The sequence below is a fragment of the Felis catus genome, chromosome B4 (assembly GCF_018350175.1).
Source record: "Felis catus isolate Fca126 chromosome B4, F.catus_Fca126_mat1.0, whole genome shotgun sequence".
Classification (NCBI taxonomy): Eukaryota; Metazoa; Chordata; class Mammalia; order Carnivora; family Felidae; genus Felis; species Felis catus.
The window spans coordinates 127,647,647-128,659,812 of NC_058374.1; the positions used below are offsets into that span (position 1 = coordinate 127,647,647).

A 1,012,166-nucleotide genomic window follows, 5' to 3' on the forward strand; every position below is an offset into this window, starting at 1 on the left:
ACCAGAGGGACCTGCAAGGCCCCCACAGCTGTGTGTTTGCCCTCCCAAGGCCTGGAATCCCACAGCCACTTCCTGTACCCCGGCCTGGAAAGCCAGTCACACGGACCAAGAGTATATCTGCCTTGTACTTCTTGGTGGCCTCTGCTTTCCCCGATGGATTCTGCAAGGTGTTTCCTGTAGATCTTGCTGACGGTCTTTGTTGGCACGTAGCAAAATCCGTCCAGAACATCACGATCTGCTGGCTTCAGCCTGGACCAAGTTTTGTTTTTGTTTGGCCTTAAAAAAATCCTTCCCCCCTTCCCACCCCCCCCCACCAGGAGCATGGGGGTAGGAGGGAGGAGAACGCAAATGAAGGTAAAAATATTGACAGAGTGAAAAATATTGACTATTACTTCTGTTTCAAAGATAGAAACCTCTGGGGCTGGGATGCGTTTTGGCAAGTTCAGGTTGGGCTGTGGTTGAAGTTTGGGATCAAGGTGGCAGGCTTGCCTTTATGCCTCAAAGTATACCCTTCAGGAGGTAATGGGGGCCAAGCCTGGGAAGAAAAGAGAGATCCCTCCTGTTTTAAAACTCAGCTTTTTCCGAGGAGCTCAAGGAGCATTTGAGATAAGCCATCCAGGGATGATGGGCGCAGAGGGCGCCCTGTCCCAGAGAAGTGGAGGTGACTGGTTTCGAGTTACTCAGAGCACTGGAGTGGGCTGGAGAATCAATGTAGCTCTTCCATCACTGTCTTAGCTGCTGTTAAACTAACTCATCAGGGCAAGGGTGGCTGGATTTTATCTTCAAGCATATGGCATATCCCCACTTGGTATGTGTCAGGTTATTAGAGCATATTCCCTATGGAGATGCCATTTTTATTACCTCGGATTAATATACAATCGGGGGATTACAGACAGAAGCCCTCTGCTTGTCATTCTTTAGAACTCTCCTGTAGGTAGATACGGGGACATGCCGAGCAGGAGACCCTACCTGGCCAGTAACATCCAGTGCTCCCATACACTGTGCTGTAACCACTGAGATTATCCCAGGTTTGTTTACATGTGGGAAATGAACTCTTAGCTGGACTGCCAGCCTCAAAAATAGGCTGCTGCCGCTGCTGCTGCTGCAGGAACAACAGCAACAACAGACAGTGGCCGATCAAGAAAACAGATGGCTTGCTCAAGCTGTTCAGCTGATGGACCAGGTGGGGTGACTGAGGAGCCAACTGTGTACTTGCTGCTGTTGCCAGTTTGGGCAACTGCAAATCAGACAGACATCAGGAAGGCGCTTATGACGGAAGACCCTTAAGACAGGGCCAGAGGAGGCACCTGAAGCACCTTAATCACTTATTTAAGTTTGATTAACTTTTCAGAGATGTGATTGGAGACCCAGAACACAGGGAGAACATGACCTCCTGGATCATTGCTGATGAAGAGAAAGTAGAACTTGGGGGGAAATATATGAAGGAGAAGGGCACATAACCTGAGACCTTTAGGTTGTAAGGAACCCTAGAACACATCCAGTCCAACTTCTCCATTTTGCAGCATAAAAAACTAGGGCTTGAATGGGGCGCCTGGGTGGCGCAGTCGGATAAGCATCCGACTTCAGCCAGGTCACGATCTCGCGGTCCGTGAGTTCGAGCCCCGCGTCAGGCTCTGGGCTGATGGCTCGGAGCCTGGAGCCTGTTTCCGATTCTGTGTCTCCCTCTCTCTCTGCCCCTCCCCCGTTCATGCTCTGTCTCTGTCTGTCCCAAAAATAAATAAAAAACGTTGAAAAAAAAAAAAAAAAAAAAAAAAAAAAAAAAAAAACTAGGGCTTGAAGAGGGAAGTGATTTGTCAAACTCCTAGCAAATGGATAGAAAGGAAAACCAGAAAGAAAACTCAGCTCCCACCTCCTGGCCCAGAATAACCTCCTACTACTCAATACTTTCTATATAATAAGACTCTTTTTCCTAAGAAACCTCTTTTACTTCCAAACCCAAATAAGTACCGTTATTTAGTGGAGTAGGTAATTTATTAAATCACGTCAAAGCTGAAAGACAGAATCTGTTTTGAAAATACTAGGGGTTCTCATGGATGGTGGAAGTGTCTTAGACTGCACTGCCAGCAGTAAAAGGATCCAGAGAAAGGACGGTGAATCTCTCTCAACTTTGTACACTGGGCAGCACCCCCAGGAAACTTGCATTCATCCCCACCAACAGATTATAGAGCTAAGGGTCCCCAGTGAGACGAAGATGGAAGGAGGCTTGGGACTGTGTGTCACATTGGAGAAGGGACCATCAACATTGATGAAAATATTTATTCTGCAGATGGTTTAGGGAACATGACCATACTGTTCAAATACCTCATTTTGTGTAAGCCTAAGATGTCAACCGGTTGGGGGAAGGCCACAGAGAGGAAGTATGAAGAATTTTGGTATAGTCAAAATATGGCTCAACATGGAACAAGCTGACCTGGCTCATAGATGTTTGCATAGTTGCCAGATTAATCCTGGGCTGGGACTGTAGAAGAAATTCAGGGGAGGTTATACTGAGTGGCTGTGAAGATCCCACTCCACCTAGATCCTCAAGCCTGCAAACTGAGCCTGTCTCACCGCACTGAAGTCAAATGTGTGCTCTGGAAAGGAGATAGGACCCACTGGGGAAAAGAAGCAGCTCCAGAGTCAGGCTCCCTGGACCGGCATGCTGGGCCCAACACTTCCTAGTTACATGATCTTGGAAAGTCACTTACTCTCTACATGCCTCAGTTTCTATGAGATGGGGCTAATGACAGCGTTTACTTTATAAGGTTTTAATGAGGCTCAAATGGAATAATCCATGTAAAGCATTTGGCACTGAATGTGCATAGTAAGTGCTTGCTAGATGATGGAATCTACTATAATTAATGACATCCTTAGAATCAGCCTTACAGTCAATGACAGCAGTATTTTTATCAATAGGGAAAGGTGGGCACTGCCCCCAGTGACCATTCCGCTTTTTGTGGCAATGTCTGGCCAAATGTGTTAATCTCTGATATTCGCATTACTTATTCTCTGAGAGCACGGATAACATGTCCCTGTTGGCTCTGTGTTATTCCAGTTGGGAACATCTATGGGCACTGGTTGAGGCTGTGCTTCAGAGACTATCTCAGCCCACCTTTCAGTATGAGCTTTCCGTGGACAGACTAAGAAGCTCGGGGTCACAAGCAGTCACTCTGCAAAGCCCTGCCAGCCCTCAGATGTTCGGCAGAAGTGGTCAGGGATGGTCGTTTGTGCTGGGAATGCTCTGCAGATGCTCTGTGGCATGGAAACTGGCCTTGCGGGCCCCCCAGCATGCAGCAACAGGGCTAGCTATTGCCAGGCACAAGCACTGTTTATCTGGCCAGACATCTTCAGAGGAGGAGAGCTGTGGAGTGCAGCCGGACCCCTACTCTGTCGGGAGAGGCACACTCTGGGTGGTTCTAGAACCAGAAAACATGACTCGAGTCTGGTCTGGTGCAGGGTGCCATCCCAGCAGCTGGATAGGGGTCCCCACAAGATGTGGAAACTGCCTTTGGGGTCATCTATGTTCCTAACAGTGTTAGGAGCATTGGGCTCACGGGCAACTCTGTTAGGAGGGAAGAAGCCTCCATATTGGGGAGTAACTGGGAGGATAAGGGAAATCGGGGCTTGGGTTTATTTTGGAAAACTTGTGCTAGGTTGTTTCCATTTTCATTATTTTTCATCTTCATAAATATAATAATCACCTTTTTTCATAATGAGGGAAATGAGGCTTGAAGAGTTGAACCATCTTGCCCAGCTGGGATGAGTCAGTGGGCTGGGTTCAGAAGTCCATTCTCTAAGACCCCCATGAGCCTGTGTATGGCCAGTGTAAGGTTATCAGAACTGGACCAAGCAGGGTATTAGGGGGCTGAGGATCCCGGGTACAGAGAAGCAGCATCTTTGTCTACAGACCCGGATCATGAGACAGTCATGAAAATTCCCCCCATTGAAGCTCCTATCACCCAGGAAACTTGACATTTGCTTGGGTTAGGATGAGCTAATGGGCCTCTCTGCTCTTGCCAGTTGGGGTCTCCATGGCCCATTAGCTATATGACCTCTCACACTCCAGACTCAGTTTGACTGTTATGGCCTTGCTTAGCTTCTTTCCACTGCTTAGAATATCCCCCTTCTTTTCTTTCCATGTTCAAACCTCAACACATTTCTTCTTGGTCAGATCATGGTAACAGAATTGGTCTTGGACAACTGCAGCTAGATACAGTGGGTGCAGCAGTTGTGCAGGAAAGGAAGATGGAGTTGGAGGCTCTTGAGAGGCACTCAGTGGGAGCCAGGGTGGAAAAGACCTCTTTCTTCACCCAACACCTATTTACTGAGCACCTACTACATTCTAGGCACTGTGTGAGACAAAACAAGTCATGATGCCAGTCTAGTGTGTAATGCTGGGAAATGACACATTATTCAACTGAATTCACAAACAAACTTACAAACTGGGGAATATGAGACTATCTGGCAGGAGTCCTGTTCTAGTCTGATGTTGAGGGAAGGGCAGGGAAAGCTTCCTCTGAGAAAGTGTCCTTTGACTTGAAATGTGAAGGTTGAATAGGAGTTGCTAGGTAAAGAGGGGCAGAAGAAGCTCTTATGCAGAGGGAATGACATGTTCAAAGGCCCTGAGGCTTTGCACTTGAGCAGAGTTAAACCAGAGCTGCCAATCAGGTGTCCAGTAAAGTTCTCTTGTTTCCTCTTTGTCACTCTCCTTGGTTCTAAGGCCTGTGCTCTCTACCCCTAAACCTTGGGGCTTTAGGCTGATTGCTGGACTTCTCAGTTTTGGGGAGTTAACCTCACCTCAAGGTTCTCACCATCTATGGCTTATGTGAGTCCTCGATAATTAAGCCTTGAGAATTTTCCTTTACTCTGCATTTCTGATGCATTGGACTTGGCTAATTGTTTCAGATTTACAAAATGTCAAGTAGTGGGCAGGCTGGCAGGGCATATGTGGATTTAATTTCTGGCTGTGTGACCTGTGACACGTTTCTTACCTATCCAGAGTCTTGTTTTCTTGGTCAACCCAATGGAAACAGTGCTTTTGCAAGTTAGTTTTAAGCATTGGCTATAATATTTGGATGGTGTGTCTGTTTTGCTTACTGTGTGTTTCCACCACCCTGACACAGTGCCTGGCACATAATAGTCACTCAAGAAACATTTACTGAATGTGTGAGAGGCTCAGGCACCATGGACTACGTTAAGAAGGTGTTCCACGGGCAGGCAGTCTTTTCCTTTTTACCACTGACACCATTTCCTATGACACTGTCAGGTCAGGGCAGGCCTTTCGAAAATACCAGACATAAGCTTTGTAATTCTGCTGTTACCCACTTTGACCAAAGAGGGCAGCCGTCAGCATTCTTCACTTTATTTTCTTAAAACAAAGGTTGGCTTCCTTAAAAGGCACTTGTATCTCATCTCCAGCCATCCCTCCACACTCTCAACATTAGCTACCTTTGATAAGTGCCTCGGGGCTTGAAGATCTATAGTCCGGCCTTGTTCTTCTTCATATCTGTTTTTGCTTGAGTGCCCACTGGAAGGTCCTGAGCTGACTGGAAGGTTCTGAGTAAGCAGAGCAGAGGAGAAGCAGCGGAGACTGCTTTCAAAAAGAGCCTCTGAGCTGTGTCCACCTGGTGTCCACAGTCTTCCTGGCTGAAGTTAGGGAAGTTAAAGAGAGAAAGGGGGAGTCTTGACTGTTTTAAAAGCTACCCAAAGGGTAAGTTACAAATGTACCACGTTCCTTTTGGCATCTGTGCTATATAATCCCCGGAGACAGAGAGTGGACATTACTTCTTATTCAAACCACAACAAAGTCCCCCACCCATCCTCGCTGCATTTTGAGAACAGATTTGCTGTCTGTCTGCAAAGACACATCTGCAGGTCTGCTGTACAAACGAGTGAAGAAGTCCTTTTGCTTAACAGTTCCTTGGGTTTCCTACTCTTGGACCTATCCTGGAGTCCCTCGGCTCTCCTAGCAAACAAAATCCCAATTAGTAGAAAAATAAAATACTACAGACAGCTCCTGAGATGTTGCCAGCTGTTCTGGTCTCACAAAAATGACCTGACCTGAAAGCTCTAAGTTCTGAGAACCATTCGTCGGCACGGTATTTTTCTGGGCACTGCTTCAAAGGGGCCATGGTTGAAGACCAGGCTGCTATTCTGGTGGCCTCTTGTGTGGGATAAAGTTTCCCATGGGCCCCTGGGGAGGGCTGGAGAGCTCAGCAGGGGGCGTTCTGAGCACCCCTGACCTGTGTGTGCCTGCATGACAGTGAGCAGGTCAGTGCCTCTGAACCAAGTGGAGTAGAGCTTTCTAGAGGTCATCATGCCTCCTAGGCTCTGGCACATGCTGAGCTGAGCCAGTCAAAACACCCAAGGTAAGACCTCTGGGAGAAGTTAAGGGGCTTGGAGGGGGATGTTGGAGGAGACAGGGATTCCTTAAATCTTAACTCTGAAGATCAGAAACAGGATGTGAACTGGAATTGGTCCATTGGTGGGTCTCAGGCAAAGTGGGGCAAACAAGGCCTGGACTTGTTTCTAGGGGTTTCTTGTGGCTTTGGCACCCTCCAATCAGCTCACCAGTCGGGCACCCATTTGGGCAGATATCATCCTAAGGGCTGTTGGCAGGGACAAAGTGATGAGTTTATCACTGCCCACCTGAGAAATGTCATGTGTTGGGGCAAGACCCAGCCTATATAAAGTTGGGTATCCCTTCCTACTCTTGGCTTCCACTGTTCCCTTGCCCCTTGTCACACACTCTGTTTTCTGTTTCTCTGATGGGCTAGGCTGTCCAGCCCTCAGGCCTTTGCCTCTGCTCCCTCCCCCATCTGAAGACCTTTTCACTCTCTTTCTCTCAGCTGACTTGTGATTTCTCAGATCCCAGCTTAGGCAGGATGTCTCTCTACAACACGCATCTATATAGCACCACCAGGGTCTTACCTAGGAAGTAAGCACCAGCTTAGAAGGGAGAGGGTGTTTCTGTGGTCTGGGCTTCTAAATGGCTAGTAAGGCAACTTCTGCTACCAAAGTGCTCACCAAGCGTGATTAAAATGGCTGAGGCTTTGCTCCACAGGGGGTGATCAGGAAGGGAATGTCAGCACCCCAATGCACAGAAAGTGCCTAGCTTGGTTGGGTGTGTCTGATACATGCTCTGGTGGCTCCCTGGGCTATAACCATTTATCTTCTTATCTTAAGATAGAAATAAGCTTCTTGAGGGTAGGGCCTTGTCCACCTGCTGACTACTGGATCCCCAAGACATAGCACAGGATCTGAGGCATGTAGTCAAACACTTGTGAAATAATGGTGAATGAGTGAATTAATTCTAAGTCCTCATGTTAGAAGGAGGAAAAGGAGGGGGAGGGAGGAAGAGGAAGGAGGAGGGTCAGGGAAGAGAAAGGAGGAGAAGAAGGAGGAAGGAGGAGGAGGAAGGTCAGGGAGGATAGAGGAGGGAGAAGGAGAAAGGAGGAGGAAGAGGAGAGGGAGGAGGGGAGAAGAGAAAGGAGGAGGGTCAGGGAGAAAGAGAAAGGAAGAGAGTCAGGGAGGAGGATAGAGGAGGTACAAGGATAGAGGAGGAGGGTGGAGGAAGGAGGAGGAAGAACAGGAGGAGGGGGAGGAGAATAAGGAGGTGGCACCACTGACCTCCTTTCTGATGCTGAGCCTTGGGTTTGTCATCTGTTGGTGGAGTATGGGTGCTGTCACTCCACAGGCATTTATGAACTGAGGCCTCTTGTAACAAGACCCCATGACTCACCTTTTTAGACATGAATTTTCAGCATATGGAGATCAGAGTTGCATTTTAGCATCTCAGATCACATTTTACCTGCCTCCCTCTTCTCTGGATGACCTTTAGGAACTCAAACTCCTGACCTGCACTACAAGAGCTAAACAGGAAACCATCTCTGTCTCCCTTTATTGTATTACCTTCGATTCCCTCCTGTAGCCTCATCCTTCATTCAAGAAACATTTTGAGAACCCTTGGCACATTCTAGGCACCAGCCAGGCGCTAGGGGTCACAGATGCAGTCCTATTGTCTTGTAAGTCAGGCTGATGAGTGCCAAGGAACTGACCATTAAGGTAGAATGTGTTTGGGAAGAAAGGAAGCCAAGAAGACAGGAAAGATTTAGTGAGGCCTGGGATGGGCAGAAGGCTTCCTGAAGGAGGTGGCATTTTAGCTGGGTGGGTCTTACAGGGAAACAGACACATAGGCAGATGACTGAGGGGAAAGTCATTCTTACTGAGACAAGGGGCATCACAGGACAGGTCAGTGTAGTGGGGGGGGGGCGCGGGGAGTGATAGTGTAGTGAGGTGGGGGGGGCTTTGCAGTTGTAGGACTTGAGATGAGGCCTGAACCCCAGAGAGCCCTGTATACGTCAATGAGCTATTCAGAATAATCTTCTTATGCTGCAAAACCAAGGGAGGCTTGAGGAGGAGCTGCTGTGGGTAGGGTTGCTGTTTCCATCTCTTCCTGGGAGAATGAGGGGGATATGGGGAAAGGATCTCCCTTCCTACTTCCTGTGCTTTGGGGTGCTGACATTCCCCTTCTGGCCACCCTTTGCAGAACAAAAGCCTCAGCAATTCTAATCATGCTTGGTGAACACTTTGGGGCAGTTGCCTTACCAGCCTTTTAGAAACCTGGACCACAGGAACACCACCTCCCTTCTCAGAAGGTCCTCACTCCCCAAGTTAAGTCAGTCCTGAATCCAGGAACCAGCCAGTCCTACGACTTTTGCCCTGTCCTGGGTCAAATGATCCACACCTCTGTCCCAAGCTGGCTGTGACTACAGGAAGAAATTGAGGGTAGCTGACTCTAAAAGTGGTTATGCTGAGAATGAAATGTAATAATACCAAGTCCAGATGTATGCCTAGGTGGTGACTCTTAAATTTTGTCTTTTAATAGTTTAAAATTGAGATCACCGCTTAAAACGGGAAAGCGGGAGTGAGGGGTCGGTTTTGCTTGTGTTCCTTTTGGATAATCTCAAAGTTCCAGGCAACTTGACCTTTCTGGGCCTGTGTTCCCTTTGCTCATCTCTCTGGGCCCTTTCATTTCATACACAACCGACGTCAGCTGGGGCCCCAGCATGTTTCCTAGACTGCTCCAGCAGAAAGCCACACTTGCTTCCAAGGTGAGGGGAGCTAGGAGCTGGCACGTGCCCCTCCTCCCCCTTGGCCAGGAGGTCCAGGACAGGGCATCCCCGGCTGGCCTTGTCTGAGGACCCTAGGGCACAAGGCGGGCACTGAGAAAAGAGGCTCTGTGCAGAGAGAGGTTTTAATATCCTCCTGCCTTTAATAGCTTTCCCTGAGATGGAAACTTGGGTTGAAATGATTTGCAGCTCTCCAGATTTTTCTGAGTGTGTGTGTGTATTTGGGTTTATTTTTAGCCGCAGGGGTTCGTTCCTTGCCAAAAAAACCTGCTTAAATAAAACCAAGATTAATATTTTTACTTAACGGAAAGAGTTAGTCAGGACAGGCTTTGAACTGGAGACTCTCTATCTTGATTGGGAGTGCATCTTAACTGTCTGGCCATGGCTTCCACAGCAAGGAAAAAGCCCTTTGAAACTGACCTAGAGAAGTGCCCTCAGAGTAGGATGCAGGAAGGGCCTATTGTGAGACCTCGCCAAGGGGCATTCTTCCTCGAACAGGCTGCCCCTCCCTGTCCCCCTCATGTTCTCCAGGGCCCTCTTCCTGGAAAGGCGAGGTCCTGGCTCCCATCAGAGCCCCAGGACTCTGCCTCACTTCCAGCTCCTTCCGTAGACCCTCCCCACCAGATCTGGTCCAGGCTTCTGCTTCCTCTGGATTCAGATAAAGCAAACGGAGTCTCTCCTCTGGGATGGGCTGAGGCCGAGATCCGCTTCGGCCTCTAGGGGAGTTCCAGATGCCTCTCCCCATGGACAGACCTCCCCCCTCTTGTGCCATGCCAGCAATTTGTTCTTGCTCATACTGCTGTGTTTGCTATACTTGAATATCATTTACCTGTCTCCTTGCCTGCCTTTTTAAACTTGGCCCCTGAATTCCTCAGGGCCTCATTTATCTCCGCGTCTCTGTGAGCCTAGCACAGTACTCCATAAATGATTGTTGAACAGATGTTTATCTGGCCCTGTGAACTGAGAACTGCTATTATCCCCTTCTGATGGAATAAAGCTCAGAAAGACTTGGTCATAGGCCAGAGCTTACCCAGAGGAGTTATTTATCTAATTTTTTTTTTTTAATCACCCTCCACGTATGTGGCACTTCCCGCTTCATATATTCAGCATCTACATATTAGGGACTTGTTTTGTGCCTGGCTCTCTGGTTGCTCAGGCTATAGCTGTTAGTAAAACAAAGAACCTGCCCTCTGGTGAGGCTTGCATTCTAGTGAAAAGCACAGGGACATAGGCTATGTCAGATGACGGCCAGTGCTGTGGAGCACAGTAAGGCTGGCCAGGGGCTATAGGGAATGGATGAGGATGGGATATGGGGGATCGTGGAGGCCTCCTGACCAGGTGATATTCGAAAGAGGTGAGGGAGGGAGCCCTGTGGCCACTGAAGGGTGTTCCAGCGGGGGAACTTTAAGGGCAAAGGGGAGGTGAACAAGGGGTAGGGGGCTGGGGCCCAGAGCAGAGCAAGTTGCCGTTTCCAAAGGGCAGGAGGGTTAATAGGACTGGGGTGAGTGAGGGGCATTTTTAGGAGCTCAGTTTTGGATGGCTTGAGTTGGAAATGTCTTATTAGACCTCCAAGCATAAACGTATACTACGTGTAGACTTGTGTCGCGGATGTTCTGGGATGGAGGTTGCAAAAAGGGGAACTGCCAGTTGTACAGATGGTATAAAGCCACAAGCTGGGTATAAATGAGAGGAGGATGAGGAACCACCACTGCCTGGATTGAGCACCGTGGAGGTCATGGGTGGCATTGACGAAAGCTGCTTTGGTGGAGTGGAAGAGGGAGTTGAGGTCATGGCAAGAAGCTTTCAAGGTTGGCAATCATCACCCCAATTTGTAAGCCGGGATGGGAAGTGGCTTGCCCAGTGTTACACAGTGACAGGACAGTGACTGCATCCAGGTCTCACGTGCTCCATGCTTGTTCATTCCAGTGTATCATGGCCACTTCTCCAGGGGTTTGCTTGATCTGCCCTTTCAGCCTCGGAGTTTTTGTAGAGGGGCTTTTGGGGCTTGAGGTTGTGGTGACAAATGGGGTGGAAACCAGACAGATCCAGTTAGAGCCTTTAGGTCTCTGCCCTCCACTTAATCCCTAAGGCCCTTTTCTCAAACGTGGACATCATCAAAGCGTCCCCAAAGAGGCAGCAGGTAATTGAAAAGAACTCGGAAACGGGTCACCGGAGGTAGATATGAAAGATTCCCGAGGGGGGATGCTGAGTCGGGTCTCTTGCTGCCTTCCTCTGATTAGCACATTTAAGAGCCTACAAGTAATCACCGTCAGCAACATAACAGTATAGCATCTGTTTAGCTTCAGGGTTACAGCGTGCCTGTTTATATATACATTGTCTCATCTAATTAATCAGCCTAATTAACCTCAGACTCATGGTGTTGTGAGAAACCTCAGGGATCATCAGGTTTTGTGGTTTCTAAATTATTTTATTTTCTTCCTTAAAAGCTTGCTGAGGAGCATAGTATGCTAAACAGATGATATTCTGTTATATTGCTGACGGTGATTACTTACAGGTTCTTGTTACTAATCAGAGGGCACGTGTGTGACAGTGATTGGGACAGAGTAGTGGTGTGGTCCAAAGGATAGGGGGTCACTGGGGGCTTAGCAGGGGGCCTTCCTCCTAGGGACCAATCCTCCTCTCTGATCCTTAGCAGACCTGACAGGGTGTGGGGAGGTGGAGGAAATTACGAACTGGTTTTCAATCAGTACAAATCCCATGAAAAGGTTTTCAGGCAGTCTGCTTTCCTGGGAGACCCACCAACTTTTGTTCCACTAGGAAGCAAAACCAGCCTCAGGGGACTTGACTTCCTTTTCATAGTTGGAAACGGGGGACAACAATAGCCACTGCATAGAGTTATCATGAGAATAGAGCAGGATTGCATGCATGCACTGCTTGGCACACAGGAGGGGCTTTAAAAATGATGGTTGTTGTTATCAATGTGTTCTAGACCCTCCCTCTCCTCTACACTTACTGGTGTGATGCAACGAAATGCAGGGAGCTAATGGTTAATGAGTGGGTGGGCAGCTGGAGAAGCAAGAGAGCCTGACCCTGCCCTATTTGGACAGGCTAAAATGCAGCATCTCCATGGGGCACAGGACCAGGGAATTGCTTAGTGGGCTGAGCCAGATGGTCTGTGGGCCTGCCTTGCGGTGGGTCCCTTGCTTGTCTTTGTTAGGAGCTCTCGGCCTCAGAAAGGCCCTGTGGATGGCAACCAGGAAATAACCATCAAATGAGTATCAGAGATGTCCTGACCCCTCTTTCCCTGGAAGGAAAGTCCCAAGTCTGGGAAGGCAAGTGAGCCCACAGTGCAGGCCTTTCTGCTTACCTAGACCTTGCCTGCTAGGGTCCTGTCAGAAGAATGTTCCCCTCCCTGGGGTTGACACTAACAGTGACTTCTGCTTTTGGAGAAATTCGTTCTAGCTGCTGGCCAGGTGGGCCTTCCTTAGCCCTGCTATCCTCCTAAAAATCATACCTTAAGCTAGCAAAATCATTCTATAGGGCCTTCAGAGAGACAGGAATGGGAGTGTGTGTGTGTGGGGGGGGGGGTGCATGTGTGTGGCACTGGAAGTATCATACTCACTAGATGGCTGAATCACCTCCTCCACCGTGGGGAGGATTTGTAGTGTTCTCAACAGGATCCTAACATGGGTAGAATCCATAGTCTTAAGTTGGTATACATTAATTCAGTTAAGGGATCCTTGATCCAAAATCCAGCCAAACTTTCAGTTTTCCAACCTACTAGTAGGAAACTTCAACTCTCGGATCAGGGTAGAAATGTCTGGATTTGATTGAAGATGGTTGGATGGGGGGTAGTAGGAAAGGGTGAGGCAGGGGGTTTCTCATGGGTGTCTTGTCCCCCTCTGACTATGCTGATGAATAGCGGATGTGCAGTTTCTGGACACAGCAAGCAGTAAGCTGCAATAGAAGCCGCATCTTGTTTGCCACTGGAATTGTTTTTTTGCTCAAAACTTGTGCCACTTGTGGTCTACATTACTATGGATGGAGGTGGGGGCAGAGAGCACACAATTATATTTCTGGAAGGGAGGTGCCTTTTTTCTTTTGTTTTTGCAAGCTCTTACTAGCCCTCCCCACAAAAAAAATATTTAAAGAAAGAATATGATACAGAGATATTACCTTTACCCCTGGATCCTTAGATGTATGATATATTTAAAAGGGCCCTACATATGTTTATAGATCTATGTACCAATTACATAAGCACACATAGCCTGGTCAGTTTCTTGCTATAGACGTTAAGTGAAAATACTATTCACTCTGTTTTCCTTTGACCTCCATACCTCTGGAAGCCCAGGTTCCTTTCACAAGGGGAAATAAGAGGTTCCAAGACTGAGAGTCAGGCTGTTCGTCATTCCCCCCTTCTCTGACTGATGCCTTCATACCTTGGAGATTAGCCCTCTAGCCATGAACTTTTAAACTCTGTCTTCCCACTAGGTGTGCTCTGTGGAGGTAGGAAACGGGACTTCTATTTCTCATCATCACCCCGCCAGCACACCAACCCAGCTCACGCCCATGTTGGTTTGGCTGCTGGGGGACGCTGGGTAGACGGTGTGGGGCCATGTTCTAGCCTGAAGGAGCATAAAGAAAACCTGTGTCTAGCTCAGCCCCTCTATAAATCTGGCTTCCAGCCACTACACCAAGGTGGCAGAAACGGCCCACATGCTGCCAGCTCTAAGTTTGGAAACTGTCTTCTGTTGTTGTTGGAGAACCGTGACCTCCCACACCTCCCCTGTCCACTGTGGCCCCCAGGCCAGCGAATACCTTGGAAGCACCCTTAATGCCAAACAAGAAAGTACAAAATAGCACACATTTGCATTGCAGAGAGAGAAACTGAAGCAAATAAAGACATGTTCATTCATAGACCTAATAGGCAGATTTGAGGTTGGCTGGTGTTTTTACTGTGGAAGAACTTTGTGGATCTCTTTGGGAGAGCAGAAAGTTACTTAATTTTAGTCCAGTGGGTGCAGTTTTGTTTTTATAAAGAAAACACTGGTGTGGTCTCTGTGCTGGGCCTTTTCTGCTTGTCTTTCTGGACCATAACCATGTGATCTCATTTGGTCCTGGTTGGCTGCTGTTGGATTACATGTGGGTGATGAGATAGGATAGGTACCTGCGATGAGGTGGGTACTCCAGACTTAAAAACACCTTGTACGTTTGTTCTGACCAGTTTATGTGTGTCCACCCACATCTCCATGAAGTTCTGCATGGCATCTTGAGGGGCTTGCCTTTCTTCCCATCCCAGAGAGAACCCCTAGGCCTTTGCTTACAGTGTATGTTAGAAGCTGAAGATGCTCAGATAGACAAAGAACAACAGAAGTCACAGTGGTGGTGGTGGTGGTACTGTAACAGCAATGACAGCAGACACACTGTTCTCAGTGTTTGTACTTAACCCTCACAGCATGAGGGTTAGGAGGAAGTGTTATAGATTAAGAAATGAAGGCCCGGAAGGGTTTAATGACTTCCCTAAGGCCATGCAGCACCAGTGCTGGGATTTGAACTCAGGGCAGTCAGGCTCCAGAGCCCTGGCTGTTCAGTGCTTTGTCATATTGCTGCTCCACTAGAATTAAGTATATCACTTGTAAGCCACATAATGGGCATTGGGCCAAGACAATCAGAAATATTTAGGCGAAAAGAGGTGGGGAGGGCAGTCCACAGGGGTTTGCCTGAGGCCACACGGTAATGGTGGAATTGAAATGTGGCTTCCTGACTGCAAAAACTTACTCCCTTTTCAAAGAACTATTCTCAGATGAAAATGTTCCAAGCTCAGGCCATTTCAGGGTAAGGAAGGAACTGGCTCACTGTGTGTGCAGAAGCTTCCAGAAGTACCTACCTTTATGGGACAGGTCTGCTTATGACGTGTTATGTCTAAATGAAGTCAAGCCATTTTTTTTTAAATTTATTATTTTTTTCAATGTTTATTTATTTTTTTTGGGACAGAGAGAGACAGAGCATGAACGGGGGAGGGGCAGAGAGAGAGGGAGACACAGAATCGGAAACAGGATCCAGGCTCCAAGCCATAGCCCAGAGCCCGACGCGGGGCTCGAACTCATGGACCGTGAGATCGTGACCTGGCTGAAGTCGGACGCTTAACCGACTGCACCACCCAGGCGCCCAAAGTCAAGCCATTTTTGAGCCAGGAAAGGGTAGACGTTACTATTTAAAGGAGCCCCTTTTGCTATTTCTCCTCCCCTAAGGCAAAGACTCACTTGCTAGTTTACCTTCTGTGTTAATGAAGCCGGAGAAGGTGGAACCAAATCAATTCAGGAAGAATCAATAGTAAAGTCCTGGCAGATATGCTTTCTGCCCAACAGTTAAGCTGTTACAACCTGACTGTGGGAGTTACTGTAGAGGAAATAGTCCCTGGGCCTCTGGGAGGCTGGCTCCCTGCCGAGGATGCTGCAACAAAGTTAGACACAGAGGTGGAAGCAGAATCTTGAGGGAGCTTGGCCTGGGATCTTGCCAACCTCTTATTTTACAGCAGACTTGGAAACAGACACTCGCCTCCTCCCACTGCCTCAGCTAAATTGCTAACTTTGCCAATGGGCTCTGTGTTTTACCCTCCCTGGCAAGAAGGTCTAGAGGGTCTGTTGGTTCATCTGGGTCCTGACATCACGTCTGACTGGGAGAGAAGGATCCAAATTCGTTTGGGGAGGAACAGGACAGAATCCAGTTGAGATGGGGGAGACTGGTCCCTAATAAAGGTGTTTTGTTTTATTTTGTTTTAACTTAAGAGATTAGAGTCCAATGAATTGAGAAACACTGTGGGACATCCAAAATGGAGGATAATGGAACTACCAGAATGGGCAGGGCTGTGTGTGTGTGTGTCTGTGAAAGGTATTCTGCTTAACAGACATTTACTGAGTGCTTATTTTTTGGGGGGCTAAGTACAACTGGAGATAAGAAAGAGTGACAGGATCTTAGGGCTGAAAGGTTCAATTTGTGGCTCAACGCATGGCTGCTAATGTGTGCAAAATCCATTCCATCCTGGGCAAGGTCGTAGCATGAGAGCATCCAGACTCCCTTGATGGAGACACTCTCTGTCCCTATGGAAGCTTCCCCATCTCTTGTTGCCAGTTTTGTTACTAGAGAACATTTTTGGTTGAGTCAATGAATACAACTTCTCTGCAATTTCTGCAGTGTCTTTAAGATCTCTCCATTTATTCCTCCATGTGCCCATTCTATAAATACTTTAAGACAGCTTTTGGGTACTTCTTCACTTAAAATATAAAGAGCACACACAGCCTCTTATAATCTCAAAGTAAATCCCTTCCCTCTCTGTGTTCTCAAGGCATGTAGTAAATGCCTCTCTTCCAGCCTTCCTCACACTGGGTCTGTCTAATTGTTTTCTTGTTCATAGTCAATTAATATTTACTGAGCAACTCCTTTCTGCCAGACATTGTACTAAGAAATTTCAGAAGATCTTTTGTTGAATCCTCATTCCAATTCTTCAATGTAGGTAGAGTCACACTCTCTTTACAGAGGAGAAAATTGGGGTTCAGTAAAGGAGGTGGCTTCCCTTCCCTGTCTTCTTGTCTGTATAATGTGGATGCTAATACTGTCCCTGTAAGGCAGTCATGAAGAGTAAATAAATGAGGTGTACTACTGCACATAGTCAGTGTGTGACAAATGGGAGTGACTTCTAATGGCAGCAATCCTTCCATGGTCAGCCCATTCCGCTTTTGGTGATGATGATGATGATGATATTAATCATGTTTATGTAGCATACACCAAGTCTGAGACACAGTGCTGAGTTTCATGTGCATCATTTTACCTAATCCTTTCAATTAAAGAGATTGGTACCATTATCATCCTAGCGTTACAAAAGAGGAAATTGGAGGCCAGAAACAAAGTTACTTATCCACAGTCCTAATAGCCATAAAAGCAGAGCTGGGGTTAGAACAGTTCGGTTGGCTCCTGGGCACTCCCTTTTCCCATATGCTGCATCCCTCACCACATCCTAACTGTGCCATGCCATCTAAGTGCTGGGTACACAGGGCCCGCTCAGAATGCTGACTGGGCATGGAAGGAGGCTGGGTGCACATGCATTGCAACCCTGCAGGCATGTCAGGACATGCAGAGGAAGAGCCCCAAAGGAGACAGCACTCAGAAAGATGCGTTGGTAGGAGAGAATAGGTCTGGGAGACCATGCAATGCTTAGATGGACAGTGGAGGAAAGGCAAGAGACTTTAACAAGAGAAGTAGATTTTCGATTATGGTGAAACCACAGAGTCAAGAAACTCCTCCAGGAGTGAGTGCAGCCTAGGAATTTCCAGGGTCGGCAATTGTGAACATTTGGGATAATTAACTTGAATGATGACTGCCTGCCTTCTTTCCTCCATTCCTCTCCCACCCCCCAGTGTCTCTCATCTGAATTCTTGCTTTTATAAACACAATCATCTATTCAACTTGGCCCAGAGGTAAGAAAGCAATTCCAGGCACCCTGGGGGTTGGATGGCCCAACCTGAGACATGGTCCCTGATGTGGTTCAAGCCTCCCTAACCTCATTCCTGTCTGCGTCTTGCCTTTTTCTGCAGTGATCCGGGCCAAGGTGGTAGGGAAGAAGTTGGTGAAGGAGGGGCCCTTTGGCACGCTGGTCTACACCATCAAACAGATGAAGGTGAGTGACAGAAGCCCGTACCAGGAGAGTTCCTGGGTTGTTGTGTGTTTTTTTTGCCAGAAGAGTCCTGGCCAGGGGAGGCAGGGTGGGTGTATGTAGCCCCTCCCCACTGCTGGAGAGGGTGTTGCTAAGGCAGAAGAAAGGGATGGGTAGGAGGTGAGGGCAGCGATGGGGGGTGGCTGCTTCACCCTAGGGCCAGCACAGGTGGAGTCCCTCAGAGGCCATTGTTAAGAGGCTCCACTCTGGAACCACACGGCAGAAAGCCTTGTTCCCTGGCAACTGTGAGACCTTGGCCAAGTCACTGCCCCTCTCTGGGCATTGGTCTTTCCATCTGTAAAATGAGGGGATGTGACTAGCTTGTCTTATGGGTTCTTCTGAGCTCTGACTTTTGAGTTTCAAAAGTTCCTACCAGTCTTATGCAGTTGCTGAGGTTACAACTTATGTTTAAGTCCTCGAATCTTTACACTGAACTTCTGCTGATCACAGGAACCTTATCCTGGTGTAGGAATTGCCCCTGCTTTCCCTATTTTCCCAGATCATGCCTCCCAGCTGGTTACCACTGTTTATTAAGCATCCTCCTATAACTGAACATATTCCTGAGCATATTTGCACCATGAAGCACACTAAGGAGGTCCATCTTAACAAAAAGAACATCAGATTTGAAACCTACAGAACTTGCTTCCTTGTCTCAGCTCCACTCCTGACTAGCCTGCTTCCCTTAGAACCACCCTTTCCTGGGCTTCAGTTTTGCCATCTGTTAACAGTGTGGGGTTGGGCTAGGTTCCCCTAAGAGCTCTTCCAACTCAGGCATTTCAGGATTCTAAGTGCCCTGGGACACTGGTGGTATTACATCTAAGGAGGAGCTGCTTTGGGTGCCACAAGGGGGTACTTATGTCTGCCTTCGCAGAGAGGGCTGGTGGCACTTACCCTGAAGAGCACAGCTGGTCCACCACCCCACCTTTGTAAGCACCTCCCTATGTGCAGCACTCTGTGTCAGGAGCCTTGGAAGCCACGAGAAAGATGGGGTTCCCATGTTTAGGAAGTATAGTCAGGCTGGGAGAGAAGACACATGTGCGTGACTAAGCACCCCATGTTCAAGGTGGGGTGTGCTCAGGTCCAAGGGGACTGCCAGCCCTTTTACTCACTGCCCATATTTGCGTCCTCAAAAACTAGAGCAGGACCAGACTCGCATCAGGGACTTGGTGGATGTTTATCCATCTAATGGAGAAATGAGGGTGGGACTCTACTGGCCTGAAAACTCCCCAGAGGAGACAAGCCTTTGAGCCCCAGGGTAGAACTGAATGAGAGTAGTGATAGCCTGTGGGTGGTACCCAACCATTCTGGAGGCAGACCTCCAGGCCTCGTTATTCCTGCGTCCTGAGGCCTCAGGTTTGATGTACTAAGTTTGTGGAACCTGTTGCTTTCGATTCAACTTTGGAAACATCCACAGCCTTCTGGTTATGTAATGTCCAGAGTCAGCCCTGGCTAGGTGCCCTTGGCTGCCCAAGCCTGGTCATGGGACCAGCTTATGTCTTCAGATGGCCATGGGGAGAGAAGAGTGTGGAGGGGGGGAAACCAACGAGATCAACAACAACCAAAGAAACCCCCACTGTACAGCCCCCGGCAGCCAGTGAGCAAACGCCGAAGCATGTTAGGCAAAGCAGAGGTTCAGGAAACACCCCCCTCCTGCTCTGGAACAATCCATCACATTGTGGACGCTCTGTGGCCAGCAGATCTGAGGGAAAAGCTGGGAGGCAGTGGTTCCTAAGCTTGCCCAGCTTCCCCACTTCCTTCAGGGCCCGGATGCCAGGGTGATGAGAGGCCCTTCCTGTGGGCAAAATGTCCCACTTCCCCCTGGCTGGTGCCAGGCCGGCCTCTGCGGGGTGTTCAGAGGCCAAGTTACATTTGTTCACCCTTCAGCTTCAGAGCACACACTCACTCCCGGGCTGGTGGCGTCACACTGTCCGTTCACTATCCTTCACCCAGGTTCATGGAACCAGGGTGCTAGACATGGGAAAGCAAAATTCCTTGTTTTACTTCTGACACAGGCTCAGAGGGGAAATGACTTGCCCAGTCATGCATTTAATTAAAGACAGATCTGGTTCCCAAGCTAAGGTGTTGGGATTCCTTCCCAATCCTGTGTGTTCTTTACATGACTCCTCAAATCTCCCTGCCATGTCGCTTTGATCATTGATCACTGTCTAATGCCTTTTCATTAACTCTGCCCCTCCTACAAGCCCAATATTAGATTACTCCTGGAAGGGTCATTGCCCTTCTATCCTGAGAGGCCACTGAATTCTGCTGGTCTCCAGGTAGCAGTTGGCTAATCAGGTGTGGGATGTAGGAACTGGAGTAGTTCATCCAATTGGCCCTCCCCGCTCCCCTTGCCTTCTCACCTCTCTCTGTGCTGAACACTATGCTTCAGGCCTGGGATAGAAAGATAATGTTTGTTATAACGAAAATAAGACTCTATTCAAATAACATGTTTTGAGCATTTACTATGTACCCGGCATTCTGCTAAGCCTTTGCATGGATCAGTCCTCACAACAGCCCTGTGAAGCAGACACACATTATTCTCTGTTTTACAGGTGAGATAACTGAGACTTAGAAAGGTCATGTAATAGTCAAGTTCATACCACTAGAAAGTGGCAGACTGGAGGGAAGCTATAGAGCCTTTGCCAACAAGGAGATTATAGAACAGCCGAGCTGCATTCATCACTCCTGCCCACCCCCACCCCAGTTGTATGTAGTTCCCCCAGGGAACAAAAAGACGTTAGCTTGGCTTTGTCGTTTATCTTCCAGCAGTGTAGCTCTTGACTTGCAACATCCTGCAAAGGGTGTACTGAAAACTCTTTGTAGGAGGGAAGGAGGAGAGGCCAGGGAGGCGAGCCTGCATGAGTTTTGGCACTGGTCCCTGGGTGGCTTTGTTCTAGTGGATTAGAGAGTCTACCCCAGAGAGTCAGACGGGGTGAGCCAGGGCTCCCTTAGAGCAGGACTGAAGGAACTCTGAGAACGTGAGAATTTGAGCCATCCTGTCTAACCTCTCTCTTCTGTCTCAGAGTTCCCACCCCCTCCCCTGGAACTTCTTACACAGATGAAAGGCAGGCAGACCCTCTCTCATATGCTAATTCCAGAACCTCTGGTCCCACTTTGCAGGCCCCTCTTGAGTGTGCAGAGACCCACAGGTGTGTGTGTGGGGGAGCATTTGAATGTTAAGGGGGCTTACTGCAAGCCTAAGGTTGGAGATTAGCTGGAGCAGAGGCACTGGGCTGCAGTGCAAAGGTGGAAGTTTCCAGAATTGGTCGTTCTAATCTATAGGGACCTTATCTCCCATCAGGACCATGAGAAAGCGGTCTGCTTTGCCAGGAGCTGCAGTCTGTACAGTGGAGACATGCTCCCAGGCTGGCGCGGCGGGGGACAACACGTGGGGAACATTATGTCCCAGCTGGTCCCGGGAGGGTCCCATGGGGAGGCCCACTGGTCATGTGCTTTGCATGTCCTGACTCTGGGCAGGACAGATTTGCTGGGCAATTGGAATGCTTGGCCCCTGGGGACTTCCTTCCTTCAGTGGTCTGTCTAATCAAATGAGCACTATAGCAAGGTCTCGCCTTTGAAGCTCCAGCTGGAAGCCTCTCTGACCCTCCAGCCCACAGGGAACTGTTCTCTTCTCAATGCCTGTAACTCTTTCTGGTCTGGGTCTCTCGTCCAGCCCTCAGCAGAGACTGCCTGCGTTGTCATGTGCTCTGCCCCCCCACCCCTTGCTAGACAGCCTGTTCTGTAAGAGAAAGGCTGTACACTTGGTATCTCAGTCAAGTATCTAATGTCTCTGAAACTCAGGTTCTTGGTCTGCAAAGGAGAATAAGTTGTGGGTTGAAAGGAGTTCATGATGTAAGACAGCACCCAGCACAGTTCTCATCTCTGGCAGCCAAGCCAGAATTATTTGACATAGTGATGACATTTCATGCTGTCAATGTAGAGTGAAGAGCAGGCATTCCATAAGAAATACTCAAAGCCCCCCAGATCCAGAAACTTCTTTCTTACATTATTTGTCTCTTTACCCCAAAGGAAGCTAACTTCTTAGAACTTTTGTGTACATACTACCAAGAGGGGAGGCCCAGAGGCTCATGGAGTCCAATGTGGTGTGTGTCTACACACAATAGAACATTATTCAGCCTTAAAAAAGGACATCTTTTCATTTTGACAACGTGGATGAACCTGGAGGACATTACGCTAAGTGAAATAAGCCAGACACAGAAAGACAAATAGAGCATAATCTCACTTTTATGTGGAATCTAAAAAAGCTGAACTCACAGTTGAACCTCTCACAGAAGCAGAGTAGAATGCTGGTCACTAGGGGCTGGGGGTTGGTGGAGATGAGGAAAAATGTTGGTTAAAGGGTACAGACTTTCCGTTCTGTAGAATGAATAAGTTCTGGAGATCTGAAGTACAGCATGGTGACTGTAGTTAATAATACCAGATTGAGGGGCACCTGGGTGGCTCAGTCGGTTAAGTGACTGACTCTTAGTTTCAGCTCAGGTCACGATCTCATGTTTTCCTGGGTTCAAGCCCCACATCGGGCTCTGTGTTGCCAGTGTGGAGACTGCTTGGGATTTTCTCTCTCCCCCTTTCTCTCTCACCATCGCTGCCTCTGTCTCTCCCAAAGTAAATAAATGTTAAAAATAATAATAGCAATACCAGATTGAATACTAGAAATTTGCTAAGAAAACAGATCTTAAGTGTTCTCACACACACACAAAAGGTAACTATGGGAGGTGAGGGATGTGTTAATTATCCTGATTGTGGTAACCATTTCACAATGTATACATATATCAAAACAGCCTGTTGTATACCTTAAATATATGCATTTTTATTTGTTGATCATACCTCACTAAAGCTGGAGAGAGAGAGAGAGAAAGAAAGAGAGAGAGAGAGAGAAAAAAAAAACAACCTGCCTAGTCTGAAGTTCAATCCAGCTTTAAATCTCTGCTTTAAAAGATAAGGTTGGGCAAAGAGCCATGGAAAGAAGAGGAACAAACCTTTCCCTCTGCTGATAGAAATTTCAGTAGAACTAGTTTTAAGCTAACTTTTAGTGAATAATGTGCTCCAAGCACTATTCTAAGTCGTTTAATTCTCAAAAACATTTTATGGAGTAATACGTTACCCCATTTTACAGGTGAAGAAACTGAGACCCAAAGAGGTAAAGTAGCTTTCCAAGTGGCTAATAAGTGGCAGAGACAAGAATCAGACTGGCTGTCTGTCTCCAGAACCAGAGTTTACCATTAACCCTCCAGCGCTTTGACTGGATTTGATTACCTAATTTAACATCTTTTCCAATTCTGAGATTCTCTGATTCTCTGATTGCAGGACACTACAAATGTATTACAGTCTTCCTAAATTTGTCAAACCAATTCTCAGTCTCTATGCATATAGACCTAATGATACTTTCGGGATCGAAAAGTATAATGATGGGATCATTATAAAGAAAAGATAACGAAATGAGTACCATCTGCCTTTACCATATTGTCACACTCAAAAGTGACGCTAAGTGGCAGTGCTGTGTCTGTCAGACCCAATCACTTACGATGTATTAAAGTTCTGATACTGCATGCAAGTGCTACAAGCCCTGTTAAAATCAAGATTCCTTCAAATTCCAAAGTAGTGAGAACTGAGCAGCTGAAGTCACTGGACCCTAGACAGGGACTGATCCTCACTCATAAAGCAGAAAGGAGATGAAGGGGAAATACCAACAAGGATGTACTGAGGCTCTGATGGCCTTGGGTCTGCAATATCTCAGAGCGAGGACTAAGTTGAAACATTTGCCAGGAACTCAAGGAACATCCACACCAGAGGAGAAGCTGATGGGCACAGAGGGAGTGCAGGGAATGTTCTTGGAAGGCCACACTGGATGGCATGCACACAGCAGTGCTCTTAAGCATGGTTCCTGTTAAAGCCAGAGAGGCACCATCCATCACTGAGGAAGTGGGGGGTACGATCTGACCCGCCCCTGCTCCCCCGCGGCATAATTGAAAACTGAGTGTGGACAGCACTTCTCACAGTGCTTGGCTGCGTTTCCTCGTTCAGCTGGTGAGCCTCTCGGGAGAAGAGGGCTAAAAGAGAGGCCAGGTAAATTAAAACCATCTGCACTGATGGTTGCACACAATTAGGGCAGCGTTCCCCTTAAAAAGGCAGAGGCTCCCAAACTCTGTGGGTCCAACAGACACTCTATGATGGTGGAGGTCCTCGTGGACCACCTACCCCCACCATCCAGTCCCCACTTAATAGAAAATAAGGAGAAAACCCGGCCCATTAGTACAAATGGGAGGCACTTAGATGAGACACCAATGAGGCGATGTCTAGCTCTTTATTAATTACCATAAGTAAATTAATAATGCATGCCAGGAGCTAAAGGAGAGATGTTGTCCTGTTGTAAACCCCTGGAGACCACCAGCCATCCAGGGCCTGTGTGCTCTGAGAGCTGGGAGGATAATGGGATTGGGCAACACCTCGCTGCCCCCTTCTACCTTCACCCACTCACACAGTTAACAGAGATTCCTTGACAGATCTGAACCCACGTAAGACTCGTGGCCATGACCTGGAATCACCAAGTGGGTCCAGCCTCGTTATGGTCATACCAGTGGCTCTGAGCACATGCACATAAAGGAGGTGCAACAGCCATAAATAGCATTTGCCTGTATCAGAGGCCCTTGGGCATGACTCTGTGAGGCCACAGGAAGAGAGACCATAGGATAATGGTTAAGAGCATGGGCTCTGGAGCAGATGTGCCCATCTGGAGTCCTGCTTCTGCCATTTGCCAACCATAAGGCCTTAGATTAGCCACTTAACCTGCCTGGGGCCCAGGATCCTCACCTATAAAATGGGCATAAATAGTTCCTGTCTCATGGGAATGTTATGGGGGTTAATATTAGAGTGGGATTTCTCAACTTTGGTACCACTGATATTTGGGGACAGATAACTCTGCTGCAGGGGCTATCCCATGCATTACAGGATATTTAAGAGCATTCCGGGCCTCTTCCCACAGATGCCGGTAGCAGCCACACCCCCTCCCGTTTGTGACAATCAAAAATGTCTCCAGACACTGTCAGATGTCTCCTGAGGTGGGGATAAAACTGCCTCCAGTTGAGAACCGCCGTCTTAGAGGATGTTGTAGATAAAAATGGCCAAATATCACCATTTTCATACAGTTCAACTTAACAATTATAAAGTGTTTAGTTTAAAAATCTAGAAATTTTGTATACATGTTTATAGGCTTTGCCTGGGGTAAAGGAAACCAGTGCTTTCAACAGATGCTCAGAAAGATAAAAGCATGGAGAACCCTGGGCCTGAGTTCAACTTCCACCAACCAAACACGATTTCTGAGTCCTTGTCTGTAAAATGGGTACAAGAATGCCTACCTCTTTGGGTTCTTAGGAGGAGACAGTGAGGGGAATGTAAATGGAATGCTTTTATACACTGAAAAATGTCATAGAGATGTCATCAGAATGCTGGCCATCTGCCTTTTCGGCACGTGGGGGTCAAGGTTGGTGAGGTGGGCAAGGACCCCTTTCACAGCAAATTGCATGGATTTCTAGAAAGGTTTGGGATCTGAGAAAAGCATATGTCTGGTGCCGTGCTGTGGGTGTGTTAAAACGGGAGGTGTGACTGGCTGTATGGGAAGGTTTCTCCAGGATGGCACCACCGTGGCTCAGACAAGAGGAGGAGAAATGGCTGGGGAGGTCAGTGGCCACACGATGGTGGATTAAGGGAGTCAGATTCCCATAGAACAAATGACAGCAGGCTCTCCGAGCCCTGGTCCTGCTCTCATGACGTTCCTTCTGCCCACAGATGTACCGAGGCTTCACCAAGATGCCCCACGTGCAGTACATCCACACAGAAGCTTCTGAAAGTCTCTGTGGCCTCAAGCTAGAAGTCAACAAGTACCAGTACCTGCTGACAGGTAACAGCCAACTCTAGCATTTAGGTCAGGGTATGGCCAAAGTCCAGCAGTCCCTCACTTCAGAAGGCTAGAGAAGGAGTGATTGACCCAGAGGTGTCCTTAGGACTTTGGCTTTTCACCTAATGAATTATAAGGACTGTCTGGTGTTGAGTGCACTTGGCTTGGCCTATGGTAGGAGCTCAAGGCTCTACACTGAGCTGGGTTTTAGTGTGGACGCCACCACTGGCCCTGTGATGGAAACGGAGTTTTGTCTAGTTTGACACATTCTCAGCTTTACTATATAAATCAAAAGGGATTGCTAGGACCTGTTCCTCTATACCCCCACAGTCAACCTATTTATTAGGTCTGTTTGTGAAAGTTACCCACCTACAGGCAGTCAGTGTAGGAAAGGAAAAAACAACAAAACCAAGAAACCACTGATGGGGACGGGAAGGGTTGATCTCCGTCCCAACTCTAGGGCTTCATGGGTTTAAGAAGCAAGTCATTTAACCTCTCTGAGCTTTGTTTTCCCCACCTGGGAAATGGGGACACAGTTTTCCCTAAAACGTATCAGGAAGGATGAAGTAAAATCACAGGATTGGAAAGTATTTAGCCCAGTACCTGGTCTAAGGTGGGTTCTCCGTAGGTGAGAATTCTTTCTCACCAGCCCTGTGGCTGGGCTCTGGACACAACAACTCTCCTCTTGTCCTCTTTCCTCCTCTAGGCCGCGTCTACGATGGTAAGATGTACACAGGACTGTGCAACTTCGTGGAGAGGTGGGACCAGCTCACCCTCTCCCAGCGCAAGGGGCTCAACTACCGGTATCACCTGGGTTGTAACTGCAAGGTAATCCCTGGAGAGGGCAGGCAGGGGAGGTGCTGGCTCACGGCCCCCAGAAACATCAGTTCCTGCTGTACTGGGCACTAGGCCCTTGTGCTGAGAAGGGTCTGCGTGTCGGGCCAGAGCGGAAGGTCGGGTGTGAACAGGGGTGGTGAGGAATGTTGCCCCCTGGCTGAGTGGTGAAGAAGGTGGGGGAAGAATGCCTTTCTGCTATAATCTGCCCACCCGAGGCTGCCCACTTGGCAGCAGCTGGGGCATGAGGACTCTTCAGTGTCCCTGGCCTCTCCTGTGGCTCAAGGTTGTGGCAGGTACCAGATCCTTATAGTGGCAGGTCCTGCAAGCAGTCCCAAGTGAGTTCACCAGGGCAGCTGCCTCACTGATGGGCAAGCTGGCACAGGACTACTGATACCAAATGCTGCGGAAGGTCTAACCAGGGCCAATTCCTTGACTCAAGCGCAGAGTTCATGGCACACAGCCTGCCTGCTGTGGGAGGGAGCTGGGCAGTTCTCTCACTGAATTCTCACAACTTTGTGTAGTGTTTATTACTACTATGCTCATTTTGCAGATAAGAAAATAGAGGCTCAGGGAGCTTAAGTAACAAGCCCTAGGTCACACAGCTCCCCGATTTCACACAGCTCATGTGATTTCTAGTCGATGGCAGCTAGATGCCCAAAGTTTATGCTTTAATCTTTCTAATTCCTCAATTTCCACAACAGCTGAGATCTCTCATCCTTGCTTGTTACCACTTGAGAAAGAAGAGTTTTCTCAAATGTGTAGTTCCACCACTTTCTGGCTATGTAAATCAGAGCAAGTTCCTTGACCTCTCTGAGCCTCTGGTTCCTTATCTGTAAAGGGAGATAGATCTGTTATGAGAACTAAAGAGAATAGCATAGAAGCACTTAGCAGGATATCTGCTACACAGTGGCACTCGGTAGGTGTTAGTGGGTGTTACTTACATTATTTTCACCAAGGGACTGATGTGGCTGGGCTCCACCTGCAGTGCTCTGAATCCAGACTGGAGCAAGCATCAGGACTGGGGCCACCATGGCAGAGCCCACCAACCTTTGGCTGTTATCTAATTGCAGATCAAATCCTGCTACTACCTGCCTTGCTTTGTGACCTCCAAGAACGAGTGCCTCTGGACCGATATGCTCTCCAATTTCGGCTACCCTGGCTACCAGTCCAAACACTATGCCTGCATCCGGCAGAAGGGTGGTTACTGCAGCTGGTACCGAGGATGGGCGCCCCCGGACAAAAGCATCATCAATGCCACAGACCCCTGAGCACCAGACCCCTCCCCACCCTTCCCTCCCTTCCCGCTGAGCTTCCCTCGGACACTAACTCTTCCCAGATGATGACAATGACATTAGTGCCTGTTTTCTTGCAAATTTAGCACTTCGAACACTTAAGGAAAAGTCTATGCTGTCATATGGAGTTTATTTGGAACCATCCTCCTGGCCCCACCCTGCCCCTTCTTTTTGGTTTTGACATCACCCATTTCCACGCGGGAATTTTTGGTGCCATGCCAGAAAGAATGAGGAATGCACACTCCTCTTCTTCGTGATGATATAATCTATTTTTTTAGGAAAACAGAAACCGAAAAACTACCCCATTTGGGCATTGTAACACCTACCCCTCTCTCTTCTCCCCCACCTCACCATCTCCCAGACCCGCTTCCCTCGACCCTTGTCCTCCATCCCAGTACATAAAAGACACAGACAAGGAAGTTGCTGAAAGGTCAACTGTTTCAGGATGAGTCCAGGGCAGCAAGCAGATAGACTCAAGGTACGCAGAAGACCATATACACTGAGGAGATGCTACTGCATTGTCCAACCAGACTATGTCTGTCTGTGTCTGCACGTAAGAGTGAGGGAGGGAAGGAAGAAACTGCAGGAGAGGGTCTGAGAGGGTGCAGCACACTCAATTCCCCCCAGCCCAGTGATGCTGGGGTTGACCAGATGTTTCTGAGTCCGGCAAGCAGCCAGGACAGAATAACAGAACTTTCTTAGTTGATGAAGACTTAAACATCTGCCTGAGGTCAGGAGGCAATTTGCCTGCCTTGTACAAAAGCTCAGGTGAAAGACTGAGATGAATGTCTTTCCTCTCTCTATCTCCCACAAGACTTCCTCCTGGAAAACTCTGGTAGATTTGGCCGGGAGCTTGCCTTTATGTAAATCGGAGGAATACACACATCGTACACTATCCACAGATATAGTCAAGTAGAGCTGGGTAGAGAATACTATTTCCAAAGTAGGGTTTAGCTCACCTAGGGGGATGTGTTTGTATACACATTTGCATATACCCACACGGGGACATAAGCTAATTTTTTACAGGACACAGAATTCTGTTCAATGCTGTTAAATATGCCAGTAGTATAATCTCTTCTATTTTGTTGTCGTTGCTTGTTTGAAGAAAATCATGACATTCCAAGTTGACTTTTTTTTTTTCATTTTAATTAAAATTTGAAATTCTGAACACCCTCGACATCCCTTTAACTGGGGTCATCTGACCTCTGTCCCTCTCCTTTTCTCCTGCTTCATGTTTGGGGCCTTCATTTAACTGCCTTACTGGCTTGGCTCAGATAAGGAATGAGAGTTAGTATGGGTCAGGGGCCTGGGCACAGGAGGGAAAGCTGCCTTGGCTAGACAGCCACTTTCCTGGATTTTGGGACAGCCTGCTCTTCTCCCAGCTCACTGGTGGGCAAACACCATCTCCTGAGGTCCTCACCTCATGGGATTAAAATCGGTGGTCACTAGGGAAGCCTGACTCTGCAATCAGCTGTAGGGTTTTTGTTGTGTTTTTGTTTTTTTTTTTGTTTTTTTTGAAATAAAACTATAATATAAGTTCTCTGATTAAATAAAATTATTTTCAGTTTAAGTGTTGAAAGTGAGATGCCAAGAGTAGGTGATAATGCATATTTCACAGAGTTGGGGGTGGTAGGATGGTGACATTTAACATGATCACTCTGTCTCTTCTTTCAGATTATGGCTATTTTCCTCTTAGTATTTGTATCTTCAGTTCATTCCACTTTAGGAAACAGAGCTGCCAATTGAAACAGGATTTAAAAAAAGAAGCAGACAACACATTGTGATGTCTTGCACACACACAGACACACACACACACAGACACACACACATGCAAATACCCAGGCAAGGTATTTGGCAGAACTCCTGAGTGGGAAGGCAGTGCAGGCATCCAGTTTCCATGGTATTCATTGGATTATCTTGTACCTTTCACCCTATGGTCATGCCATTTGGCAGGTGGGAAACGGGAGGCTTTGCCCTCTCAACGCAGCTGTGTAAGCAAAAGGAGCTGAGGTCAGCGGACCAGTGGTCTTTAAAGGGTAAGCCCAAGTCCTTGGTGTTCTGAGATTTTCTTGATTTCAACCTCCAAGTCTTACAAGATGGAACCCCTGACCCAACCACACAAGTGCCCTCTCACAATTGGACATCAGCATCCCCTCTATGAAGCATTGGCCATTCTTGGTCCTTCATGGGGTCACCTCCACTCACACAAGGAGGGACCTGGGGTGAGGCCTGAGCATGAATCATCTGAAGTTTCCCTGTAGAAATGTTGGTGGAACCACAGTCCCATCTGTCAGGCCCTGTCAAAGAGAATAGCAGGTCCTGGGCAAAGAAGGGTCCTTTGCAAAGCGATGTTGGCAGAGGGCGGTTTTTGAGCTTTCTATAAGCTATAGCTTTGTTTATTTCACCTGTTCACTTACTGTATAATTTAAAGTCATTTATGTAGCTGAGACACTTCCGTATTTCAATCATATCGTGAACGTTTTATTTTGCTAAATCTTGTGTCATGTGTAGGCTTTAATATGTGTACATTGTGTTTAAGAGAAAAAAAAAAATGAAACCCACATGCCGCCATTTTCCTGAATCAAATTCTAAAGTGGAATGGAGGGTAAAATACTTCTACTGTGCAGGCAGCTAGACTGGCGAACTGGAGAAATGAGAAGGAACTACCACTTGACACTAATCCCTCCTCCTCCCTATCAGCATCCCAGTGCTTTCTGGAGTGGGAAGGAGGAGGGAAAACAGCAAGTACATCCATGTCCTTGCTCTGTATCAACTGGCACTGGGCAGTCTGCTGGTCATTCCCATTCTTTTCCCCCCCTTATTTTTGACCACTCAGTTGGGAAGCCATGATTTCTTTTAAAAACCCAGGGCCATGGGAGCTGTGATTCCAAGACCTCTTGGCCTCATCTGGCCATCTCTTCTGCCTCCCTATCCAGAAAGCATTATACCTGGGGCTCTCTCCTCTCAGACCTGTGCTCCATCTGTCTGGGTAGATAATACCAGAGACTCCCATCCTTTACCATCACCCAGCTCCAGACCTACATCATGGCAGTCATGGTACAGCCCATGAATATCATTTTTCATATGATGGTTCTTGAACAGTTAAAGAAACAAATGACTTATTGGAACAGCTCTGTCTCAGAAACACTGTGGCCCCTAGGAGACAAGTACCCTCCCCTGCCCAGCCTTTCATCTTGTGTTTGATGATCATCAATATGGATTACCCCAAGATGGCACCCAAGGGTTTGGCTCCTGGCTACCAAAAGTAAAAATATCACTACAGTAGTTTTACACAAGGAAAACACTTTAAAAATCTGATGATAGAAGCAAAACAAAGTGTGAGAATGTAGGGGAGGTGGATATCAACAGCCTCCAAAAATTAGCATTTGGGAGACATGAGGAGGGAAAGAATTTAAGACCGGTTCGTGCTCTCGGGGGAAGGGCTTCACAGATCCTCCCATGCCCTCACCTTTCCCCTTAGCCAGTCTGCTGTCCTGAGACCCAGAAGTGATGGAGAGAAACCAACCAGAGAAAACCCTGTCTGGAAGGAATGTATTTGTTGCTAAATTTTGTAGCACTGTTTACAGTTTTCCTCCATGTTATTTATGAATTTTATATTCCGTGAATGTATATTGTCTGTAATGTTGCATAATGTTCACTTTTTATAGTGTGTCCTTTATTCTAAACAGTAAAATGGTTTTATTTCTATCACACACCTGTAGTCCCTTGCCTCCTTATATCCTGACTGCCACTGGGGGTAATATAGACAGCAGAGGGCCTTGGAAGCTGGTCCCACCTGTCCTGGCTGCAGGCAAATGAACATTCCCCTCCCTTCATTCACTTCTAGGGCTTGAGCCCACCCTGCCCCAGACCTTTCCCAAGGTAGGAGCAGGCATTCTAGATTTCCCCTCAACTGCTAATCCAGCACTGACCTTGCTCCCTGTTTCTATGGCCAGGGTTCTCCATAGCTCTACAGAATCTGGATTCCTATCGAATTAACTATTAGTAGTTCAAATATTCCCAGACTGGAGCCCTGACTTGGCTTTCCGTTTTCATCTAAGAATCTCACACCATGAAACTGAGAGGGGAAGGTTGCAAACATCAGTGCCTGATGCCAAACACCTGCCTGAAATTCCAAGTATGGCTTGGCCTAGTTGGAAATGCTAGGAACTCAAGACGTCCCACTATAGCCATGAGCCCCTCCTGGAGCTTACAGCTGGACCTGTCATCCTCAATGAGTTGGGTTGGCTGCAGACCCCTCACCCAACTTTCATCCCATTGTTGACAATGTTCCAGGTATAGCTTTTGCCCCTATTTCAAGCTAATCTACTTTGATCACCTATCATATATCAGGCACAGCACTCTACACACATGATTGCATTAAATTTCCACAACCCAATGAGGTTGTCCCACTATCATCCATAGTTTTTAGCTGAGGAAGCCAAGACTCAGGTTAACTCATTGCTCAAGACCTAGTATGCTGGCAGACTAGGATTTAAATTCATTCTGGTTTGATGATAACCCCTGAATTTTCTCTATAGTGTTCATACTTTGTTGGAATATGCCAGGTTCCACTTACCTTTCTTTTTTTTTAAATTTTATTAATTTATTTTGAAAGAGAGAGAGAGGGGGGCAGAGAGAGAAGGAGAGAGAGAATCCCAAGCAGGCCCCACACTGTCAGCATGAGCCTAACTCAGGGCTTGGACCCACAAACTGCAAGATGATGACCTGAGCCAAAGTTGAACACTTAACTGACTGAGCCACCCAGGCGTCCCTCCACTTACCCTTCTTATTCCAACCAGCATATCTTGGATTCTATGACTCTCATTGGATCAGATATAAGGGAAAGATAATCAATGGAAAAACCTCTCTGCCTGTTTAGACTGCCCCCACCTGGGGCCTGCAGTCCTACCACTCGTGTGGTAGAATTTCCAGGTCAGCAGCCTGAGCGTGGGATTCTACGAAAAGGCCAGTCCCCAGCTGGGACATTTGGATACCTTTTTAACTGCACTGTTGCCCAAGATTCACATTCCTTACATGGCAAGCATGGGGACATGGCCCCGCATTCCTTTGACCAGTTTAAGAAGACCACCAAACACACAAGCAGATATATCACAGGCTATTTCCAGCTGCCCAGAACTCTTCCCACCCAACTTCTTTTGGTTGTGGGATAAAGAGCTCTCCACCTTTTCAGGAAGATGTCACCCCTCTCACCCAGCTGTCCTATGAATGGGCTCGACCATGTGCTCCAAGCTAAGCTCCAACCACTTCCCAGAGACAACCTCAGGTACATCCATAAGTCAGAAAGCAAAGGGAACACACAAGGAAAGTGCCCTTCGATAATCAATGCAAACAAAATACAACAGCTTTTATCAAAATAAAAGTTGGAACCAGGTTCTGCCCAGGGCTCAAGGGAAACAACATCCAACCTTTGAAACATCTTTTATCTTTATTATCAGCGTTTGGCTCCAAAATGCCAGCTCAAGTTGTCCCCGAATTTGCTGAAATTGCCAATATCCCAAGGGATGCCATCCACCTTTGTCATTTGTCCTGCTACCTAAAATTTCACCTGAAGACTTTATTCTTTCCTTAAGAAAGCCAGGTATTCTCACAGGACATCACAACTCTTCCTTAGAGCCCAGGAAATCAGAGAGTGGCCCTCAGCCCACTCTTCATCCAACGGGACTGAAAACATGGACATCTGTTTTCATTCCATATCATTAAGATAATCAGAGTCAAAAAGGGCACTCACCATTGGCTTATGGTTGGGGAAAAACGTTTGCTCCACAAGTGGGAACTTCTCAGGACCCAGAGAATGGAAGATCTTAATGAGTTGAGAGAACTAGGAGAGAAGAGGAAAGAACATTGGTCAATCTTTGTTATCCAGTATGGTGGAACTTCCCACTTGATCCCAGACCTCCAGTATCAGACTATTCTGAGCTGAGTGGCAGTAGCTGTTCCCTGTTTGCAGGATGAAGACCAGATTCCTTGGCTGGAATCTCATCCTCTCGATTATCTGGTTGCATAAGCCCTTCATTCCTGCCAGGCCGCTGAGTTCAGCTCGCTTACATTTGACGAGCATTTACTACCCCCTCAACATTTCACACAAGCACCACGTGCTGACACTCATGCCATGTCTCCAGCCTGCAAAGTCTTTCTTTCTAGAGAGGTAGTACTACCTAACAGTTTAGGGTGTAGACTCTGGATTCAAATTCTCCACCACTTAACTAGCCCCATAAGCCTGGAAAGTTGTTCCAGGCTTCTGAGCTTCAGTTTCCTTATTTGTAAGTGGAGAAAGCAAGAGATCCAATATTGTAAGGATTAAATATGCAACGTATTAAACGCTGTGTCTGGTCCCTAGGGGCACTTGAATGTTAGATATTATTATTTATCATAAATACAGCTGACAACATGGGTTTGAACTTGGACAACATGGGTTTGAACTGTGCAGGTCTACTTACATGCAAATTTTTTTTTTTTTTTTGGATACAGTACAGTACTGTAAATGTATTTCCTCTTCCTTATGATTTTCTTAATAACACTTTCTTTTCCCTCACCTACTTTATTGTAAGAATACAACATATAATACATATAATATATGAAGTATATGTTAATTGACCATGTATATTATTGGTAAAGCTTCCAGTCAACAGTAGGCTATCAGTAGTTAAGTTTGGGGAGGGGAGTCAAAAGTTATACATATTTTCAGAGTTGGCATTCCAACTCCTGCATTGTTCTAGGGTCATCTCTGATTTCTCTGTTTTTACAACCACGCTCTTCTCCAGCAGCTCGAGCAGCATCCCTTCCACACCTGGCTCCTTTTGCTTTAGCACTTTCTGGTTTCACCGTAGAGGTTGCTAACATCTCCAGAGCTGGGTGGTAAGCTTCTGAAAGGCAGGCCTTGAGCTTAAATTTTTCTCCATCAGCCCACACCACCCAGCACCCTTGGGAGCTCATTTTATTCTTGGCACTGTGCTTTGATATTGGGATAACAAGCTAAGCATGGAAGACCAGGCCTTGAGGGGAGACAACGTGGGCAGATGGCTGAGATAACAATGCCTTGCTGGAGGAAAGCAAGGGGATTGAGAAGCCTAGAAGAGGAACAGAGAAGGGGTCAGGATGACTCCCTGGAGCAGATGACACAGAGAAGATGGAAGGGCACTTCAGGTAGGCACTGGAGACCCTCAGTGGCTGTCATAGCTGTGGCCCCGGATCCAGGGGACAGTGAGAGAGGAGGACGAAGGGTGATCCATGACAGATCCCTGGGAGCCTTGGAATTTATCCAGAAAGCAAAAGGGAACTCTTGGTGGACATAAGTGGGAAGGGCATGGAAAATTCTGATCAGGATTAAGAATGCTACAACTTGTGGCCTATGGTGGGTGTCCAATGGCTAGAAGGCATGCCAAGTCTTGTACCAGACTTGACTTGGGAGTAAGTCAACACTAATGGCTCAGAGAGAATGGGTAACTTAAGAACCTTCTACAACTAGACTTGGTCTGCAAACTCCTGGGGTATAGTCTGCAGGTGTGATGCAACATGGAGTCCAGTTAGAGGGTTTGAGGGATCTCAGAAATATGGGAAATGATGGAGGATCTCTCAGTTTACAGATAAGGATGCTGAAGTCTAGAGAGAATATGTAACTCTATGATCAAGCACACGAATTTTGGAGATGTCCAGCTCCAGTTTCCTTATCTCTACAATAGAGACATTAGCAAAATCTACTCATCAGGGTGGTTCTAAAGATCAAATATAATATGTATGTTAAGAGTTCAGCATAGCACACAGTGCTACTGAATGGTAGCTGCTACCATCACAATGTCTATGTGGAAAAACAAGGTGGGGGGTGTGGGCTAATGCTATCTAGGTCCCTTTCCAGAATCTGGGATGCCATAGGCCAAAAATCTCAGGGTAGAATAAAGAGACCAGAGCCATGATAGCAGTGGTTAAAAACTATCTATATCTACTAAATTAATGTATATATCCATTCAATAAATACTGAGCGCCAACTCTGCAGAGACCTTGATGGCATTCACTATTTACTGAATGAATATAATAATTGTCACCATGTATTGAGTGTGTACTTTGTGGCAGCCACTTGTATTAACTCACAACCTTACCAGGATGACCCTATTATTATCATCATTTTACAAATATGGAAAATAAACTCAGAGAGATTAAATAAGTTGTTCAAGATGATACAGCTCATAAATTGAGGCTCCTGGAACTAAGGCAATCCGGCTCCAGAGCCCATGTTCTCGACCACTGCCCTCCCACCAGGAGGCCAAGCAGAGGGAAATAAAGCAAGAGACAAGATGGCTTAGAGCTTCACAGAGCACACTACAGTACGTACCCCCAGCCTCCACATTTCCTATCTCCCTACCCTGCTTTATTTTCCCTTTTGAAAATTTTTCAAATTTTCAAAATTTCAAAAATTTTCCCTTATGAACCACTTCTATGACATATTACATATTGGGCATATTTATTAATAGACTGCATGTGCCCCTGGTCACTAGAATATAAGATCCATGGGGCAGGGATTTGGGTCTGATCTGCCCACTGCCATGTTCCTAGGACTTAGAACAGTGCCTGGAACATAGTAGGCATTGAATAAATATTTGTTGCATGAATGAATTACTTTGGTAGGGAAAACAGATAATACACAAAAGAATGGATAAATATATCATCCTAGATGGAGATAAGTATTGGGGGGAAATAAAGCAGGGTAAGGGAATTGAGAGTATTTGGGGGAGTGGTATCCTCAGAGAAGCCTCTTTTACAGGTAACATTTGAATGAAGACTAATAAATCAAGGGACAAATGAAATTAATGAATACAAAGCAGGGAAAATCAGTCTTGGGGGTTGAAGAGACATGGCTTCAAGTTCTGGTTTCACCCCTCCCAGGCTACATGACCCTGGGTGAGTTCCTTAGCTGCTCAGAAACTGAGATTCTTTTTCTGTAAAATGAAGTAATGTCCACTTCACGTGGTAGCCATAGTTTGAGCACCAGGCAGCACGATTTTCAGATTAATACACAGTAAGTGCTCAACAATGGCTACTGTTAATAAAAGTGATATGATTTAATATAAGTAAGAACAGTAAGGTACCTTAATGTTACCACTAATGTTATTTATAAGATAACACTGTATCGTACCATGTTGTTATATCGTATTCCTTAGGCAACAATTACAAGAAGAGGCCTGCTTATTGAGTTGCTTAAAAAAGACTCATTACTGAGGCCTCCGTGCTGAAGGATGGGACGGGCCCGTTTCAGGGTTGGGACGCCACCCACTGCCGCCCACCTCACTCCAGGTCAGCCTGGCCCATCACCTACCACCCAGGGCTTGCTGCAGAAGTTGTAGACGGAGTAGAGGGAGTTGACAGCAGGCAGCCCTCCGTACTGGAGGCCGATGACCAGGCTTCGGTAGTCTTCGCCCAGCGCCATGCTGTAGGCATGCTGGCGGACCAGGATGAAGTCTGGCTTGAAGGATCTGCAAAGAGAGGGGCTGGCAGTAGTGTCACCACATTGGGTATTGACGGAAGGCCAGGGCATCGGGCCACAGCCTGCTGGGGATAGCACTGACCTGGCCTGGTTGCTGCCAGCAGGGAGCTCTCAGGTCAGAATGGGGAGGGGGTGGGGGAGTGTGGAGGGGGACAGATGGATGCAAACACACAGCAGCTACAGAATCAAAGGGCTGAAAACAACTCACATTTTATCCATTTTCTTTTTTAGGTGGTTTTCTAGATTTTCTACATTGAACAAACGTTCATTTACAATCAGAGGAAAATGGATCAAATAACTCAGTGAATACACTGCCGTTTTTACTAGGCAGCACGTATTGCCTCACTGAATCCTCATAGCTTCCCAAGGACACGGGCATTGCTGCCAGCAACTGCATTTTACAGATGAGCACCGATAAAGGGAATTTTCACCTTTACGTTTGTGTGTTCCAGGCTCCCAGGGAAGCTATACTTTAACATTTACCAAGGTCAAAATGACTCAGCAAAACCTCAACGCATGGGATCTGTTTCTGCCCTGAGTGCACGTTGTGTATATCTGCTTTGTTAAAGAAAATAACCAAAAAAAAGGAGCATTCTAAACACAAAAGATATGAAAAAGTAAGAAAATTCCCTGGTTTCTGTAAGATTAAAGTCATACAGCCCTGCAATTATTAGAAACTTAAGATAAAGCCTGCAACTTTCTGAAATGTTCTTTGTCTAATAATTTGTAAATTTTATGTAAAAAAAATGCATATAGCTCTCCATCAAATGTTTCCTTACTGGAGCACTCTCCTGTTTCTAAAAACCGTGTGTCCCTGGCAGCTGTCGTAACTGGGGCTCGAACAAAACTCTCTCTTTCTCTCTCTCTCTCTCTTTTTTTTTAAAAGAAACTTCCAAAACGTTTGTTCATTTTATGTGCATAGCACCAAGGCTCACAAAGATTAAGTCACTTGCTCAAAAAGACATACTGCAGGTACATAGCAGGGTCAGATACGTGTAACCTCATGGCCCTAGTTCTCAACTACCATGCAGCATGGTATGTATATATATATATACCTATATATACGTAATATGTATATATTTATATGTACCCTGTATATTTCAAACATGTCCCTTTCAAGTAGCAACCTCTGGAAAGCAGCAAGAGTATTAATATGATGGCCAAGAACATGCCAGGCTCTTTGCTGGGCCCCTTTGGAGACGTGATCCTGATTAGCACTTACAAGCAGATCTGGGTAAGGTTGGGACTATTTCTCCACTTTATAGATGGGAACACACAGCTCAGAGAAGTCATAAACTTCCCCAAGTCACAAAGCTGGGAAGCAGGGGAGCCACGTGTGAACTCAGGTGATCTCGCTCCAAGTCCATATAATCTTCTTCCCTCCATCACATGGCTCCAGGTGGATTCACACACTGTTTTGCTCACACTGCCAAGGTTCCATCTATCTCTAGATTCCTCACTTCTAGCTCACATGAGATCATCAGCTTCCCAATGGGTGGGTGGTTTACACTCAAAATGGTATGATCTGTTTGTCTCACCCAGAGTTAAGACACTTAGCTTCAAATAAACTGTTTCTCTTTAAAATAATTCAAATGTAAGTTAAAATAACTGTCAAATGGGAAGGACTTGTCCCAGTGGAGACAGAAGGAAAGAATGTGCAGCAGGTGCAGACATTTCCCAAATTGTTCTGAGCTTGGGTCTCGTTGTACACCCCAGGGCCTGGCACCATGGAGCATACATGGGGTGTAGTAAGTATGTGTTGGAGGAATCAATGATGTACATGAATATTACTTCCTCGTCCCTAAAGGAAATGGCAAGGGTCTCGCCCATGAAGTTGTAACTCATCCCAGAGGAGACATGTGGATGCTGACATCTTGGGTATGGCTGACACTGGGCTCATGGAAATGGTCAATCACATCACTCTGTAGTTGGGTTAGAGGCTTGGAATTATTACGCCTATATCCTTATTGCATTCTTAGAGCTGAACCAGTCCAACTAATGGATTTTACAGATGGGGAAACTGAGGCCCATAGCAAGGCAGTGATGTGTCCCAGGACACCAGGCAAAACCATGCCAGAGCAGGAGGTTGCACCCAGGTCCCTCCTCTGGCTTTCCTGCTCTTTGTGCTCCACTTCATTGGCTCTTACAGCAACAGAGGGAAGGAAAGAAGGGGCGAGTGGCGGGTCTCTAACAGGGATCTGATGACAATACAGAGCACTGACAAAATATAGCCATGTTCTGCTTTCATTTGATTGTAAAAGTAACACATGTTCATTGTGTGAAACAAACAAAAAAAACCCCTTCAAAACACAAAAATGTCAACAGAATTACTTGTAATTCTCAACTCAGAGAAAATCCCTAATAACCTTGTATGTACTTCCTTATAGGTACATTACAATCCAATGATCTATTTTTAATGTATATAATATGCATTCATACTCATAATTGACTTCATGCTATTAATTATTACTTTCCTATTTTCCACATATTATAGTGTAGGCATTTCTCCTACTAACAAAACATCTTCAAAAATATCCTTTCTAATGGCCACCTAACCGTCTACTGAATGGATATACCATAATTAAGTCAAGTTATCATCCACTATTATCAAGTAGGCTACTTCTAATACTTCACACACGTATATCTTTGCACACAAATCAATGCCTTCCTTTTTAGCGATTTCCTTAAGATAGATTTTAAGAAGTGGGATTACGGGCTCAAAGGGTATGAATTATTTTTTTTAAGTACCCAAACGTACCCATATCTTTTAAAGGTGTATACCACCTATTGTATATGACAGTGTCTGTATCACGGCAGCCCCACCAGCACAGCAGTTTTTTTTAAATACATTAAAAAAAATACATGTTTTAAATTTGATAAGCAACTTTCCCCAAGATACTCTGTATCCCCACAGCTGTCTTACCTTGCATATCTCTGACTTAGGTGAGTTTGAGTACTTCCATTAACCATTTGCATTTTCTTTTCTGTAAAATTCTGCCCACATCTCTTTACTGACGTGATTTCTGTGTATAGGATGCTGCCCTTTATCACACTGTCCTGTGTGACAAAATTTTTACTAGCTGTTTGCTTGCCTTTTTTTTTTAATGGCTGTGCACCTTCAAAAAACCATATAAATTCATTTTCTATTTCCTCTTAGTCAAAACTATGAGTCTCTCCATTTTTTACTTCTCTGCTTTGATGATCAGAGGGTCTTCTAGGGCCCTGGTTCTCACAATGAGACACGTCTTACACCCAGCAGTGTGACTTTCCCCAGAGAAAACAGTGGCAGCAAACTTGGTGTCTTACTAGGGGTAACTCCACTCTGCCCAGGAGGAAATAATTAAAGGTCTCATGCTGGCTAGCCTGCCAGTTTTTCACTGTTTGTAGAGAACTCATAAGAGAGACATAGCCTGGTGGGGCGGAGCTGGGGTTGGGAAGCAGATCTGGCTCTCTAGAAAAAGAGGGTGCCCTTCCAAGATCATCTTCCAGGAGGAGTATCTGAGGGCCTATCTTGGGAGGCTCCAATTCCAGTCCCAGATATTATGATGCACTTTCTCTCGAGGACTTCTAGAACTCACCTCTAAATTGGAATCTTTCTGCTTCTTTGAAATAAAAGTAGTGGTCACTTCCTCTTTGTCTTTAAGGATTTGGAAACCTACCTCAAGATGTACTCAAAGTGCTCTTTCAAAATTATACAGCCGTTCCTTGCTGAAAGCCCTCTGAAGGCTCCCTCTATCTGACAACAGATCCTAGGCTCTTTACCATGGCAACAAGGCCCCTGCCCACCTCTCCATCCTCACTTTCTACCTTTCTCTCTCCCTCACCTCCCCTGAGCCACACTGACACCTTCTCTTCCTCTAACTCTCTCCCTGTATGCTCCTCTCCAAGTGGTGCCCAGGGGGCTCGATCTCCTCACTTACTCATCAGCTTGGATGCATTTCCTCAAAGACACCTGTCCTGCTCACTCTATTGAAGTTTGCCCCAAACCCCATATTGCCCTATTTTCCTTTCTATACAGCTCTTGTGGCAATTTTATTTCTCCTGTTTTATCTGTTTAGTCTTTTATTGCTGTCTCTTCCCTCTAAAGATGACAGCTCAATGAGAACAGAGGACGTGCTTGTCTTGAACAAAATAGACCATACCAATGTTTTTAAATGAATGACTGAATTAATGAACGTATGTATAAATGAGTGAACAAATGAATGAGAATGAGGTGAACTGACCACTGGAAAAGGGCGGGACCTCTTTATTTGTGGTCCTAGTGAAGAGAACTGGGACTGACAGCCAGAATTTCCAGGAGATAGCATGTGGCCCCTAACAACTAGGGACTGCCTTACAAGGTAACATGTTCTATACTTCTGGAGATATGTTAGCATCATCAAGAAAGTTTTAACCCCAGGGAATTCAAGATGGACCCCATGACCTCTTAACCTTCTCAAGTATAATATGTGGAAAAACAAACACTTAATATGAGTGATGTATCTGGGCAAACCAGGCACATGATATGGTTTGAATACTGCCAATCATTGCTACATAGAATGCACAGGGTCCTTCCTGACAGCTTGTGGTATGAGGGATTTGCAAGGAATGCAGAGAAATTAGTGACTTGAGTCAGGCGACCTGTGGCATGAAGTTCTGCCCTCCATACCTAGCACCTCAGCCTCTCTATCCAGTCAAGGAATGGCCATGCCCTGATGTCACCCCAACATCCAAGAATGTGGCCACCAGCAGTTCTCAGGCCCTGACAGTGGGCTGAAGTCCTGGTAGAGGCCAGAGACCCTGAGATGACAGGGACATGATCCCTGCTTTCAAGAAACCCACAGTCCAAGAGGAGTTGAGTGCAATTCTAAAGGACTAGGACTCACGAAATGCACGAATGAGTAAGTGAAATAATAGAGGCATGTACAAGGTATGAAGGTGGACCAAAGGTGTATTCAACTCTGTCTGGGGGTGGGTGTGGATAAGTGTGTACCAGGAGTCTTGGGTCCTAACAGGAAAGTAGGGGTTTGCCATGTGGGCAGGGGTTTGCAGGTATTCCAGGTAGAGGGAACGGCACCTGTAACCATCTTTTTCTTCTGAGTTATATGAACCATTAAGTTCCCTTTGATGCCTACACTGGCTTGACTTGGGTCTGTTGCCTGCCATCACTCTTGCTCTGACTAATATTGGGAGGAAGTGGCAAAGTTTGCAATTGGTTACATGGCTGGAATATAAGGTCTGAGGAGGTGGTGGCAAGAGATGAGGCTGGGTAAAAAGCCTCAATGGCTCTCATGAGCCCCTTCCTGCCCCCTTGTCTCCACGGTCCCACTGGGTCCAAGCCCTGCATCTTTCATGCCTGGGCAAGGCGGCCTCCTTCAATACCATACAAATCAGCACATCCCAGCTGGAGCCTATGCCTGGGTTTTCTCATTATTTCAGCTTTAGACTTAATATGAGCCTGTATCACTTGGGTCCCTGGTTCCAGAGCTTTCTCACAAGTGGTTGTCAGTATTGGAGAGGAAAACCAAGGACAACATATAATTAAATGGTAGAGACGGGACAGGTGATGCACTGCTGGGAGATTACTGGGTGCTTCAGGCAATGTCAGGAGGCAGGGGGCAAAGCCTGAGTGACTTTTAACCATCAAAGAAGTGTAATGATTTCCTCGAATATGCAGAAATTGTGGTGGCAAGAACAGATCTTGGCTAGGCTGTGCCTGAGACCTAAGTTAATAAGCAGAAGCCTCATTAATCTCAGCCACTTGACTGCAATTTTGTAACGGTCCCTCATTCCCCGAGGGTCAGGATGACAAAGGGTGATGATGATGCTGATTTCGGCCATGCTGACCCATCACGCCCAGATCTGACCTCAACTGTGCCTGGGAAGGCTCTAGACTTTCTGACATAGGTGTTCACCAGCAGAGAGAGGCTTCAGGTTCCCTCTGAAGTGTCTCCACACTCCTTAATCCTTCTCTATCTGAAAACTCAACCTTGGGTACCAAATCTGGAGAAGTGAGACCAACAGAACTGATAAAAACAAGCAGAAACAGGTGTCCAGAGAAAAAGGACAGGGGGAGTTCAAAACACTGAAATGGTCTCCATACCCCTGAGTGTCTATGGACCACCGTGTTGTGACAAGGATAGAACAGAGAGGATGTGCACACTTTGCAGACGGAGAGCCATATGGAAGGACTTTGGGAGTTAGGGATGCTTCCCACCAGCCTGAGGACTGCAAGAAATTAGTCCAGGCTGAAAAGAAATTAGGTGGCAGCCAACCAACAGTCTGGCAAGGAGAGGACAACAGGATGCTGCAGCGAGGCTGTGGGGCCCGCACGGCAGCTGCCAGCGGCGCAGCATAACGATGGTGGGGAAGGGGTCCAGTGGGGCTTTTGGACGGCCGGGCTCTCTGATGAATCCTGTGGCCCCCTTTGTGAACCATTAGGAGGTTAATAAAACACAGACGTGAGTTGCTGGAGGAAGTGGGCTTCCTCGTCTCCCTTCTCAGACTCAGAATCTCCATCTCTCTGTCCTGCCCTCTCATTTCATTTCAGAGAAGGAGTCCTTGCTGCTCTCTCCTTGCTCCACCCTCCTCTTCCGTCACTCTGGGGAACCCCACATGTTATGCGTTAAACTGTGTCCCCCCGAAAGGTACACTGAAGTCTTAATCCCTGTTACTGGTGAACGTGACCTTATTTGGAAATAGGTTTTTGCAGATTTAATCAAGCTAAGATGAGGTCATGCTGGAGTAGACTGGGCCCTCATCCAATGACTGGTGTCTTTAGAAGAAGAGGGAAATTTGGATACAGACACACAGAGAGGAAGAGTAGAATGCCATGTGATGAAGGAATCAAAGACTGGAACGACAGGTCTACACTCCAAGGAGTACCAAGAATTGGTGGTAACCACGAGAAGCTGGGAAGAGGCCAGGAAGGACCCTCCCTACATCCTTGAGAAGGGAACATGGTGCTGCTGACACCTTGATCACACACTTCCAGCCTCCATCACCATATTGAGGATTCATTTCTCCTGCTGAAGTCACCCAGCCTACGGTGCTTAGCCACAGCAGCCTCAGGAAATGGGTACACTGCCCATGGCCAGTATTTCCTCCTCCTTGCCACTTTCAGAACTTCCTGGCCTCCTTTGCCCTTGGGTGTGCTTATCCCCTGCTGCCTCCCCACTTCCCAAGACAATAACCCCAACCCCAACCCAACAATAAGAAACTACCACTTAAAAATTTTTTTAAATGTTTATCATTTTTTGAGGGGGGGGAGGGGCGGAGAGAGAGAGGGAGACACAGATTCCAAAGCAGGCTCCAGGCTCTGAGCTGTCAGCACACAGCACAATGAGGGGCTTGAACTCATGAACTGTGAGATCATGACCTGAGCCTAAGTCAGACGCTTAACTGACTGAGCCACCCAGGTGTCCATTATTATTTTTTAAAATAATTTATTGCCACATTAAGTAACACACAGTGTATACACTGTAGTCTTGGCTTAGGGAGTAGATTCCCGGGATTCATCATTTACATACAACAACCCAGTGCTCATCCCAACAAGTGCCCTCCTCAATGCCCATCACCCATTTTCCCTTCTCCCCCAACCCCCCCACCCCACTATCAACCTTTAGTTTGTTCTCTGTATTTGAGTCTCTCATGGTTTGCCTCCCTCTCTGTTTGTAACTTATTTTTCCTTCCCTTCCCCTATGGTCTTGTTAAGTTTCTCAAATCCCACATATGAGTGAAAACATATGATATCTGTCTTTTTCTGACTGGCTTATTCATAATACCCTCCAGTTCCATCCACGTTGTTGCAAATGGCAAGATTTTATTACAGGAGTGTTGATTCATAGGGTCACATGGACCCCAATGTTTATAGCAGCGCTATCAACAATAGCCAAATTATGTAAAGAGTCTAAATGTCCATCAACTGATGAATGGATAAAGAAGATGTGGTATATATATATATATATATATATATATATGTATATATATATATATATATATATATATATATATATATATATATACATATATACACACACACACACACACAATGAAATACCACTCAGCAACAAAAAAGAAACTTCCACTTTAAGGCTAAAGGTGGACTGACAAGTAATGTTCGTATTTACATAAAAGAATGAACAAATCAACACATCAATAAATGCATGGAGATTTGCTTGGAAGGATGTTTATCAAAATGTTACCCTGGTTATCTCTGAAGAGTGGGATGGAAAACAGGGGTTATCATATTCTTCTTCAGACTTTTTGGTACTCCTGGCATTAAAAAAGACAAAAGGCACAGAGTATTTTTACAACCAGGAAAAAACAATGAGGCTATCTTCATCTTGGAAAAAATGATAAATATAACAATGATGTAACATCATGGAAAATGCTTATAGGACAATTTCATGTGACATAAAACAACAGAAAAGGGAATCTGTGTTATGACCATCATAACACAGTAATAATTATGGTCCTGGAAGAGGAGATGGAAAATTACTAATTTGATAAGGTGGTGAGGCTGGAGGTGATTTCTTTTGTTTTGAAATTTTCCACTTTTGTTATACAGTTGACCCTTGAACAACATGGGTTTGAACTGCTCAGGTCTACTTATAAACAGGTTTTTTTTTCAGTAACTACAGTACAGCACTGTAAATGTATCTTCTCTTCTTTTCCTAATAACATTTTCTTTTCTCTAGCTTACTGTGTTGTAAGAATACAACATAGAATACATATAACATACATAATAGGTGTTAATTGACTGTTTATATTATTTTGGTAAGGCTTCCAGTCAACAGAAGGCTATTGGTACTTAAGTTTGGGGGAGTCAACCATTATATACAGATTTTGGACTGTGCAGGGATCAGCACCTGTAACACCCTCTATGTTCAGGAGTTGACTATAAAACGGTTTGGGCATTAATCAAAACTTTAGGTTGGCATCAACAAATAAATGGATGTGAACCACACTGGCCTGGCAGTCATAATTAGCCCCTTCTTCCTTCCATTGCTACAACTGCTAGACAGGGAAGTCTATACCTGCTAGCCCCAATTCCCATATACCATCTCCAAAACCCTCTGCATCTGGCCCAGCCTCTTTCCACCTCGTGAAACTGCACTGAGGTCACTCCAAAATGCCAAAGTGAGATGAAGCTGCTATGCCCTCCCTTTTCCTGATTTCTAATAATCGCTAATGTACTATGAGTCTCTATTCCAAGCACTGTGGATATCTTCATTCATGTAAGTCTGATAGCAGTCCCACAAGGTATGTATTATCATCACCCCCATTTTCCAGATAAGGACACTGAGACACAGAGCAGTTAAAAAACTTGCCAGGATCACAAATCTGTTAGTGGTGTACCCATGAGTCAAATCCGATAGCCTCCTGGCTCTAGAGCAGGGTTTCCCGATCTCGGCATTATTGATATTTAGAGCTGGATAATTCTTTGTTGTGGGGGGTTGTCCTGTACAGTGTAGGGTGTTCGGAAATTCCTGGCCACTACCCACTAGATCCAATAGCATCCCCAAGCCCAGTTGTGACAACCACAAATGTCTGGAGACATGTCAAGAGCCCTCTGGGGAGCAAATTTCCTCCAGTGGTGAACCCCTGCTATAAGGCTCCTCCGTGGCCTCTGTAGCATGATCTCGCTCCTCCCTCCCAAATCTTTTCCTCCCTCTCTCCTTTCTCCCAGCTGCTTCTTCCTGGCCCCTCACTTCACCATCTTCTCCCTTCCTGTGCCTCTTCTCCAAGGCTCCACGTTGCTTCTTTGCCCGTGGAATCATCTCCGTTCAGTGGGTTGGCCATCTTGTCCTCACAGGCAAGAGTGAAAATGACTTGGATTTACCTAGAACTTCCTCTGAGCCAGGAGGAAGCTTTTGATTTTTTTGTTTTAAGCTTTTAATTGTTCTGTCTTTAATCCCCACCAGGATCCTGCTTGGAGGAGAGTATTTTCAAGAAACTAAGGCACAGAGAGATTAAGCACAGCAAGAACAAGGTCCACATGAGACTTGAGTGATTCAAAGTCAACGTGCACTCCGCAACCAGCACCATCCACTCACCTGAATACTCAGCTCCTCAAGTTATCATCCTCCCTCAAAATGGGATCTCTCTCTCCCTCTCTCTCTTACCCACCATGCTCCCAGAAGCCCAGGATCTGTCACCCTAAAGTCATCTGCAACTCTTCTCTCTGACACCAGCTGTGCAAAGAGCCACCAGTGTTGCTGATTCTCCCCTCCAGAAGAGTTTCCCTCTCCCTCTGGTGTTCCTCTCATTGCCTCATTCCCAGGACATCTCAATAGACCCTCAGTTCCTAGTCCCTGGGGTCACAGTCCCTTACCTTATTCCTCTCTGTAGCACAGGTCCCGGCTCAGAGTCCAAACTGTTGAGTGTTACTCATTTTCCCTGCCTCTAACCCAGGGACTTCTAGGTTAAATGCCACAGGGCCCAAGTGGGTGACCTCAGGGCTGGATGAAGTGGGCTAGCCTGTTCTAGTACGACCTTCGGTGGCATCTAACACTCTCTGTTTCCGTAGTAAACACATAGGATTATTATTAATTTCCACAATGTTGTCTCTGGACTGTTTTGCACACAACTTACTCCATCTTTCATTTTCCCACTTTTCATAATGACTTGAGTTCAAGAAACATTTCATTCTTCTGTAGGCAAAGACAACGCCTTAGATAAATGGCAGCTAACACAGGTCTCTGTAGAGAACCAGGGGGAATGGAGAGGGCTGGTGAATGGTAGAACAGCCTGAGCTCTAGTTGTTATGGCCACGTAGGAATGAGGTCCCAGATGGCCCTAATGACTTTTTTTAAAGCCCAAATCTGGATATTTATATGAAATTCTCAAAAACTAAAATTTTGATGACTCATTCAAGAGAAGTTTTAAAAATCACCATGCAGACTGGCACCAAAAATAAATGAAGGAGGATTTCTATGGGAAAATTCTCATGGAACTCAAAGCGGTACCTAAAGGGACCATGGTGACCCAACTCTAGCAGGTGGTGGCCCTGTAGAAATACTTGGTCCAGTCTTACCAAATCCTGTTTTTCAAATGAAGCTAGAAACCTGCCTTTCATGTGAAATCTTTCACATGAAATCTCCCTTTTTAAAAGTACTTGACCACCTTGAGTAGGCAAACCCAACTTGTCTGGACAGAGCATGTGGCCTGTAAGTGGTCAGTGCATGACCTCCAACTTGGGGAGGTAGCTCTCCTGCCAGCAATCTCTTCTGCATGCCTCTTCTGGACTGATCTTCAAATCCTGCTTTCCTCGTACTACTCTGCTGCTCAAGACCCTCCAGGGGCTTCTACTGCGTACCAGTGGGAGTTCCTACTTCTTCACCTGGCATTCAGTGCTCCCCCAGAAAGTCACCTGAGCCTCCTCTTAGCTCCATCTCCTCTGCACGAGTCCACTGGCTCGGCTGTCTCCCACACTCATCTTCCATCCATTCATGGTACACTCTGTCCATGCCACTCCCCATGCTCAGGAACTGCCTCCCCAAATTCCTCAGTGATTTCTCCTTACCCTCCATTCCTAGCACCCCCAGGGGGTCTTACTCATGTGGAAATTACCCACATGGTGTCTCCTGGCAGCTCACAAGTTGTGGCCTCCTACCAAACTCTTCACCTGTTTGAGGGTGTCTCCTTCTGGGGACAGAGGTCTCACCTTGCCTCTCAAGTCTCCTCTTCACAGTGCCCAGAGAGATCTTTGTAGGACCCACATCCAAGTGTGTCACTGTCCTCGACAAAGGGTTGTGGAGGCTGCCTGCTATTTGTAGACTGAAGCCCAAATACTTTTGAATGACACAGAAAGTCCTGCATCCACTGTGGTTTTGGTCTACTTCTTGAGTTCCACTAGGGCCATCCCCTGGGGTACTATATACTCCAATCACATGGGACCACAGTTGCCCCTGAGAAGACATGATCTGTTTCATGTTTGTAACTCTGTAGACTTGGGGAAAAGGAAGGGGATGTCAAAGTGGCATTCAGAGAGAGCACTGTGGAAATTAAGAATATTCTTAAGTGTTTAAAATGGAAACAAAGCAAGTCCAGAAATACCCTTGCCTACCTGCCTGCTCTTACTGTCTTGCAAAGACTCTTTTAATAATACCTCCCCTGTAGAATGGGCTGGCATTATTCATTTCTTGGGAAAGTTAGAGTTAACCACCCCCCCCCCCCCAAATACACATGTGAAAACAGGCGAGCTCTCTGCCACAACCAGCGGTTGGTGTATACATTTGTGGATCCTTCCCTGAGTGCCTGAGGCACATAGTAGGTGCTAAAGAGATCCACAAAAATTGGTGTTCTCTGACTTCACTTCTCAGGGTTCTGGACCATCTAAAGTCAACAACACTTCAGCAACTAGTAGGGGAAAAGGATGTGAAGACGCCAAAATGGCAGGCAGAATGAGGGGAGAAAGCAAGACATCACCTAGTCCGGCTCAGCCCCTCACTTGCTGTGGGTCTCTGAACCTGCTGCTTCTCTCTGGGCCTCAGCGTCCTCACTGGAACAAAGGAAGTTGGGCTAAGTGACCTCTGAGGGCCCTTCCTGGGGTGGCCGCCTCCAATTCCAGACTCAGAACCAAGGCTTTCAACACCCACCCCTCTGTTGTGTCTGTCCGAGTTCTCTTGGGACGTTCTGTCACATAGCAGTAGTTGGGAAGAATCGAGATTACCAGCTGCTGAGTACTTGCTGAGTGCCGGGCACCTCCAAGGGGCTTTTCAAGCCTTATCTCATCAAATCCTCACATAAAGCCCCTGTGAAGTAGGTACTTATCTAGGGCTGGGTCCCCTAGAAGCCAAGCCCAAAACAAGCTTCCAAAAATCTATGATTCACGGAGGGAGGGTGTGCTCTTGAGGCAAAGCTGTAAGGGAGTGAGGGAAGCAGGAAAGGAAGGGGAAGGGGCCAAGGAGAGGTGTAGTTGTGGGTAAAGTCCAGTCTTGGCCTAATCTCCAGGGCTCTGAAGTTGTCCCACCTTAAGGAGAGAGGCCTGGGTTTTTACGTCCTCAGTATCACTCAGTTACCAAGTCCCCTGACAAAAGGGGGAAGGGTAACAGAGGGAGTCAGCCTTTGGGCTCTCTCAGGGATACAGCTGCCCTCAGCCAAAGGCTCTGAAGAAGCTGGTGGCACAGTTGTTACCATGGCACTCACAGTGCTGGGGGATGGGAGCACCGGCTGGCAAAGCGGGTCGGAGCAGAGAACCACAGCGTCCACACATCACTGTCATTAACCCATTCTGCAGATGCGGGAAACCGAGACCTGCGGTGACTAAACATGCTCTCAGGGTCACAGAACTATGCAGTGTAGAGGTTTGTACTGCTAGGCACAAATTGCACCTCCCATAAACAGTCCCCACCCCTGAGGGGCAGGATGCATGTGCCTGTGTTTTCGGTGACTGGGGACTGAGATGTGCTTGGAATGGCGGAGTCTGGGAGCTGCGGCTCGCTGGCGCTGGGGGGCCCCGGGGCGGCATGTGTCTGTGAGGTGGGGGCTTGGCCCTCACCCCATGCAGGGGCCAGGGGGCCGCCCCGCTCTCCCACAGCTGCCTGGGCTCCTACGGCTGTCAGCGGCCTGCTCCATGCGGGGTGGGCCTCCTGCCAGGCTGCTGCTCAGGGAAGGGGAACATTATTCATCAGGGAGATAAGGCAGCTGATGAGAGACGGACCTCAGAGCAGCTGTTCCTCTGCAGCGGCCGGACCGGATGCTGGAGAAGCGGAGGGGAGGGGAAGGTGGGGGCAGCCCATTTTGAGATAAAAAATGATGGTACTTCGGGGAGGTGACGGGAGAACGCATTTGCAACCCGGGCTGGGCGGTAGTGAGTACTTGTACCCGAGGCTTCTCCACAAATATCCATGCCTGACAAGCCACATATGTGCTTCTGTCAGGTTAACGATCCAACAAGTCAGGGGCCCTCTTATCAGCTCGCTCGGCATGAAATATCCACCTGGTGGGGCACACGGTTCCCAGGAAGCCTTTTTCCCCAAGCTAATTGCTCAGGGCAAGCGTCTTGGGGCCCAGGGAAGCTAGATGCTCCTGGCTGGGCTACAGCCTTAAATCACTCTTTCCTGCCACCGGGACATTCAGGTGGCAATGGCTTCAGGAAGGCTAAGTCCCCTTCCTGCTGCTCCCCTGGATCTCCCCTCTTTCCTCAAAGCTAGCCCTAACCCTCAAAGCTAGCCCATACATGGCGGAACTTCCCAGATTGGGGAGCAAGAGTGGTGGCTGAGGTTTTTTTATCTTTTGTCTTTTGTTGATGTTTTGAAGGGAGCCATTAAAAGGGACCCTGAGGATTTCCCAGCAGGGGAGAGTTGGACGTGAGGTCTGTGAAGGGAAATGGGCTCCCAGGTAGGGTTCACGGACAACACCTGGGCTCTTCATGGTCCTCCGAGCCCCGGCCATCTCTCCGGTCTCCTCCCCTGCCCATAGCCCACCTTCCTTTCTGACCCGACTGGAGGTGGTCCTCAGAAGCCAGGGTCTCCCCTGCCCCGTGCCCTGCCGTGGACTTGCCCACGCTGACCTCCCAGCTAACATTTATTCTACTTTAGCAGTCAGAGCAGGGAGGGGTGTACAGAAGGTTCTTTAAAAGTATCTATGATACTTCTGTTTATATAAAAAAAAATCTAGAACAAATGCAGCAGAATGTTAAGATTCCAACAAGCAGGGTCAAGAACACACAGGTAACTGTGTTTATTAAGCACATAGTGTGTGTGAGGACCTTTTGTCTTTTTAAAAAATTGACCTTAATGCTGACAATTATTTTGAGGTAGATGTTTTTAAAAACAAGACAGCAGCACAGAGATATTAAGTAACTTCTCCAACGTCACACTGCAGAGGCAGGTAGCCTGGCTCCAAAATGGGTGTACCTCAGTATATGGGTGTTTGTTATATTATTCTCTGTACTTTTTTAATGCTTGAAATACTTTAGAATTGTTTGTTTTAAATGTTTATTTTTGAGAAAGAGAGAGAGAGAGAGAGACAGAGTGCAAGCAGGGGAGGGGCAGAAAGACAGTGAGACACAGAATCCGAAGCAGGCTCCAGGCTCTGAGCTGTTGGCCCAGAACCCAACTCAGGGCTTGAACCCACGAACCGTGAGATCATGACCTGAGCTGAAGTCGCACACTTAACCGACTGAGCCACCCAGGCACCCCTAGAATTGTTTTTTTAAAGGATCTGAAGTAGGCATGGCAAAATGTTAATATTTGTTAGATTGAGGTGTTCAATTATCCATGTTTAAAGTTATTCCAAACTTTAAAAAATATATATGAATATTTCAAAAGAAAAAGAAAAAAACCCCTCAGTGTCGTTACTACTTCTCAGAAGCCTTCGGGAGCCTTCTCAAGCCCCCTCCTAACCCGCCTCCTCTAATCTCTCTTCTCTGTACTATCCCCCCTCATGGTTCTTATCATACCATATCTGAGCTGTAGATTTATTTCCCGTTTCTCCCTCTGGGCTGTGAACTCCACCAGGGAAGGGGTGATGTTGGATTTATATCTGTACTTCCAGGGCCTGGCCTATTGCGGGCAATCTAGATGCTCCATAAAGTTGTTAAACTGAATGGAGCTTCTCCAGGGGCCCCCTTGGGTGAGGACTGAGCAGTGGATGAAGGCAACGCTGTGGAGGGTGGAGGGAACAAACGCGGGCCCTGCCCTCCCTGCTGGAGACATATGGCAATGATTTTTAGGACTATCACCCAGTCAGGGTTTCCAGCATAAATGCTTCCAGCTGCACCTTTCTCTGTGCACAGAAACTTCCTAAGACAGGATCTTGGCTGCTTCCAGCCCAGCTCACACGCCCATCAAAGACGTAGAGGGTAGAAGCAGCTTTCGAGGAAGCCATCTGGGCTTTACCCATTGCATCTCAAACTGTGACTCTGCTGGTTTGGCAGCTGTCGGAGGCTTCTTCCTTCTGGCGTAGGGGCCCTCGATCCAGACTGCACATTGGAATCACCTGGGGGAGCTCTCAAAACCATTCACACCTCTTCTTCCCTCTTTTCAGCCCCCCTCCCCCCACCTGCAGAGATTCTGGTGTGTTTGGCTTGGGGCTGGAGGGTTTTAGAAGCTCTCCAGGTTGATAATCATACGCAGCAGGGCTGAGAACTGTTAGGTGCTCTTTGCAAAAAAGACAGCTGCCACTAGGTGAGCTGTGATGGCACCTTCATTCAGTGCACCTTAACTCAGCATCTATCATGTGACAGGCATGGAGGAAGGAAGGAGCTTGAGATTTCTGTCCCATGGAGTGGCTAAAAAAAGCAGAAGAATTATTCAGCCAGTTTTGGTGTGCACAGATCACAAAGCCAGACTAGGAATGGTTGGGTCTGAGTACCTCCTGAGACCACATCAGCTACCACTGATTGACCATAGGATAATTCCCTGCTGAGTCCATAGTGATGGTCAGTAAGTGGCAGTGGAACAAGAAAGCAAGGTGGTAACTATATATACAATCCTTAGGTATGTTTCCTCAAGGTTCAGCGGGGCATGGATTTATTCTTTTCCGGGCTTCTGGGGGGCGGGGGGCACTTCATATACTCAGTGTTGTTCAGGAGACATGTTGGCATGCAGTGATCACATAAAGCCAAGTCTGGCTGACCTGGGCAACGTATCTAAGTATTTAAATATACTTCTAACAAAATTTTAACACTACTGTTGCATGGACTACTCTTTGAGAATGTCTGGTTAAGGCAAATGCTGGCTAAGCACACATGAGCTCATTTAATCCCTCCAATAACCCTAGAGGTCAATAAGTGGAATGTTATGGGCATGGACTTTGGGCTTAATTCCTGCTTTTACCACTTAACAACTGTGTGATCCTGAAACAGTAGTTACCATTTTGATGCCTCAGTTTACCCAGCTGTAAAAAAAAATAGGATATAATAATAGCATGCACCTCACAGTGTTGCTACAAGGATCAAAGAAGCCAATTCAGATAGAGTTGAGGCTGACAGTCCAGCACGTAGAGAGCCCTTGATTAATGTTATGTCAGCCGGGAGTGCCTGAGTGGCCCAGTCGGGTAAGCGTCTGACACTTGGTTTGAGTTCAAGTCAGGATTTCACGGTTCCATGAGTTCGAGCCTGGCATTAGCTTGGGATGGTCTCTCTTCCTCTCTCTCAAAATAAGGAAAGAAACTTCAAAAAAAAATTTAAAAATGTTATCTTAGCTAAACATTGATGCTGATAGGTAGGTAGCATTTGTGACATTTGGCAGAGTTTCTATGAGTATGACTTGTTAAAAAATTTCTTGACTACCTTAAACATAGAACATTCATGTACATGAGACACATACAACAGTGCTATGTGCCCGCCCAGTCCCTGAGGCTTGCCTTCCAGAAGTGGATCTTGCCAGCTGTTTCCATGTTATAGCTCCACCCGTGGGTTTCACAGATTTCCTGCTGTTGTTAGTAACATGCTTCTCACAGTGCCATTATCACTTAACACCTCAGGGACCTCAGGGACCTCAGGGTCCCATCCCTGGTGAAAATTCTGCTTAGGGTCGTGTCTACCTTCCAAGTTCCTTGCCTGTACCACCAGTCCTGGCAATAAACTTCAATGCTTTTCCATGGCCAGAGACTTCAGAGTCTTCTCTATACTGCTCTGACTCATTTTTCTACATAGCAGCACACCTTAGAAATCATTTCATATCAGCACAAGTGGAAATACTTCTTTAGTTTTAATTGTATCTCATTACATGGCTTTTTGCTAATTTGTTTATCCAATCCACATGGACAGGTTGTTTCTAATCTTTAGCTATCAAAAAACACTTCTGAGAATGAAACTAATTCACACAATGTATGCCATACAACTTTTAAGTTGATTTATTTATTTTGAGAGAGAGAGAGAGAGAGCCTGAGTGGGGGAGGGACAGAGAGAGAGGGAGAGAGAATCCCAAGCAGGCTCCCTGCTGTCAGTGCAGAGTCCAATGTGGGGCTCGAACTCACGAACCATGAGATCATGACCTGAGCCGAAATCGAGTCAGACGCTTAGCCGACTGAGCCACCCAGATGTCCCTCCTGCCATACAACTTTGAATGTAATGTAGTGCCAATCAGTGCTTATAAGGATTTTATGTGCCATGGAGTTGGGTGCAAGAAAAAGATGTTTGACAGTATCTGCTTATATCTTGTGTATGCAAGATGATTTGGGCTACAAATAAGAACGATGACAAAGTCAATAAAGAAAGTGTATTACTTACATCACTGGAATGAGGGAGTCACAGAAGTGAGTAAATCAGGGGCTCAACACCATCCTCAAGGACCTAAATGCTTTGTCCTTTTATTCTCAGGGATGGGCTTTAGTCCTCGTACTGCCCTTTCACGTTATCAGTGAGCACCCAAGCACTCTGTGCTTGCAGGAAAGGGCCCCTTTCTTGTATTGCTTTTAAAAAGTTTGACAGACTTTCCAGAATCCCCTGGCAGATGCCTCTCAGACCTCACTGGTTGGAACTGCATCTTGGGCTCTTACCTAAACACATCTCTCTCAGTGGGAACAGAATGACCACAACTGGCTTAAAGAAATCAAGATTCATCCCCTGGCACCGGAGAGGGGCCTATGTTTCCTTGAAACATATGGCCACCAAACATCTGAACAGACTCAGGATTTGACAGGGAAGAAAGAAGGTAAGAAACCAATAGCATACAGCATATCTTCTGAAAACTTTATTTTCATGGACGACCATATGTTGTTCTCTCAAGGAATTGGCTCATAGGATTATGTGTTTTCAGAGAACAATATTATTAAGTGTATTTACAATGACACATATGGATAAATTTAAAAATGCATTAATAACCCTTAAAATCTGCTACAAGGCTTTAATGAAGTCTGGCAGACCTAGTGGTACAAAGAACTCTTGACTTGGAATCAGAAAACGCAAGTTTGAGACTCTCTGCCACTCTGGGCAAGGCCTAGCAAATGTTTCCTCGGCCCCCCCAAGCCTCTGCTTTTCTCCTTTGTGAAACTGGCAGCTTGGAGGAAAATAAGATGCTATGGACAGAGGAAAGAGGAATGGATTTTGCAGTTGGACCTGGCTCAGAATTCTAGCTTCATTAGCTGTGTGACTATGGGAAAGTTCTGGATCTCACTTTCCTCATAGGTTAATGGTGATAAAAATGTGAGATTCATGGGGGCGCCTGGGTGGCGCAGTAGGTTAAGCGTCCGATCTCGCGGTCTGGGAGTTTGAGCCCCGCGTTGGGCTCTGGGCTGATGGCTCAGAGCCTGGAGCCTGTTTCCGATTCTGTGTCTCCCTCTCTCTCTGCCCCTCCCCCGTTCATGCTCTGTCTCTCTCTGTCCCAAAAATAAATAAACGTTGGAAAAAAAAAAATGTGAGATTCATAAGGCCATTAAAAACAAGATAGAGGTGTGACCCCTGGGTGGCTCAGTCAGTTAAGCATCTGACTTCAGCTCAGGTCATGATCTTGCAGCTCACAAGTTCAAGTTCACAAGCTCGAGGTCCGCATTGGGCTCTGTGCTGACAGCTCAGAGCCTGGAGCCTGCTTCAGATTCTGCGCCTTCCTCTCTCTCTGCCCCTCCCCCAGTCATGCTCGCTCTCTCTCTCTCTCTGTCTCAAAAATAAATAAAAACATTTTAAAAATTATTTAAAAAAACAAGACAGAGGTATGAGTCGCATAAAATAAAATGTATCTATTTAAAAGGTATAGTTTGATGAGCTTTGACAAATGTATTAACCATCACGCCAGTCAAGATAAATACTTTTATCGCTAGAAAACTTGCCTTGTGCCCTCAGTAGTCAACCTCCTCCATTCCCTTGTTCCCTAGGCAAACATTGATCTTTCAGTGACTATAGATTACTTAGACTTGTTCTAGAATTTCATACAGGTGGAATTATAAAGTATTTACTCTTTTGTGTCTAGCTTCTGTTGCTCAACATAATATCTTTGAGATTCTGTGTTACGTGTTATGGAAGATGGACCGGAAGATAGCCCAACATGACTCCTGCTTCCTGTGTTCATGCACGTATATGATCCCCTTCTCTAAATATGGGCAGGACCTGGGACTTGTTCCTAGAATACAGCAAAGGTGATGGGCTTTCACTTTCGAGACAGCATTACATTATATAAGTCTCTGTCTTGCCAGTAGACTCACTCTCTTTTTCCCTTGCTTTGAAGGAGCAAGCTGCCATATTGTTCAAGGGCTTATGGAAAGGGCCATGTGACAAGAAATTGTGGGCAGCCTCCAGGAGCTGAGGGTGGCCTCAGCTGGTTACCAGCAAAAAGCCTTGGTTTTAAAGCCACGAGGAAAAGAATTCTGCCAACAACCTGCATGAACTTGGAAGTGGTTCCATTGCCAGTCAAACCACCAGATAAGAACCAAGCCCTGGATGATATCTTGATTTCAGTCTTACAGAAGGCATGGCTACACTGTGCCCAGACTTCTGACCTACAGAAACTGTGAGATGATAAATAGGTGTTATCTTAAGTCAACATATTTGTGGGGATTTGCTACTCAGCGTAGAAAACTAATATGTATCTCTCAGTGGTTTGTTCCTTTTTGTCACGGAGAAGCATTCCATTATGTGAATGTATCACATTTTGTTTATCTATCCATCGGTTGATGGACATTTGGATTGTTTCCAATTTGGGGTTATTATGAATACAGTTGCTATGAAAATTCTCGTATGAGTCATTTAGTAGACATGTTTTATTTCTCTTTGGGGAAAAGTCTAGCAGGGGAATGGATGGATTATATGAGACATATAGTTAACTTTACAAGAAACTGGCAAACTGTTCTGCAGAGAGGCAGCACCATTTCACACTCCTACTAGCCATGTACGAGAGTTCTAGTTGTTCTGCATCCTTGACAAAAGTTTTTGCATTGTCAGTCTTTTAAATTTGATATCTCGTTATAGTTTTTATCTGCATTTTCCTGACAGTAAATGTCTGGCCTCATTGCATGGGCTTATTAGCCATTTTTTAATGTATCTTCTTTTGCCAAGTACCTGATTAATTTTTTTTTAATGTTTACTCATTTTTGAGACAGAGAAAGAGAGACGGACAGTGTGAGTAGGGGCAGGGCAGAAAGAGAGGGAGACACAGAATCTGACGCAGGCTCTAGGCTCTGAGCTGTCAGCACAGCACCCGATGCAGGGCTCAAACCCACGAACTGTGAGATCACGACCTGAGTCAACGGTCGGAAGCTCAACCGACTGAGCCACTCAGATGCCCCATGACAAGTACCTGTTTAAATCTTACGATACTGCCATCCCAACATCTTGTTTTAAGAAAGCAATACATGTATAATGTGATTGGCATTTAATAGACACCAAATAAAAGAAAGCTATTATGACTTATGCTATCTTTAACATCACTTAAGAAATAAAGCTCTATGATTCTATAAAGAGCCCACAAAGTATACTTTTAATAATATACTCTAAATCCTTGTCCTGAAGAAGGGTAAGAGGAGAAAGAGTGAAAGAGGTTATGTAACAGTGGGGGAGGAGCAGAAATGCCAGAGCCCCTAGGATTTGAGCTGGATGACTTTATGGGCAGGAGGTATTGTCCAGTTTAGGGATGGTGGGGGAGCTTTGTCTTAAAGATGTCGGGGATGAAGGGAAAGCTGGCATCGGAGGGGCTTCATTGCAGAGCCTCAAACTGGGGTGAGTGCTGAGGGCCCCCCTGACCTGTCATCCAAAGGGTTCCAAATACCTCTATTTAAGGCAGCAGAGATTTTGATCATTTTGTTGCAAGCTAAAGTGTATTACTTTGTGTGTTGGCCCTGCAGTCACTGGGAAGGGGGCTGGAGGACAGAGCTAAGCACGTGCGAGGGGACATCACAGGAATCCTGGAACAACTCTCTATCAGAGATGCTAAAATTAGCACATCTCCTTCCTCACTGCTCCTCCTGCCCCAGCTCTAATTAATCCCATGGCCCCAAGCTCCAGGCCTCAGATCTAAACATCCTTGCTTCAAGGGGCCTCAGAAGGTTGATTTTCTAAAGCATCTGGAGAAGGCAATAAAGGCAATGACTGTGCCAAATAAGCTTCTCAAAGCCCAAATTTTCTCTCAAAGGGGAGAAAAAAAGTTTTATAGGGATTTTTCTGCTAATAAATGTGACATGTGCTTAAAGAAAAGAAAAAAAAAAAAACAAAAAACAAACCACAGCCCAGCAACATACAAGGAACAGGGTAAGAGAATATAGTAGCCCCAAGATCCAGAGACAATGTTGACATTCCAAAGTATTTCCTCCCATATTTCCAATATGTAAACATGCCTATAAATGCACATATTTCTAACTAAGATGGAAGTATACAAACATGCTATCTTGCAATCTTTCTTTACACTTGCTGTTGCACATAGATCTTTGCATGCCAAAATGTAAACATCTAAACCTTTTTGTTGACTACACAGTATACTTGCTGCCTATTTAGATTATTAAAAATTATTACAAAAAAATACCCTGGGAAGAATGCCTCTATTACTCTATCTCTTTGGACTTTTAACTTTTTCCTTACCAAAGGTCTTTAGTAGGGAACTTACAGGTCAAAGATCATTTAAATGTATACTGTCCTCCAGAAAACTCATATTAATCTTCACTTACATGAACAGTTAGTTGGAAGGCCAGTTTCCTCTACCCTCAGTAACATGAAATCAATCTTCTTAATCTTTTTAAATCTGAAAAGCACGTCTCTGAGTTTCCTTCATGTTTCCTTTGATAATTATCGAGATTTAGCATCTTTTTACCTATTTGTTCATAGGCCATTCTTTTTAACGAATTAGGTTTATATCCACTGTTTATTTTTATATTCGGATATTCATCTTTAGTAAGTTATAAGAACTATTTAAATATGGGAGTAGTCATCCTTTGTCATAGTTTGCAGTATTTTTTCCGCATCTATCATTTTCTCTGAACAGGAGGTTTTATCCCGAGGGAGCTATGGGGTTGAGGGTACAGAGAGGTCCATGGTAGCAGCCAGGAGGCACGTTAGCTTTACTGGCCCTTACTGTCCCACTGGTGTGAGATGTATCAAAGCTTCTCTGTGCCACCAGGGGTGGATGCTCACACAACTTGCAGTCCACCCTCGTGCTAGAGTGTCTTCTTGTCCTGCAGAGGCTGAAATGTTGGGAACTCTGTTCTCAGACTCTCTTGTGGCTAAGATTTTGAATATAAATCAGATTTGGCCAACTGGAAGCACTTGCTGAAATTTGGAGAGTAGAAGTGAGGTGGTGATCATCTCCCTGCCCCCTCTGTCTGTTTTCTGCTGGCAGACAAGTTTCTGGAGGCATAAATGTGGTTTCTCCAGGGCCCTTCTCCAGCTTCTTGGGTGCTGAGAGGCCACTGAGATGGCAGAAGCTTCCAGATTCTGGCTTTCTGAATCCCAGTGACGTCAGAGTGCTCTTGAATGGAAACATCTGGTGGGTCACTTCTGCGGTACTCCAGAAGCTTCTCAGAGGCCCAGCCTGGAGCCTACTTCTCCATTCCTGTCAATGGTAGTCTACATACCTAAATTCCTATAGCCAGCTCCTTTCTGGTTAAAAATTCCTACAATATTTTCTGTTGCCAGCACTGAATCCCAATAGATTTTTCCAGTATCTCCCATGGCTTCTAAATCCTACCACTTCTTTGTACTTGCTCAGGATTTTTCTCACCCCTCCTCTCTGCAGGTGTTTACTACAGTGTCTCTAGCATCCTCTAAGGCTTTATGTAATTCTTTATACGCAGATTTCCTTGCAAGTGATATAACGGAAAAGGATGAGTTTGCCATCCTGCTTGGGTTCACATCCTGGCTCAGCCATTCCTGCTTGAGCAAGTTGCTTACACTCTAGATGCCTCAGTTGGCTTATCTGTAAAAATCATACCACAGGGATGACAACACCTGATGCAGGGGACTGTTCTCAGAGCCATGCATGCTCAGATAAGCAGCAGGTACCCAGTACTTTCCTCCATATAATGCATTGAGCTGTCTTTCCTTGTATTAGCATGACTCTGGGCAGGTTACTAAGCTCTCTGAACCTCACTTTTCTTCCATGCAAACTAGGGACTCTAATAACTACCTCTCAGAATTGCTGTGACCATCAGAGGAGACAGTACAATTGGAAGTAAATTCTAGGCCTAAGACCAGGCGTTGCTTGAAGACTACTTCTTAGCTAAGAACAAAAGCCACACAATACACAGTCATTTCTTATTCGACAAGGATTTGCTGTATACCTATTATGTGCCAGGTACTGTGCTGGGAGCTGAGGTTATGGAGGTGAACAGGATAGATGTGGTCCCTGCTCTTATGGGAGAGGGGGTGGGCACACCAGCCCAAGTGAACACACACATACAATGATAAATAGTGCTGAGTGCTATGAAGGAAATAGTTGGGGGTCTGTAAGAAGTGAAAACCAGATGCTCGCATAGGGGTGGGAAAACTTCCTATTACAAGACAATTAAGTTCTGGGGATGCCATGGACCCCGTGGTGACCATAGCTAACCATATTGTACTATATACTTGAGAGTTACTGAGAGAGTAGATCTTAAGTGTTCTCACCACACACACACACACACACACACACACACACACACACACACAAAATAGTAACCATGTAGGGTGATGGAGGTATTAACTGACCTTACTGTGGTAATCATTTCACAATATACACGCATATCAAATAATTACAATATACACCTTAAACTTGCACGATGCTGTCAATTATATCTCAACAAACCCATCAGGAATGAAAAAAAAAAAAAGAAGTGGTCTAGGAATTCATTTCTGATAACTGGACATTTAGGATCATTTGTCCCAGCCACCCTAAGCCCTCAGAATCATCTCCCCCCCCCATCTCCCATGCCCATCCATATCTATCCTTCTGATGAGAAAGTCAGATCCTCAGAAAGTGGAAATGCAGGTCTTGGCCAGGACAATGATGAGGAGCTCTCTGCCCTCGGGTTGTGGGTGCTTCAGGAATGCCAACTTATCAGGGACTGGAGACTACCTGGGAAGAGCTGGAGTGGAGTTGGGGTTGGGGGATGACTGGGTGGCAACAACTCAGAGAGGTGAGTTTAAGGAAAAAGGAGAGGAGAAGCTTAGAGAAGTGGAGAAATTGGAATTTAGAGAAACATGTGGGAGAAGGTGCATGTGCTTGGGATACTGGGAAATGGCCAGGAATTCTGATAACCTGGAATCAATTCCTGGTCTTCACAAAATGAAAACTGGGCCCTACTTCCTCCAGAAAGCAGCATGGTGAAATAGAACAAACCTGGATCAGCTGAGCTAGGTTCTGGTCCCACTGTGTCACTTACCACCTCTGAGGCCACAGGCCTAATGCTCTGAAGCTCAGCTCCTTCCCCTCTTTGTGGGCATAAGCGTGTCTGCTATGCCCACCTCTAGGGCTGCCCATTCTCTTCATTCCTCAGCTACTTATTGGCTCATCTGGTACGAGACGCAGCACTGGGCACTGGGCTACTGAGATGAACGAGGCACAGTCTTTGCTCTCAAGGAGCTCAGGGAGCATTGGAAGAGACCCCCATATACACCGATGCTGCTAAAATGATAAAGAAATGGCAGAGAGAACACAGAAGCCCAGAGAAGGGAGCCCTACATCAGCCAGGAACAATTTCCTGAAGGAGTCAACCCTTGAGCAGAGTCTTAAAAATTGGGTGTGTTGGGTGCTTAAGTGCAGGAGACTGGAAATTAAGGCACTGCGGGGAGAGACTGCAAGTGTAAGCATTTTGTAGCTTCCTGATTATACATGTGTGGGGAGGGGACATTTTCACTCCAGAGTCAGGGGAACCTGACAGGTACACCCCGTACTACATATGCTGTTGCCTTGGCCTCCTCTGCCTGGCCTGCTGGACAAATACCTACTCATCCTTTCAGATTTGGCTCAAATACTACCTTCCTGGTAATGAAAGCCTTCCCTGAGCCCTGCAGGGGAGCTGGCCTCTCTCTGCTGTGCTCCGCTGTTATCTCATACACTTCTCCCTCATGGCCCTCAGCCCCCCAGTGGCGCACATTTATTTCACAACTTGGTTTCCCACCAGTTGGGAACACGTCCAGAGTACGTACAGTACCTTCTCTTTTGCAATATTATCACAGCCCATTATTGTGACAGTCAGATAGTAGGTGCTCAGTAAGTGTTTGTTCAACTGGACGAGTCTTATTCTGGAGTGAGACTAGATCCTGGGCCCCTGTTACTGGCCTGCTTGTGTGTATTTACCCTCTGAAAGTTTCATCTTGTAACACTTACAGGCTGGGAGGTAGGGGCTGGCGAATCACTGCTGAGAAACAGAAATTGAAACAAGTGTGGAGTGAGGGCTTCAGATGCAAAACTGTAGTCTAGAGAATAGAATGTTACTCTCCTTTACATATTATATAGAAAGGGGGAAATGGGGGGCGCCTGGGTGGCGCAGTCGGTTAAGCGTCCGACTTCAGCCAGGTCACGATCTCGCGGTCCGTGGGTTCGAGCCCCGCGTCGGGCTCTGGGCGGATGGCTCAGAGCCTGGAGCCTGTTTCCGATTCTGTGTCTCCCTCTCTCTCTGCCCCTCCCCCGTTCATGCTCTGTCTCTCTCTGTCCCAAAAATAAATAAACGTTGAAAAAAAAAAAAAAAAAAAGAAAGGGGGAAATGGTCCAAGGTCCTACTTTGAACTTTTCTGTTATTGATCCTGTGCCCCTGGCACAGGTTGCCATGATAGATGGCCAGTGGATGGCCAGTTGTTACCTCAACAACTCAACCTTCTCTTTTGGCCTTCTACTGTTGAGGCTGAAAAGTCAGATCCTCAATTTTCCCAACCTCCCTTATAGCTAGTTCTAGCCATGTGACCCAATTCTAGCCAACAAGGCAAAAGTGGAAATCTGGGAGGGGCTTCTGGGGTGTTTCTACTTCCCTTAAACAGAAGAGGCATGAGAGGAGAAGGGCCACCTGGGACCTCTTCTTCCTGACCCAAACATTGACACGATTCCTCCAACTACAGGCAGCCAAGTTGGGACAAATTGTGACAGTTACTTTTATGTGTCAACTTGACTGGGCCATGGATGTCCAGATGTCTGGTTCAATAGTATTTTGAGGGGGGGGGGCGTCTGTGTGGGTGTGTGTTTCTGGATGAGATGAACTTTACAATCTGTAAACTAAGTAAAACAAACTGCCCTCCCCAGTGTGGGGTGGGCCTCATCCAATCTGTTGAAGGCCTGAGTAGAAGAAAAGGCTGAATAAGAAAGAATGCTTTCTCTCTGCTGGACTTTGAGCTGGGACACCAGTCTCCCCCTGGCTTTGGACTTGAACTAGAATTTTTACCATCAGCTCTCCTGCTGCTCAAGCTTTTGGACCTGGGTTAGAACTACCTCATCAGCTCTCTTGGGTCCAGCTTGATGACTGCAGATCTTAGACTTCTTGGACTCCAAAATCATGTGAGTCAACCCTTGTAATCTTTATGTATTTGTACGTAATATTTAATATATGTATTATACATATTTACATATTGCTCCTATTGGTTCTGTTTCTCCAGAGAACCAGGACTAATGCAGACACTGAGGTGTTCCCCCATGAGAATAAAAAGCCAACATGCTAAGTACGGCAGGGTAGAAAAACAAGAAGCACCTGGATCCTTGACAGCAAAATCTCTTGCTGCACCCAATCTGGAAACACCTCCATCTAGACTCTGATTATGTGAGGGGGAAAAAAAAAATGTCTTTACTGCCTACGCTGCTACATGTCAAGTTTTCTCTTACATGCAGTGAAAGCATTCCTGACCCACCCAATTATCTCACATCTCTGAGCCTCATTTCCTCAGCTACACAGAGTAAGACAAGGGGAAGGGAATGGCCTTAAATGAAACCCACAGCATTTTCCAGTGCCCTTGAATACAGGGTTCTGAGCAAGGGGCTTCAGGGAGGCAAAGGCATTAGTGTCAAAGAGTGGGGACTCTGGGGCCAGATCTCCTGGCTTGGAAGCCTAGTTCCACCACCCATTTAAACACATTACTTAGTCTTTATGTGTGTCAGTTTCTTCGGGAGTAAAGTAGGGATCATAACAGAACTGTTTAATGGGGTTCTTGGGAGGATTCATTGAATTCACAGAAGGCACCTTAAACAATGCTTGGCATGTAGCTAAGAATTAGACATGGGTCAGACCCTTGGGGGTTTGGAGTTTAGTTTGGAAGTCAAGAAACACACACACATACAAACACGACACAGAAACTTTAAAGATGAACATTCACAATTGAAAAAAAAAAAGGGAGAATCCCTTTTCTTCTTCCACTCTAAAGTAAACCTAGCAGCTCATTATCCTGAGAGAGAAGAGGCTAAAACATTAATGGCCTTCAAGGAAGATTCAGATAAGTTGGTGGATGACAAAACCATAACCATGTGCTAACAAAAGAAGCAAGGCATTTGGGGATAACCTCAGGATTTGACATTAATTGTGACAATATTAAATAGCGAAAGCTAATACTTTATAGCATTTTTTAACAGTTTTTAAAGCACTGTCATGCATTTGAACAATTGTGTTTGGAAAGGGCAATTACTATGTCAAATTCTTCCCAAACCTGGTCTCAAATTTTGATCCTCACTGCATTACATAATGAACAAAATTCTGGTTTTACAGATGAGAGACCACAGGGGTACTGTGACGCTCACGTGCGATGTAGCAAGTGAATACACTCTAACTTTTCAAAAACAGGTGTTTAAAAATGTGTGAGGTTATCGCACGTGGTAGCTCAGAAATCATACATTCTCCAGTGATGTTTGGGAACCTATACTCCTACCCCCCCTCCAAGACCCCTGCAAGGGGCCCACAACCCTCCCGAGGGCCCTGTTGACACACTTCTCTCACAGAGAACTCTCTCTGGCTCTCTCTGGGTCTCTAGACTCTCTCAGGCAGGTTGTGAAGGAGCTGATCTGACCCCACCTCAGCCAAGCCGCCGGCCCCACCTCTGAGCACCGTGCCCTTCAGGAATGTGAGTGCCTGGGCCTGGCGCCTGCCAGTGTGAGGTAAAGGTGCACTGACGGCATTGCTTTCCTTTCCTCTAAAGTCTCAGATTCCTGAAGCATGAATCTGCCTCTAAACACCTGCGATCTGAGGCCCACCCTTGGGGAGCACCACTTATTCAAGGAGGTGCTTCACGGGCCAGGCTGCACTGGAGGATGCTGTTTTGGGGATGTCTCACCCAGGAAAGGGCATCCTTATTTTCCAGGAGCAGAGCTCTCAGTCATGACAATTACACGGTGACACTTGGACGCCCACAAGGGTGGGGACTCTGAAACTACTTCTAGCTCCCTCCTCCTGCAGAAATGGCAGCAGTAGAGTCCATCAGACCTGGATTTCAAGTAGGCTCTGGAGCCAGACTGCCTGGGTTCAAATTCCCACTTAGCCACTTCCGAGCCCTACGATTTTAGGCAAGTAACTTTCATGCTCTGTGACTCAGAAGAGAGTAACAGTACTTCACAGAGTTGTTAAGAGTGCTTAAGTGAGTTCATGAAAACTTCCTGGCATGTAGTTAGCACATGATGAATTTCAGCAATTTTTGTCCTGTGATTTTGAGCAGGCCTTGAAGCCTCAGTTTCCTCATCTGTATAATGGGGAGTAATAACACGATGCTGAATTCACTCTCTTTTCTCCCTTTGGTAATACTCATCACACTTGTAATTATTCATCTGATGTCTGTCCCCATTCATGCTGCATATGCCCGCAGCAGGGCTGACTAGAGTGCCCAGCACATAGTAGGTGCTCCACATTCATTTGACAGAGGAATGGTATTGCTGTCAGGACTGAATGAAACGATGAGATGCAGTCTGGTCTGACAAGGAATCCTAATTTCACTGTGTGTGTGTGTGTGTGTGTGTGTGTGTGTGTGTGTGTGTGTGTGTTTAGGTCTCTCTGTGTGTCTTAAAGAGGGATTTGGAATCTCAAGAAACATGGGCTGGTTTCCTAGCCTAGTCCTTACTACCTGTGTGACCACAAGTGAATACCTGACCTGTCTGAACTTCAGTGCCCTCCACTGTAAAATGTTGATGGTGGAACTGACCTGCTTAGGAAGATCAACCAAGACAGGTATGGTAAGTATCCAGTCCTGCACCCACTTCCTAGCTGGTGGCCCCCACACAGCAGCTCCCTTCTCCACTCCTCTGATTTGTATGGATTGAGCCAAATGCACAATAAAAATTATAATAATGAACACTTATTGAGCACTTACTCTGTGCCAGGCACTGCAGTAAGAGCTTTCTCATTAAAACAAGGCACTAAGTGAGACTTAGGAGAAGGAGTCTTTTTGTAAGCAGGGACGGGGTTAGGGCATCGAGACAGCATTTACATATACCCTCAGAAGACAGAGAAAATGCTGACTGTCTCTTGTGCTTGTAGAAAGGGAAAAGCTGGTCTGTGATGGAGGTTATGGGTCCACCACAGGCCCTCCGTGAGGCTTTGTCCAGGGCAGCTCTGCATTTACCCACATGAGCTTCTACTTAGGAAAAAAAAAAGTTCTGTTGCTTAAAATAAAAATAAATAGGGGTGCCTGGGTGGCGCAGTCGGTTAGGCGTCCGACTTCAGCCAGGTCACGATCTCGCGGTCCGTGAGTTCGAGCCCCGCGTCGGGCTCTGGGCTGATGGCTCAGAGCCTGGAGCCTGTTTCCGATTCTGTGTCTCCCTCTCTCTCTGCCCCTCCCCCGTTCATGCTCTGTCTCTCTCTGTCCCAAAAATAAATAAACGTTGAAAAAAAAAATTTAAAAAAATAAAAAATAAAAATAAATAAATAAAATTAAAAGGCCTGGAAATCCTTCACATAATGGAAAGAACACAGGCCTGGAGTTAAAAACCTGGCTTCTGGTCCTGGCCCTGTCACTAACCAGCCCAAGACCTTGAACAAGTCAGTTCCCCTTTTGAGCCTTAGTCCCTTTATAGGTGAAATGAGGAAGTTAGATATGTAACAGTTTCTGAGGCCTTTTTTAGCTAAAATATTCTGAAAGGGTGTGACCTTCTGTCTCTGGCTCTGTCTCTGATGGAACTTTCCAATCAAAACCCGGACCAGTACATAACGATGCACTTGAATCAAGAGAGGGTTGAAATGGAATAGATCTTAAGCAGCCACTCAGCCCAGGGCCATCTTCATAGATCCTTGTTCTGAGAAGATCCTCTTCCATCTTTCAGCCCTGATAGAATCCCTTACATCTTGGTCTTTGCCAAGTTCTAGGAAATTTCCTCACAAACTTCTATTTATCCTTCAAACCCCAGTGTAGATATCACAGACATTTAGTCATTCAGTGACTATTTATTGAATACCTACTATGTGCCAGGCACTCTTCTAAACGCTATACAGTGAACAAAACACAATCTACGCCCTGTTATTTTAACGTGGAAGGTGTTTTCTATCCAGCCCTTTGCACAGATGTCTGTATTTACACAATTAGGCTTTAAATTACATGTCAGCCTTCCTATTAGACTGTCCACTCTACGAGGACAATGGCTATATATACTCCTTCCTTCATCCTTAGTTCTCCATTGGAATGTCTGGCAGATGGTGTACACTTGATACATTTTTTCCCCTGATGATATAAAGAACCAGGAGCACATAATGCCGTCATTAGTACTCCATCCCAAACAACAAACTGGCATTTATTAAGTATTGAGTATCTTTTCTGGACAAGACTCAGTACCTAATACTTTTCTACTTAGATTTTAAGATGGCATGTTTGATTATTTGATTAATATCTTCCCCTTGCTCATTACACTATGAGCTACACGAGAGCAAGAGATAGGTCTGTCTAGTTTACTGATGTAGCAACACCAACTGATATAGGTATTAAGCACACAGCACTCAAACATGTTGAATGAATGAGTACTGGGGAACGGAGGGGCAAACTCAGGAGATGCAAAATCATGCGAGTTGCAGTCTTCAGTACGAATCAGTCTAGGCGGGTCCTAGAAGCACAGTAGATACCATGTGCTTATTAGAAGGCACTCATGAATGGGAGCTGGGCTTCCAGTAGAGTAATAAGCACCTGACAGTCAGCTAAAACAGTGCGGTGAACGACAAAGGGCTGCATTCTCACTACTAACAGATTAAACGTTAGACAATGGGCTTTGGAGCCAATAAGATCTCAGTTCAAATCTCATTTCTGCTACTTACTAGCTGAGTTGAGTCTTCGGGTGATACTTAACCCACCTGAACATCTGTTTCCTCATTGGAAACACGAGCCCTGAATGAGCAAATGCATGTTATGCACATAGTATAGTGTCTGGCTTTTAGTTGAAGGTGCACAAATGTTAGCTCTTACTGTTTCCTGCCATTAAAGCAGACCCACAACATCCTCCAGCCCTGAGTCAAGTTCCTTTGTCTCAGCAAACCTTTTTTTTTTCTTTTTATCATCACACAGCTCCCATTTAACTGTCCCTACCTTTTGTTTCTCTCACAGGGACTGATCATATACCCTACTTTTCCTGTTTAGATTTTTATTTAACAAGTATTTTTATTATATTCATTATGTACCATATTCTATTCTAAATGCTTGAGATTTTTTTCCAGTTTTATTGAGATATAATTGACATCCAGCACTGTGTAAGTTTAAGATGTACAGCATAATGACCTGACTCACATATGCCATGAAATGGTAACTACAATAAAATCATCTCATATAAATACAAATTTTTTTCCCTCTGATGAGAACTCTTAGGATTTACTCTCTCAACTTTCATATATAGTGTAAAGCAGTGGTGAATAATCATCAGGTTGTACACTACCTCCCTAGTCCTTATTTATCTTGTAACTGGAAGTTTGCAGATTTTAATTCCTTAGTTCCTAGGACAACCCTCTGCAGTCAGTTACCATTTTACAGATGAGGAAATTGAGGCCAGGAGATTTCAGGAACTTGCTGAGGGCGCACAGCTGGGAAGTGGTCCTGCCAGGATTCAAACCCAGGCAGTCTGACTGAATGCTGCATTCTGGAACCCGAGGGCCACACTGACTTTCTGCCTCACAAGGTCCACTAATCATTCTCTGAGCCAGGCGCGGCCCTGCCAGCTTGAGCTGAAACTGCTTATGGGAGGGACAAGTGGGCTCCTGCCTCCCAGCATCTCTGTTCTTCTGAAGTGAGCAGAGCCATGTAATAGTGCAGCCCAGCTGTTAGGAGAGGCCCGTAGACTTCTATAAGAACTGGGAGGTTGTATGGCTTAGTCAAAGAGGGTATTCCAGCTCTGCTCTGAATTCCCCAGAATTCCCCGCCAATGGGAAGGGAAAGAAGGCACATCCCACGCCACCCTCTGGGTTGTTGCTGTTCCCAACACATATTTCTTTTGCATGAGCATAGGGCGTGGTGCTAGAGATAAATTCTTGAGCAAGACATCTGCTGCCCTTGAGTACAGGATGGTGTTGGGAGACAAGCAAGGACACGGGCCATTCAAAACAGTGCTGTGAGGGTAGCCCATGCAGCTCCCAAGTCCCAGGCTGAGCTGACTGAAGGAGAATGTACAGTGAAGCTTCTAAATGCAAGCATTAGAAGGGAATGAGCAAGATGGGTGGGAGTTGGCCATGCCAAGGATATTCTCTGAAGGTGGCAAAACAGGTTTTTCAGGCAAGAATGGTGGACACCTCGACACCACAGCCTTATTATGGAAAATAGTTTTTATTAGCCCATTTTTCAGATAAGAAAATGAAGGCTCAGGAAGCACCTTGCTTCAAGTCACTCTGCAAGTAATTGTTCCAAAGCATCCACACCTGAGAATAGAAGCTTTTATGAAACATGTACATCAAAGGGTGAGGGCACTAGTGGGCAGATTTAGAGACCCTTATAGACCCAGCTTCTAATGGAAGATCTGGTACTGTCACTGACCGTGGTTGGGAAAGGCTACTTGAACTTTCTGAGCTCCAATTTTCACATGTGTTGGCATCTGCCTCAGGGTCAGTTTCACTTCTATTGGCAAACAGAGCAGATCTGACTATGCCTCAAGTCAGAAGTTGCACATCAGTGGCCTGAATTAAATACAGCCCCTGGAGGCAAAAAGAACCAGTGATTTAAAATTTGTTTTTAATATTTATTTATTTTTGAGAGAAAAAGAGAGAGCATGAGCAGAAGAGGGGCAGAGAGAGAGGGAGACATGGAATCCGAAGCAGGGTCCAGACTCTGAGCTGTCAGCAACAGAGCCTGACGCGGAGCTTGAACTCACAAACTGCGAGATCATGACCTGAGCCAAGGTCGGATGCTTAACCGACTGAGCCACCCAGGCATCCCAAGAACCAGTGATTTTAGACAAACTCTACAGATGAGGTTTAGAGTGGTTCATTACTTTCCCAAGTTTGCATTGCTAAAATGTGGCAGAGCCAGAATTTAAGCAATGCTGGTCTGGACTCAACGTCCATGGTCTTAAAGCAGCACATTCTCTACTGTTTTTGTACAGAGCAATGGCAACTGACACTCAGCCTCTAGGTCTGGGAGACATTAGGGAGTAGTGGGGACTATGGTGAACTACAGAGTCCATGCCTTAACTAAAGGAATGCTTCTGTGATTGATCCTGGGTAAGGCCAGCAAATGTTATGTGCCTCATTTTTATCTTCTGTATAGTGGGCATAATAATTAAGCCTACTTCATAGGATTATCTTGGAAACTAACATGCCTACTACACAGTAAACATTATATAAGTGTAAGCCGTTACTATTGTTACTATTTGACCAATGACTTTGTCTGAATGCGCACTTAAATATGGTATGGTGAGCTAGGAACACCCTGATGCACAGCATCTCTGCAGCCTCTTCTTCCTCCTTTTGAGTAAAAACAGGGTCCATGGAGGGATCGGGGAAAAGAACCAACATCTCCAGGCCATAAGCCACGAGCTTCATGCATCAGCAGCAGCCTTCACAGCTGGCTGCAAAAGCCCCTCAGTGAGCTCATGGTTACCACCGGCCGCTAGGCTGAAAAGAATGTGAGGTGCCACGGGCAGTCTTCCAGGGACCCAAGAAGGGAGGCCTCATCCTTTCAGGATGTCTCAAGCTTCAGATAAAACCCTTCCTGTGTTCCAGCTCATAGCTGGCAGAGGCAATCGGCAATGACTGATTGCAATGGGTGAGATGTCGAAAAGATGTGTGTGTGAATCAAATGCCAGCTAGCGGAGGCAAAGCATGCATTCAGGAGGCTGGTGGGAAGACTATCAATTGCACAATGGTTTGTTTTGCACCTACTATATATTCGGCTCTGGGCCAGGCATTTAGGAGGTAATGAAGTTCACCTGTCTGTACTGCTTCTGCACACTATAACAACAATTATCTCTCTTGATCCTTGGCACAACCCTACGGTGCAAGCAGGCCTTATTTCCTGGGTAAAGGCAGGTAACAGCAGAAATTACCAAGCACAGCAGAAACTAGATACCTGTTGGCCAAACTTGTTTCCTTTGCCATCTGAGTACCCAGCTGGACTACATTTCCCAGCAGCCTTTGTGGTTGGGGCTGGATGTGACTGAGTTCTGGCCGCTGGAACACCTGCCATACTGGTGAGAATGATGAAGAAGACTGGCCCATAAAAATCTTTCCAAGCAATCCTTTTTCCTCTCTTATCAGCTAGCAGATGCAGACAGCCTGCAGAGGATTCTGAGGACCTAGGGATGATGGAGCCACAAGACGCAAGGGGCCCACCTGGGCTTCTGAGTAACTCATGAAGTTCTGCCACATGGAACTTTAAGTGAGTGAGAAATGGGCTTCTTCTGTATTAGGCCACCGAGGCTGTTTTCCCACAATTAGCCTACCCTAACATACACAGTAAAACCAGGACATGGATTTTAGAGGCATTTGGCCTCTACACCTGGTGTTTTCCCACCCTCTTTCCAAACAAGCAGACAAAGCCCCTTATGTTTGTAGGGTCTCTGGATTTTACAAAACATTTGGACAAGTAATGGGCCGGGCTCTTCCTCCACACCACTAACCACCGGGATGTAACTATCACCCACTGTGGGAAGTTTTCAAATGGGGTAAGGTGTGGGGGCTAGCCACAGCTCTGGCACCCATTACCCAAGAGCAGGTACCCTTCTCAACTAGTTCTGGGACAAAATTAAGCCCCAAAATCCAAAGGCATCCCTTGTATGTAATGAACTAACTTCTCTCTTGTCCATCTATAATGGTACAAGTTATGTACCAGCCCTGGAAGAACTGTGAAAGTACACATTCACAGAGTTTTCTGTGTGCTGTGGTTCAGAGAAGGATTCCCCCAACTGCCAGGCACTTCCCTTCTCTGAGTCTTGGTTTTCTCATCTGTTAACACCGCAGGGTGGAATCCGATGAACTTGAGAATTTCTGGCCAGCTGTAACTTTCTATAATCTCATTAAAAAAAAAAAGGCAATATTTTGGTTCTAGGATGGGTCAGACAGGTTTTCCACATTATTTCATTCAGTTGTGAAACCAAGAGGAGTAAGATTTGGGGCGGGGGGAATAAAAGAGCAGCTGGAACTCCTCACTGCCAGCTGCCTTCCACGAAGTTGGTATTCAGTAAGGTCCAGGTGGGTGGCAAACTGACATAGAGTATTATGTGAGCTTGTGACTTCACTGCGCTTACAACCTGGCTGGGAAGACAAGAACCACACATGCAAAACCCAGAAACATGGTAGAGAGTAGGGAGCAGAGTCTAGATGGTCAGGTAGCAGGGGGGGAAAGCTTTACCCTACCTCGCCCCGCCCACCTCCAATCACTGATTCTCTACAGACACAACTGCACCCAGCACTTGCTGCAGGGCAGACGCTGCTTGGGTGCTTTGTCTTCATGTTTCATTTCACGCTCCCAGGAGCTCTGCCAGGAGGGCATGACTGTCTGTGTTCAAAAAGGAGGGACACAAGAGGCACATGCATATTAAGTACAGGCCCAGAGCCCCCACACAGGTCATCTGAACAGGTGTGTGTGGCTGCAAGGCCTGTGTCTCTGCCCTCCTCTGTCCTAACCTTCCAGTTGTTCTGGCTTCTCCAGCTCTTGAAGAAGAGACGCTGGCATCCTGCCCTTTGATGGTCAAGAGTGACAAAGCCAGATCCCTGGGGAGACCTCAGCTTGCAGGGCACCCCTGGCAGAGAGGTCCATTCTCAGCTGAGGGGTGCAGCAGGGTAGGCATCCTCAGCATAACCCCCAACACATGCTGAGAAGTCCCTGAGACAAGAGAGTCAGAGGTTTGCACAGCTGGAGGCCTTGGGGAAAGGCCTGGGAGCAGCTGAAATGAACTGACCCCATCTGGAAGCAGAGCCCCCTCCAGGGACAAGGAGGGAGGGAAGGAGACAGGAAGTGGCTGATCTGCTTGTTCTCAGGAAGCCACAAGGCCTGAGAGAAGCCATTCCCTGGAAACCAAAGATCTGGCATTTCTCAATCTGTGCTCCTGGGACCCCCTGCATCATGTGCACCTGGCATTTTGGAAAAAGGGGATTCTCAGGTCACAAACATAATGAATCCAAATCCCTGGGAAGGGGGAACAGGAATCTGCATGTTAGAATAGCTCATCAGATGGTTCTGAAGCTCACCAACGTTTAACAACTGAAATCCTCACTTCTCTGAAACAATTACACCCAGTTCTTCCTTAGATGCACTACTCATTTCTGCCGATTTGTCCATCAGTGATCCTTAACCCCAGGAGAAAAGTAATAAAAAGGTTAATTTTTACTGAGTGTTCATCATCTGCCCCATATTCTTCTAAGCACTAGATGGATCAACTCATTTAAAATCTTCACAGCCTCCCTATAAGATTAGTACTATCATTAGCTTCATATTGCATATAAAGAAAATGAGGCGCAGAAAGGGTAAGAAACTCTAAGAAGTCACACAGTAAGTGGCTGGTCCAAATATGGACCCAGGATCTGACTCTCAAACTTGAGCTCTTAACCCCTATGACACACAAGCATTATGGGAGATTCCATTTATGGAAGACCCACTTGGTGCCAGACGCCTTTCCAGGCACTTCGGGCATTAAACAGACATTCACTGAATGTCTTCGATGTGCCAGGAACTGTTGTTCAAAGCAAGGTCTGGCCAGGCCGGGACCAGGATGAAGTAAGTGAAGTATTCAACTTGGGCACAAAATTTGAGGGAGAGGTGACCCAAAATTCAGTAACCAAGGTAAATAATATTTAAATTCAATATTTAAAGAACCAAAATCAAGAAACTGTCTATGGGCTGGCCACCTGTCTTTGTAAATAAAGTTTTATTAGAGAGGGATAATATAAAAAAAAAAACCACTCAAACGTTCATACCCTAATGGAACTCACATGAATGATATCATCCAATCTTTACCACAATGGCCCCAAAGGGCAGGTATTAATATCATTACTGTTTCACCTACACTAACCTCCCCATGGGTGGCTAATGATTATAAAAGTTAATGATTATAAAGGCTGACAACATGCCAGATGCTGTTTTATAAGTACCTTACAAATATTATTTTATTCCTTACAACCTCCTTGTAAAGAAAGGGTCATCATCATCCATATGGTAAAAGTAAAGCACAAATAAGTTTTATAATTTGTCCAAGGCCAATACAACCAGTAAAAGGCAGGGCTAAAATGTGAACCCAGGCAGCCATACTCCAAAGGCTATACTCTTATAACCGGAAGAATAAGTATATATGTGAAACTACAACCCACAGGCCAAATCTGGCCAAATCCAGCCCACCATCTGTTTTTATAAATAAAGTTTCATTGGCACACAGCTATACTCACTCATTTATGTACTGTGTAGGTCTACTTTCATGCCACAACGACAAAGTAGAGTAGTGGTGACAGAGACCATATGGGCTGCAAAGCTCAAAATATTTGCTATTTTTACCCTTAACAGAAAAATTCTGATAACTGCTGCCCTTACCTACTATGGAATAACCTGTGATCAGCACAGAAACTCAGAGAGTAAAGTTATGTGCACAGTTAGAAGGGAACAGAGATGGGATAGGAACCCAGTTGTGTCTCTGAGGACCATTACTTTTCAATCTCTGCCTGGCTATGTACTCCCCCATGAATGCCAATGCCTCCTTGTTTCCCAGAGCTTACCACGGTGCCTGGCCCAGGAAAGGTGCTCCACAAATGTTCACTGAATGAATGAATGGTCGAGTCTTAGGATATCATATTGTGATCAAGCCTAGAGAAACAATTAGACGGATCCTACCCAGGAATATCCAGTCTTCCTATTATCTCCATTAGGAGCCAAGACTCTTGAGGTCTTGTTGCTATGGTAATCTGTCCCAATAGCCTAAATGGATTGGTAGGCTTAAAGTGTTCTGAGGATGTCTTCATTATCTGTACCTAGCATGCTGTCCATCCCAGATTAGAGAATCTCAATGGTCTCCAATGAAATATAATCATTAGTCTAAACACTCAACTTAAATTGCTGTGCCCTTGGCACTAGAGTTCAGGGTCCTAGTCTTAGGACCTTGTCTCAATCAAGAGTGGGGATCCGGGAGCTGGAAAAACCTGGCTAAATCCTGGCTCCTTCTCACCCATCAGCGGTGTGACCTTGAGTGCGTTCCTTCACCTCTGTGAACTTCAGCCTCCCAACCTGTGCCACACAATTCATTGCAGGGAAAGAATCTATGCATAGCTAGCAAGCACAGGCCACTGAGTAGGCCTCAGAGGACGGCTGCAATTCTTTGTTGTGATGGAGACAGTTTGGGAGAGCTGTCTGCTAAAAGACCCCAAATCCATTATGCATGTTTTATCTTTGTGCTCCCAAGGTCTTGAATAAACAATGTCTTCATCCAGTTTTTTAAAAGACACTAATTCTGCCTCAGAAAAACTACCCCCTCCCACCCCAACTGAAATTTGGCCGGCTCTGTGCCTGGCTGTTGGCCTGGATTTCCAAACACTGTCGGTTTAGCATTTCTCAAATGTATCCCATTAACACTATGAACCTGTCAGCCCTCCCTCCTCTCTGAGCTCAGGTCTGACCTGCACAGCGAGAGATGGGGCCAGCAGTGTGAAGTCAGCCTCCTGGACTTGCCTTTGAGAAGCAGGGTGGTGCCAGGGTCAGTCTGCTTGGGACTGGGGGGCACCTATCAGCATTTGCGTGAGGGGGTGCGCCCAGGTCAGACACAGACATGGGAGGTGTACTCAGAGATAGTGAGGAAGCGTATTGGAATGAGGGGGTCTGGGAAATGGGAGCAAAATGCATTCTCCAGGTTGCCACTTGACGGAAAAAAAACAAGACCCCGAAAGAGGCTCAGCAAAAGGCCACTGCTCTGGGAATCAAGAAACAGCTCTGCCCTGGCACGGTCTTCAACTCACTCACTGTGTATCTTTGAGCAAGATACTTGCCCTCCCTATGGCATATTTACTTAAAAACAAATGGGTTAAGGTGGGCCGTGTGTTTTTAAACTCTTGCTTGGCAGCAGAGCTTTTTTTCAAACAAAGTGTCACTTGGAATTTTGATATATAAATAGATAAAAGTGGAACTGATTCTCTGGGTGAAGACGGCGGCTGTGGGAAGGGGGGAGATGGAATCGTGTCCACTCAGCCCCCACCCCGGACAATCTGAAAAAGACCAGGAGGTACCTGTGTGGAACAGGGTTCAAAAAATAAGAATAAAAAACACACATGACATGATAGCAGATCTACAGAATCTCATGTCCTGGCAGCCTCTGACCCTGGTAGCTACAGCTGCCACTGCTGATAAAAGTAATGGCTTTTATTTATTGAGAAATTTCTTTGTGCCAGGGGCTGGATGTGCTTTACTTTGAGAGTTCAAAGACAGCCATGACTTAAATCCCAGCTTCAGCAATTTAGGAGCTTCGTGACCTTGGGCAAGTTAGTTCATCTCTCTATGCCTCGGATTCTTCATCTGGAAAACAGGTTGTTCAGAGGATTAAAGAAACTAATCTCTGTAAGAATACCTAGAACAGCAGCAGGTACATAGTAAGCAATTGATGTTTGCCATTTTATCATTACTACATAAATTATTAAATGTAATCTTTATAAGCACGACTTTGTTTCACTGATGAGGGAACTGAGGCATGGAGAGGTGAAGGGAGTGCTCCTAAGTCACACGGCTAAGAAATGATGGAAGGAGGACCTGAATCCAAGTTTGTTCAACTGCACAGCCTGTGGTCTTAACACAGATGAAACTGCTTTGCTCTTGACCCTAGAGGTCAGGGTCTTGGTTGTAGTAATTTACTTAAGGAGTTCTAAGTCTAAGTGGAAGGGAAGTTAATGATGACTATAGTAATTTATGCTTAGGAGTTTTGGTATCACAGCGTCTGGAGTCTGGGCATCTTAGTGAATGCGAGTCCCAAGCAGAGACTGGGAAGTGTGTGGTTGCCAGAGCCCAAGTCTACTGACAGTCCTTTCTCCAAGTCACATTCTCCAGCCTTTCCTACTGACACATAAGACATCTTCACGTAAATCAGGAAAAGGGAAGAGGCAGCCCCAAGGTAGACTACAAGTGAACAGAGAATACCAGACTCTCGGCTCCCACTTGGAGGGTACCATCTGCCTTTGAAGCAGTACACAAACTGCACACCCTTACACAATGACCCTCACTCTTAAATAAATTTGGCTGGGTGAGAAATAAAGAATGGTCTCTTGCCTTGCTCTGATGCATGTGGTAGTCCCGGATGAGAGGAGGGAGCATGGAGGCTGTGTAGTCAGGAATCTCTGTTTGATCGCCCAAAGCAAAGGCAAGCCACACAGTCACTTTATCTCTTTATGTTTCTTTCTCTCAGCATGGAGGGCAGTAATAAAAGATGGCTGTATGGCTCTCTCTGGGGAGCTGAATGGGAGCCAAAGCGTCATATGGTGAACAAATGCTCCAATTGCCCAACTGCAGAGCTGCTGTTGCGTGTTATTAAAATGGCAACAACCTCTCCCCTGACCCCTGACCCATGGAAATGGGTAGTCACCAGCCCACCCACCCAGAGAGCCCCTGTGCCCTGCCACCAACAGAGGGCCAAGCACTGGCTCCAGCATTAAGGAAAAGCAGGGGGTGTGGGATAGTTGTCACAGCATAGTCTACATTCAGCCAGAGCTGGATTCAAACACCAACTCCACCCCCTGCGAGTTGCTGGACATTGGGTTAGATACTGAACCTCTTCTGAGTCTCAATGTCCCGACTACTAAAATATAGCTTGTCATACTGACCAGGCAGGAAGGATGTAAGAATTGGAAATAACAAATGCAGAGGCACCTGGGCAGTTCAGTCAATTGAGCATCTGACTTTGGCTCAGATCATGATCTCACGGTTTGTGAGTTTGAGCCCTGCATTGGGCTCTGTGCTGACAGCTCGGAGCCTGGAGCCTGCTTCCGATTCTGTGTCTCCCTCTCTGCCCCTCCCCAGCTAGTGCTCTGTCTCTCTCACTCAAAAATAAATGAACATTAAAAAAAAGAAAAAAGAAATAACAAATGCAAAGTGCCCAGCATAGTGCCTGAGGCATAGTAAGTGCTTAAAATAGCTACACAGATCAGTTCTTTCACATAATTAATGAAGATTGCAAGCCCCCTGAGGACCAGGCAGAATGAATATCCTACAGGAGGGTTTAGCTGGTTTCTCTAGGGGAATGGCACGTGAGCAGAGATCTGAAAGATAGGCAGGAATTTTCTAGGTGAAAGAGGGAGGAAACAACTTCACAGGGAGAGAGCACAGAATATGTGGGGACCTGTGATAGGAAAGAGCGGATTGAAGACCTAAGGAAAAGTGGATGTGGTGGACTCAGAGCAAGGTGGAGGCCAGGGAGGTGGGCAAGGACTGGCATATGCAAGCCACAGGAAGGGTTTGAACTGATGGAGTGACATGATCAAATCAGAGTATTAAAATCTCATTCTAAAAAGAGTACACATTGCATGAGTCTAACTATACAATATTCTGCAAAAGGCAAAACTATAGAGACCGTAAAAAGATCAGTGGCTGGCTAGCTGGCAAGGGTGGAGAGGGAAAGGAAGGAATGGATGGGCAGAGCACAGCGGATTTTTAGGGCAGTGAAACTGTTCTGTAGGATACTGGTAGATACACACCATGATACATTTGTCAAAATCCATTGAATGGGCAACACCGAGAGTAAACTCTAATGTCAACTACGGACTTTGGATGATAATGACATGTCAGTATAGGTTCATCAGTTGTGACAAATATACCACTCTGGGGGGAGGGGGGATGTTGATAGTGGCAGAGGCTGTGTATGTGTGGGGACAGTGGGTATTTGGGACATCTCTGTACCTTCTACTAAATTCTGCTGTGAGCCTAAAACCTCTCTAAAAAAGTAAAGTCTATTAATTACAAAAAAAAAAAAAGAAAGAAGCAAAGGAAGGAAGGGAGGAAGGAAGGAAGGAAGGAAGGAAGGAAGGAAGGAAGGAAGAAGGGAGGGAGGGATGGAGGAAAGAAAGAGAGAGAGAAAGAAAGAAAGGAGGGAGGGAGGAAGGAAGGAAGAAAGAAAAAGAAAAAAACCTGGCTGCTGTGTGGAGAATGGATTGGAGGTGGGCAGGGAGAATGGGGCGGACAAGTTAGGTTTTTCTGTTTTCTTGCTGAGTTCCTCGGGGCAAGTTACATAAGCTCTGAGAATTTCAGGTTTTCATCTGTGATATGGGGACAAACATATAAAGTGACACAGTGTATAGGAAACACCTGACAGAAAACCTGGCACAAGGTGGGCACTCAGTTCACACTGGCTAAATGTGGAAGAATGAGGGTGGCCATGGAAAGAATGCAAAATGTGTAAGGACACAAAAAGTCTCGGTGGGGGCTAGCAGACATCCTGTGATGGTAAAACACAGGTAGCTGCATAGCAGGTAAAAAAAATCTCACTGTTTATTAGCAGAGGCAAAAGTATTTATCAGAATGCATGCCCCAGGGCTGACGCTGTGTTCCTGTGCTTTGGGGGCAATCAATAATAGTAACTGCTAAGTTTTATTGAGTGCTAATTATGTGGCAGGTATCATTGTAACTGCTTTATGTGATTAAGCCCATTTTGTTTTCTCAACCAGGCCTTGTGTTAGGTACTGCTGCTATCTCTGTTTTGTATCTGGGGAAACTGAGTCATGGGAAAGTTCATCAGTCTGCCCAATGTTAGTTACAGCTGGCTTAAAAGAGGATCAAAAGATGCAAACCTGAGTGAACCGGGGAAATAATAGGCTGTGCCAGCAGAAACCAGCTTTAAAATGGCACAAAACAGACTAGCTATGATTAAAGATTAAATCACATGGGAAACAGTACGGTATAGCTATTAAGAGCATGGCACTAGAATTAGCCTGCCTGGGTTTAAATCCTGGCTCGTGCACTTTCTGTGTGACCTTGGGCAAGCTATTTGGCTATGCTTTGACTCAGTTTTCACATCTGTAATAGGGGGATAGTAACGGGCCACATGATGCGGAATTGTTTTGATGATTAAATGATAAAATGCATGTAACTCACAACTTATCACATTATATGGAAAATAGTTAAGAGCTCAATATATGTTTCAGAGCAAAGGAGGACAATAGGAATTTCTGAAAGAGTAAAGCCTAGGGCTTCAAACAAGGGGTGAGGCTCCAACTCAACCAACACCCAGTTAACGTTTATCAAGTACCATGCTAGGTGCTGCTGGCTGCAAGGATGAAAAAAAAAACATGGTGTCTGCCCTTGAGGACCTCTCAGTGTGGTGGGAGGGAGGTAGGCTCAAATGCAGAAAATAAACAAAAGGCAGGATGTAAGAATCAGTCACTCATTCAACCAAAATAGTGCCAGCCACCATTCTATAGGGATATAGTGATTGGCAAAGCAGATGAGATCCCTGTACCCAAAGAACTTAAATATTCATGCTGCAGATGGGCAAGGAACACTTTCCATAGGGGCCTTGCAGACATGGTTAGGACTGTGAATTTCACTCTAAGAGGGATGGGAAGTCCTTGGAGGAGTTTTAACATGGGCTTCGTATCCGATTTAATTTTAGAAGAATCACCCTGGTTGCCGTTCAGAGAATGGATTGAAGGGGGCCATGGTGGATTAACGTGTCCTCAAACTCTGCTGCTCCTTTAATTGAGAGGCGTGGTCTCCTTAAATCTAATTTTCCCCTATGTCTGTCTCTGGCCATTAGAACGTGGCAGAAGTAATGCTGTGTACCTTCTAACTCTGGCCTTAACACACTGACACCTTCCACCCCTCTTGTAACCTGCCCTCTTGAAAACCAGCTGCCATCTGACTCTCCTGAGACCACACTGCTATAAGGAAGTGCAACAGCCGCATGAAGAAAGAGGGATCACGTGGAGGGACACTGAGACACCAGGCATGAGCGTGAAGCCTACCTTCCAGCCCAGCCAAGCCACGAGCTGCACACAGCAGGAAAACTGCCCATCCCGGCCCTGCCCAGATTCCTGATCCACAGACGGGAAGCAGATAAAACAGTTGTGGTTTTAAGCCACTAACTTTTGGGGAAGTTTGTTACATGGCAATGGAGACGTGAGTAATGGCAGAAGCAAGCAGACCACTGAGGAGGGGACTGCAGAAATCCAGGAGAGAGAGACAGGTGACTTGGCCTATGGAAGGAACAGCAGGGGAGAATCAGAAAATGCAGGCAAGAGAAAGTTACACACACATCATCATCATCGCCAGTGGGAGAAACTCTGGGCTGTGGAGACCCTACACCCCCCATGGTGTTGGCACTGGTTCCCTGTCTGAGGCTACTTCTTTCGAGGAAGGACCGATTGTCTGAGGGCTGACTTGGTTGTCAGACACGTCACTTCCATCAGGATAAACACCACAGAAGACACATTCCAGACTGCCAGAAAATAGGGTTACGGGACAGAAATATTATTTATTAGCAAAATGGAAAAATGCCCTGGAAAAAAAAACCTGTTCATCTTAATATAACATCTACTGTTTATACATGACTTCGTAATTTATCAGGTATGTGCATACGTATTACTTCTTTTGATTCTACCAATTGTCCATCCTCATGTATAAATGAGGAAACAAACTCACAGAGGAAACAATGTTCTAAAGCCCCACTGGCAGGAAATGGTAGAGCTACACTTTGAACCTGTAACTTCTCGCAGCAAATTTAAATTTTTTTTAGTATATGTCACTAAAATTTCTACATTTATTTTAAAACTACATACTGTGTTTCTACTAGGTATTTATCCAAGGGATACAGGTATGCTGTTCTGAAGGGGCACATGCACCCCCATGTTTATAGCAGTGCTATCAACAATAGCCAAAGTATGGAAAGAGCCCAAAAGTCCATCGATGGATGAATGGATAAAGAAGAAGTGGTATATATACAATGGAGTATTACTCCGCAATCAAAAAGAATGAAATCTTGCCGTTTGCAACTATATGGATGGAACTAGAGGGTATTATGCTAAGCGAAATTAGTCAGTTGGAGAAAGACAAATATCATAGGACTTCACTCATATGAGGACTTTAAGACACAGAACAGATGAACACAAGGGAAGCAAAAATTATATAAAAACAGGGGGACAAAACATAAGAGACTCTTAAATATGGAGAACAAACAGGGTTACTGGAGGGGTTATGGGAGGGGGGGATGGGCTAAATGGGTAAGGGGCATTAAGGAATCTACCCCTGAAATCATTGTTGCACTATATGCTAACTAAACAAAAAAAAACCCCACTACATACTGTGTTTTAGTTGCCTGCCTCCTGCTCCTCTCCATAGGCTAGCTGTGCACTGGGTTGTTTTTTTTTGTTTTTTTTTTTCTTTTAGTTTTTTAATGTTTATTTATTTTTGAGAGAGAGAGAGACAGACTTAGTGCAAGCAGGGGAGGGGCACAGAGAGAGGGAGACACAGAATCCAAAGCAGACTCCAGGCTCCGAGCCGTCAGCACAGCCCCGACGTGGGGCTCAAACCCATGAACTGTGAGATTGTGACCCGAGCCAAAGTTGGATGCTCAACCGATTGAGCCACCCAGGCGCCCCTAGTTGTGCAATGGTTTTTAAAGTGGGGTCCAAGAAATTGGCATCAGAATCTTGAAGATAGCGATCAACAAAATGCAGATTCCTGGGCTCCACCCAGAGATTAGGCTTTCTGGTAATGGGGCCTCTGTATTTTACTAAGTAGGACAGGAGGTTCCTAAATTGTTTGCCTTCATGGAAAAGTTTGAAAGTCACTGAATTGGTGGATCAACACACCCTCAGGAAGCAGATGGACTCGTTTAAATGAAGGGAGGTTCTGAAAACAGTTTAACTGCGAAGTAAATGAATCACTGCATCCCTGCTCTGGGGCTCTTGCTCTACCGTGTCGCGTGGGGTGGGGAAGCGGTCCTAGAGTCTCCTCCTCCCCCTCCCAGACTTGTCCTGGAGGCCAGGAAGGGAAGACGTGTGCAAGATGAGTGGTGGGGTGGCAGGGTGAGGAAGGGGCAGAGTGGACTTTTGGAGAGCAGACACTGCTCCAGGCACTGGCGGGCTTTCCCTGTTTTTGTCCTCCAAGAAGGCATTATTTCCATTTTACAGTTGAAAGGCCTGGGAATCAGGAGGTGGGGTTACTTGTGTAGTCGCACAAAGGGCAAGTGGGGAGTGAAGACTGGAACCCAGGACTGTGTGACTCCAGCCCTAGAGTTTCTCCCAGTATAGATGTGCCAATCAGGTGGTAGGACAGTGTGATATGAAATCACGGGGAGTTTGCACCCCACTCCTCTACTCGTTAGCTGTGTGGCCTCAGACTAGGCATTCCCCTTCTTGGAAAGTGTCCATGTCTTTCAAAAGGGGATGGAATTACCTACCACTGAGAAGTACTGGGTACCCAGTAGCCTTTTAGTAAAGTGTAATTGGTTAGGAATGAAAAAAGGCCAGGACGCCAAAGTCAAAAGGGTGAAGTGACCATCGGGGCAATTTCTTCCACAGTGGACTGTGTTAGGTCGGGAATGAGTCCCCCGAGGGAATGGGAAATGGAACCCAGCGCTGGAGCTGTTCCCAGGAGTGGTTACAGCACGTGGGAAGGAGCAGAGGGCTGCAGGGCTGGCTGGTGGTCTCACAGGTTTCTCCCAACCCCAATTTCTATGATTCTGGGAATCAGGAGCCACACTGTTTTTCTCTGTCAGAGTGCCGCTCTTTCTCCTGGGGGAGCTGGCAGACCTGTCGCTGGCCCGCTGGCTGGAGACGCATGGGCAGCAGAGCCTGGCATTTCTTTACAGACTCTCACTGTCTCTTTTTTGTACAGCTTTCTTCCCGTTCCCACGCCCCACCTCTGCAAGTCTCCAGGGATCCTGTTTTTTCCTGCAGTGGTGAGGGCAGAGGCCCTGGGCGAAGAGATAGACTGGGGCCTCCCCGCTCCAAGGCTGCTCTGCTGGGACCCTCAATGATTCATTGTCCCTGGCCTCCCAGACCCCATCCCCTCCCAGGGAGAGGAGGCAGTGGGTGGTGTGCTGGTCAGCAAGTCCGCGCCCGGTGCAAGCTACGGCTGGAGTCTTCTCAGTCCTGAGCTTTTTACTTTGCAAAGTTGTGGGGTTCTTATTCATTCGAAGAGTCGGCTGGTCCTGAATGCTTTCAGCAAAGATTTAGGCACTGTGCCAGGCACTAGGGGTACGATTCAGAAAAACAGTCCTTAACCTGATCCTCAAGGAAGGTCCAGTCCAGTGGGAGACATGAGAAGTAAACAATGATGATGGGTTAAGGGCTGGTTCGTTCCCTCACTCACTGAACAAATAGACATTGAGAACCTGATATATGACAGGCACTGTTCTAGGGCCTGAGAATACAGTGGTAACAAAACAAAGTCCCTGCCTACATAGTCTTCTGTTGTAGAAAATAATACAATAAAATAAACTGCATCATATTTATATTAGTTACCTATTATCTAGCTAGCTAGATAGCTAGGTACCTATCATCCATCCATAATTTCAAGCAGTGATAAATGCTTAAAGAACAAAAAATGCACAGCTGAGCCTCAGGGGCAGAGATAGTATGTTCTGGCAAGTCCCCCTGAGGAGGCAGGATTTGATCAGAAATTTGAAAGGAAGTCAGAGGGTTAAGGCGTGGTAATAACTGCAGAAGCGTTTTAGGACAAAGAAAGCCAGTACAAAGACAGTACGCCAGACACTATACAAATCACTCTTCTTCCCTCTTTACAGATGGGGAAACCAAGAGCTACAAAGGTAGACAGACTTATCAAGGGACTTGAGGCTTGTGGAAGATGGGCCTGGGACCCACCCCAGGTAGTCTGCTCTGCTTCTTATAGGGATAGGTGGGCTCTCCACCAGAAAGCCATGCCATCTACCCAGGCAAGTCCTAGACACTGTGAGCACAGAGGGCATTGAATTCAACTGCAGGGCAGAAGGCAGAGAAGAGGATGTGGGAGCATGACTCTGATGGACATGGGAAGCACACCAAGCCAAGGGAGGCTTCAGCATTTCTTCTCTGCCTCTTCCGGCCCCAAGGCTGTCCCTTACCTGTGCACCTGCCTGCAGTCACGAGAAAAGAGAGGGACGCTCTTCCCCCAAATCCACAGGGCTCACTCTGTTTGTTTGGATTTCTATTTAAGTCACCTTCCCTGCTCACCCTTCCTCAGATACCAGTCCCTCTGTCTTCTTTTGCTTCCACCATTTCTCATAACCTGCCATTAGAATGCACATTTGTTTGTTTGTTTTCCATTTTCTGCAATTTAGACCTCAGTTCCACAAGGGCTATTGTCTGTTTTGTTCACTGCTGCATCCTCTGTGCCTGGCACATCTTTAGTGAAGAGATGAAAAGCGAGCAGGCAGAGCTCGATGGGTATGTAACCATTCGGAGGTTAGCACTTTTCCGAACAGACACAGGCACTGGGGTGAGAGCAGAAACTGCATTTCCTAACACATGCTGGAGTGTGCCTGGCACTATGAATTTGCTCAATAAATGTTTGTTGAATGAGTGAATATCTGGAATTTTAAATTCCAGGTTCATGAAGTTCAGAAGACTCTAGGAAACTATGTGTAAAATAAAGAGTAAAGGAACATTATTTTAGAATGTGCTCTGATGGGATGTTTGAGAGTTCCCAGAACAGAGACAGGGAAGTTGACAGCTGATTGTGACTCAGGAGCTAATTGCTAGGAGGTTTGAAAAAGTCACCCTCTTCCCTGCCTCCCTGGCCACCATTTTCCCATCTGTAAAATGGGGACAACACAGAAAAGGGAAGAAGGACTCTTCCAACTCTGAACCTCTAAGATTTTATAAAATATCCTCTCCTCTGGGACAGGTCCACACATCTCCAACTTGCCCCAAACATCTTCCCTGGAAACGGTAAGACTGGGGCGGGTACCAGGGGGAATATCTGAGCCTTTGATGCTTTCCTCAAGGTCTTGTGTTACTTATGCTTTCTGGCTCCCTCTCTTCAACCCACTCTGAGGTCTGACCTTCTAATGAGCGGATGCACATTATCAGCCTCTGTGGTTTGAACGGGTGCCTGTAATTTAGTGTTGCCTAATGCTGGAAACTGAGAGTAGGGCTTGTGTAATTAGGCTGGGGCCTCATTAACGTCTGCCTCCTTGGGTATTTTTCATTCCTGATTTCTCCTGTCCTGTATTTCTAATCCCATCTGTCTGTATAGGCATGACTGCTTTTTTTTTGTTGTTTTTTTTTTATCACTCCATTGTGGAGCCAATGTTGAATTTGGGCCCAGAATGGCCACGGCCATCACAAAGCATGAATCTTAACATGCCCTGGGATGGCCCCTGCTCTGCTTTCTAAATAGAATTTTGCAACTTTACTGAGAACCTGGATGTCTGGGTTGCTCTTAAGCACCTCGAGCTGCCTGGCAGTGCACCCTTAGTTTGGGTGTGTGACAGAAACCAGAGTAAGGGACTCTATCATTTTAATTGCTGCAATTACTGATGATTTAACCAACTTGTGTGCAATACTTTGCTATTTATAAAACACTGCTAGAATCTGACCTTGAGCAGAGACTTGATCTGCTTTGTTCACTGGTAATTTCCTAAGACAGTTAATCTCTTTTTGTGCCTCTTGCCCCCATTCTGTGGGGTATCTGTAGATGGCATCGACTTGGCTCTCTTTCTCCCTGATCTCTACTTGGCTTTGGCCAAAATGAGTCCCCAACAGAAGCCTGGAGGGTAGGGGAGGGAAAGGTAGTGATGTTTCTCGATAGTGCCCACCCTGCTTCGGTACTATGACTCTGGAGGTAGCTGTGTTCCTCCACCACTGCTGGTTCAAGCAGGTAACTGTCCTGCTCAAGTCTAGGTGAACTCTACTAGATTAAATCTACTAATTCTATTTCCTCTCCCACCCCTTCATCCCTGGGGATGATAATGGCTTCCTGCTGTTGTTAGATGCTGGATGCATCATGTTCCCTTAGCCCCACAAACTCCTCTGTTAAGTGGTTCCTTCACAAAAATGTTTATATAAACCATTTGGGGATGAATTCTGTTTTCTGCCTAGCCCCTGTCTGATACAATGCTCCATATCTGGAAAACAGCCTGCAACCTAGCAGGCCCTTAATAAATATTTGTGAAATGAATGAGCAAACTTTTCGCAAAAACAGTGTAAAATAATATGATCACCTTTTACAGATAAACAAGTAAAGGCACAGAGAGGTAAGTTCTCAGATCTGAGCAATGATTTTCTAAGGGAGAGCAAAACACACTCATCTTATACCCTGGATGAGCCTGTACCACACTCAGTGCCCTGGAGAAATCTCTGACGCCTGCTGCCCACTGTACAGACTCTGAGTCCACACATGCCAGCCTGGGGTGGACTCAAGAGGGACAAATGCCATGGAGTGGACAGGGGTAAAGTGAGGAAGAGATTAACAAAATCTCAGGATTTAAAGACATTTGGAAACTCATTTGGCATAGAACCAGAAACCCGGGTTCAAATCCCCAAATGCTGCCTGCCACTTCCTTTTTTCTCATTCTATTGAGATGTGACTGACCAATAAAAATTGCATATATTTAAGGTGTAAACATGTTTTCATATATGTATACTTTACAGAATCCTTGCCACAATCAAGTTAATTAACATATCCTTCATCTAACAAACATAGTTAACCAGTTTTCTTCCTGCTAAAAGCACTTGAGATCAACGTGCTCAGCAAATTTCAAATACACAATACATTATTATCAACCATGGTCACTATGGTGTACATTGTCCCCAGAACATACTCATCTTATAACTGAAAGCATGTACCTTTGACCAAAGTCTACCCATTCCCCCAAATCTGCCAGTCCCTAATAACCACCATTTCATTCCTTGTTGCTATAGGTTCAGCTATTTCAGATTCCACATAGAAGTGAAATCATGTGGTATTTGTCTTTGTGTGTCTGGCTTACTTCACTTAGCACAATGTCCTCTAGGTTCATCCATGTTGTTATAGATGGCAGGTTTCCTTCTTTTTTTTAAGGCTGAATAATATTCCATTGTATATATACCACATTTTCTTTACCCATTCACCCACTGACAATTATGTAGGTTGTTTCCACATCTTGGCTACTGTGAATAAGGCTGCAATAAACACGGGAGTGTACATATCTCTTCAAAATAGTGATTTTATTTCCTTTGAATATACACCCAGAAGTGGGATTGCTGAATCATATGATAGCTCTATTTTAATTTTTTTAATTAAAATTTTGACCTCCATACAGTCTTCCATAGTGGCTGCACCAATGTGCCTTCTCACCAATAGCGCATGAGGGTTCCCTTTTGTTCACATCCTTGCCAACGCTCTCTATCCTTTGCCATCCAAACAGGTGTGAGATGATATCTCACTGTAGTTTTGATTTGAATTTCCCTGATTAGTGATGTTGAACATCTTTTCATATGCTGGTTGGCCATTTGTATGTTTTCTTTAGAAAAATGTCCATTCAGGTCCTTTGGCCATTTAAAAAGATTGGATATTTGGTCTCTTGCTCTGGAGTTGTATGACTTCCTTATATATTTTGGATATTAACCCATTATCAGACAGGTGGTTTGCAAATAGTTTCCCATTCTGTATGTTGTCTTCTGTTTGTTGATTGTTTCCTTTGCTGTGCAAGAGTTTCTTAGTGTTAGTTTAATTTTCCTTCTGTTATATTTTTTTCTAGTTTCATATAATTGTGGTCTGCAAAGACACTTGATATTATTATTTCAATCTTCTTAAATTTGCTAAGACTCATTTTGTAATTTATAATCTATCCTGAAGAATGTTCCTTGTGTACTTGAGAAAAATGTATATTTTGTTGCAATTGGATGCAATGTTCTGTGTATGTCTATTAGGTCCATGTGATCTAAAGTGTAATTCACGTCCAATGTTATCTTACTGATTTTCTGTCTCAATGTAACCAATGTTGAAGGTAGGGTACTGAAGTTCTCTACTATTATTGTATTGCTTTTTTCTTCCTTTAGACTTGTTAATATTTGCTTTATATATTTAGGTACTCTGATGTTGGGTGCACAGATATAGTTAACAATTGCTATATCCTCCTGATGAACTGATCCCTTTATCATTATATAATGTCCTTTGTTGTCTCTTGTTACAGTTTTTGACTTAAAGTCTATTTTGTCTGGTATAAGTATAGTGACCCTGTTCCCTGTTGATTTCTATTAGCATGGAATATCCTTTTCAAACCCTTTACTTTCAGCCTATGCATGTCTTTAAAGTAAGTGTTTTTAAAGTCTCCTGTAGGTAGCATATTGCTGGATCTTGGGTTTTTTTTCTTTCTTGTTTTGTTTTTTAATTCATTGAGCCACTCTGTGCCTTTTGGAGAATTTAATCCATTGACTTTGTTTTTTTTTTTAATTTCAGAGAGAGAGAGAGAGAGAGAGAGAGAGAGAGAGAGAGAGAGAGAACGAGCCTGACACGGCTCTATCCTCTGACCCTGGGATCACAACTTTGAGGAGAAATCAAGAGTTGGACACTCAACTGACTGAGCCACCCAGGTGCCCCTAATCCATTTACTTTTAAAGTAGTTATTAATATATAAGGACTAACTATTGCCATTTGTTAATTGTTTTCTGGCTGGTCTGTAGTTCTTTTGTTAGTTTCTTCACTTGCTGTGTTCCTTAGTGATCTGATGATTTTCTGTAGTGGTATGCTTTGAATCCTTTTTCTGTTTCGTGTATCTACTATAGGTTTTTGCTTTACGCTTACCATGAGGCTTACATAAAACAAAGTTATAACAGTTCATTTTAAGCTAATACTTATTTAACTTCAATCACATACAGATTCCTTTACTTCCCCCACTACAGTTTATGTTTTTGATGTTGCAATTTACATCTTTTTGTATTCATTAGCAAATCATTATAGCCATAGTTATTTCATAGTTCTATAGTTATTTAAAAGATAAAAGTATTTTGTCTTTATACTAGAGTTAAAAGTGATTTACACACCACCATTACACAATTACAGTATTCTACATCTGACCCGATACTTAACCTTTATCAATGAATTTTTATACTTTCGTATGTTTTCAAGTTACTAATTAGTATCCTTCCATTTGCTAAATTCCCACGACTAAAAGTCAGGTGCTTGGATCCCCTCAATATTTTCTACCAAATGGCTGTCGAACTTTTGCACACCACTCCTAATGAGGAACTTACTGCCTCCTTTTAAGCAGCTCCTACTACGAGACAGTCTCTCCTTTGTTAAAGAGGTGGTCCAGGGCAGTGGTGCCCCACACAGGCTCTGGGGCTAGATTGCCTAGGTTTGAACACTAGCTTTGCCACTTACCGGCTGGAGGCCTTGATTCCATCACCCAACTCATTGGTGCTTCAGCCTTCCTATCTAGAAACTGTGGATTATAATAGTACATACCTTATAGAGTTGTTGAAAGGATGAAATGAGTCAATACATGTTAAGTGCTTGGAGCAGTGCCTAGCACGTAGGAAATGCTATAAAGTGTTTGTTAAATAAATAAAAATTCATGAATTTTGTATGTGCAATTCAAGCTGGCTTAATCAAAAAGGGATTTTTTTTGGCTAAGGTTTGGAGATGAATCTGGATCCAGGACCTTGAATAACATCATCAGGTCATTCATTCACTGTCTCTCTCTTGGCCATGTTTCCCTTTGCCTCGGCTTCAACCTCAGCAAAGCCTTCCCTCAAGGGGAAAAAGAGATGGCCACCAGCAGCTCCAGGTATGCATCCCACCAGCTCAGCAGCCCCAGCAGAATACACATGTTTCTGCCAGCCAAGGGTTCCAGTAAAAATCTCACAATGGATTCTCCCTGGCTTGGCTTACATCCCACTGCAGTGTTCTGATTCAGTCTGACACCAGCTGGCATCAGCTCCAGACACCACACAGACCATAAGTTGGGGAGGGGTCACCCAAGTGGAGAATCTAGGTCCCATTCCCCAAAGTAGAAAAAACGAATGCTGGGGAAGACCAGCAGTGGTCTGCTCTACCACGCATCCTGGTCAACTTTTACGAAGGAACTTCCTACGAACATGACTTCAGAAGACGTAGGCCTTGCTCGTTCTGCAAACTTGGAAATAAATGATCAAGGGCATTGTCAGTGCAACACCTGAGTCTCTTTGAAAGCATATACTGCAAGTCACGCGTACTGCTCAACATTCCTACTTTGGGAGACCAACAGCTAGGGCTCGAAACAGCACTGCCTGCCTGGGGAAGATTCTTACTGACACCCTGTCTGTAGGACACACTGTGAGTTGGGCTGGAACTACGTGGTTTGTGTGCACATTCTCCCAGGTCTGTAACTTGTGGCTTGCCAAAACAAGCTATCTAGTGAGACGGTAAGCACCATTCTGGGCGTGGATACAACAAATCTCAACAGCCTCATGGACCCCTGATGCCAGGTCTCTGGCTAAATTGGCACTGCTCTCATGGCTGTCGCTACTCAAGGTAAGGTCTTCCACCACCACCAGCAGCATCTAGGAGCTCATAGGAAATTCAAAATCTCAGGTCCTACCTGAAGACCTGATGAATGAGAATCTGCAGTGGAACAAGATCTTCAGGGGGTTTATATGCACATTATAATTTGAAAAGCACTACGTATTAGTTTTCTAGGGCCGCCTAAACAAAGTAGCACAAACTGGATGGCTTAAGACAACAGAAAAGTATTCTCTCACCATTCTAGAGGACAGAAATCTGAAAGCAAGGTGTTGGCAGGACTGGTTTCTTCTGAGGGCTGAGAGAGAATTTGCTCCATGCCTATCTCCTACCTTATTGATAGCAATTACTGGCATTCCTTGGCTTGTACACTTATCATTTGAATCTGCTTTCACCATCACTCGGCGCTTTCCCTGCGTCTCTGTCCAAATCTCTCTCTTCTTTTTTTTCTTTTTTTAATGTTTATTTATCTTTGAGAGAGAGAGAGAGAGAGAGAGAAAGGGAGGGAGAGAGAGAGGGAGAGAGACAGTCCAAGTGAGGAAGGGGCAGAGAGAGAGGGAGACACAGAATCTGAAGCAGGCTCCAGGCACTGTGAAATCAGCCCAGAGCCTGACGTGGGGCTCGAACTCACGGACAGCGAGATCGTGACCTGAGCCGAAGTCGGACGCTTAACCGACTGAGCCACCCAGGCGCCCCCCAAATCTCCCTCTTCTTTTTTTAATGTTTATTTATCTTTGAGAGAGAGAGGGAGAGAAAGGGAGGGAGAGAGAGAGGAAGAGAGACAGCCCAAGTGAGGAAGGGGCAGAGAGAGAGGGAGGCACAGAATCTGAAGCAGGCTCCAGGCACTGTGCTATCAGCACAGAGCCTGACACAGGGCTTGAACCAATGGATCGCACGAGATCATGACCTGAGCTGAAGTCGGACGCTTAGCCAACTGAGCCACCCAGGCATCCTAAATCTCCCTCTTTTTTTTTTTTTTGAGGTTTATTTTTGGGACAGAGAGAGACAGAGCATGAACGGGGGAAGGGCAGAGAGAGAGGGAGACACAGAATTGGAAGCAGGCTCCAGGCTCTGAGCCATCAGCCCAGAGCCTGACGCGGGGCTCGAACTCACGGACAGCGAGATCGTGACCTGAGCCGAAGTCGGATGCTTAACCGACTGAGCCACCCAGGCGCCCCCCAAATCTCCCTCTTTTTATAAGTACACCAGTCATAGTAGATTAAGGGCCCATACTACTCCAGTGTGACCTCATCTTAACTAACTACAACAACTCTATTTCCAAATAAGATCACATTCTAACAAACTAGGGGTTTAAGACTTTTTAATACATCTTCTGAGGAGGGACACAATTCAACCCAAAACAACTGTCTTCCAAGCCTGCCATTCCTAAACCCTGGGAGACTAGCTGATTAACAAACACCTGGAACATTTTTGAAAATTTATTTTTGCAAACATTTTTGCAAATTCAGGAAGAAGATGGCATATCTGGAATGAGGCTTGGGGATATCTATTTTGCAAGGGGATCTTGCTCAGGCAGCACACCCAGCGGGGTCCTCAGCTTTAGAGCTGATCCAGCCCCAGTGCAGGGATGATGTGATAGCTATCTCGGGAGGTTCTCCATCAGGCTGCCCATTGGAGAATTAAAACTAGAGATGCCCAAATCCTACCTTCAGAGAGTCTAATGAAATTGGTCGTGCATATTTCCTCACCATCAGGATTTTAAAACATTTCCCAGGTGATTCTCATCTGTAGCCAAATTTGAAGACTAATGGGATGGATGTTCTCATTTCTATATATTACAAAATAAGACAATTTGGTTCCTTTTCCAGATAAAGAAGCAAGACAGAAGCACAAATAAATTTGATAATTTTTGAAGTATAGTTTGAGGCAGTTTTGTTTGGTGCTTATAAATTTAGAATCTTTATCTTTTCCTTATATTTATCATAATGAATTATCTTCTTTTCCCTAGTAATGCTTTTTACCTGAAAGTCTATTTTCCCCCTGATATTAGTAAGCTACATAAGCTAGCTTTCTTTTGACCAGTAGCCATATATATATGTATACACATATATACATATGTGTGTATATGTATACATATGGCTTTCAAACTTTCTATATTGTTATGTTTTGGATGAGTATCTTGAATGGAATATAGCTGGATTTTTAAAAATCTACTCTGAAAAATTCAATGTAGATGCTCCGTAGAGTGTTCCTTTTACACTTAATGCAAGTAATGATATATATTGGTGATGATAAATACTTAACAACTCATAGCTCTACTTTGTGGAGGTTGTAGTTCTCACAACTGACCATGAGAGGGCGACTCCAGTGGACTCATAAGCATTTACAGCTTTGAAGGGACAGAAGAAACCAGGCACATTCTCTCTGGGGTTCCACCATTGCTTCCCAAGGTGTGCATCCCCTACAATGTTTGGGCACTCTCTGACTACGGGAAGAACAAAGGATATGGGCTGGGGGACAGAAGTCTGGTGAACTGGGGGACAAAAGAGCCATCCAATGGTCATGCCTATCCATGGGTTATGAGTAGCTGAGGGCATTCATTTGCCTCAGGGCAGAAGCTATTTACCAACTTGTATAGAAAATTTTTAACATTTTAATAACCAGCACTACTGTGCAAGTCATTTAGAATGATTATCAGTCTTCTTATACATTTGGATGTAAATCTACCACCTTATTTTATTTGTAATATCCATTCGATGTTGGTTTTTCTCTCCTTTGATGTCTTTTACTATTTTTTTCCCTCTCTTGTAGCTTTTAAGTTTTACTACATTCTTTTTTTTTTTTTTTTTTTAGTAATTACCCTAGAAATTACCTCATGCATCTCTGACTTTTTAAAGCCTGTTATTAATCAATACATTTACTTACCTCCCTGACAATACAAAAACTTCAGGACACCCTAATTCCATTTCTTCCCAACCACTACTATCTTACTATCATGCATTTTAATTCTTCATGTATTTTTTAAATCTATAAGGTGTTATTATTATTATTTGGAGACAGTGTTTATTAACATTTACCACCTTCTTTGTCTTACATATCTTCTTGCAGCTCTATGTTATTCTGGAATCATTGTCTTTTTGCCTAAAGCATGTTCTTTACAATCTTCCTTAGTAAGGGTATTCTCCTCACTAAATGTTTTTATTTTATGTAATTTTATGTAAATGTTTTAAGTAAAAAAAAATTTTTAAAAATAAATTTTATGTAAAAACATTTTATGTAAATGTTTTTATTTTGCCCTTATTCATAAAAAAAAATTTCCCTGAAGATGGAATTAGAGCTTGGCAATTAGTTTCTTCTGGCACCTTGAAGATGTCATTCTACTACTGTGGCCTGTGATCCGTCAGTCTGTTACCCCAATAAAATTAATCAGCCTTTTTCTCTCACTATTTTAAGGATGTTTTTCTTCATCTTTTTGTACTGACACTATTGCGTGTTGGTGTATAATTCTTTTTATCGATCCTGCTTCAAATCTGTTAAGCTTCTGGTTTTGGTGGTTTGGTATCTTTCTGAAAGATTCACAACCATCGTTTCTTAAAATGCTGCCTCTGCTCCATTCTCTTTTCAAGAGTCTGTTTAAATGTTACTTTCTCACAAAATCTAATCAACTGTTCTGCATTTCTAAGCTTTTTCTCTTTGTGCTTTATTTAGGATAATTTCTTCAGCTCTACCTTTCACTTCATTAGCACCTTTTCAGTCGTGTGTAATATGCTGCTAAATAGAACACATCCAATAATTTTAGTGATTGTAGTTTTCATTTCTAGAAGTTCTATTTGGTTTCTTAAAAAAATGGTTGTGTTGGGGTGCCTGGGTGGCTCAGTCGGTTAAGCGTCTGACTTCAGCTCAGGTCACGATCTCGCAGTCCGTGAGTTCGAGCCCCGCGTCGGGCTCTGGGCTGATGGCTCAGAGCCTGGAGCCTGCTTCCGATTCTGTGTCTCCCTCTCTCTCTGCCCCTCCCCTGTTCATGCTCTGTCTCTCTCTGTCTCAAAAATAAATAAACATTAAAAAAAAATGGTTGTGTCACTTTTTATTGTTTTCTATTTCTGGAAGATACCTTCAAACCCGATTTTTTTCTACTTAATAAGCATTTTTTTCTTTAAGAATTGGTGTCTGATAAGTCCAATATCTGATACCTTTCTGGGTTTTCTCTACTGTCTATTGTTTCTGTTTCTTCTCATTCATGGTGTCTGTGCCTGGTTATCTTTGACTATGTGCTAGCTATTGTAAAAAAAAATTATTTGAAGCCTAGGATGAAAGTACCTCCCTCTATATATGATTTCCTTTCACTTGTAGCATGTTTGGGATCACCATAAACCAATTGTAATGCTTGAGGCTCCCAGAAGATCAATCAAACTGCAATTCAAGCTGCAAATACTTGTGAGGGCTCATCTACTTATAAAACACATTCACCTTGAAGATGTGGTCCTTTTGGGTCTCAGCTTATTGTGGAGAGAGCCTATCATTACGTTCCCCACCTTGAGTGTCCCTGAACATTCATATCTTTCTCCTTTGCTCCTGCTAGGCTATCAAACCATTTTTAAATTTGCCAGACTTAGCAAATACTCTTAGGAAAAAGGTAACTTTTGTACTCATTCATCTCTCTGGGTTTCCATTTCTGCATCATTCTCTTCTTCGTAATTCCTTACTGTCATGCCAACTCTTTGAAGGCTTTCAAGGTGATCATTATTTAAAACCAGTTTTTAAGTTGTTTTCAGTGGAAAAGATGGTCTAAATCATCTAGGCCATCATTATTAGAAACAGAAAGCTACATATGTCTTGGCACATGGTAGGTACTCAGTAAATAATGGCTGAATAAGGGGTGCTGGGGCAGCTCAGTCAGTTGAGCTTCTGACTCTTCATTTCAACTCAGGTCATGATCCTAGGATTGTGGGATCAAGCCCCACATCAGGCTTCATGCTGAGTGTGGATCCTGTTTAGGATTCTCTCTTTCTGCCTCTGCCCCTCCTCTGCTGTCTCTCTCTTCCTTTCTCTCTCTAAAATTAAAAAAAAAATTTTTTTTTATAAGGCTGGGTGCCTGGGTGGCTCAGTCAGCTGAGCATCTGACTTCAGTTCAGGTCATGATCTCAGTTTGTGAGTTTGAGCCCCACATCAGGCTCTCTGCTGTCAGCATGGAGTCAGCTTCAGATCCCCTGTCTCCCTCTCTCTCTGCCTCTCCCCTGCTCGTACATGTGTGCTCTCTCTCAAAAATAAACATTTTTCAAAAAAAGACAAAAATGGCTCAATAAATTGAATTAACATAATTTCCCAAACATGCTTTTTTTTGCCTGTCTGCATTTACAAAGACTGCTTCCTACTCTTACGATGCACAGAATGCCCATATTCCACCGCTGACAAGGCTTAGAACCAAGGCCACCTCTTCCTCAAAATTCTTCCTGTTTTCTCTACTTCCCCAAATCTGAATCCTATTTCTTCCCCAGCTAAACCCTCACAAGACCTGATCTGTGTTACTCTGGTTGCTTAACTGGATAGAAATATATTAATACAACACTTTATCTCTTCTGTGGATTTGCACTTTCTTGACTTTTCTCAGCTAACGAAGAATTCCCTCACTCCCCCTCAAGCTCAGCATACATTCTAAACAGATTCTTTGGAAAGTGTTATATCCAGTACTTTTAGGTTTGATGTCCTGAGAGGGGAGGCTTTGAACATTTAGGCTGCCATATGCTGGAAGCAAGCAGTAGCTCATTCTAATAAACCCTTACATTTTATGGTGCTTTAGAAGAAATAGGGCACTCACTCTCACATACATGACTCTTACTTGAGTGCTGCAATCATCCCGCTGCAGATGAGAAACAGAGGGTAAGAAGGACTAAATAATACACCCAAATAGAGTCACAAAGACAGAAATGGAACCTGGTCTTTTCTCTGCAAACCCAGGGCTCGTATCGCAACGATACCTAAAACCCTTTGGAAGTAACCCTTGGTATGTAAAAGTACATGGAGTGCAGGAGTTGGGTCAGAGGCAACAGACAGAGGGTAGCTCTGTGAGATATCCCACACACGCCTCTCAAATGACGGTTTTCTGTATCTCAGTGCTCCTTACCTCACAACCTTGGTCCCATTTCTCAGGACTTGCATGTCCACCATACAGCCCCCAGTAACATAGGCAGCTAGGTTCAACTCTGAGAATTCAGCCTGAAGGAGAAAGGAAAACAAAAAAGGATTCATCAAAAACTAACGATGCTAAAAACTGCTGACATTTATTGGGTACTTCTATGTGCCAAGTACATATTTATACTTTGCCCGAAACTTAAGAAGTTGGTGATATTATTTACTTCCTTTTCTGAAACGTGAGTAATCTGAGGTGTAGAGGCATGGTGCCACGTCCCATAATTAATAAAAGGCCAAGTTGGATTGAAACCTACATGTCTCTGATTCAAGCACCTATGCTTTTAACCATTTCTAATTTCTACTTCCTTGAAAGTGGAAGAAGTAACTCTAGCTTCAGCACTGTACAAGGCCAGAGGCTGTTCAGTATGAGATTTTCCCTAGATTTCTCCAGCTTCAGGTGTGTGATCACTTATCACTGTTAATGGAGGCTTCCTCGTCTTCTGCCCACTCTTACCTCCTTTGGTCATGGCCCTTCCCCTCACCCCCCTACATGGTTACAGTAGAAGCACCATGTCTGTGCACTGAAATAATGCTCCCTCAGTCACAGCTGATGGGGTTGGCACCTGACCCATGGTGGAGGAATAAGGTCCCCTTGTATTAGAATTTGGAACTGCTGAGTGATTCATGCAGTTTCCTTCTAGGGGCTGTATTTAATAGATAGAACCTGAGTACAACTGAAGACCATGTTTTCTGCCATCTAGATTGGGAAAGTATAGAACACAAGGGGACTGGTGGGGGTGGGTGGATGTCACAGTCACTAAGAGAGGGGCAGAGAGGCAAGAGGTGGGGAGCACTCTTGATGTTTCTGTGCCAGCTACAATCCTGTCCTTGGGTGTTATGCAATACCTCCATATCTTTATAAACTCATCTTCTTTTTTTTCTTATTTGCTTAAGCAAGATCTGCTACATTTCTTTTACTTGTGACCAGAGTCCTATGGAAGATATCCCTCCTGCCAGATTATATACTTCCTTGGGGATAGTGATTCCATGGTACTATAACCATCTGTATTAGTTTCCTAAGGTGGCCATAACAAAGTACCAGCACTCGGTGGATTAGACAGCAGAAATTTCCTTTCTCACAGTTCTGGAGGCTAGAAGACCAAACTCAAGGTGTTGGTAGGGTGGGTTCCTTTGAAGGCTATGAGGTAAAATCTGTTTCAGGTTTCTATCCTTGGCTTGCAGATGGCCACCTTCTCCCTATGTCTTATCACACTGTCTTCCTTCTACACGTGTCTCTGTATCCAAAGACCCCCTTTTTATAAGAAAACCAGTCATACTGCACCAGAGCCCACCCTAATGACCTCACTGTAACTCTCTAAAGACCCTCTCTCTAAATAAGTCACATTCGAGGGACTGGAGCTTAACGCTTCAACGTGTGAATCTTGGGGAGGCACAGTTCAACTTGTAACCCCATGTTACAAAATGCATAGTAACAAACTGTGCCATACACACAGTAAATGCCAAAACCATTTCTCTGGATTAAATGAATGAAAATAACTTCTCATACATATGAAAAACTCAACTACGTGCCAGATACTGTCCTAAGCTTTTTACATGTATGAATTAATTTAATCCTCACACTTGTCCAGATGAAAAAAAACAAAAAACAAAAAACAAAAAAAAACAAGGCAGAGAGAGACTGAATAACTTGCACAATATCACACAGTAAGTAGCAGAGCCAGGATTTAAACCCAGGCAGTCCGGTTCCAGCCTATGCTTTTGACTGCTACACCCCACTCCTCCCACTGTTTAGCTGAATAAGGCACTGGGTGGATTACAACTGGGAATTTTGGGGACCTAAAAATAGCCCATTTGAAGAGAAAACCAAGTTTATATGGAAAGGAAATATCATTTCATAGTGATTTAAATGTATCCCCTTGGAAACATTTAACAGAATTATGACCAAAGACCTAGTCATCTCCCTAGATGGCATTAAAGGAAACCCAGAGTGCTTATGTCTCTTGCTTTAATTAATAGCCTCATTATGTTGTGGCAAGGTGAAAAGCAAAGAGCTCTGTTAATGAGTCCAGGTTAGTAAATAGTGGTAATGACCTGTTTATTAAGTCTAATGTCTTAAAAATTCAGCCCCATCATGTTTAAGATACTCCACTGGCGAGATTACAAAGAAGAATTAGCAATAAAAGTTGTTGCTTGAGTGTGAGGAGAAAAAGATGTTAGAAGAAAGTTGCAACACAGAACAGTTGGGCACCAAAAACTTGAAGAAAGGGAGCAAATAAGAATCTTGAATCATAGAATCTCCAACTTCGAGGTGGCCAAGCCCCAGGGGCTGTCTTGCTGCCCAAATGGAAAGAGATAATCTGGATAAAAGACACACTCAGCCTTGGATATACAAGTTAGAAGTTCATGGTGTTCAGAGCAAGGTGTCTAGAATTATTTCCTAGTTATGTTTATGAGTAATTATAGGAGGCAAATACCTGGGTTGTTAGGGTAGCCAGCATCTGTTGGATCAAGTACAGAGAGGGTAGTGAAGAAAGGGCTCTCTTCTGTATTTTACTTTTTAAAAACTTCAATAAACAAAACTTGGAAATGAACTCAGAGGTATCCAAGCACTTCTCCTTCAAGGTAGTGATTCTACTGAGAGGAGAATCTCAAAGAGCAGCTGTTTTTGAAGAGCCTCAGAACTCTCACAGAAACTGTAGTAGGTTGAATTATCTCCCCCCAAAGATATGGCCACATCCTAAGCCCTGATACCCACAAATGTGGGTTTGTTGGAAATTGGGTCTTTGCACATTTACATCCATAATCCATCTAGAATTTTAGTTTTTTGTGTAAGATCGGAGGTAAGACCCAAGGTTCAGTTTTTCCATATGGTTATTCAAATACTTTGGCACTATTTATTAAAAGACTCTTCTTTCCCAATAGAGTTGTGCTGGTGCCTTTGTCAAACATCAAGTCACCTCACATGTGATCTATTTGTCTATCCTTGAGTCTGTTCCAAGTTGTCTCAGTTACTGCAGCTTTGCAGTGAGTTTTGGTATCAAGTAGTATAATATTCTAAGAGGGAAGCAGCCCAACTAGGTTCCAGTGATAACAGGTTCAAAGACAAGACCACACCTCTTGTCTCCTCAACCTGCTGAAGCAGATCGAAAGTTTTCCTACTAACCCACTCCAAAATACAGTCACTGGGCAAAGAGGTGACCTCAAAGGCTCTATCCTGAATAAACCTACCGAATGTTTCCCTAGTGATGTGATTGGTTGAACAGAATGTGTTCTATCCTCTGATTCACACTACAATCCACCATCGTGGCCAGACCTCTCAAAGAGCTCCTCAGGGGATTCCCACCTCTCTTAAAGGTTTAAAAAAAAATCAAGATCTCAGCCCCTTCAGCTTTGTCAGTGTGGCAGGCCAGCTGAGAGGCTAATAAATGGAGAAGCAAGCACTTCCATGACTTTGAGTCTTACCTGTACTGAGAAATGGCGCCTGTGGCATTCTATTGCCATATTCACCTGCTCCCATAAATTTCTCTTGGCTTTATAAATGAACTTTAGGGTTTCAGGACAGGTCTAAACATCATCTTTTATTTGAGCTTCTGTACACCCTATTGAAAGCTCAAGCCCGCTATCTCATCTGCATTACTTTTTCCCTGTCTGCTGCTATGAGGGGGAATTTTAAAGAATTTCTTTCCCTTCTTTTTAACAGAAAAAAATAACACCATAATGAAGAAAGTCTGTGTGTAATTTTGATTGTGAAGATTCTGTTTTGAAAGGGAAAACTGTCATATTACACATTTGTGGGAGATTTTCTCTAGACATCATTAAAGACAGGTGGGTTTTTGCAATATGAGGCACATATAGGGACTTTGGATTTTGTTACTCTTGTTACTTTTGGTACCTGGTATGGGAGGTTTTTGTCACTGACCTCAATGATACCTGAAAGTGCTGGATTATCTGAGTTTTCCTATTTGTGACTTTTTAAAACATGTACATGGAGGAATCAAAGAACAGTGGAAAAGGAATTGGTCTTTAAGTCTGGGGACCAGGGACCTAAACCTTGGATTTGACCCAATAACAATGACTGCAGGCAGACCCCTCACTCTCCACTTGTATTCTCTTTGACTTTAAAATGAAAGAGTTAGGGGCGCCTGGGTGGCTCAGTCGGTTGAGCGTCCTACTTCAGCTCAGGTCATGATCTCGCGGTCCGTGAGTTCAAGCCCCCCATCGGGCTCTGTGCTGACAGCTCAGAGCCTGGAGCCTGTTTCAGATTCTGTGTCTCCCTCTCTCTCTCTGACCCTCCCCCGTTCATGCTCTGTCTCTCTCTGTCTCAAAAATAAATAAACGTTAAAAAAATTAAAAAAAAATAAATAAATAAAATGAAAGAGTTATAAGGGGAGCCTTAGGTGGCTCAGTAGATTGAGCATCTGACTTAGGCTCAGGTCATGATCTTACAGTTCATGGGTTTGAGCCTTGCATCAGGCTGACATTGCAGAGCCTGCTTGGGATTCTCTCTCTTCCTCTCTCTCTGCCCCTTGCCCACTCACTATCTCTCTCTCTCTTTCAAGAAAAAAAAAAAAAAAGAATAAACTTTAAAAAAAAAGAAAAAAAGTAAATGAAAGCGTTATAATCAATAGAGTCAATATCTTTCTTTCTCAACTAGTGTCCCCCAGTTATCACTGAAGGCAAAATCTATCATCACATCTTATGAAAAATGAATCCTATGCATTAATATTTTTATTAGAAAGCTGTTCATTGCTTTATACTCAGCTTCAGGCACATAGTAGGTATCCAAAATTTTTTGTTAAATAAAGTGTTACTTTTATTTTTGGGGTGCCTGGGTGGCTCAGTCTGTTAAGTGTCTGACTCTTGGTTTGGGCTCAGGTCATGATCTCATAGTTGTGAGTTTGAGCCCTGCATTGGACTCTGTGCTGACAGTGCAGATTCTGCTTGGGATTCTCTCTCTCCCTCTCTCCCTGCCCTTCCCTCCCTCCCTCCCTCCCTCCCTCCCTCTCTCTCTCTCTCAAAATAAATTAATTAATTAAAAAAAAAAGGAATGCCATGCACTAATATTTTTATTAGAAAGCTGGGCGCTGCTTTATACACAGTTCTAGGTACACAGTAGGTATCCAAAAATATTTGTTGAATAAAGTGTTATTTTTATTTTTGATGAGCAGATACCTATGCATACTATGCAGCATGCTTAAGAAACTGTCCATTGCCAAATTCACTAGACCACAAAACTGAGGAGAATGTTTCCAGGCACAGAGGAGGGGAAAGGCCCAATCTAAGTTGCTAGTAACAAAAGCACAGGTAAAAAATACAGGGCTATTGGGTCAATGGAATGGTGAGATGTCTTTAGTAGCTGGGGCATGGAGTTAATGGAGGAACAGAATAGGAAAAAGAGCTAGAAAGGTAGGTCAGAGACCAGTCCAGGAGGATCCTGAACTTTCTGTGAAGGAACATGAATTTCACTGTATAGTGCATTTTATCTTCTGTTACTCGTAGTTCTGTTACTTCATTACAGATTACCACAAGGTAAATAACTTCAAACAACACAAGTGTATTATCTCACTGCTCTGTAGGTCAGAAGTCCACGTGACTTCGGCTGGTTTCTCTGTTCTGGGTTTCACGAGGCCTAAATCAAGGTTGTTAAGCATCTAAGCTTTTACTGGAAGACTCTGGGAAGAAACTGTTTCCATACAGTTTGGCTGTACAGGTGGCTGGCAGACTTCACCTCTTTGTGGTTGTAGGACTGAGGTCCTGTCTTTTCTGGTGTCCCCTGGAAGCCTCCCCCAGCCAGCTACGGGCACCTGCATTCAGCATCACATAGGACTCTCCATCTCCAAACTAGTAATGGCACATTAAATCCTTCTTATTCTTTAAACATTTTTAACTTCCTCTCCTGCCACATTTCTGTCTCCACCCAGAGTAAATTTAGTTTTTAAGGGCTTGTGTGGGCTCACCTGGATAACCAGGGTCACTCTCCCTATCTTAAGGTACATAACTACAGTCGCATCTACAGAGTCCCTTTTGAGTATCACTTTCACAGGCTCTAGGCATTAATGTTTCTGGAGGGCTACTGGGAAACAGGAAAGGCTGCAGATGAGGGGAGTGGTTACATATTTAACAACAAATATTTCTGCAGAATTTTCTAATTTCCAAGCTGTTATAGGCACTAGATATGGCTGGAATCATATCCACCAACAAAATGTCCTCTACAGCCCCCTTGATCAGAAGGCAATAGAAGCACCTTTTTATAATTAAACTCACATCCAGTTCCAAAACACAAATGCACGCAGGTGCGTGCATGCATACACACACACACACACACACACACACACACACACACACACACACACAGGATGGAATGCATTCAGTTTCCTGTAGGGTCTTTGGCTGCATTGTCACTGGAACTGGCACCTGGTGAGCATGTGATGCCAAGTAGATAATATTACTGAAAGCATGGGGTATTCATGTTTAGTTACTAGTAATTGCATTTGTGATGATAATGACATCTGATGACAGAATGGAAATGGTGATTGTAATCATAATTACGATAAGCTGAAGAATGCTATTAGGTCAACAGATCAATGGGAAAGAAACTGAAAATGGGGCTTGGATTTGGATGACTGACAAGAATGTACCCAAGAAACCAAGAATGTGTGGGAATGTGAAGGTAGCAGCTATCCGCCTTGACCATGAAGCCTGACTAAAGGAGGATTTCGACACAAAAAGATGTTGTCCGGAGTCCTGAGAAAGGCAAGATGCTGGCAGACAGACTGTTCTGGAATCCGAGGGTGGCTGATAAGATACTAGAAATTCCTGTCACTTGTGAAATCTATCTGGCCCAGACTGTACTCTTAAACCCTGAGAGTGTGCCCCCTTGTACAGCCTTAGGTATTCCATAGATTTTTCAGGAGAAGAGAGAGAGAGAGAAAGAGACAGACAGACAGATACTGAGTGTATAGGAGAAGGTGGGCAGTTTCCATCCAGTACCTTTTCTAATGCTAGGTCAACTTCTGACACTCAGCCTTGTTCTCCAACCTTTCCCATTACACCCCATAAAGAGGAACTGTTAACCTATGGGTCAGGACATCACAATGCTACAGTTGACAGCAGGCAGGGTCACTGCTAGGCTGAAAAGGCAGGCAACGGCGTGGGATTCTGGCTTGTCTGTAGCTGAGTGCCTGCTGGTCTGCATGGTTATCATGTCAACTTCCTCCCTTGCCTGTAGCTCCTCAAAGGGGTTCATCTCAGCACCCATCTTTCCCTCTGCTGCTCTCTCTTCCATGAGTTGGCAACCATCAATTCGGATTCCCAGAAGCCCCAGATGTCCTGCTCTCTCTTTTCATAATCGTGTTTGTTGTACCTTGGAACTGTTTAGTGATAACAGCCACATATTTAGTAAGTAACATCCACAAATATACAGGACTCACGCCAGCTCTGGCAGAGATCCCTGCCATCAGGCTGGGGGACCTAGGCTGGCTAACGCTCAGTGGTGTTTCTACTCTTATTTGCTATTCCTCCCTGTGTATTTGGCTACCTTAGGAACCTAGAACAGGGGTGCTGGTAGTGATTTTCAAGGTAGGATTAGGGCATTCCTGCATCCTCCAGCAAGTTATCATCAAAATTCCACTCTAATCCCTAACAGACTGTTATGTTTACTCTTGGGAACAAAACTGTGTCATTAACAAATTCTTTAAAAAAAAAATCAACATTCTGCAAGTGCTGTGATCTTCACGTCTTAAGTTCTTTCACAGAGTCTCTCAGGGTCTAAGAGGCTCATTAGAAGGACAAACAACAACAACAATACTAATAAAGTAGCACTAAATACAGAAAACCTAAGTCCTGCCTGGCCTCTAACGTCCTGTGTGATTTAGACACTGATGAAGTGATAACCTCTTTGACACCATCCCCTGTGCCCCACACTGGCCTCCTTTCCATTGTCAAACACACTGAGCAAGCTCCGGGCTTGCTCCAGTCCCCAAACCTCTAGAGCTTCCTGGAGATGGCAGCAAGGCCACCTTCCTCACTCCACTCATAGCTTTGCTCAGTGGAGCCCCCAGTAGCACCTCCTCACAGAGCACCTGCTGTACTCCCTGTCCTGTTTCCTTGCTTGAACTCATCCCCACTGACAAAACTGTACATTTGTCTGCATATGACATGATTTACATCCATCCCAACTTAATATTTAATGGTCCAGCTCTCTCACCAGAATAGAAGTTCCAGGGGGCAGGGATGTCTGTTTCGTTCATGGCTCTATCTCAGCATCCAACCAATACCTTGCATTACAGCACAATGCTCAAATATGTGAATGCCTATTGTAGGTGTCCAAGGTGAGCCCAGGGAGGCAAATGACCTTTCCCAAAGTTACAACCTGGTAATTACGTCAGCTGGGACCCAAACACAGGCCGATACCTTCCACATGGCACCAAGTGGCTCGCTGGAGACGATGCGTGTTATAATTCACAGAGCTGGGTCAATTAAAGGGCGACTTGGCCAGCCTTGGGCTTTCCTTGTGCTGCGACCGCCCTTGTTTTCATACCTTCCCACATCAGTGTGCGGCATCCGTCAGCAAAGCTCACGGGCCCCTACCCCTCCTTCACCACTCTGCCTCTTCCAAATACCCTGCTGCTGCAAACACTTGGCAGGTGGCCCAAGGCCTGCTGTCGGCAAGAACTGCTTCCTGTAGATTTCCCGGCACAGGCTGTGTTTTTAGTTCTGAGGGCCCCGTGGGCTCAGTGACTTCCTTGGCTGGCATCTGAAGTCTTTTCCACCGGTTCAGATTCACCTTGTAGACAAAAGAGGCTTTGAGAGTCTGCAGACTCTCTGAGTGGCCCCTTCCAGACAAGGAAATCTCACTCAGGAGCAGTGCTCAGTGAAGGCCCAGGCCACTGGGTCAGGCTGTGCCGAGCACCCAGCTATGACAGGTAGACGCGAAGACATATTCTGCTCATCAAAACATAATACTCGTGTGTGTGCGTGTGTGTGTGTGTGTGTGTGTGCGCACGCGTGCATGCACGAAGGCAGGGCAGGGAGCGATAAATACATAAAAACATTTCAAAACAAATATAAAAATATAGAAAAAGATTGCAATGACAAACCTACATTCTTAAATGTTCAAGTAATGGAAAATCCAAAATTAGGTGGAGTTAGCCACATTTTAAAAACAAAACAAAACAAATCATCAACAGTGATTTGCAGTTTACAAAGAGTTTGGTATAGAGTGGTTTTCAGAACCAGACTACAAGTTTGAATCTGAGCTCTACGTCTTACTTGCTGTACAACTCTAGGCAGGTTAGCCTTTCCACGCCTTAGTTCACATCTGTAAAATGAGGCTAAGAATGGTGACTTCCGAGGGTGGATGTGAGCATTAAATGAATTAATCAGTTTAAAAGCCTGTACTCAATGGGGTGCCTGGGTGGCTCAGTCAATTAAGTGTGTGACTTGGGCTCAAGTCATGATCTCACAGTTTGTGGGTTCAAGCCCAGTATTGGGCTATCTGCTGTCAGCACAGAGACCAATTCAGATCCTCTGTCCCCCTTTCTCTCTGCACCTCCCAAACTGGTTCTCTCTCTCTCTTTCTCTCAAAATAAATAATAAACAATTTTTTCAAAGGCCTTACTCAAAAATAAATAAATAAATAAAAAGCCCTTAGCAAGGCATGTAAGTGAACATAAGTACATAATGAATGTTACTTATCACGGTATTTAATTGGATCATTACAACAATCTCTTGATAAGAGGGTTAAGTATTAGCATCTTCATCAGCCGACAAGAAAACTGAAGAGCAGAGAGAACAAATGACTCAGCCAAGATCATAAAACTACTGAGCAAGAGAGCTATGACCCTGACTCTATTCACCCATTCATTCATTCACTTAACAACTACTATGTCAAGGACAGGGACTGATGACATAGCAGCAAATGGAGCAAAATTCCCTGTTCTTATGGGACTTGTATTTAGTAGGGAGACAGACCATTAACAATAAACAATATGTCAGGGGAGGAAACACAGCTTCTGGTAAGAGGACAAAGTGCTGGGAGGTGTTATGTCAAATAAGGGGGCGGGGGGTCAGGGGAAGGTGGCACTTATCAGTGTTATAAGCAAAGTGAGGGAGCAAATCATACAGTAAGAGAGAGAAAGGCTTTGCAGGCAGAGGGAACAGCAAGGAAGAAGGCCCTGAGGCTGGAGTATATGTGCAGAGCTCAAAGAACAGCAAAGAAGGCAGTGTGGCTGTAAAAGAGCTGGTGAGGAGTGAGTGGAAGGAGATGAGGTCAGAGAGGGGACAGTGGATCCATCATGATAAGGATTTTATTCTGGATGAGAGGGTTAAGATGTTAGTACCATCACCATCCTCCTCAGCAACATCATCATCTTCACATTGCCAATGAAGATCATGATGAAGATCCAACATTATCACCACCAGCACCATCACATTTGGCAATGAGAGAACTCAAGAGGCCAAGTTTGCAAAAAATCACCAATAAATGTGGCACTCTCATTTTTAAGGAATTTTTTTAACAGCCAGGTTTGTTCTCCAGAGCCTAGATGTACATTTGGTAGAGAGTAAGCCAGAGCACGGAGGCATGCCCTAGTTCTGTCCTGACAGTCACCCCTTCCTGCTCAGATTCCCAAGGAAGCTGTACCCACAAGAAACAACAGCAACTGAGAATCAAAGAAAAACATCCTTTGCATCCATTGTCCTTTTCCCTCTGTCAGGTCAGCTTCAAGGGTGAGGAGAGCTTTTGATAATGTCTTGGAGGAAGAAAGGAAATGAGGAAGGAGAGGAGGGAAGGGAAAGGGAAAGGGAAGGGAAAGGCAGAGAAGGGAAGGAAAGGCAGGGGAAGCCTTTAGGGGGACAAAATGGTGGGACCACCATAGCCTCCAAAGCTTTTAAGGTTGAGAGACCTAGGAAAGAATTTTGCCGCCTGCAACAAACTTTTCCTACCTACAACAGATCGGGGCAAACATTCAGAAATTTAAAGACCACACCTTAACTACACAGAAAAAAAATGATGGTTAATGTCCGCTTGACATCTACTTCTCTTCCTGGCCGAGCTGGCTCCACACATTTGAACACTATTTGGCTGAATGTTCAGAGAAGTGTGTTTATAGGATTAAGCAAACCAGGGGTGAAAGTCTCCCCACATTTCTCCAGAGGGACGATGGACAGTTTGGGGACTTGGAGACTGGGATGTGGAAGCAAAGGCCACTGCTGGGCAGCTGCTGTGTCCAGTTGTATCACAGGCATGTGTGAAACTGGATGGCTGGAGCTCGGGAGGGGCTGTCTGGGGTCAGAAGAGCTGACATGTCATAGCACACATGACCCTGAACAACCCAGGGGAGACACTGAAAGAACTTAAGTAGGCTGATGGCATTTAATTTCTATAGTTTCTTTCTCCAAATTGAAACTTGTAATGTGATGGCAGGAACGTCTTATCCATCAAAGCTCTGAGAAATCCAAATGCTCTTATCCTGCCTTCAGGCACTTTTTTTTTTTTCATTTGGAAGGTACAAAACCATTTTCAGGGTTATAGAAATTAAAAGAGCATTCAGAGGCGCGTGGGTGACTCAGTCAGTTAAGTGTCCAACTTCAGCTCAGGTCATGATTTCACGGTTCATGAGTTCAAGCCCCGCCTTGGGATCTGTGCTGACAGCTCGGAGCCTGGAGCCTACTTTGGGTTCTGTTTCTCCCTCTCTCTCTGCCCCTCCTCCACTTGTGCACACACTCTCTCTCTCTCTCTCTCTCAGAAATAATACATGAATAAACTTTATTAAAAGAAAAGAGCATTCAACCTTCTTTTCCTACCCATTGCTCCCCTTCTCTCCCCAGAGTTGCCTCCCAGCTGTCTCCCCGCGTCTCACCTTCTCTCAATGAATCCAGTCTGCACCCAGAGATGAGGACCTGCCACTTCCTCCTACGGGGGCCCCCGGACACACAGTGACGTTTGAACCCTGGACACAGAGGCCCTGCTGTTCTAAGGCACCTCCAGCTTGGTGCCAGATACTTTGGGAAGATCAGCATTTTAGGACTCAGGGTGCTAAATGCTGTGAAGGAGAATGAAGCCGGTGAAGAGATACAGAGTGACTGAGAAGTGTGCATGGAGGCGGGGGGGAGTGTCACTTTAGGGAGAGTGGCCAAGCATTGCTGAGGAGGTGACACTGGCACAAAGAACCTCAGTGAGGAACACAGTGCGGACACCTTGGGGAAGGGGGTTCCAGGCCAAGAGAACAGCAAGGGCAAAGGCCATGAGGCAGAGTGCGCTCACTTGTTTTTTAACGTTTGCTTTCGTCGTGGTAAAATGTACCCAAACATAAAATTTACCATTTTAACTGTTTTTTAAGCAGATAGCTCAGACGCATTAAGTATATTCACATTGTTGTACAACCATCACCACCATCCATCCCCAGAACTTTTTCATCATTCCCAACAAAAGCTGTGTACCCGTGAAACAAGAACTCCCCAGTCCCCTTTCCCCTGGTAGCTACCATCCTACTTCCTGTGTCTTTGAATCTGACTACTCTAGGGACCTCATATAAGTGGAATCATACAGTATTTGTCTTTTTATGTCTGGCTTAATTCACTGAGCATGGTTTCAGGGTTTGTCCATGTTGTAGCATTTGTCAGAATTTCCTTCCATTTTAAGGCTGATACTCCATTGTGTGGATAGACCACATTCTGTCTACACATTCGTCTGTCAATGAACATTAGGTTACTTTTATCTGTTGGCTGTTGGGAATAATGCCACTGTGAGCATGGATTTAAAAACATCTGTTTGAGTCCCTGCTTTCAGTTCTTTGGGGCATATACCTAGAGGTGGGACTGCTTGGTCATAAGGTAATTCTGTGTTTAACTTGAGGAACTGCCACACTGGTTTCCACAGCGGCTGTGCCATTTTACATTCCACCAGCAAGGCACGCAGGGTTCCAATCTCTCCCCAACCTCCCCAACACTTGTTTTCTGTCACTGGATTTTAGAGAACAGTGAGAAGGTCAGCATGCCTAGCTCAGAGTAAGCAAGGAAGACAAGGCAGGAAAGGGCAGGAAGAATGCCAGAGAAGTCTAACCACTAAGGGCCTATAGCTGTGGGAAGGCCTCGGGCTAATACTTGGAGTGAGCCTGGGAGCCTTCAGAGAGATGTGAACCATGAAAGGTCATCATCCCATTTATATAGTAAGGAAGGTAAACCCAAAGCTCCCAGCTCCAGAGGCATGGGGCCTCCAAGGGTAGCCCCATCCTCCTTTCTCCCAAGCTGCCAAAGGGTTAAGTAAATGCAAACACGGGTAAATGCAGTGAAAGGAGAGATTTCCTTCCCCTGGCTGACAGACCTGACGCAGGAAGCAGATTCGTTTTCCCTGTGCAGGAGAGGCCTGGCGGACTTGTGCTTCAAGAAGAAGATGAACGTCGCCTGGACACGAGATGGCTTAGCACTTCCCATGTTCGTTTCTGAGAGCTACTGAACAGCCTGAGGCCCCATCTGTTTTCAATCTTGTTAAAAGGGCCTCGTGTGCTGGCGCCTATTTAAAATAATGCACACATGGAGTTTCTAAAATGAAGAAGAAAAAAGGCCTAAGCTTTCCCTGCCGGCACAGCTTATGTGTTTATTTTGGAGCAGGCTTTGGGAGTTCTGAGACAAGACATAGCTAATTTCTCTTCCCGGGGTTGATTTGCAAGTCCCCATAGGCTTCTGCTCCAAGCATTTAAGGCAGCTTGGTATGAACCAGTCACCCCTTCAAAACTCCACTGTGAAATATCTCCAAATTAAGGTAGGGCTCAGGAAAGGGGGAGCCCAAGGGCCACTTTCTCCTTGCAAAGGAGCTGTTCCTTGATTCCTTTTCCTCAATAGGGACTCTTGTTTCTAGAGGCCAAGTTCATCTTCTCAGATGATCATTGTCTTCCCAAGAGGCCACAGTAGTTCCAAGACAGCATGATCCAGATAAGGCTCAGAGCCAATCTGAACCGAATCCCCAAATGGGGAGTGCAAGGGACAGTGTCAGGGAAAAGAGCCACCTGCAGTCAAGGCATTTCCATGTCAAGAAGCCAAGGCAAGGATGGTTCTCTGCCCACTTCCAGGGAGCAGAGTGGCCCTCTGAGCTGCTGGCTCACAATGGCACTCACACACATGTCAGGCACTACCAAGAATTTTAATGGGTCATTTCTGACTTTGCAGGCTCAGGGAAAACACCTCATAAGCTTAGAATCACACATACAACCTCATCGGTGGCCCACATGACTTCATAAATAACTCCCCCTAAACCAACAGCAAGGAGAATACAGACAAAGGTAGAAGGGAAACAGGATGAGTGTGTCCGTGGTGGCCCAGCAGTGATGGCTCATGTCTTTTTCTACACCTTCACACCTACTTTAACTCTAAGAACCTGGCTGACATTACTTTCACTTGGTGGTAGTAATGTCCAATGGTTTATGAAAATGGTTTATCCCAGTAGGAACAAAAGTAGGAGAAACAGCAGCAACAAAGGCTAAAGTAGAAGAATCAGTGATTGTAGTCTTTGGAGAAGCACCAACAAAAGTAACTGTAATAGGACTAGATGAGGTAGCTGTATGAATACAATTGGTATTTCCGGTGGCAATATAATAATGATATTTATGATTTCATATCATTAATTATACTTATATTAGGATTAAAATGTATCATAGTTTTTACGCACTTCCTATGTGCCAGGCACCGTTCGAAGGGCAGTAACCACTTAAGGGAGGTCGTCTAATTATTATGCCCACTTTATACCTGGGAGCATTGTGGTGTAATGAGATCACATGTAGTTCCCAAGGTCACACAGCTGGGAGGTTACAGACCAGGTGAACACAAGTAGTCTGGCTCCAGGGTCCCTGCTCTTAGCTACTTCACTAGGCTTCTTGCAACCCATAGCAGTACCTGAGACAAGGGGAACAGCAGGCCTGGAGGTCATGGTAGGGTGACAGCAGGAGAATTACCTCCAAAGAGGCAGTCTAAGGAGGGGCCTTAGTCACCTTCTGGAGGTTCAAAGGACTCAGGGTTTTCCAGCTATGAATCAAACAGAGCAGTAATTTTTATGTTTTAATTTGCTTAAATTTGGGGGTTTTATATAAGATTTAATTGGAAATAAAAGAGTTTGTTTTTAAAAGACTATTAAAAAGGGGCACCTGGGTGGCTCAGTCAGTTAAGCGTCCGACTTTGGCTCAGGTCGTGATCTCATGGTTTGTGAGTTCGAGCCCCGAGTTGGGCTCTGTGCTGATAGCTAAGGGCCTGGAGACTACTTTGGATTCTGTGTCTCCACCTCTCTCTGCCCCTCTCCTGCTCATGCTCTGTCTCTCTCTCAATAATAAATAAACGTTAAAAATAATTCAAATAAAATAAATACTATGAAAAAAACTACAGTGCGATGAGGCTTGGGACTTAGGTGTATTAGCCATGTCTTATTTTCTATATTCTGATGTTTTTACATCTTGAGGACTTGCTGACCCTGGAAAGACTGCCTCTCCCAGTTAGCCAATTCCTAGAGATGGTAAACAACTCTCTTTCAAATGCAAGCCGAAACCAATCCAGAGCCTGTTGGTTAACTACCTGCTCTACCAGGTTCTCACACTCTAGGCCACTATCCCCCTGCTCTAAGACCAACAAAGGCTAGGTTCCAGACAATTAGGGACAGCCCCCTACACCCCAGAGCCTGCTGAAATTATTCCAACTAGTCAGTCCTAAGGCTGCTTGCCCCGCTAGCCCTTTCCTTCCTGCAAATCCATAATAAAGGCTCTTGCCCACATTTTCGCCTAGCTCCCTCTGCCTCCTGATTGGCCATGGTGCTTCCTCATGTGGTCCCCAAACGTGGTAAGCTAGGCCTCCTGCTTTTAGGGGACTATGAACACAATGAACTTCATCTTTCATGTAAGTTATTTCTGTCATCTTTCCATACTTAACTAAAACAAATCCTGAGTACTTTTACAATAGGTTTGGTCCAGCCCTTCAGGATTTCAACAGACTCTAGGCCTCTGCTGGGTTACTGGTACAAGCCAGGGGACACATTTATTATGTGGGGTTGTGTTGCAAAATCACACAGCATGGGCTAAGAGAGACCCAGGTCCAATTCCATTCTTGGAACATTCAGCTGTGTGATCTTGGGGAAATCACAGGAATTTCGGCCTCAGTGACTTTGTCAGGTAAGAATGGGGGAGAAGGTCCCTGCCGTGTCCTTGTCCCAATGCTACTGTGCTGACTGAAAGGGAGTGTGAAGGTGAAGCTTCTTTGGAGAGGTCTGGTCTGGGAAACCCACACCATCATACACTACACTGCTATCACCTGTCTTTAGGGAACCATGGGGCTCCCTGCACAAAAGGTCATCTTTGAGTTGTTTCTGTCTAAAACAGGGTTTCTCCACCTTGGCACCTTGACATTTTGAGCTGGATAATTCTTTGTTGCAGGTGGCTGTCTTGTGTATTGTAAGATGTCCCTGGCCTTTACCCATACACGTCAGCAGCATTTCCATCTTGTGACAACCAAAAATGTCTCCAGGCATTGCTAAATGTCCCTCGGAGGGCAAAATCGCCCCTGGTTGGGAATTATTGATAGAGAAGAAGGAATGACTTAAGCTCTCTTCCCTCCCTACTTGCCTGCCTGCCTGCCTTCCTTCCTTCCTTCCTTCCTTCCTTCCTTCCTTCCTTCCCTCCCTCCCTCCCTCCCTCCCTCCCCCACCTTTCCAAAGATGCTCAGTAGTTTGCACCCCCAGGTATTCCTACACTATGGGTCTAAGGGGTATAACCAGAAAACAGTTGTTCCTGTAGACAACTCCAGGTTACAGATCGCCAGAAGAAAATTCAGAGGTCTGTTGTTCAGTATTCTTGGTTTCATTCCCATCGTATATTTATTAACTGAACTTATCTTTCCAAGATCCGACCATCTTATCCCTAATTTACAATCCTTTTTAAGTAGGCTTGTATCAAACCCACAGAATGTGAGAACTGAAAGTTCCTTTGGGGTCACCCAATGGGTTTCATTTTACTGCCAGCTCTGGTTGCTGTGTGGAGAATAATGAGGCTGCCCTAAGCTCGGCTGGGAAGCATGCCTTCATTGAGCAGTGGTATCTGTTGGGGCTGGGGAGAGCTGGCAGGTAGAAAGCGCTCCAAACATTGGCCAGTTCCTCCTTTTACAAATAATCAACCTAGATCCAGGGTCCCCTCTGATTTAATGAAAATGGACCACATTTTTACAGTGTGCTGAACACAGTAGTAGTGCTATGATCTCTCCATTTGGTGGATAAAGAAACTGAAGTTTAGAACCTTGAGTCACATCCCCCAAGTCCCACAGGTAACAAGAGGCACTGTCAGGACTTGATCCCTTGCTCTTCTGATCTGAGGCATAGCTTCATCCATCATACCAAATTGCCTCAAAATATCTCTTCTTTATTTTTAAAAACATTTTTTAAAATTTATTTATTTTTGAGAGACAGAGAGAGAGAGAGTGTGTGTGCATGTGCAGGAGTGGGGGAGGGGCAGAGAGAGAATGAGACCCAGAATCTAAAGCAGGTTCGAGACTCTGAGCTGTCAGCACAGAGCCAGGCATGGGGCTCAAACTCATGAGCCATGAGATCATGACCTGAGCCGAAGTCGGATGCTTAACCGACTGAACCACCCATGTACCCCAAAATATTTCTTCTTTCTTCTAAGGCAACAAAAAATTTTCCTCCACGTGAGTAAAATACAGAATAGTAATAAGAATTAGTAAAAATGAGCCTGTTTACTTCAGAATCTTAATGTCATTTCCCAATAAATATATAGCGAAGGACAATTAAAGTGAGGGTTAGAAGAAACCAGAAGGGACAGTAGTAGATTCATATCCCCCAAAATGAGGGGTGAGGTTGCAGTGGGAGTTAGGAGAATAGGGTATGGGCTGCTTGGGAACCAGGGGTCGAATCATGACTCTGCCAACTGAAAGCTGCTCTGCTGGGCCTCTCTGAATCCTCATTTCTTCCCCTGTGATAGTAATAGATAACTTACGAGGCCACTGTGAGGATGAAGGGAGGGTATGTATAGCAAATCTTGGTGGAGTGTCAGGCATGCGTGTGTGTATGTGTGTGTATGCAGCAAATGCTTAATATATGGGAGTCCTTATATTATCACTATTATTGGTACTATGCAATACTAAATTTCACGAAGGTGTTTAGGGGAAAGAAGGCTAGTTCTAAACTATTAGAGACCACAAAAAAGGAGTGGAGCATGACCTAGGTTTTAGAGAGAAGGTGAACACATAAATAAAAAGGTACAGGAATGGAAGAAGAGACAGATGGGTAGATATTCATAGAAATCACATTTTTGGAAAGCGAGATGTGGAACCTAAGAGAAAAGCTGCTGTAAACAAGAGACCATCGAAATTAAATATTGGCTCCTCCAAGGACTCTCGGGGGCATCACTGAGCAGAGAGAGGAAAAGAGAGGTGGTGAGAAAGGCAGGCCGGTGCCTGATTGGGAAGAGCCATGGGGCTGCTTAAGGACTCTGGCCTTCATCCCACAGACATGGAGGAGCCTGGACCGAGGAGGGCAAAGGGAGCCAGACAGACCAACGCAGCTGCACGAGAATAAGCAAATTAAGACAAATGATCAAAACCTGGTTCTGTCCAATGAATGCAAAGTTGGGGTTCCTGGTGTGTGGCTGGCCCCGCCAGGGGAGATTCACCCGTCTGTTTCCCTTGCTTTTCCTGGCAGCCAGAGGGGTGGGCTGCCGGTCTCCTCCCTGTCTGGACAGAATGCAGGCCCTGAGGTGGGGTGGGTGGGGAGGTCACCTGGTTCAATTCCATCTTAAACAGGCTGAAAACCCACCCAGAAGCCCATGAGGGGAACTTCAGGGTTGTTGCTCAGGGAGTAAAGAAAGGTACCAGCAACACAGATACAGGGAGCTCAGAAAACCCACATGGGCTATCCATGGTCTCCAAGAAAACCAATCTGAAAAACTGCATTAGGCCAGACGTAGCAAGCCTTTTTTTTTTTTTTCCAGGGCTGGCTGGGCAATGGGTGAGTTAAGGGGAAAATTATGGGCTTTTGGAACAGGCAGATAGAGGTTCCAGTAGCAATTCTGCCACTAACTACACAAATACCTACTTCACCTCTCTTGGCCTCAGTTTCCTCATGAGGACAATAATGAGACTCACACCACAGGCACTGCTGAAGGGTTGAATACAGCAGCATGCAGGAAGCATGAGGCTGACGAGGAGCACACAGCTGACCTGCAGTAACTAATCTTCCTTCTTTCCTTGGATTCGCACTCAGAACCTCCAAAGCGCAACCCTTGATGCCCCCAGATGAGGCTCAGTTCCGCTTCTTCTCTGGTGCTGCCTTCTTATCACTGCCAAGTTCTTCCCCTGGGAACTCCATTTTTTTTTTATTTTTTAAGTTTATTTATTTATTTTGAGAGAGAGAGAGGCAGAGAGAGAAAGAGAGAGAGAGGGGGAGAATTTCAAGCAGGCTCCATGCTGTCAGCCCAGAGCCCAACATGGGGCTCAATCTCACGAACCGTGAGATCATGACCTAAGTCAAAATCATGCGTTGGATGCTTAACTGACTGAGCCACCCAGGTGCCCATTCCCCTAGAAACTCCAAAGCCAGACTTGGAAAAGAAGAGACAGGATGGGCATAGTTTGGCTCTCTATCACCCGCACCACGACCTTGGGTGAGGAAGTGTGCCTGATGAGCCCCAGTTCTATAGAAGGGTGAGAGGCAGTGAGATGTAGGGTCAGCAGTGTGGGCTCCAGGGCATCTTTGGAGCCTCCATATCTCAGCTCTCCCGCCTACCAGCTGTGGGGCCATCAGCAGGATACTTACCCTTTCGGGTCTTATTTCCATCAGTATTTCCTTGGTGGGGCTGTGGGGAGATTACATGAATTCTCAGACAGTGGCTGGCACGTCATGCTCACTCAAGCACGTTTTACCTGTATTGTAATGTATCATTGCTTTACATGTATCATTCATGTCAGACTAGTGCTTTACCTGTGTCATTTACCAGACAATAGGGTATTTTGGTAAGTCTATCTCCGGGGAAGTTCTTATGGTGGATCCAATATTTTCCCTGTCACTGTTTGATTTTTCCTTACCACAGAGAAGTTAGAGAGATATGAAATGATGACAGATTATGTATCTGGGTACTTGGAGCACCTACTAAGTACCTGAATAAGTACCCAGTGGTAGCCTACCCACCACATGCTACTGTAACACTGTGTATCTTTCTTTCACAGCTCCTAATCAATTTGTAATTATGGGGTGTGTGTGTGTGTGTGTGTGTGTGTGTGTGTGTGTGTGTGTGTGAGAGAGAGAGAGAGAGAGAGAGAGAGAGAGAGAGAGACTGATTATGCGATTCGTATCTGTCTCCTCCATTAGATTTTAAGCTCTATCCAGTAGAGACCACATCTGTGTTTTTTGTTTTCATTTTTTTAATGTTTATTTATTTTTGAGCAAGATAGAGAGAGTGTGAGAAGGGGAGGGGCAGAGAGAGAGAGGGAGACACAGAATCTGAAGCAGGCACTAGGCTCTGAGCTGTCAGCACAGAGTCCAATGTGGGGCTCGAACTCATGAACCACGATATCATCACCTGAGCTGAATTCGGAGGCTTAACTGACTGAGCCAGCCAGGTTCCTCGAGACCACATCTGTTTTCAATCACCACTGTAGCCATAGCACATAGTAGGCACTCAATACATATTTATAGAATGAATAAACATACTGTCCATGTTCTCTAAAGGGAGTGACAGGCCAGTGGACTAGTAACCTCAAAGCAATCTGGTAAGTGTAATGGTAGAAAATGGTAGAAATGCTTGTGTGAGAGCATGGATAAGGGGCAACTGGTCCTGCCTCCCGTGGGTGGTCAGGGGAAGCAGAACAGAAACAAGGCCAAGGCTAAATCTTGAAGACGTTGCAGCAAAATTGGGGAAAGGATGCCCTAGGAGGAGAGATTTCATAAGCACAGGCATGGATGGGGATGTAGACAGAAGACGGTAGTGTTAGGATGGGTGGGGAGCTACCAGGGGTTTGCTGGGACTACAGCCTAAGTTAGATAATGAAGGGGATGAAGAAAGAAAGGTAGGCAGCGACTAGCTCACAGAGGACCTTGGAGGCCAAGCTTGAGTCCCATGGAACAAGTCTCAGACACAAGCCGGCCCTTTACACATAAGAAGAAATTCACCATGTTTTGCCCAGACTTTACTTCTCTGTAATACACCTTGCCCCCTAAAATAGCATCTGGATAACTGTGAATTCCACCTCTGCCACCTGTAAGCTGTGCCCCCTTATAACCACCTCTCTTAGCCTTAGTTTCCTCAGCTAGAGAATGGGGAAACATGTTAATACCTACCTTCACAGGAAGTGATGGGGATTAAATGAACTAATCCATATGAAATGCTTAGTGTACACATGCCATGTAAGCATGGGATCAGACAGTGGCTATTCCCATCGATCCCTTCCAAGCCCAGAACAGCACCATCCATGGAAATTCGTTCATGTCACTCTCTAAACTTCCTGAGAGAAGTGGTCCCAGATAGGTTCAGCCTGGGCTGAATTCTAAAGTAAGCAGCTCCTTAGAATAGCTCCTATGTGATCTTAAAGGTAGACATGGTAGGACATATGAACTCATTCTCAGGTATCAGCATCCCCTCTTTTACTCAAGGATTGGAAAATGTAGCCAGTCTGGGTAGGATCCAAAAGAATCCATTTCAAAGCAGAAGTCCTGTTTATGTGCGGGCCTGGCTTCTCTCCTCAGGAGATTCTGGTCAGGGCGGGTTGGGAGATTCCTTAGACAATCTAATAGATTAGTTTCCAGTTTAGCATAACAGCTAGACAGATTTTTGTGGTGAAGTCATCCCAGTCAATTAAAAGGCATTTTTCCCTGCTGCGAGTTCAGAAGTCCCTTTGGTCTGTTCCAGCTTTCTGGGATGTTTCATAATAGGCTCCACCCTGGGTTAATTAATAACCCTGGATTCTACTAAAATGCAAGGCTGAAATCCTGTGTGTAAGCACATCCGGGCAGGGGCTGTTGGCAGAGTCAGGGTGAAAAGCCAGGGGGAGGTCCTCTCATCAGGGAGTGGGCCAGACCCCAAATGGTAGACAGGACAGCAGAGCCGGCTCAGTAAATGTAAAGAGTGGCCGAGCAAAAGCTGAAGGTCAAAGCTGGAGAGGGTATGAGGAGGGGCAGAAGTCGGGAGGAGGGGGCAGAGGAGGGAGATCATAAGCAGTCAAAGGCATCACAAGGCCAGAGATTAGGCAGACTGAGAGCAAACTGGAATGTGGGGGGGAAATGGGACAGGGCAAGTGGCTGACAAAGGTGGTGAATAAGAAGCGGTTGACAGTGCTTGCTTTTATGGGATGCCAGTGCAAACACATCATGTGGTTCTGGTTCCATCCTCTCTGCTTTAAAGAAAAAATAGGTCATCTCTTCCCCTTTCAAATGCAAGTTGCAGGTACAGAATGAAGCTAAAGACCATGTGGCAGGGACTGACATGCATTCACTGGATAGTTACCAAGTCCTTTCCCTGAACCTCAGCCCCAAGCACAATATTCAAGGATAAGATGCCTTTTTCACCCAACCCAGAGCTGAGTTTCTCTGCTTCCAGTCTCAGGCCACCACTCCTACCCAGCTAATCTTCCAAACTACTATCAGCATGTTCATCCTGAAACAAAGACCTGATCACATCACTCCATGACTTAAAAATCTAACAAGTATGTCCTCACTGACTCTAGGATGTGATTTCCAGCGGTAGGCCATGCCACACAAAGCCCATCCTGATGAAACTATTCTCTGTCTTCTTTTCTAGCTTTATTTCCCATTCCCCCTTCTCATGCACCCTATAGTCTGGTCATTTTCCCCATCTGTGACAAACTAAGATTTAAAACATGCCTATTATTATTATTATTATTATCATTTTATTTTAGAGAGAGAGTGTATAAGTGGGGGACAGGGACAGAGGGGAGAGAGAGAGAGAGAGAGAGAGAGAGAGAGAGAGAGAGAGAGAGATTGAGAGAGAGAATCTTAAGCATGCTCTGTGCTCGGGGTGGAGCCTCTATGTAGAGCTTGATCCTATGACCCTGGGATCATGACCTGAGCTGAAATCAAGAGTTAGATGCTCAATTGACTGAGCCTCCCAGGTGCCCCTAAAATGCAGTCTTTAGCTGGCAGGCCTGATATGCACATCTCCCTCCTTTGCAGCCTGATACAAAGCTAATTATTTTCCCCAACCCCCCACAGAGTATTAGCTTCTCTGTGAAACCTTTCCTAAGAATGTTCCAAGGCAAGGGTGGTGATCCCTCTTCTGTGCTCACTAGGCTTTGCAAAGGTCTCTGACACATTATAGTCACTGCCCCCCACTGTCTACCCTTCCACTGTGAGAGTGGAAAGCTCTGTCATTAAGGCCAAGGACAGAACAAGTGCTCAGTATGTGTTTCTTGAATTAAGGAGAGGGTTGAGATAAGTCAAGTTGTGTGTATTTGTTTTAATAAACAGCCCTCAAGAAATTAAAGGGTTTATTTAGTTCTCCTTCAAAACTGCTCCTTAATTTCCACTGGAGTCTCATTCATCCATGATACTAACAGGGAGCAGAGGAGATATTGATGGAGGGAGGTGGCAGTGAGGAAGGGTAAGTGACCACACATAGTAGGTAGAGGCTACAGAACTATGAGCTGGATTGCCCAGCATGAGAAGATTGACTTGCTTCCATTCTCATGGCTCCTGCCTTCTCATTGTTGATTAAGGAGCTGAGTAGTACAGCTAAACCAGGGAGGTGGGCCGCGAAGTGATAAAGCAGTCTGTGTTGTATTTAGAATCAGCAGGGCTCATGCAGCCACAGTCTCAATATCCACCCACCCCCTCAATATCCACTCACCCTGGCCCTCATTTGGGGCTAGCCTTTGGCCATCCCCTGTGGCTCAGCATCCAACCTAGACATGGCTGCCCCCACAGGAAGGCCTTTTGCAGGTAAATGTGGAAAATACAGACTTCACAACTAGAGAATGAGATTAACTTGTTTGCTACCAAAACCATCAGAAGGGCCTAGTGGCTTCTTAAAAGCGGAAGACAAAAATAACACTGGCAGGTGGAGATGTAATAGGAAAGATGGTGACATGGGAGACGGGAGCCTGGTGTCTCTACACTGGACTCCAGCCATAATGTGATGTGTGCGCTGTGTACAGTTACTTCCCTGCTCTGAAACTCAGATGTTAAACAAGCAGGTTGGATTAGATGATCCCCAAAGTCTCTTTCTAGCCCCACCGTATTATGATTGTACCACACCACCCATTCACTCACACATCTACTCAACATTTATTGAACACCTCTACCAGGATATTTGCTATCAAGGAAAAGTTAGAAGTTTGCACCAGATGCCAGTTGAATGCCATTATGTTTTGGGGAAATATGATTGGACATATATGTAAATAATAAAAAAACACACATACACATGGACATTTTATATTTCTTATCCCACTCCTCCAACTACACAGCAAACTTCTTTAAGCATGGATTATATACTCTGCATTTCTGAATAATCTCAGAGACTGACACCTAGAAATTATTCTGTTGATGTGTTTAACAATGTAAAGATGATTGTAAGACTAGCTACTAACACTTAGCACTTTCTATATGCCAGGCTCTGCTTTGACTGCCCTACATGTGGTAATTTACTTTGATGGTATAACTCTGTAGGTACATCTTGTGATTGCTATTATTACTACTATTACTTTCATCTTACATATGAGGACATTGAAGCACAGAGTAGTTAAGTTAGTTGCTCAAGGTTGCTCAGGGAGTGGCAGAGTTGGGATTCAAACCCAGGTGGTCTGGCTCCAGTTGGAGCTAATATGCACTTCATGTAGTCCAAAGTGTACAGCTACACTTAGAGACAAATAGTAAACATTTACTCTTGGGGCAGGGGGAACAACGAACAAACAGAACTATTAACAGGGGAACTATTCAGCAATAAGCCAGAAACATCAAATGATAAGTAAGAGCCATCCAGGTTAGTAAGGAAAGGAAGAGTGTGGCTGGAAGGACATCTCTTAATTTGTAATTTACCCAGCAGATCAAAAGAGTAGGGTGAAATGGGAAAGGACGGTGGGATTACGTGCTCGAGGAACCTGGGTTAGAGAGGAAATACAAAAAAACTCGTTGAAGACGAATTCAAGACCCAACATATACTCTGATAGATCTACTTTGGTTAAGAAGCAGGACCCTGGAGTCAGCTGGACCCAGGTTCAGATCCCAGCTGCAGGACATTCATACAAGCTATGTGACCTGGCTGGGCAATTTATTTAACCTCCCTGAGCCTCAGCTTCCTCACCAACAGGCACACTGTGTGGAATAAGTTAAGGCACAGGAAGCATTTAACATGACACCCAGCATACAGAAAATGTTCAAAGTTAACCACCATCACCATTCCTATTGTTTCTCCATTTCTCTACGGCCTTCTTAAATTGGTGAGTCTAAATGTAGAGCCAGGATGGTGATAAACTCACCCATGTTAATCAATGCCATGGTTAAAAAGAGAGACACTTGCTCCTCTAATGAGTTATGTTTCAGCTAATACTCCCTAGTGTCCCACCTGCTTTTTTCATTCCCCCAGCTGGTTCTTAGATTTGAAAAGAAAAAGGCCTCCATGGAGACCTGCACGCTTTTAACAATAATACAAAACAGAACGTCTGAGGTCAGGGTAAGCCAAGCCAAACAAATAAATCTTGCAGGATTGTGTTAACAAAACAAGGCTTAGTGGATCAGAGCGGGTAGGGTTCTGCCGGACTCAGGCCCTGCAGAGAAATGCCAAGCTCTGGTGAATTTCAAACACAAGGAGGTCAAATAGGAAGAGCAAAATATGGAGCACTTCAGAGTTCAGCATCAATGCTTGGCTGAAACCAGGAGAGCATTCTGTGCATGAAGGACCCCAGAAACCATGGATCAATCACACTCCTAGAACTCCACACCAGAAGGGTCTTACAGATCATCTATACAGCTTCTATGGAGGGCAACTTGGCAATAGCTATCATAATGTAAGTGTATACTTATACTGGGAGGTACACTCTGAGACAGACACTAGCCTATGGGAGGTCCATCAGGGAACACTCCAAGGATCACCATCACTGGATGGGCAGTAAGAGGAAGAAAGCAGCACTGGGGGGAAGGAGAAGGCAGGCTGCACTGCCATCTCACCAAAGAGCTCTGAAGCTGGGAGCTTCAACTCCTTCAGAGTTGTCCCAAACTGAGGTAAATGGGCAAGGTCTTCATACTGTCCAGTCACTGAATGTGGCTGCCACCAGGAAAGAGATGTGAGCTTGGACAAGTCAGCTCTCCTCACCTGAGGCACTTCCAAAAGAGGGCTGAGTGCTGAGAGCTGGCTTCTGGTAGCAATGCCAGCAGCTGGGGAAAGTCCTTTATTCCTCAAGGTGCATTACAGCACCCACGGCATACAATACTCCCAGGGCTCGTTCTATTTCCAGGAAGGAATCCTATGGATATGCTACCAAATGTTTGAAATGACATAAGTTCGGCATTATTTGTATTAGTAAAATTATGAAATATAAATTATTGGATATCCATATGACAGCACCCTTGGCAATCATTAACAAGAATGAGGCAGCTCTGCACATACTCTTGCGGAATCACAACCGGATACATTAAGTGAGAAAGGGTACGGAACAGTACAGATAAGTTTGTGTGGACTTTGAACAGCTAAAGGGATAGACTGTATTGCTCACTGTCTATTGCCACCCAGTCCCACACCCATCCTTGTCTCCTGCACTATGCGGGCTGAAAGCCTAAATCTATACTTCCCAGATTCTTTTGCCACATGGTTCCAGTTAATTTCTACCAATGGGAGCCATTTATGCAAGAGTTGAAGTTAGGAAGGAGGCAGCGATCATTCTGCTTCTGGTGGTAGTTATGAAAGCTTCCCCAACAGCCTCAGCAGATACAGCAGGTTGGTGGCAATTCCTACAGCATCAGTGGGAGAACAGGCTCTGGGTTCTCCACTGGCCACAGTGGTAGTGACAACAGCAGCAGTGAATGTAGGGCTGTTGTGGCTCTGGATATGATTTTCCCTTTTGAACCATTTGGAATCAATCCTCCCATTAAATTTTCTTCTGAAATATCTATAGTGGTTAATGTTTTTTGAACAAACTGCTATTTATGAAAAACAAAGGAAAATACACATATATGTATATTTGATCATTGCATTTAAAATCTCATCTGACTTTGGCTCAGGTTATGATCTCATGGTTTGTGGGTTTAAGCCCCGCACTGGAGGCTATGCTGACAACACAGAGCCTGCTTGGGATTCTCTCTCTCTCCCTCTCTCTCTCTCTCTCTGTCCCTCCCTAACTCATGCTTTTTCTCTCTCTCAAAATAAAAAAAATAAACTTCGGAAAAAAACAGATAGTTGCCCAAGAAACTAGTGGCTAAATGAACTGGTTAATAATGGTTAAAGAAAACAGATTAGTAGGGGCAAGGTTGGAGGTAGACTTTTTATCAGATACCATTTTTTACCTTTTCAATTTTTGGCTATATGTATATATTACCTTTACCCAAAATAAAAATAAAAGAGAAAAATAATAAAGGTTCATCTCCTATTAGGTACATAAATTTCCTGTGAAATATTCCCAACAATAACCACCCAGTTTCTGCTGGAACTCCCCACCTACCCAAGGGGCATGGTCCAGTCATCATTACTCTACTGATTAATAGTTTCTGTTTAGAGCAAGTTGAAATCCATGTTCTTGTAGAATTGTACTATTAGACTGAACTCTAATCCTAGTGAGAGAATCTAGGGTGGTTTTTCAGCACACCTGCACATGAAGCCTGGGTTCAAATTCCTCCTTTATCACTCATTTCAAACAGGGTATTTAACCTTTCTGAGCCTCACTTTCTTCATCTGCCAAATGGGGGAGTCATTCATAGCAGCCATCTCAAAGGGTGGTGGTGAGAATGAAATAAGGTTATGCATGTGAAGTGACTTAACCAACATATCTGGTTATTGCCCTTGACATCTGCACACTGGCAGAAAAATGCAATAGACAGTAGGAGGGCTCCGAAGTCAGGCTGCCTGGGTTCCAAGACAGGATCCTGCCAATTAAAAGTCGGGCAACCTTGGGAAAGCTACTTATTCCCTTTGAGCCTCAGTTTCTGCAAGATGGAGGCAATGACAGTGTCATCCCAACAATGAAAAGCATTGAGCCTTACCTTGCAAGTATTCAACATACAGTAACTTACTATCTCACCTACTCCTTCAGATGACAGATATTCTGCACAGAGCAAATGGGATCCTACCAAAGCCTGTTCTGCCTCCGCACTAAACGTCTCCAGTTCCTTATGCTGGTCCACTGTGCTCAGGGATGTCAGACTCCACTTACACCAATCACTCTCCTCAGAAGGTATTCCATGGAATACCCCCTTATGGTGTGACACCAAAATGGGATCTGTCACTAGAGTCTGACTAGCATAGTATCTGCGTGTGTGTATGTGTGTGCATGCACGTGTGAGTGTGTCACAGAGTGTATTGTGACAGAGACAGGGTGTGCATGTGCCGTGTGTGAAAGAGTGTGTGCGTATGTGTGCATGTGTGCTTATGTACCATCGCCTTCCTGGGTTCTAAATGCTGTACTTTGATAATGTAGTCTGAAGTAGCATCAGGTTTTGGGGGAGCAGCAACCATTAGCTGTAGTTTATCGAGAACCTAATATATGTGCCAGAAACCACGCTAAGTTTGTAATTCACACGGACTCATTTAATCCACACAAAAACTCTAGGGGGCAGATATTATTATCCTCATTTTTCAGATGAGGAAACATGCATAGAGATGTTATAAATAGAAGGTCAACAACTAAAATACTGTAGAGCTGAGATTCATCTCCAGGCAGCTGAGATCCACCCTGAAGCCAGTCTTAACCTCCACTCTATACTTCTTCCACAAATATTAAGAATTTGTTCAAATCTTAGGTCTTTCCTTTCCTCATGTGATTTTAGTAAGCTAAGTCTTTCTAGTCTTGCTCTTCTTCCGCTGAGTCTTTCCATAGGGAAAACTCCATGTTTTCAATATGAAATTTGATTGTATCTAATTTAATATAGCATATTCTCTCTTTCAGCTTCAAGCCATCAGCAAATGTAATTTGATAAGTCTCTATTAAGGAACAGAACAAAGCCAAGGGCACAGCCCTTAAGCAAGCCATTACATGTATTTCTCTCAAGGTGTATCTCTACCAAGTAATCATTTCCTAGTCCGGGTACTGTTCAACCTGTTCCCAACTCACCAATCTGAATTAACATTCAACCTTCATTTCTGTATCTTGTTGATAATTATTTCTTGAAATGTCACATGGTCTTTACAGTTAATCTCTACAGCAAAAGTCCATTCGAAGAAAGGTTGTCCCATAAAGAACTGTGGATGGAAGGCTGACGTGGGTATGCAAAATATATACACGATGCTGTTGAGTGTTTAAACTATTTTAAGAGAAAAATCCCACCTTTGCTTCCATAAGACATTTGAGTTGAGGAAATATATGAAGAGCAGAAGATGAACAGGACTTGAATCAAGAGCCTTTTCTGGGATCCACACACATCCACCTAACCCCATCCCAACTCCTACATCACACAAAGGCAGGACTCAAAGGGAGCCACTGGCATTCGTATGTAAATGTGTGGCTTTGTCCAGCTTCCTTCACTAGAGTCAAGGGCAGATTCTTTACCTTCTCTTGCCTTTCTTTCCATCTGCTAGAGCAGACATTGGCATTCCTTATGCCTTGGTACCTCTATTATCATGGAGGAAAGTCTCACCATTGTAATTGCAGCCTTTTTTTATTAGAAAGGAATGAAACCCACGGCTCTGTCCCACCAAGTCCTAGTCTGCTAATTTCTCAGAACTGAGTCTGTTTGATATTAATCCATTCATCAACCTCATTGCTTAGTCCCACAGAGGGGTAACTTGTACCTGTGGAGAAAAAGACCCTTTGCCTCAAATATAAACAGAGGAGAATTTGACATGCCGGCACCCTGGCTGGAACGTCTCAGACCTTCTGAGGACACTGCTGTGAGGCCCCACAGAGTCAATAGGGCATTCTGGGTAATAGAATGCAACATGATGCAGTCCCCCCTTTGGCCTCCCCAGAGTTTCTTGATTCGTGGCTCTGCAAGAGCTGAGGCAAGCAGTTTTTGAACTGGGGGGAAGAGGGTGGAGAGAAGGGGCGGAGGCTTCCTCTAGGCCAACCACAACTAACTCATTCGCTCTGTCCAGCAAAACCCAGACAGTGCAATTATCTGGTTAATTTGGCCCTTCGTTGGGAGACAGACTTCCAAAATGTGAGGCCAGCTCAGACTAAACAGTGCCTTCCATCCTAAGACTTTTCCCAAGTGTGAGAGGATACATGTGAGATTCCTGGGGGGTTGCTTATGTGTCCCACCTATTCATCCAGATGGAAAAGGCAAACAATTCGGACTCTAAGATGGGTTTAGGAAGGCATGTCTTTCAGGTAAAAATGCCCAAATAACCTGCTATTTGGTCGCCTGGCTAATTTCCCTTCCGGCTTCTATGGAGGGGGGATGGCTGGAAATCAGGATGACTCTAAATTAGCCAACATTTTCCAGAATGATTGTAGCCTTCATTGATTGGCTGAGTGTCCCCAGAGCCCCTGAGTGAGTTATTCTTAGGGCAATTCTCAATGATGCTCCTGATGACTCCTACTCATAGATTTTGTGCCCATAAGTGGGTCTAGGGGCATCACTGAGATAAGTGGGTAAAATTAAAACATGCCTCTGGGGTTTTCACAAATGGGAGGAGACAGGGCTAGCTGAATTGGCGACTGAGCGTTTACCAGATGGTTTATGGAAAACCCAGATTTTTGAGAGAAGATTAAGAAACAGTGATTTATCTCCCTTGGAAACTGACAAGCAGCCTGGAATCTGTGGAATCTATCAGTTATTCATTCTGCAAATATTTCTTCAGTTCTAGAATGTGCCAGGCCCTGTGCTACTTAACAAAGAGAGTTCCAAATAGTCATTGTCCCTACACTCATGCAAATAATCCCACACCTAAATATATGGATAAGGGCTAGGAAGGCCAAGTTGGATGTTATGATAGGGAATAACCAGGTTAGCTGATCTAGATCCAGGTGTGAGGGCTCAGAGAAGGAGTCTTTGAGGAAGAGATTTAAAAGTGAACACTTTAAAGAATCTATTTGCTTGTTTAGAAAGATCACCCTGGCTTTAGTACTAAAAATAAATGGGAAGTGGGTGAAAAGATAGAATTAGAAGGCTATTGATTAGGTAGACTGGATGAGAGTTGATGATGGTTCAGCCAAGGATCTAGATAGTAAGGATGGAAAGAAGTAGATGGACTGGAGACAGGGTTGTGGAGTCAACAGGTTCTGGTCCCTGAATAGGTGTAGTGGCAGGGGGAGGGGAGGCACCTAGGAGAATGTACAGGCTTCTGGCTAATGTGGAAGGTTAGAAGGTGCCACTCTTTATTGAGAGACGGAACTTGGGAGGACAAGTAGGTTGGGTCTAGGGGAAGATGATATGTCCTATTTTGAAGTCAACCAAACTAGACTCCTACCATCCCATAACCTGTACTTCCAGCCTCCTTAAAATTGCTCACACTGCTTCCTTCTCATGTACTCTTCATGTTGCCATCTCCACTTGTGGAAATCCTACCCATCCTTTAAGACGCCCTCCAAATACCACCCTCTCCTCAGAGCCAGCCTGACTCCCTCAATTAGTTGTGGCCTCTGCTGCCCATAGCGCCAAATTTGGACCTCTCTTTCTTGGATTTCACTTGTAATGAGGTTCTGTGAAGACTTATCTTGCCTCCCTTCCTAGACCACAAAATTTTGGGGACAGAGCCTCTGTCTCTATATCCTCATTCCCCATGTTAGCTAGCTTGCGTAGTAGACAGACGCTTGACAAATATTTGTTAAGTGAACAAAAATAACCTGCTCTTTGCCATGGAAGGAAAACCAGTAGACATTGGACTGACTTGAAAGCCACAGGATCAAATTGAAATTCAAGTTTAAGGTGTTTTAATACTAAGCCAACTCAAATTGGATGCTCAGAAAGGCTTTCTGTTCCTCCAACACACCAAACACAAAGAATGCTGAAAATGTCACACCCCTCTATTTTCTTATTGCACTTTTCTGAGTTCATCTTATAGTAGAGACCTTGTCTATCTTATTAACAATTTGTCTTTGATGATGATGATGCTATGACGATGATAAATGAATAACATTTACTAAGTACCCAGTATGTGCCAGGCGCTGTTCCAAGTACTTTTCATGGACTAACTCATTTGATCCTCATAGTCACCCTATGAAATTCGTGCTATTACACCAATGAGTTACACCAATGAAATTGGTGCTGTACAACAATCAGTTGTACAGATAAACAGAGTTGCAAAGAGCTTAAGTACTACTCAGCCAAGGGGTGGCACCAGGATTCAAACCTCGACTCTGGCTCCAGAGCCCATGCTCTGATGTGCTCTCCTAAGGCTGAGCACCATGCGTGGCATTTAGTAGGCCCTCAACAAGTGTTCACTGAATGAACGGAAGGATCCCTAGATCTGGAGATCACAAGTTCTAGTCCTAATTCTGCCACTGACTTCCTATATAGCCTTCAACAAGTCTGTATTTCTTTCCCCATAAAATGAGGTGCCTGGATGCTAATAAGTAACAACAAGAGTCAGTATTCATAACTCTAGCCTCTTTTGAGGTTTTAAATCATCTAATCCCAACAACAATGATACAAGAAAATTGAGGCACAGAGCGAGTAAGTCACCTGCCCATTACCTATTAAATGAGAGAGCTGGGATTCAAACCCACTGTGTTCCCTAGTCCAACTGGTTCCAAGGAGATGCCTTGGGGGCCATGGGGAGAATAGGGAAGGTGGAGCAGGATGGAGCAGACAGACTTTTGGGTTCCCCATGCCCATCTAGTCAGAGAACATCTACTTGTCTCTAGTTTGTAGAATGGGCTCCTACTTGAGATTTCCTCTGAAGAAAGGTTATGATGCTAAAACAAACAAACAAAAACATTAAACTAAAGAAATGTAATAAAATTCCCAGGTATAAGCCTGGATTTTCTAGTAATCTTGGCTCATGGTAGCCATATAAGATGAGGATCAAGGCTGCTCCTGGGAATGGCTCCTGCTGTGGAAAACATCAGGGCGACAGCACGAAAGACCCAGCTCCAACCTACCTGCTCCACTCGGATTTCAATCTCTCCATTCACCTTCTTTCCATGAAAGTATTTGGCCCTGTTAAAGAGAGGAAGAAAACTACTGAGTAAGGATGCAGACTGCTTTATTATTTTCTCCCTTCTCTCAAAATCCTTACCCCCAGGGGCACATGTCAAACACATTTGTAACTTCATGCTCTTTCCTCCCACCTTTTCTAATTTTTTTTCTAATTATTTTCTAATTATTTGTATTTTCTAATTATTTGTATATACTATGTGCAAGAGGAGAAAGAATACTGGATGGGAAGATTGGAGACTCAGGTTCTGTTTCTACTTGGCAACCCTGTTTCAATTTTATAATCTGTAGAAGGAAGATAATATCTGTGTGACTTATTTCTAAGGGCTATTTTAAAGATCAAATGAGATAAAGAATCCTACAAAAGTAAATAATGCAGAATTATTTTATTATTGTATTGAGTTATACTCTACATACTCCATAAATTATCTATCCATCCACCCATTCCTCCATTTGTCCATCTGTCCAATGAAGCAGCCCTCATCTGTCCTTTTATCCATCCATCCATCCATCCATCCATCCATCCATCCATCCATCCACCCATCCATCATCTCTCCTCTATATCCCTACTTCTATCTTCTCATTATCAGTAAATAGCATCCCATCTACCCATTGCTCAAGGCAGAAACATAGACATCATTCTTGTTACCCCTTTCTCTCTCCCTATCTCCATTGATTCTACATTCTAGTTATTTCCCAAATCTATCCAAATGCCAATTTTTCTCAGTAAGCACCATAATCTTGGCCCCCTTCCTCTCTCTTCTCATATAGACTTTCTTTTCATACTCTTCTTCCATAGTACTTATTACAATTATAGTTAGTTATAATTGGTAACTGTGTTTAATGCCTGTGTCTCACTAAACTATAACACAACTACTTAGAGTAAGGCACAAATACTCCCAATACCTACCAGAGTGCTTAACACAGAGTAGGAGCTCAATTAATATTTGCTGGATGAATAAATGAGTGGAGATAGATGGGGAAAAAAAAACCTACTTGTTGAGTATTTACTCTGTGCCAGAAACTGTGCTGTAGGCTCGAGCCTATATAGCCTTTCTCATTTAATGCTTACAACCACCACCATGAAGGAGGCATTATTATTTCCATCCTATAAAAAAGAAAACTGAAACCCAGAGAAACGAAATATTTTGCCTGAGGGACTAGAGTCCTGGACTTCTAATTCCACATCTATGTTTTTGCTCAACCCTGAAAAAAAGCAGCAAATGTTGGGGTACTCTGGGTTTAGATGTCCTCCCACACACAAGGCAAAAGTAATAAAAGTTTCCATTTGCTCTTTTGGATTTTTGGTATGGAGAAACTAATAGTTCTTAGTCACTTGCTGTAAACCGAGCACTGTGTTAAGCATTTCCATAAACCATTCTGGGGCAGAGACAGCTTTTTGTTCCAATACCCATTCTCCTCTTCCCCACAATAAGAGATTTTACAGATTGGGACACACACACACACAAGAATGAATATCCCAACTCTCCATTCAGCTAGGGGTGGCCATGTGACTGAGTTCTAACCAATAATTTGTAAGTAGTACATCCAAGAATCTTCTTAGTTTCCTCTATTCTTTTTCCTGGAACATCCATGTTACCATCTATTTTTTCAGCCTTCCATTTGTGAAAAAAAGAATCCTTCCTACAGATTCTCTGACCAAGCTTCAGTCTGTTTGCTTTCAAAGAGTCTCTATCTACACTTAGGCAATGGCAGTGGAGTTCACCTCTTTCCAAGACTGCCCAAATCGCTGACTGATAGCTCTAATATTAAGATAATTTTTTCTTACTAGATTGACAGGCTTAGACATGCAAAACTTTAGTGGTATAGGAGCTGTTGTTGTGACTTGAAAGGATGGTTTTGTTATCTCTCCCAGACATGGTGTTTGACAAAATGTGCAGTGAGGCTCATACAAAGGGAACCTTTCCACATAGTTTGTGAATTTTATCACGAATCCTTAAAGGTAGTGTCTGCAAACTTCAGAGACTAGGATAAGTCCACCTCTCATATCTGTGGGGGCCTGGGGCAAGAGAACAAATGGACACCTGTGCATCATATGTCTAATATTTACAGTTGATAAACAAAGCTAGCAAACATTTAAATAAAACATGCCTCTCTTCCTTCCTTGACAAAGACAACTTCATCATGATCTGGAGGGGTCAGAACTTCAACTTCTTGGAATTCTTAGAGTTCTACCCAGAGCCAGGCGGCATGGGGACTGCCTTCTCTTGGTTCCTACAGTCTTCCCTGATTCTCCTCCCACCCTCCTCTCAATCCTGAATCACCTGGGCTTCTTGTGCAGGCTCATGGATAGCTCAGCCCACAGGCTACACTCCATCTTCTCACTCATTCCCCCATCCACCATTCTTCCTTGGCCATGCCTTCCAAGGATGGACCAGGGAACTGGCCTACACAGGGCATGGAATTGGGTCAGGGTCCCTTTGGGCAAAGAATTCTAGGGTTCTTTGTATCCACTGCATGGTATAAGGGTGCAATTTGTGGGGTCCTGGCACAGGGCCCTCCTTTGCTGTCAGAAGGGGTACAGCTAGTCAAGGCTGTGTGGCAAAGTTCCCCCTAGCTTAGGTTTAAAAGATGTGCTAGGTGGGCCTGGGACCTCATAATAGTAACTAATGAGAACAATCACTGGTACACTGGAAAAAGCATGGTTTGGGCAAAGTCTGAGCCATACAACTCACTCACCACATGTTCTAAGCCAAGGTACTTAACCCCTCTAGGACATGGTCTTCTCATTTGTCAAGCGGTGATAACATCTACAGCCAAGCCTGTAGTGATCAATTCACCTCATCCTCTATGCAACAAGGCAATAGAGTGTAGTAGACTCAGGGCAACCACATGGATGGACTCTCAGCTCTACCACTCACTCACTGTGAAACCTTGGGTAACTCTACTCAACCTCCATGTGCCTGAGTTTCCACATTTGGGAAGTAGGGTTAGTAACAGTAACTATCTCACAGCGTTGTTGTAAAGATTAACTGAGACAAGATGTATAAAGCACTGAGAACAGTTCCTGCACATAGTAAGCTCTAATGTATACAGCCCAGGGCCTAAAATAGAATCAACAACAACAAAGAAATATTGAGTGTTTTCTCTGTACCCTCATGGAGGTTACGAAACAGAAATGTGATTCACCTCCTTTTGATCTGTTCCATCAGTGCAATGAGCGATGGGTGATGATAATAATAATAAATAGACACTGTTGGTATATAAGGCCTGCTAGTACCTTCATATCCCTCCTCCTATTAGACCCTACTAGGTAGGGCAGGGATCAGTCCCCACACATTCCAGATGGAGAAGTCCCTGTTCAAAGATACATAAGAACTCTAAGTGGCACCAGTGAGTTAGATCTTGTGCTTCAAGATTTTCGGGATTCAGCAGGACCCTGCTGACATTGGCCATTTCTCCTCCAGTTTTCTATCCATCTCACGGACACACTCAACTTCCTGCAACTCCCTAGCCATGTCCCACACTTTACACCACTGAGCCTTTGCACCCGCTGTTCTCTCTGCTTAGGATGGCTTCTTGCTCTTCTCTGCCTGGCTGCCTCCAAGATCCTCGCTCACCTCCTTTATCAAGTTTTCCTTGAAAGTGCCCCCCTAATGAGGCTGGGTTAGGTGTTCCTCCTTGGGGTTCCCACAGCATCCTGTACTTTACAGGATGTATCAGTCCATGTTGTAATGGCACAGTATTTGTCTGTACTCTGCCCCAATACACCTAGTCTATGAGCTCCTGGAAACCTGATACTGTGTGTCAGTGCTCAATGAATTCGATGTCTGGCACAGAGTGCCAGGGCACAAGGCACATATGTAACGAATGTTTGCTAACTGGGTAAATGAACAGTCTTCCAAGGATAAGCCATAACGTATCCTGTCCTCAAGACACTTTACTGTCATCTACTGGCACACTGTTGTAATACACTTACAAATCTGCACTGATTACAGTGTGGGGTAGTTGTACAGTGTCCAACCTGAATGACTGGAAGCCCTCAACTCGATTCTAACCAGAACCCAGAGCACTTTATACCATACGAATACCACCCAAGCAGCTCTAGCCTTCACAAGGCCTCACCTTCCCAGGAAAAACACTTGTTTTGCCCATCTCTGGAATGTTTACTGCAGAGCCTGGCAGACGGACTTGGGCTGAAGCTGAGGGTCAGGCAGTCCATCCCCCTGCCTGGCTGGGAGTCAGAAGTCTGTCTCCTGACAGGCCACACAGACTGCTGCCTCCTTGCCGGGGGCTCATTCAGGCTTGAGCTGCCTCTGAACAGTTCTGTCTGGCAGAGGGAAGGGTAGGGATGGTCTGGAATTCTAGATGCCTTGGGGGCTGGGATTGCTGCCTTTGTAACTGCGTGGCTGTTTGACCTCAGGCAAAACGGACGGCCTCACTGTGCCCGAAGGCTGTCTCCCTAATGCAGACTTCTTCCTAATGCCCCAATATGTTTATTCTTATAATGAGCTCCTGAATATCCCAGCCAATCACTCAAGGCCTTGGCCTTGGGAAGAGGGTGGGGGAAACTCTTGATTCCAGGAAGCTTCCTTCTCTGTGGGTGGTCTCATATTTTACTGCCACATCAGAGGCACCAGGAAGGAGAATATTATAAAACCAGCGCTGCCTGGGGTGGGAAATCCCAAGTTTGGGGAGGCGGGATGTGGTGTGTGAATGAGATTTATGAGGAGCGGGTACTCAGTTCTTTCATGGCGACAGCAGGGGCAGAAGGAAGAGGAGAATTAGCACAAACAGGATCCACCTGTGTCCAAGCGACACCCTCCTAATAAATGTGTCTGGGATGTAGAGTCAATGTGGCTGGGCCTTGGCTATGTCCTTCCCAGGGAGGAGGGGTCAGGAATGTTCTGTCTCAGGCACAGCCCTCTTCCCACAGGTCCCCCCTGTAGGAGGAGGGAGGGAGGGCAGGGATGCAGGGATCTGGCCCAGGAGAGTCTCATGTTTCTGATGCAACATATTGGTTGCTTATTTGTGGCCTGGACTTAAGCAGGGGGAGATGGGCTATGGATCATGCAGGAAATCATTGAAGGTAGACAGGCTCAGGGCTTTCCCAGTCAGCAAGATGAGAATCACATGGCATGCTGGTTGGATGGAGGTGTGGCAAAAGCAGGACCTTTGAATACAGAGGTCCAATTCAGAGATCCATTCTAGCTCCATTACTTACTTGAAAAAAATAAATAACCTGCCTGGCCCCTTCCCACTGCCAACGGGGACCCTCCAATGGTGGGGCAGCCTCTCCATACCACCTTGCAATTAGGGAACTCCAGTGAGTTAGGGAGGGGAGGGATCCTCTGAGGATGACAAGGTCCCTTGCACCCATACAGGGATCTCTACAGGTAAGAAACTAGAGCCCCAAGTCACTGGATATGACAAATGGCCCCTCATTGGCTTCTGACAGCAATAGAAAAGGAGATTTTCATGAGTAGGTCTGGTCACTATTCACTCCCTTATTTAACCACCATTTCCTGGGCCTCATATAGACCAGGCACCCTATTAGGCATAAGAGGAAAGGTTGCTCCACAAGTGCCTGCTCTTGTGGAGCTCACATGCTCCCAGAAAAGTCAGAAGACTAACCAGGTGAAAAAGAAATGGTAAGAATAAAATGCACAAATGCACAAATGGTAAGAATAAAATGCACAATGGATGATAAGATGTGAAGAGCAGGGGAGATCTGACTCAGGTTGGTCAGGGAAGCCTTCTTCAAAAGACGCTTAACACATATTTATTGATCAACTACTATGGGCCAGAGCCTATAGGCTCCAAGGAAGTAAGTATGAAGAAAACATAGTTCTTGGCCTCAGGGAGCTTACTACCTAACAGGAGGGAGAGACTCATAAATGGACAATGACCACACAGGGCACTAGCCCAAAGATCCAGGTCAGCCCACAGAAGGGACACCCAACCTAGTCTAAGGGTCAGGAGCCACTTCCTTGGTAAAGTGGCCCAGGTCATCCATTAACCAATCCAATATTTGGAGCCTATTCATTGCCAAGGCCAAAGGCTACAAAGATGACTGTGAGAGGCTCTGGATGTGTGTGTATGTGTGAAAGGCACAGACAAGGGCAAATGAGTTGGGCAGATGCTGGGGGTACTCAGGGAGGGGACAAACCTTCCTGGGGCATGTCCTAAATGTGCAGGAAAAATGAGTAGCAGGCATGGTACAGAAGACCTATATTTGAGTTGGCAGCTGGGGTACCTGCTACACGATTTTGGACAAGCCGTTACCTTCTCATCTGTAGAACAGGGATAGGAAGATCTACCCACAGGTTAGCATAAGGATGCAGATTTGAAGGACTCTGGGAACCTGCCAAAAACGTGCTAGCAAGTGTCCTACTCCCTGGTGGGCTGCAAGGGTGGAACTTCACCTCTCCAGGTAAAGAGGTAGATGGGCACTGCTAGCACTGGAGACAGATCCAGGTCCTGTCTAGCTCTATTTATTTCCTTGTACTGCCTCAGACAGACATCGACCTTCCCAAGCCCCAGTTTCATTTGTAAGTGCCCATGAATAATATCCTGACACATGGCAGATGTTTAATGTCCCTCTCTTTCTCTCCTGACCTTCACCAGGATGGGAAGAGGGCTGAAGTCAGTTGGGTGTGTCCCTGGGGAAGTGACATGTCATTTTCTCTCTCCAAGAGGAGGAGGAAGGTGGCAGTATCTTCCTTGCTCTAAATGAAACTCCTGCTTCATGTCTAGCCTAATGGAAACCTGCCTGGACTTCTCCCTGGGATCTCCTCTTCCTCCCCAGCATAGGCCTTTAGGGTACACAAAGTCATCAGCCACCCACTTATCATGAGTGCAGAAATCGGGCTAGAATGTCATCTCAGTCCTTACTCCTCCCCTTGCCAAAGACCCTGCACTGTGTCACCTTCATTCCTACAGATATTTGAAAGTCCACAATCTTTATTACACAAAGAGAATTAGTTAACATTTAGAAGGCTAAACCATTCCCCACCCCCATCCCCTGCAAACATTTAATGAGCATCTGCTAAGAGCCCAAGCTGGGGAAATGCCCACGGAAAGGTAATACACTGAAAGATAATTCATACCAATGTACAAGTGACTAATATCTGATCATTCCAGAAAAGGGTATAAGAAAAGATGGTATAAGGAGGATGAGAAGGGGACCATGAGAATATTGAGTGTTTGATTTAGAAAGAGGGAGCTGGGGGTTAGGGGGCAGCGGTGCCTGGGTGGTTCAGTTGGTTAAGAGTCCAACTCTTGATTTCAGCTCAGGTCATGATCCCATGATCCTGGAGCCCCACATGGGATGGAGCCCCAGGTTGTGGGATGGAGAGATTCTCTCTCTCCCTCTGCCTCTCTCCCCCATATGCACACTCTCTTCCTCTCTAAAACAAATAGAAAATTTTAAGTCCAAAAATAAGACTGTGGACTTCATGAAGTTTACCAGTTGGCAACTTCTGATAAAGAAGATAGGAGTCAGGATAAATATGTATTCTAGCTCTTCTGGGTCTGTTTCCCAGCTAGACTGTATGTACCATAATGGCAGGAGGGCTGTTTTGTTTAGTGCAATACTATGGTCTAGCGCAGTGCTGGGCACATAGGGGACCTTGGATAGATGGGTGGATGGATAGAAGCATGCATGCTCATACAAGGTATGAGGCCTTTCAAGGTGTGAAGGGCAGGGAACAGAAGGAAAAGGCTGAGAGAAGTTATTTTTCATCCATTCTTCCCTCCTTCACTCCCATCCATCCATTTATTTACCCTTCCTTCCTTCCTTCCTTCCTTCCTTCCTTCCTTCCTTCCCATCCATCCACCCATCCACCCATCCATCCATCCAATCACTTACTCATGCATGCATGCTTCTATCCATCCACCCATCTACCCAAGGTCCCCTATGTGCCCAGCACTGCGCTAGACCCGAAGTATTGCACTAAACAAAACAGCCCTCCTGCCATTGTAGTATATACAGTCTATCTGGGAAACAGACCCAGAAGAGGAACTAGAATACATATTTATCCTGACTCCTGTCTTCTTTATCAGAAGTTGCCAACTGGTAAACTTCATGAGGTCCACAGTCTTATTTTTGGACTTAAATTGACTACTTACAATAGAAAATTCATATAAAAAATTCAGATTTCTGGCTGTCCTTGGAAAATCAATGACTTAGCAACACCAGGCCCTTGTTCCTGCATGGTGACAACTAGGTGAGTGAACTGAAGCTGCTGTCTTCAGAGGGGACATCAGTTCTTACACCCAACACAGTCCCCATGGTTCTGTCATTTTGTTGAAGCTGAAACCAAGTGGCAGACACCATTTGTCATAAATCATGTGCTGTTGTTTTCCTTACAGCAGGGAAATATTTCTCTATGCCTGTGCCTTTTCCTACCACCTGCCCCTTCACTCACAGACCATCTTGTCTCCTGTGAGCAGCTGCACAGGCAACCCCTAATTTAACTAATTCCATTCTGAAGATGGCAATCAGCTCAGCGCAAATTTTCAGGAAACCCACACCCTTACCCTTCCTGAAGATCCAGGGTGAGTGGTCAGGAAAATGGACACAAAGCACCATCTTCTCTCTTGCCATCACAGATAGCCTCCCTCCTGCCAAGGAAACATGTCCTAGGCAGGCTTCCACAGGCCCCAGGAGAAGAGACGTTCTGTAATGAGGCTGGCATCTGCCCAGTGACCTGCCTCCCCCAGGGCAAGGCTGTAACCAGGTGGGGTGAAGTCTGTAGACTCAAGCACTGGAACAGCTATTGCTAAGAAAGTCATGGCATCTCAGGGACTCCATGAAAGGTCATTCAGAGGACCTGGGTGAGAAAACCACGTTTTGGAGGAAGAGGAGAAACTCACAAGGTAAACAGTTGAATTCTTCAGAGAAAAGCAAGGCAAAGTCAGAGAAGTGACTGAGACATAAAGTCATAGAGTAAAAAACAAAAAGCTTTAAGCTCAGGACTCCTGCGAGGGCTTATAAGCCAACCTCTTTATAGTTGGAGCCTCTTCTGCCTCCTTCCTTCCAAGTGGCCAGCCCAGTTGTGCTCGAACACCTGCAAGTGATGGGGAGATCATTCCCTCACTAGGAAGCCCATATGATCTTTGGATGACTTTCCATTCTATATATTGAGCTGAAATACCTCTCCTGCTTAGTTGGCCCCACTGTTCCCAGGTCTTGTCTTGTAATGAAAGAAGTCTTGTAACTCAATGGTTTCTAAGTTTGGCTCATCATCATTAAAAACAAAAACAAACAAACAAAAACAATTTCCCAAGCTCTACTTTGGATATTCTGAGTCAGTAGTTCTAAGGGCACTCTGCAGTGTGGCCTGTCCTGCACCTATCTGAATTTCCAGTAATAGCACCTCCATTTGCATCTGCACTGATGGAACCAAGCAGCTCTCTTGCACGTGGTCTTGGTGGAACTGTCCCAGGACATACTGTGGAACCAGCCAGGTTTGTGTTTCCCCAAGGTTTGGATTTGTTGGCAAAGAGGCACATGGCTGGGAGGAAACACGAGCTGGCTTCTCTAGAGAAGGCTGCCTACACAAGTCCCAGCCTCCTAGATCCCAGGGGAGCTCTGGGCCCCAGCCTCTCCGAGACTTGAGTCTTCATATTCTCTTTTGATTCTGTGAGCCTCCACATCCAAAACATCCCCATTTTGCCTAAGTCTGCCAAAGTCTACTCCTTTTTCTTGCAAACAAAGAACTCTATCTAACACAGAAGGTGTAGGGTGGTTCCTGGGAATCTGAATGTTGTTCTGATAGAAACGGTCTTTGGGGGAACATGATCTTAATCCATCATCATTTGACTTATGAGAAAAACGAGGCCCAAAGAGAAAAGTGGCTCCACTATGATCCCATAGCATCAACAGAGAAGGAAGGAATCTGGAAGAAACGGCATCTATCAGATTTCTCCCCACATTCCCTTCTGCTCAAAGACATTTCCCCCAGATTTTCTAGCCAGTTTCAGAGGGTGAAGACTCTACCAGGGCGAGAGACAGCTCTTCACTGTTTTCCCCCTCCCTCTCTCTCTCCCTGAAAGAGCTGGGTAGGAAGCAGCAGGGGCACCAGGCCTCAGGATTGGACAGCAGGAAGACCTCACGGAAAGAGGTCAGCACTTGAAAAATTCCTCAAGTCAAAGGGCTTGGGGCTTGGGTGCCACACAAGGCCCTCACTGTGTGCGTACATTGTCTCCCTGATAAAAGGGGCCGGGCCTGGGAAAACGGAGCCTGTCTCCAGGAGACTAAGCAGGCTGCTGGGGAATGCCCAAGGCCCCTCCCCTCCCCCAGGCACCAGGGCCAGGAAAGCAAGGGGGAGGGGCAGGAGTGCAGGGCAGGTGCCCAGAATGGAGGGGTGAGTCCAGACATCCAGAGCCACTCTAGGTGCTATTGGGTGGCCTGTGTGAATTGGTGAATGAAGTGAGGAGGAAGGTGACATTAGGCCTTTCCTTTCTTCCTCTCCCTTCCATCCCTGTGTTTCCCCATAGGAAACAGCCAAGGCTTGCCTTGTTCAAGGAGAGGTTTGGGGGTAGAGGAAGTGGTGGGGCCAGATGTGAAGATTTTGTTTCCCAGAGCCAAGTCTCTCCAACAGAAAGGTGTGTTGTCTCAGTTTGAGACCCCCGAGCAACTCTAGGAGGAGGGGACCAGTTCAGGCCTCCATCTTGTCATCTTCACAGTAGAGTTCTGCCAGCTTACCAGCATCCAGACACCCCTCCTCCAGGCCTTCTGGAAGACAGCCCTCAAGCATATCCAGCTGAACTGAGAAGCATGCCAAGTGGCTTCCTTCCCCTGGCTTCCAGCACTATTATATTCATCAGCAATTAGTAATTGCAATTAATTGTTAATACAGTTACCATTTCAGTGCCTGTTATGACAAGCTAAGCCCTGTCCCAGCCGCACCCGTGCCATCATCTCTAATCTTGGCAAGGACCCTTCACAAAAGATATACCATGATTCTGCCTCACAGGCTGGAATGTGAGGTTCAGAGGTCAGACCTCCCAAGGTCATGTAAGTGAGAGGGAGAAGAGACCTGGGCAGTCTGCCTTGAGACTGTCTACTAGTTTTATTTCCTCTCTGCTGGTGACTGACAACTCTCAGTCCTTGTCACAGACAGGGAAAGCTGAGAATGGGGTCAACTGAGAGGCCTATTTTGGTTCTCTGACCAGGAAGCAAGAGTGCAAAGACCAGCCTCTCACTTGGGCCCATGTTAGCAGGCTCAGATGGTGGCAACTGTCTCTCGTTGCCATCCTCCATAAGTAGGGTATCTAGATAAAGACGGGTCACCCAGTTCAATTCGAATTTGGGATAAACAACCAACAATTTGATAGTATAAATCTATACCAAATATTGCAGGAGATAAATTGATTGCTTATCCAAGTATTAACTGAGTGGAATCCAGCAACCCTGCCCCAAAGCCACTGCTGGTGAGGGCAGCTCGGCGTTCAAATACCCCCTGTAGGTGACAAAGTAGGAAGCAGAATGTCCTGGTCACCATGGGGCCAATTAGGCCCACTGCAAGGCTTTGAGGGGCCTGCCAACATGCCCTGAAGTCCTCATGCCTTCAGTCAAAGCAGCCGGAAGCAGTTCAGCTCCTCAAGTGGAGGCTGGAGCCTCAGAGTTACCAGCTGAACAATGAGGGGTGGGGGGTGGGGAGGGAGCTTGGGCAAAGCATGGGCGTCAGGTACTCTTCCTGAATTCCAACAATTGACTATTTTCTGAGAAAGACTCTCCCTGAGGGCATCCTCGATCCTGAACTCTCCCTTAATAATAAGATCAGCCTTTGGCAAGAGCATCTATTTGTTTGTTAATTAAATCATTCATGTTTCCTATCTTACCTTGTGCCAGGTGCTGTGCTGGCCTCTGCGGATACGGTGTTCAAGCAAAGGAGACCTAAACTCCACCCTCCTGGAGCCTATGCTCTAGCACAGGACCACAGCACAGGCAAAGAAACCATACACATGGAAAAACGCCTGTAAGGGAGAGGAACAGCGTGTTCTCACTGGAGCCTTGGAACATTCCTGTGAGCTCACTGGTATGGTGACAGTGGTGGCATTATGGTCCCCACTTTACAGATGAGGACACTGAGGCTCAGAAAGGTAAGGTGGCTTGGCCAAGAGCTGGTAAGCGGCAGAGCTGGGACTTCAACCCCAACCTGCCACCAGCCAGCCCTGAGTTCTCTGCATTTTACTTTCCTTCCCATTTTAACTCTCTTAGGAAACATGTCTGACATGTGTTAGGAAATCACATATTTAATATCAAAACACAGGGGGAAAGAGCAGAAAACATCCTGTTGGAGCCTGAAACTGAGGAAAATAGCCCAAAGGCAATTTCTATGAAGGATCCAATTCCCAAACCTGAGACCAGGAGTGTCTGGATGGCTACAGGAACCCCCTTTCCTCCTGGCATCTTCTCGTTCCAGCTGCCCACAGGGCTCCAGCAGGGTGGGGCCGCCTGGCTTGAGGTGGGGCACTTTCCTCTGAGGGTGAGGTCACCGGGATCCTGTGCTTGGCTGCAGTGCTGTTACATGGAGTCCTGCCACCCTGTCTCCTCCCACTGCTCTCAGACACAGGGTGTGTGCGGGTGTGTGTGCATGTGTGACCCTCTCTTGAGCAGGCTCTGCCGGCCAATGCCCTCACACACAGCACAGGAGGGCTTGTACTCAGGTGGGAAGAATGATGAGAGAACAGGGTGTCCAGAATGGTCTGAGCTGGATTCCCAGATGCCACTGACATCTGTTTCGATTTTGGGCTTGGGGCCTCCATTTTCCTTACGTATAAAATGAGAGCAGTGAAAGTACTCCATCCAGTTGTTGGGAGGACTGACTTAGAGCATCTATGGAAACCTTTTTGGTGGTACAAAGTACACAAGTGTTTGCCACATGACAATGATGAAGACATGACCCCAACCCCAAAGAGCTCATGGTTTATTCATCTGTGCGTTCATTCGTTTTTTGACCAAGACTTTTCAGCATCTATCTCTTGCCAAACACTGAAGTCCTGTGCAGGGGTCAGCAGGAGCTGTGGCTCTGTCAGAAATGCCTTTTAACAAGTACCAACCTAGCCACCCACCTGTTTTTGGTTCCCTGAGCAGGGGCCTGTGTTCTGTGTTCTGCTTCCTCACCGGTACAATTGCCCTCCAGGCCAATCAAGAAGTGCCTACGACCAGAGCTATGTTGGCAAGTGATTAGACCAGAGCTGTGTTGGCAAATGATTAATAACCAGCTCTCTGGGGAGAACTGAAAGCCCTATTTTGTAGCATTTGCCAATTTCCATGGTGTAAATGCTCTCATGTGGCCACTGTGACTTTCTGTTGGATTGAGTATGAAAGGGGAAAAAGAGGATTTCAGAATGTCACTCAAGTCACTCCTTAAGTGTCACTGTCACCATCCTCATCCGTCATTACCAATAACTCATCACCTCCAAAGTTACTCATTCAATCAACAGACATTTCCTAACGAACTACCTGCCCTGTTGTAGGTGTTGGGATACAAAGACACCACCTGGGAGTGGGACAGATGGGGTGGTCGTAGGAGGGACACAAATTATTATACAACATTTCTTGGTGAATCTAGAAATGCACAAGGTTGCTTGGATGGGTACCACTGACCATTATTGAGTAGGACAGCGTAGCCTGATACACTCCAGGCTGGAAGGATAGTAGCAGAGGGGTGTTTCAAATCAAGAATACCTTTTCATTTCCTCCCCAACAAATAAAAGAAGAAAGAAACGCAGGGAAGGGTGGAGAATAGAAGGGAAGGTAACAATAGATCATTGTTGAAATGGAATAGCAGACATTCTGGGAACAAGGCCATGGGTGAGGTAAGAAGGGAGGAGAGCCAGAGTTCCACAGGCCATTGGAGGGAGGGATTGGGGGCAAAGGCTTAGCCGCTTCTATCCCCCTCACCCCAACACCCTGCTCCTCAACCCCATCCAGCCTCTGGAGATTTTGTAGGTAAAACCATGAGCAGGGAGGTACACTCAATCCAAGCATGATTATGAGCAATCTTTTTTGGTCACACTCAATGTTTTGATTTTGAAATCAAACCTGGAATTCTGGTATATTCTGTGGGCAATAATAAAACTTTGTGCCAACTTTTTTTTAGACAATCTCAAATAGCAGCCTTACAGTTATCCTCACATACTGGAAAATAAAGAGCCAAGATTTTACACATAGGTGAGTAAAAACAGACACCCCTCGACTGCATGTATTATACTGCTGAGTCCTAAGGTAAGGTGACTTTCAGGCCCCGTTATGCTCATTAAAAGTTATCCTCCTTGGACTGGAGTGGGGGCAATGGTATGCTAATTGAACATTTACTGTGTGTTCAGCACCAAGGATATAAGGAAGAACAAGACACAGGCTTTGTTCTGGCACAAGAGACAGCCACCTGCTAGCCAATGATCATACAGTGTGAAATTACTATAGCACCATGAAATACACTTTACGTTATATAAAGGAGGTGGTTGTTAGCAACGTTGGCAGGGTCAAGGGTGTCAGGGAAGACTTCACAAAAGAGGTGACACCTGAGCAGGCTTTTAAGGATGAATGGAAATTGGACAAGTGAATGAGATAGGGAAGGGCATTCCAGGTAGCAGGAAGCAGAATGTGCTAAGGCAAATGTGTTTGAGAACCATAGGTTGTTTTTTTGTAAAGCAGGAAGTGGAGCTGGAGACAGAACTAGAGGGAGGCAGGCAAGCTGATGAATGAATCTAAACTTGAGGACAATGATGAAGCAACAGAGGGTTATAATAGGGGATGAACAGTGGGAGCAAACCGATCAGGTCTGTGTTTCACAAAATGACCCTTTGATGGTAACATGGAAGGTAACCAGGGGGTCAAGACTAGAGGTCTGGGACCAGTGAGGCTGCTGGAAAATTCTAGGCAAGAGAAAGAGTGGGCAGGCAATAAGGCTGAAGAATACTGAGCCTGAGATTCATTTATTTTATTTCTCCTTTCCCTTCGTTCTTGTGGTTCTTCAAGATTGATTGGTCTCCCCTCATCCCAGAGGATAGCACCAACTTGAGTTCAGACCTGTTACTGAACTGGGCTTTACGGAGGCTGGCCCAAAGTTCCCCAAACACTACTGCTGTAGCTGGGCTCACCTCCATGGCCAATCCCAAAAGGTGGTAGGATCTTACAAAGTTCAGCCATGAGTTGTTTTTCCCAGCAAAGGTGGCTTTGGGGCCCTCTATTTCTCCTCAGAGGATGAGAAGTCCTTCTCCCTGGGTCACTCAGCAGGTAACAGATAGTCCTTGGGGGACCCAGGCTGGTTCAGAGAGTCTGCAAGCTGGCCTCTGCCAGGAGGGGGAGCGTGGGGGCTTCCTGCAAACTCCCTCAGCACAAGGAAACTTGATTCTGCAGGAAGGCCCAAGACCCAGAATGGGAAGACAGAGGATGTGGGACTGAGAACAGAGAAAAGGGAGCAGCATTGTTCCTGGTGGGTTCACTCTCAGTCCAGACAGTGGCTATCTCCCCCTTCATTATCATCTCAAAGGGGGGTAAAAAAGGGGCCCTGTGAGCTGGCTTCTCCCCTTTAACAACTTCTTCCTCTCAGGAGACAGTTTGCACAATGGAGGAGGGGCCGGGTGGGGGCTGACCCAGGCAGCCCACACTCTGCCAAAGCTGCCCGGGACAGTGGGGCTGGCCCGCCACCTGCTGGCCACTCCTGGTGGCGGGGAACAAACATCTTTCGGAACTCTGCAGGGGCAGACTGGGATTTCCCAGGCAGCCAGCATCAATCTGGAGAAAGCTGGGAATGTATTAAGATTCAGAGAGGTTAGGAAGCTGAAGAAGAATCTAGGATGGAGTTCTGCAGAAGCTGATGTGTCCGCAGGCAGGAAGTCCCCATCACAAACATCCAGTGGATGCAGAACCAGTTTCCAGGAAAGTTAATGTGCCTCAGTTTCTCCATTCTCCCCTTTTTTACTCACTGAAGGGCAAGAGAAATACTGCTGTTTGGAGACCTAATTAAAGTGTGGGTATAAGAGGCATGATTGACACAGACTGGGAGACACTCCTCTGGCCAAAATCATGCCCCCCATCAGCATACACAGCCTAAAATTCACACATTCACACATGGTCTTCAGATTAGAGAGATGGAAACCAAGTCAAATTTAAATGTTACTTGGATGGGTGAAATAGGTGATGGGGATTAAGGAATGCACTTGTCATGATGCACAGGATGATGTACAGAATTGGTGAATCACTATGTTGTACACCTGAAACTAACATAACACGGTATGTTAACTAACTGGAATTAAAATAAAGACTTAAAATAATAAACGTTACTTGGGTGAGGCCATTGCATTTTGGCCTCGTTCGCTTGCCTGCACACCATACTACTACATACCGCATGGGCACCGGGAGGACAGAGATTAATTAATAAGACCCAACCTTATTACTCAGGAGCTAACAAGCACAAGTGACCAATAGAAAACTGCACAACAGGATAAATCCTAATCCACTCTGCCCATTATTGGGGATGAAGAGATTAAACAAACATGATTATGAGGGGCTGCCATCAAGATGATTAATGTCGCATAGGTCACAAAAGTCTGCAATAGCAACACACACGTAAGTAGCATCTACTGTCTACCAGACACATCCTAAGCACTTTTATATTAACTCAGATTTTAACCCAATTGCATGCATTAACTCTACTAGGTAGGTACTATTTTATTCCCATTTAGGTACAGTAACTTGCAAAGGTCGTTTGGCTACTATGGGGTACAAATGGGATGTGAACCTAGACAACTTAGATCTGAAGTCTGTGTTCCTCACCATTGTACGGTGCTGTCATTTATCAGCTCACCCTCCAAACAGAAAGTAACTTTCTTGATAAATAGGTTTTTAAATAACCCCTGACCATTGCCATATCATGGCAAACCCTGGCTGAGGCCGTGAGGCCCATGGTCAGCACGGTACGGTCAAAACCAAGGTCAAGTATGGGGCTGAAAAGAAACAAGAAGACTGCAAAGGCCATGCAGGCATTTTGATTAGTGGGCAGACAAGCAGCAGGGTTGCACAGGCAGCAGTGCCTGGAAGCAAAATCTCTGCAGAAATCAACCACTAAATTCAGAACCTAAAGATGCTGCTTTACATAAGCGCATAAACAGATAAACAAGGCTTCATGAGGAGAGGCTTCAAGCAAGCAGCAACACTGAAGATAATGCAGACTGGATCAAAACAGAGGCCATGCCCATGATCTCACCTTGCTTAAGATGAACTAACTTTTTAGCAGGAAAGTAAAGACTGCTGTCTACACCTGCTGAACATGCTTCCATGTTGACTGTACTGAATATCATACACTATAAATATCTCCCATTCCAAAGTACAGGGTCAGTCATTCCCAACCTGAGTTAACATCTCAAGTGAATGTGAGTGTGCACATGCATGTTAGAATAACAGAGCCTATGACATGCTCGGTGAACTGAATGCATTAACTTATTCACCTAAGACCTATTTACCAGGTGCCTATGATGTGCCTACTACGTGGCAGCCTTTGAAGACACACGCGTGCAACCTTGCTCTCCAGCCCCATGACCATTTATGAGTCCACTGTCAGAACCGCCCTGGATGGAGTGCTTCCAGGTCTCCACACTTGGCATTATTTTCTAGACTGCAAATTCCATGTCCCCAACTAGGACTGATCATATTTAGCACCCTCTCCACCAAATATTTGGTGTAGAGACCTATCCTCCAACTTCAGATCCATGTGAGCAAGGTCTGCTCACCACTTACCTGAGCACCTAAGGCTGTGACTTGCACTCCACTGGTGCTCAGTAACTATTTGTAGAACAGTTTCAATGACCTTGACATGTCCAATCTCTGACTCTGGAGAGCTTACCATGGATCAGCATGCCTAACAAGAGACTGGAAGGCATATCATTTCTGCCCATGTTTGATGTTAAGAGAACAGGTTCTGGACAAACTCAGGCACTCTGGTCTCAAGGGTGTTAGATAAGGACTGTGGGTCTCTGTTCATTTCTTTTACCCTCATAACAACCTTACTGAATGGATGGAGGATGGCTGAGGCTGAAAGAGGCTAAGCAACTTGCCTGAGTTATTTTGGGTTTTTAAAGTTTTCCATTCTTAGGAAGGTAATATGGTATGTATACCATATATTATATAACACTTCTGATGAGCTCTGAGCGGTACCCCATTGCAAATGTATTAACATGTAAATCAAGGGGACGCCTGGGTGGCTCAGTTGGTTAAGCATCCGACTTTGGCTCAGGTCATGATCTTCCAATTCCTGGGGTCAATCCCCGCATCGGGCTCTGTGCTGACTACTCAAAGACTTGAGACTGCTTCAGATCCTATGTCTCCCTTTCTCCTTGCCCCTCTCCTGCTCACACTGTCTCTGTCTCTCAAAAACAAATAAACATTTAAAAATTTTTTTTTAAAAAAAAGATGTAAATCAAGATTGCCATAAATCATTTACGGTCAGACACAGTGAATGGTATAACGAAGACTGTTAGAGTCTCACTTTCCCTCAGATCAGGCTTTGCTGCCACATGGATTATAAAATATTTTCCAGTTTTCAGAGCTTTTTGGATTTTTGGATTTGCTGGCAAGGGATTGGGATTGTAAACGTAAAGCACGAAACAGGTGCCATGGTGCCTGGCATGCAGTAGCCACATAGTAAATGTAGTTTCCTGCCCTCTGGCCAGTCTCTGATACTCTGATCAAACCTCTCAGCTTTCCCCTCTCTTCCCTCCCCCAGGAGTGAGATAAGCCCCCATCACCTCTCTTGCCCCTAGGCAGATTCTGGCTTACCAATCTGTGTGGGCATCATCAATCACCAATAGGATCCTGGGCCTTTGAACAACGGGAGAAGAGGGACCCGGAGGCTCCATCAGCCCTGAGGGGGCTGCTGAGGTCTGCTTCATGGCACTGGAGAAGGAGCTGAAGAGGCTGGATCCTGGAGAGGAGAAGGAGGCTGCCAGGGGCTGGGGGTGCCTCCTCTCCATGGCTGGGGATGCAGGGGAGCTGGTAGAGCTGTCTGGGCGCTGCAGGTCTGTCATGTAGCCATTAGGCAGGTTGGCCACGAAGCTGCTGTCAGAGAGGCGCCGCCGGAGGAAATTCATGGCTACAGATGGAAGAGGTGGCTTGTTCCCACACAGACTTGTCTAGGTGAGGCCCAGAACACAGGCGGCCAGGGATAGGAGATGGTAGGGTCTTAAGCCGGAAGAGCCAGGGGAATCCTGCCCAAGTAGGCTTCAGCTGTCTTTGCTAACCTGTGGAAACAGGCCAACACACACATTAGTGGAAATGACCTCTGCCCTGTAAGAGCAAACAGATATGGCGCCTTCCTGCCCCACTGCTGGGGGCAGTATCAAGTGGGACATCTTTTTGGAAAAGAATTTGGCAACATGTAATCAGAGCATAACCTTTTAACCTACAATTTCCATTTTCTGGAATTCTCCCCCAAGAAAGGAATCTCAGTTACAGAAAAAGCCTCCTGCACAAATATATTTTTCACAGCATTATTTACACTAGCAAAATATTGGAAGGAACTTTAATCTTCAGTCACAAAATAATGAATAAATAAGCTACAGCACACTCAGTGAAAATTTTTGTGGCTATTAAAAGAGGGAACATAAAAAGAGCTTTTAGTACCACAGAAAAAATTTCATGTTGTACTTTGAAAGATCATGCTACAAGTTTATAGGTACAGAATGACTACAACCACATAAAAGATGAAACGACATAACTGTGAATAGAAAATACATTGGAATGTTAACCACAATTATATTGGGGTAATGTAATTACATGGCTTTTTTATTCTTTTCCACTTACCTATCTTTTCAAGACTTTCTAGAATATATATTGCTGTGGACTGAACTGCGTCCCCCAGTTTTCATATGTTGAAGCCCTAACCCCCAATGTGCTGTTAATTGAAGATGGTGAACTTAAGGAGGTAAAGTTGGATGAGGGGGCGCCTGGGTGGTCCAGTAGGTTGAGCGTCTGATGTTGGTTCAGGTCATGGTCTCACAGTTCTTGGCTTTGAGCCCTGTGTTAGGCTCTGTGCTGACACCCCAGAGCCTGGAGCCTGCTTCTGATTCTGTGTCTCACTCTCTCTGCCCTTCCCTGGTCACACTCTGTCTCCCTCTCTCTCTGCCCCTCCCCTGCTTGCACTTTGTCTCTCTTAAAAATAAATAAACATTAAAAAAAATTAACATTAGATGAGGTCATGGGAGTGGGGCCCTCATGATGAGATTAGTGGCTTTATAAGACGACACACTAGAGAGCTTGCTCTCGGTCCGCCAGGCGAGGACACAGAGAGAAGGAAGCTGTCTGCAGGCCAGGAAGATGCCCTCACCAGAAACCAGCCACGGTAGCACCATGATCTCAGACTTTCAGCCTCAGAACTGTGAGAAAATAAATTTGTTGTTTAAGTCACACAGTCTGTGGTATTTTATTATGGTAACCCAAGCAGACTAATACACATATGTACAGCTTTTCTGAACAGAAGAAAATAAGTTTAAAAAACAACAACAACAGATTATTCATTGGAGATTGAAATATCCCACTGAGAAAAATGATCATTCAAATGATGCAGTCAGACCCCTCATATTTTTTTGAGATTTTATATTTTTATTGAAGTAAAATGTACTTCAACTGAGATGCACAGTCCTCAAGTGTACAATTCTTTGAGTTATGATAAATGAATACACCGGTACAAGATTTATTATACTTACGTCATCTCAGAAAGTTGTCTTGTGCCCCTTTCCAGTTAATCCACACGTCCCCATAGGCAAATGCACTGCTGATGTCTGTCACCATATATTAATCTTGAACTTCATATAAATGTAATCATATGTATGATTCTTTTGTGAAGGGCTTCCTGCCCTCAACACAGTGGTTTTGAGACTTATCTAGACTGTATGTATCAAGAGTCATTCTGTTTTTCATTCCACTGGATGAATAAATGACAAATTTTTATAACCTCTCCTTTTGATAGACATTTGAAATGTTTCCAATTTGGGGGTATTATGAAAAGAATTGTTGTAAGGATTTTTTATTTAAGTGTCTTTGTGGAAAAAGAAAGAGTGAGAGGGAAAGAGAGTGAGAGGGAGATTTTTCTTCGGGAAAATATCTAGAAGTGAATTTGTTGGATCATAGCGTAGAAACATGTTTCCCTTTACAAGAAACTGTCATAAAGTTTCCCACAGTGGTTATGCTGTTTTCACATTTTATTTCAAAGTTCCAATTGCTTTACACCCTTATCAACATTTCATTGTCAGTCTTTAATCTTAGCCATTCTGATCGTTCTTGAGCAAATGGCTAAAAAAGAATTCTTGAGACGTCTTTGTTGCAAAAGGTGATTTTATTAAAGCACGGGGACAGGACCCATGGGCAGAAAGAGCTGCACTGGGCTTGTAAGGAGTGACTGATTATATACTTTTAACTTAGTGGGGGGTGAGGGATATCTTAAGTTTCTAAGGAATTTCAAAGCAAGGCTTGCAGGATGTTGAGGGGCTAGCTGCTATTAAGATACGCTTGCTTTTAGTCTTTAATAAAACAAAAATATTAAGGAAGTAAGGCAGCCATGAGTCGCTTGAGGAATGTCACATTCTGCATGTTTCAGGTGTCTGTCAGTGGGTTGCCAGCTGTGAGATTTAATTTGAGCTACATTTCTCTTGCCTTTGTTTCCCTCATCAATTCCAGAGGGTGTAAAATAGTGTCTAATTGTGTTTTTAATTTATTTTCTCTGATACCTGATGAGATTGAGCAACTTCCATGGGTTTACTTATCATTAATATATCTTCTTTCATGAAGCGTCTGTTCAGGTCTTTGGCCCATTTTTAAAAAAAAATTTTATTTAATTTATTTTTTTAACTTACATCCAAGTTAGTTAGCACATAGTGCAGCAATGATTTCAGGAGATTTCTTAATGCCCGTTACCCATTTAGCCCATCCCACCTCCCCAAACCCCTCCAGTACCCCTCGGTTTGTTCTCCATATTTAAGAGGCTCTTCTATTTTTGTCCCCCTGTTTTTATATTATTTTTGCTTCCCTTCCCCTATGTTCATCTGTTTTGTATCTTAAAGTCCTCAAATGAGTGAAGTCATATGATATTTGTCTTTTGCTAATTTTGCTTGGCATAATACACTCTAGTTCCATCCACGTAGTTGCAAATGGCAAGATTTTATTCTTTGTGATTACTGAGTAATACTCCATTGTGTGTGTGTGTATATATATATATATATATATACCACATCTTCTTTATCCATTCATCCATCGATGGACATTTGGGCTCTTTCCATACTTTGGCTATTGTTGACAGTGCTGCTATAAACATTGGGGTGCATGCGCCCCTTCGAAACAGCATACCTGTATCCCTTGGATAAATACCTAGTAGTGCAATTACTGGGTTGTAGGGTAGTCCTATTTTTATTTTTTGAGGAATCTCCATACTGTTTTCCAGAGTGGCTGCACCAGTTTGCATTCCCACCAGCAGTGCCAAAGAGATCTTCTTTCTCCACATCCTCGCCAACCTCTGTCATTGCCTGAGCTGTTAATTTTAGCCATGCTAACTGGTGGGAGGTGGTATCTCATTGAGGTTTTGATTTGTATTTCCCTGATGATGAGTGATATGAGCATTTTTTCATGTGTCGGTTGGCCATCTGGATGTCTTCTTTGGAGAAGTGTCTATTCGTGTCTTTTACCCATTTCTTCACTGGATTTTTTGGGTGTTGAGTTTAAGTTCTTTATAGATTTTGAATACTAACCCTTTATCTGACATGTCATTTGCAAATATCTTCTCCCATTCTGTTGGTTGCCTTTTAGTTTTCCTGATTGTATCCTTTGCTGTCAGAAGCTTTTTATTTTGATGAGGTCCCAATAGCTCATTTTTGCTTTTGTTTCCCTTGCCTCCGGAGACGTGTTGAGTAAGAGGTTGCTGTGGCTGAGGTCAAAGAGGTTTTTGCCTGCTTTCTCCTCAAGGATTTTGATGGCTTCCTGTCTTACATTTAGGTTTTTCATTCATTTTGAGTTTATTTTTGTGTATGGTGTAAGAAAGTGGTCCAGTTCATTTTTCTGCATGTCGCAGTCCAGTTTTCCCAGCACCACCTGCTGAAAAGACTATCTTTCTTCCATTGAATATTCTTTCCTTCTTTGTCAAAGATTAGTTGGCCATATGTTTGTGGCTCCATTTCTGGGTTCTCTATTTTGTTCCACTGATCTGAATGTCTGTTCTTGTGCCAGTACCATACTGTCTTGATGATCACAGCTTTGTAATACAGTTTGAAGTACAGGATTGTGATGTCTTAGGCACATTTTTAAAATGGGAGTTGTTTATATTTTTATTATTGATTTGGATTATCTGACTAGGAGTTCTTCATACATTCTGGATATAAGTCCTTTGTCAGATATGCATACTATGAACATTTTCTCTCAGTGTTTGGTTTGCCACTTTATTTCCTTCATGAACAGAAGTTTGACAGAATAAATAACTCTTACAAAAAAGTGTTTGTTGTTTACTTGAAATAAAAACATCCTAATGAGAAAAAAAATTGTATCATAGGATAAGACTATACTTCCATAGCTTGGTTATTAAGAATATTTTCATATACATACAAAAATGTATATATACACATATAAGTATACATATTTGTATGTACATATATGAAATCTGTTATATATATATATATATCTGCAGATGTTTTGATAAACAAAAATTTAAAATTTTTATGAGGTCCAAGTACCATATTTTTCTTATGATTAGACCTTTCTGTATCTGCTTTTAAAAATTTTGCCCACCCCAAGATCATGAAGATATTGTCTTTTAATTTCTTAAAGAAACTTTATAGTTTTAGTTTTTCTGTTTAGGTCTATAATCCTTCCAAACTTGATTTTTTTTAATTAATTTATTTTGAGAGAGAGAGAGTGAGAGATAAAGAGTATGCATGCATGCACACGTGAGTGGGGGAGGGGCAGAGAGAGGGAGAGAAAGAATTTCAAGCAGGCTCCACGCTGTCAGCCTGGAGCCTGATGCCAGGCTGGAACTCATGAACTGTGAGATCATGACCTGCACGGAAACCAAGAGTCAGATGCTTAACCAACTGAGCTACCCAGGTGCCCCCAAACTTGATTTTTTTGAGTGGTGTGAGGTAAAGTTCATTTATCCAGTTTTCCAGCACTATTTATGAAAAGATTTGTTCCCTAATGAATTGCTTTGGTGGCTTTATTGGCACCAATGAACTGTATCTGTATGGGTCTATCTCTGGACTCTTTATTATGCTCCATTGATCTGTTTGTCTGTACACAGTCTTCATAACTGTGGCTTTATAGAAAGACCTAAAATCATGGAAAATGAGTCCTCCAACTTAGATTTTCTTTCTCAAGATTGTGTAGGCTAATCTAGGTCCTAAGTTCATATGCATTTTTAAAATCAACTTGTATGAAAAAGTCTGTTTTGGGATATGATTTGGGATTGTATAGAATCTACAGCTCAGTTCGGGTAGAAGTGACATCTTAACACTTGAATTTTCCATTTCATGAACATGGTAGAGCACTCTACTTATTAAATCTTTAGTTTCTCGGGGCACCTGGGTGGCTCAGTTGGTTAAGCGTCTGACTTTGGCTCAGGTCATGATCTTGCCATTCATGAGTTCGAGCCCCGCGTTGGGCTCTGTGCTGACAGCTCATATCCTGGAGGCTGCTTTGGATTCTGTGTCTTCCTCTCTCTCCGCCCAGCTTGCTCTCTGTCTCTGTCTCTCTCTCAAAAATAAGCAAACATTTAAAAAAAGTTTTAAAAATAAGTAAATAAATAAAATAAATCTTCAGTTTCTCTCAGAAATATTTTGCATTTTCCAACTTTGGAGTGTTGTACATATTTTATTTAACTGATTCCTAATAATTTTTGTATTTTTCTTATTGTAGTTTAAAAGACACCATTTTCTAAGTTTCACATTCTATTTGTTTACTGCTAGTATCATGTATTTGCCAATTATTGTCAATATGCTGATGCGATTAATTCAATTTTTGTTTCTAGTGGTTGTTTATAGATTTCCTAAGATTTTCTTTTTAAGTAATCATGTCATCTACAAATAGAGACATCTTTCCAACCTTAGTGCCTTTCTTTCTTTCACCTCTTCTATTAAAGTGCCTAAAACCTCCACCACTGAATAGAAATGAATAGAAAGTGGACACCTTTCTTTTCCCAATCTTAGGGAGAAGATGTTTACCATCTCACATTACTAAGATGATAGCTACAGGTTTCTGTAAATGCACTGTATCAGACTGAGACAGCTCCCTGGTAGTCTTAGTTGGTTGAGAGTTTTTATCATGAATGGATGTTGAATTTGCCCAGCGATTTTCTAAATCAATTAAGAAGACTATAGTTTTTGTTTAGTGTGGTGATTTTCCAATGTTAAACCAAACTTGCATTCCTGAGATAAATCCCAGTTGGTTATAGTGAATTACCAGTTTCATGTATTGCTGTATTTAATCTAATAATATTTTGTTGAGGATTTTTGCATCTATGTTCATGAAAAACATTGGTCTGAAATTTTCTTTTCTGGTACTGTCTTTGCTAGATGTTGGTATCAGTGTAATACTGAGCTCACAAAATATATTGAAAAGTGTTCCTGCCTTTTCTATTTTCTGAAAGAGTTTATGTAATATTTGGTGTTGTCTTTTTTACTTAAATTATTTGAAGAATTCAACAGTGAGGCCATCTGGGGCTGATGTTTTCTTTGTGGAAAAGTTTTTAATAATGAACTCAATCTATTTTATATATCTATTCACAGTCTCTGCTTCTAATTCAGTACTGGCAATATGTGACTTCAAGCAATTTGTCCATTTCATCTTAGTTATGAAATACACTGGCATAAAATTATTCATAATATTTTTTATTATCCTATCATTTTAGGATATGCAGTGATTTTCTCTGATATTCTTTTTTTTTCATGTTTATTTACTTAGTTTTGAGAGAGTGAGTGAGTGAGAGAGAGAGAGAGAGAGAGCACAAGCAAGGGAGGGGCAGAGAGAAAGGGAGACACAGAATCTGAAGCAGGCTCCAGACTGAGCTGTCAGCACACAGCCTGACACGGGACTCGAACCCACGAACCACAAGATCATGACCCGAGCTGAAGTCAGATGCTTAACTGACTGAGGCATCCAGGAGCTCCTCCCTGATATTCTTGACACTGAAAATTTGCTATGTCTGTCTTTTGGATTAGTCTGTGTTACTAAGAATTTATAAATTTTGTTAATCTTGTGAAGACCCAACTTGCAGACTTTTCAATTTTCTCCATTGTTTGTTTTCTATTTCATTTGTATTGGAGTCTTTACTACTCTCTCTCTCTTCTTACTTTGGGTTTAAGAATTCAATTGTTCTTCTTTCTAGATTCTTAAAAATGTAAATCATTAACTTTAAACCATTTTTCTTTTCTAATATAATCATTTAAAGCAATGTATTTCCCTCTGTGCACTGTTTTGGCTGCATCTCAGAAATTTGACATTTCATTATTTTCATTATTGTTCAATTCAAATTATTCTTAATTTCTTTGTGATTTATTTTTGATTCATGTATTATTTAAACATATGTTTAGTTTTCAAATTCCAGTACTCCTTCCGATAATTTATTATTGTTGTTTTTAATATGATTCATTTGTGAATAATAAACATAGTCGATAAGGTTTTAATCCTTTGACATCTCTGACATTCATTGAGATTAATGTTATGGCTCAGTATATATATGGCTCAGCTCCCTCTGCACTTGAAAAGAATGGATATTCTGTAGTTGTTGAGTGTAATGTTCTATAAATATCAATTAGATTGCTGTAAGTCAGGTTCCTCAGCCAGGAAGCTGACTCCCGCTATGGTGATTTGCAAGCAGGAAGTTTATTGGAGAATGCTCCCAAGATTAACAACTCTGGGCAAGTATGAAAAGCAGAAATGAGTTGAGCTGCAATACAGTTTTAACAGAAGTGTCAGTCAATCTCACTGGGAGCAGGGAGCTAGGCATCTCTTTGGATTCCTTCATTTTCCGGCCACTTTGTTAGTCTATACTCTGTCTGCTGACTTGTCAAACCAATACAACTGCAGCTTTCTGCTTTGGTTTAGCTGCTCCAAGTCATGTGGATTGGGGATTGCTCTCAGAAAGAGTCACATCAATGTAGATCTCACCTAGTGCTTCTTTCAAGTGTCAAATCCCCTGTAGAGTCTACCTACTTTTTGCTTCTCTCTGGGAACCTAGAGAAACCTAGTTTCTTTTAAATATTTTATCCCAAGTTTGTAATTATCATCTATGAGAGCTCAGTCTAATACAAGCTACCAAATCATTACTAAGTCTGAACTCTTCCATTTTTAAAATACTGGATAGAAAGGTTAATAAAATACTAGAGGTGACAGGACTTCAGAGATCATTTAACAACCCTGTCTAAGGAGCTCTGGTCAATCTTTATGCTGGTGGGAATTCCACACCTGCTGGAGAATCACCTCAGTATCCTTTGACCAACTCCAATGTTAGTCAAAGGCTCTTCCTGTAACTTCTCCCCACTGCAGGCCCCAGTGGGAGCTTACAGTCTGGCAGAGGGAGGCATATCATAAACAAGCGAACACATATTCACGGATTGGGGCAAGTGCTAGCACGGAATACACAGAGTGCGGTTGCAAAGATTAACGTGGCGGTGGGGCAGGGAAGGGAACCTTTAAGCTGAGACGTGAAGGATAAGGGGAAAGAGAAGTATGTATGCAAAGGCCCTGAAGTAGGAAAGAGCTAGGTGCATTTGGAGAACAGAAGGAAGGCCAGCGCAACTAGGAAACAAGAAGGATATTTTTGTAAGAAAATGTTTAGAAAAGTAGAGGGACAAGATCAGGAAGGACCATGCTGAGAATAATTTTGATTTTAATCCCAGTGTGAAAGTGAGTGAGAGAGAGACACGATCCAGTCTACCTGGACACTGAGTGGAAAACAGACTGCAGATGTGGACAGAAGCAGCCAGCCCAGTTAGGAGGCTGTTGCAGTCATTTCGGGTCCTTGGTTATAAAAGAAGAGAGATGGATTATGTGATTTGCAAGGTGGTTTCCTATTCTGTAAGTCACTCACTTGTGCTATTAGACAGTGGATATCACTTCAGTGCCCAAAGTAATGTGATAGAGAGACAAAGTGAGGATGAGAGGGATTCAAGGAAGAAAAGAAGAGTGAGCAGGAAGTCTCTCTGGGACAATGCAGTAGGCAAGCTTAGTGGGCCATGCTGCCCCAATAGTCGCCACTAGAGGGCAGGAGTGGCCACACAAGAAAGGAAAAATACAACAAAAACATTTTAAAGAAAGCAACTTTGCAAGCTTGCTTCTTGGAGGCTGTGGCAAGACTTTACTGGGAAGGGTAAAACAAAAAAAATTGAATAGTTCTCAGAATTGTTGGTTGAGCCACAAGACAGAAGTAAAGTGTAAATCATAGGGACACAAGTTTTGCATCAAAACAGGAAAGACTCCATAAGAATGAGAGCCACTCCACAGTAGTTAGTACCAGCTAGCTACTTTGGGAAGAGATGAGCAATTGATCAGCCTGGACAGCAGAGTGAACATCTCTGCTCAGATGTCTCACAGACACCCCAGATTCACTTCCTTGCTCATTCTCAAAAGAGTTTATGCACTTGCCTGCTCCCCCACCCACTTCCTCCCAGAAGTACCACTATCCATCCACTCACTTAGACCAGAAACTGGAGTCTCCTACTTCGCTCCCTTTTGAACCTCACCATGTCAGCCACCCAGGCACCAGACCCTGTCAACGCTGTCTCTCCCAACATCTTTAATATCATCCTCTCTTCTCCACTATTCTTACCATAGTGTTGGTTCACATGCTGCTATATTTAAAAATGGGCCAAAGACCTTAAGAGACACCTCACCAAAGAAGATAAGATGGATGGCAAATATGTATATGAAAAGATGTTCCACGGTGAATATCGTCAGGGAAATGCAAATTAAAATAAGATGCTCGTATACACCTATTAGAATGGAACACTGACAACACCAAATGCTGGTAAGGACGTGGAGCAAGAGAAACTCATGCATGTCTTAGGGGAATGCACAATGGTAAAGCCACTTTGGAAGGCAGTTTGGTGGTTTCTTATAAAACTAAACACCCTTACTGTACTATCCAGCAGTCATGCTCCTTGGTATTTACCCAGTGGAGTTTAAAACTTAATGTCCATGCAAAAACCTGCCAGGGGCATTTATATTAGGATGTTCACTCATAATTGCCTAAACTTAGAAGCAACCAAGATGTCCTTCAGTAGTGAATGGATAAAACTGTGGTAATCCAGACAATGGAGTACTATCCAGTGCTAAGAAGAAATGAGCTATCAAGCCATGCAAAGACATGGAGAACCTGACATGCACATTACTAAGTGAAAGAAGCAAGCTGGAATGCTTCATACAGTATAATTATAATTTCAACTATATCACATTCTAGAAAAGGCAAAATTATGGTCAGTGGTTGCCTGGAGTTGCTGGGGCAAGGGGGTGGGTATTGAATAGGCAGAGCACAGAGGATTTTTAGGGCAGCAGAAATATTCTGTATACCATACTGATGGATACATATTACTATACATTGGTCCAAAACCATAGAATATAAAACACCAAGAGTGAACCATAAAGTAAACTACCGACTTTGGGTGATTATCATGTGTCATGTAGATTCATCATTTGTGACAAATGTACCACTCAGGTGGGGAAGTTGATAGTGGGGAAGGTTATGCATGTGTGTGAGTAGGGGATATATGGGAAATCTCTGTACCTTCCCCTTAATTTGTTGAGAAACTTAAACTAAAAAAAAAAAAATGTCTTTCTGAAAAAAAAGGGGGGGGGGGTCCTTAAGTGCAAGATTGCTACCAAACCCAGGCTAAGAACCATGATGGCCTCAGCATTCTGGTGCTGGACACAGCAGGACAGAGGGAGTAAAGCCTGAAGGTTAAGCTCACAGACCCTGGAGCCAAATGGCCTGTGTTCTTAATCCCAGCTCTGCTACCTACTACCTATCTAGCCTCAGTTTTCTCACCTGTAAAGTGGGGATTGTAACAGTATCTACCTCATAGGGTTCTTGTGGGTGTTAAGTAACTTTATATTTATATTTAGAACAGTGCCGGCTCTTGATGAGCAATCTGTGTTAGCGGCTGTTACTATTCTGATTGCTTTTTAGACAGTGTATGTGTCCCGTTGCCTGAAGGTCTGAGCAGTGTGGTCAGTGTTAGTTTGGGAGGCAATGTGGGAGGGACTGCAGTATTTATATGAGAACTGGCTTTGGAAAGGATCTGACTTTGAGACCCTTGCAGCTGAGTAACATCCAGGCCACGGTTTTTTGATCTGAAAAGCAGGAGTACACTAATCCCTGCCCTTCCTACTCCACAGGTCTTTGAGCAGATCAAAATAATATGCATTAAGATGCTTTTCAAAATATTTACTTTGTAAGTTAACATAGAGTAAAACAGACTTTTGGGCATAGAGTTCTATGAATTTTAACGCATTTATGCAACCATCACCACAACCAGGGTACAGAACAGTTCCATCACCCCCCATGGAATTGCTTTTTAATCTTTAAAGTACTCTGCAAATGTCAATAGCATAATGTTTCATGGGCTAACACGTGGATCTCCTATAGCGGGGAGATGGGCTAAGGAACATTCAAGGCCCAGCACATTTCTTAGAAAATAAATGAAAATGAATTTTAACAACTGAACTTCCTGCTCACCAGCTGCCTTTGCCCTGGCTGTTCCTTCACCTGGAACACTCTTTCTACACAAACCTGCAGGGCTCACACCCTCATGTCTTTCAGATCTTTGCTCAAATGTCACCTTCCCAGCAAGGCCTCCCCTGACCACCCAATGTTAAACCGTCTGGCACTTTGGATCTCTCCTTCCGCCCTTTACTTGTTCTTTTTTTCCATAGCATGCACTACCTTCTATAAAACTGTATACTTATCTACCTGGCTTGTTGATTCTCTGCTCCTTCTGATAGAAAGTCCCCTAAGAACAGAGAGCATTTTCTGACTTGTTTGCTGATGTATCCCAAGCACTTAGAAAAGTGCCTAGCATATAGGAGGGGCTCAATAAATATTTGTTGAGTGACTCTGTTTAAAATAACATGAATGAGTGGGGTGCCTGGGTGGCTCAGTTCATTAAGCATCTGACTTCAGCTCAGGTCATGATCTCATGGCTTGTGAGTTCCAGCCCCATGTCAGGCTCTGTGCTGACAGCTCAGAGCCTGGAGCCTGCTTTGGATTCTGTGTCTCCTCTCTCTCTGCCCCTCCCCTGCTTTTGCTCTGTCTCTCTCTGTCTCTGTCTCTCAAAAATAAATAAACATTAAAATAACATAGAATGAAATGAAACGAAATGAAATGAAATGAAATGAAATGAAATGAAATGAAATGAAATGAAATGAAATGAAATAACACAAAATAGGGATGCTTTGGTGGCTCAGTTGGTTCAGTGACCGACTCTTGATTTTGGCTTAGGCCATGATCTCTCAGTGTGCGAGTTTAAGCCCTGTATCAGCCTCCAGGCTGTCAGTATGGAGCCTGCTTGGGATTCTCTCTCTCCTCTCTCTATCTCTGCCCCCTCCCTGCTTGCTCTCTCTCTCTCTCTCTCAAAATAAACATTAAAAAAAAATAAAATATAATAACATGAATGAAATTAAACCACACTTACTTTTTGCTTGTGAAGACTAAATGTGTGATTATATACAAGAAGGCAGCTATCACAGCATCTGACACATAAGCCTAAACTGAATCATAGCTGGAATAACGCAAAGGGATTTCTGACTTAATTTCTAGTGAGCTCCTCCCTCACGGAAACACACCAAGCCTCATAAATTCTCTCTCCATCTTCTGCTCAGTGTGTGTTGAAAGATTTTCCTTCTCCTTACCCATTAGGAACGAGCATTTGAGTAGTTAACAGCTGCTAAAACCCCTTCTGCATGAGCAGAAAGTTTAAAAATTCATGCAGGCAACATGGGCTGGGCCTCATCAATATACTGATAAGCACAGGCAGTGTGGGAGTCAAGGGTGAGCCGAGAAGCGAGAGGCTGTGCCACTCAAGTTGCATAGCTAAGAGACACTTAACTTCCTGAAAAAAAGGTCAAACCCACATCTGCCGAGGGAGCAGCTCTGTCTCCACATACAGACAGACCCGTCAGGCCTTTCATCTGCAGAGCTCTGCTCCAGCCACATCTACATGAAAGTGTGTGCTGTCTTTGATGAGTTCAAATCCACTCACACAGGCCTTGATCTCCTGTGAGTGGCAACGTTCTTGTTCCCACAGGTGGGACACTGTGGGTCCCCAGCCAAGGAGAATTCAGGCTTCAGAGGTAGGATTTGTGGGTGAGACAGGCTTCACCAACAACCCCCTCCCCTTGTTGGAGAGCACCTTGGGGTGTCAGGAAATTTTAGGGGAGAGAGTCTCCCAGGGCTCAAGAGAAGTGAGTATCTTCCATTTTTGGAGACCGACCACCCACCCCAATCCAAAATATATTCAGAGAAATGCCAAGATAGGGTCATAAAAAATATGAATGTACATGAACACTTACATCAAACAAGTTCGTTGTTTTACATTTTTTATGTTTATTTATTTTTTGAGAGAGAGAGAGCACAAGTGGGGGAGGGTCAGAGAAAGAGGGAGACACAGAATCTGAAGCAGGCTCCAGGCTCTGAGCTATCAGCACAGAGCCCGATGCGGGGCTCCAACTCACCGCAAGATCATGACCTGAGCTGAAGTTTGACACTTAACTTACTGAGCCACCCAGGCACCCCAAATAAGTTCAAGTTTTTAACCTAAAATTATAAAGCAACTATAACTGTTATCCACAAAATAACCACAGGGTTTATTTATAGACATTTTATAGAGCTCTCCAGGCAGCACCAGGTAGGATTGGGACATAAGCTTAGTGTTATCTGACAATCACACTGGCTTGTCTCTGATTGATCTAGACCTTCATCTGAAGGTCATGTCAAAAATCTAAACAGAAGCCCTTGATCACCTGAGGTCTGGAGCTAAATGGCCATCTTGGGCCCCTCTGTGATGGCTGCCCAGGATAGGCCCTTAAGTAAATAAAGGTGATTTTTAGCAATGTTACCTTACTGCAAAACAAACCACATGTGGTTTTGGGGGTATGTTTCACAACATTACTTCCAGGGATTTTCATTCTAAACTGGGGCCAGAAAGGTGCCCACTTTGGTGACCATCTAGAGTACAGGCCCCTCTGGGCAAGCCCCACTGCTGAGGGTGAATAGCTCTGCCTCCCTCCCCACTTCCTATTCACACCAGTCAGGCTCAACCCCCAAAGGTACCTCCCCAGTTTTGCTTCTGCTGCTTCTCCAGTGCTCCATGGGTTCGGTCTCTAAATGGCCGTGGCATCCAATTTCATCTCCCAGCAATGCCGGGCCACCCTCCTCTCTCTCGGGTGCAAGAGTGACATCCTACACACCTGCTTCCACCTCTAGTTCCTTGCCCACGTGGCACCAACCGACCTCTTGGGCACTCAGACTAGACGTGATCATGTCACTTCCTGCAGAAAATTTTCCTGTGGTTGCCCATGGTCTCCAAGTTAAGGTCCCTCACGTTCAGGCTGGAGACTGCAGCCCTCTCCCCTCCAGCTTGGAATAGACCACTCCTGTCCCCCCCCCCCCCCCCATGCTCCTTTCCTTTCTCTGGCTCCATCCTATTTGTCTGTTAACTCACTCTTCAGGATGCCTTCCCTGGTCCTCTGCTCCACATGTACTACATGGGGGGACCCCTGAACATGGCAGGTTCTCTCTCAAGCACAGCTCTTCGATATGCAGTGACCTCTGCTGGGCACAGCCTTCTCCACACATCATGGTTAAGTGTCTCCTTCCTTCAGCACTCACCTCCGACACCCCTCATTCAGGACGACCTTCCTAACCACCCCCAGCACACTCCAGGCTGGGCAAGGGGGGTGGTTCCAGTATTCTCGGAAACCCCTTTTGGGTTTCTTTCCATCAGAGGCTGAGTGCTCTGTTGGTTTACTAGTCTCAAACTTGTAATGCACCAATATGCACCCACCTCCCCTGGAGCTCCTAACAATACAAATTCCCAGACTTCACTCTTAGAGGCTCTGATTTTGTAGGCAGGAAAAGTAGCCCAGAATATGCATTTAACAAGCTCTCCAAATGATCCAAATGATTTGTTGCTGTTGATCTCTGTGCCACATTTTGAGAAATACTTTTCCAGGCCAGTCTCCAAAGTAGGAAGCACATCCCCGAGGGCTTTTCAAAATGATGCACTGGAGTGCAGGGAAAAAATTGTTTGAACTTTTATTTCCCTATTTTCAATCTCACCCTTAAATTTCTTTGTGTGTGTGTGCATTTTATAGTTACAGTATATTGGTAAAGTATTCATAGTTTATACATAGATGAACACACCTATGTTGGGGTGAGCAGTTCTATAGTTTCAATTCTGTACTCCTCCCAGGATCTACACAGTTCAAAATCAAGTGACTCTGGAGTTCTTTCTTCCCACTAGTAGCTGAGTGACTCCCCTGCCCACTGACTTTGGGCCTGGCCATGTGACCAGTTTGGGCTGATGTGACAGCTCACCAGTTCTGAGCCACAGACCTAAGAGACACCATGTTTCCACTTGCCCTCTTGTACCTCTGCCAGTGCCATGAGAACATGTCCCATGGATCCGAGGAGGATATTTTTGGAGAAGACCTAGACTCAACCAGTACCTTAAAGCCACCCGGATGAGCCCAGCCAAGATCAGTCAGCTCCCAGTCAACTCGAAGATGCATGAGCCAAACAAATGCTTATCATCTATACCAATGAGTTTGTGATTGTAACAGTAGTGGCTCCTACTTACAGTGATGAAGGGTTAGATCTGACTCACCGAGGGCAGAGGCTGTATTTCAGCTCTGCATCCATAGCACCTTATGCAAACTCAGTAAATAATAGAATTAATTAATTAATTAAGAGTCTCTCTCTGTTTCCTGAGAAAAATTCTAATAAATACTCTCTGTGGCCCCTTTCGAAAGGATTTAGGATTAACTCACTTCTCTAAAGCCAACTTCAAGGGCTGGGGTTCCTGGGGTCCCCAGATCACCTTTTCTGCCAGTCATATGCAGAGCTTGTCCAAGGGTACCCCAGGCTTCTGTATGAATCCTGAGGTCAAAATACCACTTCCTATTACCCCTGACATTAAATATCTGAGTGGCCCAAGGGCTGACCTTGGTTTAGGCTATTTTCTTTTCTATGACCAGTTGGACTCTCTGGTTCACCAGCCCCCAGAAATCCAACAAGACTCCAGTATCCAGTCTGCCTTCAATGCATGAGTAGAGTTCTGGAGCCCTCCTTCAAAAACTGGCCTTGCTGGGGTCCTGTTACCTCTGGTGGGGAGAGAGGGGAATCCACTTCTCACCTCCTGGGAGAGCATCTCCAACTCTTAGAACTATGGCTGTCATGCCCATCTACCTGGCTGGAAAGCCAAGTCCTAGCCACTTCCAGGATCAGAGCTGGGAATGCTCTGCTCCCTTGATCCCTGCCAGTGAAAACCCAGAAAGCCCCTATGTCCTGATTTTGTTGAGAAAACCAGGTTGTTGTATACATCAGAAAAAATTAGTATCCAAGGGAACATCTGAGTCTCCGAACACATCACTGTGTGTCCGTGTTCCCTGGTGATGATGCCCTTGAAGAGGCATCTGCCTGAAGGTCCTCCTGCCCACACCTCACTGTGCAGCAACAGGCCAAGAAACAGAACGTTTGGATCATCTTTATATGAAGTCAGGAAATTCTGAGGTTTGGGTATGCAAGTGGGGAACAGAGTGTGGCTGGGAGCAGGGGGATGCAGTGGGGGATCCTTGCTGATTCCTCCAGCAGAGTTCCTGGTGCCTCATCTTGCATGTGGACCTGTTCTGAGATTGCTCTGATTTGGGCTGCATCAACCTTCTTGTCTTTGTCCCACTTACAAAGAGCACTTCCACAGAGGCTCCTTCTTAGAATCTGAGCCGTCTTTCCTTCCCTCTTCCCTCCATCTCTTCTTCCTTCCCTTCCTTCTTTCCCTTCCTAATTCTTTATTTTCCATTTTTCCATTAGATCAGAGCTGCTTTTTCAGAAACTAATTTAGAATATGAAAGGGACTTGGGAGTTGATACTATTTCTTACTCCATACAGAACTTCCTTCTAAGGAGTCTGCAATGTAAAACTAACTGCTATCATTTATTGAGCACCTATGAAGTGCCAAACACTGTGCTATCGTCTGCAGGATATACCCTACTCAGAAAGTGCCATCACCCGTAATTTACAGAGGGAAAAAACTGAGGACCAGAGATGACAAGTAATTTTCGTGATCACTCAACTTGTAAATAATCATTACAGCTTCTGTCAGGCATTGTTTTGTTTTAAGTTTATTTTATTTATTTTGAGAAAGAGAGAGAGAGAGAGACAGAGAGAGAGACAGAGAGAGAGAGAGAGAGAGAGAGAGAGAGAGAGAGAATCCCAAGCAGGCTCCACAATGTCAGCATGGAGCCCAACCTGGGGCTCGATCTCACAAATCGTGAGATCATGACCTGAGCTGAATCAAGAGTTGGACACGTAACCGACTGAGCCACCCAGGCATTGTTCTAAGCACCAGACACATATTAACTCATGCCATCCTTCCTCTAGCCTTATGAGGTAGGTGTGCTATTATCATCCACACTTTACAGACATGGACACCGAGGCCCAAAGTTAAACTGCTGATTAGTGGGAGAGCTTCAATTCAAACCCAGGCAACCTGGCTCCTATGGGCATGGTCCTAATCACTAGGGAGCACTGCCCCTTCATGGTATTAGGATTCAAACCCAGGTCTTTCTGGGGCCAGGGCCTATTGATTTTCTATCACATCATGGTACCTTGAGCCTCCATGAGCCTGGAATCTGGCTTCTTGGGTGCTGACAATATAGCTTAGCTATACAGAGCTGCTTAGAGTTCCTGGTCACCTACGCCCTGGCCCCCATGCAATGGTTTCACATCTCTGTTCCCTCTGCCTGGCATGACATTCCCTTTGCTCTCCTATGTTCTTTAGCTGGCTACTTCTGACACAGCTCATTCCCTTCTCCCCTATGGAGGCTTCCCTGACTACTTTCACCAACCAACTGGGATTAGAGAGCTGCTCTGTGTCCCTGCAAAGCCCTGTGCACACCTGTCCCTATGGTTTTGGAGGAGGGACCATGTCTGGCGATGGGCTCATTGAGTTGAAACAGTAGCAGACACAGCTGGGAACCCAGTCAAGAAAGATGCCAGCATTGCCAAGGTCCAGGCACCAGACATGGTATTTTCTTCTGCCAGATCAGAAAACACACAGAGCCCAATAAGTAACCTTCTTCCTAGAGACACAGGAGACTTTTGGGAGGCTCCCTCAGGCAAAGGAAGAAGGACTGAAATGAGGGACTACCTGGAACATCTGAATGAAGCTATTGACAGGTGAGAGAGGAAGAGATAGAGAGACAGGGAGAGATAGAGAGACAAAGAGGCACACAGAGGGACAGGGAGACATGGAGATCAAGAAGGACACAGAGAGAGACACAGAGAGAGAAAGAGACAGAGAGAGACACACAGAGACATAGAGAGACAAGGAGAGATGAGAGAGACAGGGAATGACAGAGATGCACAAAAAGAGAGACAGAGAGACATGGAGACAGAGAAGGACACACAGAAAGAGATGCACACAGACAGGGAGACAGAGAGAGACACACAGGAAGAGAGCACACCAATGAGAGCAGGCTGAGCGCTGCACAGTCACTCTTATCCCCTTCAGTTGCCCGCAGCCCCCTGCCTGAGCTCGGTGGGCAGACAGCCAGCCTGGCGGTGCTTCTGACGGGCAGGTGCCGCCCTAATGAGGAATTAAGCAAGTGCACTCTGCAGAGCAGCAAAGGCACGCTATTAGGCATCTTAAATGTATCCTGTCCAAAACAGAACTTCATTTCCTGTCCTCCCCCATCCCAAACTGCCCCTTTTCATCTTCCCATCTCAGTAAATACTGCACTTGGTTGTTCTTCCCTCTCCAGCATCACCACCCCCGGGCCGTCAACCCTCCTCCCCAACGCATCTACTTCTTCTGACTCCATAGCCACTACCAGGGTCCGAGCCACTGATATCCTGACCTGGACCAAGGAGGAAGCTCCCCTGTGGCCTCCCTGCCTCCGCACCCGCTCCCCTCCCACAACTCACACCCCTCTGCTCTGGATGGCATTTAAGCTTCCTTCATGGCCTGTGGGGGGACATCACCTGGACTCCCTTTCCCTCACTCATTTTCTACACCCAAACTGGCCCTTCTGTTTCTCACACAAGCTGACCTCACTCTCCAGTATCCCTGCCCCACCCACCATGGGCCTCAGCCCTTGCTGTTCCCACTGCCCAGAATGTTCTGCCCTCTCTCTTCCCCTTGCCACCTCCTTGTCATTCAGGCCCCACCTCCGATGCTACTTCCTCAGAGATCTTCCTGGCCACTCCATTTAATGTTGACCCTAGTGGCCCCCACCAACTACAGCAGTTCCCCCCTTATCCATGAGGGGTCTGTTCCCAGACATCCCGTGGGTGCCTGAAACCACGGACGGTACCAAACCCTCTCTACACTAAGTTTTTTCCTATGATAAAGTTTGATTTATAAATTAGGTGCTATAAGAGATTAACAACAACAGCTAATAATAAAATAGAATTATTACAGTACACTGTAATAAAAGTTTGTGACATGGTCCCTCCCTCTCTCTCTCAAAATATCTTATTGTCCTGTACTCACCCTTCTTGTGATGATGGGAGAGGATAAAACGGCTATGTGGTGAGATGAAGGGAGGGGGATGACACGGGTATTGTGACGCAGCGTAAAGGCTGCGGTGGCCTTCTGACGATTCCTCAGAAAGAGGACCATCTGCTTCCAGATGGAGGTTGACCACAGGTTACTGAAACTGCGGAAAGTAAAACCGCAGGAAGGGGGGCCCAGTGCGCACCTTCTTCCATTATCCTGCAGCAGTTTCTTTATATTGAGAATGGGTTCACTTCCTGCCAGACTCCCCGGTGACCCTGCCCACCCAGGCCTCATCCTGGCACCGTGTACAGGACGTGGATGCAAGACTGGCACGCTGGGCACTCACTAATGATCCAGTGAAGAGCTCTGGGATTCTGGGGGGTGTGGGCTGTGCCCTGGCAGAGACAGTCACCTGGTGGGGCTGGACCTGGAGGGGGCCCCTGGAAACACACGGAACTGTGTACTATGGCTGCTCTGCTCCCACGACTTTGTTGCCTGATGGGGAGACCAGGCACAGCCCAGGAAGTGGCTTGTCCAAGGTCACTCTGTGAAGTAGAGCTAGGCCAGGCCCAGAACGCAGGTTTCCTGAGTCTGCAGGTAGCGTGTGTTTGTTTTGTCTTGTTTTGTTTCCTGACTCCAAAATTACCACAATTAAAATACAGGATTCTCTGGAAATCAGCACATACTTGCCAGTTGCTCACTTCACCCTGTCCAAATGGGGAGCACTTTTCTCCTAAATAGCAGAAAGTAATAGCCCTCATGCAGCCCACTGCTTACTAGCACTGAGCTCATTACAAGCATTGTCTCATTAATCCTTACAGAATCCTACGAAGCAAGTACTACCATTAACTCCACTTTACAGATGAGAAAACTGAGGCTGAAAGGGGTGAAGCAACCTGCGGAGCATCATGTACCAGGTAAGTGGCAGAATTAAAACCTGCCTCTGTATCAGTCTAGTCCATCCCCAGATGCAGCCCTTCAACCACTGTGATGCCCTGGCTTGCTGGCCCACCCTCCCCTCAGCTCTCCTGGTGCTCAACGTCAGTGGGATACTGCTTGTAACCCGGCACCTACTGGGCAGCACTGTGATGGACTCTGCAGTGCCCTTCGCCTCAGAGAGCCTGAGCCCAGGCACTGGTTCCGAAGGTTCTGGGAACTGCTCAATTATGCGGTCTCAGCTGCAATTATAGGGACACGGTTCCCTCTCCTCGGCTAGGAAAGCTGTCAGCCTCACCACTTGCGTAAAGGGGCAGATGTGGGCAAGACTAGCATGCATTCCCACTAAAGGCGGTCGGTGGCTACCACCACTGGCCCACTGTGTGACCCTAACACCAGTGGTTGTGACAGTGACAGCAATACTAATTACGGTGTTAACAGCACCTAGTATTTATACAATGTTTCCTATGATCTAGGCACGTTTTAAGCTCTGTTCATATATTAAACCAATTAGTCCTAACAGTAATCGTTTGTTATGTTTCACTTGACACACAGAGGAAACTGAGGCCTGGAAAGGGAGAGGAACTTGCACAGTTGCCACCGTGATTCTGTGTGGGATGAGGGCTCAACCCAGATGGTTTGGACTCCACACTATCAGCGCCCCCTAGGCTGAGTCACCTCTCTATCCACGGGCTTCTTCACTTACCTATAAGATGAGGGGCTCAGATGGGAGGGACTCCATTGCACATCTCCAATTCTCACTTCCAAGAGTAAGAACCAAACACAGAAAAGTGGTTTCTTTCTCTTCCTTCCTTTGTACTGATGTCTTTTTTTTTCTTTTCTCTCTTTTTTTTTTTTTTCGGTGCAAAAAAGGTGATTTTATTAAAGCATGGGGACAGAACCCAAGGGCAGGAAGAGCACCCTGGGGATTGTGAGGAGAAACTAGTTATATACTTGCGAGCTGGGAGAGATAAAGTCAAAGGGAACTTTCCGTATCAATTTTCGTATGCTAAAGAAGACTCACAAGATACTGAAGGCCTAGCTATTGTCAAGCTAATGTTGTTTTTCCTTCTAACAAAGCATTAACATTAAGACAGTAGGAAGTTCCTGGAGGAATGTCATACTCTGCCTGCCTCAAGTATTTGTCAATGGGCTGCAGGTTATAAGGAGATTTAATTTTACCAGATGTCTAATAATATTTGTCAGACTATATATTTTTTTAAGTTTATTTATTTATTTATTTTGAGAGAGCGCACAAGCAGGGGAGGGGCAGAGAGAAAGGGAGACAGAATCCCAAGCAGGCTCCTCACTGCCAGTGCAGAGCCTGATGTGGGGCTCGGTCCCACAAAATGAACTGTGAGATCACAACCTGAGCCAAAATCAAGAGTCGGACGCTTAACTGACTGGGCCACCCAGGCACCCCTTAGACTGTATTCATAACAACATTGCCTGAATTCTTGCTACATGCCAGGCTAAGTATATTACCTATACTGCCTCCTATACTCCTAGTGATGAGGGAGCATGAGGCAGACAGAGGGGCAAAGCACAAGCTAGCACCCAACCCCCACCCCAGGTGGGATCTGTGTGATATTCCTTGGACTCTCCCAGCTACCCAAGAACAAAGAAAGGGGGTTTAAGTGCTTGCTGTGGTGATGTGGAGAAACTAAGACAAATGAAAAATTAAATTCCTTTACTGCCTACAGCCCATTGACAAGTCCTTGAAACCAGCAGAGTGACATCCCTCTAGGAGCTCAGCTCCCTTGATGATGACACTTTGCTGGGGGCAAAAGAGAACCTTGGCTTAACATTGTTGCAACCTCGAGGGTCCTAGAAGTCTACTTCCTTTATGTCAACTGCCCCAGGACATATGCTGGCAATCATGCTCCAAGCTTATGCCCTCCCATATGCATCTGAGGGGGGTCTCATGACTGAGGTTTTATTAAGTGGTGATAAATGGTGTTTCCCTAGCAACAGCTAGCCCCTCAAGGTCCTGGAAAACTTGCTTGCAAAATTCCTTAGAAACATACTCTATCCCTGTCCCCCTCCCAACCTGAGGGTATATAATTAGCTACCCATCAGGACTTCAGCACAGCTCATCCTACCCATGGATCCTGTCCCTATGCTTTAATAAAATCACCTTTTTGCACCAAAGAAACTACCAGAATTCTTTTTTGGCCATCATCTCTGGACACCACGAACCCCACATCACCCCAAAACTTCATCACTAGCAATCCTAGGAAGAAGGTTCTAGTACTCTGATTGAAAGCTGAAGCATCTGAGGCTCACTTGAAAGGTTCAGTAACTTGCCCAAGGTAACACATTGAGGATGTGGCCAAACTCTAACCAGGTTTGTCTGACTCGAGATTAGACCACTTACTACAGACTTTGCCTGTGTATTTCTCCTCTTCCGGCAGCAACTAAGCTTCTGAGTGCAGGGAAGGTGTTATCTGTGCCCTGGGCTAAGTGCTGCACAGAGAACATGCTTGATGGATGGATGATGAATTAACAAATGAGTGAGTAGATGAAAAGAAGGAAAGAAGGGAGAAGAAAAAGAAAGATCTAAGAAAAAAATGAGGATAGATGGAAGAAGAAAAAAAAGAATGGGGGTGGATGAATTAAATAATGAAACTGAATACACACACACACACACACACACACACACACACGAAAACAGAAGACTCAGACAAGGAAAAAAGGGAAAAGGAACGTCTTACAGGAATCCCAATCAATGCTGTGCTCTCACTCACTCCCCTGCTGGGCAGCGGCTTGTTGCCCCCAGACCCTCCCCCAAAAGCAGCCTTGGGAAGTGGTTGGCCTTAGCCAGGCAGCAGTAATGCCCCCTCAGGCAGGCACCATGACACCAATGGCTGATGACACATGACAGGAAAGAGAAGCACCACGGGCAGCAGAGCTGTGTTCCACCCAGGGAGCCCCAGCAGCTGCTGCTGACTCCTTCCAGAGAGCAGCCCTCTCCTCTGTCACTTGCAGGCATGGAAGGGCTTTTTCACAGCCAGGACTGGAATGGCGGCCTTGGCAGCTGCCTCCTCCAGTCCCTGCAGAAAAGAGCCATTTCTGTTGGGCTCACAGGTAAAACTGCTCACCTTCAGAGAAGGTGAGAAGCCAGACTCACCTTCACACCCACCAATTTTCACCTCCATTATTTCTTTAAATCACAAAAAGCTTTTTCTCACATCCTTTCTCAGGGGGTTGAGACCTGCCTAGGGACAGAATTCTTCCCAAGATGCATGGAGACTTTCAAGGACCACAGCACCGAGGCATGACACTGGGTCCCATGGCTCTCCCGTCCTCTTTATCAAAGAGGCTGTTTGGGGACTTTTGCCTCTCTGCCCCTAAGGCCCCCTGACTTGGTTCTGCAGGGCCTGCAAAGGCATAGTAGAGATTCCCGGTCAGGAAATCTGTTTCAAACGCCCCTGCTGTACCTCCCAGGGCCCCTTTCCTGTAAAGCCCTGGTGATGCCCTGCCAGAATCATCCCCACCATTATGAATATGTACCATATAGTGAGCATTTTCAGCGCGCCAGGCCTGTATCCCATTTTAGACATCAGAAAAGCCATGTTCAAGGAGGCGAGGTAAAATGATGTGTCTAAGGTCACCCAGCCAGTATGGCATGGAACCAGGATTCAGATTTAAGTCTGCCTTTCCCCAAAGGTCATGTTCAAAGTTGCTATACTGTGATGCCTCCATGTAGGTAGTTTTGTCTCTATATTTGTATACTTAGGATAATGTTCCTTTTCCCCCCTTTAGCTCTTTATTCAAAAGTTGCCTTTTAAAAACTGGCAGCCCCTCCTCCAACAACCCTCTCCTCCTTCCCTCCTTTGTCTGTAATGCCCACTACCATCTAACACATTATCTATCTTACCTTTGCAGTGTCTCCCCTCTGTGCTTCCTCCAACTTGAATGGGAACCCCACGAGAACAAGAATTTTGTTGATTTTTTTCACTCTCGTATCTTGAGCACTGACCAGAAAGGGCTGGCACACAGCAAGCATTCAAAAGATATTTGTGAATCAAAGAAAGTTGATGAACCCATCTCTCGTACTGCCAATGGTTTCTGAGATGTCTCTATATTATAAACTTTTTGAGGACAGGGATCATATCAAATCCACCTTCACAGGGAAAAGGGGGTTATTCTGGGTGTGGGACTCAATAAAGGGAAGCTTTGACACTCGCTTCACCTCTCTCAGCCTGTAGCTCAGAAAAGCATAATGTCTTGCATGGACCACTGCAGAACCTTCCCTCCTGGCCTCCCTGCATCCAGCTAGGTGTCCTCCAAATCCACTTCCACAGCATAGGCTGTCAGAGACATTTTTTAAAAAACAAAAATCTGACCATGTCACTACCTTACTTAAACGAGGCAGCTGCTCCTTAATGTAAGCCCAAGCCCTTCCATGCAGCACGGGGGCCCTTTCTGATCGGTGCCAGCTTGGGCTGCAGCCTCATCGGCACCATTACACTCACTGACACGTATCTGCTTCCCTGCCATGTGGTCATATGCCTTTGCACATGCTCTTCCTGCTTCTTGGAATGGCATCCTGTTTTATCCTTCTCTAAGCACCTCCCCACCCCCGCCGGATTAGTGAACTCCATCTTTTAAAACTGAGCTCTAGGCTCCGAAAACCTCCTTAGAGCTCCCTCTCTACCTCTGCCAAAAGAAACTTCAAAAGTCTTCTAGATCACATTGTATTCGTTCTGCGCTGTCTGGAGGGTCTCTTGCATAGCACACTCAGCTAGCCACATGCTATGGGCCGAGGGTTTGTGCATCCCCCCCACCCCCACCCCACCAATTCCTATATTGAAGCCCTAATCCCCAGCCTTTGGAGATGAAGCCTTTGGGAGATAATCCGGTCATGAGGGAGGAGCCCTCCTCACGGGGATGGGATTAGTGCCCTTCTAAGAAGAGACATTCAGAGAGCTTACTTCCTCTCTCCCTGTTCTCCAGATGCTGGGACACAGCAAAAAGATGGCCATCTGCGTACCAGGAAGAAGGCCCTCACCACAACCCAGTACACTGACACCCTGATTATGGACTTTCCCGCCTCCGGAACTGTGAGAAGTAAATGCCTGTTGTTTAAGCACCCAGTCTACAGTAATTGGTTACAGCAGCCTGAAGTTACAAATGCCAGCACAGTTGAGAACCTTGAAATAAGGGGAAGAGGCCTCCAGACCCATCAGTCTGCAACACCTCTCTCTGAACTTTACAGAAAAGGAGAAAAGCCCTTTAGTCAGAGCCTGTTGACTCTTCCTTAGGAAGCAATCCACATATATTTGGTCATTTGCTTTCTTTGACTTCAGCCAAATAGATGTGGTAAATCAGAAAGAATTCTGCTAGAGGAAAGTACACTACCTGCTTGAAGCAGGGGAAGTTAAGGAGAAAGACAGAATTAGAAGAGCTCTAAAAACATAATACCCTAGGGCCATTTCAGCATAAGGTCGAAAAGTTCCACACATAACAACAACTTTTAGGGGCATCATGATACCACAACACCTTATGTTGCTATTTCATACCTCACAAAAGATATACCGTATTGTTATGAACCTGGCAAGAAAGAATAAAAATAGTAAGTTTTAACCCAAAAGCTAAAATCAAAAAAGAAAAATCTTTCAACATAAAAGTGTATTATTGACATAGTCCCCAGGGGCACCTGGGCAGCTCAGTCAGTTAAGCATCCAACTTCGGCTCAGGTCATGATCTTGCGGCTTGTGAGTTCGGCCCCATGTAGGGCTCTGTACTGACAGCACAGAGCCTAGAGCCTGCCTCGGATTCTGTGTCTCCCTCTCTCTCCTGGTTGTACCTGTCTGTCTGTCTGTCTCTCTCTCTCTCCCTCTCTCAAAAATAAATAAACATTAAAAATATATATAAGAAAAAAAAAAGAAATAGTCTCTACAGGGAATAACCCCAGGAAGGCCGCAAAACAGTGACGGGGCTGCAGTAAGTTCAGTGCTTGTGTTATTGCAGCCACTCATCCTCTAAAGATGCCCCTAGAGGGCGGATGCAGCGTAACAATTCAAAGCGTGGGCTCAAGTCAAAACCACCTGGGTTAATATGCCAGCTCTTCTATTTTGTAGCACTGAGCCCTTGAGCCAGTCTGTGACTCGGCTGCTCATTGTAACACAGAAATAACTGTTCTATCTCATCCATAGGCTGTTGGGAGAATTAAATGGGTTAATCCATGTAAAGTGCTTTGAACTACGCGTGGCACACAGTGAGTAGTAATTATGCCACAGGAAGATGTGGCTCAGCATCCTTGGGAAGTAGGCATGATGAGGTATGAAAAGGAGAGGCAGAGTCTGTGAACTTCAAGGAAGGCCCAAAGTGGTCCTGGGGACAGGGCATCCTTCTGCAAACCTCTGCACACAGCACCCCCAACCAGCTTGTTCCCCAGGCAGTGGCTCTCCTCAAAGGCACGTGGTCACATGTGACTTCGAAAGCCAGCCACTCTGCACACCCAGCATTGGACTGCCTGGTCCATTTCACCACGGCAGACTCCTTGTTAGTACCAGGGAGCTGCTAGGTTGTGGTAATCACATTAGACTCATTGAGCACAGGAAGTCACATGACTCCCACTCATCACCTATGCTACTCTAGGATCCAGCCAGTCTCCATCATTCTTCCAACCCTTTGCTTTCGCTCTTCCCTCACAAAACTATACCCTGCCTGGCTGCCCTTCCCACAGGCTTCTCCAAGTCAGAATTCCCACTAAACGCTGAAAGTCGACCGCAGACATCACCTCTTCTCTGAAGTCCTCTCAGTTCCTCCAAGGGTTTCTCATATTGGTCAACCAATCACCTGCACAGAATGATCTGTGGTGTTGCTAACCACAGGCCTCTTACTCTTGGGGCAGGAGCCTAACCAGCTGCATTTTTAATAACCTTCTCACCTGGTTCTTACACACATGAAAGTTTGAGAGTGGCTGCCAAGAGCACAGGCCTTGCAAACCTTACACTCAGTCATTTTTCCATCAGCTGAGCTCCCCCAGTTCTTTCTACAAGACCTCTGAGAGCACACCCGGATGTATTCCAGGTGAACTGTGCATAGTAAATCTCCTCTCACTAGATGGTGAGCTTCTTGAGGGCAGATGCCATGCCTAAATTACATTTAAATTCTTAGCCCCTCCAGCACTACAGCACTATGGCTATCTTATCTGTGACTCTTCTTTTCCCCCATATTCCAATTCCACCCATCACCAAGTTCAAATGGCCCTACTTTTAAATTTTTCATTGATTTTGACCACTTCTCACCATTTTCACCCAAATGAATTCCATTCAAACTGCCATCATCTCTCCCCATGGACTACTGCAATGGTCTACTCACTGGCCCTTCTGCTTCCACCCCTCCACACTAGAGCTTCCCTCCCACACAGCATTCAGAATGATGCCTTAAAAACAAGTTCAATATTTATAGATCACATGTTCAAGAAAACACCGATATCCAGAAGATACAAAGAATACTCAAAACTTAACAGTTAGAAACACAAAAGCAATTTTAAAAATGGGTAATAGACTTGAACAAACACCTCTCTAAAGAGGATATAAGGATGGCAAAGAAACATGTGAAAAGATATTCAATATCACTGGCCACTAGGTAAATGCAAATTAAAACCATGGCAAGATATAATTAAACGATTAGAGTGGCTAAAATAAAAAGTACTGAAAATGATAAGTGCTGACAAGAATACAGAGTAACTGGAACTTTCATACCCTGCTGGTGGGAATGCAAAATGGTACAGTCACGTGGGAAATCATTTGGCAGTTTCTTATAAAGTTGAGCGTAAATTTGTTGTATGTCCCAGCAATCCAACAGTTGGGTATTTACCCTAGAGGTCCAAAAATGTGTGTTCATACAAAAACCTGAACACAAATGTTTATATCAGCTCTTTTCATAACTGCCCAAACCTGGAAACAACCCAAGTGTCTTTCAAGGGTGAGGGAATGGACACACGGTGGTATGTTCACACAGTGGGATGCTAGCCAGCAATAAAAACGAACAAACTATTGATACAACATGGACAAATCTCAAAGGCATCATGCTCAGGGAAAGAAGCTAGCCTCAGAAAGCTACATACTGTATGATTCTACTGGTATCATGTCCTCAGAAAGATAAAATGGTAGCAATGGAAAGTAGAGTTGTGGTTGCCAAACGTTACAAGTGGGGAGTCTGTGACTACACAGGGACATTAGGAAGGAGGTTTCTGGGTGATGAAACTGTTCTGTGCCCCCATTGTTATGTTGGTACTTCCATGAGTCTATACGTGTGCTGAGTCATAGAACTGAACACCAAAACAAAGTCAACTTTACCACATGGCAGTTTAAAAAATAAAACCAATTAAAAGAATAAGCCAAACCATGTAAACTCTTTGCTCAAAACCTCCAGCTAAGAGTAGAGTCCAAACCTCACTCCACTGTCCATGAATCCCAACCAGACCTGGTTTTGGGTACCTCTCTAGTTCTACCTTCTCAAACTCCCCTCCTCCTCCCCACTCTGCTGAAATAGCAACTTAGAGCCCTTTGATGGACTTTTCTATAATGGCATCTTCTTATGCCCTTATACTGTTTTTCTTATGGCCCTCACCACTGACATCTCACAATGTAATTGTTCTGTGGTTATTTTCTATTTCCCCAGAATACAAGATCCACGAGGGTAGGGATCTTGTCCACACTGTTCATTGATATATCCCCAGCACCTAGGATGCTGCCTATCACAGCATAAGCACTCCATAAATATTTATTAAATGGATGAATAAATAAACCCAAGGGATGAAAATTCAATGATGAAATTTCTAATGCTTTGAATGCAGAGCCATACTTTGGCTTCTGAAGCACACTTCAAATTACCTGTCCACTTGACCCCTGAGTAAAACATATTTAAATCAGCTACTGGGGTTTTAAAAATGGGGGCACCTGGGTGGCTCAGTCGGTTAGGTGTCTGACTCCTGATCTCAGCTTAGGTCGTGATCTCCTGGTTCCGTGGGCTTGAGCCCTGCATTGGACTCTGTGCTGATAGTGTAGAGTCTGCTTGGGATTCTCTCTCTCCCTCTCTCCCTGCCCCTCCACCACTCATGCACTCTCCCTCTCTTTCTCAAAATAAATAAATAAACTTAAAAAATGGATTAAGCGCAACATCTCCCTTCTGAGTGCAGCTTTCTGGTGTTTGGTTAGGTGACTGCCGTGAACATGAGCTAGAAGGGGACAAGGCTGCAAGACAATGCATTCTTAGAGCAATGTCAAGAGGTTTCCTGAAGGTTTGTACAAAATTCTCTAGAAACAGAGGTGCCTGGGTGGCTCAGTTGGTTAAATGTTCAAATTTGGTCCTGGTCATGATCTAGTGGTTTGTGGGTTCGAGCCCTGCGCTGACAGCTCAGAGCCTAGAGCCTGCTTTGGATTCTGTGTCTCCCTCACTCTCTGCCTCTCCCCTGCTTGGGCTCTCTCTCTCTCTCTCTCAAAAATAAATAAACATTTAGAAAAAAGTATCTAGAAATACTACTAATGTGGGCAAATAAGTTTGAGGTGAGAGTGAAAGAGGAAAAAAAAACACCTTTCTGTAACACCTTTCGGTGGAGAACAAAGAAAGTAGCCATTTATAGAACACCTACCCTATGTATGTTCCAGTCCCTTTCTAAAGGTTCTAAATTAAGCCCCCATCCACCCTTCAGGGTGAGCCTACCGATCCAATTTTCAGAAGTGAAAAAAACAAACACAGAGATGTTAAGTAACATGGCCAATGTCACAGAATGATAGGTAAGGGCTGGTGTCTTGAATTCAGGTCTGTGAAGTTTCCGATCTCATTACTCAGGGACAAGAGGGCGAGCACTGTGTAGAGGAGCCAAACAGGACATGCCAATCTCAAATAGGAAATGCCAGCCTGGACACAGGTGGCCACGTTCTTCTCCAAAACTTTTCAAAGACCAGCAGAGACAAGTATGCTAAAGCAAGACGCTGATTTCCTTCCGGTACAAATGTACTAAGCATTTACTCTGTCTGTAACAGTTCCTGGGTTCGGGGTTTCCACATACATTATCTCATTTAATTTTTAATATCACTTAAAAAACCTGTTAATGGTATTATTATAAACAATACCATATTTAATGGTATTAGAGATTGTTTATCAAACAGAATAGCATAATACAAGGAAGCAAGGACACTTGAGAATTCTCCATCCCCTACCCCATGCAAGTGAGAAATTTTAGTTACCTTAAAGATAGAACAGTAGAAAGACCCAAATAACAGCATATAGGCTTTATGTTGCTACTTCTCTTAGCCTAAATCAGTGTTTTACACACTAATTAGCATACGAATTACTGTTCAGGATTGCATACACAAAAAAACATATGTAATGTAATTTTTTGGCAATTAAAATATTTTAAACGGTTGTTTGGACTGTGAATGATTTCCACCCCATACTAAGACTAAGAGGCAGCTCTGTTATACTCTAGGCCTCCTCTCATTTACTCCTGCTTGGTAGATAGATTATCAACAAATCTTATGTCTAGAAGGGGCATTAGAGGCTACCAAGTGCTACTCTTGGCCAGGGCAGTAATCCCCAAGGGTTACCACCCTCTTCTGAAGACAAGAGTGTGGAAGGTGGACTTACCCATTGCAAAGCCCCCACCATCAGTACACTCTACCTCTATTAATCTATCTGCTCCCCTCCAATTTCCACCCATTGCTGCTAGCTTTGCTCTTCAGTCCTGCAGAATAATGATAACTCCTCTTTCCTATAACCGTTAGGATGTTTGAAGCCTGGTATTAAGATGATTCCTTTTTAATGTTACAGTGATCAAGGAGGGAGTCAAGTATCTGCATTGTGCTTTTTAATCATTATTTGATGGAGTTTATTTCTGAGTGTACATCTCTGCACATCCAAGATACTGACACCCACCTCCCCATTAAGCAGCTCCACCGATTAAGTTCCACATTTTGGGAAACATGCAGCTTAGTGGGAAAGAAAAAGAACAGAGACCACATGCCGTGTAGCAAGTATTCCTATAGTGGTATAAATTAGGTGCCAGTCACACACAGAGAAAAAGGGTCAGAGTCCCAGCTCATCCACGAAGAAAGACTGCTGACCTGTGAGTTAGATTCTCAGGAAATACAATTTTCATCCTGAGTCTCCTGAAGGAGACTGACCATGTCTCACATCTCATACTCAGCTTGCCTACCACCCTCCTTTCATGTTTCAGACACCTGCCACAACACCAAGCATGGGTTAAGTGTCCAATGATTCTTACTTCAACCCTTTGGCATTTCAAAGGGGCCTGGTGAGAACAGACAAAGGTTATGTTCAGAACAGTTAAATTCAAATGATCCCAAATTTCTCAGATGAAGGTTTTTTTTTTTTTTAAACTCATTAATAGTAATACACCTTCAAACACCTAAATCAGAGTCTTGGACTCCATCCCCTGCCATCTATTGACTCACTGAGTGACAGAAAACAAGTCACCTAACTTCTCTGGACCTCCATTTTCTCAGCTATAAATTGAGGGGCCTGGTCCACAGGACTGTAAGGTCCCTTTTAGATCCAGAGTTCCCCAATCTTCTGCTGTCTCAGATATTAATGTGGAGAGTTCACATCAATCTGGCTGAACTAGTCAATTTTAAAATCAGTGCTTGATTTATAGTAGAAAGAAGAGCATGCATGGAAGCAAGGGTAGGTAAGGACCCCAGCTCCAGCCCTCCCATTCTCCTGACACATACCGCTATCCCAGTATGATCACCTGCACAAATACCAGTATCAACATTTACTGTATGATGATTTGGGGTAATTTCCTATATGGAGAGTGGGGTAAACACGACCTACTTCCAGAGCTATTGAGGGGGCAAAATGTTAAAATGTTTACAGCCTCACACCTAGTGGGCACATGCAGCATATTCCTTTATTCAAAGATTCTTTATCCAGCCCACTTAATCAACAACCTCAGATTCCAAAGACTTTTTACAATCCAAAGTACAGAGAGCCAGAGCTAGGAGAGCTCTAAAAGTCAGCTAAGTCCAACTCCCTCCAGCCCTGTGATTGACAAATGAAGAAAACAAGCTCAGAGAGACTCAGTAACTTGCCCAAGGACCTACACATATATTCTTCAGCAGCAAAGCCTGACCCAGAACACAGGGCAGCAGGCACCAAGGATCATACAAGACACAGAGAGAACACTGCAGGCTCCACTCTACCTAAAGAAATTGGTAACTCCCCATACATCACTAAATACTGAAAAATAAAAGAACTTTTTAGTTATATATTTTTTGGAGTGTTGCAAGAGAGAAGTAGCATCATAGCTTGTCTGTGAAACGCAGGCTTTTAAACTGAATTACCTATGAATTGAAGGTGAGACTTCCTTGCTATCAGCCTTTCCCAGTTATTCTGCTCCAATCTCCCTCACCCCACCCCATTTGTCCTTTTTTCAGTTTATACCTAGAGGCTAATACGCTTGCATTAGGACCCTCTTTGGACAAGGTGCGATGTTTCAGGCTGGGGCAATAATGCATGCCCCACTAAACACACACAAGAAAACTGTCACAGCTAAGTTACTCGATAAAGCAAAAATAATTCTCCTCTGCTTAGAAGCTCCAGCATGGGACAACTAGGAATTAATCAATTCGATTAATCAATTAATCGAATTGATTAAGGCACACTGATAACTCAAGGGTCGGAGGCTCTAAGGTCCTCCCAAAGGGCATGATCAAAATCCCTGAGACCGTTCAGGTGTTTCTGGAGAAACCTCAGCCCAGAGTCTACCAAGGGCTTCTTGGCCACGTGGGAGCACTGAAAAGGGAGTCCAGACAATATAAGGAGGAGCCTGGGTTACAGCTAGCTCCAAGGAGACCGCCCTCACCTGACACTCCCCTGCTGCCCAAGATTCCCAGAGCAAAGCATGTATCTACACAGATCATTTGACAGAAAGCTACACCAACAGTATGCTTGTTTACAGCTTCAGGTCAGCACACTCCCCAGTCAGTGTCTCCCAGAATTCAGAGGGCCCTAATCTAAGCCTCACATTGTGCACTTGAGCAAATAGACCCAAAGAGGGAAACGGTCCTGCCCGAGCTCATACCACGTGCCAGGGCTATGGGATGGAGCCTAAGCTTGACCTTCAGTCTAGAGCTGTTCCCTCCCTTTAGACCTCCAGTCTAGAGCTCCTCTCTGCTAGGCCCACTCCCTCTTCCAAAACCCTGGGCTCACCTCCTGGTTCTGAGGATCCTGCCAGGTTGAACAATGCTCAGAAGCAGGTGGCAATTTAGCAATGCATCCAGTGGGACATTTGTAGGCCAGAGCAGCGGGGGGCTGTGTCCGTCCCCAGTGGCAAGGAGAGACTGCAGCGTGGAACTTTGAAAGGGCTCTCTCTTCCCTAAACGATCCTGATCCTCCTCCTCCTCCTCCTCCTCCACCACCTCCTCCCCCACTCCCTCTCCCCCTTCCTCCTCCTCTGTAGTACTACGGAGACATGTGCTCTGCTTGGGAGGAGGTAAGGAGGAAGATGCAGCTGTTTATTGGAAGAAGGGCAGCAATCTGCTGAGCTGGGCTATATACTCACACCTAGCAGAAGAGGAATGGGGAAAAAAAGAGATCTGTTGCCACAGAATTATTAACCCTTGGGCTCCAGCTTTGCTCCTCACACAGCTGAAGCAGCGAGAGAAACAATACACTTAACCAATGGAGTGCCAGCCAAAGACATTACATCATCGGTCAGCACTGTCATTGGCTAATAATTCCTAGAAGGCAAAATTCTGCTTCTAGGTGCTTAACCCTTTCATGTTCACCATAGCAATGACTCAAGTATTTGGTCAAACCAATGGTTCCTGGACTTCCTTTTATCAGGATCATGTGGGCTGCTTTCTAAACATACAGATCTCTGTGCTTCATCCAGAACCATGAAAGCCTTCAGAAGGAAGACGAATATCTGTATTTTAAATAGTGTACAGAATGTGAGGACTACTGGTCTATTCAGAAACTCTTCCTCTCCAAAAGATAAAAGAGATAATCGGTTGTCTGAGCATTTATTATGTACCTAATATTTACTGCATCATTTAATTTATTTACTATACTAAGCAATGAACACTACTGGATCCATTTCATAGATATAAAAAGTAAGGTTCAGAGAGAATAAGTCACTTGCTCAAGAGATGGGACCTGGCTTTAAAAACCAGGCTGTTTGGGGCACCTGGGTGGCTCAGTCAGTCGAGCATCCAACTTTCGCTCAGGTCATGATCTTGCAGTTCTTGAGTTCGACCCCACATCAGGCTCGCTGCTATCAGCACGGAGCCCACTTCAGATCCTCTGTCCCCCTCTCACTGCCTTTCCCCAACTTGCACTCTCTCAAAAATAAATCAAATATTAAAAAAAAAATTAAGAGCTCGGCTGTTTGCACCCTACCTCATTCCCCCTCTGGAGCTCCCACTTGAAATCAAACTAAGCCATTTGCCTGCTTATTGCCTCCAGGGTTATAGAAAATGTAGAAAACCCTCTCAATGAGTTGGAAAATGCCAGTAACCTATGAAGAATGGTGGAATGAAGAGAATGGTGAATTCCCATAGTAGGTGTTCGGGGATCATGAACCCTCCAGAGAATCCTCTTTTTCTCAGGCTCCATTCTTCTGCTTCTGCTGCAAATCTCAGCTTCGCTGTCACTTTCTCTAGGAAGCCTCCTCCCACTCCCAAATCTGGGGCAGATTCTCCTGCTCCAGGCTCCTAAGGTCCCCTGTATCAGTGGACTGCAGCTGCTTGCTTAGTGGGTAAACTCCATAAAATTAGAGGCTTTTCCACTTTCTCCACCAACATACGCCCAGGACAGTGCTTGCCACATGTGAGTACTCCATCAGGACGAGGAGGGATGGGGAGGGAAGGCCCTTGCTGAAGGTCTAAATGGCATCATACTGAGATGGGAATGGCAAAGCACTGGAGGCCAAGGGATACACATGAACAAAGTGTCTGACCTTGGGTAAGTTCATGTCCTGGGGGTTGGGGGGGTGGGGAGGGCTTGGTTTCCTCATCTGAAAATGAAGACAACAGCACCTCCCTCATAGGTAGATATGAGGATCAAATTAAAGAATGATCCAGGCTGTGATGTGCTCCTTTACACTGTCTCTCCCTAGATCTCATCCATTTTGTTGGCTGACATCTAAGTGCTGACAACTCCCATATTTATAGCTCTAGCCCAGACTTCCTCCCCACCCCAGGCTCCACGTGGATATCTCACAGGCATCTCTAACACAGCACGTGAATTTCCTCTCCGAACCACAACCTGCTCCCCACCTGGTCTCCTCCACTCTGTTATTGGTGCTCCCATCCAGGCAAGCTTTTATCTATTTTTGTTTTTGTAATTGAAATGAAACTCATATCACATAAAATGAACCATTTTGAAGTGTCCAACTAAGTGGCATTTACTACATTCATAATGTTGTGCAATCACCACCTCGATCTAGTTCCAAAACATTTTCATCAACCCAAAAAAGGAAACTATTTACCCTTTAAGCAGTTATGCTTCATTTACTCTTCTTCCCCAAGTCACTGGCAAACACCGGTATGCTTTATGTCTCTATGGATTGATCTACTCCGGACGTTTTATGTAAATGAAATCAGACACCATGTGAACTTTTGTGTCTGTCTTCTTTCACTTAGCATGTTTTTAAGGTTCATTCACATTGCAGCATGTATCAGTACTTCATTTCTTTTTATGGCTGAGTAATATTCTATTGTAAGTATATACCACATTTTGTTTATCCATTCACCTGTTGATGGACATTTGGCTCCACCTAACCTTAAACCATAAACCCATGGGTCATCTTTGGTTCTTCCGTTTACTGTATTCCCAACATCTAATCTATCAGCAAGTCCTTGTCCATTTTGTAACCAAATATAACTCTAATCCTTCTACTTTCCTCCAATACCATTGCTATTCTGCAGCCAAGACACCAACATCCCTCTCACCTAACTCTTAATTGGTGACAAAATCCCATTCCTCTCCCTCGTCCATTTTTCACCAGGTAGCTACATAAACCAGATCATTCATCAACTCTAGCAATATTTACTGAACACTTTGCATCATGGAGCTTGCATCCTAGAGGCATGACAGACAACAAACAAATATATAGTATAACCTCAAGTCATTACTAGGCTTAAAATCCCTCAATGACCTTTCAATGCACTTCAAATAAAATCCAAGCTCAGCATGGCCTTCCAAGGACCCGTCTACTTCTCCAAACTCATCTCAGGCTGTTCCCCAATCACACTGGGCTCCATTCCTCCACCTCCTGGTCCTTGAACAAGCTGTTCTTTCTGCCTCTTGATCCTGGCATTGTTTAGCATTGCTGGATCCTTCTCATCCCTCAGATCTCAGGATAAATATCACTCCTCAACATGACCTTCCCTGGCCACTGTTGTTAAGCAGATCCACACCTCATTCATTTCACTCATTCAAGAAGTATGTGCTAATCACTGTGCTGGGCTCTTGGGATAAAGCAATATGTGACCTCCTGGAGCCATCAGTCTAATGGGGGGGGGGGGGTGGCAAACAACAAGGAAATAAATAAAATGAATGAACAAGTGCTATGAAGGGAGAGTAAAAGGGAGGGGACCTGCCTTATATAAGATGGTCCAAAAGGCCTTGCTGTGGAGATTATACTAAAAGATTCAGTTGGGAAAAGGGCCTATTACTCTCTATCACTTCCTGGCTAGGCAATGGGATGTTCTTTTTTTTTTTTTTTCAATATATGAAATTTATTGTCAAATTGGTTTCCATAAAACACCCAGTGCCCATCCCAAAAGGTGCCCTCCTCAATACCCATCGCCTACCCTCCCCTCCCTCCCACCCCCCATCAACCCTCAGTTTGCTCTCAGTTTTTAACAGTCTCTTATGCTTTGGCTCTCTCCCACTCTAACCTCTTTTTTTTTTTTTCCTTCCCCTCCCCCATGGGTTTCTGTTAAGTTTCTCAGGATCCACATAAGAGTGAAAACATATGGTATCTGTATTTCTCTGTATGGCTTATTTCACTTAGCATCACACTCTCCAGTTCCATCCATGTTGCTACAAAGGGCCATATTTCGTTCTTTCTCATTGCCATGTAGTACTCCATTGTGTATATAAACCACAATTTCTTTATCCATTCATCAGCTGATGGACATTTAGGCTCTTTCCACAATTTGGCTATTGTTGAGAGTGCTGCTATAAACATTGGGGTACAAGTGCCCCTATGCATCAGTACTCCTGTATCCCTTGGGTAAATTCCTAGCAGTGCTATTGCTGGGTCCTAGGGTAGGTCTATTTTTAATTTTCTGAGGAACCTCCACACTGCTTTCCAGAGTGGCTGCACTAATTTGCATTCCCACCAACAGTGCAAGAGGGTTCGGCAATGGGATGTTCTATCATTCAATGTTTGCTCTTGAAGAATCAAAGCATTTAATGTCTGTCTCTCTCTCTCCCCTAACAGACTGCACTGTATCCCCAGCACCTAGGACAGTGCCCTATCATTTAGGAAGCACTCAGTGCACATTGTTGAATTAATAATTGGTAAATAAATTAATTAATTAATCAGACCACCAAAGAAATCACCTCATAGACTATAAAAAATCATACCATTTTGATTGCTGCTTTTGTTGTTATTGCTATTATTTTATGGCAAAAGGACACATACTCTGTTGGGTTTTAGAAAAAAGACTGGGTTGACTGTAAAACAAGTTAAAGTACTTGACTCAGAATACCACTAGACAACTAGGAGAGAATGCATATAGATAATAGGCACTCAATAACAGGAAGTGGTAGTCATTGTAGCTATTACTATTAAAGATCCTTTCCTCTAAAGCCTATTTACCCAACTCTAACTCCCAAATCTACTTTCAGATGCAGTCAAGAAGGTTAAAGGCAAAAGAAATGAACACTTTTTAAATACCTGCTCTGCACCAGATTCAGTGCAAACCAGTTTCTGTCAAGTTATCACATTTACTTCCCAAACCCATCCTGCAGAGGTAGCTGCTGTGGGACAGCTCTCAATCCCTCTCCAAGACAGAGGCACCCCTTCCTCCCCTGGGCCCTACTGCCAGTTCCGTTGGCTGAGTCCCTCTTCAGGAACTGTCTTGCTGAAGGGACAACCAAAGTTATGCCCTTCCCTGCATCCACTGGCTGGCCAACATGGGGCTTCCAAGGCCTGGCCCCCAGGCCTCAGGGGATCAACTAAGGCCTCTTTTGCATTGCATCACAGATCTACCTTCCCTCTGCCCAATCCTGTTTTCCTCACCTGTCACCCCCTTGGACAGTGAGACGACTCCCCCCAAGTCCCCCTACACACAAACCTCAGAATCTCAGAGTCTTTTACCAGGGAACTTGATCTTCTAAAGGTAGTTACGATATTTCCTTTTAAATCAGAAAAGTGACATTCAGAAACATTGATTAATGTCCCCAAAGCACACAGCTAAAGTGAGTTTCTGGCCTGACTCCCCAGTGACACCTTGCTTTTTATTACAGCCTCTAACAGCCAAGACTGTGCCTCTGCAAGGCAGAGAGAGGAGGAGAGAGGTACCATTCCCAATCCTCCAGGGTCCATGCCTGATGACAAGGTTGAGGTCAAAGCCTCCTGAAACAATACAAAAATGACCTGCAGGTTGCAGAAGCAAGTATCACAGAGGCAACATTTCCTGGCCCAAATCTTTGTCCAGAGGCCAGGGAGCAGGGCTCCTGGGCAGTTGGGGCTGCTTTCCGGGCCCAGAGCATTTGCAGCCAAGTCCGAATAGCAACTACAACTTACCGGCTCTCTGATGCTCCGGTCTCCATCCATTTTCCAGAGAGCTGCCAGAGTTACCTGGTCACTGATCAGAATTCCTCCACTGCACTCCACCCCAGGACAAAATTCAAGACAGTCAAAGGCTGCATTTTAAGGTCTGCGCATGGTTTAGCCCCCCGCCATGCCGACAGCTCATTTCCTACCCACAGTAAGCCCTGGTCCTTCGTGATTATCTAATGGGATACTAGACTTTTTCAGCTTCCTTACCTCTCTCTGGAATTCCCGCTATCCCAGCAGCCCTCCCCCTTGGCCCCCTCCCCCCAGCTTTCAGCGGGGCAAACCCTCCGCCTCCTCCAGTCCCCACTCAAAGGTCGCCTCCGCTCCAAAGCCGTCCTGGCTGCCTCACGCCTCCTCTACACCTCGTGTCCCCTGTACTACGGTGCTCGGAAACTGTTCCTCCTACTGTCCTTCTTGGCCCCAGGAGCCCCTCCAAGGCCCGTCTTCGTGCCACCAGGGCTCAGCACAGTGCCTGGCACACAGCGGGGGAGCCGATAAATGCTGAATAAACACGGGGCGCGGCATCAAGGCTAGTCCCCGCTGCGAGCTCGGCCAGGGAGCCGCTCGGAGGTTTCCTCCTGCGCCTCAGAAAGACTGGAAAAAGGCAATGGCGTGACAAATCTGACCCCTAGCCCCAGGCCAACAGGTCCTGAGGGGTCTGAAGACCTGGGTCGAGCGCATGTCCGGCCGGGGGCTCCCGGGCCCCCGGCATTTCCCGCGCGCCGACCTGTCCGTCGCAGGGTCGGGCCGGGGCCGGGCTGCGGCAGCCTGTGGAGGGAGAGTGGCGCGGCGGCTCGTCGCCTCCCTCCCGGGCCCTCCGCGCGCCCGCACCCCACGGGCACAGGGCCGGCGCGCCGGGGACGAGGACGCCACCGGCAGCCCCGTCTGAGGGGCCGCGGGAGGGGACGGGGGGGGGGGCTCCCAGCTTCCGGAAACCCCACAAAGTCTACTTCGCGGCGGCGCTCCCCTTACCGTGCGAGCCGCCAGGAAACCCGCGCCAGGGGAGTGCCTCGGCCGCGGCGCCCGCCTGCGGATACGCTCCGGGTCCGCGAGCTCAGCCTCCGCACCCGGCCGCGCTCCAGCGTCTCCCCTCCGCCGCCCGGCCTCCCCGCCGCGCCGCACCGCCCCATTGGCTCGGACGGCCAGGCCCCGCCCCCTGGGGCCCCGCCCCGCGCCTCCCACCACGGCGCCCCTCACGTCTCCACGCGGGAAAGTTGCTTCCTGACTCTGAGCTCTCCCCCGGCTCGGGCAGCCGAGTGCAGTGATCATTCCCGATCCCAAAAGCGTCTCTACGCCCCTTGGGGAGTGCGAAGAGTGCAGCGTCCTTGGAAGCCAGCTTTGAGCAAGGCACCTGACCTTCCAGGACTTGAGGAGGCGCCTCAGAGAAACCCTGCCTCACTGTCTGCTCGCGTCTCAGGTACTGTGCCGGTCACTCGGCGCGGGGGGTGCAACAGGAACCAGACAAAGTCTGTCGCCCTCCTGTAGTTTGCATGCAGTCGGGATGGGGGCAGGGTTAATGAAGGTACACGAAGAAGATATGTCAGACTGTTATGGGAGGGAGAGGTGATTTTAAATAAGAAAGGGGCCTTGGGACGTTGTAAATAGGAGGGTTTCTTGCGGCCACTTGGGGAGGTGATGAACAGAGTTGAAAGAGAAAAGGGATTCCAGGACTGGAAGGAGAGCATCGCCGGCAGGGGGCAGTAGATGCACCGTGATTCTGAGGCCACAAGTGGAGACTAGGATAGCCCAGAGTGCTGAGCAAGGAAGAGGTGCGCTAGGCTGGAGAGAGTGCGTGGGGCCGATTTCCCCAGAACCCGGAGGGGTGGGGGTGGGGGGGGGGGGCAGCCTGAATAGCTTCGGTTCGTTATAAGGACAAAACAAAAATAAGCCATCGAAGGGAGGCTATGACATGTTTAAAAGACCACTGTTGCTTGTGTGGAGAATAGATTTTGGAAGAGAGAATGAAATAGCAGCGAGACCAGTTAGGAGGTGTCTTAGTCGGCTCACGCTGCCATAACCAAATACCATAGACTGGTTGGCTTAAACAGTAGACATTTATTTTCTCATAGTTCTGGACGTGAAGGTCAAGGTGCCAGCGTGGCCTGCTTCTGGTGGGAGCTCTCTTCCTGGCTTGTAGATGACTGCCTTCTCCCCGTGTCCTCATAAGGCAGGGAGAAAGAGAGCAAGTTCTCTCCTGTCTCTTCTTAGAAGGACACGAGCCCCATCATGAGGTCCCCACCTGCAGGACTTCACCTAAATCACCAAAGGCTCTGTCTCCAAATACCATCTTGTCGTGGGTTAGGGCTTCAACATTTGGGGGGGCGGGGGGCGATGCATAGTTCAGTGTGTAACTTGAGTCTACTGCAGGAGTCCAGGCAAGAGATGATGGTGACTTAGACCAAGGTGGTGACAGTGGAGATAGAGAGAGTGGACCAACGGAAATACATTTTTAGAATATCATGGAAAGCCTTGGTGATGAGTTGGTTTTAAGAAATGTGGAAAACAGATGAATAAAGAATGACTCCCAGGTGCTCACCTTGAGCCATCCTTGAGATAATGGTGCCCTTACCAACATGGGGAAAGACTAGGAAGGGACAGGTTGGAAGCAGAATGGAAATAAAGGCTCCACCGTGGACATTTGAGAAACCCATTAGGCAAGCTACAACAACTGTACCAGGTTGTCTTCAAATTGTTTTACATATATTAACCAATTGTATACATAATTCTTATAGTAACTGTGTGGTGGAAAAGGACTCTCATTGTCCCCGTATCACAGTGGAGGAAATGAAGGCACTAAAAGATTGAGCAACTTGCCCAAAGTGAGGGCTGGTTACCCAAGTAGAAAGCACAGATGTGAGCCTGGGGCTGGAGATATGCACTGGGGAGTGTTCTGACCTGGGACCATATGAGACCACCTAATGTGAGAAGAAAGCGGAGCCAAGGACTGAGAGCCCTTGGAAGTTTGTCTTCCAACATCTCTGCTTACTGCATGGCCCTTAGTAAGTGACTTCAGTCAATAAGAGGGAGTAACCCGACTTCAGTAACCAAGGGAGGAAAACTGGCTCAGGAGTCACAAACTTTAATACTGTTGGGGACGGGCAATAATGTAATAAGTGAAGTTGGCAGGGTGTGATAGAACAGGGCGGGGTAGAGACTGTGGTGCACTGAGGGGTGTGTAGACCTGCCTAAGGGGCAGGCAGGCTGTTACTTAACAACTCATGTTTGCCGTATAGCAGTAGGGACCCTGAGTTGCCAGATGATCTGATTTTCATTAAATTTTCATTAAGAAAAATTCAGATTATGTTACATCTCCAAGTGTTTAAATGTTGGCGATTAATTAAAAAAAAAAAAATGTAAAGGACTGTGTGAGCCAAGATTGTTGAGCAAAACCAAACCCATGCATAGACAGGATTTGCCCCTTTGGCTACTACTTTCCACCTCTGGATCAGGCAGTACCTCAGATCCTTCCTGAGTTTCTATTCAGACATGGATAATGACAGTAGTGGACATAAGAAGATGAAGAAGATCAAGGAAATCTCAGCTCATAAACCCTGCATGGATTTTTGCCCCATCACTGCCTCTACCCACCCTGGAATATCCTTTCTAAGCTTCCGTCTCCCCTACCTGTGAAATGAAGTCAGAGAACAGCTCTGACTTCTCTCAACTCTAAGATTTGGACTTATATGTAGTTTTTTTTTGTTGTTGTTTTTTTAAGAATATTGGCCTTCAAATGTGCACAGGAGAGTTGCTTGGAGAAAAATGGAAAGGATGTTCTTGTCTAGGCCTATAAATTCAAAAACCTTCACTAGTATCAGTTTTAAACAAAGAAAGAAAAGAGGAAATGGTTAGTGGGATAAAAGTGTAGATGAGAAACCAGGCAAATTATGGCATGGAAAATTATTTTTTATTGCACTGTGAATAAGGGGGATAAAAGGCAGTTAGATGCAGAAGTGCTTAGTGGTTTCTATTGAAAATTCAATGTATCATAGCCAGTTCTCTATATTTATCATCAAGGGTTTAGCAGTAATGAGATTCTCCCGTCATGTATTGGAGGTCAGCTGCATTCCAGAATTATTTATTCTTATGTGCTGAGCTTATGCAATGAAAAGAGCCTGGAAACAGATAATGACTCTCTAGTCAGTCCCTTTTGTCCCCGCCCTGAAATAGTGTTTAAAGCTGGAGAAACAGCTCACGACTTTATAAATTTCTGACTTTTATGTGAGAGTGAATGTGGGGTTGCAAGTCAGAAGACTTGACACCTGGTCATGGGATAACCTCTCTGAACCTTCTTCATCAATGAAATGAGAGCTGGACCAAAGATGGCTTCCTAGAAGATATTTGTATTTACGCCTCCACATTTCTTTGGGGGGAGTTTTTCACGATGGGGAGACCTGGAAATTCCCAGGACCAGATCCTTCAAAAACTTGCTAACTCCTAGTCCCCAAAAATACTTGAGGGAGGGATGTCACCTGAGTTGGGCCAGTTAGATCTTCACTCCTGGGACTTTGTCTCTCCAGAAAGTGATAAGGATGGAGAGAGATTGACCACGAGATTGATCAGACTAATGATGACAGCAACAGCAGCAGCAGCCTAAGGAGGCTGGACCAGTGATTGCTGTTTAGTCCTGAATCTTGTTGGCACACCTCTAGATTCCTTTGATTTCTGCCCATTTCGCAAACTTGATCCTTCATGCCATCCCTGTCCCCCATCTAATTTTATTTTGTGAATCGTCCATCTCTGCTAAATTCCCTTCTTGTGTTAAATAGCCTACATTATTTCTCTTGCTTTTATTTATTTATTTATTTATTTATTTATTTATTTATTTATTTATTTATTTCAACGTTTATTTATTTTTGAGACAGAGAGAGACAGAGCATGAACGGGGGAGGGTCAGAGAGAGAGAGGGAGACACAGATCTGAAACAGGCTCCAGGCTCCGAGCTGTCAGCACAGAGCCCGACACGGGGCTCGAACCCACGAACTGCGAGATCATGACCTGAGCCGAAGTCTGATGCTTAACCGACTGAGCCACCCAGGCGCCCCTATTTCTCTTGCTTTTAACCAAGAATCCTCCCAATGGGTCCAGGAAGGAAAGAAATGTATTGTCATAGGATCTTTTCCCTGGGGAACAATTCAGCTCAGGAATTTGCGTGCATATGGATGCACCCACAGTGACAGGTGTACACATTGTCTTACAACTCAGTAAGAAATCCAAACCCACAGAGTGGTGGTGGTGGAGGCTAAAAAATATATTTATTTTTGATAAGAAGAACTCAGATCTGCTATTCTTATCTAAAAAAAGATGAGCAAGTTCTTATAATAACAAAACAACTGTAGCAATAAGTCCTTTTTATGTAAATTCTATAGCTTGCAAAGTCCCTCATTTCATATACCCTCCTGTGAGGTAGGCAGATTAGATAGTATTCATGGATTAGAGTAATAGTAGCCATCATTTATTGAATACTTTTTGTGACCAGGCACTGTGCTAAATGCTTTTCATACCCACGGGCCTACACTGTTAAAGAGATGTTATTACCGGGGCGCCTGGGTGGCTCAGTTGGTTAAGCTGCTGACTTCAGCTCAGGTCATGATCTTGCACTCTCTCAGTTCAAGCCCCACATCCGGCTCTGTGCTGACAGCTTGGAGCCTGGAGCCTGCTTCAGATTCTGTGTCTCCTCCTCTCTCTGCCCCTCTGCCTCTCGTGCTGTCTCTCTGTCTCTCTCAAAAATAAATAAATATTAAAAAAAAATTTTTTTTAAAAGAGATGTTATTCCCATTTCATAGGGAAAGAAACAGACTTGTACAAAGTCACTTAGATGATACATAGTTGAGGTGGGAACTCAAAATTCTGTCTGACAACGAAAGCCATATTTGCTTTTAACACGCACAGCTTCGTGTCACATAACACAGCTGGTGAATGACAGAGCTGCCGTGGGAACCTAGGTCCTGAGTCAGGAAAGTTTCACAGTTGCCAATAAGGGCAAAGTTAATTTTGTTATCCATCCATGGCAAGAGTTTTAAGCTCACAAGAAAGATCTTGCAATATTTCCTCCTCTCTACCTATCAGGGAGCCTAAAATCTGCACAAAGATGAATTGCTATAATTAAAGATTGATTAGGGGGTACAAGGGCAAATTAGCCTGCGAGGGTTAAGACACAAAGTCTTATCATGTGCAAGAATAAAAGGGCTCTGGAATCTATCCAAAAAGGGTTGATGTAGTAATCATTTCACTATGTATATGCAAATAATCGTGTTCTATGCCTTAAATAGATACAATTTTTATTTTTAAATAAATTAATTAAAAAGCATTAAAAAATAAATTTGACTTATAAGAAATTTTAAAAAAGTAAAAGTGAGAGAACTTTTTTGTTTCATAAATTTCATCTTTGGATTAAAAAACATCTTAGAAAGATGAAGAGGTGGGGTATAGAATAAAAGAAAAGCTGAAAATATTAATCTACTTCCTGACATGAGGCAATTCAGTTCATCTCTGAGCCCTACCTAGTAAAATGAGGGGAGTGCTTAGAGTGCTGTAACATCTACAGTTCTCTTCTAGAATCCCTAGGTAAATGCTCAGAAGGGGCATGGCATGATCTGGAGCTGAGGTGGATTCTGAGCTAAAGATTTTGAGTGGTTTTATGGTTGCTTGTTTGTAGCACAGAACATTTTTGCTGACGTTGCAAAAAATTGTCATGGTAATCAGAAAAATAAGTTTCCAAATCCTTGGAGTACCCCTTAAGGGGAGGCAGATGTCAGTGGGTGTTCCTTTGCAATTAAGGGTGCTTGAAGGTTTTAGCTGATCAAGTCACTTTCAAGGTAGTGTTCTAATACATTTGCCCTCACCACAACTCACTGGGAAGCAGCTGTAGTAGGGGAGAAAGAGTGCCAGGTCCACTGGAGTGGGCAATGAAAACACCGAGGCAGTAGTTCTCACTGCTGGTATATATTTTGGCATATATTCTCACTAGTAGGTATATATTTTGTCAGCATCCCAGGTGACATCATTGTGTAGTCAAGGTTGAGCACTGCTGAGCTGATTTTGAGTCCTACATCCACAGCTTCCTGTCTGGCTGTGAGGTCTTGGACTGGCCTCTTCACTTCTCCAAGCTTTGGGTGCTTCCGCTATAAAATAAGGTAATAGAACTAGCTTTGCAGGACAGTTGTGAGGCTTAAACATGAAAGTGCCTGACCATCACCATAACTTCCATATTAGTTGCATTTGACTTAGAACCAGCATGGAATTCGGAAACCCACTTTTTATTTTTTCTTATTTTTTTATTTTTTAGATTAAAATCGCCCTTGCTCTCCATTTCTACCACTTTGAGGGTCTGGATTCTGTCTGCACAGGAACACAACAAAGAACCTACCCCTTCCAGGTCATTTTCCTTCCATCTTAAATCCCACATAATAATGACGCTGCATCGGTTGGCCTCTAAACAGACCCTGGTCATTTCAGCCGAGCTCAATCACCAGAGGAATAGCCAGGCCACACTGAGAATGGATTTTTTTCCCCTTTAACTACATGGGAAGGCAATAACTGTAGCTGTTGAGAACATGAAAGCTGTAACTATACCGTGTTTGAATCCTTGTTCTGTTACTTCTTAGTTTTTGACTTTGGGCAAGCTGTTTGCCTAGGTTCCTTATCTACCCAAGGAGGGTAATAATAATAATTACTTTCAGGAGTTGCATGAGGATGAAATCTATTCAAACATATAAATTAGGGCAGTACCTGGTATATAATAAGTGTTCTTCAAGTGTTCCCCATTTTATTTGCATGGAAATGATCAACTCTTAGATTTCCCAAAAAAGAAACATATAAATCTTACCACTTAGAGCTCAGACAATGAGCAGACCCCTTGATCCCCGGGTTATGAGGGAGTGTGCCCCGGAGGTGTGGAGCCCAGCCTTAAGCACTACTGGTCTCTATCTTATTTGTCCCAGACTACAACTGCTTTATTGGACCATGGGTTTTACAACAGCATTCACCGTGTGTGGCATCCACTTCTGTCCCTATCTTCTCAAAGTCAGCTGTAAAGACAGTAAAGTGTGGTCCTTTTCTCCTCCCTCTTTCACTTTCTTCTCTTTCCTCTGACCCTTAGAGATTAGGGGCTGGCTGTGGCATTCCACCTAGGCCCATCTTCCCTGGCAGGTACCCATAGTACAGGCAGGCCTCTGGATGGCATAGTGATCGCCATCATCATTGTGGCAGCTGCCATGGGGAGCACTGGGCTGAGCATTCTGCAGTCATCCGCTTACTGAATTATCCCAACAACTCTGAGAAGTAAGCATAATAAACACATTCCCATTTTACAGATTATTAAAACTGAGGCCTACAGTGGTACATGAACCTGCTAAGATCCCATATCTCATACATACGGGATCAGGGACCTAAGCTGGTAATTCATTGACCTTTACCAGCATGCCCTTGGGCTGGCTCCACTGCCCTGGGGGATGGGGCTCCCCCTCCTGGCTTTTGAGCTCCTGAGAAAAGAGTAGAGTTTAACTTCTACCATTGACAGACCATTGCCTTCTCCAAAACGATCTCCATCCAGACATCAGGGAAATGACCATCATATTAAGTGAGAGGATCCATGCAAAAATACAGCTTGATCTAAAAACTGCTGTGTAAGAGTTAGGTATCATTTTCAGCACCATCACATAGGGGCTCATAAGTATTTGCTGAAAGAATGCATGCTTATGGCTTTTCCTTTCAGGGAAGGAATGAAGTAATAATAACAAAAGTTGGCCTTGGCATTACCAGAGACCTGTATTCAAACCCCAGCTTTATCATTTAAGTGGTGTGTGACCCTAAACAGTAACAATAATAATGGTTAAAATTGTGTGCACATGTACCAGCATCTGGTCTGGTGCTTCAACCTCTAATATCTTACTTAGTTCTTTCAATGACACTTTGAGATAGGTATTAATATCCTCAATTTACAGATGGAGAAACTAAGGCTCAGAGGAGCTAAGAAACTAACTCAAAGTTGCACAGTTTATAGTAGCAAAACCAGGAATTAAACCCAGATCTACATTATTTCAGAAGCATTGCTCTTAAGTTTTTTGAAGGATTCCCTATCTGCTGAACTTCAGTTCTGTCTGTTTTTCAGAGTGATCATGGGGATCAGTTCTACTGTATACAACCTGTCCAGTAATCCAGAACCTAGATGTACATTTAAAGGTAGGTGGAGCACAGGAAACAGTAGTTTTTTACATGGAAGAGAGCAGAGGGAGATCTTTTATTAGTGATACTAAAATACACTTCTGTGCTTATGATTTATGTGATAGGGTCACGTCCTTATGGGCAGATAGGACCATGCATAAGGATTTTTGCCACCTCCAGATTCCCCATGAGGCTGCTGTATCAGCATTATATGAAAAGCACATTCCAGACAGGTGGAGTTATGAAATCTACAATGTGCTTCTCTGGCTGTGGCCACTGCTCCTGGTGTGAATATCTCTAATCATTCATTCATTTCTCCTCTGGGAACTGGCAATCTCCATCATCATGTTACCAGGCAACCAAAGCACCTGCATCAGGAGGTGAGCAAACCAATCAGGACAGTCAGGGGAGGAGTTTTACCTGGTTGGCCTCGGTGATGGAAAGAGGGCTCTCTGGGTTCACTCAGGACTATGGCTGTTGGAATCAGCATCAGAGCTGAAGGGAACTCCGGAAATTTGAAACCTCCTCTTTTAGGTAGCTAAGTGGGGGCCTGGTTGTGTAGGAGTCAAGTCTTCAAGGTCGCACAGCAACTCCAAGGCAGAATCAGGACAAGTCAGATCTGATCCCTAACCAAGTGTTCCATCCCTTATACTTTACTGTCCTCATTTAAAAATCATTAATGAGGCACCATCTATATATTAGGCTCTCTGTGTAGTGGTGTGGGGGATGCAGAAGGCATGTAGACCTTTCCTCAGTCATCTAACAGTTATGCTTATTATGCTTCCATATTTAGGGCAGTATAGCATAGTGGTTAAGGGCACAGGTCCCACAGTCAGAGCATAAAAGTCAGCTCAGGCACTTACCATTTATGGGAGAATTCAGGTTACTTAACCTTTCTGTGCTTCAAGTTTTCTCAAAATGGTGCTAAGGATGAGATAAAAGAAATAACTCGATTGTGTTGTTATTAAGCCTGTCCAAAGGAAGTTTCCATCAGTATTGGTCATCCTTGGTAAAAACATGTGGGGCACTTGAGCTTGGACTCTGGAACCAGGCACCTTGCCAGAGTTCAAGCCTCGACCCTGCCTTGCACTCATTACACGATCATTGCCAAGTGATTTAAAATGTCTATACTTTAGTTTGCTTATCTATAAATGAGTATAGTAATAGACCCTCATAGGCTCATTATGGAGCTAAAATAATTTAATATACATAAAATGTTTAGAACAGTTTCTGGCACATAATAAGTGCTCTGTAAATTTTAGCTAATAGGATTCATCAACAAATATTTATTTGAGCTCTCAGGATGTACTAGGTACTGTCCTAGGAGCTGGGAGGTATAAAAATGAACAAAATAGACAAGTCTTTCTCAGCTATCATAGAACTATGTTTATTATTACAATTGTAATCACATCCATTTACTTCTCGACTCCTGCAGCTTAAAGGTGGGGCAGGTGTTTTGTTCACAGTTGTATTATTACCTGTGTCTGGAAAAGGCCTGACAAGGGGTACATGTTCAGTAAATATTTGTTTCATGAGTGCCAGGCACCGCACTAGATATAGAACAGTCGTTCTCAGCTAGGGATGGTTTTGTTCTTCCAGGAAATATCGGACAATGTCTGGAGACATCTTTGATTCTTGTGACTTGGGGGAAGAGGGTAAGGTGACAGCGAGGCTACTGGCATCTAATGGATAGAGGCAAAGGATGCCACTAAACATCCTACGGTGTCCAGGACAGCCTCTCACAACAAAGAATTACCCAGCTCCAATGTCCAGTGTGCCAAGGTTGAGAAATTCTGGTATAGGAGAGAAACAAAACCTTATAAAGACTCCTTCCCTTCAGAAACTCATGATCTAGCAGGACCATGATCACATAGCACACTGAGTGCTGTGTGGGAATCATGAGAGAGGACTCTGAGGACATACAGAATAAGCAGCTGAACAGCAGAAACTTCTGGTGGAACTGATGTCTGAGCTGACTCTTCAAGGACATGTATTGTCTTCAGGCAAATTCTGTGTGCCCTGAAGGATGTTCCAGGGCTTGAAGAATGTGTGTGTGTGTGTGTGTGTGTGTGTGTGTGTGTGTGTGCGCACACGCGCGCACGTGTGTGTGTTGGGGGGCAGGCAACATGCATAAAGTCTTAGAAGTAAGAGGGAGTTTGGTTTTAGTAAAGTGCAGGAACCAGAGCAGGAAGCAGAGGCTTGTTGTGCAGGAGGTCATGGGGAACCCTATGACACATAATGCGAATGTTGGGCATGATGTGGCCAGCCGGAATTTCCCAAAGTCTGTTCTCTAAGCACCAGTTATTTAAGATGTGCCCAAAAAGGGCCACAGTCAACTAAGAATGATAATGTGCTGAATATTACTTCCCCCCCTTTTTTTTACTTATCCCCTCTTTTAAAGATTTAGAAGACTCATTAGTATCATAATCCTTTATTAAAAAAATTTGATTCAGGGACGCCAGGGTGGCTTAGTCAGTTGAACGTCAGACTCTTGGTTTAGGCTCAGGTCATGATCTCATGGTTCGTGGGTTCAAGCCCTGCATTGGGCTCCGTGCTGTCAGTGTGGAGCCTGCTTGGGATTCCCTCTCTCTCTGCCCCTCCCCACTTATGCGAGCTCTCTCTCTCTCTCTCTCTCTCTCTCTCTCTCAAAATAAATAAATAAATAAACTTAAAAAAATAAACTTGATTCATTTAACTTAATTTATCCCAGAGTCTTCCACAGTTATTTGACCATGAAAACTTCCTTTCTAGACATCTGTCTACATGGAGTCTACAGACCTTCTTTGGGAAGAGGAATCGTAGGAGAACTATTGACTTTCTTCAAGCAGTATCATGGCTGGATTTGTGTTTTAGGATAATCTCCTTGGCTCCTGTGTGGGGTAGATTCAGAAGGTAAGAAATATCGATGTGTATTGTTCAAGCACTTGTCAAGTTGATGTGACTTATTGACCGCTGGGCTGTCTCCCCCACTGGACCTGGTATAGCGAGCATACTTATTAATCATTGTGGCCCAGTGCCTAGCTCAGCTTGGCAGATAGTAAGCACTTCCATGCATTTTTTTGAATGAACGGATGTTGTTTTTAGTTAGGCACTGTACTAGCCATGGAGGCTGAGCAAATCAGATGCATTTCCTGTTGTCATGCAGTTAGCAGACTAGTGAGCATGTAGTAGGCACTTTATACATGTTTATGGACTGAGCAGATGATTACCATAAATAAGACAGAAAGCGGCAAGGACCATAATGGGGTGAGGCCTGGGAATCTGTATTTTAAGCTAGTTCCTTGGCTACTTCTGATGTCCAGGGGCCGGTATTTGGGAAGCACTGTGCTGTCAATCACAGATGATGTGTCTTTGATTGGCCAGCTGACATCAAGGCCCCAACCTTTGGACACTGGCTGTTCCTGATTCTTGCCACTTGGGTCCTCAAAGCCCCTGGTCTCATTGCCCCTGAGCCACCACCTTGCCTTTCCTGATCCTGCTAGAATCCTCTGAATTGAGCTTGGAGTGCTATGGGTCCTTTATAGCCCAAATCCTAATGGGAACCATCTCTAAACACTGAGTGAGATGTTTGCTTCTTGTTTCCGCCTCTCAGTACTCTTTCTGAAGCACTCATGACTCCCTCATGCATTCCTGAGTCTACATGATTGTCTCTCAAAAGCTGCTTGAAGACAGCTATGTGGCAAAACCTATTTATGTTTTGATGTAGGTTGTGTACACGTTATAGCTCTATTTTGTTTTTGGTGTGAAATGAAAAAGAAGGAGGAGGAGGATGGGAGGCAGCAGAAGGAGGAGGAAGAAGAAGGGAGGAGGAAGAGAAGATTGCATGGTCTTTTAGGAGAGATTGTGAGACTTTTCTTCATTTTGTCCTGAAAAGAGTTTACTATGGAAATGAAAACAAAAAAAAAAAGTCCCTGATTGACTAGTTTGTGACAAGTGGAATCATTGCTTTAATGGTCTGGTTAGAAAGGGAATAGTTGTGATTGCCTTAACTGGCAGTTCTGAAATTTTGGCATATGAGTAAGTTTCACCAGAATTATGTGAAAATGAAAAATCATGCCCAGGCCTCATCTGAGATCTTCTTAATCAGGGTCTCCACAGGTAAGGTGCAGGAATGTGCATTTCTAAAGATAGTCCCTGGAGATTCTGATATGTAATCTGACTAGCAGGTGCTGGGCTAAGGTTTGCTGGGTGATGGACTGCTTCCTAGCCAAGCACAGCCTTCTCCTCTCAGGAAGTCAGCTCTGATTCTCTCTGCCCAGCTCTAAGTTCACCATCCCAGACCACAATTTGTAACCCCAGATCCTTTTTCATTCTTTTGGGCCCTGCTTGTGCCAGTGAAGGCTGTTCACCATCCTGGCTGTCACACACTGGTCTAGGAAACTCCAGGTCTGGCTTCTGTTCCAGCTGCACTCCCCATGAGTCCCCAGCACAGACATTTCTGAGCAATTTTTCTTGCAACTGTCTCAAGGGATATGCGTTTCCTATTCTTCGAGTTGTTAATTTCCCTCATGATGTAAGCATCATGTCAACTCTCATCCAATTTAAACAGGTCATCTATTGACTGGCTTTTCTTCCCCTTAGGAGTTAAAGGTGGTAGCAAAATGCCTCCTCCTTCTGCTCAAGAAAAGACTGAGGATTTGTTTTATTCCCTTTAAACGTTATTCCCAAAGTTTAAGTAAAACTTGCTGATATTTTCTCACTTGCCTTCACCAACAATTTGTTTTTCAAAATTTTGAATGTATATTTATTTTTGAGAGGGAGAGAGACAGAGTGCAAGCAGGGGAGGGGCAGAGAGAGAGGGAGACATAGAATCTGAAGCAGGCTCCAGGCTCTGAGCTGTCAGCACAGAGCTTGACATGGGGCTCGAACCCATGAACCCTGAGATCATGACCTGAGCGGAAGTCGGACACTCAACTGACTGAGCCACCCTGGTGCCCCCACCAACAAGTCTTTCTTTAGAAGAGCAAAGTGGTTTGCCTTTAATGGAATAAAGGGGCTTGCGTGTCCTAACCCACGTCTTTAGTGAGTGGGAGTGAAGTTCTAGACTGAAGTTTGCCCGTAAATAACCCTGATTACTGGACCGTGGGTTAGTCTCTAAATAAAGTCATATTTTTGAAAGTCCAATCTAGCAATCAGAAGGAATTTTAAAGGAATTTTAAATGATACTTGGCCCTCTTGAGGACCAATAAAAGGAGTCCATTTTACAACCTAGAGCAACTCTCTAAGATCCCCTTCAATCCTCCTCTCCATTCTGTCTCATCCCCATGGGTGCTCCAGAATCCATTCTCATGAAATGCCTCAGACCCTAACACCCAGCCCCTATAGCTTTTATAGTTTTTTTTTTCTCTTTTCCTTCCTTTTGGATCTCTAGACCTGTCTCTCCATTCACATTCTTTCAATTCTTCTGAACTTATGTCATAGAACCCTAATAACAGGAATAGTAGGCCAAAACTCAACTAATTGCTGAAGAGTAAAAAAAAAAAAAAAAAAAAAAAGGGTTTGAATGGGGGTGATGTAGAGCATATGGAGGCTGGGAACCTAGACATGCTGATAAATCTTGTGTCTTTCACATGTGTGTTTGGGGGTATCATCTGTACTACAGATCATAGTCCCATAGACAGCCACTGTAATGATATTCCTATGGTATTCCTATAATTGTCCCACAGAGCTTGAGGACATTTGGACCTCCTGTCTCTCCTAACTAGAGGCTTCCTTACTGTGTCTCTCTCCCCTTCTCATCATAAACAAGCTCATTCAAGCTATTCCTATTATGTTTCTGTGCTGTGAACTCATGTCAACAAGAAGGCATGGTGAGCTGGCTGAATCAACCAAGGTTGAGGTTAGCATTTGTAAACGTTAGGAGGAGAGGACAAAGCTTTGTTTCAAGCCTTCTTCCTCACTTTTCTTTAATGCCTGGGTCTCTTGCTCCTTCATTCGGACCGCCTCCCACCTTTCCTTTCCTTCCATAGAATTCACTCCTTCATACATCCTTGTGATGTAGAATAAAATATCTCTGATGAGATCTCCCCCATACTGATGATCACAGTTATCAACTGCACAAAATGGCCTTAAGAAAAATATGTAAATGAAAAATAAGATATGGTTTCATAATAAGCAGATCTACAGAAGAGAAAAAAAATCCTGTCTTTAGTCTTCTGTCTGGGAAGTTAGTAAAGGGGGTACCTACTCGAAAGGCCTAGCTACTTTATGTCTGGTTGGCATGTTCTCTATCTGGTGACATTTATTGAGCCCCTGTTATGTGTCAGATACTGTTCTAAATGCTTTATACCTATTAAAATTTTCAATGTCATAACATCCTCATAAGATGGTTGTTGATATTATCCACATTTTACTGATGTGTAAATCCAGGATCAGAGAGATTTAGATACTTGCCCAAAGTCACTCAGCTTGTGACTGGTAGAGTCAGAATTTAAGCCAAACCACTGCTAGACCCTGAATTATTATCCATCTTTTAATCCAGGTAACTAGATTGATTCTTTTTGCTTTAATTTTTTTAAAAGATTTTATTTTTAAATAATCTCTACACCCAACATGAGGCTTGAACTCACAACCCCAAGATCAAGAGTTGTATGCTCTACCGGCCTAGCTGGCTCAGCTAGCTATATTCCAGCACAATAATTATGTTTTTGTAGCCTGAGGAAGTAAAAGTTGGGAAAGAAGGGAGGAATAGTAGCTAATCTATGCTAGATATGAGGTTTGAGGCCAATTCTGACTTCAGATCTCATGGCTTTTTAACATTTGGGCGGTTGAAGAAATTCATTGGCAGTGACAAGGAAAATCTTTATGCCAGTGTTTATGGAGATTTCCTTCATGCTTTTTCTATTAAAAAAATGTATTTCAGCCCCCTTAGGGGAGTAAGTCACCTGTGCCCCATTTCCTCTGCTTCTGCCTGCCACTGTTTTATACCATGTGGTGGCAAATTATCTCATTATTCCTCACAGTGCCCCAGTGAGGAATCACAAGTCAGACAGTCCTCATTATACAAAAGAGGTGACCGAGACTCAGAGGACTTGAGTAACTTTCCATGATTACATAGCTAGTACTTGAATAATTGTTGGAAGCATCTTGGAGGAGAAAGATTTAGGGTGATCCTTATTTATATCAATAGAGACTCCTTGAAGACCTTAACACTGACTATTATAATAAATGTAATCTTCAGTGATTAAATCTATAATTCTGTATTCCTTCACAGAGGCACATTCTTTTCCCTTTCAGCCTCTCATAGCTGCTTTAATGGAATGGGATTAGTGAAGCACGCAAATGGAAAGTTTTCCTTTCATGAGCTCTGAGAACTATCTACCTAAAATGTATCTTCCAGACAAGATGATGTCATCCAGATTAGACATGTCCTTAGAGACTGATAACATGCTTACTGGGAGTGAGTCACCTTCCTCTGGGACGTCAGAATTAGGCAGCATCAAATCTAATAAACACTGATAGGCCGGAAAGAATTCTAATGTACTCAATGATGTCAAAGAAATGCAGTGTCTGAATCAGGGTCGGTAGTAACTTGGATCTGTTTCTCCTCTAATGAACCTTGAAACTTGTTTCCACCCATGCTTTCAAATTCAAATATATTAGGAAGGATATAGGGGATAGGAGATAGTAAATAACAATATTAGGAAATGAATCTTCCTAACTGACTAAATAAGGATTCTTTTGGAGCTAAAACCAGAGTACCTGACTTCTTTCTTGATTCCTGTTTAAGGAATTGTCACTGCATGCCATACGCATGTCACTAAATATATACACAATTCTTCTGCTTGGTGATACCAATACACTTGAGATGAATTATAACTAGATTAGTTCTAGGAACTTAGTTCTTGGCTTCAGATGTGTGGCCTCGTGGATGCAAATTTCCCTCTCTGTTCCAGGGACTTGTATTTGGTAATTTCTAGGATTCTTCCTAAGATCTTTCTGGATATTTAATTTGTGTGTGTGTGTGTGTTCTGAAATATCAAATCTTTATGAATTCTGAGAGGAAGGATGTTCCTAATTCTAATAGGTTTTGTCTGCTGTCCCTGGTGCTGAATTGTACAAGACATTACAGTTCCAAATGTGTATATTTTCAGCTGGTAGGGGAAAGGTAAAAGAAATAAAACCAAATGTTTAGACTTCATAAAGACTTCTAGACCTGGAAATAGTATTAACCATATGAACAAAATGAACATGTACGAACTTAAAAGAAACAAATATATATTAAGTATATTAAATATTTGTGAGGGAAAGACTCTGTGTCTCTATTTTTTAGTGATATATCTCAAAGTGGGTTGGTACTTAGCCCAGAGTAGATTCTCAGTGAATATATTTTGAGTGAATAGTGAATAAATTCAGGCATAGTGCTCAAAAGAAGTGAAGATAGAGTTAATGCTCAAAAATGGGAGCTCTACTCTCAAATATATAAAACAATCACAAACATAAGCAAACTTATTGATAAGAATGTGGTAATTTTAGGGGACATTAATACCCCACTGACAGCAATGGATTGATCGTCTAGACACAGAATCAATAAAGAAACAAGGGCCCCGAATGACACATTGGATCAGATGGGCTTGACAGATATATTTAGAACTCTGCATCCCAAAGCTACAGAATATACTTTCTTCTCGAGTGCACATGGAACATCCTCCCAGATAGATCACATACTGGGTCACAAAACAGCCCTTCATAAGTATCAAAGAATTGAGATTGTACCATGCACACTTTAAGACCACAATGCTATGAAACTTGAAATCAACCACAGGAAAAAGTCTGGAAAACCTCCAAAAGCATGGAGGTTAAAGAACACCTTACCAAAGACTGAATGGGTCAACCAGGCAATTAGAGAAGAAATTTAAAAATATATGGAAACAAATAAAAATGAAAATACAACAGTCTAAAAGCTTTGGGACGCAGCGAAGGCAGTCCTGAGAGGAAAATACATTGCAATCCAGGCCTATCTCAAGAAACAGGAAAAATCCCAAATAACAAAATCTAATAGCACTCCTAAAGGAAGTAGAAGCAGAACAACAAAGATACCATAAACCCATCAGAAGAAGAAAAATAATAAAGATCAGAGCAGAAATCAACAATATAGAATCTAAAAAGACTGTAGAGCAGATCAATGAAACCAAGAGTTGGTTTTTTGAAAAAATAGACAAAATTGATAAACCTCTAGCCAGACTTCTCATAAAAAAAAAAAGAAAGAAAGGCAGAGGACCCAAATAGATAATATCATGAAAGAAAATGGAATTATTGCAACCAATCCCTCAGAAATACAAGCAATTACCAGGGAATACTATGAAACATTATATGCCAACAAACTGGACAACCTGGAAGAAATGGATAAATTGCTAAGTACCCACACACTTCCAAAACTTGAACAGGAAGAAATAGAAAATTTGAACAGACCTATAACCAGAGAAGAAATTGAATCAGTTATCAAAAATCTCCCAACAAGTAAGAGTCCAGGACCAGATGGCTTCCCTGGGGAATTCTACCAGACATTTAAAGCAGAGATAATACCTATCCTTCTCAAGCTGTTCCAAAAAATAGAAAGGGAAGGAAAACTTCCAGACTCATTCTATGAAGCCAGCATTACTTTGATTCCCAAACCAGACAGAGACCCAGCAAAAAAAGAGAACTACAGGCCAATATCCCTGATGAATATGGATGCAACAATTTTCAACAAGATACTAGCAAATCCAATTCAACAGCATATAAAAAGAATTATTCACCATGATCAAGCGGGGTTCATTCCTGGGCTGTAGGGCTGGTTCAATGTTCGCAAATCAACCACTGTGATACATCACATTAATAAAAGAGAAGATAAGACCCATATGATCCTGTCAATCGATGCAGAAAAAGCATTTGACAAAATTCAGCATCCTTTCTTGATAAAAACCCTCGAGAAAGTCGGGATAGAAGGAACATACTTAAACATCATAAAAGCCATTTATGAAAAGCCCACAGCTAATATCATCCTCAATGGGGGAAAACTGAGAGCTTTCCCCCTGAGATCGGGAACACGACAGGGATGTCCACTCTCACCGCTGTTGTTTAACGTAGTGTTGGAAGTTCTAGCATCACAGACAACAAAAGGAAATCAAAGGCATCAAAATTGGCTATGATGAAGTCAAGCTTTCACTTTTTGCAGATGACATGATACTATACATGGAAAACCCAAGAGACTCCACCAAAAGTCTGCTGGAACTGATACATGAATTCAGCAAAGTCGCAGGATACAAAATTAATGTACAGAAATCAGTTGCATTCTTATACACTAATAACGTAGCAACAGAAAGACAAATAAAGAAACTGATCCTATTCACAATTGCACCAAGAATCATAAAACACCTAGGAATACACCTAACCAAAGATGTAAAAGATCTGTATGCTGAAAACTATAGAAAGCTTATGAAGGAAATTGAAGAAGATGCAAAGAAATGGAAAAACATTCCGTGCTCATGGATTGGAAGAATAAATATTGTTAAAATGTCGATCCTACCCAAAGCAATCTACACATTCAATGCAATCCCAATCAAAATTGCACCAGCATTCTTCTCGAAGCTAGAACAAGCAATCCTAAAATTTGTATGGAACCACACAAGACCCCAAGGAGCCAAAGTAATATTGAAGAAGACCAAAGCTGGAGGCATCACAATCCCAGACTTTCGCCTCTACTACAAAGCTGTAATCATTAAGACAGCATGGTATTGGCACAAAAACAGACACATAGACCAATGGAATAGAATAGAGACTCCAGAAGTGGACCCACAAAAGTATGGCCAACTAATCTTTGACAAAGCAGGAAAGAATATCCGATGGAAAAAAGACAGTCTCTTTAACAAATGGTGCTGGAAGGGCTGGACAGCAACATGCAGAAGAATGAAACTAGACCACTTTCTTACACCATTCACAAAAGTAAACTCAAAATGGATGAAGGACCTGAATGTGAGACAGGAAACCATCAAAACCCTAGAAGAGAAAGCAGGAAAAAACCTCTCTGACCTCAGCTACAGCAATTCCTTACTTGACACATCTCCAAAGGCAAGGGAAGTAGTAAAAGCAAAAATGAACCATTGGGACCTCATGAAGATAAAAAGCTTCTGCACTGCAAAGGAAACAATCCACAAAACTAAAAGGCAACCGACAGAATGGGAAAAGATATTTGCAAATGACATATCGGACAAAGGGCTAGTATCCAAAATCTATAAAGAACTCACCAAACTCCACACCCGAAAAAGAAATAATCCAGCGAAGAAATGGGCAGAAGACATGAATAGACACTTCTCTAAAGAAGACATCCAGATGGCCAACAGGCACATGAAAAGATGCTCAACGTCACTCCTCATCAGGGAAATACAAATCAAAACCACACTGAGATATCACCTCATGCTGGTCAGGGTGGCCAAAATGAACAAATCAGGAGACTATAGATGCTGGAGAGGATGTGGAGAAACAGGAACCCTCTTGCACTGTTGGTGGGAATGCAAACTGGTGCAGCTGCTCTGGAAATCAGTGTGGAGGTTCCTCAAAAAATTAAAACTAGATCTACCCTATGACCCAGCAATAGCACTGCTAGGAATTTACCCAAGGGATACAGGAGTGCTGATGCATAGGAGCCCTTGTACCCCAATGTTTATAGCAGCACTTTCAACAATAGCCAAATGATGGAAAGAGCCTAAGTGTCCATCAACTGATGAATGGATAAAGAAGTTGTGGTTTATATACGCAATGGAATACTACTTGGCAATGAGAAAGAATGAAATATGGCCTTTGGTAGCAACGTGGATGGAACTGGAGAGTGTTATGCTAAGTGAAATAAGTCATACAGAGAAAGACAGATACCATATGTTTTCACTCTTACGTGCATCCTGAGAAACTTAACAGAAGACCACAGGGGAGGGAAGAGGGGAAAAAAAAGTTACAGAGAGGGAAGAAGGCAAACCATAAGAAACACTTGGGAACTGAGAATAGACTGAGGGTTGATGGGGGTGGGAGGGAGGGGAAAGTGGGTGATGGGCATTGAGGAGGGCACCTGTTGGGATGAGCACTGGGTGTTGTATGGAAACCAATTTGACAATAAATTTCATATTAAAAAGTAAAATAAAAAAACAAAACTCCTTGATAGAAGTGAGGAAAATAATGGGAGCTCTATAGTCAGACTGTCAGAGTTCACATCCTAGTATGCTACTCACTAGCTGTGTGACCTTGGACAAGTTGCTTCACCACTACCTGATAATACTACCTCAAAGGCTATTAGGAGGACAAAAGAGTTAATATACAGGGGTGCCTGGGTTGCTTAGCCAGTTGAACATCCAACTCTTGATTTCGTCTAAGGTCGTGATCCCGAGTAGTGGGATCAAGCCCTGTGTCAGGCTCCATGTTTAGCATGGAGCCTGCTTAAGATTTTCTCTCTCTCCCTCTGCCCCTCTTCTTTGCTTGTACGCTTTCTCTCTCTTTCTCAGATTAAAAAAAAAAAAGAGTTAATATACAAAAGCTGTTCAAAACTGAACCTGTAACATTGAAAGTGCTCTGCATTATTATTTTTTTAATTTTTTAATGTTTATTTATGTTTGAGAGAGAGAGACAGAGACAGAGAGACAGAGTACAAGCAGGGGAGGGGCAGAGAGAGAGAGATACAGAATCTGAAACAGACTCCAGGCTCTGAGCTGTCAGCACAGAGCCCAATGTGGGGCTCGAACTCAGGAACCATGAGATCATGACCTGAGCCGAAGTCGGATGCTTAACCGACTGAGCCACCCAGGCTCTCCTTTATTTTTTGTAAATTTAAAAAATGTTTGTTTATTTGAAAGTGCTATGCGTTATTATTGTTATTATACTTCTTTTCATTCCTTTTGTCGAGGATATTTATGAATAATATATTCCAGACACATAATAATAATTAAAATTTATTGTGAGATTATTATGCAAGAAACATTTTAATTTACTAATTCCTTATGACAGTACCATGATCTAAGCGCTATTATTATCTCCATTATAAAGTGAGGAACCTAAGTAACTTTCCCATGGTCCCATAGCAATTTTAAAACTAAGATTTGAACCTAGGCTATCTAGACCCAAAATCTGAACCCTTAAACACAACACTTTACTGCTTCTCAATATTTTTGATATCCCAAGTTGGTGATATGGAGGGCAGTCTGTGTCTGGAAGCAGCATTTTCTGTAGATGAGAAGGTAATGGCTCAAAGAGAGTTCGCAGGCTCAAAGATTTTTTTAAGCTAAAAATCTTCCTTCAGTATTGAGCCATACTACTAACCTCACAGAAAACATGATGAATTTCCAACATTTCTGTCTTTTTTCCTTGAGGAGATAGGAAGGGAAGGGGTATTTTTTCATTCCTTTTCCAATGAACACAATTAGCATGTCGATCCTAAACATATGCTGTGTATATCTTATCAGCTAATCTTGACACAGAGATTAGAACATGTTATGCTTTTTGGCTGACTGTCTTCACCTCTAGTCCAGTTATTAAAATAATTTCAATGACCCATTTTTAGTTTATTGGGTCAATATTGTAAACTTGAATACTGAATATTCTTCACCTGAAATTCTGCTTGCATGCTGAGTATAATAAATTGTAGTTCACGTCCAATGAGAATGGATGTGCTTTTACACCAGTGTTTTGTTTCCATTTCTTTTCAAAACGAGGTTCTTTTTCAGAGATATCTGAATTGCATGTACTATTTTCAATTTGCAGTAGGAGACTGGCATATAAAAGAAATAATGAAAGCTACATTATTATGGTCCCAGAAGATAACTGGTAATGGTGTAATCAATTTTCTCAGGGTTATTTCTTTTTTCCCCATTTTTGACTGCGCAACCTCTATCCATCTGAATGGAAAATGTTAAGCATGTGCTGATTGCTGTTGGGCATGTACTAAATTACTAGAGTATAGCGGCTTTACAGATAGATTGGTTTATACCCCTTAGTCTGCCAAGTTGTCATCATTTAGCCTTGTTCATCTGAGCTATTTTCTTTTTAGTCAGTGATAGGCATGGCTATAATGCACCTTCACTGTGGCATGTACCAGGATGCTCAGGCAGAAGGAGCTAACATTTATTAAGCATCCACTCATTAACTTTTACGTTCCAGGACCCAGGTTAAGTTCTTTGCTACATCATTTCATTTAATCCGTGCAGTGACCCATTAAGGTTTATATTGTTATTGTTCCCATTGTATAGACACACAAACTGAGGCACAAAAAAAAAACCCCACAAACATTCCCATGGTCATACCTGTAAGTTATGAAAATTGATGGCTGGTGTTTGAGGCTAAGTGGTCTGACTCCAGAGTCTATACTCTCCATTGGTATGTTCTACTGTCTTCTATGTGCTCATGGTTTTCAAATCCTTGCACGTCAACTCATTAACAATAAATTAGCTTTTATTTTGTGCCAGGGACTGTGCCAGATACCAAAGATGCTAAGATTATTAAGATGTAGTCTCTAAGGCACTCATGGCTTAATGTGAAATTTATTGTAATCAAGGCATAGAGTTCACAGAAGAGAAAGTAAAGAAAGAAAACCTCCCTCAAATGGGAGGATGGGATTAGAACTCAGAGCCAGCTCCACAGTGAGATGGTCCCGGATGTAAGTTTTAAAAATTCACAGGAAACAGCACATGCAAAGGCATGGAAGTATGAGACAGGTGAGAGTAACTCATAGTGATTGGAAGCACAGACCCTGGAGCCCAACTGCTTGGATTTGAATCCTGGCTCTACCTCGTGACTGGTGGCAAACTCCTTAGCTTCTCTGTGCCTCAGTTTCTCATCTATACAAGAAGGATGACAAAACTAGTAACTCCTTAATAGTGCAGTGGAATTAAATGGGTTAAGGTCCACAAATCACTCAGAGAAGGGCCTGGCATATTTATTTAAAAAGCACACCATAGTAGTTAGTTATCACTCTTATTACCCACAACCTTTATTATTTTTGGTGCCTGTTCCTCCTTGTTATATGAAAGATCATACCAACTAGACTGGACCACACTCTGTCATCTCCTTTCAAGCCTGTCCCAGCTTTCCAGAGGCATCAACTGTTACCAAACCAAGTTTCCTCACAAAACAGATTGGCAAGAAGTGGCCTTACTCTCCTTTCAAACCTTGAACTGTCTGTTCTGCTGAGGATATCCCAGGCAATTAGTGCTTTTTGGAAATTTCCATTCAAGGCACAGTTTCACTCTGGGCCACAAGGAAAGAAGGAGAGGAAAGGATGGATGCTCTGCTGGAGGAAAAATCCATCGAAACGAGTCACTGCCCTTCTCCCCAAACAAATCATTGGCCAGAGTGACCCACTCTGGCCAATGCTCAGGAACTTGGCTTCAGGAGAAGCCATCCTCCTAGTACTAGGTTTCTTAGGACCAGAGGCAGCTGGCAGGTAGGGATAAGACTTCTGCTTATCTCTTCTCCTTCTCAAATGTTCTTTTGTAGATCGTAGAGTAACATTTTCGTAGGTGAAAATCCTGTCATAATCCTACTCAGAAAACCTGAGTTCCAGTCCTAGGTTTAATCTTAACTAAGTAATAATAATTATAAGCACTTATGTCGTGCTTACCATGTGCCAGACAGCGTTCTACACATGATACTTTCATCAACTCATTTTTTGAAGGTTTTTTTTATGTAAAAAATTTTTTTTTAATGTTTATTTATTTTTGGGAGACAGAGAGACAGAGTAAGGGAGGGTCAGAAAGAGAGGGAGACACAGAATCTGAAGCAGGCTTCAGGCTCTGATCCTTTAGCACAGAGCCCGACGCAGGGCTTGAACCCATGAAGCACAGGATCATGACCTGGGCTGAAGTCGGACGCTCAACTGACTGAGCCACCCAGGCACCCCAAAGATATCTTTTTTTTTAAGTTTATGTTTCAGAGAGAGAGAGAGAGAGAGAGAGAGAGAGAGAGAGAATGAGCTGAGAGGGACAGAGAGAGGGAAGCACAATCCAAAGCAGGCTCCAGGTTCTAAGCTGTCAGCATGGAGCCCGATGTGGAGCTTGAACTCACAAACTGTGAGATGATGACCTGAACCAAAGTCAGATGCTCAACAGACTGAGCCACCCAGGTGCCCATCATCAACTCATTTAATCCTCACAAGAGCTTAGTGATTTGGTATATATATTGGTCAGGGTAAACTAGTTATGCTGTGATAACAAACAAATCTCAGTGGTTTATTTCTAACTCATGTATGTTCGTTGTAGGTCCATGGGAATTTTGTTCCACACTATGTTTACCCCGGGATTCATGCTAATAGAGAAATCTCCATCTGGAATGTTTCACATTTCATGTCAGGGAGAAGAAAAGGACAGATTACGCACTGGCTCTTAAAAACTCTCATATGGAAACGACACAGTTACTCAATTCACAATTCATGGCCATACCTAACTTCAACTGGGTATGGAAGAGATATCTTACCATGTGTCTGAAAGAAGAGAACCAGAATGTTGATGAACAGTTCTAAGGTTACCATAATATAGTATTTTTATCAGCATTTTATAGATGAGAAAACTGAAAAACAGAGAGGTTAAGTAAGTTGCCTCAAATTACCTAGTTTTTAAGTGGTAAAGCTGGGATTTCAACTCTAGTGGTCAGCTCCAGAGACTGCTCTTAATAACTGTGCATAGACCTTTTCCAAGGCACTGAATCTGTCTAAATTTGTTTCTTCATCTGCAAAAATGGGGAGAAAAATGCTTTCTTCTGTATCTCACAAGGGTACACTCAGAAGTCATCCATCCAGGCATCTATCCAAGCATCCATCCATCCATTCTTGCAGTAATTGACATGCCTATTGTCATGCCAATTGACATGCCAATTATTGCTCTAATTGATGTGAATCAGTAGTGAATAAGACTAAGTTCCTATGCTTGTGGAGGGTACATTCCTCTATACCGTATGAAACATTGGGTAAAAATAAAATAAGGGAATGGATCAATGAACAAGGCAAGGATAAATGCTCTGAGGTAAATAAAACACAATGATATTGCTATGGTCTGGATTTTGTCCCCCTAAAATTCATATATTGAAGCCTTAACCCACAATGTGATAATATTTGCAGATGGAGCCTTTGGGAAATAATTAAGTTTGATGAGGTCATGAGGATGAATCCTTCATGATGGAATTAGTAGCTTTATAACAAGAGGAAAAGAGAGATCACTCTTTCTTCATCATGTGAGGACACAGTGAGAAGGCAGCCATCAGCAAACCATGGGTTCTCACCAGAAACTGAATCAGCCAGCACCTTGATCTTCAACTTACCCAGCTCCAGAACTGTGAGAAATAAATGGCTGTTGTTTAAGCCGCCCAGTCTATGCAGCAGTCTATATCCTGCATAGACTGATTATATATATGATAGAAAGGCACAGGGTGGGAGAGGTGCTCTTTAGAGTGGGAGATCAGGGAAGGACCATCTCAAGAAGTATTATTTGAGCTGAGTTTATCATGTGCACATCTAGGGAGCAGAGAGAATAATAAGCAAAATGCTCTGAGGCAGGAATGAGCATGGCATGTGTAAAGAACAGAGAGCGGGTTAGAGTAGTTTGAGTATAATGAATGAGGAGGAAAATGGCAGGTAATGAAGGTGCAGAGGGAGGCAGGAATGAGACCATAAAAGAAAGATATGGACCAGTGAATTTTAAACCTTGTTTTGGGGTTAAAAATCCCTTTGGTAATCTGCTGAAAACCACAGACATGCTCACCGGAAAAGACAACACTCACAGAATATTTTACATATAGTATCAGGAGTTTCACAGTCCCCAACTCTCCTGTCCATCTAGACCACAGTTTGGAAACTTGTGGAAGATGTAAAGATGTTTTGAATAGTATGTAGGGAAAGAGAAGGGAGAAAGAAACTGACATTGTTTGCAAGCTTTCTCTGTGCCAGAAGCTTTGCCAGTTGTGATAAATTATTTATCATATTTTTCAAAATCTTATTTGATAAATGATGAAGCCAGATATCAGGTAGGCTAAGCAATAGGCTTTAGGCTAGCCAGGTAGTAAAGGACAGACAAAGAATTTGAATTGAGGTTGGCTTCACAACAGAGATACTATTATTAGATGTAGGGTCCAGTTTCATTCTGCCAAGGGTATTTTTATTATTAGGTGAAGGGTCTGTATTTTCAACCAGCGGAGGCAGTATCCATTTCCTTTTCAGCTCGCTTTAGTTGAATAGCAGAGCAGCTCAGATTCTGTTTCTGTTTCTTTACAGCCACACTGATTATAACGTCAGTCTTTATTACTCCCAGCAGAGCAGTGAAATATAATCCCTACACCACTACCAATTAAGGCAGCACCAACTCTATCCACATATGTTCTCTCTGTGTGAATGCCAGAAGACCTGCTCCAAGAGTTTTCCAGTGGTTTAGTATTCTGCTCAAAAAGCTCATTTGCCAAGCATCATCTTTCTTAATTAGGAACCTAATGTATTACAGCCAATCCTTTAAACAAGAGGAGGATGGTGACCTGAAAAGGAAGCATGACCATTCATTTCAAGATAATCAGCTTTGAAGCTGCTTGACAATAGATATTGATTTCTAGTGCCTGAAAAACCTCCTGAGAGAGGTTTCTGGTCTCAGCAGCCTGAGAAATCTGTTTGTCTCCTTATTCACTTACCATATGAGGCCAGGAAGTGACCTATAATGTGATGAGCAAAGAAACTACCTTCTCTGAAAAACCACATGCATGAGAATGAGTGGAAGGATCCTCCTAGACTAACGTGAAGGAGGATAAGCAAACCATTCATTCCATTTTCTTACCTCTTACAGCCTTCTATTAAAGCTAACATTAGCTATCCTTTAAAGAACACACTCTATGTTATTTCCAATGTCAAAACACTATTGGTGTTATCACCCAGTTTTCAGGATGAAGAAACTGAGCACAGAGATGTGAGTTTCTTTTCACAGTGTCACACAGCAAGTAAAAGCCTGAGCTGAGAGTTGAAATATGTCAGAGTCTAAAGTTTTTTTTCTTCCACAACACTAGGCTGCCTCATTTTTCTAGATAATGCATTTTCCTCCTTTGACTTTCTACTTGCTGAAATTAATTTTTTGAGCCAGTAAAGTCATCATCGTTCAGAAATAATGACACCATATTGGTGGAATTTGGCTTCTTTAGTGTCTTACACAAGTACCTACATATGCAATAGAGCTAGGTTGCAATACTACATGTTGCCAGTAGGTGCCACTATCGTATCTAATGCACTACATATTCAAAAATATTTACTGAATACCTAGTATATGAAAGGCTCTGTTATAGGTGCTAGGGATATAGTCATGAACAAGACAGAGTCTCTGCTTCATGACATTTCCATTCCATTGGGGAAATCTGAGCCACAAGCAAATATATAATATATCAGACAGTGATCAGTGGAATAAGTAAATGCTGAAATTTGAGGCTTCAGGCTCTGAAATACATCAGCTGTTTGAGTTTGAAATATGTTATATTCTAGTGACATGAAACCAGCTGCCCTATAAGAGTTCATCTCTCAGGAAATGTCCCTGCAGCTAACTCTGTTCGGCGAACCAGTAAAAATGATCAGCGTTCCCATGTCCCCATTGAAACAGATTAGGAAAGAAAAACCTCCTGGGACTAGAGTCTACATAGTTTACTGGCTGAGTGTACCATCACCTACAAAATAAGTCCCAATCCAAGCATGCTCTATTAGGCCCGTTATGATCCAACTGACCTCTCTAGTCCGATCTCTGGCCACACCCTTTTCACATTTTACACCCTTATAAGCCATATTGCTCTTCATTCCCCGCAAGAGTATACTGTTTTACCCCTTCAGGCTTTTGCTAATAATAACTACTACATTGGGAAGCCATTTTAATTTTTTCTCACTTATATAATCCCTAATCCTCTGGTTAGGGACCAGCTAGACCTGGTGTGGTCATATCCAGCTATCACCACCTCTAAGAAGCCTTCCTTGTTTTCCTCAATCTAAGTTAGATTCCTGTTAGATTCCTAAGTAATCCCTGTTACTTCTTCCACATCTTTTGGATCCTATCACTTGACTTCCATACTGTTTTACCATGAGATATCTTTGTGCTTCATTTTCTTTTTGAGGCAAGGAACTAGATCGTATTCACCTCTATATCCTCTTTGCCTAATTCAGCACTGTCCAATAGAAATATAATGCAAGCCATATATGTAATTTAAAATTTACTAGTAGCCACATTAAAAAGTAAAAAGAAACAGATGAGATTCATTTTCATAATGTGTTTTACTTTACCCAATATATTCAAAACATTACCATTTCAACACATAATTGATGTAGAAAATAATCAACGAGATGTTTCAGAATCTTTTTATCACATTAAGTCTTCAAAATCTGGCGAGTATTTTGTGCTTACAGCCATGTCAACGCAGAAACTAAATTTCCATCAGAAATACTTGGTCTATGTTTAGATTTTACAAAATTTATTCTCAAAGTATAACCACATGCTCAAACTGTTCCAAACATACTTAAAAGTTTTCTAAAAACTGAAATAAATACAAAAATATCATCTTCCTTTAATATTCAAGTCCACATTGACAAAACGGGCTCATCACTTTTAGAACAATTAGACTTTCAAGCTGAAGCATATCCATTTCAAAACTATGTCCACAATAGATTCACCAACTCTTCTGTCAATTCAATGTTAGCAGTGGGTTCAAAGGGTATTGCATAAATTGAAAAGCAGTTCTAAATTTACCAGTAACAGAAAAATTCTTCAAATTTTTCTTGCCATTTTTATAGCCAATGTACATAATTTTGTTGATTGCAGTGACAATCTTCTGCATATTGACTCCCATTAGAAAAATACATAAAATTATTATTGATCTGTGTATTGGAATTTTTAATTCCAGCAAATTCTCATACTAGTCATGCCGGGTCAGAAATAAGCTTTTCCTTTTCACTAAACTTCAAATTTAGCCTGTTCTTTTGTAGTGTCATATTGGCTAGGAAAGTTAAGTCAGACTGACATTTTTGTCTTTGACTTACTGAATTTTGTTTCAAAAAAATCTTGAATTAGAGTTAACAATAGAGTCGATTTTTACAAAACAACTCAACTGATAAGTATTGGCAAAACCCCCCCACCAGATAATTGACTTCATTGTCTTCTGTTTTGTTCAACAGATGTATAAACTGGCAATGATTCACAACATTTACATACATGCACTAAAGAATTTTAACAACTGTAAACAATAACACTTTTCATAGAGTATGCTTTAGAAGCTTAATTTTTTTAATGTATGTTTTTAATGTATATCATACAGTGAAAAATGTATATCATTTTTGTATGTTTTTTATGTATGTTTTTAATTTATATCATACAGTGAAAAAAAATAAAGTATCAGGACACCTGGATGGCTCAGTCTGTTGAGCGTCTGACTCTTGGTTTTAGCTCAGGTCACAATCCCAGGGTCATGGGATGGAGCCTGCTTAAGGTTCTCTCTCTCTCCCTCCCTGCCCCTCTACCCCACTCATGCTCTCTCTCTAAAAACTTAAAAGTTAAAAAAATAAAGTGTTTTAAATTAAAAAACACTTTAAAGCTAGAGCATCATCCATCATAATAGGAACTTTTATTACATCTAAGTAAAATTATTCTTTGACAGATACAAAAGATTTAAAATGATCTATGCCTTAAGTTCTGTATTTTCAGTTCTGTATTAACAACATTTATTGTAAATCTGAGACAACATGTACCCAAAGTATTAATTAGGCGGTATCTCACATTTACCAACTCATTGAAAGATGAAAACAATACTTCAAATTTTACAAATTTTGGATTAAATGATTTTGATACCGTTAGAATGATCTTACAGTCCTTAGGCAATTGTTTGCTGGCTTAATTGAAGATCTTCCACTTTTTGTATCATTTTTAGTATTTTCCTCATAATTTTCTGAAAAAATTTTCATAAGTATAATAATAGTTCATTTTACTATCTATCAAAAAACAGTTCTGTGTATGTATGTGTAAGAATTTGTCTTATGGCCAGAATTACAAGTTCAGATTCTGTTAAAAATCTTTAAAAATTTTTGATTAATGCTTAATTCTGATATTAGGTGACTAATTTAGTCAGTTATTTTTTGACTGTTGAGAAGAAACATCAAATTCATCATATTGCTGTAAATTTTCCTAATATTGTCTATTATTTTTATTAATTAAATAGAGATCTTTTTTTATTCTACTGCAATAAACTGCAATTGCCATTCATTGTAAACTTTTCTTCCAATCTTTTCTTTTCTTTTCTATTCTGATCATAGTGTTAGCTTTTGCATTTCCACTTAATTCTGCATCAATAGTCTGCTTTTGTTTTAAAAATTTTAAATTTGTCCATACCTGTTTTTTTATATTGAAAAATCTAATTGTATTACAATTAAAATAATAGCAAGATTTCAATTTAATTATCAATGAAATTTACAGTGGCTGGAGCTGTCAGCATAAAATATTCTAAGAAACACATTACCATATTGCATGTATAGAAAAAGAATCATTCAAGCTGAATCAACCCATCAACTTTAACTAGACCAGTGATACGTTTATATATATTAGTGGAAACAATCCATGTACCCAATAAATACATTACTATACAACAGTACTGTCTTATGCAATACAAAAGCTAAAGTGAAGTGTTCTTTTACTGAAACAAAGCTGTGTTTAATAGAAAGTATTTTACAGTATTTCCATTTTAAAATTAAAATTTTAAGTAATACAAATTAAACAATATTAAAAATTCAGTACCTCAGTACTGACATTAGTCCCGTATCAACTGCTCAAAAATCACATGTGGCCAAGAGCTACTGCCCTGGACAGCACAGACCTAGCACATTTTATCCAGTCAACAACTATCTTTTGAATTAATGGACCCAGGTGTATAACTTTCCCCAACTTTACATTTGAACCTTGGCAGTGAAGACCTACACAGAGTTGCATCATACTCAACTCCTCTCTAATCTAAGATCAATGGCACGGAGACACTGTTCAAGTTTTAACGGACCAGTGGAGATTCTAGAGGTTGGAGTAGTATAGACAACCATGTGTAGTTGAAGGCAGCATGGTGCAATGGAGAAAATCATCAGACTTAAGGCCAAATGACTGGGATTGTAGTTTCCACTCCCTAGCTCATTAGTTGGGTGTGTTAGATTTCTTCCTTCCTGCCCTGCCCAATGCGGGGCTTGAACTCATGACCCTGAGATCAAGAATTGGTTGCTTAACTGACTGAGCCACCCAGGCACCCCTAGATTACTCCTCTTTAAAAGAGACTGCTTTCAGTACTTCACATATTTGCTGTGAGGATCAAATAAAAATATTTCTATTTATAAATGTTAAAACACTGTCCAAATGTTAGTGTTTTTGTCTTGTCTGTGCCAGTGGGAAATCTGTCTCAGGCTGAATGCCACACCAATCAGAAAATATCTGTGTCAATAGAAAGCTCTGTTAAGCAGCTAGGGAAACCCATTCTGCTGGCAGAATATGTGTAGGCACAGTGGATACCACAGAGGTGTCTTACTATTAGCCAAGCACAGGGACACATACAATTCAGAGACTAATGCTTAAATTGTTAATTTTTTTTTTTCCAAGCAGTGGAAAATAGTTAAGAGTCCAGGCTCCTGCTAGCTCCTAGCAGACTACCCGGCTGCTAGGGGATTTAAAGATTTAGGATTTAGGATTTGGCAGCTGTATGACTTTGGGCACATAAATTAACTTGCCATGCCTCAGTTTTGTCATCTATAAAATGGGGGTTATATTAGGGCCTATCTCCTAGAGTTGATTACAGCATGAGATAACCTATATAAATTGTTTTAAAGAATGACTGACGTATATTAAGTTCTCAGTAAATAGTTAATGATAGTTATCATGCGTGCCAAGTGTACTGTGGATGAACACGTAGGAATTTTCTTCTTATTCTTTTTTATTGAAGTAATATTAGTTTCAGGTGTACAACATATTGATTCAACAATTCCATATAAGGGGCGCCTGGGTGGCTCAGTCGGTTAAGCGGCCGACTTCGGCTCAGGTCACGATCTCGCGGTCCGTGAGTTCGAGCCCCGCGTCGGGCTCTGTGCTGACAGCTTAGAGCCTGGAGCCTGTTTCAGATTCTGTGTCTCCCTCTCTCTGACCCTCCCCTGTTCATGCTCTGTCTCTCTCTGTCTCAAAAATAAATAAAAACGTTTAAAAAAATTTAAAAAAAACTCCATATAATACTCAGTGCTCCCAGGGTAATTGTAGTCACCATGTGCAACCATAGAACATTATTACAATATTAATGACGTATACCCTATGCTGTACTTTTCGTGTCCATGACTTCTTTATTTGATAGCTGGAAGTTTGTACCTTGTAATCTCCTTTATCTATTTCACCCATCTCCCCCGTCACCTTCCCTCTGGTGACCACTAGTTTGTTCTCTGTGTTCAAGAGTCCATTTTTTGGTTGGTTTGTTTGTTCATTTGTTTTTTAGGTTCCATATATAAGTGAAAACATAGGGTGTTTGTCTTTCTCTAACTTATTTCACTTCGCCTAATTAATGCCCTCTAGATCTATCCATGTTGTTGCCAATGCCAATATCTCATTGTTTTTTATGGCTGAGTAATAATCCACTGTGCCCATACCACATCTTCTTTATTCATTCATCTATTGATGGACTCTTGGGCTGCTTCCAAACTTACCTATTATAAATAATGCTGCTCTAAACACAGGGGTGCATATATCTTTTCAAATTAGTATTTTTTCTTTTGTGTAAATACCCAGTAGTGGGATTACTGAATCATAGGGTAGTTCTATTTTTATTTTGTTGAGGAACCTCCATACTGTTTTCCACACTGGTTTCACCAATTTTACATTCGCACCAACAGTGCACAAGTTTCCTCTTTCTCCACATCCTCACCAACACTTGATATTTCTTGTCCTTTTGATTCTAGCCATTGTGACAGGTGAGACGTGACGTCTCATTGTGGTTTTGATTTGCATTTCCCTGATTAGTGATGTGAGCACCTTTTCATGTGTCTGTTGGCCATCTGAATGTCTGCTTTAGAAAAATGTTCAGGTCCTCTGCCCATTTTTAATCAGATTATTTGTTTTTTTTGGTGTTGAGTTATATAACTTCTTTATATATTTTAGACATTAACCCCTTATTGGATATGTCATTTGCAAATACCTTCTTCCATTTAGTAGGTTTTGTTGATGGTTTCCTTTGCTGTGCAAAAGCTTTTTTTTTTTTGTTTGTTTTTGTTTTTGTTTTTGGTGTAGTGCCAGTAGTTTAATTTTGCTTTTGTTTCCCTTTCCCTGGGAGACATATCTAGAAAATTGTTGCTAAGGCCAATGTCAAAGAGATTACTGCCTTTGTTTTCTTCTAGAAGTTTTATGGTTTCTGGACTCACATTTAAGTCTTTAATCCATTTTGAGTTTATTTTTGCATATGGTGTAAGAAAGTGGGCCAGTTTCATTCTTTTCCATGTAGCTGACCAGCTTTCCCAATATTGAAGAGACTGTCTTTTCCAGGAATTTCCTTCTTTTTCTGATTTCTCTCTCTCTACCTCCTCCCTAATCTCTCTGTCCTTCACACAGTGTCCTGGTTCTAACTTAAGAAATCGCAAGTCCTGGGACACCTGGGTGGCTCAGTTGGTTCAGAGTCCTACTCTTGATTTCAGTTCAGGTGAAATGATCTGACAGTTCGTGGGTTTGAGCCCCTCATCGGGGTCTGTGCTGACAGCATGGAGCCTGCTTGGGATTCTCTCTCTGTCCCTACCCACCTCCTCCTTAAAAATAAAGTAAACATTAAAAAAAAAAAAGAGGGGGCGCCTGAGTGGCTCAGTTAAGCATCCATCAGACTTTGGTTCAGGTTATGATCTCACCGTCTGTGACTTTGAGCCCCGTGTCGGGCTCTGTGCTGACAGCTCAGAGCCTGGTGCCTGCTTCAGATTCTATGTCTCCCTCTCTGCCCCTCCCTCATTCATACTCTGTCTCTGTCTCTGTCTCTGTCTCTCTCTCTCTCAAAAATAAATAAACGTTAAAAAATAAAAGATTAAAAAAAAATCACAAGTCCTTAAGATCCAGCTCATCATTAGAGGAGACAATAAGTCTTCCATTTTCTGCAGAATGAAATATCTGTTAAGTCTTCCTGCTGATGTTGACTATATTTTATAGCTGAATTTAGCTGTGTTATCTCATTAGGCAGTTTCTACCTCTTTACTAAGGCTTACCAAAGAATCTCTTCCAAAGAAGGACAAAATAAGAATGAAAGGAAAATCTCATTCATTCATTCATTCCAAAAATATTTATTGAGTACTTACTTTGTGTACAGACATTTAAATGTGCTTGGGAGTCAACTGTAAACAAAATGATTTTTTAAAAAATCCTGCCCCCCTGGAGCTTGCATCCTAGTGAAAGGAGACTGGCAATAAATACTAACATAATAAATAAGCAAAATATTCAGTACGTTAGAAAATTATGAACACTATGAAAAAAAATTGAACAGTCTAGGGAGGATTGGAACTGTAGGATATAGAGGTACAAAATAACTTTAAGAAGAATTCTCAGATTGAACCTCATTGAGAATAGAGTTTGGGGGCAAATAACTTGACAGAGGTCAGGTAAAGAAGCACAGAGTTATTTGGGAGAAGAGAATGCTAGGAAATGGAGCAGCCACTAGAACGGACCTAAGGAGTGCACTTGGCCTGTTCACAGCACACTAAGGAGGCCAATGTGTCTGGAATGGACTGACAGAGGTGGGACCATAACACATGGCCTTGTAGGACATTGTGAAGAGTGTGGCCTGGCCTTGCTAATTGCATAGTGATTTCAAGTCAGTTTGGGCACTGAGAGTATAAATAGACTGCAGATTCTTTGAGCTATTAGAGACCTTTAAGGGAATTGAGTTTTGTTGCTCATCAATCTATGAATTCCTTCCACAGTATTGCCACCATGGAGTCATCTTGCCTTTTCATGGGGACCCTGGTGACAGAGAGCTCCCATCTTCCCAAGGCAATCCATCTTTCTAGTTTTGCCTGGTGGAAGATTTTCTCTTTGATCGAGCTGACATCTGACTGTCTGTCACTGCCATCCATAACCTTTATTTCTACCCTCTGTAGGCCTTTCAGAATATAAGTCTAATTTTTCTTCGTCATGACAGCCCTTCAAATATTTGAAGACAGCTGCCACATCCTTAGAGTTTTCTCTTCCCCATGCCAATACCCAGTTCCTCCTGTCATTTCTCATATGACAAATGTATGCAATTTCTGCTCTTTCTCCTCTGATTCTGCTCTGGCTCTATTTATTCAATGGCCAGAAGGGAGCCCAGATGTGCCTGGCTGGAGAATAACAGTCCAGAGCCATCCCATCCTTGGCTTAGGGCTTGGCCTTGCATCCTGGCAGTCACGTAATGAAGGAGAAAGACTTTGAAATAATACACAGGGGTTCAGATCCCAGCACTGCCCCTTCATTGTTGTGTGGCTCTGGAGAGGGTTTCGTCTCTCTGAACTTTGTTTCCATATATGTAAGGTGAAGATAGTAATTCCAACCTTGGAGATGTGTTGCAAGAATTAGTAGTTTGATGAGTTTATGGTTGCCTGGCACCTTGTAAGGGTGTGAAGTTGATTTTTTTGAAAATCTCTTCTGTGCCTTTGACAACATTTTTCTCTCCACATCCGTTGTAGCATTTTATTCCCAGAGCCAGATCTTATACAATACGGTCTCCTAAGTCCCTAGTAGAAATACTCTTGATGCTCTTTTTCTAGTTCTTTAATAAGAGATATGTAGACTCTTTAAGGTTTTTTCCCCTTCTTTCCTTCCAAAATTAATAAATACAACAGTTTCATTGGCCCAAAGCCCAGCTCCTCAGAGGCTGTAGAGGTGGTTTGGGGAGTTATTCAAGGGGGTCATGGGCAAGTACTATAAGAAAGAGTAGATGGAGTGATCACCTACATTCTGGCTGCCTAACCTTGTAACAAATAAAATGTGCTTTTATTCTAAATCCAGGAGAGCAGGCTCTTTCTTTGTAATATGATATAAAGAATGTAACTGGAACTCTCTCTCTCTCATCACCACGAACACAGCTCTGCAATGAATATGACTTTCATTGCCCATCTGAGGCTGAGGGATAAGGACAGACACTGCCCCTGAAGGGTTGTAGCCATTCTAGTGTGGGAGGTGGGGCATTGGGGAAAAGGCTGCAGCATGTCTGGGCCAACATGAGGACTGGTATTTAGCCAAACTGAGCCTTTCTCTCTGCCATCCTGGTTGAGAGGCTCCTCATCACTTGCTTGGACTATTGTACTTAGCAATCTCCTAACCAGGGCCCTGCCTCCATTCTCCACTTCAGTTGTCTCTGTGATCTGATTATGATGTCACTCTCAACAGCTCCCCTGGTGATCAGGAGGCTCCTGTGCACTTAACTGTGTGGTTTCAGGGGAACTTCCCAACCTCATATCCAGCCCACTCTTAGCTGTGGTCTTTCAAAATTATTTGCCTTTCCCTAAAAATACTGTTTAAGTCCCAGCCAACCCTCTGTATGTGCTATTCTGCCTGAAATAAACTTCTCCACTTTTTTTTTTTCTTACTGAATTCTCATCCATTTTTCGAGATCCTACTCAAATATCACTTTATTTAGGAGGACTTCCTGGTTCCTTCAGGAAGAGTTTATTACTCCCTCCCCCATGCTCTTAAAACACTTTTCACATAGCTGCATTGCGTTATAATTGGTGTATTGTATTACAATGATGTGTTCACCTTCTCCTCCACTAGAGTGTGAATAGAAAGACTGAGATTATGGGGCGCCTGGGTGGCTCAGTCGGTTGAACGTCTGACTTCAGCTCAGATCATGATCTCGCAGTTCGTGAGTTCGAGCCCCGTGTCGGGCTCTGTGCTGACAGCCCAGAGCCTGGAGCCTGCTTCAGATTCTGTGTCTCCCTCTCTCTCTGCCCCTCCCCTGCTCACGCTCTGTCTCTCTCTGTCTCAAAAATGAATAAAAAACATTAAAAAAATTTAAAAAAAAAAGACTGAGATTACTTTCCTAGGGCTACCGTAACACAGTACCACATACTGGCTTAAAACAACAGATATTTATTCTGTCACAGTTCTGGAGGCTCCAAGTCTGAACGTCTGCAGGGCTGTACTCCCTCTGAAGGCTCTGGAGAAGGATCCTTCCTTGTCTCTTCCTAGCTCCTGGCAATTGCTGGCAATCCTTAGCCATTCCTTGGTTTACAGGTGCATCTCTCCAGTCTCTGCCTCTGTTGTCATATAACCTTCTTCCCTGTGCCTCTGTCCAAATCTCCCTCTCCTTTCTCTTATAACGATGGCAGTCACAGGATTAGGGCCCACTGTAGGCAATATGGCCTCATTTTAACTTCACTACATCTGCAAAGACCCTATTTCCAAATAAGGTCACATTTGCAGGTTGAGGACGGTTAGGACTTAAAAATACCTTGTTTGAGAGATGCAATTCAACCTACAATGCTAGGTTTTATGTATTTGTGTATTGTCACTGCCTGGCATATAAGAGATACATAAAAATGTTCATTAAATGATGAGGGCATAAATGATAAAGGAAAAATAAGCCATCTCAATACACACTCATTCCCTGTGTGCCTTCATCCAGGCTAGGTCCTATGCTAAGTGCTGAGGTTACAGAGGAGAGTAAGATGTGGCCCCTGCCATCACTTCCTCCCCGTGAAGTGCCTGAGCTCCCTGGCCATGTCTTTTACAGTCCTCAGCTCACCCCAAGTAAGGACTTTAAATAGATCTACCAGTGTTTCTGATGCCAGAGTGCTCATGACTAATTGAGGACCTTCCTGGCAGTAAGTTCAGGGGTGTGGGCATCCAGCTGGGACCCCCATTACCCGAGGATCACTGGGTCCTGCTCCCATTCAGCAGCAGTGAGGGTCTTACTCTCTGCATCTATACAGAGAATAAACCTGTAGACTCTTTTGAAGCAAGTCCCCAGTTCTCACCCCTATTTTGCTCTGAGTTTTATTCCTTCACTTATGAAGTGGAGATAATACCCAATCTTGAGGTAGCTGAGATAGTGGATGTGGAAGTAATTTTTTAGTTATTTAGTTTTCAAAATGTATTTTGACACATATTCTTCCTATCCCTGTGTCCTCACTTCTTTGCACAGTGATCCCATCAAGAGGCAGAGACCATTTGCTCCTTAAACATCACCTTGACCATGTGATTCACATTGACCAATAAGGCAGTAGCAAATATGATGCCAGCACTTGGTTGAAAAGCATTTGAATATTGGTGCTTGTTCTTGTGGCTCTACCAAGAGTAGGCTTTAAAATATTCCCTTAGGACTCTGAAAGAATGGCAGACCCCACTTTCCTTCTAGACAGGCCCCAGAGTTTAGACATACTGGAGTCCAGTAACTTCAGATATCCTAAACCTCATCATTAGTACCATACTCACTTATTAATGAGTCTCTTTCTTCAGACTATGTATGCTACTGAGCAAATAAAACACTGGCCTTGGCTTCTGGGAACTCTCTAAGACACTTTGCAGAGTCTGTAGAGAGAGCCTGAAGCAGTGCTGAATATGTATATTAATTAAATATATCAAAATAGGGGCATCTGGGTGGCTCAGTTGATTAAGTGTCTGACTTTGGCTCAGGTCATGATCTCATGGTTCATGGGTTCGAGCCCCTCATTGTGCTTTGTGCTGACAGCTCAGAGCCTGGAGCTTGCTTCAGATTGTGTCTCCCCCTCTCTCTGCCCCTCCCCACTTGTGCTCTGTCTCTCTCTCAAAAATAAACTATTAAACAAACAAATAAATAAATAAAATATATCAAAATAATTGCTAGCCTTATAAATTGATCCTAACTTGGAAAGGGATTTTAAAATCATATGTCAGCTGACCCTCACAGCAGTCCTGTGAGCCAGGATAGTGATGCTGTGCCCTTTTATTTATAAAGAATCTTGGGTTTGGAGAGTAACATGACTTCCTCAAGTCACATGGCTAGTTTATCAGTTAGTGTTTGCTGTATAACAGCCCTTGCAACAGTTAGTGGTTTAGGACAATACTCATTTATTAGCTGATGTTCCTGCAGGTTGACAGTCTAACTTAAGATCCTTTGGGCAGTTCTTCTGCTGGTCTTGCTTGGGCTCATTCATGGGGTTGAGAACTGGTTGTTTTAGGGTAGTCTCATTCAGATGCCTGGTTGTTAACTGGGGTTGGTGCTGGTTGTTGGCTGGAGTGATAATGATTGGGCCATGTCTCCAGTAGATCAACCTGGGCTTATTCATATAGCAGCTCTCACAGAATTTTCAAGAGCCACAAGGGAAGAACTAATGTTCAAGTGTTTTACAACCTGTGCTTGCATTGATTGTATTTACTACTATTTCATTGGTCAATGCAAATCATAAGGTCAAAGTTAGATTCAAGGAGTTGGGAAATTGCATCCACCTTTTGATGGGAGGAGCTTTAAGGTCACTTTACAACGGGGCAAGAATATAGTGATAGGAAGATTGGTGTTTATCTTTATAATCTACTACAGCTAGTAAATGGTAGATATGGCACAGGAACTAAATATTATTTAGCATTCCTTCTGCTCTGGCAGGGCCTGAGAGTGTGATCAAACACTCAGCTGATCAATGTTCTTTTTTTTGTTTTGCTTAATAAGTTATAATTATGATTCTGCCCTAAATGTATAGCACATTACAATTTTTCAAATAGGTATATGTCCTAATACAAAGACAGGCAGATAAATGAGGGCTGGTTGTGAATAGGGAACAGGAGAAGCTGAGAGCAGATGTCAGTGGCACCCTCAATTTCAATTTAAGTCAGTATTTTTCATTGAGCATCTATTATGTCTGACACTGTGTTAAGTTCATGAATACAAAAGTGGTTAAGTCCTGGTCCAGTTGTTCAAGGAACTCCCAGAAGTCTAGTGAAAGAGATAAACATAGGACAGAAATTAATTATAATCCAGTGGGGAAAGTTCCATTAAAGAAGTTTCACATATAGTTCTTTGGGGAGCACAAAAGGAACAATTAATTCTGTCTCAGAGATTTAGAGATGTAGTCAGAGATGCCTGCAGAGAGAAGGTACTGGTGACAGGTGCAATTTTACCTGTGCAAAGGCACGGAGGTGCCAACTTGCATGGAATATTCTGGGAACAGCGAGACCACAAAGCATGGAGGGGATGGGTGGGTGCAGTAGCCAGAGATGGAGACTGGAAAGGTTATAAGTGACTTTGAATGCCAGGCTAAAGCGTTTTAAATTCATCCTGAGAGTTACAGGGTGACATGGAACACTTCTAAAGTTGTAGGGTGAGGTCAGAGAAACACAGTTTAATATCTGCAGAGTAAGATAATTGCAGGCTACACTTAGGAAGGAAAAACCATGGGGCGCCTGGGTGGCTCAGTCGGTTAAGCGGCCGACTTCAGCTCAGGTCATGATCTCGTGGTCCGTGAGTTCAAGCCCCGCCATCGGGCTCTGTGCTGACAGCTCAGAGCCTAGAGCCTGTTTCAGATTCTGTGTCTCCCTCTCTCTGACCCTCCCCTGTTCATGCTCTGTCTCTCCCTGTCTCAAAAATAAATAAAACGTTAAAAAAATTTTTTTAAAAAAAAGGAAGGAAAAACTGGAGAGTGCAGACCAACTCAGAAGCTTTTGCCAAGTAAGAGGTGATGATAGACTGACTCACGGAACTATGAGTAGGATTGAAGAGGACAGGATGAATTCTAAAACCAATGAATGGTTGTGTGTGGGAGATGAAAATGGGCAACGAAATGAGCAGCAGCTGGGGCAATAAATGACACAGAAGCAGGTGATGGGGAGTGAGGGACTGAAAGACAAAAGGACAGGGGAGAAGGGATGGCAGATTCAACTGGTGCCATGTACAGCTGAGAGACCTGTAAGGATCTCCAGAGAAGTATCCAGATAAGTAGGTCACTGAATACCCAGGTCTGGAGCTCCAGAAAGAGACATAGGTAAATGTCCATTTGGAGATCATCTACATACAGATGAAAAATTTGTTACAATTCATTTGATGGTAATGGGTAGAAAGTTCAATCCAAAGCACCTTAAAACAAAACAGTAAAAACAAAAAGATGGAGTTTTGAATTTTACTAACAATATCGCTAGAAAGTCCTAGGAGAGTCTTTTTCATGCATGGCTAGATCAAGGGTCCCAGTGATGCTGTTATTGTGATTCTCCTTGCTCTGCTTCCTTCTGTATGTTGGCTTTATTCCAAGCACGTTTTTTTCTTTCTAGATGGTGGCAGCATGCTGTCCATCCATCACTTATTCGTGATATTTTATCAGTTCATCCAGACTCGGAGGACAAAGTTTTAGAACCTATGCTGGGCAAGGCCAGGGCATCCCCAAGAACTGTCCAGATTTTAGACTCATTTAGTTTGTAGCCTTCTGGAAGTTCTGCAGGATTTTGAAAGTATCTGAGTCCATTCAGTGGGATGACTGGCCATATTCAGATCACAGTTCTTTTTCTGGAGTCAAGTGATTCTAGTTCTGTTTTGGGCAAGGCTGGGGCACCCCCAAAGAACTCTCTTAAGGTTAATAATTTTGGAATTCCTGGATTTCCTACATGAAAGATAAGGGGAGGGGAGGGGAGGGGAGGGGAAGGGAGGGGAGGGGAGGGGATGGAAGGGGAGGAAGGGAAGGGAAGGGAAGGAAAGGGTGGAGGAGAGGAGGAGGGAAAGGGAGCGAAGGGGAGGGGAAGGAAGAGGAAATGAATGGAAGAGAAAGGGAAGGGAAGTGAGGGGAAGGAGAGGAAAGGGAAGGGAAGGGAAGGGAAGGGAAGGGAAGGGAAGGGAAGGGAAGGAAAGGAAAGGAAAGGAAAGGAAAGGAAAGGAAAGGAAAGGAAAGGGTAGAGGGGAGGAGGAGGGAAAGGGAGGGGAGGGGAGGGGAAGGAAGGGGAAACGAACAGAAGAGAAAGGGAAGGGAAGGGAAGGGAAGGGAAGGAAGGGGAGAGAAGGGGAGGGAAGTGTGTCTTTAAATGTCACCCCAGGTGTCTTGGGTTCTTTATGCTCTTTATCTGAGCCTCCTAACCTTGCCTCCTGAGACACTGGGTATATGAGAAGGCCCATGGAGAGAATACAGCACTGGAAGAAGGGTGTCTGGACATAAACCTTGGGAACATCCACATTTAAGAGGTCAACAAAGAAAGAAATAATAGTGAAAGAAAATGAAAGAGGTCAGTGAGTTTGGAGGAGAACCAGGAGAAAGCTACTTCATTTATCCTCCTAACAGAAGGACACCAGCATTATCAGACATCCTGTCTTTCTGTCTCTTGCTCTTCTGTCTCTGGAGTCCTCTTCACCAGACAGTTAATTTCTTTAGAATGTTAAGTACTTCACCAGTTGCTGTAAACAGCCCCCTGGTGCACATCCAACACTTATCATGCAGATTAAACTACTAATATAGAGGAAGGGGGGCAGCAAAAGAGATAATCAAATTTAACTTAATTCTTTTTCCCAAAAAAAGCATAAGTCAGGACAGAGTACTGTATCTTAATGACCTCTAAAGACACCTCTATCCAAGAGAATTAACTCATTTTCTTTGAATCTTAGCATAAGGAGCTTTAGTGCCTCCTACAGGAAGATCTTTTGGTATCTTTTGCATAGCTAACTCAAAAATTAAAGAGGTGGGGCACCTGGGTAGCTCAATCGGTTGAGCCTCTTCCTCTCAGGTTGTGATCTCTCGGTGTGTGAGTTCGAGCCCTGCGTCAGGCTCTGTGCTGACAGCTCAGAGCCTGGAGCCTGCTTCGGATTTGTGTCTTCCTCTCTCTCTGCCCCTCCCCCACTCATGCTCTGTCTCTCTCTCAGAAATAAATAAACATTAAAAAAATTTTTTAAAAAAGAATTAAAGAGGTTAGGTCAAAGAAGAGGAAGGTGGGTGCACTTATTCTGATTGTCAGTTTCTTCATCTAAAATAATACCACTGCTCTTGGGGCGCCTGGGTGGCTCAGTCGGTTAAGCGGCCGACTTCGGCTCAGGTCATGATCTCACGGTCCGTGAGTTCGAGCCCCACGTCAGGCTCTGTGCTGACAGCTCAGAGCCTGGAGCCTGTTTCAGATTCTGTGTCTCCCTCTCTCTGACCCTCCCCCGTTCATTCTCTGTCTCTCTGTCTCAAAAATAAATAAACGTTAAAAAATAAATAAATAAATAAATAAATAAAATAATACCACTGCTCTCTCAGAGTTACTATAAAATTATCACATGACGTAATGTTTGTCAAGTACTTCAAATGGTCATGAGATATAGTGGCAAACTTAATTATATGATAGCTATTAATAGATAACTAGGTACAAGAAATCCATGGAATGTATGTTTTGTTTTTCTATCCCTAGTATAGTATTAGTATTTGCCTTTATGAAGCTTTTTTGAAGTGAGACCATACAAATTAGCAAGTAAAATATAAAGCATGTGTAGGGGATCAAAATATGCCACCCCCAAATATGCCACTTTGGCATAAGGATTATTTTTTTAAGTTCATTTATTTGTTTTTGAGAGCGAAAGAGTATGAGCAGGGAAGGGACATATTGAGAGAGAGAGAGAGAGAGAGAGAGAGAGAATCAGAGAATCCCAAGCAGGCTTGGTGCTGTTAGCATGGAGCCTGATGTGGGGCTTGAACTCACTAACCATGAGATCATGATTGGAGCTGAAACCAAGAGTCAGATGCTTAACCAAATGAGCCACTCAGGCGCCCCAACACAAGGCTCTTTTAAAGAGACTTCACAAAGGGTTATGAGATCACAGGGAAATAAACCTAGGGGAACAACAAGTCTAGAATCTGTGCTGCTCAAAAAGGTAACCACTAGCAACGTGTGGCTATTTAAATCTAAATGTATCAAAATTACGTAAAAATAAAAATTCAGGGGTGCCTGGGTGACTCAGTCCTTTAAGCATCCCACTCTTGATTTTAGCTCAGGTCATGATCTCTTGGTTCCTGAGATCGAGCTCCACATCTGGCTCTGCACTTGACAGTGTGGAACCTGCTTGGGATTCTCTCTCTGCTCCTCCCCTGCTCTCTCTCTAAAAATAAATAAACATTTTTTTAAAGCAGTAAAAAAATTCACTTCTTTGTTCATACTAGCCACATGTAGCCAGTTCTTATTATATTGGAGAGTGCAGATATAGGACTTTCCCATCATTGCAGAAAATATGCTCTGACTGCACTGGCCTAGGTAATGTGGCTCAAATGCTACTCAAACTTGAATGTGCATATAAATTGCCTAGGGATCTTATTAAAAGGCAGATTTTGATTTATTAGGTCTGGGTGGCATCTAAGAATGTGCATTTCTTTCTATTAAGCTCCCTAGTGATGCTGAAGCTGTTGGTTCACCAGCCACCTTTAGTAGCAGGGACTTAGAAGGCAGGGAATGCTCTCCAGTACTCATAAGAAAGAGAGGTGCCCAGGGAGCTTCTACAGTAACTCCTCACACACCCATCCTGGGTCTTATTTCTCCCTCCAACGTAAAATATGTAGAGGCATATTAGTCCCACTGTCCCTTACTAGAAATTCATGTCTTACGGACAAGTGCATGGGTTAAAGAATCAGAATGCCTATGTTAAATTCCTGGCTTTAGAATCTACTAGCTGTGTGAACCTAAGCAAGTTACTTAACCTCTCTGTGCCTCAGTTTCTGTCTATCATCAAAATAGAATAATATCTTACAATGTCTGAAACTCTGGAAGTGTCTTATAAGTGTTAGTGATTATATTTATAAATCAAATAGGTTTTGCTGCAAGGCATATTTCCCCATGTATTTATGCTAGGGACTAGGAGATACAGTAGTGATCCTTATCTTGAAGGGTTCCCAGGTAAAACTGCAGATGTCTGGCATTTGTATAGGTCTTTGGGAATGAGATATTATGTCCTTTGTTTAATAAGAAAAAGATGTCTCATGATGTTAGATGGCACATTTCTATGACGATCTATGCTTCTTTTTTATTCCGCTGCTTGTATTTTCATTGACATCGTAGGGCAACCTTGCTTGTAGCTTAACCAGTAAGATAAGGTACCTACATATGCAATTGGAAGATATGTCACCAGGCCCAGTCTCTGCACAGAGTCCTAGTCAAGGAAAGACAGTCCAGTACTAACAATATTAAAAACAAATGCATGTTTTTATTGGCTCCTCTTATTTTTTTTTTAATTTTTTTTAACGTTTATTTATTTTTGAGACAGAGAGAGACAGAGCATGAACGGGGGAGGGTCAGAGAGAGGGAGACACAGAATCTGAAACAGGCTCCAGGCTCTGAGCTGTCAGCACAGAGCCCGACGCGGGGCTTGAACTCACGGACCGCGAGATCATGACCTGAGCCGAAGTCGGACGCTTAACCGACTGAGCCACCCAGGTGCCCCAGTTGGCTCCTCTTAAAGAGTGTCTCAGAGGAGGTAATTTATAACAGTGCTTCTTAGGATCTTTTTTCCCCTGTTCCTCCCAATGCCCTTTCTCATTCTCATCTCCTACCAAATCTTTACCTGAAATCAAGTCCATGATTCTTTCCTGCCTCCTTCTCACTGTTCCCCCCTCACACAGAGGACCCAAACCTTGCCTCTCTTACCTGCCCATCCCTCACTCATCAGTGGTTTCCTATGACTTCCTCCTCCTCCTGTCTTGATGTCCACAGGCCCACTTCCTTCCAGAAAGCCTGCACTCCTGGCCATCTCCACATCTTGCTGGGAGACGAAGTGTGACTGTAGCTCTCACTGCTTCTGGGTGGACATCTGTCCAGTTCTCGGGTTACAGAGGAGAGCTTAGAAACTGACCCTGAAGGCAAAACTCCTTCCTCCATAGAAAAGAGAGCATGGAATGTATGGGGACAGAATTCTGAGGTGTTCCCAAAGATCCTCACCTCCTGGGGTACACACCCTCCATTATGTCCAGGACTATAATATGTTAGATTCAAACTCTTGTGGTGAGTGTTACATGCTTACTGATTTCAAGAAAGGGAGATCACTCAGGGGTAGCTTGATATAATCAAGTGAGTGCTTTAAAAGCAGAGGGTTTTCAGGGTGCCTGGGTGGCTCAGTAGGTTGAGTGGCTGACTCTTGATTTTGGTTCAGGTCATGATCCCAGAGTCATGGGATTGAACTCCACATCAGGCTCTACACTGGGCGTGGAACCTGCTTGGGATTCCCTCTCTTTCTCTCTCTCTCTCTCTCTCTCTCTCTCTCTCTCTCTCTCTCTCTCTCTCCCTTGGCCCATTTAGCTTGCTTTCTTTCTCTCTCTCTCTCTCTCTCTCCCTAATAAACTTTTAAAAATTAAAAATAAAAATAAAAGCAGAGGGTTTTCACATATATGACATTGATGGACTAACTTATCAGTCCATAGAACAGAATTTAGAATCCTGAAGCAGATCCTCACATATATGATCATTTAATATTTGACTAAAGTTGTGATTTTACAAAATCAAAAAGTGTGGGTAATTTAATACATGGTCGTAACAACTAGCTATCCAAACGGAAGAAAATAAAATTGGATCCTGCCCTCAAACCATTAAAAGAAACCTTCTAGATATATCACATACATAAATGTAGTAATAATAAAATTGTTTCACAGTATAATCTAAGAGACTATGTGTATAATCTCATGCAGGGGAGATATTAACCAAGATTGGAAACCCAGAAGTTATTAAAAACATGTAGATATGTTTGATGCCAACAAAACCAAAGATAAGTTGAAAAAAATGATCACATAATGAGACTTCAGTGATTAATATCTACAGTTAAAAAATGAGCTCTAGCAAGTGGACAAGAAAAGATAAATAACCCGAAAGAAAAATGAGTAAAAAAGATGAATGGGCAATTTAAATAAGTGCAAATAACCAAGAAACATGTGAAAATGATAAATTTCACAGTAAAATGAAAATATGTAATAAAATAATAATACAGTCACTTTTCTCCAAACAAAACATTTAAAACCCTTGTCTTCAGTAGTTAGTGTGGATGTGGGGAGACACATGTTCTCAAACACTGCAGGGACGCTTGGGTGTCTCAATCACTTAAGTGGTTGACTTCGGCTCAGGTCATGATCTCGCAGTTCATGAGTTCAGCCCTGCATCGGGCTCTGTGTCGACAGCTCAGAGCCTGGAGCCTGCTTCAGATTCTGTGTTTCCCTCTCTCTCTCTGCTCCTCCCCTGCCTGCACTCTGTCTATCTCTCCCATCCAAAAATAAATAAATATTAAAAAAATTAAAAAAAAAAACATTGCAAATGGTAATAGGGATTGGTATAACCTTCTTAGACACAAATCACTGAATAAAGATTAAAATTAATATATATGTATATATATATCATTTTTAATTTTCAAATTATAATCTATGTAGTGTACAATGTGTATTTGTATACAATTATACAATGTGTATAATTATAATGTGCTTTACTAAAAAAAATAATAAACTATATGGCAAAGCAAACAAAAGCAGAGAGTTTTCTCTGCTTGGTCACTAAGAAAGAGGTGAGAGAGATGTGCTCCTTCTGGCCCTAAGGAAGAAACAACAGCCATCTTGTAAACCAAACAATGTTGGAGGCCAAATGGCGAGGAACGTGGGTGACCTCTAGGAGCTCAGAGAAGCCCTTGATGAGGAAAACCTCAGGCTTACAACCGCAAGGACCAACAACTCCAATGAGTTTGGAAGTGAATTCTTGCCCCAGAGCATCCAAAAAGGAACACAGACTGGCTGACCCCTTGATTTTGGCCAAGTGAGACCCTAAGAAGAGACCCAACCATGCCATGAATGGTAGGATGTGGCGGTTGGAGAGATCAGAGAAAGCGTCCAGGTGAAGGGGTTGACTGAAGGAAACATGTAAGAGCATGTTGGGGAGAAGGAGAAGGGTGCTCTGGATGCTGCCTACTTTCCCCCTTTGCTGCAGATGGTCCGGATGATGCCCTGCACAGGTCAAGTACTTTCATACCTCTGAGAATTTTCCATGTGCCCTTCCGCCTGCTGTGCCTCCCTCTCCTCCTTCACTATACTTGTCTTTCAAGACCAGCCCAAGGCTCCTCCCTGCGCACCCCCACCTTCCCAGTCTCAGAAAGGCTAATCCCCAGCCCGGAAGCAGAAACTCCAGCAGCCTTGCTCATTCTACTGTTCCATGTTCAGTGAAGAAAGAAAAGAAACTCTTTGCTAGGTCAATGATCAACCTCACATTCATCCCTTTTGCCTAATTCTCATTTCCAGATGGCAGATTTTCTTAAAGCAGGGACACTGTGACCTGGCCAGGCTGGCAGCCCTAATTCTATAGGAGCCTCTGGCTGTTGGATTTCTAATGAAGCTGGAGCTGCCAAGTTGCTGCTGGAGGCTCCCAATAAGAACTGGAGGGCCCCGGGCTCTTCCCACAGGATCCTTGATCATGTTCTCATTTCCTCCTCCAGAAAGTGGGGCTAAAATAAGCCCAGGGGCTGAGGAAGGGGTGAGTCAGAGCTTTCAGAGTGGCACAATCACTGCATTGCAGCTCCTTGTAAGAAACGTCCCCCGTGGGCCCAGGGTTGTTTATGCCAAGAGCTGTAAGTCTGAGAAATGAGCTCTCCTAAGACAGGGTGGCAGCAAGCTCCCCTTCCTGGAGATAGCAGGGTGCTTCATAGCATGGAAACTTTCTGTGCTAGTAGAAAGGAGGGGCGGGCATCCATCTGAGCTGGGGAAGCCTGGTGACAAGGGAGGAGGAGCCTGGGCTGGAAGCCAGGTGACATGAGGATTAGTCCCAGCTTCACTGCTGAGGAGCTATGTCAAATCAGGTAATATACCCTTCACCCCTCCGGGTCTCCTTTTAGTCAGATGCAAGATAAAAATGTAAGTCCAGATGATTTTCAAGTTTCCCTCTGACTCGAATTCTTTCAGTTTATCTGAGCAGCTTCCCAAGTGTCAGGTCTCCTGGACCGGCATGAGATGTTAAATGTGGAGAAAGGAACGCCCACATGGCCGATGGCTGACGTTGTTCATGTGAAGCAGGCTCAATCAGCATGCACTGATTGGGCACCTCCACTGTGCCAGGCATCTGGGAGACGGCTGGGGATGAGAGGTGAAAGAGAAAGTCTCCCTGATGAGCTACCCGTCCGGCAGATAAGGGTGTGCACAGGGATATGGACAAGAAGGTTGTCAGCAGCACACAGCTTTGCTAAGCCCTGATTGTATGATATATACAAAGTGCTCAGAATGAGGAACAGTCCATGGTAGTCCAAGTGGAAGGGGGCTTTAATCTGTTACTAGATTTTCCCCACCTCAACCAAAGATTTTAATGAGAGACAGGTCAGTACGAAATGGCCAGAGAGGTCAAAATTCATTTTCTTCAGATTATCTAACATTTTAATATCCATATAGTGTTCTCCAGACAGGAAAAATAGTTCAGGATGGTTTCCATCCCAAAGAGATAATTCTCCAAAATTGAGAGAAAAATCATTCACATGCAGTGATGGGGGCCCCTCAGCTGAGAAAACTTTTAAGCCCAAGAGTAGGAGACTTCATAATGCCTAGGAGTTAAGATTCTAGTCCTACTGTGCTCATCATCCAATACACTTACCACAACCAGGACTTCCAATATGCCTTTCAGTCATCTTAAAACATTTATTTAAGACATTGCATCTTAAACCACGTTTAAAACATGTATTAAAATTTAATTACATATTTTAATATTCCAAATATTGTGAGGCTTCTTTTATTTATTTTTTTAATAGATAAATTTTTTTATTTTATTTTTTTTTATGAAATTTATTGAAAAATTGGTTTCCATACAACACCCAGTGCTCATCCCAAAAGGTGCCCTCCTCAATACCCATCACCCACCCTCTCCTCCCTCCCACCCCCCATCAACCCTCAGTTTGTTCTCAGTTTTTAACAGTCTCTTATGCTTTGGCTCTCTCCCACTCTAACCTCTTTTTTTTTTCCTTCCCCTCCCCCATGGGTTCCTGTTAAGTTTCTCAGGATCCACATAAGAGTGAGACCATATGGTATCTGTCTTTCTCTGTATGGCTTATTTCACTTAGCATCACACTCTCCAGTTCCATCCACGTTGCTACAAAAGGCCATATTTCATTTTTTCTCATTGCCAAGTAGTATTCCATTGTGTATATGAACCACAATTTCTTTATCCATTCATCAGTTGATGGACATTTAGGCTCTTTCCATAATTTGGCTATTGTTGAGAGTGCTGCTATGAACATTGGGGTACAAGTGGCCCTATGCATCAGTACTCCTGTATCCCTTGGATAAATTCCTAGCAGTGCTATTGCTGGGTCCTAGGGTAGGTCTATTTTTAATTTTCTGAGGAACCTCCACACTGCTTTCCAGAGTGGCTGCACCAATTTGCATTCCCACCAACAGTGCAAGAGGGTTCCCGTTTCTCCACATCCTCTCCAGCATCTATAGTCTTCTGATTTGTTCATTTTGGCCACTCTGACTGGCGTGAGGTGATACCTGAGTGTGGTTTTGATTTGTATTTCCCTGATAAGGAGCGACGCTGAACATCTTTTCATGTGCCTGTTGGCCATCCGGATGTCTTCTTTAGAGAAGTGTCTATTCATGTCTTCTGCCCATTTCTTCACTGGGTTATTTGTTTTTCGGGTGTGGAGTTTGGTGAGCTCTTTATAGATTTTGGATACTAGCCCTTTGTCCGATATGTCATTTGCGAATATCTTTTCCCATTCCGTTGGTTGCCTTTTAGTTTTGTTGGTTGTTTCCTTTGCTGTGCAGAAGCTTTTTATCTTCATAAGGTCCCAGTAATTCACTTTTGCTTTTAGTTCCCTTGCCTTTGGGGATGTGTCGAGTAAGAGATTGCTACGGCTGAGGTCAGAGAGGTCTTTTCCTGCTTTCTCCTCTAAGGTTTTGATGGTTTCCTGTCTCACATTTAGGTCCTTTATCCATTTTGAGTTTATTTTTGTGAATGGTGTGAGAAAGTGGTCTAGTTTCAACCTTCTGCATGTTGCTGTCCAGTTCTCCCAGCACCATTTGTTAAAGAGGCTGTCTTTTTTCCACTGGATGTTCTTTCCTGCTTTGTCAAAGATTAGTTGGCCATACGTTTGTGGGTCTAGTTCTGGGGTTTCTATTCTATTCCATTGGTCTATGTGTCTGTTTTTGTGCCAGAGGCTTCTTTTAATTTTGTGGTTTTCTCATTAGATTATTTTTGCTTTCAAGTTTTTGTTTTGATGCTTTAAAAATTAAATAAGAAAAATTTGATATATACTTATGGACAATGAATAAATTATCAGGCATACAGAAGATTGAATAAAACATGTATGTATCCATATATAATATATATAACCATATATATGTGTGTGTATGTATATATATAACCATATATGTGTATATGTGTATGTATACATATAAAACCACCAGTCAGGCTATATCAGCTTATAGATTCCCCTCCTTTTCCTGAGCTTCTCTGAATCACATGTTTCTTGTCTGTAACCACAGCTGTAATGCAGCTTGTGAAGCACCTAGGGCGGTACCTCATACACAGTCAGAGCTCAGTAGGTATTCATCCTAATTGTGATTAGCGATTCATTCAACAAACATCCACAAGTTTGTGTCACGTGCCAGCTCTGTATCAAGCACTGAAGAAGGAAGCTGGCTGGCACATGGTATCCCTTTCCAGGACTAAGAAGGAGACAGACATGAAAATAGATGAAACAAATAAATTACAGTCTCTGCTAACGGACAGCTCTTTGCCCTGATTCCAGGACCTAGGGGAAGGAGTGATTCATCTGAAGAAGCAGACAGAGTTCATCAGTCAGCATGGGGGAGGGGAGCTGATCGTTCCACCACAGGGAACACCAGAAGTGGAGTGTGGAGGCCCTGGTGAGCAGGCTTGTGGTGCACTGTGGTGAGGGCAGAATCCAAGAAGGAGCGGGGCATTTTCCTTGAGGGACAGGAGAATCATCAGAGTCCTATAAGCTCATCAAATTTAGAGGGATGATTGTGACAGTGGAGTGGAAGTTTGGGGCTTACATAGAGGTATATTTCATCACTGCATGTGACAAATAATAATAGTTCATGATATTTATAGAGCCTTCTGAGCACTGTATGTGCACTGTATCATTTAACCACCACAAAAGTCTGCTAAGATACATACTATTATTACTGAGAAGCCATAGAATTTCATTATCATGAAGCCATGCTTTGAAGCTAAACCATTTGGGTTAAAATCTTGACTCCACACTTAATTAAATGTGTACTTTTAGGCAGGTAACTTTCCATAATGCAGTTTTCTTCCGTTTATAATGGGGTAATAAAAGTGCCAGGATGATGGGGTTGTAGAAAGGATTAAATGAGATTCTACCTGTACATTGTTTAGAACAATGCCTGTCCAAACCATGATGTTTAATGGGTGTTGACCCACTATTGACCCATTTCACCTAGAAGGAAACTGAGGCTTCAGGTGAGAGAGTCACGTTTCCAAGGTCACACTATGAATAAGTTGCAAATTTTAGTTTCAAATGGGAATGTGAATCTACTTTGCCATTGTCATCTTCAAGACCCTGGTTAATTAATTAATGGATTGATCAAACATTTATTCACTTATTAAGCCCCTAGTAAGGGCCAAGCATGGTGAATTATCTCAGGTGCTCTCTACCATACAATGTGTATGACTCTTCCAGTTCTGTAAGTGACAGTGTCCATGTTCAGAGGAGCTGAGTAATTTGTCCAAGACCACAGAATTGCTGTTGACTTTCCAACATCCAATCCACACCATCTGCAGGGGCAGCACTTGATTCATCTCTGCTAATCATGGAAATCATATCCCAGTTTCCAGAGGGAGAACCCGGTCCTAAGCCAATTAGTGCAGAGCATTCTCTTGGCCACAGGATTAGCTTAGAAATCAGTGTAATTTGGATCAAAAAGGAGTGAGGGAAAATTTTGTGCAGCTTCTGCAAATGTTGTCTCCACTCTTTCGAGAAATCCTCAGCAGGAGACAATCTCGTCCTCTGACGTTGTGTGTGGGTCTGAGGTCTGGGAGTTGTGTAGCCTTCTCACCGTCAGCCTGAGGATGACCATGGCAGGGGGTGGGCATGGCCAAGAGAATCACAGAGACCACCAGATGAAGCTAACCCTGAAACTACCATCTGTGTGGGCCAATGGATGTCCTTATTGTTCCAACCAGTCCATCTAAGAATTTCTGCACAGCCAGCAAAACAGAGAGCTGGGCTCCAAGTGCAAGTCCAAACCAGGGCGACTCCCCGATCCATGCCTTCCTACAGTGCTTGGCTGCAGGCATGGCTCTTCTACCCAAGTTGTTTACCATCTGGCAGAAGGCTTTTGGCATTCTGCTGTAGTGGCAGATTTGATCATCAGTCACAATGCCAAAGTAATGGTGGTTTGAGTCATTGTTTATCTGTTGGTCTAATTCTCCCATAATAAATATGCATTGCTTAGATAATAAAAAACAACAAAGGGGAAAATTCCATGTGAGGCAGAGATAAAAAAGCTCGGCTAAAAAAGAAGGCTTATATAAAGATAAAGCTGTATGATGTGCGTCTGGCATGTTTTAAAAAATGCTAAACTGAATTGGGCCAAAGACAGAGCAAGGCGCTGAGCCTTTTATCACGCACTAGTGTGTGATAAGTTCCCTTGGAGACCTGATTATTAATTAGGAGGAGCTTGTTGTAGCTATTATCAAACTTCCCTGATTTCCCCCTGTCAATAGAGGACCTTACAGAGAAATGTCCTAATCAAGACAGCTTCTGCAGACAATGGGTCCAACTAAGAGAGATTCTAGACCTACTTTTTTTTAAATGTTTATTTATTTTTGAGAGAGAGAGCATGCGCAAGCTGGGGAGGGGCAGTGAGATAGGGGGACAGAGGATCCGAAGCAGGCTCCATGCTAAGAACAGAGAGTGGAGTGGGGCTTGCACTCGCGAATGGTGAGATCATGACCTGAGCCAAAGTCAGAGGCTTAGCTGACTGAGCTACCCAGGCACTTCAATTTTAGAACTTTAATGAGAGGTCCTAAAAGTTCATGTAATTTTCAGACCGAGAAAGCCTGAGAGGATACATGCCATCCATTAGAAGTTTGGTTTAATACTGTGTTTTTGTGTGGATTTGTCCAATTCCCTCACCCATCAGTGAGATCTTCAGGGATACAGAAGCTCTGCATGAGGAAAGAGAGCCCCTAACACCCAGGGGTAGGCTCAGTGTTTGTGAGGTTGTACCATATTGGCAGAGCAATGGAGGGGTGTTGAAACCAAGAGAGGACAGCCTTCTGAGGAGGGGAGGAGAGCACTGGCCTTGCCCAGTGTCAATCAGCACTAACTGCAAAGTGGGGAGCAGTCATTTCTGGAAAGAAAAAACAAATGAGCGAAGGCTTATCAGGAAATGGAGTTGTTTGTCCACTGTGGGATCCTAATGCAACTGTTCTAAGGCCTTCTTTAACTTTAGGCCTTCTGACTTTGGTTCCTTACCTCAAACATATTAAATTGCCCCCACGCCCCACATTAGATGGAATTTATATATGATAAATTATAAAACTATAAAAATTGATATAATGCATTTCAGACACACTAATCAAAACATGTATTAATTTAAATTATACCACTTTCATATTTCAGAGCCATTAATTTTTCTTTCTAGTTTTTAAAACATTTTTTAATATGAAATTTATTGTCAAATTAGTTTCCATACAACACCCAGTGCTCATTCCAACAGGTGCCCTCCTCAATGCCCATCACCCACTTTCCCCTCCCTCCCACCCCCCATCAACCCTCAGTCTATTCTCAGTTTTTAAGAGTCTCTTATGGTTTGCCTTCTTCCCTCTCTGTAACTTTTTTTCCCTCTTCCCCTCCCCCATAGTCTTCTGTTAAGTTTCTCAGGATGCACGTAAGAGTGAAAACATATGGTATCTGTCTTTCTCTGTATGACTTATTTCACTTAGCATAACACTCTCCAGTTCCATCCACGTTGCTACCAAAGGCCATATTTCATTCTTTCTCATTGCCAAGTAGTATTCCATTGTGTATATAAACCACAACTTCTTTATCCATTCATCAGTTGATGGACACTTAGGCTCTTTCCATCATGTGGCTATTGTTGAAAGTGCTGCTATAAACATTGGGGTACAAGGGCCCCTATGCATCAGCACTCCTGTATCCCTTGGGTAAATTCCTAGCAGTGCTATTGCTGGGTCATAGGGTAGATCTAGTTTTAATTTTTTGAGGAACCTCCACACTGATTTCCAGAGCAGCTGCACCAGTTTGCATTCCCACCAACAGTGCAAGAGGGTTCCTGTTTCTCCACATCCTCTCCAGCATCTATAGTCTCCTGATTTGTTCATTTTGGCCACACTGACCAGCATGAGGTGATATCTCAGTGTGGTTTTGATTTGTATTTCCCTGATGAGGAGTGACATTGAGCATCTTTTCATGTGCCTGTTGGCCATCTGGATGTCTTCTTTAGAGAAGTGTCTATTCATGTCTTCTGCCCATTTCTTCGCTGGATTATTTCTTTTTCGGGTGTGGAGTTTGGTGAGCTCTTTATAGATTTTGGATACTAGCCCTTTGTCCGATATGTCATTTGCAAATATCTTTTCCCATTCTGTCGGTTGCCTTTTAGTTTTGTGGATTGTTTCCTTTGCAGTGCAGAAGCTTTTTATCTTCATGAGGTCCCAATAGTTCATTTTTGCTTTTACTTCCCTTGCCTTTGGAGATGTGTCAAGTAAGGAATTGCTGTAGCTGAGGTCAGAGAGGTTTTTTCCTGCTTTCTCCTCTAGGGCTTTGATGGTTTCCTGTCTCACATTCAGGTCCTTCATCCATTTTGAGTTTATTTTTGTGAATGGTGTAAGAAAGTGGTCTAGTTTCATTCTTCTGCATGTTGCTGTCCAGCTCTCCCAGCACCATTTGTTAAAGAGACTGTCTTTTTTCCATCGGATATTCTTTCCTGCTTTGTCAAAGATTAGTTGGCCATACTTTTGTGGGTCCACTTCTGGAGTCTCTATTCTATTCCATTGGTCTATGTGTCTGTTTTTGTGCCAATACCATGCTGTCTTAATGATTACAGCTTTGTAGTAGAGGCGAAAGTCTGGGATTGTGATGCCTTCAGCTTTGGTCTTCTTCAATATTACTTTGGCTCCTTGGGGTCTTGTGTGGTTCCATACAAATTTTAGGATTGCTTGTTCTAGCTTCGAGAAGAGTGCTGGTGCAATTTTGATTGGGATTGCATTGAATGTGTAGATTGCTTTGGGTAGGATCGACATTTTAACAATATTTATTCTTCCAATCCATGAGCACGGAATGTTTTTCCATTTCTTTGCATCTTCTTCAATTTTCTTCATAAGCTTTCTATAGTTTTCAGCATACAGATCTTTTACATCTTTGGTTAGGTGTATTCCTAGGTGTTTTATGATTCTTGGTGCAATTGTGAATGGGATCAGTTTCTTTATTTGTCTCTCTGTTGCTTCGTTATTAGTGTATAAGAATGCAACTGATTTCTGTACATTAATTTTGTATCCTGCGACTTTGCTGAATTCATGTATCAGTTCCAGCAGACTTTTGGTGGAGTCTCTTGGGTTTTCCATGTATAGTATCATGTCATCTGCAAAAAGTGAAAGCTTGACTTCATCATAGCCAATTTTGATGCCTTTGATTTCCTTTAGTTGTCTGTGATGCTAGAACTTCCAACACTACGTTAAACAACAGCGGTGAGAGTGGACATCCCTGTCGTGTTCCCGATCTCAGGGGGAAAGCTCTCAGTTTTTCCCCATTGAGGTTGATATTAGCTGTGGGCTTTTCATAAATGGCTTTTATGATGTTTAAGTATGTTCCTTCTATCCTGACTTTCTCGAGGGTTTTTTTAAGAAACGATGTTGAATTTTTGTCAAATGCTTTTTCTGCATCGATTGACAGGATCATATGGGTCTTATCTTCTCTTTTATTAATGTGATGTATCACATTGGTTGATTTGCGAATATTGAACCAGCCCTGCAGCCCAGGAATGAACCCCGCTTGATCATGGTGAACAATTCTTTTTATATGCTGTTGAATTGGATTTGCTAGTATCTTGTTGAGAATTTTTGCATCCATATTCATCAGGGATATTGGCCTGTAGTTCTCTTTTTTTGCTGGGTCTCTGTCTGGTTTGGGAATCAAAGTAATGCTGGCTTCATAGAATGAGCCTGGAAGTTTTCCTTCCCTTTCTATTTTTTGGAACAGCTTGAGAAGGATAGGTATTATCTCTGCTTTAAATGTCTGGTAGAATTACCCAGGGAAGCCATCTGGTCCTGGACTCTTACTTGTTGAGAGATTTTTGATAACTGATTCAATTTCTTCTCTGGTTATAGGTCTGTTCAAATTTTCTATTTCTTCCTGTTCAAGTTTTGGAAGTGTGTGGGTGCTTAGCAATTTGTCCATTTCTTCCAGGTTGTCCAGTTTGTTGGCATATAATGTTTCATAGTATTCCCTGGTAATTGTTTGTATTTCTGAGGGATTGGTTGCAATAATTCCATTTTCTTTCATGGTATTATCTATTTGGGTCCTCTGCCTTTCTTTCTTTTTTTTTTTTTTTTATGAGAAGTCTGGCTAGAGGTTTATCAATTTTGTCTATTTTTTCAAAAAACCAACTCTTGGTTCCATTGATCTGCTCTACAGTCTTTTTAGATTCTATATTGTTGATTTCTGCTCTGATCTTTATTATTTCTCTTCTTCTGCTGGGTTTGGGGTGTCTTTGCTGTTCTGCTTCTATTTCCCTTAAGTGTGCTGTTAGATTTTGTATTTGGGATTTTTCTTTTTTCTTGAGATAGGCCTGGATTGCAATGTATTTTCCTCTCAGGACTGCCTTTGCTGCATCCCAAAGCATTTATATTGTTGTATTTTCATTTTCATTTGTTTCCCTATATTTTTAAATTTCTTCTCTAATTGCCTGGTTGACCCATTCATTCTTTAGTAAGGTGTTCTTTAACCTCCATGCTTTTGGAGGTTTTCCAGACTTTTTCCTGTTGTTGATTGCAAGTTTCACAGCATTGTGGTCTGAAAGTGTGCATGGTACGATCTCAATTCTTTGATACTTATGAAGGGCTGTTTTGTGACCCAGTATGTGATCTATCTTGGAGAATGTTCCATGTGCTCTCGAGAAGAAAGTATATTCTGTAGCTTTGGAATGCAGAGTTCTAAATATATCTGTCAAGTCCATCTGATCCAATGTATCATTCAGGGCCCTTGTTTCTTTATTGATTCTGTGTCTAGATGATCTATCCATTGTTATAAGGGGAGTATTAAAGTCCCCTGCAATTACCACATTCTTATCAATAAGGTTGCTTATGTTTGTGATTAATTGTTTTATATATTTGGGGGCTCCTGTATTCACTGTATAGACATTTATAATTGTTAGCTCTTCTTGATGGATAGACCCTGTAATTATTATATAATGCCCTTCTTCATCTCTTGTTGCATACTTTAAAGTCTAGTTTGTCTGAGTCTGATATAAGTATGGCTACTCCAGCTTTCTTTTGACTTCCAGTAGCATGATAGATAGTTCTCCATCCCCTCACTTTCAATCTGAAAGTGTCCTCAGGTCTAAAATGAGTCTCTTGTAGACAGCAAATAGATGGGTCTTGTTTTTTTATCCATTCTGATACCCTGTGTCTTTTGGTTGGAGCATTTAGTCCATTTACATTCAGTGTTATCATTGAAAGATACGGGTTTAGAGTCACTGTGATTCTAGGTTTCATGCTTGTAGTGATGTCTCTGGTACTTTGTGGTCCTTGCAACATTTCACTTACAGAGTCCCCCTTAGGATCTCTTGTTGGGCTGGTTTAGTGGTGATGAATTCCTTCAGTTTTTATGTGTTTGGGAAAACCTTTATGTCTCCTTCTATTGTGAATGACAGACTTGCTGGGTAAAGGATTCTTGACTGCATATTTTTTCGTTCATCACATTGAATATTTCCTGTCATTCCTTTCTGGCCTGCCAAGTTTCAGTAGACAGGTCTGCTACTACCCTTATGTGTCTACCTTTGTATGTTAGGGCCTGTTTATCCCTAGCTGCTTTCAGAATTCTCTTTATCCTTGTATTTTGCCAGTTTCATTATGATATGTCGTGCAGAAGATGGATTCAAGTTACGTCTGGAGGGAGTTCTCTGTGCCTCTTGGATTTCAATGCCTGTTTCCTTCCCCAGACCAGGGAAGTTCACAGCTATGATTAGTTCAAGTACACCTTCACCCCCTTTCTCTCTCTTCTTCTTCTTCTGGAATTCCTATGATGTGGATATTGTTCTGTTTGATTGCATCACTTAGTTGTCTAATTCTCCCCTCATACTCCTGGATTTTTATCTCTCTTTTTCTCAGCTTCCTCTTTTTCCATTATTTTATCTTCTAATTCACCTATTATCTTCTCTGCCTCTTCAATCCATGCTATGGCTGCCTCCATTTTATTTTGCACCTCATTTATAGCATTTTTTAATTCCTCATGACTATTTTTTAGTCCCTTGATCTCTGTAGCAATAGATTCTCTGCTGTCCTCTATGCTTTTTTCAAGACCAGCGATTAATTTTATGACTATATTCTAAATTCTTGTTCTGTTATATTGCTTAAATTGGTTTTGATCAATTTGTTAGCTGTTGCTACTTCCTGGAGTTTCTTTTGAGGAGAATGCTTCCATTTCATCATTTTAGGTAATCCCTGTGGTAGCTCCAACCTACAGGGCACTTCCCTGGTGTTGTTGGGAGAAACTTGTGTTGGTGGGTGGGGCGCAGTCAGGCTCGATGTCTGCCTCCAGCCCACCACTGGTGCCACAGACTGGTGTGTACCTTCCCCTCTCCCAGGGGCAGGACTCATTGTGGAGTGGTGTGGCCCCTGTCTGGGCTCCTTGCACACTGCCAGGCTTGTGGTGCTGCTTCAATGGGATCTGTCTGGCCAAGGGAGTATTCGAAGGGGTGGATCCGCAAGGTGCACAGGGGTATCCGAAGGGGTGGATCCACAAGGTGCACAGGGGTGGGAGGGGCAAGCTTAGCTAGCTTTGCCTTCGGTGGTCCCCTGCGGGAGGGGCCCTGCAGCACCGGGAGGGAGGCAGGCCTGTCAGAGGGTTAGATCCACAGAAGCACAGCATTGGGCGTTTGCATGGTGCAAGCAAGTTCGGTGACGGGAACTGGTTCCCTTTGGAATTTTGACTGGGGGATGGGAGAGGGAGATGGCGCTGGCCAGCGCTTTTGTTCCCCCACTGAGCTCTGTCCTTCCGGAACTTAACAACTCTCCCTCCTGGCGTCCTCTCGTCCTCCTTGCTCTCCGAAAGCAGAGCTGTTGACTTTTAACATTCCAGATGTTAGGTCTCGCTGGCTGTCAGGACTCTCCACTTTTGCAAGCCAGACTTCGGGGGCTCTGCCTTGTGGGGCAGGCTGCCCCTCCACCGCCTGGCTCCCTCCCGCCAGTCCGTGTAGCACCCACCACCTCTCCACCCTTCTTACCCTCTTCTGTGGGCCTCTTGTCTATGCTTGGCTCCAGAGAGTCCATTCTGCTCTTTTTAAAAATATTTTTAATGTTTATTTATTTTTGAAAGAGAGAGAGAGACCATGCGAGCAAGGGAGAGGCAGAGAGAGAGGGAGACACAGAATCTGAAGCAGGCTCTGAGTTGTCAGCCCAGAGTGCAATGTGGGGCTCAAACTCACAGACTGCAATATCATGACCTGAGTGGAAGTCAGACATTTAACTGACTGAGCCACCCAGGTGCCCTATATATATATATATATATATATATATATACACACACATATATATATATGTATGTGTATATATATGTATGTATATATATACATATATATTATAACATTTTTTTTGAGACAGAGAGAGAGCACACGTGAGGAAGAGGGGCAGAGGGAGAGGGAGAGAGAGAGCCCCAAACAGTCTCTGCACTGTCAGCACAGAGCCTGACACAGGGCTCAATCTCAGGACCGTGAAATCATGACCTGATCTGAAACCGAGTGGGACACATAACCGACTGAGGTTATTGGTGCCCCTAGAGCCAATAATTTTGTATTTGAGATCTCAAGGATTTCCCTAGACACTTGGGAAGCTCGTCCCCCCCAGCTCCTGTTCCCATGGAGCCTAATAGATTCAAGAGCCCTAGCAGATGAGAAGGACAGTTGTCCATCTGCTGGGCTGGTAGGCAATGAGCAGTTACATGCATCTCTGTTTTTCTCGGTGCATGGCAAATAGTGGACACTCAGTGGTTGTGAGCAAACTGACACTTGGATAGGAGAGGAGGGAGCTCAGATCAGCGCTGGTCTTTCAGGCAAGTTAGATGGAGGTTTAGGCCCAAAGCTCTGGGCATCCCATCCTACACAGGAATCTCATGCATTTTCTTAATTCCATTTCTGTAGGTGTAGGACAGTGGCAACATGTAGATAAGTTAAAGAAAAAAACAAAAACCTGTCCATGTTCCAGCACTGTGATAGTCCCTTTTAATATAATGATTTCAAGGAAATCACAAGAACCCTCTACGGTAGCAGCACTTTTATTAATATTTTACAGATGAGGAAACTGAAGCTGGCGGGATGGGGCATGAGAAAGCCCCATAGCATAGCAAGAACTCAAAAGAGTTTTGTGACATACTGAGGACCCACCCTTCCTAGAGGGTTTTCAAGTGAGTAAGTGAGTGCAGGGTGAAAGAGTGGTGAAGAAGAGGTGACAAGAACTCTTTGGAGCCGATTTCTGGAACCCTGGCTTCTCGGGATCCCTGCCTCCCTGGCAAATTTCCTTTCTGCTCTCTCGCAAGTCCCCTGCTGAGCCTCTGACTCCCTAGAACCGACCTCAGCTACCCCTTCGTTGCTAAGGATGGATAATCTTGCTGGGCTTTGCCAACGGCATTAATAAATCAGCTCCTGTCATTGTAGCCACACAAAGGTAGACAAGGAAATTACTCTCAGTCAAAAAGCAGGACCCCACTCTCCAGCTGCGGCTCATTTCCTGACCTTCCCACCCCTAAGGGCATAGGTTAAGATGCCTTTTCTCTCCATTTATTAGATTAGTTCCAGCCTCACAGACAATCCCTCCCTCCAGTTGTGTTTACCTGCCCTTGTTTCTAACCTCCACAAACGTCATGGCAACAAAGCTCAGAGGAAAGATCAGTGTCTGGAGACAGACCAACATGAGCTGGCACACTTACCCTACTGCTTGCTCCCACTCTGATTTTGAGCAGGTCACTTGAGGTCAGTTTCCTCATCTGTAGAGGGTTGAGGATGAATTAAATGATGCAATAGAAATCTGGCAAATGCATTAAGTTATCTGGGAATTCATGTGCTTTTAGAGGAAGTTTGAAGCAGAGAAGCAAATGAGATGCCTTTATCTTCTCCCAGAGATGAAGGCAGAAGGCAAGGGACACTTTTTCAGCTGAGGGCACAGACCGGGCAAAGCCTAGGAACAAAGTCTGGTAGAGCTGGATCATAGACTAAGAATGAGGGCAGGTAAATTAAGTCTGGAGAGCTCAAGGGAATCCAGATAGTTCAAAGCCATATAAGGATTTAGCACATTATCATAAAAATGCGGACCCACTGAAGGATTTGAAACTAGGGAGCAACATGGCTTATGTATGTTTGTATAGCTTCACCTTGCTGAGGTAGAGAATAGACTGTAGAGTGTCAAGGCTGGAGACAGACAGCCCAGTTAGGAGGCTGAGGAACCAGTCAAGTGATGGAGTGGTAGGCTTGACTGGGGAGGTGCAGGTGGGTCTAGAGAAAAGTGGACAACTCAGTGCTGCTTGCTCGATCTGTGACTTTGGGCAGGCTACCGAACCTCTCTAAGCCTTCATTTTTCTTATGCTTTGATTTTCAACCATTATGGAGGATAGTAAAAGTAGCCTTGTCCCAGAGCTATTAGGGGATGAGATGAGATCATGCATGCAGAGGACACAACACAGTGTCTGCCACATAGCGAGTGGAAGGGGTAATTGTCATCATTAGCAGTGGCAGCTCTGGTCACAGGATGCACTCAGAGAATGTAACTGATGAAACCAATGAATGAGTACAAGAAGAAGCCCTTTAGAAAATGAAATCCTGGTTAAAAGGTACAAATGGTTCTGGTGTGAAGGAAGTCGAGAGGTGGAGAGAGCTGTTGTCTAAGGAGGTCAATGTACCTGGGTGGTGAGCTTTCCTGAGAAGTAGGACACAGATAGGAGGTGTCCAAAAGGTGGCAAGTGGGGTGGGCAGGCTCGAGCCCCTTTGAAGAGGGTCTGGAAAAAGAAACACCCAGGTTGGTAGGAAGGCTATTCTTAGTTTGGCACAAGAAGTCCACAGAAGAGGGGTGCCTGGATGGCTCAGTTGGTTAACCATCTGACTCTTGGTTTTAGCTCAGGTCATTATCTCACAGTTTCATGAGTTCAAGCCCTGCATCAGGCTTTGTGCCAACAGAGTGGAGCCTGCTTGGGATTCTCTCTCTCCCTCTCTCTGCCCCTCCCCTACTCTTGCTGTGTCTGTCTCTCTCAAAATAAATAAATTAAGAAAAAAAAAAGGCCACAGAAGAAGCATAACTGTTACCAGAGCCCTCTTTGCCCCTGTCCTCCCCGTCAGGAAAATTAATCATTGAGTCAGGTGAGTGGGAGCTAAAATTGGTTGGAGGAAATAGAAAATGTTGAGAGAGGGTCTTGTTCTGTTAAATGCATACAAGTCTTATTGTTTAGACATTCATTTCAACATGGGATTGTTTTTATTGTTTCTGCTAATTCTGAAGGAATGTGTGTTCATTATAAAACTCTCAAAATATCCATAGGGACTATTTTGAGCACTAATTTTGTGGCAGGAAGTTGGCATAGAGCTTTATATGTATTTGTGTCATTTCATTATCACCCCAAACTTATCATACAGGTAGTGTTTACCCATTTTACAGCTAATGAAGCTGAGGCCAAGAGAGGATAAGCAACTTGCCCACAGGCACTCAGCTATGTCCATGACTTGCTAGTTGAGGAAAGTTATTTCACCTCCTCCCTAAGCCTTGGTTGTTTCCACTTGTTGAGGAAGGGTAACAACCAATCTGTGCATTCAAACAATGGGACCATGCTCTGGTTTGAAACCTGATTCTCCAATAACATTACATCTTTGGGACAGTCCCATAACCATGTGCCCTACTGACTCCTCTGTAAAATGGTAATACCATTTTAGTACTCACAGTTGCCATGAGGATCCAATTAGCTAATACACATTAAGGGCTTAGAACAGTACCTGGTACATAGTGACTGTTAACTGATATTAATATTATTGGTTGTAGCAGTGTTCCTAGGCTATTTTGCTAGGAGAATGTCAGTTATCCAGGCAAGGTTCATTAGAGGGAAAAGAATGGGATTTTAAGGGCAGGCAGATCTATTTTGAAGGATGAAAGGGCTAACACCTGTAAAACACTCAGCTGTGAAAAATAGTTAAGTGCTGATGTCCATTATTTATTATCTATAAATACCAGAGCATATGCTCTCTTTTAAAACAATATTTTTTTTACATTTATTTGTTTTTGAGAGAGCACGAGCAGGGGAGGGGCAGAGAGAGAAGGAGATGTAGAATCTGAAACAGGCTCCAGGTTCTGAGCAAGCATTCAGCACGGAGCCCAGTGCAGGGCTCGAACCCAGGAACGGTGAGACCATGACCTGAGCCGAAGCTGGACACTTAACCGAGCCACCCAGGTGCCCCAGAACATGTGCTTTTAACTGCTGTTTATAGCTTCTTCACACTACATTATGGTGGCTAACACAGAGGTAGAAATTGTTAACAGCTTCTCTTGCATTCTTCTGTACTTTTTTTTTTTATTATTTTATGTTTATTTATTTTTGAGAGAGAGAGAGAGAGAGTGCATGAGTGGGGGGAGGCCACAGAGAGAGAAGAGTGAGAATCCAAAGCAGTCTCCATGCTATCAGCGCAAAACCCGACATGGGGCTGTAACTCATGGACCATGAGATTAAGACCTGAGCCAAAGTTGGGTGCTCAACCAACTGAGCCACCCATGTGCCCCATTCTGTATTTTTGAAACAAGCATATAAACTTGTTTCTGTGTGATTTTCACTTTTAACTATGGGTAAATGTAGTGGGTGTGATTTCTGGTTGTAGTATATAGACTACATGACATTAGGTAGGCTATTTGCCTCCATCTTAGCTTCTTCATCTGCAAAAATGAAGCTAATAGCATCCATCTCATAGAGTAGTAGTAAGGACAAAATACAATAATTTAAGAGACTTATAACTGAGCTTTGTCACATAGGTTTAAAAAAGACTTAGTGGTTTAAAATAGATATTCCACACAATAGCCAGAGTAATCCTTATAAATCAGATTGTGTTGTTTTCCTGCCGAAACTCTGAAGTGTTCCACTACATGAAATGTTCCTGTTCTTATGCCTTACCTTGGTCTGTGTGAGCGTTTTTGGTGGTCTGGAAAATGTTATTTTCATTCTCCACTTGAATTCAGAACTGATGAAGCTATAGGTGAATATTTTTCGTACATTTGTTTGGAGTATATGGCATTAGTATGTGGAAAAATAAGTTGAAATCTGAGGGAATTATAGACTGAGTTGTGTTCCCAAAATTCATATGTTGAAGCCCTGACTCTCAGTGTGACTGTATTTGGAGACAGGGTTGTTAAAGGCTAAATCAGGTTAAGTGAATTCATAAGGGCAGGACCCTTCCTTACAAAGAATAAAAAGAGACCAGGACATGAACATACACAGAGGAAAGACTGTAAACACACTCAAACAGATGGCTATCTGCAAACCAAGGGTTTACCAGAATGTGACCATACTGATCTAGAATTTCTAGCTTCCAGAACTGTGAGAACATTTCTGTTGTTTAAGCCATCCAATATGTGGTATTTTGTTATGGTGGCACTAATACAGGAGGCTTACTAAGACAGCACCCAAGAAATAGTCTGATTATAGGCTCATGGGCAGATGTAGACAACCTCAGGCTTCCTCCCTAAGGGTTTAACTGTATAAGATCTATGGCAAGGAGGAACCGAGAATAGCTCTCCCCTGGAGATACTTTAGATGCTAAAGAGGAGAGAGGAAAGGCTGGGGTTCATTTCCTAAATCTGGGGTTCATTGGATAAATCACTCCTCCTGCTAAGGAAGAGTGGGGGAAGGATGAAGAGCCCAGAACTATTACTCCAGGTGCATCCTGTGGAGACACAGGGGTGGAAGATGGAATGTTCCTACTGAGAACCTACAAGGCATGCCATAATTGGCCTCTTGACTCTTTCTCTTATTTGGCCTCCCCTCCTTCTTGCTCCCCATACTCCCTCCAGGCATGTGAATCTCCTTTCTGTCCCTCCTGAGTCCTTCCCAGTGCTTTGCCCACTCCAGGGACTTTTCATTTACTATTCCCTTTGCCTGAAACATCTCCCTCATTCTCATGCTTCATGTCTCAGTCCATATGTCGCCTTCCCAATGAGTCTTTCCCTAACCATCTTACTTAAAGTGGCCACTGGAAGTTACTTGCTATTTGAAGGTCCTGCTATTTAGTTCCTTCCTGTATAGAACCTAACCAAATCTGTAATTACCCATTACATTTTATTTGTGTACATATTATATGTCTCTCTCAGAGAATGTCGATATCCAGGAGTATCTGTAAAATAGTTGGCATTCAGTAAACATCATGTGTTACTGGAGTGCATGTTGAGAAAAAGAAAAGCAATCCTGATGTCTATGAGTTAGCCAGGTGCTGGCAGAGAGGTCTTGATGTTCTAGGAGCCAACTTGAAACTCACAGCTAGGCCTGTTGAACTCATTCAATTTCATAGAAATGCCAATAGTAGGTGAAGTCACTCTGTAACTATCATGGAACAAGATAAAAGCATCACTACAAAAATAACCAAACATCCTCAGTAATGTGAGTAACTTCTGCTTCTTTTCCAATTACCCCTTAAATCTTGCTCCTGTCTTCCCTTCCTATAGATAAGATTTATTAAGATATCCAAGCAGAAAGTAACCCCTGCTTCTTGACATTCTCTAATTCAGAGCAAAACCTACTTCCTTATAACCCTCCCAAATCACCCAACCAAAGCCAAATCTTTTAAGTCCTTTATAAGTCCTTTTACTGAAAAGGTCCATTGTTCCTCCTGTCCCTGATTTTCTACCACAATCATCAGTAACCCCAACTTGTTCAATTACAGGTATGTCACTGGGGATCTTTGGCCGGAGGGCATTGACAATATAAACTGGAAGTCCCAGGACACATCTGGCTTCAGAATCATCTGGATTTAGGGGCTTCCATGATGTCAGAACACTTTTCTTTCTATATTTCATATCCACCTTCCTCTTGTGTTGGCTTCATCTTCTGGTAGGATCTTTCTGTGAAGCAGGTCAGATACCCACGGGCACTCCCAGCCCTATATCCATACAGTCCATTATGCAGATGAGGGGAAATCTGTTTTCCAATGACCTAACAGCAAAACTTAAAATACTCTTGATTTTCTCTGCTTGGTTTAGATACTTCTCTCTAGATCAATCATTGTACTAGAGGATGGGGTACATTGGCAAGTCTGAGGCACATACCTGTTCTTGGGGTAGGAAAAAAAAGATTCCTTGCTTGTCAATTCCATGAGTATCACATAGAGTGGGGGTGGATTGCTTCCTATATCAGAATTTGGTTAGAAGAACAGGAAACACTCCCTATTTTGTGGGCAGTAAGGGGTTTTAAATGTTTATTTACTTTTGGGGGCGGGCAGAGGGAGAGTAGACAGAGGATCCAAAGTGGGCTCTGCATTAACAGCATAGAGCCCAACGTGGGGCTCAAACTCAAGAAATGTGAGATTATGACCTGAGCCTAAGTCTGACACTTAACCTACTGAGCCACCCAGGCGCTCCAGCAGTAAGGGATTTTATATAGAAAAGTAGATGCTTATAAAACTACAGTAAGAGCCAGAGGGGAAGAAAGCCAAGGAAGATGGCAGCTAGTTTTCAGTTAAGCTGCTAGTTTTCAAGCAATCAGGAAGGCGCAGGGCCTCAGCAGGAAGCTGCTGGCGGTGACTACAAACATCTTCAGTGCAGTGGTGGGTGAGTGGCAAGAAAATGCCTGGAGGCTACTCAAAATCTCACATCTGCTGCAACCCACAGATCTTCTGTTTCCAAAGGAGCAGTGACTATCTATGATCTATCTATCTATCTATCTATCTATCATCTATCTTTCTATTCATTCCAGTCTTCCAAATTTTGTGAAAATTCCTCACATTGGCAAACTAGTTGTCAGGGACTCTGGGATATGTGGTCTACTTTCACATTTTCTGGCCCCTGTGACACAGAGCGCAGAGGGGAAATGGCAGGTGATGGCACTGAGTTGCCAGCAGATAGTCTGATGCAGATTATCAAAGGAGAGGATGTTGGACAAATGATACAAACAATGCCCTCAGTCATGGATATTATAAATACTTTTCTCAGGTTATACCCCTCCCCTCCTTTTTTATTGACATGTAAAGGTTCAAAGGAAGCTTAATTTGTTTGAACAGCTTTAGGAATCATGGGGGTATTGAGACTGGATTCCCGGAGATACAGGAAAATGTCTCCATTTTCAAATACAGGAGGAAAATGGATGTCATGAACTACCATTGATGAGCTTGATGGAAATTTTAGGAGAGTTTCTAGGTAAGAATACCAAGAAGATGGTACACAAGGACTCAGAAAACAAAACTGTGATTACAAAGAAACATCAGAGGTTTACTAAGAACAAATCATACCAAACTTGCCTTATTTGTTTGTTTGCTCCTAAGTGAATTACTGAGGGGGATTACTAGAGTCACAGGGCATGTGGGTTTTAGTGTGGCATTTACTAATCTCATTATGCCTCTGTGAACAAACGACCAAATATTGATGGCATCATCGTTGAGTGGAATGAAAGCTGAATGGCTGTGTCCTGACAATGCTCACTAATGGATCAATGTCAACGTAGAAAAATGATCTCTGTGAAGGAGCTCCAGGTTTGTCTGGTCTTGTCCCATTCAAGATTTTTATCAGTGTCTCATATGACAGCATTGATGGCCCTCTAATCAAATCTGAGGATGCACCAAGGCTGAGGGAAAAACAAATGGATTGTATAATAGAATTGGGATTGACAAAACTATCAATAGCCTGGCATGAAGGGAAGAAAAGAGCAAGTTGAATTGTGCTGGAAATAAATTTAAAACATTGCCTCTAGACCTCCACACACTGTTGTGAAGGTAAGTGAGAGGGATGGCTTAACCGAGGACTCTTGGGAAGAAAAAAAAAGACTAACACCTTGTCTTTATTGTAAACAACATAGACTGTTGAACATATTGAACAGTGAAAATAATGGAATGCCATGTTAGGTTGCATTTATAGAATTATTTTGAATTGAATAATGCTACACATATAGTATATGCTCAGCAGGTATCACTTAAATAATTTATGATTTAATGTTTTTTTTTTTCTTTCTGGAACACTATGTTGAGTTATCCACACAGTCATTCAGCAAATATTTTTTGAGAACCAGAGCCAGGCTCTGGTTAGGTGCTGAGAACACATCAGTGAACAAAATAGACAAAATCTCTGCCATAAGACAGCTGAAACATTCACTGAGCACCCAATATGTTCCAGATACAGTGTTAAGGCTGTAAAGATGAATAGAGTTCCTGCCTTCAAATTCTTGTTAAGGAAACAGATGTGAAATTATAATTACAACCCAGACAAGCTACAATGCCATTTTATTTTATTTTATTTTAAATATTTTTTTTACAACGTTTTTATTTATTTTTGGGACAGAGAGAGACAGAGCATGAACGGGGGAGGGGCAGAGAGAGAGGGAGACACAGAACCGGAAACAGGTTCCAGGCTCCGAGCCATCAGCCCAGAGCCTGACGCGGGGCTCGAACTCACGGACCGTGAGATCGTGACCTGGCTGAAGTTGGCCGCTTAACCGACTGCACCACCCAGGCGCCCCTACAATGCCATTTTAGTTCTAGAAAGAGGAGTTGTTCTGAGAAAGGCACAAGGAACTCATAGAGGGGTGTCTGGGAAGGGGTTGCAATGAGTGGGACACAGAAGAGTTGTTTTATGTGTGTATTTAATAGATATTTGCCCATTCTTGGTGCCACCTTTATGAATGTGTTTTGAGTAAGACAACTAGAATAGTGGGAAAACTTCAAACCTGAACCATAAAGGGCAATAGAAAAGGAACTTGGATTTTGTTTTTTAACCTAGAGATGAGAAATTCTAGGAGTAGGGCCAGCTTCATAGGCATGCAGCCTGTGAAATGTTGCTATAGAAAATGAAGATTGGGGGTGCCTGGGTGACTCAGTTAAGCATCTAACTCTTTATTTTGGCTCAGGCCATGATCTCATGGTTTGCTAGATCAAGCCCTGCATCAGGCTCTGAGCAGACAGTGCAGAGCCTACTTGGAGTTCTCTCTCTCTCTCTCTCTCTCTCTCTCTCTCTGCCCCTTCTCCACTCATGCTCATGAGCACGCTGTCTCTAAACAAAAACAAACAAACAAGCAAACATGTTTTTAAAATGAAGAATAGTCTCGTACTGTGTGGCTACAAAGGATGGCTTTAGGATATTGCTGGGTGTTTCAGAGCAGCAGATTTGGGTTCACAGGAGGCAGATTTTTCTGACAGAGTAGTTCATCAGTGGAAGGATAATATTTGTGAAGTAGTGGATTCCTTCTCCTTAGAGTCATTCAAACAGAAGCTGGGGAGGCCCCTCACAATATGCGATGAAAATCGACTCCTTGATTTGTGTTGTGGACTGAATGGCCTCTGAGGTCAGGTAGCCCTGAAATTCTCTTACTTTTAGATCTTCCATGTGCTGCATTTAAATATTTGTATCATGTATTGCTATTTTGCATCATGTCTGTAAATCATTACCTACTTCACTCAATTATGGACTTCCTGAGACCTTGAGAAAAGGGCTGAGTGGTGTATTGGAGAGGCTGTAGATTTGAAGTTTGTTCCGGTACCAAAACACTGTGTTCCTTTGGGGCAGGCTGTTCACCTTCTCTGCAACTGAATTTCCATGTCTCTAAAAATGAATGTAATAAAACTCATCCCGCCTTGTTGCTGTGAGGATAAGAAATAGTGTGTGGGTAAAGCGTCTTGAAGAGAGTAACACACAAAATGGATATACATTTAATGGTAGTTATATTTATTCCATTCTTACATACTGCTGTCCCTCTGGCGTCTGGCACTGAAGAATGTAGAGATCCTTTCAGTCTACAAAGCTCCTTGCTGGGTGAAGGCCAAGTGCTCACTGAAATACTGTGGACCAACAAACCAGAGAACCAATGGTCATGGATTCTTTCCTCAGAAGGAGGAGGATTTTGCTCTATATTCTGGTTTTTGGTCTTTTTTTGTTTTTTGAGGGTTTTTTTGTTGGTGGTGGTGTGAGTTTTTTTTTTGGGCGGGGAGGAGGGGCTCCCTCAGCTTCTTCTTTGTGTTATTCCTGCTCTGGCTCTTCAGTGTTCTTTACGTCATGTTCTGAAGCTGCTTGAGTCTAGATCAGTGGGTTCTGAGCACCCTCTAGAGACAGAAGAGGGATTTGTCTCTTCTTGAAAGAAGATAGATTTTCCTCATTATGCAGCTTCCAGGACAAAGTGAATGTGCCAGGAGCAAGTGAGATGTGGAGGGAGGGAACACACAAGGGAGAATCCAGCTTTTCTCAACTCACCCTTCCCTAGTAATGTGCTTTTCTGATTGCGTTCTCTTATATGTCCAAATCCCCAGGTGTATCTGAAGATAGGGAGCCACGCAGGATGCACAAAAAGATTCACTTCTATTCTTGAGTACAGGTAGTCAGTTGACAGTGTTCCAGTGGGGCCATCAATGAATCTCTAGTGAATTCCAGACATGCCAGTGACTCAGATCTAGGACTAAGTATGTGCCTGAATTCCCTCCTCTGACTGTCCAGGCAACATGTCCTGCTCAATCATCAGAAGGGAGGGAAAAACTCATTCAAGCGCAGTGGACCACAGAGAGCAATTTGAATTCTAAAATCTATCTCCAAGTATTTAATCTTCAGGTTTTTTTCGTACCCAACTCTTAAATTTCCACAGCACTCCTGTCCCTCAGTAGACTTAAAGAACAACCACTTTCCTGCCACGAATGTAGAGGGGACTAGGGTGATCATAAGGGAAGGGTATGATAAGACCCACTTCAAGACTGTTACATCTTGGATAATTAGCAAAAGTTATCAACTAACTGAAAACTCAGAACACTTATACAGGCCTCCCTTGGAGATATTGCAGGTTCTGTTCCAGACAATTGCAATAAAACAGATATTGCAATAAGTGAATGTCGCAATGAAACATGTTGATGAATTTTTTGGTTTTCGAGTACATACAAAAGTTATGTTTACACTATACTATAGTCTTTTAAGTGCAAGATAGCATTATGTTTAAAAATACAATATACATACCTTAACTGAAACATGCTTTATTGCTTAAAAAAAATGCTAACCATCATCTGAGCTTTCAATGAGTTGTCATCTTTTTGCTGGTGGGAGACCTTGCCTTTATGTTGATGGCTGCTGACCAATCAGAGTGGTGGTTGCTAAAGGCTAAGGTGGCTGTGGAAGTTCCTTAAAATAAGACAACAGTGAAGTTCATTGCATCAACTGACTCTCCCTTTCATGAATGATTTCTCTGTAGCATGTGATGATGTTTGATAGGATTGTAGAACTTCTTTCAAAGTTGGAGTCAATCCTCTCAAACCCTGCTACTGTTTTATCAACTCAGTCTACATAATATTTTATATATTTTTTTTTATTTTTTTATTAAAAAAATTTTTTAATGTTTTTTTTATTTTTAGTTTTGAGACAGAGAGAGACAGAGCATGAGCAGGGGAGGGGAAGAGAGAGAGGGAGGCACAGAATCTGAAGCAGGCTCCAGGCTCTGAGCTGTCAGCACAGAGCCCGACGCGGGGCTCGAACTCACAGACTGCGAGATCATGACCTGAGCTGAAGTCGAACACTTAACCGACTGAGCCACCCAGGTGCCCCAGTATTTTATATTTTTAAATGTTCTTTATATGTTTTTGGAGAAAGAGGGAGTATAAGCCGGGGAGGGGCAGAGAGAGAGGGAGGGAGAGAGAGAATCCCAAGCAGGCTCTACACTCAGTGCAGAGCCCGACACAGGGCTTAATCTCACGACTGTGAAATCATGACCTGAGCTGAAATCAAGAGTTGGACACTCAACTGACTGAGCCACCCAGGTGCCCCTATGTCATATTTCAAATTCTTTGTTGTCATTCAAACAATCTTCATAGCATCTTCACCAGGAATAGAATCTGTCTCAAGAAACCACTTTCTTTGCTCATTCGTAAGAAACAACTTTCCATCCATTAAAGTTTTATCAAGAAATGGCAGCAATGAAGTCACATCTTCAGGCTCCACTTCTAATCTTAGTTCTCTTGCTGTTCCCACCACATCTGCAGTTACTTCCTCCACTGAAGTCTTGAACTCCTTGAAATCATCCATGAGGCCTGGAATCAACTTCTTTCAAACTCCTGTTTACGTCGGTCACATGTATCACAAGTGTTTTTAATGACATCTAGAACGGTGAAAACTTTCCAGAAGGTTTTCAGTTTTCTTTGCTTAGGTCCATCAGAAGAATCACTATCTATGGCAGCTACAGCCTTGCGAAGTGTATTTCTTAAATACTAAGACTTAAAAGTCAAAATTACTCCATGAACCATGAGTTGTAGGATGGGTGTTGTGTTAGCAGTCATGAAAACAACATTAATCCCATTGTATATCTCCATTAGGGCTGTTGAATGACTAGGTCCAATGTCAACAAGTGGTACTAATTTGAAAGGAATCTTTCTTTCTGAACAGTAAGTCTCGACAGTGAGTTTAAAATACTTAGGAAACCATGTTGTAAACATATGTGCTGCCATCCAGGCTTTGTTGTTCCATTTCTAGAGCACAGGCAGAGCAGATTTAGTGTCGTTCTGAAGGCTCTAGAATGTTCAGAATGGTAGATGAGCATTGGCTTCAACCTGAAGTCACCAGTTGCTGTAGCTCCGAATGAGAGTCAGCCTGTCCTTTGAAACATCAAAGCCAGGCATTGACTTCTCCTCTCTAACTATGAATGTCCTAGATGGGATATTCTTCCAATATAAGGCTGCTTTATCTACACTAAAATCTATTGTTTAGTGTGGCCACCTTAATGATCTTAGCTAGACCTTCTAGATAACTTGCTGCAACTTCTATATCAGACTTGCTCTTCACCCTGCACTTTTATATCATGGAGACAGCTTCTTTCCTTAAACTTCATAAACCAGCCCTTCTAGCTTCAGAGTTTTCTTCTGCAGCTTCCTTACCTCTTTCCATCTTCACAAGATTGAAGAAAATTAGGGCCTTGCTCTCAGTTAGGCTTTGGCTTAAGGGAATGTTGTGGCTGGTTTGATCTTAAACCCAGACCACTCAAACTTTCTCCATATCAGCAATACACTCTTCCATTTTCTTATCATTTGTGAGTTCACTGGGATAACATTTTTAATTTCCTTCAAAATCTTTTCCTTTGTATTCACATCTTGGCTAACTGTTTGGCTCAAGAGGCCTAGCTTTCAGTCTGTCTCAGCTTTCAACATGTCTTCCTCACTAAGCATAACCATTTCAAGCTTTTGATTTAAAGCCAGAGACATGCAACTCCTCCTTTCCCTTGAACACTTAGAGGCCTTTGTGGGGTTATTTATTGGCATAAATTATATTGACATAAACATAAATAAAGTTATTAATTTCAATGCTGTTATGTCTCAGAGAACAAGGAGGCCCAAGGGGAGGCAGACAGAAGGGGGAACAGACACTCGGAGTAGTCAGAACATAACATTTATTAAATTCACTGTTGTATATTTGCACACTTCATGGTGGTGCCCCTAAACAATTACAATAATAAAATCAAAGATTATTGATCACAGATCACCATAACAAATATAATAATGATGATGAAAAAAAGTTTAAAGTAAAAGTTTGAAATTTTGGGAGAATTATCAAAACGTGACTGAGAGACACAAAAGTAAGCAAATGTTATTGGAAAAATGGTACCAATAGTCTTGCTTGATGCAGGGTTGTCACAAACCTTCAATTTACAAAAAAAAAAAAATGCAGTATCTGTGAAGCACAATACAATGAGATATGCCTGTGCTTGGTGGGGTACAAGAGAAAATTTTTTTATTATCTTTTGCCCATCAGTCTTCAAACAAGTGCTGTTGGCTCTTCCTTTCCTGCTCCTTTGTGGCATACTGGGCAGATGTCACAGCTTTCCAGACACTTGCCCATGTTAAAATGTCCAGGCCAGCTAGGCCAGTCTAAAATCTTATTCTTATATCCAACTCAAAGTATCTCCTCTCTCCATCAGCCAAGACCTGCTTTGCTCACTGGGGACTGGACCCTTTTGTTTTTGCTTCTCCTTCATGCCTCTTCTCTCTTCCTTCTGATGCTTCAGACCTCTCCAAGATCAGGATCTGAAAGGAGGAATTCAAGGAAAGTGGTAAAATCATTTTTTCTTCACAGGTCTGGTTGATGGTTCTTCCCTGGCTATGGTGGACTTCCATATGAGGTGCAAATTTCAGAGCTTCTGGAAGTCCATGGGGCTCCTCACTGCATGGTTTCTTGATGTGGGAGAACCTTGTGACTTGACCTTCTCCAAACAACCACTTCCTTCCTGCCCCAGGGGATACATACTCCAGAGTACCTTATTACTATGGTAGCCTCACCTGTTGGCCAGGATCCGTGCAGATGCGAAGGAGGGTTGCTGGCAAGACAGTCTCACCTGTGGCCAACTCTTGATTTCCAAGAGACCCACACCAGGTAGTGAGGATGCAGGCTGCTCTGCTACCAGCTCCTCTCTTCCCCCTGCCATCAGTCCATTTCTTCCTTTTTCCCTTACTCAAATATACACAGAGGAGGGAAACAGGGAGATGCTGGTCAAGAGGACAGAGTTTCACTTCTGTAGGGTGAATAACTTGTGGAGATCTAATGCATAGCATGGTGACAATAGTTAACAATTCTGTGTTATGCACTCATTTGCTAAGAGGGTAGATCTTAAGCGTTCTCACCACACATACACAAACGAAGGAAGGAAGGAAGGAAGGAAGGAAGGAAGGAAGGAAGGAAGGAAGGAAGGAAGGAAGGAAGGAAGGAAATGATAACTATGTACAGTGATGGATGTGTTAATTACCTTGGTTGTGGTCATCATTTCACAATGTATACATATATCAAAATATCAAGTTATATACCTTAAATGTATATAATTCCTACTTGTCAATTAAAGCTCAATAAAGATGGGAGGAAAAACAGATGTGGAGGGAAGATGGCAAAGCCACTACTCCAACAGATGTCCACAGGGCAAAGGGATGCTGGGCTTTCATCTTTCAGGTACACACAGGCTTTACAAGTGGTCCTTTCAGAGCACCCCCCCCCAGTTTGACTTGGGTGGGAGTGAATACCATAAAGAGTAGAGGGGAGAAGGAAAAAAACAGCTTTTCTCCCCCTGAAAGTAATGACTCCATATTCTAACAAATTCCATTTAGTTGAGGCAATCATTGTCAAATTTTTAGTCTTTTCTCTCTATAGACAGGAGAGAGCGTGGATGGGTGTTGATCATAGTACTGGAGGGGCCTCATCATAATAAGCCTGAAGAGGAGTGTGGTGCTCACAATGCAGGATGCTCAGGGCTGATTCCACTCAGTTTCAGGGCATCAGCTTGTGGTTTCTGTTATACCTGTATAGATGCAGATGGTCTAGAAAAAAAGAAATTAAATGGGAGGATCTTAGAAATGGAAGACCAAGAAAATGAGATCTAAGGAAATTTTGCAAACCGTGTAGAACAGGCTGGAAGATGTCTCTTGATATTTAGCTCCAGGAAAATAAGGATGTGTCTGTCCCTTCCCCCTGCGTGTGTGTCTTAAGTATCAAGCAATCCAGCATTTTGAAGCTGTGTGGGCTCCTTAGTTAGCAGGTAACAGGAGGAGTACATGGTGACTACATCATTATTCTTCCTCGTTATTCTTTGTAGTAGTTCTTTGTAACCTTTACTCTTTGTAGTCACTGCATTCCAAACTTTCCTAGTGTGATGGCCGTTGGAAGCCTACGAGTGTCCTTCTGGAAAAATAATGGCAAGAGAACATATGCCCAAAAAAGACCACTGTGTATCTAGTCACCTCTTTTCTTTACAGTTCCCAGTTTGAAGTGCCTTTCTATGGTTCTTGTCCACAACCCCAGCTTTCCAGAGCTGACGACTACATAGGTAGCAGATGGAAATCTATAGTAATTTGCCTCCTCCACTGGTACTCTTCAGAGCCATAGTGTGTTGTGTAACCCATACACAATGTGACCTAAAACAAGCACTTACTAGATATCTTTCAAGTGGAATTCAAACATAGGAAGATGTGATAGTATGAAGGTCAGTTCTACTGACTTTCCTCTATTCTGTTTTGCTCATGAAAGCAAGTTCCTAGAGTGCATTTCAGCGATGATTCAATTGATGGATATTTGCTTTACATACAATATCTGGATTCACAATAATAGCCTGCAGCTGTGATTCCCCATCTTAATCTTGGTTGTACATTAAAAATGCCTAGGGTGAGGCGCCTGGGTGGCTCAGTTGGTTAAGTGACCGTCTTCAGCTCAGGTCATGATCTCACAGCTGGTGAGTTCACCCTGCATCGGGCTCTAGGCTGACAACTCAGAGCCTGGAACCTGCTTCACATTCCGTGTCTCCATCTCTCTCTGTCCCTACCCCACTCATGCTCTGTCTCTCTTTTCTTCAAAAATAAACAGTTAAAAATATTTTTTGAAAAATGCCTAGGGAGCTTTCAAAGCTCCCCATGCCCACACACCCAACCCATTTACACAGAGGATCTTGAGAGTGGGACTCAGACCTCAGGTTTTGTTTTGTTTTGTTTTGTTTTAAGGCTTTCCAGAAGTTTCTGGTATGCAGCCAAAGTTGAGAAACACTGCTGTAAAGTAACCCAGAAGTGTGTGCTCCAAATCCAGGAGTCTGTCTTTTTCCCATTAACTCCTTCTCATCCTTGGTCCTTGACCCTGCCCCCACCCCACCCCACCCCACCCCACCCCACCCCACCTCAAGCCTCCGTAGGCCTCTGGGACCCTGATCTTTGCCCCTCTGTTTAACACAGCCATAGTGAAGACGGAAGCCTGGGTGGCACAAGGGTGACATCTAGTGGTGAAAATAAATTTGTCAATTGTCCCATTTCCTGGAAAATTACAAGAGAAAGTCACCAGTGGAACCTGATCTGTGTGCATCCTTGCATTGGCTAACCGGTGCTTTTCTGTCCCATGTAACTGATGACATTCTGGGAAGATCACCAGGCTGAACTGCATTTTTGGAAACCACAGAGGAGAGGTTTTGGTCTCTGCTGAACTCAGTCTTCATTTTCAGGGTGCTTTGCCCACCCTGCCAAGAGGTCTACTGTTCATGGCCCTTTTATCACTCACAGGCACAGCCTGACAGCCCCTTGCCTCAAGCCTGGCAAGCATGCCAAGCTTTCCCTGTTTCACTCCCATTGGCACTAAGTGCTTGTGTGCACATGGGCTCACCTGGCCAGGCCCCTCAGGTGGCAGGCAGACAGGGGGTGTGGGTGGGGGTGGTCTCTGATTTTCAAGTGCTCAAAGGCCCCCCCTCATGCTCTGTGCCTCCCTCCATCGATACCTCTGCTGCTCCCAGCAAATGTAGGGGAGTTGATGCCTGTGGGCATTATATTGGATTACTAGGGCCGCCATAGCAAGGGACCACAGACTGTGTGGCTGAAACAACATAAATTTACTTTCTCACAGTTCTGGAGGCTGGAAGTCTTGATCATAGTGTTGTCCAGTTGATTCTTTTGAGTCTTCTCTTCTTGGCTTATAGATGGTTGACTTCTTCCCGTGTCTTTATATGGTCTTCACTCTGTGTGTGTCTGTGTCCCCATCTCTTCTTATAAGGACACCAGTCATATTGGATGAAGGCCCACCCTAATGACCTCATCTTAACTTGATCACCTTTTAAAGGCCTCATCTCCAAATACAGTCGTTTTGAGGTACTTGGGGTCAGGGCTACACCAGATGAATTTAAGGAGGCAGGGACACAATTCAGCCAGTGACCAGCATGTTTAGCTAATATGCGAGATGGAATCCAGTAGATAAATTCTTCTCCCTTTTTCCCTGTTGACTATTTGGAGACACAGTAATTTTAGGCAGCCTCTCTGAGCTTGATCTTGGAGACCAAGTAACCTTTTGGCCCCTTAAAAAGCTGTGGCCAGCTCAGTAATGCATTCTGTTCTTCGTTGTCACACAACCCCATTTCCTTCCTACTTCCTTCAGATAGTGCTCCCTACTGAAGTGTTTGCGTGTAAGATTTTCTTTCTAGAGTCTAGTGGTGCCCATCTTTCATATGAATTTCTCTGGTTTCACCAAGCTTAGGCACAATGAGAAGTTGCTGGACATTGATTTGGCTTCCTTGTGTTGTGTCAGATCAGTTCCACATAGCCAACCCTAAGTACTTAGTATATACAAGAGGATATAGAAGTATAAAAACGAATGAGGCCTCATACTTGATATAGATAATGCAGGGCTTTTATAAGAGGCATAAGTAAAAATGGTTTTAACACAATGGGAAATTATTGTTAAATTTTTAATAGTTTCTTAAAAACTCAAAATGGTAAGAGTTGTGAAAGGGATAACATCTGAGGTGTAACAGATGTAAGCTCAGGACCTCACCCAAGTTTCTCTGAATTAAAGTCTCTAGTATTTGTGACAAGGAACCTGCATCATTAATAATCTCCCTCCCACCCAGGAGGGGCACCTGGGTGGTTTAGTCGATTAAGTGTCAGACTCTTGATTTATGGCTCGTGGGTTCAAGCCCCATGTTGGGCTCTATACTGACAGTGTGGAGCCTGCTTGGGAGTCTCTCTCCCTCTCTCTCTGCCACTCCCCCCACCTCTCCCTCTCTCTCAAAAATAAACATTAAAAAATAACCTTGGGGTGCCTAGGTGGCTCAGTTGGTTAAGCGTTCGACTTTGACTCAGGTCACGATCTTACAGCCTGTGGGTTGGAGCCCACATTAGGCTCTGTGCTGACAGCTTAGAGCCTGGAGCTCGCTTTGGATTCTGCGTCTCCATCTCTTTCTGTCCTCCCCACCCCCCTCCCAGCTCATGCTCCGTCTCTCTCAAAGATCAATAAACATTTAAAAAAAAAATTAAAAGCAAGTCTCCTCAGGAGAATTTGGTATGTGATAAATATTGAGAGCTTTTTTTAAAGTTATGCTGTCCAAATAGTTAGAATAGTGCTTTGCACAGAATGGGGATCCAAAAGCATTGACTACGTCGGTGAACAAAAGTATGAGCCAATAAGGCATTTATTTGGAAAGGGACCCCACATCTTCCATATCTTCTAGATTCCAAATCCAGTGCTGTTTCCCTAAACCCCCTTGGAGAGCACCATTTGGGATTCCTTAAGTTAGGAAGGCATTAAGCCGTTGTTGGAAATGGGCCTCTGCTGTTCTCAGTTCTGGAGGCTTTTCTGCAAGCTGCCAGAACTCAGACGCCACACCGGCTGGACTCATTGCCCAGCCTGTCCACGGAGCAGGTGGTTGGCCTGAAGCTTGGAGAGGCAGTTAAGGTCAAACTCCCCACTGTCACCAGGGACAGTTGTTCTCAAGAACAGCTTTCATAAAAGAGTGAAATCCTCCTACTCAGATAGCCTTTGTCCTGAGAAGAGAGACAACTTTATGATTACTTTCTAATAAAAGTCTGTGCTAAGCTTGATTTCTGTGGAGCGTTCTGCAAGGGCTGATAACCCCTGGGATCATCCAGCTGATGGTGGATTGAATTCAATCCTGAATTCTACGACCGTGGGCTCTTGGGGGGTAACTTCTAACCTCTCTTAATGGAAAGGGACAAAGAAAGGCCAGTTCTGGATTTGTGAGGTCAGGCACAGCTCAGGCAGCATGGAATTCACGGAGTTTGCTGCCAGCTCGAGCTGTTTTCTCAAAATGACTGTCTCTCAAGGGAGAGATATTATGCTAATATTGTTAGAAGCTCAGAGGTTAGGTTATAAAACAATATTTGTCTGCTCTTTTGTCAGCTTTATTTTTCGTTTTGGTTTAATGGTTGTTGAAAATGTGGGGAAATCAAGGGAGATGAAAAACTGCACCAAATAAAAAAGACTAAAGAAAGAAAAGGAGGGGAGTAGAGAGTCAGCAAAGAGCAAGTGAGCAGAGTATATTCAGATGAGAGAATGTGGTAGAGTGAAAGGGGAAGAGAATTTAGGTCCTGCCTCCCTCCTTCTTCCTTTGAAGAGAGTACGGTGTAAGCTTCGCACTGTCCTGACCCCGCCCCAAATTGTCAGTGACCCTGTTTTTTTCTTTCCTCTAAGCCTGAAACAGGTATTGAGGGATAATCTTAGAAAGTTGTAAATTGCCTGAGCACAACACTGAGACCCCCCAGAGACTACTGTAAGTCTAATGCTGTCTAGCAGAGGGTGCAGCCACAGAAGAATAAATCTCTGGACTTGTGCCTTTGTCCGGCCCATGCTGGCTGCCCTCCTCTGTGTCTCACCATCTCCTGGAAAAGCTTTCAGCTGAATCCTTCATGCTCGCTCTCTCAGAAATACAGCCTCATGGGGCTCCTGGGTGGTTCAGTCGGTTAAGTGTCCGACTTCGGCTCAGGTCATGATCTCACGGTTTGTGAGTTTGAGCCCTCGAGCCCAGCATTGGGCTCTCTGCTGTCAGCACAGAGCCTGCTTTGGATCCTCTGTACCCTGCCTCTCTCTGCACCTCCCCCGCTAGTGCTTTCTCCCTCTCTCAAAAATAAATAAACATTAAAAAGGAAAAAAAGGAAACACCGCTGCATGTAATCCCTTTGCTATTTAGGGGCAGAGGTACCCAGGCTTGTGAGGGAAGAACAAGGATTCTGGACTCTGATCTGCCCCATTCTCCTTTCTCTCTCTCCCATACGAGGGTGAGACACTGAAAAATTGGAAGGTCAGGGAGGACGTAGTCCCATGGGACCTCTGGGTTTCCGCTCCCCACCACAAACCCCTAGAAGTAGAAGTATGGGACATCCTCCCACTGTTAGGAAACGTATTACAACGTATTCTCTTCTGCTCAGCACTTTGCCCTTGTTGAAAAGAAAGAGGGGAGAGCAAGAAGGAATTAAGTGAAAAGGTTATTTCAACATACGATTCTGGTTGCGAATATTATGTTGTTCACATCGTTAGGAGGGTCAATTATGAATGTCCAGGGGAAATGACTGTGCCCTCTCTTCTTCTCTTATGTTCTCTCTTTCTCTCCCCTGCCAGTCTTGATACTTTCCTGCAAGGAGCTACCTGCCGAGTGGAGGTCAGGACATAATTTTGAGGTAAAAATGTTGCTTCTTCTCTGTATGAAAAAAGATGTTAATTATAAAAGAGGAGTATCATTCAAGGTAGTCCTGCTTGTTTATTTTTGCTTTTGTTGCCCTTACTTTTGATGTCAAATAAAAAAAATCATTGCCCACAGCAACATCAAGGAGCTGACCTCCTCTGTGTTCTTCTAGGAGTTTTATGGTTTCAGGTCTTACATTCAGGACTTTAATCCATTTTGAGCTGATTTTTATGTATGGTGTAACATTGGAGTCCTGTTTCATTCTTTTCCACATGGACATCTGGTTTCCCCAACACCATTTATTGAAGAGACTATCTTTTCTCCATTGTATGTTCTTGGTGCCTTTGTCATAAATTAATTCACCATATGTATATGCATGGGTTTGTTTCTGTGCTCTCTATTCTGTTCTATTGATCTATGTGTCTCTTTTTATGCCAATAAGATACTGTTTTGATTACCATAGCTTTCTTGTATAGTTTGAAATCCGGCAGTGTGTTGACTCCAGCTTTGTTCTTCTTTCTCAAGATGCTTTGGGTGTTTAGGGTCTTCTGTGGTTTCATACACATTGTAGGACTGTCTTCTCTATTTCTGTGAAAAATGCAATTGGAATTTTGGTAGGGATGACATTGAATCTGCACATCACTGTGTATAGTAGGGACATTGGAACAACATTCCCGGCCTTTTTCCCCACAGAAGGCAAAATGACTTGTGACGGAGGTTTCAAACCCCCCCTATCTCTGCTACTTGGGATCTGTCCACCTGTGTCTTCTCATCTGCTCTCTGCTGCCCCTATCAGGGGACGCATGTGACTATGAACAATTTGTGCCAGTGTCAGGATAAATAAGCACGTCGGACTCGGGGTTAATTAGCAAGACCACGTTACATCAGGCCTGGTCCGTTTTTCTCCAGCTTCATCGGTAATAAAGGTGATAGTTTTATCTCTATCTACCTGACTTTTTTGCCCATCTTTCAGGGGGAGAAAGCAGACTGTTGCTTAATCACTTCTTAAAAGTTCAAAACAATCAATGCTAAAAGGGCAAGGCAGAGCCATGAGCAGAAAATGGGCCAAGAATTTTGATGGTAGACCAAATCCAGGTCTACCTGGAAAAGGAACACAATGCCTGGTGTGAAACTGCTTGGGCATTTGCCAAAGGTGCCTCTTCCTTAAGACACTGTACTTCCATCTACCAGAAAATGGTCATAAGATACTGATTTGCATAGAATGAGACAGTTTACTATCATTCTTCTGGAAATTGCCACATTTTGGGTGCGGATGGATGTCTAAGATGAGACTGGTGTCCTCCAGAGTTGTGCAGTGCCCTACCTGTCCTGCAGGCAGCACCAGTAAATGCTGGTGTCCTACACCGTATTGGGAAAATGGGGACACCCATACACCAAGTTCCTTCTTTCCTCACTCAGTGCAAGAAGCCCTCGAGTAAATAGGGCCCTCAGAAGCTCCTTACTGGATTGGTCTTGCCCTGTCTGTGACTCAGTTTGGGCTCAAGGAACCATACTTTTATATCTATCTGAAGATATCTGAGTTCTCTAGGAACCAGCCTCTAACATTATCTTATTTTAGGTCTCGGATACCAGATCTTTTTTAGAAGCACCTGACCCTACAGCTTGTTATTGTTAAATACCAGTCACCCAATCCCCAAACAATTCACTAATGCTTATGCAGGCCAGCCATGGGCCAGGATTCCTGTGCAATCACCACTCAGTCTTCCCCATCTCCACAACAGCCTAGCATAGTGGGTACTCAAAAAGCTGGTGAATGAATAAATGAATGGATAAATTCCTCATTTGTATACATAGTACAGCATCCTCTCTGAGTCATGTTTGTCTAGAACGTATTCATTCGTATATCGCCTTTGTGCCTTTTCCCAGAACTATTATATTGTTAGTGTTCTTTAAATTGGCTCACTTTTTCCCTTAAATCTTTCGAGTAAAAATCCCCATCGAGTGAAAAACAGTATTTCGGTATCTTTGTGCTATGGTAAAATGTTCAAACCTCACACCACTGAAAAACATGTTACGTAGTGACTATTGTGCAAATATCACAACTCAGGAAGCATTGCCCTAGGTCCTGGGGTCCACCAGGAGCTGAATCAAGATCCAACAAACTCCCAGATGCCAGCTGAATAATGCAACCTGCAGGCCTTGTCAAAGGCAGTACACATTGTGACACTTGTTAGCAATAGGATAGGGAGAGCTGGTAGCACCAGGAGAGGTTGGCCATAGGCTCACAGGCTCGCAAGCTGTCAACCCTGTCAAAAAACAAAACAAAACAAAACAAAACAAAAAACCCAGAGCCACGCCTGCCAGCCAGAGGAAATGAATCAGAACAATTATTCAGAGTCATTTGTCTGGAAGGGGGAAGAGACTTTTTTCTTAGTTTGCAGGAAATGCTTAGGTAAGCACGAACCCAGCTGGGCAGGCTAGCACCTGCCAAGTCACTGTCTGGAAACCCAGATAATTCCAGACTCTGCACTTCCCGATGAAGTCCCCTTGGCATCAGTTGTCAGGGCTGTCCGATGGCTCAGTGAGAAAGCTTCTGCTCAGCATCCTGACAGAAGACACTGCGTTCCTACATCTGCTTGCTTGTCAGGGAACAGGTGTCTCTGGGTGGTACTGCCCTGGGTGTGATAAACACCAGTCAGGAGAGGCAGGTGAGGCTGACTTGCCTAGCAAAGCTATGGAGGCCACTCTGGGCCCAGGAACAGGGCTAGAGGAGACGCCACCCTCTTGGTTCTAACTGTGGGGTGCCTTGGACATACCTTAATCCACCAAAAATATCAGAAAAATAAGGGGAAGAAAATGCGCTAGGCACTGTGCTGGCTGCTGTAAGGATAGACATTGTATATCCATCTTTTACAAAATGTTAGAGCAAGCCTTTATTTGTAAATAACCAAATAATAAAGCACTCATCCTGAACTTACTGGAAGGCCAGGGAATTTCTCAGGCATTTCTGAGAGTTCCCAAAGACAGCTTTATGTTCCCAAAACCCATTTGCTTTCCTCTGGGGTGCCTTCTGAATTTAAGTTCATTCATGTTGGCTGCATCGAAATCATGTCTCCATAGTCCAATCTCTCAGACCACTTTGCACATTGCCACACACACACCTCACCACCAGAGTAGATGCAGGGTCCTCCTTGAAGCCCCAAAGCACAGCAAACACAAGGTTGCCATGCCAGATGTGTTTGATCAGAGTGTAAGAATGACATGAGGACACTACACTGTAGCTGGACATCTGTTGTCACTGCTTCTAGGACATATCAGCCCTGCCCCTTCCCAGGTACCCACTCCTGTCACTGTCACCCATAGCTGCTGACCTCAGGGCATGACATAGGGGCTCACTTATCTACCCAGACAAAAATCCTCCTTCAAAATTCCTATATTTATAATTCCAGCCCCCTTCTGTTTTTCCCCATCCTCAGGACCCCACAAGAGGAAGTAGAAAAAATTTTTAAAAGGTAAAAACAACTCTCTAGAGACAGATCACCTGTGATGAAGACAGCCCTGTAATTATTAAACAGGAAGTTTGACCATCCTGTCTAAAGTATATGCATTTGAATCTTGCCATTTGCCTTTACCTCTGAATGACTAAATTATTTCTGTATTTATGTATGTATTCATTTATTTAGTAGACCTGCATCACACCTGCTGAGTGCCAGGCACTGTACTGCGCAAAGATTAGCTCCTTTAATCTGTGTAACAGTCATACGAGATAGTGTCTACTTTCACTCCTGTTTGACAGATGAGGGCTCTGAGGCACAGAGAGACTGAATAACTTGTCTGACATCACACAGCCAGCAAGGAGCAGAGCAGGATTTAACCAGGTCAGTTGGCTCTGTAGTTGGTTCTTAACTACTTGGCCGTACTTCTCTGCAGTGGTCCCCATCCGCACTGAGGGAGACCTAGTCCCAAAGACAAGCCCAAGCTTATACAGTGGGGCATAAGAAAAGAATTGCTGTCCGGTGTGTCCCCTCTTTCCACCATCAAGGTTCAGAAATATTGTTGTCTTAAGGCCCCTCCCCCAGTTACATTATCCAAATTGGTTTTCATAACAACCCTATTCGTTGTATGTTCTCTTGATTTTACAATTGGGAAAACTGAGGCACAGTAGGCAGTGGAGGTTGGATTTGACCCCAAAACTGGCTGATTTTAAAAAACGTATGTTCTCAGGGTGCCTGAGTGGCTCAGTTGGTTAAGCATCTGACTTCAGCTCAGGTCATGATCTTGTGATTGGTGAGTTCATGCCCCACGTTGGGCTCTGTGATGACAGCTCAGAGCCTGGAGCCTGTCTCCCTCTCTCTCTGCCCCCCTCCCGCTCACATTCTGTCTCTCTCTCTCAAAAATAAATAAACATTAAAAAAAAAAATTAAAGGGGAACCTGGCTGGCTCAGTCAGTTAAGCCTCTGACTTCTGCTCAGGTCATGATCTCATGCTTTGAGGGTTCAAGCCCCACATCGGGCTCTGTGCTGACAGTTCAGAGCCTGGAGCCTGCTTCAGATTCTGTGTCTCCCTCTCTCTCTGCCCCTCCCCTACTCACGCTCTGTCTCTCTCCCTCAAAGATGAATACACATTAAAAATTTTTTTAATTTAAAAATTAAATAAAAAATAAAAATAAATTTAAAAAAAATGTTCTCTCCACCATACAGAGCACTGTATCTATATGATGCTACTAAAGATAGTATTTTTTTTAACTTGCCTCATTTTAAATCTTTTATGTACAATGCTAAGTAAGGCTTGAAGAGTTCAGAAGGAGAAAAACTAGATTTCAAAGAAAAGCTTACGCAATGATCAACTGCATAAGTAATGTGTTTGAGTTCTGTGTGAAGGAAAAAAGAAACTTGCCATAGTTCTAGTTAGAGTGTAAGTCTTTGGGCCAGGCACATTCCTACACAGCTTCCTTAACATGCTTTCTGCCTCCAGGTTCTCTTGTCCATCAACCTCCCATTCACTCACAGCCAGTGAGGATCTCTCTCAAAGGCATTCATCTCGTCCAAATTTGGTGATGACAATAGTAATAATAATACCTTCAACAGCCCTGTTCATCCAGTGGATATTTATTTAGGTGCTCATTGGAAGTGCTCATCTATCAGGATGCCTGGATTTGAATACTGAGCCCACCATTTCTTAGCTATGTGACCATCGGCAAGCTATTTAACCTCTTTGTGCCTCAATTCTTTGTTGTAAAGATAAAACAGAATTACATATGTAAAGTGTTAATAGCAGTGCCTGGCATATAGGTAGGAGCTCAATAAATGTTAGTTGTTACAGTTAGAATTTGCCAACCATAACAGTAGGTACTGGTGACACAAATAAAAAATAAATGTAGTGTGACCGCAACTCAAGTTAAATCATAACTGAGATGAATGTGCATCCTTAACTATGACTGCTACTTGGTTAAGCAAACGTTATGTGGGAGTAAAACTTTACCCAGCACTGTCTCTTGACCAGTGCCTCAAAATCAGAGGGATCCTATGGAAGCAATGCTGAAGTTATCTGCATATTTTTTCAATCTTGGCTCTAGGTGAAAATTAAGAGTCCATGATGTTGGGAGAGGGCAACTTCTGACAATATGTCAGACTGAGCTCATGTTGCAGGACTTCCTTAGTGCGACAAATCCTAGCTAAATTAAAACTAGAAAAAAACTAATACATAGTCTTTTAAATATATACACTTTCTCACATCAGCCATGTGCTTGGCTTTATGTTGAGTGCTAACGGTATGAAAAGAAATACCTCGGTGCTAGAAACAAAATAAGAAATTGAGGCAAAAGCATTAAGAGATAATGCTGTACTCATCCACAGGGTTACTGGTCTTATATATAGGTCACATGAGCTAGTGATTGAGATTTTTATAACCACATAAGGGCAAGAGACTTGGCTTTGGAGAGAGAGAGAGAGAGAGAGAGAGAGAGAGAGAGAGAGAGATAGAGATTGAGCTGTAACTAAGCCCCATGCATAAGGCTGGGAACTTTGGATGCTATTCTATAAAAAGGAACATAAAAAGAATCCACAAAAAGGAGATAAAACTTCATTCTCCATCTCATGGAAGTTTCTATATAACCGTGAGTGAGAAAACAAAGTCACCATAAGAAATAGAAAAATGTTAAGCTTGAAGCACGTGTAGTAGATGACCAGAATTCACATTATTATCGTAATTCAGAAAAACCCCAAATAGTAAATAGAGGCAAAATTTGTTTTGGAATTAGTGTGACCACAAGGATCTTAGCAGCTAAAAATTCAAAACCACTCTGCAAGGATACTTCCAGGACACATGGGTCTCCCACAGGGGGGAAAAAAAAAAAAAAAAAAAAATATATATATATATATATATATATATATATATATATATATATATATCTGAACATAAGTTCCCAATTAAATTATAAATTAAAAAACAAAGTTATCGCAGGGAAATCCAGCAGGTAATAAAAAGAAGAATTAATACACAACATGGAAAAAAAAAGAAAACAAGCTTAAAAAAAGATAATATGTAAAATAGAGACAAAATGATGAATCAGAAATCATTAAAAATAAGGAATATGAACAAAATAATATGCATATTTGAAAAAACAAATAAAACTTTGAAGAATAAAAGATATAGTCATTAACATTGAAAACAGCAAGCTGAATTTAAATAGAAGATTAGATACAGCTGCAAAGAGAATCAATAAACCAGAAGAGAAACCTCAGGAAATAAAGTAGATTATGTCATAGAGAAATAAAATTATAAGCCATTTTTAAATGAGGACATAAGAAGAAAGTTTAAGTGTACATGTAATAGAAATTTCAGAAAGAGTGAATATAAAGATTTCAGAGGGAAAGAATAGAAAGGATGAGAAGAAAGCAATATATAAAGAGATAATGGCTGAGAATTTTTCAAAGACGATTTGAAAGGCACACTGAGTCCTGAGAAGAGAAAATAAAAACCATCCTATACCTTTACATGCCATGGTAAAACTTCTGAACCTTAAAAGCAATGGGAGAGAAAAAAAAGATCCTATGACCCTACAAAAGAATTAGAATTAGATTGACTGCAGAGTTCCTATAAACAGCAAAAGAGACCAAAGAACTGTAAAATGTCTTCAAAGTTCTTAGTAAAATAACTGCCATCCTGAAATTCAGTGCCAGCTCTCATATTCAAGAGCAGTGGTGAAACACTACTTTGGTGAGCATTCTAGAATGATTAAGTCCAAGCCTTGGTCCCATGGAGCAGCAGATTAAAAGGATGCTGGGAATCCCTGTAAACCAATATTCGTGGACTTAGAATTCCCCAAAAGAAAACAGAAGCATCTTTTTCTTTCTAGAAAAAGAAGGGAAATCCATTAGGACTGATTTTAGGTTCTTAACCTACTCCAGCCTCTGAACACAAATCTCCAAGACAAGCTGGGTTCATATTACAGGCAGGTGATTGAACTGGCCTGAGAATTCCTGATGGAAAACACACATAGTTGTCTGCATTGGTCAGGAAAACTCTGAAATTGTCACAGTTTCCAAGAGCTTATTGGATACTGAATGAAATAGGTAAGTTTATGATTGTTATAAAAAGTGGGTGTGCTCTAAAGGTGGGTAGTGGGGTGCCATGGCCACTCAGAGAGAAGACGCCGACTCCTCATTGTCTGTAGTTCAGACTTAGCTTGACAGTCTGTCTTTCACCATAATGTCCTGTCATAACTTCTCCAAAATAATCTTTCACTACTCCCCAAGCTAACACTCCCCTCCAAATGATTGGACTCTTCACTAACCCTTGAAAACAAGTCCCATTTTAATTAAAGTCCCATGTTAAATAAATATGGGCTGTTTGCTGGTTGATTAGTTGACTGGTTGAGTAACAAAAGCAATTCAGATCTCCTTATGTCTTGACATTTCAGTTGTGCTAAACCGCTGTGGACAGATTATAAATCAGGTTGTACATAGGAAGAGAAATCTCTGTTATAAAGCCATGTGACCTAACCTCCAGGTTGCAACAACTTTTCGTTAAAGCATGTAGTATAGTACAGAAGTTTAGATGCCAGCTTTGGAGACCGATTTCCTGAGATCTAATTCTCATTCTACGATTAGCTGACCTTGGGTAAGATATTTAATTTCTTTGCGTCTTGATAGCAAACCATAGGAATAAAATTAAGGTGTTACTCATAAAGTACTTGCAAGAATTTAATGAAGCAATATATGTAAAATTAAAATGTGCCTGATAACTGGCACATACTTAATATAAGTTAGCATGCATTGCCTTATTTTTATTAATGCTTAAATGCAGAACAAGGAAGAAACATCTGCTATTTGATTTATGTATTATTGCAGGTAAGAGAAGGGCATCTAAATGAAGATTTGGAGAGGACCATGCAATCTTCCAATTTCCTATAATTCTACACCAATTGTCAAAATATAGAGTAACTACTGAGACTAGATACCAGGTCTTCAATCTACCATTCATTCTATCAACTCTATCACTGGTATAATACAGGTCTCCTGGCTTATAACCAGCACTTTCATCATTTCATTATTATTTTTACAACAACTCCACTGATAATACTTACCTGACAACCATTGCTATTATCACAACCATAACTAATGCCACTGTTGTGTTATCATTTCTTCCTCCCCACTAGAAATCATTTATGATGCACCAGCCTTGTGCCAAACACTCTAAAAAAAGTATTTTCTCAAAAAAAAAAAAAAGGATTGTCTCTAGTCATTATAACAACTCTGCAAGAATTATATTTCTCTCCCCATTTTACAGATGAGGAAATTGCTAAATAGCTTGTTCAACATTCACAGCCAGTGGGCAGAAGGGTCAGGATTCAAACCTAGATCCTGCTAGCTCTCAAGGCCATGCCTTTTCCACTTTGCCAACCTGCCTCTCTACCTAAAATGTACTGGAGCACAATAGAACAGATTTTTACCAGTTTTACAGCTGTTTCTCTCAGCCTGCAAAACAGATTGCTCCCAGTTGCTGAGCCTGATGATTGGTGCCAATTTGTCAAAATGCCAGTGGAGTTTTAATGATTTAGAAAAAAGCACAGGCTGATGGCTTTTTCTACACCCAGCAGATGCCTCTGTTCCAAGAACTCTAACAGCATCAAAGTGGAGCACACCCCCTGACTTGCAATGTTTCCTGCAAATGACAAGTCTGTGGACGTCATCTGGGGACCAAGGGCAAGGATGAGCTCTGTCAGGCTCATCTGCCGGGAAAAGGGGAGCAAAAAAAACAACCAAGATAAAACCACCATGGGGCTGGAAATCTGGCAGAGGATGGCCTGAAGATTAGTTTTAGATTAGATAAGTCCTGTCTTTCTCTTGGTATTTGGAAAGCCTTGAAACTTCAGCTTTCTTACTTTGGCTCTTCTGTTCCAGCTCTTGGCATAATTATTTTGATGAAGTGCATCCCAAGATGAGAGCCTCACTGAAGTCTATTTGACAAGAACGCAGAGCAGTAAAGGGGAGAAGAAAGCTGGGTGTGCAGCTCAGAAGCCACAGATAAATGGGGTCTATTCACAAGGCAGTGTGAAAAACGGGAGAGTGATGGTAGCCATTTTGCAAGGTGCGGGACTTATGGACTCATAAGTCTTTTAGAACTTGGCAATTGTGCTTCAAAATGATGGAGAAAAATGAGCAAGTGACTGCACACCAAATATAACCCACCTTTCTGAGAGCAGGAAGCAGGAGCCCACGCTCATGCCTCATGTGGCATTTCTGTGCACGATCCATCATCTGGGCTGGGGAATTCACAGGCCTTGGAAACCTCTGCAGAGCTTCAAAGGTAGGATGTGCTTTGAATTCTGAGTTATTACAACTCATTCAAATTCTCATTTTCCACAGGGTTGCTAAATCTTATCGGGAGCTGCTTTTCTAAGGTAGGTCCAGCATCTTAGCAGACAAAGGGGACAAGGAGGAATTCTGAGAGGCTCTAGGGAGAGAGAGCATAATGAGGGTGTAGGAGTGGTAAACTTCCAGGTAAAGGGAGTTGCCTACGGCAGGCTGTTAGAAGCCTACATGGTGGTGGTGGTGGTGATGATGGTGATGACGATGACAACGATGACAGTAATAGTCCCTCCTACTTGCAGAGCATTTACTCTATGCCAAGTCCATGCCAAGAGCCTTCATAGGCAACAGGTGTCATATGTCAACAGGTGTCATATGTTTTCTCCTCCTTCTGGCATCTTACGTACTTTGTTTTCAGTCCCCTACCTGTTTTTTATTTTAGGCTTCAGGATTGAAAAGTCTGGTTTGTGGGAGGGTCAGACCATGGAGAATACATGATCAGGTTTTCTGAGATAGAGGTATGGTTGCAGATGAAAACAGAGTTCTCAGACTAGGGTGGAGGGAGAGTTTCAGAAGGGACACAAAGCTTTGGTATTGATGAGGGTCTCTAAGAAAAGAGTCTTCTAGCTGGACACCCTGAGGGCTGGCTATCTTGGTTTTTTCACTAAGTGTTTGGCTGTCATAATGAAATACCAGTGGGGGACTTAAGCAACAGAAATTTATTTTCTCATGACTCTAGAGGCTAGAAGTCCAAGATGAGGTGTTGGTAGGGTTGGTTTCTTCTGAGGCCTCCCAGAAGAGAGGTTAGTTTCTTCTTGGCTTATAGATGGCTGTCTTCTTCCTGTGTCTTCTTCCTCTTGTGTGTGTCTGTGTCCTAATTTCCTCTTCTAGTAAGGATACCAGCATTTTGGATTAGTGTCTACCCTAATGACCTCATTTGAACTTAAGTTCCTCTTTAAAAACTCTATCTCCAAATACAGTCACATTCTAATATACTGGGGGTTAGTGCTTTTACATACGAACTTTGGGGCGGGCAATCATTCAGCCCATAACAATGGTCTCAGGGACAAGGAGCACAACAAAACCATAGGTAGTTTGGGGAAAGAGGGGAAAGTACAGAGGATTCACTAGATTCTCTTCCCAAATAGTATAGCAAAGCAATAAGACCCAATAGTAGAAATGGCTGTGTGTTGTATTTATGCAGGAAGGCATGAGTTCACCTCACAAAGTTTGTCAAATCCAGAGTGGCCAAGCGCTTTGTCCCGAAGAGCAGGTCAGACAAAGCACAGATAGGTGGAGGCTCTAAAAAACTCTGTCATCAGAAAAAAGGGAAAATGAAACAATAGCATTCTACCTAAGATACGAACAAGGACATCTCAGAGAATATCAGCATGTATAGATGTTGATAGCCAATCTTGCCATTTGTGTAACACTATATGCCAGGTTCTGTTATAGGTTATAGCTTCATTTGAATCAGATCATTTCATTCTATCATCAATCCTACAAAATAGCTATTATTATTACTCACACTTTACAGATGAGAAAATTGAGTCATAGAGAGAACTTGCCCTAGGTTACAGACAAGGAAGTTAAGAACCAGAATTCAAGCCATAGGCCAAGCTCTTGACCAGAACAAAGATTAATCACTACCCAACAATATATCCACACTGATTATAAAAATATCAAATGCTTGTATATATGTTGGCATACAACTGGTAGTCCAATACTCCTTAATGCTTTCTTGCTGCCCTGTCCACCAAGACCCCTCCCCTGGGACCCCAAGAACAGAATCCCTACATTAACAATTAATTCCAGGGTCTGCCAGGCTCCTGTTCCAGCTCTGCATGTCCCATTCAGACTGATGAGACCCAGTGCCATAGTGGTGTTTCTTTTTTATATATATATAATTTATTGTCAAATTGGCTAATATACAGTGTGTACAGTGTGCTCTTGGTTTTGGGGATAGATTCCCATGGTTCATCGCTTACATACAACACCGAGTGCTCATCCCAACAAGTTCCCCTCCTCAATGCCCAACACGCATTTTCCCCTCTCTCCCACCTCCCCTATCCACCTTCAGTTTGCTCTCTGTATTTAAGAGTCTCTTGTGGTTTGTCTCCCTCCCTCTCTGTAACTATTTTTTTCCCTTCCCTTCCCCCATGGTCTTATATTAAGTTTCTCAAGATCCACATATGAGTGAAAACATATGATATCTGTCCTTCTCTGACTTATTTCACTCAGCATAATGCCTTCCAGTTCCATCCACATTGCTGCAAATGGCATGATTTCATTCTTTCTCATTGCCAAGTAGTACTCCATTGTATATACAAACCACATAGTGGTTTTTAAATATCTTGAACATTAGTCCTGCCTTATACCCCTGTATCATATTGCCTCTTGTGGACCAGAATGTCCCCACCAATACTTTGGGAACATTACATCATTCAGGATCAGCTGTAGCCACAGCCCCCACAGCCAGTGGGTTCATCTAAAAAGTCTTGCTCATGCTACATGTCCAGCATGTGTCAGCAAAGAGTCTCTGCTCATCATAGTCACTCAGGGGCCCAGCTGATGAAGCTTCCACCCTAAGGTGTGCTTACACAGATACCAAGGGAGAACCAGACTGTGGCATATCAAATGCTGACTCTTAATTCTCCTACCAGGGAGTGACATATGTCATGTCCACATACATTTCAGTGGACAATGTGAATCACGGGGTCATGCCTATCTTCAAAGGGGCCAATCCTACATGTGTCTAAAAGAAAGAAAGTAGAAATGTTTGGCACAGAGCACTGGTGAGCAACCCACATGGCTAGCACTTAGTGACAACACATGGAAGCTGAGAATCCTACATGTTCTGAGATGATGCTCCCTTTTTTTTTCCCTATTTTTTAATGTTTATTTTTGAGAGAGAGAAAGAGAGAGACAGAGAGAACACAAGCAGGGGAGGGGCAGAGAGGGAGAGGCAGACACAGAATCTGAAGCAGGCTCCAGGCTCTGAGCTGTCAGCACAGAGCCCAACATGGGGCTCAAACCCACAAACCATGAGATCATGACTTGAGGTGAAGTCGGACACTTAACTCACCCTGAGACACCCAGGCACCCTCTGAGATGATGCTTCTGACATGGGGGACTTATAATAAAAAAATCAAGTTCTAATAACATTAAGTAATTGTATTTAAAAAATACCTGGGTTCCTCAAATGATATTTATATATACACCACTTAAATTATTTCATCAAATAATTATATAAAACACTTTAAGATGATATTTTATTCCTGTTTTATAGACAAGGACACTGAGCTACGGTAAGTAACTTGCGTGAGGACATTACCAAATACCACAGCTAAGATTTGAACCCTTGTCTGCCTGGCTCCAACACCTTTCCAGTTTTAAAACACATGCTGTCATTTATTCATTCATTTTACAGTTACCTACTGAGAGCCAACTATGTGTTAGGCACTATAATGAAGTTGAGAATTCAGCAAGGTCTCTCCTGCATGGAGCTTAAATTAGGATAAGGGAAGAAGACCCAGAATAAAAAGCAAGGAAACAACTATGTAAACAAGAAGATATTGAGTCATAATAATAATATGATGAAAAGACAATGGAGAGTTACATGATAAAGGGGCTACTTTAAGGAGGTGATATTTGAGCTCAGACACAAATGACAAGAAGGAGCCACTGATGTGAATGTTTGAAGGAAAAGGCATTTGGCCCAAAAAGAACAGTTAGTTCCAAGGCCTCAAGGTCAAGATAAGCTTGGAAATGAAAGGACCTCTTATGTAGTTACAGTCAGATGTCAGCTGAGGCTACAGTCCAATGAAGGATCCACTGGACTGGATGTGCAAGATGGTTCACTCAATATATATGGCTGGCAGCTGAACTGGGGCTTCACCTATGCCCTCTCCATATCACACATGGCCTCTCCGAGTAGCATGAACTTCTCACAGCGTGACAGTGGGGTTTCAAAAGGGAATGTCCCAGACCAAACATTCCAAGAGGCAGAAAACAGAAACTAGCTTGGAGTTAGCACAGAATCACATCCACAATATTCTAATAGTCAAAGCAATGACAAGGCCTGGCCCAACTCAAGAGGGTTAAACTGGGTTAAACAGTGTTCCCCCAAATTCAGGTACATGCAGAATCTCAGGAGTGTAACCGTATCTGGTAGGGTCTTTGCTGATGTGCTTAGAGGTAAGTTCAAATGAGGTCATACCAGATTGGGTGGGTCCTAAATCCAGTGACTGTGGGATGTGTCCTAAATCCAGTGACTGGCATCCATATTAGAGGAGAGACACAGAGACAGCGATGCAGAGATGGAAGCAATGCACTGGGAGCCAAGGAACAGCAAGGATTGCCAGCAGCCTCCAGAAGCTGGGAGAGGCAGGGAACATCCTCCCTGAGTTCTCTGAAGGAACCCACCCTACAGACACCCTGATTTAGGAATTCTGACCTCCAGAACTGTGAGAAAATAAACTTCTGTTGTTTTTAGACTTTCAATTTGTGGTAATTTGTTACAGCAGCCTTAGAAAACTAAGAAACAGGCAGAGAAATAACTCCTCCTTCTGAGGAATGTGACGGTCACATTGCAGAAGAGAAAAACAATGATGGCGGATATTATCAGGGCCATCCTGGGAAAAGTACCACCTGCTACTAGTGTTCATATCCCAAACAGGGTAATAGTCTCAGGAACTATCAGATTGGTTTCTTCTTCCTGTAATAATTTGTATGTTCTATGTTTATGTGAGTGAGTGAGTGTGTGTGTGTGTGTCTTTTTTTTTTTTCAACGTTTATTTATTTTTTTGCGACAGAGAGAGACAGAGTATGAACGGGGGAGGGGCAGAGAGAGAGGGAGACACAGAATTGGAAACAGGCTCCAGGCTCTGAGCCATCAGCCCAGAGCCTGACGTGGGGCTCGAACTCCCGGACCGCGAGATCGTGACCTGGCTGAAGTCGGACGCTTAACCGACTGCGCCACCCAGGCGCCCCATGTGTGTGTCTTGCTGTAGGGCTCCCAGTATCTTCCAGTATCTTCTTTGGAAAGTGCTAGGGTGTGAACAAACCAACAACAGTCTTTTCCCTGGGTTAGGGCTACAGCTTACACCTCAACCCGTGAGTGTCACTGTTCTTTTTGCTGGACTGAATTTCAAACTTTTTCTCAGCAGGATGTAAAGATTGAGCTACAGCTTTGACAATTTCTGAGCTCTTGCTGTGGCTGAGATCAAGGAATCATAGTTAATCACCAAGGGGTTGGTGGATGCTGCTGCCACATCTCCACACAAAGCACCAAGGCCAACCCAGCCCAAAGCTAGAAGACCACAGGACCTGGGCATATTGACAGCTACTCATGGGTCTGAAAAGAAGGAGTGTGTCCCAAGCACTGAAGAGGCTTCTGCAAGTCTCCTGTGCCTTCTGAACATGCCTCAGGAAGCTGTTCTCCAGCTGTTACCTAGGAATTTGAGATTTAAGGCTTGAAGCTTAAAGACCATGGAATCACTGGCATCTCATTGGGAACTGAGACAGTGGATATGGACACACTTTGAAAGATGTAACAAATAAAAGCAGAGATTATTACGGATGCTTAGTGTCAAATCCTTCTACCATATGCCTCCACTAACAGGAAACTCACTACCATATAAACATGTTACAGGCCCAGCCCTCAGTGGTGAGGAAGTTTGCTCTCTGTCCAGATAATTTGGTGGTAGGCAGAGGAGGTGGGGAGAAAGTCACCTGTGAGATAGCAAAGTTCCATTACTATGCATGGATGTAAGAATTAAACCTGCGTGACGAGAGGCCCAAGTTGAGAATCCAAAAATAAAATTAGCCCAAGATGATTGAAATCATAGGACAGGTTTCAAGCAGGATTAAATGTAAAACTACCCCGAGGGGTAGTCACAATAAAAGGTAATAATTTGCTCTTCCCATTCCCAAACAAAAAGGAAATGTAAAAAACATTCTGCCAAAGCTTGAGTTTACTAGGGAAAAAGATTACAAAATACATGAGCAAATGAATCTTCATGAAAACATGTGATAATAGGAAAATTATCTGCCCCCCCACTCCATTAAACTGGAACTAATATAGTAAATCTAAAAAAGGTGTAAGTGAGCCTGGGTGGCTCAGTTGGTTAGGCATCCAACTTTGGCTCAGGTCATGATATCATGGTTCAGGGGGTCAAGCCCCACATCTGGCTCTGTACCGACAGCTCGGAGCCTGGAACCTGCTTTGGATTCTGTGTGTGGGTCTCTCTCTGCCCCTCTCCTGCTCACGCTCTGTCTCTCAAAAACGAATAAACGTTAAAAAAATATTCTAAAAGCTGTAAGTATATTTGAAATGAATAAAGTAATGAATAAGTATATTTAAAATGAATAAATAAAAATACTGATAGATGGGGGACTGAAAAAAAGCTATTTAGTGTTTTTAAAAGTAACAGGTAAAACTTGAAGAAGTTAAAACCGAACTATTGAAATGAAAAAACCCAGTGGTTAGCTTAAAATTAAATCTGGGGCGCCTGGGTGGCGCAGTCGGTTAAGCGTCCGACTTCAGCCAGGTCACGATCTCGCGGTCCGTGAGTTCGAGCCCCGCGTCAGGCTCTGGGCTGATGGCTCAGAGCCTGGAGCCTGTTTCCGATTCTGTGTCTCCCTCTCTCTCTGCCCCTCCCCCGTTCATACTCTGTCTCTCTCTGTCCCAAAAATAAATAAACGTTGAAAAAAAAATTAAAAAATTAAATTAGATACAGCTAAAGACAGAACAAGTAAACTGGGAAAATTATCTAGAGTGCAACAAAAGGATATGGAGAAAAAATGTGAAATAAGAGTTAGACATTGAAGATAGAATGAGAGGGTCCAAAATATATCTTCAACCTATTTGTGGCTAACCAAAGAACTTCAAAACATAAGGCAAAAATTGACATAATTACAAAGAAAATACTGACAAATCCATAGTCACAAAAAAATGTTTTAAGACATCTCTCTTAGAAACTGATATATTGAAAGACCAAGTATGAGTAGTATTTAGAACATTTGAAAAATTTAATAAGCAACCTTGAGCTAATGGACAAATAGAGAAATCCACCACCACAGAGAATACATTTGTTTTCTGGCTCATGTAAAACCAGTGCAAAATCTGACCACAAAATAGCCCTTAAGTAAAATCTTGGAAAATACCAAAGAATAAACATTTTGTAGTGCCATAAAATTAGAAATCAATAACAAAAATACAGTCTGCTAAAGCCACACTTGGTAACTGAAAATACATATCTTCATAATTAATGGTTCAAAGACAAAATTATAATGGGAATTAGAAAATATTTAGAACTTTGTATGGAAACCAATTTGACAATAAATTATATTTAATATAAAAAAATAAAATATTTAGAACTGTGTAACAAAATCAGCATATTCAGAAGACTTTGTGACATTGCTAATATAGTACTTTGTGGGAAATTTATAACTACATTTGTATATTGAAAACCAAGGAATTCTGAAAATATTTAGCTAGCTGTTACGATAAAGGTAGAAACAACAGAATAATCACAAAAGGAAAAAGGATGGAATAAATAGTAAGAATGAGAGTACAAGTTAATGAAATGGGAAACAATAAGACCAACCAAATCAAAATTATCTTTAAAGACTAATAAATTATACAAAAGATTGATAAAAAAGACAAGAAAAAAATAACAAAAGATTAACAAAAAATTAACAAGACAAAAATTAATTCTAATAGAAATGAAAAACAGTGGACAGATCTGCATATATTTTAAACCATAAGAGAACACCATGCTGTACTGAACATTCTTGGTAGTTTATTCATATCAGAATTGGGGGGAAGGGGTATATACCTAGTAAAATTTCTGGGTTGAAGAATGTATATACCTTCTACTTAAATACATATTGCCACCTGGCTTTCTAAAAGGGGGTTGTAGTACTCACTTATTTATAGGCTTGCCAACATGTAGTATCAACAGGTTGTTATTTATTGTTTTGGGTTTTTTTTTTTTTTTTTTTTTTTTGCAGCTGGATAAGCATGAGATGGTTTATCAGTGGTTTCAATTTGCATTTTCCTGGCTATTAGTAAGTTGGCAATATTTCCATATATTCTTTTCTGTGAATTGCCCTTTCATATCTTTTGCACATTTTACTAGAATATTGTTTACATTTCTCTTTTAGATTTGTCGGAGCTCATTGTAAACTCTAGACACCAATCTTATGGCAATTAAATGCAAAGCAAATTTTTCCTGATATGGAAGAAAATATATTTGCAAGCCATATTGTGAACATATGTTTTCATTTCTAAAAAATAGATACCCAGGAGTGAAAAGGCTGTATCACAATTCAGAAATGCATTCAACATTATGAGAAATTGCCAAACCATTCTCCAAAATGGTAGTTCCATTTTACACTCCGCCAGCAACGTATGAGAGTTCCTATTGCTCCACATTCTCATCAACATTTGATTCTGTCTGTCCTTTCTTTTTTCAAGTTTACTTATTTTGAGAGAGAGAGCATGCACGTGTGAGAGAGTGGGGGAGGGGCAGAGAGAGGAAGAGAGAATCCCAAGCAGTCTCCACGCTGACAGCATGGAGCCCAACGTGGGGCTTGATGTGGGGCTTGAGCTGGGGCTGGATCCAACGAACCACAAGGTCATGACCTAAGCTGAAACCAAGAGTCAGATACCCAACAGACTGAGCCACCCAGGCGCCCCTGATTTTTGTCTGTCATTTTTACTTTAGTCATTATAGAGAGCGTCAAATATCTCTTGTGGTTTTAATTTAAATTTTCCTGAAGACTAGTTATTTGCATACTGCCATTCATAAATCATTAAAAAAAATTTTTATGTTTATTTTTGAGGAGGGGGGAGGGGCAGAGAGAGAGAAAGGGAGACGGAATCCAAAGCAGGCTCCAGGCTCTGAGCTGTCAGCACAGAGCCTGATGAGGGACTGGAACCCACGAACTGCAAGGTCATGACCTGAGCCGAAGTCAGATGCTTATACAACTGATCCATCTAAGCCCCCCTCATAAATCACTTTTTAAATGTCACTTCAAGTCTTTGCCCATTTTTATTGGGTGTTTGCCTTTTTATTATTGATTTGAAGGACTTCTTTACATTCTTATATTTTGGGTATGAATCCTTTGCCATTTTTTCTTTCCAAAAGAATATTCAGTTTGTACCGTTTGTTAAAAAGACCTCTCATCCTTGTTTGATTGACTTTGCCTTGGCCAGTAGTCAGTTGACCTTATATGAGTGAGTATATCTCTGGACTATTTTCTTCCAGTGATCTGCTTGTCTCTCCTGTCAATAATACTCTGTCTCAATCTTGTAAGTCTTGAAATCAGGTCATGTAAGCCCTCCAACTTTTTCCTTAGATTTCAACATTGTTTTCAAAATTCCTTGTATTTCCAAATAAATTTTAGAATGAGCTTTGTCAATGGGGTATTGATTGGTATTGCATTGAACTTATGAACCAATTTGAGGAGAATGGACATTCTTATATATTGGTCATAAAGCCATCTACTTTGATGAACTCTGTCTTGTCCATTGCGAGCCCTAGGTCTAGGTGACACTACTTATTTCCCTCTTCTGTGTTTGAACCTCCAGTTAAACTCAGTTTGTATTAGTACTATCTCTTCCTTTGATGCCTTTATTCTCCTCTAATTACCAACCCATAACTTATCCAAGTTCATGGCTTGTCTCCTTCTTCCTGGGTGAGTGCTGCTCAGATTATGTGCTCAAGGCATTCTCATTTCCAGCTTCCATGGGATGCCTTGTACTCCTGAGAATGGACACCAAGTCTCTGAATAGCTTAACGTGGCATACAAGCCCTCACATGGTCAAGCTCCTTCATACCTCTCTAGCCTTATCACTTAAATTACTATCTTGTGCTCTTCCTTCAGCCATAATAAGCCACTAGGAGTTCCTTGAACACACACTCTCATCTGGACCTTTGCATATCCCATTACTATCTCCTGAAGCATGTTTCCCTCCCCAGACACACCCATCCCCATCCTGTTAGCTTAGAAACCTTCCCTGATTCTTCAAGGCTGGTTTAGATGCCCTTCTCTGAGCTCTCATAACAACAGCCTGAAATTCATTATAACAGCCCTATTACGCTGTGCCCTTTGAAGGCAGGGACTGGGTCTTTCTCACTGTTGACTTTCCAACATCTATTTTTTTTAAATTTTTTTAAATGTTTATTTATTTGAGAGACAGAGAGAGTGTGAGCTGGGGAGAGGCAGAGAGAGAGGGAGACAGAGGATCTGAAGCAGCCTCCGTGCTGACAGCTGAGAGCCCGCTGCTGGGTTCGAACTCACAAACCCTGAGATCATGACTTGAGCTGAAGTTGGACACTTAACTCACTGAGCCATCCAGGCGCCCCTCCAACATTTACCACATTTCCTGGCACATAGCTCTCCATCAATATGTGTTAAATGTATGAATAAATGGAAGAATTAATAATAAGTAGACGCTGTCAGTATATCCATTATATACTCCTAGGGGGTGGGAACCCTGACTCACTAAAGACATCATGGCAGTTATGTACCTGTGGTAGAGACAGATGACTCATTCTGCTCCCAGCACTTGTTAAAAATATCCCTTATCCATATTCAATTTTTATGCACCGATCAGTCTTCTAATCTTAATGCACTTTCCAAGTAGATTTCTTAAACTAGGGCGGAAATGTATTTGCTGGTGGATACATTCTTAGCCTATTGGTAGATAGAGTGCACATTGTAAGTGAGTTTTTGTTTTTCTGTTTTTTAAAGCAATCTTATGTTATTTTGGTTGACATGGATACAATCTTAGAACTCCTGCTGGGAACTGAAAGAACTGTTTTTCTTTCCCTTTTTTTTTTTTTTTTTTCCATATATACGTTCCCCATGGAGGGCTGTTCTTGTGTTTTCCCCACAGGGCCTACCTAACATAGTGTAGAAACACCTTGATGGCATTCAATAAACATAAGTTGGATTTAACAATTAGCAAGGCTGGGGCGCCTGGGTGGCGCAGTCGGTTAAGCGTCCGACTTCAGCCAGGTCACGATCTCGCGGTCTGTGAGTTCGAGCCCCACGTCAGGCTCTGGGCTGATGGCTCAGAACCTGGAGCCTGTTTTGGATTCTGTGTCTCCCTCTCTCTCTGCCCCTCCCCCTTTCATGCTCTGTCTCTCTCTGTCCCAAAAAATAAATAAACGTTGAAAAAAAAAAATAAAAAAAAATAAAACAAAAAAACAATTAGCAAGGCTGAAAACTAAACTCTAGGGACATGTATTAGTTTGCTAGGGCTGTCCTAACAAAGTACCAGAAACTGGGCAGCATATCAACAAAAATATATTGTTTCCCATTTCTGGAGGCTAGAAGTCTGAGATATTGGCAGAGTTGGTTAGTTCTGAGGGCTGTGAGGAAGAATCTGTTTCATGCCTTTGTTTTAGCCTATGGTGGTTTGCTGGCAATCTTTGGCGTTCCTTGGCTTATAAAAGCATCACGCTGATCTCTCTGCCTCCACCTTCACACGGCGTTCTCCTGTGCATACCTCTGTGTCCAGATTACCCCTTTTTATAAGACACCAGTGGTATTGGATGAGGGGACTGGCCTATTCCAGTATGACCTCATCTAAACTTACCTAATTAAACCTGCAATGACCCTACTTCCAAATCACCACATTCCTAGGTATCAGAAGTTAGGGCTTCAAGATATGAATTTGGGAGTGGGGGTGGGACATACAATTCACCTCAACAAGACAATTAACCCTAGCCATTGAAAACCTCAGAAAGGCTTTATATCAAAATATAACCTTAAATAGACTTCACTTAGGTATAATATACATTTAAGTATACAGTTCAGTGAGTTTTGATAAATGTATAAATGTATGTAACTACTACCACTATCAAGAAGATATAAGACAATTACATCACCCCAGAAATTTCTCTTGGTCCTCTTTTTAGTCAATATCCCCCACCCCAAGTACTGCTCTGGCAACAACTGATTTCATTTCTGTCACCAATGATTAGTTTTGCCTATTCTAGAACTTCATATAAATGGAATATAATAGTGTGTAGTCTTTAAACAATTTTTTAATGTTTATTTTTGAGGGAGAGAGAGAGAGAAGGGAGGGGAGGAGGGGCAGAGAGAGAGAGAGTGAGAGAGAGTGAGAGAGAGAGAGGCAGAAACCGAAGCAGGGTCCAGGCTCTGAGCTGTTAGCACAGAGCCTGACATGGGGCTTGAACTCATGAGCCGTGAGATCAAACCTGAGCCAAAGTTGGACACTTAACCAACTGAGCCACCCAGGTGCCCCATAATAGTGTGTAGTCTTTAGTGTTGGCTTTTTTTCTCCCAGCATACTATCTGTAAGATTCATCTGTTTTAACATTTGTAATATCTGTGTTCATCAGCAGTTTGTTCCTTTTATATTGGTTTGTAACCCTCCCAGGGGCTTCCCTGGTGTAATCTGAAACTGGCCCCTGCATTCAGAGGGCAGGGAGAGACTGAAGAAAGAGGCAGGCCACTGACATTGACCAGAACTCCATCTCTCAGAGCTGTGGTCTCTCGTGACTTTCCTTAACCTCCCAAAGCTTTAGTTTACCTGTATCTAAAATATATAATTATGCTGTATTAGTTTCGTATTGCTACCAATTTTGTGACTTAAAACAACACAGATTTATTACTGTTGAAGGAGGTCATCAAGAGGATGTGACCCTTGGTTGACCTGCAACCCCAACAGAGTCTTCTCAGTCCTTCCCCTGTCCTTGGACTTTACATTCTGCCCACCTCCCCACAATAGGAGCCATTTTCAAAGACATAGTCTGGAGAGAGTAAGGTGTTATTGAGATCATCTGGACTGAATACATTACTGAGCCTAATTAAGGCCTGTATATAAACTTTTAAGATTCTGGCAGGTGGTTACATATATGACCCCTCTTGCAGCTGCCCAGGACAAGCCTTGTGTGTAAATTTCCTTGCTTATTAGAATAGCCACCTGTCAATCTAGAGTGGTCTGCCTCTATTTGGTCACCCCTTGCCCTCTGTATGGGGGCCAATTTTCAAACCAACAATTAATTTTCAGTTTTGGAGGTCAGAAGTCCAAAATGGATCTCACTGGACTAAAATCAGCAAAGTGGCCTTCCTTTCTGGAAGTTCTAGAAGTTACACCATTTTCTTACCTTGCCCAGTGTTTAGAGGCTGCCTGCATTTCTTGACTTGCAGCCTTTCCATCTTCAAAGCCAGTAATGGCCCAGCTAGCCTTTCTCACATCCTATCACTCTGAAACTCTCTCTTCTGCCTCCCTGTTTCACTTATAAGGATGCTTGTGTCTGTATTGGGTCCACTCAGATATTCCAGGGTAATCCCTTATCTCAAACTCAGCTGATTAGCAATCTTCATTCCTTCTGCAGTCTCAATCTCCCTTTGCCGTGTTACATAACATAATCACAGGTCCCAGGGATTGGGTTGTGGATGTCTTTAGGGGGCCATTCTGCCTATCACAAATATCTTGCCTCTTAACTAGGTTCTAAGGATTAAATAAGTTAACATGAGTTAGGGAGTTTGGCACAGTACCTAGCCTATGGTAAACTCTCTGATCTGTTGGTTCATCTCAAGAAAATTCTTGACTGACATCAACTAGTCTGGAACTATGTTTTATTCGTCTTTGTTTTCCTAGGGCTTTCCTATGATCTGCCATACTAGGGTCGGTACATTTTTTCCATGCGTAAGTGAAGAAACGAATGAACAAATAAATGAAAACTCCCTATTCTTGATAGTGACTTACAAATTCAACCCTCACTTCCTATTATATTTATGCACTTGAAATTCAATTAGAGAAAGTTTGGGTACCCCTAACATATAACATGGGTATCAAAGAATCCGCTATCATAGACTTAGAGTTGGAAAGGACAATAAAAGTAACTGGATCCCCCTCAACCTCGGTAGAGAAGTGCAAATCAAAACTATAATGAAGTATCATCCCATACCCATTATGATGGCTATTATCAAAGAAAAAAATAACAAGTGTTGATACGGTTGTAGGGAAATTGGAACACTTGTGCACTGCTGGTGGGAAGGTAAAATGGTAAAGCTGCCATGGAAATAACATAGAATTACCATATGATCCAGTAATTCCACTTCTGGGGATATACTCAAAAGAATTGAAAACAGGGCCTCAAAGAGATATTTATCCACCTATACTCACAGCAACATTGTTTACAATAGTCAAAAGGTAGAAGCAACCCAACTCTCCATTTGTGGGTGAGTGGATGTACAGAATGTGGTACATACATACCTTGGAATATCATTCAGCGTTAAAAAGGAGGGGAATTCTGACACACACACTACAACATTGATGAACCTTGAGGACAGTATGCTACATGAAATAAACCAGCCACAAAAAAGACAAATACTGTGTGATTCCATTTATATGAGGCCCCTAGAGTAGCCAGACTCCTAGAAATGAGAAGTAGAGTGGTGGTTGCCAGTGGCTGGGTGGGGGGAAATGGGGAGTTGTTTAATGAATATAGAGTTTCAGTTGTGCAAGATGAGAAAGTTCTGGAGATCTGTTGCATTGCTATGTGAGTATACATAACACTAATGCACTATACAGTTAAAATGGTTAAGATGCTAAACTTTATGTTATGTGTATTTTACTACAATTAAAAAAAATGTTTTTAAGTGATTGGATCCCTACTCCCACCAACATCAATTCTTTTCCAGTGTCTCTGATAGGTGAGTATTCTCTTACACTCTAAAATATCCAGCGACAAGAAATGCCAGAGTTACTAAATGCCATTATTGGATGATTCTACTTGATTAAAAAAAGTTTTCCTATTTGGAGCTGAAATTACCTGCCCTATAGGTTACTAGATACAGATTTGTCCACTGATGTAACAGAATAACTTGACTCCTTGTATAAAACACACTTTCAAGGATTTGAAAAAATTTAGATCTTCCCTAAAGTAAATACATAGGACATAGTGCCCAAACCATTTGGAGGAAGATAATTTGGGTACCCACCACCTGTAAACTCTGAGATTTTTAGCATCTCAAACACTCTGAACCTCAATTTTATTCATTCATTCATTCATTCATTCATTCATTCATTCAACCAGTCTTTATTAAGCTCTGTTTTTTTTTTTTTTTAACCAAGCACTGTCCAAGATACTAGGAATATAACGTTGAATGACACAGACATAATCACTATATTCATAAAGCAGGTAATCCAGTGAGGAGTGAAGATAATTAAGCAAGTGTTAACAAGAAATTGAGACAGGTGCCAGGAGGTGGAAATTACAGAATTAAATGTGAGCATGGAATGGAATCATAAAAACTTGTTTGGGGACTGGGGTAGACTTCCCCTGAGAAGTAACATTTAATGTAAGCCCTTAAGAATATATAACAGTTTGCCAGGTGAGTAGCACCTAGAACCTTAGGGGTTATCAGGAAGATTAAACTGGATAAAATAATTTAGAAAAATTTTATCCTTGTGCTCTCATTTACCCCTATGGATTCAAATCTTTTAGACTCTATTATCATTTATGGAGCTGCTGTATGCCAGGCTCTGTGCTAGCTTCCCATATCCTATCTAATTTATTTATGACAACCTCATGAAGACAACTCAGAGTGCTGTCATCTTTTTTTTTTTTAATTTTTTTTTAACGTTTATTTATTTTTGAGACAGAGAGAGACAGAGCATGAGCAGGGGAGGGTCAGAGAGAGAGGGAGACACAGAATCCGAAATGGGCTCCAGGCTCTGAGCTGTCAGCCCAGAGCCCGACGCGGGGCTCGAACTCACGGACCGTGAGATCATGACCTGAGCTGAAGTCGGCCGCTTAACCGACTGAGCCACCCAGGCGCCCCGCTGTCATCTTTTTTAAAAAGTGACAAGAACTATTCCATTTTGGATGAAATTATGCAGAGTGCAGTGGGAAAACACAAAGAGAATGAAATGCTTTTGCTAATAGTATATTGTGAAATGATAAGCCATTATTATTACCATTACTTTCTTACATATTTATGTCTGGACACAATGATTAGTGTAGCCTGTAGTTTCATTAATATTCTGATGCTGAATTGGTTTACTTGCATATGTGGTCCTACAAATATGTTCTCTTTTGTTCTTATAAGAATTCTGTCCATTTAGGTCTCCTTCCAGTCTGCACTTATGCAGCTGAATTTTGGAAATTAAATGGACACATTTCGTGTTACCCTACACATTTTTTACTTAATTGATTTGGATGCTTCATTCTAGTCTGTCAAGATAACCTTGAGTTCTGCTTTTGTCATTCGCGTTAGCTCTTTTTCATTAGATTTGATAAGCATCTCTTCTGAGATCTGAGATTCAGCGACCAAGGTAATAGCCTTACTTTGTTTCCTTTGATTCTGCTGGCTCCAGGTGGAGAAAACTGAGCCAATGCCAGCTTTAACCTGTCTCAAGCTCCTAAGAAGATAGAGGCTGGAGCAAGATTCACTAGGCTTCTCCCATCACGTCTCATTGGTGGGGTTGGTTACTAAATCTTGCTCTCACGTTCTGGGATTTCACGGCCTAGTCATGCCTTTTGCGTCCTTCTTTCTTCCCCTGTTTATGAAGGTGTCCTTAAGATGACATGTGGACATGCCCCTTTCGTGGCACATCACACTCCATATCCTGACTTGACTATTCCCTTACCCTATCACATCCCTATCTGTGTGCTAAGAGTACACCCCCCACCCCAAATAGTCAGTGCTTTGCAAGTGGTTTGGTAGTGGTAGATAAAAGCAAGGAAATAATTTTGTTCATATATTTTATATGAATTATAATTACTTCTGCTTTTTATAGAAATCTCAGTTTCTTAAAATCATTGCATTCACTAAAAGTTTTATGCATGCCACACATGGCCATGGTATAATACTGTACATCATTTACATTATCAATGTGCTTGTTTTCATTTATAAAATTTTCACTTTTCAATGTTACTCTACGGTGTTACCTTATGTTCCAAAATGTTCTTTAAAAAATGTGTCATTGCCTCCAAGGAGTTTTTTTTTGAAACATAAAAGTGATAAAAATAGTAATAATATTATAAATGTAAACTGTGGAAAGATCTCCATACAATACAGGGTGAAAGAGAAATGTAAAGTAATATTACAAATTATGGAAAGGTCTTCATATACCATAGAGTAAGGAATAAATCTCCAGCCAAAAAAATATAAATATAAAATTTAATAATAAGTATCTAAAAATGTATTTTATTGGGCTTGTAATCCATTTGCTTCTGCTGCCCCAGGAACTGTCAGTTTTAAATCTTTGCAAATACTGACAGGTAGCCAAAGAAATGCTATGCATTTTCAAATAAAGTAGGAACTTCTTTGTTAATCCAGTCACTTTTTCCCCCAGTCCTTGCACCAAATAGTATTTGCCAGTATGATTTAAGTGAATTGTACAGCCAGATGTAGAAGAGAGTCCAACACTCCAGAGGCGGCCATTGCTGGAAAACCTGATAAACTAGCTGAAAAGTTAGTGAAAATTTTGCAAAATTCTTTAATCCAATTAATGCTTTTGGGTATTACATACTATTAATCCTAAAAAAAAAAAATGTGAAGAGAAATTGCTAGATGAGAATTTCTAGCACATCTTTTGCTTTACATGTAGATCAAACCACTCATATGCAGAGTGTAAATCAACCCCTTGAATGTGTGTAGGGCATATATGACAGAGATATGTTCAACAGCTCATTATCACTGAAAGCCTGTGCCATCAGCAGACTTTTTTCATTTAAGTTAAAACGATTTTGTGAGCCAAGAGGAGGACAGTACAAATACACTGGGACCCATACCAATAGTGCACACATATTTTCTTGAATATTTTATTCACAGAGACTCATTAGTAGCCAACAATATGCCTCTCGATTTTGATCCAAGGTTGAAAAACCTGTGGAAATTTTTACTGTGACTGAATCATAGCCAGTATATATGCATCTTTTCACTGCGACGTGTTGAGAAATAGACTGACACATAGTGGTTGATAAAAAACAAAAATGGATGTTTTAAAGTTAGGAATAAAAAGAAAACATTTCTTTGTGACTTGATCACTTCAATTACTTAGAATGTACTAATATATATTTCAAAGTTGGAGTCAGTATCTTGAATAAAGGGAATCTGTCATTTCAGAGCTAAACGATTATAATTTCTAGTGTTCAGGACACAATATTAGGATTTCTTAAGAAGATCAGACTGTGAAGAAATCCTTCAATCATTATGGCTAATAATTTTCTTCCAGTGTCAGAGAGAGAAACTGATGATATATTATTGATAATGTCTGAAAAATCACACCCAATGCTGCCACAAAGCATTTAGAAATATATTCCAAAGACACATTCATCCAAAGAATGAATTGGTATTTTCATCTTTCAAGTTGAAGGATTCTCTGAAAGTTAAAACTTTGCCTATGATGTATTTATGTCTAATGAAACATAGAAAGCAATCTTCAGTGATAAATCTATTCTTTCTGAGGCAATGCTTTATTTGAATATCCAGGATTATCTAACTATCTTTATAATTGTAAATTTGTATCTTTCAATTTAGAAGGAATAAAGATTGTAGCACCTGGACATGTCTTGAGCTACTCATTGTCAAGCTGGATATAAACTAAAATTAGTGGTCAGCTTGCAACACGTGAAGTGGTCTGCAAATGCTCAGGCATTGAAAGACTGTGCCAGAAATTCTGACCAGGTTCAGAAAGCCCCTACCCCCAGAGCAGGGAATTACCCTGAATCGCAGAGTGTTGACTAAGCTAACATCAGTCCTCATTTTTGCCATTTCTTTTTTCCCAAGATTGGAACCTCGTCATTGATTGTTGACCCACGACTCTATCTGACTGTATCTTTTGCTCACTACCTGGACCCTTGATTCCCTACGTGCCCTACCATGTTGAATATCCTAGAGCCAATTGCTCGAGCTTTGGTAGTAAGATAGACTACTATGTTCCTTTGAATAGAATTCACCTGTGTGCTCCCTCTGTAGCTCATTAAAAAAGACACGCTTCTTTTCTCTTTTACTCCTGATGAGTCCCTCCATGGGGCAGTGTCTCAGCTAGTGAAATGCCCCTGGCCTTAACTATCCTCGCTTATCAGATTTATGAGTTTTGAAGGAGAAATAGCTTTGGTAACCCAGCGCCTTCCTCCTGTTTCCCCTTGGGACTGTGCCAAACATGGAACAGGGGTTGCTGTCACTTGGCAATCTGGCCAATGATGGATGATGACAGGATATAAAACCTGTGACAGGATGGATGGATCTGTCTATTCTAGGGCTCAGTATCAGCAGCTGGCCTGCAGATGTGTGACATTTACAAATATCAGCTTCTTCTCTTGGTAGTACAAGTGGCACTTTGGCTCTCTTTGCCTATTATTTTCACGTCTCCCCCAACTCAAAGGGTTAGAAAAGGAGGTGCTATTACTTAGCTTTGTTCAAATTCTAATACCAGCCTCTATTGCTGGATCAATTTTCTCCACTGCTGTCCTGCCTTGGGGACAGAAAGAAGGTGCACACTGTTTCAGCTCACTTCTCCTCCCCCCCTGCTGGGAAACAGCATGCCTGGATCTCAGAGAAGCTCAAACTATGGTTAAGACCGACAGGTAGTCAACAGTCTCTGGTGATTTAACCAGTGATGGAAATATTTAGCCAGTACCAGCCAGTCCAAATCTCCCCATCTTGTCTGTAAGCTATTGGAGTCCATTTCAGAGAGCTTGCTGAAATCTGAATGCATCCTCCTGTTCCCCCAGACTGGCAGGTAGTTTCAGGAAAGAAAGTGAAGCTAGTTCTGAATTTTTGTTAGTAAATGCTACTAGCTTGGTGGTAAAGCAAAGCCTTCTATATTTTTATAACCTCTGTGTCTCACACGTACTGCATACTCAATAAATGTTTTGACAAATGAATAAATTAATCAGTCCCATAAACTATTGCTAACTCCTAATAATTATCTTTTTAAGTTGTGAGTGTTCACAGACCATCTTTTTAATGATCATTCTTTCAGTGCTTTCTTGTTCTAATTTCAAACTGCATATATAAAAGGAGGGGGTCTCCTTTTTACCTCGTGGTAACACAGAACAGTATTTACCTTCCCCCGGCCTTCCAGCCTAGCTCTCTTTCTGGATCATTTCTTAAAGAGCAGAAATGTCGATCCATCAACAGAGACACGTTTTATTAATACATCCTGTGCCCTGAGGTAGAATTATTCTGGTTGTGAGAATTTGAATTCATTTAAAGCATATTAAATCCTCTCTTTATTATCTTTTATCTTCTGGGAAGTATCTGGTTGGAGATAGCGTTTCTAGCATTTATTAATTATTCCCCTTGGTGGTAAAGGCAAGTAGGAACTGAGCCATTTGCTTTTCTCTCTCTCATGCGTTAACATGCTAATATCGGCCCTAAGAACTGAGTCTATACCCTTGTCTCCTTTGTAGTATTATTTACAACTTTGCCAGCCTCTGCTTTTCTGGCAATATTCTTATGGGTTCCATAATTTGTTGTTGTTTGGCTATGGTTCCCTTCTTCTGTATTTTTTTTAAATTAAAAAAATTGTTTGAGTGTGTTTAAGAGAGACAGCATGAGTAGGGGAGAGGGAGAGAGAGAGAGAGAGAGAGAGAGAGAGAGAGAGAGAGAGAGAGAGAAGAGAATCCCAAGCAGGCTCTGTGCTGCCAGCTCAGAGCCCGATGCGGGGCTTAAACTCACGAACCATGAGATCATGACCTGAGCCGAAACCAAGGGTCGGATGCTTAACTGACTGAGCCACACAGGTGCTCCTTTTCTTCTGTATTTTGTACACATGCTTTCATTTAAAAGACAGTCTAGAGGACCCTTCTTGAGGTCACTGTCTTTCTCTGAGAGCCCACTGCCAGACTTAAGTTTCATGCAAAGCCTTCATCTTCCTTGACCACAGTTGATTAGGCAAAGAATGAACATCTGGGAAACCAGACTCTCTCTCCCAGGAATTCAGAGCTGAGATGGCATTGCTATTTGAGTCTAGGTTGGCCACTTGAGTGGAGAGATTAGGACCTCAGAAGTTATGAAAGGGAGCATGGGCAGACTGTACACAATGAATTGGTAAGAGGAGAATGGACAGATGTGTAGAATGAACTGGAGGCAGTGAGCCAAGGAGATGAGCTCCTGACGACTTCCCAAGTCCTAGCAAATCATGGCAGGATAATCTCTGGAGATTTCAATTTGTATTCTTGCTCCTTCCTGCTCCCATTATGAGGCAGGAACTAGACCACTGCTATTTCCTTGACTGTCCACATGACAGGGCAGAAAGCAAACACTGCTTAAAGGCAACACAGAGAAGCAGTGTAGAGCTGCAGGGGTGAGAGCAAGAGTCTCGGGCCAGGCCATCTGGTTTTGAAGAGTCTTGTGTCACTTCCTGGCTGTGAGAACCTAGGCAAGTGGCTTAATCACCCTGCTGTCCCATCTGTAAAATAAGGGTAATGCTGCATCCCTTGTAGGGTTATCATGACAATTAGCTAAACATGTAACATTCTTAGAACAATTACCATCATGTCACAAAGAAACTAATAAGTGCAAGGTATTTTTATTATTTTAGTTTTGTTTTTGTTTTTGTTTTTTTCCCTCCAAAGCCCGAAACTAGTTGAAGGGCAGTGCTCTGTGTCCCAGAGGGTAAAACAGAGAGAGGAGCACCTCTGAGGACACGGAGTGTGTCGGGGGGAAGCCGGCCAGGTGGGGTAGAGATTAGAATGGCCTGGAAGAGCAGTGGTTCCTACGACATTCTGACACAGTGTCTGGGGAGGATGCGCTGGACCTCAGACAGGAGGGCTGCCTCGCGAGTCTGAGAAAGCAGAACCCTGCTCTCAGGACCCAGAAGCTGGCGTCGATGACAGACTGCTAGCTGCTTCCCAAATGCTATTCTTTCCTTCTCCCTGCTAAATTTTAGCTGGCCTCCCGGGTCAAAGTGGCTAGATTTTGTATGAATGAGAGGCAAAGAGACTTCCATCTTAATCAAGCCTTGCTATTTTGTTTTTCATTTTCGTATGCAGCCAAAGCTAATCCTGCCTGCTTCTACACGAAAGTGACGGAGCTTCCTGACCTGAACTACCAATTAGGAGAATGGGTGTAAGTAAGCCCAGGACTGCTGTCCAAAACCTGGAGAGGCTCTTTTGTTCTTTGGAGCCCCCTTGGACAAAGTGGGCAAGGAGGTCCCCCAGATAACCAAGATTTTATATCCCTCCAACATGGCAAGATGGGAGAATCCAAACCAGGTGGAAGTTGATGTAGTATTCCTCATGTTATCTGAGTTTATTGTTTGAGATTAAAGAGGCTTAACAGCCACCCTGGGATTTTGTGCTTTACCCTAGGACCCTTTAAATAGATTCCTCTTTGACTTCTTAAACTTAATTCAAAGTGATTTTTTCCTCGCACCCAAAAGGACCCTACCTAAGACACAGGACCTACCTGTGCAAACGCATTAATTTCTTAAGGTGTTTCTTTCATCTCTGGCTAGGGATACTTTAAATTATACTGTCAGATTTCATTTTTAGGCTCCTTCTAAAGCGGTTTGCTTTGGTGAAGTGTCAGTTCCTGGCATCATGTTCGTTTTTTGCCTCACATTTGACATCTGCATTGTCAAAGTTTCGGGCCTGGGGAGGGGGGGCTCCCTCCCTTCACCCCGTGCCAACCTGGTTCTCTTCCTGGTCATGTCCAGACAGTCAGCTGTTCCTTATTGATCTAAATCAAGTCCAGGATGGCAGTTCTTGCCGGTTCCTCTACCAGCTGGGCAGGGAGATGTCAGCGAGGCAAGGCAAGAATTTATCAGCTTATCAGCGGTAATTCTTCCAGAGGAATTAACCTACCTAAGGATGGCAGGCTCCTTGAATCTTTCAAATGTGGTTTTTACAAGTGCAGAGGACTACAGAAGAGATTCTTAGGCAGAGCTTGGATAACACCTCTGAGGAAGGCCTTTGTTATTTAAGCCATTCACAGATGCCCCACATTCTTTGATGCTGGTTGGCTGTTGAAACAAACTGAAGCCAAACACTGGAGAGAAGCAACTGGAAAGAGCACACAGGGGAAATGGGCAAGAGCAGAACTCCTGCATGAAATGCAAAGCCCCTCAGCTTTGCCACCGATTCACTCTGTGATCCAGTACAAGCCACTCGAACTCACTGGTGCTTACTCTTTCCATCTATAAAATGGGGATAATTATCTCTCTTCTCGATACCTCACAAAATTGGTACAGGGTTTGGAAACATGAGTAGTTCTGTTTAAATGTGTGGTATTGTTATGATCTGACTGTGCTCTCAATCCCAGCTTCCATCCCCATATTAATTACATGTGCATTTTATTTTCTTCTTTTGTTTTTTTAAACACATATTCATTTTTGAGACAGACAGAAAGAGAGCAGGGGAGGGCCAGAGAGAGAGGAAAACACAGAATCTGAAGCAGGCTCCAGGCTCTGAGCTGTCAGCACAGAGCCTGATGTGGGGCTCGAGGTCATGAACCCACAAGATCATGACCTGAGCCGAAGTTGGAAGCTTAATCCACCGAGCCACCCAAGTGCCCCATTTTTTTAATGTTTATTTATTTTTGAGAGAGAGGGGTGGGGGAAGGGTCAGAGAGCGAGACAGAATCCCAAGCAAGCTCCGCAGAGCCTGATGCGGGGCTCGATCTCACAAACTGTGAGATCATGGCCTGAGCTGAAACCAAGAATCGGACACTTAACCGACTGAGCTACCCATGCACTCCAATTACATGTGCATTTTGATTTAACTTTCCCACCAGCCCAATGAGGCATATATTAACATGCATTTTTGTGTTCACTTTGCAGACTTTCCTCCCAGGTTCTGGGAATTGAAGCGATTACTTACTCAGAGTCTCATAGTTGGTAACTTTTAGAGACAAAATTCAAGTTCTAGGTTTACTCCAAAGCCAGTGTGTGTTTGTACACACTGTGTGGGGCATCTGTGATATACTGTACACAAAGAGAAAAGGGAGTAGGGAAGGAGAGATTGGAACTCTAAGGCTATCTTTTTCTAAGGCATTTATTTGTGTTTGTTTTCTTCAGCAATGGAAGTATCTTTATGACCTGACACAGATTTATGGAAATAGAACTCCAGGGAATTTATATCTTTAGAGCATCTGAGGTGCATTTGTAATAGCCAATCTGTTCACTGTCATCCAGGAACCCAGTCAGGTCCTAAATTCACGTCACTTTTCTGCTCAAAGCCCGCCAATGGTTTCTCATCTCACTCCGAGTAAAAGCCAGAGTCTTACAATGGCCCACCATTGTCCTGTGTGTTCTATGCTTCCTGTCCTTCCTTCTGGATTCCTCACTGTTCCTCATTCTTCCCCAACTCACTCTGCTTCAGCCATCTTTGCCTTCTTACTAATCATCTAGCCTGCCTAGGATTCTCCTGCCTCAGGGCGTTTGCATTGGCTGTTTTGTTCTGTCTGATTACTCTTTCCCAGATTTCCACAGGTCTCACTCTTCTTCTAAGTCTTTGATCTTATCAGTGAGGCTTTCCCTGGCCATCCATTGACATTGTAAGCCCCTCTTCCCCCACAGCCTTCCCATATCTTAAAGAAGTTCTTTTCTCCTTGCAATGAGGAGGAAATAGACCTCGCTAGAAAGTAACACCCCCTCCCCCCCCCCCCCCCCGCAGGACACAGAAAGTCTTTGAACAGCCCATTACAACATAGAAACAGGAGAGGCCTTAGAAATCCTTGCAATCAGTTCTTCCATTTCACAGATGGAGACAAGAAGGCTCAGAGAGGGAAAGTGAGAATAAGAAGCTGTGTAGAGATGGGTCTGGGAAGAGAAGCCAAGTTCAGCTATGCATTCATTCATTTACCAAACATCTACTACAGGGTAGGGTCTTGAGCTACCCTGGTGAATAAAACCAGTTTCAGTTCTTCCCTACCTCTCTCTAGAGCCTCCAGCCTCATCGGAGACAGTCACTGAACAAATCACTACATACACAACTGTGAAATTCAGCAGTGGCAGGTGTTTTGAAGAAGTCCTTGGTGCTATGACAGCACAGTTTGAGGTATTGACTTGGACGGAGAGATCAGTGCACGCTTCTTAGCGCTGGCAATGGACGAATGACTGACAGGTGGCTGGATGAGAGCAAAGGGCATTTCAGGCAGCCGGGCAGAGTGCGGTGTGAGATGAAGACAGAAATGGAGGTGGAGGTTAGAGTCTGCGGCTCCCTATAAGCCACGATAAGAAATTTTATCCTCATCCTAAGAAACACTGAAAGGTTTATCTGATTCCTATTTCCATTCCTTACCTTTAAGCACACTGACAAATAATGTTAAAAATAAGTAATAGAGGAGGCAGATTCAATTTCTATTTATATCCATGAACCATCCAGAGAGTGAAAAATACACTTGGAAAAATATTCCTTCCATCCCTTGCCACATCATACTTTCCTGGCCACCTGGACAGTCAGATGCCTTCTGTTTCTCTGCAAGCCTGATTTGTGTGTGCACTGCACGCACACACACACACGCGCACACACACACACACACGCTTTACATATACCTCTTCATTTTAGCAAACAATGTCTTGACATTCCCGATACAGGAATAACAGGGCTTATTCTGATTAATCTCATTTAATTCCAATTAGTTTATCCACTTGGGTCATTTGATCTGCAATTACTTGCTGTCAGGGCGCTGAGAATAATGCCCATCCTGACTTCTCCAAATGATGGTAATTCAATTGAGAGGTCTCTCCTGTTGTTAGGGAGTCCCACTCTCTGGTTCCAGAACACAGAGAAGCACCCAGGAGCATCATTATTAGCCACTTTGAAAGGTTTGTGATGTCTGTTTGCCTGGTTGAATGTTGCTTTTCTGCAAGAACCATGAGTTTCTGACATCTGGGACCTTGCTGACCCTGGAGAGGCTTGTCCCTCCCAGGGCCGGCCTTCCGTATGCAAATCAACCAATGCAAAGGTCTTACCCCCCACCACTTTCTGTATCTGGCTGTTACACTGTGGGCCACTCCCCTGCTCCAGTCACCAGAGGGCTGGGTACCAAACAACTCTGGGCCCTAACCCCAGAGCCCACTGAAGTTATTCAAACTAGCCACTTACCCTGCCTCACGAGTCCCTTCCCTGGAAACCGTAATAAAGGCTCTTACCAGTGTTTTTCTCCATCACGTCTGCCTCTGACTGACCCTGGTATCTCCCCATGTGGCCCTGCATGATGTGCCCTGCCCCTTCTCTTGGCAACTGTGAGTAACAAACTGTCTTTTCAATAACAGTCCTCTCCTGAGGTGCCTGTCGGGCTCAGTCAGAGGGGCGGAGGGATGTGCTCTCCTCTCCCCCTTCCTTTCTCCTCTCATAACTCTTGGTTATGAGTTCGAGCCCATGTTGGGCATAGAGATTACTTAAAATAAAAAAAAAATTAAAAAAAAAAATCCCCTGATCTGTTGGCCTCATCGTGTCTGAATACAAATAAAACCTACATTTTCAAGCATCTTCCTCAGACTCTTTTTCATTCCCTTCTGAGGAATCCCATGGGAGATCCCTCTGCCTCCCTGGGGTATGTGTTAGTGGAAAGACACAGATTTCAGAGACTGGCAGACCAGAGTCAATAGCCCTGGGGAGCCAGGGACCAGCTGCTTCACCCCCTTGACCCCCCCCCCCACCGCCCTGCCCACCCCCTACAGAAACCAGGATCACACAGTCATCTCAAGAGGTTGCTTGAGGCTTGGATGAGATAATACAGACCATGCATCTAGCACAGAATCCAGTACCTGGTGTCTGCCTAACGTGATAGACCCCCCCCCCCCTTCAGTAATCTGAGAGCCTCCTTTGCTGTCTGTTTTCTGCCTGCCGGTTTTATTGTTCAGTCAACCGGGAACCTTGAAGAAAATCCGTGGATGATTTATTGTAAGCTTTTCAACCTTTGCTTCCTTTATTTGCTAACCTCCAGCCAACCAGAGCCTTTTATTTCCCCCTCCCTAAGCCCCCTGCAGACTGACAGGTTCGGAGAGGGTGTTTTTCATGAACTGCTTGGGCCCAGCACTCACTCTAGCCGCTCTCTTGCCAAGCCTGTCAAAAGAGGGCTCCCAGGGACACAGGCCTGGGTTCCAGCTCTGACTCTACTTCTCATGCATGCCTGGGGGCACAATAGTTCACCCCTCGGAGACTTCACTTCCTCCTTTGTAAAGTCAGGATAAAAATGCTTGTGTTGCCTCTTAGTACTGTTTCGTGAAGCCCTATGAAATGATAGGACACTAGCAAAAACCATCATGAACAACACGAGAGGCAGTCAGGGTTGACCCTCTGTTTTTCCTCTTCTGTGTCTCTTGACCTCCCCTCTCTCCTTCCTGGTATAGCAGGTATATCCTGTCCCCTACCATCCAGGCCTCCTACCGCCGCTCAGCCCTTCCCTTCCCCCTCCCATTCCTGCCCTGTGGCTCTGAGTCCAGCCTGAAAGACCTTCCTTTCTCCCTTATCTCGAGGATTCATAGAGGGAACCTCTGTGAAGGGGGCAGAGAAAACCACAGGGAAGAAAAAGGGAGAAGGATCAACTGTGTGTGTGCAGGTGTGGGCACATGTGCAGAATCACTACGTCCCAGGTGCTGTCCCATGCAAACCTCTTAGGCCTGGAAAATGGGGATCCTAGTGTCATCACCTTACAAGTGAGGACAGGAGACACAGATGTGCAATAACTAGCTGGGAAGTGAGGACTTTTTTGAGCCTGAGCTCTTGACTCCTATGACGTCTTGCTCCGCAGTTACATCATAAAAATGCTCCCACGCAACCAATCCCAGGAAGGAAACTGCCCCCCCCCCCCACCTTGGGGTTGCTGCTGTTCCTGATTCACCTGTGTTCTCCTACTTGACTGATGGTTTTTGTGTGCTCATCTCCTGCACTAAGCAGTGAGCCTCGTCTTTCTCTTTCAGAGCCTGTGGGGCTGAAGCCAGCACACACACATTCTCACTGAATGCTGCATTTAATTTAATTAAAAGAACATCCCTGTCCCACCCTGGGAAGAGAATGCACACATGAGAACGAGAGAAAAATGATCATGAAGCAGCGAACGGGGAGTGAAGATACCTGTCATGGAACGGAGGGGTTTCTCCCTTCGGATGCCTGTGTTTTCAAAATGAAAGGTTAGTGCCTGGTGCATGTTGTTACCACGCCTGGCATTGCCCAAGCCTGGCATCAACAGAGTACGAGCAGGACGGTCTCTGTGGCATCGGGTGATTTACACTGAGCAAGGACTGAGTGCTGCTTTGAGGACAAAGTACCAGTCATGGGACCCAGTGGCAGCCCTCTCTCTCAAGGAGTGTGTAGTCGGGCCCGGATAGAGGTGGGTCACATGACTCCTTGCTTGTGCCAACAAGAGGTTTCTCCACACGACATTGTAATTGATACTCAGACTTTTTCTTTGGATTTATCTTCTCTCACAAGTTTTGCAATGTTTAAATGGCCAGAGAGCGATGAGAATTGGGATTCTGCGGTTCTGTCTCAGGCTCTTGGCTCTAATTTACCTCTGCTCACTCGTTAGACGGCCTTAGGGGCTACTCTTGACTAAAGGCACTGGGACCTTTTTTCTGGGTCCCAAATTCAAATTGTGATTCAAAAGTGGCTCTCTGAAGGAGAATGTGTGAAAAGGTTGGTTATTTTATAAAAAGTGTGAAAAAGGAAAAAAATGAACCAAGGCTAAGATGCAATACAAGACAGAACAAAACCAACAACCCCTGAGCCAAAATCAAACCCAGACAAACACTCAAACCTGTTGTTGATTCTAAAATTTCGGCGACACGCTTCTACACCCAGCGTCCTGTCAGTGTGTTGAAGTGTGAAGGAAATGAATCCTGAATAAAGGACTGTGTCTTCTCTGTCACGGGTTTGAGAATTCATTGTGTTTTTGCTTCTGTCTTCTCATCCCTGAAATGATTTATTTGCCCTCTAGAGCAGAGACTCAAACTGTGTGGCCACCAACCTCCACCATGGCTATGGCAGCTCCTCCCAGCTCTTCAGACAAATGCCCCAGAAGAATCTCTATTTCAGGGATATTCATGATAACTAACCTCTTGGCTCCTTTTTCCCACTCAAAAAAGCACAGATACTGAACAGGAAAAAAAAATGCGTGAAGAGTTTTCTTGCAAACAATACTTTGTATGGATGGAGTGCTTTGAGGGTAAAACATATCCACTCACGCTGATGCCTTCAATCTTGACAAAAATCTTAAGAGACAGGCAGGATTTTTCACAGTGTTTTCTTCACAGCTGAGTGAACCCAGGGCAGAGATGCTAACTGGCTTCACCATCACCTGGCTGTGAAGCGGTCTGGGAGACACAGGAGCTCATGCGGGTCTGATCTCAAGTACAGAGCTCTTATGACCAGGCCATTCTAAAAGAACTTCTGGAAAATTCTCCCTCCTCCTTTGATTTTGGCCAAACCCCTTCTGGGGCACAAGGGGTAGACAGGAGAATCACATTCTTCTCTATTAAAGGCCTACAGTCCATCCTTGCTGGTGTCACCTCTGGTTCTTCTGCAGTGGGGAGACACAGGCCATCCCATCTCTCCCACAGCCTGGTTCTTCTGCATGAAGACCTAGGGTCCTACCCACCTCTCAGTGTGAAGCTCACAGGTAACCTCCTTAGGAAGCCGGAACTGACGCTCAGCCTGGGGTGGGTGCCCCTCCATGCTCCCACAGAATGTTGTGCCTTTCAGCTGGGCTGATAACTGATTAATTCCTTTTCCCTCAAGGGCAGTGGACTTGCTCCGCAGAAATCCTTCTGACCACAAATTCACATCGGAATCCCCCACTCCCTCCCACTCTGTGACAGCAGGATTCTAAGGAAGCCCTGAAGTTTTTCATACCCTTGTGTGCTCGCCCTGTAGAAGTCTACCCTGCCCCGGTGTGGGCAGGGCTTGGGGATGCGATGAGGTATCACTCCCATGATTATATTACCTTATAATAGACTCTGTCTTAGCAAGCTAGAGGGAGAGGTTACCTCTCAAGGGCTTCAAAGAAGGAAACAGGCATGTTGTGCAGGGGACCACTTGGCAGGGAATGATGGGTGTCCTCTAGTTGCTGAGAGTGGCAGTGGCCAACAGCCAGCAAGAAAGCTGGGATCTTGCAGCATCATTTATAATAGTCAAGATATGGAAGCAACCCAAGTGTCCATCGATGGATGACTAGATAAAGAAGATGTGGTCTATATACACAATGGAATATTAGTCATAGGAAAGAATGAGATCTTGCCATTTGCAACGACATGGATGGATCTACAGGGTATTAGGCTAAGTGAAGTAAGTTGGACAGAGAAAGACAAATACCATATGATTTCACTTACATGTAGAATTTATAAAACAAAACAAACAAGCAAACAAACCAAGAAACAGACTCATAAGTACAGAGAGCAAACTCGTGGTTGCCAGAGGGCATGTGAGGGGCGGGGGCGGGGGGAGGTGGGGGCTGGGTGAAATAGACAAAGGGGATTAAGAGTATAGTTAGGGGCATCCGGGTGGCTCAGTTGGTTAAGTGGCCAACTCTTGATTTCAGCTCAGGTTATGATCTCACAGTTTGTGAGTTTGAACCTGTGTCAGGTTCTGTGCTGGCAGCATGAAGCCTGCTTGGTATTCTCTCTCTCTCCCTCTCTCTCTTTGCTCCTCCCCCTGCTCTCTCTCGCTCACAAAACAAATAAGTAAACATTAAAAAAAAAAAAGTACAATTGTCATGAGCACTGAGTACTGTACAGGAATGTTGAATCATATTGTGCACCCAAAACTAATATAACACTGTATACTTTAATTAAAAACATAAAAGCATAGGGGCACCTGACTAAGACTGGGTTTCTTGGTTAAGCATCTGACTTCTGCTCAGGTCATGATCTCATGGTTTGTGAGTTTGAGCCCCACATCAGGCTCTGTGCTGACAGCTCAGAGCCTGGAGCCTGCTTCGGATTCTGTGTCTTCCTCTCTCTCTCTGCCTCTCCCTTACTCATGCCCTCTCTCTCTCTCAAAAAAAACCCAACCTTTTAAAAAGTTAATAAATAATAATAATAAAAAAAAGACAGTGGCACCCTCAGTCGTACAACCACAAGGAACTGAATTCTCCCAACAAACAGTGAACTTGGAAGAGGACCCTGAGTTCCAGATGAGAACCATACCATGGCTGGCATCTCTGTGGCAGCCTGGTGAGACCCTGATCAGAAGACCCAGCCAACCCATGTCTGGACTCCTGAGCCTTGGGAACAGTGAGATAAGAAATGTGTATTGTCTTAAGCCACTTAGTGAGTGGTACTTTTTTACACAGCAATAGAAAACTGATACACCCAGCAAAGATATTAAATGCATAATGAGGAATCTGTTATAATTGCATCTTTCTTTCCCCATCAGGGAGGCAGTAGCACATAGTGGTTAAGAAGTGAACTCTGGGGGCACCTGGTGGTTCAGTCAGTTAAGCGTCTGACTTCGGCTGAGGTCATGATCTCACTGTTCATGAGTTTGAGCTCCATGTCGGGCTCTGTGCTGACAGCTTGGAGCCTGGAACCTGCCTCAGATTCTGTGTCTCCCTCTCTTTCTGCCCCTCCCCTGTTTGTGTGCTCTCTCTCTCTCTCTCAAAAACATAAAAAAAAAAAAAAAAAGAAAAAAGAAAAAAAGAAAAAAGAATGTGAACTCTGGGGCCAACCTGCTTGGTTCATATCCCAGCTCTGCTAATTACTGTGTGATTTTGGGCAAACTACTTAACCTCTCTGTGCCTCAATGTGCCCCTTCACAAGATAGGTCTGGTAATAGTACCTACCTAAGGTTACTACTTAAACTAATTTACTAGTCAATTTTCTAAATGTAAGGTGCTTAGAATTATGATACATAGCAAGCACTACCCAAATGCTTCCTAAAATCATTAGCAAATCAAAACCAAAATGGTATAACAGAATTTGTGTTCAGAGACACACACAACCAACTGCCTCATATTATAAACACAGAAACTGAGCTCAAGAGATGTCTGTTCAAGGTCAGAGGGACGGTTTGAAATTCACCAACTACATTTAGTCCTGACGGTAAGGCTCTTGGAGCCCACAGGATAAAATCATATTGTAATCCATTCACGGCAAAATCAGACTTGAATTACGGTAAAGAAAAACAAGCCAGTTTCAGGTCTCTCCCTGCTGGGCGGGCCACTTAAATCAGGTTTGCCTCCTGTTCTTTAGGCCAGTGATTGTCCTCTGTCAGATGTGACAAAGACTCCCTCCTTGACCCAACTCTGTATGGGCTCCTCTGAGCCCTCTTCGTGACATGGTCTGTTCCCATTCTGCGGTGAGCTCAGCCCATTGTAGCAAAGAATCCTGCTGACAAGTTAGCTTAGTAAGAATCCTCTACCCTTGACAGATGATCAGCCTTGACATCTGACCAAGTTCTTCACCCCTGCCTTTGATGCAGAAGTCCTGTATCTGCACGGGCAAGAATCCTGCTAATTTGGTTTAGAAAGACTCTCACTACCCTTGAGGTCTCCTCTTGGTGATTTTCCATCTACCAATCCGCCCCCCCCCTGCCGCCACCCCACTCAGCTTGTCTATAAATCCCCCCTGTATCTGGAGCTGAGCTCAGTTTCTCTCCCCTACTGCAACAGTCTTAACACCTGAATAAAGCCATCCTTACCATTTTAACATGTGTCAATCAATAATTTTTAATAGGAGTCATCTGTCTTGAGAGTCTTCCAGGAGCCCAGCCTGGAATTGAGCTCCCTTCTGCCAAGCTCCCATAACACCCTCAGCCTCTCTCCCGATACTTCCCCGTATGTCACTCATCACACACCTCTCTTCCTACTGGACACGGGGAGGGAGGGTGGGGAGGGTGGTTCCATGAGCTTGAGGACTGTGTCTAATTCATCTTTGAATTACCTGGCACAGTTGCTGAACCTTAGTCACTGTTTCTTAAAAATGAACCAATCTCCTGAACGGCAATTTTCCGAGGTATCTAGTGATGCCTGCTAGGCATGCTGTCAGAGCTCCACAAAGATTTGGAAAGAAGCTGAGTGACTGATGCTTAAAGCATGAGACCATATCACGGTGTGGACCAGGAGCCTCCGCATCACGTGGGAGTTTGTTAGAAATGCAGAACCTGGGGATGCACACACTGAATCAGCTTTTTTTTTTCTTTTATGTTTATTTTTGAGAGAGAGACAGAGCATGAGTGGGGGAGGGACAGAGAGAGGAAGCAGGCTCCAGGCTCTGAGCTGTCAGCACAGAGCCCGACGCAGGGCTGGAACCCATGGACCGCGAGATCATGTTCTGAGCCAAAGTCAGATCCTTAACCTACTGAGCCACCCAGGCGCCCTGCACTGAATCAGCTTTTAATAAATGCTCACAATCCATGCACGTTAATGTTGGAAAAGCACTAGTTATAAGCCAAAGAAGAAACACACCCCACTGGTGACTAGGCTTTTTCTCATTATTAAGGTCCTTTGAAAAACAAAGATTCTACGACCTTGTGTTAGCCAAATCCTTGGGAAACAGTGCAGACAACTGGCAACATCATGAGCTCTGGAGTACCTAGATCCGGCTCTTTTCACGGCTCTTGTTTAACGTCTCTGAGCTTCTGTTTTCTTACCTTTAACAAGGAGACACCTATTGCTGGTTAAATAATGCAAATTGTATACTAGTCAGCAAATGTCTGTCCACCCCCTTCCTTCCCAGCTCTGACTGATCCTTGCCTACATTGTTCAGAATGGTTCACAACACCAAGCAACAGAAGAGGACCTGGACTCCCGGGGAGGGAGACCATGAGGTCTAGCTTTATGTACACTGGGTTCAGGAATGCTGCGGGAGACCAGCAGAGAGACTCCTGTCCACTGATTCGCCCCCCACCCCATACACATTTACTTCCATCCACCAAAATTGTGGAGTCAGAAAAATAGTGTTTGGTTTGTGGCCCTACCAAGTACTTCCACTGAGCCTTGGTTTCCCCATCTATGAAAATAATCCCTCCTCTCATGGGATTCCTCCAGACCACAGAAGAAATTTAGCACACCAGCACATAAGTGCCACATGAATGGTAGCTGGGATGGCTTCAGGTAGCCCTGAGCAATATTAGAATGTTTGAAGTGGATTTGTTGTCAGGTAGGATTAACTGGAGGTTTCTCATCAGTCTCTTCTGCTGGGCGAGACATAGGTTTTTTATATTCAAGGAACTCAGAGTTAATGACACGCCCAAGCTCAGAGTTGCCATTGTTTAGGCGTATAGACGAGCCACGCAGGACTGCAGGGTGCCTCAGGGAGGGGCCCCTGGGACTTTGGAATCTGAGAGTGGCTAGCTTGGTATAACACAGTGACCAGGGACTACCAGGAAAACAGGCACTTTTGAGTGGGGCTTTTGGTTTTGAGGCCAGATTACCAAGCCAGGGTATACAAAGAGGGCTCATTGTCCTTCCACATCAAGGGTGTTGGTTATCAGCGGGTCAGGCAGTCTTCTCTCACCTACTTGGAAGACATTTCTGATCCTACTAGATGTTGACCTTAATATTCATGGGGAAGGAAACCTAGTTGCACAGCTCTACCTAAGTATTAAATAATCTTTGGGGAGGTTGAAAATATTAATAAGTTGGTGAATGTGGGTCCATACATAATGAAGTCGGGGGGGAAGGTAGGAATTCTTGAATTGTTTTATCTTTTCTCTTGTAGATCTGAGAAACTGAGCTAAAAATGTCCACATTTACATCCACACGTAATATGCACTCATCCTAACACACAAAGCATTTCGACTAATGCGTGTATCTTAAAAGTCACTACTTAAATTTCAAGTAAGTAGAAAATGATCACTTTCATTGGTGATAAGATAACTAAGTGGGGTTAGTGATGTGTCCCCCTGGCTGCATGTGCTGCCTGCCATAGCATCCCACCTATTGGACCATCTCACCAATGCACATGCATACACATTGATGGTGAACCTTCTGAGGACTGGCTTCTTTAACACTATTTGCCATACAATTTTATGTTATACAATATACTATATAATCTTAATGAATTTAGAAAGTCACACATGCATATGTACCTATTTCATGAATTGCTTTGTATATGTATATCTATTTCTCATTCAAAACACTAAACTATTGCAAAATGACTGTGCTTTTCAAAAATGTCATTGTCATAAAGTGCAAAGGACCCAGGAATTATTCCTGATTAGAGACTGTAGGCAACTATGCAATGTGTCTTAGATTGGATTGGACCCTGGAGTTAGAGGTGGGATGGATGTGGTTACTGTGACACAGAAATTATTAGGGCAATCAGCAAACTGTGAATGTAGACTGTGTAATGGATTATCATATTGTAGCAAACTTTTCTTGAATTTCATCCCTGCATCATGGTTATATGAGAATGTCCTTTAAAACAAATACATGCTAAAGTATTCAGATTAAAAGGGGTGTGACATCTACAATCCACTGTTAAAGGTCAAATGTTAACAATCATTGAATCTAAGTGAAGGACATACAGTTCTTTGTATTATTCTTACAACTCTTCTATATGCAAGTGTAAGTTTAAAAAAAATAATCTGGGGTACCTGGGTGGCTCAGTCGGTTAAGCATCTGACTTACTTTCGGCTCAGGTCCTGATCCCAGGGTTGTGGGATTGAACTGAGTCAGGCTCCATACCCAGGTTAAGATTCTCTCTCTGTCTCTCCCTCCCTCTGTCCCTCTCCCCCGCTCCTGCGCTCTTTGTCTAAAAAAACAAACAAAACACCAAAAAACCTAAAATTGTTGACGTGAATGTAATAAAATAAAACCTATTTCATCATTGTATGTTTTTTAGCTCTCCAGGTAAATATATTACCTGAAAGCTGGCTGTGCCTGGGTCGCTGCTGCATTCACAGTGCACATCCCACAGTAGATGCTCCATAAATTCTTTGTGGAATGAAGACAGAAATATTAGTACAGTGAAATTACTCTGACGCCACCACTGGAGCCCTTCCTTCCTTCCTTCAGAATTTCAGCAGCATAACGTACCCAGGAATCTCTTGACAATTCTTCTCTGGGCAAACTCTGTCAGTCATTCCATGACATCATCCCAGCCTCATTGGTCCCAAACCTTGGGAAACACTTTCCCAAAACTGACCGACCTCCTTTCATTCCAGAAAACACCATCTCTCAAGACTGTGTTGGAAAAAAACAAGGACCAACTCCATCAAATAGTCACAATAAGAAACCCAACATTTCCGTGGTGCCCCCATTATCTCCTTTCCGATATTACCAATCATTCCTTGAAATCAGGGGAGGGGGGTTCTTACTAAGAACATTTTTGTTAAATGAATGAAGACAAAAACCATGGTATCTCTGACATTAGATTCTATGGGTCTGAAACTACTTAGAATGCACTTAGTGGATAACTGACATTTCATAAACTTCAATGGCATTAAATTGAAGATAAACACACGATTAGTAAGGCAAGGGAAAAAAAAAAGCATATCACCATGAACTATATGATGATGTGGCTGCATAAGCCTGTAGCCAAACTGATTTCAATGTCATATGGGGAGACAGCAGCACAGAGTGGAAAGACATGGGTTTTTGAAGTCAGCCAGATTTTGGCTCAAATTCCAGAACCTTCATGAACCTTCATGAACCTTGTGTGATTTTGGGCAACTCACATAATTGCTCTGAGGGGTTGGTTCCATTAGCTAAAGAGTAGGGATAGTCAAACCTTCCTTATATTATTATGCCACTGTGAAGATTCATCAGTGCCAACTACCATAGAAGTCTTAGTTCAGTAAATGGTGGCTCTTATCTTCCCCGAGAGTGTGCAGGAGCCGTGTTGGAGGGGATTTTAATCACGTTTCTTCCACTAACACAGAGCTCCCTGAAGGCCGGGTGACCACAAATGAAGCCTTAACTCAAAGACAGTAGAGTCTTTGAAAGGAACAGAATTAAAGTAGGGTCTGTCCTTTCATGATGGGGTACAAAGAAGCTATTAGTCAACTCGGCAAATATGTGCTCTGTAAATCAGCTCAACACTCAGAGAGATCACTTTGAAGCAGCAAGCTGAGTTCGGGTCTAAGGGTGAGATTAAAACATAGTGTCTCGACCTGTGCCATGTAATCTAGGAGGTAACCCAGGAGACGCATTCAGGGAACGAATTACTGCTTCCTAGAGTTGATCCCAGCCATGTCTAAATATGATTATAGACTGCCGGGCCTATTTCACATGAATTTTCAGGAAGTCCATGAGCATAGCAAGATTTAGAGCTTCTAGGGGAGATTGCTGTCTGGACAGTGTTACTGGATGGATGTTGGAGAAAGTCTAGAAATCTAATACTCTTTCCATATAGGTTCAAATGCTCTCATTGGCCAATATTTAATAGATTTCTTTCTTACTGGGGAAGGAAGGAGCATTGCAGGTTATGTGGTTTTGGATCCACCCAAGTAGGCATGGGTTTAAATTCTGGTTCTGCCGTATATTATTGATGTGAATTCAGGGAAGCTACTTAATTTCCCAGAGTTCCCTCGGTTTCCTCATCTATAAGCAGTAATTTTCATTTTGCAGCCTTGCTGCAAGGATTCAATGAGCTAATGCATGCAAAGGCCCTTTTACATAGTAGTTACTTGATAAATCTTAGCTCTCCAGGGAATAGTATGGGGGCTAAATGAGAAGAACTTTTTTTTCCTCCCAGCTGAAAGCCAAGATGGTATTGGCTTCTTTAGGCATGAAAACATCCGTGTGGCCCATTTATAAGCTTGTTTTGCCCTGGGGAACTGATTCTAGGGAATCCACATCGATAGTGATTGCCTCTGCCCACAGGCAGCGCCCCCCACCCTTGAACTGGGATGTGCAGTGAGATGCCGCTGTGGGCTAAGTTCTGGAAGTTCCTTCTGTTGGCTCTGCAGACCTCAGCCTCCACTGACTTGGCAGCCTCTGTGTTGAACTTGGGCCTTAGCATCTGAGCTCTAGCCTTAAGTGAGACCGGCTTCACTGTGTCAGGCACCTGTCTTTGGGGGAATAGGATTTTCTCCTGTTGGTGTGGAGAGTCAGTTTCGGGCTTTAATAAATTCAGTGTGCATGAAGCTACATTGTCCTCCAATTTATACCTATTGTCTCAAAGCACTTAGTACCTTCTCTTCTTCTCAGAGGTGACCCAGTCTGCATGGTAAGTGATACGGTCATTCTCATACCTATAGAAACGCAAGTAAAAGCAAGGTGGCTGGGCAGGATCCAGGGGCTGTGAAAAATTTAAAACATAAAAGGCTTTAGGGAATTAAAAATTGATTTTTAACATCAAAGAGCTAGTACTACTGTATATTCTCACTTGGCTCAAGTAGCTGGTAGTGATTAAAAATTACATCTATTAACAATGGTCTTCTCTAGAAAAGAGAGTTTTTGAGTGAGTGAATGAGTGTGTGTGTGTACACAATGAAAATAAAAAGGCACTGGTGTGCTGGTAAATGTTTAACAACCAGCTCTGGGGGGGGGGGGGGGGGGCGGTGCCCTGATTTGTGGTTTTCAGATTTCCCATGGTGTAAATACTTCCATCATGGCCAATTTCAAACACAAGAGTAGGAGAAAGATGCACACAGTAAGTCCTCATGAGCTGGTCGGGGCTGGCTCTCACATACCTATGGAGAAAGGGGACTTTACCATGTACTTTGAATACTTTTGTGATAGTCTACTTTTTACAGTATTCATATATTGTGATATGCATGCTACCTATATGCTATATGTATGTAATACCATGACATACACACATGCCTACAGACACACAAACTTATCCGTATCTGTGTGAGGGTGAGTCTTACTGATTGTTTTCCTAAGTTTTTAAAAATCAACCTGAGTGAAATCTCCCCTTGGGCATATAACACATGGAAGGGTCTCATAGGTCAGATTGCGGTGGGGTGTCACATGGCCACCAGGACACAGTCTTAGAGGCTCACTCTGCTACTGACGACCAGGTTTTAACGTGCTAGCATCTGAGATATAAAACATCTGGCTTCCGTGCCGAGACAGAAGCTGGACGGAGACTCTGAAGATGCTTTGAGGGTCAGAGGGTGTGGTGAGATCTAACCTCAGAAAAGGAGAAAACAAAGTTAAGGTTCAAATGGTGAGAAAAACAAAATGGGAGAACACAAAGTGTAAAGTTGCTGTTTATCGATCTTGCTCTCTACCCTGGAGCTACCCTCTGCAGCTTCTTACACGAGTGGAGGGAGGGAGCGGGGGAGACACAGTCCGTACTTTCGTTTATTGAATGCAGCGTTCGCTGGTCACATTGCAACTCAATACAAACAGCCCAGCCTAGAGGAGGGCGTGGACTTTTGTTCTCATCAATGTAAACACAACATTAATATTGAAGATTCAAGAAAATGGGTAAAAAGTCCAGCGTCTCCTCAATCCTTGTAATGGTAAAGGTGCTTGCCTGCCCTCTGGACAGGTCCCAGAGGGAGCCTGAGGCTGTGACCTCCTCCCACCCGCAGCGAAGCAGCACAGAGTCGGAGGAACCCAACACATTCTTCCTCAAGGTCTCCAAAGGGACATGTGAATCTTCGGAATTGGGCATGTGTGAACTATTAAAGTTCTTCTGAAGGCCTGGGAGGTTCGTACCTTTCACGTGCACCGAAGCAGCCCCTTCAGAGCCCTTTCTTCAGGAAGCGGTCACTGCCAATAGAAAATGTGACTGGTAGTAGACGGGATGGTCTTCCTATTTCCACAGTCCCCATCTTAGCCCCTGGATTCTGGAGAGGAGGGAATTCAAGGTCATGGGGGCCTCAGTGAGGATCCTGAAGAGGGCTGCCCATGTTTAAATATTGGCTGAAGACTCCTGTCCTCCTTGCTGGGCCACTGCTCATAAGGGGATGTTGGTTGACACAGCTGATTCTCTTTCAGAGACTTAAAAGACCAAGTTTTCAATTTTGGATCCCCAGACCAAAAACAAACAAACAAACAAAATCCCCTCAAAGGAAAACAAATCAAAGCAAAACAAGAGCGACCTTGAGGATAAAGAACCAACCCACCCCACCTCCAGGTCCCACCAGGTATAATGTCCCCACTGGGTCTTTCCGCATGGTTGGTTCAGATCATTGGATGGCCCCCACCTTGGATACACAGCTAGATTGCAGGACACAAAAGAAAGTTTCCTCTGGACAAAAAGACAGTTTTGCCTTTATTTTCTGGGATCGCTAACCCCCAGCACCCTGACTTCCCTTTCTTAAAAAGCAACAAGAACATCCCTAAAGACCAGCTCGGTTTTGTGGCTTTTTAGTAGGATAACCCCTTTGCTCCCTCTAACACCCGTGTCCCGTTCTTGAAGAGACTGTGTCGATGAGCTACTCTTCCACATTCTGGGAACGCCAGATTGTGGAGCAGAGAGGAGCTGGCTGGATCCTTGTCCCAGATCTCTGTAGTGTGGGCGGCTTTGTTGGGCCAAAGAAGACAAATAAAAACAAACCAAAAAAGCATTGCTCAAATTTTGAGTTTGATGGCTGGGCCCCAAATAGCAAAGTGGCTTTTCCCCTGCAGAACAGGTCTCTCCCTAGGGGTGGGTTTCCTGGTGCTAGCTGTTGTTCTCAGCCGTGAGATATTTGAGGGCGGCAAAGCCGTAGCGGCGGGACATGTCCTGCTGAAACTCTTCCTTCAGGGTTTTGAGACAGATGCGGTATTGCTTGTTGGACCGGAACTTGGTGATGTCAAAGCTGGGGGCGTGAGGCATGTGGATCATGTAGGCATTGGGCAGCACGATGAATTCATATTCCTGCAAGACAAGAGTAGTGTGAGAGCGCTTGCAAGAACCCTCCAGAATGCATGATGAACGCCCAAGTGCATGACCATATGACAAAGTGACTGAATGAAGTGGGGAATGATGTCAGCAAGGAGGGTGGGGCCATGGAAAGCCTGCCATGCTGGAGAGGGACAGAGCAGGGCTGTTTCCCTGACTCTGGACAAACTTCTTGGCTTCTCTATGCCTTAGTTTTCTCATCTATAAAGTAAAAGTAATAATACCTACCTTGAAAGATGACTAATAATGTGTGGATGATGCTGGGCAGAGCTCATGGCCCATGAAAGGTTCTTGATAAATGTGAGCACATGCCCACGTGGTTGTTCTAGAATGACATAAGCCACGAGAGACTCTGTTGCTCAATTAAATGATGTCTGTTTATGTGATTTCTCATAGGGCTTGATGAGGTTTGACAGACTAACGTACTAGTACACAAGAGGGGACAAAAAAGGAATAATAAAAAAAAAGATCCCAATGGAATCTCATAGATTCCATGAGCTTTCATGGAAAGCTCATTAGGAACAAAGCTCTTGCCTACCTATCCTTCTTACACGTCACATCGCCATACAGGGGCCTCCGCTTGGCAGAATACAGACAGAAACTCAGACCAAAAATAAAATGTCTCCAAACAGCCCAAATGGGTGACATAAATTTAGAACGTGTAACAAAGGAGAATCCGGTGCACCTTCACTCAGACTCTGTGTATTCTGGTTTTGGACATAATGTCTGATAGGCTTTGATCATCTAGTTTCCCGGCCTAGAACAGATCAGAATAAACTATGAGAGGGAAAATCAGAATGGAGAAAGGTAGGGGTGCCTGGTGGCTCAGTCGGTTAAGCATCTGACTTCGGCTCAGATCATGATCTGTGGTTCACAAGTTCAAGCCCTGCTTCTGGCTCTGTACTGATAGCTTAGAGCCTGGAGCCTCCTTCGGATTCTGTGTCTCCCTCTCTCTCTGCCTCTCACTCTCTCTGTCTCTCTTTCTCTCTCAAAAATATATAAACATTAAAAAAAAATGGAGAAAGGCATCTGTTACAGATGGAAGAACACTGACCGCAGCAAGAAATGACAGGTGATGGTAAGGAGGAGTAAGAAAAATTCCTGAAAAGAAAATGCAAGAACTGTCAGAGCTTAGCTGTTGTGACATCTCCTACAGGGGCAAAGAAGCTCACCGATCCCATTAGCCCCAGTAGGTGTGGCTGGATTACCTGACAGGTATGACCTCATTATTTCCTTCAATCACTGGAAAGGGCAAAATTGGCTGTGCTACTGGCAAAAAAGGGAAATAAGCAAGAAATGCTCAAGAATCCCACCAAAATTGCCTAAAACAAACAAAGCCCAGGTTTTAGTGCTGGAAAAATTAATTTTATTTGAACCAGTTCACCTCACCACACTGCTGGATACAAAAATAGTACTTTTCTTTTTGTTCAAGCAGAAGCTGAGGCAGACTAAACATTTCTGTCTGTGAGTAGCACTAGACTACCTCCAAGTATCAATGACAAAATGAATACTATCAGTCATGTTTCTGTTGTTAAATATGGACACTAGTCTACAACCTTCCATCTACACAAGTGGTTTGCAACCCTAGATACTTATTAAAACCACTTGGGACTGCTCTCAAATATAACGAGCTGTTGGAAAATTCTCCAGGTGATTCTCAGGCCAGGCAGCACTGAGCATATCCAACCTTGCTTTTTTTTTTTTTATGAATTTGGTGCTCCTGTTGAGAAGTATGTGCACTGTGCTCCATGAACAGGTGCCTTGGAGAATAGACACAAAGAGAAAAAGGTGGAGTTGAGAGGCCCAGGAATCCTTCTCCTAACTTAACCAGATCAACTTTACTTTTGTTTGTTTAACACGGGGGCTGATGAACTGCAACATGTCCGGCTTGCTGCATGTTTTTATAAATAAAGTTTTATTGGAACACAGCCACACTCATTGGTTTAGATACTGCCTACCATTGAATGACAAAGGCAGAGTTAAGTAGTTGAGAAGGAGACCTATAGGCCCCACAAAGCCCCCCATTCAAAAAATTTTTTTTTTAATGTTGATTTATTATTGAGAGACACAGCATGAGCATGGGAAGGGCAGAGAGAGGGGAAGACACAGAATCTGAAGCAGGCTTCAGGCTCTGAGCTGTCAGCACAGAGCCCGATGCAAGGCTTGAACTCACAAAATGTGAGATCATGACCCGAGCTGAAGTCGGACGCTTAATCGACAGCCACCCAGGTGCCCCTAAAGTCCCCAAATTTTCTATCTGGTCCTTTGTGGAATAAGTTTGCAGACTCCTGGTTTAACCTGTTGGAATTCTACTGATTTCTTCTGAAGCAGGTGTTTAATAAGTATTATTGAATGAATGAAAGTGTTTCACAATTAAATACAGTCTAAAGACCATCACTTATAGTTATAACGTACAATAATGAGCTGCCCCTCAGCCTCAAGCCTTGTGTCACTCATATGGAACTCCTAAAATGCTTTGGGCCACTTATATGGCTCTAACGCTAAGTGACGATTTTTCATCCTCATCATTAAATTGGGTAAGGATGGGGGGTGGAATGTTTTGTCACAGGACACTCACACTTGCCTGGGTCCTGGTCAGGAATCGAACTCTCACCCAAATGTAGAGAAAGAAGGTTTGGAAATCAACAGCCCTAAGAATTAGCACTGCCATTTTCTCACTTCTGGTCCTAGGCCATGTCTTATTCCCTCTCGGGCTCTGCTTTCTCACCTCCAAGGTCCCCTTTCAGCCCTGAAATCTAGGCTGCTTCTTTCCTCACAGCCATGACAGTCCATTGTCTCACCTGTGCATCCAGTTCCATGATATGAGCCACCTTGTTCCATCCAAAGCCCACAAACCTCCGGTCATACTCAGGGCAATCCCTTCTCACAACAACATATGGCTCGAAATCAGCTTCCCACTCAACACGGTAAGGCGTGGTGGCAGTCCGCCACTTGGCGAAGTTTGTGGGAGCATGGCCTTTTGTCCAGACGTGGTACCTAGGTCACAGAGAGAAAAGCCATTGGGCAAAAGGAAGGAAGGAAAGGTTTATGCCGATACGGTCCTTGTGGGTTGCACTGTGTCCCCCCCCCCAAGATGTTCAAGCTCTAACTTCCAGTACCTGTGAATGGGACCTATTTGGAAAGAGGGTCTTTGCAGATATATCAAGATGAGATCATGGTGGAATAGGGTGGGCTCTATTCCAACCACTGGTATCTTTATAAGAAGAGGCAAATGTGGACACTGAGACACACACTGGGAGGATGCCATGGACAGGTGGAGGCAGAGATGGAAGTGATGCTCCCACAAGCCAAGGGACATCAGAGTTGGCCAGCCTCCACCAGGAGCTGGAAAGAGGCAAGGAAGGATTCTTCCCTAGAGCCTTTGGAGGAAGAATGAACCTGCCAACACCTTGACTTTGGATTTCTGGCTTCCACAACTACAAGAGAATAAACTTCTGCCGTGTTGGGCTACCCGCTTTGTACAGTTTTGTTATGGCAGCCTTAGGAGACTAACCCAGTCTGTTATGTACATCTTTCACTAATGCCAAGACTCTCACAATGAAGGGGTCGGTGAATTCGTGTATCATTTATATGGAATGAACTGCAGGTGAGCGTGTGCTGGTTGATCCTACCAGAGAACACGGTGCCCCTGCCCTCGTATAACATTCTCCCCCCTGGGGCTGAACCTGTGACCGTGTCACTCCTGTGAGTATGTTACATCATATGGCAAAAGGGATCCTTGTAGAATCCTCATAGATGTAATTAAATTGACCAATCAGTTGACTTTGGACTAATTAAAAGGGGGATTCCTGAGGTGGGTCTGGCCAAATCATGTGAACTTTTAGATCTGAGTTTGGAAGAGAGTGAAGAGCCATGTGTGGGCTGCCTGTGGGGGCCACGTGGCAAAGAGCCAGCAGGGAAATGGTGACCGTGGCCTTCCAAGTGCAAGGAAAGGAAGTCCATGAGCCCAGAGTTCAGGAGAACTGTAGTCTTGCCCTCACTTTGATTTCAGCCCAGTGAGACCCTACTGAGAATCCAGACATTCCATGCCCCAATCTCTCACCCTCAGGGACTGTGAGGTAACAAATTCGTATTGTTTAAAGCTTCTAAATTTGTAGCAACTTGTTATACGGCAAATGAATACAACTATATAACAACAATCCTAACAAGCTAATAGTTATTAAGCACTTACTATATACCAGTTATATCGTAAATACTGTATCTATAGCTTCAAATTGGTATAACTTAATACCAAGTTACAAATAATAAGGATGGGCTGGGATTCAATCCTAGACAGCCTGGCTCAAGGGCCAGGACCCTGAACCACTATGCTAGGTTATCTCTCTTCCGTGTCATTCTTACCCACACTCTCTGGTCTATACACACAGCAGAGAGTCAATAATCAGACACTAAGTTGAATAACTAACTAACGAGTAACCTAAAAACCTGAGGGGTACCTAAGGCAGAGGGCAGACAGTAGGGCAGGAATCTGCCTCTGGAAGCTACAAAGAGATGGCAAAAGGCTGGGAGCCTAGTGAAGGCAGCAGACCTGGCCCAAGAGCAAGGGGTTAGGGACAAAGAACACGGTAGAAGATAAAATGAAAGTGAGACTGAAGGGTAGGACCGTAACATCTTAGGGAGCTACAGGGAGAACGGAGCTCGTGGTCTGGGGGTTCCACCTCCACGCAGGGAGGGTCTAAAGCATGTGAGATTTTTTTTTAATGGGTATTTATTTTGGAGAGCGAGCGAGCAAGAGGGAGAGAGCACGCATGTGAGTGGGGCAGGGGCAGAGAGAGAGGGAGACAGAGGATCCGAAGCGGGCTTGGCGCTGAGAGCAGAGAGCCCAGTGCAGGGCTCGAACTCAGGAACCGTGAGATCATGATCTGAGCCAAAGTCAGATGCTCAACCGACTGAGCCACCCAGGCGCCCCTAAAGCGAGTGAGGGTTAAGTGAGAGTGGGTGGTCAGTGGAGCCCTGCTGGCAGGGGAGGCGGCCGCTTACTTATTCTGCTCCCTCCTGACCAAGGCTGGGCCTGCCCTGAAGCCTGAGGAACTCCCCAGTGCGCGGGCACTGGCCTTTCAGTAAGCTGTGTTGTGGGGCGACATGGCCAGGCTGGCAGAGAGCAGGGACTTGAATCCTCAGCTCTATCAGTTCAGCAACTGCCACCTAAACCACAGTCACACAATGGGAAGAAAAATGAAAGGCTGAGTCACATCACCTTAACAGAGTGTGAAAAGCAGGGATACTGCGAGATGTCGGGATTAATAAAAAAATCAGGCCGGAAGGAGTTGATTTTCCATCTGTGAACTAGCCCAACAGGCAGCCTTGACATCTGAGACTTGCACAGAGCCGGCCCAGCACGACCGGTGGCCGTGAACATGCGCTAGGCTCAAGCATGGCACAGTGGGACCACCGCACCAGGGTTTAAAACCCACCTCCGCCACTTAGGAGCTGGGGACCTCGGTCAGCAAAGCATTTAAACGAGGCTTCACTTGCCTCTTGCATCCACTGGAGAAAAGAGTATCTATCTTGTTGGACTGCTCAGGAACTGAAATGAGAAAATGTTTATAAAGGGCTTGGCACAGTGCTAGCACACAGCAGGCGTTCAATAAATGCTCCTTCCCTAGAGGCACTTTAACAAGGCGGCTGAAAACAATGGCTCTAGCGGTGCCTGGGTGGCTCAGTCGGTTGAGCGTCCGTACGACTTCAGCTCAGGTCATGATCTCACGGTCCATGAGTTCGAGCCCCGCATCGGGCTCTGTGCTGACAGCTCAGAGGCTGGAGCCTGCTTCAGATTCTGTGTCTCCTTCTCTCTCTGCCCCTCCCCTGCTCACACTCTGTCTCTCTCCCTCAAAAATAAACATTAAAAAAAAAAATGTAAAAAAACAAAACAAAACAAAAAAACAATGGCTCTAGAGCCTCCCTGTCTGGGTTTGAATTCTGTCACTTAGCAGGTGCAGAAAACTTACTGAATTCCTCTGCTCCTTCATTTCTTTCTCTAGGCGAATTTATTAATAAATAATAATTAATATGATTCATTTCTTTCTATAGGTAAAACAGAGATGCTAATACCTACTTCATAGATTTCTGACAACTATGTGAATTCACATAAAGTATCCAGAGCAGTGCCTGATATGTAACAATTCCTCAAAAAATGAAAATATTCTCATTATTTCCCCTTGTTTGCCCTAACTACAATGTCAATTCACAGTGGTCTTACTCCCAGGGATATCAATGCATCAATAGCCTTCTTATTTAGAATATAAACTCGTGGCCTACTGTATGAGAAAGAGGAAATGGGGGAGGGAGGCAGCTGCCTCAGTCCTCTACTCCTGGGTGGGAAGGCAGCTTTCCTTAGCTCAGCAGGAACACTGACAAGCATACTGAGTGGCTGGTCAGCACAGAACAGGATGACATTACAGTTCACTTGCCATGAAAACATATCACAGCCTGAATACTCGCTCAAGGAACCTACCGTGAGTCCAGTAGACATTGGACTTCAAGGCTGTTCTCTGGGACCATCAGCACCAGGTAGCCTCCAAAGAAACAGAGATGAGAGAGGTTTCCTGGATACAGCATGTGGGATGCTACTTCTGAGAGATCTGGGGGCCTTCTGCTTTGAGCAGTGGTACTTAGACTTGAGCTGAGTACCAGAATCACCTAGGAGACTATTTTTTTAACCAATCACTGGGTTCCACCCCCAGAGCCTCTGATCGGTTACATCTGGAATAGGGCTTGAGAGTTGGCACTTGGAAGTTTCCAGGGGATGCTGGATGCAACTTGTCCAAGGAGGCTTGACAGGTCATCATTTGGAGGGAAGGTGACAAAAGCAATTTCTTGGAGGGAAGGTCTATAATTTAGCACTTGGCCTTGTGGCTTGTGAGCTGTTGGCCAGAGCAGCAATCACGGACACAGCAGGCCAAACCTCAGCTCTCATGACCACAGACATGGCCTTGAAATGAGTTCTCAGATCACCTGGGGATGGGGATGGAAGGAAAGATGCCTTGGAAATGTACCAGGCGTGGAGCCATGAGGCTATGGCATCTGTAGGAAACTCAGACTGATTTTGGTCTCAGTGCCTCCATGTTTACCTTTATCTTCTGACACTGATTGGTGGGAACATTCAGGACCCAGTCCAATGGTATTAGACTTAAAAGCACTGGCTGTACAGCTCCTAAGACCTGGTCTGAATCCAGGCTCTGCCACGTACTGGCGATGTGTCTTTGGGCAAGTTATGTAGCCTCTCAGAGTCTCAGTTTCTTTATCTGTAGAAGGGGAATAACAGTTATCTGCCTCATGGACTTGTTGTGAGGATTCCATGAGCTGATGACAGTGTCTGGCAGAAGTTATATATTCAAAACCTGGTAGTTGTTGTTATTTTTTCTCCAAGAAGAAAGAAGTCTTCGTTTTGGGGGGCAGGTATTAAACCAAGTGATTTCAGATCACTTTCCAGAATTCTGGATACAGGAAGAAGGTTGGGGTTCAAGTCCTGGCATGAGCAGGGGACCTCCGCTCCTCAGTTTATCTGTATAAAATGTGTAAAAGGATCATCTCCGAATTGTTGAATGAATAACCTATCTCATGAAGGTACTTTCCCAAAATAAAACTTGTTTGAGAAAACCTTCTAGAAACTTCTAGTAACTTAGTAGTAGTATGGAAACTTAAGTTATTATTACTTTTTTAAAAAATTTATTTATTAAAAAATTTTTTTAATGTTTATTTATTTTTGAAAGACAGAGCATGAGTGGGGGAGGGGCAGAGAGAGGCGGGGACAGAGGGTCTGAAGCAGGCTCCAGGCTCTGAGGTGTAAGAACAGAACCCGATGCAAAGCTTGAACCCATGAACCGTGAGATCACGACCTGAGCCAAAATTGGCCACTGAACTGACTGAGCCACCCAGGTGCCCCACTATTACAATCTTTTTGGTAAAATTCGGGTTGCCTAGAAATGTATGATTTTTCACTCCAAGGTGGCGTTGGCCATTCTTACACTGCTCAAAGCAGAGGCTTCTCTGTAAAATCAGAGATGGGAGCAGTGGCTCTGTCTTCAGACTGTTCTGTCATGAGACCGGGGAGGACTCGTACTTCCCCCAAGGGCACTACACTTACTGTTTATACTTACAGCCTATTTCTGGGAGTCGGAGCCCCTTCCCACCTGTGCAGGTGCACACGCTCCCTGGGCACTGTGGACAGGTGGCAGGGCAGCTCCCCTGCGATGCTCCTGCAGGACTTTGGGAACTTGGAAAGTCAGGCAAGTGAGAGGCTTGTTCAGACCTGTCACTTGGGGAATAGCAAAGTCAGTGGCCCCATCTGCTATATCTGACCCTGCAGTCACCTTGATGCCATTAGTTGTTGAAGCTACATGAGCCCATCCTAGGCCTGAGGACCTTGGAGACCAGACCACTCACAGAAAAAGGAAAAGGGGGAATAGGAGTCATCATGCTAACAGGACGAACCCATTTCCCAGATGAATGAAGTAACAAACAAACCAAAGAGAGAATTCAGAGAGAGGAGATGGGATCAAGTATAAGCTGAACTTCCTACCTGATGACCCGATCCTTCCATCTGGACACATGATGTCCACCACCCATGTGCAAAACAGAGCACACGGCATGTGGGAAGAGAAAGAATATTCCAAAGACCTAGCGGGGGCCAACGGTGCTTCTTCTGGCCTTTAAATGGTTTAATGTAGCAACAAACTTCTGGGCCAGCAGCTCTGGTGCCTGGGTTTCCAAGAAGGTCCCGGACACCCCCAGGAGGGATGGCACCGAGGGCAACTCACCTGAATGTGAAGAGAGTCCCCATGTCCAGCATTGACAGCAACTCTGCTTTGGACTTGGGGAAAGACAGCCGGTAGCGCAGTGTCTCGAATGCAGGGACAATCATCGCTTTCTTGGTGCTGGCAAGGTCAAGCTGGATGACAGACTTCCTGAAAAGAGAGGGCAGGCAGAAACAGGGTCTCATGATACCAGGCAAAGGCCTTTCCCACGTGAGGACAGGGAGAGGGTTGGCACAAGGGGGTGGAGGACAGAAAGCCCAAGTCAAACTCTCAGTTTAAAGATGGGGAAACCGAGGCTTGGGGAGGCCAAGCAGCCAGTCCAATACCACTCAGGAGTCCAGAGAAGCAATGTCACCTCTGAGCCAAGTGCAGGAGGCAGGTCTCCAAGGACTCACGGGGGGTTGGAGCTCAGCCTGCAGGAGCCACTGCGCTGGCCGCACACTCCTGCTGTGCCACTGGCCACATGGCATCGTCAGACGTAAAGCTGATGACGTGATCACCAACCTGGGCATTTCTGGGTCGCCTCTCTTGGACTCCTCAACCCCTTGAATCCCCCAGACCCTGAACCTTTAAACTAGCCAGGCCTGCCCCTTGCAGCCAGCACCCAATACAATAGAGCTTTGGTATTCCATGCAAGGGTGGGACATTCTCCATCCTCTTACTCACTCCTACCTTTGACCCTGGCCTTCTGCTCGACTCCCCTGAGACCCAGCTCCTGCCCTTCTAAATTCGTCTGCCATTGCCTAGCTCTGTGGCCACCATTCTGAAGGGGAGAAGAGCAGGAGGTTTGTAATGGACACAGAAAGATGATGGGTCTTGTACCAGGCAAGTAATTTAGCTTCTTACTACCTCAGTTCCTCCTCCCTAAAACGGGGCAATGATCTCTCCCTCCTGGAGCTGTTGTGGAGGCTGAACCAGGTAATATAAATACAAATGCTGTTCGGGACACTCGGCACATGGCTGACTTGTAGCAACAAAAGGTCACTATTCTGCCACGACACCATCAGTATTCCGGCTTTGGTCTTCCTATGAGCCCTTTTGGCCACAACTATGGTACTTCATTCTGGCTTCCTGCTCAGACCACTGACTCTCGGGTCTCAATGCCAGCAAGGGCTATTTGCTTATTATCTCTGAAGTCTTCCTTGGGGGAATCGAGGCACTGGAAGGCATTTTGCAAAATACTGGAAGCAGCAGTTCCATAGCAATACAACTTATTGCCGTATTGTTAAAGTCACTTCACTCGACACAACTTTGAGCCTATGCGTAAGCAGGGACTGGTCTGCAAAGGGAAGTCATGCTACCATTTAGTAACTGTTAGCCCGGGCCAGCATGGGGCAAGAACAGAGCTGCAGTTTGAGAAGGATGAGGCAGGGCTTGGTATCCATCCATGATGAGGTCAGAATAAGGACAAGTCTCAGAAGTTACCCTTGCTTAAGGGGTAGCACCAGTGTCCCCTTGAGTAGAGGTGGCTGAGAGATGGACCAGAAGGTCATTTTAGAATGCTCTGAATATCATTTGTAGTTCATTCTTTAGAATTAGGCTTGTGTTATGTTCACTATATACCAAATCATATATATGTCCCGATGGCACTATTTCTGGGGAGACTCATAGAGGGTGACACCAAGATAGAATCTGGGTGAGCTATATTTAGCCAGTTGGAGGACAAGTAGTCTGAGTCAGACAGCTTTGGTCTGCGTTCCTCTCCTGCTTTGTGTCTCTGAACAATGACTTCATGGTTTCAAACACCAAAGATTCCCTCATCCACGGCCAAGCATTCTCTTCTATATCAATCCTATATTAGACATCAGCAGAACTGAGGCTCGTCACCTTTCCTCCAGGAAAATTAGATACCTTATCTACTGGTTCTGGGTGTTGAGGATGGGACACATGGGTCTACAGAATTTCCCTGGACTCACCAGGTAGCAGAGCCCCTGCAACTACCAGGAAGGAGGGGTTGGGAGGTCCCCCCCTCCCAGCACGGATGGATAGTTGCTACTTATTGAACAATCACTGAGCACACCCACTATGTGCCAGGCACCACACTAGGCACTGGGAGACACAGACTGAACAAAATAGGCCGCATCTTTCCTGCATGGTATTTACATTCTTGTCTCAAATATCTCAGGATGCTAAAAGCCCAAGATTGCATTTGCAGATAATTGTGTTAAGATAATTGGAAAAAGCGTGGGAGGCCAGTAGCTCTGAACCACAAAGGGATGGGCGAAGCGTGCATACACAGCCACAACAGAGATCCAGGAATGCACGTGTGTCTATCTCTATTACTTTTATAATCACAGTCACGGTGGCCACTTCTCAGGCTGCCTGCTCAAAGATGACTCCCCTTCTCGTCGTCCCTGTGTGGAGGAGCAGCTCCCAGAACACACGGCCAGGGCAGTGTTCAGGGGCAGACACTTGACTCAGGCTGAGCAAATCAGTTTCTCACTCTTGGAAGTTTGAACGGAGATGCAGAGACTGAAAACCAAAGAGCTGACATGTACTAATGTCAGGCAGCACTCTAGAGGCTTCTGAACTTCGAAAAAGATTCTTTTTTAACATCTTAATTTATTTTTGAGAGACAGAGAGCACAAGCAGGGGAGGGGCAGAGTGAACGGAACACAGAATCCGAAGCAGGCTCCAGGCTCCGAGCTGTCAGCACAGAACCCGATGTGGTGCTCGAACTCACAAACCATGAAATCATGACCTGAGCCGAAGTCGGATGCTTAACTGAGCCACTCAGGTGCCCCGAGGCTTCTGAACTTCTGCTGCAGAGGGGCCCAGAGCTGCCCAGGTTAATTATGGTCTCAGGTATTGGTTTTTCCAGATTCTACTTTGATTCCATAAGAAATACCACTCAACTAGTTTTTGTCTTGTTTTCCTTTGATTTCTTTTCATTTTTATTAAGCTGCCTACCATTGGTTTCTGTTGCTTGCAGCCAAACCACCCTGATCGATAAGTTGCAAGGCCCAGAGTAAGCAGACCCAGTAAGCAGCATGCTTCACAAAATGCAGCCCGAGAAAGCCTTATTTCCCTGCATAGAGAGCATCAGATTCTGGAGTGCTTTCTGCAAATTCCCTTTAATCTCCCTGAAACACGCACTGCCACAAAGATGGGTTTGTCACTAGATAGGCCCATTACAGACTCAGTTCAAAGAGGTTCTGATATCGATGTCCTGAATGGGTCTCATTACGAAGTTGTTGCAGCAGTAAAGTGGTTCCAGGATGCTGACTCTGAGCACATCTGCTCATGGACATGGCAAAGACAGCTTGGATCCTTCCACACGGCTTTCTTCCCTTGCTGGGGGTTTGTGGACCACCTAGGGATGCACAGCATGCCTCCACAATTTACCTGGAAAGTGAGTCCTGCAGGAGATGGAGTGTTTCCAATGCAGAATCTTCAGGGAACAGAGGGGCAGTACAGTTGAGGTGAGAAGGCTAGACCGGGAGCCAAGAGACCCGAGTTCTGGAGCCAGCCCTGACAGGCTGAGTGACTTTTGGTCACTTCACTCATTCCTCTTAGAATCCTAAATCTAGATTAATACTGAAGATTCTAGAAGGCAGTCTGGTACAGGAGCAACCAGACACACTTAGCTTCTAGTTCTGACTCTAGAAAGTCACTTGAACCATTCTGAGATTCAGAGTTCATGCTCTCGTTAAATATTTTGGTGAGGAAAAGCACACGTGCATATGGAAATACTTGGTGCCATGCCTAGCACACGTTAAGCACTGCATATGTGATGGTTCAGCCTACGACGGTTGCTTTTACGTGCCAACTTAGGGAGGCAATGCTGCCAGCTGTTTGGTGGAACCACTCATCTAGATGTTGCAATGAAAATATTTCATGGATATAATTAACGTTTACAATCAGCTGACTGGAAATAAAGGCCTGAAAACAAGGCCCGAACCCACAACTGTGAGATCATGACCTGAGCCGAAATCAAGAGTGGGATGCTTAACCAATGGAACCACCCAGGCGCCCCTGGAGTGAGGGACTCTTAAAAGAAACCTTAGGCTTCTACTGAAGTAGTTCAGAACCCTGTGCAGCACATGCAAGTGACCTGGGGCCAGCCAGCACTGGGTTCAAATCCTGCCTGCCACTCTCTTATGACCTTGGGCATGATGCTCCATTTCTCCTGCTCACAGGTTCCCCGTCTACAAAGTGGAGATGATGACTCTTACCAATAGGGCTGCTGAAAGGATGAAGCAGAACAGTCCCTCTAGAGCCCGACCCGGTGCCTGACTTAGAATAGCTGCTTCACAAACAACCCCCTTCCCCTTTCCGGCTCAGCTTACTGATGATGGGCTTGTTGCAGGAGATGTGTGAGTGCAGGGGAGGCGGGAAATACAACACACTCTCACACCTGGGGCGGGACTCTGGCTGCCAAGCTGCTTATCTACGGAGACAGACTGTGTGAGATCTCTGTCTCCAGCCAGCTCTCTGGGTCCTTCTTCATGTCCAAAACAAATCAGGTGTTCCCGGCAGATTAAGTTTGGCCCTGTCTGATCTGGCCGAGCTGACGGGGGGAGGGAGGCCGTGCGCCGGGTAGCGTCTGTCTTCGAGCCCTACTAGTACTCTCTCCTGCACATCTTCCCTAGGCATCTCCCCATAGCCTGCTCAAGTCTACAAATACCGCCTGCTTTGCTCTTGCCTGGGAAAAGTGGTGAGCAGGGGAGAGGACATGAGCAGTGAGGATTCCTATACCAGCCGACGGGGTGGCAGAGAGCGGACTGTAGGCTCACCCGGGCTCAGTGTCATGTCAAAGAAACAGCACGAAAGGGTACCCTGTAAGGTAGACAGGCTTCCTGGGGTTTCGAATGACCAAACCCCAAGACTGGTCCTGACCAGTGTGTGTGCACATCCATACACACAAGCACATACACCCCTCCCTCCATCTCTCTCAATCTCTTTTCACCCCATCCTCTGCCCAAGAGGCAAGTCTCTGTCACCAGAGAAACAGGTACCAGGCACGAAGAGATTAGGGAAGAGCATCTCAGAGAAATAAGGAACAGGGCACTGCAGAGCTCTTCTGACTTCACCCCATCAGTGGTGAGGACAAGGGCTTGGGCTGCCTAGCACTGCATCCTGGTGGATCACTTATCCTCTCTGTGCCAGTTTCTGTATCTGTGATCACAGGGGAGGTGACAACAGCACTAGTCTCAGAGGGGGTCTGTGAGGACCACACAGCACTTAAACAGAGCCCTGCAGACGGTAACCACACCATGCATGACGGCCACTAGCACAACTGCCCACCCATCTTCTCACAGCGGCTTGACCGGGGTCCCGAAGGCTGGCGCCAGCACTGGCCAAGGTCTGACTCTGCTACTCATCTGTTCAGGTCCTCACTTATTCCACCACGTGCCAGAGGCTGCGTGAGCACTTGGGATACATCAGTAAATACAACAGGCAGACATTCCTGTCCTCGTGGAGCTGACATTTCCAGGACGGAGACACAACAGTAAGTGAATTACTGTTGGAAAGCAAGAATTTCTGTGAGAGAGGAAGGGGCTGGGTGAGGGGTATTAGGAATGCCAGGGGTGGGGAGTGGGTGGCAGTTTTAGACAGAATGGTCCAGGAAGGCCTCACGGAGAAGGGTGAGCAGCAGGTGAGGGAGCAGTCATGTGATCTGGGGCAGGCGCTTTCCAGGCTAAGGAAGCAGCCAGTGCAAAGGTCCTAATGACAAGAGCACAATAAGGAACAGGGAGAGTCCCTGAAAGTGGGGCCAGAGAGGCAACGAGGGAAGAAGGGGTGCTGCAGGTCACATGGGGTCGTGTAGATCACTGAAGGTTGAGGTGGGCAAGAGAACGGCACTCCCTCTCCTCCAAAAGTGTCCATGTCCTAATCCCAGAAACCTGGCAACACGCACCCTTACTTGGCAAATAGGACTTCGCAGATGTGATTAAAGATGCTGAGATGGAAAGATGATCCTGTTTTACTTGAGTGAGTGCAGTGTAATCACAAGGGTCCTTATAAGACAGAAGCAGGAGGGTCAGAGTCAGAAAGAAAGATGGGATGATGGAAGCAGAGGTAGGGGTGAGATGGCCACAAGCCAAAGAATGTGGATCCCCCTAGAAGGCAAGACATTCTCCCCTAGAGCCTCCAGAAAGAACGCAGCCTGGGGTGCCTTGATTTCAGCCCTGAAAGACTGATTTCCGATCCTGACCTCCACTACTGTAAGATAATACGTTTGTGTTGTTTTCAAGTATGTTCATGGTGATTTGTGACAGCAGCCACAGGAGACCAATACAGAGGTCTTGGGATTTTACTTAGTGAGATGCAGTGCCACTGGGGACTCTGAGCTAAGGGGTGAGATGAGCTGCTTTCTATATTAAAAGAATCCCTCCAGGGGTGCTTGGGTGGCTCAGTTGGTTGGGTTTCTGACTCTTGACTTCAGCTCAGGTCATGATCCCAGGGTCATGGGATTGAGCCGTGTGTTGGGCTCCGTGTTGAAAGTGGAGCCTGCTTAAGAGTCTCTCTATCTCTCCCTCTCCCCCTCTCCCCTGCTTGCTTTCTCTCTTTCTCTCTCTCACTCTCTAAAAAAGAAGGGTCTCTCTGGCTGCCTTGTTGGTAAGAGGTTCCAGTGCTGCACGGGCAGAAGCAGGGAGATCAGTCAGGAGGCTCCTGAGGTGATGCAGGTGAGCTAGCTTGGACCAAGCTAGTAACAATGAAGGCAAAAAGACTAGCCTGGTTTTAGAGCCAGCAGGATTTCCTGACCCACTGGGCGTGGGCTGTGAAAGTGGAGTACAGGAGGTGACCCAAGGCTCTTGGCTTGCATCATGAGAAGACAAGTTGCCATCAACAGAGATGCTGGTGTGGGCTTTTGGGGGAAGATGAGACTTCAGTTTTGAACAGTTCATTTGAGATGCTCATGGGAGAACTGAGCAGAGGCACCGAGAAGGCCATTGGGACATAGGAGTTTTGAGGTCAAGGGACAGGGCTGGGTGGAGCTATATTGGGGATCAGTGGCAGATGCCTTTAAAGCCACAAGACTGAACATCACAGAGGGACGGTGGAATGAGAAGAGAAGTAGCCAGCGATGAGAATTACAGAGAGGGACGAATAAAGTCAAGAACCACCAGGAGACAGGGATGTACTTCGGTAAGCCACGAAGAAAGAAATGGAGCAGCCATCAGTCGTCAAATGCTGTGGAGGAGTGAAGAGGAGAAGCGGGCACTGACCACTGGATTTTGGCAACATGGTTTCTCCCTTGATGGCTGCCACCTGGACCGAAGCAGCAGCCAAGACCAGCTAATGGGTGGGTGTGAGAGCCATGGTCATTTGGCATGGCCTGCCCGTACTTCTGCAGAAACGAACCAAATCGACATAAGAGGAGAGTCAAATCATTTGTCGGGAACGGGATCCACGTCACCATGCTGGCCCCTCGTCCCCCACCTAGCATGCCCGCTGATGGTCAGAAGAGGCTGGCTATGGTGGAAGCAGGGGTGTTCAGAGAGGCCAGGGTCACTCGCCAAGAAAGGGGACCTTACACTTGGCAAAAACATACAACCTTGTTGTCATGAGTATCTTTGCTGTGAAAAATGTTTAGTTTCACCTTATGTGATTAGAGGTTGGAAAGAACTGACTGGCATGGTGCGGTGGAGAGGAAATAAGTAAAACCTCCCCACTGACACCTGACCTCTTAACCGTGTGCTGGGAGCCAGGAGAGGAGGCCAAGTTTTCCATTTAGACCCTCTAGGGGTCCCACAAAGGGTCACGATTTGCCTGCAAATGGGACTTGAGTTACTTGCCAGTTTCCCTCAAAGGATTAGCTAACTCCTTCCTCTCTACTTACCTGCACTCTGCTCTGTTCAGAATTCCCTGAAACAAAAGCTTCCTCTCTCACGGGCGTGGGCTTAGGCACTGCCAACCCCATTTGATGTTATTTTTAGGAAAACAAAATGAGAAAAATAATCTACCTCCAATGTACATAAAAATGAGAGGGGCGTCTGGGTGGCTCAGTCGGTTAAACATTTGACTCTTGATTCTGGTTCAGGTCATGATCTCACGGTTTGCGGGTTCGAGCCCTGCATTGGGCTCCATGCTGAAGTGAAGAGCCTGTTTGTGATTTTCTCTGTCTCCCTCTCTCTGCCCCTCCTCTGCTCATGCTCTCTCTCTCTCTCTCAAAATAAATACAACTTAAAAAAATTTTTAAAAAGGACACAACACAGTCAAATTTGAACAGGAAGAAATGGTTTTGGAATTATCTCCTGTTTCGGTCTATATTGGGTGGGAGGGAGGGGGGCACAGCCGCAGGGCAGGCAGGGCAGTGGAGGATAGCAGACATCAGGTGTCAGTTCTGGGCAGGCAAAAGTGAGAAGGGCAGGGGATGGGATGAACCAGGACCCACACCCCTCACTGAGATGCTCTTCAACTCCTGCTGTGTGGTAGCCACATGGCATTGTGGCATCCCTGTGGCCAGGTAGCCTGAAGTTTCAGGAGGAGCCAGCTAAAATTCAATACATTTGAGGGCTGAATCTCCCTCAGGGGGGTGCCAGTTTGAAGGAGGCTGAATAGTAAGAAAGAGCGTGATCTTTATTTAAAAAAAATTTTTTTAAAGTTTATTTATCTTGAGAGAGAGAGAGATTGCAAGGGAAGAAGGGGAAGGGGGCGGGGAGAGAGAATCCCAAGCAGGACTTACACTGTCAGCACAGAGCCTGATGTGGGGCTCGGACTCATGAACTTTGAGATCATGACCTAAGCAAGATCAAGAGTCGGACGTTTAACTGACTGAGCCACCCAGGCGCCCCAAGTGTGATCTTTTAGATGACAGAGATCCTATCTGAACTCTACCCCTTCACTAATTGTACAATCGGGGCAATTAGCTCAACTCTCTGGGCTTTTGTTTCCTTATCTTGATAATAAACATTGCACAGACCTGGTTATTAACAGAACTAAGATACTACACTCATTAATTAATGGACATTTATGAAGCCAGGCATAGAAACGGAGTAGAGAGCTGAATGAACAGATATAACCTCTGTCTGCACAGAGCTCAAAGTGCAGAGGGGGAGGAAGACAGGAGTGCAGGGCTCTCTGGTGCAGAGTCACAGAGAGTTTCCCACCACTGTGTTCGAGGAAGCAGGAGTTACCTGGTTAGGGGAGGGGGCTCTAAATATTTGCATAGCTCTGAAAATGAGAAAGCACATAAGGTTTGGGGAAACTGAATTTCTTAGAAATGCCTGGTACATTCACTGTAGGTGGTTAAGAGACGGTAGTAAAGAATGCTTATGTATGTTCAGTACCAAGCATCTTAAACATCTTATATGCTTCTTATATGCTTCTTATATGCTTCGCTTCTTGAATCATTGCCATGTAGGACACAGGCACCAGTATTTCCAGTTTACTGATGAAGCCACTAAGACTCCAAGAGGCTGAGCAATTTGCCTTATAACCCAGCTGGCAGGTGCAATCACCATCATCACATTATCATTATCAAGTGAAGGTGATGACAATCACTGTTTTAGTTAAGGCTGCACCAGCTTAGAAATAACTGGGAAAGATCAATAATCATGGGATCTGTCTCAGCCAACTCTGTTCATGTGGGGACTTTACACCTGGAGCACTGAGCCTCTTGGAGTCCATGGGTCAAGGCAGCTGATGGAAGAGCCAGTGGGAACGGGAAGGAGGGAGACACCGGTGGCTACAGCCCGTATGCTTATCCTCACGGCAGACCCTTCCTCACAGCAGCCAGGTGGGGCAGAGGCCAGAGCACAGGCGGTGTCTGGAGACGTGAGCACCGATGTGCTGGCTTACTGAGCCTCCCACACTGGCGATTTCCTTTCTTCAAACAAGTGGAGTCTGCCATCGAGGCCCCGGATCTGGCCACGATCAGTAGTGTCCCTTCATTGTCAAATCTGACACTTCTCCATTTCCATCTTCCCCGACTCCTCTCTCATTTGGTACTAAGACCACGCCCTCTGCCCTCAGCGGGAGAACTCCATCCCAGAATTTCTAGACAGCAGCTTCCCCCTTGCGTCGGCTTTGATCAGGGAACTGCTTTGGGCATCAGCCCTTGTGGTGCTGGTTACCATTTGGATATCTCTTGTTCTGTCTACCTTTGGGCAGGGGTGGGGGTGGGGGGAATCCTTGATTTCTGCTCGTGCGAACTTCTGCTCCCATAACAGAATTGGCTGAGCTGGTATTTTGTGGCAGTGCGATGAATGGCTGGGGCCAATGCTGACCAGTGACAGACTGCTGGGAACCACGGGCTGAAGGCACTGGGGCTGGCGTCGAAATGCCAGGAGAGAAGGAGGAGGCTCATCAGCTCTCGGAGCCTTGCATTTGCACAGCCCAGTCGGCAGCATCCGACGTCAGAGAGCATGCTGTTTAATCAAACCTGAGCTGTAAGGAGTCCAAGCAGCTCTTATGGGCTCCTGGGGACTTAGGTGAAAGTCATATTCAAAAGGGATGGGAGGCGGGAAGGAAAGTTATGCTGGAGTGTGCACCTATTTCTGAAACCCCAGAACGGCCTCACGCTTTCTCTTAAGGCTTTGTGCACAGCCGGCAGGAGGACCTTTGCCCTTGCACCTCTCCTGCCCACCTCTGCTGGCCTTGACGCATCCCTCGGATGATGGGCCCACATCTTCTTGGGGACTGCTTCCTTCTGGACAGTTCTGCTCGCTAGGGATGGTGGGAGGTAGCAGCGGTCACAGCATGCAGACAGCCTGCGTGTGTAACCTGTCAGCTTTCCCAGGCCTGAGGTCAGGGACGCACCTCATCCACAGCTGTGTATCTAGCTCTGGCACACAGTAGGCACTCAATAAGTGTACAGAGAATAAAGGAATTCGTCTATGGTTGTACTATGGAGGAGAGGACAGTATTGCGAAGGTTATCCTTTGGAAATGATGGAGTTTCCAAAACTGCGTTGAAATTGTGGTTGGTCCTGCCCCTTAATCCACAGGACCTCTGGGCACATTTATCTTCTGCACGTTCATCCTCTCGCTTGGATAACGGGAATGGAAGCCCTGTGCACTGACTGGGTCGCCATAAATAGGAGAACATTTGTCGAGCACGTAGCACAGTGCCTGGTACACAGAAGGCACTTGTAAAACGCTCCTTCCTTCCTTGTTCCTTCGCAGACTGCTGTGCGGTCACATTCTCTGGTGATGTTCTCCAGGAGTATGTGGGCACAGCTGGGGTGGTCCCTGCTCGAAGAGAAAGCTGAGGCAGACGTCTGAGGCTCACCCTCAGCCCCTTTCCTGATTTCAGCTTCTTCCTGGAGCTAGTGGGTGGGCAGGGTGCAAACCAAACCCATAAGTGAGCTCAGATGGTGAGAAGCAGCAGGCTAGTGTGGCCACAGGTGTAACCAACCGGGGAGGGGCAAGGAAGGGCATTCGTGTGTGTGTGTGTGTGTGTGTGTGTGTGTGTGTGTGTGTGTGTGGGAGCATAAGGCAAGCTGACACCTTGCAACCCCTCCCTCACTCCGTGGGATGTGTGTGATAGTACTCAGGCACTCCTGGCTGCCCAAGGACACAGGAAAGGAAAGAAAACAAATGGTTAACTGATAGAGATCACAGTCCTGCAGGACCCAAGTCTTCATTAGTTTACAAATGTCTTAGTAAGCTACAAGAAAAAGACAATCTTCTCAACAGCCTAATCTCCAGAAATCCTTAGACTTAGTTTCCTGGAGCCCCCAAATCACCCTCCCCTCCACAGTGATGTGGGGAACAGGCAAGGAGGGAATGGTAGGTAAAGTTAAGTTGCTTTATAACCTGCAGCCCACGGATAGATACTTGAGACAGAACACAGAGTCACACATTTCTCCAGCAACCCCCTCCTGTCCCAACGCTAATGTCTTACTAGAGAGAAAACAACTTTAACTTGACAATAGCAAGGCCTCCGGTATCCTAGAAGTCTTCTTTAGCATAGAAAGTTCATTTGGAAATTCCCACCCGCCCTTTTTTTTTGTCTTTACCTCCCCTAACTCCCTAGTATACAATTTTTTTAATAATGTTTATTTATTCTGGGGAGAGAGACAGAGCATGAGCAGGGGAGGGGCAGAGAGAAAGGGAGACACAGAATCCAAAGCAGGCTCCAGGCTCTGAGCTGTCAGCACAGAGCCCAACGTGGGGCTCGAACTCACAAACCACAAGAGCATGACCTGAGCCGAAGTCAGATGCTTAACTGACTGAGCCACCCAGGTGCCCCAACTCCATAGTATATAAATGGTCACCCCTCACACTTATAATGCAACTCTTTCTGCCCAAGGGTCCTGTCCCCATGCTTTAATAAAATCACCTTTTTTTGCACCAAAGACGTTTCAAGAATTCTTTCTTGGCCATCAGCTCCACACCCCCACCACTCCACAACCCCATCGTGTATATATGTGTGTGTGTGTGTGTGTGTGTGTGTGTGTCTCAGGGAGGCTAGGAGAGGCCCCTGTCTCCAGCTGTCCCCACCCCCACCCCTTAAACCACCTAGCTTCAGTAGCACTAGATGTAAGCATGGCTTTAACCAGAGTGTTGGGGCCCTGAACCAGGTTCAGGTTCACCTGAACCGCATCTCTGAGGGCTCAGCAGCCTCCCTCAGGGCGGGGGAAGGCAGGAGCAGAGTGCCGCTGTCCTGATTACGGTGCTGATAACCTTAGAGGCAGGCCCCACACAGCCAGCCCTGCTTCCTCTCCGAACAGGGAGGCGGGTAACAGGGTGGACTCAGACCCTATTCCAGTTGCCTAGGAAATGAGCTCCTGGCAGACAGGCTTCCAGGAGGTGTGTGGGGACAACAGCAGAGACTTGCAAATGAGGGTGATCAGGCTGCCCACAGAGAATGCGACTGTAAAAGACACACATCACGGATGAGGTCTGGAGAGCCAGGGGGCTCCCAGGCCCCAGCAAGATCCCATGGCTCCGAAATTGGTGGCATTAACATATCCAGAGAGAGAACCTGTCAGTCAGAGAGGGGTCAGGAAGAAAGAGAAGCTGAAAAGGAGTCTTGGGGGCAAATTTTTAAACAACGAAATAGCTATAGTTACAACACCACGCTCCACGCTAGGGACTCCATATTCACCACCTCATGTAATTCTCAACATCCCTACCGACCCCTATTTAACTACCCCATGGCCACCATATTTACTGTTAGCAATCAGGGCTAAACTTCGGGGAGCGCTTTGTGAGGGCACTTTGTTAAGTGTTGGCTGTGGGTTATGGGAGGGCAGTCAATACCCCCGAAGTTAGGAGGGCAGCTTTGGGGCAGCCTGCCCGATTCACATCCTACCTGGACCCTCACCAGCCTGTGCTCTCGAGCAAGTTACACCGTCGTGCCACAGCTTTCTCTTCTCTGTGCGTGTGGTAGGGGGTGGGGGGCGGTTGTGAGGCTTAAATGGGTTATCTCATGTAGAGGTGAAGACAGCTCTCCAATGCATGGAATAGCACTTGACAAATACAACCCGTGATGATGGGCGTGGCCATCATGATGGTGGTGGAGATGGGCCCACCAGGCAATGGGAGCAATAAACAGCATAAGCGTAGAACCCTTGGGATAAGCCCAAGATAAGTGAGTTGTCCCCTTGGCAATGCTGTGCCTGGGGGCATGCTTGTTAGTCTAACCCACCTGTCTCTAAAATGAGTTGTGATGAGGTGAAATGAGAAGATACAGGCAGAGTGCTGGTAACAGTGCTTGGCACGTAGTAAGTGCTCAATAAACGTTAAACGTCATCGAGATAGCAGGATTAAATGATGAATTAACCCGAGGAAGTGCCACGTAGTCATGGCTCTTGGAAGGCAGCCAGTCGGCCTTGCTTGGTGCTACCTCGGCCTGGTCTTTTCAGATTTCTGCACTCGTTCAACAAGTATTTATAGAGAAGCTATGTGTGCCAAGGGAAATTTGATGCGGGAAGGTGGTTAGACATCATCCTGGAGAGAACAGAATAAAACTGAAATCTGTCATTCCTGCACGCTGTCAGAATACAGTATCCGCGTAGGGTGGCATGTTCGTCCCCTAGAAAGCAAAAGCAACATTTGCAAAGCAGATGTTTTAAGTTTCAGGCAGTGAACAAAGATGAGGATTCTTCAGGATTAGTGAAAGGGGCGGGAAGCTTGCCCAGTCTCATGGATCTCCCTCTACCTTCCGGAACAGCCCTTGAAAGTGCCAGGATGTATCAGGCCTCTACGCCTGTTAGTCCTTCGAGTCCATTACCGACTACCCAACTCTTTTCGAGGCCTCCCCTGTCCACCACACTGGGTCACCTGGTTGTGAGTCTGAGCTCCTGGATCTTCTCTGTCTGTACCAATAACAAGAACAGCAACAGCAATGACAGTTGAGAGTAGCCCCTAGAATGTAAACCCCATGAGGGCAGGAACCTACGGGGCCTGTTCTGCCCACCGAGATAGCCCCGCACCTGGAACAGTGCAGGGCCGCGGCAGCCATGACAATTCGGGGAATGAAGCACGTTCCAAGGCATTTTGCCAGGTGCTGTGCAAATACTACTATATTTAATTTTCCCAGGACCTTAAGAGGAAAGGAATAATATGATCCCCATTTCACAAATGAAGAGAAAAAAAAGTTACAGAAACTTAAGTACCTGTCTGGAGGCCAACTAAAAGCTGAGTAAAGGGTACTCAGAATTGAAAGGCAAGGCTGGGGGCACCTGGGTGGCTCAGTCGGTTAAGCGTCTGACTTTGGCTCAGGTCATGATCTCACAGTTTGTGAATTCGAGCCCCACGTCGGGCTCTGTGCTGACAGCTCGAGCCTGGAACCTGCTTCGGATTCTGTATCTCCCTCTCCCCTACTTGTGTACTCCCTCTCTCTCTCTCTCTGTCTCTCAAAAATAAATAAACTTAACAAAAAAGAAAAAGAAAGGCAAGTCTGAATGACTCCGGGGACAGCACTGTCACAATGCAGCACACTGCCTGGCACATAATAGGTACTCACTAAATATCTTTTTGAATAAGTGAATATAACCACACAGCTTCTCATTTTATAAGAAAAAAAGTGGAGACGGTTATATGAAGTCACCCGGTGGCACCAAAGCTGGCAGTCTGCAGTGGGAAGCGGTGGGGGTGGGGGCCTGGCAATGAAGTCCAATTCTGAGTGTTGTGAGCAATTCTGAGTGCTGTATACTGACCATTCCCTCACACGAGGCTAACGTTAGCCCCTTTATTCATTGAGAAAACATAGGATTGGACAGACGAAACTGCCCCAAGTCACACACCTGGTAAGAACCAGGATTTGGATGCAGGTCTGCTGCGCCCCGCTGAATCCCACTTGACACTTCTGAGATCCAGTGGAAGCCACACATCTACCAGCTCCTTTAGGAGAAACTGGCGAAGAGGCGGGGGAGAGATTTCAGTGAAATCCTGCAGCTGTGTCCGTGCGAATAACTGATTTCATTATTTTCCAATTGATCTGTTTGTTTTTGCTATAATATTAGCTGGTTGGTAAGCAACTGCTGAGGGGAGCCATGATGCTGGACTGTGTGGGGAAAGGTCCCCCCAAAAGGATGATACGAATGTCTGGGGGGGTCCAATGAGAGGGCTGCCAGTCAGCCTGTGCTGGTGTCCCGGGGTCTGACAGTGGTCTGGCCCCTTCCATTAGGGAGCAGGCTGTCACAGAGGCAAGCCTACCTTCCTCTGCTGACACTAAAATTTAACTTCGCTGGGGCCTCAGTTTGGTCACCTGTAATAACCGTTACCTCACAGAGAAGTGTGAACAAGAGAGGTGACGTATAACAAGGCAGCTGGCAGGCTTGCTGGCCCATGTTAAGGGCTCAAGAAATTGTAACTATCCTCATTTTTAATATTAACGTTTTAACAGAGTTTGGGGAGAGCGTTTTGTTGGAAATCGATGCTGAAGAAGTCAGTCTCGAAGAGGGTCCGCCGGCCTTGTTGGGGTCCACGACTCTCATGGCAAGCTCATCCCAAAGTCATGATATAATCTTAACCTCATCCCAAAGTAATGATATAATACTGGTCACGAAGCACATCCACTTTTAGTGTCTGGATCAGAAACACATTCATCCCGTTCACTGGGGACAAAATTTTCCAGAAGCTGATGGCAAGCCAATATGGTTATCTTCATATGAGAAGAACAGTACGTGCTTATTTGGGGATCCTGATAGAATCATATTCCTGACCAGTCCCCCCGGTTTTGGTGCCTAGGAATTACCTAGGTCAGAGGTCACAAACTGGTGGCACAGGATGGGGGTGGGAAGTTCTATTCAGCCTGAAGACATATTTGATTTGTGGCTCAATAGTGTTTTTGTTTTTGTTCTTTAAATTAGTTGTCAACATTAAAAATCAAAACACAAAAATCCAAGTTTCCAGGTTCTCTTGAAAAATATGAAGACGTCAGCCCTGTCCCCCATTCCCAGAGCAATCATGCCACAATTAGGGTGGAGAGAAGCCAGCAGCCAGAGGTGGGGGCTGGGCTCAGCATTCTTGGCTCTTTTAGGCCAAGACTGCATTTCTGCCTCCTGATAAAAGTTCATTTCTTCGTTTTACAATGCGGAAACAGGCTGGTAAAAATAGGATTGCTGGAAGCCACACAGTTCACTACGGCACACGGGCTGAGTGGGAACAGGATTCCTGGGTCTCAGCCAGCATCCTGTCCACCATAACACTCAAAGTCAATGCCAAGATATCCTGCCCAGTCCTGGAAGGAATGGGCACAGCGGATCAACAGGTGGCCAGCATGTGGGCCAAAGCAGGCAGGACTTCTGGGTGAAGGCTTTGCAAAGGAAGACTTGGGTGGCAGCACTTGGAAGAGATTCCTCTTCCCTTTCAACGTCTAGACACCTTTGCAGAAAGTTACTGATTTCAGCTGCAGGATCCCTCACTGGTCCATCTAACTGTCGCCCTGCTGCTTCTGATCCCTGCGTCAGGCCCTCAGTGCCTCCCACCTGAATTAATGCAATCGTCCCCTCACTTATCCCCCTTCCTCTGGCCCTGCTGATTGAGATCCTTCACAAAGCAACCAGAATGATCTTCCTGAAATGAACATCTAATCCGGCCATTCTCTCCATGATCTTCCATTGCTTTCCTCCCTCACGGAGTCCAAACTCCTCAGCATGTTTTACACGAAGTTCTGCGGGACCCACTCTGGCTTACATTTCTGGCCACATCATCTCTTGCTGTTCTCTTCATCAAGGCTCTCACCACCCTGCACCTCTGGAATGGACAGCTCCTTCTACCTGGAACATCGCTACTTCTACCAGCAAATTCCCACTCAGCCTCCGCTTAGATCTATCTTCTGCAGGACATCCTTCCTCCCACCCCAGACTAGGTGAATTCCACTGGGAGGGGGCACAGTCCGTCACAGAACCTCAAGAATTTACATCTTTAATGGTCATTCCTCCTGGCCTGTAAATGCTGGGATTCATAGTTCCTCTCTGTGTGGCTCACATACATGGGGGCACATAGTAGGTACCTTACAAAAGTTCATACACTAAAGGAATGACAAGATGGAGGGGAAGAAGAATCAGGAGAGTCACAATGTCTTTTCACTCTAGACGGGCAAGACACAGCTTCCCTGTTCTCAGTTTCCACATGTATACTTTAAAGAGAAGACTGGATAATACAATGCAACACTCCAAAACCAAATACTCCAACTAAGAAATGGGTAGAAGACATGAACAGACACTTCTCCAAAGAAGACATCCAGATGCTCAACAGACACATGAAAAGATGCTCAACATCACTCATCATCAGGGAAATGCAAGTCAATACCATGATGAGATACCACCTCACATCTGTCAGCATGGCTAAAATCAATAGCACAGGAAACAACAGGTGTTGGTGAGGATGTGGACAAAAGGGAACCCTTTTGCACTGTTGGTGGGAATGCAAACTGGTGCAGCCACTCTGGAAAACAGTGTGGAGATTCCTCAAAAAGTTAAAAAATAGGACTACCCCACGATCCAGTAATTGCACTACTGGGTATTTACCTCCAAAATACACAAACACTAATCCAAAGGGGTACATGCACCCCAATGTTTATAGCCGCATTATTTACAATAGACATACGGAAACAGTCCAAGTGTCCACAGATAGATGAGTGGGTAAAAAAGATATGGTGTATATATATACACACACACACACATGCCCCACAACAGAATATTAATCAGCCATAAAAAAGAATGAAATCTTGCCATTTATTACACATAGATGGAGCTAGAGAATATAATGCTGAGCGAAATAAGTCAGTCAGTAGAAGACAAATAACATATGATCTCACTCATATGTAGGATTTAAGAAACAAATGAGCAAAGGAAAAAAAAAGAGAGAAACCAAGAAACACACTCTTAACCATCGAGAACAAACTGATGGCTACCAGCGAGGAGGTGGGTGGGGGGACGGGGGATAGGTGATGGGAATTAAAGGTATGCTTATCATGTTGAGCACTGAGTCATGTACAGAACTGCTGAATCGCTGTATTGTACACCTGAAACTAATATATCACTGAATGTTAACTATACTGGAATTAAAATGAAAAACTTAATAAAAAAAAAGACTGGACAAGATCATTTCTTCTCACTCAGGGTAGGGTCTCTGGGCTGCTAAAGGGCCTGTGAAGAGAGCAGCAGAGCAGTAGAACCATGTGCACTATTTCAAAACCCCTGAGGGGACCACGCACCTTCCTGTAACAAGGCGGCAAAGGCCAACCAAGCCTCAGGTGACTGGGTGTTAAGAAAATGTTAATTAGTGGGCAACACTGCTTACCTCATATTGAGTAAGGTCTTGATTAGAGATTAATAGAGTCTTTGATCAGTACAACATAGGAGTATAACATAGAAACAATCTGTTCATGTGTGATGGTTTTTAAAACCGTTATGCCCATGAGGTAAGATAATAAAATAGTGCTTGGAGGTGGGGAGCAGACCACACACTCTTAAGAGAGGACCAGTTCACCTTAACTCCTGGGAATGGAGGCCCCTCAGGTGCTCCCGCAGAATAGCTCCACAGGGGGAGGACGGGCCCTGCAGTCTAACCCTGATTCCTCTCTCTTCTTGGTGGAGGGCGGCCCAACCACTGTCTGTTCCTGAGGGACTCCCAGAGCCTGCAGGCTGCAGTGGCTTCAGATCTACACGACTCAGGCGCTGAGAACACAGTCTGGCCACACGGGGGCACCCTGAGCCCACACACTGGGCTTCCAAGGCCCAGCTGGAGCAGAGCCGGAGGACAGATCCATTCCTGGAGCCCCAAAGCCCATGCTCTTCGGGAAGACACCTCCCATCCTCCCTGGACGAGGGTTATACTGCTCCAGGGTCACAGACCCTACTGGTGGAGACAGAGAGAGATTGGAAGGGGCTCCTCCTGTGCATAGGGGAGGGATTGAAGTTATGAAACCCCAAGATCACCCTGGAAGGAAGTCCGGTTCAGAAAAGTAGACAGAGAACACAGGCTGCCTTCCCTTGCTCCAGAGAGTAGGGTGGGGAGGGAGCTTAGATCACACCTGTGCTCTGCCTTCAGGACAAATGGCTGAAAGTATTTTGGAAGAAGAGGCTTTTTTAACACTGGGAGCAACAGGGGCACCTGGGTGACTCAGTCGGTTAAGCATCTGACTCTTGATTTCAGCCTAGGTCATGAGTTTACGGTTCGTGAGATCGAGGCCCATGTCGGGCTCTGCACTGACAACAGGGAGCCTTGCTTGGGATTCTCTCTCTCTGTCCCACCTCCAGCTTGTGCGTGCTCTCTCTCTCTCTCAAACATTTCAAAAAAAAAAAAAAAAAAAAGAGTGATGGAGACAGTAAGAGAAAGACTGAAAGACAGAGGCAGATGGACACACACACACACACACACACAGAGGGAGGGAGGGCAAGAGAGCAGGAGAGAAAGGATTCAGATCCTACCTGGTTTGGGTGCAGCCAGACATGTATGAAGCAGGGCGGCTTACCCACTTGGAGTTTAACAGACACTGGTTCAAATTCTGGAGCAAGCAGGGGACTCTGCCCCTTTGAGCCTCACGGTTGCCCACAGTCTGAGGAGGGTAACCATGCCTGCCTTTTGGGTTTGAGGTGAGGCTCCAGCGGGATAATTCATATGTGCAAACCACCCCTCATGGTACCTGGATCCAGGCAAACACTCACTGGGTAGCAGAGATAATTCGTGCTGACAAAAGCCAGCAGTAAAGAATTAAAACAAAACAAAAGGCTTGACCACTTACATCTTGTGACTTTAGTTTTCTCACATGGGGACGTTAGGGCTATATGAATTCAACAGTCCCTTTCAGTTCAGATTGGTTGTTATTTCATAATAAATGCCATTCCCCACACAGCCGTCTATGCCTGACATGAGCCGAGGGCTCTCTCCAGCTGCTGGATGCCTGCCCCTCCACATGGGCAGAGCTTCTGGAAAGGGTCACTGGACAGTCAGAGAGGCAGCCAAGATGGAAATTCAGCACGTGGCTCTGGAGTCGGGCCGGCTGACCCCAGCTCCCGCAGTAGGTGTATAACCTTGTGCTAACAGCTCGCGATCTCAGCTGCACACATTCCCATTCGGAAAATAAAGATAATAATAGTCCCCAGCGCAGGGACTGCAGGGGGTGGGAATGAACTACTTGTCACGCACTCAGAACCGCGCTTGGCACTCAGCAAGCACTTCAATAAATGTTAGCCTTCACCATCACTCTGATCTGTTTTACAGAATAGGCAGTGATCTTTCTAGAATGGTTAGATGAAGGTCATCTGATCCGAAACTGGAAGACGGACGACACGTTTTCATAGCAGCTACAGAAAGAGCATTGGACTGGGAGCACAAGAGATGTTTCTGAGACCAAGCTCTGCCACTAACATTTCCATATGCAAAGTGGGGTTCCAGCCTGCTCGTCAGGAAAATGAAGACGCTGGCTTGCCTGACGGCCCTTCCAAACCCGAGAGGACCATCTTTAAGAGGGAAGGATTGGACTAGAGCCTAGGGAGCATCCTGCACAAGCTGATGTCCCCATGGTCCTCACCTGAGGTACTCATAGAGCCCGTACATGGGCAGGAAGTCGATGTCCGACAGGAACATGTAGGGTGTGCCGACGTGCTTCATGGCCACGTTGCGCAGCAGGTTCACGGGGTAGAACTGGCCCTCCTTGTACACGATGTGGTAGGCCACATTGTGGCGGCTCATGAGCACCTCGGAGCCCTGTGCGTAGCGGAGGAACTGCTGGGCCTCGGCATCCGACAGGTAGAGGGCCAGGCTGATGGGTCCCTCCCAGTGCTTGCAGATGGCCTCGAGCATCTGGAGCCTGGACGAGACAGGGAAGGTGAGCCACGGGGACCTGGTCCATGCACCATCCACCCAGCCTCCTGAGGGGGTGGGGGCAACTCCACCTCCACAGACACCTGGTCAACCAGCTCCCAATCCAAATCCCTGCTCTAACATTAATCACGGTGCAATGAGGGCAAATCCCCAAACCTCAGTTCCTTTATCTATAAAATGGCCATAAAGACACTTACCTTTCTGGTTCTTGTCTTTATCTGCTTCCAATTGAAGGTGTGATACTGACAGAGTCATATCCTACTATCAGCCTTCTCTTTTCAGACTCCTCTTTCCACAGGGGTGGGGATGATTATATTAAATGATATAAAGATCCCCTTCCAGCTCAAAACTCTGTTGCCTCTCCTCTCTCAGCAAAGATGTACAAGAGCCACACTGCTCTGCTAAAGCAGTGACCAGCCATAGAAGATTTAGCCAAACTGGGGTCATAAGTTACAAGGAGCATTAAAACAGGGGTGGTAACAACTATGATCACTGACTCATTAACTATGCACCATACCCTTTCCAGAACTCCCTCAACAACCCTGTGCATGACCATCATTTCTCTGACGGAGAAACCGGGGAATCCAGATGTCCAGTCAGCTTGGATTCTTGGATGTGGACCAGACCCGTACAGATGGGTACTGGGACAGGGCCTTGGAGACAGTGAGAAGAAACAAATACTGGGAACGGAAAAACATGTGAATGCCAGGGACAAAAGTTTGCCTGGAGTTACGCTGTCTTCATTTGTCAGAGTCCTTATTGCCTCAGGGTCTGAGCCAATTTTGCGAGGCAACATGACAGGCACCAAGCCAAGGATTATGGGCAGGGAAGAAGAAAGCCCAGAGAAAAAACAAGAGGTGCTTCCAATGGAGAGGATTCTACAAAAATGAAGAGAAATCTATAAAGATTTTTTACCCCCCAAAGGCATTAGAAGTGCCTGGCAGATAGGATCTATGGTTAAGAGACAGCAATAGCCTATTTCAATTTTTTCTCTGCCCAGCAAGAGGTACATAATCAGCAGTCTCCTGGTCGGATGCCCACTTTATTCGGACAATTACCAGGAAATAGATTCCATGCATTTCCCTGCTTCTAAACAAAAGAAAACAGGCACACCTATCTTGTGTCAATGGCTTTCTCGATGGACTTTCAGAGTTTCCTCTCAGTAATTCTGTGAATTGCTATTGCCTGGAGTTGCTTCCTCTTTCATGACGGGGGATTAAGATATTCACTAGGATAAAATGCCCTCCATTTCTCATACTTTATACTTACTAATCAAATTGACCACAGCCAGTTTTCAAAGAGGGTCTGCATTCTCTACAATGCCTGATTTCCCTGAAATGTGCATTTGGCTTAAGCCACAGACCCTGTTCTCCGCTAGGCTCAGAGAACCTGAGATTTTGAATGATCCCACGTGCACCGCACTGTCTCTATCTGTGAAGCGGGGTGGGGACCGTGCATTTGGAAGGGACAGCTGTTTGTACAAATCCTTTGAGATCTGGGGAGTGAAGGGCAAGAATAATTTCTAACATGTTGAAGGAAGAGCTTGCTAGAGGGACAGCGATGTGGGAGGTGTGTGTGTCTGCTGGGAAGAGAGGTCAGTTCCTGTGGTGGAGTCCCCCACTGCCTGGGTTTTTGACTCTGAGCTTTCTGCGTGGGGAGCCAGCTCTGCCAAAGGTTTAGCATGAGAACAGAGACACAAATACTCCAGGTTCTCAGGTGCTGCTGATGTGGTATACATCACACCCACATGGGCTTTACTATAAAGAGTACAGCGAACAAAGAGTAACAATGACCCAGCCACTCCTTGCCTGTCCGCCACCAGCCTTAAGCTTTCCCACTTCTCCTGCCTCAAAACTAAGCTTTCTGGCAGGACCTGAACAATAGTGGGAGACTGAGGTCTATCATAATGATACTACAGAAAATGTGATTGTGATACAATAAATCTCCACCATTTCTCTGCTGCTTCCAGTGTGCTGGCCACATTTTCAGTTACTGGCTTTTAACATTCACACTAATTCCATAAAGTTGAGATTCCTTTAAAAAATTTTTTTAAGGTTTATTTAATGAGAGAGAGAGAGAGAGAGAGAGAGAGAGAGAGAGAGAGAGAATATCCCAAGCAGGTACAGAGCCCGACTCAGGGCTTGAACTCATGAATCGTAAGATCATGATGTGAGCTGAAATCAAGAGTCGGCTGCTTAACCGACTGAGCCGCCCAGGCGCCCCTAAAGCTGAGGTTCTAACCACTGTGTTACAGGTAAGGAGGCGAAGGACTTCTTTCAAGTCACGTAACTGCAAAGTGGGGAAGCTGGATTTACACCCAGGTCTGTCAGACTCCAGTGTGCAGAACACAGATGGTTATTCCACGCGGATGGCTGACAGGCTGAAACAAATGTCCCCAAGCAGCTTCTCCTTGTTTCCCCAAACACAAATGTGTTCTTCCCCTGGTGTCAGCTTGTGTTCCTTCCTTCCTTCCTTCCTTCCTTCCTTCCTTCCTTCCTTCCTTCCTTCCTTCCTTCCTTCCTTCCTCCCTCCCTCCCTCCCTCCCTCCCTCCCTCCCTTCCTCCTCCTCCTCCTCCTCCTCCTCCTCCTCCTCCTCCTCCTCCTCTTCAGTCTTGGGTCTGTCTCAAAGACCCCGCCATTCTCTTGACCCTCCTCCTGGTTGCGTGTCCCACACCTGTTCCTTAGGGTCCCCCTGTGCAGCTCATGTCCACACAAAGTTCTGTGCTGAGTTGCTCTTTGGTCTCTTACACTGGAAGATAAAGTCACAGCAAGGACCGGGGACGATGGAGAAAGGTTCAAGAGACAAAGGTTCATTCTGAAACTATGGAATTTTCAGTTTGGCAAGAATCATAGAGGTTTTCTTAGATTATGCCATCTTTATGATCAAAGAGCTCAGCCTCGGAGAGGGGCTTGGCTTGGCGAGCATGTAGTGAGCGAGCTCGTTAGCGCTAGGACCCATGGTCCCAACTCTCTTGCCCCATGCTCTTCTCCACTTCCACCATTGCTTCATGTCTGGAAGGGGAGGGCAAAGGCTCAGGAAAGGACAAAGAGATGGCGGAAAGGGCTAGATTGAGGCCAGGGCCACCCCAGGGAGTCCTACTGAGACAGGAAGCCTCGTGTGCTCTGTCTAGAATCAAGGGAGCAGGCAAGGAGACAGCCAGGTCAGAAACCTGTAAGACTGGGTTGGAAGGGATTCTAGAATGCCAGTCGGCCTCTGCTGACATGGGAACTCACTCCCTACAAGACAGCCAATTTGGTTCACCAGAGCAAGGCAGGATGCATGGTGAGGCAGTGCAACCATGGATTCCGGAGTCAGAACTGGGTGGGAATTCTGAGCTGTGTCAGTATCCCTGAGCAAGTCATGATGGTTCTTTTGAGCTTCCATTTCCACACGTGCACAGCATGGACAGTGATAACCTCTGTAGATCACCAAAGGGCTACAAGTTATTCCTCTCTCTCAATCTACACCCTCGGCTAATACTCCCCACACCGATTCTGGGATGGCCACGTGACTTGCTTCCAACAGGACACAAACACAGGTGTTAAACCGTGCTTACATGGTGGGGCTTGGCCCTAGCTTTGTGACAACCACCATGGGACAAGCCTACTTACTACGCTTCTATGAGGCGTCTGGCACAAAGCAAGGTACACAGCAGGTACTCAATATATGGCAGCTGTACTCTTCCTTAGGTTCTGTTTCTGCCTTTCAAACATGCACCCAGCCAACAGATACTTATTATCTATAATGTGCAAGTGAACGTGCTGGGACCTGTCATGAACAAGAAAGACAAGGTTCCTGCGCTCCTGGAGCTTCTTTCCAGTGGAGAGAAAAGAAAGAACAAACCAAAGTAGATTCTGAGGGAGCGAAGGGCTAAAGAAGGCAACCAAGACAGGAAACAGGATGGAGTAACTGTGATGGCTGGCCGGGGAAGGCCTGATGGGCACATGAATTTGAGACTTGGGTAAGGAGAAGGTCCCAGCCTTGAGGAGTCAGGGCAAGAAGCTTTCTAAGGAGAGGGAGCAGCCTTTGGGATAACTGGGTATAGCATGTTCAAGCAAGAAGAGAGGGAAGATGGGTGAGTGAGGGGCAGAGAAGGCCAGAAGACGCTGGGGAGTAGGCAGGTGCCAGGTTACGCGGGGCCCGGAAGGCCACGGTGGGCTGCTGTAATACTGTTCTGAATGTGGTGAGAAATCATCAGAGAGTTTTAAAGATGGTGACCTGACGTACAGACAGATCCCAGCTAATGATGGGCTGACTTGACAAATTTTCAACGTGGGGCTCCTGGGTGGCTCGGTCGGTCAAGCATCTGACTCTTGATTTCAGCTCAGGTCATGATCTCGCAGTTGGTAGGTTCGAGCCTGACATCAGGCTCTGTGCTGACCACGCGGAGTCTGCTTGCGATTCTCTCTCTGTCTCTGCCCCTCCTCAAAATACATAAACTTAGAACAATTGTTTAAAAAACAAAACAAAAAACAATTTTTAAACTTTATGATGGTGCATTCGGTAGAAACCATCCTCGGGGTTTAGAATTTGCATTTCCTCTCCGGGGTATCAACATGCAGTGTGATGCTCCCTCGTGATGCTGGGCAGCCGTGGCCGTGACACTCAGTCAGCTGCACAGTCACAAGGGTCAACAACTGATACACGGACAACCAATCTGTACCCAGACAGCCATTCTGCTTCTCACTTTTGGTACATTATTCCAAAAATTGCACGAGACATCCGACATTTTATTATAAAATAGGCTGTGTGTGAGATGGTTTTGCCCAACTGCAGGCCAAGGTAAGCATTCTAAACACATTTAAGGTTGGCGAGGTTAAGCTAGGATGTGTGGTAGGTTAGGTGTATTAAATGCATGTTTGACTTACGATCTTTTCAGCTTATGACGGGTTTACTGAGCTATAGCCCCAGCCACTGGACGTTAAGGAAGATCTGTATTAGAAGATCACTCTGGCTGTTACATGGAGAAGGGATTACCTTCCACTCTCTAGAACGATGCTTTTCAAACTTAAGCATGTTCCAGATCACCTGGGAGGTTTATTACAACAGATTCCTGGGCCCCACTCTAGAGGTTGCTGTTGGCTAGGTCTGGGTGGGGCCAAGAATTTGTCTAACAGGCTCCTGGGTGATCTAAAGCAGGGCCCCCTTCACCTCAGCTAACATCCCTTCCTCCACTCACAGAAGGCAGAGAAGGCCCATCAACCACAGGATTCCCTGGAGCTATATTCAGTATGTCACTAACTTTGTCAAAGGAACACGAAAGAGCAAGCTCTCCTGGCCAGGTGGCAAGGATGCTATGACCAGAATCCCTCCTATTGACCGCTCTCGTGTGCTGCTAGGACGGGAGGGATATCTCCCGTGTGCTGGGAGAGAGCAATCCTGCCGGTTTCATAGCTGTGGCAGGCGACATTCATTCTTTCTGAACAGAATTCTAGAGGGAGCCGGACACGGGAGCCTGTGTGCCGGCTCCCCTAATTCGTTGTGGCGTTCACGTAGGGCCTACTTCTGACTCAAAGGTTTACAAACACACCCGGAATGTTTCTTCAATTAAGAATCAATCCAACAGGCACCAGTCAGCCTGCTGCATCATAATTGGATGTGTAGGATGAAGCGGAAGGAGGAATCCCTACCGTCTCCATCGGCTTGTGGTACTGCTCTATAATTTTTTATTATGTCCCGCTAAGCATCTCTCGTTAGGGTGTGGAACTCCTTGGGCTCTCTGGGGTATTGTTAGGATGGCAACACTTGTCACAACACATTAGAGGAGGGGATCATGCACCTGCTATGCCGAGGGATGTGCGTGCTTTGAAGGGAAGGTCTCTGTGGTCAGTGTTTGTGGCAGATGCGAGAGGGGCCAGGGTTTTCTTTTCAGAGGGCTGGGAGGGGGGGCCTGCTGGGGTCCTGCGGCCCCAGCTGGGAGGATGCTTCCAGCCAGCACTAGCAGGAGCAGTTCTGTTTTGCCTGGATCCTTTTATTGATGGCAACTGCATACAGAAGGATGGCTGTGGGGTGTTAATCACTTAAACAATTTTCTAGTTGTCTATAAATTCCAGATCGTGAATTCCATAGCTAGCATAGAGGTTAAAAAAAAAAAAAACCTAAGGAAAGGGAAACTAGCATTTGTTGTAGACCTACATCTCACTGAGCACTCCAGAGCCTCTTATTTCAGAACACCTGACACCACTCTGTGACCCTGACAGTATTGTCCACTTCACAGGTAAGTCAGATGAGGCTCAAAAAGCCTAAGTAACTTGCCCAAGTTCACACAGCTAGTAAGTGGTGCAAATGGGCTTTGAACCCAGATGTTTCTTTTTGTTGTTCCCACATCACTTCACCTCTCCTAAATACATACCATGTGCAGATGCTGTGGTCAGGGTTTTGAGATCTGTAAGCATTTACTGAAGGCAAATATATGCCAAGGGCTTTCACAGACACTCTCTCATTTAATCCTAATTGGGACCCTATGAGGCAAATATTTTTTTTTAACTCTTTTTATAGAAGGAGAAAGATAACCAAAGTGCAAGTGGTGATCTTGCACAAGATCACCAGCTGAAGAGTAATGGAGTTGGTGGGATTTGAACCCAGAGCTCTTTGTGAGACGAGTGTCCTTTTGTGCATTACCACAATATTAAGATTTTGGCCAACGGTGCTATCAAATGATAAGGAGCCTCTGACCACACACCAGGGCTAAGTCCTGGGTATGTACTATCTCACCTGATCATTACAACAACCTTAGATGGGAGCTACTGTCATTAGCATTCCCAGATTATAGATGAGGAAACCAAGGCTTAAGAGGTGATTTGTTCAGGGGCAACTGGGTGGCTCAGTTGGTTGGGCGTCCGACTTTGGCTCAGGTCATGATCTCGCGGTCGGTGAGTTCGAGCCTCGCATAGGACTCTGTGCTGACAGCTCAGAGCCTGGAACCTGCTTCAGATTCTGTGTCTCCCTCTGTCTCTGCTCCTTTCCCGCTCACACTCTGTCTCTCTCAAAAATAAATAAAACATTAAAAAAAAAAAAAGAGGTGATTTGTTCAAGGGTCAAAGTCAAGAAGTGGCAGTACCACCAAGACCCCACAGTGTCTGATTCCTGAGACCAAATTATTCAAGGTCAGACCACTTTATTCAGATTAGAAAGGATGCCAGATTTACCTCTTTCATTTTCTCCTGAGTTTGGAGGTACCAGATAGCTACTAATCTTGATTCAGCATATTTTGTTGATAAACTGAATGTATTAACAGGAGGCATGAATTGGACCAAGGAAAACCAGGGATGGTCTGAGAGCTGAGAACCTGGAATTATCTGAAACTCACTCACCTGGGCAGATTACAGTATTTGAGCTTCAGGGAACCCATCTGAGGGGCCTGACGTGCATTTATGCTGCCTGAGGAATATAGAAGGCCAATCTCAAACATCATTCAGCATGAATATTAAGGATTAGATTTTATTTTCATTTTAAATGGCAAAGAGGAAAAGGAAAAAGAAATGAGGAGACTGGAATGGCCAGGTCACTCACTAAAGTGCTGCCTGGTGAGGGGAGAGCGTGCATACCCCAACCGAAGGCTGGGTGAGGAGCTCAAGGGACAGAGAAGTTTAGGGGTGACTCTGGGGCTCAGGTCTTGGTCAGGCCCTTATGGAGCCTCACAGGGAGCTTGACAGGGTTGAGCAGGGGCAGGGGGCACCGGCCCTGGCATCCCCAACCCCCTCTGTAATCCTACCTGGCCATGTTCATCTGATCTCCTCTTCCTCACCAACCCCCGAAACTCTAACCACACTCGAGCCTGCGTGTTCCCCATGGGCCTGGGGGCCTCTTTGTCCCATGAATACGCTTAGCTCCACCTCGGGAAGCCTCCTTCTTTCCCTGTGCACTTTCCTCTGCCCACCTACTCAGCCTCCAGCTCAATGTAGGCAACACCTCCCTTCGGATGCACTCCCTGTCTCTTCTTTCCTCTGCCCCCCAGGCTGGGATGGGGGCTCCTCTCATAGCATCTTCTCTCTAGTGAGAATTCCAAGGATGAATTCTAAGCTGGGCTCCCCAACTCCTGCCCCCCTGACATATAGACCTGTATAACCTCCTGCCTTGAGTGTGAGCCAAACCCAGAGAAAGGGATGGAATATTGTTCCCATGGATTACGTGATATGACAGACTGCAGAGTCTCCTGCTGGCTTGAAAGACGTAAGCTGCCAGGCTGTGAGAAAACCACAAGGCTAAGACCTAGGGGTGTTGCTCAGAAGGACCTCAACCCAAAAGCCAGCAAAGAAACGAGGACCTCAGTCCTAGCACTGAGTTCTGCCAAAAGCCAAATGAGCTGGGAAGTGGACCCAGGCTCCCATGAGATCACAGCCCCTGCCAACACCTGGATTGCAGTCCTGAGAGCCAAATAGGGGATCCTGCCAGCCCGTATCCAGACTCCTGATCCCCCAAACTGGAAGATACTAAGTATCTGTTTAAGCTGCTCCATCTGTGGTTGTTTGTTCTACAACAATAGATAACACACACACCGTCTGAGCCATGAATACGCTATACACTCCTTGAAGGCAAACATGGGGTCTTCTCATAAATATCCCCAGCTTCACAAAAGCCTGGTACAACACAGGAGTAGATGCCGACACAATATTTGCTGAGTGGTCACACGAGTTTTGGAGATTAGGAAACTGAGGCCATAGGAAGGGAAAATCTTGCTTGAGGTCACACAGTAGGTCAGGACAGAGCTGGTACAAGGACCTCTGTGCTCTCCTCTTGAGTCCCAGTTCATCTCTACCTGCCACCTGTTATGCTCAGCAAGTTCTGTGTATTTCTGCACAGGAGCCCTGAGCCTGTGCATCTCCAGGAAACACCCAACCAATGGAGCCACTTAATTCCACAAGCAAGCATTCGCCAACACACAGTGGCACTCCCACAGTGAGGAGCCTGCTTCCATAAGCCACAATGAACTCGACTCATTCCAGATGTCTCTCGATGCCAGGTTCCGCTCACTCACTCCTTGGACTATGTGTGAACCTTCTCATGTCTGAGTGCTTACCCCTTCATTGGCTTGTACAGTCTTCAATCAGTCCCAACTAATAACAACTGACATTTATTGAACACCTAACAAGTGTGCCAAGTACTGTTTTAACTCCTTTAATCCTGAAAACAGGCATTAACTCCTTTAATACTGAAAACAACCCCATGGAATCTCATCCATAGGCTGGACAGGCATCTCCAAGGTGACTCAAAGACAGGGTGAGCCAATCAAATTCCCTTCCCAACTGTGGGAGGTGAGGGGGAATGATATGAAGGAGGCTGGGGCTAGGGAGCCACTGTGGGCCATGTGTAAATCAAAGAGAAAGCCAATCACTCAAGGTGGGAAGGAGACACATAGGACACCCAGGCAAAGAAAAGTATAGCCTTGAATGCGTGACCTCAGGACTCTGAACCCATATACCTCCTGGCAGCCAGAGAGAGAGATTTTTAAAAACCTAACCTGGATCATATAACTTGGTATAAATGTCTTCACTAAGTTCTCACACCCTTGGGATAAAATCTGAATATTTTGTGAGTTTCTAATGCTCTATAATCTTACTCTCATACCACTTTCCTGCTAGGCTTCAGCCACTGCTCTTCTATCACGTTTTTGAATGTTGCAAGACCGTTCTCACCACAGGGCCTTTACACTCGCTATTTTATCCACCTGGAAACGTTTTTCTTTTAGCAACCCACATACCTGCCTCCTTTTCTCATCCTTTAGATCCCTGCAGAAATGTCCCGTCCTTATAAAGATTTCCCCTGACCACATCACCTAAAGAAGGTCCCTCTCTTATCATAGTTATTATCAATCTCTTTTCCTTCCAAGCACGTATCACAATTATAATCATTTTACTCAACCATTCGTTGCTATTTATAACACTATCCCCACATTCTCAACCCTGGCTGCACATCTCAAACTTAAAACAATGCAAGGTCTCTGCCACACAAATATTCTTACTTAAATGGTGTGCAACAGAGCTTGAAGGTGAATTTAAGAGCTCCCCACATGATTCAATTTGTCCCCAGCCAAGGTTGAGAATCAGTGCATTAGAGTATAAGCCACATAAGGGTGGAATCACATCAGTCCTTCCTGATAAGGGGTTGATGGATGTTTGCTGCATCAATCCACTAAGGAAAAGGAACAGCAATTGCTTTCCAGCAGTGACAGTGGTTCCAGAATATGTGTTTCCCTATAACACACCCCTTCTTCCTTGAGATAGTCTGAGTAGAGCACTGTTCTTATTACTCTATCCTCAAAACCACCACCCTCACTGGAAGACAAGAGCCCTTGGGTTTCAGGGCTGGAGAGGGCTGTGACCTGAGCCTAAGCCTGTGAAGCCATATCTCCCTTCTCCGTATGACTGGGTATAGAGCTGCAGGGAGGGCCCTGTGGGGAAGGCAGGGCCCATCTGCATACCTGTCCATGGAGAGCTGAGCGACCAGGGTGACATCCGTGTTGTCTGAAGCGGGCTCATACTCATAGTGTAAGAAGTACAGGTGGGTTCGGTGGACAGTGAATCGTTCTCGCCGGAACTCATAACACAGGTCATCCTCATCCAGCTCAGAGAGCTGCTTCTGGAGCTGAAAGATAGAAGAAAGGGGTATGGGACCAGGAAGGGAAGCCCCAAGGAGCCAGGAGCCTGCCCTTGCCTGAGGTGGTTACTCATTAGACATTGTTGATGGGTCACACATAGAAAGACAGGATCACTGTTTTTAGTTTCCTTGGCAATTTAATTTTATAAAGGCCATGATGAAGAAATGAAGGCCATGAAGATCTCACGATCTGAGAAACAAGCCTCTCTCAGCTGAGAATGATGGTGGTTATCATCAACAAACATATAAGCAACCACAAACTTCTTATAAACGGAAAAATGTTTTGGTAGATGACCTAGTACAACAATTTCAGATAACAGGGCAGAATGTACTGAAATCCAAATGCAGCAGTGCCTTTGTGTGAGCTGATGCTTTTCTCCCGCCTAGAGCTCTATACCAGCTATTGTGAGAGAAAAGCAAAACCAACCCCCAAACAAAATTTAAAAATCTGTTTCTTTCATTCTATCCAAGTTTAATCAGAGTCTTGGCATCCACTCTTCTTTCTTCTTTCTAACTCTCAGGAAGTCGTGCTCTCTTAATCTGCCTGTAGAAGTTCTTAGCTCTACTTGCCTTCCAAATCCAGCATGTAAGAGCAGGCTGACCTGCCAATAGGGAACCAAAGACTTAGCATCTAACATTGATAGATGCAGATGCACAATATCCAGATTTGTCTGAGGATGCACAATTGCCTGACACACAACCATGTCATGCCAATCCCACCATGTCCCTCCCAGGCAAGGGTGACTGTGTCTACTTCACTGACAAAGATTTACAATGAAAAGTAAAAGAACTTCAGCAGGGATAGAAATTAGATCAGTGGATGTGTGGGGGCAGAGTAGATGGACTGGGCAGAAGCAGGAGAGAAGCTTTTGGGGGGATGGAAATGAAGGACACTTTGTCTGTGAGACCCTAGCTGGCCCTGCCAGGTAGAGCTGGGTCCACTTCTCTGTGCCCCAAGAGCACTTGATTCATAACTCTGCTAAAGCACTCATTAGTTTGAACCGAAATTAATCAAGGGTAACTTCCGTGGCGCCATGGTGACACTTTACCATTGCCCTTAGCACTGTGCCCATTGCATGACAGGTGCTTAATATTCATGTGCTGCACACATGAGAAATGTTTGCTGCACATACATTGTAATCATTGTGCATTAAGGCCTGTCCTTCTAATTTTCCTTCCATATCCTCTAATGCTATACATAGAAGGTGATCCTTCTTAAGCCCTTTATTTGCTCCTATATTTGCAGTTCAAGGGTCTGTAATGGCTGAAAACGTTTTGGACAGCAAACAAGCATGCAGCAGGCTCTCTGCAAGGTGGCAGGTGCATGTGATCCCTTGGAGCCCTCCAATGAGGCATGTACAGCCTCATCTGACAGATGAAAAGCAGTTTCAAGATCTTGAGGTCACTCAGGGAGGCCGAACCTGGGTCTGCCACCAAGCTGCCTCTCCGGGAAGGATGCTCACTCAGCCTTGGGTCAAGAAGCAGATGCAGCACAGTGGCCGAGGCTAGTGTTTCTATCCCACTCCCGCCTCTACAATCTTGGGTGAGCTGCTTAACCCTTCTGAGCTTCCACTTCCTCAACTGTAAAATGGGGCTGATAATAGTAACTACCCCAGGGGGCTGTAGGAGGACTCCAAGAGATCCTGCATATGCAGAGTACAGTGTTTGGAGGGAAGTAAAGACACAGCCAACGCTATTACCAAGGTTGTTATCACAGTTAGGAAAGGGAGACACGTGGGTGGATGCTTTCCATCCTCAACCACCACCTGAAGGAGACAGTACAGGGAGGGCAGGAGAGGCAGGGGCTGGGTGAGCCTGGATAGCACTTCTGTCAAACACAGTCCCTACCTCCTCCTCCTTGAGGAACCCAAATATACCTAGAAACCACAGTGTCACCCCCCCAAGAGGAAACTTAACCAATTCATATCCTCCTCCTCTCCCACCCACACTGCAAAAGAACACAAGCAATTATTCCCTTTCAGAGAATATACATCTGCAAAGTTCTTTGCAAAAGCAGGGTTGTTTGGGGCGGGGGTGGGGGTTGATTTGTGTGGTGTTTTTTAATGTGTTGACAGGAGTGCATGGCTTCCGGTTCAGTGAAGACAGGTGTGGGGTCGCATGTGAGGATAGGTGTGGACATGTGTGTAAGGGTGGCCACACACGTGTGCATGGAGAAAAGCGTCTTTGATGAGCTTTAAAAAGAGAAGGTTATTTTGATCATGTGAGAAAGGAAATTAGTGGGCAGAACATAAGAAATGCATGGGTGTATAGGGATTTCTCTTTACTTATGCAGGCACATACCCTTGAGTTAGGGGCAAAAACCATCCCAAGGTAAATGGCTCCTCCAGGCAGGGGCTGTAGCCCATTCATCTCTGAATTTCCTGTACCTAGAACATCTAGAGCATCCTGAATGTTCACACAGTCTCTACTACATGTACTCATAGCCATGTACTCAGGTTAAAAAAGGGAACAGTGACCAGTGACGCTTCCAGAACTCTCAAAGCATGGTCTGACAAATTGGGAGGGTCTACCAATAGTCCTGAGGGATAAGTAGCCTCTATGAACTTCATAGTAACAACAATGTGGTTCAGTGGCATCCATCCCTAGGTCACCTGTGGCTTAAGGGGTAGGGTCTAGGGAATACTGTTGCCTTCCTTGAGCTTTAATGTTCTATTCATTATCAACATGGTGGTCTGTACCTTTGCTCAGCTAACAGGAGTGAAACACCTGCCCTGGGCCAGGTGCGGTGCTAAATGTTTTCAGGTGGATTGTTTTATTAATTTAATCCTTTAGCACACATCCGTTTTACCAAGGAGGAAACTGAGGCTCAGAGGGTTTCAGTTATCTGCCAGTTACACAGCTAAGGAGCAGTCCAGACTGAGAATCCAGTCTTCAGACCTCACACCAGGGACATCTTCGCAGTGTGGTGACTCCTCTTCCAGGGGATAGATACAAGGATCAAGGGAAATGGTGGAAGACACAATCCTCCATGAAAAAGCAGGCCACAAAAATGCGTATGCAGTATGATCCCAATACAGCAAAAAGACAAACAAAAAGCCACACAGAAAACAGACAAAAGGGAACACATTACAATGTTAACTAAAGCTTTTCTCTCGACTGGTGGATTCACAGATGAATTTTATTAGCTTCTTTATACTTTTCTGTATTTAACAAATTCCCTGCAATTTTCTCAAAGGAACTAATGCATGTAAAAGTGCTTTATAAACTGTAAAGTGCTACACAAAACCTAAGCAATGTTATTATGATTCCATTATGTACCTTTCCAAATTCTAATCTAGGAATTCTTAGTGCTGACTGCATGGTTGATGTTATCTCAAGGGGAAGACTGGAACAGCTTAAAAACTGCTTAAAACTACCTCTTTTTCACCCAGGGTAGGCGTAATTTCTCCAGGGAGATGCTGGGCTGGAGGGAGGGCTTTCATTAACAGGGCCTGCATGCGCCCGCACTCCATACTCTGGCCACGGGGGAAGGAGCAGGGGGCTCCTGACAAGCAAGTCACAGAAACAAAAGACAGATTTCTCCTGAGATAAAATGCATTTGCTAAATTGCTTCTTTGGGCAGCCAGCTGAGGCACAGGGAGATTTGGACTCAAGGGAAAATGGCCCTTTAAGCACTTTGCATTTATTTCTTCCCATCCTTAAAGACAGTGGCCTGGACTGACCTCTGAGCTGTCAGAGATGACGGCTGGTCATTCCTGAGGATTCAGAGGGGTTGCAAGTGCGTCCATGGCTCTGGCCTAATGGCCTTCTGTTCAAAGTCAGGCAAAACTACAGAGAGAGGTTATGGGGATAACCAGAAACTGAGACCTAATCTCTCTGACATCCATTTTCTATGTGACCTTGACCAAGTCATTTCCCTGATTCATAAGACCAAGAGTTTGGGCTTCATAAAAGAGCTCTCAAGGATCAAATGCTCACTAGGGTCAGCAAACGTGCTGGGAGCTTTGCAGACACTTTCTCTTTTATTTTTTTTTTAATTTTTTTTTTCAACGTTTATTTATTTTTGGGACAGAGAGAGACAGAGCATGAACGGGCGAGGGGCAGAGAGAGAGGGAGACACAGAATCAGAAACAGGCTCCAGGCTCTGAGCCATCAGCCCAGAGCCCGACGCGGGGCTTGAACTCACGGACCACAAGATCGTGACCTGGCTGAAGTCGGACGCTTAACCGACTGCGCCACCCAGGCGCCCCAGACACTTTCTCTTTTAATACTCACACAGACTCCATGGGTTAGGGACAGCTATCTGCCTGTTTACAGATGAAAGCATTCATCATCTGAAGGGTATAGCCACTTGTTCAAGGTCACACAGTGAGTGGACGGAGCTGGGATATTACCTCCAGGTGTACTTCCTTTGAGTCCTTGTAAGTAATCAAGTCACTACAATACCTTGTTAATCAATCTCTGGGACTCTTTCTAGTTCTAATGCTAGATAGTTCTGTGACTATAGGAGACTGAACACATGTATTCCTCACAGTGGCAGAGACCTTCTGCATTCATCAATATTCATGTTCTCTTCTCTTCCTGGGTGCACAACCAGGCTGTGTTCCCAACCTTCCTGCAGGTAAGCTAACTGCATGGCAAAGTCTGGTCAGTGGAATGTGGGCAGGTTCTGGCTACTCTGGGCACCACTTTCGAGGCTAACTTATGCACCTCTGTCAGAGAGAGCAAGGGCATCCAGTAGAGTTCAAAGCTCCACGGAAGGAAGAGCCACAAGATGGAAGGAGTCTGGGTCCCTAAACCTGGAAAAAACACACCGGCCAATCAAAAACATCCATTTGGACTTTCGTGAGTAATAAACAGCTAGCATGCTGAACCCATTTTACAATTGCTTGTGTTACTTTAACTAACAAGCCTACTTGCTTCTTCTAGCCACTGAGTGATGAAGACAGAATCCAACAGACCAAGTAAGAAGTCTATTCCTTCTTAGGACACTTCTCTTTCGGATGCCTTGGCAGCACAGGTGGATACCTGGTGGGTAAAAGAACACTCCAGAATGTTGCTTTACACTTTCAACTTACTTTCGGTATTCTATGGCCTCGACACCCATGGCCTTATATGTTCCTCTCAATCTCTGAATGAGACAGGCGGGGCTGCCCTATTGCCCTCAGGTGACTGATGAGGAAACCAGGGCCCCAGAGATTTGCTCCGAGAAGCTGGGCTCTAACGCACGTCTCCTGAAACCTACCTCAAGGCTCTTCCCTGTGGTTTTCCGTGAAGCAATTAGGCTTTATTAAACCACACAGACAGGTAGAGAAAGATTACTAGCTCACACTGGCTGCCTGCAGTGCGTATTAATCAACGAAGTTCCAGGAACTCAAAACATCTACTAAGGAAAAAAACCCATGCGCCACTTTCCTGTTTTTGTGGGATGGGAAAGGCATGGGTTTAGGTCCATTCAGGGAGTCTTCCCAGAACTCAGGCTCTGAGGAAAATAATGAGGAAAAGGCCTGGTCTCCTCCCACCCAGGTTATCAGTATTAATTCGTATGTGACACACACAATGAATAGGCGCTTATTATGCACCAAGCTGTGTGCTAGGAATGGGGAATGAACCCATTTCTACATCTAAACTGTTCATAGGGTCTGGGTGGGGAAATAAATGAGCAAGTTAGCAATTACAATGCTGTGTATCCAAAATACCAACAAAACCTAGTGTGTGTGTGGGGGGGGGGGGTGTGTGGGCATGTGCTGTGTGCCACGCTGCCCAAAGTTCCTCAGCTCTCTTATATTTAGTTCTCACTGAGCCTATCAGGCAGCACTAGTTACGATGCCCATTTAACAGAAGGGAAAACTGAGGCACAAAGAGTTTAAGTAAATGGCCTGAAATCTCATATTTAGTATTCCTAAGATTTTACATGTGGCAACCCTGCTCCAGAGCTGCCCTATTAGGTACGGCACCAGGAGCTGGCCAGTGGAGAAAAAGTCCAGGAGAAGAAGGCAGGGAGCTGCTGCAAAAGCACACGAGGGGAGGGGCACCTGAGCGGCTTACTCAGTTAAGCAGCCGACTTCGGCTCAGGTCATGATCTCATGGCTTGTGGGTTCGAGCCCTGCATCGGGCTCTGTGCTGACGGCTCAGAGCCTGGAGCCTCTCTGGATTCTTAGTCTCTGTGTCTCCCTCTCTCTCTGCCCCTCCCCTGCTTACATTCTGTCTTTCTCTCAAAAAGAAATACACATGGAAAAAAAAAAGTACATGAAGGGAGAGCACCTGGCACATTGGGACAGATTCCAGCCCGAGCCTTGGGGCGGGAAGGAGGGATGCGTGCACGCTGGAGCTGGACGAGAACAAAGCAGATAGGCCACCATGGCGTGCCTAGCACCCAGACACATCCCCTGAGCACCAGGACCCCGTGGCTCCTCCTCTTCTCCCTGCCCCCGCCTCCCAGGCAAACACTGTGATCCTTCTGGGCTCCTCCAGAACGGAATATGCCTGTGGAGGGCCACCAGAGGCTGGCCTTGGGCAGCCTGTCTTAGGGCCCTGGTGCCATCCACCCAAGGGCTCTTCTGCCCACCGCGTGAGCAAAGAGCTGGTGACATGCAGCTCGCACGTGAGGGCAATAATGCATTCTGGTTTTTCCTCTGGGGTTTCTCTGGGATACAGCTGTTTCCAGAGCCATCTGTTCCCTGGCCCTGCCGCGCAGACGGATGCTGTAAAGTGTTTATAGAATCCACTTATATATGTCTTATTTTTAACTTCTAATTGAGCCACAGTGATGCTGTGGTCTTTTCTTTTTGGTGGGCTTGGTATGAGGGAACGTGGCCCACACAGGCAGCCTGCCACCCTCGTAGGATGAGGGCGTTGAGTCTGGAAACCGTCCTTTCAGAGGCGAGGGGGCGCTCTCAAAGCAGCTGGAAGGGAAGGTGTCAGGACAAGCTTTCTGGCCAGCGCGCCGAACCTGGCCTCCTGTGGATGTGCAGCAGTCCACACACCTTAAACCCATCAACCCGCACAACAGCCTGAGCTGGGCTTATTTATTATGGACCATTCTACAGGTGAGACCATTGAGGCCGTGGGAGGTGAGAGTTATACCTAAAGCCCCATATCTAGTCTTCAGGCCAGTTGTTCTGATTTCAAGCACAGGGGTCCTTCCAGTACACCACAGGTGCTTCCAGAGAAGGACTTATAATAGCTCATGTGTTTGCCAAAATTTACTGAACACATACCAGGTGCCAGGCGGTCGTTTATGGGCATGAAGATACACTGATGAATGAAACAGACAAAAATCCTTGCAGTCACAGAGCTTCCTGTCTAGCGGGGAGAGACATAATCAACAAGATAAAAAAGTCAAGATTATAATATATCTAGTGGTGAGAAGTGCTGTGGGGAAAAATAAAGGCAGGAGCCCTGGGAGACAGGGATGCTGGGGTAGAGGGCAGGTACTACACTTGTAGATCGGGGAGGGTTTAAAAACTTGTAGAAAGGCCACTCGGCTGTGGGTCAAGCTGCATACAGGTTCCAGCGCTGCCATCAACCTGTTGCATGATTTGATTCCTCGGACCCGCTACCTCCTTCTCCAGAAATGGAGACAGTAACTACCTTGCAGGGTTCGCCTAAGAGTAAGAAGTGGTGATAAGTAAAAACCATGAGGACAGTCACCGAATAACCTGCAGTTCTCATTATGTTCATTTTCTATACGGAGCTCCATCCACATGGGAATCACGGCCCTAGTTCATCACTCCTGAGTAAGACAGACCTGGTTTCCAATCATGGCCCCACCACTTAGGAGCTGTTTGACTTTGAGCAAGTAACTCATCCCTTCTGAGCTTTGCTTTCCTTATCTGTGAAATGTGACTCATAAAGCCTACCTCCCTCGACTGCAGTGAAGATTAAAGCTGCATTTCCCTTTCTGCAGGAAACCCCCAATTGGCAGAGGCTGCTAGAAAAAGCAGATAAAAGTCTTGAAGCCACACAGAGAGCTGTCCCCATTTAGGAGACACTAGAGTGACTAATGCCTGGCATAGGGAGACTCAACAGGCTCCAGCATCTCTTGTGTCATCACTTGGAGACCGGTGCTGGTTTCCTGAAGCGCTGTCCTGGCGAGGATGCTGGGGATGGGGCTGAGCCCAAGTACAAAGAGAGGGGTCATTGATTAGTGATGTCTGCTGCGGACATGTGCTAAGGAAGCTCCAAGTCTGCAATGCCCATTGACTTACAATTCCACATAAAGGTGAAAACTCATCAGTGTCCAGTTTTTTGTTGTTTTTTCTTTTTTTGGCACATTGTGGATGTTTGCTATGTTTCATAATTTAACTTCTCACACAGTAATGTGTGATTCTTTTACTAGGGTCTTTCTGACTTACATATAATTGTTTTTACTTTTTTTCCTTCAGCTGCCAGGGGAAGGATGAATGGGGAGGTGAGCCCAGAAAAGGTTGTTCTGAAGCTGATGAACTCAAAGTGACAGCTGTCAGAAAAGAATTTGCAGAATAAGCAGGAGAGTCTGAGGCCATTTCTTGCCAGGATAAACAGCATCCTCCCTCCTCTGGCCAATTCCTGCCTCCTCAGTCTAGTCAGTGCCGCCTTAGTCACTGAAAATTGTAAACTGAGGTTAGCATACTTTAGTTATTAAAGGAAGCACACGTACTTTACGAAGATTCCCCCAAACTGATGAACACACCTGTATTCTAATGGTTCTGCATTTGAAAAGGTGAGCTTCCTTTATCTGGAAAATTCCCTTAGGTAGAACAAGGCACTCTTGATGATAAAACATCACTTTACAAATGGAATGCTTAGGGAGAGTTGCCGGTTTCTGAATCACCAATGTATGGAAACACGCCACCCTATCTGGTAGGCTGTCAGGGACAACAGGGGTGTATCCTTATTTTCATTGCTCTAGAGGACAGGACTCAGAAGGGAAGGCTACACTCAACATAAGGAAGAACAGGTTAGCATCTGGAGCTTTCCAACAGTGGAGTAAGCTGTTGTAGGTGATGAGCTCCCTGTCTTTGGGAGGATTCCAACAGAGGCCAGAAGCAAGCCTGTTAGAGTTGCTGCAGAAGGACTTTTGCATGGATTAGGGGTGGGGAGTATCTGTGATCATCCAACTGTGTTCTGAGGAGCCCCAGGGTTTCCTGGATACACTTGAGGGATGGGGTTGCTGAGGAAAAGGGACGGAAATGCTAAGGTAAAGAATTCTGGACTCCACTGGAACTTTAGATAACAACCAATGCCCACTGAATGCTTACAGCATTACATAAATTATTGGTTCCAGGGAGAGATGTTATGGGACAGGAGAGACCGTGTGTCCCATCGGCTGTTCATCTAAACCACAGATGGAACCTGTTCTTCAAACCAAACCATCTTGTCCTCAAGCAAGAACCTCAAACACAGTCTAAAATGGGGGTCTGCTCCTTCCATCACATTGGGTTCTGAATGTATTTACTCTTTGGCAGCAAAGTCAGCCAAATGGGCTCTCCTTCTCACCCAGAATCTCCTACCTGGTGGGAAATCCATTTGGGATTGTTTGGCCCAGAGCAAAGGTGATAGTCCCCTGCTATGTTTTACAGCAAGGGCTCTAAGCAACGCTGTGTTCCTCTCTCTGCCAGGCCTGCCCGGGAAAAATGTTCATAAAATCTGAAAACCATTTGTGGAACAACAGATTTGGACTCAGTATCAGAGGGATTTGGAATCGCAATTGGTGAAAAAATGCACCTCAGTGAATGCTGTGTTCCTGGTGCTGAGTCCCGTTTTTGGTGATTTAACATAAATTATGCATAAAACACTGTGACAAAGGCATCTCTGTCCCCACTTGTTTGATGGTGAACTGAGGTTCGGAGGCCTCGCATGAATTCTCTGAGTCATATGTCCGCTGAATGAATGATCTGTGATGAGGGAGCCCACTGTCTTCTCATCACCGCCCCGGTGAAGAAATAATAGTGAATTCGTGTGGCTTTTTATGTTCTCACATTGCCTTCCTTTGCATGTGCCCTGTTGTGTTCACCTCTGGTCTCCACTGCCTGTGCTGTTCCCTCCTTCCCACCAGGTCTACTCTCTGTACCCCCTCATTCCTCCTTTTTTGGCCTTCAACTCTTACCTCCTCCAGGAAGGTTTCCCTGATGCACCTGCTCTCCTGTAGTGTATGGAATGGCCTTCTCGTGTACTATCGAAGCACAACCTTGCTCTGTCACTTCTCACACTGAAGAACGACCCCTGCGTGTCTGCATCCCTCACTAGAGCAGGCTGCGATTTGCAACACTCCCCCTGGATCACTAGTCCTGTGGCCGGTGACTGTTTGAACTATCTGCCCAGCGGATACTCCCTTTGGAGCCCTCTCCCCTCTGGGACCTGCAGTCCCATGAAGAGGTTCCCGACTTCATTTCTTCAAGACTGCACTTGTCAAAGCTCTACTAATGACCTCTTCCCACAGAGCTGGGAGTATCTGGCTTCGGCCCACGTCCAAGATCTTACCCTTTCCTTCTGGCTGTGTTTGCCGGTGACACTTGACATGCTAGAGGGCCAGGGCTGGAACTCCCTACAGGGACGCCTTTCCAGGGACACAATGTTACAGCCTCTCTCCTTGCCCCCGCCCCTGCCACTGGGGGCGGGCTCAGCCAGAGGAACCTGGCAGCTGCAGGGCACAGGTACCTGTCCTCTTGACTTAGAGTGCTAGTTTTACTGCTCCCCCGTTCTGAGCTGTTCCCTCTGTCCCTGCTGCTGCTGCCCTAGGTCAGAGCCCCACCTCCACTTTTGCCTGGGATGTGGCAATGGTCTAACTGGCCTCCCAGCCTCCAGCCTGTCCCTCTTATTGTATTCTCTATATGGAGCGATTTCTCTCAAATATAAATGTGACCTTGATTAAAGCCCTTTAGTGGGTCTTCACTACTGACAGGTCAGTCAAAACTCCTAAGCACAGCCAAGGTCCCTCTAATCAGTTTCATTCTTCATCACTGTCAACAAGTCTGTGCTCCAGGATACCAGCTGCCAGCACGTTCTCTGTGAATGCCCTGCTTTTTTATCCGCTCTGTCCTTTACCTGGGACTTCCTTCATCTCTCTTATTTGTTCAAGTATTCCATAAATATTTGTTAAGTACTTATGAGGTCCTTGCTTCTCTGCTAGAGGAAGGAGTCCCAAGAGAGGAACAAGACAAAGTCTCTAAAGGTCTTATATTCTGGTCTTCTATTTGGGAAAAAAGAAGAAGAAGAAAAAAGAAACAACTGTATGAACCAACTAATTGTGGACAGTAGCATGTGCTCAGATGAAAGGAAAATGGAGCACATCACAGACAGTGACTTGAAGCATTACTTGAGGTTAGGGGCAGGTCAAGGGGAGTTTCTGAGGACGCCACATCTGAGACACTTGGGCACCTGGGGGCAGGGTGTTCCAGGCAGAAGGAAGCAAGCACAAAGGCCCTGCCATGGGAAGGAGATTGGAGCAGAAGGAGCAGAAGGAGGTGGGTGTGGCTAGTGCACAGTCAAGGGCAGAGTGTTTCGGACAACAGCTGCAGTGAGCAATCGAGAGAGCTGTTCTCTCCTTTGGGGCCCTCCCTCTACTCGGAGAGACCACCCCCTTGGCAGCGCTAACACTTGTTGCACAGCAAGTGACTTAACGTACAGGGACTGGGCCAGCCTCTGAGTTCAACCCCGGTGTCCTGCATGGTCTGGCAGATGGCTGGCATTCACACCTGCTTGTCGAGCAAGTAAATGCGGCTACAGATTCTGAGAAGGACCACTGACGACTTCCCCACCCTGATGACCCTCCGGGGGAAGCTGGTGGTAGGAGAACCAGGTGGGTCATTTATAAAGGGAGTCTCACCTCCTAAAACACAGAAGAGCGCACCTGGGGAACTCACAGAAAGGGACAGCTAACCGATGGCTTCATCCTGCAAGGCTTTTTATTTGAGCCTCTTCTATGCAGGAAGAAACAAAGGCAAGAGAACAGTTTCCATTTAGTATTTGGGGACAAAAGTGCCGAATGGGCACTTAGATATTGACAATGATGGCCAATACTGATTAGAGAGTGGAAGGAAAAACCAGAACACGGTGTCTGTCGAAACCTCTAAGTGCTTCCCAGAATCCAAGCCCGAGTTCAAGTGCTTAATGGTCTTCTTTCCTCTACTGCCAGTGGTAGGGAAGGGCAGACACTGACAAAGGCATGGGGTGATGCAGAGGAGGGCCAGAGCTTGAGGGGAGTCCACTGTGACTCAGGGGTCAAATACTAGAGGGCAGGGGGGCCTTGGGACCAGTTGTCCTGATAAAGGTCCAGCCGAGCGCATCCTCCAGACCTTCCACACACACCCTCCCTTGCCACTGGGAGCCTAAAAGAATTCTCATGACATCCAAGATAAGAATATAAATGATAACAATAATAGTAACAAAATAAAATCCTGACTCTTTAGCCTGCCTACAACATCCTTCCAATCTGCCTCCTGCCTTCTTGCTGCTCACCTTCTCGTGTTCTCCTCCTCCCCCTCCAGCCCCTGGCCACCCTGGCCATCCTTCAGGTCCTCGTGTGGGCCTGGCCCTACCCGAGGGCTTTTGCACTGGGTATTCCCCCCCCCCCACCAGAATGTACTTCCTTTGCCCTTCCATCCCTGCCCCCCCCCCAGCTTTACTGAAGTATAACCGACAGACAGAAAATTACACATAATGATAACAATTTGGTGACTTTGGACATACGCTACATTCGTTCATGTATTTTCACTACAATCAAGGTAATAAACAAATCTATCACCCCCAAAACCTTCTTAGATTTTGAGTGTGTGTGTATGTGTATGTGTGTGTTAAGAACACTTAACATGAGGTCTACCTCTTAAAACGTTTGAGTGCCCAATACTCTGTTAACTGTAAGCACTATATTGTACAGCAAGTCTCTGGGACCCATTCATGCCGTGCAACTAACTTTACACCCACTGAACAATGGTTCCCCACGGCCCCTCCCCCTGCCCCCTGGTAACCACCATTCTGTGGTCTACATCTCCAGCTTTTACTATTTTAGATGCATCTACATACATGAGGCATCATGCAGTATTTATCCTTCTGGGACTGACTTCCTTCACCTGGCATCATATCTGCCTGGTTCACCTACGTTGTCACGAATGCTAACATTTCCTCTTATTTTTGAAGGCTGGATGATACTCTATCGTATATATACACTACATTCTATCCACTCGTCTGTCGACGGGCAGGTAGGTCATTTCCACCTCTGGCCGTCAAGAGTAATACCACAGCGACCATGGCAATGCAGACACTGCCCGGAGATCCTGATCCTGATTTCAATTCTTTTGGACACATCCCAGAGTGGGATTACTGGGTCATGGGACAGTTCTATTTGTAATTTCTTGAGGAACTGCCATACTGATTCCCACAGCAGCCACAGCATTGTACGTTCAACCAACCGTCCTGGTTCCTCCTCATCGCCAACAATTCTTGTTACCTTTTGCTCTTTGGGAATAGACATTCTAACAGGTGTGAGGAGGGGTCTCATTGTGGCTTTGATCCCTCGCTCTTCCATGACTGGCTCTTTCTTGTCACTCAGGTCTCTCAGATGGACCATCACCTCCTCAAAGAAGCCCTCCAGACCCTGCAAACCAGCGGAGTAGCCAGCTCATCATTAATATGCTCAGTACTATGTAGTATTTCCCAGTGGCTGATCATTTTTCCCGAATGTTCTTGTAGTTGTCAACTATGTTTCCCCCATGAGAATATTAGCACAGTGAGAGCAAGGACCATCGTCCTTTTTTTTACCTATGAATACTCAGTGCTCAGCATAAGAAGGCCCTCAGTAAATGTCTGTCGACTGACTACATGAACAAGTTACTTCTGTGTCTAATACTAAGGGTCAAGGCAAGGGAGGAAATATTTATTGAGCGTCTAACACAGCAGATGCTGAACCAGGTGCTTCAAATGCAATTTCGTGCTTAGTCTCAAACACGCCTCTAAGGTTTTTGTCCCCATTTGGCGGTTGAGGAAACAGAAGCACAGAGAGGTCGAGTAACTTGCCAGAGGTCACATACTTGGTAACTGGAAGGGGTTAAAGCCAAACCCAGGTCGGCCTGACCCTACATGCCCTGCTTTTTCCATGACAGCTTGCTGCTTCCCCCCTTCCTGCTCCCCAGAACTTCAAGTCACTGTCAACTTCGCCCCTTGCTTGCTGTGCGCAACCTGCTTAACCTCTCTGTGCCTCAACTTCTCAACTCTGATGGGGGCGGGGAGAGGGTTTCTACAAACATCAAAGGAGACAGAACATATAAACGATTATAAACAGTGAAGAGACAGGAAAGTAGAGGTGTTAGCCATGCCACGTACCTAACACTCTCTTCACCTCTGCTAACCCTAAAGGAGCTAGCTACTTGTGCAAATCTTTGATGCCCCCCGGGCACTGACCACTGAAGCCAGGGTCTCCCCTGTGGCTGCCAGGTCCACAAGGATGTCAGAGTTTCCTGGCTATGGAGAGACACGGCATCTGTTGCTTCACTGGCGCTCGGCTCGTCCTGATTCCTCTGCTTGGACACTCACTTCCGACCTCACCCCGTCTGGGCCGGCGCGGCCCTTCTACACCCGCAGCGGGGAGCACGGCAGGGATGTGCTGACTCACCTGCCTCCCCCACCGCCTGGGGCAAGGGAGGTGGCTTGTGTATCTCGGGGGCCCTGCCCCGCACCCCCAGGCCCCACGATCCACTTACGTTTTCGCTGTTGACATCGGCTTCACTGGGGCAACCGAACAGCTCTCGTCTCAGGAGGTTCCCATCGTACTCCAGGAAGGTCAGGTAGAGGTTGCGGAAAAACTCCACGTGCTTGTTCTTCACCCGCAGCTTCTTGGGGGAGTTCCAGTGAATGACCTGCCCGGGCGACGAGGGGCCGTCAGGCCGGGAGGACTGTGCAAAGACTCGGCTGGGCGCCGGGCTAAGCAGTGTTGGTGGCTTGTTCACTCACTCACTCACTCACTCACTCACTCACTCACTCACTCACTCACCATCTATGGTACAGTGCTGAAGAGGAAGGGCGCGAAGGCCAGACTGCCTGGGTTCAAATCCTGGCTCTGGTCTAGGTAGCTCCTTCATCTTGGACAAGTGACTTACTCTCTCTGTGCCTCAATTTCCATATCTGTGAAATGGGGAGAGCAACAGCTGCTGCCCGTGCCAGCAATTTAGCTTCTGTCTCTCAGCTCCAAGCTTGCTTTGTGATGCTGAGGCAGGGACTTTGCAAACCCTATTTCTGCCTTGCCAGCCGCCTCCCATTAGATGCTGCCAGCAGGGGCCGTGACAGGGAGACTGACTGACAATCTGGGAGAAGGAAAAAGGAATGTGGCCCTCCTGTTGCTTCCTGTTTCTGCAAGCATCACCCTACCTCCTTTATTTTTATTTTTTTTCTTCAATGTTTATTTTTAAGAGGGAGACAAAGCATGAGCCGGGGAGTAGCAGAGAGAGGGGGACACAGGATCTGAAGCAGGCTCCAGGCTTGGAGCTGTCAGCACAGAGCCTGACGCGGGACTCAAACCCACAAACCGTGAGATCATGACCTGAGCCGAACTCCAATGCTCAACCGACCGAACCACCAGGGCGCCCCACCCCCCTCCTTTCTTCAAGGTGGCAGTGTCCTCCCTTTAGCAGCAGCTAGAATCATTCTGCAGTTTTCCCAACACTGAGAACAAGTTTCCTCGTCTGCCCTGGAGCTGCCTGCTTTCCCCAGCCCAGGTCTGGGTTCCAGCCCCAAGCTGTAAGAATCCCCCCACCTCTCCCTCTTGTTCCTTCAGCCCGGAGGGTGGTAATGGTTTCCTGCGAGTTTCTATTTTTACTTAGTTTACCAAATCAACATTTTATGTGTAGTTGCCATTTTTTAAAAATTAAATTCTCTGTTTAAATATTTGGTATGGTTCCTGCCTCCAGCCGGACTCAGGGATGCTCCGTCTCAGAGCTGCCTTCAACTCGTTAATACATGTAAAGCATGTAAGGAGTGTCTGGCCAAGTGTGAGCGCTCAATAAAGGCTGGCTAATAAGTGCCAACCCTGTACCAGGTTGGGAGAGGGGCAGCGCCCCCTGCTGACAGTGCTCGCCCTTGGTTGGCTGGCGGTGGGCGGGAGAGGCATCCACAAACAGGACTCAGAATGTGACCATGGAGGGAGGGGCGTGGAGAATGGAAGCTCTAGAAGAGGAGCTCCAGAGGTGCACCTGCTGGGGCCTGAAAGATGAAGCAGAGTTTCCTGGGAGGCAGGGGCGGGCACGGAGGGGATGGTGGTGGCACAGTCCAGCCAGAGGGAAGACCGGTGGGAAATGAGAAGTCACGTGCTGCAGCCGGAGCCCAGGTGCTGGGTGGGCTGGGTGGGAGATGAGGCTGCAGAGGTGAGCAGGGTGCAGGGAGAGCCTGGCTCCACGGAGGCCATGCTCGGGGTGCAGGAAGAGCCCGGCTCCATGGAGGCTCAGAACTCAGCTGTGGCACTGGAGATTTTACAGAGGAGAAAATTACTAACTCCATGTTTGAGTAGGATCCTCTGACTATACTGGACAAGACATGAGTGGCAGGGTGGACGGGCAGCAAGTGACACCAGTTAGGAGAATTTCCCAGCAGGCACAGCTCATGCTCTTGGCAGGGGGGACCCCTCACCATCAGCTTTGTATTTGTCATCTTTTAATCCTTATGGTGACCTGAACAAGGAATGCAATTTTAAATGTTTTTTTAAATCTATCTGAGAGAGAGAGAGAGAGAGAGAGAGAGAGAGAGAGAGAGAGAGAGAATCCCAACCAGGCCCCATGCTGTCAGTGCAGAGCCCAATGCGGGGCTGGGACCCACAAACCTCGAGATCATAACCTGAGCAGAAACCAAGAGTCCCAGATGCTTAACTGACTGAGCCACCCAGGCATCCCAGGAATGCAATTGTAAAGAAGAAACTGGAGAAGTGACTTGCCCAAGGCCACAGAGTTGGTAAACATGGGAGCCGGGATTCAAACCTAAGTCTGAATAAACCTGATTCCAAAGCCCACGTTCTTCTGTCCACAGGGCAGAGAACAGGAGAAGCCGGTTGTAAAAACTTCCCCGTTGATGCCTTGTCACATCGCAGAAGAAATAAACTAGCTCTCACCTTTCTCCAACTCACCTCACGTGGTGGGGGGACCAGCAGAGCTGACACTAAGACAGAGGAAGGGAATGGGGTGTCAGAGCTCAGTCTTTTCCTGGCTCCCTCCTTTAACCACATTCTTTCTGCAGGAGCCTCAACAGGCTGCCATTTAGAGAGGTCTGGAAGGCCTACTTCCCCCTGCCCGCTCTCTCAGGGTCCTCTGGAGGTATGGCAGCCACAGCCCTTGAGGCTGGCTGGGCAAATACTCTGCAAGACCAAGTCCTTCTCTCAAGGCAAAGGGAACAACAGGAGACCTGACTGGTGCAAACCACACCCCCTGCCCTCCCATGACCAGAATGGGGTGATGGCAGAGCAAGAACCCGGGATGTCAGGCCAGCCTGGGTTTGAATCTCAGCTAAGCTCCTCATTAGCTGTGTGTGTCCCAGGGCAGCTCATTTTGTTTCTTGGGGCCTCAGTTTCCTCGTGTGCAAGGTGGGAATCAGTAACCCTGACTCCATAGAGTAGCTAAGAGGTTTAAACAGATGCCTACCCGGCCCAGTGCCTATAGGCTGGAGTGGGCCCACCTTATGTGGGTTCTCTTCTCTTCTCAAAGACGGTGGCAGCAGCCTGCCTACTGGCATCCTGCCCTCCCTTCTCCTCCTGCCAGCCTGAAGTCCACTGGAGCAGTAAGTCAGGAAGAGAGTATTTAGCATTCAGGACAGTGCAGAACGGCCAGCAGACCCTTCCTGGAATGAGGCCACTTGGTGGCACTTGCATTTCAGGGAAGCAGGAGTGTGCACAATGCGTTCTCTTCCTGTGCCTTCTGAAGGATGCAAGAGGGAAGGAGAGGGAAGGCTCTCCCCTGAGAACACACAACCCGGGCAGGAGAAGGTCCTGGGCCACGCATTAAAATAATTGCATACGAGCTGGTGTCACTCACACCCTATGGGGATCATGTCTTTGCTGCAAGACATTTTGGTGTGTGCCAAGTGCTGAGGCAGCAGGAAGGCTGATGGATATGCATCTGACTCAGGAAACCTGAACTCTCTCAACAGGGAGAAACTTACACTAAGTAAAAATCAGGGCTAGCCTCTGTGTCCCCAGACAAACAAATCTTCACTCTCGGTGCACAAATCTGCCAGGCACTTTGGAGACACTGTGTCATCACATCCCCCAAATAAGCCCATTTGGGTCCTAGTGTCCATTTTATGGAGATGGTACTTGACTTGCCCGTGTCTCACAGCGGGTAAGTGGCAGAGCTGAGACACGAAGCCAGCTCTAAACCCGAACCCCAGCTTCCTAACTGCTATCACACACGGCGCTGTGGGCTGAGAGCTTTGCAGACAAGGACAGTGAGGCTTATGGAGGAGGTGGCTTGCCCAAGATCACATGGTGAGTATGGACTCAGTCAAGGCTATAAGAGGACCCAGGCCTCCAGATGCCCCCGACCCACTCCAGGCCACCTCTTAACCCATCATGCCTCACTCTGTTCTGTGTCTGCAGAGTGAGTTAGGTCTGCCTATTGCATCCAGGTAAATACTGGTGACTGGTGTTCTATAAAAATTAGCCAAAGTTAGAGGGAGAAGACGGTGGCGACACTGGCAGGCCAAGGGGATTCTGGGAAACCCTTTGCCACCTGGGTGGCCTGTGACAGGGAAGCTCACCCAAAGATCCTGGTGCTTGCCAAGTGCTAAGCCAGCAGGAAGGCTGAGGGATGTGCATCTGACTCAAAAAACTTGAGCCTCTTCAACAGGGAGAAACAATGTATATTCGGGTTTACCTTTTTCCCCTTAGTTTTTAATCAGCTAGACACAGCATACTCCCTTCCCCTGTGCTAGGCTCCAGAGAAGTAAATGATAGCTATGTTTATCTAATATCCATCATACCTTAGACATTAGGCCACGGTTGGCACGTGTGTGCATGTGTGACGTTTTCACATCCAACCCTCAAAACGACCTGGTAAAGTTATTTCTATTATCCCCATCTTTGCAGATGATAATTCTGAGGCTGAGCCTAACACAGAGTCACTCAGTAAGTAACCAATCCTAATGCAAAATCAGGTCTGTCGTGCTCCCAAATCTTTTTCTTTCTCTCACATCATTCATTTATTCAATATATATTAAAAATGAGCACTGACTGTGTGCCAGGCACTGAGAGGGGCCGTGAATGCAGAGATGAACACAAGAGATCATGACTCTCTTTCTGGAACTTACAACTGAGAGAGAGAGAGGCAGATATTACATAGCTGTCCATTTTAAATTACAGGTATGATGTGTACTCTTAAAGAGATGTTAAAGACAGGTGGTTATTGATGGTTCCTGAGCTATAGTAAAGAAACCAAGGCCCAGAGGGAGAAAGTGACTTGTCCAGAGCCACACAGCAGAGGGAGAATTTGTGCTAGGATCTGTCTCCTGGGGCACTGTTCCTTCCACTAAGCCATATGCCTGCCTCTGAAAATCTGACTCAGGATTAGTATAGCTGATAATTTTGATCAGCGCTTGTCTGACGACTGAGAAATGTCATTTCCTGGTCCCTTGAGGGACAGAATCACCCATCATTGCTGGCTTGGGGGCAGCAAGCTGGCGGTGTAGATGACATTTGGTGACAAATTTTCACACATGAGATGGAATGACACTGGAGAATGTGTCCCAAAAATAGATTTTTGCAAGGGGCTGGTAAGTGCGTGTGAGTCTCCCAAGACTTGTGGTAAAAACCCATCATAACTTACTCCACTTACTGAGGCACATTGGCGTGGCAAGAATACTCAGTATCAGCAGCTAACATATATGGGAGGCTTGCAAACGTGCCATGGCACTGCTCTGAATACTTTGCTGTCATGGCTCACTTAACACGTGCATTCAACACTACAAGTGATCGTCTCCTTATCCCATCTTACAGGTGCGGAAAATCCAGCGAATTGCCCTAAGTTACATGGCTAGGAAGCAGGAGAGTCAGGATTTGAACCTGAGGGAGAGAGACATTAGGGATTCCTCTCTCATTTCTCTCATGTCTATAATCATCAAATGACTCCATTCACAGCAATGAATGTGAGTTTTACTGAAAAATTATAGGATCATAAAAGAAGCCTAGTTTCCCCTTCCAAGCACAGGGACCTCACCCATCCCTGGGATACTGAGGCCGAAGGATGGTTTAGGGCTTCTCGGATACAGGGGCTGAACCTCCAGCTTGGAAGGAAGCAGAGAAGGAGGTATCCAGGTTGCAGGCCAGGTGGGCTGCAGAAGCTGCCAGGCACCGAGGGGCCCCGTGGGCGTGATCTGCTTGGGTCTGAAATGTCTGTAAAGGCTGAGTGTATGTGCAGACCTGGAGTCAGCCTGGAGTGAGCCAGAGAAATTGACAGAAATTGATTACTGTCCGGGAAACTTAAACATCACCTGGGAAGACAGCAGAAGTCAACTTGTTTAAAGGAGAAACAGGAGACTCTATCGCCCATCAAGGAAAAGGCATTTTAAAGGTAGAAACGAGACCTCAAAACAAGGACAAGGCTATGGAAAGAGCTCAAAAATTCAGCTTCTGAAGCACTCAGAACCCAGAGGGTTCATAAAAATAACGCATGGTACCAAAATGCTAAGACATCAGAGCCTGCATGCAAGTGCCAGGTGAGCAAGACCATGGGCCTTATGTCTTCCAAGTTTACGGGGATAAGGGGTATCTGGCAAGTGGGTATGTGTCTCAAGACCTCCCCTGATTTTCTATGACTCACAGAATAACCCCTACCCTCCTTGGCCTGGTAGTTAAGCCTATTGCAAAATGGTTCCCACTTACAATTCCTGCTCTTACCTCCAGGCTAAAAGAATTTCCTGGTATTTCTTGAGCCTGTCTTTCATGACTTGGTGCCTTTGCATATGCTCTAGCCCCCTCCCCAGAAGTCCTTACTTCTTCTCTTTCACGTGAAGACCTGCTCGTCCTGAAGGGCTGAGTTCAAATGCATGTCTCTTCTGTAAATCTCTGCCTGACCGCTTGTGGCAGAAGGTTCTCTCCCAGTAGGTCTGTCTCTCCAACCCATTCTTCATTCCTGACAGAACACTGACTCTGTAGTTGCAACTGCCAGCTCCTGTGAATGGATCATGATCCATTTAAGATCTAAGCTAAACATGATGATCCTGTTCTCTGATTTCCCAGACCCCCTTGCGGCCAAGGTGGGCCATATGATTCAGGATTGCCCAAAAAGATACACGGGGAAGCATATATTTGATTTCCTAATAATAAGGTTCAGTTAAAGTGCCATTCTCCTCCCACCCCACTCACCTTTCTGCAGTAAACAGAGATGTGATGACTGGAACCATGACAGCCATCCCGTGACTATGAGAAAGAGCTCAACGCACTGCTATCCACAAACCAATGTCTGTATCTACTGCAGTATTCTTAGCTAAGAAATTAAACTCCCCCAATATAGGGGGTTTAGTTTAAGCCTCCTGCATACTGGGTTTTCTGATTCTCACTGTAAGCATTCTTTTTTTTTTTTATTAATTTTTTTTATGTTTATTTTTGAGACAGAGAGAGACAGAGCATGAACGGGGGAGGGGCAGACAGAGAGGGAGACACAGAACGGGAAGCAGCCTCCAGACTCTGAGCCATCAGCCCAGAGCCCGATGCGGGGCTCAAACTCACGGTCTGTGAGATCATGACTTGAGCCGAAGTCGGACGCTTAACCGACCGAGCCACCCAGACGCCCCTGTAAGCATTCTTAATGTAACACCTAGGGCTGTTGCTGGGCCCTTCTTCAATGCTCCATAGAATTCTTGCACTTAACTCTATGGAGGACTCATTGCACACTCTTGTAGTTATTTATTTACATGCCTGCACCTGGCAGCAATGGAATGTGAATTTCTGGGCTGGCAGGGAGCATGACTTATTATTCTTCCTGAGTGCCACAGTGCCTGGCAGGTACTTAGTATTCAATCGCTGCCCTTTGCTTCAAGAATGGAAATCATGATGATGACATTCTCAATAATCTTCACATTCTGTCTACAGCAAATCATTTATAAAAGCCCTATTAATGTGGACTTTAGGATGGAGAAATATATTCCCCTCTTCTTTGTCTAAGGGCCAAACAGCTTGTCATGTTCTCTTGAAGGAGTTGAAGCTCCCTCTGTGCTCCCCCCTTGTTTGGTATTTCCAGGAGGGGATGATAGTCTCACAAGTCCTTTTCCCTGTCATCCTCAGGATTACGCTGCACGGGAGAGAGGGGAGAAGCAGACCCACCCACACACCGGCTGCCATCAGCGGCTGGCCTGTGCTAAGTTGCCTAATACCATGGAGACAGCCCCTCATCTACAAAAGGGCTGTCACAGAAACCACCCTGTGGTTCACGGTCAAGCCCAGAACCGATGGATCGATGCACATGAAGGTACGTCGCATGTGCACCTCAAGTCACAAAAGAAATCTGGGTTTGGATTTCGCAAAATGGCCACCTTACGAACTAGGAAGGCTTGATGAAAATGGACTCTCTGTGTGGGAAGGGGGAACGAGAAACAAGAATGGAAGCTGGGGACTACAGGTGGTCGCAGGCTGAGGCAGAAGGGTAGGATGGGTCGGACGACACAGCCCAGAGAAGAAGCTGCGGTCCTGGCTGGACCACACGGAGAGGCTTGAAGAGGGACTACTCAGTAAGGCAAATAGGTTTAACACACTGAGCAGACACTGAGCAGTGCTGATGGGCAGAGGAACAAAGCAAATTTCACCTCTGCTTCCTCTCGACTCTGTCCCCTAAACAACTTGATGTGCATGAACCTCGATTTTCCAATCCGATACAAGGAAATAAGAATGCCTGCTTCAGAGGATCCACGAGACGAGAAGTGTCAAGGCGCCCACTGCAGAGTCTGGAGCAGACTGGCGCTCAGTTCGCGTGGAACACACACACTCTGTTCCCACGGGATGTCCTTTAAAGTGACACTATCCCCTCAGTCTCTAACCGCCTGACTGCCGGCTCCCTGAATGCGAGGCCTGTGTTTGTCCACCTCTGCATGTGCAGTGACAGGCTTGGCCAATGTTTGTCGACTGACAATGGAATCCACCTCACTTCTTTTATTGCCCCCACCAACTGTCGAAGATTCTTTTCCAGCTCTCGTCCTTCTCTGTTCCCATTCCTGACAATTACCGGGAGTAGCTATTAAACAAAAACAGTGGGTCTGAAACTCAGATTTCAAGCCGCAAAGGCTCCGTTGACTCTTTGTCTCCTTTTTACGCAGGTCCTTTGTTGCTTCTTGGTTCTTACAAATCCCAGAAAGAAAAAAAAAATTCTTCCCAGACAAAAGTGCATCATTACCCACGAAAGGAGCAGAGTACAGACCAAATTCAGTGATTATTTAGTCTCCTCATCTGGAAAAGGTAGGCACGTAGGCTCCTGCATGAATCCGAGGCCCTGTCCTACATCCTTCCATCTCTTGTTCTGTCTCTGTAACATTATTTCTCCCTGTCTGAGGAGGGAGAGGATAGGGAGGGGGAAAATAACAATGGGAAAATGGATACCCTTGCTAATGCTCAGGGACGACAGGGTCAGGAATCCATGAGAAGGTCTAGCCATCTTCTCTCATGTTCATCGTGTTCAATGTTTTCAGTTCTTTTTTGCTATAAAATGGGGTTAATAATCAGTTTGAACTGGGTTTTGGTATGTGTGGGGAATTCCTGATGGACCACTGACAGCAGGAAATGGCAAAGCCATCCAAACTGAAGAGTCCCTCAGTGAGTGTTGTCTTAATGTGGCTTCTCTGCAGACATCTGACTTAAGACTTGTGGATGATAACTGTCCCCATATTCTTCCTCTCTATGAAATTAACTAATTACAAGGACTTAACTCACATTTCACAGACTTCTCACAGTGTCCTCCTGGGGAGTGTGTCTATTGATCTGGGGACAGGGAGGATAGAGGGAAGCAGATCCCACCTATAGGGACAGCATGGATCTTTAGCGGAGGGATTCTCCCAAGGTTGGTTGAGGAGCAGCTGGGTTTGTAGTCCAGTGGGATTTTGCCCGTAGGGGGTAATTAATGTCCTTAGGGGCGGGCACCACATGGATCTCTGCTCCAGGAAAGGCAGCTGGCTTCCTGGTTCCCAGCAGACACCTTCCGTGATGGCTATTGCTTTTCTCTGTGCCCTACATCATTCCATCGCAGAACCAGACCTGGTCCTCTTCGGATGATTCTCGTGGGACTATCAGTCATGCCCGATATGCCAGAAGCATGGGCATGTGACTCACACTGACCAATGAGCCATTCCTGACCATCCCTAAGAACAAAGAGTTGGGTTCAGGTGTGGGCATGTGTCCTAAGAAGCATCAACAGAGTCATTTAGCTGAGGCACTGAGAGAAAGAGGGTCTCTTTCTCCACGCTGGGATTATGAGTGCCAGTCATGGTTACATCACTCGCTTTGATTTCTTCATAGCCAGTTCGATTGCCTGGAATGCCCCATTTGACCATCTGTTTTCTTGTTTGGTATCTATATTCTGTGCTGGCACATAAGCTCACGGAGAGCAGGGCCTATGCAGTCTCACTCACTACCATATAACCAGTGCTCAGGGCAGTGCTTGGTCTACTGCACACATGTAGCACATATTTGTTGAAGAACTGAGTTCTGCGTACTTATTGGTGAGGGACTGCTAAAAGTTACCCTGTGGAAACACAGGCAGCCCGAGAGAGACAGCGAAAGGGAGAGAATGAGTTCCTATGTCATGTGAGCGCCCATATTTCGCGGTGTCAGTGCAGAGGGCGGAATGTGGAGCTGTCACATTTTGAGACGTATTGGAGTTTAAATGTGTGCGCGTAAGCGTTCCACCAACCATTAATATCTATTGCTAGTACATTTAATAATATTTAATAATATCAATATTTAATTAAAATATCCTTCACAAAATGGAAAAAATGGCTTAAAAGGAGTCCTGCATGATAGCCCAAAGTATAAAATAAATATCCATGCGTCTACATGGATATAAATAAATATAAATGGAGGAGAGAAGCAGATCTCCTTACAGAACAGCCCTAATATGTAGATTCGAATCCCTTATTGGGAAGTAGAACTTAATCTCCCCATTTCCAGTGTGGGGTGGGTGTAGGGACTCACTTCCGAAAAATGACGCATGAAAGGGGAAAATAATCACCGTGTGGTACAGAAACCTGGAAACGCTCTCCTAACCAAGTCCAGAGAGAGCCCTTAGTGAAGTCGTGTGTGAAACTCAGGTCCTCCCTGAAATGATGTGATGCCCTTGTGGGGGTGGGCACCCTTAGCCTGTACGATACTCTCTCCAAACACTCAAAATCTCAGTCTCATCATGAGAAAAAATACATTGGACAAACCAAGTCTGAGGGATATTTTATAAAATACCTGACCAGTCCAGCTCAAAACTATCAAGGTCGGTCATGAAAAACATGGGAAAACTAAGATGGTGTCAGAGGCTAGAGGAGACTAAGGAAACAGAACACTAATGGAAACACTGGCAAAATGTACCGAAAGCCTGCAGTTCAGTGAGGAGCAATCTACCAACGTGGGTTTGTCAGTTTTGACAGTTCACCATTATCCTGTAAGATGTTAACATTAGGGGAAACTGACACTAGATGGCTGGGGATACAGGACTCTCAGCACTGCTTTTACAACCTTTTCTTTCAAAAATCCTTCCAAACAAAAGTGTGTATTAAAAACAAAAGAGAGGGTGCCTGGGTAGCTCAGTTGATTAAGTGTCCGACTTCAGCTCAGGTCACAATCTCATGGTTCGCGGGATGGAGCCCCACATTGGGCTCTGCACGAACAGTGAGGAGCCTGCTTGAGATTTTCTCTCTCCCTCTCTTTCTGCCCTTCCCTCACACACACACACACACACACACACACACACACACACACTCTATCTCTCTCTCAAATATAAAAAAAAATATTTAAAACAAAACACAGTCCTACAGAGCATCGACTGATCGAGAACACCAGTGAGACAAGTTCAGGTGACCAGCAAGAAAACAGCCAAGCTGATGCTTCTGTTTCCAAAATGAGCACCTCCTTAGCTACATTCCCAAGTACAGAAATGTCTACCTCATTAGATCTCACAAGAAGCTAAAAAAAATTTTTTTTAATTCAAATATGGATTTACAACCACTATCATTAAGGAAGAGCTTCACCCCAAGTGTGCATAATGCCTCGAGATACCATTTGATGTTAGTACAAAGAGGCATGATTAGCAAGACATTTAAAAACAAAGCATCCAGAATATGAAGACAAGCCTCCATAATTTTTTGATGATGTTTAAAGTCTTGTGAAAGTCAGTCTAGAACTTTGTAACATTCCACTAACCCCCATGAAAAGAGTTTAGCAGTCCCTTTGGGGATTTATACGTAACAATGAAAGATAATAAAATCCAATAAGGGAAACAGTTGTTTTTCCTGCCTAGGCAAAAATGGCTGAAAAAATACACAAGATAATACAGTAACAAATGAAGTAAATTCCTTTGTCAGCAATTGCTGTGAGAAGAGTCACGAAAACAAATGCTGAAGGCCTGAAGATACACGTAGGAGAACAAATTACATGGGAGATTTGCTACCGAGTTAAATCAACGCATAGAGGATCCCGGTGTGTGTCAGCTTAGGCTATTTGCAAGATTCTGTTTCAATAACGAAATACCCAAAGACCAACCTTCCAGTGAGCACTGAAAGAAAGACAAGTTATAATCTGAACAGCAACTTCCTGCTTTCATGATGACAGTGCTTTTATGGAAAGTGCATGTATGAAAGGTACAGTTGCTTTAATTGGAATAACCAGATTCCAAGTAAGGTTACAAAGTGATACTGAATTCTTTCACCGCATTAGTGAAGTAAAGTTTGCAACAAAGCCCTTGAAGCCAGCTGCACACTGAATGTCACTGATTTGGTTACTTTTATAAAGGCAAGACTGAAAATATCATAGAATTTTTACAATACTTGGGAATGATACCAGGAACGACAATGGATGTCTTTTGTAAAATACAGAGTTCATAGCAAAGCCCTTTAGAAGGCATACATAAAGGTGATTTATGCATGTTTTCATGAAAAAAAAAAAAAAACCCGGTTATCTTTCGTATGCTATCTCGTACTTTTGAAAAAAAAAATATACTTTTAATCTGACCCTTCAATGTCAAGGTAATGAATGGAGAAGTAACTACTTTTAGAAAGAACATGTGATATAGATAGGGCTTTTAGAAAGTAAATGTTTGAAATTGTTGCCACTGTTATGGGGATTTTGAGGTTAAAAAAAAAAAACGCTGTGCTACCTATCAAAACTCTCATTTCAACATACTTAGAAATTTCAGTGGTTTGATATCCACAACCACCCAATATTGCTTAATTGGTAATTCCCTCTCTCAAAATCTTTTTCATTCGAGAGCCCAGACTATTTAGGGAAGTGTTTTCTTACAGTGGGCTTTTAAGGAACCAGTCCCACAAGATATTCTATGATCAAAGGGATCTGTTCTGTGTGTTGACGCAGAAATGCTGAGGGTCCACCAATCCCATCAGGATTCCTTACTGCAGGACTTCATAATGTGCTATTTTGTATACACAGTACACAGAACTCCCCCTCTGCAGCCCTCCCCAGCTCCCCCCTGTTTAAAGCAATCCCATTAACAATTCTTAGACTTGTTTGGATACATACCCCAAACAGCGCTACATAGGGCAGACCCTCCAGAGGCAACACCTTGCTCCTAGGAATGTTGTTGATGTTTCCAGGAATAATTGCATCTCAACTTCATCAGCTACGTATAACAAAAGCCAATGATGGATAACTTAAATCACTAACACCCAAAGGAGTTAAGTTCTGAAAATCACCTCATGGGCAAAGAATGGGTGAGTGTTGAAGGAAGACAAAAGACCAAAAACTTAAATTCTCCAAAGTCTCCGACACTGGGTATGCCATTCTCCAGCACACTAGTAGGGCCCAAGACCAAGTGCCACAAACCAGGGCTTAATCTCGGGGGACAGCCCTTTCCCTCCTCAGGTCCCTATTTCTGGTCCGTGAAATGAGGGCATTGGGACAGACGAGGAAGAAGATCCCTTGTTTACATGCCCACTAGCTGACTGAAAACGACTCTAAGAGAGAGTGGGAACATTACTAATTATTAATTATTGGTAAGAAGGAAACGAGGCTTACTATGTGTCTCCCAGCTCGGTACCAACTGCTTTATACATAGCCCCTTGGACTAGAGTCATGCGATGAAACTGAACAGGCCCTGGCTTGGAGTAAAGAGAGGTCTGGCTGGGAGGTGGTAATTGTAGATTTTAGATCTTCTCCCCCACAGCAACTGTTTTTTCTTCCTGATCCATCCTAATCTTCCAAAATCAACCTTACCGTTCATCATTCTTATTACCCTCGCTCTGGCTTCCCCGGCCTCATTTTTCACTGTAGTCTGCTCTGCTACGGCACGCTCAGTATGCTAATGCACGGTGGCCCCTCATCTTCCTCAAAAGATGTGAAAACTGACACCTCTCTAAGTATTATAAAATGTTTTAAAACTTGGGTTATGTGCTACTCCTTTTATGCAAATGGTACAGATTGCCTCTAGGCACATGCATCGTTTCTCCATATGGATGGCACGTTTTCTCTTGGTTTTTCTCTTCTTTAGGATTTTTCTTTTAAGTGTACTCAGCTCCCAATGTATGAATGGATGGCAGTCAAAAATCCAGTCTCTGACTCTGTTGCTTAAAATCCAAATGTTCTTTTGGGGTGCCTGGGTGGCGCAGTCGGTTAAACGTCCGACTTCAGCCAGGTCACGATCTCGCGCTCCGTGAGTTCGAGCCCTGCGTCGGGCTCTGGGCTGATGGCTCAGAGCCTGGAGCCTGTTTCCGATTCTGTGTCTCCCTCTCTCTCTGCCCCTCCCCCATTCATGCTCTGTCTCTCTCTGTCCCAAAAATAAATAAACGTTGAAAAAAAAAATCCAAATGTTCTTTCAAGGAGGCAATGTTATATTGAGAGTCTCTGTTCTGGGGTCAGCCCTCAAAAAGCCATTGAATGCAAAGAGGGCTCACATAGAATAATCCTACAGAAGCATTATCTCACGTAAAATGCTTTCCTGGGAAACTATATTAAGGTGGGAACTCAGCCCTGTATCGGAGGAAAGAGCTCTAGAGTTAGGGTCAGGCCAACGTGAGTTCAAACCTCGGCTCTGTCATATTTTGCTGTGTGACTCTGGGCAAGCAACTAAGTGACTTCATTCATATGATCCCTAATTTTCCGATGTATAAAACAGACCAATATTCAGCCCGTGATGCTTCTGTAAAGATTGAGTGATCCCTGCCTGGCACACCATCCCCACCCCATCCACCTGAAAACTCCAGGTCATCCTTTAAGGTGCTGGCCACAGCCTGCTTCCTCTGAGAGGCATTTCCTGTCAATCCCAGAAAGGATCAGTGCATTCCGGGCAGATGTTTTTGGAGCACTGCTGTGGTCCCTGCTAGGCAAGTATCTACCAGCCCCCAGTTCACTATTCCTAACTTGCATGGGGGTTACTGCTCCTTCCCATTCTCCAGGGTCATATTCAGGGGAGGAAAAGTGGTTACACAGAAGGACTGGGGAGAGGAGTGGCAAGGGTGTTTGGGGGCTGAGGAATGACGTGAGGGCAGAAGACGAGGAAGGAAGAGACTTGGTATCACGACTGAGCTTGGACGTCCTATAGAATCCCTCAAGACACAGACTGCATCACATTTTCTCCCAAGAGGGGCCCCCTCCGGTTCTCCCAGGCCCCCTTTACTTCCTTCTACTGCAGCACTTAGCAGGCTGTACTTGGAATCTTCTGTTTGCTTAATGATTGCTTCTCACTAGACTGTGACCCTCCTGAGAGACAGGAGCTGTGGCTTACTCAGCCCTGGGGCTCCAGTAACTCTTATAGACTAGACGCCCTGCTTGCTACCTCCTGACCATCACCCACTGTTTGTGGCCAGGACTTCCTTCTCTAAACGCCTACTGAAGACTCAAAGACTAGAACACAGTGTCATAGCTACCCTCCCAATCTACCTTCTCCCAGCCAATGCACAGCCCTTTTGCTCATCTCCTAAGAGCTTGTGCTCTGGGTGAAAAGACAACAAGATGCTCCGTTGGGTCCTTCTCTTTTTATTTAAGATTCAGCCAGGGAAGGTTGAGTCATCAAGCTTTAGGACTGAAAGATAAAAATGAAGGTCTTTGAAACACAAAGACTGAAGTAAAAAGTCAAGTGCATTTCTACGGAGTACTCAAGGGGCCTGGTTGATAACAGGGCCAAAAATCATGGCCTCTATTTTACAAGAACATAACTGACATGGGGAGAATGTACGTGGTTTATACAAGTCCTTCAGCTGGTAAGAGGTCGAACAGGCATTAGAGTGTAAGGGATTGCTTGGCTCCAAAAGCCCATATGCTTCTTCCCCTTTGTCAGTGAAACCACTTTTCCCTTAGTTGTGTCCTTAACCAATCTCTTCTTAGCATAAATTTCTCTACTGACACCCAGGGCAGGATAGATGCCCAAGGCTGGTAAGCTCCTGTCTGGTAGGATGTGGGAGTACGTCTGCTCCTACAGAGTGAGCTTTATGCTTACCAACAGTGAGCTGTGTGTTGCCAAATGTGTTTTGATGCCACTTTTATTTATAATGTAAGTGGAAATGTATGTATTCAAATATTCTCTGAATTAGGAGAATGCAAAAAGAGTTGCTATTTCCATGAAAGGCAAGCCAAAGCTTTGGGACAACTTGATTAAAAAAAAAAAAAGTCCCTAGACCATACAAATCTAGGACTGTCCTTCACCTGCTTTGTAAGAGTCCTTAAGTTCTTGCTCGCCCTTCAAGGAAAGGAATCGGAGAACCACAGAAGATGGGTAATGAGAGATGTCTATGCAGGATAATACAGCACAATCAGCAGATGAAAAAACCTGGCCTTGGTTGAAAAGACAAGCTAATCAAGGTTAACCTATTTTTAGGATTCTTGCCTGAACCGACATTTTCAATCAGCTGACCCAGCACAGGTGCCCTGGGTGACCCACAGGTGGGCTTCTCAGGTTGGCTACCCTTTGGAGTGTGAGCTGAGGGAGAACAGCATTCAGGGCACCTCTGTATACTCCCCGGGGGGTGGGGGGGGAACATGGTACCCAGCAAACAGGAGGTCCTTCATTCCTGTTGAACATGATGGATGAAAGAAAGGATGGAAGAAGGAGACAGAATGAGAACAAGAAAGAAAATGACAAAGATGCATCTTTACCTGGAATCTGAGGCCCAGGTTGGCCTGGAGGGACCTATAGACACACTGTGTCATTAAACCAGGCCCTCGGGCTCCATGGCAATGTACAGGCCCCGATATCACCCAAAGGGTGAAACTTGGGCTGCCAGTTTCTATCTGGAAGGAGAACCTTCTCCTTCATCCCTTAACCCTCTCCCCACTTTTCCGGACTGGCTGTATTTTAGGGTTCTGTGTAAGATTTGGGTGGAAAAGGTATTAGTGGGTAAAATGACTTTCAGATTTTTTTTTTTAGGGTTTATCTAAAAAGATAGAAATTAATCTGATTTGACTCTGTCTTCCTGATTTTGCTATTTGATACAAAGGCCTCTACTTGTACATAGAATAGGCTGCCAAAAAGAGTTGGTTCACAAATTATTTTGATAGTTTCAAAGTGACAATAATTAAGCAACCACTAAGCAATGTCAAAGTGGTGTCACCACCTGCTACATCAACATCTAATGTTAAATCATTCTGGTCTTTCCTGGAATAAAGCCAAGTTGGCTGTGATATATTATCTGTCTGTCTGTCTCTATGTGACCAATGGCTTTGTCTGTTTTGTTTCCCATAGCATCACAGCGCCTGTGACAGTGTCTGGCATATAGTAACCACTCAGTAAATGCACAAATGCATTGGTATGACTGTGTGGGACAGATGTGACACACTTTCACTTGGACGCCTAGCTAGCTTTGTTGGCATTTATGAAATGTCTAAGTTGAAGGTTCACCGAGGAGATCTCCTCTATTTTATGGTGCCTTTCCTTGTCCCTTTTGAGGCTGCCAATTTAGAATCTCTGATAACCCGTCGAATATACTGGCTTATGAATACCTGTCCGTTTTTTTTTTTTTAATGAAACTCATACTAATCCTGCTAAAAACAATCAATTAATTATACAAGACACCTGCCACAGTCCTCCCCACCCCTGAATTCTTTTTATTGTGATAAAATGTACATGATATTTACCAATTTAACCATTTTCAAGGGTATAGTTCAATGCCACGAAGTGTATTCACATTGCTATGCAACTCTCACCACCATCCATTTTGAGGATTCTTTCAATATCTCCTATGGAAATCTGTACTCATTAATTCCATGTTTTCCCTTCAACCCAGCCCCTGGTAATCATTCTGTTCTGCTTCTGTTCTCTGTGAATTTGACTACTGCAAGTATCTCATATAAATGAGATCATCAATAGTTTTCCTTTTTTGTCTGGTTTATTTCACTTAGCATTTTTTCAAAGTTCATCCACATTATGGCACGTGTCTGAACTTCCTTCCTTTTTAAGGGCTGCCAAGGTTTTTAGTTGCACTGGTTTTTGTAGAATTTTTATGTTTTTATTCTTTTTGTGTGTTTTTATGTTTTTATTTTATTTATGCTTTTATTTTTATCCTATATGAAAATAGGACTTGAGAGTTTAGAAGTCTCCTATCAAGGAGACTTGCCTGGTCAAGTGCCAAAGTGTTTTTCCAATTTTGTTGTATCCATTGACACTTCTGTCAACTGGATTGGACACTTCCTACAGATCAGCTGAGACTTGACAATACCACTCTTCTAATTTGGTGGGGGTGAAATTATATGTGGTCTTAATTTTCACTTCCAGGATTTAATAAAGAAGCTGTACATCTTTTCAAGTGTTTATTGGCCATTTTCTTCACAATTGGTGAAATGACTGTTTATATCTTTTACATATTTTTCTTATTAATTAGTAAGAGTTACTTGTGTGTTTAGTTTACTAGTCCATTGTCAGTTGTGTTGAAATGTCTTTTTCTTTTCTCCTTTCGACGCTACCTTGATGGGAATTATTAATTTCAATGTGGTTGAATTCACGGATCTTTTCATTTGTGACATATGCTTTTGCTGTCTTGTTGAATACATTCTTCCCAACTCTGAGGTCATAGGCCAGTTACCTAAATTTTTTTTAAATTAAAGTTCAATTTGGTTTAGTTTTAAGACTCTAATCCCTTAGAATTAATTTTGTGCATGGTGTGATATAGGGACCAATTTTCTCTTTTCCACTTGGATAATCAAGGTGCCTCAACACCATTTGTGGACGATTACATGCTTTCTCCAATGGCCAGCAAGCCATCTCTTTATAGATCACATTCCCATTTGTGTGGGCTCTCTGTTCTTTTTTTTTTTTTTTTATTAATTAGCACATCCCTAAGCAAACGCTCAGCAAAACTTTGCTGTAGGTTTTCAATGGATACTATTTATGAGAGTGTTTCTCATAAATGAATATTCAATCTTATCGAATAACTTTCTTGCATCTATTTACATGATTATGTGGTGTTTCTCCTTTAATCTATTAACATGCTGAATGATACTTGTGGATTTTTCAATGTTAAATCATTCTTGTCTTTCCTGGAATAAAGCCAAGTTGGCCATGATGTATTATCTATTTTCTACATGGCTGAATTCGATTTGCTAATATTTTGCTTAAGGTTTTTTCATCTCAATATTCATGAGTGCTACAGGCCTACAGTCTTCTTTTCTTGTGCTCTCCTCGTCTGATTTTGGTATCGAGGATACTGTGGTCTTTTAAATGGGTTAAAAGTGTTCCTTTTTTTCTATTCTCTGGAAATTTACTTAAAATGGGAATTTTTGATTACAAAAATTGGTATAACTTAATCTCTATTTACCATCTAGGGATGCTGTGTACTTTGTAAGAGGGTTTAATGGCTAGAAGGTAATCCAGAATTGATATTTTTTCCTTAGGTCAGTTTTGGTAAATTATACATATGTAGGATTTTGTTCATTTCATGTATATATATGCCACTGTATGAAATGTATACAAGTCTGGAGTTCCTGTATCTTCTTGGTGAACTTTAATTTTTAAATTGTGATCATCTCTACACCTACCGATGCTCTGTCTGACATCAACACAGTTATCTTGGCATTCTTTCTGCATCGTCAACTGTTCAAGTTGTTATACGTTAGGTGTGTCTTTTATAAACAGCATATGTTGCACTCTATTTCCTGTTCAGTCTGACAATTGGTCTTTTCATTCTCAAACTTAGGTTGCAATTATTTGCTTACTGATATATTTGCACCTCTTTCTATTATCTGATTTCTTGCTCTCTATTTCCCCCCACTTTTTCTATGCTGTCACTTTTTTTTTTAACGATGGAGATATTTTGGTTGGTTTTGTTTTTTCCAGTTCCATTTACCATCCTACCCATCACAGGCTTGTAAGTTATGCACTTTTCTTCCCCATTCTTTTCAGGGCTTCAGCTTGAATGGTTAACACGTACAGCTACTTAGCGGCTAAAATTACTATCTCATTCCCTTTCTCAACAAAACTCTGATTCCAGAATACCTGAATTCTCATTGCTTCCCTCCTGACTTATGTGATGTCATTGTCTGATATTTTAGGTATAACCTTTTTAAGACCACAGTTACATGGTATTATTATTACTACTCCTACAACTACTATTTAGAAATTATTGAATGAAATCCCTACATGTTTCTAATTTGTTCAGCATTCTTCTTGGATTTGGAATCACACGCCTTATTCCCGAAGTAAATCCTTTAGAAGTTTCTTCACAGAGGTATGTTTGCGGAAAATTCTCTTTGCTTTCGCTCATCTGAATACTCTTTTCTCATGCCTGAAGGACTGTTTTGCTAAGTATACATATTGTTATTGTCACCCCGCACCCTGAAGGTATTACTTCCACTCTTTGGCTTGCACTGCTGCTGATAAAAACTCTCATTCCCACCCATGAAATGTCTTCGTAGAGAATCTGTTTTTTTCTCTCTTGGTTATTCTAAAAAAGTCACAGTAGGGTGCTGCAATTTTACTACTGTAGGTCTAAGTATAGCTTTCTCTTAATCTAAACTGCTTGCATCTGTGGCTACTTTTAACAGTTCTGGAAAATTCCCATTCACTATAAAGATGCCTCACTTCCAATTTTCTCTATTATCTCCTTCTAACATTCTAATTAGACATATCCGGATATCTTAATTTCTCTCTCAGTTTTTCTTTTTCCCTGTGTGCTCGGTTTTGGATGATTTCTTCAGTTCTCTCTTCTAGTTCACTAATTCTCTCTTTACCTGGGTTTAATTTACTGCTTAACACATTCCTTCAATTTGAAATCTCAGTAATTATATTTTTCACTTCCAAAAGTACTATTTGATCCAAATAGGTCTGTTTGCCTTCAAAAATCTCTTGTTCTTCCATCCTATTAATTCTCTTTTATTACTTACACATAATGACAATTCTTCTGTTTTATATCTGATGAGTCTACTACCTGAAGTTTTTGAGATTAGTTCTATAGTCTCTGCCCTTTCTCCTGGTGGCTGATTTCCCTATATGTTTAATGATTACTGAATGAGAACTCATTTTTCTTGAAATGTCACCTAAAGAATTCTTTGAAGTCTTTCTTGTTTTTGAGAGCATTCTTCTAGATCATATTTCTGTTTATTTCTGCCAGGCATGTGGCACATTTTCATTTTTTTCTATTTCTGCCCCACACATATAATTTTAGTCCATCAATTAATATGAGCACAGGCTTGAAATGAGAGATTCCCATGGGAAACATTTCTCTTATTTTACCTAAAGCCTAGGATAAAACATGTAACAATCCCTATCATCTTCTTCTATGGATATTTTTAAACGTGTTATCCATTGAGGATATCACTTTTCCTGGATCTTGACTTCAGAAAGGATCTTTTAATTGTCTTTCTTGGGGTTGAGACCCAAATTCCAACGCACAGCCTTCCAATAGAATGGTTGTACATAGGTTTGCCTGACTTTGATTTAGGCCTAATGTCCCAGTGTAACTAATAATAGCATTCCTTTGTTTAAATTATATAGTTACCTACATTTAAGCCAGGGCTCCAGCTACCAATGGTCAGCAGATACCCAGCAAATGTCAGATCCAGCTGCTTTTTGCTTATCCTTCTGGATCCATATTTTATCATGTGTCTGGTCTCTCCTTACTTCATTTACTTTATGGACTGATCTACTATGCTTTCAAATCATTAAAAAAAATTACTTATCCAGTATTTTTTGGTGTTCTCTACAGGGCTGGTTTTATTTGCTTTCTCTTTTAAACTTCTAGTTCTTGACAGTCTTAGAAATATTCCTGAGTATTTCATATATTTTCTTTATGTCTAAGAAACACATGACATAGTGAAACTGCATAAAAGTTGGTTGAAAGATTCAACGATGGAGGCACTTCTGTTTTAAACACTTTCTAAGATTTTGCAATGTGAAAAAACAAAAAGAAGTTCTTTCTTCTTGACTGTGTACTTTCACTAACTTTAGACTGTTCATTACAACACAGTTTATCTTTGTGAAAATTGAAAACAACTAAACTAACAGCAATGGCTCAGCAACAGAAGTGTACAAAATTCTATGTGCCTGAGGACAATAAATGAGATACAACACATACCTACTTGGAAAAGACTGATGTCTTTGGTCTCATGGTCTCATGGTTTGGGAGTCTGAGCCCCATGTCGGGTTCTGAGCTGACAGTTCAGAGCCTGGAGCCTGCTTCAGGTTCTGTATCTCCCTCTCTTTCTGCCCCTCCCCTGCTAGCACTCTCTCTCTCTCTCTCTCTCTCTCTCTCTCTCTCTCTCTCTCTCTCTCAAAAATAAATACATGTAAAAAAAAAAAGTAAAAATTTGAAACTTTTGTTACTGCAGTGTCACGTGGGCAATGGCTACACATTTTAAGTGACATGAACTGTTGATGGTTATAGGTGTCTGCTTCCTGTTTGATACAGCCAGAGAAGCAAACACACCTGCTGTCAGGCAGGCCTGGGTTCAAGTCCTTGTTCTGTCACTTATCAGATGAGGTCAGTTCCTCACTCCTCCCTCTGCAGGTAGGATATTCTGACACACCCTTTAACTGGGCTCAGCCCTATGGGTAGTCTGGCCGACAGGATATCAGCAGCAAGGGCTCAAGCTTTCCTTGCAAGCACTAAGACTTCCTCTCCCACCTCTGCTTTGCTATGACAAACCAGCCTGGCCTGCTCATGGGACATGGCAGACACTGGAGGAGGACCAGGTCATCCCAGCCACCAGCCATCGGATCTGAGGCTGACCACAGACACTTGGTTAGGCCAATGAAAATCAGACAACCATCCTGCCAACCTGCAAACTCCTCAACTAAATAAATGGTTATTGATCTAAGCCACTATTAGACTATGGCAGCAGATAACTCATACATCCTGTTTTCTTCATTGTGTGGGGGGATGCACAAGGGCTCTCCATACAGGCCACCAAATGAGGAGTCTCCCAATTGGATGGGGGGCGGGCACCAAATGTGGGACAACCCAATCAGGTGGAAGCTGGCTGCAGGGTGGTGAAAAGAATTCACCGAAGGCAGAACAGGACACAGAAGTTTACTGAATACACCACAAGGGAGCGGTGGGCAGGACAGGAAAGCAGAGACCATCTGATGCAAAGCAGTGGTGGGGGGGCTGTAGTTAAAGGAGGAGGATGAGGAGGTATGGGGAATATGGAATTTTCCTTTTTTGGTAACGGCGTCCAGATGTTAGTAACTCATTGGTCAGCTAGGACTTGGGGCTATCTTGAGGTGAGTCACCTGATGGGCCTGTTTCTATTTGGTCAGGGGGGTGTGGGGTCACTGCGGGTCCTTGTACCTCACTCAGGTTTCCATTGTTCGGGCTGGTCACCTAAAAGCAGCCTCTGCATTACTCTTTCTATGTCCCGGCCCTACCACTATGTCCAGTACCTAGAGACCAACATTGAAGGCTTTTCTGTCACTGTCACTGCTGCCTGAGGTAGAATGAGACATTTGTGCTGGCGTTCCCACCCCTACCCCACCCCACCACAGCACCTGGCAGGCGTTTTTACATTCATTTCCTCACATGTGTCTCTCCCCTAGCCACGACTGACTTGAGAGGAGGAAGTAAGTTATTCCCATCCATATCTATGGCACCTGGCACAGAGTAGTCCTTCAATAAATGTTTCTGTTGCAATTAAATGACTGGATTTGGGGAACGGACAGGAACCAAAACAGCCAGCAGCAGGTGGCAAGAAGAATACCACGCAAGATGGTTCTTACGCTTTCTAGAAAGCCCAAACAAGAGAAAAAAAGAAAACAAAGGAGAAAAGCACATTCTCTCTGCTCTTCTGTGTCCTTATCTCTCTCACCACAAGCACACAAAGCTCAGGGACATCCATCCCCCGAAGAGCCCTCCCCATCTGGCTTCCATCCACCGGCCACCACCGCAGGACACCTCCCTCCACCTCCGGCCATGGGCCCTGCATCCACTGCAACCTGTCCTTCCTCTACCTTTAGATCAGACACGTCCCTGTAGCACTGCTCAGAGCGGGTGTGGTCCGACAGCTGCACATTCCAGAAGCAGGGGAGCTGATACACGAGGAAGGGGTTCTGTTTGATGACAGCGTTGAAAATATCCTGGGAGATAAAAGCCAGAGATAGAATGGTCAGGAGCGTTTCACTTAGGAGGCCAGCTCACGGGCACAGCACCTCCTGTGCAAAGGCCTCTCTTTAGGCTCCTGCTCTGAGCACAGGCTGGCTTGCGCTGTGAGGCATTCCCCTTGGAACGGACGGGGGAGCGCCCCACGCGTGCTTGAAGCTCACGGGTTCTGCTGGCCTCAGGAGGCGCCATCCGGCAAGGGGACGTGGGAGCAGACACGGCTGGTCTTTCATACCGGAGCCAGCACAGATGAAATGAAGTCACTTTTCCACCCCTCTTCCCACCTCATCCAGGAGCCCTGTGTCATCCATCCTGGGCCTCCTGGAGAGGAAACTGCATGATGACAACTGCTCTGCTCTTTCAGGGGCTGAGACAAATTATAGATCTTGTTTCATCAGTTCTTCCTGGGGCTTTTGGCGGGGACTCGATGATGGATGCGCCTTGGACTCCTGCAGGCCATGGTGCCCGAGGACGCTCTCCCCACCTCCAAATCCAACTCCGACTTTTCTAGGGAGTTTTCCTTCTTTTGGGCTTTTCTCCAAGCTCTCGTCGCACCAGACCACACTTATTAACTAGCTGCTGACAGCTGGTGCCGGGGGGTGAATTATGTGCCTTCGCAGAAGGAGATGACTGGATAAACTACCCTCATTGGACACAGATATGCAACTGCTAGCTTTTGGGGACATGCTGGAGTCATTGTGACCTGACTTAAAATATGATGATGGAGGACAATTTTCCCCTCAGGTTTAAAACAGCTACCTGGGTAATTTTTAACTCATTCATTATACCAGATCTCATGTTTGAAAAAGGAAATTAGTTTCTGGCTGCTTGGGAAATACTGAATAATAACAATGCTAAAAAAAAAAAAAAAATAGTAAAGTCACCCTACAGAGTTTCTTGTTTCCTCTGTATTAGAAAACTTTACAAAAATTCAGTGACTCAGTTGAACATCGGGCAAAAACATGGGACTGCACTTGCTTTTTGGATGAACAGTAAAGGGTAAAACGCAGAGAACCCAGACAAGTCTTCTCCCCGTTTCAACACAGTCATCTACACCACAGGGAACTCAAAATCTAAATGCGTGAGCCTGGCAGAGCCAAGGTCAAAGGCTTGGGCACCTGCATTTGCTAGCAAAAATGAGGAATGGGATTTTTATGCATTCACATCAATGGTTTGGTGGAGTTCACAGACTTTTTCAGATCGCCTGGATTAGAAGCTGGTTATTCAAGACAGGTAGTTTGTCTCTTCCATTTAAATGCATTTCCCTTGAGGATAGGGTCATAGCACGGGATCTAAGTGAAAGGCATTGCTTTTAAAGTTAGACCCTATGTGCCGGAAAAGCAAATGTAACCTTGTCTGGGAAATGTGCTGTGGTGTTCTATGCACCCCACACCAAGATGAAGACAGCAAGCTCCTCCGAATGCCTCCTCATCAGTCTCCTTTAATAAGCTAGAAGCTCTCTGAGGCCAAGGACGACGTCCTTCATTTACCTCTGCAATCCTGTCTCTGAACGTCATCCTTGGCTCACGCAGCGTGCAGTGAAGGTCTGCTGAAGGAAGCGATGAATGGGTCACACGACAGGTGGAGACACCATTCAGACCCCTCTACTTTGAAGCTTCCTGGAGAAACCGCACAGGGCGTCCAGGAACAACTGCACCTTCTCACCTGGCCACTCACCTGGTCCGCTAAGGACGTGGACAGCATGCCCATCAGCTCCCTCTCTGCGGTCAGCCGCCACATCTGCTCCCATTTCATCTTCCGTAGTTTGTCCAGAAGCAGCAGGATCACCCCTAGGCAACAGCATAGGGTGGAAGAAGGAAAAAACGACAGTCAGCCAGACAGCCAGACACACCTGTCCACGTCTTAGAGACGAACATACCTGGGTTCAATCCCAGGCTCTGCCAGTGACTCAGGATGAGACTTCAAACAGCCTCTCTGAACATCCTCATTGCTGGAAAACATGACAATAGCATCGAAGGCTGTGGCCGACACTAAGTGAGATGGGCCGAAGAGCCTCGCGCTTTCTGGAGAGGGGAGGTGGAGACAGTGCCACGACGTCGATGTGCTCAATGCTTCTGAACTGCACACTTAAAGCAGGTTAAAGCGCTACATTTGTGCTACGGAGATTCTGCCACGCTAATCTTGAAAAGAGCCTCGTATTGCACCTGATACGTACTACACTCCCGAGAAGCATTTGGTTCTTCCCTGTGTTTTTGCCCCAGAGACAGGACAACCTCCCTAGGTGTAGCTGATGGAAGGCGTCTGTACACGATATGCTGTTTATCTTTACACGCACAAAGCGGCTCCTCTGTGACTTTTTTCTAGGTGAGACTGGCTGATTTGCTTTGCATTTATTGACAAGCCATGGGAGCTTGCTTCAGTGTTCTGATTGCCAAAGTCTTCTCTGGTCCCCACAACGAACACAGATGTAAACTACAGTGAAGGTGGTGCTGATGCTTGGTCTCTAAGATGCACTCCATCTTTCTTTTGTTAGTTTTTATGGGGAGGGACCTGGGCCAATGGGGGGTCGTGTAGAGAGACAAACTGCCATTGCATACCCTGCTGTTGTTATTATTTTTTTTAATGTTAAAACAACTCAATTTATTACTCAGGTAAAAATTAACTAGTAAAAGCCTAAAAAGAAAAGCACATTCTGGCTTTGCTGAATGACTCAGAAGCAGCTGTCTACTTCCAGGTCAGTCAGAGCATATAGAGAATGCACAGAGCACAGAACACGAGGAACCAAGAGAATTTCCCTGCAGGCCACTGCAGTTAATTTGGTGGATGGAACTGTAGCACCCATGGGCTCCCAAATCAATCCTCCGCAGGATGCTGAGCTCAGCAGAAAGCTCAGCGGAGAAAACTCCAGGCAGTTGACAAATGATCTGAGTTGATACCTAGTACATACGTTTCTAAGAGTTTTGGAGAGAATCTGATTCCCCAAATCACATGTAAATGTCAATTCTGGGAGTTTTTTTTTTAATAAACCTATTCCAGTGGCACATATTTGGAGAAAAAAAGTAAATTCACCATTTAGTCAAAGGTGTTTGGTCAGGTAAAGATGAAATAAGAAAAAAAAAAATATATATATGGTAGCGGTAATAATGGGGTAATACACAGATCTGAACTCGTTAAGCCAAAGGGTCAAATTACATCCTTTGCACATCTTTTATGGTTTGCTCAGTTTTTGCACGTATCTTTTCCCTTTTTGCTCCCAAGATCACTGCAGGTTAGATATTGTCACCCTTATTTCTTCGGTGGGGAAACTGAGAAACTAAGTCAAACGCTGGAACAATTCACAGTACCAGAGAAGCTACACCAGCTTCAAACTCAGATCTGCCTGGCTCCAAGGCTAGTGTTCCCTCATCTACACCACAAAAACCGAAGCCTCAGCACCCGAGCCCAGGGACTCGGGCCAAGACTTTTTCCCTTTGGTGACCTCTGGTTTCTATATGTGTAAAATGAGAAAAATGCTACTTGCCCTGTGCAACTCAGAAAGCTGTTATATCCATTTGTGGTACACTGGTAAATGTTTAGCCACAAGCTCCCGGCGGGGGGTGGGGGGGAACCCTGAAAATGTGATTTGTGGCATCTGCTGGTTCCTATGGTGTAAATTCTCCTATCGTGGCTGATTTCAAACTACCAAAGTAATCTCACTGAACACCCCATTGGGAAGACCGGGCACACAGCTGACCCTCGCCAGTCAGTGCAGGCGCTGAAACTGTTCACAGAAGCAATTTCAGAAATAGTAAAATTCACCATAAGCATATTATTTGCTTCTTGTGGAGAAAGAAAAGAAAAAATTTACAGAGTTACAAGCCAAGAGAATATCGTGATAGATTCAGGAAAATAGATCCCTAACACGTAAAACAATTTCATCTTACTGTAGAAACTAGTCCTAATTAGGTTGGATAGGTGCTCTAATATACAGAAAAAATGGGAAGGGAGTGGAGGCTACAAACAAGATGGAGGATATTAATGCACATTTTGAAGCCTCTAGAAATGTCAATGGGAGATCTATCAGTCTCGGGGGACTGAACTGAGACCTAATGCTTTTTAATGGGTATTAAGACTTGGCAAGTCCTCTGTGGCCAATGTGATTCCACCCTGTTTCCCAGACTAGTTGAAGAGAGGCAAATGTCTAGACCAGAAGACTAAATGCAGAAATGTGGGGATAGTCTCCCAGTTACCTAGCCTTTTTTTTTTTATGTGATGATTTTTTTTTTTCCTTGAAATTCAGCGTCAAATTGGTTTCCATACAACACCCAGTGCTCCTGTTGCGGTGAGCACTGGGTGTTGTCATGTTGATTTTTAAAAGCATGAACTAGGGGCGCCTGGGTGGCGCAGTCGGTTAAGCGTCCGACTTCAGCCAGGTCACGATCTCGCGGTCCGTGAGTTCGAGCCCCGCGTCAGGCTCTGGGCCGATGGCTCGGAGCCTGGAGCCTGTTTCCGATTCTGTGTCTCCCTCTCTCCCTGCCCCTCCCCCGTTCATGCTCTGTCTCTCTCTGTCCCAAAAATAAATAAAAAACGTTGAAAAAAAAATTTTTAAAAGCATGAACTATTTCAAACCACCAGAAAAGTCTAGAAACTAATATGACAAATACCCACCACCCCAATTTAATAAATGCTAATATATTGCCACATTTGCTGTGAATAATAAAACATTACAGATAAATCAAAAGCTCCTTCATCCCACTCTGGTTCTCTCTCTCTGTCTCCCAAGGGTAACCACTATCCTGAGGTGGTTGGGTTTCATTTCCATGCATATTTTTATAGTTTTATTCTCTGTGCATATATTAATTAACAATCTATGATGCCTTTAGAGTATTTCATTTCTCAATTCTTATTTACCTTTTCACCCAACATTACATCTTTAAGACTTAACCATGTTAAGATTGCAATATCTAGTCTATTCATGGCAATCACTTCACTCATTGTAAAAATATACCACAAGTTATTTATGCATTGCCCGACTGAACAACATTCTGGCTGCTTCCTTTGTTTCTCCTGTTACAAACGATGCTGCAGTAAGCATCCTAATCTCAATTTGTGGGGCACATGGCTGAGAGGTGAGCTGGGGTCCAGCCTCCAAAACTGTGCAAGGATCACTGTGTTGATGGTGCCACGTGCCCCGAAACATCTCGAACTACTCTTTCTCCTCTCTCGTGTTTGGGCCATGGCAGCATCCCACAGATGCTACATTTAAAACGGCTTTTGCGGGGTGCCTGGGTGGCTCAGTCGGTTGAGCGTCTGACTTCGGCTCAGGTCATGATCTCACGGTTCATGGGTTCAAGCCCCACATCGGGCTCTGTGCTGACAGCTGGGAGCCTGGAGCCTGCTTCGGATTCTGTCTCCCTCTCTCTCTGCCCCTCCCCTGCTCACACTCTGTCTCTCTGTGTCTCTCTCTCTCAAAAGAAAAACCAGGGGTGCCTGGGTGGCTCAGTCAGTTAAGTGTCTTCAGATCATGATCTCACAGTTAGTGGGTTTGAGCCCCACGTTGGGCTGTGTGCTGACAGCTGGGAGCCTGGAGCCTGCTTCGGATTCTTTGTCTCCCTCTCTCTCTGTTCCTCCTCTGCTTTCACTCTGTCTCTCTCTCACTCCCTCAAAAATAAAGATTAAAAAAAATTTTTTTTAATGGCTTTTGCATCTCTTCCTTTATTCACTCATTCGGTGGTTATTTATTGAGCACCTATTTTGTGCAAACAACTGAAACAGACCTGTACATGTTTTTCTTCCCTACTTTTCCCAATTTCTTGGGTTTTATTCAAAATATTAATTCAACACATATTTACTGGATGGAGAGCATTTAGTCTTGGTCATGCCCATCTGTGGAAGACACATTAAGCATCATGATTCAAGGCCAGGGCTGTGAACACTGAGAACGTGCACTGTTCATTAAGAGAGTCTGGGGAGGGCGGCGGGGGCGGGGGGGGGGGGTTGTCAGCCTGAATTGATCAGGCCAGGCAGACACGAGGGCGACATCTGAAGAAACACGGACAAAGGCAGAGCAGTAAGACGTGTGGGAACAGGTGTGTGTGATGGCTGGATGGCTGAAATAGAGTGTTTTGGTGCAAATGTCAGGACATGACCTTGAACACGTGAGCAGGGATGGATCAGGAAGGGCTCGTATCTGTGCAAGAGGTGCTTTCCAACCATTTTCATGTCATTTCTTACATAGAACATGAGATCCTTACAACCTGCTTGGGGCTGGAAAGGCTGACCCAGGGGTCTGGCTGCTCCAGGCCCCATTCAGGGGCCCCGATGGCTGATGGGATCACTATTTTGGCACATCTATTACCCACGTGTGCCACACTGGTTGGAAAGTCCTGCTGAGGGCACCTGGGAGCTAGCGAAAGATTTTGAGCAAGGGAATGACCACAACTGGGTCTGTTTCAGAAAAGCCAACCTGAAATGTTGCTTTATCAGGTCACTTCACAGGCTCAAAGGCCTCTAGTATCTCAGGAAGCCTAAAGAACAAGCTGTAATTCCTTAGCCAGGAATTATAATTCCACAGGAATTACAGCCACACATTTACTTTTTTCCTTCCATCAGACTATGCAGCAAAGCTGGCACAATCAATCGCACTTTGCCACTTAACTATCTCTCTCTTTGCAAACTTGACAAGCCAATATGCAGTTTGGCTTTCTCATCAGAATCCAGAATGTTTACTAAATATACTACTGCCCATCCCTGATTCAATCAGAATCCAAAACAAACAAAAACTCGTGAACGAACATGTTATAAAGCTTATGAACTTCACTGTCAGCTTCTGCATTTAAGAGTTTCCACATTTATCCACTTCTGACTCCACCATATCCTTAGAAAGGAGACAGGCTACTCATCATCGCTTCTGGATAGACATGGGAAGTGAGGTGCTACGAAGTGACTTTCCAATGTCATGGTAAGTGTCTCCCACTGCCCCATCTAGAAAAGGGTCTTTATTGTAGAACATTAGAACTAATGAAGCCGGTGTATCCCCTGTGCCAGCAAGGTCTATGGGATGTATGTATGTATGTCTTGATTTTTTTTTAAGTTTTTTTTTTGTTTGTTTTTTGTTTTTTAGAAATACGGCAAAGTCTTTTTAAAAAATTTTTTTTTAACATTTATTTATTTTTCAGAGACATAGCATGAGCAGGGGAGGGGTAGAGAGAGAGAGGGAGACATAGAATCTAAAGTAGGCTCCAGGCTCTGAGCTGTTGGCACAGAGCCTGATGTAGGGCTAGAACCCACAAACTGTGAGATCACGACCTGAGCCAAAGTTGGATGCTTAATTGACTGAACCACTCAGGCTCCCCTTAAAGATTTTAAGTACTCTCTACACCCACTGTGGGGCTTGAACTTAACCCCCAGATCAAGAGTCACATGCTCTACTGACTGAGCCAGCCAGGAGCCCCTGTCTCAATGTTTTGAAACAGCTGCCTCATGCTAAACATTAATGCCAAGTGCGTACTTGGCCAACACAGGCCAACAAAAGCTCATGGGAATCAGGGCTCCCAGGACCTACAGCCCGGCCATATGTGAGCTTCTCTTGACTTGTCAAACAAACCAGTGGGGATCCTGTCTGGTCTTTATTCATGGGGCCTGCATTCAGAAGTTATTTCTTCTATAATTCATTTAGAGGTATGTTTTGAGCACCTCCTACGATTCACTGGGTTAGCTGGTGACTTAGCGGTTGTAAAACGCAGTCCTTGCTCTTAGGGAGCAAGATCTAATAGGGAAGGGAGATGGGCAATCAAGACAATGTAAACACTGTGACAGATACAAGATGGGGTAAGAAGCATGGGATCTGGGACTGGGAAATGTGATCTGAGTGTGGGAGGAAGCATTAGGGAAAAGCTTCCTGAAAAAAATGATGTCCAACCTGAAAGCTGAATCCTGTCTAACCTGCAGCCTCTGAAAGGATGCAAAGGATCACCTGTGTGAAGGTCAAGCCAGACACGCTTGTCCCTTCAGGGCTGTGACTGCCTATCAGGTAGCAGATTATTTTCCACCACATTTGAACAGCAGACCTTAAAAGGTAATGACCCATTTCCCCCTCTTCTCCCCCAAAAAGAAAAAAGCGGCCACATAAAATTGTCTAGCATGGGTGAAACCATTTGACTTTGCTCATAAATCTGTAATTAACCACGGGTTATTTGTACAATAAATATCCTCACATCCTCACGCTGATGCAGTTGAGTGGATTCTGGGAATACAGGTGTTTCTGTAGCTGTCACACAAGAGGAAACTGTATGTTAAGTGGAAACCTCAAGTTTTTCCAACTGGACTTGAAAACAGAAGCCCTGGGTTTGAGTCCTGACAGCATCACTTACCACCAAGTTCTCTTGAAAAAAGCCACTGGGATTCTGAGCCCCAGTGCCTTACCTATAATATATGGGGACAATCCCACATTAACTCAACATGACTAGGGGGACTTTTTAAAAAAGTGTATCTTTAAAAGTATCTGGTATAGGCCACGATCTATTATTTCCTACCTCAAAGTAAAAATCCCACAACATTATGAAGTATCTAGGGGTGCCTGGGTGGCTCAGTCGGTTGAGAAGCTGACTCTTGATCTCAGCTTGGGTCATGATCCTAGTGTCGTGGGACTGAGCCCTGCATCAGGCTCCGTGCTGAGCATGTGGTGCCAACTTAAGATTCTCCCTCAAATAAAAAAAAAAGTATCTAGCACAGCAGGCACGGTACTTAATATGGCTGAACTGAGAAATATTAATTGATAATAAATATGCATGCCTAGTAATTCACTTACTAGCCTAAATTAACTTGTCTTTCTAAAACTCTTTAGAATCCCCTCGTGTGTGGAATGCCCCGGACACTCAAAATATTTGAAATATCTTCAAGCCTATATTCTTCCTCAGATTTCTGTCAAATAGTCAGCTTATGGTGTCACAACCAGCATGATTAGGAGGTCCCCTGGGGTTATTAAGTGGCAGCTAAGGGATGTGACCTACAAGGAAGAAAAAAATAATAATAAAGGAAAGAAAATCTGCCATAAGTAAAATTATGTGCATAAATGATGTTTCTGAGCAGCTAGGGAGTCTGTATAGACTGTTAAATACAATCACATTCAAAGGTTAGGAGTTTGCACAGATTGTACAAGAGCTGAAAAACAACATTTCCAACGGAAACAGAGCTCTAGCTGTTTATTGACCTCACTCCTATGGTGCTGGGGAGATATCCTAATTAATGATTGTAAAGGGCTTTGAAAATATGAAGTGGTACATAAAAGCTTATAAATAACAGTTACAGAAACTATACATTTCCTCATTAAGGTGCCTAATTATCACTCACTCAACTTGCATAATTCCCACTAGAATGAATACAAATTATATGCATGCATTCAATGTGGGAACAAGCTTTTTGAGTGAATATTGGTTAAAATGATGACGGCTCCTTCTGAAATTGGACCCTTTTGAGCCGAAACGACACAGATTTGGCTTTGCGGGGCTTGCCCCGAGTCAGACTTTGACAGCGCTTTCCTGCTGTCAGGGGGATGGTGGTACCAAAGACCTTGACTTTGGCCTTTGGCTGGTATTTGCTACTGCACATTTCCTCCCATTTCCATACTTGCTGCCCGGATCTGGGAGCACAGAGAGAGCCCTCGGCCCTGGAGGCCAGCACTCTGCACAGAGGCAGCACGCCTTCCATTTGACAGGGACTCCCAACGGAGCTGGCTGGGAGGCATGGGGCTGGCACGGCTTTACCTTCAGCTGTTGTGCTGGGAGCCTAAGAGACCAACACTAAATAAATCAATGCATAAATAAATTAAAAATCAAAGGCTTCTCCTGCGAACATCTGGTCCAGTGGTAGGGTGTTTCATCTGTGGATCAGAGGGCAATGTTTCTGTTTTCCAAACTGAATATGTAGCAATAGCTTGCTAGCCAAGATGGCAGGGAAAGCAAGGGGGAGGTCTATGAAGAGAGGAGGGAGAAAATCATGCTTTTTTAAAAGAGCCAGATACTGGTTCTTACCAATGGAACTGCAAGGAGAAGAGACTAAATACGGTACCATGGTTGATAACACCCGCCATTTCTCAAGCAACTGCTGCATACTAGAGATGGGCTTTACTTACAGGGCCTCCAAGTCTTAGGACAATCCTGCAAGGTGGATAGAATCATCCCCATCTTACACTCACCTAGCTAGTGAGGGGCAAAATTAGTCTCACCCTTTGACCTGTAGCCTTTCAACCATGCCATGTTGCCTCCCAGTGTGTGCGCGTGTGTGTGCATGTGTCTGTGCACATGCTCATGACTGGATACGACAAGACTTAGCTGAATCAGTGGCCCAAAGCCAAAACAAGTCAGGTAGCTCTTTAAAAAACATAAGTAAATGCTTGAAGGACTGTGTGAAGACCACAGGCCATAAGCAGTTTACTTGTACGAAAACATATGGGAAGATCAGGCATTACAGGAGGCCAGGAAAGGGAGGGTTTCCCCATAGAGTGGGGCCTGATCAGCTACAAGGGAGCACAGGTGACCAGTTGGAGAGAGATGCAGTCAGGACAGTGTTTCAGAGTTATCATGTCATCTCTCTCTCCTGGGTGGCACAGAGACCCTCTTCTTTCTGTGTCTGGGCCCACTCAACTCGGACCTCAGCTCGTGTCCCACCACCTCCTGCCTACATTCTTTAGATTGTGCAAGAATTGTTTGAAAGAGTCTGCCACTATTTTCTTCCTTTCTTTCTATGCAACCTGCTTCCACTCTTTAGTCAAGCTCAAGAATACTGCCAGAATTGGGTTGGTTAATTCAGACCACGTACTTTCTTAGTTCAGGGGAAACTGAGGTCCGAAGTGGCCACATGACTCCTTCAGACGAGATCAGAGCAGGCTTCAGATGAGACCCCTGTTCTTACACTCGTGCTAAGTCACAATGTATTGCGTGGTGTCCTGCAGGATGCCAACAGGTGTGTGGGAAACAGGGTCAAATCAGTAAATTAAGTTTAGGAGATGGTCAGTTAAACACAGTAGGCTGTATCTGTGTGCACAGTGAATCTCAAAGGGGGCTACTGCATCCAGCATTTCCCAGATTTATTTACCAGGACCTCTTCTCCCCTTTTCCCCAGGAATCTGGTAGGATGTTGCTTTTCCTTCATTCTGAGCCCTCACCGGCTTCTGTCTGCCTTTTCTTGGCTCTCTATCTGCACTGCAGGGACCAACACATGAAGATACAAATCTGTTCCCCTCGTCCCTCAGCCATTTCCCGTGGTTTTGCTGGTTTGAACCAGAGAAACAAAGCCTTAAGTGGGTACTGCACATCTTCTGTACCAGGGGCTCAGGGGAACATGTGGGCTCTCATCCCAGAAACGTTCACGAAGATGACCCTCAAAATCACCACTTTCCTCTCCCGCTTTGAAGTTCTACATTTCTCTTCTCCCGTGTGACCCACGAGAAAGTGAGTTTATTAAAAACCACTTAATTTAAAATCCCCTGCTGATTTTACCTGGGACTCACTTTTGATCACATAAATTAAAAGCTTCTACTTTTTGTTTGTTAAATCTTTTCGTTTCTGAAAGCTCTTGAGCACAGAGAGAAAATGGAGATCCTCCCACCTGAAGCCTACATTTGCTGGGATTTCTGAAAGTGTGGATGGATAGGAAACAAAGGTCAGTTCATACCTTACAAGAGGCTGGTGGTCATTCACTCACTCAATCATCCATTCAGTTAATATTTATTGAGGAACTTCTATGCACCAGATACACGGAGATGGAAAACAGAGCGGTTCCCGCACGCCAGAGTGGGAAGGATCTACGGGTGTTCAAACAGAGAGGGGTGTTCTGGAGAAGGGCAGGCTTGGTTCAAAAATATATCTGTCACTGGACAGAATGTATTTGGCTACGGTTGTGATATGGCTAAGAACATGAAGGGTTTGGTGGCTGGCAAACACTTATTTTAAGTTTATTTATTTATTTGGTGGGGGGAGGTTGGAGGGGCCAGAGAGAGGGAGAGAGAGAATCCCAATCAGGCTCCACACAGTCATACTGGAACCCAAAGTGGGGCTTGATCCCATGAACTGTGAGACCACGACCTGAGCCAAAATCAACAGTCAGACGCTTAACCGCCCAGGTGCCCTGATTGCCAAACACTTTCAACCAAGACTTGAAGAGCATTTTTGTTTTTGCGACTTACAGGAAACTTTTAATTGTAGTATCATATACATTCAGAAAACCACAGGGACCCTAAGTGCACAGCTTCACGGATTTTCAGACTCCTGAACTCCTTGCTGGAACTAGACCCCAGACAAGGAAACAGAACATCACTGACAGACTAGAATGCCTCTTACAGTCACACGCACACACACCCGCCATGTTGCCATTATCCCAAATTCTGACATCATACCTTCGTTTTATCAGTTTCTGAATTTTACGTAAATTGAATCATATAGTATGTGGCCTTTTTATGACTGGCCTTTTGGCTCAAAACTATGCCTGTGAGATCCAGTTGCATTATTACACGTGGCATTTTGTTCACCTAATGCTGTATAATAACCTATCATGTGGATAGAACTCACCCTAGTTACGTATTACATTGATGATGAACATTTGGGTTTTGCCAGTCGTGAAAGTTACAATCATCGCTGATTGGGTCTCTTGGCATCATATGTATGACTTTCTAGGTCCCGGGATGTGCACACGTGCAGTCTAGGCAGACACTGCAATTGCTTCTTCCTCTTTACACAGCCACTAGCAGTGCACGAGAGGTTTTTTTTCTTTTTTTTTTTAATGTTTATTTATTTTTGAGAGACAGACACAGAGCATGAGTGGGAGAGGGGCAGAGACAGAGAGAGAGAGAGAGAGAGAGAGAGAGAGAGAGAGAGAGAGAGGGAGGGAGACACAGAATCCGAAGCAGACTCCAGGCTGAGCTGTCAGTACAGAGCCCAACACAGGGCTTGAACTCACGAACTGTGAGATCATGACCTGAGCCAAACTAGGATGCTCAACTGACTGAGCCACGAAGGTGCCCTTGTCCACTTTTAAAGCAAAGGATTGTGGGTCTTGGAGCTGACTGATGTTGATTTATGTCCAGTTCTGCACTTACAGACACCCACTGCTCAGAGCTGCCTGGACTTTCCTGGGTGGGTGGTGTTCCCTGCCCACATTGCTAGTTTTGTGGAACCAAAGAATATTAAGCTAGAAGAAACCTCAAAAAGTTATCAAATCCATGCTCCCACCCCCATCTTCATCTTTATGAGGAAACTGAGGTTCAAAAAGGCTTGGTGGGTGGCTCAAAGTAAAATAACCAGCACAAAGCAAACACAACTTCCCCAGGAGCCCACCCTTCTCCTGGGCTTTCTCTTTGTCTCCTGGTCCCCATTTCTCTCCAACCAAGCTCTTGAAACTCCTCTCGGTGTGGTCCTTCTAGACTCCTGGACCAAAATAAGGGAGATAATTCCTGGTCAACTGCACAGACCCAAGGAGATTCTACAGGCAGGTCTTTTTTCTTATTTAAAAGTTTATTTATTTTGAGAGAAAGCATGGAAGGGGCAGAGAGAGGGAGAGAGAGAGAATCCCAAGCAGGCTTTGTACCATCAGCATGGAGCCCAAACCGGAGCTTGAATTCATGAACTGCAAGATCATGACCTATGCTGAAGTCAGAAGCTTAACCAACTGAGCCACCACGTGGCCCTATAGGTAGGTCTTCTTAATCAGACAGTGTTTTGCAAATAATAAGTGGAGGAAAATCACTATTATGGGGTGAACTGAGTCCCCCCAGAAAGGTGTGTCCGCATCATACCCCCTTACCTGTGAATAGGACCTTGGTGGGAAACAAGGTCTTTGCAGGTATAGTTAAGATGAGCCACACTCAATAAGGATGGGCCCTAACCCAATGACTGGTGTCCTTATAAGAAGAGAAGACACGGAAACAGATGTAGAGTGAAGACAGGGGCACATACTGGAGTGGTACAGCCACAGCCAAGGAACACTTGGGGCTGCCAGAGCTGGAACAGACAGGGAAGGATCCTCCTTGAGAAACCCAGAAGGGAGCGTGGCCCTGCTGACACCTTGATTTGGACTCCTAGCATCCAGAGCCATGAAAGAATAAACTGATGATGACACTGAGTCCTTGGCACTTACAACAGCCGAGGAAACTGACATAGCACCAAGACCCCAAATCCACTTGATTCTCAAGCACCCTAAACTGCTGTCTTAGGCCAAACTTATTCCTGCCATTTTTCTGATTCGGGTAAGTTTTCAGATAATCATTAAGTCTTAGAAGGTAAGTGAGTTTGCCCATTTTATTTAAAAAAGTTTTCTTTAATGTTTATTTACTTTTGAGAGAGAGAGAAACAGAGAGAGTGTGTGAGCAGGGAAGGGGCAGAGAGAGGGAGACATAGAATCAGAAGTGGGTTCCAGGTTCTGAGCTGTCAGCACAGAGCCCGATGCGGGGCTCAAAATCACAGACCGCGAGATCATGACTTGAGCCAGAGGTGGGATGCTTAACCAACTGAACCACCCAGGAGCCCCAGAGTTTGCCCATTTTAGACAGTGAGTGATAAGAAAAAATCCAAGGAAGAAGCCATGCCTGCTGGTCTGTAGTTCTGGCTCTCCTGCTACCCAGAAAACACATCAGGAGATGGAGTCTCGTATAGGACCTGCTCTGAGACAAGGACAGGCTTTCATTGGCAGACCATCAGAGAGCAGGAGACAACAGATACTGAAGAGATATTCTGACCATGCCCAGCCCGCTGTCATTAAGGTGGTTATTAAAGAGTCTCTGACTTGTCTCTTCCAGCAAGAGGAAAGTATTTTCTGGAGCTGTATATGGGAAAGAATATAGAGAGTCCAAGCGGTAGATCTAAAAATTATCAGTAAGGGGCGCCTGGGGGGCTCAGTCATTTAAGCATCCGACTGGCTTAGGTCATGATCTCACGGTTTGTGAGTTTGAGCCCCATGTTGGACTCTGTGTTGACAGCTCAGAGCCTGGAGCCTGTTTCAGATTCTCTGTCTCCCTCTCTCCCTCTGCCCCTCCCTGCTCACACTCTCTCTCAAAAGTAAACAAACATTAAAAAAAATTATCATTGAACAAAATGGAGCCTATTACAACGCTTAGAAAAGCCAGAGGTAGATGCAAGAGCCAAGGACAGCACAGCAGAACCTGTCTGGGGGGCCGGGAACCCCGTGACATTTCAGCAGGTATGGAAAAATAATTATTCTCTGAAAAGAAGTCAGACCTGCTGACCAGCTCGTTGGCATGGAGATTTTAATTTTTTACAAATAATGAGCCTGCCTCTCCCTACCAGTCTGGCTGGATGCTCCACTGCACAAGATGATGTCTCATTTGCTTACCAAGAAGGGCGAGGCGGTGTGGATGGCCGGGCGATTCTGACCAGCCGAACGTGTGCTAGAGCCTGGCTGAATGCGGAGCTAATGGCCCGCAGAAAGGGCAAGAAGCTTTTTGCAGTTTCAGACTTAACCAAAGTGAGTCCACATGGAAGGATGCATTGTGCGCCTCTTCACTACTCACTCGTTCACATGCTCAGAGAAAAAGCATGTACTGCAGGACAGCCAGTGAGGTAGGTAGGGGTGCACAGCCGCCTTCTTCACTTTTCTCCCTCCATTTATGAAGTGGAAAGAAATAGCACTTCTGGAGTGTCTCTCATGCAGCACATGCCTTGCCAAGTGGCATATTCTCCATCTGTCCGCTTCAGCCCCACTCTCTGGTCTTCTCTGCACCCTAAGAGATGCTTCCCCACAGACAGAATTACCTACGACCCCTGCTGGATGATTCCTAGTTGGAGGCATTGGCCACAGACTGGAGGGTGGGAGGAAAGAGAGGGTGTTCTCTTCTCATGCACTATCCAGTTTGGGCAATGTGTCCTACAGTGCCAGTGTTCTCTCCTGCTTCCGCTTCTACTGGGTAGCCATGTAGGTAGCCATGCTGGTTTCTTCTCTTTGTATCTTGTTAGGGGCTGAACTGTGTTCCCCCCCCAATTTCCCAAGTTGAAGTCCTAACCCCCAGTACTTTATCATGTGATTGGATTTGGAGATGAGATCTTTAAAGAGGTGCCAAGTACAAATAACATCATCAAGATGGCCCCCGATCCAGTATGGCTGGTGTCCTTCTAAGAAGAGGAAATCTGGACAGATAGGCACAGAGGGTCAATCAAAGCTCAGGGAGAAGTGGTCACTACAGGCGAAGGAGAGAGGCTTCAAAATGAATCAACCCTATGGACACTTGATCATGGACTGCTAGTTTCCAGAATTATAAGAGAACGTATTTCTGCTAAGCCAGCCAATCGGTTATACTTTGTTATGGCAGATCCTGAGAAACTAACACACATTTCCTGGCCCAGGGGTGGCAACAGCTTGTGGCTTCTGCTCATCTCTGGTGCCTCAGCATCCTTGCTGATACCTTCAGTGCTGCCTATTCACCTCATACATAGTCCCTTCATTACAACACCTTATGTCTGATGACATCCTATTACATGTATATTATAATCATTTCATCCCCTGGACTGTTTCAAGAAATGTGGATGATTATATTCATCTGGAAAATAAGGAAACTGAGGCTGAGAAAAGTCACACAGCTAGTGGGTGGTAAAGTTGTGATTTCAACCGAGGTCTTTCTAACTCTAAGGGTACAGCATGCTGGCTCTGGGAGACCTGTGGCAGATGGAATGAAAGAGCCATCTTGCAGAATTAGAGGCCCATGGAGTGGGTAGGACCCTTGGACAACATCTAGGGCAATCTCTTCATTTTATGGATGAGGAAAGCAAGACTCCGAAGACTGAACTCAGTAAAGTGAGGAAGCTCAGGATGCTCATATAAGTGGCTAAATTAGGGCTTGAGTGCCAGTCTCTTGATTCCAGCTTTGGTATGTTCTGTTGCTTCCCTGACTGGCACCTCATAAGCCCCCAGCCTGGACTATCTGAGGACTCCAGCGTAGGTGTGAAGAGTAAGGGTTCCAGCAACAATCCACATGCTTGCTCTATGCTTATTAGCTACGTGACCCGGGGCAAGTAGAGTGACTTAATTACTGCTCTATGGGTCAGTGTACTCTTCTGTAAAATGGGTATTCATAACATCTAGGATTGTTAGGAGGATTAAATAGGACAAAATAAAACAGTCAGCACAGCAACTAACACACAGGGTAGCCTTCATTAAATAATGAGCTATCGTTATTACCCAGGGTAGACTTTAAAACTCAAACCAAGTTCTTCCTACTGATGTGTAGGCACTGAATTTATTGCTCAGAAGCCAAATGATAATAAATAATGGCACTGATAACTAACAAGGATGGCAGAGCCCACTAATAGGCCCCCTCTAGGCCCCAGGCACTGTGCTACGCATGTCCATGACCACTACTCCTTATAACATCCCAGGAAAGTTGGAAGTAACGGAGAAGCTAATACGGAAGAGCCCAGATTCAAACCTAGTTTCATCTAGTTAGCAAAGCCATGCATTTCCCAGGCTCAATGTTGATGAGATGAAGCCGGACAAGCTTAGTAAGCAAACTGGCTGTGAAAAAGTCCACACAACCCTGTCTACACAGATGTGACTTTAACATCCACAGCCATCGTGCATGCTTTGTGCCACAAACTGTGAGCTCCCGGAGGGTAGCATGTGTCTCACCAACTGCACCCCAGGTTCAAACAGTCCGTGACACACGGCAGATCTGCCCAAGACAAATATAGTGACCTACCCGTGGTGTTGCACTGAATTCTGGACAGTTGCATTTCAACCAGCACAGTGCCTAGAGCCACAGGAGGGACCAGATGTGGTCCCTTGGTTAAAGTGAATCCCTGTTACACTAAAGCTGAATTTAAGCGAACGTTTTTACAGGAGGAGTAGGCAGTTCTGTCTCCGTATTTCCTAGCACATCCACACTTCTAGAGAAGGCTTTGGGTTTGGCCAGATGCTGTAGGGTAGCACTGTAAAGACTTGAGGGTCTGAGACACAGGTTAATTCTGGATCGGTTCATTACTTGTTTTCCAAACAACCTGGGGCACACTGGCTAATTTCTGTAAACCTTCTCTTTCTTGGTCTGTAAAATGGTTATGGCGATAATTATATTTGTTTTTTCACTCAACTGATATCTGCTGAGAGTCTGTGTACCAGAACCCATTCTGAAAACAAGCCATTGTCCTCATGGAGCCTATATGCTGATAGAAGAGGAAACACAATAAACAAGTAAGCAGGTTGAGGATAAAAGTGTGTTCTCTGATGATACAATAAAGCAGGATGGGAGATAAGGAGCAGTAGTCGGGCAGGGAACCTATTGAAATCTTGAATGGATGGTCAGCAAAGGCTTCTCTTCAGAAGGTGATATTTAAGCAAAGACCTGCATGAGGCCAGGGAGCATGGGATGCTGACGTGGGGGGAGGAAATCAGGCTGAAGGAGCTACAGGTGCAAAGGCCCTGGGCGAGCTGATCTACTGCAGGAACAGCAAGGAGTGCCTGCCTCCTGGGCTGCTGTGAAAGTTAAACAAGATAATAATCCATTTGAAATACCACATTCATAACAAGTGCTCAATAAATGTTAGCCAGGACTATTAGCATTATTCCCGTGGGCACACAAAGGCCCATATCTACTGGAAAGCGACTCCAGCAGGCAGAAGGCCATGGTAACCCTTCGGGGTGTGAGCCTGTGCTAATGAATGAACCTACTGCTCTTTGCCAGCCTGATCTGGGCAAACCCACAGGCTGTCCTGTTCACGAGAGAGGATTTCGTATAAATTGGATTAGTGGGGTGCACGTTGAATGCTGGGCAGAAAGAAGGGAGAACTTAATCCAGCTTTGTTGTGGTGTCAATCATTGAAAAAGCAGGCGCAAAATTACCCTGGTCCGAGCTTTCAGGCAAGAATGATAAACGTCCTTCCCTTGATAACGTTTCCAGCGTTCAATAAAACAGAAAGAAGGAAGGAGTGGGGATCGGTGGAGCCAAACGGCATTATCCTTCCAAGGATCTATTTAATGCAGGGTGAAATTTCTCCCCGGAAATGAATTTCTGCTTCTGTTAAGTGGGGGGAGGGGAAGTGTGGTGCAAGCTGTACCTGGGAGCAATTATCTGGGGTGATTCTTAGTAATCAAGATAATCAAAGAGGACACAAGAGCAGGAGCTCTGTGTTGGGAGGGTGGGGATCAGCGTTCGTTTGGCTTTTAAGGGCATATAGTCATCCAAAGCTACGCTTTAGTGGACACTGAAATTTGAATTTCATCTAATTTTTATGTGCCACAAAATGTACTTGTCTTTTTTCATCATTTAAAAATGTAAAAACCATTCCTAGCTTGAGACACACCAAAACAGGTGGTGGCTAGATCAGGCACGCATCAATCCCTGCTGTAAACAGTTGAACGTTAGGAAGAGGTTGAACATTAGGAACAGTTGAACATTAGTCTATTTAGACTGAGACAAAGAAAATAAATGTTCCCTCAGTATATTTATTTGCCTGGGCACTCCAATTCGATCTTGGGTTTGCTGAAAGCAAGGGCTATGTTTTCTACTTCTTTTGTTGTCTCCGTTGAGCATAACTAAAGATGAGCTTGTCTGCACTGTGCCGGGCACACGGTCCATGCTGGATACATGTGGGCCCAATAAGCAAAGCTTGCCTCTGTGCAATAGCACTGTCAGCTAAGAGACGGGTGATTTCTCTTGGATAATTGTCTGAGCTAAGATTGCCTTCACTTCGAGGAGTCCCTGAGGGCCCTGCTAACCAATTCAGGATATTCCATGCTATTCTGATTCAAATACATCTGACCTGCTGTGGGGAAATGTCAAATATGGTCTAAAAGGACATCTGGCAACTGAGGGCTCAGGAGGACACAGTGCGGGGGGGTGGGGGTGGGGGGATGCTTAAACATAAAGGTGGACGACAGGAACAGCTTTCAAGGAAAGGGAAGACTGCGAGGCTAGTCTCTCTGATGTCACTGGCATTTTTGCCGGGTTCTGTCAGTTCCAGGGAAAGTATAAGATAATGGGTCATAATCTGGGCAACAATGGGGGTGCAAATAAACCCCTGGAGGTGCGTCCTTGCACCTCCCTGTAGCCCAAGACTTTCTTCATCTGGGCACTGATACATTACAACCTTTTATAATTGTTTCTGGGTCTGTAACATTTAACTTAACATTATTGAAGAATAACCAACACATAGAATTGTATATATTTAAGGCGTATGATGTGATGATTTGATATACCTGTGCATTGTAAAATGATTATGAAGATCAAGATAATTAGCACATCCATCACCTCGCATAGTTAACAAAGGCAACTCTCCAAAGGAATTGAAATTAGGATCTTGAAGAGATGTCTGCACACCTATGTTCACTGTAGCAGTAAATAGTCAAGATAGGGAAATAAACAAAATGCCCTTTGATGGTAAGTGGGTAAAGAAAATGTGGTGTTACATACACACACACACACACACACACACACACACACACACACACACACCAACCAGGAATATAATTCAGCTATACAAAAGAAGGAAATCCTGCCATTTGTGACAACATGGACGAATCTGCAGTGCCTCTGTCCTGGGTCTTCCTGACAGCAGTCTGAGGCCAGGATTCTGGTTTCACTCAGGTATGCCCAGAGGCTAACACGGGGTCTGATATTATGCAAAGCTAATACTCAAAATGTCTTTGCTGAATGAATGTACACAAAATCAAACAGCTATGGAGTCCCAGAGTCTGGTGACGGTTATAGAAACAAGGTGAAGATGGAGAAGGTCCAAAGAAAGCTGTGGAAGGCACACAGGGGTACCTATGACTACTTTATAATGTAGTTTTGGGAAAGATTAGGGGGCAGGCCTATCGAGTAGAAAGGAAACACCTCAGGCGTGCCTGGGTGGCTTCTGACTCTTGATTTCAGCTCAGGTAATGATCTCACGATTCAGGGGACCAAGCCCTGCGTTGGGCTCTGCATTGACAGCACAGAGCCTGCTTGGGATTCTTTTTCTCCCTCTCTCTCAAAAATAAATGAAAGAAAGAAAGAAAGAAAGAAGGAAAGAAGGAAGGAAGGAAGGAAGGAAGGAAGGAAGGAAGGAAGGAAGGAAGGAAAGAAAAAAGAAAGAAAGAAAGAAAGAAAGAAAGAAAGAAAGAAAGAAGGAAGGAAGGAAGGAAGGAAGGAAGGAAGGAAGGAAGGAAGGAAAGAAAAAAGAAAGAAAGAAAGAAAGAAAGAAAGAAAGAAAGAAAGAAAAGAAAGAAGGAAAGAAAGAAAGAAAGAAAGAAAGAAAGAAAGAAAGGAAAGAAAGAAAGAAGGAAAGAAAGAAAGAAAGAAAGAAAGAAAGAAAGAAAGAAAGAAGGAAAGAAGGAAAGAAAGAAAGAAAGAAAGAAGGAAAGAAAGAAAGAAGGAAGGAAAGAAGGAAGGAAGGAAGGAAGGAAGGAAGGAAGGAAGGAAGGAAGGAAAGAAGGAAGGAAAGAAGGAAGGAAGGAAGGAAGGAAGGAAGGAAAGAAGGAAGGAAGGAAGGAAGGAAGGAAGGAAGGAAAGAAAGAAAGAAAGAAAGAAAGAAAGAAAGAAAGAAAGAAAGAAAGAAAGAAAGAAAACAAACAAGGGAACACACGTTTGATTTTAGAGAAACTAGAGTTGGAGGTTCTAACCGGTTTGAGGTGAGCCCTGGACAGTAGGGTTTTTAAGATCTCCCTAGGGGATGCCAGTGCACAGCCATGACTGTGAAGCACTCTTCTAAAGGAAAGTTTTGAATACCTGTGCAAACCGGACAAAAGATATACTGAGAGTTAGATGAGATAAAGCATAAAGTGCACTTAGCACAGGACTCAGCAGAGTAAATGCTCTGTGAGTGTTAGCAGGTGATACTAACATAATGCCTGGCCCTCAATGCGTGGATGGCACAAGGTTGTAAGACTGCAGCTGCCGAGCCCTGTGTATTGGGGAAGGGGCTGGGTAATCCTCCCTGGGGTAAATGCTCTCTCAATCTCAAGCACTGAAGGCCAGAGAAAAGACTGGGAAGTAGGCGCAAGCACTGGGCTGTTTACTGGCTCTGCTAACTTCTGGAGCCCATCAGCCCCTCTGTACCTCCTCCACCGACGCCTCTGATTACGTGAGCCAGTGCACATGAAAGCATGAGTCGACTCTAAGAGATGGGTACTGTGCACTGGAGAGGCCTCAAGGAAATCAGGCGCCTCCCACGTAAACATGTCTTCAAGCAAACAGTGCACTGAATGAATGCCAGATTATTTTCTTTATGGCAGGAAGACTTAGGATCATAGCCTCCCTTCTTCTGCAGACTGAACCACCCAGGTGTCTGGGTCAGGAAGAGCTGACCTTCTGTGGACCAGCAGAGTAGGGCAGAAACATTTTCAGGAAATGACCACCCCTGGCGTCCACCGATTAGGCCTGGTCAATATGCTTGGTCCAGGTGTGGCAGTGCCAGAACCAGGCAGAGCTCCCCACAGGAAGGAAAGGGCTCTGCTTGAGTTGGCCGCTGCTTTGTGATTCATGGCTTCCAAGGCCTGGCTGGACCTCTCAGTCAGAGACTGTCTGCCTGGATTGGAAAAGGCTGAAATTGGGTTTGTATTTGGTGGCTCAGGCTGGTGTAAGAGAACACCGCGGACTGGGTGGCTTCAGCAACGGGCGTTTCTTTTCTCACAGTTCTGGAGGCTGGAAATCCAAGATCCAGGCAGGGTTTCTGGCAGGACGGCTTCCTGGTGAGGGCTCTCCTCCTGGCTTGGAGAAGACTACTTTTGCATTGTGTCCCCTCATGGAAGGGGGAGGAGGAGGGAGGGAGGGAGGGAGAGAGTGTGAGCCTCTCTGGTATCTTTTTTTTTTTTTTTTTTGAGAGAGCATGGGTAGAGAGTGAGAGAGAGAACTTTAAGCATATTAAGCAGTCTCCATGTCCAGTGCCGAGCCCACCAGTGCCAAACCCGACGTGCGGCTTGATCTCACGACCGTAAGATCATGACCTGAGCCGAAATCGGCAGTTGGACACTTAAGCAAGTGAGCCATCCAGGCGCTCCTGGTGTCTCTTCTTATTAGAACACTAACCCTATCATGAGGGCCCCTCTCTCTTGGCTTTATGTAAACCTAATTCTCTCTCAAAAGCCCCATATCCAAATACCATCACATCAGGGATTAAGGCTTAACCTTATAAATTTGGGGAGGGGGCACATTCAGTCCACAGCAAATTCCTATTAAGTAGGTACTTGGCAAAATACAGATTCTTCTGCAATATACAGACTGTGTTCCCAGCACCGAAAACAAAACACATACATATACACACACACATTAGACTTTTTTTAAGTTTACTTTTATTTTTTTATTTTTTTTTTATTTTTTTTTTTAATTTTTTTTTTCAACGTTTATTTATTTTTTGGGGACAGAGAGAGACAGAGCATGAACGGGGGAGGGGCAGAGAGAGAGGGAGACACAGAATCGGAAACAGGCTCCAGGCTCTGAGCCATCAGCCCAGAGCCCGACGCGGGGCTCGAACTCACAGACCGCGAGATCATGACCTGGCTGAAGTCAGACGCTTAACCGACTGTGCCACCCAGGCGCCCCTAAGTTTACTTTTAAATATTACCTCTGTTCACCTGATCTCCACACATTTAGCATTTTCTAATCTAAAAAAATTTAAAATATCTGTTTTTTTAAGATTTAAAAAAATTTGTTAATGTTTATTTTTAGGAGAGAGAGACAGAGACAGAGTGCGAGTGGGGGAGGGGCAGAGAGAGAGGGAGACACAGAATCTGAAGCAGGTTCCAGGCTCTAAGCTGTCATCACAGAGCCCGACACGGGGCTCAAACTCACGAACCATGAGATCATGATCTGAACTGAAGTCAGACGCTTAACCGACAGAGCCACCCAGGTGCTCCCTTTTTAAGATTTTTTAAAAGTTTATTTATTTTTGAGAGAGAAAGAGAAAGTGGTGGAGGGGGAGAAAGAGAATCCCAAGCAGACTCTGCACTGTCAGCACAGAGCCCAATGTGGGGCTTGATCTCATGAACCGTGAGATCATGACCTGAGCTGAGATCAAGAGTTGGATGCTTACCTGACTGAGACCCCCAGGTGCCCCCACAATGTTTGATATAGCAGTACCCCTTCTTAAAATCCATTGTGTATAAATACACATAAGCAAACAAATAAATATAAGGGATGTTTCTGTGTATTGTTTGTAAATGGAGGGGGGCAAAGCCTAGCACCTAAAATAGCAATTAATCAGGAAACGAGATCAATTATGGCACATTCATCAAATGGAAAAAGCATGCAGTTCTTAAAAAGAAAATGCAACTTTATGTACCAATGTAGAAAGATATCCCAACATCCTATTTTTAAGTAAACAGAGCACATAACTAAAAAGGAGATGCATACGTAAAGAGAAATAATTACATGGGCAGAAGAAGTATTAACCTTGGGGAAGGTGATGCGGAGAGGGGATTTCATGTATTACGGCATCTCGGTTAGATGCTGGCAAATGTTTAACATTTGCATCTGCAGAAAGACAAGCTCTGATTTGTAGTGTTTGCCAATTCCCATGGTGTAAATACTCTCACTGTGGAAGATTTCAAATTACTAACACAGTGTCACTGCTGGAGCTGGGAGGAGACGTGCAGTAGCAAATCACAATATACTACTCCCACCATATAAATCTGACAGATATAAATAACCTTAAGAACACAGATAGTAGTAAGATGTTTAGGAAGTAATGAGTTTTGAGCATTTATTACCTGTTTAAAAAATAACTTATTTAATGGTAACTTTACAGAATTTGATTTTATTTTTTAAAATCTTTTTTTTTTCAACGTTTATTTATTTTTGGGACAGAGAGAGACAGAGCATGAACGGGCGAGGGGCAGAGAGAGAGGGAGACACAGAATCGGAAACAGGCTCCAGGCTCTGAGCCATCAGCCTAGAGCCCGACGCGGGGCTCGAACTCACGGACCGCGAGATCGTGACCTGAGCTGAAGTCGGACGCTTAACCAACTGCGCCACCCAGGCGCCCCCAGAATTTGATTTTAAATAGTAGTTGTGTGTAACAACCAGATCTCGTATATCCTGAAAGTTTAACCACAGGCTCTCACAAGCCAAGGCTCTAGTACGTCACTGCACTTCTTTACTATTTGTCCTTTACAACAAATGTGGACATGGATTGTTGTCTAAAGTTTTTTACATGCAGTTTAAAATTAAAAAAAAAAAAAGTGATCCAATTCTTTGGCAGTAATCTAGTGCTCTCACAGCACCTGGCAGAGTCTATAATGGAATTTTAAAGGTCTTTCTGAAAGGCCCATTGTGTGCCAGGTTCTACAGAAAGAGTTTATTGAGTGCCTGCTATGTGCCAGAATATGGATTTTTTTTTAAAGTTTATTTTTGAGAGACAGAGTGAGAGTGGGGGAGGGGCAGAGAGAGAGGGAGACACAGAATTTGAAGCAGGATCCAGGTTCTGGGCTGTCAGCACAGAGCCCGACATGGGGCTCGAACCCACGAACTGTGAGATCATGACCTAAGCCGAAGTTGGATGCTTAACCAACTGAGCCACCCAGGCGCCCCCAGAATATGGATTTTTAAACATACACACTATACATACACCTTACAAGATCTCTACTTCTGCCCTGAAATACCCTAAGTAGGTATCAGGATTTGAGACTTTCAGACCCCTGAGAGCCCTCTCAAACATCAAGGCACAGGAAGCCCTGTTTATGAAGATGACCACCATATACCCTGGGGAGAGGGTTTCTGGCTGCAGAATGAGGAATGGCTGAAGATAAGTGGATAAAACAGGTGTGATCAGGCTGGAGGAGCAAGTGGTGATATGTAATTAACAAAGCGGTGTAGGATTGGTGACAGGCGCTCAGATGTTAAGAAAACACCGATAACCTTGTTCAGCTCTATAGATCTCTACGCTTTTACCTTCTCAGCATTAGGGTGACATTTCAGGGCAGGTAATTATGACAGACTGAATGTGTGCCCCCCAAACTCCTATGTTGAAGCCTAATCCCCACTGTGATGGCATTAGGAAGGGGGGTCTTCGGGAGGTGATCAGGTCAAGACAGCAGGGACCTCATGAATGGGATTAGAGCCCTTATAAGAGGGACCACAGTGAGCTCCTTGCCTTCTCCACCATGTGAGAACACAGGAAAAAGATGGCCATCCATGAACCAGGAAGCAGGGCCCTCAGCAGACACCAAATCTGCTGGCACCTTGATTTTGGACTTCCCCTGTCTATAGAACTGTGACAAATAAATGTGTGTTATTTATAAGCCACTCAGTCTCAGGTATTCTGTTACTAGCAGCCTGAATGGACTAAGACAGCACTGTTGCTTTCAACTCACAGCAGAGAACACCGAGGCTTGGAGAGGCGGCTGGACTACCTTCCGTTCAGGATGCATAGCAGTTTAAGGACAAGCTCAGCAGCAGCCAGTAGCACCCCCTTCTCTAGGTGACAGATGAGGCCATTCTAGCTCACCTGGACAACTGCAGATGAGGCCCAGTGGAGGCCAGTGGACAAGTTTTACTATTGTTCTTGGTTTTCTCTTTATGATTTACTTAGCAAAGAGAGAAGAAAACCGTGAGACCCTGGTCAGAGCTACCCAGGAAACAGAATCATTTATAAGGAAAATAGTTCAGGCGAAAAGATCCCAGAATGAGAGAAGTCGCGAAGCAGACTTCTTGCACTTAAGGTCAGATTCTGGAAGCCTTAAATTAAACACACATTCTCTCTCGTGAGGCCATGCCAGGGGAAGGAAGGAAGCAAATGACAGAGAAACTCTTCTAGAACAGGGGCTTTTGCTCAGGAGGGTGGGGGATGAAAAATCTTGCCATGTTTTCAGAATGCTGCAGTTAGGAAAACACTTCAGCAGTTCAGGGTAATTGGAGGCCCCCCATCAAGTCTGACAAGTGGAGGGGGGCTCTTGTTTGGCTGCCTTGCGAGGGTACTACAGAGAACCCAGAGCTACTGAAGGCAATGTGGTGGGTTAAGTGCCCTGGGCCTACTGATGGGCGCTTTAGCAAAGTGTCTGCACAGGCTGTAACCCCAGTGCTCAGATGAGAACCTGGCTCAGAGACAAGACTTAAATGGAGACCATGAAAAGGGAAGAGAGTGCTGGGTGAGGACAGTTTCTCCCTAGGGCCAAGAGTGAAGCTGTGCATTGTTTAAAAACCTTCCAGCCTGTCCAGTGAAGCTGGATGGGCCCTTTAGCATTCAGACATTGGCCCTACCTAAGTTCCCAGCCTCTTGGCCTACCACTGTGCTCTGTACTGCTATGCCAGGAGTCTTAGCTACCATTTATTGAGTGCTTACTGTTTGCCAGGCATTTTCCATTCACTTACGCTTTCCAGCAATCCTGAGTCTGTACCGACACTCCCATTTTACAAGAAAGGCAAAAAAAAAAAAAAAAAAAAAACCCAAAAGGTGAAGGGATGTGCCTAAGTGACCACTGTATGGTTGCTGTAAGGCCACTGAAGGAGCCAGAACTTGGGCTCTTCACCACTCCCCACATGCTGGGCACATACTCTACAAGTCACATCTTGGACTAAACTAAAAGCCCAAACCATGGGCTGTTTGGTTTCTGTGCCAAGAAATTCTACATCTCCTAGCCTGGGCAAGGGGCAAAGTTGGGGGGCGGGGGGGCTTGCTGCTCTATTGACCTGGAATGTCCACCCCCACCCCCATCCCCACCTCCAGTCCTCTTGGCTGACACTTCTCAATGCATGCAAGCAGGGACTGTGGGCACACCCCTCCATCACAGCACCCAACTGCACTGTATTTGTCCTTAACTTCCTACTTTAAATCTAACGTGACCGTGTGGGGGGAGGGGAAACGGGGGTGCAAGCAGAGACCACACGGGACTTTAATTTCTACTCCTAGTGTAGGGCCTGATGCCAGGCACCTGTGACCTGCTGAGTGCATGCCTATCGAATGGGCACATCCTGTAAGACACGGGGACATAGATGGTTTCCCACCAGTGACTTTCCAAGTTGTCTTCCATGTCCAGAAAGGCAGGATTGATGGAAGCTGAAATGCATTTATTCATTCAACAAATATCTGAGAACTTTCCCTGTTCTGGATGGGGACATGGGAGCAAACAAAACAAGATTCTCACCCCTCAAGGACCTTGCTTTCTTGTGGGGAAAGACAGGGATACAAGGCTCCTGTTGCTGCCATAACAAATTAACAGCTTAAAACCCACACATTCATTATCTTGTAGCTGTGTAGGTCAGAAGCCTAGGGGTGGGGCTGGGTTCTCCACTTAGTCTCACAAGGCCAAAATCAAGGTGTCAGCCAGGCTGGGATCTTAACTGGAGGTTCTAGGGGAGAATCTACCCGCAAACTCATCAGGTTGTTTGCAGAATTCGGTTCCCTGTGGTTGTAGAACTAAGCTCCCCTCTTCCTTGCATGCATTAGCTCCTGAAGGCTACCTGCTCTCCTCGTCACACACTGTCCACCAGGGTGGCATGAGAACTCTTCCCCACGCTCCCAGCCTCTCTGGCTCCCCTTCTGTAACATCTGTCCTGTTGTCAGGTGGAAGAAGCTTTCTGCTTTCAAGGGCTCCTGTGATTAGATTTTTGGGCACATCGGATAATCCAGGATAATCTCTCCATTTTAAGGTCTGTAATTACAGCTGCAAAGTCTCTTTTGCCATGTAACGTAACAGAATCACAGATTCCAAAGATTAGGGCATGGGCATTTTTCGGGGGCCCATCTGCCTACAACAGGCAGCAGCTGAATAATAAAAAATGTGTCTTTTATAACACTGATGAAAAGCACAATGAAGCAAAAGAAACCAGGGTGAGGGATGGGGAGTGTTCCCTGGGAGAAGCAGGCCAGGTAAGCCCACCTTGAGGAGAGGCTGTCTGAGCAGAACACTGAAGGTAGTAATGGAAAGAGTAGTCCAGGCAGAGGGTTCAGGCTTAGGGGTGAGAATGCATTTGGGTGACAGTCAGGAGGCCAGTGTGGCCAAACAGGAATGTGCAGGGAAGAGGAGGGGCCATGTGCCTGGAGAGGTAGCCAGGACCGGCCCAGAATGCCCCCCTTCCAATGATGCTACACTTTGCCACGATTCTCTCTGGGCTAGTGGTGATCTTTACAAACCCTAGACCAAAGCAGGAGAACAGGACCAGATGCAAGGCTCCAATGTGTGTTAACGTGAGTCAGAGCTCCCAGGGCCTGCAGGGCAGAATCTGGGAGCATTCTGAATCTTGCATACTTGAAGACCCTGCTTTGAGCATCACTAGATTTCTAGAGGAGGGCTTGGACCCTGCAGGTAAGGAATGGCCCAGAGATGGGTTAATCCTCCATAGCTTGGTGAAGGTGTGCTTGACACCTGTGGCCAGGGGGTGTGGGGTGTGACCATGAGAGGAACATACACATCCAGGTCTACTCCTGCTGGGGGCCTCTGCTGTGTTGGCCGTTCTCTCTGGAATGCTGTTGCAGAACCCAGCATGGCTGCCAACTTCCTTTCAGGTCTGCTGCTCAAATGCCATCCTCCCAAAGAGCCCTTCCCTAAAGAAATGGCTCTTTCCAGAAGAATCCAATTCCCTTCTATGCTTCTCAGCACATCATATTACATCAGGGTTTCTCAAACTCAGAAGCGTAAACATTTTATGCTGGACATATTTTTATAGGGGACCTTCTGTGCATTGTTGGGTTGGCTGCATCCCTGGCCTCTACCCACTAAATGCCAGAAGTATCTCCCTCACTGTGACAACCAAATACATCTCTGAACAGTGCCAACGTCCCCCAGGAGCCAGATTTCCCCACCAACTCCCACTGATGACCGCTGCTCTGTGCTACTGTCTCCAAAACACTTACCATCTTCCAAAGTTATTAATTTCATTCAACAACAAATACTTACTCAATGCCTAATATATGCCAGGCGTGATTCTAGGGACAGGAGATAAAGCAGGGAAATTAATAGACAGAAATTACTACCCTTGAGGAACTTAAATCCTCATGGAAAGAGACAGAAAATTAAAAAGAAAATGAGGGAAATTATCGTAGGTCAGATGGCAATTACCACGACCGAGGAGAGTAAGGCAGGGAAAGGCAGTGGAGTGAGGCTGCTCTCTGGAGCTGGAGAGGCCCCCCCAGGTTCAAACAGGTGTGTTTGAGGAACGGCAGGGAAGGCAGAGTGGTTGCAGCTGAGTGAGTTCAGGAGCGCCTGACACCAGGGCATCACAGGATACAAGAGGGGGATTGCTTCTCTCCTACAATAAGGGACCTCCCACAAACAGCTCCTTTTTGCTCTGTCTGCAGCATCCCCTGGGCCTGGAAAGGTAGCTGGCAAGTCGCACATGCTGGGTGCGTGAGGATTATGTGTCCAGCGAATGACTGAACACGCGGATGGCTGGTGCTGGGGAGGGAGTGCTCAGGCCCAGACCTCTTCAATGGACTAACGATAGGGTGACTATCAAACCATGTTCAAGAGCCACAACTGTTTTCCCTCTATGGGAACCTCATAACATTTTTTTAAAGTTTATTTATTTTGAGAGAGAGTGAACCAACATGAGTGGGGCAGAGAGAGAGGAAGACAGAGAGCTCCAAGCAGGCTCTGCACTGACAGCACAGAGGCTCAATCTCATCAAACTGTGAGATCATGACCTGAGCTGAAATCAAGAGTCAGACGGTAAACCAACTGAGCCACCGAGGAGCCCCGGGGAACCTCAAATATAAAAAGAAAGTACTAATATCTGACACTGACTGATCCAGAGATCGTCCCAAGCACTTTATAAATATTATCTAATTTTGTCCTCTAAGCAACCCTGTGAGGTGAGAATGCTTCAAGTCCTGATATGATAAAGACTATTAGATGCCCGGATATCATGGAGCCAGAACCAGATGGAGCCATGAGTTAAACCCACAACTGTTCATTTCCACAAGTAATACTGTGTTTTAAAAGGAAAACGGAGGGTCACCTGGGTGGCTCAGTCGGTTGAGCAACCAACTCTTGATTTCGGCTCAGGTCATGATCTCCTGGTTCGTGAGACTGAGCCCTGCGTTGGACTCTGTGCTGACAGGTGGAGCCTGCTTGGGATTCTCTCTCACTCTCTCTCTTCCCTTCCCCTGCTTGTGCATTCTCTCTTTCTCAAAATAAATAAACTTAAAAAAAGAAGAAGAAGAACTAAGGCCAAAGGAGATTCTGGTTCAGGAAATGAAGTGAACAAGCTTTGGGTAACTTCACTGAGCCTTAGAAGAAGTGTAAATGCAGAGAAGTAGCTGGCGGCAGTATTGCTACAGAGACTTCTAGATGAGTGAATTTTCCCTCTGAGAGGGGAGCATATTATCTTATTCATTGATGCTAACCTTGAGGGAGATCACAAGCAGGTCACGGCTTTGCACTTGGGTCCATCTGTTGAACAGCTGCAGTGCCTTGAACTCATGGCTCTCCATGGGGGCAATGCCTCTTCTTCCCAGGAAAGGCTACCGCAATGAAGACTATTCCTGCATCCCATGGGTCTCCCTGGACATTTGTGTTTAGGCATTCTAACTATCTGAGCCTGAAACTCATACTCCTTACAGAAACAGAAGTGATGTTTTTTCAATGGTTTTAATAATAGACAATGAATTTGGAGTGCAAATTGAGGGAGGAGGATACTTCCTGCTACCTGATAATTTGCCAAGGGATGGTTACCACTTTGGGAAAACACTCACAGATCACAAACACCACTCGTGGAATCTGGATTGCCAGTGCCCCATTGGTGATGTTCAACACTGTCAGCTTCACCCTGAAGATGGCTCTACCCTGAACACAGGCACAGAAGCATCTGACTATTCCATCAGGTCCTGGTTCCACTGGAGCCAAGCCTGAGCAATTACATGTGAAGTCAATATTATTTTATAGTAAATTAATTTCCTTTTATTTCTTCTGTAAATTATATAGCCAGGTCACTATATCGATTTTTTTTTTTGAAATTGTATTTGTAGACAGTGTAATATAGGTAACCTTTGAATTTTATTCCAGGATTGTAAAAAAAAGCCTTCAAAACATTTGTTACAAAAATGAGGCAAGGCCACTGGCTGAATGAACAGAAGGCATTTTCATTATTTTTGTGGATGACCCTAAGTTGAGGACTAAAATGAAGTCAAATAAAATGAGACAAAGATGGGTCTAAATCAGATAAAACTCAACTAGAGATAAAAATAAAGTATGTGCTTTGGGGTCAATAAATCTAGTACAGAAGTACAGAATGGGGAACCTTTGGCTCAACAGTCACTCATGGAGCTTCTCAGTTGAACTCAAGTTCAATGTGAGCTTGATGTGCAAATGGCAATAAAAGCGTGTACCAGGAGGCTCTCTCAAATTTTAGCATGCATCAGAATCACATAGGGAGCACGCTTCGAAGCAAAGTTACTTGGCCTCACCTCCAGAGATTCAGATTCACTTTATGTGGTTTAGAGCCTGAAAGCTGACATTTTTAAGCAGACATTCTAAATGATTCAGAAGAGCGGACAGAAATGTCCAGGTGGAGGCGTGAACCTCTGACAGTTTGATAACATCCAGAATGTATCATTCAGATCAGTGTGTCGCCCTCACAGAGAGAAGTAGGAGCTACCTAAAATGGCCAACCCAACAGGATGGTGGAAGATCTAGAAGCTATCTCACACAGAATTCCTTCCTATGGGAAGGAGGTTTTGGAGAGCTGGCAACTGGCTTCAGACATGCAATGACACCGAAGATGTTGACTAAGAAGGTGCAGTAAGAGCACGTCTACATCCTTACAGTACAGAGATGGATGAGAAAATACAGTACAGAATAGACTAGACATGTCTACTGAGTGAACCATGCTTCAAATGGCAAGCATCTTTCTATGGGCTTATTCTACAAACTCTATTTAAACTCTTCTGTGCCACGAGCTTGGGATACAGAGCTCAAAAAGTCATAATCCTGGTCCCCAGAATTGGTGTAGAAGTAGTTTTTTTCCAAACTTCTTTCCATAGCCCTAGGATCAAGTAAGAGTGGAAAATCCACTGGGCTGAAAAGCCTCCCTTACTTTTGACTTTCCAGGATCTCGAATACACCAATACTCAATTTGAATTTCTAAGGGAAGGATCTAGTGTACAGATTTCTCAACCTTATCTGTCCATAGTTTCTAAAGATGTATCAACATCTCCTGCAATGTCTTCTGGAATTAGTCTAGAAAATGCTGGTTGAGGTTTATTACGAGGTCAGCATTCAACTCTGAATCTCAATCATCCTAGGGGCTCAAGTCACCCTAAGTCTCTGTGGATATGCAAACTTTCCTCCACTAAACCACAATCTTCTTAAAGGAAAGTTCTTGGTAGCACTCACTTTTTTTTGTTTACAAATCTTTTTCTACCCTGAATATAGACATTCAGTGGCATGTGTTGAATGAACTACATTTAAAGCTAGTTTCTCTGAAAGCAATTATTGCAGACAAATCATCCAATACTAATATTCCTTCAGAGCATAAACAGTTCTTAGTTCCTGAGCCAAGAGACAAGGAGGGCTCTGAGAAATGAAAGGACTTGCCTTGGGCTGCAGAAGACTGGAGGTCAGGGGCAGAGCAAAGGGTCAGCGGATATCCCACGCTCTGGGCGGCCCTCGAAAGCTAATTGTTTAGCAGTTCTTTGGCAAGTGGTCAAACATTGGCACCTTTTGAATCCCTGCCCTGGAATCACCGTGGCACCTGGCTTTGCCAGGCCTCCACCTTCCACTTGTACCTCTTATTGTGCTCTAGCCTCAGAGCTGAGTCCACCCTTGAATGTCCCCATTCGATTGTTCTGTGGATAAGGATTCCTAGAGAAATTCCTCCTCCCTCCCTGGAGAGCCAGGTCTCCATCTGCCTGTCTCTGGCCTACTTTGGAGACTGAAAGGAATTGGGATACATTTTATTTTTAAATTGTTTCTTAAAGCACATCCTCTGGTTAACAACCTCGTCTCGGGGAGGACGCACCTTGTCCTGGAGTAACCTTTGGGATCGTCCACAAACAAACCTCTCTGTCAAGCATCTCCTTTCTACCGGCCTGACTTCCCTCACCCCATTCTCCGGTCACCTGCTACTTGTAGCTTTCCTTCTCCTTCTCTTCTTTGCTGGTGTTTGTTTTTAAGATATTCGCCGTCAGCGTAGGAACTGAAGTGGGCTGAATCTTAATGAGCCTGTCATAATCTTATTTAAGGAAAGAAAAAAAAAAAAGTCCTGCAGACAGCTGAATGCTGGGTGAATGACAGCTTCCCGCACCTAGATGATGAATGGACAGAGTGGTCGGGAATGAACCCATCTCGATGCAAGGATGTGGGAGGTGCCCTTTAATTCCACCCGAGTGCTCATGGCAAAGGCACTGTGCTGGGGTCGGCCTGGTCGTCCACAGCTGCTGTGGCTCAGCAGTTCTGTGAAGATGGAATTAAGTTGTAAACAGCTCTGGTAAGAAGGGAGGGGAGGATGTGGGAGATGGCGAACAGATCTGCTCTAATCGTTTAGGCCCTGTGGGCTTTGTGCAAGCAGACTGGGAAGGAGAAACAAAAGGAAGGAGGAAGCTGGCTGGCTATTTTCAGGGGAATGTCTACCGTACAAGACAATTCTAGGAATTAATGAAGATAGTGCATAGTAAAGTGTCTGGGCTGATGCCTGGTGAATGCAGCTGAACTTGATAAATGTGGACAAATCTAAATGACTGGGAAACAGTTACTCAGCTAGGCTGTGGTCCGGAGGAGATATAAAAACTACAACCGACTCCTAATGCATTTCGGTTCACCAGGCCCTTGTAGCTACACTACCACAACAGAGCCTCACAATGGGTTCTGGGTGGGCTTATTCATTCTCCGTTCCCAGAAACAAACCCAAGGCTCAGAGAGCTTGAGTAGCTTTCCAAAAGGAACCATGTTGGAAAGCGATAAAGTTATCTCTTGAAGACAGATTTTCAACTCAAACAGCCTATGCTTCCCCCCCACCCCCGAGGATTTTTAAAGTAAAACACAGTTAGGAAGCTGGTCTATGAAGTAAAATCATCTCTTTTTCTAAAATGATATGAAAAGGTAACTTTTTCCAGATAGTAGAGAAACAGGAGAAAAAGTGCTAGGTGGCTGCACTGTATTTAGGGAAGAGCGAAAATCTCAGGTTGTTTTTCTGACCTGAGAGGGCTTTGAAGACCTTAACAAACGTCACATAACCACCAGTTTAAAAGCAGAGGACGGGTTCCATTCCCCCATAGGACAAATGACAGAAAATCCAAGGGAGCACAAACTAAGATTTACTGAGCACTTGTTTTGTGCGAGACACCGGGCTAGGCTTTTGAACTAGTTACCTTGTTAATCCCCCCATACTAGGTACTATGATCCTATTTTACAGGGGAAAGAATTAATTAAGTTTCAGGGAGATGAACTAACTTGGCCAAGCCTACATGGGCACTTAGTGGCTGAATCACGATTCCAACATGGATCTGCCAGAGTTTGCCAAGACAAAGCAGAAGTCTCAAGGTGGGGCTTTGTTGGAGATACCCCTTTTGGAGGCCTGCTTTCCGTTAGGATTTAGGGCAGCGGGCTCCCTCCCAGCAGAGTCCTCAATTTCCACGAGAATCTAAATGCTTCATGACTCATCCACTGATGTGTGGTACAATTCCTAGTCTTAAAATAACAAATCCCCATCATGAAAGCCAATGCATTCTGATGTCGCATAAATCCTTTTATAATGATCACTCGGTGTCACTGGCTTATTTAAATGGACACATCACTTCTAACAGGGTTTTCCTCATCTGCTCTGCCCTTTAAGCAGCAGCAAGTGGGAAAGTAACTCACTTCCTTGGCATATCAAGGAGGAGCTGGAGGTGGTTTAGAGACTTGTATGTCTCCTGACCTCACACTGAGGCAAACTGGGAGAGGCAGGACGGGACGTGTCATTTTTGTCATAATAAATTCCCCAGTGTGCCACATTCTTCTCCTCCCTGCAAACCCAGATTGATGACCTGTGGTTTTTGTTTGACACAGATAACCACGACCCTGATGCTGTGTCCTCGAGACCACTGCAGTATATATCTCTGTGTGACACTGCCTATTATTCTGTGTTGTGGAAGACAGATACCAGGGTTTACCTGAAATCTCCCTTATCCCACCCAACAGACATGGGTGTCTCGGGCTTCCTGAAAGCCTGGAGTGAATGTACTGGAATTCAGGCTTTTACAAAATATCAACATCAGATGATAATTCGTTTACCAAAGGAAAGAACGGGACGGGGTGGGAGGAAGGCATATGATTGGCCCCACAGTGGGTTCCTAAAGGGTCTAGCCTCAAATACACTGGGAAAGCCCTCTGGGAAGGTTTGCTTGGAGAAGAAACAGAGTGCCATATTTCAGAGCAGACTCTTCTGCTCCAGAAACTTCCTGGAGGCTTATGAGGCAAAAGTCTAGGCTCGTCTCCAGATGGTTGAAAGACAAGAGTCCAGAATTCCACAATGTATAGTATTCTTGATCTTGAAGCCAGTGAAGTTCAACCTAGGAAGGTCAGTAGTTAACAAGGCAGCCTCCTTAATGCTCAGACTAGAGCCTCAACCCCTCTCAGTGTGAGTTTCCTGGGTATAAAATAGAGATAAGAATAGTGCCTGCATGGTGGGGTTAGTGTAAGGATTGAATCAGAGTAACTTCTAGAAAGCAGCCAGTACATACTCAGCTGGTATGCCGAGACCAGAGATGTTGCCTTAGCCATTATGAAAATACTTCTACACCAGCTGAGGGAGAGCTGGTGCTCAGAGCCCTTCTGTCTCCCTCCCCCAGCCTGGCCCCTCTCAGGGATTCCTCAGACATCCTCACCATCCAGCAACTCAAGGGTTAATGCCCAGCGCAGCAGGGGAGCCTCCAGGAGGTGTGTGAAAGGCCTGTTAAAATTCCTTAGCTGCAACCTTTAAAGAAGGCTGTAATGCCTGGAAGGTATCACAGGAAAAAATTCCATAGAGGGAGGCATGCCTGGATGTTCTGCCAAATGTCAGCTAAGGACAGCCCCGGCCCCCATCTCAAAGGACAGCCTTTACAGGAGACTCCCTAACTGGCACCTCTGGACATGGACTCTGACACTTCCTTTCCTTGTCCTCCTCCAGCTTTGACCCCATCTCTGAACTCTCACCTCTGGAAGCTTGACTGTCATCCATTTTTCTTTGGCCTCCGGGGCCCCTGCATTCGCACCTGACCCTCAGCTCTCAGAGTTGACTTTAAGCCCCCAAGACCTTTTAGGTGGCGCCATCCCCTGACACCCACCCCACCCCAGTCCAGCTGGTCTCAGATGCCAGGTCCCAGTCCTTCTGGGCCTCACCAAACCTACTGCCCCCTGAGCTCCAAGTTTTAATCCTGACACAGGCCACACATCTACATCCTTCAAGAGCAAGGTTCCAAAGCGGTGGCAATAGAAGATAAAGGAGAAAGGGCAGAAGGATCCAGAAGCACTGAAACAATAGACATTGGCAGTCCTGAGCTTAAGGAGAGGGATGTCGCTCTAGTCTCTTATTGATACACTCTGTGAGGTCATGGGCGTTATCTGGCCTACCTGGCACGGGGTCTAGGGTCTAGTCCACACCAGGCATAGCTGTTGAACACAGAATGAATGAATGAAGATACCATTAGCCAATGAACTATTAGCAGAAATTATGTCACTTCTGACCAGAAACTTTCAGAATCAATAGGACATCTGCTACTTTCCTCCCTATACCGGGAAGGATGAATCCAGATGAATCCGGAATGCCTACGGTGAGCAAGATCCAGCAGGCCTCACATGGACATGGAATGGGAGGAAAGTAAATCTTTGTCGTGGTAAGAAGCTGAATGTCGGGTTCTTTGTCACTGTGGAACGATCTTTGTATCAACGGAGCCAAGGGACCTAGAGGTCATACTTCTAAAAAAAGCCCAACGGGATCTAGATCTGAAGGTGAGTCAGGAGGGAGGCTTTTTGCTAAGGTTGCAACTGACAGCCAAGGTCTGACAGCCAAGCTGACTATAGTTGTGGCTCTAAGAAAGAACCAAAGGTCAGCTGTGTAGGTACCATCCACTGCAGAATTCAGGCAACCAAGTGGTCTCCTCCTATCCTTTGCCTGCCTCCTCCCTCAGAGGAAGGCACACTGAACCCTCATGTCACCTTCTGAACCCCCCACCATGTACCACCCTCACGATTTACCTGTGTTGTAGCCCCTTCCAAGGGCAGGCCAAGGACGGTGATTTTTCCACAGGTTTCCAAGGTACCAGTCACTCTGGTTCTCTACCAAGCCCAGGACCTGCTGACCTGTAGAGTACAGAGAAAGCAAAGGTCTTAAAAGAAGCCAAGCCACACGGAACAGTAAGTAAGTACTGAATAGGAGATATAGTAATGGTAAATCTTATTGTAGTTTTTATTAAGTGTCAGGCCCTGATCTAAGTGCTTAACTTGTATTAATGTATTTAATTTTCAAAGTTTGGCAGCCCCGCCATTTTTTTTAAGTTTATTTAGTCATTTTGAGAGAGAGGGGGAGAGAGAGAGTGAGCGAGCATGCATGCATGGGGGAGGGGCAGAGAGAGAGAGAGGGAGAGAGAGAGTGAGCGAGCATGCGTGCATGGGGGAGGAGCAGAGAGAGAGAGGGAGAGAGAGAGAATCCCAAGCAGGATCTGAGCTGTCAGCACAGAGCCTGACTTGGGGCTTGATCTCACAAACCACCAGATGATGACCTGAGCCAAAATCAAGAGTCAGATGCTTAAACGACTAAGCCACCCAGGTACCCCTTGCCCCGCCATTTTTATTATCCCCATTTTATAGAGAAGAAACTAAGGAGCAGATAAGTAACTTGCCCAAGGTCACCCAGTTACTCTGTGATAATACCGGAATCCCAAACCAACCAACCAACCAACCAACCAGCCAACCAACCAGCTGACCAGCTGACCATCCATCCCTTAACTCATGCAACACATATTTACCGACACACCTCAAGTGTTCCAGCTCTACTATCCCCCACTGTACATGAGTTCACTGGCTGTCTGGGCATCAGCTGAGATCATCTGCCCCCATCGGAGGTAAAAAATGCCCCTTGGTGAAGGAGATGGAAGCCCACAGAGAAGAGCCCCCTTTTGGCCACCTCCCCACAGTGTTTTCACCCTCACGTCCATTTCATCATGAGTCCCCAAGCCACTGTGTCATGTCAATGCAGGAGTGTTTTCTAGAGGAGCAATTGGTTCTCTGTCCCCAGCACTCAGCTCTGACGTTGGCCTGTGTCTGCTGTACTGGGACCAACAGCACGGCTGAGCCAGGCCTCTTAGACTAGTTTCTCAGCACCTTAGGGGAGTCAGTGACTTCTCTTGATTTCTTAGAACATAATGTTCCTGGGAGTCCAGGCCTTCTATGGAGGGCAAGCAGGGCATCAGACCCACCCATCTTCCACGAGACAAGCCCATCATCTACTTGCAGAAGGTATTCATTCCCTTGGATTTAACCGTCAACTATTTACACACCAGGAAACTGAAGTTCACCAGGATCATGATGTGCACAGGTAGTGGTGGAGCCAGCACATAATTTAATACTTGTTCGACGCACACACTCCTTCCACCGTCTCAATTCCATCTCGTTTGCCTTTACAACAAGCATTTGTGGGAAGAATGAAAAACCCTTGTTATGGAAAAAGAAACTGACGCTTGGATATTTTAAATAGCTTGCTCAGGGTCACATGACTAATAAGCATGGTCTTCCAGAGCTAAGCGATGCCTTCTGGGGCTAAAATCTTGATATTATTGGCCAATCTGAGAAATAAAGACCTTTCTGACCAAATGAAAGCCTGGCAGCATGTTAAGAAAAACACGACATTTCTCCCGGAACAGCATGCTGCATGATATAGAACCTCCCTGGTGTGATGGCAGCTCCCTGAAATGATGGTGTGTGGGCTCGGCGTAATTTATTTGATCAATTTATCGAGCTCCTATCTAAATCATCACCCCGGCACAAATACATAAATTAGAGGCATGGGAAAAATACTACCACCCATTTTGTCATTGTATATGATCACATCCCAAACTTGTAGAATCCCTCAGAAAAACACATCAACAATTCAAGAAGTGCAAGAGCCAATCAATTCTACATGCAACGAGCTTGGGGTGTTCTTGCAAAACAATGAGATCTGAAAAGCAGGTTGTCCTCAGCTGAGAAAGATGTGTGCCGCATCCCGATGCTGTGACCTCCTTACAGAGTCCACGTGATAACCTCTCACAGAGGTTGGGGTGCAGGGGGGCCACAGAGTCCTTGAGGGATCCGGTTCATAATTACTAATGACCCCGGGTTCAGGATAATGAACACGGTGTCTGTCACATGCTCGAAAATGACAACAGGGGAATGATCGTTCACTGACTTTTAGGGTAGCCACCTGAAGTTCAGATATGCTCATCTTCAGCACCTTCAAAGTCCAAATCGCATACTCTGGCATTCCATGAACTGTGTTCTGCCTCAATCTACTTCTTCAGAAGCTTTCTCTCCTTTTTTTAAGTTTATTTATTTTGAGAGAGAGAGTACATGTGCGTGTGAGTGAGCAAGGAGGGTCAGAGAATCTGTGCTGTCAGTGCAGAGCCCGATGCGGGGCTCGATCTCATGAACCATGAGATCGTGATCTGAGCTGAAATCAAGAGTTGGCTGCTTAACCAACTGAGCCACCCAAGCAGCCCAGAAGTTTTCTCTATTTAACCACACTTCATTCCTGACAAATGAAAATGTACAGTTTTATTGTTTACATTCTCACCTCTGGCTATCGCTCATTTGGCTCTTGCTTGACGGGAACTGCCCTGACCCCCAGACAACCCCTGCCCGTCAACCCTTCCCATTCGTCTAGCATGAAGCCACCTATGAACACCCCTAAGTCTGAATGGTCACTCTACCTTCGCTCCCATGAGATGGGAGACAGCTCCATTTAGCACTTCCTCCTGGCATGTTTTGCATAGCCGACTTACGCCCTGTAAAGGACAGAGTGGGTGATACGCAGGTACATCCACACCTCATTTGTAAATATCCACCTACATTAGTCCGAGGGCAAGGACTGGGTGGTATCCAACACACTAACGGGTGCCAACAAATACACTAAATCAATGACGTCTGGTGGATAAATCTCTGCTGACTGGGAGACCCGCAACGTTAGTGTATTAGTACCCCCACACTTCTGAAGCTGCAAGGCATTTTGCCCTCCCTCTACTCACCAACACATTCTCTGGCAAATCTGGCATCTTCCTCACCTGCATGGAAAACTGCAAAGGTGGGGTGGCACCACCTGAAAGCATGTTTATGTTGGTTGCTCTGCCCAAGGCTCGAACCCAAGGTCTTGATCTCCAGAGAAGGAGTGACATACATGATTAACCTAAGTTAATGTTATCCAAACTCCCCTCTCAATTTGCACCTGGGCTGCATTTCTCATGATGGTTGCATATGACTCCTTTACACATGCCAGCCCTCTTTAAGGTTAAAAAATTCTTAATTAGGAACACGATAGCTGTAATTTTAACATCCGCTGGTTGACAAAATGCAAAATAATAAATAGCTACTAAGATTTCATTTTGCTTTTTCAGATGGATTCATCAGCTGCTCTGTCAGGGATTAAAAGGGTAGCTGGGTTGGGGAGCCTGGGTGGCTCAGTCGGTTAAGTGTCCAACTTCAGCTCAGGTCATGATCTCACAATTTGGAAGTTCAAGTCCCACGTCAGGCTCTGTGCTCACAGCCTGGAGCCTGGAGCCCAGCCTGGAGCCTGAAGCTCCCTTCAGATTCTGTGTCTCCTTCTCTTTCCGTCCCTCCCCAGCTCGCACTCTGTCTCTGTCTCTGTCTCTCTCTCTCAAAAATAAAATAGAACAATGGGGCTACTGGGTGGCTCAGTCGGTTAAGTGGCTGACGTCGGCTCAGGTCATGATCTCATGGTTCATGGGTTCAAGCCCCACGTTGGGCTGTGTGCTGACAGCTTGGAACCTGGAGCCTGCTTCAGATTCTCTGTCTCCCTCTCTCTCTGCCCCTCCCCTGCTTACATGCTCTCTCTCTCAAAAATAAACATTAAAAAAAAATAATAAAACATTTTAAAAAATTAAAAAAAAAAAGGGCAGCTGGGCTTTGCAAGTGGGCTTGTGAGTACCTTGGACTGTCTGATGTGTCCTATCCTGCAGAGGTCTGTTGTCCATCCACAGGGAACCATGCAGCAGGGTAGCTAGAGGTAAAGAGTGGAAACCTCAGGTCCCACTGCCTGATCCCAATTCCTGGCCCTGCCCCTGCCCCTTTCCAGCTGTGTAGCCTTGAGAAAATTACTTGACCTCTCTTGGCCTCAGTCTCTAACCATTAGGGCTGTTGTGTCTACACATGTCTGAACGACTTCACGTGTGTTAAGGGTTAAGCATAGGGCCTGAAACCTATGAAGCACTCTGTAAGTCATAACTATTTTCACAGATCATCCAAGCTCCCCTGGAAGCTTCTGGAAGAGAGCAAGCCCATCCACAAGCTTTTCTTTGAAGGTCAATCTAGCACAACAGTTAGGTCCTTCTAGGACTTTATCTAACTGTGGTCTGAGAACTGAGTGCTTCTGAGGTTCTTATTAACTGCAGGTTCCTGGGCATCAACCTAGACATTAATTATGACCCAGAGGCAGCTTCCCCCTGCCTCTCTGGTTTCTAGAAGGAGGAATTTCCTGGCTGCTAGCCCCAACCCTTTGTCTCCTCTATCACACAGGAGGACTTACCTGGCTGGTGAGCTCCAGAGAAACAAGCCTACATTGCTTAACCCCTCCTCCATCCCTATTCTGACAGAGGGTCCCCTTAACCCTGTCCTTTCCTAGGGAAGGCCCCTTTCCACGAGGCCACAGTTGCCCCACACTTCTTGGGACGGGGTGGGGGGGGGCCCAATTCCAACTCAGAGTGTTGATATGACAAACATCCACAGTAAGCCCTCCAATTTAACTTGCACTAAAAAGGTGACATTTTGCTCTCTTTTACCCTTAAATTGGCTCAGTGTCTGGGAAGGTGGGGTTCACGTCATCTATTAATTCTCTCATGCCTCAATTCTAAATAAGAGTTCTGGTCACTGGGTCTGGTCATCTGCATTTAAAAAAAACAGGTAATTGGAAAGGACATTAACGTTTGAGAATTAGTGATCCAGGTGGGGAAACTCTGTCCCCGACAGTCGAAGGCAAGGGTCGAAGGTGAGGTTCACCAGTCGGGTCCCCAGCACACGATAAACTCTTATGGCATCTAAATCTAGCCGACAAACCAGCAGAACTCAGTGGCAACCTCCAGTGGTCGGCTTCTTGAGGACAGTGAAGGGACGAAGAAAGCGAACATCAGAGCCAGACCGCCCACGTCCAATCCTGGCTCTTCCACTTATTAGCTGTGCAACCTTGAACAAGTTACTCAATCTCTTGGTGCCCATTTCTTCATTCATTTATAAAGTGAATACGTAGGACATCCCTTAGAATTAATTTTTTTTCTCTAGGCACTACTTTGTGTTCTTTGCTTATTCAAATGTTACCAATAACAACGCCTGGAAAAATAGTAAAATGTTCAGTAAATATCTGCTCTTATCATTACACCCAGAATTCCCTGGCCCCACCTTCTGTCCCATCCACCCGGATTCAGGCATCAGCAGTCTCGGCCTTCTCCCCCGATCCTTCCTTAGCTGACACGGTCCTTACTCTGCCTAGACTTTGGTTCTGTTTAATATCGACTGAGGGTTTGCTCTGTGTCAGATACCACACGAAAACTAAGGAATCAAAGACAAATCAAACACGGTCCTTGCCCTAGAGGCAGCTAGAAGAGGAGACGGATAAACAATTATGAAACAGCATGGTACCCGCAGTGACAGAAACACTGATAAGTTAGAGGAATGGAGGGCAGGGAATAATTGATTCTGTGGGGGAGGGTGGGTGATGCTGGCTTGGGGTCTCCCCGGGGTCGTCTACTGCATCCTTACCTGCACTGTGGGCTACACCTGCTGGTCCACACAGACCTCCAAACCCCCAAGCTTCCCCACAAGCTTTTCTGATAACAGTGCTATCTCACAAAACCGTTCTCAGCAGAGACGGTGCATAAGACAGGCCATCCTTTATAGCTTTGCCAATCCCAGCTCATCAGCCAGATGGCATCTGGTCTCCAGAGGTCAAAGTCTAAAGCCTTAACCTGGATGATGCGAACACACATGAGACCTGCCATCCCATTAAGAGGTAAAGTCCCAGGGGACTCCTCTTGGGGGGCGGTGCGGGGGGCTCGGGGGGAACACGGGCCGCTGGCGTGCTGCCTCGCTCAGCATCCCGCACTGTCTCGTCTTCTTAGGAGTTATTATAATAAACCACCGTGACTAACAGAAAAGGCTTTGTCATTGTTTTCCGTACAGCCCTGTGGTTATGATTAAGTGCACTGTTCCCCGTCTTCCTTACTCCAGGCACAAGTTAACTTATGAAAATGAAGCTGTCTTCTTTGCTTATTCATACATCACCACTAACAGCCAGACAAGAGCGAACAAGCTTGCTATTCTGCTGGGGCCCTGGTGTCGGTGTCACCAGCCAGCAGACGGATGGCTCCAGGCTGGGAACTCCCCTCGCTCCCTCCTTCCGCAGCTTTTGGCTCAAGGCAGAGAGCTCCGTTCAGGAGGTGAAGCCCCAGAAGCAGGGGGATGGTGATGCTTCCACGTGGCACATGGGGGCACGGACAGGGCATGCTGGGCTTCGCCCACCAGGTGGCCGGGAGGGAGGCAGACAGCATGGTGAATTAGACAAACGGTTTGTGACCCAGATGAAGAGGGGTCTAGCCCTGATTCTGTATGGTTTGGCCACGGTCTTACTTTTCTGAGCCTCTATTTCCTCACTGCAAAAGGGCAAGGACAGAATCCACCTCCCACCTCCAAGAAGGGATGTGCAGTCAAGTGACACAGGCAAAGAGCCCTGCTCCTGGCAGATGCCTGCCTAAGGCACTGCCCTTCCTCTCCATGGCGATGGTCACCGTGCATATGGCGTCTGAGTCTTCCTATCAAGTGCTCACACCGGCTGCACACACTAGACTCTGCGAAATCTGGCCCTACTGCCCGCACCCTGTCCTGCTGGCCCTGCCGTGCCTTTCTGAAGCTATCAGCTGCACCAGTCTCTTGGCTGTTTTCTTCCCTCTGAACATTCTTTCCCTGCCTCCCCTTCGATGCTGGTGCTCCCCAGCTCCCATCCTTGCCCCCCGCCCCACTTCTTCTTGTTCTACATTTTATCCCTGGATGACAGGATCTGCTCCGGTGGCCTCAAGTACCACTGACAGGAAGTTAGTCACCTATCTCCATCCCAGTTCAGACCACTTTCCAAAGCATCTTCTCTTAATTCCTTGCTCTTCACATCCTTGCCATAACCAAATCCCACAGATTTTATCTGCTATTTTTCAAACCTGTCCCCTCGCCTGCTCTGTCACCCCCTTATCACATTTTCTTCCCAGATTACTTGGCAGATCGCACTTGATCACCTTCTCTGAGGGGAGCCGTGCCATTTCATTCTGCCTATGTAAAAATATTTGGAAGGTGCAAATTTGATAATTTTGCTTCCTTGATTAAAAGCTTAGTGCTCCTGGGGGCCCAGTATAGCACGGATGGGTAGATGAAAATCTATCACGGACCACCCTAGCCCATGTGGAACTGGTAAACTCTTTCTAGCTGAATGGGATGGAAATGGATGCTTACAGGTTAACCTCTCCAGGTAAACGCCAGGAACAGAGTTCTAACGCGGATTGCAGATGCTCCCAGGGCTGCCTCCTTTCCCCCGCCCCCAGCAAAGCTCCTGGATGCACAGAGAAACTCCACCAATCACCGCTGCATATCAAAACTGCTCTGCTTGCAGCAGCAGGTGAATATTAAAATGTGATAGCTAGGGGCTGTCCGTAGTATCAGCAGAGAAAGCAACAATGACTTTTCAACCTCATATTTATTCTAATAAGCTATTTTAAAATAGAAAAGTCTTTAATAGTACCATTCAATAATGCATGTCTGAGCGCAGGACGGCTGTAATAAGGAAAACGTATAGTATCACATTACCATTTACTACACATCCTGAAAGGACTGTTCCTCGCCCTGGATGCCCTCTGCTAGTGGGTGCAGAATAATAAAGCATCCCCTGAGAAGATGCAACACAAAAGGTATTTAAAACAACCCTGGATGGGTTGAAAAGGACTGTTTCAGGAACCTGCACGTTTCCCTACATCCTACATCCTCACTATAACTCTGCCTGAAGTCACTCTGGGATCACCGAAAGTCCCAGGCACAGCAAAGATCTGAGTACTCACTCCGGAACTGCCTGCTTTTACAGGTGGAGCCCAGAGAAAGGGAGTGAGGTGCTTGGGAACATACCATCCAATGCTGGGGCTCAAGTGCTGACTCCATGCTGGCTGTGTTTTCTATGCGCAAGCTTCTCCAACCTGGCTGCCTCTCCTTTCTTTGAACCTGAATATAATTCTCACCTTGTTCAAATTCTACTTGAATGGTAATCCTGGGTCAATTCGTAGTCCCTCAGTCTCCTCCTCTGTAAAATGGTAAAGGGATCTACTTCATGGGGTTCCCTGAGACTCTTGGTTAGGTTTATGTACCACAGGCTCATACTGTGCGTCCTTGCGTTGGAATGCACGTGCCCTAGTTAAAAAAAGGTCTTCTCTCCAATCATTTTCTTGCCTTGGGGGTTTTTCTCTAGTTTATTCATTCCAGTCAACCTCGATTTCATTTGGAGATAAAGACCCCATTCTTGCTGACCTTGATAGCTGAGGGATAATCCCCTCTAAGAGGAATTAGAATCCGTGTCACTCTAGAAGGCAGAATTAGGCTGAATGAGTGAAGACCGAAGGAAGATAGATTTTGCTTCTTATAAGCAAGGCTGTAAGTTCCCTTAGAGTTCGCCAAAATGGAAACAGGCTGCCTTTCTAGGGAGCAGCTTTCAAATACTGGCGTAGTTCTGGAAAAGGCTGCATGATTCAGCCCTCAGCCAGCAGGTATTCACCAAGATCCTACTGTGCACGGGGCTCTGTGCCAACTGCTGGAGAAACAACAGCGAAGAAGAAAACAGGCCCAGTCCCCCGCCTGTCAGATTTTATGATCTCTACACAACGCTTCTCAAATGGTTTAGCTACCTTCCGCCAGGCCCCACCCCTAACCTCACTGAAGCAGATTCTCCTGGGATGAGGCCTGGGGATTTCTCTGCAAAGACAGCCCCCTTAATTCTCATGCATGGCAGATTTGGGGGCCTTTGGAGTGGGAGGGCACCCAGGGATTTCCGTACTAGATTTGAGGACCTCAAATCTCCCTTCCAACTTGATTGTAAAATCTCTTTATTAGGCGGTGTTCAGATTACTCTGTTGCACTCTGTTTCCACACCTACATTTGTGGTTAGGAACAACCTGCAGGGCCTCTCCCTCACACTGTGGGTAAGGCTCCAAAGGACAGGAAAGAATGGGTAAAAAGGCTGGCCAAGGCGTATTTGACCTGCACACCTGTTCCTGCCTGCACCGCCACCAGAGGCTGTGGGTAGGGGTCCTGAATACGGCAGAGTCCTCTGTGGTTCATCTGAGTGTTAATCCCAGAGCACTGAGCTGAGAGCACCTCCTACCCCAGGGGCATCTGTGGAGAACAGAAAAGGACAGCCTGAGGCTCAGAAAAGAGTCTGCAATCCAATAAAGGTCCAGGTAACGATTCCATCTGCCAAGATGCAAGAATAAGTCCCCACCCACCTCCTTAGGTCAGTCCCAAGTGAGCCCACATTAACTTAACTTACAGTTTAAAAAATCCTGCTCAATCTCAAATAATGATTCTCTCTTCTTCCTTTCTTGATCTTTGGTCTTTGGAAATGGGAAAAACTAAAAAGGAACACAGGGCCAGCCGCTGGGCAATCTTCCAAGGCTGCTTTTATCACACCAACTCCCAGGACGCTTGACTGCTGTCACCTCTCAGACGAGGCCTCCCCCAGGGGAGCAACTTCCATCCGTGGACTCCTTGGATCTTTTTTTAAAAACACAATTTGTTTGGGGGCGCCTGGGTGGCTCAGTCGGTTAAGTGTCCGACTCTTGATCTCGGCTCAGGTCACGATCTCACGGTTTGTGAGTTTGAGCCCCGTGTCAGGATCTGTGCTGGGAGGAAGGAGCCTGCTTGGGATTTTGTCTCTCTGTCTCTGTCTCTCTCTGCCCCTTCTCCACTTGCATGCTCTCTCTCTTTCAATAAATAAATAAACTTAAAAAAAACACCCACGGGGCGCCTGGGTGGCACAGTCGGTTAAGCGTCCAACTTCAGCCAGGTCACGATCTCGCGGTCCGTGAGTTCGAGCCCCGCATCGGGCTCTGGGCTGATGGCTCGGAGCCTGGAGCCTGTTTCCGATTCTGTGTCTCCCTCTCTCTCTGCCCCTCGCCCGTTCATGCTCTGTCTCTCTCTGTCCCAAAAATAAATAAAACGTTGAAAAAAAAAAAAAGAATAAAAAAAAAAAACCCACAATTTGTTAGCAACTTTCAGATACCTGGCTCACAGATACTCCTGTAACTCACTGTTGATAGCACCTAGGAGAAACAATCTCACTTTTCCTACTACGATTGAAGAAAAAGCACTGACTTGCGGGAGTCTAAGACCGCCAGAAAAGTTCTGGCTTTTCCAATTATAGCTGACCCTTGAACAACATGGGTTTGAACTGTGCAGGCCCATTTACACGTGGGGTTTTTTGGTTAAATATGGCACAGGGCTGTAAATTCACTGCTCTTCTGATTCTCTTAACATCTCCTTTTCTCTTGGTTGCTTGTAAGAATACAGGATATAATACGGATAACGTACAAAATATCTGCCAAGCGGTTATTCACATGATGGGTAAGGCCTCCAGGCAGTAAGTAGGTAAGTTTGGGGGGAGTCGGAAGCTAAATGCAGATATTCTGACTGCGTGAGGGGCAGGGGTTCGGTGCCCCCCTTCCTGAAATTGTTCAAAGGTCAATTGTATTAATTGTGCAACCTGGGCCCAAACTGCTTGATTCCTGAGCTTTAGTTTTCATTTATTTAAAATGGATGATGGTAAAATTCAGTCTATTTCCATCATAGTTATTTTAAGAGTAAAATAAAATGTTGTAAACCATAAACTACTGCTCAACTTTAAGCATTACCATTATTAGCCAACATTTTTGTGTCTTTTGTAGCTAGTACTTAATTTTTCTCCCATATAGTTTTTTTTTTTTTTTTTGAGAGAGAGAGAGAGGAAGGAAGAGAGAGATAGCACGTGTGAGGGGGGAGGAACAGAGAGAGGGAGAGAAAGAATCCCAAGCAGCCTTCACAGTCAGTGCAGAGCCCTACACAGGGCTCGATCGCATGAGTCTGGGATCATGACCTGAGCCAGAATCAAGCGTTGGAGTCTCAACTGACTGAGCCACCTAGGTGCCCCAGAGCATCTTTTGTTCTAATGAGGTGACTCTTGGTGGGCTCCTAGAGAGCTACATTGGGTGGGGGAGGCTGGCTGCCAGAAAAACAAAGCCTTGATTGGAAGCTTGGGATTTTCACCCCACTGCCCAACCTCCAGAGAAGGGAGAGGGACTGGAGACAGTTCATCACAAATGGCCAGTGATTTAATCAACCATGCCTACCTACCTGACGAAACCTCCGTGAAGACCCTAAGTAATGGGATTAGAGAGCTTGCGGACTGGTGAACACATCAGGGTGCCTGAGGGGAGTGCACTCAGAAAGGCCACGGCCCCTCTACCGCACCCTCCCCCTTCAACCTCGTCCTTAGGCACCTCATCCATGTGGCTGTTCCTGAGTTGCATTCTTTAGAATCAACCACTAAGTACAGTGGGTTCCTGAGTTCTGTGTTCTAGCAAATAGCAAACCGATGTGAGAAGGGGGTTGAGGGAGGGTCTGACTTTGTAGCCAAGTCAAATGGAACTGTGGGTAACCTGGGGGCCTGATGCTCATGTCTGGTGTCCGAGGGACAGGCAGTCCTGTGGGACAGAGCCCATAAGCCTGTGGGGTTGGATGCCAATTCCAGGTAGTCGTGTCAGAACTGAATTGTAGGATGCCTACTTGGTGTCCCCAGGGGGCTGGAGCACTGGTTGGTGTCAGGAGGAAAATCCACCCCTCGAGGGACTGATAGCCAACGCGATAAGTGTGCAGGGCCTCATGGTGAAGGAGTAAGGAGCTTCTCCGTGCAGGATAGGCAGGGACACAGCTGAAGGGTCTGAGGCAGGCAGGACCATCTGCTCACACAACACCGGGCACCATGTGCAAAGAAGACAACGTGAACCGTGCCCCGTGGTGTGGTGTGGCACTGAGGGGAACTGCACAGCCTCATTTATGGCCATTAAATGCCCGTGTGATCAGAGTTTGGATCTGAAAAGAACGTTGTTGCTGCTGTGCGGGGTAGGACGAGTGGATGCTTGGAAGGGTTAGCAACCAAAGGTCTTATTTTTTTTTTTCCTTCTATTAGAAACAGCCCATTGGAGATCCACATGCCTGGAGATGCGTGGAGATGTAAGGGCTGCAGACGTGCATCATGGTCAGTAAACACCTTCTGAGGGATCTGGGTGCAGGTGGCATGCTTGGGCTGAGGGCCATCCACACCAAGAGGTGGAGGTGAGGTGCCTGCAATCCAGTAAGGGGGTGGAGCATGTAGGGAAGGGGATAGACTCTGACGCTCCCCTAACCCTGGATCTCCCAGGGCTCCACATACCCCGGAGAGCATTGAACTGCTCTCTCCTTGCTGGGGATGGTGCTGTGGTGATAACAGGTCAGCCTGTGCCTGGAGCCAGTCAGCCTCCTGGAAAGAGGTGGTAAAGGCAACTTGATGGAATTATTATTGTATGTGTCTTGAGGGACGCAAAAGAGATGCTGCTGGGCATGGGGTAAGTCTCCGAGGAGGTGAGACTCACCCCCTAAAATAAGTCACATCAGTAGAGGGAGGGGAAGGAAGGGACAGCGAGGTCAAAGGAGGAGGGGAGGAAAGTTCTCAGGTAAGAACTCCCACACATGCTCTCTGGAGTCAGCGTGGGGAGACACGAAGCCATAATAACAAAATAACATACTCAGCCATAAAAAGAAAGAAGTATTGATATGCGCTACAACTCGGGTGAACCTTGGACACATTACACCTAGTGAAAGAAGCCAGACACAAAAGATCACATACTATACAATTCCTTTTATATGTCTGGAGTAGGCAAATTTATAAAGACAGAAAGTAGGTCAGTGGTTAACGGGCACTGTGGGAGGGGTGGTGGGGAGTGATCACTGGCTGGGTATGGGGAGCTTTTCTAGGGTGATAGGAAATGTCTTGAAAGTAGAGAGAGAGAACAGCTGCATAATGCTATAAACAGCTAAACACTACTGAAATGCACATTTAAAAATGGGCAATGTTTGAATTGGATTTCGCCAGCATAAAAGCTGATGACAACGTAGCTAATACATTGTGGAAGTAATATATGCCAATAATAGGTCTACATGGGGCATCCCCCTGTGTCTTCACCACTGAGGCCAGAGTGCCGAGACCTCACTCAATCCCTGGAGCTTCTCTGTTTGCCAATCATCTGCCTGCGTCCCCAGTGACTTCCCTCCAGGCCACTGCTTTATTTACTTATTAAAAATTTTTTTTTAATGTTTGTTTATTTTTGAGAGAGGGAGAGTGTGAGTGGAGGAGGGGCAGAGAGAGACAGAGAGAGAGGGAGAGAGACAGAGGATCCGAAGCAGGCTCCGTGCCGACAGCAGCAAGATCTAAATGGGGCTTGAACTCTCAAACCATGAGATCATGACCTGAGCTGAAGTCGGACGCTTAACCAAGTGAGCTGTCCAGGTGCCCCGGGGCCACTCTGCTTTAAATACTGCCCACGTGTTGGTAACTTTCAATTTATATCCCCAGTCTGATTTCTACACTGAGCCCCAGAATCATAAATCCAGCCGCCATCTCACTTCTCTCCTTGGGGCATGTACCAGGCATCTTGGACTTGGCGCATCCCATATTGAGGTCTTGATCCTTCTCTGCTCCACCTGCTCTCACCTGTGCTACCCACATCAGGGAAGAGCAGCTCACTCTCTCCACCTCTCTAGTTGCTTAGACAGAAACTATGGAATCATTTCCTCAAGCTTTACTGAAATACAGTGGAATTCAATAAACTCACTGATCTGGAGTTTAACAGAACTTTGGCAAATGTGTCTAGCCATGTAACCATCCTCACCATCAAGATACAGAATGGTTCCAACACCCCAATGTTTCCTTGGGGCCCTTCTGCAATCTACTTCCCTGAACCCCAGCTCCAGGCAACTGCTAATTTTCGTTCCGTTACACTATCGTCGAGCCTTTTCTAGGACTGCGCTTAATAGAATCACAATCACAGGGCACACAGTTTTTCATATTTGACTTCCTGTACTTAGCATAGTGTTTCTGAAATCTATCCAAGCCATATGCATTAATACTGCTTTTCTTTTTATTGCTGAACCGTATCCTAAAGCTTGGATATATCACAACTGGGGTAGAATCAAGAGTTCTTGTTTGGCCTAAATTAAGCCTGCGATCCAAGCTGCAGATTTGGGTATCACTGGAACACAAACGGCATTTAAGAACATGAGCTTATGGAGGGGCACCTGGGTGCTCGGTCAGCTAAACATCCAACTTTGGCTCAGGTCATGGTCTCGTGGTTCGTGGGTTCAAGTCCCGCATCCGGCTCTGTGCTGACAACTCAGAGCCTGGAGCCTGATTCAGCTTCTGTCTCTGTCTCTGTCTCTGTCTCTCTCTCTGTGCCTCCCTGCTCACAATCTGTCTCTTTCTCAAAAATAAATAAACATTAAAAAAAAAAAAAAAAGGACACAAGCTCATGGAAAGGAGAGGCTAATGGAGAAGACCAAGGCAGAATGCTGAGCCCCATAATGCTTTGCTGTTGAACAAAGGAGAAAGAAGCCAGAAAAGGAATCTCCCCTGAATAATAGCAGAAGGGAGGGCAACTGTCTGTCACCCGTCAATGGGGACTCTAAAGGTAGGGATTCTGCCATCTCCATCTAAAATTTGCAACGAAGCAGTCTTGACTCCCAAACCCAGACTCACCCTCCCCCGCTTCATTACACCTGCCATCACCTTTCATTCACAAGATGCTGTCTACGGTGAGAGTTGTAACTGGCTTCCTTAGCATTAGTGGTGAGAAACCAAGGTCTCTGTACTTCTCTCAGCAGCTTCAGATTGAAGCGCCTGATACACACGCCTTGTGATACACGTCCTTCCGGGAGGGAAATCAGTTGCCACTCTTCTTCCCTGAAACAATGTGCCAAAGCAGCCCACTGGGGCAGGAAAGCTGAGCTCAAAATCACATTTCTCTCTGTCGATAACCTGAGGACAAGTGCTCACAGAAGAAAACTGTGTCTCGTGTTTAGAAAAGCCCCCCCCACCCCTCCACCCCCGCCCCGTGTCTAAGGAAACTCCTGCATCAAGGATGAGGCTTTTTTACTTAAAAAAAAAAAAAAAAAAAAAAAAAAAACAAGAAAAAAAATGAACAAACCCATTCCAGCATCATGGCATAGGATATCAAAGTGGCAAGGGCCTGGGGAATATTTTGGACCACACTTTCCATCTGAATGATAAAGAAATGTTAGCAGGTGCCCTTGTCCTTCCCCTGTGTGGTCTCCGCTGCCTGCACAGAACATGAATTAAGCATCTGCTATTTTCCAGACACTGGGCTAAAAAAAGAGCAGACACTCTAGTAGGTGCCATGATGCTTAGCATTTTACAATCTATTGTGCAAAAGTGAGTATAGATACTCCAAGATAAACAACAGAGGTATCATATCCTATGGTGTCTGAAGAACAACCACCAGGGGTTGCCTGGGAAAGCTCTGAGGGTGTCTTGAACTGAGCCCTGGAGGGAACAATTAACATTACTTAGTCCCTGTTAGGCACTGTGCTAGAGGTTACTTAATCCTGTGACCAACCCTGCAAGGTTAGCGTTGTTCCCATTTACAGGTAAGGCTCAGAGGTAAAATGGATCTGAGTGTGACCGGAAGCCTAGGTGTCGTTCTTCTGGGATGAAGATGAAAAGAGAAGGAAAGGGGGTTAAAAAAGTTTCCTACGGGTGCCTGGATGGCTCAGTTGGTTAAGCGTCCGACTTTGGCTCAGGTCATGATCTCACAGTTCGTGGGTTCGAGCCCCGCGCTGCACTCTGTGCTGACAGCTCAGAGCCTGGAGCCTGCTTCCGATTCTTGTTTCCCTCTCTCTGCCCCTTCCCTGCCCGTGCACTGTATGTCTGTCTGTCTCTCCAAAATAAATAAACATTAAAAACATTAAAAACAAGTTTTCTATATTGAAGAAATGTGAGAGATGGCATAGGAGAGTGATCAGATTCTCAGAACTTATGCATGGAGGATTTATGAATTTTGCACAAGCCACCTGTGTTTTGGGGCATTTCACTGCATAATTAAAACTCCATCAGCAGGTACCCAAGTGCAGGAAAAGAGCTGAGTCGCATTGTCCACACAATGCACAAGTATTGGGCACTAGCTCTGACTATGGGTGACAGACCCATAGACAAGACAGGGTCCTCCCCCTCAGAAAGGCCACGGACTCATCAAGGAGACAAAGCACGTGACCAAATACATGGCCTGACACGGGTAAGGGAGACATGCTAAACAGCAGACTTCAAAAGGGCATGAGAACAGCTTATCAATACCAGGTCCTAATGTGGTTAAAAATATTACACTTGGAACAACTTGGTAATCATCTACTCTAACCTTGTCATGGCATCATTGATGGAACCGAGTTACAGCAAGAGGAAACAGGATTCTCAAGATTACACAGCTGTGTAGAGACCAGAACCCTTGAGTCTTAACAAAACGGTGCTTCTCAGCTGTTCAGGATCAGCGTGGGAAGGAAGGCTGCTGATACCAACAGCTGGCGTGGACCCTGGCTTCCTGGGGCCCTTACACACACTCTTCTCACGCCACACCTGCAGGAGCTGAACAGCAGACACGCCACATAAACCACGGGGTTCTGCTCGCAGTCTCGAAGCCTGCTGGTTGCCGTCCTCCTCGGGGAGAGTCCTCTCTTAGCAAGCCAAGGGCAACACGCCTGCAATAGTCAGCTAATGGTCTTCTTTGGCATGGTATTAAGTCGCCAATAACAAAACGCAAGACCTTGCTTTTCAACAGTTTTGATATCCTTTTTGATGCAGACCATAAATGGAGGCTTGCAAGTTCAATGTAGAAAATAATTTGGTCTGGTGAAGTCACTGGGCAGTGGTGGGAGAGAGCCAGACAGGGGATGCATGTATGTGTATGTAGATAAGCACATAATTCTGAACAAGGAGCCAGCATTCTAATCTAGATCTGCTCAGCCAGCCAGCCAGCCAGCCAGCCATCCACCCATTCAATTCATCCAGCATTCATTTATTAAATGCCGATTATGTGCCAGGCACTGTTCTGGGCTCTGAGTCGTAAACAACAACAACAAAGCCAAAAACCTTAAGGTCCTGTCTCGTTGGCACATCCGTTCCAGTGGGAGAGCCAGGCCACAGACAGATCCACAGTAAAGTGCCAAGTGGGGCTAAGAGACATGGGGACAGCACAGTAGAGGTGGGGGTCCAGACTGATGGCGGCAGCGGGAATGGGAGCCTACCAGAGAAGACAGGGGGTTGGAAAAGCATAGCTGAGGTGACATTTGAGGAGAAAGAAACTCTCCCTCGGCTCAGAGCAAAAGAAGAAAGAGCGGCAGACGAATGGGGAGCCTATAGCACCGAGGCGTCCAGGAAAGGAACCAGGGGCAGCTGCAGTCTGTCTGTCTGTCCCAGGTGAGCTGGCTGCATGAAAAAGCTTTTGTCGAGGCTCAATCTAGAAAAGGTCACTGATTTAGTAGCAAGTGGCAGGTAAAAAAATCTGCCTGGATGGAATGTGTTCCTTACTTAGAGCTCGAGGCTGCTGGAGAATAGGTCAGAAGGCACGAGGCTGCATGCTGTATGTTGGAAATACATTTCAGAGCCATCGAAGGAGGGAAATGATGCCCATCTTGGCCAGAGAAAGAGAAGTGCATAGAAACAACACATTTCCTGAGCCCAGAAGTTGAGAAGTGTACGTGGATCCCAGGGAAGATGCCGACAGCTTTCCCATCCTCTTTTTGTAGTCAAAATTAGGACATTTCAATTCATTTAGGCTTTAACTTACAAAACAGTCATTTCTTTTGCTATCAGAATTTAACCCTGCATGATTTGCCATTGAGATCCTGCCAAAGGCCTGGGAGAAAGGAGTCACAGTGATGGATGACTGGTTAAGGGCCGGTGGGGGGATTGCAGAAGGCTGCATGACAGGGCCACACTGCCTGGGGCCTGTACTAAACTCCCATGCCTGGCCTCCAATTTTCCCCAAAGGACACTGAACAAAGAGCTCTACAAAACTCTCCATTGCATTTATTGCAAGGATGTTACTGAGGACACCGTCCACTGTAGATTGAGTCCCCTCAAAATAAACAATTATATATTCTTTTGGAGCAAGAATCCTTCAAATGACCGAGTAGACCTTTTTACTTTGGCAGCCTGGAAGCTCAGAGCTCAACTTTAAAAACAGCACAGGATACAATGAACCTTGTACATAACTTATTGTGTAAGTTGCTTAAAACCCTTTGTAGGATAAAGTGGGCTATAAATGAGTGATAAATAAAACAGAATGTTTGTGCAAACATAGAGCCTGTTAGGTGTTTAACTTTGTTTAAACTTCTTACATGGTTTCTCACTATGGTTTGTTAGACATGAATCTTTGCAAAGTGTTTCCCATTTTCCATTTTCTAGTAGTGGGCCAAAGACAAGCTGACTTCTTTGTCACCATGTAAGGTTTGGAACTCCCTTAGAAGGAAGACTTTGAGATGTTGTCCTTTCACTGACTTGCTAACTTGGACAGCTACATATGCTCAGTCCAGTCTCCCAGGAAGTAGCACAAATTACCCCACTCCAGAGGTTAGAGTTTATAAAGCTTCAACCGATGTGTAGAGTCAAGCACAGTCAAGGACAGCCGAGTTCACCCGTTTCACTGAGGGGCCCGGTCCTTTCCATTAACCTTGATCTGGAGCACATCTGACCAGCAGCTTGCGGCCAGTCCATCCTCATTCTGTCTCTGCATCTGTCAGGCTGTCCTGTCCGTCTCTCCTGGATCCTGGTTTTTACAAGGATTCTGGCTAAACTCCACAGAAGTGACCTGCTTCTGACCTCCAGTTCCTATTTCTGTTTCACTTCCTGTAGCTTCTGTTGGATGTCTGGGTTTTCTCAGTTTTCTCAGAAACCTGAGAAATGGGAAAACTACTCATTTTATCCTTTTCCTGCTGCATTTTGAACATACATCAGAGGCTCTCTCTGTTGAGCTACGTTTAATCACTGCGCTGAATTAGGTACCTGGGAGGACATGGAGGGATGAGATTCCAAGAATAAGAGCCCCTTGGGGCGCCTGGGTGGCTCAGCCGGTTAAGCGTCCAACTTTTGGGCTCAGGTCAGGATCTCACGGTTCATGAATTTGAGCTCCACGTCAGGCTCTGTGCTGACAGCTCAGAGCCTGGAGCCTGCTTCGGATTCTGGGTCTCCGTCTCTTTCTGTCCCTCCCCAGCTCAGGCTATCTCTCTCCTTCAAAAATAAATAGACATTAAAAAAAAAAATTAAAAAAAACTGGGGCGCCTGGGTGGCTCGGTCAGTTAAGCGTCTGACTTCGGCCCAGGTCATGATCTCATGATCTGTGAGTTCAAGCCCTGCGTCAGGCTCTGTGCTGACAGCTCAGAGCCTGGAGCCTGCTTCGGATTCTGGGTCTCCGTCTCTTTCTGTCCCTCCCCAGCTCAGGCTATCTCTCTCCTTCAAAAATAAATAGACATTAAAAAAAAAATTAAAAAAAACTGGGGCGCCTGGGTGGCTCGGTCAGTTAAGCATCTGACTTCGGCCCAGGTCATGATCTCATGATCTGTGAGTTCAAGCCCCGCGTCGGGCTCTGTGCTGACAGCTCAGAGCCTGGAGCCTATTTTGGATTCTGTGTCTCCCTCTCTCTCTGCCCCTCCCCTGCTCATGCTCTGTCTCTCTCTGTCTCAAAAATAAATGTTAAAAAAAAATTAAAAAAAAAATTAAAAAAAAAAAAAAGAAAGAAAAACAAGAATGAGGGCCCCTACTCTGGGTCAAGTCATCACAAGGCACTGCAAGGAGAGAGGAGCCCAGAACCGTCCCGCCCCAGTCACTGCCACACTGAAGAGAGCTCCGGTCCGGATTTCACACACGAGGTCTGTGAGCTATATATCCTGTCATCACCACACTAACGAGAGCTGTGTCAGTCATACACTGCTCTGTATATGCCAACAGTTATGTAGTTACGTGCCACTGTCCAAGGAGCAACTGCCCCGTGAATCTGTTGACTTGATTTGTTTGCCATGTGCTGTTGACTGGGTATTTGTGTGCCCCTCAAGTTCTTATGTTGAAACCTAATCACCAGTGGGGATGGTACTTGAAGGTGGGGCCCTTAGGAGGTGATCTCTGGGGTGATTCCTCACCCCATCAGCCATGTGAGGACACAGAAAGGAGATGGCCAACTATGAACCAGGAGGGAGTCCCACACCAGACACCAAAACTGTTGATGCCTTGATCTTGGACTTCCCAGTCTCCAAAACAGTAAGGAATAAGCGTGCCATGCAGTGTATGCAATTCTGTTAGAACAGCCCAAATGGATGAAGACACCAGACCAGGTAGAACTCTCAAATACCATTAATGTGTTTGATTGAAGGTCTATCACCTTTCTTTTGTTCCTGGTTCTGCAAGGGGAGGCAATAGATTACAATACATCGAGGGCCTCCTGCCCATCCTTCCTGTTTCCCCAGGAATGTGTTATGTGGACTGGTGCATAGGGCACGCAGAACAAGGTCTACTGAGTTCTTCAGGATGTCTCCACTTTCCCGTCTCTGCCCATTGGGGCCATGGGTGAACCAAGAATGAGTTGTGGTTGCTCCAAAACCTGTGTAGGCCTGTTGTTATTGTTGCAATTAAGTATGCTAAGTCAACATTATGTAAATTGATTAATTAGGAGTGTGAGAAGAGCTGTTTCTCTGAAAACTAAATTGGATTCTTGAGAAAGATCTGATGGTGGCAGTGAGTAGCTGAACAATGGCTATTGTATTAGAGAACTCAGAAAGGCAGTAAACATCGGGCTGGATTCTGCATTCCCGGGCTTGGAGAGTGTCTTTGATGCTACCTCTAACTGAAATTGGAAATGACATTACAAGCGTAGGCTATATAAAAAAATGCCAAATAAGGATAATCAGTGGACTCTAAATCAGAAACAAAGCTGTGACTTCAAAACACTTGCATTTACAGCCACGGTTCATCTGTACGTTTTCTCCCCATATTATGGCCATCTTTGTGATACCTGAGCAATTATCATAGGCAGTCTCAGAAACAAGCATCACGAGGGGCGACTGGGTGGCTCAGTCGGTTAAGCGGCCGACTTCGGCTCAGGTCATGATCTCGAGGTCTGTGGGTTTGAGCCCCGCGTCGGGCTTTGTGCTGACACCTCAGAGTCTGGGGCCTGCTTCCGATCCTGTGTCTCCCTCTCTCTCTGCCCCTCCGCCGCTCTCACTTTGTCTCACTCTGTCTCTCAAAAATAAATAAATGTAAAAAAAAAAAAAAAAAAAAAGAAACAAGCATCACGAGAGTTCTAGGCCAGGCCCAATTGTTCCGAGACCTGGGCATCCACTTTTATGAAATATTTCCACAAAATAATCCCAAAGGTCCATCTGAGTTCTGACACTAGGATTCTGTGGCTGTCAATTAGCTCATAGCTGCTTAAGACCTAAGCACATCCATCAATCCATCTGTACCGAAAAGTCTCCCATACGATCTAAGGACTCTGACCTACCTTATTATAATCAGTGCTCCCCACCTTGGGTACTTTTATTCTTCCTTAGAGACAGGAAGATTTGGGACATATTGTCTTCATAGTTTTCAAACACACAGTTCTTAGTTTGCCTGTGACTTCTAAATGTATTCCTAATCAAAGTGTGGAAAACTCTTAAACATCTTATAAAGTCCTTTGTGCTGCTTCTGTGCTTGACGTTTTCCATTTCAATTAACTCTGTATTAAGGTGTCATTGGATGAAAGGCATAAGAGAAACAGAGGAACCTGTTATAAGCGCAACCTTTTAGCCCCCGGGAGATTCTAATTCCGTTCCACTTATGCAATTTTTGACTGCTGCTGACCCGGTAACTTAGGGGCAAGCTTCCTCATCATGAATCATTTTAAAGAGCTTGTACATGTGGGCAGCTGTGGCTCTGAGCTAACAGAACTCAACATGCTGTCCACTCACCTTTTGTAGATTTGGAATAATGTGCCAGGTGAGAATGAAGCCAAAGGGGGCCGCAGAGAAAGATACAGACGAGGAACAGGAGCAAACCTGCAGTCTGGGAAATTCTGTGGCCATCAACAAAGCTAGGCACTAAGGCAAAGTGAGTCAACTTTGTCTTCCACTAATAGTCACTTGTACATATCACTGAAGACTTAAGGACAAGTATGTGGAAGAACATACTGAATCACAACCAGAATTTTTATTCTTTAATTCGATACACATTTAGTGGACATCTAGGACAGGTCATGGATTATTATTAAGTAAAAGAATGAATGAGATAGAACTGCTGACTTCAGACACACTGCAAATAAATACAGGAGACGTTTGTGTGCATGAGAGACACAAGAGAGTATCCACTGTGCCCCAGTGGAACCTAAGTAAACTCCCATGGAAATACTGCAATGCACTAATTCTTTGCAACTGAGAGAGCCAGGGGAGGTGGTATTTGTGCTGGGTCTTAAAGGATGAATAAGATTTTGGTGGGCAGATTAAAAGTAGAAGGGCCATTTCAGGCTGAGGAAAGACCCCAAGCGTAACAATCACACAGAGCCCAGCATGGGGAAGGGAAGGCTGCATACGTATCAAAGACACCAGCATCCTAGTTTCCAGTCCCAGCTGAGCCACTGGCCACTTGTGTGTCCTTTCAAATTCCTTTTATTCTCTGGGCTTTAGTTTGTTCTCTGCAAAATGGGGCTGATAAAACCCACTTAGGTACTATAAAGACTAGACCACTTAGGTACTATAGTAAAGACTAGTACCACTTAGGTACTATAAAGACTATAGGTAAAGTATCTATACCTACACTGATGTTGTTTAATAAATGAATTGTGGTTTTTACTGTTATTACTAGGAACTAAATCTGGGCAAGTGGACTGGGGTCAGCGTGGACACAGAAATCTGGTCTTGACTTAGATGCTGAAGTGAGTGGGCATCAAACTTGCTAAACAGGAAAAGAATATGAAACTAATCCTTGTCCTATTTGTGCGTTAGGGATTTTAGGAACGATAATAATAACAGCAAAAGTAACAAACAGAAGTGTCCATAAGACAATTAGTATAGGGCATTTAAAATACACTGTTTCATTTAAGTTTTCCAATAACCCCAGAAGATAGATATTGTTACCTTCCATTTAACAGAAATGGAAACCGAGGCTTAGAAAAACTGAAATCCTTTGCCTGTGGACATGCTACTAATAAGCTGTGCAGCTGGATTCAAACCCAGGTCCTTCCTGAGTCCAGATATGCAAGCCTCGTGAACTGTTCAGGAATTCCTTTCAATGTGAATCTAGGGGTGTGGTCCATTGTGAAGACTTTTTCAGGTTACTGAAGAGTACAACCAAACTCCCCTGACACCACAGGGTTTGATATAGCTTGGGGTCCTGCCAGAAATGGACCCGACATCCTGAGGGCTGTCTCCTGTCCAGAATCCTCCTGGCTCAGCCAGTGTAGCTAAAATTCTCTGACTTTTCAGCACCTGACAGCTCAGACAGCCCACGCCATACTCTCAGTAGGACCAGAGAACAACACAGGTGGGTTTCTACTCTGTAGGCTGGAACGCTGGTGGCTAAGCCCATGCAGTGGGCAGACACGTGGACGGCATTAGGAAGTTTGAGAACCTCATGCCACAAGGTCGGCCACCTCACACGGTCTTGCTACACACACAGTGAGAAGATGGCTGCCACCTTGTGGACATTCCCCGGGGGCCTTCGATACATGGAGCGATGCTGATGTTGGATGCATACCTATGGTAAAGCTAACTGCAGCAGAGGATGAGAGGGAAGGTTTAAAAGGGGTAAAAAGCAATTTCCTCCTCTATAAAGCCTTTCCCAACTTCATGGGCCAAATTTAGCTCTCCTGCTGCACTTCCATTGCTCCTGGACCATGTCCTCATTATAATAATTATCTCTTAGTATCAGCGGGCATCACGATCCTCTGAGGAGGCTTTTTAAAAGTACATGCACTTGGCTCCCCATCTCAGGAGATTCTAATTTGCTAAGTTTGGGTTTTGGACAGGGAATTAGTATTTTTAAAGAACCCCTCCCCCAACCCCGAGCATTAGTATTTGACAGTATGGAGGATAATATATCCTGAAAAACAAACCAAAAATCTTGGTAGAAACCTAAAAATGCTGGATTAGTAATAATGATGATGATGATGATGTGGGGGGGGGGTGTAAAAAAGGAAAAAAAGGAATAGACAAGAACATAAGGATAATCTTCAGAGTCAATAAAGAAATTGATAAGAAAGCACAAATCCAGAGAGGTAAGCAAGCTGAAAGCAATACATGAGCTGGGGAACCTGTCTCCATAAGCATCATTAAGCACTGGTTTTAATAAGCCAAACACAGGAAGAGAGACAGACTAGGACTGTAGGACTATGCAAAAGCAGGCTGGGCAACAAAGACTAAAGCCAGGAATCCACCCTGCCCTCCACAACCCCTGGAGAAGTCAGGGCCCTGGTCAGTGAAGCCAGCCCTGCAGCAGAAGAGAGAAGGGACATTTGCCTGTCCTGGCTCCAAGTCTGGGTGAAAGACAGTGACAAAGAGGTCTCTACTGAGAGTTCTTAACTCCAGGCCTATCCGCAGGTATTCGGGGGCCAGAATTCATAGCTGTCTTTTTGGTTTGAAACCACTGTGAACACAAATCCTCCCTGGAGGCATGTATTTTAAAACCTGGCATCAAAGAGTTCTCATAGATAAATCTCCAACTCTCTTGCCGCCGCACCACCCCCCCCACAGACACACACATATACACACAGTTGCAAAATCTATCAAAAAACAAACCCTGCAGAAGTCAAAATGAATTCAACCCCAAAAGACTGACTATTGAAAACATTACATAAGAACATAACACAGACCCACAGACTAAGAAGTAACAGGGAATTGGTGGTGGTTTAAAAACATCCCCAAATTCTTTCACGCTCCTTCCATGAAAAGGTAGAGTCTAATCGTCTGCCCATTGAATGATTCATTCGATACCAACCTGCCTCACACTGTTTGCTCACTTTGAGAGAACCCAGTCTCCATGATACAAGGACACTTGAGAGGCCTCCGTGAAGGGTCAATAAAGCCCCCAGCCTACATCAGGCACCAACTTGCCAGCTATGTGAGTATACCTTGAAAGTCAATTACACAGCCTCTTCAATAAATGGTGCTGGGAAAACTGGATAACCACATGCAGAATGAAATCAGACCCCTATCTTACACCACTCATAAAACTTAACTCAAAATGGATTAAGGACGTATACATAAAAATTGAAACTATAAAACTCCTAAGAGAAAATATATAGAAAAAAAAGCTCTTCACTTTGGCAATGATTTTTTTTTGGATATGACACCAAAAACACAACCAATAAAAGCAAAAATTAAATGAGTGGGACTGTATCAAACTAAAAAGCTCTGTATAGCAAAAGAAACAACAAAATGAAAAGGCAACTGATGAAATGGGAAAGATATTTGCTTAACCGACTGAGCCACCCAGGCGCCCCTATGAAAGATATTTGCAAATCACATATCTGATAGGGAGTTAATATCCAAAATATATAAGGAACTCATACATCTCAACAGCAAAACAACAATCTGATTAAAAAATGGGCAGAGGACCTGGAAAGATGTTTTTCCCAAAGAAGACATACAAGTAGCCAACAGGTACATGAAAAAGTACAGCCATCACTAATCATCAAGGGAATGCCTATCAAACTACAGTGAGATGTCACTTCACCACTGTTGGAGTGGCTGTCATCAAAAGGACAAGAGGTAATCTGTACTGGCAAGGATGTAGAGACAAGGGAACCCTTGCGCACTGTTGATGGGAAAGTCAACTGGCATAGCTATTAGGGAAAATGGTATGGAAAAATTAAATACAAAACTACTATATAACCCAGCAACTCCACTTCTGGGTATATATCCAAAGGAAATGAAAACAAGATCTCAAAGACACATCTGCACTCCCATGCAGCATTCATTATTCACCCTGGCACTATTCACAATAGCCAAGACATGGAAACAACCTAAGTGTGACCAGACAAATAAAGAACATGTGGTATATAGAGTGGAATATTATTCAGCCATAAAAAGAGGGAGATCTTGCCATTTGACACAACTTGGGTGGACCTTGAGGACATTATGCTAAATGACATAAGACAGAGAAAGACAAATACTATATGGTATCACTTATATCGGGAAATCTGAAAAAGCTCATAGGAAGTGTAACGGTGGTTACCAAGGGCTGAGGGTGGCAGTGAGAGGGGTGGGGAAATGTTGGTCAAAGGGTATAAACTTCTAGTAATAAGATGAATTAGTTCTGGGGATCTAATATGTAGCAGGGCGAATATAGTTAGTAAGACTGTATTACATACTTGAAAGTTGATGTCAAATGTTCTCATCACAAAGACTGGGACATTATGGTAATCATTTTGCAATGTACAATGTATCAAATCAAATCAAATCAAATCAAAAACACGTTGTGTACCTTAAACTTACATAATCTTATAAGTCAAATCTATCTCAATAAAGCTGAAAAAATAACTGAAACAAAAATAAAATACCAACACCATAACACAATAAAATATTTGTGTGTAAAAAAAGGGGAAAAGATCAATTATCCAAACCAAGATGACATATGCCTACAACAGCATGAGTCCCCAAAGGAGAAATGCCCAGCTAAGCCCTTCCTGAATTTCTAACAGAAATCATAAGACATAAGTGACTTGTTTTAAGTCACTAAAGTTGGTTTTAATTTGGTATGGATGAATAGGTAACTATCCATACTATAAAAAGTATGATAAAAGAACATGAAAGCTGTCAAAAATGACCAGGCATATTTGAAAAGAAACCAAGAAAAGGATGTGGAAATGAAAAGTGACTGACAGCTGACTTATCAACAGAAACAATGTAAGCCTTTAGAGAGTGGAAGAATTTCTTCAGCATGCCAAAAGAAAATCATTATCACCTAGACTGGTGGATACAGTGAAAACATCCTTTAGGATGGCAAAATAAAGACATTTTTTCAGAGGATCAGGAACAAATTTGACTAGGAGCAGACATTCATTAAAGGAAATTTAAAAATATACATTATAGGGAGGAGGAAAATGATCCTAGAAGGAAAGTCTGAAATGTGGGAAAGAATAGAGAGAAAAAAGCAAATTTATAAAGTTTTAAAAACATAGCAACTGAAAATCAACAATGCTACCTAATGAAATTAGAAGAAAAGTGAAATATGGCACAAAAACAGACACTCAGATCAATGGAACAGAATAGAGAACCCAGAAGTGGACCCACAAACATATGGCCAACTAATCTTTGACAAAGCAGGAAAGAATATCCAATGGAATAAAAACAGTCTCTTCAGCAAGTGGTGCTGGGAAAACTGGACAGCGACATGCAGAAGAATGAACCTGGACCACTTTCTTACTCTATCCACAAAAAGAAACTCAAAATGGATGGAAGGCCTAAACATAAGACAGGAAGCCATCAAAATCCTAGAGGAGGAAGCAGGCAAAAACCTCTTTGATCTGGAGGGCATTATGCTAAGTGAAATTAGTCAGTCAGAGAAAGACAAATATAGGACTTCACTCAAATGAGGACTTTAAGACACAGAACAGATGAACATAAGGGAAGGGAAGCAAAAATAATATAAAAACAGGGAGGGGGACAAAACAGAAGAGACTCATAAATATGGAGAACAAACAGAGGGTTACTGGAGGGGTTGTGGGAGGGGAGGATGAGCTAAATGGGTAAGGGGCATTAAGGAATCTACTCTTGAAATCATTGTTGCACTATATGCTAACTAACTTGGATGTAAATTCAAAAAATAAAATTTTAAAAAAAGAAGAAAAGTGAAACAACCTAACGTACTTTAAACAACAAGCATGTAATTCAAGAGGAGGTGATTATAGACAAAGCATTCTAAAGTTCTCATGGGTTTTTTTTAGGAGACGGAAAATATTGATTTTAGACTTTAAGTTAAATATTCATGTTAAGATTCCTAGATTCCTCAACCTAACAGAGGTTAAAATCCAAAGAAGATCAGAAAGGAGAAATGAGGGAATCTAAGAAGTGGAACCAGTAGGAGGCACAAAATCAAATGGCAGAAGTAACAACCACCATATGAATAACAGAAATTTGGATAAATAGACCCATACCTTCTGGGTGAAGGATTTTTATACAAAAAAATTTTTTTAATCCAGCTACATGTCATTTAAAAAGGAAAAAAAAAATAAAATAAAAAGATAAAAAAAATCTAAAAGGCAAATATGAAATACATCTATTAATATACCAAAAAAAGACATCACTAGAGGTAGTCTTTACATTATGAAAACATTGAAGTCTATTGATAAATTATTAGGATCAGCAAGAGTTTAGTAGATTTCTGCATATAGTGTCCATATACAAAAGTTAATTGTCTTTTCATATATGGACAATAAGTTAAAAATACACTAAAATATCATTTGCAACGGAAAAAAATACATCAGATACCCAGAAATGCATCTACAGAATATGTGTAAGACTTTTATGGGGAACACTATAAAGTGTTATTGGAAGATATTAAAGAACAAACCAAAAGAATAACAAATCATGTTTATAGATTAAAAAAAAAACCCTCATTATCATCAAGATAACAATTCCTGTCAAACTGATTTATGGATATTGACTTGATAAAATTCCAATCAAAATCCCAATGTTTATGAGTGTGTGTATACATGCACGGGACCTGAGAAATTTATTCTTACACATACTTAAGAATAGGCAAGACTCTGATAATTCACTAAGGTATAAACACCTATACATACTGTATTTTTGTTATAGTTCAATTTTAAAAAGCTTTTTTTTTTTTAAAGGGAAAGAATAGGTGAGGAGACCACCACTACCAGCTACCAAGACCTATTATAAAGGTATAGTAACATAATGTGGTACTGATACAGGGATGCGCAAATAGTCTATGCATATGCAGGAATGTGATCTATGACAGATAAATGGGAGAAAGTTGATTTGGAAAACTATCTTGGAACAAATGTTTATAAAAAATAAACAAACTTTATACTTTATATAAATCAATCCCATATGAAGTTAAATATGAAAAACTCTTTAACAAACTAAAAAAAAATTAGAATAAAATGTGGAGAATATTTTCATGACCTCAGGGTATGGGTTATTTTCTTAAACCAAATACAAAAGCATGCAAACCATAAAGGAAAAGTCCAATAAATTCAACTGTGCTCTAATGTCAGTGTATCAATGGACACAATAAAAAAAATTAGAAAGACATGAAATAAACTGAGAGATGATTTTGCAGCATATAGAATTTGCAAAGGCTTAGTATCTAGAACATATAAAGAGTGGTTACAAATCAATAAGGAAAAGATGAGCAACTCAATGGAAAAATGGGCAAAGACATGAATATTTATAGAATAGAAAATCCAACCAGTCAATAAACACATTAACAATGTTCAACCTCATTAGTAATAGAAAAATGCAAATTAATGTACCAGTGACATATCATTTTTCACACAGTAGACTGGCAAAGATCTTAAAAAGTAAGACAACAAGGAGTAATTACCAGTGTAGATGGGTAGCCATAGGAACCCTTAATCACTACAGTGGGAGTATAAATTGTAACAACTACTTTGGAAAACCACTGGCAATCAGTAATCAAGTTGAATATATACATATTCTATGACCCACCTCTATGTGTAACCCCTCAGGAAAGCCTCAGGAGGTATGCACCCTAAAATATATATAAATAATATTCATACAAGTATCGTTGGGAATAAAACTGTGGCAAAAGAAGGGATACACTGTGACTTAGGCATACAGAGCAGTGAAAACAGAATGAACTCAAGTTACATGTTGCAATGTTGATGTAGCCCACTAATAAGACATGAGCAAAAGAAGGAAGTTACAAAAGTATATAGGCAGAATGCTTCCATTTTTAAAAAATGAAAAGAGGCAGAATAAATAACACAGTATTTGAGAATGTGGATTGTTAAACTACAAAGAAGAGCCAGGAGGTGATAAAACATACTGGATTCTGGATTTAACTCTGGGCAAAGAGTACATAGGGCTTCAAAGGGTTTGACGAAGGTTTATTTCTTGAGCTAGATGGTGGATACATGGATGTTGGATTTATTCTTCTTTAAGCAGAATGTAAATATCAGATGTATTCCTTTCCGTGTAGAGCATGTCTCATATATTTTAAATACATAAGAACAAAAATGACAACAGTTGCTACAAAACAAATAAAGCTGGTGAAGCCAGGGGGACAAGGGGTAAATAAACAGCCCAAAGCTCAGGGGATTCTGCCAAGCACCTCCAGTTGTGTGCCAGTGGGTCCTGTTGTTCTAAGTGTTTATTTGCACATCTGTCTTCCTGTTACAACCGTGAACCCGGTGAGGGCAGCGACTGTATTCCGCTCCCATCTATTTCCCCAGCCGTGGCATTGCTGATGTGCCACGAACATTTGTTGACTAGTGATGATGGCATCCTTCCTCATACTGCCTGAGCCAGAAAGCTGGAAGTCAACTCTGATTCCTTCTCTCCCTCACCAACCATAGCCTAGCATCCCAAGTAGCACATGCAAAATATATCTGAGATCCAGACACCTCTCTCTGCAAATGCTGCTATCCTCCCCTGCCCTAACCAGTCACCCTGCTTTGATACTTGTCTCCTCCAATCCCACTTCCACGCTGTAAACAAGCTATGTTCTCGGAACGCAAATCAGATCCACACCAGTACCTTACTGTAAAACTATTTAAACATAAAAAAACAAACCATTATTGTGGCCTCCAGATCCCTACATGAACAAGCCCCTGCCCATCTCCTTCTGCCCTTCCTAATGTGTGTCTCTCAAGATTACTCCAGCCACATGGGACATCCCATTCCTCCAAGGCCAACCGTTCAGATGCCATACGTGCTGGAATGTTCTCTGCCAAACTCTTCCCTACTTTTCTCAGGGTCAGCTCCTCTGCACTCTTTCAGCCTAAGGTTCTCCTTCCAGAAAAGCCTTCCTTCTTGTCCCTCTCACCAAATACCTCCCCACTCCTTTATTCTCAAATTCTCTCATGTTTCCTTCAGATGACCTATCACATTGATTTTTCTCTTGCCTCTCTTTCATACTACATAAGCTTCTGAGGGGGGTTGTTATTCTATGTCTAGAGCCCAGTAGTGTCAGGAATATAGTAAGTGTTCAATAAATATTTGTTGAAGGGGAGGAAAAAAAGGAAGCCCAGATTAATTACAATGGAAGATACTCCTTGGATAAGTCATGAACCTTAACTGTGATCCGAGGTGTTTCCCCTCCTTTCCTGATCTCCTCACTTACCCACTCTCCCAAGGACAGGATGCTTCCTGTGGCAAAGGAGCTCAGAAGAACCAGTCCTCACCTCATTCTCCCCTGAGTTTTCTCTGTTCTCCCCTTTACCACACACACACCTGATGTGGTAGTTCTCTCACACTGATCCTATCTGTCACTTCTAGAGGAACGATATTATTGTCTCAATGTTCTCTTACATTTTCCAAGGGGCAGGTGCGAACTGTAAGGAAAAGACTGGAGACACCCTGCCTTCCCTTGGCCACTCTTCCTTGCTTCCCTGCCACATGGCTGTCTCTGAATCTGTACAAATGGTGACACTCAGCCCAGGGTGCTCAGTGTTGAGATGATTCTCAAACTACGAGAACAATTCAAAGGAAATGATATGGGCTCATTGGCGACGCGGCGATTATTAGAACAAGACCTCTAATCTCATGAACAGTTTTCCTAATTAACAAGTCCCATTTTCCCTTAACTGATGTATATTCTAATTTTTTTAATGACAGCTCATTCATAAAGAGGCAGAATCCAAAAAGAAAGCCTTCTGAGTTTTGTTCAAAGGATTCAAGTTTAAAAGCAAATAGGTGAAGGATTAACGGAAGGTTCAAGTTTCATTAAGTAGATGTGTTGATGTTACGGGAAAGTAAAGTACAGAGGGCCAAGCCTTTCCATCCTTAGGAACACGTCGCCTGTAATGAATTCTGTACAGCACTGCTTTCAACCCTGCGATATTTCATTCATTGATTTTATTGTCAAATGAAAAGGCTCTGGTTCCAAGTGGCATTTCGTGAGACAGACGGGAGTGACCCAGACTTCATTACTCGGCACTTGCTCTCTGGATAATTTTAATGCTACGTGGGCGGAAAGCAACAGAAGAGGACAGTGTGCTGATTCCAACATCTGGAATCACTTTGGTTGAGGTCCATGCTACCAATACCCCCCAGCTATTCGATTCCATCTGTCTCTGGAAATTTGTGTGCCTGCCCTGGATGCTAATGAAGGGCCTGACCCCAGCTTCTCTCCCTCCCCTCTGAGGCTCAGAGGGGTGACTGGCACAGGTGGTCAATGTTGCTAGCTGTGGCAGAAGATGAGGACAGAGAAGGAGTTCAGCATGTGGCGGGAACACCCGGGAAGCATCCCGATGAACTATTCAACAGCATGCTCTCTGCACTGTGGCAACACCGGGGAGGGCACAGAGCACGGAGAGCCCCGTCTCTTCCGTGATCTTGTCACCTTTTCAATAGAAAGTTCATTTTTTTGCCAGGGGCTCTCTCCATCAACGTCTCTGACTCTACGCGTGCCTATCGAACCTCGTATGAGTTTCGGTCCCAGATCACCAACTCTACACCCAACATTTCGACGCGGCTGTCACTCAAGTTCAGCATGTAACAGCCCAGACTCCGGATTTTTCCAGCACGGTTGCCATTTTTAGGCAACAGGTCTGGGGGCTTGAACTCAATTAATTATCCAACCCATTAGTAATTCCTTTGGAAAAAGAGGACATAAAGCCACAACATTTATTATTTCCTGGGAACAGGTGCTCTGAAAATATTATCTGTTTTATTTTTCCTAGTAGATGAAGTACATATCTCAGTCTCCATTTTTCAGATGAGGAAACGAACTGACAGTTGAAGGGCACTCAGCTGGAAAGTGGCAGAACCAGAGCCCGGCCTTACACGGCTTACGGAAAGTCCAAAAGCAAACCCCCAGAACATTAAGCAAAAACAATCATTACTGTTGCAATAATTATTAATAACTAATAATAATGAAAACCATTGCCTCTCTGTACAAAGCATATGCTCAAGTTCTCCATGTGTTTAAGGATTTATCGCTGGTCTTTTCTTTTCTCCGGTCGCTAATTTTTTGTGTCTTAACCATTTCATTTCCCACCAACGTGCCTCACCAAAAGGAATACCAACGTGGACCGGGGTGCCTGGGTGGCTCAGTCGGTTAAGCGTCTGAGTCTTGATTTCGGCTCAAGTCATGGCCTCACGATTCATGAGATCAAGCCCCGTGTCAGGCTCTGCATTGGCAGTGCAGAGCCTACTTGGGATTCTCTTCCTCTCTCTCTCTGCCCCTTCCCTGCTCATGCTCTCTCTCTCCCTCAAAATAAGTAAACTTAAAAAACAAAACAAAAAAACATGTACCAGTTGAATAACTGGTCAAGACCGAACACAAGACTGCCTGGGAAACTCTTTCACTCAAGGAGGTGTGGGTCTTAGCTCCTTCCCTCTCTCCCACTGCCAGTCCAGAGGACACAGAGAGGGAAAACACTGGGCTGATTTTATGATCAATAAAAAGAAGCGAAACCTCAGCTCAGGGCTAGTGGAATTAATGGGAAGACCACCCAACGAATTCAGTTACAGCTGGAACTCAGCAGACATTCCTGATTCAGGGTCATTTCGGTCATGTTAGAGCTGATCCTTTGGGTTGGTTTGATATGTCCAAGCATACCCTAAGCAGTTTGGAGATGAAAATGGTAGTTATCCGCAGACTGTCCCAAGCGACTTTGGAGGATGTTGTACACAGAGAAAATCTCTACAGTTGGTAGCTGATGAAGGACAGGAAATAAGAGAACAAGGACAGGAGAAGGTCTGCTGTACCTGATCTCTTCTTAAATATTTATTTCTTCTCAAATGTGTAATATAGTGATTTCCACTGAGGGAACTACTGCCTCCTAGTGGGTGGTCTGGAAATCTGTGCAGGAGGTTTCTGTTATTGCTAAGACTGGAGAAGCCACCGGCTAAATTCAGAAAGTAAAGTCAAGGATGATCAATATTCCACAGTGTGCAGGACAACTCCACACCACAAAGAATTGTCTCTTGCCTCTCTTGACTTTCAAATACCTCACTAGATATTCATTTAAGGGGAAAAGATGTCAATAATCATCTGTGTATGAAATCAGAGTTACATTTTACAGTTAAACTCCACATTTTTCTGCAGACATGGATACATGCTGAATTTTCCAGCAATGCAACTACTGAGTAAACAGAGGGAAGATTCGGTTTTGTTTGTAATTTTACCCAGAGTTCATCATTTTGTGAAATAATGCTATTGACAGCAGCGTCACTTGGAGTATCGGAGTCACCACCACAACACATCTGTATCTCTCTGCATTTGTGGCTGTCACCGGCACAGGAATTCTACCTGTTGAAGCTAGCACATCATGTCTTCCTGTCTTCCAGGGTAGGCATTTCTGAGCATCAGGGTGACGAATTGTCCTTGAGGGGGTTCCTGAATGTAGAACTCTTAATGCTAAATGAGAAAAGACCCAGGTAAACCGGGATGGGTTGGACACCTCATTGAACAGGAACACATAAGCATTGTACTCTCAAAATCATGCCTTCTTTCCTTCTTTATGCCCCCCCCCCCCATATACACAGAGTGCCTGGCACATGGAAAGTTCTCAAAAAATATTGCTGAATGAATGGGAGAAGGAAAAAAGAAAGACCATTCCCTTAGAGTTACAAAAATTAATTCCCCTCCATATACATGCTTGCTTCTTTCTAGAAACATGTGGCTGAAATACAGGCTCACCTTCCCGCCACCCCACAGTTTGAAGACATCTCATATTGTTATAGTTTTCTGCCAAGTAGCTCCCCAACACTTCTTTGGAGGGCAAAGAAAGCTGGCCTGGATTTTACAAAGGAATTGTAACATCACAGGATCACAGATTTTTTTCAAGGGAACTTCAACACCATTACATCTGAATAATCACTTGTATCCAAAGAGTCCCAGACATGTATTGTTGGCCACTGTGTTTAAGTTGCCTGTTAAAAGGCAACATAGGGGCACGTGGGTGGCTCAGTCGGTTAAGCGTCTGACTTCGGTTCAGGTCATGATCTCAGGGTTCATGAGTTTGAGCCCTACATTGGGCTCTCTGCTGTCAGTGTGGAGCCTTCTTTGGATCTTCTGTCTCCCTCTCTCTCTCTCTGCTCTCCTCTCTCTCAAAAATAAACATTAAAAAATAAATAAATAAAAGGCAACATAACGTGGCAGGTGACTCGCCTACTTACAATCCCAGAGACATAAAACCTACCGACTTATACTTGGAAAGTTTTGCGTATTCGTGTTACACCTGCCTTCTGCTTGCATACACATGAGCTTGAACCCTTCCTCTATGCCTTTGAGACCCAAACGGCTTCTATATTTTTGATAAGTGATCCTGAGCCTCACCTTGAACATCTGCTGTGAGATAATAAGCAGTAACTGGAAAACAGTTCTCTGTTAAGATTAAGAGGTGGTCACAAGAGGAAGTGAACCAAAAAGCTTCCAGGGAAAATAAGCAATGCAGACAAAGAGCAGGATGCTGTGGGTTAGCTGGTGTCCCCAGAGAAAACTCAGCTGTCAGCACGATGCTAAACCTCCCGAACCCCAAACCGCTGCTCATCTGTAATCCTGAAGCAATTTAGTTCAAGGGAAGACTGGTAGGAAAAGCAGACAGTTTTTAAGAGTCTCTTACGTTTTGGCTCCCTCCCTCTCTAACCAATTTGACAATAAATTTCATATTAAAAAAAAAAAAGAAAAGCAGACAGACAGATAGAAGCGAAACGCCATGAACATGGGTTTCTGAAAGGACTACTGGATTTACTGAGACCTCTGGCCTTCTGTCAGGCTGCGCTTCTCTACCCATCACCATCTTCCGGAACCACAAGGGGTAGGACCAGGGGGCAGAAGACCTGAGTATGGGAATAGGGAATGGGAGAGTCTATTCACTGAAACAAAGCTTTAGAGTTTAAAACTGCATTCAGAAGTTTTTGGGCTTTTTTCTTTTTTCTTTTTCTGAAAGACTGTCTAATCCAGTATAGGAGGTGATTTCTGGAGCTGGACTACCAGGGCTCAAATCCCTGTTCCAGCTCTTCCTACTTATATAACTTTGTCGGTCAAGGCCAACTGGCATATCTTCAGTCAGCCTCCTCCTTGTTAGCTAAAGATGGTAACAACAGAGTTTACATTATAGAGAGTGTTTACAAACACAAATTGAGAGAGAGAATGCAGAGAAAATGTTTAGTCCTGTTCCTGGTCCATTTTGGATACACAGTATCAGCTGTTACTATTATTATTTTTTTTTACAGCTTGATTTAGATACAATTAACATGCTGAACAATTAGCTATTTTTATTAAATTTTTAATTTTGATTCCAGTACAGTTAACATTCAGTGTTATATTAGTTTCAGAGGTATGATATAGTGAGTCAACAATTCCATATATCACCCACTGCTCACCATGGCAAAGGCACTCTTTAATCCCTGTCACCTATTTCGCCCATCCCCCCACCCACTTTCCCTCTGGTAACCATCAGTTTATTCTCTTTAGTTAAGAGTCTGTTTCTTGGTTCGTTACTTTCTTTTTTCCTTTGTTTTGTTTCTTAAATTCCACATATGAGTGAAACCATATGGTACTTCTTTCTCAGATTGACTTCTTTCGCTTAGCATCACACTCCAGCTCCATTTGTGTCATTGCAAATGGCAGAATTACATTCCTTTTTATGACTGAATAATGCCCAGTTGTGTGTATGTGTATATGTCTTCTTTATCTATTCATCCATCCATGAACACTTGGGCTACTCTCATAATTTGGCTATGGTAAATAATGCTGCAGTTAACACAGGGGTGAACAGATCCTTTAGAATTAGTGTTTTCATATTCTTTGGATACTCAGCAGTGGCATTATTGGGTCACAGGTAGTTCTATTTTTAATATTTTGAGGAACCTCCATTTTTTTCCACAGTGGCTGCACCAATCTGCCTTGCCACCCATAGTGCAAGAGGGTTCTTTTTTCTCCACATCCTTGCTGACCCTTGTTGTTTCTTGTGTTGTTGATTTTAGCCATTCTGACAGGTGTGAGGGGATACCTCATTGTAGTTTTAATTTGCATTTCCCTGATGATGAGTGATGTTGAGCATCTTTTCATGTGTCCGTTGTCTTCCGTATGTCTTCTTTGAAGAAATGTTTGTTCATGTCCTCTGCCTATCAGATGTTTTTTGAGTGTTGAATTGCGGAAGTTCTTTATATACTTTGGATATTAGCCCTTTATCGGGTATGTCATTTGCAAATCTCTTCTCCAATTCAGAAGGATGTCTTTTAGTTTTGCTGATTGTTTCCTTTGCTGTGCAGAAGTTTGTATCTTGATGTAGTCCCAATAGTTAATATTTGCTTTTATTTCCCTTGCCTCAGGAGACATATCTAGAAAAATGTTGTTATGGCTGATGTCAGACAAATTACTGCCTGTTCTCTCTTCTACAATTTTTATGGTTTCAGGTCTCACATTCAGATCCTTAATCCATTTTGAGTTTATTTTCTGTATGATGTTAACAAAATGTCCAGTTTTTCAACACCAATTGTTAGAGAGACGTTTTCTCATTGCATATTCTTGCCTCTTTTGTAGAAGATTAATTGACCACATAATTTTGAGCTTGTTTCTGGATCTTCTATCCTGTTCCATAGGTCTATGTGTCTATTTGTATGCCAGAGCCATACTGTTTTGATTACTACAGCTTTTCAGTGAAACTTGAAATCTGGAATTGTGATGCCTTCAGCTTTTTCAAGATTGTTTTGGCTATTCAGGGTCTTCTGTGGTTTCATACAAATTTCAGGATTGTTTGTTCCAGCTCCAGAGAAAAATGCTGTTGGTATTTTGATAGGGATTGCATTCAGTGTATAGATTGTTTTGGGTAGTATCACATTTTTAACAATTTTGCTCTTCTAATCCATGAGCCTGGAATGTCTTTCCATTTTTTTGCATCATCTTCAAGTTCTTTCATCAAGGTTTTACAGTTTTTAGAGTACAGTTCTTTCACCTCCTCAGTTTATTCCTAGATATTTTACTATTTTTAGTGCAAATGGAAGTGTTTAATTTCTTTCTGTTGTTTCCTTGTGTATAGAAATGCAATGGATTTCTGTACATTGATTTTGTATCCTGTGACCGTACTAAATTCATTTATCAGTTCTAATAGTTTTTTGTTAGACTCTTTAGGGTTTTATATATATAATATCATGTCATCAACAGACAGTGAAAGTTTCACTTCTTCCTTACAGATCTAGATGTCCTTTAATTCCTTTTTCTTGTCTGACTGGAAGCTAGGACTTCCAGTACTATGTTGAATACAGTCTTCTTCCTGACCTTAGGGGAAAAGCTCTCAACTTTTCACCACTGAGTATGATGTTTGCTGTGGGGTTTTCATATACGGCCTTAATTATGTTGAGGTATGTTCCCTCTAAACCTACTTTGTTGAGGATTTTTATCATGAATGTTTGTCAAATACCTTTTCTGAATCTATGGAAAGAATCATATGATTTTTATCCTTTCTCATACAGATGTAAATTAGCCATTCTTTTAAAACACATCTCTCCTGTCCCTAAACCATCTAGAGCCCATAGTTTGGACAGGTGCAATTACAATGTGTTGTCATTTAAATAAGGTCACTTTTCACTCCGATTCTGTTCCACACCTCCATCCCTAGGAAATAATTAGGCACTATTTAGGCAGGCCCCAAATAATGGTAAGGTCATGAACAAAGAGGGCAGAATTAGAGACCCAAACAGTGGTGTCAAAATGTTGTAACACAGGATTTTCTTCATCAATGCTGACAGCAAGCTTTAGTGACATTACCTGGAAATGTACTGTGATATGCTACCTGCTGTTATGGACTGAATGTTTGCATCCTCCCCAAATCCTTATGCTGAAGTCCTACCCTCTAACGTGATGGTATTTGGAGGTGGGCCTTTGGGAGGTAATTAGAGTTAGATGAGGTGATGAGGACGGGACCCAGTCTGAAAGAATTAACCCATTATCATAGCCTTAGAAGAGACAGCAGACAGTTTGTGTACACCCATCCCCCCATGTGCACGTAAAGAGCAGGTCACGTGAGCGCACAGCCAGCCGGCTATAGCCTCCCAGCCAAGAGAAGAGATCTCAGGATGAAACTTACCTTGCTGGCACTTTGATGTTGGACTACTTTGCCTCCAGAACTGGGAGAAAATAAATGCTCAACCCACCCCACCCCATTTATGGTATTTTGCTATGGTGGCCGGTGGCCGAGCAGCCTACCATACCTGCTATTCTTCAGCTTAGTTTACCAGAAACAAAAGGCAGCAGGGGGCTCAGGACCGCCCAAGACGTGAAGAAACCATTTTTTGGGGGGGCTGCCTTATGAGCCTGCCACACGTTTTCTTTTCTCAGGTCATGTAGAAATAACTTTCCTGGAAAAAGTTTTCAGAGAGATGAAAAAGAAGGGCTAAGAGCTGCACTGTGACTTCGTTTTCAAAGTGCCATGGGTGCCAAGGGGATTCTGTAAGAAATATTCTTAGAAGAGCCCCACCTGGGGTTTGAGAGATCTTGACACTTGTGTGTGTAGATTCTTCCTTCTTACACAAGTCAGGAGGGGATCAACAGAGTATAATTATGACACTTCAGCAAGAGTAAGGCGAGGCCAATGGGTCCCTTCCAAGAAAGCATTTGCCTGTCAGCTGCAAGGAAAGGGGAATTCTGCAATCTCTGAAGGGCTCTTTGTTGAAAGTTTCTATTTGATAATTATGCTGTCTGAAGATTTTCTGACAAAAATCCTGCTTTGTTTAGAAACCATGCAGTCTTGCTCTTTTGGGTTCAACAAAAGAGTAGGAAAAAAATGGTCTCAGTAAAAGGTACTGAATAAGGTACAAGAATGCTGTTTTGTGCTCACAGGAACTTAATTTCACGTCCAAGGGAATCTATAAAAGGATTCAGAAGATACCCCCAGAAGCTTGTCCACAGGTAAGCATAAACCACCCCCCCCCCCAGCCAAGGATGCAGACCACACCCTTCCCCCTAAATGTGAGTCCTTCCAGTCCCAGGGCTCAACTGAATAATCCCACTTCAAGCAAAGGGCTAAAAGCAGTATGACTATGACCTAGGTAACACTAAGAATTGCAACGAATTGCTAATAAATGGAGAATTAAAGCCTATGACTACCATCTGTCTTTTCAGATCTTGCACAGTCCATTTCATTGCAATAAAAATAGCCCAAATGCCCAGAGAAAGAATATCTGATTGCCAAAGAATCTAAAATCCTCACCCTGCCTTACCCAGATTCTTTCTACATTTCCCCAACATGCAGCCTCTCTGCTTGAACATGTGAGTCATGGGCCGTAGGACCTTCTTCCTGGAAGCCTTCTTCTCAGTTCTTCAGTCAAGGTCAAGGCCCATTTCACACACCCTCTCAGATATGGATTAGGCTGTAGTGATGACAAGTTCAGTGGGCACTGGGGAGGGAGGGAGGAATAGGACACAGTCCAGAGAAAGGCAGGCTTGCAGACCACGGGTACCATTCTCAGAATAGCTCATCAGATGCTGGTTAAAGGAATGGTATTTCTGAATTTGGCTTTCACGGGACACAAGTGCCATGATGCACTGTGTGTTCATGTATGCCTGCCACAATGTCCTCTCCAAGCCTCACAGGACATGTATGTAACCTGAAGAGATAAAGAAGCTCCCTACTTAAACCTGTTTAACCCAGCATTTCCCCCAATGTATTTAACCATGGAAGCTTTTTCTGGTTAAACACCTATTAACATCTTTGTTCTCCAAAATAGTCTGGGAAACAGTGCTGCATTACCAAGTAGGATGAAATCATTGCCAGAAGGGAACTTCAAATAAAGCACCAAAGGGTAAACCCTCCTCCATGCTGTTTCCCTAATTGCAGAGGGATGAAGAGGGCAGACAGCTGTGTTTGGGACTCAGTTATGCAGTTCGATACCTGTGACCTTGGCCAAGTCAATTAACCTCTCTGAACCACAATTTCTTCAGCTGTGAAAGCTTAATAAACTGTCACAGGATTTCTTTGAAAATTAAATGAGATAGCATAAGGAAGTATCTGGCAAAATGCCTAGAAGGAATCTAATAGGTGTTCAATAAAAGCCTGTTTCTTCCCCCTCTCATTTTATGGAATTCCTGTAACACAGACACGGTCCACATCACTGAGCTGGCACTTACAGGTGGTTAAGTACTGAAGGCTCTCCTTCCCATGGGATGCTGCTTGGGGTTTACATCCCCAGTCTTCGAGGCTCCCAGAGTGGGTGCTTCAATACATAGCTGGTATCAAGAATTTTACCAGTAAAGTAGTTATTTTTCAAGGAACCCTACCATTTGTGTTCCCTGGTGGCAAGGTGACACCTCTTGAGTTCTTTCTGCATGATTCCTGAGGCCAACTTTCCATCCAGAGCAGGTGAGTTGCAGAAGCAGGAACTAGATAAGGACAGGCATTCCTGCAGCCAGGAAAGAGGTGATCTGTAGCTGATGTGTTTGTGTGGGTGGTGCTCCCATGTGCCTCCACTGGGCGTGCTGGGGTTATGCCCAGCATAACACTTACCTGACAGTCCCTGATCTTGTCTCATTTCCTCACTAGACCTTCCACCTTTTCAGAACAGGAGCAGGGCCTTGTTTATCAGTATCTCCCAATGCCTACCACAATACCAGGCATCAGATGAGCACTCGATAAGTGATGGATAGATAGATGGGCAGATGGTTAGAACAAGGAAGGATGGGGAAGAGGGGGAAGGAAGGAAGGAAGGAAGGAAGGAAGGAAGGAAGGAAGGAAGGAAGGAAGGAAGGAAGGAAGGAAGGAACTGATCTCAATTCTACTGAAATATGAGCTTCATAAAAAGTGTCTTTTTGTCCCCTGTTAGTCACTGTTGTATCCAATGGGACTAAAACAGTGCCTGGCACTAACAGAGACTAAATAAATATGTGTTGAATGAACAGATGAATAATTGAATAAACTAAGCTGAGCTATCCATTTGGAAAATTAGCTGTAAACAATTACTACTCACTGACAAATCAAACTGCTCTCATATTATTTCCTGATCTGCTGATTCCTCAAAATTATTAGGACAGTTTAACATTCATGCAAGTCAAAATGAAAGCTGAGAGACAGTAGCAAACATGAAGGTCTCCTAGGGGTCAGGCAATGTACAAAGCTGAGGGACTACAAGACGTGGCCCTGCCCTCCAGGAGCCACAAAGACCTAGAACCACGCCTCAACTCAACGCAGTGGGTTGACAGCAGCAGGAGGAAAAGGAACAAGCACCTTCTGTGGCTTCACACATCGCAGAGCAGGGCTGCGCCACCCCAGCTGGAGTGCGCTCGGGGAGGAAAGCAGAGAATGACAGTCTCAATTAATCCCTTCATGATCCTAATGTCAAAAATGTAAGCCTTTTATGATGCAGTAAAACTATTTTTATGGGTTTTTCCATCCGTCTCATGTCTTGATGTATTTTTTAATCAAAAAGGATAAGAACAAGAAGTCAAGTGGGTATAAATCTCCTGCTCATTTTTCTGGTTCTCTGCCCAGGGAGGAGAGACAAGCCCCACAGTGCCCCACAGGAGATTCTGTAGTGCTTCCTGTTCTCCCTGGGAGTATTTTCCAGAAAGAAGCCTATTATTCCTGGTTTGGAGAGCTGGGCCTTGCTTTAAACAACAGACACATTCTCTGAAGACTACATGTAAATGAAATCTCAGTAAATCAAAACCTCACGTTTCCCGTAACTTATAGGTTTATCATTCTTGATTTCTGATGGTCTGATGACGACACCCCAAAAAAAGTGTTCTTGCATGAAATGTGCAAATCAGAATAAAGCACAAACAAGGAAATAAAATTACCTGCATTCTTATCACCTAGAGGTAATTTTAAGATGTAATCTTAGACTTTTATTCCATATTGAGATACAGATACATATTCTGACAAAAAAAGGGTAGTGGTAGAGGCACTATGTAACCTACTTTTACAGCTGATCTATAAATATGTCATCAGCATTTACTCATGTCAATATTCTACCTTTTATTTACTAGTTCCATTAGCATTCTGCTCTATGGACACACTGCAATTTAACAAGTTCTTGATTTTGGATGCTGGATTTGTTTTCAACATTTTATCACAACTAATGATAAATATCTCCCATAATTTCTCATCTCCCATAATTTCTTAGAAATAAAATGGCCATGTCACATACATGCATATTTTTAAAATTAGATACATTTTGTCAACTTGTCCTGCAAAAATGCTATGGCCATTTATACTACTTCTAGCAAGAAAAGAAGTCCTTACATTTTTATCTTTACCATCACTGGTGTGTGTGAGTGTGTGTGTGTGTGTGTGTGTGTGTGTGTATGTGTATATACGTGTATTTATATACATGTATATATACGTGTATATATACACATGTATATATGGTAGTGTTTAATTCCTGTTTTATTTTTCATTTTTTGATTAGTCACAAAGTAGAATTTTTTCCTATGTTAATTGGCCTCTGGATTTCCTGAAGCAAAGGATATCCATGTTCTTTGCCCGTTATTTTTTTCTTATTGATTTATAGCAACATTTTACATACTGAAATACTGATGCATTATTTTTCATCTATGATGTACATCTTCCCTAGAGTAGTTTCTTTCGACGTTTTTGTTTTTAAATGTTTATTTATTTTTGAGACAGAGAGACAGAGCATGCATGGGGGGAGGGTCAGAGAGAGAGGGAGACACAGAATCAGAAGCAGGCTCCAGGTTCTGAGCTGTCAGCGCAGAGCCTGACACGGGGCTCGAACTCACGGATCGCGAAATCACGACCTGAGCTGAAGTCGGATGCTTAACCGACTGAGCCACCCAGGCGCCCCTCGACGTATTTTTTTTTAAGTGTTTTGTCTTGTCTCTTCATCCACCCTCCCAATTTTTACTTGTAGTTTCTCTTGTCTCCTTACTTATCAAATAGTTATTGGTAAAATGACAGGAGAGAAAACCACCACCGTTCACTCCAAGTTTATCAGTAATTTATCTATGGGATGATCAAAGGAATTTTCTTCAAGGTGGTAAACTTCATCCCTTAGAGCAATCACCAACCCAAGGAGATGCTGGCAGTTAATGTAGAAATTGGTCCCTACAGAAACCTTACCAGTTATCTTAGCAAAGTCAGGCAGCAGCAGCCTCATTTAGAACAATACAATTTTGAGGGACGTGGACATCACCAACAGAGTTGAGAATTTGGAGTTCCTCAAGGGACTCTGAGTTTCTGGGTCAGTAAGGCCACTTTCTGCATGTTAAAGGAGGGTCTCGCTTGTAGGGAGATGTTAATCAATGAGTTACTTCCCCTAGAGAAAAGTTCCTCCATGAGCAGAGAAATCAGAGTAAAAAGACCCTTGTCTCTCTTAATGGAAAGCTGGCTTTGTTGCTCCTCAAAATGATGATGCCAAGAGTCTGAGCATTGGTGCAGCTCCCAGTTGGTGGGGACAGGTATGGTGCCCTCTCCACAGGGTGCTGGGAAACCAGCAAAGCAGAGATCCCACCTGAGATAGGACGGGCCTTACAAGGTCTTGGAGCAAACCAACCACTACAGAACCAGAAACTCCACCGTTGATCTTTTACTGTCATGTCTCTTGTGGTTCCATTTATGAATTACATTTCCGCACTACTTTCTAATTGCAAATTTTGAATCTTTTTGAAAGACCTGTCTGGTGTGCATTGGGTTTGGCTCACACTTGGGCCAGGGCATTAAGGGTTAAGTGGTATCGTCCCAAGGGCCACCAATATGGCAGCAGTGAGAGCGGGGAGAAAGACTCTAACGGAAGCTCAAATTCAGAGGCCCTCTACCCTTTCTTAGAAAAGGCATTTGTACTTCCACAGCCACCCTGGAGATCCAAGATTCCATTTTATTAATGAGAATGCTTTCATGCACAGCCAGCAGTCCAGCAAAGCTTGGGGATACATTGATTTAGGGGATGGGAAGGCATGCAAAACTGGCCACTGAGTTCTCATGCCCAGAGGACTGAGCACAAGGTAGTTTACGGACAGGGGAGGAAAGGGTAGACAGAAGGAGGGTAAGGCAGTGAAGAGGCAGGCTAGAAATCAAGATACAGAAGCTTAAAGACAGATGGGAACAGGTGAGAGTGGGTGGGGCAGTAGCCACAGGCGGCTGAGGGAGAGAACCGCACCAGGACAGTGGATATTTCTAAAGACCGCTGACACTCTTAATTATAACCGCGGGCCACTAAAGCTCCTGTCTCGTTAAAAAACAATTAAATTATCTTCACTCAGTTAAACTGATGGAGGCAGGATAGTGGGCCACTGGCTTTTAAAATTCTCTTCAGAAGCAGGAATGACACAGCAATGGGTTGGAGATCTGGGGAGGGTGACACAGGATGAGAGAGTGCCAGTCTGTGTCTGGGCCAGGCCTGGCGGTGGGTGCAGGCATCACGATGGTGGTCTGGCACAGTGAGATCTACAACCAAGATGGCTGCAAGGTTAGATTTTTCTGGTAATCTGTGAGCATGTTTGAGGAGACTGTGGGTACAAACAGTGGAAAGCCATGATCTGGGATGATGACCACCATCTCCTTCCTACAAATGCATTTATCACTGGGCTGTAAATGTGGGACATTTCAAAGGTGCTCCTCACCAAATACAGGAAACAACAAGATAATGGACAGCGTGGGGGAGATTCTGATATCCCTATGTTAAAAAAAAATTAGCTGTATTTCCATTGTTCTTCTCACTTTATCAAACAATCTTTTCTAATAAAATCAATAAATATTTATGGAGCTAGGTGCTACGGGGGATACAAAGAAAAATGAGCCGCGGTCTCTAACCTTGAGGAGTTTCCACTTAATGACTATTTAAGAGACTTTTTTTCCCCCTACAACCAATGTCATCACTATTTAAATGCAGGAACCGGAATACTCAATAAATCTTACTGCGAATCATACTTGGAAAAGAAATAATGTTTCTAGAAAAAATGTTAAGGGATGATAAATTCCTCTTTTCCCATCTTCTCAGAGTTTCTGCATCTGTAGGTACCAGCAATATTAAAGGGCCCAAGGATCCCGCCATCTTGAAGTGAGCTGGGAAGGGCATGCAGGAAGGCTCTGGGGGGCTTGTACTGGAGGACACAAGTGCAGGAGGGGTCCAGGGCTCACTCTTTAGCTGACTTTAAGAATCAAGCATAATGGGGGCACCTGGGTGGGCTCAGTCGCTTGAGTGTCCAACTTTAAGTTCACGTCATGATTTCATGGCTCATGGGTTCGAGCACAGTCGGGCTCTGTGCTGACAGCTCGGAGCCTGGAGCCTGCTTCGGATTCTGTGTCTCCCTCTCTCTCTGTCCCTAGCCCACTGGCATTCTGTCTCTCTCAAAAATACATAAACATTAAAAAAAAAAAAATCAAGCATAATGGTTGCTTTTACTCTCCTGCTGCCACATTTTTACTTAAATTTGCCAACAGGATGCTGAGCCACGCCCCATCTGGTTATTCTCGTTCAACTTCTCTTTCCTCCACACTCATTGTGGCTTGTTAATCTATCACTTCACTACAGTGAAACCCCCCTCACTCACAGTAACCGATGAATCTTTTATTATTATAAAAGTAATATATATTTCTCGTGCGAAATGCTAGGAATAAAAATATAGCGAATAGAAAGAACTGTAGGGGCACCTGGGTGGCTCACTCAGTTGGTTGAGCATCTGAAACTTGATTTTGGCTTAAATCCCAGGGTCATGGGATTGAGCCCTGTGCGCTGGGTGTGGAGCCAACTTGGGATTCTTTCTCTTTCCTTCTGTCCCTTACCCTGCTTGCACTCTCTCTGTATAAAATAAAAATTAAAAAAAAAAAAAAAAAGAACTGTAATCCCATAAGTTAGAGATTCGCACTGTGAATGTTTTAGAGGGTAGTCAAGGACTTTCTGGAGCTTAGACGCTGTTTTTTCTTAGACCACCACCCAAACTCAATCATCAGCTCAAACACCATGCTATCAATCAGTGAGGCCTCTCAGACTGTACTTCCCAGTTACCATAGCAACTCCTCTACTCCCCACCGCCCCCCCCCACCCCCACCCCCACCCCATGCATGCTCCACCACCTAAAACACTATGTATTTATGTGCTGTCCTGGGGGAGAATACCAGCTCCACCAGGACAGGGACTTTGCCTGTTTTGTTTGCTGCTCTGTCACTAACACCCAAGGACAAGGCAGTGCTGAAGGAACGAGCCGAGCCGTAATTACCTCAAAACAGCCAGCACTCTTCTCCACCCAGTGAAGAACTGTTAGTAACAAAGACCATCACTCCAGGGGACGGTCTCTGCAGGTCTGCCACTTGTGCTGGTGGAGAGAAAGGGGCAGGGAGGCCAGGAAAGAGCATGGGAGCCCTGGCCGCCAGGGCTGACTCTACACTTATTTTCTGGTTGAGCTGGAGCATATGGCTTGTCCACACTGAGTCTCAGCTTCCTCACTTATGTAAATGAGAGGGCTGGAGGGACCCGAAGCCCACGGCTCTTGCATCTATCTGTTCCTTGTTATCATACGGACTGTATGGAGAAAATAACCCACAGCCACAAAAAGCAGGGTGGATGTCTGACTACTCTCCCTACCATCCACCCCGTGCCACCCCCTTCCACTGGCACAGCATTTGACAGTTTACTAAGTGCTGTCATCTAGACGATCTCATTAACTTTATCTATTGGCTAATCAGCTCCAAGAATCTCAAACAGAGCATCAAAATCAAGCTCAGTGCGCTCCCAAAATGCCATGACAAAGACAGCAGGATTAAACAGAAGCGATAGGGAGAGCCAGCCAGAGAAAGACTGAGAAACTCCATCGATGAGATTAAATGTAACTTCAGAGAAGGGGAGAAAAAGAGCACCAAGAGGCAGGGGAGCTAATTTTCACATAACTCACCCAAATTGCATTTAAATACTCTTCAGGCAACTGTCACCCTCCAGCAATCCCATGGGGATTACACAAACCATGCCAATTCAGCTCTATGTCCTTACTCCTGGCACCTCCTCCCCCACTTCCCTGATGGACGGGATGAAACTAGGTGGTTTCACAGGCTCCCACTCCCCAGACTTGGCTTGAGGGTTCCAGGATCCTCAGGAAGCGGCTGCCAAAACTTTTGTAACAAATTTAGGAGGATATATCTAGATTCCTATCGAATCTGTTTACTGAGTTATATAACTGTGCTCTTATTGTGATTCTGTGACTTTTATCAAAAGGCTGGATCTGAATTGCAGACACAAATATTCCCTTCTTACATTCTCTCCCAATGAGTGACTACAGCCCCAGGTGATTCTCCAGTCCTTGCAGATTGCTATAGAAGTTCGCAGAAGCAAACACTTTTTTTTTTTTAGAAGTCCTTTAGGGCAACCGTAAACTTATGCTCATCAAATTATTTATTCATTCACCTGTTCATCCATCCAACAGATGACTATTGAAAATCTCCTGTCAGCAAGGCAATGGGGGTAAAGAATCTCATTGGAACTGGAGAGAAAGATGTAACTCACTTGCACCAGGGGTTAGAAGGCTGCCTCCTGTCGTCATCACAAGATGCTGAATTTCCTGGCCCCACTCCCTGGTGCAGGCCACCAATTCCTCTTGCTTCGATTTACATCAGTCTGACAGGGTTCTCTGCAGCAGCCTAAGGTCTTTCTCCTTTTCTCTTCCAAGTCCTTTTACCCAGCACACATCCCTCTGAATGCTTTTCTGGCTCATGAGTTACTCTGTCCAGTACCTTTGGGGAGCACTTTGGTTTTAAAGGTCTTTCTCTCCTGCTGCCAAGCTGGGAAATCAGAGAACATGCCTGTCCATCTCACAGGGTCAGTCTACCTCTCGAATAAGGGAGTTTTGAGAACACGTTGCTAAGGATGCTGCGTTGTTGCCACTGTTAAGAGGTGATTTTGTTTCGCAGAGTAAAGAGGAAAAACTCACTGAAGTCTAGAAAGTAAGTCTGCTTTCTGGCCCAGTGCTTAGGAAAGTGCATTCAGAATCTCTCTTCTGCTACTCACTGGCTGCAAAACCATCATGGGCACTTGATTTAAAATTCTGTGTTTCAGTTTCCCTATCTACAAATGGAGATCATGATAGCTCCCCTTAGGGTTACTGCCAGTGTTAAATAAATGCTACCTTTACTGAGCATTTACTATGAGTCAGGCAGTGTGTGAAGAAGTACTTTTACAAATAGAATCTGTTCCACTTCACATCAGCCTCAGATCAAGGTACTGGTGCGGGATTTTGGTTTCCTAGAAAGAGTGTTTCTGGAGCAACTAGGTTGGGATTAAATACTTCAATGATGAACAGGAATTGGGGAAATGTCAAACGAGGTTGGTCCAGATATCTAGAGTTGTGCTAGCTATGTACCTACCTAATACAGCAGCCACCAGCCACCTGTAGCTACTTAAATCTAATCAAAACTAGGTTCGATTAAAATTTAGCTCCTAGGTTACACTAGCTGCATCTCAAGTGCTTAATGACCAGTGTGGCTAGTGACTACCTTAATCAACAGTGCAAACATAAAATATTTCCATCATTCTAGAAAATTCTATCGGAACTGGGAAATATAAAATAAGTTATGGAAGGAGAAATGAGAAAAATCAACACCAGGGTGTGAGGGTCAACTCCACAGACGCTTGTGAAATTTCAGCAGATTTTCAGTAATTTGTCAGGGCTAATAGGGTGAGGCTGTTCCCCTTTGTGGTCTGTCCTAACAAAGTGCCTTGGGGGCATCTGGATGGCTTTGTAGGTCACCTTTAGTAGTTGTGGTTACTAACAGTTCAGCACCATTCAAAGGTATTACATTTTCAGATCTTTTCTAATTAGCACAGATCAAATAAAGACATTTATTAAAAAGTCATACAGAATCCACTCCAACAAGCCAAATCGCTCCCCTACCATTTGCCCTGACAATATTAATTCTGATAACCTAGCACTAAGGAGCCATACCTCAAAAATAAATCATATGCTCAATCATTATGACTTGCGGAAATGCTTTGCAATACTCTCGGATGTAAGGAGTCTTCCCTCCAGATATAGCCTACTCTCTATTATACAAGCTCTAGTGTGCTCCCAAACTCCCTCTGGCCACACCCAATGGCCCTTGTAAAATGCAACTGTGACCAGATCCCCCAGCTTCAAAAATTTCACAAAGCACTCTTCCCTAGATTACTTATCAAAAGCCTTCGGCTTGGCATAGGATCCCCTGCACAACCTGACTATAGTTCGCCAAACCCACCCTTACTCCTCTGCCCCAGACCCCTAACTACTCCTGCTGCATTCAATCTCACAGACGCAGACTTGTTCAGCCATTCATTCCTTCAAAAAGTATTTATTAAGCACTCCTAGGTGCTGAATATTATGCTAGGTACTAGAGATACAAACAGTGAAGGCAGGAGAAAACAAGATCCCATCCCTACCTTCATGGAGGTTACAATGTAGTCGGATGAGACAAGAGATAAGTAAATGTATTTAGATATAGGATATGCCAAATGGCGATAGGTACTACAGAAACCAAAACATGGGTGGTGGCTGGTGGGGGTACTTTCCTTACATTTAGATATTATATTATTTTCTTAAATCCTTTGAAATTATCATTCATTCATTCAATAGATTTCTATTGTGTATTTGCCATGTGCTGGGAGGTGTTCTAAGCGTTGTGGCTACAGCAACAAACAAAACAGATGCCCTGACAACACCTGATGGAGCTTATGCCTAGTGGCTGAGAGGGATCATAAGCAAGGCAACAATGTAGAGGCTCAGCTGATGGCAAGTACGGAGGATAAGGGAGGTGAAAGGATATAGGAATGCAAAGATGGGGATGGAGAGGTGGTGTTCCCGTCTACACAGAAGGTCACTGCGGCTGGACATGCACAGACTGTACATGCATCTTTTATTGTACATGCACTTGCATAGGTGGCCACTTCCTCCTCTGTTTCCTCTCCAAGCCCTGACTGCAATGGTACTTTCTGGAGCTTTTCTGATTCTCCCCCTGATGGATTTCTCCCTGCATGTTATAAACACCTTGATTCATCTAGTATCATACAATATTACATTATGGCTTTAGGTATATGTTAGTCCCAGTGGGTTCAAATTCCTGAAGGGCAGGGACAGTGTCTTATCCATCTTCGTTTATTTATTCTAGAAGCTTTCACGGAACACCAGCTACAAAGCTTGCCCTGTTTCTCTACTATAGAGGATAACAGAACCCCTATCATTTTGTCCTAACTTGAAAAAGACCTGTTATCTGTCCACCCTGCCCACCCACAATAAAGCACTGATGTGCCATTTAAATAAAATAACGTGTGCAGAAGTGTTTGAAATCGCATCAAGAACATGAAAATTCCTCTGTAAATAGGAATTGTTGCTATTATAATCATTCCTAATCTAAATCCGTTGTTTGTCTACTATAGTACATGCACTGTTATCTAGTAAGTACATTATGGGAATGCTTCTGATTTTAGTGTCTGATGATGGTAAGATACAACTCTAGCACGACCTGACTAGAAACCTGAAAGTGGGCACCTGGGAATCCTGTACAGCTTATCTGCTCACTAAAGAGACAGCTCGTATGTGAAGGCATTGCAGTGACTTCAAGGTGGTTACTGACCCTCCACATCATCTCCAACACTCTCGATACTCAGTTATGGCGGAGATACTCTTTGTTTTCAAAGCCTGTAAGTATGGACATTTCAAAGCCTGTAAGTATGGACATGGCTCCTTGCCCCCCACCCTGAGCTGCACAGCGGCCCCACCTCTTGGGTCTTTTCTGCTGTTCACTTCTTCAAACCCTTGGCACCAACTCCCCAGACTCTCTTCCCTCCTAACCCATGTTTCTTCTCTCATATGTTACCTATATATTGTCTGGAGAACGTGTAAAAAATCTCAGCAGCTCAACGAGACAAAATTGAGCCCTGCACCCTCGTGCCCCATTGAAATAGCTGTAGGACCAGGGGGGCAGCTCTGTCTCTGGGTCTTGGAATATTCTTTTGTAAAAGGGAATAGCATCTGCTTTCAATGCAGTCGAGAGGAGGTACATACCCTAATCCCACAGTGCTGGCAACACAGTATCTGGAAGTTCGAGGGCATGAAAATGCTCTTTCCTGAACAGATGGCCACCTACTACATGTGGTTATAGAGATACAGCTTAACAATTATATTCTAAAATCAGAAAAAGTTTTTAATGTTTATTTATTTTTGAGAGCGGGGGTAGGGGCAGAGAGGGAGGGAGACACAGAATCCAAAGCAGACTCCAGGCTCTGAGCCCAATGCAGAGCCCCATACAGGGCTCGAACCCACGAACCATGAGATCATGACCTGGGCCCAAATTGGTGACTGAGCCACCCAGGCACCCCTATTTAAAAAAAAATGTTTTAAGTGTATTTATTTATTTTGAGAAAGAGAGAGAGAGAGAGAGAGAGAGAAAGCAGGGGAGGGAAGAGGGAGAGAGAGAGAATCCCAAGCAGGCCCCACTGACAGCAAAGAGCCCGAGGCAGGGCTTGAACTCACAAACCATGAGATCATGACCCAAACCAAGGTCAAAAGTCAGATGCTTAACCAACTGAGTCACACAGCACCCCTCAAGAAGTATTAAGTAGGCATGAGCAGGAACCATGTTTTTATACATTAGCTGTTTGTGGACAGGAAGACTGAGGTCAGTTGACCTGTACCTGTGAGGGGGTCAGACAGAACCTCTGATAAAAATAGTTAGAAAGATGAATGCATATTCTCAATTGGGCTACACCAGGCAGCTAGGGCTCAATAATTTAAAAGACGATGCTGGACTCTCATTTCAAGGTGAGAGAAAATTCTGAAGAGGAAAGAATCTTCTCCAAACTTACTTCTAATGAAAGTGTTGGTTGGCTGCATTTCCCCTGAGCTCAGGTCTTGGTCTATGGAGGGGAAATCACATGGGGCTTTGCCTAGACAATGAGCCACTTCATTTAAACTGGAACTCAATGGCGGGTTTTCTAGCCCCAGTTTTGTGCCCAGCATTGGGTAGGCTTGAAAAGTATGAATTCAGTCTTTTTTGGCCAACACTGCCTGCATAGTTAAAACTAAGCAAAATTGTCGAATTGACACAGGAGAGAAATTTGAGATGTGGCTGAATTACTACAAAATGCAGATGAGGTTAGGAGGAAAAAAAAAAAACAAAAAAAACCAAAAACCCACCATTCCACAGCAAGTTGTAAGGCAAAATTTCTGCCGAGGTGGGGACTGACCCACCGACGGGGCTGCAGGGCTCAATACATGAGAAGAGTTTCACGGAATATTTGAAAACTGAAAACTTGCAGAAGATGCTAATGTTCTGCACCGAGCAGGTGCCAGAAAAGTGCTGAATTACCAAATGGGCGATGACAGAGAAGAAAAAAGGCTGGCGGATGAGCAAGTAACAGTAAGATTGATGGGACCGGTCAGCCACTGGCAGGTGACAGATGAGCCAATGCATCACCAAGGAAGATGGAGGAAAAGGCACAAAAATACTCTGAGCTGCGGGGTGAGCTGCGAGATGGAGCCTCTCTAGCTGAGAAGTGCAAAGAAACCGGAGCTCTTGGGCTGTAAGCTCCATGGCCCAGGGAACAGAGCGGGCCACCCTTGATTCCTGAATATGCCAAGTGAAGCCAAAGGAGGGTGGGAGAGAACACTGGGTGTAAACCAGCTGCCAGACATTGTGCTCCACCTTTACAAATGTTATCTCCTTTGACTCTCCCCCAAATCTACTGAAGTAGACAGCAATATCATCGTGATTTTATAGCAGAAGAAACTGAGTCTCCAACTTGTATACTCTGGTAACACAGCAAGCAGGGAGCAGAGCAAGGACTTACAGCTGGTCTGTCTGAAGGCACAGGTTGGATGCTCTCAGAGCTCTGCAGAGTTTTTCACTAATGTAATTCCTAGGACCCTGGGGAATGAATACACAGCCCAGATTAGCCTGCCGGTAAGCAAGCCATTTCTTTGAAGTCTCAATTTTTATCGTAATCGTTTGTGCATTTTATCTTGTATTTGTGTTTTAACTGAAAAATAATGTTTTAAATTTCTTACCATATGGAAGGACATACTGTCCTTGTCCTGGGGGCTTGGAACAGTGACTGGAGTCATAGCAGGCACCCAAGGGGAGAGGGGAGAACAATGGGTGGGCCATGTGCACCCTGTCTTGAAAGGCAACATATTCTACCATGCTGCCTCCTCACACTCCATTTTCAGGGCAAAATAGGAAATATCAGAGTGCCCCATTAAAGTCAAAATTATGTTTAATGGCTGGATAAGTGAGGAGAGCCATAGTGCTCTGGCAAATAACTCACATGTACTCTCTCCAATTGAGAAATAACCTATCTAGGCTACTTTCCTGGTAAAAATCCTCTCTGTCCAAATGAATACTGCCATGGGCATGGTGTTTTCTTACAGTCTTGCATCATCTGTGCAGCTGACATTATCACTCAGCCTAATGGTGACAACAGGTGACTCTGACCCTAATAGTGACAATAGGTGACTCTGAGTGTTGGTCCAGGTACTGGTCAAAGGGTTTTACATGGCTGGCCCCCAATTAATCTCTTTCAACTACTCTATGAAATAGGCTGTACTATCACATCCATTTTGCAGATGAAGAAACTGAGGACGGAAAGGGGGCACCTGCATGGCTCAGTTGGTTAAGCATCTGACTTTGGCTCAGGTCATGATCTCATGGTTTGTGGGTTCAAGCCCTGTGTCAGATTCTGTGCTAACAGCTCAGAGCCTGGAGCCTGCTTCAGATTCTGTGTCTCCCTCTCTCTCTGCCCCTCCCCTGCTCATTCTATCTCTCTCTGTCTCTAAAAAATAAACATTGAAAAAAAATTTTAAAAAAACAACAACAACTGAGGACAGAAAAGCTGAACTGCTTGGTCCAAGGTGATCCAAGCTAGGGCATCTTGGGGCTGGGATTCACATCGATGTAACTGGATTCCAAAGCCTTCATTTTAGCAAATCGCCCCAGGTAGCCTGGCTCCTTGGCCCACCTTTGCATAGTACAAAGCGAAGAAATATCAGTAAGCTCATTTCTCTTGACACAATTAAGAAGCTCTACTAACCCATTTGCTGAGTGGGGTCTTCCATCTTCTAATTGGGTAGCCATCATTAGCACCTTCTATTGGTGCTAAGGGAATAGTTGCTCAATCCTTGCCAAAGGTTCTCATCTAAAAGATGCTGCTCGGAGATTGCAATGCCCACTGTCAGTTTAACACAAGTACAAGGTAAATGCCCAAGGTAAATTTGCTTTTGTTAAGCTCCTCAGCCCAGAAGTCAAGTTTGAATGCTGGGTAATTGACAGATACTGGCAAGGCTATGGTTGTATGAAACTCTGTCGAGAGAAAGCAGGGTGGAGTCATGGTCAATCCGTTCTGGAACCAAACAGCCCTGGGTGTGGATGAGGAACCTTTCCACTTACAGGTTGCATGGTTCTGAGTGCTGAACCTAACTGCTGCGTCTCTGTTTCTCCCACCTGTAAAGTGGGGTTAGTAATTTTGGCCCCTCAGTGCTGCTGTAAAGATAAACTGAGACATGCTTCCCTAAGGTTAAATGCTATTTGATGACTTGTGTGAATGTCCACAACAACCGAGCTCCTTCTAAAACACGACACAGATCAATGTATCGTAATGATCCCCGGACAACAGCAGGGTTAGGGGTGCTGCTCCCCCTGCCCCCACACGGTCAAAAATCCACATACAACTTTTGATTTCCCCCAAACTTAACTACTAATAGCCTACTGTTGATCAGAAGCATTACCGAGAGCATAAACAACCGATCAACACGTGTTTTGTATATGCTATTACGACAAAGCTAGAGAAAAGAAGATGTTACTTAGAACATCATAAAGGAAAATACTAGCATTGTCCTGTGTTTATTGAAACAAATCTGCATGTAAGTGGTCCCGGGCAGTTGAAACCTGTAGTTAGCTGTTCAAGGGTCAGCTGTGTGCGAATGTGTTCAGTTTGGTGCCTAACACACAGTGCATGTTCAATATGCTGTACATGACAACGGCATCACAATATTGGGATCTGTGCTGCCGTGTTATATTTTTAATTGTTCGGATCAATAACATCAATACCTTGCAAACGTGTCTCTTTAAAACCGTTTCAAACTGCTTTTCTACCATCTTCTCCAATTGATAATCACAAACCCCTGGCGGGCGGGTAGCTCAACTAACATTACACTTCTTCGGCAGATAAGAAATGTGAGGTTCAGAGAGATTGAAGAACTTGCTTAAAGCCAGGAGGCTAGTTGGTGTCACTGTTGCAGCTAAGACCAGAGATCGGATTCTCCTTCTTTTCCTTCTGCCACCGCTGCTTTGAAAATACCTGCAGGTTCTGCGAGATCACAAGGAAGAGAGATAATCGGCTTCTCCAGGATCACACAGCAAGTCCACGAGAACGCAGGAAACCATCCTCAAGTCTAGTCTTCCACTGTGCTGCAGTCAGGCAGATAACTGCACCTTACGGTTCACAGGGAGAGACAAACTCCGCTCAGGAATGCTATATCTGAGCCCCAAGTCAGACAGCGGCTGATTTCCTCTGTCCTCTGCCTCCAGTTCATCAGAAAGCCCTCCAGGAATGAGCCCCACACCCTACCTCCTGACTCCCCTCCTCCACTTGCTATACTTCGGTGATACCTGCTTCCTTGGTCTTTTTTGCATTTGCCGTTTGCTCTGCTTAAAGCACTCTTGGCTCTTGGAAGCGTTGGTGTCTTCTCTTGGCTGAAAGTCCTCACCCACCCTTTGTGAGTTCCTACAGAAGCAGCCTTACATCTACCCACCCATCTCTGTATTGTTGCTCTTGGGTCCTTCATAGCCCTTATCACCATCGCAAGTTGCTTCTGTGCAGTCTGCTTTCCTCCACCAAGAGATCTAAGCTCCATGGGCGCAAGTGCCTTGGCTGTACCTCATGCAGTATGTGTTACATGGTGTAAAAAAATTTTCCAACCCCAGCAGCACCCGCCTAGGAGAGACCAAAACTGGAAGTGTGTGTTTCAGTGCAACTGCTCTTAATAAGCAGCTGAAGCTGTTCAGAGACCGTGATCATGGCAGGCTCTAACTGGACCTAAAAAGAAAAAGTCTTTCCTAGCCAATGAACTGTATTACTTTCTCTCAAAACCTCTGTGCAAACCAATGAACTCATCCTGTCCCACTGAGAACACAGTTTTCAAGTGCTCTTTCCTAACCTACCTCCCTCTTTTGCATTTAAAAACTGACTTTTTCTCTCTGCCACCTATTCGGTAATTTTTTTTCATTGGTGTGTGTTCCCTTACCTGGCAATGAAATAAACAATAAATTCAACTTAGTTTTGTTTCTTTGTGTGTATTTTATTTATTTATTTATTTATTTATTTATTTATTTATTTATTTATTTTTCTTTTTTGCTCTTGTCAATGAAAATAGGGCTCTTCCTGAAGTATTCTGACATACCTGGAGAGGCAGTATACATAGGGACCCGAATCTCAAATTCGGGAACAAGACAATCAAATTCAGACCCTAGTTGTGCTATTTTCTTAGGCAAATGGAGTAACCACTCTATGCCTCAGTTTCCTCACTGCAAACTACAATAATGATGATGATGATGATGATGATGATGATGATGATGATGATGCCTGTATCATGGTCTGGCCCAGAGTAAGAGCTATCTAAGTGCCAGCTACCATAATTATTCAGCACAATGTCAAAAAAGAGCCTCATAATTTGTAGACAGGATTCTTACAAGGTTGTTGCCAGAAGCTAGGGCTAATGTTTATCAGTTTTTCAATGTGATAAAACATACAAAGTGTCCAATACATATTGAATAAATGAGAGCAACTCTTCTTCTAAAGCAAGGCATGAAAATCAACGCAATGTATTATTACTTTCAACTTTTTACTAAGGCTTTGCTAAATAATGAAGTTAGTACAGGCAATGAAAATGATAACAACTTACTGTTTTAGAAGAGCTTTTAGGGGTGCCTCGGTGGCTCAGTCAGTTAAGTATCTGACTCTTGATTTTCGCTCAGGTCATGATCTCCTGGTTCGTGAGATAGAGCCCTGCCATGCTGACAGCACGGAGCCTGCTCGGGATTCTCTCTCCCTTTCTCTCTCTGCCCCCTCTCTGATGCACCCTGCCTCTCTCTCCAAACATACAAACAAACAGAACTTTTATATACTTGATCTCAGTTAACTGACACTGCACAAAGGAAGGCTTAACAGGTGCTCATTTTATAGATAAGAAAGCTGAGGATCAGCGATGGAATTGTGACTTGTCCCTGGCCCCACAGTGCAGGGGAGTCAGATTTAACTTTTTCGCTAACTGTATTTCCTAAAACCTCAAGTAAGGGAAAGTCACTCAAGTGGAATTGTTCTATAAAAATAATTTCTAGAATTCCTTAGAATGACTCCCTAGGAGAAAACAGGTTGTGATTAGGATATTTCTTCCTTCAGAATAGTAATCTTGAGTATGTATGTTCAAGATGCTGCTATTGTTAAAATTATTACTGCTGTAGGAATATCCTAAAGCATTTTCTGAATACCAAAGGACTGGCATATCTTTCCCTCTGAGAGTTGATTTAATTTTCATAAAAAGCCAAGAATCCCATGTACTTTTAAATCTTGTAAATAAGTGGTAAAGAAAAGTAATGAGGGTTTGTTCTTTTTAAAATTTTTTTTTAATGTTTATTTATTTTTGAGAGACAGAGAGACACAGAGCACGAGCAGGGGAGGGGCAGAGAGAGAGGGAGACACAGAATCTGAAGCAGGTTCCAGGCTCCGAGCTGTCAGCACAGAGCCTGACACGGGGCTCGAACCCATGAACTCTGATCATGACCTGAGCCGAAGTCAGATGCCTAACTGACGAGCTACCCAGGCGCCCTACCCTCCCCACCTTTTTTTTTTTTTTTTTTTTAAATAAAATTGACTATAAGAGGAGACTCACATGGTTTACAAGGTAGTTTTGTAATAGGACTTAGGCGATGATGGACATTGAGAGCAGTCTCTTTGATATTCCGTTTTGTTGCTTGCTGTCTTCCATAGAATTAGGCTAATGCTTTGTAGCAGGGTGAACTCTGGGGTCAGAGCGGACCCCAAGCCTAGAGCTTTCTGCCCTAAATGCAATAAGGAAACCAAAGAAAGGTGCTCTGTAGCAGACTAATAGTTGCAGCTGCCTCTTATCTTCTTCCCTCCTCTATTTTGTAGCAGCCATTCAGTTTAGATGGGAGTCACCTCACCCCTGCTCAAAGCTTGGACCCAACCTGATCTAGGCAAGGAGCATAATCCGCTCTTTAGCTATATAGATTGGATAAGGAGTGGGGCTATGGCCTGAGATAGCGCAATTAGAGTAAAGCACAGGACTCTTCCTCCCTTAGAGATAAATGAGGAAGCTGGCAGCCCAAGGGATGGATAGAAATCATGTGCTACTAAAAGGGAAGTCAGCCTGAGGACAAAGATGAAGAATCTTTGAGAAACGAGCCAAAGCCCATCTGCCACCTGCAATTACACAAAGCAGTGCATTCATTTTTTATGCCAGTATGGTATGGATTTCCTTATAGCACGATTCCTCTCTCTGTTTCCAGAGCACCCCACCTCATTCCTTACATCAGATTTTAAGTATGTAAACACATAATAATTATATCATTTCCTATGTACACATCAGAACGCATATACGTAAGATAATATGTAAATCTGCATATATGTTCTTTTTTCTTCTACACATAAGTTTTTCAAAGTAGAAAACGATTCACTTTTGAATCCCCGGTGCTTAGCACACAGCTTTGCTAACTAAGTGGGAGAGGCTTCTCTCAAAAGACCACTAAAGTTTTAGAACCTCTTGGGGATGCCTGGGTGGCTCAGTCAGTTAAGCAACTGACTTTGGCTCAGGTCGTGATCTCACTGCGTGTGGGTTCGAGCCCCGCATTGGCTCTGTGCTGACAGCTCAGAGCCTTGAACCTGCATCAGATTCTGTGTCTCCCTCTCTCTCTGCCCCTCTTCCGCTGCTCTAAGAATAAACATTAAAAATTTAAAAAAAGTTTTAGAACATCTTCAGGCAGCAAAGGAATTACAAGGCACTTACTTCATATCTCGATCTTTCCAAACTCCTAACTTTACCTGTCCAATTACAGGTACAAACCCACTTTGAGGACCATGATGTTGACAATTAAAGAGAGAGGAAAAACATCGTTACAGGCAGAATCTCCTATGGGAGGCCATTTGGATATAAAAATTCTAGTATGTATTTATTAAGGAAAAACAAGTTCCATAGCTTCCTGGTTTATAAGGTGGTGAAGTGCAGGTGTGTGCATCCCTCCCTGATGCTACCTGGGGACTCTCTCCTTGCTAACTGTGGGCAAGCTACTTCACCTAAGTGTGTGTGTCCTCATCCACAAAATGGGGATGATAAAAGCACCTTTCCTTAAGTGACTGTTGGAGATTAAATAAGGCAATATGCATGAAGCCATTAGCCTAATGACTGGCATTATCAATAAATGGAATGTATTATTATTACTAATGTTATGACTCTTATTACTTCAGCACTTGCTAACACAGAAGCCAATCCAGGCAAGTGCCTTAATGGAAATTCACAGCTAAACCAACAGAAGAGTTGCCATCCCCGGAAGGGATGCAGGAGGAACATCTGGTCCCAACACAGGTGTAAGCTCAGGGGAGAGACGGCAGATGATCACTGCTGGACCGGTGACAAGATGGAGGTTTCAAGGGAGCCTATGGATGGCTTCCCGACCCAGCCCAGGACCCTGCTGGAACATAAAGAGGAACCAAGAGAATGGGGAGGGGGTAGGGGCAGGCTGTGACACTTCAAAGCCATTTCGGGGCTGCATCTGAGAGGTACAGGATTGAAAATGATACATTAAAGAGCTGGACTCAGAAGGCGAGTGGATTAGAGCTACTCTCCAAGTCAGGGACGAAGCTAATGAGGCTTTTCTTGTCACCATCTGTAAAAGTTTATTACTTATACTTCAAAGGCAGTGAGCAGCAGAGGGGCTGGGGAGAGGGACTGCTTCTCACAAGAACAGGAGCAGGAAACAGAAGATGCTGACTTTGGGGGGAAGGTGGGGGGGGGTCACCCCCTGCATCACTGCTTCCAAAAGAACTAAGCCCGGGGGCGGGGCGGGGTAGTAGTCTGGATGCACACACCTGTGATGGTCAGGAGCTGGTGGTGGTCACAGGGTGGGAAGAAGATGGATAGGAAGGAGGATTAATTAACTTTATTATGAGGCAGGAGACGGGCTGGTTACCCTGAAATTACCTGCTGGCAGCCCTCAATTCTGATCTCACACACTCTGGGTTTCCTTCCCGGTAGAAAGTGCTCCAAGTCTTTGTTAATATCAACCTACTTAACACCTGGCTGTCCGTCAACATATATTCCACTTGAACACGGTCATCCAGACAGGATGGCAGGCGGCTTGCACAATGACTCTTCACTCACCCGTGAGATGGATGATGCCTTCCTTCTAGCTCAAAGCAAGTCACTTTTGATAGTTTGTAATTACAGGGAAAGGAACAGATATTCATTCCCTCATTAGATATGTACTGACTGCTCACTACTACTGTGTGCCAGACACCGGGAATACAGTGAGGAGCAATGATCGCCCAGGCCTTGCCCTCCTGGAACTTTCGAGTCTAGTGGGATATATGGGACATTAATTAAAGAATCATGCAAAACCAAATAAATTCAAAATGACAGCAATCCTAAGTGCTATGAAGGGGTAACATGATGTAGGTATAAAGTAAGAGGAATTGATCTGAATGGGCAAGGCTCTCCTGAAGGAGTGAAGACAGGGCTGAGGATGGCAGAACATGTAGGGTCAACCAAGCAAAGGTGGGGAGGTTGGCCTAGGAACACAGGGAAGAAAGCTCCAGCGTGAGGGAAGAGCATGTGCCAAGGCCCTGTGGTGGCAGGGAGAACGAGTCACTCTAGAAACACAGAACACCAATATTTCTAGAGTGAGGCAAGGAGTATGTGGAGAGGCAAGTAGGCATGGACTTTTGTCTGTATTTTTCACTACTTACCCTTTTGGTTCGTACTGTGTGCTTTTACACCACATAGTAAAGCTCAAGTGTATGGGAATGCAAACTGGTACAGCCACCCCGGCCGGAAAACTTATGGAGATTCCTCAAAAAATTAAAAATAGAACTACCCTACGACCCAGCAATGGCACTACTAGGTATTTATCCAAGGGACACAGGTGTGCTGTTTTGAAGGGACACATGCACCCCCATGTTTTATAGCAACACTATCAACAATAGCCAAAGTATGGAAAGAGCCCAAATGTCCATTGATGGGTGAATGGATAAAGATGTGGTATATATATACAATGGAGTATTACTCGGCAACCAAAAAGAATGAAATCTTGCCATTTGCAACTACGTGGATGGAACTGGAGGGCATTATGCTAAGTGAAATTGGTCAGTCAGAGACAAGACAAATATCATATGACTTCACTCATATGAGGATTTTAAAAGACAAAACAGATGAACATAATAGAAGGGAAGCAAAAATAATATAAAAATGGGGAGGGGGACAAAACATAAGAGACTCTTGAATATAGAAAACAAACAGAGGGTTGCTGGAGGGGTTGTGGGGGGGGGGGACAGGCTAAATGGGTAAGGGACATTAAGGAATCTACTCCTGAAATCATTGTTGCACTATATGTTAACTAACTTGGATATAAATTTAAAAAAAAATAAATTATTAAAAAAAGTTCAAGTATAAATGCTGAAGTGAAATGAATGATTTACTACGATGTCAGGATTTTATGTACTGTATCTTACTGAATCCATTAATTCACTGATTCCCACGCAATCAATTCCTTTTACTCTTAGAGAAAGAACAGCTGATAAACCCAAGGTCACAGAGGTGGTAAGTCCCAAAGTGGAGATTCCAATCAGGTACCCTTCAGAAACTTTATAGGTAGGCTAGTCTGTGTAATGTAGCTGAAATTCATGAGTTAGGTTATCAAACTAAAATAATGAGTCAGGAGAGTTTGCTCACTTAAGACACGATTCCTGCACTCAAAAAAAGCACTCAAAAACAATGACTAGGAAATAGGAGCAGCCACTTTGAAAAAATGGCTCGGCAGTTTTTCAAAACACTGCATATGGAGTTATTACCTGAGCTAGAAATCACACTCCTAGGTATTCACCAAAAGAAATGGAAAGACGCCCAGGAAAAACTTGTACACGAGTTTCGTTAGTAGCATTATTATTCATAATGTCAAAAAGTCATTAGTAGCATTGTTCATAATGTCAAAAAGTGGTTAACAGCCTCAGTTCAGTGTCCAATAACCATGAATGAAAAGATGAAATGCGGCATATATCCATACAATGGAACATTATGTGGCCATAAAGAGGAATGAAGCACTAACAAGGGCTACAAGATGGGTGAACCTTGAAAACATGCTAAGGGCAAGAAACCTGTCATAAAGGCCATATGCTGTCTGATTCCATTTCTATGAAATGTTCAGAATAGGCAACTCCCTGGAGAGAGGAAGGAGATTAGTAGTTACTTAGGCTGGGGAGTGATGGTTAATGGGTACAGGTCTCTTTTTGGAGTGAAAGCCTAACATTAGATTGTAGTAAGGGTCATGTAAGTCTGTGAATATACTAAAGAGTACTCAACTGGACACTATAAAGAGGGGGATTTTATGGTATGTGAAACACATCTAAAAAATAAAAAGGAATAGTGACTAAGACTCTGACAGAGTCTGAATCCTTAGTCTGAATCCTTGCTCTACTAATCACTAAGCCATGTGAAATAGGGCAGGTGAATTTCTCTCTGCAAGCTTTAGTTTCCACATTGGCACAAGATCCACATCCCCAGCTCACAGGGGTAAAGAGGCAGCAGCACATTTGCCATAAGACCCCCCCCCCCACTTAAAATACCTTAGGTGGACGCTGTGATCATCGAAACAACACATGACAGTGAAAATCACAATTAATCATGTGTCCAGCAAGTGCTACATCTCTTGCCAGCTCACAGGTCACCCCCACCCCCTAGAAAAAGTGCAGAAACTGAAGAGAGTTTCCCCTGGAAGAAGAGAATAAAAGGCTCACCAGGTCCATTCTACCTGCCCCAGACATGTGAAGGAGAATTCTAGGAAGGGGGATTTATTCTGCCTGGTGAGGGCAGATCCTGGAACAAAGAAAGGAGTTACAGAATGAGACATGGGGTTGAATACGAAGAACTTTCAAAGGTAAGGTCACTGTTCTTTGGAGGCGGAATGTGTTGTTGTGATAGTGAGTTCACCATCGCTGGGGGTATGCGAGCTTAGCTGACGACTTGGGTAAGACAAGTGGGTACTCTAGGCCTTGAGGATTACTTGTCATGCTGAGATTGTCATTTGAGGCGCCGTCTCTTGGTTCCTGTCACTTGGAATCAATTTCCCTTCTCTTCCCTCACTTCCTAGTACTTAATAAATGACGGATCTGACAACCGCTTTGCTCCCAGAGCAACTTGCCCTCTGCTCTACTGAGCACTGGTCATTCTACATCAGATATAATCATCATGCCGTTCTCCTTGCCAGGGACTGCTCTTTTCATCCCAGACACCCCAGGGCCCTGAAGCACAGGAGGCGCTGAGTGTGTGGGTCAGGGCAGCAACATTCCCTATGCTTTATAATTACAAACTGTCCTCACTCAATTATAAGACTCACTGCAATGCATTCTGGACACTTGCTTGACTCCCCTCTGACATTAGATCTTCCCTGAAAGAAGGAATGGGGTCTCATTTCAAACCTCTTTACCTCACAGGATGCCTTGAGTATGGTACACACTACATAAAATATAATATGTACTGTGTATGTGTGTATGTGTGTGTGTGTGTGTGTGTGTGTATATATATATATATATATATATATATATATATATATATATATTCTCCCCCCTCCCCCAAATCAGAGCAAGACATCTTCTTACTTAAGGCTAAAGAGGCAGCTGCTGCTTCTGGAACAATTTTCCATTTACACCTAGTAATAAATGACAATTCTGAACCAGGCATGAAAACCATACAGCTCCTAGAGCCAGAGATCAAGCCCCTCAGGGCAAGAATTTGGCATCGGGGACATACAACTATAGATGTACCTCACAGGGGCCCTTCCTCATCACCTAGGCTGGACTCAACTTGCAAAATTCTACTCGGGGAGGAGCTGGGGTAATGTAATGGAATCTGCGAGGTCCCAAACGGATCTCCTTTCTTATAAAAAAAAAAAAAAAAAAAAGATTCTACTAGGATTTCTGGGTTTTCTTGCCTCTATTTAGCAAGCTGCTCAACAAAGGTTACTGAGCACAGACTGTGTGCCGGGGCTTTCTTCCAGGTATCTGGGAGACACTAGGGCAAGGGGTACTCACAGGCTGAAGGGAAAAGTCACAGAGAGAGAAGGAAGTGGGTAATCATAATAGTGTCGCACGCCATGCAAACATGGAGGCCATGAGTACTGAGCTCAAGGGGACCCCAGAGCGATGCCCTGAGAATGAGTTGGAATCCAGCAGGCTGATGAGATGGGCATCCCAGACACAGGAATTAGAATACGCAAAGACCTGAGAGCTTGTGAGCAGTTTGGTTTAATAACTTTGTTTGCCAGGGGCTGGTGGGAGAAGGAACGGGGAGTTGGTGTTTAATGGGTACAGAGTCTCAGTTTGGGGAGATAAACAAGTTCTGGAGACGGGAAGGTGGTGATTGCTGAGCAGTGTGAATGCACTTAATGTCACCGAACTGTACACTTGAAAATGGTTAAAATGCCAATTTCTGTTATATTTTACAATAAAAAAAAAAAAGATTATGCCCAGGAAGCATGCCCAGGACCCCCCTTCTGCAGTCTATAAATTCAGGAATCTCGGCTGGCACTGCACTGGTGTGGTATGGGAACCAGATACCCACGGGAAATGTCTCAGACTCCCTCTTTACAAATAATCTAGCAGTTTTAAAAGCTGTCGCCTCCTGAAAGAGGTGAACCTTTAAGTCACACAATTTCCCCCTCCTCCCCAAGATTTTAACAAACTCCCCTAATTTTACCCCTTTGGGTTGAGGGAAGAAATGAGGCAGAGCTGAAATAGGCAGGCATCCTTTGATAAGGTGCTCCCTCTCCTAATTAACAGGACCCCACACAACTAAACATCTGCCAGCTTCAGAAACTTCCACGGTGATGAGCTTTGATCACAGTGGAGCACATAGTATCTGTACCGAAAAGAGAATTTCACACAGCCGAAATCAGACACCGCTCAATCCAACTTGACTCAACTCAACCCAACATATGAAGACGGCTGTGAGAGTCAACCCACGTAAGGCATGGGGGTGCTGCAGAGAACTGGGAATGAGCAAGATACGATCCTTGCCAAATTGAAGGCGCCCCGCGGTTCCAAAGCAGCCTTTCTCTTCTTCCAACGTGCACCATGTTCATGGACAAGCTAATGGGAGGCTCGTGTTAATTCTATCTCTTAACATTTCCTGCAAGTTTCCTAAAGCCTATGTTTGGTAACTCAACACCACGGTTGTCAAAAGTTTATGAAGTTGCCTTTCTATCTGGAAATGATCCTTTCTTGGTTTCTCTTCTTTCTCTTTGGTTCTAGTCTCACAAAACTCAGAGAGAACTGTCATTTGGTGAGCTCATCCAACAATTTCTGACATGCCTATAAATCATTTTCTGCTTCCCGGAGAAAGTTACAATGTACATCCTGACATCGCCATAGGAATTATGCAGGTGCATCCAAAAGGTTGATTCACAACTTTCACATACACCCCAACTGAATCAGCACGTCCTGGCAAGCATTAAAAAAATACCACTGCATATTATTACTTCATGTGATCTTGTCTCAAGAGAAGAATCCATCCAACTGTGATGGTGTTTTGAATGCAAAAGAGAAACATGGCAGAAAAACGTTGAGAAAACTCAGAGTGAATTCAAATGGTGGGGATGTCTTTGAACCACAACTGTTTTCCTCTCTAGAGTCATTAGTGCTAATTACTAACAACTACCCTGGTGACAAGTGCTGGCAGTTACTTAACTGCTAATTGGCTTCAATTTACCGCTCCGATTGTGTGGTCACAGGTATATATTTGCTTGGGGAGTGAGGAAAAAGAGCAGGTATCTCAAGCCTTGAGGCTGTCCTTTAAAAAGGCATCAACTGTCTAAAATGTCCAGTTTAACCCCAGTGGGTCTCAAACTTTCCCGAGCGTCGGAATCACCTGGAGGTTATTTAGCACAGACCTGCTGGGCCCCACCCCCCAGAAATTCCGATTCCGCAGGCCTGGGGTGGGGCCCAAGAATCTGAGTATCTTAGAGGTTCCCAGGTGATGCTGGAGCTGCAGATTCCAGGGCCAGCGGCTGAAAACCACTGGCCTCCTCAATCCTCTACTCCCCTCAGCCAAGGTAGGCTCTGCCTCTCCCGCCTCAGCTGTCCCACCTGCTGCGAACGGACGGACGGGCGCAGCCCAAGACCACCGAGCGCCCTGTAGGGTCTCAGGGTGCACCGCCTCAGGCAGGAGAGTGATGCTGTCTGAACGCGGGGGATATCTACTGAAAGACGGGGATTTTAGAAATGATTTGCCCCGCCCCCACACGACCTAACTGGGCATTTTACAATCTTTCTGCTTTTTCAGATGGACAGAATGAATCCAAGAGAGAGTAGAGGAAAAATGAGTAAAGCTTCCTCACCTAAGGTTCACCCAGCTGTGACTTGGCAGTTAGAAAACGTCCTGTGCTTCATTGCTAGGACCCCTCTCCACCTTGCTCTTTATACACATTTTAGACCTAAAGAACGTAGAATGTGTAAATATGATAATAAAGGTTCCAGCCCCTAACCTAACAGATTAGTGAATAAACCCGAGGAATGAGCCTTATTCAACAAACTGCCATAAGCAGACAATGCGCTGGGAGTCAAGGATATAATCATGACAATGGGAACTACTGTTAATTAAGCCCCACCGCACACTAACCAGTGCAAAGGACAGTGCGGGGACTTCAGCACATGCCTACAGCGTGCCTGTCAGGTCCCAAGTTTCTTCTCAGCACTTGGCACATACTTATTTAGTCCCAACAACCCTGGGAGTTGGAACTTTGCAGGAGAGGCTACTAAGCCACAGAGAGGTTCAACAGCTTGGCCAATTTGCTCATAAAAGGTGAAGGTAACAATTGCACCCAAGTCACCGGCCTCAGGGGATGTACCAAACCCTATCCTATTGCCTCTGTTGGTCGGTGACGTCACCCACGTTCCACCGATAAGAAAACAGAAGCCCACGGAGGTTTCGAATGGACTCAGCTTCTGATTCTGAAGTCTGTGCCACATGCCCCCGGGCTCTCCGATGATTGGCATGAGGCAGCCCCTGTTCTCAAGAGGAAGACGGGCATAGAAACTAGGAAACACAACTCAAGGTGGCGGGTGCCATGACGGTGCAGTAATGTTAAGCAATCCTTCACACACAAAGTGATTTTCTTCCCCTTCTACTGATGGGCTGTTAAATGACTAATGAGACTGATCTGGGGCAGCCAGATTTTGCTCCCATTTGGTCCAGATGTTTCCACATGTGGCAGATGTAGTCGGATACCTTCGCATGCAGCTTTTATCGCCACTTCTTTGTTATGTTGCCAATGCTGCCCGCGTTGAGTTGTACCTGTGTGCGTACTTCCTTGTGCCTTCATCTGGAAGCTTAATGCCCTACGTGGTAATATTTGTTGAGTATCCTTTAAACTCTTACGGAGACTTGAAGGCTTTGACACAGACAACACGGGTGGTATTTTCCTGGCATTTAAAGAGGTTTTCTATGTGTTATCCATGGTGCCGCTACTGAGAGCAAAGCAGGAATCAGCTTTGCATCATAAACCCCAGAGCATTTCGGCTCTGCTATCATTGTTCCCCAATATTCTAAAGATTTAGGTGAACTAAGCAGTTTCACCCCTGAGATTAATCCCATAAAGACAGGATGGCTCCAGGTTAGAGACAGAACTCCCCCAAAGCTGGGATGTTTGCAGGCCCCTACGGCAGAGATGGAATGCCTCACCATGCACTCGGCAGAAGGAATGTGTTCACAAGGAGGAGTGGGTCTTCTCCTCTCTGGCGGCCTCTGCTATATCCTGCATCTTTCGAGGCAGCTTCTGCACACCCCAGCTTGGTAAAGACAAATCTGAATGATGTCAAGGTTGCCTTTTCCCATGAAACGGAACATCATTTTTCTACTTAATGGCCAGCTTTCCTCCTTCAACTCCACCAGAAGAGATGCTTTTGTCGAACTGTCCATCTATATCAACCGCCCACACCTATGGATGGGACTGCAGGGCATCACCTTGTCTGACCTCTTTATTTTCAGGGAGGAAAACTGAGGCCCAGGACAAGGAACCACTTACTTGTCAGTTGGTGGTCAGGTCACACAAAATTTTTTTTTTAAGCCATTCTTTTTTTCTTTTATAAAAAATGTACTGTGAAAGAAAAATCAGAGTCAGAACTTCATTGTGACCTAAAACATTAAATTTATACCTCTGCTAGGGCTCTCTCTGACATCACCGGCTGTACTATATAGCAACATGCCTTGTAAGAAGAAAACTGAAAATTTCGATGAGGAACCTTCAGAAAATTCAAACCCCAAAATCACACTCTGCTAATTTATACTGAAAGATGAATCTGGAAGAAGGAATGCTATATGCCACAGAAATTCAGTAAAGTCTTAAGTAAATCTTCAAAAAAAAAAAAAAATCAGAAACATCCTAATTGGCCCCAAGTAATGAGAATGTCTTAAAATAATAATGATATATAACTAAGTGGAACATTACCCAGATAGTGAAAGTGATGATTATATGGATCAATAATGTTAAGTGAAAATATAAAGAATCAGAATTGCCTACAGAAGCAACACAACTGTCTTGAAAAATGTAGAGAAAAACTGGAAGTAAGTGATCAAATAGTGATGATTTCTAAGTAGTAGAAGTATGATTTCCCTCACTTCTCCCAATCTTCTCGAGTCTCCAACGTATTCTGTGATGCACAGACTTTATTCTATAATGAGGAACATGCACTGTTATTTTTTTTTACATTCTTTTTTTTTTTATTTTTAAATTTTTTTTTCAACGTTTATTTATTTTTGGGACAGAGAGAGACAGAGCATGAACGGGGGAGGGGCAGAGAGAGAGGGAGACACAGAATCGGAAACAGGCTCCAGGCTCTGAGCCATCAGCCAAGAGCCTGACGCGGGGCTCAAACTCACAGACCGCGAGATCGTGACCTGGCTGAAGTCGGATGCTTAACCGACTGCGCCACCCAGGCGCCCCTTACATTCTTTTTTAAATGCCCGAGTGAGATGTGCTATATCACCCTGACCAAGGTTTTTTTTTTTTTGGGGGGGGGGGCAATGGGGAGGGGGGCAGTGGCACCTAACACCCAAGGATCCTGGAAGATGCACACATTGCATTCAGACGTTTTGCTGGAGAAACATAGGTGAGAAGCAGGGCTGTCAGGATGTGCTCTGGTGTGACCATTAATCAAAATGCTCAAACAAAAGTAAGGAATGTAAAAGAAAGGTACTGCAGAAGAGCCTTTCTGAGAAAAGGAATCGTGCTGGAGAGGGGGGGAAAAAAGATTTGTAACAAATGCAGCCATTTAGTGAGATTAATGAAAGGAGAAACCACTTTGCATGGCGGTCAATCTTCAATAATTTAAGGGTAATCGAGACTAATTTCAAGGTAATAGGAAAAGCTACCCATGTCTAAATTTTGGCTGAGATTCCTTTGTGTGCTAAATGGGCTAACCCTTGTGAAATCTGAGTATTACTGAGCATGGGGCAATTCCAGAACCTTTTGGTTCCTATTTCATACAGTTGTATGGCCAGGCTCCTGAATCGTAGAATTGGCATGCAGATGACGGAGACCAGCAGCAAGAAGATGTTTCTGCTCCAGGAAACTAGTTAACGGTAAGCAGAATGATGACAGATCCAGGAGAGCAGAATAAACAGAAATAAAGTACGTGCAAAAGAGGAAATTAATAAAAATCCCCATGGACCACACAAGGATTGATAGAATCCTTGCACTGGAATGGGCAGAAATTAATTTCTCTGACCCTGGAGCACTCCCCCATATGTGAAAATGCATCATCGCTCAGGAGCTGGGATACGGACTACAGACTGCAACGACAGAAACAGAAAAGCTCTATAGACCTACAAGCTGAGGTTCTTTGCGCACACACACACACACACACACACACACACACACACATGATAAGGCATATGTACATATATGTATACTTACGTACACATATATGATACGTATCTGTATACAGGCACAGATATAGAGACCTCATACTGCCATATTTTAGTTGCCCCAGTATATATGTGGAGGAGAGACAATCATCCCAGGTCCAATACTACTTAAACTGAGTCTGAAACAGACCCATGTCGAGCTGAAACAAACACTTGGTCTTATAGAAAGGGACAGCCAAAGTCCAAAGCAAGAGGCCTAAGTTCAGAGAGGGTTCAAACAACATGAATGGACAAAGCATCATGTGCACACAGGAACCAGGCACTGCGCTAAGGAATTGACGTGCAGTATTTCCTTGGCAGCAGGTGGTGTGCCTGGCCCTATACGGCATGTGAAAACTACCAGCTGATATTGAGAAGTTGTTTGCTCAAGGGGTCAGCAAACAGCACAGCCGAGATTGAACCTGGTATGGTGTGACTTCAGAGGGTAAACTCTTGATCTCAAAGCCACTTTTGTCGGTGGTGAGGCCTGGATGGTAATTCAGGTCTCTAGACTTTGGGCCTAAACGTTCCTTCTTTCACACCATTATGAGTGGCTTTTCCAGTGCTAATTGAGGCATCGAGACCTTGAGAGATAGCAAATCTATCCATGCCAGTGGCTCATCCTGGACATCTATGAAAAGGTATGTTCCAAAAGGCAGAGATGTGGTTTGGTTTCACTGCTCTTTTTTGAGGGGCTCAAAGAATCCCTAGCACATGACGGGTACTCAGCATACATCTGCTGGCTGGCTGAATGAAGGAAGGAATATCGACAGCAATTAGAGAATAGAAAGCCAGGACTGTCTTTTCCAGAGCGCTGCAGCTGGACAAGAATTCTGGGCTCACTCAGCACACATTCAATAATAAAATTAGAAATGCCATCCTTGTTTTGTAGACTGAAGAGCCCAGGTAAGGAGGTGGGGGTCTCCTGACTTAATCTGCCTGGAAGGGAGTGCAGAGTCCAGGAACAGGCATTTGCCAAAACACCAGGGTGTCCCGATGTGTACTTCACAGATGAACGGTGCCCTGAGATACTTGGTGAAATGAATGAATAAGTTTGTGAAATTCAGTGCATGTCAGCACACACAGGGCTCTGAGAACCCTGAAGTCAAAAGCCAGGTCACCTTATGTTTAATCCCCCACTCCCTCCAGCATGTCTGACCTCAGAACCGTCCCACACCACAGCTGCAAACTCAATGGCAGGAAGTAGTGTGTTTCAGCAGATTCTTAAAATTCAGTGGCGACTTTGGCCTCTTACGTGCCAACACCCGTTTTCTGTTTCATAGTCAAGGTCCTGAATCTTACAAATGGCACAGAGTCTGAATCAGACTCATGGAGACCAAGAGGAAGAAATGCTTCTGCCTGAGCAGATCACTGATAAAAGCAGGCAGAGTCAAGAGCAAACCCTCGGCCCTCTCTTGAACCCTCACACCTGGTTTGGCTTTGCCAGAGGGCAAAAAGCATCCCCACACAGGCACTCCACACATACCAAGCAACAAAGGTGTGACTGGCACTGGGCGAGCCCTACAGAATACACAGAGCAGTGAGCAGCTCGGATCGAGTCCCAGCCCTCCAAGAGCTTACACTTCACTGGGGTAAGAACAGCAATAATGATGAACCATATGTATGGAGAGAGTCAGGTCTTTGAGGCAAAGGGTGTAAGGGAGAGTGTTTGCAAAGGCAGGGAGTGCTATTTGGAGGAAGGTGCTCAGGGAAGGCCCTTCTGCTAAGGTGACGTCTGAGCAGGAACCTAGGTGGGCCCTAGGGTGACCTGGGGGCACAGACTTCCAGGCAGAGGGACAGCAAGTAAAAGCCATGAGGCAGGTATGTGCACACTGTGATGGAGACACAGCAAACATCCAGATGCTCAAAGTGTGGCAAGCATAGGGGATAAGCCCCCATCCCAGCACCCTTCCAGGGCTGGCCTCATGGTCTTATGACCCATTTAGCCACAAAAAACCCAAGCTGCACTTGGATTAACACTCTGCTGTCACCATTCTGAAATTCCTAACAGTTCTAGAAAGAGGAGGTCTTACGTGTAATTTTGCAATGGGCTCCACAAATTACACAGTCAATCTGCTGCTCACAACACCATCCACAGAGGACCGGCCAACGTTACCCTCAAGACCAGTGCCTGTATCACTGGGGGAAGTGCTCCCCACTTTGTCCTGTTTAAGCCCTTTTCTCTCCCACTTACTAGACAGTGATGACAAGAACCCCACAGAAGTCCACAAGGGGGGGGGGGGCACCATCATTTTTTTTTTTTTAATGTTTACTGGAGCTTTAAAAAGAAAACAAACACTCTTGTGTTGGGGCCCAGACCTCCAAAATGTTGCCAACTCTTTATTATCTGCATTAATAAGGGGAATACGGAGTGTGAATAATTCAAAAGAAGTGATGAAAATCTCCAGTTCTTGAAGGTAGCATGTGGCTTTTTTTTCTTTCTTCCCCTGCATAGTTTCCTTAATTGTGAATAAGCACTGCCTGGTAATCCTGAGGCGGTACAACCTGAGCTACGGGAAAGCGAACTCTCCGTTACTGAGCAAAGCTGAAGGATGAAAAATTGCGAGGTGGTTACAAGCTTACTTCCCTCACCACCAACTCTCCCCTTCCTCATGATCACCTGTCAAGTATCAGGGGCACACTCTCACATCCGTGACAGTTTCCGTCTAAGAAATGACAACCCATGTGTGACAGTGCCACCAAAGTTGCACCTAATACACAAACAGTTCTGCACATACCTTCTGAGGGTCTGAGAACTACCATAATCTATGGACCCCAGGTAAGAGCCCCTCCTCCCCGGACTTAGGAATGGGGTGCATGGCAAGGAACTGGCCCAGCACCCAACTGTTGTATCACTAGACGCAGCACACCCTGGGAAGGAAGGGGTAGATTTGGGTCAGCCACAGTGGCTTCTTCTACAACAATAAGGCCACAAAGTTGGACCCCAGCAATTAGGTCCAGGAGATTACAAGTGGAAGGTGACATTCCTTACCATCTTTAGATAGACTTTTTATTACTTGGGGCTCTCTCTTCCCAAGGCAGTGGGATTCAGGATAGGACTTAAGGCTGTTTTTATGGCCAAGAAGACAACCACAGGAGAACTTCGGGCCTTTAAGTGAAGGAGCTGGAACAATGGCAAATGTGCACTGAGCATCTTTTGTTAATCACTGTTCTAAACACGTAACATATATTATTACCTCACTGGATGGTCACACTAACCATATGAGTTAGATTCTGTTACTGTCATCCCCATCTTATACATGAGGAGACTGAGGCCCAATTAAGTTAAACCACCTGCCCAAATCACACAGCCGGTAAGTGGTAGGCTCAGGACATGGAATGCTGGCCGACGGGTCCTTCTCCACTAGTGTTGACCATAACAGGATCCCACATAAGTTCTACCCACAGGGACCCTCCTAAGTCAGCAGGCCACGGACAGTTCTCCAGGACAGGGGTCGATGTGTGAGAAATGAGGCTGACAGTCCACGGTAAAAAGAGTGCCAGCTATTTCCTGGGAGGGTCCCTAAGAGACTGATTCAGACAAAGGGATACGGCTGGGGGTACTAGACAAGGTTTAAAATTCTGGTAATAATCTGATATACCTAGCAAGAACAGACACGAAGAAAAATTCCATTTAGTCAGCTGGCTGTAACGTGTTTTAGGAAAAGGAAAATAAAAGGTTTCACTTGCGGCCACCTGATACCACAGTCTAAAGGGACTTTGGCTTCCACAGGAAGAATGAAATCCCACGGATATGCCTAAGCTGCTGAGTGAAAATCCAACTCCTCCTGCACACTGATCTCTGGCAAAACCCTGAAGGCCTCTGAGCTGCCCACACGTCAGGAGGACACGTGTGCTCTAGAGAGAGGTTCACCCCAAGGAGACCGGGGAACTCTGGGAGGTGGATGGCTAAGGCACAGATTCTACCCCAGACACAGAGGGCCCAGGATTTTGCAAGTTCTAATGTTAAAAACCACTCACGCCAGCAGGGGGCACTGTTACCTCTAAAACTCACCTGAAGCTCCATCCAGGTCCTGAGGCAGGTTACCTGAGCTGATAAAAGGAAGCCCCAGCCAGACCCTTCAGGTTTCATTCATGGGGCAAAGGGCACATCTTTCACGTTCCATATCACAAACTAGGCTCCCCATCTCCCACCCCTGAGGACTTTACTTCCTACATTAAAAAAAAAAAAATTGATGATTCCCTTCCCAAATTTCTTCTAAATAGTTGCTATTTTTACATCTTCTCTGCTCTACTGAAGTCCGTCATTTAACCAAAAGAAGAAACAATATTTTAGAAGTAAAGAACAAGGGGGGAAGAAAAGAAACAACTCATTTCTTCAGAGGCCTGATCTGGGATGGCTACATCACTAGCCCACATTGTTTTTAATGTCGGACATAAAAGACAACATTTCCAAGTTGTGTTCTGAAGGAAAGGGGGATTTATTTCTTGGTATTTATTTAAAGAGCATTTTCTTTTCCTTGGGTTAAAAAGTTGCTCCAGCTGGCTTTCCCTTGTCGAGAGGCTTGTCTCTCTTGTAAGAGACCGTGATTCATCAATTTCAGTAGTTCTTAAACTGCTGTGAGCCTGAGCCCTGCACACAGGGGTGATAAAATGTAGTCTTCTGGATCCCACAATTGTGCAAGGAACATCCTCCGGGCTTCTGCATTTCTAACAAGCATGCAGGGAACTCAGACCTCTCTCTGCAGAGCGCAGCAGTTCAGAACTGTCATCTCCAACTCACGCTGCCCCTGACACATGTCCAGCTACTCCCTGTGCATTAGGCTGAAGCACAGTCCACTCTCCGACTGCTTCTGCAGTCCACAGTGGAGTCCTAATCCTGGGTTTGCTCTGCTGGACTCCCTATGGTTTTCTCTGTATTTCTGTCCTGGTTTCTGTAATGCTCTGTGAAACACAGGCTGCAGGAAATTCACGGGATTACTGTGCAAAACACGAGCTATCACTTTGTGACTTACTTCGCTCATTTGTGAAAGGCAAGCACTGAGCGCTAAGTGCCCTACACTTCCCTCCTTGTCAACTGAGGGAGGGCATCCCAACCTTCCCAATTTACTCCCATCACTGCACTTGCCAGCACCTGAAATAACTGTTTCTATTTATCTCTTGCTGGAAGGTAAGCTTCCGGAAGCCAGAGCATCTGACTTTGAGTCCTTAGCACTTGCCAAGTAGAGTCTTGATGAATATTTGCTGGTACTGCCTGCCTAACTGAAGATGAGATTGAACTATGAGTTATCTCAGGAATGATGATGAAATGGTGAAGAGAGAGCATGACAGGGCATATGCGGTTCTTAGAGAACTTGTCTCGGAAAGAACACACTGGGACCCGCACTGCTGTGTAACAAATCACCCCAAGACGTACTGGCTTCAACATGCAGGTGGACCACGCATGGTCTCATGGCTGAGTTTGCTCAGCATCTGTAGTTGGCTCGTGGATCAGCTGGGGTTGGCTACTACGTGATGGCCTCTGCAACCCTCATAAGGCAGCTCAGGCGACAGGGACTTCTCTTCGCATGGTCTCTCACCCTCTGGCAGGCTGGCCCAAGTGTGTTCACGTCACAGCAGAAGGCAGCAGAGGGGTGAGCCCCAAAGCTTTCCAGTCCCTGCTCAGGTTGAATTTGCTCCCATCCCATGGGCCAAAACAAGTGCTAAGAGCAGCCCAGATTCAGGAAGTAAAGACAAACTCCTCCTCTTGATGGGCGGGGCTGCAAAGCCGTGGTGCAGGGCATGCGCACAGGGAAGGAAGGAACTTGTGGCTATTTCTGCAAATGTGCATGCGCGCACACGCATACACAGGCACGTTTTTAATTCGCATCCTACTGCTGAGTTGCAGCAGACACATTGCTGGGAAGGGTAGCCCTTGGCTGCTTAGCCATGCTCCAGCTATAACTGTATCACTGGGGAAGGACAAAATGAATTTTCTGTGTTCCAGGAATTTTGTCAGTTCTGCCGAGTCGCCCGTTCATACTCCCACCAGAAAAGCCTGAGAGGGCCGCTTTCCCACAGCTCCGTCAACAGAATGTGTTAAAGAAATTTACAGATCTTTGCAAATCTCAGATTTTAAAAGTGGTATCTCAGTATAGTCTTATATGCATAACTGTTTGTTTTTTTAATTTTTGAGAGAGAGGTTGAGTCTCTTTTTTATGTTTAGGAACCACTTGTATTTCTTCCTCTGTGAATGATGTGTTCATATTCTTTGACCATAGTTGTTGGTCTTTTTCATGTTAATTTCTAGGAGTTCTTAGCATACAATTTTGAGATTAGTCCCTTGTGTGTGACATGAGCCAAACAATTTCCTCTTGGGGAATCTTGACGATGGACACCACACAAGCCACCAGGGGCTGCCTTCTGGTTTGAAATGACACTATTTGTCAGAAGCGCAACAGAGGTTACACCTAGTTAGACGCTAGGACATTATTTGCCCTGTCCATCGCATCATTTACTTTTTTTTCTGCTTGCAGTACTATTTCCTTTTTTTCCTCCCAAGTTAAAACAAAAACAAAAACAGAACCTTTTTTGGTTTGAAATAATTATAGATGTTGCAATATAGCACAGGGACGTCCCATGTACCCTTCACACAATTTCTCCCATGGTGATGTCTGACATTAAGGACAGTACGATATCCAACCAGGATACTGATGTTGGCACACTGTGTGAATAGCTCTGTACCACTTTATCATACACGGAGAGTCAACTAACTACCCAGCAGTCAGGAACCTGACCTGTCCCATCTGACTGCAAACACCTCCCTGATACTGTCCATTGCTTTCAAAACTGTAGCTACTTCCTTTTACTCTCTCATCCCTGGCAACTGCTCATGCCATTTCCTTTCTAACGTACTTATTTTTCTTTGTGCCCTCATCATCTTCTAAAATCTCTAATGCTCCAAGTATAGGGTCCCATGTAAAATGTGTTTACTTGAACCTGGGAAACTACCAACGCAACCCTGGGACCCCAGAACGTCTGCGTCATCATCCCGTTCCGTGTTCTCTCGTTCCCTCCAACATGCACCCTTCCAGAGTGAGTTCGGGTGCCAGACAACTGCCTTCATCCCAAAAGCCTTTCAGTCAAACCTTTCTCTCATTCCAATACAGACGTGAGCCTCCTAGAGGTCTGAAAAGCCACTCCTGCTTCCTGGTTGGCTGGAGTCACTGATCTACCAAAAATCACAAGGTAAAGCTAAAACAAAACAGAACACCTTCAAATCAAACAGAAGCCATAAGAAAAGCTCAGCCCACTGTCACTAGGCATGGTCCAGAGAGCCCTTTCTCTTCCAGTGTCTCTACAGGGGAATTTATCTCTGGTAGAGGTAGTTTGTTGTGGCAAAGAAACCTGGCAAGAGGGACCCCAGGGAATTCTGTCTGAAATGCAGTAAGGCTGCTACCACTGAGGTGGTTTTGCATTTGTCGATTTAGCACACAGACCTTCTGGTTTAGGAAGGGTCTAAATGCTTGTTAATCTTTTGTTTAGAATCTTTCCATTAGAGAGTGTGGTGTTGTCATAAAGATGAAAGTCCTACCTCAGTTGAGACAAATAATAATTAGGGCAGGGAGAAAGGAGGACAAGAGTCAGAGCTGACCCCGTACTGCAGAAGGTCTCATTACCTGCTCTGCCATCAAGAACAGAGGGACCCTTGACCTGCCGGCTCTAACAGGCTCTGCTTAATCCTTTAGGATGGAGGCCCAGAGAAAACACCTTCAATGAAAAACAGTCTCCTGGGCAAATCAGTGGCCACCTCAGGGCCATGGTATCAGCACGATTTGCAGCATAGAAGGTGTGACCTCCGGTAAGAGATTGGAGGTATTATGAACCTTGATTGTAACTATTGTACAAAGTAGAGAGACGGAAGCCGAAAGCTGCAGGAAATAGCCTCTCAAGCAATTCTGCTGCATGCCACTGAAGAGAAAGAAAAACAAATATAAGTGATACATGATGTGTGATCAGGATGCAGGCACCCGTCATGGAAATTTACCTTTTAGATACCATCCTGCCTTTGCCTCACGGCTAAACAACTTCATCTGTCCCAAGGCGACCCCTAAGCCCTGGATCCTCTGTGTCTTTTCCCATCACACTGGACCCACTCACTGTGTCTGAACTGGGCCTCAGAGTGGCTGCAGTGATGGAGCAGTCTGCAGCTCTTTGTTCCACATTCGTCACCTGTGTTTCACCTGTCTGATTAGCTGGCTTTCAACGAAGACACGGGCGTTGGTATTCTTAGCACACGAAAGGCTAGGTCTAAGATACAGGCTTGCAAATGGGACACTTTGGAAAACAGTTTGGCAGTTCCCCAAAATATTAAACAGACCTTCTGTTTAGTATATTCCCAAGAGAGCTGAAAATACATGTCCACACAAAAACGAGCTATGCAATATTCATAGCAGCATTATTCCTAAGAGCCAGAAAGTGGAAACAACCCAAATGTCTACCAGCTGATGAATGCATTAAAAAATGGGGTATAACCCTACAATGGAAGAGGACTTGGCCATAAAAAGGAATGATGTACTGATACATGCTACAACGTGGATGAACCTTAAAAACATGCTAGGCAAAAGAAGCCAGAAAAGATCACATAATGTATTATTCTATTTATATGAAACAGACTAGGTGAATTCTAGATGCAGAAAGTAGGCTAGCGGTTGCCATGAGCTGGCAGGGTGAGGAATGATGGGGAGTGACCACAAAAGGCTGAGAAGTATCTATTTTGGGGTGATTAAAATGTTCTAAAATTAAAAAGTTCTGATATAGTTGCACAACTCTTTGAATGTTTGACTATGCTAAAAATCACTGCACTACATACTTTAAAAGGGCAACTTTTATGGTATGTGAATTATATCTTAATAAAGCTGCTAAAGAAAAAAAAGAAGAAAAAGATACGGGCTTACCCAATACAATAAAGACCCCATGAATGAATGCCTGCTAAAAAATTACTACGAGGGGAAAAAAGTCAAAGCAAAGTTAACTAATATCTTTCCAACTTTGGAAGATGAGCTAAAGTAATTGCTCTCTCTGCTATGTATTACAAATGATAATAAAGAGCCCCAAGTCCGTCTTTTAGTATCTCCTCCATTCACAGCACGATCCACCGCTTAATTATTCATTTTCTGATATTCAGGAAAATCAGACGCAGTGAGATGAAGTCAGCTAGTTCCTAAGAAGCAGAGCTGGTATCAGAACCTGGTCACTTCATTAACCATTTATTCCGGAAGGATTTATGTGCCTACTATGTACACAGCACATGAAGTTCTCGGTCTTCAAGGGCTTCTAGTCTAATAAGGGAGATGTGAACATTTTAAATAACACAAAGCAAAGCTCTTGAGGAGGCCGGTTTTAGAAAGAGATGGCAGTGAAGTAAAGGAGAGACTGACCCTGCTTGATCTGGAGAAAAACAGAATGTGCTTCAGGAGAAGGTAATGCCCAAACCAGACTTAGGGTCCGGAAGCACTCATCAGATGAGTAAAGCCCAGTGCAGGCGTCTGTTCACAATACAGGTAAATTCCCCACATAAGGGTCTGGCTTGACACGATCCAGGGAGAGCAGCGACAATGGGGCCCCAGGAAGAGTTCACACGGAAAACGCTGAACACAAGTTCTTAAGTTGCAAAGGCCGTTCTGATCTTTCAGGGCAACTGATTTATACTGTTTTCCTTTACTCTCAGGAAACTTGCATTTCCTGAACTCCTTTCTCTTCTCTTTGTATACTAATTAATCAAATACTCAATTAGCCCACCATTCAATTAAAAAAATAATCAGGCAAGGTGCTGGGACTGCACAGATACAGTCACAGACTTGCTCCCATGCAGCTCACAGTTGAGTGAAGAAGCCTATCTCAAAGCATGACCCAAAGATTGCATCCGTGTGACCCATGAAGTTGGGTAAAAATATGGATCTCAAGGTCAAATCCTGGTAGGTCTGGGGACCTGGACCTGGAAATCTGTTTTCCTAAGGAAGCCCCACATGTTTCTAGGCTGGTGGTCCTCAGAATGCACGTTGACAAACATTGGCTCAGTGACAATGACACTGACACGTGGCAGGGGCTCCAAAGACCCAAGTAGGTGATGTGGTGGGAGCACCAGGGGACATTTACCTTCAGGGAGATCAATCCTGACATGACTCTTTCTTGGTGAGAAGTACTGGGATGGTGGGCAGCTCAGAGACCACCTCAAAGATGAGCGTCAACTTGAACCACTGTCGCCATTTCTCCACCATCAAGATGACTTAACATGCCCCTGTATCTGATGTGACACCTCCTGACCCAGCTTCTGAGTGCCACAGAGTCTGCGGTCCCCTGGCTCCTCTGTGGAAGGTACAACCATCTGCCCAGATGCTGACCCCATTCAAGGAAAGTGCCAACACAAAGAGAAAGTGACTGACTATGTGGGTGAAAGGAACTGTAACTGCAAGAGGGAAAAATGAGAGGAGAGAGAAGGCCCAGAAAGGAGAGGAGGGAGAATGAGCCGGTGTTCCTAAAAGACAAGTCATACCCTACCCTAGAGCAGGGCTAGACGTCCGTAGGCAGAAACGCAGTTCCCATATGGAAGAGCAGAAGAACAGCTTTGGTGCCAAGATACTTCTGAGCTTGAACAACTAAACAGCTGCATGGGAGCAAGCCTGTGACTATATCTCTGCATCCCCAGACCTCATCTGCTGTATTTTTAATTGAACAGTGGGTTAATTGACTATTTGATTAATTAGTATACAAAGAGAAGAGAAGGAAGTCCAGGAGATAGAAAGTTCTAGTTTCTTAAGAGTAAAGGAAACAAAATAAATCAAACCGATTTCTGGACTTGAACAAATAGCTTAATCTTTCCGAGGCCCCCAAATTTTCTGCTCTGTAAAATCAGTATATTAATATCGATCTCAGTCTATTGGAGGAATAAAAAGAAAAGTTCTAGCAATAGATCTTTGCACAGAGTAATTAATGTACCTCCTTTCTTCTCCTTCAAATTGTGGGTTTCAGAGGGTCAAATCTCATACAGTTTCCAAGATTAATAATAGCAGATAATTTAATACATGTCTACTAAATATGGGGCACTATATTCAGTATTTACATTTGTGAAATTCTTTAGTCTTATACCCTTACTTTCCAAGGTGGAGAGGTTCATCAACTACAACAATTATTGTACACCCACCATCAAAAGTTACAACGTTCCATCTCCCTTACCCAACTCCCTAAACATGGAACGGTGAATATCTTCTCTACTCTCTCTCTCTTTTTTTACTTCCCCAGTATCTTTTCTACCAGCCATGTCCTACCAAAAAAGAACTCTCTGAAGAGTTGGAGGAAGATGAACTTCAAATGGTATCTTGCGTGCTTTTCATTAGAAGAAATATCAAACCCTCTTTAATACCTGGCTCATCGCCACTGAGTGTTGTGATGGCCTCCTGCTTTATCAACCCAACCTCAGGTTGGGTGGCCCCTCAGGTTGAACCAGCACCGTGGGAATCACAACTCCACCACTAAGGTCCATCCAAATGCAGTAGCTAAGAATCTTCCTAATTTACTGTGGATACCTAATTACCTACAGGAATCCAGTCAAGGGCATTTACCAAGTGGGCACCTGGAGCCAAAAACGATAGTGGGCAATGAAGTACACAGGTGACAAAAAGCAGCCTAATGTGTAGAGCTGTTGGCAGGGCAGAGAGCACTAAGTACCCCAAAGGAAAGACGACATAGTTCACAGCGGTGGAGGTTCTTACTCTCAATGAAAAGGTAGGACTTCCAGAAGAGAAAGGATTTTCGCCTTGCTTTATCTTTCTTTAGAGACCCTGGAGTAAAGATAAGATGGCCTGGGCCATGGCAGCCATCTTGCAACCATGAAGCAAGAAGTATGGAGACAAAAAGCCAACACACTAAGAATATAAAAAGATGGGAAGAATCTGGGGTCTTGAGGACACCGTGGAGCTGCTGCAAAGGCCCTGGGCTTCCCTACCTCCTTATGGCTTAAAGCCCTGTCACTTGCAGCAAAAGCTCACCTAACTGAAGTGACATATATAGCAACTGGCCTAGAACTTGGCAAACCAAAGATGTTCACTTCCTGTAGGGCAAGACTGTTTCACTGAAGCATTTTTTTTAAAGCTATCAGATAAGCCTCCTAATGGCACTGGTTTTATATTTTCCCAGCAAACTAAAAACGAAGACCAAACAATCCAGGGGCAAAATGTCCTTTTATCCCAGGTCTCATACGACCTCAGCTCACCAGTATTGAGAAGTTAGGTGTGTTTGCTCTCTTGTGCCCCCTGAAGTCAACTGTGTCCGTCTCATAGTGCACAGACCTCACTCCGTACCTATAGAATCTGAATCTTCAAGCACGGGACCCATGGTCTGAAAGTTCCCTAGGAGACAGACTTTGAAGCACATCCAAATTTGAGAAATACCAGCCTGCATATGGACTCAGATTCGGATATGATCATTTGGTTAGCTGGCCCTTTTCTCCGGACTGGAAGGACGCTACTTATTGTCTGGCCATCAGGTACCACCCTGTGCACAGCAGGAATTCAGGCATTGCAGAGACTGGCCATCCTGACTTTCCACCCGGTCATTCAGGGCACATACAGGGCACTGAGATCCAGCCTCACCCTGACCTTCTAACAGACGTTCCAGGCTGGGAGGTTGGAGGCTCACGTGTCCTGATGGTACGTCAGCATCTTCATCCATAACCTGAGACCTGACCCCATCAAGTCAGAAGCGCTGCCCGTGTGGACAGCTAGACACACATACAGCACTATCATGCAAAGCTACATCAATTAATCCTTCAACTATCCTGGGTCAACATCATTGTGACTGCCCCTTCCTTTTGAGGAGCCTAGAGACTGACTCACTGGCTCAAGGTCACACAGCAAGAAAATGGCAGAGTGGAACATGAGTATGGTCCTATGCTGGTTTTGTGATCATGTGCTGCCACCCCAGACAGAGATCCTGGTAAACGTGGAATCCCACTTCCTAGAGGAATTCAGACATTGGGCCTGACGGAGGTAAGCCTTGCAGGCAGCCATGAAGCCAGCCGTTAATTACCTGAAAGGACATCATCAGAAAATCAATCAGCCTCAGCTCTGGGTCTTGGAGGACATGACTCTAAACAGGGAGAAGAAGACAGGCAGTGGTTTAGGCTTATCCAAGCTTTGCTCAAGATGTCCAGAAGCAGAGAAGATTGTCCTGTGAGGTTAGCTTCTTTCCAAAGGATGCGTACAACAGAGGCTGAACACCTTACTTGCAAGGCAGGGCTTATACGGAAGGGTCTGAAGCCTTAGGAGTGCTGACATGATCCAGAAAGCCATTTTAGCGTAATTGTGCCATGAACTTAGGTGTAGCAGTGGTATCCAACTCTGATATGCTTGGCACATAGTAGGTGCTTAATTAATGCTTATTAAATAATGAATAAAAAAACCAGAAATGAAGAGGGCCACATATATCCTTTAACTCCATCACATGCTAACTGTATTAACCTAAGTCTTCCTCGTGTGAGATCTAGGAACTTGTTAATCTCTTTGTGTCCCATTTTCCCCCACCTGTAACACCTGTTATACTGGTCTCTGTCCCCACAGGCTCTAGGATGGGTTTGTGCAGGCAACAGATAGATGCACAGATGTAGAAGTCCTGAAAAGGGGGGAGACTAGGAGCCCCATCTATTCAGCCCCTACTCTTGTGCTGGGTGCCACTCTGTGTATGTCTCATGGAGCATCTCCAATAATCCAGAAACTAGTTACTCTAGGGCAGAGATTTTTCATCCCCAATTTACAGATAAAAACACTGAGGTGGACTGAGGTGGTCACTGACCCAAGAGCAGACAGCTGCTAGGTGGCCTGGTCCTTGTCTGCAAGTGCTTATCACTGCTGGCTTAAGTTCTGGGCTCATCAGCCCCTCCTGATATTTCTAAGACATGACATTAAGAGTGTGCTGATTTTAAGTTTATTTATTTTGAGAAAGAGAACGTGCACATGCATGAGTGGGGCAGGGGCAGAGAGGGATAGAGAGAATCCCAAGCAGGCTCCACGCTCAGTGTGCAACCCAACACGGGGCTCGATGTCGGGAACCATAAGATCATGACCTGAGCCAACATCAAGAAGAGCTGGACACTTAACTGACTCAGCCACCCAGGCACCCCAAGACTATGCTGATTTTCAGAATGGAAAAGAATTCAGTCCTAAGACCCTTTCCCCTTGTACATACAAGAGGTATATGCTAATTTCTAAGTGCCAAGCACAGCGGTCAGCACAATTGGCCTGAAAATGACTGCCGGATAACGCCCAGCTATTAATTCACTAGGAATGGACACGGAGAGCACGAACTCGTATACCGAAGAGCCAGCACAGAGCAAGATATGGCATAGGTTAGAGCTCAAGACATGCGTTGAACTCGAATGCTTGGTTTCTTTCAGTGGGAGAAAAAAAGGTAAAAATATTTAGAACAAAGAAACATCAAGCAGATGTATCTGCTGTAGGGACAGACCATTTTAGAGATGGGGGTAAGAAAAAAAAAAAAACAGTACATAATTGAGCATCCCAGGAAGAGAGAGGGACTGAGGTCCAGCCACTGAGCACGGATACTAGTCTTTTAGGAGCTAACAGATGTTCATTTTATGGGCAAAGACAAGAGCCGTTTGGCCTTTTTAGGTAGCTATAAAAATCTGGATAATTTTAAGTTATTCTAATAGCTGCCTGACAATTTTATTAACATCGTCAGCTGCTGGGTGGCCCTGTCCATGCCTGAAGGAACGAGCCCTCACTTGGGATTATTCTTATCAGCTGTGTCCTATTCGGAACACCTTCCTGGTTTTAAATTAGTCAGAATAAGAGGCTGTCTGCCCATGTGGCCCCTTCGAAACTTCACGGCAGGCTTTCTCTCTGGGCATGCAGTCCCCTTTAAGAGGCTGACAGGAGCTTTAAAATCAGGCAGTACTCTCCGCACCCCGGTTTCCTAATGTAGTGGGTGTAAAACACCCAGACTTCGTGGACTTTTACCAGCAATAAGCAGGATAATGTAGAGTTATCCCAGAGACTGACACTTGGTGTTCAATAAGTTGTTAGTTTGTGTTTTCTTCTCATTAGCCCAAAGTCATTTGAAAGAACCTAGGTGGCGAGGCTCCCCATTCAACAGGGACATGAAGCCAAGAATTTTTCTGACTACTACTACTACTTATTATTATTATTAACAAAATGTTTACGTCATCCTGTGTCAAGAGCTATGCTAGATGTTGGTGTTACAGGATTTAAGCTCCCAACAATTTCCTGAGAGACTAAGTACTGTCATCCCCATATTCTTTACAAGAACACAGAAGCCCAGAGCCATTTACTAACTTTCTTAAGACCAAAAGTTACCTGAGTGCTCCTCTTCTCCCTCATCTCTGTTTCTTAGGTATTCCTTTCATTCATCTGTCAAAATGGACCTCTGGCTTTTATATTAGAGATTTTCCTCTGATGTGTACTGACTCTTCACAGTAGATATGAATGAGACACTAAAAATGGCTTGGCAGCTTTGAGTTCACGGGTAAGCTTTTTAAAACTTTTTTTTAATTAAAAAAAATTTTTTTTAAATGTCCCCCCCAGCTTTACAGAGATATAACAGACATGCACCATCAAGTTTAAGGTGCACAGGGTGTTGACTGGATACGCCTATAAATCGCAAAATGACTATCACCAGAGTATCAGCTACCAACTCTATCCCATCACATAATTACTATTTCTTTGTTTGCGGTGAGAACATTTAAGATCTACCTTCTTAGCACTGTTCAAGTATGATACAGTATGATGAGCTAGAATCACCATGCAGTACATTAGATTCCCCAAACTTCTTAATCTTGTAACTGGACGTTTGTGCCCTTTGACCAGTATCTCATGTGGGTGGACTTCCTGGCTGTTGGCCTTCACTAAAGGGTGATGAAACAAGTATTGGTCTCTTATTAGGTCCATTAGTCAGGGTCCAGTCAAGGAAGAGGAACCCCACCCAGAGGAACCTTAGTAAAGGGTTGCTAGCTAGGTATGGGGGGGCTGGAAAAGCCAAAAGGAAAATACTGAAATGTCACATAAATAGCACCTGTGACAAGTGCCATTCAGAGAGCCAGCACAACAAAGGGAAGTGAGGAATTAGGATTACTAGAGTTTAGGAGCTAGGAAGGGAGGCCCCCCCCTCAGACCTGGGGCCCAGGCCCCTGAGAAGGAGACACCACAATGTGGGTGTTGGGAGGGGATAGACTAAAGTTGGAATGAACTGCACGCCCAGGTGAGGAAGTCCTGCAAAAAACAGACTGTCGATAAGCAGGAGCAAGCCCCTTCTTCTCTCCAGCCTTAGTTTTCCTCTAGTGCCCTATTCATAGAACCTCACAGGAGCCAAGGGCAGGACTAAAATGTTAGCAGAGTCCCAGCCCCAGCATTGCAGAGCAGAGCACACGAGGCTGGGTTTGAAGCTGAGAGTAGAAACTTAAAATGACCTCAAGTGAGCACACGGGCTGTCCTAAACGTCAGTGCCAGACTCTTGGGCTGGGACCTTTCCCCACAGACATCAAACAATTTCTTGTCTAGAAGGACAGGAAACCTGCCACACATATTCTGAGCTCTGGGTAGAGGAGGAGACTGAGGGGTCTTCTCTGTCCAGGACACAGACTTGGAGGCAATCTCCCGACATTCACTCCAGCGTCCAGTCCCAACCCCATGTGTGCGTGAAGGGGGTGGGTGGCGTCAGAGCTATGGGGGTGCAGTGCCCCCCATCTGCCTTCTAGATCCCACAGTTACTGATGCCCTTGTCCGTTCTCCTCTCTTGTTATCTCTGTTCTTGTGAACTTGTGTCATTTTTTATTCCTTTCCTTCCATTTTAGTAGACTTTGGGAGGGTCCAGAAATAAACACATGTGTTCAATCTGCCATGTTTTATAATTCTCATTAAAAAAAAAAAAAAGTATGTGTGGATCCCTTAAAACACGTGTGCAAACCAAATCTATCCTCTGGACCATCATCTGCAACATCTGCAAGGCCTCACAACGCTGTCCTATGAATAAGGGAAAGCCAAAATAATTTGGGTCATTTTGCTTGGGAAGAGAAGGCTGAAGAACAAATTAATGGTAGGGAAGAGACCATTTGAGGACAGTGTGCAGCTGTTCTCTTGCTCTGCGAACAGAATTAAAGGGCATGAGCATAAAAGTATGACAGGAGGGATGTTAGCCAGACAGGAAAAACCCCTTCTCACCTGGATTACTGTGGGGCCCACACTGGTCTCCTTACCTGCTGCCTCTCCCTCTGTTAACGGCCTTCTGTGCTGTGCATTTCCCCTCTCTGATCTGGAACCTCTAAATACAACAGAGCATGCATCCAATCGTTTATCAATTAATTCCAGAATGCAAAACATGCCAGGGCCGTGCCAAACGCTGGGGAGACAGGGATAAACCCAACAGATATGGTCCCTTCGCCTCAGTGCTTGGTGCTTCGCTAGAAACAAAGACAAGCCAACAAGCATGGTAGCAAAAAGTCATTCTGATCTGTGATGAGGTCTCTTATTTTTATCTACTTCCACAAATAAATCTTGCCTACATGCCAGGGAGCTGGCTAATCCCCGTGTCCTCACCAAAACACAGCGTGAGGTTGCTGCTGTCAGCATGATTATTCCCATTTACTCCCACTTTTACACACGCGGCTTAAAGAAGTAAATCCCAAAGGCCATCTAGACACTGCATTAGTTTCCTAATTGCTGTAACAATCACCACAAACTTAGTAGCTTGAAGCTAAATGTATTACCTCACGGTTCTGGAGGGAAGCACGGAATCTGACTAGGCGACCATCAAGGAGTCGGCAGGGTTGCTCTCTTCTGGAGACTCTGGGAGCAGAATCGGATTCCTTGTCCTTTACAGCTACCAGGGAGCCCACGTTCCTTGGCTGGTGGCCACTGCCTCTGGCTTCAGAGCCATTACTCCAGTCCCTGCTTCTGTATCACATCCTTTCTCTCCACAGTCAGATCACCCTGTCTCTTCCTGGAAGGACCCTCTCCGCTGTTTCTACTCCTAACGCCTCTGACACCAGATATGTAGGACCTTTCCTCACACCAGCCAACTCTCCAGATACCAACCATCCTACAGCTCAGTTCGATTCTGACACTAACTACCTGGAGTCAGCACAGACCCACAGCGTTAAGGGCTGAGTCCCACAAGACTGCCCCACTTCAGACACAAGTCCCAAGTACTGGGTCCCCAAGTTACTCACACTTCTGTCCAAAATGGCTACAAAGTCGAGGGTTCCCACAACCCTCACTGTTCAAGTTCAATCACCTGCTAGAATGACTCACGGAACTCAGGAAAGCATTTTACTTTCTTACCACCTGCTTATTATAAAAGGTTTAACTCATGAATGACCAAACGGGAGAGATGCATAGGGCAAGATGCGTGGGCAGGGGCATAAGAGCGTCCACGTCATCTCTGGGTGTGTTACCCTTCCGGCATCTCCAGGTGCCCACCAACCTGGAAGCCCATCAACTCCCAGGGTTTGATGGAGGTTTTGTCACATAGGCATGATCGATTAAATGACACGCTGGTGATTAACTCAGCCTCCACCCCCTTACCCTTCTGGATGTAGGGGGCCTGCAGGGGAAGGGGGCTGAAGATTTCAATGCTGTAACCATGCCTTGGGTCTTTCTGGCTACCAGCCCCATCCTAAAGCTATCTAGGGGCTCATTAAGAGTAGCCTCAATAGAGTAAAAGACATTCGTATTACCCAGGAAATTCCAAAAACTTTAGGAGTTCTGTGTCAGCAACTGGGGACAAAGACCAAATATATATATTTTCTATTATATCACAGACACTCCTTACATTTTTAGCTCACCCATTATCTTCCAAGATAACCTCTCCATCTCAATACCCTTAGCTTAACCACATCTGCAAAGTCCCTTTTGCCATATAGTTTCATTTCCACAAGTTCCGGGTATCGGGACGAAGGTATCTTTGTGGGCATTATTCAGCCTACCACAGGTAGAAAGAAGGGCCTGAAATTCAGACCTGTGTTTTGTGCCTCAAGGCCGAGTGTTTAACCACCTGCTGTGTATGCCAGCTGCCCCATGAGCCCGGAGCTTAAGCCCTAGCCACAATTAATGTCCCCCAAATCTACCCCGCGGGACCACTCCTTTTTGCCATTTCTAAGAGGTTCCTTTTGCCTGGAATTACCATCTGCTTGGCCCCTACAAATTCCTACTAACCTTCAAAGCCCAGATCGAGTATTTCCCTTGTGTGTTTGCCCCTGCCACTCCCGACCAGAACTGGTTCTCCATCTTCCATGTCCACACAGCACTTTGGTAAACTCCCTGCACGAGCAAGGACCACATTACTTGACGGCTGCTTCTCCTCCCCCTTCCTCTTCACTTATACAGGAGTTCCTTAAGAACGAGGATGCCTTCCCTTTCTTGTGCACTCACCATATGATATCTTCCATGTCCACCATTACTAGGCACACAGTAGGCACTGAGTACGTGCTCCTGAATTGCAGTTAGTTAAAAACAAAACCAAAAGCAAATGAATTGCATCATCCAAGCGGATTGAGCCATCTTCCCCAAAGGTTAATGAGAAAAAAGAACCGAGCCACCTTTTTTTTTTTTTTTTTTTTTTTTAAGATTATTCCCCATCGATTTACTGAGTTCAGTGCTGAGCATTACACTAGCAGCTAGGAAGAGAGAGATGAATAAAACCCGACACCCGCCTGGGAAGAAAGGACAATGAGATGTATGGGGTCCCCCACCATGTGCCAGCCACCGTGCTGGATGCCACCCCACACGTTAGCTCACTGAAGTGGAGGTCGGCCAGACAAGAGGGGGAACAGACTAAATGAGATCCCCGTGGCCTCTTCCAGCTCATGCATTCTAGAAAATGAGTTTATGATCTCCTCTCTGATTACTGGCAGCTTTGCTGAATTTTAGAATGCTCAAAACAGAGTTAAAAGCCATCTTACGGGGCGCCTGGGTGGCGCAGTCGGTTAAGCGTCCGACTTCAGCCAGGTCACCATCTCGCGGTCCGGGAGTTCGAGCCCCGCGTCGGGCTCTGGGCTGATGGCTCAGAGCCTGGAGCCTGTTTCTGATTCTGTGTCTCCCTCTCTCTCTGCCCCTCCCCCGTTCATGCTCTGTCTCTCTCTGTCCCAAAAATAAATAAACGTTGAAAAAAAAAAAAAAGCCATCTTAAGAGAATTTCCAGTCCAATGTTTTTGAAACTAGGGTGTGCCACACATTAGGGGGGTGTGAAAATAACTTAGTGGGTTTCGACAAGCATTTTAAAAATTAAAATCCTTTAGATCGATCAGAAGTATAAAAATTCGCTGAACATTAGTAAGGTATTGTTTTATGAAGACACTGTGTTTTAGTTACACAGCTGTGTCTGTATAATGTGTATGTGTATACATATATAGACACATACACGCATTTTCCTTTAGATTGCGATGTAAGATATATTTATTACTGTAGGATATAGTCAAAAAGGTATAAAAAGTACTGATGCTCCTACATCTATACTTAGATACAAGGAGCAAGAAAGGCTGGGTAATGGATTCCTGTCAGCTCTGTTAATAAAGGGCCCGACAGGTAAACTCCCCAAGCCCATGGGCGTCTGCACTTGACATTCAGTCCACTGCCGTTCCTGAGAAACGGGATGTCCTTTTAGTAAAGGAGCCAGTGGGGTTCCCACGTGAGCCCCATGGGGAAAGTCACCCACAAAGGTATGTCTTGTTCTATTCCCTAGGCTGTCCTGACAAACTTACATGGAAAACCTTTTAATAGTTTACAGTGGGATTTCCTTCTGATTGTCACAATCAAGATAGGATGAGCCAGAAATGGTCTAATTAAACCCCCTGAACTCCTAAGATGTGGAATCCTGAGGAACAGGTCACAGGCTTTGAAGTTATGCTGACCTCAGATAAAATTCCCACCTCAGCCACTTGCTGGCCAGGTGGTGACCTCAGGTGCGTCGGCTGCACTAGGGAAGTGGGCCCAGTGTGAGGGGGGCACCCCTTCAATCCTGGGAGGGCCTGCACAAAATACAAGCTCAGTAAACACCAACATCTCCCGCCTTCCACTCCCCTTCTCTTTCTACGAATATTTGCAAAGAAGTTAAAAAATAACCACATGCCAAGTACACTAATGAGTCAAGAAGAACAACTGCTGAGAAAATAGCATTTCTCCTCCTTCGGCAAAAGCAACAGAGCCACGTGAACCTCCATTCTGTGGCTGGGGCGCCGTATGCCTGGGCCCTGCCAAGTCCCCCCGGCGCTGTGTGCCAGCTCAAAGTTTGGAGTTGACCAAGCGCCAAGCCCAGCTCGGCTGTGTGCGCTCGATCCTACGAGCAAGCCCAGTCCTGACCTTTTCTGGTATTTATGATGTCGGATTGGATTTTGATCACTGTTTGAGCTCTTGACACAAAATAAACAGGTTGGCACTTTTCCCTGGGAGGCATGAGTGCCAGGATTCTAATCCTGTCTCCAAACACTACCCTGCCTCACCACCCCACGACAAAACAGCCACGACACAATGTCTCTTTTGCAACAGCAGCCAGCAGACCCCGGGGCCGAAACTTTCGAGCAGGGAGTCTCAACCTTGGGGGCACAGGAGACTTATAGAAGGGGCTTGTCAACATGCTGTATCCAGAGCCCAGACCAGAGATTCTGACTTGGTTGGTAGAGAGTAGGTCTGGGCACTGCTCTTCTTAGAAAGCTCCCAGCTGATTCCAACTTGAAGCCAGTGTTGAAGAACACTACATTTAGGAGAAGGGAAGGGAACAGAGAGGTACATGACTGGGTTCAACCCTCAGGTCAGCCCCTGTGAACTGGGGAGAAAGTACTTGGTTTTCGTAGCAGGAATGTATAACAGAGAGATGTTAACTGGCTCATCCAAGATCACACAGCCAGGGCTGGGACTTGAACACAGGGTTATCTGACTCTCTGCAGCCATGACATTGTAGCATGAGGCTAAGTGAGCTTCATATGTCAGCAGCCTCAGGACTCCAAAGACAGGGTGAGCATTCTGCTCTTCTTGAGAATACCAAAAACCATTGGAAATGGCCCAAGAATCTAAAACAGAAGGCCTGGATTGGCAAATAATAACACAGCCATACCACAGGATATGAGGAAGCATAAAAAACAACATGGCACATCACACTGGAAAACGGCCGCAACGTGTAGTTAAGGAGAAAACACAATAATGTGCAAACAGTATTACAACAGGATCCTAATTTTATACAAAAAATAAACAATTTTATGTGCATGGAAAAGTGTCTGAAAGGAAATATACTATAATGTTAACACTGAACTCTAGGTAGTAGAAACACAGGAGGAGTTTTATTTTCTTTGTGCTGATACGGACGTGCATTGTTTTATTCATGACACATACATATAAAATGGATCAGTGTAGTGAACCTTAATGATGCCCACGACAGAGCAGTCTGTTTGCGAAAGGATCTAGTAAATTCTTGTTTTTGCCTCTGGAGATGAAGCTCTTTCACTATTACAATAATGCCCAGAGGGCGTCTTTATGCTGCCTGCACCCTGTCCTGACTAGACTTCTCTTCTTACTGTTTTACAAAGAAAACATATTTTCTTCCTCAAAATGTGAAAGCAAAAACAACAACAAAACAAAACAAAAACGTAGAGCCGAAGTCATGGGCATCAGTGTGCCTCTAAAAACCTAAGTCAGAGGAACAAATGCTATAGGGATGGGCACCTAGCATATGCCGCAATGGAGAAGCATCAACAGGTATTCAAAGCCCACCTCCCATCATTGGTGCTTCCACACCTCTCTCCAAGACAGAGGCCAGAACCTGGTGTGGGTTTGGAAGCCCACTGTCAGGAGCTTCTCGCTGGACTGAGCCAAGCCAGCTAGTCACCATTCACTGTAGAAGTTCTAGATCCTCATGGGAACCCTACTTTGGGGCTGACTTCATTCTCCTCACTGGATCTCCACTCCTGTCTTAAACTGTGTTTCATGCCTGCCTTGAAACTCACTGCTTCAGGTCCCCTTGGAGACTCCAGGGCAGATGATTTCCTACTTTATAGGAGCAGACAGGGGAAAACCAACCAACCAACCAACCAACCAACCAAACAAACAAACAAACATTATTCTAGAATCCAAGGAGCCACAGAAGCTGAAGACCTAATTCTGTTTATTCAATAACTAATTTTTTAGCATCTCCTAGGCTTGGATTGGGATACACCTTGAAGGTGGTCTCACAGGACTTGCTGGTAGATAAATGTGGGGTCAAGGGAGGCATGAAAAGGACTCATGTTTTCTGTGATTCTGGCTTTGCCTCTAGCCATGTGAATTTGTGTTAAGATTCGCAGACCTGAAAGGGGCATTGAGATTGTCCAGGCAAACTCATTCATTTTACAGATTCATTTCTGCATGAGGTACTCAATAAATACTTATCAAAGAATTATCCTTGGGTCAGAAAGGTAGAGTGACCTGCCTAAGGCCAGTAGTAATGACAAAACAGAGACCTGTACCTAAGTTAAGTTCTCCTGCAACTGCATCTTACAAATTAAAGACCTTCTGGACCTCTCCTTACCTTTGCGACAGAAAGCACTAAACTAGCTCACAATCTCTTAACATCCTTCCAGTCCCTATTTCCTCCATGTGAGCATGCCAGCAAAGCCACTACAACACTTCCTTTGTTTTCTACTGCTTCCATACAAGACTGGAAAGAAAATGCATCTTTCAACGTGTCACCTTTCCACTTTGACAAACACTGATTTATTTTTTAATTGATGTCCCAGGAAGGCACACACCTAATCTGCTTGAATGATGACATAGTTAATTAGGCCAAACAAGGAAGAATGCCCAGGACAGAGCCCAAGCGGGAGGCACTACTTACTAGAAGCTATGGCCAATTTCTCAGGAAAGAGTAATTTGTAAAAGGGAAGATCAAGGAGATATTCAGTTAGGTCAAACTTTTAATTTAGGTCACATTTGAGGATAAATCGGCTCCAAAATCTACCTTTTCAATCTAGACAGAATACTCCTCTAAAAAACTGAAGAAAATCTGTTCATGTGCCAAAAATTTACCATGTCTATTATAGGCTAGTCCTGGTCACCGAGGAAGACCCCATTTGAGACAAGGAACAGTGATGGGGATATGTGGTAAAGAAGTTAAAAAAGAACATTTTAGGTAGAACAGGTTTTATTGGCCAGTGTGCTTCTTAAGACTGTAAGTGACAGAAATTTAAATTGACCTAAGAAATTAAAAAAGGAAAATCTGCTTCAGGCATGGCTGGAACTAGGGACTATAATACAATGTAATCTGGAATCGGTCTCTCTTTTCAGGCTCTCAGATCCGCTTTAACTCTCAGACAGAAAAGCTGTGCAGGAAAGAGGCACCACAGCCGGCCCGATACTTTTCTCTTTTAAAAGGCCTGCTTGCCAAGTTAGGCCTTGGCTGGCACCTGTGAACCTGGGTTCCAGGAAGGTTCCCGCTCTTCCCTGGTAAGAATTGCCCATTGTCTAAACTGTGCAAACATTATGGTTTATTATGAACACCTGCTTTCCTTCTGGGAGTCTGGTATTTTGGTATGGGCTAGTAGAAGGTGCCTACATGACAAGCCCCCAGTAAAGATCCCAGGTGCTAAATTTCTAATGAGTTTTCCTGGTGAAGAGCATTTCACTAATGTCACCACAACTCATTGCTAGAGGAATGAAGTGTGACCTGGATGATGGCACTAGGAAAGGACTCTGGAAGCCTGAGCCTAGTTACTCCTGGACTTCACCCATGTACCTTTTCCTTTGCTGATTTTGCTTTATCTTTTCTGCTAAAGTTAGTCATAGCCATGAGTATGACTCACGCTGAGTCCTGTAAGTCATCCTAGGAAATCACAGAATCTAGGGGAGGTCTCAAGGAGCCCCTGACACAGTGGCAAAATGACTGATGGAAGTTCCAGTCTCATCTCCTCATAGTTTAGCGACTGGAGTGGAAAATCTTTTCCAGAAGTTCCAGAAAAAATCCTTGGCCTCATGTTCTGATTGGTTCAGCATGGGGCACATAACCACCCTGAACCAATCAATCACTAGAGCCAGGGAGATGGCTGGGGTCCTGACGCTGACCAGAACTGGCTCATGCCCTTACTTTGCAGCCAGGGATGAATTACCACCCCTGAAAATCAATTAAGACAAGAAGACGCAAGGTTTTCAAAAGAAAAAGACATTCTGCCGATGTTTATGGAAGGGGGACATGGATGCTGAGCAGACAAACAGGACCTCTACCACAGTGGAGCATAAATGCAGTATATTATGAGGAAGCATCTGCTACCATTAAAACATCAACCTCCGGTACTGACACTAGCACGACCATATCACACGTAGAAGAGTTGAACTCATTTTCTCACCCAGCACTATGCTTCCTCTTGTATTCACACCCAATCTGCTAAATTGTGAAACAAGAGTCATCTACAAATCTCTCTCTTGTATCACACTGTATCTGGACATCCATCCATTTCTAATTGATTCTGTCATTGCATCCCACCACTACCTTTGTCCAGGCAATGATCATTTCTTACTTGGATTACTGACATGGCCACCTAATTGGATTTTGCTTTTGGTTTTATACCATCCAATTCATTCCCCCACTACAGCACATCACCTTTTCATACTGGGAACTGACTGGTCTGACTTGGTCAATCTTTTTAGAGACAGTCAATGGATTCTCACTATCTTCTGAATAAACCCAAACTCCACAGCATGGAATGCCAATGCCAGCCCCCACCATGACCTAGCTCCTGCCTACTTTTCAATCTTCCATCACATTTCCAACCCATCCTCCCATGCTCCATTCTTTGTACTAATTTTCCAGCCACAGGGAACCCCCTGAAGTCTAAAGAACACGCCATACTGTTTCATGTCTCATGACTTTGGCCCATTCTGTTTTCCTGCCTGAAATGTCCCATTCCCCTCTTCCTTCGTGGAGATACTCTAACCAATGCACAAAACCAATTTATCTTATGATGTAGGTGACGTCTTTCCCCAGTCCCCAAACTATTCTCTCAATGGTGGCGCCACTGTGCTTGGTACATGCCCTCCTATCTCTGCCCACAGTCCTTTCTCAGGAGCTGTGTGCCCTTCTAATTCTCAATGAGAGTGTCCTCTCCCTGAAGGCAGGTGTATCACTCACTATCCTCACAGCTCAGTACCAACAAGGAGCAGGGCTGAAAACCTGTGGGCTTATTGACAAAGGAAAGAGGCTATCATTGTGGCCCTGCCATGTCCGAGTGAGGTGACTTGGGTCTGTTATTTAACCTCTTTAAGTGTTGGGTTTTCACTCTTATAAAAAACGGAGATTGGACTATCCCTCTGTCAAGACTGTTGTGATGAAAGAAGCATATGTATGTAGAGCATCTAGGCTGCATGCACAGTCTGGACTGTACCAGGCAGCTTGTAAAAAGGCAAGTTCTGGGGCACCTGGGTGGCTCAGTCGGTTGAGTATCTGACTGTTGATTTCAGCTCAGGTCATGATCGCAGGGTCATGAGATTGAGCCCTATGTCCAGCCTGCTTAAGATTCTCTCTCTCTCTCTCTCTCTCTCTCTCTCTCTCTCTCTCTCTCTCTCTCTCTCTCCCCCTCTCTGCCCAGCTCATTGGAGTTCACTCGCTCTCGCTCTCTCTCCCTAAAATAAAATAAAATAAAATAAAATAAAACAAAATAAAATAAAATAAAACAAAATAAAATAAAAGATAACTTGCCCCCCAAAATGTACCGTACTAATGTAAGATGCTAATAATAAGGGAGAGAGGGTGCAGGGCGTACAGGAACTCTGTACTAGCTCCATAATTTTTCTGTAACTCAAAAATTGTTCCAAAATTTTAAAGTTCACTTAAAAAAAAAAGTAAGTTCCATCCCTACCAACCAACCCTCCTCCTTCCCCTTCCCTCCTCCCTGCTCCCCCCAGGCCCTTCAAAGTCTGCCTTCTCCTTTTTGAAAACCTAGTATCACATCATTTCAAAAATAAAAATGCTCAGTGGCTGGATTTGGGGAATCTTCTTTTTAATCTTGTAAGACTTCTTAGCATCGTGGCATCAACCTGGGTCTCTTCTGCCATCTCAGGAATAAAGAAGAGAAGCCCCGGGGCGCCTGGGTGGCACAGTCGGTTAAGCGTCCGACTTCAGCCAGGTCACGATCTCGCGGTCCATGAGTTCGAGCCCCGCGTCAGGCTCTGGGCTGATGGCTCAGAGCCTGGAGCCTGTTTCCGATTCTGTGTCTCCCTCTCTCTGCCCCTCCCCCGTTCATGCTTGTCTCTCTCTGTCGCAAAAATAAATAAACGTTGAAAAAAAAAATTAAAAAAAAAAAATTTAAAAAAAAAAAAAAAGAAGAGAAGCCCCAAATTGTCGTGACCTCTTTGCCTCTGAGACCAATCAAAAGGCAAATGAAAAAACAGAAACCAGACTTCCTTTTCTAATGAAGATGGTTGTGAATGAAAAAAAAAAATACCCTCTGCTTCTAGGGAAGCTGGTAATTTTACCTGGTCCTAGGCTGGCTGACAGTGTTCCCTTAAATGGCCCCTCCATCCATCTCAATAAGGAATCAGCACACACACCTCTGCCCACTGCACTCTTCCAGATGGGCAAGCCCAGCGCACCTTGCGGAGCAGAGAACAGTTATTTGTCTTCCTTGACAGGCCACGTCCGTCCTTGTCATATATTAGATGCTGCTAATAATCTATGTATATGCATTTCGGAGGGAAAAAAAAATTTGTGTCCTTGCAATAGTCAGCGAATGACATGCGCCGATTTCCTCTTTACATGAGGATGTAGATGAGGGGTAAGTTGGTCCCTCTTGTAATTTCGGGGGAAGACGGTAAATTCCAGTGGGTCCTAACAGGATCATGGCCTTCTATGGATATGAATGCATCTGAGTCTGGTTAATTCAATCACACTTTCCCTTAGTATCATGTATCCTTCCAGGTACAGGGGAATGAATGCACTCATTTATTTTCCTGAGAAAGGAAATTCAGTACTGGCTGTTCAACTCTATCTGTAGCCCTAGAAAAAGAGAAAATTTACGGTTCAAGCATCTTCGAGGCTAGCATTGAGGATAAACAAGGGAAAAGAAGTCTGGAGCATATAGAACAGGAGCTTGAACATAGGGATGATTCAGAAAGCCATTCAAAGGGCATTTGGTTGGGGGTTTTCCAAGATAGGAACTGATAAACAAGTTATAGAAAATTCTAATTTTATTTCTTCTTTTGAGCGTTCATTATCAACCACTTAAAACCACCATCACCACCAATGCCTGACTGAGCCCATACACCTTCATCAGTAATGGTGGGCCACTAAGGAAGGGGTTCTCAAAAAGATAGATTTTGCCCCTCAGGGGACATTTGGTGATACCTGGAGATGTTTTTGGTTGTCAAAACTGGGGAGGGCGGTGTCACTGGCATCTAGTGGGTAGAGACCAGGGATGCTGCTAAACCTCTACAATGTACAGAACCAGCTCCCCACAACAAAGAGTTCTCCAGCTCCAAATCTCAGCATCACCAAGCTAGAGAAACACTGCATGAAGGCAATGAATCTCAGATCACTGGTGATGTCCAGGCCAGTGTGGGGGACAGGAGTGTGCCTCGGTGATGTGAACTCTGGGAAGACCTTACAGGTAATTCTGATACCAGAAAAGGGCCTCTCCACCCTAGAGCTACCCTTCATGTAAGGCCCCTTTAGCCAAAATACTTGTAGAGCAAACAAGAAAAAAAATTGAGCATATGATTCCAAAGATGGGCTTTGTCATTGTCTCCATCAATTCATTCAACAGGTATTTGCTTCTTTCCTCCTACTGCCTGTTCTGCAGCTGTCTCTCTCTCTCATGCCTTTATTTGATCCCAACCTGCTCCCTCACCCTCCCTCCCTTCCCCCAGAATGACCCAGGACAGCCCTATATCCTCTATGCATCCACTAAAGCTACATTCACCATCAAAATCTCTTTGCCTCAAGGTAGCTGATTATCAGCTAACTGAAAGAAAAGCAACCTGAATAATTCACATTAATGGCAGGTACCACCTAGTGGCACTCCCAGTGCACTGTGCCCTCTCGGAGTCCGGGGTCCCGCCCTGAGTGGGCAGCAGGTACGCAGACTGCTAAGGTGTTCCCAGAAAAAAAAAAATCAGAACGATCTGATTTTTTTCAAGGAAGAATGAATTAGTCGCATGAACTTCAAATAGACTGAGCACTAGAGAGCATCGCTTGTGTGTCTGGTACCAAGTAGGTGCTCAGGAAATATTTACTGAATGTCCGAATGAGCAAAAAAAGACTTCTGGGCAGAGCAGTTTCCTGTAATTCTGGGTATGATGCTTAAGCTTTTTGATAGCTCTTTCTGAAATTTTCAAAGCCTAAAATGTTTCCGTTCCATGACTCGATGATCTCCCCTTTTCTCCATGCCCACAACATATTTTTTATTTCCAGGAAACACGTAGTGAGTCTCCACAGCAGAAGGGCCCGTTAGGGGTGGTAACCATTCCAATGTGGGAGCCACAAGCAAGGTGTTCACCAAAAATAGCAACAGCACAGATGACCCGGGACCCTGTGGTCATACAATAACAGGAGATCCAAGAGTGGCCTGCTAAGACCCCCCCACCCCCGCAAATCCTTCTCTTCTACTGATTCTAATCACCCTCCCAACTCCAGTCTACAGCCCTACCCAAACTCTGTCCCTCCTCTACCACTCCACGATAAAAGAAAAAGCTAGAAAAAATAATAACACCATACTTTCTGGATTCTAAGAGGCCACTGATTATAGGATATATCAAAACATTTTCCAGGAGAAAAAGACCATCAGGCAAATTACTTTTGTAAGTCACACATCTCAATTTTGCAGATAGCAAAATGTGAAAACCCCTGCATGGAAAAACTGAGCTAATATAACAAATACCTACAAAGCACTAGGTGAATTACATATTTTGCCTCCCAACTATTATTCCCTTTGAGATTGAGCAACAGACGTGCCAACTGTATGGGAGAGCCAGCCTCAGACCCAGGTCCTGGGACCGGCACACTCCACAGCCTGTGCTCTCCCCACGGAGACACGTAGTTGATGCTCTCCAGTTAGGACAAAACCCTGACTTCCCCCAGGATCCTCCTCCCAGGCTCCCCTCCTCCAGCATGATCATGACTGGGGCTATCTGGGGAGTGCGCCTTACTCACAGAGGACTAAGGTTGCCTCCTCTGATATCCAGATCCTCCCACCCTGAATCTTAGGTCCCCAAACAGCTGCCCTACTGGGATGGCCACAAAATGACTCTAATATTAGTACTAGCAGCAGCTACCCACGGTCAGTGCTGACTCTGCCAGGTACTGAGCTAACCTCTACGTGGAACATCTCACACAACCCACGCAGCAATACCCTAGCAGCATTATTATCCCCATTTTTTTTTCTTTTTTCTTTTTTTTTTTTTTAAATGTTTTATAACATTTATTTACTTTTGAGACAGAGAGAGAGCATGAACAGGGGAGGGGCAGAGAGAGAGGGAGACACAGAATGTGAAGCAGGCTCCAGGCTCTGAGCCATCAGCCCAGAGCCCGATGCGGGGCTCGAACTCACGGACCGCGAGATCGTGACCTGAGCTGAAGTCGGACGCTTAACCGACTGAGCCACCCAGGTGCCCCTATTATCCCCATTTTACAGGCAGGAAATTTGACTTGAGATGGTACCAAGGGTAGAAAGGGGACCCACCCAAAGGAAAGGGCCTGGATGTCTTTGTCCCACTCCTTGGCAGTGGACACGTGAATTAGGGAAGAAGGGAAGGAATACTTCACAGCCACTTCTAGAAATGTGCCTTTCCTCCTCTTTCTTGGGAGCCTCCCAGTGTCCTGGAGAGCCCGGAGCCGTGTGCATTTAGGAACAGCCACGCAGTTGACAGAGGTCCCGTCTGCCCAGTCAGGGGGCTCCTGGGGATGTATAGGGCATGGCTGGCCTGAGAACACGCGGCCACATCAGCAGGAGGTGCCCTCAGTCTCCAGGTATGTGCTGCACAATCAGGGCAAGGTCGGGGATCTTTCTCGGATGAATTCAGCTCTGCACTCGCCCTGTCGCTCCTGCTCACTAACCACGGCTTGCCAACCACACCTCGCCCTGCTTGGTGCTTGCCGATTGCTCATTAGCCTTCTATTAGGGACAGCAAATCCTGCCACTCTCCCTTCGGAAACCAGGAACCACAGAAAACAGAAAACCAGATGCTACACTGGGGCACACCGGGAAGTTCAGAAAAGGAAACTGTAAGAGCCCAGTGAGAACACTATTTTAATACCATAAAGGAAACACTTAAAGATACCTCCAGCCCAGACATTTGCTGTAAGATTCAGAGCTGCTCATCCGTCTCTGCACGTTCCACCCTGAACTCCAGGCACCGGGTGCTATCCACTCAACTTTCCTAGTTCACCTCTAATCCAGGTCCTCTGCTTGCTCCCAGGGGCACTATCCTACCATAGGCCACATGTCGTGCTTGGACTGAAGCAGTAGCCAACCCAATGTATACTGTCACAACTTTCTTTCAAGGTATGGGTTTCCTGCCTCACCTTTTGGATCACTGCCCACACTGCAGCCAAAGAAGTCTTTTCCAATCTGAGAATCTGAGCATACTTCTCTACCTGAAACTCTAAGCCTTTTAATTGCCTGTGGATAAAACTCAAAGCTGTAACTTAGAAGACCCTTCCTAGTTCTCTTACTTTCCACCCCACAAATCACCTAGAATCATATGCTTTATTTGTTCATTTACCTAACAAATATTAACTGAGCACCTATTATCTACCAGGCACAGTTCTGGATGCTGGAAATGTCTCAGGAACAAAACAGACAAAGGCAGTATTTATGCATCAGCAGGAAAGACACACAGCAACCAGGTAAAGCCAGAGGCATCCGGGTACCCAGGTCTTTGCTGCTTAGTGGGTAGGGTGGAGCAGCCATCTTGGTAAATCCTTGCAAGACAGACTAGAAGGTGACAGGTGCTATAAAACATGAAAAGAGCAGGGTGGGAGCGAGAGGCTGGCATCTCAGGTTGCAGGATTAAAGGCAACAATCAGGAGAAGCTCACTGAGAAGCTGAGATCTGAGCCAAGACTCGCAGGGACTTGGGGCAGCAGGACAGAGCAGGCTAGGAATAAGCATTTCCCAGCAGGGGGACATCAGAGCAAAGGACCAGAGGCAGGAGCCCTCCCAGTCTATTTGAGGAGGTTTGATGTTCCCTTCAATGCCTGTCTGCACCATTCTCTCTCCAGGACCTGCATGTGGCATTCTCTCTGGGAGGTGACCCGGAGGCTAATGTCACCATGCCTCTTCCCTCCAGAAGCCTTCCTGACTCCCTCAGCCCACCAGACCAGGGCTGCCTTCCCTGAAATGTGATTCTACCTCACCCCGAATTCTCCCTTTCAAGGTGCTTTCCACATTTTATGTAACCGTGTGTTCAGCTGGATCTAGAATCCAGTGGTCAAGAGCACGGGCTCTGGGGCCACCCTGGCTTCGGTCTAGTCTCTGCCACTTGCTGTATGATCTCAGCAAGACAGTTAAAGACTTTTATGAATGCTAAATGAAATAGCCCACTGCCTGACACGTGAAAAGCACTTATTAGAAATTAGTACCGTGAGGGCAGGACTTGGGTCTGCCTTATTCATGATTTTCTTCTCCCAAGCCTGAGGCGGGCCCAGGGGCTCAAAAGATAAGGAGTCAACGAAAGAATGAGTGGACGAATGAACATGGAGGCAGAGAGAAGGACAGGGATAGGGTGGCAGGGAAGCAGGTGGGTTTCTGTTCCCCCTAACTCCTCAGGAGTTGCTGGTTGAAGAACAAGAAAACAAAGACGCAGATGGGAAAGGGAATTATCACTGATGATTAAGTAGCATGCAAGGCAGAGCCATTTCCTGACTTCACCACCAAAATAAAACCTATGGGGGTGTTTATGGCCAAATTATTCCCCCACTTTCATAGAACAACAGCAAAAAGGAAGCTCTGAGAAGTCAAATGATTTTTCTAATATAGTGAAAGAAGGCAGATCCCCTTCCAAGTTAATGGGAAAAATAATTAAAACGTCTTCACCAATTTTGCCAGGAACAGAATCCCTTGACGTTCCGCCAGTGACAAGCATTTCAGCATGTCCAAGGGAAGAACCGTGAGCTCCTAAGGAGAGAAGCCAAGAGCTAGTTCCTGGGGACACCTGGGGGGCTCAGTCGTTGGTTGAGTCTCCAACTCTTGATCTCGGCTCAGGTCACAATCTCCCAGTTGGTGGGTTTGTGAGTTCGGGCCACGCATTGGCTGTGTGTTGCCAGTGCAAAGCCTGCTTGGGATTCTGTCTCCTTCTCTCTTTCTGCCCCTTCCCACTTGCTCTGTATCTCCCTCTCAAAATAAATAAAAATAAACTTAAAAAGAGCTAGTTCCTGGACTCTGAATGGAAGGCAGCATGGACAGGACAACAGACTCGAAGAAGGAAGTGGATGAGGACATAAAGGGCCCTCAAATTTTCCACACGGAAAATCAGCTAAGAATTAGCAGTTAAAAAACAAAGCAATGAAAACTGGTGGTGAGCAAGGAACTTTACTAATAGGAGGAGTGCAGGAGAACATTCGAAACCACGGCACAGACGAAAAGAAATGCCCCAGCCTTTGACTGAACCCTAAAATGAAACACAAACCCCACAGAGAAGACTCACCCCATCACAGCAGAACCCCAGCACCTTCCACACTTACAGAGCACCACCCACACAGACACAGGCTGTCAGAGTCATTGGAAAGCACCTGATTTGAAACTTCATAGCTTTCAAAGTTTCTGCTTTTCTTCCCTGGGGCCAAGCAGCCTCTCTAGGAAGGCAGGAACAGATGTGCAGTGAGGGGGACCTTGTCCAGAGCAGGCCTGGCCAAGGAGGGCTGGCTTTATTCAGGGAACATGGGCCCTTTGACTCCCTGTTAAGTCAGCTGAAGGGGGAGGGGAGTGTGGAACTTTACTTGCAGGTCAGTGAAGGGAGGGAAGGAGAAGGATCTAAAGTCAAAGGAAAAGAGGCAAATGGGATATGACAAACAGTAGACACAGGAGGGAAGGGGAAGAGGAAGAGGAAGGAAAGGAAAGGAAAGGAAAAGGAAGAGGAAGAGGAAAAAGAAAAGGAAGAGGAAAAAGAAAAGGAAAAGGAAAAAAATAATGAGACAAGGAAGGAAAAGCGTGTACTGGGCACTAGGGTTCCTCAAACCCACAACCCTGTGAGGTGGCATCTGTGTTTTCTTTCTACAGGTAAGGGAGCATGTGGAGAGGTTAAATGACCGCCCCCCCCCAAGATCATCCCACTGATAAACATACCGGCGTGGACTTGAAACTTGAGGTCTTCCTTTAAAGCTTTTCCTACTCCACCAGTTCCCTTAACAGAGGGAGGGAGGGGGAGGGGAGAAAGGAGAAGATAAGGAGAGGAGCAGGGAAGGAGGGGGGAGAGAAAGGGGGAGGGGAAAAGGGCAGGAATGGTAGGGGGGAGGAGGGGGGAATGGGGAGGGGGCAAGGAGGGGGAAATGGGAGAGAAGGGGGAGGGGAGGAGGGAAAAAGGAAAGAAGGGACAAGGAAGAAGGGAGGGGAGGGAGGGAGAAGGGAGGGGCAGCCTTCACCAGATAAGAAATAGACCTGACCCACTGGAAGAAATGTTACGAGTATTTAAAAACTCCTTCAAGGCAAGTGGTTATAATCACAAAAGTTCTGCAAGTGTCTTTCCAGAAGCCATACTTTCAAGGTTTTTCATATTCAGCTTTTCTACATCATTTTACCCTTACAGCCACCCCAGTGCCGAGGAGGGCTTTGTAGACAAAGCTGCAAAGTAATGGAGCAGACACGCTTTAAGGATGTCCACCATCATCCCATACTCCGCTGGGAGTCCTTAGAGAAAGTGGAACCTGGGGAGAATGACGCACGTTATGTTGTGCACTCCTCACAAAGACGTGCACTGTTCCTGGTTCATTTGAGCCCAGAGAAGTCAGCTAACCCACCATGGTCACAGAGCGACCCCGATTCTGCCTTCTTCTACTGGCCATGATGAGCGCATGAGTAGAGCTCTTGGGGCTCACGGCTACTTTAAAGATGATGTTCTGGGATGTCACAAGCTGGGCCAGGATTCTGGAAACCAAAATTTTATTTTCAAATCCTGGGAAAACCACACTTCTCCATGGCCCTGATTTTGCCTCCATACCTCTGTTCTCAGGATGCCTACATCACCCCTACAGCCCAGTTCACATGGTCACCCAGACTGCTTTCTTGTTTCTAGCTTCGGTCTCTCCACAGAGACTCTAAACTCCATCTGCTCCTCTGGGGAGTGTAGGTGCAGGGTAAAGGGTAATGGATTTAGAGTCGGGTTATCTGAGTTCAAATCCCAGTTCTACAATTTAGGAGCTGAGGTGCTAGGCAAGCTACTTTGTCTCCCTAAGCGTGAGTTCCCAGATCTTTAAAATGGAAACATTAAGAATAATTACTTCATGGGAGTGTTATAAGGATTAAATGAGTTTCACCATAAAGTGCTTAACAGAGTGGTTGGCACAGAGTAAGTGCTTAAAAATGTTAGCTGTAATTGGTCCACAGTGAGTCTGTTAGCTCTTGAAAAATATCCACTGGTATCACATACCCACCCACACCGTGGCACCGTGGGGGTGAGCAGGGCAATACCCACCTGTGCTTGGTACTCTGACCATACCTGTTCTGGGGCCAGAACTTTACATGATGGCAATATGCTCTTCCTACAGGGAAGGCATTTCTTCTCAAGAATGAAAAATACTAGGTTGAACATGCAGTATGGAGTTTTTCTAAAAGCTTCAGATTATGGGGGTACATTTATTATTTATGCCTTCCTAACAGCCCCTTCCAGTATTGCTAAAATCAGATAGTGTTTCCAAATATTTGTGCAGTAAAACGATCGCAGTCAGGGGTGGTGGGTGACTCAGGATCAGCGGTCACAGCCGAACTAAGGGCAGCCCCCCCCAGCCCACGCACCCCCCAACGCCCCCCCCCCCCGCCCTGGAACACACACAGCCCCCTCACCATCAGGAAGCCCAGAAATGCAGGAGGCAGAGCGCAGACTCCACATCCAGATGGTCCAGGGCTGAGTTCTGCTGTGAATAGCTCTCTGAGCAGGAAAAGTTATTTAGCCTCTCTGGGGCCCAGTTTATCCTGCTTTTCAAAAGTACAAAGCTTCTAGCTCAGGGCCTGGACCAGAAGAAGTCCGTAAGAACCAGTATTTTCCCTTTGCTTTCCAAGCACTCATTTACCTGCCTCCTTCTCAGCATCTCCGTGTGGATGTCCAATGAGGCGTTTCCAATGTAAAGGGTCCCAAACCCAAATCTTCTTCTTGCAGTTGTGGTGGGGTCTGCCAAACGCCGGCTTGGGCGTCCCACACTCTGTGCCCTCTCACCTCCCACCACCTTGACCTCCAAAACGTACCCCTACCCTGACGACGCCTTTCACCTGTGCTGCTCCCCTCGGGTCTGAGCTAGCAACAGGCCTCGCCTGGATGACTGCCACGTCTCCTGAATGGTTTCCTTGCTTCCTGTTATTCTCAAATGGGCAGCCAGGATGGCCCAGTAAAAACATCAATCAGGGGGCACCTGGGTGGCTCAGTCGGTTAAACGTCTCTTGGTTTCGGCTCAGGCCATGATCTCACAATTCGTGAGTTCGAGCCCCGAGCTGGACTCTGTGATGACAGCACAGAGCCTGCTTGGGATTCTCTCTCCCTCTCTCTCTGCCCCTTCCCTACTTGTGGCCCCTCCACGCCCCCAATAAACTTAAAACAAAACATCCGTCAGATCACATCACTCCTGCTCAAAGCTGCACAATGGCTGCCCTTATCACAGAAGGGTAAGGCACAATTCTCCCTGTGCCTGACAAAGGAGACCTCCGTGACCAGACCCATTAGCCCCCAGCCATCCTGGGCTCATTCCATCCCACTCCTCAAACAAACCAGGCCACAGGGCTCCCGAAACGTCACATTTGCTGTTCCTACTGCCTGGGACACTATTCCACTTTTCCCTAGGCACCTGGCATGCCTATTCTTTCAACTTCTTCATGTTTCTGCTTAAATGTCACTTTCCATTAAATGTCACTCTTCCATTGGAAGAGCTTCCACTGCTGCTGGATTTGGATACTGAAACAATGCACGTGTGCACACACAGAGGTATTCCTCATCTCCTTTCCTCCAGAGCAACCACTAATCACCATCTAATATACTGTGTATTTTACTTGTTTGTTGTCTGTCTCCCCCCGACCACCCCACTCAACTATACACTTGCCAGGGTAGGGACTGGGTTTCTTTTATTCTTGCAACATTCCCAACAGTCAGGAGATGATCTGGCAACTATTAAGCTCAGTAATAGGACCGAATGGGTGGCCCTTCATTCTCGCTATCCGTGGCACATTCGATTCTTTTTGCTGAGAATCACTGAAAATCCTCCAGCAGTGGCAGCTGGTGGTAAGGGTGCGGAGGGAGGCACCTGCCATTTAGGTGAAGTCAAGTCTCCGGGGGCGTGTGGACATTTCCAAGAGGCACCCAAAGTTTCCCATGGTGGAGGCGGAGCAAAGATCTAAGCCCTTTCTAAAAGGCTTCTTACTAGTGTCTCCGTGTAAATGGATTTAGGTGAGGGGAATTTCACAGTGTTACAAAGCATATGTGATCTGAACACAAGAGCCCCAGATAACTAGCTGTTGTGAAACAGAGAAAAATTAACAAGGCCAAACTACATCAATGTCACTCAAAATGTTTATGGTGAAGAACGCCAAATGCCATTGCCCTCAGGAGAGGGGAACTCTCCCTTTGGGATCAGAACTTCCTACATTCATGAGTTTGTCCTATGGGGCTTTCTTCCTATTCCATGTTCTGGCTACTAATCGTTCCAGTTTAGAAAAAAATAATTAAAAAACAACAACAAAAAAAGCTGTAGAAAAGAGTGCCATATGGAGAAGGGAAGAGCTTGCTTATTTTCTTTTCACCTCCGTATTTTCCCAGAAAAGTTAGAGTGGGCATGGGAAAACCTCAGGTGTTTTTATATTCCTTTGTTGGTGATAGATAAAAATACAATGCAGCCTGCCTTGTTTGTGAGCTCCTTGAAGGCAGGGGCTGTGTTCTCGACCGTTTTAGGTAACAACAGCATCTAATATATTCCTCTGCACGGCAGGGGCCTAACAAATGCCAGAAATAAACCAATGAAAGAATGAACAAATAAAACATAGCCCATTAACTCAGCTCCTTGCATTCAAGTGCACACTCCCCCCTGGCTCCTGCCACCCCCAGGTCCCTGTCCTGACCTTGGCTCATATACTCTGCTCTACCCCAGGATCCAAATCCTTGGGCCACAAGCACCTTGGGAGCCTTTCGTTCACAGATGATATCGAGGGATTTAAAACCACAATGATGCTATTGTTGTTACTGGCCTCAAAACCCCACCAGCACTATGGCAGGTCCTAGCTGGGACAGAATAAATGGTACTTCCTAGCTACAATGCTACAATTAGTGACCACCTGTTCTGGTGATTTTGCTGAGTTACATTTCTCCAAGGGAGACTTATAGCTTTAAAGGCATATTTCAGGGTGAGTTTCTGGGGAAGCAGACTCTGATACAGAAGTTAGCATGCAGGAGGTTAATTTAGGGAGCGGGTCTTGGGAAGAGCATCTGAAAAGAAAAGGTAAGAGGACTGGGCAGAGGGAGGAAACCAGCGGCGAGGGGCTCTCCAGGGAGTGTTAGAGCTGGCTCTGCAAGACTCCACATTCTCCAGGAAGGGGACGTGGCCCCAGGCATGTGGCTCTTCACGGGGCTGGTAGCTGAGGGCCACATGCGGGCAGTGATCCCAGCAGCTGGAGTTAATACATCCTTTATTCCCAAAGGGGAATGTCGGCATCCACCACACAGAACCACTTCTCTCCGGCAAGTGAGAGCATGATGACCACCTCCTCTGTGAAGCCCTCCCAGCTGCCTTCTCCAATCCCCTTCAGAAGAAGTCTCCAGAGCCCAGCATACCAGGGACACCCAGTAGGGATGCAGTAAATGCCTGCTGAATAAACACATCACTGAATACTAGACATTGGCATAAAAGTAGGAATATCTTAGAATTATTTTTTAAAAATTGTCCTCAAGGAGTTCAATGTAATCAGAAAAACAAGCAGAAGTAATAGGGAACTCGAAAAGAGGGGTGCACGGAAGCCAACACACATACACATTCTGGTCTCGACTCTGGGCTGAATCCTGCATGCCTTCAAGCCTCAGTTTCTTTGTTTGTGACATGAAAGGACAGACCCCCAACATTCCGTGAAGAAGAGACCAGAGCTGAGCCACATAATGTCTCTATTAGTGTCATTACTGACATGGGTAAGGAAAGTATGTTTCAATCTTAACAAGGGAAAGAGTCTGAGGGTCAGAGTGTCTCCCCCATGAGATGCTGAGGACTTTTTTTCAATTAGCCTAGAGCTAAGAGACCCCCAGAAAGAAGCAGGCCAAGACCAGAGTAGGTGAGGAATTTACTCTTCTGTCCATGAGACCAACTGGAATACCCTGAGATTTAGGAAACGGCTGTGATTTAAAAATCACTGAGTAGTAGCTCACCTTTGTAGGATAAGAAGCTACAGAGAAGTAGCAGGAGGGATTTTAAACACAGAAGCCAGAATGCAATTTTAAAAAGAAAACTAAGAAATAAAAAGGGAAAAATAACCTCTCACTCCCAAATTTATCTCCCACTGCATTTGTCTAATACAGAGAAGAATTTGTAAGATAATGCAATTTTAAGAAAGACATCTGGAGGGGGGATTAGAATTAAAGCCCGAGATTTGTGCTAACCTGTCACTTCTCCCATGCATCCACACCAGAGTCAAGTACACCTGCTGGGCTCACAATTCCCCACCACATAATCTCATATACCTTGAGGCAGTGACAAGAGCCACAATAGCTAAGAAAAAACTAACTGGATGAGAGGGAATGTCATAAAAAGCCAAACTTATACACTTCCTAAAAATGATCAACCACAACATTAATGAAAGCAAAAGCCATAAGAACATTTTCCAACACTCTAATCAGTACCCATTTCTACCACCTCACAGGCCTTCTTCGCAATCAAAACATCATTTGATTTAAAAAAAAAAAAACAAAACAAAACACTGATAAATGTATGTCTCTACACAGCTAAGTCAACACTCAATTATCCGCATATAAAATATACACATTTGACGTTTCTCTCTTACAATGCATCCTAAATTAGGTTCTTCCTATGAACATAAATCTTACCTCTTTATTTACTAAAGAAATGCAAACATATGCCAGTTTGATTCAAACGTGTTTCAAATGCCAGTAGAGTTGATACTTAACTAGATTTGTAATTCCTTGTCCATTAGTATGGACCTATTAAGTGTCAGCCTCACATTTAAAAAAAAAATACAATCCCTCTTCTTGGCATGGCGAGACCTTTAAAGATACCAGGGAACATGGGGTACAATTACCTTTGAACTTGTGGAACACGGCCCACAATTCTGCAATGTCAGTGGCAAAGGTGATATCCGTGTCAAGGACAATGACCCTCTCCAGGTTGGCAGGGAGAGTCTTGGTCAGGACGAGCTTCATTAGACCATAAATGCCAGAGTAGTGTTTGTTGGGGATCCAGGAAACTTCAGACTACACCAGGCAGGGAAGAGAAGGAGCAGAAAAAAGAAAAACAAAAAGAATCATTACATTCATTTTTTGCATAAACATTATAAATAGTGCCTGGTACATAAAAAGTATTCAATAAAAATTTGCTGAGTAAATGAGTATTTCCTTAAAGATACGTTTATGTGATGTACAGTTTGGCATGTGAAGTTTTTTGGAAGAAAATGCATCTGAATCAAGGGAGAGGAAAAGCAATATTTATTAAATAAATATTATTTCAAATGCTAGGCTCAAATTTTTTTTTAATAAAATCTTTATTATAGAGAGTATATAGGCTCACTGGGGAAAATAAGAATATGTGCAAAAGAATAAAAATATAAAAATTGGATCATACCCTCATTTTTACAAATAATACTTAATTGTTCCTAGGTAGAAATATTTCTTTAAATCATATTCTGCTTGTCATTAAAGACTGCTACTTCAGTGGCATTGTCAAAGCTTCTGCTTATCTATTTTTTAGAGCTGTAATTAAACCAATGAGCGTTGCTCCTTTCCTGTTTCTCAAACACATGAGAAGGACTTGGTCATGACCCATGCAGCACTCTTCACTGGGGAGTAAGAGGATACACACCCATAGACGGTAAAGAACCACCAATGGAGAGCCACCACTGAAATCCTCACATGATATAACAGGACAACCAACGTCCCAAAGGTCGATAACTTGGTCAGCAACTCACACATCTCAGTACCACTTGGGACCCAAAGGCAAGGCGAAAAATAATACAGAACACCAGTGTGCTGAAAGTTTGTACAGGCACAGGACATATATGAATGTAACTACAGGTGGGGTCCCCATTCTAGCTGCCATAGGGATCTCCATGGAGGCAAAAACACACTTATTTTTCATGAAGTTAACACTTGGGGGGCCCTGGGTGGCTCAGTCAGTTAAGCGTCTGACTCTTAGTTTTGGCTCAGGCCATGATCTCACAGTTTCATGAGTTCAAGCCCCACACCAGGCTCTGTGCTGGCAGCGTAGAGCCTGCTTGAGATTCTCTCTCTCTTCCTCCCTCTGCCATCCCCCTGCTCGTGCTGTCTCTGTTTCTCTCAAAATAAATAAACTTAAAAAAAAAAGTTAACATTTATAATGGAATTCTTTAGTGGAAAATGAGGCCACCTTATTAAGATTCCAAAAAATACCCTTCCCTTTTGCCCTTTAGGGACATTCTGAGGACTCTGTTCTTAAAAAAAGTCACATTTAAAAGCAAGAAACCAGTTTTGTTCCCAGAGATGTTCATCACCATGTTATAAAATAAACAGAAACAATCCAAATACCCCTAAACTGGACAGTCAATGAAAACATGCCTTTTTTTTTTAGCTTGCTAAGCATACTATTCAATGGCTACGAGCAATGTAGATTAAGATATACTGAGAAGAAACTTGCATATGATGTTAAAAGAAAAAAAGTAAGTTTTAAAATTGTTTTTGCTTAATAACCACTATGTATAATCAACATGAAAACACCCAAATTTACGCAGAGAAAGAAAAAATAGAAGCATGGCACTGAATTATAATAGTGGTCATTTTGGGATGACGGGTCCCCCTCTAGATAAAAGGATGTGTATGTGTATACTATACACACACATACACATATATTTAACTACACTTTTTTTTTAAGGTTTAATTATTTTTTAGAGAGCAAGAGACAGAGCATGAGCAGGGGAAGGACAGAGAGAGAGAGAAGGAGACACAGAATCTGAAGCAGGCTCCAGGCTCTGAGCTATCAGCACAGAGTCCAACGTGGGGCTCAAACTCATGAACTGTGAGATCATGACTTGAGCCAAAGTGGACGCTTAACTGACTGGGCCACCCAAGCACCCCTACACTTTTAAACACTTCTCAACTTTTTAAAATGAGCAACTACTACTGTTGTAAAGAAAACCTAAGCCCTGCTTTCTTTTCAAACATGCCCACATCTAGTAATGGTAGAAAAACAGGGACACAGAGGCTGCCTTGAGAAAGCTATGAAAAAGGAGCCCTATGGTAACTCACACCGTCCAGCCCATCTCTGAAACCCCCTCCGGATTCTGCGTTCATCTCCAACGTACTTGAAAATACCATGTCGGCTACTCCTTATCAGTTTTACAATGGTCCTTTGCATACATGTGCAATTTAAAAAAAAAAAAAAGAAAACACATAAACTGATGGACGAAACTGTTCACCACGTGTCGGCATCAGGAAAAGAACCTTGAACTCTGTCGCCCCCAACACTGTGTTCCCAGGCAGCAGAGAGGAGGGAAAACAGAGACAGAAGGCAAAATGTGAACCCCTGTCCCATACAAGGGGTTGACCTAAGCCTCAGCTCCTCTACCTGTAAAATGGAGGCGGTGCCTACATCACATGTTCACAGAAAAATTAGAGATCAGACGGGGTGAGTGTTCCGTACACAAAAGACCCTCAGCTCATAGAAGCTCCCACCCTTCCTCCTGATCTCTCTCATCATGTCCAGGATTTAGACAGCCATGCCTCTTTGCTCCATACCAAAAAGGGGGTTGGGGATCCAGAGTTCTGGAGTCGGGCACACCTGGATTCAGATTCTGGTGTCCCTTAATCACCATGTCACCTTGGACAAGTTTGTTTAGCCTTTCTGAGCTTCTGTCACTTAAAAGAGGCAGTTACTTGTCCTGCTTACTGCACTATATCAAGGTGTGGGTGGAAATGGCACACTCCAACCGGGTAATCTGAGGAAAGCAGGTAATAAAAGAACTATCTACGAAGCGTGTGCATAATTTAGGGCCAGTTGTGAAGCACCACGTGGCACCCGAGAACACAAAGAGTGGGGGGTCGTGACCACCCAAGGCCCAAAGGGCTGGTACCAGTGGCTGCTGGAGTCTAGACAGGGCGGCCATACACATAAGCCACCAGGAAGGAGCAGTGAACTTCAGTAGACAGACGCGGCCAGCCTGTGGCAATCTCACAGGACAGAGCAGGGAGACACATGTCACTCGGCTTCTCTCCCCTCCTACCCACCAATCTCCTGTGAGGGTGCCCCTCTGCACAAACCCAAATGGAAGCCAGAGGGAAAGGGAGCTCAGAGGCATGGCCCTATGTAGCAGCGTCACGGGGCACGAAGCAGGGTGGAGAAGGGCCAGAGAGCACCTGGAGAGACTGCCTGATACATCCAGCAGTCATTAAACGAATGATGGCCAAGACCAAAAGGCAATGCCTTCTACATGACAGATGCAAAATGCTATCCATGATGGGAGGTGAGTGGGCAAATGGAAGGACGGACAGAAGGATGGGCAGGTGGACAGATGGGCATATGGCACTGGAAGGTGAGCGATTTGCCCACAATCCCACAGTGAGCAGGATGCAAAGCTATAGTTAGAAGCCGCCAGGGGAAGGCATGCGTTCCTTCCCCAAGCCACGTTATCCTTCCTTTGAAGTGAGCACCCTGACTAGCCGTCAGCTTACATTGTAGGGCTGGGGGCTCCTCAAGTAAGTGCCTCCAGTGGACTTTAAAGAACTCTTCCTCATGAAAGCCCTGGCCTCTGGAACTCCGCTCAGCTTCTTCTCTCCCCTGAGAACCTTCCTGAACTGAAGCTTGGCAATCATAGGTCCACGCGGCAGAGCTGTGCTATTTAATCAGACCTTTGATTAACTTATTCATCTATTTTGGTTACCATCAAAGCCGGAGAGCTTGGTGAAGACTGAACACCAGAGCGTTGGGCTGAGCCATCTAATTAGATTGCCCCGACTCTCGGCTTTATTTTTAACACACATGTGAGGCACTCAGATGCATCACAGAACGGTAGAGAGACAGGAATAAATTAATCTCAACATGAGCCCAGGCCGGAATGTCGCCCCAAGTCCCCGACTTAATACATAATCAATTAAGTCAGAGTGTTCAATTAGAGGTAAAGGAAGCATTCGGATGAGTTTGTATTCAGAAAGAAAACCCCAGAAAGAAAACCGAGGAATCTACAGGGGGAAAGAATGTGTGGTAAGAAGCAGATACATTTATTATAAATGGTGTTCTCTCTTAGAAGTAGAATGTAACATGCCCCCTCACCCCCACCTTAGTCTAATCCTGTTCTTCCTTCCAGCCTCAGCTTAGAAGGCACCCCCCAGTCGCCACCTCCCTGGGGCCCCAGGCTGGGCATGGGCTCCTGGAGCAAGCCGCTTCCCTCCAGCACGGCACACTCTCATGCTGTGTCTAATTTTCCATGTCTCTCACCAGCTCTGGGCTGGAACTCCCCGAAGCAGGGACGATGTCATTTTTGCTGTGGTAACAACACAGTCATTACTCAAAAAAAATGTTTGATGGACATGCATGACTGCCGAGTTTAAATCCTACCTTTGACGTTTTCTGCAACTAGCGGCAGAAACAGCCCTAATTGCTCAAGTCCAGGGTCAGAACAGTGCAACGGAAGAGGCACGGCTTGCTGAGCCCCGAAAGCCTGGGATTTAGCACCATCCCATCTTTTCAGCTCTGTGAGGCTTTTCTCATCTGCAAAATGGGGGCTTGGAACGCTCTCTTTACAACACCACTGGGAGAAATGCAAAGCACCTGGCCTGGTGCTGGGCACCCAGCCGGCCTCTGCAAAGGCCCCTTCTCCCAGGGGAGGTCTGTCAGCACAGTGGAGGCTCAGATGATTCAGGATGTCGAGCTCGATAAAAGCAAGGAATGAGGCTACCTTTAACAGTAAAGGGAAGTCAGAAATGAAAATGGCTTTGTCAGAGGAAAAGGTCACTCATCACCTTTCCCTGTAGTCCTATATAGATTATTAACAAAATCCTAAATTGAGACCTCTTTGGAAACTCAAAGCCTCTGCTGGTAGATCTCCAAACCGGACAGGATACCCTTGGTTTTAGGAGGAAAAACCTACTTATCCACCAAATTGGGTGAAGTGGTCACCCGTGAAACCTTTGGGACAGTCTCTTGGTGTAACCCCTGCTGCTATCAAATCTCACTCCCATCCTGCAATAAACTTCAGTCCAATCAGGGACATTAAGTCATGGGTCAGCAGAGAGAAGACCGTCCTCAGAGGCACACTGCAGAGACCTGGGGGCACCCCAGGCAGACTGATCTCAGAGCATCCTAGAAGATGACCATGTGTCACGGAGCAAGAACCTAGCATGTTCATCATTATAAACACACCGAAGGGTTTATGTAATTAAAACAATAATAAAAATGAAAGTTAGGTTTATTTTAATGGACAATTATCCTTGTAATGGCTGTTAATAATTCTAAGCGGCATGTTCTAAGATTTAATTAGCAAAAATGCAATTGTGCTCAAGAATACTACCTAATGCACACACCAAGGAGCATTAGCAATCCCAGGTTTTCAGGATTTCTATGCAGAGGAGGGGGTGGGGGATGCTCTCCAGGGAACATTCACCTTCCCCAAACTGCCAGCTCCTTGTCAGACAGATCCCAAGGGGAGTGTCTATGAAGCGCTACAGGTGATTTTAAGGTTCATCTGATGCTGGGTGATCCTCAGAAAAGTTACTCAGAAAACCTGACCGGGGTAGTAACAGGAACACGGAAGCACAGGGTGTGAAGGGAAGCGATGTCTTGATGTGATGCCAGGCTCCTTACCTCTGACAGACAAGGGAAAGACAGGAAGAGAGGTTGGTTTTATCAAGGAATGATGCGAATTTCTTCCTGAAGACGCTGAGTTTCAGGAGGCACTGGGAATGCCCCAATGATAAGAACAATAGAAAACACCATCTAGCATTTCCTGAGGGCTTCCTGTGGGTCAGGCCTTCCTTTAAGAGCCTTCTGTGTAAGCTTTCAGTTAGCCACCCCCCACCGTGAGTGGGTGAAGGGTTACCATCCCAGTGCCTGAGTCCTTCCTATCCAGTCTCTCAGCCCCCAGCCTGAGACATTCCACTCTGAAGCGATGAATGTTTCTCTCCTCCCGCCCCCTGCCCCTGGTCCCAGGAGTGCTTTTCACCCCTGTGGGATCCTGTATCGTCATAACCGAGCCTGTCTCCATCCAGACAAACAGAGAAGCAGCTTTTCATGCCAATTCGGTGCGAAGGTTTGGGGTTGGGTATTCCTGGCTGCCACATTTCTCTGGGCCTGAATTGTCTCATCTGTATAATAGGGATAATAGTAGCACATCCTGCTCTCTTCCTAGGGAGTTATTTTATTTATAGTCTCTAAGCTTTCCCCCATCATCCTGGAAATATTTATTGCTCAGAATAGATTTCTCACCCATATCAACATTTTCCTGTGGATTACAAATCACCTTGACACCTTTTTAAAAATTAAAAAAGAAGTCTTCCTACCCGCAGAATGTTCGAAAAGTCATTTGCCTTTCATGTTGTTTCTGAGTGGTCGTCTTGGCAACCAACCTGTATGTTCAGAACATAATTGTTGAGAAAGGAGGGTGAGGATCGCAGATGGGGCAGGGCTCTGGGAGACACCACAGTGGAGGGCCACAGAACACGCACAAGCTCAGGCGTCTGGTTGGCCACATTCCCAGTCCAGCTCCATGGCCTCTAGACCAGCAAGCTCATCTCTCTAAGCCTGTACCTTGTCACCCATAAAATAGAGAACATGACATAGATCACATGAGGTTTGGGAAAGTATTAAATAAGGCAGGGGAACTAAGGTATCTGGCCCAGTGCTTGCCCCATGGTAAGCGCTCAATATTTAAAATGCAAGATTTTGGGGCGCCTGGGTGGCGCAGTCGGTTAAACGTCCGACTTCAGCCAGGTCACGATCTCGCGGTCTGTGAGTTCAAGCCCCGCGTCAGGCTCTGGGCTGATGGCTCAGAGCCTGGAGCCTGCTTCCGATTCTGTGTCTCCCTCTCTCTCTGCCCGTCCCCCGTTCATGCTCTCTCTCTCTCTGTCCCAAAAATAAATAAAAGTTGAAAAAAAAAATTAAAAATAAATAAATAAATAAAATGCAAGATTTTAAGGGGCGCCTGAGTGGCTCAGTCGGGTTGGGCTTCCGAATTCGGCTCAGGTCATGATCTCACAGTTCGTGAGTTTGAGCTCCGCATCGGGCTCTGTGATGACAGCTCAGAGCCTGGAGCCTGCTTCAGAATCTGTGTCTCCCTCTCTCTCTGCCCCTCCCCCACTCACGCTCTATATCTCTCTCAAAAATAAATAAAACATTAAAAAAAAATTAAAAGGCTTTTAAACTGATTAACAGTGTGCACTCTGGAGCCTGACTGCCTGGGTTTGAATCCTGGCTCTATCCCTCACTAGCTGCGTCACATCAGGCAAGTGATTAAACCTCCATGTATCTCACTTTTCTCATCTGTAAAATGGGTATTCTTACAGCTCATACTCTATAGGACTGTGAGAATGCTGGTGCTATATAGAAGTATTGGCTATTGTTGTTCATTGTTAATATTATCAAAGATATTTAAAGCAACAGAAAAGAGGAGATTCATGTCTACGAGATAAAGTCATCTGCAGTTATATTTACACTTTCCAGCAAAAAAAAAAAAAAAAAAAAAATCCACTTTAGCTCAGTTGTAATCATTTAAATAAGCGTTTCTAGAAAACTTACTGTGGGCCAGGTACTGAGGAGAGGCTAGGGACCAGAGTCCATGATGAATAAAACATAGCTGATGCTCTCAAGGAGTCCATGGTCTACTAGATATTCATTATCCATAACAAGATACCTCAAAACATAGTAGCTTAAAACAGAAATATTTATTATTTCACCCAGTTTCAGTGTCAGGGATTTGAGAGCACATTAGCTGGGTGGTTCTAGCTCAGGATTTCTCTTGAGGTTGCGGTCAAGGTGTCAGTTGAACCTGCAGACATCTGAATGCTTCGGATCTGTTTCTAAAATGGCTCACTCCTACACGCACGGCAGGTGACGCTGGCTGTTCATAGGAAACCTTAGCTCCTCGCCACATGCACCACCTGATAGGGCAGCTTGAATGTCTTTACAACATGGAGGCGGCTTCTTCCAGAGTAAGTCATCAAGAGAGAACCTAGGGTGTCTTTTACGGCTCGGCTCAGAAGTGACACAGTGTTGGGGTGCTTGGGTGGCTCCGTCAGTTAAGCGTCTGACTCTTGATCACTGTTCGTGAGTCCAAGCCCCGCACTGGGTTCTGCACTGATGGTGCAGAGCCTGCTTTGGATTCTCTCCTTCTCTCTGCCCCTCCCCTGCTGTGCTCTCTTTCTCAAAAAATAAACACACTTAAAAAAAAAAAGTGGCATGGTGTCATTTCTGCAATGTCTTATTGGTTAACTTATTGGTTATTGACAACGTGGTTAGAGAACAGACAAGGGTGTGAATACTAGTGGACAGGGATTATTGGGGGACATCTTAGAAACTAGTTACCACATCTGTAATTCTAGAATATGGTTATCAACTGGATTATGATGAACTCCAAGTGTATGTATAAGAGCAGTCTAGTAGAAGTACAATTAAAAGGGAGAGAGAGGTGGGGAGGAAAGGGTAGCCAGTTAGAGATGTTTGGAAGAGATGAGCCTTAAATTGGTCTTAAAAAATGTGTTGAAAATTGAGTTTCTCAGATAGTGAGAGAAAAGCAGGATAGTGGAGATATTATCATCAATGAAGGCACAGAGATACAAGTAAACAACTGTGCGTGCATGTGTGTGTGATAGCCTGATACACCCAGGAAAAGCTTGGAGCTGGAAGTGGTGAAGAAGAACATGGAGATGAGGAAAGGGTGAAATGTTGGAGAATACTGTATGCCCTGCCAAAGAACACTGGACAAGGTCCTAAAGATGGTGGGAAGAAACAAAAGGGTTTTCACTAGCAAAGAGACATAATCTCAACTGTATTCTTAGAATAAACTCTAACAACTTGCATAGGGAAAAGATTAACAGAAGACAGCTCAGAGGCATCAGAACCTTGGAGGATGCCTACAGAAAATGCAGATTCCCAGGGGCGCCTGGGTGGCTCCGTCAGTTAAGCACCCGACTCTAGGTTTCGGCTCAGGTCATGATCTCACAGTTGGTGAGTTTGAGCTCTGCGTCAGGCTCCATGATGACAGCATGGAATGTGCTTGGGATTCTCTCTCTCTCTCTGCCCCTCCCCTGCTCATGTGCTCTCTCTCTCTCCCTCAAAATAAACTTAAAAAAAAAAAAAAGAAAAGAAAATGCAGATTCCCAGAATCACACCCAGAGGTGGTGAGGATTCATCAGGTCCAGGGTAGGGTCCAGAAATCTGTTTTTGGTTTTCCTGCCCCCGGCAATACAAGAAACAGACTCTTAACTTTAGAAATAAACTCATGGTTACCGGGGGGGGGGGGGGGGGCACGGGTTAAATAAGTGATGAAAATTACAGAGTGCCCTTGTTGTGATGAGCACCAGCTATTGTATGGAAGTGTTGAATCACTATATTATATACCTGAAACTAATATTACACTGTATGTTAACTTGAATTTAAATAAAAACTTAAAATTTTTAAAAAATCTGTATTCTTAAACCAGAGCCCTGTGTGGTCCTGAAACAGGTGTCCCCAGACTATACCCTAAGAACCACTATGGAGACACAGTAAGCACTGTATTTCTCAAGGACATGTGGGTTGAATCATTTACATTGGATCACCAACCAGCTAACTGTTCAGAAACATGACATAAGATAGCCCCAAACTTAAGGGTACCACCTGAACTTGATACAGTTGGATGTACAGGGAGAGAAGACCTTTCTCAAAGATTAATACAAAAAAGAGCTGATGGAAGGTCAGGAGTTCTTTAGATAACCCTATACCTCGTGGGCAGTTTATGACTGTGGAGCCTAGAAGGTTTCCTGCCTGTCCTTTTTAAAAGTAGAAATCCCATTTCCATAAAAGCCACTCTAGGTCAGCTACTGTGAAATTCTAAGGAACCAGTACCAACAGGAGAGCTGAGTTACAGATTTCACGTCTTCCCACAATGGAAACTTGGAAGGGAACCTTGTAAGAGCCCCCAGGTTGGTCTTTTCAGGTGACAGCCTTCTACACCAAGCATCAATGAACATCATTCAGACCTCACAACTCCAGCCTGAAGTAAGTTAGCTGGCTTCCACCTGAAATGCTCAGTGTTCATAAATCTCCTGAGAAACCATCTTCCATAAACATAATTAATTCTAGAGTGATGACAAAGGTAGGATGAATCAAGAGGAATGTGCCCGTGGATCTATAAACACATTCCTCCTCATATCAGTGGCAATGAAACCCCTTCCTCTCACGTCTGGCAAGAAGCACTCTGTATTTAGCTTTGTGAAGCTTGGAGGGCATTGGTCACTGGAGCATTTATGGATTGCCCGAACATCCCTCAGTACTTTACATTATGAAATGAAGCATTTCAAAGCACTGGGAGTTCTGATTTGTGAACTGGACTGTTACAGTGGTTTAATTTCCTGAAATATAGCTGCCTTCTTAACTAATAGATTTTTCAATGCACCGAGGAGAAAACTGCATTAGCTCCTGCGTAGCCTGGACTTAATATTTTTAGAAGCTGCAATTCTTATTACAGCGCACAGCAGCACACAGTATGTATTTATGTATTTTCTGACACACAGAAGGCACTCAACGAATAGTTCTGAAAATGTGAAATCATACAAGCGCACAGGTGGTGAGTATCGAGAGCCACTCCTCAGGACGGGGATAGAACCTGTCGCGTTGACCATTCACTCATCCTTTCAAATACCAGATGACGGCTTGAAGAGACAAAAACAATCGTTTCAAAAAAGCATTATTACAGCATTCAGGATACTGGTTTGTGTTAATGGAGGCTACAGGTGGTAGGGGGACGGAATAAGAGGATATCCTGGTGGTTCTGCTAATACTATTCTAGTTCTAAGTTAGATGGTGTGGTGTTTCATCAGCGTCATCATAACCTACTTCTCTACAGTCTTCAAATGTGTGTATGGGCCTATGTGTACAGGAAGTCATGGGTGACCTAGAAGCAAGAATGTCAACTAGAAAGAACACGGGATTTGGGAGTTAGAGAGACCAGGCTTAGCCAGCTAAAAACCCACCCCATTCCCTCACCTCTCTGTCTCTCTCTCAATTCCTGCTCAAAACGCTAAAAAATGGAGATAATCATTTTGCTAGTAAATGCAAGGAGGGGGTGTGGTGTGTCTGGAAAAAACCTCTTCTTTCCCTGTTACTATAAATTTATTCTTCAGCATACATTCATAACAAGGCAAAAATTGTTTTGTGAGGCAAAAAAATAAAAAATCTTGGATATTATCATGACTTGTTATTAAAATCTCACAGGTGCAATTAGAGGGAAAAATGTATCTAACTAAGCTCCTAGGGATAGGCTGATAATAATTTTTTTCAAAGGTTGAGAAACTTTGCTCTAAAGGATTACAGGACACCAAGCTAGCCACAAAACAGAAAAGTGTACAAAAACACAAACAGAGGTGCCTGGGTGGCTCAGTCGGTTAAGCGTCTGACTTCGGCTCAGGTCATGATCTCACAATTTGCGGGTTCAAACCCTGTGATGGGCTCTGTGCTGACAGCTCAGAGCCTGGAACCTGCTTCAGATTCTGTGTCTCCTTCTCTCTCTGCCGCTCCCCAACTTGTGCTCTTGCTCTCTCTCTCTCTCTCTCTCAAAAATGAATAAACATTAAAAAAAAAAAATTAAAGAACAGCAACACAAACAAACCAAAGCCCCAAATCTGCTGAGCTGAGCAGTTCTTCCTGAATTTACTCAGAAGGCAGGTTAATCACAAAACACTACAGTTATCTGTTCTCAAGTTCATCTGGAGATTTTAGGAGAACACTTGCCCAGGCTTCTCTCTCTCCTACTCCAACCACTTCCTCACAGGGAACCTTCCTGTGAAGGAACCTTCCTGTGAGAGGCAGCCTCAGAGCCTACAATTAATGAGGCACCATGCTGCTCTGCATTAATGAGGTGCTTTTCATTTTCGGAGGGCTCTGCAATCCTTTGGAGGTGACGCTCTCTCCTGTGACATTCTCTGGTCCCAGCTTCAGAGATCTAACCTGCAGGTCAACTGAACTCTAAACACATGGGAGGGCAACCTGGAGCAGGTAAAGAGGGTTAAGGAGGGTGACCGAGAGTTGCCACTTAATTAATTCCTGGTTGGTTTAAAAACGGTCTTCTCTCGTAAAGCATGGAAGGTGAAACTATCCTGGTATAGTACAGATCCAAAGGAAAACCTTGACAAAGACCAACAAAAACCTTGTCAATGACCCTCTTCACTGGTCATCCCTGAAAAGATGGTGCCTTTACTCAGCCCTTGTAATACATCTAACAAACATTAACCAAGAGTCTTATTGTAATTTAAAATATTTTTACCTTGACCTTGAAGCCTTAGACTGTGGTTAGTTATATTGACATTCACCTCCACAACAGGCCCTTACTATTTATATGAAGGGTTGTCAAGGAAACCAGGTGTTGAAGATAGCTAACTTGTCTAGATTTAGAATTTATCATACACAAGAATACAGAAGGGAGATGAATGTCACCCTTAGAAAGTACTGTAGACGATGGTAATGGCATAATATAATTCCATTAAGCCTGTACTTTCCACTTGGGGATTTGGTTACTGATCAAAAGAATTCCTAATGCTCTAAATCCCTCTTCAAAAAAAAAAAAAATCACCTAATTCTGAAAGTGACTCATTTCTCTAGACATTCACTGTGTGTGCCAAACTCTCGCATAGATGTGAAGTAAAGAGCAGTGAATGTGGAATGTTCTTATTTCTTAGGAGATCATGGGTAAAAAGGAAGAGTATTATTATATTTATGATGATAATAATATGGCATTTGTTGAATGCTCACTGTGTAACAGACACTAGAAGAAACTTATAAATACTCTCTTTTAACTCACACAATAACCCTATAAAGTAGACATTAAGGAAATCACACAATCTTAAAGAATTATAGGAGCCGGGACTACATATCAGATTTGATTTGCTTCAAAAATCTTAATCATTTTGGAAACTGACTCAAATAAGATATTCAAACGATCGTCAAGCAGGGAAAGCTATAAATAAAGTCTCACTAGAATTCTTGGGGATGGAGCAAACTGGTGGTACCTGGAAACAGGAAGTACAGTCAGAAAAGGCAAAGGTAACTACTACCTGGAGTACATACCTTCGGCACAAAGGTACATTCCACAAGTCACAGTCAATGCAACCTGTGAGGAGTCACATACCTTCTCAGTGCAAATGTCTCCCCAGCATCTACAAGGCTGCAAGTGACCAGTAAGAGTTCGAAGAAGAACACTGTTAATAACACCAAAATGAAAAGCAGAAAGGGAAGATTGAAAAATAGACCCAAAGAGTGTTAAAACGAATTCGTAATTTCTGATGCTCAGCCTTTATGTGGACAGTGCGATCGAGGGCCCAACTTCTCTAGGCCACTGAGGAACACCAGCTGGAGGCGAGGCCCGGCACCGGCCGCACATGAGAACCACCTCGTCCTACTAACTGGGCCTGCCCCAGGAAAGCCAGCGGGCAGGCCTGGTACTGCTACTGCTTTTGGTTTGATAAAGATCATAAGTGACCTAATGTGCAATCCATGAAAGGCCCTGCCATTGTTTTGTGGGTGCTGTTTTGTGTCTGTAAAGTCTATCAAGTGATTCTTAGGTGCAATCGAGCCCAAGGTACACATGCAACAATTGGGGAAGTGAGCCAACCAATCAATTCTAACTAAGCCTAGCTGGGAAATCAAATTAATGATGGCCCAGCTCTCTACCTTTGGTTCTTTTTTGTTTGCACACACACTGTCCAGTTCCCATACAGAGTATTTGTTGTTGTTGTTGTTGTTGTTTTTGTTGTTGTCTCTCTTAATTCCCTGGTGTGGGAATATTTAAGCATTCTTGATCTGGAAGCAACATGGAATAAAGACACGAGCGAGCGCTGTACTCAGAGTTTGAAAATACATGCTGGGAATCGGGTCAATTCCCTTCTCTCTCAGATTCTGCACCTGAAAGAGAGAGACAAAGCCGCTCACTGTTTGTGGGAGACTGAAAACCAGATGATGTCTGGGGAAGCACCAAGCGGAGTGCCTGACAGAATCTGCACCCACAGCTGCTGCTTAATTCTGGATATAGAAGTAAGGAATATTTCTTTACGTGACAAGTAGAATAAAGGCCTGATCACAGTGAGCAACTTGAAATGCCAGAGCCTCACCACATCTGCCACCGCTGGTGATTTCCTCTTGCTTCTTTATAATGGCTGGTTTTGGAGGGTAGGGCTTATGTATTATGTATATGTAATGTAAAGGCGACAAGCACATTCTGGGACACAATGTACGTTAGGTAATAACACCATATTAATAATAATAGGGGAGGAGAAAGGGGAGTCGCAGCAGCGCTATTATGCCCATGAATAAGATGTTGATCATTGCTTGCTATTTTCTCTTCAAACATATTATTTAGCCAGTAGTGAGCAGATTTAAAACCCACTGGGGTTCTTGAATTCAGCCTAGCTGAGTGGTTAAATCCAATGAAAATATCCTAGTTAGATGAGTTTTTAGCCAAGGGAGTTGAGTATATAAAAGGATATTTAACAGGGCAGTTTGTGAAGATGTCCATCTTTCAAAAATGATAAGGGGCATGATGATAATACATGATGATAATACATGCATAGCATCTCCTAGTTTGCAATGCAGTTTCAGATTTATGTCATTTGATTCTTGAAATAACTTTGTGAATTAAGCAAGAACTCATATCCCCACTTTGCACACAGGAAACGAAGACTTGAAAACAGCATTGTCCAAAGTCACACAGCTAGGAACTGGCAGGGTTGAAACTCATCTCTTTTGGCCTTCAGGAAAATCGCTTTTATGAGGTCCCCCCAGCAATGCTTTGACTTCATCATGGTAAGCAGATGGAACTGGGAGACTCAAGTATTGTCTCTTGTTCCTCAGCAAGAAAGCTCACATTCGGACACCTCTGTGCACCTTTTTGTTGGTTACATGGCGCAACATGTTTGTGTAGAAATAATTCTGTGTAGAAATAAGTTTGTGTAGAAATAATTCTAGCTTGCTTTCCACATTTCCATTAGAAAACAAAGAATCTGGCCCTTCAGTGTCCCAAATGAGGTAAGAAAGAGTGGTGAATGGACATCACCCTGGGGTCCACAGCTAAGGTGTCCAGAACAGGCAACATGTGGGTATGTCATGTGACTGGGCATAAAAAGACATAAATCTAACTGGCTGGTCTCTGACTTAGCGGCTTGAATTTTCCACTCCATGGCCTTCAAGAGCATCACAGTCAGGGCTTGCCTAAACAGCAGACTCACCTCCAATTTTGTCAGGTTTTAGTGCACTGGTTCTCAACTAGGGCCAATTTTGCCCCCCCATGGGGCATTTGGCAATGCTGAGGTCATGTTTGGTTGCCACATCCCAAGGTTCTGGAAGAGAGCTACTGGCATCTAGTGGGTAGAGGTCAGGGATGCTGCCTGATACCCTCAGATAGGACAGCCCCCCAACAAACAATTATCTGCCCCAAAATGTCAGCGGTGCTAAGGTTGAGGCACCTTGTTCAAAAATATTAGTGAAAACTTGAAAAAAAGTATACAGGTGAACAGGGAAAATATTGATTGCATCCTAGTACCAGAGTACAAGTTTGCCTCAGTTTTGAGGCAAATACTGGAAACTACTGCATTACCCAGAGTTAGGGAACTATGTCTGAAGAGGAGGAAGGCAAGGGTTTTCAGTCCTCAGCATCGTGAGCTAAAGGAAGAGAAGCGGTATTTCCACAGCCGCACAAACAAGACAGAAGAGTAAATGAGTAATTTACTGAGAAATAGAAGAACACAAAGTTTCAACGGGCAAGACTGCCCAGAGGCTGATTCAAGGAGGACTCTCCTGGCTGGCAGCGGCCATGGCAGCCCCTCTCCCAGCAAGAGCGATTCCCATTTCCACCAGACCCAGGCGCTCCCTCCACCCGGCAGATAAGGCTCATCCTAAACACTACTTCGTGAAGAACCCAGGACTCCAAGCTCCAGGCGCTGGGCAGCTGTCACTGTTTTGCATCCTCCTAAGCACTTCTATCTAATCCCGGGCTCTCTCACTCCAGAGCCCCAAATGTTAGGTTCCCTCCCATCCTTGTGCTATACAAAGCACAGTGGTTTCCTTCTGCTGCATCACAGTCCCAGGATGCACCTAGCTGTGTCCCAACAGGCTCACCTCTTACTTAGCAGGTTGCCTAAAGAATGATGCACTTGTGTACCTGATGACCCTGCATTATGCAATTATCTAGGGGGGAGAATCACATTCATTATGAGCACTTCCAGTAACACACATTATACTCCCTAAGTGGATATCTAGATGACAGACAGAACTCTTGCTCTTCGTGAGAAAAGGTGTCCCTTTGTCAGTTTCCTTCAATATAGGTGACACCACCACACACCCACCAGCTCCTTACGGGATTCTAGGAAGTGAACTTGATCCCTCTCTCCCTCTACTGCCATACCCAACAGGTCCAAACCCTACGAAAGCTATAAAAAACCAATCTGCCTTTAATACTAGTCACCTGAAGAGGAAGAAGGCGGTCTAGGGAGGAGACTTTTAACCAAAACACGTCTATACCTTCTTTCTGGGAACTGTTATAGTGTACAGCAGCAAGTCTGGAGTAGATGAGCCAATTCTACTGTTTATTTTTCACTCATCCACCATGACATCCTGCCCCCAAGATCCATACTGTCACCAGGTCACTGGTCCCGAGAACCTTAAGATCAGGGTCTTGGACTTAATTGTTCATTTTAGCATTGCCCCGAAGCACAAAGAGTTGGCATTCTGTTTCAAGTTACCTAAGGGAAACGGAACCTCAGGAAGGAATTTGACAATGCTCATCCCATTCAGCTCCTCTTTTGTCCTCAAACCCACTGAACAGATCAGTGTCATTGATTTCTAAATGGATTCTGCACACTGCAAAATCAAAGTTCAATTTTCTAAATATAAGGCCAGTCAGGTCCACACTCATCTGCTACGAAGCATGCTTCTCTCTGCCTTTACTCCATGGGTAACTTACATATATACACACATATCTCCTCCATCTGAACATCCTTTGTGGTAGATTCACTATGTTACCTCAGAAACTCCTCTAAACGTTTTCTAAGATAGTTTGCATACAGTAGTCATTAAACTTGTTGGCTTTATGGTGGATATCATGACTATATGGATACCGAAGACTAAAAGGTAAAAAACAATCAAACTTTTCTCCTATCGGCATCCTGAGCAGTCCTGGGTGACAGTCTTAGTGAACTGGTTTATTCGTTTCTTCTACTATCAAAAGGTCTGACCTTCATAAGTGAAAAACAGAAGGCCAGGCAGATAAAAGAAATGCATTTCTTTCTTTTCTGACAGAAAAAGCACAAAGATGAGGGTATTAAGTTTTATAGCTAAACTCAGCAGATAATAAGCAGACAAAGGAGTCCTGCTTGGGGAAAGGTATTCTCTTCTTAGGGCAGTGAAAGCCTGTCATTAATTCACAGAGCAAGATAAAAAGCTCTTACGCCTTCTCTCCACCCTCTTCCTCAAACCATGTTCTGGGTAATGATGTACCCAGCATGGGAACGCCCCTCTCTTTCCCCTTCACTTCTGGAAATTGCACTAGCCTCCAAGGCCCAGCTCCAAATCCCATTTCTTCTGGGAAGCCATCCCTTGCTATCTAGCTGGTAACTGATTGGTACTGCATCTCTCCCTATTTTTATTCACTTTCACTAAATTCCTGGAGAAGATATTAGCTGCTCTATCTCTGCACTCTCTTGGAATAGTGTGCATTCAGCAAATCCTTATCTACTCATTGACTTATACCAAGGTACAGACCTGAGTTGCTTCCTCTTAATTGAGAATTCAGCTACCTAATAATTAGAGTTAGCATCAGGCTTTCCCCAAGCCAGTCAGTCTCCCTGGGCTCCTGAGAACATGGAAACCATTGGCAGTCTGTCTACCTTGATCCTGGAGGGACTGGGAACTTCCCCATGTACAGACTAAGTGCCTTGGGAAATCCCAATGAAGTTACTCATCATAAACTCCAAACTAGTTAACTCAGAGCAAGTAGAGAAAGAATACACACACACGCGCGCGCACGCACGCACACACACACACACACACACACACACACACACACACATATAGGGGTTATCCCTGCCTAAATATGCACTTTCTTCTCACAACAAACCTGCAAAGGGAAGTGTGAGAGACTCTACTGCTTGTCTACCCAGAGCTCTTCCAGCTCTCTAGCAGAAAGGCTGCAAATATGCAGACACACAGAAACCCTCACTTTCCCAGTCTCCCCTGAAGACAGGACATGGACACATGACGATCCTGACCAATGCACCTGAGGGGAAGTCTGCTGGGAGACTTGAGATTCCTTCCTTGCGAGAGAGAGAGAGAGAGAGAGAGAGAGAGAGAGAGAGCGAGCAGGCAGCGGTGGCTCTCCTTTTCCTTCCCAACGTCCTGAGAGGAGATGCCTCCTGGATTTTGCTATGGCCTCTGTGACCAGGAGACCAAGAGAACCCCCAAGACGACGACCATCTCTCACGGAATGGCCAATCTTTGGGCTTCTTGCTATGTAAGAAAATGAATAGGTTGCTTAAGCCATATTTACTGGGGTAGTTCTTTTACTTATACCAAAAGCAATCTAATTGATAGGAGATCATGTGAAACACTGGGAACCATACTTCTGTAACTTCTCTTTGGGAACTGTCATAGTATAAAACAGTGAGTCTAGAATAGATGAACCAGTTCTACTCTGACCACATAAATAATGCAACCAAGAGTCACTGGGGCTGCTCAAGAGAGCAGGAGGCAAGTCCTTAGTGACCTGCTTCTCCATTACACTTCTTCACCTGTCCCACAAGAACATCTCAGACATGATCGAAGCAAAGAGGGTGGACTTACTAATATGCACAAAGCCCCAAGAAGTTCCAGGGTGTTCTTCCAACCAGATTCTCACCTGCGACACAGCAATGGTGGTGCCCTGACAGCCACGATTCACAGGCAGATGAGACAAACCCTACAGTGTGCGTGAACTCTCCTACCTTTGAACACGCCATCTGCTCACCACACCTGGAGAACAAGGTTTCTCCTCTGATTACTTGCTTGACGTCATTATTTTCTCTTTGTTTTTCTCCTTCTCTCCCTCCCTTCTTTCAAAAGGAAAAAAAATTTTTGAAAACTGAGCTAACTATATAAATTTTGTATAATCCAACGATGACAAAAAAGAACCAGAATCCCTGTACCCAGAGGAAAGCTATTAAATGATGCCCTGTGTGCTTCCTTTTTCAATAATTATATAACCACACAGATGGCTTTAAACTGGGGAGGGGGGGGGGGGAGTAGCTTTGTGTCTTTTTTTTTTAACTTAAAATACATCACAAGTATTTTCCCTTTTCATTGATTCAAGTAACATTCCACCTTGTTACTAAACCAATAAAAATCTCATCAAAAGAGAGATTTTGAAAAGTTTCAAATATCCCATTGTGAAAATGTACCATAATCTACATTTTCACCACTCCTGGGATTTAAGTTGTGTCTAATTTTTGCTACTATAAACAATACCATCACGAAATCCTTGGACTCCACACCTCTATTTCCTCAGGACAGAGAATTTCTGCATCCTATAGCTTGCATATAGTGCATATAAGTACTGCCACACTATTAAAAATAACACTATCCTGATGTTCATTTATAACAGAAATTTTCACAAGAGTCGGTCCAACTGGATACTTGCCAATAGTGGGTAATACATCTTTTTAAAGCTTTTCCCATTTAGATATAAAAATCTTACTTTTCTATTTCTTTGAATGCATAGCAATTCATTAGCAGTACTCCATATGTGCTGTATGTTATAACAGTACATACACCCTTTTACCATTTGTTTTTCTTATTTTGTGAATTCCTTTATTCGTATCCTTTACCCATTTTTCCATTGGTCTATTTTTCCTATTGATTTGTGAGCTCTATGTGTTATATGCTATGTGGGTTTCAAGTACCATTTTCCCAATTTATCACTTGCCATTTAAATTTGTTTCAATTGCTGACAGACATTCAGAATTTTTCCTTTTTTTTCATTTCAATTAAATCTACTAGAGTTTTCCTTTGACTATATTTTCCCCCATTTCTTTTTGGCATATACAAATTTTCCTCACTCTTGAATGAAAATTTTCATATTTTTTCTTCTAGTTTTAATGCTTCTCCAAGTCTTCAAACTATCCAAAATTTATTTTTTGTATCTGGCATTATCCTATTTGATCTTTTCCCAAATGCTCAATTTCACAATAATGCCTTTTGCTACAGAATCCATTTTTTCTCTACAGGTTGGAAATTCTTCCTTGAGCAAAGGTTGACAATTACCCTGAACATAAGAGATCACTCTTTCCTTTCATATTCACAGCTGATAGAAGTAACAGTTCCTGGGACTCCTCCCTGCTGAGTGGAGGAAAAGCCTCAGCATTCTTATTAAGACTCCTTCATTCAAACATTTACTTAGAGTCAATTACACACAAGCACTATGCTAACAGTAGAGATAGGCAGGATAAGAACAGAGGGGGTCCATCCAAGTGGACTGCACATTGTAGTTAGAAGAATCAGACTTATAACTAATATTGGGCATTGAGGGTATTTAACAAATAATCATACAAGAGAGGTGTTTAACAAATAATTATACAATGGCGAGCGTTAGGGAAAAGGAAGCAGAGGGGCATGACAACTCTGAGAACCCAAACATGAATAGGATGTTGGGCCAAGAAGAGTTTCCTTGAGATTTAGGAAACAGTCAGTGGGGAGGGAGGTGAGGAGGGAAGACCACTATTTCAGGTAACATGGTGAACTAGATGACCTCAGAGCCTTCTCAGTGAAATATATGTAGTATATATGCATATAGAATATGTATATACCATATTACATACAACGTATGCATATGAGATCCATCCCATGCATGTATATTACATGTACCTAACACACACAGTATATACTAAAATGTATATTCTACATATACAACTAAAATACACCTATGTAAGGGACGGCATTTTACAGCGTTATGTTCTAGGAATCAAAACCCAGACACATTATCAGGCTGAAGGGCTCCAATCCTGTTTCCACCCCCTTCTAGACCACAGGTCTTGGCCAAATGGTCTCTAGTTTCAGGTTCCTCATCTGCACAATGGGATCCTAACAGCACTAATCTTAAAGAGTGGTTGTGATCACTAAAAAAGCTAACCCACATTAAATACTTAGTACTGTATCTGGTACAGAAGTACCACATAAATGGCGGCTACTATTGCTATTTTATTACCATTTTCCATGTGCATTGTTCTATCCCATCTTATTGTTTAGCTTATTAATATTTTCTCCACTCATTACCACACTTGCCAGAGGACTGCCATTTCCTACACACAGAACCAGCTTTCAAACATTTAATCCTAGCTTTCTGTTTTTCATTTTCCTTATTTCACAGACTTCTGCTATTAACTTTATTTTCCTTCTGCTTTCCTTAGGTCCACACCATTGTTCTTGTTCAAATTATCGAGTGGAATGTGAGGTTCATTTATCATCATCTTTGTGTTTGAATAATGAAGGCACTGAAGGCTATTAAAACATCTCCAATGACAGCTTTGAGCACACTCCATAAGCTTTACTGTGAAATATTCCTCTTTTGTGGTTTTCAAAATAGGCTATAATTTTTAGTTTTATTTCCTTTTGGATTAAATAAGCATTTAGAAAAATTCTTTACCTTCCCCTAATTTCCAGGTATTTGGAGCCCCCCCAACTAAAAGTTTGTGATATGTACGACTAATTCATTGCAGTCAAAACTGGGACCTATATAATCTTTATGGTTCAGAATTTAATGAGGTTTTCTTATGCTCTCAATTTATGTAATTTTTTTCACAAACACACAAAAATCCATTTCTATTCCATTTTATGGATATAAGCTTTGATATCTACTCATAATGATTATACTCTTAAAACTGCCTTTGTCATTAACAATATGATTTGCCTTGTTAGTGGCTGAAACTCTCCCGATATATCCTATATTTCTATCAGTTTTTGCTTTGTTTATTAGAAAGCTTTCTACTTGGAAAACAGCTTGGCTATTATCTCCTCTTATGGATATCACACTTGTCAACTTAAAATTACTAATTTCAATTAAATATACTTTATATTTGAGATGGTCTGAATTAACATATTCGTACCCTATTTTTCTTCGTATGTCTGAGACATCCTAATATAAATTTTATTTTTAAATTTTATGATTTATTTTACGTATGTTTCTTTAAGATTGTAAGCATACGGTTAAGATACTGCTATCTAATCAAGCATCTGAGTTTTTCTCCAATGACAGAAGTTTCATGCTTGTATATTTGTTGGTTTTGCTTCTGGAACAGTATTCTTGTGCATCATTTTTCAGCTTTGAGAAAAAATTTACATGCGTTATAATCACCCCTTTGAAATGAAAAACTCAACAAGTGTATACAATTCTATCACCCTCTCCCTGTGTCCCCTCAGCCCCTTTTCAGGTGATCCTGAAAAGATCCTACTCTTTGGCTCCTCGTAACTTCTGTCTTGCTTTCGAGAATTTTGTACGAATGCAGTCATATAACGTGTAGTCTTTTGTGTCTGTTTTTTTTTTCACGCAGCATACGACTTTTGAGATTTACTCATATTGCCATATATATCATATTCAATGCCGAGTAACATTCCATTAAATGGATAGATCACAACTGTTTCCTCTGGCTAATGGACATGTGTGTTCTATGAATAAAGCTGCCGTGAATAATCACAGACAAATTTTTGTGTGCACACGTTTTTATTTCTCTTGCATCAATACCCAGGAGTGGTACTGGTGGGTTGTAACATACGCCTCATGGCTCACGAAACTGACAAACTGTTTTACCAAGTGGATGTACCACGTTACACGTCAGCCAAGTGCAACAGTTTCCGTTGTTCCGCATTCTCACCAACACTTTGTACTGTCAGTCTTTTTAATCTTAGCCACTACAGGGGGTGTGATGTGGTATCCTGTGATGACCTTAATTTGCATTTCCCTGGTGACTAAGGATGCTGAGCATTTTTTAGGGATTTGCTGGCTATCCCTGTCTTCTTCAGTGATGTCTCTTAAAATATGCTGCCCGTTTTTAAATTGGGTCATTTGTCTTCTTGTTACTGTGGTATGAGTTCTCTACTTATTCCAGATACACATCTTTCATCAGACACATGCTTTGCAAATTTTCTCTCCAAGTCTGTGGCTTGTCATCTTCTTATTAATGTCTCGGAACAAAAAAACTATCAGTTTAGATGAACTGCAATTTATCAATATTTTTTTCTTTTAGTTTGCACTTTTTTTCAGATTCCACTTAAGAAATCTTTGCCTAGTCTAAGGTCTCTAAGATTTTCTCCTCCGTTTTTTTCCTACCACCAATTCTATTGTTTTTAGTTCCTATCTTTATTTTTTTTTATTTTTTTTTTATTTTTTTTCAATGATTATTTATTTTTGGGACAGAGAAAGACAGAGCATGAACGGGGGAGGGGCAGAGAGAGAGGGAGACACAGAATCGGAAACAGGCTCCAGGCTCCGAGCCATCAGCCCAGAGCCTGACGAGGGGCTCGAACTCCTGGACCGCGAGATCGTGACCTGGCTGAAGTCGGACGCTTAACCGACTGAGCCACCCAGGCGCCCCTAGTTCCTATCTTTAACTGTAAGATTCATTTCAAGTTAATTTTTGTATATGGTATGAAGAGGGTCAAGGTTCATTTTTTCCGCATACGGATATCTAATGCTCAGCATCATTATTATTTTTTTCTGCTCCCTACCTACAAAGTCTTTATATAGACTTCGTTTCACTTGCAATATTCACCTCCAACAACTCAGTTTTAATTCTATTTATAACTTTACCAGTGGTCACCTTTGATTTTTTTCAGAAACATCTTGTCTTTCCTCCATGATCAGAGAGAAGGGTTACAAAATACCACCGGAGTTATACAAAACACAAGACACTTAGCAGCTTTGAGTCCAACAGCACCTCCCAACCTGTTTTAAAATGACTGATCAGACTTCAGTATTCAGTACAACATCATTTACAACAGCCAAGACACGGATGCAACCTAAGTGTCCACTGATGGGTGAGGAGAAAAAGAGTATCGTTCGGCCATAAAAAATAAGATCTTACTATCTGGCAACATGGATGGCCCCTGAGGGGATTATGATAAGTAAAATGAGTAAGACAGAGAAAAACAATTAGATATAATCTCCCTTACATGGGAATCTTTTTTTTTTTTAATTTTTTTTTAACGTTTATTTATTTTTTTGAGACAGAGAGACAGAGCATGAACGGGGGAGGGTCAGAGAGGGAGACACAGAATCTGAAACAGGCTCCAGGCTCTGAGCTGTCAGCACAGAGTCCGGTGCGGGGCTCGAATTCACGGACTGTGAGATCATGACCTGAGCCGAAGTCGACGGCTTAACCGACTGAGCCACCCAGGTGCCCCTACATGGGAATCTTAAAACAAAAACAAACAAACAAAAAGAAATCCAAACCAAAAACAAAACAAACAAAAACAACCCAAGCTCATAGATCCAGAGAAGATAGACGATAGACGGTTGCCAGAGGTGGGAGGTGTGGGGCGGGCAACACAGGCCCAAGAGGGAACAACAACCAAACGAACTGGTTATTTGTGTGTGTGTTTTAAAGAACAACTTCAGGCATTTGCAGTCATCTTTGCAACTGACTTAAAACAATTATTTACAGATCATTCCATGTGTAACTTCTTTCAGTACACACTGCCTGCCCCTTTAGAATGAGATCTCTTCATTCCCGAATATTCATTTTGATGACTGTTTTGGTTGGCTGGCAAATTACTGATGACACTTCCTCCAGAAGTACAGAGTGGTGTGTATTTTGTGAGCTGTTGCACTGAATATCGTTTTTCTGTTGTCTTTATATGTGAGCAAACATGGCTGGTGTTCTGAGGTCTCTCTGTCTTTCTAGCTCAAAAAGTGTGGTAGACATTTTATTAAGAACATTTATTACCCCAGCAAAAAGGCTTATGTAGAACTTTTACTCTTCAGAGATGTGTTTCTCTCTACCCCTTGCCCTGGAGTTACGGTGGAGACTCCGAAACCAGGTTTTGCTGCTTCTCCACAGCTACCGGTTGTACGTGGCCATTGAGCCCTTGAAATGCAGCCTGTCCTGGTTGAGATGTGTGAAACACACATCGACTGTTGAAGATCGTATGGAAAAAAGTACATGAAATATCTCATTAGTAATTTTTAAAATACTGATGTTGAAATGGTAATATTTTGGATATAGAGGATTAAGTAAAATGTTACTATTAAAATCCCTTTCACTTGGTTTCATTTTGCCCTTGGAAATATGACCAGCGGAAAACTTGAAATTATACCTATGATTTGTCGTTGTATTTCTATCAGACAGCACTGCTCAAGAGCCAGATTCCAGTCGCATTCTGGCTCACAATGCTGAGTAATTTCAACAAGTCTCTTTCAGAAGATTCCATTTCCTCACCTGGAAATGGGTGAAAATAATTATACGAACCTCAAGGCTTACTGTGGGGATAAAATAATAATATGTGTGTAAAACTACTGTGTTGGCACATAATCAATTCTTATTAATGAGAGCTATTATTATTCTCAAAGGAAGGATTTTTTTGTATTTTTTGTAATCCTTATGACTCATAATGTTTCTAGGGTGTCCCCTGATGTGGCCAGCTTGTTGCTGATTTTGCCTGAATTGTAGGGGCTTTTTTTGATCTGTGTGCATAGAATTCTTCTCCCTTCTTGAGAATTTTTCTTGGATTTCATCATCCTATGGATGGACCACCCATCACCACCCTTGCCTTGAAGTTCCTGGAGTTCCTAATTTGCATTAACTTTTCATCACGCAGTCTCAGGGTAACATGTCAAAAAATACACCTCATCTGAAACACTGAGGGTCTAACATTTCACTCCCCAAGTCCAGCCTTTTATTCTTTCAAAACATTTGGAAGAAGAGTCATGTTCTCACTGGGAAAATGTCTTAACTTCCTAATTCTCAGTTCACTCTGCCCATTCCTGTGACTCGTCAAATAGCTCTGGTTTTATTTTGGTTTGTTTTGGTTTGGTTTGGGGCCAGCTTATATTCCAAAATCCGTCGCTGTCACCACATTGTGGAATCTCTGATGTTGCTTTTTAACTCAAGCTGTGGATAGGTACAATTTTTCAGTACTAGGGAAGAGCACTGTATTCAAAGCCAAAGAAGTAGATTCTGGCATCAGTTCTGCCTTCGATTATTCCTTTGGTAAATTCCTTATTAACACAAGAAAACATGTGCTGTTTCCACAGCATGGGATTCTTGAGGACACAGTAGAATAAGGCACAAGAAAGCATTTCCTTCTTTATCAGGGGGAATGGATTACAAAGGAGAAGAGGACAGCAGTGAAAACGGGAAGGGATCGACACTCATGATGGGGAAAAGGTAGGCAAAGGGACACTTAGTTACTTTGAATGTGTTTAGGTCTGAGCCCAGGCCAATTACAGCTCCTGACGGGGCATGTCACCTACATAGATCTGACACAACTGTTGTATTCTGAAGGACCACAGAGAATGGTGGACAAGACAGAGACAAAAGTCAGCACATTCAAGGAAGGCAACAACTTGGAAACCATGTATTACACAAAAATGTCACAAGGTATATTTAAGTGACAAAAGCGTTTGCCTTTGTGCTGGTGTTTGTGGAGTACTGCAGAGAGAACTTTAGATAACCGCACCCTGCTGTCCGGTGGGAGACAAACTTACATTGTTCTTCTCACGGGGGGTGGATAAACTGCTACCTACACTTCCCTACCTGTTTCCTAGGAAGATGTGCTTCCAGATGATGGACATTTTCACTTAGGAGGCACTCATGCAAACTGGAAATCATAGGGTTTCAGGGTTAGAAAGAAGCCCAATAAAAATAGCTACTGTTTTGAGATAGATGAGGCCCAGGGTTGGGCGGGGGGGGGGGGGGGGGGGGGGGGGGTGGTGGTTAAGAATTGTCCAGGATCTCACATGTGATTCTTCCTAACACAGTCTCTTCCCCAAACTGAGTCTGGACATTTGGGCTGTGGAACCTGGGATGCAGTTCGAAGGGACAGCACTCGGCAATAGTTGAACTTCACGTGCAGTCTCCAAATACCCCCATGGGGCTGGAGCAGGTTCCAGTTAGACTCTGCCTGCAGAGCAAAGACAGACATGCTGGGATGTATCTCATGGAGGATATGATCTGCTCTAAGATGCCCTGCAGAAGAGTAAGGAATGAAGTAAGGTATGTGTGGTCTTTGGGATTGTCTTCGTGGCTTCTGTAATAATATGGCAATACCCAGAGTAACATACATTGGTTAACTGTCTTTTAAGATTGTTACCTCTAGCTCCCCTTTACTGGTGAAGATTAAATGCAGGAAATGAGGTCTCGTAACGGAAAGCACAGTGCTTGGCACATTGTGGGCACTCAAAAATTCTATGTTTTCCCTTTCCCTTTCATATATTTGAAAATGGCTATGATTAACCTCTTAAATCTGTTCTTGTTCCTTCTCTCTCTTTGAGTCTCATGTTATATAGGAGGGCTGGCAGAGGTTAAATCTTATGTTCAGGTATGGAAAAGTTACCATTTTCCCATTCTCTTTATTGTCTTGCTTGGGCCCTGGATTATTCATGTGGTTTGTGAATATAAGGGTTGGTTCTGTAAGGCCAGCGATGGACCTCTGGCCTTTGTGTAGCAAAGGTGAGATCACAGGATGGACGTGGATGATTGAAATGCATCTGAAAATGTATTTAGAATGCTAGTCTTTGGCTTTTAAATATTACACATGGAAAAGTGTAAGCAACCAACAAATTATAGTCTGCGTTAGAAAAGAATCTTTCTGTGTGAGTTGTACAATTCACTTTATACACAGGCAAATATTTCTTTAAATAATGGGGTGTCCTAATGAGTGGGGCCTGTCCCCTTCTGAGAATCATAGAATCTTAATTAGGAAGGAACTTGGCATTCATCGGGCATAACCTTCCACTTTCTTCTGTAATATTCTATATAAATGGTCATTAATCTTCTGCTTTTGAATACTTCCAGAGATAAGAGACCATTACCTCCCAAAGGAACTTGTTCCATATTTAGAAACTCTATTAGAAATATTCGCCTTGTGCTGTACTGAAATCTTTTATCTTTTTGATTCCCTCATTGGTCCTGAGCATTAATAAAGACCAAATGCAAGTGTGTATATCATTGTCTGTTAACTCATGTGCCTGCCCCACTAGACTGTGAGAACCAAGAGGGTAAGGCCTGTAACTTTTATCTCTGTGCCCAGCTTTTCGGACAAAACCTGGTCAAAAGTGGCTCCAAGAAAAGCATGGATTCCATGCTTTGGGGCAACAGAGCAAGTCAACCAGCTGTTTGGAGACTGGCAGATCTCCTATGTAGGAAGCTGATTGTTAAGAGTCAGCCATCAATATTTTCTGTAACCATCATCCTGAATCCCACTTCATAATCTTTCTGATGTTGGTAACAAGCAGGCATCAGGCCTAAGAGAAAAGGAGATAAACCATGACCCTTGACTGGACAGGTGAATCATGAAACAGTCCCTACCCCAGAAGCTTCTCGTTGCTAGCTCAGGATCATCCTCACTCCAGTTGATGGCACGGGGGCGACTTTCTGGGCAAGTGGGGCAAGATCAAAGCTGGTACGTAGGCAAGGTCTTCTCTGAAAACTGACAAGATATGTATTGCTGATTTAAGGCAAACCGTCCAAGGTAGTGACTACTTCGTTTAGAAAATAATCCTTGGGTGCAAGTGATAGGGCTGCCCCAAACCTCAGCGGCATCATTGGTGGGGTGTCTTTTTATCCTCAGCAGGAAGCTCCAGTCCCAATAGGCCTTTTTTTTTTTTTTTTAAAGGTTTTATTTACTTTTGAGAGAGACACAGAGCATGAGCAGGGGAGGGGCAAAGAGAGAGGGAGACACAGAATCTGAAGCAGGCTCCAGGCTCTGAGCTGTCAGCACAGAGTCCGATGCGGGGCTCGAACACACGAACTGCGAAATCATGACTTGAGCCAGAGTCAGATGCTCAACCGACTGAGCCACCCGGGTGCCCCCCCACCCACCCCAGTAGGTCTTTAACAGAGGGGTCATGCTTAACATTTGTTCTTCAGGAATAACCAGAAAAAAAAACCTCCACTGACAGCTTAGAGGACCCTTGTGCAGACACAGTAACAGGGTCCCAGCTTAAAAGTTGGCTACAGAGAAGGAAATTCAACACCGGGGAGCACAGGTTTTGGAATCAGGTAGTTCTGAGTTTTAATTCTGGCTCTGCCATGTATGAGGTGCATACATGACTTGGGGTTAACCTCCCTAAGCCTCAGGTTCCTAGTCTGCATAGTGGGGGTAATAATAGCACCTGTTCCACAGAGTTCTGAGCATTCTATGAAAGTACCACACAAAACACAAGAAACAAAGTGTCCCATCAATAACACCTGTCACACTGCAGGCTATGGGGTCCAGAGGCACCGAAAGCAAGAATTCTGTGTTCAAGTGCAACCCAACAGTGGCAATTTCATTCCGCAGCGGCTGCAGCCCATGCCTCTCTCCTCCTTTTCGGATCTGCTCCACCTCTGTGTCTACTGAATTATACAATCCCGTATCTCATCTCATTTCATTTGGAAAGGGAAAAGTTAAACAGCAGCCTTGGCATTCATTAGATGCCTGATCTTAGGCAAATACTCCTCAACTCCGTGCTTCAATTTATAAATTATCTGTGAGATGGAGGTAATAAAACTCAGTCCACCCCACAGGGCTGTTGCAAGGAGTGAGTGACGGCATGCCGCCATCTACAAAGCTCTACACAAAAATAAGCACCCCCCCTCCCCCCCAGCCTCCTGCTCCTCTCTCCTCTGTTGAAAGGAGCTGCATGTCTTGAGTGGAGATCGGGGCACAAAGACGCACTCAGTCCTGGTAGCCTGTTGACATGGGGACTTGGAGGCTGGAAATGAATGGGCCCTGTAAACATCAGGAAGACCAATGAGCATTTCACAGGCCACAGAGACAAGCAAGCTGAGTGATCACTATTTGCAAATCTACACTAATTGGTCATTACTGAGAGAAGCATACCAGTCCACTGCGAATTTCCCACAGTTCATTTTTAATCATGCACCAATCCCTCATAAATTTCCTCTTCCCTCTTAGTCCATTCTCCGGCACTAACGGATATAATAAGGGGCCCGCAGGAGTATTTCTGAGAAATGCCATTTCCAACAGCTGTACAAAGCGATTTCTCGGCACCAGATCGGGAAGGCCATCGTGTGCGTCTGCTGAGGGTGCCATCTGACACGCTTTCTGAACGCAACTACAGAACACAGCACACGTCCCTTCCCTTCCTATTCTTCCCCCTTTGCTAACATCAGGTAATGGATGGTGTTTTAATGCATTCATGGAAAGACACTCACCTGTCCCCAGGGATGCTCTTGGGACTTTACACGGGGTTGCACAGATGGAGCTGCCTTATTTATGCCACTGCAGGGTCACTGGTAGACAAATTTCTGGCGGCCCGCCCGTGGCCCAAGGCACAACGGGCCTCACGAATGTGGTGAGCCCTGACAGTGATAAAGAAGCCCCTTTCTAATGGCTTTATTACTCTTGGGAACCAGCACTGAGCTTATTGTACATCATCATTTTGCAAATATTTTCATAGGCCAGGCATCACACTAGGCACTGAAGACAGCAGGGTGATGAGAAGCAGACGTGATCTCGGCGCTTTGGAGCCAACTCTGTGGGGAAGAGGACATTTACCAGCTTACTACACAAAGGCAGGAAAGAGCACACAGGGATGAGTTTACTGAAGAAATGTAGGAGACCCTATGAGAACCTATAACAAAGGAACTCCTATGAGATTATGAAGGCAGGGAAGATTTCTCAATGTAAATGTAGCTTAAGCAAAAGAACACGGAATTAACCAGCAATGGGAAAGAGGAGGCAGGCTGGGGGACAGAGGTTAACAGACAGAAAAATAACCAGTGCAGCGGCCCCCTGGTGGGAGGGAACCAGCAGAGCAGACGTGATGATCTAATGGAGGGAGGCAGGAGCTAGAAAGCCCAAGGAGATGAGATGCCACTCAGGACTGTGGTCTTGATCTTAGGAGCACGGGGAAACCATGGAAGGTTTTATCCACAGGAAAGGGGATGGCATGGTTGGGCATGCCGTTGGAAAATCCAACTCACGCTACTGATGGAGAATACATTTGGGGGAGGCGGAGTGAGCAGAGCAGAGGGGAAAAGACTAGTCTGGACAGAGACTGCGGTTGTGTTAGGGAGAGGTCACAAGAGCTCAGAGTGGGATGGTGGCAGGGGAGACGGGAGACCAGCTAGGATGTGGAGTGGACAGACACACGGTGAGGAAGAGAGGCTGTCAAAGACGAACTCTTGGTTCTGGGGGTGCAGCTAAGCAGACAGATAATGGTGCTACAGCCAAGAGATGCTCAGGCTGCAGGGAGTAGGCAGATCATGGTTGAGAGTTTGCAGAGCTGGATTATGCATAAATCATTATTACTGTGATCATCAATTATGGCCAAACTATGTGTACAAAATGGTTTCACACCCACTGTCCTTACAGGATTCGGACAAGAGTCTCATGGGATACAGGATGGTGGGAGATGGGTGCTAACTGGTAGGGGGATAAAATGCAGGTGTTCAGGACCTTGCACAGTGTAGCTGGGAGCAAAGGTCACACTAGAGGACAGGACACTGAAGACAGCATCCTTTGGAACACATCAGATTGTTTTTGTTTTTTGTTTTTATTCCTATTTTTTAAGCCATGGAACCACCAATTCAAATGGATAAAAATCCAGTATATAAAGTAATAAACAGCAGGTCCACCTTGATTAAAGTGGTCATGGGAGAGTCAGAGCACCAACCCTCCTTCCCCCATCTCGTTCAAGACCTCAGGGAAGCCCTGCGTCCCCAGGAGATTATAGCCCTTGCTATACTCCTTGCCTTACTCCTTCAGTTTCCCAATGGTCCACAGGTTTCCTAACAGGCCATATAATCCAGAGTATTTTAATCCTATGTTGCCTTGGCTGCAAAGGGGAGTGTATGGGGCATTTTCAAGAACTTGCACTTCAGGCACTGCTGGACCTTCATAGGAATTATCTTGTTCAGGGTCTGACTTGGTGGCCGGCCCTGATCGAGCCAGGGCTCAGAACCCAAATCAGATGGTTCTTCAATGGCAAGTGAGGATATGAACCTGGGGTTTTGTTCATCTACTTTTGTGTTTTCTTAAAGAGTAGGGTGTACAGGCTTACAAGGGACATGGCACAGGATAGTCCCAAAAAGGAGAACGAAGAAGGAGGCAGGAGCATCCGTGAGAGCCAGGCGCTGTGCCTCCCCTCCCGCTGCTTTTCCCCACTGTGTTGGCGCTTAGACCCTGGGAGACAGAGAGGCTTGCTTTCACCTTAATTAGTGCAGCAATTTGCTAAATTCTGTTTTTCCCTTTTAAGAGTGTTAATCAATTTTAGCTCAGAATAGTTTGGAATGGCACACAAATTACCACGACAATCCCCAAATGCTAAATTCTGAACATCTCGATCAACCTCAGAGCCTGAAATATGGGAAAATCAGAAACTCCGGCCGGCATCTCTGTGATCTATTTAAAATGTTATGGCTCCAAAATGAAAAGATAATGGCTTTATGAGGTTTGGAACAAGCAATTTGCTCGAATCTGCCTCATGCCTAGGTGTTTAGTCCTTCCCAAGGTGACTGGAGATAGAACATCAACATATTTCTGCAAAGTTACATGTTCCTCTAACAACAGCAATTTGTTAAATCCACAAGCATTACAGGGTACCAACTGTGCACTAGAAATTAGAAAGGAGTAAGACGTGCTCCCCGCCCCCTCCCCCATTAAGAAGGTTCTAAACTAAAGCGGTAGACAGATGCGTGAATAGAGAACATCTTCCTATTTTCTAGAGAGGTCAGGGAAGGTCCTCGGAGGAGGTGCCAATGCCGCAGCGTCCTGCAGGGTGAGGAGGAGTTGTGAAAAGGCAGGTGCAAGGGCAGGCCAGATAGAAGGAACACCATCAGCAAAGGCTCCAACACAGGAGAGCCAGCAGGGACCAGAGGTGGTTTCTTAGAGAGGAGTATGGGACTAGAAGAACAGTCAAGAGCCAGAAGCAGGACTTCTTAATGAGACCGTGAATCTCAGTCCTGATGCAACAACGTGGCACAACATGGATTCTAAACAAGGAAATGGCATGACCAAATGAGTCTCGTCTGGTGAAACCCTCCAGTCCAACACAGTCTGGGCTATTTATTCAGCATAATCTTTTAAAGCACATTGACACATATTCTCTTGCTTTTGCCTATTAATTATCCAATTGAGGTTGATATTATAATCACCTTTTCACTGATGAGAAACAGACAAAGCAAAGGTCTACGTTATTTGCTTTCTATCTTATGACCAGTAAATGACAACATACGAATTACAACCTGGGCCCATCTGACTCTGAGTTCAGCACTGACCTCACTGGGGAGCAGAATTCTCTAGAATGGCCACCACGGACTTCTTTCAGATGTATACCAGGCCAATGGCCTCCACCTCTAAGGAAAGCCCTGGTGGCCAGAACCGCACAGACCAACATGGATTCTGTGCTGAGGACATGGTTGCTCTAATACTTTCCGCAGTCAAATCTGATGCAGGTGGCAAACAACCTTAATTATACTCTGGATGTTTCCAGTTGAAAGCTGAGATTTCCTCCACTGCCAGTCTGCCGAACCACAACCAGGAAAAGCTTCCAGCATGAGGAGCTGAGGGGGCCACCTCTCCCCTCCCGCCTGTACCTTGAGCTCGTCCGCATTGTAGAAGTCTACACGTACGGCGGGCACCATCCACGTCTGGAAGAGCGTCGCCAGGATCTGCTCTGCGATGGAGTCGGCGATGAGGTGGAAGTGGAGAGGGTTCCGTCTGTAGGAAGTGGGGAGAAGACAGGTCAGCAGGGAGAGTTCCAGCCATAGAATCACATGCTTACCAATTTCACATCAGCTGTGAAAGTCAGTCAGGCACGTTACCAACCCAGCGCTAAAAAGGAGAGAAGGCATCTCACGCAACCTCAGGATTTCAGAGAGGGTAAAATCATTGGTAACGCTCCATCCAAGCCAACCACCATACCTGTTATTAGCATATTTGTGTTTCCAGAAATCTTAAGCATCTGTAACAATTTGGTCAAACGGTATCTGCATGGGTTTCAGAAGCACATGGACAGAGAAGGGTCTCTGGACTGGCTGAATGCAACTGGGAAGATTCTGAGTTCTGTTTTCTGCTTGCTCCTCTCTAAAAGGAACCTAGGCATCCAAGATGGCATCACCGGGGGCTCCCATCACTGAATGTCAGCTTACCCTCATTTAACATTCCTACAGCTTTTCTTTGTTCCACCTCCATCAACCAGCCATTACTGAGGCAGTACCCAAAATACAAACTAGCATTACACATGGGAAAAGCTTCCGGAGTCAACCAGAAATGGGTTCAAGTCCCAACTGTGGTATTTATTAGTGGGGATTCTGAGCATGTCACTTCTATTTCTTCACTGCTGCTGCTTCATTCTGTAAAACGTTGAGAAACATCTCCTTATCGGGCTACTGTGTCGATAAGTATAATATATGATGCATATCAATAATAAACACAGATAGGACAATAAATAGCAGATATGTTCTCTTGAGAAAGCACCAGGCACAAAGCCATAGTTCAATCCAGGAGGACTACTCTCATAAATACTATCGAGCTAGTAAAAACAGCAGCATAAATTGTAACACCATGCATGAGCACCTTTGGGAAATCTAAAGATGAGAATGACCTGGTCCCCGTGACTTCAAGGAGCTCATAGTCTTTAGAGGGACAGGGGATCCACAATTAAATAGAAACACAAGGTGGAACATAATGTTGGTAATAACCACAATAGAACACAATGTTCTATGGGAGTAAAGAAAAAGAAGGGCTAATTCTGACTGGCTCAGGAGTACAAGGAAGAGTTGGGGGAGCAATACCTCAAAAGATAAAGGGGTTTGAAAGGAAGCAAAGGGAGAGGGGGACACAATCCAAGGAGAGTAACAGGAGACTATGGCCAGAGCCGAGGGGCATGCCAGGAGTATGTGGGGACAAGCAGTTAGCTGGGACCCAAGGGTCAGAGCAAAGGAAGACAAAGTGCAGGAAGCAGTGCAGTGAACGCCCAGTTAAAGAGTCCAGACTTCATCAGTGAGGCGTGGTAGCAACATGACTGATTTCAGCTCTTGGCCCCCCGTGCAGCCTCTCCCCAGCCCTGCTCTAGACCCTCCCTCAGATTCCCATGCTTCCATGCTGTCTTCACCTAGGCCTTTGTATATTTGGTTTGCTCTGTAAGAAACCTTCTTGCATTTGCTCCTTTGATAACTACTTATTGAGCACCTACTACTTAGCGGGAGATGAGCAGGATGCTGGGGACAAGGTAAGACACACCATCGCTGCTGTTGGAAATCTCATGGTCTGGCCCTCTCCTCTCCCACCATTCACGCTGCCCAGTCAGCATCTATCTCTTATCCAGCCTTCAGTTCTGAGGTCTACCACCATTTTCTCCTAGAGTCCTTCCCTGACTACCCATGACTGGGTCAGGGGCCTTCCCAACGAAAAGCCATCTTAGTGCCATGTACCCACCCTTAGGTTTTGATCACCTGTTTACCTGTCTAGATCCTCACATGACTGTGAGCTTAGGGAGGTCAAGGATTGGGCCAGTCACGTTCAAGTGGATCACCTTATGATGTAGCTCTGTGCATGGAATGTAGGAAGAGTTCAATAAATGAACTGAATGGATGGATGGGTGATGGAAAGTGGACAGATAAGGGGAACCAAGGTGGACACATCATTTGGAAGACGGGACTAGGTGAATGTGAAATGAGGATCGGAGTAGGACTGAGTCTGGGGAAGAACAACAAGGGAGCTGAATCTAGAGGGATTTTAGGAAAAGAGATCTTAGATATGGGGGGAAATGGAGAAAAAGAAGCAGAAGGGGACACTGAGGTTCCTGGGTTGGTGGTGGTATCTCCAGGACAGGGGATAGGAGAAGAAAGGTATATTGGAGGAAGATGATGGGTTTGGGATTGGAGGCACCAAGTTTAAGATGAGGGTGGTAAAGCCAGATGGAGCTGAATGGATGAGTCTGGACCCAAAGGCAATTATTATCCAAGGCAAACCCACCATCTACATAACAGGTGCTCAAGGGTGACAAACTGAATAAATGAATACAAGACCCAATCAGCACTGCAGAATTTCTCCACGGGGACCCATTGCCTGAAAAGTGCAAATTTGCCCATAAACTACCTATAGTCAAGGGGAAGGGGCACACCTGCCCTACAACATTCCCTGGAAGCCCTAAGAAGCTTCCCCATAAAAAGCTACCAGGTGGCCCGAGGGAGGACTGGTGCCAGTGGCGGGGGCGTGTTTATCAGCCAGTGACTTGCCTGAAGGCTAAGTGAGAGGCAGCTCATCAGAGTCACTGGGAAGACACATGGGTCCATTTAGCCCTCAGTGTTGGCACGGCCACCCCCCCCCCACCCACAGGAGCCACAACGGAGACTTATGCATCCAGAATGGATAAAGGTAAGCCTTTGTAACTGTCAGTTTACATTTGTATCCACAATAGAGGAAAGGCATAATTTTCGACACCGAATGGCAATACCAAACAGACCAACCTACATATATTCGTTCCAACACGATCACGCTGTCCACACGTCTGTATCTCCATGTGCAGCTTGCTCTCCAGGGAATACTCGCCCCTACTTAGAGGTCCCACGAATTCCTGTTCATCCTTCAAACTTCCCTTTTTAAGTCATTTCCTCCATGACACCTCCTATAAGCCCTCCCTTGTCCTTTTTCCTGCTAACTTGGCATCTCATACGAAAAACATGACTACCATTCCTAGCACGGCACTACGATACTTACTCAAACATGTGGCTCCTTGTCTCTACTACGAGGCCCCCAAGGACAGAAACCATGTTTTCACCTCCATCTCCAGTGCCCTGCAGAAAGCCTGGCACATAACAGGGGCTCAACAAACACTTGTGCAACAGGAAAAGAAAGCCAACGTCCCTCCTTCTAGGCCACCATTAACTTTACCGTAAGAATGGTAACAACAGTCAATGGCAGTCTACATCAATGCTTCAGAGCTGGGGGCTCTGCTCCAGAATGTCTGCAGTGGAGCCCTGGCTGCACGAACTGCTAACTGAAGGCCCAGAAGCACATCACTTCATCTTTCTAGGCATCAATCTATTCATCTCCAAATCAAGAATGGTAATGGTAAGTAAACAATACCGCACTGTGCAGACTAAGTGACATAATGTATATAATTTTTTTAATGTTTATTTATTTTTGAGACAGAGAGAGAGAGAGAGAGAGAGAGAGGGAGAGAGAGAGGGAGAAGGAGAGAGAATGAGTGGGGGAGGGGCAGAGAGAGGGAAATGAAGAATCCGCAGCAAGCTCCAGGCTCTGAGCTATCAGCACAGAGCCTGACACGGGGTTCAAACTCATGAACCACAAGATCGTGACCTGAGCTGAAGTCAGATGCTTAACTGACTGAGTCACCCACGTGACCCAGCATAATGTATATATAAGGTGTTTAGCAAAGTGCCTGGTGTGTAAGATTTCAACGTATGTTAACCCCTGGTATGGTCTGAATGTTGGTGCCCTGCCTGCTCAAATTCCTATGTCAAACCCTAGCCCCTGAGGTGAAGGTGTCAAGACGTGGGGCCTTCGGGCCCTACTCCCAAAGCAGGTGAGGGTAGAGCCCCACTGAAAGGGACTAGCGCCCTTAGAAAAGAGGCCCCAGAGAGCTCCCCCTCTCCTTCCATCATAGGATGCAGACAGAAGTCAGCAACCTGTAACCGAAAAGCAGGAAGGCAGGCTCCCCCCAGAGCCAGACCACGCTGGTGCCTGGCCCTGGATTCCCAGCCTCCAGGACTGAGAGGAATCAACATCTGTTGTCTATGAGCCCTACCCCGTCTGTGCTATTTTGTTCTAACACCCTGAGTGGATGGGGCCACCATTACCAGTGTTAACTCGGGGAACTTATTTTCTCTACTGCTTTACATCACTTTTCGAATGAAGTAATTTCAATTAGTTCCTCCATCCATAAACCCCAAAATGAGTTGAATGAATAAACACACAACAAAGAGCTGTCAAGCAGTAAGTACAAGCAAGGCATAACAGGGATTTAGGTGACTCAGGAACTGGAACTCTCCTCTCTTCGGGAAGCTATCAGGCTGGCAGAAACAGAGACAGAGAGGACACAGATAACTAAATAAACATTGGAACACGGGTGGGCCAGAACACGGGGCTACCTCACACAACTGCTAAGTTTGGGAACTGTACACCTCCCGGGGAGACATCTGAACGGACAGTAAGTGAAGGGTACCCTTAGAGTTGGGTGGTGAGCAACTGTGCAACTGTACGGGATGGCTCTGCAAGGAGACACAGAAAAGCTACAGGAGTGGAAGAGGCTACTTCTCCATGGTGGAGAATCTAGGATGTTTGCGTGGACTGCGTGGCTGTTAAACCAGACATTCAGGTAAGAAAAGATGGGAGGATGAAGGCGTTCTGCAGGGGTGACAGAATCAGGAAAGGGACAGAGGCAGGGAAGTACACAGCATGTCTATGACGGAACAACAGTTTTATCTGGGTTGACCACACTGCTGCATTTGGTGGACACCTCCTGCATGCCAGGAATAGGGAGGATGAAAAGAAAAAATGAAAGTCCTAACGGAAGGCTGAGCCAGCGTGTGTGACCTCTTAAGATCCATGACTTTCATTCTCTAAGAGAAAGAGACCCAGACAAGACTTGGGTGCCGAGCAGGAAGGAGATCAAAGCTGTAATTCGGGACGTTAATCTGGCAACAGAGCAGAGGATGCGCCAGCATGGAATAGAGCAATAGGTCCACGGAGGGCACGGAGAGCGCTTGTGTGAGGCCTCCCCTTACAAGCTCTCACTCTGGTCTGTTGCAAGTTATCTCCCCAGAATGAAGAATCAATCCAGAGAGACACTTGGCTCATCTTTAGGGCAAAACTAGCTGTTTGCTTGGCCAAAGGGGTCTATGTGCCTCATTAGAAGACTATGAAAATGTTTAATCAGAAGGCACACCGGGGTCCCCAGTCCAGGGGACCATGGAGGACCTGGCATTTTGCTGACGATCTCCGCAATCCAACACAGCTCACCAGCAGCTTGGTCTCACTCCCTGGAGGCAGAATGCCTGGAAAGGCTCTACTGAGCTCCGCCTTCCACGCCACCGTGAGAATGTGGGTCCTGTCAACCGCACCTCTCGGCAGCCACAGGACAAGCATGTGAAAACACTGCCCAGACCACTTTGTTTCAAGTTTCTGTGTAAACCAGAATGTTTCCCTTGAGCTTTAATCTATAAATCCAACCATCCACTAGACGGTCCCACCTTCATGCCCACAGACCACTCAGAATCAAGATGGCTTAATTACAACCCTCCTAATACCAGGTTACGAGTTTTGCAGACTGTTTAGTACCCGTCTTCCCTCAAGAATGTAAGCTCCATGTGGACAGACATTTGGCTGTGATCCATGGTGCAGCCTAGCTCTCAGAATGACACCGGGCATATTAAATAGGGGCCTCTAATACATGTCTGTCTTCTGGGATTCCCTGCCGGGGCTAAAGGCACATCATTCAACATGGGAGTACTGCTTGGGCTCCTTCCCGGCCCATCTCCCACACCCCCTATCAATTCCATGCCCTGAGAGGCAGCTCAGCCCAGTGGTCAGGAGCCAGATCTCTACAGCCAAATTGCCTGGCTGCTTCTTATCATGGTTTGTCACAAAGTAATGATATGAAGTTGAGCAAGCCACTTAGTCTTAGAGTCTCAGCTTCTCAGGTTGTTATTATCAGATTGACTTAAAATGTATGAAGCACTTAGAACAGTGACCCACAAGGAGTAAGGACTTAACACACATTAGCATTTATTAGCCTGTCTGCTCTTTGGTGAGATCTCATCAATATATTCACCCCTTCTCTCATAGGGTCTCTGTGCTGGTTCCTTCCAACAGATCCTCTGTCCTGTAAGCCCTCAACTCCCTCCAAAATGATCACACAACCCCCTGCTCACTGTACGATGAGTCGCGTCCAGCCTCCTGCTTGGAGCTAGCAGGACCTTTGATAATCTCACCCTGTCCACCTCTCCAAGCTCACGTCTTCCTACTCCCTGCTCAAACCTGCATTCCAATCATTCTCTTGCCCAGACCTGCATGTGACCAATTCCTCTCCCTCTTCAGGAATAAAGAGTGACCTGCTCAGGGAGGCCCTTCATGGCCATTCCCTCCAAAGTGCCCCCTCCCTCCCCTATGGCTCTCCACCACATTGCTTCTTCCTAGCACTTCCTTTTATTTTTATTGTTTAAAAATTTTTTTTAATGTTTTATTTTTGAGAGACAGAGAGACAAAGTATGAGCAGGGGATGGGCAGGGAGAGAGGGTGACACAGAATCCCAAGCATGTTCCATGCTCTGAGCTGTCAGCACAGAGCCCGATGTGGGGCTCGAACTCACAAACTGTGAGATCACAACCTGAACTGAAGTAGGATGCCTAACCGACTGAGCCACCCAAGCGCCCCATCTTTCTAGCACTGCTTAGCACTGGAAATCTCTACATTCATCTTCAGGTCTACCTCCTGCCCACCAGTAGAATGTGAGCTGTGTAGGGTGGAGTTTCGCTATTTCACAACATACCGCCCTCATTTTCTCTCTCTACAAACCCAGTGCTAAGCAAGTGCCTAGTTGTGGGTACAGATTAATCACATTTTCCTGCAGGCTTGTGTGCTTGCTGTCTCTCTTCCTTAACCACGTTCATGTTCCCTCCCTACCTGCACTTCTAGCCTTTTGTGGTCAAGTTTCAGCACCACTGCTCCGGGGAAGCTATTCCACTAGATCAGATGCCCTTCTTTGTGCTTCTCATGGACGCCGGGGCTCAAAACACATGTGACCGCAATAATCTACTGACACTCACTTCTCTGTTTCCTGCTAGATGGAGTCTAGGCACTGGGATTGTATTTTGTGAATAATCTTATCCTCAGAGTTTCAATAGCCCCTTGTAGATGTAACATCCAGTACCTGTTTATTGAAAGAATAAATAAACAGACAATAATTACCAAAGAGATCCAAATGTTCTCACAGTTTGACACAGTTACCTGGATGTTACAAGTAGAGGCACTTACAAGAAAATGATGGAGTAAATCTTTTAGCACTGGGTTATAGAATGGTTTCTTTTTCTTTTTTTAATTTTGTTTTCATGTTTATTTATTTATTTTGAATTTTTTTATGTATTTATGTATTTATTTATTTATTTAATTTTTTAATTTTTTTTTTCAACGTTTATTTATTTTTGGGACAGAGAGAGACAGAGCATGAATGGGGGAGGGGCAGAGAGAGAGGGAGACACAGAATCGGAAACAGGCTCCAGGCTCCGAGCCATCAGCCCAGAGCCCGACGCGGGGCTCGAACTCAGACTGCAAGATCGTGACCTGGCTGAAGTCGGACGCTTAACCGACTGCGCCACCCAGGCGCCCCATGTTTTTATTTATTTTTGAGACAGAGAGAGACAGAGCATGAGCAGGAGAGGAGCAGAGAGAGAGGGAGACACAGAATCTGAAGCAGGCTCCAGGCTCTGAACTCTCAGCACAGAGCCCAATGCAGGGCTTGAACTCACAAACTGTGAGATCATGACCTGAGCCGAAGTTGGATGTGCATTCGACTGAGCCACCCAGGCGCCCGTCATGTTTATTTATTTATTTTGAGAGACAGAGACAGAGCACAAGCAGGGGAGGGGCAGTGAGAGAGGGAGAGAGAGAGAGAATCCCGAGCAGGATTGGATTGGGGCTCAATCTCACAAATCACAAGATCTTGACCTGAGCCAAAATCAAGAGCTGGATGCTTAACAGACTGAGCCACCGAGGCGTTCCAGGGAATGGCTTCTTTGACACAAAATCCAAAGCACAATCAACAAAAGAAAAAATGAACTGGTTTTCGTCAGAATTTAAAACATCTGTGTTTCAAAGGACACCATCAAGAAACTAGAAAAGATAATCTCAGAATGGGAGTAAAAATTTGCAAAGCTTTGCAAAGGTCCTTTGCAAAGGACCTGTAGTCATAATATATAAAGATCTTTTACAACTCAAACACTAAGCAAGCTGATCAAAAACTGAGTGAAGGATCTGAACAGCTATTTCTCACAGAGGAGATATGATGGCCAACGAGCACAAGGAAAGATACTCCACATCGTCAGTCACCAGGAGATGGCAATCAAAACCACAAAATACCAGTTCACAGCCACTAACATGGCTCAAACAATAATAATGAAAAAAAAAGGACAATAACAAGCGTCGGTGAGGATGTGGGGAGACTGGAACCCTTATTTGTTAGTAGAGAGATGGTGTTAGTGAGAGATGGTGTAGCTGCTTTGGACACAGGTTCTTGGAGTTTCTCTAAAAATTAAGCATAAAAAGTTACCGCCGCTGAGCTCCACAGCAGCCCTACTCCTAGTTATACACAAAACCCGTGTTCACACAAAAGCTTGCACACAAACCTTTGTAGTAGCATTATCTGTAACAGTCACGAAGCAGAAACAACCTTGATGGCTACCAAGTGATGAACGGACAAACAAAACGTGCTCGAGCCACGCAGTGGAATGTTACTGGCAATGAAGTGCAATAAAGCACAGACACAGGCCACAACACGGATGGAAACATGATGCCAAGGGAAACAAGCCACTCACGAAAGACTAAATAGTAGAAGGTCCCATTTCTACAAAATGTCCAGAACAAACACATCCACGGGAACAGAAAGACAAGTGGCCGCTGGGGGATGGAAGAAGGGGAAACAGGGCAAGACTCTGCATGGGTACAAGGGCTTCTGAGGGTATAGAAATGGTCTAATATTAGGAAGCAGCGATGGATGGACAACTCTGAATATTCAAAGCCAACAAGCAGGCTGTACAGATTTAAGGAGTGAACGCTACAGTATCTGAATCAAATCCCAATATTATTCATTTGCTTGTGATGGGATGTGACCTGTAGGTTTGGGGGAGGAAAGTAGACCGGGTCTGCTTGGCGGTCTCTGGCTTCCTTCCTCAGGGAGCCGTGTTGTACAACAAAGGGTCCGCCACATGGGGAAGGCCAGCCTCTGGGAAACTCAACTGGTCGGGACAAAAAAGAGCCCAATTGTGCCCACATTTGAAAGAACATCCCACAGCCCAGAGCAAACTGCAATAAAGGTGGCATTTCAATCTCCAGGTGTGACTTCTGAGTCTTACTTTACTTTCAGCTCCTAGCTCAGGAAGGCGTGAATTCGTTGTGTGTATGTGTGTATGTTTAATGTTTATTTTTGAGAGACACAGAGACGGAGCACACACGGGGGAGGGGCAGAGAGAGACACACACAGAATCTGAAGCAGGCTCCAGGCTCTGAGCTGTCAGCACAGAGCCCGACGCGGGGCTCGAACCCATGAACCAGGAGATCATGATCTGAGCCCAAGTGGGACACTTAACCGACTGAGCCACCCGGGTGCCCCAAGGAATAGTTTTAATGATATGGCGCCTTCAAATTCCAAAATCAGCCAAAGGCCGAGAGCCTGCCACCTATTCTCTTTTGTTCAGTGGGAGATTAGCAAGAGTTAGACAGATGTTAATGACATATTCACACCAACAGAACTTTACCAAGGGAAGGATAAGCACTTATCCAGAATTTCTTACTATTCACACGCACGCACACACACACACACACACACACACACACACACACACACACAATTTCCTCGATAGATGATTGTTATTTAATTTTATTTCTGTAAAACATCAAAAACAGCCTTTTATACCAGTCGCCAATTATATATGCATTTGGGGAGCATTGCTTTGAGCCCATGAGAAAAGGCTTCTATGTGAACAGGCCAGAATATCTTAATATAGAATGGGTCCCATGTAGCTTGCCGGGGCCTGAACGACACAGACATTAAGTCTGGTCTATATTCAGACCAGATCACGCTTTGACAACAAAGAAAGAAGCAAGTGCATGTTTTATCTTCAGCAGAGCCTGCGGACTTCGCTTATAATGAGCAATGCTCCTGCCGCCTCTGATTTCCTTAACTGCTCCCCTGGTCCAGGTTGGGATGCCGTAAATATGGTAATACAAAGAGCAAAGATGATTAAACCCCAGCTTTCTCCCTGCCTTTCCTTTCTTATCTTGTCAGGAATGTGCCACAGCCCCTACAAGGCAATCTAGGGTCTGCTTTTTATTAAAATACACAGGGACATCTGAGCTGAAATAATCCTTAATTATTAAGTTTACAATGGAATGGCAATTTTTAGAAAAAGAAAGAGCCTGTGACAGCGGCTCCAATGCTCAGTGAATCTGTTACACTTGGAGATTTAATACAACTCATTGCAGAAAAACACAGCCGCCAGAATGAGGGTTTCTCGGTGTGCGTTCCCAGTTAGAAGGAAGAGAGGTAGCACTGATCGTGTGGGAGGGTTCAAGGGCAAGTCAGCATCACATCAGAAGAGCTCTCCGTGGGAGAAATACAGAGCAACTTTCCAAAAACAAACAAACAAAAAGGCCTCATGGATTCCAGGCTTTGGCACAACCAAGGTTAGAATCCCAGGAGCATCATTTACTCACCTGTGACCTTGAACAAGCTATTTAACCTCTGTGAGCCCCAGTTTCCTCATCCATTTGTGGGGGCAGTGGCATCTACCGTACCGGGTTGGGATGAAGGTCAAATACAATGGCCTATGTGATGCCTGGTATCTGAACTACACATATCACTTTTCTTTGGCTTTACATGTACGTGCATGACCAAATAGCATAGGTATCCTACCTGTTCAAAGATATCACATGACCATAGCACTTTCTCTTTTCCCTAGGTTTACTGAGGTCGAGTTGACAAAAACTGTATATATTTAAGGTATACATTAAATATATTACGAACATTTAAGGTGATGTTTTTACATATGTGTGGAATGTGAAATAATCACCACAATCAAGCTAATTAAGTTAACTATCACCTCACAGTTACCACTTCCTTTCCTCCGTGCTTTTTTCTTAAGTTTTACAAGAACACTAATGTCCAAGCCTTTAAAACCACTATTTATTTTATACTCATCACCTCAAAAATACATACTTCAGTGGAGGGATGAAGGGGTGATTACAGAGATCATAGTAGCAATAACAATGTCCACAAGGTCACCCAAAATGATGATTAAAAACAGAAAGAATAGGGGCGCCTGGGTGGCGCAGTAGGTTAAGCGTCCGACTTCAGCCAGGTCACGATCTCGCGGTCCGTGAGTTCGAGCCCCGCATCAGGCTCTGGGCTGATGGCTGGCTCAGAGCCTGGAGCCTGTTTCCGATTCTGTCTCCCTCTCTCTCTGCCCCTCCCCCGTTCATGCTCTGTCTCTCTCTGTCCCAAAAATAAATAGACGTTGAAAAAAAAAAATTAAAAAAAAAAAAAAACAGAAAGAATAATGATATTCAAAATAGTAACCCCCACCCCACCCCACCCCCCTGCCACCCCCAGTTGAGGGCTCAGACTCTGAAGCTAGACTGACTGGGTACCAACCCATATCTGAGCATCCTGCGACTCTGAGCTAGGACTTAACATGAATTCTCAGCTTCCTCATCTCTAAAAGGGGGTGATAATAGTACCCACCTCCTGGAGTCACAGGAGCATTAAATGCATTAATATCTGAAAAACACTTAGAGCAGAGCCTGATATAGAGTGAGAACTACATTTATATTTGTTCAATAAACAGAATACAGGGGTGCCTGAGTGGCTCAGTGGTTAAGTGCCCATCTCTGGATTTCAGCTCAAGTCATGATCCCAGTGTCGTGAGATCGAGCCCCATGCCGGGCTCCATCTGAGCTTAGGGTTCTCCCTCTCTCCTGTTCTGTCCCTCTCCCCAGCTCCCATGCGCGCGCGCTCTCTCTCTCTCTCTCTCTCTCTCTGTCTCTCAAAAAAAAAAAAATACAGAAATGTTTCATATAGATTATCTCTGTTGACAGTCAAGCAGAGCTGTAAGAAAGGCTACAGAACAAGCCAAAGCTCTAAGGAGTACAGAGACTTCACTAGGGTCACCTGGCTCACAGATGGCAAGACCAAAATCAGAACCTACTTCTGGTTGTTTGTTTTATTCAAATCCTAGGTTCTTCCCTTCACAAGCTAGACTCTACTTGTATAATAAGCTTAAGCCTGAATAAGCAATAACACAATTAGAGACGGATACTTGGCACAAATAGGCTGTTTTACCCTCCATGTTCTTCAGGGGCACGAGTGAAGTTAAAAAAAAAAAACAACAAAAAACAAAACAAAAACAAAAATCCAGCTGCTTGATATGCAAAGTAAGGGAAATCACCCAGCTTCTTCCTGCCAACGGGACTATACAGTGTAAGAATCAGTAGATCATTCCAGCAAACAAATATTAAATTTTTACAAGCTGGCCCACCTTCCTGCCCAGGAGGTAAACACTTAGCTACTAAGTGATTCCCCCCCCCCCCACTCCGCTCTGCTCACTAAAAGCTTCGCTTCCTTGAAGAACAGCTACACTTCCCAGTTTATTTGCAAATGGGATTGGAGTTACAGGTCGTCCCCCAATTTCCTTTAAAAGCCCTTCCATGGACACATATTGTGCTATTCTCTATGAGATAAACCCTTGTTCACATGTATTTTGTATTCATTCTTTCTCATCCACCTTTTTTCTTTGCACAATGAGATGACCCAAAATACACGTAAAGAGAAAACAAAAACAATATCACCTTTATTTCTACCTCTCCAAACACATGAAACATTCCATTTTTAAACAAAGTCTCTGCTAGTCTTTCTCCTACCAGTGTTTTGAGAATATTTGTGCACATCTGCACACATGTGACACATATGTGCTTGTATTTATACAGCAGAATGATATTATGCACATGTTTTGAACTGTGTTATCACTTATTTTATATCATAAAATACAATTTGTCCACCAACTGAGAACATGGGTTACTATATAAAAGAGTGATGCACTATTTAGTCTTATTGTTTTTAAGAATGATTCAAATAAAAAAAAATTTAGTGTTTAGTTATTTTTGAGAGAGAGACAGAGACAGAGCATGAGTGGGGGAGGAGCAGAGAGAGGAGCACAGAATCTGAAGCAGGCTCCAGGCTCTCTGAGCTGTCAGCACAGAGCCCAACGCAAGGCTCGAATTCACAAATTGTGAGATCATGACCTGAGCCGAGGTTGGATGCTTAACTAAGCCACCCAAGCATCTGAGTATGATTCAAATTTTTATCATTATAAGCAGTATGTCATAAAAGTGTTTTCTATAATCAGGATTATCCTTTTTTTTTTAAAGATTTCTTAAATATTTTGATTTTTTTTAATGTTTATTTTTGAAAAAGAGAGAGAGAGAGAGAGAGAGAGAGTGAGAGCAGGGGAAGGGCAGAGAGAGAGAGAGAGACAGAGACAGAATCTGAAGCAGGCTCCAAGCTCTGAGCTGTCAGCACAGAGCCTGATGCGGGGCTCAAACTCACAAACTGTGAGATCATGACCTAAGCCGAAGTCAGACGCTCAACTGAGACACCCAGGTGCCCCTTAAATATTTATTTTTGAGAGGGAGGGAAGGAGGGAAAGAGAGAGAGGGAGGGAGAATCCCAAGCAAGCTCTGTGCTGTCAGAGCAGAGCCCGATGCAGGGCTCAAACTCATGAACTGCAAGATCATGACTTGAGCTGAGATCAAGAGTTGGATGCTTAACCAATTGAGTCATCCAGGCCGCCCAGGATTATCCTCTTAAGACAGAGTCTCTGAAGTCGTCATATAGGGTCAAGGTCTTGGGCATAACACCATAAAATCTCTTTCCAAAAAGTTTATAGCAATTTCTGGTTCTGGTAGGAGTATACAGGAGTGCCTATATCACTCTTTTACTCTCTTTTAAAATCTACTATGTCAACTGTCACCAGGCATACTGCAGAAGTAAAATTGATTTGATGTAACAAAGCAAGCCTTAAATGAAAATTTGCTGAAAGTCTTGTCTGGAAAATAAATCTAATTGCTGTAATTAACAGAGAAAGCCAAAAGAAGCATCCTACACCACTATTATTACATTATTATTAACACTTGAAAGGTACTTCATTTGCCAAAGTATTTTATAACCATGTATTGGTTAATCCCCATAACGTGCTTCGGAAGCAGTGAAGCTATTTATAGCTGGACTTTCTGAGCTGAAAGTCTTTCAAAAGTCCTTTTGTCTTGATATCTCCAGTCATTATCACCAGCACATCAATCCATAGACATTCTCATTGTAGAATTTCAAGGATGGGAGGGATTTAAGTGGTCATCTGGGTGAAGATCAAGTCCTCACTGACGTGGGGTGTAGAATTTTCCTAACGCATACTAAGAATTTGCTTTCTTCTCAAATCCCCAGGCCGCCACCAAAGCACGGCATGCCATTGGCAGCCAATTATAAATCTATTGCTATTTTTAAATGTAACATCTTTGTGCTGCGCAGTTACTGTAGGAGTAAAAGTTTACACTCAATGGGATTCCTTAGGGTTTCGGCAACTACTGGAATTATTTGATTTGTAGCGAAGCAACAGCGATAATATTTACACCCAGCAACACAGAACATTTTTATGGCTTTAACATGAGCCATAATTGAGAGGCAGCACATTTGACTGTCTGTAATCATGTGAATACTCTTCTCTTAACAGGGGGGCTTTTCCCCCCAATCAGGGAGGGACCCAAGTTTTTTACTGGTGACAAGAAACAAACACAAATGGGCTGAGAACCACTCATCTAATTCAGTGCTTATGGGACAAAATGCCCGGTTTCAAGCAGATGAAGGCTGAAGAACCACAAGGAGTCTCAAACAACGCACAGGAGTGATGGTGGTGTAGAAACGGTATCTCACTTTAATTCAGAAGACATGAGGTGGAGCCCCACTTGGGGCTTTATTGGTATCTTTATTTGGTATTCCCATTTCCTCCTGAGAGGAGCAACTGATATCCCAATACCAACCTGGCAGAGGTAAGAGGAGGGAATGGAGAGCCCCTCCCATCAGCCGACCGCATTCTCTACTTGTTGGTTACTCAGTGCTCCCCCTTCCCCACTCCAGGGCAGGGACTGAGCAGGGAGGAAGGCAGGGAATCTCCTGCTCCTGGGTGCAGATCAGGGAATCTGACATTTTGTGGGCCTGCTACCTGACTACAGGCACATCAGGGCACCCACCAAAAGACCCGCCCAGGTGAGTTCAGTTTAAACAGTTGAGCTAATAAATTTTGTCTTCAATCTAATAAATATCGGGGTGAACTGATTCACAGCAAGAGGTAAGTAACCTAAGCATGAAAGTCTAAAGGGTTAAAATGACCTGCTGAAAATCACTCAGCTGTAGAGTGGCATGAATGTGTAGCTGAACCAGGTCTGAGCTAGATCTATTAGTTAACTGGTTGAATAAATTTATCTTCAGGTTATTTATTAATAACCTGAAGTTCCCCAGATTCACTTGTTAAACAAGTAAACATTCATGGAGCACCTAATACATGTGAAGTCCTTTGCTAAGATACTGAGAATACAGAAATATAAGGCATGGTTGCAGTCCCCAGAAGTCCCATATTCGACTACAAAAGACAACATGAATACAGAAATAAAATACAATGTACTAAGTCCAGTAACAGAAAGATGCACAGGGTATTGTGGGCGGGGAGAAGGGGAGCCCCAGCCCAGACTAACAGGTACAGGTGGGCCTCTTGTTAGAAGGATAAGGAGGGGCACCTGGGTGGCTAGGTTGGTTAAGCGGCCGACTTCATTCAGCTCAGGTCACATGGTTCATGAGTTCGGGCCCCGCATTGAGCTCTGTGCCGACAGCTCAGAGCCTGGAGCCTTCTTCGGATTCTGTGTCTCCCTCTCACTGCTCCTCCCCTGATCTCTCTCTCTCTCTCTCTGTCTCTCTCTCAAAATTAAGTAAATGTTAAAGAATTTAAAAAAAAAAAAAAGAAAGAAAGAAAACGAAGGATAAGAAGTTTGCCAGGGTGGGAGGAGGAAGAGGCTGGAGGAGGTGAGAAATGGACAAATAGACAACAGGCAGGGAGAGGGTGGGAATTCAAGCAGGTCAATGTTTCTGGAGAGTGAAGTATCAGCAAGGGGAGGAGAGAGAATCACATCAGGTCCTGATGGTCTAGATAGACCACGGTGAAGAGGTTTAATTCTCTCCCGTCCACAAGGAGGAGCCAAGAAAAGGTTTGAAGAAATCAGATTTGCCTTTTTAAAGTATCACCTGGCATTGGAGAGGCTGGATCTTTGGGGACTGGGAGGCCAAGTGCAGGAGGGAGATTATGCAGACCTCAGCACTGACAGCTAGAGTCGGGCATTAACGTGACATTGATCTCTGTTCAGTTGAGATCTAAGAGCTTCTCGTGATTATTCATACTGCCCAGAACCTTCTGCATCTTGGCCACAGCCATGAATAAGCTTTATCTAAACCCTTGGTAAGAATGTTAGAACACAGCCAAGGATACTGGCTAGAACTACAAACTCAATTCTGGATACACCTTGAATAGGTCTATCAATCTATCAATCAATCAAAATAGTGAAAAAAAAAAAAAAACACACAAGAAAAGTCCTGTAAAAAAGTAGAACCAAATGGCAGGAGTTTAAGTTAGATAAGAGAGGACTTAGGAGAAGCAGAATCACTTCCAGGTGGAGGAGAAACCTGGCCTTTATGTGGCTAGTTCCACGGGGATCCACGAGGACCCACACACATTATCTACGGGTTGGAAAATTTCAGTTTAATATAAGGCAGGACTTTCCAATTGTTAGAAATGCCCAGATATGGGACAGGCTACAACTGGAATACAGCAAGCAACCTCTATGAGCTAACTAGGGCTGCCATAACAAAATACCACAGACTGGGAGTGCTTAAACAAAAGAAACTTATTTTCTATGGTTCTGGAAGCTGGAAGTCCAAGATCAAGATGCTGGCAAGGCTGGTTTCTCCTGAGGCCCCTCTCCTGGGTTTGTACATTGGGGGGGGGGGGTCTTCTCCGTGTGTCCTCACAGGGTCTTCCCTCTGCATAAGTCTGTCTCCCAATCTCCTCTTAGTAGGACACCAGTCATACTGGATTAGGGTCCATTCATATTGCCTCAGTTTAACTGAATTACCTCTTTCGAGGCCAATCTCCAAATACAGCTCACGTTCTGAGGGAGTAGGGGCTAGGGCTCCAGCAGATAAGTTTTAGGGGGACACAATTCAGTCCATAACACAACCTGTCAACAGGGATGTGTAAACAGAGAGGTCTGGTGACTGTCGGGAGAGGAAGCCAATGAAGAAATGGAAGCCTCAAATCTGAAGTGTCCTTGAAGGTCCCTTTAGGTCTAAGAGCTATAATCCTAAATGTTGTGGGACAGCACCTAACTGCTCCCGTTAAACATTATTAACACAATAATCTCCCCAGGGTTTCAGACAAAAAGCATATTTTCACAGCAGCTTCAGTGATTGATGAGAAATGCTGCCCTTCTTTAACTCTCTCCAGAGGAAGTGTGCAGGCAGGCAGCGACACGGATGGATCACACGCACGAGCCACGCGCCCCGGCCCCACGCACAAGCCCGCAGAGAACAATGGCCGCGCTTACCTGTGAAACAGGACAGACTTGACCAAGGTGACGACATCGCGGCTGGCGTTATATCCGGCACAGACAATAGCAACGTGGATTGTCTGGGAAGCAAAGAAAACCGGGCGAGCAGTTAAACAGATGGAAGAGGGCCTTCCTGGTGTTCCAGACCACATGAAAAATGAAAACCACCCTCATTTCTTGTTGGGATCATTAGAAAACAAAGGGCATAGTCTGCAGCTGTGGAAAATAACTTGAGAGAGTTTTATTAAGGCCTTTTTAATCGGTTTATGGAGCTATCATCATTTGGAAACCATTAAGGCTCTTTTCAATTACATTTTGGGGACGAGAGAAAGGGCAATCGGCTCACATAGGCAAACGGTGCGTCCCCTGCCCCCAAGCTGGGGGACAATGACAACTGGTCACATGAGAGAAGAAAGAAATACACCCTGAAAGGAAGCAGTGACAGTCAGGGATCTCAGACTGAGAAGTGATGGCTCAGAGCTGGGAAATGTTCTCGCAAGATGACTCAGGTTAGGGGAGCCTGACCAGGCAAAGACACCAATGAACACCTATAAGGGCGCCAGCTGGGACATCGTTCCAAGAACTCAAGACAGGAGAAGTGAAGGGGACTTTATGGGGCATCTCATCTGAGCAGTTAAGAGCTCGGGCTCCGGAAAGGAATCCTGGCTTCCTCCTTTAGCCCAGGGTGACCCTGGGAAAGGTGTGGCATCTCACAGTCACACAGGGCCATGACACATGTCCTGCAGGAGGTCATGGAGCACATAAGGGAACAATACCAAGAGTGGAATAAATATGGTGCTTGGCACACAACCTTCCGATCATAGCGATGATGTTCTCTGGAGCTGGGCTTCCCAAATGGGGTCCCCTTGGCACCCTGGTGTGCTGTCAGTGACTTACAGGGGACAAAGTCACTCATGTCCTGAAGCGAGGTCTTAAGGCTTACCAGGCAGGGCTGGCCCCTCAGGCACGACTACCCTGTGTGCTGTAGCAACTTGACAAAGACTGGGAAACCCTGTTCTAGGGCAGCCCCTACAGAAAGCCATCCAGCCTCTCACAACAGCTCAAAGAATAGAGGGGTCACGCCTCTCAACGTTGTACCTTTCGCCAAAGCACAGTCCACCTTGGACTGAAACCGGCCTCCTAACAGCCACCCCAGGCTTGCTCTGTCCTGAGAGTATTGCAGAACGAGCACGTTCCCTCTAGCACCCAATACTTAATTAAGAGAGGGGCCTCCATGGGGCGCCTGGGTGGCTCAGTCAGTTAAGCATCTGACTTCGGCTCAGGTCATGATCTCGTGGTTCGTGAGTTCAAGCCCCGCGTCGGGCTCTGTGCTGACAGCTCAGAGCCTGGAGCCTGTTTCAGATTCTGTGTCTCCCTCTCTCTCTCTGACCCTCCCCCGTTCATGCTCTGTCTCTCTGTCTCAAAAATAAATAAACGTTAAAAAAAAATTAAAAAAAAAGAAGAGCAAAAAATTGCTCTCAAAAAAAAAAATTAAAAAGAAAAAAAAAAAAAAAAGAGAGAGAGAGGGGCCTCCAGAGGTGCCCTCTCCCCATGGCATGGCTTCTGGACTCCCCATTATTCTCATCAGCCAGTTCAAAACACAGTTCTGTTGACTCTACGTACTACCTTTGCAGCTTCCTAGAAGTCTATAATTACTTCAAAGTACAAAGTTAAAAAACAATAATAAAAATAAAAAAGCAGTTCTGATATCCTGGTTGCTCCCCTACAGGCTTTCAGGATAATGACCTCTGGTTCCCAGGCCTACTTTACCACACTCCCCACCCCCCCGGACCCCCACCCCCCCGCAACATCACCAGGGGAAGTTTACTCAGGCTTAGATGGGATTCGAATTCTGGAGCAGACATTCTTAACCATGATAGTACATCAGAAACACTTGAAAGGTTTATAAAATACACCCTGTGCCCCAGCCCCACCTCAGACCAATGAACTCACAATCTCTGGTGTCCAGGATCTTAAATTACTCTGCTGGAAGGCAATGGTTCTCCACAGGAGGCAAAATTCATCCCCCTCTGCCTTACCCAGAACATCTGACAGTGTCTGGAGTCATTTTTGGCTGTCACTCCTGGTGTGTGCAGGCCTACTGGCATTGAGTGGGCAGAGGCCAGGGATGCTGCTTGACCTCCCTACAAGGCTCAGGGCAGCCCCCCAACATGGCATTACCCTGTCCAAAAGGTCACAGGGCTGTTGTGAGGAAACCCTGCTTTTAGAAAGAAAAAGAGAGGGTACAGGGAAACTCAGACCCACAAGCTACCAACCCGACCTTGACTCAGTCTAATTTATGCATAGTTTAATTTCTCCACCTGTAAAATGAAGAGAAGACACCATCACTTATCTCTGGATAATATCTCCAAAAGACTTGGGATGAAAGACTGTTATGCGGATGCAACCATCACCGTTTAAATCACGAAGGAAATGAATAGGAAAATGCCTGCACGCAGGAGACATAACCAGGAAGGGGACAAGAATGGATAAAAGCACGCTGAATCAAGCTCTTTGCAATTGCAAATATTTAAACATGCGGCCTCTGAGATATCAAACTTTGTCTTGGCTTCAGGGTTCAGGGGCTTTTTAAAATGGGCCCATTAAATGAAAGCACGAGCGTGCACATTCTCAAACATTTTACATAATTTTCCAATCTCTTTAGTTTCATCCAATACACCTGCCACCATGAATAAATTCATCATCTGGAGCCGTAGCAGCAAGGCCCTGCTACCAAGAAAGGCAGAAAATTGGAGCACTGCGAACATGCTCTTGGAAGAGTTCTGGGTGGTCCCAGCTTTTGTAGGTGTAGGAGTGAATGCCAAGAATGGGTCAGCGGTTAGGCTTCAGAGCAGAGAGAGTAGGGGGACAGGGATGAATGTCCCTTGAAAGAGCAGAGCCACAAATATGGTCTCACCATGGTAACTTGGTTTTGAAGCTACAAAGCCCAGGTTTCAAGTGTCTCTTTGTGGTGACTTAAAGATGGCCAATAGCCAGGGTCACCTGGGTGGCTCGGCCGGTTAAGCATCTGACTCTTGGTTTCAGCTCAGGTCATGATCTCACAGTTCATGAGTTTGAGCCTGACATCAGGCTCAGCACTGGCAGTGCAAAGCCTGCTTAGGATTCTCTCTCTCTCTGTCCCTCCTGTGCGTGCTCTCTCTCTCTCTCAATAAATAAACTAAACTAAAAAAAAAAAAAAAAAAAAAAAAAAAGATGGCCAATGGCCAAACTACTTGGACATTCATCCCATCAAAGTGAAGCATCTAAAATATCAGATTGGGTGACCACGGGCCAGTCATCAAGACTTGCTTACATTTTATATAGATGTCATACTTACCTTTACTGGTCACAAAGCTCAGACTGGGCTGGGGTGAGGATCTTAATTTGTGCCTCCAAACTCACTCTCACCCTCTTTCAATTTGCTCTGTGCCTAAGTGCCTGACATTTACAGACTGAATAACTGGGCTCCCACTGCCTCTGGTTTCTGGTGGAGTTTGGTCACTGGGAGGCCTGAGGGCAGGCAGAAGGAGAGATCAGATCCCCTGCACCTGTCAGAAACCCTCCCCCTGAGTTCTGATTCTGCTGGGCTCCATTAGGCCACCTGCCTCCTATCCCTCGGGCCCAGGGGTTCTAGTGGCTTCACCACCCTCACCAGTTCGCATGTCTGCGCTGCCTTAAACCCTTCCTGCCTCCTTCGAGAGTGCCATTTATTTCCTGCAATGGCCTGACCAATTCCAGTGACCCTTCCTAGCCTCACATTGGTTCCGGTGGCTGGAAGGGAAGCACAGAGGACTCTGAAGCATTCATAGATAAACTGCCCATCCCTAAGCTGGGAAAAAAAAAAAAAAAGGCAGGAGAGCACCAATGTAACAAACTTGAGAATGTAGAAGCTGTATGTATAAACTTTAAGTAGCTTGACAAAGTTCTCAGACACATGGACCAAAAGTTCTTTCTGAGGAAGCCCACGAAGCTTCGTGCTCACTCCCTTCAGTCCTGAATCTGGCACTCAGCACATCCACAAGCTGCCCCTGAAGACATGATGTAGCTGCACTAGGTTCGAGTGAGTGACATCCACTTTTAGGACTTACAAGAAGGATTCAGGCATGACATGGGCATTCCTGGCGTCCCTGATATGCCAGGCACTATGTTGAGCTGGATGGAAAGGTGAAGCAGTCCCCCGGGATGAAGAGAAGAGGGAGAAAGACAGCTCACCAGACAACCCCATCAAACACTGGGAAGGATCCTATGCTGACGAGATCAGAGTCCTCGCAGCCTAGAGCAACCTGCACCATCTAGGCCAAAAGGGTACCCGCGGGCTTCAGGGAGGAGAGGGCCTTCCAGTGATTGGACCAGAGCAACTGTCACTTCTGACATTCAGGGCCACCTGGGATTTGTAACTCTCTGTGTGTTAGCCTTCAAGAGAACCTGAAAAAGAACATTCTCTGTGTTCTGGCCTCCCCTCCTCCAACCCCAACACACACAAGAAAAATCTCCACAGGGTTGTCTTCTCAAATATGGACGCAGGGAAAAAGTTCCCGCTATCCCGAAAGAAACGTAGGAAAAAATTAAGGGACGGCAGGCAAGGTACGGCCCCAGCAGAAGTAATTAATACTGTGCCCAGCTGTGCTTCCCCCCAGCAACACTGCGAGAGAGACTGTGCGATGGGAGAGAGGGCGGAACCCCATTTCAACAATGTGCTGTGAGGAGTCAGGCTGAGCCCACGTTCTGATTGTGTGGTGGGGGAGCAAGGGGCAGGGAGGCAGGACTCCAGGAGGACAGGCAGCTGGGGAGAAGCACACAGCTAGAAACAGAGGTGGAAGAAGGTTCATGGGGAGATCTGGTCTGAGCTGCGACATCAAGGCTAAGCTACTGTTTTGTGACTGAGGAGCATTCATTCAATGTCCCTGAGCCTCACTGGCTTGTCTGTAAAATGGACGTAAAAATGGGCGCCCCACTGGCTTGTTGTACGCAGACAAGTGAGGGCAAGAAGGTGCACCTCGTGAAGTAATGCTGTTCACCAAATGCCTCAACAGCATAAAGAGAAGCTGTTCAGCATCTTTGTGCTCTAACCCCCTCGGGAAGTGGTGGCTGCAGCTCAGCCTCTGGCCAGCTGAGTGACCTTGTGCAAGTAACGTAACCTCTCTGATCCTTGGTGAATCCTGTCTAAGAGCAGTGTAGAATTTCTATATACAATAGTGCACAGGGGATACTTTCCAAGACACCCCCAGTGGACGCCTGAAACTGGATAGTACTGAACCCTATAATATACTATGTATTTTCCTACAGATACATACCCACCATAAAGTGGAAGTTATCAATCAGGCACAGTAAGAGATTAACAACAGTAACTAATCACAAAATATTTATAGCAACATGTGGCCTAAGTCTCATATTGTCCTGTACTCACTCTTCCTGTGATGAAGGAAGAAGATAAAATTGCTACATGCAGAGATGAAATGAGTGAATGACGTGCGCATTCTGACGCAGCGTTAGGCTACCACTGACTTGACGAATCATCAGGAGGAGGACCATCTGCTTCCAGACCACAGCCTGACCACGGCTAACTGTAACCGTGGAAAGTGAAAGCATGGATCGGGGGGATTTCTGCAGTCTTCTTAACATCCAGCGTTTTCCAAATTTCAAGATGACGAGTGAGCGACACAGGGTGGCTAAGTGTCTCTGGCTCAGCCAGTCAGTGGCAAACCGAGGGGTTGAATTCACAGTCCTGCTGTGAAACCCATACCACCCTGTGACATATGTGACTATTAAAATGAAACTAATGTATTGCTAACAAGCCATCTAAAATCATCTTACAAACTTCCAGGACATCCCTACTCTTCTGGGAAGCCAGTGATCGAACTCTGTTTTCTCTAAATACAAAAACCCATGGACTCAAAAGACAAAATTATCTGCATCCTGTAGAAAATAAAGGTAGAACACCTCCTAAGGTATGTCAACATTCAAAAAATTAAAAATCATTTAAAAATAAAAGTAGACATCTCCTGACTGTAATGGGACCCAAGCTGTCAGGGGCTCAGCAAGGAAGGGCAGGTGGAACCACGGGGGCTACAGGGCCAAGGATGACGACAGGAAGGGCCACCCCTGCACTGGGGACTTCGAGCACCTTCTCCATACCCAAGGCCTACTAAACGCACAACAAACAAATGAACCACCAGGCGTTCTCCATCCTGCATATTTCTGGTCCACTTTAGGATTTTCCTGTGTTACAAAGAACAGAGTACCCTCACCCGATCAGAAATCCAAATGTTATGTGGAAGACATATTAAAGGGGCAGACTGATTTTTAGGGTGAGTCAACAGAAGTCTAACCAGGATTTGGAGCAGGTGCACTGTCTGAATACAGCCCCAAACGAACCTGCCACGCATGGTGTGTGTTACACCCCTACCTAAGGTTGACCTGCCTGAGCCAAAAGCCTACCCACATTCGCCAAACCTGCAACCATTCTGCAAATGTAGACTTGAGCACCTACTATGTGCCAGACTCAACTGTAGGTGCTGGGGAAATAGCCTGGAGCAAAAGAGGGAGCCAGGCTGCATGGCAACCAGTCCACAAGAAGAAAGCCAGGAGGTGAGGAAGACCTTCTAGAGTTCACAGCCATTTGGAAGAACTTGGCTTTTCCTGTGTGTGAAAAGAGAAGCCACTTGAGGGTTCAGAGCTGAGAAATGGCATGATCCTACTTCTATTTTATTTTTAGTTTTTTATTTTGTTTTTATTTTTGTTTTTCTAATGTTTATTTATTTTTGAGACAGAGAGAGAGCATGAGCAGGCAAGGGGTAGAGAGAGAGGGAGACACAGAATGTGTAGCAATCCTACTTCTATTTTAAAGAATCACTCAAGCTGCCCGTTGAGAACAGAGCATGTCTGTGTGCAGGTGCACGGGGAGGGCGGCAGAAGGAGCAAGCTGGAAGCAGAAAGGTCAGGAAGCTACTGCAATCACCTAAGCATGGTGGACACGCCATGATATGCTGCCCAAACGCCCCGTCAATGAGGTATGTATTGCCAGGAACTACCTTCCCTGCAGAGAATTGTTTGCTGGGGCAGCTACCTCTAACAAACCCCACAGGGCCTTCAGGCGCCGGTACCAAGGGCACACCTTCATAGACCGCACATGAAACTCCGTCTCAGGTGTGTGTTACCATTGCACTAAGCCAGAGGTGCTACAGCACAGGGAGGCAGAGGTGGGGGCGGGGGGAGAAACAGCCACACAATGTATTCTTGCAAAGTCCTTGGTGATCACTTTGCAGTCAACTTCCCCAGCAGAGGAAGCAGACTATCAGATACATAAAGATTTACAATCTGTGGCAAGGATGTGGAGAAACTAGACCCTCGTGCACCATTGCTGGGAGGATAAAATGGTACAGCTGCGGTGGAAAAGAATATGGTGTTCTCTGGAATAATTAAACATAGAATTACCATATGATCCAGCAATCCCACCTCTAGGTATATAGCCGAAAGAACTGAAAGCAGGGTCTCAAAGAGATATTTGCACACCCACGTTCACTGCAGCATTATTTACAATACCCAGAGGTGGGAGCAAACCCGAGTGTCCAGTGTCAGATGAACGGATGAACAAAATGTGGGCTATACATTCGGTGAAACATTATTCAGCCTTAGAAAGGAAGGGAATCCTGTCTCATACCATAACTGAACTTTGAGGACGTCATGGTAAGTCAAACGAGCTAGTCTCAAAGACAAGTACTGGGGCACCTGGGTGGCTCAGTCGTTTGAACGTCCGACTTCGGCTCAGGTCATGATCTCGTGGTTCGTGAGTTTGAGCCCCGTGTCGGTCCCTGTGCTGACAGCTCGGAGCCTGGAGCCTGCTTCAGATTCTGTGTCTCCCTCTCTCTCTGCCTCTCTCTCTCTCTCTCTCTCAAAAATAAAGAAACATTGAAAATAAATAAATTAATGGGGTGCCTCATTCAGTTAAGCATCCAACTCTTGATCTCAGTCGTCATCTCACAGCTTGCGAGTTCGAGCCCCACGTTGGGCTCTGCACTGACAGGGCGGAGCCTGCTTGGGATTCTCTCTCCCTCTCTCTCAGCCCCTACCCCACTCGTGCTCTCTCTCTTTCTCTCAAAATAAATACATAAACTCAAAATAATTTTTTAAATAATAAATTAACATTAAAAAAATTAAAGGTAGAGTAGAGCTATATATGCTGATGTTGGCTGTTAATTGCTTAATTAATATGGATATGGATTAATATGGATATTAATTAATATGGATATTAGTTACTCCAAGATATTTAGAAACAAACAAGAAGTAAAATTATTTTTTTTAAAAAGATGCACATCAGGGCACCTGGGTGGCTCAGCTGGTTAAGTGTCCGACTTCAGCTCAGGACATCATCTCGCGGTCTGTGAGTTCAAGCCCCGCGTCAGGCCCTGTGCCGACAGCTCGGAGCCTGGAGCCTGCTTCCGATTCTGTGTCTCCCTCTCTCTCTGCCCCTTCCCTGCTCATGCTCTGTCTCTCTCTCTCTCCCTCTCTCTCTCTCTCTCTCTGTCAAAAATAAACATTTTAAAATAAAAATAAAAAAAGTCTGACCTTCAAAGTTGGCCACATTTTCCTGAAGCTTTCTAGAAAAGCTCACCTGGGCTCTGGCCCTTAGCTGGTCAAAGAAAGCCTGTGGCAAGAAACACTCTGTCCAAAGAGAATACTACAAACTCATAATACCTTGGAGCCAGAACCAGATTTGGCTATTGGAAGAAGGGTCCTTACCCTGGCCGCCTTCTAACTCAAGGTTCTCATCAGGATTCCCTGGAAGACTTGTTAAAGACAGATGGCTGGGGGCGCCTGGGTGGCTCAGTCGGTTAAGCCTCTGACTTCAGCTCAGGTCATGATCTCACGGTTCGTGAGTTCGAGCCCCGCATTGGGCTCTGGTGCCGACAGCTCGGAGCCTGGAGCCACTTGGACTCCGTGCCTCCCTCTCTCTCTGCCCCTCCTCTGCTCACACTCTGTCTCTCTCTCTCAAAAATAAGTAATAAAACATTAAAAGAAAAAAAAGACAAGTACTGTCTGGCCCCATTTATATGAAGTATTTAAAGTAGACACATTTACAGGAAGCAGAATGGTGGTTGTCAGGGTCTGGGGGGAGGGGGAGGGAAAAATGGGAGACTTGCTGTTTAACAGATATAGTTTATTGTGCAAGATGAAAAAGTTCTAGAGATCTGTTGAACAACCGTGTGAATATACTCATCACTACTGAAACACACATCTCTTTTTTAAGAGAGTAAATTTCATGTTAAGTGGCTTTGCTGTACCACAATTAAAAACAAAAAAGATTTATAATGTAGACCTGCACTTTTTAGCCATGTAGCCTCACCAAGCCCAAGCTTCCACAGCTATAAGTTTAGGATGATTAAGAGTCCAGGAGCTCACACACATAGCGAACACTTGCTCACAAAGTGAAAGCAGACATGGTTAGCATCATTCTCACCAAAAGCCCTGCCCGCTTCTTTTCGTGGTGTTCGTGCCCGGTCAAGCTGGGTGGCTTGCTGGGTTTCTTTGCTTCCGTAATGTGCCCTCGATTTAATATGCCCTAGTCCTTCACCTCACTTAACAAACTCCTCCCCATCTTTCAAGATACACTAGCACCTAATGGAACCTCAGTTTCTCCATCTATAAAGAAGGGGTAAAACTTTCTCAACTCACAGAAATCTGGACAGATTAACTGAGATGATTCATCATCTTACAGGAGCCTGGCATCCATCCTGTAAGTAGGAGAGATGTATCAGAAATCAGTAGTGTTACTATTAATGTAAGAGTTTATAGTATGCTGAAGGGTCCACCACCTTCACGGTATTGAGCCTTAAATATTCTGGAAGGTCAGACATCAGTTTCTTTCCTTCTGCCCTTATCCCCAACTCTCCTTCAAGTAAGGATTGGGATAGTCTTTCCCCCACTATTGAAAAGAGGGCTTTCGGAGCTGCCCAATTCCCTCTGCTGTGTCAAACGTTGGTGCTTCCTTCACCTTCCTCCCATACAAGAGGGCAGAAGACACAGGAACGTGGAAATGAACCACTGGAATCATTCGTTATTTCGGCCTTGGTGGCAACTGTGTAAAATTAGGACAGATCCTTTATTTTGCTCAACTTCAGCTTCATCATCTTTAACACGAGAGGGTTGTACCTTTACTTGTTGTTCTTAATGGTACATTTTAGAAATAAAATATAGTAAGAGAGTACAATATAGAAAAGAGATCAAGGCAGGACTGCTCCAGGGTAAGCACAGACAAGAGACTGCAGGAGACAGGGCCTCTTGCCATTGTCACGGTGAGATGGCCACCTCCAAGACTGTCTCCAAAGATCCCTGCCAGCTTGGGTAACCCTTGAATAATCTCTCCTATGCTGTATCAGGGTCGGTCTGTATGACCAATAGCACTGGGCAGAAGTAACGGTATATGATATCCAATGCTAGATCATAAAAGAAAGACTGTGGTTTCTGCCTTGCTCTGCACTTATTTGGGAGGGAAGCCAGCTGCTACAATGTGAAAACGCTCAAGCAACCCTAAGGGACTGAGGTCCCAGCCATGCCTCTGTGCCGTCTCTGAAGCAGGTCCCCGTCGAGCTGACAGATGGTCACAGCCCCCACAGACATCTTAACTGCAACCCCATGAGAAAACTACAGACACAACGTCCGACTAAGCTGCCCCCAGATTCCTGACTTTCATAAACTGTACGACAAATAGATGCTTGTTACTTGAAGCCATTGGGTTTGGGGGATAAGTTGGTGTGAAACAGTAATTACCAGATTCGGGGACAGGAGGGAACCTAACTTACCGCTGTAGGAGCTAGGGTTCCCTGAAAATCAACACGTAAGAAAATCCTACTAAGTTACTTCCAGTTGTACCCATTCCCTAATTCCAAGGCCTGACATTTAGGGAAGATATTTTAGCAGATTTACATCCTTGAAGGAGCCCCAAAGACTGCCTATGAAGCTAATGAAATCTGAATCCAAATGTTGCAACAGCATCTTCCAAGAGCAACATGCATATGGGAGGATGGCAGGCAAGCCGTCTACTGCTGAGTTATTCCATAAAATCCTCAAAGTAAAAACAATAGATCGAAATACCGTATAGTTAGTTACGGGCCCAGAAAATGAAGCTGCAAGATGTCAAGTTTTATAAACATAATGGCTAAAGTAAAACAGTACACCTCTACTAAGTTAACAAATGCAGTCACAATCTGGAAGGCAATTTAAAACAGAACTTCTTTTATAAGAACAGACATACCCTCGCCTCAACCTACTGAGAAATGAGTATCCCTCACAGGGCTACTGTAGCCCCCAAGGGAAAGATGACCTCCATCATGCTTGGTCACCCTGAAGCCTTCAAGGTGGGGCACCTGCCAGACTGGGGCTGTAAGTGTGGGTCCCGGGCACTCTAATTCACAGAGCGGGAGTGCAATGGTTCCAAGCACAGGTTCTAGAAGTAAACTGCTTAGGTTTAAATTTGACCTCCGCCACTCCCAGGCAGTATGACTTTGAAGTAATTATTGAACCTTTCTTAGCAGCCTTCTAATGGGTAAAACAAAGTATGCTGCTGTGTGGACCGAATGAGATATTTTATGTAAATTTTAGCATAGCGTCTGATCTACTTTAAAGGCTGAGTAAATGTTAACTTTTATTACTATTACATTAATACTAAGAAATGAAGCTCAAAGCACAGTGCAAAAGGAGAGACATACTTCCCTAATGGTGGTCTCACATCAGAGAGTACGATTCACTTGATCTCCCATAATAACAATATTAATTGTTGCCATATTACAGTATATCCACAAATGCTTGACATTCCTCCCACTGAGAGATGAGAAATGTGTATCCTTTTACCCAGGAAACTGGGTGAGCTTTTGAGCCAGTTTCAACTAACAGACTACACTATCAGCAGAAGTGATACTGTGCGACTTCTGAGGCCAAGTCATAAAAAGTGCTTCTGTTGTATCTTGGTCACTGGAGTACTTGTACTTAGTCTTCAGCTGCTACAGAGGCAGCCGACTGCCCTGGGGCCGCCATGTTGTAAGGAAGCCCAAACCAGCCATAGGGGCAGACACAGAGAGGCCTTGAGTCTACAACAGGAAAGAAGGATGCTGGGTCAGAGCCCACTGCTCCAGCCCTCGCTGCTCAGCTCCAGCCACGAACTAATGGCAACTACATGAGGGACCCCCAAACCAGAACTGTTCACCCAAGCCCTTTCCAAATCCTTGACCCCAAAAAACCAGAGAGCTAATAAAATGATCACTATTGTTTTAAACCATTACATTTTAGGTGTGTGTTAGGCAGCATTAGGAAAGTGGACCACCCAGAGTAAGTATATGTGACACTCTTGCAGAATTAGTTTCCCAGCCGCTATCTCGTTTCGGCCTTACAACTGTACTGGGAAGAACATATTATAACTCTCATTTTGTAATGATGAAATAGACTACAAGAGGGTAACTGAATCACCCAAGCTCACATGACTAGTGACTGACAAAGCAAAGGATTCCTGGTCAGGAATTTGGATTCCGAGGTCAGTGACTTCTCAGCTGCACCAGAGCGGACTCTCAGAATTCACCAGAACCAGAAATGCAAGAAAAATACACACAGCCATACACACGCTGGCCCGAGTGGAAATCAAAGAGGATTATTCTGCTCCAAGATCCATGGCACACAGAAACCAGTGCCTTGCTGAAACAGCATTGCCCTGACAACAGAGAAAGGCAAGAATAAAATGGACAGCTATTTGAAGGCCACATAATTAGGAACGATAAGAGGGCACAGGGACTGGCGAAGGCCCATTGTTTCCATCACCAGATATCTCGGCTGACAGCCTGGCATCATTACAGAAGACTTTTCAGAAATACTTGTCATACCCCAGAGAAGTTTCAGTGCAACAAGAGAGGATGACAACATCCTCGGTTATGAGGCGCTGTGCTCTGACAGGGTGTCAGGACCAGCTTTGGCGCTTGTAATCGCAAAGTGTCGTGATGAAGGGAGACTTCTACTTTGACGCCACTCTCCACTAACTGACATTTCTTGTTTGCTTCTATGGCTTCTTCACTGAAATCTTTAAAGACACCGAGTGATGAAGACAGAGAAAGCATTTATACTGTAATGGGTATGAAGTCAGCATCTTATGGTAAATGTGGACTCAGGAGACCACGCTGAGACAAGATGCCAGCAAGATGAAGACTTTCAAATTCATCTACGGAAACTCTGAACAGGACCAGAGTTTCATCACAGATAATTCTACCAAAACCAACCTTAAGGACCTAAGAAGTAACATTATCAAGACACAAAGGGAAAGCAAAGAAAAATGAAGAAATCTTAATTCCCAGGTGCAAGTCAAAAGACTTTTAAAAGAGAAGTTATGATAAGAATCAACAATCCCAAGATCTTAATTCCTATGGTGCTACTTTATCTTTCAAAGAGCAAAGGGATATAGAGAACCCCATTGTTTATGTTGTGCCTTCAAGCAGCGGCTTCCAAACATGCCCCACTATCTCGAATCACCTGCACAGATCTCTTTAATGCCCATGTTCTTGCAGCCTACACTCAGAGATCCTCAAGTAATAGGTTGAGAGTGGGTCCCAAGAAGATGCATTTTGGGTACCCAATTCTAGTCACAACCGAGTCTGGGCACAACCCATGTGATAGGGAATGTCCACTGTAACCCTAACATCTGTTCTCTCTAGTGGCAGAGCTCCAAAATGTTAGCAGAGAACATGGTTTCCTTGAATAAAAACCCAACTTTTCCAGGCTCCCTTGCAGCTAGATGGCAGCTGCCTACAGCCCTGCAGTAATGTTTTTCCACAACGTGCTCCAAGGGGAACAGATGGTGAAATGTCTAACACGTGTTATTAAAGGAGGGTGACATGCCCTGCCTTATCGCTGCTTCTTTCCTGCCTGCTGGATGGCATGCACAGATATGACCAGTGCTGGGACAGTCATTATGGACCATGAGACCCCCTTGGGAATGCCAGTCAAGCAAGCTGAGCGAAACATAAAGGAAGCCTGTATCCCTAAAACAGACATCCCCACTCAAAAGGTCTCCAGCCTTCTTAAGCTTCAAGAGAAGACTCAAAGCCATGGTTAGCTGGGATGTTTTGACACTTAAAAGGGAAATCTAATGCCAATAACAACTATTTTAGAGCTTGCCTCTAGTTCTAATATATATCGTCACCCCTGACATAGTACGAGGCAGGAGCTTGATTTTTATCTTTTTACCGGTAATTTACAAACGAGGAAACTGAGACACAGAAAATGATACAACCTGCTTGTTGCCACATGGCTATGAAGCTGCGATGGGGTCAGGATGTAGGTCAATGTACCACCAGCCTCAGTAGCTGTTTTGCCTACACGATTTTGCAAGGCACTCCAGGCAGAGCCCTCGTTAGAAATAGGAGGTGTATCTCTGAAAACTGAACGGGGGAAGGGAGCTGCTGGCCAGACAGACCGTGGTAGGAAGAGAAAGTCCCCCATTTTCTCCCTCTGCTCTACATGTGTCCTCCTTTTTTCTTTTCCTTTCCCCTCTCCACTTTTGACCTCCTTGATGCTCGGGCAGCTGAGTGGGTCTCAGTCATAACGGCATAAATACACTTCCTCCCTCTGGGCCCTCCTACCTGGGCCATAACCTGAGAGCAGACAACATGCAAGAGAGCAAGCAAGCCTTCTCCCAGGCAAGAATACAAGTTCTCAAAACTACAGCCCTCCCAGACCAGCCTAAAGTGGGGGAAGTTGATAACACTGCCGAGTCCCCATTTTTGAAGATGTAAAAGAGAGATACTCAGTACCACGGGCCACTGGCGATGGCAGTGGAAGGTTACGTGGATGGGACCAGGCATGCAGGCAGGACTGAATAAACACACAGCATTTAACAAGTCCTGATGTTCCCAACTCGCTGTTTCTTGAACATTTCTTCCTCCACGCCCCACCTCAACATGAGACAAGAGGAGTTTGGTTCATTGCTATTTCCCAGCACAGGGAACAGCATGGGATACATAACGGAGGCTCAGTAACTACTGGACGAAAGAATGGAAGAATGAATGAAAATACAGTTCGATCATGTCCTGGCCCAGGCTGTCTGTGCTTCCTGACCAGCCCCCCATGTCCCGCATTCTTTCTCGCCTTGCTTCCTATTCTTCGTACTCTCATGTACATTTCTCACTGGACAGCCTCCACCTACCTGTGTCCACCTCTCCACCCCTCATCCAGGCTGGAGAGACCATGACAAATCCTCCCAGCCCAAGGGCTCTCCTCCTTCACCACTGACCTTCCCCAGACCTGAGTCTATGTTGCTCAGCAAGCCCTACATTCCCTGACTGCAGTATGAGCAACAGAACCAAGGACTCCCCTCACATGAACAACATGTTGCTGTTTGCCAAGTGTTTTCAGGGGGGTTGAAGTCTAGCATTCTGAGAATGTGGCCAGGAAATGGAATAAAGCAACAGCAGGTAATATATCTAACCAAAATTAACAAAAGTTAACCACAATTGAACACATATTACGAACCAGGTTCCGTCTGTGGCTTTATATGGCCCATCCCTTTTACTTCTCATAAATCCCCCACGAAGCAGGAATTATTTTCTCAAATTTATTGGTGAGGCATCTGAAGTTCAGAGAGGTCAGGTAACTTGCTCCGGCACCTACGGCAGAAACCATCAGAGCTGGGATTTGAACTCGGGTTTGTCTGGGTCACAAAAGGCCTTGCTCTTAACAGGGGTGCTCTAATTCCTGTCCTTGGGAACCGGGAGAAGCAGGAAATGAATGTGCATGCCATTGCGTTCAGTGCACACAGAAGCACAAACAAGAGGGGTGAGGGCGGTAGGGAGAAGGGGCAGGTAAGTTCTCCAAACGTCCAAAGAGTTACTAACACAGAAAGCGCACTCTAAAAGTGGGGGGCAGGATATTCAGTTGTAAAAGTTCAAGACACTGCCTTAGAGAAGCAACAGCTCTCTGGTTCTCCAGAAACTGATCGTTAAGTGAGGAAGGAGGTGGCCAAGGGAACTGTCGCCCAGCAAGGCCACAACTCCAGGTCCACCACTCACACCACAGTCTAAAGTAACAGGTGTGGGGCGCCTGGGTGGCTCAGTCGGCTGAGCGTCTGACTCCGGCTCAGGTCACGATCTCACAGTCCGTGAGTTCGAGCCCCGCGTCAGGCTCTGGGCTGACAGCTCGGAGCCTGGAGCCTGCTTCAGATTCTGTGTCTCCCTCTCTCTCTCTCTGCCTCTCCCCTGCTCATGCTCTGTCTCTCTCCGTCTCAAAAATAAATAAAAACATTTAAAAAACAAATAAATAAAAAATAAAAAAATAAAGTAACAGGTGTCCCCAGGAAGACAACTAGGCGTACAGACCCTGAGTGGGTCAAAAGGAACCGCAAAGAAGGAAGCGGTGGTTTCCATCCCTTTGCTCCTCGTAAGCTCTCTGTGCTGGAGGCCTTCTCGTGCCCACTTTTCAGATGGCAAGGCTGAGGCTCAGAGAGGCTAATCGACTGGCCAGGCCACACGGCAACGGTGGCGACCGTGCAAGGTTCCCACGTAGGCCCGAGTCAAAAATGCCAGCCCTTCGCGGGCACCTGGCGGTGCTTCCCGGTGGCGTCTGCGAGGGGTGGGGGCCGCTGGCCTCTGGACCACCGCCCCCGGGGTGCTCTTTACCTCACACTTCTCCACGACCGGCTGTTGCCCGCACTCCGAGCTGTTGCCCGCCACGATGCCCGCGCGGAGGTTCTCGCTGTCCCCGGTCCCCTCCTCCATGGAGTAGGTCTTGTTGTGGTTGCCGCGGCGGTGGGCTGGGGCGCGGCCCTGCGCCAGGCTGAGCTGCCGGCGCAGCGCGCGGTTCTCCTCCTCCACCTCGCGCACGCGCACCTCCAGGCTCTCGCGCTCCCGCTGGCCGGCGGCCGCGTACCGGGGGCTGTGCGGCTGCGACTCCAGCGGAGACAGGGACACCGGCTTCCCATCTGGGGAGGCGGAAAGACCGGGGGACGGTTAACCGCGACGAAGCACACCGCGAGCCCCGACCCGCACCCCACGCATCTGTTCCGCTCACGAGGGAAGGTGGATCCAAAGTGAGTGACCAAGAGATGCGTCCAGACTGACCTGGGGACAGAGTTGAGAACGGAATGACTTAGGAGGTGATAAAAAGTAACATGCTATTTAGAGAAGACAATCATAATTTTTCCTAACTAAATACGCTGTCGTCTTTTCCCACCTTGGCACATTTCCTGGTAGGCGTTTTTCTTCTGGATAAAACACACATGAATATGAAGAAATAGCAGGAGGAAGGGAAAGAGGAAAAGGAGAAAGTGGAAGAGAGCAAAAAGAACAAATATTAATAACGACAGAAGTTTATTTTGGTCTTCCTATGTGAACTCCTATTCATCCTTCAAAACCCTGTTTCTGAAGTATCACCTCCCAGGAGTGTCAGAATTCGTCCCCAGGTCTCTCTTATGTCTCATCCTATACACTCTCCACTTAAATACAGTTTCATAAGAGGCCCTATAGAGAGCTATGGATTTTTAAAACATTTTATTAATGCAACATCCCCATCTCCCAAAGGTACTTAGCATACCACATCTTGTACACAGGTGCCCCGGGAACACGACACACTCAAAGCTGTCTGTCCTCTCTGTTCCTATGCTGCAGACATCCCAGTATCCAGCTACAACAAGGCTGCCTTAGGGACTACTAAGCAAAAATAACATCTCTAGAAAATTACCCTCTCTTAGCCACCCGCCAAAAAAGAAGCTTCTCATTTTCCATACTTCAAGTTTTTCTTCTTCCTGCTCAGACCCTGCTGAGCTTCCAAACCATCCCAGAGAGTCTCTGCGACCCACAAAACTTGAGGATCAAAGAACGCAATGAATTACACCCTGCGGGGTTCACCTGTGCTGCTGAACTGAGTCAGCCTCTGCCCAGGGCTTTTTGATGTGTCTCTGGGCCTTCACAAACATGACTCATTTCTCTCCCTCTTAATCACCTCGGGGTTAAACACCTGAGCTCCTGGCCCCCTCCTATCAATGTGGCATATAGGACTCGCTGCATCCCACTGCCCAGGACCACAGATCAAAGGCCGAGGCTGAATGTGTGGGTACACAGAATCACAGGTGGCTTAGGGTTGTATTGTCCCCAAGCTGGCCAATTACAAGCTCTAACCCAGGCTTTTGAAACCTGTTTCCCTGTTTGGTAAAACCAAATTAGTTCCACTGAGAATAAAAACGAATAGGCCACTGACGGCAATTGTGTTTGCTCAACTGGCATCGACCCTTTGAGCAGGGGTGGGGAGAGATGAGCATCAGGGCCCCACTATGCACCCGTGCAGTGCTGGGTAGTTCCGTGCTGATAATGTCTTAGGTTATTCCGACAAAAACAGGTGTCAGACTCTAAACACTTAAGCCTTCCTGTTGGGGTGGAGCCTGAGCAGAAATAAAGTTTCCATGACTGTATGGGGCCACGCCCCTGCTTTCGTGCTGGGAGTTAAGAGTTCTGGGGCTTGAGTGGTCTTCTTTCGTATGGAAACAAAACAAAACACCAGAACATTTAGGAAGGCACCCAGAAGCTCCGGAAAATTCACAACAAAGGAAAATGAGAAATTTGTTCTTTGGAGGGATTACTTAAATGCTCTGAGCTTCAGTTTTCCAGTCTCTGAAATGGGAACAGAAACGCTAACCTCACAGGCGCAATGGGAGGCTTAAGTAAGATATGGAAATACAAAGCTCTGGGCGCTTTGTTTCTCATTGGGCAAACAGTTCCAGTAGTTTCCAATGAGAGTGAGTGGTATTATAAGTAAGCTGAGTTGATGACATAAATTAGCGTGTTAAAGGCTGTACATTTTCTGAACTCGGGGCTGTTCTCTGAGTAGTGTATGGGAGAAAAGGGCCAACAAACCTTGGCTTATTCTGATCTGTGGCATCTCTGAACCTTCTTCCCTTCAGCCTCAGTGAGGTCCAAGTTCATCCAGAAGCAAAGTGGAGGAGTGGGTAGGCTCCCAGGGGGACCTCATCACTTCCTCTGGCTCCCCTCCCAAAAGCCCCACATTTTGCATGCCTATAATTCTTTGATTATGTGCTTATAAATAAAGTCATAATTATGTAATCCCCAAGCAATTACAATTCCAAGGGTAGCAAGGGGGAAATCCTATCAATATTCTTTAGACCCCAAATGGTGTTTTTTTTTTTAATGTTTATTTTTGAGAGAGAGAGAGAGAGAGAGCAAGAATAGGGGAGGGGCAGACAGAGAGGAAGACACAGAATCTGAAATAGGCTCCAGACTCTGAGCTGTCAGCACAGATCCCAACATGGGGCTTGGACTCATGAACTGGGAGATCATGACCTAAGCCGCAGTCAGATGCTTAACTGACTGAGCCACCCAGGCGCCCCTGGACCCCAAATGGTTTTAACCAAACTTAGCTCTCCAAGGCCTGCAGGTGTTTTCTTCACTCTATAGATTTCTCAGGGTGCCTGAGTGGCTCAGTAGGTTAAGTGTCTGACTCTTTGTTTTGGCTCAGGTCATGGTATCACAGGTCATGAGTTCAAACCCCACATAGGGCTCTGCACTGACAGTGTGGAGCCTGCTTGGGATTCTCCCTTTCTCTCTCTCTCTGCCCCTCCCCTGCTTGCAGTCTAACTACATAAACTTGAAAAATAAAATAAAAAATAAAGCTCTATGGATTTCTCAACCATGAAGACACACGAAATGATAAATGCCAGGCCTTAAGGAGAGGAACCAATGTTGGGAAAGGCAACATGTGTGCTGTGCCCTACACCTGGCACATAGGAAGTGCTCAATCAGGAGCAGAATTCTGGTTTGTTCTAAAGGTAGGCTGTCCTGAGCTGCCCTTCCTCTTCCTTGGCCAGGTTCAGCTTCTGGAAGGGAGCATACTGGAGATGTGCCTCAGGGCCTTCTCAGCTGACTTTCCCTGCCTCGTGTGCACAGGGACCCTGTGTCTCTTCCCTGGCGGATGGATCCCAGTGCTGCTTGATACCAAAGGGACCTGTTGCTCTGTCAAGTTCATGGCTCATTCTAATTTCATTCATCCTGATTCTTGCTTTTGTTCCTGGGCTACTCATCTCTCTGGTTCCTGACCTCTTTGTTTTGGCTTGTCCTAGCCCTCTGGGTGGGGTGGGGGAAGGGTTAGGACAGCGAAAGTTCACCTTTTCAGAGGTGCTTTGCAAACACCAATGATGGGGACATCTTATGGGTTCTGGTCTCTCCCGGGAGTGCTCCCCTAGCTCTGGGTACAGCTTGTCACTACAAGGCCCATCACGTGGGATTTTATGGCCTATGTCGACAGCTGTGCCCATACCAGTACTTCTCAGACCATCAGTGGAAAAGAACCAATTTTCCTCCCAACCAATCCTGGATAAAAATCTGGCCCTAACACATGTACCCAGTACATAGCTTGACCCACATGCAATGCATCACATGAATTTGACAAATTGGTCTATACCCTCTTCATCAAGTCTACTGATCACATGCTTGGGCTGCCACAAAGTCCAATTTCTCTAGAAGTTTCTTATATAATTTTCATACTTCCTTATTGTAGAACACTTTGGGCACTGTGATGTTTCATTTTGTGTGTCACTTGACTGGGCCACAGGGTGCCCAGATATTTGGTCAAACATTATTCTGAGTGTTTCTGGAGGAGCTTAACCCTTTGAATCAGCACACTGAGTAAAGCAGGTTGCCCTCCCTAATGTGGGTGGGCCTCATCCAATCAGTTGAAGGCCTCAAAAGAACAAAAGGGCTCACCCTCTCCTCTGTAAGAAACTTCCTCCTACTTGACAGCCTTCAAACTGGGAAAATTGTGGGGTTTTTTGTTTGTTTGTTTTGTTTTTTCCCTCCCGCTTTGGTTATGAATGGAAACACTGGCTCTTCCTAGGTCTGAAGGCTACTAGCGTTTTGAATGGTATTACATCGTCAGTTTTCCTGGGTCTCTAGCTTGCCAATCACCCTGCAGATCCTGGGACTTGACCAAATCCATAACCGCAAAAGGCAATTATAATAAATCTCTTTACACACACAAATGCATGCAAACCCTAGTAATCTATTTCTCTGGAGAACCCTAATGCAGGGACCAAGAACAGGGACCAAGAACAGAACTGGCAAGAACAGTCTGCCACACTGAGTGGCACGGCCCAAAACCTGGTCTCTCTATCCTCAGGGCCTGGCACACTGCCTGTACTTGACAAACATTTAAGGAAGGGATAATGGCATCTAGAAAAAAAGGCATAAAAAATTGATCTAGCAAATCTTAAACTACCAGTTACTTAAAAAGTGGCCTCATCATATACAAAAAAGAAAAACGTGGCCTCATGATAATATTAAGTGCTTAAGGAGAGGGAGAAATAGCCAAGAAAAGGAAATCAGGTAGAGTTATTCTGAATCCCAGACGCTTATAAGAAAGAACTAAATTTGAGTTACAGTTCCACTTACTAATAAATAACAGCCTTAGGCGAAGGACTTAACTTCTCTGTGACTCAGTGTCCCCATCTATAAAATGGGTGGGGGGGCGTATGTGTGTATGTATATTACTTAGCATCAGGCCTAATCAGAGGAGACACACGAATTTCCTCTTTCCTCCTACCCTACCGCACAAAACCTGGAAGCAAGAGAAGATCCCTCATTCTGAGTTCCTTTACTTTTGCTTCTCTATTACCTTCCCTTCCAGGTCCTATTATTCAGATATACACAGTCTATTTGTACACATGGTACATCTCTGTCACATAATGCCTATATGTGTTGATCCGCGGTTCAGCCCACTTGAGAGTTTAAAATGTCAGAACAGACATTATTCAAAAGCTTAGTTGACAACATCTTCCTCCTCCCTCCCAAATTCTCAACAAACGTGAATTTATCATCAGATTTGAATTTCTGAATCCACTTGAGATGAATGCTCTGAATTAAGAAGCAAAACATCTAAGATTGAGAACAAAAAAGGTAAATTGAAAATCAACCTCTGTGCAGTGTGGTGACAGATTAGGGACTTGCCATCCAAAACGTTCTAAGTGACGATCTGAATCAATTTGTGTGCACTGAATCGCTCTGGATCTCTCCAGAGTGCTAGTGTTTAGCATTGTGTGTGATATCCACCACCAGAACTGCGGGTGGGGAGGGGATCTTAACAGAGGCAGGGTCAGGACCTGGGTGGCCTCCCAGCCCTTAGGCCACCCATGTAGGGGACTCCACCAGCCCCTTCCAGTGGGGACAGACCTAGATCTCTCTAGTCAAGGACACCAAAATTCTACACTCATGCCCAGATTTCAGGAAGCCTGTCATTCTGTATCATTCTACCCACGACAAAGACACTGCATCCTTAACCTTTATGCAGCAAAATCCCCCTACGTACAATCTGTCACCAGGGCCTGAAGATTCTTCCTTCCCCGTGTTTAAAGTACTTGCTTCTATCACTATATTTCAAGCATTCCATCCCAAACCAATTCTTTTAATCTTATTCTAAACCAGGGGTCAAACTTTTTCTGTAAATACCCAGAAAATAAATACATTTTACACTGCAGGCAATATAGCCTCTGATGCAAGTACTCAGCTCTGCCAGTTCAGCACAAAAGCAGCCACAGAAATGTGTAACACATGGGCATGGCTGTGTACCAATAAAACTTTATTTACAAAAACAAGTAGTGGGCCAGATTTGCCCCATGGGCCATAGTTTGTGAGCCCCTGTCCTAAGAACATTGGCCTCCAATCTCTCCCTATTTCTGCCAGCTTCACTCACAGATGCCAGGGATAACGTTCTTCAACCCTATTGGTACCGCATCCTGCATTGTGACAGTGCACAGAAGCAATTCCATCTACTTTAAGGTCCTCTATCGTTTTCAACAAACACTTGGTCACCATTCCTAGTGAGCACAAGCCCGTGCGTGGAAGCCGTGTGGGCCGTCTCATTTGATTTAGCAACACTGTAATGAAGCAGGCATTCTCACTTTCCCAGCTTGACTATGAAAGGGGGCAGGAGGGAAACAAGAAATAAGACACACGAGTTAACTTGTTCAAGGTCATCCCAGCAGCAAATGGCAGAGGGAGAGTCTTGAACCCAGATTCACTGGCTCCAGATCAATGGCCCTTTTATGTTCTAAACCAGAATGTCTCCTGCTCGTCCTCTCTCCAGACAAGTCCAGTCGAACTTTTGTGTTGCCTCTGCTTCATTTCCTGGTCCCTTCGTCCAGTGGTTCTCAATCCTGGCTGCCGTTACAATCCCCTGGGTAACTTCTATGGAATCCCAATGTCCTTACGCCCCCTCTCCAATGAATTAGCTCAGAGGTGGGGATCCAGTTAGCATTTTTAGAAGCAGCCACTCTCATGGGGTCCTCCTGTACAGTCAAGGTTGAGAAACCCTGATTTAGGCATTTCCCCCAATCTTCTAAGGCACCATAACCCCCCACTTGCAAGTGTGCCTGTTGGCTCCTGAAGGCAAATTTCAGAAATGGCTCAGGTGCAAAGGAGGTCTTAGCATTGCCACACTCAATTCCATTACTGCTCTGACACTGGGCCCCCGTTTCCCGGCCCGAGTCTCAACTGTATTCTTAGGACAGCTCCTATTGTATAACGCAGGACCTTCCTGAATTCCTAGAAGCTAGGTTGCCTGGTGTTCTAGTTCATTCAAGCTTGGGGCTGTTTTGATCCTGTCAATGCCTCCCTTTCCAAAGCAGCTACCCACCACCACCCCCCACCTGCTCCCAGACCTTCCAGCTTCCCTGGTTCTAGGCTCCCTTCTCTTGACCCACAGGTCACTTCATGCCGAACGAATTCTCCAATTTCTCACCTTCCACATAAAGCTGTGTTCATTAAGTAAGCATTTTGTAATTTTTTTAAACACAATGTCCTCCTCTTTAACTAACATAAAAATTTCACACCTCAATACATTCTGAAATTGCAAAATAAATATTGCAGCCAGAGTCACTTCAGAAAAATGTAGAGAACTCAATTTCATCTTTAAAGTCTCACATTTAAAAAATTTTGGGGGGCGCCCGGGTGGCTCAGTCAGTGAAGCATCCAAATTCGGCTCAGGTCATGATCTCATGGTTTGTGGGTTCAAGCCCCACGTTGGGCTCTGTGCTGACAGCTTGGATCCTGGAGCCTGCTTCAGATTCTGTGTGTGTGTGTGTGTGTGTCTCTCTCTCTCTGTCCCTCCCCTGCTCACACTCTGTCTCTCTCAAAAATAAAGAAAATGTAGAAAATAATAATAATTTTAAAAAACATATTTTTTTAACATTTTGATCTATGGATGTCCATATGACAGCTGAATTGGATATGGCACTAATTCTGGGCTGAGTAAGACACAGGGCTCAGCCTGGACACTTTCCTAATTCCAGAATTGTGGAACTAGATTTGCTGCAGGGAGGAACATGGCAGTGGTGATGAGCAAAGGCTGCTTACTTGTGTTGGGGTAAACAGGGAACATTTTACCCAAAAACTCCCCAAAGTGATTTTCTGGAAGTTGTCTTGGCAACCAAAGTAAACTTGAGTTCCAGCAAAGACCTTGGAGATCCTCTGGCAAAGACTAAACAACAGTTAAGAAAACAGTTCCCCACAAGCTTCTAAAAAGCCAGGGAAAGAAGCCTGTTCTGTTTCGTCATAATAGGCTAAATGCAATTTGACTTTTCTCCTCCAAGAAAGTATTTTCCAGAACCCTGCCTTAAAGAGCTTCATTAAGTCAAGAAAATGAAGACATTTTTAGCACCAATTTGCTATAATCCATAGCTGGGTTTTTGCTACAAGTGCTTGAAGTATATCTTAATGAGCAATGATGTCAATGTTTTGCCCCTTGAAACTTCAGGTTCAAGGACTTCAAAGCTCCAAATGTTTTCTGCCGAATATCCTAAGTTCTGGAAGTTTGAGACAGTTGGTCTCTGAATTACTATTCTCACAGCAGAGTAACTGAGTCTTTCCAGTTTTAGATCTGGCCAATTCTATTTCTCTTTGATTCCCAAGGAGTCTAAGTACAGACAGAAGGACCTTGTTGATAGCATGTTGATCACCAAACAAGGCAAAGGATAATGTGAGCAGTGCTCTATTTTTTATATGTTTGAACAATTTGACAGTGGGGTCCAGTTCTTCTCTTAGATCCCCGGAAATAACTACTGGGCACGGTGTGTCCCAGAAAATGTGAGGAGATAGTCACTCCAAATCTGGAAAAACAACCAGTGGGTAATAATAAATTCACATTCCAAGTAACCTTTGATTACCCTCTGTCCCCACTTAACTCATTAACTTCAATCACTTTTAGCATGGCCTCCAAGCCACCCAGTTTTCCTAGTGGCCTCCAGTGGCTGAGTTTGGAAGGTGGTGCTTCCCCTTCCTTTGGTATCCTGAGCCACATTTCTTAGGTGTGCAACAGTTGAACACCATTCCCCTTCAGGGAAAGCCCTCAACACTCCAAGGAAAACAGGCATGATGACTTTATCCTTAGCAAAACATCAACTAGCCATCCTCACCGGAGTCATCAATATGGTGATCGACTACAGAATCAGACCCAGAAATATTCTAAAATTTCTCCTTTTATTTTCTCTTTGGCAGTATTCAAGATGAAAGATTTCCTAAGTTATTTTTCCACTGATCTAATTTTTAAAAAGAAATCCCAGCAATAAATGTGTTATTTTATATGAAATATTCATAGCCCTTATAAAATCCTACTAATAGGTTCCAAGAGTGGCAAATCATATGTGCTGGGGAGAGTCATATTTTACAGTAAAAATTTTGAACAAGGATTTGTGTGTGTGTGTGTGTGTGTGTGTGTGTGTGTGTGTAACAAAATCTTGTTCAAATCAAGAGAACCACATGGGAGGACACTGTAGCAAAGTTTAAAATTTTTTACGCTGGTCACACTAAGGATGTTCAAAGCTATCCTTTTCTAATTATGTGAATCCATACTTGCCATAAAACTCAAGCCGTCATTCTTGGTAGCCATATTAAGTATTTACCAAAAAGGAATTCTGTGATTTTTTTTTTTTTAAATGGGGAATGCTGACAATATCTGGTTTGGATGGCAAAGGGATAAAGATTTCACTGGCAGGTAGCCGGTGTTACAGGTCTCCAGACAAATCAGCAAAACTCTGGCCCCATCCCATTCTTGCTCCTTACCCTCCCCCAGGCGTTTAAGTCATCTTCTTTCAGGGGTGGAGTGTCACAGTGAAATTCACATCTACGGGAAAGAATTAGGGTCTCTTATTCTTTAAGAGAGTGTGTCTATAAATATTTCTTTCATTTTATTTATTTTAGAGAGAGAGAGTGGGCAAGGGCAGGGGGTGGGGGGAGAAAGAATCTTAAGCAGGTTCCTTGCTCAGCACAGAGATTCTGATGTGGGACTCGACCCCACGACCCTGGGATCATGACATGAGCTGAAATCAAGAGTCAGACACTCGGCTGACTAAGCCATCCAGGCGCCCCGCATGTGACTGTAATTAGACTGCCTCAGACTCGAACAACAGTGCTCTGCTCTCCTAGGGAGGGACAGGGACTACCAGACAGCACTCTCAGACATCACTACTCTCCCCTGTGTTTGGAAGACAGTAGTCTCACAAATGCCCTAGGTAAGAGGAAAACTAACTGCAAAACAGGACTCAAAGTCTAGCGTGTTCTTCACGCCCTATGTCAGTGATGGCACTCGGTTTGCCCACCTCCAATCAGGCACACGCCAAGTCTGAGCAGAAGTTCTCTTCCTCTGCATTGGGTGGAAGTGAGGATTAACATAGGAGAAAACTCCTTGCTCCCACTTCTGGTGTTTCAGGTGGTCTAGTGTCAGCGAGGAGTGGCTGGCTCTGCATGATGTTCTCTGGGCCCTCTGACGTTCCCCCTCTCCTCCGCAGTGAACTGGTTTTGAGAGACAAAGCCACTGCCCTTCACACAACACTTACCCCACCGCCTGTGGCTATCATGCTGGTGCAGGGCACACAGCCCCAGGGGAACCCAACTCTGGCATGTGGTGCTCATGATACAGTTAAACCTGATGACATACTGAAAGGAAGAGGTTAGAAGGCAGGTCAGCAGGAGAAGTTACTTAGTAGGGCTCTTCATGTGCACAGGGTTAAGTGGGTAATGGTCATGGAACCCACAACAGCATGAGTAGCTGCCGCGAAGAACAATCTAACACGTTTCAAAAGAAGAGGAAGCAAATGTTTCTGTGAAGGTGGTTGATTCCTTCACTAGCGCCCCTTTCCTGCAAACTGCCACGTCACCTAAATCAATGCCATCGTCTTCAGCTCAATTGTAAATTAAAAACAAGAGAAAACAAGCAACAGCCTGCCTGAACATCCCCTCGCCTATAAATGTCTGCCCTCCTTTATGCCGTCTTCTTCCCCCTTCTAAAGAGTCTCCGAACCTCCTTTATCAGTTCGACTTACTTAAAGTTATATTCCAATTTTCGTGACTATCTATATTGAAACAACGGGGGAAAAGAAAGAGGGAAAACCCTTATCATCCCTTTTTTCACCCATTCCTGACAAATCCAAACCATCCCTCGGGAGGAAATCAGAAATGAAGTATGAGGTTTTATCAGGATAGATGGGGTGGGGTTGGGGAGAGGGGAAAATAGAAGATTTTATCAGAAGCTCAGCTTGACAGAAATAACACTTTATCAGGATGGGCACTTGGCAAAGATAAGACATTACCAAGAGCAAGATAGATGTTTGGGTAAAATATTGCGCTAATACCTATTAAGCAAAACCTGCCATCTCTACTTCTGACGGATTGTTATTTATTTGCAAGTCCTACTCCTGGGACGACGGTGATTTTTTATAAGGCGCTCCCACCAGTAGCAAACGAGCAACAATAATAAAACCAAGGACCCTCAACTCAACTGGGCTGTGAAGCAGAGGGAGGCTATGCCTCAGCAAGTTGAGAGGAAGCTGGGCTTGGGTGTGGGGAGTGCTAACAAACACAGAGGCCCCAAGAGATGTCCTGATGGTGGAGCCTCCAGGACAAGACCCCAATTTCCTGGCCCCAAAGAAATGAGTCCCTTGCAGGACCCAGACGAGGCTTTACTAATGGGACTGACCTCAGAGGCTAGGTTGGGACAGAAACCCTGGTGTTGCTGTTGAAACGCCCTGCACTTTATGACTCCACCTTCTGGCCCTGAAGGGTACCTCAGACAACCCGTGACCTTCTCCAGTGAGTAGTTCCAAAGCCCCGACAGGTGCAAGCCCTATGCTAAGTTCCTGGGCACCATGACTGGCAACTGGAAGGAGCCTTAAGGATCTGTGTGATTTCCCCTGCAGGCCTTGTCACCTGGCGAGTTACCATGGACTCTCCCCTACCTGAGAGATCATTCCTAGGAACCCTTCTCCCATCCGTCCAGGGTGAGTCAGCCACTCCTCCGTTCTGTCACTGGATTTCCTGCAACCTGCTACAATACAGACCTCAGGCAGCAGCTCTTATTACATTTGTGACAACTGTTGATGTAGCCTGCTTCGCCCTGTGACTATCCATTCCCTCAACACCTGTTTGGGGCAGACACCGTGTGGGTGAAGGCAGACGCCACGCTGAGTCCCTTTGTTCCCGAGTACCACAGAGACGGACTCAGGAGCCCCTCGTGTCTCCATATCCAAATGAGAGCCCCTGGTTCCCACCTCAAAACCCCCTGCCCTCTCAGCACATAGCATCACTGTTGTTACCAGCGCACAGACCACAAACACAGAGCTCAGTCTTGAACTTGAACTTCTTCCCTCCTGTTCCATAGGCCTCTTTAACGATATATTTTAATGTGTGTTTTACCTTTCAATACACCCCAGACACAAACTCTTAGGCCACCATCCAAGTCCCAGGCCCCACCTTTTTTCACCTGGACTCACACAACAGCCGCCTAACCGGCCTCCCTACTTCCGACGGTCTACTTACCACTCAGCACCTAGACAACATGTGAAGATGGTTCTCGGACCCCACTACTATCCTGCTCAAACTGCCCCTCTTATGGCTTCCCAGCAAACTTAAAACCCAAATACCCTACAGTGGATTACGAAACTTATCAGAATTATCTTTCCGACCTTAACGCACTCCTCCACACTGGTCTTTTATTTATTTTTTGTTTGTTTATTTTTGAGAGAGACAGAGCACAAGCAGGGGTGGGGCAGAGAGAGAGAGGGAGACACAGCATCGGAAGCAGGCTCCAGGCTCTGAGCTGTCAGCACAGAGCCTGATGAGGGGCTTGAACCTACGAACCGCGAGATCATGACCTGAGCCGAAGTCAGACGCTTAACCAACTGAGCCACCCAGTTGCCCCCACCATCTTTTAGATGCTTCTCGAATGTACCAAGCATTCTCCCACCTTGGGGCCTCTGCACCTGCTGTCAGAGATACCACTCTGCAGAGAAAACTCTGGCCACCCTTCAGCCGGAATCTGTCTCTCACTCCTTCCCCTGGTGATTCTTCCCCTTTGCACACATCCCAGAACTCCCCTAAGTATAAACGTCTTTGTTTTCTTTCTTGTGTGCCTGTCTCCACACCTAGAATACAAGTTCAGTGTTGGAAAGGTCTTTTGTAGATCAGTCTTATCCACCATTATGTGCCCAGGGCCCAGAATGGAGAGCACACAGTAGGCACTCAATAAATATCATTTAAATGATGAAAATTAATGGGGGCAGGCAAGGACTAGAAAGTTCAGTGGTGGGAACTGATTTTCAAAAGAGAATGATTATAACTCCCTTACTGACCACCCACTTTGGTTGAGTGGGTCTCACGTATCACCTTATTGTACGAGGTAGGTTTGATTGTCCCCGTGTTAAGGTGGAGGCGATAGGTTCGTTGAGCTTAAGCAACTTGCCAAGGCTTAGGGCAAAAGTAAAAACGCCCAGGATGAAAAAGAATCTGACACCCACCTCCAAAGAAAAAGTCTGTTTTCATTCCATCTTCTACCTCTAAATAGCTCTCTGTCCAGAAAACAAAGGTTGCCTTTTGATGTGACAAGCAGGAGACACACGAGAGAGATGAGGGCAAGACGGTCGCGACACGCATCGAGAAAGTTAAGAGCGTCCTGTGGCAAGAATGCTCGGAGAATCCAAGTAAAACCATCTGTGCCAGCCTGCAGAACAGAACTCTGCTGAGGCACAGCCGGAACAAGGGAGTCTGACAAAGCAGCCCAGGTGTTACTTCTACACACCCCAGAGGCAAGTGCACACACAGAAGAACAGGAGAAGCAGAGGAAAGTTTTGGATATCGTGAGCTAGAGATCCTGGGCACCGTGCCTCTGGGTCACCCTACGTCCTTTGGAAAGGATGCTGTTGGTTGGTTCTGAACAGGAGAGCTACCGCAGGGAGGCCAGTATTTCTAGGGCTGGAAGCAATCCTGCCGTGGCCAATAGAGATGGGTCTATTCTGCCTTCTGTAGCCTGTAAAACAGAAAGGAGGTGGGGGCACAGGAAAGATAAACACATGCTAATACGAGGGGTCAGGAAGACTCAGCTGCCAGGCTCCAGCCAGACAGGAGGGGGGACAAAAGGGGGAAATCAGAACCTTTGTCTCCAATCACCGGAGTATTCAGAGGCTAGGGGAGGCGGCATATCCGGATGGACTAGAAATGGTTAACTCACAGTTTCTCTCCTGAGGAGCAGCTTCAGCTGCTCATCAATAGAATCTCCAGCTGATAATTATTAAGTGAAACTTGGGGCTTTCATTTGCATATGTAAAGCACACTTCCCTCGGAAGCCACAATGGGAGGAGAATGCACTTCCTGATTGTGCAGCCCTGGGAGGTTTGGGTGGGGTGGGGCTCCAGCCTGCTTTGCATGTGCTTCTCCACGCTAATCAAGCCAGATATTCAGCAGAAATAAACCCCACATCCCAAAATACACCATTTGTCAAAATCCAGAGCTCAAATAAGAGACCTCTTTTCTCCAGATCTGAGGATGCATCCTACCACAAAACAGGTCTGTAAGGAATGTGATTACCCAGCCAGGTGCACATGAGCTTGTACACACACACCTGGGTTGTTTTGCCGGACAGAATGGTTATTAGTTTCTCCCAAAGCAAGGCTTCTATCTTCCTCGGGTTTCCTGGCATTTCTCAATCTTTGCACCTGTCGATGAAGAAGCTTCTGCCCCGAAGAAGAAAGAAGGAAATGCAAAGAGCATCAAATTCCAAGTATCTGATAGCTTATCTCTGTTATGACCTTTGTCTTGGCTTTCGAGGAGGAAAGAAGTTACTGAACTTGTCTCTCCTCCCATAGGAAAGGATGCCATATGGGGAAGAGCCATCAGTCCCAGGAGTATAGCGAGGACACTGCCCTTAGCATGGCTTCAAAAATCAAGGACTTCAAATACCAATGCCATTTCTAGGCGCTACGACTTGATTGTGATAAGGATGCTGCTGGGGCTGTCTAAATTTACAGGGTGTCTAAAATTATACCCATGACATTCTGAAGACAGAAACAGACAACAGGATTAAAAACAACAACAGCAACAACAACAAATTGTCAACTCTGGATCTCTTCATCCTTGGTCAAGCCCATGATCCTTTCGGCACCTCAGTGCCCTCATCTGCAAAATGGGAGTAAAGATTCTGCAGGAACCCTCTTACCCAGCATCACTGGGGTATGTATCTACTATAAACTTTTTAACTGATAACCTATAAACACGCATTCATTTGACAATCTTTTGATATGGGGCCAAGGCCTTTACTGTAAAAACAGGCCCACTGTGTGAAAAGGCACAATACCTCTGTTGCTTAAACCAGAAAGAAACTGTCAAACACTTCTGGCTAGAGTTTGTTTGTTTGTTTTTTTTAATGCTTATTTTTGAGAGAGAGACACAGAGCATGAGGAGGGAGGGGCAGAGAGAAAGAGACACAGAATCTGAAACAGGCTCCAGGCTCTGAGCTGTCAGCACAGCTGACAATGTGGGGCTCGAACCCACGAACCACGAGATCATGACCTGAGCCAAAGTCAGATGCTTAACTGGCTGAGCCACCCTGGCGTCCCTGGCTTGGGTATCTTTAAAATACAGGGGAAACTTTAAAGACATTTGTGAAGTAATCAGAGTACAGAATTCCTTTCATATTTTTATCTCCCCCCCCCCGTTTTTTTAGCTGTCTTGCTTACATTTGACAGCTGTTTTTACAGCAATCTGCCTTTACGTCATTGTTCCAAAATACACAATTTAGTTTTCTATAGACCCGCTTCTTCCTGCACTCATATTTCACTGCCTTCTGTAATAACTGTATCATTTAATTATATGATAAAGATACACTATAACAGACTTGAAAATAGATTAAAATGTTTTTTTGCTAAGCACAAAATTCAACTGGTGGGATCAAATGCCAAACAGTTCTAGAAAGCAGCCCAATATCCAGGAGACTGCACGCAGTGGGCTAGGAACAGTATTTTGATAGAGGGAATGGAGGAATGCATGGTTATTGGGTGTGGTTCTTTTTTGTTGTTGTTGTTGTTTGTTTATTTATTTTTGAGAGAGAGAGAGAGAGCAGGACAGGGGCACAGAGAGGGAGACACAGAGTCTGAAGCGGGCTCCAGGCTCTGAGCTGTCAGCGCAGAGCCCGACGTGGGGCTCGAACCCACTGACCACGAGATCATGACCTGAGCTGGAGTCGGACGCTCAACAGACTGAGACACCCAGGAGCCCCTCTTCAGTGGAGGTGCATTAAGAATCTTCCACTGAGTCTCCCTTGTGGTGCTGCAGGAAAGAATAGCAGATTTCCTAGAGGGCATTTCACTTCCCAGGGTAGGTGGGAAAGGAGCACTTGGGAAAAGTTTTTGCCATTTTTCTTAGGCGGGGTCAAGTCACTGCTTCTGTAAACTATGGCTGCAGGCTTTGAAATCACCTTCCATATGCTTCTGGTAAAAAATACTCCTCCTTTATGCCGGTAGAGCACTGTGAGACCACGTTTGGAGCATCTGTGGGTCTTTGGTCCCCCTTGGTCTTTCATGTGGACGGACACAGGCAGGGAAGGGGTTATGGCTGTTCCCACTCTGCATGAGGCAAGTGAGGTCTGGAGGCGCAGAGGCACGTGCCCGGGAATGTCAAGAGCAGGACCAGAAGTGTTGGTTCACATTCCCAGAAATTGCTTCTCGTGCATATTGGCTGCTTCCTATCACCTTTGTAACTTTGGAAGCAGCATAAGCAAGCATTTCATGGAGTAAAAAGGTGCACAGAAACAGATCTTTGCTCGCAATAGAGAAAGGTCACAAGAGAGCAGACTTGAAGCTTCTGTGCAGACCCCTCAGCCGATCCTGTCCTTCCACATAAAACATTTCCACAGACCTGGAGTCCTGAAGCCTCAGGCTGCGTCAAAGATCTTCAAAGGCCCACAGGGTTACAGCATAAGTGAGAAAAGTCTCCCCTTGCAACAACTGAGCCCTTACAGAAAGGAAGCAGTAAAGGGTTATCAGCTGTGCTGACCTTGGGCAAGTAATTTAACACCTGTAAGCCTCAAATGACAGGGAACAAACTTTCCTGTCTACCTTACAGGGCTATTTGAAAATGCATTAAAAAGAACAGGCCTATAGGAAAGGCCTAGGTAAGAGAGACTTATGGGAATGGGACATGATCTTTTATTATTATTTTGTAATGTTTATTTGTTTTGAGAGAGAGAGTGTGTGTGTGAGTGATGCAGGGCTCGATCTTATGAACCATGAGATCATGACCTGAGTTGAAATCAAGAGTCGGACACTTAACTGACTGAGCTGCCCAGGCGCCCTGGGACATGATGTTCTTAAGCAAAGACACACAGTAACTACGAGTACTGTTACTAGACATTATTCATGAACCATGTTTTTTTTTTTTTTTTTCAGAGAGAGAGGAAGAGAGGGATTGCACATGACAGTACATGTGTCCATGGGAGGGAGGGGGAGGGGGAGGGGGAGGGGGAGGGGGAGGGGGGAGGGGAGAGGGAGAGGGAGAGGGAGAGGGAGAGGGAGAGGGAGAGGGAGAGGGAGAGGGAGAGGGAGAGGGAGAGGGAGAGGGAGAGAGAATCTCAGGCAGGCTCCACACTCAGCGTGGAGCCTGACATGGGGTTCGATCTCACCACCCTGAGATACTGACCTGAGCAGAAATCAAGAGCCAGACGCTAGAATGACAGAGCCACCAACATGTCCCATGTACCATGTTATTTAATTTAGCAGTAAAAGCAGCCATCTGGTTCCTTATAGCATTACTGTCCCCATAGTCTAAGGATAAGGCAAAACTGAAGAAAAACAATGTCCACCAAGCTCTAAAAAAGCCACTTGAGTTATTTTTAGCCCGGTGGAGGACGTGGCCATCCTTCTTCCTTGATATTCGTCTCATCAGTTCCAGGAACAGATAACAGAAACACAGACGACCAATGCGCACTTAGGTGACCGTCTGCTAGTTGAGGCCCTAAGAGACCTCTCCCACCTGCTCTGGTGTAAACTCATGTTCTGCACCCCCTGACAGGAGCCGGGCCACCGTCCCCAAGCCTCCATCACCTGGAGATTAAATGACCACAGCACAACTGTATTTCCAGTAATGCTATAGTATGCCGGCAGTTGGAGCCATCAGGCAATGTAACCTTTTTTCCCCTAAAGGAAAGAACAAACACATTTGAAGCAGGTTATACCTACAATTTCCCAACCAAAAAGATGTGTCTATGGGTCAATGTCTCGCAACATGAATAAATGCAAAAGGCTCAAAATGATCTCCGCTGTGGTTTATATTGAAATTCAGGAGGCCATGTGCTTATACCCAGGGAGGTCTGCAGGATGCAGCGAAGGAGCATATGAGGTCACGGAGGGCAAGAGACACTGCGTGTCGCTAAGGTCAGGCTTTTATAAAAGACATCCTCATACAAATGAGAGAAGCCCTGTAGTTGTCAACCTTGTCTGTTTGGAACACTTATTTCCTTCGGTCTACAAGCTCATTCTGAATAAGATCCAGTAAGTTACTCATTCATTCACTCAAGGTACACATTTACAAAGCATCCGCAATATGACAGTCACTACACAGGTCCTTTCCTTTGAGCACCTTAAAGCCCAGGGAGAAAGATGAGTGAAGCTAAAATGACAGAGATAATGTTTATCTCTGCAAAGAGATAGGATCATAGGATCTCTCTCCCTCTCTATTAAGAGATAGAGATGCTAACAAGGATGATGCATCCATGCGGCAGCACCCCTTAGCACGTAAAGGCCCAGGGGAAACTTCCAGGAGTCCTCATGCTGATGGCTAAAGCATGGGCACAAGAAGCCCGATGGAGAGGAAAAGTGTTCAAGCAGAGGAAACAGCATATGTAAAAGCTAAGAACCACAGTTCTCAAACTGTGCCCAGATTCCCCAGGGTGACCCAACAGACCCACATAGGCACCCCGAGGTATTCTAAAATCGCTACAGAAGCACAACAATTTTTAGTACCTGCTGGGCATTGCCCGAACTACTAGCTCAAGATAATTCAGTTTCAACAGGAGGTTGTACCACATTCCGTATCTTGGGCAAAGGTGGGTTTTCAGAATTTGCTAGGAAAGAAAGCAATGACTGCACAAGAAGTCAACAGGTGCCCAGGCTCCTTCCAAGATTTGAGAAGTTATGCATCCCGTAAGTAAATAACGCTGTGTGTCACTTTATGTGTGTCCTATTTTCAAGCAGCTGCTAAATTGTTAGGACATAAACACTTAATAAATTGAATAGTTTGGTATTTCATTTGACCTATGAGGAGGTGACACTACGGGGCCCAAGAAATGAGGAAATGTGGCAACCTGTGGTTTAGAGATCAAAGGGCCTGGAGCTTATAATGGACATAAAAGATTTTCACATAAGGCACTCAGGGCAAGGGGTGGAGGGTGGAAAAAGACGCTGGAAAGACAGGTAGGGCAGATCACAGAGGGTTTGGGGGCACCATCAAGAACTTGACCTTCATTCTGAGGCCAGTGGGACCCACAAAAGAGTTCTGAACTTCCTTGTTGCACTGAATGCAATGCCGCCTGAGTTTTTCCGGACTCTCCCCAGTTCTCAGAATATCTGCACTTCACAGACCATCATGTGGGTACCACACAGCTGAGGCCACACTGAGGAGTGAGGTACGCCATTGAGTCTCTGCAGAGAGGCTTGCAATTTCATCTAATCCACTGAACCTAAGTAAAATCACACTGTCAAGTGTAAAATGCCTTACAAACAAAAGTTACCATTATCTAGCATTTATATGTATGCTTCATATTCTAATAGTCAACCCACAGTGAATTTAAGTCCTCTCTGGACCTCTCACAGCTGTTAACACCTCCTCTCCTTTTTCTACATTGTTGCCAAAGCTCAGGCTTGCTTAGTCCTCTAATCCCTAAACCAACTTTTGGATTCAAAGAGAAGGAGCTACATGGTGAAATCTGAACTGCTTAACCTCACATGTTTGATATGCTGGACATGCTGAAACAATGTATGTTGTCATTTCTCCAAAGCTAAGATTTTAAAGAATGTTGACTCTTCGTATCTGCAGGTGTGATACATTGTACAATAAATTACAAAGACTATCGGGAACAAATTTACTAAAACATTTCATACGAAGATACTTTTCCTTTAAAATGGGATGCTGAAGAAAAATTTCTTGCCAGGCACAGAAAAGCTTTTATCAACCTAAAGCTAAGCTAGACACATCATCCCAACTTCCCTCGCAGTTCCAAAAGTCTGAAAACAGCAGGGTATTAAGTAATTAAAGAGTCACCACATCCACTGGGTCTTAGAGAAAAGAACAACGAACGAAGAAGAGAAATTGTGTAAAGGCTGTCCTAGAACAAGCCCACAGGAGACAGGACCCCACTGGCGGCTCATGCACAGTCTCTTATAGAGGACAGAGAATGGTCAGGGGACCGGGGGCTTGGGCCAGTCCCAAGATCTTACCCCAGAAAAACCTACTCACTCTGAAAATTGCAGCAAGAGCTACTGTTCTGTATTTATTAACCCTTCGACCTCACTGCGCAGGGTCCCAGGAGGAGCGAGCTCTGCCAGAGCAGCAATCCTGGTCCATCACGGCACCTGCCGCTCCTCCTAGGGAAAAGGAGGCTATGTTTGCCCATCTGTGCGAATGACTTGTGCGTGCTCAGCCTTGCCTGGCTTCCCTGTTCATTCGGGGTCCATCAGCCTGTGGAGAGCATGTGCCACATGTCCCCAGGGGGAGAACCTGATGTTTGCTTTGCTAAGACAGTCTAATTTGGGTGAGGAATTAAGTCTGCCTGCTTGAGACACATACGTTCTCCAAGTGGCTTTAACAAAAAGGGAAGTTCTGATCTCTTTGGGCTCAATCCCATGCTCCTCCACCTGTTCTCATCTCACACACAGGACAGAGGGGTATTACTTTTTAAAAAAAAAATTTTTATGTTTATTTATTTTTGACAGAGAGAGAGAGAGAGAGACAGAGCATGAGTGGGGGAGGGGCAGAGAGAGGGAGACACAGAATCCAAAGCAGGCTCCAGGCTCTGAGCCATCAGCACAGAGCCCGATGCGGGGCTCCAATTCACAAACCGTGAGATCATGACCTGAGCTGAAGTTGGTCGCTCAACCAACTGAGCCACCCAGGTGCCCCAGAGGGGTATTACTTATTGATCCTGAAACCTTAACACTAGAAATAAGCCAAAGCACCAAATCAGCAAATGGAAAGGTAGACTTGATAAACTACACTTCAGAAGCAGGATGTGGAGCACCTAGAATGTGCAAGGCCTCAGGCTAGGTGCTGGGGATACTGGGTGAAGCGAGCAGACATGGTCTCTCTTTGGGTGCTATTTCTAGTTCACCAGGAGGACAGCCGACGGCCGATTAATTATTTAGCTGTAAGTGTGATTAATATAAAGTCTTGTGATGGATCCTATCAGGGTTCTGTATCTTGGCAAATTATTCCCCATTGGGTGGGCAAAAGCCTGAGCCCCAGGAGCCACACTCACCACATTCCTTCTCACCCTCAAATCATGCCGCTGCTAACCAGTTCCCAGTCCCCAGCGGTTTGACCTCCACGGTCACCTTTCAGGCCAATCCCGTTCTCTCCCATCCCTCCCAGGAACCCCACGTGCCAGACTCCTTACCGGGTTTTCTCCCCAATGGCGTCTGTATCCTTCCCACTGATCCGCTTGGATCCATTCCTGTTGTGATTTGTTTTGTTTTTAGTTACTTTTAATTGTGAAATAAACACACGAAACTTTCCATCTTTGCCATCTCTGAGTGTGCAGGTCAGAGTCAAGTACATTCAGGCTGCTGTGGAGTCACCTCCACCATCCATCCCCAGAACCCTTTTCTGCTTGCAAAACTGTAACCGTCCACACACAGGAGCCCCGTATTCCACTCCCCTCTGCCCCTGGCGACTGCCATCTAATTTCTGTCTCTGTGAATGTGACTCTTCTAGGGACCCTGTGTAAGCAGAATCAGACAAAAACTGTCTCCTTATGACTGGCTTGTTTCACTTAGCACATGGCCTTTATCCCCCTTCTATCTGCAGGGCCCAGCACACCTAATGGCACCTAGCAAGGTCTCAAAAAGGCCTTTTATTTGCTTGTTCATTTAGCAAATTGACACTACAGTAGAACCCGCCTTTAAGTCTCCAAGACCACCCCCCCCACACACACACACATACACAAGGATTATATAAGGGGCAAGGACTCTAACTTCTTATATCATTATCTCAATTAATCCTCACGCTGCTCTGAAGTGGTTATTCTCTCTATTTAAAGGATAGTAAATTGAAACCAAGAAAGTGAAGCCAGTTGGCCCAAGGCCATTCAGCTGGTGAAAGGGCCTGAAGTTTGGACAACGATCTGTCCCTAACACCCATGGAATTTTCATCAAACCATGGCTCTTAGGAAGCCTGGAATCTTAGGGGGTTTTTTCAGTTTTTTTTTTTTATACTTATGTAAATTCTTATTCCAAAAGAACAGTTTTATGTTTTTATGCATTTCAGACACCAGCAGTGGAAGTTGTAGGGTGATATTTTGGTAACAAAGGGTATTTTTGCATAAAAACGTCAAAAAGTGGTTTATGCAGATTCACTGCTCAGTATACTTGCTGGGAAACTCGGGTCACAGCTCGGAGGTTCCCCCAAAGAAGCCAGATCTTGGAGACGAAAATGGAGAAGCAGGAGCCGCTCCATCACAGGTGGGGGAATCCTGAGAGAGGTCACTGCTCACATGCTGTTCTTTTCATATAAGAGTACGTCCCGTGGGTTAAACCTGCATGTCCTATCAGTGCAGATCAAAGGCAGGGGAAAAAAATTGCTAGCTAACCAGAAGTGGTTTAGAAAGACGGTGAAAGAGAACAGAGAATTACATACAACAGACAAGTAAAAACGAAAATACACATCAAAGACCAGAACTATATAATAAAATCAAAAAGCCAAAGTCTACAATACACAACACGAATAACAGAAAGCTATTTTATGTATTCGCATCAAGACCCTGAGATACTTGAACAAGGGTTGGAAAACTTTTCCTATAAAGGTACAGATAGTAAATACTTTAGGCTTTCTGAGCCACACGGTCTCTGTCACAACTACTCAGCTGTGCCACACTGTGGCTCAAAAGTGGCCGCAGACGGTACATGAAGCTGTGTTCCAATAAAACTTTATTTACAGAAACAGAGTGAGGCAGATTTGACCTGAAGGCCGTAATATGCCAATCCCCATCCCTGAAGGCCAAGAATAGGTCTTCTCCCATCCTTCAAGGTAGTAACACAGAGCTTGGATATCGCACAAGGAGAAAAATTAAAATTAAATATTTCCCAGAGTTCTATTTAATTTTTAAAAAACCCTATTCTGTGAACTAAATGCCATTTATCCCCATTTTTCAGAAGAAGGAACTGAGGTTCAGAGACCTGCAACACTTTGCACAGGGCCACCCAGATGGCAGAGCCAGGAATAGAATCCAGGTGTGGTGGGCTCTTAGCGTTCAGGTGCTTGTCACCATACTGGGGCTAACTGCTTATGGAGGGGGCAACAATGTGGCTGGGAAAAGGATCGGGGAAGATACAGAAATGGTCCTCAAGATGCGACCGCACCAAGTGGGATTCCATCTGCAAAATTACAGGGGCAGAGACAGAAACTCACTTACACTAGTCCAAATGGAAAAAGACAGTTTACCATAAACACATGGGAACTGTCTAGGAACAAAGGAGTCGGAATCTTGGGGGACTGAAACCACTGGAAATCAAGGCAGTTATCTCTCCATATCCACCCTCCATTTTCCCCTCCCTCCCTACTCCCCATCCATAGATTTCTCTGCATCTCTACCAGAAGCCTGAGGGACTCTCCTCTGTGCTTTCCTCAGAGTGTTCGCAACACTGTCCCCTCCACCAGCTGATGTCCCCTCCACCAGCTGATGTCCCCTGCTGGATCACAGTTGCCTACAGTTGCATCTCCAGCTGACCCATGAACAAGTGCACCTGCCACAGTGGTACCACTGCCCTGGTGCCACCCTCTGCTCTAGACCCACAGCCGATGCTCAGCATCTGTCCGTCGAAATTCTCAGAACGGAGCATCCAGTCCTCATGCACGAGCACGGGGATTCACCAGGCGCGGTTCACAACGGCATGTGTTCTCTGGCTAGCCGTGGCCAGAGATGCAGCAGACCTGGGGTCCCAAATGCCTGTGGAATATGCCGGAGCCACAGGCAGAAGCCAGTCCTCTGAGAGATGGGCACACACTTCCACACGTCTGACGCCACAGGGAAGACTGGTACCTACGATCCGAGAGAAACAGCAGACAGACTGGAGGAGCACAAAGCCAGGCCGGAATAAAAAAAAAAAAAAAAAAAATTACTTAAAGGAAGTGGGATGTGTTTACTCAATTCAGGAAGAATATGCAGGAGTTGGAGACAGACCAAATGAGAGCGATGCAAATAATCATCTAGATAAAAAATCCAATATGCAAAACTACAAAAATTCAAAGGCGGTGGCTGCTCTTATTTTCTGTAAAGGGACACTATTCAACAACTGTGGAGAGCTGCAGCGTGAGTGGGGGGAACAAGAATCGAAACCAAGGCCTCCTGTCTGATTTAAAGAAGCTGGCAGTACATTCCAACAGGAGTTGCTAAGGGGTGCAGCAAAGTTTCTGAATCACCTTGAAAACACAGTAGAAATGATCACCTGAGCGGGTACACAAGGCACCTGGGGGAAGGGGAACTAGCATTGCAAAAAAAAAAAAAAAAAAAAAAAAGATTCATCACTTGATGGCAGATTTCAATATGGAGATCCCTACCGGGAAGCTCATTGTCTCTGATTTCTCTGCCCGAATGGTCCTTCAGCAACAGGAAAATAAATCTCTGCCCAAGTTCTGTTTTTAGCACGAGCCCTAGAACCAGCTCATTCTCTTTTCTGCTTCTCCAAGCTGGCCCAGATCTCTCCGCATCTCTTAATGACGTGCTGAGATTTGAGGAGAGCATGGTTATTATGTGATATATCCTCCCAAATCCGAGCCGAGTGCACGAACAACGGAACCCTTCACAATGACCACGAGGACAAGGCACGCTAGAGGCAGCTCTGCCTCATGACATCCAAGTCATTGTAGTGGCAAGCGAGGTGACATCCCCATACATCCCTTTTCTTGATGCTGGTCTAAGAAAAGAATTGACCGCTGGGGAAATAGAATCAGTGCTTCAGGGCAGTGATTCTTAAAAGCAGAATTATCTTCAGAGCATTGTTAATAATATCTTTGGAGCGCTGTTAGAAAAACAAACAAACAAACAAACAAAAACAAAACAAAAAACATATTTGCCAAGCACCTACTGCAAAACTCCAATTTAGTAGGTATGGGTTGGGATCTGGGAATCGGCCTTCTACAGAACCCTCCGGATGGTTCTGTCATACAGTCAGCCTTCAGAACCACTGACTGAGGGCATGAAACACTCAAAGGATACATAGGGCCTTGGGCAAAGAGAAAAGGCAGAGGAGTAAAGGATCTCCATGGGCCAATGACCCAGGTTTGGAGCTGTCGGTCTAGCAATGGAGTGGGAGGTCTTAAATAGGGCAACTGAGTTATCTATCCAAGGGGTGGCTCAACAGAGAGCTGAATACACAGCCCCACTGGAGAGGTTAGAAGAAGAGGTTCACATCTACAAACAGATGGGAAGAAGGTTGAACAGACTTGGAGTTTCTTTGAAACCCCGTGAAACGAAGATTCAAACAGGGATAGAGGCCTCTGAAATTGCTTTCCAGGCCAATGTTCAGATCAAACGTGACACAAGATTTTAAGTTCTACTTGCATTTAACTTGCATTTAACTTGCATTTCTACTATGCATTTAACGCAGCTGCTTTTCCCTAAGGTTTTTCCTTCCTTCCTCTCAAATATCAGAACTCACTCCCAAGGACTTCCAGGGTGTTTTAAAAATAAGCCTCAACCCCAAATACCTTCTTCAACGAACCCTAGCGACACGTCATACCTAATGCGCAACTGGGGAATCACCACAGTGCAGGCCACAATGTCTCCAGATCTCCTCATGGCACAGGGAAGTTTTGGCTCAAATGCCACCGGCTCCCAGACACCTGCCTTGACTCCATCTCAAACAGCTGCCCATGGCACACACCAGTGGTTACCTGCCTCCCCGTTTCTCTTCATAGCACATCACTACTTTATTCTTATTTTTTCATGTTTGTCTCTCTCTCTCTCAAAAATAAACAGAGTGCAAGCAAGGGACGGGGAGAGAGAGAGACAGATAGAGAGAGAGGGAGACACAGAATCCGAAGCAGGCTCCAGGCTCCGAGCTGTCAGCACAGAGCCCGACGCGGGGCTCAAACTCACGAACCGCGAGATCATGACCTGAGCTGAAGTTGGGCGCTCAACTGACTGAGCCATCCAGGCTCCCCTCTGCCTTTTTTTTTTTTTTAATTTAAGATCTCCCCCGATTAAGATATGAGCTTCCTGGGGCACCTGGGTGGTTCAGTTGGCTGAGCATCCGACTCTTGATTTCATCTCAGGGTCATGGGATTGAGCCCCGTGTTGGGTTCTGCACTGAGTATGGAGCCTGCTTAAGACTCTCTCTTTGGGGGCACCTGGGTGACTCAGTCCATTAAGCATCCGACTCTTGATTTCAGCTCAGGTCACGATCTCACAGTTTGTGAGTTCGAGCCCTGTGTCGGGCTCCGTGCTGATGATATGGAGCCTGCTTGGGATTCTTTGTCTCCCTCTCTCTCTCTGCACTGTGTGCAGTCTCAGTCTCTCTCTCTCTCTCTCTCTCTCTCTCTCTGTCTCTCTCTGTCTCTCTCTGTCCTCTCTCTGTCTCTCTCTCTCTCTTAAAATAGATACGAACTGATCTTCTATGTACCAGCCACTTTGCTCGTGTACAGGCTGATATGGGTCGAACTGTGCCCCCTCCCCAAATTTATATGTCAAAGTATTACCCCCTAGCTCCTCCAAAGGAGACCTTATTTGAAAATAGGGTAGCTATAGATGTAATTAGTTCAGATGAGGTCATACAGGAGCAGAGAGGACCCCAAATGCAATATGCCTGGGGCCCTTATCAAACGAGAAGCTTGGAAGCACACAAGGAGACTGGCATACGTAAAGACTGGAGTCACGCTGCCACAAGCCGAGAGGGAACATGGCCCGGCCAATACCATGATGTCGGACTTCTGGCCTCCGGAAATGCTGAGACAAAAGTTCTGTTGTTTAAGCCAGTTGGCGTGTGGTATTTTCTCACGTTAGCCCTGACAAACTAATAGGCAGGGATTCCAAATTCAGGAAGTTACGGAATGTAACACTTCACTCTACAGCTGCCCCAGGTCACCATCTGGGCCACCCAAAACAAGGTACCGCGTGCAGGTTACGCATCCAGCTTCAAAAACTGGGTTTCCGTGGAGCCCCTGACCACCGTGTGGTACGTACTAGGAGTAAGGGGACGGGTGTGCGACGGGACGACCTCCAGGGAAAACACTCAGGTGAACTCACAGGTACAGGTATTTTTACTGGGGTGTCTTGCCTGGAGCTTTCTAACTCCAGAACGGAGGCTTTTACAAATCTGTACTGATCTGGCTGTACAGCAACCATGGGCTGAGAACAATCCTATCCTCCTGCTTCCCGAGGAACAGACTCTTGGCTTTTGGAAAGGGCAAAGCCCACCCGCGAGCGTGAAAGACGCAGCTTGTACTCGAGTCTAGCAATGAGAATCTTGACTTTCAGATGTCTCATTGAGACATTACCCAGAAGGCGAGTCATTATTTCAACTCAGATGTCTTCTCAGAATACCCTCTTGTCATCTGCTTTCAAAAAAAAAAAAAAAAACTGAAAAGATGATGTTGTTGGAAATGTCATCTGCCTGTTACGCAGAAGCAAAATCAAAGTGCTCTTTGTGTTAAATGTGACTGTCCCTGCACTTGTGATCCAGGGCACAAATGTTACTAATATCCTCTGCAATCACCCACCCAGTTATCAGCTGGCGGAGGCTACAAGGACAGATTCGGATTTCTTAATTTTGCCACTTATTTTTTTCTTGTTAATTTAAAAATATCACAGTGTTTTAATTGCACTCAATTTAATGTACTATACCTGCCAGTTCCAACACACTTCATTATTTATATTGCTGGGAAAGCACTTAAAAGTCAGATTGCATAATTTGTACTTGTATATCTTTAAGGTAGATTTATATCCGAAGTTGTCAAATAGCTGTGGCAACATTGCTCTGAATATTAAATTTTAGCAAGTTGTCAACCCCTAAACACACACAGAAGCTAGTGGGAATCAAGTCATTAGTTATTGGAGGAGATAGTATTACAAGAGGAGGTGAAAAGTCCATTCAAATCTGCAGCTGTTAGGAGCAAAGGGTCCCAGGCCAGACTGCCTGGGTTCACATCCTGACTCTGTGTTTGTGTCCCTCAGCTGTGACCACAACTTTCTGTGCTTCGTCTTCTTCCTGTCTGGTAGAAATACTACTGGAGGAGTGTGGTGGGAATGAAATCAGAGAACATACAGAAACCCTCAGAACGGTGCCTGGCATACAGTTTAAGGACAATTTAAGCACGTGCTAGCATGTGAATTTCACTACCATAACGGTCTCTGGCTAATGAGAAGGGCAGAGAAAGAACAGACTCGTCAATGATGCAGTTACACCTCACAAAGCCCACAAGTCTGGTGCAAAGTGGTTGGGAGCTCTCTGGTGGGAACAGAGGAAAGTAACAACCAAAAATGAGCCATCGTGTGGCACATGGGCATTCCAAGTTCTATGCCACGGTGACGCATCCCTTAGCCAAGAACACCGCAACCAACACCCCCCCCGACCCCGAAATGTTAAAATCAGGTTGATCATTTGCACTTTTTATTAATGTTGCAGTTGTATTGGAAATACTATATATATATATCTGTCGTGCTCTTCTATAGTTCATTCGAGCTACTTCTATAGAGGTTGCACGAAGTTGCACATGTCGATAATATCATGAAAATTATTTATGTCAACACAGAGGGCTGTGGAAACAGCATTCCTTGGGAACAGGATGGCAAGGTGCTAAAGGTGAAGAAACTCAGCCCTAATGGACCCACGGAACAGAGGGCCTGCGAGCTGGTCCTGGCTCCTCTCCTGTCCCCGTGCTTCGTCAGCAAAGCACCCACTTCTATCCCGTCGCCGGCCTCCACTATCTCCCCCAGACGGGAAAGTCCTAGTCTGCTCTCAAGTGCCCCCAACACCCATCCACGGGAAGTCTGGTGATTCCTACAGCAGAAGTTAGCTTGTCTTCGACCTGGTCCCACTCCTGCTATGAATGCGAGCTTCTACTTCAGCCATTACAGCTTTGTGCAAAACCCTCTCTGGTCACATCTATGTTCTCATGGAAGAGTAGGCTGCTTCAAGCCAGGGACCATGTATCTGTGAATCTCTGGATCCCCAGCCATGAACGCCCAGTCTGGCATACAGCAAGTGCTCAGCAAAAACACGCCCGCGAGTGAGTTACCTACTGTGGGCCAGGCACTCTGCTGTGTGCCTGCTGCTGTGTTCACCTGAGCCCACAGGAAAACCCGAGACGCGTGCTTGGATTTCACTGGGGACACAGGAGGCCAATCTATAGCCCAAAGTGACATCGGCAGCAGGAAGCAGAGGTGCAAGTTCAATGCCAGGTTTCCTGGCTCCAACCCACCATGTAAGAGAACCCACGACAGCGATGATGGAAATAGCAACAGGTAACATGTTATAACCTCCCATGTAACAATATTGTGCTTTACTTATAACACCGTAAGACACAGGCTATTATTATCTCCAGAGGACAGCCACTGAGGATCAGTGCTCAGCAGACTGAGTGATCAGGCAAGATACCAAAGTCGCACGGCTTCTAGAAGTTGGACACAGTATTTGAACATCTACCATCTACCCTCTCTTCCCAAGGTGACTGAACGCCACCAGAACAGCAGAGACCCTCCCTGCAACCTGCGATGAAATGCCCAAGCACGTGTCCAGAGGTACCGGAACAGAACGGAGGGTTCACTGAGGTAAAGCCCCACCCCCAGCCCAGAGTCTAGTAAGCAGATGCCGCCTTCGTTGTTACTAACAGTGGTGGTAACAGCAAGACCGCTCTAGGCTGATGGCTGTCCGTTGGCATGGAGGCCAGTCGGGCAGAGAGGCGCAGAGAGCAAACCATTCTGAGCTAAAGTAACAGTTTTACGGTGAGCAGCTCTTTAATAAGACGCGAAGCAAGATTCAGTGCCCAATGCGCTTCCCCGTAAGTCAGCAGCATCAGAAATCACTACGGGTGGGGACACCCAGCGAACGTGGCATGTGTTCAGGGGAGGAATGTTCTAGGACGCCTCTCCCCGGAATCCCTGCTCTGTGGCATCTGATCCCTCCTCCATACAAGCTCCCCACCATCGACCTGAGACAACAAACTCACAGGGAGCAAGGGGAACCACGATACAACTACCGAGGCCAATGAGAGATTGAGAGACTGGCCCTGGGCTCCCCATGTGTTCTTTTCTTCACGGCCCTGCCACCCACCAGGTAGGACCTCCCCTCAGGAAACAAGACTGATACTGGGGAAAAACCTAGAGAGAACCCCACAAGGAGCTCTCTCTTTCCTCAAAGAGGACTCACCTGGTGTTTCATCAGTTTCTTAAGTAGCACTGCCTGTCAGCAAGGGGACAGCTGCACAGACCCCATGAGGAACTGGGGAATTTCAGGACCTCGCTCACTGGGGGTCACTGTGTATGGAATGAATGCCAAGGTCCTCAGTAGTACACCCAGGGATGAAGAAAAATGTTGCCAAGCCCACGAAAGTGTAGTTAAGAAGCAGAGAACTCCTTATATAAGGCTACCCTCTCTTCCACATCCTGTACTCCCTCAGGATGCCACTCCAGGCCCTCTGCCCTCCCACACCTATATTCTCCTCCCCCGACCCCCAACTTTTCTTGGCCTCGGTTCTCAGCTTTTACTTCACTTCTCTGAGGTGCTGGATGAGATCTTCTGAGGCTCCACATCACCCTCATTTCGAGGACACCCCAGGTTGCCTGGAGCAGAAGCACCTTACTGCACCAAATTTCCACCAGCAGAGTTTTCCTTTGGGATGAGCATGTAACCAAAACATATTCAATCCACGTTCTCCCCCAAAACGTGCACACGGGGTGGGGTGAGAGCGTATCCAGCTGAGGAAAGCACGTGGGAGCGGCCAGCACAGGTCCTGGATGTGAGAAGGGTAAACGCAGCCTGATGGCTGGGGGGTCCTGGAACCCTTGGGACTGGGGGAAGGTACTCAGCAAGTGTGAGGGGACATCAACAGGCAAAAGAAAAACCCAAAGCCATTCTGCCCGAAACACTGACTGCAGATCTTCCCTGAGGCATCTGGTAAACGATGTGGAAATCCCTGAAAATACGAACCTGAGTAACCTATGCGATCAAACCGCGCTCAAAGCACATCCCTAATGCCCAGTGACGGAATCCAAGCATGTCCCACTGGGTTCTGTTTGGCATCATTAAAGCAGAGTCACAGAGTATTTCTCAAAGAAAGTAGAGGAATAATGACATCACAATCGACTGTAGGATTTGTCCGAAAACACATGCCCAGGCCATACCCTCCAGTCTGACAGAACCAGAACCCGAGGCATGGGTCTCAGGAGCGTGCATTTTTAGCAAACCTCCTAAGTGGCTTGTATTCCTACTCAAGACTGAGAACACTGCTACATAAAGTTATGGAACTGGGTTCTAATTCTGACACTGAGGTTTTGGACAATTTTAGGAGATGTCCCTCATGTGAACAACCCGGCTGCCGAGGGCCAAATGTGGGTCTGATACTCACATGCCCACAGCACAGTAGGAAACAGAGGAATAACCCAGACACCAATGCAGCAGGTAGCAGGCAAGTCACATGGTCTCAGACCCTTGATATGCTGGGCTGTAAACTGTGGATGATCCCAGCACGACCCCACCTGGTGGGAAGGGGAGGGCAATCACGTAAGAGGAGACAGTTGTAGAGAGCAATTAGCTGAGAGCCTGGCACAGGTTAAGGGCTCAAAAGATGAGGTATTCATCTAGCATAGTAACCACAGAACTAACTATCCAGGCAGAGCACATATAAATTTAGTGAATATAAAAACAAACGCAGGGGCGCCTGGGTGGCTCAGTCGGCTGGGCATCCAACTTCAACTCAGGTTGTGGGTTCAACTTGCAGTTCGTGGGGTCGAGCCCCCTGTCGGGCTCTGTGCTGACAGCTCAGAGCCTGGAGCCTGCTTCAGATTCTGTGTCTCCCTCTCTCTCTCTGACTCTCCCCCACTCACACTCTGTCTGTCTGTCTCTCTCTCTCAAAAATAAATCAGCATTAAAAAATAAATAAAAAACAAACAAAAAAACAAATGCAGCAAAACGTGGCAAATTGCCCTGTGATCTGTGGGCACCTGAATCTTTAGCTCAACAAGACCTTAGGTAAACAGCAGGCGACTTGGTCTACAGCTGACCCTGTAGGACTCCATGCTTCCCCTCATGAACTAGAGCTTAGGACCAGCCCTGCCTGCATCCTCTGTCTCCCAGTTATGTCCAATCTACTACCAAGTCCCATAAACATCCAATATATCTACCCAAACACTTCTCAGCACACCTCCACTGGGGCCACTGGGGCCCAAACCAGCCCCACGTCTATCTTGGGGATGACTGCCTCCTTCCCGGTCCCCTGATTGCAAAATTCCTTCTAGCCAACAGTCTTCAAACAGCAGGCCTCTGCTCTGAGCCCACTGATGTAGGGTTGCCAGGTTTAGCAAATAAAAATACAGGATGTCCAGTTATGTCCAAACTAAACAATTACCCATCATTTATCTGCAATTCAAATTTAATTGGCCATGCTATGTTTTATCTGGCAACACTGTATCAATGGCCTCTGCCTGCAATTGAAATCGAAACCTCCTTTCTAGCATCTGTGAGCCCCATACCATTGGCACTGGCCTAACTCTGCTCCCACGTTGTCCTCCTTACTGTCCCTGGAACATACCAGACTTGTCCAGCCTCAGGATAGCTACACGTGTCGTTCCCTCCATCTGGGACACGATTCCCTCCAATCTGTGTGGCCTTCATCCCCCACTCCATTCAGGCCTTTGCTCCAAGAGAGCCTCTTCAGAGGTCCTCTCTGACTAAAACCACACTCTCTATCTACCCAGTCCGCCAGGTTCTATCTCCTTCCCTTGCTCAAGTTTTCTAACATTCATTACTAGCTGACAGGATTTATTTAGTACCCGCCGCCCCTTCTGGAAAGTTCTCCGAGGTCAAGACCATCTGTCTCAGTCATGAGTATATCCCCAGGGCTGAGAGCAATAGGAGGCTGGTCGTAGGTGCGAAATAAGCATTTGTTGAATGAATAGATGTTCAAGGAAGCACCGCGTTCCACTCCGCTCGAGAGAGCCACGCAAGGAGGGCGCTGTGCCAGGCCTGAACACCCTGGCAGGTGTTGTTGACGGCTCTGTCACATCTTGTACTGGGAAAGCGTGGGGGGCGGGGGGTGGTGCAGGGGGGCACGTGGAGCGGACGCTCCCTCTCCCAGGGAGGACGGGGAGGTGGGAGGCAGAAAGGAGATCTGTCAGGTGGGCCCCGTGCCAGCATGGGTGCTGCCCACCTAACAAATAAAAATACCCCAATACTAATTCTTGTCCTAATCTTCCTCAAACAAGGCCCGCACTCAGCTTCTCTCTCGATGGTAAACACTGAGACATCACGCCTGCGGACAACTTCCATATGTTCCTTCTCTCCCAACAATTCACCACAACCCCATGCAGACGGTATTACTGCCCTCATTTTTCTGGGGGGAGGGGGGAGGAAATCAAGGCTAGGAATGGTTAAGTAACTTACCCCAAGCAACATAGCAAATAAGAAGCAAAGTGGGGATTCACGTGCAGGGAAACGTAGCAACTGGAGTGTAGAAACCACAGCCAGACTGCCCGCGATAGAATCCTAGCCCTGATGCCACCTTTGCCACAACGTCCATCTACAGACGTCTCACGAAGACGTGAAGATTCGTGACTGAGCCCTCTCAGATAGGAAGCACTACCCCAGTGTTCATCATTCTTTGTGCTCAGATTTCAAGCATCGAAATTCCCTGTATGTGGCGCAGATTTGAGCCCAGACCTCTGGCTTCAAAAGCTGTGCTCCTTTCAGCCTCCTTTTCCAGCCACATCACTTTCCTCTCTGGGCCCTGCTCTCAGCTGCGAGTCGATAGAAGTGGCCTTGTTGGTCCTGAAGCCTCCCATGCTCATGAGCCAGGCTCTCCAGGATTCGTCTGCCTCTTCCCTTCTGAAGGTTATGGGCAAACTAATGGCCCCTTTCCACCTACCTAATTTTTCAAGCCTTCCCCCCACTACAGCATCCTTCAGTGACGACCCCCAACACTGCCCTAGCTTTGCAAGGTTTTATGACCTTCCCGAGCACATATCCAAATGTAAAAACACTACATTAAGCACCAAGCCCTGGTTTAGAGCTCCAAGCCAGTAAATTAAAAATTATAGTTCCCACAGTAACCATCTCTCTCCCTACCATGCCCATATTTAGAACTGTGTGTTACTGTACAGGCTGACAAATTTACTGCCTTTAATGTGTGTGTGTGTGTGTCTGGCTAAGTTATGAGGAATGCAAAAATTCCGTCGCAGAACTTTGCTGACTTTGGGGAGATTAAGTTCTCAGCCAGAGTCCTGCACGGGGATCTCCCCCTGCCTGAGAAGCATCTCCTCTGGCAGGAATAAATAATAAAGGCGGGGCACACCCTGGTGACTGCCTGAGGAGCCACACTCCACCCTGTGCTGTGCCCCCAGGAATGGGAGGGCCCGAGGCTAGCACAGACTCCCCAGTGCTCCCACTGTGCCTGGAGACAGGGGCTGACTTCTGTCCTTGCTGGATTTGGTATGGCGAACATCAAGATAAAAGCAGAGAGAGATGAGAAGGGAGAGAGGGACAGGCATGAAGCAGACGGTGGGAGGAGAGATTTAGGGAGACAAAAAGGAAATGGAGAAGGGGAATATACTAGGGAGTGCAAAAAGGAGAAAATATCAAAAGCTTTAAAGAGGAAGGGGGGCTGGGCCAAATCCCCAGGAAAAAGGGCGTAAGAAGTGTAAAAAGAAGGAGAAAGGAAAAAAAAAAAAAAAAACAGGACCATTAATAGAAAAATGAGTGATCTTTTAAATAGTTATAATTTATAATTATACGCCCAATACATACATTGTACATCTTTCACATTGCACGTTAAGGAACTTTCACCTGAAATTGGAGACGACACAAGAAAGTGAAAAGACCTTCCACACTCATGGATTGTTAGAACAAATACTGTTAAAATGTCCATACTACCCAAAGCAATCTATGTATTCAATGCAGTCCCTATCATAATACCGACAGCATTTTTCACAGAGCTAGAACAAACAACCCTAACGTGTATGGAACCACAAAAGACCCCAAAGAGCCAAAGCAATCTCGAAAACATAAAGGAAAGCTGGAGGCATCACAATTCCAGACTTCAAGTTCTATTACAAAGCTATAGTGGTCAAAACAGTATGGTACTGGCACAAAAACGATGGAACAGAACAGAAAACCCAGAAATAAACCCACAATTATATGGTCAATTAATCTTTGGCAAAGCACGAAAGACTATCTAATGGGGGCGCACAGAGTGGCACGTCCACCCAACAGCTGCTGCGGCTGTATTGGCCCTCGGGTGGTGCCAGAGGGAGGGTCTGTGGAGTTGGCACTCAGCCACGCAGCTCCTGACAGGCAGTGTGGGCACTCGCAGGGGCTGACCTCTGCTGCTTCCTCCTCCACCTCCACCTCAGTTCCTGAAAGAAGGTCCCCATCTAATGGCCAACAGACACATGAAAAGATGCTCAACGTCACTCCTCACCAGGGAAATAACAAATCAAAACCACACTGAGATACCACCTCACGCCAGTCAGAGTGGCTCAATGAACAAATCAGGAGACTATAGATGCTGGAGAGGATGTGGAGAAATGGGAACCCTCTTGCGCTGTTGGTGGGAATGCAAACTGGTGCAGCTGCTCTGGAAATCAGTGTGGAGGTTCCTCAAAAAATTAGAAGATAGAGCTACCCTATGACCCAGCAATAGCACTGCTGGGAATTTACCCAAGGGACACAGGAGTGCTGATGCAGAGGGGCACTTGTACCCCAATGTTTATAGCAGCACTTTCAACAATAGCCAAATTATGGAAAAAGCCTAAATGTCCATCAACTGACGAATGGATAAAGAAGATGTGGTTTATTTATACAATGGAATACTACTTGGCAATGAGAAAGAATGAAATCCTGCCATTTGCAGCAATGTGGAAGGAACTGGAAGGTATTATGCTAAGCGAAATAAATCAGAGAAAGACAGATAGCATGTTTTCACTCATATGTGGATCCTGAGAAACTTAACAGAAGACCATGGGGGAAGAGAAGGGGAAAAAACTAGTTAAAAACAGAGAGGGAGGGAGGCAAACCACAAGAGACTCTTAAATACAGAGAACAAACTGAGGGTGGATGGGGGCATGGGGGAGAGGGAAAATGGGTAATGGGCACTGAGGAGGGCACTTGTTGGGATGAGCACTGGGTGTTGTATGGAAGCCAATTTGACAATAAACTATATTAAAAAAATTAAAAAATTAAAAAAAAAAAAAGGGTCCCCATCCGTGGCCCCAATGAGCCCTGAGGAGTCCAAACCATGGGACCAATCCAAGGGAACCAGCCTGTGGTTTCAGGTCATGCATTCTTTTCAAGAAAGAACAGGTCACTTACACACGTCACCAGGCTTTTCTGTACCAGCCAGGACACCAAGGAACCAGACCCTCTTCCACAGCCTCCAAGCACTGTGGTAACGTCTGTAGCTGGCACCATCGAGACTGCACATAATCAAGATTTGTCACAGTTCACTGCACTCCCTTAACTGATTAACTGCCCTAAATCCCTTTAAAAATCCTTGGGCCAGACAGAAACCTTGGAGTTGGCTTTTGGACAAGAGTCTGCCTTCTCCCCAGGTGGCCAGCCTCTTGAATAAACGTCATATTCCCTTCCAATCAAAAAGTGAAAAAAAAAAAAAAAAAAAAGAATATATAATGGGAAAAGGACAGTCTCCTTAACAATGGTGCTGGGAAAACTGGATAGCTGCATGCAAAAGAAAGAAACTGGACCAGTTTCTTACACCATACACAAAGAAATACATTCAAAATGGAGTAAAGGCCTAAATATGAGACCAGAAACCATAAAAATCCTAGAAGGCAGCACAGTTAGTAAGTTCTTTGACATCAGACGTAGCAACTTTTTTCTAGATTGGTCCCCTGAGGCAAAGGAAATAAAAGCAAAATGAACTATTAGGACTACATCAAAATAAAAAGTTCCTGTAGAGTGAAGGAAACAACGAAACTAAAAGGCAATCTATAGAATGGGAGAAGGCATTTGCAAATAGCAAATCTGATAAAGGGCTAGTATCCAAAATATATAAAAAAAGTTATATAACTCAACACCCCCAAAGAGTCCGATTAAAAAATGAGAAGACACGAACAGGCACTTCTCCAAAGACAACATCCAAATAGCCAACAGACACATGAAAAGATGCTCAGCATCACTTACCAGGGAAATGCAAATAAAAAACACAATGAGATACCACTCACAGCTGTCAGAATGGCTAAAATCAACAACATGAGGAACAAGTGTTGGTGAGGATGTGGAGAAAAAGGAACCTTTGTGCGCTGTTGGTAGAAACGCAAACTGGTGTAGCCACTGTGGAAAACAGTACAAAGGTTCCTCAAAAAACTAAAAGTAGAACCACCCTATAATCCAGGAATCTCACTAGTGGGTATTTACCCAAAGAATGCAAAAGCAGTACTTCAAAGGGATACATGCACCCCTATGTTTATAGCAGCATTATTTACATTGGCCAAGATACGTAAGCAGCCCAAGTGCTGATCAACTGATGAATGGATAAAGAAGATGTGGTATATATACAATGGAATACTATTCACACATAAAAAAGAATGAAATCTTGCCATTTGTAATGACAGGGATGTGGCTAAAGAGTACTGTGCTAAGTGAAATAACTCAGTAAGAGAAAGACAAATACCATAGGATTTCACTCACATGTAGAATTTAAGAAACTAAACAAATGAGCAAAGGGGAAAACAGGAGAGAGACAGGCAAACCAGAAACAGGCTGTGAACTATAGAAAATTGAGGGTTACCAGAGGAGAGATGGGGCGGGGGATGGGTGAAACAAGTGATGGGGATTCAGGAGTGCACTTGTGATGAGCACTGGGTGACGTGTGGAACTGGTGACTCGCTCTATCGTGCACCTGAAACTAATGTAACACTATTAGTTAACTGAAATTAAAATAAAAACTTAAAAAAAACTTTCATCCACAGATGTCCAATAAATGTTAGTCCCTCATTTCCCCATGTTCCAGATGCTTCCATGGATAAACTTGCCATGGTGTGAAGGATGGAGCCAGGCTGGGTGGAGACACTGGCTTCCCCATGTAATAGCTGTGTGACTTTCAGCAAGTTGGCTGCTCTCCAGGCCTGGTTTTCTCATCTGTGAATTGAAGACAATGGTCCTGTCTCGTGGATGGTCCTGAGGACTGAGTGCATACATGTAGAACCAGTAGGTGATATACAAACATAAGGGCTATAAAAGTTCTAGTGAGCGTGGTCATTATCCAGATCTCCCAAACAGCAAGGATGTAGGTATCTGCAGTCAACCCTCTTAGACACTGGTGCCCAAGTTCCGACACACACTCAATAGGACACAGAATTCTAACATGCTCCGTGTTCCTTTTTCTAGAGACCACGGGGGAGAGACAAGAGGAAAGGTGAGCAGGGGAAAGAAGAAAGTAAAGGGCGGGAGAAGCACCCTTTCCCCCTCAGATCACAGGGGAGGAGGGGTGAGAAGGAAGAGAGACCAGAGAAGAGAAAAAAAAGGAAAGACATCCTGGGAACTTCTTGACCAAATCAAGGTCAGTTTCTGGACCATCTCCCTGTGGCTTAGTGGGGTCAGTGCTGGGAGGGGGTCCCATGTTGCCACCTCCCCGCAGTGCTGTCTGGTTTCTTCTCCAAGAGCATATATCCAGGCATCCAAGACTCCCTTGGACTCTTCCAGTATCGCAAAGTTAGAGCTGCTGCACAAAACAGAGCTCACGGGGACCCTGCCTAGAACACCCTCCACAAGCACTGACCCCAGGTTGAGTTACTGGAATCACCCTTTGGCTTGAGAACAGGGTAAATGTGCTACGGGCGATACCGAAGGGAAACACAGAAACGCCACAGAGGCTCTGTGCGATTGCTTTCCACAGTCCAGCCACACACCGTAAGCAGATGGGCAGGCAGCCACACCTGCAAGATGTTAATCCGACTGTCATTCTGAGGGCGCGAGGGATGGAGGGAGGGAGGGAGAAGAGGTTGCTGGTCAGTATCTTCTACCTTTCCTAAAAGATTTGTCAAAGCCCTACCACCACTAGCCACGCGCGTGACATTGATCACACAGAGAATCAGTGAGGCTGAGCATTAGATGCAGTGGTACTGGTCGACTGGTTTCTCACCAGCAAATATTGACTGCACACTAAGATAGCTTGTGAGCCCAAGATTGGAAACACTTACTACTAGGCTCTTCACAGGCCAGGAGGTGGCAAGTCAGCAAGCAAGCAAAACACACAACCACACATCCCCATACAGACTCAAACATAAAAACTGACTAAGCCCCATTAATCTCTCCAAGTTTCCCAGCATGCCTGGCCCAACATGGCGGATTCCTAACAAGTATTTGCAAAGGCCATGACTACTCCCACTCTCTGGGCCAGTCCTTCCAGAAGTTTAGACATGCAGACAATGGGAGACCCCCCCCCCCCTAAGGAACCACAAAGAGACATGGCCTAGGAAGGTGACCCCACCCTTCTCTGGGCAGCTCTAAGGACACCAGAGGACCAGGTCTCTTTCTCACTCTGCATCCATACTTCTTCTCCTCTTCAAAATGTGCAGTGTTATAGCATCCGTGATATACCTCAAAAGGGAAACAAACATTTCCCTTGTTATTTCAATAATTCATTCCTGAAAGTAAAATGCTCTGTGCCAAAAAAGCTACCACGGAACCAATTTCCCATGATTTTAAGTGGGAAACGTTATAATTAAAATTATAAATTAAAATTATAATTAAAACTTATAATGCATTACACGTTAAGCCAACTCCCTCCTCCCAGTTTTATAAAATGAAATGAAGACATCATAAACATTAAATACCTGTATAGAAGTGACACATTCTCTCGTTAGGATGTGAAATACTTACAAATGTCACTTCCTGACCAGAAAACTACTCATGCAGCTATCAGCCAACAGTTGCTGTGCATGCAGCCGAGTGACCTTTCTTAGTACCAGCAACTTCCTAGACCCACATCCCCATCTTGTTGAGGCTTGGGCACTTCTAAAGTCTCAACACAGGATTCTGATTTTCTGTCTATTGTATCTGCCCTATAACTTAATGCTTATCACAATATGTTATTTCGTTAAAAGTATTATATTGGTTTTTGCAATGAAAATATAAATTCTCCCTATGTAAATATCATTTCAAAAGTGTGGTGTTGAGGGGCGCCTGGGTGGCTCAGTCGGTTGAGAGTCCGACTTCGGCTCAGGTCATGATCTCATGGTCCATGAGTTCCAGCCCCGCGTTGGGCTCTGTGCTGATGGCTCAGAGCCTGGAGCCTGTTTCAGATTCTGTGTCTCCCTCTCTCTCTGACCCTCCCCCGTTCATGCTCTGTCTCTGCCTCAGAAATAAATAAACGTTAAAAAAAAATTTTTTTTAAAAAGTGTGGTGTTGAGATATACCCAAACTTCATAGAATGCACATAAGGAAAAAAAAAAAGAGGCAGCAGCTTTATCTATAATCACCAAAAGACAGAAAAACCCCACTGTTCATCCACAGATGAGCAGATACACAAAACACAATACACATACATACAACAGAATATTATTCAGATTTAAAAAGGAAGGAAGTTGTGACACACGCCGCAAACACAGACAAACCTTAAAGATATTCTGCCAAGTAAAATAAGCCAGTCACGTAATGACAGATATTGTATGATTCCACATATATGAGGTCCTTAGAATAGGCAAATTCGCAGAAACAAAGTAGAATAGAGATTACTAGGGGCTGGGGGGCCAGGGAATGGGGAGTTACTGGTTAACGAGCACAGAGCTTCTAGAGAAGATGGTAAAACAGTACTGGAAATCGATGGTGGTGATGATTATACAACATTGTAAAGGTACTTAATACCACTGAAGTGTACTCTTAAAAGTAGTTAAAGTAGTAAATTTCATGTTTATTTCACTATAAACAGACAAGATGCACTCTACTAGGAACTCAACCCAGAAGCATGGAGTATGGATCCAGAGACCTGCGGAAAGGATCTGGATCTAGTTTGTTTTCAAATGGGGTTTTCTTGGTGACCTGGTGGCTTGTTAAAATAAACGGCTGGTGGAATTTAGAAAAGAGCTCTGACTGGTGAGATGTTCTCAGGAAATGTAGGCAGGCTAAAGCGTTTTAGAGATTCTCCCACCTTTCCATAAACAGACTGAAAATCTAGAGACACCCCAGTGGCCATCCTCAGCGACAGCATCTTACAGGTGGATCCCTAAGTAGTCTTGTTTCCATCCACTGTTTGGAAAGACTTCTGTCTTCTTGACACTAGTTACTATGAGAACAGCAATAATTCTGTAATAATGCTGCCATGCCTGTCTCTTGTCATCCTTTCTGTAAAATGGTAGCCAGAGCATCTGAAAGCACAGAGGACAGAGACATCACTGATATTTTTAAGTTTGCTTCAATTGCTTGGTGCAGATTGACTAATGAATGCAGGAAGGTTGCAGTGGGAAGCTAACCTTCATCCAACTCAAATGTTTTGGTTGCTACCATTCCCTACAAAATCAGCTAAGATTTTTAAATGACCAAATTGATTTAGGGAAATTCACAAAGAAATAAAATAGGATTACGTCGCTCCCCTCCCACTTTGGGTCTCCTCCAACTATAAAAGTTTGCGCTTAACCTTATCACAGAAATGCCTAGTTGTAGTATTTGCTAGCACGGACTTTGGGCTATCACTACAGAGTAATAGATTAAGTACTTTCTAGGCATCTTCTGAGGATGGGTGGATACAGACTACATCTCTAATCCCACTTATTTCAGTCACCCAAGTTAGGAGTCCTTTGTGCCATCGTGTATCCTGTTTAGCAAAAATCGCCTCGCCCCATAGAGTGGTGCCAGCCAGCTGAAGTGACTCGGTTAACAACAAAACAAACTGCTGCCTGATGCAGGAGAGGAAGGGACCACACATCCTACCAGTTATGTTTTAACGTTTCCTTAGGAAATTTTCAAACCCACCACAAAGGGGAAAGAATTTTACGGTGAACATGTATACAGTGAACATATCTGCAACCTACATTAACATCTAACCATGCTTGCTTTATCATACCTACCTACGTACCCATCAACTCATCTCTTGAAAAATGCATTTCAAAACAGTAAGTTAGTCACCAGCACATTATACCCTAGGCACTACAGTATGGATAGCATTAACTAAGGATCAGTAATGTTTACGTATTTTTCTTTTGAGGAAAAAGTTACCTTATTATAATGAAATGCACAGGGTGAATTGTGACAAATGCATACATCTGTAAAACCCAAACCCCTTTCGAGACACAGAACATTCTGGAGTGATGAAGGCTTTAACTCAAACCTCTTCCCAATCTCTGCCTGCACTCCCCAGAGGCAGCCATTTTTATAATTTATTCCCATTATAAAGAGGTTCATTTATTAGGGATCAAAGTATATACTCTTATGGGTAAGTCTTCCTTCCCAGCATAACATTTCTGTGATTCATGCATGTTTTCAGTTTCTATCTATTGTTCAGTGAGTGACAGTTCATTGTATTAATTGTATTGATACATCTGTTCAGTATTCATTTTCTTATTGAGGAGCACCTGAGTTATTTTCAGTTTTGGCAATGATTACAACTGAAACTGAAGGGTTTCAGAGGGTACGTGTTTATCTTTAGAAGAAACTACCAGACCTCTTTTCAAAGTGGATGAACCAGTCTATACTCCCACCAATAATGCAGGAGAATTGCACTGTGCCACATGTTTGCCAACGTCTGATATTCTCAGTCTTTCTAATTTTAGCCATCCTGGTGGGTTTGTGATGGCATCTCCTGATTCATCCGGCCTTTCTGTGGGGTCCTCAAACATCGTTTTGGAATTCCATTTTGATTCACTTATGGGTTTTTTTGTTTGTTTGTTTGTTCTTTAGTGTATTTCTTTGTATGGCTTTTTGAATGGTTTGCTCTAAATATTGTTATACCAGCATAACTTATCAATATCTCCTGGGGCCAGCAGATCACGAAGTTTGAGTGAAGTGCAGAAACCCTAACTCCATCTGAATCCCTTTACCCTCTCGAATTTACAATAGGATTATCTCGGGCACTGGGTGGCTCAGACAGTTAAGTGTCTAACTCTTGATCTTGGCTCAGGTCATGATCTCATGGTTCATGGGATCGAGCCCCTGCATCAGGCTCTGTGCTGACAGAGCTGGGCCTGCCTGGGATTCTCTCATCTGCCCCGCTCGCTCGTGTGCTCTCTCAAAGTAAACACTAAGCGTGCACGCGCGCGCGCGCACACACACACACACACACACACACACACACACACACACACACACACGGGTTGTCTCAGTATTTCCCCTACATACACTGAGAGCCACATCAGACATTTTCTGAGCTCCTTTAAGCCTATTTACTCCTAACTCCTGGACACCCACTGTGAAACATAGTTTCCACCACACAGATACAACCATGGGAGATTGGAAAGCCACAAATGAACATCAGGAGGTGGGGCAGCTCTGCTGTTGCTTCTAGTCTTTTCTGATAAGCCTAAGCAAGGGAGGCTGGTTTCCTTCCAAGGCACTTGTAGTTAGATCCTGGAGTCCAGTCCTGAACTTTGTGAGAATCAAGAAAACATGATGCCCGTACTGCTGACCCAGATCTCAGCACACAGGGTGTGGTCCTTATGGGGCAGTAGTCTCAGGCCTTCTTAACCACAGTCTCCCTGGTGGTCTGCTTCTGTGTGGTCTGGAGAACTGCTCCTCACAGCTCAAGCGGAGAGCCTGTGCCTCTGGCTTCTCCCAGCACCCTGCACCCAATCATGGCCATAGATCCTTTTCTGTTTAAACTCATGCATTCTCTTGTCTGTAACTGAACTCTAATACATGGAGTCCCATGGCTAATTACTGGCACAGCTGAGATCAAAACCCTGCTCTCTGTCCTTTCTTCTAGAGTGTGCTGCCAGAGTCTCTCTCTGGCACTGTGTTCTTCAAAGAAGGAGTTGAAAGTCCCATATTCTATTTTGAGAACATGCACTGGGAACATAATGTTTGTATCTCTTTGTCATCGCCTCCTTTGCCCACTTTCCCACGCGTGCAGTCATCCCCACCTGGGCTGGTTAGACCTCTGCTCATGGAACCAGACACCATGAACACTTCCCAGGCAGCACGATGGTGACAATGATGAGCACATTTTTTTTGGGGGGGGGGGTGGTGTGGAACAGCTACTCACTACTGGAACTGAATCAAATCAAGACAGTGTTTCTGAAAAGATTAAATTCAGTCCAGTAAATAGACAGAGGTGTAGTCTACAGAGCTTCTCATATTTACCTGCATGAAGACAAACCCCAGACTCAGAGCTCAAAGATCTAGAAGTTTCAGCTCAGGCTAGATCCCAGTTTGTGCCATTTATCAAGCCTTTTTGAGCTCCAACACAACTGGCTTCCTTGCTGTGATCAACGTGTATTTGGTCTTTTTGTCCCCAGTTCTGGCACACACAGTGCCTAAAATCCCTTGGAATCTCTTATCATCCCAGAATGTCCTGTGTGTGCTAAGGAGAGGCGACTGGTGGCCGGGAACCCCTAGACAGCTTCAGGATGGGTACTGGTCACCACAGAGAGGAAGGCACAATTAGAGGGTGGGCTGGAGACAGAGTTAAACACCAGTGGCCAATGATTTCATCAATCATGCCTACATAATGAAGCCTCCATAAAACCCCCTACATGACAGGGTTCAGACAGCGTCCAGGCTGATGAACACATCAAGGGCCTGGCAAGACGGCATGCATAACCCCTGCCCCCTCCATAACTTGCCCTAATGCATCTCTTCCGCTTCGGTCCTTTGATAATAAAACTGCAATACTAAGTAAAGCACTTTCCTGAATTCCAGAAGGGGTTATGGGAACCTCTGAATATACAGCTGGTTGGTCAAAACTTAGGTGGCAACCTGGGACTTGAGAATGGAGTACGAAGTAGGAACAGTCTGTTGGATGTGAAGCGCTTCCCCTGTGGGGTCCGTACTAAGTCTGGATAGTTAGCATCAGAATGGAGTTTTAGGATATCCAGTTGTTGTCCCAAGATGGACAACTGGTGGGAAACCGCCTGCCCCCCCAGGTATTTGGAGTCAGAAGTGTTGCAGAAAAAGAACCATGCAGACTTCCTATCCCTCAAATAAGACAAACACATTCCTGCCACAGGACCTTTGCGCTTGCATTCCCTCTGGTTCAAATCTACATCTGTATAGTGTATACCTTCACTGCACTCTAGTGTCTACTCAAAAAGCCTTCCCTAACACCGTGCATACCCCAACTTTTCTTCTTATAGCATTTACATGATTCAATCTTAGATACCTATTTTTTCATTGACTTTTCCACCCAGAGAATTTTCCACTTCGGTATTCTCAGTGCCTATGCTGGCAACTAGCACAGAGTAGGAGCTCATTTAACTATTAGGGGAGTGAATGCCTGTTTGCATGTTTAATGGGGACCCAAGTTCCTCACCTATACAAGAGGTCACAATGCTGACCTTGGACAACTGTCATAAATACTAACAGACCGGTTATGTGAAAATCCCTGACGGTGAGAACATATGCCTAGCACGTGGTGAACATTAAAAAAAATTTTAAGATGTGGTTTTCACATTGTAACATCTTTGAAACCAAGAAGCCCCCAGCAGTAACAGGACCACACAGCAGCAGAAACATGACTGTCATCCCCAGCACATTCACAGAGCTTGCAGAACAGATCGGGGGCCAGTGGCTTCAGTAGGAATCCTGGAGACCATGGAGGAGGGCAGTGTTTTAACCCCGTGAACCGGATGGTTGTGGGAAGGGAAGGGGCAGGAGGAGGTGGAGAATCAGATGTGTTAGCAACATTCTTGAAATCAGAGAAGCCAGGAGCAGGCCAGCTCCACAGAGCCGCAAAGTGGGCTCAAGTGTCTTCTTGATGGGATTCTTGCAGGAAACCTAACGTTCACAGTGGTGAGGAAGAGGGCACAGTGTAGCCAAAACACATCTGGCAAGGACATAGAGCTGAGAAAGGATTTTGAAGAGCGAGACTCCATGTAAAGAAGCTTTAGGAATGCGAGAACCAACATATTTGCCAATACTTTCCTTTTGACGTAGGCATGGCAGTAAAATATAATAAAAACCCATCTAATTAGGTCTAAAAGGGCCCTTTCAACAAGTACAAAAGAAAGATTCAGCAGGATAAGAAAGCATTGTGTCGCAGTTTAATTAAAAGCCTTTTTAAATTTTCTTGGCTTTATATAAAGCAACAGTGCATCTTACAATTGGCAGCATCTAGGTTTAGATGAAATGGAATTTGTTTGAAAAAAGAAAAAAAAAAAAGAACTAAGAAAGAAGATTCCAAAGTACCCTTGACCCCAAATATTTCTCTGCTGGTTTATCCCCGGACTTAGTTTCTCCGTATTTAATCCCCATGTGTATTGTCAGGCCTGACGTACATTGAAGGTTCCCCTGGGGAAAAGCAGCAAATCTGTGTGTTTCTCAAGGACAGTGGTTCTCGGAGGGGTTGTTTCAGGACCAGCAGCATCAGTGTCATCTGGCAACTTGTTAGAAATGCACTTTCTTAGCCCCCACTCCCCCCCCCAGACCTACTAAATCAGAAACAGGGTGGGGGGTTGTTATTACACACCCTCCAGCTGATTTTGATTCATACCAGGGTTTGAAAATCACTGCTCTAGGAAAAACACCCAGTGCCATCAGCGTGAGCACTCAAGTTTAACTACTTATGCAAGTTGAACTAAAATGTCCTGGGGACTCATCGTGCACCAGGCACGGTGCTGGGGGCGGAATGCTGCCTCACAAAAAGAAGTACACGTGCAAATGACTAAGCAAAATGTAAAACAGAATGAAATGATGGCTGAGGAAGGTGCCGTAAGTACCACACTCTGTTTCAGGGGATGGGGGATAAATTCTGACGCAGAAGTCCTGGTGGGCTTCCTAGAGGAGGTGGCAGTGGAGCCTAAATCTTCTAGGGGAAGATGGTTTGGGGCGAGTTTTCGAGGACACTCACCCTCAGGAACTGGGACAAGCAAAGGGCACAAGAAGATCCACGGCCCTGTGAGCATAAGGGGCCATCACTCAGACCTGCTCTAAGAACCTGATGACTTCGACAGGCCTCCGTCCCCTTTTAAGCCCCCACCGTGGATTCCACTTGTGGCAAAAGCACCGCCATGTTGCCACCCCACAGCCCCGCTCCCTTTGCTGCTCAGGAACGGAACCCTGCTTACATCCAGGGGAGCAAAGCAGCCAGAAGAACACCACGGCTCTCAGCCTCTGCAGCAGCTAAGCACGGCAGCAGGACCTCAGGACTACAGGCGGCCTGCCAGTGGCGACGTGTGCCCATTCGGGCAGCCTCCCCTGCCTCTTCCTGGCTGCCAGCCCACAACGAGGACATGGAGGCTCTGGCGCCATATTGGACGCGGAGGTGCCTCGGCCCACAGCGGAGGATGGCAAAGCCAAAATACAGGGCTCTGGCAATGACACCGCTAAATTACCACACCAACCCACTGTCAACAGGCGGGCTGCCTGGGTGCAGGAGAGAAGTAAACTTCCCTCGGGCTTAAGCCGCGGTTACTGGGGGCTGTTGTCGCATGCTGGGGCGCCTAACCGTCCCTGATTCACCCCTATGTCCACCAGCCGCCTCTCAGTCGCCACTCCAGGCACCCCCTCCGCACTGAACACCTTTGCACCAAGCCCCCGCGTTTCCTCTCCATCTACACCGTTCTTCTTGAGAACATGACCACACGGCCATCCGACCTTCTAGCCTGACAGAAAAGGGCAGGCCTCATTTCCAAGCACCTTCACCCATAGCCCCCCCCGAGACCCGCATCACCCTCCACGCACTCCCAGACCTGCGTCACTTCCCCCACCCCCAGACCTACGTCACCCCCCCACACACACCCCCAGACCTACATCACCCCCAAACACACACACGCCCAAGACCTACGTCACCCCCCCACACCTGCATCACCCCCAAACACACACACACCCAAGACCTGCGTCACCCCCACACACCCCCAGACCTGCATCCCCCTCCACCCCCCAGACCTGCACCCCCCCCCACAGACACACCCCAGACCTGCATCCCCCCAAACACCCCCCCAGACCTGCATCAACCTCTATACCCCCCAGACCTGCATCCCCCTCCACCCCCCAGACCTGCACCACCCCCCCACAGACACACCCCAGACCTGCATCCCCCCAAACACACCCCCCAGACCTGCATCAACCTCTATACCCCCCAGACCTGCATCACCCCCCAGACCTGCATCACCCCCAACACACCCCCCAGACCTGCATCAACCTCTATACCCCCAGACCTGCATCCCCCCCACACCCCCCCAGACTTGCATCCCCCACACACAACCCCCGACCTGCATCACCCCCAACACACCCCCCAGACCTGCATCAACCTCCATACCCCCCAGACGTGCATCCCCCAGATCTGCATCACCCCCCACACCCCCCCAGACCTGCATCACCCCCAACACACCCCCCCATACCTGCATCAATCTCCATACCCCCAGACGTGTATCTCCCCCACAGACACACCCCAGACCTGCATCGCCCCCCAAACACCCCCCCCAGACCTGCATCACCCCCAACACACCCCCCAGACCTGCATCACCTCCAACACACCCCCCAGACCTGCATCCCCCCCACACACACCCCAGACCTACATCCCCCCCAAACACACCCTCCAGACCTGCATCACCCTCCATACCCCCCAGACCTGCATCCCCCTCCATCCCCCAGACCTGCCTCACCCCTCCCCCCCCAGACCTGCATCACCCCCCCCACACCTGCATCCCCCCCACACCCTCCCAGACCTGCTTCCCCCCAACACCCTCCCTGCCCAGTGAGAGGCAGGTACTGACCACATCAGTGTCACCTGGGAGACTGAGGAAAGCAGTCTCTCAGGCTCACCCCAGTCCTCTGGACCAGAGTCTGTATCCACCACATCCCAGGAAATCTGTGTGCCTACTACAGCTCGACAGACACTACTGTCCACCTCATCACAGTCACCTCCAGCTGCTCACCTCCTGACCACAGAGCAGGAGATCCGTTCTCCGGCTACATCCTCCTGTCCTTCCGGGACTCTCTGCCAGCCAGCCTTCCCTACAGCTTTCAAAGCAACCTATACTACCCTGAAGTGCTTGCTACTCACTCTTCCCTGAACACAATAATTACTTTCACACTTCCCTGCTTCTGGTTTCTTTATTCCCTCTGCCTGGACTGCCCTTCACAATCCCAGACCACCTGTGGATTTCCCACTCCCCTTTTAGGGCACTGCCAGCTTAGATGTCTCCTCCCCTCCAGACCATGAGCATTTGGGGAGAGGGCCTGAGCTGGGCTTTCTCTGTCAGCGAGGTGGGCAGGAGAACACTCCGGAGCCCACATCATTCACCAGACTGTGACCCTGAACGTGGACAGCAACCTCTCTCTGCCTCAGTTTCGTCCTCTGTAACTCTGATAATAGGACCTGTGTTTCATAGGGTAGCTCTAAGAAAGTCAAGGAAGTGATAAAAATTAAAGCACCTGGGAGAATGCTTGGCACATAGTAACCACTTAATAAATGCAAGACACTCATTCTGTGTAGCAAGACCTAGCGTGGGAGCAGACACACAGGGGGCACTCCGTATACATTTACTGATTTTTCCAGATTGGCTTCGGTGCCTTAATTTTTCCTGGGCTCATGAGTCCACCCCACCCACTCTTCTGCACAGCCCAGCAAAAAACCAGCATCCAGCCCCCAACAGGGACATTATTTAGATGAAAGAACATTTTCCGCAGCCATCCCAGTCCTCAGAGCCTCGCCAAGAAATAGAAAAGAAAAGCAATATAAATGTTAATAGGAAATTGTCTATTCGCTTTTACTGAGGCTAATCTACTGCAGCCCAACAAAGAGGGAATTAGACAGCTGAAGAAACAGGAAAACATGGGACCTTGACCTGCTGAAGCCCAAGGGACTACAGTTCCTAGGAGGAAACGATTCCAGGTCAATGAGGTCATGTGGACATCAGGACAAAGGGCTTCCCCTTTGAATATCTCCATGATGGGTGGCATGGTTCCTGCCCTGGCTCCCACTTTCCTGGGCACCCATCAACCTGCACCTACGAAGTGTGGCCATTGGTCCACATGGTAGAGATAGGAAGACAGTGACAATGCAGTCCCTGTCCCCAAGGACTGCTGGGACAGGCCGACAAATAAACCTACATTATCATACAGTGTGACAATGCTAGTAATGGGTTTAAGGTGTCAGATAAGGAGAGGCATGTACGAGATCAACAGGGCAGGAGATGGAAGAGGACCAAAGAAGTCTTCTAGAGAAGCCTCAGGGGTGGGTTCTGAAGGATGAGCAAGAATGAACCTCATGAAGGAGGCAGGCAAAGATGTCCCAAGCATCAAGAACACTCAACACAGAGACCAGGGAACCACACTGGCTACATAACAGTTCCCCAAAGATGCCCAAGTCCTAATTCCTGGCCCTTGTAAATGTTACATCATAAGGCAAAAGAGACTTTGCAGGTATGATTAAAGATTTTGAGATGGGGAGAAGATGCTGAATTATCTGGGTAAGCCCAGTGCAATCGCAAGGTCTTTAAGACACATGCGGGAACTGTCGGCATCAGAGGGAAAGTCAGTGCAACACGGAGACAGAGACTGGAGCGAAACACTTTGCAGACGGAGGAACGCGTCACAAGCCAAGGAATATGTGCAACCACTTGAAGCCGAGAAAAAGCAAAGGAACGGATTGTCCCCTCAGAGCCTCCACGAGCAACCAGCCTTGCCGACTCCCTGACTTGAGCCCAGAGGGACGGATGTTGGACTTCTGACCTCTAGGAGTCTGAAAGAATCCGTCTGCATTGTTGGAAACCGCTAAGTTTGTGCTAATTCGTCAAAGGAGCAACAGGAAATGAATACGCACATCTTCGGGAACGTTCAAGAAAAAGGACCAAAAAATGAACCGAGGAGGCAGCCATGGGCCAAACCGTGAAAGGATTTGTACACGAGGCTGAGTTTCCATTTTGTCCTCAACACGGAGCTGCTGCTAAACGATATTAAGCAGAGGGATGATATAATAAGATTGCCCGTGCTAAAGCACTGAATCGTCACATTTTTCGATCTTAAATCTCGGGAATTACCACATGTCTAATTCTCCATTTTATTGACTCATTTCTTTTATCATGGTCTATAATGACATTATGAAAAAGAAGGAATAACGTACTGGAATATGTAACTCTAGTGCCAGCCGCCCCCCCCCCCCCCACCGCAAGGCCATTTTTTGTGTTTTTTGATGACACCCACCTGTATTGGTAGGACCGTCATCAGGGAGGAGTATGCATGGGCGGACAGCCGGACAGGACCAGGGATTGAGAGCCCCCCCCTGCCCCCCCCAAAACTCCTGGATGGATGATTGCCGTGTGCATAAAAAGAAAGACCACATTCAAATCCAGCCCCGCTCCCCATCTCCAGGAAGCAGAAAGACAGCCAACGCGTCCTGAGCGCTCACTGGGGCCAAAAGCTTTGTGAACATTTCCTTTGCAGAGGCCCCCAAAGATCCTCTGAGGAAGAATGATAACCACCCTTCTGGGCGGGACTCTAAGTGCAGGGAGGGGGGGTGGGGGCTGAGTGTCCAGTGACTGAGAGCCATCCCCCAAGACCTGTTGTCACCAGGCACCCAGTACCAGAGAAACCCAAGCAGAGGAGACGATCCGTCTGCCCATGCACCCCAGAAATCTCTTCAAGTCTCCGTCTGCACACAGAAAGGCCTTGAAATGTGAAATTGCAGCCAGCCTCCAGGCTCCGTGGCCTCCCCACCCGCCGTGTGCATCACATCCTCCACCCACAGGCACCTCCTTCAGGGCCTCTGTCGGCTGCGCCCTTTGCCGGATGTCACTCGTTGCCAAAGGGACTGTTTAGGCGGCATCTCGGCAGCCCCGGATCTGAACAAGCTGGCTTTGCTCTGGCACTGCCACCAGACCCCTGAGGCCACGGGCCAGGCGCTGCAGAGGTGGCCACGGAGTGCCTCGGCTAGGACCAAAGCAGGGGACCCACAGAGAAGGGTGCTCCGCAGACCGCAGAACTGACTTAAAAACACCCTAGCCCTCTCTGGGCTTCGGTGAAAACAGCGGCCTGTTGCCTTCCCCGTCGGGACATCCCACAGACCGGAAGCCGTGCACACTTCCCACGCTTCTGACACGCTCCGTGGCCGTAGCGGGCTCTGTGGCGTTAAAACGCCAAAAAAGGGCTGACGACGTCGGGCACGTGCAGCGTTTTCAATTTGGAGCTATTTTAAACAGCACTGCTATGAACCGCTCTGACAGGCTCCACTCTTCCCCGCTCCCCCTTTTCTTTTGGGAGCTATATTTGGGGACAGTACATTCCTAAGAATAGAATCACTGAGTTAAAGGGTAAAAGCACAATTTATAGTTCCTATGGTGAACTGGCAGTTTACTCCCCAGAAAGAGCGATGTCGGTATTGCTCCGACAGCCGCTGACTGAGCCCTGACTTAATCCCAGCACTGAGATGGGCACCTCCCTTCCGTGCTCTCTCTTCAGGATCGAACGGCGCTCGGTTAGCCCCATTTCGTTGATGAGGACACTGAGGTCATGTAAAGTAAAGCAAGCTGCCCCAATACACTATGAGTATTTCAAGTTATTTTGAGACAGGGCTGGGAGAAGAAAGTCAAGTCCCTGGATCTCCCAGTTCTGCTGTATCTGCTGAATTATTCAGATCTTTGAATTATCCCACACTGCGACAATAGCTTTCACTTATTACGATAACCAAGAGCAGGGACTAGACTGGGTACCTTCTCTGTTATGGAAGCCAGCACATCCACCCCAGGCAAAGGTCAGCGAGTCAATCTCAGTAAGGAAAACCCCAGCGAGGATAGCACCTACTACTGAATGCTCCCTGTGTGTAAGTCATTGTACAAAGTACTTTACATTCGTGTATTAACTCCAAAGACCTGAGTTAGGCATTAATATGCCCAGTTGATAGATAAAAGGAATGAAGCTCGGGAAAGTGACTTCCCTCAACACTTCCACAGATTATAAATCCATCCATCAATAAATGGATTTGAACACAGGGCGGTCTCCAAAACCTAAGCAGTTTGTTGCAAGGCTAGACTGCTCCTAGCCGTTACCACCAGCAGGTGGGTGGTGAGGAAGGAGGTTTCTAAAGACGGTGGTGAGAAAAATCAGCATTCCATTTTGGTCCATCTTCCCTGCGATGTGCCGGCTGTGTAGTTTGATGAGGGTGGCGTTTATTTCAACGCCATCCGCCCAGCTGCATACAAATGCACATCCTTCTCTCCTGAGGGCTGCTTCCCATTATACGAACGAGGACCACAGGATCAGCCCACATCCCACAGAGGCCTCCAGTGGACCCCTCCAATGGCTAAGAGGGGCCTTCCCGTGAGAGCCTTCGAGAAAACATGAAGGTTCCTCTCAGTCTCTACTGTGCAGTGCAGATGGAACAGAAGGGTGACAGTTCCTAGAAAGCAGAAGGAGCTCCCTGTAAGGCCAAGAGCGTCCAAGATGGGAAAGAAGTCGCAGGTTCAAGTCCCAGCTCCGCCAGGAGTGACCTGGGGCGAGACAGCCTTGACCCTGCAAACACTGATAAATCAGACAAATAACTTGATGGAATTTCAGACTCCCCTCGGGGGGGGGGGGGGGGGGGGGGGGGAGGGGAGGGAGAGGGTGGATTCTGGTAAAGACCGACTGAACAGCTTTAAAGAAAGGAAAAGATTCAGCAAATCAAGACCAGGTACCTGGGTCCCAGATCATTTGCACAGCTAACCTACCATCTCACAAGTCCTTTGCCTCAAAAATGCAGACAGCCACTTACGGGCTGGCTCCTCTCTGCCCTAAGGCAGTGGCCATCATAGACTCTTTTCAGATACCACGCCAGCTCGCCAGCTCACATCTTGGTAATATTACAGGTTGAAAGCAGCCTGAAAAAGAAATCATTACCTCCATCCTCAAGTGAGAATGCTATCGTCTCAGGAGATCCAGAATTGACACACGAGACCAATGCCAGCCGAATAATGTTATGACTAAGGGGACAAAAACGGGAGGCAGGAAAGGAAAAGCCCACACCGGCTTCCCTTCCTCACTGTCCCGACACGAGAAGGATGTGTCTTTTTCCTGGTCATCCTGCCCGTTGCTAAAGGGAGACCTCCCAGGACCACACCTGTCCTCTGGCACAAACAGTCTGACCATTTTATTATACATCCATCGGTGAAATACAGAGAATGCCCAGGGGAGAATGAAAAGCAGTCAAGCTACACATAACAAAATTCACCAAGTCAAGTTCGGCTTGCCAGAGTTGCTCTTTTCATTGTAACTTAGGAAGTCTCCAGGTGCTAACAGCTGGAAATGGTTCTAGGGCTCCTCTTGCTGGGGTTTATGGCTGCATTTTCAGTCCACAGCCAAGGCTTTCCAAGCACGCAGGACGCCAGGCACGTATCCATCATTCGCCCTCCTTTCTCCAATTGCTCTGGCTTCCCAGCCAGCCTTACTCTGTGCTCCCAGTTCTTTGGAATCAAAGGAACTTAAAAAAAAAAAAAAAAAATCAAGCTGCTTTGGGAAAAAAAGTGTCAAATTGTAAATTCCCTACTTGGCCCTGTCTACCTGCAAAGACACGGAAAATTCTAGAAGTGAAAGGAGAGGATTGTTGTTTCCCTTTTTAGTTTCCAGATGGAGCTGCCTCCCACTGGCTACCCACACACTCAAGTGGCTGATGTCACTATTGGGATTTTAGTAGTACTGTGCGGGCCCTAGGGCTAGTACACCCCCCCACCCCCACCCCCCGCGAAAAATCCACCAGAGTTAGCACATCTGAGAAAGCCAGAGATAGAAACAAGGGAACCATGTGTATACCTGGCTCTGGAAATGTCCACAGAAGCACCAAACAGGACCATCAAATGGACTGAACATCAGTCTTAGTGAGGCAGACACACCTGAGCAGGCTGACAGAAGTCTGGGTGCTGAGAATAATGCAGCCCCAAATACCACCCCCACCCCCCCCCGGACCTTCAGGAGAACCTCCTTGGGCCATTTCCTAGGATGAATGGCTCAAAACTCAGCAACCACACTGCATGGTCTGGAGGAGAAAAAAGCACTTTCGACTGAGCCTGGCACTGTGGTGTGAGTAGCCTCCACAGACTGGAGAGAAGTTGTCGGCAGCCAATGGGGCTGCTATTTGAAAAAGAAAGTAGTTAGCACGACTTGCACCAGGCACTGAGTCCACCTACCGAGAAGGTGGAGACACGGATGCGGACTTAAAGCTGAACCCCTTTTACTTGGTCCAGCCAGGGTTCTGCCATGTGGCGCACCATGTAAGCTAGACATCGCACGCCTTCTTGAGCCACAGTGCCTCTCTTCTGGTGACTGTCACCGTCTTAGGTTACTAATGCTGCCATAACAGAGAACTGCAGACTGGGGGTGCTTAAACAACAGCAATGTGTGTATGTTTTCACAGTTCTGGAAGCTGTAAGTTCCCAGATCAAGGTGTCAACAGGGATGATTTCTTTTCAGGCCTCTCTCCTTGGCTTATAGGTGGCTGTCTTCCCCTGTTGTCTCCATATGGTCTTTCCTGTGTGTCTGTGTCCTCATCTCCTCTTCTTAAAAGGACACCGGTAACACTGGATTAGGGCCACCCATGAGATCTCATTTTACCTTAATTAACTCTTTAAAGACTCTATCTCCAAATACTGTCACTTCCTGGGTAGGAGTTCTTAAGCCTATGCATTTTGAAAGGAACAAAATTCAACCCATAACAGTCATTACCACTGAGGAACGGGACACACACAGCAAGGGTGAGCAGCTTACCAGAGGGTCACAGATCTAAACAGAGTGACAGTGGAGCCTGTACCTAAGGTCTAACTTTATCCCAACGAGTCATTCGCATCGAGCATGCCAAGACTGCTCTAGGATTAAAACTGGCATTTTTGTGGTTGTTGAGCCAGCAACTGCCTGTCGTCATGACTCATTCTCCTCTGCTCAGGGTTGTCGAGACACCATGGTTGTGTAGAGCTACCCATTCCCCATGGCAGTGCACCAATTTTTAAAAACCTTCATTACGAGCCACTCAACTGTGGGATCACAACCCTCAGTAGCCCCCATGTGATTGATGCCTGCTCTCCAAATTGGATTTCATGCTTCCTCAGAGCCTTTTGATGGTACCTCGTGGAAAACCTTGCACGTAGTTTCCTGATCAATATTTCTGCTGAATGCATGAACGTATGTATGAATGGATGGAGTGGTCAAGGTAACCTCAAAAGAGCCTTCCCAGTTTTAATCAAGTTTCATGATTCTGTTCTAGGAGGTAACACACTGGGACAGCTGTTTGACAGCTGAGGATTACATCAGGTCCAAAACCGTTTCTTTCTTCTATAAAGTGTGTCTTCCTCCCACCCAGCCAGTGGATCAGGGCAGCAGCACCCATGGAAACAATGCAGTGATAAGCTGCCACTGAAAATAATGGCCTTTGTTCAGGTACAGAATGATGGAAAACCCCAGGACCAATTAAACTTTGCCCTTAGAATTAATCCCAACACTACTTTGATGTACTTTCTTCTCTTGCCAGACACTTGTTAGGTGGAAAAAAGAAGGAAAACTTCACTATCGCCATCTGACTGTACTGTCTCTGTTTCCTTTCTGGAAAAGGCCATTGTCATTCAACCAATGTCTGTTTGAGTAGCCCTATATGCAAAGAATTACCATGGGCAGTTCCCAAAGAAGCAGAAGACAATAGCTCATGAAGCAAGGCGTTTATAAGAATTCAAGGAGATAAAAAAAATTCAAGAATGCAGAACAATGCAATACAAATTGTATTAAAGTGTGTTAAGTCTTTGAGGAATACCAGTAACAAGTGTAAGTCTAGGAGTTTAAATAACGGATTCTAAGAAGAAAAGAGACAGTAAATCAAAGCATCAAATGGGAGACTAAAACTGTAAATCTTGACCTTGGCCCTAAAAAATGGCTAGTTCTGGGTCTAATGGATGCCCATGGATAGAACTGTCTAGGTATTGAGCAAGCTAAGAAGAACAGTGGCAAAAATTGGAGGTCCAGGAGCTGTGCCATCTGCCAAAGGGCAGGTTCACTCCAGAGAGCTTTAACCACTCCCACTACCCTGTTCAACAACCATGTCAACTATGTTGGGTGAAGAACAAGATGGCAGATGCAACTTGGTAGGGAAGCCAAGAACCTGGAAGCCAGGCCTACCACTGGACGTGAATGGCTCTGGACCACTAAGGATGCTGCCTCAGTTGGAGAAATGGTCCTTCCCTGAACATCCGAGCAGTCTTGAGGCAGGCAGGATCAGATGGGTCTTGGGACGAGGCCCTCAAGGAGAAGAGCGCAAGAGGGGAGTGTTCACTGAGACCAGAGACCCAGAAGTTATGAGCACGCCAGAATGAGAGGTCTAGCCACTGGGCAACTAGATGAGCCACGCACTCTACTCCATCATCAACAGGAAATTCCCAGGAGATCAACTTGGCTCCAAGTGTAGTCAAGACACAGAAAGGAACAGGTAGAGAACTAGAGGAAACCAAGAATGGTTAGAGCCACAGCGGTTAAGAGAGAAGGATGGAGAGTAAGTGTGCATACACACACATGGGTGTCATGCATCCTACTGAGGCCAGCAAGAAAAGCTACTAACATAAGCCAGTCTTTACAAAAACAAAGTAAAAGCAACAAGGTGAAAAAGAGCCAGTTACCTTGGCCCCCGCATTCCTCACCAGCCTTTACCTAAGTCAAGTTTAAATTCTGTTCCTATGGCACCAACTGTACCACCTTCAGGAATCTGCCTTGTACAACAGGTATACTCGCAGGTGGTATATCTTAAATATCTATGGTGTCGATGACAGCCACCTGTTCACAGCCACAAACTGCCTACCCCCATAGCTAATTTGTTTTGTTTGTCCTCAAAATCTCCCCTTTATGAACCTCTTCATCTAGAGAGCAAAACCACATCACTTGAGGGCTAAGATTTGCTAAGAAGCTCAAAGCTTCATTTCATATCTATTTTCTTATAATTAATCAGTTTTATTTAAAACGCAGGCGAGGGATAGATATATCTACAGACCAGGGAAAATGGATACGGCTTGGAGAACGATTATATATAATCGTCCCAGAAGGTTTAGCTGTTCAGATGATCATTAAAGAAATGGATGAAGTTGGTTTTTAAAAAGGTTCCAGCTCCCTGTCTTCCCTGAATCAGATAAAGAAAAAATGAGGAGGCCTCTTTCACGTCTTTCTGGAACCACATTAAAATGTATCCCCAAACAGCCCTTCACGGAGAGCCGCCCCACCTCTGCCATGCCTCTACTATGGGAACGCAGGGCACCACCCCTGGATGTTGGAAGCACATTAGTTACAGCTTACCGTTCACTTATACTGTGGTGTTGGTGGTTTATTTTTAAACATACCAGCCAGCACACATGGCTGGGCCCAGTAAAGCAGGTTGGCATTGTATTAATCTGAGAGTTCCTTAATTATCTAGGTGATGGTTTTGTTTTAGGCTCCCCCCCCCCGCCGCTGCCGCCCCAGGTGCAAATTTCCTGTCATAAATGGTAAATTTGTGTATCTGTTTATTCTTCCTCTGTGATATTCAGGGTTTAAAAATGAACCCCACCAGTTGGTAATGTTGAACCGGATTATCTTGCACAATGGTCTAGGCAGCTGGGGACTGGATGCTTGCCTTTCTAGTAAGTGGGCTACAACAGCAGAAAGTTCCCACTATCCTACCACCGTGGTAACAGACAGACCAGAAATGAAGAAGTCACCCTTGCCTGGACAAATTAAAGTACCGACTCTAGAGTCAAACGAGCCAGTTCAGATCTTGGCTCCTTTACCTGTTCAACTTTGGACATACCCATTCCCTCACTGCCAGTGGCGTCATTGCTGAACTAGTGAAAAGAATTATACCTACTTTCATGAGATGAAATGAGCAAGATCAAACTGGGATAGAAGACAGCATACAATAAACTGGAGCTAGAGATAAGAAGCAATTGCTTTGATTGTGTAAATGCTAAATTAAGAACTATAATATACATTTACCAAACCAATCAAAAAAGGGAAAACAAAAGAAACTGGGGGGGGGGGGGGGGGAGAACCATACAAAGTCCAGGCAAAATGGACTGTGACATCATCTTGTTCTCACACAGGCCTATCACTGGCCCTGAGAAATTCTCTGAAAACCAACCAACCACACACAGATCTCTGACCCATTCCAAGCTCACTCTGGCCTTCATGACCTCTTGAATTCCAACGTAAGCCACCGCAGATTATAGAAGCATACAAGCGACTACTTCGTGTGCACAGAGCACAGGCCTCCAAAAATGCACAGAGGTGGTGGGAGAGAAGGAGGGGATCAGTCTCAGAACCTCATTTCATTTCATCCCCATCCCCTCTGACTTTGGGCTCAGTAGCCCTTCATGCAGACTGAGCAAGGGAGACACCTGCAGGTGAACCTGCTCATTCTGCATCACCTTGTCTGCCCCTCCCTCCACCCTTCCTCCCTCCCCACCCTCCCCACCCCCACCAGGATAGGAATCCGAACTTGGGCCTGATGGACTCCAAGGATTCCTGGCTCCCTCCAGGATGTCCTCTGGAATCCAAGTCACAGACAGTCCCCCCTCATCCTCAGAAGGACTGATGTGCAAGTGTGGAGAGAAGGGGGGGTCGGGCAACAAAACAGAGAGCAAAGAGCCTGGGTGGGAAGCAGGAGACCCCAGCTCATACTCTGCTGGGGGAAATTCTGGGGCTTCCAACTCTTCATCTTTTGCGTGAGAGGCTTGGGCAACAAGGAGTCCGAATCAAGGCTGTTCCTCTCATCCTCTCTTGACACCACCAGAAACTGAGGTCCAGAGAAAAGAAAGCAGTCGTATGAGGTTAACTGGACCACTTACTGGGCAGGTCATGACTAGAAACCAGGGTGCCTACCTATCAGGAGACTTTTCCCACATCTTGGTATCAACACACCTGAGACAGCTCACCACCAACAGGCTGTCTTCTGAGCCCACTGAGCCTTCCCACTGCTCCTTGAAGGTACAACAGCAGACTCCTGCCATCCTGCTTATGTGGATGTTCCTAAGGGCAGGTTGGTAATGTTCAGGTAACATCTGGGTGTTAACCAGTCTCCAAGTGGTTTCTCCAGACCGGCTGGGCTCATAACAGCCTTTTTTTGAACCACAAAGCAAACACTCTTCAATAGTCCCTCTGCTGCTTAGAACAGAGGTGCTCAAACTTCAGCGGGCAAAGTCACCTTGAGGTCTGGTTAAAAGCTAAGAGTGCTGGGCCCCATACCTCAGGGCAACTGCTGCAGTAGGTCTGGGGTGGAACCCAGGAAATCGTATTTCAAACAAGCGCCCAGTTCAGAAATTCTCTCCCCCGAGCTCCCCGATCCAGCAACATGACATGTGGCAAGGATCACAAATCAGACCCCCGTCTGGTACCTCGGGGGACATCGCACAAGCCAGCCTGAAGCTGCTACTCTCTCCAACACGGGTCAAATCTCTCTTGTGATCACAGACAGATGTCATGAAGAAAAAGACCCACACTGCCATGCTGTGGATTCCAGCTGGCACTGGGGCTTTCTTTCCACTGTTCTGAAACCAACACTAAGAAGTCTCTCTGAGGAGTTACAAACCATTCACAATTTAATTTTGAGTTAATTCTCCATCACTAACTACTAATTCCAATTTCATGTTTCCCTCCAGATAAATTGTTCCAACTCTGTGCACAATCTACATTCAACTTTCCACCTCAATCCATATGCTTAAGTAGGTTCACAACAGGTAGCCCTCACTTTGGGAAACAGAGGCAAACCTTCAAATGTATTTCCATAAAGTCACTCCGATGTCCCTAGGGTTGCCAGATGCAGGAAATAAAAATACAGTACACCCAGTTAGATCTGAAGTTCAGATGAACTAACCACGTTTTAGTATGAGTGTGTCCATGCAATGTTTAAGTGATGTTTATACCAAAAACTGTTAGATGTTTATTTGAAGTGCAAATTTTAATAGTCTTGTATTTTATATGGCACCTGTGCACTCATTCAAAAAAATATGTTGAGCCTTTACTATACGTTACTTATAGACATATGGTAACAGATATATAAATATAATACTACAAATATATGACACATAGGCATATATTATACTACAAATATAAGGACATATAGGCAGGGGTGTGTTGTAAATGTGTACCAACTGGCCGTTGGAGAAGGGATGATTTTTAGTGTTTGTTGATGCTTGGGAATTCCTACAACCATCTTGCAAATATAAGATCAGGAGACCTTCAGAGATGCCCATCCAGAGGACCAATATGATTGAGCCACAGAACTGATGGCAAAAACCACACGCCTCCAAGGTGTAAGACAAACACACTCTTGTTTAAGCCACTGTTAGTTGGCTTTTCTATCACTAGTACCCAAGTCATTCCCAACTGACACTCAAGATACTCCTCTCAGCTGTATATGTTATACTCTGCCTCTCCAAGTAGACCAAATGTTGTTTCTGTTTGAGGGTCATGTAGGTGGGTTTCTTCTTTCCTCCCTTCCTTCCCTTTCCTTACCTACCCACCCACCCAACCGTCCACTGCTCACAGTGTAACATTTATCCATTTATTGTACCAAGACATCCACTGGTGCTATGCTCTAGAGCTATGGGGACATACCCCAGTGGACTAGGATTCAATCACCAGTATTTTCTCCCAGGGCTTCTTTTGGAACAGTATTTTGTAAATCTGCTCTCAGCTGCTACCACAGAGTAAGGCTTTCTTCCTTCTAGCACTGGTAAAGCCCAGACCTTCTCAGGACCCAGTTCTTTCAACCTACTCAATACTTGCTTGGGGTCAGTGTACAACCCTAGAGAAATCCAGAAACAGAAGAGCCACGGAAGGCCAATAAATCCACTCCAGAACCCTCCAATATCTGCACTGGGACAGGAGTGCTCTTAGCCACAGGTTATCTGGGAAAGCTGTTGACCCAACAGACCCTTCTTTTGTGAGCAATCCAAGCTTGAAGGACTGTACCTAAGAAACCAACTGGCACTTACTTCCCTCGCTGGTACAGCAAATGAAAAAGGAAACAATGCATGAAGGATAAAGATTATTAAAAACATGCATGGAACCACTTGACTGACCATGTCCTGAAATTTCATTTCAAACCTATTCCTCCAAAGTCAGGTTCATCGCCAAGAGCCAAGATGTCCACCCGCATTCCCTCCCCCTATGCCAGGCCTTCCCACTTCACTCACCACTAATTTCCACCTCTGAGAGATCCTTCTCATACATAGTCCCTCGGCTTTCACTGCCCATCTCAACCCTAAAGCTTTTCTCTTTCTGCTCTCTAGGTTCCTGTAATACTTTGTCAATCACAATTCTGCAGTGCAAACCACCTTTTCTGTTTCACTGCTGACAATTCTAGGCACTATCTATACCTGCCCTTCAACCAAGCCAAGTGTGCTATTTATTTATCCGCAGCTCATGGTTCCTTATTAGCACACTGACTGTCCCCAGAGACCAAATGTCCAAGATTATCAATACCTTGAGGTACTGATTCAAGAGGCAGACCAAAGCAGAGACCCGCTTTCCTTCTCTGAAGCCTCTTGGCTAAGTGAGGTCCATCAGAACCACAGCTGGCTCACTGGAAGACAACACCATTCAGAGCGAAAGCAGATGCTGGGGAGAAATCTGAGACAGTGACCAATTGATGAGGGGGAACAGGATTGGACAAATTGGAAGGCACAGAACGAGGCTAAGAAAATAAACAGACAGGAGACTTTTTAGAGGAAATCTGTTCACACCGAGGATAATTAATTAATGTGTTGACTGGACTCCCAGAGGCAATCACTGAAGCTGAAGCCATGATTATTTTTAATAGACCTGGGCTCTTATTGGGTGGAAACAATATGAGCCAACAAAGAGCTGGCTGGCCATGTGGCCACATGACTCAGCTCTCTCCATCCCGATCCACAATTATTTTAATGAGAGTGAAGTGGCTCTCCCACCCCAACTTTAATTCACTATCATTTTTAGCTTCTACTCAGCCTGGGATGGCACCATTTGGAGGGAACCACCTTATCTCCAAATGTCCTACACAGGTCTGTCATTGTCTGTGTGTCCCAGCCTGATTCTGTCCTCCCCTGTTCTGATTACACCAGCCAGAGATTCTGATCCAAGATGGCGGCTTGGGGCTTCAACCAGCAATGCTGAGCCACTCATATTTCTTCTCATGGAAATTTTAAATAAGGCATACAAAGAGAAGTTATCACTGATGGCAGGTGCCTAAGCTGACAGGTCACAAGGAGTTGGAGCTGGAAAAACCCTACTAGGTTGTATTTAAAAAAAAAAAAAAAAAAGAGCAGAAAAGAATGAACGAGAGAAGGAGAAGAACACAGGCAATGAATGAGGAGAGGCAGAGATGGACAGTGTATGGGGTGGGGAACGAGAAAGACAGCAAGAAAGAGTGAAAAGATGGAGAGACAGACAGACAGAGGAGACTGGGGACTAGATGGATCCTAGGGATTCCTACATCCTGAAAGTAAAAGCCTCGATTCATAGATTTTCAGGTAAAATTGAGCTGTATTTCTCACTGCTGGGTTTCCAGGCATATACCTAGGTCTCACAGATACCACCACCATCCCCCTTTCCAAACTTGAGCAGATCTACAGGTCTTGCAACTAAAATATGAAGGATTAGTACTTCATCAACACGAAACACTCTCCTTGGGAGAAGCACAAAGTTCCTTTTAAGGTCAAAACGTGTCTTCAACAAAGATTTGTTGGACATCTTCTATGTCTTTGACCTTGTACTTAGAACTGGCTTGGAGGAATGAATCAAAACACAGCTGGTACCCACCCACAGAGTGCAGAAAACAGAAGGGAGATTTCCCAGCACACACAATTATGATACAGGCTGATAAGTGTTATTTATAACCAATGTTAGCAAGGAGGCATGTGAGCACACAGAGCCTCTGCCAGGCAGGGGACAGGTGGGTGCTGGTCAAGAAAGTCATCCCAGCAGAAGTAGTATCTGAATTAAGTTCCAACAACAATCAGCAAGGTGAAGAGGAAAGAGAAAGCTGCCAGTGGTATGCCGGCTGGCTCCTACCATTGGGAGAATTTATGCCACATGAATGAGCAAATAATTGCATATCAGGCCTTTTTTAATTCTTTCTTTTCTGAGAGTCAGTATACCACTGCACGCCCGGAGGCCCAGGGCTCAGAGGCTTGGAGAAGATGATTTGTGTTTATAATAAGGTTGAAATATAGAATGTCAGAGAAGGAACTGGCTAGAGATAAGGCTGCCAGGTAAACAGGGGCCACCTTGAACACATCCTTGGTGACTGCAAGCAGTTGAGATTGTCCTAAGCCACTGGGGTGGGTTGGGTTTAAGTAAGGGGGTGAAATCGTTGGCTGGAATGATCCGGCTGTACAGAAGATGGTTGCTAACAAAAGCCGGGACAATGAAGGCAGAGGGCCGCTGGAAGAACAGCCTGGTCCTCCAAGAACACCATCTCCATGCAGAGCATTAGTGCCTGCCCAGGGAGGGCAATTCCTGGGTCCTTAGTGCCCACGGGATTCCTAGGGTACTGAATGGAAAGCAGAAATCCAGAGCATTAAAGGTGAATCAAATCTTCTTGACAAAAAAACAGAGGCAGAAGGGAGTGGGATTCAGCAGCAATATAGCTGGGCTTTACCATTTACAACCCTCGTATGACCAAGTAAGATTCAGTAAAATGACTTCAGAGTCAGGTGTTGTGCAGGGGAAAAACCGAACTTGAAGTCAGTAGGTTTAGATTGAAATGTTGGCTATCCTGCTGTAGACAACCTTGGGCAAGTTATCGAACCATAGCAAAATATCTATTCCTTCTGAACGGCAATAATCTCATTCACAGAATGTGGACAAAAATACCACAAAAATACCAGAATGTGGACAAAATTCTGTTTTCCGGGTTTATTATGAAGACTATGTAAGAATCTGAACACGTAAGTCCTTTATGTACAATACTTGGCAATTATGGGGGCTTGTTGCTGAGTCACAGAACTCTGAAACTCCCCTCTTCAAAGTCCGGACGAATTGGGGCAAAGAACAACAAAGGACGACACAAAGCCATGAGCACAAAGGAAATGCAATCGGGAACGTTTCTATGGAGCGTCTTCAAGGGATGTCTTTTAAGTGCAATTGAGGCCCCCAAATTAAGAACAGCATTGAAATCTGACAGAGAACCAGAGCAGCCACACAATAAATGTTGCATGGTGCCCCCTTGCAGCTTATTGGTCAAATGCAGGTTAATGGCATCAGCTGTAAGCGATACGTAAGAACAAACTTCTCACAGAAGCTCTGGACTTCGCACGCGGAAATAACTGATCTGGTCTGAGCGTGACCTTCTTTGGCGCTAAATGGAAACATGAAAGTCTTGCGTGCAGCCCTGACACGATCTGTATTTTTATCTTTGTCTCTCAGCATATGCTGTTTTATACCCAGCAGCAGAAGTCCAATGGAGAGGGCCTGGATAAGAAATTATGCTGTCGCTTCGAAGTCACTATAAAGATAGTAATGACAACCACGTTGGATGAAAACAATGAAGACAACAAATGAAACACAGACAACGTTAAAAGTGCTTCAACTAAATGAAAATGTATTGAGACCTATGGCATGCATGGAACGGAGCCAGACATTAACAGGGATTCACCATTCATTCCTGCCCTTGGAACTAACTGAATGGACAGACAAAAGCATTCGAGAGTCCCAGCAGAGGGCACACGGTATTAGGCTACTGTCATGGAGGGAGTTATGATGGCAATAATGAGGAGGGAAAAATACCTTCTGACAAGACAGAGCAGAGAATAGTACTGGGAGAGGAAACAGTGGAGGGGGGCTCTCTGGAAAGGACAGGGTGGGCCTACGAGAGAGGAGGTGGGTCCTGCGTGAGGACCAGCCTGCAGACAGATAAGGGATGAGGACATCCAGGAACATCTCCCATGGCTGCTGCAGGGGTCTGCTGAGGGCTGGGGTCACGAGTGGCAGTTGAGGTTGATGGCTGGGGATGGAAGGAGGGGAGAGCTGGAAAGGGAAGTCAGAGCGAGATCTTGGAAAGCAGAAACAGGAAGCTCACGACTCTTGTTCTGGCAATAAGGAGCCACAGAAGGCTTTCCAGCAGGGAGTGGTACAGCCTTTGAGGAAGATTCCTCTGGAATCCCTAGGAAGGACTGGGGGAACGACAGGAGACAGAAGGCAAGGGAGAAGAGGTCCGTTCCGAGCTAACGAAGCCTGTTTGAAACAAGACGGCCACTAGGGGCAATTACAAATGAGAAAAGTTTCAATTTAAAAGAACTTGATGAAGCTCTCGTAACAGGGGGAGACTGTTAATTTCCGGGTGGGCTGCACAGAAAGCCCCAAGTTGGGTTCATGGCGAAAGACTCACAACCTCGAAGGTCCAGGGCGAAGGGGAGACATGCCGTCTCTGGATCTCTCAAGAACTTCAGGATGTGGGTAATGCACAAAGAAATTCTGGGGACTACGAGCCTCGTGCTCTTTCTTCTGCTCCCAGCCAGCTCGTTTCTGCAGACACTCTAGGGAGTCCTGCTACGTGTGACGTCCCGTAAGGTAAGAAAGTGGAAACAAGAATGAAAAAGGCAGTTGCTGATGCTGAGGATCCAACACCCCAAAACAGCTGTGACACCAGGTATATTTGGGTAGAGGGCATACGAGGCTGAAACGAGCCATCATGGTAAAAGGAGGCGGGAGGGCACAGAATTTGGAGTACAAGAACAAAAGCCATTGGAAGATGGCCTCTGTGCCGGACGAGAGAAAAAGTCCCGTCTTCCAGGACTGTGCCATCCTTACATATATCCATACAGGATGTGGCCCTGCGTTTACACCCACTGTGAGCCCCCTTTCTTCGCCCACTCCTCGTGCATTGCAGGGTCTTTGGGGACCTCACTCATGCACACTCTGTGGCCCACGTGGCAGGCGGACTGGCGCACAAGGCTGTGTGGAAGACAGCAGATACGGGAGCAACAATGATGACCCATGTCAAAATTCTGTGTGCATTAGATGGGGGGAGACGGGGAGCGTGAGCGGGGAGGGAGGAGCGGAGGAAGCAGCGAGTCCCAGGGCACGGAGGCGACACCCCTTCTTGACGATGCTGGCAATCAGACGTGGAGTCCGGGGCTCCCAGCCAGAGTTCTACAAGGGTTCTCCTTGACATCTCATCTGTATGTCCATGTGGGCTCATAACCAGGAGAGAGTCCCCGCAAGAGAGAGAAGGGCTGACATAAGGCAGACCAAACACCACTCAGAGATTCACACAGGTACAGACTACCAGCACCCAGGTCACACTACCAGAGCAGTGCGCACTCTTGGCAACTTTGTAGTGACACAGAGTCATCTTAAAAAGTCTCCTTTGTCAAGAGGGAATCCATCCATCCATCTGCTTATTCATGGATTATTACTGAGTGCTCAGGACATGCCAGGCACTCTCCTGGACACTGAAAAGACCTACAAATGGTCCACCCTAAGGACTTTAACACCCTAGTGGGAGAATACAGATAATAGCCTCAACAACCACAAAATACAGTGGATGTGTCAGGTGGTGATCAGAGTTGTGAAGACAATAAAATCAGGTGTGGGGGGAGGGAGGAGGAGAGCCACTTCATAAAGGGCCCCAGGGAAGGCTTCTCTCACAAGATGAAGTGTAGACAAGGACCTGCTTGGAGTGAAGGAGTGAGCTATGACGGATGGGGAGGGAGAGCATTCCCAGAGGGGCCAGAGCCATGGGCCCAGCAAGGAGAGCAGCTGTGGAGGGAGTAGAATGAGCCGAAGGGCTGAGGGGGAGTAGAGACAGAGGAGTTGGGGGTGAACGGGGGGGCACCTCGGGAAGACCTCGGAAGGTCAACGGTCCAGTGTGATGGAGAGCTCTGAGCAGTGGCACTTTGCAATGTGGACTCCTCTGCCTCAGTGACAGGGGAGCACAGGGAAGAGGTGGAAGTGACCCACCCGCCAGATTCTGGTGGGGTTGTGAATGCAAAGGAGAAAGGCAACAGCAATGTGACAGTGTCTGTCATCTCCAAGGGCCAGCTGCTCTAAGGGACAGCCTCTCCCAGGCCAGGGTTCACAGGAACCAGAGGACCAGCCAATGAGATCATCCCTCCTCCCCACTGCCCTCTTCGCTGGGAATCACGACAGGAGAGCCGCCAAGCCTGAAGAAGGCCTGACTGTCGACATCCCTCTGCTATTTTTAGGTCAGAACAAAATGTTCGAAGCAATCCCGAAAGCCCATATGCTCAGGTGTAGGATTCTCGAAGCCCATCATAATCTCATTACCTTTTTTGATGGTCTCTCAGAACCCGGTGCAATGCAGTGAGCACAGTAAATGCTACACAAATACCTGTCAGATAAATCACACAACTGCATCATCATCAAGAGCAATGAGGTTTTTAAGAAGACCTCAGTCTGTCTTTTGGGGCACCCGGGTGGCTCAGTCGGAGAAGTGTCCAACTCTTGATTTCCACTCCGGTCATGATCTCACAGCTCGTGGGTTCAAGCTCTGCGTTAGGCTCTGTGCTGACAATGTGGAGCCTGTTTGGGATTCTCTCTCTCCCCCTCTCTGTCTCTTTCTCTCTCTGCCCCTCCCCTGCTTGTGCTCTCTTTCAAACTTAAAAAAAAAAAATGCCTCATGGTATCTTCTTACTCATGCCAGTAGTTCTCAGCTTAGGGTGATCTCAACCCCCAACGGATATTTGGCAATGCCTGGAGACATTTTTGATGTCCTAACTGTGGGGGAGGGGCAGGTGCTACCGGCATTTAGCCGGTAGAGAGGCCAGGAAAACTGTTAAACATCATACAATGCACAAGACAGTGCTCCGTAACAAAGAACCCTCAGGCCCCTAACACCCCTGCTCATTTAATCCCCATGACACTCTCTTTTCCAGCTGAGGAAACTGGTCTGCTGGGAAGTCATGGTACCCAAGAGAGCACAGTAAGGAACATTCTAAACTACAAAACGGCAGCAACAGAGGCCAAAAGACAAGTTGAACAGTTTTTACTCAGCACTTTTGACACCAAATGTATAGTGTCTCCCCCTCACCTAAGTTCTAAAACACCCAGAGTTAATGCAGACCCCACTGGTGGCCCTACTTCAGACACCAGTCCAAGCATGGGCCTCCCTTCCCACCCACTGGCTAGAAAGTTGGCATGCTTCCAAGACTCCCTCCTCGGGTTTCATAGTTTGCTAGACTGGCTCACAGAACTCAGAAGAGCACTTTCCTCTGTCACTGCTTTCTTAGAAAGCCTACAACTCAAAACGGCCAAATGGAAGAGGTGCAGAAGGTAAGGTATGTGGGGGAAAAGACATGGAGCTTCCATGTTTCAAGGGGTGCCACCCTCCCAGAACCTAGAGCTGTGCGCCAACCAGAAAGCTATGTAAACCCCTTATTGGTTTAACGGGGCATGACCGAGCTGGCCAATCAATGGCCAATGATTTACTCAATCTCTAGACGCAATCCCCCCCCATACCCTCTCCCCATTGCCTTGCTCTGACAACCAGCTCCCCATCCCAAAGCTATTTGGGGCCCCCACCAAGTATCACCTCATTAGCATAAATCCAGGTAGTTTTAAAAGGGGCTAATTATAATAACAACAGATGCTCCTCTCACCCCTTAGGAAATTCCAAAGGTTTTACAAACTCTGTGTCAGGAACCAGGGCAAAGACCAAATACATATTTCTAATTATCTCATAGCTAAATATAGATTGGTAGAGTATAACAGATAGGCAGAGAGATTAACACCAAAATGGGAAAAATCAAGAAATATAGACAAGTTCAGGGAATGGGCTTGGAGGAAGTACCTCTAAGTCAAGCTCTGCCAAGAACTGGCATATGGCCCTGTGACTCTCACTCCCCACGCTAAACCAGTGCCCCCAACGGTAGGACTTTCGGACATGTACAGGATCACTGGCTCCCAGCCTTAATGTCATTAGGACTCGTTCTCCTCTGCAGCAGAGACATTAGCTTGGTAAAAACACTCACAGACTCATGGCAACATTAGTCATACAAATCCTAAATTCCTTCCCCTTTACCCAGAGAAGGCAGAGGTGCCAAATGCATTTACTAGATACTCCTCCCTACCCCCCCCCCCCCCGGGCTTTCTTACTTCCAAAAATATCTATTGACATCCACCCCGTGTCAAGCACAGTGCCAGGACTGGGAATCTTCGAATACAAGATGCAGGGGGGTCCTCCTCTTTACCCGGTCCGTTTGTAAAGCGTTCCTTACCTGCCCAGGCCCAAGGTAGGCAATTTTCCTACTGCAACAAACAGGGCTGCCACACTGGGACCCGGCCGGCCTGCCTGCCTCCAAGCAGCAAGCAGGAGGAGGGAGTGTGGGTGGGGGAGGAATTCCCCACGTCCCTGCCTGTCAATATTTACCTCTCCACTCAATAAATCCTGATGTTCATCTTAATAGAAATCAATACCTACTTAATGGCAGAGGAACAAGAAATTAAGGCAATATAAGTGAAGGAAAGAGACAGGTTTTGAGAGATGTGAGTGCATTTGGAAAAGCAACGTAGGGAAAGTCAGTTTGCCGTGGCAAGCGTGGACGGCAAACACTGGCAGCAAAACCAAGGCTTGAAGGTCGAGGTGATATAGGGCAGCCATGACAAGGTGGAAGACGGTTAAGGATGGAAAGGAAGAGGGAGGGCTTCACAAACAAGAGTGCCCCCAAACCGGACCCCCAAAGAGAAAGACGTCTTCCATGTCTCATGCCAAGCATTGTGCATGTGGTTGCTAAGAATCAAGAGATTTCAGACTGCTCTAAGGAGTCACCACAAACAGCAAAGCTTGGGCTGGTTTGATGAAGCCATTTTATTAGTATCCACTCTGGGCTGGGCACTGAATTAGGGCTGATCCATTTCCCCACCTGATTCAATCTGCACATTGATATTACCCCATATATACCACAATCAAGGGCCCAGAAGTATTTTGCTAAACCAAGTCAAGAGAAAGAGCCAGCATTCAAACGTGACTGTGTAATGTGTGTTCTCCCATCATACTGTAGTAATGTGAATGGGGCTGGACGGTAGAACATGAGGAGAAATGCGATCTTAGAGCCCTGTGGCTCCAGATCCCACGATGAACGCTGTCCAACGGGAATGAGATCAAGCCTGAGTTCATTGTTTCAGGAAGAAGACGAAGGTGTCTGTTTCTTTTCTTTGTCCAGAAACTATCATCATGACCATTTTATTTATTTTTTTTTAATTTTTTTTCAACGTTTTTTTTTTTATTTATTTTTGGGACAGAGAGAGACAGAGCATGAACGGGGGAGGGGCAGAGAGAGAGGGAGACACAGAATCGGAAACAGGCTCCAGGCTCCGAGCCATCAGCCCAGAGCCCGACGCGGGGCTCGAACTCACTGACCGCGAGATCGTGACCTGGACCGCGAGATCGTGACCTGGACCGCGAGATCGTGACCCGGCTGAAGTCGGACGCTTAACCGACTGCGCCACCCAGGCCCCCCACATTTTACAGATAAAGAAAGTAAGACCCAGAAAGTGACATGGTCCACCTAAGATCACAAATCCATGGACTAATAAGGCTGGGACCTCAACCCGGGTCCATTCTCTAAATGACTAACACAGAAAACAAAGGCAAAGAGAGAAGGCCAGGAAAGGGAGTAAAGAAGGAATTCCTGAGGCTTAGGAAGTTCAGGGAGGGCTTCCTGGGGGAGGTGGGATTTGAGCTAAACTTTGAAGTATGGGTACGAGTGCAGCCAGCACAGAACCATCAACAGGCTCAAGAACGGGGGATAAGTAAGGGACACTCTGAGGCCCGGCAAATGGGGCCCAGTGCTCACAAGGCCTGATGGCAAACATCGACCATCACGCACAATGGAATCAAACTCTCAGTCTGATGCAGAAATGCCCGCTCAAAGCAAATGGCTCTCCATCAACTGTGCCACACCGCACATGTGGTCTGATGCTCCCTCATCAGCCCACCTCCTTTACCGCTTCCCGCCTTCATCCACCTCTCCACACATGTAGACTGCTACTCCAGCCTCCAGACTCTCTATCCCACAAACGAAACCGTTTCCAGGGGATTTACTCCAGGGACACCTGTCTGCTGGAAGTGACAGGACAGACCGACCTCCAGCTCTTCCCACCCCCAGGAGGCCACGGCTCCACTCAGCACGTAAGAGACTGGCCCTGCCTGCACCGTCTGGCCTCCCCACAGCTACTTGAGGCAGGACCCAGAGTAGGACCCATATATGAGCACCTGCAGGTGTTCCAAGGCCGTAGGCCCTCAGTAAACACCAAGACAACAGAAGAGTATTACGAAAAGAGAGCAGATACAGTCTTAAGTGAGTCTCTGGCCTCCGGCTGCCTCAGTTGTCTCAATTCTGTGAAAGGGGTAATATCTGGCTTTCTGTGCTCATCTGGTAATCTTTATAGAAAGTCCAGAAGCTCAGGGGTATTAATCATTTTAAGAAAAAAAAAACTTAATTTTTGGAATGAGCCTTTATTTCTTTTTAATTTTTTAAATGTTTATTTTTGAGAGAGAGAGAAAGAGACAGAGTGTCAGTCAGGGGCAGAGAGAAAGAGACACACAGAATTCAAAGCAGGCTCCAGGCTCCGAGCTGTCAGCACAGAGCCCGATGCGGGGCTCGAACTCACAAACTGCTAGATCATGACCCTGAGCCGAAGTCAGACGCTTAACCCACTGAGCCAACTAGGGGCCCTGAGAATCAGCGTTTATTTCTGAAATAGAACCAAATTATGTGGTGCCATCATAACACAAACATACACTGGTGACAAACCGATCGAGGCACAGTGATGAGAACTCTCAATTTACACTTCGATCCTTACTTCCTGCGCCTTTCCCCAGTGAGTTGGTGAGAACTGTAATATGTTTACAGAACACCAAAGCGCCAATTCGGCAAGAGGAGATACATGATGGGGTAAGGAGCTGGGAAGAAGATGGTCACATCAAGTCCCGGCAAAGGTCAATGACTGCGATCAACTGTCCCAAGCAAGGGCAGCCAGGGCAGGAAGGAAAAAGAGAGGAGTTGAAGGTGTCTTGCTCAGGGGACAGGATCAATGTCACGGGGCATGGGGTTGAGCATCAGCTTTCAGGAGACACACATGATCACCAATATGTTACAGAAGAGGAGGAAGCAAATATGGTTTTCAGAACCATGGGAAAGAATGTGCTAATGAGGGACAGAACAGACTGCAGCCCACAGGCCTTCCACACCCAGCGACCTCAGCCTCCTTCAGAGTGGTTGTCCTAGAACGCTTTCATTCACCCCAACTGAACATGCCACCGTCGCCCCCCAAACAGCGAGGGTGCCCCAAAAGTACCTTCAGGGCTCACTCCCTTCAACAGATGATGCCGAGGACAGCAATGAAGATCAGTAGACAGGAACACAAGACAGATGCAGCCCCAGCCCTAAGCCTGGCTCCTAAAGGCCAAAAGTCATTCTCTCAGTTCCCTGCTGAAGGCTATTAGGAGAAGGGGTTAGTGTGCATGAGGCTCTGCACAGATATGGTCTGTGACGCCTGCCCCTCTTGGCCCTTCAACACATACTTACAGAGAGCCTGGAATGTGCAGGGACACTTCTGACTGTGGGGTACAGCAGTACCTAGCAATGAGAACAACCCCTGTCCCATGAGCTCACGCCTGTGTGTACTGTCTGCACGCACATGTGTCAGGGAAGATGCAAAACAAAGCAAATAACCACATCATATAACAGATTAAAAAGTGGACAGGGATCCCTGGGTGGCTCAGTCGGTTGAGCGTCTGACTCTTGATTTTGGCTCAGGTCATGATCCCAGGGCTGTGGGATCGAGCCCTGCGTCGGGCTGTGCACTGAGTCTACAGCCTGCTTAATTAAATTCATTCATTCATTCATTCATTCATTCATTCATTCTCTCCCCACCCCCTGCCCCTCTCATCCATTCATGCTCTCTTTAAAAAAAAAAGTGGCGAGAGGAGAAACATTAAGTAGAAACTCAAGAAGTGGCAGCAGGTTGTCCTTCTAACTAGAGTGGTCAGAGGGAGCTTATTGAGAAGGTGGCGTTTGGGGGACATGTGGACATCTGAGGGAAAAGCATTTCAGGAAAGGGAACAGCTAATTGGGACTCCTGGCAGGAAAAAGATGGCACGCTCAGATTGGCTAGTTTGAGGAGCCTGTCCTCAAAGGTTTAGGGAAATAATCAGCACTTCAGTAGTCCAGGGTTAGGAAGAGTAGGGACCAGGCCACCTCCAGGCCCGACGTGGTCCTGGGAACGCGACAGAACTGCACAGGGAAGGCTGCCGGCAGGAGCTGTAAATTTCCCTGCTTCATTCCTTCTGCCCTCAGGGAGGAAGCCTAAAGCAACAGCAGCAAACCTAGCCTCACTCTCTCCCTCCCACTGATCTCCTGCCAGAGTCCTCCAAATAGAACGCTGGGGGCACGGAAGCCTGTGCCCACGTGCCATACAAGTCAGGCTGAGGAGCACCAGGATGGAGCAGGGGAAGAAGATAGGGAAGGGCAACAGAAAAAAAATTCCCATATCCAGTGCAAAGGTCCTGGGGCAAGAGTACGTGTAAGGAGAAGCAAGGAGGAAGTGGCTAGTGTTCCTGGAGGAAGGTGAACAGGGCTGGGGGGTGGAGGGTGGGGGGCACAGGAGGTCTCCTCAGCAGACAGATGCTGCGTGGCTTGTCTGGCTCACTGTCACATTGCCCAGTGTTTGGCACAGACCTGGACACAAAATGTATGCACAGGACACATTCTGTCAACAGATGAACAGGTCAGCGATGAACAACTCAGTAAGCAAATCATCTGCAAATGAGAGGACGTTAATGTATGTGATTGAATATTAAAGAAGCATTAAATTGAAAAAATAAAATTAAAAACAAAAGAAACAAAAAAAAACCCCATATTCTAGAACCTCTGCACCCAACACGTGCAGTCACCACCAAAGTGCTCACAAGCAAGGCCACTCTCGCACTCAGACTGCTGCCACTGCTCTCTTTCACCTGGGCCCCTCTCTCTAGGAGTTGCCACAGGGATGGGCAGAGGCCGCAGTGCCTTTGCATATGCTTTTCTGTGTCTAGAACGCCAGCCCCCCCCACCTGTGGTCAGGCAAAGTTCCCATGATGAGCCTTTCCTGACCACCGCTATTGGGGGCTGGGTACCCGAGTCTACACCCCATGCTACCTTCCAACATACTGCTTCCAATTATACGCCCCGAATTCTGCCTCATTCCTCTATTGCACACCACCCAGACTAGACAAGCCCCTTGAGGGCAGGAGCTTACTGCTTTGACCGCTGTGCCTCTAATATTCACAGTCCATGGCAGAAAGCTGGCACTCAGATTTTAGCTGAATGTCTGACAAAATAAAATCCACACAGCATTAAGTGGAAGGCCCGAGTCACTGAATTCCTGGATTAGGACTCTTCGGAATAAAGCAACTCTTCTATTTTTAACGCACCCCACATTCTTGAAGACATCACTGCTGCAGAATTCCAGAAACACGATGAACAGTTTACAGCCCGTGCCACACTCGGCAGCTCAAGTGACAACATTAATTTAATGAACTTAAACACCGGTGAACTTTTTTAACACGTCCAAAAGTTATTTACACTGGGAAACGTGTGCCTGAAGACAGTTGCTAAAGAGAGGCTCCAACAGAGAGGACACACACGGCTTTCAAATGTTAATTTTGCATTTTAAACCTTGAGCTTTGATACCAAGGAGGTGGTTTTTTCTTCTTCTGGAGTCAGAACATCGAGATTGACTTTTGACTTCTACATCCGCCCATCCTTCCTACGGGACACGTACATCAGTGGTTTTTAGTACATTCAGAGTTGTGCAACCATCACCACTGTCGGATTCCAGAACTTCATAACCCTCCCCTAATAATCCCCATACCCGTTATTCTCAGCCACTCTCCCCCAACCCTTGGAAACCACTAATCTACCCGCTGCCCCTCTGGACTGGCCTATCCGGACAGTTCACCTGAGCAGAGTCATATACAGTCTTTCATGACTGGCTTCCTTCATGTAATGTTTTCAAGGTTCATTCATGTATCAATACTTCATTCCTTGTCATGTCTGAATACCCTCCACCGCGTGGCTATACCATTCTCCGAAGTGGCTGCATGTCTTACAACCCTCCCAGCCCTGTCAGAAGGGTTCTGATTTTTCCACATCCTCTCCAACACTTGTGGTTTTCTACCTTTTTGATAACAGCCACCCTAGTGGGTGAAATGGCATCCCACTGTGGCTCTGATGTACATCCCCCAATGACTAAGGATGCTGAACATCTCTTTGTGTGCTCACTGGCGATCTGTGTGGCTTCTCTGGACAAATGTCCACTCAAGTCGTTTGCCCACTTTTCAACTGGGTTGTCTTCTCATGAATCTAGAAGAGTTCTTTATGAAGGATGTAAGTTCCTTATCAGATTGCAAATATCTTCTACGTTGTAGGCTGTCTGCACAGTCTTAATGGTATCCTCTGACATGCAGAAGATTTAAATCCTGATGAAGTCCAATCTTTGTTTGTTTTTGGTTTTGCTTCTGATATCACATCTAAGAAACCAGTCTAATCCAAAGTCACAAAGATTTACTCCTATGTTTCCCACTAAGAGTCTTACAGCTTTAGCTCTTGTAGGTTTATTTGAGCTCTACAATCCATTGAGTTGATTTTCGTTCTTATCCTTTGGAGAGAATGGCAATCCTCATAACGTTTAACTCTCCCAGTGCTGAGCCCCCGAGTTCACAGATTCTGGAAAGGAGGAGTAACTTTGCCCACGGCCACACAGCTGGACTCACATTCAGGCTCTCTGCCTTGATGTCCACAGTGGGCTGGCCTTGGCTCCCCTTGAGCGCACTGGGTAGGTAGCCTCTTCACAGAAGGCTATGGCATCCCCATAGAAGCTCTCAGATTCAGCAGCCCTGCAGCAGCCTGAAATGACCCACAGTGCTCTGAACAGGCTTCCCACATGTCCTAGAACCCTTCCAATTAATCTCAGGTCCTGGACCCCAGCCCTCAAACTGGCCCTCAGGTATCAGGGGAGTAAAGTATCGTTCTCACAACCTCCCTTTCCCAGGTGGACTTTTTTTTTTTTTTTTAATTTTTTTTTTTAATTTTTTTTTCAATGTTTTATTTATTTTTGGGACAGAGAGAGACAGAGCATGAATGGGCGAGGGGCAGAGAGAGAGGGAGACACAGAATCGGAAACAGGCTCCAGGCTCCGAGCCATCAGCCCAGAGCCCGACGCGGGGCTCGAACTCACAGACCGCGAGATCGTGACCTGGCTGAAGTCGGACGCTTAACCAACTGCGCCACCCAGGCGCCCCTCCCAGGTGGACTTTTATTCACTCAACAGAATTCACGGAACACCAACCGTGTACCCTGTATCTGGGGATACAAAAATACATTATTTAACCCCATAGCAACTTTGCACAGTAAGAATATTACTGCCCCATTTATAGCACACATTAAGCACCGATTCTGCGCAAAGCACTCTAACCAAGGGACACATAAGTGCTACAGGGGCAGAGTGAGGAGTTGGGGACAGCTTCAAGTACATAAGGGACCGGGGGTTGACCTTGTACAATGGAACTTCTCAGGGAAAAAGCAGAGTGTGGGGCAAAAATAAAGGCACCAAAATACCTGTCAATTTATAAGACAAGTGAACAGAGGGATGGGTATATCCCAGGGAGAGGGGGCCAGGCAAAGGGAAAGGGCACAGCCCCCTGGAACCTCGGAATTCACACTCCTAGACCACAGCCTGGACAGCCAGCACATTACACAGGGGAAGAGTCACACTGTGTCATAATCATGCATATTTTGTGCCTCTCAGACAATCTGCCAAAAAAAAAGAAAAGGAAAAAGGCTGCCAACTAAAAAGAAACCAGTATTAGTATGATCCAGGGTGAGGATATGATTGATCTAAGAGTCGGGGGTAGAAAGGAGGCTGTTTTATTCCTTACAATAATAAATACTGGTATTTCAGGTAATCGAGTTTGGTTCTTAGCGCTAATGTCATTTTCTGCTAATTTAATGTCCCGGGGATCCCTCTGAGGTAGAGCATCGCTGGCGGAATGCAAATGGAAACCATTCTAAGGGGAAACAGAACCATTTATCCAACCCAGGTGTGATCAGAGGCCGAAAAAAGGCCAATCCCACTGTGTAGAGGGAGTTAAACAGATCCCCCGAGGTGGCCTGGGCACGTAGGCTGTTTGCTGAGCAGGGGAGATGGTGGTTATTTGAGATTCTTTGCTGTGGAGGCAAACTAATCAGGCCCTCCTGCACCAGGCATCTGGGAAGCCAGCAGGGCTCTGTCCTAGTGGGAGGGGAAGGAGGAAGAGACAATGGGGTCTGTCTTGCCATCTCTGCTTCCAGAAACGGCATGGAAGCATCCCTCTGCCACCAGCTGTAGCAGAGGCAGGAGACTGTGCTTCTTGGTTACCCTGGACCAGCCACCATTTATGCCTGGTGGCCCAGCCTAACTATTTCAGCATCCCCGTTCATTCCTTAAAGTGTTCCAGTTTGGACAATAAATTGTACAGCCATCCTTGGCGGGCAGAGCGCAACAGGAGGAGTCAAGAAACCAACGACCGAATTTGGTTCCTCCTTGCTTGGCAACCTTGGCAAAGGCACGCAACCTCCCAGTGCTCAGTTTCCTCATCTGGAAAATGGACTAACAATGCACATCTGGCAAGTTCGTTTGTGACTGACTATGCCAGCGCAGCATTTGGCACATAATAGAAGCTTGGTGCACGGTGAGCTATTTCTGGCAGTTGGTTCACAGAAGCAGGAACAGCTTGGGATGGAGAACAGCTTTGCAAAATAGGTCCTCTTCCATCCTGTCTGGTCCTCAAGCTCTTTGCCTCCTTCCCCAGCCATCCAGGATCACAGAAACTCAGGTGCTGTTGTACTGTCTCCAAGCGTTGAATGGTATTTCACAGACTAAAAAGCCTACAGCTTCCAGCTGTGGTATCGCCCCGTTCTAATTTCCCCAGCAGTAGTGAGGACAGTGAAGCTGGGAGTTCCCATCAGAGGGAGCAATTTTCCCTTCCCTCCATCCCCTGACAGGGGTCTTCAATTACAGCATGTGATGCTTGGATGCAGGGAGGCTAAGAGAGGGAAGCGGAGAAGTGACCCTCCTGAAATGCATGTGCAGAAGCAGATTACTGAGCAGACACGTAAGCTCCATGGGGGGAGCTGGGGGGAGGGAAGGGAAGAGCAGAAAAAACCCCAGATCCTCCACGGGCCTGATGAAGATTAATATCTCCTCCCTGACGAGATGAGACGGCTTAATCGCCGCTATTAATACAGAATCACTGAGGGCCAAAGATGGGGGCGTGGACGGATGTGGGGGACGGGAGGGCAGCGATTCACAAATACCATACAGAGGCAGAAAGGGACACCCTGAATGTCTGGAGAGAGGATTTCTTCAAGGCTCGGAGGTTAATACTGAAAACCCGCTAGCCTGTGCAGGGTACCACACAGACCCGGGCGCCATTTGTGCTTTTCCTACTAAGATCATTGGGCCGATTCCTTAAGCACACCACTCTCAAAGACCAGTATCCGTCATCACTGGATGATCTCGGCAGGGACCAACCTCGCAGTCTCTTGACCCCAAGCAACAACAGCTCAGCCGTGGCCTTCCAACTCTGCTCTCCTTGGCTTGCTCCTGGTCACGTGGCGAGACTCTGCCCAAGAGGCACGGTCCTCATGAGGCTTTCCTTGATGGCCCCAGCCAGCTGGCCTCCCCAAAACAGGTGTGCACACTTCTAACACAGTAGCTCCTTTGGACTGTAACTTTGTGTGGCGGGGGCGGGCGGGGGGGGGGGGGGATCACCTCCAAAAGAGATTGCTGCTCTTGAAGACTTCAATCTTACTTCTGATCATCCTCTAGCCTCCCTCCTCAACCACACAGTATCTCCACCACTTGTGACCTCCCTCCTCCACGACACAATGGTCCCATCCCCTCATGTGGTTTCCTCCAAGGATCCACTGTCCTCAGGGAATGACCATTTACTAAAAGGTCATGATCACCTAAGACTAACAACAGAACTTCTTAAGGGCAGGGACCATACCTTAACCTGCTCTGTGTCTTTCTCAAGACCCCAGTCCAGAATCAAACATATACCCAGTACTTAATAAACACCTCCTCCATCATCTAATAGGAAAACAGGGGAGTAAGAAATGAAGGCAATAAAATCAGGTGGCCATCCAGAGGGAACCTCAACACACACAAAGAAACATGCAAACACAACGGGGATAATGCAGGTCTTTCCTGCTCAAAAATACCAGGATTTTCTCAAGGGGGATGGTGGGGGAGAGGTCATTTAAAAAGGCACAGTAAGGGGCGCCTGGGTGGCTCAGCTGGTTAAGCACCCAACTCTTGATTTCGATTCAAGTCATGATCTCAGGGTCGTGAGATAGAGCCCCACATCAGGCTCTGCACTCAGTGTGAAGCCTGCTTGGGATTCTCTCTCCCCCTCGCTCTCTCTGCCCTTCCCCCACTCATTCATTCTCTCACTCAAAATAAATAAATAAATATGTTTAAAAATGAATTAAAAAAGCAGTAAAAGTAGCACTCCCTACTAAACCTCACTTGCAAATTCCGGGTGAATTTTCATCTCAAATAAGCTCAGGATTTGACTCCCCAGATGCCACACTATCTGACATTAGGCTTAAGTGCTTGGGAAAAGTGGAATTGGGATGGGGGAATCTGGAAGGGCAGGGCAAGTCTTGGGCAGAACAATATTTACGCCCATGTTTTACATGGCACCTGGGTAGCTCAGTCAGTTAAGTGTCCGACTCGATCTTGGCTCAGGTCATGATCTCATGGTTCAGATCAAGCCTCACTTGGGGCTATGCGCTAACAGCATGGAGCCTGCTTGGGATTCTCTCTCTCCCTTTCTCTTTGCCCCTCCCCTATTTGCAATCTCTTTGTCTCTCAAAATAAAGAAACATTAAAAAAAAATAGCTTTTAGGGGCACCTGAGTGGCTCAGTCGGTTGAGCGTCTGACTTCAGCTCAGGTCATGATCTCACGGTCTGTGAGTTCGAGCCCCGTGTCAGGCTCTGTGCTGACAGCTCAGAGTCTGGAGCCTGCTTTGGATTCTGTGTCTCCCTCTCTCTCTCTGCCCCTCCCCAGCTCATGCTCTGTCTCTCTCTCTCTCTCTCTCTCTCTCTGTCAAAAATAAATAAACATTAAAAAAAAAAGAATAAAAAAATCGTTTTTAAAGGAAAAAAAAACCTTCAAATGAAGGGGACTAGCCTGGAACTCACACAAGAAAGGAAGTCATCAAAAGGTGTGTGACACACACATATATTTTCTGTGTACATACTAATCAGCACACTGGAATATAAAACACAGACGTGTATGGAATAAATGCTGCAGTATTATAGTACTGAGACTGCTTTGCTCCAGCTTTTAGATTAAAAACAACAACAACAACAACAAAAAGTAGTATCATGCAATAACATGCCTCCCTCACGTAGGTTAAAAAAATCAAATTACTTAAAAAAAATTTTTTTTTAGTATTTACTTTTGAGAGAAAGAGTACAAGCAGGGGAGGGGCAGAGGGAGAGGGAGACACAGAATCCGAAGCAGGCTCCAGACTGTCAGCACAGAGCCAGATGCAGGGCTTGAACCCACGGACCATGAGATCATGACCTGAGCCAAAGTCAGATGCTTAACTGATGGAGGCACCCAGGCACCCCCAAGGAAAACAGATTTAAGAAGTGGCCCATATAGGACCACCGTCTCAAGTACTGATCACTACCCTCACGTGCTGCACCTAGTAGGAGATTTAAAGAGCCCCCAAAGCCAGTTTGAACCTTCAAGGCTCTCACAGGCTGATAGGCAATATAAATACTAGAAAACCCAGCAGCTGCAAGGTGAAATGTCAGGCACCTGGGGCAAGCTGCAAACACGTCTGATGGAAATGAGACTTTCCTAAATGCACAAGCTTGCTTGAACCAAGTATAGAAACACGGAGCCGGTAAGGACACCCAACCCTACGGGGCTTAGAGTCCTCAGAACAGCACGATTCTGGCTAAATCACCCCCACACACCCCACACACCCGTGACTATAACTTCTCACTAAGCTACAGGCAAGAGCAGAGAGGGGGACCCAGGGGGAGGGGCCGCAGGGGAACAGGGACGCTGGACCGCATGGCCAGGGCACTGGAACTGCAGCTGGAAGGGAGAAGGAGAGCTACGGTCTGGGCCTGAGACCATCTGGAGAAAGAGCCGACCTTTCCGAGGCCCGGGGCTGGGAGGAGTATAGCAACAGGGCTGGAGCCCCTGTTTGAGATGAAAACCCCCTCCTTAGCTGGGAGTTCCGGCAGAAGCAGCTTCAGCTTTTAACCATCCACAAGTGAGAAACGTGCTAATTGCCACAAACCCACTGTTTCTGTAGGTACTTGATCCCCTGCCACCTCAGTTTCCTCATCTGTCAGATGGGGATGACGCAGGTCCCCTCCATGTGCGGAGACTGCACAGTAACGAACAGCATGGCCCCCAGGGCCACCTCCTCTATTTCCAAGAAAAGGGACCTTGGGCAAGTAATTTAACCTCCCGGTACCTCAATGTCCTCACCCGTAAGTGGGGATAATGAAGAGACCGACCTGGCAGGCTGGTTTCATACAGATCAAAGGGCTCATCTGGGTAAGTCACAGAGAACAGCGTCGAGCGTGTGAGTGTTCAATAGATGCTAGCGGTGTTCCCTCTGATCTCTTTTCCCTCAAAGAGGGCTGACGCTTGCCGAATAACCCCTGCACGCCCGGCAGCATGTCTGCAAGGATCCTGTCCTGCGTTAGCTCATCTGTCACAACCATTTCCTAAAGCTTGATGAGGAGCCGAGGCCCCGATACAGCATGGGACCGCTCCAAGCTGATGCATCTGTGAGCAGGAGAATCCGACTCAGAGCCCAGGTCTTATGATCCAAGAGCCACACACTGGCTGCCCTGGCACACCTCCACAGCACCACCTAATAAAGCCACTGCTGGCACTTCTACTTGACTTCAAACACACTTTTCTTTATGATGAATATTGAAAGTACAGCGTCCACTTCACACTGGAAATGAAAAAAAGCCATCCCAATCTTTCTTTCCATAGAACATTTCTTTTTCCTAGCAAAGGCTGTTGACGTTGGCAGCCTACATCACCTCTCTGCTACGTGTCGCTGGTTCAACGGTCCCAACACCCAGGTGTGGCCAGGTTGAGGGCGCTTACTGTCAGATGCTTGGTCTGTCACCGAGAAGTCACAAACCGGCCACTGGTTGCCCCACATCGGCTCTTCTGCTGGATCTCGCTGCCTTTCTCTCACCGTCACGAACCAAACATCACCAGGACCTGAAGGTTCTCTGCAGAAAGCAGCGGCCAGCCATTTCTGCCTCACCTCACGGCTACCATCCAAGGTCAGGTCACCTCACTGCTCACATGGATGACCACACTAGCCACCTGGCTGGAGGTCTGGCCTAAACTCCCGTCTCCTTATAGCATTCTCCATGCAGACCCCCAAGTGACGGTTCCGAACGTAAATTTGATATGGCTGGCTGAATAACAGCCCCCAAAACATCCATGTCCCAATCCTTGGCCCCTGGGACTATGGTGCCTTAAGGGTGTTTGCAGAAGTGATTAAATGAAGGGCTTCAAGATGAGAAGATTATCCTGATGATCCAGGTGGGCACAGTGTAACATAAGGGTCAGAGTCGGACAGGAGACGTCACAGTGGAAGCAAGATGGAAGGTTCTGAAGATGCAGGAAGGGACCAAGAGCCAAGGAACCAGGCAGCCTCTAGAGCCGAGCCTAGAGAAGGCAAGGAAACAGATCCCCTCGGAGCCTCGAGAAGGAACCAGTCTCGCCGACACCCTGACTCCAGCCCAATGACACAGACTGTGGACTGCTGACTTCCAGAACCGTAAGAATAAATCAGAGTTGTCTAAAACCACTATGGGTGTGGTCACCTGTTACGAGGGCAGAAGAAGTGAATACACCCACCATGAGGCTGGCCTGGCCCCCAGCTTCCAGGACACTACTGGTCTTTAAAAGAATCCAAACTCCCATCAGTGGTCTGTCCACACTGTGTCTGCCTAAGTCCCCAAGTGCATCTCAGACCACGTATCCCCGTGCTTATCCCACCTCTGGATCCTGGGCCTCCATCAGCTTTCCTCAAACACACCATGCCCCTTTCCAGACTCTGAGCTGCTACAGCTGGTCTCTTTGTGTGGCTGTTCTCATGCTCAGAATCATGCTTCAGGTCCCAGTTCAAATGTCACTTCATCAAAGTCCTTCCCCACCCGCCCTCTCCAAAATGGCACGCGCAGTGTCATTATCTTATTTGTAAACTTGCTTGCTTACTATTTCCCGGTAAACTGAAGCTCCCTGAGGACCAGAGGGTTTCCAGAGAACCCAGAAGTGTGCCTGGGACATAGCATGCCCTCAGCGAATTTTTCCTGAATTAATAAGTGGATGAGGCCGTATGAAATCAAAATAAGGCTGCAGACTCTGCTTCTAAATGGCCAGCCAAGCCAGATGGGTTGCACAGGAAGGAGTGAACACCAAGGCCTGGGAACCAAAGGCTTTCAGAAGGGTATGGGGAGAGCAGGGTGGCTTTCAGCAGGGCCTTGAAGCTGGGGGCCAGGTTGGGGAGGGGTGCTGGGCGAGAGAAGGTGTGAGGTCAACAGGGTGGGTGTTCAAATACCTCCACCTTCTACCCTGCAGACCTCAGCTGTATTCAGAGGAGGAGGCATTTCATCTTTTTGACTCTGTTCTAAGATCCTTGTGTGCACCAAAAAGAGTCTCCAAACATTTTCCGTATTTCTAGAGAATGAGCTCAAGCAGGCCACCCTGGAAAATTAGGAACCGGGAATGAAATTCCACCTGCCCTTTGTCAAGCCAGCTAACCTTTCTTGGTTTTCTTCTTCAAGGACTATTCAATCCGATCTCCTTAACAACTCCCTGAGGTGGGGGCAGGGCAGATATTTATCACTCCCATTGTACAGGTTAGGAAACAGAGTCCTGGACCGGCTTCATGGCTGTTTGGTGATGAAGTCCATTCTTGGGGCCAATGACATGAGCGACTGGACAGGATATTCAGCTTCCTTGGATCTTAATTTTCTCTGAGAGAAAGAACACTAGCACAGCTGGACTCTCAGAACTGCTGCAGAGACCAACGAGAAAGTGAGTGCCCCCGTGTGCTGGCCCAGTGACCCTGCACAATCCACTTAACCGCTCTCTCATTTTGTGCTTTCTCCCATCATGCCCTGCTGGCAATGAGGCCAGTCCAACCACGTGCAAACAAAGCCTCTGCTTTATATTTACTGGGCAACAGCTATGTGCCAAAAGAGGGATTTTTATACTATGTTTTATTTTCAATTACCTATCTGAAGTTTATCAATAAATGACCTCATCAAAACAAAACAAAACACGTCACTGCAATTTACCGAGAGCCCAGGATGTGTTAGGTGCTTCCATAACTCCTCACACTCAGCCTTCTGAATAAATCTTTACGAAGACAGCATTGTTCCCATTTAGGCAGGAGAAACAGAGGCACAGAAAAGGTGAGAGGCGTGCCTGTGGATGCACAGAAGAGTTCAAACCCAGAGCTTTCTGTCTGCAAAGCTCATGTCCCTTCCATTCTGCCCTGCCTGCTGTCCTCACATTCAGGTGCACGCTCCTTTGATAGGCAACTGCCATGCAGGGGGCACGGGAGACGTCTTCCGATTCCCTCTTGCCCTGGTGGCTTCTTTCCTCCGTCTCTTCCCAAATGACAAAAACGCTCTCATGAATCCCCAGAAAAACTCTAACCACCCTTTCAACATTTAGCTCCAGATCACTTCCCCGTGAAGCCCTTTTCTGACCTGTGGCCCCTGCACAGCCCCCTGAGCTTTGTACAGTGTTCTCATGGAACCAGCAGCACATTTGGACTTCTGTGTTTCTGGGTCAACCCTGTACCCTGGAAGTCCTACTCACCTGTTCCCCTGTGTCGGGCACCATGCTTTGCACAGAGGGAGAACCACGTGCGTGCCACCATAATGGAAGGGAGGGAGGCGGGAGGCAGTGTATTGGTCGTTAAGAGCACCAGCTCTGAGCCAGACAGGCTGGGCTCACTGGCTCTGCAACCTAGGGCAAGTTTCCTAACTACCCTGCACCTGATCCCTGCAAGGATGACAAGAACAGGACCTGCCCGAGGAGGCGTTATCAGAGGCAGTGTGTGTGCCTGGAACAGCACACACAGCCAACACTCACCAGCGCAAACTTCCCTCGTCCCGCAGCAAAGGCGGACGGAAGGCAGGTCTCAACGTCTGAAGGAGCCCAGGGAACTAACTGAACAAGGGAAGAAGAGGAGAAAATCTGCAACTCAAGGCCTCTTTCTGATTACTACCTGTCATCAAGGCATCTGGAAAGCAGTGCAGAGATTGTTTGGGGCAGAGGGGTGGACTGAAGGGAAAAAGCAGAATCCTTTCTGCTCAGCCAGCCACCTGAGCAGAACTCTGTATTAAGAGAGCGGTGGTGAGAGGGAAATATAAAGATTTCATGAATACTCACTCTCCGAGATCCTTACTTATCCACCCCTTCACATCACTCACCTCAGAGTGTTTATCCAAAACATGAAATTAAGCTGTGAGTGAGAGGCTTCTCTCTCCAGACCGGTCTCACTCACTGCCACCTCAGAGCAGTCTCCCACGTGTGCCACAGGGGAGTGCCTACGTTCGTTTCTGGACTGATCTGACAGCTTTCAGAAACCCAAGTGCCCCCAATCTCTTCAGGGCAAGCCAGGCATTGCATTCTGGGAAGCACAGATCACAGGCATGGTTTCCAGGTAGGAGAAAGCAAAGGTTAGTTAGCTCTATTGCTCAGAAAAGGCTGACCCCTTATCTGTCCCTGAAGTCTGGATCCAACCATCAACAGGGCAGAGGCAACTGGCAGCTAAGCCCAGGAGGCAGGAAAGAAAACCCACGGCTTGACAAGTAAGAAAGGTTAACACAAGTGGATACCCCACCACCTGGGAAGATTTGGTCTAGTACTTTCCAAGTATATCTGAAGGGTTACTCACACATGGGAAATGACCTGCTTTTCCCAACCTCCGTGGAGAACGACGCAGGAAGAAGGGAACTCACACAGTACAGAGAAAGGTCTATAATCGTGTCAGTTGAAGAGGTAAAGGGAGCCTTGGTGAGATCCTGGTGAACACCAACTGCCTGAGCAAAGCCACCATGTGCTAGCTCTGGAACCTTGAGCCAATTACTGAAATTTCCCGTGCCTCAGTTTCCTCATCTGTAAAACGGGAAGGTCAGTACTTCCCTTAGTTGTTCTGACGCACTGATGAGTTATTACAAGAACCTAAATCCTCCATAAATAAGAGCTGGTGTTTTTATCTCAGGCACTCTTCAACACTTGCCGAACACCCACTATATTCCAGGTGCCCCACACTAAGGATTCAGAGATGATGACAGAAAAGCAAGACCTCACCATCTGAAGGGTGTAGAAATGAGGGCGAACACTAGCAACAAAAACAATTGATCCGGCACTCTGTCCTGTGCCAGGCCCTCTCTGAGCGACGCACGGCATTATTCTAGCCTACACGCCAACTTTGCAAAAGAAGTGAGTTACGTAAGGGAGGTGCAATTCAACTCTAGAAGCTGAACAGAGGCACAGACAGTATAGTGGCTGGAAGTAATAATATCTCCCTCGGGAACCTGGTGGGAGGAGATTTAAATGTCAGAGATAAAGCACAGAGCTGGGCTGCTGCAGAATATAAACAGCAGGCATTAAAGCCATGCTGTCATCACCAACCTGACCGTTATCAAATGCAGGTCCTACAGCCCATGAGCTGAGGAAGGGAGCTGAGGTCAAACACCCAGAGGAAGAAGAGAACCTACCTAGCAGAAGGAAAGATCTAGACTTGCGTCAAACCTCCCCAGCTTGTCAGAAGATAAGGCTCACCCTGGTGCGCTTGTTAAAAACACAGGCACCTGGGCACCTCAGCAGCAGAATCTCAGCATATCCCGGAAGGAGACCAGGATGATGAAGAAATCAGAGCCCAGAGCTCCAAGACCCACCGGCCAGACCTGTGCGGTGGTCCCCACTTTTCCTGACTTCACCCACCACACTCCCTTCTCCAGCGACCTGATTTCTCCTTGCCCTTCTACAAAGGCACTGAGCACTCACCTCTTCCCACCGTTCCTTCTGCCTGAAATGCTATTCCTCCCATCTCCACCTGGCTCTGCTTAAATGTCACCCAGCAGAGAGCCCTGTCCAACCACCCTATTAAAACAGCACCTTCCCCTCTCCTGACGCTTTCACCAGCACCTTGCCAAACTTTATTTTTCTTTGTAGCACCCACCACCACTCAGCAGAAGAGGAAACTGTCCATGAATCATTTCTCCCCCTGCACCAGAAAGGGAGCTCCGGGAGACCAGAGGACATGCTCTTGGGATTGCAAGCTCGATCCCCAGTGTCGCAGAACAGTCCCTGGCTGTGTTTGTTGAATGAATGAAGGTCCTCGGATGATCCATCAACGGCTCTGAAGCTCAATTACCTCATTCGAGACAAAATACTGCCTTCCCTAATGGAGTTGGGGGAGGGTTATTTAAATGTATGGGAGAAAGCTTCTGTGTGGCAGCACCATGCTACCTAATCGTCATGGCTACCTACTGGTGCAGTGGAGAGGGTTCCCACCTAGGACATCACCACCAGCTTCAACAGCCCGCACCTGCTCGGTCAGGACAACTCCCGGGTAGGCAGAAGATGGGGCATGGACTGCCCTCTGCTGGAGCAAAAATGACAAATACCCATAATCGAAAGGACCCACCCTAGAAACACCAGGAGCCTTGCATCATCGGGATCTCTTTAAGCCACTCTGGAAAACGGTGTGGAGGTTCCTCAAAAAATTAAAACTAGATCTACCCTATGACCCAGCAATAGCACTGCTAGGAACTGACCCAAAGGATACAGGAGTGCTGATGCACAGGGGCACCTGTACCCCAATGTTTATAGCAGCACTCTCAACAATAGCCAAATGATGGAAAGAGCCTGTGTCCGTCAACTGATGAATGGATAAAGAAGTTGTGGTTTATATACACAATGGAGTACTAGTTGGCAATGAGAAAGAATGAAATATGGCCTTTTGTAGCAACGTGGATGGAACTGGGGAGTGTTATGCTAAGTGAAATAAGTCAGGCAGAGAAAGACAGATACCATATGTTTTCACTCCTATGTGGATCCTGAGAAACTTAACAGAAGACCATGGGGGAGGGGGAGGGAAAAAAAAAAAAGAGAGGGAGGGAGCCAAAGCATAAGAGACTCTTAAAAACTGAGAATAAACTGAGGGTTGATGGGGGGTGGGGAGGAGGGGAAAGTGTGTGATGGGCATTGAGGAGGGCACCTGTCAGGATGAGCACTGGGTGTTGTATGGAAACCAATTTGACAATAAATTTCATATTTTAAAAAAAAGGATCTCTTTAAATATTTATTTTGAGAGAAAGAGAAAGAACATGGTGGGAGGGGGGGACGGGGGAAGGGCAGAGAGGAGAGAATCCTAAGTAGACTCCCCGCTATCAGCACAGAGCTCAAAGCGGGACTCGACCCAAGAACTGTAAGACCCTGGCCTGAGTCACCAAGATCCTTCTGAATGGCACAATCTTAAACATTCAATTCTGGTGATTCCTGAAGCGATTTTCTTGCTTCAGAGAGCACAGTGTATAAAGCACAGCTAACCACAAAATGACTGCGAATCTACTCCAAATTACACACAATGGATTCCTTTTCACCTGCACAAAAACCCTGTTAAATAGGGAGCAGCACCCCACTGTTAGAGGGGACCATTTGGGCACAGAGGGGTTAAGTTCCTTAGTGGACAACACACAGCATTGGCGGGGAGGTTTGGGAATTAGAGGCAGGTGTGCCAACGCATTTCCAGCCCTAGAAGACAAATCTAGTCACAGAGGTGATTCATCATGGAGTCAGAGGATGGTCCTCTCCTCTCTGTTACCCTTCAATGTCCTCACTACAAGGCCATCCATGTGAAATAGCTTCACTTCTCCAAGCACGGTTCCAAGGTCCCCAAGTAGCTGCGGGTGCATTTACGACCACAGGTTACGGGTCTCAGTCTCCCCACTTCCTCCCCCTGCTTTCCAACACCTACAGGGAATGCTGGCAATGTACAGAAATGTACTGAGGGATGGTTCCAGCCACACTGCCAGCCGAGACGCAAGCTTAGTTTGTCCAGTTCTGCCGACTTCAGTGGCCTCTGTGGGCCTTATTTAGACCAGGGGGGTGATCGTTTGCATCTTTCCAAGGAGGACCTTCTAACACTCTAGCAAAACAGGAGAGGGCGGAAGAAAAGGTCCTCAACAGCTGTCACTCTGTAAGACACTCTGCTCAGCCTTCACAACAAATTCATGAACTACAATCCTGCTTCCCTTTCCACGGGGGAGTGCTGTGAACTCCCATGTCTACTGTCCCTCTGACTTAAATCATGCCACCTGGCTCTCAGGAACGTGTTCACCACCCCCACCCTCCAACAGCCCCTGCCCCGAAGTCAAGTAGTTTTCAGAGGTTTTATCTGCTTAGGTTGTAAGGCTGCCCAAAGAAATCCTTAAATTCACTCCTGCTCTAAATTGTAGAAGAGTCTACGGCAGAAGCAAAATGCAATCTGCACTATAAGACTAATCGAATTCTCTGCTACATAAGCCAATATATGGCTAATAATAATCCTGCTAGCCACAGAATGTGGTTTGCCCTCTTCTCGACCAAGATGGGTTTTGTCTTGTCCTTGTCTGAAAACCTGAGCATATGGATTTTTTTTTTTTTAACGTTTATTTTATTTTGAGAGAGAGAGAAAATGAGCAGGGTAGGGGCACAGAGAGAGGGAGAGAGAGAATCCCAAGCAGGCTCCGCGCTGTCAGCACAGAGCCCGACATGGGGCTAGAACTCACGAACCATGAGATTATGACCTGAGCTGAAGTTGAGTGGGACGCTTAACCGACCCAGCCACCCAGGTGCCCCTAAGCACATGGACTTTAAAATCTCCTCTGCCAGCCGTCTCTGTATCTTCACGTTGAGAAAGGGCAACGTGCAGGACCTTTTCGGGGCAGGCCTGAGTTCACGTGCTGGCTCCAAGTTACCAGCTGGGTGACCTCAGCGAAGGAATACAACACCCTGAACCTCAAGTTCCTCATCCGTCGAACAGAAGGCGTGAAGCAGTCTGGAGGAAGGAATGAGAGAACGTAGGGCACATCCCCGCCCTGGCACACGGCAGAGAGTAAGCCAGGAAGTCCAAATGCAAAGCCTGAGCCAGTCAGGGTCAACCAGGGACCTAAGCAAATCCCAGAAGCACTTTCTTCTCAATCCAGCTCTGTGTAAAACAAGAGTGCACAGAGTGACACAGGGATCAACCAGGAAGGATGGCTCGGTGACAAACTGGAATGTCCATGCACTGGGCAAAGGGACAGCCACTGCCCAGCTCCAGCCGATGGCTGCTAGGATGAAAAGTGGGTCTGGTTTGCTAGATCTTTCCACGCTGTTAAGCAAGATCAGAAATCATGATTTTTATGTGCACTCTGCCAAGTTTTAATGGTCAAAAACCCAGTTAAAAACAGTAAAAGCAGTGTACCGGCCAAGCACGATGCAACTTCGGGCCAGATGCAGCCACTTTCTAACCAGAGACAGTAAGTGTTATCCCTTCCAGGTTTTCATGTCCAATAAAAATTTTCTTTCTTGGGGCGCCTGGGTGGCTCAGTTGAGCATCCAACTTCAGCTCAGGTCATGATCTCATGGTTCATGAGTTGGAGCCCCACATCGGGCTCACTGCTGTCAGCACAGAGCCCACTTTGGGTCCTCTGTCCCCCTCTCTCTGCCCCTCCCCCATTTGTGCTCTCTCTCAAAAATAAAACATTAAAAAGTTTCTTTTCCTTTCTTTTCCAGGCACAAGGGTTTTATGGAGATGCAGGTCGGCTGATTAATGCAGATGGGAACTTTTATCCAATGTGGCTTGGAATCCATATTAAGGAATACTATCACTTTAATATTAATTGGAAATTGTCATTGCTGGAGTTCTGGTTAGGAACACTGATCTCATTTCAAAGTGATGGAAACACTCTTTCAGAATTAGGGCTTTATGAGCAAATTTCAGATCTTGAATCAGTGCTGTGATCAGGCCCTCACAGGAGGCGTGTGTGTCCAAATGGTAAGGTGGATCAGGAGGGAAAAAAGAAGGAAACATGGTGAAATAGGAGTGTTAAATACATATCCCAAAAGAAAAGTTTCGTGTTTAAAAGGTATTTGAATTTCAAAGTTAAACAATGACACTGATTCGTAAATCCCAAAGGTTAATAAAATTCCTCTTATCTGAAAAGAATGCAAACCCCACAAAATCTCTTCAAATTCAGTTAACTATCAATAGAGTTGCAGTGTTTTTTTATACTATTTTATTTTTATTTTTATTTATTTCTGAGAGAGACAGAGCACGAGCAGGGGAGGGGCAGAGAGAGAGGGAGACACAGCATCTGAAGCAGGCTCCAGGCTCTGAGCTGTCAGCACAGAGCCTGATGCGGGGCTCGAACTCATGGACCATGAGATCATGACCTGAGCTGCAGCTGGATGCTTAACCGACTGAGCCACCCAGGTGACTCTGCATAGTGTTTTGTTTTTTGTTTTGTCTTTTTTAAGTAACGCATGCAGAAAACAAAAAAGCCGATGAATATTCACAAAGTGAACACCCTGTAGTAATCACAGGTTAAAAAGTTAGTCACCTGGATTACCAAGTCTTCCTTTGGCTCCTCCCCAGTCTCTACTCCTAGATCAACTTTTGTCTGCTTTTGTATTTACATAATTGAATCCTACTATACATATTCTTTTGTTCAACACTATCTGTGAATATATTCATTTTCATTGCTCTGTAGTACTTCACTATATAAATATGCCACTATTTATAGGTTTATTTTATTGTGGACGTACATTTCAGTATTTTCCTATGTGGCACTATTAATAATAATGCTGACGTGAACATTCTTGCACACGTCTTTTGTGCAAACATCCATACGCTTCTCTTTGGTATGTGACCAGGGACAGAACTGATGGGTTACGGGCTATCTTCAGGTTTAGGTGGTAACACCAAATCATATTCCAAAGTAGTTACACAAACATTTTACGTAGAATTAATAGACCATCACAGGGCTCTCTGAGTGAAATGCCCCCTTCTTTGGTTAAATTGGCGTTTGAAATAAGAAAGAAGATCACTTTAAAACCTGCACCCTCCCCCAAAGAGGAGTTCCTGTCCCTTCTTTTCAGAAAACCTTAGCCTATCATTGGTTACTGAATAAACACCTATTACAGAAAATATTATGGTTTACAATTGTTTGAACAGATATGAATGCAATGCCTTTTTCATGAGGGGCAAGTCCTGCTGGATATTTATGTGTATTAGAATTATAGAACCCCAAACTCCTAGAGCAGGATAAGACAGAAGAGATGGTTCCACATCCTTTTGTCCCTAGACAAGAGCAAGATGGAGGGGATGGGGAGGGTAGACTAGGGCCATGTGGAGGACCAAATAATGGCCCCCAGAGATGTCCATGTCCTACTCCCCACAACCTGTGAATCTGTCACCTTCTATGGCAGGAGGGACTTTGCAAGCGTGACTAAACTAAGGCTTGTGAGATGGAACGACTGTTCTGGGCTATCCAGGTGGGCCCAGTGGAATCACAAGGGTCCTTTCAAAAAGACAGGAAGTCAGAGAAGGAGACCTGAGGATTTCCAGCAGCAGGCTCAGAGTTAGAAAGCGTGACCTGAGGGGTGCCCAGGTGGCTCAGTCGGTTAAGCATCCAACTTTGGCTCAGGTCATGATCTCACAGTCTGTGGGTTCGAGTCCCGCATCAGACTCTGTGCTGACATCTCAGAGCCTGGAGCCTGATTCAGATTCTGGAAGGGAGGAAGGGAGGAAGGGAGGAAGGGAGGAAGGGAGGGAGGGAGGGAGGGAGGAAGGGAGGGAGGGAGGGAGGGAGGGAGGGAGGGAGTAACCTGAAGGAGCTACACTTCTGCCCTTGAAAACGGATCCCCGCTGGGTCCTCTGGAAGGAACCAGCCCCGCCCGACAACATCTAGGCTCTAGCCTACTAAGACCTGACTAGATTTCTGACCTCCAGAACCATACGATAACAAATGTATGTGTCTTTCAGCACCGAACTTGGGGTAGGTACTTGGTTACAGCGGCCGTAGGAAACTAACACAAGGTGGCTACTGGGATTAATAGACCCCAGGTTTCCTAACACTTGGCCAGAGATTCTAACCATGAGCTCCTCCAGGAGATACAGCCAACTGATGACAATCAGGGCCATTTCCTCCACCCCAGCAGGACCGCCAAGAATGCTTTATGATCAAAAGCTGGTGCGAGAAAAGTAAAGGTCACCTTAGCAACCATCTCGGAGCTGAACACAAGGGGGATGGATTTCAGCCACCCTCAGGGTCTAAGAGTTAAGGAGATGCTTTGGGGCCCCAGGTGAGAAGCGCAGTTGGGTGCAGGCCCGCCGTGCCCGCGACTTGGGCTCCGCTCACTGCTGCCTCCCTCACATCCTGTTTCGTAGGCTTCCACTCGGCACGAACAGCTAGGAAGCACTGGCCAGGAAAGACCTTCATTTCTGACCTATTAAGAACAATCTGTATACTTTCCATTTCATTCTGCATTCAGCACCCTGTGTTTTTGCACCCCATAATCACCTCATTATGGGGTTCATTTGGGCCACTGGCAGGAGGGCGTGGCTCACATCACAGCTGCCACAGAGACTCATCCCAGGGGATAGACACCAAAACCTTGAGCAAATCATTCACTAGCACCTCGCACACTCCAAACTCACCAACCTTGGGGCACGGTCTCTGGGCTGAGGGAAGTGGACGGGAGGCTAGGGAATCGGTCAGGTTTGGACACCGCCCCCCCACCTCCCCTTTTCCACCGTTCATGTGCCCCGTGATCCCTCACAGTGAAAAGGAAAACGCTTTCACTTACAAGTCCTTGGTTTTCAATGCAATTCTTCAAAACAGTCAAATGTCAGGCCCTCATTTCTTTCTGCTGAAATTTATCAAGACAACTCTCAAACCATTCATTTTAGGAGTAATTTGTGTTGATAAGAATGGCATGAACAGTGAACTAAAATGTGGGTGTGGGCTGAAACCAGTCCAGATATTAATATCCTGTGCCTGTTCACGACACCAGTTTTAAATGCTCAGGACTTTGCATCCTCTGAAGACATTTCCTTTTGAAAGCACCCGCACCCTCCCTGCCCTGCCTCCCTGACCATTGAAAGCTTCCGGCCTGAGCTTCTGCACAGAGCTGGTCATAAATTATCAGAAGGCAGCATGTGTGAAAAATCTTCTGAATGGCCGAAAAGCACGCTTTCTCCGCATGCTGGTAATTCAGTAACAGCTGAATACCATCTCCATGATGGGCAGAAGAGACAGAACCACAGCCCGTAAATAAAACTCACATGCCCATGAGATAAGGTGATTCTGGTGGAAAATAATACGCATGATCTAAATTCAAACAGAGGTGTGTTTAAGCAGAATTACTCAAGTCCAAGAATTCACATTCCATCCAGAATTAAGGGGTGGTTCCTGGAGCCATATTCTGAGGTCTCAAAATCACAGATGCTCAGGGCTCCGGATGAGCCCTTGGCTACCAGAGACCCCTGCTTCCGTCAACATCCGGACTCCCACCCAGTCAACATTCACTAAGGCCCAACTAAGAGTGATGCCCAGACTCTGAGAATGGAAAGATAAATAAAACAGCCCCTTGTCTCACGAAACCCAAAAGCGAGTGGCCAGAAAGACACCACACAAGCAAAACATCCCTTGATGAGTGCTGTCATAGAAGTTTCCACACAGAATCAGACATTAGGGGGAAATGACATTGAATTTGGGCATTGAAGATGTTGGCTGGGAGGAAGGGTAGTGGGAAAAAAAGAGAACTGTGTACTGGACAGAAGGAACAAAGAGCAAAAATTGAGAAGGAAAATAGATGTTTTCTCAAGGCGTTCAACGAGGCACTCACCTGAGTAAAGATGGAAATTATGAGCTAAGGGAAAATGTCTGTGAAAGACCCCAAGCAGTGACCACGAGTATGGAGAGAACCCAGAGGGCAACGGTGAGAGCTGAGAGCTGTCGGCATTCAAAGCCAGAAGAGGGCATTCTTCTCTCATTCATTCATTCAACAAACAATTCTCCTGACGCTGGAGTAGGTGCTAGTGACAGAAAGATGAATAGAAGAAAACCACTCCATTCCCTCCTAAGGCTTGTACTCACTTGTGAAGACAGGTGATTAAAAAAAAAAAAAACAAGAAAAGGGGCACCTGGGTGGCTCAGCCAGTTAGTGGTCTGACCGGCTCAGGTCATGATCTCGCAGTCCGTGGGTCTGAGCCCCGTGTCGGGCTCTGTGCTGACAGCTCAGAGCCTGGAGCCCGCTTCGGATTCTGTGTCTCCTCCTCTCTCTCTGCCCCTCCCCTGCTTACACTCTGTCTTTCTCTCTCTCTCAAAAATTAATAAAGAAATTTTAAAACATAAAAGAAAACACAAGAAAAGTAATTAGGGTATGAAGAAAAGAAAGTAAAAGGAGTTTGTAGACGTGGCAGAAGCCAACCTGGCTAAGGGGGAGGACCCATCATGCTCAGCTGAGACCTAAGGGTCTAAGTCAGCCCAGCAAAGAAGGAGGGGGGGGGGGTGGGCAGCGAGGAAGGATGGAAGGGCAGCAGTGTCCCAGGAGCCAGCATGTGAGAAGACCAGCAGTCTCAGAGGGCAGGTGCGCACAGCACCCGAAGCAAATCCAGTGTGGCTGATGGAAGACGGGAGGGGACATAAGGAAACAGAGGCAGCACAGCCGACAAGGAGCAGGACGGCCCCGCGACTGAGCTCTGGCCGCTCTCTGGAGGGTGGAGGACACGTGTGAGACGGCAGGATGTTCCATCAGCCGCGACCACAAAGGATGAAGGTGAACGGCTGAGCCAGGGCCACGGCAGTGGTGAAAGGCGGGAAGCAAAGACGTGGCCGGAAGAGGCCACAGTCAGGTGCGACAGGATGTGGCACCCGGCGATGGAGAGAATAAAGAAGGAAGCAAAGACTCCACGCTTTGAGCTTGATGGACGGGTAGCTGGGAATGGTAACTGAGATGCTACAGGAGAAAAGGAGGATGGGGGAGGAAACAAAGGAAACAGGCTTGAGGAACTGGGGGGCTGAAGTGCCAGCAAAGACATCCCCTGACCAGCATCTGTAACCAGCAGGCACCTGGCCTTTGACAAACAGCTCTGCGAACGGGGATCTCATCACTTTCCAAGATGTGGACTCCAACACCTGGCAAGTTGAATCTGCGATTACAATAGTTTTTTTTTCTTACATTGAGTCAATGCCTGTTTCCTCATAACTTTTATGCATTGATCCTGGATCCACACTCAGGAGCAAATCACAGGAAGCCGATTCCCTCTTCCCGACATATTTGCCATTAACTGGAGAAGATTCTGGCCATTTCCAATTCATTCACGTCAGATGCTTAGAATAGAAAACTTCCAGAATGTTAGTGCCCCAATAGCCCCAACAGGTCACATTCATTTTTTTTTTTTAAATATATTCTTTAAGTTTATTTGTTTTGAGAGAGAGTGAGAGAATGCAGCGGGAGCAGAGAGAGAGAGAGAGAGAGAGAGAGAGAGAGGATCCCAAACAGACTCTGCACTGTCAGCACAGAGCCTGATGCAGGACTCGAACTCATGAATCAGGAAACAATGACCTGAGCCGAAATTGTCAGACGCTCAACCAACTGAGCCACCCGGGCGCCCCAGGTGACCTTCAGTTTTATGTCACTTCGTGTAGCAGGAGACAAAGGCCTCGAAAGAGCAGTGACTGCACCCCAAATCACCCCGCTACTCTGGCTCAGCTGATTCGGAGCCTGAGGCTACCATCCAGGATACTCTCAATAGATCTTCCTGCTGTGTGTCATCTAATTCGAAAACTTTATGCAGGAGGCATCTGCATCTCTGGGAGAGTCTAGGCTCTGCTCTCAAGAGATCCATCGAAATTAAACGGGGTTGAAAAATAAATAAACTCACATAAAATATAAATAGCATCCCCATGAATACAGGCAGCAACTCTGTCCCTTATTTATGGCTCCACCTGCCTTGAAGAGAAAACTCAAGGGGGTCAATAAACGGATTGCAAAGTTGTTACATTTTTGGTTTTTTTTTAATTTTAACATTTACTTATTTACTTTTGAGGGAGGGAGAGAGAGAGAGAGAGAGAGAGCACAAGCAGGGGAGGGGCGGCAACACAGAATCCAAAGCAGGCTCTAGGCTCTGAGCTGTCAGCACAGAGCCCAACACGGGACTTGAACTCACGGACCGCGAGATCATGAGTTGAGCTGAAGTTCGAAGCTTAACTGACTGAGCCACCCAGGCGCCCCAAAGTTGTTATGTTTAACTACAGAGAAAAGAATGTCTCCACAGGCTCTTTTGCAAATGCACTGATATCTGCTGACAACTGGCAGGGGCTCCACGGAGGTACCTTTGTCTCCCAGTACATACTCAGCCTTTTCTAGAGCCTCAGGATCTCTGGGTCATCCTGCCCTACATGCCCCCCCCCCCCCCGCCCCATGCTGAGCTCCCCGTACCACATGGCACTTGTATTTACACACCTCTCATGTTGGGTGTTTCACTACCTCCCAGGGCAGCTCATTCCAGCCCTGGACAGGATAATCCTTTACTAGGATGAGTTTGACAGCTGGCTCCCTGCCATGTCCCTCCATAGATCCTGGGGCCATCTCTCTTTCGGGCAACAGCTCCTTGACTGTGTGTGGAAGCCGATCATGTACACCTGGAGTGGAACCTCTGCTTCTCCAAGGTAAATAGCCCCAATTCTTTCCACTACTCTGTATGTCACAAGGTTTGGATTGGCACTGGCATTCGCCTAGACTCTCCTGAATGTGCTGACTTGTCTAGATTGTCCTCCAAGTGTGGCATCTAGAAATAAATGCTGTGGTCCAGCTGTGGATTAACTGATACCCCAGAAAAGGCATCTATCCCCACTGTCATTCTAGCTGGGATACTTCTGTTAACATACTCACATCATCTAGCCCCTATGTAATGCAGTTTGTGATTTGGTCCCAAGGGGAGGATTTATTATTAGCAACATGTTGGTAAATAGGGCACCTCTTTCCAGTCTGTACAGGTCACCTCAGAGTATTATTTCCTCAATCCTCTCTGTTTCCCGTCGTCTGTCTGATAGTCTAATACAATCATTCAAAGTCAGAGATAGTGGTCACTCCATCAGCCAAGGCTGGCCCAGACAGCAGGAGGCTGGAAAGGAGACTTCTAGCTGACATCAACCTGCCACTAAGCACAGCCAATTATACATTCTCCATATCTCAGATCCACTCCTAGTCTCCTCTTTGGGAAAATGCACCATTTACCTTTGGGGGCCATTTTGAGTCCCTCATTCTGACTCCACGTATTTCAGGGAACTCCTCTTTACCCTAAGACCAAAAATAGGCACCTCCCCCAGCCACGGTGATTGGTCTCTGGACCACAAGTGACCAGAGGCAATCCAATCAGGCAATACTGTGGAAGCAGGGGGAGGACGAACTCCTCTTTCCACAGGCACTGGTGAGTGTAAGTTGTAAATTAAAGCTTCCTCTGTGGAGATGAAACTGCCCTGAAAGAAACCAAGGCGGAGAAATGGAGAGCAAAGGCAAGAAGGGAGACGGCGCTACAAAAATATCATTTGAGCCCCTGGATCCATCCCTGCCTGAAGCCCATCCTACATTTGAACTTACTGGTTTTGTTAGCCCCCAAATTCCCTTCTTGCCAAAATCATTTGGGGTTGGGTTTTTATCAACGAGTGCAAATGAAAATTCTGCAACTTCCCTCTGAGGCACCCAGAAAGGTCATGTGACACCTTGTCAAACCCCTAAGCCAAAGTGTGATACCTCACTGGAGCCCCCATCTACAACATGGTATTGTAGTTACGAAGCTCAGATCTCGAGTCCAATAACACAGGCCCATCCTGACGGGCTTTGGGGTCTTGGACAGATCACTGAAGGATTTCTGCCTCACCCTCCTCTTGTATACCTACTACATGGGATTACTGGGGAGAGCGAGACAATGCATGCAAAGCCCCTGCAACGATAACTGGCCTGCAGTAATGTCTGAAACACTGGCATGTCATTATCGTTAACATTGTTACACCATTAGTATCATCACTAGTCCCGTTATACTGGCAGGGTCCAGGTTTTCACGTGCTAACCCTGGACCGGCACTGGGTGCTCTCAGCCTTCTTTTACAAGGGCTTTTCCATCATCCCTGGCCCAATGCTTCCTTCTGTCTCTTCTAGGATCCACATCAACTCACCTTTCTCCCTCTGGTCTCTTTGCCAAAACTTAATCATCCACTGCCATGGCATAATTTACTCCATGCAGCTGCTCATATGGAAACTCCTCGACTCCAGGGATGTATAGGGCAGGACATACGGGCCCTTTCCTGTTCTACAGGCACACAGCCACCCCGATCACACTCAGTCGAGCTAACTCAGGGCAAATCTCACAAAGTCCACAACTCCTAATTAAAAGGTAGCCTTGAGCTGTCAAAAAAAAATTATGCATAAAGGAAATGTTTAAAAACACAGTAGTGACTTCCTTGAGACAGATTTTCATCGGAGATTTTTTTGAACTCACTTATGGGCGTAAATAAAAAGAAAGTGTCCTCCTCGATGACGCTCCCATCCCTTCCCTCCCTGAAGCTTAGAAAACCACCTTTGATACGCGAAACACTGCGCCGCATTTGAAACTGCTGGCTGGGAGAATGGCCAGGCTTGTCTTCTCCACTGATTGCTGAGAAGCGACGAGGATCGGCGTTTGTTTTGATTGGCTCGGGGAGGGCCGCTCCTCTGCTTGCACGCCTCCATCTGGGCAGTGTGACCATCATCTTTCACACCCAGCCAGGCCTGACACCCCAACCGCTGCCTCCCGCGGCACCCTGGGCTCCATGCACGGCAGTCCTGTGCTCACCTGTCGTTCCCCCCACGACGCATTGTGAATGTCCAGATCTGTGATCGCTGCATTCCCAGCACCTGGTTCGGTGCAGATGTTCAACAGCAGCAGCAGCAAGAGTCACAACAAAATGTGAAATGTGTGAGTGAGTGAGTGAATGAATGAATGAATGAATGGAAGAATGAATGAAAACAGCTGGCTCCATGCGGTTGAGAAATCTCTCCAGGGCCCAAACCTTTCGCCCGCTATTGACACAGCGACCGACCTGCAGAGCTGGTAGCTGACATTTGTGTAACCTCCACCATCCACTGCACCCAGGTGCACCTTACTTCGTTTCTGTTTCTCTGTGTTCCTCCTCACGACGGACTCCCTCCAACACCCGTGTAAGCCCCGCGCAAGTCTCTGCCCGAGCACCAACGTTCTCCTGCTCCACACGGTGACCCGGAGGGGGCTTCCGAGGACTCTGGGACGGCCAGTGTCCTTTTTCTTCCCTCTCCATCCCTCTCCCTGTGAGGAAGCCTCCTTCTTACCTTCAAAGCTCCCGGCAAAGAGGTAAAGCCAGGTGATGGCTGGGATGCAGAGAACAGTCAGCGAGGCAGCCAGGAATTTCCGTCTCCCTCTGCAGATTCCCAGCATCCTCTCAGAAGTGACAACCCCTAATCCCAGCGCCGATTCTCTGCCCGGAGCACGGGGTCCTCGGCCTCCTTCATAATACTTTCTGAAAGGAAGAGCAGAGAGGAAGGGCTGAGTTCTTAGCGCTGGAAATGGATGCAGATTGAAGAGGAGAAATACCCTGTAGGTCGTGAAGGTATCCGACTCGTCCACAATCTCCTGCTAACCTATTCTGAGACACAGTGCTGCAGTCTTGCAGTCTATCAGAACAGAGACAGCTCTTTAAAAAGTAAATGAATAAAGGATGATAAAAAGTATGAGATCTCAAGGGACACCTGGGTGGCTCGGTCGGTTGAGCGTCCGACTCTTGATTTCGGCTCAGGTCATGATCCCAGGGTTGTGGGATCGAGCCCCATGTCGGGCTTAGCATTGAGCATGGAGCTTGCTTAAGATTCTCTTTCTCCCACTGCCCCTCCCCAGCTTATGTTCTCTCTCTTTCTATAAGAAAAAACAAAAACAAAAAACCCTATGAGATCTCTCCCTTCTGCCTCTGCCTCTCTCTCTTTCTCTCTCTCTCGTGCACAGACACACACACACACACACACACACACACACACACACACAGAGGCATGTATTCTATAGTGTAGGTTAGTTTGCAGCAAGAATGTGACAGACTGAGATGTGCACAGAGCTCTGTGGAAAGAAAAATGAAGTTGCTGACTGATGCAGGTGTGGCCAAGATGGCAGAACCGTTCCCGAGTTCCAGATAGGAAGAGCTGAGGAAGGCACTGGAGGCTGACTGATGGCACACTCAGAGGAGACGAGACTGCACTGGCCACATCATCATCTGCAGGGGACTACAACTGGATCACAGTTGATAACCCACAAACACTCACCAGGGACTATCTTAATAGCTCCCGCCTTTAATACAGAAGGAGATATCCAGAAAAGCATGGAAACAATTAAAATGTGCAGAAAATGGAGAGGAACACAGATAACCTACAACTCATCTGCAGAGAGCCAGTCCTAAGGTCACGCAGAAGACTGGCTGAGACATGTTCAAAGAGGGAGGAGGGTCAATTCTCATGGAGCAGGGGCCCATGATCCTTCACCTGGGTATCTGACCACAGGTCATATGCCTTACAAAGGAATTTAAAACCCGGCAGACCATGCAATCTCTTCACCTATATCCTAATGTGGATGTCACACTGGCTGCAGGTGGAATGCGGGATCCACATGTTAGGAGCCTCCCAAACAGGGCAGAAGCTACTATTGCAGGTACCTATACAAGGCTTCCCATCCCCAAAGAACACTGTCCATGAAAGAGCTGGCTTTGCTGTCCCCTTGGGTAGTCCCACAAATGTCCTTCCCTCTGCCAGAACCCCTAAGCCCCATGTGACTAGGTCTGGTTGAACTGTCTCCCCTCCCCACCAGCCTTGGCGTTTTCGGGAGACAGACACCCTGTCCGCCCGTCTTACATTGGCCTAAGACTTAGCATACTGCCTGTCACCTGCTGGCTGGCTGATAACTGTCTGCTGAACGTACAAATGGAATCAGAGTCTAACCAAAAAAAAAGCCTTTCGGAGCTTTAGGAATTTGGGTTCAGCAAGTTGCCAGCAATAAACACCTAATGGAGCCAATCTCAACTGTCAGTGCCAGGCTTTCTTCTGCAACCACTCTGACGCCGTTTTCTAAATGGCCCTCCCTCGAAACACATGAAAGACCACAAGGCTGGAGGGTGTGGCCTAGAAAGTAAAACCAAAAAAGCAAAACCCCTTTCAACAAAGAATGTTGATTTGAGAAAAGGTTCCCCCAGCCCCCTCCACTACCATAGAAAGTTTTTCATTCTGAAGCATGGGCAACAAACCCTCCACACCAACTGTGAGTCACTAAGAATAAGGATCTCCCAGATGCTGGGGGATCTCTCAGGAAGAACATACTGGGGACAGGAGGCTATGCAGTGACACTGATGTGGCTTCAAATCCAGTTCCACACTCAACTAGCTGCAACACTGCCGAACTCCCCGTCTCCGGGTAAGTTCCATGTTGTCCGTGTACAATGAAGCGATGCCCTCTCTGCCAGAGAGTCTTAAATGAGAGATCCCTTGAAGAAGGGCCCAGAAAGGACTGATGGGCATGAGGCAAGGTGAGCCCCACCTCTTCCTGAGGGCAGAAGGGCAGAAGTATCATGTTTTTCTCACTCCCCATTCCCACAGGGCTTGGGAGAAAAGAGCCCAACAAATAAGTACGGGCTGACATTGTCAAGTGCAAATGGGTGACTTCAATCAGAAGGACCCAGTGGATTCTCCTTCAGGAAGACACCACATTAAAACTGCCTCTTTTGGTGTTTGGTTGTTTGGTTTTTGGGTTGTTGGTTTTGTTTGGTTTTTTTTTTTTTTTTTTTGGTTTTTTGTTGTTGTTTTTGTTGTTTCTTTTGCAGTTCACTTTTTTTTAATGTTTATTTTTTAAAGAGAGAGAGAGAGAATACACACACACACACACACACACACACACACACACACACACACACACATACACACACACACACGTTGGGGAGGGGCAGAGTGAGAGCGAGACACAGAATCCAAAGCAGGCTCCAGCTCTGAGCTGTCAGCACAGAGCCCTACACCGGGCTTGAACTCACAAACTAGGAGATCATGACCTGATCTGAACTCGGATGCTTAACCCACGGAGCCACCCAGGCGCTCCTGCAATTCACTTATAATAATAATAGTAAAGACAACTAGCAATAAGCAGCATGTATTATGTCTCAGGCTCTTTTAATTCTCCAAAATAACCTATGAGGTAGAAACTATTTTTCATCCCCATTTAGTGGATGAGAAAACTAAGGCCTAGAAAGGTTGATGAACGGGCCAAAGGTTACATGCCCCTCCGGCCGAGAGACCTTGGGCTCTGCTCTCCCCAAGTAACTGATTCCAACAACCTTTGCCAGGGGTCGTTTCCCTTCTGATCTAACCTAAATCTTTCATGTTGAATCTTAGGGTTACTTTCCTCCCCGGGTTAAATACATCACCACCGTTTGTTCCCTCTCAAAACAAAACAAACAAAAAAAGTACAACAGACAGAGCAAAAACTGGAAAGCAATAGATGAATTTGGACTTGAGGGGTAAGCAGTAGGAATATATATGGAGCTGAACGCAAGTGGCATTAATATTTAAAAACGTTTTTAAAAACCTCTTTAGAACACTTCCTTTCCTCCTTTCTTCGCTCCATCTGCAAAAGTAAATTTCAACTGGCACAATTTGTCCTAAGTTTTGAAACACAGTCCAGGGTGGTTTGCATTTTATGATAACACTGGCATCTGAAATTAAACCCAGCAGGTAAAAAAATATTCCTTCATGGATTTGACTTTTAAATTTTTTTTTCAACGTTTATTTATTTTTTGGGATAGAGAGAGACAGAGCATGAACAGGGGAGGGGCAGAGAGAGAGGGAGACACAGAATCGGAAGCAGGCTCCAGGCTCTGAGCCATCAGCCCAGAGCCTGACGCAGGGCTCGAACTCCCTCGGACGCTTAACCGACTGCGCCACCCAGCCGCCCCCATGGATTTGACTTTTAAATGATACCTCTGTGCACTAAAAACACAATTTAAAGAAAAATCTCAATTTATATCAGGAGTTACTCCAGGAAGTCAATATAGTGAAGGAACACAAGAAAGAAGGAAGGTCTGGAAATCACCTCCCATACGTGTGCAAATGTTGATGGATTAACTGGGGAAACCAGTCTGGAACCGGTTCTTGCCTGGTCTGAGGGAGACAGACTCCAGGGTGAATAGGCAGGGCAAAGAGTCACCTCTAAAATGCCCATGGCTCCATCTGTTGGGATGAGCCCTGGGTGTTGTATGGAAACCAATCTGACAATAAATTTCATATTTAAAAAATAAATAAAATAAAATAAAATAAAATAAAATAAAATAAAATAAAATAAAATGCCTCAAAACCCATCATCCAATTCCTTGGCCAAGCTGGTCAATTTCTGCTCCTAAACTTCTACTACTCGATCTGTCTTCTCCCATCTGTTTTAACCAATGAAAGTCACATTTATGCAGAACACTGTATGAGCCAGAAAAATTATCGTGCTCTATTAAAGCCACAAAAGCAGTACTCACAGCTGAACATAAATGTGATTACAAGTATCTTTCAGTCCAACAAAACATGTATAAATACCGATATAACTATACATATGAACAGTATAAAAGTTAAAGGTTATCTCTGGGTATAGGATACGGATCATTTCAATATATCTGAATACAGATTTCTCCCAAAAAACTTTAACAAAGAATATGTGTTGCTTTTATAACTGAAAAATATTTTAAAATTTGAATCACCACGTCTTCTTGTTATATTGCATGTGATTCAAAATACCTCAGGGCAGACAGTGAAAAATACATGTGTTACTTTTACTTTCCGTGACAGGTTCAGTAAGTTAAGATCTGCAGGATCCTAATTAGGAATACATCTTCTGGGGGTGGCTGGCTACCATTTGAAAGACTCCAATCAGAAGCCCACCTTCCAAATGCTGAGCTGAGCTGATCAACACCAGACAGTTGTTATCCCCTTCCCCTTCCCCTCCTTCTCCTCCTTCTTTTTTTAAGTAGGGTCCAAGCCCAACTTGGGGCTTGAACTCACAACCCCGAGATCAAGAGCCCCATGCTCCACTGACAGCCAGCCAGGCATCCCTGGAGGTTCTCTTTTAAAAAAAAAAAATTTTTTTTAACGTTTATTTATTTTTTGAGAGACAGAGAGACAGAGTGAGTGGGGCAGGGTCAGAGAGAGAGGGAGACACAGAATCCAAAGCAGGCTCCAGGCTCTGAGCGGTCAGCACAGAGCCTGACACGGGGCTCCAACTCACAGACCATGAAATCATGACCTGAGCTGAAGTCGGATGCTTAATCGACTGAGCCACCCAGGCACTCTTGGAGATTCTCTTTTAATTAGCATCAATAGAAATGAATTTTCATGGGTGTTCAAGACATGTGAATTGTCTAGAAATTCTGCACATGAAGAGTGAATAAAATCTAAGTAACTTCCAAAGGAAACAAACAAACAAAAGTCTAAGGAACCCAATGACTAAAACCCTTCAGAATTATTAGGAACCCCAACAGATCCTATAGGCATGTAACAGATTTGTTACATGTTATATTCTATGTTGTTACAGGTTATATGTTATTTGTTACAATTACCAATTGTAACTATAAGATAGGGTGAATCCTGTCAGTCCCATATTGTCATTGAAAGAGCAGACCTAGACCCGCCGACTCTATTTTGTTCTGTGTCCTCCATCTTGAGTGACTATGTCCCGGACATGGCCCCCTTTCCGGAAAAACCACAGAAAGAAATTCCAGCTCAAACCTCAGACCACGCCTCCTCTCCTTGAGTAACTTCCTGCTCACCCATTCAAACTTCCCATTCAAACCATGCCCAGCAACCTGCGCAACAGGACTCTGACCCTTCCCCACCCAATCAGCTAAGGCCTCGACCATCACCCACCCCCCCAACTGCCCCTAAATCCCTATAAAACCTTTGTGCTTTTGAAACTCGCTCTCTCTCTCCGGCATCTCACCGCTGTGTCGGTGCAGCTAGGGGATTGAGCTCGAGCTAGTTCGAATAAAGGCTCTTTGCTTTTGCCTCCGACTCGGCTCCCTGGTGGTCTTTGGGGATCACGAATTCTGGGCATAACAGTCATCCCAATCTCAAGTGAACCTTTCTTGCAAGAGGCTGTCCCAGTTCCTAAGAGGGCACAGGGCTGGCCCTCACTGAGCTTATAATACAGGTCCTACAGCAGACAGACCCTCCACCGATGTTGGCTTTGTTGTGTCATTATTTGTACTATTGCTAGTGTTATATCCACACCTCACACCTTTGCCCAAGCCTCTCACACACAGCCCGACTGTCCTGCCGTGTCTTCCCTCCTCTGCTGGACCTCAGGAGAAATTTCAAGTCCTGGCTGCTTCAGTGAAACATCTCTGGCAAGTCCAGACCTGGAGATGTTCCCTCCCTTTGTTCCAAACTCCAAAGGCCATCAGGAGCACCATCCAGATCACTGTCATTGTCTTTTTTTTTTTTTTTAACTATTTTTAAAATATAATTTATTGTCAAGTTAGCTAACATACAGTGTATACAGTATGCTCTTGGCTTCTCCAGTAGATTCCCATGATTCATTGCTTACATACAACACCAGTGCTAGTCCCAACAAGTGCCCTCCTTCAATGCCCATCATCCACTGTCATTGTCTTCTAATCATCTCCTGTCTCTAATCTCTCTTCATCAGACTAAAACCCCGAAAGGGCAAAGGATCCTGGCCCTCTAGTGTCTGTTTTAAGCCTCTGCCAGAGACCAGGAGCTAAAACATTGGTTTACACTTAGCCATCTCCATCCAAAGTGTAGCCCCTAAATCAGCAGCAGCAGTGAGGGGCTCATATCTTGCGAGAAAGGCAGACTGCCAGGCCCCACCCCAGCTCCATGGATCAAAATCTGCATTTTAACAAGAGCCCAGGTGATGCGGGTGCACTCTACTACCAAAGCACTGAGTAAACAACTGGTTATTGATAAATAAAGCTGGCCTCCCTCCACTCCTACCTGACCCCCTCCTTCACCTTACCCCTGCAGGGACTGGCCAGTATACTAGGGAGAACCATCACATCCTGGACTCTTGATGGCAGATTTATTACAACAGTTCTCTGATAGATGGAAAGAGAGTTTCTAGAAGGAAAAGTGCTTTTTTCTAATCGAACAGAAGCATCTTATGGACTAGAGGTTGCTCTGATGACCCATCCTGACTTCCCATCAAAAACACTTCTTCCATATTTGAATGACTGAAAAGCACCAACACCACCCACAGAGGCTGCATTATATCCATCTTTCAGAGACCAAGAGAAGCTAAGGACACTGATTTAGTTGGAAACCCTGGGACTCAAATTCCAGTGCTTCCTGAAAAACAAAAACAAAACAAAACAAAAAACCCCAGAAAATCAGTTCTACGCTACAGGACACACAACTGATGCCTCAAGGGCAGATACTTTGTCTGTTTTGGCCACAGCTGTTTTCTTTGTTGCTAGCACAGTATCTAGCATATAGGAGGAGATCAATAAACATTGAATGGATCGATGACTGAGTATTTCAGTCACAGCCGGCAGACTCCTGGATATTCACGACCATACAAACTACTCCTGGGACACACTCCAGCCCACACCTTCCTCCCAAGCCCAACTGTAGAATCCTGTGGAACTTCCACTATGTGATCAGCAAACTCCTCTTTATCCTCAGCTTCACCTGGCTTCATTCCAGCTCTGCTCTTGTGTGAAAGGACAGCTGTCCCCCGATTTCTGCCTTCCCCAAAGGAGAACCCTTTCCCCTACTCTTCTCAAGCAAGTACGAAATGGCTAGAAGGCGGGCCTCTGTCCTCCAGGCTTCCGGCTGTCTGCCAACTCTTACTGGTTCTCCCTCTCCTGAAGCCCCCATTCGTCTTTGGCTCAGCATCGTTCTCTCTGTCCTTGTCACTGTCATCTGGAAGCTCCCGGTTACTCTTCTCATTGTCTGAAGACCTCAGCGTCCAACACACATCCTTCTGCCTCTCCACCTCAGTTCCATGATGGGAATGGTCAGTTCACAACATCTGCCACTTCATGTGGACCAAATTTATGTTCTAGCTCTTGGTGTCACCAAAACCAGCACAGTCCCCAAAAATCTCCACCTCAGTTCCATGATGGGAATGGTCGGTTCACAACATCTGCCACTTCATGTGGACCAAATTTATGTTCTAGCTCTTGGTGTCACCAAAACCAGCACAGTCCCCAAAAATCTCAAATGTCAACATCAACCCCCCCCCCCCATCCAGCCCCCTGCTAGCCTTCCCAGGCTGCCATTGCCCAAATTCTTCACTGTCATCATGAACCCCGGTCCACCGGCTTTCTTCATTACTGTCCATCCAGGTCTAGATTTTCTTTCTATTCTCTCTCATTCAGCTTAGATGCCATGGCTCATTATTATAACCTCCCTCTGCAAGCATGCATGCCTCCCTTAGCCCTCCTTCTTTCCAATTATACCGGCCTGGAAAAATCCAGTCATTCAGATGAGCACAACCACACTTGTTTACCACGGCTCTACTTGGGAAGCCAAATGTTGGGGTAGGAAACCGCACTATCAGGCAGGCAGATTTGTTCCATTTAATCATGTCTGATTTCAAATGGTCAGTCAACTACTAAGAGGTGCTATTACCTTTCTCTGGTAAACTCACTGTGCTATTATCTGAGATGTTTATTTCATACATTCCTTTTCTCCTGTAGCCTTCTCTTCTCCAGATGGCAAATTCCAGGAATGTTCCAGGAGGCAGTGTGGGACCCATCTTGTTTTCTCTCCCCAGGTGAGATCTCCCATTCCAATGACTTGGGAGACAGTCTCCGGGCTGATGTCTCCCACTTTTGTACCTCCAGCTCTGGCCTCTCCTCTGACCTCCAGACTCACATGTACAATGATTTTCCCTACCACATGTGCCTCAATCCCAAGCTCCCCCTTCCCCACCCCCTCTTCTCCAGAGCTTTCTGCCGCCTTAAAGAGAACCATCGTCTACATCAATGCTCAAGCCAGATACCTGGGTACCAGTTACCAAGTACCTCAATTCCTTACTCACTCCTCATATCTTGTCAAATCTGGCCATCCTCAAACCCTGCCATTTTTACCTCTGAAACATTTATCCTGTCCTTTGATCCACCCACTTCTTTCCAGTTTTACTGCCACTATATAAATCCAAGCCGCCATCATCTCATGCGGGTGCCCAGTATGATAGCCTCCTAACTCAGATCACACCGGAAATTATTCAACGTCTCCCCGCAGCTCTTAAAATAACCCCCTAACTCGTTGTCATGTCTGTAAGGATCTCACGGCGTGACCTCTAACTGTCTCTACGTCCTCCTCTCTGGCCAGCATCCCTTCAATTCTGCTTGCCTCCAGCCACACCGGCCCTCTCACTTCTGGAACACACCGCAGGGCCTTTGCAAGTGTCTTCCCTCTGTCTGGAATGCTGCTCGCTCTGCTCTTCGCTTGGCTAAGTCCTTGAGATTCTTGAGTGCTGTCAACTCACAGGGGTCTTCTCAGAGGGTCCCAGGCCTCAGTGACCCTCCCTCACGTCCTCCGTCCTGCTCTCTGGTTACCTCCTCCTCCTCTGCACACATCAAACTTTGGAATGATACAATCATCTGATGGATTACTTATGTAATGGCTGCCTCACTCACTACATTTCAGTCTCCACTTGGGCAAAAACCAGGATGGCACCTAGGCACACAGGAGGCAGCCCTTAAATGGATGAACGAGCGAGTGAATGAACATGCCAGACAGCCTTGGCCATCAGGTAGGCACCTGGCAGCCTTCTCTAAACAAAAGCTTGCCATCTTGCTGCCGGACTCCACAACATCTATAATAGGAGAAACAGAAGCCACACAGCACCTCAGGTAGGTCCCTACAGTTGCAGTGAACCCTGCAGAGACCACTTGGTACATTTGAGGTCACCTGCAAAGTTCACTTTGGCAACTCTCTTTCCTTTCTCTGCTCCACGAGGAGGAACACAAAAGGGGGTTTGACCTCTCCCCCCGAGTCTAAGGCATCGCTCCTGGAGGACCACCCTACAGACGCTTCTTCCCTCCCTCTCTTCTCTGCACATCAGGGCCCAAGGCATCTCCCTCCTGTAGATGATTCTTGGGCTTGTCAAACTGGCACTCCCAATTCCTTTTTTCATTTGGAGAATGGCGTTTGGCCTCGGAGGCACTGTTTAAAAATTAATCACGTGAACTACAGGAGTAAAAGCCACATGCAATATGCTTGGGAACAAACATTGAAAACTTGGGAGTTCGCCGTGTTTCAAAGGACTCTAAGGGCCCACTGTCGCCAGCTTTGTTCGTCTTGATCCCGCTGTGAAGTCAAATTCTCTTGCTTCAAGGAAACATATCCCTTCGCTCTCAGAACCATGATGATGTCCCAGATCAAGGGAGGAGGGCCTCACCAGGGTGTCTGGTCTGGTCTTCAACCACCCATGTCACACACCTTTGCAGTTAGGACATGCTGCCTGCAGCCTGAGAGTTTTGCCATCTTGTCTCCACTATGTTCACAGCAAGCTCCGAGGCATGGTCTGCATTCTATGTGGGCCTCACAGCATTTACAGAGGATGGGGAGTCAGGACTTGGGCTCAAGCATCAGCTCTGCATATTGGCTGTTTAGGATCTTGACAGGTCATTCAACATCCCAGGGGCCCCCATCCTTTTTCGTGAAAGCCAGTGGCAGTACTGTGCACTAACAGCTGTTGGAAGCATTGAGGGAGATCAAAAGAATATCCAAAATATGATTACAGCAATGTGAGAGGCTCGAGTAGTATTAGTAACATTAAAATAAAACAGTTGGATTTCAGCTGCTTGACCAATCAAATTCTAAGAACTTGCTGTCGCACCTACAAAGTTGGCAGAGGGGCGTCTTCATCCGTTTGGGCTGCTTGGGTAAATACCATAGACTGGATGGCTTAAACAACAAACATTTATTTCTCACCATTCTGGAGGGTAGGAAGTCCAAGACCTAGGCTCTGGCAGATTCAGCGTCTGGGGAGAGCCTCCTTCCTAGTTTGTAGACAGCCATCTTGTTCTTGTGTCTGCACACGGTGGGCTTTCCAGGTCCCTTTTATAAAGGCACTAGTCCCACTCACATGGGCTCTGCCCTCATATTCTAATCATCTCCCAAAGACCCAGCCCCCTAAGACCATGGCACTGGTGGTTAGGATTCAACAGGCAGATCTTAGGGGACACAAACATTCAGTCGTAACTAAGGTGGGGAGGGAGCTAACAAATATGGGTGTGCCCTCGTCCTGCCTCACGGCGGTGTATAATACTGTACTGTAAAGGGAGTAGTATTCAAAAGGAAAAAACATCCTAACATCTGCAGAGGAAAAAAAAAAAACTGCGCTGAACACATTATTCAATAAATGGCTACTCTTTTAAAGGGGCCATTTCTGTACTTTAAAATTAAACGGACTGCTCCGTGAAGCAGATTATATCTCAAAACTCAGTGCCAGGAAATGATTCTCTTTTGAACCAAACCAGTATGCTTTCTTGGACAAGACAATAGCTCCTCTTACAAAACTCATCTTGTTTTCCAGAGCCACCTTTAAAAAGGTAAAAAGAAATAAGGGAAGTTAATTTTAAGAATACATTTAACTTAAGCTAGCATGTCTAAAACATTGGCATTGTAACACGTCACCAACATAAAATATTATTGAGATATTTTATACTCTTTTTCTCTCATCCTAAGTCTTCAAACTCCAGAGCTCACCTAACAGGAACAGCACCGCTCAGTTGAACTAGCCACATTTCAAGTGCCCCAGAGCCACAGTGCTGGACAGTACAGGAAAGTGTCTTCTGAGCCTTCTTGACATCCTGTTTCAGGAGGCAAGCGTGGCTGCAGGCCTGAGACGGAGCTGGAGCAGAGAACCCACGAGGCTCTGCAATAACACAGGCTGGATCGATGGCAGCCCGAGTGGGTGGCAGTGGAGCTAGAGGGACTGGAGGTCACCAGACGTGGGAGCACTCAAGAAGGAAGACAACAGGGGCGCCTGGGTGGCTCAGTCGGTTAAGCGTCCGACTTCGGCTCAGGTCACGATCTCGCGCTCCGTGAGTTCAAGCCCCGCGTTGGGCCCTGTGCCGACTGCTCAGAGCCTGGAGCCTGTTTCAGATTCTGTGTCTCCCTCTCTCTCTCTGCCCCTCCCCTGTTCATGCTCTGTCTCTCTCTGTCTCAAAAGTAAATAAACATTAAAACAAAAATTTTTTTTAAAAGAAGACAACATTTATCCAGCAATGAGTGCCAAGCACCATACTGATGCTTCCACACAGTCTTAGCTCACTCAGTCTTTAGAACCAAGCTGTGCAACTCTACTTTCCAGATAAGGGCACCAAGACTCAAAAGGTTAGTGATTCTCATCACATAGTGGGGGGACAGGGGGGCAGCCTGGGATTAACCCCAAGGCTTCTGACTTCAAATCCAATGTGTTTTCCTCAGCATGGTATTAAAGGCCTCCACGACCTCCAGCCCACCCACGTCACACTTCCCAATGCAGAATGAGCACCCAGATGAAGGACGCTGTGTCTGTCACATTTCCCTGCCTTTCTGCCTGCTTTGACTTCTTCCTACTGGTCTACCTCCTGCCTATCTGCGTGGTGAGCCTGTAAGACATTGGTTCTCAACTGGGGGTAATGTTGCCCCCGACCCTGGGAACATCTGGCAATGTCTGGAAACATTTTTGACAGTCAAGACTGGAGAGAATAGGGTGTTACTAGCATCTAGTGGCCCGGGAAGTACCACACATCCAATGTGGTCATCTTCCTCCAAAGTCACCACCTCCCTCGGCCCGGGGAGGTGGAGTGTGTTCATGTGCATCCCAGGGACTTTCCTTAATTTCCACCCTTTCTATCGCATCATACAACCCAGATTCTGCTTTTTAAGAGCAGAAACTCAAGTTCCATTGAGATGTTGACTGGCAGGCAATGTGACTATCACTTCTCACACAGAGCTCTCTCTGGGGTGACACAGGTAGAGAGGCAAAAGGAAAGAAAAGAGTCGAGACGCAATCAAAAACTTCCACTTACAACATTAACCTCTTTCAACAATGCATTGCCAAACAGATCTTTAATGCAAATTGATCTTTCCTGAGGATACACGCTTTTCCTGGGGTCAGACTATAGCTCCGGGAAGGCTGATTTTTATGTTTTTCTTCTGAATGTTAAATCAGCGCTTAATCATATCCATGAGGCTACCCATTGGAGTGTTTTGGTCTTCGTTCTTTTGATTTTCACTCTGGAAAGGGATGATTTAAGCAGGCATTGCCTCCCATTTCCATTCTGCTTAAGCCAACACTCAGAAGCACTTAACAAGGGCGGAGACGAAAAATGCACTCCAGTCTTCCCAACTGCTGGAGGGTGATGTGTCTAACTTGCAGAGTCTATTTTTCCTCTGGGTTTCAAGGCCTATGGAGATTTTATGTAAATATCTCTTGTGGCAAATGATAAGAAGGCAGCTATTTCTTTACCTTCTCTTGACTCTGCCACTTTCCTCCTCATTCCACTCTGCACGTGTTTACGGGGCACACACTCTATTCCAGGCACAGGGCTTGGAGCCCAGCATAAGAGAAGGGTACAACAGGGTTCCTGCCCTTGAGCAGACTTGTAAGAGTGTAGGGACCAGACAGACGCAGACACCATGAACAGGAACACAAGACAGGACCAGAGAAAGTGCTCGCAGGGGAAAACATCTGGGCTGAGCCAAGGAGGATGAAACAATTTAAATGGCTGCCAAGGGAAGGAAAGTCATCCCTGGCAGAAGGAGTCCCTCAGGAAAGTTCAAGGGCATGCCTGGGACCAGGGGATGGCAGCTAACCATTCCTTCCAGAGTCAGGTAAAGAGGCTGATGGGTGGAGGGGAACGAGCCTGGGTGGCCTTGAACGCTAAATGAAGGAGAACTTGGACTTCATTCTACAGACCCTCAGGAGCTGCTGAAGACTCCTAGGCAGGAATTACACCATCTGTGGTCAAGAAGACCAACAACTCTACGAGCAATATGAATTCTGGGTTGGGCAAAGAAGAACACACATCCCAGAGGCCAACTTACAGGCTTCTGGTGGCAGGCCCAGCTGGGGGCCATCCCAATAGCCATGTCCTTGTTTGGGGGACATTTCTGTTAACACAATGCCAATTTGGTCCATATATGGGTGCAATGGACTGAAGGTCTGTGTTCCCCCAAGATTCATATGTTGAAATTCTAATCCCCAATATGATGGTATGAGGAGGTAGGGCCTCTGGAAGGTAATTACATCACAAGGGTGGAGCCCATGCATGGGATTAGTGTCCTTATTAGAGGCACTCTTTCCATCATGTGAGGATGTAAGAAGTCATCTGGAAGGGTATCATCCCCAGAACCTGACCATGTCAGCCGCCTGATCACAGTTACTGTGACAATTGCATTTCTATTGTTTGTAATCCAGCCATTCGGTCTGTGGTACTGTGTTCCAGAAGGCCTAGTGGACTAAGACAGTGAGGCAGCACTATGCTGAAGGATGGGGCCTCTAGACGCCCAGGATCAGTCATGGTTGGTCTCAGTGTGCTGGAGCAGTACTGTTCTCCTTTGCCAGGGAACAGTTTGGGGAGTCCTGGTCCTACACTGCAATTAAAAGTCACAGTGTCACCAAAGCCACAGCAGGGAAAGTGGAAAAAAAAATTCCTCTTTTAGACAGACACATTACTTGCCTCAGATCACAAAGACTCTATGCCTCCCAATTTCAAGATACTTGAACCATACTGTGTGATGGCTTCCAAGTGTGACATTTTGACCCTGTTCCACGTTCCCCTGATTTGGGACATCCTTGTGACTAAAGAAGAACGATGCTTTTCTTTTTACTGGGTTAGAATTCACTTACCATAAAAATAACCATTTTAACAACACAGAATCCAGCAGCATTTACTGCATTCGTAGTGTTGTGTGCAACCACCGTCTCAATCTAATTCCAAAAATTTCTCATCACTCCAAAAGATAATCTCATACCGTTAGGTGGCCACTCCCCATTTCCCCTCCCCTGGCCCCTAACAACCACCAATTTGCTTTCTGTCTCTATGGAGTCACCAATTCTGGATATTCCATATAGGTGGAACCATACAATATTCCAGCCTTCCGTACCTGGCTTCTTTCACCTTGCATAATGTTCCTGTGCTTCAACCCTGTGTTGTAGCATGTATCAGCGGGTCGTTCTTTTTCATGGCTGGATAATATTCCACTGCAGGGATAGACCACATTTGCTGATCCATTCATCGGGTGATGGATATTCAGGATGTTTCCACCTTTTAGGAATTCTGAATTGTGCCACTAAAAATGCTTGTGTATAGTATTTCCTTGAGAAGAGTGGCTTTTCTTAAGGTTATCTAAATCCCTTTGCTCTATGCACACAGGGAGGTCTATTATTATTAATGATTTTAAATTTCTAGAACCTCGCACTTGGGGAGCTCAAGCAGTAGCAGCTATTTAGCAACTACTATGCAGCTGGGTCCATGCTGGGCACTTGACATTTTCATCTCATTCAACCCTCAAGACTCCTAACATTTGTGTATCATTGGTCCACTGTGGAGAAGAGAAAACCATGGCTCAGTGCGGGTCAAATGCCACACGTTACACGTGTAGTATGAGGTAGAACCAGGATGAGACACAGTGGGAAAGTGCCCAGCATTTTATCTGGCACAGAGCAGCTAAACAATGAATATGAATGAATAAATGAATGAATGAATGAATGAATGAATGAATATCCAATTAATTCACCACATACCTAATGGCAGTTTGATAATTAAAAAACAAAAGAACTTGGGAAGAGGGTAAAAAGGAAGGTACTACAGTCGATTATTTATTCTCATAACTAATTATACTTTTACGGTATGAAATGCTTGGTGGGTGGCTGTATTAGTTTCCTAGAACTGCTGGAACGAAGTTCCATAAAATGGGTAACTTGGCAGAAGTGTATCATCTCATAATTCTGAAGGCCCCATGGAAATCCAAGATGGCAGCATGAGCACTCCTGAAGTTGCCAAGGGAGGACCTGACCCAGACTAGTCTCCGAGCTACTGGTGGTCCCGGGGCTTACGGCAGCACAACCCCAGGATTCACGGGGCATTCTCCCTGTGTGTCTATCTCTGTCTGAATTTCACTTTTTATAAGGACAACAGTCATACTTGATTAGGGCCCAACCCAATCCAGTATGACCTCATTCTACCTAACTAGATCTGCAATGACCCTATTTCCAAATAAGGACATATTCTGAGGTACTGTGGATTAAAACACCACTAAGATAATGAATTTTGCAGAGATGTAATTCAGTCGCTAACAGTTACCTTCATCATCATGCAGAAGTCAAGAAAAGAAACCACCAAGAAGGCAGAGAGTCATGAAGAAGCACTTCAGTCCTATGGGGTCAGGGATAACCTGTCAAAGAACAGCAGGACTGACTCGAGGACACTGGAGAAGAACAGTCTGGCCTGGACCTACCACAGGTCTCAACATTCTAAATGATGTGAAAAAAAGAGCATGAGACCAAGCTTTAGGAAATCTAGTCCTGCTCAACCAGCAACTTACACTGTGACTCAACTGGACACTCACCTCCTCTGGGCCTCAGCATCCAATGATAATAAATGCAGGTTCCATAACTGATCTCTAACACCCAAAAGGCACCTGATTGTCAGTTCCAAAGTCCATCAGGAGATACAAACCCCACCTCTGCAATGGTGCAGAACTATTCACGGCTTCTAACAATCTCTTACTGCCTTCGCTCTACGTAAGAACTTTGCAGCCAATGGTCCTGCTACCTTTAAGGTTAGAGATTAAGTCTCAGGCATCCAGGCTTCTATCAAAGAAATCAAATTATTCCGACGTAGCTCACTCACACAACACATCAGACAGATGAAGCACAGAAAGTAAGCAGGCTAGTTAATAAGAGCTAGTTCATTAGTTGTGAGGCTGTCAGGAGAACCTAATCGCTGTGATAACACAAAGCTGTCCCTGTCTTCAGAGTCAAGCTAAATGCTTTCCATTTTTATCACCCAATTCATAACCGTGCTGTCTGGCTTTAAGAATCAATAGCCTGGTGGTTTTGGTATCCACTAAATTCGTCTTAGTTTGGACGTTTTTCATTTCCCGTGTCACTTGAAGAGAGCAGGATAAGGTAAATTGCTCCTCTCATGGCATTTGTTTTTCCAAATCTATAATTTCGCACTGACATGTTCCGCACACCAGTGAAGGCAAAGGGGGAAAGGAAGACTCTCTCAGAAGCCCCATCCCAAGATCAAGGAAGCTTCCGACTGGGATCACGTGGGACAACCAATTTAACAAGTTTCACATGGGCAAGTGTCAACTGGTCTACCATCACCAACGGGTGATCCCATCGTTCACTTCGCAAAGAACTGTTATCTAACACTAAGTGCCAAATCCTCGGCTAATTTACATGAATGATCTCATCAGTCCTCCCAAGGCAGCTGCCTCCAAAAATGCCACTGTTTTATACACACGCACACACACACATATAATATATTTACGTATTTTGACACATAGCACGCTGAATTGGAAACTAAAAAAGGAAAGCAATGCCAGCATGGAAGATAAGAAAGCAGCAAGAAACTTAAAGAACAAGCACACATTTAAAGCCAATCAATATAAACATGCATAGACTCAAAATCACTGAGTTTAAGCCTAAATGAGAAGTTGGAGAGGGAGCAGTTCTCAAATTGAATACAAGTCATCTAACTGTGGCAACTGCGGCTCAGACAAGGGAGTGACATCCCGAAGTCACCCAGAAAGCAAAGGGCACAGTTAGGTCTGGAACCCAAGTCCTTGCTTTCCTGTCCTGCTGCTTCTGTTTTATCTTCTTCATCGTCTTCAAATCAGCACACATTTTTTAAAATGTTTAAAGGACCCAGGGGTGCCTGGATCAGTTAAGGATCTGACTCTTGAGTTCGACTCAGGTCATGATTTCAGGGTTGTGAGATCAAGCCCCACATCAGGCTCCACACTGGGTGTGGAGTCTGTTGGGATTCTCTCTGTCTCTCCCTCTGCCCCTCCCTACTCGTGCACATGTACACCCTCTCTGTCTCTCTCTAAAAAAATTTAAAATGTTTAAAGGACCTAAATATGTAAAGATTCATGATTTATAAGTATTCAAGATGGGAGAGAGAGATACTCTTCAAGAATCTCCCAGTCTGAATCCAAGGAAACAGAAAGTGTCTACCTGCGGCTCACGGAAGAGGGGAAGGGGGGACTGCTAATGAGTATGTGGTTTCTTTTGGGGCTAATGAAAGTGTTCCAGAATTAAAATGTAGTGACAGTAACACAATCTTGTGAATACGCTAAAACCACTGACTAGTACACTCACAGTATAAACTACAGTATGTAAATTACACCTCAGTTGAAAAAATACTCAGTGACACCAGAACAGTCATGGCTGAACAACACAGACCAGCCCCTATCAAAATAAAGAATCAAGCTGTAAGAAAAACAAAACAAAACAAAACAAAATAAAACAAAACAAAACAAAACAAGATTCTACCAGTCACCTTATTTATCCTGAGCAATTTCCAGACATAAGCATGTCAGGTAACACACAACAGTTCCTTGTCTCATTTGATCTACACAATAATTCTGTGGCACAAATGCTATCGTCCCCAAATTACAGATAAAAACTAAGTCTCCTAAAAGAGATTTCCTCAAGATCATATAAGGGGATCAAACAACTGTCTTCTCTATCTTCTATCACGGACTTTAGCAAAATCTATTTTAATGAGTTGGTGTGGATCTGGCTCATCAGAGAATGAGCCCCTCTAAGCAGGGACTATGATTTTTCAGGAAAAGAACACGTGTGAAAGAACAGTTTGAGATTTACAGGAAGGCAAACTGGAGCCAGGAAATGGAAAACAAAGAAGGTTGAGAAATGAGTTTTGGGGCACCTGGGTGGCTCAGTAGGTGAAGCGCCCAACTCTTGATTTGGGCTCAGGTCATGATCTCAAAGTTCATGAGTTCGAGCCCCGAGTTGGGCTCCGCGTGCTGACAGTACAGAGCCAGCTTATGATTCTCTCTCTCCCTCCCCCTCTCCCTCTGCCCCTGCCCGGCTCGATCTCTGTCTGTCTCTGTCTCTCTCGCTCTCTCTCTTCCTCTCTCTCTCAAAATAAATAAACAAAAAAAAAAAAGGAGTTTCCATTAAAGGAAGAAGTGTCTACTTAAAGGTACTCCAGGCAAAAGGGTTTTAATTCCCCGTTAATTCAATCAAACAAATTTCCATGGAAGCCTACTGGTGTATGAAAGTGCTTACAGTCCAGCTGGGGATAGGGGCCCACAACAAGACAACAGCAACCTCAGTGCCACTGCACGATTCTGACAATTTGTGTTGAGAAGTGGCTCTAAATCCCCTGGTGGCTATTGATCACCAGGCTCTGCAGGAAGTCCTGGGCCAGAAAAGGCAGTGGAGGGGGATTAGAGCCTTCTTTCATCGGTGGGTGATAAAGAGGACCTGTGTGCTCAAAAGGAACTTCAAAGTTGCTAAAACCAATCAATACTGAACCGCTAAGACAATCTCTCACTTTCTTCTTTCCTTTTTTCTCCTTTTGTGCGTGATAAGTCATGACAACCTCCAATCCCTCCTTCAGGGGCCACCTCTTTGGGGAAGCAGACCCAGACCCCTCTGAGCACCACCCCCAATACTCTGTTTACTTAGAACCCTTTTTCTGTTTTAACAATTGCAACAAGACGAGTAGTAGTAGTATTTTCTATCATCTTCCAAACAATATAAGACGAGTAGTAGTAGTATTTTCTATCATCTTCCAAACAATATATTTGTACCAAGCACTGCATTTTAAGCGTGTCACATGCAGTGTCTCACTGAAGTCCAACCCCGCAAATTAGGGAATACTATCCCCATTTTAGAGAAAAGGTAACTAAGCAATTTGCCCCATGTCACACAGCCAGTAAGTAACAGAGCAAGAATGTCAACCCAGCAACCCGACTCCAGCAGGTGTTCTACTACACCTCCGGGTTATGGAGGCTGGACCTCTGGCAGTTACCTAAAGAATTTCTGAATTTTCTTCCAAATTTGAAGGAATAAAAATTGAAGGTAGGGGCACCTGGTGGCTCAGTCGGTTAAGCGTCCGACTCATGATCTTGGCTCAGGTCAGGATCTCACGGTTAATGGGATTGAGCCCCACATCGGGGGTCATGCTGATGGTGTGGAGACTGCTTGGAATTCTCTCTCTCTCTCTCTCTCTCTCTCTCTCTCTCTCTCTCTCTCTCTCTCCCTCCCTCCCTCCCTCCCTCCCTCCCTCTCTCTCTCCCTCTCCCTCTGCCCCTACACTCACTCACTCTCTCTCTCATTCTCTCTCTTTCTCAAAGTAAATAAATAAAACTAAAAAAAAAATTAAAGGTAAAGATTTCTAATTTCCTAATTTGCTTCTTAAACTACCTCAAAGTTTAGGCATTCTAATGCAAGATTAAATAATATGTTGAAAAGTTATAATGAAGGTGGCATTCTGCTCTCAGTCTGTCCCGCTTTCAGGAGATAGTTGCAGGTACTAATAAGCACAAATCAATCTTTATCTTATTTACATATGCATACATATAAATGTGTACACCCATACAATCACACACATATATATGCGTATACAGTTTATATTTTAAAAATGTGTACACTATCTCTATACAGTAGACACATGCCACACACATACGACACATAATACACATACATACAGGGCATATACACACACACACTACATGTATACATTTTACTTTACTATCCATTTTATCAAGTAGTAAACTGGGGAATAAGGGTATTAAACAACTTGACAGAGACACCTGATGAGTAACTGGGCAAGCCATATGTCACACGCACACCTAGCACACTTTCTAACACACCAGGCCAGGGACACCCGGGTGGCTCAGTCGGTTGAGTGTCCAACCCTCAGTTTCGGCTCAGGTCACGCGTGATCTCACGGTTTTGCGAGTTCAAGCCCCCGCATCCGGCTCTGTGATGACAGTGCAGAGCCTGCTTGGGATTATCTCTCTCTTTCTCTCTCTCTACCCCTCCCCCGTTCACACGGGTCTCTGTCTCTCTCAAAATAAATAAATTAAAAAAAAAAACCAAACATGTCTAATACACCACACCAGTTAATTCTAGAACAGCTGCTGTGTGTGAGGTCCACCCGGCTGACGACTAACACAAGGGAAGTAACAGACCTGAAGAAAGCTAGGGCTGCATTTCTACAAACCTCAGAGAGAAGTTTAAAAAGAAACCCCCCCCAAAACCCATGCACACGGATACAAGGCCAGGTGAGAGGGGGAAAAAAATACAAGCCCCAATTTGTTCCTGTTTACAAACACTTTTCAGCTGTTTGTCAAACAAAATGAGTTTGTCTGCCAGATGAGATGCCAATTTTCTAAGTTCATTAGCGGCAGATGAACAGAAAGGGTAGCCCTGGTGATTTAATAATTTGGCCCTGAGTCTTATCAAAGCCACTTAAAAGAGAGGGAAAAAAAATCCAAGCTGTCAGGAGAGAAAGGAAATGCTATTTGATTCAATTTGGGCACTATTTCTGTGCAAACACGTTGCAGATATTTACAGACATGCTGTATTAAGTCCCACCGCCGGGGCAGGATGGCATAGGAAATAAAAGAAGGGAGGGTGGTAGGGAACGTTTCAAATAAGCCATGCTGCAAGCCACAGGCAGCATTAAATTGCCTGCAGGCCGACTCTGACAGCCTCTATTTTTTTTTTTAATCCTGTAGGTAGCAAAGACACGCCTTTTTTAAATTATAAAACTCAGAATCATTAGGGAATGAGGAATTTTTCAAGAAGCCTGTCATCATGTGCGTAAGCAGGGCTCACTATTCAGAGGCCGGGGAGACTGGGAAGGTGGCTTTCCAAGTTCTAATAAGGCCCTTGTTAGGAGAAAAAACTTTTCTTTCACTATTGCCTTCATTTTATAATGCAGGGGAACACCAAGGTTCTTATTCAAGTGTATTAATCAGAATAATAAAACATCCCCAATATATCTCTCTCTCCAAAATTACCCCACCATGAGCTCTCAGGGGGAAGATTCAATATTGCTACTCCATAGCCAAAGGGCATTTCTCTTTGAAGAATGAGTCCCATTCAGTTAGTTACAGCCCTTGGAAACTCCATTTCAGGTTTGAACCTTATGGTGCCTGCCAGTGGAAGGAGGGCGGAGGCCTAATCTCTCCCCACTCCCTCCAGAGGAAAGGACATTGGCCTTTATAGCCAGACAGGTCTCAATTCAGCTCTCAATTCTCACATTCCTGGGGAATACCCTCCTTCCTTCCTAGCATTTACCTGCGTGACAACCTACACTTACTTGCAAGGTTGTTTTGTTTGTTTGTTTAAGTTTATGTATTTTTGAGAGAGAGACAGACAGAAACAGAGTGTGAGCAGAGGGGGAGGGGGGAGCAGAGACAGAGAGGGAGACAGAATCTGAAGCAGGCTCCAGGCTCTGAGCTGTCAGCACAGAGCCCGATGTGGGGCTAGAACTCACGAACCTGAGATCATGACCTGAGCTGAAGTTAAGACGCTTAACCGACTGAGCCACTCAGGTGCCGCTGCAAGGTTATTTTATTAATGTCTCTCTTCCCCTCTAGAGAATATGCTCCATATGTACAGGGCTTACGTCCAAGTAAATAACATGCTTTACTTTCAACTCATGGCTGATAGGATTTTTTTTACCCAATTTTAAATAGGAACTAGAGAAGATCTTTGAAACTCCTGATTTATTGGTTAACCCAAACCTCTGGAAAAGTGCTGGAGAGATAAGTTTCAGAGAACAAGGGGCACTAAGGAGACTGGTGACCTTAAGTCAAGACATGATGTTTATGCTTAGCAAGAAGTGAGGGCAGGTGGGGATTAAAAGGGCACTTTGTCTCTATGATCTTCCTAAAAACAGAGAGATCTTCACAGTGAAGTCTCAATATTCTTCTGAAACGTCTTTTAATTTCTAGAATTTCAGACTTTCACCATTTGACACCAGATGTAAAATAATGTACATTTCAAAACCAAATAAAAGCAACTGGATGACCAGCCTTTTGGAATGTCCTTCCTCCAAATTATCTGCTAACTCAGCTGCTAGTTCTCCATCCAGACATCACTTAATGGCCTCTATGAAGGCTTCTTCGGCAGGCAGGGCTCAGTTCCATCAGAATGAGAAAATCAAGTATTTAATTCAGTTTTTGCAAATCTTCCTATCTTAGTTCAAAAGAGTTTAGTGAGAAAGTTACTTCCTCCTTTTTCAGCCCTCCTTATGATGCTGGTGTATCCTGAAGGCTTTCCACTACTTGACAAACCAGAGTGAGGACTCCCCTTAAAAAGAGCTTTGGGTTAGGGCGCCTGGGTGGCTCGATCAGTTGAGCATCCAACTTCGGCTCAGGTCATGATCTCGCGGTCTGTGAGTTTGAGCCTCGCGTCGGGCTCTATGCTGACAGCCGGGAACCTGGAGCCTGCTTTGGATTCCGTGTCTCCCTCTCTCTCTGACCCTCCATTGCTTGTGTTCTCTCTTTCTCTCAAAAATAAATAAATATTTAAAAACAATGTTTTTTAAAAGAGCTTTGGGTGGGCAGCAGCACGTAGCCAGGCTTTAACACATCATGGGTTGCTTTGGTTACCTGCTTAGGGAGAATGATATAAATTTCTCATTACCATAAATGTATGTACGTAAATAACAAGGTCCTAAGAAGAAGTGGACGACCACTCAACAGGAAGACGAGAATGGGAGAGCTGGCAGAGCTCAGGAAGCCCTGGCCAACTGCAGACTCCATCAGGCTAGGGGGGGCAGTGTCCGGCTGGTTCTCGGTCACGCCCACGCCCTTGGCCCCTGGAACACAGCAGCCACTCAGTAACCACTGAGGAGAGAAACCGAGATGCAGAAGCTTTCAGCTAAATGGTGTAAGGACATAGCAGGGACTTAAACCACGTCTCCCTGCTCCCAGTCCAAAACATTTTCAACTTTGGAACTCTGTACCAAACTTTCTCTCAAAAGCTGAGAAACGCTTGTTACGTGAATAAAAAGAAAACGAAGATGGTTCTTTTCCCGGAGGTATTCATAACCCAACAGGAACACTTAACAACTCACACCATCCAGAGATTTCCCTTTTTTTTTTTTTTTTTTGCCTTCAAAAATATGATGAAAGACCAGCCTGTGCTTCTGTGGAAGTTGACCAAAGTATAAGTTTATCCTGCCCATCACAATGATTAAAACAAAAACTCCACATCTGGAGAATCTACTTATCTGACATGCCAACTTCCTAAGTTCAGCAAAAGAGGAGATATAATTGGCAGGTATTTCCAAAGGCTGTTCTGAATTTTGTTTTCCATAGCAACCCATATTCAGAATATTTATTCAGATTACTTCAGAAGTTTCAATCCTCACTTTTTTTGCTTTAAAATGCCCTCAGGCACATATCCTCTCAAGGTGAACATCAGGTAAGAATTCTGCCAAAAACAACCACTGTGACTTCTCTTTGTATACACCACAAACAAAATTTCCGGAAGAGAAGGTAAAGAACACAGCTGCTTTGTAACTCAGGTTGGCTGTGAAGACGAGGCTTTTCAGTGAAGAAAGAACCACTTTCCTAGAAGTGAATGAGAAAAGCTCATCAAGTGACAAGACAAACAGTTCAAATTTAAAAGTCTGTGAGCCACTTCCTAGCGGTCACCCCCCCCCCCCATTCACCAGGTACTTCAGGTGTGGGGAGGACTGGCTGATGGCCCCTGGCAGCTGACAGCAGGCCCGAAGAAAACAGAAGCAAAAGGCAGCCACAGAAGCCACAAAAGCACCACAGTGGGGGCCACTGATTGTAGGGGCAAAGTATTCTTCACACGGGGCCATCCCCATGGATGACAGTACAGCACAAAGGCGAAATGAGTCGCATTATGAGAGGTTTAAACAATACTCGGTCTCTTGCATTTGAGAAGGGAGAGAAATGGGAGTTTAGAACGTTTTCCGCAACGTCACTATGCGTTTTTGGTTTTCTTTGGTTTGGGATATTTTGCTGCTTTATGGGGGGACAAGTGTTCTTTCACTCAGAAACCTACCTGTATGGAACATTTTATTGCTAGCAATGACTTATTATTAGGCTATTGGGTGTTTCATGGCTAAATCTCTTTAAGAATAATGCTAAGTGGCATCATTATTAGAATATATATTAATAATATTAGCAGATTTATTATTAGGCTATTGGGTGTTTCATGGCTAAATCTCTTTAAGAATAATGCTAAGTGGCATCATTATTAGAATATATATTAATAATATTAGCAGTAGGGGCGCCTGGGTGGCTCAGCCGGTTAAGCGTCCGACTTCGGCTCAGGTCATGATCTCACAGTTCATGGGTTCGAGCCCCGCGTCGGGCTCTGTGCTGACAGCTCAGAGCCTGGAGCCTGCTTCGGATTCTGTGTCTCCCTCTCTCTCTGCCCCTCCCCCACTCATGCGCGCTCTCTCTCTCTCTCTCTCTCTCTCTCTCTGTCAAAAATAAACAAACATCAAAAAAAAAGAAAACTAAAAAAATTAATAGTGTTAGCAGCATATTTTTCCATATAATAATCTGACAGATGATTACATAGAAATCATTAACGACTTTCATATGGAAGCTAAGCCAAAGCCTTACTGCTATGGTTACCACCACCACTAACAACTACCACCATCTTTCTAGGAACAACACATTTTAAGTCTTACATGTGCCTAAGGGAAAAGGAAATCTTTGTGTGTCTTATTTGTTTCACACCCGCTGCCTGCTAGGATAGGTACCAGGTAACACGATCTCATTCGGTCCCTGTCCCTTACCACCTGTCCCCTTCTCCATCCGAGGAATGTGATACCAGAGAGGCTAAGTGGCATGCAAGGCACCCGTGTCAGAGCCAACGTTCAGACCCAGACACAGCGACTCCAAGGCCAGTGTTATTACCCTTCCCTGTGACAGAAAATACTATGACTGCAGATATTCTGGAATGAGAAATGCCCAGAGGGCAAAGGTGGGACCAGGAAAATCTGTTCTTAGATGACCCCTCTCAGGGGGCAGGATGGGGGGAGAACAGGAATAAGAAGCGTCTTCTGTGACCTAAGGGCAGCCAGCCCTTACAAACCAGACTAGTAGAGTCACGTGCTCCAAAACAACACCAAGCTTCTGGACTTTTCCTCTACAGGAAACGCAGGCATCGTCAAGTCCCCTGCCTGCAGTCCACAGAAGCGTCTCTCTCTCCCGACTTCACTGCCCAGTGCGCTTTGTGATTTTCCGGAACAGACTTCCCTTCCCACTATGTCCCAGGGGTTCTCCAAAACCCCACCCATGAGAAAAGGAAAGGAAGAGGTGGGGTCAGGGAGGTCAGAAGAGCATCTAATCTGTGCCGAGTGCTATCTTACTTAATATCCACGAACAGCTTTCCACAAGCAGGACAAAAGACCCCTGGGCGCATCCGAAGGAGGGAGCTCCCTGGCTGGCTGAGCTGCTGCAGGCAAGAAAGAAGGTTCAGGAGATGCGGAACATGCTCTCAAGGCGTCTCGGAGACGGGTGTTCAAGACGGCGTTACGATTCACGCTAGGGACACAACAAGGAGCTGCAAAACACGTTCTGAAAGTTTAGAAGTCCTTTCTGTCTCTCACCACCTGGAGGCTGTCATAACAGTTGGGGGAAAAAAGGAAGCAGCCAACCACCCCACCTCTGATCACGGACACCGGACTTTTCCAAGCGCAGATGAGGAAGGACAAGCCCAGCCTCAGCTCCAGCTGGCATCCGTAATGCCCACCGCAGACCGAGTAGAAAAAGGCCTCCAAACCCGGGAGTAGCCGATTCCAACAGCTGAAGCTGGGACATAAATTCAGTTTTATTACAATGCCGTTGATGAAAACAAAAGGTTCACCTGCCCAGTTTCCACTCCAGAACCTGAAACCCCAGCAGAGGCTGTAGGAAGTAAAGAACACTGCTTCCCTCAGGACAAGGGCTTGGATTCCAGAATGCAGACGCCTGGGCCACCATGTTCAGAGCCTCTCCTGCCCAACCCCCAACACCCCCCCACCCCGGGCACTCGGGAAAATCCTTCTCCTGGAAACAGAACTTTTTCCAACTCAGCTCCCAATCTTGGAGGCATGTCTGCATTATATCCTCACCCTTGTGGAATCTCTGCGTATTTATAGAAGGCAAGCCCCCTTTCATCTGTAAGAATCTGCCCTCTCAAGCTTTGTCATATAAAAAGTAGTGTGAGAATCTTTTGCTTTCGTGCAAATAGACCTTAAAAAAAAAAAAAAGAAAGAAAAAAGAAAAGCAATATTAATAGAGATGGAACTGGTAGAGGCAGCTTTGGGGTTTGTTTGTTTTTTTTTTTTTTGGTATTTTGCAAAAGAATATGTTTTGGGTTCTGAGTTTTCTGTAGGGCCTCTCTCTCCTACAACTACAGGGGAAATAAGGAAGTTTATTGGATGCGGAGGGAAAAACTGGGCTCGGATACTGTGAGGTTTCACGAAGACCAAAACGACACGTTTATGCTCGATGCGACACCAACCCAGCCTCCGAAACTCACAGATCCACACGCACTTCCCAGCTCCCACGTTCCCGTCCCTGAAGCGTGTGGTAGGGCCCCATGTGTCTATGCATATAATTGGTGAATAATTTGCAAATGTTGACAAGACTGTGCAGCCGATTCTTCCCAGATACTGGACCACCAAAGACGGAGTCTCCGTTCAATTCTCAGCGGGGTGGGAAGGAGGGAGGGAGAGAAGGGGTCCAAAGCCTTGGAGCTGCCCAGGCACCTGCAGTCCCAGCTGGACCTTGAGGGCTGGGGCTGGAGCACACAGAGCATCTCTGCCCACAAACCTCTGCCACGGAGGCAACAAACTCTCAGAGGGGCGGGGGTGGGGGGTGGGGGGTGGGGGAAGGGCTGTAATGGTTGAAAGACTTGGCTCTTGGAGTAGATGGATCCGGGTTCCAGCCCGACCCACCCTGTTACTGTCATACGGCCTTGGGGAAGTCACACAATGCCTCTGAACTCGGTGTCCTCATCTGTCCAGCAACCACAGATACACTTGCCCAAAGTTGGGCAATCTTAAGAGCAAAAAAGGGAGTAGTATTCACACAAACTGAGGCCAAAATAACGGAGGATGGCTCAAATGTGACAGTGTAAGTAATGTTTTCCTAACAGTTGTTGCCGGTCCTATTTTAAGAGAACTGATCTTCAAAAAGGTTTAAATTCAGGCTGCATCTTTGTAAACTGTGTCACCTGGTAGATACTATTTACTCTGTCAGCCTCGGTATCTTTACCTAAAAACTGGGTTAGCAATAGTAGCAAGCTGTAGGGCTGTTGAAAGTTCAGTATGGGGGCGCCTGGGTGGCTCAGTCGGTTAAGCGTCCGACTTCAACTCAGGTCACGATCTCGCGGTCCGGGAGTTCGAGCCCCGCGTCGGGCTCTGGGCTGATGGCTCGGAGCCTGGAGCCTGCTTCCGATTCTGTGTCTCCCTCTCTCTCTGCCCCTCCCCCGTTCATGCTCTGTCTCTCTCTGTCTCAAAAATAAATAAACGTTAAAAAAAAAATTAAAAAAGAAAGAAAGTTCAGTATGGAATAATTTAAGTAAGCAATTAACACGACACCCAGCATACATGTATTTGATTAACTCTTAGCCATAATAATTACTACTTACTTATATTTATGTTTACATAGATATAGCAATTTGATTCTTGCAGCAATCAGAACATATACACTGGTAGATATATGCATGTGGGGTTTTGTAAGTGTGTGTGTACATACGGCAGATGCAATGATTAAGAGCACAGACTCTGGGGGAGCCTGGGTGGCTCAGTCAGGTAAGCGTCCGACTTCGGCTCAGGTCATGATCTCACAGTCTGTAGGTTCAAGCCCCACATCAGGCTCTGTGCTAACAGCTCGGAGCCTGAAGCCTGCTTCACATTCTGTGTCTCCCTCTCTCTCTGCCCCTCCCCTGCTCATTCTCCTTCTCTCTCTCTCAAAAATAAATTAAAAAAAAAAAAAGAGTGTAGACTCTGGAGCCAGACTGCCTAGGTTCAAATGCTGCCTCTGCCACCTATATAGGCTGTGTGACTTCGTGCAAAGCAATTAACATCTCTGGACCTCAGTTTCTCCATCTGTAAAATGTGATAAAAATTGTACCTACCTCATAGGGGTTCTGTTTAATAAGTAAATATATGTGTAATGCTTAAAACATATGAAGTGCTCAGATCTTACCCAGGCAATATACACATTAATGCCTGCATCATCTCATTTAATTTGTTACTGGAACCCTTTCTGAGAGTCGGTTTCAGTGGGAGTGAAGAATAAACAGCTAAGAATTTGAAACATTAGAAGGGATGAACCTGGACAACCCACTCACTTGGTGGTGGAGGAGAGAAGCATTGAAAATAATTCAAAACTCTAATAAGAAACACAAAATAAACCTTTAAAATAATAAAAGGAGGAGAGGGGCCAGGAACAGTATCTTCCTTGTAAAATCACCATGCCAGCAAAGAACACAATAAAAGGAACTAAGAGAAAGGCGACAGGAAAGTCCTGCTTGCGGAAGACCCTGGGAAAATGCAGAGACAGAAACAGGTGGAACAGGAGGGGAGGTTTCCACCTTAAGGGTGATGTGGTGGGACTTGGGCTCTTCTAAAAGCATATGGAAAGGAGCCAGCAGGTGTGGGGACCTACAAGGAACATGAGCAATAGATGGAGGTAGGGGGGGCACCTGGGGGGCTCAGTCGGTTGAGCCTCTGACTTTGCTCAGGTCATGATCTCACACTCCGTGAGTTCAAGCCCCGCGTTGGGCTCTGTGCTTACAGCTCAGAGCCTGGAGCCTGCTTCCAATTCTGTGTCTCCCTCTCTCTCTCTGCCCCCCCCCCGCCCGCCCCCCCCCCCCCCCCGCTCATGCTCTGTCTCTTTCTGTCTCAAAAATAAATAAAAACATTAAAACTTAAAAAAAATAGATGGGGGTGGGTACACGGGTGGGTGGCTGGATCTCCAGTCAATCCAGAAGCGGGCAGATGAAAAAGGGGGAGGAAGGAGACCCCTCCAGCCAAGCCATTCACCTCCTCCAGCCAGCGCCTCCTGCCTCTTGGCTTCCCTCCACCCTGGCCTGCCTGTTGACGACATCTGAGACCTTCAGACAGTGGGGTCTGGATTTCTCTCTTCTTCCCTCTGCCCAAAGGACCTGGGTCACCCAGCCGATCGGGCGTGGGGAGGAATCCCACCACCTCCAGTGTCACGGTTGATTCCAATCAGCCTATACGATCGTAATCAAAGTCCCAGGGCCACAGAGAGGGATGCCAGGTGGCACGCACCTGAGCCACTCCAGTTGCTACAGAGCCAATGCTGCTTGTGGGAAAAGCAGCACATGGAAGAAGACACTGTCACGTCAAGTCAGTCCTACCTCTGTAACTCTCAATTACAGGAAACCTCCAGTAAATTCCCTAAACTGCTTAAGCCAGTTTATAGATGCTGCTTCTCACAACAAAGTCATCTAAACAGATACAGTGCCTTTGAGTTCTGGGATCCTCCTTTATCTGTCATATGGTGCTGAAGATAAACTGACCTGAGTCTTACCCCACTTTTGCCATTTACAACCGTGACCCTGGAAGTTAACCTAACCACCCCTCCCCACCCCCACCCTCATTTTATTTTGCCCCTCTATAACATGGGGATCGTAATCCTAAAGTGCAGGGTGTTGCGTGAATTACCTAAGGCAATAAATGCAAAGTACCCAGCAATATCTGGAGTAGTGTGAGTATAGATGTGAACACACATGCACACACACACACACACACACACACACACACACGAGCCGCATTTATCTTTAAAAATGAATATATTATATAAAAGGATCAGTGAAAAAGGATACAGGAAAACTTTAGGAAAGGAGTAAGTGGAACTTTATAGGTCTTCCTATTCCTAAGGTTTAAAAGGGAAACTGATGGAAGGGGGACCACAGGAAGTGCTCCGCAGACAATCTCCTTCCTTTTCTCCACTCTTTTATTTACTTTTTAACATTTTATTTATTTATTTATTTATTTATTTATTTATTTATTTATTTATTTATTTAGAGAGACAGAGACAGAGCGTGAGCAGGGGAAGGGCAGAGAGAGAGGGAGACACAGAATCCGAAGCAGGCTCCAGGCTCCAAGCAGTCAGCACAGAGGCTGATGCGGGCTTGAACTCACAAACTGCGAGATCATGACCTGAGCCGAAGTCGGATGCTTAACCAACTGAGCCACCCAGGCGTCCCTCTCTACTCTTTATCAAGACACACACATGGCTTTTTTGCAGCAGGAATGTTCCACACTGGTAACTGCTGCTCCAAACGCTGGATGCAGGATCTGGACACATTTTTCCAAGATCTAATCTGGGGGGATGATGCAATCCTTCAGGTCCCCGCCACCCCCAGCTCTCTTACTGGAAGAATATGCAGAAAGGAAAACTGGCACCAGCCCAGCCTTATCTGGCCCGTGACGCGGGTGTCAAAGGCAGACGCCATGACAACCTTCCTAAATCCTTCCTCAGAAATCATTCTCCATGAGGGCTTTCCATCCTGCTCTTAAGTGGAGCCAAAGAGACGCTGGGGTGGAAGGAACCTTCAAGGTCAGGTACTCAACTTCCCAGCCAACACTACTGCACTCAATTAAAAGTAACAACGGTGTGGACCTCGGTCACTTACAGCAGTGAACTCAGGCTTCTGGTCTGTATGACTGGCTTGAACACCTTCATCAGTATTCTGCCTCCAGAATCTGGAGACTTCTTTTTCTTCAAGAAATTGCTGATAACAAATTTGATCCCTATCAGGATGGAGAGCAGCTATATGCCCTGTCCCTTGCAAAACGGTGGCTGTAGTGGAATATTACGCTTGTAATCCTGTGGGTAGGAGGTAAGACTACCCCTGTGAAGTCAGACTGGAAAAGGGCACACCACCACCTGCTTGTTCACGCGAGAAGCATCTCTAGAGCAACACGACGGGCTGGCACCATGGCTGCGAGAACAAAGGCATAATCCATGTGGTAGAAACAAATCAGTAGGCAACTAACTCTAGCAAAAAGGGATGCCTGTGTTTGTAAAGCTAGAGATAAAAACATTCTGACAAACAAAAAGAGTCACTGGCTAAAAGTATGCTGGTGCTAGGAAATGCTTGATGTGCACAAACGGAAAATAGAGACGTCTCCATTGACGAGATCACACTGCAGCAAGGATCTGAAGTATGGACAAGGGTTTGCTGAGTGTGTGTGTGTGCTCACACATGTGCGAGCTGCACTTAGAGTGCAGGGAAAAGCGATATCGTAGCTGCCCCATGCACTTTCTACTGTTCTAATTCTTTTTTTTTTAAGTTTATTTATTTTGAGAGACAGAGACAGTGTGAGTGGGCGAGGGTAGAAGGAGAGAGAGAGAGAGAGAGAGAGAGAGAGAGAGAGAGAGAGAATCCCAAGCAGGCTCCATGTTGCCAGCACAGAGCCCAACGCAGGCCTTGAACTCATGAAATGGCAAGATCATGACCTGAGCCAAAACCAAGAGTCAGAAGTTTAACCAGCGGAGCCACCCAGGGTCCCCTGTGTGTTTTAATTCTTAAGAAGCCCGACTCTGCGCAGCTTTCTCTGAGGCCCTGACTCATTCTATTTGAAAAGTTCAGTGTGGGCATACCAAACCCCTGTACTAAACAGTCAGTTTCTTGTAGGCAAGGATTGTAGCAAATGTTCTGACTGCTAAGCATTTACCTCCAAGGGTTTTTAAAAACTTTATGCTTATTTTTATTTTGAAATAATTAACATGTTCACAGAGGTCCTGTGTACCCTTCACCCAGGTTTTCCCAATAGTGACATCTTACATGACTATAGTCCTCATCAAAACCAGAAAACTAACACCAGCCCTGTACAGTCAGATCACAGACCTTACTCAGATTTCACTCGTTTGTGCAGCTACTAGTGTTTTGTTTTTGGGGTTTGTTTTTTTTTTTTTTTGGACTTTGGGTACAGTTCAAGAAATTTTATCACGTTTGGATGTGTGTAACCACTACCAGAATCCAGATGCAGAATTGTTGTGTTACCCCCAGGGCAACTCCCTCAATTTACTCCATTATCCCCACACACACCCCTGCTTCCGGCCAGCCCTTGGCAACCACTGATCTGCTCCTATGCTCTGCAATTCTGTCATACAGAGGATACTATATAAATGGAATCATATAGTATGTAACCTTTTGAGACGATTTTCACTAAACATAATGACCTGAAGACCTCACCTCAGCTATTGCACCTATGAAGTTCATCCCTTTTTATTGCTAAGTAGTATTCCATTGTAAGACAAGACTACATTTTAATAAATCACCTGTTGGGCTCCTGGGTGGCTCAGTGGGTTAAGCGTCTGACTCTTGATCTTGGCTCAGGTCATGATCTCACAGTTTGTGAGTTCAAGCCCCGCATCGGGTTCTGTGCTGTCAGTGCAGAGCCTGCTTGGGATTCTCTCTCTCTCCCTCTCTCTCTGCCCCTCCCACACACTCTGTCTCTCTCAAATAAACTTAAAAAAAAAAATTTTTACATAATAATTTGCCCGTTGATGATGAAGATGTTTGTTATCTTAATTATGGCCACAGTGTCGGGGCGCCTGGGTGGCTCCGTCGGTTAAGCATCCGACTTTGGCTCAGGTCATGATCTCGCGGTTCGTGAGTTGGAGCCCTGCATCAAGTTCTGTGCTGACAGCTCAGAGTCTGGAGACTGCTTCGGATTCTGTGTCTCCCGCTCTCTTCCCCTCCCCCACTCGTGCTCTGTCTCCATCTGTCTCTCAAAAACCAATAAACATTAAAAAAATTGTTTTTCTTTAAATTGTGGCCACAGTATCACAAGTGCATGCATATGTTCAAACTCATCAAACTGCATACATTAAATGTGTAGTTTTTATGTATCAATGATACCTCAATATAGCTGCATAAAAATAAATGTATGTGTAAAAAAAAAAAAGCAAATTCTGGCATCAAATAATGATAATAATTATTATAGTTACCTGTTGAAGGACACAGGGGGCGTGTCCAGCATGGAGCGATTACAAATAACGCTCCTATGAACATTTGTGTCCAGGTGTGTGTGTAAACACAAGTTTCCATTTGTGAAATGAAACGGATAAGTGCCCCGGAGCGGAAACGCTGGATCGTACGGTAAGTGTATATTTAAGAAACTGTCAAACAGATTTGCAGAATGGCTGCACCATTTCACATCTCTGCAAAAGACACGGTGTCTGTGCATCCTCACCGACACCGGCTACTGCCAGCACTTTTCACATCCCTCTAATAGGAGTGTGGTGGTTAGCTGACTGTGGCTTCAATCTGTAGCTCCCTGATGGTGTGGAATCTCTTCTCATTGGCTTCTTTGCCATCTGCGTGTATTCTTTGCTGAAGTGTCTATGTAAGCCTGCTGCCCATTTTCTAATTGCACTGTTTGGTTTCTTTCTGTCGAGGTTGGAGGGATTTCTATCTATCCTGGAGAGAGCTTTGCTGTCAGATATGCGATCGGCACAGTTTTCCCCCAGTTGGTGGCTTGTCTTTCCCCCTCCTCATAGCAGACCCCCCCCTTCCAAAGCAACACTCAATTTTGAAGAATAACAATTTATCCATTTTGTTTTGTATTTTTGTGTTGTTTTGTGAATTGTGCTTCTGGTGTCCTGCCTTTCTTTAATCCAACTTTAGTAGAGGCACTTGAACACATTCCTTAACCCTCTGATGGCTCAGTTTTCTCACCTGTAAAAGGGGGAGGGTAAGCCTCCCACCTAATTCATGAGTTATGGTAAGAATCAAGAGCTGAAGTGTATTCTATAAAGCACTTACAATGCAGTGTTTGCGGTTTTTACTATTTTTGCGCACTCATGGAATACCTTTCGCTCCCCCCACCTCCTGAGGACACTGGGAGGAAAGGCCTGGTAATTAACTCTGGAAAAAAAAATGCAGGGTTAATGAGCATCTGTGCAAAGGAATGATTTCTTGGAGGCAGAGATGAGGACAGAATGCTCTAAACACAGAAATCAGGCCAGATTGCTCACACGAAAGGTAAGTCAGAAACAAAAGGAATTCTGACCCCAGGCAAAGCCAAAAATAAAAGCAATAATTTGGCTTCTTCAACTCACAACAGCTGACTCTCTATGGGGGCTTCAGCCCCCACATCGTTGCAGGAAGCGTTCTGAGCCTCTGCTGCAGGTTCCAGACCACTCAGTTCCGGGGTCTTCCTTTGATTGCCACTGGCAGGTGAAGGAGGTAACTGCCACTTTCCTTTGGAAATGGCTCTGTCCCCTGGCTCGGACTCATCTCAATGCCAAATGAAAAGAATATTTTAAATTAACCTTTGGGGAACCCCGCAGGAGGACCTTCCCCTCTCCTCTGCTTAAATGTCCATGAAGGCAGGGACAGGACACCCGGCCCCTGCACTGGTCCCTTTGCTTGATTAATCTCCTTGGACAACCTCACTGACCACGTTCCCTCTCTCCCCACCCAGATGAATGAGGCGTATGCTCCTGAGGGATTCTGGCGAGACTTATGCATATCACTTTCCCCCCAGATGTACTTGTTTCTATGTCTATCTCCCTCCCCGTGGACCACACTCCAGGGGGGCAGAGACCCTACTCAGCTCATTCCCGTACCCCATGCCTAGCACATTATGTGACACATAGTCAATGCTCAGGAAGTTAACAAGCTGCCTGGGTGGTGAGTGGATAACCAGACGGACAACTGGATGGATAGGAAGACAGGTAGATGAACACACTAATGAAAGCTTAAAGACGAGCAAGGGATACCAGGAAAGGGCAAAGCTTTCTTTCTCCAAACACTCAACTCTATCAGTGTCTTATAGTCACTTCTGTAACACCTCAAGACAGGAAGCATAAGCCTGTCCTTAATAAAAACGACTGTCACATCATAGAATTTTCCCCAACTTCTAGGGGTTCTGCTTTTATCAAACTTACATTTTCTCCCTCAAACTGAGATTCTGTCTCTGCGTCAATCGTCTCTGTGACATACATAGCACCCTAAACGTAGAAATGTCTCAGGCACAAGTCACCCATGGAAGCACGTCATGGAGTGAGTCTTTGTGAAGGCAAATCAGCCTGGAGATGCAGACGTCTTACAGATGTGACACGCTAATGCCATTTACAGATAGTAGTGCTAATGACATTTCATGGTCTCTAAGGTGAAAGGACTATTTAGTAAAGCAAACAACCAAAGGTGGAGGAGTGTCAGAGGTCCCCAAGACCAGGCCCAGGTTCCATGATTCTCTAAGAGGACTCAGAGGACTCAGCATACACTCACACACACTCATGGCTATGACTTACTATGGCAGATAGACACCAAACAAAACCAGCAAAGAATAAAGGCACATGGGCAAAATCTGGAAGGAAACAGACACTAGCTTCCAGAGTCCCCTCCTGCTGGAGTCACCCAGGATGCACCTAAGCCGCCCAGCAATGAGCTCTGACAACACATGTGAAATGTTTGACCAGCAAAGTTCAGACTCAGTGCCCAGGGTGTCTGCCAGAGACTGGTCAGATGGGTATCCTTTGCCTAACATGTACCAAAATTCTGGACTCCCAGAAGGAAGAGAGGGGTTCAGCATCGACTATACTCTTTGCACAGACAGTTGAGGCACAGTGAGCCACCCTTACCGGCTTCAGGAAGGGTGGGAACCCTCCTAAAATCCGGGTTTTCAGATGTCAGCCGAGGGCCAACCTTGTAAACAGGCCTTTCTACGGATATCAGCTAGGCCCGCTACCTCTCCTCTGCACAGGGCCATACACCCAGAAGAATTTTGGCCTGAGTCGTCTTCTCAGAAAGTCACTTGCTGATTCCAACGATGCTGCCTTTGTTCACAGCTGTTTTGGATTTCTTTTTGAGATCTACCTTCAGGGCCCTAAGTGCAAAATATAGTGACTCTTCAACTCATGAGGTGAACTGTATCTCCAACAACCAAGGTATCGGTAGGCCTCTTCGCTTCCAACCATGAGTTAACAGTAAAAAAACAACCCTGAAACTTCCTACCTGGGTCTTCGAGCACAGGGCTCAACGACCATCCATCCACTCATTCCTCAAGCATGTATTTGGCACCTTGTGAGGACCAGACCATTTCTCGGTCACTGGCGACACACATATGAGAAAAAAGGCTGCCAGAAATCCACAGCCCAGTGCACTGTTGTTCAGCCCAATAAACACCCCCCCACACACACACACACCCGGGGACTGTGTGCCACAGAACATTGCACAGAGCCAGCTGTGTATCTGTGTGCTTTTGATACCTTAAGCAACCTGGTTTTTTATTTTCCCCGGAGAATAAGACTGCAACTCTTTGCTTTAAAAAAAAAAAAAAAAACTCAGGGCGTTTGGGTGGCTCAGTGGGTTAAGTGTCTGACTTCGGCTCAGGTTATGGTCTCACAGTCTGCGGGTTCGAGCCCCGCGTCGGGCTCTGTGCGGACAGCTCCGAGCCTGGAGCTTGCTTCGGATTCTGTGTCTCCCTCTCTGTTCCTCCCCTGCTTGCTCTCCCTCAAAAATAAGTAAACATTAAACAAAATTTTTAAATCTGTTTTTAAAAAAAGACTAAAGAACCCCCAATGTTCCCAGTGCAGCACAGACTTTATTCTTCCAGAGCATGGATAGAGTGCAGCCAAGTATAGCCTCCTCTTTTCTACTCATTCTGTTCCCTGGCTGATCTCAGCCAGACCCGTGGCTTTAAATGCCACAGAAACAGTGGCAACCTCCAGTCTACAGCTCCTTACCCCAACCTTGCTCTCGAACCTCCGGCTCACATCCCAGTGTCTTCACCTGGTTACCTAAAGAGCACCGCTATTCAGTAAGACTAAGCCCAAACTACTAATATCCTCTCCCAAACTGGGACCCATGTAACCTTCCCGTTACTGTAAGTGGAAGCCCTCCCTCCTTCCTTCAAGCTGCTCAAATAAGAAACCAGACTCACCACTGATTTCCTTCCACATCCCACAGGGCAGCAAATCCTGGTGAACTTCCCTCGAAAACACACTCAGATTCTGATGCAAGACAACGCACCATGTTTACGACCCCAATGCGAGTCCAAGCCACCAGCACCTCCTGTCTGAGTGTCTGTCCCAGCTCCCTGATGCATCTTCCCACTTGCACCCTTGTCCCCAGTCTCTTGTTGACACAGGAGCCGGAGGGATGGTTTTGAAAAGCAAGCCAGGTCGCGTCATCCCTGTGCTGGGAGCCTCAGAGTAAAGACCCTTCCTGTGATTTTCCCTGTCCCACGGTTCTTAGCTGGGCCACCACTTGACACACACACATTGTGCCCAAACGAGAGGGCAGGACAGAGAGGGATGAACTCCAGCCAGCCCTCTGGGGAGCCCTGTGCTCATGGGCTGCACCTCTGGGGGTGGAGGGCGCCTTGTTCTAATTTGCACTCAGGCACTTGGGGACAGCAGCAGCACCTTCTGGCTCTGATCCCCACTCGGCCTGTTCCCCAAACACAACACGTGATGGACGCGCTCTCCTCCAGCCCTTTGTCCTGCTGTGCCCTCCCCTCCCTCTGCCTCTCCCAATCATCTGCTGACACATCCCTGTCTCTAACGACAACCCAACATTGCACCCAGGAGCCCCATTTTCCCTCCCTTGCATCTCTAAAATTTGCACCACGAACTTCCTTTGCTTAATGCTCATCTCCCCTCCCTAGAATTTTTTTTACTATTTTTTTTTTTAATTCATTCAAGTGTGGGGCGCCTGGGTGGCTCAGTCGGTTGGGCGTCCAACTTCGGCTCAGGTCGCGATCTCACAGTCCGTGAGTTCGAGCCTCGTGTGGGGCTCTGTGCTGACAGCTCAGAGACTGGAGCCTGCTTTGGATTGTGTCTCCCTTTCTCTCTGCCCCTCCCCCATTTATGCTCTGTCTGTCTCTCTCTCAAATATAAACATTTTAAAAATTTAAATTCATTAAAGTGAAACACAGCAGAACATAAAATTAAATATTTAATTTTATTTATTTATTTATTTTGAGAGAGACAGAGAGAGTGTGAGTGGGGAAGGGGCAGAGAGAGAAGGAGACACACACACACACACACACACACACACAGAGAGAGAGAGAGAGAGAGAGAGAGAGAGAGAGAGAGAGAGAGAATGCCAAGCAGGGTCCACACTGCCAGTGCAGAACCTGATGCTGGGCTCGAACCCATGAAACTGAGATCATGACCCGAGCTGAAACCAAGAGCTGGATGCTCAACCTACTGAGCCACTCAGGCACCCCTAAAATTAAGTATTTAAAGTGAGCAATCTCCTGCCATTCAGTGAGTTCACAATGTTGTGCGACTGCCAACCCTACCAACTTCCAAAATATTTCCATCGCTCCAAAATAAAACCCCCTACGCACTGGGCACTTTCTCCCCACTCAGGGCCTGGTAATGGCCAATCTGCATTCTGTCTCTACATTTTACCAATTCTGGATATTTTATGTCAGTGGAATCCCACAATGTATGACCTTTAGCATCTGACTTCTTCCACTGCCCCTCGCCCAGAATGTAAGCAGCAGTCTCTGCTTTATTCGCCGCTGTATTTCCTGCGCCGAGGGACAGTGCCTGATGGAAGAAAACCAGTTGGCAAAAATAAGTGTTGAATGAATGAATGGGCGGGTGGATGAGTGGATGAAAGAAAGGTGGATGAGTGGATGCTCAGTGTCATCATCTGCAGAGTCAGGAGGACAGCTGTGGTTTCTGCACCCTCAGGCTTCTGGGAGTAAATGAGTTAACTCATAGGAAGCACTCAGAACAGGGACCAGCACTTAGTGAGTGTGCAAGAAGCCTTCACTTTCACAACCAGTTTTCACCCTTCGAGTTCCTCCATCTTGTTATCTGGGAAAAGAAGAATGAAGCCTCGCCAGAGTGCTGAGAGGAGTCAGCCAGGGGGCATAAGCAGACCTCTCTGCCCCCACCACCGGGCACAAAAAAGCAGGGGGAACGTGATAAGGAGCCTTCTCCAGTAAGAAGTAAGCATCATCAGTATTTCCCACATGTTTTCAAGCTGCAAGGCCCTGTGCACCGTTTCGGATCAGGAGCATACCTAGGACTCGGAATCGCCCCATCCTGAGCAGGTACACAGTCTGATGGCTTCCATCGAGTGAAGTGCACACTGGCCTTGGACCTCTCTGGGGACACAGCGAAAAGATTCAGGGTTTCACACACTTTTCAGGAGACCATCCTTTCTGTATTTCCCCATGAAAATGAATTATTTGTGCAGCTTGAAAGGATGAGATGGGAGACTTGGCGCTGTTTACCCCTCAGCCCCGAGACCCAGATGCATACTTTTCACTCTGCCTGAGACACTCCTCTCTGAACCCCAGGCCCGCCTTCATCCAACCCCCTTCCCTCTGAGTTTAGGTCTCAGCAAATCCTTCCCTAACCCCACCCACCCACCTAAGGAGCACCCCCTAACCCCTTCCCTAACCCCACCCACCCACTAAAAGGAGCAGGTCCTGTGTCATTTGCTTTCCTATCATCCTGTCTGATGTGGCATATAGTGACTTACACTTCTGTATATACACCATGGTATCACTGGTCCCCAGCCCCCCACCACTAAGCATGAGCTACGAGAACACATCTGTTTTGATCAGTACTGATAACCAAGGGCTTAGCACAGCACCTGACACAGAAGAGGTGATCAGTAAATCTGTACTGACTGGATGGATAGATGGATGGATGGACAGAAAGATAATCAGACTGAAATCCCAGTAAGGCATGGACCTCACTTTCTGTATCTCTAAACCAGCACCACCCAGTAGAATGCTAGCCCTGTATGTAATTTAAAATTCTCTAGTAATTAATTTTAATTATCTTATTTAGCCCAATATATCCAAAATATTATCACTTCGACAAGTGGCCAACATAAAAATGATTAATGTCATAATTTACATGCTGTTTTCATACTAAATATTCAAAACTGGGTGCATATCTTATACTTATGGTACACTTCAATTTTGATGCTATGTTTTCAATAATTAAAGTGAAATGGAGTCCTTCCAAAACAATTATCCTTGTGTTTAAAGGAAAAAAATTTCCAAAATAATAACCTTCCATTTAATGGAAAAATATTTTACACTGCTCATTTTAAAATTTAAATCATCAAGGGACACCTGGGTGGCTCAGTCGGTTAAGCATCTGACTTTGGCTCAGGTCATGATCTCGTGGTTCATGAGTTTGAGCCCTGCATCAGATCCTGGAGCCTGCTTTAGATTCTGGGTCCCCTCTCTCTCTCTCCTCTCTCTGCCCCTCCCCAGCTCATGCTCTGTCTCTCTCTCAAAAATAAATAAAACCATTTTTAAAAATCTTAATAAAATAAAATTTAAATCATCAAGATTAAATAAAGTCTGATGTGCGGTTCTTCAGTCACACCAGCCACATTTCGAGAGATCCAGAAGCACGTGGGGGTGTGTCCTCCACTAGGGAGGGCACAGCTATCAACTACAGCAGGGAACAGGCACAGAAGCTTCCACTCTGAATGGACGCCAGGGGAGGCAGCAATGACCATTTATTGTGACAACATCTGAGATGCTCTCGATCCATTATCTCACTTGATCCATAGTAGTCCTTGATGACAGGTATTGCTGTTTTCATGTTACAGATGAAGACACTGGGTTTGAGAGAGGTTAAGTCGTTGGCCAAGGTCACACAGTTAATGAGTGGTGGTCAGGATCTGAACCATGGACTGCTAAATCCCAAGCCTGTGTCCTTCACTACAAGACTCGCCGAGCCCCATAATCTCTCTGTACTGACTCCCTAGAGCCACACTGTACAAGGCATAGGAATGTACCACTCTACTGTCCTACGGTGGGTGCCAGGCTGTTCCCAAATACCAGTTCTCCAGCTCGGAGCTCATTGAAACAGAAATTCTCCACTCAGGTGTGGCCACGTGACTTACTCTGGCCAATGAAATGAGCACACAAGCAACTGAGGGGAAGCATTAAGAACCAGTGAGTGTTCCCTCCTCTCTCTGCCATGATGACCAGAAATGGTGCCTCATCATCCTGGATCCTGAAGATGGCATGGGCTAGAGCCACAGGTGACCTCTGATAAACATGTATTACGGGGCAGGGGTGGGGGGTTGGGGAGAGGACTCATTAATGTGAGCCACTGAGATTGGTTACCCAGATAACCTAGCCTCCTGATGGATGTGCACACAGTTAACTTGCAGCGGAAGATGGGTAAGTTTGGTGTTCAAGGAAAAGTGGGGGGCTCGGAGCTTTTCCTTATATTCACTGCCAGAATCCAGCAGTCTGCTCCTCCCCAAAGCCAGTGAAAGGGCTATTACACCACCAGCTGTGGTGGGGTCTGGTTTCATCCCTACTGGTATTACTGTATTTCTTACAAATAGCTCATTAAGGCAATTATCAGTCATTAGCACAGTAGCCCGAGCATCAGTACAATCACACACATTAATAAAACACAATTTAGCAGAGCGAGTGAAGACATGAACAAACTGGGCTCCCTTGTGGGGCACTCATGGCTTCAGCTGAAGAGAATTTCCACTAAACTAAAGCAAAGCACTGAAGAGAAGTTTGCCAATTCCAGCACCTTCTTAATGCTCATTTGCATGCAATTCAATTCAACCCAAAACAAAAACAAACAAACAAAACACAAAAAGCAAAAACCCTGAGTCTTAAAGGAGGAGTAAGAGTCTCAGAAGCAGAAAAAGTTAGTAGGCTTCCCAAGGGAAAAGAGCTCACAAATCTTAGAAACATGGAGAATATGTTAGATTCGGAGAGTGGTCAAGTTGAGGTCTGGTACACAGATGTAGGGCCCAAGGCCAGGAGGACCAGAGCCCAGCTGGGAACAGCTTTCTATAACATGTTCACTTGTTCAGACTTTTTCTAGAGGCAATGAGGAATAATCACAGAGGCTTAGCCATGGGCTGCCATGAGCTGCTCTGAGCTTTAGAACAAGCCCTCACCGCATGGGAATGATGGGTTAGGAGACACAGGAAGGGGGCGGGGGGGGGGGGGGGGGGGGGGGGGGGGGGGGGGGAGGGGGAAGGAAGCAGGCCAGCAGCTAGTGCCATCGTCCAGGCCCAGGATGATGGGAACCCCACCCAAGCCTGTGGCAGGTGGAGATGAAAATCCTCCTCGCCTGGATGACCTAAGTAAAGGAGGAACGAGGAAAGGGGAAATATCAGAGACAGAGTTCCTAAAGAGGACTCTGACATTTCAACCTTGGGGACACAACGGTATCATTAAAAGAGACATTTTGAAATTATTTTGATAGGTTTAATCTGGGAGGGGAAATGTAGGAGATGATTAACATATGCAAACACAGATGTTAAAATCTCATTTCTTTTCCCATTCAAGGGCACTTCATATCTGAACAACTCCAAGAGCAGAGGCCCCAGAGGGCTAGATCATGAGGTCAAGGCTACACAAGGATCCAACATGCTGTGAAACATACTGAGAATCTTGCCTGCCCTACTCTGCCTTTTTTTTTTTTTAAGTTTTGTTTATTTATTTTGAGAGAGAGAGAAAGTACACGTAGAGGAAGGGCAGAGAGAGAGGGGGAGAGAGAGAGTCCCAAGCAGGCTCTGCAAGCACAAAGCAAGATCAGCACAAAGCAAGATCATGGCCTGAGCTGAAACCAAGAGTTGGATGTCCAGCCAACTGAGCCACCCAGGCGTCCCCCCACTCTGTTTTTCTGTGGTTCTGACAAAGCAGCACGCCTGCCTGTAATGTGTGATGGACAGCTACATTTTGGACAAGGCTCCGTCTGTGACATGTGCTGTCTTCTCCAGGTCATTACTTCCACCGGATGTATTCAAGTGATGGCCCTCTCCCTGCATACCACGATGCCACTTCAATCCATTCAAGTCTCAAGGGACACCAGGACTCACACCAGCGCCTCCCAGCATGTACCTTCCAGCTAGGGTGAGTTGTCATTGGTAAGACCTCACTCAATCACGCGTTCACCTTCGATCTGCCAGGTCGGAGACACAGATGGTACAGGCCTCGCCAGGCTGTCCCATCCATCTATCAGACCCTCCGAGGTGTTCCTCTTGGGACTCTGGTCCATTACTGCGTTTCCCTGTGTTGGAGTATTTCATTCCATAAGCACAGTCAAGCCTCAACAGCTGTCCAGGCCAACAGCACAACATGGATCAAGAAACTCCCTCACAGTGTGTCTGCTCATCCAACAAACATATACACTGTGCCCTGACAACATGCCAGACCCTGTGCTAGACAATGAGGCACAGCGATGGAAAGAAAACCATCTGTCCTTCAAGGACTTCACAGCCTTCTCAAGGAGACAAAGAAAGAAAAAGACAAAATACAGACCTATTTAATGCAACTGGTTCTGCATGCTTTTTGGTGTTTTCCCATGCAGAGGTACCAAGTTAGTATAGAAACCAATGTGAAGCAAATAGTCTGTACGTAAGGGGTTGTCTTAGTCACTGCAGACTGCTCTAACAAAGTACCATGGAATGGGGGGTGTTCAGAAACAACAGACCCTTATTTCTTGTAATTCTGGAGGCTGGGAGTCTGAGCTCAGGTGCCAGTGTGGCCAGGTTCTGGTGAGAGCCCTCTTGCATGGTTGCAGACTGCTGACTTCTTGTATCCTTGCATCTGGAAAGCCTTTTGGCAGTGACTCTTATAAGGGCACACTAATCCCAGGGTGCCTGGGTGGCTCAGTCGGTTAAGCATCTGACTTCCTCTCAGGTCATGATCTCATGGTTCGCGAGTTCAGGCCCCCCACGTTGGCTCCCACTGACAGTGCAGAGCCTGCTTGGGATCCTCTCTCTCTCCCTAGCTTTCTGCCCCTCCCCCATTTGGGCACTCTCTCTCTCTCAAAATAAATAAACTTTACCCCCCCCCCCAAAAAAAAGGGCCCTACTCCCATTGATGGCGGGCTCCACCCTCATGACCTCATTTAATCATGATGATCCCCAGAAGCTCCACCTCCTGATACTATCATCACATTGGAGGTTAGGATTCCAACATAAATATCGGAGGGGAAGACAGACAGACGGCCAGTCTGTTGCAGCGGGAATTTACCAGGTTCATATAGATTCTCTGTCCATCTTCTGACAGCCCCAGGACCAGAAACAAAACAGGTGCCAATACTGTCCCACACAAACATGCTGGTGAAAGATGGACATGTAGTGCATTTCAGATCCCCTCTGCCCAACAGGACAGGGATGGATGACACAGGATTGACAACGGTGATGGCTTATCTGCAGAAATGATAGGTCACCGATTCCCATTTGCACACAAGCATCAGGAAACAAGCCTCCACTTCTGCCCTCGCCCAGCTCTCAGCTCGGATGACAAAGCACTCCTTCAGGGTGTTCTATCTCTTCTGCTCATCAAAGATCTCCTGGTGAAATGCACTTTCATTGTGCACATGGGAAAGCCAGGCAGTCCTGAACACCATACTTGTCCCCACCTTGACAGATACTTCCAGCTTTCCTGAACTCTCTTGCATTCTGCAACGTTCCCAGCTTCAAACCCCTTATAGGAAAATCTTTAATTAGAAAACAAATGCCCCATCGTAACAAGTCAATAAGCACTTAACAGATACACTGGGAGGGAAACAATTATTTACTGAGTGTTTCAATCATGCCGGATATACTCCACACTCCTACAATAAGCCTAAAAGTGTTTGTTTTTCCCATTTTATGGAGAAAAAATGTTTTAAAAGCCATCGTTGAGGGTCAGTTACTTATCACAGTGTGGAATGGGAAGGAAGTTACGTTGAGGTCAAGATTCTAAGTCAGGTTGGTCTGGCTTCCAAAATGAAGATCCTCTCCATGACATACTCTCACTTGACCATTTCAAATTCCAGAATGTTCCCGTAGAAAGGCTGGCCTGATGGTCTGTAACTCTCCCCTAAGTGCTTCTGTCTCTCAAGTCATTCTCCTCAACCTGACCTCATCCATCACAATCTATCTCCACAGTTAACATGTTGGCTGTGTGTTAGGCCAGCAAATGACACTTTTCCAAGAGTCCCCAACGGGGGCAAATACAATATTTGGTTCCTGGCATCTCAATAACAGTGACAACAACAATGATGATTAGTTTTATGTGTCAACATAGCTAGTCTATAGTCCCCAGTTACCTAATCAGACACCGGCCTCAGTGTTGCTACGAAGTCACTTTGTAGATGCGGTTAACATCTGCAATCAGTTGAGTTTAAGTAAAGGAGATTACCCTCGAGAATGTGGGTGGGCCTTGTCCAATCAGTTGAAGACCTGAAGAGCCAAAACTGAGGTTTCCCAGAGAATTTCTGCCTCAAGACTGTAGTACTGACTCTTGCCTGAGGTTCCCACCTGCCGGCAAGCCCTAGAGATTTCACAATTCCCACAACCTCGTGAGCCAATTCCTTAAAATAAAGCCTCTAGGTATAAATATATCTCTATGTCCTATTGGTTCTGTTTCTCTGGAGAACGCTGCCTGATACAACGACTAACACATGCATAATGTAATCCTGTGTGAACTATTCCATCTGGTCCTCACAACAGGTCACTGATGTAAGAGTGTCTTTTCTCCAGAGGAAGAAACCACAGCTCCCCACCACTGAATAACACATCCAAGGAACACACAGACATGACTGACGGGGCCATCACTTAGACTCAGACCGTCGTATTGCAATGGCATGCACCTTTCCCCCAAGACGTGCTGTCCCCCAAAAGCCACTGTAATCCCTAATCAGAACACCCGAGGAAAGGAGATTTAACAGTTTGCCGCTGGCTACATCTTGAGCACAGCCCAAGGAAAATGGACGCCCACAACCTAAGCAAACTGGTTCCTCTCCTCTTGGTGGGGCAGCCCTGGTGTTGCAGCCCAGAGCCTACCATGCTCAACTTCTCCCAGGACAGTAATGAGACCACGGACAACCGAGGAAGGGGCTAGCCGAGCAGAGAGTTTCCCTCAGTGCTTATCACCTTGGCTGAGCCCTGGGCCCTCCTGGGGTGCTCCCTTATCAAGCTGTCCAGCTGTTCAACATGAATGCCAAAATCACCGTTCTTCATTAATTCACTGGAAGCCTTCATGTAAACCTCATTAACGGGCACAGTAATTGCTCCGTGAATATTGCCCATTTTCCAATTATGTTTCTTTCCTCATGCCGGGAGAATCTCCCATCGGAGAAAAAGCACTGTGTTGCCTTTATCCGCTCGAAGACAAGTGGGTGAGTGATTGGCTTTTGACCATGGCTTCTACAACCATTAAAAAAAAAAAGGACTCTTTTCATCTAAGACCCAGTCTCTGGAATTCAACAGTGAGCCAAGTGCAGGAACCTGCCTGTCAACCCAGCCCAGGGACTCACACACTTGTGCAACTTCAGAGAAGAGGCTGGCCATGAAAATGAAGTTTCAAAACAGAGCTGCAGCGAGGGTGGGAACTCCTTTGCTGCCTTTCCCACAAGGGGCATCACCGGAGGTGCATGCACATTCACATGCACATGGACGCCCTGCGAGTGTTCAGCCTCAAGCATCGGCAGAGAGCAGGAGGGGTGGCCACACGAGGAAGACCTTGGGGAGATGTGCCTTAGAAGTAGGAACCCGGCTGCTCAGCCGTTTGTAGACCATCATGAGCACCTCTTATGAGACTATCAACTGCTCATCACCTCCAAAAACCTGCAACCCTCCTGAGTCCAATTATCTCCAAACTTTCCCTCTTTTGCATTCAAGTTTCTCATTAAATGAGCACACAAAGCATGGCCTGGCGTTTGGATGCCTGCACTGTTTTCACAAATAGCAAGAGTCTAAGTGATGGAAACTGAGCCTGACAGTAGCCCCTGTGGCCTGTGCAGGAAAGGAGAGAGTGAAAATCCCAGGCCAAAGATGAACAGTGTGAGGCAGCCTCTGGAGTAACATGCAGGGTAACCCTCAAGAGGCAGTTTGTTTTGACAGACTGATAGACACAGACAGACACAGATATCAACAGATGGATGGATGACAGACACAGATGGATGGAGGGAGGGAGGGAGGGAGGGAGGGAGGGAGGGAGGGAGGGATGGAGAGATGATAGACATGGATGGATGAATGGATGGATGAATGCATGGATATATAGACAGATAGACAGATGATGGATACAGATGGAGGAAGGAGGGGGAGATAGACAGACAGACAGACAGACAGACAGACAGACATGGATGAATGGATGGATGGATAGACAGACATGGATGGACAGACAGACGGATGGATGGATGGATGGATAGATAGATTCATAGATAGATACACAGATAGTGGGGATGGATGGATGGATGGATGGATGGATGGATGGATGGATGGATGAATAAATAGATAGGGAGTGAGTGAGTTGTTGAGGCCAAGATTCTAAGTCAGGTCTGTCTGATCTCCAAAACTAATATCCTCTCTGTGACACAGGGTTTACCCTCACTTGACCATCTCAAATTCCAGAATGTTCTCCTGGAAAAGCTGCTCAGAGGGACTGTCACTCTCCCTAAGGACCTGTCTCTCAAGTCATTCTCTTCAACCAATCTGTCCCTATAACTAAGATACCAGGTAAATGTCATATGCGTGTATGTGTGTTATGGGTAAGTATACATGTGTATACCCACACACATTATCTGCATACACACACCCACACACAGCGTCAAACACATACCCCTGAGGCTGAGTAGCTTCCATAGTCTCTCCTTCGCCAGGCACGTCGGTGCCTTCGCCACCTGGCACTTGCCTACAACCTTGTCTCCCACGCACCTCAGCCCCTTGTAGGCCACTCCCTCTACAGGCCCCTGCAGAGGCTGTCGGAGGTTTATGAAAGGCCCTCTGGCTGCCTCTTACCTCTCCTCCAATGGTGTTCCATGTGTGAGCATCTTTCTCAGGCCTTCCCATGGCTTGCCGTGCTTGGTCACACACTTGCCCTTCTCCTCTCTCTAGACCAGGACACCCTCAGGGCAGCCCCTACTGCTTTCATGGCTGGATCCCTAGCACGACGTCCACTGTTCTTGTGGCTATTGGCCAGTTCACAGAGCCAAAGAGCTTTTGAGTTGTGCAGAGTCACCGAATCCACATGCAGAGACATCACAGAAGGGAAACAGCAAAAATACAGAGGATGGAGCTAGGGCCGCTGGAGCCGGACTCAGCTTCCTAGTCGAGCTGGGGGCAGGACAAAGCCCGCTGGCTAAACAGCTAACTAATAAATGTGCCCTCACATCTGAGACAGGCTCCACTGCGAATTAACATTCAGTAGCACACCTTCTATTGGCAAAACGCTTCATTGTCATTTTTACTGGTTATGCCTTACAACTTCCCACTAGGTCAATATCATGGAGGGGGTCGGTGGTAAGGTAGGACAAGATCATTATCCATGGTTGACAGATAAGAAGGCTGAGGAGAGAGGGAAGGCAGAAGGGAGGAAGGAAAACTGGGGAGCCTAGTGTGGCACATGGAAAAGGGGCCCTTACAGGCAGACGACCCCGAAGGACACACCACTTCAGTAACTATTTTGACCTTGGACAGTCTGTGCCACAGTGTGTCACCTATAAAAACAAGCTATGATGGGGCGCCTGGGTGGCTCAGTCGGTTGGGCGGCCGACTTCAGCTCAGGTCATGATCTCACGGTCCGTGAGTTTGAGCCCCGCGTCGGGCTCTGTGCTGACAGCTCAGAGCCTGGAGCCTGCTTCAGATTCTGTGTCTCCCTCTCTCTGACCCTCCCCTGTTCATGCTCTGTCTCTCCCTGTCTCAAAAATAAATAAACGTTAAAAAAAAAAATTAAAAAAAAAACAAGCTATGACTGGGGCGCCTGGGTAGCTCAGTTAAGCATCTGACTCTTGATTTCGGCTCAGGTCGTGATTTATGATTCCTGACTTCGAGCCCCACATGGGAAGCCTGCTTGGGATTCTTTCTCTCTCTCTCTCTCTCTGCCCCTCCCCTGCTTGCACATGCTCTCTCTCTCAAAATAAGTAAATAAACTTAAAAAAAACAACAACAACGAGATATGACTATACTTACACTAGCACAAATATTAAAATCTCCCTATGATACAATGGCCCGTTTATAAGAGTTAAATAAATGGCATTTCTTTTCCTAGTCAAGATGGAGTACAAGAGAGTGAGGGGCTCAGGATTCCAACCTGGGGGCTCCCAGGGCTCAATATGGCGGGCACGGTGAGAGCCAGTTTACAAGATTTATTCACGTGCGTGGGCTGCTAGTTCTTATGTAGCCAGGGCATTTTAACAAGAAAAGTGGGAGAAGGGCTTTTAGTAAAACATTTTGCCTCGGAAGGTTGGAAGAGTCGGCTGGGAGGGAAGGGGGTTCAAAGAGGCGGTGCGTATGGGGGCACCCACTCTTCCACAAATATTCACTGAGCGCCTATGACGTGCCAGAGACTAGGAAGAGGGCTACCATCTCTCACGTGTGTCTCAATATGCATTCACTCTACCCCCATCACCTGACTGAGCTTTGAGCCATCCACCACTGTGGCCCCTTCAGTTTCTGCTGCCCACGGCTAAGCCTCACCCCTCAGGTTAGCTGCTGGTCCCCCCGTCACGGGGCAGCTCCTCCACCTCCTCAGAACCCAGAGCACCCCCGACCCCTGCAAAGACCTTCCATCCAGCATGACCCCACAAGACACTCCCATCACACTGCTGTCTCTGCTTTACCTGGGGCACATACCAAGGTGTGAAACCACCCTGTTTGCCCGTTTACAGCCTGTTGCTCCAAAGACAACATTTGCTCCATGGGGACAGGGACCCTGCCAACTCATTCATGGTTGTCTCTCCAGAGCCCAATAGACTGTAGGTGTTTGAGAAGTACTTTCCAAATGATCAGGGAGGAGGAGAGAGGGGGAGCATGGGGTGGCTGCACAAGACTGGAATGGACTTGAGACCACACGGGAAGCAGGCAGACTACCTACTGCCGGGGCCCTGGGGGCGGAGCCTTGTACAGCAGGGGTTCTCATCAATATCTGTCCACAGTCTGTACAAGCTTGCCTTCCCCCCTTCCCCCCCCCCCCCAGCATGTATTTATTTTATTCCTTCGCTTCTTGAGGGCAGCAGCTCTGTGTCCTACCCTTCTGTGCCCCGTGGACCTGAACAGATGGTACATAGCAAATACTTATTGAATAATGAAAACAAAGCAGCCTTGCCCGCGCTTTCTGCCTTATTTTTAAACAGATGAGACACCCAAGGACCAGCAAGCCCAGTGACTTGGCAAAGGCTCACAGAACTCAGCAGATGAGAACCGAGGTGGTCCCACCTTCGGGGGCTCTGTGTGCTGTGATCACTGACTCCCTCGGATGCCGAAAGAACCATCAGTCCTTCGACCCCTCCTCAGGAGCGTCTCCTCTCCACAAGCAGGCTCTGGCCAAGGCGGTGGGTTACACCCCATCCCATTCTCACTGCATTCCCAGGAACGGATGCCACAAATATTCGGGCACATGGTACGTGTCCAATAAATATGCGTTGATAGACTGATTTATCCCCACCCTCAAAAGCAACCTCAAAGACCACAAGTTTGAGGGGAATTGGACTCATCCATTTTACCAGCAGTCTCATCCGGGTTTCCAAGTTCACACAGGCTCCCATAACCTTTGTAATCCAAAAGTACTGGCCATGACAGCCAATTTCCGTCCACCCCACCATCACATCTCATTTTATCTCCTCCCCAGGGTACGTGAGCTCAAAGCTCTCCCTGGGTCTGCTAGCCTGCAATGCACATGGGAGGACTAAACAAGTAAGTTATCCCACACATACAAATGCCCTGAATAACCTGTTTGAAGTTTAGACCTTCTGGCCACAAACTCTGTATCCCTCTGTCGCTGACAGATCTCAGGTTTTCTCCTTCCCTTTCCCGTTCTACCACCATCCCCGGGCAGCTCCAGCCAGCCTGTGGCTGTCCGTACCACCGGTTTACCCAGTCCTTAATTTCTGATGCCAACATCCTTCACCACCACGCCTCCTTGGCGTGGGACCAGCTGGGACCAGCTCATGGTCCCAGACATCATCCAAGAATTTCCTCAACTATCTGAACTGTAAATATCCCTCTTTATGAATTACTTAATCCCACTAAATCCACTTTCCTTAACCTACATATCCCCCAACCCTTTGTGGGGCCCTTTGTGGAGAGAACTCACTGTGCACCAAGCCCCATACACAAGGTGAGACAGTTTTCAGCCTTGTTGCAGTGAGGTGTGACCCTGGGGGACTAAGTTTTAACCAGTGGGACGTGAGCAGCACTGGCACCGTGCTCTTGTCCTGTGCTGGCTGGACATCAGTATCCACAGCTTCGAGACCACATGAGGACCCAAGTCACTGTGTGGAGCAGACATGCCACCCCCCCCCTCCTTTACTCTCCCCAACCTTCTCCTTTGGAGAATGAGAAACAAACCTCTTGAAGCATTCTACACTCTCGGGGCTATTCAGGCTGCTCTAATGAGATGGTTATAATAATTAACAAAACATTTGCAAAATGCCTAGTACGGGATGTGACATAGAGCCTGCCAACATAACCGACACGTGATTAATTTTTTTCCCTTTACTCGCTCCTGTAGCATTTTGCCCCGACTCTTTAAAACGAGAACAGAGGTTGCCAGGTATTAAATTCCCCACTGCACTCTCGCCCTCAGGGCTGCCTGGAAAGCTGGCAGCCATCTCCTGCTCAGACCCCTGGTAAAGCCCAAGACCATTCAAAAGTGGACCAAGAAGTTCATCCGGCACCAGCCAGACGAAGTCGTCAGAATTAGAAGCAACTGGCGGGAACCCAGAGGCCCTAACAACAGGGTGCACAGGAGATTCAAGCGACAGATCGTGACACCCAACCCTGGTTACGGGAGTAACAAGAAAGCAAAGTGCATGCCGCCCGGTGACTCCCGGAAGCTCCTAAACCACACCGTCAAGGAGCTTGAAGTGTTGCTGATGTGCAACACGTCGCACTGCACAGATGTGGACACTGCTCACACGTGTCCTCCAAAGCCACTGCGGAAAGAGCAGCCCGGCCGGCCATCAGAGTCAGCCATCACAACGCCAGGCTGCACAATGAAGACAGTGGACAGACGGCTTGCACGCGCATTGTATTTGTGTTAATACAACGATAAAACTACAAAATAAACCAACTAATTAAATACGTTCCTCACTGAAGCAAGCTGCATTTTACCCATCTTCATCATCAGTCATTAAGCACTGGTTATCAGTAACTAGCAGCAGCTGGCATTCACGTGTCAAACTTGAAGTGCTTTGTGTGTGCGATTTCATTTCCTTACAAAACCCCTACGAGGGAGGTACCATTTGTATTCCCAGGTTTCAGGAATCGAAGGCTCAGGGTGGGTTAAGGATTCTGCCCAAGGTCAAAAAGCTAAGAGAGAACAGAGGGCTTGACTCCAAAGCAGGTGTTCTGGTCCTGTCTGAAACAGGACTGTCTTTTCCACTAAATGTGGTCCTCCCTCCTGGTCCACCAGCACCCAGCTAGCTGCCCAAGCCAGGAATGTGCAGACCCTCCCAGGCTCCTTCTTCTCTTTTATTCCCCATGCTTACCACTCACCACTCATGAGACCAAGTGCTTCTCTCCATCCCCCTGCAGCCATCTGAATGCAGCTGGCTCTCATTCCCATGGCTTCTTGATGGAGACAGCAGTGGGCCAGGGCGGGGGAGGGGGGCGGTTGGTAACTCACCTCCCAAATTGCTCCTTCCTCGCCGCTGCTCAAGAGGTATGCTGGCTGAAACTCAGTCACACAGTGCCACACCCCTGAACACCCTCAATGCTTCTCATGAACTACACATGAGGCACCCTCGCCCGTGCCGCTGCCCATGGTAGCAGACTCCCTGCACCGACTTGATGAACTTATTGTCGGTTACACAGCACTAGACTGTTCACTCCTGAGGGCAGGAACCTTTCTTCTTCGTCGTCTTCTTGTTTTAAGTTTATTGTGAGAGAGAGAGAGAGCAAGAGAGAACGCGAGTGGGGGAGAGGCAGAGAGAGAGAAAGAGAATCCCAAGCAGGCTCCATGCTGTCAACGCAGAGCCCAACACGGGGCTCCATTTCACAATCCATGAGGTCATGACCTGAGCTGAAATCAAGAGTCGGACGCATACCTGACTGAGCCCCCCAGGCACCCAGGGCAGGAGCCTTTCTTAACCATCACTGTATCTACACCAGACTTCCATGTCGTCACCGGGAACATGGTGGTAAACAGAACAAACCCCTCTGCCCTCCTGAGATCCCACTCTGCTTCAGGGATCTCCGAATGCTCCATGCTGGCTGGCAGGTATCATAGCAAGGGCAGAATGGACTTAAAGAGAACCCTGGCTTCACATCCAAATGCTGCCACTTCACTATGTAAGCACAACAGAGTTAGCGGTCTTCTCCGGTCTCAATCTCTTCATCATCAAGTAGAAAACCTGGCAGCTACAGAAGCCTACCGTAGGGTTAAGTTAGGTGATATAAGCTTGGAACGGTGTGCGGCACATAATAGGCAAATCCTGACTGATCTCCCCATCTCGAAGTTGTAAGCTCTTAGAGTCTGGGGGCCATACTTACATTTCCCTTTCTTTCTCCACCATGCCATTAGGGATATAAACCATGCTTGATAAATGTTTGTTTGACTGATTAGCTAGGGCAGATCTCCAGGAAAGTGACCCAGAGATATTTAAGGATCTTTCTTCCTAGCCACCTGTATAAAGGATATAGAAGAACGTGCTGAGAAAGAGAACAGAGCAGAGATAACAGGTAAAGACTACTCCAAAATGATGTCCTGTGTCCTCTTTACCCCAGCCAATGACCTTCTGCTTGCTGAAGCCCATATTTCTCCTAGTAGAAAGATATGTGTGCGTGTGTTCATATATACTTACATCAAAGTAGCTCAACTGTCAGTACTCTACTGGAAATTCTCAACAACCATAAGCATAAGGAACAAGAAAAAAATAAGAAGAAGGGAGACAGACTAAGGTCTGCGCAAACGATCAAGCACTTACAAACTGCCCATGAAGAAATGGAAAACTATAAACAGCAGTGCCTCAATTTACCCAAGTTCTATTGAAGTAACATTTTTGGGTAACAAAAGGCTTACTGTGTTTGTTACATTTAGTTTTAACTAAGTGAAAAGACACTTCCTCTGGAGTTATAACCAATATAACAAATATATTCTAAATTTTTCTCAATGATCCTAGTTAATTACATATCCCCAACCTTGGCATGGGCCTGACCAAGGCACTGTGTAGCAAGAGCTTTTACTATATGCAACAGCATTATATGTGCCCCTGGGAGCTAAAGAAGCGTCCTGGCAATCAGCTCTACGCAATGGATCTACCTGACCTTATCACTGGTAGACATGACTTTCCTGTACTTTTCCTAGATGTCAGGCTGCCACTCCTTTTCATGTTTCTGGCCAGCTTCTCAAGCTCGTCTTTCAATGCACTGTTTTGTTATATCCTCTAGCCTAGGAATTCAAACGTGAAGTTGGTCAGAATAATCTAAGGCTATCAGGGATCACATGGTTCATCTTCTCCCAATCACAGGCAGACCCAATCGTCCCCAGCTCCTGTAAGTGAACAGTGACCTTGTGACTATCTTTGGACAACCAACTGTAAGCAAAAGCCTGTAAGAGCCAAAACATGATTCCCCAAGTTCCAACTTCCTCCAGTCACCGGGATCTAGCACATTCCAAGGAGTGGGACTTGCTTGAGTCCCAGAGTATTGAGTAACACGGAGCAGAGACCCTCCCCACAGACACATACCAACCACAGATGAGTGTGTTACATGAGTAAGAAACAAATCCTTGTTATTTAAACCACAGAGATTTGGGAATTGCTCATATAAATAACATAATCTAATCCATCATGACAAATATAAATGATATATTAAAAAAGAAAACAAAATCATGAGTCATCTGTCAAGAGGCCCTCCAACGAGAAAAATTCATGAGCTTATACTCAGACCACAACACACACCTTGCCCTTGCTCACATGCATAAATATATCCCGGGACGCCTGGGTGTCTCAGTCATACGTCCAAACTCTTGATTTTGGCTCAGGTCATGATCTCAGTTTTGTGATTTCGAGCCCCAATTTGGCCTCTGCCCTGACAGCGTGGAGCCTGCTTGGAGTTCTCTCTTTCTCTGCCCCTCCCCAGCTCACACACTCTCTCCTTCTCTCAAAACAAATAAATAAACTTAAAAAAATTTATAAATACATCCACAGTACCAGAGTGCACCTGATTTTACTGCTTCCTTGCTATGTCTCCGGGGAGCTAAAACCTGCCCAAGGGCAGAAACCATGTCTTTTTCCTGTCTCCCCAAAACCTAATACAGTGCCTGATACAGAACAGAGGTCAATACATACTAATGTAGGGTAGAAAAAATAATTAGTAGAGCTTGCCCAAGTTAACACAGGACCTGTAATGGAAAAGGAATTAGGCTCAACCATCCTCCTAAACCACAGTTCCAACCACCCCATCGGATAGGTCCAATGGCATGCTGTCCCCTGTCCTTGCCCTCCACATCTGAGGACACAGCCAATGACTCATGCCCATAGACAGTGTGACTGTGGACAGATGCATCTGCACCCAGCCAGCGGCTCCTTCTGTCCATTGCGCCTGCCCGTTAGACAGTGAGGAATTTTCTGGCCAGGGCTGATGGTCGATAGAGCTCTTTCTGCTGCCCTTTGGGGTCAAGACATCCTTGTACCGACTGAGTCATCTGAACTTCACACTGGCTGTCCTGTTGGAAGGGAAGACCTTGGAACAGGACTTTATAGTTACCCCAGAGCACCCCACAGCCCAATGACAATGCATTCCTCACGTGCCCTTCAAGTACCTCACCAACTAACAAAAATTGGTGCCATGTACTGGGTGATCATGCCATTGTGCTACGTACTGGGTTACGTACTTTGCTTACATTCCTCTCCCACCCAATCTTTAGAACACTCTCGTAGGCTAAATATTGCTATCCTTATTTTCTAGATGAGAATATGAATGAACTGAAAGGCTCATGTCACATGCTCAAGTGAAACACCCAGGGGGCTCCTGGATGGCTCCGTTGGTTAAGCTTCTGATTCTTGATTTCGGCTCAGGTCATGATCCCACGGTTTGTAAGATTGAGCTCCGTGTCAGGCTCTTCACTGATAGCTGGAGCCTGTTTGAGAGTCCCTCTCTACCTCTCCCCTGCTCAAACTCTCTCTCTCTCAAAATAAATAAACAAACATTAACACACACACACACACACACACACACACACACACAAAGGTCCTGGATTTTCTTAACATTTTATTGACTGGTATTTCTCAATCACATGTATTTTTCTGAATCCACCATTTATCTGTTCATCTACTTGTTCCTTTCACCTATAAATATTTACTGAGAGCTCTACTATCCCCATTTTCTATATGAGGTTTCAATTTAACTAGCAAATGATGGTTCCAGAATTTAAAGGTTCGACTCATTACAAAGCCGAGGCACTCTTTACTAATAACAGCACCTACCTCATAGGGTTTTAATGATAATCGGATGAACTATATAATATAGGGAATGTGCTAACAGCAGTGCCACACACATAGTATGGCTTCAGTAAATGTCAGCTGTTTATAAAATTAAATAAATGACAGCTATTGCCCACCAAGACATTTTGGCACAGTCTTTGGTAAAGAGAGGTGGGAGAGGGATGGGGGCAGGTGGGCAATAGGGACCAGGTCTTATGTTATATTGTATTAGTGCTCACCCCAGAGGCAACACTTGGGGACTGTGCTTTCTCGTATGCAAGATGAGGACAATGTGTTAGATCATCTCCAGGAACTTGTCTTAAAATGTTCTGATTTGTGATTCTAGTAGTTGATCAATAAATAAGCGACTTCATGACTAAGCACCCGAGGGAATCCCCCAAGTCCGCTCTGCAGAGAACACGGGTCTTTACTCTAGAAAACGGGGGAGGGGTCCCAGATGACTGAGCCACTCTAAAACAAAGCTCAGAAAGGAACATCCAAGAGGCCACTCTTTTCATGTCAGAATAGGGGTATTTATCAGATCCCAAATACAGGATGGAGACAAAGACAGGGAAACAAAGCCCACCTGGCGTTCCCACCACCCATCAATGCTGACTCCAACAGAGACTGGAAGCCACTAAACTCCCCAGCTGCAATTAGTGAGAACAAAACAGCAGGTGTGCATGTGGGAGAGCAGCATGATGGGAGGAAGCGCCCGGGAATGCAACACACAAAGTGCCACTCAATGAGGAACGCAGAGCAGGAGGCTCAGGAACGCATCAGAACGGGGCTGGGGAGGGGCAGGGCTGAGGATGCCAACCTGCCCGTCCCACACCTAGAAATCCTGGTGCCAAGGACAGACACATCTGCCATCCAGCATACATTTCAAACACAGGCACATTCGTTTCTCTTTTAAAACAGAAAGAAAGAAAGATTTTTTTTTTTTTAATTGTGGTAAAATTCCTTATGTCACAAACTTGGTGGCTTAAAACAACAGAAACTTGCTCTCTTAGAGCTTTGGAGGCACAAGTCCAAAATCAAGGTATCCCGTGGCTGGGCTCCCTGCAGCAGATCCAGGGGAGAATCCAGTCCTTGCCTCTCCCAGCTTCCAGTGGCTGCTAGCATTCCCTGACTTGTGGCTTCTTGACAGCAGTCCCTCCCTCCGTGGTCACATCGCCTTCCCCCCTTCTGTGCATGGACATCTCCCTCTGCCTCCGTCTTATAAGGATGCATGGGATTGCATTTAGGACACACCCCCAATGATCCAGGATTATCTCCTTATCTGGAGATCGTTCACCAATCACACCTGCAAAGGGTCGACTTTCAAGTGAAGTAACATTTACAGGTTCCGGGGATTAAGACCTCATATCTGTGGAGGACATTTTTCAGCCTACTTCAAGTCTCTTCTTACCTAATTTTAAGAAAATAGACAAATATTTTACCTTCAGAGTCACAGACCTAGGATAGCCAATGCTGGAGTAACAGCCTTAGACATCAGCACATTCCAGCCTCCTCCAGCTGAAAAGAAGAGGCCAGAGGTGAAAGTTTTTGGCCTGGAATTCCCCAGAAGACACAGCCAGGCAAACAAAAGCTACTTCAATCCGCGGCTTCTCCCAGGGCATTTAAACAACTTCCCTGAAAAGAATATTCTATTACCCTCCTCTCCCCCCCCCCCCCAAAAAATCCACCGTGCATACATTTTTGGTACATCTGCTGCATAAAATGAGCCACATCTCTACAAAGGGATATAATTTACCAAAAAAAAAAAAAAAAAAAAAAAAAAAAAAAAGCCACTTCTGAGTTAGCCCAGTAGACCAGAAATACGAAATTCAAGAGTTCTGACGTGGGTTCAAGCCTGGGCAGTGTGACCTCAGACCTGTCACACAGTGGCCTATGCAGGAGCCACACGGGAGGTGTGTGACAACTGGGATCTGATCAGGGCTGCTCCTGAGGAAGAGAAAGCCAGCATCGTGGTGCACAGCTGACGGGAGCAGAGAGAAATGAGTCATGGAGACGGGGAAGGAGGCTTATTCAGTTACCTACCTCGTTGGTTCTCAGGCTTCAGGAACAATCAGAATTACCTGGATGGACAGTGTTAAAACACAGATTTCTGGGCCCCACCCCCAGAGACTCGGATTCTGCAGATCCAGGGTGGGGCCCAAGAATGTGCATTTCTCACCAGTCCCCAGGTGCTGGGGAAGCTGCCTGCTGGTCTGTGGGGACTGTTTTCTGGAGGACCCGGGCTGGGACAGGGAAGAGAAGTAGAAAAGGAACAACAGGGGTGGGTATCAGAGACAGCACTGCTCAAGAATTCCACCAAGGTTTTGGTGGATGTGAAGAAATGAGTTGACAGGCACAAAGGTGCTGTATTCACAAGAAGTGGGAGCATAAAGGGGGAGCCGTGAGGAGGAAGGAAGGTGAAGGATTCAGCGTTCTACACACTAAGTATAAAGCTGCCACAACAGAGCAGGTGGGCAAACACATCCACACACCCAGGGGGCGAGCTCATGAATGAGGCGAAGCCACAGAACCTGGAGGTGACCCGCATTTGAAGGGCGGGAGAAGGGGTGTCAACATAGCCAGCTGGATGGGAGTCCTCAAGGACCTAGCTGAGTGTGGAGAATCCTTTTCCAGGAAGTGCCCAGGAGGAGGCCTCTGCAGCAGGGGGAGGTGATCTGTGGGATGAAATGCGCCACCTGGTTCAGGAAGGGGAAGGATGGAAGAGGGGCGCATAGACCTAACAACCAGCTCACTGACAGCACAGACTGCAGCTTGGGAACGGAAGCCAGATTCTGATGGCCCAGCTGAGAATGTGAAAGCCTTGGCCATGGGCTCTTCTTTGAGGCCTGGTGTTGAAGGCGGAGGCAAAAGGAAGGAAGAAAGAGTTTTATATCTTCTCAGTGAGGGACCACTCTCTCTAGAGGTAAAAGAGCCATCTAAAAAGAGGAATGGGGGGTGCCTGGGTGGCTCAGTCGGTTGGGCTTCTGACTTCGGCTCAGGTCATGATCTCGCGGTTCGTGGGTTTGAGCACCACATCGGGCTCAGTGCTGACAGCTCGGAGCCTGGAGCCTGCTTCGGATTCTGTGTCTCCCTCTCTCTCTGCTTTTCCCTGCTTGTGCTCTGTTTCTCTCTCTCTCAAAAATAAATAAACACTAAAATTGTAAAACTAAAAAAAAAATTAAATAAATTCCCAGTCCCTAAAGTAGTACCTGACAAGTGGCATCCTTGGTAAAGGAAAACTGAAGGAATAAATGAATGAATGAGAAAATGTAAATAATATAGAGGTATAAGTTATATTTGTTATGTATGTTATATATATAATGTAATAAAGTATCAAAATTCTGTAAGAGTGATATGGAAAGACAAAAGAAAGAACAGACCAACACCAGTTCCAAATAGCTCCCCCCATCTTTGGACTTCTGTTTCTTAAACTCAGCTCTAGCATTTCTACCTGAAAAGCATCTTTTTAAATTTAATCCAGATGGAAGAGAAAATGCACCTGCCACCCTACCCCCTTTATTGCCAACACTTTTCTTCTTCTCCCCAAGGAAGGAGAAATTGCTAGCCTGATTGATAAGGCTGAGAATATTCATTTGGCCATACTTAAAAGTGAGGATTAAAAAGAAAAAAAAAAAAAAAAAGAAGGAAGGAAAAAGAAAAGAAAAATTGGTGTGCACCTCTTCATACCCATTCCTCAGCTCCCAGAGTCTCCTTTCTAATCACATTCCATGCAGGGCGCCTGGGTGACTCAGTCAGCTGAGCATCCGACTTCAGCTCAGGTCATGGTCTCACAGTTTGTGAGTTCGAGCCCCACATAGCGCTCTGTGCTAACAGCTTGAGCCTGGAGCCTGTTTCGGATTCTGTGTCTCCCTCTTTTTCTGCCCCTCCCCTGCTCGTGCTTTCTCTCTCTCTCTCTCTCTCTCTCTCTCTCTCTCTCTCTCTCTCTCTCTCAAAAATGAAATAAACATTTAAAAAAATCAATCACATTCTGCACTCAGGGCCGTTATTCTTGCTGTTCCCTCTCTCTGAAATGCTCTTCCCTGCTTATCTAGGTGGCTTGCCTCCCCGCCTCACTCAGGACCATGATTACTTGCTACCTTCTCCAGGAGGCTTAAAAACCTCTTTTTCTAAAACAACATCCCACCCCATGCTCATGGCCCAGTCACCCTCTTTAGTTTCCCTTCTCAGTACCTCCTGCACTTGACATAATCCGTGCTTGTTTGTTCACTAGAAGACCCACTGGAGCATGGGGTTGGCTTTGCTCCTTCCTGTATCCCCAGTGTGTAGCTTCTGGCACGTAGTAGGGACTCAGTAAATATTAAAAAAAATTTTTTTTATTTGTGTACAGTCAGCATCAAGAACTATTGATGAATCCATCACCTCACTTCTCTGGAATCCCATCCCAGCCTTAATAGTCCCTTTAAGGGTCCCTGGGGGGATGGACTGGAGCAGTGGAAACCTGAGGGAGTAAAAACCAGCTCCTCCCTGCACCTGTGCTGCAATCAGAGGAAAACTGATGACTGGCAGAAAAATCCAGCCACCATCTGGCTGTTCAAGGACCCCTCCTGGGTGCTGACAGCATTGTCATTCAAGATAATGAAGATTAAAACCAACAGTGATCCAGGGGGACAGGTTCCCAGGAGGCAGCCTGGCTGGACTTAACTCCTTCCGAGCCACAGAGCTTCCAGACAGGCTGGGAGGAAACCACCCCTCCCTGAGGATGGAGGCAGGAGGCAGACCGGGTCCCCGCTTGAGAGATTACAGGTGACGGTCCCAGAAAGGGAGGAGAGCAAAAGCGCCTGGGGGAGGTAAGGAGCGCCACCCCAGCGACAGATGTAACATACCATCTGCCCATCCGTCAACAAGGCCCTTCAGGCTGGAGGCCAAGGATGCTTTCAGCTCATTTATGAAAGCGATGGTGCTTGCTGCCACCCCCAAGGCCTGAGACCCACGCCCACTCAGTCTTCAACGGACAGTCCACCTCTGAGGTTTACAGACACAAGTTGTGCAGCTTAATCACTTTCCACGAGCAAGTGCTGACCACACTCGATTCGAACATAAAACTTTGGGGAGCTCTCAAGAGCACAGGAAAGCAACAGTGAGCAGATGCCAAGGCAGAGGGAGCCGGCTGCCATCCAGGACACCCCCTCCCTGGAGCACGGGTGGAGACACCACCAGGGACACGTTTGCTCCGTGAGAGGCAGCAACGGCTCACACTGCGCCAGACAGCCTGGGGTGGGGTTCCACCTCGGCCGCTCAGCGGCTGTGTGGTCTCCGACAACTGATTTAACATCCCCACGCCTCAAAGGCGAAGTAAGGCTGCAACACCTCAAAGGCGAAGTAAGGCGAAGTGACTAACTCCCAGGGTTGTTATAAAAATTAGGTGAGTTCATTTATGTCAAGCATAAAGACCAAGGACTGGGGTACACCTGTATTCTAGAGGCCGGAGAGGATGATACGATGCTGGTGGTGATGATGGTAACGGGACTGGCGGTGGTGGTAATGAAGGGGATGGTCGTGGTGATATTATTTCCAGATTAGCAGAGATTCTGGAGTTACACAGAACAAAGGAGTGACCAAAAAACTCATTGAGAGAAGCGTGACATAAAACGCAGTACTTTATCTTGCACGGGGTGCGTGTGAGTACTGTTCCTCTGCCCCTCCTTTCCTACTCCTCCAGTAACACACCTGAGAACAAGGAGACAAGTCTGGAGAGATGAAAAGAGCAGCCGACAGGGTGGGTGGGAGGCTCATCGGTAGTTGCACGAGGACCTAATGCCAGCCCCGAGGCCTCGGGTGGCCCTGGGGGCTCACAGGAGCACTCTTGGGGCTGACGATGACTTCCTGGAAGCAGATGCTGGAAAAGTACTTTTCAGTTTTAAAAAAGATCACTGAATGAGAACGCACATGGTATGTCTGCCTCTCCCCTTAGTGCCTTCACGTCCAGCCCTCCAGCCCTCACAGTCAAGTCCACGGACCCCTTGCACTCAGGCACAGGTGCACCACTGGGTAACGTGGGATCTACAGGACAGAGTCCACACAACACACACACACACACACACACCCACAGGTGCCCATGCAGGTGCGCCACACACGCACGTGTACCTGCACACAGACTTGAGCCCCCAAAGAAGAGGGGATTCAAGCTGCTGGCCAGCACACACAGCCCCTCCCAACCTGGCCCAGGGCTCATCCCCTGACACCTACGTCACCTTTCCAAATCCCAGGCACGTGGGCAGTCGTACTGACAGGTTTGAACAGTGTCTGTCTTCCACCACTTATCTCAAAAGTCCCTCACCATCCTGTTCCTGCAGCTCCCACTGACCGGCAGGCCCTCCCTCCTTTCTTTCTAGCTAACTCCAAATCAGTTTTCACGGTTCTGGAATCAAATGCCTCCCCCGAAAGCCTCTAGTCGGTGGCCCTTTCTCCAGGGCCCCACAATACTGCTCCTTACGTCCCCTGTCAGAGCGCAGGGAGTCCCAGCACCTGCCATGAGACCAGATTCCCGGGGAGCCCCTCCCCAGGGCCCTGGAGGCCCCCAGCTACCTTCTGCCCTCGTGCATGGATCAGAGGTAAGGGCAGACGCAAAGCCTAAGTCCCATATACTCCAAGAGCCCCCATCTAAGCGACAAAATAGATGAGGAACAGCCCTGAGAGGGGGATGGGTGTCTGATGACCAAAAACACAGAGGGACCAAGACAAACTCATGTCTTAACCAAAAGTGAAGTCGATGACCAAGGGACCCAGGACGCAGCGCCAGAGCTTCCAAGCTTCCCAGGAGCTGTGGCTTGGGCCCAGTTTAGAACTCTGCAGACAGGAAGTCAGGAAGGGCTTTTGAGCTGAGGCAACCCCAGAGGGCTGGGAACAGGCTGGCTCCACCCAGAGGGCATAGGGTAGGTGAGCTGCCCCCTGGGTTTCAAATACAAACTCCAGGGGCACCTGGGTGGCTCAGTCAGTTAAGTGAACGACTTCAGTTCAGGTCATGATCTCACGGTTCGTGGATTCGAGCCCTGCATCAGGCTCTGTGCTGACAGCTCAGAGCTTGGAGCCTGCTTCGGATTGTGTGTGTGTGTGTGTGTGTGTGTGTGTGTGTGTGTGTGTGTGTCTGCCCCTCCCCACTCGTGCTCTTGTCTCTCTCTCAAAAATGAATAAACGTTAAATTTTTTTTTTTTTAAATACAAACTCCAGCACGTGCTGTGCTATCCTGGAGGAGCTTACCAAAACTCTAGATAGGAGCCCAACTAGAACTGTGCCCAGCAAACAGTAAGCGCTCAATAAGTGCTGTTATTAGGCCACTGTTAATGAACTAGGCCAGACAGGACTTTGCAGGTACTGTGGAGAGTCTGAAGTGTGACCCTGTCCTCAGGTAGGTAAAGGCAGGCCACAGCAATTCCTTAAGCCCCAGGACGCACATGTACCTTCCACAGGAGAACGTGTGCAGGAAAGGGGTAGAAGGAGGTCCTCTCTAGAACCCAAAAGCACCATGTTCACCAAGATCTTAGAATATACCAGCCTGTGAATTGACTTTCATGCTATTAATTATACTGTATCTTCAATTAGATTTGAAACTCCTCAGTAATACCAAAACACATGAATGGTGCTTCACCAATTACAAAGCCCTATAATCAAGTCAGTAACTTCCCTGTTCCAGGTAGAACCGTGTCTCCTCCTTCACCTGGCCCTCCACCCCTGCTCCCCACCCCCCCACCCCCCCTCCCCCCGCCTCACCCTCTGCCAATTCATGTTCTTAAGTCTTACTCCCAGGACCTTAGATTGTGACTGTATTTGGAGACTGGGGTCTTTAAAGAAGTAATTAAAGTTAAATGACATCTCTAGGATGGTCTGATCTGACTGGTGTCCTTATAAGAAGAGGCCATTAGGACAGACACGCACAGAGGAAAGACCATGTGAGGCCACAGGGAGAAGACGGTCATCTGCAAGCCAAGGAAAGAGGCCTCAGGAGAAACAACCCCCTAATTCCAGCCTCCAGGACTGTAAGGAAATGCATTTCTGTTGTTTAAGCCCCTCATTCTGTGGTGCTTTGTAACAACAGCCCTAACTAACACACCCATGAGGTCAGTCTTAGTGTGTTAATTACCTTCATTGTACCATGAGAACATTGGACTTCTCAGACTTAACCGCTAAGAGGGATTCAAGAGAATAAAACCTAATTCCTTCTACTCCCTCCTAAGGATCTGACATTTACTGCAAAACATTTATTGAGTATCTACTATATGCTGAGATCTTTTAAAGGGTGCTAAGGATACAAGAGTCACCAAAAAGCCTCTTTCTTCTCTCACGGAGCTTACGACTGAAGGAGAGGTCAATGATAACCATAATCCGATAAATATAAAATATCTACCTTAAGAAATAACCAGGGAGCACTAGAAATATGAGCAATTTTTTTTTCTTATTCCCATCTGTAGTTTACAAACATTGAAGCCAAACAATTAAAGTTTTGTTTTTAAAAAGCTAAGCCATAAAGTGAATATTCAAAGGAAAAGTGCTGGGGAAAAAAAGAACATTGCTCACTCATTTTACTCTTCTTTAAATGAAAAAAAAAAAAAAAATCAAGCAGTGGCAAGTTATAAGCCCTGAGTAAAGTTTCTATCACATTAATATGCCTCGGCAGCAAAGCTACAGCCTTAGAAATGATACAGTTAGCATTTTCCTACGCAGGATAATTTTCCCTCTAAAGTTTGAGGCCAGAGCTATTTCAAAGAATAACTACGCTCAGGGAAATGGATTTTGTTTTTCTTCACCCAGATGAGAATTCGCACAATGGCTAACACTCTCCGCCAGGGAAAATTCTTGCAAAACTGGATCGAGCTGAATTTCACTTTATGGCTGGTGCTTACGCGTAAATTATTATTACATGTTTATGAGGGGTTTATGTTGGGATAATATTTTACCGCGAGAGAGGCGTTTACACAACATGTGGCATCTTTAAGTGTTTTTCCGTTTACAATCCTGCACTTTGGGGTCCGTAATGGCAGGCAAGTCTGTGCAAACCCCTTGTGACTGTCAACCCCCTGGCTGGCCTGGCGCTGTCTCAGCGGGGGGATTAACTGCACTGCTGCGTGCGACAGAAATGGCAAGGACTCCACATCCCCACAGCCCTCCAGGAGTGTCAGGTGCTTTTGTAGCCACGTTAATTAATGCATCGATGGCATTCAAGACGGAACCAGAAATTCAATAGCATTCCCCAGGCTCGTGGATCTGAGCTGCCTAACAGAGGCGCAGGTGAGAAATGACATTTGAGGTCCTGGCAATATCTACAAGCACTTGTTTATTCATGCTAAGAACATTCTGGCACTGACTGCAGCCTGACTACTTTGAGATTCAGTGTAACTAAGAGCTAAGTTAGAATCCAGGCTCTGAAGCTCAGCTGGCAAGGATCAATCCCCCAAACTCCAGGCTTGGTTCTACCATCCTTAAAATGGAGGAAATTGCAATACCTTTAACAGAGGATCACGGGGACATTGAGATGAAATGAAGCCGTAAGCTCTTGGTCCCAGACCCGACACATGACTAGGTACTTAAAGGTCTGCTATTTAGGTAAGAGAGGTCACAGCTTATCGGATCCACATAAGAAGAGCGGTCAGGAGTCACTCTGTTCCTCTTCTTCCCCACTGCGTTGGTGTGTCAGGGTCCAGCCTGACTTTGAGAGAGTGGGAACGGGGTTCCGGACCCATTCAAGAGATGCAGTAAAGTCCTTCCATGTGCATGCAAAACTGTGCACATGCAAATATGCACAAACGAGCCCCTTTGGGGAAGAGGCCACATTGTAACAGCCTCTTCAAAGGGATCCACAGCCAGAAAAGGTTGACAACGACCTATGTGGAGTGCAGCTTGCTCCTCTTGTTCAGCTTGCTTCCTGCAGGCTGGACAGAGCAGGTGTGATGAAGTGGAAAGACAGTGGAGTCAGTTCAAAAGTTCAAATCCTGGATCTGTGCCCTTCCTGCTAGGGGCTGATGGCAGAGCTCTCCAGCTCTCTGAGCACAGTGCTTCAGCAGCAAAACAGGATCTAGGCCACCTCCTTGCAGGGTTTTGGGGAGGGTTAAATATAATAACACATGTCTGACATGCAGTGGCACCAACTAAGTGTTAGTCTTCCCATTCACAGTCCTGCTGGGAGAATGGGAGGGTTCCCTTGGTCAAGAGGACCAAGCACACGCCTCATCTTATCTTTCCGTCCATTCGCTGCTTCGTGCACATCACGAACCCGTGCCACCTAGGCTATTCCTGCACCTGGCTGGGCTTCATCTTGCCTGTCTACACCCACCCACAATCCCACACTCTCTCTATTCCCAGCTAGTCCCGTCCATGCCTGGCCCCACAGCCAGGGCCTGAGTTGCATCCCTCTTTCAAGCGGCAGCATTAGCTTCAGAATCGAGCCACCTGGGTTCACACCTCAGCCCTCCCACTTCCTAGCTGGCGACTGGGGACCAGTAACCTAACCTCTTCAGGACTCAGTTTCTCAATCTGTAAAATGGGGATGATCATGGTTATATACCTGGCTGGGGAAAAATGAGTTAATCCGTGTAAAGTGTGAAGACAGTCCTGGCATATTATGAGTACTAGCTGTGATTCAGATCTGATTGCAAAAAACACAGACTTAATGAGGCCAGCTCAGATAATGACAATTTACCATGAACACTTTAAGGACAAAAAGGGAGACAGCCCCTCCCATGAACCCCAGAATAGCGGCTGTAGTATAACCAAGCAATATAGAACTGGCCACTAGAACCCAGGCAGCACAAGTGACCTCAGCTGGGGGAGCATGGGCTCTGCCACGAGCGGATTCCATGGCTCCATGTGTCTCTAAGATCTGGCCTCATTTCCTCCAATCTCATATCCCACTGCTACATCTCAGACACAACAGCTTTTCTCTGTCCTTTGAACAAGCCAAGTTCACTTGCACCTCAGGGCCTTTGCACTTGCCGATCCCTCTGCCTCAAATGCTCTACTGTCCTATCTTTGCACAGCTGCTTTATCACAGCCTTCAGCTGTCTCCTCCCCGAGAGGCCTTCCCTGACACCTAATCCTTCCCTTCTACTGTCCACTCTCTAGCCCATCGATCTGGATTATTTCCTTTATAGCACTTGTCTTTCAAAACAATAAAAAGCATTTTTCTATATTGCCTCACCCTGGAATGTAACATCCAAGAAGGAATGGATGCTTCTTTGCTTCTTCATGCCCCTAGAAGAGTGCCTCATCCATAGAAGAAACACTGTAACTATTTGTCACAGGAATGAATTTCTCTTCTTTTCTTGAGGCCAAGTGACTGCTTCTCTCTGTATTTCTAGTTAAGATTCTCTAAAAGATACACATAACTAGTCACCATTATCGCATCAGGTTTCAGGTTCCTATGCTAGCCCACTACAAAAAAATGCTGCCCAGACTCTGCAATGGCTGTGTTGGCTGCCCACCCTTAAGGCAATGAACACATATGCCCACAACAGTCCCCATCAACAAGGGGGAGGCCACTGCTATCCGCAGGTGTTGGGAATGTGGCAGAGCCCATGACAGTCGTGTCAAAGGCAGAGTCTTTGTAACACCCTCCTTCCCACATATATAAATCCCTCCACATATATACTGTTTCCCCAACAACATCACAAAATTCTTAACGCTTTCATACCTGCCCTTAACACCTTCAAGAAGGGCTAATTCAAACGGATTATGAAAGGCAGACCTAGTGCCTGAGAACAAAGACCAAAATACAGCAGCAAGAGTGAAAAGCATTTGTAAACCATAAAGAGCTTTGTGAGAACATCTTTATGGGAACATCTGAGTCTTGAGGCACGTTCAAGGAGCTGCAGGGGAGCAAGCCCAGGTGAGTGTCCATATCAAACAGCCGCAGGTGGGGCTGAAGCCCCTGGCCAGTCTCCGAACGAGGATTTCAGGTGTGGTGAGGCACTGCTCCCCCAGTCCTGGGCCAGCAGGGCACCGTCCACTGAGCAAACGTCATCATTTTCCACGATGCTTCAGGGTGAGAAGCGTCAGAAAGCTCTGCCCTAGAGCATGGATCAGCATGCTGTTTATGTAAAAGGTCAGAAAGTAATATGTTGGGCTTCGGGGCCATATGGTTTCTGGTGCCACTACTCCACTCTGCCCTTGTAGTGGGAAGCAGCCACAGACAACAGTGAATGAACAGGTGTGGTTGTGTACCAACAAAACCTTCCTTGTGGACACTGACATTTAAATTTCATATAATTTTCACATGCAATGAAACAGTATTTTCTTTTTCATTTTTTTGACCACTGAAAAATGTAATAAAAGCCATTCTTATCTCATGGGCTCAGGCGGTGGGTTGTAGTTTGCTAATGCCTGCTCTAGACCACTCCCCACTGCTGTGTCTTATCACACGGTCTGAACGTCAAGATTCTCTTGACATTCTAAGCTGGGGCTATGGATGCTGGAATTTCCTCTACTCAATCTTTAGTAACTCATAAAACCACTATATCTCAAAAAAATTTTTAATGTTTTTTTTCTTTTTTTGAGAGAGAGAGAGAGAGAGAGAGAGAGAGAGAGAGCAAGCATGTTCACATGCATGAGTGGGCAGAGAGAGAGAGACAGGGACAGAGAATCCAAAGCGGGTTGTGCTGACAGCAGTGAGCCCGACATGGGTCTTGAACTCACAAACTGTGAGATCATGACCCGAGCCGAAGTCAGACACTCAACCAACTGAGCCACTCAGGTGCCCCAAAAAATGTTGTTTTAAAAATTGTCCTTTGGCCTCTGATGAAGCACCTTGGCCAGTAGATCTCCACCTGCATGAGGAAATAGCCCACCTGGCTGGTGGACAGCTCCAGTGCTGAAAGTTCTGTGCCAGGAAGCTCTCCACCTCCTGGTGACTCTCCCCAGAGCTCCTGGGTCTCCTGGATTTTGTCTGCAGAATTTATACCCTCCATTTTCCCCCTAAGAGTTTCCACATTTTTATTTGCATCAAGAGAGGGGGAAAATGAAAGAAACAGACTATTCCCGTGACAATAAAATCTAACCCAAGAGAGCAAGCAAACATGTAATTTTGGTGGAAAACTCTACTTTCATCTAAGTATCAGCTCCAGAAATAACCCCAAGTCCACAGACCTACTAGGAACTCAAGAAATGACTTAAGACAGGTGAAAAGAAAGATGTTTCCTCAACACCTGGCAGAGAAGCTCCCAATTATAATTTGAATGAATGAATAAATGAATGGACCAATATATTTTCACACGTCTGAACAGAGAACCTCCTCATCTTTCTACCTAAAACTTGCCCAGATCTCAAAAAATAGAACATCTGCTGAGCACAAGTTTTAGTAGTCTAAAGAATTAAAAGATGGATGCTACTGGGATCAATTGATTCTTTAATAAAATTCCTAATTTCCCTAGAGCTAGACTCACTGCCTGAAAATACCTCATCTACATGAATAAAAAAAGAAAAATAAGAAAGGTAATTACTGAAAACCTACCAGGTGTGAGGTGCTTTGACACGTATCACTCCCTTCAGTCCTCACAACCAACCCACCACAGAGAACTGTGATCCTTCCTTTTTTCAGATGAGGTCACCCAGACCCAGGAGTGGGGGCTCCAGGTCTCAAACCCACATCCACCCAACCTCAAAACAAAGCCCATGCACTTCCTGCTGTTTAGGACATAAAACTCTGCTTATTCCAGTCAATTGTGGGTTATGAAATCATTATTCAACCATCCACAGGTCAGTTAGAGAACATGCCTCTAAATGGCAAAAGGTAAGAGACAACACAAATCAATAGAGAAAAATTTGTATAATGTGAAAAACACACACCCATTGTGACTAGGTTTGGGATTCCAGTCTACCTCATGCTTAATATAAAAGTATTTGATTTAATAACATCCTATGCAAAACAGCTAGCCTGGCACTAAATAGGTGCCTCTCAAAATGGAAAGCCTCACTTAAAAATCTAGGAAATTAATACACTAAAAAAGGACCTAGTTTAGAAAACCAAAAATGGCCCTAAAAATAAAGAACCCTTTTGCAGTTTTACTCCCAGTTCTTAAGAACTACTTTTACATATATTCATTTAAAAATTATTTTTGGAGGCCAGCTCACTTTGGGAAAATACTGAGAATGTTATAATAGGGTCTAGTCTCTTCTGTTAATGTTGATTAATGAAACTAAATTGTTTGCTCCTTATCAAATAAATAAATAAATAAATAAATAAATAAATAACAAAGTCAAAATTTGGTTTGGAAGGCTCTAACATCTTTTTTCTTACAAATACCTGATACCAGTATGACTTTACCCTTTGAAAAAATGCTTCTGGATATGTCACCTTCCTTCACCTTTACAATAACCTTAGGTGATAGGCAAATACTTTCATTGTTTTTTCCTTTAGGAATGTTTAAAAAGGGAGGCTTTTCCAGTTGCAAGGGAGAGAAAAACTATTCTAAACAAAACAGACAATTTAGTGGCTTATAATCTTCGAAGTCCAAGGGTAGATATGCCCTCAAGCAAGGTTTGATCTAGGTCTAAGGGATGACCTGGTCTCTCTCCAGTTCTCAGCTCTGCTCTTATCCACACTGACCTCATTTGCAGATGCCAAGCTGTGAAGAGACAGCTGCCACGTAGGATGTAGCTAGGATGTGCACAGCTCTCCCCTCTAAGGTTCAAGGCCAATGGAAAACAACACACACACCTTTCTCAAGAGTCCCTACAAAAGTCCCATCACATCTAATTGGCTCTGACTAAGCCATGTGCCCACTCAAATCACTGTGGTGAGGGGTGATCTGTCTTACCCCTGAAGGTCACACCCTGAAGTCAGGCACAATATTGTCTCCTCCAAAGTTCATGGGCTGAAGTAGATTTCCGCAGAAATCTACCACCTGAACAGGGTGAACACATACTGAGTTGGAACACCAAGAGCTGCCCTTCCAAGTCTTGCCCCACCAAACAGAATACCAAGAGACACAATCAGGACTCAAGTAAAAATCTTCTGAAAGCAAGCACTCCAAAAACAGTGGCAAACTGTTTCAAAACACAGGGAGTAAATCACAAAAAGCCTCAAAACCGAACCTCTTGGTCACAAAAAAGCATTTGAAACTATTGATCGACGGCTCACAGAACTTCAAAGAAAGCCAAGCCCCTTTTACAAAACATAAATTTTGTGAAATTAAGCAAGGTTACCATTATCTAAATCAAAATCCCTTTATGGCTCTAAATGGTTCCTCGCCATCTGGAAAGTCAGATCATTGTACTCAAAAGGAAAGAGGAAAAGCTTTTTGACCTATTTTTGTCCCTCCACTAATGTAAAGCACTGAATCCTATTTATTAAGGACCCTCAATGCGTGCTATTTCACTGGCTATTTGCAACTCTAAAATGACACCTATTATTCAGTTAGAGATTAGAATCTCAAGCAGTAGGGTGTTTTTTAATAAAAAATAAAATTAAAAATAGATTTGCCATTGCCTTTTTAATGAAACTAGTAGCTCTGCTGGCTTAGAGGGGAAATGATATATTTCTTGGGAGCTTTATATACTGATCTGAACAGTGCTGTAAAAAAAGTTCGGATCTTAAGCAAGCGTACAGTGTTTCTCTTCTAACTGCACACATCATCCCACTACCCCTTCAGCGAGAGCCTAGGCAGCCAACACATGCTCTTCCCCCCAAACCAACCAAACCAAACTCTCTGAAACCTGACACCTGCAGGTGATACACCAGGTGGGGCCTGACAGGTGCCTGCCAAATAAGGAAATGATTTAGTCCAGCACTCTCCAACAGAACCTCCTGCAATGATATAACTGTTCCACATCTGTGCTCTCCAATATGGCAGCCACGAGCTGCATGGGACTATTAAGTCTGAGGACCTGGAATTTTTATTTAATTTTATTTTAATTAATTTAAAGTAGCTACATGTGGCTCTTGGCTGCTGAAGAGGAGGGCAGTACAGATGTTGCCCTTGAGACTTTCTCCAGTATGTCCGTCCATCTACTGGTCTCTCTCCCCCACTTGCATTTTCTATCCCAGCACAAACCAACCACCTGCCTCTCTCCAAATAGGTGCCTGTTTGTGCCTCTGGCTCCTGCACGTGCTGCTTCTTTGGGCCGGAATTTCCACTCCGGGCCTATGTGGGTAGACTCCTTTTCATCCCGAAAATACAACCTAGGTTTCACCGCTTCTCTGAAGTCTTCCCTGACTTTCCCTTCTCTCCTCCACACTCATGAGAGTGGGTTGCCTCTGCTTCCCCATCACCTCTATGCTTACGCACATTTCCGTGGCTGTGTTTGGCACACTGCAATGTCCCCTCCACAGCAGAAGGCAGTAGGGCATGGTGGTAAGAGGGAGCACTCTAGAAGACAGCTGCCTAGTGTCAAATCCTTCTTCTAGCACTTACTATGAGCTCTTTGGGCCCAGGCAAGTCACAGGACCTCTCTGTAAAATGGGGTTACTAACGGTAACTCTCCTTGCTTCAAGGACTAAAGGACCAAACGCAGGTAAAACAGTATTACCATGGTGGCTGGCAAGGAGCAAAGACTCAATAAAATTGAGCTCTTAGGCATGATTTTTCCATGACCTTATTAGACTATGCACCTTAGAGCAGGTACTAGACCTAGCCATCCCCATAACCCAGAGTCAGAGCATACAGCAGGCACAACTTAAAGACTGAAATTAGTAATTCTCCTTCCAGCAGATGGATGCCAGTCCTGAATTCAGTTCTGAATATACCCCATAATGCTTAACAGCCTTGAGACTAAACAGGAGATCTCAGGGTAACCCGACGTAGAGGAGGGAAGTCACAGGTAGAACAAAGAGTTTCATGGGGGCTTATTCAAACTGCACCCAAAGTCACTACCACCACCCTCCCATATGTCCCATCGCTAGCCCAGACCCTCTCCCCATCCCCAATCTGGCCAAATCTCTACCCAAATGTTCCTGATGGAAGTTAAGCCTTATCCTGCAGGTTTTGGGGGCAGTAACAGAAGTTAAAGTGCCACTGGCCCAACATTAACCTAAGAGATTTTATAAGCCAACAATCTGTTTCTACCACTTTCCTCCATACTTCTAGTTTACCAATTCCCCTCTTTTCCTAGGTGGATTAACTGGATACGGGATGGGAGGGGGAGAGGGGAACCTCTACTTTCAATGTACAGAAACAGCCTTATAAGCCTGGATTCTAGCTGTGCTCCACCTGTGTACCTGGCCCTGAAGAATGGGGCATCTCCTGAGTCCCTACGAGGCACCTAGTTTGACTGAAGGCAAAGAAAGACGAGCAGCAGACGAAACAAGCATTAAAAATGATTCAGTGTTCAGTATACAGGCTTTTCAGCCTGCGTAGGGTCCCAACGAGACCGTCCATTTCCCAAATCCGATATCCGATGTCCTTCTCCTGCTGCAAGGCTCCAAGGCTCCCTGGCACAGGAGCACAGCCATGAATTTGGGCAGAGAGCAAGTCCGGGAGCCCGGAGCAGGAGCCTAGAGCAAACACTGCGCCCAGAGAAGGACTTCAGCCTGCTTCCACTGCAGCTGGGGAGCGCAGCACCAAATACCAGAATGCAGGTGATCGAGCCTCCTGGGGGACCCTGCACAAGAAGCCTAAAAGAATAACCAGAAGCATGACTGAGCAGTGCAAGGGACAGCAAACACGAGGTCTGGGGCTCTGCCGCGTGCCTGGGGTGTGAATTTGGATACATCATCTTCCCTGCCTGGGCTTCAGTTTCCTGGTTTATAATGTTAAGGAGTGCTCTCCAAACTTTTTTTCTTTTTTTAAGCAGTAAAAATATCTTTTTGTCCCAAATGAAATCTTATGGGGGAACTCCAAGATATAAAATATACAAGTGAAACAGCTGTGGTCAAAGCGCATTTGTAGGATTCACAAAGCCGTACCTACTGAGTCTCTCTCCCTGCCCTCTCCCAACCCCTAGAGACCGAGGGGACAGTTCTAGCAAACTGGTGCATCTTTCTAAGATCATACTATATTGGAACATTTCAGCATATTACTTACAGCAGACCTTACTATAATTCTCCACATGGCGTAGAGGAGAAATAGACCAGACTGATGACTACTTTATTTAAAATTCTATGTCAGAGTGCCTGGGTAGCTCAGTTAAGCACCTGACTTTGGCTCAGGTCATGATCTCACAGTTTGTGGGTTCAAGCCCCGCATCAGGCTCTGTGCTGACAGCTCACAGCATGGAGCCTGTTTCAGATTCTATGTCTCCTTCTCTTTCTGCCCCTCTCCTGCTATGCTCAGTCTCTCTCAAAACTAAACATTAAAAAATAATAATAAAAACTATCTCCCAAAATGCTGTCATCTACTCAAAAATATTTTAACATATTTGTCTAAAAGACAAGAGATTTTGAAAATCTAGCCCTCAGTTTCATTACTAAGAAAATAAAAACATTAATTCCTTAATATCATCTGACATCCAAGTCACTGCTCCATCAATTTTTCCCTCTTACAATTAATTTGATGAAGGATTTTTTTCTATAGCATTTCCCACTGCCTGGATTTTCATGACTGCATCTCTGTCATTTGACATGTGGCTGTACCTCGTGTACTTTTGCTGATTTCAGAGTAGATCAAGAGTCTCAACCAGATACTGGGGCACCTGGGTGGCTCAGCTGGTTAAGCATCCAAATGTTGGTTTTGGCTCACGTCATGATCTCACAGTTCATGGGTTTGAACCCCGTGTCAGGCTCTGCACTGACAGTGCACAGCCTGCTTGGGATTCTCTCTCTCCCTCCTTCTGCCTCCCCCTACACCTTTGTGCTACCTCTGTCTCTCTCAAAATAAATAAGGGGGAAAAAAAATCTCAACCAGATTCCAGTTCCATCAGGAGACACATAACATTTGGTTGTTTTCTTTCTGCGTCGTTGGCAGCCATTAATTATGACTTTCTTTATTAGATTATTTTTTAGCTTCTTGTGTATCTTCCAAAACGTTTCACAAACATACAAAAACATCAAGCTATACCTTTTTGTTTTTACCCAGAGTGTATTAAACCCTGTTGTTGATCTGAAGCTCTCGCCGAACAATGTGAGATTATTCACTTTAAAAATCAGAATTCAATGACACAGTTAACATGGTAATGATATTGGGTATAGCTGACATTATAACAACTTACAGTTTAAATTCCAGAATTTGTCCAGAACAGTGCTTTACACATAGCAGGTGACTGATAAACAGGTACTGAATAAATAAGCAACACCATTAAATTTTATTAAGTCTTATTAAGTTTTTATTTATTGATTTTTAGTAATCTCAACACCGAACGGGGAGCTCAAACTCACGACCCCAAGATCAGGGATCCCATGCTCCACCGACTGACCAGCCAGGCGCCCCGGAATCCACCGACTTCCAAGAGTATTACATACTATCAACTGACCTGCACAAGGGCTGAAGATACCACATCTGCTAAAAATTCTCAATCATCTTCTCAGATAAACTGCTAGGAAAAGCCAACCAAACCCTGTTTTCCACCACTTCACATTTTCTTTTTTTATAAATAACTGCTTAACAATCCCAGCATGACCCCATCTCTTACTGCCTCAAGTCACTCATTCATCAGTTTTCCCGCCCCCAAAGAGCCTAACTATAAGCCATAGTCCCCGATCAATAATCAAAGCAGTGCTTCCTGCCGCCCCCACTAATGCTAACTGGTGGTTACAAAATTAACAGCCTGTTTCTGTGTGGCACTGTCTGGAGGACCCCAAAACGATCAATGTCCCTGTTCCACTTCCTGACGAGGGACCTACTGAGGCTAAAAGTAGTCACTCTCCCGTCCGTTAATAGTCCCATGAAAGAAGCCAGAATATGAGCAATCAAAACTAAATCAGCAACACAGATTTTTTTAAAGCCCTCTGTAGGTTTATTTATTTTTTTACTGGCATGACACTATTGCTTGGATCCACTGTGGAAGCTCAGAGTATAAACAAGTGGGTGCTTATCAAGAAAAGACTAATCAGAAGTCTCCTCCCAAGTCTATCTTGACCACCGCAATAATGCTCATGGCAAATGCATTTACATCTGAAGTATGTCGTGTAGAAGGCCAGAAACAGGAGGATGGCTAAGTGGTTTTTAAACCAGGCTCACAGACCCAAGGAAGCAGTGGACTAAGAGTAGGTATGAAGAGTTTTTGGCCAGCAACTCTATCCCCTACCCCCCGAGGGCCACTAAATAACCATTCCCTCCAGAATTAATGAAGAGGAGGAAAGATGTGCCCCTTATCCACTCTCCCCAAGCCAGCAGCCCATCCCCAGCCTGATCCGGGTTCTACCTCAGCCAGCGAGGAGAGGGAACTAACTATTCCTGAAGCCATACTGAGACAAAGGCATCCCCTACTTCTGACACACAGCCAGGCATGGGGCCCTTAAACCCTAGTACTTAAACCCAGCAAAGGTATGCCCACCTGCACTCACAGAGCTCTTGTCCCGAATAAACTGCTATTCTACTAATTACTCGAGGTAAGCCCTTGGGTCCATCCCAGAGTGACTCTGAGGCACAGGGACCTGCGTCCAGGTCCTTGATCCATCCCTAACTAGCCCTGAGTAAATAACTTATCTGAAACACCTCTCTGGTCTCCAAATTGGAGAGCCATACTCACTACCTTCTAAGGTATCTACAAGGGTCAGTCAGTCAGAGAAAGACAGATATTGTATGTTTCCACTCATATGTGGAACTTGAGAAACTTAACAGAAGACCATGGGGAAAGGGAAGGGAGAAAAAATAGTTTCAAACGGAGAGGGAGGCAAACCACAGGAGACTCTTAAATACAGAGAACAAACTGAGGGCTGATGGGGGAGTGGGGAAAATGGGTGATGGGCATTGAGGAGGGCACTTGGTGGGATGAGCACTGGGTGTTGTATGTAAGCAATGAATCACAGGTATCTACTCCAGAAGCCAAGAGCACGCTGTATACACTGTATGTTAGCTAACTGGACAATTATATTAAAAAAATAGGGGCGCCTGGGTGGCGCAGTCGGTTAAGCGACCGACTTCAGCCAGGTCACGATCTCGCCGTCCGTGAGTTCGAGCCCCGCGTCGGGCTCTGGGCTGATGGCTCAGAGCCTGGAGCCTGTTTCTGATTCTGTGTCTCCCTCTCTCTCTGCCCCTCGCCCGTTCATGCTCTGTCTCTCTCTGTCCCAAAAATAAATAAACGTTGAAAAAAAAATTTTTTTTAATAAATAAATAAATAAATAATAAAAGGATTAAAAAGAGTAATTATATGACCACTCCCTGTCTTCTGTGCTCCACCCCACCCCCTTCTTTCACTCTGCTTCCCTGTTCTTCATCTGTTTCCCAAGTGCCTGCTCTGTCTCAGGGACCATAGATAGATGAGCAGGATATAACCTCTATGCCCTTGTGCTGTTTCTGGCCTAGGGGCAATGCTGTATCATCAGTCTCAAAGGCCAGGCAATACCTTTGCCTGAGTCACCCCAGGATGGCATGCTGATCAAAATAAACCCGTCTCCTAAATACCAGGTCCAGCACACACACACACACACACACACACACACACACACAAGTCCACTTCACAGAACACCCAACCACCTGGGTGGGTGTGGTAAGCAAATGTTTTTCATGAACTTCACCATCCAGCACCTCCCCAACTTCACCATGTCTTCAACAGCATCCATTGGGGGGGGGGGGGGGGGATATGGGTCCTGGGCTGGGGCGGGGGGTGGGGGCAAGGACCGGAGCTCCAGCATACTGGAACAGACTCAAATTAGGACTACGACCGTGGAACAGGTAGCACTTACTGATAACTCACCGTGTACTAAGCATTTCAAATATATTAATTCCTCCCCATTTTTATCATATCCCTCTGGCATAGGTATGGCTGTTATCTCAATTTTCCACATGAGGAAACATAAAGGCACACAGAGATTATACAACAAGCCCCACATCACATGGTTGGCCAGGGGCAGAGGTAGGCTGGGAGCCCAGGTAGTTTGGCTCTGTGGTCTTAGGTCTTTTCCAACTGAAAAACAAAAGGGGACCACACTTCTGTTCAAGAAACCACACTAGGAGAAAACCATCAGGAGAAAAAAAATCATATGAACTCTCTAGACTGAGGTAGAGATCGAGGTCTTAGCCCAGCCGCCCCCCCCCACCCCCACCAACAACATGGCCCTCTAACGGGGACCTCACCTCTTCCAACCTCCCTTTACCCAACTAAAAGAAGATGCCCTAGATAAATAGCTCTCATATACTAGGATTCTCTGAGAGGACCCCAGGGAGCAGAGTCTTAAGACTTTGGAACTTGAGGTCGGAAGGAACATATTCAAATGTAGGCTATGACACCTGCTGATTGGTAACTGGGGGTAGGTAATTCAGTCTCTCTGGGCCTCGGTTTCCTCATTTTCAAAGGGGGATAACAATGGATTTGTTGTAAGTGCTAAATGAGATAATGCATACGCATGCTGAGTGCAGTGTCTGGAGCATGATGCCCAGTAAACGGTAGACGGCGGTATTATTGCTACATATCACCATCATCACCACCACCACCACCACCATCATCATCATCGTCTGAAATTCCATAGAAGGAACTCTCCCCCTCTTTTTTTTTTTAATGTTTATTTATTTTTGAGAGAGAAGAAAAAAAAAAAAAAAAACAGCACAAGTGGGAGAGGGGCAGACAGAGAGGGAGACAGAGAATCCGAAGCAGGCTCCAGGCTCTGAGCTGTCAGCACAGAGGTGCGCCCTTTCTCCCCTTTAATACAGGTAGATTTTATAACCTTATTTGGAAGAATAATGTGGTTAACGCATTTTCCAGTTTCAATCCCTGAACAATTAAGGTTGACTCAGAGTGGAGGGGATAGGGCAGATGGTTTAAAGGTAGCAGTGCCTTCAATCCAGGGCCGACACCGGAGGGAGGGGCTGTGTGGGCTCCCCTATTGATGTAATGCCCCTCCCACCACATTCCTGCCCCCAAGACCCTACAAGTAACCTAAAGGGCCTTGGGAAAATACTCTACCCTCCCAAGTCTACATCTGCTGAATAATAATGACAAGGTTCCTATGGCAACACTCCTCAGTAAAGTTTGAGTAGTGGAAGACAGAGGGCTCACTTAGCACCTGGCTTCTGTTCCGTGAAATACCTTGAAACCACATTTGTTTGTTTGTTTTTCTTTTTCTCCACAATTAGAGTAGGCCTTACACTTTTACAGCACACGACCATTTATAAAGCACTTCTATAGGAGTTACCTCCTCTGTGAGGTAGAGAGAGATTACTGGCCCTATTTGTTACATTTTAAAAATCTAGCAATTAGAGTCATTACGAGCTCATACACAGTGAAATCAGCAGAAGACCAGTGCTGTTCTCAAGACCTGCAGTGTCTCTTGAAGTTGTCCTATCAGCCCCCTCCAGCAGGCTTTCCCTTTCTCTCAACCTCCAGGCCTTGAGGCATAGATACCACGACCCCTGCATTAACATCCCAAACAGGGGAGGCTTGATGGACTGAGCCCTCGGCTTCTTTCCAACAGCAATCACAGTGGTTCACTGAAGCATTACCATGCAGAGTCTGAGCTTGGAAGTCCAAACATGTGACTTCACATGACAAAGACCTAGGTTTCAATCCCAGTTCTGACACTGTTTAGCTGTGTGATCTTAGGAACCTCTCTGTGACTTCATTTCCTTGTGTGTTTACTGAAGTAACAGCACTTCCCTCATATGGTTATTGTGAGAATTCATGGGACCTTGACTCCTCACACAGAGTAAGCTCTTGGAAATTTTATGCTATCATTATCATTGATATTATCTGGCAACATCATTATTAATTAACATCGTCAAAACTTTACAGTTAATAACGCCAGAATTCAGGGCCCTGCATCTTGTGCAGGGCCACACAGCGTGCAAGTGCTACAGCCCAGGAGGGAATTCCTCCTACGTGTACCTCGTTTCTGGCCCTCACAATGCATAACACGCACTGAGCACTTAGTAATACCCAGGAATCACAGAATGTGGCAACTATAAGAAATACCAGTGAGTCATCTGGTCAACCCTCTCCCTTTGCCAATTAGAAAACTGAGGCTGAGCGGACACCACATCTGTTCAATACCATTTATCTATTAATGATGACCTACACAGTTGTACAGTGATGCCTAGTGACAGAGTTTTATTCTCCAGGCCATTCGATGCTGAAGCCTCCAGCCAAAGACCACCAGGAACACACCTGAAGTCAAACAAGGAAGTCACCCTGGAGAATCCGAGCTGTCTCAGTAAGAGGATGTTAGGAAGTATTCAGTATACAACTTGGGCCTGCTTAGTGGTTTGGGGGAGGGTTCCAGGAAGCATGGTTTTGCCCTGGGGGGTGCAGTCGTAGAGCAGGAATTCTCTGAGCACGTACCCTTGTAACAGTGATCTGAGAAGCAGGAGGAACAGACAAGGGCTATGGCTATAACTGGTGAAGAGACAGCAGTCATTCACATGATCTGAGAGAAGGGGTGTTTGGCCAGTTTCGTGGACTGCACAGTGAGCTTGTCTTCGCCTGCGATCAGTCCTGGTCATAGAGTGGCCTTGCCTTCCTCTTAGGTTCTATGACCATCACACAGTGACCTTGCCACATCTCGGTGCGCTGTGAAATTCCTTTCATCCAAAAGGAGAACACCAGGGCCTCTCCATCAGAGCCAGGCCAGCCCATGCGCACAGCAGTCAGAAGCTGCTGGGTTTTTTTCCTTTTCTCTATAATGTGTTCAACTCTTCACAGCACCTGTTTGTGTCAGGCAATTTCAAGACGATGGAAGTTCAAAATAAATGAAGTTCCTGACCCTTAATGAGGCTACATTCCAATGGGAGGAAGAGGTAATTAAAAATAAACATAATACATCAAAAAAAAAAAAAAAAAAAAAAAAACCTCTACAGTATATTACAAGTGATAAGTGCTTTGGGAAAAAAATAAAAGGCAGAGCAGGGCAAAGGAGATGGGGCATGCCAGGCAAGGACAGCAGTGATAAGCAGGTGGCCAGAGGTGGCCTCCTCCGTATGAAATTTAAACAGACACTTTGAAGGAAATGAAGGATGGGGACCACAGGAGTTAGCAACCTTGTCCTAGTTCAGAAACAAGAAAAGTGACACGTGCAGCAGCAGGGAACATGTCAGAAACCACCTTGCAATTACATGGTAGAACCAGGGAGCCCTGTGGCCTCTGGATCCTCTGCCACAAGTGACCTTTCTGACAGCAAACTGGATGTAAGGTCATTCCTCGTGCAGGACGGGGCCCAGGATGGACTCCAGACTCAGGGGTGTAAGCGTGCACTCTGAAACTAGAAAGAGCCTCACTTTCTCACTCGCAGCCAGGCTGACAACACATCGGTGTATCCACATCGCCGGACTCAGAATAGGCCACTCAAGATCTGCCCCGCTGGCATAAGGACCACTTGAGCAGATGTCATGGAGAAAAAGCAGACAGACCCAGGATGTGCTCTCTGCCCTCTCCCTACCTGCCTGAAAACAGGGCACAAATTCCCCTGTGAAGGTTCCCTCTCTCCCACACCAGGAAGTGGGGAGAACAACTTTATCACCAGAGAGGCAGACTGCACGGAGGAGAATCTACATAAACACACCCTGCTAGATAACCCTTTTCTGCCACTGGTGCCCCCCATCCACCCGGATACAGTGACCTTCCCACAATTCACCACCCCTAAAGGTCCGGAAACCCCTTTCTTTGTATCTTCCTTTGTCCCGTCCTAGCTGCTTCTCTGGGGAGTTTTCTCTTCTTACTCCTAAGCCTCCTCCCCCCACCTCTGTGCCCCATAAAACTTGCAACATCCAATAAAATTTGAATGCTTTTCTCCTGTTAATCTGTCTTCTGTCAGCTTAGTTTGCAGGCCTGGCTGCTGAATCTTAGAGGGCAGGGGAAAATTTGTCCTCCCTACCACAGATCCCACCTACTAAGTGCTGCCCCTATGCAGTCAGGCCATCTGCTATGCCCCTCACTCGTCATCTCAATGACCCAGAGAGGGGCATCCAACCATTAGCCTCATTCAACAGAGGAGGACATGAGGCTATGAACACTGAGGTGCCTTTTTCAATACAGCACAGTTGGTTAAGAGGCAGGGTTTATTTTTTGGGGTCACTGGGTGGCTCAGAAAGTTAAGCATCCGACTCTTGATTTCAGCTCAGGCCATGATTTCACAGTTCATGAGTTTGAGCCCTACATCAGGTTCTGCACTGACAGCACAGAGGCTGCTTGGGATTCTCTCTCTCCCCATCTTGGTCTGCTCTTCCCCCACTGTTCAAACTGCCTCTGTCTCTGTCAAAATAAATAATAAACTTAAAAAGAAAAAAAAAAAAAAGATGCAGGGTTTATTTTCAAACCCAGACTGCATAATTCCATAGCTTAACTGTTTTTGCAAAACACCCCACACCAAACTAATGTTTACAAATGTGTGTGTGTGTGTGTGTGTGTGTGTGTGTGTGTGTGTATAATCCCTAATATTGGTGAGGTCTAAATAAGTATGCCTTGTGTAGCAAGGACCCATCCAGCTCCCGTCCCACATAAGCTGAGCTGGAAAGCGCATGTTCACAAGGAAAGGACTTTGTCTTCACTTCTGTATCCTCAGAACCCGCCTTGAAGCAGGTACTAAATATTCACCAGATGAACAGAGAGAGAAGCAAACTTCCTTCTGCCCTTTGCCCAGAACACTGGAGGGACCCTTCCCCCAAGATCACCTCTTGGTTCAGCTGTGGACAAGAGGAAGCAAATGTGAAATGAAACTGTTCTCAGCATGTCCCCATCTGATTCCCAACAGACAGGCAGGAACATGGCCAGCTGTACACACAGCCTGGCCTCACCAGACATTCTTTTCAGATGCTGAACAAGAAAATTAAGGTGCCACTTGGGGATTAGGCAGTCTACCAAGGCACTCTACAACGGACTCAAACCTGTTTGTATCAAAAAAAATAAAATAAAACAGGGGCACCTGGTGGCTCAGTCGGTTAAGCCTCCAACTACAGCTCAGATCATGATCTCACCATCCGTGAGTTAAAGCCCCGCATTGGGCTCTGGCTGACAGCTCAGAGCCTGGAGCCTGCTTCAGATTCTATGCTACTCCCCGACTTGTGCTCTGTCTCTCTCTCTAAAATAAATAAACATTAAAAAGTTTTTTTAATTAAAAGTTAAAAAAATAAAACAAACCTCACACTCAAACAATTAAGATAAATTCATAGTTAATGAACACAAATACTAATGTGCTTAAAAAATAAAAAGGAACTTGCCCTTGGCACAGATGACTGGCAGCGAGGGATTGGTCGGGAAGCTTTGCCAAATATAAAACAAATTCAAAACTAAAAGTGACTATCAAATACTTGAGCAGTTGTTGGCAAAGAAAAAAAAAAAGGGAAAAAAAAAAAGTCCTGTCCTGGGAGCATGGGTTTCAGTTCCTCAGTGTGAAGGTCCTTTTTTATAGCTCAAGGGCGGACCTTTCACCCATCAGCTCACATCAGCCTTCTCCCCCACGTTCCTTATTTTTTATAAAAACACAAAGTTAAATCCCCTGGTGCTCTAATCAAGCTCCCTTGCTCATCTGAAGGGTAACCTTCACAGAAAAGAGGCCACTTGATCAATTCCAAGGGAATAAAAATAAAACATAATGGAAAAGACAGTCTAATCATCAAGGCTAATTACAAAGGAAGAGTATCCTTCCCCCCACCCCAAATGTCCCTGATTTATTAAAAAGAAAAAAGGTAAGAAAAAAAAAGACCTGTCTGACAAAGATGTCCTTTGTCACTGGTCTGAAAACGAACAGGAGTCAGCTATGACTTACACATGTGAAACCAGATAAATTAGCTTTTGAAAAAGTAACTCATATATTTACTGGTGACATACTGGAATATCTATGATGTGCCAATTAGATCCAAGAGGATGGGGAAACGTGCTGGGAGGGGTGGCCATTGAATCAGGCAAGACTCTGCCCTCCACTAGCCTATCGCCTAACATAGAAGACACATCTCATTCCAGCTGGTGGTGGCATTACAGATGTCCAGGAGCAGGACCCTGGGGCACTGAACAGAGAGGGGTGCTTTTGATCTGAGGAGGAGAGGGGAGTCTTTCTGGAGGTGACTTTAAGCTGCATCTTGAAGGAGGGGTGGGAGGTGGAGGGCTGAAGTGAGTGCGAGGAGACCCTGAGAACTTGCCCCTACCTGTCAAACAGGTCAAGTCAAATCAGTCAAGAGACTTCAGAGGTCAGCATGCCCCTCTTTCTTAACTGGAGCCGCACAGGAGCATCACCCGGAACACTCATTTTCAGAATGCATGCGCCCGGCTCCAGCCAAGATGTAGTGAGGCAGACTTTCAGAAGCAGGGCTTTGTTGGGGGCTTATAGGAAAAGCCCCCAAGGAATTTCTGAGAAGCATCCCCCTTTAAGAACTTCTGATCAACACCATGATCTCATTTTTCAAAGTGGGGGAAATGAGGCTTAGAGAGGTACCCCTTATTCCCTCAGTCATTCAGTAAACATCTACTGAGCACCCAAATACAACAGTGAGCGAAACAAAAATACCTGCTCCCATGAAACGTTTTTGCTCCCTGAGACCTAGCACCAACACAGAGGGGTATTACTCTCACCCCAAGACAAGGAAACCTCGGCAAAAAAAAGATTAAGAGAACATAAATAATAACTGATGGAGACAGGATCAACCTTAGCCCTCTGAGAAGCCCCTCAGCCTCAGGACTGTGGGTTGAGGGGGATGAGTTTGCACAAGGAATGGCCTGTTTTTAGAAGCAAGGGCAGAGCAGGGGAGAGGGGTAGGGTAGGGGAAAGCTACGGGAGAGAGCTCCATGCCAGACTTCCACTGAAGAGATTCCAGAATGTTCCATATGCAGAGTCTAACCAGAGTTAAGTGTTGATTTGTGGCTATAACAGCTCTTGGGGCAGCCGTGTTCCTCTGGAAATGTTCTCCATTGGGCTACACAACCCTCCATAGGAGGAGGCCAGGGACTGGGATGCAGGATCACTTCCGGGTCAACGTGAGGAAGCCATTATGTCTTCTGTGGTGGGAGAAGCAGAAGAGAGCCCCGAACTCGTAAGAGGCCAGTGCTGAGGCGCCAGCCTTTCCACTTATAGCTCTGTGACAGTTAGGCAAGTCACTTAAGCACAGTTCATCCAGATGCAAAACACCAATTTGCAAAGGTTCCCTTGAGGATTTAATAAAACAGCTTTGGAAACACTCCACATCTTACCTGGCACATGACAGGTGCTCTACAACGGCCAATGCATCTGAATTTGTGTCTAAATGTTCGTTCGAAAAAATAGACGAGTTCCCCTCCTAAGGTCAGCTGTCAGATGAACCTGTCTGTCATTATCTCTTTTTCTTCCAATTTCTGTTTTGCCAAGAGCAAACAGAAAAAGCTAAAATAGCATCTGAAGTCAAGGTTCGCGAGGCAGATGGAGCTTGGCAACCTTAGGGAGCTCACCTCATCGCCCACATGCCTTCTTGGTTCTGAACTGGAAAGCAAAGAAAAAAAAAAAAAAAAATAGACTCTCCTCAAGGGCAGGAGAAAATCCATCATGAGCTTTTGGTACTCAAACAGCCTCAAATGCGAGAGTTAACAGATGTGCACAGTAAATATTCCCAGTGGACACACAACTGTAAGAAATGATGCAGTCAGAGAAAGAGAGAGCTAAATTAAGCCCCGGCTGCAGTTACGCTTCCCAGAGAAGATACTAAAATAAAACACATATCTAACTTATTTTTATTTATTTGTATTTGTTTTTGAGAGAAAGAGAGACAGAGCATGAGTGGGGAAGGGGCAGAGAGAGAGAGACACAGAATCCTAAGCAGGCTCCAGGCTCTGAGCTGTCAGCACAGAGCCCCATGTGGGGCCCGAACTCACAAACTGTGAGATCATGACCTGAGCCGAAGTCAGCCACTTAACCGACTGAGCCACCCAGGCACCCAAAAGCACATATTTAAATCTTTCTTCTAGTTGTTGATGCCTATATGGTAGCAATTAAGTGCCTGGAAGAGAAATCACACCAGTTAGGAACTCTGGAGTCAGAATGTCCTGGTGCAAAACTGTCCAAGTGTGCCCTGAGGAAAGTTACCCAACCTCTACGGTCCTCATCTGTAAAAGGGCAGCAGGACCACCCAGAGCTCAGAGGGGAAATGTTCTGGGAATAAATGTGCGGGAAGTCTTGAGGAGGGCGCCTGGCACATGCTGAGGGCTCACAAACTGAGATGCACTGGAATCACCAGGTGAAAGTGGGGACAAACCCAACACAGCCAGCTGGCCAGGCCACTGCCCTGACCCCTCCAACCTCTCTGGGACAGCCCACCCCTCCAATGGCCACAGCTGGGCTGGGGCATCCATTCCCTTCACCCCAGAACCCCAGAGGGGCGGGACATGAAAGCTTGCTCAGCCTGAGCGTGGGGAGGCAGCGTCACCCACGCGGCCTCTACCTCGGCTCTTCCCACTCTCCTGCTCCATCCGGACAGCGAGGAAAAGGTCAAAGCTCAGCCCCATCCTGCTATTGTTCCACATTAAAGGGAAAGTGGCTTGTGCACCCACAGAACAGTGGGCTCCTTTCCCCTCCTTGAACCCGGTAGGCTAATGACTCCAGCCTTCACCATCACCCACTGTGCAAGAGGAGCCAAGCCCTGTGGTTTTGCTAGATGTCCCCCCACCCACCCACCTGCACACACACACACACACACACACACACCCTCCACCCCACAACACAACAGAAACCAGGACAGGCTGCTGGTAGCACATCATCATGGAACAAGCCAGACCTGGACTTGAATCCCAGCTGTGGGACCCTGACTAACCTGGCCAAGCCTCAGGCTCCTCACCTGCAGAATGGACACACTGCCATCTCGGCTGCTCAGGGTTTAGACACCCCTCTCCCTCCCCTCTGTATTTGGTACCACTTCCCTAGCCCCACCGGCTTCTGAATGGATCAACGCGGGAGCTAGTAAGGCATGTCACCTCTGCTTGCCACAGTTGGGCCACAAGGAGCCCCTTGGCCCTGCTAACTGAAAGGGCGGGGTTAGGGAACTGGCCCCCGTCCCCAGAAAAAGAGGGTGGGATTTGGGTGAGAAGCAGAAGTTTCTACGACAGACACAGTCTCCTGTCTGCAAGAGCTCCCAGCAGTGGAGGAGCTGAGACACACAAACCTCTAAGAACACACAATGGGAAAGGCTACAACAGAGGTTCACACAAACCACCATGGAAGCAAGGAAGACTCCGCTCACGCCACCTGGAAGCATGTCCATGTTATCAGGGAAGGCTTCTCTGGGGTGGTGACACTCGAACTGTGCCACAAACAATACAGGACTTGCCCAGGGAAGGGCAGCCAGCCAGCACCGAGCGGTGATCCAAGCCCGGACTTGAGTACCACCACAGTCCCGTACCGCCTTTCCGCTTTTCCAGCGGCGTTTGGGGCTCCCCCACAAGAGATCATAAGCTCCCTTGGGGAGGGCCTCCCTCATACAGTGGCTACAAGCAGCACAGTCACCAGGACCATGGGAGGTGAAACTGTCAGCCAGGACACGGGGGTCCTTGGAGAGACAGCTCTGGCTACATGTCCTTGGGGGCCCCCGGAATGTTGCATATGGGCTTGATGTTGTAAAACAGAAGTTCTTATTCTAAGAGCTGTGTCTTCATTAATAAAATGACAACTCTATTAACAAAGGCACAGTCCAGTAACACAATGGTCAAAATCGTTACTAGAAGCAACAACTGTCAAAACTGTAATGATCATTAATGTTACTGTTAACGCTACTCATCCGGTAGGGCTCACATGTACTGAGAGCTTGTGGCGCACCAGGCTTTACCTGAGTAATCTCATTTAATCCTTATCAATCCTGCAAGATATTACTATTATCATTAACTATTTTACAGATACAGGTGGGAAAACTGAAGCACAGGAATCAAGTGAATTACCCCAGATTGTGTGAATGTGATCCTGGGCCCCCGGCAGGGAATTCAGTATGCCCACCTCTCCACACATCATCGTGGCGGACGGGAACATAGAGGAGCCAACAGATTAGGGTTCAAGTCCCAGAATCTGCCACTCAGTAGCTGTAAGACATTTGGGGCAGGGATGCTTAACACAAATTTTGCATCCGTATGGTTCTGAAGGTTGTAAGTCCAAAATGGGATTCCTGGGCTTACAGAGTTCCATGGTTTTTCATTTTTTGTTGTTTTTTTGTTTTTAAGTTTATTTATTTTGAGAGAGAGAAAGAGAGAGAGAGGCAGGGAGAGACGAAGAGAAAGAGAATCCCAAGCAGGCTCCACACTGTCAGCGCAAAGCCCCATGAGGGACTCAATCTCACTAACCATGAGATCACGACCTGAGCCGACATCAAGAGCTGGATGCTTAACTGACCGACAGAGCCACCCAGGTGCCCCTGTTCCCTCGTTGTTGTTTTTTTTTTTTTAATGTTTATTTATTTTTGAGACAGAGAGAGACAGAGCATGAACGGGGGAGGGTCAGAGAGAGAGGGAGACACAGAATCTGAAGCAGGCTCCAGGCTCTGAGCTGTCAGCACAGAGCCCGACGCGGGGCTCGAACTCACGGACCGTGAGATCATGACCTGAGCCAAAGTCAGATGCTCAACTGACTGAGCCACCCAGGTGCCCGTTCCCTCGTTTTTAAGTGGAGATTAATACAGTCTCACTAGGAACCCAAGACAATTACAGTAAAACAACATGAATTAAGCCCTTGACACAAAATAAACTCCCATGAACTTGGTGACCTTCTTTCTTCCGGCTCCAGAGGGACCCATGCCCTCTCTGCTTGCTCGACTGCCTACTGCCTCCCGCCTCCCAATGGGAGGGTGGGCAGTGGCACCCCTCCCAATGCTGGACGGTGCCATCCCCATTTCTAGGAGTCTGAACGAGGCCTTGGACTCCTTCTAGGCTCAGGTGAACTTTATTAGGAGTAAAGGGGCGAGGGGAGTGGGTAAGAGTGCCTTTTCTCCAAAAGTTTGTAGCTTGTGGTTCCTACACTGAAGACACCAAGGGAAACCTGGAGTTTTGTATAACCAAACAAATCGTCTGGCATGCTTACATTTCAGTGTTACCTAAATGCAAAGTAATATGTAACGTCCCACGTTTTTACTCCAGAAAACTAATCCCTCACCTGTTTCCGGGGGGACCGTGAAGTGCATGGAGGTGTGGCGAGCTTTGGTGAACCTCTGTCTTCAGTGAGAGGTGAGGCTTCCCTTTCTTCTTCCACTGACTGGCAATAGCTCATGACAGAACATACCCTGGTGGGCCTTACCCAAGAGAGGGAAAGACAGAGGAGAAAGCTGGGACGGCCCTTCAAGTCACTGAGGACTGTTAAGATCCCTTCCAGTTTAAGGGGCTCTGATTTCCTTTCATGGTCCTGGAGTCCCTAGCCGTGTCTATAATTGGGCTGGGTCCCAAGGACACCCCTATCCTCGGGAGGGTTACAATAAAGATGCAGTAAAGGGCTACCCTGAGCATAAATTAAATACCCCGAAGCATAATGCAGACAGTGACTACATGTATGATAAAGACAACAGGAGAAGCAGAGAAAGCCATGCTGGCCTCATGTTACTGGTGAAAGCTACACAGCCAAAGTGCTGTTGACCATGGGGTGCAGAGCATCCAATGCCTTCTTTACCTGCTTCATAAACACATGCCCACGTACATGTCTCCAAACAGGACTATGACCTCCTCAAGCATAATGACGGTGCCTTGTGCACCACCCTATCCTCAGGATCACGGACAGACTCAAATGCTGGCTGGGTGGGCGGGCAGATGGATGGACAAACACACAGAGAGAAGGGGCTGGTCTGGGAGGCTGTGTGACCGCCTTGAGATAGCAACAAGAAGAATGTGTGTCTAACTGGCCAATCAAAGCCCTCAGAGAGCAAGGCTTTTCCCAGAAGCCACATTTCTTCTGTCCCTGCTTCTCAGAACCCAAAGCACTCTTGGCCTGTGGTCCTTGGGTTCCATCCACCATCACTGCCTGTATTTGGACCATGGTCCTGATGTGGCCTCATCCTTTAGGCCCATCCCTCTCACCCTCTTTCCATGTCTCTCTCCCCATCCCCATTTCTACAGCTCTGCTTGTAACCTGAATCCCTGTTTGGTTTCTGGATGAGCCATGGGCATGAATGACAGACGGCCTCAGCCCAGCATGCAAAACACAGTCAGATGAATTTTTCTCGCAAAGTAAGCTGACCTCTACTGCGGAACACAATTCAGTGACCTCTGCCCCCCAGCCCTGACACAGAGCCCTCTCCCACCCATCCTCAAGAAGGGAGGGTGCAGCCAGGAGCAGTAGATTCTGCTCATTCTGCCCACAGGCTGCAGTCCCTTGTTCACCCCAGCAGGACTGCGGATTATTTCAGCTCCATTTTTTCCCTCTCCTTCCCAGCCTGACCTCAAAATATTATCACCATTACACCAAGAAGCAGCTTTTGTTTGGTCTGTTTGTTTTCACTAAAGAACATCCTGGCAAGGAATACTGGCATCTTATTTTATTTCAGAGTGACACTGACACAACTCTACTTCAGGTAAATAAATGTTTTCGACCCAAATGAGTCATTTGGTGGGAACAGTGAGTTCGCAAGCCTGCATATGGGCTGACCCCTTTCCCAAGCAGGGAAGAGGGCGGCATTGTGTGTGAGGTTCAAAACCACTTAGAACACCAAGACCTCATTTTTCATGGCGATATCCATTGTTGTACGTGCGGAAAACAGGGAGGGAAACAGGGAGATCATTTAAAACGCTGGGATTCTCTCTGGGGTAGAATCCAGCTATGCCATTTTCTGACTGTAAAATCTCGGGGGTGGGAGGAAGTGCTTGACCCCTGACCTTTGTTAGTTCCTTTGCGACTGTGAGGATTAACCTAAATCACTTACTGCTGTAAAGCATTTGAAAAATTGCAGCACATGCTAAACAATTACGGCAAACTGTTAGAATATGTACAGATCGCATAGGAAGGAACCGTGCTGTCCAATAAGGTAATCACTAGCCACCTGCGGTCATTTACCTTTAAATCAATTAAAATGAAATCAAACTAAAAATTCAGTCTCTCAGTCACACTAAACATATTTCAAGTGCTCAGTAACTACCTCTGGCTAGTGGCTACTATACTGGACAGGGTAGAAACAGAGCATTTCGTCACCACAAAGTTCTACTGGATGGCGCTCGTATGGAAGGAAGGAAAAATGGCTTGAAGCAAGAGAGTCTGTGTGACCTTAGGCAAGTTACTTAACGTCTCTGTGCCTCATTTCCTCATCTGTAAAATGGGGACAATAGCAGCTACATTATTCAGTGATGATTATTATCTGCTGTGCAAGCGCGTACGATAATGTTTACAGTAAAGGCTGGCACTCACCAGCTAGTACCCTACAATGGGGGACAGACACACGTAGGATGAGAGATGTGTTACTGGGAGAATTTTTTTTTTAAGTTTTATGTAAAACACCTCCCACAGGGCCAAACACATAGCAGACACTCAGTTCATTCACTCTTTTTTTCAACCAATGTTCATGGAGCACCTACTCTGTGCTGGGCATACTTCTAGGCACTAGAGACCTAGAAATGAGCAAAGGCCCTGCCTCCTGGAGCTTAGGGTCTCAACGAACGGGGGCTCTATTGTGCTGATACAAATAGGCAGAGCCAGATTTCCATTTTACCACATCCTAAGCACTCCCAGCAATGCAGAGAGAATGCTGCCAAATATAAAACTAGCCCCAAACAGATACCTGATAAAAGTGCTCTTTGGATGGATGGATGGATGGATGGATGGATGGATGAATTAGGGAGCTGGGAGGGGACTAGATAATGTACAAATAGTGAGTTGGGCCCTGGGTGACCCAGTAAATTACTCTCTGGTGGGCGTGGCTAACTCAGACAGCTGTTGCCAGGCAACACTAACAACTGATCCTACAGCAGTGTGCAAACTGCTATGCATAAAAGCTTAATCATCTTTAACGAGAATCTTAAAACTCGAATGCTAGGATAGAGGTGGCCTTTACATACATGCCCTCTGGCTTCTATTCTGGGCTCTGCTCTGACTCACCCTGCCAGCTGGGGCTGCTCACTCCCCTCCGTAGTACCCAGAGGGGAAATGAACCAACCAAGGGGCCCACACCCACTTTGCCTACCCACCTCTCACACCAGGCAAACAGCCTTTTGCTGGTGCTGGACAAACAGCCACCCAAGAGGGAGGCATCCTGTTGCCCAGCAAACTCCTGTCCAGCCCTCAGACTCACTTGCGGCTGAGCAACTTGCACACTGGCCCCAGTTCTATTACTCACTGGGCACATCTTTCCCAAGAGGCGGCAAACGGCACCATACCTCTGCCTGTGTTTCTATTTGCAAAAATCTAAAAGCTCATTTTGATAGGTTTGCAGCTCCCTGACACAGCTAAATGTCATGGGAGGGGGCTATGTTGAATCACTGGATCTACGTCTTATCTACAGGACAGGCCTCAGCAAGTTATTTCAAGTCCTTATGTCTCAGCCTCCCCTTGGTTGCACAGTAAGGAGAAATACTGCTCGCTACACGATGTTGTTGGCGGGATTAAATGACAGAACTTAAAGCTCCCAAATAGTAGGAACTAGTTTACATTCTGTCTAGCATGTCAAGATGGGTGGACAACAGGAGGAGATGTGGTCTAAGCCCCATGTGCTGACACCATCAGGGCCAGCTGGTCAACCCATGCCTCGCCCACTTCCTTAGCACTCCAAAGAGGAGGCTGAACTGGATCTGTGCAGTCTCTTGCACACGGCCTTCCCTATTTTACCACAGCTATGTTGCTTTTCATCCAGATGAAAAGAATGCAAGGTATTTGGAAATGCAATACAAGAATTCACATCAGCAACCTCTTCCATCTGCATAAGCCTGACTTCCAAATGGTTATAATAGGACATTGCTCATTATAGGTCTCACACATACAGGGGCATGCAGGAGAACCACCATGTAATCCGTGGGATCTGCAAGAGAGAGCTACTGTGACCTGTCTTACCCTAAGCAGTAATACCTGAGAAATGGCAGGTGTAGGATGCTAGTTTTATAGTAATATAAAAATGCTTGTCTTGAATATCACACTTCAAAACACACAGGACTGGATGATGTCTAAGGGTTGTGCTGTGTTTGATGTTCTAGGATGATTTCTGCTAGGAGCTGAGCTGGCTAGGAGGACAGGGCTGACACAGGGAAGCGATGTTCCCTACATGGCCTGAAATGATCTCTGTCCATTTCTCCCCACACCCCATTGCACTCAACACCCAGCCTACCATGCGGGACCTCTTACCTGTCTTAAGCATGTCCTTAAGCTTAAGCATGTCCTTAAGTCAATGACAGGCGATTTTCATTCCCATCCATGTGGACTCTTCCCACCAAAGGGGTCTCTGTGTACTCTATTATTCTCATTCATTCAATGTCCTTTTCAAGGCTGCTCAGGCCCTGGTTTGGGCAACAGGAGACCACCAGTCATGTCTAATTCCACTCGTTTTGCGTTTGCTGCATGTCCATTCCATGACAGGCTCAGCCTACAGACACGACAATGACCATGGCTGACCTCGAGGGGCTAAAAAACAAACAGGAGCCTGCAAGATACACAGACTAACCTCACAATGAAATGAGAGGCCAGAAGTGCTTCCTCAGAATCATAAAAATGGTAGGAAGTCCAGGGAGCTGTGGTTGATTCCAAAGGTGCGGGGGGGGGGGGGGGGAGTGAAAAAAGGGTCTTGGACTGGGCTGAAAATGAGCAGAATTCGGACAGGGGGAGGGGGAGGGGAAAGAAACTGCTTGGGTCCAAATACTAATTTCTGATACATGCTCATCTCTCAAAGCCCCTCTCTCCAGATGCCTTTTCTCCCCAGAGTCAGTCCCTTGTGACCACTGAGACTGCAGCACCTTCCAAATTCTTGCTTGTCTGTTGGCTACTCCGTGCTCATTCTGACCCTTTCAGGCCTGCTCACCTTCCCCATTCTCTGGGCCCTGACCCAAGACAGCACTCTCCGAGCTGGCATTAAGTGTGGCAAGGCTAAAATTAGGACTGTTTCCATAGATATCTAGACTTCTCTGTAGCAAATCTGTTCGGCTCCCAAGTGGAAAAAAAAAAAAAATTTTTTTTTTTTTTTCCCATTCTGACTGCAAAAGCAACTGGGGATCTGGAAAATCCAAATCAGCTGATGTCTGGACACAGCTTTGAGCCTTCCTGACCCCATAGGAAGGGAAAAAGGACCCTTCTTTGTCTGTGCAGTGGCCCCCACGGGAGTTTGCCCTCAATGGGCTATAAATCACCCACCACGATTGAAGGATGGCAAGCATGGGAAGTACCATGTGTCTAGGCCACCAACACACTGGGCCTCACTTCATCCTGGAGGGACTGGTCCTACTTCCTCCCATCGCAGAGACCTGCTGCAGATCAGCGGGGTGAAAAAACAGCCTCGCCCTGGAAGACGGGCCACGCCATTGAGTTAATACATGGGAAAGCTCGTATTTTAACCAACAGGGTGAAGACATGAGGTTCATAGATGTTCAGAGACCCTCCCACGGCCACCCAGCAAAGGGCTGCCATTGTGTTAATGATGACAGGGTAACAGCAATGACAGGCACAGCCAACGTTCACTGGCACTGTTCTCTTCTGGGCTCTGTGTCCACTGCTTCTCGTGGATTCTTCTACTCCATCCTCGTTATGGGTTGAACTGTGCCCTCCCAAAAAGGACATGTTGAAGTCTGACCCCCAGGAACTCAGAATGAAACCTTATTTGGAAACGGAGTCATCGCAGATATAATTAAGATGAGGTCATACTAGAATAGGGTGGGCCCTCCTCTCCGGGGTGCCTGGTGTCCTTATAAAGATGCCATGTGAAGACAAACGGAAAGAACACCCTGACGACACAGGATAAAAGTGATGCATCTACGAGCCAAGGACGACCCAAGATTGCTGGCAACCACCAGAAGCTAGGAAGAGGAAAGAAGGCTTGTCCTACAGGTTTCAGAGGGAGCACGGCCCTGCTGGGGTGCCTTGACTTCAGAATTCCAGCTTCCACAACTGTGAGACGATGAATATCTGCTCTTTTGAGCTGCCCAGTTAATGGTATCTTGTTACGGCAGCCACAGGAAACCCATACAAGCCTCATCCCAATTCTATGAAGACGTAGGTACTGAGAGAGTCAGGTTTTACGCATGAGGGCACGGAAACTTAGTGACAAATACCAACCTGCTACTAAGTGCTTTATATATATTAACTTGTTTAAAATCCACAACAACCCCAAGAAGATATTCCATTTTAAAGAGGAAAGAAAGTGAGGCACAGAAAGGTTAAGTAATTTGCCTGAGGTCACACAGATCCTAAGTGGTGAAGTCCAGATTCAAACTCACATCCGGAATCAGTGCTCTTACTTACTGTCACCACCTGAAGCCAGAAACAGAGTGTCTAACCAGGACTTGAGCTCAGGTGTTCTGGTGTTAAAGCCCACATCCTGGGCCTCTGTGTCACCTTTTGTGTCAAACAGAATGCTCTGCACTTAGGGGCCCTCAGAATGCTTATTTGATGACACGGACAAATTAATTAAATGAGCAGTGACTTGCATGCATACCATTAATTCAGATTAAATTCAAATTAGTTCATTTTAGCAGTTAAAACTGACCCAGGTCCATATGGGCGAGAGAAAATAGGAAAGAAGCAATTAGGATAGCTCGAGCACTAAACAGGCAGAGTGAAATAAAGCTCTTCACTTACAAAGCTTTTATGTACCAAGTTGTTTCCATAAACATTTACTGAGCCCACTACGTGCCAGCACAGAGTCAGGTCATGGGAGCAGAAAGTCACAGCTCCAGCCCGGGAAGGACATGGGCATGGTCAAACGGCCATCTATCCTGGCGGGTTCCAGCACTGAGGTCAGCGCAGAGGTGCTGCTGGAGGCCAGAGCAGAGGTCCCTGAATCTGCCCAGGTCCACAGCGGGGGCTTCAGAACAGGAGGTATCTGGGCACCATCTTGCTGACCCAAACAGCTGACCCAAACAGCTCCCTCTTTCTTTCCCGCCCCCCTCCTTTTTGTCTCTCTGTAACTTTTCCCTGAAACAAGAGTATTCTCACTGCATGAAACACACTGGTGCACATTTGGCGACATTCAATTTTCATGCTCACTAATCCATAGCAGAGGGAATAGAGTTAATTGTTCACCTTCAAAAAAGAAAAAAAAATGGGGGAAGAGTCAGAGCCTTTGCAAAACTAAAGTCAACAGACAACTGGTGATGGTTACGAGCATTAATTCAGATAAACTATCCCTCATTTGTTGACAGAGTGACAGAATACTACACTGTATTCTTTATCAACAAGTGAGAGAACAGTATTAGGAAAGGTGGAGGTCAAGGTCAAGGGCCATGGAACTGACCTCACTGGACAAACAAACACTAAAATTAGGAGGGTGGGGAGCAGCATGTGGGGGACGGGGGGGTGTCAAGGAAGAAAGATCTAGAACAGAGATGTGTCCTGTCACCCACCTTTCAGCCAGCCATTCACTCACTTGTAGGGCCTCTCCACACACAGCATGGCACGATCATGCGTGGCTTATCAGAAAGAATGAAGGTTCTGACTTAACCCTTTAAAAGAACTTTTTTAAGTTTATTTATTCATGGTGAGAGAGAGAGAGAGCAAGTGGGGAGGGGCAGAGTGAGAGCGGAGAGAGAGAATCCCAAGCAGGCTCCGCACCGTCAGTGCAGAGCCCGATGCGGGGCTTGAACTCACGAACTGTGCGATCATGACCTGAGCCGAAATCAAGAGTCACGTGCTTAACAGACTGAGCCACCTAGGCGCCTCCTGACTTGAGCCTTTACAGGGGGTATACAGGGGCACCTGGGTGGTTCAGTCAGTTAAACATCCAACTCTTGATTTTGGCTCAGGTCATGATCTCATGGTTGTGGGATCAAGCCTCACATTAGGCTCTGTGCTGACAGTTGCTTGGGATTCTCTCTCCCCGTCTCTTTCTCTCTCCCTCTCTCTCAAAATAAATAAATAAACTTTAAAAATACACACATACATACATACATGCATACATACATACAGGGGGTATACAGAGTGGTTTCAAGATCAAGTGCACCTCTGATGGCTTAATTAATAGCAAATGATACTGGGAACAAACACCAACCTGGCAGCACTAAGTGCTTTACACATATTAAGTTGTACAATCTCCACAAAGACCCTAACCCACAACAACCCCATGAAGCTATCACATTTTCTGGTTATTTTACAGACAGAGGGAAAAGGGCAGAGGGAGGGAGAGAGAAAGAGAGGGAGAAAGAATCTTAAGCAGGCTCCACACTCAGCACATGGAGCCAGGCATGGGGCTGGATCCCATGACCCTGGGCTCATGACCTGAGTCCAAATCAAGAGTCCAATGCTCCACTGCCCGAGGCACTCAGTTGCCCCAAAGCTATCCCATTTTAAAGAGGAAAGTGAGGCATGGAACAGACACACAGTCAGTGCTAGCCATTACTGTTATCAACATGGTCTTCATCACCAAAGAATTTAACACAGTGCCCAGGCAACCAACCAGCAGCTACACCTCTCCATCGCCATCACCAATCACCATCACCAATTATCATCACCAGTACCGCCACCAGAGCTGTGTACAGCCTTGGGCAAGTCCCTTACATCTCTCGACCTGAACTTCCACGTGTGTGAAACCCAGTTCTCATGGAGTGGAAGGACCAGGAGTTAAGCGCGGGCAGGGGAGGCTGGCCCGGCTCACGCTGGGAGCTGGTCTTCCTGGAGCAGGCTGGTAGGAAGTAGGGAACCATGGTCAAGGGCCATGGAACTGACCTCACTGGGAAAACAAACACTAAAATCGGATCCTTTCACCAGGAAACATTCCCACTCACCTCTGCCCCTTAACGAGATGGCCCTGCCCCTATGGAGGGGGCGGAACTGGCCGCCTGACAGCTTTGGTCTCCCGGGCCCCGGCAGAAGCTGGCGGAGAGTGACCCCGATAAGGCACCAACCTCGCTCCTGAAACGGCTCGCCTCTGTGTTTGGGTTTATTATTTCTGCACTGCTACAAAAAGCCCTTGGATCGGCGTGAGTATTTCTTTTTTTAACCCCCCTGGCAGGAGCCGCACACGGCAGAGGCACGCCTCGATTAGCTCAAGCTGTTCCTGGACTAAAGAGACGGACACACCGTGGACTTTATTTGTGGAGCCTCTTCTGAATGGCATCGGGCACGGAGGCCGAGGTCCCCGGGTGGACCTTCTCAGAAACTCTGCTGCAGGCGGGAGACCCATAGGCTGAGCTGAGGAGCAGACTCCAGCCCCTCCAGCCTCACCCTCCTCTGCCCTGAGAGGCCACCTGGCAGCCAGGGAGCACTGGGGTGGGAGTCACGGAGCTTGGCCACTCACCAGCTGCGTGGCCAAAGGTGGGCCAGGGTCTGCCTCTCAGCGGCACCCCATCCCGGGGCCTGGAGTCTATTCTGGCACTAAAACCTGTGGGATCTCTTCTCTTCCCGAGCCATCCTCCACCCTCCCACTGTCTGCCACCTGCTGTTCACATCCTTCCTCCCCGCTGGCTCCACCCCAGGCTTGCCCTGCCCTTCCCAAGGCACAAAACTCCAAATACAAGTCACCAGGCTCACCTCCCTCCTCCTGAGCCCCTGCCCCTACCTCTGCCCCATCCCCTCCCCCTCACTCTCCACCCCTATGGCATTTTTCTCTCCCCCTCCCCCCCTTTCTCTGGCCTCCTCTCTGGTGCTGGTTTTTTGCCTCTACTCAGAGAACTTCAACACGAAAATGGTACCTTCTTTCCACAGACTGTGCAGTGCCCTCCTATCTCTGTCAAACCCGACTCTCCTGTTTCCTGGCTGCTCTGGTCCTTTCCCAGAGCTGGTACAGGTCCCGAGGACGGGACCTAAAGAAGGGCTGAAGGTCAGAAGGGTCCAGCCAGCCTGGGCAACAGACACCAAGCACAGACAGATGAGACAGTCAGGCTTCACTTCTCCGAAGACTCCTCCGCCTCCACCCTCCCACATCAAAGCATCTCCCCCTCTCGCGAGCACATCAGCGAGAGAAGAGGAGCCTCAGGTCTGACAGGACCACAGAACTTTCTCACCCAGGTCTCAAGACACAAGCCAAACACAAAGGCCATGGAAATGTAGCAGCTGAAATGGGGCCATTCACTCAGCAAACATTAGTTATGTGTATTATTTTAAATGGATCATAAAATAAATAGCATCTGTCCTGTTTCTTTCTGCAACTATGGGAAGAGTGTGTGAAATGTGTGTAGTTCTGGGAAAGCCAACGGCAGCTTTACCCGCCATTCACTGGAAAGCCTGCAGAAGGTTGTGCTGGGTTCACATTCCACCTCAGTGGCCTCCCGGCCAGGAGCTGACCCTATCTGCGTCTCAGTTTCTCTGCAGGTGAACTGTGAAGACGAAATTATCTAGCACCCCAGATGGCTCAGAGACTAGAACCGATCCGTGCGCGTCTTCATCACCATCCTCTTCTTCATCATCATCACCACATGAAAGTTTACTGAGCCTTTAACATGTCAGGCAGTAACCGAAGGGCTCCACGTGGATCCATTCGTGAACACGACAGCTCCACGTCGCAGCTGGGCAGAGAGGTGAAGTCACTTGCCCAAGGTCACACAGCTCAGCAGAGGACGGCAGGATTCAGCCCTAGACAGTCTGGCTCCAGAGCTATGCCATTCAATCCCTGATGCTAGGCCCAGTGGCCAGCTAAGAGTAAATCGTTCAGCAACTCACTTGCTAGGATTATTATAATAATATTGGCTTTATTTTTGTAAGAACCACTGCCTCAGAGGGATGATTTTATTTTGCCTTTTTGAATTAAATTTCAGTCCTCAGGGCACCGAGCCTAGGGTAATAGCTTCTATTTCTGCCTGCTATCCACTCCCGTCCTAGCAGAGAGAAGGCCAGGCTGAGGGACTGCCTGTTTGCAGTTTTATGGGTCAAGCGGCATTCTCCGGGCCAAAGAGGCTGGGGGGTATCTCTATCCCAGAACTGTTGGCAAATCTCTCTCAGGCCACGGCCAACTGCAGAATGACAGCTACCACCTGTCCCTCTGGAGAGCAAAGCTCCCCAGCGTAGAATACGTATGCCCAATTCCAACCCTCCGAGGGGCCTCCAGGCCAGCCAGGGGCTGCCCTCCCCAGCCTGCCACTCTGGCTCCCTCCCAGGAGCGCTGATGGGTGCTAAACTCCAAGGTCCTCACAGGCAGCAGCCCCAGCCATGCCCCCAGAGCAGGAGACCAGTGTGTGTGGCAGCACAGAGTCCTTTCCACTTAGGTGGGAGTGAGCTGTTTTTGAATGGAAAGCTTCCCCCAATAGAGCCCTGGGCGAGCCTGTCAGCAACAAGCGGGGGGGGGGGGGGGGGGGGAGGGAGAACACGGGGCACTGAGGAACCCACCCACCCACCTGTCCCTGTCACCCCACCCGGCATGGGCTCGCCAGCCAAGCCACTCTGGAAGGTGCGGGAGGTGCGGCCTCTGGGATAAATCCAGCACGCTGGGCTCTGAGCCGGGATGGCTAGCCCTCCTCTGCAGCATCAGGGCGGCGGCTCCAATATTGCTCAGACCAGCAATCTCATCCTGAACGTCCCAACCTTGCGTTTTACACAAAATGTCGTAGAAGGAGATCTATGAATATGGGATGGTCAAGAACACAGGCATTGGAGCACTACAGCTCTGGGTCTGAATTGCCGATCTATGCTCAAGCCATGAGACCTGGGCAAGCTGTATTACTGATGTGAGCCTTTGTTTCTCATCTGTGCAATGGACACAAGAATCAGGTCAGAACCTTAACCTTGGAGAACATCAGTGTAACAAGACAAACAAACTGCCCCTCCCCCCCATCTCCAATCATCAGGATTTCTCAAAAGCATGGGCACATGAAGGTCAGAAGTCAGGAGAGCAGATACTCTTGGGAGGGCGGGGGCAGGGTGGCTCTGGGGTACTGGGGTACTGGGGTACTGGAAATGCCCTATTTCTTGATGTGAGAACTGGTTATATAGGGGACTCCCCTTATTAAAAATATACCAAGCTGCACACTTTGTTTTCTGGGCTTGGCTATGCTGTATCTCGATTTCTTAATTTTGCTAGAAAAACAAACAAAACAAGAGCTTTGGCATGGGATGTATAAACTCTGTCCTCAGCTCAGAGCGAGAACTCTGGATGTGAACATGCTTCCGCATGAGTCCCCTTCACCCAGGGCTGTATTTATGAGACCATCCCTTAAAGGCACAGCTTCGTCTCCAAGCCTTTGACGGGCTCAGGGGTCATCATATCCACTGATGCTAACGCATCCCCACCGACTTGCACAAATATTTACCAAGCAGCTACTATGCACCAGGCTTGGGTCTAGATGGGAGCAAACTGGAGAAAGCCCTTTCTCTAGCAGACTTTCAGGCTCATCCAGATGATCCTTCCCCAAGGAAGGATCCTCAACCTCTGGTGTAAACTACCCAGTCCAGGCCGAATGGTAAGATTCAGTTCCTGGATTTTTTAAGGTAACTAGCACAGCAGGGCTCCAGAGACAGCTTATCTGAGTTCAAACCTCAGCTTCATGGCTCTGGGTAAGTTTCTTAACTTTCTGTGTTGATTTTCCCATTCTCAAAAGGGGAGAAATGATGAGCTCTTAGGGTTCCGTGCAGATTGAGAGGCTCCAGTGAGATGCTTAGAACAGTGCTGGACATACGGCTGCTACTGTTTTGCAAATTCCTAGTGCACTGCCCCTTTCTCTGTGTCCTTCCATGAAACTTATCCCGGTCTTCACGTCGACAAAAATCCATTCACACAAAGCATCCACTGTGGTCTCCACTGCTCATTTATCTTCTCAGCCCTTTCAGGGAGGGGAAGCATGGAGAGAAAGACAGAGACGAAGAGAGACACAGATGGAGAGAGGGAGGAAGAGCTACAGCACTGTGACTCTGGCTCCTCCCAGGACCCACACCACCCAGTACAGGAGCCACACTTGTCCCGTGCTGGTCTGAATCAAGCTACACAATAAATATAAACCATGCACCAGCTTGGACTCAGCGTAAAATAAAGAATACCAAATAGTGCAATAATTTTTACACATATTTTGGTTATACTGACTTACATACAACCTGTTATCACAATTCATTTCACCTATTTCTTTTTACTTATTTTTTTTTACCCTTGCTACCAGAAATCTTTAAATTACATATGTGGATTCTATTTCTGTTGGACGACATGTTGTAGCTTATCAGCATCTTTTCCTACACGAGGCAGTTCCTTCCTTCAAAGGTGTTTCCATCCTAGTCCTTGAGATAAATGTTTCACACGATACATATATACATGTCAGACAAAATGCCATGGGTGCAGAAACTCCACCCAGGAGTGAGGTCACGTGGTTTACAAACAGTGCGGCCAGAACAAGGTCCAGGTCCAAACAGACACTGCCCGAGCTTCTCCCAACACTCAGACCAACTGGCGTATGTCTACTAGTCTGCCCTACGCCATCTCCCCAGGAGAGAATGAAGAACCAAGGTGCAATCCCTTGCAATCAAGATCACAAACATGTGGCTATTTCTTAAAGGGTAAGATCAATGGGTACCTCAAGGGGAGACAAGGCTTAAACAAGGTGTGAGTAAATGTCTGCAGAGGTAAAATCAGGACGTGTGATATTCTGACCCCTTTAACAGCTGGCCCTCCGTGACATTTCCAGTCTCAGGTCCTTCTTAAGCAGGGCACACTCAAGGAACCTGGTGTATCTCAGGGCTCACTGCTACAGAGGGTCACCACGGGCCAAGCACAGTGCACCTTGCATGTAGTAGGAAAGAATCCTCCCAATACCCCATGAGGCATGGAGTCTTTATGCCCACTTTACAGATGAGGAAACCAACTCCCAGGAAGGCTCAGTGATTTGCCCAGTCACCCAGCTAGTAAGTGGCAGAGCTGAAATTCAAACCAGTCCCTGCTCATCAACTGCATATCCCCCCTTCATCTTATGCGTCCAAACCTCTGCTCCTGCGGTTGCCTGTGCGAAAATACTGTTTTCACACTACTTTTCTGTAAAGTTAATACTGCTCTCTCTTTTTTCATAAAACCAACCACTCCGGGGGCACCTGGGTGGCTCAGTCGGTTGGGCGGCTGACTTCGGCTCAAATCATGATCTCACAGTCCGTGTGTCCATGACTTCAAGCCCTGCATCAGGCTCTGTGCTGGCAGCTCGGAGCCTGGAGCCTGCTTCGAGTTCTGTGTCTCCCCACTCACACTGTCTGTCTCTCTCTCTCTCTCTCTCTCTCTCTCTCTCTCTCTCTCAAAAATAAATAAACATTAAAAAAAATATTAAGAAGAAAAAGACACCAACCTCTCCTTCCCTTGGTCCCCATGAACTTTGAATACCATCTATCCTGTACCTACTACAAAGCATCAGAATTCATTGCTTATGTGTCCATTACCTCCATCATCAACAGTCTCAGGCTCTTCACAAGAAAAGCTACACCTTACCCACAAACGTATCTTCAGTTCCTGGCACAGAATCAGGCCCACAGGAATTACTCAATAAATATCTGTTGACTGAAAGAATAATCAACCAAGCAACCCATCCTGACACCGCTTTTTGCTCTGAACCCTTTTTCCAACCAGCTTCCTTATTCTGCACTCCGATGTTCCTCCCCATGGGTGGCTTCTCCACCAATCTGTTTGCGTGGAGAGAAGCCAAATGTATTGCTTTCAATTGCAGCTTGGTAACACCAATTGTCACCTCTCCGCTTTTATTAATTGCTGGGTTAATCAAGCACTCCAAATTGTGCCCACCCACGCTAACACGAAAGCATCTCTGGATGACCAAGAAAACAGGTGTAAGCTGAAACGAGACGGAATCTCTCACGGCCTTTTGGACCCTGCACGGCTGCCATAGTTTTCAGAGTATGTGGGTGCAAGTCGCATCGGATGTTGGAACAGTCTTGACCAAAACCTCAGCCATCCAAGGCTTCTAGCCAGCAGGTCGGCATCACAGTGAACCCTGATGTACATTCTCAGTTGCATGCCCCCACAGTGTGAGAGACTCTGGTGTGATACCAGCGTTCAGAGACGGACACTGAGGCCCAGCTGAGAAATACACCACAGACTTGCCCACGGCCTCTGTGCGGATCACTGCACGAGTGATCACTAGTCCCTGCCATCCAGACCTGAGGACCACACTCCTGTCTCCTCCCTGCGGCCTGGCCCGCTCTCCCAGACTCACCTGCCTCGCTCTGATCACTTCATCGAAGTGGGGCTGACCTGCGTGATTCAAGTTTTCTCTCCTCCGGCTGCGCTTTCCCAAACCTCCCAGACATAGTGGGTGAGGACGTTTTCATCAGAACCTTCAGCTAAATCTTGCTTTCAAATTCTACAACAAGTTTTCATGCAGACGTTTTTACTCCCTCTGCTTCTCTCACGTGTGACACAGGCATTGATGAAGGTATATTCCTCTCCCTCACACGTGCCTGTCTCCGCACCATTTTGTGAGCAGTAAACACAGAAGCAGAGGGAAGTACAAAGTGAGGAAGATTTACCGTACGTGTTCATGTACTTTTTAGGCTTCTGATTGCAAAGAATAATGTCATCCTTCCAAATTGTCCCCTTCTAGTTCACAAAAAAAGCAGTTTTTCATGCTCAATAAAGATGCCAGTAGGCCGCTAGGCCAACCCGCCATGACATTCCCTGACAGGCTTCCATATGGAAAGTCTAACATTCCAGATGCCTTCCCATGTACCAGGTTTCCAGAAGCGTAGTTACGAGCACCCCCGGGGGCCGAGAAAAGAGTTCTGTGCACAAGACAGGCTGTACGGCTTACTGCCCAGCTTCACGAGCAAACTGCTCAAAGCCTGCAGTGGGCCCAGGAGCCCCCAGGGGTCCCTGTGCTAAGTCATGGAGGGGAGTCGCCTCCTGCTCCCCAAATGAACAGGTGGAGAACGCAAAGGGAAGGTGTGCATCTGCATAGGAAGGCTGATCTGAGCCTCTCTGCCTGGAGAGGAATCTAGGAAATGGAAGGTAAAACAGAATTCTCATCAAGTTTCTTCAACGTGGGCAACAAACTGACGCCTCTCAAAGGGGGAGGGGGAGGCTGGTTCAAAAGCACAGGTCCTATTTCCTAAAAATACATGCCAACTGCAAAAGAGCACAGCAAAGCTTCATGGCAATGTTTTTTTGTTTGTTTTTTCTTCGTTTACCATCGACTTATACACCCCCAATTTAAAAAGTTTTGTTGAAGTGGCAGCTCCCTCTCCTAGAACATTCGGAAGAAAGACCCGCCTACAGAGTCTGTGTCACCAAGGCCAAGCCTTACGGGTCAGGGAAAGTTCGAGGAACAGTGCGGCGATGCTGTGTCCACACTGACATCTGGGGCTTGTTCTCCAGGACCCAAGGCTGACTGCAAAAGCCGCCAGGGCAGTAACAACCAGCACGGACACGTGACACGGAAGAAAAGCCTTCCACACGCGTGCACAGAGTAGGTGCTAACACCCTTACCACACCAGCAAAACTGCCTCTGTCCTTCCAGACTCCTTGTCCCTCTCCTTGATGAAAGAGGCCAGGGGCCCAGGGTAAATGAAATCCATCTAGATGAAGCCATCTGATGTCTCTCCAGATCTTGCCAGACGGCCACCACTTCTGCCCCCAGCAGCCATAGGGGGCCAGGAGACATGCCAGCAGGCAATACTGTTCAACCTTAGGGAAAACAACCCCGATGGCATTCAGCGGGGAAACGAAGGACTGGCGCATCAGGAAAAATGGCGCGGCAATGCTGACCTTTGTCACAGAAAGAAACTAACGACAGTAAATAACGCACTTTGCAAATAAAAGTTCCATTACGTCCCACAGAGCAATAAAACACCCTTAATTACCTCACTAGGGCACTTCTGGTCAATGCCTGATATTCGATCTTGGAACAACAGGTGTGCCTTCCTAAAGAAAACTGAGCCCAAATTTTGATTTTCTTCTGTTGTTCTTCTACTTTCTCTGCTAGGAGTTACCTTGAACTCCGAGAGCCCAAAATCACAGGATTTCAACAGACTGATGGAGCACTCTTTCAATTTATTGTTCCATACTCCAATTTTCCTCACACTGGACCACAAATCACCCCGCCTCTTCACAAATCCTTGGACACCATGAGACGTGACACACAGCTGGATGAATTATGTGGAAAATGCGAAGACTCATCACTTTGCACCCCAGCCTCCGAATCACGAACTCAAGGAGGTTGGGTGAGAACACCTCTGCGGACCTGCTGGTTCATCAACCCCAGCAGAGACCATGCAGAGAAGTTGCCAGAAGCCTGTCGGCCTCAGCACCTCAAGCCCCTTCTCGAGTGACACGACGGAAGGGACAGCACACAGCCTCCAATGCCAGCTGTGGGGAGGGTGGGCAGTGCCCCCACTGGGGTCAGGCTCATGCCTGGCCATTGCGTGGCAACCGCTCTGTGAAGTAGGTTTCATTATCTTCATTGCAAGGCTGAGAAAATTAAAATCCAAGGATAATAAGTAACTCGCGCAGGATCACAGAGACTGTAAGCAATAGAGACCCAGAATTAACTATTAACCAATACTTCCCATCACTGTAACCCTAGCCGGAGTCAAGGTCACCTCCTGCCTGAACTAAAGCCCCTCGTATACAGTCTCCCTGCTTCCATCTGTGCCCCCCAAGGGCAATCCTCAACAGAGGAGTGTCCTAAGTGACTACCTGAGAAATGGGTGGGCTTATTAGGTCACTCCTCCAATGGCCCCAGCTCACCACCTGAACCACTGAGCCTCTACTCCTCTCTGACCTCATCCCCCACTACTTTCCTCCATGCTCCCTGCCTTCCAGACACTGACCTCCTTGTGGTCTCTCAATTAGCAATTGAAAAATGGCCTCAGGGCCTTTGCATTTACCCCCAGCTCTTTCTCCAGATAGCCCCATGATTCGTTTCTTTACCTCTTCAGATCCGATGTTTGCTCAAATCACCTTGGAGAATCCCCACCTGAGTAACTTCAACTGGCAAACTCCACCTCCCAACATACGCATCCCCAACCCTCCCACCTGCAATTTCTTTTTCTCCGTGGGGACTTTTATCACCACAGAAGGCTCGACATATTTCACTTATTTGTTACTCTGTCTCTCTCAGCTGGAATGTAAGGTCCCTGAGAACAGGGACTTTTATCACTCCATTTATGGGGCACCTGGGTGGCTCAGTCGGTTCAGCGTCCAACTTAAGCTCGGGTCATGATCTCACAGCCCATGAGTTTGAGTCCTGCATCGGGTTCTGTGCTGACAGCTCAGAGCCTGAAGCCTGCTTCAGATTCTCTGTCTGTCTGTCTGTCTGCCTCTCTCTCTCTGTCCCTCTCCTGCTCTCATTCTGTCTCAGTCTCTCAAAAATGAATAAATGTTAAAAAAAATACTTTATCACCCAGTTTACTATTTATAATTAGTTTACTAATAGACCCACTGCACATATAACCATGCCACACATAGTACTCCATCAATATTTGCATGATAAAAAAAAATGATTTGAATACAGGTCTGCCACAAGGTGTTCTCTGTTCTCTCAGTCTGGGCTAGCGTGTAGAGCACCAGCTCCTGGACAGCAGAAGTTAAGCGGACAGGACAGGCCTCAGTCAACGCTGGATTCCTCCATTTACTACCATTTACTAGTCATTCCTGAGCCGTCCCTCCAGGCTGCTCGGAACACATCACTTTAAAGCACCTGGATATTTGCAAAGAACGTGGTCCTGGGTCACCGCATGTGGGACCTCTTTCCTCTGATGGCATTAAAGAGTGTGCTCTTCACACACAGCAACGGTGCGGGGTGAGTGAGCCCAGGAGAAGCGGCCCACTTATCAAACCCCACGTCTCTTCCGCGGCCCTAACACGGCACCAGCCCAAGCGGAGCACCTGACACGAGAAGGCACGAGCCACATCCAAGCGACTGTGAGTTTGGCCGGAAAGTCACAACGAAGCAGGGAATCAGTCAGTGGGAGGGCGGGCGAGGCCAGATGGGGGAGGCCCTGCAAGGCCAGATGCCACCGTCCCACAGAGCTGCCAGATCCTTGAGGTCACTGCTTACACGGCTGAGGGCTGGCAACCCAGCCTTTAATCTGCCTGCTCGGGGAAGGGAGGCCTCCCCCTCCTGCAAATCACACACGCACACGGACTCCAAAAGCCAGCCCTCGCCTCCGAGGGACCATGACAGGAGCGTCTCTAGGTTCCCCCAACGGCTCAAGTCAACCTCCTTCCTGTTCTCTGAAGCCCAAGTTCCTGCAGCCTCCAAGGTGCCTGCTGAGCATAAGGACAGGGTCACCCTGCGCCCATGATGCTATCAAGAGCACATGCATTTGTGAGGCTTTCTACTGAAAACAAAACAAAACAAAAATTTTTAATGTTTATTTATTTTGAGGAGAGAGAGTGTGTGAGCAGGGGAGGGGCAGAGAGAGGCGGGGGGACAAAGGATCCGAAGAGGGCTCTCGTGCTGACAGCAGAGAGACAGATGCAGGGCTATAGAACCTATGAACCGCGAGATCACGACCCGAGCCATCGGACGCTCAACTGACTGAGAAGCCACTCAGAAGCCCTGAAGAAAATTTTTTAATAAAAGTCCAGGTTGAGAACCTTGGGGAACAGGAATAACAGCAATAAAATGTGCATGCGTGCTGAGCCAGCCAGTTTTCAAATGATGGCTCCTTTCACCCTAATGCCCTGATTCAACCCATCAGTATCCCCATCTTACCCAGGCAGAAACTGAGGCTCAGATGAGAAGTAATCCACTCCAGCCGGAAAGGGACAGAGCCCGCTTCCAAACCCAGTTTGTATGGCACGAGGGCGTGAGTCTCACAGGCCACACTGCCTTTCATGGAACCAAGAGGACCTATCCTTTTTCAGTTTGGAAAATATAACAAAGTTGTTGCTGAGCCACTCTGTCACGAGCTGGTGTCCTGGGTGACCCTCTGCAGGGGGGAGCAGCTGAAACTCCAGACCTGGATGGACGGGCTCACTTTCCTTCAGAGGGCCAAATGGCACGTGGAGGTTAACAGGACCTTGAAGCCCTAAGACTCAAGTTCAGATCAATCCCCCTAAGCCTCAGTCTGCTCATCTGTGAAATAGGAATGTTTATCCCATATCCACTTCCCCTGGTTGCAGTCAAGACCTTATAGACAGTAACAAAAGGTTTGCTGGTGTACTCTCTGTCCCATAAAAGGCTGTTAGAACACAGTTATGATTATGACGCAGTCCAAGTAACACCCATTAAGAAGTTGAACATTGGGCATAAGCAGCTACCCTCCAGAGGTGAGCATGGGCTCACCTGAGCTGCAATTTCCTGCTCACCTCCCACTTAGGCCTGAGTCTCTCCAAACTTCATAAAGGACAAGAACCTTCCAGGCGACACCCAATCTAGAAAGGGTAGACTCAGACTACAAGCTCCCCAGGTGAGCATCTCAGGTACGTAGACAAGGTGAGCCGTAGGCCGCCGTGTCCTCGTTGGACCCACCAGACACTGACCCAGGGCAGTCCTGCCTCCTGGTGCTCAGCAGATCACGTGGACCCAAAGCATTCCTACTTCCCCACTTCCTCCACCTCTGGCAATCCCTCTCACACAATGTTCCTCCAACCTGAGTGACCAGGGGCCACTTGTACAGAAAAGAAATTGGCAGGGAAGCCTCACTATGGCTTAGTTTTTATTCTAGTGTTATTTTAGCATTAAAATGTAAAACATTAAAATTAAAAAATGATTTAAATATCGACTGAGTGCTAAACGCCAGGCACTGTGCTCAGTGTTGCAGACAGAGTAACAAGGAGGTACCCTCCAGGTGTCCTCCTGGCCTCAGCAAATCACCTAAGAAAGAAATGAACCGAAACATCCCACAAAACAAACAAACAAACAAACTGTAAAAATCAACTGGGAAAGCAGTCTTAAAGCTCTTTTAAAAACACAGAAGGCAAGGCTCAGGTCATGATCTCACGGTCCATGAGTTCAAGCCCCGCGTCGGGCTCTGTGCTGACAGCTCAGAGCCTGGAGCCTGTTTTGGATTCTCTGTCTCCCTCTCTCTCTGCCCCTCCCCTATTCACGCTCTGTCTCTCTCTGTCTCAAAAATAAATAAACGTTAAAAAAAAAATTAGAAACAAAAACAAAAACACAGAAGGCAGGTGTTGACCTGGACGAGGCAGTGTGAGAGGACTGAGGACTGGTAAGTAAATTGAGGGTGGGGAGTTCCAGGACAGGGCTAATGAATGAGGACAGAATACCAGGTGAAGAGCTGTGGGCATGACCATCCAATGGGGGCCGCACACCCAGGACCTGTGGCTCTAATACAACCTTGAAGGCAAACCAACTTACAAGGTACCTGCTTGTTTTTTATAAGTTCAGCAACAATATAAGTGTAAATCAATTCAATGAGATAGTCAAGGCTGAACCTAAGCCAGCACTTTCCCAAGGGAGCATGGTTCACTGTGCTCAGGTCAACGAGGTTCTTTTGAGGTTAGTGCCCCCAGCTGTATGCCTTCTTGATGTTGGAAACGCTGTGGAATAGCCCAGATGCCTCCTTCATGATAAGCACTCCATCCTTCCTTCATGAGCTTCCCTCAACTGAACAAGGAACCATTTGGTGCCAAGGCAATGGTTTATCGGTACAAATCCAGGGCCAGTATCTGATTATAGGTGGTCACCCAGATGACCCAGAAGATATTTACATTAGTTTGAGATGACATCAAAATTCAATTTAAAAAAATTTAAGTGGGGGCACCTGGGTGGCTCAGTCGTTTAAGCGTCCGACGTCGGCTCGGGTCATGACCTCGTGGTTTGTGAGTTCGAACCCCCCATCAGGCTCTGTGCTGACAGCTCAGAGCCTGGAACCTGCTTCGGATTCTGTGTCTCCCTCTGTCTCTGTTCCTCCCTCACTCACACTCTGTCTCTGTCTCTCAAAAATGAATAAATATTAAAAAATTAAAAACATGCGGGACGCCTGGGTGGCTCAGTTGGTTGAGCATCTGACTTCAGCTCAGGTCATGATCTCACGGCTCATGAGTTTGAGCCCCGTGTCAGGCTCTGTGTTGACAGCTCAGAGCCTGGAGCCTGCTTCAGATTCTGTGTCTCCCTCTCTCTCTGCTTCTACCCCACTCATGCTCTCTCTCTCTGCCTCTCAAAAATAAATTAAAAAAAAAAATTTAGGTGATAAAAAAAAGTCTCAGATAACACCTGCAAGCCCATCAGGGAACACTGTTAGAGAAACAAAGAACCTGCTTCCCTTCCATTTGTCAAAATCTCCACACCCTCAAAAAACCCCTCCCCCTTGCATTTTCAGCTGCCTTTCCACTTTTCTTCCAGTCTCAGAAATGGCGTGTGTATTGTGTATAAATGCAATAATGATGCATGCAATGGACAGTCCTTCTATCTATCACACACGAGGGTGAGAAAGGGACTAACATCCACTGAGGCCCTCCTGCCTGAGAAGCACCTTCAAATATGTCCTCATAATACACGCAGTCCATTTCATAAAACATCTCACCCATTTTAGAGATAAGAAAGCCACGGGTGTTTTTCGTACCTTACTTAAAGTCAGCCCCACACTCAGTCAAGCGCCCAATTTAATCGAGGTCTGTCTGATCCCAGAGCCCAGACTCCGTGCAGGACCTCAACTCCCTCCCCGCTCCACCAAAGAAAACCCTCTCCTTTGAACTGTAAACAATAGGTACCTCCAAAATTCTTACCCAGCTCCCTCCAGAAGCTCTATGTTTTCCTTTTCATTACAAGCCCCTTCATTCACTATAAATGAAAAACATTCTGAGTCAATTGTATCGCCTTCCCATTTTAATTGTCAGATTTGCAAGTGTGGCCGTCTGACAATTTTGTGGCAAAGGTCCCAGAGTTAACTCCCTCCTGGGCCAGGCAGACTTTTGTGTACCGAGCAGCATTCCGTAGCATCTTTATGACATCTTTTTCAGCGGGAGAAAAGAAGACATCCTCTGGAGCCCATCCATTCATAAGTTTGAGCTGGAATAATACAGACTTGGAAACTATGCAAAATAGTTTCCTTAAATAAACTTTTTTTCTCTTGGTCCCCTTTGAAGTTCTAACAGAGGCAAAAGTCAAAGAGGGCCTCTGTTCAATCAACTCATGTCAACAGCACTTACTGAGAACATCTGACATGGGAAAGTGAGCTCTGGGCCTGGTATTTGCTGCGGGGGCGGCGGGGGGTGGGGGGAGGTGGCTGTCCCACAGGCGCTCACCGGCAGGCAAGGAGACCGCCACCAGCCCTCGCTGAAGCACCCACATAAAATACCAGCATAATATTAATATATAGGCTCAAGCTGTTAGTTTCACTACAGGAGGATGGGATCATTTGAAGGGAGAGTGGTCTTGAGTGACCGGAGGACAGGGGAGAAGATAAGTGAACAGAAATCTATTCATTCATTTGGTATTTACTGAGCTCAAAGCAGAAAAAGTACTAAGTGCCAGAAATACAGGGAAACAGATATGGTCTTTGCCCCTGGTGATGTATGCAATCTCACAGGATAAACAATGATAAACATGTGGCCAAACACAAATGGCCACACATGTCAGCACTGAAAGAGACGCCCCAAGGTGCCACCCATGAACCGGGACCCCAGCTGGTGCCCGCCAAGCCTTCCCAGCCTGGCAGGCACACTGGTTCCTCAGGACTGGGACAGAACAATGGTGGTCAGGTCTGCAAAAGAAGGGGATGTCTGCACAAGTTTTAGGGACAGAGCACAGTTGAGGGGTTAAGAGGATGGCTCTGGGGGGTTCAAATCCTAGTGCCCCCCTAAATAGCGCTGTAGCGATAAGGGGAGTTATCACACTTCATTTGTAAGGGGGGGGGGGGGAATCACCCCATCGCATGGTTTTCTGTGAGGATTCAAAATATCAAATGAATCCATTCATACAGAGGTTAAAAAAGACCACTTGACACATAGTTGGTGCTAAAAACAAAGAAAAAAGAAAAAGAAAAAAAAAAATCCTAGCTTTTTTTTTTTAATTTAACTGTGTAACTCTAGGATGTGGATTTTATCTCTATTTCACAGATGAAAAAACAGAGGTTCGGAAAGCTATTAAGGAACTTCACTAAATTCTCACAGACAAATGCTGAGGCCAGGATTCAGATCTGGGTCAAGCTGCAAGTTGTCAGCAAATACTTTCAAAACTGAGAGTCACTGTGTGTGATTCTACGGCGGTTCAAACTACCACGAGCTATTCCAAATTTATTTTATATCTGCAGAATTCCTAGCTCCACTCAAGAGAACCACTGGCTTGGTGATAAACCAGACTTATTAGGCAATAATTCCTCAAGTTGTTTACGACAAAATGGGTCTTGGTTCCTTTTGTTATGCTGCCTCAGTTTCCTTAAAGTGACAAGGGTGAGGGGAACTAGAAACAAGGTTATAAGATTGCAGAGACTCAAGTGTTCACAGCTGTGGTCACAAGACCTCAGAAAGTTCACTGCCAGCACCTCCCTCACCCAACGAACATTTATAACTGAGAGCCCGCTATGTCCCAGAAGCTATGCTGGGAACTGGAGGGCATGTATATATGGTTTCTGTAAACTCACATCTCCTCTGCGGGTAGACCCCTTGCTTCTCCCTTCTCTACCTCAGACTCATTTGAGACTCACTCCAGAGATCACCACTTCCAGAAGGTGCTACCCTTCCTTTCTGGGCTCTCCCAAATACCTATAAATATTTCCAGGATCTCCAACCACTGACACAGCCTCATTATTTTATAAGGATCAGTCCAGAAATCTGGAGACTGAAGTCTCGTTACCAGATACAATTTCCATACAGACACTATTCCTTCTTAATAGATTTATTCATTTTTTTTTCCCTTAACAGATGTCATCTGAGCACCTACTGTGTGCAAAACATCATCCTCTGTGTAGTGACACAGAAATGAATGGAGAGGATGTCAATCTAATGGGAGAGACAGGTACAGAGAGTAGAATGAGACTCTGACATTACTGCAGGGCTTAGCAAGTCACCTACCCTCTCCGGCTTGGTTAATTTACCTGGAAAATGAAATTAGCATTAGTATCTATCACTCCATCTTAAGGTGATGAGGATTACATGAGATCATGCCTATAAAATGCTGAGTAACCACATCCTCGGAACTCAGTAGGTATGTCAAATACGCATCGGGTAGTTCTTTGTGATAAGCTTTGGAAATATTAGCTGTCATCACAGGGGGATGCTGTAATCTGACACCAATGTAGCTTTAAGTCTTAAGAGCCTTCTTTTGGTCCAGTGAAAGCAAATCATTTAGACACTTAACGGAAAATTGACACCAATGCAATCCAGCTTTGATGAGAAATCAGTTTTGGAAAACCACATATTCTAAACTCAGAAATCTAGTCAATGGTCCTCTATTCTGAACTTTGATAACATAGTCAAAGAACATCCTTTCCAAAGGTCACCCCCCCCTTGAGGCCTTCCTGGATCACTCACCCAGCAGACTCTCCCTCCTTGAACTCCCTTTATTGAGTCCTTTCTTAGGGCACTCAAGCATCTTCTCTGCCCCGTAGGAGCTAATGATCTTGTCCTGGCCCCACCATCACATTCCCAAACTCCAAGACTTGAGGATCTATGTCTGAGTCACACTAATATCCCTCCTTCAGCCACCTGTCACATCACAACACTGTGTAACAAACCATCCCCAAAAGCAGTGTCTTGAGGCAACCATCATTTATCTGCACTCAAGCATCTGCAGGTCAGCTGGCGCTCAGCAGATCCGGTTGTGGGGGGGGAGGGCTTGGCTTCTCACTGCAGTCTCGCGGGTTGGCTGGGCAGCTCTGTTCCAAGGATCTCTCATCCTGCTCTTCCTCAGAACAGCAAGCTAAAAGGGCATGCTGTTCTCATGGCAAAGGCACAGAGATGCAAAGAAAAGCAGGAACACTCAAGGTCTTCAAAGGCCTAGGGTCAGAACTGGCACACCAGCACCTCTGTCTCATCCTCAGCCTAAAGTCACCTAGTTGAAATATACCATAATCTTTAGATAGGAATTCCGAGAATTCAGAAAGGTGTGAAAAACGGAGACCATTAATGCATATTACATATCACATCCACCACCCAGGCACCTTTATACATAAAAACAGAATCCTTGGGCACGGACTAACTGAATGAATAAGTGAATGAATGAATGAATGAAAGAAAACTGAGTGTCTTTCAGAACCTTGTCAAGACACATGACAATTTACCAGCAGCCACTCTGAGTTCTAAATCTGGTAATACAACAACACTCTCATTAAATATTAGTTGGCTACAGGTCCCTAGACGCCCCTGTACTCTAGCTGAAAAGGCAAAATTTCAAAACCTTGTGTGAACACATTGTTATTTTTTTCATGATCTCAGATTATGGAATAAACCGATATAGCCATTCACACACAGGAGCCCGCATGCACACACACATCACGCCCTCTCCCCTAAAAGAAGGAAAACGTGACAGTGTTTTGCACACATGAGGTAAGGGAAGGGGATCCAAAGGGAAAAGGTGAAGAGGTGACTTTGAATCAAACCTACGGTGGTTAATTTTCATTTAACTACCTACCTGAGACTAGAGGCTCAGCAGAAGCACATTAAAGTCCGTGAACTTATGAAATGATGCATTATTGAAGCCACAGCAGGGGAAAGGGCTCGGTTTGCAAGACATAAAAGACTAAAGCCTGCAGAATTGTCATTTTCCATTACAAGGTAACTGCTAAAAAGAAAAATAAAGACATTTTAATTAAGAAAGAAGACACCAGATCTAAGAGGGTAGGTAAAGTAAAATTAACCCATAGCTCTCCACTCCTCCTGCCCTGGGAAAGCCTGCAGTTCATCTCAGAGCTCGACCAAGGGGAAAAGTCTTAGATGAGCCACAAGCCACCATTTGTTCATGCATTCAGCAAATATTTACCGAGAGCCTTCTATGTGCCAGATATAACGGGACAGAAACGCCTGCCACCATTAGCTTACATTTAAGTACGTTGCACAGTGTATAAACAGTGATGCTACATATAGGAAAAAAAAATGGAGCAGGCTACAGGAGGTGGTGGGTGCAGTTAACATAGTTGCAAATTAAACAGGGCAAAAATCACTAAGTGTTCCACTTGCTCAAGTGACCTCAGGTTCCCTGTGCTTCAACTTCCAAAAACTTTTTAAACCAATCGCCAGCTGAAGTTGTACACAGCACCCATGATGGTAAATCCATCACGCCATTCGCTCCAGCAGATCACACTCGAGGTCCTACCCACAAGATGACTGCCATCTAGCACCGCTTGTCAGGAAGCGCTCCAGCTACGTGGGAAAACAGCCCAGCCCAGATGTAACCACTAACTCTAGGCAAGAACCAAAAGCAGTCCAGGCAGACACCAGCAGACTTACTAAGGCTTTGGGGTCTGTATCCCGACCCCTCTATCCCTTTCACTGTGTGTTGAGTAGGAATGACTTGATGGCATTAGAGAAGCAGGAGTCCATCGAATCCACAGCCAACTATGAGCTTGCCTCGCTGGGTCCCCAAATTAGGCTCCTGGAAGCCAGTCCTGTGGGCCTGGACTCTACAAGGCCAAGGCTATAAACATAGAGTCTGTCTCTAAATGGGGGAGACAGGAGAAGAGGGGGTGCCTGGGTGGCTCAGTTGGTTAAGCCTCTGACTTTTGATTTCAGCTCAGGTCATGACTGCATGGTTGGGGGCTCGGGGGCTTGGGGCTGGGCATGGAGCCTGCTTAAGATTCTCTGCCCACCACTTCCTCTGCCCCTCCCATTTTTCTGCCCCTCCCACTCCTCTGCCCACCATTTCCTCTGCCCCTCCCCTGCTCATGCTCCTGTGCATGCATGCTCTCTCAATCAATCAACCAAAGGGGAAGGGGGAGTAGGGTGGTATTTGGGACCATGTCCCTACCCTTAGCCTCTGTCCACTGGACCTCCTACCCAACTTCCTGCCACGTGGAGGAAGGTTCTTCCAGTGTTCTGAATCTTGACTGCATGTGCTAACCTCCTGGGGAGCTTGGGGTTCCCAGCGCCCAAACTGCACCCCAAACCAGTTGAATCAAAACTTCCAGAGGTGGGGCCCAGGCATCCGTAGATGTGAAAGCTCCCCAGATGATTCTAGTAGACAGCCAGGGCTGAGAACCACTTGGGACCCCTCATTCTGCCCACTCCAAATGAAATCTCCATTCCTGAGCACCTGGTGGTCTCCCTCCCTATTTTGGCTTGAAGGCTCAGCTGTGCCCTCTACCCCACATTGTCCCACTGTGGTCCACCAGGAAGAAATTATCAGAAACCTCCAGGTGGCCTGTGTGCAGCAACTCTATTTTCCAAGCAAAACTGGGACACAGGACCTGGCAGGAACACCCCTGTGCTCTTCCGAGGCAGTGAGCCCAGACAAGTTAGAGAACAGTTTTGGAGTTCTAATCCTGGTTTGGACACACACGCACTCCGTGTGACCTTGGACGGGAAAATAAACCCCACTGCATCTCAGCGTGCTCCTGTGTAAATCAGGCATCATGATAGCCACCTCACCGGGGCTGATGGGAAGACACGAGGGGAATCATTAATCAAGGGTCTGACATACAGCAGGTGCTCAAAAGACGGCAGCAGCTCTTATTAATTTACTGCAAGGGAACCAGTCCAAAAAGAGCGTAGATCCCAAAACAGACTATCTGGGACAGTTTCATGGTTTACGGGGACAACAAATGGGGCAGAAGATTTGAAACCAGAGCCACCCTAGAAAATCTGATTACCTGCATTTTGTATAGTGAGCACTGTAACTAGGGGGCAAGACAGGTTAAGCCACGGGCAGTGAGCAAGCAGGTGAGGGATAGAGGTGGCACCCCGAGCCTCTCTCTGGCAACGCCCACCAGTACACCAGAAACTACTCTTCTTCTTTCCAACAGGGGACGGGACACTCCCCTCAAACCTCAAACCGAAGGAGAGTAGGCAGGAACCGGAAGGACAAAGCGGCTCTAACATGGAATGTAACTGAACGTAAACAGAAAACAGAGAAGCTGCACACTGCCAGTGAAACAAAAGGGAAGATGGAGGTCTGAAGTGACAAGGGTGGATGGAAAACGAGAATGGAATAAATCCACACAGGTCTCCTGTGAGGCTCCGTATTAGTTATCTACTGCTGTGTAACAAATCACCACCAAGCTAGTGGCTTCAAACAGCACACATTTATTATCTCACGGTTTCTGCAGTTCGGGAGTCTGGCTGTGGTTTTTAGCTGGGTCCTCTGCTTAGAGACATGCAGGGCTGCAGCCAAGGGGTCCCGGGTGGCATCCTCATGTGGACGCTCTGGGGGAGAACCCACTCACAAGCTCACTCGAGTCCTTGCACTGTAGCACTGAGGGCCTCGCCTCCCTGCTGGCTGCAGGCTGGCGGTCACCCACGGCTCCTGGCCACGTACGTGGGCGTCCCCAGCATGCCAACTTCATCAAGCCAACAAGGACAGCCTCTACCACGAGTCAGCCAGAATCACAGAAGCAGCATCCCATCGCCCCTGCTACGTTCTACTGGTCAGAGCAAGACACCAGTTCACTCACACCCCATGTGCAAGGGATCACACAAGAGCGTGACCATCTGCCAGTGGGGTCACAGACAACCACTTTTTTTCCCCATTGTGGTAAAGTACACATAACAAGGGGCGCCTGGGTGGTTCAGGTGGTTAAGTGTCTGACTCTTGGTTTTGGTTCAGGTCATGATCTCGTGGCTTCATGGATTCAAGCCCTGCATCAGGCTCTGTGCTGGCGGTGTGGAGTCTGCTTGGGATTCTCTTTCTCTCTCTCTCTCTCTCCCCTTCCCCACTCACACTGTCTCTGTCAAAATAAATAAGCTTAAAAAAAATAAATAACAAAACTGAAAACTGCAACCCTTTCCAAGTGCACCATTCAGTGAAATTAGATCCATTCACACCGTTGGGTGACCACGACCTCCATCCCTCTATAGAGCTTTTTCATCTCCCTAAACTGAAACCCTGCAACCTCAATCAGTCAATCAGCCAATCGACGGGGAGAGGAAAGGGTGACTGTGTTTGGGACCTTTGCCTCTGCCTACTGGACCTCCTATCTGACCTCCCGCCACACGGAAGCCCTCCAGGTGTTATCCCTCCATGCTAACTACCTGTTCTCCTCTCTCCCCAGGCCCCATCAGCCCCCACTCCTTCAGTCTCTATGAATGGGACTCCCCCCAGCACCTCACATGGGTGGAATCATAGACATCCAGGAGCAACATAACACTGTCAGCACCTCTTCTCTCTCAATGATGCCGTCACCCTGCTAGAATGTGCAAGCGACAAGTGGATGTGGCACCCCACCTACAGGGGTCGGGATGCCGACCACTCCCCATACCTACCCACCCCACCCTTTGTGTACTCTTGACTTTTGCTGATCATTCTGCATTTTGAAGGAGTCTTTTTCTGTTTTGAGTTTCCTGTAAGCAGACACTTTCTCTTGGTATTCAGAAAAGCTCACGGTCAAAGACAGTCTCTCCCGGCACCGCCTAGAGGCCAAGCGTGGACGCCGCACAGCAGAGCGCCTTCCCCACTGACCAGACCTGATGACACAACACCAGGAAAGGTCCTCCAAGAGAGGAAACTCGGGATTAGAAAAGACTTGGAGTCTGTTCCCCCCCCACCCCCCACCCCGCCTTAGGCATTTCCCCCTATCGTCTGCTTTGCAAATTCTCTGACCAAACCTTAGCAGGTTAGGGGCAGTGTTGCAGGAAAGAGGAGGTCAGTCAGTCCTTTGAGGCTCTCCCTTCCCCAAAAAGCCAGGAGGAAGCTGAAAGGAAACCTCAGGGTGACTCACTCTCAGCGAATGAATGAGACACATCTTTCTCTGCGCAGCAGCTGGTCACTTGGGGCAGAGCACCTGGAGCCTGTAAGTCGAGCCTGCTCTTTTGGAAATCCTCCTGCCCCCCCACGGCTCTGCTTTTATTACTGCTTACCCCAAAAGCTGCAAGTGGTCAACTCTCATGGGTGGTTCATGCAAACAAAGTCCCAGGGATGTGTTATTACAGGCAGCATGAGGGGTTCCTTCCTGCTGTCCCCAAAGCAGCCCAAGAGAGGGAGATGGGCCACGTCTGCTGGGCCACTGAGGGGCCTGGCTCCATGGCAGGAGTTGGGCCGGGTCATGTGACGGGAATACACAAGGGCGGCAAAGGAGTCCTTACCTCACTCCATCCCATCTCTGCCAGTGAAGGTGAAATCGGAGAGTGAATGACAATGAGGCCGCCCAACTCCAGACAGCCAAAAATGTGGCGCTTTATTACAGAGTCTAAGTGACTGCAAACAGGCCATTATCAAATCTCTTCTGTGACAAAGCTCCGTGTTGAAGGGGACAAATAAAAACAAGTACATTAAGCACAATAAATCACAGGGGCCTGTCGTGGAGACCCATTATCCCTGGGGGATTAAGGGACTGTTCTCCTCCCTGCCTTCCAGCCATCCGATCCCGGGTTTCTCATCATTGTTTTAATATTGCAGCCATTACTCTCCCAGCCACGAAGAGCCTGCTGTTTCTCTGTAGTTCTGGGTGGCAAGGGCATAATTTGTTTTTGATTTGCTTGGGAGGGTAGCTGTTTTATATTCATCTTTAAAAGATACGTTCAATAATCGTAGCAATGAGACCCCGCTTAAAAAACAAGACCCAGCCCTGCCATTCCTTCCAGCATCATTGTGGCCAGCACTGTAGCAGCCCACAGGGTACCCGACCATCACCAGGAGGGCCAGACCATTTCTCTGGAGTGGTGGGGGGGGGGGGGGGGGGGGGAGGGACCAGCCCAATAACAGCCTGGGCCATGTAGCCTGGGCTAGAGGGAGTCAGCCAGAGGCCAGAAGTCAGGGGGCCTGGGTTTCACCATTGAAGTTGCTGTGACCTTAGACAGGTCCTTTGACCTCCCAGGCTGAAGTGTACCCATTGCCAAATCATCCAGTTTGTCCACATGTCTGTCTCTCTGGAGCCCAAAGAGTCTGCATCTCTATAGGATGCGGAGGGAGAGTGAAGAACTTTAAGCCAGATAACAGTACTTGTATTTATTTCCTCCTCTCTCTCGACAAAATCATTACAAAGCATCAATCCTAAGATAAAACCAACCCACTGTGCAACTGTCGGAGACTCTCTCCACTGGTTCCTTCTCCCATCCACGTGGAAACCTTCCCTCCCGCCCCTCATTCCCCGAGAAGGTGTTGTCCAGGGACAGATCATCGTAGATCCTGTAAGGGAATCCCTCTCCCAATTTTATCCAGCAGGAAGTGGATGGGAGGTCTGTGCTAAACCTGCTGGGCCAGCTCCCCACAGCAGGGCCAATTTATGCCCTTCCCCATCAGAAGGCAACAAGGCAACAAAGGCTCTCCACTCTTCTGCAAGATGGCTGGCGACTCCTGCACACAGTGTGGGGACATCAACAGTCCTTTCAGGCATTCCTGTTTCAATTACCACATCTAAATCTCTACATGAAAAGAACACTTCTTGCAATGTAATGCTTCCGAGGGCGGCACTACGCAAGGCAGCCATATAACAAAATTGATCCCAGGGCTTCATTGGCCATCCGAGAGGCATTGACATAAAACCCGCCCGACAGTGCCCAACTCTCAAAATACTCTATAAAGGACTCAAATTCAGAAAAGGCAAGGAAAAAAAAAAAGTTACAAGCTCTCTCGTGTTAGAAACGGAGCTGGGTTTTACGGATCATCAAAGCCCGCTGAGCAGCCTCTTGGGAGTGCAATAGAGGATTCCCTGTAACCAAGCGATGCCTCTGGCTTTGCAAAATTTGGTGTAACAACCCAATAAATACCAAGTGGAGTTAGATATATGGTAGCTTTCAGCCTTCAGTGCACGTGGCAAGTGTCAAAGGAAGTAGCTTTGCATGCAAATGGGACAGAGAGCAGGGAGACGACACATCCCAGACAAAATGAACTGCAATGAACCACAGGCCATTGGGAATGAGAGCTCCATGCAAGCAGGGCCTCACGTGTTGTCCTCACCCCAGTGCCCAGCACAGTGCCTGGGACATAGCAGATGATGCGTGTTCACTGAATGAGGGAAGGAAGGAAGGAAACGCAGCATCGTCTGACCTGAAGCCCCTGGAAACACTGATCCAGCTGATGGGGACCATGTTAAGACCTTAACAAAGAAGGGAGATCTCTGCCGAGTTTGCGCCATCTGCAAGCAAACATCAAGATGTACGAGTATTCAGACAGCAAAACATACTAAGCTCTTTGTAAAAGGAAGTTGAAGACTCCAAATCCTTCCCATGTCAGGGTGAGGCTTTTGAGGGTTGTTTTTGCTTTGTTTTGTAGCTTTTTTTTTCATACCACCGCAAGTTACTAAGAGAAAGCAAAAGAGAAACACTCTCCGAAAACATCCTTAGCCTCTGCCCCAGTGAACCTCTTTTGAATACCAAAATACATCTCATGAAAACAAACCAATAAAGCTACCACGCAGTCCCATGCCCTCTATGAAAGATTCAAGAGTTGGACCGATATCTCAGGGTTTACATCCAAATTGTACCGCAGGGCGGCAGTGAGTGGCCAGCGCGTCGGGACGAGGCAGGAGACACAGCAGTCTCAGACTCTGTGGGGGCACAGCTTCATCCTCGGGGCGACATACCCATTGCAAGTCCACAGACAACTTGCCCCGAGTTTCCGGCAAATGCACAGCCCCGGTCAAACATTCACAGTCCCCAAAGGACCTTTACTTGCAAAATCACAGAGAACATGGCATGCACCAGATCCGAACACTCACTAGGTACCAGAAACCAGGAAGAAGACACATCTAACATCCCATAGGGCATTCAGCCGTCACTCAGGGGATATGTTTTCTAGAGTGCTCTCGGACATGACTGTGTTTGATCCTTACGCTGAAGATGGGAACAGATAACGGACCCTGTGAAAAGGAAAAATAAAGCTCGGGGAGCAATGGGCTGACTTGTGTCCTCCCCCCCCACAAAAGGTAGGTTGAAGTCCTGACCTCCAGGACTTCAGAATGTGACTACATTTGGTAACAGGGTCTTTACAGAAGATTCCAGTTTAAATGAGGTCATTAGGATGAGTCCTAATCGAAAATGACCGGTGTCCGTACAAAACGGGAAATTTGGGACACGGAGCTGTGCACAGAGGGCAGACAGTGTGCAGACACACAGGGAGCCGGTAGCCATGTGACCAGAGTGATAACAGCCAAGGATCCAGGCAAACCCTAGAAGCTAGAAGGGACAAGGAAAGGCTCTCCCCTAGGGCTGTCAGAGAGAGCGTGGCCCTGCCGACACCCTGAGATGGCCTCCAGAACTGTGAAACTTGTTGTTTTAGACCACCCAAGCCCAGTTTCAGAACTTTGTTACAGCAGACACAGGAATCCCATACAGAGAAGGCTAGTGCCTTGCCCAAGGCTGAGCTAGTGAATAACAATAAACCATGTTCTGCCCAAACTTCCACCTCCTGAGTCCTAGTCTCCCAGGGACAGTGACCCGCTTTCAGTGAAGACAATCTCTAAATCGCTTACCACAACCCACACTGGCATATGAAGGGGTGTTACTCTGTGGACGGCTTTTTCAAAACTTCATCCTCTCCCCGGGCAACATACGTACCCTTCAACCACGTCCTGCAGCAGAGGGCTTTCCTAAGCAGTAAGTACTAAACTTTCTGGATTCTAGGTAAGCACAGTTTGGGTGGGACATCTGGGGGTTTTGACATGAAAAGACTACAATTTGACAGGCAGCTGCTCACCCCCCCCCCCATCTTTTCAGCTGTGATGCTCCATCAACAGACCAGATGTTACTGGTCTCAGTTGTTCCTGGTCTCAGTAACAACCACTCAGCAAAGGAGAATAGCTGACAGGTTTGTCACCTGCCGACTTTAGAGATGAGCCCAGAGTGTGAATGCAAAGTGATTTCGGCCCTTTTAGGGACTTGGGTCAAGGTGACTCATAAAACCCCTCACTTGCAAATTCTGTTCCCTAAGACACAAAATACAGGATGACGAGATTTCCCCTTCACACACACCAGCCCGGGCACAAGGGGGGGCCCAACAGAGCTCAAGGTCAAATAATGCACCTGCTCCAAGGGAAAGAGTAAAGGAAACCGGCTTTGGCCACCAGCTGTTGAGCTAATGCAAGAATCCTGCCTCAAAGCAGCCTCTTACCCAGCTCTGCAAAAAGTCCTAAAACTCGTTCCACAACCCAAGTTCACCCTCAGGGAATTTCAGGAAAACTGTTACCTGAACAACACTGGCAGCTGAGCTTAAGGAGGTGAAAGGTCCAGGTCCCACCACGGGATCCCAAGCATTTTTGGCAAACCCACAATCAGTTCTCACCTGCCTTCTCTCTACTCCTTTTAAAGGGACAAGTTACCCAAATCACAGAGTCAAGCTTATCACCCTGTAATGGGTTGTCTGCATTTCATTCGCGAATCTGTTACCAATTTGTGCTTTAAACAAGGTGTGTGCATTAGTATTATTTTTCAAAATATAACCCATTCACAGAGTTGAAAGACAGGATGGTGTTATGGGCTGAACTGTGTCTCCCCTCCCCCCTCTCCCACCAAATCCATAGGCTAAAGGCTTAACCTCCAGGACCCCAGAATGTGACTGCTTGTGGAGGCCATCTCTTTAAAAGAGATGACTTCCCTAATCCAGTTTGACTGGTATCCTTATAAGAGGAGATGGATACAAATCATACTTAGAGGGACCATGTGGGGGGGGGGGGGGGGAACGGCCACAGACAACCCAACAGAAAAACCTCCAAAAAAACAAGCCTGCTGAGACCTTGATCTTGGACTTTTAGCCTCTAGAACTGTGGGGAAATAAATGTTGTGTCAGCCCCCCAGTCTGCGGTCCTCTGTGAGGGCAGCCCAAGCAAACTGACACCCGTGAAATTCCACATTTTTTAATTTCTTTTCTTTAATCACATAACTCACGGTCTTTAAAAATCACAGAATACACTATGTCAGGGATTTTTTTTGGCATTTCTTTCAAAGTCTTGAAACTACCAAAGCAGGGAACAGAAGGTATCACTAATGTCACTGTGTCATTGGGCACATGGGTATCCTAACATTGAAAGTGTTGGCTGGGGGGGGGGGGGGGGGGGGGTAAGGGAAGCTTATCCAGGAGAATAAAAGGGTTTTAGAGACTTGTGGTTGGTTTGACATGACTTCAAGATCTCCAGGCTCATCTTCCCACTGGGCATTTGGGGGTTTCTGCTTGGCCAGCTTCTCTTGGCAACCCCTCCCCACTCTCTGAGCAATTCAACCAGGACTGGTCACTTTCCCCCCAACCAGCCCCAGGGCTTCATCTCAGCCCTCCTAACAGATCATGACCAAGACTCCCACCACATCTACTGGGGAAGAGATGCCCTCCTTCAGCTGTGATGGCGAGGAGAGTACGATGTAAGCCTGAGGACCAACCATCCTGCCTTCCCATGAGGACACTCTACCCGAGAACAGAGCCAACAGGTAAGAAAGCAGAGCCAAGAGACACAGTAATGACTTCCTGAGGACTGGATCCAGCACTTCCTGATGCTGCCCTCTATTTTTCAGTTACTTAGGCAGATAAAGTCCTTTTTTTTTTTTTTTTTTTTTTGCCTAACACCAGTATGAACGGGGTTCCCACCATTTATGCATGAAATAGTCCTCACCGAGCCACCGAGGCATTCTGGTATTCATGATCACATGTCTTGCTCCCTACGTAAAAGTTTCATCAAAATTCAAAGTGTGTTTACATTTGACTAAAACCCCACGTAATGTCAAGTGTGCGTAACTAGGAGTGCAATGTGTGAGCTTTAGGAGACATTGATGTCTCTGAAATTCTAAGAAAGAAAAAAAAAATTAGGTACATCAGAGTCTGTGGCAGAAACCCAACTTAGGAGCTGTCCCCTCCAAACTTCAGTATCTGAGGCGGGGGAAGGACAGTACAATGATCAGCCTATTTTTTGAATTCTGAAAGTTGAAAAACTTGCACCACCCTGCCTATTTTTAGGCTGACATCTGAAGTTCTTCATCATAAACTAATTTCTAAGGACAGAATTCCCAGCATATCATATAAACAGTAACACTTTAAAATAAAACCTTAAAAATAATAATAAATAAATAAATAAAATAAAACCTTCACATCTTTAAACAGAATCTAACCATCTGAGCCCCATCACTCATTTTTAAAAATTCAAGAGCAAGTTATTTTTTTGGAGATTGGAAACATTTACATCATTCCTCAGCATGACAAAGGGGCCCAGATGTCCTGCTTGAACACCAAGTTTAAACAGGTGAGAGACTGAGTCTGCAAAGGGGTGCCATACGGCAGTGGCTGCATTCACAGACGGTTCCTGCCCGCCAATTTCAAACAGTTCCTCTATTTGGTGCCTCTTGAAGGGTTCTCTACTCAAGAGCAGTGCACCAGAGGGAGATTTGTGTTGGGTAAGAGGTGTCCCTTTAAAAATGGGGGAAGACTTGGGGTACCTGGGTGGCTCAGCTGGTTAAGCGTCCAACTTCGGCTCAGTTCATGATCTCACGATTTGTGGGCTCAAGCCCCATGTCGGGCTCTCTGCTGACAGCTCAGAGCCTAGAGCCCGCTTTGGATTCTGTGTCTCCCTCTCTCTCTGCTCTCCCCCACTATCGCTTTGTCTGTCTGTCTGTCTCTGTCTCTCAAAAATAAACATTAAAAAAAAAAAATCACGGGGGAAGACTGCGAAAATGAAAAGACAGTCCATGGACCTGGGAGCAGTGGTCTCCGTGCAATAAATTTCAGGGGACAGTTCACATGTGAGTTTGAAAATCTGAAAACTGATTCCCTTAAAGCCATCCACATCTGCATACTCCATGGAAAGGCTTCACATGTCCCCAGGGGTGTGTATATCCCAGTGTCAAGACCACTGGGCTGGAGGATTACAGGACAGAGATTAAGAGGAAATGCTCTACAGACAGAACTGGGGTCCAGTCTCTGGCTTTACACTTAGGCCAATGACCACATCTCTGCACCTCAGTTTCCCCACCTGTAAAATAAAATGGCATAGCTCAGAGGGTTGTAGTTAGCATCAAAAGGTGTCGTGCATGGAAAGTGTATCTCGTAAACACGTGAGAGGCCCTCAGCGGATGGTCTACGACTATTACCACTGCAACTGTTACCATTATTACGGTTACTGTTACTTTAAATACTGTGAAACACAACTTGCTAAGGAAGAGTCCTCTCCTATAGCATTCACTGACTCTCACCTCCTTTGCCAGTCAGGGGGGCCAACTTCCCAATATGAGAAAGGAGCATGGTGGGACAGAAAGCTTCAGAAAAACAGTCTCAGGCGATGAGTGGGCTAGTGTTTGCTGTTACCTTCGGGGCCTCTGCAAGCTTTCTGAGATCTCTGGACAGAGCTGAAAAGACAAAGCCTGTGGCCCCCTCCTCTGCCCCAAGAGCCACTGGCTTCCTTCTTTTGCCAAGCACGACCACCATAAGTAGTGAGGGAGAGGGGAGAAACGGTGGAGAAGCTCTAAATAAAAACACAATTACAACAGCTAATACTTATGGTGGTTTTCTGTGTATGGCTCTGTCCTAAGCATTACAGATACATTAACAGATTTAATGAGCTCAAAAATGCTGTTTCAACAGGAGCTAGGGATAAATCCAAGCAGAAGAAAAAGGGAAATGTCAATAAGTAAGAGCCAGAGAAAGCATCCCTTGGTGTGTATGAAGTCAGACTACTATTGGAAAAGTAGCAGGGCTTTGTGAACCATGAAACCAACTCCCGTGCCAAGTACAAGTTTACAAAGTGTTGCCAGTGCCCAGATCACATACACCGTCCGATAAAGCCCAGGGTTCATCTATCACTCCTCCCTGATTCGCTAAGCAAACCTACTCACGCGGCACCAATGCCGGGCTTACAAGGGCAGTGTGATAAAAACCCAAACGGACCTCACAAATACTAGAGGTGATCCTAAAAATTCCGACATAAACACGCTGGTTACCTGAAGCAGAGTCTTTGGGCGCTGGGGCTGGGCTTCTGTGCAAGTCTATCCATCCTCCTCAGCCACTGCCCATCACTGCCTGGTAATCTCTCAATCTACTCCAAGTGCCACTCTGCAACTGGTTCTCTAAAGAACGTGCGACGGCATTAAGCCTAGTAAACAACGGAAACCACGGTCAAAGACTCCATCAGCACCTAGGGACCAGCAGCATCACCAGAAAGAATCAAACACTCGAGGGCAAGGTCCGCTACGGCTTGAAGGAAAGAGCTGACCTTCTCCATCAGGGTTTAAAAAAGCCTAGGAGGAGAAGAAAGAAGAGGCTAAAGATCAGAGACAATGGAGGAAAGCAGAGAAATGCAACGCTGAGGCAGCAGACACAAGAGGGTGTGGTGAGGGGGATGGCAACATAGTTACACGGAGCAAGACAAGAGGAAGCAGCAGGGATACAGAGGTTCTTTGAGCGAAACTTCAACATTCAGCCTGGGGGTTTGTGTAAGAGGCACTTCTCTGTCTGGAGAGGTGGCAAGGGCCCCCTCCCCACCTCCACCCCACATTAGCCATGCTGGTCCCTGGCAAGGGTGCATGCCCTCTTTAGACTGGGGGCACCTTGAGAAGATAATACACACGCACACCCCATGTGCCCCTACAGCACACTGAACACTCAAGGTTCTGCAGGAAAGGGCTGTCTTATGCCTGGACATGCAAATTCGATGAAATCGAAAATAACAATCACTGCCACCACGTACGGAGCGGACAGCACGGTCCAGGCATCCGGGGAAACACTGAAGAGCCCTCAGCCCTAAGGTGCCCTCTTTACTGAAAGGCTCCCACACTCACGGCAAGGTGGCCAGCTTGAAGAGCGAGGAATACAGCGTAGAAAATGCAGAGACAGAGTCCAGCCCCAGACACAGATGCGGTTTAGCACCCAGAACCAGGAAAAACTTGCAGGAAAGGCTACCTGTCCTGGGTTGTGAAGGAAAAACAGAGGTGTCAGAGGCAGACAGAGGGAAAGAACTCATCAGAGAGAAGGAGAAAGACATGCACAGCTTGGCAGGTTTAGGGGGAAATAGCCAGTAAGGAAAAAAAAAGATAATGACTGGGGATGCATGAAGGTGGGGGAAGGCGGATGTGGCCGCAGAGAAAGGCAGGGGCCAGTTCATAACAAGCTTTGTGTGTCCTGATAAGAAAGCTGGATGCTTTCCAGTGGCCAATAGCGTGCCGGTGAGGGTAAATACACAGAACATTCTAGAAAAGCCCTCACTCCTTAAAGATTAAAAATAAAGGCTCTCTTATCTAGAAGGGATCAGGCTAGTCGATTTGAAAAACTCTGTCGTCCAGAATGGCTTACTCTGCAATTCTGAAAGGTGGGGACTGTAATCTCCCAGCAAGGCCCTGCTCAGGCGGAGAAACACCACCAGTCACGGGACACACGGCACAGCTTCGCTTGTAAGGTGGATCGGGAGCCGGACGTCAGAGCCCCAGTCATTCTGCTCTCAGCAATCTGCTGCCACTGCTTTAGGGACCCCTCAGGAGGAAAAGAAGAATTTTCTCTATTCCATCCCTTACTATCATCCAGGGCTAGGAAAAACGTTGCTCTCTACCGCGGGGCTCACGTGAACAAAACCCCAGTAAAAGAGGCTCTGGAGGGTGCATTTTGACCCAAGCCCCATCCCCTTGCCCAGCAGAGCCAAGGGAGAAAGCGCTATTTTAAGAACACCGCTAGTGTCACAAGTAAACTTTCCAGGAGGCAACGTCAACCATCTGACTTCTGCACCAATGACTGGGATCAGAGAAAAGTTCAGAAGCTCCTCTGGGTTACCATCCGTACTGTACCAGTTCTGGCCCAGTGGCCTTCAGAACTTCTCGTGCGAGCCACGGCAAAAGCCTGTTCAACGGCCTCCCAGTTTCCATGTCTCCCCACTCCAATCTGACCCCAATACTGCTGGGCTCATCTTCCTAAAACAGAGCTTTTTTTTTTTTTTTATTTTTTTTAGTGTTTATTTATTTTCGAGAGACAGACAGAGTGTGAGTGGGGGAAGGGCAGAGAGGGAGAGAGGGAGACACAGAATCTGAAACAGGCTCCAGGCTCTGAGCTGTCAGAACAGAGCCTGACGTGGGGCTCGAACTCACAGACCGCAAGATCATGACCTGAGCCGAAGTCAGACGCCCAACCCACTGAGCCACCCAGGTGCCCCTAAAACACAGCCTTTAACACACCATCCTTCTGATCAAAGTCACCCTGCCTTCCAAAAGCCCACAGCCCCAACCTTGCTTGCCAAGTTCACCTCCAACTCCCTGCTAAAAGAAACCCAAGAAATCCTGTAACCCAGAAATACTTACTTGTCCGCCTAACATGGGCCCCTTGACTTCCCTATAATTCTGTTCAGATTTTAACTATCCTGAGTCCAAAGACCCAACTCCAATCCTACCTCCACTGAGTTTGAGCAGCTAAAGTAGACTCCCACCTCCTGTTTCCCATCCGGCTCCAATAATCTACAACCATTAACTGCACTGCCACATGGTTTCTATTCTTGCTCTGAACCGTTGATTTGAATCTTCTCTTGTTATTTAACTTACCACACATGCTTTAATTTTTTTTTAACGTTTATTAATTTTTGAGAGACAGAGAGACAGAGCACGAGGGTCAAGGGGATGGGCAGTGGCAGGAGGAGAGAGAGGGAGACGGGGAATCTGAAGCAGGCTCCAGGCTCTGAGCTGTCAGCACAGAGCCCGATGCGGGGCTCGAACTCCCAGACCCTAAGATCATGACCTGGGCTGAAGTCAACGCTCCACTGACTAAGCCATGCAGGTGCCTCACCACACATTCTTTAAATCTCTCCAAGTATCTTTCTTGAGGGCAAGGACAGAGGGCTTTCAATTTAATTTCATAAATGATTGATTACTTTAGGATTCCTAAGTGCTAGGAGGGTAGCAAGACATACCCATAGGAACACAGATGGGCTAACCCAGCCACAGGAGGAAATAAGAAAAGGGTAGAGACACTGACAAGATGCCACGCAGAAGACCATATGAGAACATGCCACAGTCTCCCGGGTCTGGGGCAATGCCTCTCCCACTCTGTTCTTCTGTCTCCTAGTCACTAAGAGCCAGACTGAATACCTCTTCTTCGACCCCCCAAGCACAACACTGCCAACACACGGTGCCCACTGCCCTTCATGCATGCCCTTGTTAGCATATACCTCCCTCGCCAAGACTCCCGGGTGATGGCGGGTGATCTCACCCCCGTGTTGCAGATGTCAAGCTGAGGCCTGTACATCATGGGAGTTTATACTGAACATTGGCTGAAGAGTGTTGGCTTAGTGGATGTGGAATGAATGAAGGAAATGCCATCAAAGACACACAGAGTGCACGGGGCCTCTAGGCAGGAGAGATTCTGACCAAAGGAGGGAGGACGGAAGAGTCTGATCCAGCAAAGGGAGCAGCAGTAACTAACAGGCCCAAGCAAGAAAACAAGAGGCGTTTCTGGGCAACAGCCAACAGGCTAGGACTGGAGAAGAGCTACCGGGTCCTAGGGCACACAGCGAGTGTAGACGGGCGGGGAAGCCAGGCAAGGTCAGTACTGAGGCAGCAGACCGAGTCTCAACAGCTCAGGGTCGAGTCCCAGCCCCAGGCTTCATGGCTGTGTGACCCGCGCAAGCCTCAGCTTCCACGCCCAGCAGCTGGGGAGAGCAAGAGTGCCGTGCCCACCACCAAGGGTGCGGGAAGCCAAAACGACACAAAATGACCCACTGGAAGAGTGCCTGCCACAAAGGAGGCACTCGGGGAACGTACTTTGGGGTGTGGAACAAGCTGACACAGAGCGATGACGGGAAGGGAAGGGGGCTAGGGACAGACACCCAGAAGTCACGGGTGTGAAGAGCACGGGCAGAGCCACAGGCTACACGGGGTGGTCAGGAAGCTGGGTGCTGGTCCTACCTCCCCTCCGGATAATCCTCCTTACCTCCGGCCTCAGTAACCACAGCTGTGAAAGAAAGGTGTTGGTCTGGGGGGCTCAAGGTCGCCCCCAGCCCTGGTGGCATCTCCACACCGCAGCTCTGCCCCCGATGCAGAGAACTTCCCCGACGTGGAAGAGCCCACGTGCCAGCGATCCATGTAAACAGCGAAAGGAGACCAGACAACAAGATGGCAGTGGAGAGGTCTCCCTACAGGGACAGAGCAGGCTCCAGCCTTCCTAAGCTTTTCCGAGCCCCCCTCCTCCCCCTCCTAAGAGGGAGCCACCCCCACCCCCACCCGGCTCCACTCGGGTCACTTCATAATCACCCTCACCAGTGCTGGGAACAGCATCAGCAACAATCCCGCTTTTCCAGGCATCTTCCAGGCCACCTGGCGTGTACATTTGACAGGCTTTAGGGCACGCCCCTTCATCTGGTGCCAGAAAAAAAGTCAAATTCCTCACAAATTCAGAGCAAAGGAAATCCGCCACACATTTCGGTACTGTACTTCCCTTGCCTTGTTACAAAGCCATCAGTGTTTGAACCACAACAATGACCCCTAAGAGAATTCATTTTGCTGACCTGAAATGTCCTTCACATTTTTAAAATAACATCTTCCTGGAGAGGCCTCGAGTCTGTATGTCTGCTGGTGTTTACTCACTCTCCCTCCCCCATCACCCCCACCCCAGCACTGAAAACACGACCATTTGTTCATTCATCCAACAAACCGTTCTGGGACAACACACTGCTTACCTGGTGCAGACCTACTAAGCACCAGGCACCAAGCGTGCAGGCAAGGAAAAGCCCCATCCTGCTCCGTCCCTCGGCCTGTGCCTCCCTTGGCTCCTGAAGCAACCAGGAAATGCCATTCCCAGATGAGAGCTGACATCAGTCAAGGAGGCTGGTACACACACAGGCTGGCATATTCAAGATCTATGCAACCATTCTGGAAACAAAGCAGGGGAGGGGGTGTTTCCCAGGAGCCACAGAAATGTTAACCTTACTCAATAATAAGTATGTGGTCCAACGTATCCAAGGCAATCCCTAGCCACAGAACAACACTGGAGAGCCCATGACTCCCTGCTAATTTAAATTAAAAAAAAAAAAAAAGGAGGAAGAAAGAAATCCCCACATGCCCATGTGCTGCTGTAAATCCCCCTAAATTCTACTGCTTCTGTGGAAAGATCACAACTGGCCTTTCTTCCCGACTGGCCTTGGCACTTTGAAAAAGAACTGTGCAAAGAGCAAACCTCTCCCAGCAGGTCAGGGCTCCGTCTCCATCTTCACCTGCTGCCTGTCCAAGGCGCAGCCCCATAAGGTGACAAGAGAGGCCAAAATTACCGGTGACACGGGACTTTCCATTCTGGCCCCAGCCTACAACTCCAGGTTGCCCCCAAATTACCTCTGGAGTCGTAAGTGCTTCACATTTTATTTCATTCCTAGAACAAATTCTTTTCCGGGAACTTTCATGAGAGATAAAGGAACAAAAAAACTAAACTAAAAGCCCTAGACATTTCAGATGCGGCAAAGGACAAGCTAGTAGGCAAGCATGATTCTGAACATCTCCTACATTTATCTCCTCTCCTGTAGACTGAGAACAAAATTCATTCCATGTCTCCGCAATTAGGAAAACTCACAATCCTGGAAGCTCTTACCTAATTTCCTCTTTAAACCGCTTCTGTTTTTGATATATTCTCAGAGGTAGAAGCTCAGTGGGGGCAGTGAAGGGACTCAGGCAGGTGGGTAGTTAGGACTGCCATCTCCAGGAAGACGAGCAGTTAAACAAGTAAATCTGCCCCAAGTAACTAGGTAAGTGAGGGAACACTAGGTGCTAGTTAGTGGTTATGAAAGTTAACTACTGTACTTAGTTATATAGTACATATGTAACTATATGTAGAACATATATGTAGAACAAGTACATATATGTACTTCCATATGTACATACAGAAGTAATATAACTTCTCTCAGTAAAACAGATCCTTATTAGGATCCTTGGCAGGTGAACATAGGGAGTTATTTGTTAAAACATTTGAGAAGTTTATAGTAAAAAAAAATCCTTGGTTTTATGGAACAGAGGTTCCCAAAAGCATCCATCATGATTGTCGTAATCAAATAATTTGAAATACAATAAAGGAACTAGCCCTTAAAAAGAGCCTTTTATGAATCCCTTTTGTATAATAAAAATCTGTTGTGCCCCAATTACTTATCTTAACGTGTTCACCTTTAAAATCAGATTTCAGGGGCGCCTGGGTGGTTCAGTCGGTTAAGCATCCAGCTTCCACTAAGGTCATGATCTCATGGTTTGAAGGTTTGAGCCCTGCATCAGGCTCTGTGCTGACAGCTCAGAGCCTGAAGCCTGCTTCAAATTCTGTGTCTCCCCCTCTCTCTCTCTGCCCCTCCCCTTCTCGCACTCTGTGTGTATCTCTCCCTCTCTCAAAAATAAATAAACTTCAAATAAATAAAATTAAATAAAATCAGATTTCACAAGGCAAATTCTCCTAAAATAGGGCATTCCTATAGTTAGCTTCAAAACTGAAATAATAATGAAAAAAAAAAACCCAAAAACCTTATATTTACACTGCACTCACTTCGAATCTCCTCTTTCCAGTAAGCACCACCCTCTACACCCAGGAGATCAATGTCTGGCGGGGGAAGAGCCTTCTTTCTAGAACACAAATTTGGAAGCATAAAATTAACTTGGTTTTTATTTTTCCCCACTTGTTCATCTACCCAAGTGCTTTTCTGCATCTATTTTTCTTCCAAGCATCCCTCCCCCCACACTTGCCCCCCAGCTTGACTACAAGGTAACCCGCCCCCGCCCCAGCCATATGAAAGGGTTCCCCTTTCCACATTAGAGTCCAGGCTTTGCAAAATCCCTAAGGGTCAACTCAGCTTTTATCTACTTAAGGTGGAAACAATCAAAATTTTCAGCATTGCTTTTTATCACGAGGTACTTAATTCTCAAGTCGTTGTCAAAGAATAGGTAACATCAAAATCAACTGGCTTCCATATTACATAATAAGTTAGCAGGCAAGTCTAGCTGCTTATGTGTGAATGGCCCAATACATCAGAGAGAGATCAGAGAATCCACAAGCAACACAGCGAAGACTTTGTGATTCTTTTATTCAGTGTTCCATCCTTGTGGTGTTTTATATTTCCAGGTAAAGTACACCTTTGAACTGGCCAGGCCTCTTCCCATTTCAGAGTCAGAAATCTTAAGAAGTCCGAACTTTGCCACTAACTAACTTAGGTAATCCCATTCCCTTTCTGGGCTCTAAATTCCTAGTAGCAAGATAAAGAACTCATGTATAGAGAGACAAGGCCTGAAGCCCAGAGACGTCAAGAAGTATTCTAATGTCACACAGCAAGTCAGCAACAGATGATGCAAGGCTAGACCCAGATTTTCCGATTTTACTTAAACCACCCTGCCTCTCACTCAACACAGGTAAAGATGATACAAGCAAACGCACACAGAAGCTTCTTTTACCTCCACTGTCTGGCTCCTATTTCTGAAAACACTAAATATATTTTGCACTGGGGCTCCCTGCTGCCACTGTGATTTTCCTTCCTCCCTAACATCCTCCAGCAGCTATACTGTGGTTTTTCTTCACTATACAGTTTCCTCATGCCACAACACACACACACACACACACACACACACACACACACACACACACAAGTACATTTGCACACATGCACACACACACACTCATCCTCATTATTACATTCTTCTCTTTCCAACAGCAAAGAAAGTTCAGGCCACAACTGAAATGATTCAAATACAAGAACCTTGTTCAAGTGCTAAACACGGCCATAACTCTACCCAGAAGCAAATCTGACAAAATGGAATTTGTTGTCATAGAGAAGGATTTTTTTTTTCCCCCATACTATATCATTTGTCAAGCAACATTGTCATTTCTCCCACTGCTGCATAATCACATAATGAAAGCCCCAGATGGAATTCTTGTACACAAGAGGGCGGACTTATGGTTGATAAGGGACCCTTTCTTTATTTGCATTGCTAATAGTTTTTTTAAAGAACAGGCAAAGTGCTATATGTAGAAGGATAAAGGACAAAAAAGAGAGTTCCTGTTTCTATTAACACTGTGGCATAATCAACTAGTACTCGAGGATCTTATCCAGAAACCTTTCTTGTTGCCATTTGAATACAAGGAGCATGAAGCTAGTCCCCAGCATGGAATCCTATGAAATTCTCTCCCTTCTAACACCAAGGCTTTCCCGTCTCCCAGAAATTTTCCAGCCCCATCAACTAATGGCTGTGCTCCATAAACGGTACATCTTTTAAAGTTCCCATGCTGTTCTTTCCGACTGGGACTCTCTTCCTTTCTCCTCTTCTGGCAAAGTCAAGCTCATCCTTTGCAGAAACCTATACAAGGGCACTTAGCTTGTAGTAATGGTTCGATGTCTGCTTCCCTGAACTAAACATGAAACCTCCGTAGCCACACAGAGCATGGCTGCCACATAAGAGATGTTCAATTATTGCTTGTGGAGTTAAAAAGAGAAACGTTTTCTAAAATACATTTCAGGGGCACCTGGGTGGCTCAGTGGGTTAAGCGTCCGACTTTGGCTCAGGTCGCGATCTCACGGCTGGTGAGTTCGAGCCCCACATCTGGCTCTGTGCTGACAGCTCAGAGCCTGGAGCCTGCTTCAGATTCTGTGTCTTCATCTCTCTCTGCCCCTCCCCTTCTTGCTTGTGTCCGCACTCTCTTTTTCTCTCTCTCAAATATAAACATTTAAAAATATATAAAATAAAATAAAACAAAATAGATTGCATTATGCTGTAACTTTACCAGCTGCTTCCTACTGGGCTCCAAACATCAATGTGGTCAAAGAGGAACTCAGCACCCGAGTCCCTCTCAATGTCAAATCCTCTAGAGTAGAGCAGCAGAGCCTCAACAACACTAGTGGATCCTGTGAGGGGGGCTATACTGCTCAAGTGTGTCAATGGCTGGGTGCCCAGAGCTCCCAGTGCCCTGGGACACACACCCCTGACCTTGCATGCTCCTTACTCTCTGAGAACTCTGGCTGCAAAGATGCCTTCACATTATTCACAGACCCTAAGGAAGACCAGTATTCTGCCTCAACTTCTTACTCTCCCTCTGCCACCTGGTGTCCCTAAAATTCACAAGACTTTGCACACACTGTAGGTCCACAGTATATATCTTTTGCAGGACCAGTTTTCACTCGTTGATGCTCAATGGCAAATTTAACAGTGTTTTCCTGCTCCAATCTCCTACCCCCTGGCTATACGGTGCCTATGAGAATCAATCTATAAAGCTTTAATAACAGAAATAAAGCTTTATGCTGACCATTTTCCTTAGACCACAATAGCTCCCTTCAAACTACCTAAATATGCACTACGCATATGGGTAAAAGATCACAGATGTGGTCTGCCAGACCCCAGGGTTCAGGAAAGTGTAATAACTCATACAGGTTCACAGGTTCCAGACACTAAATCTAATTCCATATGCTGAGTTGGGGCTTTTAGAATCCATTGAGACCTAAATCTTGGTGACATTTGCCTTTTTTGGTGCCAGTGTTCTGAAATGGGTAATCTCTTCTTGGACTCTGCTTCTCACCTTTTTCTGTCTGTTCACCTCTGGAGTCAGCTTTGATAAGGTTTGGCCACTGTGCGTAAGGTAAGCCTGGGCAATGGGGCTTTGTTCTTCAGTGAAATAGAATTATCTTGCAATTCTGCTGGAAGAAACCTAGACACTAATGACTTAATGCTGTTAAAAGTGCAGAGAGCATCTGAGATGAAACCACACTGTCAAATGTTCTATGTGTATAAATACAAGGTGTGTACTTCTAAGGGATGACAAGTGAGAAATTTTAAGTTTGAGGGAGTTGATGCTGGACTCCACTCAGAAGACTGTGGGTGTTCGGTGTAGTCCAAAACCAAAAAGAGGTTTACAACCTCTCAGGGAACACAAAGTCAGCATGGTCTGATGCCCAAAGGATGGAATCTGCAAGAGATTCTGTCTGCCTGAAATGTATAGCCCCTGTAAACTTAGAGACTGTAACTGAGTTTTTTTCAGTCTTGCATAGTACTTTGCAGTTAACCGGTTCTGAGTTGCCTAAATGACACTTTAGATGTGATCAGGCCCATCATTTAAGCATTTGGAATACACTCATTCATGCAAGCATACATCAGGTACCAAAAAGTCAAGTTCCTGAGCCCTAAAGATACACCATAGCCTTTTGTAACATGGGTCCTTATGTTTTCTTCATTGGTGGTGGAATAGAAAACTACTCCCCTAGTGTCCTGCCACTGTAGATGGCTGAAAAATGGAGATACTCCTGCAATCAGCATCCACAGTAAACCACAGCTCAGGAACCCAAGAACCTAAGGAAACCTTCATATCATCCCAATGAGATGGAGGTCCTCTGGGACCTATGAGGAGCCGGGAAAACTTTTCACTTCATTTCCAAGGCCCTTCTAGTTCTGCTTCCAAAGTCAATCTGATCTGCGTTTTCTTACAGCCAAAAGTTAACCCACCAGCTAGCACATTTCACTACCTGAAGGAAAAGGGCCCACTCCAGAGTGATCCCATCTTCTCCCTGAAAGATGAAGGGAAAGATGATCCCTTCTCTCTATCCTGTTAGGGGAATTTGTTTCCTTTCCTCACCACCCTTGAAAACCCACTAACATGTAGATCTTCAGGACTTTTGCCTCTCTGCTCCAATTAATTTTCTTCCTGGTATGGAAGTAACAGGGCCTGGCTCGATAAACGTGTGTTCTCTTCAAACAATTTTCACTGAAGGAAAACACTCTTCAAATATAAAGGTTCACTAAAATGTGTGAAACCTTAAAGCCAGGTTTTGTTTTGTTTTGTTTTGATCCCCAGTGAGGACTCATGCCCGCGAGCAATTCATTCGTGTCACCCATTTGTGAGAGATGAGAAAAGAAAACACCACTTATTCCTTTCCTTATTTAGAACCTTCCCCTGTCTTAAGTCTACCAAAGCTGATTCCTGGGGAGGGAAGACAGGAGAGGTGAGAAAAATTAGCCTGAGGTGACTACCTCCACGGAGTGAATAAGCACTCTGGGTTTCCACCTGTGTCTGAGAGGGACCGATCTGCATTTAGGGGAGGTGACTTTAGGGGAGGTGACGGACCCACTAGCAGCCCCACCTCATCCCCCAAGAAGGAAGCAGGAGCCTGAGTGCTCTCTAGGGCAACTTACATAAGACCCTGTAAAACTTCCTGTGACATTCACGGAAAATGTAAGCTGCTATTTTGCTCCCTCAGGAGATCATTTTAATGGACTGAGTGACAAAATTCACGGATTCGGGATTCAACAGAAACCTGCTCAACCGAGGTACATCAGCTCAGGGACGGAAAAAATCCATCCCCATTAAACAGGGTCACCGGGGGGATGGAGTCAATGTAGGAGAGACAATCTGTTCCTTCCTAAGTGACCCATTTAAAATCAGATTGTTCCAGGGAAATCTCATAGGCTTAATAAATTTCAAACAGGCAAGGACAGGCTTATAGGACTGAGGTTCCTTAAAAGGAAAACTTTGAAGAAAGTAATACAGCAATAAACAAAATAAGGAAGCACAAACCTTGGAGTCAGCCATTCTAGCCTTCAGCAACAGAGATATTCACAAGAATACTTGGATCGCTATATACTGATCACTCCCCACGAGCAGGTTTGTGGAAACAGGACTGGCACTCTGGTTAGGTTTCCTCTCTACAGATGTCCCCGCCACCCAACCACTCTGTCCTATAGAGGGACTGGAAAGCTGTGGCGGCTCACCCTAAATCGCCACGACTCTACAACAAGGAGCAAAGAAAAGTTCTTCACAGCATCACACCAGGAAAGGCAGGTGAGGATCACCGAAGAGGGGCAGCTAAAAACACAGCAGGTTCCCCAAAGCACAGGTGCCCAAAGCTAACAAGCTGCGGGGGGCTTGGGGGGCGGGGGGGGGGCGCGGGCACACCACCTCCCGGTGCTGGACAGGAAACTCCTCCTTGCTTGCTCCCCGTTAAGCAGCCTATGTGCCTAGGAGCAAGACAGTCCCTGAGAAGGGTCCTGGGGACATCAGAGACTTGGGGACTTGTACTTCCAGCTTGTCCAGGGTTCCTGGCCCAGACAGCTGAGGGTGTGCCCTCACAGGGGGTACCAGCTACAGGTTCGGAGAACTTGTCCGGCGCCGCTCACCAGGGCGTCCCCGGGGCGGCTCTCAAGCACCCCCGGGCTCTTACCTTGGCCGTGACTGCCGCCAAACACAGGGGGACCACGGAAGAGCTGGGTGGCGCGGCGGCGCCGCCGCCGCCTACAAGGCGCAGAGGGTCCGGGTCGGGGTCCCAGCAGGCGCTGCCCTAGCTCAAGCGGCGGTGCCAAGCGCAGACTTCGGGGCGGCCCCCGGCTCCAAAAGCTGTGGGGAGGGTCCGGGCCGCCCAGGCTGGGCACAGTCCCTTCTTCCTCTCCCTCCGGCGCCGCTGCCTGGAGCTGCTCCCCGCCCTAGGGACTCTTCAGAGCCGGGGGCGCCCCGCACGGGCAGGGGCCTGCGTCCGCCTCGGGCCGGGTCTGGGAAGGGGGCGCTGGGGAGAGACGCGGGGCGGCCGCCGGGGCCGGCTCCACCTCCCGCGCTCCCCGCGGCTTCGCCCCCTCAGGGCAGGGCCTGCCCGCTCCCGGCCCCGCGAGGCGAGCGCGGCCGCGCCCCCAGCTTCGGGCGCCCGGGCTCCGCGCGGCGGCGGGGCAGCGGCAGTCTGGCCGGGCCGGACGCCGAGCGCGGCGGCACGGAGGCTGCAGCCGGCCGCGGCGCCCCCTCCCCCCGGGCCTGCGCCGCCCGCCCGCCCGCCCGCGGCTCCGCGGTTAGGAGGCGCTGGAGAGGGCCTCGCCCCGGCCTGGGGCGCGGGGCCGGGGGCGCGGGGCCGGGGGAGGCGCCCCGGGAAGGTCACCGGAGCGGAGGCGCTGCGCAGCGCGGTGGGTGCGGGGAGCCGGGGCGGGCGGCCCCGCTGCCGCCGGGAGCGCTCGCCGGCCTCGGCCGCCGCCGCCGCCGCCGCCTTCGAGACGCTCCGGCTTCCCCGAGCGCCGGGCGCTCGGAGCTGGGCTGCCGCTGCAGCCGCCGCCGGCTGCCGGGCGCCGCTGGCCGGAGCCGGCGCGCGATCCCCGCCTCCCGCGCCCGGCCAGGCGGGGGCCGCCGCACGGAGGCCCGCGGGGGGATGGGGGGGCGCGGGCGGGCGCTGGGGTCCGGGCTCCGGGCTGGCCCCGCCGCCGCGTGCCCAGAGCTCCGGGCTCGCTCAGCAGCTGCAGTGACTGTGTGTCTGTGTCATGTCTGTGCAGCTGGGGGGGACCGCGAGTCCGGGCCGGGCTCCCGGCGGGGGGCGGGGCCAGCGCGCGCCTGGGCGCCCGCCTCCACCCCGTGACGGCGCGACTGGCCAATAGCAGGCGCCGTAGCCGCACGGACCGAGAGGCCGCCCCGGCCTGGGCTCCGCCCCCTCCCGCGAGGCTCCTCCCTTCTACTTCTCCAGCTCACTCGCACGCGGGCGGAAGCAACACCCGGAGCCGGAATCTCGGCCCGGGTTGGGATGAAAGGGTGCTAGCTGGGAGCTCCCCGCCCTTCTCCCCCCACCCCGACCGCCCCCGGCCGCCTCGGGCTTGGCCAGCCTCGCGGAAAGAGGGGGAAGGGAAGAGGGACGGGTCCGCAGCTGCCGCTGTCGTGACGCCGGCAGGCTCACAGGGCGGTACAGCCTGCCCACTCCCCCTTGGACAAAACCGCCGTCGTGGGAAGTAGGAAGTTTCCCCGCCTCCACTTCTACTCGGGTCGCCGCTTCTCTCCGACGTGGGCAGGGTATGGGGCAGCCTGCGGCTGCGAGGAGCCACGATGAAGCGCTCGGACACATTATTTGGAGCTCTGTATCTGAGAATCCGGTCCAAAGCTCCCAGTTCTTTCGGGAAAACTGCATTTCTTTGCCCCCACCCCCAACACACACACCCTTGCACGCACGACATGCCCCTCCCCGTTCCAATTTCATTCTTGCTCTCCGTCCTGGCAAAAGAGCCCCGCGCGCGACATCCCACTGAATGGACTTCCAAAGCCTCCCAGTCCTAAAGCCGCGAGTGGGGCGCCGAGAGTCCTCTGAAGCTACGGAAGGAGTGGGTGAAACCGGCAGGCCAAAGGGGCCAGTGGTGTGAGAGTGAATGGGAGGAGGAGGCCTGGAGAGAAAACCCAAAGGAGGGGGAAACAGGCCCGGAGAGGAAGAGAACGCAGAGGGATGGGCAACTCTGACTGGGAGACCCGAGCTCCGGCGCGCGATCCAGCTCCCGGGTTTTTCCTCAGCTCGGTCCCAGGGCTTCTGGGGTCCCCTTCCCCACCCCACCCCCCCAGCCCCGGGTCCCCACCCCTCCCCAGCCCGGCGAGCCCCGGGTCCCAGCCTCGCCTCCGCTCGCCTCTCTCTCGGCCCATGGGTGCAGATGAGGCAGCGGGAAGCCCACAGTACTCCAGGAAGGGGCAGGGGAAGGATGCAAAAACAGAGATAAAGTGCAAGGCGTGGGGTGGGAGGGTGCATAAGAGAAGGATGCCGAGCTCGGGCTGCGGTACTGACCACACTCCCCAGAGGTCAGGCTGAGGGCCCCAGGGTTTTGAAGTCCGGCCCCTCGCTCGGCTTCGGACCTGGCTCCCGCCAAGTAACCCCGCTCTTGGCCTTCAGCTCGACCCATCCGGGACCCTTCCGCCATCCCCTCCCTTTCCTCCAGCCTCTTTAGGCAAAGACCCGCGGCCTCGGTGCTCCCCACCCCACCCCTCGTGCACCGCCACCGGCTCTCCCGCAGCTCTGGAGCGCTGTTTACCTAATCTCAGCGGCAGACCCAGCAAAGGAGAATGCAAAAAGACGGTAGCGGTTACACAGCGGCGTCCCCGGCGAAGAAGTAAAACACGTTTGCACTGGAGCTTCTGGATAAGTTAACTGCGAAGCCGGGGTCCTGCTGGCTTATCTCCGCGGGGATGAGTCTCACCCTGCACGTTTGCAGGGATAGGAGATCGTTATCTGGTTTTGATGTCACTACCGTGTCGGAGAAGAACATTAGATGATAAAATATTATCTAATATCCTAGAGACCATTAAAGTGTCAAAGTTTAATGTCAATCCTTTTAGCTCGAATGCTGCTTCCTTCTTCCTCTGACGTGCAGCTCTGTTCTAGAACGCGCTGAAAACAAGGGGATCATTTTTATTTTGCGGGTCGACCGTGCTTCCTACTCTTCCTCCTCCCGTACTCCAACCACACCCCCCCCCCCCCGCCCTGGAATTCGGTAAAGTTAAAGCAAGAATTTGGGCTTTCTTTTTATTCATTGCTTTGCTTCATTTCATTAGTGGTGTAAAAATGCATTATTACAACACATTAGCATAGTAATAAGGTTAACGTTACTGAGGAAGGGGAGGGAGACCTGAAATTTACAAGCAAAGAAGAAATAATGGAATAATATCAGAAACTAAAAGATAAGCATGTGGTAAAGAAACATCTCCATTATAATTACCCAGTATATTGCATTCTCTAGATTGGATTTTAGAGAGAAAAATATGACCATAGTGAGGGACAGAGCAATACTCACTCTGGTCAATAAGATACATTAAAGATATATTTCATTATTAGGGGATTTCACAAAAATTACTTGCATCAGTCAATAGGCACCCTAAACGGGTAGAAGCTTTGCTCTCTCAATGTAATGTTGCAGTTTTGAACTCAGTAGCCTATCTAATATTCTAAACGATAGGAATGTTGTCAGAGTGAAATATTCCAGAAACTGAGCCCTTCTGTTAATATCACGTGAAGCCCCACATTAAAAGAATTCCTTTGCCCCACCAATGGTATGGATAGGTGTGTGTGTGTGTGTGTGTGTGTGTGTGTGTGTGTGTGTGTAAAACCTAAGATAGGATGTACTTACCTATGAATTATAGCCCTTTGACACAAACCAGGATATAAATGTCTTAAAAGGAGTTTGCTATGACATAATATAGTATGAGGAATGCAGAATAAAATATGTAAGGTGATATATCTGTTATTTCTAAAGAATCTGCACTGCTTTCGCTAAGAACTGAGAAGTGAAAAAATACTGAGCCCTCTAAACCAACTGTTATCTATTTTTCTCCACACAGTTATTGCACCTGTCACAGGAGAGATTCAGAAAGGTCTCTCTCTCTTTTTTTAATCAGGGTCAAGGAGACCTAATCCTAAAAAAAAAATAAATAAAATAAATAAAAATTGTCTTAAATCAGCCACTAGGGGGCCCTAAAAGCATCTCAAAGAGGAAGCCTGGAACCCTGCTCTCCCCTCCGCTTTTCCTGGTCTCATTTTTTGTGCACCCCAAGGAACTGGAATGGAATAAGAACATGATGCAAAGTCTGGAGGCAGATTGGTTTTATGTTTTTAAAGAAGAGAGTTCCGTTTTCCCAATTCTGTCTTTCCTCCCAATACTACTACTAATAATAATAATAAAGAATATTGCACTCATCCAGACGAAGGTGGCCTGATACTCTTACCATCTTAAAGTCAACCCAATTACTTTTACTATTCCAAATGGAATCTCATTTCTAAAATTTTAGAGCTGTTTTCTGAATGTTTTGAACATTGTTCAAGTGCTAGGTAGGGAAACTAATGAATGCTCACAGGGGTGATATGAAAATTATATAACCTGTAACAGCAGGGCACCTACCAGGCAACTTATGGGAAGTCAAGTCAGCCATAGGGCACCAGCACTAGAACAGAGTCTGGGGGTGTCTGGTAGGCCCAGTATTAGTTCTTTGGTGCTGGGTTTGGTGAAACGGTGGTGGGAGGAAGTAATGGTTTGGGCAGAGGACTATGGCAGCTGGGGTAGACAGACAGGGGATGGGGGCTGGAAGGATTTCAATATTTTAAATGGTAATGTTATATTTGTCAAAACAATTGAATATCAGGCCTGATTATATGTAAAGTTGCTCAAAATTTTTTTGTAGACTTCAATATCTAGCAATCAAATCTTCAAGGTTTCAAATACTTAGCAGTCACATAATATTTTTCCCACATCTTACCGGTAAATTAGGTTACAATGCCCTTCCAAGAGTCAAGAATCAACCAGCACTCAGACTGTACAGATATAGAGAAGACTAGTTATCTTTCAGCTGATGCTGGAGAAGTATCTAGAAAAGGTAGTCTACCCAGACACATTTCAAGGGAAAATGTACGTGTGGGGCGTGAAACATTCCTCTGTCATTCAGGCCAATAATCAAAAGACATTTCTGAGCAAAACAAAATGCCTCCATCAGCTCTAAGCAGGATACCAGCCACTTGCTAGCTGAAGAATTAAAGAACATTGCAAACGCCACAGAATTAACACTAATGAAAGTGTGATTTGAACATAATTTAACTAAAAACAAAGCAAGTCTAGAATTGAGATGTGAGATGGGGAATAAGGATAAAGTCTTTCTTGGTGGAATGAAAAATAGTTTATGTTCCCATCATCATGTTCATTAAGCAGGCAACATACAGGTATTCTCAAAATAGCATTATTAACTTCCGGAAGACTTGCCACTGAAAACCTCAGAGGCAGCTAATTAGAACAAATTTGGCTCTAGATAGAGAATCCCATTGTCTTTAGAAGAAAGAGGGTTTATCCACTCACTGAATGCGAAAATCCATCAGAGTAAAACCCTTGTCAGGTATATAGCTCCCTGATCACCTTATGATAAAGTGCTTAACTGGGAATGCAAAGGCCTTTTGGAGATAGGAAGGAAAACTCAGTGCTGAGGAGGTCACTTTAAAGGCCAGAGCCAGGTTTTATCCTGAGGTCTTGGCCCCCTGGAAGAAAAGGGGATCTCAAGTTAGTATACCAGAAGACCAAGACAAAAAAATGAATATATATATATATATATATATATATATATATATATATATATATACACCTATATATACACCTATATATACACGTATGTGTATATATACATACATATATGTACATATATATGTGTACATATTTGAACATTGGTAAAAGCAGCAAAGTATTGAATCAAAATGATGAAATCTACTTTTTGAAGCTTTTAGGCAAAACAAAACAAAAAGCTGTTTAAATGGCGATCATAGTTGTGTAGGTATTTTATCAGTTCTGCTTATTTCTCCCCTCTTTATCTAAGGGACCCATACAGCAGGACATCTCAAACCTCAATGTGCATATAAAGCACCTAGGAGCCTTCTGAAAATGCAGAAGCTGATTCGGGAGAGTTGGGGCAGAGCATGAGATTCTGCTGTTCAAACAAATTCCTGTCCAGGAGCTACACTTTGTGTAGCCAGGATATAGAGGACACTTGTTGGTAGTCAACAATATCCTACCCTCGCGTTCCTATTCCTGAGAGTATGGTGTTAGTAGGGTTCCCCAGAAAGTAAATGCTGAGACAAAGATTTGGGAGCAAGAAGCTTATTTGGAAGGAGATTCCAAGAAGCATAGTGAAGATGCAAAGAAATAAAACCAGAAAGGGCAGGAAGCTAATAAGAGGTATATTAATAAGTGGTCAATGGGTGCTTACTAACAAAAAGGATGCTCTGAGAGACTGTGTAGAATAGCATTGTCCAAACAACCTGCGTGATGGAAATGTTATATGTTTGCACTGTCCAATATAGTAGCCACTAGTGGCTATTATGTACTTGAAATGAGGCTGGTCAGACTTAGGATATGCATTTTTAATTTTATCTAATGTTAATTGATTTAAATATAAATAGCCACACATGGCTATTAACTACTGTGTTGGACAGCACAGATGTAGAACATAACTCAGAATTGTCCCATTAAGGGACAGGAAACCTAGGGAAGTAATTATCCACCAAATCCCTTCATCTGTTGAGCATTGCTCCTGGGAATTGGTCACTTCTAGCACTTCTACCATGCTCCCAAGGCCAGAGAATACCCACAGCAGACAGGTACAGGTGCTTAAGATAGGAAACCTTCAGTTTATGTGGAATCTATCCATCAAAGGTGGAGGTGATCACCAAGGTGGGTCTGGGGGATACGAGCAAGGCACTTGTAACATTTGCTAAATGAATCCAGATTTTATTTTGAACCTGAACTATCCCCAGTTCCAGGAGCAGACATGAGTAGACATAAGGTAATCAAAGCATTCCATATCCTAGACACCATCATTGGTTCAAGGCTCAGTAGATAACCTAAGGCAGTCCAATCAAGGTGACTCTCAGGAGTCTTATTTGGGATGCTGGTCTACCACTGTTCTTTCAGTGTCCTATCAGTGTTCTGCTGATACAAATGTTAGCACTGCTGGAGCCATTTTAATGCCATGACAGATTAAAGTGACACTGAGAATAGCAGACCGCAGAGAGAGGGGAAAAATCTATCTGTATCAACTAAGATTGCTTTGAGCTACAAGTAACAAAATATCCAGGTAATAGGTCCTTAAATAATAATCTCCCAAATGATAAATCTCAGAGTAGGCATGTCCATGTTTGGTACAGCAGCTCGATGCTTTCATCAAGGAGCTAAGATCTTTCTCTCTAGCCTGCCATTCTCCCATCCTCCATGTATTGCTTTATGTGTTGCTTCATGGTCACAAGCTGGCTGTGGTTGCTGTAAGCATCATGTTCTCAAACCAGCATCCAAAGCAGAAAGAAAAAGCCAGGCAGAATGTGCTTTGTCTTTTGTTAGATTTCCCCCTTAGGATTGACTTGGGCTGTGATTCCTCTTCTGGAGATGGAGCACTGTTGGGTTTTGTTAACAAATAAGAAGGGGAGGAAGTGACTCCTGGAAGTGACCAGCTAACAGTGCCTTCTCTAGGACCCTTGAGGACACTGAATAGAGCAACCCTGGAACTTACCCTATGAATTCCCCGTTTACATGAACCAATAAACATACCTATTGCATAAGTTTTAGTTGAGATTTCTCTTATTTGCATCCAAAAATATCTTAACCAATATAGGTAAGAGGGCTTGCTGCCCAAAGACTCGGACTTAGCAATTCTCACCTTCCGTATTCCTGGATGGGATGACAGTTGATCCTGGAAGGGTACGAGGGGCTCTCCCTCCTCCAGAGACTGAAATTCTGTTTGGAAATCATTTGCTATTTTATGCTTAGTGTGAACAGACTTAGAACCTGCGGTTCCCACACTCTACCCACCACCTATCACATGTGGTTGGTCTCCCCAACTACAACTTGCCTTTGCACAAGGATCCGTTTACCGTTCCAATCTCCTGCTGAGTCTGGCATGAAGACCCAGCCTGCTTGGTTACCTCTTTCACCACCCTCTCTCCCACCCCACAGTTCCTGCCAGCATTTCTATCACGGGAGCTGGAGCCTGCCTCTAGAACCTTTGCTTTGACTTTGGAAGATCTACATTCCAGCAAGAACCCGACTTGAGAACTGATGATGGCTGACAGTTCTTGTGATAGCTCCATTCTCCACCAGGGCAATTGGACCTTTGGCTTTTAATCCCATATGTTTGAGTTTGAGTGTGCTGTAGTTACAGAACTAGGGAATTTGAATCAATGACCTCTGTGTTGACAGGGCAAGTCATGGTGTCCTAGTTAAACTCCCAAACCCAAGCCTCAAATCAGTCTCTTTTAGGGCAGAATAGAGCAGGTCTGGAGGCCAGGGAAGAGCTGTTTCTGAGTGTTTTACCCAGTCCTGCTAGAAAGTCATGGATTTCTCATCTTAAACGGTTTTAAAAATTACTCCATTAAGAAGATTAAAAAATGTAACCTGAGTGTTTAGAATCGTGTGCCTCATGGTTTACTGTGAGGCACATCACTGCTGTGCTATGCATTCTGTGGGGTGGGCATCGTGGGGACAGCAAGCCAAAGGAGATGTGGATGTGTTCCTACACTTGAGAATCTCCAAATCCAAATCAGGGGACAAAGCATTTACTTTGAAGAGTTAAATGACATTGCAAATATGAGATAAATCCAAAGACTTGTCCTTAAGTATTCTTAAAAGATGCCGTAAGAACAAGAAATACTATGAATCGGAAGAGAGAGATCACCATGCTCCATCCAGTCTTTGGAAGACTTCTGAAAGCAGGAGTTTCTTGTTGGACATGGACGGTTTGCCAAGATTTGACTGTATGCAAAGAGAAAAGCTTTGAGAAACAACTAAGGAGTTAAATAGAAGGTGTGATTGGTTAAAGTGACACGATTATTTGAAGGATCAGAGACTGGAAAGCTAATTTCAATCTAGAGTTATTTGACAAATAGTGTCTGAATCCCTGCTGAGTGTCAGTTACTATGCTGACTGTTGAGGGTTTTAATAAAAATAAAGACAGTTCTTACTTTTTTAGTGGATCACAGCCAGTGGACAGAGGAAAGAAAAATATTAAAATGTGATGGGTTAAATTCTTAACTTTGACTCCATCCACAGTTTATCCTCAGTCACCAACTGTTGTTCATCCTACCCTCAGAACATCCTTCAAATGCTTCATCCAAACTGTTACTACCTTAGCTCAGATCCTTTTTTTTGGTTTTTCTTTCTTTCTTTTTTTTTAGAGAGAGAGCGAGAGTGCAAGTGGGGAAGGGGGAGAGAGAGAGAGAGAGAGAGAGAGAGAGAGAGAGAGAGAGAATCTTAAGCAGGATCCATACCCAGCATGGAGCCCAACGTGGGTCTTGATCTCATGACCGTGAGATCATGACCTGAACTGAAATCAAGAGTTGGACACTTAACTGAGTGAACCACCCAGGTGCCCCTTTTAGCTCAGATCTTTATCTCTCACCTGGAAAATTGTAGAACCCACCCAACTTACCTTCAACTTCCTTAAACTAGCCTTTTCCCATTCCTACATGTTAACCAAAGTAACTCTACAAAGTAAATCTGAGCATATTTCTTACTAACTTACTAACTTTACTTCTGTCTTATTTATTCTAGGTCCTTCCCCCAAATATCTATAATTCTAGTTTGACTCCCCTATGTGAGGATCTGAGATACTAGCCCCAGACTGGGGTTTAGAGAGGATCCAAAAGCGCCCTGGTCTCCAGAGAGGAGAGCCAAGGGAAAACCCAAAGTCCAGAACATCACTTGAAATTCTCAAATGAAGTATCAGTCCTCAAGTATCAACCCATTTCAGTAGAGAGGAAGAAACCAGGGACAATGCAAAAGATTTAAATAATGCTTTACCACGGATTTGCAATCCACTTAGCACTGTTCAGAACGCTTTCGTACATTAGCTCATTTAGTTATACTAAACCCTCTGAGGTAATTACTATTATTGTCATCATTGTGGTCATTTTACAGATGAGATCATGAGGGCATAAAGAAATCAGATGACTTACAAAGTTCACACAGTAACAATAGAACTGGATTCCAGACACAGGCAGTTTATTTCCAGAGTCTGAGCTCTTAGGATGCCTGGGTGGCTCAGTCAGTTAAGCGTCTGACTTCGGCTCAGGTCATGATCTCATAGTTCGTGGGTTGGAGCCCCACGTCCAGCTCTGTGCTGACAGCTCAGAGCCTGGAGCCTGCTTCAGATTCTGTGTCTCCCTCTCTCTGCCCCTCCCCTGCTCAGTCTCTGTCTCTCAAAAATAAATAAATGTTAAAAAAATTAGAGTCTGAGCTCTTAATCACTATGCCATATTGCCTCCGCAAAGTGTGAACGTAGAACAAATTAAGGAGATCATAACAAAGGCTAAGAGATGACTGTGGAGATACAGCTCTGAGCCCCCAGAACAAAACTGTAGGGGCTTTTTAAAGATTGTTCACAACCTTGGCTAAGGGCTGGGGAGGGAGTAGACAAAGATGCAGGTTAGTTCCCTGTAGTTCTTTTTGTCTGTAGGTGTCATCTGATAGAGATGCCATTCACCGTCTCATTGTTTTTAACCCCTGAGGGTTCATATATGCCTTCTGAGAAAGCTACCCTAGTTCATCCTCTCTGGCGTTGATCCACATTTCCATATGCTCAGTCCTGCTCTCTACTGATTCATTGTAGATTTCAATTCTCTGTTTGTATTTCATTTTTTGTTCTCCTTACAATTCTTATTTATACCACCTGTCTCTCTTTTAATTTCATTTTCTTTGTCTTGACATCTTGGCCTTTCTGCTCCAGTTTTATAGATGTTAAGCAGATTCTAAAGTATCACTTTATTTCCTAGAGTAAATCATTGTGAGAGAATTCTTCTCTCCTTAGATCTTCAGGACGGTCTTCCCTTTACCTTATTCTGCAGTGTTTTTCACTGGCTTCATATGGTTGTGGTTCCCTGCTCATTTATCCTCAAATAAGAACAAATCCATCAATACCCAGTGTTTACCAATATACTGGTGATGGATTTCCCTTAGCTCAATTCTCAGAGTGGTAGTTTTGAACTGTTTTCCAGATCTACAGCTGGCTGGACACTGATATGCATAAACAATTCCTGGCCCAGTGTCTCATCCCCACCTACCCCACAGCCCCTGTGTCTTCTGTGGCTTGCTCATTTGAGAATGAATCTTCTCTCTCCCTGCCATGTGGCTCTCTGATACTCTGAACAAGTGGACAGTGCAAATCTAGAATTCCCAGTTCTTCCTCTCACTGTGCTTCCCTATCTTGCTTTGCCTGTGAAGACTCTACCTTTCAGACTCTGGTTAGTTGAGACCTAGAGTTTCTCAATCAGAAGGCGGGGGCTGGGGGTTGTGCCGAAGGGTTTATCCATCAATTTCAAGCTCCCGTTACTTCTATTGGCCCAATGAAGATGGTCCATGACTGTGAGCTTCTTCATCCCTACGAGCAGCCATGTGGTTGGTATAATTACTCAATCGATAGGCCCACTTTTCCATGTTATTGTGTTGTAAAAAGTTGTGAAAGGCGATGTGTGATCAGCCAAAGCTTTTTCATGCTCAGGAGGGAGAGGATCACAACTTACGGTTTTCTTGTGTCTGGTTATAGGGCCTTTGTTTATGATCACCACCTTCTGAAGGATTTCTTAATGTTACCATTTTAGTGAAAGGTATATACTTCAGTTTCCCAGTGAAAGCAGGCTGAGGTTGAAGGAGAGTGGGGAAGTCAGATACTGCTTCTCTGGGGAACAGCTGTCCTCTTCAACCCAGCATAAGAAGACATACTTGTTGGGCAGGTTAGCCAAACCAGAGCTAGCCAGATTAACCTAACCAAGTTGCTACTTCACACTCCCATTGATGCTAATGAAAAGTTGAGTTAACTCTTTCTTGTCCAACATAAATAAATTACATGCTGAAAGCTGGTGGAAAATGTCTCCAGTGGAAAGACATTTTGGTTGATTCTAAAGAATTCTTTTTTTTTGTTCTTGTTGTTAATGTTTATTCATTTTTGAGAGAGAGAGAAACAGAACACAAGCAGTTGGAGAGAGGGGGAAACATAGAATCCCAAGCAGGCTCCAGGCTCTGAGCTGTCAGCACAGAGCCAGACATGGGGCTTGAACCCACGAACCATGGGATAATGACCTGAGCCGAAGTCTCGACACTTCACTGACTGAGCCACCTGGGCACCCTCATTTGGGTTGATTCTAACACTCATATGTTCAACCAGGATTTTTTGAGGGCCTGCTTGACTAGCCTGGTGCCAAAAGTGGGCAGAATAGACATGTTCCTTCTCTCGTGGAGGCTACGATCTAGTTGGAGAGACAAATAATTAAGCAACCAAACACAAATATCTATGTAACTGTTAACTGGGGGAAATGCTCCAATATACATGTTAGGGGTACAGTGGGAAAAGGACAAAAGCTAGAGTTCAGGTTGGTCTTTCCAAGGAAGGGACACTCAGGCTGGGATCTGAAGTAGAAATAATCCAGGCAATCAGTGAGGACAGAGAGTATTCCACGTTAAAAAAAAAAAAAAAAAAAAAAAAAAAGAATATTCCAGGTAGAAGGAACAGCATGTGCAAAACAATGAGGCAGGAAGTCTTGGCATGTTTAAGGACTGAAAGGCCAGTGTGGCTGCTGCTTGGTGAGCAGGAAGGACAGTCCTGAAGAGAAGAACAAGACATGAGCAGCTGCTGAGGGCATTTAAGGGAGTCAACAAGAGATGAACATATGGAGTAGCAGCATTGCCCCTTGAACTTAGCAGAAATTAGTGCTGATCCATCTCAACCCCGTTCTGGGACTTTCTCCAGCAACATTCTCTCACTCTGTCTGTCTTCTACTTTTGCCTGGGTTAAAGAGATGCAAGATAACCCAGCTTCACCTTTTGTGATGGTCTGCCTGGTCCCTTAGCCTCTGCATTTGCTAATCCATGCTACAAGGCCTACTTAACCTTCTTATGTAGCCTTGTCTTTAACTATATTCTGGAAACACCTTATCCTAAGCAGGGAGATTATTTGGAAACTGTCAACTTTTCTTTGACTACGTTGAGTAGGTTTGCGATATCCCCTCCCATCCCACCACATTCCCATCTCCTTCCCAGTGGGAATGGGATGGCCTTTCAGTAATTGTGGCTTTCCTGGGACCACCTCCAATCAGTTGCTTGTCTCTGGATCCCATTTTGAGGAACTCATATCCCTCACACCTTACCTTTGGACTAAAAGCCATGACCTTATTTTATAAAGCACCGGGCCTTTTTTGTTCAAAGCATCCAACTGGCCTCTTCCTTCTAGAAAGCCCCAACTCTTACACTGACGGTGTTTACATAAGACATCTTTAATCCTCCCAATACAATCTCTGGAAATGTTTCTTGGAGTTAAAACCTGATCTCTTTCAGTAGCACTTGAAACTAATTTCCTATTGTGTAGACCTTGGTAGAAACCAGATGATTTGGTCACAGCTCTCTTTGTGGAGACAATATTCAAGTTTCAAAAAATAATTAAATCACCCTGTTCAGCTTTCCTTTCCCCAGACTAATTTAAATCCCTTAAACTTTTTTTTTCTTGGTTACATATTTAGACCTTACGTATTGAAAGGGCTTTCAAGGGCAAGTCTTATTATTTACCAGGGTAAGAGCTTTCCAAAAACAATAACAGCCACAAGGCCAACAATACCTTGCAACTTTATGGCACTTAACTTTTTTCCCAGTGCTTTTTTTATACATACATCATCTTATTTTGTCCGCTTAACGACTCTGTGAATTAGGGAGGGTGGATATTACTATCTCCCAGGGGAAAAAATAAAACAGAACTCAACCTTGATTCACTCTGATAGATATTCAGAAGCAGGTTAGACCAACGCGAGGTTCCGACCACATCCCTGGAGTCTCCCTCCCAACCCTTAGCTGTCCTATTCCTCTTTGTGCAGTGCCTTCGCCTTTTATCAAAATCACCTGAGGATAATAGCCAACACTTGTTGAGTTTTTAATATATATCAGACACTGCGTTCTGTGAGTGCTCTAGTGCATTTTATCTTTCAAACCTCAGAACAAAGAGGGTGGTTCTATTATCCCCACTGCTCAGATGAAGTTAAGGGACTTGCCCAGGATGCTACTATGATGCTGTGCTGCCTGGTAAATAAGCCAAGGAAAGCCCACTTCTGTGTGTGCTGTGAAACTCTTGGTGAGGGTAGAGTCTGGTCACTTTCCGGAACGTTCCAACAGAAATGCCCACCTTTTTAGAAAATTCACAAAATTTACCGCCAGGCATAATGTACTTTCTCTGGAAGAGAGGGTTTTTGCTGACTTTTGTGTTTTGTGTTGTGTTTTTACTGTTAACGAAAAGGTGTGTCACAGTGGAAAATAATAGGAATTAGAAAGACCTGGCTCGGGGTGCCTGGGTGGCGCAGTCGGTTAAGCGTCCGACTTCAACCAGGTCACGATCTCGCGGTCCGTGAGTTCGAGCCCCGCGTCAGGCTCTGGGCTGATGGCTCAGAGCCTGGAGCCTGTTTCCGATTCTGTGTCTCCCTCTCTCTCTGCCCCTCCCCCGTTCATGCTCTGTCTCTCTCTGTCCCAAAAATAAATAAACGTTGAAAAAAAAATTAAAAAAAAAAAAAAGAAAGACCTGGCTCACGATGCTTAGTGGCCATCAGAGCTCGATGGATTCAGCTGCAACTTTGCCCCGTAGCTGTCTGTGGACTTCACACGAGTCACTTTATCTTTTTGAGCCTTCGTTTATTTCATTTTTTTAATGTTTATTTGTGAGAGAGAGTCACACAGAGCACGAGCAGGGGAGGGGCAGAGAGAGAGAGAGAGACACAGAATCCAAAGCAGGCTCCAGGCTCCGAGCTGTCAGCACAGAGCCCGACAAGGGGGCTCAAACCCACAAACTGCGAGATCATGACCTGACATGAAGTTGGATGCTTAACTGACTAAACCCCCGGTTGCCCCCATTTCATTTCTAAAATCGTAAAATGATTATGGTAGTAATAGCTAATTTAGGGATCATTGTGAGTGTTGGAGAAGATATATGTAACAGTGCTGTTGTGGTATTAATGTGTCTTTTTTTAAAAATACATTTCCTTTTAATTTTTGAGAGAGAGAACATGAGCAGGGGAGACACAGAGAGAGGGGAACAGAGGATCTGAAGGGGGCTCCATGCTGACAGCAGTGAGCCTCATGTGGGGCTCAAACTCACAAACTGTGAGATCACCACCTGAGCCAAAGTCAGAAGCTCAACCGACTGAGCCATCCAGGTGCCCCTAATGTGTCTTGTTTTTCTCTTTTGCTTCCCAGGGTCAGAATACCACTCTTCTTTTATTTTATCTAATTTTTATTTAATTTTATTTTATTTTATTACTTTTTTTAGTGATCTCTACACCCAGTATAGGGCTGGAACTCACAACCCTGAGATCAAGAGTCACTTGTTCTGTCAAATGAACCAACCAGATGCCCCAAATACCATTCTTAATTGGGGAGACATTCTTATTATTTTAGTCTTGGTAGGAGTGAGGTCCCAACTTTTCAATGTGGAAACTGAAGAGGGATATATTATCAGCTAGGGATCCTGATTATGATCAACACTAAGTGACCCTGGATGATGAAGCAGAGGACAGACAATTTACAGATTATTGGAGGGCTGAGGAAAGGGGTTCGATTAGGAAGGATGTGGAAACCGTGCTGGGGAGTTGGCCCCATGAGGAAACTGCTGTGCTCTCATTGAGTTATAGATGTTAGCGCTTGCACCCCATTAGGGACTCAACGTTTTGCCCTGTCTAGTATGCCATTTATGCATGGGGAACTTGACCTTGCAACCAGCAACCCCACAAAATAGACACTCCACCCAAAACCTGCTTCCTCTTGTTGTCCTCTATGGATGGGTGGAGCTGAGGTCTCATCTCTGGTTCAAGGCTGCAAAGGAGTCCGGAGAAATAATTTTTCTGATTTCTACCTTGGGAAGATAGGACCCATGGGGGAGGGAGTGGATTGCCCAGAGATTACAGGGTAATCAAAAGGTTTCCTAGGCAGACAGAAAACACGAGAAATATCCAAGTATCTATCACAGGGAAGATATTCCCTCTCAATACTCTCTGGCAGCTAACGCAAGGGCGTATGATCAAGGCTGAGCTAACTAAATGTCCCCGTCAAGGACTTTGCCATCTGAGAGAGCAAAGCAGACACCCAGGTCAGTTGGAGATTGCTCCTGGTGGCCGTGGCAGAATTGAAAATTGGGGGCTGCTGCAGTGGCTTTCCAGGGGTGACGGTACCCACAGTGGCAACCTAACCCAATTCTTTCTAAGACATAGACTCGATTATGGTGGCTTCCTTTAATCTCCACATTTGTTTTGAGGCTGCTTTTCCGTCATTTCCTTCAGTTCTACAAGCTTTGTCATAACCTTCCAGTAAAATAATTTATCTAATGTTTGCAATACTCGTTGGTATAGAAACTGGGAGTAGGGAGTAGGTGGTGGACAACAGTAGACCAAAGAGAAAAGGGAATAATCTGTGATTGTTTTTGGACTAATCGGGGCTGTAGCAATGTGGCAGATTATGGTATATGGTAGTTTTATAGGTTCCTGGACCTGATTCCAACATGTGAGGGTGTTGGAGAGGAAAAATTGTATTCTATCCTTCTAGGTCTTCTAGCTGGTTTAAGGATTAAATTGACATGAGACAGATTAACAGAAGGGAGAAAAACGTTTACTTATATGTGCACAGAGGCCCCATAATGAAATGATGACCTAAAAAAATGACCAAGGCAGGTTGTCTTTATATTTTTCAGACAAAGAGACAGCAAATTTGTGAGGAACTGATGGACAAAGTAAACTTACATTTGGGAGTTTCAATTAGTAAGGAATTCTAAACAGCATTTGGGCTGGGGCAGTAAATTAGTAAAAAGTCACAAGGTTTATTTATACAGCCTTTGACTCTAAATGGTCTCTCTTTGGTGATTGGGATGTCTCTTTACCTCCTGGCAGAGGAGGGTACCTCTCACATGGGAGATTTATTTCCAGCTTTCAGGGGGACAAAGGAAGGTCAGAGTATTCCTCTTTCACTGGCCGTTTCTTGAGTAACTTTTAATTTAACGTAATCAATATGGCTAAAGTGGTGTATTTAGGGACAGCCTGCCCTTGGCCCCTACACTTGGCTCCCCCACACCACCCAGCAAGTCTCTGACGCTAAATGGGTGTCCCCACAAGGTTGGGGACTGGGTCCCACAAGACTGCCCCTCCCCCACTTCAGATGCCCATCACAGGCTCCCATTGTTACCTGTGCTTCTGACCAACTGCAAATGAGGTTCCAGGACCTCCTCCTCAGGTTTGATTAATTTGCTAGACTGGCTCACACAACTTAGAGAAACACTTCACCCGCTTGATCATCAGTTTATTATCAAAGGATATAACACTCAGGAACAGTCACATGGAAGAGATACAGAGGGTGAGGTCTGGGAAAAGGGCATGAAGTTTCCATGGCCTCTCCAGGGGCGCTGCTCTCCCCATACGTCCAGGTGCTCATTCACTGAACTCCATCTTTTTGGATTTTTATAGAGGTGTCACTATAAAGGCACAATTGATTAAATCATTGGCCGTTGGCAAAGGATTCACCCTCCAGCCCCTCTCCCCTTCCCTGTAAGTTCCAATGGCATTTCTAAGTGCAATCCAAGAGTCACCTCGTTAACATAACAAAGGACACCTTGCTTTCTCTCAGCACTCAGGAAATTCCAGGGGTTTTAGGACCTATGTGACCTAAACAGGGTGAAGACCAAATATATATATGCCATACGTTACAATGTTACAGTCATGTAATTAATTCAATCAGTGCATTGGCTCACCTGGAATTCTGTGCCCATTGAAGGACCAGTGAGTGTTCCTCGCTACAGGGCAAATAACAGGCTTTTATTGAAATCATCTGAGATACTGTTTCAGTAAGAACTCCAACAGAGTCAAAAGCTTTATTTATTAATTTTTTAGCATCCATGCATGTAGGATAAAGAAAGAAGACTTTTGGTTTATCAAAGAAACTTCACAAGTATTTGTAGCCTCTGTGAGGATGCCGCTCTATATATTATAATCAGGCAGCAAATCATTAAAAGTAACAAAGACAATTGCAGCAGCTTCAGAAGTAAAAGGTAACACCCAACCTGCTGAGGCCATCTCGAGTCTGAGAGTTGTAAGGACTCCTCTGTTAAGAAAATACATTTGCACATACAGCATCCCTGTACAAAATTGAATGTGCTTTTCTATTGCGGAAGCAGAAAGGTGAACATTATCTCCTTATTTTTCTTGAGATTCCTTTCATCAGAAGTAGAAGGGCCCATAGCTTCAAGCTAAGCAATGAAATCATACCAGTTAGCAGTGAGGGGGCGGAAATAGGCCAAGAAGCTTAAAAGCTAACAGTATGGAAGAGAAAACATCTCGAAGGAAATGTTGAACAATTAATGTGCGAACACGTCAAATTTTGTATTTACGAGAGCATGAGGGATTCGTGGACGATGGGTGGTAACAAAGAAATAGAACGACGTCTTCAAATCTTCCCATTTGGGCTAAAAACTCAAAAATGGAGGACTTTGAACGACTGCAGCTAAATAATGTTATCTACTGCAGCTGAAAATCAAAAGCGAATTTTGACCCCGTGGATTACCAAAGCAATGCCTGTTGAATTCAGTCCCACCAAGTGTCTTTTGTGTAAGGTAGGTAATTGTTAAGAGCGGGCCCTCAAGAGTTAGAAGGGGGGATATGTGAGAGAATTTAGAGCATGGGAACTCCCAACCCTCAGTAATTCTCCCACTAAACCGCAAGAAAGCAGCCCTCTCTACCCACGTGTTTTGAGGCTGTTTTCTCTCGCTCGAAGGCCTAAGGGCATTCTCTTTGAAGACACAGTTACTTCTCTGCCTGACCTCCATACCTATGAATACTCAGGTCCCAGTATTCCTTGAGCTGGAAGTCAACTTAAAAGTTAAGCCTTGGGGGGAAAGGATGAGTCACAAAATAATTTTGATATGGGTTTACATGCTGGAGATGCTGAATTCAGTGTGTTAGCTCAAACAACTGGAATTCGTTCTAATGGATAGTTTGGGTGGTTGGCCGAAACCCACGCGGGCACGCAGGCGCAAAGACAAGCCCCCAATGGTCTTGAAAGCACAAATGCATTACAGTAACACTGCCCAAACTCCAGGTGTACTTATCCCTTTTACTTTGCTACTCATCTAGGCCCCACATCTATGAAAGCATGGGATTTTCCAGTGGCTGAGGAGGAAACAATTTGAGTTTCGCATATGGTGGGTCCTCACTGTGTGCCTAAGCCAGAATCGTGCCTGTTAAAAAACAAAATTTAATCGAGTAAATTTGAAGGTCTAATTGGCTTTATTAAGCGACCCGAGAATCCAGCTGCACCCCAAGTAGCAAGTAGCAGGATGCTCTGAGGGGCTGCACAAAATGGAAGGTTTTTATAGGCAGGTTTTTGTTTTTGTTTTTGTTTTTGTTTTTAATAGGCAGGACAAAGACATTATTAGCAAAACAAAAGAAAGGATTGTTTCAGGCAGGGCTTTTTTTTTTTTTTTTTTTTTGGGAGAGGAGCAAAATCAGGGTTTTTATCACACAGATTACCTCACTAATGCTGATCTAGAAATTTCAGGTTGACAGTTAAAAGGTCACATTCCTAGAATAGGTTGAAACTGTCATTAAGTCTTGGTTTGCTGGCTTGGGGAGGGGAGCAAATGACTCCAATTTGGGCTTCTTTCTTTTTTTTAACATACCCTGTGGTGATACTTATGGGCGGTCTTGTAGAAGAAGGCTGGAGTGGCCTTGCCATGAACAGGGCTTTGAGTAGAACATTCATAGACCATTTTCTCAGTTGTATGAGGAATAGTTGAATTGGTACTATTTTAGTGAGAAGCAGTCTTTTTTTTTTTTTTTTTTTTTACGTAGGAAGAAGTGTTCTGAAGTTACTGGGTGCTAGAAGGGGCAGACTTCAAGGAGATCTTTTTATCATATCTTTTATCTTATCCTTTGTGGTTGCCTGGAACCTGAATATCCTTCCTATTAAGGTGAAACTCCTCATTATAAGGACCTGGGTTGGATACGGCCCCACCCCCAATAAGGAAACTGATAGGAGCAGGTGTTTCCTCCCTCTGGCAGCTAAGATGTGGCCACCTGGTCCTGGTTGACCAAATAGAAGCTTCAGAGTTCAAAGGAGGCAGATGCAGTTGTTTAGATATTAAGTTGTCAGACTCACTCTGAAATGTGTCCTTGCCTGCAGCCTCAGCTCCCTTGTCCCCTTTCTTTCCTACCAGTTTTTAGTTTGAATTCACCCGTGGCGTAAATGGGCTGAATCCAAGGACCCAGAGGGGGTCTGACAGGACCAGCCAAGGGGATCCTTGGCTTTGTGGAGGATAGAAATCAAACGTGAGGAAAGAGGAAGTGAGAGCAGAGTTTATCAAATAGCATAAGTGAGAGAGCACAGCAGGCAGAGTGTCTGGGAGACTCGGAAAGGAAAGGTAAGTCTCCCCGTCATTTGGGGTCAGGGGTTTATATTGGAAAGAGGTCCAAGGTACGTGTTCCTCCAAGAATCCAAGGTAGGATAGGGTCCCATCAAAGACAAGTGTCAGGTGAACAACAGATATTACACCGTAAATCACGGAAAAAGTAGGCAATATAGATGCCAGTGTTGACTGAGGTTTGTTTGAAACTAATGTCCCAGAACACGCTAAGGATCCAATTCTTCTTAGACATTATCAGGTGTACGGGGGCCTAGGACGAAACTCGGAGAATGATTAGCTTTCCTAGTTTCCACCCCCTTGGAGTGGGAACATGGCTTCTTTGGTTTACTCAGATGCCAGGTGAAATACAGAACAGAAATAAATAAGGTGTAGCAGAGAAATAGCAAACATGGAGTCTTTCTAAAATGGAGTCCTTTCAGATAAGATAAGATAAGATAAGATAAGATAAGATAAGATATAAAATATAATAAATAAAAAAAAATAAAATGGAGTCCTTTCAGTTTCCCTGCCTCACCAACCTTCTCAATTCCACTATAGACCACTTTGGTTCCTTCCGAAAATATCCATTTCTGCTTATCTTAACCAGAAATGGTTTCTGTTGTTTGCAGCCTACACCCTGCCTGGTTGTAAGTGCTCACACACAGGATGCTTGACACATGAGATGACCAATAAATGGTAGTCACTGTTGTTCTAACAACTTTTATGATTTCATTAATTGATATCAAAAATCCTCTGAGGCTCTTTTAATCAAGTACTATTGTATTTAGTCTGTTCTGGAATAATCCCTTCATTTACTTAGACATTCTGGTTGTTTCTGTCTAGAAGCTTTCTTGCTCCTCCCTGTCAGTGTGTGATATTAGCAAAATTACACGGTCATTCTCCCTAGTGAAACCTGAGATTTCAGGACTAACCAGAAATTGCTACTGATATCCTTGATATTTTGATTAGAGATTTTTGGTTGGATGGTGTGAACTGATCTGCCTTTAGCTCTAACATCCAGAAATTCTACTTAAAATTTTAAAAATCATTAAAAATTTCTTTTCTTCTTTCTTTCTTTCTTTCTTTCTTTCTTTCTTTCTTTCTTTCTTTCTTTCTTTGTGAGAGAGAGAACACAAGTAGGGGAGGGGCAGAGAGAGAGAGAGAGAAAGAGGACCCAAGCAGGCTCCACACTCAGCATGGAGCCTGACGCAGGGCCCAGGGCCCATATGTGAGATCATGACCTGAGCTGATATCAGGAATCGGAAGCTTAACCAACTGAGTCACCCAGGCATCCCCCCCACCCCCAACTTTGTTTAAATCATTTGGATTATGACACTAAAGAGTAACAATGGTTTGGTTTGGTTTGGTTTTTTTAAATCACATTACATATGGGATGCCGCATCATTATGTGATCAAGCCCTGAGTCAGGCTCTGTGCTGACAGCGTGGAGCCCGTTTGGGATTCTCGCCCTCTTTCTCTCCCCTCCCCCACTCATGTGCACTCTCTCTCTCTTTCTCAAAATAATTAAATGTAAAAAAATCACATTACGTCTTATTTTCTGTGTTAAAGATGTGAGCATAGTTGCTTAATTAGTTAATTTATGAAAACTAACTCAGAAAAATAGTGATTGGCCTAAAGGTATAAAAAAAAAATCCTTGTTTAAGGGAGAGATACTACTTAAATTCTGTGAATAAAACCAGACTTAAAAACTTTAGTGATCATTCATGGAGAAATCGATGTTGAGCCAAGTGCCTAATCCAGTGATAAGCTCCCTAAAAAAACTAGAGTCTAGCTGCCAACAGGCATGCTACTATTGTACATTTGCAGAGTTGCTCTGAGCAGGAAATTCATCCTTTCTTGGGTTCTTAAAAGCATCACACAGATTTTCAGTTATGTCTCTAGCTTTCCCATTCTCTCTTCTAGTCCTTTCTGCATCTTGGAAAAACCTTCACTATTTATCCTGTCTCCTTCCCCATGCAATCTCTTCCCACTCCACTTCCCAGGGGATCAGTTAGGGAGAAGAAAATCAGGGGGCCTCACTGTTGAGGTGATTTTGCAAGCAGTAAAGGTTAGGAGTCTCCAGAAAAAGTAGTAGGTTTCTCGACATAAGAGACGTCATTGAAGGTGCCCCGCCATCTTGCCATCTATCCCTGACCGGCACTACTTGCCCAAAGCACATTCCTTACAGAACTTCCTGGGATATGATGAATTGCAGAAGGATAAACCTATGTGGTTATGATTTTAAGGGAGGTAAGAGTGTAAGGACAAACTGCCACTGTCAGGGCAGGAGATAATCCAATCACATCAGGGGGCAATAAATCAGTGGTAAAACTCTCAGTGCTGATTCAAAAGTAAAGAGTTGACCTGAAGATGGAGATTCCTGAGTTGTCTTTGCAAGATTGAAACCCCTGTGAGCAATCAAATAGTGGGCCAAGTGGAGCAAGAGAATCGATGATACTCACCCTTGCCAGCCCTGGTGACTTCTTCCATCAACTAAGACCTAGAATCTGTTTCCTTAAGACGACTTTTGCCTCACTTCCATGCCGAATTCCCCACTGCATGAGCCCCTTTGTGAATGTGTGTGTCATTAGCTTCAAACCTCCCCAGTTTTGTTGTTGGGGGAGACACTACTTTGGGAAATGTGCCTGATGTTCTCCTTCGTTTGTTGCAAATGCATTGTGGCTTGACACCCACCAAGAGGCAAACCCAGTGTTGGGTAACAGTTTCATTTGTTTGGGGTTTATTTTCACGAAAGACTTGAATGTTTTACTGCTTGCTTTGGATTCCTACACCCAGTTTCAACTGGGGAGCAGAGGGAGAGAGTGGTGCCTGAGGTTTCTGAGAACTCAACTCAATTGCAACACAGTCTATCCAGGGACAACATCAAATCTGAGGTGAAGGGCTCAGTCTGACAAGATTGCCCCTCCCCCCACTTCCATTTCAGAAGCCAGTTGCAAGTTCAGGTTGTCTTCTGTGCTTCTGACCAACCTGATACAGATCAGAGGTCCCCATGAACCCAATTTGTGTTTGATTAATTTTCTTCAGTGGCTCACAGGACTCAGAGAAACAGTTTACTTTCTAGATCACTGGTCTACTGTGAAAAGATACAACTTAGGAACAGCCAGAGGGAAGAAATACACAGGACCAGGTGTGGGGAACAGGCTTGGAACTTCCATGCTCCCTGGTCACACCACTACCGCTGGAATCTCCACTTCTTTGCCAAACCTGAAACTCTCCAAACATGTAGCTTTTGGGTTTTGATGAAGGCTTATTACATAGGCATGATTGGTGAAATCACTAGCCATTGGTTATAGGTTCAGTCTCCAGCTCCTCTGCCCTCCCTGGAGGTTTTGGGGTGGGAGTAGCACGTTGTTCTCAAAGTTATAGCCCTCTAACCAGGTGATTCGTTCTCCTGGCACTAGCACCATCCTTAGGTAAGTCCCCAAAGTCATGTATTTAACACATCAAAAAACACTTCAGTCATCTCTTGGGCAATTCCAAGGGTTTTAGGAGCTCTGTGCCAGAAACAGGGTCAAAGATCATATATTTCTTTTTGTAAATCACAATATCACACTGTCCAACCTCAATAAATTTGTAGTATAACTGACTCTTCCAGCCAGGGGGTCTTAAGGTCATTAAGGGTCTTAATGGAGTGTCCATTGTCTATGGAAAGCTTTTGGTCAATGGCCATAAAGGCTTGTCCACAGGAAATAGCCTGAGGCTGTGTTTCCAAGCCTGCTCCCTTATCACCCCCTAGCCCAGAACAGTAGCTTTTTATTAAATATTTATTTATAAAACACTCCTAGGCTACTCTGTGTACCCTTCTGCTGAAAGGGAACCCTGGGAGGCCTGATTATTCTTTGATTCCCTAATGCAAAGCAACCATTCTGGGAACTGCTCAAAGATGGTCCTGCAGTAATTTTGAGATGGTGCACAGTGCCTACTGACAAAGTCATCCTCCCTTCTTTCTTGCAGGCAAAGCCCAAGCTCCAGGGGCAGATCCTAATTAGTCTATATCTACCACTGAGCCACAGTCCTCTTGCCAGAAGTTGGTTTAGAGATATGACTTAAAGTAGTTCTGGCCAACGAGATGTGAGGAGTATGCTGTAGGTTTGGGAGGTGGGTTTCATCAGTGATAAAAAGGGACACAGTGGTCACTTTCCTTCCTTTGCACATCACTGTGTTTGCATTGTAATGCTCAAAATGGTTGCAGCCATATCCCGTGACCATGATCTCACCAAAGACAAAGCTAGCACCATGGCACAGTTGAAAACTAGAATTGTGGGTCCTTAATGTCACTGCATCTTGAATTAATTAATTCTGAAACCACCTAATCTTAGAATCCTTGCAATTTGAAAATTTTAAATGTCCTCACTGTTTAGATTGGTTGAGTCAATGTTATCTGTTACTTGAAGCTGAATGCATCCCAACACATGTATCTCAAGAACCATTCACTCATGCCCCTCTTCCCCCCCACCAAAATTGAGCTGTAATGATCAACTTTATGGTTCTTCAAATTTTACTGTGTATAAAAATGTTTCTGTTTAGTAGCTGCCTGTGAACACCTGCCTGGTACTCAAAATTACCAGTGATATGTGGACACCCATCACCGAAGTCCTAACTAGAGACACAGGGGGATTAAATCATGGAAACAAAAATAATACTAACAAAACCAAAAAAATACATATATATGTCTGCTATGTTCCAGGTACTGTTCTGGGTGCTTTGTATCATGTGTTTTGAGAAGTTTTGCTGTTAAGAAAGAGATAAATAGAGCAGTAGCTTGAGAGTCAAGGGAAGATTTTATCAATAGTACTCATAAGATTTTCCCAAACACATCCACATAATTTTTAAACGGTTAATCCTCAGCCCTGGGAGTATCTACTCCACGCAAAATTGTGTTTAAGAGCCCACCCCTTCGTCTGAACTCATGTTAGAGTTGCCAAAGGCCATTGTAGAATCAGTGGTATCTGAGGGCCAAAGCATAGACATTGGAGAGAAAATCTTCCTTTGTTAAGCCTCGTTAGGATGACAATCATTCTGTTCCAGGAGAATGTAATCTATATCATCCTGAATTTAAACTCCATTGAGAGAAATTTCCCATCAAGCTGTTAATTTTGGCATCATCTGATTGCTGTATATGGGGCAGGGGGATTGACCTACGCTTCACATCTCTTCTCTAAAAGTGAGCAATTCAAATAGTTTTGCCTTCTTGAGAGTTTGGAAACATGTGTTGGCCCTTGCTGTGCAGTTCATGTCCCACCAGCCACTCTTCAACACCATCCTTCCCCACCTCCCAGTAAAGCTTCTGATGTTGTTACTTCATGGAAAATGGCGCTTGCTAAGGTCCCCATTGGCTTCTGTCTTGCTGGATCCAATTCTCATTTTATGTGACCTCTTACCAGTAGGGATGGTGTCCATTGTACTTGCTGAAGTATTCTTGGTGCCCAGTAGAGTCTGGCTCACAGTAGGTGCTCAATAGATAATTGTGAATGAGTGAATGAATACACATCTTATGTCACATGATGTCTTAGGGGCAATCAGGTCTAGAATTCAGAGTCCAGAGTTCTTGCTACTAACACATACTTTGATAGAGCTTTACATGGTGAGACTGAGATACAGCATGTTTACATTTTCTAAAGAAGGAACCAAAAGCCACTTTTACTTCTTTGCTTTGAAAAACAACTAAGTCCAAGAGCACACTGAATCTAGAGTCACTTTTCCTTTTCAAACATTCTTCTCTCAAAATTCCATTGCCTTGCAAGCAGGTGCATGGTGGAATGTTTTCAGAAAAGCTCTCACGCAGGCATCAGTTTTGTTTTGAGTTCCACACCCAACCCCAATTCTTCCAATAGCACTCTGAAAGAACAATTAAGCCCTGAATTTTTTACAAGGGGCTGGGGGAAAAAATCTGTTTTAAAAGCTCCATTATCAATCACATAAACTGCCAACTAATTATTACAATGTACCAAATAGCCAAAAGCAGCAAATATCTTTTGTAGAGCTGGCTTACACAGCCAGGAATTGGGCCAAAAGACCCAGCTGGGAGGCCCTGCTGCTCTAACCAAAGGTAAGCTGCAATGTCCACTTACCTTCCAAATTCACCAGTTAGGCAGCAAATCAGGTTTTTGCTGTTGCTATTGTTGGTTGTTGTTGTTGTTTTTCACACAAATCCTCATGAAATGTCAGATGGAAACCAAGGCAATAGACTTCATAGCTTCTTTTGAAGGGAATGGCCTGATGCCATTGCCATTCTTTATGGGAAAGATAGATGTTAGCTCATTTTAGAGAATGACTATGCTTGACTATCAATCCTCTTTCTAGGAGGCACCATTCTAGTGCCCAGTGAACACAACAAATTGGGATGCACAGTTACTCAGAGAATCCAGAGCAAAATAACTGGAGATGGCTTCTGAATGTCAGTCAAGGTCATAGTTTGGAAAGAGAGACTGAACACTAGGCCTTCAAGATGAACCATGGCCATCAACAGGAAAAAGAGTGACAGAGTTGGAAGTCTAGGCAATTGGAACCTGGTTGGAAGCTCTGTGCTGAGTGCACCTGGCGGGGGGCTGGGAGGTGGGGTGGGGAAGAGGGGGCAGAAACAGGTGGTACTGGGTATTGAAGGTCCAGGTTAATGAATCAAGGAGATAGACCCTTGCAGGACTGAATGCCAATGTCCCCTTGCTCCTACAAATGCTTTTTCTTCACCTCTTTGGACACTAACCAAATGCATTCACAAGATGCAGCCAACCCAGCATTGCCCACTCACCTCTGCAGGTTTGCCTTTGCTACAGAACACACTGAGGTAGACAATCTAGTGCCTTCCCAGTTATGTGTCCTGGTTGCCTTTGGAATAAAACCCAAAATTTGCCTGATACCCACAAGTTACATTTTGCTTTTTAGGGGGTTACTTTCTCCTGAAGGACAAATACACCCTTGAATATATTTTGGCCAATTCTTCCAATTTTCTGTATTCTGTAAACACTGGGATAGCTTTGCAGCAGAGCCAGACATAGATATAGCAAAGTCTGAAATTTAGGGTAACAAAGTAGGACATCTCAAAATCAGGCATCTTCTGAATTAATAACCTATTTTTGGTGATGATTTTTTATGGTGACATCTCTAAGCTAATATCATACTTTTTATATTAAAGCAGAGTCTTTGGGAAAAGCTGAACATTCACAGTTTGTGCCTACCAATACAGTCCTTAGCCTCAAAGTTCCCAAGGAACAGGGAAAACACAAGAGTTCCCATGATGACAATGGAGCATGAATTTAGAGAGAGTTCAAGGGTGCTATATGTGGGGGTGTGACTAGATGTGCCTGGTTACTTAGCAAGACCAAGGAAGGTGAGAGGGGGTTCAGAGAGCTAAATTAATTTCATTTGGCAGGCATGGGGAGTGGGAGGGGTGGAGAAGCTCCTGATGCTGAAGCAAGGACTGGTCCTAATATCCAAGTTCTCCAGCCCACAGTGACCAGTAGTCAGATTTCCCAACGAATGGATGGAGTGTAGCTTCAGCAATTTTAGATGCAGCAATACCCAGATGTCCAAGTAGGCTGTTGCTTTCTAAGAAGTCCAAGAGCTTGTAGTCAGCCCCCTGGTGCAAGGTGGGGCCCTCTTTGCTCTTCAAGGGCAAAGATGGTGTTTACTTAATCTCAGAATCCCTAAGGAATGTTTATGAATGGAAAAATGGATGAATGGAAAGGGACATGGTCCATAGCAGGCCATGCCCCAGTCATGGGTTGGGAATGAGATACTAAGCATATTATTAGAACAGAAGCTGGTTACAAGGGACAAACGGTGGCTGTTGTACTCAATTTCAGGTCACTCCGTGGGGACCATAGCTTCAAAATAGGACTGGAACCCAGATATCCAACAGAAGAAACTCAGATTCAGATGTCCAGCAAAATGGCTTGACACCAAGTCTCTGACTAGAGCTCTCAGAATGCTCCCAGGTTGCAGGTGCACCTCAAGAGGCTACAGCCATGGGAAAGAGGGCAGGGTCCTTGAGGCTGGGTGGACCCTCACCTGGGAGGAGAGGGAAGCTTCTGATTGGTGCTGGAATATATCTGCCTATGGACCTCCCATGATCCAGCAACTGAAGGGGTTATTCCCACTACGGCAGGGTCTGGATCTGTTCCAGGGAGTAGGGGAGGCTGTGCTGATGCAGGTTATTATAGGCTTGGAATGTCATCCTTGCATGTATTCATCCCCAGGGTAAAGCTAACCACAGGATCAGCAGTGGATTGAGGGTATGTGAGAGAGATTTTTAAGAAGTGTAATTGGGGTGTTTGGTAAATAGAGACCAGCTACCCAGTCTTTATTCTCCTGACACTCTTAATCTCCATACCTGTACAACAAAGAGCAAATCTGTGGACTCGGAGATGTCTGAGAAGTCTCATGTACTGACCACCACTGGCCCTGTCATTTCTTAGAGCTTCTTGTTACCTGGGAACTCAAAGAGAAACAGATTTTTATCTCAGACCAGAGAATCAGAACAGGGACTACATTTTGGAAAGCTGAGAGTTTCCTGTATGGAATGACAAACCAAACACAGGATAGGAGTTCCTTCTGTTTTTGTTTTGTTTTTATTTTCCCTTCTTCTGGTTATGGGCTCACTTTTCACAATGTCTTGCTCATCCACCCTTGCAGCTGGACACATGGCTCTATCAAGGCCAATCAGATCTTCTTTCAATGGGATGGGTGGTGCTAGAATTAATCTGATTTGGTCTCCCTAGGAAGTACTTCGTCCCTATTCCTGACATGCTCAGAGTTGCTCTGCTTCCTGTCCGATAGTCATTCAGTTCTCTCTCTGATTTGCCAAGTGACTTCATTGTCCTTCTAATAAAGCTCCCTTCCTTATTTCTGTTGTTCACATTCTGAGAATCCCAATACACCCAAGATAGTAAGGAAAATATTTTGCAGGAAAAAGATGTAAGCGTACTATCATTGAAAACCACATAGACAACTATTTTACATTGGTATAGGCCAGTCAGGAGTCTTGTTAGTTGGGTTTGCACTTCAGAGATCATGGAAATATGTGTTTCTGCATCCTAAATACCATTGGCTGAACATTCCTCAAATGCAGTTATACTTAAAATTAGCTTGACTTTTATACTGTGTTTCCATTGTCTTTTTTGTCACTTTGGCAGAACCTTAGGAAAAGAACAAAAATGGGGTATTATTGAAAAACTGAACATTGATAGACGGAGTCACAATGAGCCAGCCCATGTCTGACATCCTTTCAGGGAGCTCTAGTTATGTAGTAATTCATTTCCTGTGGAACAATTTACTTCGAGCTTTTCTCTTATCCTCAGAAGAATTTAGGGGTGACAAGCACCTTCTGAGCTAACTCTAGGGGCTCAGATTAGGAGAAAAAAAAGTCCTGGCAACAGCAGTAGGAGAAATTAGCAAGGGCGGGTAACTCTCAGTTTACAAAACAGTGAATGGAGAAACCAGCAGTTTTAGGATGCTGATCATTTATTTTGACAGGTGTAGTTTATCTCTGCTCATTTATAATAATTATACATTGTGGAGACTCATTATCCTGCCCCCCTCTGTCTCAGTGCTGAGAGCAGTTAAAAGTAAATTTGGCAAGTCTGTGGGGGGAGTGAGATAATGGGTGTTAATGACCAAATGGGAAATCTATACTTGAGCCACTTACTGTGAGGGTGGCACATGGATCGTTGAAAGGGTGCTGGCAGGCTTTGAAATAACAGTTCTAAACTCTTGATTTTTTTTCCCTCCCATTAACGTGTTCCCGTTACCTGTTACTCTCCCCTCTCCTAAGAAGAATCTTTTGGATTCGGAGTTCAGAATAATATTGATATTTGGATGAGATCGGTACGGATGCTTTGGAACGTCTTGGGAATTTGGATAGGGAATTTGGGGATATATTTGGGGATGATATTGGTTAATCACATGTACCCTGGAGCCCAGGAGGTTTCCAAGCTCTGTTACCTACTAAATGTGCTACCACAGCTTAGTTTTGCTATCAGTACCATGAAGATGGTGACAGTAGCTTCCACAAAGTTTTATTAGCAGGGTTTAATTAGTTTATATAAGTAAAAGTGCTTAGAGCAATGCCTGTCACATATTAAACACTATGTATGTATTTCTTCTACTTCCTCCTCCTCCTCCTCCTTTTTCTTCTTCTTTGCAAAAGGGAAGTAATAACAATACCCACCTTACAGACTATGCTATGAGGATTAAATCATAGAGTTCATACAGCTCTCTCAATAAAAGCGAGTTATTTTTAGTACCCATTCTGATTTTGTAATATTAAAATCTTGAGTTCAGGATTCTCTTAGAACTGAAACTTCACATTATGACCTATAGCATGTCATACAGTTTTGCTCAACGAACATATTCTGAGTGTCCAGTCTTGGCCAAGTCCTGGGAATGCAAAGATCAGTTAGACGAGAACCCTAACCCCTGGAAAGGGAAAGAAAACACAAGCAAACATATTCTGAGAGCTAAAAGAGACGCTGCGAGACCCTCCCTCCCCTCCATGCAGAATTGAAGATAAAATATTGTAAATTGCCTTTTTGGGGAAGTCTTGCTAGAAGGGCTGTTTTCTAAGACTCCTTAGAACCGCTCAAATACCTGTGTCTCTCTCCACCTTTCACCTGATTCTCTCTCATCCCATAAATGAGGTCTCTGCCTTCCCACTTCATACGGATGAAGAGCACTCTTGTTTTCTCGTGGACATATGCTCTGGTTTTGCTTTCAAGTTTATCGACCCAGGACTGCCATTTGCCCATAAGGTGCCTTTGTTCAAATTAGTAAATGGCGATCTTTGTTCTGGGTGTCCTGGTGCAGAACTTTCACGGTGCTGTGTGGCAGCCCGCGGCTCTCCACTTTCTAACTTCCTCTCTTGACATCTCAACTCTGGAGGGCTCTGCAGACTGAGATGTCCTTTCAAAAGTGAGTCCTTAAGAACCACCTCTGCTCTAGGGAAGCTTTTTAAAAAGGCAAATTTTTCTTTATTATTTTTTTTTTAAGAGAGGGAGCAAGAAGTGAGTTATTAGGGAAAGGTGTGGCAAAGAGGCTAGATATGGGAACTGTTGGCGTGTGATTTCTTTGGCCACTGGCCTCCTCTACCTGTGACCTGGCCTCCCCTACCTGTGACCCTCTACCTGGGGGTTCTTCATACTTAAGCCCAAATTACAGTGACTTGGGCAACTCTCCAGCCCACATCTTCTGATGCAGGAATGGAGGTCATTTTGGGGAACGCTCTTCCACTCCGGCTCTCATCAGTCTGCTGTGCCACTTGGAATCTGGAATCTGCTGAAAGGTTTCCTACAGTTACCCCTGTTCCACGTGCTTATCGCAAGGATACCAAGGTCCATGCAGGGCAGAGTGACCCAATCCTCTCCAAACTGCGAAGACTTGGGGTGCGGGCTTCTGTGCAGAGGTGGGAGAGACATCTCATGACAGAGTATTTAAGGAAGCCACCAGAAATGTATGGGCTCTTGGGAAGACCATTACAATCTGCTCCCCCTAGCTAACTATTCTCAAGGCTAATCCGTAAAGGGAGTCCATAATGAAAATCGATAGCTTACCTTCTCCTGTAAGGTCCCAGCACTGATCCTATTATGCCTTCATGCCTTGTTACCTCAGTCCCTGTCACATTGGCAAGCCTGTCTGACCATCCCTGGTCCCCTGGACACATCCCCAAATTGTCCAGCACATCACTTGCTTGGCCTGATCTCACACTCCCTTCCTAGTCCCTTTCACTCTTCTCTGTATTCCAAAAAAAGGAAAAAGAAAAGAATCTACACCCATCACCCCATCTCTGTCTGTGTGTCCCTGTTCTCTCATTGCTGTTACTCCCCTGAGAAAACCACCTCCCAGGTGGCCCTCTTAAGTGCTGGTTGTTATTTTCACCCCCAAGGATTAGCAGACTAGGGGACAAGATACATGTCCTAAGGGCTTCTCATCCAGACCCACCCACATTCCCTCTAGGCTGAAGCTACAGCTGTGAACCAAAGCAGATAAAATCCTTGCCTTCATGAAGGAGACGGGGGTGGCAACAAATAACAAATACCTATGAAACATGTAAAAAATAAAGCAGAGGGTAAAAAAAAGGAGAGGAAGAGGGAAAAACAGGGATGTTAGGATCTAGGAGAAAGCACATCCGATGAGCAGTGAACCGGGCATGTATCTGAGAAAGAAACAATGTGCGAAGCCTTCAAGGAGAACATCGAGGTAACCGATCCATCCAACGTCCAGGCCTCCGTCCTGCGTTCCCATGTCCTTCTCATTTTCTCCCTCCACTAAATCCAAGCATCTTGTCACATGACTCCCCCCTCGACTTTGTCATTGGCAATAGCTGAACTATCTTCCAGTTCTTGCCTGAAGCATCTTACTCTTTGACAAGCGGATTCTGTTTTTCCAGCTCATTTATGTGACGACAGCCCCCTCCTCCACTCCCAAACAGGTCTCTCCCACCTCATTCAGACCTGCACCAACCCTAACACTGTTTTACTATTTATCAATTGCTTTTGAACTCAGCTTATAAAACACAGACCACCACTGCAATCAACACAGCTTGTACATGTCACTACCACCGAGCCAGCACGCTAGTTCCCAACACTGCTCACCATCTGCTTCTCAGCCCAAGTAGCTGAACGTGGAAAAACGGTCTATAGCAGAAAAACACACATCCCTGCTGATGAACCTCGCTTCAAATTATGGTAAGTCATATGCAGATGTTAGGGCTGCCTGGCTATTCTACTGGATGCCCTGATCCCCTCATTCTCTTATCCTTTGGGCTACTAATTCATCATGTCTCCTCCCTCCCCACAATTCCAGTGCTGCTCTGGCCTTGTCATTCACTCCATCTCTTTCTTCACTGCCATTGATGATGGAATCTGGAGGGAGAGGGCTGCCGCAGCCAGCTTCTTCCTGCTTCATCACTTTTCCTCTTGTTGTCTTCTCTGTGGAGAATGGGTCCGGTTCCCCGGGGTTGCCATTGGCTCTCATCCTGCCCTATTAGTCATGAGCTTTGCCCCTCTTTGGATTATCCCACCTATTTCTTGTATGGACAGCTTCTCTCTTTGTAGGACCTACTCCCATAAGTATATGAGCACATGAGAAATAGCTGTGATGTTGAAGCAAAACTGAACAAGCCATTTTTAACCTCCGTTTCCCATCTCAAACCTAAGTAATTTCTTTGCTCGCCTTTAAGGTAAAACTTCTAAAGACTGTGTATATACTTGCTGTCTCCAAACCACTCAACCCAGTCACTGTAAATCTCTGTTATTCAATCCATCCTATTTAGGTTGCCTCCTCCATTCCCACTGTTCTTTTCCACCTTACCAAAGTCCATGGTCAATTTTTGATCTGTATCTCACTTGACATCTCAGAAGCACTGGACACAGTGGACCACTCCCTTTCTCTCAAAGCCTTTTGTGGCTTCTGAGCTACCCCCCTCCTCCTGTTTTCCTCTTACCTCACTGGCTGCTCCTTCTCCTCCTCCTTTCTGAGACTTCTCCCCTCCTCCTGACTCGACATGTGTTAGAATTCTCCAGCACACAGTTCTACTTACTCTCTTTCCTCTGTGAACTCACCTCACCCCAGTGGGATTAAATATTATCTATATTCTTAAGGCTTCCCTTTTTTTTCTCTCTCTACCCACCTCTTCCCTGAGCTCCAGAACTGTGTGTCTGGTTGTTTATTTTGGATTCACTCAAAGAGGTGAGTGTCTACATGGCCAAACAGGCTTCTTTATTCTATTTCCCAATATTCTCTCCCATCAGTAAGTGGCACCACCGAGCACCTAGCTTCTCAGGCTCCAAACCCTAGGAGACTCCTTGAATCCTTACTTTCCCCTTACCCCAGACCCAACCCAACAGCAAATCTTAGACAGGTCCTTTTCCACCACCTCATCTGTTACCTTTCTAATCCAGGGTGCCGGTGTCCCTGGTGACCTGATAAAACAGCCCTGATTGACTCCCCACCCACTTTTGACACTAGCATCCAATTCTCCATATGACACCCAGAAAGATCTTTAAAAGCCATAAATCAGTTCATGGTGCTTTTTTTTTTTTTTTTTTTTTTTTTTTTTTTTTGCTAAAAAAAAATCTAATGATTCCCCGAGGCACTCAGAATAAATCCCAAACTCTTTACAATGGTGTCTAAGGCCTTACGTAGTCAACTTCTGGTTATCGCGTCAAACCCATCTCCTACCACGTGGTCCCTGGAATGATATTTCCTCAAACTTTTGAACAGTTTGCTCCTATTTAAGTCTTTATCCAAATGTGATCTCTTCAGAGAGGCCTTCTTTGCCCACTGTTGAGACAGGCATCCCATTCTTCTCTTTCCCTTTAAATTACTTATTATTTTCTTATTTTTTATTAAGTTTTTAATTTTAACATACAGCATTGAACGTACAGCATTATGTTAGTGCAATATAGTGATTCATATTAGCTGGTGCTCATCATGGCAAATGCATTCTTAATCCCCATTACTTTCTTCACCCATCGCCCCCCACTCCCAACCTCCCCTGTTGTAACCACCACTTTGTTCTGGATAGTTAAGAGTCTGTTTCTTGGTTTGTCTCTCTCTCTCACTCTCTCTCTCTCTGTTTCCTTTGCCTTCTTTGTTTTGTTTTTTAAATTCCACATGATGAGGGGCGCCTGGGTGGCGCAGTCGGTTAAGCGTCCAACTTCAGCCAGGTCACGATCTCGCCGTCCGTGAGTTTGAGCCCCGCGTCAGGCTCTGGGCTGATGGCTCAGAGCCTGGAGCCTGTTTCCGATTCTGTGTCTCCCTCTCTCTCTGCCCCTCCCCCATTCATACTCTGTCTCTCTCTGTCAAAAAATAAATAAACGTTGAAAAAAAAAATAAATTCCACATGATGAATAGATAAAGAAGATGTGGAATATTTTTTGAGCCATAAAAAAGAATGAAATCTTACCATTTGTAACAACATAGATGGAGCTAGAGAGTATAACGCTAAGCAAAATAAGTCAGAGAAGACAAATACCATGTGATTTCACTCCTATGTGGAATAGAACTTGTTTATTTTTTATAGCATGTACACTTCAACTTTTTACTATAATTTTTATGTAATTCATAATATTATTATCTTATACATATTCTATATTAACTATTTCATATATAATGTTATACATAATATTCACATTATATTTTATATAATTCATAACATTAACAGAATAAATAAGAAAAGCCATGTGATGCAGAAGTGCATCTGACAAAAGTCAACACCTAGTCATGATAAAGTCTCTCTGCAAACCACGAAGGAATAAAAGGAACTTCTTCAACCTGTTAAAGGACATTTTTAAAAAACTTACAAATAACATCATAATTAATAGTGAAATACTGAATTATTTCACCCAAGAGTAAGAATAAGGCAAGGATGTCCACTGTCACCACACTTTTTAATGTTGAGCAGGACACATCTTAGTTTTTGCAATAAGGCAAGATAAAGAAATGAAAAGACATAGGGATCAGAAAGGAGGAAGTAAAACTGTCTCTACTTGCAAATGCCATGATTATTTACATAGAAAAGTCTAAGAAATCCACAAAATGACTAGAAAAAATAAGTGAATTTCACAAGCTTGCACAGTTCAAGGTTAACATGCAAAATCAACTGTGTGGTATATGCCGGCAGTAAACAATTAGAAAATGAAATGTTACAATTCTATTTATAATAGCTTCAAGAAACATAAAATACTTGGAACTAAATATAACAAAAGTCAAGGTCTGAACACTAAAAATTATAAAACACTGCTGAGAGAAATAAAATAACTAAATAGAAATATATATCATGTTCAAAGTTTGAAAGACTAAAATGTGCATACTTTTGTTTATATGTATATTGTCTGCTTATCCAACTAGAATGTAAGGTCTTTGAGATCAGGAATTCTTTCCTATTTCATTCCCTGATGTATCTTCAATGTCTGTTAACAGTGTGGGGCACATGGTAGTTGTTTATTAAATATTTGTTGAACGAATGACAATACTAGGCTCCAAAGCAGCTTTGATTTTTGCTCCGAGTCTCGCAAAGTTTTTCACGAAAACAATCCTCTATTCCTCTATCCACGAGGACCAAAATTGGCTCCCGCATCCTGCCAGCTGGAGAATATCCCCTTCATAATCTCCATCCCCTCTTGTATCTCCAGCCTCCAGCCAGAGCTCTGGTCCCCACCACTCGGCTCTGAACAGAGGCTCCTGGAGTAAACGGAGTGCGTGGCCTCATTGCCAGACAAAACACCTCATTAGAGCAGACCCTGTCTGCCAAGTGTGGAGAAGAATAGATTCAGGTCTTGCAGCAGAGTTGGGTAAGGGCTGGACAGTTACCCTAAAATAATGAAGAGCCAAAAATGTGGCCACAAAGAGGGAAGTTAAATTCTATAATGGTTCCCAAGGGAAGGGTGCAGATTAGAGCCGAGAGACAAAACCAAAGCAAAAGTCAGAAGCTGGATAGACGCTGTAGGGAAGGAGAACACAGGACAATGATTAAGACCTAGCTTGCCCCACTCCTGGGGAGCAGAAGATGACTTATCTGTAAAGGACTGAAAACCTCAAATTTGAAGTCAAGTATGGGTTTAAAACCCAGTCGTATGCATAGGTTTTGCTTTCCCTAAGGCTTTCTTTCTGTACTTAATAGGAACTTTAATACCTGCTACACCTACCTTGTAGGATCATTGTGATTATCAAGTATGTATCATGGAAAGATTATTATTATTTATTAGGTTAAGACTTACATTATCAAGGTTCTGAAGAGTGCTCAGGTTTAATTTTTCGTGGTTCATTATTTAATTTGAAGCGAATTCCCATAACATAAGACCTTTCCATATTCAAACATAAATTTAAAAATCCATTTTGCTACAAAATATATGACTGTGGGGAAGATAATTCGTGCCTTGGCTTACCTGCAATGGTGGGTAGACCATTAGCGACCGTGCCGTTTTCTTGTAGAGTTGAAAAGTATCTCTTCCACTCTTGGTCTTGTTTTCCAGCTACATAATCTCTTTCAGAGCCCCTCATAAATTATCCCAGACAAAAGCATCCGATACATACAAAATCCCGACAAAGGATCATCCAATATCTGGACTAAAGACAGAATTAACTCAAAATAATTACATAAGTCTCCCATTTAAAAACGTCAACATCAGGTTCACATTAAGCCACAGTGTTAAGTAACTGGGCCATGTTCAGCTTGTTTTTGTAATGCAATCTCCTTGGTAAATTCAATTATTAAAGAAAAAAAGTGGTCTTCTTGGTACGATAACAAGCACAAAATAAGTGGAAAACATCATTAAAATGAACTCTACATTGTTTAGAAATAGAAGAGTTAATCGTATTGAATGTCCTGCCACTTATTACATAGAAGAGCTGGAAGCAGATCAAATCAATGACAAGAAATGTCACATCACTCCAGAGTCTCACAGATAGGCGTGTGCATTTCACGACATCTCTTATCTTCTGCCTTGAACATTTGCTTCTCATCGCCGTTTTTCTCAGCAGACTTACCTGACTTTAGATTGGTCTGTGCCCTTGTCTACAGTTGTAAAAGACAATTCACCAATATGATTTCCCAGGAACTGGTAGAGGACAGAGACCAAGAGAAGAGACAACCTGACTTGTCTAGGTTCTAAATGATGCAGAATCATGAGCCATATGGTCGAGGCCTCAAAGCTAGGAACTGGCCAGGCTGGGGTTTTAGCTCAAGCCCAAACATTGTTCTTTTCTACAGAAACAGCACCGTCTCTTGTGGGAAGAATCACATAATGCTTATAAAGGAATGGATAAAAACTAGTGACGATCAGAAATGTTACAAAAAAGCCATTTCATACAATGGTTTGAAATATCCCGTCCCCATTTGATATAGGGATTTGTGATGGTCTTCGTGACCTATCACGTCAGTGACAAAAATAACCATTGGCCCAATTGCTCAAGCTTGAAATAAATCAGAGAAAGGCAATCAATCAGTCAAATATTTTTCAAGTGTCTTCTGTTTGCTCAACACTATGCTAGACTCTGTGGGAAATGACAGCTCACACATCAAAGTTCTTTGGCAAGCAAGAAGTGAATATGAAATAGAATCATCAGAGAAAAATGACAGGAGCTGGCCTGGCTTCAAAGAACCTAAATCACAATGTGGGGGCGGGGGGTTTCAAATAACAATAGATCCTCATTATCATAAACAGCACAGAAAATGTCTTTCATTGGTGATTAGACCAGGGACAGGCAAACTTTTTCTGTAAAGGGCCAGATGGTAACTATTTTAGGCCTTGCAGGTCATAAGAGTCTCTTCAGCTGTTGAAGTGTGAAAGCAGCCGTAGCCGTTAAAGGAATGAGCATGACTGTGTTCTAATAAAACTTTATTTAAAAACACAGGTGGGCGAATCTTTTTGATCCACTGGTTGTACTTTGCCAATTCTCGCTTTGCTTGGACATGAGGGAAGACTGCAGAAGTGATCGGCTCTGAACAGTCAGAGAAGCCTTAGTTACAACCAGCCATTATTCAGGGCCAACCCTCCGCCAGGCACTCTGTGTCACAGTTCCCTGAATTTTTAAGACACTCCCCACCAATGCAAGCTGCTTAAGGTTACACAATTTAGTAATAAGCTGTGGCCTACACTTCAACCCAGGCATACCTGTTTGCAATCCTGCACTCTCCCACCATAATAAATTACCCCTGCAGGCAGACCTGCTGTTTTCGCCTCTCACTGTACATCTTAGAGAACTCGGCATTTTGAGCCATTAATAACAAGACGACCCTGCCACCCAATCCAGAGGTCAAAACTCACACAAAATACTTGGAGAATTGGTCCTCACACTTTGCTGCATGTGGAAGCTTTAGAAAATCCCGATGCCCAGACCACACCCTGTACCAATGAAACCTGAATTTCTAGGGGTGAGACCCAGGCATCAATATTTTTCGAAAGGTTTCCAAGTAATTCTAAAGTCCAGCTAAACTTGAGAGCCACTGTGCTAAAGCAGGATGTCATCTATGTGTGTCATATGTAAATGGTACCCCCTGGAGTTGTCAAAGGTAACAGTCCCGGGCTAACCCTCACTGAGTTAGCATACATTATCAATCAAATAATTGGCTAAAAGCTGTAGAGCACCTTCCTGGGGCTGGCCACCATTGTAGACACGAATAAACAGTAACAGAATAGGTAGCCAAGAGTCAGAAAGCTGTCCTCGATTATGTCAAACTATTGTATTTCTTGAATTTTCTTTATTTCCTTCCCGTCTCCGCTAGTATTTACCAAAGGCTTTTGAAAATTCCAGCCTGTCTTCTCTTGGCTAATGATGCACAATCCACTTTGAATAGTAGCATAGCTAACACACATCCTACCTATGGTAACAACATAGCTAACATTTACTGGACATCTATCACCCTGCAAGGGTGTACCCATGTGGTGTCACAGCTCTGAGAATCATGTTTTCCATGTTCATCCTGGTTTACACATGCGTAAACAGTTCCAGTGAGTTCCTTGTCCAAGGTTACCTGGAGAGTAAGGGAATAAGTAGGATCTGTACCCAATCTGCTTGATTTTATAACCCAGGTGCTTAAACACTGGAAATTACTGCATGGGTTACCTCCTCAATAAGTGTTGGCCATCTATTGAAATGACAAATGAATAAATGAGAGAAAAACCTTTGCTTTGAATCAGGCCATTAATTAAGAAGGAGAAGTATCCCCTGGGCATGATGTAGGGATGACAATGGAAGGTAATGAAGGAAAAAAAAAAAAAAAAAAAGAATAGCTTTGACTGGCAACCCCTTGCTCACCCGGAAGGTTTCATTCCAAACTTTTCTCTATTCAAATTCCTCAATCTGTATTTTGGATTGAGAAGCAAGGCTGTTTTATTTGAAGAAGCACCTTGAAGAATGTGCAGGATCAGGATAGATGAGAGGAGAATGTCTTCCAGGCTCAAATGCCACCATTTCAGTGACCACATTCTCTTTCCACATTCTCCAGCCACCCAAGACAGAATGAATAGTTCCCTCCTCTGAGAATCAGAACACTTTACTCCTTCCTAGAGCATCTGATCCTCATCGTGGTGATTTCAGATTTCTATTATTGTTTTTGATTTCTCTGCTGTCCCATTAGCCTATAATCTCATTATAAGCCAATGTAACACTATATTACGCAATATTGTAACTAGTCTAGCCTCAGCCTAGCATGGAGCCAGGCACAGAATTGGTGGCCAGTTAAATTTTGCTCTGTTCCAGAGGCTAGATTTTGATTGTCTAATAATAATAGCTTCCAGTTTTTGAGAACCAATTATGTGCTAGGCATTGTGATATGCATGTTAAAGTCTACTTAGTGCCTCATCCTCATAATGAGCTTGCAGTATTTTGTATCATTATCCCTATGAGGGTGGGCTTTTGGCATTCTGGTGCCCAGTTTCCCTTTCCTGAAATAGCCCAACATGCATGGTCATGGTGGACACAGCAACCCCTGCAGTGATGGAGGCTGAAGAGATCTCTTCCATTCTGGCAGAGCCAACAACAACATGGGAGTGACGTGGCAGTCACAAATGAAGACGTTGAATCTTGAGCCAATGATCAATGTAAAGACATAGGGCCAGTTGGAGGTCATATTCATGCCAGCAGCTTTAATGGTCACTAACCACCTTCTTGCTGCTGCATGGTCTTGCTGTGGTTTCTGCCCAAGTCACCTGGAACCTTCCCAAACTTACCAGTGTTCCAAATTGGTCTTCTAGTCTCATTGGCTGTAGAAGACCCGAATGCCTCCAATGACTTGTGTTTTTTTTTGGGGGGGGGGGGCGGGGTAAGTTTGCCCAGTCCATTTATGTCAATTGCAACCATGGCCCCAATGGACTCGAACATTTTTTTTAAATTTTTTTCAACGTTTATTTATTTTTGGGACAGAGAGAGACAGAGCATGAACGGGGGAGGGGCAGAGAGAGAGGGAGACACAGAATCGGAAACAGGCTCCAGGCTCTGAGCCATCAGCCCAGAGCCTGACGCGGGGCTCGAACTCACGGACCGCGAGATCGTGACCTGGCTGAAGTCGACGCTTAACCGACTGCGCCACCCAGGCACCCCATGGACTCGAACATTTTGAAGATAAGAGGGCAGGCTGTGTTTCAACCATCGCAGAGCTAATAAGGAAGAGACAGGATTTGAACGTACTTCCTTCTGCTTCTAAAACCCATGTTCTTCCCATCCACTGCTCTGTTTTGTACAGGGAGGGTGCTCAATATTTGTTTGCCTTTTACGATGCTGCTGCTGCTATTCCAGAGTTAATGGTTTTCTTTCTTTCAACTTAAGAGCCATTTAATTCTTTATTGCCCTGGTATTTTCTGTGTTTAATTACCTTAACCTGCTGCCTGACACTCAGAAACTACTTACATATAGGAAGGTGATTCTTTCTAAATTTATTTCTAACCTTTATTAAATGCTTACAATGTGACCAGCGTTGTGCTACGTGCTTGGCCTGCATTACCTGATTGAAGCGTCCCCCAAACCCAATGAGATACAACTATTTTCATTACCAACATTTTACAAATGAAAAAATAGGGGCTCAGAAAGATTATGTATCTTCTCCAAAGGTCATGCGCTGATATAGGTTGCATCCAGGATCCACTGAGGACTGACTCCCAAATGGATATGCTTTAACCTTTAAGCTTCGTTGAATTACTAAAAAATTTTTAACTTCAATTGTTTTTTATTACAGAAACAAGAGATTCATTGTGGAGAGCGAGGAAAATAAAGAGACGTTGGAAGGAAAAATGCAAATAATCTCTCCACTAAAGGTAGCAATATCTGTGCTTTTTTTTCTACATATGCCTAGGTATGCTTTAAACAAACAAACGAAAATAATCATAGTGTGCCTCATGGTGTGTGCCAGTTGCTTTTCACTTAAGAATATGTCTATTGCTGTGTAACAAATTACTCCAAATTTAGCAACTTAGAGCAACAAATTTATCATTACACATAGTCTAAGGGTTAGGGTCCCCAGGAATGGCTTAGCTGGTTGTGGCTCAGGGCATCTTGACAGTCAAGATGGCGACAGGTCTACCATCACCTAAAGGCTGGGCCAGGAGAGAAAGATTTGCTTCTTGAATCACTATATGTAATCCAATGTGTGTTCCAGCAGGAGTCCGTTTATGATAGTTCCAGATTGAAAGGAAACTTCGAGGTCATGCTGTAAATACTTAGCTCTTTTGTCACTCATCCACTCCACAAGATTTGACCTGATAACTAACTTCATTTCAAGGGTTGGAAGAAACTCCTTTGGGGACAAGCAAAGTCTTGAGTAAAAGGTTCTTTCCCTTCTCGAGTGAAATCAATGATGCTAGCAAAGCACTATGCAAGCATATTTTACATACCATTGTGTCTATGGATTAGTTTCTTGATGGCGTTTTTAATTATTTAAACGTATTGAGAAAAAAGTACAAACTGACAAGTTTTTCCTTTCTCTTGCTGGTTTCTGTCTGTTATGGGCTGTCCATTACAGTCACTTGGGGTTGGTTACCTAGGAAATGGCTGGCAGACTGGAGCTTTTAAATTGATCACCAGACTTATGGCAGGAAGGTGAGTCACATGATGTGAATTTAGTTGCTTCTAAGTGGAAGACTAGAAATTGCTGAGCATTAAAAAAGAATCACCGGAACTTTCCCCACTACTCCTTAATTTTAAAGATGAAACAAATGATCTCCTTTCAGGAAGTCGCAGAGATCTAAATTTATCTCCAGAGGAAGGGAGTCTAATGATTCCATGACCATCTCAGACTTCATGGTTATAAAGAGACACTGTATTCAAGGTGTGCATGTGTGTGTGTGTGTGTGTGTGTGTGTGTGTTCATGATAAACGCAAACTCAGCTATCTCTTAAGCTAATGAAAAATGAGGTGTTTCCTACTTTCTTCACAAGGATGAGGATTAATACGTATACAGCTTCTTGAGTTGCTCTGAGAAGCACCATTCCTTTATCCATAGAGCCTATGGTTATTAATCTCCAGAATGAATAGAGTATATTCAGTAAAACTATCTCAGTAGCTAAAATGTCGTTATCTGCATGATAAAGGAATTAAAATTCATCAGAATGAAAAGAACTGATCAAATTTGGAGTTCCTTAATAAAATATGCCAGGCACTTAAAACATAGTTGGAGGATAAAGAACATGAACATTTGCCAACTAGTGACTGTGAGCTAGGCACTTTTATTTAATATCTCACTTAATCCTAAACAAGAAAAAGGTAGATATTAGTATAGTAATTTTTAGAATTTGGTGATGCAAATATTTATTGAGCACTTAATACGTCGTGTCTGTACCAAGATTCAGAGAAGATAAGTAACTAATCTGGGATTAGAATCTATTTCTGTTCTGCTCCAATGGCCATGCATTTCCTGCTTCAGTATATTATTTTTCAGTAGGGCATTTTTGTATGAGAAGTGTGGAAAATTCAACAATTAATCTGGACATTTTTATTATAAGACATTATCTAATTTGTAAGTCAGATGTGCATGCATGTACACACATACCTTCCCTTATTCCTGAGACTTTTTCTAGCGGGCCAAAATCACCTTGAAAATCACCTTCTATCTTGAATTTGCCTGCAATGATACAGGAATGGTTGGTAAATAAAAGCAATGAATCTGTATTAGGCCTTTACATGTGCAAGGCACTGTACCTAATACATAATCTCCTTTAATCCCAACACAACTCTATAAGGGAGAAACTATCATGATCACTGTAACAGATAGGACTAAATATGAGAACTAAATATGAAACTATCATGATCACTGTAACAGACAGGACTAAATATGAGAACAGTGACCATGCCAAGGTCACATGGCAATATGTGACTACTTTATTTTCTTCATTTTCTTTTTTTTTAATTTTGATTTATTATTTTTGAGAGACAGAGAGACAGAGCGTGAACAGGGGAGGGGCAGAGAGAGAGAGAGGGAGACACAGAATTTGAAGCAGGCTCCAGGCTCTGAGCTGTCAGCACAGAGCCAGACGCAGGGCTCGAACCCATGAGCTGTGAGATCATGACCTGAGCCAAAGTCGGATGCTTAACCGACTGAGCCACCCAAGTGTCCCTCTTCATTTTTTTTCTAACTCCAAAGCCCATTCTCTTAATTACTCCAATATCTTCCTCTTCTTTGAGCTAGAACTGGTTTTCCTAGTCAGCAAGCGGTGGTGAATGCCAAAGATTAAAAAAGAAATTATGGGAGGAAAATAGAAAATCCTCTTATTAATATACTTCCTCTGCAAACGAAGACATTAACATCATTCTGTTTTATCAGAGGAACACCATGATTCAGAGCATAAGATGTGTCTCACTGCAGCAAGCTTTGAAAACCCCTGGGCTGGACAGACCCACATTTAGTGTAGAATTCTCGGGTATGTTGATCTCCACCCGTGGCAGGTGTCCTCGTGTTCCCTAACAGGCAGCGCACTCGATCTCCCGTTGTGAGGGGCTAACGGGAGAAAGCATGTTCTGTGCCTAGAAGGATGCTCAGCACACAGCACTAGCTTGAGGTTACACTTTATGTATTAACAGTTATTGTGTATAAATAATGCATTATGGAACAATGATATACAAATACTTTCATAATTTCAAGACTTAGGATAACCACTTTCCCCCATCCCCTAAAAAAAAAAAAATAGCTTCTGGCTCTGAAATCCCGCCATCAAAGCTTGATTCCTTTCCCTGGAGGCTTTCACACTGTGTAAAATGCAACTACACGGGCACCTGGGTGGCTCAGTTGGTTAAGTCACCAACTCTTAATTTTAGTTCAAGTCATGATCTCACAGTTTGTGGGATCGAGCTCCACATCCGGCTCTGTGCTGACACCCGGTTGGGATTCTCTCTCTCTCTCTCTCTCTCTCTCTCTCTCTCTCTCTCTCTCTGTCCCTGCCCCACTCATGCTCTCTCTCTCTCGCTCTCTCTCTCTCTCTCTCTCTCTCAAAAACAAATGTTAATAAAATAAAATGCAACTATAACTGGGGAGTCTTCAGTCATGGATACCTCAGAGAAGCTGAGGATTTCAGACAAGGCTTGAACAGAAGAGAACAGGGAAGGGAGGGAAAGTCCCAGAAAGTCCCAGAAGCAGAATGTCAGAGCGGGAAGGGTCTTTGGGAGCCTAGAGCTGTACCTCCCTGTCACCTGACAGACTGGGAAACCGGGAGATAGAGTTAGTGAGTTGTTCTTTCTTCTTTAAGCATGGGTGAGCACATGCGTGTGTGTGTGTGTGTGTGTGTGTGTGTGTGTGTGTGCTTACTTGTATGTTTTGGGATTGTGTTCCCTTCACTAATGCTGTATAATAAACCACCCCACATTGAGTGATGTAAAAACTGAGTGATGGGCATTTTGTTCAGGTCACAGATTATGAGGGTCAAGAATTCAGACAGGGAGCAAAGGCAATAGTTTGTCTCCGTTCCATAATATTGGGGATTCACTTGGGGAGAATGAAAATGCTGGTGGTGGCTCAGATGTCTGAGGCTGGGAGCATTTAGAGATATTGCCTGCTACCTGGTCTGGGATGACTCACCCAGAGCATGATGGGTAGGCAGTGTCTCCATCTGGCTCAGCCTTCTCCCAGCATGGGGCCTGATTCCCAGGAGGGAGTGTGCCCAGAGTGAGCAGTCCATGCAAGTCAGGTGGGAGGTACCTGTACTTTTCTGACCCAGTCTTGGAGGTCAGAGAATCCATTTCAGCGGCCTTCTACTGGGTATGAGCAAATCACGAGATCAGTTCAGATTTCAAGGGCAGGAGAATTAGAGCCCATATCTCAGGGAGGAGGGTCAGGTTACTTTGTAGAAGAGCATGTGGGATGGGAGAGAATGTTGCATCCATCTTTGGAAAATACGGTCTGTCCAGGAAAGGAAAGCAGCGGTTTATAGCTTTTCTACTAAGTCTTCAAAATGTCTCTCTTTCATTCTCCAGGCCCTGGCTTCCTCTCTGGGCACCTTCAGCGCTGGCCTTCACAGGTGTGAAGTGAGCTGATGAATGCTGGAAGCCTCCCATCCAAACCTGCCTCCTAAGAGGGACAGGTTTCCAGAGGGGACTCTGGTGGCTTTGTCTGGTGCCAGGGAGCCCACTGGGTCCTGGGGAAGCCTTGATCCATCACAGTTGACCTTTGGGAATTTGTGAGAGTGGGAGGGAGTCTGCATGGGGGAGGCTGAAATAAGGCGGAGACTTAACACTCCAGGAACCAGAAGGAAATGAAACAGAGGGTGTATGTGTGTGTGTGTGTGTGTGTGTGTGTGTGTGTGTGTGTGCACGTGTGCGCACACGCCAGGGTTGCTGAGGTTGAGGGTAAGAGAGCAGAAACTCTCCAAAAGATGAAAATGCATTTGGATCAGGCTAGCAATGCTGGAGAACCCTGGAGAACGGTGTGTCTGGAATGAATTCTCCTAGGTCAGCACTCCCTCGAAAATGGAAGGAAATCAATAAGGGTGGAGGACGTACTAAGTGTCAGGTACTCCATTAGGTACTTTATATACATTTTCTTATTTAATTCTTTCAATAAACTCACAAGTTACAAGTGCTAGTAGCCTCTTTTTATACCAGAGGAAAACTGATTGAGGTCATATAGCATCTAAGGACCAGAGTCTAGATTTTAAGGTATTTCTTGGGACTCTAGGACCTATGAGTCTGTCACAAAACCAACTTCTTCAAAAGGCATTAAAGTTCTGTCTTTGCAGAAAATATTAACTTAAAGAATATAAAAGAGACTCAAAGGAGCTGTTATGGTTGAGGCAGAGATGGGAGATTTGAGATGCACATGGCTGGACTTCCTTTTGACCCCAAGTAACAGTCCTGAAGGGTTTGGGGAACCCAGGGGTTCCATGGGCTACTGTTTGAAAACCCAGTTAGTAGTATCTTCACTAGCTGCCAAACAAGACATTATATTTGTCCTGTAGTGTTTCTGTTCATAATCCTGAACCTACCTGGGGGCATCTCTTCTTTCTTCATCCATCTAAATCTTAATCCTTCAATGCCTCTCTCCTGGAGGCTTTCCTTTGGGTTTGTTACTTTTCTGTCTCTACACTCCCCCGGAAATGTATGGTAACTCCAAGATTCTAGTTACCTCTGTGTGATAATGATTTCTCAATTTATAACATCAGTTCACCATTTCAGACATCTCCTTTGAATTCCTGATTTGCATATCTGAAACGCTACTTGACATCTCGCCATGAGTGTTGATTGGGAGTGAAAATTTAACATGTCTGAAATAGAACTCTTGAGTCCCCATTCTCTCACCCCTCCCAAACAAGTTCACTTGTTCTTTTGCTGGTCTTCCTTATACCACTGACTGTCCTTGACCATCTTGAGATGGTTTCCAAGAACCAAGTCCCAAGGAAGTAATCAAACTTTCTTCTGATCCTGAGCATTCTTTAATACCAAGAGGCTATAAGGGAGAGAACAGATGGTATCTCAGCCTGAGGTGGGCTATGGAGATGATGAGGCTGTCAGTAATTGAAGCAGGAATATACTATTCCCTCCTCCTCAGGCTGGCTAGATTCCTAGTGGGCAAGAGAGACGGCAAGAAAGAAGACTCAGGCACAATGTTCTCTGAGATACTTTGGCAGAACTTGGGTACTGGTGAGAATTCCTGGCACTCTAAGAGTCTGGCTCCCCTTACCCCCTAAAAGGCATTAGGGTCACTGTTGTGACTAGGTGATCTCAGTTTGTGTGGGGACTTCCCAACTAGATTTAACCCTCTTAATATCGGAGGTCATGACATGGTCTTCTGTCCATCAGCTCTCATGCCTGTGTAGTGCTTCTCATCAAACATCTGCGATTGACCTGATCAAGCAGATGCCATCAACAATTGATGAAGCAATACATAAAATGTATTTGAGTATACACTCAGGTCCTTAGAGAAAATAACATCTAAAAGGGCTGAGCAGAATGTTTGAGGGCGATCTGGATGTGACATCTGTCACCTCATTGACAGGCTTGATTTCTGTGGATCTTGCTGACTAGGTGGGGTCCCCTTCCTCCCTCACTGCTCCATGTGTGTCCCTCTCAAAGCTTTATATTCAGTTGAAGTGGACAACCTTCCCTGATACAGGAAGACTGTTCTTTGGTGAAGGGTATAGGAGTAGCTGCGCTTCCCTGCTAGAACCTCCAAACAAGCTCTCAAGGTCCATTTGTAGAACAAAGGATAGTCAAGCTTCCAAGGCTCCAGACACATCCAATGGGGCACTGCATGTGGCAACCTGCCTTTCTTAAAAACAAAAAACAACAACAACAAAAAAAAGGACTGAGCAATTTGCACATTGAGAGTCACATTTCAAGACTTTGGTGCATTGTTTGTACATTGCCCATATCACAGGGAAGGACAAAGTAACTGAAATCTGTGAGGCATGCCCTTGGTGCTGTAATACCTGGGTATATCATGTCATTTCACTCCTACACGGTCCATTGAGGAAAGCAAGGCTGAGAGAGGTCCAGTAAATTGTTGAAGCTTCTTAGCTAGTTAGTAAGCTGAAGAGAAACAATTTGAAGTTAGGTCTAGTTGATTCCAATTTATAGGTGAGGCATATAAACTTCAGAGAGAGCCAGCAATGTGTTCAAGTTCAAGGCTAAAATTTATACCCAGATGTGATTCCTGCACCTGTGCTCGGTATCTGTATTCCTCTGTATCACATCTCCCACCAATGCTAACTCCATCTCCAATAACAGTGGCCCTGGTTGGATGAGCAGTGAGATAAGCATTGGATCCAGTTTTCCTGCCCGAAGGCAGGATTCTGAGAACAAATCTCTTGCGAGGAAGTTGCTAAGCAAACCTGACATCCCCTGGGGATGTTGGAAATGGAGTGCAGTTCAAAGGACTGGTAAGTGCCTACTAGTATTTGTCTTAACATTATACTTCCTCTTAGTTACCTTCTTGCTGGAAATAAATCGTGTTGTTCTGAGGTACTGAAAGAAATGTTTTTACAGTGGAAGTATCAATTTATTTCCATAATAGGAAATTGACTATGTTATTGATCAAGATGTCCCATCTGCCAGGTCTTCCTAATTATACATTTGAAAGGTGCACCCAGTAGCATAGTAACTGTCAAACAATTATTGATGGGAAGCTGTTGTTATAAGTTTCGATGTAGGTCCCTCTAATGACAGACTGGTACAGAATGAGACACCAAATTAAATATGTTCCATTTACTAGTAAAATGTTTTTGTTCAGTTTTGTCTCCCAAGAGTTGGTTAACAAAATAATCCTGTGAACTGTTCACTCCCCAGGAGACACTGGACTTTACCAAGTGCCAGCCCTGGCCCGTGCATACAAAAGTGATATCACGCATCTGAGATTAATGCTGTTTTAATTTTAAAAACTGATGGGTTTACGTAGCTCTTTATTTTTGTTACTTGGTCAGAGATTCTTATAATCCCCAGTCTGCTTTACTTGATGAACAATAATTATCTTGCTTAAGCGTCAACATCACCCATAAATATATTGAAATATTATCCAAGCAGATTGTTACATGAGATTTTTTTTTTAGCATTTTGCACATTTGATATGCAATAAAGGATCTCAGAGATGGTTTCTTATTTTGATTTTCCCTCCAATTTGGCAGGGTTAAAGCTGTTGTCTGTCATAGGCCAAGACTGTGGCAAACGGGATGAACTTCTGAATAACACGCTACGGAGACTGATAAACTCTAATTATCCCACAGGCTTCTTCTGAAATGGATACTTCCAATTCCATCCACCACAAATATTGGCCCAGAATCAAAAATGATGCTTTTTATTGCATTTTATATAATGGAGAAGTTCCATTGAAGACAAGGGAGCAAAGAGAAAGCCTCTATACAGTGACAGACCTAGGACAAATGTCAAAGGAGAGGGTGGGGAACCCAGTTACCTCTGAGCATCTCATGCACTAGGTACCCAAATTTGTAACATCAACATGCTTTTCATTCAAACTGCTCTTGTGCCCTTTAAGTCTTTAGTCTTGTATCTTTCTTAACTCTGTGGAATGTCTTCTCTTTCATTTTATTATTACTTCCTGTGCACATTTGACCCTTTAACAACACAGGTTTGATCTGTGCAGTCCACTTACACATAGATTTTCTTTCAATAAATACAATAGAGTCCTGTAAATGTATTTTTCTTCCTTGTAATTTTCTTAATACCATTTTCTTTTCTCTAGCTTCCTTTTTTTTTTTTTTTTTACATTTATTTATTTTTGAGAGACAGAGAGAGACAGCATGAGCAGGGGAGGGGCAGAGAGAGAGGGAGACACAGAATCCGAAGCAGGCTCCAGACTCTGAGCTGTCAGCACAGAGCTCGACGTGGGGCTCGAACCACAAACCATGAGATCATGACCTGAGCCGAAGTCGGACGCTTAACCGACAGAGCAACCCAGGCGCCCCTCTCTAGCTTCCTTTATTGTAGGAATACAGTATATAATACACATAACATACAAAACTGTTTATGTTAATGGTAAGACTTCCGGTCAACAGTATCCCATTAGTTAAGTTTTTGGCGGAGTCAATACCTATACATCAGTACCCCTAACTGATAGCTGGTTCAAGGGTCAGCTGTATTCTCTTTGTTCTTCTAGAATCCTGACTGGAGGATGTTCATGCTTCTTGTTATTTTCTCTATCTTAATATTCTTTCTACCTTTCTCCCTTTCTATTCTTTGGCACAGCATTCTGAGAGAATTCCTAGGTTCAGCCTACCGATTTCTCACATTGTTCTCCGTGTACATGTCCATCCTGTTCTTCAGACTATCACGTTTGGTTTGATTTTATGGCTTATATTATCTATGATGGCAAACTGGTCTTATTCTTACTTCATGGATATCCTTCCTTGTCCCTGCAGAAACACTTAACTTTTCTTTCTTTTGAAGTCTTTTTTTTCTTTCTTTCTTTCTTTCTTTCTTTCTTTCTTTCTTTCTTTCTTTCATTTTGGCCCTCTGATTTCCTTGGGTATTAGTTTTTCAATGTGTTGAACTTAGTATTTTTTCTTAGATTAGTTTCCTAGGGCAACTGTAGCAAATACCCACAAATTAGGCAGCTCAAAACAACAGAAATGTGTTCTCTTGCTGTTCTGGAGATTGGATGTCTGAAATTAAGGGGTTGCCAGGGTCATGACCACTCTGAAGGCTCTAGGGAGGAATACTTCCTTTGTTCCCTTTTTCCTTATTCCCTTCCTTCTTTCCCTTTCTCCCTCCGTCCCTCCCTCCCTTCCTTCCTCTTTCCTTATATTATGGTAAAAAAATACATAACATAAAATTTACCCTATTAACAAAATTTTAGGAGTACAATACAGTATCATTGACTATATTCACATCATTGTATAGCAGATCGATAAAACTTTTTCATCTTGCATGACTAAAACTCTGTACACATTGAACCATTTCCCCTGGGCCCCAGATCCTGGAAACCATCATTTTACTTTCTGTGTCCATGAATTTGACTACTTTATATACCTTCTATAAGTGGAATCTTGTAGTATTTGTCTTTCCTTGACTGGCTTATTTTACTTATCAATGTCCTCAAGTTTCATCTCTGTTGTAGCATGACAAGATTTCCCTCTATTTTAAGGCTGAGTAATGTTCCATTGTATGTATCTGCTTTAGTTTGTAAGCAGACATGGATTCTCTGGGCTCACCCTGATTAGGATGCATCTTCACTACATCTATGGGAGGCTTTCTAAGCTGTTTCCTGGAAATAGTACACCCTATCCACTGTCTCCTCACAAAGAGTTTACCCAAACTGCAAAAGCCATGATTGAACAATTGAATTTCATGTAGGAGTCAGTGAAGGGTCAACCTTTGCAGAAAGGTTGGGTCAAAGCCAGAGCAAAGCCAGCCTATACAACTGAAGGGGCAGCTAGTGGTTAAATTATAAAAGATAGTGTTTCCTTTCATCAAACACCTACTGTGTGCATGAGCTAATTGCATGGATTACAGTATCCTTATGAAACAAATACTTTTATCTCTGCATTTTGCAGAATTAAGGGCAAAGTGCCTGGCGGGTAGGTGAAAAAGGTAATGGGGAACCAAAAAACTAGTGTCTTCCTTGTCAGTCTTTTCCCAGGTTCTCCCCTCTGTAGGCTGGACCTAATCCTTTAATCTGGGAAGTTGGAGAGTGTGGTATTTAAGAGCAAGAACATGGAATAAGACAGATGTGAGTTCAAACCCAAGTTCTGCTCATTACTGATGGTAGGATCTTGAATAATTTACTGGACGTCTCTGGCCCTTAATTTCTTACCATTAAAGGCACGAGTATGTACAAAATAGGGGGACTGCTATCCATTTGCAAACATGGTATTTACCCAAAAGACACAAAATGCATATCAAGTGAAGAACCCAGATAGCAAGGTACTCTGCAGATTAGTGAGGAATTTAAACACTCTGTAAATGAATGAGTCCCTCATATTAAATGTTTGACAAACAAGGAGAGATGAGGACAGAGAATAATTTCCTAGTTTAAGGTTAGAGGTGATGCGGGGTCGCAACAAGATCTTGGGCTTTGGAAAGGCCAGACAGGTTATTCACCTCTATCATATACTCGGTGTGACCTTGAACAAGCTGCTTATCTGCCTGGGTCTCGGGGCCCTCATCCGGATGTGGACACCTAACTTGAAGAAGGATGTGGGGTTAGATGAGGTGAGTGACATAGCCACACCTGAAGTGGGGGTGCAAACTTCATCTTCTTATCCCAGGGTACAAATTACCAGGGTCATGCCTCTCAAAGCTCCCCCAAATGTCTGTTTCTGCTGCTACAGTCCTTTTTTACCCCTTAAGTTTATTTTATTTCTACAGAGAGAGAGAGAGAGAGGGAAAGTGTGAATTGGGGGGAAGGGCAGAGAGACAGAGATGGAGAGAGTATCCCAGGCAGGCTCCACACCATCAATGTGCTGAGCCGGATGCAGGACTCGAACCCTCAAACCGTGAGATCATGATGTGAGCCAAAGTCAGATGCTTAACCGACTGAGCCACCCAGGCGCCCCTGCTGCTACTGTCCTTCTGATACAACTCATCATCTTTCGTGTAGATGGGTGGGGTCCCCTCCTAAAAGTTCTCCTGTCTCCAGAATGCAAACTGAGTGGTGCCCTTTGTGTAGACTCCTTCGGTGGTTCCCAGTCATCTAAAAGGTAAAATTCATGCATCTTTGTGTGACATGTGGGCTCCTCCCTGTCTGATCTTTACTTGCTTCTTCCTCTTTCCCTGGGTCTCATTCCTGCCACGTCTGCCTCTCCTATTAGGGAATCACCTGCTTTGGTGAAACACCCTGTTCTCTAAAATGTCTTTTTTCTACCCTTAATCCACCTGGAAGCCTCCTACTTTTTTTTTGTAGCATTCAGTCTTAGCTCAGGACATGTGAAATGGACCCATCAATTTTTCGAACCCTCATTCTCTTCATCTGTAAAATGGGATACAATTTTTACTTAATAAGGTGGTCATGCAACTTAAATAATCTAATTCATATACAGTATAAACATGACACCAGAGACGTAATAAGTGTTCAACAGATGTTCATGATTACTACTTTAATACTATTATTATTTTTTTATTAGAGCACAAAGGAAGTAGAGCTTAACTTCTGGGGTTAGGGGTCAAGGAAGTTTTCCTGGACAGGGGATGCATGTGCTGAGCCTGAAAATATAATGGGATTTGACTGAGCACCCCCCCCCCCCTTCCAGGGGAGAGGAAAATGAGGAAGGACATCTCAGGCTCAGGGGTGGGAACGCCCATATGTTTGGGAAATGGAGAGAAGGTGAGTTTGCCTGGATTAAGGTACAGCAGGGAGAAGAGGAGAATGGGTGGAGGTAAAAACCTTCCTCCTCATCCTGTTCCCTATTTACCTGCCCCCTCCCCGCCCCCCAGTCATCTTTACATTCTCCACCCTCAGACTGGAATCTGGAATGCCCTCCAGCTCATCCTACCCAACACTACCTGTCACTTGCCTTTCGAAGTCCAATCCATTCTACAAGGCCCAGGTCCAATGTTACCTTTTCCGGTCCATGATGGCTGGACCGTGTGTATGCTATCATCTCTCAGTGCTTGCCACGGATTGGGTACTCATTTCTTTTCTTTTTTTGGTTAAACAAATGAGTATGGCAAACCCTGTTAGTTACTGTCCAAATTGGCCTCCCCACTCCTCCCCCGTTCTCCTTGCTGACAGAATGCCTGTGTGGTTAAGGTAACAATTTTCCCAGCCTCGGGCAATGGGTCATGATTAGCCCAGCACAGCGCTGTCCAAGAGAAACGGAATGAGAGCCACAACTGTGAGGCGACCACATTAAAAAAGCAGAAAGTTATTTTGAGGGTATGTTTTAATTTTTGTACAACTGGTTTTGATGGTATATTTAAATTTTGTAAAATTAATTTTGATAGTATATTTAACTCAATATATCTAAAATATTAGCATTTTAGCATGCAATCAATACAAAATTGTTAATGAGACGGTTTGCCTTCTTCTTGGTACTGAAATCTGCTGTATGTTTTATGTTTACAGCACGTCTCTCTTGAGTCCAATCACATGTCAAGTCCTTAATAGCTGCACTTGGCTAAGTGGCTCCATTATTGGAAAGCTCAGGTTTATCCATCTCTTAGCATCCGAGACTCTTTTTCTGCAAAAGGTCACCATGTGACCCAGTTCTGACCCGTGAGGTGAAAAGGAAAGTCAGCTGGGGCCGGGTGGGGCTTACACCACTTTTCCCACCTTGTCCTGAAAGCAAATGTGCTTTCCAGAGCACATTAAGAGATGGTAAGGGCAGGGGTCAGGAACTTTTTCTGTGAAGGCCAACAAGCAGATATTTTAGGTTTTTCAAGCCATATAGTCTCTGTTACAACTACTCAACTCTGCCGTTGTTGCACAAAAGCAGCCGAAGATAATATGTAAACATATGAGCATAACCGTGTTGCAATAAAACTTTATTTGCAAAAACAGTTGGCAAGCCTGATTTGGCCTGTGGGCCATCGTTTGTCAATCCCTGGTCAAGAGAATTATAGAGACGCCAGCTCTGATGTTGTAGATTCACTTCCAGACTTCTTCTTATACGAGGAAAAAAAAAAAAGATCAAGCCATTGCAAATTGGTTTTCTGTGACTTCTGGCTGAAAGTAACCTAATGGATAGTTACAAGATAGAATCAGTGTGCCAGTTATAATTAATCATCTCTCCTGAGATATGTGCCTTTTAAAAATATTATCACTAAGAGGATATGATGATCATAGTAAGATTAATGCCATTGGTTGAAAACCACTTGTTTTAAAAACTTTGATCCTCTCAACTATCATTTTTCTAGATTCATTGATCAGGACACTGAAGCCAAAAAAAAAAAAATGCATTGATTAGGTCATGTAGTTGATAACCAGCAGAAAGAGGATCTGAATCCAAATCATTTAGAACTATTTTTAAATCACCTACTATGTTCCGGCTACTGTTTTCGGTGCTTGGCAAGATCAGCGAACAGTAACAAAGATCCCTACCCTTGAGGAGTTTACTGTCTGGAGAAGGGGCAACAGGCAATAAACAACCTACCCTGAGTTAGGAGGGTGTCTGCATCCCCAAGTTCACTGCATTGTTATCCACCATGACCAAGATGTGGAAACAACTTGAGTGTCCTCAGGCAGATAAAGGGACATGTAATGATGTAATACGTAATATGTAATAATATAACAATAATGTAATATATATGTATATATATAATGAAACATATATATGTATATATATATATAATGAAATATTGTTTAACCTTTAACAGAGAGAGAAATCCTGCCCTTTGTGACAACATGGGTGGACCTTGAAGGCATTATGCTAGGCAAACTAAGCAAAACACAGAACAAGAAATACTGCATGATCTCATTTATATGTGGAATCCAAAATAGTCAGACTCATAGAAGCAGAGTGAAGAATGCTGGCGGTGGGGGGGGGCTGGGGTGCGGGGAGAGGAAATGGCACGATATGGGTCAAGGGCACAAAGTCGCAGTTATGCAAGATAAATAAGTTCTGGAGGTCTAATACGGAGACGGTGATGAGAGTTAACAATACTGTATTGTATATTTGATATTTGTAAGAGGATAGATCTTAAATCTTCTCAATAGACACGTGCAAATGGTAACTGTGTAGAGGTGATAAATATGTTAATTAGCTTGATAGTGGTGATCATTTCACAATGTGTGTGCATATGAAAACATCAGGTCACGCATCTTAAGTACATACAATTTTTAATGTCAGTGGTACCTCAATAAAGCTGTTACAAATCTATATAAAGAGGAGGAAGTCAGGCAGGAATCTTCCCACTGTGCGGCCTGCCTCTTTGCACTTCTTTGAATTGCGTTTATCACAGGCTACCTTATGTAAGGATGACGTGAATGTCTGTGTGCCTTTCCCCCTCAATTACAGCCTCTTGGCACGGAGGGCCTCTGTTTCACTGATCTTAATACAGCTACAGCAAACAGCAGGCACTCAATGCTTGTTGGAGAAAAATCCAATCGATTTCACTTTGGCATCAGCTATTCAGTTGGAAGCAGCTCAAGAAACATACGGATATCAGAGAGGAGGGTAAGTCCAGTTCAAAAATTCAACAAATATTTTTTGTGAATGCCCACAAAGTTCCAGGCACCGTGCTGGGCTCAAAGCTCCCAGCGGGCTCTGGTGGGTTTAAGGAGGCAGATGCCCAGGAAAGCACACAGCTTGCCAGCAGCAAAGTACACAGGCCTGGGCTACACAGCTCAAGCCAAGACGGTAGGAGCAAATCCCTAAAGGGAGAGACCTCGGTAGGGTAGGGACTTCAGGTAGTAACTGCTGCAGCTGCCCTCCTAGTTCTTATACTCCCTAAGATTGCATGTTTATTCTGTCAGCTACTCTGTTCCCTGGGCCAAGGGACATGAGCTTTTTTTTTTTTTTTTTTCTCTACATCAGGTGTACAACCCCTGTTTGCAAACCTACCACAGGGAGAAAGCACACACAGAAGGCGTTTGCATTTTGTTTGTTTCAGGTGAGTGGCTTTCAAGGTCCAACTAAGGAGGTCACCTGATCATTCAGTGTTTGAAAGACACCAGCCAGCCACAGGCATCCATCTAACTGACCGGGCCAATGAAAGACGGTGAGCAAATATTCCTGGGAGCTGTATACGGAGGTAGAGACCCGATTTCAGGACCAATACTGCTCAATACTTAAAGGCCAATGCCGAAAAATAAAATGCATTATTCCCCCATTGAAGATGGAAATCACTTGATTGAGTTTTATAGGGTGTGAGGATGACTATTCTTGCGATTTAAATTACCTACTTTACTGGATAGGAGAATCTAAATAAGAAAACCTGGCTCTGCTTTTTAGCCATTAAAAAGTTAATATTCAAGTGTATTTTTGTGGTGCCAATTTGATCCTGAAATTAGATCCTGCTACTGGAACCCAAAGTTAAATGGGCCACAGTTAACTCAGCCTGGGTCTAGGAACTTGGACAGGCCACATCTCTCCAAGACTTCATTCTCTTATCTGTAAAATGAGGGGTTGGACTAAAGCATCTCTAAGTCCCTGCCAGCTTTGCCATTTTAGGATATAAATAGATTCATAATGACAAGGACTCAAGGGCTCCTAAACCTGTGTATGCATCAGGAGCAGCTAAAGGGTGTCTTAAAAAATCAAGATTTTCTGATCCAGCCCTAGAGATTTGGATTCTGTAGGTCTTGTTGGGGGCCTAGAAACAGGCATTTTAAATTGGCTTCGGTGTTTCTGCAAAGCCCATTCTGCAAAGCCCAGCTTCCCTGGCATTTGACAGCCACTGGGAGAACTGAATAGCCAGCCCAGATTGGAGTCATTCTTGTTATTTTAAAAGATCTCATTGGATAAAAACATTGACCTGTCCCTGGTGTCTCTAGCTCTCATCCTGGATTCTGGGCCTTGAAACTAGCTTATGTTAGTAGACATCTTCCAGACCGCATTATTCAAACTCATGTTGGGGGTGGGGGCAGGGGAGAAGTCTTTGTATTTTGCATTTTTTAAAATTCCTTTTTATTATAATACAGTCCCAAAGAGGCAGTGGGTTTTAGGAAGGGGATAAGCCCCTCCAATTCTGGCTTGACTCATTGTGTGACACTGGCTCCGGAACTCTGCCCGGCTGTCCCAGTTTTCCTGGTGTGGAAAATGGGGAGTGCAAGCCGTGGCCTGTCACACATGTCACATGCTGCTAGCACCATTTTTTAAAGCTCACAAGTGCTTTGAGGATTAATAAGGTGCTTGGAAAAAGGGCAGTTTCTAAAACCGTGGTGTTTGGATTCAACATTGACAGAGAGCCAGCAGCGGCATGTGCTGGAAAGAACACAACACCAGAGACGAGCTGATTTGATTCCAGAGGACTGAAGTGTCTAAATGCAACATCCAGGCCAGGCATGCCCTGGCAAAGGACAGCCCCTTCTCAACATGTGAAGCATGGGACGAAGGTCCCGATCTGAGGTTGGGGATGGGGGGGGGGGGTGTTGAGAAACGAGGGAAAGGAGAGTAATGGAAGGAGGGAAACTTGGTAGGGATGTGGGGGGAGGCAGGCAGAATTTAGGGTCCATCTGACTTTCACGGCCATGAATCTAAGGAGAGTGCTGTCAGCTTGGGTATGTGTTTTCTCGGCTGCATCCTGCTTCCTGAGCAGGCACCGAGCCGGCTTGAGGGTTGGGGTTCACTGGGATTTGGATTTTGCTGAGCAAGGACAATGGAGACAGGGCAGGTGGGAGATTTGATGGCGTGGTGGTGGATGGGGTACCCCATAGAGAGAGAGAAGCCCCTTTAAAGTGCACATCACGGGAAGAAGGAGTGAAATGTGCTCTCCCTGAGGGATGGGGGAAAAAAGGTGAGCTACCAATTTACCCAGCAGGGTAGGATATCCTCCCTTCCCAGGGAGGATAAAGGTTAGAAGTAGCACCAAAAGGTTAAGGAAACAGCCGGAGCATGGGAGGCGCATCCCCCTTCGTAACCAACTTCCCGGAAGTTGCTGTGGGAAGTGTGGCTGGCCAATGTTATCTGAGTGTGCAGAACTCTGGATCCCCTCCTCAGGGTCCCCTCCTTCAGGACAATGTTTACTTACAAACTGTGTATGTGTGTACTCACTACTAATCTATTGACTACATCATAAAACATACACAAATACCAGATGTTAACAAAGGATATCGAAGATGAACAGAAGTAGAAGTTCTAGGATTTTCTTCCTGCTCCCCAGAACATCAGTGATTTAACTCCCTGTGTGACACTCCCCTTTTTGGAGAACAACCTTCTAGACCATGCTATTCTGCTTCAGTAGGTCCTGGGTGGGGGACCGAGAGTCCAACAAGCTTTCTGGGATGCTCATGATGTTTGTTAGTCCAGGACCACACTCGGGGTGGGAAGGCTCTGGGGTTCAGGGTACAATTGTAGCTCCAGTCATTAGTGGAAAACAATGATGCCTTTTTTGGGGGGTCGGAGAGTAGTAGAGGTAAATAAGTAAGGAAGGGACCTAATGTGTTTTTATGTAACTGCATTGAGCTCTCTAATTTAAAATATCTTAGTTCAGTCTGACAATAACACAAATCATACCCATTTTACAGATGAGAACCTTGAACTTCAATGATATTATATATTTACCTGAATTTGTACAGCAAATAAGTGCAGAATAACAAATATGGACGCCGGTCTGTTTTCATACTAAAAACAAATACACATTTATTGTAGGGAAAATTAGAAGGGCACATAGACAAAAATTAAACTTTTTGTTCCCAGCACCCCAAAGCAGCTGCCACCAACATGTTGCTTTTATTTTGTTTTGTGTTTACAGGAATTCGGATCCTTTCTTGCATGAGCCGTGGATCTGAGTTTGAATCTTGGCTGTATTCCTAATGAGTAAGACCTTGGGCAAGTCACCAAACTCTGTGCCTCAGTTTCACCATCTTGAAAATGGGGATGACAATAGGACCAAAATAGAGTATTTGTGAAGATAAAATGAGTTGTATGTAAAATGCCTGATCTACCACTCCTTGGCAGATAGAGAGCGCTCAGTAAATATTGCCAATTATTATTTTTATTACCACTAAGACCAGAAAGGAGGGAGACACGTCTACTGCATAAGTTATACAGATTTAGCTGTAGCGACATTCCAGAAATTCTCAGATTCGAGTCGGCTCACTGTGAGGGGAAGTGGGGAGGCTTGCAGATCTTGTTAAATACACAGTTTATAAGCACGCCCCCTCAGGGTTCTGAATCAGTAAATTTGGAAAAGGAACAGGAGCCCAAAATTAAAATAAGCTCCCTGAGTTGGTTGTGTGGCCAGTGGCCTGGGGACCACATGTTGAGGAAACCTGCTTGTTCATGTCTCAGTATTTCTGTTTAAGGGGGTGTGTTTGATCTTTCCATTGCTTCAGGCTTCTCCCTACAAGCATGCACAGTGGTTAAGAAGTCTGGATGCCAGTGTTTAAATATCACATTATTATTATTTTGCTATTTATCTCAGGCAGGTGTTTTGAATTCAGCTGGCCTGAGTCTCTCTCATTCCCCAGCAGCCAAGCTGGGATGCAGAGTTCGGCTCAGCTCCCAGAGCAGACTCTGATGGCTTCCCTTCAGCCTCTCCTAACCCAGGCTGAGCGGGGCAGTGTCTGCTCCAGCTGCTTGCGAATTAGTTCACACGATCGGCCAGCAAGGAGTGCCAGTGTGCCCAGCTCCACAAAGATGGCCCACCATGGGGTCCCCAGCATTGCACACAGGCTCTGGAGCACAGTAGAGCTCAAAAAATGCTTGCTGGGAATGAGTGAACTCAGTTGCATAGACTTTCCTTTCACAAAACAACCAAGGTGTGTTGAACAAAATTAATCCACCATGCACATTTTGTGTTAGAACATGGGTCAGAAATCTCTGCCCTGAAGGCATTTTTCAGAAGCCCAAACAGAGTAGCACAAGCTCTTTGACTTGGGAAGGAAAAAAACTTAGCTGAAGGAGACCTAGTGGGGGTGTGATCACAAGCCTGGCATACCTCAGGGGCTCCACCAAATGTTGGCTCCTGTCCCCTTTCCTTTTCCATCCAAAGATTCAGTAGTCTAGGATTCCAAAAGGTGACAGACATCTTGAGACAGAGGTTTACTTATAGATGTGGAAACCAAAGCCCAGAGAGGTTAAATCACATGCCCAAAGTCACACAGCAAGTAAATGCCTTAGTGGGTTTGAATTTGAGCCAGAGGCTGGTTCCTGACTTCAGAGTCCTTTCTTCAAGCTTCTAGAGGTTGGCTCCCTAGCCATTTACATCAAAATTACACCTGGCTGGTTCAGTTGGTGGAGCACGTGGTTCTTGACCTTGGGGTTGTAAATTCCAGCCCATGTTGGATGTAGAGATTACTTTTTATATATATATATATATATATATATATATATATATATATATATATATATATATAAAATGGCACCTAAGTCGTGCAAAATGCAAATCAAGGGTCCCACCTTGTTGGATCAGACCTTCCTGGAATGGAGGCCAGGAATCTACAGTTTCCATAAAAGGAGCCTTACTCTGGATCAAAAGTCAAACAGACCTTAGTACAATAAGTAAAGGTCAATTTCTATAAAAAACAAACAACCCTAAGCAGGTAAATCACATTTGCACTAAAGTTCAAGCACCACAGCAACTCAATGTCTTCTACGTAACTAAGGAGATCCCTAAATTCATCCCATAGAGGATCAGATTCCCAACCGTACCCAGTCGTTATTTATAAAACAAAATGGTGGGGCGCCTAGGTGTCTCAGTCGGTTGAGCCTCCGACTTTGGCTCGGGTCACTATCTCAAGGGTTTGTAGGGTTGAGCCCGCATCAGGCTCGCCGTTGTCGGCGCGGAGCCCTCTTTGGATCCTCTGCGCCTCCCCTGCTCCTGTGCTCTCTCAAAGGTAAATAAACTTTGAAATAAATAAATAGATGAATGAATGAGTGAATGGTCTTAATGGCGGTCACCGTTGCTGCCCCCTCACCAAAGGGGTGACTTGAAGAAGCCAGCCAGAAACAACAGGAACAGGCTCTCGCAAGGCCCCAGACGGCTCTGCCAAATTTCTCACATTCAGATCCTGGAGTCATCGCCCATCAGGACCTATCAGGACCCGGGCAAGGGAGTTGGGGGAGTGGATTAAAACACGCGTTTTGAAGAGGCTGCAATGGAAAGCCGGAGTCCCTGGCGAGCTAACCTTGGAGAAAGACGACACCAGAGACACTGTAGATGAGTGTGCTCGGGATGACAAAGGCAAGGACTCGGCGCTCCCCGACTTCCTGCGCAATATGCCTTCACCTGAAGTTTAGCTAACACCCTGTCTCTGGGGCCTCTGTTGCTATCAGATTTATGCCTTACGAAATGTCAAAAGGGAGGCACTGCTTCTCCAGTACAGCAGGAAATTTCTTTCTTTCTTTCTTTTTCTTTTTTTAACGCAATGCCCTCCTGGAGGATTTTTGCAACCCTGGATAAATATTTCTCTGTCAATTCAAACGGAAAAGAGCTTACACCTTCTCAAGAAGGGCACCGTTTTCCTCTTCGTGCAGTGCTCCAGGGCAGAGGGGGAAACGTTTCCCTTCCGCCCCTTCAGTGCTTTGGCCGGTCTAATAATTAAATTGACATAAGACGGTTTAACAGGAGAAAAACAAATTTAATTACGTACATCCTGGAGTGCCATAAAAAATATGACCCCCAAGGACAATTCTGGCAATGGTGGCTGATATGCCATCCTGAGCTAAGGAATCGGCTAGGGACCTGGGGCTTCAAAGTGGGGCAAGGTGATTCACAGAACAAAAGAGGACCAGATGTTTGGTAATTAGAGGTTTGCCCTGCCACACAGATAGGTCATTTCAGATAAAAAGTCATCACTGATAATAGCTCTCTCTCTGGGCCAGTCTCCCTATCTAAGCGTAGCTATGGGAGAGAGAAAAAAGTTTTCTTTGAATCTGCCGGGTCTTGATTGCCTTCAGCTCAAAATAATCCACATGCCAAAGTGGCATATTGTGGGGTCACCTGTTGGGCTCCTTCTCATCTGCAAAGCAGCCGAGTCAAGCATCCTGGGCAGTGTGTGCCCAGCACTAAGGCGTGTGCACCAAGAGCGGAATCCCAGGTGCCTTCACCAGACTTACCTGCAGAGGAGATAATGAATCGCTGTTATTAAATCAGGCAGAGTTCTTTCTTTTCTGCATGGTGCCCAGCAGCCTGACTGCCAAGGCAAACTGGACGTAACTCTAACGACTTCGAACTCCAAATGGTCTCTGAGTGTAATGCACCTTTCGCAGGCCACACCTCCTCCAGGAAGCCTGCTGGTACTTCTGCAGCCCAGTAGTTCTTTCCACAGGGAAACTAACATGTCCTGAGTGACTGCCTTTGGCCAGGGGCAGTGAGGACATGATCTCATTTATTCCTCCACACAACCTTGTGAAGTGGGCATTATTAAGCCCATTTTATTATTGAGGAAACTGAAGCCCGGAGTTTAGGTTAGGAAGTTCAACAGAAATCTCACCTCCCCCACTCTTCAGGTGGGTGATGTGGGGCAGGTTGCTTAACTTTTCTGAGCTTTATGGCCCCATCTATAAAATGAGGAGTATACTGTACTTTCCAGGTTCATGGGTTCAGTCATTGCAATTATGTATATAGGGCTCAGCATTGTGCCTGGCATAGAGGAGACATTTAATAAAATGGTGGCTGTTGCTATCACTATGATTAACTCTACTAAGGCAGAGAGGGGCAGAGGAGGGATCCAAACTTGGGTCAGGGTGACTCCAGAGCCCATGGACTTTCCTAGGTGTGCCCTGATGTCTGCATCTCTGAAGGTTTATACTCTTAGATGTTCATCATGTGTGTGTGTTTTCTGTCCAGCCTCTGAGCACATAGGTATGAGATAGACTTTCTTTTCATTTGCCACACTGCCAGGTTCTGGTGTGCAGGAGAAACATACTAAACACCTAAACATGGTTCAACCAGAGCCCTCCCAGACTAATGGCAACTTTCCAGTCCTTTCTCTCCAAGCATTGGCATCCAAGTATTGAATCTACAAAAAATAGTAAAGAAAACCATATTGGAAGATTTATTAGTTATCCTGAATATCTTTAAAAGAATCACAAACGGATTAGGAAAAAACCCCATGGAAACAAACCAGATCAAATAAGATTAAATATATGACAAAGCATGTTGTGACAGAAGCCCCCTACACCGACCTTCTTTGGTGTATGTGGGAAAGACCCTCTGAGTACAAGAAGAAAGCCAGAGCAAAGTGGCGATCTCATCTTGGCTTGTGCGTTCCCATTCTTGTATTTGGGAAAAAGCACCTTCTCCTGAGAAGTTGAAAACAGGGATCTGAAATCCCTTTCCTACTTGGGGACTAGCCTTTGTCTTACGGCCTGGCCCCTTTGGCTTACAAGGGAGCAGTGTGGCCCGGTACTAAAAACAAGGGTTCTGGAGATTCTAGAATGGCGTCTCTATCACAGCAGGAACACATGTTATTCACTGTTGTACTTCCAGAGCCAGGAACAGAGTTGAATGAGTGAATGAATGAATGAGCAAACGAATGTACCAGGAGTGCCTGGGTTTGCATTCCAGTACCACCTCTGGTTAGCAGGATCAGTTTTCCTGTATTTGTTTGCCATGCTGTGTGACAAATTGCTACAAACTTAGTGGCTTAAAAGAATACAAATGTATTACCTCACAGTTTCTGCGGCCTGGGAATCTACTTAGGGTCTCACTGGGCTGAAATTAGAGTTCTGGCTGGGGCTGCAATTCTCAGCTGAGGTTTGAGCTCCTCTTCCAAGATGACGGATCTTTGGCAGAATTCCTTTCCCTGTGGTAGTAGGACTGGGGTCCCTGTTCTGCCTCTGGCTGTTGGCCATGGAACATTCTCAGATCCCAAATGCTGCCTGCACTTTCTTAACACATAACTGCCCTAGGTGGCTCACGACATAACTCTGCTTTCTTCCAGGCCGGCAGAAACACATCTCTCTCATCTCTGTTGTTTGTAACTGCCGGACCCTCTAAGAGCACACCTGATAAGGCCAGGCCCACCCAGGATGAGCTCCCTTTGGATGGACTCAGCTGATGAACAACCTCAGTCACATCTACAAAAATCTATTTTGCCATATAATGTAACACAACCACAGGACATCACAGGAGTGACGTCCTATCATAGCCACTGGTCTTGCCCACAGTCCAGGACAAGGGGTTATACAAAAGCATGGGTCACGGAGGGTCATTTTGGAAGTCCACCCACCACAGTTCTTTAGTTGTAGAAGGAGAATACTAATAGCATCTACTCTGCGATATTGTTATGAGGATTGTACAACATGACATAGATGAAATGCCTGTCATGGAATAAGTGCTTAATAAATATAAACTATTATTTACATTGATATAGGAGTCTCATGTGAGTCTCCAGGGCATGCCTCCAGAATATCCCCTACCTCTGTACATTGGAAAAAGTTAGATTCAGACAGCCAAGAGCAACTTTATTCAAGCAGATCCTTTGTCAATAGCAGTTTCTCAGACTTTCCCCTTCCAGATGGAAGAATGTAGACACAGATTCTTGAATGGTCTGGAGTATACCTGAAGGAACCAAGCACTGAAAAATTTCTTAGAAGTCTTATGTTGAACTTTAAACTAAAAAAAAAAAAAAATCATGAGGATTTGGATTTAACTCCAAAATCTGTATTTGCTTTAACGATCATGGAAACATCTGCAAACAACACGGATACGTCAAGAAGGCATACCAAATTTACCCTGCCGCCTCTGGAGTCCCCTGACACATCAATGTGTCTGTCAAACCCTAAAGGAGAGGTCTCCCCAACTTTAAACAATTTTTTAAAATGTTTATTTATTTTTGAGAGAGACCATGAATCGGGGAGCGTTAGAGAGAGAGGGAGACACAGAATCTGAAACAGGCTCCAGGCTCTGAACTGTCAGCACAGAGCCTGACACGGGGCTCGAATTCATGAACTGTGAGATCATGACGTGAGCCAAAGTTGGACACTTACTGACCGAGCCACCCAGGCACCCCATCCCCGACTTTTTATCTCCTTGATCGTGTACTACAATGAGGACATTTGTTTGAGCCGATTCTTTAATATGTGTATAATTATTGATAAATCAGATGCATGTACTACAGTGTAATATATTAAATCCCTAAGAAAACATCTCAATTTCAAAAATAGAAATTTAAAAAAGATGAGATACACAATAAATATGGGGCACCTGAGTGGGTGAAGCGAGTTAAGTGTCCAATTCTTGGTTTGGGCTCAGGTCATGATCTCACCATTTGTGAGTAAATAAATAAACATTGCAAAACAAAAATAAATAAATATGAACAGAAGTTCTAACGTTTCCTCCCTGTGCCCCCAGTGGATCATGTTGTAAGACCCCTGGTGTAGACCCCTCCTTTGGGGGACCAATAACCAAAAGGATGCGTTACAGATCCTGCTGGCCACACCCATCTTCCTATCCCTGTCTCCTGTCCTCAGGGAGGCTCCTGGGTGTGGGACAAAGGCAAGTAGGAGCTGCAGATTTCCCAACACAAGAAACAAAACCTTTGGGAGAAAGAGCATAGGAAGACAAAACCTTCTTTCTGCTCTCTCATTGTCTCTCTTCTTCCTTTTGCTCTCACTCTGTTTTTGTTTTTTGTTTGTTTGTTTGTTTGTTTGTTTTAATTACTTTTTGCTTTGGAAGGCAAAAAAAGGCCCAGAGCAAAGACAGGGTTGGAATCTAGCACTTATGGGATAGCAGGCTATGTGACAGGTTCCGCACTGGATGCTTCTGGGTCCACTATCCCTCTCGCTCAGTGCAGCATGCTTGCTGGGTGGCTGTTAGAGTCCTGGTTTTACACGTGACAGGGATGGAGAAGTAATTAAACTGAGCCCAGCTCTACACAGTGGAATTTGCATTCTAACTTCTGTTCAACTCCAGTGCCTCAGATTTAACCACTTTGTAATTTCTGAAGAGATTTTGTTATATATTTCAATGCTGTTAAAGAAGGGTTGCATATGTGGAAGGTTAGGATCGAGTGGGTATGGGTGATATTGGAGACCCTCCACTCTGGCCCACTACAGTTTGTCAATATTGGAATTGAGCCAAAAGATGCTCCTGCTGAAACTGTCTCCAGAAATCACCTAGGCCATGATCACCTAGGTCAGAGAACTACAGCTTGTAGGCCAAACCCAGCCACCACCTGTTTTTGCAAATAAAATTCTGTTGGAACACGTTCATGTTCACTTATTTACATATAGTCTATGACTGCTTCTATGCTACAGAAGCTGAGTTGAGTGGTTTTGACAGAGACCATATGGCCTCCAAAGCCTAAAATATTTTACTGTTTGGCTCTTTACAGGAAAAGTTTACTGACCCCCATCTAGTTCAGAGACCTGAGACCTTCAAGCTATTTTGATCGTGTGCTCCTATTAGTAAAACCACACACACACCCCCACATCCTTTGAACTACATAGGTATATTTGTTTATTTAGAAAATATTTAAATGTACTACCATTCTAATAGATATTTTTCATCAGAGGACACCCAAACTAGAAATTTAAAATGAACTGAAAATAAAGGTATAAAAAGGTACAGAAAATAAAGGTATAGAATTTTTTCCAACACTCCTATGGATCATTTTGACCCTTCTTTGGTCTAGAGGTTTGGAGACTGATCTAGATCATGATTTTTAAACTTCATGCCTAGAAAGGAGCTATTATGGGTTCCATAAATAATGTAAGAATTGTGTCCAATGATATGGATTTGAATTCAGAAAAAACACAACTCTCTCACATGTATCCCCCTGCTGTATCATGTGTATATGACAGATTTCATTCAAAAAGAGGATTTTATAGTTAAGAATAGTTTACTTATCTTTTTAATGTTTTTTTAAAATTTATTTTGAGAGAGAGAGAGAGAGAGAGCACACAAAGGGAAGGGGCAGAGAGAGGGAGAGAGAGGATCCCAAGCAGGCTCTGCACTGCCAGCACAGAGCCTGATGTAGGGCTCAACCTCATGAACCATGAGATCATGACTAGAGCCAAGATCAACAGTTGGCTACTTATCTGACTGATCCACCCAGGCTCCCCTATGGCTAAGAAGAGTTTACAAACGGACCAGACTTATTTAGGCTGGTGCTGGAAGCCAGACAGAAAGCACCATTTGGGTCTCAAATAAATACTTTATTTCCAAGCAGCACATTTTAGGCACCAACTTGCCATAAAGAAAGAAAAACACTTTGGACTTACTGACCTGGTCATTGAAGATCCAGGACATCCACTGGGCTTTGCTTTTAAAGAAAATCAAGGTCATTTGATTACAAAGACACAAACCCTAACATCCCATCTCTTATCCAGGTGGCTGTGTGAGCAGGTGGGCTTGGGGCCTTCTTGAGAAGCCAGGTCTCTGTCTCTCTGTCTGTCATTCTTGCTGCGTGCCTACTTGAACATGTGCATCCCTAGCATCAGAAAGCAGTAAGGCATTTATACCTCATGCCTGAACCACACATTCAGCATCTGACCCGAACTCTGCGGTGAAGAAGTGGGCTTGTGGGAAACTCTGGCTGAAGTGAAGCCTTGACCACCACCTTGTGTAAGCATGAAGGGTGGTTTGAGAGTCAGGGCTTCAGCGATCCTACCTGCTTCATCCTTTACTTCTAAGAAACATGAAAAAGAGTTGGAGAGTGGGGGCCTACTTACAAGAAGAGGCTAGTGGCTGGAATGACATTTTCAAATCAGACAGAGGGGCGCCTAGGGAGCTCAACTGGTTGAGCATCCGACTTCAGCTCAGGTCATAATCTCAAGGCTCGGGAGCTCAAGCCCCGCACTGGGCTCTCTGCTGTCGGTGCAGAGCCCGCTTCAGATCCTCTGTCTCCCTCGCTCTCTTTGCCCCTCCCCCTGTGCTCACTCTGTCTCTCAAAAAATAAATAAATAAATAAAACATTAAAAAAAATTTTTTAAGTCAGGCAGAAGTGGATTCAGCTCCTGTTATGAGTTACTTAACCTGAACCTCTTTTGCTGTTTCAGGGAACACTACGACTTGCCTTGCAGGCAGTTCTGATGCACTTGAGTGGTTTTCTATATATAAAATCAGACACAGCATAGACCAGTGCGCATTGCATGCGTCACAAGGATTAAAGCATAATCATAGCAATGACATTAATATTATTAAACTTTGTGGTGCTAACCAAGAAAGATGCTCTGTCTTCTCCCTGGATATCCCTGCCACACCCAGACCATCACCAATACCTCTGAAGTCTCCACTGAATCCTCTTTCGTCTCACATTCCTCCCTTCTGTACTGTCTACCACTCCTCAAACCCATTACTTCCTCGATTTTACATTTTTTATTCCTTGTAAGCAAGCATCTTAACTTCTCACACATTTGCTAAGAAGATTGAGTGAACCTTGTCTGTGGACAGCGCAATGCAGATGCCCATTATTACAATTGCCTTGTTTTTAAATCTGCAAAATCATTATGTGGCTACAGACTGGAGGTTAGACACCCACTTGCTGCATTTTTTTTGCAGCAAAACACCCCAATTTCAATAGCCAGGTGCATTTTATTTTCCTACTCTGGGTTCATTGTTAGGGCGTCAACTCCCATAAATTTCATTTAATCTGTTCTGGACTAAGAAACAAGATAACTCCAATTCCTTAAAATCGTGAACTGGCTCTCTGTTTGGCCAAGGGTGTCCCGCCCTAGAGGACAGAACATGAACTTCACCGCCCGCCTGTAAAGGTATTTACTTTCACGTTTCAGAGGACTTCCGTTTACTCTTCACATTTGGGCTGTGTGCTGAGGGGCAGTGGTGAACATTGAATCCCTCCTACGTCTTTACTCCATTTGCTCGTGCAGCAAACCATGATTGTGTGCCAAACATGTTCCAGTTGGAAATAGAGTTTTGAAGTATCATTTTCCCCCCAAAGAGCAGCTCCAGGCACGGCTCAGAAAGATCCTCTGACTCACCAGACTGCAGTCAAGGCTTTGGCCACTCTGTGGTTTTCGGCTGGACCTTGGGGTCCTCTTCCAAGCTCATTGTGGTTGACTTGTGGTTGTAGGACTGAGGCCCTTGCAGCTAGGAAACAGCCCTTCTCCAAGACAGTTTTGCTTCCTTCTTGATGTCAGCAGGATCATCTCTCTGAGTCTCACTTTGTTTCCCTTTAACTTGAGAAAAATTTCAGATTTATGAAAAAGTCACAAGATAGGACAGAGAGTTCCCATAGATCCCACACACACCTTGTCCTACCATTAACAGCACATGTGAGTGTGGTATATTTATCACAATGAATGAACCAATGATGAACCATTATTATTATTAACTCAAATTCTGATTTTATTCAGATTTCCTCTTGTTTTTCCCAGTATTGTTTTCCATTCCAAGATCCTGCTCAGGATCCCACATCCCATTTATAGTTTGCAATCTCCATTTACGAACAATCTATGTCTGGTTTCAAAAAACACTACGTCACTTCAGAGGTTGTACAGGTGCCTCAAGAGTATTTCTCACTCTTCTTCCTCCTGTCCAGTGGGATATCGCTGTTATTTACTTATCTATAAGTACACTCATCTGGCACACTGTAACCATTATTGCTTCAAACAATATGTCATATTTTAGGTCAATTAAGAACAGCAACAGGAGCACCTGGGTAGCTCAGTTGGTTGAGCGTCAGACTTTGGCTCAAGTCACGATATCATGGTCCATGAGTTTGAACCCCGCATTGGGCTCTGTGCTGACAGCTCAGAGCCTGAAGCCTGCTTTGGATTTCTGTGTCTCCGTCTCTCTCTGCCCCTCCATCACTCATGCTCTATCTTTCTCTCTTTCAAAAATAAATAAACATTAAAAAAATTAAAATTAAAATTAAAAAAAAAGAATGACAACAATAAACTATTTTATTTTACCTTCATTTATTCCTTCTACAACATCCTCCCTTTCTTTACGCACCTCCAAGTTTCAGTCCCATATAATTTTCCTTCATCCTGAAGAACTTTGAACATTTATCGTGGGGCTGGTCTGTTGGCAGTAAAATCCCTCCAATTTTGTTCGTCTGTGAAGTCTTTACTTTTCCTTCACTTTTGAAGAATTTTGCTAGATATGGATTTCCAAGTTGGTAGGGTTTTATTCTTTCAAAACTTTAAAGATTTTACTCTTTCTCTCTTCTCTCTCGCATGGCTTCTGATACAAAGTTCCGCATGATTCTTACCGTTGTTCTATCGCTAAGGTGTTTTTTTCTTGTGGCTTCTTTTATGATTTTCTCTTTGTCTTTGGTTTTCTGCAGGTTGAATATGAATGCCCTGATACATTTGGTTTTGTTTTTACTTATCCTCATTGGTGTTCTCTGGAACATCTGTGGTTTGGTGTTGTCATTGATTTTGGAAAATTCACAGCCATTATTACTTCAAATATTTCTTTTGCTTCACTCTGTCTTCTGACAGTGTTTCAGTTATATGTGTAATTTCTCCTGATGTTGACCCACAATTTTTGGATGCTCTATTCTGTTTTTTTTCCCTTTGAATTTTCTTTTTGGGGTATTTCTGTTGACCTATCTTCAAGCTCACTGGACTTTTTCTTGGCTATGCCAAGTCTGTTGTCAAGCCCACTGAAGGTGTCCTTCATATCTGTTGCTGTGTTTTGATTTTTTTTAACTTTTTATTTATTAAAATTTTTTTTCAATGTTTATTTTTGAGCGACAAAGAGAGACAGAGCATGAGAGGAGAGGGGCAGAGAGAGAGGGAGACACAGAATTGGAAGCAGGCTCCAGGCTCTGAGCTGTCAGCACAGAGCCCGATGCAGGCTTGAACCCACGAACGGTCATGCCCTGAGCTGAAGTCAGAGGCTTAACCAACTGAGCCACCCAGGCGCCCCACTGTGCTTTGACTTTTAGCATTCACTTGATGGTTTCCTGGAGTTTCCACTTTTCCACTTACATCACCCATCTGTTCTTGAAGGTTGTTTACTTTTTCCATTAGATCTCTTAATATATTAATTGTAACTATTTTAAATTCTGTCAGATAATTCTGACATCTGTGTCATATCTGAGTCTGGTTCTGATGATTATTTTGTCTCTTCAGACTGCTTTTCTTGCCTTTTGACCAACCTTGTAATTTTTTGTTAAAAGCCAGACATGCTGTATTAGGTAATAGAGGATCAGGTAAATAGGCCTTAAACATAAGGATTTATGTTACTCTGTCTACAAAATGTGCTGTATTAATGTTTGCTGTAACTACAGGTGCCAGAGGCTTCCCATTCCTCAATGCCCTTATTTGTATCTCTCTTTTTGACACTGGGCTTCCTTCAGTACCCTCCCCAGAGACAGTCTGTCCCTTGCTGCTGTTTCGGCCCAAATCCACTATTGTTATATGGGAGCCCTATTGGTGTGGTGGAAAGGTATGAGGAATGGGGAGCAGTCTACACCTTCCAGTTAAATCTCAAGTCTTTTGGGGGTGTCAGGGTGGCTCAGTCCGTTGAGCATCCAGCTCTTGATTTGGGCTCAAGTCATGATCTCATGGTTGTGAGATTAAGCCCTGCAGTGGGCTTGGTGCTAAATGTGGAGCCTGCTTGGGATTCTCTCCTTCCCTCTCCCTCTGCCCCTCCCCAACTTGCATGTGCACATGCGTGCTCTTCTCTCTCTAAAAAATAAATTAATTAATTAAAAATCACAGTCTTTCCCTGGATTTGTGTCTTGGGGCTGTGACCTTCATAACTATTTCTCCAGTGATACAGTTGTTTTTCCCCCTTCCCTTGTCTCCTCCCTCCTTCCCTGGCTATAGTGTTTTTTTATCTGTTTCTTGGAAGGCCTTATCCTTATTGACTATGTTTTTCCTCCCTGTAGGTGATCTGGGAATGTTGAAGCAGGCTGGAGTGGGACGATCCTTCCAGGTGGATAGCTCTGGCAAAGCTCTTCTGAAGGTCAGGCCTTTGTAATGGAGAAGGCTCCTGGTGTATTTCCCTCCTGCCAGCAGAGCCAAGAAGGGATCTTTCTTGGATCTTCAGCATGTGAACCTGGTAGGGTTCCTGGAGGTTAAAAACTCACAAAAGTGTGGGTCCTTCTAAGACTGTGGCCCCCAGGAGTTTCTCACTCTCATGGTCATCCACACTGAGCCTCCAGAAATTTGTCAAAATTGCCTTCTGAGTCTTCCTACCAGCTTATGACCCCCAAAATTTCTCTTCTTGGTAAGCAGATCTCACCTGTGTCTCTCTGGATTTTAGGGTGGCAGTTTCTCTTACAACTAAGGCCATCTCATGAGTCAAAAAACTTCATTGATTTTTCATGTTGTCCAATTTTTTCTTGGTGTAGGGTGGGAATAAAAATTTCCAAGCTCTTTACATGTCCAAGTTGAAACTGACAGTCCTGTATTGACTTTAAAAAATGTTTATTTATTTATTTATTTGGAGGGGTGGGCAGAGAGAGAGGGAGAGAACCCCAGGCAGCTTGTGCTATCAGTGCAGATCCTGACACAAGGCTCAATCTTACAAACCATGAGATCATGACTTGAGCCAAAATCAAGAGTCAGATACTTAACCAACTTAGCCACCTAGGAACCCCCCCCCCCCCATATACCCCCCATATCAACTTTTTTAAAGAGTGCACCTGATTATGTCAGGATCACTCAGAATAAACTCCCTTTTGATTAGTCTAATACCAGGAGAGAAATTCCCTGTGTACATACATATCACCCACACTCAGTGGGAGGAGACTACATATAGTATATACACCAGGGGGTGGGAATCTTGGGGGCCATATTAAAATTCTGCCTACTACAACTTGCCAGAGTAGGTGACATTTGAAGTTAGTTTTAAAAAAACAAGTGGAAGGAACTGACCTGGAAGTGGGGGGAGCACACAAGGCAGAAAGAATTGCACATAAAAGAAAGAGAAGTCATTGAAAAATGCCATCGAGATCCAGATGCTATGTCCAAACTCATCAAACTGTACACATTACATACATGCAGATTTTTGTCTACCAATTATACCTCAATAAAGCTAAAAGAAAAATCCAGGCATTGACTTCCTTTACTTTGGGATTGTGTCTTGAAGTTTTTGGTTGGAGAAATGTCCTCAGGAACTCACTGTGACAACACACGTAGCTAGCCAGCAAGAGTTAAAAATAAAGAATTCTCTCCATCAACCAAGAAAACCTCAGATTATTAGTTTTGAACGACAGGAGGTCTAGGTCACCCGAGGCTCCCAGTGAATGCTTGCCTGGAGTCATGGTAGTTGGGTTGACAGATATGGTTCTTTCCTTCCAGAAATGCTGCCACCTTGGTTCTAATGAACCAAAGCTTTAATGAACAAGGTCTTTCCAAAGAAGTGTTGTGTCTCTTCGAGTAAGTCTTGTTAAACCTTTTCCTTATTTTTTTCCCTCAAACAGAAGTTAAAACAGCAACAACAAAGCCACCCTGCACCCCCCCCCCCATTTGGTCCAGGGGGAGAGTTGGGATAATTCTCGATTGTTTCCCATTTGTAATTATAGAAATGCCTTTCTTTTCTTGGACTGTCATGTTACCGGACATTTCTAGTGAAGATGTTTACATTCCTGCAACACATTCAGAACACGTGAGGCAGCCGCTCTGCAGGGAAATGGCATTGACGGTTGCCATGGGAACTGTGTGAAGTCACAGAAAGTAGATTATCTCATAATGCATTACCCTGTGTCAGAAACCAGCAGCCTGCCCGCGGAACAAACCACCAATTAACAAGCGACAATTCAGGGCCAGAGAATAGAAGCAAAATAGAGGCCGGCCTTGGAAAGGTCATGTTCAAGCTAATTTATTGGTTACTCTGCGCTACTCAAACCTATTCTGATTGCTTTCCACCCATAGAAATCTATTTCAACCAGTCCAGACTTCTATAGGGGGAAAATCCAGAAAAATGGAATTTTGACATTTTAGTGAAATGTTTAGGATCCATTGTTGCTGGGTTTTTTTTTTTTTTAATCCTTTTGCTCAATCAGTGAGATTTTCAAATTAAAGTTTTTGTCTTTTTATTTCTAGAAGTTTAAAAAAAATTTTTTTAATGTTTACTTATTTTTTTTTAATTTTTTTTTTCTTTTTTTCAACGTTTTTATTTATTTTTGGGACAGAGAGAGACAGAGCATGAACGGGGGAGGGGCAGAGAGAGAGGGAGACACAGAATCGGAAACAGGCTCCAGGCTCTGAGCCATCAGCCCAGAGCCCAACGCGGGGCTCGAACTCACGGACCGCGAGATGGTGACCTGGTTGAAGTCGGACGCTTAACCGACTGCGCCACCCAGGCGCCCCAAAGTTTACTTATTTTTGAGACAGAGAGAGACAGAGTGCGAGCAGGGGAGGGGCAGAGAGGGAGGGAGACGCAGAATCCAGAGCAGGCTGCAGGCTCTGAGAGCCCGACGCAGGGCTCTAATTCACGAACCATGAAATCATGACCTGAGCCTAAGTCAGGCACTTAACCAATCAGGAGCCACCAGGTGCCCCTGTTTCTGGAAGTCTTTCGGAGGCCGTTAGCTTAGCAATTAAGGGCGTAGGTCCTAGTATCAAACTACTTGGGTATAAATTTTGGCTTTGCCTCATTAGCCCTGTGGCGTTGCATAGATGACTTTGCTCCTCCAGGCCTCAGTCTCCTCACCTCTAAGATGGGAACAATAATAGCATCTACCTCTCCAGTAAAAGTTTCCACCTCCTGGGCTCAGCATAATGCCTGCTCATATTAAGTGTTCAGTATGTGTTTAGCAGTGTTATCTGATGAAAGTACTCATGTTTTCTTGCAAAGAATTAAGGAATTTTGAAAAGCTCATCTTGTGAAGAAAAGCAATGAAAGGAGAGGGAAAAAAAAAATCTGTGTTTACCGCAAAGTCTAACATGAACCCACATCAAGGTCACCTGGGAAGCTTTATCAAACCACAGAACACAGGGCCCTACCCTAGACCTGCCGAATCAGAATCTCCTGATCTCAGGCTCAGGCTTATGCATTTTAAATGACCTCCCTAAGAGAGTCAGATTCATTTTAGCAAGCCTAATAATCACTTATTGCGCTCATAAGAGTCATTTTGTTGTGTTCATGGAAATGCGTTTTTCTAAATCCCATTTTCTGAGCTTGATCAGCACACAGGGGACAGCGGCACAGTAGTGAAAATTTTAACACCCATCTCGGGATTCTGAGGCAAGTAGTAGGAAAACCACACTCCTCAGTGTCTCTTGGTCCCCTCCCCCCACAAACCTCACTTCCTCACTTAGGAGGAGGGGAAATGTCTTGGAATGTCCCCAGATGTTCCTGGGTATGGAGTAGGGTTTTCCATGGACAGAACAAAGATGGAAAAGCCCTTTTCTTCCCTGTGGCAAGCCACTGTCATCTCTGTGTCTCCTGTGGCCCAGACTGCTTCCTGTTGGGGGCCCACCTTCCCTCACCCCCAGATACCTCATAAAAGGCCAGACGGAAACTGGATTGGGGGCCCTGGGACAGAAGCCTCCCACGAGTGGCTTCGGTCACTCCCACTCTAGGTGAGGAAAGAAACTGGGCACTTGTCTCCATATTTCCCCTGGTTCCTGGAATGCACAGGGTCTAGGCAGAGGTGTTCCGGTTTCACAATGGCCTCTCGACAAAACAAAACAACAAAAAACTCTTATTTGTAGCACTTGCTGATTTCCATGGCGTCGATATTTCCACTTATGGCTGACTTTATTCATTTATTTTATTTTAATCTTTTTGAGAGCAGGAGAGTGCGTACATGGGTGGAGGAGGAGAAGAGAGAATCTCAAGCAGGCTCTGCGTTTAGCCCAGCGCGGGGTTCAATCCCACCACCGTGAGATCCCGACCTGAGCCGAAATCAAGACTCGGATGCTTAATCAACTGAGCCACCCAGGCGCCCCAGCTTATGGCTGATTTTAAGCTACCAAATGAAGTCCCAGAACACAGACTTGGGAAGAGAGAGGCACAATTTGCTCTCGTGAGCCACCCACTCCAGCTCCAGTACAGCTCTGGGCCAAGTCCGAGGACCAGACTGTGGAGCCAGTGGAAATAAATACAAAGGAATTTGCCACTTGGCTAGGTCTAGTTTTGGCTTTAAGCTAGAGGGACAGGGGCGCCTGGGTGGCGCAGTCGGTTAAAGCGTCCGACTTCAGCCAGGTCATGATCTCGCGGTCCGTGAGTTCGAGCCCCGCGTCAGGCTCTGGGCTGATGGCTCAGAGCCTGGAGCCTGTTTCCGATTCTGTGTGTCTCTCTCTCTGCCCCTCCCCCGTTCATGCTCTGTCTCTCTCTGTCCCAAAAATAAATTTAAAAATGTTGAAAAAAAATTTTTTAAGCTAGAGGGACAAAGGAGGGTCCTCCTGCATGATCTGTGGCCCAGCTCATTCGCCAGGGCAGAAGACCACATTGGCCTCAGAATAGCACATAAGTTTCTTCACAAGTGCTGACTTCAGTTGGTTGGCAGTTGTTGCCTAGAGGGGATTCTGAGGCTCTCTCCTGATTTAGCAGCAATGTTTACTATGATCAGATAGCGATGTCTGAAATGAACACAGAAGAGGGGAGTGAAACACACATTTGCCATCCAGGACATGGGGATTCCATTCAGGTGTTCAGGATACACAGAGTTCCCATTAAGTTCCAGGCATTGTTCTAGGCACTAAAGGCAGAACTGTGAGCAAATCAAGCTCTTACATCTTAGTGGGAGAAAGAGAGACAATAAACAAATGCACTTGTAAGATGTTAGGTAGTGTTGAGACTGTGAAAAAAACAAATAGCACCTAGGATTATGGGGTAGAGGAGTAGATGTGAGATAATGTGGTCAGGAATGGGATTTTGATTAGATCACATTTAAGCAGTGGCTTGAAGGAAGTGAGGAAGTGAGAAATATAGTTTCTACAGTAAGATAGATCCAGCAAATGCAAAGGCCCTGTGGAAGAGTAGTGTGGGGTTGTCCAAGGAACAGCAAGGAGGCCATTGTATCGGGAGCCCAGTGAGTAAGGAGGAGAGGGTGGGAAACCAGGGCCAGTGCTGCCACAGGGCAAGGTCATGTTGGGTTTATAGGATTGGGTTCAAAGTTCCAATTAATAATAAAATGAGAATTTCATATCTGTATATAGTTCTCAAACCTAAATAGTTTGCCAAGAATTCAAGGGTCTTATTCAAATGTCTTTCCATAAGAGGCATGAATGAATCTGTAGGGAGTTTCTGTAACTCAGGGCCCATCTCTGGAAGCAGGAAGAGGCAATGAGAATACAAGGGTGTAAGAAGAATAAAAAATCCTTGTATTGTCAAAGATGTATTCCACTGATACTTAATTTTCAGGAAGGAGGAGAAAAACAGACAAAGAGCTTAGCAGATTTTCATATTTGGGCATTACCTTTGCCAGAATGAAAACTCTGTGGTCTTATACACACACACACACACACACACACACACACACACACACACGAGTTTGGTTCTATAGAAACATGCACAGATTTTGGAGACCAACAGGGACGGATTTCAGTTCCACCTCTGTTTCCTTAATTCTCCATTAGTGCATATGCACCGAGCGCCTACTTTGTGCCAGATGCTATGCTAGGCACGGGGAGGTATAAAGATGAGTAAGAGACTGTCCTCTCCTCAAGGTGTCCACAGTCCATTTCAGAGCTGTATGAGGTACTTAGCCTCATTTGACTTCATAAGTAAAGTAGTGTAGGTGAAAACGTCCACCCTCGAAGGGTCTGGGGGCATAAATGAGATAATGCAGGAAACCTAAACTTAACCGGGTTCTAGAGATGCCCAGCATACATTTGTTCCTTTGTCCACTTTCCATCCCTCGTTTCTCCTAACGTTTGGAAGTTAGAGCCACTCACGGAAAGTGTTATCCTTCCTGAAAGTGTTCCTCTAATCTGGTCAAGGTGAAAACCAACAGAGGCCTTGATGGGAAAATAATTCATCAAGATGCGCCATCCCTGAGTTAAGACAGTGAAACTACCTTGTATGATATTATAATGATGGCTCCATGTCATACATTTTCCAAACCCACAGAATATACAGTTCTAAGAGGGAACTTGTAAACTATGGGCTTTGGATAAACGTATCTGTGTTGGTTCATTGATTGTAACAACTATATCCTGAGTGATGTTGATAATGGGGGAGGCTATGCCTGTGGTGGGGGGTGGAGAGTATAGGAAATCTCTGTACCTTCCTCTTAATTTTGTTGTGAACCTACAACTGCTCTAATAAAAAAAGAAATCTATTTAAAAAAAGATCCACCATGTGGTTGGAGGTGTGGGCCTAGAAATTGGAGACTTTCTCATCTGGTCTGCTGTATCTGATTATAAATCCACATGCCTGGCAACCCTAAGTTTTACTCTAAGAATCCATTGACATATTAGTTGTTTAAGACTTGAAGTGGGTTTCCCAAAGAGAAGACATTTTAAATGGTTTCAGGGCACCCCACAGAGACCTATTAAGTGCACATGTAATTTCAGGTAAATTAAGAGTTCTAGAGATTCCCTGAACCTTGGGCTTCCATGAATGCTGTGTTCTCAGGGATACTTCACTTAGCTGAGATTCAAGAAGCTAGGACCAGGGTGGAAGTCTTGTTTGCAGAGGGGAGTGCCAATAGACTGGTTATCAATGGAAAAACATGTTCATAGAGGCATCTGGCTGGCTCCGTCAGTAGAGCATGTGACTCTTGATCTCAAGGTTGTGAGTTCGAGCCCCACATTGGGCATGGAGCCCACTTAAAAAGAAAGAATACAAAAACAAATAAAATATTTTAAAAGGCCCAAGACATATTCATAAATTAGACATTGCCACTATATAAGCCTCAAACTTCTTGCTTTCTCTTATTTTATTTTATTTTTTATTTATTTTGAGAGAGAGAGAGAGAGAGAGGGCAAGTAGGGGAAGGGCAGAGAGAGAGGAAGAGGGAGAATCCTAAGCAGGCTCCACACTGTCAGCACAGAGCCCGATGCAGGGCTCAATCTCATGAACTGTGACACGATCATGACCTGAGCTGAAACCAAGAGTCGGGCGCTTAACCGACTGAACCACCCACGCACCCCTTGCTGTCTCTATTTTAAACCAAACCTCTTCTTTCTCATTGCTTAGTCACCTGTCAGCTTGTTGGATCCTGGCAAGGGGCATGTGTATGTATGCGCATACCTGGGTTACCAAACACTGAGCCTTTTTCTTGATTTTCATATCCCCGACATAAAGATAGAAAATGTGGAGGGTGATGGAATTTTGGCTTGCAACTCTCCTTCTAATACCATACGTGGAAGCGCAAATTCTAAGGTCACCTGGTTCCTGTCTAGCGGAATCAGCAGATTTCCAGCTGGCTGTGTGCATGCATGCATTTAGACACTGTGAGCGTGTTATTCAGAGAAGACCAATGTCTCTATACTCTAAAGCCTTTATTTATTTATTTGCACATGACATGTTTAATTCTAAGGTGCTCAAGGCGTCTTGCAAACATTAAATTAACTGTTAATCCTCTCCATGCCTCTACAAAGCAGTGAAGAAAAAAAGCCTTTTATTATAACACATTATGAACTAAATCTGAAAAATAGACTTAACAAGAATAGGGATAATCAAGAGGGATGAACAGAGAAAGACACAACAGGAAAAACAGACCTGGATGAAAAGTCTCCTGTAGCTCCCAGCCATGTAGGGAAACTTTGGGCAAATTTTCCCTGCAGCTGGGGCCCCAGCTAGCTGTGCTGCATTCCATATGGAGACTGCATATGTGTGTTTCTAGGCTTGCTACTTACTACTTCAGTAGCTAGATAACCTTGAGTAAGGGACCTCCCTGCTTGAAGTCGGAATTTTCACATCTGCAAAATGGGGATTACAACAGTGTCCAACTCACAGAGTTATTGTGAAGAAGACTTGTGGTGTTATCTTTCTCTTCCTCTTCCTTTTCTTCCTCCTCCTCATCCTCATCATCCACAATCATCAAGCAAGTCTTTCTCTTGGTCACTGCTGGTAAGGGGATTATTTTCTTGCAGGCAGAACTATGTCTGAAAATTCCCCATCGTATACTGTTTGCAGGAATGTCCTCAAATCTCCATCCCTCCCTGTATCTATGCCTTTGACAGTGTGATTTTTGAGTTCCTCCCATCTGTTTTCCTACCTCTCAAATTTGGGTTGGTTTTGTGACTTGCTTTGGTCAACAGAATACAGAAGTATTATTATCCCAGTTCAAGTGGTCTTGAATCCTTCTGTTTGCTCTCTTGGAAACTTGGCTTCTGCCTTGAGAATAAGTCCAGACCAGCATGTTGGATGATGACAGCCATGTGGTCCAGGAGTACTCACCCCACCAACCGACGGCACTCCTTGCTTGATCAGCCTTCAACCCCCTGCCAGATGACCACGCATGCTTGAGGCCAGCCAATAAGGCTACGCCTGACCCAGGTCAGCAGAACCTCTAAACAATGGCTCACTAAACAATGGCTCCCGTTTTAAGTTACTAAGTTTGGGGAATAGTTTGTTATGCTGTAATAGCTAACTGCTACAGCCTTCTTCTCAGGTTTACCTTTCACTCATTTTGCCAGAACCTTTCTTTCCTGATTTACAAAGATGAATCCATTCTATGAATGTATTTATGGCTAACTCTGACCAGGGTCAGTGGGAGTAACAGAGATGGATTAGTCAAAGTCTCAGTTGTCATGAAGCAACAACCCAGTTGGGTCGGGAAAACATGGCAGGTAACTATCATGAGTGGTGAAAATGGCAAAGGGATTTTCATCAGGGAAATGGGATTCTGAGAGGCTATTGCTCACGTGGAGCTGGGCAGAATGGGAGAGTTGGTGGAAGTCACATAAAGAAATTTAAAAAAAATTTTAATGTTTATTTTTGAGAGACAGAGAGACAGAGCGTGAGTGGGGGAGGGGCAGAGAGTGAGGGAGGCACAGAATCTGACGCAGGCTCCAGGCTCTGAGCTGTCAGCACGGAGCTGGATGTGGGGCTCTAACTCACAAACCGCAAGACCATGACCTGAGCCGAAGCAGATGCTTAACCAACTGAGCCACCCAAGTGTCCCAAGAAATTCTTTCCGTTTATCTAGAATCCATACTTACCCCTCCTTGTCCACTTCCTCAACCTGACTTCTGGACAGGTTGATATAGGCCTCGAACTCATCTCCCTTTATTAGCCTTGCCTGTGCTCCAATCTATTCTTCTATCAAATGATTTTCTCCGACATACAAATCTGGCTATGTTTCTCCCTTATTTCAAACCCTCAAGTTAAAATCAGAACTCCAAAGCATGGACCACAGCATCCTCCCTGGTCAGTCTCACTCCTGTTTCCCCCCCCCCCCCTGGTTTTATATCTACCCACACCTCCCATTCATTACTTAAGATCAAGCTGTGGTTTTTGGAGTCTCTGAGGAGCGTAGCATTATACTTCCTCATCTGGGTTTTGAACAAGTCAAGAAAAATAACTCAAGGGAGCCAGAACACCAAATTATCACCTCTCATTCTGATAAGAACTAAGTTATGGGTGCCTGGGTGGCTCAGTTGGTTAAACATCTAACTCTTGGTTTTGGCTCAGGTCATGATCTCATGGTTTGTGAGTCTGAGCCCCCACAGCACTGGGCTCTGTGCTGACAGCATGGAGCCTGCTTGGAATTCTGTTTCCCTCTCTCTCTGCCCTTGCCCTACCCACGATCTCTCTCTCTCTCTCAAAAATAAATAAACATTAAAAAAAAAAGGGGGGGGTTAAGTTAGATGACACAGTTTGTGTGAGTGGCATGGGCCTGCTAGCTGATTCCCCTGAGCCAGGCAAGTCCCCCATCCAGCCACAAGAAGTCCTGGCTTGGGGAGTCTTGAACCAGCAAGTGTAAAATGCATGATGCGAAGATGCACAGAACTGCTCTTTGCATGTAATTTGCTCACCAGAGGATAAAGGGAGGTCTGTTTTATTCTTTCCAAACTTACTGATCAGATAAGTGTTCTTACTTCCCCTGGGATAGAGTGAGTAAAGGGGTAGAAAGAGGCCGCGGAAAGACATCAAAAGAAGAGAAAATATGTCCCTCTAACAGTAGGGAACTGCCGTGGTCCTATGAACACACCACTGCAGCTTTCACACCTGTGCATCTTCACACATGCTGCTGCTTCTGGCTGGAACATTTAAAATGAAAGCGTCCCTGGGCTTCACTAGAATGCCGAGGAGGTCAAAGGCTTAGACAAGTTTAAGAATCCATGGTATAACATTTGAGACTGGTCACTCTTGAACCAGTTTGGTTGAATTAGATCCCAGCTCTGCTGCCTATGAGCCCTACAATCATACAGCAATTATTTAACTCCTCGGAATCTCAATTGTCTCATCTATAAAACGGAAGTAAAAATAAGGCAAAATTTCTAGACGACACGATACTCTATGTGGAAAATCCAAAATATTCCACTAAAAACCTGCTAGAACTGATCCATGAATTCAGCAAAGTCACAGGATATGAAATCAATGCACAGAAATCAGTTGCATTTCTATACACCAATAATGAAGCAGCAGAAGGGGAAATCAAGGAATCGATTCCATTTACAATTGCACCAAAAACCATAGATTTCTTAGGAATAAACCTAACCAAAGAGGTGAAAAAATCTGTACACTGAAAACTATAGAAAGCTTATGAAAGAAATTGAAGAAGACACACACAAAAATGGAAACTATTCCATGCTCATGAATTAGAAGAACAAATATTGTTAAAATGTCGCTACTGCCCAAAGCAATCTACATATTCCATGTAATCCCTATCAAAATAACACCAGCATTCTTCACAGAGCTAGAAAAAATAATCCTAAAATTTGTATGGAACCAGAAAAGACTCCAAATAGCCAAAGAAATCCTGATGCTGGAGGCATCACCATCCCGGACTTCGAGGTGTATTTACAAAGCTGCAATCATCAAGACAATATGGTATGGGCACAAAAAACAGACACTTCGGTCAATGAAACAGAATAGAGAACCCAGAAATGGACCCACAAACATGGCCAACTAATCTTTGACAAAGCAGGAAAGAATATCCAATGGAATAAAGACAGTCTCTTCAGCCCCAAATGGTGTTGGCAAAAATGGACAGTGACTTGCAGAAGAGTGAACCTGGACCACTTTCTTATGCCATACACAAAAATAAACTCAAAATGGATGAAAGACCTAAATGTAAAACAGAGAGCCATCAAAATCCGAGAGGAGAAAGCAGGCAAAAACCTCTTTGACCTTGGCCACAGCAACCTCTTACTCAACGTATCTCCAGAGGCAAGGGAAACAAAAGCAAAAATGAACTATTGGGACCTCATTAAGGCAAAAACTTCTGCACGGCAAAGGAGACAATCATCAAAACTAAAAAGCAACTGATGGAATGGGAGAAGATAATTGCAAATGACATATCAGATAAAGGGTTAGTGTCCAAAATCTATAAAGAACTTATCAAACTCAACACCCATGAAACAAATAATTCAGTGAAGAAATGGGCAACAGACATGAATAGACACTTTTCCAAAGAAAACATCCAGATGGCTAACCTGCTCATCATCAGAGAAATACAATGGAATGGTTTTTTTTTTGTTTTTTGTTTTTGTTTTTTCCTGGACTTTCCATCACTAGCTCCTTGGAGTCATGAAATGTCTCTTCCACAACAAAGTCTTCCTTGCCACTTGGAACATGCTTAGATTTGAGGCTATTATAGATATGTTTTAATCAGTGTATGAGTGGAGGAAACTCTATTAACCACTGCCTTCTTGTTGAAACTTCCCTGCCTCATGGAGCAGCACCTAGCAGTCTAGGGACCTGGAGGAGAAATCCAGAGGAAGGAGATGAAGGTGATGGGTAGCCCCTGAGCCTTGAGAAGTTGTCTTGTCTACATGGGGACTCTGTGCTTGTGCACTTGCTTCCATGGCAGGCATCATCCATCTTGGCTGCTCGCTTTCAGATTAGCTACAGCCATGAACAAATCTGTACAGTAGTTGGAGAAGGATGGGTACTTAAAACTTAGCAAAGATCTCAAAACAATTATTTAAAAGTTTTGCACTTCCAAATTTTCCCTCTGTCATAGCTCTTTTTTTGGCTTAACAGCAGTCTCCAAATGTATTTGCTTATTACCTCTGAAAATAATTTTGGAAATTAATATGCTTCCTCAAAAGTTTTTGAGTCAATGTCTTGAAATTTTCATCTGAAATTTAAATAATTGCCAGGGATGTCATTTTTAGTGAGTTATAAATATTGACATTTTAAACTAAAATGCCATGTTGTGATTTAAATGTATCCATTGAGATCTAGCCACTGAGATGGTGATTAGAAAATCACCATCAAATATAAAAATATATAAAAGAATAATTTACTTTTGAATAACTGGATATTTTGCATTCTCGTGTAAATTTTGTTCAGCATGGGTCAAAACATTGCATTTCTAACACTAAGCTTTGCCCTTATCGGAAATGTTTACAAGACAGGCAATAAAGGCACTGAGTTTTGCATTCCTCACAGAGATTGGACAGAAGTCAATGGTATTTAAAGAAAGGAAGGAGGATGCTTCCAAGGTGTTAATTTTTAGAACCATGGACAGAGGGGTTCCTCAAATGTTTTAGTCACGCTGCTCTTCAACCCTGGATTTGAGCCCAACGTGGGGATGACAGGCTAGGTTGCTGACAACTCTCAGATGTGCTGGAACCTGCATCCTGGCCCCTTCAGAGTCTATTCCAGGCTGAATGATCTAAATGCTGATGAGTGTCTCCACCCTCCTGACTCTGCGCTGAGGCTGGGCCTTCAGCTGTGGAATCTGTCAGAGCAGGGAGGAAAAGAACAGCACCCTGACTTCCTAATTAAGATTTCCTAGGGCTAGGATTTAAATTGGCTTTTGTTCCCTCAGCAAACACTAGGACAGAGAGGCAACAGTGGGCAGTAGCTATTGGTTGGGAAATAAGGGGCATTTGCAGATGATTTAGCAAAGGACAAGCCACACCCAGTTAATTGGGAGTAGGGAACAACCAGATTTTAAATGCAAAAGGATTGAAAATCCAATGTAAATGGGCTTTGTAGGCTTGGTAATGAAATTTGTGCAGTGTCCGAGACGAGGGTCAGAGAAGAGATGGAGACATGTCAAGATTATCGGTTCAACAGTTCTTTCTTTCCTTCTTTATTCATCTGAACACTAAACCGATTTATCAACCAGCCTCATTTGGGTAACATAATAATAAGTGCTTATGGTAGGATGCATTCAAAGCATACATAGATGTCAGGAACACCTGGATTTAAATCACTGCTTTACTCTTTGTTTCCCATATGAGTTGGGATAAGGTACTCAATTTCTCTAAAGTCCCAGCCCATCTAGCCCTTGGGGATGGCAGCCCCAAGGGTGGGCAATGCATAGACCTCCTGGCCATTTATGGTGGCCTGGACTTGCATCATCTCATCTGGAAACGGGGACGATATCTTCCTTAGGGCGATGGCAGGAGAGTTAAGTAAGTTAACGTGCATATATTGCTTAGCTTGGTAGCTGACATGGAATTGGCATGAGTAACTATTGGTTTTGAACGTGGCTATGTGCCAGGGATTATTAGATAGGATTTTTATCATTATTTTTAATTTGAGAGAGAGAGAAAGAGAAAGAGAGAGAGAGCGGGCGTGGGGGAGAAGGGCAGAGGGAGAAAGAGAATCTTAAGTAGGCTTCACGCTCAGTTGAGAGGCTGATATGGGGCTCAATCCCATGATCTTGATATCATGGCCTGAGCTGAAATCAAGAGTTGGATGCTCAACCAACTGAGCCATCCAGGAGCCCCATAGGATTATTGAGTTTAACTCCCACAACCATCCAATGAGGCAGACCTTGCCCAACTTCCCATAGCTAGTAATTGAAACATCTTGGCTTTGATTTAGCAGTGTACTTGTATAGCCTGTGCTCTTAACTAGTAGTATACCCTGAATAACATGCTCTTCTTTCCTTTCTCCTTCACTATTATCCTTATGTATCTTTCCATCCGTCTGTATCTATCTATCATCTACCTACCTACCATTTTCATCAACTTCACCATCTCTATTCTTTTTCTTTCTGTCTGCTTCTATCAATCACCCATCTTTCTGTTCTCTGTCTACATACCCTATACACCACTTTATGTGCATATAGTTGGCGTAATACACAGAGAACAAAGCAGAGGCTCAGAGAACGTAACAGACCCCAGACAACAGAGCTGGTTTTTTAGTCTAGAACTGTCGACTCCAAAACCAGTGCTGGAATGTTTCAAACACACATCAAGATTATGATTAGAAGTTGTCAGCAATTCATCTTCAGGATAGTTATTTTAAAGTTTACTGCCAAGAAAGAAAAATATAAAGGCATCAGCAATCTTCCTCAACATTTTTTGGCAGTTAGCAAAGAAGAAAGCATATTTTAATAAGGGGAACCGGAGCTGATGTTTTAGGGATGGAGATCATGGGTTTTCAGGATTTAAGATGGTACCCATGTCGCTCGCATGCCGCCGAAGGCTTGGTGGTCTTCATGTCTGGCTGCACGGTTCTTCTTGCAGGCGCAACCGTGAGGATGACAGCTTTAAAGGCGACACGGTGGCCTAGAGGCAAGTGGAACCCAGGAAAAGTGTGACACGCCCTGCGCATTTATATATAGAGACACTCTACGGAGCTGACACAATTATCTGCAGTAATAGAGGGGAGTTGGCAGCACACAAGATCCAGAACAGCAGGCAATCCCCGAATCATAACTCTCCAGCTTTGGAATGCATGGACTTCATTGGGATAATTTTGCATCTGATTAACTTTCCTAATTAGGCTTCCCATAAACCAGCATGACCTCTTCAGCATTTATCCCGGAATACATCAATTCCTCTGCAGTAGTTTTCGATAATGTGGGAGATGACCCGTGGTTGGCACCCTTTCCCCTCCTGTCTCCATGGCTCCAAGTGATTGCCTCTCTCCATCAAGTCCCTTGCTTTGTTCCACCTGCCCCTGTCCACAGATGACCTAATGCCAGCCCCAGCAGGCAAACACAGACCTGCTCCCATGGTTTCTCTCAACTTCCCTCACATCTGTCTCCAAAAAGGATATCTAAACAAACACATGGCATCACTCTCCTGGAAACTACCCATTTCAATTATCCTGTCTTGTTTTCCCAGTAAACCTTAGGGATACCTGCAGACGCCAATAGTTTTGAATCTAAAGTAAATCTCCCTAGATCACCTCTCATTGACCCTAGCTGACACAAACTGCTCTATGTTCGGATATTTGATTAAAAAATAGGGGCACTTGTCCAGGTTTTCTGCTCCCCTTCCTTCTTAGAGGATGAAGTGATTCCTACTCCTTTCCAAAATAAATCCTCCCTGTTGTGTCTTGGATCCAGTTTCCCTTTGGGAAGCGATGCTATTGCTTTCCCCTTCCCCCTCCACCTCATCTCTCTTTTCAAGCTCTTCTTTTCTACTGGCTTCTCCCAGTAGCCTTCGACACGCTTTGGTGGCCTCCATACAACAATAAAAACAAAGACAAACCAAAGCAAACTTTTTCAGAACTCAACCTTTCCCTTAAGTTGCTCCCCGGTTCCTTCTCTTCAATTACTATCATTAGTCTTTATCGTTCCTTCATTACCCAACCTGCAGCTGGCTTGCTTTGACTTTCTCTTCCCACCAAAAGCACACTCTGTAAGACCAATAACCTCCATCAAAACTCTTTTTCACATTGTATTGTTATTTTTTTATGTCTGTTTTCTCCCACTGGTTTGCTCTTTGAGATCAAGAAGACATTAATTATGTGTGCTGGCATCCAACCAAGGGCCTTGCATATGTATCTTCTCAGCTAACATTTTTGAATGAATGTGCTCGGCCAAACCCAGTGGGTCCTTTTCTCTGTCACTTTACTAGTTTTCTCAGATGCATTTCCTGCTGCTGACTGTCCATCCTGCTTGAAATTCTCTCCTCTGGATTCTGGGATGTAGCTTCTCTTTTCCTATTCTCACCTCAACCTGCTCCTAGGGAAAATGGATAGGGTCTTATTCATTCTTGTAATCCATCCCTATTGTCTTTAGCAGGTCATGATAAATCAAATGGATTAGAATGGGTGAATCACGCTGGCTATGTAAAAGTTTTCTGTACTCTGTTTTTATTCCAAGGAAGGTATTCCCTAAATAGGTTTTTAATTCTCAGAAATCTCAGGTCTCTCCAGTAGGTGATTGTTTGAACTCTGCCTTATTTATGTCCATGGATCATAAGACACTTGCTGCTAATAAGTATGGAATCCTCTTTGTATTTAACCTTAATTTTTTAAAATATGTAGTCTAAAGAAGTTTTCAATCTAATTTCAACCAGGAAATCTGATTGAAGATCAAGCATGCCTTATCTCTTTTACAAGAAGCAATAAATGTGCCCAAAGCTACCCACAAAATGAGTGGTTAATATGAGATTAAAAGCTAGACTTATTGCCCCAAAAACTGTGAGATAGATTGATTATAAAACTTGCCTAAATTCTTTACTGCTTCCTGGATCCTCGCCCTTTGCAATGTGATTTTTCAGAGGCTCCCTCCACCCCACCTTAATTTTGGTTGGCTTTATGACCCGCTGATTAAATGTGGGGGAAGTTGGGGCACCTGGGTGACTCAGTCAGTTGAGCGTCTGACTCTTGAGTTCGGCTTATGTCATGATCCCAGGGTTGTGGGATCGAGCCCTGTGTTGGTCTCTGCACTGAGTGTGGATTGCTTAGTATTCTCTCTCTCTCTCTCTCTCTCTCTCTCTCTCTCTCTGGCCCTTTCCCCTGCTCACGCTCTCTCTTTGTCTCTAAAATTAAAAAAAAAAATGTGATGAAGTGACTCTGTGCCAATTTCCAATTTCAGCCTAGGGCTCAAGAAGTCTGGCAGGCTTCCATTTATTTTTAGAACCCCACTATCTCCATGTGAACAAAGCTGGGCCAGCCCTTTGGAGAAGGAGAGACCATGTGAGGCAGAGATAATCATTCCAGCCAACACCATCCTAGACTGGCCAACCGTCAGCTGAATGAGCAGCTGACCAACATATGAGCAAGTCAGGCCAAGATCAGCCTAGCTCAGCCCAGAGCAGTGGTACCACCCACTAGATCTGCAGATTTATGAGCTAAACAAATGCTTGCCATTATAAGACACAGTGTTGTTTTTGGATGGCTAGCATATCTACACGAAGGAAAAGACTGGGTCGGAAATGTGATTGGTGTGTCTGAACCACTCAATGATGAAATGACAAATGTCTGACAAAATTAGTTGATTATCTTGATGAAAAAATAGCTTTACTGAGATATAATTCATACACCATACAATTCATCCACTTAAATTATACAGCGGTCTCCCTTATCCACAGCAGATATGTTCTAAGACCCCCAGTGGATGCCTGAAACTGAATAGCAGCAAACCTTCTATATACTATGTTTTATCCTATACATACACACCTGTGATAAAGTTTAATTTATAAATTTGGTGCAGTAAGCAATTAAACAATAATAACTAATAATAAAGCAGAACAATTATAACAGTATGCTTTAATAGGTTATGTGAATATGCCTCTCTTGCTCAAGATATCTTATTGTTGGGACCCTACTTCTTGGGATGATGGGAGATGATAAAATGCCTACATGGTGAGATGCACTGTGGTGAACGCTGCGGACACTGTGATGTAGTGTAAGACTACTACTGACCTGACGATATGTCAGAAGGAGGACCATCTGCTTCAGAACCACAGTTAGCCTCAGGCAACCGAAACCACAGAAAGCAAAACCACAGATAAGATAAGAAAGGGTACTGTATAATGCAACAATTTTCAGTGTGTTCAGAGTCCTGTAACCAGCACCACAATCAATTGTAAGGTATTTTTACAGCCCCTCAAAGAAATCCAACACCTGTTAGCAGTCATTCCCAGCTTACCATCTCCCCCTCCCCCAGCCGGGTGCAACCACTAGTCTACTTTCTATCTATGTAGATTGGCCTATTATGCAAATAGCATATAAATGGAATGATACAATATCCGGTGTTTTGTGGCTGGCTTCTTTTACTTAGCATAATGTTTTTGAGGTTCCTCCATGCTGTAGCATCTATCAGTACATATTTCATTTCTTTTTTATTGCTGAATAATACTTCATTGTATGGACATACCACTTTTCTGTACCCATTTATCAGTTGATGGATATTTGGATGGTCTCCACTTTTGAGCTGTTATGACTCGTGTGGCTGTGACCATTCGTGTACAAGTTTTTGTATGGACGTGTATTTTCATTTCTCCTATGTATATACCTTGGAGTGGAGTTGTTTGGTCATCTTACTACTCTCTGTTGAATTTTTTTTTTCTAAGAACTGCCGGATGGTTTTCCACAGTGGCCGCACCATTTTTCAGTTCCATCAGCAGTGTATGAGGCTCCCATTTCCCCATATCATCACCAACAATTGTTATTATATGTCTTATTGATTATAGCCCTCCTCGTGGTATGAAGCGGTGTCATATTGTGATTTTCATCAGCAATTCCCTGATCACCAGCGACGTTGAGATATTTTCATTTATTTATGGTGTCCATTTGTGTTCCTTCTTTAGACAGATGTCTATTCAGATCCTTTGCCCAATGTTCAGCCAAAATTTGGAACCACTGCCTTGGCCCATATTTTTCTAGGTGAAGTGATGTTGAGAAATAAGGGGACTTACTTGGAAATTATAGGTCAATATCAGGAAAAAAATAAAGGCTTCCAATGCTTGCACCCGGCACATCTTTTCGCCATGTAGGAAGGCTTAATAATAAATGCTGTGTATAGATAGCAGCGATGGGCAGAGGAGGCGCAAAGTTCAGCTGTAAACACTTTATTAACTGCTCTTGAAAAGCACAGACTCCACTTTCTGTAGATTGTAACTCACAGGCCCCAGAGGAATAAACTAACAAGAACTCAAAGGTAAAAAGTCCTTACTGTCCCCTGCTGTGTTCAATAGCAGTTGTCCAAATAGACCCCTAACTGGGAGATGTGGAGTGGGACAAGGGGAAGAGGATGAGTAGATTGTGAAGGGAACAATAATGCTGGACATGAGGAGCAGTGGATTGATTTTGAGTGTATAAAATCAGGGAATAGGTGCCAGTTAAGCATTATCAGCTTCCACATTCCAGATTCAAATTCTGGGAGGAAAGGTCTGTCAGAGCCCCTACGACCAAGGGGCTGGGAAGGACTCCAAAGTTTTGTGAGTAATAAATCAGGTTTTTCAAATTTTCACTTTGCAAAAATCCTTTACAAAACTTGTAGCAGAGTTAATTATGCAACCAGTCCCTTTGAAAAGCTGTAACTTTGCATGTAGGTTATGGTTGTACCTCAGATCAAATAAAGGTAGGAAAAAAGCCTAGAAGGAAGTAAACCAAAAGATTCACATTATGCACATTCCAATTTTTCCAAAACAAGCATGAATTGGGGTTTTTTTTAATAAGTAAAATTTCTTTTTTTGAGATAGGCAATACATTTAGATTTAAGTGCACAGAATCAAAACCCAGGCTGCCTGTGTTTAAATTGCAGTCCTGCTATTTATTAGCTGTGTGGCACTGGGAAAATTAATATCCTCTTCTGTGTCTTCATTTCATCTTGCCTAAGATAAGCATACTAGCGGGACATTCCTCATAGAGTTGATGTGAAGATTAAACGAGTTTTAAAAGATTAAATTTTTTTTAATTTTTTTAAGTTTATTTATTTTTGAGACAGAGAGAGACAGAGCATGAACGGGGGAGGGTCAGAGAGAGAGGGAGACACAGAATCAGAAGCAGGCTCCAGGCTCTGAGCCATCAGCCCAGAGCCCGACGCGGGGCTCGAACTCACGGATCGCGAGATCGTGACCTGAGCTGAAGTCGGACGCTTAACCAACTGAGCCACCCAGGTGCCCCAAGATTAAATTTTTTTAAGTAGGCTTCACACCCTGCGAGGAGCCCAACATGGGGTCTAAACTCACAACCCTGAGATCGAGACCCGAGCTGAGATCAAGAGTCAGACGTTTAGAGATCAAGAGTTGGACGTTCAACTGACTGAGCCACCCTGGCGACCCTAAATGAGTTAACCTTTTAAAAGAGTTTGCTATGCGTACCTCATGTAGTAAAGACTATACAAGTCTTTGATATTATTAGTATCGTTTTAACTGTGTTGATTTTGAATGGACTTGTTCATTTCTTCATTCAAATATTCAGTGAACATTTTCCATTTGCCAAGCCCTATAGTAGGCATTACTATGCAGAGATAAGAAGGTGTGGTCCCTGTTTTCAAGCTCATGGAAGTTCCAGTGGAAAACCACTCTCATTTTCTCCTTCACACAATAGTACCTTCCATTCAATGTTCAGTTATCATATGCCAGGCACCATGCTGAAAGTTCTCCAGACATCGTTTGAGACTTAGATTTGCCCTTCAGGGTTAATATTCTGATTTCTATTCTACAGATGAGGAAAACATGTCTCTGAGAGGTCAAGTAATTTGGCCAAGGTCATAGCACTACTAACTGTGACCCTAATGCAGGCGCTTTTAATAACTGCATGATCTTTCCTCTTAAATTCCAGTTTATGACTATTGGAATAAGTATTTTTATCAGCCTCTCCAGCAGTAGCTCTAATGGACTTGCTGTTGGGTTTCGCATGGAACCAAGTTTGGAGAGAAGGGTGTGAAGGTTGAGGAAACGTCTGAGAAGAAAATATCATCAAATAAGTCATCAGGCTGCAGTCGCAGAAATGTAGTCAAAACTCCCCTCTAACAGATGAAATCTTGATAGCCAGAGTCCTGTGTCTTTTAAATCTTTCCCATCCCCAAACTCCAAAGTAATAAACCATTCAGATAAAACTCAATATTCTTCAAGGTATGAGGCAGATCATCCCTTTTTGTAGGAAGTATGTGCTCGGGGTGATTTTTTTTTTAATGTTTATTTTTATTTTTGAGAGAGAGACAGAGCATGAGTGGAGGAGGGGCAGAGAGAGGGGGAGACACAGAACCCAAAGCAGGCTCTAGGCTCCGAGCTGTCAGCATAGAGCCCAACGCGGGGCTCGAACTCACGAACCGCGAGATCATGACCTGAGCTGAAGTCAGACACTCTACCGACTGAGCCACCCAGGCGCCCCTAGGGGTGCTTTTTGAAGACAGAAGGCCCTCTAGAGCCATCTCAAATTTAATTTGCCCCACAGTGGGAGATAAATATTATTTCTTACATAGCAGATTAATCCCAGCCAAGCCAGTTTTCCTAGCCAATCCATCCTCCCTGGGCTTTGGAAGACTGCCTCTCCAGCATCCACAACACAAAGAGTTAATGCTACAGCCTAAGTAGGTTTTTAAACAAGAGACCCATCTTTTGTGTGTGTGTGTGTGTGTGTGTGTGTGTGTGTGTGTGTGATCTGTTGAATTTAAGTTTGGAGACGGTGATGAGGAAGAGCTCTATTTGCTTGGAAACTGTAAGGTAACAAACAAACAAAAAACCGACTTTGGTTCACATGGTTGATTTCACACTCTTTCTCTTTGGACCTTTTTATACATTAATCATTGAGTTCATTTCATATTGCCTTTCTTCATTTATGCAAGTTCTAAAGAGCGGAACCCCTAATTCTCTGCACTTCTTGACCCTGTCTGAGCCCCTGCGAAAATTGTGTCATAGTGGGAATTATCTTCTATTGTCTCCCTCTCCTGTGCTTGATCCATTTATATCGAGGTTCATTCTTCTGTCTGTCATTCCTGTGGATTTGGAAAGTGGCCTGGCATTCGCTGGTAAAAATCTTCAGGTGTTAGCTTTATGGCAGGACTCGATTAAAATGATGTTCGTAATGGATTTTCAGGTGGTATGACAAGTTAGGAAGAAGAAGCAATTATTTGATTCATACTTACAGGAAAAAAAGGTTGGGCTCTGCCATCGATGGTGACTGAAAGCCGTGTCAGTGAGCCAAATCTGAAAATATAAATATGATGTTTGTAACATCAGTAGTGATCACGGTTTTGAGTTATGGTAGATTAATGTTCCAAGTTTCTGGAGTCCAGCTGTGGGCAGAATGAGGTGGGAATTGGGAAATGCCTGCTGAGTTTCAAGTATCTACCAAACCAACCCCAGGTTTTCAGGAGGAAGGCTAGTGTTAGGAAAATGAAGACATCCTTTTTTCTCTTGTTCCAATAATGTAGCTGAAGCCCAAAGTCATTCTAGCTCTAGGAGCAGTAGAGAGTTGAAAAGAACTGTACCGTCCAACCCAGCAACTATTTCCTGTTTCATCACCTTGAATAGAGACACATTTGTTTATTCTCTCAAATCTTTTCTGAAAAATGATAGACTCATGGAGAAAGAAGCAATGTTATTGGCCCGCGGCTCCATGGCTGCTAGTCTGCAGGGCTGGCTTTGAATGTAGGCAATCTAGTAAGTGAAGTAAGATATTGAAATTAGAAGGAAAGGTGTCCTAACTAGATAGTTAATTACCTGGGTAAATGGTGGACATAGTCTTTACTGGAAATACACTGAATAAAACACACTTTCTGGTGTTCTTGATAATATCATGGAGACATGTAACCCCCAGAGCATCTACCCCAATTCCTTCATCTCATAGATTAAAAACAAAGTGGGGAGGAGGAGAGGAGAAGTGATCTACTGAAGACCTGAACATGTTATTTTCTTGTGGTTTCTGCCTTGCACTCACCAGTCTGTCCCTTAGCATGTGCCGTTCCTGTCCCTGAAGTCCTAGTCCCCACAAATTTCTACTTACCTTTTATGTCCGAGGTCACAAATGACCTCCTGAGACCCCCTGTATGTCTTCCCTCTGCCTTAGGCCACACCAGATTAGACCCCTCTTCTGTTTTTTCTAGCACCAACTATCTATAGGCAGCAACTCCCCATTTAATTGGTTGATATGGTTCAGTCTCCTGATCTGACAGATAAGGAAACTGAGGCTCACATCTTAGAAGGGATTAGCCTGTGAGCACATACTTGGTGAGAAGCAAACTCAGGACTACAACCCACATATTCTGAAGCCATAGCATCTCACCAATGCATGTGACTTCTCCATATTTTTGCTGATTTTCATAGCAGTTGGTAAAATTCTTCTCTCATGTAGTAGCTGTGTGCCTTTGGGAAAGATGCTCAATCTCTCTGAGCCTCACTTTCCTCATTGGAAATCACACACAATAACATGGCTTATATTAAGATTTACTGTGAGAATTAATTGCGAAAATTCGTGTAAGGTGTTTAGTACAGTTGTTGGCACTGATATAAGTCTGCCTAATGTCATAATCCCAGGGGCCCAATTCCCATTATATTCTTAGATTATCCTGTTCAATAAATTAAAAAAAATTTTTTTTTTTTTTTGCTTTAAAGAGAGCACGCACACATGTGTGCATGTGCACAAAAAGGAGAGGGGCAGAGGGAGAGAGAGACTCCTGAGCACTCCTGACATGTCAGGACATGCTCAGGTCATGTCCAATCCCATGACCCTGGGATCATGACCTGAGCCATAATCAAGAGTTGGACGGTTTCCTGAGTGAGTCACCCAGGTGCCCCCACAAGTTCACTTTTTATCATTGTTTTTATGTCAGATGCTCTGACTCCCATTTTATTTTCTTGCTTGTTTTTTTCTTTTCCCTGTGGGTCTTGTTTTCTGCATGAATATTGGAAGCCTTGCAGGCTGGTAGAGCTATTTAAGACTCTGCACTCCTGGGTTCTGACCAGCAGCCTGGTGAGAACACCAATCAAACCAGTTTCACCCTCAAGTTACTCAGCAAAACGGATCTGGACTTTCTGATCCTCGCATATTCCCTGTATATCTACCGACAGGACAAGTAAGTGGAAATTCAGCAACCCTGAACTAATGGAAGAAATACAGTGCCGGATGACTTTCAAATTTAAAGGGCAATGCTGTTTTGGAGAAAGGTCTCTGTGTAAGGTTACTCTTTCATCCAGAGCGGTGCACAGATCCAATCATCTGGAAAGTCAATAGAGAGGTATTTCGGTGTGAGGGTGACTATCTTTAGATTTGGGGGGTTATTGGGCACTTGTGCTTTGGGATTAGGCAATCTGATGGACCTGTAGCCAAAATGAGTTTTGGAATGGAGTAGGGGGCTGTGATTGGAAAGCATGTGGTCTCAGAATAGACGTGGGTTTGATCCTGATTTCCACTTCCTGCTTGTGTCATGTTGAACAAATTACTCTCTCTTAGTCTCAGGGTCCTCATCCAGAAAATGGTGATATTAACAATACCTATATCAGGAGATTATTTGTTCATTTATAGGAAACATCACTGAGCACCTACTCTGTGCCTATCTTTGGCACTTGGGTGACATCATTAAACAAGACAATGCAAACAATCAAATGAGATAATATAAGGCATACATTTCAATACTCAATGCCTCGTAAGCGGTGAAACCGGAAGCAAATGACAGCTATTTGTACCACATTTTCTTATTCACTAAACAGAACTATGATGTGCACTCTGTTTGTTTTGAAGCCTGTCCCTGCCCATGGGTGGTATGTAGCATCTTTGTGACTTTGATTTTGCCTGATCCATTGAACTAGCATGGCAATGGGGAGGGGATGGGGGAATTCAGAACTAAAATGCTAAGCTGAGGGTCACACGATATCAAAACCTTTCAAGGGGATGACAGGAGGATGTCTCCTGAGATACACTTATCTAAATTAGGGATGAAGTTCTCAATGGCAAGCTTATTTCTTCAACCTCTTCATATCGTGTTTTCTGTAACCTTTTTATAGCCTGTGCGGGGGATGGGGGGGGGGCTGAAATGGGACCAAAAACAGTGTGCAGAAAAGGGTTTTTCTCATTCCTTTTATCAATCTTGTTCAAAATGTCCATTCTCCAGAATATGGGCTGGGGATGTAAATTCTACAATTTATCTATTTCCAGCATGCCTTGGTGAGGACAAGTTTCTCCAGGTCTCCAAGGACTGTGCTTCTGTGATGTAAATGCTGGTGCCAGAGATAGGGAGCATTAAGCACACCAAACATCCATCTGGGAATCACAGTGCAAGCTGACGGAGGGGAGGGAACACCAAGCGTGTTCCATGTACCAGACAACGTGCTAGAGGAGCCCACAGCCAGGCGCGAGCAGGCATGGCGAAGAAGAAAACCACTTTAGATGGGAAATCAGGGAAGACCCCCCCCCACCCCCGCAGGGTTTGTTTTTTTTTTAAAGCCGAGACCTGAGGACCAAAAAGAAGCAACATGGAGACTGGAGGAAAAAGTCACCAGAGGAAAAGGTGGCATGTACAAAGATTCTGACCTGACGAAGGACTTTGACCCTTGGTGTTTTCTAGGAGCCAAGAGGAAGCCACAGTGAATGGAGCAGGGGGCAAGAGAGGGTTACAGGAACTGGTGTACATGAGGCAGGCAAAGTTGTGCAAAGGAGTCCTAATCTTAGTCCAAGTCAGAAGGAAATCTCTGGAAGGTTAAAAAAATTGTTTGAACTTTGAAATAATTTTAGAGTCGCGAGGATAGTATAGTCAGTTCCCTTATACCATTTACCCAGTTCCTGCTAATGTTTTTTTTCCAATATATGAAATTTATTGTCAAATTGGTTTCCATACAACACCCAGTGCTCATCCCAAAAGGTGCCCTCCTCGATACCCATCACCCACCCTCCCCTCCCTCCCACCCCCCATCAACCCTCAGTTTCTTCTCAGTTTTTAACAGTCTCTTATGCTTTGGCTCTCTCCCACTCTAACCTCTTTTTTTTTTTTTTTCCTTTCCTTCCCCTCCCCCATGGGTTTCTGTTAAGTTTCTCAAGATCCACATAAGAGTGAAACCATATGGTATCTGTCTTTCTCTGTATGGCTTATTTCACTTAGCATCACACTCTCCAGTTCCATCCACGTTGCTACAAAAGGCCATATTTCATTCTTTCTCATTGCCACGTAGTATTCCATTGTGTATATAAACCACGATTTCTTTATCCATTCATCAGTTGATGGACATTTAGGCTCTTTCCACAATTTGGCTATTGTTGAGAGTGCTGCTATAAACATTGGGGTACAAGTGCCCCTATGCATCAGTTCCTGCTAATATTGATAGCCATCTCCCATCTCCCATAAATGGTTCCATTGATCAGAACCTAGGATTAACACCGGTACCGTACTATTAACGCAACTTCAGATCATTGGGAGATTCTAAGCAGGAAGATTACTTAAGAATGGCCACCTCCTTAAAATATAACTCGCTACCTGTGGGAGTGCATCAGAGTGGGGTAAAATGGAAGTTAGGAAGCCATGGCAGTGAGCTAAGTGAGAGATGGGGCGGTGTGACGCTGGCAACGAGGGTGGACTCAGGGTTGGGTGGGGAACGAGTGGGGGAGGGGTGAAGGAAAGGAAAACAAAACTGCATCCTCAACACATGGCCCGAGCAGGATGATGGATGCCAGTGCCATTGGCTGATATGAGGAAAAACTGTAAAAGGCAGGAGAGCTTCGGGGAAGATCAAAGCTTCGGTTTGAGCGTGTTAAGTGCAAGATGCCTGGAATTCTATAGAATTATAATTTATCATTACTAGCGCTGGAAGAGAGCCTCAATTAGGGGTGTGTTTGGATTGAACACTTCTGTCCAGCTCTTATGTTTACCCTTTTAACTAGAAGGAAGCAATAGTTATTAAATATTATTGAAAAGTCAGGTCCTAGACTAGATTCCCAAATTCAATTAATAGGATGGTTTTTGGCAATGGAAAATATACTTTAATGTGGCAAATATTTGAAGAGATGAACTCTCTGGATTGTACCCTGAAAGAGGAAATCAAACACTGACAAGTTAAAGTCCCAGAGGCAAGCGCCCAGGCAGACTCTAAACCTGGGTTTCTGTGTCCTGTTGGCTGGATACTGTGGGACTCAGTTTCCTTGTCTGTAAAGTATAGACAGCAAATCACCACTTGGGGGCTGCTGGGCTGATTTACATGATTTGGTGTTTATAAGGCGCCTGGTACAGTACTTGGCGTATAAATATTGGTTCCTGTTCTCTCCTTCTAAACAGATATCCTTGCTTTAACAGAGCAATCCCCTGCACTTTAAAAACATTTTTTGATTATCAAAGTGCCTACTGCAGCCTCAGAGCCTAGACTCATTTTCTCAGAAATCAGAAGAAAATGGAAGTATTTTTTTCTTCCTCTTCAAAGAAAACCTGAGAACAGTTAATTAAATGATCTGAGTTGACTTCATTTAGTACAGAATTACGGGCTCTCGGCATGGGCTGATATCCTTGACCCTCTCGTTAACCTGCACGGTCTCAGATTCTAAAGACCCTAGCACTTTTGCCATCCAGGCATCTGAGTGTCCTTGCTGATCTTTGGCTGATCTTTGAACTCTCCCTGTTTATTTTCTCATCAGTTAGTGGCTTCCCACCCTCTTTGGGCTGAACTCTGTGCAGGGAGCCCCAATGCTCCCTGCCCGGCCTTTACTCCGTGCCAAGCTGCTTTGCGACACTGGCAGGGCTCTGTTCACCTTCTGCTCAGTTCTCTCTGCCCCCACCCTTCTCTGTCTTCCTCCTGGACCCCAAAGGCCAAAGCTGTGCAGGTGGGTCTTGTGACACCGTCACACCTTTTATCTTATTCCTTGGCCTTTGTTGATGTTTGCTAGGCTCTTCTTCCTCTGGAGCACCTGTTTCCACTCCTTACCCTTGCTCTCAAGTATGTATTAGTCCTCCTGATTCAGCTGAGGCCATTTTATCAGAGTTTCCTCGACCATCTGGTTCCCATAATTCACCCATTGATTTATCGTCCATTCAATCATTCGTTCAGGCACTCAGTTAATCACTAACCCGCCTCCCTCCCTTCATCCTATCTTTCCCTTTCATTTCCTGCAGGAGGCAAACAGAGTCCTGAGAGCCACTGTTATGGAAAGTGGCAGGCAGATGGTTTGTGACTGGTATTTCTGGGTTGGGTATGATTATCGACTTACTGTGGGTGCCCCCCCATTCATATGTTGAAACCATATCCCGAATGTGATGGTATTCGGAAGGGGGGCCTTGGGAGGTAATTAGGGTTAGATGAGGGTAAAGCCCTCATGATTAGTGACCTTACAAGAGTCACTAGAGAGTTTGCCTTTCTCTGCTGTCTGCCATGAGAGGATATAAGGAGTTGGTGTCTGCCCACCCAGAAGAGGGCTCTTCCCAGAACCTGACCACATCGGCACCTTGATCTCGGACTTTCCAGTCATCAGGAAGGTGAGAAATAAACTTGTTTATAAGCCAACCAGGTTATGACATATTGTTACAGCAGCCCAGGCTGATTGAGACAGATACCTAGCACCAAATCCCCAAGGGCTGAAGTCCATCCTTTCTGTTGCCGCCCTCCCTGCACCCCCAACCCAACAAGGACAATCAGTATCGAGGGTAGAGCTGATTGGGCTCCAGTAATGGGGCCTCAGAAATTAACTCGTGCATCCTGTCCCATCTTACAAATGAAGAAACGGAGGCTCAGAGGGGGAGCTGGCTCCTTGTCAGTGGCAATGCCATCCCATGCAAGGCTCCTACCTGGTTTATAGAGTCAGGTGATAGGCATGAACTTCTTGTTCCGCCAACTGCGAGCTGTGTGCCCGTGGGAGAGTGCCATATTCTCTCTGAGCCTCTTTTCTCCTTTAAAAACAGGATTATAGCATCTACGCTTCAGGGTTGTTGTGAAGATTCAAAAGAGTGTAGAGAGCCTAGCTTATTCCCTTATAAATAGTAGTTGCTCAATAAATGGTGGCTGTCATTAGCTGAGGCCCAAACCCAGGAACCCAAATTCTTAGTCCGGGACTTTTCTGTCACCCATACTCACTGCAAAAGTTCTAGCTTCAAAGACCCATACTCACTGCAAAAGTTCTAGCTTCAAAGCCCCCTTTTCTGTGAAGCCCTCTTGTACCTCGAATCTCATCTTGCTCTGTGCTATACAATTTTCCTTTTGCCACTTTTGGAGCAGTCCTGTCCTTCTGCCTTGGATTGTAGGTATTCACACACCCCTCTGTCTCCTCCCCTCCATCACAGAGCTTGAAGGCTGAACAGTGTCTACTGATTTGGGGGTCTTTTTAGTGTAGTAGTCTTCAAACTCTAAAGAGGATTAAAAATCACCAGGGAGGCTCATCAAAAATGCAAATTACTCAGTCCTACTTCCAAAAGTAGGTAGGTGCATGACTATAGATCTTTAACACACACTCTATGTGATCCAACTGTAGGCAGGTTACAGCATTCTGGCAATTACAGAGCATCTACCTATTTTAGTGGCTTGTGTGTAGAAGAAGGTTCTAGAAACCTTCATTAGGTGAGGTACGATAAGTGCACTGTATTGAATGTTTATTGCTACTAACAAACCACCTCTAAATGGCAGTGGCTTGTTATTTCTCATTAATTGTGTGGGTTGGCAGTCTGAGAGGTTCATCTGGGCTGCTCATGTGATTGCATTCAGCTGGAGGGTCAGCTGGGGCTAGGCCAGCTGGGCCAGCTGGGCTCCTCTCTCCAAGGTGTCATGCATCTCCAAAGAGGCTAAACCAAGCTTCCTCACATGGTGGCAGTAGTCTTCAAGAGGAACAGCAGTCTCTGCCCAAGCATTTATCACACCTCTGTATGTGTTACACTTGCTGACATCTCATTGGCCAAAGCAAGTCACATGGCCAGCATCAATAAGGGAGGGACCACACAGAAGTGTGGCTGCATGATTTATTGGTAGGATTGCAAGACAAGACACAGGACAACCATAAGTAAATTTCAGATAGGTAAAGAATAATATATATATTTTGGTGTAAGTATGTCCTATGCAATATTTGGGATGTATTTGTATTAAAAATATTTTTTTGTTTATCTGAGGTGCAAATTTAATTGATCATCTAATATCTTCATTTGCTGTATCTGGCATTGCTACATCGGAACCATTAATGTAATACTCTATCACTTTACTATTATTGTTTTTTTAAATTAATCTTTACTGTGAAATTGCTGCTTTGGGTTTTTCTGCTTCAGACCGTTCCAAAAGTAGGTGCTTGCTTCTTTGCTGCTCCTAAGTACTCAGGGCTCCTATATTTTGAATTTTCCTATTCCACATTTTCTAGATTTCCTGAGGAACAATTTCTACTTAACTCTGTTCTTCTCATGTGTGGTATTCTTGAGTATCTTCTCTTCCAAATCAGAGTTGCTTCTGGAGCCCCCATTTTTCCTAAAGTAGTTCCCCCCACCAAGACCAGACTTTGTTCTAGACACATTCTCTTCATCTTTTTATCGTGGGTTCCTTTGGCCGTCTGTGGAAGCCTATGGACCCCTTCTCAGTGTCGTGCTTTTAAATGCATCAAATACAACACAAAAGAGTATTGAGGAATTATACTGAAATTCAGTTTATCAAAATATTGATAAAGCAAAAGCAACGAGTTGTGATATAGTAATGTACGTCCGTCCTTGTTCACCATGAAATAATAGTATCTATAGGCAGGTGTCCTTTGAAGTCGTTGGTGAGGGTAAACAGTATTTCAAGATCCCTGCCACAACTGTAATATGATATAGAAGTTTCTTGATTCTCTTGGCCACAGAATCAAAGGTCCTGAAAAAAATGGCAAATGTCAGAGGTTAGCAAAAGTAAGTTTGCTAAAAAAAAAAACAAAAAACCAATTTTTTTTTTTTTTTGCCACTCAACTTCATAGACCCCTGAGTTCTATCCATGGCTCCCCAGGGGGCCCCAGGTAAGAACGGTACATCTAAAACAAGGTGAATCAATCCTCTTTTCTCTCTTTTCTCTGGTGCTCTTCCTCCTATGGCAGAAACACCTCATTTCACTTTGAAACTACCCCTGATTAGCTACAGGTAAAAGCGTTGTGAAGCAATTATAAGGTAAGTTAAAGATTAAGACCTTCTTTTCTTTTCTTTTCTTTTTTAACCAATAGGCACTTCACAGACCTTATCCAAAGGATGGAGTGCAGTCCTTCGCGATATTTCCTATTCTAGGGACTGGGGCTTTCAAGATTAAGCTCTCAAAATTAATTCAAACCATGATCTGTGATTTCGGCTTGTCATTACTGTTGGCACCAAATAGTTCTTTTGCCTGATGTGGGTATTGATTATCACATAGTTATTTACCCAACGTCGTTTCCTTGTAAGTGCTTTCCTTTCTCCATGCAGATGATGTCAGTGATCGAACGTCCTTCCAGGAGGCGCGATTGATGTGGGCTCTTCTTATCTGTTCAGGTGCTGGGTTTCCCTTGGCTTCAGGACACTGCCCTCTCCTGGGCTCACACCTATCTCTCTAGCTTGGTCATTCTCCTCTACTGACTTATTACCCTCTGATTTCAACACAACAGAGTACCCTTGGGCTCAGTCCAGGGTCCTTTTCTGGTGTGTGCTATTCTCCTGCATGGTCTCATCCAGCCCAAGCCTTTATTAGCCATGTATTTGGTGAGGATGGTGAAATCAGTATCTCTGGCCTGATCTTCCTGTACTCCAGATTCCCACATGGATTACCTCTTTCACACATCCAAGTCAGCATCTTGGAGGCATCCCAGGTGTAACACGGACAGTTTTCACACTTTGATTCTCCAGATCTGTCTTTTTTCTAGACCTCCCCCTCTCGGTGAACGTCATCAGAATCCACCCAGCAGCTCAAACCAAACACCTAGAAGTCGTTCTCTGTTTCTTTGTTTCCCTTACTCCCTGCAATGGCAAATCCTGTTGGCTAACCCTCCCTCCCTGGTCTGAGCCCCCACCCCCACCCCCACCCCAGCCATTTCCATGGCTTCCACCTGTGCAGAGGCCCCATCATCTCTCATGTCACCTCCTACCTAGATGGATCCCTGCAATAACAATCCTAATCAATTCCCCTGCCTCTTGTCTAGCCCCCATTACTACTCATTATACAGCAGCCAGAGTGATCTTTTAAATTAGATCATGCCATCCCTATGCTCAAAACCCCCCAGCCCCTTCCTATTGCTCTTAGAATAGAATTCCTGCTCCTCAGGTGGTCCATACAATTCTATGTCACCAATTCCTGCAGACCTCTGGGACCACCAGCACCTACCACTTGCCCTTTGCTCACGGACTTCCAACCACACTAGCTGCCTGTCTGTCCTTGAATGCCCCAAACTTGGCATGCACCCAGGACCTTTGCACTTGCTCCCCTATCTTCCCAGAGCCTGACACTCTCCTAATTTTGCCTTCTGATGCTTCTTGACATTCAGCAATCATCTCACAGGCTGCTTCCTCAGTGATGGACCTTCCATTGTCCTGTTTTGGTTTCTTCACAGCATTTAACACTTGCTAGAGTTATGTTGCTCATCTATGGGCTCCTTTCTTTATTCACCATCTCCTCTCTAGGGTGCAGTCTCAACAACATCAGAGTTTCTGTCAAATATTTTACCCTTGAATCTCCAGCACCTAGAACCATGTCTGACACATAGTAACTGCTCAATAAATATTTATTGACAATCTGGAGAAATGGTTGGGCCACCACGTTTATCTTCTGATCTCTGGATGGCCCTGGTGATTGATCATCAGGGTGAATGTGGAAGTTAGGGATCCCACCTCTCGCCAAACACACAGAGGTATTATTGGAACCATTTGTGAGTTGGATTTAAAGCCTTGGTGTTGTAATTTCATACTTGTTTATAGTGGAGTGTATATACTGAGACACCCAGTAAAACATGTCATATCTTCAGGAACCATTGTTTTTCTAATGCATTGATTGATTTATTTTCTTTTTAAAATCTAACCTTGACTCTGTGCCTCTTCTGGGCCGGACACTGGTAACTAATAAGGCAATATCTACCCTCATGAACTTTGCTCAGGGGAGAGGAGGAGGAAAGCCCAGTAGGTGGGTTTGGAACCCATTCTATTGGGGTCCAGGAGGGTTTTTCTATTGGGGTCCAGGAGTGGTGCCTGGATAAGTTTTAAGGCAGGCACTGGAAGAAGCTAAACACAGGGGTGGGATGGTGGGTGAGGAACTTTTCTAGGTAGAGGGATAAGCACAGGCAAAGGTATGACACTGAGGGTCTGGTGTTTCCCAGAGACCATAAGAAGGTCGACAGGGCTGGAGCATAGCTGGAACAAGGAGTTATAGCAAGACTGGAGAGGCCAGATCATGAAAAGTCTCGTGTGTGACATAAAGGAGGACAATGGGGGGTCACTAAAAGGTTATAAATTGGGAGGAACACAATTGTGTTTGCATTTCTAGCTGTTGGAGGATGGCTTAGTGGGTGCGTCATGAGTGGAAATAGGGAGGCTATACTTTTAGGACTAAAATTTGGGACAGGAAGTGGGAAAGAAGGATCTTTATATTAGTTCCTGGCTTAAGAAGCAATCTGGGACCAGTAGCAAGGACACTAAGACTTTCTGCTATGTGAGGCAGCATGATCTTCAAATATATAGGTAGCGGTCTTTTTTTCTCATTTTATGTCTAGGGCACTATTCTGGATGAACTCTTTCTCATATACTTTGATTCGATAAAAAGATGGAACTGCTGAGTTTCTAGATTTTTCTCTTCCATTTTGCTTTCCTCTCTCTGTTGATCCTTTAGTTTCATTGAATAGTACCACAGGACAAAGCCCCCAGACATTTTTACCAACCATCTGACTGGTCCCTGAGTAATCACTGAGTCTACAATAGATAGATTCAAAAGTTTACTGAGATCTCAGCCATTTAGCCGCCCTCATAGGACAATTGGATCAAGTGTTGTAATTGGTCCCAGATTGAGACCAGGTCTGCAGCTGGATGGGGGAGGGTTTGTGTAGGAGAGAAAAGTGACACGGGAAGGAACATGGAGGGAGCCCAGCACCGGGGCAGAGCTGCCTCTCAGCAGGAGTAGGGAACAGGACAGCCTGGCTGGAATCTAGGGCACCTTCCTTGCTGTCATCACCAAATGTCGAGGGAATGAATCCTTCTACCTGCTGGGAAGTGTACATTTCACAAAGAGACTCTGGAGGGGGAGGATGAATCATACCTGTGCATGGGAGCAAGGAACTCTCATAGATTCTGTTGCTGCAAAAGGCTTTTGAGATTCATCTATGTAGACAAATCCGACTCATCTTGCTACACTGGGGAAAACACCAAGACTGTAGGAGGAAGTGGTCAAATACACAGAGCTATGGAGTAGCACGCTTAGACTCTGGGCTCAGTGTAATTGAAGAATGTTTCTATCATTCTTGTCTTAGAGCAAGAATCATTGAGACAGTGGGGGATGGGGTAGGTTGTTAACTGTATTCTGGAAATGGTCAGGATGTTTGGCCTTGGCATGAATCCTAGGCACACCGTGAATCCCTGGGCCATGCTCAGCTCTTGTTCAAATCTCAAATCAGTCCAGACTTCTCACCTGGATGGCGGTTGCATTTACCCAGTTGCTTCTTTTTAATTTTTCCTTGGCTTACTTGCAATCACCTTGAGATATATGCTGTGGTCAGACACGAGAATCCATCCCAATGCCTTCTGGAGTAACTTCCTGTGCTATTAAGCTTGGAAAGCTAGCAGTTATATTTCTCAGACTCCATTGCAGCTGGAATTCTGGAGGAAAACCAATTGTATGTATGCACATGAGATTTGGAAGGTAGAGGCCATCTTCCTGCTGCAGTTGGTGGGATGTCGGATTCTTCTGCAGTGGGGTCCCCGCCTCTGGTCACTGCATTTTTGGATGTGGAAAGGCAGCTGCTTCTGAAGTGGGAGCAGCAAGAGCGGCTTCTTGATTGTTGTATCATGATGGCAGCAGTCCATTCTTGAAAGCAGTGGTCCTGCGGCAGCCATCCTGGTTGTGGCAGAGGCAGAGGTTCCCCTGGAGGGCAAGTTCTCAGGTTCATTGTTGGAGCCTAAGCATGGGGCGAGTTCCTGCAGTCCTTTCCATGATTCTGTAAGTACTTGTGATAGATTGCTTGCAAAAATGGTCATGATGTCTTATATCTCCCTATATCCATTCCCCTTTGCAGGGAGACTTTGCAATTCTTCCCATAAAGAGATGGGTCTGTTTCCCCACTGCTAGAATTTGGGCTGACATTGTAATTTGCTTTAACCAACAGAATGAGGTAAAGTGACATTCTACCCACTCTGAGCCAACCCCTTAAGGGGCCTCATATACATCTTCTCCCAGCAGCTGTGTGAAAAGCTCAAGCCAGACTGCTAAATGATGAGAAATATATGGCCCAGAGTTCTTCATCATGCTCAACCAACAGCTAATCAGTGTCCAGATGCAGAGCTGCTAAGCTAGTTTGCAAATGACCACAGACTAGAGTGAGCCCAGCCAAGACCGGAAGAACCACTTGGCCAAGCTCAACCCGAAATTGTCAGAGAAATTGTGAGCTAAGGAAATGGCTCTTGTTATAAGAAATAAAGTTTGGAATGGTGTGTTCCACAGTGAGAGATACCAGAGAGAACATCTAATTCTGGGAATTAAATCCATTACTGCTTAAAACAGCTAGAGTGGTTTCCATTGCCTGCCATTGAGCCTTGACTGATGTACCTTATAACTAACTGATGTTTCCAAAACCAAGCTCATCGTGTTCCCCGACAGAGCACTTGTTCTCTCCTGGGTTTCTATCTAGCCATTTGCAACTCTTCTCCCGTGCTGTTGTATCCTACTGATCCTTGAGATTTGTTGTTTCTACTCCCCAAATACATGTGGCTTTGTCCACTGTCCACAACCACCCCCGTCCACATTGACCTTCACCTTCATCTCCTGCTTGGACAACAGCTGTCTCCCCACTGCTCCCCCCTGCTTCTACTCTTGTCCTCTTCCAATGTTTCTTTACAAGGCAGCTGGAAAAACCTGATGTTTTTAAAATGCACATCTGATGGAATTGTTGAGTCCCTCTATTGTACACCCGAAACCAATATAACTGTTCACTATACTGGAATTAAAACGAAAAGAAACCAAAGAAATGCTAGTGGTATACAACCACCCTCCCCAGGTTGTGCTTCACCAGCCTCCTAATGTAACACTCTTACCCTCCCTCTCAACACTGTAGACCTCCTCCCTTTCCTTCAGTTTCTAGAACCTTCTTTTCACCTTTCCTTCGCAAGGTGTTTGTACATACTGTTTCTTATGCCTGAGACACTTTGCTTGTTTACCTGCCCCACCTTCAGAGCCCAGTGAGAATGTCACTTGGTCCACAAGGTGTACCATGATCTCTCCCTGCTGTTCCAACAAAACTTGGCATAATCGTAAATAAACAGTAGTTTTCGTAATTACTTGAATACTATCTTTTTCCACTGCTAGGTCCCCTGAGGGAAGGGACCTTGGTTACTGTTTATTTTCAATGGCTAACAAGGTACCTTTGGTATAAGAGACACTCAGGCAGTTTGTTAAGTGAAGGAATAAAGGCTTGTCCCTCAGGTTGACTGCTGTTTAGCAGAGTAGACACTTGGATGCACTGTCACTTGGATAACTGACACTTGGGTGCCTGTTAATATGCAGATTCCTGTGCTTTGTCCCCCTATGTTCTTTTTTTAAATTTGCATTTTTATTTTATTGTGGTAAGAACACTTAAGGTGAGATTTACCTTCTTAACAGATTTTTAAAAATACAAGTGTTGGTGTTCTTTTTTGGTAAATAACTCAGGGTTATTTCAGTGCTGTGCATGCTGTAGTAACAGATTTTTAAGTGTGCAATACATTATTATTAACTAGAGGCACTATAGAGATCTGTTGTACAGCAGATCTCTAGAATGAATTCCTCTAGTATAACTGAAACTCTATGTCCTTTGACCATTACTTTCTCCCTCCCTGCCCTGGCAACCACGGTTCTGCTCTCTGCTTCTGTGAGTTTGACTCCTTTAGATACCTCATATAAGTGGAAACATGCAGTATTTATCTTTCCATGACTGGCTTATTTCACTTAGCACAATGTTTTCAAGATTCATGCATGTTGGTACATATGGCAGGATTTCCTTCTTTCTTTTAAAGGCTGAATAATATTGTTATTATATTTATACATATATAAAAGATCTCAATATATATATATATATATATATATATATATATATATATATATACACACATATATATATATATTCCAATATACCACATTTGCTTTATTCCTTCATCTCCTGTATTTTGATTCACTAGGCCTGGCCTCAGATCTGGACATCTGCAATTTTAGCAAGATTCCCAGGGAAATCTCCAAAGACCGCACTCGGGGAAAAGGTTTAGATGGAGAATTACCTTGTTTCTTCAGTAAGTATTCATGATTCACCTGTTATGCTTCTTGGTGTGTAGATGTTTAAATCATGGACCCAGCCTCCAAGTATCTTATTTTAACTGGGGAGTCAAGCTTCTCCTGCATGAAATATTTAAGTGGATGGCATATGACGAAATTTCCTAAGAGCTTTCTTTTATGGATCAGGGATACATGGGGGTGGGAAAACGCAAAGCTCTTAAGATGTTAATTTCTCACTTGAGATTTGGGAGGAAATCTGGCTACTGGAAAGAGAGCTGGCTTGGACTCTCCGTGGTCTGGAATTCTGGAATTCTATCTCTTCTTGAGCTAACTGTAGCATGTTGAGCAAGTTATTTTACATCTTCTGAGCCTCAGGATCTTCATTCTTTTTTATTTTCTCTAAAGTTTATCTATTTATTTTGAGAAAGAGAGAGAGTGAGCAAGCATAAACAGGGGAGGGGCAGAGATAGAGGGAGAGAGAGAATTCCAAGCAGGCTCTGCACTGTCAGCACAGAGCCTGATGTGGGGCTCAAACCCATGAACTGTGAGATCATGACCTGAGCTGAAACCAAGAGTCGGCCACCTAACCGACTGAGCCACCCACGTGCCCCAGGATCTTCGTTCTTAAAATGGAGATGGTGGTAAGTAAACAATCCATATCTTACAGTATTGAGTGGACGTTAGAAATATTATAGACAATGTACTTAGCCCAGGGCTTGGGCTTCCAGTGAGCACTCCAATGGAGAATTGTATTATTAATTCCAATGATCGAGCAGTGCATAACCATTGTTTTTCTTAACTGTAACTTCAGGCTTCAATGGGAGAAGGGCTTATATGACGTAGGAGAGATGTGCTGGATTCAAATGCTCACCCTGCCATTTCTTAGCTGTATGACTTTCATCACTTACTTTGCTTTCTAAATCCCAGTTTGTTCATCTTTAATGGAGAGTAAGACTATCCATCGCATGTTGTTGTAACCTGAATTAAATAATAATAATAATAAATAATAATAATAATAATAAGCAACCCTAGGTAAAAAAAAAAACCAAACGTGGTTCCTTGAACATAGTAGGTTATCAATAAATATTTACTCAGCAGCTTCCAGCATCAGGGTTAAAGAAGGAGTACTCTTAACAAACTGAGGGTTGATGGGGGAGGGGAGGGAGGGGAGGGTGAGTGATGGGTAGTGAGGAGGGCACCTTTTGGGATGAGCACTGGGTGTTGTATGGAAACCAATTTGACAATAAATTTCATATATTGAAAAAAAAAAAAGAAGGAGTACTCTTATGTATGAGAAAGTACCCAGCCACTGTTTGAGAAAGGACTTAAGAATTATAGGGAAGAAGGAAACTAATCCTCGATCAAAATCCTCTGAGAAATTTTTTAAAATACAAAATTCTTTTGTTGCAAGAGATCCAAAACCCAACTAAAACCTAGCTGGAAACAAAAATCAAAAGGACTGTTGTATATAATGTGTGTCTTATGTAGTTGACAGCTTCCAAGGGGGGCCAGTTTCAGGTATGGCTGTAGCAAGGTGGCACCAGGACGTGGTCAGGCTGTCCCCATCTCATAGAGCTGTTGGCTCAATTGGCAGTCTCCCTGCCAGTGGTGGAAATGGATTCCAGCAGCTCCTGGCCATCATTCTGTTCTCTTCTCAATCCCAGCAGGAGGAACATACCTCTTCCCTAAACTCCTTAGCATGTAGCATCAGTCCTTGGGCTAATGATGATTGAGTTGACCAGGGTCATTTGTCCATCTATAAATCCATCACCATGAACAGAAGGACGGCGTACCATGATTGTCAGAGCGCTGGGCCAAGTACCTACCCCTGAATCTGGTGTGGCTGGTGCTGGCCATAGCTCAGATCCCAAGAACTGAGAGTTAGGGGGTGATGGGTCTCCCCCAGAATGTGAGTGTTATCATCAGAAGGGGGAATAGAGCCTAGATACATAAAAAAAATAACAGATTCCATGATATTCATTTCCCTTCTTGTGCTGTTTTCATTCACCCCTGTCTATTTCCCAGTCCCAACACCCTAGGAAGAAAAGGCTGTGTGCTTATTTTCCACAATGAAATCCGGGAGCCAGAACTGCATCCTAATTTGAAACCAGTCTTTGGTGGGAGACAAATCTGAGAACTGGAGGCAGTCCCGGCAGCAGTGAAGGGGAATGGGAGGCAGGATTAGTCTCTGGGGCTGTCGGAAGGGGAAAAGGACCCACGGGAAGTTAGGCTGAGGGAAATGTGCCAGCTGCAAGAGGCAGTGCTCCTGGCTGCTGCCGATGCCGCCCTGTTTCTTCCCTCCAAGCCCCACTTTCACCAGGAATTTCAGCTGATGGGTCAGGGCGGCCTGGCCTGGCCTGAGTCCCTCCTCTTTGCCGACACCATGGTGCCCCAAGGGTCACCTGCTGGAGGACAACCATCCTTCTGGCGAGGCAGGGCTGTGTTTGTTGGGTGGCATATTAAGCTATGCCCCATGGGGGCCAGAGCTATGAAAATAGACTCCAACCCCAGGAACTGAGCAGAATACATTGACCAGCCTTTACATCAAAGGCAGAGTGGCAGGAGCCAGCTTGTGTCAATAGCAGGCTCCCACACTCAGCATTTTCTTCATAGAAAACAACATCACTAAGTGGCTCTCCCCACCCTCCCTGCATCTGCGGACCCCAGAGATCACCCGCAGCCCTTGCCAGGCGGTGCATTTGCTCTATCTCGGTTCTCATCCATTTTTCTTCTTGTCATGGGAAAAGACTTAACAAAACACTCACATTAATAATTCTGATTCCCTGTAAATGGCCAGATCCCCCAAGAGAGCCCCTTGCCCTCTCTGTCCACACGGCCCCTTCTGCCTGCCACCCTCCCTGGGACACAGCAATGTCTCTTTACATTCATGTCAGTTCAGAGCTTGGTAATAACTTGTAATCCATACATTCAGGCTCCCCGGTTATTCACCATTCCCTACTGAAAACATTAAAGTGGTCTCTGGCTTGGGACTTTCGTCTCCAAAACAATGCTCATACTTCCTTGGTGAAACAATTTCATCAGCTCATCGAGGAGCTGGCCCCAACACAGACGCCCCTGGTAGGTACATCTACAATTAACTAGGAATCTGGATGAGTGTGGTCTTGTATAAAAGCCCGCTGTTATATTTCCAGCTCCAAGGACAGCTTTAAACCACGTATCTTCAGTGGTTCTCAACTGGCAGTGAATCGCTCCCCGGCCACCCCCAGGGGACATTTGGCAATGTGTGGAGACATTTTCTGTGGTCACAATTCGGTGGTGTTGGTGACATATGGTGTGTAGAGATCGGGGATGCTGCTTAAAACACTGCAGTGCACATGGCAGTTCCTGCCACAAAGAATTATTCAGCCCCAAATATCACTAGTGCCAAGGTTGAGAAACTACGCTGTACGTCAAGGATAGTGATGATTTACTCATTGATTCTTTGATTCATTCATTCGTTTAGCACTTGACTATGGAGCATCCACTATGTGTCAGATACCATTCTATATATCAGGGATTTAATTGTGACCAAAACAGTCAGGGTACTTGTTCCCATGGAGCTGTTTTTTCTAGTGAAAGACTCTGGCAATGAGTACATTAAAGAATAAGATGACTTAGAAGATCATATATGCCACCAAAAAAAAAAAAAAAAAAATTGCAGAGGAGTGAATTTGAGACAGGACCGGGGCCCTGTTAGGTGAGGAGATTGTGGAAGGCCTCCCTGAGGAGTTAGCATTTGATCTGAGACCTGAAATGTGAAAGGAAGCCAGTGTGTGAAGATCATGATGAAGCCTTTCAGTGAGAATGGCAAGTGGTCCTGAGGCAGGAAGAGCTAGGCTTGTTTGGGGAAGAGAAGGAAGACCAGTGTGTCTGGAAAAGAATGAGTAGAAGAGAGAGCAGAGATAAGAGAGGAAAGGTGGGTCTGAACAGATGGTGAAGAGGTAGGTTCAATAAATCTGATATTAGAGGGCCAGATGGTAAATTCCTTTAGTTTTGTGAGCCAGTCTCTGAAGCAACTACTCAAGTTTCCCACTGTAGTGCAAAAGCACCCATAGACATATGCAAATAAACAAACATGGCTTTGTCCCAATAAAACTTTATTTACACAATCAGGCAGCAGGCTGGAGTTTGCTGGTCCCTGGTGTAAGATTTCTTAGGACATGGAAAGGAGTTTGAATTTTAAGTACCCATGGATTATTTCATGCAGGGGGTTGGGGGGGGGTGGTGGAATCATGATGACTTTTAAACGTGGTTCACAAGAATTACCCTGCTACTGGCTTTGCGAACTTAGGCCCACATAACACATCACCTGTCGGCACCAGTATGCCCTCGTTTGTCAAAAACAAAACAGGCCGGTCCCTGCCCCAGATTGTTGTGTGTCCAGGACCACGAGGATAGAAGGAGCGGAGCGTAGTGTGCAAATGCAAATGACTGCGGGTGTTGGAAGCGTTTCCATCTGTGGAGGCCCCCACACCCTCACGCGCATCCTTGCGGCCTTCTAGTATGAGAGATGGCTCTGCTTCCGAGCTGGAGGAGCTTCCTGAAACTCCAGGAGGCAAAATTACTCATTTGCGATCGCAGAAGGCATAAACAGTTGTGTTTGGGCTCCCGCCCGCCTGTCTGCATGTTTTTCAGCTCAAATATAGACTTAGTGCTCACTGCCTCGTGGGTGCTGCTTCTCTCCCAGTATGCCCATGAACTTCATTTTCTCTGCAGAGGAGTCACCTCTCATGGAAAAAGCCGCTTCCTCTACCTTGCTTCTCCTTGGCAAAGGCACCCTGCAGTCTGGCTGCTCCGTGCCCAGGAGAGCTCTGAGCGAGTTAACAGGGGGAGGAACAGAGGGGCAGGAGCTGGGTCCTGGAAGCCAGACAGGTGTGCGGGGAGGAAACAGGCAAGCTCTTGGGAAATGGTGGGAGAAGTCCTGCCTGCCTGCCTGCCTGCCTGCCTGGGAGACAGGGTCTGTGCTCCCAATTTCCTAGAAAAGGACTCAGATTCCTCCCCAAGACCCAAGGCAGTCTGACTCTCGATTCACCTCTCTGCCTTACCTCTGTCACGCCCCCTCCACCTTGCCCACCCTGCTGAGGCCACACTGGCCCTCTCGCTGCCCTCCAAAATGTCAAGCACATTCCTTTCTCCGGGCTTTTGCATGAGTTGCTCCCTCTGTCCGGCTTGCCTTTCCTTCAGCTTTTTCTTAGCTTTGCTTGGTCCCTTTGCATAAATCTCAGCGTCAACGTCTTATCCTCAAGGCAACCTTCCTGGACTAACTCAATTAAAATGGCACCCCAGGCCATCCATCCCTCTATTCTGTTTATTCGATTTATTTCTATGCCTTTATTTTGCTTCATGTTTTCAAAGTACATCATATATTCCTAATATTAAATTACATGTTTACATGTCTGTTTAGTTTCTGTGTGCCCCATTAAAAATGTAAGCTACCTTATCACCCGTATGGCCAAATCCCTGTCTCGTGCTCGGTGTACTACACGTGGTAGGAGCTTAACCATTTACGTTGAATGAATGAGAGACTTTCAGTTAGGGTAGGAGAGGTGCTATACTGTCAGGCAGATGATCTTTAATGGGTTAGTCTGGTAGCAGCTGAGAGCTCTGGCAGGTTGCAGGAAGCCAGCAGTGTAAGTTCTGGACACATATAATATGCAGATTGTATTATAGTCACCTAGCTGCTAAAACAAACAAACTCCCATATTTCCATGACTTGGGACAATCTTTCTTTCTCACTTATGGCAGTCCATTGTGACTTTTCCTATTAACAGAAGGCTTTCCTCCTTTCTCAGCTTTGTGGTGCCACCATCCCTAAGGGCTATGACATCCTCTGCATCCAGTTGGAGGTGAGGGGAAAAGGGGTAGAGAAGGCATACCCACTCCTCACCCACCTTGGCTTGGAGGGGACGTACCACTTCTTCTCCACACCTTTGGTGAGAACTGATCACATGTCCCCATCAGGCTGCAAGGGAGGCTGGGAGATGTTTCCCACTGGGCACCTGCTTCCCCACAACAGCTCTCTATTAAGAAGTCCCCTGGACTCCATATCCCAAATGTTGCATTTAAGTCTCTCTCAGATGGTCTTAGCCCCTTCATGGTCTCTGCTCTCTTCTACATTGCCAGCCCTGCCCAGTGCTAGTTCCCACAACAGCCTCTGGACATGTTCATGCTCCCTAGCCTGCAGACGCTTTTTCTTGAATCTAAATGCTTCCAAGCTGCCGGCGTGGCCACCTTCTTCCCTTCACAATTGCCAAACTTCTTGAAAGAATTCTCTACTGACTTCACATTTCTCACAGATTACTTATTGCTTAGTTTACTGGAACTTCTCCAACTCAAAGTCACCAATGACCTTATTGCTAAATTTGGTATTCTCTTCTCAGCCTTCAGTCTATATGTCTTCTCTGCAAAATCTGACACTAAGGAGCACACCTTCCTGCTGAAGCTCATGCCCTTTCGAGCTTCCACCCTCATAGTTCTCGTCTTACCTCTCTGATTGCCCTTACTCACCATTCTGACGCCATATTTTCAATGCCATATTGGTCTCACTTGATTTCTGTCTTGGGTCCACCTCTCTCCTTCCTCGCCATATCCTGGGGCTTAAAATTCCTTGCATGGCTGAAGCCTCCTATGTTCATCTCCTAGGACTGTTGCAACAAACTACCACACACTGGGGGGCTTAAAATAACAGAAATTTATTCTCTCACAGTCCTGGGGGTAGAAGTCCAAAATCAAGGTGTCAGTAGGGCTGGTTCCTGGTGGAGGCTCTGAGGCGGGGGGGAACCCATTGCATTCCTCTCTCTTAGCCTCGAGTGGCTCTGGCATCGTTGGCAATCACTCTCATTTCTAATTTCCTCTGTGTTCTCTCTGGGTTTCAAACCTCCCTTTCCTTTCTCTTATTTGGACAATAGTCATAGGATTTAGTTCAGGATGATCTCATTTCAAGATTTTGAAATTAGTTATATCCACAAACAAATCCACACTCATGGTTACCGAGGGTTAGAACTTGGACATACCTTTTTGTGGGACACTATTTAAATCATGAAATCTCTTTGGGGTGCCTGGGTGGTTCAATTGGTTAAGTGTCTGACTCTTGATTTCAGCTCAGGTCATGATCTCACAGTTCATGGGATCAAGCCCTGCCCTGGGCTCTATGCTGACAGTGCAGAGCCTACTTGGGATTCTCTCTCTCTCCCTCTCTCTCTCTCTACTCCTCCCCCACTCATGTCCTGCATCTTTCAAAATAAATAAATAAATTTTAAACCATGACACCTCCCAAATTTATCCTCTGTCACCAGCTTCTTACCCGGGATCCAGATCCACATTTCCAACTCCCTGCTGCGCATCTCCAACCACAGGGTGCCGAAGAACTTCACATGCACAGGTCCAAATTGGCATTTATAGTTTCAATTCCCTTCACTCTAATCATTCTGGATTTTCTCTTGTGGTGGATGGCTCACCATCTGTCCACTCTGACAAGCTGGAGGCATGAGACTCATCCTGGATTCCTTCCTCTCTTACCTCCCACCTCCAATCAGGCACTGATTTGTGTTGTTCTGACTGGGAGCTGTCCCCCAAGCCCCTCTGTCTCCAGCAGATCCATCCTGGAGCAACTCTCCATCGTTTTTACCACCGGTTTGCCTATAGCTCCTTAACCAGCTCTCTTTTCTCCTTCCTTCAGTCTACCCTTAGCTCAGCTTCCAGAGTTTTCCACCAAAAGATTATGCATCTGATCATGTCAGAAACCCATAATTCTTGATCCAAAACTTTGAGTCTTCCAAAAATTTGGAAGCTTTTGGAGTTAAGAAAAACAAGCTACAGCATATCATGTAGGTCTAGCAGTGAACTCTAGGGCAGTACCCTATAATCAAACACATCAAGTGAAATGTATGAATATTCACATGAAGAGGGAAAAATGAAGACTGTGAATAGCCTCGTGTAAGTTCAGTCAGTGTTTGCTGCCAGATGAGTTTGGGCCAAACCCATGAAAAGCCTTCAGCTGTCAGCTTTTAGAATTTTGAGATTATGGATAATGACTGGGGACTTGCACTCTTTTTCTTGAAACCCCGGTTGTCTTCTGAATGTCTCCCTTGGCAGGATTTGAAAATCGGTGCCTTACAACCGGCCTACGGCCTCCAGACATGTTGCGTGAGGCCATCACAATATTTTTAATCATCCCAAACTGAAAGCCTTTACGAGGAAGATGCACCCGACAGTTCATCAAGTTGGCCAGGTTTCTACCAGCACATATTGTCTTAACAACCTATGGCCTCACACACTCACATTTTCTTCCTTGTCCCTGTGGGTATTTGACCTTGAGTAAATGGCTGCAAATCAGAGTCCCAGGTTATTTCTCCAAGATCATCCTGACTCCTTCTGCCATGTCTCTCTTAGCCTCCTTATCCTGGGCTATATCACATTATCCAGGTAAGTGGAATCCTGAGATTATAAAGTTAAGCTTCGTGGCTTGGCATATGCACTTGCCTCTGCCTGAAATACTCTTTTACCGCCATATCTGAGATTCAAAATTTCTTCATTCGGCAAAAATCTATGCAACATCTACTCACCAGTGCCTACTAGGGATCTAGGGATACAGCAGAGAATCAGGCAGACAAATCCCTACCTGCACAGACTCTACACAAGCTACTAAATGTAGCCTGGCCAACTAACCTTACTATTACTGTATAACTAAAGGCACTGCTAATGCCACTTTCACTTTCTCTTATTCTTATGACTTTGTTCCCATGACTTCTCCATCGTGGCACTTGTTACACAAAGTATTGTCCTTACTTGTTTACTTAGCTGAGCTGTCCACAGATGTGAGCTTCTAGAGGCCAGCATTAAACTCTAGTAGCTCCCGTGAGCCAACAGCCATATCTACAACTCTTCAGTAGTTAGATTTCCTAGATTTGCTGTGTTTCCATGTTCCCCTGGCTTGCTCTCTTGACTTAATTTTGGATATCCTGAGTCACCCACTGTCCATCTCCTGGATCAGTATAACGTACTTTAGTTCTTCATTATGGCCATCCCTTACTTTCAAGTACTAATCTCTGTATTGGTCAGGATGGGGCACATTGTGTTGCAATTATAACCACGGACTCTTGGTGCCTCAGCACAACACAAGTTTATTTCTGTTAACACTTTATGTCCAACACAGATGAGAAGGGGGCTTCCTTTTGACAAATGCCGTACCTTTGTGGTGCTGGAGAGAGAGATGTGGCAATTTGTACGTTGGCTCATAAAGCTTCTACCTGGAAGTTACTCAGTTATCTGTTTACAGTTTGTTGGCTAAAGTATGTCACTGATCATACAGCTCTCAGGGGGTGTGAAAGTCCCTGGAAGTAAGAGAACTAGAATATTTGCAAATACATCTAGTCTAGTGACTGCCATATCAAGTGTCTGCTTGGCAGCAGCTAGCACATGACAGGGCCCTCTCTTTTAGGGGAGCAGAGGCAAGAATCCCTTAAGTTAAAGTCAATCCTTGGTTTTGAAAGATCTGGGGTCTCAAGCTAGGTTATAGAGGCAGGATTTGGGCCCAGGTGGGTTCCTTAATAGGAGACAAGGTTGAAACATAAATGATGGAAATGAGGTTCTTGGTGGGAATTTGATCACAGAGGTAAAGTAAGATTTTTGTGGCTAGAACTGGTGCACACAGAGTTGAGTGAAGAGTGTGGAGCTTTGTCTAAATTATTTGGGTAATAACCTTGAGCTCCTTCAATTTCCTTTGATAGGACCAAATTTATTAATTGAACACCTGCCATGTGCAATTGGATAATGGACCATTGCTGACCAATCCCTGCCTGCCCGTGACCCTTGTCTTCCTTTTGCCCCACCACATGGATGGGCATTTCTGCTCCCGAAATAGTCATGACTCAGGGCTTTGCACTTGCTATTCTCTGGTCCAGAATGCCTTCCCTTTTAATCTTTAGGTGGCAAGTTCCTTCTCACCATTCAGACTTCAGCTGAAATATCACCCTATTTCAGTGCACCCTTTTAAATATTCCTCCCACATTGCCTTAGAGCAGGGGTTGGCAAACCATAGTCCACAGGCCTGCCACCTGTTCCATCCTTCATTCCTTTACATATCATCTGTGGCTGATTTAATCCTCTAACAGGTGAGTAGTTGTGACCGAGACCGTATGGCCTACAAAGCCAAAAATATTTACTCTCTGACTCTTTCTAGAAAATGTTACAGACCCTGCCCCAGAGTCACTCTGTCGTCTGTCATATTTTCCTTAATACACTGTGAAACCATCTTATTTGTCATTTCAGTCTCGTTCCCTACTAGATTGGGCATTCCATGAGAGTAGGGACCTTGGCTCTATCTCGCTCATGGCTGCAACCCTAGAGTATTTGGAGGCATTCAATAAATACATTGTGTTTGAATGAGAAAAACAAATGGATGCTATGTATACACTGAAGGCACAATTGGTCTGAAAACCTGGGCAGGTGCAACTCTGGCCAAACGTGGACCAGTGAGGGGAAAGGAAAGAATGGATGCTCAGGAGGTGTGGTGTGTTTTCCATCTTTGGATTTGGGTCAACCAGCTGCCATCACCCTCCGTCTGTTACTTAAGCCATGAAAATAAAGTGCAAGAAATCAATTTCATAGGCTGGCTAAAGATTCAGTGGTGTGTGGTCTGCAATGGGTTCTTGTAGTAATGAGGCTCTCGACCTCCTCTAAGGGCTTTGGCAAACACGAGGCAAAGAGACATGCATTGGCTCAAGCCACTTCCCTCCAAGACCTGAAATCCTGTCCGAAATCAATACTTTATTAAAATGGTAAAGTGTGCAACACTCTCCCTGTGCTGCTGGCTTGCACAGATCCTTACCATGCCTGAGATGGGACAGCTTTCCAGGGAAGCCATCACCCCGCTGTGTAGCACTTGCTGTGTACAAATGATGCTCCAAAAAAAAAAAAGTAAACCGGCTTCCCCCAAATTACGTTTTGCTGGAGAAATCAATAGCAGTGACTCGTAGGCTCAGTCAGGGCTTTAGAAAAGGAAAAGGTGCAGGAGGCAAGCGAGGGCGGCTTGGGGGCTAGGAGGAAGGAGCCAGGTGTGCTGGCAGGTTTCACTCTGGAGCATCTTCGCTGATGTGGGCAAAATGGGGGTGTCCTCTCTGTAAGCGTTGGGGTACTGGAAAGGTTACTCATTTAGAAATCCATCTGAGCCAACAACCACCACCCACCCTTGCTCCCATCTTTCTCCTACCCTCTGTCCTGATTGCACCCAGCAGATTCTGTAGGCTCTCCCTCCAACATAGCTTCTGAATCTCACCTCCTCTCCATCACCACCAGTACATCCTGGACCAGCTGCCATCAACTCACACTTGGACTAATGCAATGGCCTTCTCCCTGGGTTTCCTGTGCCGACTGCTGTTATGGCTTCAGAAACCTGTTTTCTCTCCTCGGTCACAGTGATCTCTCAAGGACTTAAGGCAGAGTATGTCACTGTTCTGTGTAAAACTCTTCAGTGTCCCTACCATGCTCACGAGGTGCTAATAAGCTGACCCTTGGACAGTCTCTGGGCTCATTTCCTCCACCCCAGGTCCTGGTCCCCTTGCTGTGCTTACAATGTGACAAGCCTGCTTTTCCTGAGAGCCCTTCCACTCAATGCTGCCTGGCATAGCCTTGCCCACGGACCTATCCCACCAGCTCCTGTGGTCATTCAGGTCTCAGCTCATATGTCACCTCTTCAGAGAGACCACCCTGAGCGCTTATGTATAAGAAACCCCAGTGGCTCTCTCTTCAACTCCTTGTGTTATTTCTTTCATGGCACTCCCACTATCTAAAGTCTCCTGTTTCTTTACTTCTGTACTGGCTTCTTATTTCTCTTGCTTCATTCAAGGCCTGGGCTCCAGGCCTCAAACTGTGCCCAGCATGCAGTAGGCACTTAAGGGGTAGCTACTGAGAGGCACCTGGGTGGCTCAGTTGGTTAAGCTTCTGACTTTTGATTTTAGCTCAGGTCATGATCTCACAGTTCATGAGCTCAAGCCCCACATCATGCTCTGCACTGACAGTGTGGATCCTGCTTGGGATTCTTTCTCTCCCTCGCTCTCTGCCCTTCCCCCACTCTTTCTCTCTCTCTCAAAATAAATAAATAAACATCAAAAAAAAAAAGAGGTAGCTACTGAATATCTGAAGGCTACTTACCTCAGAATAACAAATCTGCTAAAGAACTGGGCGTATTTTGGTCATTCATTCATTTAATCAATCAATGCCCCGGCACCTGCTAGATGCTAGTCTCTGTGCTTGATGCTGTGCGTGGAGATAGGAAGACTCAGGCTTTGCCCTTCAGTGACTTTTGCTAGGGGAATGAGGACAGACACAGCACTGGAGGCAGGCCTAGGCTTCAGCCTGGTAAGTGCCAAAGCAGAGCTGTGAACAATAACAAAGTCCTTCAGGAACACGGGGAGTATGGACTTACATTCCCTGATGGAGCGGAGAAGACCCCACGGAGAAGGTGGCATTTCTGCTGGATTTTGAAGGGGTGATGAGGAGATTGTTAGCTGTAAAGGGGGTGTGAAAGAGATATAACACCTAGCACGTGAAGGGAAAGACTTTTATGGATATTTTGATTCAATGGAGGGAAGACCCTTGGAGAAGTCAGACCTGTCCCAGGAAGGGCTGTTCTGGCCCCAGAGGTTGCAAGATCTCATTTTCTTATTCAGATGAAGGACAACCACATGGAATTCAAGTGTGAGCTCCATGAGGGTGATGACCTTTGCCTGTTTTGTCCACTGTTTTATTCTCAGTGCCTGGTGCACAGTAGGTGTTCAAGGGAAGTCTGTTGAGTGGCTAAATGATTTGGCAGGGTGGATTGAAGCGTCAGATGGGGCAGAGGAGGCATAAGTCCAGATGGTATTTAAATTCACTTCCAGTTCTGCAACTTTATGTCTTTGAGCCTTACAGGAGACCGTAACAACAATATTCTTGAGGCTTAGATTAATGACCTGCGGCCCAGATTCAACCATATCTGGCAAATTGTGGTTCCAGGAAGAAAGGCAAAACCCCCCCTTCCTTCAGGTTAATTGGACAGGGCCTTTGCAGAAGGAAATGGGGCTATTTTGGGAAGCAATTCTTTTATTCCTTTGTGCACTTGACCACTTCTTGTTTCTGAGCATGGGAACTTAGAAACAGGAGGGAAAGATGTTCTTTCCAATAGGACACAACTATCCTTGCCTTTTAATTTATTTGACTTTCTGAGACTGTTGGACCAGCCTCAGCCTTCCCCACAGCTGGCTCAGTGTCTACATGGGAAGAGCATAGTGGGGAGAGATCACAGGGACGACAGACAGAGGATGGAGAGAACGCACTCATTTCTGTGCAGCAGAGCGATGCCCAGCCAGTTTTCTCCTCCCAGATCGCCCTGGTCTCCCCAGGTTCTCTCTGGGCCATCTACTCTGCTTGTCTATTTTTTCCCAGTCCCAGGGAGGATCTGAGCAGGGAGAGCTGTAAATTATGCTGTGAAATTGGACAGTACAAGAAAGTGGCAAGGAGGCGAGGGCCAGGGCCTTCCCGGATAGCAGCCAGATGAAAATGCCTTATAAAAATGGCATGGGGGCCATGTTTGAACACCCTGTCCTTGACATTGGTGCACAGGTTCCATGTTCTTGGCAGCCAACCAAAGGCCTGTCTATAGGACTATTTCTTTGCCCCACCTGGCATGAAATCATCCTCTGGATTGCACCTGTAGGCAGCCCATTCGCATGGCCTAGTCTTTTAAGCTCATCCTCTTTTTCCTTTTGGTCCATGAAAATGAGCTGCAAATGCCTCCATTTGTGAGCTCCTAGAGGTTGAATCTGATTTATCCCTGAAACCCTCAGTGTCTGGCCCAGTGCTTGGCACAGCGTGGTTCCACCATAAATATTTGTAAAATGACTAAATGAGCAAATAGATTTTTTTTTTGAGGCATTGCTTATCCACACCTTCACCTTTCTCTCTGGATTGTTCTCCAGATTGACCTTCTTTTGCTTTGTGTGCATGGGAGGGTGCATTTGGCTGCAAAAGCAGAAAGCCTGGCTGATAGTGGATGAAGTCATTAAACATTTGTCGTTTTTATCTTTAACCAGACAGGAGACAGGTAGTGCCAGGATTGGTTTGTTGTCTTACCAGTGTCATCAAGAACCCAGATCTTTCTGCTCCTTCTATTTTGCCACCCATTGGGCATCTCTCCTGCCCCCTGTTGGGTTTTATATGAACTTTCTCTGCTTCCTCTACCAATTCTTTAGGATGGAGACAAGCTCTCTAATGCATGGGTTGCAAACTGATGGCTTCCTGACATATTTGTTTAGCTTTCGATATTAAAAAAAAAAATTAAAGTAGTTTGCAACATTTAAAATTTGGGGTACTTTACATAAGATTCCAGATTTTTGAGTTCTCTCCCCAAATCACAAGATCTAGAAGCATAGTATGGCTGCAACAAGCCACAGTCAGTGGTGACTGCCCTGTTAGAATGAGTCACGTACCATCCAGTTCTCTGGAGTGCCTGCCACTACTATTTTTTTTGATGCTTTTCCAGCTTTATTGAGGTATGTTTTTAAAATTTTATTACTATTATTTTTTTAATTTAAATCCATATTAGTTAACATATAGTGTAATAATATTTTCAGGAACGGAATTTGGCGATGCATCACTTACATGTAACACCCAGTGCTCATCCCAACAAGCACCCTCCTTAATGCCCCTCGCCCATTTAGCCCATTCCCCCACCCAACACCCCTCTAGTATTGATTTTACCCTGCCCGCTTCACCCATTCATGCTGTCTACAGGAACCCCTGCAGGTTTTTGAGTCCAGACCCTACTCTAAAGATTTTTTTCACCCCATTGGCCTGCAATTTCAGGCCACCTATTAAGAAGCTCTTAAAGTTACTTTCCCCCTAAGAATTGCTCTAGACTTCACCTCCTGATGTTCAATTGTTGTTTCTGGATTCCACCCATTGGCTCTATTCTCTCCCACCCTTTGACTTGAGGGCTGCTCATTAAAAAAAAAAAGTCTCTCAAATTGAAACAGCGTTAAGGTTTGGATATGTGTGAAAGCAAAAATGACTAACACTGCAGAAGACTCAGAAAATGCATGACAATATGAGGCAGTGAGAATCAACCATCACCCTGTTACCCAGATAACCCTGTTGATACTTGGATATGTATAATTCCTCGGGCACTTTCGACATGGTAGGCACTGATCTAAGTGCTTTCCATGCATTATTTCATTCAATCCCCCAGAAGACTCTAAGAAATGGGTATTATTCTTATCTCCCTTTTACAAATGACAGAGTCAAGGCATGAAGAAGTTAGATATAGCTCCTAAGGACACACAGCTGATACATGTTGAAGCCTCCGTTTTAATTAAAGTAGTCTGACTCTAGGGTGTACATTCTTAAAACTAGAATGTACTGAGTATGTGCACATACGCACGTTTTATACGTAAGTGGCTAGAGATTGCATCACTCACCCCACGAAATAGCATAATGGGAATTCCTTTTGTTGCGTTTTCAAAGAACTCACTAAAACGCCCCAAGAAAACGTGGGATTGGGGGGCAGTCCCTCCTATCATCATATTTTAATTGCTATTCACTCTGAATACCCTAGATAACCAGACTCCTTGTGTGGTTGACTCAGAGGGTCAAGACATTGGCGAGACATATCTTTTCTACCTTAGGTGTTTCTTATTGGTAGTATGGAGATGATGATATTTTTATGAATACCAAGGGTCATGGGAAAGAAATAAAGAAAACAATTTTTATATCAGAGCTATTATGTATCTGCTATTTGGCATATGCATCTCACAAGGCCCCTTACAGATGGACATTATCGTTTCCATTTTTTTTTTCCGCAGGTAAGGATAGAAAGGTCGAGTCACATGTTCCAGGGCATACAACTAGAAGAGACAGACTAGAATTTGAACCCATGTGGGTCCAATTTTCAAATTCATTTCTTCTCCACTCTTCTGTACCATACTCCATTGGATAATGTCACTAATTATGATTGAAAGGGTAGCCATTGCATAATTTTGTCAGAAGAATTATGAAATATCTGATGAGAGTGCTCTGTGCCCTTTCTTGTGGGCATCCCTGCGAGATATATGTGCATAACGTGAGTTGATTGATTTGTGGGCATGCTCATGTTAAATCACAGAGCTGTCCTTGAAAAAGTGAGTGCCAGTTAACGTTTCAAAAATAGGATGACTTTGAAGTCCATCACAGGGGAATCAATACGAAGGGGAAGCTCTGTTTTATTTCTTCGTAACACATGTAACCTGGCTTCTCTGTCAACTTCTCTGTTGTGAAAAGCTGGCTTTCTTAGAGGGAATTACCCCGTTGTGAGGATGGCCAGACACAGGTATAGATAGACCTATGGCTGATGTGCCGATCATCTTTGATTAGAAAAAAATTCTCCTGGGGCGCCTGGGTGGCTCAGTTGGTTAAGTGTCCGACTTTGGCTCAGGTCATGATCTCACAGTCCATGGGTTCAAGCCCCGCATCGGGCTCCATGCTGACAGCTCAGAGCCTGGAGCCTGTTTTGGATTCTGCATCTCCATCTCTCTACCCCTGCCCTGCTAGTGCTGTCTCTGTCTCTCTCTCAAAAGTAAATAAACATTAAAAAAATAAAAAAGAAAAGAAAAGAATTGTGCTGGGGCACCTGGGTGCCTAACTCTTGATTTCAGGTTAGGTCAAGGTCTCACGTTTCGCAAGATGGAATCCCGCATTGGGCTGTGTGTTGACAGTGCAGAGCCTGCTTAGGATTCTCTCTCTGCCCATTCCCTCCTCTCTTTGTCTCTCAAAATAAATAAATAAACTTAAAAAAAAAAGAAAAGAATTCTTCCCAATTATTACAGCAGCATTATAGCACCATTTGTGGATCTTCTACTGTGTGATATCTAGTTTCAAAGCACTAAATACATGTCTCTTCACTGAGCAAGTATAGGCGTGTGTTGGACCTCAGAAGATTTTGAAGTGACTAAGATCCCCTTCTTGTCTTTAAGAATCTCAGTGTTTCACAGGAAGACAAATATGTAAGCAGGTGTATACAATAGTGTGATTAGTGCAACCAAATAAGTGATCTGCTCTTTCTATTGTTTCTATCATCCATTTATTCAAAAGTGTTCAATATTTAGCTCCTATTATGTGCCAGGCTGTAAGCTTCCTTGAGCTTATGGTTTCTCACTGTATCTGCACTGGATGCAGCATACAATAGTATCTAAGTGCATGGGCTCTAGCCCCATGCTCCCTGGGTTCAAATCCTCCCCTTTGCTGGTTCTATAACCTTGAGTAAATTATCCAACTTTTCCATGCTTTAGTTTCCTCTGTCCTATGGACCTAAAAAATCACATAGTACCTATTTCATAGAATTGTTATGAGGCTCAAATGAATTAATATTTGAAAACGTCTAGGCGAATGACCCTCTCTCAATGAAGGCAGAATGGTGTTCATCAAGTAAGCAAATGGAATGGTATATCATAGACTCGGGTTATTCGAATTTTGGCCAAATCCACATGGTACGTGTATCATTTGTCATCTTTAAGCATCAAAAAAACCGTTCATCCACATCCAACCAGACATCACGAACAAGACTTTGCCTTGCTTTCTGGGCTGTACTGGTAAGGATGCAATGATGGCACTGGGCACTTCCTTTGGGAAGCCCTCTTTGTTCGCCAGGCAAGACCAGCAGCTCCACCCTCTGTGTTCCTATAGAACTTTGTGCCAGACTCTATTTAGTGCTCATCAGAATGCCTAGAATTCAAGCCTCATCTTTGGCGAGTTGGCCAATACGAGGCTTTCCTTTGATTCACCCTGCCTCCATAAGCCCAGGCCTATAAAGACTGAGAGTAAGAAAATTTTCGCTTCTTAAGCCCATTGGATAAAGCACTCCATGACTGTCAGATATTATATGTGCCTCCATGTACCTATGTGTCCATCCAGAGAACATACACAGAACATACATGCTTACCAGATAAGGAACATACCCACTTAAGCATGAGAGAGTTTTAGAATAAGCAGGAGGCAGGGCTGGGGAAGCTGAATGTTTCTGGGGTGGGTGAGGAACCAAGGGTCATGTTTGAAGCTGTTTCTGACTCTCCATTTTTACAAAGTAATGAGAAGAGCAGAGGCTCATCCATACTGCCCCAATGGCTAAGAGTAGGGACCAAACTCAAAGGTGTGACTGCAGAAGAGAGAAAATGAGTCACTTTTTACCTTAGGGGGGTCTGGAGGACGTCTTCCATGACTTCCTTGTGTCTCTATTGATTTCAAAGGCTGTAGGAAGGGGTTCACCATGCAAATTCATCCTAAGCAGAGGGAATAGCACAGAGACAAAGGCGCCCACCAGCATGAAACATTTGGCTAAGTATTGACATTTAGACAATATTTTAGGGTAGGAGGTCAACTGAAGAGTTTTAAGAGAAGAGAATATAGAGGTAAGTAGGGGGCCTGTCATTAAGATCCTCGAAGGTCCGAAGGCACTTGTACGTATCTTTAAGAGGTTGAAAGAGAATGAAAAATTCCCCATGCCAAATCACTACTGCTTGAGTGCATTCTGAAACAAATTTCTTCAAATAGAAGTTTTTTTCTCTTTTCATACTTCTGCAATAACCAGTCTGAGGAATCTGGCATTTAAAGACACAAATGTTTCTGAAATACCCCACCACAGCAAAGTATCTGAAAGTGTCTCTTAATTGTTAGAAAAAAACTATTTCTGTATGTGCTTGGAACACGTTTTTTTAAAACACCGCCCTTCAAACACACCATCCTTTCCGGCCCCAAGTGGCTGAGGATGGTGATGCTAAGTGGTTTAATAGAGACGCTGTTGTCTCTCTCCTGCACATCACGCCTCCAGTTCGATGCATAATTTTATTTTTTGCTGGGTAAGTGCCCTACAAGGTTGCCATAGATGTACAGCCCAGCACGCAGAAGGGAGTCAGACGATCAGCAGAGTTGCCTCTATGTAACCAGCCAGGCAAAGGCTTTGGAGAATCCTTTGGCCAAAATGTTCTTTAATCCATCCAACTTGAATGAGCTCCATGCACATTTACCAAAGTCATGGCCTCTCCAATCTGCCTCAAGCAAATACATGTCCCTAAGCAGTTTTCTGTGGAAAGCAAATTTCTGCAGAGGGGACGAGAGAAGAGAATTAGCCACGCTCACTTTACAATGGATTGCAAAGTGGGATTGGATGGGATTCCATCCTGCGCCTTAGGCCCGTCCCCTCTGCTGCCACACCCCTTCCAAGAAGTCCTCCCTGCTCGGCGTTCACTGAACTTGTCCTTCCTTGAATGCCCATGCTAATCATAGTTGGTAGTGTGCATTCTTGCTCTTTGGTATCTTGCTTTGAACTTCTAATTGTCATTCTCACTGTTACCTTCCTTGTAGCGCCAGCAATAAGGGAGCCCTGGGATTCAGGCATCTGGAAGCGCTTGTGGCTCCCAGGACAAGGCTAACTCTCACAATCCTCTGGGGCTCTGCTGGGGCTGCTCTTGCTCCTTGGAATGCCCCTCTTGTTCTTTATTATTAGTCTGTGTTGGTCTTCCTGGGCTGCTACCACAAAATACCATAGATTGGGGGCTTAACCAACAGGCATTCATTTCTCACAGATCCAGAGGCCAGCCATCTCCTTCTCTTCCCTTTGTATACAAAGCCACTAATCTCAGCATCCTAAAGCCCCACCCTCATGACCTCATCTAACTCTACCTCCCAGAGGCCCCACCTCCAAGTAACATCACACTGGAGGTTAGGGCTTCAACATATGAATTCAGTCCATAACATAGGCCAGCTCTTTCTTGTCCTTCAGATCTTGGTTCAGGTATCAGTTCCTCCAGAAAGCCTTTGGCAAAACTCTCAACATGGGTTGAGATCCCTCTCGGCAAACACCTCTTACAATAGCACCCATCAAGCTGTACCACCACAGACCATTGTTTTGTCTGTCTTCCTCACTAGGTTGTGAGCTTTTGAGTGTAGAGCCTTGTCCTTTGTCTCTGTTCCCAGTGTACATGGTCCTTAGTAAGTGTTCAATAAGTGATTACGTGAGATTGGGAGGCAAGCAACTACTTTAGAAGAAATGTATAACAGAGGAGATTATGGTCCACTCCTTCAATGGATGTTATGAATGTCCATTTATACCTCAGGCACCATGAGAACAGCTTTGTGAGGGCTTGCTTTTTAACCGACCTCCTAACTAAGGTAGGGGAAGGGAACTAACTCTTACATCTGTTCAGTGGGACCCAGGTTTTCAACGTTTGTGTTTAATTCAGTCCTTGTTTGATCCCACCCCTCCCCCTCATTTAACAAATTCACCAGTTTAAGTCAAAGCTTCTCTCTGAAGTCGGGAAGGCAGATCCTGGGGGCAGAGTCTTGAAGAGTGACTTTGCAGTGGACAGGATGGGAGAATCTTTTACTCATGAATCTCCTACAGGTTACAACTTGCTGTTCTTTTCATTCTTTCTCAAGCAATCTTACACTTTCAGGTAACGTGGATGCTCCTGTCCAGGCAGAGAGGAAGCACATACACTGAGCTGGGAAAAGAGATGCACAAGAATAAATGCCTGTGCCCTGCTCATTGCTTTATGTAGTTAGCTTTTCCCATATTAGTACAATACACTGTGTGGCCCTCGGTTCAGCAGTCAGCACCACCTGGAAGCTTGCTAGAAATTCGCATTAATGGGCTCCATCCCAGATCTACTGATTCAGAGTCAGAAGGTGGGTGAGAAGGATGGGAGCCACGGGGTTCCAGATAGAGTTTGTGGGTTCCCCTGTTTCACTCGCTTTCTATACTTGGAATAAAGCTTCCCAATCATGAGCAAGGGAGTGGGTTGCCTGCCACTGGTTGCATTTTCTTATCTGGTGTTCCCTAGCAAGGCATGGTTCCTGTCTTGCAGGCCCTGCTACCTTAGTCTGGTGTTATATACTTGCTTATTTAAGTCTCTGTAATACCTCACAACATTGCTTAGTTTGGACCCCTAGCCTTTTGTCTAAAATTGGCTGCATGTTAAATAACCTCCCTGATCTTCATCACCTCCTTGCCCCTCCATCTCCCAAAGTAGAGAACAGGGGGTGGTCAAATTTCCTATCTGAACATGGAGAAATAGAGAAAAACTAATGGCATCATTTCTGAGGGCATTATAGGATACACTAGGAATGTTCAATGCTGATCTCTCAGTTTCTTCCACTCTGAGGAAAGTGATCCCAACACAGTTGGGATCTCTGGGTGAGAGTCCCCAAAGGATGACCCGCCAGCAGGTGTGGATTTCTTCATTCCAGCTTGCTGTAGTATGGTCTGCACAACCAGAGTGGAGGGAATTCGGGTAGTAGACCATTATGCACCACAAGGACCTCTACCGAGTCAGGAGACCCTTCCTCCCCACATCCTCCCTTTCTTATGTGGATTTGCTTACACGGGGTCTCTACACATTGCTTGTGTCTTGGCATCCTGGCAGCATCCACAGATGACCTTATGCTATTTTTGGTTTAAGGAGTTGTAATCAGCCTGTGGGGGCAAGTGCATGCCACACATGGACTAAGAATCCTGAACATACCTCAAGGTTAAAGGAGTTCCACATTTACTCACAATACATTCAGTTGCACAACATAAATGGAGCCTCTTTATTTCAGAAAGCTATTCTGATTGTCCCCATTTTCTACCCCATCGGGTGGGTCCAACCCAGTAATCAAAGTCCAGTGCTTTAAGCTTCTTCTTTGGCTTTGATAATTCCCTGATTTGCAGAGTGCTGTTTTTCTCGTGTTTCTCTGCATGTTAGAATCTGAATGGAAAGGGGGGTGAGTCTCAGGTGACTTTAAGGAGGCAGTGGGAGGAGAAAGACGGTCTTTGAATTCCTCTCAAATCCTCAGGATCCTTCCTGCTAATTGTTGCAGAGTAGAGTATCTCCAGGGGTGTGTGGAGCCCTGAAGCACACTACATCTGATGCTGTTTTGTGTTTTTAATAAACTTTTTATTTTAGAACAGTTTTCAATTTACAGAATTATTGTGAGGATAATACAGAGAGTTCCCATATGCTGCACACTGTTTGCTCTACTATTAGCAAGCTACATTAGTATGGTACATTTGTCACAATTAATGAACCAACCCTGATACGTGATTATTCAGTAAAGTCCACACTTTATTCAGATTTCCTTAGTTTTTCCTCTTTCTGTTCCAGGACCCTACCCAGGACACTGCAATTTGGTTGTCATGTCTCCTTAGGCACCTTTTGGTTGTGACATTTTCTCAGAGCTCCCTTGCTTTTAATCACTTGACAACTTGGAGCAGTACTGGTCAGATATTTTGTAGAATGTCTCTCAGTTGCGATTTGTCTGGTGTTTTTCTCATGATTAGACTGGGGCTATGGGTGTGGGTGTGAATGGGGGGAAGACCGCACAGGTAAAGTTCCATTTTTCTCACATGAAATCAAAGGTACATAGTTTTGATATGACTTATCACTGTTAGTGTTGACCTTGAGCATCTGGCCAAGGTAGTATATGTCAGGTTTCTCCACTACAAATGTATCCCTTCCTTTCCATACTGTCCTCTTTGGAAGGAAGTCACTATGCACAGCTCACAATCATGGAGTGAAAAGTAATGCTCCATCTGCACAGGAGATTGATTGATTGATTGATTGATTGATTGATTCATGGTAATTATTTTATAGTTTGGGTTATAATCCAATAGTACTTTATTAATTTTGTTGCTTAAGTGGTTCCAGCTCTGGCCATGGAGTCAGTTGGCTCCAGTTGGCTGCTGTGTTCTTTGACACGCTTGCACCATTGTGTGTGTGGGTTTGGTGCCATCTGTTTCTGTGGGTCGACACGAGTGCTGGCACTCCTGGGGGCTTGGTTATCTGATTCTGCAGTCTCTCTGCTCCACCTCTAGGTGGCTGCTCTGACATTCCCCTTGGAAACTCAGAGTCCTCTAATTGGAGCACATTGCTGTTCCTGGTATCGGTTGGCCACAGTTGCAGGCCATATGGGACCAGGAGTACTCCCTCCGTCTCATCCATCTAGCCACTCTGATGGCCATGCTGGAAGATTCACCTCTATGCCCCTCGAGTACGACACCGAGCTGTGGGCTGGAATCTGGGGCCGCTGTAGCATCTCTCACCACATTCTTCCATTCTTAGTCAAGATCCTTCAGGGAGATGCATGCATTTGCCTTCTCACCTCCCACATAGCCCTCAGCTTACTCTTATCTGTCTTCACCACTCTACTGAAATACCTCATGAGAAGATCTCCACAGATCCCCACATGGCTAAATCCAAGGAATGCTTTTCAACATTCAGGTTTCTTGGTCTCATGGAAGTTCAAGACCTATTGACAAGACCTTCCCTTTCCTTTGGCTCTTGGGATGCTCCCTCTGCTGCTCTTTCTCTCACCTCCCTGGAAGCCTTAACTGAGTCTTCCTTAGCCATATCCTGCTCTACCCCACCTGGAAATGTCGGAGCTCCTCAGAGTGTCATTCTAGATCTTCTCTTCCCTTGCTGTACTCTCCCCAGGCAACCAAGTCCATATCTGCCAAAAGCTCACGGAGCCTTCAGTACAATTTTACAAACACTAGTTGTGAGTGTATTTCTTTTAGAAGAAGAAGGGGAGCTTTTGGTCAAGGAGACTTGGGCTTGGAACACAGATACTATGTAGAAATGCAGGAATCCAAACCACAAGGAATTAGCAGAAATTCCATTGTATCTGAGGGCTCGTCTACATCATGACAATGGGAATTTGAGGCAATTACACCTAGATATCAAGAATCAGGGATTCAACCGGCACACTGTTTTATTGTCTTGGTGATGCATAGTGAGGCCAGACACACATCAAGAGAAACTAGAAAGAGTTGTACCATTTTCTTAATCTTGGCTCCCTGGGAAGAAATAGCATACTCTTCAGAGACACTCAGCTGAAGCATAGGGTGGGTGATGAGGTTCACGGGAGGTATCTGTAGACAGAGGCTTTATTGTGGGTTCTGCAAGAAGGAAAGGGTGTGGCAGGATAAGTAGGTTTAGGATAGGCTGATTTGAATAATTTCAGGAGGTTGTAGGCCATAAAGGCTATCTCTGGTTGTGTGGTATGTGGCCCTGGGGTGGTTAGAGCTGATGGGCAGTGACCCAGAGTGTGAGCCCTACAAGAGAGGTGGGTGAGGGGTGTGAACTTAATCAACTACTCAAGAATGGGACTGACCACCCTCTAGCCAGGGCCTCAAAACTAGGGTAAGACATTTAAAAAATAAAACCTATATTATACCCATATCATGCCCCACCTCACTGAAGTACAGGGTCTGGGAGCATATTGATAGTGTCTCTCCTGTTACCTGGTATACTGTTAGGATCTACAATAGGTATCTTGCATATAGTAGGTGCTTGATAAATAATTGTTGAAAGAATGTATAAATTCTTAAACAGGATTTTTTTTTGAGAGAGAGAAAGAGTGCAGAATGGGGGCAGAGAGAAAGAGAGAGAATCTTAAGTAGGCTCCACACTCAGCATAGAGCCTGCCATGGGACTTGATCCCACGACCCTGGGATCATGACCTGAGCTGAATACAAGAGTCAGAAGCTTAACTCACTGAGCCACCCAGGTGTCCCAAGAATATATAAATTCTTAAAAAGAACAATAGGACTTTGTATCATCATAAATAAGTACAACGAGAGAGAAAAGCTGTATCTTAAGAAACCCAGAGAAGATATCTGAGGGGCTCAGGTTTTTAAAAGATGGTGATCAAAATCAGAAATACAGTATCAGTGTATAAGGACAGTTCTCAATGGGTAGGAGTTCCACAGGTATCCTGAACCACACAAAAATGGTGGCGTCAGGATTTTATTTGAAGCAAAGAACAGGAAAAAGAGAAGGCCAGCACTTGAGGAAAGTGTTAGAAGAACTCTGTCCTTCTTCCTCTTTGTAATAACAGTAATCCCATGAGAGCAGTCCTACACCCCCCTTACCCAAACGTCATCATCTCCTGAAGGCCTCACCTTTAGCTTCTAAATGAAAAGGGTCCTGCCCGATTGGGGTTATGAACTGGTGAGGGTGATTAGGTAGCTTGAAGGTGGAATTGGAGCTGCACACAGGTGAGCACACAGAGGGCACCTGTGAGCAGAGAGGGCGGGAAGTGCTTTAAATGACATCGCATGTCCTGACAGACCAAATCCCAGAGTACTGGAAGGAATGTCAGCTGGTCTCAAGACCAAGGTGGGTGATCCTGGAGAGGAGCCCAGAGGTGGTGGAGATGTGGAAGAGGGGTCACGGGATTGTTCTGTCCCGGCATATGATGACGTAGACAGCTGGCACCCTAAAGCACTAAACTTTAATTCCATCAAGTCCCAGGGCAGATAACAAACAGATGGTTTACCAACATTTAGGAAAAGTAAATCTCTTGGTGCTAACATGGATTCACATTTGCTAAATCACAGCTTTTTTTTTTTTTTTAAAGTAAAGTTATGTGACTGGCTAATTATGAAAGGCCTTGGAAATACTACTACTACTACTAATAATAATATAATAAATTCCATGAGGACAGGTCTCTTATCCATCTTCTTCACAGCTCTACTCCACACCCTAGAATAATGGCTAACATCAGTAGATGATGATCAATATTTCTAGAATAAACTAATAAAATAACTCATATTTATTGAACCCTACATGCCAGGCAAAGATATAGAGATGAAATCTATTAAAATTACAGATAATGATCATAATAACAACATTTATAGAGCAATTTTAGAATGTATCTGGCATCAGGGCACCTAGGTGGCTCAGTCAGTTGGGTGTACAACTTTGGCTCAGGTCATGATCTCAGGGTTTGTGAGTTCAAGCCCCATGTCAGGCTCTGTGCTGATGGCTCAGAGTCTGGAGCCTGCTTCAGATTCTATGTCTCCCTCTCTCTCTGCCCCTCCCCTGTTCACACTCTGTCTCTCTCTCTCTCAAAAAAGTAAACATTAAAAATTTTTTTTTTTAAAAAAGAGAATGTATCAGGCATCATTTTGAAGAATTTTGCATACACAGTATTATGTTTGGAAATCTCATTAACTGTTATGGCTTGAATTGTGTCTCCCCCCAAACTTACTTGTGGGAGTCCCAAACCCCATTACCTCAGGGTGTGACTGTAATTGGAGATAAGACCTTTACAGGGGTAATTAAAGTAAAGTGAGGACATTAGGGTGGGCTGGGCTCTAATCCAATATGATTGGTGTCCTTACAAGAGGAAGAGATTGGGACACAGATACACACATGGAGAAGACCAAGCAAAAACACTGGAAGAAGACGCCCATCTACGAGCCAAGGAGAGAGCCCTCAGAAGAAACCCATCTTTCCAACCCTGATGTTGAACTTCCAGCCTCTAGGACTGCGAGGAAACAGATTCCTGTTGTTTAAGCCCCCCAGTATGGAGTATTCTGTCATGGCAGCCTGAACGGGCTAATACGTTCACCCTTGTAGCAGGCAGGTATTCTGTTCTGGTTCACACTCCTGATTGCACCAGGCAGTATGCAGTAATAGCTAACATCTACTGAGTATTTAACCAATGGGAGCTCAGGACCGAGGTTCTGCCTGAATTCTGAAGCATTCTGTCGTGCTTCATATCTTTTAAAGTTTTCTTCAGCATTTTGCACTGAATTTTATTACATATCTTTCCATCCCTTGTTATCCATTGACTTTTCTTCTCAGGTGCAGGGCATCTACCCTTGGTCTACAGTAGCAGGTCTTCTGGAAGAGCCCCACCCCAGGTTGTTACCTGAGAGCTCACAGAATCCCATGAGATCTACTGTCCTCTCTTACTCAGGGTGATTATTTGGCTAACCACACACTAGGAAGGTGTAAACAAAGATTATTCAATAATTCAACAAACTAACTTGCTGGGCTCCTACTATGTGCCAGACTCTGAGTACGCACTAAGGCTGCAGAATTGACACAGGGTGTCTGCTTCAGTAAATCTAGATCCAAGTGGAGGACACAGAAAATCAGTGGAGTCACAAGTGAGTGGAATCATTGCAGGCAGTGATGAATGCCATGGAGGAAGGAAACAGTGACAGGATGACCCTGGCTGAGCCTCCTTCAGACAGGGTGGTCCAGGAAGGTTGCTCGGGGCCGAGAACTGAAGGGTAAGAAGGAGCCAAACAGGGGCGCCTGGGTGGCTCCATTGGTTGAGCGTTCGACTTCAGCTCAGGTCATGATCTCACAGTTTGTGACTTCGATCAGCATGTCAGGCTCTGTGCTGACAGCTCAGAGCCTGGAGCCTGCTTCAGATTCTGTGTCTCCCTCTCCCTCTGCCCCTTCCCCGCTCATGCTCTGTCTCTCTCTGTCTCTCAAAGATGAATAAACATTAAAAAAAAAAAAAAAAAGAAGGAGCCAAACAAATAAGGATTTGGGGGAAGAGAGATCCAGAAACCCAGGGAGGGAGCAGCATGTCCCAAGGGAATGTGCCTGGCTCCTTGGGGGAAGGAGCTGGAGCCTTGGAAGGAGCATGGACTTTGCTTGAGAACCTTGGTGTAAGGGTAAACTTTGCCCAGCAGCACCTGTGTCACAGAAAAATGTTAGATGCTCCAGAAAAATGAAGATGTGTTCTTTTGCGGAAGGGAGGAAGGTGCTGGAGAAATGGCCCAGGAAGTTCAGCTGAACAAGCAAGGCACTATGTATTCTTGTGCTTTTGTTTTGATTTTCTGTTTATTTTGACGTGCTGGGTCACCATCAACTCATGTGACAAGGAGAGGCACATCTTAGTCGGTTTAGGAGTCCGTGTGGATTGCACGTGGCCCTAACAGGTTCGCCTCGTTAGAGAAACGCATTCACGCTCAAGGGTGGCCTTTTCCTCTTTCCAGTTTGCATGTGTGTCTGAGGTTGACGTGGAGCATGAGAGGTCAGAGGAGGGGGGTCACCAGTCACCACTGCCAGTCAGGCACACCCTGCGTACTTGTACACAGGGGTGTCCGTGGAGGGGAGGCTGCAGCTCCCAGCTCCCGCAGAGTTGGTGAAAGCTGAAACCCATTCTGAGAAGCTGCACAGGGAACACAAACACAGCTACTCCAGCATCTGGATCTTCAGGGCTGGGCCAGCAAGTTCAGGAGCTGTGTGGCCAGGGTTCTGCTCTGCACACTAGATTTTATTGGACATTCCTGGGGGCTGGAGCCCAGGGACTAGGGTATGTGGTGGGAGAGGCTTTGTGGCCTGGAAAAGAGCCCAGAACTGTCCCCGGGAGCCCTGCATCCAGCCCGGCTGGGCTGCGTTTTGTGCAGTCTTGGGTCACGATGAAGGACAAGTTGCAAGAGACAATGAGAAGAAAAAGTGGGCACGATTTAGGGATGTGCGTCCTGGATGCCAGAGACGGTGGTGGGACAGAAGTCAGCAGCCAGAGAGATGACTGGCTTTGGAAATGTTGAGTGAGGGGCATCCCTGTAGCACCAAATAGCGTGATGAATTTTAGAGAGGAGGCAGGGCTTATAAATGCAGCTTTGGGAGTGTCATGCTGGGAGTTTCAGGTCACAGAAAAGACTTGTGCAGCCTAGTAAGCCACAGGGACAATGAAAGCAGCCCTTAAGGAGATGACTTCCTAACCTACATCTCTGGCCCGCCCTAAAAACTGTTGGAGCGAAGCTAGCCTGAAGCTAGCCTCTGGCAGTGGGAGCTCCTGCAATGGGGTTGGGAATACCCGGGCTGTGAAGGGGTTCGGCTCTCTGCAGCAACGCGAGAAAGCCACATGCTCCTTGTGGTGCGTCCTCCTTGGCCGCTGACCCCTGGACCCTCTCATAGCTCATTTTTCTTGAGTGCTGAGTGACAGAAGACAGACAATTAAGTCAGAGCCTGAGGACTTCATCTGCTGTTTCCTTAATTGTATTTCCTACACATTCTTTATAAATAGATTTAAGCGAGACACTATGTCCTTTAAATTGTGCATCTCTGTTGCTATGGAAATGGTTGTTTTTACCCTCTCCCCTCCCCCCCCAACAGCTTAGCTACAAAGAAGTTAGCACCTGTTTTCCCAGGCAGGTGAATTGCCTACCAATTGTATTCTAAGAAGGTCTCTTTGGGTGGGTTGGAGTAACCTGCTAATAGCATCTACTTAAGAGAAGCATCAGGTGAGGGTTTGGGATTTCCAGAAGATATGATCCATCCTGCTAACCCTTCAGCTGATAAATGACTCACTCCATAGATTCCTAGGCTGTTGGAACTGGAGAAGAATCTCTATAGAGATACAATAATAATTAAAAAGTAACTTACACTGTACATTTGACGCATTCACTTATTTCTAAAGGAATCCTTTAATGAAATCATTTGTTTGAAAACATTTACTGAACACTGACACTGGGCTGGGGCGGGCACAGGTAATCATCCCAGAACACTGCAGGTGCCTGTCACATGGAATGGAGTCCACAAACCTTTCTCAGTGAATGAATAAAGCTGCCCACTCCTCCAGATGGTGGAGGATGCAGACACTGAACCGGTTATAATGTTCTGTCTCTTGCTGGAATGTGGGTGTGTACAAAGAGTCATCACAGCAAACAGCTAGTCACGGATCCACTTTATTTATTTATTATTTTTTTTGCAAGAAGCGAGAAAACAAAATGCAGAAGACTTGAAGGGAAGAGAGTTGGCAACATCATGTGACTCTTTGGTGCCAGAACCAAATCTAGGACCCAGGTTCCCTGAATCCCTCTCTGATAGCTTCTTCCCACGTCATACTGACTCTTGGAGCTTCCAAGCTCTCGCGGGCACAGGAATCACCTGGGGATTTTGTGCCAGTGCACATTCTGATTTAGTAGGTCTGGGGTGGGGTGTAGGATTCCGTGATTTTGGTGATGCTGGTTTGCAGACCACAGTTTGATTCACAAGGCTCTGAAAACTATTGGTGAATCTTTGGAGATACTGGACCCTTTCGACAATCTGAGTACAGCTAAGGACTCTGTGTTGCTTAAGGTTATTTGGTTGATGAGAACAGAAACTTTGGCTAATGTACATAGCATAACATAGCATACACAGCATAGAGTAATATAATCAATCATATATAATAACATATGGTCTATATATGAATGTGTATATGTACATGTATGTATATATTCATACATATAGGTGTATATATGTTCATGTGTGTGTGTCTGTGTGTGTCTGTGTGTGTGTGTATAATGGGATAGTACAAAAAAGGAAAAAGTAGAACTTCCAGTCAGTGGAAAAGAAGGGGACCAAGGAAGCCTCAGGGTCTGGCCAGCAGAACGCATGGGCAGTCCCTTCAGGGGAACCCTGTCAGGGTGGATATATTCTAGTTTCAGAACTACATCATTTGAATAAAGACACAGTTTTCCAGGAAGAGACCTTTGCTGCCTAGCTGAGATCCAGGGCTGGCCCCTCGGCCAGGAGAGTCTGGGAACTTTGCAGGACGTTTCCATCTCCACTGTGTCCATCAAGGCAGGGTAGTTGGCCAAATGTGAAGCGGATGTATTTTCGCCAGAGGAAGGAGGAATGCATGCGGGGAGGTCAGGAGACACTGATGGCCAGCAGAGACTGTGTCTCCAGAAACACGTCCACGTGTCTGCATGTATCAGTCAGCATCCCCACGTTTCACCTCCTCCACTGCCACTTAGGTCCAGGCCATCCATTCACGTGGGTCTCTGTACTCCTTTTCCTGTTGTCTCCCTGCTCCACGCTGCCCCCTCCAGTCTGCTCTGCACCAGGCGAGCCTTTAAAAAACCGAGTCGGATCGTGCTGGATCTTTGCTCACAGCCGGCTGCTGGAATCCCATTATCCTCACAGCTAAATCAAATACCAAGCCAACACATCGCTCAGCAAGATGCTACATGCATCTTAATCTCTCTCTCTGTCCTCCTGTCCTGCCATCTTCCCCACTGCTCACCACACTCCCGCCGCACTGGCATCCTTCCCGTCTCGTGAACATGCTAATGCCTCATCTCAGGGCCTTTGCATCCGCTCTTCTCTCCGTCCGGAACACTGTGCCCCAGACGACTGCACTTCCCATTCCCTTACTTTATTCAGATATCCACCCAAGGTCCACCTTCGCGAAGAGACCTTCCAGCCCAGGCTACCTGCGAGGGCTCCCTGGCAGCCTGCCTACTCTCTGGCCTCTTAGCTTTGTTACTTGTAGAAAATAGGCGTGGGCCTCACGCGTCTTCTCTCTGCCCAGAATGAGAGCTGCTCCCGGGCAGGGACTTCCGGTGGTCATCCTACAGCCTGGCGGTGGGGGTCGGCCCTTGTGGGCGTCGTGAAAAGAACCGGGGAGCGTACACGGATGCTTCACTCGCACAAACACACTCACACTCCACACCCATCCCACACACTCACACACACTCTTACACACACACCCCCCTCATCCACCCACTCACACCCACTCCACACCCACCCGCTCACACCCACCTGCTCACACACTCACACACACTCTTACACACACACGCACCCCTCATCCACACTCACACCCACCTGCCCACACACTCACACACTTACACACACACACACTCCTCATCCACCCACTCACACCCACCCCACAACCACCCGCTCACACCCACCTGCTCACACACTCACACACACTCTTACACACACACCCCTCATCCACCCACTCACACCCACTCCACACCCATCCACTCACACCCTCCACACACACTCTTACTCACTTATACACACTCACACTGCACACACATCTGCCCACCCACACACTCACACACTCTTAGACACTTATACACACTCACACATGTATGCATCCCACATCTACACACCCACACACATACGACTCCACACATTCTCCATAGTGATACACACACACTCCACACACACTCTTACACACTTACACACTCACATATGCATAACCCACCTCCACACTCCACATACAACCTTTCACACTCACACATATACACATCCCACATCCACCCACACACTCATCCCCCCATACTTTTGCACACACCTCACACTCCACACACACTCACATACATTCCACATCCACCCGCACATACACACGCACTCCAAATACACTCTTACACACTTATGCACATACACACTCCACGTCAACCCGTACATACACCCCCCCACATACCCTTAAACACCTCACATCCACCCGCACATACAGTTACACACATATGCACATACTCACACTCTTACACACCACCCGTCCATCCACACATATACATACTCTATACACACTCTTACACACATGTACACACTCACACATGTACACTCACACACACACACACTGACACACTTTTGCCTATGGTTTCAGATGATTTATAGGCCTGAAACTTTGGGGTCCACATATCTTGGGTCAGCAACCTCTACTGTGGCCCAGGTATCTCCAACTCTGAGGAAATGGGGTCCCAACACCTCAGCACCTGTCACCGCCCTCTTTGTCCTGCCCGGCTGACTTTTCTCAGTAGGGCAATGCCATTCCATTGTCTATGGAACATGGGTGACCAAATTGAACTTACACTAGAGTTACAGTAAGAACAACAATAATTGACATCTGTCCAAGGAAAATAATGAAATATGTTAAATATAAGGAGCCTCTAGTATGATTTGATAAGTCTGAGGGCAGAATAAAATTTTACTTTTATTCAACAAGTATTTATTGAACATTTGCTACGTGCCATTCAATCTTCTAGGTGCTGGGGGAATACGGTGAAAGAACAATGATGTGGTCTCATGGAGTTCGTATTCAGGAAGGGCTGGGAAGACAATAGAAGAAAGCTAGGTATGACAGCTAGAGTATGCTAGAAAGAGAAAAGGGCTATAGGGAAAAATAAAATCTGGAAAGTGGGCTAGGCAGTCCCATTGGTGAAGGGAGTTATAATCATAAATAGAATTTTCAGAGAAGAGCTCTCTAGTGGAACAAAGAGCTAAGAAAATGTGGGAGGATAAAAAGATATCTAGGGGAAAATATTCCAGGAAGCAGAAGCAGCAAGTGCAAAGGCCCTGAGGCAGATGTCTGCTTAGGGTGTTTGAGTCACAGCAAGGAGGTACATGTGGCTGAGGTGGAGAGAGCAGTGAGAGATGAGAAGAAAATGTGGTCAGACCATAAAATGTAGGGCCTCAATGGGCCAGGTTAATAAAGACTTCGGCTTTTACTTTGAGCAAGATGAAATTCTTTGGAATTCTGCAAGTAGAGGAGTGACCTGATCTAACTTGCATTTTAACAGGATCATACAGGCTACTGTGTTGAGAGTAAACTCTAGGGGAAAGCAGGGAAACAGTGGGACCATTAGGAAGATCAGTGAGCATCGTCCAACAAATAAAACTCACCACGGGGCGCCTGGGTGGCGCAGTCGGTTGAGCGTCCGACTTCAGCCAGGTCACGATCTCGCAGTCCGTGAGTTCGAGCCCCGCGTCGGGCTCTGGGCTGATGGCTCAGAGCCTGGAGCCTGCTTCCGATTCTGTGTTTCCCTCTCTCTCTGCCCCTCCCCCGTTCATGCTCTGTCTCTCTCTGTCCCCAAAATAAATAAATGTTGAAAAAAAAAAAAACCCCTCACCTACCCTGGTGGGTCTCACTCAAAGCCAGTATCATGGAACTTGGAAAGACTTCATCACTGACCCTGAATATTAGCCTCCAGGAATGCCTCCAAAGTTCCCAAACAGGAAATCAAGGCAAGAGTTTGTTCCCTCAAGGTGGACAAGCCCCCGAGAGCTCTCTTGGCTGGAAAATGTGGAATGATCGTCATTCTGTAGGGTACAGTAGGCTTGGAGCTGGGTTAGAGTGGGGGGAAAAAAAAGAAATTATATTTAAATCAGGAGCCTTCCCACAAACTGAAATTAGTTAAATCCAGTCAATTGCTGACTGATTTTATGTTATGGAATTCAAACGCTTGGAGGCTCAGTCAATTGAAACCCTGTCTCAGGAATGAGCCAGTTATGGATGGATCTGCTGTTCTATTATTAAAAGAAATGGATGTGTTCTGAGCATAACATATAGAACACTAAGAGCCCACTTGGTGGATAAATGCACTTTTTTTTCCTTTATGTCCAAAGACCTGGGACCAAATTCTGGAAAAAGTCAGAGACCTGCAGAGATTTTCATGACCAGTAATGTCAGACAGCACATGGTCTCCTTATTCTCCTAGTCCAGAAACTGAGGCTTAGAGAGGGCCAGTAAATGGCTCACTGTAGGCTAATTACTCCCCCAATTTTAGTGGCTTGCTACAATAGAGTTTAAATTTTCACTCATATCACAGTCCAGCGTGGACGGGCAGGGGCTCTGTTCCCTCCAGTCCCTTGGGGAAGCCAGGTGCCTTCCACACCGTGGCTTCTTCCAGCTACAAGTCCCCAGAGACGGTCGCTGCTCAGCTGCAGAAGGAGGTGTGAGAATCACCCCAAAGAGGTTTTTATGGGCTGAACTTAGCAGCTGGACACATCACTTCTGCTCCCATTCCGTTGTCCAGAACCTCGTTTTGTGGCCATGGCTGGGAAATGCTGTGTGGCCATGTGCCCTTAAAGAGGAGAATGTGGAGGTCAGTGAGCACCAGTCACATCCACCAGAACCAAACAGGTGGTAAGAGGCAGAGCCTCATTGGAGTAATGCAGCAGAAAAGACACGGACGCCTACAGCCGCTTGCATGTTTGATGGGGGCATTTTCCTTTCTCCTACACATGGGGAATTTCACTCTACAAAATGTCTTGTGCTGACTTGAGTAGAGGGGAGCACATCTTGGGCTTTGTTTGGTATCTGCAGGATCCCTCCTGGGCGCCCTGCGGCATCCTGCAAGATGACTTTGTTTCTAGAACATCCACCAGGTGCAGGAAAGGTAGAGAAGGTACAGGGCAGATGGCTGCTACCTGCCAATCATCCCTCCCCCAGTTAGTTGATCCTGCAAACTCCATATAGCAGCTATTTACTCCTTTAATTTAAGGACTTGAATCTTTTATTTATTTATTTAAAAAAATTTAAAGTTTATTTATTATTTTGAGAGAGATGGAGACAAAGTGCGAATGGGGGAGGGGCAGAGAGAGACGGAGACACAGAATCGCTCCAGGCTCTGAGCTGTCAGCACAGAGCCCCACACGGGGCTCCAACCCACGAACTGTGAGATGACGACCTGAGCCGAAATTGGACGCTTAATCGACTGACCTACCCAGGCGCCCCAGCATGGATCCGTGTTTCATGATTTTTGTTACTGAAAAAAACGTAAGAAGGTTGTAAAGGGATTTTGGTGCGTTCTGTGTAGAAGGAATGCCATCTATCAGGCAGTGTGAAAGGCTGGGTGTGAGTGGTGGTCCCAGGTCCTTGCTCCTGGGGTCCCGGAGGGGGGTGGGGGCTGATGGTGAAGTATCTTTCAAGTATGAGCTAGCCTGGCTCTCTGGCTCTTCTGGTCTGTGGTGCCCAGAATTTGTCCCTATGCCTACATGGAATTAATATATGATTACCCAAAGCCTGACATTCGAATGTGTAAGGTGGCCTTTCCCAACTGTGATGGCTATGGCCATCAGCAGGGAAAGCCCTCTGGTGAAGAGAGTCTCCAAACACTTCTCCACATCTCTGGAAACACATTCAGATCAGAAGGGATAAACCCTCGGGGTGTCCCTCCCCTAAGGTTATACAGGCAAAGGGACCTAAGCCACCTCTTCCACACTCCTCAGGATCTTTACGTGTCTGCATCGCTTTGTGGTACAACCTCAGGGCTGCGTGGATGGGAACAGGGCGCTTGTTACTGGGCTGGTTTTGCAGGACTGGAGTTATGGGGAGCTTCAGGCTGAGAAATAAATCAGATTAAGGACAATATGTTCCTTCGCCAGCACTAAAGGGAGCCACAGGCCAGTATAGACCTTCTAATTGTGTTGAGTTAGGACTTAGTGTTCAATGTGGGGTGAACAAGAGATACCTTTGAGGGACCAGCAGAAGTGGCCTGAAGGAAAAAGGTTGCCACTGTTTCGGCTCCAGCCACAAAGGTACAAAGTCCTGGAGTTACAAGAGTGTGCCTGGGCTGCCATAACAAAATACTGGGGGTGGGGGCTTAAAAAACAAATTATTTTTTCTCACAGGGCTGGAGGCCGGAAGTCTCCAGAAGATCAAAATATCAGAAGAGTTGGTTTTTCTTGAGGCCTCTCTCCATGGCTTGCAGATTGTCCCCTTCCTGATGTGTCCTCCCATGGCTTTTCCACTGATGTTTACACCCTTCTGGTGACTGTCTCTCTTCTTAGAAGGACACTAATCCTATTGGACCCTAATGACTACTACATCAAGCCCTAATCACCTTCTTAAAGGCCCCATCTGCAAATACAATCACACTGAGGGTTAGAGCTTCCAATTTATGAATCTGAGGACATAATCCAGTTCCTAATGGGATCATACTTCTTTGGGGAAACACTCACAGAAAAACATGTAACTTCTAGGGAAAAGTGCCTATTTGGAAAAATGACTACTGGAAACACACTTCATTCTGAGATAATGTCTGATGAAAACATATACTGCTTAGTAAAAATATCCAACAGGAAAAATTCTCCCCAAAAATGCTCCTTAGGAAAAATATTCTCTGGGAAAACTGTATTATGAAAATGCTCACCATGAAAATGCTCACTAGGCAAAGTATCCACTGGAAAAAATAATTGCAAAAAAAAAACAAAAAAATGGGGAGGAGATATAACCTCTGGAGAAAGAGCCTTTCTAGGAAAAATGCCTACCAGGAAAACATTCACTAGGAGAAATGACCACTCAAAAAATACGCGCAGAAAAATGTCTGGGGGGAAAGATCGCACCTAGTATTAAAAATTACCTACAGAAACATATCCTGCATTGAACAAATACTCACTGGGAAAATATGCACAGGAAAATTACATTCGTCTGGAAAATGGCCTTTGCTGTTATAGATACTGTGAAAAACAGGAAACTGTCATTTATTTTGTGTATATCAAGTGTCATGCATTCTACTGATGGCTTCCTATTAACTCAATTATTCCTCATAAAAGCTCTGTGAAATTGGGGTCCTGGGTGGCTCAGTCGGTTGTGTGTCTAACTCTTGATTTCGGCTCAGGTCATGTTCTCATGGTTTGTGAGATAGAGCCTGATGTTGTGTGGAGCCTGCTTGGGATTCTCTCTCTCCCTCTTTCTGCCTCTCTCTGGCTCATGCTCTTTCTCTCAAAATAAATAAACATTAAAAAAAAAAAAGAAAACAAAAGAAATAGGTACTATTCAATGCCCTATTTTACGTATGGGGAAACTGAGACACAGAGAGTTAAGTAACTTGCTCAAGGTTGCACAGGAAGTAAATGTGCCCCAGCTTTGAACTCAAACAATGATTCATTTCATTAATTTATGGAGCACCTAATGCATGCCAAACACTGTGTTAGGCACTGAAAGAAA

At 45.3% G+C, this 1,012,166-nt stretch overlaps 3 protein-coding genes and 5 long non-coding RNA genes across 19 annotated transcripts in view; 4 read left to right on the forward strand and 4 right to left on the reverse strand.

The window, feature by feature from the left end:
• The window catches only part of TIMP3 (TIMP metallopeptidase inhibitor 3), a 59,712-nt gene extending 28,153 nt beyond the window's left edge, over window positions 1-31,559 (forward strand). The window contains exons 2-5 of the mRNA XM_003989216.6: window positions 17,684-17,766; window positions 25,609-25,720; window positions 26,424-26,545; window positions 27,625-31,559. Of these exons, the coding sequence (XP_003989265.1) occupies window positions 17,684-17,766; window positions 25,609-25,720; window positions 26,424-26,545; window positions 27,625-27,822 (515 nt within the window). The 3' untranslated portion in view covers window positions 27,823-31,559. The remainder of the gene's footprint in view (window positions 1-17,683; window positions 17,767-25,608; window positions 25,721-26,423; window positions 26,546-27,624) is intronic.
• Window positions 1-191,765, reverse strand: part of SYN3 (synapsin III) — a 465,836-nt gene extending 274,071 nt beyond the window's left edge. Inside the window, exons 1-6 of one of the 2 annotated variants that reach the window (XM_023257413.2) lie at window positions 191,654-191,765; window positions 151,004-151,464; window positions 132,195-132,252; window positions 98,989-99,080; window positions 37,178-37,334; window positions 33,599-33,688 (exon numbers count right to left, since the gene is read on the reverse strand). In XM_023257413.2, the coding sequence (XP_023113181.2) occupies window positions 33,599-33,688; window positions 37,178-37,334; window positions 98,989-99,080; window positions 132,195-132,252; window positions 151,004-151,314 (708 nt within the window). In that variant the 5' untranslated portion in view covers window positions 151,315-151,464; window positions 191,654-191,765. Of the gene's footprint in view, window positions 1-33,598; window positions 33,689-37,177; window positions 37,335-98,988; window positions 99,081-132,194; window positions 132,253-151,003; window positions 151,465-185,094; window positions 185,236-191,653 lie in introns of those variants that run through there. The other variant, XM_019835455.2, reaches the window with a different exon arrangement.
• A 103-nt stretch (window positions 191,766-191,868) lies between these two features.
• LOC109501772 lies at window positions 191,869-306,099 on the forward strand. 5 transcript variants are annotated; one of them, XR_006601085.1, is made up of 6 exons: window positions 191,869-192,098; window positions 199,791-199,861; window positions 202,595-202,735; window positions 273,970-274,028; window positions 283,399-283,804; window positions 288,975-289,387. It is a non-coding gene; the product is annotated as an uncharacterized LOC109501772 (long non-coding RNA). The 5 variants fall into 5 exon arrangements; XR_006601083.1 differs by lacking the exon at window positions 199,791-199,861 and adding an exon at window positions 243,464-243,581; XR_006601084.1 differs by lacking the exons at window positions 199,791-199,861; window positions 288,975-289,387 and adding an exon at window positions 305,808-306,099.
• Window positions 306,100-322,938: 16,839 nt separating this feature from the next.
• LARGE1 (LARGE xylosyl- and glucuronyltransferase 1) lies at window positions 322,939-867,175 on the reverse strand. Of its 6 annotated transcripts, none has more exons than XM_045062296.1 (15): window positions 867,153-867,175; window positions 723,509-723,696; window positions 621,879-622,180; window positions 605,230-605,312; window positions 587,391-587,514; window positions 553,490-553,661; window positions 441,658-441,762; window positions 405,325-405,449; window positions 403,512-403,637; window positions 379,674-379,829; window positions 364,859-365,022; window positions 354,145-354,423; window positions 333,268-333,414; window positions 327,289-327,484; window positions 322,939-324,463 (listed from the first exon to the last, which is right to left on the reverse strand). In XM_045062296.1, the coding sequence occupies exons 2-15, from the start codon at window positions 723,612-723,614 to the stop codon at window positions 324,266-324,268; spliced, it is 2,283 nt and encodes a 760-aa protein (XP_044918231.1). In that variant the 5' UTR covers window positions 723,615-723,696; window positions 867,153-867,175; the 3' UTR covers window positions 322,939-324,265. The 6 variants fall into 6 exon arrangements, with proteins under 6 accessions (XP_044918231.1, XP_044918229.1, XP_044918230.1 ...); XM_045062294.1 differs by lacking the exon at window positions 867,153-867,175 and adding an exon at window positions 864,563-864,933; XM_045062295.1 differs by lacking the exon at window positions 867,153-867,175 and adding an exon at window positions 822,352-822,481.
• On the reverse strand, window positions 438,735-441,651 carry LOC123386726. Its single transcript, XR_006601087.1, has 2 exons — window positions 441,034-441,651; window positions 438,735-439,991 (listed from the first exon to the last, which is right to left on the reverse strand). It is a non-coding gene; the product is annotated as an uncharacterized LOC123386726 (long non-coding RNA).
• On the forward strand, window positions 453,905-482,040 carry LOC109501773. The gene is made up of 3 exons (XR_002744018.2): window positions 453,905-453,973; window positions 470,631-470,684; window positions 481,781-482,040. It is a non-coding gene; the product is annotated as an uncharacterized LOC109501773 (long non-coding RNA).
• LOC123386725 lies at window positions 512,192-539,588 on the reverse strand. Its single transcript, XR_006601086.1, has 2 exons — window positions 516,078-539,588; window positions 512,192-515,630 (listed from the first exon to the last, which is right to left on the reverse strand). It is a non-coding gene; the product is annotated as an uncharacterized LOC123386725 (long non-coding RNA).
• Window positions 867,176-920,908: 53,733 nt separating the features above from the next.
• LOC109501774 lies at window positions 920,909-938,783 on the forward strand. 2 transcript variants are annotated; one of them, XR_006601088.1, is made up of 5 exons: window positions 920,909-921,536; window positions 921,973-922,080; window positions 923,266-923,429; window positions 924,775-924,839; window positions 937,778-938,783. It is a non-coding gene; the product is annotated as an uncharacterized LOC109501774 (long non-coding RNA). The 2 variants fall into 2 exon arrangements; XR_002744141.2 differs by lacking the exon at window positions 937,778-938,783 and having other exon boundaries at window positions 924,775-924,955.
• The last annotated feature ends 73,383 nt before the right edge of the window (window positions 938,784-1,012,166 follow it).

Excerpts from the sequence above, each read along its gene's own strand:
- LARGE1 (XM_045062296.1), bottom strand. The coding sequence starts at position 723,614 with ATGCTGGGAATCTGCAGAGGGAGACGGAAATTCCTGGCTGCCTCGCTG. Across the intron at positions 605,313-621,878 it reads CGGTCGTGGAGAAGTGTGAG|ACAATCCACGTTGCTATTGT; the intron begins GTAAAGAGCACC and ends TTTGCTTCCCAG. Across the intron at positions 405,450-441,657 it reads TGGAAGGGGCTACAACACAG|GGGTGATCCTGCTGCTTCTG; the intron begins GTAAATCGTGAG and ends GCTGTTGCCTAG.